Here is a 1,130,576-nt window from a genome sequence, read left to right as displayed (position 1 = left end):
GCTTATTGATGTACATAATTTATATAACCAAGCTCTGTATCTTACAGAAAAGTACTTTCAAATAGAAAGTGCTTTGATTTTGATGAGAGAACTGTGATTGTTATATCACTCTGGCTTCTACAATGCACAGTATACCTAATTGTCTTAACAACTTTGTGCAACATTTTTCCTGAAACCTAAAAAGTTTGCAGTGTGTGTATGTGTGGATTAGTTTCCAAGGGCTGCTGTAACAAATGGCCACAAATTTGGTGGCTTACCACAACAGAAGTTTATTCTCTCACAGCACTGGAGGCCAGAAGTCTGCAATCAAGATGTCATAGGGCTACACTCCCTCCAGCTCCACAGGAGAGGGTCCATTCTTTGCCTCTTCCAGGTTCTGGTGGCTGGTGGCATTCCTTGACTTGTGGCAGCATCTCTCTAGGCTCCATTTTCACACGGTCTTCCCTTCTCTGCGTGTCTTTTCTGTCTCAAATCTCCCTCTGCCTCTCTCTTATAAGGACACTTGTCATTGGATTTAGGGCCTGCAAGGATAATCCAGGATGATCTTGTTCAAGATTCTTAACTTAATGACATTTGCAAGGACCCTTTTACCAAATAAAGTCAGAGTCACAGGTTCTAGGGATTTGAGGTGGACAGCTTTTTAGGGTGCCATTTTCGGATCTGCCGCAGTGTTTATAAACATGGGTTTGCACAACCACAGGAAGATAAAGAGGGGTGTATATATTTGAAGAACCTGATCACAGCTTGTACATTTAGCTTGTACAGTCTAACTTGTACATTTAGACTCACATTGAACATCCACAGTCTTAACTCCATTTTTTTTTTTTTTGAGACGGAGTCTCACTCTGTTGCCCAGGCTTGAGTGCAGTGGAGCGATCTGGGCTCACTGCAACCTCTGCTTCCCGGGTTCAAGCAGTTCTCCTGCCTTGGCCTACCGAGTAGCTGGGATTACAGGCACCCGGCACCACGCCCAGCTAATTTTTTGTATTTTTAGTAGAGATGGGTTTTCACCATGTTGGCCAGGCTGGTTACAAACTCCTGACCTCAAGTGATCTGCCCACCTCGGCCTCCCTAAGTGCTGGGATTACAGGCATGAGCCACTGCGCCCCGGCCAGTCTTGACTCTTTAGAAGCAATGCAGAAGGCTGTTTTGCCATAATTTTACCAAGCGCTAATAGCATCCCATGTGTGTTAAGGTTAGTGCACTGCATGGAAACATGTAGCCTAGCCAACCACTCAACAGCCACACATCAGTGTGGCTTTGTTGTTCTTCAATCATGTAGACTATTCAAATTATACTTATTGAATTTTATGAGATGACATAATATTGTTTCATGAGATTTACAGTTTAAGGATTCAGAAATATCTGGGCCTCTTAAGAATGTCAAAGATCTATTATCTATGAGAAGTTTTCATATAGACAATGGCATAAGGCACATATGGGGGACTGTTGGTGATATTAAGAGCCAGACCGGTAATTCCACAGACAATGCTACCTCTCTTTAAATAATTGATGCCTGTTTCAAAGTTAAATATTTGCAAAATAAACTAATTGCAGCTGAGGCAGAAAAATACTAAAAAAGTATTTTGAAGCCATTTTATTCTTTATGCTGCCTTTATTTTTTATTTTTTTATTTTTTTGAGACAGAGTCTCGCCCCGTCACCCAGGCTGGAGTGCAACGGCGGGATCTCGGCTCACTGAAACCTCTGCCTCCTGGTTTCAAATGATTCTCCTGCCTCAGCCTCCCGAGTAGCTGGGATTACAGGCGCCCACCACCACACTCAGCTACTTTTTGTATTTTTAGTAGAGATGAGGTTTCACCATGTTGGCCAGGCTGGTCTCGAACTCCTGACCTCGTGATCCGCCTGCCTTGGCTTCCCAAAGAGCTGGGATTACAGGTGTGAGCCATTGCGCCCGGCCTATGCTGCTTTTTAAGATACAGATGTTCTGACATCTTTGAAATATTGCAGTTTTGGGAAGTCTCACGTATTGCTGAGCATATTTTTCCCAGCATATCTTTGAAGGCACTTAAGGAAAACAAATGAAAATGTTTTTTAAAAATTCATTACTAAGCATAAGATAGTATATGACTATGGTGAAAGAAATAGTGACTTATGAAATAAATTGCTTTACTAAACAACTTTCTTTTTATGTTTACTTAGATTGCAAATTAGGCCTTGTACTTTCTTTGAGGACCATGATGATAAGAAAATCTTTGTATCAATTATCTCCATGCTGTAGCCTAGATATAAAGAAACTTAGATTGAAGAATTCATTTTACTTGTAAGAATGGGTTACATTCTTACAATAGGCTGGACAATTACTTTTCCTGGGATATTAGAAAAAAACCTGGCCAAGTGTGGTGGCTCATGCCAGCACTTTGGGAGGCCGAGGCGGGCAGATCACCTGAAGTCAGGAATTATAGACCAGCCTGGCCAACATGTTGAAACCCCATCTCTACTAAAAATACAAAAATTAGACAGGTGTGTGGCGGGCGCCTGTAGTCCCAGCTACTCAGGAGGCTGAGGCAGGAGAATTGCTTGAACCCAGGAGGCGGAGGTTGTAGTGAGCCGAGATTGTGCCATTGCACTCCAGCCTGGGCGACAAGAGTGAGACTCTGTCTCAAAAAAAGAAGAAAAACCTATGGCACTTTTTGTCTCTCTTACAACACTATTCATATTCTACCTTGAAAAACTGGTTGTGTAAGTCAATTTCCTACAAAACTATAAACCAGTTGAGGGTAAAGATGTTAGTGTCCTTTAAAAATGTTTTCCCCTATGCTTCCTAGCACTGTGCACACACAATAGGCATATAATAGGCACTCAGTAGATGATAATGAATGGAATGCAGCCTGCATCTTGGGGAACTAGGAGGCTAACCCACAGTGGGTTGGCGAGTTATTCTCCTCAATGATATCTGGCACCTTGGGGAGCTATTTATCATTTTCTTAAAGAATGATCATTTTCTTCTTTTTTATTTTTTCTATGCTTTCTATTTTTGTCTTTCATCTTCCTTTCTTCCTGTTTCTTCCCTCCAAAGTATGCCTTTGGCTGCCTGCATGATATTCCAGCCACTGCACCCATAGGCATTTCCTAGACCTGCAGGGGGCATTCCCTGGAGTTCAGAGACATTCTGGGGTAGGCTTCCCATCCCATGATTCCATCAAGAACTTGGTCACTATAGCACCAAGGGAGGAAATGAATTCCTGCTATCTGTTCCCTATAGTTACTCTATTTTTGCTTTTTTTTTTTTAGACAGAGTTTTGCTCTGTAGCCCAGGCTGGAGTGCAGTGGCACAATCTCGGCTCACTGCAACCCCCGCCTCCCAGGTTCAAGCAATTCTCTTGCTTCAGCCTCCTGAGTAGCTGGGATTACAGGTGCATGCCACCATGCCCAGCTAATTTTTCTATTTTTAGTAGAGACGGGGTTTCACCATGTTTGTCAGGCTGGTCTCGAACTCCTGACCTCATGATCTGCCCGCCTCAGCCTCCCAAAGTGCTGGGATTACAGGCGTGAGCCACCGCACCCGGCCTCTATTTTTACTATTTGTTTATTTATTTATAGTAGAGATGAGGTCTCCCTATGTTGCCCAGGCTGGTCTCAAACTCCTGGCCTCAAACGATCCTCCCACCTCAGCCTCCCAAAGTACCAGGATTACAGGTGTGAGCCACCATGCCCTGCCGTTACTGCATTTTGAATGCACTTTTAATGTCACCATCAAGAAACAAGAAAGAGGGTCAGGCAGGTGGCTCATGCCTGTAATCTCAGCACTTTGGGAGGCCGAGGCGGGAGGATCACTTGAGGCGTAACAGCAGCCTGGGCAACACAGGGAGACCATGTCTCTTCAAAAAAATTACAGAAAAAGTCAGCCGGGTGTGGTGGTGCATGCCTGTAGTCGCAGCTACTTGGGAGGCTGAGGTGAGAGGATCACTTGAGCCCAGGAGGCCAAGGCTGCAGTGAGCCATGATTGTGGCACTACACTCCAGCCTGGGTGACAAAGTGAGACCCTGTCTCAAGGAAACAAGAAAGAGGAGACACAGAGATCAGTATGGATGGAAGGATGTGAGTTCTGGCAAATGAGGAAGGGCTACAGTGGACTAGAACAAGCAGAAGGAAAATTAGGAGGAAAATCAGAAGGAGATTGAGAGCCTATTAATTTGTCAAAAAGTCATTAACTTAGGTTATTTCAGCCCAAATTATAATTTTTGTACAAATTCTTCTAGAACAGATGATAAAAGTTTCCTCTAAATTTAACTTTTGGTTTTTCACATAGATTTTACTTCATGAACACTGAATTATAACCACTTTTATTCACACATGAATATGAAATAGTATATTTATGTTATTCCATGTGGTCCTGCAGACCCTTTTCACCCTGCACCCTAAACCCCAGGGATGCAGTCTCTTGGTTTGTGGTAAAACAGCCAGCACCCCCCTCGTGTTCTCTTCAAGACAGCATGCAAATTCTGATGCAGAGTCCTCCCTCACTAGACCTTTGTCTATCTGCCCATGGACTCTGGAACACTTGTTTCTAAAGAGCATCAACTGAGGCTGGGTGTGGTGGTTCCTGCCCATAATCCCAGCACTTTGGGAGGCCAAGGCAGGAGGCTCCCTTGAGTTCAGGAGTTCGAGACCATCCTGGGCAACATTGCAAGACCCGTCTCTACAAATTAAAAAAAAAAAAAAATAGCTGACCACCATAGCATGTGCCTGTAGTCCTAGCTACTTCAGCGGCTGACGTGGGAGGATCCCTTGAACCCAGGCTCTGGAGACTGCAGTGAGCTATAATCGGGCCACTCCAGCCTGCGGGACACAGCAAGACCTGTTCTCCCAGTCCTTGCTATTCAGGGGCTAATCCATGGATCAGGAGTGGCAGCAGCCCCTGGAAGCTTGTTAGAATATACTCTCATTTGGCAAATCCCCACATTCAAGTCTGAAAAGCACTGCTCTCTAATTCATGTGTGCAGTCGGCCCTCCCGTGTCTGAAGGTTTGCAACCTTGGATTCAACCGAAGACCAAAGATGTAGTTAGACCTATGACTGTTCTGTCTGTCCTGAACAGACTTTTTGTTCTCGCCATGATTCCCTAAACAATACAGTATCACAACTACACAGGATCACATTATATTTAGTAAGTAATTTAGAGGTGATTTCAGTATACAGGAGATGATGTGGGTAAGTTACAGGCAAATTCATTTTATTATCCAAATTTTTATATAACATCATGTTATTTAAGAGACTTGGGCATCTATGGATTTTGTTATCCACAGTTTTTGAAACCAATGCCCTACGGATACTGAGGCAACAACTGTTAATTATCTCACCACTCTGTATTAGTCCAGTCTCACATTGCTAATAAAGACATTTCTGAGACTGGGTAATTTATATAGGAAAGAGGTTTGACTCACAGTTCAGCATGGCTGAGGCGGCCTCAGGAAACTTACAACCATGATGGAAAGGGACACAAGCACAACCTTCTTCACATGGCAGCAGCAAAGAAAAGTGCAGAACAAATGGGCAGAGAAACACCGTTGTGAAACCACCAGATCTGGTGAGACCTATCAATCATGAGAACAGCATGAAGGCAGCTAACCCCATGACTCAATTACCTCCCACTGGATCTCTCCCACGACACATGGGGATCATCGGAACTGTAATTCAAAATGAGAGTTGGGTGGGGACACCACCAAACTGTCCGAAACTGATGGGTTCTTAGTGCCACTGACTTAAAGAAAAACCAGACCCTCCTGCTGACTGTTTTTAAAGGTGGTGTGTGTCTGGGTTTTCTTGCTTCTGATGGTCAGATGTGTTCAGTCTTTCTGGTGGGTTTGTGGTTTCACTCGCTTCAGGAGTGAAGCTGCAGACATTCGTGGAGAGTATGACAGCTCTTTAGAGGTGGCGCATCTGGGGTCATTCCTTCCTCCTCTCCAGAATCGTTTAATTTTTTGTAGTGAGTCAGTGACCACACCAGCCTCGAGAATGCAAACGCAGACCTTTACACTGATTGTTATAGCTCATAAACACGGTACAAGACCACACAACAACTACCAGCAACATTTATTACAAACAACAAAACAACAACCCCTTCGCAAACCTGAAAGAGACGCAAGCCTGTTGCTACAACTGCCTGGGGCAACCTGCTTTTGTTCCCTTATCTGGCCCCACCCACATCCTGCTGATTGGTCCATTTTACAGAGAGCTGATTGGTCTGCTTTACAGAGAGCTGATTGGTCCCTTTAACAGTGTGCTAATTGGTGCGTTTACAATCCCTGAGCTAGACACAAAAGTTCTCCAAATCCCCACTAGATTAGCTAGACACAGAGCACTGATTGGTGCATTTACAAACCTTGAGCTAGTCACAGGGTGCTGATTGGTGCGTTTACAAACCTTTGGCTAGACACCGAGTGCTGACTGGTGTATTTACAATACTTTAGCCAGACATAAAGGTTCTCCAAGTCCCCACTAGATTAGCTAGACACAGAGCAGTGATTGGTGCATTTACAAACCTTGAGCTAGACACAGAGTGCTGATTGGTGTGTATACAATCCTCCAGCTAGACATAAAAGTTCTCCAAGTCCCCACTAGATTCAGGAACCCAGCTGGCTTCACCTAGTGGATCCCGCACCGGTGCCACAGAGCTGCCTGCTAGTCCCGCATCGTGCATCCGCACTCCTCAGCCCTCGGGCACTCGACGGGACCGGGTGCCATGGAGCAGGGGGCGGCGCTTGTCGGGGAGGCTTGGGCAGTGCAGGAGCCCATGGGGGTGGGGAGGCTCGGGCATGGCGAGCTGTAGGTCAGGAGCCCTGCCTCGTGGGGAGGCAGCCGAGGCCCAGCGAGAATCCCAGCGCAGCGCTGGCAGGCTGGCACTGCTAGGGGACCTGGCGCACCCTCCGCAGCTGTTGGCCCGTGTGCTAAGCCCCTCGGTGCCTGGGGCCGGCAGCGACGGCCGGCCGCTCCGAGTGCGGGCCCTGGTGCGCCCACGCCCACCCGGAACTCGCGCTCGCCCGCGAGCGCCGCGCGCAGCCCTGGTTCCCACCAGCGCCTCTTCCTCCACGCCTCCCCAGAAACAGAGGGAGCAGGCTCCCACCTCGGCCAGTCCAGAGGGGGGCTCCCATAGTGCAGCGGTGGGCTGAAGGGCTCCTCAAGCGCGGCCAGGGTGGGCGCCGAGGCCGAGGAGGTGCCGAGAGCGAGCGAGGGCTCCCAACATGCTGTCACCTTTAAAACCATATCACTCTCCAACTATGTTCACTGAAGAAGTAGATTCCATACTGCTGTTTTTGTTTGTAATCCTTCTTGCCTCTTTTCCTCCTTCCCTGCCCAGAGAAGACAGGACCCAGGGTTCCAGCATAACAGGTGCTTAATAAATGCTGACTGAGAACTTTCCCAAACTTGGACCCTTTACTGCTATAGTTTCCTAACATTGTTCAGCCATTTGCCATCAATTTGAATTTGCCACACTCTACGTGCAGAAATATCCTGACTCCACTCATGTGGCATCAGGCCGCCTAGAACACTGGAGTGCAGCATGCATTGTGGGTAATAAAATGAATTTGTTGACTCCTAGGATTTCATTGCTAGTGACTTGGCCTTCGTTTTTAGTGTTGAAAATGGTTTATAAGGAATGTTGATGTAATAGTCTGGAACAGGGATCACAGGCAAGCCTGTAGGCCAAATCCAGGCTGCTCCCTATGTTTGTAAATAAAGTTTTGCTGGATCACAGCCATGCCCGTTTGTTTATGTATCATCTATGGTTACTTTCAGCTATAATGGCAAAATTGAGTAGTTGTGACAGGTAACTATGTTCCACAGAGCCTAAAATACTCACTATCTAACCTGTTACAGAAAAAGTTTGCCGATCCCTGGTCTAGAATCCATATTTGATGTGAATGTGGCAAGTGCAGTTCCCCAGGGTTACTGGAAGTTATAAGGACCCTGTATGAGTCAGTTTCCAAAGACGGCCTTCAATGATCCTCACCTTCTCGTGTTCATGGCCTTCTATAATCCCCTCCCCTTGAATATGGGATGAAACTAATGACTCACTTCTAACAAACATACAGCAAAAGTGATGGGATGTCACTTCCGTGGTTGGGTTACAAAACACTGTAACTTTTGTCTTGCCACGATTGCCTTCTTGGCTTGCGTGCTTTCATGAAGCAAGCTGCCATGTTGAAGGGGCCCATGTGGCAAGGCATCATGGGCCACTTCTGGCCAATAGCCAACAAGAAACTGAATCCCTTAGTCCAGCAGCCCTCAAGGAACTGCAATCAATGAGTGCGATAACCACATCAGTGAGTGCGAAAGTGGATTCTTCCCCAGTCAAGTCTGGAGATGACTGCAACCCCAACTGACACCTTGAATGCTCATGACAGACCCTGAAGCAGAGGATCCAGTGAAGTTGTGCCAGATTCCTGACCCACAGAAAATGTGTGATAATAAACATTATTTTAAGCCACTAAATTTGAGGATTATTTATTCTGCAGCCATAGATAACCAATCCTGACCCTAAAACCATACTGTAGATCTTGGCACACATTGCCATAACATTTTCCAGTACCCAGAAGGATACTGTCATGGGCATTGACTGAAACAGGCTGGTCAGCATCTTACCTCTTTCCTAGTATCTTTCCTAGTATGGAAAATCCTCTACTGTGGGCACCAGTGGCCCTTTTCCACTAGGGCAATGTGTCCTAAACATTTTCATGTTATGCCATGCACAGAAAATAAGATGCGTATGGTACTCTGTGAATGCACAAGACTGCTCGCTGTTGGAAGGGACCAGTTCTGGAGGTTGTAACCACTCAAGGCCCACCCTGAGCTGAAGTTATCAATAACGTAGCATCTCTGTAACCCAGTCACCGGATAAGCTGGGAATCTCTGCTTGCTGGTGTATTCTGGCATGGGCACACAATCTAGGCTTGGTGACTTTGAAACTTGAGTGAGTGGTGTAAAGGCTGGAGGTCAGAGAGATGAGAGTCCAGGTGGTGAAGGTGACATTTGGCAGTGATTTCTATGATCAGTGCTGGGGTCCAGGCCAGTCTATTTATGCAGCCTCTCCTCCTTTGGCCTTTGTCGGTTTTCAGGCCTGCTTGTCCAGCCTTCTGGTCAATTCTGAGAACCATCTAATATCTTTCCAGTAAGTTCCTTTTTTGCTTAAGAGAGCCAGAATTGGTTCCTATTGTTCGATACTGAGAAACCCAGCAGATACAGATACTGGGTAATATTAGAGTAATACATGGTAAAGATCGAAAACATAGGTTCAAGAAGGGTGTGGATATGTTCATGGCCAATGGATTTTTACTATTTACATATCTATGTACAATTCTATTATTTTCATAATAAAAGTACATTATTTTTAATAATGCGTTATAATTGTCCATTATGGAAACATTTTACAATTTTTCCTTCATGTCTTTTTGGTAATGATTTTGGCAGTGCTATAATTATCATATTGCCTCTTTTCATTTAGCATATCATAATCATTTTTCTATGTCTTCAATAACATATTTTTAAGAGGCCATAAAATATTTGTTTCAGGCTGTGCTTGTGCAAGAAGCCTGGAGAGAGTGGGTCTGAAGTTTGGCCCGAGATCCACTAAGTCAAGAGGAAGGGGTGCCTTTTTCTAATGGCTTGGCCTCTTTGGGCACTTCCACTGCCCAGAAGGGATACCTTAAAAAAAAAAATGGCACGAATGTGCTATATGTGCTCCTGTAGCATAACTCCACTGAGTGGGGTATGTGATTATTTCTTCCAGTCTCTTCAGGTTGGGCATTTGATTTGCTTCTATATTTAATCTACCATTAATACTTCTTGTTGAACATTTTTCAGGCTAAAGTATTTTCATATTTAGATTGTGTTGTTTGGCTTTTTGATAGATAAGTCAAAAGGTATGAACTCCTTTATGTCTCCTTATAAATATAACCAAGTATGTAGCTTTCCAAAAGGACGTTATCAATGTTCTCTATCTCCTTCTATGTGAGAAAGTACCCAATTCACAGCATCCTCCCCCACAACTGAAATCATTAATTTCTTGATGGAGAACCACAAGTCCCCCTTAAAAAATGCTTCCAACAAAATGTTAGACAATTCTATTCCTTCAGCTGTTCCTAAGATATGGAAGGTTCTAGATAGTTCCTAAGTGTGCTGACAGAAAAAAAGTACATCTTCGTAAGTTTTTCAAGAAAGTTTAATGAGGTCTGGAGCCCATTTATCCTACCATGGCTATCGTACATTTAAATAGAGCTTGGTTTACATTGAACTCATTGTTACTGAAACATAAACGAAAGTGTTAGAACACTGTAAATACAGTGACATCATGTGATTTAAAGTGCAGTGGTTTAAAAAAAGTCATCAAACAGCAGGTTAAAATTAATGGATATTTCTATCAAAGTACAACAGAGGCCAGGCATGATGGCTCACGCCTGTAATCCCAGCACTTTGGGAGGCTGAGGTGGGTAGATCACTTGAGGTCAGGAGTTCGAGACCAGCCTGGCCAACATGGTGAAACCCCATCTCCACTACAAGTACAAAAATTAGCTGGGTGTGAGCACATGCCTGTAGTCCTAGCTACTTGGGAGGCTGAGGCAGGAGAATCGCTTGAACCCGGGAGGCGGAGGTTGTAGTGAGCTGAGACCACACCACTGCACTCCAGCCTGGGCGACAAAACAATAACAACAACAACAACAATAATAATAATAATAATAATAATAAAGTACAACAGAACATCTAGTTGTCTGGGTAACTGAGGGAGAAATTAGGCCGAATGACTCTGTTATTTGTTCTGGCCAGATAATCTTGGCCTTAAATCGCCTTTGGCCTACCTTCTTCAAAACGAAATAATTTTCTCTTCGGCAAAACATTTCCTATTTGACCAAATGATTACCATCATATCTTTGGAAGCAAACAAAATATCAGAATTTACATCATATAATTTACACATGCAAAGCCCGATTTTGCCAGCTAGGGAGGGATAAGCTAAACAAAGGGAACTGGTGAAAACAAAGTAGTAATGTTATGATGGGTCAGAGAGCAACACTTGGCAAGTTGTGCCAAATTAGTCGACGAAGCACTCTATTGGGAATTGCAAAGTAGGAAGTCCTATTTTTGACTCTGCTGACCTCAGTAAATATTTCCTTGTTTTAAAAATGGGCATAATTTTGTTACCTAAGAACCCTGTTATGAAAATTAAGGAGTCTATAAAATGTTCTGACGTCTCTAGAAGCCCTTCCTAAACACACACTATAATCTTGTATTCATACAGTGCCTGCTCCTGCTTTTTGAAGATATGCCGGTCTTTATTAATGACACGTTTTACCACTGTTAAGTTCACTGTGAGTCCTCGTAAAATTAATTAATGAAATAGTCACTATTGTAAGTGGGAGACTGCCTTCAGAAATGGTTTCTACTGCCCATATGGTCAACGTTACGGAATTAAACACTGTGAAGTACCAAAGGCAATGCGTTCCTCTTTGGAGGGAGGCGGCAAACGGGAACGGGACTGAGGCGAGAGCTAGCAGCACTGCGCGGGTAGCCTGAGCCGCTCCGCACGCCCCGGGCCGACGGGTCCTAGAGCGCCCCGGGGCCTGGGCCCGCGGCGGCCCCAGCGGGGCTCGATTACTCTCGCCTGGGCAAGAAGCGGCGCCTCGGCTCGGAGGAGCCCTACGGTGGGGAGGTGGGGCGACGACAACAAAAAGAAGTCAAGTGGGAGGGGATTCGCCGGCGAGAAGGGCGACGGCGGCCGCCAGGAGGGAGGAGGCGGACACCTCCGAAGGGACCTGCGGCGCCGGGAGCCCAGCGATCCTGCCCACGAGCGACTGGCGGGCCCGGGAGGACGCCTCGCGGCGCGCAGCCGGGAGCCCCGCGGCCCGCCCCGCTCGCGAAGCTCGCGCCTCTCTCGCGCCTCCGTCCCGCCCCCTCGCCTAGCGCCGCCCGCGCGCAGCGTCTCGCGCCGGCCCGGCCCGCCCGCCGGGAAACAGCCGCGAGAGCAGCGGCCGCGGCGGCCGCCAGCGCGCCTTCCCCTCCCGCGCTCCCGCGTCGCCCCCGCCCTCGGCGCCTCGTCCCCGGGCCGCGCGCCCGCGCTCCGGCCAACGTTCTCTCCCGGCCTCCAGGGCCCGCCGCCCACTCCCACGTCTCCGAGCTCCTCAACCGCCGCGGTCTCCCTGGACGCGCGGCCCGCCGCCTGCTTCCGGGGCGGGCGGACTGGGCGCCTGGTGCCGGCGGCCGCAGCGACAGCGCCCCCGGGAAGCAGAGGAGGAAGGAGAGAAGAGGTGGAGGTGGCCGCAGGCTGAGTCGCGGCCGGGATGTCCGGGCAGCCGCCGCCGCCGCCGCAGCAGCAGCAGCAACAGCAGCAGCAGCTGTCGCCGCCACCGCCGGCGGCCTTGGCCCCAGTCTCCGGAGTCGTCCTGCCGGCGCCCCCGGCCGTCAGCACCGGTTCCTCTCCGGCCGGCTCGCCCGGCGGCGGCACGGGCGGCGGCACGGGCGGCGACGGCTTAGGGGCCGCGGCGGCCGCCCTGCTCCTCCACCCCCCGCCGCCGCCGCCCCCGGCCACCGCGGCCCCGCCGCCCCCGCCGCCGCCCCCGCCTCCGCCTGCCTCAGCGGCCGCCCCCGCCAGCGGGCCGCCAGCTCCCCCGGGCCTTGCAGCGGGCCCCGGCCCGGCCGGAGGAGCCCCGAGCCCAGCTCTGGTGGCGGGCAGCACCGCCGCGGCCCCCTTCCCGCACGGGGACTCGGCCCTGAACGAGCAGGAGAAGGAGTTGCAGCGGCGACTGAAGCGCCTCTACCCGGCCGTGGACGAACAGGAGACGCCGCTGCCTCGGTCCTGGAGCCCGAAGGACAAGTTCAGCTACATCGGCCTCTCTCAGAACAACCTGCGGGTACACTACAAAGGTACTGGGCGTGTGTCCTGCGGTGGGAGTGGGGCACTGACCCGACGTGGCCGGCCGCCGCTGCGCCGCTCTCGACCCGCCCCCGACCCCCGCCCTCGTGGGCTCTGCCCTCGGAGGCCACTCGCCGCCTGTTGTGCTGCTCCGGGTGGGCGCGGGGGTCGCGGTGAAGGGTCCGAGGGTGAGGGGCGAGATTCTTGGAAGAGGAAGGTGAGTAGAATACCCCAGGGTAGAAGGAGCTGGTAATCCTAGGCCAGGAGCAGGACACCTTGAGGGAATCCGGGATGACAGGACAGAACTGGCTTTCTGATTTCCCTGGGAGATAAATCTTGGGGCTTGGGTAGAGGAATCCATGGACTCGGAGTTGGGTTACATTGTTCTCCAGGTGGTGGGTCAGGCGTTCTCCTCTTACAAGGGGGGAAGAGAGGCACGATTCTGAGGTATGATTTCTAATTAAGAGAGAACAGGAATACACAGGGGAAGGAGTAATCAAAATTAGGCCAGAGATTGTCTAGGGGGACAAAAGAACAAGGGGCCCAAGTTTGCCATCAATATATCTTAGTAAAAGCAACCGAGACGGTAGGAGAAGGGAACCCCAGGAGCACCCTTTTTCTTAGGGGAGCAGAAACCTACCACTCCCGATTGGAAGTGCCCTGTACAGGTCCTTAGGTGTTGATATTACATGAAGTCTTGTTGAAAACGAAGATGGAACAAAATGCAGCTTAGTATTTTGAAGAAAATTGGCTTATGTTTTACACCTGCAGTTAAAAACAACAACCTTAGGCTTGTGCTTGCTCCTTTCCTCCCTCACCTACCTCTCCTAGCTTAAAAAAAGCTTGAAGCAAATCAGTTGTATATAAAATTATGAATTGCTATGGGAACTATTGAAATGTAGCCCAATTTAATAGCATGTATCAAGTTTACTTGTGTGGAAGAAAAAAAAATCAACCTAACGTATCAGTCTGTCTGGAAACAAATCCAGGGTTTTAGGCCCCAAACCTAAAGCAGGAGCTTTTGCATTCACGGCAGCCTCACTTTGATTGGCAGTAAAGGGGTCTACTCAGATCCCAGTGACATGTATATAGAGGGGATAAACAACCTTGTGGTTAAATTCTTAACTTATACGGGACTGAAATTTGAAAAGAAGCTTGATAAGTAAGTTACTATTTAATCAGAAAGGCGAATGGCAATAAAAATCTACCAAATGATTTGGCTGCAAAGAATCACGCACAAAAATAGGCCTTGTTGAACATTCTTTTTATTCTTGCCATACATCCAAAGAAGTACTTCTAAGTGTTATCCTCCATAATCTAAACGTCTGAACATTTCATTCACAATACCAAATCTTTGTTTTTTCTCAAGTTAGGACCTTTTGTTAATTTCCTTGTGAAGTATTTCAACTTTTATGTTTTAATTTGTGTGAACGGTGCTATGTTATGAGGTGTTTACTTCTGATCTGGCTGCCAGAAAGCTTTTGTTAGATGTGACAGAATTTTATAATTTTAAATTTATGGTTGACAGTAAATAATTTGCTCATAAAGTCAGAGTCAGTGTAGATGAACAAAGAATTCTAGATTTCCTGAGTTCTGCAGTCGTTTGTGGTTTGTAGATATTTTACAAGACTGGGCCTCAGTTTCTTCCTCTGAGTGGTGTGTAAGTTGAGCTGGACGATTGGTAAGGAAGTTTCCAGCTCTGAATTTCCGTGATGTCTAAGATTCGTGATTACTGTTTATTTAGTATTGTAAGGTGTCTTGATTAGTTTTAGTCTTTTACATAAAATTGATGATTAGGTCAGAGAAAAATACACGTTTATGTGAAATCAGTTGGAGTTTGGAATATTTCTGACACTGCTGTCTCAGTTTTTATTCTTGGCTTCTTTATTACTTTCTGTTGTGTAATACTAAGATTCACTTTCTGGGAACATAACTGTTTTGTAAACATAAATCATTATTTCTGGAAGAATAGATTTTGTTGTTATCCTTTTTATTTTCTTTCCCTCTCTTCTATCTTCCCTTTGTCTCTGTCTTACCCCTTGTCAGAAATAGTCTTTTTCCCTTTCTACTGCCTCTTCCTCTTGTTACTGTAGACTGTGTGTGTGTGTGTTTTCCGTTGTTACTGTTTTTTCTGTGTGTCTTCTGAGAGGACCACGCCGATTGTAGTGGGCAACTCTGTCCCAGTAGCAGTAGTATTAGCAAAGGAGAAGTATCATAGAGAGTGGATAATACTTTAAAGTCACAGAATAAGAAGAGCGAATTTTTATTTAACCTATCATTGTGCTGCATTGATTTTACCTATTATAAGACACTTTTAACATTAAAAACTACTATTCATATACTCGTGTATTGCAGAATTTCAAAAGAGTGATTATAATTATTTTCCAGAATGACGAGAATTTTCTTTATCTTTGAAATAGAAGTATTTTGCTTTCTTTTGCTCCAAAGGTATTCTGGTTTTTTGTTGTTGTTGTTCTGGTGTTTTTTTGTTTTTTTTTTGTTTTTTTTTGTTTTTGTGATAGGGTTTCAACTCTGTTGCCTTGATGAAGTGCAGTGGTGCGATCATGGCTCATTGCAGTCTAGACCACCTAGGCTGAAGGGATCCCCCTGCCTCGATCTCCCAAGTAGCTGGGACCACAGGCTCCTGTCACTATGCTGGGCTAAGTTGTAATTTTTTTTTTTTGTGGAGATGGGGTCTTACTGTGTTACCTGGGCTGGTGTTGAATGTCTGGGCTCAAGTGATCCTCCCACCTTGGCTTCCCAAAGTCCTGGAATTACAAGCTCGAGCCACTGTGTCCAGCCTGCATTCTGTTTTTAAGATGTTCTTCAAAATTGAAATTATTGCTCTTGGAAGCAGTATTGTTCCTTAAATGATTTGAAGAGATTAATGTTAAATAATACTGGACATGCAGATAAGGTTGATTGGATTGCAGAGGAATAACAGGGTATGTATAGTATATGTGAAATTTTTTGAAAGGCCTTTTGCTTAGCAGTCACAGAACAACTATTGAAAAACCCAGGGATAGCCCCTCTTATTTTTGAAATTGTTGTCGGTATTGAATAAGTACAAATGTGACAAGTTTAGACTTAGTTATAATAACGGGAAAATAATTTTAATGAATATGACAATGGATTTAGTCTAAATGTTTCAACAACAGATTGCATTTTTATACTTTTCTAGTTATTACCACTATTTGGATATTTTATAGAGTGTTTTATATATACACACACTAGTGGATCTGGACAAGATCCTGGAATTTTCATTTTAAATTTTAGAGAGTGGTAGAACCTGGAGGTTAGATCTTCCCAGTCATAAGTAAGTCAGGATTGAAAATTTTCACTAATTCCAGATTTAGTGTTCTTTTCACAACACCATAGTATTGCGTCTTTAAGTTCATATGAGACTTAATTATCTCAAGTAGATAAAATCCTGTGATCACATTTAGAACTTTTAAAGAATAGTTGAGATTGAAAATACTTACTCTGGGGCAAAAAGGTAACTGGAATACAGTGCTTCAGAAAAGTCCAGACACCTTGATTTTACTGATTTAGGACAATTTAGAAGAAATGCAAGATAAATGAAAGTTGGGAATTATAGGAAGCAATGAAATAGTGAATTTCAGTGAGTGTGGTGGCTTACGCCTGTAATCCCAGCACTTTGGGAGGCTAAAGTAGAAGGATCGCTTGAGCCCAAGAGTTCTAGACCAGCCTGGGCAACATAGTGGGACCCCAGCTCTACCCCTAAAAATTAACCGGGCTAAGTGGCACACACCTAAAATCCCAGCCACTTAGGAGGCTGAGGGAAGAGGATTGGTTGAGCCCAGGAGGTTGAGGATTCAGTGAGCCATGATGCCCTGGGTGGCAGAGTGAGACCCTATCTTAAAAAAAAAAAAAGAAATAGTGAATTGCAATTTTTTTTTTTTTTTTTTTTTTTTGAGACAGAGTCTTGCTCTGTCGTCCAGGCTGGAGTGCAGTGGTACAATCTCTACTCATTGCAGCCTCTCCTGGGTTCATGCAGTTCTTCTGCTTCAGCCTCCTGAGTAGCTGGGATTACAGGCACTTAGCATCACGTCCGGCTAATTCTTGTATTTCTAGTAGAGATGGGGTTTCACCATGTTGGCCAGGGTGGTCTTGAACTCCTGACCTCAGATGATCCGCCTGCCTCGGCCTCCCAGAGTGCCGGGATTACAGGCGTGAGCCACTGCGCCTGGCCTGAATTGTACTTTTTTTTTTTTTAAGATGGAGTCTCGCTCTGCTGTTGCCAGGCTGGAGTACAGTGGCGGCATCTTGGGTCACTGCAACCTCCGCCTCCCGGGTTCAAGCAATTCTTCTGCCTCAGCCTCCTGAGTAGCTGGGAATACAGGCGTGCACCACCACGCCTGGCTAATTTTTGTATTTTTAGTAGAGAGGAGGTTTCAACATGTTGGCCAGGATGGTCTCGACCTCTTGACCTCGTGATCCGCCCGCCTCACCCTCCCAAAGTGCTGGGATTACAGGCGTGAGCCACTGTGCCCGGCCAGAATTGCACTTTTTAATTGAAATGTCATGAACAATATCTTAACCAAATAGGTTGAACTTTTTTTTTTTTGAGACTGAGTCTCACTCTGTTGCCCAGGGTGGAGTGCAGTGGCGCGATCTCGGCTCACTGCAAGCTCCACCTCCCGGGTTCACGCCATTCTCCTGCCTCAGCCTTCCAAGTAGCTGGGACTACAGGTGCCTGCCGCGACGCCCGGCTAATTTTTTGTATTTTTAGTAGAGATGGGGTTTCACTGTGTTAGCCAGGATGGTCTCGATCTGCTGACCTAGTGATCCACCCGCCTCAGCCTCCCAAAGTGCTGGGATTACAGACGTGATAGGTTGAACTTTTGTTATACTTACTCTGAGTTTCCCACCTGTACCGCCAGTCATTAGCCCTTGAACACTTCCTAAATATAATTGCTTATCTAATTTCTTGCACTTTTTAAGGTTGAACAAATATTTCAACATGCTTGCTTACAAGTACAAATATCTGTTAAGCATTATGGGGGTGATATAAAAATGTTTTTTTTTTTTTTTTTTTTTTTTTTTTTTGAGACGGAGTCTTGCTCTGTCGCCCAGGCTGGAGGGCATGGCGCAATCTCCGCTCACTGCAAGCTCCGCCTCCTGGGTTCAGACCATTCTCCTGCCTCAGCCTCCCGAGTAGCTGGGACTACAGGCGCCTGCCACCACGCCCGGCTAATTTCTTTTGTATTTTTAGTGGAGATGGGGTTTCACCGAGTTAGTCAGGATGGTCTTGATCTCCTGACCTTGTGATCTGCCCGCCTTGGCCTCCCAAAATGCTGGGATTACAGGTGTAAGCCACCGCGCCCGGCCTAAAAATGTTCCTTAAAGTGAAGGAATTGAAGAATTATTTGACAAGATTTTGGGAAATTAGGTTTAAAAATGCCAGTTGATAACTGCAAGAATCAAGTAAATCTAATAATCATGCAGAACAGTAGACAATAATGATGTATATTCTTTTTTTTTTTTTTTTGAGACGGAATCTTGCTCTGTCGCCCAGGCCGAAGTGCAGTGGTGGCACTATGTCAGCTCACTGCAACCTCCATCTCCTGGATTCAAGTGACTTTCCAGCCTCAGCCTCCCAAGTAACCGGGATTACAAGCGCCTGCCACCACGCCTGGCTAACTTTTGTATATTTAGTAGAGATGGGATTTTGCCATGTTGGCCAGGCTGGTCTGGAACTCCTGACCTCAAGTGATCCGCCTGCCTTGGCTTCTCAAAGTGCTGGAATTATAGGCGTGAGCCACTGCACCCAGCCTAATGATATATATTCTGCTAGACTAGGCAATTTATATGTGTTTCTCACTGTTCATTTCTTCATTTATTTAATGAGCTTTTAGTGAATGTTTACTTTGTGCTAGGTTCTGGACACTCAAAGGTAGAGAAGATACTGTCATTGAATTCAGAGAGCTCAGAGGACATAAAATAGAGTAGTAAGGGAAATATTATAGAGAGTACTGTGGAAGATAGGAGGAGCGTCTAACTCAGGCTGACATTGGAAAGAATGAAGGAAGTGTAGGTATCAGGGATAGCTTCTTGGAGGAGTCGAGGCTAGTGGTCAGTCTTAAAAGATGAGTAGGATATAGGAGAAAGGGAGGGGCTAGATGTTGCAAATGAAGGAAAAGCAAAAACATGGAGAATTACTTTATGTGTCTGGTTTTACAAGCAATTTTGGGTTGGCATTTAGAGTATGTGACAAGGAGCATCTGGGAAAAGATCAATTAGGAGGCTTTTTTTTGTTTTTGTTTTTTTCTTTTTTGAGGCAGGGTCTGGCTCCGTTGTCCAGGCTAGAATGCAGTGGTGCGATCTAGGCTCACTGCAACCTCTGCCTCCCGGGCTCAAGTGATCCTCCCACCTCAGCATCCTAAATAGCTGCAACTACAGGCACACGCCACCACACCCAGCTAATTTTTTGTATTTTTTTGTAGAGAAGGGGGTTTTGCCATGTTGCCCAGGCTGGTCTCAAATACCTGAGCTCAAGGCATCTGCCTGCCTTAGCCTCCCAAAGTGCTAGGATTACAGGCAGGAGCCACTGTACTGGCCCAGTTAGGAGCCCTATGGAATATTTTGTTGAGTTTAGGTCTTATTCTGTAGGAGATGGAGAATCATCAAAGGATTTTAAATAGGAAGTGACTGGCTCATGTCTTCATTTTTGTCAGATTACGCAGCTGATTGGAAGATAGATTCGAGAGGTTACAGGAGTGGGAACAGCAAATTCATTTAGAAGACTGTTGCAGTAGACCATGTTACAATTGACCTCAGCTGGGTCAGTGGTAGGGACAGAGAAGGGCAGATATATTTGTGAGATATTTAAAAGTAATACTGAGAGGATATGAGGAATGATGGTGAGAGAAATCAAGGAAAGTGTTTGGGTTTCCAACTCTGTTAGGGTGATGTTTGGGTCTTTAGCTGTTAGGCTTTTGCAGTGAACCATGAATAAAATAATGATTGTGAAGAAGACTGTATTACAGTATAGTTGGAGATAAGTAAAAATGGGAATCTCAGCCCTGTGATCTGACTTCATGGAAACCAGAAGAAGCCAAAGAAACAAGCCTTACAGAAAGAACAGGAACAGGTCTTTTGGAGTTAAGGGGACTCTAAATGGTCTTAACAGTCATCACTTCATTCTATTCTATTAAAATGACTCAGCTCCAATCACTAGTTTCTGGTTGTTTTCTTATTTCTTTTCCCCTACTGACTGGCTTATCCTTTCCTTCCTATGTCAAATTCCTGAGAGACTTAACAGATTGGCCTGGCTAATTGCTATGATTCTTAGTTGGGCAGAGCTTTTCGTTACAGACTGTGTTGTGAATTGGTGGCCTTCAAGTCAGGTGCTAACCTGTGTTGAATCAGCTGCAGGAGTGGTGGTAATTATAAAATACAAAATACCCTGCTGGTACAAGGATAGTCTGGGTCTCACTTCTTTCAGTAGGGACAATGTGTGAGCCAGTTTCTCCTAGGAAGGGTTGGCAGTTAACCATAATTGGCCTGAAGCTTGGGAGAGAGGTCTAGGTCGTGACTGATTGAGGAGTCACATGTAGGTGGTAGTTGAAACTCAGAGTATTTGAGAGAGAGAGGGAGAATATGTAATAGAGTGAGAAAAAGCAGTGGGCCAAAGATGGGGACCCTGAAAAATGCCAACATTGGAAGACTGGAGGGAGCACAAAAGAAATGGTAGATCCCCAGACATCAAGGAGATTGGTGTCACAGAAGCTGAGCATGGGAGGGTGCAGTGGCTCACTCCTGTAATCCCAACACTTTGGGAAGTCGAGGTGGGAGGACTGCTTTGAACCCAGGAAGTTGAGGCTGTAGCCAGCGGTGATCATGCCACTGCATTTTAGCCTGGGCAACAGAATGAGACACTGTCTCAAACAGCCTCCCCACCCTCCCTAGAAATGAGGAAGTGATATTTAGTGTCTGTTGCAACAGATAGGTTTAGTAGGATAGGCACAGATAGTTTTCCACTACATTTGGAAATTAGATCATTGTGACTTTAGGGAGAGCAGTTTGAATTGAGTAATGGGACAAAAACCAGATTTCAGTGGGTTGAAAGAGTAAATGAAAGGACCCAGTAGAGAGGATAGTGAATAGAGATTATCCTTGAGAAATATAGATGAAGGAAGAGATTAGGCATTTCCTAGAGGAGGATGGAGGTTAAGGTAGGATTTTTTTTTTTCCTCTAATTTTTAATGGCTGATAGTGGAGTTACATTTTACCTAGGGTTTAGCTTCTAACGTCAGCATAGAAGATGAAAATCCTACATAACCAAAATTGTCCTTAAAAATTCCTTTGGAAAGTATTGTGTTAGAGACCACTGTGTCATTTCTTAGTCAATCTTGTTTTAATTTGGTTGTGTAGGTAAAACTGAAGCGACATAAATTAAATGAAAATACTATATTATATTAGTCCAAGGTATGGTGTTCCAGTAAATGTATACAAAATTTAATATTTTAACAAATAAAATTGATTAGCCTACCTGGTTATTATTACTATTTTTTCTTGAACAGAGTCTCACTTTGTCAGGCCGGATTCCAGGTTTAAGCAATTCTCCTCCCTCAGCCTCCCGAATAGCTGAGATTACACACACCTGCCACCATGCCTGGCTAAGTTTTATGTTTTTAGTAGAGGTGGGATTTCACCATGTTGGCCAGGCTGGTCTCGAACTCCTGACCTTAAGTGATCCACCCACCTTGGCCTCCCAAAGTGCTGGGATTACAGGCATGAGCCACTGTGCCCGGCCTTGTTACTACTTTTAAGGTAAAAAATTATATACCATCAACTCTGGTACATTACTGCCAATGATTTATATGTAGCACAGAGGCATAGAATTTGTGAAAAGTGTACATTTTGGGGACATTGTCCCTTTACAGATTGAGGGGAAGGAGAGATTAGAGAGGAAGATAATGAAATACAAGCTTGAGAGGCTGACAGAGAGGCTTCTAGAGAGGAAACTGGTTCCAGAGTCCAGAATGGTTGGTCTTGGAGAGGAGAGTACAGACTCTTCCTCTGATAATAGTGGAAGAGGTGAAGACTGCTATGGACATAGATCACTTTGTAATAAAAGAGTGGAGAATTGAATATGACCATAGCTAATGGCCTCCCATTTTTTTGAGATGGAGCCTTGCTCTTGTCACCCAGGCTGGAGTACAGTGGTACAATCTCGGGTCACTGCAACCTCTGCCTCCAGGGTTCAAGCCATTCTTCTGCCTCAGCCTCCTAAGTAGCTGGGAATACAGGTGCGCACCACCATGCCTGGCTACTTTTTGTATTTTTAGTGGAGATGGGGTTTTTACGTTGGCCAGGCTGGTCTCGAACCCCTGACCTTAGGCAATCCGCCTGCCTTGGCCTCCCAAAGTGCTGGGATTACAGGTGTGAGCCACCGCACCCAGCTGGCCTCCTGTTTTCTTGATAAGAGGCGAGGTACTTTGCTCATGAATTTGAGTAGAGGATGTAAAGCTTAAAGTAAATGATGAAAATGTGGACTAGCCATTGAGAGGAATAGGGAATAAGCTGACTGAACATTTCTAAAAATATTGTTGGTAGCATTGAGAGTGCTCAGTTGACATCATTAGTTCATAGCAGTGGCTGTTTGTAAGATTTTGGACTTTATTCAGTGGAAGTCAGCTGTCCAGTGTGGGAGTTTGGAAGGTAGATTATAATACTGAGAGTGTCATTTTGCTGGTTGGATATGATAGAAGGATGGGCGTATGAGGGAAATCAAGGATATTTGAGAGCTTTAAGTGATTACCATGTAGCCTGTCCTGGAAGAGGAAAAAGGGAGAAAAAAACACGAAGAGTTTGAGGAATTAGAGTTCCCATGATGTTGAAGAGGAAGTATAGATGAGAAGCTTTAGAAAGGGGATAGAACAGGATGGTGTGTTCTGGAGGAAGATACCGGTGTTTCTGCAGTCATGTCCTGAATGCGTGGCTGGAAAACCATGTTTTCCACAAAATCAGTGTGCTAAAAGTAACAGGACTTACGCGAACTATAAAGCTGGAGCAACCCCTTAAAACCTTGGGAACTTTGTAAGCATTAATCAGAACACTACAAAAATTACAGTCCTAGTAAAATAAAAGCCCAATTAAATTTTCACTGTGCCCGATATTAGAGGTGGCTTGGTCTGTTGCAGCTTTAGACTCTGGGTCTTGGGCTTTTGCTTCTTCAAAAAGGAATGATTGAAGTTAGAGTGGAAGTTAGTGGGAATAAAGAGGTTCAGGAATTAAAACGCGGGGAAAAAATAATTACACCTGAGTGTTAAGTGTGTGAATGTGCAGGAGAGATACATGTTGCTATGAGGGCTTGTAAAAAGGAGCTTCAACCAAGTTGGAGAGATTAGAGAAAGAATATTTGAGGAAGTAAAGCTTGAGCTAAGATTTAAAGTGTGAGTAGGACCTACTTAGGCTAAGAAGGAAAGGTGGAGGGAATAGCATGTGTACAGACTGGCCTGATCAATGTGAAGAATTGAAATAGTGCTGATGTGGCTGGAGCAGAAAGGAGGTGGAAAGTGCAGGTGGAGAGCAAGGCCAGACACGGTGTTCAGGAAGCGTCTCTTTTTACTAGGCCAAAGAGGAGGCTTTGGAAGGAGTCTTAGTTGTATTGAGGGCTGGTGACGCAAGGACGGCTGACTTATATTTCCGGGAAGGCACTGGCTGCATGTTGGCGAGTGGAAGGGAGTGGGAATGGGGTAGAATGGTTTATTCAAACTCTTTCCATCAGATTGTTTGAATAAAAAGAGCTAAACTTGCTAGCCTTATAATTAGGAAGTATTACATGTGTTTTCTTCTAAAGCCACATAGAAAACACTTATTACTGAGGACTTTGTAGTTTTAAAAGTTTACACTTTGGTAGTATGAGGTTGTTTTTTGATTACCACAGAATTTTAGGTAATAATAAACTTTCAGGTGATGAGCATTGTTAGAAATAGGCCCTTTGCTTCTGATATTACAAGTTTGAGCATCCCAAATCTGAAATTCAAAATGCTTTCAGAATTCAAAACTTGATTTTTTATTTTTTTATTTTTGGGACAGAGTCTCACTCTGTTGCCCAGGCTGGAGTGTAGTGGCGCTGTCAGGTCCCTGCAACTTCTGCCTCTCAAGTTCAAGCGATTCTTGTGCCTCAGCCTCCCAAGTAGCTGGGATTACAGGCACATACTACCATGCCAGGCTAATTTTTGTATTTTTAGTACAGACAGGGTTTCACCATGTTGGCCAAGCTGGTCTTGAACTCCTGACCTCAAGTGATCCGCCCGCCCCAGCCTCCCAAAGTGCTGGAATTACAGGCATGAGCCACCACGCCCGGCTCAAAGGAAATGCCCATTGAAACATTTTAGATTTTGGATTTTTGGATTTAGGATGCTCAGCTGGTAAGTATGTGCAAATATTGTAAAATCTGAAAAAAATCTGAAATGCTTCTGGTTACAAGCATCTCAGATAAGGGATACTCAACTTGGACTGGTCTCATTTAAGAAATAATATGAAACCTTATAATCTTGTGTTTAAACTTTTCCTTATACCTTTTACATCTAATTTAAATTTTAATTTAAACATGAAACAAATCTTTTTAGTTTTAACATTTACAGAATTTATCTGCAATTAGTGAATCATAACAAATATAATGGATACTTGAAGATTTATAACTGGTACTTTATAGTAATTTTTGCATAATGGAAAAGTGTATGGGATTTTAATTCATGCATGGATTTAATATATGTTTCTACTAATTTGGGGCAGGGTATATAATGTGTAAACATTTTATTTTTTTTTTCTGTAGGCCCACGACAGATTACAGATTTCTTTATTTCAAAAAGTGAGGTTAAATAATACCCATTTCATAAATGTTGAAAGAGAAAAATCCATACAAAAGCACCTAACTCTTTGAGAGACTGTTTACTTTCAAATATTAGTTTCTTTCTCTTTTCCCGTAGAAGTAGTCAGAATGGGACATGGGGATATGTGAAGTCATCCCCGAATGTTCATTGTAACTAAATCCTTCATGTGGGTTCAGAGCTCACTCTAGATCAGGTTTCTTGAATTTAAATCCCAGCACAAATCCTGGTTTGGAATTCTCTTTTAGAAGTATGACTTTGGGCGAGTTTCATTATCTTCCCTTAGATTCCTCAACTGTGAAATGATAATAGATAGTACCTACCTCATGGGGTTGTTTTGGACATTAAATGAGTTAATAAACTTAATGCTCTTAGAACAGTGCCTTTCACGCGGTATTAAATATATGTAACTATTATTTGTTATCAAGAATACTTTGGGATTACTTTATCCCTAAAAGTTTGGGTCACTCCCCTTAAAAAAAATCAGTGGATTTAGGACTGCAGTTAGATTTTGTTTAGATAGTTTTCTCTAGATTTATTTGTAACAATCTAATTTTTAAATATGTAGTTTCCATGGCCTTTTCTCAGGTAACTTAATTATTTGAACATATTTTGACTGAAAAATGTGGTTTACTGCCACCATAATTAAATATTATTAAAAAGTGACTAGTGCACAGATTTGTGCAATTCTTTTCTGCTGCTTAGCTCAGTGTAAATCTATTACCTGCATCATATGTTAAAGTAGTTTTGACGCATGTAAATATTGTTGGTTCCATTTTTGTCTTCCTAGCCAAGCTTGTTGACTCCTTATGGTCACTAGGCTAAAAGAACTTCTGCCCATAACCCAAGTTTTCATGGTAATGGAAGGAGTGGCAGAATTCATTCCATTTTTTTGTGGGGGGAGTAGGGGGTGTGAACATGTACTAATTTGCATTGCAAGTGTAAACTTCAGTGTTTAATAATAAGGCATGTGTTGGAAATTTTGTGAATTTGGTCAAGTGTGTGGTAAGGGAGGATATGATCTCATTCATGTGTGATGATTGTATATCTTAAGATACAATTTTTGACATACAAGAAGGTATTTAGTTTTAAAACAATCATGATAAATTTGAGGAGAATTCTGCTACCTATGAAGATAATTTTGTAGTATGACTGAAAGATTAATGCAAAGTTTGTATTGCATGGAGCATATTTAACTGGAACACCCAAATAATGATTTAGAGTATTGTTTCTCATGCAGTCCTTTTGGGGATTATGGAGACTTGTCTCACTCATACTCTATGAGTACTTTCTGACATGCTACTTCAACTTCTTTCTTTGTTCTTCATGGTTTTGTGGACGTATTTTCTCTTAATATTGTCCGCATGCTGGCTTTCAAGGGAATTTGTGTCTTGGGCGAGAGGCAGGGGAAGTGATTGTGAGTTTAGCAAACCCTATGGGATTAGAATTGAGGAATAGCTGGTTTAAAAAGTTTGAAAGCCATTATCTAACAGATTTTCTAAAATGTCAGCAGTGGCATGGTGTTATTTCTGTTGTTTAAAAAGAAAAAAATACATTTAGAAATTAGATGTATTTCTCAATAGGCTATTATTAGCCCAAGAGATTTTATGAATCAGCTTTAATTAATAAGACTATATCAAAGAACAAAATTGTAAATTCTTAAGAAAGCTGTTTTGCCAATTCAATCTAATTGTGTAAGATTTCACTTAGAAATATACAATACAGATGCTTCTGGTTTAAAGAGCCAGGGCTTTGGCAAGAGTGTACAGAAATTATATAAGTTATATGCAAATTTAGACCTGATAAAATTAAGATCTTTCTCTCATGTTCTTCATACATCCTTTTTCCTCTTAAAAATATAATGTACTCTATAATGTCTTTTATTTAATTTGCATAAAAGGCTGCTAGGTTCAATTTACATATTTGGATTCTGTAATCTTAATAAAACTAGTAATAGTGTGAAAAGTTCTGTGGTTAACTTGGGCTATTTTGCATATTGGGTTCATGGTGATGATAAATGTTTTATTGAGTATTTGAACTGATAGGAGCAGAAATTATACATCATTCCAAAAACCTATATGTTCCTGAATGGTTTAAGGTTTTCATTTTTCAGTGAATATCTCATGTGACTTCTTTTTTCCTTCCTGTTTCATACGCAGGTCATGGCAAAACCCCAAAAGATGCAGCGTCAGTTCGAGCCACGCATCCAATACCAGCAGCCTGTGGGATTTACTATTTTGAAGTAAAAATTGTCAGTAAGGGAAGAGATGGGTAAGTGTAAATTTTGGTGAGAAAAATCGTTTGCTGGTTTTTTTGTTTTGATTCATAATGTTTATGATGTAATTGGAAAGTTGGAATCCTGGAAATTTTGGTAATTGGAAAAGTGGAATCTGAATATTTCAATATAACAGATTGGATCTGGTTGTGCTTAAATACTAGCTGAAGTTAAAGCTTGAGTTGGTGATATTAACTAAGCTTTTCTGGTAGGTTTATTATTAAAATGGAGAATTGGAATTAAGGAATGAAGGGACGGTGACTCATTTTCCATGACTTACACTGCTTTTTCCTGAATTCTGCTAAGAAGTTAAATCCTCTCAAAGCTAGTAATCATAGTCAGTTGGTGATTCATAGGTATTTTACAGATGTTGGACTTAGAATTTTAGGTTTCAGCTGGGAAATGTGTATTTGTATGCTCTCAACTAGAGGAGATTTTCAAGGTTTCGGATGTGGTTTAGAAATTTCCAAATGAGAATTCCATGGTAGGGCCTGGAACCAAATTTTATATCATTGCTTTTCAGCTTGGGATTGGTGTGTGGTTTGTATGGATATCAGAATCACTTATGAGACTATTAAAAATATAGTAATTTTTGGGCCATACCCCAAAAGTTCCTAAATTAGGATTTTCAGAAGTAGAGCTTTGGGCAAGATAGGCATTTTGAGAAAGCTCCACACTGAATTTTGGTGCCTATCCCTGGTTAAGCACTAATTACCTAGAATCATTGGATCTATCCTATAGTATTTCCTAATAACTTTATTGCATATCAGAGGTCTCTTAAAGCAGTCATAGGGTCATTAGTTGAGTTACCAAGACAAAGCTGTTGGGCTGTGTGGATAAGTTGCCCTGTGAGGTCAGTCAGATGGACCTCAAATCAAACCCCTCTTAGTGGTCCTCCTGTGTTTAATTAACCAAATAAGTGTATTCAGTAGGTTACTCCTTTATCGGCTGAATATTCTCTATGTCAACAGTATGAGCAACAGAAAATAAAAACTTGGAATTCAGTGACAGCTTTTTATGTAACTGCCTCAGTTTTCTCAGGGTAATCAAGCCAAAGAGAAAATCAGAGATGCCAAGGATAGAGTGGTTGAGAGAGGCCCATATTGAAATAGGCACACGATTGTCACCATTTCTCACTTTACAAGCTGTATAATCAGTAAGCTGATTCTTTTTATACTTCAAATTATATGAACTTGACCTCATATTTGGCTGCAAATACCCTGATGATTCTCGAATCTAATGCTACATCTTAGCTTATTCCCTTGAGCTCCAGACAACGTGTCTAACCAAATGTTTGCATTTGAATGTCCCTCAGGCATTTAAATTTAGCTTGTTTAAAATCTTTTTCTGAAAAAAAAAAAAAAAAAATTTTGGTTGGTGGTTTCACTATTGCTAGAAACTTGAGAATTTCCTGCTTTTAACTTTTCTGTTCATCTCTACTGCCTCTCACTTTGTCAAATCTCAATTATTTATCTGGTGAATTACTCTGAGATGGTTGATGGGTCTCCAGTTGCTGCCTGTTTTCCTCTTATTCTAGTCTATAACTGTTGTCAGTGTTCTTAGTAATACAAAACTGAATTGCCTCTACCCGTTTTTTGAGATCATTTGGGACATCTGTTGCTTCAAGGATAAAATGTAGAGCTTCTTAACAGGACCCCTCAGATCTGACTAGCTCTTGCGTCATTTTTCAGTCTCTTTGTAGCCAGGATACCTTATCCTTTTTCTTTTGTTTTTAAAACTAGGTATATTTTACATATAGTAAACTTTATTCTTTTTAGTATACAGTTCTGTGAGTTTTGACAAACATGTATAGTCATATAACCACCATCGCAGTCGATATGGGAGACTCCCCTTATCTGTGGGGGATACATTCCAAGACCCTTTGTCGATGCTTGAAACTGCAGGTAGTACTGAACTCTATATATACTATGTTTTTTTTCAGTCTGATAGTTGAGAGGGCTACTCAGTGACTAAAGGGCATGTGGTATGTATATATACAATGTGGATATGCTAGACAAAGGAATGATTCCCAGGTGGGGACAGGGCGGGACTGAATCCAATGGCATGAGATTTTATCATGTTACTCAGAATGGCATGCAATTTAAAACTTACAAATTGCTTATTTCTGGAATTTTCCAATTAATATTTTCGGACCTCAGTTGACTGTGGGTAACTGAAACACTGAGGAAAGCAAAACCACAGATAAATGCGGACTGCTTTATATAGAACAGCTCTGTCATCCCCCAAAATTCTGTCATACCCTTTTGTAGACAACCCTTCCCCACCTCTAGCTCCTGGTAACTGTTGACTGGTTTTCTGTCTCTATAGTTTGTCCATTTCAAGAATGGCATGTAAATGGAATCATATAGCCTTTTGAAGTCTGGTATCTTTCACTTAGCATAACACATTTGAGATTCCTCCCTGTTGTATATATTCATAGAACAGTCCTTTTTAATCTAATTGTGTAGATGAGTGAACCAAAGTTTGCTTACCCACTCCCCAGTTGAAGAACTTCTCAGTTGTTTCCAGTTTTTTGGCTGGAACTGTAAACATGTATATACAGGTTTTTGTGTAAACATAAGTTTTCTTTTCACGAGGAAGTATCTAGGAGTGGGATTGCTGGATTGTAGTTAAGTGTATTTTTAACTTTATAAGAAACTGCCAAATTGTTTCACAAAGTGGCTATACTAGTTTGCATTTCGTTTTTTTTGTTTGTTTGTTTTTGTTTTTTTCTTGAGCCAGAGTCTTGCTCTGTCGCCCAGGCTGGAGTACAGTGGCACAGTCTTGGCTCACTGCAACCTCTGCCTCCCGGGTTCAAGCAATTCTCCTGCCTCAGCCTCCCAAGTAGCTGGGATTACAGGCGCCTACCACCACGCCTGGCTAATTTTTGTATTTTTAGTAGAGACAGGGTTTCACTATGTTGGCCAGGCTGGTCTCGAGCGCCTGACCTCAAATGATCCGCCTGCCTCGGCCTCCCAGAGTGCTGGGATTGCAGGCATGAGCCACAACACCTGGCCTCTAGCTTTTTCGTATATATGTTTTTCATATATACATTTTTTTCTCCTGAGCCAGATAGTAAGTTCCTTACAGACATATTCGTGTGTTTCATGTGCTTGTTGAGTGACAGAAACCAGCCATGCTGTGGAGGGATATGATATCCACCACCACCCACTAATCTTTTGTATTTTTAGTAGAGTCGGGGTTTCACCATGTTGCCCAGGCTGGTGTTGAACTCCTGAGCTCAGGTGATCTGCCCGCCTCGGCCTCCAAAAGTTCTGGGATTGCAGGTGTGAGCCACTGTGCCTGGCCCACTAGTTTGCATTTCTACCAGCAATGTATGAGAGTTCCTGTTGATCTTAGTACTAGGTATTGTCGTCTTTTTTTTTTAATTTTTAGCCATTATAATAGGTTTCTAGTGATTTCTTGCTGTGGTTTTAATTTATATTTCCCTAATGACTAATTATGTTGAAGAATCCCTAATTCTCACCTGCTCTTCACCTATAAGGTACCATTTGGAGTTCTCTGACTACGCATACTGGCTTATATTTCTAGTTCCTTATGCATGCCCTTCCTTCACCTTCTCTTATCCCTTTCTCTATTTGCCTAGCTAATTAATTAGTCTTCAAGTCCTAGTTTAGGAGTACCTTTCCTATGGCATTTTCTCCCTAAAGTAGGAATATGCCTTTTCTATGCCTCCTTTACATTTTGGCCAGACTGTAATTATGGTATTTATTGTTTCAATTGTCTGCTTACTGCCAACATGACCCTACAGATTTAAGAGTAAGGGACTATTTAATTTCTATAACTTCAGTACTTAATTTATAGGTAGCTTTTAAAGGTATGAATAAATGAATGGATTAGAAGAAGTACTATTTCTTGTATGTTCTTGGAGAAAACTATTGTTTTTTTTTTGGTTTGTTTTGTTTTGAGACAGAGTCTTGCTCTGTTGCCCAGGCTGGAGTGCAGTGGCGTGATCTTGGCTCACTGTAACCTCCACCTCCTGGGTTCAAGCAGTTCTGCCTGTCTCAGCCTTCCAAGTAGCTGGGATTACAGGTGTGTACCACCATGCCTGGCTAATTTTTGTATTTTTGATAGAGATGGGGTTTCACCCTGTTGCCCAGGCTGGTGTCAAACTCCTGACCTCAGGCGATCCGCCTGCCTCTGTCACCCAAAGTGCTGGGATTACAGGTGTGAGCCACAGTGCCCCACCTTTTTGTTGTTGTTGTTGTTTTTTTTTTTTTTTTTTTTGAGACGGAGTTTCGCTCTTGTTGCCCAGGCTGGAGTGCGATGGCGTGATTTCAGCTCACTGTAACCTCTGCCTCCCAGGTTCAAGTGATTCTCCTGCCTCAGCCTTCCGAGTAGCTGGATTACAGGCATGCGCCACCACGCCCAGTTTACTTTGTGCTTTTAGTAGAGACGGTGTTTTGCCATGTTGGCCAGGCTGGTTTCGAACCCCTGACCTCAGGTGATCCATCCATCTCGGTCTCCCAAAGTGCTGGGATTATAGGTGTGAGCCACCGCGCCCGGCCAAACTATTGTATTTCTTTAGTCACATTCATTTATCTCTCTGGTGAACGTGTCGAACAAAGTTCTAGGCCCAACCCATTGTTTTTGGAAGCAAAGAACAATTCATTTATGATAAAAAGCAACTCGTATTGCTAATTTTGGCTAACTAATGTTTTTCTGGAGAAAAGATTCTTTCCTAAAAATCTCAACATCTTTGTAAAGCGTGGACCAGAAAGAGTAGCTGTTAGGCACCTTTTGTTTGCAATGATGTATGCCCATCTGAGAGTTTATTCTGCTTAATTTAAAACTGAATTTTCGCCAGTCACGGTGGCTCTAGCCTTTAGCACTTTGGGAGGCTGATGCCAGTGGATCATGAGGTCCGGAGTTCGAGACCAGCCTGGCCAACATAGTGAAACCCCGTCTCTACTAAAAATACAAAAAATTAGCCGGGCGTGGTGGCAGGCACCTGTAATCCCAGCTACTTGAGGGGCTGGGGCAGGAGAATTGCTTGAACACAGGAGGCAGAGGTTGCAATGAGCCGACATCACGCCACTGTACTCCATCCCAGGTGACTGTGCGAGACTGTCTCAAAAACAAACAAACAAAAACACTGAGTTTTCTTTTAAACAAAGTGTTTATCCCAGATCTCAGTTTTTAAAATAAATTGTCCTTGGCAACAAATTTTCTCATGAAATGGCAAGAGTTGGGTGTGAATTGCCTCTTTCAATAGGGTAGAAAGAACTGGTGTTAATGTATTATGTGCTTATAAAGACTTTTAATTCCTATGGTGTGCGTTGTTTCTAGGTTTACCCTGGAAAATTAGGAATATGACTGTCATGATTGTTACTTGTATTTCTTTATTGCCTAGAAAATGAGACCTGAAGAAAGTTCCTTTTATTGAGTGAAAGAATAGATTTCATTTTCTGCCATGAGTTTTCATTTAAACTGAACCTAAGTTTTGTATATGTGCAGTTAAATAAATTTATTAGGACAAAATAGTCTGTTTAAATATTATTAATTTAAAAATAAATTCTAATGCATTTCACAAGAAAAATTAAATCACTTTATCTACATGACTTTTTTTTTTTTTTTTGAGACGGAGTCTCTGTCACCCAGGCTGGAGTTCAGTGGCGCAATCTTGGCTCACTGCAACCTCTGTCTCCTGGGTTTAAGGAATTCTTTTGTCTTAGTCTGTCCTAGTAGCTGGGATTACAGGTATGCCCCACCATACCCAGCTAATTTTTCTATTTTCAGTAGAGATGGGGTTTCACCATGTTGGCCAGGCCGGTCTTGAACTCCTGACCTCAAAATAATCCACCCACTTCGGCCTCCCAAAGTGCTGGGATTACAGATGTGAGCCACCATGCCTGGCCCTGCATAACTTCTTTAGGGCATATATTTAACGGGTGTGTGTTTACTTTCCCTTCTTTTTAGTGATCATTGACTGTTGAGATGAATTTCTTTAAGGAGTCTGTATCTTAGGTACTTTCAGTTCAGGGATTTCATTCAAATTTTAAATTATGCATATTAATAGAGGCAGTGGACATACAGTTAATTCTAAATGTGAGAGAGAATAAAATTTTTATTTGAAAGTTTTTAGAATTATAATTTATTATGAATGGTATTTTTAGCTCTTCAAACAAAATATTGATGCCACTCTTTGACAGTGTTTCAGTGAGAACTGGCAAGTAATTCAGTCTCTCTGTTCTGTTCCTAAATTCTTCTGCTGATAATAAAGTGCACTCTTTCAGAGTGTTCCTTTTATGCTTGCTGACTTTCTAGTTTATTTCTTAGGGGGAGGAGGAGAACAAAGGTCTTTCTTCCTGTCTAGCCTTAAAAGGCTTTGAAAACTAGAAGGATCTTTCCTTCTAGGTTTGATTGGTTGTAAGCAGCAAATGGAAGCACAGGGTAAATGTGAACAAAGAGTAAACAATGTATTTTTTATAAGTAAGCAATATATTTATTTAACAAATATATGTTGAACACCTATGATATATCACATTGTCAGCAGTTGAGTGGGGTTAAGAAATTATTTTATTGATTTGTCTTATTCATAGTTCTTACTAGAGGACCTGACATTTAGTAGAAACTCAGTTAATACAATGAGTGAACTGAATGTGGTCCCTGCCCTTGAGGAAGATCAAATTTAGTGTAGTCATATGTCGCTTAACTACAGAACATGTTCTGAGACATGAGTCATTGGGCGATGTTTTTTTATGAACATCGTAAAGGGTACTTACATAAACCTAGATGGTATAGCCTGCTACATACCTGGGCTGTACAACAAAGGACTACATATATAGTCCTCTGTTGACTAAACTGTTGGTATGTGGTGTTTGGAAGATATGGTGGGACAAGGCAGGAAGCAGAAATACGCAACTCTTAAGACATAATATACTAAGTACTTAAGAATGAGACCATGTATGGGAAAACTGAGGAGAGGGTAATTAATTTTGGCTCAAGGAAACATTTATACAGGAAGTAGTAGTTGGTAGACCTTACAAAATGAGTAAGAATTTGAGAGGCCTTTTTGGGGAAGAACATTCCGGACTATGGTAAATGGCCAGAATAGTCTCACAGGAAGAGTGCAACTTTGTGGTCTTTGGCAGAGATACATGGTTCAGTATTGTTGGGGACTTGGATTATAAGGAAGAGTTACAAAAGTAAGAACAGGCTGAGCGTGGTGGCTCATGCCTGTAATCCCAACACTTAGGGAGCCTGAAGCGAGTGGATCACCTGAGATAAAGAGTTCGAGACTAGCCTGACCAACATATAGTGAAACCCCATCTCTACTAAAAAGTACAAAAATTAGCTGGGTGGGGTGGCACACGCCTGTAGTCCCATCTGCTTGGGGAACCAAGGCAGAAGAATCGCTTGAACCCAGGATGCAAAGGTTGCAGTGAGCTGAGATCACACCACTGCACTCCAGCCTAGCAACAGAGTGAGACTTCATCTCTCAAAAAAAAAAGGAAAAAAAGTAAGAATGGAATCAGATGTTATAGAGCCTTGATGATAGTTCTAGGGTGAAATATACTCTATAGGTAGAAGGGAGCTTTCAGTTTTTTGTTTTGTTTTGTTTTGTTTTGTTTTTGTTTGTGGCAGAGTCTTGCTCTGTCACCCAGGCTGTAGTACAGTGGCACAATCATGGCTCTCTGTAGCCCTGACCTCCCTTACTTAAGTGATCCTCCTGCTTCAGCTTAGCCTCCCAGATAGCTGGGACTACGGGTGTGCATCACCATGCCCAGCTTTTTTTTTTTTTTTTGTAGAGATGGGTCTCGGTATGTTGCATAGGCTGGTCTTGAACTCCTGGCCTCAAGCTATCCTCCTGCCTCCCTAAGTGTTGGGATTACAGGCATGAGTCACTGCACCCAGACTGCCTTCAATCTTTTTGAGTAGGGAAGATATATGATACCTGCTTTAGAAAGATAATACAAAGTGGGGAGAGGATGAAGTGTGTGATGGCGGTCTGCAAGACTGCTACAGAGTATACGGGCTAGGGCTAGGAGTTAGGTTGTGAGGCAGTTGCCTGAGGATAGAGTGTGATAGAGATTTAAATAAAAAATAACAGGAGGAAAATAACAGAGGAGGAGATTTAATTTGTTGAGTACCTGTTATATGCCAGATACTGTGCTAAGAACCTAGGATTGACAAAGATGGAGACAGGGCTGTAAACATGGCTGAGAAAGGGTACCTACTTTCCAAAAGTTTGCAGGTAAGAAGGGAAATGAACATGTAAATAAATAATATCCAGTATGAGATACACAGTAGTAGACATATAAACAAATTAGAGAAGTATGTTGGAGGAAGTAACCAACTCTGTTGGAAGACAGGGTGGTGATCAGGGAAGTCTATCTAGGAAGCTTACATAAAATTACAGAAGAGGAATACAGTTAAACATAAGCTTCTCTGTCCTTCAGTTGCTCAGGTATCCTTTACAAGATAGGATATGAACAGAGATTTTAAAGATTAGTAGCTGTTTTAGAAGCTGACTAGTTAACTTTTGTTGAGAAATATAGTGGAGATGTAAATCTTAGCTCTGCTACTTAACTAGTTCTGTGGTTTTGTATTTTTTGACAGACTCTCTCAGTCTGTGAAAAGGAAATAATAGTGCCAACCTCATAAGACTAAATTACATAACTCACTTAAAGCACTTATTAGAGTACCTGGTGTGAAGCAAACTCAGGATAGCTTGATGCTGCTCTGAAAAAAGATGCCTGGTGCACAGCAAACTCATGTCTTCTTGCCACTGCTTGCTGCTGCTGCTGCTGCTGGAGGAAGCTCAGCATAAAGTTTTGTGGGAGGAATGTGTCTGGAGATGATCATGAAGGGACTTCTAATGCTAGTGGGTGTTAACCCTTTATCTTTCAGGTGCTAGTTTTAAGCAAGGGAATTATATGTTTGGATTTGCTTTTTAGGTAGGTTATCTGAGGGTATTATGGAAAATAGATCTGAGACTGACTTCCAGAGATCAGTTGGGTTATTGTAATAATAAATTGAGGGTTTAATCTGTGTGGTGAGGTTGGAGAGGAAAGTAGACAGATTTGTTAACTAATTAGGACTTAATTTTTTTTACATGAAATCTGTCTTTATTTCCTTGATTAGGAAGTAGGAGTAGTATGTAAAGATAGTTGTTGAGAGAGTGTTAAGAATGACTCCCTAGCTTTTGGCTTAGAAGATTAAATGGATAGTGATGTGACTAAACACATCAGAAAATACCAGAAGGGGATTTTTTTTTTTTTTTTTAAGAGATAGGGCCTCAGTTTGTTGCCCAGGCTGGAGTGCAGTTGTGTGATCGTAGCTCACTGCAGCCTCAAATTACTGGGCTCAAGGGATCCTCCTGCCTCAGCCTCCCAAAGTACTGGGATTACAGTTGTGAGCCATCACACCTGGCCAGGAAGTGGATCTTTAAAAAAGATGATGATGAGAACAGTGTTTGAGCTGCTAGGGGACTCCCAGAAAATTAATAGCAAAGGCTTTGACTAAAAATAAATGCGATTTAGGAGAGTAGGGCTGAAGGTAGGTTTTGGAGTTGTCAGAAGGTAAATTGTTAAAGCCATGGGAATTGATAGGATCACCCAAGTATGTAATGTAAAAAAAAAAAAAAGAGGGCCTAGGGTGGACACCTGAAACACCATATTTAAAGGACATATAGAAGGAGGAAATTCATCTGAGATTCTTTTCATGTACTTACAAATTTTTTTAAAAAATTTCTTCTTGTTACATAATCATCTAAGATTCTATAAAAGAATGGTCAGAGAATTAGAAGGCAGATCCTAGGTGTTTTCAGAAGCCAAGGAAGTCAGTTCAAAGGAGAACTGCTAAGTCTCCACTGGTTTGTCATTTGAGGGGTTAATTAGTCCTTGTGATAGCAGTTGCCTTAAAATTGGGGTGATAGCAGGTGCAGTGTGTCAAAGAGAGGTAAGGAATGGAGATAATGCGCCAGTGAACTTAGTAGCTGTGTTGCTGTTGTGAGAAACAATAATTCACAACCCATTTAGAAAAGTAATACACTGCCAATTTGATAATTCAAGGCCAGGCGTGGTGGCTCATGCCTGTAATCCCAGCACTTTTGGCGGCTGAGGTGGGAGGATTGCCTGAGCCCAGTAGTTCGAGACTAGCTTGGGCAACAAAGCAAGACCCTGTTTATTAGGCCGGGCATGGTGGCTCATGCCTGTAATCCCAGCACTTTGGGAGGCCGAGGTGGGTGGATCACCTGAGGTCAGGAGTTCGAGACCAGCCTGGCCAACATGGTGAAACTCTGTCTCTACCAAAAATACAAAAAAGTAGCTGGGCGTGGTAGCTCATTCCTGTACCCAGTTACTCGGGAGGCTGAGGCAGGAGAATCCCTTGAACCTGGGAGGCCAAGGCTGCAGTGAGCCAAGATTGCACCGCTGCACTCCAGCTTGGGCAACAGAGCCAGACTCCGTCTCAAAATAAATAAATAAATAAATAAAAATAATAAAATTAGCCGGGTGTAGTGGCATGCACCTGTGGTCCCAGCTATATGAGAGGCTGAGCCAGAAGATCGCTTGAGCCCAGGAGGTCAAGGCTGCAGTGAACTGTGTTTCTGTCGCTACACTCCAGCCTAGGCTGCAGAGTGGGACTCTATTTCAGGGGGAAAAAAAAAGAGAGAAATTTTGGAAATTCAGGAAAGAAAAAAAAGTACAGAAAAATGTAAGGGAGAAAACTAAACCATAATTTTGTATAATTAATTGCTATCAATACTTCTGCTCATTTCTTGCGGATGTTACATATACACTTACATTTTAAGCTTAGTTATACTCTTTTTATTTGAGACAGAGTCTGGCTCTGTTGCCAGGCTGGAGTGCAGTGGTGCAATTTCGGCTCACTGCATTCTCTGCTTCCCAGGTTCAAACAATTCTCCCACCTCAGCCCCCCTCCCAGTAGCTGGGACTACAGGCGCATGCCACCACGCCCAGCTACTTTTTGTATTTTCAGTAGAGACAGGGTTTCACTATGTTGGCCAGGATGGTCTCGATCTCTTGACCTCGTGATCCTCCCACCTAGGCCTCCCAAAGTGTTGGGATTACAGGTGTGAGCCACCACACCCGGCCTGGTATCCTCTTTATACAGGTTTTTACATCCTGTGTTTATCATTGATTTATTTAGTATTTTTGGGGAGACGGTATTTCTGTGTTGCCTAGGCTGTAGTGCAGTGGCACATTCATAGCTCACTGTAACCTCAAACTGTTGGGTTCAAGTGATCCTCCTGCCTCAGCCACCCAAGTAGCTAGGACTACAGAGATGTGTCACCATGCCTGGCTTATTTTTAAATTTTTTTGTAGAGGATTATTATTGATTTATTTCTATGTAACAGTTAATAGTGTATTTCTTACATAATTATAAGCATTCTTCTATGAGATTAAAAGCTCTGAATATCTTTTTATTTTTGGCTGTGGCATAGTCTGTTATAAGTTTATTAAGGCACATGCATAGCTGTTCTCCTGTTGCCAGTTATTTAGATTGTTTTAATTCTTTCACTATTCTAAATACTCTTTTTTGCATGAAATTTGTCTTTATTTCCTTAGGAAAGATTTCTTGAAGTGGAATTATGGCTCACAAGAAGGGGTATGCATATTTTTATGGCTTATGATACACATGGCCAAATTACTCTCCAGAAAAATTATTGCAATTTATGTTTGGGTGGGACAGACCTTGTTGTATGTATATGCTGAGGAGAAGGAATCACTAGTGAGTCCAGGAGAAGGCTGAGGAGGTGAATGAGGCAAGTTTCTTTGCCCAGCAAGTGGGATATGGGGATTTAAGTATAAATTAGGAAGGTGGGATGCTGTGTGGAATTTATTTATTGGCACTTATCACTACTTCTGGAAGCCTGTCTTGACAGCCTTTTCACCTCCAAACAAGATTAGGCTCTGTTAACTTTCACAGCATCTTGTACTTCCCCTTCATAGCATTTAATCACCTTCATAATTATTTATTTAAGATCTGTCCTGCCTATTAGAGTATTCCTTTAGGGAGGGCATAGACTTTTGTCTTTGCCACAGCTTTATCTGTGTCGTCCTACACATAGATATTTAGTAAATGTTCATTGATCAGAGAAGTGAAGGTATTGAGGAACTATGAGATTTAAAACCACGAATTTGTGACAGCGGTTTACATACTTATAATTTTTTACTCTATACCCAGCTGGTTAGAGAGGAAAGTTGAATTGTATGATTGATGCAAAATGGGAAACTATAGGTTAGGTAAGTTGGAAGAACAACTGTAGTAATTGAGGTTACTGGTGAGGGAATATCTAAATGGACCATTTTAGTTCAGGCTGGGTAGGGAAAAAATGAAATCAGTATGGAGCTGATATACTCAGACAAAATGAGAGATTTATATATTGCTGTTTTTAGTGAGTTTTAAGGAGATGCAGAGGGATTTCTGAGGTGGATTTGCTGCATTTGGCTAAGTTTAGGGCATAACCATGGAAGACAAGAGAAGGAAGTCTTTATCAGAGAGGCTTTTTTGGTCTGTTTTGTTTACTGCTATATCCATGGTGTGCAGAACAATGCCAGACACAAAATAGGTGCTGCATAAATATGTTAACTGAGTAGAGGTGGGTAGGGATAATAACATCTTTTCTTTTGTAATCCCCTAGCACTTGCTGTGCATAGTACAGAGTATAGATAGTCAGTATTTATGGAATGAACAGAATGTGAGTCTTGGATTTTGGATATGTTCTTTACCTACATTTTGAAACCATCAAGAATGGTAGGAGCCATATTTTTGGTGGAGAGAAAAAGTGGTTATTTAAGAAGGTATGAAATATGGGAAAAGTGACCTAGAGATATATAACCATCATGTTTCTCAGATTATTCTTGAGGTGGTTATCTTTAGTGCAGTTTAAATCCCAAATCACCCTTACCTCTTACTCTGTCAGTTATTTTATACTTAACAAGTATAGGTAGTTTTTTTGTTGTTTTTTTTCAAGAAATTTTTTTTCCAATTACAAGGTAATGCATTCTTAATGCAAAAGGGAAAATCAAATAACTCCTGTGAAATAGAAAAAAACATAACATATTTTTAAAAGCATATACAGTCCTACCACCCGGATTAATGGCAGTTGACATTTTGGAGTATATTCTCTCCAGCTTTTTTTCTCTATTAAAACTGCTTTCAACATTAGTCTGAGAAAGAAAAATTGGTTTAAGATGTATTTGAGTCACATGAGAGATTAAAAAGATATTATTCTCATGGGTACCAGTTCTTATACTTTAATATAAATTTAATTGAAAATTCAGGGAGAAAATTTCATTTTAATGTCTTAAAGGCACCCATGTCATATAACTTTAAGATTGTATAGTTTTGTCCTGATGAATATATTACTTGAAATCATATTTCAGTTTTTCAGAACCAGGAAAACAGTTTATAACCATTCTGTTTATGTTTATCTCAGATATATTGAGTTATTGATCTTTGCCTATTGCTAGAATCACTTAGGTTGATTAACATTCCAAGATAAGGAGAAATGATCTGTTGGTCCTAGACCTTTTGGCTTTGTGGATGATTTGGTAGTCTGGATAGTTTTTTGGAGGAGTGGTTGAAATGTTTTAAAATGGTTGCTGAGAAGTAATTGTTGTCAGATGGAAAAACAGATTGGTTAAGAGTTGAGATTCATCCCAGTGATTCTTTATGATTTGTATAGTACAGAATCTAGCAAGTTTTCCTCCCCAACATTTACAGACATACAGAAGACAGAGTTAATACAGTGAATACCCTTGTACACACCACCTAGATTTTAGAATTAAGATTTTGCTATATTTACTTTATTACAGGTCCGTTCGTCCACACCCCATCTATTTAAAATGCATTTCAAAGTGAGTTCGTGAGTTGCAGAGTTTCCAAATCAGTTTTAAAGTCTCTCATTTTATACTTCTTTTTTCTTATTCTGAGAATCTTTGATTCTAGTGATATTAACATATTTATTTGCTTTAGCCTAGAATATCTTGTTACATTTCCAAATTAAAATACCAGTAATTTGGGAGGCAGAGGTGGGTGGGTCACCTGAGGTCAGGAGTTTTGAGACCAGCCTGGCCAACATGGCGAAACCCTGTCTCTACTAGTAACAAAAATTAGCTGGGCCTGGTGGTGGGCACCTGAAATCCCAGTGACTCGGGAGGCTGAGGCTGGAGAATCGCTTGAACCCAGGAGGCGGAGGTTGCATTGAGCCAAGATCGTGCCATTGCACTGCAGACTGAGCAACAAGAGCGAAACTTCATCAATTAAAAAAAAAAAAAAAAATCCGTATTAAGAACATTGAATACTGTATGTTTTTTTGCAGTCTTTTTTTTTTTTTAAATTTTGCTTCAGTCTTTAGAATATATCCCATTAGGGATGGATATTCAAAATACTGTGTTTTAAAGTCACTTGAAGTAATTCTTTTTTCTGTATTTCTGCCACCAACTTGATATATACTAGTTTCACTTATTTAAAATTATCTTCCATTCTTAGGGACTGATTTTTAAATTTTTGTTTTAATTAAGTAAAACACTTACATTGTTTCAAAGTAAGACTGTTGAAGAAGGCACTTGGCCCAGGCGCGGTGGCTCACGCCTGTAATCCCAGCACTTTGGGAGGCTGAGGTGTGAGGATCACCTGAGGTCAGGAGTTCGAGACCAGCCTGCCCAATGTGGCGAAACCCCATCTCTACTAAAAATACAAAAATTAACCAGGTGTGGTGGCACATGCCTGTAATCCCAGCTACTACTCAGGAGGCTGAGGCAGGAGAATCGCTTGAGCCCGGGAGGTGGAGGTTGCAGTGAGCCAAGATTGCTCCAGTGCACTCTGGCCTGGGTGACAGCATGACTCTCTCTCAAAAAAAAAAGGAAAGAAGGCACTTCACAGAAGGTTCATGTCATCCTTTTTTTCTTCCCCCCTCAGGTAACCATTTTCATTAGTTCTTGGTTTATTCTTTTATTATTTCCTTTTGAAAATGGCCAGAATCTACAATGAACTCAAACAAATTTACAAGAAAAAAAACAAACAACCCCATCAAAAAGTGGGTGAAGGACATGAACAGACACTTCTCAAAAGAAGACATTTATGCAGCCAAAAAACACATGAAAAAATGCTCACCATCACTGGCCATCAGAGAAATGCAAGTCAAAACCACAATGAGATACCATCTCACACCAGTTAGAATGGCAATCATTAAAAAGTCAGGAAACAACAGGTGCTGGAGAGGATGTGGAGAAATAGGAACACTTTTACACTGTTGGTGGGACTGTAAACTAGTTCAACCATTGTGGAAGTCAGTGTGGCGATTCCTCAGGGATCTAGAACTAGAAATACTATTTGACCCAGCCATCCCATTACTGGGTATATACCCAAAGGACTATAAATCATGCTGCTATAAAGACACATGCACACATATGTTTATTGTGGCACTATTCACAATAGCAAAGACTTGGAACCAACCCAAATGTCCAACAATGATAGACTGGATTAAGAAAATGTGGCACATATACACCATGGAATACTGTGCAGCCATAAAAAAGGATGAGTTCATGTCCTTTGTAGGGACATGGATGAAATTGGAAATCATCATTCTCAGTAAACTATCGTAAGGACAAAAAACCAAACACTGCATGTTCTCACTCATAGGTGGGAATTGAACAATGAAAACACATGGACACAGGAAGGGGAACATCACACTCTGGGGACTGTTGTGGGGTGGGGGGAAGGGGGAGGGATAGCATTAGGAGATATACCTAATGCTAAATGACGAGTTAATGAGTGCAGCACACCAGCATTGCACATGTATACATATGTAACTAACCTGCACATTGTGCACATGTACCCTAAAACTTAAAGTATAATAATAATAAAATAAATAATAAAATAAAATATAATAAAAAATAAAAAAAAATGGGAGTAAATATGCCATCGAAAAGTTTGAAGAGGTATCACAAATAGCTGATGACACTAGTTGGCTGTAGGTAGAGGAAGTGGTTAAATGGGGATGGGAGTGAAAGGAAACTTGAAACATTTTTGTTGCTTTTGAATTTTTTTATTTTATCTATTTTGTTTGCTCTTTTTTTTTTTTTTTTTGAGAGGTTTGGTATGTTTTTACATTGAGAGAGGTACATTTATACTAATACTTATAGTCCCCTTCTTTTAAGGTACTCCTGTATTGTGAGCAATAATGAAATTAGCTAGTAACCTCTTCAGCACCTTTTCTTCCGTTTCCCTAGTGTCTGTGGGTTTTTTTGCACTTAAAATGTATTGTTGATTAATGTGCAGTGAAATACATTTTTTTCAGTGTATAGTTGTGAGTTTTGACAAATAGAATTACATAACAACCATCCCAAACTCTCTCTTGTTGCCCCTTTATCTCAAACCCTCCTCCCACCCCTAACTCCTCACAACCACTGATCTGTCTTCTGTCCCTATAGTTTTGCCTTTTGAAGCCAGAATGTTATATAAATGTAACCTTTTGAGAATGGCTATTTTGTTATCACTTAGCATGATGCATGTGATACTCATCCAGGTAGTTGAGTGTATCAGTAGGTCATTGCTTTTTCTGTAAACTCTCTTTTTTGTTAATTGTTTTATATCTGTATTTTATGAGCATATAACATTTGCATACACTACACTGTTATCTTTATTCTGATCACTTAGTGTTAATTTTAAATTATATTCAATACTCATCATCAGACCTTATCCCAAGGATACTTTGAGGATTTTTTGGTTATCTGAAACTCACATTCTACAAGTGAGCTCATGGGAACAATATTCTTTTAAGTCCTTTCGGTTCAAACTATTTGCTTGTGACCATTGTACTCATTATATTTGAAGCTTTGATTGGATGTAAAATCCCTGGCTCATGTTTTCTTTCTTTCTTTTCTGCTTTTTTTTCTGAGACAGACTCTCACTTAGTTGCCCAGGTTGGAGGGCTGTGGCACAATCGTGGCTCACTGCAGCCTCAACCTCCTGGGGCCAAGCGATCCTCCTGCCTCAGCCTCCTGAGTAGCTGGGACTACAGGTGCGCACCACTATGCTCGGCTAACTTTATTTATTTATTTTTTTTATTTTTGTTGGGACAGGGTCCCATTGTGTTGCTCAGGCTGGTCTTGAACTCCTGGGCTCAAGTGATGATCTTCCCACCTCAGCTTCCCAAAGTGCTGGGATTACACACATGAGCCACTGTACCCAGCCACGTTTTTTTATGAGCTCCATGGACATTTTCAAAGTCTTCAGATGTTTTTTTCTTACAAGAAATTTGGTCATTTGCCTGGTTACCTGAAAGATTTTTCTTTTTCTTTAAAGAACCATTACTTGACTATGTCTTGGTGTTGATCTTGGTATGGTCTTAAGAAGTAGGTTCAAGTGTTTTATTTCAGAAAAGTTTTTTCATATGATGGTTTTCACTATTTGTTATGTTCCATTACATGGGTTTGTTTTTTAGGGACTCTAATTATGAATGTATATGGGATCTTCTTTGACTAACTTCTTTTATTATTTTATTTTTTTGAAGGGTTTTTGGTAAAAACTGGAAAGCCTGCCAGAGAAATTCTAAAGGAGCTGTAACACTTGACTAACTTCGTTATTTTGAAAATTTCCTCCATTCTCTTTCCTCTTTTCTTGTGGGGTCTGTTATTTTGTGTTCCATTTAGCTTGTCTTTATTTCTGAAATAATTTTCCTTTTTTTCTTGTAATTCTTATGTAAATAAGAACACTATTTTTTGACCATTTATATTAAAAATTGGAGACTTCCTATGAAAAAGTCTTGAACCTCCAGTGTAAATTTTAAGTTACAGCACTTGTGAAGAGAAATATTGTTGAAAAACAAAACAGTAAAACACATCTCAGTCTCCATGGTTTTATAGGTACATCTCATTTGGTACAAGTAGAACCTGTAATGTTTATAGAATTGAAATGTAAATCAGTTTCTTCTGAACTTATTTGTGTGATTTAAAGTTGCTACTTTTTATTGTTTATTAATCTTATAGGGATATGTTGAAAAACAAGATTTTAAATATGGATTAAAATATAAATAATTTTATTAACCAAAAATGTTAGTTTATTAGAAACATAAACAATTTCGTGTCTATTGGGTGAAAAGTAGAATATGTTGTTTTATGCATATGATAGATTATTTTCCTTAACATTTAACACCATAACAGTTTAACAAGTCAGGAAACCAAGTTATTTTGTGTTTTGTTGTTGTTGTAGTAGTTAACTACAGATGGAATTATTTGACAAAGAATTGTCAGAGGAACTCTCAAACTAATAGGCTTTTCTTGTTTTTAGAGCCTTATTGTCTTAATTATTAAAAGGCAGGATAAATGAATAGGTACTTTGAAGGCCATCTTAGTAAATATAGCCAGGCCTTAATATAAAGTATTGTATATTTATATAGCTCTTCGAGAGGTAATGGGGGAAAGATGCAGCTGAAGAAAGATGCAGCTTGATGTATATTATTGTGAACTTTCCGAAGGCAAGAAATAATTTCTGTTTTCCATGATTCTTTATGCTTTGGGAAGAATGTGGTAGAGAAGGTGCAGTGTAGAGAGAGAGATAAGTAGCTGCTTTACTGTCAACATAGAATTAGAATTGAAACAAATTTTTTTTTTAATCACAGATGATAAAGCAGAATGTTCTAGGTTTGAATTGTAATATTGAAAAAGGATTTCTGTTTTCTGTTACTTTAGTTTTAAGTTTCTTACCTCAGTTCCATTGGTGCATGCAGATAATCATCTGGTGATTAATATTTCACTTTGCAATATTTTGAGCATGCATATACTTAAATTTATTTTGTATATTAATAGTGGCTATTCTAAGAATGTAGGTGTTGGATACAGTGTGGTAAAGTCTGGGCAGCTGCAGGGGGATATGAGAATAAGGCTTAGAAGGAAGCATTTTATTATACTCACGGGTCTCAGGGAGGGTCACTGCATGCCACCCAGGGGAAGCAACAGGTTTTAGTCAGGATGCAGAAGACAGGAACCACGGAAAAGTCCAGGCCAGAGTATTGGGATTTCTTGGGAAAGGCAAGGGAGGGCAGAGTAAACAGTTGAGGATTGATGAGTTTGGATGATTCCTGCAGGCTTTGAGCTGTAGAGGTGGTCTCTAGTTGCCTGGTACCTGACTCTGGAATGATTTAGGGCAGGAAATACTGGCTTCGTATGTGAGCGTTAGATAAGGAGGTGGATTTGGCTGTAGACTCAGGATTGGTTGGTTTGTATATGGAAGACATGCTCCGGTGAGCCCTCTTATCTCTAAGAAAGCACTAGCCCTGGCCTGCAAGCTTTTTAAGAAGCCAAAACATAATAAAATATAGTAAATAAGAAACATGTTTTAAATACAGTGGCCAGCTGAAGTTCTGTTTACCTTGTCAAATAATTTCTGTGTTAATAATCTTTGAGAACCATAGCTTTCTCAACAATTGCTTTCCTTTTGGTTCTTCATTATTTTTTATAAGTTCTCATTTCTTTTAGATAGTGATTGCCTTTTTTAAACCCTGAAATACGTCTCAAGTATGTAACCTGATAGAAATATTTTCACAGGAGCATCTGTAATTGTTGCTTGTTTTCTGAGATAAGGTCTCACTCTGTTGCCCAGGCTGGAGTACAGTGACGTGATCACTGTTCACTGCAGCCTTGAACTCCTGGACTTAGGTGATCTCCCACCTCAGCTTCTTGAGTAGCTGGCACTACGGGCACATACCACTATGCCTGGCTAATTTTTTATATTTTATGTAGAGACGGGGTTTTGCCTTGTTGCCCAGGCTAGTTTCGAACTACTGGGCTCAAGTGATCCACCCACCTCAGCCTCCTAAAGTGCTGGGATTATAGGCTTGAGCCACCACACCTGGCCTGCAGTTGTTGATGGAATGTTTTTGGTTTGATTTTATAGCACTACTATGTGAATCACCAGTTGGTATATATCACTTTTAATATTATTTCACTTATGATGGTTGAAAGATGTTAAAGTTTGTTCTTTCACATGAGAAAAAAATGGGAATATGTTCATAAGCTTAAATGTTTAAGATTGGTAACTTGTGAGTTATAGACAAGTGCCCTGAGTTTCTTAATATAAATAGATATACGTATACTAGTGTATCTTGCTGTAGTAACTAACTTTTGGTGCTCTTAAGTCTTATTATATTCATAATGCCATTTGGCAGAAATAAAACATTTTATTTCAAAGGTATTAAGTAATTTTTAGGTCTTGTAAGATTAAAAAAAAGATCCCTCTTACTGTGTCAGTAACTTATACATGAGTAAACTATTCAGAATTCGAAATTATAAAATTTGAGTCTTCCTGTCCATGAACATAGGCTATTTTTCTATTTATTTAGCTTTTCTTTGATTATTTCAGCAGTTTTATAGTTCTCATGATATCAATTTTGTTAATATTTTGTTAGGTTTATGCCTAAGTATTTCCTTTTTGTTGGTGCTAGTATAAGTGGTATTGTGTGTTTAAAATTCCAGTTCACTGCTGGTGCGTAGGAAATTGAGTTCTGCATATTAACCTTGTATCCTGCCACCTTGCTATGATTGCTTATTTTTTCCAAGAGGTTTTTTCTGTCAATTCTTTGATACTGTCTGCATAAACAATCTTTTCAGCTACAGAAGTAGGTTTATTTTTTCTTTCTCAATCTATATACCTTTTATTTCCTTTTCTTGTCTCATTGCATTAGCTAGGACTTCCCCTATGATGTTGAATAAGAGCCGTAAAAGGAAACATCTCTGCCTTTTTCCTGGTCTTAAAGAGAAAGTGTCTAGTTTCTAGCCATTAAGTATGATACTAATTGTAGGTTTTTTGTAGATGTTCTTTATTAAGTTGAGGAAGCTCCTCATCTATTCCTAGTTTACTGAGAGTTTTTATCAAGAATGGTGTTGGATTTTGTCAGATGCATTTTCTGCATCTATTGGTCTGATCATGTGATTTTTCTTCTTTAGCTTCTTGAGGTGATTGATTACATTGTTTTTTTTTAATGTTGAGCCAGCCTTGCATACCTGGGATAAATCCCACTTAGTCTTGGTGTATAGTTCTTTTTTTAAAATTTTAATTTAATTTATTTATTTTAATATCCAGACTTCAAGGAGGTATAGTTCTTTTATACCTTGTTGGATTTGATTTGCTAATACTTTATTGAGGATATTTGCATCTGTGTTCATAAGAGATATTTGTCTGTAGTTTTCCCTTCTTGTAATGTCTTTATTTGGTTTTGGCATTAGGGTAATGTTAGACTCAGAATGACTTAGAAAGTGTACCCTCTGAATGTATTTTCTGGAAAAGATTGGAGACAGTTGTGTTGTTTCTTCCTTACATGTTTGGTTGGAATTACCCTGAAGCCATCTGGGCCCAGTGTTTGTTTTTTTTTTTTTTTGGAAGGTTATTAATTGTTACTATTATTTTTTTCTGAGTATATGTTTTTATTTAGCTTTTACAAACAATAACCACAATAAAAAAAAAGAATGAATGCAGATAACTTTTGAACACAATATATCGTACACCCTTATTGGATATATTCTGAGGACAAACATTATGCAACAAATATTCTTGAATTTTATTTAATAGATTTATTATGGGTGTGCTTTCTACTATTGGGTATCATTGCTTCTAGGCTCTTTCAATGGATGGAGTTTGACACTACAATTCGATCTAGTTACCAGAGTTCTTCCTCTTCTTTCTCATTTCTGTAAAGGTTATTAATTATTGATTTAATTTTTTAATCTATAGAGGTGTATTCAGATTTTCATTTTCTCCTTGTGTGAGTTTTGATAAATTATATCTTTCAAGGAATTGCCTTGAAATCCATTTCATCTAAATAATCAAATTTGTGGGCATAAAGTTAGTTATAAATGTTTCTTTAATACTTTTTTAATGTCTGAGATCAGTATTGATATTATTATTGATAATAATAGTTTCTTATGTCTTTGATTTTGGTATTAATAATTTGTGGGTTTTTTTTGTTGGTTATCCTGGCTAGAGGTTTATCAATTTTACTGATCTTTTCAGAGAACTGGCCTTTAATTTTGTTGATTTTTATTTTATTTTTTTAACTTTTATTGCTATCTCTATTTCTCATTTCTTCTTCTTTCTCTAGGTTTGTATTTATTGCTCCAGTTTCCTAAGGCGGAAAGTTAAATTATTGATTTTAGATCACCATTACATTGAGTGTTATAAATTTCTCTGTAGGCACTGCTTTCACTGCATCCCACAAATTTTGATAAGTTGTTTTCATTTAGTTCAAAATATTTTTAAATTTCTCTTTAGACTTCTTTGACTGATGTGTTATTTTAGAATGTGTTGTTTAATCTCCAGATATTTGGGGATTTTCCAGCTATCTTTCTTTTATTGATTTCTAGTTTAATTCCATTAAAGTCTGAGAGCATAGTTTGTATGACTTTAGTTAAGGTGTGTCTTTCTTATGTCCCAGAATGTGTTCTGTTTTGGTGAATGTTTTTGTGAACTTAAGAAGAATATGTATTCTGTGGTTATTGGATAAAGTATATTATAAATGTCAATGAAATCCAGTTGATGGATGATACTTTTTAGTTTGACTATATGTTTACTGGTTTTCTGCCTGCTGTGTCTGCCAATTATTGATATAGGGGTGTTGATGTTTTCAGTTATAGCTGTGGAGTTAACTGCTGCTTCTCGTAGCTCTATCAGTTTTTGTCTCACATCTTTTGACACTTTGTTGTTAGGCTCAGACACATTAAGTGTGGCTGACTGCCACACTCAAGTTACTACTTGAGACTGTCACTGAGACAGTTACTAGTGTTACTACTTGAGACCATCATTATGAGACTGAATCAAGGGGGACAGACATAGAAATGAAAACTTAGGACAAAGGTAACTATTTTAAAGTAAGGGTAACATGGGGAAGGAGAAGAGAGAAGAGAAGAAGAAAAGGACTCCCTGCTTTTAGTGAGCAAAGGCAGCTGCCTGAGACTCTACAGCCCTTAGTATTTATTGGGTAGAAAGAGCAGGGAGGAGGAGGTAATGATTGGTCAGCTGCTTGATTGATCACAGGTTCACATTATTGCTAACAGGCTTCAGTTATGCCTAATCATAAGAAACACTTGTGCCTGGGTGGTGGCTGCCTTCAGCATTCCTTCTGGGCAGCAGACACAGTTTGTCAGTTTGCCAACATTCTGCTTTTATGAGAAACAGTTTGCTGTTTACACATATAGCCTCCAGTAGTATACTGAGTTGATCACGACCCTCAACAATTAAGGATTGTTATATCTTGTTTGATAATTGATCCTTGATCATTATGTACTATTCCTGTTTTTCTCTGATAATTTTCCTTGTTCTGAATTCTGCTTTGTTAGAAATTAATATAACTAGTCCAGCTGCCTTTTATCAGTGTTGGCATTGTATGTATTTCTCCATCCCTTTAACCTATCTGTGTCTTTATATTTAGAGTGAGTTTCTTGTAGACAACATATATTTGGGTCTTTTTGTTCACTCTTGTCAGTTCTGTCTTAATTGGTATATTTAGACGATTCACATTGAAAGTATTGTTAAAGTTGGATTTTAGTGTCTGCCATATTTGTTTCTTACTCATTATACTTGTTCCTTGTTGCTTATTTTAAAATGTACTTTGTTTTTTGGAGACAAGGTCTCCCTCTGTCACCCAGGCTGGAGTGCAGTGGCGTGATCTCGGCTCACTGCAGCCTTGACTTCCTGGACTCAAGTGATGCTCCCACTTCAGGTTCCCAAGTGGCTAGAACTACAAGGGCACACCACCACACCTGGCTAATTTTTTGTATTCTTTATAGAAATGGGATTTTGCCATGTAGGCCAGGCTGGTCTCGAACTCCTGGGCTCAAGTGATCCTCCTGCCTCGGCCTTCCGAAGGGATTACAGGCATGAGCTACTTGCCTAGCTCATTGTCTGATTTTAATTGAGCATTGTATATTATTCCATTTTTCTTTTCTATTTAAAATACCAATTGAACTTCTTTAAAAAGATTTTTTAATAGTTTCCCTTAGAGCTCATCTAAGTTCATTTTTAAATACCACTTAACACTGCTTCACACATAGTGCAGGTAACTTAGAATATAACCAACTCCTCCCTCCTGTCCGTTATAGCATTGCTGTTATTCATTTCACTTATCCATAAACAGCAGTTACCCAAGATATTGTTACTATTTTGAATACTTATCTATGTGATCAATTAAGATTAAGAAAAATAAAAGAGTGTATCTTCATTTATTCCTTCTTGGACTCTCCCTTTCTTCATAAGGATTCTATTTTCTCACCTATATCATTTTCCTTTTCCCTGAAGAGCTTGTAAAACATTTCTTGCAAGGCAAGTTTGTTGGCCACAAGTTCCCTCTATTTTTGTCTGAGAAAGTCTTTATTTTTCTTTCACTTCTGAGGGATAATTTCTCTGGATGCTGAATCCTAGCTTGGTGGGTTTTTTTCCCAACAGTTAAATATTTCACTCCACTCTCTTCTTGCTTACATGATTTCTGAAGAGAAATCTGATATAATTCTTATTCTTCTTTCATATAAGGTGAGTGTTTTGTTTTGTTTTTTCCCCCTGATTTCTTTCAAGACTTACTCTTTGTCTTTGACCTAGGTTTGAAGATGAGGTGTTGATGTTTTGATGTTTATCCTGTTTAGTGTTCTCTGAGCTTTCTGGATTTGGGGTTTGGGGGATCTGTCGTTAATTTTGGAAAATTATCAACCATCATTACTTCAAATACTTCATTTTCTTTGTTTCTTCTCCTTCTAGCATTACTATTATGAATATTTTTCACCTTTTATAGTTGTCCTACATTCTCAAATACCATGTTCCATTTTTTCAAGCTCACTGATTGTTGTTTTTTTTTTTGTCTGCTGATTGCTCGTCAAAGGCATTCTTTATTTGTGTTAATGTTTTTTATTTCTAGCATTTTGTTTTGATTCTTTCTTATAGACCTTAGCATTTTAATGAGTTATTTAAAATGTCCAGTTTGATCATTCAAAATCTACCTTATCTGAGTTTGGTTTCGATGCTTGCTTTGTCTCTTCAGATCTTTTCCTTGCCTGTTACATGCCTTGCAATTTTTTGTTGATATCTGGACATGGCTTATTGAGTAGTAGAAACTCAGGTAAACAGGTGTTTAATGTGAGATTTTAGGTTTATCTGGCTAGGAGTTAGGCTGTGTTTAATGTTCACTAGGTATTTATATTGTTTGTAGGTATAAGACATTTCATTTTCCTCTACTTTCCTGGTTTCTGTCTTGTTTTGAGTTTCCTTAGAAACTTTTATTAATTAAAGTATATTTCTTGTAATTTTCTCAGTTGTAATCTGTTATATTGGAGCCCTGTTTAGTAGAGAGGAGAAGTGTTCTATAATCATATGATGAAATCTGTTGGGTTTTTTAGTGGACCAGAGTTCCTGAACGGACCTTCAAAAGAATTTCTTAAGCCTTTTTTCCCCCTCCTCTCAGGCAGGTTAGAGGGGGCTGGAATTATTGCTCTTCCTCTAGGTCAGATTTCAAAATGGTTACTTTTCCCTTTTCCCTACTCAAAATGGAGGGGATTTTACTCTAATAAAAACCAGGTGGAGCTCCTTTTCTCACCTATATTCTCCCTTAAGACTGAGCCCTCACGAGTTAAAGCTCAGGTTAGTTCACTCTCAGTCTCCAGCAGTTTGCTAATTACTTTTAAAGTGTTCCTTCCAGTTATTGGCTCCAGAGTAAATATAGCTCCATATGTCTATATTCACATGTTTCTTCAGTTTTTCCGGACGTGTTGTGACCTGTGAACTCAGTTTTCCAGTGCATCTAAGAGTAGTTGATTTTCAGTTGTTCTGCTTTTTTCTTGTGAGGATGGGAGTGATGACTTCCAAGCTGTTTACGTAATAGAGCAGAACAAAGATGTTGTCTTTATTTTTTTAATGAGAGTTGTATTGAGATGTATAATTCATGTACATATTAACCCTTTAAAAATGCACAATTTGGTAATTTTTACTATATTCACGGAGTTATGCAACCCTTACTATTTAATTTTTAAACATTTTTGTCACCTGAAAAAGGAACCCCAAAACACTCACTCCTCCCAGTTCCAGGAAGCAACTAACTATTTTGTTTTTATGGATTTACTTATTCTGGATGTTTCATATAAATGGAATAATACAAAATGTGACCTCTTGTTTCTGACTTCTTTATCTTAACATAATGTTTTAAAGGTTGATCTATGCTGTATCATATATCAATACTCCATTCCTTTTTGTTGCAAAATTAATATTCCATTGTATTAATATATCACATTTTGTTTATCCATTAGTGGAAACACTTTTTGACTGTTATGAATATTGCTGTTATGAACAATTGTGTAACATTATAGTATGGCTATGTGTTTTCATTTTTATTGCAGAAAATGGGAGTGTAATTTCTGGGTCATAGATACCCTATGATTAACTTTTTGAGGAGCTGCCAGACTGTTTTCCAAAGTGGCTATACCATTTTACTTACTACCAGCTATGATAGTTGCAGTTTCTCCACATTCTTGTCAACACATATCTTCTTGATTCTAGCCATCCTAGTGTATGTAAAATGGAGCTCATTGTGTCTTTTGATTTGCATCTCTAATTACTAATGATTAACATAGTTTTACTTGCTTATTGGACATTTATACATCTTCGAAGAAATGTCTATTCAGATCCTTTGCCCATCGTTTTAGTAGGGTTTTCCTTTTATTGAGCTGTAAGAGTTCTTTATATATACTGGAAAAAGGTACCCTATCAGATATATGATTTGCATATATTTTCTGCCATTTTGTGCATTGTCTTTTAGTTTCCTTGACAGTATCCTTTAAATCACAAAAATTTTAAATTTTATGAAGTCTAGTTAGTCTATTTTTTCTTTCTTTTTTCTTTTTTTTTTGAGATGGAATCTTGCTCTGTCTCCCAGGCTGGAGTGCAGTGGTGTGATCTTGGCTAACTGCAAGCTCCGCCTGCTGGGTTCACACCATTCTCCTGCCTCAGCCTCCCAAGTAGCTGGGACTACAGGCGCCCGCCACCACGCCCGGCTAATTCTGTTTTTGTATTTTTAGTAGAGACGGGGTTTCACCGTGTTAGCCAGGATGGTCTCGATTTCCTGACCTCGTGATCTGCCTGCCTCAGCCTCCCAAAGTGCTGGGATTACAGGCGTGAGCCACCGCACCTGGCCTAGTTTGTCTATTTTTTCTTATGTTTCTTCTGCTTCTGATGTCATATCTAAGAGACCATTGTCTTAAGCCACTATCACAAAGACTTACATCAGTGTTTTCATCTAAGAGTTTCATAGTTTTAGCTCTTCAGTTAGCTCTCTAATCCATTTTGTGTTAATTTTTATATATGGTGTGAGATAGGGATCCAGCTGCATTCTTTTTGAAAATATTGTTTTATTTTTGAGACAGAATCTTGCTCTGTCACCCAGGCCAGAGTGCAGTGGCACAATCTCAGTTCACTGCAACCTCCGCCTGCCAGGCTCAAGCAATTCTAATGCCTCAGCCTCCCGAGAAGCTGGGACTACAGGCATGTGCCACTGCACCTGGCTAATTTTTGTATTTTTAGTAGAGATGGGCTTTTGCTATGTCAGCTAGGCTGGTCTTGAACTCCTGACTTCAAGTGATCCACCCACCACCTTGGCCGTTCAAAGTGCGGGGATTATAGACTTGAGCCACCATGCTGGACCTCAGCTACATTCATTTGCATGTGTATGTTTTCCCAGTACCATTTGTTGGGGAAAAAAAAAAAAAAACGTTTCTTTCCCCACTGGATTGTTTTTTCCTGCTTGTCAAAAATCAGTTCAACCAGATGCTGTGGCTCACGCTTGTAATCCCAACACTTTGGGAGGCCAAGGTGGGCAGTATTGCTTGAGCCCAGGAGTTTGAGACTAGCCTGGGCAACATGGAGAAACCCTGTCTGTACAAAAAATGCAGAAAAAAAGTTAGCCAGGCATGGTGGCATGCAACTGTAGTCTCAGCTACTCGGGGGCTGAGGTGTGAGGATCACCTAATCAGGGGAGAAAAAAGGCTGCAGTAAGCTGTGATCATGCCGCTGCACTCCAGCCTGGTTAAAGTGAGACCTTACTTGTCGCAAAACGACAACAACAAAATTAATTGATGATAAATATAAGAGTTAGTTTCTGAAATCTCAATTCTATGGCATTGATCTCTATGTCTGTTTTTAAGCCAGCAACACATTCTCTTGGTTACTGTAGCTTTTTATTGAGTTTTAAAATTGGAACGTGTGAGTCTTCTGACTTTGTTCTTCTTTTTCAAGATTATTTTGGCTCTACTGGGCCCTTGCATTTGTGTATGATTTCAGGATCAGTTTGTCAATTTCTGCAGCAAAGCAAGTTAGGATTTTGATAGGGTTTGTGTTGAATCTCTAGATTAATTTGGGGAGTATTGCTATTTTAACAGCATTTAGTCTTCAAATCCATTAATATGGCATGGGGAGTCTTTCCGTTTACTTAGGAGTTCTTTCATTTTTTCAACAATGTCGTTTTTAGCGTTCAGGTTTCGCACTTCTTTTGTTATATTTATTCCTAAGTATTCTTTTTTTTATGCTGTTCCAAATGAAAGTGTTTTCTTAAATTCATTTTCAAATTATTTCTAGTGTGTAGAAATACAACTGATTTTTGCATATTAATCTTGTATCTTGTAGTCTTGTTGAACTTGATTACTTTTAACAATTTTGGGGGAGGAGATTCTTTAGGATTTTCTATATACAAAATTGTGCCATCTGACAATAGAGGATGCTTATTTCTTGCTTTCTGATCTGATGGCTTTTATGTCTTTTTCTTGCCCTCTTGCCCAGGGTAGAAATATCAGTACTATGTTGAATAGAAGTGGTGAGAGAAGACATCCTTTTTTTTTGTCCCTAATCTTAAGGTCAAAGTATTCAGTCTTTTACCACTAAGTATGCTATTAGCTGGGGATTTTTCATAGATGTTCTTTATCAGTGTGAGGAGGTTTCCTTCTGTTTCAGGCTTGCTGAGTCATGATTTTTCATGATTTTTTTTAAATCATGAAAGGGTGATGAGTTTTGTGAAATTCTTTTTCTATGCCTATTGAGATGATTATATGGGTTTTGTTCTTTATTTTCATAATATATTACATTGATTGATTTTTGTTTGTTAAACGAACTTCATGTTTTTGGGATAAATCCCATTTGGTCATGATTTATAATCTTTTTTATGTGTTGCTGGATTTGATTTCCTAGTAATTTGTTGAGGATTTTTGCATTTGTATTAATGAAGGATTTTTTTCTGTAGTTTTTTTGTGATGCCTTTATCTAGTTTTGGTAACAAGGTAGTACTGGCTTTGTAGAATGAGTTAGGAAGTATTTCTAGCTTTTTTGGAAGAGTCTGGGAAAGATTAATGTTAATTTTTATGTTTGGTAGATTTCCCCAGTGAAGCCATCTGAGCACGGGCTTGTCTTTGTGTTTTAAAATTACTATGCAGTTTCAGTAGTTTGTGTCTTTCTAGGAATTTGTCCATTTAAAGGAGGTTATGTAATTCATTGTTCACAGTATTTAATAATTGTTTTCTTATGATCCTTTTTAGTTTAGTAGTAATACTCCTTTAATTCCTGATGTTTAGTAATTTGAGTCTTCTTTTATTTTTCTTGCTTAATGGAACCTACTTTTGAATTTGTTGATTCTGTTGTTTTTCTAGTCTCTCCCCTTATTTCTCCCCTAATCTTTATCATTCCTTTTCTGCTACCTGCTTTGGGTTTAGTTCATTCTTAATGGTAGAAATTGGATTACTAATTAGAGATCTTTCTCTTTTATTTAGTTTTAATTTTAATTTTTGATAACAGTAACAAAAAATGTGTTGTGTAAGAATGGGGATATGTTCTGAAGAATGTGTTGTTAGGTGATTTTGTCATTGTAGCGATATCGCAGAATGTACTTACACAAACCTAAATGGTATAGACCATACCACATGGCCTATTAAACACCTAGGCCATGTGGTGTGGTCTATTGCTCTGCTCCTAGGCTACAAAACTGAATAGCTTGTTATTGTACTGAATACTATAGGGAATTGTAACAATGGTTTTGTGTATCTAAATACATCACATAGAAAAGATACAGTAAAAATGTGTGGTATAAAAGATTTAAAATGGCACACTTGTATAGAACAGCTCCATTATAATCTTATAGGACCGTTGTTGTACATGTGGTCTGTTGTTGATGGAAACATTTGTTATGTGGAACATCACTGTAAATAGGTTTTTAAAAGTGTTTCTTGCATTGCCAACATGTGATACATATGCTAACTTAAGAATGTAATAGATCAAAGATGCATTAAAATCTTAATAAGGTAGTCATTAATATACTGCCAAAAGGCATAGCAGAAAACTAATAATGGCCATAAAACAAAAATAAGAATTAAAAAGAACACAGAAAAAGATGGAGAGAACAGATGGACAAATAGCAAGATAGTAGGCTTAAGCCTATCAATAATAGGAATTAAACTAGAATGCTGTTAGTCTCCATTGTATGTTAGGCACAAACATTACTTACATAACTGTTAATAAATGCATAATTTGTGATGATCTACGTTGACATATTGATCTGAAAAATCTTCATGTTCATTGCTCTTGGTAAACACATAGTATCACAGTAATAAATTTCTTGTTCACATAAATTTTGCCTGTCCCTCACTGTTGGGTTGAGTTTGTTTTTATATGTCAGATAGCCTTCATATATCTACCAGCTATTCAGCTTACTGTGAGTTATGAGCCACACCCAGCCACAACTGGTATTACAAATTTCCCTTTGTCAGATAACCCTCCTTTCATCACTTCACAGTAACTCACAAGCGGTAACTCTTATGACACCCATTTCCCAGGTATAAACTTACGTGTTTTTCAAGGTAAAATACTTTCTTGTAGTATTTATTCTGCAACAATTTTTTGTTGTTGTTGTTGTTTTGAGACAAGGTCTCTGTCACCCAGACTGGAGTGCAGTAGTGCCATCACGTCTTACTGCAGCCTCGACCTCTCAGGCTCAAGTGATCCTCCCGAGTAGCTGGGACTACAGGCAATGTGCCACCCTGCCAATTTTTTTTTTTTTTTTTTTTTTTTGGGAGAGATGGAGTCCCAGGCTGGTCTTGAACTCCTGGACTCAAGCGCTCCTCTCACCATGGCCTCCCAGCTTTGTTTTCCTTTGGGATTACAGGCATGAGCCACTGTGCCTGGCCTAGTCCTTAATAATTTAATAGGTGTAAAATTGTTTTTATTGGGTTCTTATCTTTTCAAAAATGTGTTACTGACGTTTTTGCATGCTGTGCCCCCAACCCCATTTCCTTCGTAAACCTTGTAGCTTTTATTGCATGATTTTGTATAATGTGATTTTTTTGAAACTCGTATATCATGATATAGCAGACCTGACTGTAATTGTTTTATAAGGTATCTCTTTATTCCTCTTTTCATCAGTTGATCCATCTTAATCTTTGATACATTTCAGTGTAGGTATACTTACCCCCTAATCACTACAGCATGTATATCATTAACTAGAGTTTGGTGTCAGCTTACTTCTCTTTTTGTGTGTGTGTATGTGGTACAGTTTACATTTGGTGAAATGCACACATCTTAAGTGTACTCTTTGGTAAGTTTTGCAGATGCGTATGCCCATGAAATGCAAACCTCTATCAAAGTATAGAACATCATCATTCTCAGAAATGTTCCCTCATGCTCCTTCCTAGTTAGGCCCTTGACCCACCCTTTCAGAGACAGCCACTGTTTTGACTTGTTTACTACCGTAGATTGGTTTTTCTTGTTGCAAAATTTCATATAAAAGGAATTATATGGCATATGCTCTTCCTGTATGTAAAGCTTCATTGAGTCAACATGACATTTTTGAGATTGATCCATTTGTGTTTATCAGTAATTGTATTTTTGTTTTTGTTGCTGAGTAGAATATACCACAGTTTGTATATCTGTTCGCTTGTTGATGGATATCCAGGCTGTTTCAAGTTTTTCACTATTGTGAAGAAATCTGCCATGAACCTGTTTGTACAAATTTTTTTGGTAGGCACATCTTCATTTTTCTTATGAGTGGTATTGCTGGGTCATAGGGTAGGCAGGTGTTCAGTCCTATGAGCAACTGCCAGCCTTTGTTTCAAAGAGGTTTTATTGTTTTAAATTCCCGCCAAAAACATATGAAAGTTCCTGTTGTGCCATATGCTTGGCAACACTGATGTTGTTGGTTTTATAAATTTTAATTATTCTGGCAGGTATGCAGTTGTATCTCAGTGTGGTTTTAATTTGCATTTTCCTGATGACTGACAGTTTGGAGCACTTTTTCATGTACTCCTTGGCTGTTTACAGTATCTTATTTTGTGAAATGTCTATTCAGATCTTTTGTTCATTTTTGAAAATTGGATCATCTATGTCTTTTGTTGAGTTTTAAATTTTGCTAAAGTTTTATTTATGAGTTTACTCTTTTATGGGTCTTCCTTTTTGTGTCCTAATAAATCTTTGCTTTATCCTCAAGTCATTAAGATAGTTTTACATGTTTTCTCGTAGAAGCTTTATAGTTTTTAACATTTATATTTAGGACTGTGATTCATCTTCATTTGATTTTTGTGTATTGTGTGAGATAGAGCTTAAGGCTTACTTTCTTCCACACAGATGTCAGTTATCTTATTACTATTTGTTCAAAAGACTTTCATCCTCTTTTGGACTGTCTAGGCACTTTTGTAAAATATTAAATGACTATAAATTTGGGTCTCTTTCTAGACTCCTTAATCTGTTGCATTGATCTATTTGTTGATCCTTAAGCCAGTACCATACTGTTTAGATTACTCAGCCCATGCTATGTTTTGAAGTCAGATTGTGTAAATTCTACAGCTTTCCATGCTTTTTTGGGATGTTTTAGATCCTTCACATTTCCATATACATTTTACTTATTTAATTTTAATTTTTTATAGCTGCATAATAGGTGTCCACGTTTTGGGGGTACAGTGATAATACATTCATATAATTGTAAAGATCAAATCAGTGTATTGGGGGTATCTGTTACCTTAAATATTTGTCTTTATGCTGGAAACATTTGAATTATTCTCTTCTAGCTATTTTGAAATGTGCAATAGAATATTGTGAACTATAGTCATCTTACTGATCTAACACTAGGTCTTATTTCTTCTATTAAGCTGTATATGTACATTCATTAATCAACTTCTATATACACTTTAGAATCAGCTTTTCAGATTAAAAAGAAAAAAAAGAAAAGCCTATTGTGGTTATGCTTTGGATTGTGTTGACTCTGTGATCAGTTTGAAGAGAATTGCAGTTGAGGTGCCCAATTCGTAGACATGATATGTTTTGCCATTTATTTACGTCTTTTAAAATTTTCCAAAGTGATGTTTGGTAATTTTGAGTAGAGAGGGCTGCATGTCTTTTGTTCGATGTTTTATGTTTTCTGATGCTGTTGTAGATAGAATTGGTTTTTTAAATTTTGTTTTTCTAGTATTTGCTGCCAAATACAGTGGACTTTGTATATTAACTTTGTATCCTGCAACCTTCCTAAATTCACTTATTCCAGTTATTTTGTAGATTCTTTAGGATTTTCTTTATAAACAGTCATATCATCTGTACATAGAGCCAGCTTTATTTCTTTTTAATTTTTATGCATTTTATTTCTCCTTTTGCCTTGTTGAAATGGCTAGGATTTGTAGTATGGTGTTGAATACGAGTGGTGAGCACTGTCCTTCTTGCTTTTTTTGTTGGTCTTCGGAGAATAGTGTTCAGTATTTCACTATTAAACATGTAAATTGTAGGGTTTTTGTAGGTACAGGTTGAGGAAATTCCCTTGTTAGTTTGCCAAGTGTATTTATTTTGAATGGTGTTAAATTGTATCAGGTGTTTTTACTGCAGCTATTTCATGATAGGAATTTTCCCCTAGTATAGTAAAATACATTGATTGGTTTTGAATGTTAAACCAATCTTTTGTTCTTGGGTTAAACACTATCTAGTAATCATATGTTATCATTTTGATACATTATTAGAATTTCTTTTTATTTACTGACCTTTATGTCTCTGCTATTTTTAGCGATTATTCTAGATTTTATATATCTTTTTTCATAACCTGTTGAATTAATATGAACCATTTTATGTAAAATATAGAAACTTGCATTTCTACATTTATCACTTCCTCCTGTCCTTGCTGTAATTGTCATATGTATTACATCTATAGTATGTTATAAGCTACACAGTACATGTTACCATTTTTGCTTTAAAGAGTCATGTTTTAGGAAGATTAAGAACATTTTTTTAAGTGTAGGTTTACTAGCAACACATTATGTTTTTCTTTTACCTGAAAATGTTTTTGTTTCACTTTTATTCTTAAGAATATTTCTCTTGAAAATAACATTTTGTGTTGGCAGGCTTCTGGGTTTTTTTTCTTTTTAGCACTTTTAAAGATTCCATTCCACGGTCTTTTCTGGCCTTCATGTTTTCTAATAAGTCAGTGGAAATTCAACTCAGTGTTCCTGTGAAAGTAATATGTCGTTTTTCTCTAGCTGTTTTCTGCATTTTTTTTTCTTTTTTGTTAGTTTTCAGCAGTTCAGCTGTGATTTGTGCCTAGGTGTGGTGTTTTTTTTTTTATTTAATTCATGTTTGCTGAGCTTCTTGAATCTATATGTTTTTGTCTTTTACCAAATTTGGGGAATTACTTTCAATTTTTTTTCTGTCCTATTCTCTTTTTCCTTGGGATTGGTTGTATGTATTTTGATACTGTTCCAAGGACTCTTTCCCCCCATACCCTTATCTTTTTTTCTTTGTCCTTCAGATAAGGTCTGTTTTCACGTTACTATTTATTTTGCCATCTTCAGTCTGCCATTAAGTACATCAGTAAAGATTTATTTCATACAGTTTTCAGCTCCAGAATTTCTATTTGGTTCTTGTTTTTGTTTGGGCTGCTGTAACAAAACACCTTAGGCCGGGTAATTTATTATATAAACAGCATACATTTATTGCTCACAGTTCTGGAGGCTTGAAAGCCGAAGATTAGAAGGTTCCAGCAGATTCAGTTTCTGGTGAGAACTCTCTGCTTCATAGAAAACACCTATGTGTCCTTACATGGCAGAAGGGGCAAACAAGCCTTCTCACGCCTCTTTTATAAGGGCAAAAATCCCATTTCCTGAGGGTGGAGCCTTCATGATCTCCCAGAGGCCCCGCCTTACAATACCACCACATTAGGGACTGGGTTTCAACATAAGAATTTTGGGGGACACACGCATTCAGACCATAGTAGTTCCTTTTTATTGATTCTTTTTCTTTTCTGGAATTTCTTGTCATTCAAAGCAAGAGTATTTCTCCCTACATCTTGTGCGTTGTAACAGTACCTGATTTAAATTTTTTGTCTGCTAATTCTCACATCTGGATTGTCTCAGGGCCATTCCCTGTTTGTGCTTTCTTTTGAACATGGATATTTTTTGTTCCTTTATGTGTCGGGTAATTGTGTCCTAGCATATTATGTATGGATGATAGATTTTAAAACTCTGAATAGTATTTTTTAAATCAATAATGACTTTTAGTGATATATTTTGTTATTTTCTGTGCTGATTGTTTCCTTGTCCATGCCTTTCTTCTGTTTTCACTTGTCTCCCTGCTGCTAAAGTATGTCCTCAGATAGTTCTTTTGTGACAGTCTGTGTATAGTAAACCATTAGCTTTTATGTGTCTTAAAATATCTTATTTTTTCCCTCATTCTTGCTGCATTACCTGGGACCTAAGTTCTAGGTAGACAGTTACTTTACTTTCAATACTTTGAACATATTGTGCCATTGTTTTTCGTCATCAGTTGTTGCTGGGGAGAAGTCTGAAGTCAGTCTAATTGCCATTTCTTGCTAGGTAATCTGCTTTTCTTTCTGGTAGCTTTTAAGATTATGCCCGTGATTGATATTCTACAGTGTGTCTTATGTGTGACTTAATTTTTATCTTCCTCAGTATGTAGTGTGTATTTTCAATTCAACAACATGTTTTTCAATTCTGGAAAATTACTATCTAAATTATCTCAGCAAATATTGGTACACCACTGTCCTTATATCTTAGTGATTATGTTTTTTTTCTTTTAGTATATTCCTAAATATACTTACTTTTATGTATTTTTAAAATCATACTATCCATTGGGTGATATCATCTAGAATGAATTCATGTTCCAGCCATTTATTTTATTGGTCTTTTTTTTTTTTTCCTCATTTTTTTTCCCACATGCCTGTTGTGTCACATTTGTTGATCTTATATTTTAGAATTTTGTCCTTGCAGCCTTATTTTGATTGGGAAGTTCAACATTTTTCTTCATTTTGCTCATCTGTCTTTTTCTATGCTCATTTTCTTTCTTACAGTTTATACTTGCTTTTCAATTCATTCCTCCCAATCCAAAACTAGGTTTGTATTAGAGTTTCCAGGTTCTTGCTTCAGCATGATAATTGAGAGTATTGCAGATTCTGTCATGGATCTATTCAATAACTAACTGGTTTAGATCCTGGTTAAGAGGTTTCTCCTCTTTCCGCTTAACTACACCACAATGTCAAATAAGCTCTAGCTTAGGCAACAGGTGATATCAGTATATTCCTAGCCTCACTTTCAAGAGGAGAGGGCTATTCCAGCCTTTGGCTTTAAGCAGTAAGCATAGCTAATACTCCTCTTATGGAACATTTTTAGTCCTTGTTTACCCAGAGGAGGGGGAATTTTGAGCAACCATTGAGTGCTCATAGACTCAGAGCTTTGCAGGTCCACAGCTTTTATCCCCATTCACAGCCTTGTGTTTCTTCTCATCTTCTTGTGACTTAGCCTTTTTAAATAAAATGTAATACTTAACATTTTATATTGTACTTCTAGCAAAGGGGCTGAATCAAAATACAGACAAATGAGCCTTCTTGACTAGACATCTATGTGTTGTTTCTTCATGTTTTGTCACTCTTGTCTCACTTGGCGTATGCTCATAGTAGTAATATTGCTCTTGTGAATCTGAGTTTTAATTTCTAGTAGGGAAAACTCTGAGTTTTCTTTTTTAAAATTTTGTCTTTTCATCAAAATTATATATTTTTACATATGAACTTTGAAATAATTTTGCTCAGTTTTAAAACTTCTGTTGGAATATGTCTTGAAATGTATAAATGTATGTCTACATCATTTTAGAAAGGTTGTCCTCCTTTTTTTGTTTTTGCCCTCCAGCCTGAGTGACAGAGTCCTGGTCTGTCACTCAGGTGGAGTGCAGTGGTGTGATCATTCATGGCTCACTGTGGCCTCAACCTCCTGGGGTCAAGCAATCCTCCCACCTCAGCCTCCCACATAGCTAGGACCACAGGTGTGCACCACCACACACAGCTGATGGTTTTGATTTTTTTGAGACAAGGCCTCCCAATGTTGCCCAGGCTGGTCTTGAATTCTTGGGCTCAAAAGATCCTCCTGCTTCAGTCTCTGAAAGTGCTGGGATTCCAGGTGTGAGCCTCTGTGCCTATCTGAAAGATTGCCATTTTTATGCTTTCAAGTTATCCAGATGTTTACTATATCCATTTATATACAGCTTTTAATATGTAATTTTGAGCCTTCCTTGAGAACCTTATTCCTGTTTTATGTTTTCTGTAGTTATTGTGGCTGTCCAGCTGGCTATACTAGAAGAAATATTAAAATGTTCCTCTTATATGTAGTCACTTTGCCAGAATGCCTAAATAATTGTAAAAGGTTTTGGTAGATTCTGTGGTTTTCTATGTATATAATCATACCAACTACAAATAAAGGTACTTTTATATCTTTTAACATTTATGCTAGTCATTTAGTTTTCTTATTTTATTAAGCTTTCTAAAGCCCCTAAAACAGTATTTAACAATTATAGGCATCTCTTTGTTCTTGATTTTAGTGGAAATGCCTTCAGTGTGTTTTACTGTTGAATATCTTGCTTTCTGTATTTGGGGGAAAAGTCTCATAGTTAAATAATTTCCTTTTATTCTTATTTTATTGGAGTTCTTATTAGAAATGGTGGCCGAATTTTATCAAATGCCATTTAAAACCTTGATAACAATAATAATGGGCAATTAGCCTTTTAACAAACTGGATTCAGTTTGCTTTTTATTTTGTTTTTCTTTTTGTGTTCATACTTACAAGTGTATTGTGTTATGTTTTCTTCCTTTGAACTATCTTTATCAGGTTTTGTTGTTAATGTTTTATAAGCACTTGAAAAATAACTGAATACCTTAATAGTCTTTCCTTGTGTATTGTGTGGAGATTGTTTTGTTCTAATTTTGTAAATTGATAATAAAGAACCCCTGTTTAGGTAGATTTTGTCAGTTTGCTCAGTTTTAGAAAGCTAGTATAGAAAATACGTACCTTGGGGTAATTTTATTAAGATATTTTTATGTGAGTTTGAAATTTTTTCCAAATATGAATCCATATTTCCGTGTGTGTGTGTGTGTCTGTGTGTGTGTGTGTGTGTGTGTTCTAAATTTGTACTGTGCCCCTTGGGAAACACATTTGTTTCCTTAACATTTTTTTTTCCTTCTACAATCCCTCTGTGCTTTTTTGTGAGAAATCTTAATCCCAAACATTTATCTGTAAATAAGTTGGAGAGATTTTTTATAGGTGTCAGTAGAGTGCATAGCTGCATATTAATGCTTTGTGTGTATTTATGAATTATTACCATATGAGTTTGCTGTGAAGTCTGAGTATTACTGGTACTTAATATTGCCCGTTGTTGTTACATAATAAATTGTAATAAAATTTTTGTTGCTACCTTAGGAGTTCCAACTTGGGCTTGGTTCTGATATTGTTTGAGACTGTTTGGTAATTTATACATATATGACTATAATAATGTCCTTTTCTTCTCTCCCCCCACCCCCGCCAACAGTTACATGGGAATTGGTCTTTCTGCTCAAGGTGTGAACATGAATAGACTACCAGGTACACCTGTAATTGAATTACAGTATTATGTCTTATGAGTAGCTCTTTCTGGTTAAAATTTTCAAGTAAGAAATTGTAATATTTAAAGATACTGATTTTCTGTGTTTTTAATCATCATTATGAATTTTAAGTGAAAGCTGAGTGGGGTTTGTTTTGTTTTGTTTTGTTTTTGAGACAGAGTCTCACTGTGTCACCCAGGTTGGAGTGCAGTGGCGCAGTTTTGGCTCACTGCAACCTCTGCCTCCTGGGATCAAGCAGTTTTTCCTGCCCTCAGCCTCCTGAGTAGCTGGGATCACAGGCATGCGCCACCAGGCCCGGCTAATTTTTGTATTTTTAGTAGAGATGGGGTTTTGCCATTTTGGCCAGGCTGGTCTCGAGCCGCTGACCTCAGGTTATCCAGCTGCCTCGGCCTCCCAAACTGTTAGGATTACAGGCGTGAGCCACCATGCCCAGCCTGCTGAGTGGTTTTTAATAAATTTAAATTTCACACTATTTAGTAAAACATATAGTATATATATCATGCTTTTTTGTATTTTGATATTTTTAAGTTTTAGTACATAGTTTAATATCAGCTACTTTAAATATTTTAATGTGGTTGGTTATATTGGCTACCCATCACATTTTTGACTTTTAACCCATCTTAATGTTCAGGGAATATCAACTAATACTTAAAGTAAACTAAGGAAGAGATGAATTGAGATGGCAGACCTGTTGCCCAATACCACTTATCAGAAGGAAGTGATTCTTGGATTATGTCTTCTAATACTCCCTTTGCTAAAGTTAAAAATTAATTTTGGCAAGACTTTTTGAAGTACAAGGCAAAACTGTCAATGTAAAACTACATGAAGTACCTTAAAGAAACAAACCAAGACAGTGTAGTTGCATCTGATTGTAATCACATATGTTACCTTGACATACTTTCTTTTGTACCCTTTTGCTTAAAATTATACGTGAAAGAGGGTTTAATTGAGGTTTTTATTATTTGAAAACTCCTTATAGAAGTAACTGATAAGGTAAAAATCTCTTAATGATGATATAAACATATCTGTAGTGTGGTAAGACTCACACTCTGTTTGGCTTTTATATTTGGATCACAGCCTTGAGAAACTTGCAGTGATTGAATAGGATGTAATCTCTTATGTTATATAAAACATGTATGTGTTTCTTTAAATCAAAGCAAAATTATTTTGGTGTATTAGCAAACGGAATATGCACAGAAAATGTGTCCTCCTGTGGTTGTTGCATTTATGTTTGTTTTTTCTGGTAGGGGGTTCTCTCTGTTTAATATTTGTTTTAGTGTTCTGTGTAGCTATTTTTCTTAAATTTGTAAACCGTATTTTAATATAGAATAAATTATGTAGTGTAATTGTTGAGAATTTAAATGTACATTGGGAATTTCATCTTTATATTATCTTGTACTGTTCTGATTTATCATAATCTTAGTGAATAAACCTAGTACAGAGGAACCTTACTTTTCATTGTAAATATGCCGGAACTTTCTCCTTAGGTTGGGATAAGCATTCATATGGTTACCATGGGGATGATGGACATTCGTTTTGTTCTTCCGGAACTGGACAACCTTATGGACCAACTTTCACTACTGGTGATGTCATTGGCTGTTGTGTTAATCTTATCAACAATACCTGCTTTTACACCAAGAATGGACATAGTTTAGGTACTGAGATAATATATTGCATGCAAAATAACCAAATATTGAGATTATTATACTTCCAGGATGGTAGTTGTATTTATTATGTGATTCTCCTTCATAGATAGATGCCTCTGGAAATGGTTCTTTCTTTTTCCCAGACAGAAGCTGAGGAAATGATGAATATTTATATTCACCATATTTATATTCTGTGAAGGCCATCTATATAATACATATATGTAGAGGAGTTACTGTAGAAATAATCCCCACACTGAGATACTTATTCTAGAAATAGAAAGGCCAAGAGATTTCTGCTTTAAATAAAACGCTACATAGTATAATCTCATTCTCTGGGTAACAGGTGCTAAGAAAAAGGGGCAGTCAGTTGTTAGGATAGTGTGGGGAATAGTAACAAAGGAAGGGAAAGCTTGATGCCACAAGCATATGAAGGGCATCAACGCACTCAAAGGTCAGATCTGCTAACAAAGATGGCTAAGTTGGTAACTACAAGTTTGTTCTATGGAAGGAAGCAGAATTAAACAAGCAAACAGTGACAAAACTGAGAATAAAAAAACTTCTGCAAATAAAATAGGTTATGGAAAACTTGAAACCCATACATTGTAAGACTAATAGTAAGTTAAGATTTTCAGTGGAATATTCATGTACTCATAGCACTTCAAATTTAAAGTTATATGTGGTCATTATGTTCCTTTTTTTTAGCAGTTTTTTTTTTTAACTATAGAAAATATAAAGGATAGTAACACTGCTTTTTGTTTTATAAAAAAAGATTTCACCTTTTACTGCTGGAAAAATCTTTGACTCAAAGCAAATTATTTTTAATGAGGTAAAATTAAAGGAAACATAAACTAAGTAACCCTAGAAGGCAGAAACTGCTTATAAATAGTATTTAGAAATCAGACTTAAAGTAGTATGCTTAGACATATAATAGATGTTCTTTAACACAAAAGCTGTTTTTTCTGTTATTTCATAGTATAAAAGAAAATTCTGAATTTCTGGCTGCATTGGCAATACGCTTTTAAAAGTGTTTCAATAAAGTTAACTTTTTTCATATTCAGCTTAGCATTTCTATTTCTGATTACTGATTTTTAATTCTGAAGTCCTTCTGTATTATCTGACTTAAAAGTTTTTCTCAAGTCCACAAGAGATCCTTTTCTCACTAGTACAATGATGTTAAGGACCCCATGCAAATTATGTATATTTGTGTGTGGTTTCATTGTTGTGGCCACCTGGTTTCTAAGAACAATACAGGCCTCTTGAATTTATTCGTTGTTACTATTCTGACTGATCATATAATCTTAGTTGGCTTGACTGCTTAAGATGTTGGAAGTTTTGAATCTGGAGAAATCTGCTTTTAGGTTTGATCTTTGGCTCAAAAACCAAAAAATACATTTTTAAAAAACCACAATCTCTTTAACATAAACTTTTTAAACTTTCCAGAGAAGAAATTTCATTTTGGGAGATAAGACAATCACAGGTGATAATGATTTTATTTTTTCCCTATTTTCACAAATATTTAAATTAAATTTTTCTCTTGGCTAAGAAAGCTATTTTTAAAATGTAAGATGTGTCTTTAAAAAGGTGCACCTAATAATGGAGTCACATTATAAATTTTTATTTTTTGTTTATTTATTTATTTAATTTTTGAGACGGAGTGTCCTCCTGTCGCCAAGGCAGGAGTACAGTGATGCGATCTCAGCTCAGAACCTCTGCCTCCTAGTTTCAAGCGATTCTCCTTCCCCAGCCTCTTGAATAGCTGGGATTATAGGCGTGCCATCGCCCCCAGCTAGTTTTTGTATTTTTAGTAGAGATAGGGTTTCACCATGTTGTCTAGGCTGATCTTGAACTTCTGACCTCAAGTGATACACCCGCCTCAGCCTTCCAAAGTGCTGGCATTACAGGCGTGAGCCACTGTGCCCAGCCCACATTTTAATTTTAAGTAAACCTGAATGTTTGGCATTATTCATTCTTAAATTTAATAAGTATTAAGCACGTAGAGAGATGGTATAACAGTGGTTAATAAGAGTTCTTTAGTCAGACTTACCTGGGATTGACTCCCGGCTTATGCCAGGTAACCATATGTAAATTACTTAACATTTCTGTGCCTCAGTTTTCTCAGTTTGTCAAGTAGGATCACTGTAATACCTATCTCACTAAGGTGGTTAGAGTAAACTGCAATAGTATGTGCACAGTTCTGGCATCTAGTGAATAACCATTAAATGTTATTTAGTATCATTGTTTGTCAGCCCCTGAGCTAGGTTCCTGGGATCCACTGGTAAACCATTGATGAGCAGAAATTACTTCTCTAGAACAGGAGTCTACAAGCTATGGCCAAGTTAGCCTCCTGTTTATTTTAAAATAAAATTTCATTAGCAACCAGCCACACCTACTTACATATTGTTATGGTTGCTTTCCTGTTACAGTGGCAGAGTTGGAAATTTGTGATAAAGACCATATGGCCTGGAAAGCAGAATATATTAGTAGTCTTTCATAGGAAAGCTTTGCCTACCTCTGGTCTAGATTCTGGCATCTTCTAAGATAAAATACTATTAAATATTTAGTTACTATTCCCTTATACTTCCTAAATGGATCATCTGTACCGAAAACCTGATACATCTTTAGTTTCTGTCTCATGGAAAATTTTCAGAATATATATTTGTTTACTATATAAAGAAAAATAGAAAGGTTTTATTTGAGAAAATAAGAGAAACATTGCAGTATATAGGTTAATGTAATTTGATAATTTTTTACTTTGTTTTATTGAATATCGTTCACCAATTGAAGATCACTTTTCAAAAAGCCAGACAAATCAGGAAATTATGAATATAGAAAATTGCTTTCTGTGTAAAATTCAAATAGTTATGCCATCTTGTTAAACTGGCATCTTTTCGTGGTCTGATTGAGCAAAAACATGTTGTGGTAACTATATTTGGCTGTGTTAAAAAATGTTAACCTTTGGAATTAATTTTGAATTTTTCGTTAGAGTTTTTGGTAAAGTGAAGGTTTCAGTAATTACAGACACAAAGGATTTTTGCTAAAGATAGAATATACAGTCTTCATTATAACTAGACAGCTTTGAGAAAATGATTATTTTATGAAAAATATTAGAAATATGTATAGTTTATAGTATATTAAAATATTCTCTTGCTTTCTGTATTCTTTTTACTTTTGTGAAATTTTTGGGGAAATTTTTTATTTGGGCTGATAGTACTTGCTTTTCTGTGTTATTAATGAAGTTAAATGTAATGATAGTGTTTTACATGGGGAAAACAGGAACCCTAACTTTGCTTTCCTTTTAAGAAGCCACCATGAATTTACTAGTTTTTAAAAATCATAAAAACAGGGCTTTACTAACTACAAAAGCATTATTTTTACACATTATTTTAAAAGTGTAAAATTTATTTTCAGTTTGTCTTTTAACTTTATTAATAAATAGAGTTAGATGTTTTCTGTTATTACAGCACAGTCATAGAGGAATAAAATGTCAAGTAGGAAGAGACCTTAAAAACAATTTAATGGAAATTCCCTCAGTTTTAAGATAGTGATCAAGACTGTAGAAGCAGTGATGCTGGCTTGGTTTTAATGTTTGTTTTAGACTGGAAGAATTGAGATCAGCTGACTGACTCACCAATACTGCTCTCCCATTATTCTAGAGCTAAATCTTTAAAAATATATCTACAGAAATACTTTATTATTTTCAGCTAAGTAGTATATTTGAATATTTGAAAGGAGGTCGTTAAATTGTCACGTTGGGTTGACAGTAGACTTATTCCAATGATATTGCCATTGCTCAAGTTGTATCTAGAACATGACTGTTGTAATTACTGTCAAAAGGTATTCAAGAGAAATTCTGAACTGTGCAAATTTGTTCATCCTTTGAAGGAGGAATTGATTTTTCCCCCGAGTAAATCATAAATAATTTACTTTCATAAGAAACATTTTTTAAAGAAGCAAAAATATACTGTATTTTCCCTTGTTTGCCTTTTATAACAGAAAAGCTCTTTTCTTTCCACCTAAAATTATTTAAAAGCTAAATCTAGATGATGATTATTAAACAGTGAGGCTACAAATTGCAACTTGGGGGTAAAAAATAAAGTGACTATTTTGCAACCAACTTTCTTAATGTGTTTTCTAATGTAGCTTTGAAGATATATCTAAAAGTATTTCAAAAATCCTGGAGACAATGGCAGCATCTCAGAAATAAAATTTGTGTATGACTAGCAAGGCTGATTATCTTGAAAAGGGACAGCGTTCGTTCACTCAGACATATGTTAGTATTATTGATACAAAATTAGTCTTATTATTTTTTATTTAGGCTTTAATGTTTTTTCTTTTGCCATTTGTTTCCTGCTTTTAGTTAGAAATTCAGCTTGTCAGTATAGTCTGCTTTGAAAAACAGCTTCTAATGCCACTTTTTTTTTCTTTTTAGGTATTGCTTTCACTGACCTACCGGTAAGACTTTTTAAAAGCAATTTTCCATTTTTAATTAAAGGAAGTATAAAGAAACTGATACTGGGCATATTTAGAAAGTTTAAAATACAATCTTATTGATATTTATTAGGTTTATATGACATGCAAAGAAGAGATCTTTTCTCTAACCACCTTGGGTGTAGACCCTCAGAAATTAAGCTCCAACTTGCACTGGATTCATTGTATAAAGGAAAATAAATCAGAATTGATTCTCAAGTGTCTTTTTAAATGTCACCATTCATTCATTTGAAATGTATTTCCTTGGGCTTTTCAGCAGAAGGCTGTATAGCAGTTCTAATCGTTTATTCATCCAAGCTATATAGAGGCCTACTATGTGGCAGGCAAAGTGCTTGGAATATATTATTCAACAGGTAGTAAAGGTCTCTGCCCTCTTGGACTTTATAGTATTCAAGCTGTGAAAGTTAGAGAATAAGCAGTACATGAAAAACAAGTAAAGTAGAACATATTTTAAGGTGTTAAGTATACTTTGGAAAGAAAGGGAAAAAACAGAGAATGGGAATACCAATGGTAGGACACAAGGTTGTACAAGTTGCTCTCCTTTGCTCAAGGTGAGACTTGAGCTGAGGCTTTTGGAGGAGTGAAGGAGTCTGCCAAGTGGATATGTAGAGCAAGAGTTTTCCAGGCAGAGGGAAGTTGGAAAAGGTGCTCAGGCAGGAGCACACATGGCTTGTTTGAAGAAGAGTGTGAAGTGTGGTAGAGAGGAGTGAGGAGGGCAGAGCATATGTAGTAGCAGATCATCAGAGATAATGATGGGGTTGGGGGTAAGCTGTTAATAGATCATCTAGACCTGGGCAAGCCATTGGGAGGGCTTGGAAATTTACTCTGAGTGAAATACAAAGACATTGCGGACTTTTATTTGTCATGATAGGACTTCAGTTTTTATGAGATCACTGTGATTGCTTAGTTGAAAAATAGACTAGGCCGTGCATGGTGGCTCACACCTGTAATCCCAGCACTTTGGGAGGCCGAGGTGGGCGGATCACGAGGTCAGGAGATCGAGACCATCTTGGCCAACACGGTGAACCCCCGTCTCTACTAAAAAAAACAATACAGAAAATTAGCTGGGCATGGTGGTGGGCGCCTGTAGTCCCAGCTACTCAGGAGGCTGAGGCAGGAGAATGGTGTGAACCCAGGAGGCAGAGCTTGCAGTGAGCCAAGATTGTGCCACTGCACTCCAGCCTGGGTGACAGAGCAAGCCTCTATCTCAAAAACAAAACAAAACAAAACAAAAAACAAAAAAAACTATATGGGAGTAAGGGTAGAAGCAAGGGGACCTGTGAGAAGACTATTGCAGAAATTCAAGCAAGGGGTTACGGTAGCTCTCTCCAGTAGAGGTTTGATTCCACGTATCTTATTTGCCAAACCCAAGGCACTCTCAATTGTAATCTGCATCATCTGTGACACCAAGGGGGAAGAAAACTAACAAGCTGTGACATAATGCCTCCCTTGTCACTTAGCATTTATATTTTATACTCACTGAATGATCTCTTAGGGTTATTTAAACTTAGATTTTTAATATGTCTCTTTTTAGGTGTTGCACACCTAAAAAGGATGAGATAAGCAATATAAATTGATTAAGGTATTCCTAAAATTTCATGTTCAGAGTCTAACCTTTTAAATCAGTTTTTTTAAGATTGGATACCATGATTTTCTTTGCTTTCACTCTGTCACCCAGGTTGGAGTGCAGTGGTGTGATCTTGGCTCACTGCAACCTCTGCTTCCCAGGCTCAAGGGATCCTCCTACCTCAGACTCCCAAGTAGCTGGGACCACAGGTGCACACCAGCATGCCCGACTGATTTTTTGTATTTTTGGTAGAGATGGGGTTTTGCCAGGTTGCCCAGGCTGATGCCCATGATTTTCTATGTGATACTACCTTCTCTGTCATCAAGAACATTTTTTAAGATTACTCTATTATGTCTCTGGGATTAATCTCCAAGCTGCTGATTACATCGTGCACATTTGATACTGTCACTTTCATGATGTTAACCGATATCACGAAAATAAAAATTTCATCAGGAAAAGCAACTCAGTCCCAAGAGTTTTTCAGTGAGCTCATTCTTTAACAAATCGATCCTGTGCAGGCATTGACAGCTGTGTCATGACAGCTGCCTGACCATAGTAAGGTGTCATCAATTATAAAATGCATTCCAATTTTCAGAGATGTTTTGAGAGAGATGATGGAAGATTCAGAGGTAGAGAATAGATACCAAATCTATAGACTATTTATATCCCTTAATAAAATCCTAGGAAAAAACAGAAATCAAAATTATAATAGAAAATAATTTTAAGCCAAGGAATATTTGAACCCTACCGATCAAAAGTACTCTTCAAGAAGCATTATTTGGCTCTGGGTGTCTGAGGTGGGAGGACTGCTTGAGGCCAGGAGTTCAACACCACTTTGGGCAATATAATGAGATCTCACCTCTACCAAAAAACAAAAAAACAAATAACCAAAAAAAAAAAAAAAACCCTGCCGCATTATTTAGTAAATAGTGATGGAATGAGTCTTTATTAGTATTATTTTTTAAAGAGTACATATTGTTAGGACAAAGTGTAAAGTAAGTTCTAGATGGATTAAAGAGTTAAACTTTTAAAAATCCGAAAGTAATAGGAACAAAAAATATTCTTTTCAAAATCCAACTGAAAACCAAGAGAATGGCTAATGGATTGGATCTGAAAATTACATAAGGTCTGAGAATTGACGATTGTACTTAGCAGAGTAGAGGTCATTGGTGACCTGGACAAGAAAGTTTCAGCCGTGGGATGGAGACATCCTGATTGGAATGGATTTTAGGAACAGGTGAGTTATAGGCAGTGGATAACTCTGGAGGACTTTGGCCATGGTGAGGAGTAAAGAAATGGAGTAGTAGCCAGTGGTGGAAGTGGGGGCAGTAGAAGAAAAAATTAAGTTAGGAGATTGAGCATGCTGATGAAAATGTCGGGGTAGCATAGAAAGAGGTAGACAGATGTGTAATTGAGGGGATGGGCTTTTGAGAAGAGCATTGTGGGGACAGGCAGAGTGTGTAGGTGCAGATTCTGGTTAGTGGGTTGATTTGGTCTTTAACAGTTAAGAGACTGGTGAGAATGCTGTAAGTTTCATCTGGAGTTGGTTAAAGGGTTCAGTGACTTTTTTTTTTTTTTTTTTCTGTTGTGGCACTAAGCATGTAAAACCAACTAGTCAGCATGAGCTTTTGTTGTTGTTAGCTTTCATTTTCTTGTTCATAGATAGAGGTGATCATTTGGAAAAAGCTTGGTTGGTTGTAGACATGTTGATTATTTTCTCTCCCACTTTTGAATCACCAGTTATGTTTTTTCCCTCAGGTAGCCAATGATCATGTGCAACTTCATTGTAACAATGGGTACAGTGGTGGTTTCTAGGTTTCCTTTTAGTATAGTATTTTTCATTTTTAATACTGTAAATCTTCTGGGACTTCCATAGGCTTCATATCAATTCTTTCTTTTAAAGGAAGCATCAAGGAAGTGTTTATATCTTCTATACCTGTGATCTCTCACAAGCTACGCATACCATTGAATCCTGAGAGAAAGTATATTTGCAGAAAAACCAGTTTACCTAGATTGTTCTGCACCTGTTATGGAACATAAGTGTTTATACAGCTTTGAAAACCTTAGATTTTTTTCAAAATAGTCTTTTTTCCTCAGCTTACCTCACCAGTTTGAGAAATGACATTAAGTATAACTAATTCAGTTTGGGATTTAATTATACAATTAAATTATGATAGTTGCACAGTTCTGTGAACATACTAAAAAACATTGAAGGCTGTTGCTTTTTAAAGGCTTTTGTTATAGTAGCTGTTCTCATTTTAAATGATGCTGTTTTCGAATTCTGGGCACTGACTTGAAATCTACTTTTTGTGGATACATTATTTGTATAGTCATTTTTATTAAAAGATCTAATGTAGACCAAAGCTGTGCTATTGAGAATATAAATTTATATTGTGTACATTTAGCTTTTAAGCAATTTCTAGATTGAAAGTATGTTTTGCAAGTTAATAGAAATGTTTTCCTATTCTTTTCATAAAGAACCTATTCTGTCTATGTACTATTCTACATGGGCGGGAGTATTTTTCTAGAAGACATTATTACATATAAATCTACAGTGACAATGCACCTGCTCCATGGATGAACCTTGAAAACATGCTAAATAAAAGAAGCCAGTCATCTGGGCGCGGTGGCTCATGCCTGTAACTCTAGCACTTTGGGAGGCCGAGGTGGGTGGATCACGAGATCAAGAGATCAAGACCATCCTGGCCAACATGGTGAAACCCCATCTCTACTAAAAATACAAAAATTAGCCAGGCGTGGTGGCATGTGGCTGTAATCCCATACTCGGGAGGCTGAGGCAGGAGAATCGCTTGAACTCAGGAGGCAGAGGTTGCAGTGAGCCGAGATCGTGCCACTGCACTTCAGCCTGGGCGACAGAGTGAGACTCTGTCTCAAAAAAAAAAAAAAACCAGTCGTAAAAGATCACATATTTTGTTGTTCCATTTATGCAAAATGTCCAGAATGGGCAAATCCATAGAGTTAGAAAGTAGATTAGTGGTTGCCAGGGGGAACGGGGAAATGGGAAGTGGCTGCTGATGGGTACTGGGTTTCTCTCTGGGGTGATGGAATTGTTATACAATTAAATCACAGTAGTTGCACAGTTCTGTGAACATACTAAAAAACACTGAAGGCCGTCGTTTTTTAAAATCTGTAATATAGCAAGTTAAGGACTATGTCCTTAATCCTCCCAATTCTCCAGTTTTAAGGTTGAGTAAGTGGTATAACAATTATACTTACTTTTCAGTGAGCCAAAACTGACTTAATATTACTAAAAGTTTTTTTAATCTATATCAGATTACAGAAGTATAGTATTAAATACTTAAATGAGAAATGTTTATATATACAGAAATGTACAAAAGAGAAGTTCTTCATAATCCCAGTCTCTTTGGCTATAATGTTGTTTGAACTTGAATATATATCCTTTTAGACTTCTTTCTAAACACATATAAGTCAGTATGTTCATTTTTTAAATGTTTATATGAAAGATAGGGTCATACCATATACAATACATCTTTCTGTGTCCATATATACATTTTTCGTTCTGTTCTTTTTGCCTGCTTTATGTCATCTTATTGTATTAACTTACTACCACAAATGATCAATTATAAAATGTACATTTTTTTCATATTTTAGTATTTCTGAAATGAGAATGCACTGTAGAATCAATGACTGGTCAGAGTTTAATTTGCATTATGTTTTCCTAGACACAAAATAGTGACGTTTGTTACTATTAGATTTTGAGATTTGATGAATGTGGTATAATATCACGTATCTGTGAATATTTTAAAATTTTGTTTGCGTTACAAATAATGCTACAAGACATATCTTTGCACATACTTATTTTTGTAGGAATACACTCTTCCAAGTGAAATTACTTGGTCAATTTTAATAGATTTTTCCAGATTTCTTTATTAAAAGATTATGTCAGTTTACATTTCTGTGTACAGTAGATGAGAGGATTATTTCCCCAGCCCTTATCAACATTGGGTATTCTCAGCCTTTCAGGTCTTAATCTGATGTGCAAAAGTTTTTAAATCTTGAACTTTTAATTGATTTTATTTTTAAGTGCGCATTAAAAATGTTCATCTAAAAAGTTGAGTGTGATTAAGTTTCTGTTTATGTGTTGTCATTTTTATTTTTTCTACAAATGGCCTACATATTCATTGCCATTTTTAAGAATTTGAATTGGTAGTCTTTGTCCTCCTAAATTTTTTCTATATTTGTAAAACACATTTTGCCATATGTGTGGCAGATTTTTTTTTCTAGAGAGTCATTTGTCTTTGCCATTTGTGGCATGTTTTGTCATAGGGAAGTATTAAATTTTTATGAAATAGTTTTATCAGAGAATTCATGAATGTTGATTGTCTTTGATGGTGTTGATAGAATTATTTTTTCTGAATTTGTAAGAAAATTTAGATGAGCAGATCATTTTAAAAGTGTCTTTATTTAGACAATACTGAATATCATCATTATAAACTGCTTAATGAACAGAATTATCTTTCACTCAATTGTTTTTGGCTTATATGCTTTCGTGGTAAAGTATCTCATAACTCTGTAGTGGTTTTTCTGTTTTTTTGTTTTGTTTTGTTTCTGTTTTTGTGTTTTTAAGACAGAGTTTCACTCTTGTTGCCCAGGCTGGAATGCAATGGCACAATCTCGGCTCACCAGAACCTCCCCATCCCGGGTTCAAGCAATTGTCCCTCCTCAGCCTCCCGAGTAGCTGGGATTACAGGCATGCGCCGCCACACCCAGCTAATTTTGTATTTTTAGTAGAGGCGGGGTTTCACCATGTTGGTCAGGCTGGTCTTGTACTCCTGACCTGAGGTGATCTACCCGCCTCAGCCTCCCAAAGTGCTGGGATTGCAGGCGTGAGCCACCGCGCCTGGCCTGTTTCTATAAAGTCTTTAGGTCTCAGTTTTCTCATTGGTGAAATGGGAAGGCTATACTATCTCACCTGTTTTTGGCTTAAAAGTTTATAAACTTGTTAGCTCTGTTGATTATTAAGAATCAGTACATTTGCATACTTTGCTTTAAAAACCATTTATTTCCATAATCCAGTAGTACTTTATATTTTTGATATTTTGACATAACATTTTGTTTCTGATTTGTTCTGCTTTGAACGGTTGTTTTTAAACACACCCTCTTTGCATTTTACTGTGAAATCTATTTAACATCTTATATTCACACAGAAATTATCTGCTCTTGATCTTTACCTTGTTTTGTACTGAAAAATACTTGTTATAACTATGAAAGATATAAGACATAAATACAGAAAATGAAAATATGGTAGGATTTGGAGTTGCAAGAGGAAAAATCAGTTTTGGATGTGGTATCAGACAAACTTGTGTTCCAATTCCATCTCTGATTCCATCTCTGCCATTTGTTAGCAGAACGACCATGAGCAAGTTATTTAACCTTGAATCCTCATTTTCTCTGTCTTTGTAGTAGAAATAATAATAGTGGCCTCACAGAATTATGATTAAACCCTGGCATTTAGTAGCCACTCAGAAACTCATTCTCCCTTTAGATGTAACAACCAATTAGTGACATAGCCAAAAGAATGACTCCTCTATTTTGTTTACTTGAAGTTATCACTTTTTCATCTTGATTAACCTTGAAACCATGGAGTGTACCTGAATGCATTTCTGAGTTTGGGTATATTCAGATTCATTCTTTTCCTCCCTTGAAATACGTATATTTGAGGTTTTTTTTTTTTTTTTAAGTATAGAGAATCTCCACTCTTCATGGCACTGTGTTTTGCTTATAGTTAAGGTCTTATCCCCTTCCCTTTGTAAAGTTAGGCATCCCAGATGTACAGAATGAAAATAGTAAATTTAAGCTATTAAATGCCAGACTAGCTGAGATTATACTTTTATGATAACTAGCTTTAACATGCAGTTTATAGAAATGTATCATATATAAACTCTGGGATAAACCTGAGTTATGTGTTTATATTTGAATTTCTGTAACTACTATATGACATAATCTTAGAACAAGAATTACATCCACATATATTAGTAGCATAATGCCACATGGTATAATACAACGTTGTCCCTGAATAAATAAAATAGAGATCTTGGGTCTCTTTGTTTTTTCTTGATGATTAAATTGCAGGAAGTGATATTTTTTCATCTAACATATAATATATTTTAGATCATTTGTTTTAGCCTTCTAATATTTTGATTGGGATTTTAAAATATGAAGTAAATTTATAGTTCTATTCTTTTAAATATAACATTAAAAGAATTATTAAATCTAACATAAAATGTATAGACGTTTAATGAAATATGTTATCTTACAGCCAAATTTGTATCCTACTGTGGGGCTTCAAACACCAGGAGAAGTGGTCGATGCCAATTTTGGGCAACATCCTTTTGTGTTTGATATAGAAGACTATATGCGGGAGTGGAGAACCAAAATCCAGGCACAGATAGATCGATTTCCTATCGGAGATCGAGAAGGAGAATGGCAGACCATGATACAAAAGTAAGAGCGAAGAAATTTGAATTGATGCTATTCAGAATATATTTTTTATAAGACATTTATTCTGTTGGTATCCATGGAAGGTTTTTAATCCACTAATTTGTATACTGACATATCTATTATATTATTGATTTTAATCTCTCAACAAAAAGTAATTTACTCCACTATTTAAACAAATTAAAAACAATTGTTTGACACACATACGGATTGTATTTCAGTCTGAATTAATTTGATGAAGGAAATAAAATGATGTTAGGTCACCTAGGCTAGGTTAATTCATTTGCTATTCTTAGTAATAGGATTTAATGATTTCTGTAGGTTATACAGTTTAACTTTTAATAATGTTAATGCAGAAGATAAAGTTGAGAGATAATCTAGATTTTATAATCAGGATCTGTGGTTTTTGGACATGAACTTGGCTGTGTCCAAGCTCTTAATATCTGAACTATCAGCAGTAGTTAAGTATAGACTTAAAATTTAAATAAATACCATTAAATTTAAAAAGTTCTCTTCACTATTATAATCCAGGTCAAGAAAATAGCAGACTTTCAGATACAGTTGGTCCAACACATTTCATCTTTAATGTCCTTATAATTGCTTTGAATATTCTTAACTTTAAAATTGTAATAAAATGTTGGGGGTATTTTTTAGAAAAGGAAGTGATTGGGAGACATGATGATGACTCTGAAAGCACACTTCGTCCCTGGAGCTATTATCATCTGTATTACAGAGACTGGACACTAGTTTTTGTCCAGCCCAGTTGAGAATAGACAACCCTGATGCAGAGTCCTATAGTCACCATGAACTGAAGCTAGAATGGGTTGTTCTGGGGCCACACTGTTTTAATGCTCTGAAAATGCCTACCACTGAGCATCATGGCAAGATAGTAGAAAACATTTATCTTAACCTTACAACCAGGATCCTTCCACCCACTTCTTCACTGACTTGATGTTCACCATGAACTCTTGAGAAGTCCATTCGAAAAGGTCCCCTCCCCCTTAAGTTAATTTGAACAATTGGGTAAAATAAGGTGCAGATCTGTTTCTTAGACATTTTTCCCCCTTTCCTCCCTCCGCTCTTCGCCTCAGTCTCCTCCTGGTGAACCACTGCTTCCCACCATTTTCTAACTGGCCCTTAGTAGTGTCAGGTGGAGGCAAGTTTAAAAATTGAATGTTTGGAGATAACAGATATTTGGGTGAATATTGTTGCATCACCAGTTTTTCTAACCACATCTTGTGGGTAGATGTAAGTATATGTTTTGACTACCTGGTACCTTTTTAAAAGATTATTGTCTTGGAAATGTGTCACTTACATGTAAATCATATTTGATAAATCTCTTGGGTAAAACCATAGTAATAGATTTAGATTTGAAGGCTGATTCCTCTTTTAATTAGTAGTACACTTACAGACATGTTCTGGAAGATTGTCTCTCTGGATTCACCTTAGTATTCTGTACATACTTTGTGATCCCATTTCATTTAACCGGTGTATAAAGAAGATGATTGAACTCTGGAACATTAAGATTTAATCTTTTATTTTAAAGTTGGTTATTTTACAGAATGCCAGCAATACTGGAATAAGTCATATGATAAAGTCAAAATAGAAATTATGGTTAGTAGGGCTGAATAATAAGATAGGAAGGGACCTGGGGGTAATGAGAGTCCAAGAATCAAAGAAAAGGTCACTTAATGTCCTTGATTCTCAAGTAATATTTATTTTAGGGAGAGTAGTCTCAACATAGCATTTGCAGTTATCTTTTCGAAAATAGTACATGAATAGAACAAAATGATGTTTTTCAAAAGCTTACTTTAAAGGTGAGGTTCTTAACGCCTTGTTTCAAGGAAATAGGTTCGTTTTTATAACACCAGAGTAGATTTTGTTTGTATAAATTGTAGTATGAAGCATGTATTCTCTTCACTAAAAGATGTATGTTTCTTCTTTTTATTTTAAGAATGGTTTCATCTTATTTAGTCCACCATGGGTACTGTGCCACAGCAGAGGCCTTTGCCAGATCTACAGACCAGACCGTTCTAGAAGAATTAGCTTCCATTAAGAATAGACAAAGTAAGGACACTGTGGTGCATGGCTAACATTTGTTTTCAGATTATAGATTTGGTTACTTTAATTTTTAGAAATTTTATTTTTTTAATTAAAAAATTTCAAATATATTAATTTAAAATGGATGCCTCTGAATTTTATTTTCACTGACATTTTTGAAGGTCAGTTTAAAAATTCACATAGGACTATGTCAGAATTCTAATTCTAGAGAGATTTTACAGAAATTTTTGGAAGGAATGTCTTTACCATTTTTTTCTTAAAAGAAATGTTTTCTTAAGCTTTCAGGAAATGAACATTTAATAAAAAGATTTAAAAATAATAATAAAGTAGTCCTGATTAGTTGGAGGAGATAATATGTGAAAGAAATGTAAATATCTTTGAATTTAAATGGCTATCTAATACAGTATTGATCATAAGTATTTATTATTTTGATCCTAGTGCTGGCCTGTGTGGCCAGAGATAAAACAGGTTCTGTATAACAATGGCAAGTCAGCATAACTGGTCTATAGTTAGCCATCCTAAAATTGGTGCTGTTTGTTCATCAGGGTGGGTATGACTTGACAAGAGTATAATGAAAACAAAATAGATGGGTGAAATTAATGGATGAAAACAACTATTTCATAGGTCAAATTGCTGTAATAGCACTGATTACATTGTGTTGTAGTTAATTGTGTGCTGTCCTTTTCTACTATTTTAATAAGCTCTGTTGAACAGAGATCACTTACTCATTTTGTATCCTCATCATCTAATTTAACAAATATCAGATCAAGTGAATTCTCAGTGAGTCTGTTAAATTGGAATCTTACTCAAAAGCTAGCATTTTTTAGTCCTTTGTTCAGAAGGTTATGTTTGATAAGGCATTTTAGTATCCCTTTAAACAGTCTTTTTAATCTCAGTGTTTGAAACTTCAATATTGCTTAATAGGTATTTTAACTATATTACTTGTATGTTTGTGATTTTTTAAAAAAAATTTGTGACAGTACTTGTTTTTCTAATTTTCTAGTATGTCTGAAATGTTTCCTGGATTGCCTAATGGAAACTGTGATGTTAGAGAAAGAAATTGAAATTAATCATAATTTATTTAAAGATTTCTTACTAACTCTTTTCTGAGGTCCACTAAGTTTATGTTTTATCTACTTTTGTAAAAATTAATTGTTTGCTTTCTTTTACTGAATAGGAATTCAGAAATTGGTATTAGCAGGAAGAATGGGAGAAGCCATTGAAACAACACAACAGTTATACCCAAGTTTACTTGAAAGAAATCCTAATCTCCTTTTCACATTAAAGTGAGTTTGCATCATAAAATGCTATATTTGTTATATATTATAAATATTTCTCATGTTATGTAATAAAAGACATTTTCATGCTTTTGTAATTTTAGTTTTTTTCCTTTTTCAAATATATACAATTTTGTAATGTCATTTAAGTAACATGTTATGAAAAATACTTTTGTGTTAAGGACCATAAGCAGAAGGTGTCTTTTGCTATGTATTTGCTTTTATGATTCTATTTATGTGCTTAAAAATGTGAAAATCTTATTTAGAAGATGGGTATCTATTTTTCCTTCTCAAAAGTACCTTACATTTCATCTCTCTGGCATTTTAAAAAATTGTGGTAAAATATACATAAAATTTACCATTTTTTACATTCACATCATTGTGCAACCATCACCACCATCCTACTCCAGAACTTCTCCATCTTCCCAAACTGAAACTCTCTATTAAACACTAACCATCCATTCATCCCCCTAGCCCCTGGAAACCACCATTCTGCATTTTGCCTCTATGAATTTGACTACTCATATAAGTAGAATCAGAGTATTTATTCTTCATTACTGGCTTATTTTAGTTAGTGTAATAGCATTAAGGTTCATCTTTATTGTAGCATGTATCAGAATTTTCTTCCTTTTAAAGGCTGAATTGTACTCCATTGTTTGGATAATACTGCATTTTGTTTATCCATTCATCCACTGATGGACACTTAGTTTGCTTCTGCCTCTTGGCTGTTATAATTCTGCTGCGAACATAGGTGTACAAATATCTGAGTCCCTGCATTAGATTTTTTTGGTTATATACCCAGAAGTGGACTTTCTGGATCATATGGTAATTCTGTGTTTAACTATTTTTTTTTAATAATAGCCATCCTGATTTGACATTTTAATTGGTTTTATGAATCTTTGTTACTTCAAAAATGAGATGTTACTGAGCTTCAGATTTCAACTTGTTAAGCAACAGGTATCCTTTGTAAGTCAAATGACAGAATTGTTTTGCTTTAGAGTAAGAATTTTAAATGAGGCCCATTTTGGTTAAGAGGTTGGGAATGGGACAGGTGGGGAGAAAGGCTACGCTTTATATGTATCATATATACATAAAATCATGTCCTTAGGCACAATTTGATTTGCTACCAAGTGCAAATGTTATTTTGATTAAATTACTTGTAGCCAAAAAAATGGGGTTCATATCTTCTTATAGGTAAATATCCATTTAGTAAATCCTGATTAAACAGGGTAATATTATTATAGTGTCTGTTACATTATACTCTCATTTTTGTGGAAATTCTAAAATTCTAAGCAATAAAGTATAGGACACCATATTTAGTATTTTTAGCTTACTATCTAAAGACCAATCCTACTGATAAATCAAAGTTTTAAAAATATTTTTAGAAATCTGTTGCTATTAAATAAACAAAAGGCCATTTGAAGATTATGTCTAAGTAAATTTTTCTTTTCTCCTTTAGAGTGCGTCAGTTTATAGAAATGGTGAATGGTACAGATAGTGAAGTACGATGTTTGGGAGGCCGAAGTCCAAAGTCTCAAGACAGTTATCCTGTTAGTCCTCGACCTTTTAGTAGTCCAAGTATGAGCCCCAGCCATGGAATGAATATCCACAATTTAGCATCAGGCAAAGGAAGCACTGCACATTTTTCAGGTGAGATTTAACTTATGACATTATTTTTAGATTTTTTCCTCTTTATAATCTTAAACCTTTTTCCTTTTGAAAATCTGTATATTTCCAGCTGGGCGTGGTGGCTCACACTTGTAATCCCAGCACTTCGAGAGGCCAAGGTGGGCGGATCACGAGGTCAGGAGTTTGAGACCAGCCTGGCCAACATAGTGATAACCCCATCTCTACTAAAAATACAAAAATCAGCTGGGCATGGTGGCAGGTGCCTGTAGTCCCAGCTACTCGGGAGGCTGAGTCAGGAGAATTGCTTGAACCCTGGAGGCAGAGGTTGCAGTGAGCTGAGATCACGTCACTGCACTCCAGCCTGGGTGACAGAGCGACACTCCATCTGTCTCAGAAAATCTGTATGTTTCCTTTGTAGCTGTTTTCAAATGTGTATACTTAAGATTTTTCTGGGTGAAAAATTGTAGGTTCAGATTGACATGTTCTCAGTACCAGGAAGTCACTTGAAGAACAGCTGTTTCTGAAAGTAGGTTATTAGCAGACCTTCCTAAATGAAAGTCAGCATTCAAAATGAGTAATCACTGGAATTAAATTATTGATTTTTAATAGTGAAAAGGTAATTGTGTGTTTTAATAAAATATAAATTTAAAGGTGATCTGGCTGTGATATCTTATGCCACTGGTTACCACATCTAGCTGGGCTGCCCCTGCCTCCCTCCCCTCCCCCTACCCCCAACCTTTCCCAACCAAGCCTCTTGCAAAAGTCAGCTCTGCCTAGTTCATTTTCTCCCATCCATTTTTTGGCTCACCAGTCTAACTCTCTGTGACTTTGGGCCTTCTCTTAATTAAAATTCTCTCCTTTGTTGGCTTTTGTGACATCACTTCTACAGGTTTTTTTGGTTTTGTTTTTGTTTTTGTTTCTTTTTAAAGAGTTGGAGTCTCGCAATGTTTCTGATGCTGGTCTCAAACTCCTGGCCTCAAGCGCTGCTCCTGCCTCAGCGTCCCAAAGTGCTGGGCTTACAGGTGTGAGCTACCGTGCCCAGCCACAGATTTATTTCTGATGCTTCTCAGTCTTCTGTTTGCCCATCTCTTTAATTCTGCATTTCTCAAGATGTTATCTTTGTACATTTAACATTCTTAAACAAGTCAGATAGTGTCTCCTTTCCTTTCATGAAGTAACACCATTGCTTTTTCTTATTTCAATTTATACTCTTTTCTGCATTACTTACTCTCAGTTTATTTACATCACCACTCTTTACAACAAGTGTGATTCCCATGTCTGTTCTTAGCCACTACTCCTCTTGAATATCATACAGTCACTTCAGGCTTGGATAAATTCTGAGCCTCAGTGTATTCATATATAAAATCAGGATGATCATAATATTGCCATTTTAGGGGGATTTTGAGGATTAAATGAGATGTGTAATTAAGCCTTCAATAAATGTTAGATGAGGTAATAATTAAGATCTCACAATTAAGTATTCTTAGTATCCTTTCAAAGAAGTTACCTGTTTACATCATCCATTGACTCTCCTACGTTCTAGAAGTCTTAATACAAAATCAACATGGAGACTTGTTTACAACCGTGTTAATAAATTAGTGTTTGTTTCTGTTTCTACGTGGTATCTTTTTCTTCAGGTTTTGAAAGTTGTAGTAATGGTGTAATATCAAATAAAGCACATCAATCATATTGCCATAGTAATAAACACCAGTCATCCAATTTGAATGTACCAGAACTGAACAGTATAAATATGTCAAGATCACAGCAAGTTAATAACTTCACCAGGTAAGTAATTTCACTGACTTCTGCATTAATATATGCAACCTAGTTATAGGTGTAATCATTGTAATAATTTTGAAAGAACTTGAATTATGTGACCCACAGAGGGGCTCTAGGAGTTCCTAAGCCCCCAGAGAATAAAAGGGTAGGGAGTCAGTTCCCCAAAGCTTTTTAGTCTCCTACTATGCACATGAGCTCTTTCCTTAGTTTCTTCCTCTTCTCTACTACCCTCTTCCCTCTAGTAAAGTTATAAGGACAAATTCAGGGCTTCATGCATTGTCTTCCTGCCAGCCACAGAGCTATACAAATGATCACATAAATGCCATTTGTTATGTTTTCACAGTAGTTAAGACACAGTAGCATATTGAACGGTGACATAAGATAAATTTACAACTAATTTTTTCTCTGTGTGTGAGTTTTTTTGGTGTAAATGTGTAGAATGTTTTCCAAGTTCAAAACTAACTTTACAAATAATCTTTTTTGAAAGCCTGCCTTTAAGTAGCTTGCATATAGCAGATGGTTAAGTCATTTAGTAAACATTGGTGTGAGGATGGTTTTGAGGATTTGTTGGGCACCAAACATTCTGCTAGGTAGGGTGTCTGACTTTGAAGAGGTTTGAAAGATGATATCTCAGTCAGTGTACTATGACCCTTGACATACTCAGGTTTAATATTTATGAAACCTAAAAGTTCATGAAGTGAAATTATTTGAATTAAATACTACTGTGCAATAGCAAATTATTGTGAATTCACCCTGCCCAAATCATCCAGGACTGGGTCAATTTAATATTGGTTTGTTCTATAACAAACCAGTTGGTTACATTGCATTTTCAGGAAATGGTCATCAGTGCAACATTTTCTTATTAAAGGAGAGAGAGCCTAACTTTTAGCATGGAATCTTAATGGAAATATGATTTTGCAGAAAGGAGTGTATGTAAAAAAAAAATCTGTATTTGAAAATTGGGAGATTAATCTCAATTTCCGGGTTGTCTGTCACACATGACAAAAATTTACTGAAGTAATAGTGTGTGTGATTGATACAAGTTATAATAGAGAACCACAAAAGTGTATGAGAACAGCAGAAAAATTGTCTTTCACAGCAGAGATGATATATTGGAAAATGTAAAATCAAAATATTATAGTTTAAAAATAGATGGAAATTTAAAAAGTTAAGTACTTCATCATGCTTTATAATAAATGCATTGGTACTTTATCATTGATCAAGGCTTCTGCCAATGTTTGAGGGTAAGATTGCAGTCAATTTGTGAGTTTTTCTCTTGAATACTATCCCCACAGCAGGAAGTTGCTAAACAGATCTATTATTACCTGAGTTCAGGGAAGCAGGCTTAACGGAAGGGTCTGATGACGCAACATCCTCCTTTGTCTGCAGTATAAAACGGAAAGAAAGTAAAATTTTTAACTGCCTTAAGCTATAAGTTATTTTGTAGTTGGTAATGGCTTTCCTTACTGTGAAGTAGGCAAAGATAGTATTAACTATTTAAACCATTTTACAGATGTAGAGCGGGATATCAGAAAAGTAAATGACTTTTTTTTTTTCTTAAGGTCAATTATTAGTAGCTAGTAAGTTGCAGAGCTGAGGCTGCTTTTCAGGATTTGACTTGCAAACTTGTGTTTTTTCCCTGATGCCGCCCACCATCTGAAATGCTCTTCTTCCTGCCATCCCTCACCTCCAGTATAACTTCTGTCCAGGCAGAGATAATTCAAGTTCAGATGTCAGTTCTTCCAGGATGTTTTCCTTGATTTACATCCCATCAAATGTGTCATGTTTTGTGATTAACTTTCATCATAGTACTGATCATAATTACTCTGTAGTATAATAACCTAATTAGCTTTTTATAGGTTGTTTGCTACAGGAAGGCAGAGGCTGTTTCATAATATCCTTAGCACCTAACAGGGATCATACCTCAGAGGCTCTTAAATGTGTGTTAAATAAATGAGTTCCTTTCAAATACTAAACTGAGTTATCAAAAAAAAAAAAAAAAAAAAAGTTTAGTATTTTTTAAAAGGCCACTGAAAGCTTTGATGGTAAGGATTTTCTTATTTTTAAAGTTTGGTTTTTCTTATCAATTTTCGAAGTTTGTTAAGATTATAAACAAGCTTTCCTGGTTGAGTAAGTCTGCTCTGGAGTCGTAGGGCCATATCCCCCTTTTCCCTAGATCTCTTGTGTGTTTTTTTTACCTTAACAATTTTACAACAGGAGTGTATGCATGCACACACACCACACCCCCAAGGTGTTAGAATTTGTTACCTCTGGTGGTATTATGCATAGTGGTTTTCGCTCATCTGTATTTTTTTTTCTACAAATGAATATATATTGCTTTTGTAATGAGAAATGTCGTTTTTATGTAAGCATTACCTAAAATTTCATCGAGTGTTTACTTCTAGATTGTATAATTATTACCTAGACCTTCATAGGCTAAATCCTAAAGATTAGATATTTAAGTTGTTGCTTATAAGAGTGCAGATGGTTCTGAAGGACATACATTGACAGCTTAAATACGTGCAAATATAGTTATTGGCAGATAGATATTCATTGAGTGGAATGAGTGAAAACTGGAAACTCTCCAGGACATCAGTTTAAAAATTAAGATTCAGCAATACTTTAGCCAATAAGAAAGCCTGTGAGAGAGAAACAGTGTCTGTGGTGAAAAGGGATGAGAGAATGAAGCTCAGTCATTTTTTAAGTTATCAGTTACCGTTGAAAGAATGTATATTTTTAAGTAGGGAGGACAAATGCCAGAATGCTATTTAAAAACAATCTAGGAGTGGATTGAGTATGAGGTCCGGAACGAGGTGAAGTGGGTTCCAGGAGTGAGATGTATTTGTTTTGAGAGTGAGGTTTTCCCCTTACATACTGGAAATCAGTGCTGGGGTTAGGGGGAGAGGGCTGGCTAGGGAGTTGGTGGGGCAGCAGTTGATTAACGAAGACGTACAGATCTGAGTTTGAAAAGTAATAGGATTGTGCGGAAGTATGATTTCTCCATATTGATGTAAAGTCATAAAACCACTACATTTTAGCATATGTACTTTTTTTCCTCCCTTATCTCCAGGGGTACAAATTTGTTAAAAGTCAGCGACATGTTTGGCTTTGAATACGTTGAAGATTTAACTAAATACCTTTTTTGCAGATTTCTATTGCCTTAAGAAGTTTATTTGTAGGCTATGTAGTTCAGTAGTGATTTAAACTAAGCTGCAAGTATGATATTTCTAAAATTAGGTTTGTTTTTTCGTTTTCAGTAATGATGTAGACATGGAAACAGATCACTACTCCAATGGAGTTGGAGAAACTTCATCCAATGGTTTCCTAAATGGTAGCTCTAAACATGACCACGAAATGGAAGATTGTGACACCGAAATGGGTCTGCAGTGATATTTCTTACATTTTTAATAAAAAATGATGGCTACAAGGTTATGTTTTTACTTGTACTGATTCACAGCTGATGAGCATAAACCAGATTTAAAGATGTATGTGCTGTAGGACTTGACAGTAATGCATAGCACTTAAACTCTTGTTTGAGTGGGCTGCTAGAGAAAGTAGAGTTACCTTTCAGCTACAGGCAGTGTTTCTTGCTGAATTGCTTAGGCTCAGGTTTAGTGCTGTCGCTAATGCAGCAGTACTGACTTACTGGTGTTGAGCCTCTAGGCTATTTTAGGTTGGAGATGATAAAACTTCTTATATTTATGTCAGTATAGTCAGTAAGGCCAAATGGGTAGATGATTTTACAAATTCTAATCAGTATTTCTTAAATGGGTTTAATGTAAACCTGTGTGACTATGCATAGTACTATCCCTGGTATATAGTAGGTGCTTAAGTATGACCTCCCTCACCAAAAAAAACCCCACCACCAACAACAAAATTATGTGGCTCCAAGACACATTAGCATGCATAATTTTATTTTGTAGACAACTTACGTAGTAAATTGCCTGTCCCATCAGCAAACTATCCCATCAAATGGAGAGTGAAAATTTATTTGTTGGAATACATTTTTTCATTTATTTGTTGGAATTCCATGGCAATGTTAGATTTCTTATTATTTTGAGATTGAGCGGTATTACTAAAATTGTTTTTTAAAAAGAAATGCAGCTTTATTTTACTCTTCAATATCAGCCACCTCAGTTTCTGAAGAGTAATTTAAGTACAGTGATAAAGAGAAGGAGTTCTATAGCCAGATTACATAGATTTGATTTCTGCAACTGCCATTTACTAGCTGTGTGACCTTGGAAAAATTACTTAACTGCTCTGTGTCTGTTTCTTCATCTGTAAAATGGGTATAATAACGACCTGATAAGTTATTGTGAAAGTAAATGAATAATCCAAAAAGCTAATAGCACAAAGTGCTTGGGAAATATTAACCATCATCATCATCATCATTACCTTATTAATGATTTATAAGTAATACAGTTAAGTTATTTTATCAATCAAGATATATAAAACTGTTTTCTTAGCTGGGCATGGTGGCTCATGCCTGTAATCCCAGCACTTTGGGAGGCCGAGGCGGGCAGATCACAAGGTCAGGAGTTTGAGACCAGCCTGACCAATATGGTGAAACCCCATGTCTACTAAAAAATAGAAAAATTAGCCAGGCATGATGGCGCGTGCCTGTAATCCCAGCTACTCAGGAGGCTGAGGCAGGAGAATTGCTTGAACCTGGGAGGCGGAGGTTCCAGTGAGCTGAGATCACACCACTGCACTCTAGCTTGGGTGACAGAGTGAGACTCCATCCAAAAAAAAAAAAAAAAAATTATTTTCTCAAAGTGGTATTTTTCTAAAAGTGCATTTAATCTTTTCAGTTAGTATAATATGCTGTCTTCTGTATTTTTATTGTAGTCATTTAGCTTTTCTTAGCTTTCAGGAACATGTTATTACATCTCTACTATGTCAGTTAAGGCAGCCTAAGTGGCATTATTAACAGTTTTCCTTTTTTTTTTTTTTTTTTTAAATGTTGCTTAATGTAGTTTTAGGGAATTACACTTTTTCTAAAATTTTTTTCTGACATAAGTACCCTGTAACACTGAAAGGTTGTCCCCTCTCAACTACATGCTGAATACTGGATCCTAGACTCTTGAGAGCTAAATAAAGTATATCTTTTAGCTGCAGTTTCATATTAAAAATGAATTTTTAACAATCTGCATATTTAGTTGAAATATTAGGGAATAGTTACTAAATGTACAAAATGTTATAAGAAATGTATGTTCATGTCCTCATTATACTCCATTCCATAAGGTAGTAAAATACTTGTCTGTTTTTCTTACAGAAGTTGATTCAAGTCAGTTGAGACGCCAGTTGTGTGGAGGAAGTCAGGCCGCCATAGAAAGAATGATCCACTTTGGACGAGAGCTGCAAGCGATGAGTGAACAGCTAAGGAGAGACTGTGGCAAGAACACTGCAAATAAAAAAATGTTGAAGGTGAATATATTTTTTCTTGAAAAATTATAAATATGTCAGAGGAACTAAAATGTAGTTTTGTGAAACACTGAGCAGTGTGCCAGAAATTCTTGTTAGGGAACTTGGACCTGACCTTCCCCCTGGCTCCTTGCCCATTTGAGAGTGGAAATGTTTGATGAAGTTAGGCAATTCTGATCTACTGGAAAGAGCATTGGACTAAAGCAGAAACAAACAAAAAAAGGATTAAATCCCAGTACTAGTGCTTATCAACATTGTGTGTCCTCGTTAACTTAGTTTCTTAGTTTTATTTTCTCAGCTGTAAAATCAGCAGTTACTAGGAGAAATGTGGGTGTGCAGATAAAACTATAAGGCTGAGATTTTATTTCAGTAAATATTGTTCAGGGTTATAGCATTTTGGATGTATAACACATGGTTGTCATTTTGATGGGAATTAGTGAAGAATTGGGTCACTTTTCATGGCCAGAGTAGTTAAAATACATTTTAAAGTCTCTTCTGGATTGTTGTCCATGAGCTGGTAGGATGGATACAATCTAATTCAGTAAAGTAGCCACAGTTTTGTGTACCAGTTGAAGGTGGAGGGGCTTTCTCCTAACTTAAGTCAGCATTGCAGTTGTAGAGATGTACAGCTCTAACAGTTGGTTCTTTGTAAACATTTTCTTCTGAATATTTTGGAAGAAGACTGAAATTAAAGGGGAGATGAATGCAGTGGCCTTGAGACTGATGTTTGGGTATGGTAGGAAAGGGCAAGCAAAAGATTCCTGCCGCTGCTTCTTCCTGACCTGGACTGAAAGTTACTACAGGTTGAGTATCACTAATCCGAAAATCTGAAATGCTCCAAAATCTGATACTTAACAGTGCCGACATGATGCACAAGGATATGCTTGTTGGAACATTTTGGACTTCTAGATGAGAGATGCTTAATTAGTAAATGTTTTAAAATTTGAAAAAATCTGAACTCTGAAACATAGCACAAGTGTAGGAGGACATAACATGCTTGCCTGGCCTAGGATGTGTTATAGAGCACCTCAAGTTAAAGGCATGCAATCTTGTATTTTCCCTAGCTGAGATGGGAAGACAGATGTATTTATCATACTTTGTACTTCATCTATTCGATAGTATAAAAACTGCTATTTCTGGTGGTTACCCTGAGCTATCAAAAAAGTTAAATTATTTTTACATTAGATAAAAAATAATTGGTAATTGAAACAAGTTTAATTTAAAAAGTCAAATCAGGCCTGGCACAGTGGCTCACACCTGTAATCCCAGCACTTTGGGAGGCTGAGGTGGGCAGATTATGAGTTCAAGAGATTGAGACCATCCTGCTAACACGGTGAAACCCCATCTCTACTAAAAATACAAAAAAGTAGCTGGGCCTGGTGGTGGGCGCCTGTAGTCCCAGCTACTCAGGAGGCTGAGGCAGGAGAATGGTGTGAACCTGAGAGGCGGAGCTTGGAGTGAGCCAAAATCGCGCCACTGCACTCCAGCCTGTGTGACAGAGCAAGACTCCGTCTCCCCCCCCCAAAAAAAAAGTCACATCAGACGTTAATATATCTGGAAAATGACTGTCCACATTTGCCTTAGAAGATTAAGATTTCCATGAAGTCAGACTGCCTTTTAACTCCTCTTTTTCATTTTCATTTATTTTTTATTTTTAAACTTTGTAGAGATGAGGTCTCACTGTGTTGTCGAGGCTGGTCTTGAACTCCGGGACCCAAGCAATCCTCCTGCCTTGACCTCTGAAAGTGCTGGGATTATAGGCAGCCACCGTCCCCAGTTTAACTCTTCCCCTTTTAAATATTTATCTTAATGATTATGCCTCCAATGTGTAGCACAACGTAGTCAATCTATGTCTATTAAATTGAAGTAGAATTCATTTGAAGAGTATAATAGATTTTTCCACATTGGGGATTTTCATTACTATGCAACTTTGTAGAACTTTTTCTGGTACTAGGAGTGCTAAGAAGAAACTTAACGTTTAGGCTCTTTATTAAGTTATTTTAGGTGTCTAAAATTATCCTTTTGGAAACTGAGTACTTCTTTGGTAGGTACTAAGGATGTTTTAGGGCAGTTGTTTTCAACATACTTGGTGTCTGAATCCTTTAAAAATTATTAAGGGGCCGGGCATGGTGGCTCATGCCTGTAATCCCAGCACTTTGGGAGGCTGAGGCCGGTGGATCACCTGAGGTCGGGAGTTTGAGACCAGCCTGACCAACATGGAGAAACCCCTTCTCTACTAAAAATATAAAAAAATTAGCCGGGCGTGGTGGCGCATGCCTGTAATCCCAGCTACTCAGGAGGCAGAGGCAGGAGTATCACTTGAACCCAGGAGTGCAGGTTTAGCCTGTGCAACATAGTGAGACCTTGTCTCTTAAAAAAAAAAAAAAAAAAAAAGAAAAATGAGAAGAGTGGCATTGCTTTATATTTTTTTTATAAGTCTCTTTAATGTTTGGTTTAATAGGTGAGCCATATTCGCATACAGACCAGACTGCCTTTAGTCTGTTGTGATATCACATGTCATGTGCCTCTGGAAAATTCCACTGTATAGTCAGAGGAAATGAAAGAGAAAAGGGCAAGGAACATCTTAGTACTATTATACAAATAATTTTGATTTCACAGATCCCCTGAAAGGTTCTTGGACCCAGGTGTCCCTGAATCATACTTTGAGTACTGTTGTTTTAGGGCATATTTGGAAATAAAGAAAATTTTTTTTTTTTTTTTAAGAATTCTTAAGACTTTTTTTTACACTAGGTCATCTGACTTGGTTTTCTTGTTAAAACTTTATGCTAATTGAGCAGGATGAAATACCTTTGAAAATTTAAGATTATACTCCATTAGCTTACTTTGTGTTTGATTCTTATTTACATGAAGCTCGAAAGATGGCATTATATGGCCAATTCTCAAAGATATTCCTTGGTTATATACTGAATTGTGTGAAGATGTATCATCTTCATCTAAAGAGTATAGATGTCTTTGATTTTGCACCTCTAACTTCTAAGCAAATGCCAGCTACTTTCAGAGACTTTCTTAATACTCTGAGCTGTTTCCATCTCATTTCCCAAACTTATCTTGATCTAGATAGGGATAAGGTGAGTAACTGACCCACCTTATATATAAGTAGCCAAAGAACAAGGCCGGATGATTTGAGGGCAACATGAAGAGAAAACAGGTTTAGAAATCATTCCACTTCTTTTTGTCACCTCAGTTTACTTGTAATTGTAGCATTTTTAAAAAATCTCGTTTTTAGGTTTGCGTAAACATTAAGTCATGTGACTCAGAAGTTCATGCAAATCCACACACACACACACACACACACACACACACACACACACAGAGACAGAGACATGAGAGAGAGAGATTGAGAGATTTGATTAATGTTGAAGGTCAGGTGGCACACTGTTTGTCTTGACCTTTTTCCTTTTAGTTTTTTCAAAGTCTTCTTTCCTCTTTTCCTGTTTTCTTTGTTCCTTATCTGCCTATGTCTTCCAGTGGCTCCCAAAAGAACTATTGAATTGTTTGTTGAGCAGCTGTTTATTGAATTTTTGCAGTGTGGAGAGGCATTGTTGTAGGGACTGTGGAAAGTCCAGTATGAATGAACAGCCCCAGCCTGCAAGGACCCTTTAGTCTAGTAACTGAAGTAGCAATAGAACCATTTAGAGTCACCCTATTTAGAAACTGCTCCAGATTCTAAACCAAATATGAGTACAATTTGAAAATCCTACCTAAATGTTGTCACATTTCCCTCAGAAGTTATTCCACTGAGGTAATGTTTTTTGCTTTAAAATAACCCATGATGCTACATATTTCAGGTATTTTCAGTTTTGTGCCTTAACTTCCATGTGCATGTATCTTAACTAGCTAATAACTGTAGTGACACTATTTTGTATTTTGTTTTAATTGTCATAAGAATTTATTTCCTCCCAGTTTCTATGCATTATTTCCAATTATTTTTAAATTGCTACACGAGGCTGGGTGTGGTGGCCCACATCTGTAATCCCAACACTTTGGGAGGCTGAGGCAGGAGGATTGCTTGAGCCCAGAAGTTCGAGGCTGCAGTGAGTTGAGATTGCACCACTGCACTGCAGCCTGGGTGACATAGCAAGACCCTGTCTCAAAAAAACAAAAAGGCTCAATGATATTTTATTGTTGCTGTATAGGTTTATTTCAGCATTGCTCTGTTGTTGGATTTTTCCATTTGCTTTTATGTCAGATGCTTTAGTGAAATCTTTATACATGTATCTTTGTTTCTTAAAATTATTCCACTGAGATAAAGTTCTAGAAGTAGAATTGAGTCAAAGAATATGAACATTATTGTGGGTCTCACTGCATGTTGCTATACTGGTTTTCAGAAACCCTTTACCAACTTTTACCAGCAGTAATGAAAGAATGTACCAATGGCACTACTACATTAATGCTACTTTAGTGGGTTTAACATATGTTAGTATCTTAAAATTGCTTATTTGCATTTCTTTGGTTATCATCACCAGTTAACTTTTACAGCAGGCTTTAAACCATTAGTATTGTTTTGCTAGTTTCATTCATTTTCCTTTGTGAAGAAAGAATAAAGTCCTAGATGTTTACGACTGGGAGTTTGATGGTATAAACCATTTCTTATTTTTAAGGCTCTGTTAGTTTTGTTGCTTACAGCTTCACTCTACTTCCAAACCATGTTTTATAGTGTTGTTCTGTGATCCTTCTAAAATTAAGTCTAATCCATATTGGTTTCCTTCATTTAAAACCTTATTTCCTTATTGGAAAAACTTCAAGCTTTTTAGTATGGTTTTTGGGGTATTTTAGCATCTAACCCCTACCCATGTTTCCAACCATGCTTTTTTCTCCTTTCTCTCAGCCTCAGTTTGCATGTATGAAGTCAATAGTAATGTACTGTATGTTATTTATTTACATGTAAGCTTTCCCTTGAAAGCAGTGACTGGGTCCTGGTCATCACTGTATCCTCAATATCTGGCAGCTGGATGTTGATTGTACTGAAAATGAATACCAGAGAAAAATTTTAGACGTTTTTTCTTCTTAACATTTAGATTGGTAACTAAAAGAATCTGCATCTTACTATTCACTGCCTCAGTTTGCTTCTCTAGATGATAGACATATCAACCTTAGATGATTATTGTAAGGATTAAATAGATGATCGATATTAGTGCTTAAAACACTTCTTCACACAATATTAGTGCACAATATATTGTTGTCATTTTAAAGAACTTTTTCTCTGAGTTTTTAAACACTACATTGTAGTATTATTTTTTTTCCTTTACGTTCCAGGGTACATGTGCAGGATGTGCAGGTTTGTTACATAGGTAAACGTGTGCCATGGTGGTTTGCTGCACTAGATAGTGTAGTCTTAAGATTTGGGAGTGCGACATTTCACATTTTCAGTGGTGTGTTAGGATGTAGCCTATGAATATAGTTTTGTACTTGAAGTTTTTGTTTACCAAGTATTCCTTGGAAATATTGTTCAGTATTTCTTTTTAAATTTATCTGTACTATGGGTATGGGACCCTCATCAGATGGTTGTGGGGTAAATTAAGTCTTGAGCAAAGCTCAGTCCTTAAAAATAACGTGATTTTTTTTTCTTTTTTTTTGTTTGGAGATGGAGTCTCTCTCTGTCGTCCATGCTGGAGTGCAGTGGCGTGATCTTGGCTCACTGCAACCTCCGCCTCCTGGGTTCAAGTGATTCTCCTGCCTCAGCCTCCCAAGTAGCTGGGATTAGAGGCATGCGCCACCATGCCCAACTAATTTTTGTATTTTTAGTAGAGATGGGGTTTCACCATGTTGGCCAGGTTGGGCTTGAACTCCTGGCCTCAAATGATCCGCCCACCTCTGCTTCCCAAAGTGCTGGGATTACAGGTGTGAGCCACCACACCCGGCCAAAAACAAAATAATGTGTTTGATTTGAGTTAGCTTTACAAGATAAAGGGTCATATATTCTTTCCATGGGTTGGGAAGTGTGGGTTGGGTTAGGCGTGGGAAGTAGAACCAAGTAGCTTTGTGGGATGCATAAAACATCTTCAGTGCTGGAAGAAGCAGGTCTTGCTCTCAACAGGCATATGAATTATCTTCCTGTACCAAGCACCTGCGTAGCTTCAGGGGATTCAAAATAGTATAGTAAATAATTTTTATCTTCAAAGAACTTTTATTGTAATTGGAGCAGAAAACTACCCAGAATGAAATATTCAGCAATATAAAACAATGGAGCCATGTGTGTTTGCATAGAGGCACGTGTATTCCATGCCTTGTGGTCTCAGACTGACTTCACAGCATTTCTTCATGGGTTATTCTGTAAATCCACAATATTAGAGGCTTATTTGGATGAGAAAGGGCAAGAGTACAGTTAATCAGAAGCCTCTCCCCCACCTCTGCTTTCATAACACTAGTAAGATAACTAGAGAAATGATGGAAAATAGGTGTGGAATCTGGTTTTTTGAGCAGCTGAACCTAGGAGATGGTGCTCTTTAGGAATTTCAGTAGTCAGTATTTTCAAAGTGTTATGTTCCTGAACTCACAAATTGACAGTTTCTGCAGCAACTCTCCATGTCTGCCTTCCAAATTGGGAAGAGTGTTCTGAATTTCTATTTTTATATTTGTATAATATTGCTCTGGATTAGGGTATTGACTTTTGGCATAATAATAAGACGTCATTTATTGAAAGATTAGAGTGAACTGATACTGCCAATTTCATTTAGTTCTCATACAAATCTAGGTAATAGGGCCTCTTATAATCCCCATTATGTAGATAATGAAACTGGCACTTAGATTGTCACTTGCCAAAGGCTACACAGCCAGTTAGTGGTGGAGCTTCGACTTGAAGCCAGTATCTGAAACCACCATTAGTATGTGCCTCCCATAGAAAGAAGACAAAAAATATAAAGTAGTTGTTTGAAAAGAAGACGACTGTCAGTCATTTTAAGTTTTGAAGAGGTGTGGCTTGAGAGTAGTTGGAAATACTGAATGCATAAAGAGGTCCTGAAGGGCAGCCTAATTTTTTCATAACTGAATTTGAGAAGATGACATCCAGTGAGATGTGTCCAGTTCCTAAATCTGTTGAAAAAAGGAAATGCAGGCAGGCCCTGTCATTTGGCTGTCACATTCATATCAGTAGTAATAAATTGTGAAGTAAAACATCTGAGTGTTTTGCCTTCCACTCTCCCTACACCAGTACTAGTTCATTCCTTTGAAAAATTTTTTTTTTCCTGTTTTGTGTTTAGGGATGGGAGAAAGTTGAATGAGAATGGCTGTCCACAGGAAAAATGAAAATAAATTAGGCTTTGCTGCATAATTTAATTGTTCAAAAATGTAGAGCGTCCCAGTGCTAGGAGCAAATGGGTTTAAAGTTTACATTAGTCTGTGCCTGGAAGCCATATTTTACCTCTCAACTTGGAAACATTTGTGAGCATAATAGTTGAACTATTTGAATTAAAACCAAATCGGTGTGTTTTCAACAGGATGCATTCAGTTTACTAGCATATTCAGATCCCTGGAACAGCCCAGTTGGAAATCAGCTTGACCCGATTCAGAGAGAACCTGTGTGCTCAGCTCTTAACAGTGCAATATTAGGTAAGTAAAGCCAAATAACGCACAATTTCAATAAGATTCTCTGAAAATTTAAGAGAGGGTGTTTGTACTGGCATTTACACTTCGGTAAAATCATCAGGAAAATGTTTTCTATATTTTTAAAATATAAAAATACCTAAAAGATAGAAACTCCCCTCCTTTAATTCCAGATTCAAATGGATTTAAATAGAATAAAAACAGTACGATGGGGTACAACTTGGGATGTTTGGGAAATAGAAGTTTTTGTGTGCATGTATGTAAGCATTTCTGGTAGCCACGAATGTCTACTTCTCTCATTAGGATGAGAGATTTGGCGGTCCTTGTGTATAATTCAAAATACTACCCTACCAGAGACATTCCTTACAGCCCTCTTTAGTGAAAGGCATTTTCTGCCACTGATTTCTAGGCTAGGAATTGGGTGGCATTCTCTAGTTTGGCTGCTGTAGAAGGAATCGGAGAATGTTAAGAACATACATTAATAATTGTCACAAGAGTTAGGCTACAAGGGAACAGGGTACATTTGAAGAAAAGAGGTGAAGAAAGGTTTTGATGGAGAGAATGAGAATGGAAATAAGGGAGTGAAGAGCTTGAATATCAGAGAAGCTCAAACTGATCCAGTAGAGGGCAGGATTCCTAGCTGGTGCTTCCGTTACCTTGTTCCCCACCATTTTGCTTGAGCTATTTGCAATGGGTAGCAGCAGCCTAAGCCACTGGTATCACAGCTCCCACCATGCTTATGAATATGGGCACAAGGGGCTTCCTGGTAACTTGTGAGTACCCTGCAGTACCAAGCCTTGATGTCAAATTCTATTTGCATTTATATTAGCCAGATTCAACTACATGCCCTTACCCAATAAAAAGGGTGGGTGAGGAAGAGAAAAGCAATTTAAAAGGTGAGGCTTAGCCAGGGGTGAGCATGAAGTGCGAAACTCTAATTCGACGTTCGTTTGGTTGCCATTCCTATGAGCAGCTCACTGTAGCGTGTATGATTATAGTATTTATATACCGAACAAGTACTTTTTATATGAATAGTGTAACTGCACATATTGTACATTTCTATATAAATGTGATAGGGTCGATTATTTACATAAAACAAGTTTGAGTTTTGGGCAGTTCTCATCAAAAGTAATTTATATAGAGTGAGTTTTCATTTGACTTTAGAGTCTAATTCCCAGGTAATTGGGAGTCCAGTCTAGTTTAGAAGTTTGTGCTGTGCTGTTTGGCCCTGCAAGGTTCAGGGACTTTTAGTCACATATTTCAAACTATTTTAGGAAGATGAGGGCAGTGCCACAAAAAGTAGATTAAAGAGTAGTTTAGATAGGGAGACTTGCAATGAGGCCAGGACTCTTAGGCAAGAATGTAAAGGAAGCAATGAAAAGCATTCATATTTGAGCCTCAGTCTGTTTCTTTGCCCTTAGAAAATTTATTAATTTGTTAAGGACCAATACTGAAGTTTGGGAATAGGAGTAGTGTCCTTAGTGTTGTAGTACTCCAGAATTTAGGATTTGTATATAAATGTGAATTTTCTTTGGTTAATGTGTTATATTTTCATTGGTTCTACAAAATTCATTTAGCTCCGTTGGTAAAAGTAACTTAGTAATAATGCCGGAATTGTAAGGAAAATTATGGTTTACTGTAAATGTCTTTTTGAAGTTATATTGTAGGTAATCATTAAGACCTAATTATTAGATGACACTAATCTTTAAAGTGACCAGTTTTCTTACAACAATTTAATTTCTTGAGTTCTTCAAGGGAATTTAATTGTTGAGCACCATTATCTATAGACACATGTACTCTTACATATTGTGCTATATTATGTAGATTCAGCCATAAATAGTGCTTAATCTTATTAATATAAATGTATGCGATTCCTATAAAATTAATGACACAATTATTAAATTGCTATAGATGGGCATGTATTTGTTTATAAATACCATGCTATATTATGTAGGTCCATCTATATAGTGTTACGAAAATTTCATACATCCAAAAAAGTTAAAGATGCATTGCCAGATGCTTCCTTTGGCCAAAATAAAATTAAAAAAACATTCCCTGTAGATGCTTGTCTTTGAGCACGGTCTTCCCTGTGAACCCTCAAGACACCATACTTTCTCATCAATCTACGTGCCTTTTTTGCACACTTTTATTCTTAATTCTGTTTTTGTTTTCTCTTCTACCTTTAAGTCCTGAATTTGCTTCTTTCCGATATTGTGCTTTTTCCCTTTTGGAAATGTCCTCTTCTTTCTCCCACCATCAAATTGCATCCTCTGAACCAAGAGTGGAGTTAAACCATATGAAGCGTTCCTAGCCATGTGTCACTGTTTTTGCCCTTTGTTGTCAACTGTGCCTATAAAGAACTGATTAGTAATTTTATTGATTAGTTTGGACATTGCCTTCTCATAAAGAGAAATTACCAGCTTCTGAATCTGGCCACTTTTACCATTCATTTTTTTCCATCTCTGGCAAGGAACAAATTTTGGTAATTATTGCATTTGTACTACAAATGTCTGACAAAGAAACTTATGATATGCAGAACCCTGAAAACTTATTGGCATTTTTTAAAATGTCTGAACTGTCCACTGTCAATTAGCACCTCCAAAACTGCGGGGTGGCTCTGCTGTATGTTCTCTCACTGTCACCACCAACACCTACTCCCCACCAGCCCAAATAACATTACCTATATATGCCTTGGAGGTGGCTAGGCAGCCTGTTTGGTCCTATCCACAGAGGTGGAAGAACCCATCAGTGGAAACTTGTAATGAAAACCTGGGCCTTTTTTAGTTTTATTTAGTATCAACTGACTTTGATCAACCAGAAGGGAAATAATTCCTTACTCTCCACTCCAAATATCAGATAAAAAGTCGTACCTTTCCCATCATAGTTAATATGGAAATAAGTATTTTAGTATCTGATACTTTAAAAGTCTGATTCTGTATGAGTTTATCTTATAGTTGAATACACAATACCCACACTACCTTGTCAGAATAGTATGTCCAAGGCATCTATCTTTTGCTTAGAAACCTTCATTTGCTGATATTTCAGAGTGGTATGGGAGTGGTAGTTTTTAAAGTCATGGCAGTATTCTCCTGATTGAAATGTTTTTTAAAATGTCTTGCTAATTGCTGTTCTCATTTTTAAATTATTTTTCCTCAGAAACCCACAATCTGCCAAAGCAACCTCCACTTGCCCTAGCAATGGGACAGGCCACACAATGTCTAGGACTGATGGCTCGATCAGGAATTGGATCCTGCGCATTTGCCACGGTGGAAGACTACCTACATTAGCTATGCATTTCAAGAGCTCACACTTATATTGTGGCATATAGTCAACATGGAAGTAGACCAGCTCTGCTGATTTGAAATTTAGATTTTTTAAATTATGTACTGGGGACAGGTTTTTGTCGCTTTACATTGCTTCCTAGTTTACAGCATGATGCAAATGATTTTCTAACTTAGTGTTAGGAGAAATTATTTTCCATCTTTAACCTCTTAGTTGTCTAAGAGTTAAATATTACTGAATTTCAGACGTTCAAATTGATCATCACAAATCCTTTAAAACAATTACCTAAAAGAAACCAAAAATCCTGCCTTCTTTGTGGGGGAGGGGGGAGAGAGGGGAAGGAAATGGAACAAGTTGTGTTTGTGTTAGCATGTGGGTGATGTAAACTTCAAATTGGGAGATGTTCCGACCCCCACTCCCATATAAGCATTCAATCAGTGTAACTTGCAAAATGCATAAACATCCGACAGTTTGAATTTATAGTGTTGATGGAAGAAATCATTTTTAATGTGTACTGTAAAACTTGAAATACTCAGGAGCTGAGTGAATATGTTTGTTGCTACTTACAATCCCGACCTGTTAGTCCCAGTAGTTTTGTTTTAACATGGTCTTTTTCAACTTTGTTTCCTGTTTAACTACAGATGACTTCTGTTGTAGACTCACAAGTTTAACTGTTGTATTATAACAGTATTACATGTCAACGGTGTGGTTATGACCTTTATTTATATAAAAACCAAATATTTAGTCAATTTACCGTGTCTTAATTTAATCTTTGTTACACCTTCCATTTTTAAGTGCTTAAATGAGTACTATATTGCAATAAAATGTAGTGATATAATTAACCAGCCATTAAAAATTTACTTCTACAGATACAGTGTCAATTGAGTTTATATATTAGGTACTTGCATACTTTTTATGATTAATATGAAAATTAATTAGAGCAATTAAAATTAATGGTTTCTACAATTAATCTGAGTTCTACAACCTAAAACAGCCTTCAGTTTACTGGCATCCCTGGATTAGGGTTAGACCTGATACTGTGGTTGACAAAGGCAACAGGAAATTAACTTCATTATTTTCATATTCATAATATGGCATATGAGACTCACCAGGCAGGCAAATCCCCAGACTGGTTAAAAGTAAACATTTAAAAGCTGTTAGTCAGCTATATTTTGTGCACTGAATCTTTAATAGCAAATTGTCTACAGGCTGCAGTTAGAGACTTTTCTGGAATGTCCATTTCTTCTTTTTGTGCCATTTTTGCCACCCCTCCAACCCATGGAGAGTAGAAGAGGTGCTGTTGCTGGTGTGTGGGTATGGCTTGAATTCAGTTAAATATATTAAAAAGAAAACAATTCCTTAAACCACTTTTTCCTCTAGGATTGCAAGGCACAATTCTACTGCAGAAGAATGAAATGTGGTTGAGTACTTCCTCAAATAGGTTTATGATTTTTATAATGATCCTTTAAAATGATCTATGAATGATTTATTAGATAAATTCTATACATACAAAGTACAGATTCTTCATTTAGCATTGATTTACTTCTTAGTTTTCATCTTTCTGACCATCCACCGTCTTTTAAACCTCTTGGCATTTTGTTTTTTCTGGATTCCTAGAATAGAAAGTTTTGTGCAGTAAGTATATTAGAGAAACATAATTCAAAATTTTTTTTATAATTCTCTATATGAATGTAATTACTAAAACTGGGTGGGTGTATTATACATTAGATGTATATACATACTACATTGACCTGTTTTTCACAAGTAACTTAATATATAAGCCATTATAAGGGGGAAAAGTATAATTATGAACTATCTCCTTCAAAAGAACATTATTCAACATATAAAGCTATTAGAGACAGGAGAATAAAGCTGGATCTTACCCCAAGCATTATTCAAAAACTGGACAGCAGCTCTTTTCACTGGTAACCTCTTGTTGGCAAGAGACAGGAACTTATTTACTAGAAAAGAAAGGTATTTATCATTTCATAGTTTTATTTGCAGTAAAAAGTGAGTGAGAAAAATTGTCCATAAAAAAATTACCAGTAGTCCTGTTGGTTCCTGGCCCATATAATGAATTATGTATGAAGGCTTGTGCTGCTTGTTGCCTTGAGTCTCTCAGATCTTGGTCTTTTAGCCTTACAGCCAAATAGCTTTTATTCTGGCTGTTGATCAATATAAAAGGTTAAATAAGAATTATACATGCTTCTTTTCTTTTTTTTTTTTTTTTTTTCTTCCTGAGACAGAGTCTCACTCTGTCACCCAGGCTGTGCGAGCTCAGCTCACTGCAACCTCTGCCTCCCAGGTTCAAGCAACTTGCCTGCCTCAGCCTCCCGAATAGTGGGATTACAGGCGCCTGCCACCATGCCCAGCTAATTTTTGTATTTTCAGTAGAGACGAGGTTTCACCATGTTGGCCAGGCTGGTCTCAAACTCCTGACCTCGTGATCCACCAGCCTCAGCCTCCCAAAGTGCTGGGATTACAGGCGTGAGCCACCGTACCCGGGCTACATGCTTGCTTTAAAATATTTTTATCATTTGTCTCATAGTGATAAATGAAACTAATTTTGTATATGCACAGATAGGATAAAACTAAATTACAGGACTATAAGAAACAGACTAACATTTATATTTTAGTAGAGCACATGGTGTTGTTTTTCATCAATTGAACAATCAGCATCTCAGATGTATTCAACTGAAGAACTTGTCCCTGGACTTTTGTACTAAAATATACTAAAACCAAAAGTCAAAACATAACGTTAACAGGAAATTGTTCTGATACATGTAGTAAAAGAGAACTGACAGCATGATTTCCAAATCGATTGTACCAAATAAATGTTGCCAAATGAAAAGTCCAACATACTGTGATGAATTCCTCTCATGGTCTTGCACTTTGCTTTACATTTGTTTCTATATTTGATCTTGTGATTTCCAAGTGATGATTTGGACCACCAAGCTACTGAATGCAACTCAAACAAATGCCTGTGGACTTCAAGACAGGTATTACCGAGATCGTCCACAGTATCGGCCAAATTCCAGTAACAGCAATAGCCACTTTCTCTGTGACTTCTGTAGACCATAAGAATAGAAGATAAGGCCATATTGTCAGGGAAATGTTGAATTTTGTGAAAAATGACTCCTTTTGAAGAATTGCCATGATTGGCAAGAGTGGTGAACACCTTTCCATTGGAATAGCTGTCTGCATCGGCACCATGCACCGTAAGGGTTGGTGACTGGAGGAACATTCAGCAGCCAGAAAAATTACACTGCCTCAATAAGTGTAGGCTGGCAAGTTTGAAGTGCTGACAGTAGGCTGCAGTGTATCTTCAAATAAACATCTATCTATTGGGAGAGGTGAAATGAAGTTTTCTCAATAATAAAACCACTAAAAAAAGTTTTTGAACTTAACCTGCAGGACCTGCAAAGACAAAGTGTTCAACTGATCTTTATTTTTTTATGAAAACCGATTTTTTTTTTTGAGACAGGGTCTCACTGTTGCTCAGGCTGTAGTGCAGTGGCACAATCTTGGCTCACTGCAGCCTCGACCTCCTGGGCTCAAGTGATCCTCCCAACCTTGGCCTCTGGAGTAGCTGGGAGTACAGGTGCACACCAGCATGCCCAGCTTACTTTTTTTATTTTGTGTAGAGACTGGGTTTTACCATACTGCCTAGGCTGGTCTTGAAATCCTGGACTCAAGCAATCCACCTGCTTCAGCCTCTCAAAATGCTGGGATTACAAGTGTAAGCCACCGTGCCCAGCCCAAAACTGGTTTTTCCACAGAGACTCCAATCTGAAATTACTACTAATTAAAATATTTTCCCATGTTAGCCAATACTTTTAACTCTCTTAAAGGTCCCCTTCACATCCCAAATGAAACAAAAGACTCATTACCTGACAGACTGTACTTTTTGTACTTTAACTTTCTTGGAGTCATTTCCTTTTTCACAGTCTTCATTTTTCTTTTGCAAATTAACTAAAAAATAGAGTTACATTTTCTAATTAGCATTCACATAAAAATAAATCGGGAAATTTACTGGAGTTCACTTTAAGCATCCATTACGCACCAATGTGGATGCAGTTTTTATTTGTTTGAATACAGGGAATAGGCCCCAGCTAACCTTGGCCAGGCCCATGCTGGCTTTCTAAGGGCCATTCATATTTGACTGGAAACATGTGCAAGTGCACTTGACACTTACATGAGAAGTTAGCTAAATTAGAATAGTCATACCTTCTTTCGCCTTTCCTGGCGATTTCTTGATGCTAAGAGAAAAAAAAAAAACCACTGAGTGGAATGGCAGATAGCAAAGGATACTCAAAACATGTTATATTATTTCATCTGGCTTTACAAGTAAGACACCGCCTTTCATTACCAACACCCTCGATTTCTACTCAGGAGCTCTCATCAGTTTGGAAAGCAACAGTCACTCCCCAGTACACTGCCACCAACTCTGTCATTGGAAGATCTTCACAGTTAAAATCTGAGAGCCTATTAGCAGGCTTCCAAAGCAGCAAAATGCCATGGGCAATGGGATTCAAGTGAAACACTTAAGAACACGTTATAAAGTATTTGAAATATGAAGTGAATGGGAGTAGGCCCGTCTCATTTCATTTGGAGAAATCACAAAGGATTAATTTAATAGTTTAGGCACAGGAGACGGAACAGCCTCAAGCGGGCTGTGGCCCAATGGAGAGAGAAATGTAAATGGACAGAATACAATACAGAAGCATTTGCACAGGAGAAAGGCCACACAAAAGCGGAAGTGATGGGAGGTGGGGGGGCCAAATGAGAAGGTAAAGGTGACACTTGAGCTTGGTTTTTAAAAGATGAAAGCGAATTTGCCACCAAATAGATTTGCTCTTATGTTTAATGTATTCAGGATCTGAGTAACTCTGGTAAAGTTTTTTTTACTGAAAATTTGAGAGCCACTGGCCTAAGCAAAAGGGGGCTAAATTTCTGAATTTTAAGCCTTAAGGGGAGAGAAAGAGGATAGAAAAAAAATATTTAGAAGGCTAAATTTAGTAGGGTTTGACCGATTCCCAAGGACGACCATAGCTTTTCGCTTTAAACCATAAAACACCAAAGATGCTAAATGAAGTGGGGAACAGGGAGGAAGGACAGGTTGGTGGCAGGTAAGGCAAGTATGGGACAAATCGAGTTTTCAGAGCCTGTGGATAAGTGCCTGCTACCCCACTAAATGATTCAAAACACTTTTTATTCACCACCACCTACTCTGCCCTAGTACAATGACAGGCAGTCAACAAAATGTACTGAATGAACACAATGGGATCAGGAATTCAAAAGCTAGCTATGGGAATGAACAAAAATGGTAAAATAAGAAGTGGAACGTCACCTCCGTCTTTCCCACCAAATGCATATACCAAGGTAGCTTTTAAATTTGGGTTCTACAATTCCTTCAGTTATATGGATTCAAATAAATGTACCTGTATATAATTCAAAGATGGGTGTATATAAGCAAGTAATATAAAAAGATCCATTACTTACTTAGTCTGTGAAGCTGTGGTTAACTTCTCTAAAATAGTGTCTGGAAGGAGTTTTCTTTTCTTTTGGAATGAAAACGTTTAAAATTAATAGAAAGTCACGTACATAGTATGTCCGGAGTTGCTTCTGAAGTTACCACTTTTAAGAATGCCATACATCTAGGCAAATAACTGAATTAGGCTGGAAACTGCCCCCACACCTCTAAGCTATGGGAAGATTGGGTCCACAAAACTCCACATTCTCTGAAAGACTTGATGAAAACTGGAAAGGGTGCCTACGGTATTCCAACCCTTAGGTCACTGTTATAAATTGAAAGCAGATAAGTAATGTCCACCTGGAGCCAGTTCTCTGTGTCGAGTACAGCAAAACATACATACACTAAGTCTGCACAGCCCTTACAGTTTACAAATCACCTCATTTAATTCTCACAGCAACCTCTTATTTTCAGTTGGTGGACATTAAAGGAGACGAACTTTTTTTTTTTTTTTGAGACAGGGTCTTGCTCTGTCGCCCAGGCTGGAGCGCAGTGGTGTGATATCGGCTCCCGGCAGCCTCGACATCTCGGGCTCCGCCCACCTCGTCCCCCTCAAGTACTGCCGCGCCCAGCCCGAGCATCTTTCCACCACTGTCAGAGGAAATCTTGGTGACTGTTTCCCCACTCCAATACCCTACCAACCCAAATTATATCCACCATGGGAATTCTCCCTCAGCCGGGTTGTTTTAATAAGACACCTCCTCCCTATCCTCTAACCTTCTGTTCGATGAACAGCTCCTCGCGTCGCTTCCTCTTCTCCTTCAGGAGCGTTTTATCCCTGGGAGGAAGGGTGACAAGTCAGCAAAGGGAAGGACAAGCTGGACGAGAAGGGGCGGTTCTCCCCGCCCGGCTGTGGGCTCCGAACCTGCGCACGGTCTCCCGCACTCGCCGCTCCTCTTCTCTCGCTTCCGCCTGGGCGCTGGCGAAAGTCAGCTCCTCCGGGGCCTCATCGTCAAACTCATCGTCCCCTTCCTCGTCTTCCTCCAGCGGCTCGGCGGCCGCGCCGCTGCTGGGCTGCCCGAGCAACAGCCCGTGCTCCGCCTCCTCCTCCTCCGAGGCCGGCTGGCCCTCGTCCACCATCGCCTCCGCCGACGCCGGGGCGCGAGACGCGCGCGGTCGGAGCTGCACCATGGCCCACGCAGCGCTAGACCGTCTGACCTCTGACCCGGAAGCAGCTACAAGCGAAGTGCAAGCGGACTTTCATCGCCCCCTGCAGGTTCGGAGGGCCTCGGACGGGCGGGGCGCCTGCGCGAAGCGAGGAAGGGCGTGGCCTGTGGGCAGTGGGCGTGTTTCTTCCCACGTGGCCGGCGGAGGCCGCCGTGGAGCCGGATGGACCCCACGGAAAATGCTCTGCCGGCGAAAGCGGCTGGCAATGGAGTTGGTTTCAAGGCAGGGAAGAGCCATCGCGCTGCCTTCCTCGGCTGGGATGGCGAGACAGGGCTGGCACGACTCACTCTGTCCGGTGCTCAGAAAACCGGTAACCGCGGGCCCGAGGCGCTGCTCGCTGCCGTTTTTTGGCCTTGGGTTCCGTCGAGTGGATCCAGCTTGTCAGTGTTTGTGTAGATTTGGCTGCGTTCGCTCCGCACTTCGGAGGAGGTGGCGTTTCATGGGAAGAAATGCGCTCTAGTAGATGGCCGCCGTGGCCAGTCAGCCCTGCTGTCACCGACGAAGACGCGGGCCACAGACCTGCACTCTAAAGAAACCTGCACAGACGTGACCCGCGCTCTCGGCCTTCCCAGCTCCGCGGCCGCAGCGACGCCGGTGAGGATGTCGGCCCTGTGGGAGCGGCACCCTTCCTGGTGCGGGGCCCCAACCCACGACCTGGAACAGCAGCTGGCCCGTGGCAAATGCTGAGCACATCTCCTGAAAGAATGGCTTCGCCGGTCCCTAGAGAATGCACCCGAGTTTTGTGGTATATACACATACGTACTCTTTTTTTTCCAAGTATATTTTTTGGCAAACATGGCCCTTTGTGATCGCCGTGTTTCTCTCCTCCCATCCATTATACAATACTAAATGATTCGTCATTCTTTGAACAAATCAAACTGTGTCACACCTGCCATGCATTTGTACCGACCGTGCCTTCCCTCTACTGCCGCAGCCCCCCAGGCAGAAGCCTTTTTATACTTCAAAAATTCCCACCCAGGCAAATTTCAAGCACCTTACCCCCTACCCCTTCCCACTCTGCCTATCTCTAATTGCGCTGGTGTGAACCCGCACAACTGTCTACGTCGTTTCTGCACTGCGTAACAGCTTATATGACAGTTGCTCCAGCCATTCTGTGAACTCCTGAGGGGAAGGGCCAGGTTTTGCTAGTCATTTTATTTCTAATGTCTATCATCTGGTAGATGTTTAATAAATGCTAAGTTGAATAATTCTATCTCACACATATGTTGTATTTTTAATTCTCCTTTCATGTCTTCTGTTTTAGAAGCAATTCCCAATTTAAAAACAACAAAACCAAATAGGAAGAAAAATGATAAAACTTAAGAACAAAAAAAAAAAAAAAAAAAAAAAAAAGCTGCCGAACCAGAGGTTCAGTATGAAAGGAATTGCAAAGAACAGTTTCGAAATCCCTAGGCCTTAGTCAGATAGAAATTACAAATCAAAAATATAATCAGACTCCCTGAGACACTGTGCTAACACTAGGAAAATGAATAAAGTTAACATGGAGCAGCCCAGGAACAAACTTCTTGTAAGTGCATGATGGTATTTTATGTGCAAAACTGCTTTATAAGTACTATAAGACTATTACAGGTATTACCAGTGCCCTCAGTGTAAACTCCTCGGCCCACCCATGTAAAGTGTAAATCGAGCCCTCAGGGTCCCTGACTGGTTCTCCAGCCGCCCCATAGGCTATGGGCATCCCCGTTCCCCACACAAAGGACCACTGGGATTTATTAAAGGTTACGTCTTGCAATGCAGTACAAAGTTTTATACGACAGTGTCTTGTTGCCTGTTTCTACAAAAGCCAAGGCTGTAAGATTAAATGCAATTTTGCAAGGGGCTGAGGTGATGCAGTCCAAGTATGTAATCACTTCAGGGGGCCATATGTGACTTTCATACTCTGTTGATAATGGCCATGCCTCCCAGTCAGGCCGGTGACACTTGCTGGACAGCAGGCATGCCAAGGCCCCTAAGCACTGAGTTATCTGGTAAAGGTTAAGGAAAAAGCCGTATTCTTACTACTTTACTCCAAGGTAGTAAAGTGTATGGAAGATGTACCTGACAGAAATAACTTAAGCATCCCGAGAATGACCCTGTATGGCAGATGCATCTGACAGCAATAACTTAAGAAATGAGGGTTGCCACGTGGAGGTTGCTGAGGGGAAGGTGCTGAGTGAAAGTGCTATGTAAACTGCATGCTTTTTATAAGTGGTTGCAGTTCTGTCCAGTCCGCGGCCACTGGACCACCCTGTAAGGTTCCCCAAATAAACCCTATGTTTCCTTCACTAGCTCCAGGTCTCTTCTTTGGCCTCTTGAACCTGGTGCCATCCCGACTGAAGTTAACAGAGGTCTGGCCCAACATAAGGGCATCATTTTTTAAAGTCCCATGGAAAAAACTCCCAGCAGAGTTCAGCATCTGGGAACAGTTGGCAGGCCCCACAGGAACCATATGCTTCTGCATTTATGATGTTGAGAAACACTTCACTGTTGACGCTCCCCCCGTCTAAGGGAGCCAGAGCTCAATTTTAGGCAGCTGTGTTTATCCTGGGGGTCCGCATATTTGCATCGTTCTTTATTCTCATCGTGATGTTCTACCTTGTTGGTACTGTTCTCTTGCTTCTTTGCATGAGTTCCTGTTGTGAGCTGCCCCTTGTTCACTGAGGTAATGTAGCCAAACAAGGTTAAAAAGCCCCCAGTAAGCCGGGCGCGGTGGCTCATGCCTGTAATCTCAGCACTTTGGGAGGCGGAGGCGGGCGGATCACCTGAGGTCGGGAATTTAAGACCAGCCTGACCAACATGGAGAAACCTCATCTCTACTAAAAATACAAAATTAGCTGGGTGTGGTGGCGCATGCCTATAATCCCAGCTACTCAGGAGGCTGAGGCAGGAGACTCTCTTGAACCGGGGGGCAGGGGTGGAGATTGCTGTGAGCCGAGATCACCCCATTGCACTCCAGCCTGGGCAACAAGAGTGAAACTTTGTCTCAAAAAAAAAAAAAAAAAAAAAGTCCCCAATAAAGCCATATCCCGTGTAACGTCTTTATACAATAAGTTACCTACTGTAGAGTGTGATTTTATTTTCCGTTAAACTTGTGCAAAAATCAGAATTAAATAGTAGGGTTTTTACCCTTTGACTTCTACTTTGCCCAAATAACAAAAATATAATCAGGATAACTATATTTTTTTAGACAATAATTTACAAAATTTTTCCCTCCCATTAACCAACCATACACATCAAAGGTATCTTACGTTTCAGTTCAAACCAAATAATATGAATTAACTTTCCAGTTCTGTGACTTCTGAATGTGGGTGCTCTTTGCTACTTCTAGACCCCCATCACTTATCAACAGGTTGGATTCCAGCGAGGGAATCAGAGGCTATTTTTAGATTGTTCAATATTCAGCTCACCACCCATAAGACCATTTCTCCTCTGCGTGTGGCCTAGTTCTTAGATATACTGTAATTTCTTTCTTCCCCAGGACACTTAAGAAACAGTTTCATTTTCATGACGGGCGAGGGCCTCAGGAAGAGTCGTTCCACAGGGTCCCTGGAAATGAAACCTGAAAGAGAAGAAGCAAATACAGCAGTTTTGAACTACAGGTTAGCAAAATGAATGCCCTACTTCAGCAAGCACTTATTTCTGAAGTAATACCCGAAGTAAAACCCAAATTCTCATAAAGATGGTATTATGAATTTTTATGCCCACTTCTTTCAACTAGTTTCTAACAACTCTACTTATAACACTTCACTATGGGCTGGCCTCTGTGACTGGGGGAACTTTGAGAAGCAAATGTCTAGAATTTATGTGCCATAAAGAAGAATTTTATTTCAAGGCGTAAGAGACATGATTACAAAGTGTATTCTGTTTGTTTTTTTCAAATCCTGAGAACCTGTGCAAGTAAAGTGTATTTTGGGACTGTACTGCCAAACTCATTGAAATTGTAAGTATAAAATATACATGTATGTGTGTTATATATGTATTTTATATGCATATATGTTTTATGTGTATCTATATATAAAACACATGTGTTTGGCATGTTATATATATACACAATACATACTTTTTCGTGTATATATGTGTGTGTGTGTATATATATACATAAAACATTACAGCAGCATTCACAGGTAGTACTGAGGACAAGAGAAAAAAATACTCATGCATTATCTGACCACTGGGATCTCAGCTAAGTCAACGAGCCTCTCAAACCACCTGTTGAACTTTCTGACGAGCCTCTGAGGTGTAGTTAGAAAAAAGAGAAAGAGGAAGGAGAAAAAAGAAGAAAAATCATGGACTTTTGTTTCAAAAAAACTATGAATAAGAAGCAAAAGCAGGACTTCCTCGTGCATTATTAAAAGAAAACCAGTTGAGCACAATTAAAAATGGAAAAGGCATTTCCTCAATGCAACTCATTTATATTATTTATTATTGATAAAATACAAATAGTGACTGCCTTAGCCCTCAAATGCTGTGTTCTATCAACAGAGTGCCACTTAATGGACAGCCCAGACTACACGGCATCTCCAGTCAGTCTGCCCCCTGCCACGTGCTGAGCACTGACTTCCAGAAATTTCCAGGCCAGTATGTGGTTATCCAGGAATTACTGCCAGGCATGGGGAGCGTTTAGGGAATTCCCAGATCCTCAATTTCCATCTCTTCTCTTTCTTAAGTGATTTCAAGTGCCCCTTTCCACATTCACCCTTCTTCCGCCTTACAAAAGCAAGCTGGACCCCTCACCCATCCCAAATTTTACAATGATACCTCATCCCCGAGTGTGAAATAGAGGGAGTGTGAAACATATGGAGTGCCAAATAGAGGGATGTCTGGAATACTGGTGTAGATCTGACATCTTCATATGTAAGTAGGATGGTTTCATTCTTGCTTTCAATAAAGTTGAAAGAGGGTCGGAAAGGATTTTCAGTGAATAGATTGCTAAGTATGATACAAAATTACTCTGTGTATTTTGGCATATAACTTGGAAAGTGGTCCAAAATTGGAGTGGCAAGGCTATACCAAAATTTCTTTCATGGCTGGGCATAGTGACTCATGCCTAGAATCCCAGCACTTTGGGAGGCTGAGGCAGGAGGGTCACTTGAGGCTAGGAGTTCGAGACCAGCCTAGGCAACATGGCAAGACCCCGTCTCTACAAAAAGGTAACAGTAAAAACAACCATGCGTGGTGACACGAGCTTGTAGTCCCAGCAACTCAGGAAGCTGAGGCGAGAGGATCACTTGAGCCAGGAGTTTGAAGCTGCAGTGAGCTATGATTATACCACTGTACAGACTCCAGCCTGGATGACAGAGGGAGCCCCCATCTCTTAAAAAAAATAATTCCCTCGTGCCCAGCGTTTAGGTGGTCCAGGTCTTTCAGTACTTACATCTATAAAAAACGAACACTGAGGATTACAATTGACACTGAAAAAGTAAAATTTAGCTTGGCTGGTCAAAATCTGCCCAGCGATTCTTTGGATCGGAATAAAAGACATGGGTAAAGCCAGCTGCCAAGTTAATAGGAAACAATATATTTTCCCCTAGGATAAGCTGCAAAGTGCCTTAATTCCATTGAGTGACTACTGCTTTTGGATTTTGTTCCTTAATATTATAAACTATTGGAAACTTTGCTATTTGAAATTATAGCAGTAAAGAATGAAATATTCCTCTAGCCTTGAGGATCTAAGTCACTTTGATACTGAGAAGCAGCCTGGATTTCCAACCCAGGTGCAGAGCTTCAGATAAGGGATTTCTGGACACAATATTCCACATTGATCTAAACTTTGTATTATAGTTTCTGGGGAAGTGGGACCCTGGCCTACTTTGCCAGCCAGACATGATGTTGACCCCTGTACACTGTACAGCCCTGCTAGTTGCTTGAATCTATCAAAAACTACTTCATTCAAATTTCACTTAAACTCCACCCTCCCCCCAAATTGCTTTAATAACTCTACCTTTCCCTTGTTGGGAAACACTTCTCAGTTCTACGGGGGTCCGGTCTCACTCATTGCATTAAATCAATAAATCTGATCTTGACAGAATACCGGTTTGTTTATGGTGACTACAGGAGGATTGCGCTAGAACAGGAGGAACTGTCTCCTTCCAACAATATGTAACACTCAGCCATAGAAACATGGACCAATTCAAAGTTTATGCCCCATTCATCTATTAAGGACGTATTTCCAGGCCGGGAGCAGTGGCTCACGCCTGTAATCCCAGCACTTCGGGAGAGCGAGGTGGGCGAATCACTTGAGGTCAGGAGTTTGAGACCAGCCTGGCCAACATGGTGAAACCCTGTCTCTACTAAAAATACAAAAATTAGCTGGGCGTGGTGGCAGGCACCTGTGATCCCAGCTACTCAGGAGGCTGAGGCAGAAGAATCGCTTGAATCCGGGAGGCGGAGGTTGCAGTGAGGTGAGACTGCAGCCCACACTCCAGCCTGGGTAACAAGAGCAAAACTCCATCTCAAAGAAAAAAAAAAAAATCCAGTAAAATTTTACTTGTTTGGAATTATTAATCTACACTTATATATATTTTTTGTTTTTACAATTATGCACTGCAGATTACTATAGTGATAATTCTATCTAGAAGATGTTTTAGTAAAGCATTTTTTAACATTTTAAGGAAATTGAAAAAATTAAATAATTCATATGATATTTTGCTGTAGAAGTATAATAGGTAGTCAGTAAAAGATTTTCTTTCTCTTTTTTTTTTTTTTTTTTAAGACAGAGTCTCACTGTGTCACCCAGGCCAGAGTGCAGTGGCACGATCTCGGCTCACTGCAACTTCTGCCTCCCAGGCTCAAGGGATTCTCCCACCTCAGCCTCCCAAGTAGCTGGGATTACAGATGTGGACCACCACGCCTGGCTAATTTTTGTATTTTTAGTAGAGATGGGGTTTTGCCATGTTGGCCAGGCTGGTCCTGAACTACTGGCCTCAAGTGATCCTCCAGCCTCAGCCTCCCAAAGTGCTGGGATTACAGGCATGAGCCATTGTACCTGGCCAGTAAAAGATTTTCATGCATAAAAATATATTACATTAGTATAAATTCTGTAGTAGTGATAGAATGGAAATACAAGTTCAAAGAGAAAAGAAAAAATGCGAAGTTTCCAATTGTTAAGGAAGGGCCTGTATATTTATTTTGTAAATGGATGGTGGTGTGTACCAGATAGTTATAACATTCAGATTGGACTGGATACATTTTAAACCATGATATGGTAGTTTTTATTTTAAAATGTCAGTGTTTCGGCCAGGCACAGTGGCTCACGCCTGTAATTCCAGCACTTGTGGGAGCTTGAGCTAGGCAGATTGCCTGATGTCAGTAGTTTGAGACCAGCCTGGGCAATGTGGTGAAAACCCATCTCTACTAAAAGAAAATACAAAAAATTAGCTGGGTGTGGTGGCACATGCCTGTAGTCCTAGCTACTTGGGAGGCTGAGGCAGGAGAATCGCTTGAACCAGGGAGGCGGAGGTTGCAGTGAGTCAAGATCGTGCCACTGCAGTCCAGCCTGGGCAACAGAGCCAGACTCTGTCTCAAAAATAAATAAATAAATAAATAAAATGGCAGTGTTTCCAATGCACTTGGAATCACATCTCCAACTACAATATATTTGATTTAAAAAACCTTAGATGTCAACTTTTAAAATGTGAAAGGCATACATGAACAATGTTTGAAAGCCTCTTTTCTAGCACATCTGTGCACTTTGCCTGCCCCCACCAGTTGTCGGACAACCAAGACTACAGTGTTAGTTCCACATCTGCTCACGCCACTTGTATTGGTTAATGTAATCATCTTGCTGAATTTAAAATTATGTAATAAACTGCAAAAATAGAGCTGTTAAGAGAGTTATTTCTAGGAAAACTAGTTGAATGCTTGGGAAAGACATACTGAGTCACTAAATATAATTTGGTTAAATTAGGTGTAGGTGTAAAAGATGAGGGAAGACTGCTTCACATGTTTCTTTTCCTAAGTTCTTGCTCTCCTTTAAAAGAAAAAAAAAAAAACAGACAAATATCAAAAACCAGAAGTTGTAATCCAGTGTTTGCCAAGGTTTCTTGATAAGAATTACCTGGGTCATTTGCTAACTACACAGATAAACAGGCATCTCCCCCAAGAAATTCTGATTCAGGAAGTCTAGGTTGGGGCCTTGGGATCTGATTTTCCTGGTTGTCTGTTTTGTTTTGTAAAATAAGGGCTGGAGTCATTCGTATCTTCAGGGATATTTGGGGAACACGAGGAAGATTATGGATACGATTTATGCAAGAAAGGTGAGCTCCAATCAGCAGATGCCTACAAAAGGGATTTAGCAAAAGGCCTTTAGCTCTAGTCCAAAAAAAAAAAAAAAAAAAAAAAGCAGGCCAAGTGTGATGGCTCACGCCTGTAATCCCAGCACTTTGGGAGGCCAAGGCAGGTGGATCTCTTGAGGCCAGGAGTTTGAGACCTGTCTGACCAACATGGGGAAATCCTGTCTCTACTAAAAATACAAAAATTAGCCAGGTGTGGTGGTGCACGCCTATAATTGCAGCTACTCAGGAGGCTTAGGTGGAAGGATTGCTTGAGCCCAGAAGACAAAGTTTCTAGTAAACCGAGATTTCGCCACTGCACTCCAGCCTGGGCAACAGAGCAAGACTCTGTCTTAAAACAAACAAACAAAGAAAACAAACAAAAAGCAAATGAAGGTAGATTTATGCTTTATATCAAAATGTTTAAAGTATGTATGTGTCCTTTTCTATTAGTCTTGTTTTCAGTGGCTTTTTGAATGAACAGACCAACTAAGCCCTGACTGCATGGACTAGGAGGGCTTCCCTACCCGCCCTTGACAGCGCAGCCAGGGAGAGCACTAGACTTCCCTAACACACACGGTCAACTATCCCTTCAAAGCAGTGACCTCTTCACACGCTAGATAGGTAACTATATAACCACAACGATCTATAAAACTCTTCTACCTAACAATTCCTTAGACTTCTAAACTCCACCAGCAGGTAGCTTGGGTGTCTTCCCTCCCCAGAGCCCCCAACTCCATTACTTTACTGCTCGCCTTTCCTGGGACTTCCTCACTCCACTCCAGCCACACTGAGGGGCCTCTGCTCCAGGTGGTCCCAGTGTCTGAAAAGCTCTTATCCCAGATCACGTCTTCGGCTGCCTCCTTCACCTCCTTCAAGTCTTTGCTCCAATCTCTTCTTAATGAGGTTTGTGCATCTTTGCTTTGTGCAGTCTCTTAGCACCTGCTCACGTGCTGTAGAATGTGTACCTTATGTTCACTGCTTACCTGTCTGCCTCCACCACTAGAATATAATCTTTCCTTGGTAGATATTTGTTTTGTGTTACTGATATATCCTATCCTAAGCACTTAGAACAGTGTCTGATACATAGTGGATACTTATAAATATTTGTGGACTTTAATTAAATTCCAACATTTAGAGAAATTTAAAGATCAACAGGGCACAACATAGTGCTACAGGGCACAGTGGGCCAAAGGTGCTTTGAAGGCCCCAGCCACCAGCTCCCTGCAGCGACAGTCCCATTTTCGCCTCAGCGAATGTACAAATCCTACAAGCCAAGGCCCCCTAGGGTTGAGTAACAGTCAAAACACTGAGGTTTAAATTCAAAAATGCCTAGGGTTTGTTGGAATAGTCAGGGTTTATCAGAAATCATCCAATATAAGCATCGGACATGGGGAAAACGACAAAACCAAAACTGGAACTAATTAACACCTTGAAAATATAAATACATTCCTGTGGGAGGAGAATTCTATGCCTTTGTCTCTAGATTAGAACTGGGGCAAAGAATCTGAACAACTTGTGTAAGGCCTAAGGTGTCCTGTGAGATCCAAATCCTTATTAAAATATAGGCAGCATTCTAGCTGCCTATTTAGGTAACAAAGAAAATCAGGTTAAAAGTAGCAGAGAACATTATTCCATTTTTTTTTTTCTCCTCAACCTAGAGCAGGGGTTAGAAAACTTTTTCTGTAAAGGGCCACACAGGACATATTTTAGGCTTTGCAGACCAGCCAGTCTCTGTTGCAACTATTCATCTCTGTCATCCTAGTGCAAAAGCAGCCACACACAATATACAAACACATGGCCACAGCTGTGTTCCAATGAAACCTTATTTACAGATACAGGTGGTGGGCAAATTTGGCCCACAGGCAGTAGTTTGCTGACCCCTGACCTAGGGTAAAGTTCAACCAAAATCTGTTAAGCATGAGATATACAATTCTGCCATTGTTAAGCTCTGTGTTTAAACAGTCCTCTCAATTGCTCCAGGGTTGGTTTCTGCCTTTGAAAAATTGAGTAGGATGAGATGACTATCACCAGCATTTCTTCTAAATGTCAGCTTTGATGATGCCAAGAAAAAAGCATTGCTGGCTTCATTGATAAGTTACTCCTTCATTGATGAGATGACAGTTCTTGTGATCAGTCTGGTTGATAAGTAGCTTGTCAAATTGATAAGAATTTCTAACTAGCAAGTAGCCTGTTTGTTAGAGACAATCATAGGTTTTCAAGACAATATGAAGCTGAAGAATTCTGGCTGAAGTAGCAGCCGAAACAGGTCTGTGGTTTTACGAGGCTTGACTTGTGCAATGATATGTATTACATGCCAAGAATCTCTCCTGAACTGGCAGGAAAAACCACCAAGTTCAGTTTCTTTCACGTGAAGACAGCCACTATATCCGAGGGATGCTGGGCCCCTGCTGCTCAGTCCATGGCATGGGAGGTGGGGGCCAACTCTAAACTTGGGTTGTGGAAATACTCCAGTTTAATTTTCTTCTTTTTCTCTATCTGCATTTTCTTGCTTTTCTACAATGACGATTTGTTTTAATTCTTTATAATAATTAGAGATGAGATGGAGATCAAATGACTGAAAAGAAACCATATTAGAAGAACCAAACTGGGGACATAGCTCATGTCCTGCTTCACAAAGTTTATCCTGTCCCACTCTTCGAGTTTTCTGATGGTCTTTCAAACAGACAGGAGGCTTGAGCTGCCTAGCTCTGGTATTACTACTCTTAGTCATGCTAAGTGGCCCAGCTGCTCCACATAGGTGCCACAACACAAATCAGACGGAGGCTCAATGTGCATTTTTCAGGAGATAAGTTAGAAGATCATTTAACTTTTTATCTAACAGCTTTATTGAGATTTGATTCACATATAATCCACCTATTTCAAATATATAATTCAGTGGCTTTTAGTGTATTCACAGAATTATACAACCATCACCACAATCAACTTTAGAGCATTTTTGACAACCTCAAAGAAACTTGTTCTCATTAGCACCCACTCCCAATTCCTCCCTACTCCCAGCCAAAACAACTACTCATCTACCTTCTCTCTACTGATCTGCCTATTCTAGATATTTCGTATAAATGAAGTCATACCATATGTGGTCTTTTTATGACTGGCTTCTTTCACTTAGCATAACATTTTCAAAGGTCATCCATGTAGTAGCATATATGGATACCTCATTCTTTTTATGGCTAAAATATAGTCCATTGTACAAACATACCAAATTTTATTTATTCATCCTTCAGTCAATGGATGTTTGGGTTGTTTCTACTTTTTCCGTGAACAAGTTGCTATGAACATTTGTGTACAAATTTTTGTGTAGATGTATGATTTCATTTCTAGGACTATATACCAAGGAGTAGAATTGTTAGATCATATAGTAACCCTATATTTAAATGCCACATTGTTTTCTAAAATGACTGCACCATTGTACATTCTCATCAGCCATGTATGAGGGTTCCAATTTCTTCACCAACACTTGTGATTTTCCTTTATCTTAAAAATTATAGCCACGCTTGTGGCTGTGAAGTGGTATCTCATTGTGGTTTTATGATATTGAACATCATTTCAATATGCTTATTGGCCATGTGTATATATTTGGAGAAATGTCTTTTCAAATATTTTGACCTGGTTTTTAATTGGATTGTCTTTTCATTATTTATAGTTGTAAGAGTTCTTTATATATCCTGGATACAAATCCCTTATCAAATATCAAATATTAGACTTACAAATATTTTCTCCGATTCTATGGGTTGTCTTTTTACTTAATCGATGGTACCCATTGGAATACAGAAGTTTTAAATTTTGATAAAGTCCAATTTATCCATTTTTCTTATGTTACTTGCTCTTTTGGTGTCATATCTAAGAAAGCTTTAACCCAAGGTTACAAAGATTTACTCCTACATTTTCTTTTGATATTTTATACTTTTAGCTCTTACATTTAGGTCTATGATCCATTTTGGGTTATTTTTTGTAATGGTGTGACAGAGGGGTCCAAGCTTATTCTTTTGCATGTGGGTATCCAGCACTATTTCTTGAAAAAGACTGTATTTCATCAAATTGTCTTGCCACTCTTTTCAAAAATCAATTGACCATGAATGTGAGGTTTGTTTTATTGTTCTGTTTTGTTTTGTTTTTTACTGGACTCTCAATTCTACTCCACTGATTCTATATATCTATCCTATGCCAGTGCCACACTGTCTTGATTACTGCAACTTTGTAGTAAGTTTTTTTTTTTTTTTTTTTTTTGAGACGGAGTTTTGCTCTTGTTGCCCAGGCTGGAGTGCAATGGCGCAATCTCAGCTCACTGCAACCTCCCCCTCCCAAGTTCAAGCGATTCTCCTGCCTCAGCCTCCCAAGTAGCTGGGATTACAGGCATGTGCCACCATGCCTAGCTAATATATAGTAAGTTTTGAAATTGGGAAGTATGAGTTCTCCAACTTAATTTTTCATTTTGTTTTGGCTATTTTGGGTCCCTTGCATTTTCATATGAATTTTAGATTAATCTTTTCAATTAATTGCTGTAAAAAGCCGGTTGTGATTTTGATAGGGACTGAGTTGATTGAGCCCATAGATCAATTTGGGGAGCATTGCCATCTTAATCATATTAAGTTGTCCAATCCAATCCATGAACATTGGATATGTTTCCATTCATTTAGGCCTTCCTTATTTCTTTCAATAATGTTCTGTAGTTTTCAAAGTATAAGTTTTGCATAGGAGGCAATTTTTTTTTAAGGCTATCTTCTTAGTTCCTACTACTCAACACACAAATGAAGAACTATGGATCAAGAACACAGGCTGTAGCTGATCAAAAAGACACATGGAAAAGAAGAGGCCCAGAGCCAGTTCACTCACCTGAGAAGGGGCCTACTGAAGTGTCTGTGGCCCCTTTTCTTTTTTCTTTTTTTTTTTAAATCCCAGCAAAGACTCTGAAGAGTGGTTCCTATCCTGGCTGCACACTGGAATCACCTAGGAAGCTTATCAAAATGATGATGTCTGGGCTGCAACTCAGAGCAATGACATCGAAATTTCATGAGGGGGCACCCAGGCATCAGTATTTTTAAAATATGCAGCCAAGGTTGGAAACTGTTGATTAAAGTAATGACAAAATGCTTCAATGAAGTTTTCTATTTTATTCATTTATATTAATTTACTACTTATTTATATTCTAACTTATTCAAAAGGAATTAACTAGATGGACAAGAATTAGAGGTAAAGGCAAAAAAAATTTGGGGTGAGAAAAAAGACAGAACAAGGGTGAAGAAATAAAACAGACCCAGGAATAAGACTAAAAATGCATACTATGACAATCTACACTTCCCACCCAAACTTGGGAAGCCGGATCAGTGTCATAATATGGCCACAGATACAAATAACCTTGGCAATTAGACCAAAGGGCAATCTGCCAGGTGGCCTCCCACTGAGAACGGCAGGTGATGAGGTTCTGCAAGGGCGTCTCCCAGGCTTACTTGCGGAGCATTTGGGTAACCTACAACTAAAGGCCATCACTAAGTCTAGCTTAAAAATGTAAGGGAAAGCAAAGCCTAAGGAATCAAAGAAGAGCTTTCAAAATGTGAACAAACAAAAGTCCCACGGCAAATTTCGCGTACAATGACAGAGCTCCCCTACCTTAGTCTACAGTGAATGATTTTGTTCTTCCATAAAAGCAACTGCAGATCAAACAAAAAAACACAAACCCTATGTCTTTTTTAAAAATTAGAGGAGTAAGTCAACTATGTTTAGATGACCATGTCTGTACCTGCCTCCCACATCTCCCTCTCCCATCACGGTATCCCAGTACCTGAATCTGTTCGTAGCTGGGGTGGTCTCCGTGTTAAATTCAGCCACTGGCACGCCCCTGGCAGCCACCTGGGGGGCAAACATGGCTGCTGGGTACACCACAGAGGAAGTGCCCACCTACAAGGCAAGCACATGGAGATGGACAAATGGCCAGACGATGAGGAGAAGGAACATTTTTTCAGAAAACCTTACACACAAACTCAGGCAAGTCTGTGGTTGCAGGTGTGAGAAAAGCCAAACAGGATGGGATAAAACAGGGTGTCCAAGGGACAAGGGAAAGTGAAGAGGTGTCCTTTGATCAATCACTAGAATCGAGAATATGTGACATGAAAAGGAGAGTTATGCAAAGAGTGACATAGAAGTGACTCAATCAACATGTTTTGGGGGTAATTCTGGTTTTGTTTCTGCTTTTTAAAGTTAAGCAAATGATTCATAACTTTTTAAAACATATTTTCTATCTTTTTGTTGAAGGTAGAAAATACGAAGAAAAAAACATACATATCATCCATAATCTTACCCCAAGATAACCACTGTTAACATTTTCATGTATGTCCTCTTAGGTTTTCCCTTATAACTGTTTGCTTATAAACATTCTTTACAGGGATGGGAAAAGCATGACCTGTTTTGTAAACTGGCTTTTTTCATTTAACAATCCATCATCAACAGTAATATTATACTCAACATTGGGAAGCATTCTTTAAATACTGACTGAATGAATATGCACCACAAGAAAGTGCCTCTGCTTTTAAAGACGTGTCAAGAAAAATTTGAAATATGCATACAATCTGTCCAATTAATCCCACTTTTAGGAAATGTGTCCTAAGGAAATCATTTGAAGAGCATGCTAAGATTTCTATCTAAGGATATTCACGATATCACTGATTAAAATATCAAAATTTGAAATAGCCCAAATGTCTTACAGTAGAGAATTAGCTAAATATATCATTCCTTATCCATATAAAACACCATACAGTCAACTGAAAGATGTTATTGATTTAGACGTACTGATATGGAATATGCTAAGTGAACTGCTGCGTGAATAAAGTAGTTTCAAAACAGAACATATGTCATGAACTCAGTTTTGAATTTTAATTAATACGTGTACATCTACATAAGGAAAGGTTTAGACCAGAGGCGGGCAAACTTATTCTGAAAAGGACCACACAGTAAATTTTTCAGGCTTTGCAGGCCATTCAATCTCTGTCACAAGTACTCAACTTTGCCACTTGTAGTTTGAAAGTAGTCACAGACAGTGTGTGGAAGAATGAGTGTGGCTGAGTTCCAATAAAACTTTATTTCCAAAAACAGGTAGCAGGCCCAATTTGGCCCAAAGGCTGCTGTTTGCTCACTCCTGGTCTAGAAGAAAACATACTAAACTGCTAACGGTAACTATTTCTGCATAGCAGAACTATGGGCGATTTCTAATTTCCTCTTTATAATGTGATAATTTTTGCATGTTCTCAGTTAAATTTAATCATAAGCACGTATTATTTTAAAAACCAATAGCATGTTCTTTTCTTTGTTTTTGGTGGGGCTGGGGGAGGAGGCTTTGAGATGCCCAAGACATGCATGATTTCCTATTTTAATATAAATTCTTATTCATTGTTTCTCAGTTTTTCTATAGGATACCACAAAGACCTCTCAACATACATTTTAAGGAAAGGAAGAAAGGGAGGGAGGAGAGAAGGCGGGAAGGAAAGAAGCAAGGGAGGGAGGAAGGAAAAGAGGAGAGGGGGAAGAAAAAAATAACAAACTCCAGTCCTGTCCTGGGGTTAGGGAAGGGCGTGACCCACCACTAGACATAAATCACAGTGGGCGAGCTCTCTGTCAACCTCCTCCAGAATGGCAGGATCCAAGTTTTCTCCAAACCACACGACGTGAGGTCGCAGCAAGCCCCCGCAGCCTGCCTCTTCACACCTGGAAGAATGGGATCCTTAAGCCAACCCTGAGCCAAGTCTGCCCAGCTGGATCGGAGGGAGGCCAGGGGCTGCCCCAAACCCAGTACATCCAGATGAGTCACCTCTGATGCCTCTTATTCCCTACACCCTCCCTCCCAGCCTATATAAACTTGCCTTGCTTATGAAGCATCAGGTTTAATGGTCTTTTTTTTTTGAGACGGAGTCTCACTCTGCTGCCCAGGCTGGAGTGCAATGGCATGGTCTCGGCTCACTGCAACCTCTGCCTCCCGGGTTCAAGCAATTCTTCTGCCTCAGCCTCCCGAGTAGCTGGGACTACAGTCGTGTGTGACCACACCCGGCTAATTTTCGTATTCTTAGTAGAGACATGTTTCACCATGTTGGCCAGGCTGGTCTCAAACTGCTGACCTCAGGTGATCTGCCCTCCTTGGCCTCCCAAAGTGCTGGGATTACAGGCATGAGCCACCGCGCCCTGCTGAACTGTCCTTATTTTTTATCTTGTCTGCATGTACTTGATGTGCTGACACGTTGTTTCAGCTAAGCTTTCCCAGTTCATTCATTATGCTCACACTTGTGCTCACAGCCACCCAGACCTGGGAGTCATACTGGACTCAGATTTACCCCCCACCCCAAGCATCCCCTAATTTCATCAACGACCTCCTTTCATGTTCTCTCAGGTTCACGTCTCTCTGGCCCAGTATGTAGCCAGCTTTCCTGTGTCCATTCCTAAAAATCTCTCTTCTTTCACTCCCTCCTACCTCAGGGTCACCTTCTATACACCTCCTAAAATCATCCCCCAAACACCATATTCATCATAGTAATCTCCTGCATCACAGGAAGCCACCAGGTCTACCTATTCCTTCAGAAGAAAACTTTTAATATTCAGCAATTAAAACCCTCATGAGGAAAATTTAAAAGGTTCTGTGGTTAAATAAGCCAGTAAAGCATTAACATACGTATTATAACCACTTTTTAGAAGGCAGCAATGTGGATTAAATGCTCTAAAAAGTCCTGCAGTAAAGCAAACATATTTTAACTTTGTTTAGTCTAACATTTCCGTATTTACTTGAGTGCCTAACATGTTTTTTTCAAGTACTGTCTCAACGTAACATTAAATTAATGTTCTATGGAACACTTTTAGAAGTGCTGTTTTATTTTACCTTAGCCGGGTGCAGTGGTTCACGCCTGTAATCCCAGCATGTTGGGAGGCTGAGGCGGGTGGATCATCTGAGGTCAAGAGCTCGAGACCAGCCTGGCCAACATGGCGAAACCTCATCTCTGCTAAAAACAGAAAATATAGCCGGGCGTGGTGGCGGTCGCCTATAATCCCAGCTACTCGGGAGGCTGAGGCAGGAGAATCACTTCAACCCAGGAGGCGGAGGTTGCAGTGAGCCAAGATCGCACCACTGCACTCCAGCCTGGGTGACAGAGTGAGATTCCATCTCAAAAAAAATAAAATAAAATAAACACAACAAAAAAACCTCTAATCCAATTACAGGTTATAGAAGTGCTGTTTTAATGTCTGGTTTTGAAAAATTGGCATAAAAACCTTCCTTTTTTTTTTTTTTTTTAATCTATGAACATTCTGTTTGGTCCTGTAACCTCTCCTATTCAGGTCCTTTCATTGCCTCCCTAACCCTGGATTAATAATGCCAGTGATGTTATTTGACCAGTTACAGGTCAGCCCCCCTATGCTTTCTGTACACTGGGTAACCACCTGTCGCACGACAGCTTCAGAAACTTTCCCGACCTCAAATGATCCTACCAGAACACAAAGCAAAAAGGGGTTGGAAAGAAATCATTCTTTTCATCCTAATTTGGTTCATCGTTTGTCCTTTCACTTTTGGATTCAGAGGTCAAGCCTGGTTTTTACATTTGTGCATTTGATTTAAGAGGCGTCTTGCCAAATACATGTTTAGGTTTTGATGTCTGGTTTTTTTTTTTTTGGTAACCTGGAACACCAGTACAAATCAGAGTTTTTTACCCACCGGGGAAGTTTCTCAATTGGGATGCTGGCATCCTGAGTTCCAGGTTCTGGAGCACTGAAGTAAATAATATTAGAAAAGAAAGATTGTTATTGGCATAATAAAAAATAAAGAAACAACATAACTCAGTTTGTATATTTGCCTGGCAGTATGTGGTATAAAACTCCTAATTAATACATGCTCACTTGGAAGGGCATTAGAAGGAAGGATCCCAAGCCATTAATTACCAGTGGTGCTGGGCATAGTGGCTCATGCCTGTAATCCCAGCATTTGGTGAGGCCAAAGTGGGAGGACTGCTTGAGGCCAGAAGTTCAAGACCAGCCTCGGCAATATGGTAAGACTACATTTCTACCAGAAATACAAAAATTAGCTGAGTGTGGTGATGCGTGCCTATAGTCCTAGCTACTTGGGAGGCTGAGGCAGGAGGATTGCTTGAGCCCAGGAGTTGGAGGCTGCAGTAAAGTGTGATTGTGCCACTGTACTCCAGCCTGGGAAACAGAGCAAGACCCTGTCTCAGAAAAAAAAAAAAATTACCAGTGGTTGTACTGCCGGTGAGGGAATTCGTGTGTGGGGAGGGCTGGAGTGGCTGGGTGTGCTAAGGGGGAACTTCATGTTTACCCTTATACATCATCATCATTTGTATCCTCTGCAGTGACATTATATAGTCCTTATACAATTTATACTGTTTTTAAAAGGCTGAGTGGAATTTTTCTCAATATTGTGTCTACCCTCAAATTTTTTCCTCATTGTAATAATAGTACATATTCATAATAGAAATGTAGGAAAATTCATAAAGATATAAAGAAGAAATTAAAAATTACCCATAATCCCTCCACTCCTGATATTCCTTATTAACATTTTGTTGTATTTTCTTCTGGTCTTTTAACTATATACAGATACATGAACTCATTGTGTGTACGAATTTAGGACCCTGTGGTTTTCACTTAACACTGTAAGTTGTGAGCAAAATATTTATCACATGGCTATATTTAGTTTTTTTGTTTGTTTGTTTCTTGAGACAGGGTCTCCCTCTGTCACCCAGGCTGTAGTGCAGTGGCATGATCTCAGCTCACTGCAGCCTCGACTTCCCAGGCTCAAACAACCCTCCCACCTCAGCCTCCCTAGTAGCTGGGACTACAGGCATGTGCCACCACACCCAGCTGATTTTTGTGGTTTTTTGTTTTGTTTTGTTTTTTTATAGGACAGGTTTCTTACTGTGTTGCCCAGGCTGGTCTTGAACTCCTGAACTCAAGCAATCTCCCCACCTCATAACCCCAAAGTGCTGGGATTACAGGCATGAGCCACTGTACCCAGCCTTGTATTTAGTCTTATTTCTCATAAATATCCATGGGAATCTTTGATGAATGTTCAATTTCCCCACATTTATGTTCAACCTGAAGGAGAAAACAACACATACTTATTCTGTAGTGTGCTATAATTACCCTTTTCCTGATAAAGCTGGACAAATTGGACTCTTGTAATTCTCAGCCACAACTCCACAAGAGGTACATCGAGTTTTAAATAAGCTACCTGAAAAATACATATGAAGCAAATCCAGAATTTAGTATAATCAAGAGCAACCTTCTCCATGTCTAAAAGGGTATAAGATACTTTATTTTTCACACTTCATTTCATTTTTTGGTCTCACCCAGTTACCCAGGCTGGAGTGTAGTAGTATGATCATAGCTCACTGCAGCTTCCAACTCCTGGGCTCAAGCGATCCTCCCACCTTTGCCTCCTGAGCAGCTGGGACTATAGGTGTGCACCGCCACACTGAGCCATACTTCATTTTAGCAAATGGGCCTACCCTAGCTTTAGCTTTCGTGGGAAACAGAGGCATGCAGTACTCTTAAGCCAGTCAAGAGCATATGCCCTCAAGGACTTTATAATCTGGAGGAAAAATAAATAACTCCATGACTAATGTGCCATCAGATGACCTCGGAGTGGTGTTCAAGTGGGCAGAAGTGGCCAAAAGGGTAGAGGGAACTCAACCTAAATCTAAGGGCATGATTTATTGATATGACTGATAAAGGTTCAATGGCGTGGGATATGTTTACAAAATTTTAACTTTGATTTCAGAAAGCTTGAATCTTTCATACAAAAGCACCTCAATAAATAAGTAATCAACTAATAAGTGAAAAAAGTAATTGTTAATACTAACCACCACTTATTGAGCTGAAGCAATCACGGCGGCCACAGTTTATGAAATGGGTACCAGGCACCTGGTGCCGTGCAGAGCACTTTCAACCCTAGTGGACATGCGCTGCTCCGTCCTGCCCACCAGTCCTTCCTTGGGGAGCACCATCCCTGCTCTCTCGCATGCTGAGCCAATAGGGCTGTGGGTCACATCCCAAATACAAGCTCGGCCACATGCCGCACACGGCCCCCATGTGGTGCCCATCCCTCTGCAGTCGTGTTTGGTCAGAAGGGTGGGTGTGTGGACCAAGCAAGCCCACCGAGAGGTTTATTTTCTGAGCAGGTGGCTGAGCTGGAGAGCCTGGAGCCGTCGGGGGCACTCTCCCTTGGCGCGTGGAGGCAGATCAATTGCAGAGGGAGAAGGGAGGCCACCTCAAAGAGTGCGCAAAGCTGAGAGAAGGCGGGGGACAGGAGCCGGGAGGAAAGATGACATAAGCTGCACCCCTAGGCTCCTCAGTTTTGTGACCCAATAAACCTACTTTGTCAGTTTTAGCATAGACATTTTTCCCCATTTTCACATTTCTGAAATTCAGATGTGTCCTACAATTGCTACTGGCCAGATGAGAGTGTGACATCACCATCATGCTTGCACAGACTTGTTGAAGGAGAACACTGAAAAGTGGGGTGACTTGGTTGTTATTCTCCGTGGCCTGACTGAGCAGATTCAGCCCCTGGATCCTTCTGCCAACAAACCCTTCAAGGGCCACTTCACGAAGGAAAGCAAGTTTTGGCTGTTGTCTACAGCCTTTCCACTGATGCCTTTTGGTAAGAACATGTCAGGCCCAATAGCGAACTTGAGGAAGGTGTGTCAGGAGCTTGGATGAGAATCCCAGCTATAACAGAGGGGCATTCTCTCAGGAAAGGCTGCATCATCCATCTCCCGAGACACAGAGCATGAAACTGCATGGAAAACACAGACATCCATGCTCTGAGTCACTCAGAATCATTTAGAAGAGCTAGATAATGAGAAATATTTGGACCAGTTTATCATACTCATACTTTACGTATGCCTGGAAAGATATAATTTCTAAAGAACGTGTCTAAGTTTTGACAAGCTCTTTCTCTAAGTATAAAATAATTCTAAGGGATAATAAAATAGTATATCATGGTTTAGGCAGATTATATTCTAAATGCCACATTAAAAACATGATGCATCTTTAAAAAAACCCTTCATCAGACTGAAGATGCCATTGATTTTTTTTTTAACCTAAGTTAGAAGAGAGTTCTCATCATATGAAATTTTAAAAAGTCCTGACTAACACACATATATGATCTTATTTAATCCTGACAACAATTCTGTAAGATAGGCATTGTCATCTCGGTTTCATGCCGATGACATAGCCCACATTCTGACACTGCAGGGAAATCAGCAGAGGCACGTGGAAAGTGGCTCAGACCCAGCAGATGTAGGTACCAAAAAGATGCTCGGTTAATAGGTGGCTGGCTGTTCCTGATGAACAAAAGACAGACACAGTCGAAAGGAGTAGTGCCTCGCTTTCCTTATCAGGGTGATCTAAGTAAAAGCAGGCAGCTTCACCACACACACTCAAAAACAAACACTCCCCCACTGGTGCACTGCCTCTGGAAATGCTACACTTAGAAATGCATTCTTGGCTGGCACAGTGGCTCACGCCTGTAATCCCAAAACTTTGGGAGGCTGAGGAGGGAGGATTGCTTGAGGCCAAGAGTTTGAGACCAGCCTGGACAACATGGTGAGACACTGTCTCCACAAAAATTTAAAAAATTAGCTGGGCATGGTGGCATGTGCCTGTAGTCCCAGCTACTCTGGAGGCTGAGGTGGGAGGATCCCTTGAGGCCAGGAGTTCAAGGCTGCAATGAGCTATGATCGGGCTACTGCACCCCAGCCTGGGCAAGAGTGAAACCCCCATTGCTAAAAAAAAAAAAAAATTAAATTAAATTAAATTAAGAGAAATAAATGCTTAAAAAATAAGAAATGCATTCGTTGGATTTGAATGCAGACTCTTTAAATGCAAATGGCCTTGGGGGAAACCCTAGTTTGCCCATTATGACCGTGGACAACTGGATGTATTAGATTCGTGGTGACAGCAAAGAAAGGAGGAGACAGAAGACAAGAGCGAAGGGGTGAGGGGTCACCCAGGACAGAGGAAGGAGCCCAGAGGGACCCAAGACAAACTCCACTGACATCATAGGCTTGGTGGGTTTGGTGCAGTGTCCAGCACTGAGCTGGCAGCTCCCTGAGGCTCCAGGGCAGGGCAGAAGCACAGCCTCAGTAGGGTCCACCGACATCACAGGCTTGGTGGGTTTGGTGCAGTGTCCAGCACTGAGCTGGCAGCTCTCTGAGGCTCCAGGGCAGGGCAGAAGCACAGCCTCAGTGGGGAGTGCCCACCAGGATGAAGGGGGAGTGACAGGAGACCCCAAGATGCTGCAGTCTGCCCCTGCTCAAGCCCCAGCTGTCCAATGGACCAGGCCTCTTATTCCTCAGCTCATTGAGGCCATTGTCTCACAGCACCATGCCCCTCCACAGAGGAGGGGGTCACGCAGCTGTGCACCCCAGCGTTCCTCCAGTATAAAAAGCACACCAGCCACCTGGGCTCATGGGAAAATGCAGATTCTGATTCGGTGGGTCCTATGGGGCCTGAGATTCTGAATTTTTAACAAGCTCTTGGGGGACGCCGAATGTTGCTGGCTCTTAGACCACCCTGAGCAGCGAGGATGTAGGAACTGCTAAGTGAATAATGTTAGTGGGTCAGGGGCTCCTCCCACAGCCAAAGGCAGCTGCCCAGGTGCCACAGGACACTAACATGTCTCCAAAGGAAATGCCACAGCATCCTATGGGACAGGACGGGTGTCCAGCAGGGAGGGAGGGAAGGCACCAGAGGTGATGCTGAAACGGCAGGACAGGTGTTTTAAAGCTGGTTCCCTGAATGTGAGGCTGGGGGTCTCTCACCATGGATCTCCAGAAGGTTCTTGGTGCCAGCCTTGCGGTGCAGCTCATCGATGTTCTGGGTGATGACCACGACTCGCCGGCCCTGCTTGCCCAGCCGGGTCTCACACTCAGCTATGGCGCGGTGCCCGGCGTTGGGCTCCTTGCTCCCCATGACCTCCCGCCGGTAGTGGTAGAACTCCCACACCCGGGACGGGTTGTGGGCAAAGGCCAGGGGAGTCGCCAGGTCCTGGGGGTGGAAGAGGAGGCAGGAGTGAGGGAAGCAGAGACAGCCAGGATGCTGAACCCTGGGGCACAGGCCCTTCCTCCCTAAGGCAGAGACAGGCAGCGTCAGGAAGGTGCAGGCTGGAGATGGCAGCACTAGGTTCAAACAACGTGGCAGATGCCAGGCACGGTCTGGGTACCAGCCTACGTCCCCATCCTGGGACTGCCCAGGGACCTTGGAGAAATCAGTCAATTTCCTTAGTGACAAAACAGGGATGATGCAACCTGTCCCATTTACCTCCCAAGTAAGTTGTGAAGATGAAGTAAAGGAACATGCAGGAAGGTATTTTTGGTCGAATCCCCTTTTTCATGCAGCCCTAAAACATATGAAGTGGATCTCATTTTGACCTACACCCAGGGAAAACATGAAATGCAAAATGCCCATTGAGGTCTAATGACCATGTTGAGAAACTCAGTTTTTATAACTATAGCTATGGCTATACACACACACACAAGTACACATCTACATACACGCACATCTACACACAACTAAACACACACAACCACACACACAACTCAACATACATACACACTACACACATCTATACACACACAACTGCACACACATACACACAACTAGACATACAACTACATACATATAACTACACATACTAAAGATACACACACAACTACACACATCTACATCCACACAACTATACACACAACTAAACATACACACAACTACACACACAAACTAAACACACACTACACACTTCTACATATAAACTGCACACACACAGCTAAACACACATACATTACTACACAAACTACACACATCTACATACACAACTGCACACACGCACTACACACAGCTAAACACACACACAACTACACACATACACACAACTACATACACACAACTAAACATATACACACATCTACATACACACAACTATACATACACACAACTACATACACAACTACACCCACAACTAAACATACACACATATCTACATACACAACTACACACATCTACATACACACAACTGCACACACACAACTAAACATACACAATTACACAACATACATACACACAACTAAACATACACATAACTACACTTATCTGTTAATACACACACAACTAAACATATACACACAATTACATCTACATACACACACCCACACACAAAACCACACACACCTACACACACAGAACTACACACATCTACATACATACACAGCTACACACACACATGCAACTACACACACAGCTAAACACACACACAGCTATACATAAAAAGTGTATATTTTATGTATAAACAGAATAGATAAAATACATACACTTTAAATATGGTTCTGGGAGAAACAAACCTCCTTTCTGGTAAAGGAGCTGAGTAGGGGTTGTCTGGGGCTGGGAGCTGGCAGGGAAAGGCACAGGGAACTTTCAGCGATGACTGAAACACTCTGTTTCTTGATAGTGGAGATAGGGGTGTTACACAGTTGCATGCACCTGTTAAAACTCATCAAACTGTACACACAATGCACATGGGTGCATTTTATTCTAAGGAAATTCTACCTCAATAACATTAATTTTAAAAAGAAATATGGCTTCTTTATCAAGGAGATGCTGCCTACATTGAACACATGTGCATTTCATTCTACCGTAAAGGCCCCTCTGCTTAGTGGCAATGCCAGCCTTTGCCACGTGAGAGGTTGACCCACACCGACCCTGCTCTCCACCTAGAACACATGGCCTGGAGCAGTTTATAGGTGGCACAGGAACATGTCCACAGGTGTCCCTGGAAGGGTGTTGGAGTCAAATACATTCTATTGACTTCTTTGCTTTGTCTGCAAAACTCTGATGAGCCTTTTCGGACGCAACTAAGCGCCCCTCCTCCAAGCTCCTCCCGCACCCTCCGACCTCCCACCCTCTGCTGCTGCTAATCCAGGGAATGCCCAGTGGCCCCTCTTTCTTGCTGGCCCCTAATGTTCTCTGCTCTCCTTTCTCCCTACTTCACCTTTAAGGTAATGACCCCCACCCTTCGCCCAGATGGCAGCAGGCAGGAGGCAAAACACCCAAACATCTGCCAGGCTCAGATGTTCAGAAGAAGGAAGGGGCAGCTTCATGAACTTTGCATTCAACGAGAAATGAGCTACTAACCACGGAAGACATGTATTGCAGTATTTATTTATGACTGCTTTCGTTCAGCCAACGAAATTCCATTAAGCACCTATAATGTGCCAGAGTTCTGGAAACTGGAGACAATGCAACGAATAAAACAAACAGAGGCCGGGTGTGGTGGCTTATGCCTGTAATCCCAGCACTTTGGGAGGCCAAGATGGGTGGATCACCTGAGGTCAGGAGTTTGAGACCAGCCTGGCCAACATGGTGAAACCCTATCTCTACTAAAAAATACAAAAATTAGCTGGGTGTGGCGGTGCACGCCTGTAATCCCAGCTACTCGGGAGGCTGAGGCAGGAGAATCGCTTGAACCCGGGAGGCGGAGGTTGCAGTGAGCCGAGATCACACCATTGTACTCCAGCCTGGGCAACAAGAGCAAAACTCCATCTCAAACAATCAAAGAATTCCTTGTCTTCCAAAGCTAGGGACTTCCTGAGCCAGTGGGATGGGAGAGCACGGACTGCAAAGGGCCATGAAGGAATGTTCTGGAGGGACAGAATTGTTCCATACTGTGATTATGGTGCTGGCTATACAACTAGGTCCATTTGTTAAAACTCATTAAACTGTACACTTAAAACTGGTGACTTTTATTTTATGTCTATTAGATCTCAATAAAAATTGAATTTAAAAAATCTGCACCTTCACAGAACTTACATTCTGAAGGGCTTCCTATAAATTTTTGAATATCAAATCCTAACCCTTCAATAATTGACATTAGTTTTAACATGAAAAGTTCACAGAAACTTTATGTGTCATACTTGAGTTCAATAACTTTAGAATAAAGTAATGAATGATGCTAACCAAGGTCTTCTGATTTCGCTTTAACACAATTATTAGGAGAAACTGTTATCTGAATAAATGCAATCCATACCTATCTAGAAAGGAAAGTGGCAGCCTTGCTTAAATTTTGATCTTAATCATAGGAACTTTGTGTTTATGCCAAAATCAATGAGACAATAGAGTCACAGTTCACTTAAAGACATTTCCCCGGGGTTTCAGGGATCGGTATAGGATTTGAGCCAAACTCTGTTATGGTTTCATTCGACAGAGGCTTTTAATGTTCTGGAAACATTACAAACCTGGGCTTGCCATTTTCTCCAATAACCTCCAGCTCCTCTGAAAGTCGGAACACCACTTTCTGCACTAACACCGGCACCTGACATGATGACTATGTGCTTTGCTTTCGCAAAAAGCTTCCGAAAATCTGCCATACCTAAACAGAGTAAAATCTTTATCAATCCAGTATGCCATTTGGACATTTGTATCCCGTATCAATTGTCTGTATCTTGAAACTTGCCTTGTGTGAAGTTATACTTTAAGATAAACAAACATCATTCCTGTACCATGAAAACACCATCCCCATGTGACCTGCTGGGTGAGTGTACAATATTTTAAAGCAGCAGGGGCTTTGGGCACACACAGCTGGCTCTGCACCACAGCTCTGCCTCCCAAACAAATGTGTGATCTTATGCAAATTACATACCTTTCTCCAACCTCACTTTCCTTGGCTCTTTGAGGTGCACAGCAGTGCCTTCCCTAGAGCAGGCATGTTACAAAGATTAAAAAAGCCTAGTGGGAAGGAATCCATCTTCCTTCATAAAAGTAAAAACAAGCCTGTATGTTTGTGTGAGTGCTGAGTTGAGGCCCACTGGAACCCAAAGCCTACCTTCCTCCCCAAGTTTACCTTCCCTTTGGGGATCTTGCTAATTTCAGCTTCCCTCAGCATAGTGACTGAAGGTGAGGGCAAGGGCCTTATTTGAGGACACATGGCCTTCTTCTTGACAACTCAAATAAGAGCCAAACTTTTCAACAGGACACTGCCAGAGACTTGGGGTAGCAAAGGGAACTGAAGACAGAGAATAACACGAGAGGAAGTAACTGTGGACACAGACCATGGCTCGTCCTCCTGTCCTCCAACTCCAGGCAGTTCTCCTGCCTGAACACAGACCCACAGGGACAGTAGCTATGGTGGTGAGGGCTCCCTGCACCCCAAGTGCTATGCCAAGCACTTTACGTGGATCACAAGGTGGAATTTTTTTCCCCTGAAACAAATGTCCTCATCCTAGGACAAGAAGCAGGAGCCAGACTTGGAACTCATGATGAGGGAGCTGCCACTGTTTCTCTTGGGCAGCAGAAACTGGGAAAGGGAGGTCGGCTGGGGACACAGCTTGTCTCTGCTTCTCTCGTAGGCTCTGCAGCTCTGCAGGCCCTTGTAAGGTAAGCGCTGTGGCCCTGGAAAGCCAGAATTAAGGGGTACAACACTGAACATACGCTGACAGGAGGAGAAGAGAGAGCCCCTTTTCTGCCCTTCCTCTGGAGAAGCGAGTGCTGTACCTCATTGCCTGCTGCAGGTCTAAGATACTGAAGCTGGGAATGCCCCACCCTGGATATGGAGATCTTCCAAGGATGGCCAACCTGTGTTAAAGCACTAAGAATTCCAGCAAATGTGGAACTGAATTCTTCAGCTGACTAAGCAGGCTTCCTGGCCTTCCTCTCTTGAGGAAATGGGAACCAAGGCTAACCCTTGGACTGAATGAATGAGGGGAGGCTAACCCTCGCCTGACAGATGGAACCAGGGACAGGCAGGAAGCAGGCAAGGAAGAAACATAGTGGGATTGGGGCTCAGAGATGGTGAGCTTAAATATTAAAGGGAATGTGGCCTCATTTTGTATCCCAGCCATAAGGGGCATCCTACTGGTTTCTCATGTACGGTTGACTCCCTCTAAGCAGGGATGGAACTTCCTCGTCCTCATAAGCCCAGAGCCACACACTATGCCCAGCCTAGGATAGAGACTGTCAATAAGGGCTCAATCCCTCCTCCGCTTCCCTTCCTCTCTTCCCTACCATGGACTCCTGGTAAAAATGAACTCAGAAGAAGAATAGGCTTTTTCCTCTCTGGCTCCATTCATGTTTTGGCAGCACAAGGCTGAGAGAAATTAAGATGGTCACAGTGGAACAGAACAGAGGCCTCAGAAATAACACCACACATCTACAACCATCTGATCTTTGACAAACCTGACAAAAACAAGGGGGAAAAGATTCCCTATTTAATAAATGGTGCTGGGAACACTGCCTAGCCATATGTAGAAAGCTGAAACTGGATCTCTTCCTTACACCTTATACAAAAATTAACTCAGATGGATAAAGACAAATATAAGACCTAAAACCATAAAAACCCTAGAAGAAAACCTAGGCAATACCGTTCAGGACATAGGTATGGGCAAAGACTTCATGACTAAAGCACCAAAAGCAACAGCAACGAAAGCCAAAACTGACAAATGGGATCTAATTAAATTAAAGAGCTTCTGCACAGCAAAAGAAACTATCATCAGAGTAAACAGGCAACCTACAGAATGGGAGAATATTTTTGCAATCTACCCATCTGATAAAGGGCTAATATCCAGAATCTACAAATAACTTAAACAAATTTACAAGAAAAAAACACACAACCCCATCAAAAAGTGGGCAAAGGACACGAACAGACACTTCTCAAAAGAAGACATTTATGCAGCCAACAGACACATGAAAAAATGCCCATCAGAGAAATGCAAATCAAAACCACAATGAGATACCACCTCACACCAGTTAGAATGGCAATCATTAAAAAGCCAGGAAACAACAGATGCTGGAGAGGATGTGGAGAAATAGGAACACTTATACACTGTTGGTGGGAGTGTAAATTAAATTAGTTCAACCATTGTGGAAGACAGTGTGGTGATTCCCCAAGGATCTAGAACTAGAAATACCATTTCACTCAGTCATCCCATTACTGGGTATATACCCAAAAGATTATAAATCATGGTACTATAAAGACACATGCATACGTATGTTTATTGTGGCACTATTCACAGTAGCAAAGACTTGGAACCAACCCAAATGTCCATCAATGATAGACTGGATTAAGAAAATGTGGCACATATACACCATGGAATACTATGCAGCCATAAAAAAGGATGAGTTCATGTCGTTTGCAGGGACATGGATGACGCTGGAAACCATCATTCTCAGCAAACTATCACAAGGACAGAAAACCAAACACTGCATGTTCTCACTCATAAGTGGGAGTTGAACAATGAGAACACATGGACACAGGGCAGATAACATCACACACCGGGGCCTGTCAGGGGGTGATGGGCTTGGAGAGGGATAGCATCAGGAGAAATACCTAATGTAAATGACGAGTTGATGGGTGCAGCAAACCAACATGGCACATGTATACCTATGTAACAAACCTGCACGTTATGCACATGTACCCTGTAACTTAAATTATAATAAAAAATAAATCAATAAATAATTTAAAAAATAAAAAAGTAAAAGAAATAACAAAAGACGGTCACAATACGCCATTCTCGTGAGGTTGCAACCAACCCAACTACCCCACCAATCACGCTAAAGCTCTACCTGAACTCACATCCCTTCCAGAGATAGGCTGCTTGTTTTTGTCAGGTTTGTCAAAGATCAGATGGTTGTAGATGTGTGGTGTTATTTCTGAGGCCTGTTCTGTTCCATTGTGACCATCTTAATTTCTCTCAGCCTTGTGCTGCCAAAACATGAATGGAGCCAGAGAGGAAAAAGCCTACTCTTCTTCTGAGTTCACTATAGACTAAGGGTCCAGATAGGTTAATTTGTAGGTTTTTGCCAGGTAGAGCTACAAAGTATTTCTGTCCAGGAGAAAATTTAACCTCATACTGCCCTATAGGTCAATCACCAGTTTTCCTCCTCTGCAGAGAGATAAGGATTTTTAAGTACAAAACATGTGTAAAAAGCTTAAATGCAAATATTCTGGCAGAAGCAACAAAATGTCCTACAAGGACTTGAGTATTAAGGAGATAGGCTCTGAAGGTGCCCTAGAAGGGGTTACCTAAAATAGAAGAGGACAGGCAGGCGCGGTGGCCCATGCCTATAATCCCAGCACTTTGGGAGGCTGAGGCAGGCAGATTACGAGGTCAAGAGATCGAGACCATCCTGGCCAACATGGCGAAACCCCATCTCTGTTAAAAATACAAAAATTAGCTGGGTGTGGTGGCATGCGCCTGTAGTCCCAGCTCTTCGGGAGGCAAGAGAGTCGCTTGAACCCAGGAGGCAGAGGTTGCAGTGAGCCAAGATCGCACCACTGCACTCCAGCCTGGCGACAGAGCAAAATTCTGTCTCGAAAAAAAAAAAAAAGAGAAGACGACAGAGTGGCTTTCTCCAAAACCTTGCCCAATACCTAATTTGACAGAGACATTCCTCTCGAAGTGTAGGACTTTCAGGTACTTCACATTTGGCTACAGGTGAGGCAATGGGTAAGAATGACTTACTTGAACTTGGCCGAGCCATTTTCAGGCAAATCTGGTTTCGTGTGGAGGCTGGAGGCTTCAGGCCACAATATAGCTGGGAAATCAATCGACTTGGGACAATCTGGAGAGGTCGCATCAGGGTTTGTTTGCAGTTCTAATGCTTGAGGTGGGCTTTAGAAAAATCACAAAAACAAATATTGTAGAAACAATCAACAAATATTTTTATATATGGAAATATATATAAATATTTATATTTTATATATTACAGAAACACATCGTGTATATTATATTTTACACACATGCACACATACACGAATGTCCTTTAAAAAATCTTTAGTAACAGATCATCCTCTAAACTGGCTGTTTTCCATTTGTGTTCTCAAGTGCTCCTAGAGGTGCAGAGGTGCCTTGGAGCAGTGCTTCTCAAAGCGTGTTCCCTAGACCAGCAGTGTCGCCATCACCTGAAATCTTGTTAGAAATGCAGCCTCTGGTTCCAGCTCAGACCTGCTGAATCAGAAACTTTGGGGGTGGACCCCATCATCTATTTCCAGATGATTCTAGTAACTACTCAAGTTTGAGGACCACTAAAATGCACGAGAAAGGGTTAAATGTGAGAATTCATTTGAAAACTTGCTGCTTTTCAAAAGGTATGAAGCCAGGTGCAGTGGCTCACGCCTATAATCCCACCACTTTGGGAGGCCAAGATGGGTGGATCACCTGAGGTTAGGAGTTTGAGACCAGCCTGACCAACATGGTGAAACCCTGTCTCTACTAAATACAAAAAATTAGCTGGGAGTGGTGGTGCATGCCTATAATCCCAGCTACTCAGGAAACTGAGGCAGGAGAACTACTTGAACCCCAAAGGCAGAGGTTGCAGAGAGCCGAGATTGTACCATTGCAGTCCAGCGTGGGCAACAGGAGCGAAAACTCCATCTCAAAAAAAAAAAGAAAAAAGAAGAAAAAAAAAAGGTATGAAAACCACCACTAGTCTCTCAACTTGTGGTCAAAGTACAGTTTCTTTCTTTTATTTCAGACAGGGTCTCACTCTGTCACCCAAGCTGGAGTGCAGTGGGGCGCAGTGGTGTGATCACGGCCCGCTTCTGCCTTGACTTCCTGGGCTCCAGCGATCCTCCCACCCCAGCCTCCCCAGTAGCTGGGACTACAGGCACGTGCCACCATGCCCAGCTAATTTTTGTATTTTTGGTAGAGACAGGGTTTCACCATGTTGGCCAGGCTGGTCTTGATCTCCTGAGCTCAAGCCATCCCCTCACCTAGGCCTCCCAAAGTGCTGGGATTACAAGCATGAGCCACCACGCCCAGCCCAAAGTAGTTTCTATGAGAATGTAATTTCTAACTGAGAACTAAATTCTGAAGGGAAGAAGTGTACTGTGACAATAGTATTAAGATGACATTGTGTCAAAGAAACTCATGGATCTTAAGGCACGTTCAGTAAATCTTTGTCTATACCTGAGGAATTTTATAAAAGGAAAACAAACACAGAGAAAGACAACATTTGGAACAATGACACTGATTGTCCAACAAAACTGTGGGAGCAGAAAATATAATGGTGGTTGGCAGAAAAGGGAGGAGTGATTAAAAAGGGGCATGCAGGAATTTTTTTTTTTTTTTTTTGGTGGGAGGCAGTGGTATTGTTATATATCTTGATTGTGGTGCTAGTTACATGATTGTATCGTCAAAACTCATAGAACTCAATACTAACAAAGGGTTAATTTTATTAGACACATATTTTACTTAAAAATAATGAGTATAGAGCTTCAGTTTTACAAGATGAAATGAGTTCAGGGGATTAGCTGCACAACAACATGAATATACTGAACTGTACCCTTAATAATGGTTAGAATGCTAAATTTTGTTACATGTGTTTTACCATAATTGTATTTTGTAAGAGAAAGGCAAGGGGATAAAAGATATACCTTAACTTTCTTGCATTTGCTGTAAAAACAAAAAAAGAATTCACAAGAAATTAGTAAAAAGAACTGAGTATAGGGTGGGAAACGCTATGTAAGGAGATTAGAGCTGAGCAAGGATTTTCAATATATGTGTTTCTATATTGTTTGGATTATCAATGCCTTCCAGTCCAAGGAACACACTTGTACTTGAGCAAGTTGCGAGAGATAGAACACGCCATGAAGAACTGCAGCATCTGTTAGGAACCTGGAATGGACTGATAGAGGATTTGGGCTTGTGTTAGATCATGTTGGGGAGAGGTTCATGGAAGTGGGGCTTCGTTCTGGATTGGATGCTGTAATGGATCTTATCTAAAAGGTGGAAGGAATGAAGGGAGGCGAGAGCTGTGAGTGGCCAAGAAGCAGGAGTCCCTCATGTTAGCGGCATGGGAGGATGTTTGGTCATTTTTGTGGCTTCAACAATGTTCCTGTTTCGGTCCCAGTTCAGACGTGATTACTGAGTGGCCTTGTTCTTGTCCTGACCCATCGTGGTCACAGAGTGGCCCTGTCTGATATTGGTGCTCTGTGACGTGGTTTATGTTCAATAGAACACCAAGGCCTATCAGATAGTGCCAGGCCCAAGACTAGAAGCAAACCAAATGTCCATCAGTTTATAAATGGGTAAACAAATTGTGGTTTATCCATACCATGAAGACTCTTCAGCAATAAGAACAAACTACTAATACCTTCAACAGCATGAATGAATCTTTAAAAGTGTTATGCAATAATAACTCTATAGTAGGAAACCTGGCAGCTACCACCTTAACCAAGTGATCAAAGTTAACATCACCAGTAATAAGACATGGCGACTCCACCTACCTCCTCATATGATGCAATGAGAAGGGCAAAGCATCACTTGTGTGGCATTCATGACTGCAATTTAGTTATGAGAAAATGCCAAACTCAAGCTGAGGGGCATTCTACACACTCTACAGCAAAACTGGCCAATACTCTTCAGAAAAGTATCAAAGTTTTGAAAGATAAGAACTGGGGAAACTGTCCCAGGTCCTAATGAGACATGACAAGTAAATGCTACGTGGGGTCCTGGGTTGGATTCAAGATCTGAAAAGGGACATTAGTAGGACAAATGGCAAAATTTGAATGAAGCCTGTAAATCAGTTACTAGTACTGTATATGTAAATGTCTAGGTGTAGTACTTGTCCTGGTTTAGATCATTGCACTCTAGTTAGGTAAGATGTGAACATTAGAGGAAATTGGGTAAATGGTATATGAGAACTCTGTGTACTATTTTTGCAACACTTCTGTAAGCCTAAAATTATTTCAAAATAAAATTGCTTCACAACAAGAAAAAAAGGGGCCAGCCATGGTGGCTCACACCTGTAATCCCAGGACTTTGGGAGGCTGAGGCAGGAGGCTCACTTGAGCCCAGGAGTTCGAGACCAGCCTGGGCAACAAAGTGAGACCCCATGTCTACAGAAAAGTAGCTGGGCATGGCAGTGCATGCGTATGGTCCCAGGTACTCAGGAGGCTGAGGTAGGAGGGTCACTTGAGCCCAGAAGGTTGAGGCTGTAGTGAGCCATGATCGCACCACTGGACTCCCTGCCTGGGTGAGTGAGACCCTGTCAAAGAAAGGAGAGAAGGCCAGAGCGAGAGCAAGAGTGAGGGAGAAAGAGAGAAAGAGAAAAAGAGAAGAAACAGAGGGAGGGAGAGGGAGAGAGAGAGAAGCGTTATGCTAAGTGAAAGAAGCCAGATACAAAAGGCTACATAGTTTTTGAGACCATTTGTAAAGACATTTTGGAAAGGCAAAACTGTTGGTACAGAAATCACATCAGTGGTTTCCAGGGACAGGGGTTGGGGGAGTGAAGGGGAGCAGAGAAATTTTTAGAGCAATGTAAAAGTCTATTATCTTTATTTTTGTGATTTTTTCAACACTCATAGAACTGTATAATAAAAAGAGTGAATTTTATAGTGTGTAAGGAGTAATATGATAAACCTCACCTACAAATAAGCAAGTCAACATGTTTTCAACGTACCCTGTCTCTTCTGCAATCAAAAAGACTGCAGAAGATTGACACTGAAAAAGAGAACAGGTTAGAGAAACATGGTGTAGTGTCTCCAGAACAACCTCAGGGGACAAGGCTGTCTGGCTGCCTAAAGTCATTTCTGCAGGGAAGGCAGGCAGACTGGCTGCTAGAGGGAAGTGAACAGACTCATGGGCCCCAGCAGCCACTCTGGTGAGCAGCTCCCAGACTCAGTGACAATGGTGACATCCAACCAACATGAATATCACCCCAGTGCTTGATTTAAAGAAAGCTTGAGGAAAATGGATTGCCATGATCTTCAACTAGCATGGGCATGATAAACTTTTGACAAACTTCAGTTTACCTGGAAAACTTGGTAAGGAACAAATGAGGTGTTAATATAGTTTGTGGGTTCTTTGTTAAAATCTGGAAAAACGTAAAACATATACAAAAATAAACAGTGTAGTATAGGGAACTCTTATATTCTCATCACTCAGCTTCAATAATTAGGGGCATGAAGTTTTAAAAATATCGTTACAGATGACAATTATTAAACTTGCATGTCTTGAAAATTGTGAAGATTAAAACTGAATACTGCCTAACCGTAACTAAAAGCTTCTTACATGCTGCGTGAAGTTACTTAGGCTATCATCTTGAGCTTAATACATACCTTTAGTTATTTCTCCCAAAGATGAAGATGGCTGTCTCCACTGCTGCTTTCTAATAGATTTGAATCTGGAGTCATCAATATAATACAGACTTCTAATTTGATCCAGAAAATTATTTTCTTCTTCTGTAGGTTTTCATATGTTAGAAAACATTTCCACTTACTGTAAAAGAATTCAAAAAAACTACTGAATAAACTGTCTTTTTTTTTTTACCAGGCATGAAGGTAGGATTGTAAAAGTCATTAAGAATTTAAAAGAAATTAAGAACAATGTCACCTGGAATTATTCCCAAGATCGTAAATGTTCATAACATAAAACTATTTTCTTAGTCTTTATTTGTGACTACGAAGTATTTTAAGACTAAAAGTCTAAATACAATTTAGTATTTGCTACTAAATAGTCTTTTCAAATACTACTACAAAGTCTTTATTGAAAACATCCTTTGTGCCAACATGTATCTGCTTTTCTAGGGGGTCAGGGCAGGCAGTGGTTCCAGTTTCCACAAGGTTACAACCCTGTTCAAATTTAGAAGCAATGTCAGAAGGGTGACAGGGCACCATTGTGAGAGTTAAGAGGAAAGAGGACTCAGGGTGAAAGCTACCCTGGGTGAAGACTCCTGCCTTGATTTTATCTTCCAGGTGGGAAAAGAGGCCTTGAGGGAGGAAATAAACTCATTGATCAGTCATTGGGAGCTTTCTGGGTGCTAGGCAGGTTCTTATAAATTGACATTCATCCAAGTAACGTCATTTAATGATGCCTTTTCAAGAAATCTGAAACTCACCTAACAGATTTTTTTTAAAAGCCTGTATGTTCTCTGTGAAAAAGGGGGGCACCCTACCAATTCTGAAAGATAGAGGTGAAAGATTATATCAGAAATTTGAGGGAAAAAAATTTACAGAAAACTCAGGACCTGATGGCTTCACTGATGACCTGAATTCTACCAAATATTTAAAGCAGAACTAATACCAGTTATTTTCTTTTTTTTTTCTTTTTTTTTGAGACGGAGTCTCGCTCTGTCCCCCAGGCTGGACCGCAGTGGTGCCATCTCCGCTCACTGCAAGCTCCGCCTCCCAGGTTCACGCCATTCTCCTGCCTCAGCCTCCCGAGCAGCTGGGACTACAAGAGCCCGACACCACGCCCGGCTAATTTTCTGTATTTTTAGTAGAGACGGGGTTTCACTGTGTTAGCCAGGATGATCTCGATCTCCTGACCTTGTGATCCGCCTGCCTTGGCCTCCCAATACCAATTATTTTCAAACTCTTCTAAAAAACTAAAGAGGAGGAAACACTTCTAAACTCATTTTAGGAGGCCAGTATTACCCTGATACCAAAGCCAGAGAAGGACGTTACAAGAAGAAAAACTACAGACCAATATCCCTGATGAACATAGATGCAAAAATCCTCAACAAAATACTAACAAACTTAATTCACTGACACGTTAAAAGGATCATTCATCATGATTGAGATTTATCCCTGGAATGCAAAGATGGCTCAACATACACAAATCAATAAATGAGATATACCATATTAACAAAATGGAGGACAAAAACTGTATGATCACCTCAAAATGATGCAGTAAAAGCACGTGACAAAATTCAACATCCTTTCATAATAAAAACTCTCAATAAGTATAGAAAGAAAGTACCGTGACACAGAAAGACCAAATATGACAAACTCACAGCTAAATCATACTCAACAATAAAAACTTGAATGCTTTTCCTCTAAGGTCAGGAACAAGACAATGATGCTCACTCTCACAATGTCTATTCAGTGTAATACTAGATGTCCTAGCCAGAGCAATTATGCAAGGAAAAGAAGTAAGTCATCCAAATAGGAAGGGAATAATTTTTCTATATATGTTTTCTATATATAAGATCTATTTATAATAGATCTTATATATAGAAATACTTATATATAGAATATATATACTTATATATAGAATACTTATATATTATGTAATAATATAAAATATAAAATATAGATACATAATATCTATGTATATAAGATATACAGAGAGATATATAGGGATATATAAAATATATGTAATATATAGTGACATATAAGATATATGAGATTTCTATATATAAGATCATGTTATCAGCATGATCCCTGTTTGATGACAATATGATTTTATATACAGAATACCCTAAAGACTCAACCAAAAAAACTGTTAGAACTAATAAATTCAGGGAAGTTTCAGTATACAAAATCACATATAAAAATCAGTGGTGTTTCTATACTCTAACAACAAACTATATGAAAAAGAAATTAAGAAAACAATTTCATTTATAATAGCATTAAAGAAAAAACCACTTCAGGTAAATTTAACCAAAGATATAAGACCTGTACACTGAAAACCATAAAACACTGATGTGAGAAAAGAGACACAAATAAACGTAAAGGTATCCCATGTTCATGGATTAGAAAAATTAATGGTTGTTAAAATGTCCATACTACCCAAAGCAATCTACAGATTCAATGTAATCTCTATCAAAATTCCAATATCATTTTTTCACAGAAATAGAAAAAAAAATCCTAAAGTTCATATGGAATTGCAAAAGACCCTAAATAGCCAAAGCAGTCTTGAGCAAAAGGAACAAAGCCAAAGGCATCACACTCCCTAATCTCAAAATATATTATAGGGCCATTGTAATCAAAACTGCATGGCACTGGCATAAAAATGGGCACATCAACCAATGGAACAGGATAGAAAGCCCAGAAATAAGCCCAAGTATTTACAGTCAATTCATTTTTGACAAAGGTGCTAAGAACACACAATGGGAAAAGGAAAGTCTCTTTAATAAATGGCATCAGGAAAACTGAATATCCACATGCTGGATAACAAAATTGAGTCCTTTTCTCACACCATATACAAAAATCAACTCAAAATAGATTAAAGTCTCAAACATAAGACCTGAAACTGTAAAACTAATAGAAGACAACATAGGTGAAAACTCCATATTAGTCTGGGCAATGATTTCTTGGATAGGACCCCAAAAGCAACAAAAGCAAAAAGACATATGGGATTGCATCAAACTAAAAAGCCTCTGCACAGCAAAGAAAATAATTAACAGAGTAAAGAGACAACCCGCAGACTGGGAGAAAATATTTGCAAACCATGCAGCTGATAAGGGGCTCTTATCTAAAATATATAAGAAACTCAAAAAACTTAATAGCAAAACAAAACAAAACGAATAACCCGGTTAAAAAATGGACAAAGAACCTGAACAGGTATTCCTCAAAAGAGGACATATGAATGGTCAACAAATATATGAAAAATGCTCAACTTCGCTAATCACCAGGGAAATGCAAATTAAATCACACTGAGCTACCACCTCACGCTTGTTAGAATGGCTGTTATAAAAAAGATGAAAGACAACAAGTTTTGTCCAGAATGTGGAGAAAGGGAACCCTGGTACACTGTTGGTGGAATGTGAATTAGTACAGCCATTTTGGAAAACAGTATGGAGGCTCCTCAAAAATCTAAAAATAGAATTACCATATGACCCAGAAATCCTACTTCTGAGTATACATACAAAGGAATTGAAATCAGTATGTTGAAGAGTTAGCTGCATTCCTGTGTTGTTTTCAGCATTATTCACAATAACCAAGATATAGAAGCAACTAAGTATCCATCAACTGAGGACCGGATAAAGAAAATGTGGCACATATATACAATGGAATACTATACAGTCTTAAAACAGAAGGCAGTTCTGTCATTTGCAACAACATGGATGAACCTGGAGGACATTAGGCCAAGTAAAATAAGCCAGGCACAGAAGGACAAATAGCATATGATCTCACTTATATACTTGGGGTCTAAAAAAGTTGAACTCATAGAAGCAGAGTAGAATGATGGTTCCCAGGGGCCTGGCAGAGGGCAGATGGGGAAGGGAGGGATGTTGGTCAAAGGATACAAAGTTTTAGTTAGGTAAGAGGAGTAAGTTGTAGTGATCTACTGCACAGCATGGTGACCGTGGTTGATGATGTATTGTATATTTCCAGGAGAGTAGATTTTCACCATAAAAAATAAGTAGGTGAGGTGATGGATATGTCAGTTAGCTTGAGTTCATCTTTCTACAATGTATACGTATATCAAAACATTACATTGTACCCTATAAATATATAAATTTGTCAATAAAAAATAATTATATATATTTATATATTTATTTATATAAAACAAAATACATGCTAAGTATAATGCAATTAACTGCAAAAAGTTGTACAGGCTCCCAATAAATACTTTTTGAACGCCTATGAGCCAAATAAATGCAATACATCAGTCCTAGGTGTCTCCACTAGGGGGCCCCATTCCCTCCCGTTCCATCACCTGCTTTCCTCAAGGTCGTCTCCACCCTCCTATTTGTTGATACCCGGCCTCTGACCCAGTTCATCACTTTCCCGGGCTTCCGGGCACCACCCTCTTCAGATTTTCCTCCTACCCCTCCAGCCCTGCCCCTCCGGATCTCCCATCCTCCCAGCGATCCAGACTGCATGCGCCCTCCCCGCCCCGTGTCCAAGAGGCAGCTTCCACTCCACGCGGGCAAGCCTGAGCTCCGGAGCCGTCCTCAAGCTGCTTCCTCCCGAAGCACTGGGACACCATCCTCCCGGCTGCTACTCGTGCCCAGGGACTAGACCCTGAGCCTTCCCTTCTCGCACGCCCCATAGCCAAGCTGCTCAGCAGAACCTGACGGCTCCACCTTCAACTACGTCCAGAATCCGACCCCTCTCCACGCCCACTGCCTCCACCCCGGCCACCTTCCTCGGTCACCCTGGCAGCTGCAGTCACCAGGGTGACCTTTCTGAAAAGGGAGGCTCTGTTCGGAGCCCTCACGGGGCTCCCCAGCACAGCGGCCCCCCATGCCCACCTGCTCGGGTGGGATTACTTTCCAACCCCGTTTCCATCCCCGTCCCTGGTCTCCAGCCGCAACGACCCCCACGCAGAGCCCGGAAGACCTTGGGCCCCGCACGTACTGCCGGCCCGCTAAGAGCTCTGGGTACGCCCCGGAGCGCCTTCCAGGCTTTCTCCTAGAGGCGCTGTGTCCCGACCGCGCTCCGGACCTGAGCCACGGCTCACCTGGGGCAGCTCGCGCCCCCGAAGACAGTCTCCCACGCCCCGCCCCCCGGGGTGCCTCCCTCCTAGCTCTGTGTACCCACCCACCATCCCCCACATCCCTTCCTCCAACCGCTAACCAGTCACCAGCCCGGGACCGCAGGGCAGAGGCCGGGCCGCGCATGCGCACCGGGGACCGGTGCCACCTCCGTTCGCGAGCCCGCGGCAGGTCCTGGGCGGTGCGCTCAGTCCCGCGAGAGCAGTGCTTGGTCGGGACCCCGAAGCCAGAGCCCGAGCGGGAGAGGCGGCGGAGACTCGGGCCCGGCGCGGGCAGAGACGCACCTGCGGGAGGCGGGCGCGACGGCTGGAGAGGAGGCCGTGGGGCGGAGCGGCTCAGCGTTCTGCTCGGCTGCAGCGGCCCCTGCCGGAGACCCGGGCGCCGTGGTCTTCTTTATAATTGAAGGATTGTCTCTGTTTTTATTTGGGATGGGAGTGGGGATGGGAGTGGGGATGGGAGGGGGGGTGGGAGTGGGGGCGGGGGGCGGCGGGCTGGGGGAGGCGGAGTGACTTGCTTCGACTTTGTCAGCTTCCAGGGTTCATTCCACTGCCCAAATATGTAGTGAGTTACTACCGGCTTTGCTTCCTCCTTCAGCAAACGGCTGGACCACACAACTTCAGGACAGAGGATTTTAAGTGTTGGGGTCATTTTCCCTGAAACGATTTCAAATGACGGCGAGTTGGTTCCCAGGCTAGGCCACCTAACCTCGAACGCAATGACGAGTGCACTCTGACTGCTGAGCTGAGAGCCTTCCGTGGCTCTGGGACCCGGTGACTCACGTGGCTCCGCATGTCCCGGTTCCCTTAAAATCGGAGTCTTTCCTTTTCTTGGATTCCGGCTTGCCACCAGCACCACTTGGCAGAACGGAATTGCTTGCGGGCGTGTCAGTGGACTAGAAACGGAAGCAAGTGGTCTGAGAACTCGGGGGCCAAAAATGTTACATTAACATTTTTTGCCTACCTAAAATCTCAGCCACTTCCCACAATTTGGCTGGAAATTCAGCCCATATTGAGGCCTTTCTCACTCCTGCAGGTGTTACCAGCAACTCAGGGGTTTATGGAGTAACGAAATTGGGGAGGGCCTCACATCCGGCTGCTGTTTTTTTCCCCCTAACGTGTATGGTGCTTATTCTGAGCCAGACACTTTTAAGAACTTCACATTATTAACCAATTTAAATCGTCCCCACCACCTGATGAAATAGGTACTGTTATCCCCACTTTATGGGTGGGGAAACTGAGGCCCAGGGAGGTCAAGTAACTGCTCAAAGCACAAAACTGTTGAGTAGTAGTGTTACTAGGGCAGTCCTGGAGAGATCACTCAGAAGGCAAAACTGAGAGCTCATTATTTTCTTAAACAGTAGACAGCTGAAAACGTTCATTGTTTCTTAAACCGTTTTATTTGTTTGTTTTTTCCTAGTCTCTTTATCTATAGGTAACCTAGCTTAAAACAACTGCGGTTGGCCCTGGAGCTTCACTGCCCTTTGCCAAGTACCAGAGAAAGATAAGACCTACTAGGAACCAGAGAAAACCAGAACCAGCCACCCCTTGTTACTTTTAGATCATTAATACATCATTATATACTCAACTCCCGACCCATAGAAGAGAATCGCCGCCATTTTCTGATAGTGCATTGTATGAAGAGGCATGTTTATGAAATGCACCTGTGCGTCTAGAGTTCCTCCCGGCATATGCTTGCATACCTCCCCACTCTCATCCTTTGGTGAGATTCAGACATGTCAAGCTTTAACTCTGTAAAGAGAATCTCTCTCCATCCTGAGTTTTACATCCTCTTGGGATCTCTCACTTTACTGGTCATCACTGCTGTCTCTCAGGGGTGAACTGTCCTCTTTAAGCTTCTGGTGCAAATATAAATACGGAAATAAATGCCTAGGGATTTATTTCCTAGAATGACCCTGCCCTGAGATGGAGCGTCACACGCAGCACCATGAGTTGTGACTCTAACCTCCATCAGCTGGTCAGTGCGTCTGCATGTAACATGTAGCCACAGCATTCTCCCAACCCTGCTACACACAGCAACAGTGCACACAGCACATCTTAAGAAATAAAATTGACATGAATAAATGAGAGGTGGCAGACAGGAAAATGGGGATTGCAGGTGTTTGCATGCTCTGCAGTGAGGAAAGCTAGGTTGTCAGGACAAGTCTGCAACAGAAGGCAGTCTGGGGCCATGAGAACAACACAGTTCTTTCGATGGCTGGATGGTTCGATGATGAACCCATATTCTTTTCTTTTCTTTTTTTTTTTTTGAGACAGAGTCTTGCTCTGTCGCCAGGCTGGAGTGCAGTGGCGTAATCTTGGTTCACTGCAACCTCTGCCTCCTGGGTTCAAGCAATTCTCCTGCCTCAGCCTCCCGAGTAGCTGGGACTACAGGCGCCTGCCACCATGCCCAACTGATGTTTTTGTATTTTTAGTAGAGACAGGGTTTCACCATGTTGGCCAGTCTGGTTTCGAACTTCTGACCTCAGGTGATCCGCTTGCCTCGGCCTCTCAAAGTGCTAGGATTACAGGCGTGAGCCACCACTGACCAGCCAATTAGCCCATATTTTTTTTTTTCTTTTTTAGACAGAGTCTTGCTCTGTCACCCGGCTGGAGTGCTGTGGTATAATCTCGGCTCACTGCAACCTCTGCCTCCCGGGTTCAAGCGATTCTTCTGCCTCAGCCTCCCGAGTAGCTGGGACTACAGGCGCCTGCCACCATGCCCAGCTAATGTTTTTGTATTTTTAGTGGAGACAGGGTTTCACCATGTCAGCCAGTCTGGTTTTGAACACCTGACCTCAAGTGATCAGCTCGCCTCGGCCTCTCAAAGTGATAGGATTACAGGCGTGAGCCACCACGCCCAGCCAATGAGCCCATATTCTTTTATTCTTTTCTTTTCTTTTTTTATTTTTTTTTTGAGACGGAGTTTCGCTCTTGTTGCCCAGGCTGGAGTGCAATGGCACGATCTTGGCTCACCGCAACCTCCACCTCCTGGGTTCAAGTGATTCTCCTGCTTCAGTCTCCCTAGTAGCTAGGAATACAAGCATGTGCCACCATGCCCAGCTAAATTGTTTTTGTATCTTTAGTAGAGATGGGGTTTCTCCATGTTGGTCAGGCTGGTCTCGAACTCCCAACCTCAGGTGATCCGCCCGCCTCCACCTTCCAAAGTGCTGAGATTACTGGCATGAGCCACCGCACCTGGCCCCATATTCTTAATATCTAGGAGCTCTGTTCTTCCTTTTTCACATTTATACCACCCAGTTTGTTGTTTATGTTTGTTTTGGTGGAGGCAACAACGTTGATCTTTTTGAAGATATTTAATGGAATAATGACAATGTGTCCCCCACTGCCCCAGTGGAACAGAATTTCTCAAGTGGTTGTTTTTGTTTCCACCTTTATCAGCAGATGTGGTTCTCCTTTCATATCTGCTGTGGTTTGAATGTGTCCCCTCCAAATTTATGTTGAAACTTAATCCCCATTGTGGTGGTATTGAGGTGGAGCCTTTTGGATAGCAATTAAGTCATCAGTGCCCTACCCTTATGAATGGATTAGTGCCCTTATAAAAGAGCCTTCAGAGAGAGTTCACTTCTCTTGCCCTTTTGCCTTCTGCCAGTGAGGATACAGTAAGGCACCATCCTGGAAGCAGAAAACGTCTCTCATCAGACACCATTGTCAGTGCCTCCTTGATCTTGGACTCCCCAGGCCCCGGAAATGTAAGAAATTTCTGTTTTGTTTGTTTGTTTTTTGAGACAGAGTCTCGCTCTGTCACCAGGCTGGAGTGCAGTGGCACAATCTCAGCTCACTGCAACCTCCACCTCCCGGGTTCAAGCGATTCTCCTGCCTCAGCCTCCCGAGTAGCTGGGACCACAGTGCCACCACGCCCAGCTAATTTTTGTATTTTTAGCAGAGACGGGGTTTCACCATGTTGGCCAGGGTGGTCTCAATCTCTTGACCTCGTGATCCACCCACCTCGGCCTCCCAAAGTGCTGGGATTACAGGCGTAAGCCACCATGCCCGGCTGAAATTTCTGTTCTTTATAAGTTACCCAGTCTATGGTATTCTGTACAGCAGCACAAATGGACTAAGACAATACCCCAATCCATCTCCAATGAGGTGTCCAAGTTCTCTACTCTCCCAGTGTTTACCATTGGATGGAAGGTTGTCCATAGTTATTGGGTGGAGGTAGGAGGGAGTTTAGTGGGGAAGGTCCATGCTTGAGGACCTCTTGTCTCTGATACCTTTCCACCCTGGTCCTTGGTCTCTACCATAGTTCAGGGATAAGGATCAAAGTCCTAGCAGTTTCCAAATGCTGATTCTTTCTCTGATGAGAGACCTGTATAGTTTGGGGGGGATTCTTTTAACCTTAGCTCCCTTGACGTCGTCTCCTCAGCTTCTGCATCTTGGTAGGTTTGGATCTTTTCCAGCAGAGGGCCCTTCTCTTGGCAGAAAGCTGGTAGAACAGGATTCTTTCCAAGAAAACTAAAAGCCAACTCCCTTTCCCATGGGGCCGCATCAAATCAGTGGAAAATGTGCCTGAATCTTTTCACTGCTGAATCCTGGAAACAGAGGCATTCCTAACACAGCCTAAACTCTCTTGGGTCTGTTCCCTCAGGCCCACCTAGCCACATCTTTCCTGTGGGTTTTCTCTGGTACATATTGGCTACCAGTCCCTGAGGTCCTCCAGCTCCAGGGACACAGGTCAAGCTCTCTGGGTGGCTTTCTGAAGCCCTCCTCATTTGTCTTGAGATGTAGGGAAAAGCTCTGTTCTCCTCCCCAGTGAGAGATAAGAAACATACCTGCATTTTAACAATGATAGCCAGAGAATTTTTTTCCTTTTACATGTCTCTGGGTGAGTGAGGGGCTAATAATGGCATAACAGTAACAATAGCTAATGTTCGCTGAGCTCTAAGCACCAGGCACTGTTCTGAACATTCCCCATGGGTTATTGTATTCTTCAATCCTCACAATGACCCACTGAGGTAGAGGCTTTGATTTTCTTCATTTTTCCACATGGACAGATGAACTAATCTGCCCCTGGTCACAGAGTTGCTAACTACAGAGTCAGAATTTGGACCCAGGCCTTCTGGCTCCTGAGCCCATGCTGTTGCCAACTATGAATAGTCTAGCACCTCTCTTTCAAAAGTGGGGGTGCTTGTCACCTCTTTTATTCTCAGCCTTCTGAACCTAAGCAACATTCTGAGGCAACCAGGGACATTGCACATAATATCTTGATACACGAAAACATATATATATATATATAATGTTGTACATTATATATAATATATAAAATGTGCATTTTTTTCTTTTGATCCCTACGTTGTCTCTATTTTCTCCTGCTTCCTTTTGTGTTTGTTTTGGTCTCTCATGTTGGAGGCTTTCCTCAAGTATCTGATGATCCTTGACTGTCTGTTCATAGCAAGACACCAAAAATGGATAGGATGATCCCGGGTGGGGGTGAGGGTTGAGGAATGGCTTCACTGTTGGGCAAGGATAGAGCTAGTTCATTGGAGGACACAAAAAATGTCAGTCTTTGAGGCTTTCAGGTATTTAAAGAAGCATCATACAGTATCCTGTTGGTGACAGGTATTTGCCTGTTTGCCAGAGTTTTCCTGACTGAGTTGTGGAAGAGGGTTTAGGATGGGGTGGGAGGTCCTTAATATAAAAATGTAGACTTTCTCTTAGTCCTCTTTTTTTTTTTTTCAGTGCAGCATCTCTCCTTCACTCTCCTCTGGTTGCTGTCCCCAAGTTGTCCCCAAGAGTGCTGCAGTTTTTCCAACGAAGAAACCTTTCGCTTTGTACAAGCATTTGGGGAGGCGAAGGAGAGGAGGAGATGGGAGGGAGGGGGAAGGAAGCAGAATTTTTTTAAAAGCTATGCAGCTCTAGAAACTGAATCCTATTGATATTTTTGAAGGGAGCGAGTTAAATGTATAAATTGCTTTAAGGAGAATTAACAGATTTATGATAGTGAACTTTCCTACTTAAAAACAATGTTTACCTTTCCATTTTTTCAAGTCATCTTGTAAATCTCTCAGGAATGTTTTCAACTTTCTTCATATGAATTTTCTACATTTTCCTATTTAATTTATTTCTAAATATTTTATAATTAAAATTAAGTTGTGGAAGTTAACCAAAGGATGTGTTCATTTCGAAAAGTCATCTTTACATGAAAAACTGAACAAAGCAAAAGATAAGACAGTAGGTCGAAAGCTAAGAAACATGAGAATAAAAATCCAATATTCTTCAAATTGACTGGGTAGATGCGGCCACCTCTAGTTTAATTTCATCCATCCATCCATCTATACATCCATCACAGCATCCATCCATTTATATACTCATTCATTTATCCTTTATGTGCCAAAAACTGGCTAGGCTTTCAATATGAGGCTCTGTATGAGTACTGATAATATTAGCAGTGCATGGATGAAATAATAAAACTCTACTATCAAACATACTCTTTTTATTTTTCTTCTTTAGCCCCTCCTCAAAACTTTAAATACTGAAATTTAGTCTTTGCTTTTTCTCCCTTCCTTTCTAATACAGAGCTCTCTACAGGGTACCTGTTGTAAATGTTAACGTTTTCCTTAGGCGCATAAAGCATTAAAAAAATTTTTTTTCATCGGAGTCTTTAAGAAGTTTAGTATAATCTGGTGAGAGGTCAAGGCGAAAGATTGCAGTTGAGGCAAAACTAGTGCATCGGCATTGTCTCTAATCACACTTTACTAGAGTGGTAGGAACAAAAAGCACCCTCAGGAAACACACAGAAGAGAGCTTGGGTTTTAGTCTACTTCAGTGGACATTTGTCCATTTTGTTACATATTCGATCTGTATTTATTTCATAAGCAGATTTGATCACTTACTGCACTGAGTGTGTGATAAACACTGGAGGGCATGTAGAAGTGTGTTGTAGGCAAAGTTCTGTGGGACTGAAAAGCACAGGATTTAAGAATCCAGTCTTCACCAATTCTGTCTTAGCATCTTGAACCTCAGATTTTTCACCTTTCAAATGGGGCTAATAATGCCCATTCTGAATGCATTGTTGTAAGGATTAAATGAAATGAGGTATGAAGAGTATTTAACATAGTGCCTAGCATACAGTACCACCCAATAGGCAGTTGCTGTTCATTTGCTACTTTCCAGGACTAGGTTATGAAATTACTTTATACATTTCACTTTGAAATAACATCTGAGTAGTTATTAGCAACTATCAACCCCCTCATCTTTGTACTGTTTCATCAATCTCCTTGAAAAAGAAACCATATATCAACCCTCTTGGAAAGGCATAAAATGAATATTAACCAGATTCTGAAATTTCCGTCATGTCAAACAGGTGTGATTCTGAAACCAGCAGCATCAGCAACACCTGGAAGTTTTTTAGAAATGCTGAATATAAATCCCTACTCTAAAATGCTCCATCAGGATCTGCATTTTCAGATCCTAAGGTGACTCTATGCACTTTACAGTTTGAGAGTTACTGCCCTTGTTTACCTACCAGTGGAAGTTCAAGAGGGCATTCACCTGATGATTTTTGGAAGCAGAGGAGGAGAATGAGACATAAGATGAGAAAAAAGCAGTGGAAACTCTTGGGACTTTCCATATGTCCTGGCCTCACCCAGGTCCACAGCCCTTTAACTTGCTTATCCTCCCCATGATTGATAAGCGTGGTACAAGATACCGCCAAGAAAGGCATATGTGGTGAAGTGGCAGGGAAATGGGGAAGGGGGCTCTCTAGAAGACACAGCGTGGACTACGGGGACCCTGGAAGTGAATTCATCCTCAGGGAAGAAACAGGAAGGCGTGTTGAGCTGGTCTCAACAATAGGTCTAAGGTCTGAAGCTGGCAGCAGGTCTAAGTAGACAAGAGCATAGTGGTCATGACCCAAGCCTACCCAAGCCAGTCCCCTTGACACCACCTGAGCTTTAGAGAGGAAAGAGCTTATGTAAAAATAAAGCATTTGGCTCATTAAATTCTGTGATGCCTGGGGTCTAAGGATCTCTCCTAGGGCCTCTAAGAATATAAACCAAGAAGAGCAGAATTCACAAGTCATTACCCATCACACAGCAAAAATGATCTGTAGGCAATGGCCCAAGGAGACTGTTGAGCAGTGGATGGGGATGAGTCATCCTGCTGACATGGGCACTGGCATGAAGGGGTTTGAAGATGCCCCTTCACAACAAAAATCAAAGCAAAACAATACCTGGGATACTGTAGTGATGTAGGTATGGGATATTTGACTAATAAAATAAGTAAGTGGTAATGAGCTTATTTATACGCTTAGCAAGTGAGATCTGCAGATGTTTCAGTTACAGAGGAATAGCCATTTGATTCTTAATTGCAAACAACAGAAACCAACTGTGGCTGACTGAACTATTAAAAAACGAATTCATTAAAAAAGATTAGGGCCAGGTGTGGTGGCTCACACCTGTAACCCAACATTTTGGGAGGCCAAGGTAGGAGAATTCCTTGAGGCCAGAAGTTCGAGAACAGCCTGGGCAATATAATGAGACTGTCTCTAGAAAACAGTTTTAAAATTAGCCAGTTGTGGTGGCCTGCAGTCCCAGCCACTCAGGAGGCTGAGGCTGGAGGATGGCTCGGGCCCAGGAGTTTGAGGCTGCAGTGAGCTATGATCACATCACTGCACTCAAGCCTGAGTGACAGAATGAGACCCAGTATCATTAAAAAAAAAAAAAAAAAAAAAGATTCTAGATAGCAACTATTCATAATCTCCCCAAAATGGAAACAACCAAATGTCCATCAATAGGGGAATGGATGAGCAAATGGTAGTACATCATACAACATAATACTATTCAATAAAAAGCAATGGACTACATGAAACAATTTGGATGAATCTCAAAGACACCATACAGACATAAAAGGCTACCTACTATATATTTCAATTTATATAACATTCTAGAAAAGGTAAACTATAGGGATGGAGAACAAATCAACAGTTGCCAGAAGTTAGGAGGGGGGAAGGGTGTGATTATAGACAGCAGAAGGGAGTTCTTTGGAGTGATTAAAATTGTCTGCTCCCTCTCCCTCTCCCTCTCCCTCTCCCTCTCCCTCTCCCTCTCCCTCTCCCTCTCCCTCTCCCTCTCCCTCTCCCTCTCCCTCTCCCTCTCCCTCTCCCTCTCCCTCTCCCTCTCCCTCTCCCTCTCCCTCTCCCTCTCCTCCCTCTCCCTCTCCCTCTCCCTCTCCCTCTCCCTCTCCCTCTCCCTCTCCCTCTCCCTCTCCCCCTCCCCCTTTCTTCGGTCTCCCTCTCCTTCTTTTTTCGGTCTCCCGCTGTTACCGAACCTGGACTGTACTGCCATGATCCGGCTCGCTGCAACCTCCCTGCCTCGGGCTCCTGTGACTCTCCTGCCTCGGCCTGCCGAGTGCCTGGGATTGCAGGCGCGTGCCGCCACGCCTGAATGGTTTTTGTATCTTTGGTGGAGACGGGGTTTCGCCGTGTTGACCGGGCTGGTCTCCAGCTCCTGGCCTCGAGTGATCTGCCTGCCTCGGCCTCCCGAAGTGCTGGGATTGCAGACGGAGTCTCGCTAACTCAATGCTCAATGGTGCTCAGGCTGGAGTGCAGTGGTGTGATCTCGGCTCGCTGCAACCTCCACCTACCAGCCTCCTGCCTTGGCCTCTTAAAGTGCTAAGATTACAGCCTCTGCCCCGCCGCCACCCCGTCTAGGAAGTGAGGAGCATCTCTGCCTGGCCGCCCATCGTCTGGGATGTGAGGAGCGCCTCTGCCCGGCTGCCACCCTGTCTGGGAGGAAGGGAGGAGCGCCTCTGCCCGGCTGCCCCGTCTGGGAGATGAGGAGCACCTCTGCCCGGCCGCCCCGTCTGGGAGGTGAGGAGCGCCTCTGCCTGGCCACCCCTTCTGGGAGGTGAGGAGCGCCTCTGCCCGGCCGCCACCCTGTCTGGGAGGAAGTGAGGAGCGCCTCTGCCCGGCTGCCCCGTCTGGGAGGTGAGGAGTGCCTCTGCCCGGCCGCCACCCCGTCTGGGGGGAAGTGAGGAGCACCTCTGCCCGGCTGCCCCGTCTGGGAGATGAGGAGCACTTCTGCCCGGCCGCCCCGTCTGGGAGGTGAGGAGCGCCTCTGCCTGGCCGCCACCCCGTCTGGGAGGAAGTGAGGAGCGCCTCTGCCCGGTTGCCCCATCTGGGAGGTGAGGAGCGCCTCTGCCTGGCCGCCACCCCGTCTGGGAAGTGAGGAGCGCCTCTGCCCGGCTGCCACCCCATATGGGAAGTGAGGAGCGCCTCTGCCCAGCCGCCCCTTCTGGGAGGTGAGGAGCGCCTCTGCCCAGCCGCCCCGTCTGGGAGGTGAGGAGCGCCTCTGCCCGGCCGCCCCGTCTGGGAGGTGAGGAGCGCCTCTGCCTTGGCCGCCACCCCGTCTGGGAGGAAGTGAGGAGCACCTCTGCCCAGCTGCCCCATCTGGGAAGTGAGGAGCGCCTCTGCCTGGCTGCCACCCCCTATGGGAAGTGAGGAGCGCCTCTGCCCGGCCGCCCACTCTGGGAAGTGAGGAGCGCCTCTGCCTGGCCGCCCACTCTGGGAGGTGAGGAGCGCCTCTGCCTGGCCACTCCGTCTGGGAAGGGAGGAGCGCCTCTGCCCGGCCACCCCGTCTGGGAGGTGAGGAGCGCCTCTGCCCGGCCGCCACCCCGTCTGGGAGGAAGTGAGGAGCACCTCTGCCCGGCCGCCCCGTCTGGGAAGTGAGGAGCGCCTCTGCCCGGCCGCCACCCCGTCTGGGAGGAAGTGAGGAGCACCTCTGCCCGGCTGCCCCGTCTGGGAGATGAGGAGCGCATCTGCCCGGCCACCCGTCTGGGAAGTGAGGAGCGCCTCTGCCTGGCCGCCCCGTCTGGGAGGTGAGGAGCGCCTCTGCCCGGCTGCCCCATCTGGGAAGTGAGGAGCGCCTCTGCCCGGCTGCCACCCCGTATGGGAAGTGAGGAGCGCCTCTGTCCGGCCGCCCCGTCTGGGAGGTGAGGAGTGCCTCTGCCCGGCCGTCACCCCGTCTGGGGGGAAGTGAGGAGCACCTCTGCCCGGCCGCCCCATCTGGGAGATGAGGAGCACCTCTGCCCGGCCGCCCCGTCTGGGAGGTGAGGAGTGCCTCTGCCCAGCCGCCACCCCGTCTGGGAGGAAGTGAGGAGCGCCTCTGCCTGGCTGCCCCATCTGGGAAGGGAGGAGCGCCTCTGCCCAGCCGCCACACCGTCTGGGAAGTGAGGAGCGCCTCTGCCTGGCCACCCCGTCTAGGAGGTGAGGAGCGCCTCTGCCCAGCCGCCCAGTCTGGGAAGTGAGGAGCGCCTCTGCCCGGCCGCCCTGTCTGGGAGGTGAGGAGCGCCTCTGCCCGGCCGCCACCCCGTCTGGGAGGAAGTGAGGAGCGCCTCTGCCCGGCCGCCCCCTCTGGGAAGTGAGGAGCACCTCTGCCCGGCTGCCACCCGGTCTGGGAGGAAGTGAGGAGCGCCTCTGCCCGGGCGGCCCCGTCTGGGAACCGAGGAGCACCTCTGCCCGGGCGGCCCCGTCTGGGAAGCGAGGAGCGCCTCTGCCCGGGCGGCCCCGTCTGGGAAGCGAGGAGCGCCTCTGCCCGGCCGCCCCGTCTGGGAGGAGAGGAGCGCCTCTGCCCGGGCGGCCCCGTCTGGGAAGTGAGGAGCGCCTCTGCCCGGGCGGCCCCGTCTGGGAAGTGAGGAGCACCTCTGCCCGGCCGCCCCGTCTGGGAGGTGAGGAATGCCTCTGCCCGGCTGCCACCCCGCCTGGGAGGAAGTGAGGAGCACCTCTGCCCGGCCGCCCCGTCTGGGAGGTGAGGAGCGCCTCTGCCCGGCTGCCACCCGGTCTGGGAGGAAGTGAGGAGCACCTCTGCCCGGGCGGCCCCGTCTGGGAAGCGAGGAGCGCCTCTGCCCGGGCGGCCCCGTCTGGGAAGCGAGGAGTGCCTCTGCCCGGGCGGCCCCGTCTGGGAAGCGAGGAGCGCCTCTGCCCGGCCGCCCTGTCTGGGAGGTGTACCCAACAGCTCCGAAGAGACAGCGACCATCGGGAGCGGGCCATGAGGACGATGGCGGTTTTGTTGAAAGGAAGGGGGGGGAAGTGTGGGGAAAGGAAGGAGAGATCAGATTGTTGCTGTGTCTGTGTAGAAAGGGGTGGGCATAGGAGACTCCATTTTGTTCTGACTAGGAGAAATTCTTCTGCCTTGGGATGCTGTTGATCTATGGCCTTTCCCCCAGCCCCATGCTCTCTGAAACATATGCTGTGTCAACTCAGGGTTAAATGGATTAAGGGCGGTGCAAGATGTACTTTGTTAAACAGATGCTTGAAGGCAGCATGCTCTTTAAGAGTCATCACCACTCCCTAATCTCCAGTACCCAGGGGCACAAACACTGCAGAAGGCCGAAGGGTCCTCTGCCTAGGAAAACCAGAGACCTTTGTTCATGTGTTTATCTCCTGACCTTCTCTCCACTATTATCCTATGACCCTCCCATATCCCCCTCTCCGAGAAACACCCAAGAATCATCAATAAATACTTCATAAATTAAAAAAAAAAAAAAAAAAAAAAAAAATTGTCTGTACCCTTGTTGTCATAATGGTACACAAATTTATGCATATGCCAAAATCCACTGAACTGTACACTAAAAACAAAAATGTGACTTAATTGTGATGGTTGGACAACTTTTTAAATTTACTGAAACTCACCGAATTGTTCAACTACAATGTGTGAATTTTATGGTTAATAAATTACACCAGGAGGAGTAGGGGATGAAGAAATAGAGAATGGCTAAAGTGGGTTCATTATACTATTCCTTCTACTTTTGTATATGTTTCAAAATGTTCATATTAAACAGTTAACAGCTGGGCGCAGTGATTCCTGCCTGTAACCCCAGCACTTTGGGAGGCTGAATGGGGAGGATCACTTGAGCCCAGGAGTCCAAGACCAGCCTGGACAACGTAGGGAGACATTGTCTCTACAGAAAATTTTTTAAATTAGCTGGGTGCGGTGGCATGTGCCTTAGTCCCAGCCACATGGGAGGCTGAGGTGGGAGGATTGCTTGAGCTGGAAGGTTGAGGCTGCAGTGAGTCTTGGTCTCACTACTGCACTCCAGCCTGGGTGACAGAGTGAGACCCTGTGTCTAAATAAATAAATAAATAACAACAACAACAAAAGGAGGCTAGGTATCTCAGAGTCACTGAGGCCAGGTCTAGGACCACCTGCCAGGAGCAATACTCAAAATTCCACTGCAGAACTGCTGCAGAAGGAATACCTCAGTAGCAACTACCAGGATCAGATCTGAGCTTGAACCATGGATGCTGCGCATTGTGAATATGGAGGTTACCCCAGGCACACTCTCTCTGCTGCCCGAGAAGTTGAATTTCTGAATCCTCTGCCATTGTCAGTGAGTTATTTTTGGTCCCTTCTTTTCGTCATTTTTCTAAGTCAGGGTGGGTGCCTCTGCAGAACATCAGTCCTGTGGCTGTTACCTGGGAAAGCAAGCATCTTGCATTTTCACCTTCTGGAGTGGAAGACTGACTCTGCTTCCCACCACAGCTCATAAGGTGGGAGAATTCCCCAAACATGGGAAAGAGGTACAGGTAGTGAGCAGCCAAAAAGAAGGACAATGCCCACTGCAATAGCAAGTACAACCTTCTTACAAGTGTTGCCTTATATTGGCCTCTTTGGGTCTGGAAATGCTTCATATTACAGCAGCAGACTTACGTGTTTTCCAAAACATGAGGATGAGTGACCAGGTATCCACTTGCCTGTGCGTCTCTTCTTTCACATACTCCACTACAGTTTCTAGACAGACCCTTACACACTCTAACCCTGTTAGCGTTTTCTGCTCCAGCATGCTTCATAACACAAGCTTTTCTTTCTGCCTCCTTGGCCAATAAAGGCCAAAGGCAATGAGGAGGGCTCAGGCTTTTTGACACTTTATAAAGACAGCTTTGAATCACACATCACGTCCTTACAGTACACCCAGAGGGAAGTGAGTAAAAGGCAAGTTTGCAAGTGTCCTTTACTTTGATATATTTGTCCCTTGGCAAAAGTTCCGTGGTGGAGGAAGAATATCCTTCATCGTCTTAAATTTCACTGAATGCCAAAATGGTACCTATGCAGCTCATTTCCACCATGGCAGCTGGCTACCATGCTTCACTTAGGCTATCCATATATTATCGAAGGAGAGATTTTTATAGCACACTATAGGTCCTAAGTGCTTTCACATCATTAGTAAGATATTCTTCCCTGAATCTTCAGGTCAATGTTAACATCTTTTGTTTTAAGTGCAACTACTTGGACATAGAGGTTATGTGATGGGCCTGAGGTTAGGGAGTGAGGTACTGTCAAATCTGGGATTGTGTGATCTCAACATCGTATCATTCATTGGTAGAAGGCTGCACTAAATCCAGGCCACTTTAAAAGTCAAAAGCAAGAGAAGAATTAACTAAGTGCTGAGCTGATTCTTTTGGAAGCTTGGCTTAGGGAAGTGCTGGCTTGAGAAGGGTCTTAAACCTTGCTGCTGTAAGACTTCTAAATCAATCCAGCTCGGCGCCTTAACCACAGACAGTAAAACTGTCACTAGAGATATCTCTCCCTGGGTTTTTGCATATTCATACTCACGTTCCAACATGACCTTCTTAGGGGTTAATGGAAGAGGTGGTTTAGACCCAAAGTCACTAAACTTGATATAAAGAAAATATTTACCTAAATAAAGCAGTCATTTCTTGGCTGTTAGCCAAGCTATCAGTTATTCACAGTTGCTAGCTAATATTGTATTATTCTTTTCTTCATAGTCAGTTTAAAATATATTTTATAAAAATACTACACTTTTTTTTTTCTTTTTCTTTTTCGTTTTGAGACAGAGTCTTGCTCTGTCGCCAGGCTGGAGCTGGAGTGCAGTGGTGTGACCTCAGCTCACTGCAACCTCCACCTCCTGGGTTCAAGCGATTCTCCTGCTTCAGCCTTTCAAGTAGTTGGGACTACAGGCGCGTGCCATCATGCCCAGCTAATTTTTGTATTTTTAGTAGAGACGGGGTTTCACCATGTTGGCCAGGATGGTCTTTATCTCTTGACCTCATGATCTGTCCGCCTCGGCCTCCCAAAGTGCTGAGATTACAGGCGTGAGCCACTGCACCCGGCCAATACTACACCTTTTTTAGGACTCTCAGTCAAGGAAGGTTAAAAGCACTGAAGTGAATCGTAGGGCATTGCCATGCAAAATCAATAGTTGCTACCTCTGGGCTTTAGCACCAGAAGAGTGCTTGTCTTTCAATTTTTAATTTTACCTTCCTCAAAAAGGCTGAAGGAAAGCTCTAGAAGGGAATTCAAATTCAGTTCTCCTTGCATTCTAGAAAACCCTACAATTAAGCAATAATAATCTAAAGAAAGAATCCAAGAGAGTCAATAATTCTTCAGCCTAGTAGAAAAAGCTTCTGCCTAAATGGACTTTTTTGTTCACTCTTGCATTCTATCATCTCAGCATCAACTAATTTTCTGAGCTCTTCACTGTCAGCTATTTATTTCTGAGGCAGCATAATGCAATACTGTAGAGGAGGCAAGTATTTAGTTATTTGACCCGGACCAGGTAGGAATGGAGCCTGTTGAGTGTGGAGTAACAAAACCCATCAGCTAAACTATTGAAATGTCATTTCCAAATCGACCATTGAGTAATCCTGCTGCTAGCTCAAAAAGAAAACGAGTGACTTTTGGGCCTGCCACATGTCAGTGTCAGGTCACAAAAGGTCAGAAGATGTTGGAAAGAACACTTAGCTGGAAGTTCAGGCCGAGCACAGCGAACCAAGCTCACTGGCACATTTCCTGTTTGGTTAAACTGGGGGAGATTGGGTATATCATTTTCAAGCTTTTTTTTTTTAAGATGCAGAATATTTTCTTCAAATGAACCCTTCACACACATCTGATGGGCAGGATGTTCCAGATTTAATGATGTATATAAACAGAAATGATTACAAAACAGAAGGCATGCAACATTAGCAATACAAGCTGAAGATTCTTTCTTTTAGGGGCTACGTTTAGCGTGCAATGAAGCTGACATAGCTTCATTTAATTAGGCCATATAAGCGCTTTCCCTTTGACAAAATATTAAACTGGGAGGTGGTTGGAAATTGTGTTTTTCTTCAGGCCAAATAAGCAAAACAAAAACAGACAGTTCCGATTTTTAAAAATTTTGTATACACTTTTGAGAACATTGTTTTTGTTTTTTTTTTTTTTTTGAGACCGAGTTTCCCTTTTGTTGCCCAGGCTGGAGTGCAGTGGCGCGATCTCAGTTCACTGCAACCTCTGCCTCCTGGGTTCAAGCGATTCACCTGCCTCAGCCTCCCGAGTATAGGATTACAGGCGCGTGCCACCACGCCTGGCTAATTTTTGTGTTTTTAGTAGAGACGGCGTTTAGCCATGTTGGCCAGGGTGGTTTCGAATTCCTAACCTCAGGTGATCCGCTCTCCTTGGCCTCCTAAAGTGCTGGGATTACAGGCGTGAGCCACCGCGCCCGGCTGAGAGCATATCGTAACAATAACAAACATTTATGGAAGACTTAATAGGTGTCAATCACTGTGCTAAGCATTTTACATATTGCTTAATCAGAGCTCATGTTGCAAGAGGCAGAAACCTACTCCACACTGGCTTACGGAAAAGAGAGAATGTATCACGTACAGTTGAAAAGCCCAGAAGTATAAGAAACTTTAGAAATGTTGAAATGCAGAAACTTAAGCTCTTTTACTCTTTTTATTCCCAGGCAGTCTGTCCCTAGGTGATGGTAAAAATGGTTACCAGCAGTTCTAGGTTTACATTCCCTTGTCAGGAAGAGAATGCCTCTTTCCCACTGGGGCTCTTAATAGAGGCTGAATCTCATTAACTTTGCTTAGGTCATGTGACCACCTAAAACTAACCACTAAGCCAGGAGGCTGGACTATCCTGATTGGCCAGATTTGGGTCACATGGTCTTCCATGCAGCATGGAGAAGTCAGTCAGCTTCATCTGTGCTGCGTGTACTAAATAAGAATTGAAGAGGGTGATCATCCCAGAGAAAATTAACGTGCTATTAGAAGTCAAGAAAGAAATAGATTCTGGGCAATCAAAAACAACAGATGTCACTGCAAAAGTCTATTTTATACATCAGATAAACGAAGGCTCAGAATTTTTAAGTAATGTGGTTAAGGCCATGTAGCTGGTGGTTCACTAGGCTTCACACAAACTTAAGTAAAGATTAATAGCCTAAGCTTTGGGATCAGACAAGTTTGAGTTTAAATCTTGCTCCTACTGCTTATTGGCTATGTGGTCTTTGTTAAGTTATTTATTAATAGTTTCTCTGAGCCTTAGTTTCTTTATCTGTAAAATGGAATAATAATAATACTGTTAGTAATCAATGGGCTGCTTTTCCAATGCATGTAGAGGCCAATACCATGGCACTGACTTTTGAGAAAAGAAATGTTTAATTGTGAGTTGACTGGCAAGCAGACAGGGAGAAACATTCAAATCTGCGTCCTCAAGCTGGGGCTGGGTCAGGTTTTATAAGCATGAAATAATAAGATGTAATCTGATTGGATCTTGCAATGAGGTGACATAATCTGATTGGATCCTGCCATGGGGTGACACCAGAGCTTGATCTGATTGGATCCTGGATCCTGCCATGCATTGTCTGCTTCTTAATTGAGACCCCGCTCCTCCATCCCATCTCTTAGATTCCCCTGGTGGTTGCACACTTGGTTCATCGAGGCATGCTCAGATATGTCACCTTCAACCTGGGAGTCTATGGCTATTGAAAAGCAATCTACAACATTGTTACATAAAAATTGAACTGGAGTGGTCTGATATGATTACAATATCTGTTTCACAGAATTAAATAAAATAACGTATAAAGCATTTGCTATGTTGTTCAGCACATAGTAAGCTTGTAGTTATAATAAAGTTATACTAACAGTAGTAATTTTAATATTATAACTCATTATTTTTGGCCTTGCTTCAAATCCCATAACTATCTAAAGATATCAGTCTATTTTGGCAAGAATTATTAGTAAATTTAGACATGTATAACTAACTGATGTTTTAGGGTTATAAGACGCTACATAAGTGAAAATAAAGTTTAGAAGTTTGATTAATTCTGATTATATCCTTCCTACTATCTTCTGGTGGCCATGTTTCTGGTGGAAATACTACCTATCTTTTGCCCTATTCCACTTTTAAACCTTTAAAAACAAACAAACTGGCATCTTCCTATTCTGTCGATGAGTGGCCCTGACCCCAGGGCAAAGCTCTGGTCTCTGTTTGGCTTGTTGTGTTGGTAACGATTTTCACCTGTGAGTGAGGTTTTTGGCACAGCCTCTGAGCCCTCATTTCACTCATTCTCAATTCAGTTTGAGTAACAACTAAGGTTGTCAGACACGGAAGGAGACACTTATGATGATTTAAAATTCAAACCACACACATTCAGTTTTGAAGCAAAACAATAGACATCAGTCAAGACTCTTCCCTTTTTCAAACTGTAGCTCTTTTATTCCAAAGTAATAATGATGACCTCTGTCATCAGATTACTCAGATATAAGGTGACCTAGAAGCCAGGCTTATAGCACTGTTATTTTTATTAGTCTGATTTTTCTTGGGAGTGTTTTAAGGACTGGGGAATGTATGCTGTTCTCAGAGAAAAAGGGAAATACCTTAATCATGTCGAGAGTTTACATATAGGACTGTCTGTTGGCTTTAATATATTGTCTTGTGATAATGATAGTTTCATTAATAACAACAATATGTTATTGTTGAAATTGGCTAATCTTCAATCCAGTGTCAGGTTGTGAGCCAAATTAATTCCTCCCCGTGCCTGGCACTCCTGTGCCTGACAGCCCAGCTCTGTCCCAGCCCTGTTTCCTGCGGCCTGCTGTCTGCATCTCAGCCTGCATCTCTGCCAGAGGAAAGCAATGCCTGACAGTCGTCCACACCACTTCTCCCACTGCTTTTGGGTGGGCCAAACTGTTGCCAAGGGTGCTACCAGCCCACCTCTGGGAGGGTTCTGGGGCAGGGGTGATAGGACCGACTCTTGTCTGTCTCAGCTTGGAGACTATACTTCAAGAGGACCTTGAGCACCCGGCAGCACCTGGAAGGAAATCAGAGAAATACAAGGATGATCCAAAGGGTTAAAAAAAGAAATGGTAGGGTCAGGCGTGGTGGATCACACCTGTAATCCCAGCACTTTGGGAGTCCGAGGCAGGCGGGTCACTTGAGGTTAGGAGTTAGAGACCAGCCTGGCCAACATGGTGAAATGCCGTCTCTACTAAAAATACAAAAATTAGTTGGGCGTGGTGGCAGCTATTCGGGAAGCTGAGGCAGGAGAATGGCTTGAACCCGGGAGGTAGAGGTTGCAGTGAGTGGAGATTGTGCCACTGTACTCCAGCCTGGGCAACAGAGCGAGACTCTGTCTCAAAAATAAATAAATAAATAAATGGTTGTTAGCTCACTTAACTCGGAGAAAGGTAGCCCGAGAGTAGTTCTAATTAGATATTTTAAGTATCAACTTTAATAAAGAAATATTTATTAAGAGTCCACCATGTCCTGGGCAGGTGTTATACATGAAGAATCATCACCTGGAAAACAATGGCTAGCCACTCTGTCTCTGCTGAGGATGGAACAAAAGCAAATGGATTTGCATAGCAGAATAAGAGTTTCAAATTAGCTGTAATGAAGAATTTTCTACATCACATAATGAGAGCTATTAAATGCTGAATGGCTTGCCAAGGGAATGGAGCAGCCAGGAGGGGGCCTGGGGCTGGTTTTGCTAATCAGTTCTGGGTGGGTTGAGACCCACACCTCACAGCAATCAATTGTCCAAGTAAAGCTGGGGTTGTGTTGTTTATCTCTCTGTGTTATTTTGAACCATAATTTTTACAAATACTACTGAGTAATCTCTCAGAAGTGTTAAAAACATGTTACACAGAGAAAAGAGAAATGAATATCTGAACTCTAGGTGAGAAATCTCACAATAAAAACAGCAAGTGGTTTCAGTAAATATTTTCAAAAATGTAAAAAAAAAAAAAGTTAAAGGGAAATTGTTGCGGGAAGTCAGGGACCCCAAACAGAAGGACCGGCTGAAGCCATGACAGAAGAACGTGGATTATGAAGATTTTATGGACGTTTATTAGTTCCCCAAATTAATGCTTTTGTAATTTCTTATGCTTGTCTTTACTGCAATCTCTAAACATAAATTTTAAAGATTTCATGAACACTTATCACTTCCCCAATCAATACCCTTGTGATTTCCTATGCCTGTCTTTACTTTAATCTCTTAATCCCGTCAGCCGAGAAGGATGTGCATCGTCTCAGGACCCTGTAATAATTGCGTTAACTACACAAATTGTACAGCATGTGTGTTTGAGCAATATGAAATGTGGGCACCCTGAAAAAAGAACAGGCTAACAGCAATTGTTCAGGGAATAAGAGAGATAACCTTAAAAAACTCTGACCACCGGTGAGCCGGGCAGAACAGAGCCATATTTCTCTTCTTTCAAAAGCAAATGTGAGAAATATCGCTGAATTCTTTTTCTCAGCATGGAATATCCCTGAGAAAGAGAATGCGCACCTAGGGGCAGGTCTCTGAACTGGCCCCCCTGGGGCGTACCTGTCTCTTACGGTCGAGATTGCAGAGGTGAAATAAACTCCAGTCTCCCATAGCGCTCCCAGGCTTATTAGGAAGAGGAAATTCCCACCTAATACATTTTGGTCAGACCGGTTGATCTCAAACCCTGTCTCCTGATAAGATGTTATCAATGACAATGGTGCCCGAAACTTCATTAGCAATTTTAATTTCGCCTTGGTCCTGTGGTCCTGTGATCTCGCCCTGCCTCCACTTGCCTTGTGATATTCTATTACCCTGTTAAGTACTTGATGTCTGTCACCCACACCTATTCGCACACTCCCTCCCCTTTTGAAAATCCCTAATAAAAACTTGCTGGTTTTTGTGGCTTGTGGGGCATCAGGGATCCTACCAATGTGTGATGTCTCCCCCGGATGCCCAGCTTTAAAATTTCTCTCTTTTGTACTCTGTCCCTTTATTTCTCAAGCCAGTCGACGCTTAGGAAAATAGAAAAGAACCTACGTGATTATCGGGGCAGGTCCCCCGATAGGAAATAGCAACCTGAGGACAATACTAAGTCTATAACAAATGACAAACATTTGCTATCTAATTATTCCTTCAAATTGATTAGAAAAACATTAACTCCCCAATAGATAACTGGATTAAAACAAAAACAATCCATAAAAGGAGACTTATGTCTGGCCAAGAAATGAATGAAAAAAAATCATTGGACCTGATTACTTATAAAATACAATTAAGTGCAAACAACTCACTAATTCTTTATTTTAAAAATCAACTATATTTTTAAGTAATAGTTTCTATTGCTGATGAAGATAGAGAGAAAGGGGTCTAGTTGGACATTAGTATGACTCTCTATATGTAAAGCTACTTGAAACATTTATAGCAATTCCATTTTCATTTTCGGAAATCCATCTATCCTAAAGAAAATCTAAATCTAAATATAGTTTTGCTCAAAGATATTCATTGCATTATCCACAATCACAGGAAACGTTCAACATTGTCTATAACCAGAAAAAATGGGAAGTAACCCAAATGTCCATTAATAGGTGAATGATCTCATAAATTGTGATAAAGCAACTCAAAACATTGGACAACAGCTACAGTTATGTTTAAGTAGAGTTATTATAACACGGCAAAGGTCATGTTCAATATTAAGTGAAAAATACATGATACGCCTGGTTGTGCTACTTTCTAGCTCTGTGGCTAGTAAGAGACTCCATTTCTCATCTGTAAAATGTGAAGTTACAAAACTGTCTTTCCATCAGTTTGTTTTGATCATTAGGTAAAATTAGCCCAGCACTTTGGGAGGCTGAGGCAGGAGGGTTGTTTGAAGCTGGAATTTAGAGATCAGCCTGGGAAACATAGCAAGACCCTCTAGGAAAAACAAACAAAAATACAAAAAAATTAGTAGAATTGATGGTGCACTCCTGTAGTCCCAGCTACACAGGAGGCTGAGTTGGGAGGATCACTTGGGCCCAGCAGTTTGAGGCTGCAGGGAGCTATGATTGTGCCACTGTACAACAGCCTGGGACAGAGCGAGCTACTGTCTCTAAAATATATATCTATATGGATATAAAATTATGTACACAAAGTGCTTAGCAAAGTGTCTGGAAAATATCAAATGCTCAATACATTATAGCTTTTTTTTTTTTTTTGAGATGGAGTCTTGCTCTGTTGCCAGGCTGGAGTGCAGTGGCACCATCTTGGCTCACTGCAACCTCCGCCTCCTGGGTTCAAGCGATTCTCCTGCCTCAGCCTCCTGAGTGAGTAGCTGGGACTGCAGGCATGTGCCACCATGCCCAGCTAATTTTTGTATTTTTAGTAGAGACGGGGCTTCACCATGTTGGCCAGGATGGTCTCGATTTCTTGACCTCGTGATCCACCTTCCTCGGCCTCCCAAAGTGCTGGGATTACAGGCGTGAGCCACCGTGCCCGGCCAGCTTTTTTTTTTTTTTAGAGTGAGATATAATCTTGCATTTAAATAGTCATCACAAGTATTTAAATTCAAAAGCTAAACCTACAGGAAACCCTAGAAAGAAACAGGTCAAAATCAGGGGTGGTGTCTGTAAGTGATTAACTATAGGTTCAAATATGTTTCAACTATTATATTCTCTACTTTTTACTTTTTTTGAACTTTCCAAGTTTTTCTCCCCCCTTCTATATCTCCACTACTTTTATAATGGATGAAAAAAGCTGGGTTCTTTTCTTTCTTTTTTTAAAAATTTAGTTAAGTTTATAACAATAGTTTCCAAAGATGAGTGGCAGAAATAGATTGCCACCAAAGTTCAGGTAGACATTACAAACATTATTTGGCAGTAAATTCAGTGACTTCACTGGTCATGGAAAAGGGAGGGGTTGCCACCCTCACGCCCCCAGCTCCTCTCCCCCCACTCTGCTATCTAGGCCATGCCAGGACACAGCTGAGCCTAAAAAGGGCTTTTCTAGTGTTTATAAAGCTGCCTCCATGGCCCGTCTTCTTGTGCTTCTTGCATTCTTTTCTCCCGCAAGCAGAGAACTGCAAAGACAGATTTTCCATAAAAAGCCGAGCTTTTATATAACCAAAAGCCTGATTCATCTTGCTTTACTTAATGAACGCCCAAATGGATTTTTATTTTTACATTCTCAAAAAAACTCCCTTCTTTATCCTTGAGTTAGAGGTAAGTGGTATTTTTGTTTTTGTTTTTAAGTTGTCATATTCTTCACCGAAAAATAAAATATAGGGAAAAACTCTGCTAGTCATTCTTTTCCCAGGGCCATCGTCTACAAATTTTGGGGATAAGGGTGCATGCTCCCTCTGTTTGCACATATCCTCACAGGTATGATATGGAATACAGGGATCTGTGGGGAGGGAAGAAAATGGGAGCAAGTCATTGTAGAAAAGTCACGATTATCCCTGAATTCTAATGTTCTGGTATTCATTTCAAGGACAACCGTGAATAAGGCTTGGGATAAATATCCTCAAATAACCTCCCATGAATTTATACACATCTCATAACCAGAAAACATTCAGAACTTTCTCCACCCATTGCTTCCTTCCTCTCCAGCCTTTTTAAAAGTTGTTTGATTCACAGCCATGTCATATTGTCCCCACCTAGTGCTGCCTGCTCCCCTCCACCCTGGCGCCTGCAAAGAAAGCGGCTCTTCATGGAAAGGCAGCTGCGTGTGGCTTCCCTCCCTCCCATGGGCTGGGAAGGTAGAACTCCCACCTGGAGGAGCTGGGCAAGCCTGGCGCCAACCCCACCCCCAGCCCAGCTCTTCCCAGCTGCTTGGTGAAGCAGGCTCTGAGCCTGGGATTTACCAGGAAAAGGCTCAAGGAGCATAGGCAGGCTGGCCTTCATGCCCCTGAACTTGAGATAAAAGCTGTCTCCTCTTGGCCAGCACTTCCTTGCAGTGCCTATTAGATAGAGAGGAAAACTAACAAGAAAGACTATTTCAGTTTTTGCTGTGACCATGTTTTTCCATGCTGAGCTCATGCTGAGATTTTAAAAGTAGATGAATGTCCCCCAACCCAGGCACAAGAGCTTTGCCTTAGAGTGAGGTTTCTCAACCTTGGCACAACTGGCATTTAAGGCCAGATAATTATTTGTTTTAAGAGGCTGTTCTGTGTGTTGTGAGATATTTAGCAGCATCCCTGGTCTCTACCCACCAGATGCCCGTAGCAACCCCCACCCCAAGCTGTAACAACCAAAAACATCCCCAGACACTGCCAAATGTCTTCCGGGAGGCAGATGAAATACAAGGTGCCCAATTAAATTTGTATTTCAGATAAATAATGTGATATTTGGAATGTACTTATGCAAACAAATTTTCTGTTGTTTTCTGAAATTTAAATTTAACTGGGCACCATGTATTTTTATGTGCTAAATCTGGCAACCTTACCTGGGGAACAAAATCATTCCCACTTGAAAACCACTGCCTTAAAGATACCAGGAACTGGGGGGACAGTCTTGGGGCTTGGGTTTCTCATCAGCGGGATTGATCGTCTGCCCAATCTAATGATTCTGAAAGCTGGAGATTGGAAGAGTCTGACCCCCGAGCCCCTCCATCTTGCATGCTCCCCAGCCACCCCTGCCCCAAGGCAGACCGGCAGGGAAGAATTTCTCTCTGGAGAAACTGACTGGGGACACAGAAACCACCTCTTCACGTTGATATTTGGGATTCTGCAAAAAAAGAGGGCAGACTCTCTGGTTGATCATCCTAGCAAGAGGCCTGCCCTGCAATAAGCCTCACCCAGTGGAAGATTGCTTCCCACTAGCAATTTTTGATGCCTCACTCTTGGATAAAAATGGACAACCAGTGATTTAGGAGGGAAATCTCCCAGTATGACAGAGATAGACTATAGCCTATCCTGCTGGTCTCGTTTCTTTCTTTTAACAAAGCCCTAAATGTATTCAAGGTAGTAATGTGCCCAGTTCCAGATGATGAATCATCATTGGGCCACGCCAGAAATGGCTGGCATTCCCTTTTCTATTATTTTTTCTTGCTGTGAATGCAGATGTGATGCTTGGAGCTATGGCAACAATCTTATGGTCATGAGGAAAAAGCCAAAAGAACTCTAGTGCTACCAGCCAATATCTGGTTGGCATTAACCAATGCCAACATCTACCTATTACTGTATTTCTTGTGATAAGAGAAAAATAAACTCCTTTTTGTTTAAGTTTTTTGTAACTTGTAGCTGAAAGCATTCTTAACTGATACAAAGACCAAAGTAAATAATTCAGGACACAGAAAAACAAAAAAACCCACAACTTACTCAAATCTATGTAACATCCTTAGAGAAATCAAATATTGATTAATCATTCCTCCAAAAGAGAGTGTTTTTATGAGTTTCTCATTTCTAGTATTTCTTTAAGTACAATATATGTTCTTTTTTTTTGAGACCAAGTCTTGCTCTGTCATCCAGGCTGGGGTACAGTGGCACAATCTCAGTTCACTGCAGTCTTCACCTCAGCAGTTCTCCTACCTCAGCCACCCAAGTATCTGGGACCACAGGCATGCACCACCATGCTTGGCTATTTTTTGTGTGTGTGTGTATTTTTAGTACAGATGGGGTTTGGACATGTTGGCCAGGCTGGTCTTGAATTCCTGACCACAAGTGATCCACCCACCTCAGCCTCACAAAGTACTGGGAATACAGACGTGAGCCACCACACCCAGCCCAAATACAATATATATTCTTATTCCCTCCTTTTTACACTAAAGGTAGCATACTATATACATTCAATCAAATAATATTCTGTACACTGTTCTGAATTTTGCTTTCATCACTTAACAATACAGTCTGTGATCTCTTTGCATCAGCATGAGATCTACCATATTTCTTTTTACAGCTCCATCAAATTGGTGTACCCTAGTTTGTTCAGCCAGTATTTGACAGCTCAATGCCTGGGTTGTTTATAATCTTTAAATTTTACATATTATGCCACAATGAATAGACACGTACATATGTTATTTCATACTTACGTACGAGATTGTGTAGGATATATTCTCAGAGCAGAAAATATGTCTGTATTTTTGGTAGCTATTGCCAGATTTCCCTCCATAAGGAGTTGTATGATTTTGCAATAAGAAAATACAAGACCAGCCTGGCCAACATGGTGAAATGCCATCTCTACTAAAAATACAAAAAGTAGCTGTCATGGTGGCAGGCACCTGTAATCCCAGCTACTCAGGAGGCTGAGGCAAGAGAATCGCTTGAACCCGGGAGGCAGAGGTTGCAGTGAGCCGCCAAGATCACGCCACTGAACTCCAGCCTGGGTGACAGAGCAAGACTCAGTCTCAAGAAAAGAAAAAAAAAAAAAGAAAGAAAGAAAGAAAAACAAAGAAAGAAGAAAGAAAGAAAGAAAGAGAATGGGAAAGAAAGAAAGAGAAAGGGAAAGAAAGAAAGGAAAAGAAAATACAAGAGTGCCTATTTCTCTTCAGCCTTCCCAACAAAATGTGATGTCAAATATTTAGGATTCTTTTCCCCCCTACCATATTAGGGAAAAAATGGCAGCTTGGTATAGTTTATATCTGTATTTTTCTTATTATAAGTGAAATTGTTCATATTTTTATATGTTTAAGGGTCATCTGTAGTCCTTTCTTCCATTAACTCTCCATTGTTTCTGCTTTTTATTTTTGTCTTGATTTCTAGGAACACTATAAAGGGAGATTAGCCCTTTGTGATACAATTTACAAATATTTTCCTACTCTGTCTTTTGATTGCACTTTTGATGTTTTTGCCATGTAAATGTCTTTGTTATTTTATGTGGTTAGCAATATTTTCTTTGATGACTTCTGAATTCCAAATCATAATTAAAAATGCCTTCTCTGTCCCTTAAAGAGGAGTTTACCCTATTCTCTTTTATTAGATATTCATATATTTTGCAGTTTAATTACTTACATTTAAATCTTTGATCCATTTTGAGTCTACCCGGCCATATGGTGTGAAGTGTGGATCTAGCTCTATCTTATTTCAAATGGCTGACCAGTTACCCCAATACCTTTTGCTGAAAAGTTGGTCTTTATTCCATGGATTGGAGATGACACCTTTGTCATATATTAAATTTCTCTGTAGGGTTGAATCTATCTCTGGGCCTTCTGTTCTACTCCATGGATCTGTCTGTCTTTCATGCATAATACCACACTGTTTTTATTACTAAGGCTTTGTGTGTTTTATTATCTGGTAGGACTTGTCCTCTCTCAATGTGTTTCCTCTTAGAATTTCTCTGGCTTTTCTTGCTTATTTATTTTCCCAGATAAATGTCAAAATCAACTTCAATATTTCCAGAAAAAATGGTTGTGTTTACTGAAATGGCATTAAAAACAGATTAAGAATGTTGGCTGAAATAAAAATTAATGATGAAGTTTGAAAATAATCAAATAAATCTTTCAGAAAAAAATGGACAAAAATAAAATTTGAGAGAGAAAAAAAATATCTGAAAGCTCAATTCAGGAGGTCAAATTATCAACTAGTAGGCATTCCAGAAAGTGAACATAGAGAAAATGAAGGAAAGGAAACTATTAAGGAAATAATTTTTTAAATGTTTAACATGAGCTTTCTGACTAAAACAGCCCAGTATATTCCCAACACAATATGTAAACACACATTCTCTCTCCCTACTTATTCCCACCCTCTCCCCAGGAATAATTTGAAAACACCAGAGATAAAGATTATAAAACTTTCCAGAAAAAATAATAGGTCACAATCAAATTAATGAAAATTACAGTGGCATTAGGCTTCTCAACAGCTCCACAGGGTTCTTGAAGAATTTCTAAGAACAACACAGGATTCTTGAGCAACGCCTTAAAATTCTGAAGAATAATTATTTTCCACATAAACTTCTGTGCACAGGCAAACTACTAGTCAAGAGTAAGAACCAAATAAAGACATTTTAGTTAGACATTTAAGGACTCAGAAAAATTTATATCTGATGCACACACCTTTCTGAGAGGGTTACTTGGAGGATGTTCTCTATCAGAATGAGGAAATAAATCAAGGAATAGCGAAAGATAAGGAAGTCAGTGGCTGCAGCAGGCCTCAGCAGGCCTTATGGTTTTTAGATGTGGCTGTATATTAAAATTGACTGGGGAAACTTATTAAGCATATGACTATATCCCTCCACTTCACCCTCCCCATCTCCAAATTCTGATTTAATTTCTCTGGAGTGGAGCCCACGTATTAGTGTTTCTTCAAAGTTTCCCAGGCAATTCTATTGGGCAGCAAAGGTGAGAAACACCAAATTATGAAGAAAAGTATCTTTCTATATACAGACTTTTAGTCATTATGGATGGAACAATCATTTGCTGCTTTTATTGTGTTTTTCAGCCAGATCTGCAGGTCAGAACTTTAAACCACAGGTGAATTCCATGTATGATACAGAGTATTTATGTATTAACTACTAGCTTTAAATGGTTAATATTCACAGGGGAAATACAACAGGTTTTTAGAGTTTTCAATATATCAGAGAAAAAAACAAAAAAATAAGAAGGCTGGGCGCAGTGGCTCATGTCTGTAATACCAGAACTTTGGGAGGCTGAGGTGGGTGGATCACGAGGTCAGGAGTTCGAGACCAGCCTGACCAACATAGTGAAACCCCATCTCTACTAAAAATACAAAAAAATTAGCTGGGTGTGGTGGTGGGCACCTGTAATCCCAGCTACTTGGGAGGCTGAGGCAAGGAGAATAGCTTGAACCTGGGAGGCAGAGGTTGCAGTGAGCCAAGATGGTGCCACCGCACTCCAGCCCAGGTGACACTGCGAGACTCCATCTGAAAAAAAAAAAAAAAAAGATAAGAATAAGATGCAATGATTGGGGGGCAGTTTGTAAATTTCTAACCTTTGTAAGAAAGTAGGGATGTCTTGAATGCTACTCTTTAATATTCTTTAAAAGAAACAATGGACATAAGTAACCCTCTCCATTGGTAAATAGAGTGTTCTCATTAATTTCTTGGTAGGAAGAGTCTCCCAATTAAGCTAAAGGGCACAAGTCATAGATCCTGTATAACTAGGATTAACTAGTTTTTGCCTGGTGTGGCCGACACCAAGACTTTCTCTGCCTTCTGCTCTACTCAGCTATCAGTGTCTTTGGCAACACCAAGGTATTGGTTTCTAGATCATAATTTTTGCCTGGATAACTAAGGGCCAGGGCCTAACTTGGTTTTTTGTTTTTGTTTTGCCAATTAATAGATACAGGACCAGTGCCACCATAGCCTTGCCTCTTGTGAACACTTCAGATGTTCTGAAAAGTGATCGGATGAATGATGTTTTTGGGCATCCTGAAAGAACATGATCGTCCCAGGCCGGGCTTCTAGAGGAGCACCTCCATCTGCCCAGTCACCAACAGCCCTCTGGTGGGAAATGAGTAGAAGAAATTGGGGAAGATTTTAATTTCTTTTCTTTCTGTGTTAGTTTGTTCTTGCACTGCTATAAAGAAATACCCGAGACTCGGTAATTTATAAAGAAAAGAGGTTTAATTGGCTCACAGTTCTGCAGGCTGTACAAGAAGCAGGCTGGGGAAGCCTCAGGAAACTTACAATTGTGGTGGAAGGCAAAGGGGAGGCAGGCACGTCTGACATGGCTGGAGCAGGAGGAAGAGAGTGAAGGAGGAGGTGCTGCTACACACTTTTAAACAACCAGATCAAGTGAGAACTCACTCATTATCACGAGAGCAGCAAGGGGTCAGTTCACCCCCATGATCCAATCACATCCCACCAGGTCCCTGCTCCAACACTGGGGATTGCAATTCGACATGAGATTTGGGCGGGAACACAAATCCAAACCATATCTCTTTCTTTCTTTCCTTTTTTTAGAGATAGACTCTTACTCTATTGCTCGGGCTGGTCTCAAATTCCTGGGCTCAAGTGATGCTCCCCTCTCAGCTTTCCAAATAGCTGGGAGAGCATGCGTGTGCCACCTTTAGTTTCTTTTTCAGTTAACCTAAGGGATTTGGACTTTACACTTTAATTCAAAGGGTAAACATATTGGATTAATTCCTTTGAACTGTAACATACAATTCCTGGACTTTAACTTCTTTGAGATTTTAATCTTTGAACTTTGAATCCATGGCGACTTCATGACAGGAGGCATGTGTTGTTGGCATTTTATTGTCATTATGATGTCATGTGAGCTCACTGCAGAACGTTTGGTAGGCTGTACTGAACAACATGATGAACTCAATTTGAGATGGAAAATAGAAGAGGAAGTAGATTTATAGCTTTTTAGTACCTCAGAGTTAATTTGATTAATGTGGGGGTGGGGGCATGGATCTAGGTTTTGTGAGGCCTGATGTGTATACAATATGAGGGAAATTTTAAGAACAAAATTATGAATATCAAATTAGATATGAAAGTGAATATTTGTTTAGATTGAAAAGAGAAGTCACAGCCGGGCACGGTGGTTCACGCCTATAATCCCAGCACTTTGGGAAGCCGAGGCTGGCGGATCATGAGGTCAGGAGATCGAGACCATCCTGGCTAACACGATGAAACCCTGTCTCTACTAAATATACAAAAAATTAGCCGGGTGAGGTTGCAGGCGCCTGTAGTCCCAGCTACTCGGGAGGCTGAAGCAGGAGAATGGTGTGAACCCGGGAGGCAGAGCTTGCAGTGAGCTGAGACAGTGCCACTGCACTCCAGCCTGGGCAACAGAACGAGACTCCATCTCAAAAAAAAAAAACAAAAAAAGAAAAGAGAAATCACAACAAGTTATGATTTTATAAAACTGACAAAGACCACAAATACTGCTCATCTAGAAATTAACATGTTAATATTATGTTTAACCAAAAAAATATATTTATTAAATACATATTAATAAATATTGTCACTCTTCTACATTATTTTGAAAGCTTGTTTGAAGGTTCTAGCAGGGGAGCACAGCTACTTGTATACCCTTGACTGAAGACCGGTCCTCCTCTATCGGAGATGGTTGTCCTCTTCGACCAGGTGCGCAGCTTCAGGAGGGACACACATAGAGTGGTGAGGGAGGAAGAGGACACCCACCTAGCCAGCCAGATCAGCCGAATCAACCTGGTGATTAGTGGGGTGACAGATGTCGCAGCCAGATTGCCCTCACATCCTCTTTACATTATTTTGGCTGCATACTCTTTGATTACCCCTTCACAAAACAATGGTTTTATAATATCATTTTATGTAGAAAGAATAGAAGGACAATTCAGTCTTCTAGCACGGTTAAATAAAATTTTCCTCAATTGCACAACATTTTTCATTAGCAACAAAACTTTACTTGGAGATCTTGAGCTTGATCTTAAACCAAATATAAAAGGGATGATGACTTCTGTGTAAATCATTTTCCCAAAGAAAAAGGCACAAAGGGATTACTTGTATCAAATTCACCACTTTGCTGAATGACTTCTCTTTCCTGAGAATCAATGAGGAAGGTGTGGCAAGACTGTTTAGGAAAAAAATCCCTCCTCACAGTACCAGAAAAATGGAGTTAAAGGATTGTCTCTCGTACTGTCGATGAAAAAAATTAAACTCTGTAAAATATTTGAAGAGATTTATTATGAGCCAAATATTAGTGATCAATGGCCTGTGACATAGCTGTCAGGAGATCCTGAGAACATGTGCCCAAGGGAGTCAGCCTACAACTTGGTTTTATACATTTTAGGGAGACATAAGACATCAATCAATACATTTAAGATGTACATTGGTTTGGTCCAGAAAGGCAGGACAACTGGAAGTGGGCGCTTCCAGTCATAGGCAGATTCAAAGATTTTCTCATTGGAAATTGGTTGAGTTATTATCTAAAGACCTGCAATCCGTAGAAAGGAATGTCTGGGTAAAGATAAGGGGTGGTGCAGACCAAGGTTTTATCACGCAGATGAAGCCTCCAGGTAGGAGGCTTCAGAGAGAATAGATTGTAACCATTTCTTATCAGACTTAGAGTCTCTTTTATCACCCTTAAGATGTGTTTTAATGTTACTGTTGATCAGATCTGTCTGAATTACAAAAGGGAGGAGGGAATAATGAGGCATGCCCAACTCCCGCTTCCTATCATGGCCTCAACTAGTTTTTCAGGTTAACTTTAGAATGCCCTTGGCTGAGAAGAAGGGTCCATTAAATGGTTGGAGGGCTTAGAATTTTATTTTTTGTTTACATTACCTTTCCCAGCATTTTGCTCCAATAACTTGTTGGGCATAACCATTAAATCTATGGTCAAAAGAATGCTGTTGGTCCTCTTGGAGGAGAAGACCACAGTGGATCAGGGAGGTCCTGCTCCTACCTTCCTTCAAAACCAGGCCCTGCTGTTTTGCAGCAGCTGTTGGCTATATTGGCAGGCAACATTGATTTTTGTCCTCAGAAAAGTTCTCAAAGTGGCTCAGAAGCCCAGAAGTACATTTACTTTAAAGCAAATGAAATTTAAGTTCTAGAGCTCCTCCATTGTGCAGGCCTCTTCAGAGGCTCGCTGTATTCCATAGAGAAAAAAGCTAGGTCTTTATTGCCTTCTGCAACATCACCAAAGATCTGGGCCTCAGGTGGCTCAAGCCATCTTTCTGCCTGGGGAGAAGTGAAATTTGTTAACACCAATAAGGCAAAGAGAAAGGTAATTCTTTGCTTCTGACATGGAAAACAGGATTATGCAGCAAGATTTCAGCCATGGGAGGCAGGCTATAGTGTTAAAAAGGGATTTTCTAAATGCCTTTATCCACCCTCCTTTTCTTTCACCCTGAGACCAAGCGTGCCTTTTTCCCTGCTAAATCCCTAGTGCCTCCAGAGCTCCTGGGACAAAGTTGGCACTCAATTAATACAAGTTGAATAAGGCAGTGAATATATCCAGAGTCTAATCCTGTTATGCCTCAAAGGATACTGTCAAGAGAGTGAAAAAGCAACCCACAGAATGAAAGAAAATATTTGCAAATCACATATCTGATAACGGATTTATACCCAGGATATATAAAGAACTCCTACAAAAAACAAAAAAACCTAAATTTATAAAATGGGCAATGGACTTGAATAGGCATGTCTCCAAAGAAGATACGTAAATGGTCAATAAGCTCATGAAAAGATGCTTAACATCACTAACCATCAGGGAAACACAAATCAAAACCACAGTGAAATGCCACATCATACCCATTAGGAAGGCTATTATGAAAAAAAAAAAAAAAAAAAAAACAGAAAATAACATGTTGGCATGGATGTGGAAAAGCAGAAACCTTCCCGGGTTGCTGGTGGGAATGGAAAATGGTGAAGTGCTATGGAAAATAACTTGGCAGTTCAAAAAATGTAACAGAATTAAACAGAATTAACATATGATCTAGTGGTTCTACTCCTAGATGTATACACAAAGCAATTGAAAGCAGGGGCTGGAACAGATACTTGTACATTCATGTTCATAGCAGCACTATTTACAATAGCCAAAAGGTGAAAGCAATGCATCTCCAACGATAGACGATTGAATAATCATCATGTGGTATATGTATATATGTATATAATATAACATCATGTGGTGTATGTGTATATATGTATATTGTAATTTGTATATATGTATATAATCATATATATACGTATGTGTATATATACAACAAAATATTTTTCAGCCATAAAAAGGAATGGAGTTGTAATGTTAGCAGTGGTGAATTCATACGGGTCTGCAGCAACCTCAATGCTTGCCTCCTCAGAAGAAAGAATTCGACCAAGGGGCATAAAGCAGAGGGAGAGACCGAGGCAAGTTTTAGCACAGGAGTGAAAATTTATTAAAAAGTCTTAGAGCCAGAACGAAAGGAAGTAAAGTATACTTGGAAGAGGGCCAAACAGGTAACTTGAGAGATACAAGTGCATGGTGTGAACTTTGACTTGGGGTTTTATACATTGGCATTCCACATGTGCAGTGGCCTGCCAGCACTTGGGAGGGGCCATATGCACAGTGTGTTTACTGGAGTTGTACGCATGCTCACTTGAGGCGTTTTTCCCTTACCAGTTGAATGTTCCTAGAGGAAAGTCGTATACCGGTTAAACTCTGCTATTTTGCCTCTTAGTGCAAATGCTTGAGTCCCATTTGCCTAACGCCTGAGATCTTATTGGGAAGCTGCTGATCACAGTTTCAGGTGTTTCTATCAATTGGGAGACTGCCTTTCCCTGGTACCAGCTGTGACCCATTATTATTTTAGAGAAACAGTATGACAACTGCCTGGCCATTGTCTGCTGGCTCCCTGACATTCCTGATGGTGGTGGGGGAGCCCTCTCCTGCCCTGCTCATGTCTACCTAACAACCTACTCTAACAGTGACACATGCCACATGGATGCACTTTGAAGACATTATGCTAAGAAGCCAGACACAGAAAGATTGTATGATTCCACTTACATGAGGAACCTAGACTAAGTATATTCATAAAGACAGAGAGTAGAATAGAGGTCACCAGGGGCTTGGGGAGGGAGGAGTAGGGGTTGTTGTTGAATATGGGTACAGAATTTCTGTTTGGACAGATGAAAAATTTCTGGATGAGTGGCACTGAGCACAACGGTGTCAATGTCCTTAATGCCACTCAACTGTACTCTTAAATATGGTTAAGATGGTAAATTTTGTGTTATGTGTATTTTACCACGACAACAACAACAAAAAGAAAATTTGGGAGGCTGCTAGGGGAAAAAGATCTAATCCTATTGACTCGACTTACGTATCTCTCAAAGAGCTGTGTGCTCTTTTCTGTTCTCACTGCTACTGGCCTAGTGAGTCCAGCTCCCATTGCTTGTACCTAGATTATTGCAGTGGCCTCCTCATCTGTCTTCTGTGCTCATTCTTGCCCTTTCTAATTGATTCTCCGCAGAGCAGCCCGAGGGGACCTTCAAAACGTAAATGGATTGTGTCAGCCCTCTGCCTAGTAAGTGCAGAATGCTGGAAGGTTCAAGCCAGGAGTACTATGACTAGATTGACCCTATTTAAAAAACTGTGGCTCCTGTAGGGACGTCAGATTTATAAGAAACCAAGAGAAGTGGGTCTCAGACTTTAGTGCCATCAGCTGGAGGGCTTGTTAAGACCCAGATTTCTAGGTCCCAACCCTAGAGTTTCTGACTCAGTAGGTCCGGGGTGAGGCCTGGAAATGTGCATTTCTAACACGCTCTCAGGTGATTCAGTTGCTTCTGATCCTGGAACCACAGGGGTTTTTTTTTTTTTTTTTTTTTTTTTTTTTTTTTTTTTTTTTGAGATGGAGTCTCTGTCGCCCAGGCTGGAGTGCAGTGGCGCGATCTCGGCTCACTGCAAGCTCTGCCTGCCGGGTTCACGCCATTCTCCTGCCTCAGCCTCTGGAGTAGCTGGGACCACAGGCGCCCGCCACCATGCCCGGCTAATTTTTTGTATTTTTAGTAGAGATGGGGTTTCACCATGTTAGCCAGGACAGTCTCCATCTCCTGACCTGGTGATCCGCCCGCCTCCGCCTCCCAAAGTGCTGGGATTACAGGCGTGAGCCACCGCCCCCGGCCTTAAATTTTTATTTCATTTTTTATTGTATATACTTAAAGCATATCACGTTTTGGTGTACACATACATGGCAAAATGATTAATACAGTCAAGCAAATTAACATATCCATTATCTCACGTTCTTTTTTGCATACATGTGGTTAGAACATCTAAAATCTACTGTTAGCAAATTTCCAGTATACAACACACTATTATTAACTATTGTCCCCTGTGTGTGATAGATTTCAAAACTTATTCCTTCTAACCGAAACTTTTTTCTTTTTTTGAGACAGGGTTTTGCTCTTGTCACCCAGGCTGGAGTGCAGTGGCACGATCTTGGCTTACTGCAAACTCTGCCTTCCGGGTTCACGTGATTCTCATGCCCCAACCTCCTGAGCAGCTCGAATTACAGGTGCCTGCCATTAGACCCAGCTAATTTTTGTTATTTTTAGTAGAAACAGGGTTTCACCATGTTGGTCAGGCTAGTCTCAAACTCCTGACCTCAAGTAATCTACCCCACCTCAGCCTCCCAAACTGCTAGCATTACAGGCACGAGTGGCCAGGCCTGGCTTGAAATTTTGTGCCCCTGGACAAACCATCTCATTACCGCCACCACACCTGCCCAACTTGCAGGCCCTGGAAACCCCCATTCTACTCGTGTTTTTATGTATTTGACTTTTTTAGATTCCCTACATAAAGTGAAATCATGCAGTATTTCTTTCTCTACTCGGCTTGTGTCAGTGTAGTATCTTTTAGGTCCATCCATGTTTTTGCAAATGGCAGGATTGCCTTCTTTTTAAAAGCCAAATAATTAGTGTCTAGAATTGCTGGGTTCTTAGTCTCACTGACTTCAAGAATGAAGCCACAGACCCTCATAATCAGCGTTATAATTCTTAAACACAGCGTGCCAGGAAGTTGCTCCTTCTGATATTCGAATGTGTTCAGTTTCTTCCTTCTGATGGATTCACGGTCTTTTTGACTGAACAGTGAAGCCACGGACCTGCGGGATAAGCGTTACAGCTCTTAAGTCGGCACGCCTGGAGTTGTTCTTCCCAGTAAGTTTGCGGTCTTATTGACATGAAAGGAGAAGCTGCAGACTTTCATGGCGAATGTTATAACTCATAAAAGCAACGTGGACGTAATGTGAGCCCAGTAAGAATTAGTGCACACAGACAAAGAACAAGTCTCCCACTACGCGGAAAGTAGACCCGACCAAATTGCCACTGCCGCCTCGGCAGCCTGCTTTTATTCTCTTATCTGGCCCCACCCACATCCTGCTGATTGGTCCATTTTACGGAGAGCCGAGTGGTCTGTTTTGACAGGGCGCTGATTGGTGCGTTTGCAATCCCTGAGCTAGACACAAAGGTTCTCCACGTTCCCACTAGATTAGCTAGATACAGAGTGTGGATTTGTGCATTCACAAACCCTGAGCTAGACACAGGGTGCTGACTGGTGTGTTTACAAACCTTGAGCTAGATACAGAGTGCCCATTGGTGTATTTACAATCCCTTAGCTAGACATAAAGGTTTGCCAAGTCCCCACCAGAGTAGCTAGATACAGTGTCCATTGGTGTATTTACAAACCCTGAGCTAGACACAGGGTGCTGATTGGTGTGTTTACAAATCTTCAGCTAGATACAGAGTGCCGATTGGTGTATTTACAATCCCTTAGCTAGACATAAAGGTTTTCCAAGCCCCTACCAGACTCAGGAGCCCAGCTGGCTTCACTCAGTGGATCTTGCACCGGGCCGCAGGTGGAGTTAGCTACGAGTCCCGCGCCGTGTGCCTGCACTCCGCAGCCCTTGGGTGGTCGATGGGACTGGGCGCACCCCAGCACACCCTCCGCAGCCGCTGGCCCGGGTGCTAAGCCCCTCATTGCCTGGGGCAGTCAGGGCCGGCCGGGGGCTCCGAGTGCCGGGCCCGCCAAGCACCTGCCCACCCGGAACTCCAGCTGGCCCGCAAGCGCCCGCGCAGCCCCGGTTCCCGCTGGCGCCTCTTTTTCCCCACCTCCCTCCAAGCTGAAGGAGCCGGCTCCCTCCTTGGCCAGCCCAGAAAGGGGCTCCCCCAGTGCAGCGGTGGGCTGAAGGGCTCCTCAGGTACGGCCGGAGTGGGTGCTAAGGCCGACGAGGCGCTGAGAGCGAGCGAGGGCTCTCTGTCACCTCTCAATATGACATTAATGTACATACTACAATTTCTTTATTCATTTACCCAACCACAGACACTTAGGTTGATTCCATCTCTTGGCTGTTGTGAATAGTGCTGCAGTGAAAATGGGAGTGTAGAGAGCTCTTCAATGCACTGATTTCAATTCCTCTGGATATAAATCCAGGAGTGGGATTACTGCATCATATGGTAGTTCTAGTTTTGATCTTTTGAGGAACCTCCAAACCATTTTCTTTAGTGGCCAATTCACATTCTGGGACCACACTTTGAGAACCATTGTCCTTACATGTAAGCAGGGAGAGCACAGCTCTTTGTGGCCTGGTCTTACTGTCTTAATTCTTGCCCGTCTGTCCTTCAAATAGAATATTTGCCAAAGTATCCATTTTTTTTTCATGTTCCCCAGGCCGTCATCTAGTAAGTTCTGTCTGCCGGGAACACTCTTCTTTCTCCATTCCTCCAATCTCCTCTGTACCCCCGTGTTCTGCCTGGTTAATTATCATTCATCCTGCAGGTATCTATCTTTGGGTGTATGTTTGCGCATCTATTTTTAAAAAGCAAATCTATTGAGATAGAGTTCACATACCATACAATTCACCCATTTAAAGTACACAGTTCAGTGGTTTTCGTAGAGTCACAGGTATGTGCAGCTATCACGATGGTCCATTTTAGATGATTTTCACTGCCCTGAAAATAAATCCCTTAGTCTTAAGCTATCACCTCTCTGCCTCTCCCTTTTCCACTCCCAACCCTAAGCAACCAGTAATCTACTTTCTGTCTCTATAACTTTCCCTGTTTAGGATATTCATACAGATTGAATCTTATAGTATGTGGTCTTTTGTGACAGGCTTCTTTCACTTGGCATAATATTTTTAAGGTTCATCCTTGTTGAAGCATGTATCGATATTTTATTCCTTTTTATAGTGGAATGATATTCCATGCCTCATTTTGGTTCTCCATTTGTCCATGTGTAACCCTGGACAATTGGGTTGTTTTCAGCTTTTGACTATTACAAATAGTGCTGCTGTAAACATTCTTTTTTTGAGATGGAATTTCACCTTGTAGCCCATGCTGGAGTGCAGTGGCATGATCTCGGCTCACTGCAACCTCCGCCTCCTAGGTTCAGGCAATTCTCCTGCCTCAGCCTCCTGAGTAGCTGGAATTACAGGCGCCTGGCACCATGCCCGGCTAATTTTTGTATTTTTAGTAGAGACGGGGTTTCAGCATGTTGGCCAGGCTAGTCTTGAACCCTTGACCTCAGGTGATCCATCTGCTTTGGCCTCCCAAAGTGCTGGGATTACAGGCATGAGCCACTGCACCCAGCCCTGTAAACATTCTTGTACAAGTTTCTGTGTGGACAGATGGTTTTATTTCTCTTAGATATATATCTAGAAGTGGAATTGCTGGGTCATATAGTAACTCTGTTTAATCGGTTGAGGAACTGCCATCTGTTTTCTAAAGCAGCTGCACCATTTTACATTCCTACCAGCAATGTGCGAATGTCTAATTTCTCTACATCTTGCTAACACTTGTTATTATCTGCCATTTTAAAAATCATAATCATCCTAGTGTGTGTGAAGTATTATCTTATCGTGGTCTTGATTTGAATTTCCTTGGTGTCTAGTGATGCTGAGCATTTTGTCATGTGCTTTTTGGCCACTTGTATATCTTCTTTGAGGAAGAGTGTATTCAGATATTTTACCCATTTCTAATTGGATTGTCTTCATAAGAGTTCTTTAAATACCCTAGATACAAGTCCCTTATCAGGTGTATGATTTGCAAACATTTTCTCCCATTCTGTGGGTTATCTTTTCACTTTACTGGTGGTGTCCTTTGAAACATAAAAGCTTTTAATTTTGATGAAATTTAATTTATCTATTTTTTTCTTTTGTTTTTCATGATTTTGTTGTCATATCTAAGAATCTTTTGCCAAACCTAAGGTCATGAAGATCTACCTCTATTTTCTTCCAAGGGTTTTATAGCTCTTGCTCTTACATTTAGGTCTTCGACCCATTTTGAGTTAATTTCTTGGATATGGTTTGGGTAGAGGATCCAACTCCATTCTTTTGCATACAGCTATCCTGTTATCTCCACACCATTTGTTGAAAAGACTGCCTTTTTCCCATTGAATGATCTCAGAACCCTTGTCAAAAATCAATTAACCATGGGTATATGGATTTACTTCTGGACTGTATTCTATTCCATTGATTTATGCATGTCTCCGTGTGCCAGCACCACATTGTCTTGATTATCCTTTCTGCTTAAATGTTGTTACAGTATTTCATCAAACACATTGTGATCTTGCAGATGTTACAGTGTAAAAAGCAAGGATCAGTGTTTATTGTATCCCAACGCCTGAGATGTTAAGGTCTTAGGATTGATTAAATGCATGTGTCTGGGAAAACTTTCTCTATCCCCATAGACTAGATTAATCCTCTGCTCTGTGTCCCTGTTTCACCCAGGACTCATCACAGCGTTTATCATACTATTGTGACTGTTCCTCTTAAAGCCAGCGGTTCTCAAAATGTGGCCCGCAGACCAGCAGTATCACCCTCACTTGGGAACTTGTTAGACATGCAAATTCTCAGACCCCATCCCAGCCCACTGAATCAGATACTCTGGAGGTGGGGCTCAGCCATGTGTATTTTATCAAGGCCTCTGAGTGAATCTGACACACACCGAGGTTTGAGAGCCCCTTGATTCATAAGGTCTGTGAGGGTAGGAAGCACACTTATCTGCCCACCATTGTGTCCCTAGCACCTGGCATGGTGCCTGATATGGATTAACAATCAATAAATGTTGAATAAATAAATAAATGAACGAAGGGCCGTGACTTGCCCAAGGTCACATGGACAGTAGGTGAAGGCTAAGAGCTACATCACCTCTTTCTGTCTTGGTTGCCGGGCTTATGGTGTGAGGTTGACAGGAATATCCTAATTCATTCAACAAGCATTTGTTAAAGAATTACTGTGTTCTCAACATTTTGCAAAATTTGGCCAAATGCTCTGGCTTTGGTAATAAAATGTGAGCCATCAGTAGATAACTTTGTAGGATCATTAGAAACACTTCAGGTTCAGAAAGAATTGGGGAAAGTTCGACTTTATTAAACAGCAGGGGGAGCTTTGTAAAGAAGAAAGCAGCCCATGTTGTAGGGCAAGCCAACCCAGCATAAGGACACTTATTTATTTATTTAAGAATAAATTGGTTCAAAGCTGCTTTTACACGGAATTCCTATAGACAAATCCTTCTTCCTGTTGGATTTCATTATCTGGACATTCACTTTACACAGGCTTAATAAAATCACTCTTAAGATAACAACAAACCTTTAAAGAACATATTTGTGAAAAAACAACAATATTCTAATATTCTGAAATAATAAAAAAATTCAGTTAATCACAAAATAAATGCATGTCACTAGGGTTATATATGTTTTGCCTAATAGTTTTAAGTTCTAATGGGCAAAAAAGGCGAAAGGTTAACTAAACAAAGGACATTGTTCTCCTTGACTTTTTAATGACTATATGGATTCTGAGGATGTGTTTTAATAATTATTAGAACATCGATGCTTTTCTTTTAAATCTTTGAGAGTATTTAAAGTGCATTCTAAACAATGTTTGGTACAGTAGTAGGAAACCACTCCTGTAAATTTTATTAGATTGCTTTGGGAAGGTACAGGTTATCAGAACAGAGGAAACTGAGTTACGCAGAAGACAAAACACACTGTTTATGGCCAACTTCTGCGTTCCCACAAAAAACACTGTTTGTGGCCAACTTCTGCATCGCCACAGAGTCTCATTACTAAGCAAAAGCCTTCCTCAATCATCCAACTTTAATTTTACAATACTGTTTTAATAGAAATCCACCTTGTATCCTGCTTTATTGGAAGTGGTTTTCATTTTGATGGAACCAGTGCTTTGCACAAGGTTTCCCCTGAAACCTCCTGAGACTTTTATCAGTGTGCAAAGGAGAGAACCTACAGCTGTTTTGTGTGAATCGGCTGCTGTTAAAACAAGACAGGCAATAAAAAGAGAAGGCAAATTTAAAGCTGTAAAGCAAAGACTTTCAAATCAGAGTGCAGTGCCAGCCACTCATTCTGGAAATATTTTAATCATTCCATAAGAAAAAAAGGTTTTCTCTAGAGTGGATGATTCTACAAAAATTTTCAACTATAAGCTTTCAATTTCAATGGAGATGGAACAAATGAGTGAATTTATTAGTCATATGACTTCGAACAAGTTATTTAGCCCATCCATGCCTCAGTTTCCTGATTTTTAGAATGGGGATAGTAATCAATAGCACTTACCTTACAAGCTGGTTGCGAGGGCCGCACATGTACAGAGCTTTGCAGAAAGCCTGGCAAACATTCACCGTCCAGTAGATGTTTGCCACTATGTTTTCTTTGATGCTCATGTTCACAATCCCTTATCTGCATTTCCCAAATCCAAAAAAAGCTCTGTAAACCCCAAACTTGCTGGTACAATCTGTTCTGAATTGACAGGAGGCTGATGGGAGGCTTTTTTTTAAAAAATCCCATTTGGGATAAATATTTATATGATCTGCTGTACAGATATTAATGTATTTACCCTTCTAAAATCCAAAATGTTCTAAATTCCAAGCCACGCTAGCCCCAGGGGTTTCAAATAACATGATTTAGGGCCTATTTCTACAAGATGCCAATGCGACTCAGAGAAAAATGAACAAACATTGGATTCATAGATACCTGGATTTGAATCCAGATGTGGTCCATCTACCTTGTGGCCTTGGGCAAGCTACTTAACTTCTCTAAAGGCTCAAGTGATTGATACACAATTCCTATTACTGCACAGGGTGCAAACTTCTTCATATTCTTGCACCTCCACTCACAAAGGTATCTTTTCCTTCATTCATCCTTACAACCAACCACTTTTGGGGATTGCCACATACCTGGTTTGTTCAAGGCCACTCTCCCACTGCACCCTTAGCTAATTGTACCACAGGTGAACTGCGTATGAGCCAATGAGAAAGTTCTGTGGATTCCAAGAAGGAAGGGAATGATTCAGAGGAAGGAATTGGGTTGATACATTTCCGATACCAGCTAACAATCAACTGGGATAAATTCCCAAAGGGCTGCTGCCCCACAGGTAATTTGCACCAAGGTAGAAATCGTTAACAGCTCAAGGTGGTGATGGGTTTAATTCACTTGCAAATTAGAAAGGGAAAAAGTAGAGTTTCACCTCTCCATATCATTGCTGGCTGCCAAAAGATTGGAGAATGTGGGAAAGGCAAGATCCAGAGATGGTTCATTGGCCTGGACTGATTTATTAGAGAGGTCGCTTTAGGCCAGAGAACCCCAACCCTGACTGCACAGTAGACTCCTCAGCCAGCACCTTAAACAATGCCCATCCAAGGCGAGCAGATCGCTTGAGCCCAGGAGATCAAGGCCAGCCTGGGCAACATGATGAAACTCCATCTCTACAAAAAATACAAAAATTAGCCGGATGTGGTGGTGCATGCCTGTGGTCCCAGCTCCTCAGGAGACTGAGGTGGGAGGATCGCCTGAACCCAGGGAAGTCAAGGCTGCAGTGAGCTGTGATTGTGCCACCGCACTCCAGCTGGAGTGACAGAGTGAGACCCTGTCTCAAAAAAAAAAAAAAAGAAAGAAAAAAGAAAAAAAAGAAAAGCCAGGTCCCTGTTCAGATCAACTGGATCAGAATCTCTGGTGTGGTGTGTACGGGGGCGGCGGGGGTAGGGGGTAGGCTGGGGGCGTGCAGGCAGATGTCAGTAGTGTAAAAAATCTCCAGGTGATTCTGTATTCAGCTTGGTTGCTACCTGCTCACTGAAGACACCTGGGAGTTTTAGGAAATAAATACTGATGCCTAGGTCCTCCCCCAGAGATGCTGAGCCAACTGGCTTGCGTATAAATGGCCTGGAGTGTGATGGATCATCAGGATTTTTTTTTTAAAGTCCAGAGTGATTCTCAGTGATCCAGGTTATCTCCCAATGTGCAGGATCCATTTCGCCTCACAACTAGGTTTCCTGGAATTTTTATCAAGAATTCCAGCTACCGTAACAATAATGTGGAGATAATACAATTTGAAAGTTTATTTGGTTCTTTACTAAAAATTCACCTTTTCAGGAAAAGATTTAATTTTTGAAGTGTCTTAAGTAGGTTGGACATATGCTAGTGAAAATTGAAAATACAACTGACACCAATTGAATTGATAACCTGCCTGGGTATTTTTCTCATTACCAAGAATCACTATTATTAGACGAAGGAATGGAAAGAACTGGGGAATATAGAACATGATTCATGATTGTTTTAAGTAAGTCTGCAAGGTTAGTATCACATACATGATGTACCTTTACATATCACTATATGTTTCATGTTTGAGAATGTCTTATTTTCCGCTGGCAGCTAAATAGTTTATTGACATCCCTGCCTTTATGGCACTTCACCAGGTACCTGAGACTCTAGAAGTGAGGTGACAAACCCTGGCTCTCAGAGCTGAGCAGTGACTGAGCAGTGGATACTGAGCTCACTTACTCTGCACTTTCTCATCATTCCACGACTTTGCTTTGCATCTACTGTTGGCAGCTGGAAGGGCCAAGGGTCCTTGCATTGCCCTGACCTTCAGGGGCTCCAGATTTCCTGTGAGAGATGTCCAAGCTCCTTATCTGGGCATGCATGGCCTCGTTGGATCATCAGCCTCTTCTCCTGCCCAGCCCCAACCATGCCAGCCACGTCGGGCTGCTCCCTGCTCCTCCAAGGCCTCTCCTGGCCCCTGCACCTTTGCCACTCTCCACCTGTGGTGCATATAAATACCTCTTTGGGGAAAATAAGAATTAAAGCCCTAGTCCCTCTATGATCCAACAGAAGCGTACTCGGTTTGCTTAAGAGAGCCCTGGTTTGTATCAATATATGTCGGCACTTTAACTTTCCTAGCACAGGAGTGTTTTATATTTATTTTGATAAAAACATAGTTCAGAATATTAGGTGAGCCTTTTAGGAAGCTTCGATTTATTCAATGCATTGGTGCATTGATTTATTCAATGCATTGGTGCATTGATTTATTCAATGCATTGGTGAACTCCAGAGTTGACATAAATATGCTCTTTTGGGTGAGAACTCATCCTGCCTCTTGTTTACAGGACCTAATGAGATAGAACTATAACGTAATTTTTTTTAAGACAGAGTCTTGCCCTTGTCGCCCAGGCTGGAGTACAATGGCATGATTTCGGCTCACTGTAATCTCCGCCTCCTGGGTTCAAGCAATTCTCCTGCCTCAGCCTCCCAAGTAGCTGGGATTACAGGCACCTGCCACCATTCCCAGCTAAATTTTTGTATTTTCAGTAGAGATGGGGTTGGCCAGGCTGGTCTCAACTCCTGACCTCAGGTGATCCGCCCACCTCGGCCTCCCAAAATGCTGGGATTACAGGCGTGAGCCACTGTTCCTGGCCAATGTTTTTTACATATAAGAATCCTTTCCAGCCGGTCAAAACTCTAACACTCACTGAATGGTCATTGTGGAGTTTGAGAAGGAAATCCACTTAGAGCATGAAGGACCGGCCTGATACCCTGGGCCTTCTGATTTCTGGTTTTGAGACATGTTCTTTGCAGTGAGTACTCACTCCTTCTTCCTCTGTCTTCTCCTTGACTTTATTTCTCTCTGTGGGCTTTATGTCCACTAGGTCAGGCTCCAAAATCCCCAGATATTGCTTTACTTTAAAAATAAAATGTAATTGGTGGTACACATGAACATAAAGATGGAGAAAATAGACTCTGGGGGCTCCAACGGGATGGGAGCCTGGGTTGAAAAATTACCTACTGGGTAAAATGTCCAATATGTGTGTGATGAAGACACTAGAAGCCCAAATCCCACCATTATGCATGTAATACCCATGTAATGAACAAGCACATGTACCTCCTGAATCTGAAATAAAAAAATAAAACACAACTGGTATTTGACAGGCAGTGTGGTCAGAATACAACTGGTATTTGACAGGCAGCGTGATAGGCAGTGACAGGCAATGGTAAGCACATAGAGCTGAACTCAGCCAGTTTGGGTTCACAGCCTGGTTCTGCCACTGACTATTTCTATGATTGTGGCAGTGAACTTAATTTCTTTTTGCTTCCATGTGTGTGCGTGCATGTGTGTGTAGGTAATGTAGGCTTCAAGCTCTAAGCTCTAATGAATTGAAAGTTCCCAAGGTGGGGAGTGGCTAACGGCTTGTCTTTCTGGGTTCTGAAATCATGCCTGGTCTATCACTCACCTGTCCCAAAAGACACACCACCACCAGGTACTCACTCTTTATTCTGAAACCTAGCTCCTGCCCTGAAACTTGCTTTCTTTCTCACCTGGTAATTGAGTTGAAAAACTAGAGCAGCCTGAGATATCCACTTACTGGTTCCTTATTGGGGGCCCCACCTGGATCCCTTTTGGTTCCTGAAAGTAAAAGTCATTCTATACCCTGAATTGTACCTCCACCCTAGAACAGTTTTCAAAAGACGATTGCCAAAAAATCCTTCCCTAATGTCTATTAGCTGTTATCATATGTCTCCCCTTTCAAATGTCTTACCCTCAGCTCAATCATTCATTCATTCAACCAACCAACCAACCCACCCACCAACCCAACAACTAACCAGTATTTCCTGAGTTCTAGGCACTCTGTGGGAAGCCCATTCCCATTTGAAGTTAGGTATGTGATATATAATATAAGTTATAAGTTAGGAAGCTCTGGTGACCTGGGAGCCTGGAGGAGAGACAGACAGTCCAGCTGAAGGGTAAAGGGATAACCATGGCAGGCTTTCTAAAAGAGTTCACTTTGAGCTGAGTCCTAAGGGCAAGTGGGAATTAGCCCTGGGAGGGGCTGGGATATGCAAGAAAGGCTTTCCAGGTGGAAGACAAAACAACCAGGTTGGGAGAGGGTGCAGCAAGCCAACTCCCATGGCTCCTTCTGGGAGCTGCAGAGCCTGCAGAAGCTGAGTTCAAAGCTTGGTTCCACTCCTTTCTTGCCATATGAGCTGAGGAGTGGAAGACAGAATAACGGCTCTCCAAAGATGCTGCCGTCCTAATCTCTGTATCTTGTGACTACGTTACCTTACCTAGCAAAGGGATTTTGCAGATGTGATTAAGTTAAGGATCTTGAGAAGGGGAGATTATCCTGGATTATCTGAGCGAGGCTAATGTAATCCCAATGGCCCTTAAAAAAAGGAGGCAGAAAGTCAAAGGAGAGGAGGAAATGATGATGGAATCATAGGTCGAGTGATTGTAGCCTTGTGTTGAGAATGTAGGCAGCCCTAGAAGGTGGGAGTGGTAAGAAAATGGATTTGCCTCTAGAGCCTCCAGAAAGAGTGCAGCCCTGCAGGCACCTTCATTTTAGCTCGGGGAAACTGACTGTGGACTTCTGACTCCAAAACAGTAAGATAACAATTTTGCGTTATTTTAAAGCACTAGGTTTGGGCCGGGTGCGGTGGCTCACACCTGTAATCCCAGCACTTTGGGAGGCCGAGGTGACAGTCACTTGAGGCCAGGAGTTCGAGACCAGCTTGGCCAACATGGCGAAACCCCGTCTCTATTAAAAATACAAAAATTAGCTGGGTGTGGTGGTGCACACTTGTAATATCAGCTACTCCAGAGGTTGAGGCAGGAGAATAGCTTGAACCTGGGAGGCAGAGGTTGCAGCAAGCCAGGATCGTGCCACTGCACTCCAGCCTGGGCTACAGAGTGAGACTCTGTCTCAAAAACAAACAAACAAACAAATAATAATAATAATACATAAATAAATCACTAGGTTTGTGGTAGTGTGTCACAGCAGCAATAGGAAACTCACATACGGACAAGATGAACATCCCAGTGCCCGATTGCCTCTCGTATAATGGGGCTAGAATAGCATTTCCATGGGAGTGCAGTTCTGAGAGGTAAGTTAAATAACACAGTAGACAGTGCTTAGAATAGTGCCCTGCATCTGGGAAGTACTAAATTATCATCTCTTGCTAAAAAGTTTGCCTTTTTATTCCACATGAAGTAACGCTACAGGAGCATTTTAAGCAAGAAAATAACGTGAGGAGATTTGCATTTTAGGCAGATCCAATGGGAGGGTGTGGAAAATAGGTACAGGGGGTGAGAGAGAGCAGGAGAGAGCAGGCTAGTAGCTGGAAGACCAGTCAGGGGGCTCCTGCCATAGCCCCAGGCAGTGGCAACGGGGACAAGATCTAGGGCAGCCTTTCCCGAGCCCTCTGTCTCGTTTCCCTATTGGGTTTTTAAATGCCCTCTTAGTGTTGTCAATACCGTTGGCTGCCAACCCAGAATTTGTTTCCCTCTTCTTCCTCCTTAAAGGAACCCTAATTCTGGTCAGATTTCATCTTCCTACATACCTCCTAGGGGCAGAGACTCCATCCTGTTTGATCAAAAGTTAATTCGATTCCCTCTGCCAGTATTTCGTTCTGGGATGCGCAAGTGACCCAATTCTAGTTAAGGAGACATGAAAAGAAGTCTGTGAGATCTTTTAGCGAACAGTCCCTCTCTCCTTGGGGAGCCGCAGGAAGAAAAGGCCTCTTTTCTCTCTGGCCGTGGTTATACCTGAATGGATGCCTGGAGCTGCTGCAGCCATCTTGCTTCTAATCTTAGGATACAGCAAAATAAGAGAGGTGGAAAGAACTCCAGTCCTTGATGACATTTTTGAACCACTAAGCATAACCCCTTGTAAGTCTTTTCCATAGCTAGAATTAAGCCAGTTTCTTTTACCTAACAGATAAGAGCAGGCTTATGTATAATCTGAGGGAATTTTATTTATTTATGTGCTTATTATTGTCTCCCCTGATAAGACTGGAAACTCTTTGACTGTGAGGCCCTTATGCCTGCAATCCCCCATTATCTTTTTCTTTTTTGAGAGGAAGTCTCGGTCTTGTCCCCTAGGCTGGAGAGCAATGGCGAGATCTCAGCTCACTGCAATCTCCACCTCCTGGGTTCAAGCGATTCTCTTGCCTCAGCCTTCTGAGTAGCTGGGATTACAGGTGCGTACCACCACGCCAGCTAATTTTTGTATTTTTAATAGAGACAGGGTTTCACCATGGTGGCCAGGCTGGTCTCGAACTCCTGACCTCAGGAGATCCATCCACCTCGGCCTCCCAAAGTGCTGGGATTATAGGCGTGAGCCACCGCACCCGGCTGCAATCCCCCAGTATCTTGACTGTGCTTGGCACATTGTTGCTGCACATTAAATTTTTTTTTTTTTTTAAGATGGAGTCTCACTCTGTCGCCCAGGCTGGAGTACAGTGGCAAGTTCTTGGCTCACTGCAACCTCCGATTCCTGGGTTCAAGCGATTCTCCTGCCTCAGCCTCCTGAGTAGCTGGGACTACAGGTGCCCGCCACCATGCCCAGTTAATTTTTGTATTTTTAGTAGAGACGGGATTTCACCATGTTGGTCAGGCTGGTCTCGTACTCCTGACCTCAGGTGATCCGCCCCCCTCGGCCTCCCAAAGTGCTGGGATTATAGGCGTGAGCCACCACGCCTGGCCATAAGTATTTTTTATTTGACTTTTAAGACAAATCTGATGACTTGGATGCGGAATGGTGAGGAAAGGGAAGAATCCAAGATGACTTCGTGGTTTGGGGCCTGAGTGAGCAACCAAGTTGAAGAGTGTGCCATTAGCAGAGTGAAACTAGAGGTGGGACGGCCCAGACCTATGACCCCACTGGGCATTTTTACGGTGATCCTTTTGACTTCTCTCTCTACTGAGTCCCTGGTTGTTACCATGGATGCTTTGTGAAAACGGTGAGTAAGGAAAAACATGTGGGACCCCAAAGACAAGGCTAAGAAACAAGGATTTGGCCATTTACAATTCCTCATCCCACCTTTTCCCATACTCCAGTGTTTTGGGGACACGCCAATCTTTAAATATGGGCCTCATCCTGATTTGGCATTTTGTGAAATCGTTCTTCACTTGAGAGCAGTTCTTGTCAAACAGTATCAGGATTTTGATGTTAAAAGTGCCTTGGGAGATGAAGCTGACTGACAGGTGATACAGGAAGCAGGAAAGCCCCCCACCCCAACCCCATTCAAGTTAAATAAAACCCATTTTTATTGCTAACTATATATATAAATTCCTTTTCCAGTCAGGCACTCTCCCTTGCCTGCCCAAACGTTACAAAGCAGTTGTCACTTGGGCTTTGAGATTCTGGGTCTCCTAAATGGCCCAGCAGGCTGACAGGGCCGCCCCAGGTTGCTGTGGGCCTCACAGTTTGGCCATAAGCAGGCCCTCCATTGCCTGTATTGTTTTGGGGCCCTGGAGGTTGCTTTTTGTTTTCAAGCTTGCTTACTTCTACCCTCTCTGTTTTCCTGATTATCAGGAGAAAGCCCTTCCTCTCCCGCTTCCACGGTGACAGCCTGAGCTGTGCGTGCATTTCTCGCCCTCTCCTTTCCTCCTTTCCCGCTCTAAATGCTTGGCAGGCAGACACAACTCCCTATCAGAGGTGTTGGTGCAGAAGTTGTCACCTCTGCCTACATTGACAACTAGACGCTGTCTGCTCCAGGACTGTGTAAGCACAGCCAGTCTGGAAATTGATTTGCTCTTTGTTACTGCCTTCCTCTTGAATTACACTTTTTTTTTTTAAAAAAAAAAGAAAAGTGAGAGAAGCTAAAAGTAAAAAGACAGATGCAGAAGAGAAATACAGCTCTCAGATCTTGCTTCGACTCATCTTTCTTTTGGGGGAGGGGATTTTTTTCCCTTGGCTTTATTGAAATATAATTGACAAATAAAAAATATAAATTAAAGGCATACAACATGATAATTTGATATAAATATATATTCTGAAATGACTACTAGCATCAAGTTAATCAACACAAATGTCACCTTATATGGTTACTGTTTGGTTTTTTGTGTGATGAAAACAATCCACTTGCTCTCTTAGCAAATTTCAAGTATATAATACAGGATTATTAAATATAACCACCAGGCTGTGCGTTAGAGCCTCAGAACTGATTCTTCTTACAACTGCACGTTTGTATCCTTTGACCATGTCCCCATTTCCCCTCACTTCCCAGTCCCCCAAACCCCATTCTACTATGAGTTTGACATTTTTAGATTCCACATATAAGTGAGGTCATGCAATATTTGTCTTTCTGTGTCTGGCTTATTTCATTTAGCATAATGTTCTCATCTATGTTACAAATAACAGGATTTCCTCCTTTTTATGAATGAATAATACATATATATAAATATATATATTTATATATAAAAATATATATTTATATAATATATAAATATATATATTTATATATATATATAAAAAATGTGTGTGTGTGTCCCATTTTGTTTAACCATCCCTCTGTTAATAGGCACTTAGATTGTTTCTACATCTTCGCTACTGTGTGACTAACGCTGCAATGAACACAAAGGTACAGATATCTCTTCCACACACCGATTTCACTTTTTGTGGATATATACCTAGAAGTAGGAATGCTGGATCATGTGGCAGTCCTATGATTAATTTTTGAGGAACCAACCCATTCTTGATCAAGGTGAGGAACCAAGAAGGAAGTCCTGTTTAATATATGAGGTCAGGCAGTAAGGCCCTGCCGTCACTGATTGAATGCCACAAGAAAGGGAAGATGGCACAGCCTCTGGGAAAAGATACTGGTGCTCCTTTTAATGTTTGGTGTGCTTAACGCAGTTTCTTTTTTTTTTTTTTTTGAGGTGGAGTTTTGCTCTTGTTGCCCAGGCTGAAGTGCAATGGCGTGATCTTGGCTCACCGCAACCTCTGCTTCCCAGGTTCAAGCGATTCAGCCTTCTGAGTAGCTGGAATTACAGGCGTGTGCTACCACGCTCAGCTAATTTTGTATTTTTAGTAGAGATGGGGTTTCTCCATGTTGGTCAGGCTGATCTCGTACTCCTGACCTCAGGTGATCTGCCCCACTCGGCCTCCCAAAGTGCTGGGATTAGAGGTGTGAGCCACCACACCCGGCCCACAGTTGCATTTTTAGAGAAAACATGAGCCAGAGCATGTTGGTGCTGAAGCAACTAGTGCTCAAACACTGTGCGGCTTTGGCTAAAGCCCTTGTGTGGGCAGAGTCAGGATGAGAGGGGACATCCCCATTCATTCTCCACCTCTCTCTACCCAGACTGTGGCCCAGGAGATGCATCTCTAGGGACAGCTTCACCAGAGCTCTTTGCCTGACAGCTTCTGGGCATTCCTGGCTAATGGGGGCACCTGGCGGGGTTGGAAGGGAGGAAGGCCGCCCTGGCAGTGGCTTTGTCCCACAGCTCCTGGGAAGCAGTCCCTCTCCCAGCTCTGGCGGTCACTGGGCTGCGGTACCATATTCTGTCCCTTTGCCCCTGCAGTGCTAGAGGGGGTAACCACTCCCAGCGTTTGTTTTCTCTGGTGCCACACCGCCCCTGGTGCCACACCGCCCCTGGTAGAGTCCTTTCATCCTGCCTGCACTTCCGTAAATAGTCCCCTCATTACATTTTTTTTTTTTCAGTTGAGCAATTTGGAGTGTGCCATCTGTTTCCTGCCCGGCTCTGGCTGCTACTGTGACTAACCTTTTCACTGAGGCTTAAAATAAGTTGGTGACGCCTGTTTACACGGATTTAGTAGCCAACACCTGCAGCTTGCTGTTTTAGGTCTGAGCTTACAAATGAGCCCCTCTTGCCAGGGTCTTAACTGTTGACTCTGTACTTTCCAAATTTTCTATAGGGGTGCTTATTATTTTGTTTCCTAGCCTGAGTTTGCGGTTTGCAGTGAAGTAGGAATAGCAAAAATTTAGGAAGCTATAGGATAGAGTGGTATAGCTGCGTGACCTCAGCAATTGCTTAACTTCCTTGTGCCTCAGTTTTCCTCATCCCTAAGATGGGCATCACAATAGCACAACCTTATAGGGTTTTCCTGAGGGTTAACTAAATTTAAGTGTGTAAAGTACATAGCATAGGGCATGGCACATAGTAAATGCTCAAAACAGGTAGTTCTTATTATTATTTTATTGGAGGAAGGATTTTACTCAGAATTATATGATAAGGTTAGAATCCCAGCTCTGCCATTGAGTAGATGGGTGACCTTGGAACTATTGCTTAAACTCTTAACTTAAACTCTTAAACTCTTCAAGTCTAAACATCTACATGGGATTAGTAATACTTGTCTCACTTAGTGGTTGTCAGACCAAAATGTGATCATGTGTGAGAAAGGTCTTTGTAAATATTTGTTTTGTTTGGAGACAGGGTCTCACTCCAACGCCCAGGCTGGAGTGCAGTAGCACGATCTCAGCTTACTGGGTTCAAGTGATTCTCCTGCCTCAGCCTCCCGAGTAGCTAGGATTACAGGCATCCGCCACCACGCCTGGCTAATTTTTGTACTTTTAGTAGAGACGGGGTTTCACCATGTTGGACAGGCTGGTGTTGAACCCTTGTCCTCAAGTGATCTGCTTGCCTCAGCCTCCCAAAGTGCTGGAATTACAGGTGTGAGCCACCATGCCCAACTGGTCTTTGTAAATTCTAAAGCACAAATACGAAGTACAAATTGAAGATCATCTGATCTGCACATTGTAGAAGATTCCTTTTTGTCCTGCATGAGTCTCTGCTCTGGTTCATAAGTTAGGAGGGTTTTCTAAAGGAAAAATGCGTGTTTGTTTCTCCTCTAATCATTATGGGTAATGTAGTTTTATCCGGGGAAGAGAAGAGAAAGGCAGTGTGGTGATTTTGGAGGGAATTTGTCATGGGGATGCAGGAGGAATGAGCATGTGTCAGGGAGGTATAATTTATTTTTCAGCTTTCTGGAAGTGTGATGCTCTTCAAAAGCCTGAGGCCAGCACTCCCTGGCTAGGAGGCAGGCATGCCTAGAAACCTGGGTGACAAGGAAGGATAAGGCAGGGGAAGACCTGTGTTAAAACTTGTGCCATGTTGGCCAGGCTGGTTTCGAACTCCTGACCTCCAATGATCCACCCACCTCAGCCTCCCAAAGTGTTGGGGTTAGAGATGTGAGCCACCATGTTAGCCGGGCATGGTGGCTGTCACCTGTAGTCCCAGCTACTCAGGAGGCTGAGGCAGGAGAATCGCTTGTGCCCGGGAGGCGGAGGTTGCAGTGAGCAGAGATTGTGCCACTGCACTCCAGCCTGGGCAACAGAGCAAGACTCCGTCTCAAAAAAAAAAGAAAAGAAAAACTTTAGACAAGGTAAATTTAATGGAGTTTAATTAAGCAAAGAGTGATTTGCAAATCTGGCAGCCTCCGAAATCAGAAAAGGTTTAGAGAGAAACTGGCAATTCCATGTGGTTGGAGAGGATTTAGGGACAGAAAAATGAGAGGGACAGTGAGTACTGAAACAGCGAGATTGGTTACCGCCTGGCTTCTGCCTTATTTGCACATGGTGTGAACAGCTGGCTGCTTGTTGTGATTGGCTGAGACTCCACTACTTGTTCTTAGAGTAATTTACTGTCTGTTTATATCTTTAGTTGGGTTACAGTTCACTGTGTATGGAGACACCTTTAAGCTGAACGTAAACTATGTAAGGAGGCAACTTCAGGCTAAACTGGAATATTCAGCCATGAGAAAAGAGACAGTGCAGCTGGGCTGGAATGGACGGAGAGTTGAGGTGCTACAGAGACCACCACTGCTTATCTGAAGGGCCCAGCCTGGGAGTGCAACACTAGACTGCATGGGCGCCTAAGGCTGTCCCAGGATGTTTGTGTTTACATTTCCTCTTAAGTGGGCCTCCCTCTACAGGAGCCAGTATATGGGATGCTGCTTAGATAGATCGTGCTCCCCACTCCCAAAAGTGGTCCTTGTCCACGTCTCTGGCTGTTTTTGGTACAGAGGTGCAGAAAAAAGGTTGCTGTTACAGTTTCTGGCTCTGGGCTCCAACCACCCACATATAATTTGCTCTGGTCTTCTTGACCTAGGTGATTTCTGGAAAATCCTGCCGGCTCAGCTCCTCTGTGATCTTGCTGACTTTTCACAGCATGGCCTGAGGCCCATAGCACGCTCAGAGCCCACAGCCCTCCCTAAGCCTGGCCAGCTAGCAGCAGCGCCTTGGTGGCCTGATGCAAATGCTACCACTACCCAAAGGCCATTTATGAGACTCTCCAAGCAGCTGCCTCTTAAAAGGCCATCCTACCAGCGTTTAAATGACCCTCATACAAGTTTTCTTCATCTCGAGGCTCTCCTACCCGCTCCTTCTGCCTTTTTTTTGTTTTGTTTTGCTGGCAAACTTATTCTTCTGTGACTTTCTCTTGATTGACATGGGGTGATGGGATGTTTCTATGCTCCTATTTGGGTATTTTTAGAAGCTGACTGACTGACCTGCTCCTCCTTCCTATAATGGTTTGGTTTTTTGTGTCACTTGGCAGAGACACTGCAGGGCACTGTGTGGCATCTGCCTGGTCTGTTTGTCAAACACCAGCTCGGGGTCGCAGCTGTCAAGTCTGGAGGGCCCAGAGCGCAGGCAGCCTTTTCCTGCAGCCCAGATGAGTTGACATGGGACCTGGGCTCTCGCCTGGCTCAGCCCACACCTCTCAGAACAGAAGGCAGTTGGAGGAGTGGAATAGCAGACTGAAATGTTAAATCAGGGAGCCCAGTGGTTGTCTACCAAAAAATTCACGCACCCTGATTCCCACTTCCACTTAGAAACAATTCTGCTTAGTCCCGTCTTTCAAGCCCACTGGGCACCACCTATGAATTATTAGGGGCACCAGGCAGGTGAGCGACTCTTTCTTTTTGTCCACTTCAACGTGTTCTCTGACCCAGCCCTGGCTGGGGTGAAATTTTTAAATGATTTTTTCATCTGCATATTTCAATATGGACTATGAGATTCCTGAAAATGCCTATGCTTAAAATAATGAAAATAAATAATTAAAAATAATTAAAATGCTCCAACCTTCAAGAATGCACTTATTATTAGATAAAAAGGCTCCCATTATTCTCAAGGAGAAAAAAAATCAAAGATCCAAAATAACAACTTTGGTTCTGGTCGTTTTATGTACAGATAGATGATAGATAGATAGATAGATAGATAGATAGATAGATAGATAGATAGATAGATTTTTGTTTGTTTGTTTCATTTTGTTTTTTTAGATGGAGATTCACTCTTGTTGCCCAGGCTGGAGTGCAATGGCACAATCTCGGCTCACTGCAACCTGTGCCTCCCAGGTTCAAGTGATTCTCCTGCCTCAGCCTCCCAAGTAGTTGGGATTACAGGCATGTGCCACCATGCCTGGCTAATTTTTTTTGTATTTTTTAGTAGAGAGGGGATTTCACCATGTTGGTCAGGCTGGTCTTGAACTCCTGACCTCCTACCTCAGGTGATCCACCCTCCTCGGCCTCCCAAAGTGTTGGGATTACAGGCATGAGCCACCGTGCCCGGCCCAATATATTTTTCTTTTTTGTTACAGGATGCATATGATAATGTGGTACACTATCAAGGTCTTTGGAAGGCAAATCTCAAAACAGGGTTTCAGTTGCAGAAAACTGTGAATGACACACTCTGCCGTAGGAAGGGAATATTTTTTTTTACAGTGTCTTCCCACTATGTGATTTGATGATCATTGCAATGAACCGTATGTCCTTGAGTCATATCCTAATGAGAAATTGCTTGCTGACTAGGAAAAAGGAAGCTACGAATCAGAGCTATAAAAAAGTACTTTAAAAATTTTATCATGAAAACATTAATCTTCCAAGGATACTTGGAAGAGGATGTATGAATTTTTCCTGTCATTGTTTGGTTGGAACACGATGGTCTCATGAATATTTATTTAAGTGGTTTATGATAGAAAATTTCAGATGATAATGTAATGAAACTCTACCAATCTGTTGACCAATTTTAACAATTATCAACATTCTGCCAATCATGTTTCATCTACCCTCCTTGTTTTGGTGTGGTTTTTTTTCCCCAGTATTTTAAAGCAAATCCCAGCATATATAAATGCTTTTAAATGCTTTGATACGTATCTCTAACAGACAGGGCCTCAAAAAAAAAAAAAAAAAAAGACCCACGCACAATTATACCTAACAAAATTAACAGTAACTTACAATATCATCTAACACAGATCATGGTCAATTTGTTACATTTGTTCAAAAAGTCTTTTTATCAGTTGGTGTGTTTTAATCGGGGTTTAACAAGAGCTACACATTGTGTATGGTCGAAATACTTCTTAAGTATTTCTCCCTTCCACTCCTTCTTGCATTAAAAAGATTTTTTATTATAATGAAAAATTTCAAATGTACACAAATGTAGAGAGAATAGTGAAGTAGAGCCCCAAGTGCCCATAACCCAGTTTCAATTGTTTTTCTTTTTTCTATTAATCATGCCACATTATTTTTAATTACGTACAAAGATCTAACATGTCACACAGGGACCATTTCACCCAGTGCTCTGTTTGGCCACCAGTCTTTTGTCTCTCTCTTCAGCAATGGTGAGGCGGATACCCTTTCCTCAGGGAAGAGAAATCCATGGTTTGTTGCCCTTGCCAATAACAAAAATGGAAAGTCGAGTGACAAAGCTGTGGTCATAGGCATCTTTCATGTGAAACACGTCAAAAGATCCAGGGTGCCTCTCTCTGTTGGTGATCACACCAATTCTTCACAGGTTAGCACCTTCAGTCACCATACACAGGTTACCAGTGTAACTTGATGAAATCAAGTAATCTTGCCAGTCTCCAAATCAATATGAATGGTATCATTCACCTTGATGAAGGGATCAGAGTAGCGGATGGTGTGAGCATCATGAGTCACCATATGAGGGATTCCTTTTGTGCCCACAAAGATTTTTCTCACTTTGCACAACTTGTACTTGGTTTCCTCAGGTGTAATACAATGTACAGCAAAGCGACCCTTGGTGTCATAGATCAGACAAAAATTCTCTCCCGTCTTGTCAATGCTGAGGACATCCATGAATCGAGCAGGGTAGGTTTTATCAGTTCAGACCTTGCCATCGATCTTAATGAACTGCTGCATGCAAATCTTCTTCATCTCCTGTCAGGGCATACTTAAGTCTGTTCCTTAAGAAAGTGATAAGGGGGAGACACTCTCTCAACTTGTGGGGACTGGTGGATGGACGAAGAGCAAACACACTGGTCAATTTATCCAGCATCCAATGCTTTGGAGCTGCTACCCGCTTTAGATGCTTCTTGGGACCACAAGCCATGGCTGTGTTAGGCAAGGAAAGATAGCCTCAGTCTTCTGGTGCACATAGAAATTCATTGTTTTTTTTGTTTTGTTTTTTTGAGACAGGTTCTCATTCTGTTGCCCAGGCTAGAGTGCAGTGGTGCAATCACAGCTCACTGCAGCCTTGACTTCCCAGGGCTCAAGCAATCCTCCCAGCTCAGCCTCCTAAGTAGCTGGGACTACAGGTGTGAGCCACCACGCCCAGCTAATTTTTATATGTCTTTTTTTAGAGATTGGGTATCACTTTGTTGACCAGGCTGGTCTTGAACTCCTGGGCTCAAGTGATCCTCCCACCTTGGCCTCCCAAAGTGCTAGGATTACAGACGTAAGCCACAGTGCCTGGCCTTCAATAGTTATTGATAGATGGATGATCTAGCTTCATCTATATCTCCTTTCCAACCTCTACTCCTACCCCTAATATGTCGTTTTAAAACAAATCCCAGGCTTTATATAATTTCAAATGTAAATACTTCTGTATGTATCTCTAAGAGATAAGGAATTTTAAGAAACCAACTGCAACATCTTCGTTATATCTACAAAAAATTAATGATTCCTTACTATCATCCAGTATCCAATAGGTGATGTTACCATTTCCCTGATGAGGCTAGGTGTAGTGGCTCACACCTGTAATACCAGCACTTTGGGAGGCCAAGGCAGGAGAATCACTTGAGCCCAAGAGTTTTAGACTAGCCTTGGCAACACAGGGAGAACCCCTCTCTACAGAGAAAAAAAAAAGAAAGAAATTAATCAGGCCTGATGGTGTGTACCTATAATTCCAGCAACTTGGGAGGCGGAGGTAGGAGGATCACTTGAGCCCAGGAGTTTGAGACTGCTGTGAGCCATGATTACACCACTGCCCTCCAGCCTGGGTAACAGATGAGAGCCTATCTCAAACAACAACAACAAACAACAATAACAAAGACAATTTCCCTGATTGTCCCATAAATGTCTTTTTACAGTTGATTTCTTACAAGCAGGATTCAAACAAGGTCCATACATGGCATATGGCTGATACATGCTATGGACTGAATTGTGTCCATGCTAAATTCATTATGTTGAAGTCCTAACCTCTAACGTGACTATATTTAGAGACAGGGCTTTTAGAAGGCAATTAAGGTTAAAATGAGGTCATAAGGGTCTTAATCCCATAGGATTGGTGGTCTTATAAGAGGAAGAGAAAGAGAGAGATCTTGCTCTGTCCACGAGCATGCGCTGAGGAAAAGCCATGTGAGCACACATGAGAAGGCAGCCGTCTATAAGCCAGAAAGAGAGCCTTCACCTGAACCCAACCCTGTCGTCACATTGAGCTCAGACTTCTAGTCTCCAGAACTGTGAGAAATAAATTTTTGTTGTTTAAGCCACCCAGTCTGTTGTATTTTATTATGGCCGCCAAACCAATACAATATGCTTCTTAAGTCTCTTACATTACCCCACTCTCACGCCCTTTTTATGCCATTCATTCATCAGAGAAACTGGGTCACTTGTCCTACAGAAATTCCCACATTCCAGATTTCACTGGTTTTATTCTCCCAGTGTCACTTAACTTGTTTCTCGACCCCTGTATTTCTTGTGAACAGATAGATAGACCTTGGTTTGATTTAGGTTCATTTTGGTAGGACTTAAAGGTGGTTTGGTATGCATTCTGATTGTATCATATCAGGAAAAATATGATGTCTGATTTTTCTACCTTTACAGGTTTAAGTTGATGGGTTAGTGCTAGGTGTTCTCAGCCTGATCCATCCATAATAAAGATCCTCATCAACCTATCATCTAATGGTTTTTGCAGCCATTGCAGTTCATTGCCAGAATCCATTAATTCAATAAGGACTTGAAAATGATAATTTTCTAGTTCTGTCATTTCTCTTTCTTAGCTGTGTTCCTTCTATAAAGAAGAAATTTCTCATATCAACTACTCAGTTATACTGAAATACAGTTTATACAGAAAAAGGCAGGATAAGATCCTTTCCTTTTATTTATCAGCCTGTCAGGAGTTGGTGCCCTTCCAATCTCCACAGGTGACCACGGATTTTTTTTAAATTATCATTATGTGAACTACTGGATTTTTACATATTTGATGTGTTTCACTCTATTATCTTTTTCCATGAAACTGACCCAACTATTGCCAGAGAGAACCCCTTTGAGTTAGCCTCTGCATTCTTTTGCCATCATCTCAGGATTCTTTCACACAGTGCCTTTGCTTTGGGGCATAATAAGATGTTCTAGCCTTATATCAAAAAACTCCTGTCCCAGACCACGACTCAGTTGTTTTTCCAAGCATCCCTGGTGTCTTTTTAGTAAGAAGTAGTATTTAGAAATCATATCTGGTGCTAGAGTTGCTCATTGCTGCTGAATTGTCATTGCTTCTAGGTCTGATGGACAGTGCTGAGGATTGCAAATGTCTTCCATCACCAATGAAACTGTAAATAGCTCTTTGAAACTTAGTAAATTGCTCAAAAAAAATTTTTTTTTTTTTGAGACGGAGTCTTACCCTGTTGCCCAGGCTGGAGTGCGGTGGCACACTCTCGGCTCACTGCAAGCTCCGCCTCCCGGATTCACGCCATTCTCCTGCCTCAGCTTCCCAAGTAGCTGGGACTACAGGCGCCCGCCACCACGCCCGGCTAATTTTTTGTATTTTTAGTGGAAATGGGGTTTCACCGTGTTACCCAGGATGGTCTCGATCTCCTGACCTCGTGATGCGCCCATCTCGGCCTTCCAAAGTGCTGGGATTACAGGTGTGAGCCACCGCGCTGGGCTGACTTTTCTGTTTTGATTCAGGGTCTTACTCTGTTGCTCAGGCTGAGTGCAGTGCTGCAATCATGGCACACTGCAGCCTTGAACTCCGGAGCTCAAGTGATCCTCCTGCTTCAGCCTCCAGAGGTAGCTAGGATACAGGAGTGTGCCACCATGCTTGGCTAATTCTTTATTTTTTGTAGAGATAGGTTCTCGATGTGTTGCCCAGGCTGGCCTCGAACTCCTGGACTCAAGTGATCCTCCTGCCTCTGCCTCCCAAGGTGCTAGGATTACAGGTGTGAGCCACAGTGCCCAATCAAAGACTTCTTAAGCGATTTTTCATTTTGCTAAGAGAAGAGGGCCAGGCATGGTGGCTCACACCCACAATCCCAGAACTTTGGGAGGCCAAGGTGGGCGGATCACCTGAGGTCAGGAGTTCGAGACCAGCCTGACCAACATGGAAAAACCCCATTTCTACTAAAAATACAAAATTAGCTGGGTGGAGGCACATGCCTGTAATCCCAGCTACTCAGGAGGCTGAGGCAAGAGAATTGCTTGAACCTGGGAGGCAGAGGTTGTGGTGAGCTGAGATTGTGTCATTGCACTCCAACCTGGGCAACAAGAGTGAAACTCCATCTAATAATAATAAAAAAAAAAAAAAAAAGAGAGAGAGAGAGAAGAAATAAAGAAATAATAATTGAGAAAACTGAGCACTGGTAGAAAATAAGTACTAAAAGAAAATCAAAGTATCAACTTGGACAGATAAATGTTGGATACAAATGATGGCACAAATATTAAATATATATTTTTCTGAATTTTTTTTTCATGTTATTTTACTCATTCTAATAATGGTGGTTTATTCAATACATAACAAAATATTAATTAAATATTTATACTTATTAGTAAAGGCCCAATAATGACAGTTAAATGCATGAATGACACTCATAAATCAGGCTAAATTTGTTTGTCAAGCCGTGTGTTCTGATTTGGGGTTCAGACATATGCTTAACCTCTAGTGGAGAATGGTGCATCAAAACGACCATAGCTGGATTATTTGACCAGTAGCTCTTGTTTCAATTCTTTACTCACACATTAACCTTTTGATCATCATTTGCATTCCCCTACAGATTTCTTCATAGGGAAAGGAATGCATTGACCAACAGACCTGAATATTTCAATCTGCTAGGCAGTCGTATTTCCTGCGACAAAACTATACTTAGGCATTTTGATTTATATATCTGTTTTCTGTGACTTTGGTCAGTGTGAGTCAATCCTCTGAATCTAACTGATCAGATGAACTGGAAAAACTGGATTTTTGGACATTCTCAAATCAAACTCTGGACTGACAACCCCACCAAGATTCCACCATCCTGGGGAAGTCCTGCCTATGAAGCCAGCTTGCCTCTCTTTTTAAGGTAGTACATTATTTTGGTCCTTTTAGGAGAGGGTGCTGTCACCATTTAGAACAATGGATGGAGCATTAGCTTTGTTTTCTTTGTTTCCAATATGTTGACTGTAACTGTGTGTGCTGTGGCCCTGCATTCTTCTGCCTCATTCCTCCATGTTTCTACCTCAGTCTTTGCATGCTTTGGCCTGGAGCCATCCACGGCCACCTACAACATACACTCTAACACAGCCACCTCCTGGTCACTCTCCAGGTCTTGACTCAATTATCCCTTCTTGGGAAAAACTTCCCCTACCCTCAGACTAGGCGATGTTCTACGTTCTCATGGCATGCTGCACCTTTCCTTCCCACCACCTGTCACAGTTCATAATTAAACATTTATTTGTGAGATAATTAGATTAGGGTTGAGAGATAGGGACCCCCTCTGTTATGTGCACCTTTTATCTTCTGTGCCTGTCATAGAACCTGGGATGACAGTAGGTGCCCATTACCCACGTCAGTACCTGAATGAATGACTGACGTCTGCCCAAGAGAGGCCAGTGAGTGTGGCACACTGGGAAACCAGCTCATGGGGGCCCATATGAGGGGCAAATTCAGCCTCACCCAGATTCTCTTTTCCTCTCTTGTAGCTCAGCACCCCTTAAGCCTGGGCCAGAAGTTCATTAGCATCCTCAGACCCACCAGCTGGCTTATCTATGGGGCGTAATCCTTCATCCTAGTTAGTCCTGTGCTGAGGCTGGGATCGAGTGTGTTCTTGGGGTACCATGCTCATTACTCTTACCTCTGCCATGTTGGCCCCTGGTTTCTGATAGAGTTCCCTCCTTAAATCCAGTGTTCTGTGACAGGCACCCTGCCCCAAATGTCAACCCACTCGATGCTCTGCTCAGCATCCTCTCTCCTGTCCCTCCAGGGGATTCCTCCACTATCATGTTACTTGGGTTTTAGTCTGTCCCTTATTTATTGTGTGATCTCAAACATACTGCATTGGCTCTTGAGCCTTCGTTTCCTTAATTAGAATACCATATAGGGCTTATGGCGTGCCACTCCACTACCATGCCCTGGCGCTTGAGGAACTAACTAGATAATACAGCAGCACTTCTTCACTGAAGGTAACAAAAGAGTGCCTGGCCAGTCTATATTTGGGGAAAGCATCTCTAAAGAGGGCATCTTGGAGGTGAGAGCTGAAGGACAAACAGGAGGTACTTTAAAAGGTGTGAGGTGGCTATGATGACAACTTAATCCATTTCAATAAGTATTTAATGGAGCAATGTCTGTTTCTGGAATTGGGCTATTAGTCAATTTGGAGAAAACAAAAAGGCACATTATATTCCTGGGCTTCCTGCTGCTGACAACTGAGCTCTAGAGACCACATATACACACAGCCCTGTGGTTCTCAGCCACGGGGGGTTCTGCCCCACATAGGAGGAAAATTTGGAGACATTTTTGGTGGCAGGGGTGGCATGCCACTGGCACCTGGGGGTGGAGGCCAAGGATGCTGTTAAACATCCTGCGATGTGCAGGACAGCCCCCCATGACAAATGTGAAGTGTTGAGGCTGAGAAACCCTGACACAGCCAAAGCAATGAGCCAAAACCACAGTACCGAACATCAAGGGCCAAAATCAGGGCTGCAGACATTTCCACTCTTAAAAATTTTTACTCATTTTCAAAATTTGTCTCAAATACTCTCTCACCCTTGAAGCCATCCGCAATGCCCCTAGTCAGCCTTCCTAGGGCCTGTTGTTTAAGAGCACAGGGCTCGAAGGCAGACACAGCTGGGCTCACATCCCAGCTGCACAACTGATTAGCTGGGTGGCTTTGGGTGAGTCTCCTCACCTCTAGAAGCCTCTGCTTTCTCATCCATAAAACAGAGGTAACAGCACTGGTAATACCACAGTGGTACTACCACACAGTGTTCGAGTGGTGATCACACACATGTAAATCACAGCATCTGACGTCCAGTGTGCATCCAAGGAAGGGAAGAATTCTTTCCTTTGTATTCCCACAGGCGCTTTGCCTGTAAGCTGCTGAGGTGACTTGGCTAATTTCACCTTGTACCAGGTATTGCTCCGGTGCTTCACATATTTTAATCCATTTAATTTTTATAACAGCTGTGTGTTCCCCTCCAAATTCATATGTTGAAGCCCTACTCCCAATATGATAGTATTTGGAAATGGGGTCTTCGGGAGGTCATTAGGTTTACATCAGGTCATGAGAGTGGAGCCCTCATCATAGGACTAAGAAGACAAAGAGACACTAGAACACTCTCTTTCCTCTGTGAGGATTTGGCAAAAAGGCGGCCATCCTCAGACCAGGAAGAGAGCCCTCACCAGATATCAAATCTGCCAGCACCTTGATCTTGGTCTTTCAGTCTCCAGAACCGTGAGAAATAAATGTTTTTTAGAGCACCTAGTCTATGGTATTTTTTTCATAGCAACATGGACTAAGACAACAGCCTCATGAAATGGGAAGCATTTTTATATGCTTTTCACAAATATAGAAACCAAGGGCAGGAGAGATCGCATGGTCCCTAACGTTCAGCTAAGAGAGAAGCAGGATTATAGGCATAGCTCTTCCTTTCGTTCTTTCAGGAGCCTTTTCTAACATGTGCTATTTATCAAGGACTTTACTAAGGATTGGGATATAAAATCAAAGGAGACACTTCCAGTTTTCACCATCTAGTCAGGGAGTCATGCAAATCAATGACTACAGGATCTTGTGACAATTCAAAGATACAGTAACACAGGGAGCTGCGGGGGTAAAAGAGGAGGGAGAGTTAGGTCATAGGGCCACAGGATGGGTACAAGACAAAACCCGACTTTCAATCTCACCTCTGCTGCTAATGTTTTATCCTTCTGTGAACCACTTAACCTCTCCAAATTTCGGTTTCCTCCTCTGAAGAAAGCACACAGCACTTACTGGCACCTGGTGAAGATTAAATTGAATTGTATATGTGGAAGGGACTCCCTAAAATGCCAGAGTGAGTGCCCTGGGGCCTTGTGCAGCTGGGAAGGCTTCCTGAAAGAGGTGGTGTGTGTTTGGTTTAAAGAGGTCGAGTTGCTCTAGGATGTGAGGACAGCACCTGGGTAGAGGGCTGTGGTTCACCAGAATCCAATTGCTAAAGTAGTTCTGAGTTGATGTTGCCTCTATGAATGGACACGGTCTAATGTAGCCTCTTCACTGGCCCATGGCCAGGCCCACTCTGCATAGCGAATCGCCCTCTGCCTACTTCCCTTTGCCCAGCATCTGTGGTGAGCTGAAAAGCCTCTTTAAATGGTTAATGAAGAAGGTAATAAACTGTTAGATGTGGGGAAGAAAAAGGGGGAGGGGCAGCTAGCCACAGTGGCTCATGTCTGCAATCATAACCCTTGGGAGGCTGAGTTTAGTGGATCACTTGAGGTCAGGAGCTCAAGACCAGCCTAGCCAACATGGTGAAACCCCATCTCTACCACAGACATAAAACTTAGCCAGTTGTGGTGGCAAGTGCCTCTAAACTCAGCTACTCGCTGAGGCATAGAGAATTGCTTGAACCCTGAAGAGAGGAAGAGCAGCAAGCCCAGATTGCATCTTGAATTGGCGGGTTCTTGGTCTCGTTGACTTCAAGAATGAAGCCAGACCCTCGCGATGTGTTACAGGTTACTCTAAAAGGTTTGTCTGGAGTTTCTCTTCTCTGGTGGGTTTATGGAGCTGCTGACTCCAACAGCGAAAGTGCAAATCACCGCGGTGTTACACCCCTTAAAGGTGGTGCATCTGGAGTTGTTCATTTTTCCCAGTGGGTTCGTGGTCTGCCCTAGCCTACAGAAGTGAAGCTACAGATCTTCAGAGATTGTTACAACCCGAAAACGTGGCACGTCCTAAATTGTTCCTCCCTGTGAGTTCATGGTCCCCCCTAGCTTCACAGCTCAAGCTGCAAACCCTCACGGTAACCGTTAGAGCTCAAAAAAACCAGCACATACCCCAAAACACAAAAACCAACACAAAAAACATCCCCCACACTCTTTAACAGTACCCAGGTAGGTTTATCCTGCTGGAGCGGGTGGCCTGCTTTTATTCCCTTATCTGGCCTCACGCATATCCTGCTCATTGGCCCATTTTACAGAGAGCTGATTGGTCCATTTTTGACAGCGTGCTGATTGGTATGTTTACAAACCTTTAGCTAGGCACAGAGTACTGACTAGTGCGTTTACAATCCTTTAGCTAGACACAAAAGTTCTCCAAGTCCCCACCTAATTAGCTAGACACAGAGCACTGATTGGTGAGTTTACAAACCTTTAGCTATACACAGAGTGCTGATTGGTGCATTTACAATCCTTTAGCTACACAAAAAAATTCAAGTCCCCACCCATCCCAACCCAGCTGGCTTCACTTCTCACTGGTACTCACCAGGGAGCTTTGCAGTACCTAGCCCGGGCACTCCGGCAGCCCAGAGAGAGCTCGTCCCAGACAACCAAGAGGGAAAGAGGGCAAACGAGAAAGAGACAGAGATTCCCCATTGTGGCCAACGACCCCGTGAAGAGAGAAAGGCGGTCCACGCAGGGGAGCCAGCCTCCGATAAAACCCAGCAGGGGCCAGCCAGCTCGGGGGTGCCGCGCGCAGCTGCGGTTCCCGCCCGCGCCTCTCTCTCCACACCTCCTCTCGAGCAAAGGGAGCCGGCTCTGGCATCGGCCAGCCCCAGAGAGGGCCCCCACAGCGTAGCGGCTGGCTGAAGGGCTCCTCGAGTGCTGCCAGAGTGGACGTCGTGGCCTAGAAGGCGCCGAGAGCGAGCGAGGGCTGCTAGCACGTTGTTACCTCTCAAGATCACGCCACTATACTCCAGCCTGGGAGACAAAGCGAGGCTCCACCTAAAAAAAAAAAAAAAAAAAAAAAAGAGGACCTAAGGTCTCTGCAGCACCAGTGAGGCAGCCTTTCCCCCACTGGTCATCACATGAGACATTGCCATCGCATGCTTGACCTTCTGAGTCCAGCCCCCTTCAAGATGGCCCTGGTTGTTGAGCTTGTGCAGGAAGTTCCTCACAGTGGGAAACAGAGCACTGGGCCCTCACAGTGGAATTTTGTCCCACTAGGACTTCAGGAAGGAGCCTGGGCTTTGGAGCAGATGCTGGCTAGCTGCCTAGCTCTGGGCAAATGTTAAACATCTCTCAACTTTATTTTTTTGAGAGCTAGGGACAGTGTTAGCTATTTTGAGTGTCTGTTTTAAGGACTGGAGTTAATCTATGTGTTGGACCTAACACAAAGCCCCAATATACAGTTATGCCATAAAACCGTAACCATTCTTGGTAAAGATTACAGGAGGCTTTGTGCTCCTGAGCAAGGAATAAGCTATTTAATATTCTAAGCTACTGGACTGTTGAAAAAAAAAAAAACAATCATGCTAATAGACCACACTTTCTCTAAACAGCAATCTTATTTTTTTAGAACACTTTAGTCTATCCGGGCACGGTAGCTCACACCTATAATCCCAGCACCTTGAGAGGCCAAGGCAGGCAAATCACCTGAGATCAGGAGTTGGAGACCAGCCTGGCTAACATGGCGAAACTCGGTTTCTACTAAAAATACAAAAATTAGTTACTCAAGAGGCTGAGGCAGGAAAATCGCTTGAATCTGGTGAGAGGTGATAGCGTGCTGGCAGTCTTCGCAGCCCTTGCTGGCTCTGGGCGCCTCCTCTGCCTGGGCTCCCACTTTGGCGGCACTTGAGGAGGCCTTCAGCCCGCCGCTGCACTGTGGGAGCCCCTTTCTGGGCTGGCCAAGGCTGGAACCGGCTCTCTCAGCTTGCGGGGAGGTGTGGACAGAGAGGCGCGGGCAGGAACCGGGACTGCGCGCGGTGCTTGCGGGCCAGCGCGAGTTTCGGGCGGGCGTGGGCTCGGCGGGCCCCGCACTCGGAGCGGCCGGCCCGCCCGCAAGCCCCGGGCAGTGAGGGGCTTAGCACCCGAGCCAGCGGCTGCGGAGGGTGTACTGGGTCCCCCAGCCGTGCCGGCCCACCGGCGCTGCGCTCAATTTCTCGCCGGGCCCTAGCTGCCTCCCTGCGGGGCAGCGCTGGGGACCTACAGCCCGCCATGCCTCAGCCTCCCCCAACTCCGTGGGCTCCTGTGTGGCCCGAGCCTCCCCGACGAGCGCCGCCCCCTGCTCCGCGGCGCCCAGTCCCATCGACCACCTAAGAGCTGAGGAGTGCGGGCGCAGGGCGCGGGACTGGCAGGCAGTTCCACCTGCGACCCCGGTGGGGGATCCACTGGGTGAAGCCAGCTGGGATCCTGAGTCTGGTGGAGACTTGGAAAACCTTTATGTCTAGCTAAGGGATCGTAAATACACCAGTGGGCACTCTGTATCTAGCTCAAAGTTTGTAAACACACCAATCAGCACCCTGTATCTAGCTCAGGGTTTGTGAATGCACCAATCCACACTCTGTATCTAGCTACTCTGGTAGGGCCTTGGAGAACCTTTGTGTGGACACTCTGTATCTAGCTAATCTAGTGGGGACATGGAGAACTTTTGTGCCTAGCTCAGGGATTGTAAATGCACCAGTCAGCGCCCTGTCAAAACAGACCACTCGGCTCTCTGTAAAATGGACCAATCAGCAGGATGTGGGTGGGGCCAGGTAAGAGAATAAAAGCAGGCTGCACGAGCCAGCAGTGGCAAACCGCTGGGGTCCCTCTCGTTTTTGTGGAAGCATTGTTCTTTGGCTTTTTGCAATAAATGTTGTTACTGCTCACTCTTTAAGTCTACACTGTCTTTATGAGCTGTAACTCACCGTAAAGGTTTGTAATTTCACTTTTGAAGCCAGCGAGACCACGAGCTCACCAGGAAGAAGGAACACCTCTAGATGCGCCCTCTTGAGAGCTATAATACCATAGAGGTCTGCAGTTTCACTCCTGAGCCAGTGAGATCATGAACCCGCCAGAAGGAAAAAACTCCGGACACACCGCTTTTAAAAACTGTAACACTCACCGCGAGGGTCTGCGGCTTCGTTCTTGAAGTCAGTGAGACCAAGAGCCCACCGATTCCAGACACACTGGGTGGTGGAGGTTGTAGAGAGCGGAGATCGCACTACTGTACTCCACCCTGGATTACAGGGAGATTGTTTAAAATACATACCTATGTATATAACAGAAGTGCGCTAATCATCACAGCTTGGCAAACTATTACAAAATAAATACACCCATGTGATCAATATCCAGATGAAAAAACACGACCAGTAACCCAGAAGAGGAGCTCGAAACCCCTCCCAAGCAGCCCTGCCTTTAGCACGTGATTCTGACCCGTGTCGCCGTAGATTATTTAACTTTGTACTTACACAAAAAAGTTAGTATCTTAACCATGAGACCTTGCTAAACTTGTCAAGAAATAGGTTAAGTAACCCAAGGGGCGCCGGTTGAGCCCATTCTCTCACGATCCTGTCAGAGAATAAATTCAAAGCTTTACAGAGGTGAGAAATACAGCCGTACACGGAAAAATCAAGTTTCGGGTGGGGCGGGGGGAACAGCCCCAGTGGGTATTTTAGTGTCCTTTGGAAACCTTGCCCACTGTATTTCCAACTACAATTGTTTGTTTCACATCAGGAAGAAGGAAGCTTCCAACCTTAGATACTGTGGAGGTTTATTTTTTATTTTATTTTTTTAATCTTCAAACCTGTCCTTCTTGGTGGAACTATGGGAACTATGGTTATATTAAAGATGTTTGCTTATTTACTTAAGCTCCAGTGAGTGACATTGCTTGATAGTGGTGAGTCTAGCTTCTCAGTATTTTGTTTTATTGAGATCCCCATGATACAAGAAAGTCAGAGGTTGTCCAGCCCAGCTGTGAATTAGTTGAGCTTAGCATCTGGAATTCCTTTTCAGCTATTTTGGCAACAAGGAAATCCCCAATGTATTTTGCCCCAAGCACTTTTGCACTTCTTTTTTTAAAAAGTCTGTAGTTTAGAAAGTAATTTAATCTCGAAACCCCTAATTATAGTATTTTAAACTTACTCATTCAAATGGTGTTTGTAAAAAGACACTTGTTCCAAGAAACCTGTAAGACATTAAAAATCCTACTCACTTGACTTTCCCTTGCCAGAAATAGAAAGAGTGGCTGCCAAGAATAAATGAAGCTGTACAACCACTTTGTAAAACTATTTGGCATTATTTCTCAAAATTGAACATTTGTATAACCTATGACCCAGCAATTTCATTCCTGGGTATCCACCCAGCAGAAATCCATGCAGAGATACGCACCAGAAGACGTGTGCCAGAATGTTCATACCAGCCCAATTTGTAAAAACCTCCAACTGTAACAAAAGCCGAATATCTCTGAATAGTAGAATCAATGAATAAATTGTGGTATAGTCATATGATGGAATATTACACAGCAATCAAATGAATGAAATGCAGCTGTGCATAGCACACTGACTGAATTTCCAAAACATCATGTTGAATAACGGAAGTCGTATGAAACAGAATACATATTATATCATTCCATTATATGATGTTAAAAAAACCTTTGTCATTAGAGGTGAGAATAGTGGTTGCCTTTGGGGAGAGGAGAACAGATAATGATAGAGGGGCTAGAAGGGGACTTCTTGGGTGCTGATGATGTTCCATTTCTTGACCCAGAAGGTGGTTACACAGACATGAGCACCCTGTGATAATTCACTAACATCACTTTTGGTTAGTGTACTTTCTAATAAACAAGTTTTTAAAAGTAAGACAGAGAATAAATGCAGGCTAAACCTCAGGAATTTTAATAGTTTTGAACAGTAATCTAACTCTGAGAAAATATATGTATTCCCCACCCCCCCACATCACATCTTCTTTACTTCATCTAATTAGAAGGTAGCCTCCGTTATAAAGTACATAGTTATGTACCTTAATCATTTGCAATACCCAAATGTACCATCAGTATAACAGTTTAGTCATAACAAAAATATCTCATCAATTGGTCTCCTGATTGGAGCAGATGAAAGATCCTTACAACTCTCTTTACAAATAAACTATGGTTTTCTTATAATTCATTAAAAATACTTCTCTATTAGTTAAAAAATAAAAACTAAAAAGAATTCCACTATAGACAGCTCCTCATTTCTAGAGCAATATGGTTTTTTGAATTGTGACACAATTTTGACATGAGATTATATGTATAGAAATATACGTGTAGAAACTTTCCACGTCTCCACATGATAAAATATATTCTGTGCATTTCATTTGCTTCCTAATGAGTTACATGCTCCTGCTAAGAGTAACTGTGAATTGAGTTCTTGAAGGATTAAAACCAACCACCCAGATTTTCCTTCAAACCTCCTGGGTCTTTAGTCAGGTTATGAATATTAATGAGGTTGGTATAGTGTCCAGCATGGGTATATTTAGGTAGTTAGGTCTCCATGTAGTGGATACAGTGATAAGTGCTTCCACTGTTCTCAGACAAAAAAAAATGTGGCTACTGCATTTTGGAGCCAGCTTTCAGGGAGTGTTCTGCTTAACTACAAAGCCTGTGCACACACAGGTTTTATAAAGAATATGCGATGGTTAGAGGGAGTGAGAGGGAAGAAAAGCAAAGGCAGCCTTCTGCCTTCCAGAGCAACATCTGGACTGATCTGAACTTCCACTACAGACACTTATTTCTGTGTGTGTGTGTGTGTGTATATATATATATATATATATATATATATATATTTATATAATTTTTTTTTTTTTTTGAGACGGAGTTTCGGTCTTGTTGCCCACAATGGAGTGTAGTGGCACAATCTCGGCTCACTGCAACCTCTGCCTCCTGGGTTCAAGTGATTCTTCTGCTTCAGCCTGCTGAGTAGCTGGGATTATAGGCGTCCGCCACCGCAGCCAGCTAATTTTTGTATTTTTAATGGAGACAGGGTTTCACCATGTTGGCCAGGCTGGTCTTGAACTCCTGACCTCAGATGATCCGCCTGCCTCGGCCTCCCAAAATGCTGGGATTACAAGCATGAGCCACCACGCCCAGCCTTATTTCTTTGTACATTTTTAAAAAATCGATTGAGTCAGTGACTTTTACAGTTTCTCTTTTCCCCTATGGCACAAGCTTGGATTTCCAAAATAGTCCAGCACGGTACCTGGCAGGTATTTACTGTTCATGGAATGAATGCATACAAGGCAGGGGATACAGGGACTGGACGGGACCTTGGGCACCCACTAGCACAATTCTCATTTTTCAGATAAGGAAACTGCGGCCAGAACAGCCTTGAGGGTAACTGGACGTACAGGTGCAGAGAGGCTGTGGGTTTCCCTGCTTCTTGTCTAGTTCTCTCGCTGACCCCCTGCCTGGAAGAGTTGGGCATATGTCTGTTACACTATTTAGCAGAACTTTGGGTCGGGAAGCCGATCAAAGAACCAGGACTTTTCTCTCCAGCACTGGGCACGGTGCCCAGCCCATACAAGGTTCTCAATAAACACTTGACTAATGAATATGTGTGGACTTAAGAAGTACATTCTTGGCCGGGCTTGAGGGCTCATGCCTGTAATCCCAGGGCTTTGGGAGGCAAAGGTGGAAAGATTACTTGAGGCCAGGAGTTTGAAACCAGCCTGGGCAACATAGCAAGACCCTGTCTCTACAAAAAATTCAGAGAAAGCAACCGAAAAAAAAAACCTCCAAAATACAACAACAAAAAAAACTTAGCCAGACGTGGTTGTGTGGGCCTGTAGTCCCTGCTACTTGGGAGGCTGAAGTGGGAGGGTCACTTGAGTTCAGGAGTTTGAGGCTGCAGTGAGCTATGATTGTGCCATGGCACTCACTCCAGCCTCAGCGACAGAGTAAGACCAGGTTATATATAGATATAATATATATGTTCTAACAGGTTAAGGTCACAGCACAGGGTTTCTTAGCCCTCGTCATCTGCCACCCACTCATACTTGGTGTCCCTGCCTTTAGAAATCTCTCCTTTTTTTTTTTTCTAACTTTTAAGTTCAGGGTACAAGTGCAGGTTTGTTACATAGGTAAACTTCTGTCATGGGGGTTTGTTGTACAGATTATTTCATCACCCAGGTATTAAGCCAAGTACCCACTAGTTGTTTCACTTGATCCTATCCCTCTTCCCACCCTTCGTCCTCCAAAGGGCCCCAGTGTGTGTTGTTCCCCTCTATGTGTCCATGTGTTCTCATCATTTAGCTCCCACTTATACGTGAGAACATGCAGTATTCAGTTTTCTGTTCCTGCACTAGTTTGCTAAGGATAATGGTCTCCAGCTCCATCCATGTCCCAGCAGAGGACACCATCTCGTTCTTTTTTATGAGAAGACTGTTCCTTTGGTCTCACTCTTCCATCCCAGGGCTCTACTCTGTGCTTCTATTTCCAAAGCTTGGCTTTCAAGTCACTGTCTCAGAAGTTGCCAGTAAAAGTCCTACACTCTTATTTCCACTGAGCATTCTCAATAGATGCTGTGATTACCATTCGACTTTGTACCCGGTTTCATTCTAGTGAGTGTTTTTTCCCTGCTACTCTGAACTATTCTACTGACCCTTATACAATAAAACCGTGGCCTCGTTGTGTTTCTGTAACCTGGGCAAGAAGAGACAGGTCACCTGCTTGACACTCAGTCTGAACAGAATCCTTCACAAGTTGAAAATTGAAAGCAAAACTTATCCAGAGAAGGAAGAGATTCTGAGCAGTTGAAGGGCCAACTAATTACAAATAAAACTGGTGCTTCTAAGTCCAGAGTCCCTTGAATAAATAGCATGGAACGCCATTCCTGGGGCAAGTTCCTGCCTTTAGTCTGGGGGCTCAGTGGTCACTGGTGCACAGCCCTGGCAGGAGCCAGGCCAGGTAACTTACACAGAGGATGATGTGAACACCTGTATGTCCCATGACCTCCACAAATGCAGGCCTCATTTCAAAAGGAGCCAGAATTTGGTTAGCAATTCTGGGTGCCTTCCAAGAGTGATTGAAATGAAAATATGTTCCTCCTAAACAAGAGGAAATTCCATTAGGCTAAGGAGAAATGGGACCTTAGGACCATTGAGAACACATATAATTAACTCAATACACATTTACTCAATACACATCCATCCATTCTTGAAACATATGTATATTAAAAATATAAATTAGTATTTTAAAGATTTTTCAGGTTGGTGTTGGTACAAACAAAAACTATGTTATTGGTTAAAGATTTGAGATTGTATTAAGAATTCCAGGAAGTTAGATGCTTCCTGGAGATAATACAAAAGCCACAGAGATGTCGGTCCAGATAGTGTTGAAGAGTCTAGCTTTTGGTGTTGGCGAGGGTTTGGGAAAGTATAAATTGGGACAACCTTTCTGGAAGGGAGGGTAGCTTGCCAGTGTGTTTCAAAAGTCATTAAAATATAGCTATTCTTTGATTAAGCAATTTCACTTTAGGAATCTATGCTTAAGGAAATAAAGGGATAAAAATGTGTATATTTGAGGATTTTCATTGCAATAATATTTGTTAAAGAAAAACCCAACAAACAAATCTAGAAACAACTAAAATAGCTATAAATAAGAGATTGGTTAAACAAATTGGACTTCAACCATTCTCTGAAAAACATTATTCAGTGTTTCAAAATATTGATGTGGAAAGATGTGTTAAGACTTTTTAAAAATTATTATTTTAAAATTATTATTATTTTTTAGAGACAGGGTTTCTCCATGTTGTCCAGGCTAGTCTTGAACTCCTGGGCTCAAGCAATCCTCCCATCTCGGCCTCCCAAAGTGTTGGGATTGCAGGCATGAGCCACCATGCCTGGCCTTGTTAAGACTCTTGATTGATAAAAGCAGGCTATAAAACAGCTATTTTTATAAGGAGGAGGGAGTATATATATATATATGCAGGTATGCCCTATGTATATGTAAAGAAAAGGTCTAGAAATATATATGCCAAAATGTCAACAATTGTGGAATCATGAGTAATTTTTACTTTCTGCATATACTTTACTTCCTGAATTTTGTATAGAGGGCAGTTTATTTCTTTTTAGAGAAATTTCAAAAACAGAGCAAAGTATGAAGAATAATATAACAACAGCTGTCAATCCACAACCCAGAAATGATTACCATTAGCACTTTGTTACGTTTGTTTCAGACTTTTTAAATAATAGAAATGAAATATTGAAGTTTAAGTAGTCGTTCCCATTCCCCTTTCCTTATCTGAGAACCAACTGCTGCTGGGTGTTTAGTGTATGTACAGAGGATATACACTGAGATTGGTCAGGGTTTCACAGAGGGAAAAAACAAATAGAACTAATATAACATATATACATTATATATACTAATGTATATTGTATATGTAATTGTCTATACTAATGTGCAACATGTATACATTATATATACTAATGTATACTACATGTATACCATATATACTACATATATAATACTACTAATATATACTACATATATACTACTAACATATACATCTATAACTGCAGTATATTCTTTTACTCTGGTTTTATATATACTAATGTATATATGTTGCACATTAGTATATATAATGTATATATACATTTTACATTTGTTAATTTTTGTCAGTCTGATGGATGGGAAATAGAATCTCACCCTGGTTTAATTGGCATTGCTCTTGTTACTAAAGATGGCTTAATGGTCATTTAGGTTTCCTCTTCCATGGATTATCTATTTATTTATTTTACTTGTTTTTCTATTGGGCTGCTTATCTTTTACTTCATAATGGATTTTTTTTATGTTCTGGATATTGTATGATGCAAATATACAATATACTAATGTATATATACTGTATATGTGTTGCATTATAATGTATATATATAATATATATACTAATTTACTAATGTTATATGTATATTTTATATATAATATATATAATATCACATGATTATGCAGGTGGGAAAGTCCCAGGAACTGCAGGGTGAGTTGGCAAGCTGGAGACCCAGAAGAGCTGACGGTATAGTTCCAATCTGAAGGTGGCAGGCTCTATACCCAGAAAGAGGTGATGTTTCAGTTTGAGTCCAAAGGCAGGAAAAAAGCCAATGTCCCAGTTTGAAGGCAGTCAGGGAGGAGAAATTCTCTTTTATTCAGGGGAGAGCTGGCTTTTTTGTTCTAGTCAGGCCTTCAAGAGACTGGATGAGGCCAACCTCCACCTCTACCAGGATGAAGGCAATCTGCTGAATTCAGTCTATGGATTCAAATGTTCATCTCATTAAATGTTATTCTGTTATTCAAACATCCACAATTATGTTTGACCAAATATCTGGACACTTTCTGGCCCAGTCATTTTTACATTTGACATATAAAATTAACCACCGCTATCTTCCCAGTCTATTTTTTAAGCCATGTATTGAAGTTTAATTTACATACAGTTTTAGCACACAGTCCTATGAGTTCTTCCAATTTGTTTTACACAGACAGACACACACATATGTATTCATTAAAATGCAGAATTGTTTGCATGTGGTTTTAACATCAATATAAAAGTAATCACATTTTTATTTTAATCAACGTTATGTTTCTGAGACCAATGCATATTGACACATACAACTGTGGTATATTCTTTTAGTCTGGTATAGTATTGGTTTAAACATACTATCTTTTTTTTTTTAAGTTGTTCTTTTTTTGAGGCAGAGTCTTGCTCTGTTGCCCAGGCTGGAGTACAGTGGCGCGGTCTCAGCTCACTGCAACCTCTGCCTCCTGGGTTCAAGCGATTCTCCTGCCACGGCCTTCCAAGTAGTTGGGATTACAGGAATGCACCACCATACCCAGGTATTTTTTTGTATTTTTAGTAGAGACAGGGTTTCATCATGTTGGCCAGGCTGGTCTTGAACTCCTGACTTCAAGTCATCCGCCCGTCTCGGCCTCCCAAAGTGCTGAGATGACAGGCATGAGCCATTCTGCTCAGCCTTAAATATACTGTATTTTATTTATTCATTTTATAAATGGACATTTAGGTTGTTTCCAATATTTCCCTACTGTAATCAATTCAGCAATAACTACCTTGTATGGGTCTTCTTGTGCTATTGTGCCAGAAATGCTCGATGGAATCTCTGGAAACTGCTAAAACTGGACTTGTCAGTTCACAGAGTATGTACATATTAGGTTTAACTACATACTGCCAAATTGCTTCCATAATGGCTATAACAATATGTATTCTCACCAGCAATGTCTGAGAATTCCCATTTTCCCACATCCTGATCAACCCTCGATATTTTTATATTTGTTAATTTTTGTCAGTCTGATGGATGGGAAATAGAATCTCACCCTGGTTTAATTGGCATTGCTCTTGTTACTACAGATGGCTTAATGGTCATTTAGATTTCCTCTTCCGTGGATTATCTATTTATTTTACTTGTTTTTCTATTGGGCTGCTTGTCTTTTACTTAATAATTGATTCTTTTTATGTTCTGGATACTGTAGGATGCAAATATCTTCGCCTTGTTTGTCATTCATCTTTTAACCTTGCTCATCGTGTCTTTTTCTTTATTGCATGGGTCTATGTGTATGTGGATATGTGTCTGATTTAAGAAACAGTTTCTACAACCACAGATATTCTCTTATTTTATTTTCTAAGAAGTTCTAAAGTTTTTTGTATAAGGTGTGATCCAATTTTACTTTGTTTTAGGGATAAGGCATTATATTAGTTATCTATTGCTGCATAACAAACAATCCTCAAGTTTAGCAACCTAGAAGCATAAACATTTATTATCTCATAGTGTCTGAGGGTCAGGAATCTGGGAACAACTTAGTGGGTGGTTCTGGCTCAGCAGTTAAGCTGTGGGGCAGGGTTGCAGTCATCTTGCTGTGGACTAAATGTTTGTGTCCCCCCAAGTTCATGTGTTGAAGCCTTAATCCCCAGTGTGATGGTATTTGGAGGTGGTGTCTTTGGGTGGTAATTAGGTTTAGATGAAGTCATGAGAATGGAGCCCTCATGATGAGATTAGTGCCCTTACAAAAAGAGGAAGAGACCAGAGCTCCTTCTTTCTCTGCCATGTGAGGACACAGCCAGTCAAGAGACAGGTCCTCACCAGTCACCAGATCTGCTGGCATCTTGATCTTAGACTTCCCAGTCTCCAGAACTGTGAGAAACAAACGTCTATTGCTTAAGGCATCCAGTTTGTTGTTGTTGTTGTTGTTTCGTTTTGTTTTTGAGATGGAGTTTCATTCCGTCTTTTTGCCCAGGCTGGAGTGCAATGACGTGATCTCGGCTCACTGCAACCTCTGCCTCCTGGGTTCAAGCGATTCTCCTGTCTCAGCCTCCTGAGTAGCTGGGATTAGAGTTGCCTGCCACCACACCCAGCTAATTTTTTGTATTTTTAGTAGAGACTGGGTTTCGCCATGTTGGCCAGGCTGATCTTGAACTCCTGACCTCAGGTGATCCGCCCGCCTCGGCCTCCCAAACTGCTGGGATTACAGGCATGAGCCACCACACCAGGCCTGTAGTTTTTTTTTTAATAGCAACCTGAGCAGACTAAGACACATCTGAAGGCCATGCTGGAAGATCTCCTTCCAAGATGGCACATTCAGATGTTTGTTGGTGGAAGACCTCGGTTCCTCCACAGGGTTGCCTGAAAGTCCTCATGACATGGCAGCTGGCTTCCCCCAGAGTGAGTGAGGCAAGACAGAGAGAAAGTGTGAGTAAGTAGGAAGCTGCAGTGCCTTTTATGACAGTTTCTAGAGTCACTCACTGTCCCTTCCATTTTACCCTGTTCATTAGAAGTGAGTCACCAAGTCTAGCCCACAGTCCATGGGAGGGGAATTACACTCCATATCTTAAAGGGAGGAGTATCAAAGAATTATAGCAGTTGAAATGCATCATGGGTACAAAGTACCATTTGTCCCACCCCTACTTTTAAAAGTCTATCCTTTCCTTACTGATGTATAATGACAATGTACAATGTATAATGTTTCGGGGGTCTCTGTGCTGATCCGTTGACTGATTTATCTAGTCTTGCACCAACACTACAATATAACTTTACTACAGTGTAACTTTACAAACACTGTACCGTAACTTTACAAATCTTGGTGGGTGTTAGGCCCCTGGTGGCAGATTCAATGATGAACACACCTCCTGTATACAAACCCTTGTGTAGTCCCCTCCCCTCAAATCTAGGTTGGCCTTGTGACTTGTTTTAATCTTAGGATGAACTAGAAGTAATAATATGTCAGTTCCTGATCTAAACCTTAGGCAAGGGGCCGGGCCTTGTGGCTCATGCCTGTAATCCCAGCACTTTGGGAGTCTGAGGGGGGCAGATCACCTGAAGTTAGGAGTTTGAGACCAGCCTGGCCAACATGGCGAAACCTTGTCTCTACTAAAAAAACAAAAAAAATTAGCCTGGTGTGGTGGCAGGCACCTGTAATCCCAACTACTAGGGAGGCTGAGGCATGAGAATTGCTTGAACCCAGGAAGCGGAAGTTGCAGTGAGCCGAGATTATGCCACTGTACTCCAGCCTGGGGGACAGAGCGAGACTTTGTCTCCAAAAAAAAAATAAATAAATAAATAAAAATAAATAAATAAAAAAAATAATAATAATAAATAAATAAAAATAAAAAATAAACCTTAGGCAGGGCCTTGCATTCTTGGAGTCCTGAGCTAGTGTGTGAGCAGTCTGGCTACCCTGCTGGAGAGACCCACAGGAAGAGACCATAGGCCCTGAGACATCCTAGGCAAAGTGAGGAGCACCCCCATCTTAGCAACCCAGCTGACTGGTCCCTAGCTAAATGTGGCCACCTGAGTGACCGCCTGCAAGCACAACAGCACTGCAAAGCTGAGCCTATTCCAGACTGCAGAATCATGATGGTTGCTTCAAGCCATTAAGTTGTGGGAGGTTTGTTAGACACCAATAGATAATTGAAACAGCTCTTTTCCCATCCTTGTACTTCTTTTTCCAAATTACCTTTATTGAACTATTGACTCATCTGGGGAAAGAGTATTAAGTCTTTCTTTTTATTCATGTATTCAGCTTTTCTTTTTCCTTTTTCAGCAACTTTTGATATTTTCCCTATAAAGCCCTGAACGTAATTTGCTTAACTTATTCTCAGGATCAATATCATTTCTGTTGCTATTGTGAATGAGAATATTTTTATTATGTTTTCTAAATGGTATCAAGGAATGCTATTGATTTTTATGTGTTGATCTTGTATCCAGAAACTTTGCTGAATCCTCTAAATTTTGCCTGAAGATTCTCTTGGGTTTCAAGTAGACAATCTGAAAATAATGGCCATATCGGCTGGGCGCGGTGGCTCACGCCTGTAATCCCAGCACTTTGGGAGGCCGAGGTGGGTGGATCACCTGAGGTCAGGAGTTGAGACCAGCCCGGCCAACATGGGGAAACCCCGTCTCTACTTAAAATACGAAATTATCCTGGTGTGGTGGCGCATGCTTGTAATCCCAGTTACTCGGGAGGCAAAGGTTGCAGTGAGCCGAGATCACGTCATTGCACTCCAGCCCGGGCAACAAGAGTGAAACTCCGTCTCCAAAAAAAAAAGAAAAAAAAATGGCCGTATTATCTTTTCCTCCGTGATTCTTTTGCCTTTTCTTTTCTTGTCCCTTTTCATTGGGAAGAACCTCCAGTGTGATATCAGGTAGTAGGAATGATAATGAGTAGTCTGGCTTAAGTAGAAATGTGTTTGAAGTTTCATCAGTTATTATGATTTTATTGCAGGTTCAAAAAAAATCTTTATCAAGTTAAAATCTCCATCTATTCCAAGTTTGCTAAAAATTTTACTATTTTTTAAATAAATTGGTGTTGAATTTTATTGCCAACAATTTATGGCTGTCCTCCCTTTAATATCTTCATATTTTAAAGTAACTTAATACAGGTTTCTAATGTTGAGTCATGGATTTTTTACAGGATAAACCCCACTGAGTTATGATTACTTTTATATACTGCTAGATTAGATTTGTAAGGGTTTTATTTAGAATTCTTTATATTCGTAAATGCTATTGACTTATAATTTTCTTTTCTTTTCTTTTTTTTTTGAGACAGTCTCGCTCTGTCGCCCAGGCTGGAGTGCAGTGGCGCGACCTCAGCTCACTGCAAGCTCCGCCTCCCGGGTTCACGCCATTCTCCTGCCTCAGCCTCCCGATTAGCTGGGACTACAGACGCCCGCCACCTCACCTGGCTAATTTTTTGCATTATTAGTAGAGATGGGGTTTCACCGTGTTAGCCAGGATGGTGTCCATCTGACTTCGTGATCCGCCCGCCTCGGCCTCCCAAAGTGCTGGGATTACAGGAGTGAGCCACGGCGCCCGGCAGTTTTGTTGTTTTTATTAAAAAATACATACTTTTATGTCTATAGTAACCTCAAAAAATGAGTTAGATATCTTTTCCCTTTCGTTCTATTACCTGGAACTGCTTGCCTAAAATAAAATTGTCTGTTCTTTGAAAGTTTGGTTAAACCTGCCTGTAAAGTTGTCAGAACATACTGCCTTTCTTGAGGAGAGGTATTTGACTAGCCATTCAATTATTTTAACAGTTATTGGCATATTAAGATTTTCTATTTCCTTTTGAGTCAATTTTATAATTTCTATAAAGTTGTCCATTTCAGGAAAGTTTTCAAAATTATAGGCAAATATTTATTTATAGTATTTTTATCCCAAATATTGTTTTTAGCCTTTTCTCTTTTTTCTAATTGGTCTTTCCAGAAATTTATCTATTTTATTTGTCCTTTTATTAACAACCTTCTGGTTTATTAATAATATTTATATTCTTGGTTTTAGATTCTTTTTATGCTTTTATATTTATTTCTCTTTTCTTCTAGTTTTTTCTTTCTAGATTCTTTATTATTGTTTCTTTCCAGATCATTAAGTTGAATGCTTAATTCCTTAAATTTCAAATCTCTTTTGTTATCTAAAAAAATGAATTTAAGCTCCAAATTTCCACTTGGGTACAATTTTAGCAGTACCTCATATGTTTTTATATGGGTGCTTTTATTGTGTTTCACTTCTAAATATTTTCCATTTTCATCATGGTTTATTTTCTAATCCAGAAATTGCTTAGAATAATATTTTTAATTGTCAAATTTATGGGGTGAAGGGATACGTTCCTACTGTTGGTTTTTATCTTCAGTGCCCTGTGGTGAAAGAACACGACCTAATGACCTCATTCCTTTGGAATTTGTTGTGATTTCCTTTGTTGCCCAATAAATTGTCAAGTGTATAAATGTTCTGGGTGGGTTTATAAAAAATGTGTATTCTTTGTTGGGTAAAGATTTTTTTCTAAATATCTATTATGGTTTTTAAATATAATGTAAGTTTATTGTTTGGAAAATAGGAAGAGAAAGAGTCTACATCTCAGCAATCTAGTCTTATCAGAAAGGGAAGAAGGATTGCAGAAGCAGAACTTGAATAATATCCTGGGAAACCAAGAAAGCTAATGGTTTGCAGTGTGTGTGTGTGTGTGTGTGTGAAAGAGAAACAGAGAGGAGGCTCCCATAGAACTGTAGCTTACCTCTGTGATTGCACTTCTCACACACTATATTGCAGTTATCTGTTTGCTTGTTTGATGCACAAAGCCATGAGTTCCTTAAGGGACAGCTTAAGGATGGAGCTTGTAGCTCTGTATTCTCAGTGAGCATCTCCAGGACTCAAACACAGCAGGCAGTAAATGAACAGAAGTGGAAAGAAGGTAGGGCTGCTGGTCAGCTGGTATACAAGTACCAGGTATGATTGTGCTGCTTGGTGAAATATTCAGCTGCTGCCCTGAGCTTTGAGTACCGCTTTGCCACCCACTGCCTTGACCTCTTCCCAAGATCCCCCAAGCCTTACTGTGATCTAGTGAATGAAAGTGTTGAGGCTTGGTCTAGCAAGGAACCTCCAGGACTCTGCTCCAGAAATATACATATTTGCTCTGATTGGTCGGTGCCCATGGCATACCAGTTGTTAAATATTTTTTCTATAATCTCTGGTTGAAGAAATGAATAGTCTTCGTTTCCTTCTACTCCTTTTTTGCTGAGTTGTGTGATGTGTTCTGTCTGCCATCCTTCTCCCAGGCTGCACTTTGGCCCTGGTTACTTCTATCTAAAAACAGACCCAGTGTCTCTCAGCCTTTTGAGTGGCTTTCTTTTGGACCTTATAATTACAAGGCCATAGCCTACATATGGTGTTACTGTCTGGATACTTCCAGGTCAAGTGATCTATCTTGGATTCTGCATGATGCATCTATTAATAAACAGGTGAGATGTTTGAAATGGAGCATGTATTGTTTTATATATCTATTCTTTAAACCAGAAACTAAGGGCCTAAAATAGTACTCTTAATTTGAATTGCAGATGCCATGTCATTCTCCTCTCTCAACTGGAAATTAAAAATTTAAATTGTATTTATTTACTTTCTGCCAGACTGTTATAAAGGTTATTTTTCTGGTGTGCTAAATCTGTGTGTATAAGCAGCGTGTTAATGACTTGGGACGCTAAATAGTTTTCCTATGTGCTTATTGATCTGCCTGGAAAGGGCACCATCCTTGCTGTCTGTTTATTTATAGCGCAATTATATCATCTGCCCTACACACCTTAATAGGCTGACAGAGGCAGCAGAAACGTACACTGAACAGCATTACTCCAGAGAAGCTGTGTGCATGAAGAGGCCAAGCACCCTGAGACCTTCACACACCAAAAAGAAAAGTTATGTATTTTGCACAGAAGCTTCTGTGATGCCTAAACTCCTATGCATTGATGTAAGGGCATTCCCACTCTCCAAGAGCCACGGATTGGCTGGTGGTAAGTCAAAGAGTGTCTAGGCTTCTCTTGGCCTGGTGGGTGACACAGATAAGGAACGTGTTGCAGTACAACCTACTTGAGTCAACTATTATTTCTGGCATTTCAGAGGACTAGTGACTAGCTAGACACTTTTAGGTCTTGACAAGTTCATGTACTCAGAATGGAAGAGGAAAGAGATACTTAAGCATCTGACCAGAACTGTTAGTTCACTTACACATTTAAATGGTTTCTTTTCCTTATTGTGACTGTAAGAAAAAAAAAAGGAAAAACCAGAAATGTAGACAAAGGTGTATTACTTTTCATTTTCTAGGCTATTTATTCTTAAAATTTTATAGTTGTATGCACAAAAATGTGAATTACTTAATGTCACTGTACAGTTAAAATAATTAAGATGGTAGCTTTTGTATATTTTATCATATACATATGTATATTTTATCATAACACAAAGACAAAAATATGTAGTTGTGATCATATTATATATACAATACTGACTGGCCTTGTAAACCCAATGTCATGCTATAAGCATTTTGTCATGCTATTACATGACATTAGAAAATGTTTTCATGGCCGGGTGCGGTGGCTTACGCCTGTAATCCCAGCACTTTGGGAGGCCGAGGCAGGCGGATTACCTGAGGTCAGGAGTTCGAGACCAGCCTGGCCAACATGGTGAAAACCTTGTCTCTATTAAAAATACAAAAATTAGTAATCCCAGCTACTTGGGAGGCTGAGGCAGGAGAATTGCTTGAGCCCAGGAGGCAGAGGTTGCAGTGAGCCAAGATCATGCCACTCACTGCACTCCAGCCTGGCCGACAGAGCCAGACTCAGTCTCAAAAAAAAAAAAAAAGTTTTCATGCCTTTGTGCCTAATTTGTTCATTCAACAAGTATTTATTATGTATTAGTGAGGTACCGAGTACTGTTTTAGGCCCTGGGATATAGCAATAAATAAACCAATAGTATCGCTTGCCCCAATAGGCTTACATTCTAGCCAGGGGCCAAGGAAGTGAACTCAAAGCAGACTGTGGTAAGTGCTGTGAATGGAATTAAACAGGGTAGTGTTGGAGAGCAACAGCAGGGGTTTGGGAAGGATGGCTACCTCAATAGGGTAGGAAGGATGCAACATGCGAATTGAGCCCAAATGGCCTCTCCAGCCAGGAGAATGAGGGGCTGAGGGAAGAGCACTTCCCAGAAGAGAAAACAGAAAGTCCAAGTGTCTTGAGACAGGAAAGATCCAGGCAAGACCAAGGAACCAAGGGGAGGTGCGTGTGACTGAGGCAGAAGGGGCATCAGGTCAAGAGTGGGCGGCACTAGAAGTGCAGAGGACAGAGCCACCTGGGTTATGCTGAGGGTTTAGATGGCATTGTCAGTGCAGCGCAGGGAGCAGGGGAGGGCTCTAAACAAGTCAGTTTCATGAGTGATGCTTTTGAAAGCTCTCTGATTACCTATGGATTGCAGAAGGCAAGAGAGTGACAGTGAGTCATGTTAGAAGGCTACTGTGGTAGTCCAAGGCAGAGTGATGGTGGCCGATACTGTTCCATGCCTCTGTCCCCGAGGAGCAGCACCACAAACACACTGTTGCTTTTCCTGACCTGGACGGCAGCTCTAGTAACCCCCTGCTTAGGGAGCCTGTTGACCTGTGTTAGAAGGGGAATTAAGTGTGCTTCCCTTCCCTATGGGGACCAAGTGTTTGCAGGGGAAAATAGGGGCTGTGGTACCCTATTGTACCACAATGTAAGTTCAAGGGCAGCGTGCTCAGTGGTCACATACTCTGATTTTGAAGTCAGATGATTTAGTCCAAATGCTTGCCTTTATGATCTCAGGAAAATTACTTAACTTTAAAAAATCTATCAGTTTCTTTTGTAATAATGGGGATAATTGTATCTTCCTGAAAGAGCTAAATGTAAATATATGCAAAGTGCTTAGCTTATAAACAAATTGGGCCTGGCGTGTTGGCTCATGCTTGTAATCCCAGCACTTTGCAAGGCTGCAGCAGGAGGATCACTTGAGCCCAGGAGTTCGAGACCAGCCTGGGCAACATAGTGAGATCCCATCTCTCAGAAAAAAGAAAAGTGCTCAGCTTAGTGCATCATGTATAATGAACACTTAGTAAGTGGCACCTATTATTAACAACAAAAAGAACAAAGAGTTGCATGTATAATGACGAATGGATGCTTTTAAAACTCTCCTAATGAAAACTAGTTCTGGAGCATATCTCAGTGCTATGAATATTAGACTGTTTATAGGCCTGCTTAAAGATCTTCAGCAGTCATAACTATTCAAGTTTTTCAGGATGGCAAAGCTATAATTCCACAAAAAGCAAAAGTATTTCATTCCACAGATATTATGATTTATGGGAACAATGGGCATTTATGGACAGTCAACTAAAAAGAATCAAAGCCTGTTTCTACTTTGTGTCATAAAGAACAATAAACAAATCTAACTAAAGAGCAAAACTTTTCTATTTCATTGAAATAGTAACATATTTCCAATATTGTGGAAGCAAGTAAACCAAACTATTTACAGCGGCTGTGTAAGGATAGAATGATTAAGGCTGACTTCATCTTATTTTCTAAAATGTCTGTAATATGTACAAATGACTCTCACAGTGAAAAATACCTTAAATTATCATTAAACTAAATTAATATGAGAAGAAATTCCATTTTATCATCATCTTAGAGATAGGAATACAATTATTTCATTTATTTTATTTCATTTTATTATTACTATTATTATCATTTGAGACAGGGTCTTGCTCTGTCTCCCAAGCTGGAGTGCAGTCAATCATAGCTCCTGCAACTTTCAACTCCTGGGATTATGCAATCCTTCTCCCTCAGCCTCTCAAGTAGGTGGGACTGCAGGCACGCACACCATTCCTGGCTAATTTGAAAAAAGTTTTTGTAAAGACAGGACCTTTTTATGTTGCCCAGGCTGGACATTTATTTTCAGTGACATTCAAGTGGGCCTAAAATCTTCACACAAATTCAAATAGTAGAGGCTGGCAGCTAAATCATGGATGGAGGGAAAGAAAATTTTAGGCTTATTTTCAGAACTGTTTTAAAATGTCAAAACCTCAGGTTGTGTTACAGGTTGGGATTCAGGATCCACGGTTTAAGAGGGTTTCACATGGGCCGGGCGCAATGGCTCACGCCTGCAATCCCAGCACTTTGGGAGGCTGAGGCGGGCGGATCATGAGGTCAGGAGATTGAGACCATTCTGGCTAGCACAGTGAAACCCCATCTCTACTAAAAATACAAAAAATTAGCCGGGTGTGGTGGCGGGCGCCTGTAGTCCCAGCTACCGGGGAGACTGAGGCAGGAGAATGGTGTGAACCTGGGAGGTGGAGCTTGCAGTGAGCTGAGATCGTGCCACTGCACTCCAGTCTGGGCAACAGAGGGAGACTCTGTCTCAAAATAAATAAATAAATAAATAAATAAATTAATTAATTAAAAAAAGAGGGTTTCACATGAAGAACTTGAAGAGTAAGACTCGTCTGTGGGGACCATGTGCACAGGCACTGTGTGTGCAAAGGTCTTTATCATCAGAACCTCAGAATAGATGCATGCTCAGAGTTATCCTCCCACGCCCAGGACGGATGAAGCAAGACCTGCCTAACTAGTGAGGACACAAGTGCACGCCCAGCTTCTCCACTAGCCTCAAGCTGAGAAATCACGCCAACATTTTTTTACTCTCCTCCCATGTCCAATTAGCTGCCAGGCCCAGGAGTCTTCATCTCCTTGTTATCTCATGATATCTCTGTGCTGGTATCTTCATTCCCATAGCTGCCACCTTTCTTAGTCCTCTTTCTCTCACTCTGGGGTCACTGCAGTGGGCTCCCTGAAGGGCTGGGTCTAGTGGCCCCTCACAAGACACCCTCCGTACTGGAAGTTGAGTAATGGCTCTAAAACACCAATCTAATTATTCATTCTCCCCACCATGTTCTGGCCTCCACATACACCTTTCCACCTTGAGTTAGCCTGTTCATAGCCTTCCTCTGTCTAGACTATTCTCCTCTCTTTCTTCTGGCTAACTCCAGCAAGTCTTTCAAAACCTGGGCCCAGCCCACTTCTCTCAGTGCATGTCTTCACAGTCTTCCCATTCAGATTTCAGAACCCTCCTCTGCTCTTGAATCAACCCATGCAGACCAGTCTTATGGGTGCGTCATGTTGTGTCATGTTGATGACAGTTCATGTCATGTTGATGACAGTTCATGTCATCAACCAATGGGCTACCAGGCGTAAGCAATCTGGGGGCAGGGGCTCTGTCCTACTCCACTGTGCATCTCCATTGCACATTCTTGCACATGACACTTGACATGGTTCTGATGACTTTATACATATTAACTCATAACAACACACAATTGTTAGAAGAATGTGCAAGCATTCATTCAACAAATGGATACTGAATATCTAGCAGGTGCCATGTACAATTTTAGGTTTTGGGGATTCAGAAGTGAATGAGACACCCAAACTTCTTATCTCTCAGTTTGTAACCTGTCAAGGCAAATGAATGATAAAGAGATAGGCAGGCATATAATATAATGTGAGGCAGTGACAGGAGGTATAAAGAAAAATAAAGCTGGACAAAGGGATGAAATATGACAGAGGTGTCATTTTAGATGAGATGATCAGGCCAGGCAGTCTGAGCAGAGGCTTGAGCAAAGTGAGCAGGGAGCCCCATGGATTTGTGTGTGTATGTGTGTGTGTTTGGGGTTGGGGGAATGGGGTGTCAGGCAAATGAAACAGCAAGTGCAAAGGCCCTGGGGCAAGAACAAACTCAGCCTGTAAAGAGCACAGCAAAGAGGCCAGAGTGCTGGAATGCAGGATATGGGGCTGTATGCAATAGGCCTGTGAGATGCAAAGCACTATGGGTTAGGCCAGGTAGAGTCTTTCAGGCATGCTGAGGCCTTTGGAGTTGATTTGAAGTGTGATGAGTATTCACTGGCAGGTGCCAAGCATGACGGGTGATGATTCAATTTATCTTTTATGGGATTCAACTTATCTTTTATGCTTCCAGGGGCATCACTGGAAGCAGGTAGACCAGTAAGGACAGTGGTCCTGATAGTGATGATGGTGACTTGGACTCCCCAACCATGGCAGGGAGAGGTGGGCAGACTCTGGATGCATTCTGCAAGTGGAGCAGACAGGATTTGCTCATGGTTGGCTATAAATGATATGAGGACCAGATGACTCCAAGGCTTTTGGCCAACTGGTGAACTGGTGATTTTATTTATTGATGAGGGAGGAATGGCTTGAGAGTAAGGTTGGAAATGAAGTGTTCTGTTTTAAACCTTTAAGTTGGACTTGCTAGCAGGACACAGTTTTGCCTTCTATGAAATGGAGATAATAATGTTTATTTATAAATTTTAATGAGAATAAAATGTGATCATTTTCTTTGATGTTATATAGATGGAAGGTCTCTTTTCTTTCTTTTTTAGAGAAAAGGTCTCCCTCTGTTGCCCAGGCTGGAGTGCAGTGGCATGATCAAGGCTAGGCCCACTGCAGCCTTGAACTCCTGAGCTCAATCCCACCTCAGTCTCCCAAATAGCTAGGACTACAGACACACAACATACCACCACATCCAGCTAATTTTTTAATTTTTTAGGAAATGAGGTCTTGCTATGATGCCCAAGCTGGTCTAGAACTTCTGGCTTAAGTGATACCCCTGGTTAGGCCTCCCCAGTCAGTGGGATTATAGGTGTGAGCCACTACAGCAGGCTTAGAAGGTCCATTTTTTTATTTACACTCAAGCTAGGGGTAGAGTTCTTTTTAAAAGAACACAAACAAAACTCCGTCTTATTAGCTAGATATTGCTGCACTGTACAATGGTCTCTCTCATCAAGAAATGACATCGGTAACAGACCCATTCTCTATATTTATTTATTTAACATTTATATAGAACTTACTATGCACCATGCCTTATTCTCAGGACTTTGTAAGTATTAATGAATACGATCCTCTAAAACCCCTTGTGGTATATACCATTATTTCCCACCCATTTTACAGATGAAACTATGCCGCAGAGAAGTCATTTGCTCAAGGTCCCACAGCTAGTAAATGGCAGAGCCAGAAGTCAACGCCAGTGGCTCTGGCTGTGCTCCGACCACTACTGCACATCCTCTGCTCCCTGAGAGCTTGGCCATCTCTGACATGTGACAAGCCTGTGGTGTATCCAGTCCCTTGGGTCTGACACCACTGCCTGCCCCTGTGCCCAGATAGGCGTCCTGCCTTGGTTCTTACAAAACCCCTGCTCAAAAGAAGCCTGTTAGTGTTGAGGGCAACACCCCTCTTTGTCTCTCAGTCCTCCCCAGGCTGCTGCCAGCCACCCAGCACTGTGTCCTTTGTGCCTTTCTTCTAATGCCCTAGGTCAGCCTCCACCCCGCATTGCCACACACAGCTTTTTTGGTATCCTGCTCTCTCCACGCACCCCGCCTCACTGCCAGTTGTTACAAGTTGTTTTAAACTCTTGCAAGTATCACGTTTTCCACTCGTGCTGCGGCAGACCATGTGCTACATTGAGCCCAGTGCTGAAGACAGGAGATGAACATGACCTGACCCATGACCTCTCCAGAGACCTTCAGCTAGAAGACGTGCCTTTCAATTTTTAGTCCCCTCTCCCTGCACCAAATGGGTGCGAAGCGGGCATTCGATGAATATGCATTCATTTATTTAGCAAATGTTTATTGAGCGCCTACTACATACAGGGCAGGCAGTGCGCCAGGTGCCAAGGATATGGCGCAAAACCAGACAGACGCAGAGTCCCCATGGCTCCAGAGGTGCGGGGCTAGCCTTGGCCAGTCCCCCTCAGTGCCCCCTCGAGGGCCTGGCAAGGGTGCAGGGGGGTGGAGGTGGGGGCAAGCTGGGAGAAGTAAAGGCTGCGGTAAGTGGCGACGGCAACAAGAGCCGAAGCAAGAGGCGGGCGTGGCATGTGGCCAGGGCGACATATCCGTCTCGAAAGCTAGACACGAGACGCACGTGCCGCAGCGGCCTCGGAGACCCCTGCCCCGCTGCGGCCGTCCACACCACAGCGTCTACGCGGGGGCGGGCACGGGCCTGGGGCGCGGGAGGAGGGAGGCAGATGGGAGCCCGCCAAGACTGGACTGTCTTGGAAGAAGGCGGCTGAACCTTGCGTGCGCGGCCGAAGCGGGGGCGCGCGATTGGAGCAGGCTAGCTTGGAAGGAGACCGTAGAAGTCTGCGGTTCCGTGCCCAGACTCTGGGGCCTGGATTCCAATCGCAGGCCTGTTGCTTACATATGTCACCTTGCGCAAGTCCCTTAGCCTTCATTGCGGCTCATTCACATCACTGGTAAAATGGGTTTCCAATAACCTTAGGTTGCTGCGAGGACTAAAAGGGACAATGCCTGGAAAGGCGTTAGTATGATGCTCAGCACGCAAAAAACGCTCCGGGAGCCGAGGTTATTATTACCGGCTGTTCGCACCTCGCCGGGTCCCCTCACCTACCTCAGGCCAAGGCGCCCACTGCTCTCTTCCAAGGGACAGGCGACTAACCTATTAGGGCGCACTCTGCCTAGATAGATGTATTTGCTTGCTTGGGGCGGGGTTTGGAGTGAAGCAGGGAGGAGGAGATGGTGAGGGCAAAGAAAGGGAAGAAGCGGAGGGGCAGGAGGCGAGCGAGGCGGGGCGGGGGAGGAGCCGGGCTGGGCTCCCGGGGCCCGGGCGCAGCGCGCACCCGGAGCTAGCGGCGGCGGGGGCGGGGGCGGCGCGCGGCGGCCAATGGCGCGCGGCGCTGCAGCGAGGGCGGTGCAGGAACACCGGCCGCTGACAGCCAAACTCGCCAACTCCGCCCTCGTCCCCGCGGGATCCCAGAGCCCGAGCCGGCCTGGGGCCGAGGCCGCCCGAGCCGCGAGGCGAGCGAACATGGCAGCAGAATGAGGAGGCTGGCGCCGGGTCGTGGCCGCCGCTGCCGCGCTGCAGCTCGGGATCCCAGTCCGGCGCGCTCCGGGCCGCATCCTTAGCCGGCCTCCTGGCGGCCGCGGGATTATTTCATTCCCAACGGAGAGCGAGGGAGAAGGGAGACTCCCCAGCGGAGCGGTTCCGTGCTCTGGCAGGGTGTAGACGTTTGTGTGTGCGATTCGCCGGCTGCGCAAACGACGCGGGAGAGAGCCGGTCCCGGGCTGCGGCGGCGCGGCCGCGGGGATGAGCCGGCCATGGAGCGGCCTTGGCGCGGCGCACGCAGCGGACTGGCGCTGCCGCGGGAGCGCAGCCTGAGCCGGGACTCCAGGGGGCTTCGAAGCCTCCGGCGCCCTGGGGGGGTCCCTGCCGCCTACTCCAGGAAGGACGCGAGCCCCGCGTGGCGGACACTGCCGCAGTCACCGTTCTGAGGCGCCCCGAGCTTGCTCCGCCTGCAGCTCGGTGCGCTCTGGGCACCCAGGCGCCTTGCCCGGTGCACGGCGGCTGGCGCACCGCGGCTAGATTGGCTACAGGAGCCGGGTGCAGGACTGGCTAGAGGCGGGTGTGTGCGCGCGTTGGACTGGAGATCCGAGTAGAAGCAGAACCAGGCGGCTCTCAGCAGCCATGCTTCCCGGGGTGGGCGTGTTCGGCACCAGCCTCACGGCCCGTGTCATCATCCCGCTGCTGAAAGACGAGGGCTTCGCGGTGAAGGCTCTGTGGGGCCGCACGCAGGAAGAAGCGGAGGAGCTGGCCAAGGAGATGAGTGTCCCCTTCTACACTAGCCGCATTGATGAGGTGCTGCTGCATCAGGACGTGGACTTGGTGTGCATTAACCTGCCGCCGCCCCTCACCAGACAGATCGCTGTCAAAACCCTAGGTGAGCGACCCCTACCCCGCATCCTCCGTCCCACCTCCGCCCTTTAACCTTCTCTGGGTTCCTTCCCCGCTGCCTTTCTCTCTCCGCATCCCAGAAGCTTACCCTGCATCTACGCTGCCCCGGGGATCTGAGATCCCAGATCCGACTCAGAGCTCCCTCCTTCCTCGTCCCCGGTCTTCCCCACCTTTGCGCTTCCCTCCTGCCTCCTGGCACCACTTGGACGCGCTTCCCCACGTGTGTAGCTTGCAGGCTGGAGGAGGCATATGTTCCGGGGATCCGAACTAGGAAGATCAGATGCCGATAACAGGGGATGGGGTGCTCCGCGAGAAGAGGAAAGTTAGTCCTCAGCTGTGTGTGTAGTGTCCAAGTGTGTGTGTGTGGGGGGGGGTGGGGGGTGGAGGAGGGTTGTGCGCGCGCGCGCCTGGGAGAGGCGAGTGCGCGCCCAGAAACGCCTGAATAAAGGGCCGCACACGTGTTTCGGGTTTTCTTGGGTGCGATAGAGGACCTGCCCTTCAGCAGCTGTGGCGCCCTGCTAGGGTCGTTTGTTTCTTTCTGCTGTGAGTTAGTTTAGCGTGAGATTGCAGTTGTGACCATCGGCTGGAATTACTTCGTCTGCGCTGGAGGCAAGGATGGTGGGAGTGGTTGGATGGGGGTGATGATGTATTAGAATGTTTTCAGAGGCGTCATAGGTTAGTAAAGACTGATTTGGTAAAACCAGGGGGTTTTAACTTTTGACTGCAGCCTCCCGGGAAATGTCTTCTGCCCTAATTTGGAGTAATAGATTTAAAATTTTTAGGAGGATGGGCGCAGTGGCTCCAGAGGCATGGATGCTTTGCATCAGAAAAGGCCCTCCCTAATCGCCTTCAGGAATAGTTTCAGAAGGCACAGTGTTGACCCGCGGGCTGGAGATGAGTTCAGGGTGCCTCACCATCTGGTCCCTGCTCCCCTCAACTCCCAGGCAGTCTGAACAATCTCTGAGGACAGAGTAGCAGCCTCTCAGCCTATGCTCAGGGGAAAGAGAAGGGCATGTTTTGTTCATCATCAGTTCTTACACATATCCTAAAACAATCCCAGGAAGCTTGCTTGATCTTACAATTCCAAGAAAATTAGCAGCTCACCTTTGAAAGCTGAAGTCTCTATTGGTGAGGAAAAACACAAAGCTTATAACCAGATGAAGCAAATAGTAGAACAGATTAGAAGGGAGGAGCTGCGAAGGAACAGAGACAACATCCAGAAACCAACCCATCCAGAAACCAACCGGAAGTTATGTAGTCTTGGGAAGACTGTTTTATTTTTTAAAAATGGGTATGGATTCAGGGTAGGTGAAATATACGTGTGTTTTAATTCTGTCTTCGAAGAGCTATGAGCAGAATGTAAAACTCTTTCTCCATAGAAAGGCATTTTTATCAGGCCACTTGGCTATTGACTCAGATGCAACATCTGATAGAATTCCTAAGGAGGCTGCCCACATTGTCAGTTTTAATTGTCAATTAATTTTATTAAGTGTCTGCCCTTTGTGGCCTGTTTCTTTGGCCTTGAACTGAATGCCATTGAGTCTGGCTAATATTTATTTTCTGTTTAATGGAACATGTATGTTGGGTGGATAACTCCCTTGTTTACATTGCCTCTTTGCATATCAGATATTTTATAACCATCTTATGGTATAATTCTGTTAGTGCAATTTGTACAAAACTGGTCCCTCATGAGCCCTGCGTATACTGGAGAGCTTAGGACTGGTCATATCTGAAAGACCATGTTGTAACATCGTTTCTCCACCATAAAGATGGCGGTTCCTGTCCTGGGTTCAGACCCACAGAGCAAACCTAGAGCAGGAGGGTGGCAATTTGGGGAACAAGGGTGACCTTGTTTTCTGGCTGTCTCTGGGACCTTGGCCATGAAAGTGTCTGGGGGCTCTGGTTTCAGGAGATGTGACACAAATTAGACATTTCTGGATACTTCTTCTGTTCTTATTTTTCAAATATCCTTGTGACTTTAATTAACAAGACATGTCTGTTACCTCTTCAAAACCAACGATAAGAGGCATAATAGACCTAGTTTAATAATGGTGATGACAGAATAGGGTTTTGTTCATGTTTTTAGGGTAGGTTTTGAGCTTCTTTCTTCTTTCTTTTTTTAACTCCTTCTTTTGCAGGGTGCCCCTGCGAGTGCACAGTGGGATGGTCGTCTTGGTTTGCTTTACAGTCACTGTCGAAGGTTCAACACATACAACATAGGAAGTGAAAAACCCCAAACAGTTATCAGGCTGATCTGGCTGTTGGGAGTGTATAGATACGAGTGTTTGCCTGGAATTGAAACTAGCTACTCTGACTCGTCCTGGTAAATTGTCCTTTTAGCAAAGCCCTGGACTTTGAATTGCTTGCCCAGTGAGGGTGACAGGTCTGTGGCCCTCGATCCACACTCATAAGTGGTCATAGGCCTGTCAAAGTAAGGGGCTGGTCTAGGGACCACAGGGAAATGAAACTTCAGATCAATTGATTCACACACATCCTCCTTTAATTTTTAAAAATTTCCTCAAAATCCCTACCTTAGTGAATAGGCATTCCTCTGTTGTAGAGACATTTCTACCAAGTGTACTTTCTACGCTGTCCAAGGCTGCCTCTTATTAAGTATATACTGTGTGCCAGGCAGCATGGTAAGTGCTGTGTATGAAGCATTTCATTTCATGACTAAAATAATCCTCTAAGATAGATATTAGCTCCATTTCACAAATGAAGCAACTGAGATTCAGAGACCTGAGTCACATTGCTCCTGGACCTATGGCTAGAGATTTGAACCCAGCACTCTACCTCCCCCAGAGTCATTTCTTCCTCTTCATCAGCTGCACCTGTTCCTCTGCCATAGATCATGGCAGCCCAGGTGAGACTGTTGGAGTTGTCCTTTATTCCTTTTTCATCGGAGCCCTGGAATCGGTTCCTAAACCTGGTTGATGCCATCTGAAACTCTCTGTGTCTGTTCCCCATAGAAGTCAGGTCCTTACGTAGTTTCTGAATTAGGTTCCAGTCCACCTCACCCAACCCTGCCTCTAGCCACTATCCACACTGCTGCCAGGTATGGAGTACCTGGCAGTGCTAGAGACCTGGTCATGTCATTGTTTCCCCTTTCAGGAAAAGCCCCAGCTGATTGGCATGACATGCCCAGCCTCACATCCTGAAGTGAGCCCAGCCTCACGTCCTGGTGGCCATTCCCGAACCCAAGGGCTTCAGTGAGCCCACACTGCTGGGGTTTCCTTGAATGGGCCCTGTTGGCGCACATGTCCAGGTCTGTGTCAGGAACTTCCTTGTCCCTTGACGTCTCCTTCCATGTTCGCCCTTCAATACTCAGCCCAAGAGTTACCGCTTCCTCTCCCTCAAACCCCCTATCCTACATACCCTTCTGTTGTCTCAGCACTGTGTACCCCCATCTTGCCTAGCACCTATTTTAAGGCATTCATTTAACATTTAAATTTTATTTAGTTAGTTTGAATTGGCTATATATTCATGTGGTACAAGTTTCAAATGCTATAAAAGTACACAGTGAAGACCGAATGTCCCCCAGTCCCTGTCTTTGGACAGGAGGCAATCATTATTACCGGTTGTTTATGTCTCCCATTCAAGGCCATATATAGATGTATATATAACATATAATATATACACATATTTTACATATACACAAATATATAGATGTATATATAACATATAATATATACACATGTTTTACATATACACAAATATATAGATGATATATAACATATATATACATATATTTTACATATACACAAATATATAGATGTATATATAACATATAATATGTACACATATTTTACATATACACAAATATATATGTATATATAACATACAATATATACATATATTTTACATATAAACAAATATGTGAAACTCTGAATGTGAAAGTATTAAAAATAATATATATTTTTCAAGGTATATCCTGGCAAGTATATGTATGGGAATTTAATTTAATTTAATCTAATTTTATTTTATTTTTTGAGACGGAGCCTCACTCTGTTGCCCAGGCTGGAGTGCAGTGGCACGATCTTGGCTCACTGCAACCTCCACCTCCTGGGTTCAAGTGATTCTCCTGCTTCAGCCTCCCGAGTAGCTGGGATTACAGGTGTGTGCTACCACACCCAGCTGATTTTTGTATTTTTTAGTAGAGACGGGGTTTCGCTATGTTGGCCAGGCTGGTCTCAAACTCTTGACCTCAGGTGATCCGCCCGCCTTGGCCTCCCAAAGTGCTGGGATTACAGGTGTGAGCCACTACACCTGGCCTGTGTGGGAATTTTAAAAACCTTTTACACAGTTGGTAGCATGCCATTCATTCTTATGGACCTTGCTTTTGTCATGCAACAATATTAGCTTGAAAATTTATATATGTTAAAATTTAAATATTATTTTAAAAATATATTAAATGTATTAAATTTATTACATAAATTAATATAGCAATATGATCAATGTTAAGCAATATAAATATTAATATAAATTAATTATATTTAATCAGTTAATATGGATTATTAAATTTATGTATATTATTTTATATCTTTACATATACAGCATATACATATACACATTTGTATATATACATATATTAACATATTTATAGATATACATATATGCACATTTTTATATATATTATGATATATAACATATAATATATACATATATTTTACATATACACAAATATATGAAACTCTGAATGTGAAAGTATTATTGTTCCTATTTTTGGCTACCTAGTATTTCATTGTATGGATACGTCAATATTTATTTAAGCAGTTCCCTGTTACTCAACATTTAGGTTGTTTCCAATTTTTGCTTATACAACCGTGTAATGAATAATCTTGAGCATATGTCATTTTGCACACATGCCAGCTTGTTTGTGGGATAGATGTGTAAATTGCTGGTCAGAGAGTACATGCTGATTACATTTAACAAAGATATTGCCTAATTAACTGGCACCTAAAATGACAGTGTATTTTTTGTCAATTTCCTTGTTGCCTCTCCCAGCAAGCGTCTTGACGGTCAGGACGCAGACAAGGCAAAGAAGCCTCACTCACCTTTGTGTCCCCAAGCCAGCCTGCCTGGGTCCAGTCTTGTTTCTCATGCAGTCTACTCTGTACAGTGGGGAAAGTGAGCACATGTGCACACGTGTGTGTGTGTGTGTATGTGTAAGGTATCACTCTCCACTTTCAGTGGCTCCCACAGCACCTAGAATAACATCCAAGCTCCTTGACATGACTTTCTTGGCCTGAAATGGCCCTGCCTTATCCATCTCTCCCACTTCTTGGAAGGCTTCACACACTCCTGGACTCCATTTTCCGGCCACCTGGCCTCTTTTCTGTTCCTCACATGCCAATCTCTTTCCTGACTCTTGGCCTTTGCACCAGCTCATCCCTTTGCCCAGAAGGTTCTTGCCTCACTTTTTGGAATGGCTAGCTCATTCTCACTTTCAAGTCTCAGCTTACAGGTTACTTTGGGCGAGAGGCCTTTCTGGATCCTCCCCTCCCAATTAAAAGTTTCTCCTCCAACCTCAGTCCTGCTTCTGTCATCCTCTTTCTCTTCCTGGTAACACTCTTCATGGTGTGTCATGATCTCTTTCATTTGCTTGGTTGTTTTCTTGCTTGCTATTTGTTTCCCCAGCTAGAATGTGAGTTATTTGGAGGTAGGACCCGTGTCTGCTTGGTTCACCAGGGTACCCTTATCTCCCTTAGACAGTGCCAGACACTTAGTCACCTAGTAGACACACTATAAATATTTATTGAATGACAAATGAATGCATTTTCATTGAATACAAGTATGCCTGGGGGAAGGCAAATGGTTCTAAACAGAATGTGTCAATTAACACAGTATTCTTATCCTCCTGTATGCAGTAGCCGAATGCCTCTCAAACTTTCATGTGTGGTTGTATCACCTGGGGATCTTATCAAAAAACAGATTCTAGGTCAGGCACAGTGGCTTACGCCTATAATCCCAGCACTTTGGGAGACGGAGGCAGGAGGATTGCTTCAGCCCAGGACTTCGAGAGCAGCCTGGGCAACATAGTGAGATCCTGTCTCTAGCTAGGCATGATGGTGCATGCCTGTAGTCCTAGCTACTTGGGAGACTGAGGTGGGAGGATCACCTGAGGCCTGGAGGTCAAGGCCGAGATCATACCACTACACTCCAGTCTGGGTGACAGAGTGAGACCCTGTCTCAAAATAAAATAAAAAACAGATTCCTGGGTGGGACCTGAGATTCAGAATTTCTATCCAGCCCTCAGGCAGTGTGGATGCTGGAACAGTCAGACAGTAGAGATGAGATAGCTCTCTGCCTTTGGGAACAGAAGACATACCCTCCTGTGAGTAATTAACTTGGCAGGGGAACCGTGCTAAAATACCTGTTGCCTTGTGTGGAATGTGATGACATCTGTTTTCATGATCTGTGTATTTGGAGACAGCAGTGCAGACTCTCTTGGTGAAGTTTCTCCATGGGAGTGCAAGGCTCTTTTGGGGTGGTGAGTAAGGCCACAGGGTTTCCTTGAGCTTTGATCTTGCTGCACATTGATCTTGTCCCAACTTGTTTGGCGTCATCAGCTGAGGACCTGGAGCAATTGGCCCTTTTCTGTCCTTCTTCATGGTGTCAGCAGTTGCTTCATGTTGAATAGGGCTGCTAGGAACAGAGGTGAGGGAGCGAGGAGGAAATGGGGTTGAGAGAGGACTTTGCTGGCCAGCATTGCCACACCAGCAGAAATAAGGCTGCAGATAATGCTCATGATGCACTTGGACTTGACAGCAGCCATTCTGACATCCTAGCAAACCCTGCATTTCCAGTTCTTGCTTGAGGTCTCTTCTGGATCTATGTGAAAAAGGTGATTGCATTTTTCTCTTTGGGTTCCTGCCCCTGAGCACTGAGTGAAATGATTTTTGGTCTATCAATTTGTCATAGAGCCGAGGAAGCCCTTGGGCATTAGGTAAATGAAAGAAATCACTCAATTTATTGTTAGGAAAAGTCAAGCATCACCAATCTCATTTCATCTAACTGAAATTAGGAGCAGTTGAACAATTATTTTGTTGATGATATCTGGCTTTGATAATGTGCAATTCTGCAGAAGTTTCCATTGGAGGGAGAAGAAGCTAAATGAAGAAGTTGGACATTTTGATACCTTAAACTGGGGAAGAAGAACAACAACAAAAAGTGGAAGTCAATAGCATGTTTTAAGGGTTTCACCAAGAATGAAATATACAGGCACTTAGTTATATATTTGATTCAGGGCAATCATAGCCCAGGAAAGAGCATCATTATATAAGATCTTGTGCTTCATAACACTCATCAATGAAAGGAAAGGTTGACAGGTTACTACTGTGTGACTTTGGGAGTCGTAACCATCCTTCCTGAGCCTCAGTTTTCTTACCAATAACACACAGCTAACACTATCATATAGGGTTGGTGTGATAACTAAAATGAGGGGGAAAATATAAAGACCTACCTGGTGGCTGCCCTCAGCTCTCTGCATCAAGCTCAATAAACAGTAGTTTTTACTTTGCCCTAATGCAGTTAGTTCTTTTTAAAAATTTTAAAAGTTTTTAAATGAGTAGTTCTTTAGACTCTTCCAAATGGTGCTTTTGAAGATTTTTAAAAAATATTTTTTGAAGAGATGATTCCCTCCTGCAAGACTCAGAGAATATATTTAAATTTTTTCTTTTTTTTGTAAAGGGGCGGTACCTAAGCCAAGCTTCAGGTGTCATATTTGCTGTGAATCCAGTACTTGCTTCACAGCTACGTGATCACTCAAAGGTACTGATGGGGTTACCAAGAGCTTGCCATGCTGCTGTGAAGATTTACTATCCCTTGCAGTGGGGGTGCTTGGGGGGGTTCCCACATGACGCAGGAACAGGGCTGCAGCAGGGCTTTAGTAGATACCTGGAAACCAGAAACCCTCTGAATTTTATTCTGCTTCTCTCTGTGTGTCTGCTTCCTCATTCACCCCTCTCTACACCAGCATCCTCTGCTTCACAGGTTCATGTGGTGGGTGAAAGATTGTCCACACACAGCTCCCAAATATGAACATGACAGGTTCAGCCACCTGAAAGGTGCAGCCCTGCCCCTGCACCCAGCTGTCTCTGTTTGTACCAGATGCTTTCTCCCTGCTCAGCCTTTCCTGTGGTTACCCACAGTGTGGGGGATACATCACCAAATGCTGCCGAGACCACCCTGCTGGAGGGGTGGAGGGATTGTTAAGAGCAGTTATTGTGATCTGGGCTGCACTCTCCAAAAAAAGTGCTGATTCTAAGAATCTAGATGGTGGAAGTTATTACAAATATAGACATTTCGGCTGGGCGTGATGGCCACGCCTGTAATCCCAGCACTTTGGGAGTCCGAGGTGGTGGATCACCTTAGGTCAGGAGTTCGAGACCAGCCTGGCCAACATGCTGAAATCCTGTCTCTACTAAAAATACAAGAATTAGCTGGGAGAGGTGTTGTGCACCTGTAATCCCAGCTACTCGGGAGGCTGAGACAGGAGAATCGCTTGAACCCAGGAGGTGGAGGTTGCAGTAAGCCGAGATTGCACCATTGCACTCCAGCCTGGGCAACAAAATGAAAAAAACTCTGTCTCAAAACAAAAACAACAAACAACAAACCAAATGTAGACATTTCTTGATTGTGTAGGTTTTTTTTGTTTCTTTGTTTTGTTTTGTTTTTGAGATAGATTCTCACTCTGTTGCCCAGGCTGGAGTGCAGTGGCGTGATCTCAGCTCACTATAACCTCCACCTCCCAGATTCCAGCAATTGTTGTGCCTCAGTCTCCCAAGTAGCTGGGATTACAGGCATGTGCCACCACGCCTGGCTAATTTTTGTATTTTTGATAGAGATGGGGTTGCCATGTTGGCCAGGCTGGTCTCGAATTCCTGGCCTCAAGTGATCCACCCGCCTCAGTCTTCCAAAGTGTTGGGGTTCCAGGCATGAGCCACCATGCCTGGCCTGATTGTGTAGGTTCTTTATCCACTTTGTGAAATACACATTTGGCATTTCACTGTTTTGATAATAACCATAGCAAAACAGTGAAAGAAATGATAGATGTGATCATCCATTAATACCAACCTTGTTATTATTATTAAATTATTATTAAATTTAAGACATATATATTTTGAAGAGTGTGATGGGAAAGTAGATAAACTATGACCAACCGCATGGAGTTCTGTGGTCCTGGTAGGTTTGCAGACCTTTACCAAGAGCCTCCTGGGCAGTGTGTGCAGCAGGTCACAGGAGTGCCACGAGACATAGCCGTTTCTGCTCAAGTATTGTCTTAGGGGCTTGAAGGAGCCAGGAGTCAGGAAAAGATTGAGGGAGAAGGATTTCTGCCTCCAGACTGCCTTTGTACTGGAAACTGCAACATCACCTCTTCCCTGGGTCTCCAGCCTGCCTGTCTGCCTGCCTGCCCTGCACATTTTAGACTTGCCAACCCCACAATTGTGCGAGCCAATTCCTTAAAACAAATCTCTCATCTATATACACACGCACACACACACACACCCTATTGGTTCTGTTTCTCTGGAGAACCCTGACTAATACAGATTTTGCCTGGATCAAGGCCACCTGGCTAGGCAAGCTGAGCGAGGAGACACCTGGAAGACGCGTCGGTGGAGAAACTGCTCTGGTTGGTTCTGCTGGTGGGTGTGGGCCCCCTAGGAGAGCAGCAGGCCTCTGAGCACTTGTCCTCAAAGCAGGAGACCTGGAAAGCCAGCGTTCTTTTGGGTTCAGACTTGAGCTAAGGAGAATGTTGGGAAAGAGGCTGTCATACTCACCACTGAGAGCCGTAGTGACACTTCACCGTGACCAATTCTATACCCGTCTACATGTCTTTGACTTCCAGGGTTTGGGCAAGTCTGGGATGCCTTGGGGTTTAGACTTTCCTTGAGAATTGTTGATATCCTACTGTGGAGAATTAAAAAGTGCAGGAAAAATAACTTTACATTAAAATGTTATGATTTAAAAAAATTTTCCAGTCTCTAATTTTAATAGCCCTTAGAGTATTAAGATGCTTCTTTGATTAATGTCCTTAAACTGAAAGTATGAATTTCTCCAAAATTTTAAAGCTCCAATTAAGTTGGTTTGTAGTTTTAACACTACTTTTAAAAAAAATAGCTTTATTGAACTATATATACCATAAAATTCTTCATTCTTTTTATTTCGCAATATTCACCCATTGTAAGTGATTCCATTATTTTTAGTAAATTTATATATTTAGAACATTTTCAACACACTAAAACATTTCCTCATGCCAATTTGCAGTCAATCCTCACTTCCACTTCTGGCTCCAGGTAACTACTAATCTACTTTCTGTCTCTATAGTTTGCCTTTCCTAGAACTTTCATATAAATGGAGTCATGAAGTACGCAGTCATTTGTACTTGAGTTCTTTCACTTAGCATAACGTTTTTGATGTTCAGCCGTGTTGTTGCATGGATCAGAAGTTCATTTATCTTTATTGCTGGGTGATACTCCATTGTGTGGATATACTGCATTTTGTTTATCCATTCACCATCTGATGGATGTTTGTATTGTTTCCAGTGTTTAGTGATTGTGAATAATGCTGCTGTGAACATTTGCACGTAAGTCTTTTGTGGAGCCATGTTTTCATTTCTCTTGGTTAAATACCTAGGACTGAAATTGCCCAGTTGTATAGTGTGTATATATTTAACTTTTTAAGAAACTACCAAACTGTTTTCCACAGCAGTGACATCATATTACATTCCCACTAGCAACATAGGAGAGTTCTAATTTTCTGATATCATCACCAACACTTGGTATTGTCAATCTTTTTTTTGAGACAGTGTCACTCCATTGTCCAGGCTGGAGTGCAGTGGCATGATCTCAGCTCCCTGCAACCTCTGTCTCCTGGGTTCAAGTGATTCTCCTGCCTCAGCCTCCCAAGTAGCTGGGATTATGGATGTGCGCCACCATGCCTTGCTAATTTTTGTATTATTATTTATTATTATTTTGAGACGGAGTCTCTCACTGTCACCCAGGCTGGAGTGCAATGGTGTGATCTCGGCTCACTGCAGCCTCCGCCTCCAGGGTTCAAGCATTTCTCCTGCCTCAGCCTCCTGAGTAGCTGAGATTACAGGCACCTGCCACCTCACCCGGCTGAATTTTTTTTTTTTGTATTTTTAGTAGAGACGGGATTTCACTATGTTGGTCAGGCTGGTCTCGAACTCCTGACCTTGTGATCTGCCTGCCTTGACCTCCCAAAGTGCTGGGATTACAGTTGTGAGCCACCGCGCCCAGCCTAATTTTTGTATTTTTAGTAGAGATGGGGTTTTGCCATGTTGGCCAGGCTGGTCTCAAACTCCTGATCTAAAGTGATCCACCCACCTTAGCCTCCCAAAGTGCTCGGATTACAAGCGTGAGCCACCGTGCCCAGCCTTGTCAGTCTTTTTGATCGTAGCCATTATAGTTGGTATGTAGAAGTATCTTGTTAGGACTTTGATTTGCATTTTGTTAATAATAATTAATGATGTTGAACAGCTTTTCATGTGTTTATTAGACAGTCACATTTTTCTTTGATAAAATGACTATTCAAATCTCATACCCATTTTTAAATTGGGTTGTTTGTCATTTATTGATTTGTAAGCATTGGTTTTGTGATTTTCTTATTTTGTTGAGGTAGCAGATTTCACTTGGGGGAAGGGGTAGAGTTTTTGTTTTTGTTTTTCATATACTTCCTCTTATTTTTGATTTTGGAAATAGTACAGCAGAACGAATTCTCCAACCCAAGTAAAATTAGTTTTGCCAAGTATTCATTGACATGGTTCATGGAGTAGAAGAGCAAGACTACCAGGTGAGGGGTGCTCATGCCTGGGGCTCTGGTGTTGCCCTGGGCTGTGAGAATGCACTGAATCCTCTGCCAGGGGTGTTTCCAACTTGAAGATTGTCTTCCAGTAGGGTTTTCTAACCACCTATTCTGCCCAGTGTCTGGAGAGTGTTTCTTTTTTTCCATTTATTTTTAGTTAGTAAATACCTTTTGAATCCCTGTAGCACTATGTTAGCTGTGGTGAGAAATGCCCTATAAAGTAAGACATGGTCTATGTCCTTGAAAGAAGAGCGCATAGGCAAACATGGAGCAACGCAATGAGATACATGACTAAGTTCAGAGGGAATGGTTGTACTGCAATGCCAGGAAGAGCTTGCTTGAGGCAGTTGAGTAATCCCTCAAAAATCATTATTGGATTAAGGGTCAATCACTGGGGTAAGCTTCCCAGAGCCAGTCTACAAAAGGCACTAAGGCAAAGGGAAAAAAATAGCATTCTTATTTTTATTTTATTTTATTTTATTTTATTTTATTTTATTTTATTTTTTCCCTAGACGGAGTTTTGCTCTTGTTGCCCAGGCTAGAGTGAAGTGGCATGATCTCAGCTCACCACAACCTCTGCCTCCAAGGTTCAAGCAATTCTCCTGCCTCAGCCTCCCCAGTAGCTGAAATTACAGGCATGCACCACCACACCCAGCTAATTTTGTATTTCTAGTAGAGACGGGATTTCTCCATGTTGGTCAGGCTGGTCTCGAACTCCTGACCTCAGGCGATCCACCCACCTTGGCCTCCCAAAATGCTGGGATTACAGGCATGAGCCACTGTGCCTGGCTGCAAAAATATTTTAATAGGATCCCCCTCATAAAATGTGTTGTGTGTTTGAATGAGACACTTGCAGCACAAGGGGCCTGGAAGGGGCTTCCTCTAACAGCTGGTGAATTATTGCTTCCAGTTTACTGCTGCACATTTGTTTTGTTGAGTGGGGAACATGAGCTTGACATCAGAGATAAAATGAGTGGGGCCAGTGAGTGGGGCGCCACTTGTCCCGGGCGCCCTTCCCCTCTTTGGTGGGTTGCTGAAAAGGTGGCACTGCAGAGAGTGGGTGCTGCCTGAAAGCTGAGGAAAGGGGCATTCCTGAGAGCTGGAAGCATCCCAGAAGACCTCTTGGAAAAGGTGGGTTGGTCTTCAACTGGGCTCAGAAGAGGGGGTAGGATTTAAATAATTGAAAAGGAAGACATGGGAGGCTCTGTGATGTAAAGTCCTCCTCAGGGAACCACTGGTTCTGCGAGATAAACTGTGTGGCTTGCAGTTGACCTCCTAGGGCAAAGTTAGAATGGTTTAAGAATGTCTGAAATTCTACAAATACTTTTCTTCATCAGCAGTAAGTGTCACTTGCATCTTTCTCTCCCTTCATATCTCAAATGGTGACAGCCACAAATGACAGAGCTCTGGGGTCAGTCAAGGCAAACAGCTTGCTGGAGTGTTGGAAAGGACCCTGTTGAGAGGAGCCCAAATGGCCGCCTTAGAGGGCGTGGGAAGAACTGCAAAAGTTGATTCAGCTAGTAATGCTGTCAAGACTGCTCTGTGTCTGATGGAGTCAGGGGCATGCTATGGTAAACAGAGTCAGCTGTTGAGAGGATGCCTTGAAGGGTGCCCAGCCCCTGGTTTGGTGCTTACATCTGATGGTGGTGGGCGTGCATGTTCTCTTGTTATACAGTTGAGACCTGATGGTGCAAGGGTCAGGGCTGGCTGCAGCTATAATTTACTAGATGAGCAAGGATGCAATAATCTTCTTGGAGAAGGACTTTTGCATATGACATGTGGACATGCCTCTCCCATCTTTCATGGTGGGTGGGGCTACAAACTCTGGATTTGGGTCACTGGTGTTTCAAATCCCTTTCTCACCTCCCTTTCTCCTCCCTTTCTCACCTCTCAGCATTCAGAAGTGAGAGCTCATGGAAATGTTGACTGCGAGGCTCTCTCAGAGTAGTCTGCCGTCTTGGGAGACGGTTTGAGGAAGAAGCCACAGTGGTGGAATGAATAGCTAACTCTTGACTTGGGATCCAGAAGTCAGAAAACAGAGCCTTGCAAAGTTACTATCTGGCTAGGCTTTTAAAAGATCCCTAGATGTGACAAAAATTGTCTATCTTCATTTTTTCTATTTCAAAAGGAAAAGTTCCTTGGCTAATTTGATGTCATTCTGGTGAAAGTAAAGTGATGCTCCTGAAGGCTTTTTTTGGTCAATGGAAAAGGCAGTTTGAAGAGGCTGTCCCATCAGACTTCAGAAAGCTGGAGACACTGCAGAAATGGATGTGTGGGCACTGTCCGGGGATGAATCCTTGGCTGGCCATGTGCTATGTGGGTGTGGGCTCCTCACTTAACACTTTGAAGCCCCAGTTTCTTTATCTGTATAATGGGGATAATAAAAGTACCCATCTCAGAAGGTTGTTGACCTAAACAGGGCTTTGTTAAAATGAGGACTCAATACATATGAGAATCCTGCTTAATCAGAACTTATTATGGTGAAATACTGTCCATTTATGATTTTCCTTGAACAAAGATTTATTGAGTGCCAGCTACATACCAGACGCTCTCTGGGTCTGTGCTACGCAGTACGGTAGCCATTAGCCACATGTGGCTGCTTAAATTTACATAAAACTAAATAAAATGAAAAATGCAGTTTTGATGTGGTTTGGCTGTGTCCCCACTAAAATCTCAACTTGAATTGTATCTCCCAGAATTCCCATGTGTTGTGGGAGGGACCCAGGGGGAGTTAACTGAATCATGGGGGCCGGTCTTTCCTGTGCTATTCTGGTGATGGTGAATAAGTCTCATGAGATCTGATGGGTTTATCAGGGGTTTCCACTTTTCTGTCTTCCTCATTTTCTCTTGCCGCCACCGTGTAAGAAGTGCTTTTCACCTCCCGCCATGATTCTGAGACCTCCCTAGCCACATGGAACTGTAAGTCCAATTAAACCTCTTTTTCTTCCCACTCTTGGGTATGTCTTTATCAGCAGCTTGAAAACAGACTAATACAATTTCCTCAGTTGTCCTAGCCGCATTTCAAGCACTCAAAGGCCGCATGTGGCTGGCTGGTAGCTACCATATTGGACCATGCAACATAGAACATTTCCATCATTGCAGAAAGTTCTACTGGACAGCATTAATGGATATAGCAATGGGCAAATCAGTCACTTATGTGAGATCCAAACATGGATTTTTGAGCAACCCCAACTTGTGGGTGTGTTTCATTTTCTCCTGGGAATGTGTTGATAGTCTCCACATTGGGCTGTGGGTGTCTCAAAACTAATTAGTAGAGGTTTAACAAGGTCTGGGTGCTGCTTTCTGGGTTTATTAGTAAGGACTCTATTATTAATGAGAAGAAGATGTGCTGTGGGAAGTTTCCTAAATTCTTTATTAGACATAGGGACTGAGAAACAAGATAAATGACAGTGCCCCTCCCTGCTCCACCCGCCTTCCCTCAGGTTTATTACAGGACTTTAGGTAGCAGATGGCACGGACCTGGGTGGGGTGATGCCAGGGCAGGAATTCTGCCTTTGCTTACAGGTAGCATCTTCCTTAACCCTCTCAGCCATCCTCTGGGGGGAGGTAAGAAAGACGTTTTCCCTCCTCAAAGCACCAAGAAGCAAAGGGTCTTAGTAGATGGCCCAGGAAGGTGGTGAGGGGAAGGAAGTATATGCCAGGCCTCTTTGTCCTGCAAGAACTTTCAAGAACACCTGGCAGCTAGCTCCTGAGGACCTGGGCCAGGAGGAGGAATTTTGACTTCAGAATAAGGTGCTTTCTGCTCTACTGCCAACATGCTGTGCAGTTCCATGGGCAATGGAGTTTCCGACTTTATTCCTCCTCTCTCCACTCCCTTGTCCTTTCCTCCAGCCGAGGGGAGAGGCTACATAAATACTAAAGCATGAAACCTCAACTAATACGTACTTACTGTTTTGCTAATTATTGTTGCTTTTTTTTTTTTTTCTTTTGAGTCCCATTAACGTTGTGAAAGCCACATCCATCTGTGTGAGCAATCTTTAGGGAACTGGGACTGCTAAGTTCCAGCTTGTGGGGGCTTGGAGGGAGAGATGAGTGTGCATATGTGAGAGTGTGAGTGCACACACACTATAGTGTGCTGCCCACAGAATGTCTCTTGACTGTTGTCAAGGGCAAAGTAATGATTTTAGAGTACTTGTTATTTAAATGTGTCCCTGGCGGGCTCTTCTTATCTCCCACATGAATATGAATAATCAAAAGTGGGTGGTGGAAAATGAGATGTGTTCCTCTTCTCTGTCTCTTCTCCCTTTCCAGCAGAACCGGGACATCAGAGGAAGAAAATCAGCAGGCAGAAAAATATTGGGGAAAAAAATGCCACGTGGTTCTGTTCAGCTGAGCTTCTGCTCCCTCCAGCACCCCCACGTGGGACATTTGTTTACCCCCCATGATGCTGCTCTTGGGAGAGTCCCAGGGGACAGGTTTCAAGCCCTTGGGGATGCAGCCTGTCTAACTTAATATGCACAGCCGTTCACATCCAGGGCACAGAGGCAGCCTGGCTTTCCCTGGAGGCCCACGGGAACCACAATGCTGCATTTGTCTGTGGAACTGAGATTTAGCTGCACATTCTTGCCTGAATGCAGCAGGCCTCCAGCCACAGCTTGCTGGCATGGGGGATTCCAGGAGGGATGTGCTTCATGAGCCGGCATTTGCTCTTCTTTCCAGTCCCCAGACCCAGCCAAGATTATAGATAGATGTGCTCATCACGCACAGGTGCTGGGGAAGCCAGTGGGACATCACTGGCTACATTCACCAACAGGATTTTCCAACTTCAGTATTCATCGGTTTTTCAAACAAATTCAACATCTGTATTCCTCACCCATTTACTGAGTGGCTACAATGTGTAAGGCAATATTCTCAGTCAGGGGGAGTTAGAAAAGGTCAAAGGCATATAAGATATGGCATGTACTCTGAGAGAACTCATAATCTATCCAGAACCTCCTCATCACATTTGGAAAGAGAAGAGAAACTAGCATTCAATGGAGTACTTACTATGTGCCAGATCTGGAGTGAGGCATAGTACAAGTGTTACTCACTTACATCTCATGGCCAACCTCCAATGGGGACATTTAGCATCTCCATCTTACAAATGAGAAATTTCACTGTAGAGAGGTTAAATATCATGTGTCATTGATTCCGTGACATGTATTATTTTCACATTTGAACATCTGAAATATAGATATGTCTAAAAGGGCTTTTCTTTCTTGGTAGTAAGATAACTGTAGGTCTTTGCAGTAGTGTCTTAGATTCTGTGAAATATGGCATTTTGGCAAGTGTACATGGCTAAGAACAAGTGGAATCAGAATTCAACTTAAGTTTGCCTGACTCCAAAGCTTATGTGTTTTCCAGTATAATGTGCTGCAGTATCAATGGTCTGTGTGAACAAAGGCCATATCATTTTTATTGAGAAAGTATAAAAATGGGGAAATGGTGACTGAACTGGAACTTGCATCATCTAATTCCATAACTGAGGAGACAATAGCCTGGGGACTGCATGTATCCCACAGGATGTTAAAAAATTGAGAAAATGTTATTTCATGGTCTTCACTTCTCTGTTGATTATAACTTATTTTTGAAGAGGGCAAAATAAATGGCAAACTCTTGTATGGATAACATATAAAAGGCAAGTGTGATGTCTTCCTCCATCTGTTCTGGTGTGCTCCAGGCTGAGTGTGGTGCTGTTACCAACAGGGATTCTTTAGGGGATGTGACCAGTGGCCTCTTTACGGTTCTGGAGGGCCATAATAGGAGACACAGGCTGACTCCCTCTCCTACATAACTGCATCCTGGGAAGTCCCCAAGAGCAGGCCCATGTGTGTTTATTATTGTCACAATGCCCTGTGGCCAGCACTTGCAGAGAAGAAGCAAGGTCTGTTGAATTCCATGAATGACCTGGATTCAGAAAGCAGTAGCAAGGGCTCCATGGGGGAGGAAACAGCCGATCCTGCTGCTGGCTTTTGCACACCATAGGCTTGATCTGCCTGGCTCCCATATGCTTAAACACATTTGGTTCCATAATGGTCTTTGATTAAGTCATTTTCCCGAGCAGCTGATGTGAAAAGCAGAGAACTGGAAGGGGGATTGGTCAGGGGCCTTGATATCTCAGATGGGAGGCTGTGGGGAATAGTGGAAAGAGAACACCATTGGTAATCAGAACACCCAGGACAAGCTGGAAGCTCCCTCTCTCCTAACACCCAGGAGAAACCGAGTCTCAGAGGAACTGAGTGGCTTATCTGGGTTGTCACAGCTGATCACTGACAGCTAAGTCAGGACCAAACTGAGGTCTCTGCAGAGTGTGCCTATTACCTTATGAGGTTGTTTAATCACTGGGGAACTGTGCTTTTCCAACAATGAAGAAAACGAGGCAGTTGACTTCTTGGAAGTCTCTGAAGGAAATAACCTAAAATAACAACAATGAAAACACCTACATGCACAATAGTGTTCGGTGAAGCCTTATTTATGATTACTGAAACACTAGAAACAACATAAATGTTCCACAGGAGAACAGTTAGGTAAATATGATAAATATAATTGATAAAATACTAAATAGCCATTAGAATTATGTGTAGGAAGACTGGCAATATAGGACATTTTCTTATGATAAATTTCCTATATTTTAGGTAAAGAAAAAGGACACAGAAGCATTTGTATATTATGATGATAGCCTTGTTTAAAATCACACACACACACACACACACACACACACACACACACACACACACACACACACACACACACACACACACACATCCCCCTAGAAAATTAAAGTCTGGTAAGGAGCCCAAATCCTAATGATGTTTGTTATTAAATAATGAGATTATAAATTTTTTTCTTCTCTAAATTTCTTGTTTTAAAAAATATCATAATGAAAAAATATATTTTTCAAAAGAAAGAGACAATAAGATGGGAAAAAATGGTTTGGTTGGGGTGACTCTCCAGTTCTTACATTCTGCGATCCTTTGGCTCTGGACTGGCTGTTCCCAGCTGCAGGTACGTGTTTTTCATAGGGCAAAAATGAGTTTAGCCTTGGCCAAAGGAAAAAGGCAGTCTTCTAGGAAGTGGAAGTGGTTGAATAAAGGTCTAGGGACTCTCCTGTTGTTTAGGAGAGTAATTGGGCATGATGCTGAATTTGGGGAGAAACCATAGACTCCTGGCTGCAGGGTAATTTATTTGTATTTCTAACCTTGTGTGCCCAAAACCCAAACATGGCAGAGACAGCTGGAACAATCCTATCATTTTTCTCTGCCTCCTGCATTTGCCCCAGGGTGGGAAGTGAAGCTCTTGTTGGCTTCATTCAGCCTTCCAAAGAAAATGTACAATTGCAACATTTCCATTTTTTATTTCCCCTTTTCTTTGCAGGCAGGTTTCTTTTCAGTCAAACCTGTGTTGGTATAAATGGTTAGCAGTTTTAGAACCCTGGGCCTGAGAAAATTCATCACCATCTGCTTGAATCTCTTTATGGGCTGTGTGTGTGGTGGTGTGCAGCCAAAAGGGTGTTGGCCAGAGAGCCTGGACAGGCGGTTCTTGTCCTGACACCATACTAATTAGCAGTGTGACCTTGGGCAAGTGACTTCACCCTGCTAGACTTTCATTTCGTTACCTATATAAGACAGGCACCAGAGTCAATTTTTAAGAGTTCCTTTTAGCACCCACCTTTTATGTTTATTCTAATAACTCACTTTAAAAGCTTGGTATTGACTTAGCCAAATTATTTAATTTGGTAAATATTTTTATGTGCTGTTTTATTATGACTGCTGTCATATGGTTGGTTCACTTGGCTTCTGCTATTGCTTCTTTTTTTTTTTTGAAATCAGTTACACAAATATACACAGCTCTCCTTTACACCAGGAAGCATTCTTCCTTTTATCCGTAAGGGAGGAGATATGTTCCAGGGCAAAGTAGCATGGCTCATTGTGGGTTAGTGGGATGGCTGCTTGCCAGTAGTTTGTGTATGTGTACGTGTGTGTATGTGTGCATATGTGTATGTGTGTGCCCATGGGTGTGTGTGCACACCTGCCCAATGTGTCGTGCCTTGTTTTTTTTCCCTCTTTAATGGCACTGCTGAGAACACATCTGCATGAATAACTGCTAATACCAACTGTCAAGCTGGCAAAGCAGTGGGGTTGGATATAATTTTCTAGCACAAATTTATCAGCACAGTGGGCGTTTAGGGTTAGCTCCTTCTGCAGATGCCTCGTGAAGCAGGTTGTGGTCCACTGCACCAAGGAAAGATGTAGTTTTGCCAAAGAAGAAGTACTGCGCCGTCAGCAGCAGATCAAGGGGATATTATCCATCCCAAGCAACTGCAGGTCAGAAATTGTATCGTGGACAGCTCACAGGAGGCCACAGGGAGGGAGGTGATTGAGAATGTCACCCTGTCACACTTGAGTCACTAGCCGGTACAGCCACTTTTTATGTGGGTGCCTGCCACTGACAGGCTCCCTCAGCATGTAGTCACCCTTATTCAAAGGTAGAGGATGTGACATTAATAATCTGTGTGGGTGGAAAGCCTGTTGTTACTGGTCATAACCCTGACGGAAGAATTAGTGGACCTCACCAGGCCAGTATAAATGTAAAACCCAGAGAGGGTCTTGAAAGGAAAAGAAATCTGTTTACTTTACTTCTCTCTTCTTTTCTGTCTGTTATCTTCTAACTCAGATCAAAACTCCATGCCATATGGCAATAAAGAGAAGGCACTATATCATCATCTTGTACCTTCCAAAGAAGTGACATAACCAAAGCATCCCAGGATCAGCAGAGAATGAAGGAGCCAGTGGAGACTTGCCTGTATCCACATGGGACATTTTTGGGTCCTCCGAGATCAGAGGTGGCACCCATCTGCCCTAGCAGTAACTTTACCCTTGGTGTAAATTTGTCAAATTTGGTGTTTGACAGTCATTTTAAATGAGAAGTGTTCCTAAGATCCAACCTAGGCTGAGTCATTTCTTTTATTTCTAGAGAATCCTGCTGGTTCCTCCCTACAGAGGAGATATTTGGTATGATGACAGTTTCCTGTGTCAGCTGGGTGTTGGATGACCCAGGTTTCATTATAAATGTGCTGATAGTGCACATGGATCTTTTTCCTCTTTCCTTAAAACATTTTTAGGGAGACAGGAAACCTTGGTAGGATTCTCATTCCTGATGATACTAACTCACTTTATGACCTTAACAGGGGTCCCTCAGCTTCACTGGGCTCAATTCTCCTTCTAAGACAAGCGGTTTGTTACGATGGTTCTCAGGCTTGGCTGTGAGTTAGGAATACCTGGGAAGGTGTCAAACATCCTGAAGCCCAGGCCGCAACTCAGACCAGTTACATCAGTGTCTCTGAGGGTAGGAACTAGGTATACGTATTTTTTAAAGCTCCTCCATGTTAAGAAGCACTTGTTTACAGCGGTGCTGCTTAAATTTTAATGTGCATGTGAATCACCTAGGCATCTGTTAAAATGCAGATTCTGGATTCTGTAGGTCTGGGGTGGAGCCTGAGATTCTGCATGTCTAGCAAGCATCCAGGGCATGCTGATGCTGCTGGTTCACGGACCAAGCTTTGAGCAACAAGATGTAGAATCTAAGCTTTAGATCAAGCTTGTCCAGCCCCTGCCTGTGGGATGCATGTGGCCCAGGACAGCTTTGAATGCAGCCCAACACACATTCATAAACTTTCTTAAAACATTATGAAAATTTTTTGCATTTTTTTTTTTAGCTCATCAGCTATCGTTAGTGTATTTTATGTGTGGCCCAAGACAATTCTTCCAGCGTGGCCCAGGGAAGCCAAAAGATTGGATACCTCTGCTTTAGATGATTAGTTAATGATAGTACAAGCATAGTAATTGTTTGCAAAAATGTGGCACAAGAAATATACCATGAGAATGAGCACAGAAGAAGAAGCAATTATATCTGGCAGAGGAAATCAGGTGTGGCTGCACAAAAGAGGTAGCATTTGAGAGAGCCTTGAATGATGAGGAAGGTAGTAGTCAAGGAAACTTCTGTTTCTTCAGAGAAACAGAACCAAAAGGACACACACACACACACACACACAAACACACACACACACACACACAGAGAAAGAGGAAGAGAGGGTGCAGGGAAGCCCTGCAGGGTAGACCTGGCCAGTGGGCTAGAGACCTAAAGAAGAGTTAATGTTGCAGTTCAAGTCCAAAGCAATCTGCTGGCGGAATTCCTCCTCTTCAGAAGAAATCGGTCTGTTTCTTGTAAAGCCTTTAACTGATTGGATAAGGCCCAGCACATTATACAGGGTGTCTGCTTTACTTAGTATCTACTGATATAAATGTTAATCTCATTTAAAAAATACTTTCACAGAAGCATCCGGAAAAGTATGTGACCCAATATCTGGCTGTTGCGGCTTAGCCAAGTTGACGTATTGAAATTAACCATCACAATGAGGGAAAGAGTACTTCCGTTTCTTCTGACCTCTAAGAACTATAGAACTATAGCTGGACAGGGAGGAGCTTGTGGTCCTAGGGAGCAAGAATGATTTCTGGACACTGTTGACATTCTAACAAGTCTTTGTTCTGTGGTAAGGATAGAAGAGCAGGACTTCACAAGCCCTAGCATGGACGCTGGCTCAGCTGTGGTCTCCCTGCCCACTGGCTTCTGCCCTTACTTGTGCTGGGGGCACTGGAACCCAGATGAGCATCTGGAGCCTTCTACTTGCCTGGCTGTGTGCTCAGAGGAAATGGATTTACAGGGAAGAGTGCATGGAAAGTCAGGTCTGCAGGAAAACGCATGTGTGGCACTGTGGAGCAGACACTTTGCCTCACTCTCTCGTGATCTGAGAAAGGGGAAAATGAGTGGGGGTAAATCACCCAAAGATCTGCAGGCCAGCAGAGTAACTTTTTCTGACCCTGACTTACAGGGAGAACAAATTTTATATTATGATCCGGTATATACGTATATATGGTTTGTTTTTTGTTATATGTTGTTTGTAAAGCCAGTGATTAAGTTTGAGGTTTGGCAGATAGGATTTGTTTAAATTCCAGCAGATGGAACTAGAAAAGACCCATGATTTCACTGACCTCAGGACCCTGCTGGATAGATATATATTTACCTTTATATTTATATATTGGATCATAATTAATGTATATAGTATACATATATAGCATATATATACTGTATCAGTGTTAAAAATATTTACAGATAACCTACATATGTATGTATGAATATAAATAAAAATGAACATAAGGTTTATGATATGATGCTCACCCTTGTTTCATTGGCACTTGAAATGCTATTGTATTTTCTTTCTTTCATTTCATTAACAAGAAGAGGAAAAGCTGGCTGTGACCCACTGAACTGATTTCACAGTGCTTAATGGACGGATAACTGTGGGTTAAAAAAAAGACCCACACCCTGGTGACATGGAAAGAGCTTGTCATCTGGAGCAGTCCTGTCCATAGAAGTTTCCAAGACAATGAAAATATTCTGTTTTGCGCTGTCCAACACGGTAGCCACTGGCCCCGTATGGCTACTGAGCATGTGAACTGAGGCCAGTGTGAATGAGGAGCTGGATTTTAAATTGTCTTTCATTTTAATTAATTTGTGGCTCCTGTGATGGACAGCACAGATCTGAGTTGCTGCCTTGTGCCTGTCCCTAACTCGCTAATTGGCAGTGAGACCCCTTTTTCCAAGTGCTGCATCTGTAAACTGGGAGGCCAGACTCAGTCATCTCCCCAGGGGCTGCCAGCCCCACCCTTCTGCATTCCGGTGGTCTGGAAAGCCAGGCTTTGGGCTTTCAGCTGGGCATGGAGTTAATTAAGTACCCTGGGCGGTGTCACAGATAATGTGCTTTGCATTTTTAAATGCTCTTTAAGAAGCCGGGTCCTTCTTCCCTTTCAGTTGCTTAATTGCTCACCTCTATGCCTTGACAGTTTGAAAAGAGAGCTGTTCTCTGCCTCGTGAAATCTTAGCAGCCCATCTTCGCTGACTTGCTGAGCTCTGGGATGGCATTTGCAACCTGAACAGGAGATGCTTCACTTTTATCTCTCTGTTGCTTTCTTCTCAAGGTTAAGAACTCTCTCAGCAGAGAGGCGGAATGTTCCAACCAGAGATGACAGTGGGAGTTTGGTGCATAGGTTAACTATCGGGTTGGGTTTAGTTTGTTTTTGTTGTATGTTGTTTGTAAAGCCAGTAATTCTGTTGGAGGTTTGGCGGATAGGATTTGTTTAAATTCCAGCCGCTGGACCTAGAAAGGACCTATGATTTCACTGACTTCAGGACCCTGCTGGGAAAATTAAGGGGCCCAGGAAAGGATCGGGGAGGGGTGATTTCTTCCTCACTGTCAGCAAGAAGAAAAGTAATGATAGTCAACCTTGACGGAGGAGGTGGGTTTGGCAGACTGTATCACTTGGCTTATTTGACTTCTCAGAAAGCAGTTCCTTCTCCCAGGTGCTCACAGTTGACCGGACTGAAGATGAATTGGGTGTGAGGCTCACAGCCCATTGATTTGTGCTGAGCCCAGAAGTGATCTGAGACGTTCTGACAATCCCTTGTGGCGTTGATGGGTGGGGTACAAATAGGGGCAGAAATCCTAGGAAGAACCCTAATTTATGACATTCACAGATTGGGAACAAAAATATCCATTCCCTGATTAGAATGAAGTGGTCCAAGGTTGCTAGGGCCTTGTTTGCTTCTTATTCTCTCTGTATAGAGATAATGAGGGGCATTTTAAAAAAATAGTGCAATAGTATTGAAGACACGCTATATCAGATCCTTCCTCACGCGCGACATAAATGCAAACCCCATGGTATTTGCCATGTGCCAAGCATTTCACTTAATTCTTACCACTACAGTCTGAGGAAGTGACTCTTCACTTGCACGTGGAGAAACTGAGAGGTTAAAGACCTTGTCCAGCATTACACAACTAGGAGCTGGTGGTGTCAGAGCTTGACTCCCAGCATTTGTGCTGTTGCGCTGCTGTGCTGCCTCTCAACTTGAGGCCTGACCAGCTGGAGGTGGCCTGCTCTGCCCCAGGGCATTGGTGACTCATTGCACCATGCTTGGTACACAGGGTGCAAGTGGCGTTCTTGGCGCCCATCACTCTGAGAGGTGGGAACCCTGGTCCTCCACAATCCAGCTCTCTTGGTGGAGGCTGAGCCTGGCTCGTGTGTTTTCTGGAAAGAGCTGAGCCTGGAGTGAGGTGGGATGATGGAGAAAGAGCCTCCTTTCTCTCTGAAGTCAGAGGCAAGGAGTTTGTGTGACGGAGAGAGTGAACCCTGGTACACACCAGCTTAAGGGAAAAACACCAGCACACCACTCACAGATGCAGCTGACAGCAGACAGCCACAGAGGTGACCGGGCAATGTGGGGGCAGAGTGGTGCCGCCCTGCTGCCGAGGGTGGAAGGTATGAGCTGACAGTGGATGTAAAAACAAGCGGGGGCCGGCGGCTTGGGCTCAGCCAACTGAGGCCATGGTGATGGTGACAAGTCTGCACTGGAGGAATCCCAGCTGTGGTAGTTGACTTGGGAGCCCCAGCATGTTTCAGATGGCATTGGAGCAAGGGTCTGTGTGGGGCTGGGCCTGTAAAGGCTGGATGCCTCCCTTCCCCTTCAAACTCAGTGTCCCTCCTTCTCCCTAGCAGCTCTGGCTCAATGACACTACTAAGAGGGCCGAGGGCTGCTCCTGATCAAGAGAGCAGCACACTTACTGAGGACCCACCATGTACAAGATACCCCACCAAGGGCTGTGAAGGAGACTGCAAACATGGTGAGGTGGACTCTGGGCTTCTAGGGAGTCAGTGTGGAAGGTTAAAGGTAGACAGTATATGCACTCATAACCCATGCCAATGGACAAAGATACGTCTTAGACAGTCTTGTGCTGCTGTAACAGAATAGCACAGGACAGATAATTGATAGCAAACAAATGTATTTTTCACAGTTCTGGAGGACTGGAGTCCAGGACCCCAAGGTGCCAGCATCTGGTGTCTGCTGAGGGCCTTCTTGAGGTGTCCTCACGTGGCAGAATAGGGCAAAAATTGGCAAATTCTGTGTCCTCACATGGTGGAAGGGCAGAAGAGAGTGGACTGACTCCTGCAAACCCTTTTTTAAAAAATGTTATTTTATTTTAAGTTCTAGGATATGTGTGCAGGACGTGCAGATTTGTTACATAGGTGAATGTGTGCCATGGTGGTTTCTGTACCTATCAACCTGTCACCTAGGTATTAATATGCATTAGATATTTATCTTGCATGCATTAGATATTTATCCTGATGCTCTTCCTCTCCCCGCACCCCCAACAGGCCCCAGTGTGTGTTGTTCCCCTCCCTGTGTCCATGTGTTCCCGTTATTCAGCTCCCACTTATAAGTGAGAACGTGTAGTGTTTGGTTTTGTGTTCACAGGAACAGAAGTTTGCTGAGAATGATGGCTTCCAGTTCCATCCATGTTTCTGCAAAGGACATGATCTTGATCCTTTTTATGGCTGCATAGTATTCCATGGTATATATGTGCCACATTTTCTTTATCCAGTCTATCATTGATGGGCATTTGGGTTGATTCCATGTCTTTGCTATTGTGAATAGTGTTGCAGTAAACATATGCATGCATGTATCTTTATAACAATGATTTATATTCCTTTGGGTATATACCTAGTAATGGGATTGCTGGGCCAAATGGTATTTCTGGCTCTAGATTCTTGAGGAATCGCCACAGTGTCTTCCACAATGGTTGAACTAATTTACATTCCCATCAACAGTGTAAAAGTGTTCCTGTTTCTCCACAGCCTTGCCAGCATCTGTTGTTTCTTGACTTTTTATTTTTATTTTTTGAGATGAAGTCTCACATTGTCTCCCAAGCTGGAGTGCAGTGGCACGATCTCGGCTCACTGTAACCTCCGCCTCCCGAGTTCAAGTGATTCTCCTGCCTTAGCCTCCCGAGTAGCTGGGATTACAGGCACACACCACCATGCCCAGTTAGTTTTTATATTTTTAGTAGAGATGGGGTTTCACCACGTTGGCCAGGCTGATCTTGAACTCCTGACTTCAGGTGATCCGCCCACCTTAGCCTCCCAAAGTGCTGGGATTACAGGCGTGAGCCACCATGCCTGTAATGAGCCTCTTGACTTTTTAATAATCACCATTCTGACTCGCATGAGATGGTATCTCACTGTGGTTTTGATTTGCATTTTTCTAATAATCAGTGATGTTGAGCTTTTTTTCATATGTTTGTTGGCTGCATAAATGTCCTCTTTTGAGAAGTGTCTGTTTATGTCCTTTGCCTACTTTTTGATGGGGTTGTTTTTTTCTTATAAATTTAAGTTCCTTATAGATTCTGGATATTAAACCTTTGTCAGATGGGTAGATTGCAAAAATTTTTTCCCATTCTGTAGGTTGTCTATTTGCTCTGATGATAGTTTCTTTTGCTGTGTAGAAGCTCGTTAGTTTAATTAGATCCCATTTGTCAATATTTGCTTTCATTGCAATTGCTTTTGGCAGTTTCATCATAAAATCTTTGCCCATGCCTATGTCCTGAATGGTATTGCTTAGATTTTCTTCTAGGGTTTTTATGGTTTTGGGTTTTATATTTAAGTCTTTAATCCATCTTGAGTTAATTTTTGTATAAGGTGTAAGGAAGGGGTCCAGTTTCAGTTTTCTGCATATGGCTAGCCAGTTTTCCCAGCACCATTTATAAAATAGGGAATCCTTTCCCCATTGCTTGTTTTTGTCAGGTTTGTCGAAGATTAGATGGTTGGAAATGTGAGGTCTTGTTTCTGAGATCTCTATTCTGTTCCATTGGTCTATGTGTCTATTTTGGTGCCAGCACCACTGCAAGCTCTTTTGATAGCGGCATTAACCCATTCATCAGAGCAGAGCCCTTGTGGCCCTGGCACCTACCATTAGACCTCACCTCCCAACACTTTTGCATTGGGGATTAAGTTTCCAATTCATGTATTTTGGAGAGCACAAACATTCAAACCGCAGCAAGATAGGACAAAATCTCTGGATCCTTTCTGCATGTGCCTTTCTTCTTGCTGTCCACCTGCCTTTGATAAACAAATACGGGCATTATCTATCAGTTACAATTCTGGCTGTTCTTTAGGCTTCTCTTCTCACTATTCTGTCATCACTTCTTACAAGAAATCATGCCCCAAATGCTCTTCATCCCCCTCTCACTTTTTTTTTTTTTGCCCAAGGGGAAATGGAGTCTTTTTGTTGGCTGCCTTAGTGACAATACCACCTGCACAAAGCACTTTCATATCAGCTTATTTTTGTCCCTCTAAGGTCCCAACAACCCTATAATGCAGGTATTAGTACCATTTTGTAGAAAAGGAAAATGGGGCTTAGAGAGTTTAGGTCACTTGTTGAAGGTCACACAGATAGTACAGGAAGGGATCTGGGACTGAAATCAAGGTCAGTGTGCCTCCTCCACCATGCGAGATCACCTGATGAGTTCAGCGGAGAGCATTATTGATTACATCTTCATTTCAAAGGGGTTTGGAAATAGTATATAAAACATTGTGTAATACAGGCCAGACATGAGGGCTTATGCTTGTAATCCCAGCACTTTGGGAGGCCAAGGGGGGCGGATCACGAGGTCAGGAGTTTAAGACAAGCCTGGCCAACATGGTGAAACCCTGTCTCTACTAAAAATACAAAAATTAGCTGGGCATGGTGGCAGGCGCCTGTAATCCCAGCTACTAGGGAGGCTGAGGGAGGAGAATCACTTGAACTCGGGAGGCAGAGGTTGCAGTTAGCTGAGATCGCACCACTGCACTCCAGCCTGGGCAACAGAGCTAGACTCCGTCTCAAACAGCAACAACAACAACAAAAATTGTATAATACAAAGAGGGTTTAAAATTATGGATGAGGAAAACAGGGCTAAGGGACTAGGAAACAGTACTTTTGCATTTTAATTGTCATTAGTTCAAACGAGCTTTTGGATGAGGTAAGACTTCTGGGTTGATGAGAAGGAATGAAATAATCCTTTTGAGCCACTGCCTCCAGGCAGAGCTCCAGACATCGCACTGGGACCTGTGCTGTTGGGGGGTTGGAAGATGCTTCTTGATTTCAGCTGCAGGCTGCCGCTGGAACAGGTCAAGCGAATGATGAAGAGCACACTGAGCCAAGCCAGTGGAAGCCCCCAAGTTCATTTTTCTTGCAAGAACAGGCCGGCAGCCACTTTCAAAGAGCATTTGTCATAGAGTCTAGTTTAGAACTGCGTTAAGGATGACTTGCTTACTCTGAATCACATCCAACTGCAGAACTTTGTTACAGATGGTTGTTGGCACTTAGAGAGAAATACCCGGTCTCTATCAATAATCAGTCATGCTCTGGCACAAGAGAAGCAGCACTGAGTGAGGCATTATCTGACCACGTTCTAGTCCCAGCTCCATCATCCCTGGGTGTGTGACATGTCGGGATCAGTGTCTCTCAAAGTGTATCTGAGGACCACTTCAGGAGGACCCTGGGTTGGGGGTAAGAGGGAGACTCTGGGTCCTGCCCCGGAATATTGGGTGCTCCTGGTGCTGTGTGAGCCAAGTTTCTTGGTTGGCTCTCTGCTTATGGCAGGCTGATTTCTTATCATCCCCAAATGTTTATTGAGTGCCTGTTATCTATAGGGCACAGTTTGGGATATTGTAGAACTTTCTAGAAACCGTTCCTCCATTTTTAGACTCTGGAAAATTTCGGAAAGTCCAGGTCACCTCTCAAATTCCTGGCAGGTGCCCATTTGCTTCTGCAAGGTCTGACTCAGGATCCACAGGAGGGATTGTTTTCTGGGAAGGTTAAGCTCCTTTTGCAGTGTGTTTTCACTTTCCATGTTGGGCAGATGTGGACCTGCTCTGCTAGCTGTGGGCTGTGGGCAGCATTGCCCATTTGCTTCCTGTTTATGAGAGAAAAGCCCCATCTTTGATTTTCCCAGGTGGGCCACTGAAATCACCTGAATGCTCTGAAACTGTCCCTGACTTCTTTGCTCAGGTGCCCCCGAGTTGCAGAGTGGCTTAGCTCAAAGCCTCCTGCAGGGCACCGCAGTTTCTATGAGGTCTCTTGTTCTTATTTGAAAAGTTCACGTGAACTTTCTGTTCTACTCAACAATGTCCCTGTGATTGCCTGGATAGGAAGGTTTTCATTCCCAGGAGGCTCAGACCTCCTGGCTCCCAAGACAGATCTGTGCGGGGCCAAGACAAGCAGCGTGCAGGCTGCCCACTCTATATGGTGCAGCTCTAGGAGGCTGTATGTCAGGACCTATCATCTGTCCAATCTGTCTATATGTTTATTTAGATTCTTGCTTTAGTCTAGAAAGGATTAGAGGTGACCGTGATGGGTAGTTCAAAAATTAACCTGAATTTAATGGTCAAAAGAAAGTGGAATAAGCTTGCATCTGTAGTCATGACAATATTCGTGAGAAATTTTAAAAAGCTAAGGGAGGCCAAGTGTGGTGGCTCACACCTGTAATCCCAGCACTTTGGGAGGTCGAGGCGGGTGGATCACCTGAGCTGAGGAGTTTGAGACCAGCGTGGGCAACATGGCAAAACCCCATCTCTGCAAAAAATACAAAAGTTAGCCGGGTGTGATGGTGGATGCCTGTAGTCCCAGCTACTCAGGAGGCTGAGGTGGGAAGATCGCTTGAGCCCGGGAGGTGGACACTGCAGTGAGCCAAGATCATGCCACTGCACTCCAGCCTGGCATGAGAGAGGGTGACAGAGCCAGACCCTGTCTCAAAAAATAAAAGATAAAAACATTAAAAAGCTAAAGGAGTCTCTTAGAAGCCTCATTTCCTTTCAGCCCTCTGAGATCTTGCTTCAAGGTAGGGCTGTTGCACTTTAAAACCCACCTCTGAGACCCACGTCCTTCTTGAGATGATGGAGCTTAGCCAAATGAGGAGAGAGCCCCCAGCCTGTCAGGCCTGCTATAGCAAAATCATGCCCCGCAATCTTGTCTGAATAAACAGCAGTCAAGATAGAGGTGTGCGTCTAGTAAACTCCCATCCTGTCTATTGGACAATGCTGTCCCAAGAGGGCTGACGAGGCCAGTGTTAAACTGTGACCGACTAGGAGTTGAGGATGCTCCGGATAATGAGTCCCCCTCCCTGTTAGCAGAGTTCCAGTAGGTGGGTGTTCCAGCGCCTAAGTGCAGGCAGGTCACGGGGCAAGGTGACCTTCTGTGCCTGTCATGATCTAATAGAGCTCTTTGTGTGGGTGTCTGTGCTTAATTTGGCTGAAACATTTATTTCTCTTCTGAATGGGCTTCCTTGTTTCACACAGAAAGTTGGCCCACGTGGGGTGCTGCTGACAGGCAGTAGCAGGGTGTCTGGTGGGCTACCGTTTTGGCTTAATGTTACTCCTTTGCCTGCAGTTTTAGGCATCCCTCTGTCAAACTGTCAACCCTTGGTGAATATCATAGGATTTTCTCTTTAGAATAACCTGTGTTCGCGTCTCAGGTGTTTCTATAACTCCATTCAAACCAATGACAAGGTGGCTTTCCCATTCATGGTAGCCACCCTGCTGGGGACCATTCCCCACGGTTTCTGTGAGTCCAGGGTTGGCTTCACTCTCAGGAAACAAAATCCCTGATGGGCATCTGGAATTACCAAGGTGATTTAGTGATAGGGACTTCTAAAAGAACTAACCCCAAGCGTAAAACTCTGTTCGGGTTGGGTCAGAAACCTGACCCACCCCGCACCTCTCCGGGTGTGTCGCTCACTGCCAGGCTTTGGGGCTCTTTCAGGAGGCTATGTTCTTGCAGGGACAGGAGCCAGTGTGTGTGTGTGTGTGTGTGTGTTTGTGTGTAGAGCCCTGGTGTGTCAGGCACACGTGCAGAGAGATTTAGATTAGGAGACCTCAGATGACGAAACCCTAAACTCTAGCGGAAGCAACTGCATCAGATGGTGGAAAATCTCATCCAAATGGCTTTACAGTCTATTTGAGGTTTTTGATATCAAGGCAACCAGAGATTTGCTGTGAGTGACAGCCAGGGGGTGACGCTAATATCCTGGGGTCTGAAGATTCCTCCCTTCCCTCTACGAAACTCTTGCTCTGGTGTCCATTTGTGGGGCCACCTCTCTCTCCCTCTTGCAGCCCACAGAAGGACTGGGAAGCATTGACAGCGGTCCCCAGCTGCCACCTGCCGTCTCTGACTCATGCACTGTCTGTGGGAGGGCAGAGAATATCATCAGTGGGTTGCGGGGCAGAGAGTGGGAGGTGTCTGCTTTGTGGCTGATGTGTGAGTGTGGGAACGTGTGTGCTCCTGGACGGGAGTGGTGGCATTGCTCATTCTGAGGAGCTGGTGGGTAGCATGGAAATGTGTCTTCACGTGGTTTTTTGGGTTTCTAGTTTCCTTTTTTCTTTTTTTAAAGACATAGCTACTGAAAGGCCAGGAAGTAGGACTTGGGGGCACGCCAGTGAGTTAGAAGCCCCATTAATGTCCTGGATCTTTAGCTCTTCAGTCCAACAAGGGTGCGATTATTATGGTATGCACAAGCCTTCTGCAGGATTATGTATTGGCATTGCTGATTCCAGCTAATGTCTTTCAGCAGTTTGATGGGCTCATATCAATTTCCAGGAGTTGCCATAACAAAGTACTATCAGCTTGGTGGCTTAAACAACAGAAATTAATTTTTTCAGTTCTGGAGGCTGGAAGCTGGAGGTATCAAGGTGTGGGCAGGGCTGGTTCCTTCTGAGGGCTGTGAGGGAGTCTGTTCCAGGCCTGTCCTGGCTTCTGCTGGTCTGCCGGCAGTCTTTGATGTTCCTTGGCCTGAGGATGCATCACCTCATCTCTGCTTTCATGTTCAGTGGGGTTCTGCCTGTGTGCGTGCCTGTGTCTGAATTTTTCCTTTATATAGGTGGGAACACCAGTCATATTGGATTAGGGCCAACCCTCATGACTTCATCCTGACTAATTACATCTGCAACAACTCTGTTTCCAAATAAGGTCACATTCACAAGTACTGGAGATGGGGACTGTGACATCTTTTGGGGAGACACAATTCAACCCATAATGAAAGCAAAAGGGGGTTTTTTGTTCCCCTTATGTGAGAGGTCATGTGATCATAGGTTATGGAGGCTGATGGCCTGGGATTGACAGCTGCCACTTACTAGTTGTGTGTCTTTAGGCAACTTGCCTGTCTTGTTTCCATATCAGTAAAATGAACAGTTTTTAAAATATGGTTGACAGGTTATAATTTAATACACATAAAGTTCTTTAAAGAATACTTGGCGTATTGTAGCTTTCACTAAATCTAAGTTGCTTCTGTCACTTCTGCTACTACCTCTATTTCACTTGCTTGTTTAAAGTTATGGGAATATAATTTTATTGAGGATGCTTGAAAAAGGGTGAATTGAAAGGAATAAGGACATTGCCACCTGAATTTTTAGATTTATGTGTCTTCAAATGACTCAATAATTGCTCACTCTAGGAAATCTGCAACTATTCATTGTGTTTTGAATACTGAAAAATTATCTTTGAAACCACATTTATTCATTTGATAAACATTTATTCAGGCCTCGCTGTACATGAAACACTTTGCTAGGTAGTGAGGTGCATACAAAAATGACTGTGATACTAGCTCTGGGTTTTAAAGAGCTTGCAGCCCAGTGAGAGACAGAGACATAAAATGATGCAATAATAGAAGGTAACAGGCATTCTTCAAAATGCTGCACCTGGATCGACCTGGAAGCAGGATGGAAATTTCAAAAGAACCCAAGGAGATAAACACAGTTCCTTATCTTCAATTCTGAATTTGAAAAACAAAATGAAATGAACCTTTGAAAATTGAATTTTTTCTTTGATAGGTTTGGTGCAAACTCAATTGCTTACAAAACCTGAGCTGAACTGATGCGAGGCAATAGTTTTATCTTCTTTCCTAGCATGTGAATGTTCACAAAGTTTGCTGAAAGACCCCAGGGATGATATGTAACATCCAGTAAATGTATCACCAGATTCCCTTTCACATCTGGCTCAGAAACCCTGGGAAAGGGATGGTGGGACTGTCTAACTAGATATTTTACAGCCAAGGAACACTGAGCTTCAGAGGAGTTAGACGGTGTGCTCCAGTCCCAAAGCTTGGGAGCAGTGCGATTGTGTCTTTAGTCTCCTTTCATCTGGAACACTTCCACAAGCTTTATTTGTCATAAAGAGTGAAGAAGCTAAGTCTGCCTGCTTGGCTCAGCCGATCCTAATGGTAAATGTTAGGCCTGCTTTGCTTACAAGGCACAGAAGTCTGCTTGAGGAGTAGACAAAAAGGGGGCAAGGTGGGTAAGGTATGATTAGGATATGGGGTGCTCTGGTTGGAAAGTTTGTATCCTTGCAAAATTTATATGTTGCCATGAGGACACAGTGAGAAGGCGCCCCCTATAAACAGGAAGGGAGCGAGCCCTCACCAGACGTCGAATCTGCAGGCGTCTTGATCTTAGACTTCCCAACTCCAGAACTGTGAGCTACAACTGCCTGTTGTTCATAAACCACCCGGTTTATGGCATTTTGTTATAACAGCCAGGATGGATGCCATTAGTCCATCCATTAGTCTGAAATACTTCAAGTGTATGATTCCTAAGAACTGGGATGTTTTCTTACATAACCACAGGAGAATGATCAACTTTAGTGATTTTTAATATCGATGCAATGCTTTTATCCAATTCACTGTCCATATGCCAGTGTCTCCAGTTGATCCACTACAGCATCCTCCCCCTCTCAATATGATCCAGTCTCAGGTCAGGCATTGCATTTGGTTGGATCTCATGGAGCCCCAGACAGAGCCGTGGCTTAGCCTCAGGAAGGATCAGAATCAGGGACACAGGGAACCCAGGAGTTTTCTTCCTTTGCCTCCCACCTGAGCATCTCTCTTTGACCATTCACTTTTTCTGCTTCCCAGTCCACGTGATAGAAAACAGCTACCACCCACCAAACCTGACTTTTTATCTCCTCAATTTAAGACAGTGCTGAGCTGAACTGGAGTCTTTTAAATCCAATCCAAATCCCCATGTGTCTGCTTCCGTTTTGCATGAGGATAGAAAATTGTGGTGGTGAGTGGGGCCCTAGTCAAAGAAAACATGATATGGACCACACACATGAATGCAGCAGAAACTCTTACTCCTGTGGTGCATTTGACCCAGGATCATTCATTTGCCGACCTTAACCTGGTGTCCAGCGTGTCTTTGGGGTGAGCATTCCCAACCCTGGTTCTTAAGTGCTCAGGCTGCCACCTGCAATTGCTGACTTGCCCGCCTGCTCCCCTGAGATGATGGTGCATCCCGTTTGCCTGGGGCCAAGGCAAGCTGCTTGGTCTTTGGCCGCCTCTCTCCCCCAAGCTACTGGTTTCAAATTGATGGACTCCTAGAGCACCCATGCCACCACCTGCTTGACAGCTACTTGGAGGGCTTTGCTGAAGAAGTCTCAAGACACCTCAAGGTGACCGTGTGTTGATCAGAGTGGACTGGCCCTGAGCCTGTGTTCTCTATGAGCTCTCGTGCATCGTGATTGAACTGCTGGCGAGACCTCTCTGACCTCACCAGGCCTGGTTGCACAGCCAGGCCACTCCCTAGGCTCGGGCCTCTGTGTTGCTCGTCTGTTTCCCTCTTCTCAGGCCTATGGGTCATGGATGAGGGCCGTGGATGAAGGCCTCATCAATGTCAAAGTCCTTCCCATGTTTGGGACCAGTAGAGGCTGGAGGAAGAGGAAGGTTTTCAAGGCCAGACTTAGTCTGCGCAAGTCACTAAACCTCACCACATCTGTATTCCAAGGGGGAATGACCCAAATGTTCTTTCAGGGCCCCGTGGCTCTAAGAAATTCTGTGATGTCACTAAAACTCCGGCAGGAGTTGCCCAAAGTGTACAAAGAATGAGCACCATTGCATCACATGGGGCCAGCCCAGAGGTGAGGGCTACTCTAAGGTCAGGGTGTGGTAGGAAACCTTAACAAGGACAACCAATCACAAAGCAGCCGAGGCCTGGGATTTACATATCCCACCGGAGTCTTGGTTTATTCATTGTGCAGGCCCTAGGCTGCTGTCCTTATAAGGGCCTGCCTGCAAAGTTGACCCTTGGCTGGTGTCTGGCAACTTAACTGATAAACAGTTTCCTTCGCCAATATACAATTTTCCCTAAATCATAAGATGGGCTTGCTGTGCCAAAGCTGTTTGTGCAAACAGTATGATTTATACTGAACACTTGCTTTCCATTTGGGAGTCTGGGATTTTGGGACATGGTAGGCAGAGGCTGCCTACATCAGCAGCCCCACCATAAGGTCCCTGGGTGATGAGTTTCTACCGAACTTCCCTGGCTGACAACACTTCACATCTGTAGCCACTGCTGTTTGCTGGGGGAGTTAAGCACACCCAGTGTGATCCACTGGAATAGGACTCTTGGGAGCGTGGGCCTGGTGTGCTCTGGTCTTCATCCTGTGTACCTTCTCTTTGCTGGTTGTGCTTCATCCTCTTTCACTGTCATAAATCTTAGCCATAGGAACAGCTGTATGCTGAATCCTGCTACCAGATCACCTCTTACCAAACCTGGGGGTGATCTTGGAGACCCCAAACACACTCATGGATTTTCAAAGTGACTAAGCACAAGTGAAGATAAGCCCAGTGTAATTCCCTGGTGCTAATTCATGCTACAGAGGATTGGGCCCCTCTTCCTGTGCTAAGAGGAGCTTTAGCTTAGTTAACATCTGCAACTGTGGCATCATGATTACTTATGTCCCCCTCAGCCCCACCTAGAATCCAAATGTTGTGCTGTCCATTGAGAGGCCAGATCATTCGTGGTCTAGGAGTAAAAAATCACAGAAATCTTGGCCTGGTTTGACATTCTGGAATATGGAGGAAATTCTCAGGAACAGAATTTGGCTGGTGTGCCTTCTTACCTGGGCAGCTCTGGCAGCGTGCTTCAGGAAGAGCAGCAGCATCATTCCTTAATTGAATGGTGGTGACAGTTCTCCAGAACCAAGTCAGGAAAGCCAGTTAGTCTTATAGAAGTTGGGAAAATTTACTGCTGGAGGAAATATTATTTGAGAGGAAGTACAAAGTCTTAACCTTAGTGTATTAGTATGTTTTCATGCTGTTGATAAAGACATATCCGAGACTAGGTAATTTATAAAGAAAAAGAGGTTTAATGGACTCCCAGTTCCATGTGGCTGGGGAGGCCTCACAGTCATGGTGGAAGGCAAAAGGCACATCTTACATGGTGGCAGGCAAAAGAGAATGAGAGCCAAGCAAAAGGAGAAACCTCTTGTAGAACTATCAGATCTCGTGAGGCTTATTCACTACCATGAGAACAATATGGGGGAAACTGCTCCGATGATTCAGTTGTCTCCCACTGGGTCCCTCCCACAACACATGGGAATTATGGGAACTGCAATTCAAGATGAGATTTGGGTGAGGACACAGCCAAACCATATCACTTAGCATACTTAGAGTTTCTATGAGCTTTGAATAGAAACCACATAACTTGTTCTGAATGCTTTAGGTACCCATAGAGTTCTGTTCTGTGAAGGCAGAGTTTTTGCACCCTTCATGGCAAGAACTGTGGGTCTGTAACTAAGAGGAGAGTATGCACTGTCATGCTTGGCTGTCGCATCATTTATGGACCATGAGAATGCAACAAAGGCTGTTGTTTGTTTTTCTTTGAGATAGGGTCTCCCTCTGTCACCTAGGCTGGACTACACTGGCAGTCATAGCTCACTGCAGCCCCAACCTCCTGGGCTCAAGCAATCCTCCTACCTCAGCCTCCCAAGTAGCTGGGAATGTAGGCATGTGCCACCATGCCTGGCTAATTTAAAATTTTTTTTTTTTGTAGAGACGGTGTCTCACTAGGTTTCCTAGGCTGGTCTCAAACCCCTGGTTTCAAGCGATCCTCCCAACTCAGCCTCCCAAAGTGCTGGGATTACAGGAACCAAATCAGTTTTTGTTTTTTTGAGTAGCCCTTTCTTCTTCTTGCAGTTGTGCTAGGTTGCCCAGGTGGCTCTCCAAGGGCAGAAGGAGTCACTCCACCTCTCTGTATTCCAGCATTAAAATTAGCCCCTGCTTTAGAGAGACTTTTGGCTCTGTCTCCAGGGCTAGGGCTAGAAGTCAGCAGCTTTAAGAACAGAGCATCTCAGGAGGTACAGCCAGATCTCTGTCCACCAGGTTTCTAGAAGCATGACCCTCAGAGGCTGTTTTGGAAAAGTTTATAAATTCCTTGGTGGTTTAATGGTGTGAGACACTGACTTTAGCTGTATGCCCAGGAACTGCTGCAAACAACATGCAGGCAGTAGGCAGATATTGTGCCGCTCTTGACACTTATGAGGAAGACTGAGTGTTGCAATGGCATTTGGAAACTTCCATTTTCTATTCAAAATTTTTCACCAGATCCTTATCAGGTGGAAGACTAATAAGAGCACAAATAGTGAAGGGGACCTGAGGCTTACCCTTTCCTTGAGGCTAAAGCAAGAAAAGGAAACCATTAGCCAGCCACTTTTGTCAAGCACTTCCTTTGTGCAGAGAACGTGCTGTGCTCTGTGCCTTATAGGGGTGGAGGATAAACAATTGGGAGGAGGGGCTCCCTTCCAGAGCATCCCATGGGCTGCATGAGAGGGCAACACTGAAGCCCTCACCATCACTTGCAAGAAATGACTGATGGGCACTTACAAAACAACAGGTAAACGAACGAGTACATTAGCGTTCCATGTATAAGATGATTGTCCCCAGAGTCAGGTGTGGCCAATTAGAGAAGTTGCTAAGAATGAGGTTTTTGGAGGAACTGCTGAAGCCAGACCTTTATAACAAGCATCGTCTTGTTCCCTGCTGCGTCAGCTTGCTCAGCTCCTTTCTTCCCTGCCTCTGTTCAGGGCACCACGAGTGCCCCCTCCATCCCTCCACCCAGGCACACACCAGAGACTTGGAAGCCATGCTAGATGTCCACCTCCCTCCTCCCTCCAAATCCACCCCAAATTCTACCCCCTCCATTCTCTCCATTGTGGCCAGTAATGCCCAGTGCTTCCGGTGGCTCCCTTTCACCCTCAGGGTAGAGTTCCAGCTCTCCTCAGCCCTCTGTGCCTCTTTCATCCTCACCTCCTACCTTCAAATGTTTGAGGCTTTATACCTTTGTTCTCATTACTTTTTTGATTGGTGCCTTTTCCCTAATGACTTTGACTGGAAAACTCCTATGCATTCTTTCTTTTTTTTTTTTTTTTTTTGAGACGGAGTCTCGCTCTGTCGCCCAGGCTGGAGTGCAGTTGCACAATCTCAGCTCTCTGCAACCTCCACCTCCCGGGTGCAAGTGATTCTCCTGCCTCAGCCTCCCAGGTAGCTGGGATTACAGGTACTCACCACCATGCCTGGCTAGCTTTTTTTGTATTTTTAGTAGAGATGGGGTTTCACCATGTTGAACAGGCTGGTCTCAAACTCCCTAACCTCAAGTGATCGGCCTGCCTCGGCCTCCCAAAGTGCTGGGATTACAGGCGTGAGCCACTGCACTCAGCCTCAGAATATCTTAAGTTAATATTTTAATATCTTAAAGGTAAAATGAGTTCACTAGGATGGGCCCTGATCCACCATGTTGGATGTTCTTATAAAAATGGGGAAATTTGGACACAGACACACAGAGAGAGCACCAACACCTGGCTTGTAGGCTGATGCATCTACCCGCCAAGGAATGCCAATGATTGCCAGCAAACTACCAGGAGATAGGAGAGAGGCCTGGAGCAGATTTTCCTTTCCAACCTTAAGAAGCATCCAGTCCTGCCCACACCTTGATCTCGGATTTCAGCCTCTAGAGCTAAGACAGTAACGGTTTTTTGAGCCACTTGCTTTGTGGTCCTTTGTTACAGCAGTCCTAGGACACTAATAAGCCTTCCAACACCAATCTTCTCTGATCTTTTGGGATGGTGGTGAAATCAGTGGATTGTTTATTTTAACATCCAGGAGGTCAGATAGGTTCCAAAAGCATCCCTTACAGATGAGCCCATTTTTGCCAATACTTATTGTTACTTAGAGCTGGATGGACTCAGAAATGGGGAAACCATCTCTGTTTTGGACACCTAGAAGATGGGCAGAGAAATGTCTGGTGGGGATGAAGGATGTGTTGCTGCCAGTTGGTAGAAGGAGAAAAGGCTCAAATATGTGCTTCTGATCTCTAAAATCCCCTTCCACCATCAGCAGGACAGATGAGTGGGATCACATTGGCCCTTACCCTTTTTCTTGGGACCTCTGCTTCCGTGCAAGGCTCCCCTTGCTGTAGCTGGTGGCCACTTGCATACATGTGCTTGGGGCAGTGGATGTGGCCTACACATGTGATTCACTGCCAGTGTCAGGGGTGTATTTGCTGGCACTGCTTGATAAGCCACTTTAGGATTAGCAGGAGGCCAGAGTGGGCCTGGTGTAACCCTTGGCTGTTGCTCAGACTCTCCCGGCTTCACCGTGTCCTGTGTCTGAATCCCAGGCTCTTTCCAGGCTTTTCAGGATGTGGATCCTCCCCATGCTGTAACAACCTCCAAACTAGAGATCACAGCCACCAGTCGATATAATTAATGACCCCAGTGGTCCCCCGGGTTCTAACACATACAGTTCTCTGTCTTGATGCTTTCCCCCTCATTCTCCTGGGGCAGCCTGGGCATGCTTGTTCTTGGGATTCAGTTTTGGGAGTTGCAAGTGAACAGGCCTGTGTTTGGAGGTTTTAAAGGTGATTTGAAACAAATTCCATTTAATGATGTGGCTATTTCAAAAGCCTGTCCCTGTCATGTTAGAATCCCCAGAGGTGCAGCTTTGTTAACTTTCAGTTTGTTATTGGGCTAGGAATGGGCTCTGATTATTAGCAAAGTGGACAGAACGATTGGTTCAGACTCCAGCATGGTGGTTTTGAGATCCCATCTCCCTCTGCTAGTCTATTTTTGACCCTGCCAGCATCATTTTTTTCCTTTTGAGGTTGAACAAACAGACATTCTCTAACCTTCCTCCTGCCACCCAGCACACTCCTTCTGATCAAGGTTGACACATTTAGCCCACTCTGTGGTGTGATGCTCTATGAAAAGATCAGACCTACATTGTGGCGTCCACCCGAGAGGTGTAGGACAGCTGAGGTTGGACGTCTGGACTGTGCAACCCAGCGGGACAAGCCTGTGTCACACGTGGCCAGAAGCTATTGATCGCTTAAAGATTAGTCCCGAGTTTTACTTGGTTTGTGTGTCTTCTAAGTGGCAGCATTAAGCTTTCTTGTTTTAGAGCAAACCTCTTGATTCTGCAGAAATAAGGGAAAAAATGTTGCCTTTCTTTTGAAAGCAAGCCTGTTAGGAAGAACAGAGATGCCAGACCCAGCTGTCTTTTCCCCCTGGTTCTTTGGCTGTAAGAATCTTCTTCCCACTTCAGAACCATACTCGGAGGGGAAAGAAGCCAGGTATTGCCAAATGACGAGATCTGTTTGTCCTTGGCTCTGGAAAATGTGAAACAAGAGCTTGTTTCCCTAAATAGTTTTAATTCTATGGCTATTCTGATAGGGAAACAGTGGGATTGGATCTTGGTCTCTTCAGATTCAGGGCCCAGTACAAGTACAGAACATTATTACTGTGATCAATAGGAGATTATAGCCATGGGCAGTCTCTGGAACTCATTTAGATGCATATTATTTCCTTAGTATTCAAATATGAATATGAGAAGCGGTGCTCAACGAGCATCAGGAAATCTGGCTCCTGATGAAGACAGGAGTTGGTGAACATCTGCAAGTTTGGAAGGCTGCCAGCCGGCACCTTCACCGGAATGCTAACTCCTCCCTCCTCCCTGTTCAGCCTCAGCGCCTGTAGCTGGCTGCTGAGCCCTCTTCCTTTGCCGTGTTTAGTCCCCGCCAGTGTATACAGAAGTTGGTGTGTTACTGATCATTAATGTGGTGTTACTGCCAGACTGGTATTTGTATTCTCAATCAATTTCCTTTAGAAGGGGATTCATTTAATACTTAGAGGGGGTTGATTTTTATGGTGGAGCTGGGGAGATGAGAAGATACATATTTAATTTTTCTGTTTTTAATTAACAAATAAAAATTGTATATATCGATCATGTACAATGTGTTGTTTTGCAATATGTATAGGCTTACTTTGGAGAATTGTGGGTGCGGTTCCAGGCCACTGCAATAAAGCAAATATTGCAATAAAGCAAGTCAGACACATTTTACACTACACTGTAATCTGTTAAGTGTGCAGTAGTATGATGTCTAAAAAACAATGTACATACTTCCATTAAATTTTTTTATTTTTAAGTTTCTAGTTACTTAGACATAAAATGTTCTAGATTAAATAATTGAAATTCTAGTCCAATAAAAATATTGAACGTAAGTATAAAGCACTATCTTAGATGTGAACATATATTTTCGTCAGGGTAAAGAATTTTCCAGATTTTTTTTTAAACTCTAGGGAAATGTTTTTTTTTTTTTAATTTTTTTAACAGGAGTATATTTATATTTGTTAGGTTAACTCATGTCACAAGGGTTTGTCATACAGATCATTTTGTCACCTAGATACTAAGCCTAGTACCCAATAGTTATTTTTTCTGCTTCTCTCCCTCCTCCCACCCTCCACCCTCAAGGAGGCCCCAGTGTCTGTTGTTACCATGTTTGTGTCCATGAATTCTCATCATTTAGCTTTCACTGGTAAGTAAGAACATGTGGTATTTGGTTTTCTGCTCCTGTGTTAGTTTGCTAAGGATAATAGCCTCCAACTCATCCATGTTCCCGCAAAATACATTATCTCATGCTTTTTTTATGGCTGCATACTATTCCATGGTGTTTATGTACCACATTTTCTTTAAACAGTCTGTCATTGATGGGCATTTGGGTTGATTCCATGTCTTTGCTGTTGTGAATAGTGCTGCAGTGAACATTTGTGTGCATGTGTCTTTATGGTAGAATGATTTATATTCCTCTGGGTATACCCATAATGAGATTGCTGGGTCCCAAATATTTTAATTTGCTCCAAAATGCTAATGATCATCTGAGCCTTGAGCAAGTTGTAATCCTTTTGCCGGTAGAGGGTCTTGCCTTGATGTTGATGGCTGCTGACTGGTTAGGGTGCTGAAGGTTGGGGTAGCTGTGACAATTTTTTTTTTTTTTAAGACAGAGTCTTGCTCTTGTCACTCAGGCTGGAGTGCAATGGCGCAATTTCAGCTCACTGCAACCTCCACCTCCTGGGTCCAAGCGATTCTCCTGCCTCAGCCTCCCAAGTAGCTGGGATTACAGGTGAGGGCCACCACGCCCAGCTAATTTTTGTATTTTTAGTCGAGATGGGGTTTCACCATGTTGGCCAGGCTGGTCTCAAACTCCTGACCTCAGGCGATCCACCCACCTCAGCCTCCCAAAGTGCTGGGATTACAGGCATGAGCCACCGTGCCTGGCCGGCAATTTCTTAAAATAAGACAATGATGAAGTTTGCTGCATTGATTGATTTCCTTTCAAGAAAGATTTCTCAATATCATGTGATACTGTTTGATAGCATTTTACCCACAGTAGAACTTCTTTCAAAATTGGAGTCACTCCTTTCAAATCCTGCTGTGCCTTTGTCAACTAAGTTTATGTAATATTCTAAATCCTTATCATTGCAACGATGTTCAGAGCATCTTCAACAGGAGTAGGTTCTATCTCAAGAAACCACTTTCTTTGCTCGTCCATAAGAAGCAACTTCTCATCCATTCAAGCTTTATCATGAGATTGCAGCAATTCAGTCACAACTTCAGGCTCCACTTCTAATTTGAGTTCTCTTGCTATTTCCATCACATCTGCAGTGACTTCCCCCACTGAAGTCTTGGATCCCTCAAAGTCATTCATGGGGATTTGAATCAATTTCTTCTGAACGCCTGTCAATGTTAATATTTTGACCTCTTTCCTTGAATCACTAATGTTCTTAATGGCTTCTAGAATAGGGAATTCTTTCCAGAAGGTTTTCAGTGTACTTTGCACAGATCCTTCAGAGGAATCACTATCTATGGCAGGTATCATTTTACAAAGTATATTTCTTAAATAATAAGATTTGAAAGTCAAAATTGCTCTTTGATCCATGGGCTACAGGCATGAAAACAACATTCATCTCCTGGGACATCTCCATGAAAGCTCTTGGGTGACCAGGTGGATTGTCAATAAGCAGTAATAGTTTGAGAGGAATCGTTTTTTCTGAGTAGTAGCTCTCAACAGTTGGCTTAAAATATTGTGCTGTCATCCAAGCTTCATTGTTCCATGTATAGAGCACAGGCAGAGTAGATTTAGCATAATTATTAAGGACTCTAAGACTTTTGGAATGGTAAATGAATTTTGGCTTCAACTTAAAGTCACCAGCTGCTTTGGCCCCTAACAAGAAAGTCAGCTTGTCCTTTGAAGCTTTGAAGCCAGGCATTGACTTCTCTCTAGCTATGAAAATCCTAGATGACATCTTTTTCCAAGAGAAGGCTGTTTCATCTACATTGAAAATCTGTTGCTTAGATCACTATGTTTCATAATACCAGTAATGAAAATGTCTGAAGTATTGTGAGAATTACCAAAATATGATAGAGAGACATAACGAGATCACATACTATTGGAAAGATTGTGCTGATAGACTTGCTTGACGCAGGGTCGCGTAAACCTTCAATTTGTTAAAAAAAAAAAAAATGCAATAGCTGAAAAGTGCAATAAAGCAAAGCACAATAAAGTGCGGTGTGCCTGTATATACTGTGGAATGGCTAAGTCAAGCTAATTAACATAAGCAGTACCTCACATACAATGTTCAGCATCCTTTCATTATAACGATTAGAAAAAAAATTGATTCCCAGCCTTGGCCACTCTCTGTATGGGGTTTGCATGCTCTCTCCGTGTCTGCCTGAGTTTTCCCCAGGTGCTCTAGTTTCCTCCTACATCCCAAAGCTGTGCTATTAGGAGAATTGGCGTGTCTACACGGTCCCCATCTGAGTGAGTGTGGGGGTGTGTGTGTGGGTGTGTCTGGCCATGGGATGATATCCTGTCCAGGGCTGGTTCTCTCCTTGTATCCTGAGCAGCCAGGACAGGCTGCAGCCACACATGCTCCTAAACTGGAATAATTGGGTAAATAATTATCTTACTTGTTTTTATTAATCTTTCTTAAATATGTATCTATCTATCTATCACATTTACTTCAGTATTTAATATTATAAGTGTTTTGGGTGTTTATTTAGAAGTTTGGTGATATTTTTGTGACCAGAAATATGCCATAGGAACTTAACTCTTGTTTATATCAATTAGTCTGTGTCAAACTGGTTTCACATTGGTATGTTGTTATACCAATACAATATACTTAATATACTTTAAGTGCAAAGTTGCAGTTTCCAAGAACATATTGATGAAGGGAGAACTTACTATACGTAACATTTATTTTTGTAGTGAGAGCAGTTAAAAATCTACTATCTTACCAGTTTTCAAGAAAAGATACATTTTTTAATACAACATATGAAATTGGAGAGAACTCTAGATTCAGTTATTTTCTCCTTTTTGTTGGATAAGTGTTTATCTGTGTGATGCGTAAGTTACGTGTGCCACATTTCATTTGAAAGAGATTTATCACTTGCAATGATCTCAGATTTGTCATTTTATAGGGAGCTTTTCACCCCAAACTCCACTCATTTAGAAAGAAGAAAAGTCAGAGCCCATAAATGTGTGGTGGCAGCGTGGATGTGGGAGGATGAAGAAGGGCAGACGTCCATGGTGGACCTAATGCACCTTCAGAGCTGGAGGGAGGTCTCAGAATCCAGAAATAAACTTGGGCCCAGTGTGGGCACCGCACTACCCTAGCTTCTGTGGGAAGGGCTGGGGAAGGAGATCTTACTGTTAAATGCTTATTGTACCAAATTATATCAACCTTAGTAGATGTAGACTGTGTGATGACTTCTTCACGATGATCTGATGGACTTTTAGGTTAGCAGATGAAGTAATCGGTGTAATAGGCCAAACCCTATTCTTTTTATTCCCATCCATCTGAATACACAGCTAATTGCAGCAGTTCCTTCTGTCTGTGGGGAGGAACAGTAGGAGGAGAAGAGCAGTGGAGAATGTATCCAGAGCAGGACAGACACACACCAGGGAAATTTTGGCAAAGCCGGGGCTTTAAAAATAACAAAATAAGCACTATTTTAAAGTACTTAAAGAGCTCTGCATTTCTTGAAGTGAACTAGGGATGTTAGGGTAATTACCCAAGTACTGTTTACACTGAAAGCTGTTCTCTGATTTAATAGGAAACATATCTGGTTTTGATTTCTGAAAACATTTGTTAGCAAAATTGCTGCCAGGAGACCCAGCCAGTCCTGAAATGGGAGGAAGTCCGAACTCTTGGTTTTCTAGAGATGAGGAGTGCTGCCCAAGGGTAGGGCTCTGAGAGCAGTCATCGTAGATGGACTGATTACAGTCCAGGAGGTGTACATGGTTCACAAATAAAGAATTCATGTTGGCCACACACGGTGGCTCGTGCCTGTAATCCCAGCACTTTGGGAGGCTGAGGCTGGTGGATCACCTGAGGTCAGGAGTTCGAGACCAGCCTGGCCAACATGGTGAAACCCCGTCTGTACTAAAAATATACAAAAATTAGCTGAGCGTGGTGGCGGGTGCCTATAATCTCAGCTATTTGGGAGGCTGAGAATTGCTTGAACCCGGGCGGCGGAGGTTGCAGCCAACTGAGATCGCGCCATTGCACTCCAGCCTGGGTAACAAAAGCAAAACTCCACCTAAAAAAAAACAAAAAAAAAGAACTAATATTAACCCTTAAATGGAAAGACCTGGCACTCCGTGGAAGAACTGAGCAGCCTGGAATGCTAGGATTGATCAAGCTTAGATTTCCTATAACAATTATCATTGATTGCCAACATCCAGTATTCTTAATTTCAGCTTTAGGGCAGTATAGGGCAAGCAGTCAAGGTCTCAGGTTCTGGGATTAGAGAGGCCTGGGTTCAAATCCTGTCTCCTCTACTGACTTGCTTTTGTGCAGTGGTTCTTAGTCTTTGCTGCACATTAGAACCGCCCATGAAATTCTTAAAACTCTGGATGCCCAGGCTGTATCCTAGAGCAAGGGCGTAACAATCTCTAGGGGTGAATCATAGACATTGGTGTCTTTGAAAGTATTCTCCCTTCTTTTCACTCTGAGTAAACATGTTGAGAGCCACTGTTTAAGTAAAACTTGAAAAGTTTCATAGCTCAATAGTGGAGTTTCATCATCTAGAAATTGGGGATAGTATTATCTAACACACGTTTCCCATGAAGATTAAAAGAGATAATACATGCATGGTGATTAGTTCACTGCCAGGACATAGTAAATGCTCAATAAATGACAACCAACATCCCTAGTTCAGCTTCTTGAACTCCTGGCCTCAAGCAATCCTCCTTACTAAGCCTTCTGAGTAGCTGGGTTACAAGATGAGCTACTGTGCCGGGTGAGCTCAGTTTCTCTACCTGCAAAGAAAACTTCTGAAATGCAAATGTGGTGGTTCCCACATATGCTAGAAGGGAGACAAGGGAATGCAATTCTTGCATTTGTTTGACAGAGACAGTCAGATACTCTAAGCCTATGGTGTTGTTGCAGAGAAGCACTGAGGAAAATGGCTGAGCATCAGAGCCTCTTCTGACAACTGTGCCACTTTTTTAGACCTACAGGTACACCCAAATCCACTTGAAATTACAGAAACACATGATCTTCTTTCAATTTTCAATTGTTTGTTCCCAGATTCTCCTTCTTCTTATTGTGATAAGTTTTTAAAATGTGACTTTATTGTAGTGTTAGACAAGGGGCAGTCTTGAGAAAATTAAATGTGAGGAAGGTTTGGGGAATGTATCTCTAACCTCCTATCTAGCACATCTAGACCAGTTAATTCCTGAGTACCCTGATGCAGAGATGTATGTTTCTAGAAGTCAGTAATGCAAATTGGCTTTCATTTCTATGATTCTGTTCTCATTCACTGGTATAAAATCATGTCTACTTATAGGATATCAATTTCTGTCAATGTTTCATAAGCATTAATTATAAAATCCATTGTGTCTGGATTAACAATTCTGCTCTCAGAACATTACCAGCTAACACCTTCACCTAAGTACCAGCTCCAGTACAGATTCACTTATTCAGGGGTTTTTACTGGCATTTATAAGTGCTAGGATGTTCACCACTGGGCTGGGGTATGGACTTCAGACCTCAGAAGGTTTGGGTTGAATCCTAGGTCAGTACTTCGTCACTGAACCTTGGTTTCTTTATCTATAAAATGTTAACAGTGGGTGTTCATTTTACAGGGTGATGGGTGATGACGATTAGAGATGATATAAATAATATATATGTCGAGTCCATTATAAGCGCTCAGCAGGGTAGATGAATATATATTAATATTAATATATTACTAATTGAGAGACTAGTCATTCATGTTTTCAAATTTAATTTTTTTCATTCATTTTTGAGAAGGTATAATTTTACATGCAGAGATGGTACTGAATTTTCTGTGAGGCTTGGGAACTACTCTTGAGCGGTTACAGGCTATAGTAAAAGTCTGTGTGTGATTACAATTGGCTTTGTTTGTAAAGAGGGTAATTGCATCCTCAGTTCCTCAACATTTTTGTTGCCTTCTTGCCTTCCATGTTGAAATGAACTTCCCTTTCTCTTCATTCTTACGTAAACACAATGCACACAGCTTTTGTATTCTAAGTTTTAACAGAACGATCACAACTGTGCACTGGGGGGTATTCAGGGCTGGGTTCGTCAATACTAAATCTTCAAAATCTCACTTTGGAATGGAAGAGGAGGCTCAAATTAGTGTATGCCCTTCGGTCCTCCCCGAATTCTTTGTGTGTAGCCTACTAAACCCTTCATCATATAACATGGCCATTTGGCATTTATATGTCTCATCCACTAAATTAAATAAATGAAATAACATGTTAAAAAGTGCGCACTAATCACATAGTTTGTATTTTTCTCTTTCTCTTTCTCTCCGTATTTTATTTTATTTTTCTTCCTTCTTCCTTTACCCATTTTCTCCCTCAGCATTTTATTTCTCTGTAACCCCAGGGCCCAGCACAGCATAGCTGAAATAGGTGTTTGCTGAACAAAGAATGAGTAAAGTATCTTTACTCTTGCAAACTCAAGTCCACCAGTAATGATTTCTGTCTGGTATAGGGCTGACCAGACATACCAGTGACTGCCAAAGGTCATGATCAGTATTTTGGCCCATGGTGTATGCATTGCTGTGTATCTATACACATCCATCTGTTACATGATTGCTAGAGGGTGGGTTTGTCTTTTTGAACGGGCTGATTATAAGAGGTTTGAACTAAAAAGGCACCTGTACTTTAAAAACAATGATAGCTGTTCTGCCCAACACAGTAGCCACTGGTCACAAGCAATTATTTACAGTTAAATTAATTAAAAGAAAATAAGATGAAAAATTTTCCTCAGTTGCACTAATCACATTTCAAGTCCTCGGTGGTCACATGTGGCTAGTGGCTTCCATATTGAACAGCACAGATAAAGAGCAATTCTAGCCTTGCAGAAAGTTCTATTGGTTGCATGTGAGGGAGTGTGAAGGGATTTCAGGTGACTTTTAGAGTTGAGAGGGTCCTACTCAAGCCTGTCTTCTGCATTTGCTGTGGTTAGAGAAAGGATGATTTCAAAGATAAAATCTTCAGCGAGGCTTGGTGTGTCATCAAGGGAACTCGATGATGGGGCAGGGAGAGGCAGAAACCCAATACCAATTCGGGGCTTTGAGGGTGGAACTTCTTGGCTTTTCATCATTGCCTTCACCAAGACCCACCTCATTTGGGTCAGCCTTTCCCTTTTTCTCATACCTTACTCACACTTTCCCTCTGAAAGTGGTTTTAGGAGGTAAACACAACTTGGCCATGGGATATCCAGGCCCTGCTTTCCCAGAGCCTCTGAGGCTTGGGCCAGCAGCTTGGACCAGCTTGGACCAGCTTGGACAGCAGCTTGGCCTGGGGCTGTCCATATGATCTGGCTCTGTACAAAGCTCTGAATTGGAGTTCTGAATGAACACAGTGCCTTTGACAGAATGTCACATAAAATGATCTCGCTTCCTATTTCTCAGGCTAGCCAAGCCTTTTATAGGAGTAATCCGATAGCTCATCAATAATTTTCTGATATACGAAATGGAGAAGATAAAGCCACAGAATGATGAAGTATGTGCCCAGCAATTCAGCAATAACGGTCAAGGTGAAAATCATCACCCTCCACCTTTGCAGATCTACTTGTGGGAATTCATTTAGCTATATTAGCACAACTATTTATTGCAGCATTGGTTATAATACTGAATAACTGGAAACACCATATGTGTCTATGTAAATGGGGAATGGGTTAAGTGAATTGTGTCATATTAATACAACACACTATTATGCAGCCTATAAAACCATAATTTAGATTTGCATATGCTGATATGGAAAGATCTCTAAGATACAGTAAGTGAAAACTTAATATGTGAAATTGAATGCAGAGCATGATCCATTTGTGTTAATTATGTTTAAAAGATAGATATTCCAGGAGAATATACAAGAAACTTTTACAACCGTTTTATTTGGGGAATGAACAGGAGTTGGCAAGGGAAAAACAATTTCATTTTATTTCCTACTGTAGTGTTAGACTTTTTTTAACAAGGAACATATTCGTGTTTTACTTTCATTTTAAAATTAAGTTTTATTTATGTGCTTTCAAAATTTAATTTTTAAAAACATGTTTGTATACTTTTAGCTCAGGTAATACACACATGTGATTCAAAATTCAAAGGCACAAAAGAGTAAAGTATGAAATGTTAATCTTCCTGTTTCTCCATCCTCTGGTCACCCAACTCCCCTTCTTGGAGAAACCACTGTTACTCCCCGATAACAGAGATGAATGTTTCTAGAAGTCAAGAACGCAAATTGGGTTTCATTTCTGTGATTCTTGTATCTTGTAAATCCTTCCAGACATTCTACTCATGTAAGAGAAAGTTCATTAAAGTTAGTTTCTAATTATATTTGTAAACATGAATGTGTGCTAACATCTCCTTTGACCATCACTCCTAACCCCTCTCTTCCATTCCTATATTTATAATATTAGGGTTTTAAAAACATAGCTAGCTGGAGAAGAAACTCAACTTTTCCAAGTTTATTAGTCAAGAACAGCAGGCAAAAGTTCAAAGTTCCCGGCTAGCCTGTTACTTAGGGCCCACACTTTGTGCACAGGAAATGCTATGAAACCATATTATAAAGAGTCATTGCATAGTTTGGATCGAGTCTAGCTTCCGGGGAAGGCATGCAGTGGGCTTGGAGCAGTAGCTGTTTACCAACCAGCACAGAAGTTTCTCAACAATGCAACAACCTGCTTGGATGTATTGGGGGTCTTACTGGGGCAAACCCACCTGGAGGGATGGTGCCCGTGACTGGTATAATTTCTTTGGAGCTAACAGTCTAGTACAGGAAAACACACCATTGATTATTTAATTATAATTATAATAAGAGAGATGAAAGAGAAATAAGAGCATATGCCAGGGGTCTGAAGTAGTTCGTGAGTAAAGGGAGTCTTATTTGAGAGGAGAGTATGAATAGGAAATTAGAGAGGGAGGAAAAGTGTAATCCCGGCAGAGGGAACAGCACGTACAAAGGTAACTTGTTCAGGATGCAAGTGGGGAATTAGCACCTCTACCACAACCAATATTTTACAAGTCAAAGACACATTCTTCAAGGGTTCTCTGCTGCTCTATGTTTGAGTTCCATTGCTTGTTGTTTCTTTATTAGCACTCTATTCCCAGGTAGGTAAATAGAGACGGCAGTTGTAGCTCAAGGCTGCAGTCCCCAAACCCCCTTCTGTAAGGACATGAAGGCTGGGATGTTCGTGAGTATAGCACAGAATGTGCTTGGAGGTGCTCAGAAAGAGAAAGCTCTAGAAAGAGGCAGGTCTACGGTTGCCCTGGAGGTGTTTGGTTTGAGACATGTGCCCCTCAGGATGTGTGAGTTTGTGCGGTGACCTTGCTGCTGCAAGTGGCCTGTTGAAGAGTCAGATGCTGGTTGAACATGTAGCAAATTCTCTAGGCCTCTGATTTTTCCAACCACGTTTTGCCTTGCTGTTTTTGGTTCTTCTGCTGTGTTCTGGCCTGTAGCCTGCTGTTCTGAGAACCTACTATGCTTCTATTTACTGTCTTCAAGGAGTACCTTCCCTGTTTCATTTGCCTGGCTGATTTTTACTGGTCTTTTATGTTTTGCTTTTCTGGATGTCTACTTCTCCTTCCAGTTCAAGAGTTAGGTGCTTGACTTCTGTGCTCCCATGTACCCTGCACTTAACTTTTGTGTTCTCATAATGCCCTGCACTTGACTTCTGTATTCCCATAAAGCCCTGCACTTGACTTCTGTATTCCCATAATGCCCTGCACTTGACTTCTGTGTTCCCATAATGCCCTGCACTTGACTTCTGTGTTCCCATAATGCCCTGCACTTGACTTCTGTGTTCCCATAAAGCCCTGCACTTGACTTCTGTGTTCCCATAATTCCCTGCACTTGACTTCTGTGCTTCCATAATGCTCTGCACTTGATTTGTGTTCTCATAATGCCATGCGCTTGATTCCTGTGTTCCCATAATGCCGTGCACTTGACCTCTGTATTCCCCTAATGCCTTGCACCTGACTTCTGTGTTCCCAGAATGCCCTGTACTTGACTTCCCTGTTCCCATTGTGCCCTCCACTTGCCCCACACTGGCTGTAACACTGGCTGTGACTCTGATGCTCTCATAAGTTGTGGTGCTTCTCAGGACTGTGTTTACTTCCTCTTAGTATTCAGGGGCCTGGTGCAGGCCTTACAATAAGACTATGAACATGTTTGTTGAGACAGTAGTCTGCAGATAAGCACCTTTGGGAACTGGAACAGGTGATCTGTACGGGCTGAGGGAGCCTCGATGGAAGAGTCGGCTCTGGCTGACTCTCATGGTTTGAGCAGAGGAGAGAGGAAGTTGTAAGCATTCTGGGTGAAGGTGTTGGCAGTGCACTGAAGAGAGAGGGAATGCAATGTGGTGTGGTGGAGGACAAAAGAAAACTCCCCCCACCCCAACCCCACATGAAGACTCCCCTCAAGGCTTTCTTCCATGAAAGTCCTCCTTTAGCTTAACCCAGTGATGTTCAACTGGGGGATATTTTGCCCTCCAGGGAATATTTGACAATGTCTGGAGACATTTTTGGTTGTCCCAATTGAGGAGCTATCGGCATCTAGGAGTAGAGGCGAGGGATGCTGTTAAATATCCTATGATGCACAGGACAGTCAGCTCCCTACAACAAAAAGTGACCCAAAGGCCAGGGGTGGTGGCTCATGCCTGTAATCCCAGCACTTTGGGAGGCCAAGGCAGGTAGATCACCTGAGGTCAAGAGTTTGAGACCAGCCTGACCAACATGGTGAAACACCATCTCTACTAAATACAAACAATTAGCCAGGTGTGGTGGCAGGTGCCTGTAATCCCAGCTACTTGAGAGGCTGAGGCAGGAGAAGTGCTTGAACTCTGGAGGTGGAGGTTGCAGTGAGCTGAGATTGTGCCATTGCACTCCAGCCTGGGCGACAAGAGCGAAACTCCATCTCAAAAAAAAAAAAAAAAAAAAGGGACCCAGCACAAAATGTCAGTCATGCTGCCGTTGAGAAACCCTAAATTAGGCAGACTGCGGCTTAGCCACATGTTGATCATGTAGACTGGGGCTGCATGAGTAAATGTTGGATGTTTCTAATTAACTTGCACATGTGACCAGTGATGTTCTATGGGCAGTGTTATATGACCAGAGATATAGGAGAGGAAGCTGGTTTGGGGCAAGTTGCTGCTTTGTTTATTGACACTCTGTCTTCTGTCACTGCATGGATGAAGGTTTGGTGGGATACTAAGTTACAGTGTAGGAAGGGGAGATAGATGCACAGGAGACAGAGCAAGGTGTGAGGAGAGGCTGCAATAGCCTCTGTGCTGCCCGCTCAGGGAACGACCATAGTGATATGGCAGGATGTACACAGGCCACAGGCTGGAACCTCAAGGGAAACCGTGTAGCTGGGTGTTGTGATAAGAGGAAGGTAAGGAACTGGATGGGGTTACTTTCTTTTTTGATGCCCTTTCCTGAAGTTTCCCTCTAGCAGAAGTGTCACCTTTGGCTGACATGGAAATAGGAAATTCACCCTGTCTCCCTCTTCTGTTTTCTTCCCAAGATTCTTGTCTGTTTAGAATACCATTAAGCTGGGCGTGGTAGCTCACACCGTAATCCTAGCACTTTGGGAGGCCAAGGTGGGAAGATCGCATGACCCAAGGATTTTGAGACCAACTTAGTGAGACGCCATCTCTACAAATAATAATAATGATAAAAACTAGCCAGGCATGGTGGTGCACGCCTGTGGTCCCAGCTACTTGGGAGTTTAAGGTGGGAGGATCACTTGAGCCCAAGAGGTCGAGGCTGCAGTGAGCCATGATTGCACGACTGCATTCCAGCCTGGGCCCCCATCTCAAAAAGAAAAGAAAAGAAAAGAATATTACTTGACCAGGAAGAAATCTGGTGATTAGTTGTGTGGAAAATGGCTGTCTTCTGTTTCTGAATGGACCTGTGCTGTTATACCTGTTGGATTTTTGTTTTGATGTTTGCCTGCTCAGAGTGGGTTCAGAAGCCATGTGGTGTGAGACTTGGGCCTTGCTGGGGCTGAGTCACTGGGGAATGACAACCCTCTCCTCCCTGAACTATGTTAACAGAGTAGAGGCAGAATGCTGCTGAGGAAATGGTCTCTTAGTGATTTTGAATACCGAGGGTGGAGAGAATTGCTTTTTTCATGAAATCTGCCGTTAGAGGCACAGGCTCTGAACAATCAGCTGTTTCTGCCAAGCTTTGGATTTTGAAGGCAGGTAAAAGGAAGGAGGGACTTTGGGAAAATGACTTTAATTAGAGATTTTTAGCTGGTGACATTTCATACTTGGTGCAACCTGGCAACTAAATGTCAGTGGTCATTTAAGTTTGTATTGAGGTGCTGGGTCCTTTATTGCTTTGGGTTTTTTCTCATCACAGATGAAAAGCTTCATTCTTAAAATAAAATTTGCATAATGCTAATTGGAGTAGGGCCGTTCAGAGAAAAGAACGGGTGCAGTTTTTTAGTTAGAAAAGTGCCATCAAGCTCTGTAGCTAAAAGGGCATTTGGCCCTATTGATGAGTGTGGAATTATCTGGAGGGAAGGCTCTTTCAGCGTATGACTTTAAAGAAAGATCATAGAGAAAGTAAAAGTCTAAATGAACCTGTGTGAAAGTGCGGCTAGTCAAGACAAGGTGGGACCATCATGCTCCTTTTGGGCGAGGAGAGAATATGAGTGGTAGAGTAGAAAGAATAGGAGGTCTAAGATGGAATCTTGACTCTGACTAAATGACCTTGAAACAATCGCTTAACATTTCTGAGCCTCAGTTTCTTCATCTGCAAAATGGGCAATAGTAATAATCTTACTTGCCGAGAGTGGTGAAGATTGGACACCATGACCGTGTGGTACACAGCACAGACCATGGCAGAGCAGGTGCTATCATCATAGTCCCCACCACCACTAACCTCAGGCCCATAGATTTCAGTTTCCCTTCTCCAACTCATTCTTCTTTGCAGAATATAGCATAGTGATTCAAAATAAGCAATGCAAAATTAAATGGCCCTGATTCAGTCCCAAACCCAAACTTATTAGCTGTTTGACCTGAGATGAATGCCTTCACTGCTTTCTTCATGCCTCGGTTTCCCGATGTATAAATATGGCTGTGAATATCAAATGAGATGAAGCACATATAAGGCATTCGTATGATGGCTGCACTGTAGAGAGAGCAAGAGAAGGTTACCTGAAAAGTTGGAGATGGAGTGTCCTCAGGTAGGTATCCTGATGGGAGGGAGTCCTGGAGACAAAGAGGGTGAGGAGTAGAGTTTGGTAGTGAGCCTGACAGGAGGAGGAGGGAGTGGCGCAGGCCACCCGAGACCCACAGATAGCCCTGGTTTCCACTGTCTGGAGGCTGTGCTGGAGGCCACAAGGATACTTTTCCCTACCCGCTGTCCCACTACTCCTGCCATAGGTGGACTCCAAGAGCTTCTTTCATTAAGTCTTCCCCATTGTACACAAGCTGCCTGTCTCTATGGGAACCCCATAATAGGAGTGTTGAGAATATGGGTAACACTGTGGCCAGTCCCTTCCCTCTGTCTATGCTTGATGCCATACCATATGTGGCTTGGGTTCCTTCACAATGCAATGTTTGGATTGTATTTTTTAATTTTTATTTATTTACTTATTTATTTATTTTGAGGTGGAGTCTCATTCTTTCACCCAGGCTGGAGTGCAGTGGTGTGATCTCGGATCACGGCAACCTCTGCCTCCCGGGTTCAAGTGATTCTCCTGCCTCAGCTTCCCGAGTAGCTGGGATTATAGATGTGTGCCACCATGCCCGGCTAATTTTTGTATTTTTAGTAGAGGGGGGTTTCACCACATTGGCCAGGCTGGTCTCGAACTCCTGACCTCAAGTCATCCACCCGCCTCTGCTTCCCAAAGTGCTGGGGTTACAGGCGTGAGCCACTGCTCCCAGCCTGGCTGGATTTTAAAAGCAAGCATTCCTACAGAGTGCAGCTACACGGAAGCTGTGATCACCTTTTATAGCTGACCCTTGGAAGTCACATGGTGCCATTTCCACTGCATATTTTTTCGTTAAGCTGGTCCCAAAGACCCATCCAAATTCAAGGGGAAGGACATATATTTCACTTCTTCATCAGGAAGTGGCAAGGTTCTGGAAGAACATGTGAGATGAGAAGTAGTGTGATCACTTTTGAAAAATACAACCTGCCATACCACTCTATACATGCATGTGTGTGTATATATATGTATAGTAGCATATTCGTATAATAATGTATATTTACATATCTACATAATATTCATACATATGAATATATAAAACTTAAATGTTTTACAAAATAATACTTCCCTTATTACCCAGGGTACACTCTATGTCCTCTTCTATTCTTTTAAGAAAGATGCTCTTTGCCAACCCACTCCACACATTGTGTTGTGCCCTGTTCTATTTCTTCCAGATAGCCTTGGGCAAAGGGCTGTTTCTTAGAGCGCCAGTGTCTGGGCTGTGCTCAGAGCACTACCTGACTACGTTTCTGGCCAAGCTTTATGACATCAGCAGTTCCTGATGCACTCCTGGTTTTTGGCTAGCAGTAAACCCAAACTTTTCTGTCTGAGAGGACCATGGAACTCACTCTCTCCCTGTGTCTGAAATTCCCTGAGGTCTTGCATTTGATAGGCATTCAGTTGCATTCAATAGTTTGTCATTCTTAAAGCAGCAAGCTGGCAGAGCATCCTGGTTGATGGTATATAAACAAACCAATTCATAAGTACAGCCATTATTTCATGTTGGGGCCACACAACCCTTTGACAGCCAGTGTCTGCTGCATAGGGGACCAGCTCCTCCAGGCAGCCTGTGTCACTGTTTCCCTTTACTGGCAGCTGTGCTATGGCCAGCCAGGGCTTCTCAGCCCAAAATGAGATAGCTCCAGTCTTTTCACTCTCGTGAAAAGAACAGCTCCCCACCCATCTTGATTTCTGCTAGGGTCTTTCCTCTTTGTGCCATTTGAGAGCCACCTGGGAGCACATCTTAGTAAATATATGACCTGGGCTCATGTTTGTAGAGTCCTGTCTGAGCATCTAGCAAGCTGGCTCACGTGCTCAGGGACTTGGTACCAATTAAGATATTTATTGCCACTTTTCATATGGTTGAGAAGATGTATGTCCAACACAGTGCTTTTAACTAGGTCAGAGAAAAAGCAGGCGGGAAGCTATACATTTTACAATACTTAGTGGACCTTCTTACTAGAATTAGTGAATGGTCAGAAAGTCCGCTTCTGATGGAGGGCCAAAGGGAGCTCTTTCAGCTCACAGCCGGGCTGTGGTGTTTGGGGAGGGAAGTTTGAGAATGGCCTCAGAAGTACAGATGATCAAAAGCAGTACTCCTGCCGCCTGCCCTGGGAGGGGGCCTGGACTCCCTCAGAGAAGGCTTTTTTGGTGCTTTGGGTAGAGAAGCTGGAGACAGCAACTGTTGAATTTCCCCAGGCTTCATGATTTAAAGCCCTCAGCCTTTTTCCATTGTTGTTCTTGCAGCGGCCTTTAATGTGCTGGGTGTGAAAGGGAGTGGAAATGAAAAGCCAGCGCATCGCACTGGGGGCCTGAGATCAGAAGGCGATGGAAAATGGAAATGTCAAGTTTGCGTTTCCACTGCTGGCCGCAAGGGCCTCGGGCGGCACCCCCTCCTCCCGCCTCAGCTTTCGCATCCTTCTCACTTCCTCCCCAGCCCCCCAGTTTTCACACGGCCCAGTGATAAGTGTCACTCTGAGCTGAGTGAGGCTCGTGGCTTGTCAAAAGAGGCACTAGGACGAGAACAGAGAAATTCAGCATGGGCTTGAGAGGCACAGAAAGGAACTGGCCTTCTAAAGACACTGCAGAGAGACTGCAAAGTGGGTTGGTTTTCCTTTTCTAACACTGAGAAGAAAAGGAGTTCAGAATTCACACATGGTTGATAGAAAAGGTGCTCTGTTTCCACATGGACTTTCGTATCTCTGTGGTACCCAGGATGCTTAGACCTGTGAGTCTTTGAACCCAGCTTGTGTTGATGTAGCTCGGGGCACTGTCAGGCCTTTGTGCCCGGCCAGGCTTGGAGGTGTTTGAAAAGAGAGCCATCAACACCTTTCCGTCGGGGACTTGCGATTTTTCTCTTTTGGTTGAGTCAACTTTGAAGTTTAGTAGTTCCTTCCCACGCTTGGTGGCCACAATGTCACGAGGCTCAGCCTGGTGTCGTGGGGCTGCTAAAGATTCCATAGAGGCTGGAAAGGTGCCTGTCAGGGGCACCAGGAATTATGTACAAGTCTAAGGAAGCTCCAGGCGTAGGAAATAGTGGGATAAACCTTCCTTTATTATCGCATGGGATAATCACATTTGTGAAATGTAGATGTCTCAAATTTATACAAAATGAATTCTGAAAAACATCAGAAAAGTTTATTACAAAGCCTTTTTTTTTTTTTGAGACAGGCTCTTACTCTGTCACCCAGGCTGGAATGCAGTGGTACAATCACAGCTCACTGTAGCGTTGAACTCCTGGGCTCACGCGATCCTCCTGCCTCAGTCTGCTGAGTAGGCGGGACTAGAGGTGCACACCACTATGCCATGCTAATTTTTTGTAGCGATGAGGTTTCACCATATTGCCCAGGGTGGTTTCAAACTTCAGGGCTCAAGGGATTCGCCTGCCTTAGCCTCTCAAAGTGCTGGGATTACAGGCATGAGCCAATGCGCCTGGCCGACAAAGTCCTTTTTTATCATCAAGTTTTTAACTCTTCACAGTTTTCTATGTCTGTTATCTCACTTGAGCCCAGTTGGATTTTTGACTATTTGGATAACAGTTATTGGATTTTTCTGGAAGTCTCTACATGCATGTTCTCTGTTCAAAGGCTTGAGGTGGACAAATTATGCATGGCCTTCAGTTTTGGGAAGACTCTGTATGATCCTGATAAATGTAATTTCAAGATGATTATATCAAACTGAAAAAGGTGCGTTGTGATCCTCTGTTACCTCAGTTTTGTCCTGTGAGGTCCAATCACACACAACATCGGAGCCACTGCCAGCTTCCTTGTAGTTTACAAAAAATGCTTTGCCACGCTCATCACAATAACTGTGAGATAGATATGATTATATTTCTGCTGTACAGAGGAGAAAACTGAGGCCCAGAGAAGTTAAGTAACCTCCCCCAAGACACAGATATGAGAAAGAGATGAGACTCAAACCCCAGCCTTCTGGCACCAGGGGCATGTTCTTCCACCAATAGACACTGACAGCCGTTGCCAAAACAAGAGAAAGCTGGGCAAAAGTTGAAACCTTTGGCAAAGAGCTCCCTGTCCTCTGGCCTTGCTGGTTCTTAGCCCCCCTTCTGCTCATAAGGTCCTGCATTATCCTTTGCTCAGGGGTTGCCTTGCGATGGGTCTGGTCACTCTGCTTCCGCATCCTCAGGGGGATTGTTCCCTCTGCTTGTCCCAGGCGCTCCCTGGGCCTCACCTACCTAGGGTGCCTTCAGAACACCAGCAGGGGATTCATTCACCTTCTTAGGGGGCAGAGGCCACTTCCTGGGCTTTTAAGGGACAGGCAATAGAAGTGGGATCCTTGAGAGACCTAAGGACAGTGAAGGAGAGGTCATAGTTACTTTCCTGGGAACAGGTAGGTTCGTGTCTGGCTCCTGGTCCAGCTCCACTTCACTGCTCCCGTTTCCCTTGTGACCCAGATGACACAGTAAGAGCTGGAGTCTGATGATTCTGGGGTTGTGTGTGGGACACCAAGCCCCATTGACGGCTGTTTCTGTGGCTTCCTGGCTCTCATATCTTCTGTATTGTAGGACCAGGCAGTCTGGGCCTGTGGCCTGCCTGGGGGCGTGTGTGGCCTTCTTGGCCCAGAACTCCCTCCTAGGAGGCACAGCCAAGCCAGGGGAGAGGGGAGAGAGCTGGAGACTGAATCGTAGCCTGACTAACCTGCTTTCCATGTCTGCTGGCCGCCTAGAAAGCTCTGTGATGTTTGCATCTCGCATCATGTGCCCTGGAGACTTGGAGGTAGAGCTACTTCAGAAACCCAACTGGCACTGCCTGGCCTGAGCCTGCTCCTGTGTGAGCAGCATGGCGGAAGACCAAGCTTGTCCAACCTGCAGCCCAGCACGGCTTTGAATGTGGCTCAACACAAATTCGTAAACTTTCTTAAAATGTGAATTTTTTTCTTTTTGCGAGTTTCTTTTTCTTTCTTTCTTCTTTTTTTTTTTCCCCCTAGCTCATCAGCTATCATTAGTATATTTTATGTGTGGCCCAAGACAATTTTTTCTTCTTCCAGTGTGGCCCAGGGAAGCCAAAAGATTGGACACCCCTTGCCTAGACCCTTTTCCTGAACCTGGCTGTCATCATCATTCCTGTCAGAGCCGGATGGAGACTATTTTTAGTTGGCTTTCTGGGTGAGATTTCACAGAGGCCAGGATGGGAGATGTCAGACTGTGTATACTGGTGAGGAAGCTGCATGGGATGAAGATCTTGAAGCTTTCAGATCTGAATGAGGACTGCCAGTTCTGGTTTATCTCTCTGAGCAACCCCATGAGGAACTTTAACAAGCTCACAATTTTCAGATAGGTTTTTGAGCCATTTCCCAATCTTCCTAATCCTGTCTATTTTAGCTCTAGCCTGGGGAACATCAGCCCCAGGGTAGTGGCCAAGAACACAGGACACCTGGGGCCAGACTGCCTGGATTTAAGCCTGGGCTCTTCCTCTTACTACTTCTGGGACCTGGAACAAGTGACTTAATCTTTCCGATCTCAGTTTTCTCATCTTGAAAATGGTGGCAACAATGGTAACTAACTCAACAGGGTGTGGTAAGAAATAAATGTGTTAGGCCAGGCTCAGTGGCTCATACTTGTAATCCTAGCACTTTGGAAAGCTGAGGTGGGAGGATTGCTTGAGCTCAGGAGTTTGAGACCAGCCTGGGCAACAGAGCGAGACCCCATCTCTACAAAAAATAAACAAAAAATTAGCCCAGTATTGTGGCGTGTGCCTGTAGTCTCAACTGCCTAGGAAGCTGAGGTGGGAGAATATCTTGAGCCCAGGAGGTCAAGGCTGCAATGAGCCTAGATTGCACCACTGCACTCCAGCCTGGGCTACAGAATGAGACCCTATCTCAAAAAAAAAAAAAAAAAAAAAAGAATTAAATGTGTTAATATATATAAAGCCCTCAGAATACTGCTTGGCATATGCTAGGTGCAATATAAATTTTGGAGCTGCTGCAGTTATTGTTGTTATTATTATAATGTTTATATGATTTGTCCTCTCATGAGAAGTTCTCTAGATTGGATGGATAATTCCAAATTTGTTTTTAAAACCTTTGTAAAATTTCAAAATGATGCAAAAATATAAAAGGAAGACTTTTTGAAAGAAAAAAAACCCTTATATCAATGAAGAATAACCACTATTAATATTTTTGCATTTCTTTCTATATTCTATACATTTTTATATGCACATAGTTCTTGCAACAAAATAATGATTATACTGTTTTTCCAATTTTCTCTTTGAGAGCGTGTGGGTATCTTTACATGGTATGGAGTCTTCTTTGAAACCTGATTTTAATAGTTTTATGATGTTCCATTATTTAGGATAAGTGTTAAAGTATTTTCTTGTTCACCTCCACATGTCCAGTATGTACTCAATGGGGTAAGTTTGAGAGGGAATCCCTTGAAATATGGCTTCTCTGTTTAAAGAGGATTTAAGATAAGCGTTGATGTGATCACCGTGGTCACCATCATCGTCATCATCATCATCTTCCTAATGTTTGGCAAATCTGTTAAAGAAATGAGCATACCCAGAACCAATGCATCAGGGTTATGTGAGGGCAGCCTCCAACCCAGTGTAGAGGTAAAATTTTTGGCCACTAGACCTGAGCTCAGCGATGGAGTGGTGACTCTCTGAGCCCATTATAATTATTTTAAAAAAGGGTGAATGACCGGGCCGGTCACGGTGGCTTATTCCTGTAATCCCAGCACTTTGGGAGGCCGAGGCGGGTGGAGTTCAAGACCAGCCTGGCCAACATGGAGAAACCCCGTCTCTGCTAAAAATACAAAATTAGCCAGGCATGATGGCACATGCCTGTAATCCCAGCTCCTCAGGAGGCTGAGGCAGGAGAATCACTTGAACCCAGGAGGCAGAGATTGTAGTGAGCCACGATCACGCCATCACACTCTAGCCTGGGCAACAAGAGTGAAGCTCTGTCTCAAAAAAACAAAAAAAAAAAAAAAAAGAAAGGGTGAATGACCATCTGCTGAGGATGCTCCTGCTTTGGGCGGGAGGTAGATCAAAAAGGATCTCTAAGGAGGGACTCATCTCTGAAATACTTCAAGTGAAGGAACTTCATGTAGGGCCGTGTAGTGGGAAGACGATGCCTTCCATACCTGGATGTTCCATACCTTCCATATCAAAGTGGGCCCAGCCCCCGTTCTGCTACTGACTCACTGAATGCCCTTGGCTCAGTAACCTGCATCCTAAACACCCTCCTCCTCTGTATGGTAAAGTGGACCTGACCACATTCTCAGGGCAACCTGTGGCACTCATGGAGAGCGGCTTGCCTCGAGCTTTGCGCATGGCAGGTCCTCAATGAACAGACCAACTATCATATATTTCAGGAGTGTCTGTGTGTGTGTCATGGTGCATGAGTTTCATCTGTCATTGGGAATCTGGCCTCAATGCTGGGGTGAGGAGTTTGGGTATTTATACATTGCTTCCTGTGTGTCAGGTACGGTATCAGGCACATTACACAGATAAATGCTCCTTGACCTAAGATGGGGTCAACATTCTAATAAACTCATTGTCAGTTAAAATATTGTTAAGTTGAAAATACATTTAATATCCCCAATAAACCCATCTTAACGTCAAAACTATGTAAATCAAACTGTTCTTAAGTAGGGGACTGTCTATATTTATCTTGAAATCTAACGCTGTCTGGGGTTTCATTCCCTTAATGTCTTTTGGAAATGAGACAGACTTTCAAAGGCATTCACTTGGTTGGTTTTCAAGAATGTGTTCAGTAACCCAGCTGCAAGGGGTGTCTTGGCCACCCTCGGACACGCAGCACTTTGTAAGTGCCCTGTTCATTCCTGGACTTGCTCTTCTACCTGGAGGATGTGTGTGTAAAATGAGGTACATGTAGGAGAAATAGCCAGTTAAAGCAAGCTGGGTTTAAAATAGCTCCTTGGGTGAACCTGTTAGTCACACACATTCACACAAAGCCTACCTCGCCACACTGAATTTCCAGAATTGTCAAACCAGGCCAAGACATTCCCACCAGGGCACTTCCTGTTTCACTAAGAGAAAATTCTTGCTAAGAATTCCTGCCCTCTGGTTTCCTGCAGCTTTCAGGAAAGTTTTTGTTTAAACAAAGGAACCAGCCTACTGGTATCTGGGTGAACACAGGCTTCCTACTTAGATGGAAATGATCTGAATGGAAGGGGACACGGGTTTCTTTTTTCTTTCCTTTTTTCCCGTCATCCACCTGAACGCTAGTGACTTACTTGCAAAGGATTGGAGTAGAGACACGTAAAAGACATCTTGACTTTTGGGGAGATGACTTTCTGCTTCTGTCTTGTCAAGGCATTATTTTAAATAAATTGAATAAGCAGGAAAGTGGAGGATGAAGGATTTGTTGAATGAAATTGAAGCTGGGGAGAAAATGGACACTCTCTGTGTAGCATCTTGGGGACACTAAGTGTCACTTGGTGGACCCTAGTTTCCTCCATGGGGTGGATGGGGTCTCAAGCCCCCTCCAGCTATGCCATTTTCTGCATTTGCAGAGTCAGATTTTCTCTCCTGAGAATCCGTTCAGGCAGCATGTGTTTTAGGGTTCTTTGACTCCACTTGGGGTTTTTGCAACACAGCAAAACATACAAATGAGCTTCTTGTTCATTTTGTTGTCACCAGAACCTAAGGATTGAATGGCAACCTTAATTGGAAAAGGGCACGATTAGAAGAAAGGGAGAGAGTGTGTGTTTTTGCATGTGTTCTTGTCCTCTGTGTGTGTGTGTTTGTGAGTGTGTGTGTGAATGAAGGTGAAAAAGGGGAGGGGACCCAACCAACCCCTAGTTTTCTGAAAGCCTGTTGATTTATTTTCTTCCTTCCCTGTGGATATGTTTCTCCCCCAAAGGAATTATATAGCTCATGATTTCAGATTTTGGCTCAGTGATGCTTTCCAGAGAAAAAACCCAGCCGTTGCTTTATTCATCACAGATTGTTGTGCCTGTTTGATTTCCAGCCCCCAGGAAAGGCCTTGCATGCCCGGCAAATCCTCTGTTCCCTCACTAGAGATCCTCCGTAGGCGGGATGAGCTTCCGGCCTGATCTTCTCAACAGTCCCTTCTGTGATGTTCATCCTAGTCAGGCCTTAGAACATAATAGATCCTAAAAATGCTGATTGAATTACAGAACTTTTTTTTTTCACTTGCCTCTGGGAGGGAAGCCTAATAAAGATTGCAGTGGTAGGGTGGAGAGAGTATCTGGTGGGTGGCATATGCCTTTTGTGCAGTTGTCAAATATAGAGGTTGGGATAGTGTAGAAATATTGATTTTTTTTAATATGGATGGATATCCTGCAGAAAGTATAATTTTTTAAGCTTTTCTTTCTTTTTTTTTTTGAGACAGGGTCTCAGGCTGGAGTGCAGTGGTGTGATCACAGCTCACTGCAGCTTTGATCTCTTGGGCTCAAGTGGTCTTCCAACCTCAGCCTCCAGAGTGGCTGGGACTACCAAGTGCATGCTACCATGCCTGGCTAATATTTGTTTTTAACTTTTTATAGAGATGGGATCTTGCTGTGTTGCCCAGGCTGGTCTCAAACTCCTGGGCTCAAGCGATCTTGCTGCCTCCATCTCCCAAAGTGCTGGGATTACAAGCATGAGCCAACATGCCTGGCCAGTTTATTTTTTACTCACATTTTTATATGCATGTGATAACACCAACAGAAAAACAAAAGCTTCAAAAATATTCATCATATAAATGTACCATACTCTCTTTAATTATTCAAAATAACAATGTTATATCTACCCCTTATTGAATACTGGGCTAAGAATTTTACATGCATTATTATTATTATTTTTAGACATTTAGGTGGTTTGTGGCTCCCCCTCAGCACTATAAATAGTGCTTAGATGAATATCTTTGCAGATAATATTTTGTCTGATGTATGACATCCTGTTTAGAGTGAATACTTCTATGTACAATTGCTAGGCATGGAATTATTTTAAATACACTTGAAACACATCACAACCTGCTTCAGTGCCATGTTATACTCCCACACAAAGGAAGAAGGTGCCTAGGCGTATGTCCTCTCAAAGACCCGGAAAAAATCAGTCCTTTGTTGAAGTAGAGCCATTGGCCTGCTGGATAACTAGAAGTCTTGCTAATTTAAGATAAATACATGGCAGTTTATTTTAGAGACTTAGGAAAAAAGACAGCAGCTCTTGACTGGGTTTTCACTGGATACATTTCGAGGTACTGCACACGAAAGAGAAAACACATGCCTTTTGTCTCAGGGAGGTCAGGAGTTTTCAGGAGGGCTCTGGGATCCATCTCGATTGGTGACAGCTTTTCTCTTTCCCCTGCTTTTCTCTTCCGCTCCTAATTCCCTTAGTGTTCCACTCTCAAGCTAGCTGTATCTAGGAAGTGGGTGGGATGAGCTCTTCCTTGGAAAGATGCCCAAGAATTGGACTACGCCTGGGATCTGAGAGTAGGATGCCCTCTTCCTGCCGGAATTCAACTGCTGTTCCCTCGCCCTTGGACCCCTGCCAGGCCTCCATGTGATGTGTCCTGAGGCTTGGTTGTCACTCTCTAAAACAGGGCTGCATGGATATGTGGGAGGATATCTATTTGGAAACAAATCTGTGTATACAAAGAAACTAGAGGGCCCACTGGCCTTGGATTTTCCACTAGAAACTGTGTTTTCTCCATCCAGACCTCATTCGAAGGCACAGATCCCATGCGAGCCAGAAGGTATGGACTGAGCCCCTTCTCTGTGCTGGCCATTGTCTCAGACACCGGAGGGAGACAGGGCAGTGAACAGGCAGACCACGTCCTGCCTGCATGGAGCTCACACACCTTCTCGGAGGGGAGAGAGATGACTGCATCCCCTCAGCAGGTGATAAGCACATTGCCCCAAAGCCTGGCCGGCGGGGCACAGGGGTGATAGGGGTGAGGGGTGAGCAAAGTGCCAGCCTCCATGGGGTGGGCAGAGAAGGGCTATCCGAAGATGGGATGTTTAAGTAGAGATTTGAAGGAAGCAAGGGAGGGAGACATGAACATTTACGGACAGCAGGTTTCAGGTGGAAGCAACAGGGAGTGCGAAAGGGGTGGGAGTGGGTTTCTGTGTCCCGCAACGGTGAGGAGGTGGTGAGCTGGAAAGAAACGAGCGAGGGGCAGAAGTCAGAAGTCTTGGGCGCTGCGGAGGAGAAAGCAGATCATGGAGGGCCCTGCAAACCACAGGACTGACTTGGGGTTCTACATCAAATGTATTCAAAGCCATCGGAAGGCGGGTAATAGGAGAGGCACAGGATCCAATGCCGTGTTTTAAGAGGTTGGCTGTGGCTCTGGTTTAGCCATCGGCAGGGATAGAAGCAAGGAGACTAGCAGCTACTGCCACAGTCCAGGAGAGAGAGGATGGCGGTCTCTGTGGAGAGTGAGAAGTGGCCCATTTAAGAGCACATATTGTAGGGCAATCAATGTTATTTGCTTTCACTCATCCCTTGGGAGGAAATCTGTGGCCTTTAGAGGCCTCTGGCATCCTTCCTTCCCCCAGGGAAGAGTAGAAACTTTAAAAATAGTCTGTTCCCTCTTTGGAATCTTGATCTCCAGATCTCGGTCATAGTTTTTAATAATCCTTGCCTCCATCTCGTTTTGGAAAGACGCTCACCTCTCAAATGGGCATGAATCTTCCAAATTCTTTCATCAACAGGAAATGCACTGGAAGTCCAATATGGCAACCTGGACTTCAGCAAGAACCATCTGCTTCTTCTCCTCCATGCCGAGCCTTCTGCTTAATGGGAACTTGAGAAAAACACAAAGCCAGGAACCACCTGCTGGGGCTCCCAAACTCCATGGTCTGACCAGGAAACACCGACCAGACAATTGGCAGGATGCATTTGAAATCTGTTAGCTCCAGCACCTGTTTGACTTCCTTCTAGGGCTTTGCATTATTGATTATATTCATGAAAAGGACTGAGAAACATTTCCCAGTGTGGCAGGAAGGCTCTCGCTGAACCAGCGCTCAGGAGACCTTTTTTATTCCAATTCTGCCGTTGGCCAGGTGTGTGGCAACAGGCATCCATCCTTGCTGGGACTCCTTCTTTATCTTCAACATGAGTCCCAGACAGCTTGATTTCTAAGACGTGTGCCAGCTTTAACATCTCACAGTTCTAAGCTAAGAGTATGAATAAGAAATGAGGAGCAGAGGTGACAGATGACACCAATACTCTGGGCTTCGGGTGATTCCTTAAAGTGGTGTCTCAGGTTCAAGTTCAGAGCAAGCTCCCATGTGTCACCTTTTAGGCCTCTGCATTCATTATTTTCACAGGCTGCATAACTTGATTCATTCCGTTAAAGGAAACATGAGCAAACTGAAGGCTGAGATACAAAAATAAAACTTCTTCATGCAAGGAGAATCATCCCTGATGGCTGCATATTCTGCAAACGGACCTAGTTTGATCAGTGATGTGTCAATCAGCCCATGTGCCCAGATTGGATTTTTGCAGCTCCGGAGGGTAATTAATGAGAATGGGGCAATTCCCCTTCCAAGAGGTGACTGTTTCTTCCAGTTCCAGCCTTCATTTTTCTTTTGTCCCTTCTCCGTCTTGTTATGATTTATAATCCTGCCTGTCCCCTGCAGTGGCTTCGGTGTAAGATTTTTACTAAGTAGGTGAATGGCTAGCTTCCAAAAATGACAACCTTTGCCCAGGTCTGGGGCTGAGGCCAGGTCAGATAAGCGTGATACCTTTCTCTCTTCTTACCTGCAAGTTAACACGTTCTTTCCAGGTACAGGAGGATAACAGACCCAAGGCATTCAGCTTTAGAAAGTGTTTTTCTCCTCTCACTTTGTTTTTGTTTTCTCACTTGGACTGTTGCATATGGTTTTGAAATTCACCCATGCGTTGATGAAAATGGCCAAGGTTTTCCAGAATGCCTGCAGGAGTGTACGTGCTCTCCATGGTGAGGGGTGGGTTAGACCCTTTCAGCTTAATCTTTTCCCAGCAGGTTCTGAACCCAGACATGCATTGTTGTTTCCACAAAAACGTGGCAACTGATATTGTTACTCATGCTATGGTTGAAAGAATCCATGTTCCGGGAATTATTCTCCTACTGCACTTACGAGAAGCCATTCCTGGGCTCAAGGCTCTGTGACTGTTTTGAGCCTGATGTTGTTCTGCGTCTGTGCCTGACAGGCTGTGTGACGCAGTAAGAAGCCCTTTGTGCTTGGTTACACCGACTGTACTAGCAGCACTGTTGTAGTTGCTAAATAGCACTAGGACTTTGGGTCTCTAGGTTAATTCTCTGGTTTTGTCCTTGGAGCTGATTTAAGTCCATTGACTCATTTAGCAATTGTCAGGTTCTTTTGGAAAATATTTCTAGACTCAGCCATTGGAAATAGGTTAATAAAAAGTCCCCAGCCTGTAATCCCAGCACTTTGGGAGGCAGAAACAGGCAGATCACGAGGTCAGGAGATCGAGACCATCCTGGCTAACACGGTGAAACCCCGTCTCTACTAAAAATACAAAAAATTAGCCGGGCGTGGTGGCAGGCGCCTGTAGTCCCAGCTACTCAGGAGGCTGAGGCAGGAGAATGGCGTGAACCCGGGAGGCGAAGCTTGCAGTGAGCCGAGATTGCGCCACTGCACTCCAGCCTGGGTGACAGAGCGAGACTCCGAAGTCCCCAAGCATGGAGTACTAGAGTTCTCTAGAGTACAGAATAACTTAGCATGTGCTTCTTACTTAGCACATTGTGCAGTGTTTATAGTGGTTTTAAAGAAGTTGACTAATTGATTTAATTTTGTCTTGTTCTTTGGTTAAATGATAGTTCTGATAGGGATATGATGAGAATGATAATGATGGGATAGCTTGAGAAGCCAGTGGCAGTGTCTGAGCCAGGCTCTACCCTGGGTCCTCTTCACTCTGTCAGCAAAGCCTGACCACTTTCTTTTCCTTTATTCACTTCTCAAATCTCTGCACTTTTCTCCATCCCCATCTCCATCACTCTAGTCCCCATTGCTACCATGCCCTGCCTGAATAATGCATGCACAATTTTTAGCCTAGAGCCTAGAACACAGTGAGTGCTCGATGGGAGTAAATAGGAATTTTTATTGTGAATAATTAAAGAAAGTCTGATACATCTATATGAGATACCCTCTCTTGGTTAAAACCTTTCAGAGACTTTGTATTACCCTTAGGATAAAATTTAAGCTTCTTACCAAGGACTACAGACCTAGCCCCTGCCCAGCTCTCCCCCTCACCAAATGACACTATCCCTTTTGTGATGGCACAGCAGCCATACTGACTTTTTCATTTCTTGGACCCATCAAGCCCCTCCTCTCCACATGGCTAGCTTCTTCTCATCGTTCCTTTTTTAGCTTAAATGTCACCTCAGAGAGGCCTTCTTCGACTGCTGTTTCTAAAGGAAGTTCCTTCTTGTTATCCTCTGTCACAAACTCCATTGGTTTCTTTCATAGCATTTTCACAACCTGAAATGATGTTTCTTCCTTTCTTTAATCGTTTTCTGGCTGTCTCCCTGTATTAGTCCATTTTCACACTGCTATAAAGCACTACTTGAGACTGGGCAATTTATAAAGGAAAAGTCCATTTGTAATTGACTCACAGTTCTGCATGGCCAGTGAGGCCTCAGGAAACTTACAATCATGGTGGAAGGCAAAGGGGAAGCAAGGACCTTCTTCACAAGGCAGCAGGAGAGAGAGAGCATGAAGGGGGAATGGCCAAACACTTTTAAACCATCAGATCTCATGAGAATTCACTCACTATCATGAGAATGGCATGGGGGAAACCACCCCCTTTATCTAGTCACTTCCCACCAGGGAAGTGACACATGGAGATTATAGTTTGAGATGAGATTTGGGTGGGGACACAGAGCCAAACCATATCACTCCCCAACTAGACCCTAAATTCCTCGAGGGATGGGACCACATTTGTCTGTTACCACAGTGTGCCAGAAACATGGTTGATGCTAGAAAAATATGTCAATGTTCGTTGAATGAATGGATAGAAAACTAGACACCAATCACCATAGCCATATAGATAATAATGGTGGCCAGTTAGGTGGATGGCCATCATGGCTCAAACTCTATGTGCTTCGCATTCATGATCTCATTTAACCATTTCTACATATCCATCTGATGAGTAAGTGGACCATTGAAGAGGTCAGCTTGCCCAGCTAGTGAATCCGGACACATAGAAGGTCTGCTGTCACTGGATGCCTTGTGGAACTTAACCCAAACATCCCTCTGACCCAGGACATGGGCAGATGCCTCCCCTTAAGGAAAAATGAGAGGTAGAAAGGCTTCTGAAATCTGCAGCCACCCCCAGGACTGGACTGTGCCCAGTAGCATCCACTTCTTGAGAGTTGTGTTGTGTTCTGAGCTGGAGAGGCCAAGGCAAGGTGGGTGGAGGAGGTGGGGGTGACTCAACGACCCCTTCTTCACTCCCATAATGGCAATGCCCTCCCTCAGAAGGGACATTGATGTTGAAAGGAAGGGGGCAGAAGGGCAGGCCAACTGGAAGGCAAAGAAAGACTGTGCTTTCCACAGTCAAGCACATTCTAGAACTGTCCCATGTGCTCAAGTTCTGGAAAGAGTGGAAGAGGGGAGGGGATTGGCTTTAGGAGGACCTGAGAAAAGTTGGGTGTTGGTGTCTGGGCTGTGAGGAATATTTTAAGTGTCCTCCCCAGACAGGGCACGAGTGCTGGGGAGGAACCTGGATATAGCAGTGAAGGATGAAGAGGGGGTCCTGCCAGCAGGGAGTTGGGCTTGTGCCCTGCTGCTAGCTGTTCTGGGATATCATGGCTGATGTGCTTTCTCATTGGTGCCTAATTCCCTTCCCTGCTCGGATACTACAATTGCTGTTCCCTGGCAGGAAAAGCAGGCCTCATTCTGTTTCTAGCCCTTGCATTTGTTGGGATTACAATGGCCTTTACCTTGAGTCACCGTCTCTTTTGACTTATGCCATGTTCATAGGATTTTAAGGCCTCCCCCACTATCACCCAAGAAAATCTAATTTAACATGAAAATTACTTTGAGCTACATAATCTGTCTTGGACTCAGAGTGGATATTCTGATTCCTGCCATAAACAAAAGGGAACCCCTTTAGAAGTTTAGGTCCAGGATAATAGCCAACATTTATCAAGCATTTCCTACATGCCAGCCACTGTGCTGACATTTTTCCCAACAAGCCTATGATATGCATGTTGTTTATTGGTCTCCATTTTACAGATGGGGCTATGGAGGCACAGAAAGATCACATGAGGGACCTAGGTGGCCATGCCAGGAATTGAACCCAAGCAGAGTAGCTCTTGGACTTGATCTCATCAACTCTGTGCTGTGCTACATGCCTGGCCAGAGATAGCTGTATGCACCCTGGGCTACCAAATGCATCACACTCCCGACCTAAGACAAACAGCTCAGCTTCTCAGCCTCTTAAGCCTCTGCTGCCTAGTTTTGTTCTGTTGGTTGGATTTGCAGGGGGCTGGCTGACTCTGCCCAGTGCTTCCAGCACTCACAGACCTGCGTCACAAGCCTGGCACACCAGCCAGTGTGACTGCACTGCCATCTCAAGTCATCTCCAAATATGCGCATCTTTTCTCGCCATCCACATTGCAAGATGCTAAGGAACAGGGCTCATGCTTTGTTTGTGTCCAGTTTCCCCAGGGTACCTAGCTTGTTAGTAGGTACTTATAAGTGGTTTAATGCCAGTTAGCCTGACTGGGGAACATGATAGTCTCTGCTGAAGAGACAGCCTACTAATAGTAGATAAAAACTTGCTTTTGATTGGTATAAGCAAGCCCTTATCTGTTTTTAGAATAAACGTGCTTTGCTTTGGCAACTGTAAAGCAGATGGAAAGCATCATCTGTAGAATCTAGAAACTGATTTCTGAGAGAGTCTTAGGGGCTTGGCCCTATTATGCATTCTATATTGGCCTCTTTATATCAGGCATCTCTGTGCTGCATAATTCCTAAGGTGACTCTTGGTCCCATTAACCTGTGCAAGGGACAGAACCAAACTAAGCTTTGAGATTGAACCTGGTTTGCTTGGTAGAGCCTTGGGGTCTTATCTGCCAAGCTGTTTGTTTGGCTTTGCTGTGGGTTGCTTTGCATACATGCTTGTTTGGACAAGGCAGCACAGGCTGTCCCATGGTCCAGGGGGTGGTAGCTGGGGCAGCCTTGGAGGGCAGGGTCAATTCTTGCTTCAGAGTGGTGCTTTTTTGTCCCATCTTGGCCAGGGAATGCTCATACATTCTTTTCAGCCTGCCTCACTCTTGGCTTACCTTGGGTAAGGAGAATACAGAGCTAAACTACAGCCAGCTGGAAGTTCCCTGCCCTTCTAGAGCTGAATGCCACTGTGGGGACCATTCATTAGAGAGGATCACGTTGGTTTTTCTTGGATCGGACCTCTTCTTTTGATTATCCTTTGGACGAGGCGTGTGTGCTCATTACTTGTCATTGTGCATGCTGACTCCAGCTGTGCTGATGTGCCTTGGTGGCAGGAGAGAAAACTGGAGGCCAATGACAGGCTGAACAACCCCTCGCAAGTGGGTGGCCTACTCCCCATAGTGCCAGTCCCCAGGTAGATTTTTAAGACTGGCAGGTCACTTCCGTTCCTTCTTCCTGCCTCCCAGGAGAGTGTGGAAGGGTCAAGGCCCTGTGGGCAGATGCAGTGACAAATTGTGTGGCTGGTAACTGAAAAAAGAGGGCAAAACATCAGGTACTAGTGGCCCCTCAGTCTAGGGTGCAGGCACTCCAGGGGAACATGTTGGCAAAGGCTGACTCAGTGGCAGAGCCAAGAGGGTAGGCCATCTGCCTGGGCAAAACTTCATTCCCAGTTCAGATTTCCTTGGGCCTCTTGTGTATACAGTACCTGCCACTGAGACCACTTGAAAGACTGAAGATGCTGGGCAAACAGGATCATGCTTATCGTCATAGCAACACACACACTCTGAGGCAGACAGGATCCCCAAGGCCTTCTCAGATGAGCATTTGATAATAGCTTTGCTCAGAGGAGCCCCCTCCACCCCATCACTACACTTGGTCATTACAACCTTTGTGCTCCAAAGGAGGGCGGGGGAAGCGCTCAGAGCACAGGGCATGCTGAGTTGTGTTAGCCCAGAAGGGAAGGCAAAAGAAGGGAGCAGAAGGCAGGCCTGTTGCCGCTGATTTCTGCAGCCCACGCTGGTTCTCCCACCCCAGGGTCGACACCCCTGGAGTAACACTAACAACGGGGGGAAGGGAGTGGACGTTAAAGACATTTGAAATATTTCATAACTGATACTGCCAACCAGAAGTGACATTGGCTCTGCTTCCACCCTGGTTGAATATCAGTTCTGCTATAAATACCAGTCAACCTTTGTATTCGTTTGCTAAGGCTGTTTAGGCTGGGTGGCTTAAACAAAGAAATTTATCTTCTCATAGTTTTGGAGGCTGGAACTTCAAGATCAAGGTGTCAGCAGGGTTGGTTTCTCCTAAGGCCTTTCTCGTTGCCTTGTAGGTGGTGTATTCTTTGTGTCCTCACAGGGTCTTTCCTCTGTTGTGTCTGCGTCATCTCCTCTTCTCCTAAGGACACCAGTCCTAGTGGATTAGGGCCCACTCCAATGACCTCCTCTTAACCTAATTACCTCCATAAAGAACGTGTCTCCAAATATAGTCACATTCTGAGGTACTGGGGTTTGAGCTTCAATATATGAATTTTGGAGGGACACACTTCAGCTCATAACACTTATAATGTGCTAAGTGGTAGTCTAACCCTCATAGCTAATATTGGAGCTCTTGCTAAGCCTGGAATTGCTCTTAGCACTTGCTGTGGATTATTTCTTTTAATCCCTGCAATATCTCTAAAGTAGCTCTTCTTATTTCCCTCATGTTTCAGTTAAGGAAACAGAGGCACAAAGACGTTGAGTAATTTGACCGCAACAGCTAGAAAGAGGCAGAGCAAGAAGTTGAACCAGGCCGTCCCATTCCAAAGCTCGTGCTCTGGGCTTCCTGCTCTGGTCTCTGAAGTAAAGGCTTTCCTTGGGCTTCTCACTGGAAATGCCGTCAATGAGTGGGTTGTAGAAATGGATCATCCTAATTCCTTGAAGAGAAGGAAAAGTTAAGGTGCTCCTTCCCGCTTCTGACTGGCTCCTATCACAGACTGGATGGCAGGCCTTCATCAGTGCAGCCACTGTACAGGAAGGAGGCCTTTCTGGTGACACAGTGTTACTGCGTCTGAGGAAACCAGGCTGCAGGGTACAGCTGGATGAAAATGGACAGCTGAGGGCCAGGCGCGGTGGCTCACGCCTGTAATTCCAGCATTTTGGGAGACTGAGGCAGGTGGATCACTTGAGGTCAGGAGATCGAGACCAGCCTGGCTAACATAGTGAAACCCCGACTCTACTAAAAATACAAAAATTAGCCAGGCATGGTGGCATGCACCTGTAATCCCAGCTACTCGGGAGGCTGAGGCAGGAGAATCACTTGAACACAGGAGGTAAAGGTTGCTGTGAGCCGGTATCGCGCCACTGCACTCCAGCCTGGGTGACAGAGTGAGACTCTGTCTCAAAAAAAAAAAAAGAAAAGAAAATGGACAGCCGATGTCTTTGTGGATCCTTACTTGGTAATGAAGGAGGCAGGCCCTGGAGCCACGGGTTGGATTCAGTCGGGGTTTGGAGCCCTCTGTCTTCACAGCTGGCTTCTCTGTTCTCCTCTGTGTTTCAAGGTGTCCCTTTGCCTGGAGGCTTCTTCTGTTTTTCACCCTTCCTGCTGACAGTCTCATTTGTCCTATAACGCAATGACAGCATACTCAAAGGTCTGCATACATGCTGGCTGTTTGCAGGAGCTGGGCTCCTCCTGGTGAAAGCTCAAGTTTACCATACAATTATGTGAGGCTTCCTTGTTACTTTGAAAGCTTTCCTTCTGCATCCGTGAAATTAAACTCTGTATTGCTGTGTGAGTAATTATGTGGCCCTTCCATGCTGAGGCATAGGGTGAGGGGTAAGGTGTAAGGGCAGGTAAGGTGTTGATTCTCAGCGTTAGTGTAGGGAGTCAGGTCTCTCTCTTCTACCCTCCTTCTTCCTCTTTCTCCTCACTTTTTCTCCTTCCATCCAAATTGGTCAGACCTATATTGGTCTGTCCTGGGATCCCATGACACTGACTCTGAGCTTACAAATTGTTCTCCACTTTTTTCTGCCAGCATATTGGGTAATTAATGCCCTTTCTTTCCACCTTTCTTCCTCTCTTCCTTTCTTCCTTTCTTCCTTCCTTCCTCTCTCTCTCTCTTTCTTTCTTTTTTTGACAGAGTTTTGCTCTTGTTGCCCAGGTTGGAGTGCAATGACGCTATCTAAGCTCACTGCAACCTCTGCCTCCTGGGTTCAAGCAATTTTCTTGCCTCAACCTCCCGAGTAGCTGGGATTACAGGCATGCACCACCACCCCCGGCTAATTTTGTATTTTTAGTAGAGATGGAGTTTCGTTATGTTGGTTAGTCTGGTCTCAAACACCTGACCTCAGGTGATCCACCCACCTTGGCCTCCCAAACCTTCTTCCCAACTTTCATTGTTGTCAGGATTTACCAAGCATTAGGTAGAGCCTCCTTCCTATAAAGATGAGATAACCCATCCAAACACAGGAGCAAGCCAGCTGCGTTGCCAGAGCCAGGCCTCCCAGAACACAAATTCCAGAGTAGCTTGCTATATTTATCTGAAGTTAAGGCATCTTCCCAGAGTGCCAAAGAAAACATTTTTGCATCATCTGGGGCTTTATTTCCCTATGTTACCTGCTTTTCTGATGTCGTTTACCTCAGTTGGCCTTAGAGGGTTACCCTGCCAATCTAAAAAAAAAAAAACTAAAAATCTGTATCATTTTAGAAATTCAGTAGCAGATCCTATTTCAATTCAGTTTCTTTCTTTTTTTTTTTTTTTTGAGACAGAGCCTCGCTCTGTCGCCCAGGCTAGAGTGCAGTGGTGTGATCTCGGCTCACTGCAACCTCTGCCTCCCGGGTTCACGCCATTCTCCTGCCTTAGCCTCCTGGAGTAGCTGGGACTACAGGTGTGTGCCACCACGCCTGACTAATTTCTTTGTATTTTTAGTAGAGACGGGGTTTCACCGTGTTAGCTAGGATGGTCTCGACCTCCCGACCTCGTGATCTGCCCGTCTCGGCCTTCCAAAGTGTCGGGATTACAGGCATAAGCCACCATGCCCGGCTGCAATTCAGTTTCTTTCTTATCTGTTAAGTTCAAATAGTGGAATCCTCTTTATTAAATAAACTATGTGTTATACTCCCTTTAAATTATTTCTGCTTGTAAATGTATCCACCTTCCTATTATCTCTGTGCATAAAGATGTAACTAAAATTGCAGTCCCCTAATCTCATGATGGTTACTTGACGGATGGTGGCTTTGGAGGCATTTCATTTTCTTAGGATTTATCTCTTATTTCATTGTTTTTTTCCCTCCTTCCTTCCTTCCTAACTTCCTTCCTTCCTTCCTCTGTCTCTTTCTCTCTTTCTCTCTCTCTCTCTTTCTCTTTCTCTCCTTCCTTCCTTCCTTTCTTTCCTTCCTTCCTTCCTTCCTTCCTTCCTTCTTTCTGATGGAGTCTCACTCTGTCACCCAGGCTGGAGGGCAATGGCACAATCTCAGCTCACTGCAACCTCCACCTCCCTGGTTCAAGCAATTTTCCTGCCTCAGCCTCCCAAGTACTTGGGATTACAGGCACACGCCACCATACCTGGCTAATTTTGTATTTTTAGTAGAGAAGAGGTTTCACCATGTTGGCCAGGCTGGTATCAAACTCCTGACCTCAAAGTGATCCACCCGCCTCCACCTCCCAAAGTGCTGGGATTACAGGCGTGAGCCACCGCACTGGCCTGTGTTAATTTTTAAAAACTGAACTATCATTTTTCTGAAAACAATGGAGTCCTTCCAAGATAAGGGACTATAGAAGTGAACGAATCTATCAGCCTGACTATTCCCTTAACAAAGCTGTGTTACCCAGATGAGCACAGAGTACCTTCGGACATGAAATCGCTGAAGGTAGAGGGGCCCGGGCATCAGGTGATCTCCTGTTCATTAACTCTTCTGTTTGCTTGTGGCTGGATTTTATTTCGACCCACTGGCCTATTTTCCTCAGGTCCTGAGTTGTTCACCTGAGCTCCTCATTATCTTTTCTCCCTGCCAGGTCACATGGGGAGGTCCTTGCAGGCAGACATTTTTACTAGAAAAGCAGCCATCAGTAGAAAAGCTATTCTTGCTTCACAATTAATGTTGTTTTTTAAGCAAAATGTGCTCCTCCTCAAAGTTCCACTGGAAACCACAAGGAGGAACAAGGGGAAGCTTTTACCTCGCTGCCCAAGATAAGGAGCTTGCTATATTGTGCGGAAAATTGAGTTAGGCAAAGCGAGGCAATTGGAACTAGGTCCTGCTCTAAGAAGGAAAGGAAATTAACCTTTGCCTGCCGTAGTCTGGCCCAAGGCCACATTCAGTTGTGTTCTGATCAGGCAGCGGCTATTGCCTGAGCTGGAGAGAGAAGGTGTCAGTTCGTAAAGACTCTATGTGGAGGACAGATGCTACCATGGCCGGGCTCTCAGGCACGTTCTTCTGCAGTGTGCCGTAGGGAAGGGCACATTTCTCACATGCCTTCACCAGATTATAGTTTTCTGGGAGCAAAGCCAAGTGCTCCCACCTTTGGGTGCTGACCCAAGAAGAGATATTCTGTGAACTTCTGCTCTTTGGTTGGGCAATCTCCGACAGTCAGTTGGGTGAGTACCGGGAGGAGGGTGGTTGAGATGGAGTCACCCTGTTTATTTCATCACCATCTACATTAACAAAGGGTTTGTGTTTGCAGTTCTCTTCTGTTGAAATCCAGTGGCTCAAGAAAAGCCATCTGACTGAGGCCTATTGTAATAGCTGATCCTCTGAGCCCCATTTGATCTTAACTTTACTCCAAGTTTGCTACATAGAAACTCAGAACTGGGCAGAAGATGACATTTGCACAAAACCCCATTCCCGCTTTTGATTCAAAGGTAAGCCCTTTGAACTTGGCCATCTTAGGCAATTTTCTCGGCCATTGTAACAGAGTGTTTTGAAGACACTCCCTAGAGACATAACAAAGGGCTCTATTTTAATGTCATCCTTTATTCCGACTGTCTGGGCCATTCTGGTCAAGGAGTGCTGCTTTGTGCCAGCCTGGGAGTAGGCAGCATACAGAAGAAAATGGGGACAAAGAAAGGCGAGGAGGAAGATGTAGTCTCCAAGGCCCGGGAGCTGGTAGGGATGTAAGATTCTTCATCAATAAGAAAAGTAGGAAGAGCTGAGGCTGGCTTTTCAATGTGAAAGCCAAATGGTGGGGTCATCTATTTTAAGGGTATCCTCCTTTCTCCTCTTCAGCAAATAGATCCCAAGCATACAATTTCAGCTGCAGTAACCCAGATCCAAAATAAAAAGTTCTTCCTCCCATAGCAGTCCCTCTGTAAGCAGTCTGGCAGCTCTACAGTGTTTGGGATCCAGGATCCTCTGTCTTGCGCCACCACCCCTAGAGTATTGTCTTTGCCTGCATGGCGCAATATAGCCTTATGCTTGTCACACAGGAAAAGGGAAATGGAGGATGCACCATGGAAAAGTTTACACAGCTCTTCCATTCACATCCCATTGGCCAGAACTTAGTCACATGGCCACACTTAATGGCAAGGGAGACTGGGAAATGGAGTTTTTTATTCTTGGCAATCATGGGTCCAGCTGAAATGAGTGGTTCTGCTGCTGGAGAAGGAGAGAACTGACAAGGGCAGAGGAAGGACAGCCAGAGGTCTTTATACTTGCTATCACACTGTGTACAAAATGCCAACCTGGGGATAAACATAGGCAGTCAGCCAGAACAGGACTGTCAAAGAAGGCTTCCCAATCACCTACTGTCAGACACTTTAAAGGCCCAATGGATGAGAGTCCACTTTCTTAAACCCCAGTTTCAGCTGGACCTGTATTTCCCCTTCTTTGTCAGGGAAATTGAATTTGGAAGTTGAGGTGTGATGAGCTACTCTAGATCTTTGCACTTAGCATCAGGTAAGGAGATGGAAAATATTCCTGGAAGCATGAATTTAAAGCAAATAGAATTCTTCTCTTCTCACTCTCGATTGTGCTCCCGCTCTCTTCTTTCTGCCCTCCCCTCCCGTCTGTTTAGGATTAAGGAGTTGTACAGTCCTAACATGAATACAGGCGCCCTTTCTGAAGCCGTGTTACCTTGTACTTGTAAAGCGCTTGCAGGCTTTGCACAAGCTGTCCTTCAGAGGGTTTCAGGGCAGGGACCAGGGGAGGAGGGGTGGTGCAGAGAGTTCTTATGTAATGTGGTAAACAAACAGCAAACGGCGTTTCATTTTCCATTAGCCAGAGAGGCATTTTATTTCCACTAGAAATGGGAGCAGACGTGAAAGCAATTAGTGTTAGTGGGTTTATAGTGACGTCGCTGGAGCCAGCAAAATCCTGGGGCCAGATGTCTGTACTTTACTGGTTCCTTGTTCCGAGAACATTCGTGGGTTCTTTCCACCCCTGCCCATCTCCACCTCCTGCCAAAAGGACCCAAAATATAACAGTTGGGAGAACATAATATTCCCTGAATAGCAGAGGCGGGAGGCCTGTTCTTTAGAGATAGAGGATGCTGCCTCAGAAGTTGGGGTGGGGAGGCCAAGAATGAAAGGAAAATCCTTGCCAGTGTCCCCAGGCTCCTCCTGGCCCTGGAACCCTTCAAGCCACTGATGAGTTGAGGCTGGGGCTTGCGAGTATCTCTCAGGAGTGGCAATGTCTCAATCCCGTCTTTTATGCTTCTTTGTTCACTTTATCTTCAACTCTGCCCTATCCCACCCACAATACACATACAGCGGGAAAGACAGAAGGAGAAACAGCAGCAAAAATAGAAGCCGTGAATGTCCTCCCCTCCTCCTGTATGCTGGAATAATATGATCTAAGTTTCATTCCATCTCAAGCTTTAGTATAGCCATGGTTACCAGCAAGACCACCAAAGCCCTGGAATCTGCCACTTACGTATTTTCTAATGTAGAGGTTCTTTTCCTATGTAACCTCACATCTTCTTTCAAGGCCTCATATTGGATGATTTATCACTGGTCGTCTCAATCTGTGCTGTCCCATTCAGAGTCACTAGCCACTTGCTAGTTATCAGCACTTGAGCCAGTCCAAATTAAGATGTGCTGTAAATATAAAACATATACTGGATTTCAAATACTTCGTTTGAAAGAGAAATGTTTATACTGTTTACATGTTAATAAAATTTTGGATATATTGGGTTAAGGAAAATATATTATTAAAATTAATTCACCTGTTTTTTCCCCTTAATTAACATAGCTATTAGAAAATGTGGAACTATGCAGGTGGCTTGCATTTGCAGCTTGTATTTTTCTCCTATTGGGAAAGTACTGGTCTATGTTATCTTTTAAAATACTGTAGCGCTTTTTTAAGTTATTGAAAATAACTGAACTTTTAAAAACCTTCTAAAGCTTGAAAAGACTTCAAAAGAAAAGAAGAGGCTCTGCAAACCTTTATAAGAGGAAAGTTGGATAGCCAACAAAGAGAGTTCCTAGCATTTGAGATAGAGTCTAGAAACTTAATCACCTTCAGGGACCAGGTACTGATGTAAGGTGAGATGGGGTTGAGGATAGACAACAGAGAATGGTGGGGCTTGTGGTGCACTGGGGAGAGAGGTGCCCTACATAGAGACATTTAAATTCAAAAATTTTTAAACACTGGGTGCCTCATAAAGCAATGGTGGAATTTGACCCAAAGGTGGAATTTGGCACAGAAGACTCTAAAATGTTATTCTTGGAACCTTTAAAAACAAACCATTTTACATGGCAGATCCCTTGAAAATTACTCATGCAGACAACTCAAACCAGGTTTTGTAAATGAGAATTTCCTCTTTACATCTCAAAATGACATTACTTTAAATTTTGCACCCAAGTCTGCATGCAGGCTCCACTGTGTAGTTCACATGTACTTTTGCTAAGAACATGGCTAGCAGTTAACTCACACAGAGTTCCTGTTCTGGGAGATGCTGGGATAGTGTTGCCCCATTTAGTTCTTGTAACACCCTTTTGAGGCTGGTGGTATCTTCATTTTTATTGAGGCTCAAGGAAATTAAGCCACCCCCTTGGCCGTAGCAAGAAAGCAGCAGAACTGAGGTTCAGGCTCACGTATTTCACATACTACAGTTGTAATCCAAAGGATTTATAAAACTTCATCATACACACTGTCTCATTTGATCCTTAAAAGAATTTCATGAAAGGCAGGAAGCTTAGGCAAGTTCCTCGGTCTTCCTGGCTGGCTGCAGTTTCCCTCACTTCTGAGAAGGGGCTGGACTAGATGACTACTTGATGAGTCCACAGCTTTGTGACTTCCGGGTGCAAGAAAAGGCTGAGCCTGGATCAGACTTGGACCCTTGGGATCCCTTAAATTGTTCCCCATCTCAGAATATCTTGCACAGTCTTTTCCAGTAATTTTCTATGTGCATTAAAATGATAGTCAATATTTTAGACATCACAGAAATGTATTCCAAGTTTCATTTAAAATTAGGCTGATTTCAAACTATTGTTGTTTACTTTTTAACTTTTAAAAATATATAAACATTCAAACATTTTGCTATTTATTCCTATTTCATCTATAACTTCCCACTTCTTTCTTGCCAAAAATGCTGTGTGTTCACAGAGTTGTACAACCATCTCCATAATCAATTTTAGAACATTTCATCACCCCAGAAATAAACCATATATCCACTAGTAATCACTCTTCCAACATCCTTCCACTGCAACCTTAGGCAACCACTATTTTTTTCTGTTTCTGTAGATTTGCCTGTTCTGGAGATTTTATATAAATGAAACCATACAATAAATGGTCTTTTGTGAGACTTCTTTCACATGTCGTAATATTTTCAAGGTTCATCCATGTTGCAGCATATATCAGCACTTCATTCCTTTTATGGCTGAATATATTTCATCGTATGGCTATACAGTCTTGCAACAAATAACAATGTTTCAGTTAATGATGAACCGCATGTATAATGGTGGTCTCATAGTATTATAATTTTTACTGTACATTTTTACAGATACACAAGTACTTACCCCTGTGTTACAATTGTCTACAGTATTTAGTGCAATAACATGCTATACAGCTTTGTAGCCTAGGAGCAATAGGCTGTACCATATAGCCTAGGTGTATGGTAAGCACATAAAAACCTACCATCAGGCTGGGCACGGTGGCTCACGCCTGTAATCCCAGCACTTTGGGAGGCCGAGGCAGGTGGATCATCTGAGGTCAGGAGTTTGAGACCAGCCTGGCCAACATGGCAAAACCCCGTCTCTACTAAAAGTACAAAAATTAGCCGGCCATGGTGGTGCATGCCTGTAATCTCAGCTACTCAGGAGGCTGAGGCGGGAGAATCGCTTGAACCCAGTAGGTAGAGGTTGCAGTGAGCTGAGTTCGCACCACTGTACTCCAGCCTGGGCGACAGAGCGAGACTCCATCTCAAAAAAACAAAAAATACCAAAAAAAAAACAAAAAAAAAACCACACATGCACAAAACAAAACAAAACAAAAAAACCCTACCATTTAGGTTTGTGTAAATACACTGTATAATGTTTGCACAGCAAAATCGCCTAATGATGCATTTCTCAGAACATATTCCCATGAGAAAATGATGCATGACTGTACCACCTTTTGTTTATTCATTCATCGGTTGATGGACATTTGGGTTGTTTCCACCTTTTGGCTATGGTGAACAGTGCTACTATGAATATTTATGTACAAGTATTTGTTTGAGTACCTTTCTTCATTTCTTTTGGCTATATACCTAGGATTGGAATTGCTGGGTCGTATGGTCACTCTATGATTAACTTTTTGAGGAGCTGCCAGGATGTTTTTCAAAGTGGCTACACCATTGTACATTCTTACGAGCAGTGTTTGAGGGTTCCAGTTACTCTACAACCATGCCAACACTTGTTATTTTCTGTCTTTTTTATTACAGTCATCCTAATGGGTATAAAGTAGCATCTTATTGTGGTTTAGATTTGCATTTCCCTAAAGACCAATGATGTTGAGCATCTTTTCATGTGCCTATTGGCCGTTTATATGCCCTCTTTGGAGAAATGTCCATTCAGATCCTTTCTCATTTTTCATTTGAGTTGTCTTCTTATTGAATTGTTAAGTTATTTACATGTTATAGATACCGTTTTTCTTCTCACATCTGTGACTGGCAAATATATTCTCTCATTCAGTCGGTGGTTTTACATCTTGATGATGTCCTTTAAAGTACAGTTTCTTGTTTTGGTGAAGTTCAAGTTATGTATGTTATATATAGTCACTTGTCTTTTGGTATTATATCTAGAGAAGGCTTTGCCTAAACCCGAGATGTCAAACTTTTACTCCTGTGTTTCCTTTGAAGAGTTTTATACTTTTAGCTTTTACATTTAGGCTTTGATCCATATTGAGTTAATTTTTGCATATGATATGAGATAGGCCTCCAACTTCATGTTCTCGCATGTGGATAGCCAGTTGTTCTAGCACCACTTGTTAAAAAGACTATTCTTTTCCCATTGAATTTTTTGGCACTTTTGTTGAAAATCTGTTGATCGTAAGATAAAATTTATTTCCGAACTCTTAATTAATTCTTCTCATTGATCTATTTGCTCATCCTTATGCCAGTAGTACACCATCATGATGACCGTAGCTTTGAGGTAAGTTTTGAAATCATGAAGTGTTAAAGTAGTCTTCCTACTACTTTTAAAGAGGATATTCTTTCAAGATTACGCTTGCTATTCTGGGATCCTAGCATTTTCATGTGAATTGTAGGACCAGCTTGTGAATTTCTACATAGAAAGCAGCTGGAATTTTGATAGCAATTGTTTTGACTCTGTAGGTCAATTTGGATAATATTACTGTCTTGTCAATATTAGGTTTTCTGATCCATGGACGCAGGATGTCATTCCAGTTATTAAGATCTTCTTTGATTTTTTTCAAATATATTTTTTAATTTTCATAGTACACATTTTATACTTCTTAAATGTATTTCTAAGTATTCTGTTTGATACTGTTGTAAATGGACTTGTTTTCTTAATCCATATTCAGATTGTTCATTTTTCTGCAAAATTTTAAAGTAAATAGTGCCCCATTATCCATAAATACTTATATGACATTCCATTTGTAAATACCATAGCTAGCATCTCTAACTAATAAGGACTGGTTCCTTCCCTTTCCGTTTTTCCCTTTTTCCCTTCCCTTCCCTTTCCATTACTGGACCCATGACAATTAACAAGGATTCCCTGCTCTCATCTACTACACGGCTCAGATTCAGATATCCTGGATTATCTATAAAATGTCTTCTCATGGTTGGCCTTTTGGAATAGGGATCCAAACAGGCCCACACCTTATGCCTGGCAATTAGACCTTTCAAGTCTCCTCTGTTTTCTAAGAGTCCCTCTTTTTTCCTTTTTGTGCTTTAAGGGTTTAAATTCATATTATTCAAGTGCAATGAGTCTGTCACCTCACATAGGCTAACATCTGTAGTCAGACATCCTCCTTAAATGGGTCTCGGCTTTCTTCCACCTCAGTTTATAGAAAGGAATTTGAAACATAGACTTATGGTCTTCACAAGTATGTGATGCTGTTGTTGGCTCTCCAGGCACCTGTTGAGGGGAAGTAATCCTTGCTGAGGATATTGACAGAACATCATTGTTTCCTGTCCCCACCCCCTGTACTTGAGAGTCAATGACTAATAGTTATAAAGAATAGTGGAGAGGACTCTTGTGCCTCTTTCTTTAATGGGGTGGAGAACCAGTCTCCCCTGTCCCACAGAACAGTTTGTCATTCAGGGCCTCCTGTGTTCCCTCACCATCTTTACTCTCTAGTCACCAGATACGGTGTTCTCTCTGGTCTACCAAGACTCTTCCCTCTTGGTTTGAAATGTTCATCTGCATGTGAGACATGAGTCTGTGAGTAGGGTCCAAGCAGAGCTTAAAAGTGGAAAAAGATTCTCCCACTTTTATGTATTTTTCCATCGGCAGCACTTCATTCTGACGAAATGTGTGCTCTTTTGATCACTATCTGCTTCGAATTACTCCTAAATTAAATTGTTCTCAGGAGGAGTGGGACGTCTGAAATATCTTTTTATTGAGTATGGCCAGGCACCAACCCATCAGCACAGAGGTGCCTCGGAGCTGGAGTGGGATCTTGGTGGCTCCCGCTGTGGTAGCCACCAACTCTTCAAGTTGCTGAGCTTTGGAGAGATGGGGAGGATTCCTGGATAATGGAGAGATATTCGGGCATCTCAGGGCAGTGGCTGTTTACCAGATAGTTGCCTTAGTTGACTTTTTGGTGCATTCTCTACCCTCCCAGCCTCAGCCCCCGTCCCAGCCCCAGTAACCACTGCTGTGCTTTCTGCCCTGATAGCTCACTTTGCCTATTTTACAATTGCAGATAAATAGAGTGTCTGCATCCTTTTGCCTCTGGCTTCTTTTCACTCCGCATACCATTTTTGAGATTTCTCCATATTATTGCATGTCTCAGTAGTTCATTTATCTTTACTGCTGAGTAGTATTCTATTTTATGAAGGTATCACAATTTATTTATCTATTCAGCTGCTGTTGGATGTTGAGTCATTGACAGTTTTTGGCAATTATAAATACAACTGCAATGAACATTCACATTTGGTTCTTTTGTGTAGATACATGTTTTCATTTCTCTTTGGTAAATTTCTAGGAGTGGAATTGCTGGGCTTTAGAGTAAGCCTTTGTTTTACTTTATTAAGAATCTATCTTGCTGGGTGCCATGGCTTGCACCTGTAATCTCAGCACTTTGGGAGGCCGACGCGGGCCAATCACTTGAGTCCAGGAGTTCGAGACTAGTCTGGGGAACATGGAAAAACTGTCTCTTCACGCCACCCGCCACTCCCCCGCCGCCAAAATTAATCCAGGCATGGTCGTGTGCTCCTGGAAGCTGAGGTGAGAGAATCACCTGAGTCCGGGAGGTTAAGGCTGAAGTGAGCTTTGATTGCACCACTGCACTCCAGCCTGGGTGACATAGTGAGACCCTGTCTCAGAACAAAACAAAACAAAAAAATCTGTTTTCCAAAGTAGTAAAGTGCTTGTCTAGCTCCTGCCTTGTAAATGCCCAGTGTTACTGTAACTGGCTCATGATTTGTGCTAGAAGAAATAACGAATCAAATCAACTGGTGTCTGTGGCGTCCTTGTCAATAGAGAGCTTTCAAAAGCAGCTGAGCCCCTGGATGTCCCTCCCTACCTCCTGTTTTGGGATGCTGCCCCGTGGTGGCCACTGACTGGTCTGAGCCCTGACCTGCAGCAAAGTGGAGTCACCATTTATTGAGAAGCCCAGGAGGCTGAGCAAGCGGCAGTGAGGTGCTGATGGCTCAACAGAGCCTCTTTCTGCCTGCAGGCAGCTGGGATCCTAAATTACCTCCTTTCTGAGTCCAGGAAAGCCCATTAATCAAAACTAGACACCCGATGTGAGCTCCTAGGATGCTGCATTTGTGCACTGGGGTGCACATTCTGGGTTAAATATACAAAATAGGTGTTTAAGGACAGAGGAGCAATTTTTTTTGAAACAATTTTTTATTCAGGTAAATTTACATACTGTGAAAGAAGTAGACAGTAAGTATATACTTTAATGAGCTTTGCTAAACAAGTACACTCAAATCACCACCAATCAAGATTTGGAACATTTCAAAAGGATAAACTTGAAACGGAGGTTCTACCTGGTCTTGTATCAGCATTTTCCTGATCCCTGCTAAGGAAGTGAGCCTCGTAACAGATCCAAGTTAGGTGTCTGTGAATGCTGTTAACAGTAATAACTGACTAATGTGCAAGGTATGTACATACCTGATCTCATTTAATCCTCAGAACAGCCCTATGAGGTAATAGTTCTCATTTCCATTTTGAAGATGAGGAAGCTGAGGCTCAGAGCAGTAATTGACATTGTACATAACATAATATATGGTATAGTACAGTAGCTGACATGAAACAGCTCGTGCTGGCAGCCTCTGGAGTCAAACCCAGCGGCAGAGGCTCCAGGTTTGCACTTTCCCCGATACACAGCTTCTCAGACTTCCTTCTGCAATAGCGGTTAAGGACAGGGAAAGAAGATGCATACTTCGGAAGATAGAGGGAGTATCTGGGGATGTGGCCTGTAGTCGGAAATGTCTTCTTTTAAAAATTAATGCAAAATTTGTTTTCAATTCCAAATGTGACAGTGTTTATTTTCATATAAAATATGTTTCATTTGCAAAGGTTTGCCCCTGCCCCCATTCAAATTGTTAGTAATAGAATGTGCCAGGATAATGCCACGTGGGCTGTGTGTTATTCCTAGTATGCCCACTGCAAGACACCACCATCTTCTGCTCATTTCTAAGACTGAATTGGTACTTGGCCAAATATTTGTCCCATTCCCCACCCTGCTCTCCTGTTTTGCATTGACTTCTAATGTGGAAGCAGGTGGAGGCAAATATCTACCATCCCAGGTGGTATCAGGGCCTTCTGTTCTCCCCAGTGGGCCGGCCCCTGGGTTTTATGATACAAGGTTGGGCCTCCACCCTTCCAGGTTATGGCAGAGGCTGCCCCAGAGATGATAGAGGGCCTGGAGGTGAAAGAGGAAGTGAAAAGTGAAAATGCAGATCACTTTCTCATGGCAGGCCCCAGTCCTCAGATGGAGAGACTAGGGGCCTGAGCTGGACACCGCTTTTCATTTTGAGGGTGGCTTCACATTTGGATCTTTTGTGTAGATATATGTTTTCATTTCTCTTTGGTAAATTTCTAGGAGTGGAATTGCTGGGCTTTAGAGTAAGCCTTTGTTTTACTTTATTAAAAATCTGTCTTGCTGGGCGTCATGGCTTGCACCTGTAATCCCAGCACTTTGGGAGGTCGAGGCGGGCCAATCACTTGAGTCCAGGAGTTCAAGAACACTGTGGGCACCCACAGTGGGTCTGCTCCTGCTCCCTAAGCAAAGGTTCTGGGTGCTTTTGTCCCTTCTCTGAGCACTGTCTCCAACATCTGGCCTCTCTGTGGCTCTGAAGGTGTCGGTCACTGCATACCTGTGATCACCGCCACTCAGGAAGCCCTACCTTCCTCCTGGGAGGTAAATATCCCTTCCTCTGACTTGAAACATCCCCAGGTATATGAGTTTCCCTTGCTGTTGTAATAAATTGTCACAGATTTAGTGGCTTAAAACAATACAGATTATTCTCTTCACAGTTGTCGAGGTAGAAAGTCTAAACTCAGTGTGCTGGCAGGGCTGTGTTCCTGCTGGAAGCTTCTGGAAAGAATCCATACCCTTGCCTTTTCCAGCTTCTAGAAGCTGCCTTGGCTCATGACCCCTTTCTCAAGTCCCTCCAACCTCTTGCTTCCAGGACACATCTCCTATGACCCATTCTGATCTCCTGCTTCCTTCTTGTAGGAGTGGTGCTTACATCCCACCCACCTTGCTAATCCAGGATAATCCTCCCAGTTCATGATCCTTAACTTCATCCCACCTACAAAGTCTCTTTTGCCATTCTGTAAGAAAACATTCACAGGCTCTGGGGATCGGGATGTTGCCATTCAGTCTGCCACACAGGGGAACTCAGAATCCTTGGCACCAACTCCTAGGAAAAGGCCACCTGCCCTGTAGGTGATGATGCTATGGGCACAGCTCTCTGTAACTCAGTGTGGCACTCACTTTGAGAGGTGCATTGGAAAGCACATGGCCCCTCAGACCCAAGTTCATATCCTGACCCAATTGTTAGCTCTGTTGACCTGGCACAGATTAAATATGCTATCTCAGAGCCTCTATTTTCTGATCCATAAGATGGAGGTAGAGATCTACAGGGAAGATTGAAGATAAAGCATCTAGTACTGTCGCTGGCAAACAGTAGGTGCTCAACAAATGATGGCTATAATTGTTTGGAGGATTTCTAGTGAGCTACATAGAAGCAGAAGTGACACTGTTCCTCAGCTTGGTTCGCATGGGTAATTACATGGTTACTAAAAACAAACAAATGAAACATGTAAATGCGTTCCCCAGGCCTCCAAATTCTAAAACCCAGAGCTACAAGTTTGGAAAGGGCAGATGATAGTGACATACAAGGATGACGTTCCTGTATCCCCTTCCGCCTGCCCTCTGCTCATCCCAGGCTCAGATCCCCCACGGAGTGAACAAAGCGCAGCTAGACTAGAATTGCCTCAGTGCCCTGAACCAGGGCTACCACGGCCTGAGTGGGACCCTCAGGGGCAGGTCCTCAGCTTCTGTGCTTATGGCTGGGAACTAACTGGTACACGGTGGAGTGGCCGTAGCATTGATGCCAAGGAAGTTTCTTCAGTGGGAACAAAGACCAGGGAACTCATAAAGCCTCTGGGCTCTTTATCTCAAGTGGAAAAGGGCTAACATTTCTGACTGAGTACTGGCAGCCAGTTGCTTTACATAAGTTATCTTTATTTGATCCATCAGGATATTGCTGTCTACATTTTACTGATGAGGAAGCTGGAGCCCCGAGAGCTTAACTCCCTTATCTGAGCTCATACAGCTAGGAAGGGGCTGGCATCTGTCCAGCCTCTAAGCCAACCAGCCCATGACACAGCAGTATCTGAATTTCTGGCTAATTCATGAATCTCTATTGTATTGCAAGAAAGGAAAAACAAGATCCCCTTATCAGAGGCAAGGGAATGATATATGAGTTTTATCGGGTGGTTTATAGGCTCTTTATCATGGATCCAGTGCCTCTTGGGAGACGGCCATGCCAAGGCCATGGCTGTCATGCTGATGGATGTGCCATTCCTTGTTTAATCCAGCCTGCCCCTCCTTCCTGAAACTTTAGCCCCCATTTCCCATCTAAGGGACATTGTGAGGGCAATTTTTTCATTTTTAAATACAAATTTTAATTTTATCTATGTATTTTTGAACTGGCAATGTAATCACCTTGTTCAAAATTAAAAGAAGCCTGGGCAACATAGCAAAGCCACTGTCTCTACGAGAGAAAAGAAAGAAACCCAGCCAGGCACAGTGGCTCACACCTGTAATCCCAACACTTTGAGAGGCTGAAGTGGGGGGATTCCTTGAGGCCAAGAGTTCAAGACCAGCCAGGGAAACACAGTGAGACCCTATCTCTACAAAATTTTTTTTAAATTAGCCAGGTTTGAAAGGCCAGGCATGGTGGCTCACGCCTGTAATCCCAGCACTTTGGGAGGCCCAGGCTGGTGGTTCAGTTGAGGTCAGGAGTTCAAGACCAGCCTGGCCAATATGGTAAAACCCCATCTCTACTAAAAATACAAAAATCAGCTGGGCATGGTGGCACGTGCCTGTAATCCCAGCTACTTGGGAAGTTGAGGCAGGAGAATCACTTGAACCCAGGAGGTGGAGGTTGCAGTGAGCTGAGATCATGCCACTGCACTCCACCCTGAGCAACAGAGCGAGACTGTCTCAAAAAAAAAAAAAATTAGCCAAGTATGGTAGCATGCACCTGTAGTCCCAGTCACCTGGGAGGCTGAGGCAGAAGGATTGCTTGGGCCCAGGAGTTTGAGGCTGCAGTGAGCTATGATCACCTCACTGCACTCCAGCCTGGGGAAAAGAGCAAGACCTCGTCTCAAAAAAAAAAAAAAAAAAAAAAAAAAATTCAAAGAGTACAAAAGCAGATTTGCTGAAAAGCTCCTTCCATCCTTCCCCCGGCCAGACACCCATTCTCCTGCCCAGAGATGACCAAAGTTATCAGTGTTCCTTCCAAGAGATATTTTACATAAATTCAAGCAAATATATATTTATTCTTTTTTCTGTACAGATGATAGTATACCATGCACATTCTTCTGCATCTTGCCTGTTTTTGTCTAACTTGTCATATAATACATGAAGAACTTTCTCATTTTTCATATGAAGTACAAATTTTATATAAAATTATGAAAAAGATAATGTGTGACTAACAACAAGCTACATCTTTTTAAATGAGTCTATCAGTTAGCTAGCTAGCACAATAACTATACATTATTTAAGAAATTGGCCAAGGAGCCAGGCGCAGTGGCTCACGCCTGTAATCCTAGCACTTTGGGAGGCCGAGGTGGGTGGATCACGAGGTCAGGTGATCAAGACCATCCTGGCTAACACGGTGAAACCCCATCTCTACTAAAAATACAAAAAAATAGCCAGGCGTGGTGGCGGGCGCCTGTAGTCCCACCTCCTCGGGAAGCTGAGGCAGGAGAGTGTCGTGAACCCGGGAGGCAGAGCTTGCAGTGAACCGAGATCACACCACTGCACTCCAGCCTGGGCGACAGAGCGAAACTCCGTCTCAAAAAAAAAAAAAAAAAAAGAAAAGTTGGCCAAGGAAAATAATGTACTATTTTGTAGAGTCCATATCAATTGAATAGGTAACAACTCCCTCTCCAAAAAACAGTTGTTTGTAATCAATGATTTTTTTAAAAATTAAAAACTCAAGCACTGGTTGGCACTATTGAAAAGAAATAGTTCAGCAAGTTTTGTTATCACCAGACTTGAGAAATGAGAGGAGGAGACTCTGTTTTCAGGAACCCCTGTTATGGTACCGTGATGGAGAGCTCTAGAGGAGCTGCCCTGTTGCTGTGACTGCAGGGTCTCTCTGGACTGGCCCGTGGTCCTTTCTACAAGGATGGCAAGCAGGGGAAGGGGCATGACTACAAAGGCTTCTGTCACATCTTCTCACTTCTTTCCTTTTTTTGTTGTTGTTGTTGTTTTTGAGATGGGGTCTCGCTCTGTTACTCAAGCTAGAGTGCAGTGGCATGATCTCCACCCACTGCAACCTCTGCCTCTCGGGTTCAAGTGATTCTCCTCCCTCAGCCTCCTGAGTAGCTGGGATTACAGGCATGCACTAGCACGCCCAGCTAATTTTTGTATTTTTAGTAGAAACGGAGTTTCAGCATGTTGCCCAGGCTGGTCTTGAAATCCTGACCTCAAGTGATCCACCCACCTCGGCCTCCCAAAGTCCTGGGATTACAGGCATGAGCCACCACACCCAGCCCTTTTTCTTTTTTAGATAAGGTCTCACTCTGTTGCCCAGGGTGGAATGCAATGACACAGTCATAGCTCACTGCAACCTTGAAGTCCTGGGCTCAAGCAATCCTCCTGCCTCAGCCTCCCAAGTGGCTGGGGTTACAGGCACATGCCACCATGCCTGGCTAATTTTTAATTTTTTTTTTTGTAGGGACAGCATCTTGCTATGTTGCCCAGGCTGGCTTCAAACTCCTGGCCTCAAGCGATCCTCTCGCCTTGTTCTCTCAAAATGCTGGGATTATAGGTGTGAGTCATTGCACCTAGCCTTTCTTATTTCTCTTCTTCTCTGGAAATCTTCCTGACTTCTTTGTTTCTGCCTGCCTGGCTTATCTGCTTACCCCCTCTCTCACAATATGAAATGACAAGAGTCAGTTATCTGAGAGGATCTGCAGCAGCAGCTACAGGCCAGCTCCTGCAGGCTCTCTCTCCATCAGGGTACAGCAACAGGGTCTGCTGAAGACAGGCTCCTCCTCTATCATTTCTCCAGTGTGATGATACAAAAACTTGCTGAAATATTTGAAATACCAAAACTCTTTTCAATACTGCCAACCAGTGCTTGAGTTTTTAAAGTAAAAAAAATTAATTAAAAACAACTTTTTATTTTTTGGTGGAGGAGTTGTTACCTATTCAAAACACACTGACCAGAGGAAACAGATTTTCTTTTTCTTTTTTTTTTTTTTTTTTTTTGAGATAGGGTCTGGCTTTGTCACCCAGGCTGGAGTGCAGTGCAACCTCTGCCTCCCATGCTCAAGTGATCCTCCCGTCTCAGCCTCCCAAGTAGCTGGGACCACAGGTGCACACCATCACACCTGGCTAATTTTTGTACTTTTTTAGTAGAGATGGCATCTTGCTATGTCGCCCAGGCTGGTCTCAAACTGCTGGGCCAAGGGATCTGTCCACCTCAGCCTCCTGAGCTGGGATTACAGGCATGAGCCAGTGCACCCAGCCTAGGAAGCAGCTCTTAGTGTGGCAACAGGAAGTGGGCTGTCTCCTCGTGTCTACCAGGGTAGTCCCTGGTCTACAAATTTCAGAGCCTTGAGTAGTTCTCTGCTATGCCATGGGCAGGCCTGTTCACCAACTGTCTACTACAAGTAACTGTTTATCAACTGTTTTAAAGAATAACCCACAACAGCCATTGGTAACAACAACAAAATGACCATCGGTAGAATTGATTGAACATGGACTATGTCCCAGACCCTGTGCTAAGCTCAGGATGGTTCTCACCACTCCAATGAAGTCGATACCCTTATATCCCCATTTAACAGATGAGGAGATTGAGGATTAGGGAAATTAAGTTACTTGTCCAAATACGTGGTAGAGCTTTGAGGTCAGACCCAGCCCTTGGTCTGGCTCCCCTGCTGGCATCCTTTCCCAATATTCTCTACTGAAGCTTTCTTTTTTCTTTTTGAAAAGAAAAAATGGAGTTGTTACCTATTCAATTGATATGGACTCTACAAAATAGTACATTATTTTCCTTGGCCAATTTCTTTTTTCTTTTTTCTTTTCTTTTTTTGTTTTTTTTGAGACGGAGTCTCGCTCTGTTGCCCAGGCTGGAGTGCAGTGGCACAATCTCGGCTCACTGCAACCTTCACCTCCCAGGTTCAAGCGATTCTCCTGCCTCAGCCTCCCGAGTAGCTGGGATTATGGGCTCCCACCACTGCGCCCAGCTAATTTTTATATTTTTAATAGAGACGGGGTTTTGCCATGTTGGCCAGGCTGGTTTCAAATGGCCAATTTCTTAAATAATGTATAGTTATTTTGCTAGCTAGCTAGCACCGTCAGATAGTTCCAGCCAGGATTACTGGAATTGAAGTCCATTTCTCACCTTCTGCCTTCACTCAAACAAAAAAATCGAATGTTCACCATCCACTGTGAAGTAGCCAATCATATCCTTGAAAATCTTAATTAAGTGTCCTGTGAAACTTTCCTTCTCTGGGCTTCTTTCTTCCTTTCCCTGTTATGCTAACTTCAAGCAACAGAGGTTTATTGAAAATGGTCGTTTTGCTGGGCCAGTAGGGGACACCAAGAAATGATTCCTGGTTGTGCTCAAGGGTTTCAGCAGCTGGTTAAAAACTGCTGAGCTAGTGTTTATTTGGCACTTCCTGTGCCAGGCACTCTGCTAAGTAGCTTGCATGCATTGCCTCGTGCAATCCTCATAACAACCTTTTGAGGTAGATAGTCTTATTATCCTTCTTTCCTTCCTTCCTTCCTTCCTTCTTTCCTTCCTTCCTTCTTTCCTTCCTTCCTTCTTTCCTTCCTTCCTTCCTTCCTTCCTTCCTTCCTTCCTTCCTTCCTTTCTCTCTCTCTTTCTCTCTCTCTTCCTGTCTTTCTTTTTTTTTTGACAGGGTCTCACTCTGTCACTAGGCTGGAGTATAGTGGTGCTAGCATGGCTCACTACAGCCTCAAACTCCTAGGATGAAGCAATCCTCCTGCCTCAGCCTCCCTAGCCACTGGGACTACAGGCATACACCACCACATCTGGCTAATTTTTTAATTTTTTGGTAGAGATGAGGTTTCGCTGTGTTTCCCAGGTTGGTCTCAAACTCCTGGGTTCAAGGAATCCTCCTACCTCCGCTTCCAGAGTTGCTAGGACTACAGGTGCATGCCACAGCACCTGGCTATTTTTTGTATTTTTTTAGAGACAGGGTCTCACTATGTTGCCCAGGCGGGTCTCAAACTCCTGGGTTCAAGTGATCCTCCTGCCTCGGCCTCCCAAAGGGCTGGGATTACAGGACTGAGCCACCATGCCTAGCCCCTATTTTATATAAACAACAACAACAACAACAAAATGGAAGCCCAGAGGTTTGGAGGAACTACCTCACTGTAATAGAGTTTACAAGTGGTTGGGGACCTCAATATTCCACAGGAAAATATGCCTAAGAATTCCAGATGTCATATGATTAAGGCTCGGGAAGTCATAACTGGCTTAGGCAGCAAGTATTAGAGAAGGAGAGATACCCAAGGCTTGGGGTCCTCAGGGGGGATGTCCCAGAGGTAGTGGGACTTAAGTTGGACCTTGGAGAAGAGTGGCACAATGGGGACTGGAGAGGCAGGGAGCAAAGGAGGGAAGGTGGGAACGTGCACGGGGGGCTGAACTTGTTTGAACTTGATGACTGAGCAGAGGAAATGCAGGGGATCCTTTTGGAGAGGTAAATCATGGTCAACATGGGAAAGTAAAAAACGCATATCATGGGCAATAGCAAAGATTAAGTTCTAAACAGAAGGGGTGTGTGTATGTGTGTGCATGTGTCAGTATTTGGAAAATATTAATAATATGGTAGTTTGGAAAGGGGCGTTAGATTTTTTATTATCATTGTACTTTAAGTTCTAGGGTACATGTACAGAACTTGCAGGTTTGTTACATAGGTATACATGTGCCATGTTGGTTTGCTGCACCCATCAACTTGTCATTTACATTAGGTATTTCTCCTAATGCTATCCCTTCCTCCACCCCGCACCCCCGAACAGGCCCCGGTGTGTGATGTTCCCTGCTCTGTGTACATGTGTTCTCATTGTTCAACTCCCACCTATGAGTGAGATCATGTGGTGTTTGGTTTTCTGTCCTTGTGATAGTTTGCTGAGAATGATGGTTTCCAGCTTCATCCATGTCCCTGCAAAGGACATGAACTCATCCTTTTTTATGGCTGCATAGTATTCCATGGTGTATATGTGCCACAATTTCTTAATCCAGTTTATCATTGATGGACATTTGGGTTGGTTCCAAGACTTTGCTATTGTGAATAGTAGTGAAATAAATATATGTGTGCATGTGTCTTTATAGTAGCATGATTTATAATCCTTTGGGTATATACCTAGTAATGGGTTCACTGGGTCAAATGGTATGTCTAGTTCTAGATCCTTGAGGAATCACCACACTGTCTTCCACAATGGTTAAACTAATTTACACTCCCACCAGCAGTGTAAAAGTGTTCCTATTTTTCCATATCCTCTCCAGCATTTGTTGTTTCCTGACTTTTTAATGATCGCCACTCTAGCTGGCATGAGACGGTATCTCATTGTGGTTTTGATTTACATTTCTCCGATGACCAGTGATGATGAGCATTTTTCCATGTGTCTGTTGGCTGCATAAATGTCTTCTTTTGAGAAGTGTCTGTTCATGTCCTTTGCCCACTTTTTAATGGGGTTGTTTTTTTTTTTCTTGTAAATTTGTTTAAGTTCTTTGTAGTTTCTGGCTATTAGCCGTTTGTCAGATGGGTAGATTGCAAAAATTTTTTCCCATTCTGTAGGCTGCCTGTTCATTCTGATGATAGTTTCTTTTGCTGTGCAGAAGCTCTTCAGTTTAATTAGATCCCATTTGTCTATTTTGGCTTTTGTTGCCATTGCTTTTGGTGTTTTAGTCATGAAGTCTTTGCCCATGTCTATGTCCTGAATGGTATTGCCTAGGTTTTCTTCTAGTGTTTTTATGGTTTTAGGTCTTACATTTAAGTCTTTAATCCATCTTGAGTTAATTTTTGCATAAGGTGTAAGGAAGGGAACCAGTTTCAGCTTTCTGCATATGGCTAGCCAGTTTCCCCAGCACCATTTATTAAATAGGGAATCCTTTCCCCATTGCTTGTTTTTGTCATATTTGTCAAAGATCAGATGGTTGTAGATGTGTGGTGTTATTTCTGAGGCCTCTGTTCTGTTCCATTGGTCTATATATCTGTTTTGGTACCAATACCATGCTGTTTTGGTTACCGTAGACTTGTAGTATATTTGAAGTCAGGTAGCGTGATGCCTCCAGCTTTGTTCTTTTTGCTTAGGATTGTCTTGGCTATGCAGGCTCTTTTTTGGTTCAATATGAACTTTAAAGTAGTTGTTTCCAATTCTGTGAAGAAAGTCATTGGTAACTTGATGGAGATAGCATTGAATCTATAAATTACCTTGGGCAGTATGGCCATTTTCACAACATTGATTCTTCCTATCCATGAGCATGGAGTGGTCTTCCCTTTGTTTGTGTCCTCTTTTATTTCGTTGAGCAGTGGTTTGTAGTTCTCCTTGAAGAGGTCCTTCACATCCCTTGTAAGTTGGATTCCTAGGTATTTTATTCTCTTTGTAGTGATTGTGAATGGGAGTTCACCCATGATTTAGCTCTCTGTCTGTTATTGTTGTATAAGAATGCTTGTGATTTTTGCACATTGATTTTGTATCCTGAGACTTTGCTGAAGTTGCCTATCAGCTTAAGGGGATTTGGGGCTGAGACGATGGGGTTTTCTAAATATACAATCATGTCATCTGCAAACAGAGACAATTTGACTTCCTCTTTTCCTAATAGAATATCTTTTATTTGTTTTTCTTGCCTGATGCCCTGGCCAGAACTTTCAACACTGTGTTGAATAGGAGTGGAGAGAGAGGGCATCCTTGTCTTGTGCCAGTTTTCAAAGGGAATGCTTCCAGTTTTTGCCCATTCAGTATGATATTGGCTGTAGGTTTGTCATAAATAGCTCTTATTATTTTGAGATATGTTCCATCAATACCTAGTTTATTGAGAGTTTTTAGCATGAAGGGCTGTTGGATTTTCTCGAAGGCCTTTTCTGCATCTATTGAGATAATCATGTGGTTTTTGTTGTTGGTTCTGTTTATGTGATGGATTACGTTTATTGATTTGCGTATGTTGAACCAGCCTTGCATCCGAGGGATGAAGCTGACTTGATCATGGTGGATAAGTTTTTTGATGTGCTGCTGGATTTGGTTTGCCAGTATTTTATTGAGGATTTTTGCATCGATGTTCATCAGGGATATTGGCCTAAAATTCTCTTTTTTTTGTTGTGTCTCTGCCAGGCTTTGGTATCAGGATCCGACATTCCCTTGACTATGAAAAGGAGTGGTCAGATCATCTGGGCATTGTTCTATGTTGCTGCTTGGATGCTCATGTAAACATTAATGGCTCTGAGAAGTATTAGTACTGTGCTGCATTAGAGAAACCTCTTCCATGTGGGAAAGCTGCTTGCAATTTCAATTTCTTGTGTGTATGCCTATGTAACTGAGTGTTTAAAATTGCTTCAAAAACTATCAAAACAGAAGCACACAGAAGTACACCTATTAGGCGAGGGTATCATTGGTCTAATCATCTATCCTGGGACTGTGAGAAATGAAATGGAGGCTGGTAATGGGGATGGAATGCAGAATTGATGCTTTTTAACATTTTTCACCAGCATTTCCCAAACTTCTTGACCCTAGCTTCTGTTTTTTTTGCATGGCACAATCTTGAACCCCCTGTAGGGCCAGTGTTCCTCAGAAACACTTCAGAACAGCTGTTGTAGTCCCATCTCCTTGCTTTGCCAATGAGGAAATGGTGCCCAAGACCACACAGATGGTGGCTGAGTCAGGACTGGGACATGGGACCACGGGTGCACATGAAGTCTACACCTGCCACATGCCCATATATGCTGATTATTCAGCCTCTGAAAGTAAGGGTGTGTGTTGAGGTGAGCACCACCCATTGAAAGCCCCCAGGAAGAATGGCAGAATGAGGATCGTTGGGGAGCAGAGCTTTGTGGGCAGCTGGTGCTCACTGGCGCAGGAGCCAGTGATGGCTGGGAAGAAGAGATTCTGCCCCAAACTCTAGCCCACCTGTCTGCCCAGGCAAGTGGCACTTCTGCTGACTCTGGCTGCTGGCAGGGACAGCCGCATGTCCTCCGAGGTATGCGAGATTCCTCCGCAGTCAGGCCAGGTGCTACCTGGAGTCAGCTTTCACCCATGCGGTGTGTATCTAATGCACAGGTGTATCAGTTTGCTTGGTTATATATGAGAAGGGGGATTTGGACCTGACAGATAGGAGGCTCCTTAGAACAACTCGACGTCATGATCCTTTAGGATCTGGAAATACAAGGGAACAGAGGATTCTGAACACTGAGGCTGTTGTTTAAAAAAATAAAGTAATTCGGGAAACTGAGGCAGGAGAATCGCTTGAACCTGGGAGGTAGAGTTTGTGGTGAGCCTAGATCACGCCATTGCACTCCAGCCTGGGCGACAAGAGCAACACTCTGTCTCAAAAAAAAAAAAAAAAAAGGAATTACCCAAACTCCCTGGCCTGGCCTGGGGCAACAGATAGGATAAGGGAATGGAGTCTTATAAGCTGGTGATTGAGGGAAAGATGGAGTGAAAGGAAATCTAAAGGAGAAGAGAGTTGCTTAGACCTGAGTACGTTTTCTGTGCTGAGTACTTTTTTGTAGAGCAGAGAGGGAACTGAAGGGGAATAATTCACTGGTTTTATCCTTAGAAGTTGGAATTTAATATACTCTATAAGTGCTTTGACTTCCATAGAGTACATGAGTACATTCTGTGGGCTTTAAGCCCTTGAAGAAGGCAGGTAGCTTGGTTTTTGTCACTGTGTTTTACCTATACCTCACCTATACTCTATTTAAATAAATACTTACATTTATTTTTATTCTTCAAATAGAAATTAACCTGCATACAAAAGTTGCTCAATGAGCTAACAGAATAATTTGGCAAGTTCTACTCATAAAACCCTTGATGATTGGCTCGTCTTGCTGCACTGAGAAAGCAGAAAAATGATTCTGTGATTTTCTTCCCTTGTCTAGCAAAAATACAGGACAAGAGTTCTCTTTGGACCCACATTCCTGTCTTCTGTCCACAGCCCCAGCAGAACAGCCACTATTCCTTGTTGCAGATTGGTTGGTCTTTAAGGGAGGCTCCCACCATAACTATTTGCCAGTGTTGAATGACAGTTCCATTAACTGTGTCACATGGTTCCCAATGGCACTTTTATGTTATGGATGTCATCTTGCAGTTTAGTAGGACCAGAGCTCCATGGGAGCAGGTACCTGCGTGGAATCTCTCCTGCCTGTCCTGTCTTGAGATACCTACACGGAAGGCTGGCACATGCCCGAGATTAGACTGTCAACCTCACATTGGACACACACCTCCTCTGCTGGCCCCAGTATTGGATATCAGTGGTTGCCAAGCAACCAGGTTATCTGCACTCTCCCAGTTAGTGAGCAGTTACAGAAGACAGGCCTGCAACTCTCATTGGTAGGGTCCAGCTGTGAGATACCCCAGGGGGCTGGAACTTGAACTTTGCTGCCACCAGCTAATCCTCCCCTGTGACCTAAGGGTCTCTGCCTTCTGGATCTGTGGGTCTGCCTTTTGAGAATGGAAATAACCATCTAAATAGATGAAATGATAATAGATTCAAGCTTCAATAAAACGGAGCCCCAACCTCTTGGGCAAGGAAGTCTCCTAAATCCAGAGGAGTTTAAACTGATTTATACCTGAATTTTCTATCTTCATTTGTATGCAAAAGCCCTTTAAGAGGCAATTGATTATTTTACAGTGCATCAGAGAGCTCAGAAAAATAGATTTATTCTCGAGGTCAGAAAGGCACTGTGCACATCTCTGCCTCCCAGCCTGTGGAACCGGTGAGTTAGCATGTCAGTGGTCTCCCTGTAATCACTCACACCTCACTGTGCTGCTGTGGATCATTGAGGGCCTCTCATGGCCACATTCTATTGTAAATCATCAACGAGTACTAAAAAGTCTCTACAGCAAGTGAAGTATGCAGAGGAGACACCAAAGTATTGACCAGTATGAGAAGGCTCCTGCCTTTCAGGAACTTATAATTATGGTTGGGAGTAGGAGGACGCAGACATTCTGGAATAGAGGTGCCCAAACATTCTCCATGCACACTGCCTTTAATGTCTCAGTAATTTTTTTCATGGTGCTCCTAGGCCAAAAGAAAGACTTCATGAGTTCATAGAGTAAGTGACTAAGTCCAAATAATAAGTCTTAATCCTGATAACTTAGCAGGTGCTTTAAAAAATAACTCATAAATTGAAAGAGTAAGAATATTTTTATTTTAGTTTAGTTTAGTTTAGCTTAGTTTTTGAGATGGAGTCTCACTCTGTCACCCAGGGTGGAGTGAAGTGGTGTGATCTCGGCTCACTGCAACCTCCACCCCCGGGTTCAAGTGATTCTCCTGCCTCAGCCTCCTGAGTAGCTGGGATTATAGGCACATGCCACCACACCCAGCTAATTTTTGTATTTTTAGTAGAGACAGGGTTTTGCCATGTTGGCCAGGCTGCTCTTGAACTCCTGATCTCAGGTGATCCACCTGCCTCGGCCTCCCAAAGTGCTAGTATTTACAGACATGAGCCACCGCACCCTACCAATATTTTTATTTTATTCTTAATCACAGTGTTAATGGTGTTAAAAAATAAACGTAGGCCCATTAACATTTTAAAGCACTTACTTAAACATTCAGCAATTCATGAATCCAAAAGTACCAGACCAAAAGTGGTTCAGTGCTCCACCCAGGGGTGTGAAGAAGCAAGTCAAAGAAAACATTTGATTGGTTAAAGTGGAAAGTCCCTATTAGATGTTAGTTGGCATTTCTAATTGGTTAAGCTTAAGTTTCATTTTACTGTTTACATAGGGTTGGGTTTTGATTTGCTTACATAGGAACCCAAGGTGTGAGAGCCATCTCAGCCTAATGGCCTTCCCATTAATTATTTTAACAATGAGATGTGTATGCGTGTGGGGCACTGCACAACTTCTCAAACTTGGAATCTGATAGAACTCTGCCACCCACAGTTCCATCCCACACCTTGATTTTTTCCTAGTGTGTGTTTGTTCTAATCACAGCAACTGCCAAAAACTCAGCTTCACAGAGATAGGCTGTCACTGAAAGGAATCTCGTATAACCCAGTGTTGAAACTGTGAACTTTCTCCAGTTAGCGGTTCCTGCAGTATCCAATAGATGTCAAGTAACAGAATGTTTCCCTCTAAATTTTAAAACACACTGCAGTTACCCTGAGTTCACCATGGGACCTCTGGATGCCTTAAGTTGGGAACCATGGTTCTAAAGCACAGAAAATAGTTGTGGAAAATACTAGATCTGATGGCAACCTGGGTGACCCCCCATCTCTTCTTCAGTAGGCTCTTAATAAATGTTTGTGGGATTACAAAGGAATATAAATCATTCTATTACAAAGATACATGCATGCATATGTTCACTGCAGCACTGTTCACAATAGCAAAGACATGGAATCAACCCAAATACCCATCAATGATAAACTAGATAAAGAAAATGTGGTACATGTACACCATGGAATACTATGCAGCCACAAAAAGGAATGAGATCATGTCCTTTGCAGGGACATGGATGGAGCTGGAAGCCATTATCCTCAGCAAACTAACACAGGAACAGAAAACCAAACACCGCATGTTTTCATTTATAAGTGGGAGCTGAACAGTGAGAACACATGGACACAGGAAGGGGAACAACACACACTGGGGCCTATTGGGGAGTAGGGTTGGGGAAGGGAGAGCATTAGGAAAAATAGCTAATGCATGCTGGGCTTAATACCTAGGTGATGGGTTGATAGGTTCAGCAAACCACCATGACACACATTTACCTACGTAACAAACCTGCACATCCTGCACATGTACCTTGGAACTTAAAATTTTTTTTAAAAAGTCTGGAGTTGAATGGTTACATGAAAATCGACAATTCCAGCTTGTATTAGTCTGTTCTCACACTGCTAATAAAGACATACCTGAGACTGGGTAATTTATAAAGGAAAGAGGTTTATTGACTCACAGTATCACATGGCTGGGGAAGCCTCACAATCATAGTGGAAGGTGAAGGAGAAGCAAAGTCACATCTTACATGGCGGCAGGCAAGAGAGTGACTGCAGGGTAACTCTTCTTTATAAAACCATCAGATCTCATGAGATTTATGCACTATTATGAGAACAGGATGGAAAAGAACCCGCCCCCCGCCCCCGCCGCCATGATTCAATTACCTCCCACCGGGTCCTTCCCATGATACCTGGGAATTGTGGGAGCTACAGTTCAAGATGAGATTTGGGTGGGGACACAGCCAGACCATATCACAACTTGATTTCTTCACCATCATATTTGACTGGCTGCCAGATTGCATTCAATATTGTAATATATTATAATCAAGATGAGCACAGATACACAGAGCCAGATTATGGGGGTTTGGATCCTGGCTCAACCACTTACTAGGATGTGAACTTGGGCCTTGACTCTTGAGGGTTTGGCTTTGTATGTGAAATGGGAAGGACAATAACCTCTTCAGGTTTTGGGAGGATTCAATGAGATGATTCCTACAAAGCACTTTGCAGGTATGTGGTGGTAGTTACTGCTTCAATCAGCAAGTTGTGTGTGTGTGTGTGTGTGTGTGTGTGTGTGTGTTTTATTTCTCTTACTCCAGGGGGCACTTTTAGACTTCAGTGTGATTGAGCATGGTGACCTGTCTCAGGAGGAGGTGTTCATGAGAGGAGGGTGGCTGAGGGCTGAAGGGGAGGAGGAGGGGAGGGGATAAACCACCTGTCCACTCCCCTTCCCACTGGAGCACAAAGCAAGCCACACTTGGGCCTCTGTCCTTGTTCTCTGCATCTGACACACCTTTAGGGCATTGCTGTGTCTGAGACATCTAGACATCTCCCACATGCTCCACCCAAGTCCTGTGCAAGTGTGATGAGTGGCTGATTGTCCAGGAGCCCCAGGCCAGACTTGTTCCAGCACTGTGTCCATGCAGAACCATTTCCTGGGAATCAGTGAGTCCTTTCCATATGGAAGCATCCCCAGGATGTAGAAGGGAAACTTTTCAGCTCTGCTGGGACCCTTTTTTCAGGGGCTGGAGCCTTTATTACCTGTATCCTGGCCTCTTCTAGGGCCTCACGGTATTATGTGGAAGAGAAAATATGAAAACTTAACTCCTAGCCCATTTCCTTGTCTGTAAAATGGGGCTGCTGCCACCTGACACCACCAAGGCAGGCTGTGGGCTTCCAGCTTTTCAGATTTTGAACGAGTGTTGCTGGGACCAACACAGATTCAGGTGCGCCCAGTTTTCTGGGAGTTCTTGCCAACTGGGTTTCTGTCTTCAAAAACAGTCTGCATTATTTTTGCATATTGTTGCAAAAGAAAACAAAGCACCAGGACTCAGCCCAGCCAGCACCAGGGGCAGCATGACTGCTCTCCACCCCCAGGAGTGAGCAGTATTTCAGCCTTTCAGCCTTGGATGGCTGGGCTTGCTGAAACCCCATCTCATTCAGCTCAGCGGTTGTCATTGGGTCCCTAGGTGAAACATTAAGCACTGTCCCTTGGAGATAAGAGGTTGTAGGAGGGAAGAAATCCACTGGCTTCTGGGCTGCAGGAGGAAACCTTGGCTCTCTGGGGTCAGATGCTTTGTAAACATTCCCTTACACTCCTCACTTCTGTGTCTCGCCTTGTCCTTTTCTGAGGTTTCTGAGCTCTCTTGATAAGACGAATTTTCCAGCAATCCTCAGCCTAGTGAGGATGGTAGCATAGACCTATGAAAATATCAGCTTGCAACCAAAAGTGAGGTTTTGTGATTTGGAAAGAGGAGTTTTAATCTACAGCCTTCCATAGCTAGCTAAGCCTTCCTTATTTCCTGGGAGCAGTTAATAATGTGTGCAGCTAAGTGCTCAGGGAACCTCTACCCTCCATTTTTCCAGCCTTGACTCCCTGTGGCCACCCCAGCCAGCCAGCAATGCCAACACAAGTCTTTGCCAGGGGTGTGTATATGGCATAAATTGAACTTGACATTTGCTAAGCTGCTCCCGCCAGCACCCCATCATGATATTCACGTAGGCAGATCTGGGGGCTGCAGTTTTGCATTTTGTTTTCATTCATAAAAGCATCTGCCCAGGGATCCCTGGCAGAGAACACTACAGTAAGTGTATTCTTTGGTTTTATTTGTAACTACATCTCAGTAATAACTTTCTTCTTACAGTAGGCCTATTCCTTCCACAAACTTTTCCATATACTATTCATTTCATACTGTCAGTAGTCTTAACAAAAAGGACCAGATATCAGCTCTGCTTCACGGATGGTTTTTGCACATGGAATGAGTGGCAAAGCCAGATCTAGAACCCACATAGCTTTTGAGTCTGTATCTTTCCCATCCCCTGTGCTGCCACGCACTTACCTCCCTGCCACCAACTTGTTTTGAATTCTTGCAGCTGTAAGAGCTGACCTGTGTAGTTTTTATTTGGGTCTGTTATTGACTTGAGCAGACATTTATGAGCACTTTTCATGGGTCAGGACAGTGCCCATCTGTCCTTTCATCCTCAAAGCAGCCTTTTGAAGAAGGCGTTATTATTCCAATTTTATAGGTAAGTGAACTAAGCTTCTTTGGGCCACATGGCTTGCAAATGCCAGGTGAGAATTTCAATCCACGTCCCCTGACCCTCATTTCACTTCCCTGTCTGACAAATCACACTAGATCTTGGGCTGCTTTACTAATAGGCACTCAGAGCTTCCTCCATGTCCAAATCAATCTTTTCAGAAAGGGGTCCAGAAAGCTTGGAAACCTGTTGTACTCAAGAGGCATTTAAGTTGCCAACAACAGAAACTACCTGGCTGATTTTAGCAGAAGGGAATTATTTGAAAGGACCTTAGTTCCTCACGGAATTGTATGAGAGGCTGGGGAAGTCGGCTTGAAAAACACAAGGAACAAAGAAAGGCTTGGCAGCTGGAACCACAGTCCAGATCACACCAGAGAACCCATCTGGTGTAGACAGACTCGGTTGCTTGCAGTGGTGCTGGCACTGGGTGATAGAAGCCGTCATTGCATCACGGGCATCACAGCCCTAGAAACTAGACGCTGCTACCCCCACTGCCAGCACAGATCTCCACCTTCCTCCATTCTCATGTACCAGGCCGGAGTGGTGTCCCTGGTTGGCCAAACCCAGGTGTGTGCCTATGGCTTTGCTGCAAAGGCTTCTGGGAAAGCAAACAGCTGGCGTGTCTTCTATGGGGGGAGGCTGTACCGCCCACCAAGACTCTCAGGTGGGAAATTTCCCAATCACAGCAAGGAGATTCAGGGGCTGGGCAGCTCCCCAAAATCACACATCTCTACTACCTTTCCTCCCCCAAACACACAAACACTCAATTATTGCACTGTAGGTTACTTGTCAGTTTTTACGATTACCGTCTTCCCACCACTCCCTGGGCCTTGGCACAGACTGCGTCTATCATGCAGAGCTGGTGCAGGTGAAAGTGCTCCGGGAAGTAGCAGTTAATCATGTTTACCAACTGCTGTGCGTGGAGCCCTGGAGCTGGTTTGCCTCCTGGCTGCAGGAGGGGTTTATTGCCTCTGTTAGGCCACGCCAGCAGCAGATGGGGTTCTCAAAAGCTGATTGTTTCCCTCTGCTTCTGGCTGAAGCAGGAGGATCTCTTGTTTCTTGGGGAGGAAGCATGGAGCACTGGGCTGCTTTCCTTTCTTGGGCAGGCTTTGGCCACTCTAGGTGTTTTTATCCCTCCAAGGATGTGCGTTCTTAGGCTGCAGGAGGTGGAGTTAGCGTGGTCCCGCAGTGGCTTTCCTGCTGGCACCTAGGTTTACAGAAGTGGAGTATGTGGCATGCCCATCACTGGCTGGTTCCTTTGGCTGAGATGAGAGGTGCCCACTTGCATAAGGCTGGGGCCCTGGGAGGGCTTCCTTTATTCAGCTGTGGGAATCCCGTAGGAACCCCAGCACTATAATGGCTGGTTTCCCCAGCCTCTCTCTTTCTTGATAATAATCTTTCAGTTGTCCTGGCAGGTTCACTGCCATGGATATGGAGCAACCAGCTATTCGCCTTCAAAGAGAAGAGCCACTGTGTTCTCCCATGTCAAGCCTCCAGCCCTTCTTGCTTTCCAGTTCTTTCATCTTCAAGCTCTAGACTCTGCCCTCCTTTCATTGATTTCCCAAATCTTCTCAATACAGTGCTGGGGCCTGCTGGGGGTGGAGCCTGAGGGGTTGGCGCTTCCTTTATTAACCCACCTGGTAGTTCTGAGGCTCAGTCGTTTCATCCTATCCCCCACTCCACTCATGTGAAAAATGGAAAACGCGGGGCTTTGGGACCACAGAACTGAATTTGCACCCTGGATCTGCACATATCTCTGACCTTGGGCGATCATAATCTCTAAGCCTTAGTTCACCATTTTCTACAAATGGGAGTGATGGCGCTGGAGTGGTGCTTAAGTGAGCCAAAGGGAAGCCCCTGATGCCAAGTGGATACATAAAATTTTAGCTCCTTTTCTCTTCCTTGTGCTCTTTTCTGCCCCAAGACTGAGGCTCTGGCCCTGCTCTGCACCTGTTTCTGTTGCTACTGCCTACAGGGAGCCCAGAGCTGGGGACACAATCTCATTGATAACAAGGGACTAAAAATTGATCTTAAAAACCCTAGAGCACCTCACTGAGTCTTTCTTTTTGATGGAGTAAAAACTACTGAAGGAACTCAGAAACAAAGAGAGGTTTGGAAGGAATGTAGACATATGTCTGAGAATACTTGAGACTCTTCCTCTGTGGGGGTTTCTAGAGCTTGCAGGCAGGTAACACAATGAGTGGACAGGGCTGGAGGAACTGTGGGAGGTAGAATTTTAAGAGGACCTTTGCCACTTGGTGTTACTTCTGTGATTAGTTCTATGGCAAAAAGGGGATCATCTGGATGGGCCTAATCTAATCACAGGAGCTCTGGAAAGGTGGCAAAGTCTCTCTCACTGGTGGCAAAAGAGGAAGTCCGAGGGCTTCCAAGCATGAGAAGGATCCAACTTCCTCATACTGTTGCTGGCTTGAAGATGGCAGGGCACACAGCACGAAAGTGGGCACTGTAGAAGCTGACAGCCAGCAAGGAGATGGGGACCTCAGTCCTACAGCCACAAGGAACCAAGTTCAACCAACAGCCTGAATGAGCTTGGAAGCAGATTCTTCTCCAGAATGATTGTGTGAAACCCTAATCAGGGATCCAGCTGAGCCCACCTGAACTTCTGTTCTAGAGAACGAAAAACAGTAAATGGGTGTTGTTTTAAGCTGCTCAGTTTGTGCTGGTTTGTTATAGCAGCAATACAAAACTAATACAGGACAGCAATGCACTAGGGACTGGTGAGGACTGTGGTATACTGGAGATGTACATGCCATCTAACTGTGGAAGCCACTAGACAGCTACAACTGAGTGTTGTCATGCAGGAGGCTCTGCAGAAGAAACCCAATGTTTCTGGATTTTTGCATTTTTTGAGACCAAAACTTAGGACTGTGTGAAATATCTTGGCTTTAAAAAAAAAAAAAAGTATCTGCTGGGTAAATACACTTGTGATCCCTTCACTAAAGCACAACCTGCCTTGAATAGAGAATTTCCTACATTTATTCTGAGATGTTGCCTAGTTTAAAGTATCTTGCCTTCCCACTGTGCACACAGTGAGGATAGTGTTTCTCTTGAAGTATTGACTTGCAATCAACAAGGAGATTCTGAAGTTTTGTTGGGGACTACGTGGGGGCTTTGGGAGATGACAGGAGGTTCCCAGCTTTTTGGATGTGTGATGAGGTTTCACACCATACTTGGGAAGAGAAAGCATAGATTCCTTTATTTCTTGACAGCCAGGCTGACCGCCATTCTAGGCCTCCATCCTGTTAGGTGGGTGGGTAGGAGGAAATGGAATTGTAGTTCAACCCAGCAATCTCACCCAACCCAATCATTTGTGTTTTCTTGTATCTCAGCCTCTTTTACATGACTCTGGTGACCCAATGTTTGGCATTCTGCTTTTTCCTCTTCCACTCCAGAAATTGGCTCTTTCTATGGGGATAGTGTGGCTTATGAGACTCTGGCTCTGTCCCTTGGATCCAGGGGGTACACTCTGAATCCTGGCTTGTCCAAGCGTGGAATGGTGGTGTAGGCTCAAGAATGGCTGTTCTAGGCCACTTTCTAGAGTAGTGACCACTGAGGTACAGTGGTTGTCATTTGGCTATTTTGGACCAATTATAGCAGGACTCAACTGCTGGAGTTCACAGTCCTGGCCATTCTCCTCTGTCCCCAAGTCCCTGACCACTGTCACCACTGTATCCAACTCCAAGCCTCTGTTCTCCCATGGGCCCTCTTGCCCTCGTCCGACTTCCCTGCCCCCTCACACTCTGGTCTGTATGTGCCACCAACACGAAGAGGAGGGCTGCCCCAGGCCTCCCTGCATGGGAAGCTGGCCACTAGCTTGGAAGGTCTCTTGGTTCTACATACCTACCTGTTGTTTCTAGACCTCTACCCTTGGTCTCCCTTGGGCTGGAAGTAGCAAGCTTTTCTTTTCTCTCTTGGGGAATGCCCCTGCTGGAAGGAGCTGGCTAGTGACTCCCCAATATCATATCTGCATTCTCAACTGTAGCCTCAAATATAAGCTGTAGAGATGGAGATGTATGGGATTTACCAATAACAGAACAATGGAAACAGAAATTGGTAACAGAAATTGGAAAGTGTTTCAGGAATAAATGCTCGTTACATATGTGATAGTTTCTGTCATTAGATGACCAAATGCACACGAAGCAATCTGAGAAAATCCCTGTGCTGATGGGGGTTCCTGGGCAATAAGAGGGCCCAGGCAACAGGCTTGAGTCATGGGGGAGGGTCCACAAAGGGGTTGGTGGGATAGGGGCTTGGCCTTATGTGGGGGTTGAATGTAGAAAGCACTTGAGCAATTAATTCAGTTCAACACTAAGTCCCATCACCATCAGGCATCCTGACTTCCTTTCACTGGCTGTGACCCTCTTTGAGAGCCCACTGATAGCCCCAGGAGTTTTGACACAGGAGCTGAATATGAGTCACTCTGACCCATTTCCATTTCAAGTGTGAAATTAGGATGGAAACTTAATCAAATTGCCCTGAGACTTCAGATGTCACCCAGCAGAACATCAGGCCTCCCATCCCCACCACCCTGGTTTCTGAAGCTCATTGCAGTCAGTCGCATGATTGTCTTCAGAGCCCTCCTTTTGTGCTATGTGCTGCAGACATTGCACATATGTGCACAGGCACGTACGTGTAGCCAGCAAGAATGGGAGCGTGTATCTCTGGGTGACATGAGTGCAAAGAATAACCTAGCCAGCCTTAAGAGAAGGGTGGTCAGAAGGGAGGAAGAGTGCAAAAGTTCAAATCAGACCCAAAGCACAGATTGATGGGAGGAATAAGTCCTAGCGTTCTATAGCACTGTAGGGTGACTGTAATTAGCAATAATTTATTGTACATTTTCAAATAGCTATAAGGAGAATACTGAATGTTCCCAACACAAAGAAATCATAAAGATTTGATTTCTTTGGCATGGGTGCGGTGGCTCACGCCTGTAATCCCAGCACTTTGGGAGGTCGAGGTGGGCAGATCACCTGAGGTCGGGAGTTCAAGACCAACCTGACCAACATGGAGAAACCCCGTCTCTACTAAAAAATACAAAATTAGCCGGGCTTGGTGGCACATGCCTGTAATCCCAGCTACTTGGGAGGCTGAGGCAGGAGAATTGCTTGAGCCCGGGAGGCAGAGGTTGCTGTGAGCTGAGATTGCACTATTGCACTCCAGCCTGGGCAACAAAAGACAAGAGTGAAACTCCATCTCAAAAAAAAAAAGATTTGAGATGATGAATATGCTAATTACCTTGATCTGATCACTATATATTATATGTATTGAAACATCACTATATACCCCAGAGATATGTATAATTATTATGTGTCAATTAAAAAAACTTATTTTTGGCTGGACGTGGTGGCTCCCACCTGTAATCCCAGCACTTTGGGAGGCCGAGACGGGTGGATCACTTGAGGTCAGGAGTTCAAGACCAGCCTGGCCAACATGGTGAAACTCTGTCTCTACTAAAATTACAAAAATTAGCCAGGTACATTACAGGTGCATGCCTGTAATCCCAGCTACTAAGGAGACTGAGCAGGAGAAGGGCTTGAACCTAGGAGGTGGAGGTTGCAGTGAGTTGATATTGCACCACTGCAGTCCAGCCTAGGCGATAGAGCGAGACTCTGTCTCAAAAAGAAAAAAAAACAAAAACAAAACCATATTTTTTAAAAAGACTAGGCTGGCTTTGTAGCTAGACAATCTGGGTTCAAATCCCAGATTTGACTCTACTACTATTGAGTTGTGGAATCAGAGGCAAGTTGCTTACCCCTCAGAGGCTCAGTTTCCACATCTGTAAGATGGGAACAGGACAAGTACCTGGTTGTGTAGACTAAAACATGAAAATGCATGCAAAATACTCAGCCTCCTCTGGCACAAAGTAAGTACTCAATAAATGACTGTTGTTGCTATTTGAAATTGTGCCATTTGTACTATGAGCTGATCAGACTAGTCTTTTGAGTTGGGAAGTTGTATTTATGTTAAGAACTTTCATGGAGATTGAAAATCGGGGATTTAATCTCTCCAAATGGCCTCTTTTAATGTATATGGAGGAAGGGACAGAGGGAAGAGTGGAATTTAGACCAGTCAACCCTGATAATACTTCTACTTCTCTTGCAGTTTCCAAGTTTAAAAAAAAAAAAAAAAGCGTAGTGTGTGTGTGTGTGTGTGTGTGTGTGTGTGTGTGTGTGTTGGGGGAGCAGGAAGGAGATTGCAGGAAGAAAAATAAAAGAGGAAAAAGAGCTGGCCTAAATGGAGTGTTGCAGTAAGTGAGTGAGAGAGTGAAAGTGACTAAATGTCCCATGTCTCAGGGTGCAGAGATGGAGGGATTATAAATAGCTCTGCCTGTTCATATGCTTAGTTCTGTTGAAACCAGAGATTTGTCTTTGACCTGACTTTTTTCTTTTTCTTTACTCTAAACTCCAATTCTGCTTACTCTTTCTTGAATCACAGATTATTTTAAGATTCTAATGAACCTCTCTCAGAAAATTGCTCATCAGGATATACACACATTTTTTTTTTTTTTTTTTTTGAGATGGAGTCTCGCTCCATCACCCAGGCTGGAGTGCAGTGGCGCGCTCTTGCCTCACTGCAAGCTGCACCTCCCAGGTTCATGCCATTCTCCTGCCTCAGCCTCCTGAGTAGCTGGGACTACAGGCACCCGCCACCACACCCGGCTAATTTTTTGTATAGTAGAGTCAGGGTTTCACCATGTTAGCCAGGATAGTCTCGATCTCCTGATCTCATGATCTGCCCGCCTCGGCCTCCCAAAGTGCTGGGGTTACAGGTGTGAGCCACCGCACCTGGCCATACACACAACAGTTTTTATAAACAGTCCAGTATTAGCAGTTTCCCAGATTCTACATTAAACACCATTAATCTTATTTTAGACCATTTTTTATACCTGACCCAAACTTCTGAATGATGAATAGGCAAGCTCCTATGCATGCTTCAGAACCCAGCTCAAAGGTTCCCTCTCCAGCAAAACTTTCTTCCGTGCCCAAATTGGTTGGGCAGCCCTTCCTTTATGGTTTAATTGTTTATCACTTTCTGAGATCTGCATTCCATAATCACGCCTTTCTTGATTGGTCTCCTCTACTAGACTGTGAGCTCTTATTCATCTTTCTTACTCATTTTTTGGTCCCAGTGCCTAGCACAGAAATGTTGAAGGAACAGAGTATAAATGAAGATAATGAGTTCCCTACTTGAAATGCAAAGCAAGCCATCTCTACCTTCTGCAAATGCGAGGAAAAAATAGGAAGCCGTATCTGATGGGACTTCTTTCAGGGGCTCTGCCAATCTGCTGGGACAGCTGCAAGCCAGCCTGCAGAACTAGCATCCGTTTTGGCTTCGAGAAGATAAGGGGCTGTCAACACAAGTGGAATGATGGGGAGGAACTCGTGGAAAGTAGCATTGCCTCCGAGATTTCCACCATGATTAGATCAGGGAGTATGTGATTGGAAATGTGCTCACGGGGAGGGATGCTTGAGGTTCCAGGCTGATTATGTTAGGGAACAGCCCTGGTCCCTGGGTGGCCAGGTGTCAGCCATCCTTCAGGTACCCAGGGATAACTTCCTTGATGAAGGGCAGCAATGGGTACCTGCTCTGTGGGACAACAGAGCTCCATCTTTCCCTAGAGGTGTGAATGGGAAGCCCCTTGCCCAGACTCCCAGGGGTACCATTTGGATCAAGTGTCAGTCCCACCAAAGCTCTGATCTGTCCTGAGATAGGAACAGAGACTCAGCCACAACTTGGAGACCCTGAGCTTGGAGGATATAAGGGGAGCAGCTGCCTGAAGGGCTTTAGGGTCTCTGGGCTGGAAACTCTTCCCTATAGCACAGATTTCTCAGGAGGGCCATGAATATTTTGGCTTGGTTACAGAGAACACATTCAGCAGGCTTCGGAGGGAGCTGATTTTCCATTTCCCCGTGAGGGATCTCAGGAGGGCAGTAAAGCTCCTTCTGAAATTATTTAACTTAAAAGCTTCTGACGAAGAGCAGGCACACTGCCTTGCACATAGCACTCTCACCCGTCGGAAGTTTCCCACGGATCTCATTTTGCTCCTAACTGCAGCACGGCGACATAGGTTGGAAGGTATCTCTCAGCTCCACCATTTTAAGGACAGATAGCTTTGCTTTATTTGCTGCTGAGAGGATCTTGTCTTAAAATTTTAGGTTGGTTCAAGCCCCAAAGCCTCCAAAAGACCCAGCTTTAGCTCTTTGTTCTCACACAAAGGGCTGCCTGGTCTTTGTGGAGTGAGTTGTGAAGGCCTCCCCAGAAGACCCAGGCCAGTCCCCGTGTGCTCTCTGCCACTCACCCGTGGTCACACTGCATCACATCGACAAATGCGGCAACCCTCCAAGACAGCCATTTCTGGATGCAGGGACAGAGCCCTCACGGGGGCGAGCTGAGCATGGAGCCGTGGCGTGATGGCTCACAGTCCTGGATGGATGCAGCGGAGTGACCCTCATCCATCATACCCGCATGTGCACAGAAAGCCCCTCCCGTTTCTCTACCACCATTGAGAGCACCAGGGGACTTTGCCAGACCTCTGCCACCACCTGGGGAATGTTTGGGGCTTGTCAAAACACAAAACATACTTTCTCAGGCACTTCTTGTTTTCATGGTTTTCATTTTTCACTGCCTGTTAATCTGGAGTGAAAGAGAGTCCATATGTTCCAAGTCCCTTTGCCTAATTCTCTGCAGCATGATTTTTATCTCTGAAATTGTTTGAAGTCCCAAAGTTTTTGATCTTTTTGCCTTAGAAAGAGGGCACCACATTTTGCCACAAGAGGATGTAAACCTGAGACCTAAAGAACATGTGTTGGCCTGGTGCTCCCAGAGGCGTGTGGACACAGCATGGGACAAGTGGCTCCCTCGTCCTTTCAGGGAAGTTGTTCACCTAGGAGTAAGAAAGTGCAGACAGCCTCCTTAGGCTGTGCAGAGTGACCTAGAGCAGTATTCTTTTCTCATGGCAAAAGGGGGAAAGCCTTTGTAGGTTTCTCCATTAGAAAATTAGCCATGGCTGTAAAGAGCTTATTAAAAAAAGGGCCTCTGCCTCTGCCTGAACCCCTCATTTTCTGTCTTCCCGGTAGAATCTACTTACCCTCAAGTCAAAGAAATGTCATAGCCACATGCTTAGGGAAGAGTGCAAGACTGCCTCTACTTATTTCCTACATTAAATGGAGAGAGAGTGCTTTTCTCTAAAGAGCCATTTTGGTGCTTTCTCCTATGCTAAGGCAGATGATTGTCATGAGAACATCAAAGACCTGTGGTATTTGCTGGAGAGCCGAGCCCAAAGCCCAGGTTGACAGACAGGCAGTTTGCAGAACAGGTATCTGTGTGCTTTCTTAGGGAGAAATCCCAGCATACAGTGAATGGCATCTGACACACCCAGGATTGTGGGGTATGTCAACCACACACTCAGACAATGCAAGTTCCCTTTACGTTGCATGTGGTTTTAGGGATGAGGGGAATGCTTTGTGCCACACTAATCCACCTACACACATACACACACACACACATACACACACACACACACAGTGTCTGACTAGACGTCTATACTTAGAATTGTGCCCCTTTAGCAAGAACATTTTGATAGCGAAGATTTGGGTGGGGAAAAGCTGGAAAAAGAAAAAAACCTGAGGATCTTGAGGATCTCAGAGTGGGCTTTTCAGAAGCCCCCTGAGAGAGGTAGGGTAAGGGAAGACTGCAGAGAAAACAAACTTTGCTTAGCAATTTGTGAAGGGTCTGCTGGCTCTGCATTTTGGGTTCCTTTTAGAACTGGAAGGATTATCTTATTTTTAACAATATGTCCCAAAGCCTTTAAGAAGTTATTGTACAATGTATGATGGTGCCTGGGCCTCAGAACTGGAGGGGATCCGTGCATGGGTTTCAGGTTGTGGCAGAGTTTTGTGCATCTGTCTGAGTTGCATGTTTTGGAGAGACAGTCCACAGCTTTCACTAAGAATCATAAAGAGGTCTTGAGCAAATGGAGCAAGAAGACCTGGCAACAGAGGCCGGGACTCTGAAGCTTTCAAGATTCAGGGTCAGCAGAGCCTTCTACCAGCTCTACGGGGCTCAGGAACTGGGATGGGCCCATGAGAGCTGGGACCTGCCAGCTCCCCTAGACTTTGGAGGACCCTTTTCCCATTATTGTGAGTGCTGTCCTTCAAAGGTCTTCCTGTCTCTTTGTGGATTTTTTTAATTAGCATTTTTTTTTCTGACCATAAAATTACAAATTTAGAAAATATGGAAAAATGTAGTGAAGAAAATAAAATCAATCATAATCCTACTAATGCAACCACTCCTACTAATCAGAGTAAACCTCCTAGGGTTTTTCTTTTTCTTTTGTCATTTTAGAGCGGGTTGAGACCATATATGTCTATGAATAGAGCCCTTTTCATTTAACATTACATCATAATCCTCTTACTTGCCATTGAAAAGTCTTCATAAGCATCATTTTCTATGATTGCACAATATTCGATTATATGGCTGCGTGACAGTTGACTTACCCCTTTTTCTGTTGGGTATTTGCGTTGTTCACAGTTGTTTTGTTTTTTTGTTTTGAGACAGGGTCTCACTGTCACCTAGGCTGGAGTGCAGTGACACAGTCATAGCTCACTGTAGCCTTAAACTCCTGGGCTTAAGTGATGCTTCCACCTCAGCCTCCTGAGTAGCTGGGACCACAGGCATGCACCACCACGCCTGGCTTTTTTTAAGAAATGGGATCTTGCTCTGTTGCCCAGACTGGTCTCAAACTCCTGGCCTCAAGTGATCTTCCCAAAACTCTGGAATTATGGGCGTGAAGCCACCGCATCCAGCCTCTGTTCCCAGTTTTTTGCTATAATAAATAATGCAGTCAAAACTATCTTTGGGCAAGAAGCCATGCTTGCATATTGGATTAGTTCTTTATGATAAATTCCTAGAAGTCTCGTTTGACTTTTGAAGACATTGTGTGTTAAGATGTTGCTGAGACCCATCTGTAAAGCGTGAATGTTGCAAAAGACTGTGGGCAAAAAGGTGGGGCAGGCAACAAGGTTTGCTGGGTTCCTGCTGCACATTGGATGCACCACAAGGTGCTGTGGGTATCAATGGAGACTTAAGCATTAAAAGACCCAGCCCTTATCCTCGAGGACCTTACTGTATAATGTGGAGCCATATCATATATATTAGGTTGGTGCAAAAGTAATTGCAGTTTCACTATTAAAAAGAGGGTACCACAATTACTTTTAGTGGCAAAACCGCAATTACATTTGCACCAACCTAATAAATAGCCTGAAGAGATGTCTGTATCTCAGATCCCTGGGGAATCCACACATGAGTCTCGGGATGGAGTTGCATTTTTGTGTATCATGTCATGTTCATTTTACATCTTCTGGAGCTTTCATCAAAATCTCTTTATCTATGGAGCTGCAAAGAATTCCATGCAATCATTATTTTGGGTGTGTAGAGAAGGGATATGGGTCATTTTTCTCTAATTATTCTTCTTTTATTATTTTACTTTATAGTTTTTATAATAGAAAAAAATAAAAAACTTTTCTTAAGTACCATTAATATGACCAATAGCATATACTAAGGAGATGGCAGTCAGGATCCTGCTTTTGGGGACCTTGAAATAGGGTGTGGTAGAGGCCAGAGCCTACACCCAATGGGTGTGAGGCAGATTTTGGCAGTATTTGTCACCTGTCCCTGCAGTTACCTACCACTGCATTTACATATAAATCTGTTCCTGGTAGCATGAGCTGGTGTTAGATGAGCCTTATGCCTACAGGATCATATTGTCAGAACATAATGTTACACAGGTGTGTGGCGCTTTTGGCGATACAAACCAATGTTATCTCATCTCTCTGCCAGAGCCTCAGTCCTCATCTGGTTGCTAAGCACTAAAAGAGCTTCTCACTGCTATTTCATGGCCATCAGGGGCACCAGCCCAGCTCTGCCAACATAGAAAAAAAAGCAAGGAGGTGTGGTCATTCTGTAGCCTCCAGGCTTTTCACTCAGGGCCAGAACTAGATGTGCACGTGGAAACTGACAGCCATCGTTTGTATTTCCTTTCTGCAATCTGCACTGACCAGTTCTAGGATTTGGCTAGCTCTTCCAGTGGGAAAATGAGAAAGCCATGTGCCAGGCTGTGGCCCTGGACAGACATCTGTAATCTCACAACTTCTACAAAACCCCATCTTAGCTCAGCACGTTGTAAGGGTTCGTGGATTTTGTCAATTGAGTGTCTGTAGTCAGGACAAGTGGGATAGGGTGGTGTGTGTCTCATCACCCCATTTCTCTTGGGGTCTCTCCCACATCTGTGGCTGGAGTGCCCAGGTCTCCATTAGAGGGTCTATGGGTGAGCATGCCTAGACCACAGAGACCTGCCCCAGGACAGGTGCTTTGACTCCCAAGTCTTTTTGCCTAGCATCTGTTTTATCTGACTTGCTAACAAATCTGTGTCATTCTTTTTTTTTTTTTTTCTTGCCCTCCAGTTGGCTGTTTCTCCAGGTCCAGCTGAGTTGTTTTTCTTCTTCCCTGACTCTTGGCTTCCATGGAATAAATCCCTTTCTCATTCCCTGCCACTCTCCTTTCCTTTGATCCTTTGTTTTCCCCAGACCCAGAACCACTTAGTCTCCTAAAAGGCTCAGAGAGGCGTTTTGGTCTCTGTGTAGTTTATACACACATTACAGTCATCACATAAGACTAAGTCTTATTTGGCCTGACCTCCACTGGCCAAAAGCAACATACCCCACCCTGAAGCAGATGGGGATCAGGGAGGAAGCAGGCACTGCCAACTCCTCAGATTTAGGTGATATCCGCTCTTTAAAGGAAAAGAAAAACTTTAAACGAACAATCTGTGACCACTGCCAGCCCTAATCTGGAATGCAAAATAAACAAGCATGATAATGCTCAAAATACAATCCTGGGGAATTGTGGGAGGTGGAGAGGGGAAGACGTCAGCCAAAAGCTTAGACCTTCAAAGGGTATCATTAAGAAATTCTTCACACTTAATTAGACTTACCTTGGCTAGGATTTAAGTTTATGTATTCTGATTCTGTCCAAATACAGACATTCTTCTCCTTTCACTATATGATTTTTAATAATAATACACTTTTACTAAAAATATTTTAAATATAAAATACAACATATAAAACATTTTATATATAAGATAACTATAACAATATATTTTATATGTAAAAAGATTATATTGTATACTTTAATAGTACTATCTTATATTTTGTATTTAAATAATATAAAAGCAAAATCTATTTCTGTTTAAAATGTTATAGATTTATATAAATAAAATATAAAATGAAGCATTTTTACTATCTTAGGAAATATTGTTAAACATTTCTAAAATATAGGTTACTTAAATATCTTAAAATAAACCTTACTATTTAAATCAATACCAGACATTTAACATTAAAACTAAGTAATTCATGGCCTTTTGGGACCAGGACACCTGTAATCCCAGCACTTTGGGGACTTAGAGGGTAGGGGACCACTTAAGACCAGGAATTTGAGACCAGCCTTAACAATATAAGGAGACCCCTGTCTCTTAAAAAAAAGATTGGAGACCCCATCTCTTTAAAAAAAAAAAAAATGGCTGGGCATGGTGGCTCACGCCTGTAATCCCAGAACTTTGGGAGGCTGAGGTGGGCAGATCATGAGGTCAGGAGTTCCAGACTAGCCTGGCAAACATGGTGAAACCCCATTTCTACTAAAAATACAAAAATTAGCTGGGCATGGTGGCAGGCGCCTGTAATCTCAACTACTCGGGAGGCTGAGGCAGGAGAATCATTTGAACCCAAGAGGTGGAGGTTGCAGTGAGCCGAGATGGTGCCATTGCACTCCAGCCTGGGTGATAGGGTGAGAATCTGTCTCAAAAAAAAAGTTTAGCTGGGTGTGGTGGCACCTACTGCCTGAGGCAGGAGGATTGCTTGAGCCCAGAGATTTGAGGCTGCAGTTAGCTATGATCGCACCACTGCAATGCAGCCTGGGGAACAGTGAGATTCTGTCTCAAAAACAAACAAACAAAAAACAACAAATTAAGTAATGCAACATAAATATTTAAAGTAATATTGAAATATATAGAATATCTTCTTTTTATTTTCATTATTTTTTATTTTTTGAGACAGAGTCTTGCTGTCCCCAGGCTGGAGTGCAGTGGTCAGAACATAGCTCACTGCAGCCTCGACCTCCTGGGCTCAGGTGATCCTCCCACTTTGGCCTCCTGAGTAGCTGGGACCACAGGCGTGCACCACCACGCCTGGCTCATTATTATTATTATTATTATTATTATTATTGAGACAGGATATCTCCATGTTACCCAGGCTGGCCTCCAACTCCTGGATTCAAGGCCTCCTCCGGCCTTGGCCTCCCAAAGTGCTGGGACAACAGGCATGAGCCACCACATCTGACCTTCTTTTTCTATTAATGTGAAATATTTTAAGATCTGACCCAGGGACGCGCGCTGGGACATGGTCCTGCCCCGCTGACCGCTGTCTTCCTCCCACCCGCAGGCATCGGCAAGAACGTCATCTGCGACCGCACGGCCACGCCGCTGGACGCCTTCCGCATGACCTCGGCCGCTCACTACTACCCCAAGCTCATGAGCATCATGGGCAACGTGCTGCGCTTCCTGCCGGCTTTCGTGCGCATGAAGCAGCTGATCGAGGAGGGCTACGTGGGCGAGCCGCTGGTGTGCGAGGTGCAGGTGCACGGCGGCAGCCTGCTGGGCAAGAAGTACAACTGGAGCTGCGACGACCTGATGGGCGGCGGCGGCCTGCACTCCGTGGGCACCTACATCATCGACCTGCTCACCTTCCTCACCGGCCAGAAGGCCGTCAAGGTCCACGGGCTGCTCAAGACCTTCGTGAAGCAGACTGACCACATCAAGGGCATCCGCCAGATCACCAGCGATGACTTCTGCACCTTCCAGATGGTGCTGGAGGGCGGGGTGTGCTGCACCGTCACCCTCAACTTCAACGTGCCCGGCGAGTTCAAGCAAGATGTCACTGTGGTGGGCTCAGCCGGGCGCCTGCTGGCCGTGGGCACCGACCTGTACGGGCAGCGCAACAGCGCCCCGGAGCAGGAGCTGTTGGTGCAGGACGCCACGCCGGTGAGCAACTCCCTGCTTCCGGAGAAGGCCTTCAGCGACATCCCCTCGCCCTACCTGCGCGGCACCATCAAGATGATGCAGGCGGTGCGCCAGGCCTTCCAGGACCAGGACGACCGGCGCACGTGGGACGGGCGGCCCCTCACCATGGCCGCCACCTTCGACGACTGCCTGTATGCCTTGTGCGTGGTGGACACCATCAAGAGATCCAGCCAGACGGGCGAGTGGCAGAACATTGCCATCATGACCGAGGAGCCGGAGCTGAGCCCCGCCTACCTGATCAGCGAGGCCATGCGCCGCAGCAGGATGTCCCTCTACTGTTAGCACAGACTGAGAACCTCGGGGACTTGAGCCTTCTGCAGGGGATGTCCACAGAGAGGGAAGGGCCGAGGGAAGAGGGTGGCCGTGGGGAATGTGGGGATCAGGGAGGTGGAGGGACAGTGTGAATAAATGGCATCTAGGAAGGTGAACTCCAGTCCCGGTGACCCACCCCAAACCAGACTGTTGGTGGGCTGAGCTCCTAGCCTGGAAGCATTCAAGAGAGCCCTGGGAGGATCCCTGCTGGGTATTTGCAGGAGAGTTGTTTGGTTTAGCTGCCTCTGCTGCCCTTTACTGTGACAAGCAAGGAGGGGTTGCGTCCCTCCCTACCTCATCCATCCCACACACCTTGGCCTTCTGCAAGCCAAGTGGTTCTGCAAGGTCAAGGCACTAGTATCAGATGGCAAGCTCAGTGCCTGGGACACCCACTGATGGCAGGAGAAGGCCCATTTTCACAGTCCACAGAAGCCTGTTAGGCTGGGGTTAGGGGTGGGATGGGCTGGTGAGAAAGTTCAAATTCCAGGAAGCTACTTTTTATTGGATGTAAGGTATCTAAAGGCAAAAGTGCTTAGTAGCAAAGTGGCCACCTTTTGATTGATTGGGCTTCCTCATAGGAAGCACTGAGGGTGTGTCTTTGTACTTGGTTCATTGCCCTTCACCTGGTGGAGAAAGAGAGGTCAGAAATAGCAAGGGAAAAGCAGGACTCCCAGAAGCCACAAGGAAAGAGCACAGGCTGCAGCAAAGCAGGGGCAGCAGAGAATAAAATATCTCTTTGAACTTGTCAACAATTAAAAAACTGCAAGGAGTCACCTTATAACACTATTTCCAGTAAAGGTGGAATTGAGTATCAGAGGGATTACTGAGGTGTTAAGGTAGCCATGCCACGTGGCTCTCCAGGCAGGGCCAAGGAGACAGCACAAAGTATGGGTTTGACCATAAGCTCATATCCTGCCCCCAAAGACTAGGGAGAGCTGTGTGCCTCAGTGTTGCAGTGTGAATTCCTAAATAGAGGGTAAAGTGAGCCTAGCCAGGGAGATGTTTGGGGCTCTATCACCCATCTCTCCTACCAAGCTGGGCAAGAGCTTTTAGGAGATTCATCCAGCTTTGTGGATTTAAAAAGGAAGCCTTCAGTTCCAATCAGAATCCTCTTTCCTTTAAAAAAAAAAAAAAAAAAAAGTATTTTCCTTAGCTCCAGCATTTGCTTTCAGGATTCTGACACCTGAGAATTTGGGGGTAGGTACTAAACAAAACAAAACAAAAGGACAACAAGGAACATTATTTCTAGTGTTTCTAAAATGGGGATTTAGAACCCCCTAAGGGGCCATACTTAGGCTTGAGAAGGCTAATGTTGGAAAAAACATGTTCTTCTAATTGGTCTCCTGTCTGTCTTGTCCTTGAACACTCTGCTTACAGAGTTTTGTTAGAGATGCTGAACTGCAGGCTGGGAGCAGGCAGTGCCAAAAGGGAACAGACACACACACACATGCACACACACACACATACACACACACAGATTTTTGAATGCTTGCTACCAACAAATGTTGCTGAAACCATTCTTAAAAAATTCAGATCTGGTCTTGAAAGAAAGATCCAATCAAGTGCTTTCAGAGAACAGGGAATTATCCTTTGTTATCTTTGTTTAATTCTTCACCCCACATAAGACATTTGTCAAGTGTGGACGTGGAAGCCATTCCTCATAAGTCTACGTAGCTTTTGTTCACAGGCTCACTGAAGTCCAACAGGTGTCTTTACATGCAACTGAGGTTTAGAGTTCTTTTCAGATAGCTGCCATTAGAACTAGAAGGGAATCTAAGAGGCCTGGAGTCCACCCCCAGCCTGTGTAGGCAAAATCTGAGAATGAACAGTCCAATCAGTTGCATCCTTCATTGTCCTCCCTAGGGTCAATATTCTTTGAAGCCCAGGCTACTCGTAGGTACAAGTGTGGTGTGTCCAAACACGAGGGGAATGCTGGGCATTTTCTAGAACAGAGAAGTAAGTACTGCCTTCCTGGAAGGAGTCAACCTGCTTCCTGAGGCTTTGCTACAGCACTGCAGGGTGGGTCAGCTGAAACTCCATGCGTGGTTCATTGTGGTCCCTGACCTGTTGCTGACAGACTTCATGGTCAGCATTCCAGCTCTTGCAGCTATCAGTTCCAAACCAGAGATTTGCTGGAATGGAAGTCTGCCAATAATAGTTTGAACAGAGGCCCATGTCATGGACTGCTTTGGTTCTCATTCTTTTTTTTTAAATGGAGTCTCGCTCTGTCACCCAGGCTGGAGTGCAGTGGTGTGATCTTGGCTCACTGCAACCTCTGCCTCCCAGGTTCAAGTGATTCTCCTGTCTCAGCCTCCCGAGTAGCTGGGACTACGGGTGGCTGCCACCACAACCCGCTAATTTTTTGTATTTTTAGTAGAGACGGGGTTTCACTGTATTAGCCAGCATGGTCTCGATCTCCTGACCTCATGATCCGCCTGCCTTGGCCTCCCAAAGTGCTGAGATTGCAGGCATGAGCCACTATACCCAGCTGGTTCTGGTTCTTCTAAATTGCTCCCTGGGAAAGTAGTTTTTGGGCAAACATTGGAATTATTATTATTATTATTTTCTAGCTAGCCTGAAGGGCTCCGATTAAGGATGAAGGGAAAGCAAACAAAATGATTCAATGGGTTTCATTTTTCTAAGTCATTCATAACCTAAATAGGGATATTCCTGGGGTTTCAATTGTATGTTTCTGTACTAAACCATAATACTTGGGAAATCTTTTCCCAATACTTGGGGTTTTGGAGAGAGGTCCCCACAAAGGCTTCTAAGCTCTGTAATAAATATTTAATGTCTAAAACAAAAAAATCTCATTTGAAGCTGGGATATTAGAAAGAACATATATTCTTTAAAAGAGGCATGAAAAAATATTTTAGTGAGTGTACTCAAATTTTATTTACTGAAATGCATGTAGTAGGTAGATGAAGGAACAAGAGAAAGAAAAGAACTGGATAGTTCATTTTCTTTAAATATAAAATGTGGCAAATGGGTTTGAGATACTCCTTTAGTGCTCCATTTGCCCTTATCCCACCACATGCAAAGACTTAATTTGGGGTAGCTATATGAAGCTGAAATCTCTAGCCTTCAACAGCGTTCTGCAGAAGGACTTTGTTTCAGCCCAGCACCGTTCATCATGCCCTTAGGGGTCTGGGTACCCACAGCTGACTTTGACCTAGGACTAAAACCCAGCAATCTTTTGGCTCCTTTCTGCTTTGTTTATTGTGTTTCAAGGGCCTTGATGTAAGGAGGCAGTGCTTTAAGAGTCTTCCCATTTAGTTCCTGCACGCCTGTTTCATTCCCATCAATGTGTGAATGGCCTAGATTCCAAGTTATGAGGGAGGGTGTGGGTCAGCGTTCTTACCTGGTATTTAAAAAATGTTTGGGAGTGCCCTGGGCCTATTTGAAAAGTTTGAATCTGTGATCACTGTCAGCTCCTCCAAGACTTCTCCTCTCAACAGACAATTGCATTGTAGGGCACCCCAGACCCCCCTTAGCCTACATGGCCACAAATACCACTGTGCCAGGTATATCTGGACTCTAGGGTGGTCTTGGCCAACTCCAAGACTTGTCCACTGTGTGCAGAGTATTTTAAGTATGTTATCTCATACAATCCATAAAAACAACCCTATAGTGTTGGGTATTGCTATTTCTTTTATACACATGAGAAAATGGAGGCAGTAAGAAGAAGAGGAACTTGTTCAAAGTCACACAACTGTTAGGCAGAAATGAGGTCATTCAAATCCATAATCTTCTCCTCCAGACCACACTGCCTCCCAGGAAGAGATGTGGGCACCTCCCGCTCTTGCCAGGCAGGAAACCACTCCTTATCAATGTCTACAGGGGTCTGCTCTCACACCCAGGAAGGACTGTGACAAGCATGGACTGGCCTGCGGCTCCACTCAGCCTGCTGTCAGCACCCTCCTGTTCAGCAGGATGCAACATCTGATGTTCTGCCAGGAGGCTGTAGAGCTGCACATAGAAGTAGCCAGTGTTTCTTCCCCTTCCAAAATGGAAATATCACTCAGCCTCTTTTAAAATTGACTTCCTATGTTGATTTTGATTGTAGGTGATGCAGCAAGCCTCAGGGCTGGGGATTTTCAAAATCTTGTTGGCTGACTATTATAGATGGCCTTGGAATTTGCTCTTGGGGGTCTGAATATAACGTAGGAAAATGTCCTTTCTCAGGGAGTGGGGCTTTAAAGTTTGTCACTCAAATTTTAGCTGTGCACTGCACCTTTACACCCTTACTCTCCTCATCTTGTCTCATGGCCACAGCTATTGAATTTGACCTGTGATCATAAGTTGGGTTTCTGATCTGATCTCTTGCGTTCTGGTGGGTACTGGGGGCAGAATCAGCTTTGTTCATTATTTTCTGGGCAGAAAGTAAATTCAGCTGCATCTGAAGGGGCTTCACAGTCTAATAGCCGTCCCTTTGTTTTACATAACAGAGAGTAATGATTAAGGCCACTCACATCTTTAGTGGTAGAGCCAGGACGAAAAGTCAGGTTTTCTGCCTCTTAAGTCTCATGCTGCCTCACACAGCACCTCCAGAGCTCTAGGGAAAGGAGGCTCAGAAAGATGAAGTGACTTGTCTGAAGTCCTGTGGCTAGTGGGTGGAGAAGTTGGAATTAGACCTGCATTGGACCTTGATTCGCTGAGCAGTTGCAGGGAAATCTGGAAATCCTTTTTTTTTTTTTGAGACAGAGTCTCACTCTGTCACCCAGGCTGGAGTGCAATGGTGTGATCTCAGCTCACTGCAACCTCCGCCTCCCGGGTTCAAGCGATTCTCCTGCCTCAGCCTCCTGAGTAGCTGGGATTACAGGCACGTGCCACCATGCCCGGCTAATTTTTGTATTTTTAGTAGAGACAAGGTTTCCCCATATTGGTCAGGCTGGTCTTGAACTCCTGACCTTGTGATCCGCCCGCCTCGACCTCCCAAAGTGCTGGGATGACAGGCGTGATCCACCGCGCCTAGCCAGGAAATCCATTTTTTAAAATAAACTCAGTTATGTCTTGAATGTACTCAGAAAACGAGCTGTTTAAAATGTCCCATTGTGACTGTAATGTGAACAATGATCTCTAACTTGTATTTTATTTGGCAAGGATGGGGGATGTGCATCACATCTTCACCTCTGGGATTTCCTGAGACTTGCTCTACTTGGCTCACCCTCCACCCGTATCCCCACCCCACTCCTAGATATTAATACAGATCTAGCCCTGATCACCGCCTACTGCTCCACCACTGCCCACTGCTCCACCACCGCCCACTGCTCCACCACCGCCTACTTTCTTTGGCCATCAGAGCCTTGGAGTTTACAGAGCAGAGGTCATGACATTGGGGAGCTTGTTTAAAAATCAATGATCAGAACCCCACATTTTAATTTCCTTTTGGGGAGAAAGAGGAGGGCCATGGAAGAAAACGGGTGCGCAGCTAGAGAGTTATTATCAGTCTTTGTCAGTGGCAGGCATGCCCGTCCCTCCACCTTCTCCCTGCCAGGCACAGGAGCCAGCAGCTGGAGTGTGCTCTGAGTTTCAGGGGACCCCCACCCAGACTGACTGGGGCTTCTGGGACTTCTCATAGGAGAATTCAAGACCTCCTGCGCTTCTTTAAAAGGTGATGGGCTCAGTGTTCCCATTGGCATCTGGAGGTGAAGCCGGTACTGTCTCAGGAGTGGAAGGCAATGGCCCACTGGCCTTTTTCTCCCCCACGTCACAGTCCCCATTTGCTGGAGCCCTTGAGGGGGCCACCGAAACTGAGGCTCTCATTCAGCCTCCTAAAGTGTTGCACTACTGAATCCTCCTTTCTGTTTACACCAGCAGTGAATAGAGTAATGAAAAGAACATATTATATGCAATGGCTTGATGCTTAGTGTGGCAATCAAAAGCTTGCCTGGGCAGATGTAGGCAGGGGCTAGAAAATAGTCATGGAGTTGTCACCAGGTCACTGTCTCTCTCCTTCCCCTTCCAGGTCTCTACTGTCCCCTGCAGCCACCACAAGGGCTAAGCTGTTGAATGAGCCCCTTGGTTTTTCCTTATAAATGCAATGACTTATTTGTAATTCTTAGTCTAATCCCAGGCTAAGAAACAAAACAAAAGCTTGTGATCTGACCCATTCCTTTGCCGCCTTCCTTCTCTTTCAGGCACCTGGACGTATTTAGTTTTCTGCCCTGTGCCTTGCCCAGGGGAGGGAGAAGTTTCTAGCAAATATGGCTTTCTGTCTGCTGCCTGGTGCTTTTATAGTACTTCATCTGCTTTTTATTGTTGTTGTTGTGTTTTTTAACCAAAACGGCATTTGTTTGGCTGTGATTGTCGAGTATATATTTATTGTGTTTTACAAACATGAGTATATGTATATGTGTATGTATAAAACCAAACTTATATCTATAAGAAGTCAAGGCATGTATACTAGATATTTTAAAGAGTTATTTATCAAGGGAAAAAGATGTGTGTTATAAAGTAAACAGAGTCTATATTTTCTATATAATGTAGATAGTCAAACATAGCTTATAAATTATAGGAGGTTTTGGTTTTCTTTTTTATTATTAAAGGAAAAAAAGAAGAAAAAAAAAAAGACAATGAATGCAACTGTTCTTAGTGTTTTTAAGGCCAAACTACTGTGGAAGCTGGGAGGCGGCCCTCCCTGCGGGCCTCCAGCAGCCCTGTGTCTGCCGCTAGGAGCTCCAGAGCTGATGCCCGTTGTGACCTCTGCAATGCTCGATGCTCGGAGCCAGCGGTCAGCATCACTCAGCCAGCTGGCCTGTGCCGCTCCGACGTGGCTTCCAGCTGTTCTCCGCAATTTGCATTGGTGGGATAAAGGAATGAAAAGGATAAATAAAGATTTAAAAGAAAATACAATTCCAGCTCTTTGCCTGTTTTTTACACCCAGCTGCTTTCAATATAGGCACCTGATCAGTTTGTGGGATCTGAAGCATGAATGGGTGCATCCAAGGTAGAGGGGTGTGGGTGCCTGTGGTGTTTGTGCGTGTGCTGGGGGAGGCTGTTCATGAGTCAGCATCCATGAAGCTGAACAATGGAAATCAACAGACCTACAATTTTGATTGAAAACCAACGCATGTGAGAACTGGAGGCATTTCAAAGCCATCTGGTTCAAACCCTCATTTTGGAAATGTGAAAATGAAAGGCAAGTAACCTACCTATGGCCTCTGGGTATATGTTTGTGTGTCCAAAGCTAGTGTAGACAACAAGAGGATGAGAACATAGCTCTTAGATTGGGGGAGCAAATTTTAGAATTCTCTAGAATTCTCTAGTATTTTAACACTGTAACCTAATACTTCACACCAAGCACTGAAAAACAATTTTTTTTTTTTTTCTGATACAGGATCTTACTCTGTCACCCAGGCTGGAGTGCAGTGGCATGATCACAGCTCACTGCACCCTCCACCTCCTGTGGCTCAAGCGATCCTACCACTTTAGGCTCTTCGGTTGCTGGGACTACAGGCACATGCCACCACGCCCAGCTAATTTTTTTTTTCTGTATTTTGTAGAGATGGGGTTTCATCATGTTGCCCAGGCTGGTCTCGAACTCCTGGACTCAAGCGATCTGCCTGCCTCAGCCTCCCAAAGTGCTGGGATTGCAGGCATGAGCCACTGCGCCCAGCACTGACCATATTTAAAAGAGCATCTTTGCTTACTTCCTTCTTAGCAGTGTTTAAGGGCAACATCTCAGATTGAGCTCAGCCTAATTTCAAATTTGCATGACACAGAGTGTTTTATGGAGGGGCTGGCCTTTCCTTTCTATCTTTTGCTGAGTCTTAGAGAATGCTCATGAATGTTCCTTCTGGTCTATGGTTTCCCCTTCACTTAAAAATAAGAATTAATACTACAAAATCTGAAATCTCATTCACTCCTTCATGAGCAGGTCCTGATATAAATACGTCCAGAATTCAGTCCATCTATTAGATAAAATTGTAGCAACCCCTGTATCCACATAGATTATTATCTTGAACATATGACATTCTCATACCACATGATTCTGCAGTAAATCTAACAGCAGTTCTAAATAAGGCCAAAAAGGAGAGTGCTTTGTCAAAACTAAAAGCACCATCCACCCAAATGTGAAGTGTCATCACGATGGCATCCATTCCCCTAAGTTTCTTTCAGCAATGTGACCTGAGAACCAACCCTCGATGAAAACTCGAATCTCCTAACCAGTTATATAAAATTTAAATCTAGGAGCTAGTTCTTCTTTCATGGGTTTTGGATTCTCTTTGTGATGTTGGTTTGTCTCAATTTAGTCCCATTTCTTGCTTTGTAAACCTGGGATTATATGCCTCCTAGTAAACCACATGATATGATCAGTGCTGCTTTCATAGTCTCTGAACTGTTGCTTAAAAAGAACAGATATAATTGCATGGTAAGTCATTCAGGTTGCTCTTTACTGGTGAAATGAACAGAAACCTGGGTGTCCTCTGATGTCTGTCTGCACACCCCACCTCCCAGATTCACAGAACCATTTTCCGGTTTCACTTCCTGCTTCTTTTATCTTGTGCATTTTTAGCACCTGTTGTGACAAGCCTGGGTGACTCGATCTAAAAAATGAAATGACTGTTACAATTACTGTAAGAATGAATTACAGATACATGATGTATGCAGAACTCTGTATAGAAATGAAAACAAAAATAACTTCACCTCACTCTAAGTCATAGGCTGCCATGTTATTGACCCTTATTTACCTAACTTTTGCTTAAGCAGGAAAGATCCCTCTACCTAGATATCCCCTAGGCTTGGCGCCCTCACTCCCCCACCCCAGCCCTTATGCATTTGGCAGTAGCAATGGCCCCTGCAGGGAATGTTGTCCAAGAAGTCTAGATGACAGAGATGAAGAAGGCACATCACTTCACAGAGTTTATGCCAAGTCACCGCAAGAAGCGCAGTGTTACAATTTACTTAAGCCAAGACTGCTACAAAAAGCTGATGCAAATGGAAACTATTCAAAATCCTTTGCCTTGTGCATTCAAGGTGAGGCTCCCTTTTGAATCCTATCTCTGAGTCTACATCTGCTGGGTAAACTCCTGAATGATGACTTGAGCTGTGACAGCTTTTGTAGCATTGCTGTGGTCCAACCACAACTCTGTAAGATAAACTACCTAAGCTGGTTGTTGGACTTCCTCTAAAATGTCATTCTAATTATAGAACCACCTTTCTCTCCTGATTTTATACAGATTCTAATCACCTTAACTGCTTCTCTTCAGCCATGACTGAAAGTGAAAGATTAAGTCACTTTTAGAAGCCTTCTTGGGCAATTATAGATTAATTCATTTCTCGCTCATTGAAGGGACTCAATCCTAGAACAACAGTCTGGAATACATGTGTATGTATGCCCCTTTGTCTCTGACCTACTCATCACTGGCCATCAATGCCCTGGGAAGGAGGGACCCTAGGAAGGCCTGAGGGGCTGCAGCTGATGTGCAGATCATGTGCACAGAACCCACAGGTTCAGGCTCAGTGTTGAACTTCCCCATGTCACTAACTCCCTTGTAGGAAGAACGAAAGGGTCTAAATCAGATTTAAGTCAGACATAGGCTGTTTGAGGCACCTGTGGGAAGGGCAAATCACTCCAGACTCCTCAGAAGCAAAGGCCAAGCAGGCCTGAGAGCTAGTGAAACTCCAGGGAGAGGAGCAAGACCAGGATCTGCGCTTTCTCAGCTTCCCAAAGCTGCCTGTCTCGGAGCTAACAGATGAGGCTGACTCTTCAGAGTTCTAGGCCAAGGGATCCGGACTTGACAGTCAAGTTTCCGCCACGAAGCAAAAGACAGAGCTAGCCTGGAAAGAGCAGCTCTGTATCACTCCGGCTGTGAAGTGCTAAAACTCGACATCTCCCTGAGGAAACAGGAGAGAGGAAAGGATGGGGAGAAAAAAAAAGAGAGGAAGGAGCTGGCATTAATGGACCAGCAAGGGAAGGAGAGGGGAGCAGGAAAAGCGGTAGTTCACGTAGGGTAAATTAGATGAAGGGGAACAAACAGACGAAAGGTCAGACGGCTCTGCACTTAAAATAAGAAAGGTTGTGAAGATAAGTAAATGTTGCCTGAGATAGCTGAAGTATGGTTCCTTTTTGGCTGACAAGCCTTAATCTGCACTCTGGAAACAGCTTGTATGAGGAGGAGGACGGCAGACAAGGAGGAATGAGGGAAGAATTCTTACAGGAACCATCTGGCTGAGTCACTTTTAGGGCTGTTCAAAGCTATCAAACTGTTGACATTTCCTGGAAATTCTTTAATGCCAACAACTGTGTTAAATGAGCAACATCCCAAAGACCCCGAGTACACCTTGGATCCCCTCCTCCTTTCTTGTTGCTTTTGCGATTTGCAAATCCCCCAAACCTGAAGTCTTCAAGGATTCAGCATCTGCCATTTCACCATGTGTTAGTCCCCTCCCTGGGCCCCTTCAAACACACTCTCCACTCAGAAATCTACCATTTAGCCTTTATTTATTTATTTATTTATTTTTTGATGCACACACAAAGCTTCTCACTCCTCCTCATCCTTCAAAGAATCCACCCACTAGGCTGTCACTTCAATCTACTGTCTCCTCCTGCAGCATAGAATTTCTGAAGAAAGTCTCTAGGTGAACCAGCCTGGCCAGCAGAAGTGGATGCTCACCCGCTCCATCTAGCCCCCGGCCTCTGCTCTCCTGGATTCCCTGGCTCAGTCCTCAGATCAGTTCTGGATCTTCTCTCCTTAGGTTTCCTGTACATCCGGATTTCTCCCTTACTTGCTTACAACAACCTCTTGCTTTCATTCATGCATTCATTCACTCTGAGGCCATCTGAGGAAAGCTTCTTTACCTGTTTTCCTAATGACCTAATATATGCTGTACCCACCTACTTCCTCTTCCTTGCATGGGGAAACCAAGTCAGAGGGAAAGATACATCTTTCCCTTCTAATGCTGGATCTCATTCTTTCCAAGCCTGCTCTCATTCTCCACCTCCAATCTCTCTGTGTCCGTTCTTCTCTTCCTTCCATCCGTCAGTTATGCCAGTGGCTCCCAGCCTGGAATATGAATCTGGGGGCAGGGGTGTCTCTGAACTTAGGTGGGGAAAAAAAACGCATCTTTATTTTCACTAACTGTAAGTGAAATTCAGTATTTTCTTTAATTATGACAACAAATCACAATTGTGTAAGCAATATCTGTGACTTTATCACCAATAGAAATCACATCTATTTTCATCTTTTTTTTTTTTAGAGATGAGGGTCTTGCTCTGTAGGAGTGCAGTGATGCAAACACAGCTCACTGCAGCCTCAAACTCCTGCTCTCAAGCAACTCTCTTGCTTCAGCCTCTTGAGTAGCTGGGACTACCAATGTGGACCCATGCCTAGCTAATGTTTTTAAAAATGTTTTGTAGAGATGAGGTCTTACCATCTTGCCCAGGCTTCACATCTATTTTCAGATCTCATTATTGGTTTTGCGATATCTTGAAGTGGCATTTATACTCATTACTTCTCTGAGATTATGGAAACCAGTAGACCACAACCAGCTTTTGTTATTTAATACTTCAGTGAAAGGCTTATACATTGTTTTATTGATAATCTTTTTAAATTTGGAGAACTATATATCAATATAATTTATTATTTTGTAATTATATGCATACTATTTTGCACACTTAAAAACTTTACTGGAGACCAAGACAGGAGGATCCCTTGAGGCCAAGAGATTGAGATCAGCCTGGACAACATAGCCAGATCCCATCTCTATAAAAAACATTTAAAAATTAGCCAAACATGGTAGTGTGTGCCTATAGTCCCAGCTACTCAGAAGGTGGAGGTGGGAGGATTGCTCGAGCCCAGGAGTTTGAGGTTACAGCAAACTATGATTGTGCCACTGCAGTCCAGCCTGGGTGAAAAAGCAAGACCCTGTCTCAAAAATAATAGTAATAAAAATAATTTCTTTAAAAAAAACCTTATTGGGCAGGGAGGGGGGCCATTATTCCCAAAATTGGTCATTAGCTTCACCAGACTGCCAAAGATACATTTCTTAGTCTGTTTTGTGTTACTGTGACTGAATACCTGAGGCTGGGTAATTTATAAAGAACAGAGATTCATTTCTTACAGTTCTGGAGGCTGGGAAGTCCAACAGCATGGCACTGGCATCTGGTAAGAGTCTTCTTGCTGTGGCATAACCTGGCAAAGGTCATTACACCATGAGAGGGTGTATTAGTCAGGGTTCTTTAGAGGGACAGAAGCAATGGAATATGTGTGTGTGTGTGTGTGTGTATATATATGTATGTGTGTATATATACACACACATATATATATCTAAAGGGGAGTTTATTAAGTATTAAGTTTTTATAAGTTTATATATGGCCGGGTGTGGTGGCTCACGCCTGTAATCCCAGCACTTTGGGAGGCCAAGGCGGGTGGATCACGAGGTCAGGAGATCAAGACCATCCTGGCTAACACGGTGAAACTCCATCTCTACTAAAAAAAAATACAAAAAATTAGCCAGGCATGGTGGTGGGCACCTGTAGTCCCAGCTACTTGGGAGGCTGAGGCAGGAGAATGGCGTGAACCCGGGAGGCGGAGCTTGCAGTGAGCCGAGATCACACTACTGCACTCCAGCCTGGGTGACAGAGCGAGACTCCGTCTCAAAAAAAAAAAGTTTATATATGTGTATATACATACACACACACACACACATATATAAAGGGGAGTTTATTAAGTATTAACTCACACAATCACAAGGTCCCACAATAGTCTGTCTGCAGGCTGAGGAGCAAGGAGAGCGAGTCTGAGTTCCAAAACTGAAGAACTTGGAGTCTAATGTTCGAAGGCAGGAGGCATCCAGCATAGGAGAAAGATGTAGGCTGGGAGGTTAAGCTAGTTTCTCTTTTCACATTTTTCAGCCTTCTGATTAGATTGTGCCTACCCAGATTAAGGGTGGGTCTGCTTTTCCCAGCCCACTGACTGAAATGTTAATCTCTTTGGGCAACACCCTCACAGACACACCGAGGATCAATACTTTGTATCCTTCAATCCAATCAAGTTGACAGAATTAACCATCACAAAGGGCAAGAGCATTTGTGTCAGTTCAGGGCTCTCTTCTTTGTCTTATAAAGCCACCAGTCCCGACATAAGGAGCCCACCCTGATGAACTTCTCTAATCCCAATTACTGTCCAAAGACCCCAACTCCAATCAAAATATGAATTTGGGGATTAAGTTTTTAACACATGAAATTTGGAGGACACATTCAAATCATAGCAGTAAACATGGCACACAAAAAGTTAAGAACCCCTGCGTACAGTAGAAATTGCCTTGTCTTGATCCTTACTCCCAACTATAAAATTTTTCCCATTCTTATTGAATACGATTTGAATAACGATGTAATTCGTTTAAAATAGATACTCTGATACCTCTGGGTATCCAAACCTTTGTCTGGAAGATCTTGTTCCAAAGCGGTGTTTCTAAACATAGCAGTGTGTCAGAATCAAAAAGGCATCCCAACATGAGCAGGTCCTGAGGCACTGCACCATACGATCTGCATCAATCTCAGGGAGAATAGATGGCTGGAAAACTTTTAAATGCAAACACCACAGGCACCTGTTAAAATGCCTAAACTGTACAAAAAAAAAAAGTATATAATGAAAGTTAAAATCCCTTCCATTCCAGAGCTTCATTCCCATTTCTAGAGGTTATCACCATCGACAATTTGTGTTCTCCTCCTAGTCATCTGAGTGCATACACACCCATTATATGTACTATACACACTGTTCTGTGGCTTGCTGTTTTTTTAAATAATAATGATTTTTTTAAAATCTTTTTTTTTAAAAAATAAGGATTTTTAACATCTCACCACATCAGCACAGAACAATCTCATTCTTTTTCAATGGCTTTACTGAATGAAATCTGCATTAAAAAATTATAATTTAAAATATGTATGGGGCTGGGCGTGGTGGCTCACACTTGTAATCCCAGCACTTTGGGAGGCCAAGGAGTGCAGTCACATGAGGCCAGGAGTTCAAGACCAGCCTGGTCAACATGGTGAAACCCCATCTCTACTAAAATTACAAAAATTAAAAATCAGCCGGGTATGGTGGCACACAGCTATAATCCTAGCTAGTCGGGTGGCTGAGGCATGAGAATCGCTTGAACCCAAGAGATGGAGGTTGTAGAGAGCCAGATCACACCACTGCACTCCAGCCTGGGTGGCAGAACAAGACCTATCTCAAAAAAAAAAAAAAAAAAAAAAAAAAATCTGAGGTTCTGGTGATGGACAGTAGTCATGGTTGCACAATCATGTGAATGTACCAAATGCTGCTGAAATGTACACTTAAAAATGGTTAAAATGGGCCACCTGCAGTGGCTCACATCTGTAATCCCTGCACTTTGGGAGGCTGAGGTGGGTGGATCACTTGGGCCCAGGAGTTCAAGACCAGCCCAGGAAACATGGTGAAACCCCATCTCTACTAAAAATATGAAAATTAGCCAGGCATGGTGGTGTGCACTTGTAGGCCCAGCTGCTTGGGAAGCTGAGGTGGGAAGATCGCTTGAGCCTGGGGAATGGAGGTTGAAGTGAGCAGAGATTGCACCACTGTACTCCAGCCTGGGCAACAGAGAGAGACCCTATCTCCAAAAATATATAAATAAAGAAAATGGTTAAATGGTAAATGTTATGTTACATACATTTTACCACAACTAAAAAAACAAAAACAAAAACAAAAAAAAACTTTTGAAGCCCCCCAGGTAATTGAGCTGCTTTGCTCCTCCTGCCCCTGGTTCCGTCACCAGCCTGACATTTTGGAGACGCCTACTCTCATTTTGCCTCTTTTGCCACCATTCTGAGTCCACTCATTCTAGAGAAATTAAAAGCAAAAAGACGAGTTGTATTTCTTCATGGAAACAACTCCCTCCTCTCCACGGGCGGCTGCTAACACAGAGCTGTAGTGGTATGAAAGGGCTCCTTCCTAAGCCTGTCAGGAGTCGGCAGACGGCTGTTATGCTGTTGGTGCCACCGACAGCCCCAGTACTCCGGGAGGACAGAATCCCTTTCAGCTATGGAATGCCTTTCATCCTCCGTGTTGAAAAGCTCTGTAGAAATCAGGCCAGGGCTTGTGAAGCGATTCAAGCCCAGGCCTAAACAGCCCAAAGAGTCTGCTGTGGCAGAAGTCTGCATGGAAACCTACCCTCCCCGTCCCTGCTAAAGCCTCCTTGTACTTTCTTTCATTTGCATTTTCACATCCTTGACCCAGCTACAGGGCTCAGAAAAAGCCTTTTCACACATGATATGTTCAGATAAGTTAAATCCCCTGAAATTCTGCGTGACGTGGTGTATCTGTGCCGTTTAGCGTCGTTCCATTGATCCACAGACTTGGGAGCAGTTCAGATCTGAGGGAACAAAAGCTGGTCCAAAGACATCGTTGTCAAATCTTCAACCCACAGACAGGCTCTCCCAGCACCTCGGGAACTCTGAGTCACAGAAGTCCATGGAAGTGTTGCCTTGGCTACAGGCAGACACTTCACAAAGAGGATTTTGTGACCTGGACAAGTTACTGTGGTATGCAAGATTCTTGCATCTGCCTGTTAAGGAATCACTGAATGTCTGGGCGGATCTGTCTTGATATTTTCCACATTCACGCAGCGTGGCTCTAAGGTCTGTCCGAGTCTCATCAGTTGGGTCCTGGCAGGGAGATGACTCCATTGGAGACCCAGGATTTTCCTCTCCCCGGCTGGTTTCTCCCAGGTCATTGCACATACCAACATTTCATCATTTCGTGGAAGTTTTCTTAGGTGTAGCTCTGACCTCATCTCATAGGTTCATTCAAGATTCTTCTTCATTTTCTCCTTCCTACACAACAGCCACTATACTAATAGTCGCTTCACTGGAGCCTCTCACCGTGCACCACTGCCACCCACTGCACTGCCAACGCTGTGTCCACGCACTCAGCAACTGTCCCTTCGGTTAGGTTTTTACCTGCTCAAACATCATTCCTTTCAGCTATGGTGGCCTTGCCTGGCAGGCCTGGTTCATCTTTAATAATTGGAATCCAGGGAGTGGTGAGATCTGGCTGTTCTATTTGGAGAACTAGGGGCCACCATTCTCGACGCGTTTTCATTTTCCTGCTGCCTTCCCTCTGAGATCACACGTTCTCAGACTCCATCCTATGGCTGAAATCCTGGCAATTGCTCTATACCAAGGTATGGGAGTTGGGAACAAGCCCTGTGTAGGTCAAAACAGGCCCCCAAGTTCCTGGCAACTGGGTTTCCTAAGATAAAGGTCTTGCTCCTGGTTGCTGGCTTGCCATGGTGCCAAATAGGCCCTTTACAGCCTTCTTATGGCATGGCTGTTTTCCAAAAATTAACCAGTTCTAGTGTGCGTTTCAAGAAACTTTACTTTCAGCACAGGAAACAAATATCAGCTTCTCATTCCGGTTTTCATGCTCTGGGTTGCTAGCTGGCAGCTTTTGTCTGCTCTGAGACTCCTGAAAGATGTCACACCCTCCACCATCAGAGTTGTGTGTTCTGTAATCGGTTTTGCTTGGATTCTCAATCAGAGCTACCATCTTCCCCACCTGTGCACCCCAAGTCCACCTGGTTGATACAGCAGTCTTTAAGGATGGGGACCGGACAGGTGTGGTGTGGAAAGTTACCTCTAGGTCAGCAGTTCTCAAAGTATGGCCCCCGCTCAGCAGCATCAGCATCACATAGGAAACTTGTTATAAATGCAAATCCTCAGTCCCACCCCAGACGTGTCGAATCTGAGGCTGGATCCAGCAAGCCCCCGAGCTGAGTCTAACGCATGCTCACTGGGGCCACGGCTCTAGGTGAGGCTTTGTTTGCCCTCCACCTGTCCCTTATCACAGGGGTCCACAACCTCCAGGCCACAGACGGGTACTGGCATTATACTCTCACAGGAGTGCAAACCCTATTGTGAACTGTGCATGTGAGGGATCTAGGTGCACGCTTTTTATGAGACTCTAATGACAGATGATCTGTCACTGTATCCCATCGCCCCCAGATGGGACCATCTAGTTGCAGGAAAAGAAGCTCAGGGCTCCTACTGATTCTACATTATGGTGAGTTGTATTATGATTTCATTATATATTACAATGTAATAATAATAGAAATAAAGTGCACAATAAGTGTAATGCACTTGAATCATCCTGAAACCATGCCTCCTGACCCCTGGTCCGTGGAAAAATTGTCTTCCACAAAACCTATTCCTGATGCCAAAAAGGTTGCAGACTGCTGCCTTATAAGAATCACAGTTTTAGGCTGAGCGAGGTGGCTCATGCCTGTAATCCTGGCACTTTGGGAGGCTGAGATGGGAGGATCACTTGAGGCCAGGAGTTTGAGACCAGCCTGGTAAACATATCGAGACCCCATCTCTAATTAAAAAAAAAAAAAAAGAGTCACAGTTTTAGAACAGTGGCTCTCAGCCCTGGCTGCATCTTAGGATCACCTGGGGAGCTTTTATAAAGTATAGATACCCTGATCTCACACCTAGAGGTTCGATTGAATTCATCTGCTGGGTCACAGCTCTTCAGGTGATTCTAATGTTCAGATAGGGTTCTAAGAACCATTTACAGCCAGGCGCGGTGGCCCACGCCTGTAATCCCAGCACTTTAGGAGGCTGAGGTGGGTGGATCACCTGAGGTCAGGAGTTGGAGACCAGACGGGCCAACATGGTGAAACACCGTCTCTACTAAAAATACAAAAATTAGATGGGTGTGGTGGTGTACGCCTGTAGTCCAAGCTATTCTGGAAGCTGAGGCAGGGGAATTTCTTGAACCCTGGAGGCAGAGGTTGCAGTGAGCTGAGATCACGCCATTGCACTCTAGACTGGGCTACAAGAGCGAAACTCCATCTCAAAACAAACAAACAAACAAACAAACAAACAAACAAACAAAAAACCACTCACAAGCTTCTCCATGCAGAGTTTGTTAGCCTTGCGAGTAACCACCCATTTGTTCCTCACCACCTCCTCCCAGCACAGAAGTAATTTATTTTTTGCAATTCATCATGATCACTCGTCAGCCAGAGAGGTAACAAAACGTAGGACACAGCATTGCCAGGTTCAGGGAGAGACTTGGATTTCTAACCCAACCCCTCACTGGCTGCAAGCCTTTGGGAAAATTAAATCATCTAATCTTTCTAGGCCTCAGTGGCTTCCTCTACAAAATAGGAATTATATTAACATTTATTGGATAGTCTCTTAAGGTCTTTTCCAGGAAAAAAATAAATCTTTGGTTCTAATAGCTTCTGAAGGGTCTGAACTTGTCTTCAGCATAGAATTGCTAATATTGAGTTTTCATCCTTCAGGATGAGCAGAAAATATTGTGAGCCAGTCCATTTTGTGTTTTTTCCAGTATTCACAAATATGGGCCAAGCCTAAAAGAGACTGGCACTCAGCACCCAGATGCCAAGAAGGAAGACAGTGGTATGTTTGTACTCCTGCTCCGTGCCCTAGAATGTTCCAATGGGCACTCCGCAGCTGCTCAGGAGAGAGACTTCCATGCTCAGTGTGCCCCCACTGCCACCCTCCATGTTCACAGACATCCTCATCCTTTCACTGCCACTTAGCTACCCACCCTTCCTCCTGACTCCTCCTCACTTTCCTTTTATTTTTTTTGAGGCGGAGTCTCACTCTGTCAACCAGGCAGGAGTGCAGTGGTGTGATCTTGGCTCACTGCAACCTCTGCCTCCCAGGTTCAAGTGATTCTCCTGTCTCAGCCTCCCGAGTAGCTGGGATTATAGGTGCCCGCCACCACGCCGGGCTTATTTTGTATTTTTAGTAGAGATGGTGTTTTGCCATGTTGGCCAGGCTGGTCTTGAACTCCTGACCTCAAGTGATCCGCCCACCTCGGCCTCCCAAAGTGCTGGGATTACAGGCGTGAGCCACTATGCCCGGCTCCTCTTTGCTTTTCTTTTTGGCCCTGCAAAGACTACAATAATCAGCCTGTGATTATCTTCACGGAGCTCATCCATCCAACCCTACTAACACGAAGACTCCTATGAAAAACAAGTCGAGTGTTCCAGGAAGGAGAAGGTGAATAGGTCAAGAGTTTCCTGAGTCAGTTGCTTAAATAAAAAAAAAAAAAATTTTTTTTTTGCATATTCACTTTCTTCCCTGAAAACAAAATAGTTTGGTATTCCCCTCCCTCCTATACCCCCACCTGAGGAAGTAATGGGATTAGAAGGCTGAGAGAAGATGATAAGTTGTTCCAAGCTGATAGTGTGTCCTCAATACTACGTTAAAAGTCAAGTAAACCTGTAATTTCTAGGAATCTCTTCACAGAGAGAGAGAAAAAAACTATATAAGGACCCCAGGAATTTGGCTAGAGGACATAGCCAAGCCTTCCCATGGTCTGGTTCACCACGGAGAGGCAGGAATGGGTTCCACATGCTGGTGTCCCAACTTCAATTCTTCTGCCCACTCTAGACTCCATTTCTGTAATCAGGGAACACTCATCCCTTCTCTGGAGGAGAGGTGCAGGAAAGGGCTTCAACAGGCACTGGGCTGTATAAGTTCTAGTCCTTTTCCAGCCTGAATTTGGGAGACTCAAGTGCAGTTGGCCAAGAATGACAGTCATGCTTTTTATCCACAGGGGATTAGGTGTGTTCTGATCAAGATGAGAGCCTTTTATTCTCTTTTCCGGATCCTTCCCTTGCTACTGGCAAGATGTATGCATATTCCGGATCCCAGGTCTGTTGTCCCCTCATGCCATGTGGAAGTTTCCCAGGACTATAGAGAAATGTCTAGATGTGCAGATGCCACACACTAATTCTTAGAGTTTCTACAGCCATTATGACTAAAGGGATTTTTGTATACTGTTTAATTTTTTGGTTGGGTCTTTGTTTCAATTTTTTTTCTAATTGAGGGGGAATTTTAAATTGTAACCGTTGTTACACCCTGAGCAGACACAGTACCTTCAAGACAACTTCTCCATCTTTTTGGTTTTATAATAATATGTGCATCCTAAGGCACCCTTTTCAAAGTTACTTAGGTGTCAACCTCAGTGTACAATTCTACAATGAGTAGAACCTGCATCACAGTGAAATAAACTGGTCCAGCTGGTATGATTCAGTGGTTCTGGTACTTCCCAAGCACAATATTCCTCTCTTCCATTCTGTCATTCATACCTGAAACTCCACCCTACTGATTAATGACATATCCATCCTAAAGTACAAATATCTCAGGAGAAAGCAGCTTATTGATGTTGCCTGAGTGATACTTTATTTATCAGATCCTTTTCAATATGGCATCCACTTGAGAGCCGGTTTACAAAGTGGGGAAATGTGGGCAAGAGCATGGTTTATGCAGAGACGGCCTGAGATAGGGCCCTATTCAGCCAGGGGAGTGTGGCCATGCCCTCATGTAATCCTCACCACCATAGCAGCTATTGTTTAACTCACCGCCCCCCACCAGCCCCCGCTTTTGTTTTTTTGTTTTTTTGTTTTTTCAAATTCAAAGCTCAGAAAGGTTAACTAACTTACTAAGAGTAGCACAGATGGCAAATGATACAGGTGGTGTCTAAACCCATATCTCAACACGAAGCCAGATACCACCGTGAAATGCCAGTTAATTCTGACACAATCCTACCTTTTTCTTATAACATCACTCATCTAATCAATTTCGAGAGTTTCCCACTGTCCTGGTGATGAGGCAAAGGGCCAAGAAACATGGAGCTTCATGCAGTACCTGAGAGACCACAGCCAAGGAAAAATTACTCCAGTGATCCAAAGAAAAGAAGCTTCTTTGGGATCTCCAACATGCAAACTGTAGTTTTGTGTTGTTTGTTTAAAATAATTAATCAGGTCAGTTTGGCTTCCTGTTGAACTTACTTGAAGTCTGTAACACTGCTAATGAAAGGAAATAAATGAATGTTTGAGGATGAAGAGTACATGCTAGGGTACTAGCATGTAGATTTCCAGAAATGTTCTAAGTCCTAAATTAGCTTTCCTTGATGGATACCTGCCAACTACCTGTTTGAAATTAGACTTTAATTCTTTATATTGTGTTGAAATTCTGATTCCATCCTATGAAGAAAGTTTTTCCCACGATCATTCATGCTTTGCACTTGCAGGGGTGGGTGTCTGCATAGGTTAGAACCTGGTATGATCCCTGGAAGAGAATAAATAAGAGCCTAATACATGTCTGTGGGGAGAGGAAGATAGGGTGAACGTGTATTAGGAAAAAAATGTCTGTTGGTTTAGGAAGTAATTTCGGGGCCCTTCTGGGAACTACGCACCAGAGGAATCCAAATCCAGAATAGTGAGAAGATGCAGAGGAGGAAATGAGTGCAAAGTTTTTCAGGAGACCAGAGTTAAGTTTTCTTTGATTTAAACTCAGGATAATTGAGTCAAGTATAAGAACCGAGGAATGGCTGGGCGCGGTGTCTCACGCCTGTAATCCCAGCACTTTGGGAGGCTAAGGTGGGCGGATCACAAGGTCAAGAGATAGAGACCATCCTGGCCAACATGGTGAAACCCTGTCTCTACTAAAAATACAAAAAATTAGCTGGGTGTGGTGACGCACACCTGTAGTCCCAGCTACTAGGGAGGCTGAGGCAGGAGAATCACTTGAACCTAAGAGGCGGAGGTTGCAGTGAGCTGAGATTATATCACTGCACTCCAGGCTGTCAACAGAGTGAGACTCCGTCTCAAACAAACAAACAAACAAAGAACCGAGGAATTAGATTGTGTTGCAGGCATTCTGAAGGTGGGATGGTGGCAAGATAGCTTAGGCTTGGGTAGAACAATGAAGAAAGTATACGTTTCTCAACGAAGAAGGGAGAGGAGGATGAGATCAAGAATGAATGTAACAGGACCAGAAGGCCAAAGGTGCCCAGGATTGGGGCAGCAGGGCCTCTCATGAAGTCTGTTTTTCTTAATTGGCAAAGAGCTGGGCTCTCTACCCTCTGCAGCTGCACTTTCCTATGAACGTAAGATTGGCACCTTTACATCTGCTCACATCTCTGTTCTAGGGGTTTCATGGCATTCAAATAAGTGGTCCTGCAGAGATATTTTTATGGAAATCAATTTTTTTTTGGATATAAGTTTGGTTGCATAAAACAGAGCCTCAAAGTAATAGAAGTTGAATCAAGATACAGGTCTCCTTCTCCCTCATGCAGCAGGGGAAGCTTGAATGGCGGCTGTTCTGACGAGCTGCTGGGGGTTGGATTTATCTGGTTGTCCCATTTTCCCTATGGAGTCATCTTTGTCTGGATGGTTCCGAATGGCTCACCCCTGTGATTGTATTCCAGACATCAGGAAAAAGGAGAAGAGAGTGTCCCTTCCCTTGAAGAGTATAACCCCAAAGTTTCATGTAAAACATCCCTTTCCCATCTTTCCCATCCTTTGACCAAGACTTAGTCTCGTGGTCACAGCAACCTGCAGGGGAGGCCGAGAAAAGAGGCTGACTTGGCTCACGGTTCTGCAGGCTCTATAGGAGGCATACAGGCATCTGCTTCTGGGGAGGCCTCAGGAAGCGTTTACCCATGGAGGAAGGCAAAGGGGGAGCGAGGCACTTCACAAGCCTGGGGTAGGAGGAAGAGAGGGAGGGGGGAGGTGCTACACACTTTTCAACAGCCAGATCTCATGATAACTCACTCACTCACTATCATGAGAACAGCATTGAGGGGATGGTGTAAGCCATTCATGAGAAACTGCCCCCATGATCCAGTCACCTTCCACCAGGCCCCACCTCCAACACTGCGGGTTACAATTTATATGAGATTTGGGTGGGGACAGAGATCCAAACCATGTCACCCTATTATACCCACAAGAGGTTTCCCCATTCTGGGCCACTTTGACCTAAACTTCCACGTTCTCAGTCGCTACCATACTTGACTTTCCATTTAGATCACTCCCTAAAGACCCAACTTCAGCGATCCTAGAATAGAAATGGATACATCCCCCCTAAAAAAATTTTTTTTTAAATTCAAATAAGACATTTTTGAAAAAGGAAACTAGGCCGGGTGCAGTGGCTCACGCCTATAATCCTGGCACTTTGGGAGGCCAAGGCGGGTGGATCACTTGAGGTCAGGAGTTCAAGACCAACCTGGCCAACATGATGAAACCCCATCTCTACTAAAAATACAAAAATTAGCCGAGTATTGTGGTGCACACCTGTAATCCCAGCTACTCAGGAGGCTGAGGCAGGAGAATTGCTTGAACCCGGGAAGCAGAGGTTGCAGTGAGCCAAGATCGCGCCACTGCACTCCAGCCTGAGCGACAAGAGCAAGACTCCATCTCAAAAAAAACAAAAAAAGACAAAAAAAAACAAACAAACAAACAAAAAACAAAGAAAAAGGAAACTAAAACTAAGGGAAAAGCAACATTAAAAATACTGGTATGATCTAGTGCTCATTATTTATATAGTGTCAGCTACTGTTCTACGTGTTTTAGATACTTAACTCATTTAATCCTCACAACAGCCTGTGGTGCATGTATAATAATTATCAAGATCATTCTTTATAAGTGAAATAGAAAGAAATTAAGTTTTTGTTTTGTTTTGTTTTTATCCTTTGTCATAGAGCATGTGAGAGCAGAGTTGTGATTCAATCCCAGTGATCTGCTCTGGAGTCTGTACTCATTCTCCAGGTCTCCATTCTCTAGGTCTCATTCTCTCCCTGTTCACCAAAGCATGAAGACAGGCACTCATGGGGCATGTTCTCCTTGGCTAAGCTGCCTGGTCAGTAGCTGTAGTTGGCTTGGAGGGCATGGCTTCCTGGCAATTCTGCTCCATTCTCAAGTCACACTTCCCTTTGTCTAGGCTGTCTCCACCTATGGATAAGCCCAACTTTTTGTTTGGTTGTTTCAATCTGGCCCTTGGGCAGACCTCGAAGGTCCTGTGTATCATCCCTTCACTTGCACTCCTGATTCTAGGCCAACCATCCTCTACTCAAAAATGAGGCTCCAGCATTTCTCCCCCTTCTTGCCAAACCAGCAATTATTCCTTTGCTACCAGACCGTTTTCATAAACTCAGAAACGTGCTGCTTCTTCCTCTTGGCACTACCTCCTTATGCCTCCCACACCCTGCTACCACCCATTTATTTGCTTTTCTTTGCAACAAAACTTCTCAAAAGAATTTCTGAAGGTCTCTGTCTCAATTCTTCCCCTCCCATTCTCTCTTAAAAACACCTCCATCAGTCTTCTTCCTCACTGATCTTGTCAAGGTCACAATGGCGTCCCATTGTCATCTCTCAGAACTTCTGATGTATCAGCAGACTTTGACATGGTGGATCACTCCCTCCCTGATACACTTTTTAAACTTGGTTGCCAGAAAAATCTTTTGATTTTATTCCTACCTTACGGTTGCCCCTTCCCTGTCATTTATGCAAATTCCTCATTTTCTCCCTGATCTTTTAATGTTGGGGTCTATTTTTTCTCCTCCTCCATCTGTCCACTCCATTAGTGATCTCATGGCTCCATGTGCCTTTATTTGCTGACAGCTCCCAAGGATATACATTCTGCCCGAAGCTCTCTGCTGAACCCCAGATATCAGCCAGGGTCCACTCAGGAGGCAAAAGCCACAGAGTAGTTTGCACAGGAACAGTTTAATATAATTATAATCGGGGACTGGACTAATGGAGGATGGGCTAGCAATTGGTAAAGAAAATGCCAAAGGATACATAAATAGCAGATAAAGGGAGCTTCTGCCATCCGTAAGGCTGAGATAGAGTGTTCAAGAAAAGAACAAATCTGGAAGAGGAGGACCTCCACTCATACTCTAGGGCTGAAATCCAGATCTTATTGGAAAGGGTGCAGCTGTGGCTCATGGGAAGGTGGAAAGGTTTGCTGAGCTGCTACACTGATGGTACTGAGAATCGGCCCTCTCTGGTGCTGGGGGAGCTGCCTGCTGGTTGGTGCTACACCTTGGAACTTGCTGCAAAGTCTGCTGATTGGTGCTGTGCTTCAGAACTTGCTGCAAAGGTATGGAGGGAAGCCATCCATAAGAGGTGTCTTATGCTGCCAGCTGCCAGGTACCAGCTGCAGCTCACTGTAGGACTTGGGTGCTGCACACACTATGCACACTGCAGGGGCCTGCCACGAAGCATTCACCAGGATTGGGAAGATAATCCTTTCCTCCTGCAGCATCCCTCCAGTGCATTCTGCCGAGAAACTTTCACATCATTCCAGAGGGCAAAGTCAAGATATTTACATGGCCCAGCTCCATTTCCACAGAGCAGATAATGAAAGTTGGATCTGGAGCTGAGAGGTAGTTAATTGATAACTGGTGTACTCCAGAGTTGGGGCCAGCCATCTGCTTGACATTTCTACTGGATGTCTTATAATCTCAGAAGCACCAAGTCCAAGCCTGCTCTACGTACACCTTTCCCTGTTCTTCCGGCTGCTTAGGTTCGATAAAAGAGGTCACAGTTGACTCCCATCTTCTCTCACACCCCACCTGTAAATTGTGGGGAACACCTATTGGCTCTACCTTAAACATATATCTATAATCCCACTACTTGTCACTCCACCCACTGCTGTCCCCCTGGTCCCGGTCATCGTCATGATCCCTTGCCTGAATTGCAGGAATAGCTCTCTGTCTCTGTTTCTTCCCATGTGCCCTGACATCTATTTTCAACATAGCAACAAATGCAGTTCTTTGAAAATATGAGTCATATCATATCAATTCTCTGCTTAAAACTCCACATTTCACTTAAAGAAAAGGCCAAAGTGCTCACAGTGACCAAAGTGATCTAACTTCTCTCTCCCACCCTGTAACCCTTCTGCCACCACACATCTACTCTGTCCTTCTATGGCTCCAGTTCAATACTGTTCCTCTTGTCATTTCTGAAATAAATAGACATGCAACCTCACCCCCAAATACCCAATCAGCATCTCCCTTGTCAACTCTTTTCTTTCTGAAAAATAAATGTCTTTATTTATTATATCCATTGTTCATTGCCTGTTTGCCCCACCAGACTATATATCCCTATCCTCCATAGGGCAGGGATGTTTTATGTATGTATTTGGACATACCCAAGCACTTAGAAAAGCCCCTGGAACATAGTGGGAGCTCAAGAAACATTAGGTGAATATTGAAGATCTAGCTGTGCATCCTCAACAGAGGATGGTGTCCTGTGGCCACACCTCCTGCCAGCTTCCTACATGCCTGAAGAAAGTTACTTTTTCTTCCTGTTAAAAGCTTGTGCTTCTACTGAAGCCTCTTCTCAAGTGCCTGCTTCTGATCTGGGAGCACCTTTGTTCCATCCCTCTGTCAGTGGCTCCAAGCTCTCTCTGCAGATCCATTCAGGTGTTCACATGCTACTTCTTCCCTTCAACCCTCTCATCCCAGCCCCTCTTATGCGCAGTGAGAGAAGAGGCCTTCCCACCCCAACAGCCCCTCAGGTCATCAAAACTTTAGGTGTGGATTAGCAATCAAAGTAATCAAAGTAAAGGTGCTTTACGGGTTTATTTATTTTAATCCTCATGATAACCTTGTGAGGCAAACAGTGCCAATATGCCCATTCTACAGAACAGACAAATGAGGCATTGAGAAGTTAGTATTTTGCTTAACTAGCACATTGAGGAGGTGGAATGTGTCTGTGCCCTGTTGCCAAAATGCAGTTTTATGTCATGAAAATGACAATGACTAATTTGGAGGGAGCTAAATCTGACTTGAACTTGAATTAAACATTGGTTTTGAGCTGAATTGTGAAGGGATAGAAGTCAAAGTGTGATTTTCCAAAGTAAACAGTCCTTAATCAGTCTTAATAGGCTCCAATGGGAGCCAAGTCAGAACAGCCTGACATCATCCCGGGCTTCGTGTTCACACCCCCAAGACTGGCTGGTGTGCAGGGTCTTATGTTCTTTTTATTCCAGTTGTACCACCTCCTGGCATTATCTGAGCAATGGCTTCCCATTGCTCTGAAATCCCCCATGTATGCATTAGCAAGTTAATTCTTTCTCATTTTCTACTACCTCTCACAGTCTGAATGCATTCTTCTCTAACCCTTATGTAATCACCTACTGTGCACATAAAAGCGCTGGATCTCTGCATGGTTTTCTGGATTCACTCACATCTCTTTCAGTAGATCACAAACTCCTTGAGGGTAGGGGCGTGAGTTCCCAGTGCTTGGCATGTAGGGACTCAAATGTTTGCTGAAGAAGGAATGTCCGGAGCCCCCTGCAGTCCCCTCTATCCCTCTTATCAAATAAAGCTCTCTAGAGAGGATCTGGTAAACTCATACCAAATGATCCATTTGGTTGAATGTATCACACCTTCCTTTGGTTTTTAATAGTGGAGAGAGCCTTAAGCCAAGGACATGGTATTAAATAAAGAGGAGGTGCAGGGAAGAAAGATTTGGGGGCAACTGGGGAAGACTGCCTGGCAAATCGTATTATATAGTTGGACATCTCCTTTATCTCTGTGCACTGCTAAGCAAGTACTCCAGAGTCAAAACCGAGCCAGTCATTTTTCAGTTTATAGCTTCAGAGAAAGAAAGCGCCTGCACGTGAACAACGCTGCTTCCCCTGACTCCTTCACTCTAACATACTCTCCCTCCCATTTTAAAATTTTTCATTTGCCATGACAAGTTCCTTTATTGTTTTGATTTTTGTTTTTCCCTAAGACATGCTACTTCTTCTAAAAGAACTTTTTTCTTTCTTATTCCTAAATGGTGACTTTTTTTTTCTTTGAGACAGGGTCTCACTCTGTTGCCCAAGTTGGAGTGCAATGGCACAGTCACAGCTCATTGCAGCCTTGGCCTCCTGGGCTCAAGCAATCCTCCCATCTCAGCCTCCTGAGTAGCTGGGACCACAGGAGTGCGCCACCACACCCAGCCAATTTTTTGTATTTTTTGTAGAGCCTGGGTTTCGCTGTGTTGCCCAGGCTGGTCTTGAACTCTTGAGCTCAAGTAATCTGCCTGCCTTGGCTTCCCAAAATGCTGGGATTACAGGTGTGAGCCGCCTCACCCCACCCTCAATGGCGACTTCTGACTTGCAGCTTGTTGAAAATCAAGTATTGATTTGTATAAGTGAATGGAATAAATGAATGCGGAAGCCTGGCCTAGTACATGGAATTCAGGATCATTTGCTGTATCGAATGTATATGCAAAAGGTGCAGCAGTCATATCTAAGAGCAGGGTTTTGTTTTGGTTTTCTTTTTAGAAAAAGTATTCCTTATTCCATTTGCTTCTTTTTAATTTTGTGCTTTTCCTGTACGCATCGCAGTGACGTAGCCCAAGTCCTCCTGCGAGAGTTGTCGAGACTGTCCCTCCTCGTGTTCCTCTTCTCCCATTCCTCCCTCTCTGCCACTTTCTCTCTCTTTATTGTATTTTAATCTTGACAATCAGTGAAGCTCTTGGAGGATTTAGAGGAGCAGCCCCTCCATGTCTTAATAATTGTGCTGGGTTTCGTTTCCCCTGTGAAAGGAACTATCTAAAATCCTCTAGACTTTTACATGTGTGCTATAAACTCAACTGCAGCGCTTCTCGAGCAATCCTGTGGGCAAGGAACTAGCTACAAATTACTAGAAAAACCGAATGAAAAAGACATATAAAATACAAGCCCATAATTTTTATTATGAGATTCAACAGACATAAAATGAATCTGTCAAATTGCTATCAAAGTATCTAAATGCTCTCGATTTCTGTACTTACCTCACAGGCCCCTGACCAACAGCTCATGGACAGCACCAGAGAGGGGGCCGCACTTGAAACAGCACTGCTCCAGCAAAGTATGTTGTTCACACCTTACAGTGTTTTGGTTTAAAAGAAGAGATGAAGACTGGGCGCAGTGGCTCATGACTGTAATCCCAGCACTTTGGGAGGCTAAGGCAGGTGGATCACCTGAGGTCAGGAGCTCAAGACCAGCCTGGCCAACATGGTGAAACTCCGTCTCTACTAAAAATACAAAAATTAGCTGGGCATGGTGGCGGGCACCTGTAATCCCAGCTACTCAGGAGGCTGAGGCAGGAGAATCACTTGAACCTGGGAGGCAGAGGTTGCAGTGAGCCAAGATTGCACCATTGCACTCCAGCCTGGGCGACACAGCGAGATTCTGTTTCAAAAAAAAAAGAAGAGATGAAAACATGCATAAATTCTTCACCTTTCCTCAAAATCTAAATAAGCTAACAAAAACTCTCTGTGCACCAGAGAGCATGTGTGCATGTACACACACTCAAATAACAACACTTTAGACAGGTAATACAGTGGAAGGGTTAAGTAAACCAATGGACTTAGGAGCCAGATATCAACCATTTATAAGTCGCTTCCACTTAAACTCATTTACAATAAAATGTGGATGGTAACAATAATGCCAGATTCTTAAGACAATTAAATGGCATAGTATGCATGCAGCTCTTAAAAGAATAGGCACTCAATGCCTTGAATTCTTCTTCTTTTTTTTTTTTTCTGGAGACAAGTCTCGCTCTGTCACCCAGGCTGGAGTGCAGTGGCACCATGTCAGCTCACTGCAACCTCCGCCTCCTGGGTTCAAGCAATTCTCCTGCCTCAGCCTCCCGAGCAGCTGGGACTACAGGCACACGCCGCAACGCCCGGCTAATTTTTTGCATTTTTATTACAGACGGGGTTTCACTGTGTTGCCCAGGTTGATCTCGAACTCCTGACCTCAGACAATCCGCCCGCCTTGGCCTCCCAAAGTGCTAGGATTACAGGCGTGAGCCACCGTGCCAGGCCTATTATTATTCATTTTGCTTCGTGGAATAAAGAGATCCCTGTTGCTTTGCTCAGTATTTCCATCTGGAAGGTGTAGATGAAACTGCGGTTTACTTGGCAAGCCAGGGCGAGTCGTCTCTTCCCCAGCATCTGGAAACATCTACCGTCAGTGGGTGGAGGCAAAATCCCAAACCTCATTAAGGAATGAAGTTTCCCTTAACTCGGTGTGAGGAATATCCCAACCGTCTACTGCTGCTGCCCTCTGCTGCTGCTATTGAGAATTACACCAAGCCGAGTTTCTGCCACAAGACCAGCAAAATCCAACCTCATCTGGGGGGAATTAGCAATACGGGTTGAGTATCCCGTATCTAAAATGCTTGCGACAAGGTGTGTCTTGGATTTCGGATTTTTTAAGATTTTGGATTATTTGCGTATACACAGTGAGGTATCTTGGGGATGGGACCCAAGTGTAAACATGAAATTCATTTATGTTTCATATACACCTTGTCCACATAGCCTGAAGGTAATTTTATATAATATTTTAAATAATTTTGTGCATGAAACAAAGTTTTGGCTATGTTTTGACTGCAACACATTGCATGAGGTCAGGTGTAATATTTTCCACTGGTGACATCATGTCAGTGCTCAAAAAGTTTTGGATTTTGTAGCATTTCCGATTTCCAATTTTCAGATTAGGGGTGCTCTCAACCTGTACGGACTTTGTTTAGGATTTCATTGAATATCCCAGAATTCATTTTTCACAGTGACTTTAACATCATAGCACTGCATTTTTATAATCTATAACTGTTTCTGGACATTTTCATTGAATATTTTTTATTTTCCATTTAAAAAAATATTCTATTATTATTTTAGAGACAGTCTTGTTTTGTCACCCAGGCTGAAGTGTAGTGGCACAATCATAGCTCACTGTAACCTGGAACTCCTGGGCTCAAGCAATCCTCCTGCCTCAGCCTCCCAAGTAGCTGGGACTACAGCCATGCAACCAACCACCATACCCAGCTAAATTTTTTATTTTTTGTAGAGACAGAGTCTCTGTTGTTCAGGCTGATCTCAAACTCCTGGCTTCAAGTGATCCTCCTGCCTTGGCCTCCCAAAGCATGCTGGGATGAGCCACTACGCCTGGACATCAAATGTTGCTCTATGTTACCTCAAGCAGGCTTCTGAACATGGCCAATTCTCTCCTTTTTTTTTTTTTTTTGAGACGGAGTCTCGCTCTGTCACCCAGGCTGGAATGCAGTGGCATGATCTCGGCTCACTGCAAGCTCCGCCTCCCAGGTTCACGCCATTCTCCTGCCTCAGACTCCCGAGTAGCTGGGACTACAGGCATCTGCCACCACACCCGGCTAATTTTTTGTATTTTTAGTACAGACGGGGTTTCACCGTGTTAGCCAGGATGGTCTTGATCGCCTGGCCTTGTGATCCGCCCACCTCAGCCTCCCAAAGTGCTGGGATTGCAGGCGTGAGCCACCGCGCCCGGCATGGCCAATTCTCAAAGCTACTCTTCTCTGACTTTCTCATTTTGGTTTTCTGTACCCCAGTTTCCCAGAGACTTAAGGCCCCCAGTAGCTGTGACCTCTCTTTTTTCAAGTCCTCTCAGTGGCTCAAACCAATCCCTCCCTCCCTCTGCAAAAGCTTTTAGCACCTCAAGAGAGGCACTCCTGCCTCCAAGCCTCTCCCTTTTACAGGTCATGGAAATCCATTGTTCAAAGGCTCTCTCTGCTCTGAGTCATCTCTCCACAGCCCATGCTTGGCCCATGCTCCTTGGGCCTCCTGCAACCGACCCTGCCAGCTCCAAGCCTTATCTCTCATGACCCCAACACAGCTGCCAGGCTGGCTCCCATCATCCACATACACATTGTCATTTCCTGCCTTTGTATTTTAGTGATTGCTCTTTCTTGTGTTGAAAAGGTACTCTTTTCTATAAAAATTATTCACTGCACAGCTCAAATGCTATTTCCTATATAGTTCCTTCTCTAAACACTCCAGGGAGTACCTTAACTTCTATGACATTTCTTGTGTCTTACCTGGGTTGCCCTTATCAAACGCATTGTTACTTGGGCATATTTCTTCTTAAAATTTTTTCTACTGTCATATGACCCAGCAATCCACTACTGGGTATATATCCACAGAAATGGAAACCAGTATGTTGAAGGAATGTCTGCATTTCTATCTCCATTGCAGCATTAATTACAATAGCCAATGCATGAAACAACTCAAGTGTACAGCAACAGATTAATGGATAAACATCTACTGTCAGTTGGTGGAGGTAGAATCCCAACCACTGTTTAGGAATGAAGTTTTCCTAAGCTCACAGTGTGAGAAATATCCCAATCACGGGTATATTCATGGGTAAAGAAAATGTGGTACATATATGTACAGCCTTTAAAAAGAAGGAAATCCTGCCATTTGCAGTAACATGGATAAGCCTGGAGGACTTACTATGTTGAGTGAAATAAGCCAGACCCAGAAAGAGAAATACTGCATGATCTCATTTATATGTGGAATCTTAAAACATTGATCTAATAGAAGCAGTGAGCAGAATGGAGGTTATCAGGGGCTGGGGTGGGTGGGTGTTAGAGAGATGTTGGTCAAAGGGTAAAACATTTTAGACAGCAGGAATAAGTTTAAGAGTTCTATTGTCCATAATGGTGACTAAAGTTAATAACAATGTATTGTGTTCCTGAATTTAATGCAATACTTTTAAAAACTTAAATGAAATAGAAAAATTTCTTCAGAGACCTAAACTACCAAATCTTTTTTTTTTTTTTTTTGAGACAGAGTTTTGCTCTCGTCGCCCAGGCTGCAGGGCAATGGTGCGATCTCGGCTCACTGCAACCTCCGTCTCCCAGGTTCAAGTGATTCTCCCACCTCAGCCTCCTGAGTAGCTGGGATTACAGGCAACTGCCACCACGCCTGGCTAATTTTTTTAATTTTTAGTATAGATGGGGTTTCACCATGTTGGCCAGGCTGGTCTCGAACTCCTGATCTCAAGTGATCCAACCGCCTCAGCCTCCCAAAGTGCTGGGATTACAGGCGTGAGCCACTGTGCCCAGCCCTAAACTACCTAATCTTAATAAAGAAGAAACAGATCTCCTGAATAGCCTCTATGTATTGAAAAAATTGCATGTATAGTTTAAAACCTTCTCACAAAGAAAACTCTAGACCCAGATAGTTTCATTGGTGTATTCTACCAAACATACAAGGAAGAGACAATACCAATCTATACATACCGTTCCACAACACAGAAGAGGAGGGAATACAGAACCTGTTCACTTTCTACCAGTTCCATCACCCTCCTTCTCCTCTTGCCTCCAGCTCCATGACTGGGAGTTCCTGTGCCTGTGTACAGACACCCCAGACCGCAGGCCCAAGCTTCAGGCACAGCCCCTGCAAACAACCACTACACCCTCAGGGCCAAGGGGTGAGCGCTCCAGTGGCTTTGAAAATGGGAAACTCACCTGATGCTGTTCCATTCTTCCAAAGCTCGACACCCACAAGAATCCACCTGCTCTCAGTTACACTAAAACACCTGCAAGTACTTGTTTTTTATATTTCGTCCATATTTTATCACTGTTATCTTAAGGAGAGTGGCCTGTGTTTTGCATCACAGAATGTAACTTGGTTGTGAGATGCCCTCGTCACCAGCCTGGTTGTTCTATTCCTAAGATGACATAAAACAGAAATACATATTGCTTCTCAAGGTAAACCCCTCACCTTTGAGAAGTGTGTGTTTTGCTGGCTATTTCTGAGATCCGCAGCTTTGGAACGCTCTCTCTCTCTGCTTTTTCCTACACATGCCCTGCTTGGTTTCCACTGCTTTCGGAAACTTCTCCACCTACTTGATATATTATTTTCTAGTTTCACTGAAAATAGAGTTTGCTTTTCTACCCCGCTGACTGTACCTACTGTTTTGGCACTAGAACTATCAATGATTCATGCAAAAGAGAAGACAGGGCCGAGGTCAGACAATTATCAGTGGTTAATGGAATCATTATTTGTTAAATGACCCCATACGCACTAGGAAACCTATGGCTGTAACCAGAGGTTTCTATATACCAGGACAGTATTGGAAGTCTATAATCACATGTACATAAGACATATGCCACCCGTTTGGACAGGTGAACCAATGTCTCCTCTTTGTAACAGGACATTTCTGGGGTACAGTTATGCATGCTCAGGAAGGGCCATGAAAACACACCACTGTGTTCAGTGATACAGGTATAAGTTTGGGTTTACTAGAGGAAAAACATACAAGCAGAAAGCAGTAGCGTGCATGCCGTCCCTGGAATCGAATTATCCCTCAGCTTAGACCAGGCATAGAATTTTACATGCGCTGTGACCAACATTCCAATAAAGACTGATCTCCATGCCCTTAATATTGTAAATATTTATAGCGATGAGGTGGTTCTGCCTGTCTGACTGAGTTAACACAGACCTGCTGAGCCAGTTTTCTGCCAAATTACCAAAATGAAGAAGAAATGAGTGTCCAGGACCATCCAGGTTTGTCTCTCTTCAGATGTTTTGGAGATGTGGTTTGACCCATGAACTATCTGAATGTATATGTTCGCCGATTATGCTGTGATGGGATTTTTACTACATTCACTTTAATGGTTCCTCAACGTGAAGACAGTTGTCCTACAGCCATAACCTCACTCCATCTCCATTTCCTTATCTCTAGAAAACGAGGCGCAAGGATTGAGGCCAGCGGTATGTGACAATTACTATTCTGTCAAAGTAAATTTAGAAGCTGAAAGATAGGATGCCACTTCTAAAGATATGCGGCTGTTTTTATGCCCTGAAGCTTAGCTCTCTGCACCGCACTTAAAGGGACTGGCTGACCTTTAAGTCCCTTTCAACCTTGAGATTTGATTCTGTAACTAGCAGTACGGTGCATTTAAAAAAAAAAAAAAAAAAATTTAGCAAAAAAGGCTAACCACTAGAGGGCAGAAATATTACAAGTAAGAAAGGAGCGATGCCTGCTACAGTGAAGTACACCTGTGACTTTTACAATTCTTATTTCAATTAAATTCCACAAAATTTTATTGCCTGACAACTCCATTCTATAATCTGTGTTATGCTAAGAGTCCAGTGACTAATAATGCTAACTAATAATGCTAATAATGACTAATAATGTGAACTAATATTGAGTTCACAACTCAAATATGCAACTGTAAGAACGAATGGCCACCTGTTCACATTGTGTGATTGCCCTTTTCATTTGTTTAGAAGTCTATATTAAGCACTTACTGTGTGCCAGGCGCTGTTCTATGGACTCAGGATACATCAGCTACTGAAGCAAAGATCCCTAACCTTGTGAAACTGACATTCTGGTGGAGGACAGATCCAATAAAAACTAAAATAAGTAAGTCAATGATGTAGTGTGTTAAAAAGTGATCGGTGCTGGCTGGGCGCCATGGCTCAGGCCTGTAATCCCAGCACTTTGGGAGGCCGAGGTGGGTGGATCACCTGAGGTCAGGAGTTTGAGACCAGCCTGGCCAACATGGTGAAACCACATCTCTATTAAAAATACAAAAAATTAACTGGGTGCAGTGGCGGGTGCCTATAATCCCAGCTACTACAGAGGCTGAGGCAGGACAATCGCTTGAACCTGGGAGGCGAAGGTTGCAGTGAGCCGAGATCGCACCATTGCACTCCAGCCTGGGCAACAAGAGCGAAACTGTCTCAAAAAAAAAAAAGGGATCATTGCTGTAGAAGAAGGAAAAAGTAGAACTGCATACAAGGATCGGGATTCAGGTAAAGTGTTGCAATTTTAGGTAGGCTGGGGAGAGTAGCCTCAGGGAGGGGATGGATCCAGACGGAGGTGAGTGAGTGGGCCATGCGGCTAGCAGAGGATGACGTGTTGCAGGCAGAGGGAACATGAGAAGGTCCTAAGGCAGGGGAGTCACTCATAGTAGTTGAGATTGAGGTAAGAGGAGATAGACCATTGAAGTGTTGTAAGCTGTTGTGAGCACTTCAGTTTTTCCTTTGAGAGAAATGGGGAGCCACTGAAGGATTTTGTGTAGAGGAGGGATATTTTTAGATTCATTCTGGCTGCAGAGTTGACAAAAGCCTCAGAGTGTTATTTCTTAGGGAAGCTTCCACATATTCTATTATCAGCTCATCAAAAAACAGAATGAACGGCAGTTGAAGGCACCCATATTGCTGTCACCATTCAGTGAACAGCAGCCTTGAAAACTGATTGTATGAATTGGAGTTATCTTGTCATACCCAGCTAAATTAAGAGTCCAGAGATGAGGGAGAAGAGAAAGCAGTTGGGGCACAAAGTGCCTGACCAGGAATTATATTGAAAGCCAGCTGCCAAGGTGACCTGCTATAACCTGAAGACCAGTTTCACCCAGTAGCTGCTGAAACCAATTGCTGTAACTCTTCAGACTAGTTTTACTTACCACCTTCTCTCACAAATTAGAGCTTGCCTGCTCCTAAAAACTTTGCTTAGGGTCAATGAGCTATCTTTCAAGGCAATACATAACATTTCTCTAATGAAACCTCCAACTATCTCTTTGTTCTTCTGAAGACCACCCCAGTCTGTGTGTATGCCCTGAACTGCAATTGTTTTCCCAAATAAAATGCCTTAGAGACTCATCTTTGCATTTTTAATTGATCTTGACACAGCCGATTCACATATATCCCTACTATGCCACATGCCAGGCACCGTGCCAAGCACTTTACATACTTTCTCATTTAACCCTTCCCACCTTCTATATAATCACCACTATTGGTGATGATTTTATTTTATTATTATTATTTTTTGAAATGGAATTTCGCTCTTGTTGCCCAGGCTGGAGTGCGGCAGCACCATCTCAGCTCACTGCAACCTCTGCCTCCCGGGTTGAAGCGATTCTCCTGCCTCAGCCTCCGGAGTAGCTGGGATTACAGGTGTGTACCATCATGCCCAGCTAATTTTGTATTTTTACTAGAGACAGGGTTTCACCATGTTGGCCAGGCTGGTCTCGAACTCCTGACCTCAGGTCAACCATCCGCCTGCCTCAGCCTCCCAAAGTGCTGGGGTTACAGGCGCGAGCCACTGCGCCCAGCCCTGGTGATGATTTTAAAGATAAGAAAAGGAAATTGTAAAAGTTAGTGACCGGCCCAAGGTTTAGATGAAGTAAATGGAACTTGTGTAAGGTAACTTGAAGAACTCTGCTTACTCATGTGAACACTACTCAAGTAAGGTTTAGTACCCCAGTACTGAGGAACTAAAGATGGTGGTGGTAGGGAGGTGGGGAGGGGCATCAGTGTTTGAGTTCAACCACCACACGTTTCTTCATTTTTAAGTTCTGTCTAGCCATTATACACACATTTGTCTGCACTATAACTGGACTTCTGCACTGTTGATAGTCCTAAGTTTCCTTTAAAGCTTGGCATCTGTGTGGCTTATTTGGTAAAGATTTGGACTTTCAAAGGGACGATACCCATCACTGGGAATTTCTCTCAAACTCTGGCGGTTTAAAAACCTACTTGGGCACTGCTGCTCAGCCGGCCCGAGCACCAGGGAGGCAAGCACAGACATAGAAAGCATTTGTAAGGTTTAGTAGCTACTTTAAAGAGTAACTGTTCTGTTAGACCTACTAATAACAAATCGGGAGCTTGTATTTAGCACATCTTTTTTTTTTAAAAAAAAAACCCTTCATTTTTCTTCTATTTTATAGTGTTTTACCTGAAAGGCTGAATATACTAAGACAATGGCCAAATCTAATATAAAAATAGACCTCTAATCCACAACCTGCAGCAACCTGCCCAGAAAACCAGTCAGTTACCTACAATAACCACCCCAGGGAGCCTGCCTGCCCTAAATCAGACTTGCACTCCTCTGCCTGCCTTTTTTCTTCTCGTTCGGATGGTCTTCATTTATTCCCACATACCTGGGGTGGGGGAGGAAATTAGCAAAAGCAAAACCCGGGTCCTGCACGCCGGCAGCTTAAGTACGGCCCTAGGGCTCGGATCTCCCCTAGGCAAGAACCTCCAGGGCCGGAGACGGGAGTGCAACCCAGGCACGCTCCTTCCGATGGCCGGAGTAAATGGTCGCGACATTTTGCGGGGTAGCAAGAGGCCGGGTACCCATGGCGGGAGAAACTACACTACTCCGGAGGCGAGCCTAGCCCTTCATCCCCTCTTCCCGGAGTGAGGGTGGAGCTTCCTGCCCACACCCTCTGCGCATGCGCCCGCCCGACGCCCGCCCGGCGCCCGCCCCACGACCTGGAGTTGATGTCACGTCCGGCGGCGGCGGCAGCGGCGCTGAGTTTTGTCTCCCGGGCTGTCGGGGCACGCGCAGGTGTCCCAGGTGTCCCAGGTGTCCCGCCGCCTCCTTGGTTCCCGCAGGACTCGCCCCTCCTGGCCCTGGGCCCCAACGGTGCCCGCCTGCCCGGCGGTCGGCCAGCGCACAGGGCACGGCTTCCTCTGCTTCTCCCGGACCACTTAGTCTCAACCCGGGTGTGTTTCCGCTACTAGAGGTGAAGCATCCATCATAGAGAGAATGGGACCTGGGGTCTTGGACCGGGGTGTTTTTACTTTTCCCATCAGATGGACGCGCATGGGCAGGAGATATTATTTGCAGCATTTCCTCCTAGAGGACGCCTTTGTCATTGTATTGCAATCTAAGAATGGGTGTCCTTAGACAACAGGGACCGACCAAATCGTCATGCAGCTGTTTGGATGCTTTAAAAAAATAAATCCCCACACTCATTACGCGTTTTATGCTGCTGACTTTTTAATTTTTAAGACATCTGCTCCCGAAAGCTCAGAGCCCTTTAGCATTTCATTTGCTAAACGAATCCTAATCTTTCCTGTGACTGAATCGGTTCAGAGGATATCTTTTCAATAAGGAAGGAAGCCCTCCCCTGCTCACTGGGGACGTCGCAGGATTTTTAAACCTAAAGATTTACTCTTTTGTGCACAGACACTGGAAGCATTTGGGTGAGGCAGTGCAGTGCTTTTTGGGAAATGCATCACATCTTTTCTGTTCTTGAAACGCCAAATCTAACTTGGTCTTTTTTTGGATGAATTACCGCCAGTATTATGAAGGTTACTGTGAAGGAACCTGAGACCACTGAACTTTTTGAGTTCTTGCGATAGATTTTAAATAGTTTTTCTGTCTTCAACTCTGACTTTGGGATCACTGTCAATTGGCTACATTGTTTACCCTCTTCTAGTTATAATTTAACGCGATTTATTTGTTGTGGGTTTTGAATTTTGATAGCTATACTTAATAGAATTGTGTTTAAAAGAAAGATAAGTGAGGAACTCGTGGCTTTTTACTTTTATATAACTTAATTTTTCATTTTACAAAATGCCCATTTAAAAAAACGTAGCTAAGCAAAAGAAAGGAAATTAAAATAATCTAGAATCCTACTATCTAAAGATAACCATTGCTAACATTTTGGAATAGAGTGTTGTTTTAAAATACATGAAATTTGTAAAAAACAGAAAATGAAATCATAGTGTATACTGTTCGAGTATAATTTGCTTGACGTATCTTGCCTGGCTTCCATTTCACTTATTTTTTTTCTTTGCACATTTATAATAGCTACAGAATGTTCTATTGTGCTAGGCACTCATAGGTATAGTGGGAAACCTAGTGCATAAACCTTGTGCCATCTATGTTAGCAGCTCAGAGAACTTTTAACTTATATCTTGGTTTTTAGCCAAGATGCATAGGTGAGATGGTTGTAGAACTGAGTTAAAGGAAAAATTTAATATTGGGTCCTATGCAAGGGTACATCAGATTTATTGAAAAGGTGGAGAACATCATTGAAAATTATTCTAATTCTTGACTCTTTGTTTCTAGACTCACTTTTCCCCTTCGTCTCTCTCTCTCTTTCTGTGTTTCCTCCAAGAATGAAATATGACTGAGGACTCTCAGAGAAACTTTCGTTCAGTATATTATGAGAAAGTGGGGTTTCGTGGAGTTGAAGAAAAGAAATCATTAGAAATTCTCCTAAAAGATGACCGTCTGGGTGAGTACTCTTTAAAATTAATCTCATTGGTTCTCAGTCACTCCACGTGTTCTGAAGTAAATATTTTCTTAAAAGACATCCAGAAGCATTGGTTACTTGCTGTATTTTTTAGTGATGTGGTGAAGCAGAATGGTGTATTTTGAGAAAAGTTAAGATTTTTCAAATTTATATTTCACTGAGCGTCAGAAGTTTTTGAAAGGTTTCTTAAGAAAGTCAGTAGTAATTTTTTCTTTATTGAACCCATATGTTTTCATGTATTATCTAGGTAAATTTGCTTCTGGGTAAATTTGCAATAACTCTGGTCATGATTTTCTTTTTTGTTTTTTGAGACCAAGTCTGACTCTGTTGCCCAGGCTGTAGTGCAGTGGTGTGATCTCGGCTCACTGCAACCTACACTTCCTGGGTTCAAGCGATTCTCCTGCCTCAGCCTCCCAAGTAGCTGGGATTACAGGCATGTGCCACCATGCCTGGCTATTTTTTGTATTTTTAATAGAGACAGGATTTCAGCATGTTGGCCAGGCTGGTCTCAAATTCCTGACCTCAAGTGAGCCACCCACCTCGGCCTCCCAAAGTGCTGGGATTACAGGCATGAGTCACTGTGCCCAGCCAATGATTTTCTTTTATGGAAATACTAAGAGTGCATTTTATATTGACATTTTAGTTTATTTTAAGCCAGTCTGAATAAGGTCTGTTGTTGACTAAAGTAAAATAAACTAAACCATAGTTAAAGATAATACTTTATTTGCATAGAGTACTTTTAAAGTTTCTGAAACATTTCTCACCTTATCTTTGATCTTCAACTGTGTGGTCTTTGCTTTAGTATGTCTGGTATTCTCCTTTGATAAGTAGAGGAACTGAGGGTCAGGGAAGTCACTGTAATTTATTGGAAAATGTAGGGATTTGAAGGCGGACTGTACCACTTAATAGCTATGTTAGTTTGATCAAGTCATTTAACTGCTTTGAACTTCAGTTTCTGCATTTTTAGAACAAGAACTACCTAACAGGCTTGCAGTGTGAATTAAATAAACCCTGTGATTAATAACTACCACTGTTATAGGGAATGTAGTAATATATGCAAAATGCATCTCCAATGCTGTAAAATGCAAATTGTTTTTATTTTTATTATTATTTTTAAGACAGAGTCTCACTCTGTTGCCCAGGCTGGAGTGCAGTGGCACGATCTTGGCTCACTGTAACCTCTGCCTCCTGGGTTCAGGCGATCCTTCTGTCTCAGCCTCTTGACCAGCTGGGATTACAGGTGTGTGCCACCATACCCAGCCCATTTTTGTATTTTTAGTAGAGATGGTGTTTCGCCATGTTGGCCAGGCTGGTCCCAAACTCCTGTCCTCTAGTGATTTGCCCGCCTCAGCCTCCCGAAGTGCCGGGATTACAGGCATGAGCCACCGTGCCTGGCCACAAATTGTTTTTAAATAACTTAGTTGGCAGAAGTCTTGGGCTAGAAATCAGACTGGTATTGCCTCTCCTAAACTTACTGACCATATGGTAGACTTCCCCTGAAGAAATGTCTTAACTATTCTTTGAGTTTTAAAAAATGAAATGTGCTTCGACATACTGTGATCAGCATGAAAAGCTTCTAACAATTGTTTTCTTCTTCCTCTAGATACTGAGAAACTTTGTACTTTTAGTCAGAGGTTCCCTCTCCCGTCCATGTACCGTGCATTGGTATGGAAGGTGCTTCTAGGTATGAGACCCAGGAGTTGGAAGATTTATCTTAAAAAATATTGAATAAAGGGATCATTTGCTATCTTACCAATCAGAAAAAGGAAAATTTGTTTAGGCTTTTTACTGAATATTGGATCTTCCCCAGGAGGTTCAATTACCACTCATTATTTTCTGTTCTATTGATACTATAGAAGAGAAAATAGTATATGTTCCTGCGACAAGATCTGGGAAGAGCATTGGACTAGGAGAAATGAGAATAGGTTTAGGCTTTGCTATCAGCTGGGTAACCTGGAGGAAGGCGACCCCTCTGGGACTCATTTTTTGCATCTATAAACTGAGGCTTTTGAGCTAAATTACTCCTAGTTTTTAGCTCTAAATTTGTAAGATTTTGTGATTCTCAGCTATAGAGGTATAACTTCCTAATCTGTCGAAGAGGAATTGGAGACTTACTACTCCCTAGAAGTGTGAATGACTAAATTCCAGTGGTGAGTGGCTGAATGAGAAGGAAAACTGATCTTACTTAGTTTCTATGGAAGAAAACGTGAATTAAGTGCCATGAGTAACTGGCAGCATCCCTTTTGAGCCCAAGATTTTCTTTCCCCTATCATAGCTGAGCCTGCTGGAGTATATAATTCCTATCCATTACCATCCTCCTTTTCTTTCTTAAGAAAAGTATTTTTGGCTGGGTGCGGTGGCTCACACCTGTAATCCCAGCACTTTGGGATGCCAAGGCGGGTGGATCACGAGGTCAGGAGAATTGAGACCATCCTGGCCAACACGGTGAAACCCCCTCTCTACTAAAAATACAAAAAATCAGCTGGGCATGGTGGCACGTGCTGTAGTCCCAGCTACTCGGGAGGCTGAGGCAGGAGAATCGCTTGAACCCGGGGGGCGGAGGCTGCAGTGAGCTGAGATTGTGCCACTGCACTCCAGCCTGGGTGACAGAGCGAGACTCCATCTCCAAAAAAAAAAAAAAAAATACAGTTTGTTAACTGTTAACTGTAAGATAGTGGCGAGGACTACATTCCCTGAAGAATATAAACTATGATTGCTCCTTATTGGGCATCCCTGTGTGCCTGTCAGTAGGCTGAGTAGTTTACATAGATTATACAGAGTAATCCTAGAATCCCTGTAAGGCAAGTATTGGTATCCTAATTTTGCAGGTGGGGAAAAAGACTCTGAGGCTAAATAACTTGCCTAAGCCATTATAGCTTGTAAGTTGCAGAGCTAGGATTTGAGCTTACGTTTGTGGAACTCATTTGAAGGTAAGATAGATTGTGGACCTCATTTTCTTCCCAAAATGTAGTATCTTTTCAGGGCTTGAGAAGCCTGCAGCCCTGTCTGGTTATGTAATATGGAGGCAGCGAGGGAATATAAGCGGTACTAGGAAGCCCTGCAGAATAACTTGTTTCTTGTTCATCCTGGCAGTCTCCGTGCACTTTTATGTCTGTTAGGTCAACGTGCAGTTAATCTGGAGAAGTGGTGACAACTATTTTAGTTTTTCCTAGAGCACTTTTCTTTAAATGTTACTGTTCTCAGTGCCTTCTGGGGTACATTTTAAGTGGTAATGTCAACAGTGTCGATATCTGAGAGGTGCTGTGTGTCTGTTAATAACTCCAGTGGATTAGTGGGAGTTGTACAGTTGTGCGTTCCCTCACTTCTTGAGTGCTACAGCCTATCTGGCTTATTCCTCACTTCTACTCTTCTTAACCTTTCTTTCTTTTTTTTTATTTTTTTATTTTTTTTTTGAGAGGGAGTTTTGCTCTGTCACCCAGGCTGGAGTGCAGTGGCGTGATCTTAGCACTGCAACCTCCGCCTCCCAGGTTCAGGTGATTCTCCTGCCTCGGTCTTCTGAGTAGCTGGGATTACAGGTGCGTACCACCACGCTCGGCTAATTTTTTGTATTTTAGTAGAGATGGGGTTTCACTGTGTTGCCCAGGCTGGTCGCAAACTCCTGAGCTCAGGCAATCCACCTGCCTCGGCCTCCCAAAGTGCTGGGATTACAGGTGTGAGACACTGCGCCTGGCCCACCTTTCTTTATCATGTCATAGTTATATTTTGAGGACAAGGCACTGGAAGTTTAGAGCTGTCGCGCTGTGTAGGACACAGCCTGACTCTTCCTAGCACAGAGTTTTGATTACTTAGGGATCTTTACTTCAAATGGCTACTTCCTGATACTATTTTAGTTAAATATCAAAAAGAGACTCTTTAGGACCAGCTCTTAGAAAACAGGTTTAAGGGTTAATGTGCTGCCTCTAGCAGTGTGATGAGGGTACGGTCACAGCTATTTAATCTGTATTAGCCGAGATGTAGGAGACACTTTAGTGTGTTCCCTTGGCTTTTCTGGAAGGCTGGCACACAGTCTCATAGCTAGCTACCATGAGTGAAGATTTATTTCAGGGAAAAGAACATTTAAGCAAGTTTTTTTTGTAACATTAACTGGTATCATGTTAGCTACTATTGTTTTTGTTTTCTGGGGTGTTCTTTAGAATACTAAACCTGTGGCATTTTGCACCAAAGAGGGATTCATAGTCAAATGTAGTAGCTAACACTTATACTAGCTTCGTGTTTGCTGAGTACTCTTCTGAATGCTTTGTGTGTGTTGATTTGTTTATTCATCTCAACAACTGTATGATATTAGGTATTACTATTCCCATTTTTCAGATGGGGAAGCTGAGACATAGGGAGATAAAGTAATTGCTAAAGGTCACCACCCAGCCAGTTAATTGTAGAGCTGGAATTTAAACCCAGGAACTTTGCTCCAGAGTCTGTGCTTCTGTAGAGCCTCATTAAGTTTAATGAGGCTTGAGTAAATAAAATGTTTTTTTTTTTTTTCTTTGAGACAGGGTCTTACTCTGTTTCCCAGGCTGGAGTGCAGTAGTACGATCACAGCTCACTATGGCCTTGACTTCCTAGGCTCTGGTGATCCTCCCACCTCAGCCTCCCACCTCAGCCTCCCGGGTAGCTGGGACTACAGGCATGTGCCACCAGACCTGGCTAATTTTTTGTAGAGACAGGGTTTCCCAAATACCTTCACCCAGTTGCCCAGGCTGGTCTTGAACTCCTGGGCTCAAGTGATCTGCCTGCCTTGGCCTCTCAAAGTGCTGGGATTATAGGCGTGAGCCACCATACCTGGCCTAAAATGTTTTTCTTTTTGGCAAAACTTAGTGCCATGAAAATTCATTGTCACCATTTCCCAAATCTGTTTGATGAGGGCATTTTTTTCTTCTCTTGGGGTTAGCATTCTGTGGAGAAGCATTTGGTGAAATGCTTATCCCATTTCCTGACTGACAGGTGGGGAAACAAGTGCCTAGAAAGACAAACACATTTGAGAGTCCTAGTATTATCCAATCCGAGGCTAGAATCCAGGATGGCTGGCCTGTCTAGTGGTCTTTCTACTATGTTTTCTCAGAGCCATTTGTTTGTGAAAAAGATATGATACCATGTTTAAATGGGTTAATGAGCTTAATATGTCATAGAAATGTCCTGTAAGGTGACCTCACCAATGAAGATTAAGGACTTTTGTGACCTGGAGGATAGGATACTTAGTGAGCAAGTTTTAACTGTTGGGGAAGAGAAGAATTCAATGGACTGTTGGTGGTTCTGAGATGTAGGGGCCAAGTACAAAGACTAGGGTGAGACCTCTAGGAGCTAAAAGCAGCCTGAGGCTGCCACAAATTAAGTTAAACCATTGTTAGGATTGATGTGGTTGTTAATCTTGAAAGTATGCGGCACACTTAATCAAGGGCTTTGCCAGTGTTGTTTCATTTCTCTCTCATATCAATGATGCATCAGCATTCAAACATTGATAATATTTCACGTTTGAGATTGTTTTATAGTGAGAATTTCTAAAAGAGATTCTATATGGTACTTGAATGTCTGTGTGAATTCTAGCCTAATTGTGTTGGTCGCTTCTCACAGCATCCTCTTTCATAGATGAGGGATTTGGAGTGATGGCTCAGTATTTTGTCCTTTTTTCATTTTTCCTATTCTCTCTAGGAATCCTGCCTCCACACCATGAGTCCCATGCCAAGGTGATGATGTATCGTAAGGAGCAGTACTTGGATGTCCTTCATGCCCTGAAAGTTGTTCGCTTTGTTAGTGATGCCACACCTCAGGCTGAAGTCTATCTCCGCATGTATCAGCTGGAGTCTGGGAAGTTACCTCGAAGTCCCTCTTTTCCACTGGTTAGTGGTCACTTTTGTCTGACACTAAGCTCAACTCTAGACTATCCCACCTTGCCAGCCTTTGATTGCATCATGTTTTGCCTTAAAAACTTTTGGTGGCTCCCTATTGTTATTAGAATAAAAGTGACACATCTTTACTTGGCATTCATGGCCATGCACATTCTGACCCAACCTTCTTATTTTTTGTTTTTCTAAAATATGTTTTATTTTGAAGTAATTTCAAACTTCTAGAAAAGTTGCAAGAATACTACCAAGAATTTGCATATACCCTTTACCCAGATTCTCCAGTTAACATTATGTGCATCTGTTTTGCTTTGTCGTTTTAAAACAAATTTTTTTAAACACATTTTTTTTTTCCTAAATCATTTGAGAGTAAGATGCAGACAGGATTCCCTGTTACCTCAGATTCCTTCAGTGTACACTTCCTAAAGACAGGACACCCCTGCAGATAGCCATAGTACAGTCCTCAAAACTAAGACATTAACCTTGATACAATATTAACATGTAATCTACCAACTCCATTTGAATTTGACCGATAATGCCTTCACAAATAATCAGACAGTCAAAGTTCTGGGTGAGGATTAGATCCTGGTGTAGGCATTGCACTGGGTTATCATATTGCTTTAGTCTCCTTTGACTTGGGATAGTTCTGTCTTTTTTTAATCTTTCATGCCTTTGACATTTTTGAAGGGCAGGATCAGATGCTTTGAAGAAAACCCCTCCATTTAGGTTTGTCTGGTGTTTCCTCCTGATTAGATTCAGGTTATTCATTTTTGGCAGGGATACCAGGTAGGTGATGCTGTGTCCTTCTCAGTGTCTCTTATCAGGAGGCACATAGTGTGGATTTGCCCCATAAGAGGTAGTATTAACTTTGATCACTTGGCGAGGGTGGTGCCTGCTGGAGTTTTCCACTGGAAAGTTTTTATTTTTCCCTTTGTAATTACTATTTCTCTTTGTGGGGAGACACTTTAAAACTGCTGTGTAAACATCCTATTCCTTATTAAACTTTTGCTCGTGAGTATTCTCATTTGACGATTTCTAAAAAATTTTGATTTTTTAACTTTTTAAATAATGTTGGATGTAGAAAAAAGTTGCAAAAATAGTACAGTGTTCTGAAATACCTTCACCCAGTGTCCTTAAATGTTACATCTCATACAACCATAATGTAATGATCAAAACCAGAGAATCACAATACTGAGAGCTACTCTGTAGGCCTCATTGGGATTTTGCTGATGTCCCACTGATGCTCTTCTTCTGATCCAAGATCCAGTTCCAGATCACACATTACATTTAGCTGCCACATCTTAGTCTTTAATCTGGAAGAGTTCTTTTTTTTTTTGAGACAGAGTTTTTCTCTTTTTGTCCAGGCTGGAGTGCAATGGTGCGATCTTGGCTCAATGCAACCTCTAACTCCTGGGTTCAAGCAATTCTTGTGCCTCAGCCTCCAGAGTAGCTGGGATTACAGGTGTGCACCACCACGCCCGGCTAATTTTTGTATTTTTAGTAGAGATGGGATTTCTCCATGTTGGTCAGGCTGGTTTTGAACTCCCGACCTCAAGTGATCCACCCGCCTTGGCCTCCCAAAGTGTTGTGATTACAGGCGTGAGCCACTGTGCCTGGCCTGGAACAGTTCTTCAGTCTTTGTGTTCATGACCTTGACACTTTTGAAGAGCCCTGGCCAGTAGAGCATTTCTCAATTTCGGTCTGTCTCATGTTTCTCCATGATTAAACTCTGGTCACGCATTATTGGCAGGAATATCACAGAAGTATGGGACTCATTACTGTTGCTGCTAACTTTGATCACTTGGGTAAGATGGTGTCTGTGGAGTTTCTCCACTATAAGGTTACTATTTTCCTCTTTGTAATTAATAAGTAACTGTGGAGAAGTACTTTGAGACTTGTAAATAGCCATCCACTAATGATTCTTGCCTGAACCAGTTTTTACTATGCTGGTTGCCAAATGGTGATCTAACTCCCTCATTCTTTCTGCATGTATTAGTTGGCGTTCTTCTCAAAGGAAGAGTTTTCCCTTCTTTATTTATATCAGTATGAAATTAAAGTGTTATTTGTTTGGCTAAAACAGTGAATTGTTCAAATGGATTTGCTGGAACACTCCTATTTTACAAAATTTATTTTTATTGCAGATCTTATTTTTTTTGAAGTTAATGATGGGGTATCCATGGACAAACCTTAGAGCTAATAAAAATCATTTATATTTATTACATTTATCAAGAGAGAAAAGGTCCCTAAAAAATAATTGGAATAATTTAAGCAATCATCTTTAAATTTCACTTATTGGCAAAGTGGAGTTGATAGTACTACACAAGTTCTTAAATTACATATCAAATTAAATTAGATAATCTGTTAGTTGAAGGAATTGTGATAATAGGGTATAGGTTCCCCCTCACCGCTACTCAGCTTGTCTGTGTTCCAAGCTGAGACACCTTTACTGCAGCCTCAGGCAGACGTGCTTCTGAGTGTGTGTTTTGGACTGTGCCACCCCACATCTTCCCAGTCATGATCCTCATTGTATTAGTCTGTTTTTGATTGCTTATAACAGAATACCTGAAATGGGATGATTTATTTTAAAAAGGAATTTATTTCTTACAATTCTAGAAGCTGGGAAGTCCAGGATTCAGGGGCTACATCTGGTGAGGGCCTTCTTGCTGATGACTGTCTGCAGGGTCCTGAGGTGGCACAGGGGGCTGAACATGCCAACGTGCTCACCCAGGACTCTCTTCCTCTTAGGAAGCCACCAGTCCCATTCCTGTGATAACCCATTAATCTATGAATTGACCTACTGATGAGGGCAGAGCCCTCATGATCCAGTCACCTCTTAAAGGCCCCACTTCTCAATACTGCCACATTAGGGATTAAATTTCAACGTAAGTTTCGGAGGGGACAGATATTTGAACCATAGCACCTACTTAGCGCCCACTCTGCCTCATTTTTTAATCCATTAATAAGAGGGTGCAGCAGTGCTCATCACAGGGCCAGGAAGGACGACATGGGTCCTCTTGCCTTGACCTGTCAGTGGTCAGGAGCAGTCAGTGGTATGCCACCTTTCGGGGTGTCGAGCACAGTGCACAGAACTGCATGGGAGTCCAAGAAAGGAGATTTTCCTTTCCCTTTTCTTCCTACTTATTTTCCATTCTCCTCTGACACATTAATAAAATGCTTAGAGAAAATTTATTCCCTATGATTTAAATTCTGTTTTTCTTGACATTTTATAGAATATTAACAAGTTGAAAGAAGGGCTTAGAATGAAATAATACATTAAAATAACAATTTTGATTTAAGTCGGTACTTTTTAGGGGAAACTGTGATACTTCTTAGTTTCTTTTTAACATTAAAATCCTTCAGCTATTAAATCATAGATGAAAATGTAAAGCTTTTTTATATGATATGGTGTTTGAAAACAGAAGAGGTTTTCAAATAAGGTCCCAGTTTTTCTAACATTTCTCTGTTGAAATTTACTTGAGAGTTTACTTTCGCATTCTGAGTATTGACACAAGGTTTGAGAAATGCCATTCTTTTGATTCCTAAAATTCTGATTCTAGGAACATTTTAACTTTTTTACTGCTTAAGATAGAACAAAATTCTGAAGGTATGCATGAATGCTTTGAAATAAAGCAAATGCTTTATTAGTCTTTTTGGAGCTCTTCAATATTTGCAAATTACTGTGCTGAAAAATGTCTCCAGTTACTGATGGTGCTGTTTATTACACCCTTTTCAAAGACATTCTCACCTAGTACTGAGAATATTTTTGGGTGGAGAGAGTCAGTGACTTGCTTATGATTTATGTTGACTCTGTGAGGGGCTTAATGTTAGAAGCTGGAGAGTCTCTGTACACTCAGCCTGAAACCTGGTCATTCATAAGCAGCACTGACCGTGTAGTTACTCATCTTTTTCTCCCCCTTGCGCCCCTCTTCAGGGATGGACTCTGTGCTTTTTGATCCTACTTTGATTTATTAATGTAGCCTTTTCAAAATTTAGGGAGCAAGGTTTCATTTTTTATTAAAGAGATATGTATTCCTCTCTTTCACTGCCTTCCTCTTGAGATTTATTATTAATCTTTCAGGAGCCAGAAGATGAAGTATTTCTTGCCATAGCTAAAGCCATGGAGGAAATGGTGGAAGATAGTGTCGACTGTTACTGGATCACCCGACGCTTCGTGAACCAATTAAATACCAAGTACCGGGATTCTTTGCCCCAGTTGGTGAGGGCTTTTTTTTTTTGGCTATTGGAGAGTGAACAATGGTAGTGGGGGTCTTCAGGGAGTGCTCTTACCTCCTAGGGCTGCTACAATTATGAATAACCCTTTATAGTAGGACTCAGCAAGTGTTTTCTGTAAAAGTCCGTATAATCTAAATATTTCCAGCTTGGTGGGCCAGATGGTCTCTATTGTAACCACTCAACTCTGCTGTCGTTGCACAAAAGCAACCTTAGACAACGCATAAAATAATGTTCCTGGCTGGATTTGCCCTGCTGCATAGGTGCCATAGGTGGCCAGTCCTGCTCTGTAGTATCCCATATTCTGGTCTAGAATCTGCTGGTTTAGAGTAATCCCTCTGTATAAGTTAAGGTTTTCATTTGGCTGCATATAGTGGGAAGCCCAAATACCAGAAGCTAAGAATCCAGGCAGTGCAGAGCTGGCGCTGCAGACCCACAGTATGGAGAGGGTTGCAGACTCTTGCCATTCTGCTCCAGTATTCGTAGGAATGATCTTTCCTCTCGTGCTCACAGGGTGGCTCTTGGACCAGCGGCCATGACATCTGTGTTCTAGGCAGAAGGAAAGGGAAGGCAAAGGTAAACACAAACGAATAAGAGGGACAAGCCAGCCACATCTGTGGCCCATTAGGCTTTCCCTCTGCATGTACAGCTGACCTTTGAGTAGTGTAGGGTTAGGAAAACTGACCCAACCCCAGCATAGTTGATACTCTGCATATAACTTTTGACTCCCCCAAAACCTAACTACTAATAACCTACTGTTGACTGGAAGCCTTACTGATAACATAGATGGTCGTTTAACACATATTTTGTACACATATTTTGTTTCCATTTTTGTCTTTTTGAGATGGAGTCTCATGCTGTCGCCCAGGCTGGAGTGCAATGGCGTGATCTCGGCTCACTGCAACCTCTGCCTCCTGGGTTCAAATGATTCTCCTGCTTTAGCCTCCCAAGTAACTGGGATTACAGGTGCCTGCCATCACACCTGGCTAATTTTTGTATCATTTTTAGTAGAGACGGGGTTTCATCGTGTTGGTCAGGCCGGTCTCGAACTCCTGACCTCAAGTTATCCACCCACCTTGGCCTCCCAAAGTGCTGGGATTTACGGACATGAGCCACCACACCCAGCCACATATTTTGTTATATGTGTATTCACTGTATTCCTGTAATGAGGTAAGCTAGAGAAAAGAAAATGTTAAGAAAATCATAAGGAAAATGAAATATATTTTCTATTTATGAAGTGGAAGTGGATCATCACAAAGTCTTTATCCTCATTGTCTTCATGTTGAGTAGGCTGAGCAGGAGGAGGGAGGGGAAGGATGGTCTTGCTGTCTCAGGGGTTGGCAGAGGTGGAAGAAAATCCACGTTTAAGGGGGCCTTTGCAATTCAAACCCATGTTCCTCAAGGGTCAACTATATGTTAGTGACAAGGACTGTGTCACTTGGCTGCCCTGTCTGCAGTAGAGGCTGGGAAAGGTATTCTTTTTTTAAAAAAAGCCTTGTGATCTCCTACTAAAACGGGATCTGTGAGTGACATAGGAGGGGCACATGGGAGTGTGGCAGGCAGCAAGCTGTTTCTGTCATAGCCTGGCTTGGGAAGGCAGAGAACTGAATGGTACTTGCTGCATTGCATAAGCTAGTCTTCCTTGCCATTTTCTTTTTTTCTAGTTTTTCCCCCTTATTTGTCTCATTTATAAAAATAAACCTTTTTTTCTTAAATCATTGGGTTATTTCCTTTTAAAATTCTACTGAAAGTGGTAACTGTGGAACAGGGTGCAAGATGAGATGCAGGGCAGTGATGATGGTTGGATGAGCATTGAGGATCACTGTAGTTAATTATTAATAAGACCATGTGCAAGACCCTTCAGCTTCTGAGAACACTTACAAGAGCAGTTTTTATATATTTCAACTAAGTAAAATTTGATTTTTAAGATTTTGAAATTTGATCCACTTCGTTGATTTCAATAAAAATAATTTAAGCCTGGAAATGGAGCTTAAGTAAATATGTCAGTTGTCTAATCAAATCAGGAGGTCTCAGTTATATCATACCATGATCTAATTAGCTTTTCTTATTTAATATTCGAGTAAGTCAGTAGCATTTTGATAGTTTATGCTATTCTTTAAAAATTCATCCTTTATTTTTCATAACATAAGCGGTGAATGCATTCTCAAAAGAAATTAAGCAATTCAAATGAATCCATGCTTCCCTAGACCTGGACTAACCACCCCCTATCCCTGCAATTCCCCACTTCCCCTTCTAAGAAGTAAACATTTGTCATTAGCTTGGTCTGTATTATTCAAGATTCTCTTATGTGCATGCATATATGATATGATTTTTCTTTTCTTTTTTTTTGAGACGGAGTCTCGCTCTGTTGTCAAGGCTGGAGTGCAGTGGCGCGATCTCAGCTCACTGCAAGCTCTGCCTCCCAGGTTCATGCCAGCCTCCTGAGTAGCTGGGACTACAGGCGCCCGCCACCACGCCCAGCTAATTTTTTGTATTTTTAGTAGAGATGGGGTTTCACCGTGTTAGCCAGGATGGTCTCGATCTGACCTTATGATCCGCCCCCTCGGCCTCCCAAAGTGCTGGGATTAATCACGTTAAGTAGTATTATACTGTACATGTGGCCCTATGGGTCTATTTTTGTTTTTTAACTTATTGCCTTGGAGAACTTTCCAAGGCAGTATAGACAAATCACTAGTTTTCAGTCCTGACTTCCTATTAGTACCACCTGGGAGCCTTTAAAAATTACCATCACCTTTCCTCCACCTAGACAAGTGAAATCTGAATCTCTGAAGGTAGGGCCCTGGAATTCTAATTTCTTAAAAGCTCCAGGCAATTCTGAAGTGTAGTTAAGGGTTGAAAGGCACTCATTTAGAACCACCTTTTAAAAAATATTTACTCCTAGCATTTCCTGTTACGAATTTGCTCTATTTAAACCTAGGAGATCCATACTGAGAGTAAGCATGCCCTTGTACAGGCTCCCTGTGTGTATGCGTATCTCTCTGGGCTTGGTACCTATGAGCAGATGCTCAAGCGGAGGGGAGACATATTTAAAATCTATTCATTTATTTTTGACATATTTAAAATTTAAACTGCCTGGCTGCTCATCCAAAGGCCATATCAATTTATGCTCCCACCAAACAGATGATGAGATTTCCCATTTTTCCACCCCACTGCCAATACTTGATAGTATCAATGTCTTACATTTTTATCCATCTGATAGTGAAATGGTATCTCATTTTAATTTACCTATCCTCAGTTTCTAGCGAAGTTGAGTATGTTTGCATATGGCTATTGTTTTGTTGACTTTTTTTCTTTGTAAGAGTTATTCGTATATAGTCACTCCTGGATCTGTAGGGGATTAGTTCTAGGGCTCATTGAGACAGTAAAATTCATGGGTGTTCAAGTCCCTTACATAAAATGGGACTTGCAAATAGTATTTGCATAGAACCTGCACATCTCTTCCTGTATACTTTAGATTACTTATAATACGTAATACAATGTAAATGCTATGTAAATAGTTGTTATACTGTATTATTTAGGGAATAATGACAAAAAAATCTGTGTCTGTTCAATACAGACACAACTATCCATTTTTTATTTCCCAAATATTTTTGGCCCATGGTTGGTTGAGTCCATGGATATGAGGGTTGACTGTACCCTGGATATTTATCCTTATCCCTTATGTTTGTTGAAAATAGTTTCTGTTTGTTGTACAAAATTTTAGGTTTTGATGCAATGAGATTTGCCAGCATTTTTTTTTTTGCTTTTTTGTGTCTTACTGGTTAATTAGCCCTTTCCAACCCCAAGATTAAAAAAATATATATTTTTTTGTTTTCTCCTAACTTTTTTTTTTTTTTTCTGAGATGGAATCTTGCTCTGTCACCCAGGCTGGAGTGCAGTGGTACGATCTCAGCTCACTGCAGCCTCCGCCTCTTGGGTTCAAGGGATTCTCCTGCCTCAGCCTCCTGAGTAGCTGGGACTACAGGCACGAGTGTGGCACCATGCCTGGCTAATTTTTGTATTTTTAGTAGAGACGAGATTTTGCCATTTTGGCCAGGCTGGTCTCGAACTCCTGACCTCAGGTGATCTGCCTCCCCTCGGCCTCCCAAAGTGCTGAGATTATAGATGTGAGCCACCACACCCAGCCTGTTTTCTCATAACTTTTAAAAATGCTTAAACATTTTACATTTAGCTCTTTGTCAGGGATTTATCTTTCTGATTGGCATCAGACACATACTGGATTTCACTCTTATGCTTACCTGCAACACCACTGCTTCTACCAACACATCACTCCTCCTCCTGTTCCTCTTCCCCCCGTCTGTTTTGTGTGTTACTGAGAATGTACTTCATGTCAGGCAGTGCTAAATTTACATTGTTAGTGAGCACTTCATTCAAGCATATTATCTTTGTTTTTATAGATGAGGATACTGAAGCACAGAGAAGTTAAGTAAGACCAAGGTCTCAGTTAGTAAGCAGTAGAACAGCACTTAACACTGTGTATTTGTCAGTTCATCCTTTTTCCACGGATTTGAAATGCCACCTTTATCATATACTGGATTTCCATATATGTGTGTATATGTATATATTTATATTTGTATCTCTTTCTGGACTCCTTTTTATTCCATTGAGGTATTTGTCTATTCCTGGGTCAATATCACATGATTTATTTAATACGACTTTCTAGCGTATTTTGATAGCTGATAAGGAAAGTCTCTTATTGTTGCTCCTTTTCAAAAATGTCTTGGCTATTCTTGAACTTGCCTTTTTCTTTTCAGAAATGAATTTTAGAATCAGCAAGACACTTCATGTCCCTTAAACCTTAGTTTCCTCATCTTTATAAATGGAGCTTCTTTTAGTGTATGCATTACAGTGCCTAGCAAGTGGTTTTAAGTAGTTATGAAGTTCTCAAAAAAGTTATCCAGAATGTATACAAAACTTAAATTTCCTTGTATTGCTTGCTGTTTGATTTAGACATCAAGTGATTTGCTTAAACTTTTCTCTCTAGTGAAACCGTCTTTAGTCTATCTTATAACACACAGTTTAGGTTGCTGCTTAGTTCTATGGAAATGTGTGTATGATGGACAATGATGGGCTCAGAAGAAGATAACGATGCCCCTGAGTGGTGATGTGTCTATTCTGCCATACTATCCTGATTCCTAGGATTGCATCATAGCCCTCTCTCCTTACAAGCTTTTCAAATTGAATTCTGCATTTTGACAAGGTCTCTCATTGTCAAATCCAAATCCAAATCCAAATCCAAATGAGAATAAAGGCCAACTTCAATTGTATGGCATGGAAGGTTTTTCTTAAACCATCTCAAACTTAATTGTGTTAATCATTAAAGTAAGTGATCTTTGTTTTATTGCTATTGACACAGTTTTTTAAAGCTCTGCTAAAGAGGTTTTTTAAATAAGCACTATTAGCAGCTTCTTGCTAAGTTTAATATAAATTCCTCTCAGAGTGATTAAGTACATATTTTTGTCACGTTTTGCCTTCTGTTGATGATGTATATTGTCTTCATGAAGTAAGAATATGGGGGTCATAGAAATATTGAAAATAACCATAATGTTTAGGAGTAAAACATAATTATGGTTATAATAAATCACATCTATCTATAATAGATCACATCTATGGTATCTATCATTTGCTAAGTATGAAAAAGGTCAGGCAATATAAATATTAGCTCCTTCCATTAAAAAATATATATACAGATATGTATTTGAATTTACCTTCTTTCTTAGATGAAGCAGTAGCATACAGTACACATTTTTCCCATCTTGCTCTTTTTACCTGCTATGTGCTGGAGATCATGCCATATTAGTATACAGAGATACTCCTTATTCCCTGTGATGGTTTCATACTACTGTCCTGTGTATATTCTTAAACAATATTCTTTTTTTTTTTTTTTTTTTGAGACGGAGTCTCGCTCTGTCACCCAGGCTGAAGTGCAGTGGTGCAATCTCAGCTCACTGCAACCTCTGCCTCCCAGGTTCAAGTGATTCTCCTGACTCAGCTAGCTGGGATCACTGGCACATGCCACCACGCCCAGCTAATTTTTGTATTTTTAGTAGAGATGGGGTTTCACCATGTTGGCCAGGCTGGTCTCGAACTCCTGACCTCAAGTGATCCACCCACCTCAGCCTCCCAAAGTGCTGGGATTACAGGCGTGAGCCACTACGCCCAGCCTACAAAATATTCTCAGGTTAGTATATTCATACTGTTCTATTGTGAATATAGTTTATTCAGCCTGTCTTTATTGTTGGCTATTTGGGATGTTTTCAGCCTTTTGCTGTTATACACAGTGTTACAGGTAAATAGACTTGTGCATGCAGCTTCTCATGTGTTTGCTAGTATATTTGAGTTGGATTCCCTAAAAATAGATTGGCTGGATCAAAGGGTAAATGCATAAATTACTTTGCTAAATATTGCCAAATTCCCCTTCATAGAGCTCATAGTCTTTTGCATCCTCACAGCCAGTAGATTGTTTCCCTACAGCCTTGCCAACATGGTATGTCATTAGTCTTGAATTTTTGCCATTCTGATAGGTAGGTAGTGATACTTCAGTGTAATTTTATATTGCATTTATTTTGTTGTAAGCAAGGTTGAGCATGTTTTTATATGGGTAAGAGGCAGGTGCATTTTTTTCCCCTATAGAGTTCTTGAGTTTTTTCCTTCTCCATTTTAAAAAGCTCTCTTTAGGTAGGGATATTAACCTTTTAAGATTATTCATTAACCTGGGAAAATGTCCACAATTTGTTGAGTGCAAACAGCAAAATACTAAATCGTGTATTCAGTATGAGTTCAACTAATAAAAGAAAGAGAAGTGTGTCTGTATGTATGCAAGATAGATGCTCTATAACCTAAGTATTACCAATAGTTATCATTGGGAGTGTGATTATACTTGCTGTCTATATCCTCTTTATTCTTTAATAGAGTTTCAAGATTTCTTATAATAGGCTATAATAAACCAGGAAAAAGGTTAAAAAATTAATTAGATATTGGCAAAAAGATGTATATTGAGCGATTATTAAGATGTTGATTGATGTATTCAAAACTTTATATTAATTCACAGTATTGATTTGCTCACTCAACAGTTATATATTGAGTGCTTACCATGCCAAGTGATGTGCTAGGTACTGAAGAACCAGCAGTGAACAAAACAGATACAGTACCTTCCCCCCGTGAGCTTATTGTCTGATAAAGGAAAAAGACAATACATAGTTTTAAAATGTTCACACATCTCCATCTTGTTTATTATTTGTACTGACTTTTGGATGAAATTTTCTTTGCTCTGAGACATAATATATAACTGTGTGTGTGTGTGTGTGTTTTCAACCAAGTCAATAGGAAAAAAGTGCATATATCCCCTTTGCAAAACCAACCAAAGTTCCTTGTTTGGGAAGTTGTCTGCAGTGTTACTGAGAAACTCTAGGAACCGTTGAGCAGTATAGGGAGGTTGGATAAACAGGAAAAAGAGATATCCTGAAACAGAAAGGGGAAAGCTGGACCAGATATTATGATGTGGGCCCCTCTTTGCCTGGCCAACTCCTGTCTGTTCTTCAGAGGTCAGCTCAAATGTCACCTCTCCTGAGAAACTGCTTCTGCCTCCTACAGCCCAGGTTAGGATTTTCTCCTGGATGTACCCAACATCTTGTGCTTGTTCCCATCATAGCATCACAGCGTTAGAGTGTATTGTAGTTACCTCTTTACTAGTATGTCTCAAGCTGTAAGCTCCTTGAAGGCAGGTATTTTCTCTTACCTTTCACTTCATTCATTGTATGTGGCACAGTCTCTGACTATAGTGGACATTGTAAAGGTGATGAATTTCCTCTTTGACAGAAGCAGAGAGTTATAGATTTTGAGTAAAATAAACATTTATATTTGCTTAAGTGATGCAGGCTCTGGTTGTACTCCTGCAGATAGTGAGTGTGGACTTTAGGATTTGACTCTTAGAGCCCATTCTCAGCCAGTGGACCCTAAATATAGCAGCCAACCTAAATATAGCAGCCAATGCAAGATGGATTTGGCCAGGTTTGGGGAGCTGGCTTTATTAGCTCTCAAGTCTTCTAGTGTTGGCTGCCACCCGACCTCATGAGAGAGAGGCTACCAAGTGGAATCCAGGTGCTTTGTTCCCTCTGAGTTATCTCTTGAATTCTAAGAAATTCTTGTGTACGTTTATGTTGAATAGAGAGTTCACCCTCTGTACATCCCTGTTGTGTGAGCCTGCTTGGCACTGGTGCACAGTGGTGCTCAATCCAGGGCAGTGTATGTATGGTCAATGACTGGTCAGCCCCTTCTCATCTCCATCACTTTTTGCCTTATTCTTCCTAATGCCCTCTCCCCACTCTAATCCCACTCTATTTCTTTGGTTTTACCTTTCCTCTTTCCCCGTTTTTTCCTTAGTATATAATCTACTACTCTAGACCAGCCAGTAATATAATGGGCCTTCCTTAGCTCCTCAGAACAATTGAATTTTGCTTTGGACTTTTGCCTTTGGCTGTCGAATCTGGCTAGTGAAGTTAGTATTAGGGTGACCAACCATTCCATTTTGCCTGGGACTGCCCCAGTTTCAGCACTGAAAGAGCCCTGTGTCCTGGGAAACTCCTCGGTCCTGGATGGTTTGTTACTTTAGTTAGGGCTGACCTGGGAAACTGCTGTGTCACAAGTGACTTGGATAATTCTGAAGTTTTGTTTTCTAATACTTCCTTGAATTCAGCATGTACTTTTTTTTCATCAGCGACTATAATATCAGATGATTTTATGACACAGGAAATGAATAATCTCTGTTCTTGCTTAATCTTTAGCCAAAAGTGTTTGAACAATACTTGAATCTGGAAGATGGCAGACTGCTGACTCATCTGAAGATGTGTTCCGCAGCGCCCAAACTTCCTTATGATCTCTGGTTCAAGAGGTGCTTTGCGGGATGTTTGCCGGAATCCAGTTTACAGAGGCAAGTATGTCTTTCGAAGACATATTGAAGGCTTGGCGTTAGAGCAGAGTTCTGGCCTTTCATGTGGTCATCCCTCAGAGTATAAATTTGCTTTAGGACAATACAGTAATTTGAAGCTCAATCCTCCAGCAGCTACCATAACAGCACATGATTCTGCTTATTCTTGAATATACAATTAGAAAAGTTAAGGGCCCTCAGTGCATTAGATGCTGTGAAGTAGTCACACCTCAAATGGTCTCCATAAGTTTATATAAGCATCAGCTCCTTTTTTCCAGAAATGTGACAGATCCTCCTCTAGTAGAAATCTTAGTATTAGTTTCATCATCATATCTTTAAAGAAGCTGAAGGCAGTCAAAGATTTGAGACTAAAACTAAGTTCTTCCAGTCAGTTTCAGACATGTCTGGGTATTTCGGAGTCCAGGTGCCACCCATTAAGACTTTGTGATGTAGTAGAATAGTAACTCTTAAAATAAGTTATGGCACTGAACAGTGCAGTACACAGAGAACATTATAAGATAATATGTAACTAAGTGTATGAAGTAGAATACCAACTTTTAAGAGTTATAGGAATGATCAGAATTATTATTTTAGAGTGGTTATAGATCAGTAACTGGCTCCTTAAGCCCTTAGAGAAGTTTAAGGAGTCTGTTCCCAGAATCACTGGCAATGAAATTGAATTTATCTCATTTCGTATACATCTTTTGTTATCCTTTAGTAGGCTATAATTATATTAGCATTACAGAATATTAGCAGAATATGAACCATTAGTTTAGGATTTTCTTTTTCTTCCTCAAAAATGTCAGGTTCACAACATGAGGGAATATGATTTTGGTAGATTCCTAGTGGAACAGTAATTTTTAGTGAACTTTCCTTTTTCCTTCTAGTGCTGATTGTATCTAGAATAGATTTCAAATGGCTTCTGTATTTTGTTGTTGTTTTGATGATTGTTTCATAAAAGTTGTTCTTTGAAGCCTTTACCTAAAATTGGAGAAATTTGATTTTATTTTGTAATTTGAGATGTCTAGGTTAAACATAATTCTGAAACTCATATAATTTGATTATATCTCCTTATTTTTGTAGGGTTTGGGATAAAGTTGTGAGTGGATCCTGTAAGATCCTAGTTTTTGTAGCTGTCGAAATTTTATTAACCTTTAAAATAAAAGTTATGGCACTGAACAGTGCAGAGAAGATAACAAAGTTTCTGGAAAATGTAAGTGTGCTTTGATTTGATTTTGAATCTGGAAATGAAGTTACCTTAGCAAGTCAGATTTTCCTGTTACATTAGATTATTTCAGAGAAATAATAATTACATTATTTCAGAGAAATAATACCTTAGAATGTTTCAGAGAATAATTATAATAATGATTATTTTAGGGAAATTATTTAAGAGAAATAATAATTTGATTTGATTTTGAATCTAGAAATGAAGTCACTTTAGCAAGTCAGATGTTCCTGTTACATTAGGTTATTTCAGAGAAATCATACAGTATATTTTTACATTATAAGAAACATTTTTCCCTGAAAAAGTTTGGCCTAAAGTTGGCCTGAGGGTTAGTTTGCATCCTGTCTTTGGGAAATGATGGTCTGAGACCACCTCATGAATGTGTCCACTTAGAACCAGAGTCTCATCCTCCATGTGACTATCAGCAGGCATGTCAGGAAAAGGAATAGGTGGGATCTGTCATTTTACAATGAGTAATTTTTGTCAGTTCAAAAGGGGTTCTGTATTTTGGAGGATTTTGTAAGCCATTTCATTTCTGTTACTGTCTCTGGTGTAATCCCAGTTGGGTTTATTAATATACAGTATTAACCTAGTATATTGCTGAAAAAGGCAATGGTAATGAAATTAACTTTTCCCTCGCTATGTATCTTGGAATACCCTTTACCAGGCAAGAAGTAGGATTAAAGAGACTTATGCCTGAATGATTTTCACAAAATCCAAAATCTATTCATTTTTAAAATAGTGTTAACATTTGAAAAATGGCCTGGTAAATTATAATAAAGTACTGAGTCAATATCTGTTGAATAAATGAATAATCATCATTATAACCAGAAGCGGCTAGCAGTGCCAGGCCTGTGCTAAGTGTTTTCCATGGGTTACGTCATGTCCTACTGTGAACAGCTCTGCGAAGTCAGGCTATCATTTCCCCAATTTTAGAGATGGGGATCTGAAACCCAGGTAGCTTAGGTAACCTGCCCGGGGGTGCACAGTTAGTGAGCAGTGCAGGATTTGAACCCAGGCAGGCTGACACTGGGGCCCTTTCATGTCCTTAGGTAGCATGTGATGCAAGCCTTTTATGCTGTCACTTTCTGAAAAACAGTGAAAACTCCCATGGAAGTGGATTTCATGCCACAGTGAATGAGGGAAGACACTGAAGTTGTCAACACTGAAATTTCACAAAGACTGATTTGCTTGTCCACAGATTCCCCAGGACAGCTCAGATGCGATCGTGAGCAAGGCCATTGACTTGTGGCACAAACACTGTGGGACCCCGGTCCATTCAAGCTGAACGCACCCGCTGGTTGTGGACCGTCTGCCAGGCCTACCGTGAGCATTGTGTTCTTGGCATATGATCTGGGAAACTGATTGAATAATACACTTTTCTTGCTTTGGTGCTCAAAGTGGTTTTTTTCCCCCAATAAAATTATTTAATTGAAATGCCTGCTGTTGCCGTGTTGGCGAGCAGCATCTTGCAGTTACATAGAAATGTAAAGTTCATCTCTGAATAGCATTTCAAAAGGGTTGTTAGAAAATAGCTCCCTGATTTTAAAGCGGTTTAGTCAGGGTGAGTGGGTGCGTTAACCAGCAGTGCGTAACTAAGCCTGCCCTGCCTGTGTCTAATTAGCACCAAGCTAGTTACTTTCAAGGTCTGTTTCTAGAATAAGAGTGACTTCCTTTTGTTGACACCTCAGATTTGGCTTTTGTTGATGCAGTACGTGTTTAAATCCAAGCCAACTGCCTTCTGAGGCTTCATCTTGCTAAACAGGCTTTAAACAATTCCTTACTCTTTTTTCTCTTTGGGCCAGTTGGAATGAAACCATTATTGAACAAAATGTGTTTGAATTGCTCCTAGGAGCAAGTACTTGTTGGATATTTTGCTGCACTCACATTTTTCTTGATGGGGCGTTAAATGTAGGATGTTAGGGCGCACTGTGCCACACACTAAAGCAGTGAGAGAAATGGCCGGTGAAGGTGAACAGCTCATCACCCCTGGACCACCTTGTGCCGTGTAAATAGCATGGCCACTCTTCACTGGAGAGTTCCCGGCTTTGGGAGTAGTGAGTGAAAGGAGTCCCTTTGTTTCACACCGGTTCAGCCTTCAGACCTGCAAGAGCCTGAGTGGTGAGTTGGATTTTCCATGCACCCGCTAAAAGACGAGGGCAGCTATGAACTTATAGAGGTACAATTCTGAGAATTCAGGCCCTCCCTAGTGTGTGAAATATCTGTTGAAAAAAAGTTCAGAGAAAGTGTGAGTTTTTGAAATCTGCTGCCTCTGAATGCTAACATATCCAAGAGTATTTAATTTTTTAAAATAAAAATGCACTCCAAAGAAAAACCTTTTAAAGCAAAATTGCTGCCTAAAGTTAAAATTTTAATAAAAAATGACTTATTGCCAACCATTTATGCCGAAGCCAGGCAGGAGCGCTGGTACTCTTAGGGAGCAGGAAGTCTTAGGGGCTGAAGTTCCTCTTACTTCGCTGCTTTGGCTGGAGGCCAGCTGATCTGAAATGAAAGACTCTTACTGTACTGCTAAGAGATCTAAAAATAAATATTCTGCAAGTATATTCTGTCAAACCCAGTTTGGTAAAACCTTTCTGGCTGTAGGGTGTGGGGTGGCAATTTTTTCTTGAAGTTAGTCAATCTGAGAGTTTTTCCTCATTAAAACACTGATTGGCGGAATGATTTTTTTTAAGGCCCACCCTGAGAAAGTGGTGGATGGAGAGGATGAGCATCAAGTTTCACTTCATAGCAGAATTTCACTTTGCTGAGAGCTAAGTGTTTTGAAAATGTTTGTGCCTGCTGTCTTGGGTGAGGAGCGCAGTTCCTGATAAAAATACATCCATATGCCTTTTCTTCAAAACATTTTGTCAGGATACTGCAGAATTTTTCCTTCATATATTACAACCCACGGTTCCTGTCACAAACTATTGCAGTTAAAATGTGGGATTCTTCCTCGCCCTTGGAAAGCTGGAATTTAACATGATCAAATTTAGTTTCTGCTCTTTCCCTTCTAGAGATTTGCCTTAAACACAGATGAGAGAAGATCTCAGTCCTCTTGGCCAGGAGAAAGGAAGGCTGAGGAAGGTTGGAGAGTGTGTGTGTGTTGGGGGTGTGGCTTTGGCCTGCTGACAAATCGAATGGTTGGATTGCGTCGAGGTACAATTGTGTAGAGGATTGTGTGTACACAGGCTTGTGTGTCAAGGCTGTTTCAGGAAATGAGGTCAGGGTTCATGAGAATGGAGCACTTTCTTTGTTAATGGAAAGTTCGCCTGAAAATTATGAGGCAACACTGAAATCATATGATGCGCTGAAGGAGCTCTGAGGACCTCCTTGCACTGTAGCTCTGGGTGTGACAGGCACTTGCCCTGTCTTGAATTGCGTAAGTTTCCTGTCATGTGGTCATCACCTCCCCATGGTGACTCAAGGTTTTGATGTTTTCTTTCTGAAAATGAAGAACCCAGAGGGAAGCCAGTGGGGATGAGGAGGGTAAGCAAAGAGCTTAGATGCCCAGGACCAAAATGAGTCACTGGCTCACATGGCCCAAGTGACAGCACCTGCTCGAGCTCTGTGACCATAAGCAGCAGAGTGACATCCCCAAGTTCTCCAGCCAAGGCAGCCTTTGGGGATCCTGGTGAGGGATGTGGGGTATGGACAGTGAATCTGCCCAGGTCACATAGGGTCAGCAGCTTTTGTCTTTAGCTGGGTGTTTTGGGTCTAGAAGGGCCAGAAGGTGCTTTCTTCTGCCCTTGACAGAGAGGGAAAGGAGTGTGGGAATTTGGGGAGCAGGAGTTGGTGGCATTCCCTCTGTTGGTGGAAACAAAGAGCTGTTTCTCCTTGAGACTGTGTGCCAAATGAAACTGTCCATGGCTCTTGGCACAAGCCATGGCTCCTGGATCAGCTGATGTTCCTCCAGAGCTGGCACCAGTTTGAGTAGGAGGGAGGGGTGAGGGATGGCGGCGTGGAGAACAGAGGGTGGTAGTGATTTCTGGGGGACCACAGTGGGGGTGCTGGCCTTTCACAGCTTTCCCAACCAGTCGCCCTTTCCACTTTGGTCCCTCTGTCAGCCTTGCCTTGGGGAGGTTAAAAAGTGAGTGGACAGTTTCTAGATGAGGTGATAACTCCCCATAAGGGGAGCCCCCTCCCAGGGGCTGATTTTGCTCCAGTACAATGACAAAGGGAGTTGGAGAATGTCATCAGAGAAGGACACACAAGAATCCTAGAAGCTCATCCTAAGCACAACTCCAAATTGAATGTTGTAGCAAGCGGTTAAGGTTCACACCTCCAACTCATACCTAATACTGAGGTTTTCCTTTGCAGTTTACCAGGAACTTACATGGCAGGCACTGGGGACTGCCAGAGCTCACGCTAAGCACTGGCTTTATCACAGAGTCACTTCCTGCTCTTCTCCATCATCCTTTCCTAGAGTCTTAGTAAGTAGCAAGCTGGTACTTGCTGGACATTTTAGCATCTCTCTTTTCCCTGCTTCTGCCTGCCCTCTGGACATAATACTAAGAAGATTTGAGAGGGGGGCAGCAAAGAAGAGAAGCTTTGGAAGATTCACTCCTAAACATCAGGTGGCTGCACGCTATACCGCAGTGGGCCTGCATTCCCACCTCCCGTTTCTCCCTCTTCTGACCGATATGTTTGGTTCATTTGTCCTTTTATTTGTTTTCATTCAATCACGAAATATATGTGAATACACTCTTAATTATGGGCCAGGTACTGAGCTTAATTGCTGAACAAGACATGGTATCTGCCCTCTCGGAGTGTGCGAGCATGCAGGGAAGACATATTTAACAGATAGATGTTTTGTTCCAGACGTCTTTAGGAGAAACTCTCAACTCCTGTGCTGCCACACCAGGGAGAAGGTGGGCTGAGTCTGTCCAGAAGCTCCAGAGGAAGGATAGAATTGCTCTGAGATGTGTGATTCTGTGTCCCCTTCCCTTATTAATGGAAGAGGTGACAGGAAGAGCCTTGGACCTGGGATGGGGCATGAGCATCTGCCCCACTCACTAGTTTTGCAAACCAAGCCAATCACTCAGTCTGTGTCTTGGTTTCCCCATCATCAAACAGTGATTCTGTTACATCCCTTCCTCCCCAGCATGCTTGTGAGCATCACATGAGTTGGCTGTGAAAGCACTTTTAGAAGCATGGAACTCTGTGGATATTTAGTATTTTCAAGAGCATCATTTGCAAGAGTGTGGCTAGGCACTGTCTCTATTTGAATCTACTGTATGCTTGGAGGCCTAACTCAGCTCTACCTTCTCTGAAAATTTGTTAACTGCCAAGCTCAAAGTGCATTTTCCTAACTCTGAGCTTCTGTAACATTTTAGGGACCACTCATTTAGCAATAATTGTTTGGAAGTCTCTTGTTCGGTTGTCTTGAACTTTTATTAAGTGTTCCATGTGGTTTCCCTCTAAGATGCAAGATTCTTGAAGCCAGGGGCTGCCTTTAGCACACCCGAGGCACTGGCACATTCAGTGTCTGGCGAGGGCCCTCCGTGTGGTTCATAAATGGTGCCTTCCTGCTGTGTCCTGGTGGAGGGAATGAATTCTGGTCTTTCAGCCCCTTGTAAGTGTCCTAATCCCATGCATGAGGAACCACCCCAAGACCTCACCACCTTTCAAAGGCCCCACCTCCAAATACCATCACCCTGGGGGCTAGGATTTCAGCACACACATTTTAGGGGAAGACAAACATTGAGACTAATACATTGGTTTAGAATGATCTGTTTACGTCCCAGATTTATGTGACCTCTTTGAGGTTAGTGATAATGACTTATTCTTTTTTTTGTTCCCCCAGTGTCAAGCACATCTCCTAGCCCACGTGGGCTCTTCATGAATATTTGTTGAATATGGGAAGGCCTGGTTCAGCATTAAGATGCCTCCATTGACAAGTAGTAGAGTTGCTCTGAAGCAAGCTTGCTTAAAGGAGATTTTATTATAGGATGCAGGGGGTGAGGCTGAGAACCTAAAGAGGGAGGGCTTGGAGTCTGGGATGGGACTAAAGAGACCCTGGACCCTCTCGTCCTCTTATCTATGATCCACACAGTGTGTGGGTTCTGTCTAGAGTCTGTGTCTCTGCAGTCTGGATCACTCTGGTAGAAGATGCCCCACCCTAAGACACTAAATGTATACATTACAGGTCCAGCCTGTGGAGATAGACTCTCGTGACGCAATTCCCAAATGCATGGGAAAGAGGCTGTGGTCTGGCCTGGGCTTGGGGCTGCCTATGAGCCAATCACATAGAGCCGAGTGGGTGGAGGCATCCCACAGCAGACGCAGGGCCACCAGGAGCCTCCCTTGTGTCTACTGCAGTGCAGGGAGTGGTGAGCAAGGGGCATGGTGGACAGGTCCACTGTGAACTGGGAAGAGACTGTCAAAGACTCTCTGCTCCACTTAGATCTGTTGACCAGATAAATGCCCTGCAGAAGGGCCAGGGGGCAACAAGAAGCCTTCTGCCTCGACTAAGTCTCAGTGACTTTTCCGGCACCACTTCTTTCTGGTTTCTGCCAGCCAGGCAGGTGGACAGCCAGCCCTTTCCGACGGGGGCGGGCAGAGGGGTATTATCACACCCGCAGCCTTGGTGAACTGACTCACGTGGCCAGGTGCTCCCTTTGCGAACTTTCATACCAAGTCTAATTCAGTCTGAAAGTCTAGAGGAAGTCGACTTTGCCCAGCTCCTTCCTCTCCACCTGGGTCAACTGGGGGGCTTCGCTGGCAGCAGCCGTGTTTATTTGTCTCTGATTTCTCGGGAGGGTGTATAGTTTACCCGCAGGGCGTCCAACATCTGGGTGTCCAGACCAAGTTGGGCTGTGGCCAGGCTGGGTGGCAGTTGAGTGAACCTAAATAAAGCCAGTTAGGGGAGGCAGCTGCTAAGGCTGACTGATTTTCCGATTATACGGAAGGCACGTCCGGACCCGAGGGACGTCAGAACTGGAGGGGAGCTTGCAGATCACTCCATACACAGATAAGAAAAGTGAGGTTCCAGGTGGTCTAGTGAGTTATTTATACAAGGTCACAGTAGCTGAGCAAGCTCTGGAACCCAGGCATCCCTGCTGCCTGTCCAGAGTGTATTTCACCAAGCTGCTCCCTCATTCGGAAACACTGACCCATCTTTCTCTGAGCCTTAAAATCTCTCCATCTGGGCAAAACATTCCAGAGAGGCAGCATCTGCTTAGACCTATTGCTGGCTGGCTGGCTGGGTAACTCAGCACCATGTCCTTATTTGTACCCCAGGGGAGGGGATGAGAGTAAGAGCTCCCACTTCACAGAGTGGTTAGAAGGATGAGCTACAGAAACAGACGTGAAATCCTTAGACCAGTGTCTGGCACAGAAGTTGGTAAATATTAGGTATTATAGTTCTACAAGTGTTTTAATGTGCATTCTCCTCAGAGAGTGGCGCTGTGATGCAGAGTCTCACCAAAGACTAAGAGTCCTAGAGCACACTGCTTCCTGAGAAGAGGTTTTTAGGAGAGTGGAGGCCCATTGTAGACTCTTTAGGGCGTTGAATTGGAACAGGGCTTCTCAAACTTGAATGTGCCTTGGGAGCCCCTGGGGTCTTGGTGAACTGCAGATTCTGTCTGTAGGTCTGGGGTGGGCCTGGCTTTCTGCATTTCTAACAAGTTCCGTGATGATGCTGATGCTGCTTGTCCAGGGGGACCACAGTTTGACTAGCAAGGGCCCAGGGAATGTAGATTTCACCTAATGATGACAGATTTAATGCTGATTGCAAAAGAAAGAAATATGCCACTTGCCTGTGCCTTTTTCTCATTTTTAAACTAGTCTGACCTCGTTTCTAAGCTATTGCTAAAGTTTATAAAAACACTGGAATAGTTTATCAAACCTGGAATAAAATCTCGATACTGAAATGTGAATGTTTTCCACAAATTTTTCCCTTTCCAGGCTAGGAAGTGGTGTCACTCTAACCTTATTACAAATCAGCTCATTACCAAGGACAGCTCTGTGGCAGCTCACCAACTACCAACTACCTTATAGTTGCCTACTCATTCTTCATCCTCTCTCTTCCTTACTAACGACACCCCAATTTTATTTGAGGCAGGAGTGTGTTAACATAACCTTATTCCCCAGGCCCTCTTGCTGAAAGGAATGGCCAATAAGATGGAAGGTAAAGTCATTAGGTAGGACTTCCAGAAAAGGTTTTTAAAGAGAATTTATTCAGCTGGCAGGTAAATTTCCTCTTCCTGGTATTTCCTCTTACTTTCTGCCTGGAACACATACATAATGGCGGGAGCTTCAGCAGCTATCTTGGAATGTGAGGCAACATCAAGAATGGAAGCCACATGATAAGGATGGTGGGGCCGAAAAATAGAGCTACACGTTGATGGTGTCACTACCACACAAGCTCTTTTCTGCTTCATTCCAGACTGCTTTTACATTTTAAAAAATCCCGATTTGTTTCAGCCACTATTATTTGAGTTTTTGGTTATGTGAAGACTGTTGGACCTAATGCTAACTGACAGTACCAGAGCAGATGCAGTTTAGCAAGGCAGATAAGGGTTTAAATCTATGTCTAAAACTATCATCTTTCTGACTGCCCTTTCTGGGATTCACTAGTGGTATAGGGTCAAGGGAACTGGACTGAGAGTTCTTTGCTCATCTCTGCTTTTTTCCTAACTGTGTGACTGTTTTTTCTTGGCCTCAGCCCCTTCATCTGTAAAACGGGGATGAGAGATGAAAGTGACCAGCACAGTGCTGGGGTGCAAAACTCATTGCGCTGGGGCTGGGGGCGGGGTGTCTCAGGATGATGGTGTGGGGATGTGATGCAGTGGCCAGTGCTAATGCGGCAAGGAGGGGCCTCGTGGGGTGAAGCTTGGGTGTCGGCAGCAGTGCAGCTTCTAGTCCTTGCTTGCTTTAAAAAAAATTTTTTTGAGATAGAGTCTCACTGTGCCACCCAGGCTGGAGTACAATGGTGTAATCACAGCTCACTGCAGCCTCGAGCTCCTGGGCTCAGGTGATCCTCCCACCTCAGCTTCCCCGGTAGCTGGTAGCTGGGACTACAGACACATGCCCAGCTAGTTTTTTGCATTTTTTGTAGAGATGGGGTTTCGTCATGTTGCCCAGGCTGGTCTCGAACTCCTGGGCTCAAGAGATTCACCCACCTCGGCCTCCCAAAATGCTGAGATTACAGGCGTGAGCCACTGCACCCCACCTTCTAGTGCTTTCTTTAGGGGTGTCCCCCCTTGGTGTGCTGAGGGCAGCAGAGCACCTTCCTCTGTTGTGACCAGAAGGGTTGGACTAAGTGACCCTTTTAGCATGAATGGCCTTTGGTTTTGTTGGGAGGGAGCTGGGGGCAGCACAAGCAGCTTTCCACTGGGCTCGAGAAACCTGCCTTGGCGTCTTCCTCCACCTAGGCGTGATGCTGAGCCCTGGGAGGCAGCCCAGGCAACATCTTGCCTCCCCGCACAGCTTTGCTGCTGAAATCTAAGTGACTCTACCCTGCTGCTTGCTCTGAGCCAGCCAAATGTCCGGTCAAAAAAAGAGCGTTTGTGCTGTCCTGTTGACTGGGGCCTATAGTAAGATTGAAACCACAGCAGAACTGTGCAAACCTCTGCTGTCCAAATCAGAGATGCTTTTTGCTTCTAATACCACTCAACTACTCTCCAAACCTGAAGCTGTCACTCTTTGTCCTTCCCCTCCTCCCCACTCCAATCAGTTACGTTCGGCACCTGCGGGGTTTCCGCTCATGCATAGCTAGCTGATTCCTGGAGGGCAAAAACCATGTTTGGCCTCTCTCTGTTTGGCCCAGTGGGTCTCCGTTTTTCTGCCCAGCTGCTGGACAGCCTGAAACATTCCTGCCTTTTCTTGCTGTGGCCGGTTCCTGGATTTTAAAATTGGGTATGATTGAAATAAGGTCTGTCTGGGTGTGCATGTTACACACAAGTTAAATTTCCCTGTTCATGTTTTGTCCTATAAAAGGCAGTCAGCCCTGTGTGTTCTTTCTGGTCTTCTTATTTTAAAAAAATAATTGTAACTAAATTTGTTGATGGAAAAGGTACATGTGCCAACAGAGGGGAAAGGCAGCCAGGACAAAAGGGTCTACAGTGACTGGTGGCTGTTCTCCATGTCCCAGCCCCAAGGACCTTTCCTCAGCACCAACTCCTGGGGTCTAACAATGAGCGTGTTGTTTCAGGTCCTTTTCTAGGAAGAAAGAAGGGGTTTGTCCTGCCTGCTTTGGGGCTGTCATCACCAAGTCAGTGAGATGGAATTGAGGAAAACCCAAGGTGGCTCAGCTGCCACAGGGGCTCCTGCCATGATTGCGTGGATGCTGATGAGTGGGCTGGGGGCATGGGGGAATGGGGTTGGCCCAGGTGACAGCTCATATTCTAATGGTGGCTTGGAAAATGTCCCCACCACCCCAGCAACAACGCAGCACACAGTCTGAACAAAGCCAGCCTCTTGCCAGATGGCATTTTTGCTATTTTAACCCCAGGGCCTTGCAGAGCCAGTACGCTGGGGCTTCAGTGAGGCGGCCAAGGCCTTCCAGGAGGCTCAGGTGTTGAACCATAAAGCCCCAGATGTGCTTCATGAATGACGGCCTCGGTCGCACAGTGGCAGGCCTGCTGCACTGCGGGGACTGGCCACAGGGTTGCTGCGTGAGACCAAAGCCTTTAACTTGATGCCGTCCCTGGTCAGGACTGTCTGAGAGAAGAAGTTCAATCCATGTGTGAAGTGTTTTTTTACCTGTGTAGCTGGAGACTGACTTATCCTCTTCTGGGTGGGGGCTCTGAATGGACCCCAGGACCATGGACCCCAGGGACCCCCCGCCACACTGGACAAGGTGTCAGTGACCCCTCCAGGTTGGTGATTGGTGATTAAGGAACAGACAGCATTTTCCTCCCTCCCTCTACCATTTCTGTTTCTCGTTTTTTTGTTTTGTTTTGTTTTGTTTTGTTTTATTAAAGGCAGAACAGCAATGGTATCTCCACATAGGAAACACCAAGCCTTAGTGACCACATGAGATGCAACGTCTTCATCATGGATGAGGAAGGGAACTGTTCTGGAATTCTGGCTCAGAGTAGATGCATCTTAATGGAAGAAGAATTAGTCAGTTCTGTTTCCGTGGTTTACTCTTCTTGTCTTCTGCAGATGAATTCATTAGTTTAATTAATGAGAGCCCTTTGCCTTCCTCTGCAGTGTTGCCCATGGAAATAGTGGATGATCATTGCTCCCTATTATGAAATGTGGAGAGCATTATCCGATTAGGAGCAGAACCCTTTTTTCCCCCAGAAAATAGCTTCTAGGTAAGGGACTGGATGCTCACACACGATGAAGAAGTGTCTGGTGTTCTTCCCTCTCGTTAGGTAGCATGCCCTTCTCTTCCTGCCTTTGCAACAGCTCTAGGTAGGACCCACACTGTACAAGTGCCTCATTCGTGACTTCTGCTTCCGTTGCAGGAAGTCATAAATGTTGGCTGACTGTCAAATGCTTGTGGGAGTTACCCACGGAGTGGGGAAGGGGGAGGCTCAGCTTAACCACAGACAAAGTTGTGCATGAGAGGCGAGAGGGAGGAGCTGGGAGCTGGGGCTTGGAGGCAGTCCATGATCTTTCCGTCTGTGATCCTCATTGTCAGAAAACTATGTAATCACTCAAGACAGGCAAATGGGATAACTGGATGGATGCTGAGGAAGTGTGAACTCAAGAAGGTAGAGGGAAAGCCACGACACGTCAGCGTAGCAGGGAGGTTAAGGGCATTGCCTTAGAGTCAGGCAGACCTGGGTTTGGAAGCCCCTCCGCCACTTACCATCTGTGTGACTTTGCCCACGTTGTTGTTTGGGGACCTGAGTTTCCTCATCGGTGACCAAGGTGTTGTAAGGGTTAAGGAAAATGTGCATGAAGATGGCCTAACAGAGTGCCTGGGGTACGATAAGTGTTTACTGTGTGGGAGCTGTTAGTGGTGCTGTTGGTAGGAATCAAGTGACCAGTCAGCCAGAGTTAGAAATCAGGGCCGCCACCTGCCAGGTGTCAGAGGAGACAGCTATTTGTTCATACTTTTTTTTTTGTATGCTTCTTATTGAGTTCCAAGGTTGCCTACGTGAGACCTCTCTTGGACTCCTTTCAGGGAAGCTTAGCTGCTCAGTGCCCGAGGGCCCTTGTTAAACCCTGGTTGTCCCTGAGGTGGTCCCAACATGGCCACATCAATAGCATCCCTCACAGGACTCCCAGATCACACACACCAGAAGGGTCTGCTCGGGAAGCCTGAGCAGAGTGATGTAGCAGGGGACAGGAGGTGAGGCTGGCGGAAGTGAGCAAAGGCCACACTGTCACTACGGATGCCACACTGCAGAGTGGGGCTTGATGGGTAAGACAGTGGAGGCCACTGCGGGTACCAAGAGGGAGGGGGGGGTGAGCCCATCTGAGTTTGGAGAGATGACTCTGGCTGCAGGACTGGATGCTGAGGCCACAGGCAGAAAGACCATGGCTGCCGTCATCCAGGTGGGAGAACCTTTTTCAAAAATTAGTATATCTGTATTTTATTTTATTATTTATTTATGTTTCAATAACTTTTGGGGTACAAGTGGCTTTTTATTATTTTTTGGAGACAGAGTTTTGCTCTTGTTGCCCAGGCTGGAGTGCAATGGCATGATCTCAGCTCACTGTAACCTCTCCCTCCTGGGTTCAAGTGATTCTCCTGCCTCAGCCTCCCAAGTAGCTGGGATTACAGGCGCCCACCACTACACACATCTAATTTTTTGTATTTTTAGTAGAGATGGGGTTTCACCATGTTGGCGAAGCTGGTCTCGAACTCCTGACCTCAGGTGAGCCACCTGCCTCGGCCTCCCAAAGTGTTGGGATTACAGGTGTGAGCCGCTGTGTCTGGCCCCACAAGTGACTTTTTGTTACATGGATAAAGTATATAGTAGTTGATCCTGAGATGTTAGTGCTCCCATCACCCGAGTAGTGTACATTGTACCTAATGTGTAATTTTTTATTCCTACCCTTCTCCCACCCTCCCCCTTCTGAGTCCCCAAAGTCCACTATATCAGTTTTAGGCCTCTGTGTCCTCATAGCTTAGCTCCCACTTATGAGTGAGAACATACGATACTTGGTTTTCCACTCCTGTGTTGCTTCACTTAGAATAATGGCCTCTAGCTCCATCCAAGTTGCAGGACACTCTACCATACCTTGCTGCTTTTTAGAAAACCTGGGCCAGGGGCTTGGGACAGATCTGAGCTGCAGCCATAGACAGGGAGTCATCTGAAGCCACACCCATGGAGGAGATCACTTAGGACCTGTGGAGAGTGAGCCAGGGAGCGTTTCCCGAGTCAAACGTGTCCTTTGGCTTAACAGGTTAAGTAGCTACATCCATAGAGCACCCTCAAACCTGCGCTGCTGTAGGGGACAATGCACTGTGTCGTAGACATCACCCATCAAGACCCAAGAGCACTCCAGGGTGTTTTGCCCAAGGGCAGGGAGAGGCAGAAGGATGTCAGATAACCTGATTGATGGCGGCTTCGGGATGAGGCCCCATGAAGGCACTTGGGAGGGTAGGTCCCAGGGCCACCCAGCTCTCCAGGAGGGCAGTGCATGGCAGGGAGGGACCGCAGGGACAGATGGCAGATTTGTGGTGACCTGAAGGAGAGGAATCTAAACTGTTAGAGAGACAGGCCTCAGCAGGACTTACTTTAAAGTTAACTCTTTCCTAACGACTAAGTTGAATGTTTTAAAAATTCCAATATTCCCAAATCATGGACAAGTTGATGCTCCAAAGAATATTAGGAACATCTAATTCACTGTCTCTGTTTTCCACATGAGGAAATTGAGGCCCAGATAAACAGATGCGATAGACACACCAGGCTGCCCCTTCCTGCAGAGAATGTGTAGCCACAACCTTTGTTTCCTTGGGAAAGGGCTCCCTCCAGTTTCCTTACCTCTTGCCAGGCAGTCTGCTAGGAGTTTTATCGAAGCTGTTTCTTTCTAGTCCTTTCACTGCCCTAAAACTTGCAATCAAGTTCTCAGATTAATTTATCAACAGTCAGAGAGTGGCTGGGCGCAGTGGCTCACGCCTGTAATCCCAGCACATTGGGAGACAAAGGCGGGCAGATCACGAGGTCAGGAGTTTGAGACCGGCCTGACCGACATGGTGAAACCCTCTCTCTACTAAAATACAAAAATTAGCCAGGCGTGGTGGTGGGCACCTGTAATCTCAGCTACTCAAGAGGCTGAGGCAGGAGAATCGCTTGAACCCAGGAGGCAGAGGTTGCAGTGAGCTGAGATCATTCCGCGGCACTCCAGCCTAGGAGACAGAGCAAGACTCTGTCTCAAAAAAAAAAAAAAAAAAAAAAAAAAAAAAAAATGCAAGGGAGGCAAAAGGACAGAAAGAAAAACTGATGGATTTTTGAAATATGAAAACCTTTTTGTAAACTACTTGCCCCTTCTGTCATAGCCACTGCTGCTCCAGGGGCCCCCTGGCTGCACAGGTGAGAGCGCTGGGCACAGATACTCTGATGCAAATACTGCAGGACCTGAACATCCAGGAGGGCTTCACTGCTGCTTCCCAGCAAAGATATGAGCAGTACATGGGGGCACTCGGAGATCTCAGGCAAAGGAGAGGTGGCTCCCTTTGGGGATTCTTCTCCCAGCCTTTGAGACTCAGAAGTGGGATTCCTGGACCAGCAGCATCAGCAGGCCCTGAGAGCTTATTAGAAATGCAGACTCCCAGGCCCCATTCAGAACTACTGACTCAGTACCTGCATGTTAACAAGACCCCCAGGTGATTCCTAGGCAAGGTGGTTTGAGCAGCACGGCGCGAGGTTGCCCTTTCCCAGAACAGCCTTTCTATACTGCTGGACCAAGGATATGCTACCCAGCAACGTCCCCTACCTAAAATGCAGCCCCTCTGCTTCCGCTGAAAGCCTTCAAAGCGACAAGTTAGTAACCAGAAGATTATGCAATGAAGTTCTTTGCTTTATAGATCAGATACTCAGGCTTCTCAAGAACGGAGATAGAGGCCAGGCACGGTGGCTCACACCTGTAATCTCAGCACTTTGGGAGGCCGAGGAGGGTGGATTGCCCGAGGCCAGGAGTTTGAGACCAGCCTGGCCAACATGGTAAAACCCTGTTTCTACTAAAAATAAAAATGCAAAAAAAAAAAAAAAATAGCCAGGTGTGGTGGTGCACGCCTCTAGTCCCAGCTACCTGGGAGGCAGAGGCAGGAGAATCACTTGAACCAGGGAGGCGGAGGTTGCAGTGAGCCAAGATCTCCAGCCTTCCCAGATCATTAAAAGAAGGACAGTTGACATTTTAGATATTCTTATGAAACTGTTGAGGAAGGCCGGACGCAGTGGCTCACGCCTATGATCCCAGCACTTTGGGAGGCTGAGGTGGGCAGATAACGAGGTCAAGATCAAGACCATCCTGGCAAGCACGGTGAAACCCCATCATCTCTACTAAAAATACAAAAATTAGCCAGGTATGGTGGCGCGTGCCTGTAATACCAGCTACTTGGGAGGCTGAGGCAGGAGAATCTCTTGAACCCGGGAGGCAGAGGTTGCAGTGAGCCAAGATCGCGCCACTGCACTCCAGCCTGGCAATGGAGCAAAACTCAGTCTCAAAAAAAAAAAAAGTTGAGGAAAAAAAATCCTAGTACACAAAAGTCTTCTAGAAAGTTAATGTATGTGCTACAATACTTCCTTCCCCCAATAATACCAGAGACATGCAGTTGTCCCGTATGTCCACTCACTCTCACTATGTATTTTGCAGATGAGCTGACCTCTCCCATTCCTGCAACCTCCCTTTCCCAGTCAAAGCATTTTTGGTGGTTTCTGCTGCTGGTTGATAACAAAACACACGAGTCAAGAATTTTTTTTTTACTTTTTTTTTGGTTTGTTTTTAAAGAAACTGCATACATCATCAGAGACAAACAATAATTTAAATACCATGCAGTTTCTGTATGTACAAAACCTAGGCCACAGAGATCCAGTTTAATTTGTATTCTCCATTTACATCGTTTTCCTCATACAGCCATCATCTGTTAAATTAGAACCTGGGAGATTAGGGGATTGGCGGTCACCACACTCACTCCTATACAAAGACAAACTATGTACAGACACCCAGGAAGCAACTGGAAAATGCAACCGGTCTGGGGATTAACAGACAGATAGGGAGAAAAAGTCATTTAAGGTGACCTTTGCCCACCGGCTGTGCACAGGGAGAGCCTGAAATTCCATTCATCGAAGCAACACACCACGATTTTCATTCGGCAAATAAAAATACATGTTCATAAGCGGGAGAAAAATAAACTCAGAGCTTTTCATCACATTTACTGTCACGTTGTTTGGTTTCTCTAATCTGACATAAAGGCTAAAGTTTTAAAAGTTTTACAGGGCTTTGAGGGCCTTTGGAGATGAGTATATCAGCCATTTAAAAAAAGCTAGTAGGCTGATGGCGGTCTCTTCTGTCATTGATTGGGGGCAGGGGGCAGGGTCGGGCAATGTCTGATCTTTAGAAGGAAGCATTTGATTTGAGACATTTCACATTTTTCCTCTTACGCTAATCCAAATGAAAAAAATGCTCAACTGGGAATTTACACACATAAAATAAACTTCGACTTGCCAGCTGCACTGGCAAAAAAGAGATGCATTTTAAGTCATCTAGCTCACCTTTTTATTTTTTCCCTTAATTAATGTCAAATTGTCATCTTGGAAAGTAACACAAATTGCTGCAGTTGTCATGACATTGTAGCGAAAAAAAAAAAAAAAGAAAATTGACTAGGTCTCTAGAAAGACCTTAAGGTTTTAAGAAAGGAAAGAGACAGCAGAAGGCCCATCCTGCAGGCCACAGAGGTTGCTGAGCCTGTGTAAGAGCCACTTAAAACGGGCTTGAAATAGCCCATCCTGAAGGCGCAGGACCTGTCAATGGCAGGGGAGGTGCACCCCTCAGTCTGAGCAAGTGACTGCTGGAAAAGAGGCCCTGCAGGAAGAGCAGTGGAAATTGTGTTCAATATCTTCCATGCACAAAGTGGACTGCAACATGAGGGCACTTTGGGCAGAAACCCTGGGCTGTTTTGCTGGCTGGCTGCAGGGAGATCCGCTTGGGCCTTATATCCCCAGGGAATCTGAAGGGCCAAGAACTAAGGCCAGCAGAGAAGCCATGGGCCTATCATGGGAGGAGTCCGGTCAATGGAATGAATTTCCTTAGGACTCGCTCCTGGCCAGGGAGGACCATCATCATGCCAGGGCACTGCGTGTGCCAGGAGCCCAGCTGCAGTTAGAGGAAGTTCAGACTCAAAGCCTGGCCGGCAGGCACCTCCACCTGGAACACGTGCCCACCCACCCGCCGTAGAGAAGTTCAACGAAAGAGCCCTACATCTTTCGTCATACCATTTGCACATTCAAACGTCAGTAAGCCTTTCGGGAAGACTGTGTTTACAGCCACACTAAAATCCCGATCACATTTTCCCTGAACAATACCTCTCCCCACGGCAGGAACTATTCAGATTCAAGAGTTAAAAAAAAAAAAAAATAGGATCTAGTGATGTCATCCTCCTTGGGTCGGGCAGAGGCGTGCTGGCTCCAGGTGGCAAGGCAAAGCTGCAGCTGGAGGCACCGCCCAAAGAGCTGCCCTGAACTCTCCCCAGCAGTTGTCCGGCTCCTGGGTTAGTGCCTACATGGGAGCCGTTCATGCCTGCAAAAAAATGCAATGGCCTCGTTGACGGGTGTGCATCCTAAGAGTAACCTGCTCCCACAGGGTTTGTGGTGGGGAGACTGGTTAACTTTTTGGAAAGGCCAAGCTGGCATCTTTCTAAATGGCATGTGTGGTGGAGAGTGTGCCACCACCTAGAAAGACTGGGGTAATGATGGAGTCACTCCAGAAGGTGAGAGAGCTCTGCGACTGAGGGCCTGTGAGCTCTGTTAGGAAGGAAAACAAAAGCTGCAATGGGCCTCTTTAGGATGCTTGTTAGGGTTTAGGAGGGTCCGGGCCTCATTGCACACCCTATCCTGGGTGTCCTAGTCAGAGACACACCCACAATCATGCTCCCTGGCATCATGAGGATAGAGGGAGGAGCTCTCTGGATCAACTGGAGCAGGAAGGGGCACTGTGGACAGGTGTGGCTGGTGTTGGCCTAATTCTGGCACATGCCCAACTCTGGGGCTCCTTCACAGAAACTCTTCAGTGCAAAAAAAAAAAAAAAAAAAAAAAAAGGACATGGAGTGGTTCCAAGTCCCTCAGTGGCTGGAAAACCAGTCCTACAGGAATGGTTTCTGGCCTGCATGCACTGGTCTTATACACAGAAGCTAAGAACTCCCAAGCCATATAATCACCAGCTTCGAGGCACACAGAGAAAATAAATGTCAGCCAAGCAGTTTCTGACCCCACAGGTTTCAATAGGGTCCTCCCACTCAGACTTATAAACAGCACAGGAGTACCTTAGCAATGGCTGTGTGTGTGCATGGGTCACTCATGACACTGGACTCTGAACACAGATGGGTTGATTATTTGAACTGAGCATATGACAACTTTCCCCTTCTAAACCAGAGCTTCCTGAAAGGCAGCTCAGCTCAGGCAGAGGGGGCAGGATGGGTGCTCAGTGCCAGCCTTCGTAGCCAAGAGGCAGCCAGACTCCCCCAGAAATGGGCCCTTCCCTTTTTGTCACTGTGTGGGTGGTAGCTGAAGGGAGGGAAAAGCCAGGGGCAACTGAGAAGTGTTCCCTCCTTCTTGGCATCAACTTCAAAGGGCCCCCAAACAAAATGTCATGTCTGGAGCCAGTACATTTGGCCAAGTGTAGAAGTCCAACCAGATCATTAGCTTTGCACAGTACCCCACAAAACAAACCCACCCCTTCAGCTTTCTTTGGACTCTGGTGACAGACACTTGTGAGGAAGAGGTTTGCTGGAGACTTCATGAAGGCAATGCCTGCTGGGCCTGGCTGGAGAGGACAAGGACCGTTCCACCTGCCAGACAGTCTTCAGTCAGGGCCCTGCCGGTGCCCTTGGCACTGCCGGGGGTTGGGATGCATTTTGGTGTCAGAAGTGGGACCAGCAGCTCGGACCGCCGAGCCATCACTTTTGCGTTTTCACACATAAAATCCCGATTGTGTTTCCTTGATTTTTCTTCTTCTTTTTAAAAAAAAGGCAGTTCAGAAGATTTACATCGTAATGGGGAAGTGAATAAATACCAGCACTTATGGTTCTTATAAATTTATGTTTTGAAGACAGCATAGCACTCAAGAGGAATTCGACTGTTAAGGTCGGTGAAACCTAAGGAAACAAATAATTACATCAAGACCAAGGGGCTGCCAAAGGTGCAGGATTCAATAGTCCAATCTCCCATCCTCAGGGAGGTTCTTGACCGTGAGACGGAGGTGCAAGCTTCCCACCGTCATCCCCACAGGAGTGCCACTGAACACACACCTGGTTTTGAAATAGTTTCATCTGGGGCAGCCCTGGTGGCCTCCACCTCCTGCCATCAACCTGGATCCAGCAGCAAGGTGCAGAACCCAATCTGTGTCTCTGAGTCTCTAGACTAAATACTTGTATGTCCTATTTCTCTAAATGTTCCCCCCAAAAGAAAGTCAAAATTAAATCAGTGGCTCTGTTGCTAACTAGCGATGCAACCTTATATAAGCCTCTTAATCACTCCGTGCCTCAGTTTCCCCAAATATCATCATCATGCTGGATTGTCAGGGAGAATGTCAGGGAATAAGAGAAGTGGTCCACTTTGGAAGTCCCGCATGGACTTGGTATTTTGTTCAGGTTTGGCCTCTGCTGACTGGTTGCAAATTGGCAACAATCTTTTCTCCTTGACTTAAGTTTTCACAAAAACCCACCTTGGGGTCGTTGGTAGTCTGGTGCTTATCAGACCTTTAGTTTAAATGAGTGAAACTCAGACTTTGCAGAAAGTTGATTTTAGCCCGTGCCATCTGTGTTCCACTTCCTCGTTTCAGTAACCTAAAGTGGAACCGCATGCCTACCTTCCTACCGTCTTCCTTCCCACGGCACCCACCAACCCACTCATGTCCCACAAGTGGGAGAGCCTCATTTGGAGATAAATATTGCAACTTGAGGGAAAAAAAGGGGGAAAAAAAAAAACCCTTAATACTAACCTTGTTAAGTGTCTACTCAATTCATGAACTTCCATCTCAGTGCTTTTGAATTCATTGAGCTCCTTTCGGATGGCAGCCTGGAATCAACAGAAGCCCATCAATGTGCAATGGGAGAGAGACAGAAAAAAACTCCCCTTTCAGTTCATCCCTAGCAACATATTTTTCTTCTTTAACAGACAAACAAGTTTAAGATGAATTCTTTCATTGGGGGGAAGAAAAATCACCTGAGATGTCCTTTAAAACAAAGATTCCCTTCCTTCCCTAAATCTAAGTTGCAAATGATGACAGGCTATTGCCCAAAGTGTGTTTTTCTTCCTCTTTTCGTAGAGCTGTGGCACTGAGGCATCAATGGTGGTGTACACCTACCCCACACTCCTGGGGGCCCAAGAACACATTCAATGTCAACCTCTCATCTTCCGTAAATAAACGAAGCTCAGCACAGGCACAGCGATGCCTCGAGGTGGAGACTTCCAGAAGGCGTGGATCAAATTCTCCAACCAAATTAGGGGGACAGGTGATGGCCAGCTCCCTACCAACCCTTTGCTTTTGCTCTTTTACAACTTCCCTGACTCTTCAGTGATGTATTTCACCACGTGAGATAACATTTTGAATAACCTCACATGTTCTGAGATGATCCCAAATCACCCCATCCTTATAATACTGCCACTGAGGAGGCAGGGCCTGGAATCAGACAGCCAAGAGAGGCCATTAGAGAGCAGGGGAGGAGGAGGGGCTGGTAGAGAAGGCTGCTGGGGCCGGAGACAACCTCACTCTTTCCTCAAGGGTGGAAATTGCAAACGTGTGCCTTCTTGCACAGCTCTATGGCCGATACTTGCTTTGATGGGAATATCAAGGCCCCAGGAGTTTGAGGATAGAAAAGTCTTCATGTAGGATCAGAATGGCCCTCCCTAGGAAAAGAAGGCTGGCTTAGGTTTAAGTGCCTGGGTAGCAGCTTTGGGGGCGGGGGCAGGGGTCACCCCGTGCTTCCTGTATTCTGTCCCCAACAGCCATTGAGAAACTGGATATGTTTTTGGCCTAAGAGCTACTCAGAACTCTATGAGGGTGCAAGTAGAGATGTCTGTGGTTTCCTTGCACACTTGTGAATATCCTTATCCTTGCAAGCATACCGTAGAGAGAGTGTGGACAGGAAAGGACAAGAGTGAAAGCCCCTTCCTCTTCGTATTTAGATGACACACTCCTGGGGAGCTGGGTTTGTCTGTCTGGGGCATGTCAGTGTCAGCTCCCGGGTTGCTCCCACAAATTCCCATGCAGGGAAGATGTGAATGCTGTGTTTACAGAGGAGGGCATAGTCTTCCACACATTGTGTCTGTGGGCTGACCTGCCACAGGCGAGGTCGTCTCTGGAAGTCTATCTGCCTCTTGCTGCTTCAGTCCCAATCAAGTGCGGCAATGTGCCTGCATACATGTTTTCTGCACCTCCTGGATCCAGGGTTGGTGATAATGTAGCCAGCCTGGGCCATAGATGACTTCCTGCTGTATCATATAAGAAAACCCTGGGCCCCTGAAACGGACAGAGTGAAGGCAGGACTGTTGAGCAGAAAGGCCCCTGACACACTCCATGGTTTCTATCATTACCTACACATTGGGCAGAATCATTATTCCAGAATATATATATATATATATATATATATATATATTTTTTTTTTTGAGACAGAGTTTCACTGTTGTCATCCAGGCTGGAATTCAATGGTGTGACCTTGGCTCACTGCAACCTCCGCCTCCTGGGTTCAAGCAATTCTCCTGCCTCAGCTTCCCGAGCAGCTGGGATTACAGGTGCGTGCCATCACGCCCGGCTAATTTTGTATTTTTAGTAGAGATGGGGTTTCATCGTGTTGGTCAGCCTGGTCTTGAACTCCTGACCTCAAGTGATCTACCCGCCTCAGCCTCCCAAAGTGCTGGGATTACAGGCATGAGCCACTGTGCCTGGCGCACAGACTACATTTTTAAAAAGACCCTTAACCCTCCAGCTCCTCATGGTGACCAGACTAGAATCAGAGAGGATTACCAAACAGAGGTTCATTCTGATACCTTGTCTGGTGGACAGAGAAAATGATTTCTCATTGGCATCACTGCTTTTCCTAAAAAACAAACTGAACTTCAGATTATTGTTTTTGTTTTCTAAATCGGCGAGGGGCTAGTGCAGTGAGATACGTTTTGCGACGTCTCTTTGATTTGTGCCCTATTTCCCTCCTGAGGTTATGCGTCCACTTTGTCTTCTCTTTTGGTTTGGTGAATCCCCCATTGGATGCCGGCAGCATCGTCCCCTATACGAAGCCTGGAGCTTCGTGCCTTCACCTGTCTACGCCTATCCAGTGCTATTCTCTTTCTCTGGGCACAGCCTCCCAGGCTGCCGCTCCTCCTCCTGTAAAACGGGCACAGTATTATGTGCCTTGTGTTTTCTCCGATTCCGCAGCCTTTCCGCAGATTATCTGTGGCCCCTGGGGAAAGGTGTTGGGGTCCCAACACTCCTTTATGGGGACTGCGGCTGAGGCCTGGCTGCAGGTCTCCCTACACGCTCCCCAGCGGTGAGCCCAGCGAGACACCCAGCAGATGGTCCTGCATGCCACTCTCCAGCACTCCCCTCTGCTTACTTTGTCTGCAGCGGTGAGGCGGGTCCACGGCTTATCTGCCCTGCGGTCATAGTCCTGAGCGTCAGCCACCTCCACGTAGTCACTGAAGCGGATGAGGATCTTCCTTTCCCGAAGCTCTTCCACCGTGGGCCTTTGACTGAGCTGCAGGCAGGGAGAGAGATGGACCCAGTCAGCCAGAAGGGTTGACCATGGCACTTGGTCCTGTCTGTGAACTTGCAGGCGTGGAAAATAAGGTTCAGTGAGGCGATGGATGCATCGCATAGTGAGTGAGGGGCAGGGGCAGGGGGAGGGCCGGGACGGGGGGACCCAAGTCTCCTGACTCTTGGGACTGGGACCTTTCTAGGTCCTAAGAGAGAGCTTTGTTATCCCTTACGTACCCTCTAGGCCAAGCTCTTTTTTTTTTTTAAACTTAAAAAAAATCTTTTATTATGTAAATTTTCAAAAGAAGGAAGGGGACTAATATAATGAATTTAGTGTATTATCACGAACTTCAACAATGATCAACTCCTGACTACATCCACATGTAGATTTCTTTGAAACAAATCGCAGGCATCATATCATTTTATCTGTATATATTTCAGTATAGAATACATAAAGATTAGGACTTCAAAGCATATTCACATTACTGTTTTTACACCTATACAAATCGATAGTAAGCAGTCCCTATCTTCATAACATTGCTGAGTCCCAGTCATTACTAGAAGCTTGTCTTTCTGTTTGGCTGTGGGTGCCTGTTGTGGATTTCTTCTTATCTGTCCTACTCCCACCAGGTGACAGGGACATTCTACAATGATTCTGTCTTATTTTGGATTTGTGAGTCCCCATCTGTGTCACATTGAGTGCTTTCTGCAAGGGGGGTTTGCAGTACATTTTGTGTGGGTTTTAGATGCAAAAAAGCGTATGTGCAAATGGTATGCAAACTCTGGGGTATGCAGGGATAGGAATCTGCTGGCTGAAGAGGTCATCCCAAACACTGCTGATGGCCCTCTGCAAGAAGTTCAAGGGGAAGGTCAGTCAACAAATGTGGAGTTGAGTAAGTACAGAAAAAGGCCACATTTATGCCAAGGGAGACTCGGGACCAGCCCTTTGGATGGTCCATGATGAAGGACTGCAGGAATAAGGGATGAAGCAAGTAAAAGGAAGATTCATATGTATTTTGCCATCTCCCGATATTAGCCATGAGGACCCTTCCTCTACTTTAGCAACATAAGGCTGACATTTCTATTATCTCTTCCTGTCACCAGGTTTATTTCTCCTGGAGCAACACAGTTGCTCTCTTTAAGATGCTGTCAAATGATGTTCAACCAATGCTATTTAAAAGCAATTTTCCCTTTGAGCCCTAGACTCTGTGTAATTCTGTTATTAGAAGACACTGTCTCATAGAATCTTGCAACTCAGGCCCATGAAACAAACACAATGGAGTCCAAACCACCCTGGCAGTTTCGACTCTGCAACAGGCAGCTTCCAGACACCCTTGGCTGGTGCGACAACGTTGCAACTTGCTCCCACGCTGGCAGAGCACAGTTAGAGGATGGCTGGCAGGTATCAAGTAGAGTGGTGGCACACCCTGGACAGGGCCAAGGCAGGCCTACAGCTCCCTCTCAGCCAAAGGCAGGAAGCTGTGGGGATCAGGGGCTCAGCCGCCTCTGGTGCCGGCCCCCTTGCCCAGACTGCATGTAGGCCTCCCTTGGCTTTCTTAGACAGGACAACATTCTGGCACCAGTGTGGGCCTGTCGCGGGAACCCACAGGCTTCCCAGGCTGTTATGGCTGTGGTCACCGTAAACAAAAACAGCGGTCATCCTGACTCCAAAACGTGTTCTCCACAATGTGAGTGCAGGGAGATTTTGTGCTATAATTAAAATACATAAAGACATGCAACATTTGCCACATTTACTCCAGATAAACAGACTCCTACTCAGAATCCTGTCTGTGTTCCCCAGGACTTGCTGGGTTTACCCCAAGGGGCTGGACAAAGTGTTATTTTCTTTTCTTCATTTTTCTTTTTTTAGACGGAGTCTCACTCTGTTGCCCAGGCTGGAGTTCAGTGGTGCAATGATCTCGGCTCACTGCAACCTCCGCCTCTTGGGTTCAAGTAATTCTCCTGCCTCAGCCTCCCAAGTAGCTGGGATTACAGGTAAGCGCCACCTTGTCCGGCTAATTTTTGTATTTTTAATAGAGATAGGGTTTCGCCATATTGCCCAGACTGGTCTCAAACTCCTGATCTCAAATGATCCGCCGTTCTCAGCCTCCCAAAGTGCTGGGATTACAGGTATGAGCCACCGAGCCCGGCCCAAAGTGTTATTTTCTAAGTGCACCCATGATGTGAGAAAAGTTGTTAAGCCCTGGCTTTCAAATTTATCTTCCTGGAAACTGACCTGGATTTTACTAATATCCTATCTATGGCAGAGTCTGGGGTGAACCAAAGACTAAGCATAAACGCTGCAGGTCAGGGGCTGTTTCTTATGCCTGAACATCGTGGAGCCTTGGACACCGTCTTTCCAAATCAAGACGGCACAGAGCACAAGTGCTCAGAGGGAATGAGCGAGGATGCAGCTGGCTGCTGCCTCTGAGAGTCACAGTTGCTGCACGGACCCCAGCACTAACAAACGGCCACCAGGATGCTCCTCCGTGTGCATGGGCTCACGCCCCTGACCACGAAAGGCTCAGAAGATGCACCTTTGGCCTGGTGCTGCCTGTAGCCCTCAGGGCATCTGGAACCTGAAGTCCTTCCTTGAATGCTGCAAAAATAATCTTTGCAGCCAAAGTCAGGCCCGCCTCGGCCTCCCAAAGTGCTGGGATTACAGGCATGAGCCACTGCGCCTGGCCGCAGGCATGTTTTTTTTTAAAAGACAAAGCATGTAATTTTTATATTAGTCTCAGTTTGGTCAAAGAAAATGACTGGTCTGTTGCTATCAGCCTCAGTTACTACGTTTTATTTTTTATTTTTCTTACTAGTACATTACAATTAAATAGAACTTTATTGAAGAAGTTACTGGGCTGAAGGCAAGTCACTGTAAAGCAGCCACCATCACTGGCATCTGGTCTCGGTGTGATAAATGCTCAAGAGGAGAAGGATCTACACAGGGCCAGGAAGTGATGATGTAGGTTTCCCACCTGCCGGAAGGCACCACATCTCTGCCCGCAAAAGCAGATGTGGAAGTTGCCCCTCTGTTCTTCCAGTCTCTCTCTCTTAGAAGCAGTTATCCCCTCTCAAGCTCCTTATTTCTAATCCCCCCAGCCAGTCCCAGGGGAGGGCAAATGCTAAAATTCCAAGGCCATTTCCCTGGGAGAAGAAAGGAGAGGTGAGCAGGAACAAAGAGGCAATTATTTGATTGTGGAGACCTGGAAAAACTATGAACTATTTGGGGTCCCCATCCCTAGTGTTACGAGCCCTAGGGAGATGGGTGTGGAAAGGAAGACTCTTTACTCGCTCATTACCAAATCATGCAATTAATCAAGTTCTCCACAAAATCATATCAACTTTGTTAAGAGAGAGGAATTAAATAAATGTCTAAGTATTTCTCTATGACCGTCTTTTAGCAAGCAACCTTAAAACTGGGGGAATTTTGGGGATCCAGCAACCAATTCCGAAAAATTTGATGAAAATCTGATTTAAACAACTTTTTTTTCTAAGTGTCTAGACCTTTCTGTATCAGAAATGAAGGTTTATCACAGTGTCTTTTTCAAGCCCCTGTCATTTCAAGGACATGATGAGAAAAAGCTAATGCATCTCTCCTGCTCTTCTCACTACTCAATCTCAGGAAAAACTGCGCCCTGCATCCAAAGAGTGAGTGGGCTTAAGGATGTAAAGGGTCCAACCTTGACGGGTGGGACAGCGACTGGCTGGTGAAGTCACTTAGCTCTTGCGCTAGTCTCCACCAGGGTGACGCCAGCCAGTTGTCTGGCCATTCAGGCACTTGTTTATCCTGCTCTTGCTAATTGGGTTGGCATTTGGCTTGTCACCAGGCATTTGGGATGCTCGCAGGGAAAGTGTTGAGAAATACAAACCATCACCTTAATAATTGGTATGATATTTCAGGATCTCTGAATTTCTTCCTTTGTGTGATATTTCGGGAGAGAAAAATCCACTAATAAACCTTTTTAAAATTAATATTAATGGGCCTCTTAACTGTCGCTAAGATATGAGTATCTTTCTCTCAAGATGGTCACTGTAGGAGGCTGATTAAAAACGCTTTGACTTCGTCAGACAGAAGGGAGTATTATATCTTGCACGTCATCAATTAATTAAACTTTTCAGCATTATCCAAGAATAGCCTTAACAATGCGTTTATTATTAAAGAGGACACTCGTGTGGAATGAGATGCATGCGAGGCTACAGTGCATTGCCAAATCATCTATTTTTGGGGTTAAGACTATATTAAAATTCCAGTTTTATGACTTTTATCTATGTGCTTCTCAAACATCTGCTTTAAATTTGTCAGTACTTTCGTAATTTAGCCTAATAAAGTTGCATAGTTCTTAATTCCTAGGGAAAGAATAGTGTCGGGGAAGCAAAAAAAAAAAAAAAAAAAAAGTCTATACTTTCCCAGGGTCATAGCAAATAATTGTGTAATATTCAAACTAGTAATTTTTTTTTTTTTTTTTTTTGAGACAGAGTCTTGCTCTGTTGCCCAGGCTGGAGTGCAGTGGTGCGATCTCGGCTCACTGCAACCTCTGCCTCCTGGGCTCAAGCAATTCTCCAACCTCAGACTCCCATGTATCTGGGACTACAGGTGCACATCACCATGCCCAGCTAGTTTTTGTATATTTCCTTTGACAAAGACAGCATTTTACCATGTTGCCCAGGCTGGTCTCGAACTCCTGGCTTCAAGCTATCCACTCACCTTGGCCTCCCAAAGTGCTGGGTTTATAGGCATGAACCACTGAACCTGGCCTTTGAACTACTGATTTTGATGATGAATTTCCCATTGCTTAATGGGATTTTAGTGAATTTTTTAAAACAAAATATTTAGTATAATCAAAAATATAACGCAATAGCCATCAAGCTGTTTGGGAGTAGGTGGGTGTCACAACATCAAACAACATTGAATGTCACCAGCTGAAAGGACTGAGGGTCATGAAGCTGAGGGGAGAGATGTTATCGAGTAAGAGAGTGGCGTTCTCTGACACAGGAGGAGAGGAACCAGGCCGCGGCAAGGCCACTGAGGCCAGCAGAGGGCAGAGGTGTGGCAGGCAGCCCACCCTCTCCTGTCCCAGCTCTTGGCATGGAGAACCACCTACCTTTCGGGTTAGCCTCCTCTTAATCTCTCTCTTCTCCTCCTGTTCCTCTTGTTCATTCCGAGCTAAAAAAAATATTGAAGGTGTTTTTTATTTCAGTAAACAGTGTTGTGTACAGGTGCATCCTTTGGAGCTTGGCAGGCTCTAGGCCAAGCATCTCATTTTAATAAAGGGAAGAGAGCGCTCCTGTCCCCTCCCCCAGCTGCCCTTCTCCTTATGGGGACTGTTTTCCAAACCACCTGCATTGTTTCAAATTGCTACTGAGCAGGTTGACCTTGTCATTTTGCCTTCTTTACATCACATGGGGTTTCAGGTCTCCAGGCAGAGATGCTGGGTTGAGAAATGTGGCTACAAGGCAGGAAGGTAGGTTTTTTTTTTTTTTTTTGACAGGGTCTCGTTCTGTCTCCCAGGCTAAAGTGCAGTGGCACAATCATAGCTTACTGTAGCCTGGAACTCCTGGGCTCAAGTGATTCTCCTACCTCAGCCTCCCGAGTAGCTAGGACTACACATGCACGCCACCACACCTGACTAATTTAAAAAATTTTTTGTTGAGATGGGGGTCTCATTATGGTGTTCAGGCCGGTCTTGAACTCCTGGCATCAAGCGATCCTCCTGCCTTGGCCTCTAAAAGTGCTGGGATTACAGGTGCGAGCCACCCGCACAGCCCAAGGAGGTGGGTGGGAATGTTGACACAGGGATACACAGGCATTTGGGGAGATGTGAGGCTCCTTTCTTTGGATAAGACTGGGGCTCACTCATTCTTTGTTGAGCCTCCCAGACACTGAAGGAGGCTCACTGTGGTGTAGTCCTTGTGTCTGGTGCCCTGTGGGGGTAGAGAGAGCAGAAGACTGGCCTCAACCTGCTGCAGGAACAAGACAAGGCAGGAGGAATTTCAAAATGCTCACCTTTCACAAGCCCTGATTCCATCGATTGTTTGAATCTTCCAAGAAGTCCACAGAGCATGGGTGAGGCCAGAGTGTGGGATACAATTGCCTGCGTGTAGACTTTTTAGGAGTGGCTCAGAAGAGTAGACTGCAGAGCCTGAAAGCTCTTGGCTTAATATATGGGTGATTTACTCATCAGATTTTTAAATAGCTGTACATAGGAGAGTCTGGGGAAGGGGGCAGATACTTGAAGAGCAGAGAATCTGGCCTTATTTCTCCTTTTAAGCTAACTGGATGACCTGGGGTAGACCATTTCCCTTCTGAACCTTGGAAGAATTCCTTGATATCTATGGAAGCACAGATATCAGCGTAGCATTGTTGGACTTGAAAAAACTATGGAAGTCAGCTTGTATCAAAGAAGGCCTGTGATTCTCAGCCGTTAAATTTCAAAGGGCGTTAGTAAAAGCAAACACGTTGATTTTGGCATAGGGTGCATCACGACTGCCTAGGACACTAGTTGGCTCATTTTGAAAATCATAGTTGTTGAATTATATTTTGGTAACTTCATTAGTTTGTTGTATTGGTGCACACATGCAATTCAGGTATGGTTGCTGATTGTCTCGGTATGGGACAGGTCTTTAAAGGAAGGAAACCCCCTGTGCCTAGAAAGGGCTGGGGACCATCTGATAACTGTGTCACCTTTACACTGAAGGTGACTATACCTCCCACTAGCACAAGTGGTGTGAGGTCAGAGCAGAACTCAGGCCCTTGAGGGCCACCCTCACGGGCCTGATTTGGCTCCCTGACTGCCTGTGGTATGCATAAGGCTTTGTAGAAAGGCAGCACAAGAAACAGCCACATCTTGCTGTGGGCTGAGGTCACCAGAGGTCCCTGCTCTAGCCTACTCTACAGTGCCTGAAACCGTCACCATGAGTGTGCTTTCCTTTGGATTTAGAGATCCTATCTCCCTCCCGGAGGTTTTTTTTTTTTTTTTTAATGCAAATTTCTCTTGAATAAAAGCCCATTAAACTAGTCAGCCATTAATAGCTCAGTATGAATTAATCTAGCAGAGATAAACTGGGGGGCAGACAGCAAAACCCGGAAGTAGGGAGCCCCTAGACAGTGACATTTGTACAAATGCAAATTTCAGTGGGATAAAACCTATTAAACTAGTCAGCCATTAATATCTTAGTATGAATTAATCTAGCACAGATAAATGGGGAGGCAGACAGCAAGAACCAGAAGGAGGGAACTCCCATTTGGAGATGTCTCAGGTGGGAAAACGGATGGAAGAAAAGGTGGTCTGGATGTTGGGTCACCAGGGACAGCTAGAGGACACATGGTGAAAATTTACAGAAGCACAGAATATTAGGGCCATGAGGGGACCTAGTGAGCACCTCGTCTACCATTCCTGGTTTATAACTGAGGATCTGAAGGCTCAGGGGTGTTAAGTGGCTAGTCACACCCTACCTGGCTCAGTGGTTACACAGATAGGTTTTTTCCAGTGGTCATGTTTTGCGTGGGGCCGGCTCTCCTCCTCATTACTAGCCTCAGACTTCTGATCCTACAGGTCCCTTCAGAGCCGTGACGGCGGGCATCCTGTAACACAGCTGACACAGCGTGGAGCCTTCATCTCCTATGTGCCTTTCTTAGGTCACTCTGAGGGGTGGGGCCACAAGCTACCACCTACAGAATTGATACCTTTAGTTCAACGCCATCGACCAACCCAGGTTCATGAATTTTCAGGCAGAAGGTACCAAGACAACCCCATTAGGCAACTGGGAAGACAGGCCAGGAAAGGCCTACGATGTCATCATCATTACAGCTGCCACCATCAGAGGGTTCATTATGTGCTCAGAGGTGCACAGGGCCTCACTGGCTGCTGGACAGAACAGGGGCTGCTCCCAGGACCAGGCAGGGTGGGGCTGGAAACCAACCCAAGGCTCTCAAAGCTCCGGGGGTGAGCCATGGCGTCTCTGTGCCCTGTTCCCCACCACCCCAACACCGAGCAGTTCCTCAAATGGCTGAAAGCTCAGAAAATCCATTTTAAAACAAACTATTGGAGGATGTTTTCTTATACCACTAGATATTTTTTTTGTTTACCAATCGCAATAGATTAAATTTAAAAAAATATTTAGGAGAACATAGTTCCAGAATACAGGGAAAAATAAGAACCTATGGGAAAACAAGTTGATTTCTGAAAAGTTTCAAAACTATGAAATGATCAACCTGTTAGAATTGGTCAAGTAGTTCTTTAATTTGCAACTATGTGGCCAGGACAAGAGGGATTAGGGAAGAGAATAAAAGAGAACCATGGGAACAATCTTTCACAACTTTTTGGTCCCCTGAATCTAAGTTCCCTGCTTGCTGGCGGTAAAAACCCAAGCTCAAAGGACCTGTAGTCTCCCAGGGATCTGGACAAGCCACAGCGGGGATCTGATATCTTTGAGAGAACCCAGAGCTGAGCTAGGGGATTTTAGATCTCTTTCCAGAAACCGTACTCCTGGTGTGATAAGCACTATTTTCTGAAACCTAAATAATCCCCCGGAGGCTTTTAGCTTCTTTGAGTTTAGGTCTCAGGTCAGAGGCCACAAGTACAGCAGGGGGCTGTGAGTAAGTTGTACAGGTTTACCTGGCTGTTTATCTTTCTCTCCAACAATGGGAAGTTTATAATGGCTCAGGTATCAGATTGGGCCGAAAGGAAGACATCCTACAAGCCAAATGCTTCCCTGACTTTGGAAATGCTTTGAAAAAGCTCTAAATTCATTATATAGAATATTCAGCTTGGAAACTTTTAAGGGTACCCCTTGGGCAGAAAAAAGTAAACACACATTCCTAGAGATCTAGGCAATGTGTAGGGCTCCCCCAGGACTGAGGAAGGCTAATCCTGAAAATAACTTCTACTGAGAGTTGAGGAAGTGGCGGCTGGCGTGGGGACGGGAGGCAAGACGTTGATAAAAGGCAGAGTTGACATAAACGGACATGCAGGGGCGTCGGGCGGGGGTGGGTGCTCTAGGCAACAGGCCTCCCCATCAAAGCGGAACCCAGCACCCACCTTCAGCAGACTACGAAATGCCGACCAAGTCACAAGGCCACAGCACGGTAGAAAGGTAAAGTCAAGAATATTTTAGTGTGGTTACAGTGGAAATTCCCGGCAAACTCACAATGCAGTTGCATGTGATTTACTGGGCACGGGGTGGGGCGGGGGAGCTGGGGGAGCTGAGGAGTCAGTCTGTACAACATAGCATTTCTAGAAAACTCTGCATAGTATATATCTTTCTTTTCTGGAGAGAAATTAGAAATGTGTTGTGGGGTAGGGGGAACAGGGTCATGAATTAAGCCAGAAATATTTGTTCACTATCTTGAGGCCAGTGTTCGTGAGAATGGTAGCAATGAATGAATAGAATGGTTTGATTTTTAAGTTATTTAATATCCACCACTAAACTGACGCATACTGGTGTCCATCAAATGCTTGATCTCTTTCGGTATTTTGTATCTTTTTTTCTCTTTTTTTTTTTTTTTTTTAAAGCACCAAGTGGATCCTCTGTACATATTCAAATGTCTCTGTGTCCTAAACCAAACAAGGGGCTCATTTATTTTTTTCTGTCTGCAGCAATGGTGAAAGGCAGTTTTCCTCGAATGAGAGCATCAGACAGGCATGCCCGGGACCAGCTGTGGGAATCCTGAGAGACAGACATGAAGCACTTCGCTTGGAAATGCTTTCTTAGTCTTTCAATTTAACGTTCAAAGGGATGAGGGATTTTTATTAACAGCAGCCAGCTGCAATGCAAAGTCATGCTTTCTAGTATCAGTTCAAATGGACATTTCCCTTATTTTAGCCGCGGATATCACAGTCTCCATTTTCAAGCCAATTTTGGTTTAAAGGTGACCCTACTCTCAAAAATCATTAAATAATAAGTGGTCTCACTCTAATTTTTCAGCTTCTCTCTGACTTTACAACTCACTAAAAGGAAGGTTCTGCCTGCTGCCCGTGAGCTTCTAAAGAATAAAGTGGAATAAAATTTGCCTTCTCTTTGGGGAGGTCGTCTTTGGTGTTCTAACATGCACGGATGAAGCTTCAACCGTTAGAAAGGTTTTCAATGCTTTCTGCAGAGGCGCAAGGTAGAAACCTTGTGGCCTACCATTAAATAATAACAAAAGCCGCCACGAAACATCAGGGATTGCCATGGGCTTAGTCACTTACGTTTCAAAATGTTCCTCTGTTCCAGTTCCTCTGCAGTTGGCCTCTGGCTCAGCCGCCTACGGAAAAAATCCAGGAAAAGTTTTTGGACCATATCATAGCCTCCTTGGGTCATTAATCTCCTCGGCCCTTGCAGATACATGAGACAGTCAGCTGGAGTTCTTGTTCCATCCTGTGCTCTGAAAGACTGACTCTCGCCACCACCGCCTCCTCAGTTCCTCAATTTCAAGCCCAGGAGAGGCACGTGCGTCATGTCACTGCCGCTGACCCCCGCCCTCCTCCCTGCAACGGCCCCTCCCCAGCCCCATCTCCTCCAGTGCCCCCAGGCAAGTGGACTGCAACTCAGACGGGACTCTTTTCTTCACAGAAGTCCTTTTCTTTCCTTGTGGCCTCCTAACTTGGGGACTGTGGCCTCTTGCCTCTCTCTCCCTCCCTTGAGGCTAAACCCTGTCTCCTGTCTCTTCTGGGCAGACCCAGTTAGAACATAAAGAGGCCTGTGGCCCCGGGGACATGTGAGAGAGTGTGTCTGTCTGCAGAGAACAATGGCTGCTCTTCTTCTGGTCCTGCTCCTCTTATTTCGGAGGCATAGAAGACATGAGTGGCAAAGGCACAGAAATGACACTCCTGTGGCCAGGCATGAAATTTAGCCACCGTACGTGAAACATCATAGCCAGGGCATGAGCCTGCAATGACGCAATGGGTGGAGGCGGGATAGGCAGTGGATGGCACGTAGTGACAGAAGTAGCCAGGGAACGGGCATGGCATCCGAGGGGAGAATGCCTGCATTAGGTCCCAGGAATGACTGACACGGACTCAGGAGCCTGAGCAGGAACAGAGACATCTGTACCTTTGAAGTTTTGGTAATTATTTAACAACCCTGCAATTATCCAGCATTCCACTTCACCCACTGGGATGAGGTGTGTGAGAGATTGAATCATTGTAGAGGAAATTTTAGGCTTCTTAGGCTCCTCTGTTGGGATCTAAGGGGTAGAAATGATGCTCTCCTAGTTGTGGAAGTTGCAGTCCTTCCTTGGGTATTAGAAACCGGTGTCTATAGTTGGCAAGATGTTCACATCTTGAAATCTAAAGAGAGATTCTAGAGTGAAAATATCAAGTCAACGGAGTCTCCAAACCTAACTACAGTTGGTCCTCTGTGTCCATGAGTTCCACGTTCTTCGGTTCTACCAACTGCTGATGGAAAATATTTAAAAAATACAAACAAAAAACAATAGTCTAATAATTATTGATATAGCATTTATCTTGTATTAGATATAAGTAATTTAGAGATGATTTAAAGGATATGGGAGGATATGCATAGTTTTTGCAAATACTACGCCATTTTATACAAGGGACTTGAGCATCCTTGGATTTTGGTATCCAAGGGAGTCCTGGAATCAATCTCCCAGAAAGGACTACATTTTTAATTCAAAGCTTGTTGTCATTTGTGTTTTTCTCTATTGCGCTGGGCCAGAATCAATTGCTTCTGTGACATTCCCGTGTCACCACCACACATCCTATATAGGGAATGGTCTTCAATGTCTCATATAGTTTGGATATTTGTCCCTGCCCAAATCTCATGTTGAATGGTAATCCCCATTGCTCGGGGTGAGGCCTGGTGCAAGGTGCTTGGATGGGGAGCCCTCATGGCTTGGGTCTATCTCCTTGACAGTGAGTTCTTGCAAGATCTGATCATTTAAAACTTTGTGGCAAAACCCCGTCTCTATTAAAAATACAAAAATTAGCCGGGCATGGTGGCACATGCCTGTAATCCTAGCTACTTGGGAGGCTGAGGCAGGAGAATAGCTTGAACCTGGGAGGTGGAGGTTGCAGTGAGCCGACATCGTGCCACTGCACTCCAGCCTGGGCGACAAAGTGAGACTGTCTCAAAAAAAAAAAAAAAAAGCATGTGGCAACTCCCTGCCCTCTCTCTCTCTCTCTTGCTCCTGCTTTTGCCATGTGATGTGCCTTCTTCTCCTTCACCTTCCTCCATGATTGGACGTTTCCTGAGGCCTCCCTAGAAGTCAAGCAAATGCCAGGACCATGCTGCCTGTATAGCCTGCAGAACCATGAGCCAGTTAAACCTCTTTTATTTATAAATTACACAGTCTCAGGTATTCCTTTAGAGTAACGCAAGAATGGCTTAATACAACGTCAGAGAAAGGATTTTTGGTCATATACCTGCTTATAAAGCCTATAGCACCCTGAAACTGTTGGAAATTGCATTCCAAAGTGTTTTTAAGAGTATAAGAACATTTTCATATTTATTATTCCTTTTCAAAATATCCCTGTGGTATAATATAAAACATATTTGTCTTTGACCCAGTTCCTATCACAGAGCACCTAAAACCCCTGGAATTTCTGGGGTGTCAGGAGTGTATTTTGTTACTTGGAATGAGTCCCTTTGGATTACACCAGAGTTTGTGCTAATTAGGTGACTTAGGATGGGGCTGGCCACCAGAAAGACATAGTTAGCGGCCTGGAGCTTTCAGCTGGGAAGCAGGAGGGTTGGGGGCTGGAGGTGAAGTTCTATGGAAACTCTTAAACCACAAGATTAGATGAGCTTCCAGGTTGCTGACCACAGGGCTGGGGGGCACAGCTGGGAGGGTGGCACCCAGAGAGTGCACAGAAGCTCTGCCTCTCTCCCCCAATACCTTGCCCTGTCCATCTCTTCATCTGGCTGTTCATCTGTAACCTCTGTAAGAAACTGGTAAAGTAAGTGTTTCCCTGAGTTCTGTGAGCTGTCTTAGCAAATTATTGGAACACAAAGAGGGAGTTGTGAGAAGCCCAATTTACAGCTAGTGGGTCATAATATAGGTGACAACCTACGACTTGGTATTGGCATCTGAAGTGGAGGCAGTTCTGTGGGACTGAGTCCTTAACCTGTGTGATCTGACACTGTCCCAGTAGAAAGGGTCAGAATCAAATTGAATTACAGGATGCCCAGTTCGTGTCTGCTGGAGAATTGCTTGGTGTGTGGGGAACTGCCTCACACAGAAGTGTGTTAAGTGTGAGAGTAGAGTGAAAAAAGTTTGTTTTTTTCTTTTTTTGAGATGGAGTTTAGCTTTTGTTGCCCAGGCTGGAGTGCAGTGGTACGATGTCAGCTCACTGCAACCTCTGCCTCTCGGGTTCAAGCGATTCTCCTGCCTCAGCCTCCTGAGTAGCTGGGATTACAGGTGTGTGCCACCATGCCCCATGCTAATTTTTTGTATTTTCAGTAGAGACAGGGTTTCACCATGTTGGCCAGGCTGGTCTTGAACTCCCGACCTTAGGTGATCCACCTGCTTCAGCCTCCCAAAGTGCTGGGATTACAGGCGTGAGCCACGGCTCCCAGTCAAAGTTTGTTTTTTTTCTTTGCAATCCCATTAAGATATTTTTCATCCCCATTGACAAGGGCCAGCTGTGTATTTGGAAATTCACAATATTAGGGGGTCTAAATTTGGATGCAGTAGTCTTTGAATTCTTTCCAAAATAGCATTCTCACGCTGCAGGAGGAAAGTGATGATTATACAACTGAGTGAGCCGGTGTCAGAGGTCTGGAATGCAGCTTACCAACTCCATGTTGAAAGATCTTAACAGCTCTTTCTCACCTGCCAGTTTATTTTCCCTAAAAATACTTGCTTCTTTTATAAGAGATGCGCAGCCACTTTTATGGAATGGTTTGGTAATACCCAGGCTTTAAGTCAAGCTAAGTTTTGGGGGCAGAATGTTTTGAGAAAGCCTTGTAAATGTGGGTGGCGCCTACATCTTGGAGGTCAGGCCAGTGTTTTGGAGTCTTATGCAAAGTGTCTGCAGACTACATTGTTCCCTCATCAGCTTTGACGGTGCCATCCCATTGATCTCATTAGCAAACATGACAACTGGCTCTGTGGTGGCCCCCTTTTTTTTTTAATGGGTGGTCATATTTGGAGGGGGCAAAACTGAGTGACTAGACTCTGATCAGAGAAAATTCTGTTATTAACTAGGCTGCTTTATAGTCAAACACTCATAATTTCAAATGAGTTCCTCTGTTTATGTTTCATTTCTCTGGAAAGCAACTGAGAACATCAAGACTAATCATAGCTATAAAATGCAGCTGAGCCCGCCAGAAGGGCCTGTGCTATAGTTAGTTGTTTTGACCTTGAAAATGAGATTTGGGAGGAAAATGATATGGTGGTATTATAAGGACAAAGCACTAAGTAGCTCAGGAGCTAAGAGGTTTGGGTTCTAGTCCTGGCTCTGCTCTGAACCTATTTACCTCGGACAAGGTATCAGATCCTGCTAGGCCTGTGCTCTTTTCTCTGCAAATCATAAATACTAATTTAATAAGCTAAGGCTGATTTAATGCCTATAATGTAAGGGTATGGTTCCAAGCACTGTACATATGTTAGTTCATTTAATCTTTATCTTAAGATTTTTAACTGAATTCCAGTTGCAAAGTCTCCTTTGCCCTAGGAGGTTACATATTCATAGATTTGGGGATGAGGATGTGGACATCTTGTGGAAAGGTGGCCAATATTTTGTCTGCCATAACCACGATACTTTACTAGTCAGAGGTTGCAAACTGACGCCTGGTGCGCTGGATTTGACTCTATCAGTTCTCTTTGGCATGCTCAGAGGTTACACTTTTTTCTCTTTTTTGAGACAGAGTCTTGCCCTGTCGCCCACGCTGCAGTGGAGTGGCACAATCTCAGCTCACTGCAACCTCCACCTCCACCTCCCAGGTTCAAGCGATTCTCCTGCCTCAGCTTCCTGAGTAGCTGGGATTACAGGTGCGTGCCACCACGCCCAGCTAATTTTTGTATTTTCAGTAGACATGCGGTTTCACCACGTTGGCCAGGCTAGTCTCAAACTCCTGACCTCAGGTGATCCACCCACCTCGGCCTCCCAGAGTGCTGAGATTACAGGTGTGAGCCACTGAGCCCAGCTGGTTACACTTTTTTTGAGCCTGAATGCCTTTAGACAGAGTGTGTGTGATCAAATTAGCCCACTCCCCAGGCCTCACTTATATAATACAGGTGAGCACGCTCACATCTGTCCTGCTTTTTTTTTTTTTTTCTTTTTTCAGATCATTCCTGGACCCCGAGGGTCTCTTGAGTTCGAGATGCTGGCTGAGATCATCAAATGATAAGAATTCCAATTTTTGTTTTCCTAAGTCTTTCATCTGCTAATCTACCCAACATGAACCACGGGCCACGTGGAGGGCCAGACACGTTCTTAAGAGGCTCACAGCCTAGAGGTGCACATCTGTGATTACAATGTGCAAGGTAAAACGGGATCAACAGTTTCCAAGGACTGGCATGTAATAAAATATCCTCAAAACAATAAGCAAGTTGGGCGTGACTTAGACATTCACTGCCCATGTAGAAGGCACTGTACATTCTTGCAGCATCTCAGTTGGCCAGCAAGAGGTGAGTCAGAAAAAAACCATTCAGCAGCCACATGGAAGTGGGGCTCGCTGGGCACAAGGCAAAACTGTGAAGGAGATAATGTGTCTGTGGTTCTGCATTGACTCTATTCCATGGAGTCCTCCCCTCTTGAGTTCCTAGAATTCTGTCATCACTCTTGCTCTGTCTCATTCCTGTCAAAACTTGCTTTAGAAATGGGTGCCAGAGACTCAGTTACATTCAAATGTAAACCCATTCATTCATTTAGCAAGTTACTTATTAGTGCCAGTGCTGTGTCAGGTTTTATATTAGGTACCAGAGTACAGTGATGAGCAAAACTAGTCCCTGCCCTTCTAGAACAGAGAAGATTGGAAGAGGATGGGGGGTAACCATTAATCAAACAGTCACAGAAATGAGTGCAAAATGTAGCTGGAGTAAGGGCTTCCATGGTGAGGCACTTGGTGCAGGGATCTCTGGATCTGACCAAATCGGGAGGTCAGGAAAGGCTTCCAGGAGGGAGTGACACTGTGCCCAGAGCTCAGGGATGGAAGAAGGATGCTCCTTCTGGGCAGAGAGTAAGGAGAGAAGGTTGGTGGGAAGGAGGGCAGGGGCCAGATGCTGTGGGTGTGATTTGGATCTGTGTCCCTGCCCAAATCACACGTTGAATTGTAGTCCCCAGTGTTGGAGGTGGAGCCTGGTGGGACGTGATTGGATCATGGGGGTAGTTTTTCATGAACAGTTTACCACCAACCCCTTGGTGCTGTTCTAGTGAGAGTGAGTGCATTCTCGCGAGATCTGGTTGTTTAAAAGTGTGTAGCACCCTTCCTTCTTGCTCCTGCTCCTCCAATGTGAGACACCTTGCTTTCCCTTTGTTTTCCACCATGATTGGAAGCTTCCTGAGGCCTCACCAGAAGCAGATGCCAGCGTCATGCTTCCTGTGCAGCCTGCAGAACTGTGAGCCAATTAAACCTCTTTTCTTTAAAACTACCCAGTCTCAGGTATTTCTTCATAGCAGTGTGGGAATGGCCTAATACAGCTGCTTCTAGGACTTCGATATTCTTTTTCTAGGAGCAATGTGAAGCCGCTGAAGAGTTTAAGTTTCAGGGTGTAAGAGGGGAAGAGCAAATGAAATGATCAGACTTACAGTGGAAAAAGATCATGCTGGTTGTTATACGGAGAAGGGATTGGGGGAGGCAAGAGGAAACCTGAGGAGAGGCTTTGGGAGGCTTGGCACACCTGGTAAGAAATGGTGGAGGCTTGGGCGAGCCTGTGGCGGTGATGTGCAAGCTCTTAGGAAGTCTTGTAGCCACAGCATACATGAATGTGCAGGAAGAAGCAGGTGTACAGGATATCTCCTTAGGTTTTCTAACTCATGCAACTAGATGGATGGGAATGCTGTTCACTGAGGCAGGGACACTGCAAGAGAACCAGGGTGTTTGTGAAGGAAGAGTGGAAGAAAACCATGAATTTGAATTTGGATCTGTTACATCAGAATGCTCCCGAGACATACGAATGAAGCTGCCATGTAGGCAGCAGGATACGTTTAGCTTAGTGGAGAGGAGAGGACTAGGCCAGTGATAGAAATCTGAGACCAGTCTGCAATATAGACAATATTTGAAGCCATGAGTATGGAAAGAGTAGAGAATGGGAAGAGGAGAGGGCTTAGGATGGAACTTTGCGGAATTCCAGTATTTAATGCATGGACTAAGAAGGATGACCCTGCCATGGATTCTGGGGAAGGGCAGTTCTTGGAGGTAGGATGAGGACTAAAATGTCATATCATGGAAGCAACGTAATGGGAAAGAAAATATAGTAACTAATGCTAAGGTTTTCTGAAGTGGAGTCGAAGGTTGCAAGAGGATCGCACTCACACCTGCTGAAGGTCAAACCAGGGGATGTTCCAATAGACTCGGTCAAACAACTGAAGTCAGCATCTGCTGGCCTTCAACACTTCAGCTGAGAGTACTCTCATTAACTAACCAATCACAACGGCTTTGTGATTTAGGATTTCTGCCTGGCCAATGAACTACTTCCGAAGATCACTTTTTATGACAATCCTCTATTTAAAAAATTCTCTCCTGCAGCCTGCCTTATGGGGTACTCTTCAGGGCTGCCCTGATCCGGTGTACCCCCGCTGCCATTCTTTGTTTCCCAAATAAGTGCTATTTGCTCTGACCTGCACTTCAATCTTTTCGTTAACAGTAAGATGATAGGTGTGGCCTACAAAGAGTGCTGAGAGCTGCTGTAAGGTTAGATGAGGCCTGAAAAAAATGCCCACTGGGTTTAGCACCATGGAGGCTGTTACTGACAACACCTAGAGCCCCTTCAGTGGCGTGGCAGGAAGAGAAGCCAGATTGGAGAGGGCTGAGGACAGGGGTGGAAAAATGGATGCACCGAAGGTGGAGGACTTAGGCACGAAGCCTGGCTTTGAAGGGGGTGAGAGAAGTAGAAGTGAAGGAGGCTGTGGTGGAATTTTATTTATTTTATTTTATTTTTTTCAGAGATGGGGCCTCACTTTGGTCACCCAAGCTGGAGTGCAGTGGCACCACCTTGGCTTACTGCAGCCTCAACCTCTCGGACTCAAGTAATCCTCTTACCTCAGCCTCCTGAGCAGCTGGGACTATAGGCATGCAACACCATACCTAGCTAATTTTTAATTTTTGGTAGAGACAAGATCTTTCTATGTTGCCCAGGCCAGTCTCAGACTCCTGGGTTCAAGCTGTCCTCCTGCCTTGGCCTCCCAAAGTGCTGGGATTACTATTATAAGCTACCACTCCTGGCCAAATTGTATTGTATTTTTTTCTCAGACGAGGGCTCACTTTGTGGCCCAGGCTGGAGTGTAGTGGCGCAAACTCGGCTCACTGCAACCTCTGCCTCCCAGGTTCAAGTGATTCTCCTGCCTCAGCCTCCCAAGTAGCTGGGATTACAGGCATGTGCCACCACACCAGCTAATTTTTGTATTTTTAGTAGAGATGGGGTTTCACCATGTTGGCCAGGCTGGTCTCGAACTCCTGACCTCAGGTGATCCACCCACCCTCAGCCTCCCAAAGTGCTGGGATTACAGGTGTGAGCCACCACACCCGGCCCAAATTTTATTTTTTTAATGGAAGAAAATGGGGCGTGTTTAATGGAAATAATCCAGATTAGATGGTGCGGGGTGGAGGGAGAAGCTGAACATATAAAAAGGGAGAGGCCCAATTGATAGTGCATGAGTCTTGAGAAGGTAGGAGGGCTTGGGATCCAAGGGATGGAGGTGGCGTTATTTTTGAGTGGAAGAGGAACAGCTCTTTAGTGGGACAGCGGGGAAGCAGGACAGAGTGGGTTGCATGTAGATTTGCAGTGTTCCGTATTGGAATTATAGAGGAGTTCCCAATTGATAGCTTTTGCTTATTCTTTCAAGTTGAGATACACTGAAGATGACTTATTTTAGTTTAAAATGTTACCTTTCATTGGGAGATTTGTCTTTGAACAGAGACAAATTCACAAACCCAGGGCATAAAGCTCCAGCTTTGGAATTCTAGTCATCAAAATTTTCAGGGGACCCCCAGGGCATCTTGCCATCTTCACCAAGCAAAGCAGCCATCTGCTCGGCTCATTTTATGATTGATGTACCTGGTGCATCTATTAAGTATTGGTTAACATACAAAGCTGAGCAGCAGAGCACGATGACGTGGTCACCTGTATGAATCATCCCAAGGAGCTGCTAACTCCAAGAATCAAAGTCAAGACGCCTTCTGAATATACTGTATCTCCTTTGCTAGTTGTATCTGATTAAAACTAACATTAAATTAAAAAAAATTCCTGACTATATATCTAAACGTGATCACTTTGCTAGGTGTCAAAGACAATGATTTTTGGAGATAAATTTTTACATTAAATGAATCATTCAAAATTAAATGTTTAATGTACTTTCAAGGGATCTTAAGTAGCTTTGCTACTATATATGTGACCCTGGTTTATAAAATATGTCTGAGCGGCAAAATGGTTTCCATGCCTCAAATGGTTCTTTACCACGGACTATGGCTAGAAGATTCTCCATTTACAGTGAACTGAACAAATCTCTGGGTTCCTGTTTAAATGCCACATGCCATCAATTGCCGTATGTGAGCCTTCTATTTTCTTTAACAATTTAAGAATGGATCTTGCCTTTTTTTTTCAGTCTAAACAATGCTGTCTCTACTGGTGACCATAAGAAATAATCAAATAAATTGAAGTTTTCTTTTTTGCATAGAAAGACTGAAAAAAACCAATAAAAGCCCAAAATAAAGGACACTTCAGTTTTGACCTTGGAAAAAGAAGACTGGTAGAGAATGTAGTGGCAAGATGCTTTAAATGTATGCAGAGCAGGCAGCATTGTCTTTGCACATTACAGCATCTCCCTAGAGAAGTGACAAAACCCTTGTAGGTTTTGTTGGTCTGACTTGTTGAGGCCGACAGAGATTAGTTCTGCTGCACAGAGCTAATGGGCTTTCTGCCGGTTCCAGAACACCAAGGTCACAGCTTTCATTAGCATTTACAACGGCTTATTGTTTTGAGGGCCTTGCTTTTAAAGTCTGGATCTCTGAAACTATCTGCGTTTCAGGACAAAGGAAAAACAGAATTAACTTGTTTTTTCTGCAACTCAGCACCAGGAAAGGTAACTGCATTTTCAGACAGATGGAAAGAGGAAATGCAAAAGTCCTCATAGAGAATGACAGAAAATAAGATCCTCTCTCAAAAGTAGGAGGAGATGGGGTTTTCTAACAGGTATCCTAGAAGGAAGACTGAACAAGTGTAGATGGGCTTGGTGGGATCAGGGGAAAGGGAGAAGCGCTGAATTCTATCCCCTCTACATCCTTTGGAAACTTCCTCCTGAGAACCTATGAGTTCCATGAGGATTGGGGCATTTCTGTCTGGCCTTGGTTATTACTACATCCCCAGTTCCTAAGAGAGCATAGAGAGCATAATAGATGCTCATTTAGTAACTATTTAACCCAGATCCCACCATTTCAGATGCCACACATGCTCCTTGGATGATCTCATCAACACTCATGACTTCCAATAGCATCAATATGCTGATGATTCCAAAATCTAAACCTCCAGTCATATTTTTGAGTTCCTGGCCACCTTTCTAACTGCGGTCTTGTAGTCCTATGGGCCATCAGACTTAAAGGGTCCCAAATGAATTAGTTCATCTTCTTCCCCCATACATCTTCCTCTCCAAGTGGTCTTGCATGGAGTCCCAGTGAGATGCCCAGGCCATGAAACTGGGAATCATCCTGTCTGAACTTCACTCTTGATGGCCAATCAACCACCAAGAGTCCTATATCCAAACCATCTCTGATTCCATCTACCACCACCTTGGGAAAGCAGTCCATCAGCATCTCTCCCAGTTGCTGCCAGCCTATCCCACTCTGGTCCTCTTCCAGCCCATACAGAACGATCTTTCTAAGGGACTGATCTGATCACACCACTCTGTGCTTGAAAAGTAAGTATGCCTTTATAGTGCTCACAGGACAGAGTCAAAACACTCAATGTTCTGAAAGATTCTTCATGATCTGGCTACTTGCCTGTCAAGAATCTGCCCATTCTCTCCTTCACCCAGAATGATCTCTTCTTGGTTCCTTCCAGATTTGCATGCCCTTCCTCATAGCCTTACCATTCTTTTTCTTCCTCTTTGTCTGGCTAACTGACAACAGTCCCTAACGTTACAGCTTAAAGCTTCAGTATCACTTCCTCTGTCTGCTAATCTCTTGGTTTAGGTGTCCTACAGTGTGCAACAATATTCCTGCATGTTCCATACCCCAGTGCTTGTTTTACTTTCTTTTATTGCCTATCCTATTCACCAGACAACAAGGCTTATGCTCTGTGAGGCCAGGGCCACCTCTGCCTCACTTAGACAACCAGGGATAGCTTCCTGTCCACAGAATCTGAGCAGGTGCACAGAACACCCTCCTACTCCACACCTGCACAGAAGGGCTTCGTGCTTGGGGTTTAATGCTCTGTTGCCATTTCAAACTTTTCATTATTTTTTGATCTTTTGAACAAGGAACCTCTCACTTGTTCACCATGACATCTGCAGAGCCTGGCACAGAGTCTGGTAACTGGAGGTGCTTAATGTTTGTGAAATAATTAAATGGATGCTACTCGGTGACTTTTCCTTACCTTTAACCTTTACCGCTTTCTTGGTTCCTTCCTTAGGGCAAACAACTGTATTCTCCATTAGAAATAAAACTCATTAAAACAACAACAAACGAACAAAGCTGTCCTACGCCAGCCTCTTCCTCCAGCTTACCCCTCTCACCTGTCTGCTCTTGGCTGCCAGACCTCTCGAAAGGGTGGTCCAGGCTTGAGGTCTCAATAACCCTCCAGTCTGGCTTCTGTTCACACAGCTCTACTGTGCTGGTTCTCCAACAGGGGTGGTTTTGCCTCCTAGGATGCATTTGGTAATGTCTGAAGTTATTTTGGTCGTTGCGATTGAGAGGGTGCTATTGGCATCCAGTAGACAGAGGCCAGGGTGCTAAACATCTTCCAATGCGTGAGACAGCTCCCACCACAAAGACCATTCAGTCCAAAGCATCAACAGTGCTTGGGTTGAGAAGCCCTGCTCTACTGAATCAATTCTTGATAAGGTCATCGATGATTTAATTGTCTAATCCAGTGGCCTTTTAGAGCCCTTATTTTACTAAACCTTTCTCTATTATATGATACCTTTGACCAATAGTCTCATATTTCTCTCTTAATATTTCCTAGTTCCTGCTACTTAGCAGATCGCAGGTGTGATAAAAGCCCAGGGGTGCCCTATCCTTCAGAGTGGCTTTGGGCAGTATGATGCATGCCAGTCACCAGCTTGGGTCAGCCTGCTGTTTAACAAGTGTGAGATCTTGAATGAGATGCCATTCCTCTCTAAGCCTCAGCTTTTTCATCTCTGTGCGATGGAACAAAGAGAATGCTTTAACTGCCAGTCCTGGTCAAACTTCCTAGTATTTTAGTGCTAAGAAGGGGCAGAGGAGAAGTTGGGAGGCGGGGAGGACATAGCTTGGTTGTTTTACTCCTCTGCTAACAGCCTTCCACCGCCTGACATTGCGCTAAGAATAATGCTTGAATTCACTCCACACCACATCCTGGCCACAATGCCTCATTTACCTTCACTCCCTTATTCACAGTAGGACAACCCAGTAGCACATTCATGGTTTAGGGAAGCTGAGATGCCTCCTCTGATTCTACCAGGCAGAGGTAGTGGTTCTGTCTATGGAGTTCCCCATCTTGACGATGGCCTTATCCATTACATTGATGATACCTGCGTACGTGAAGATCTTCTCAGTTGGACGATGAATGCTCCAAAACCACCAATTACATCTTATTTATCTCTGTGTTCTTAGTACTTAGTACAGCGGCTGGCACATACAGGGGCTCATTTGATTTTTTATGTTAAACAAATTAATAATCTCTCACCCCTGGAGTTGTGGCCGTGGGATGAATGAGAATGCTGGGCATATGGGAAGGCACTCCTGCCACAGAAGAGGGGCTGCTGGGAGGGCTGAACAGCAGTTTTGCTTTTATTCCTCAGTACTATGCCCTTTTCTCTCTGCAAACTGAGCAGAACAACTCTTAATACTATTGGTCCGCACACCCAGCTCTTCCCAGGCATTTCCATCAATGATTTTCAAATTTCTGTCATTCCCCTCAAGCTAAGAACAGTGAGCCTGGCTAGAGGACAGAGCACAGAGAGGGGAAGATGAACTGGGGCCCTGAGGCCCGCATCCTGGCCTGCCTGCGCCACTCATCAGAAGGTCCCTTGAGCACATGACATCCCCTTACCCCTCCATGCCCAATTTCACGATATGACAAATGGTCATAATGACATCTAGCCCGCCTGCTGTGTAGGACTGTCAGGAGGATCAAAGGAGAATTAGATGTGAAAGTCCCTTTTAAAAATAAGTACAGAGCATGAAATACTATTTTTGGTAACTTGAAAAAAAATCCCTCACCTGAAATAGATAAACAGGTTACGCTTAAAAGAATATTTTTGGCTTTATTCTCTGGAGGCTATGACCCCAGTGCAATGGCCTGTGGCTAAGATGAGACACTGTGAGATAATAACCCAAAAAAGTATTGTAATATTGCTGGTCATGTTGAGTGGAAATCACTTTTGGAGTAATGATGGGACTGTGTGTATTACTAGGCATCAAATCCATTAAAAAACAAAACAGTAAGATGGTTGAGAGCTTGCACGGTGAACATTTTCAGGATTATTAGGATTACTGGACATAAACCCCATGTCAGGATGATTCCACTTTGAAGGAGTATCTGAGTTGTTACAACAGAAATTAAGGTAGTTAATTATAACAAATTAAGACAGTCATTTCAACAAGGCTATTTTTACAAGAAGAATCCATCAAAACGAGTGCCAAAACATTGTGATGCCAAAGAGCTAGGAAATACAGAATAAAAGACAAATGTCCAGTGCTCCGCCACTTTAAAGTGACTCAGGAGATTTGGTCGCCTTTAGCTTAACTCCTCCAACCATCCCTGTGTGTATTATGTGCCAGAAATTGGGCTAGGCTTTCGGTTAGAGCTATATATAAAAACAACATAAGCAAGAATGACCACGCACAGATGATTTAAAAAGCTCTGCCATCAAATATAGACCATGTTTTATCTTTTGCTATTAGCTTCTCCTCACACCTTAAAAACTAAAATTTAGCCTTGGCTTTTCCCTGCTCCTTTCCAATAAAGAGCTCTACTAGGTACCTTTGGCAAAAAATTAACCTTCTTTCTAGGAGCACAAAGTATTTTGTAAATAACCCTCTGTCAGAGTCTTCAACAAGCTTGACATGATCTGATCAAGGGAAAAGACTGAGATTGAGGCAAAACTGGTGCAGGGCCACCACTGCTAATCATCACACTTCACTAGACTAGTGGGAACAAAAACCACACTGAACTTATAACTTCAAGCCCATTGCTGGTCCTCTTCCTCCAGCATTTTGTCTCTTTTCCTGATCTTTGCTGTTTCCCATGGTTTCTATGTCAGTGGTTGTCAATCCCATAGCACCTTAGAATAACCTGTGTTACCTTAAACCTGGGCCACATTCTTAACCAATTAAATCAGAATGTATGAAAGTAGAGCTTAAGCACTGTTTTTTTTTTTTTTTCTTTTTTTAAGACGGTGTCTCTCTCTGTTGCCCAGGCTGGAGTGCAGTGGTGCGATCTCAGCTCACTACAACCTCTGCCTCCCAGGTTCAAGCAATCCTCCTGCCTCCCCTAGAAGCTGGAATTACAGGCACGCACCACCATGCCCAGCTAATTTTTGTATTTTTAGTAGAGACGGGGTTTCACCATGTTGGCCAGGCTGGTCTCGAACTCCTGACCTCAGGTGATCCATCCACCTCGGGCTTCCAGAGTGCTAGGATTACAGGCATGAGCCACTGCTCCCGGCCTGTTGTATTTATTTATTTTTTTTTAAGCTTCGCAGGTAATTCAAACCTGCACTGAGGATTGTGAAGAATCCCGAGTCAGTGCTTCTCACAGTGTGGTCCCCAGCATCAGCATCAACTGGGTGCTCTCTAACTTGCAAACCACTGGGCTCCGGAGCTACTGAATCAGAAGGTCTGAGAGTGGGGCACAGCCATCTGTGCTGTTTTTACAAGCTCTCTCCAGGAGATGCACGTGCATGCTAAAGTTTGAGAACAACAGCTCTAGATGCTATCATAAAAGGTTGAAGGAGGCTGCTTCAAGTAGGTGGGTGGACATGCAAACAGGTAAGGTTAGAGAGATGTGAAGGTTTGGAGACAGCCTGCATATGACTCTACTGAAAAGACGGAGGTCACTGAGCAATAAGGAAAGAAATAGCATGCGCAAAGTGTCAGCCTCTATCTACAAGGGAAAAAGTGAGATTTGTGTTCTATCCTGTGGAAATAAGAAGATCCCAGAGGAGTCAAGAGCTATGATTTAGACCAATGGGTTTAACCTTTATTTAGTATTCATTTTATTTCCATTTTACTTAATTCAATATGATTTCAGATATATCTGTTGAACATTTTCCAGATAAGGTGCTGGATGGGAATTAGAAAGAAGGGAATTAGAAAGAAGATTATGATGTGTAATAAAGCTCTATGAAGTTAGGGATCGATATGGTTTGGATCTGTGTCCTCACCCAGATCTCATGTTCAATTGTAATACCCAGTGTTGGAGGTGCAGCCTGGTGGGAGATGACTGGATCATGGGGGTGGTTTCTCATGAATGGTTTAGGACCATTCCCTTGGTGCTGTTCTCCTGATAGTGAATGAGTTCTCATGAGATCCGGTTGTTGAAAAGTGTGTGGCACCTCCTCCTCTCTCTCTTGCTCCTGCTCCTGCCATGTAGGATGCCTCACTCCCCCTTTATTTTCTGCCATGATTGGCAGCTTCCTGAGGACTCCCCAGAAGCAGAAGCTGCTATGCTTCTTGTACAGCCTGCAGAACCAGGAGCCAATTCAATCTCTTTTCTTTGAAAATTACCCAGTCTCAGGTATTTCTTTGTAGCAGTTCGAGAAAAGACTAATACAGAAATTTGAAACTGAGGAGTAGGGTATTGCTATAAAGATACCTGGATATGTGGAAGTGACTTTGGAACTGGGTAATGGACAGAGATTGGAAGAGTGTGTAGGACACAGAAGAAGAGAGGAAGATGAGGGAACATTTGGAACTTCCTAGAGACTGGTTGAATGGCTGTGACCAAAATGCTCAAAGTGATATGGACAGTGAAGGCCAGGATGATGAACTCTCGAATGGAAATGAGGAACTTATTGGGAACTGGGGCAAAGGTCACTTTTGTTATGCTTTAGTAAAGAACTTGGCTGCACTGTGCCCCTGCCCTAGGGATCTGTGGAACTTTGAACTTGAGAGTGATGATTTAGAGTATCTGGCAGAAGAAATTTCTAAGCAGCCAAATTCAAAATGTAGCCTGGCTGCTTCTAACGATATATGCTCACATGCATGAGCAAAAAAATGACCTAAAACTGGAACTTATGTTTAAAGGGGAAACAGGGTTAAAGTGGAAACTTTGCAGCCTGGCCATGTGGTAGAAAAGAAAAGCCCATTTTCAGGGGAGGAATTCAAGTAGGCTGCAGAAATTTGCATAAGTAAAAAGGAGCTAAGTGCTAATAGCCAAGACAATGGGGAAAAGACCTGGAAGGCATTTCAGAGACCTTCACAGCAGCTCCTCCCATCACAGGCCCAGAGGCCTAGGAAGGAAGAATGGTTTCATGGGCCAGGCCTAGGGCCCCGCTGCCCTGTGCAGCCTTGGGACACTGCTCCCCACATCTCAGTCACTCTAGCTCTAGCCATGGCTCAAAGGGTCCCAGGTGCAGCTCAGGCTGCTGCTTCAGAGGGTGTGAACTGTACGCCTTGGTGGTAAGCCTGTGGGTGTTCAGAGTACAAGAGCTGAAGCCTAGACTTTAGAGTATGTATGGAAAAGCCTGGGTGTCCAGGCAGAAGCCTGCTGCAGGGGCAGAGCCCTCATGGAGAACCTCTGCTAAGGCAGTGCAGAGGAAAAAGGTGGGGTTGGAGCCCCCACACAGAGTCCCCACTGGGGCACTGCTTAGTGGAGCTGTGAGAAGAGGGCCACTGTCCTCTAGGCCCCAGAAGATCCACTGGCAGCTTGCACCCTGTACCTAGAAAAGCCACAGGCACTCAACATCAGTCCATGAGAGCAGCTGTGGAGGCTAAACCCTGAAAAGCCACAGAGGCAGCACTGGCCAACGCTTTGGGAGCCCACCATCCACACCAGTGTGGCTGGGATGTGGGACACGGAGTCAAAAGAGATTTAGGAGCATTAAGATTTAATGACTGCCCTGCTAGGTTTAGGACTTACATGAGGCCTGTAGCCCCTTTCTTTTGGCTGATATCTCCCTTTTTGAATGGAAGTATTTACCCAATGCCTATACCCCCATGTATCTTGGAAATAACTAACTTGTTTTTGATTTTACAGGTTCATAGGCAGAAGGGACTAGCCTTGTCTCAGATGAGACTTTTGAGTTAATGTTGGAATGAGTGAAGACTGGGGATTGGTGGGAAGGAATGATTTTATTTTGCAATATGAGAAGGACATGAGATTTGGGAGGTGCCAGGGGCAGAATGATATTGTTTGGATCTGTGTCCCTACCCAAATCTCATGTTCAATTGTAATACCCAGTGTTGGAGGTGGGACCTGGTGGGAGGTGACTGAATGATGGGAGCAGTTTCTCATGAGTGGGTTAGCACCATCCCCTTGGTGTTGTTCTCCTGATAGTGAATGAGTTCTCATGAGATCTGGTTGTTTAAAAGTGTGTGGCATCTTCCCCTCACTGCCTCTTGCTCCTGTTCCTAGCATATATGACACCTTGCACCCACTTTGTTTCCTGCCATGATTGGAAATTTCCTGAGGCCTCCCCAGAAGCAGAAGCCGCTATGCTTCCTGTGCAGCCTGCAGAATCAGAAGCCAATTAAACCTCTTTTCTTTGTAAATTACCCAGTCTCAGGCATTTCTTTATAGCAGTGCAAGAATGGACTAATACAGAGATGTGTTGCTTTCCTGCCTTGGGGAGCTAAGAGGTGGGTCTTTCTCAGTTCAGAATTTATGTCCTCTCTTAACTTGTTGCATATAAGAATTTCCTGCCTATCTATAATGTCTTTATATAAAAATAGATAAGTAGTCTATTGCTTTCTTGGCTCTTATGGAAGATGCAACTAACAGTAATCTACATAAGTCACACTGAAAAACAGGTACAGTTCATTTGTCAACTCTGGTTGGTTGGTAAAGGCAGCCTGGAGCTCTGCATTGAGAAGGATTCTGAAGCCTGCCCACACCTTTATAATTAGTTCTGTTGTAAATAAACCCTCCTCAGGTTATCGTAATTAGGAACCATCTGTTTCCTGCTGGAACCTTGACTGATGGGAATTCATGATAGAGAACGTCTTCCTTTTTGATGAAAGTATTCAGATTTGAGACACTAAGGATATCCAAAGAGGAAAGAGACACTTGCTTTGATAGTCATGTAACCACATCAGTCCTGGTGATCAACAGTGACAGATAATGGCAATCAGATTAGATGATCTTTGCACCATTTCTCTTTAAGGATAGAGAGTTACACTGGGCCCAATACTCCAACTAAGCGGACTAAGCCAAAAAATATTCAGATGACTTATAAATAACAATTTTCCATGTCACAAAAATACATAACTCTAATGTCTGTAAATTACCTCAGTTAATTCTGGGATACCCCGGTTGGTTTTTTTAAGGTTTATTTTATTTTATTTATTTTATTTTTGAAATGGAGTCTTGCTCTGTTGCCCAGGCTGGAGTGCAGTGTTGCAATCTTAGCTCACTGCAACCTCCGCCTCCCAGGTTCAAGTGATTCTCCCACCTCAGCCTCCCGAGTAGCTGGGACTACAGGCACGTGCCACCACGCCTGGCTAATTTTTGTATTTTTAGTAGAGACAGGGTTTCACCATGTTAGCCAGGCTGGTCTTGAACTTCTGACCTCAGGCCGTCTGCCTGCCTCGGCCTCACAAAATGCTGGGATTACAGGCGTGAGCCACTGCACTCAGCCATCCCAGTTGGTTTCCAATGTGTGCCCCAATTCAAGTCCTGCAATTATCAAATGGCACTGGGCATTTTCCTCCTTTACTGTCTTAGCCCTTCAGTGAGGTCTCCCAGCAATGACTAATCACTGCCACTGCCCAGTGTGGAGGCGCAGATGTCCACGTCCATGCAGCTGACCTCCCGCAGGAAAGGAGACTGCTGGTGGACCCAGGATACACCCACCAAACATGCCCACCACTGTGGGCATGCTTAGGCTCTGCTGAGTCTAAAGCAGGTCTTTTGCTGAGATTCAGATGGTGGTGGGCATCCAGATTTCCTTTTCTTAACTGAAGGCTTACCCTAGGTATCACTGTACTTATTGTCCTTACTTCTCTAAGCAGTGTTGCTTCTGATGATTATAGAACTCTGGGGCAAGGACAAAGAGTGATCAAATAAAGAGAGGAAGTTCTGGCGTTCACTATAGAGAGGGACTGTCATGGGCAATATTGTGGTTAGGTTGATATGCGCAGCCCAGACAACAGAAAAATGTCATCATTCATTCATTTATTCACAAAGTACCATGGTTCTAGATTTCTCCAATGCCTGTGCTTAGTTGGGCCTCAATAAACAACACATGCACCCACCAATCATTTTTCAAAGATAAGCAAGGGATGAAACGTTAAAAATAGGCAACAAGGTGCCTCCTTCCATGTCTTTCTCTGATTGCAACACATGGATTCCTCCTAGGAGCTACAGAACATGTGCAGCTCATGTTTTTTAAATGTCACCCACAAAGGGCCAATCTCTCATTTTGGGGCGATCACACTTCCCAAGGAGAGGGCTGGGGACAGAGGGTGGGCAAGAAGCCAGGAGACGGGTGGCAGGAATCCCGATCCTTTCCCTCCTCATTCAGTGGGGCCACAGCTATTTTCCTTCCAGCTGTCTCCCAAAGTCTCTTCTGAACTTCTGTTTCTGGGAACAATAACAACTCAAGTTCAGATGAGATCTCATGCTATTTAGAAACCTGGAAACTAAAACACAGAAACCCCAAGGAGTCTCAGATGCTCAAGTGGAGGGGGGTTTTGGCTGCATTATTTTGCTAAGTTTTCTATGATTCTCCTTTAATAAAAGTCTCATTTTCCCTACTCTTTCCTGACCCATGGTCCATAAATTTAAACATAAAGCTTCATTTTTAAGCCAATAGCCTTGTAGCCCAAAGGAATGGTATGAATATAGATACTCTCATTAATCTCTAAGTGTTTTCCTGTGGCCCGATACTCTTTCACGAAATACATTTTTCTGCAGATGTGACACGACAACAAAGAGACCCCTCTCCTCTCCCCAGAAACTTGTTTTTTAACAGCAGCATGGCAGATTTTAGGAATGTCTAACCAGTGTAGATTTGTATTTTTGCATTCTTTGAAAATTGGTTAATTATAATGAGATCAGGATAGATGGAATTTTAATAATGGAAATAATGGAATGAGTTATTTATCCAGGAAAGGATCTATTTATTTGGGAAAGGGAAAGAAGGAAAAGAATGGAAAATGGAGAATCAGATGGAAGTTTCAAATAGATTTTATCCTTTTTCTTTTTTAGACTTTTTTCTTTTCTTTCTTTCTTTTTTTTTTGAGACAGGATCTTTCTCTGTTGCTCAGGCTGGAGTGCAGTGGCACGATCTTGGTTCACTGCAACCTCTGTCTCCCAGGCGCCTGGCTAATTTTATTTTTCTGTTTTTTTTGTAAAGGCAGGGGTTTGCCATGCTGCTCAGTCTGTTCTAAAACTCCTGGGCTCAGGTGATCTGCCCACCTCAGCCTTCCAAAGTGCTGGGATTATGGGCATAAGTCACCTTGCCTGACCTTTTCTTCCTTTCTTTCTTTTTTTTAAGGCAGGGTCTTGTTCTGTTGTTCAGGCTGGAGTACAGTGGTGCAATCACAGCTCACTGCAGCCTCAAACTGCTGAGCTCAAGTGATCCTCCCACTTCAGCCTTCCCAGTAGCTGGGACTATAAGTGTGTGCCACTGTGCCCAGCTAATTTTTAAATTTTTGTAGAGATGAGGATCTTGCTATGTTGCTCAGGCTGGTCTTGAACTCCTGGCCTCAAGCAATCCTCCTGCCTCAGCCTCTCAATCCCCTTATTATATATACATTTAAATGATTTTTCACTAGTTCTTCAGCTAATCTACTCAATGGCTTGAGAGAGCCCTTGAGAGCGGAGATAACTGCTTTCAAATAGGAGACGCAAAGAGAGGCTGAATTTAGAGCTGGTATCTGCCGTAGGACTGTTAGATCTCAGCCTGGCACACATTAGTCCCTGTTCTCTTCCCTTCCTTGTGTTTTTTTTGTTTTATTTTCTCACATTCTGGTCACATCAAATACACTCAACACACACATGCATCATGCATACATCCCCACCCTCCCCTATACGAGGCCAGACAGACATCAGAGACCACAGCAACCCCAGCACATGGGCAGGCAGTTTCTTGATACTGAAATGCCCCAGCTGGAGGCCAGGGAGAACCTGGACAGATCCTATTTGCAACCCTGTACCCGTGACTGTAATGTCCCTCTCAGGGAGCACCAGCCAAACCAACTCCTGCAGTGAAAATAAACACCCGCCTCCATCCTGAGGGAACGACTGATTGTGTAACGTTCCCCTCAGTCACAGGAGCCATCTCCTCCTTCTAGGAGAGCGCCCGCCTATGGCCAGCATCCCACCCGATGTGTCTCTAACAAGAGGTCACTGGGAGGCTGGGCGTGCCTAGCAGGCAGAATCCTACACACAGCAGACAGGGACACACAGCCACTCGGGGCCCTGAAAGCTGCCCTCAGTTGGCTGCCACTCACGGGAGAGGCACGTGGACCACGCACAGGGACCACTGTCAGTAGCTCTTTTCACTGATCAGAAGATCAATTGTGTGTGTGTGTAAAATGGATATGTTTTCTTCATACAATAAGTGTCATGTAGAGGATTTGTCAGCCTCTCTTCACCGCAATGTTACACACATCCCAAGCATATTCCACGGTTTTGCAATTTGCCAGAGCTCGTGCCACATCTCTTCCTATCTGTGTGACACTCCATTTGTGCACCACCTGTCTTGAGGCTAGACCTGTATTGCGCCCAAGGAGTCATGTTTTAGTATCTGGCTCTTACTCGTTGGCAACCCTCCTTCCAGCCCCCACCTTTTCCTGCTGGACTTGGAATCTAACTTCAGCTGCAAAAACAGGAACATACTTCTCACGCCTGCTGATATTTATTTTCAAGCTAAGCCTGCCTGGCATGGCTGTGGCCTTCCTTTCTTAAGGACAACACACATTTTCTGCTTACACAGATTCCTTCTCTCAGTCTGTCTGCACAGCCAGCCCCTTCTTATCTGGCTGGCAGCTGAGCTGAGCTGCTTTCAATGATACCTGGTTGTCCTTGAAGTAGCTTTTCTAACTGCTCAGGTAATAAATCAAGTTTGAAAAACTGGACCATATTCCCAGCATAATCTGTATGCTACATGATGCTTCGCAGGCGGATCTGGACTAAGAAGTAAAGGTAAATGGGATCATTTTGATGATTAGAGTAATGAGCACAAAGGAAATCCCTATGTGTGTGAGGATGAATTTAGTTTCTTTCTCTAATGGAGATATTTCAGGCACATGCACTTTCTAAATAGATCTAGGATCAACACTGTGAGAGCAAGGCCACATTCTCTAATGTCCTCAGTCTAGGTCCTTAAATGTCTTATTTCTTTTTCCTTCAAAGGGCCAGATAGTAAATACTTTGGGCTTTGTGGGCCATACAGTTTCTGTTGCAGCTACTCAACTCTGCCATTATGGTGTGTAAGCAGCCACAGAGAGTAGGTAAACGAATGAGTGTAACTGTGTTCCAATAAAGCTTTATTGACAAAGACAGGCAGTGGGGTGGGTTCAGTCTGTGGGCCACAACTGGTGGGCCCCTACCATGGAGTGTCACCAATGTCTGAAAACTATTTCCTTGAAGCATCAGCCAGTGGAGCAGAACCACATAAATGGTCATAACTTACAAGATGGAAATTATTTTGGTTCCCCAGTGAAAAATGAAATGGGTGATTCTTTAGTCACCATACTTTTTTTTTTTTTTTTTGAGATGGAGTTTTGCTCTGTTGCCCAGGCTGGAGTGCAGTGGTGCAATCTTGGCTCACTGCAACCTCTGCCTCCCAGGTTCAAGCAATTCTCCTGCCTCAGCCTCCTGAGTAGCTGGGATTACAGGTGCACACCACCACATCCGGCTGATTTTTGTAATTTTAGTAGAGATGAGGTTTCACCATGTTAGCCAGGCTAGTCTTGAACTCCTGACCTTAGGTGATCCACCTGCCTTGGCCTCCCAAAGTGCTAGGATTACAGGCGTGGGCCACCACGCCCGGCCTAGTCACCATACATTTTAGTGTAGTTCATAACCCTGACCAGAAAGATGTAATCTGCTGGGGCCTTTAAACACACTAGACCAGGTGTCCCCAACCTTTTTGGCACCAGGGACTGGTTTCATGGAAGACAATTTTTCTATGGATGGGGGTTTGGGGACAAGGGGGTTTCAGGGGTTGGGGTGATTCCACCTCAGATCATCAGGCGTAAGTTAGAGTCTCATAAGGAACGTGCAACCTAGATCCCTTGCGTGCACAGATCACAATAGGGTTTGCGCTCCTATGAGAATCTAATGCCGCCACTGATCTGACAGGAGGCGGGGCTCAGGCAGTAATGCTCACTCCCGCCACTCATCTCCTGCTGTGGGGCCTGTTTCCTAACAGGCCACAGACTGATCCCTGTCCACAGCCTGAGGGTTGGGGACCCCTACACGAGCATGGCCAAAAGGCTGCAAAGAATAATGCTGATAGGCCACGAACAGTTAATCAAACCTTTAAAAATGGTACAGTTAGGAACTGTGGCTGGCAAGGGAGTTCGGAAGACCTAACTTCTCCTCTTGTTCTTCATCATCTTTATCATCCTCAATAAAATATCTAGAAGACATTATAGATTATGCATTGGCTTTGCTTAGTTGGCACACGATTTTGATGTTTGCAGAGTGCTTTTTATGCCAACTTTCTCTCTGCTGTGCCTTCCAGTCTTCTGTCCCTCGCTTGTGCTTTAGCCCACACATGCAGATTAGATTTTTGGTAGCTCTGCAGTCAGATCAGAGCTGCAGGGATGTGGCTGCAGCTGTGAGTTCCTCCACTTATGGCAGCTAAAGGCATGCTTCTCCCAGTATGAGTTATTGCCCCGTCTACTAATTGGCCTTACAATGATGATTTATCTCCTCTAACAGGGTCTCTCACTTTGGGGCTTTGCGATCACCTCAACATGAGGATAACCACGATCACACACAAGAGACCAGAATTTCCCCCTATATCAAGTTTATCTGCCAAACAGGCAGTTTGAAAGATTTTATAGAAATGACGAGTTTTCACGTTCAAAACATGTTCCATAGAATTTTACAAATACCTCGATGCTATATTATGAACAAATTAATGCATAGAGATCACTTAATATGTGATATACATTTATAATACATTTTAACTAATTAGGTAGCCTGCAGCTGACATGATACAGTATTTTTCATTGTTTTGTTTTAATGAATGAGCTCACTTCATTTTTGCCTAGACAAAGCTATATGCATTCACGGTTTCCTCCGTTGAACTGCCTGGCATATCCCAGTGGCTCTGTTTGCTGACTGTGTGAAGAGAATCAGATTTCACAGGCTGTGGCCCCAGATGGCTCTGTTCATTAAGAACTGTGAAGAGAGAGGGAAACTTGACAGAGAACCACCACAGAGCAAGGGCCAAGGCTGCTCAGCAGAGATGCTTCAAGGATGTGCTGTACTGATATGGCAGGCTTCAGGGAGAAGCTGCCCACTCACAGTTCCATGAATATAAAGGCAGCGCCGAGTAACTGAAGGAGGATGTGCTGAGGGCTTCACCTGAAATGGCACATTAACCAGGCTTCTTTGGGTAGAATGGGCAGGTGCTAGATTCATTGGTTGAACCAAATTTGTAGACAGTAGCTCCTTCATAATGTCATTTAAAATTTTTGTTATTTTTTTAAAGAGGCAGGGTCTCACTATGTCGCCCAGGCTGGAGTGCAGTGGCTATTCACAGGTGTGATCATCACAGACTACATCCTCGAAGTCCTGACCTCAAGTGATTCTCTAGCCTCAGCCTCCCAAGCAGCTGGGGCTATAGGTGCATGCCTAGCTTCCACAATGTCATGTTAATGTATAGGAAGATGCAATTATCTGTCTTGGCATCTTTTAAGAGGGAACTTGGGCTGGGCGCAGTGGCTCACGCCTGTAATCCCAGCACTTTGGGAGGCCAAGGTGGGCAGATCACCTGAGGTCAGGAGTTCGAGATCAGCCTGGCCAACGTGGTAAAACTCCGTGTCTACTAAAAATACAAAAATTAGCCAGGCATGGTGGCCAGTGCCTGTATTCTCAGCTACTTGGGAGGCTGAGGCAGGAGAATCGCTTTAACCCAGGAGGCGGAGGATGCAGTGAGCTGAGATGGCGCCACTGCACTCCAGCCTGGGCGACAAAAATGAAGCTCCGTCACACACACACACACACACACACACACACACGAGGGAACTTGATAAGTTACAATGTGAAGATGAGGAAAATCCTAACAGGCAAAAGGACAGTTGGATTTACAGGAGAGGCAAATCTCTTTTCAATACACTGATGACCTGTCTGCACCCACTGTTTATCTGTCTACCTATTTCTTTTCAAAGACACTAAAGAGGCTGCCCATTTTGAATAACTGTTGTTTTAATGAGTTGAAGGGCACAGAAGATCAAATTTTCATGAACACACTTCCTAAAATAGAAGTGTATTCACTTATATTTCAAAGGAATTGCTTTTAGAATTAGAGGAAAAGCGATTTTCCAGGGTTGTATCTTTGGATGCTTTTCCCTGTTTACATTCTGCCTCAAAATTACTATTTAGTTAGGCATGTATGCAATTTTTGAGGCCATTATAAAAGTCTTGGCATCCCAAGAGGAGTGAAATGAACATAATGAAGATAAATAAAATGAATTACTCCTATTAGCATTTTGCATGAGATTCGAGGTGTTTTGCCAGTAAACAAAGATACATGGGGACACGTGAAGAACAACTGTACTGCAAATTTCTCAGTTGTAATCTCGTTCTGCTCTTTAAATATTCAGGTCCATGTGCAAGCCCTGTATAGGGGCTACAGAAAAATCACATCCCATCAAGCCTGAAGCCAAATTTGGTGGGTGAGGGAGAAGGAGCACTATATGCAATGGAAATTATAGATTGGAAATGCCAACTTCACCACTGAAACAAAGAACAGATAATTCTTAATAAGTATAGATGATTAGAGCTTCACTTATCATTTGAAAGAATCACAAGAATAGGCCAACTCTAAATTAAGGTGCCAGGAAAAGAATTTTCCAGAGTACCTGCCTAGTTTTCAAAATGATTAATGAGACTTTGCTCAGCTGTAATGAACCATCAGCCATCCATGTAGGGAAACATCTTTCGCTCGCACATTTAATTTCAGTGTTCTTTTGGGTAAGTGGGATCAAGGAAGATCTTGGTGGCCGTGAAAGAATGTATCTATGGGAGAATTCAAGGATTCCTTTTACATGGGCCTTTTGATAACTGAATATGTTTTTTAAAGATTTCACTCAAAACCTCCACATTATTTATTTATTTTTCTCTTGAGAAAATCAGCGAAGATATATGAGTTGTTATGGTTGCTAACAAACAACTGGCCTGTTTCTTCCAGTAAAACGTGATCTGTTTCTCTCTCTTTTTTGAGAGATATTAATTTTAAGCACCGACTGGGTCAGAGGACTTTATTTTAAATCCTAGTTTGTCAGAAATTACTGTGTGAACTTGGCTAGTGGTGTAGCCTCTATCAGCTGTTTACCTGTAAAATTAAGGCTAGATGCAGTGATAGTAAATGTCCATTTAAGTTCTAAAATGTTCTATTACACTCTGAGATCCTAATGATACAGTTGTGAAGTGGGTGAAGAAACTCACCAAAGAACCGGGATAACTGGCTAGCTACATGCAGGAGATTGAAACTGGACCTCCTCCTTACACCATATACAAAAATCAACTCGAGATAGATTAAAAGACTTAAAACCTAAAACTATAAAAACCCTGGAAGATAATCTAGGAAATACCATTCTGAACACAAGACCTGGCAAAGATTTCATGAAGATGCCAAAAGCAATTGCAATGAAAACAAAAATTGACAAATGGCACCTAATTAAACCAAAGAGCTTCTGTACAGCAAAAGAAACTGTCAACAGAGTAAACAGACAAGCTACAGAATGGGAGAAAATATTTGCAAACTATATGTCCAACAAAGGTCTAATATCTAGCATCTATAAGAAACTTAAATTTACCAGCAAAAAACAAACAACCCCATTAAAAAGGACATGAACAGATACTTTTCAAAAACAGAAATCAATGTGGCCAACAAACATGAAAAAATGCTCAACATCATTAATTATTAGAGAAATGCAAATCAAAACCACGTATCATCTCACACCAGTCGGAATGTCTATTATTAAAAAGTCAAAAAATAACAGATGCTAGTGAGGTTGTGGGGAAAAGAGAACGCTTACATGCTGCTGGTGGGATTGTAAACAGCCATTGTGGAAAGCAATTGCTATTTCTCAAAGAACTTAAAACAGAATTACCCGTCGACCTTGCAGTCCTGTTACTGGGTATATACCCAAAGGAAGAGAAATCATTCTACCACAAAGACACATGCACATGTGTGTTCATCACAGCACTATTCACTGCCCACAGTGAAGACATGGAATCAACCTAAATAACCATCAATGGCAGACTGGATAAAGAAAATGTGGTACATAGACACCATGGAATACTATGCAGCCATAAAAAAGAATGAGATCATGTTCTTTGCAGTAACATGGATGGAGCTGGAGGCCATTATCCTAAGCAAACTAACACAGGAACAGAAAACCAAATACCACATGTTCTCACTTATAAGTAGGATCTAAACACTGAGTACACAAAGACACAAGGAAACAACAGGCACTGGGGCCTACATGACGGTGGAGGGTAGGAGCAGGTTGTAGATCAAAAAACTACCAAACTACCTATCAGGTACTATGCTTATTACCCGGGTGACAAAATAATTTGTAAACCAAACCCCCACTATATGCAATTTATCTCTATAATAAACCTGCACATGTACCCTTGAACCTAAGGTTTTTTTTCTTTTAAAAGAAAATCATTAAAGAGTTTCCAACAAGTCATAGGCCCAAGGTCCACACAGTGACAAAAATCTCTGAGCCAGTCTGAAAGGCCCAGATGAGATATTTGAATATTCCATGCAGTAAAATTGCCTTTTAACCAAGGTTTAGGCCATTATTTGAATGCTTCATAAAATGATTTAAATCAGAGTTTATTCATTGCCTCCTGGTAAGTTCACAAGTGACTGAGAAATCCTTTCATGGTAAAATTATGATAGAAATGACACATCTTTGTGGCTGTTTTAAGGTTATAAGTGGTTAAAAGTTTGTAGAAAAGAAAAAAAGAACATCTTGCAAAAAAAAAAAAAGTGGTCTGACAACTCAAATTGAAGTTGTTCACATTAATGCACAAGTTTAAGAGGAAAAAAACCTCAGAATCAGATGTTTAGATTATTCAGTGTTTATATGATCAGAGCCCTGACTCATTCCCATTCTTTTGGGGGATATTTTAAAGGAAAAAAAATGGCAAGAGAAATAATCTAAAATACATTCACACCCATAAAAGAATTTGCTGCAGAGAGATCTGCACCTTCTTCACGGAACTTGCTGTGTCTTTTCCAGATGAAACCAGAAAACAGTAAGCATACCGTGACTCACTCATCTAAACCTTCTGAGAAGCATAATTATCTAGCTACCTTTTAAATAACACCCATTACAGAGCTGTGCACACCATTGGTGCTTAATCAATAGTTTCCAATTGAATCAACTGGCTGAAGCTGAGGTTTCCATGTTCTCCCTTAGTAACTTGTTTCCCTGGAAATTTAACCTTAAACTCATATAAAACAAACTCACTCGAGCTCAAGGTCCACTGTTCCTTTTTGTGATTTCTCAGTTGTAGTTAAGCTAGTTTTTCCTTTAAGCAAAAGCAATGTTGATTTTTTTGAGTCTGTTTTCTCAAATTGAGATCATTTTGATTTCCATAAGTTGCTTTACTAAACTTAGCCTTAGGTGCAAATTCATTGATATAGACCATGGGCATTAGTGACCTCCATGTACTCGCCCCAAGACAGACCCCTCTGTCAATCCAGGTGATATGCTCCATTCAGATGTACCTGGTGCCCCTGAATTCCAACTGCTAATTGTGGAAAGTCTTTTAATCAAGTCTCTTATAGCTGTGACAGTCCCTTTACACAACTGCAAGAACCATGACCTAAAGACCTATGTGGCAACTGTAGGCTCAGTGGAACTGTGGAAAAGGTCCTTTACGCTCATCCAACACTGCGTGTGCTTCTCTATGTTTTCCACACCCCCTTGAAGTGAGATTGGATTCTGATGAATGGACTGTGAGCAGAAGTGATGTGTGTGCCTCCTCTACCTGCTCTTCCCTTGCTATTGAGATTGGAGGCATGTGTTCTAGAAGTCTGTAATGGCTATCTGACGGATCAAGGCTACCAGATCCATATTAGGCTTAACTCCAGTGAGAAATCTTTGCTGCTTTAGGTGACTGGGATTTAGGATTTTCCTGTTAGGGCAACTAGCATTACTTATTTTTTTTTTTATTTTTATTTTTTTTGAGACAGAATCTCACTCTGTTGCCCAGACTGGAGGAGTGCAGTGGTGCAAACTCAGCTCACTGCAACCTCCATCTCCTGGGTTCAAGCGATTCTCCTGCCTCAGCTTCTCAAGTAGCTGGGACTACAGGCCTGTGCCACCAAACCTGGCTAGTTTTTTTTTGCATTTTTAGTAGAGATGGGGTTTTACCTTGTTGGCCAGGCTGGTTTTGAACTCCTGATATCAAGTGATCCACCTGCCTCGGCCTCCCAAAATGCTGGGATTACAGGTGTGAGCCACTGCACCCACCCAGCATTACTTATTCTAATAAGAGTCTAGCATGATACAGTATTCACACTCACCAGGAGAGGGAAGGAACTAGCATTCATTATCTACTACAATTGAAAGTCTTACTCATTTGGTGCTCTGGATGACCTTGTGTGGGAGGTCCATCTTACAGACATGGAAACTAAGGCTTGACAGGGGCCCAGCTAGTAAGTGGTGAAGAGCTTTCAAGCTCAGGTCCAGCTCCAAAGTCTTTGATTTCTCTTCTTCCTAGCCCATTGCTTCTCAAACTTTAGTGTGCATCAGAATCATGCTGGTTAAAATGCAGATTCCTGCACACCACCTCCCACCTGGCCCAAGAATTTCAGATTCTGGGTCTGGGGCGGGGCCTGAGAATATGCATTTTCAACAAATTCCCAGGGGATGCTGATGCCGTTAGCCCAAGGGCCACACCAGGAGAACCACTGCATTGGACCTCTGTTACCCACATTGCAACAGGCACAGGTATTACTGAAATGCAATAAAAAAGCCCAGTTAAGCCCAAGATAGAAGAACATCTCTGTTCCTCTTCTTCATTCCATGCCTTATCTCTCCCTTGAGGATATTTGCACATACAAGCTTGACCCACTGCTCTAGAACTCTACAGTCCACCAAGATACCTACCAAACCACAGGTCCTTGGGAGGGAAGCTCTGTTCAACATAAAAACTCAACCAAACTAAACATTTTTTCCAGTGGGTTTGCCAGAAATAGGAAAACCCTGGATTTAGAAGATGTACTTCTCTTTGCCCTTTATCATCTCTAAGATCATTGGTTCAGTTTCCTCATCTACAGAATGGGATTCCCAGTAGCGGCTGCCTTGCAGGTTGCATGGAGATTATTAGATGAGGTGCTGATGGGGAGACACTTTATCTATAGCAACAGGCTTTAAAGTTATAAATGGCATGTATCAGCGACCTTCGCCCTGAGAGGTCTTTAAATATAGATGGGTTGATTCTTCTTTCACTTAGCCAAATATCCTGGCTGGGTACAGTGGCTCATGCCTGTAATCCCAGCTCTTTAGGAGGCTGAGGTGGGTGGATCACTTGAGTCCAGGAGTTTGAGACCAGCCCGACCAACATGTCGAAACCCCATTTCTACTAAAAACACAAAAATTAGCCAGGCGTGGTGGCACACGCCTGTAGTCCCAGCTACTTGGGAGGCTGAGGCACGACAATCACTTGAACGTGGGGTGGGGTGGAGGTTGCAGTGAGCCAAGATTGCACCACTGCACTCCAGCCTGGGCAACAAAGTCAGACTCTATCTCAAAACAAAACAAAACGAAACAAAAAAAAAACCCAAAAAACCCACAACGAATATCCTAAGAAACACAGCCTTTCTTTCTTCCATCTGCTTAGATTAACCACAAACAAGAACAATCATTACAGATTAGGGGAAAATCACCTGAGAACAAAAAGGGGTTGTGAGTAATAAACAGCTCAGTCTTTGAAGCTTCCTCTTCATCTACCCTAAGAAGAGCCTCTTAAAATGGGACCATGCAGCCCAGAAGATTCATCCATTCCCTGCTTAGTCTGCAGTTGAGTATAGCTGTGCTCTCCCCACCCCCTGCACCCAAAATTTGAAATGCTGCTGGAATAATCAGTCGTTTAAAAAAGCTATGAAATATAAAACAAAGTAAGACTCACAACCTCCAAGAATGGCCACTTTTTTTTTTTTTAAAGAACCTTTGCAAGTTTAAACACTAAGATCGATTGTGTTCCCACTGGGTAAAAGGCAGCTCTTTGTCCACCACACTTACTATATCACTGAAAAATGTACAGACTGCAGGCGCAGCCGCAAGTCACAGATGCAGAGAACTAACGATGCTCTCCAAGATGTGGCTCTGCTCCTTAACATGTAGTACTGGGCTTGCAGACTGGGCCTCCTCTCCTCCTGACACACAGGCATGCACAAACATACACAGAGTCAAGGCTCAGAAACTCTGTCCTAGCAACAGGGTGTCAAGAGTGCAGTCTTTGCTGCAGCTCTTAACAGCTGGAGGCTGGAGTGAGAGGGCGAGGCCGTGCACATCCCTGCAAGGGCTCTGAGACATGTTCAATGGCTGTAGGTGCCTGTGATGGCTATGACCCATGGCTCAATGCCAGAACCTCTACATGTGTGGTTTTGAAGTTTTATTCTACCTCCTTCCAATGCGTCTTGCTCAAATCTTCTTATCCAGACAGCTTTCTCACCTTCCATTGATTTTTTTTTTAAATAAGCCCCAGTGAACATGTGGTTTCTTTAACTTTCTATCAAACAGGTAGTGCTATAGCCTGAGCTCATCTGAGCACCTTTCAGAAGATGTCAGCATTCCCGAAGCGCTCGCAAAAAGGATTTTCTATTGCGTGCAGTGAGTTCATAAAAGATGTCAAATTATCTGAAAGCAGTTTAGCTACAGTAAGTCCATGCATTTGTGGTACAAATGTTGTAGGACTCAATAAATACATTCAAGTCATGCTCACCCTGACCTGACTTGTTCTCAACGCACAATTTCAGTTTGGTGACTGGCGTCTTCCTTCAGTTTTATGGGAGGTCTCAGAATCCTCCCAGTTTTATGGGAAGTCTCTCTGGCCTGAGCCACCCCCACCCAGGCTTTGTGGATCTGAAGATGAGCGAATACCAGGGCCGTCTTTCCATTTCTCTCCTGTGCCCTCTAAGCTGTGCCCCACTCCTTGCTCCTCCACAGCTGAGATGAAGATGATGATGATGATGATGATGATGATGATGATGATGTTGATGATGAAGATGATGGTGATGATAATGGCGCACAACCGCAAGGGCTAGGCCTACAAGCATGGCCTCCAAAACTTCACTCCAGTCTATTTTCCTTCCGTTTTTCTTTGGAGTGGTAATTCACAGTGACATGTATCCAGGGACACTAAGTAAGTCCAAGTTGAATTGACATCATAGAGCCTTTTATTGTTATTCCTATTTTTAGAAAGTGTTTCTGCAGCAGAAGAAATTACCTAGCCCGGGGAGATGCCAGCTCTCACTCAGCATTAGTCCTTAGATTCCTGGGGAGACACTATTTGGTACTTTGGAGCTAGGTGTCGGTGTGTCAGACTCACCGCACCAATTTTCCCCAACCATAAACACTACGCAAACTACATTTAGAAGTCAAGATTACTGTATTTTATTGCCTGTGCTACAAGCATAAAAAATGGATTTCAATTTTCTCTCTTGAACACCATATCATGATTTAAAGCAGCGCATAATCCTTGGTACATATTATCTCATATTCTGCTTATAGCAACAAGGGTGTAGACTACTTAGGAGTATAAAATACAGATTTAGGATACTTTTTCTATCTAGCATATTATGAAATTCTAAATAAGACAGAGTAACATACTAGGTTTCATGGAGATGATCAGACTATTATCTCACTATCTCATTCACTATCCCCGCCCCTTGCCAGCTTTTTAAGTCATGGTAATGATAAAGTAGTGAGGAGGAGAGAAAAGGGGAAGAATTTTGGTCCTTTACGAAGGAGAAAACTACATCTGATCTACCACCTGGGGCTTAGTGCCAGTTGCCATGCCTTAAGTGTAGATTCAAGCTATCAGCGTCACTAGGTGCTTTAACCTTACATCCTTCTGATTCCCAGGCTGTGGGTGTTAAGGAAAAGAAAGCAGTGAAGCTACTTCACCAGCTTCATCCAAATTAATGTGTTCTTCAGGAGTCAATTGTAGACATTCTGCAGCAACCTAACTAAATTCCTAAAACAAAGACCTGGAGCAAGTGCTCATTTTTAGGAATATGGCATACTGATTAACAATCAATCCACACAAATAAGTAAAGTCAAGCACCTCATAACAACCTTTGGGTAATGGACTGCATATGGGACTGTGGTCCCAAAATATTATAATACCGTATTTTTATTCTATCTTTTCTACGTTTAGATGCACAAATACCATTGTGTTACAATTGCTACAGTATTCAGCACTGTAACATACCATACAGGTTTGTAGTCGAGGAGCAGTAGGCTCTACCATCTAGCCTAGTGTGTAGTACACTCTACCATCTAGGTTTGTGTGAGTACACTTCATGATGGCCACACAATGACAAAATTGCCTGACACATTTCTCAGAATGTAATCCCATCATTAAGCAATGTATGACTGTACATTCAAACTGATTTGGATTCTACAGATGCTAATTTTAAATTGCTACTGATACACACATACATGTGCTCACATTTACGTTTACAACATACCTACTATTCCTGTGTCATTGTCTCCTCGGCATGTGCAGTGCACGCACACAGACTTCATGAATATACTCTAGAATAAACTATACCATCCAGGTCCAATATTTAAAACAAGTGGCCCAGGACTGAGATGGAATCATTGGGCTGAATTCAGTCCACAAATATGTATTTTTGCCTATCTCATTTTTTTTTTAAAGTGGGACCTCATTTTGTTGCTCAGGCTGGAGTGCAGTGGCACAATTATAGCTCACTGCAGCCTTGACCTCCTGGGCTCAAGGGATCCTCCTATCTTAGCCTCCCAAGTAGCTGGGACTACAGGTGGACGCCATCATGCCCAATTAATTTTTAAGAATTTGTTTTGTCAACATGGGGTCTGTGTTGCCCAGGCTGGTCTCAGACTCCAGGGCTCAAGTGATCCTTCTACTTTGGCCCCCCAAAGTGCTGGGATTATAGGCGTGATCCACTGTGCCAGTCCTATAAAGTCTAAAAAAATTGAAATTGTCATTTTAAAAATCCAAATTTTTTTCAGAAGAGCTAACAAACTAGTCCTTCATTTTTGCAAAACAACAGGGGGTTGAAGCTGAACAGTGATGGCCTCTTGATTCAAGGGTGGACTTTTCATCTCGCCCCTGTTCCCAACACTCCCTATTCATCTCCTCACTGTCTGCTTCACTTCTGTGCAACATCTGTCTGTTCCCACATGCATTTGGGGTCATGGTCCATTCTCTAGGTAAACCCACTTGACACTTCTCCAAGTGTTATGGATTGAATTCTGTCTTCCTAAAACTTCTAGGTTGAAATCCTAATCCCAGAACCTCAGAATGTCCCCTTATTGAGACAGGGTCTTTACAGGGATAATCATGTTAAAATGAGGTCTTTAGGGTGGGGTGGTGGGCCCTAATCCAGCATAACTGATGTCCTTATAGAAAGGAGAAATCTGAACACAGAGATGCACACAGAGGGAGAGCATCATGCAGAGACGAAGGCAGAGATTGAGGTGATGCATCCACAAGCCAAGGAAGGCCAAAGATTCCCAGCAAACACCAGAGGCTGGGAGAGACGCCCGGAACAGATGCTCCCTCGCAGCTCTCAGAAGGAACCAACTCTGCTGACACCTGAATCTCAGACTTCCAGTCTCTAAAACTCCTAGACAGTGCATTTCTGTTGTGTATGCCACTTGATTTGTGGGACTGTGTTATGGCAGCCCCAGCAAATGAATACACCAAGTAGCTTAAATGAAGTCAGTATCTTCCTTTGATCATTGGGAATAATCATAGGTGAGTGGTCTGCATTATTGGCTATGTCTAGCTTAGGAAAAGGACATCACAAGGAGAAATGTTCTTTCCCAAACCAAGTGGCCAGGCTCCCAAGAGCTTCTACATAGAGATGCATCCAACTAGAAGTGGGGAGTCTGCCTGCTCCAGCTCAGGTGATGAAAAAATTCTGGTCAACTCTGACTGCCAAAAAAAAAAAAATGCCCATAGTTCATTCCTGAGTAGGAGGGTGATATTTTAAGGGTGAAGGGATATTTTAGGGGAAGGAGTATGTCAGGGAGGTAGACGGCCCCAATCCTCATTTACTCCTGAGCTCACTTGAGATGATAAACTCCTGTGTATATGGTGAGGCACTTTCCATTTTATTTTTCTTTTGCAGGCTTTTTCTTTCATCTGGTCCAAACAACAAAGAGGGTATGGGTGGGGACAGAGGACCTCAGTTGGAGAGGACTGGGCCAGTCGATCCTCTGTTGGGTCTGAAGAGCTAGCTGTTCCCTAGGTGAGGTCCCAAGTAGACTGGCTGTTGTCTGACCACAAATAGGTCACGTTTTGGAGTCTTAGTCCCTTCCTTTAAAAATGAGTAGCCCTATCAACTTACTGAATGACTGACTTTTTATAGGATGTTTCAGAATCAAAAGCACAACTTGTTAGGCATTAGGTTACTCTTTAGTTCCAGAACACCCCATACCTAGTGATCTGAAGCTGCAACTTCTGGGGGTTTCACTTCACCAATCTGTCAGTGACACAGGCTGGGAAGTGAGGAAGTGCCAGAGCATGCTGTCTCTGGCAGATTACGAGGTTGCCCTGACAGGGCACCCTAACTATGAACTTTGAGAAGCATGGCTCTGTGTCTAATTTTTTAATACTGAATTTTTGGAGTAGTATGTTCAATTATATTGCAAATAAACAAAATGGAGTCATGAGGGAACATTACTCTTGTGGGAATAAAAAGCTTGGCAAATGAACAGAACTAGAAGTAGATCTCATGGCTAAGATCCCATAGTCAGGGCACCTCCTAGGGTTCAGGATGTGGAATCCCAAGAGGAGATCTAGAGAGAATGCAGAATGGCTTCCCATGGGGCGGGGTAGGTGGGGTAAGGGATTGCCCTGAGGTCTCTGTGTGTCCACTGGAGATAAAAAGTGCTACTCATGTAGCACTGAGAAGTGACCCTCAAACCAGTGGATTCTAAGAGAACTTCATCAATACGAATCTGAGCACATGTCCCCATAGCACATGTCCCCATATGTACCATTTCTTTATGTATAAGACACAGGTACTACTGCAGTGATACACTGTGCACATTACAATTCAGGCACAAATAACCATATTAAAAAGGATGATATGAAATGAATGTAAATAGAAGCTCTACGATTTTTGCCTGGCACCCCAGTGGATGGCATCATTCACCACCCCTTGGTCCTCTGTGCCATCCTGAAGTTCAAAGTCTGTCTACATATGGAGGAGGAGCCATGTGAACCCTGTTGACCAATGTTCATGTCCCTGAGGCAGTCCACATGTCTCCAATGGCAGTTGACTGAAATAGTTATTTATTACAAAATCCAGATGACTTGCTGATTGAGACTTAGTAGAGTCTGCCCAATAGCCTCAACAAGTAAACATTTTTGGAAGCACAGTAATTTTGGCATTTTTATGTAGAAACTCTGCCTTAATGCTGGGAGGTTCTGCAGAGGTTGACATCATTTTACTTGGTGTTTCTGTTTCCCATTCCCCACCCTCAATTTGGGATTATTCTTAGAATGCTCCACATCGTGGTCTTTTTTTTTTTTCTTATGTTATTGGAACTGTCAGGCTAAAATTATGTTTTCTATCTTGCTGACTCCATGAGGACCACAGACTTGGCCACATGCTTTTCAAAGAGCCTAAGATTTCCAGTGCGTTAATAGCCAGAGAACACTGCAGCCTTGTAGCTTCAGAAATGCCAACTCTACAGCACACGTCTACATTCTTTTAGTTACTTTTTGTGATCATAAAGCACATATTTTTCACACAGTAATGAGATGACCTAGTCTAATGCCCTCAGGGCAAATGACTAGGGAATGAAAGAATCAGAGTCAGAACACAAACTCCTGACTCCAGAGTAGCTCGCTCTCTACCACAGTCACTTTTTGGTTCTCAGATTTCCCCTTCATTCTGCCCTGGCTTCAGGATGAATGGGTGGCTAGAAGCACAGAGTTGAGCTCTCAATTCTAAAGGGAATAGTCCCTAAAACTCTTTGGGTCTGCATTAATGGCTGTGCTACCTCAAAAATGACCTTGAGGTATAGATATGGCCTATCTGCCTGATGTGCTGAACTCTGTACAACTCTGCCAATTTGCTAGGCATGCCTGACAGTCCGTCCTTTAGGTACAGTCCCTGCAATCTGGCTACAGCCTCCAAAGGTCTTACCACAAAGAAAGAAACTCCCTAGTTGAAAGAGTGAAGGACAAAGTGGATTCAGAGGAAGGATGCAGGCCATCTCAATGGCTTGAATATGCTGCCTTTTCTACTTTGTCTTTCTGTCTCTAGTTGATGTGTCTTCTCCTGCTGGTAAGGTTTGGTTCTGTGTCCCCACCCAAATCTCACCTTGAATTCTAATCCCCATAATCCCCATGTTTCAAGGGCAGGACCAGGTGGAGGTAACTGAATCATGGGGGCAGTTTCCCTCATGCTGTTCTCGTGATAATGAGTGGGTCTCACGAGATCTGATGGTTTTATAAGCGTCTGGCATTTCCCCTGCTTGCACTCATTCTCTCTCCAGCCACCCTGTGAAGAGGTGCCTTCTGCCATGATTGTAAGTTTCCTGAGACCTCCCCAGCCATGGGAAACTGTGAGTCAATTAAACCTCTTTTCTTTATAAATTACCCAGTCTCAGGTATTTCTTCATAGCAGCAAACTGAATAATACACCTGCCATCCGCCATAATGAAAGAGGGCTGGGAATGATGTATACTATGGTAAACCTTCAGTGGATGTTACAAATTCCAAGCAGTATTTAAGCATCCTTATAAGGGGAAGAGTTGGGAAAGGGCTGATTTACCAGGATAAGATTTCAGATGCAGATAACTTCTTTCAGGGCATGGATGGTTTATGTCTCTTCCCACCTCTGGGTTTTGTGGCTGCCTTTGCTAGCTAATCATGGTGGTGGCTTGTGGTATGTATTCAGGCAGGAGAGGCTGGGATTGCCTCTCTTTTTAGGGTATGCTCTGGGGCAATGGTGCCCTTTTTTACTGTGTTAGTCTAAACCAGGTGCAAGGACCCCACAGTGAACAAGCTGGTGGCCAGCCTCACAGGCCGACTTCCTATGCTTCCCATCTCTCTCTCACACTTGCCACAGAAGAAGTCACTGGGGCAGCCAGATGCTCTGGCATCTCACTCCCATCTGCAGATAAATCTTCAATTGCCCTTCACGTACCTGGGGCTCTCCTTGTACTGTAGCAGAGCTGGAGGAATGAGAAGTGAGGGGAAGGAGCTATGATAAAAGATCTGCTCCTTCTCTTTTTTCTAATTCCCTAGAGGATAATGTGTAAACTTGAACAAGCTGGGTCAGGAGTAGCCCAGAACCACACCCACCCACCCCAACAACCCTCAGAACTGAGATCTGGTTCTATGTAACCTGAGAGAGCTCAGGGAAGCCAGGATCATGGTCTTCAAGTATGCTAAAGCATGCCATGTTATGGAGGATGAGGGTGCAGAAAACACAGAATAAGACCAATGGGTGGGAGTGGCATGGACAGATTTCAGTTCAATATTGGAAGAATGTCTAAGAATAAGGCTGTCCAACAATGGGACAGGCTCTCTAGAGAGCTGTAACTATCACTGAGGTATTAAAAGAGAAGGCCATGTTACTTCAGTCAATGACAGAAAGTATGTATGTGTGTGTGGCAGGTGGTTAGATGTTTTCATTCTATGACTCTAAAGACTGCATAACACTAGGTCCAATCATCCATCAGTGTTGACCATTTTACAAAGCCCTGTACCATTACAACATCCTCCAAGAGGAAACCAAGTTAATTTTGAAAAAGAAGCTGCCCTTAGGTAGCAAAATAAATCAGGTGGGAGGGAAGAATACTGGCATACTGCTGGATGACGCCTATGTCTACATAACCTCTAGGCACCACCTTTCTCACTTGTACAATGCAAAGGTGATGGTGAAAACAGGTGACTGATTGCTTGCTATGGGCCAGATACTGTTTTAAATACTTGTATTAACTTGCTTAATTTTCACAACTCACTCTTTTACACATGCAGAAACACAGGTAAGGAGAATAAGTGACTTACTTAAGGCTATACAGCTAGTAAGAGGGAGAATCAGAATTAAGCCCTGGTAGATTTCCACACATTATGTCCAGGCACTCACAACAGTGTCTGGTACAAAGTAAGGGCTCGAGAGAGAGAATTCCAGGGCTGTGCTGTGTGACATTATGCAAAGTAACCAAAGTTCTTTATGCCTGGTGTTCTCATCTGTAAAATGGGTATACAAATGTGTATCTTATAGACAGGCTCAAAGACAAACGATTTAATACATATAAAATGTTTAAGAGAATGGTGGCAAATAATAAGTACTCAACAAAGGTTACCTAATGTCACATAAACATGCCCTTGATTACAAATACATACATGGGTGGTTAATATCTTAATATAACATAAAGCTATGCCTATGTCTGTAATATCCATACATAAAGGGCAGTCACTCAAAAAGAGTCCCAGTGGAGTAATGAAGCATCACTACCAACCACTTAACCATATAGCAGAGAGTGTGTTTATCTGATTGCTTTGTGCTTAATCAAACCACACCTTATCTCTCCATAGGTCCTCAATTCTATTACATGATGGAGGCTTTTCTTCCTTCCTTCCTTCCCTCCTTCCTTTCTTCCTTCCTTCCTTCCCTCCTTCCTTTCTTCCTTCCTTCTTTCCTTCCTCCCTCCCTCCTTCTCTTTCTCTCTTTCTCTCTTCTTTCTTTCTCTCTTTCCTTCTTTCTTTCTCTTTCTTTCTTTCTCTCTCTCTTTTCTTTCTTTCTTTCTCTCTCTCTTTCTCTCTCTCTTTCTTTTCCTTCCTTCCTTCCTTCCTTCCTTCCTTCCTTCCTTCTCTCTCTCTCTCTGTCACCTGGGCTGGAGTGCAGTGGCACAATAATGGCTCACTGCAGCCTTGACCTCCTGTGCTCAAGCCATCCTCTTGCCTCAACCTCCCATGAGCCGGGACCACAGGCATGTGCCACCACATCTGGCTAATTTTTGATTTTATGTAGAGATGGGGTTTTACTTTGTTGCTCAGGCTGGCCTCAAACTCCTGGGCTCAAACAATCTGCCCGCCTTGGCCACCCAATATATTAGGACTACAGGCGTGAGCCACCGTGCCTGGCCCGATGATGGAGGCTTTTCTATAGATGATTATTCTCCCTGGAAACCTGCCTCTCAATTTCTCCCTGAACCTTAAATTAAGTGAATTTTCCAAGATTTGGATAAATGAAAGAGAGGGCACTACAGAAACAACCTTGGAGACAAAATGGGATGTTTTCCATTGTCTCTTCCTTTTTTTTTTTTTTTTTTTGAGACAGAGTCTTGCTCTGTCACACAGGCTGGGGTGCAATGGCGCGATCTCGGCTCACTACAACCTACACCTCCTGGATTCAAGCAATCCTCCTGCTTCAGCATCCCGAGTAGCTGGGACTACAGGCCACCAGGCCTGACTAATTTTTGCATTTTTAGTAGAGACGGGGTTTCACCATGTTGGCCAGGCTGGTCTTGAACTCCTGACCTCATGTGATCAACCTGCCTTGGCCTCCCAAAGTGCTGGGATTACAGGCATAAGCTACTGCGCCCGGCCGAGACTGAATTCTTTTGCTAGAACCTGGAGAGCTAAAGGCCCACTGCCAGGGAGGCAGAGGGTGCCGCTGTCCTACCTGGTGAGCTTGGTGCCAATCTGTTGCCTCAGCTCCAGCCGCTCCTCATCCGTCTGCCTGGGAAGGATGTTCTTTTCTTCCAGCTCTCGCTTGGAGGGCCTGTTGCTGAGTTTGATGGCTAAGGAGTCCTTCCTGCAGACCTTCATGGCCAGGGAGCCTGTAGGAGACAGAAATGAGTCAATTAAGGCTTATATATCTGCCTGGGCTCCCACAGGGCCAACCCTGCGCCATAAGATACAAGGCAGGAAGGAAGTCATCAAGGTTTTAACACCTGAAAGTGGTTAATGCCTCAGTTCCTAGAGGTCCTGCCATTGCCACACACTCTACCCCTAACACTGTGTGGGGCACATGGACAGCACACGGGGAACCTGTGATTGGGTCTCTGCTTTCCAGGAACGTCTAGCATGCAGGCGACATCACAAAGGAGGGCAGGACTGGCTGTGGGGTGCAGTGGACTGCAAAGGGGGAGACAGGACAGAGGCCTTTAGCAACTAGGGGAAGTTTCACGAGGAGGAAGGGCTGACACCTGAAGCAGAGATGAGAGTCCAACAGGCAGCAGGTGGGCGGGGATCTGCGTCTGCAGAAGTTCAGTGGTGAAGGCTACACCAGGAAATCTCAAGAGACAGAAAAGATCAACTACACTGGAGCTGGGGGGACATGAAGGAGAAAAAAGGTAGGCGGACAAAGTGGGGCTGGTTGGGGGTGGGAGTGGAAGTGAGGGCTTTGAAACACGCAATATCCTGGGATGGGTTTTTTCTTTTCAACCCCAGGGTTTCTGAGCAGCTGAGGCAGGGCTTCCCTACATCTGATATAAATCAGTGGTTCTCAACCAGTGGAGATTTTGCTCCCCAGGGAACACCTGGCAAACTCCCAAGGCATTTTTGTTTGTCAAAACTAAGGTGGCAGGCAGAGGGTGCCACTGGCATCTAGCGGACAGAGGCCAGGGATGCCTGTAAGCATCCCACAGTGTACAGGACGGCCCCACACCAAAGAATTATCTGGTCCCAAATGCCGGGAGTGCTGAGGTTGAGAAACCCCTGTATAAAACATTTAATTCTCTGGATACTGAACAGCAAACAGGGGCTGAGCAGCTGCTCCTTCCATTCATGGATCATTGAGGTCTCTGGCTGCCCTGTGTAGTTCTTTCCTTGACATCACTTGGATCCCTTCATAGCTCGCCAGGTCTCACTTGGAGCCAGCTATTTGAAGCCTGGTAAGTAGAGAGCAAGAGAAAACACCAGCAGGCAACAAGTCTGAGGATGGCTTTGGGCTTTATTGAGTAGTGCTTTTCTTCTTTCTTCCTCTGCTAATTTTAGAACATGGGCTTCAGAATGTGACAGAGCCCGCATCAAACCCCAGCGTTGCCCCTTAGCAGACGTGAGGCCCTGGGCCAGCGCCTTGTTTCTCCATTTTCTGCCCTTATCTGTAAAACGAGGCACTAGCGTCCATGCCTCAGGGTTGTTGTGAGATGTAGGTGAGAGATTAAAACCGTAGCCCATTGTCAGGCACACAGTACATGTTCAATGCATGGTTGCTATTCTCATAAGTTCATTTATTAAAAAGTTGGCCAAATATCAGGCTGTACTCACGTAACTAAAATTTATTTACTGTTCATGGCCAGAGTGATAGGTTTTGAACTTTGCTTTCTTCATTTCTTCTCTTGTCTCTTAGCACATTTAAAGGTCATAAATAAGAAATTTAAATTGAGGCCTTCTAAAGATGCTGAGGTATGCTTAAAAAGTGAATTTGTTGCATACACAGTGGGTAGTATTTGAGTGTTTGCTAGACAGGGACAGAGTTTTAAACTTCTTAAAGTTTTTTTTGGGTGGGGGAGAAGTTGCATCCTAAGAGAAGCAACAAAGAAGCCATTTAAAGAGGTAGGAGGTGGCAACAATTTTTAGAGCTAGGAGGGAATTTAAGGAGGGCATTTAGAGGACATTTACCCTCTCCTCTTACTGATGTAGGAACTGAGGCCCCAGGAGGTAGACTAAGCTGCCCTACGACCCAGGACCAGTCAACACCAGAGCGGGATTAGAACCCAGACTGCTGGGCTGCTGGGCTGCTGGGTCTGCTCTCTGCTCTCTTTCCACAATAGCATGCTTCCCCACCCCTGGTGACGAGTTAAGACGAACGCACTGGTGTATAATGAGCTGTCATCGTCTTCGTCCTCCTCCTCTTCCTCCTCTTCTCTTGTATACAGACAAGAAGAGTCTTCATAGTCTGACTCATGAGGCACATTTTCTTTATTGTCATCACATTCAATCACAACAGTTGGCACTTGTCTTATTTCTGGAAGGCCCATAGGTCCTGCTTTGGTGACCCCGTCACCCGAGTGCAACCCAGAGCTGTGGTAAGAAGTGGAACAGGGGACCCGCTGCTCAGAGCTGTTTAAAGACAAGGAGGAAATAGGAAATTCACTTTGGCTAACGTGCTATACAAATGCATCAAAACCATTTTAAAACTCAGTTGTCCAATCCTAAGAGACAAAGGGTCTACTGGGCAAGTAAAGTTCCATTGCTCATCTTATAGGGAATCATTTTAAGATGGCACGGTTTCCTGATGGGAATAGTGGTGTGGGATAGGAAATAATAAATCCAGCTCCTCGTGGGTGGTGTGATGGTTGCACAATGATGTGAATGTACTTAATGCCATTGAACTGTATGCTTTAACATGGTTAAGATGGCAAATTTTATGTTATCTGTATTTACCATAATTTAAAAAAAATTAAAAGCAAGGGTAAAGGATTAATTTGATAGTGAAGCTACAGATTCAGGAGAGAAAGATAATAATTGAGGTTCTAGTTTTCTAAAGCTACACAGGGCGACTAATAGGGACTGAGTGTGTGAAAGACTGAAATGCTGTGGCTGGAGATGCTGAGAAAGGGAAGAGGGGGATGGACACAAGGCTGGACACCCATGCATGACATTGTTAGCGATGACCTAGAGAAAGTTCTCTCCCACAAGGAGCCACAGGTAATGCCAGTCTGGATATTTTGCAGGTCAGTTTTCTAAGAGGCATAGAGGATGATGTTTTTGGTTCTACCTCTTAAGTTGAACCAACTTGGATCGAATATCTTCGTTAACTAAAAAAGCTATACTGCTGGGCGTGGTGGCTCACGCCTGTAGTCTCAGCACTTTGGGAGGCCGAGGCAGGCAGATCACGGGGTCAAGAGATCAAGACCATCCTGGCCAACATGGTGAAACCCTCTCTCTACTAAAAATACAAAAATTAGCTGGGTGTGGTGGCACGCACCTGTAGTCTCAGCTACTTGGGAGGCTGAGGCAGGAGAATCGCTTGGGCCTGGGAGGCAGAGGTTGCAGTGAGCCAAGATCGTGTCACTGCACTCCAGCCTGGCAACAGAGCGAGACTCCATCTCAAAAAGAAAAAAAAAATCTATACAAGTTTGTTGTTCGAAAGTTACTAAATGCATGTCATCAAAAATAAAGAAAATAATTATTTTCTTAATTCTCTAGCTGAGGATTATGTAGTAACTTAAATCTAGTAAGAATCATAAGAATATGAAGCCAGAAACCACAGTTAAATTTTGTAATTCTTTTTCAGATTAACTGGAAGTGGAATTTATATCTTTCATTTAAGGAATTTTTAAACACAGGAAACTCAATGCATTTTACCATCCAAAAGTGTTTGACATGCATAAGGAAATGGAGCATGAGGTTATATTATATATCAGTAAGTTCTACATTTGAATATTTTATCCAAAAGAAATCTGACTTATGACATATGAATGCATGCCTCTCCTTTGAAACTTTCAATTACGCTTTAAATTATTGCTATGCCTAATGTAAATTCAATTAACTTCCTTCCTTCCATTGTTTCCAAAGAGCTGTTTTTCTCTTTGTATTTTTCACATAACTCTTCAGTGACACAAATGGAAAAATCTAGTTAACACATTATGAGCTATGATGTTCAAGGCAATGAACTAAATCAACTTAAAAAAAGCCAACTACTGAATAGGATTAAATCACATATTTACAAAATGCAGCACCTTATTAGTGATTTACCACATTAGTGGTTTACATTGGTCCATTTCCCACCTAATTTAATACAAATGACAATGGGAGCAGGAGGGTGAAGTACACGATAGATGGCCTCCAGGGTGGTGAAGGGTGATGAAAGTGGGGCTGGGGACTTGGTGCCCACCCTGCAAAGCAGCCCTTTTATCAGTGACAGCCACTCCATTCCAACTGCGCTTGGATTTCCACATTGGGTATTATAGGAAGTAAGGATGGAAGAGGCCAAAAAATGTAATTCCATGGCTCATGTTTTGCCTGAATCCTGTCTTTTCCTCTCTCCACTTTTTGGTTAATTAGCAATGGTTCCTATAAAGGCACAGAGCTGGGGATAACGGCAGCCGGGAGCTGGGAATGAAAGCAGTCAATAGATAGTCTTGTTTGGTGGGAAGAATCTTTTAAGGAAAAACGTTGGAAACTAGAGAGCATGAGTTCCTTAAGGTAGAAGTCTCCAAGTTGATTCAAGAAGATAAAGAAGAGAGAAAAATGCAAAGGAAGATAAGAAACTCCACCTCATAGGTAGTGTGTGATCAACAAGAGGCTGTGCTTTCTTGTCTTTCAAAGATACGTGGGCAGGGTGAGACCTTCTTGCATAGGATGGGATTAAATGGAGGACAGCTGGCTACTTTGAAAGGCACCAGGTACCATGCTACTGGGTTTGTCAAATAGGGATTGGTCAGGTGGCCAATGACTGCCTGTTGGGGCACTAGAGAAAGAGTTAAAGACCTCTGGGTCCAATCAGGTCATCTTCTTGACGTGTGAACCCCAGCATGTGCTTGAATGCCTAATTTTCCTCAAGAATGAAGGAGGTAGTTTTCCAGGAAGCTAGGTGAATCCACCAAAAGAATTGTAAAACATCCTATTAATAAATATCCACTGAATGCCAACTATGCATCAGGAAGAGTCCTGAGAAGACAAATGCCCTGATAAACCCACCCCTTTTGTAACTATGGAGAACCACAGGAGAGCAAGAAAAGAAAGGAGAGTATAGAAGTTAGCTGAAAAGGAGGCTGGGAAGGTTAATATGTGGCCTCAGTTTGGGGAGTCAAGACAGATTTGAGTCCATGTTTTGCCACTTACTCTCTTCTTGACATTGGCCAAATTGTTTAACCTCTGAATCTTGGTTTCCTTAAATGCAAAACTGGGTAAATCATGCCTTTTTTGTAGGGCTGGTGCATGTGAAGTCGCTTGTTGACACGGCCTCAAATGAGACCCTCACTGGTTATTGACAGACATGGCCTTCCAAGTGGTTTCATAGCAGGCTCGGTTTCAGTCCAGTCTCCAGAGTTGTTGGAGTGACTTTCTAAAACTTGGATCTAAGAGCCTCACCCCTGAGAACTTTGAATGCCTCTCAAGTCTACAAAACTACTGCTCTAGGAGTGATGCAAATGAAAATTCAGTTAACGCCTCATGAACTGTACTATTTGAGGCAAAGAACCCAATCAACTCAAATGCAGCATCTTATGACACGTGGCCTCTGCCCCGCTGGTGACAGACAGCCGGCAGAACATCAGTGTCTGTAGCACGAGTTTTATATAATATAGTTATCACCTAGATCTGCTCTAAATACAGACTCTCATTCTGAAAGGAAGGTGAAAACCATTAGCCTGCAAACAGTAGCTTAAACATAGTGTCACATGCCTGCCACACCCTACATAATTTGGCCCAAATTATTAACCCAGATTCATTCCCACTTCTTTACTTCTGTCTCCAAACAACTGACCCCTTGATCACCTGCAGCTATGCATTCAATGCTCTTGGCCTGGAATGTGTTCCCAAGCCATCTTCACCTTATTCATTCCTATTTCTCTCTCAATACTTGTCTCAGTCAATGCCTTGCCTGTGTTTACCGGAGAGTCCTCTAGTGTGAAAACCATGATCATCTGTTTGCTTACTATCTTCTCTTCGCCTCCCAAGGCTGTAGGCTCCTTGTGGGGCAGACGCCACGTCTTCTGTTTGTATCTGGTTCCTATTACCATGCTTAGTGCCTAGTATCGTGCCTGACACAAAGTAGATGCTCAGTAATTGTCTATTGCTTTAGCCGAATGAAAGAAATACGGGCTGGAATGACTGATGTTTAGATACATTTGTAAGCAGTCGGCAAAACATGTTCAAAAGGCATTAACTAAGGGATGGTTTTTTAATTTTCAGGAAGGCATCCAGTGGTGTGCTGCAGGGATGTGGTGCTCTAGACTTGGTTAGCATCTTTATCAATGGCAATGACAAAAAGGGCATCCTCAATGAATAAGTGGAAGAATTGAAGGAGAGAAGGAAAGAAGGGGGAGTGAATAGAGAGAACATTTACTAAATGTGTAATTTTCACACACAGTGTTGCATTTCACCTTTCCAACAACCGTACAGGACAGGTGCTGTTCTCCCCATTTTATGAAGCAGGAAGTTCAAGCTCTGAAAGGGTAATGAATAGGCCCACAAGGACACAGTTGGTAAAGGAAGGGCTTGACATTTGAACCTACTCTATTACAAATTCCGCATGCAAAAGTTGAACTGTGATACTTATGAGATGTGTCCTTTGATAAGACACACACCTGACTAAATGTACCCATGCGAGATGGAGGAAATATCATACCTTGTCAACGTGTGTAAAAAATGGGCATCATTACTTTATAACTATTTTAAGTCCTACTAACTAGGGTAGGTAATAGTATTCTACCCTGCGACGACCAGGCCACTCCTGGTTCACTGAGTTTAATACTCAGGGCGTTCAGGAGACCCATCCATTCACCAATCACCTTGGCTGCTTTTGCACCAAAATGGAAGAGTGGAGTAGTTGCAACAGAGCTGAAAATATTTACTATCTATCTGGTTCTTTACAGAAAAAATTTTCTGTGCCCTGATCTGAACCAGTGTTTTCTAAACCTTGATTATACTCCCACCTCCTTAATCTTTTTTGTGTATGGCATCTTTGAAGTCCATTTACACTATTATTTACTTTGTATTTTTTTAAGTCTGTACAGTACTTTTTTAAAAATTCAAACACTATTGTAACCTCATCCTAAGCAAATGACATCTTTGTAATAACAGGTTTTATATGTAAATCGTATAGGTTTATAACATGTTAAGATATATTTTCATATTTGTAATACATATATTTTCAATATGGATATATGCATAAGTACATACAATATTCCATAAAATATTAAAACTAATAAAAGGTTGCCCTAAACTCATTTTCTGTACCACCAATGATGCAGATATCACGTTTTGGTTAAATGTTGGTCTAGACCAGGCTTTTTCAACACAGGCATGACTGACATTTTCGGCCAGATAATTCATTGCTTTGAGGGTTGTCCTGTGCATTGTAGTGCACTTAGCAGTACCCCTGGCCTCTGCCCACCAGATGCCAGCGGCACTTCCTCCAACTGTGGCAGCCAAAACAATCTTCAGACATTGCCAAATGTCCTCTGGGGGACAGGGGGACAGAAATCATCCCAGATTAGGAGCCACTGGCCTACAGCATCCACAGTGGCTTTGCTGCTTGCTACATTCTCAGCACTGTACCATGTGAGTCTCTTCAAAAGCCATTTAGGTATTAATTATCAGGAGTCTTCAGCATTCGCTGAATGATGAAGAGCTGTCCAGATCCTCTTATGTGAGTTCCTGACTTATCAGGTCTGAGGCTGGCATTCTGGGGGCTGCACCAAGATGCTGATGCTCGTGGGGTTCTACTTAACTCAGTTACTTGCACTCCTGCCTTCAGTTCCTAAGCTGTTACCTCATGAATGCAAGAGCTCCAGGCTGATGCTTGAGTGAAATAGTTTTTCTCATTCTGTTGCCCAGATCAGTGATTTACTGAATGACACTCAGTGGCCTGAGAGAGTCACATCTTCCAGAGTACCTGTCAACCTCCCTGAGGAATTGCTGACTTGTGTAATAAAATCTATTCTAGACCACTCACATCAACATTCTTTGGCATTAAGCATTTAGTTGGCTTCAAATTCAAATGGACTTCATTGCACATGGGTTGTGTTCACCCTCCCTCTTCCTAAGGGCTAATTAGCTTCTAAAACTGCAGGTAAACATGAGGAATCTCAACCTAACCTCCGAGATGGAGCCTTTGTTCATTCTTTTTTTTTTTTTTTTTTTTTGAGACGCAGTCTCGTTCTGTCACCCAGGCTGGAGTGCAGTGGCGTGATCTCTGCTCCTCACTGCAACCTCCGCCTCCCGGGTTCAAGTAATTCTCTGCCTCAGCCTCCCAGGTGGCTGGGATTACAGATGCCCACCACCACGCCTGGCTAATTATTATATTTTTAGTAGAGGCAGGGTTTCACCATCTTGGCCAGGCTTGTCTTGAATTCCCAACCTTGCCATCCATCTGCCTTGGCCTCCCAAAGTGCTGGGATTACAGGCATGAGCCACCGTGCCCGGCCACCTTTGTTCATTCTAACTGGATTATTGCAGATGATGATGGAAGTTAACATTTCTAAATGTTTACACTGTCCCACGTGTTGATTCACTTAAGCCTCACAAGGATCCTAAGAGATAGGTACTATTGTGATCTTCCCGTTTTAGATGGGAAAATGCAAAGGCACGTGGCCAAGGTCACACAACCAGAGGTGTGCAGACATTGAATTCAGGCCATCAGACTACAGGACCTGATCTACTGATGTCACTATACGACTGCATATGTAGAAGTAGTGGTCCCCCAATGGTTGCAAACTTTAATCTTCTTCCAGACCCTCCCCCTCCCCACCCACACAGTCCACCCTCTATTCTGCTGTCAAACCGGTCTAATCATGTAATTCTCCTAATCAAAAGAGCCAGGAAAGGCCTCATTGTAAACTGGATCAACTCCACCCTCTACAGCATGGACTAAGAGGTGCCTCACGATCTGACCCCCCAACTCCTTTCAATCTCATTTGTTATTATTCCTTACCATCTTCCTAGTGTTCCAGCCATATCAGACCACTTACCATTGCCCAAGTACACTGTGGACTTCCCTGCCTCCTCCCTCTGCTCCTGCAGTTGCTCCGCCCCATAACTCACCCTTCAGATTTTGGCCTAGAGAGAGTATCCTGCCTATCTTTCAGGGATGACTCAAATCTCATTTCATTTGAGCATCCTTTTCTGATTTTTCCAATGGAAACCAGTCCCTTCTCTGCACATCCATAGCCTCTGTTCCCAGCTTTGTTCTAGCATCTGCCACATTATGTTATAATTACAGGCTAAGCATTTACCCCCACCCCAATTAACTGTGAGCCTCTCCAAGACAGAGGCTGATGATCTTCCTGCCTCTACCTCCTCATTGCACACATGTGTTTGGAACTGATGGATAAGTTGATCAAATATTTAAATTGAAGTCACACACAATCAGAATACACCACATTACATTTCCAATTACTTAATTTGCTAAAATTAGGATCCCTGACCCTTAGATAGAGTCTTGCTGTTGTAGGGAAATTATCTTTGTGAAAGGAGCATTAGGATTTTTGGAAATAGTGCTCTAGAATTCTTTTTCCTAAGAAGACAACTCGAGGAGCTAAGGCACAGAGATCTATGCAAGCAAGAGCACGTTGGTACCATGTGGCCTTCATTCCAGGACTGTGTGTGCACAGAAGAGGTAACAGAGAGAGCTTAATGATATTCCAATTTCCAATTCTATACTCACAGGCCGTCAGCCCACTTTAATTCAGACTGTCCAAAGTTAGGCTGCTTTGTAAGGTGACGTCATTGAGCTTGATGAGATCTATACGGTTTCCTCTTATACTAACATTCTATAATGAATTTAAACAAAGACCAAAGGCCTTAAATTATTTTCCAGGGGAAAAACAGATGAATTTCTGCTCCCTATCTTCTAGGTAGCACCAAATAATGTCATTTTCTTGACAAATGTAAGAGGGATGAACATGCAGAAACCGAACAGCATTCCATGATATTCACAAGATGTTGGACAGATGCACCATTTCGGAATATTTCCACACCATGTCTTAAAGATACCAGCGGGTTCCACAGCTCAGGATGAAGGAGCAGCAGCATCTTTCAAAACAACCACATGGCTACCACAGATGGTCCTTTAGTGCCCTATGAAAGTGTGTTGTAAATGTTCATCATCTCATTTAATCGCCACAAAAACTTGCAGAGTTAAGAAGGGTATTGTTATTATCTTGATTTTTTTATGAATGGGGACATGAAGTTTCTGAGAACACAGTGCTCACTCGGCGGTGATCACAGCAGGATGTGAACTTAGGTCTTCCCACCCAGGGCCTGTGTTCTTTCCATGAACCATGTTGCTTTCTCCTGGAGAATCAGCAAAGCCCATCATTTTTTCTGTAGATGTATATGCTGACTATGAAATGCAATTTATACCGCAAATTTTAAAAACCATGGACTATAATATTTTTGTAACAAAAAGCAAGGATAACAGATGTTCACACAATCCAGCTACTCTCTTGCTATGAATTTTGCTGTGAAGAGTCCCATGATGAGGGCTATTATGGAACACATAGGGAGGGGGTTTGAATTCTAGGCTTGGGGATACAAGTTTTGTGTGAGTAGCACATGGCTGGGGGTGAGTAGGTGTGCAGAGAGAATAGGCGACAAGAGGAAGGACAGAATAATTACCAGGCTGGATAATCCAGCCTTGCACAATGGAGCGCTGCTGATAAAAAGGGGGCATGCAGTGGGTTTCATATCTATTGTGGCCACTTTAATGACACATCTCCTTGAGGATAGAGAGGCATCACCACCACACTCCTCCCATGACCCTGCATGGTGGTTCTTCAGTGCCCCGTCCCTGCCCGACATCACATTACACATTCATAGGCTTATTACCTGTCGCTCCCACTAACGAGTAAGCTCACAAGGATGAGGACTTTGTTTCATCCTCATTTTCCCCTTGAGGATGGAACAGCTTAAATGAACAGAAAATAATGAACAAAAGTATCCCTAAAACAGAAAGCTTGCTATTTACACAAGAAACACTGAAAAGAGACGTATTTGGAAAGCTTGAGAGGAAAATGGCAGTCTCGAGTCAATAAAAGGCACACATTTAAAACTGCCTTCCTCTCATCACATCTACTGGATGCCTTAGGGAGGTGAAGAGCTGTACTCTATTCCCTTGGTCTTGTTCCCACCAAGAATAATCTTTACCAAGCCTTCTTTTTGGAAAACTCAACTCTCCTCTTTAACTCTGTTAAACTAAGTAGGAGATGCATAGGTTGAGAGCCCAGGTAAATAACCATTTCTGCCTCCCTTCCCTTTTTCTACCTTTTCTTTTCTCTTCTCTTCTCTTCTCTTCCTCCTCCTCCTCCTCCTCTTTTTCTTCTCCTTCTTCTCCTTCTCCTTCTCCTTCTCCTCCCTCTCCTTCTCCTGCTTCTCCTTCTTCTTCTTTTTAAATAGCTCATTGCAACCTTGGACCTTTGGGCTCAAGCAATCCTCCCGCCTCAGCCTCCTGAGTAGCTGGTACTAACAGGTGTCACCGCACCTGGCTAATTTTTTAATTTTTTTGTACAGATGGGGTCTCACTATGTTGCCCAGACTGGTCTCAAACTCCTGGGCTCCCGAAGTTGTTAGGATTACAGGAGTGAGCCACCGTGCCTGGCCTTTTCCTACCTTCAATGGCCGAATATTTTTAAGGGATCTCTAGACTTCAAAAATGAAGACACTGACTTACCTTTCATGTTCATTACTGGATAAGGGTAAGGCCCAGACCTTACTTTCAGTCTTTCATACAGGAATGAATGCCAAGACATCTACAGTGCATCCGGGTCATTATAAGAGTCACCCCCTTTTCAAGGGAGCTTTGTAATCATCACTTTATCTCCATTCCATGGTACAGGCTGATGAATAGGAAATCACTGTGACCCATCCATGGGAGGGGAATTACTGGCTGGCAAACACCTTTGAAACTCTTGTAGGGAATCAAGGGCAGGTCATAAAATTGAAAATCACTGTCTCTTTTAAATCCTTAATCTTTCTCTAAAATAGGTGGATCCATTTCACCATCATTTCTAAAGAAAAACATGTAATAAAGGGAATATTGCTTTCTGGTATCTGATTTTAAATGCATCCACTGTTAAAAAAAAAAAGAAAGACATTAATCTCCTCAAAGGAGAGAGAAAATTTATTATCTACAAATATGACACTGAAAACCAAATTAAACTTCAACAGGAACAGCTTTTGTAATTTAGTCTGCACGAGTTATGAAGAGAGTTTTCAGAGGGGAGAGAGAACAATCAGCCACTTTCCTCTTGGAGACCAAAAATGTGTGAGAAATTATGCTGCAAATTGCAGTGCCTGAGGCTGAAAAATAGCAGAAATAACCAATGTAGCCTAAGAAAATAGTTAATCAGCTTCTTTTTAAGAAAGCAGGCATACATTGTGTGGTTTATCATGGCCTAGGATTAGCCTTCTAAGATAAGACATGTAACATTAAAGCTTTTGTTTTTTGTTGAACTTTAGTCAGCAGGAAACTATGCTGTTCTATATATAGACAAGGGTACTGAGCCTTCCTGAATAGAAACTGTATTTTGAGTTTTTTTTTTTTTTTTTTCCAGCAGTGGTAATGGATTTAAATTAATTTGTTCACAGCCTCTGTCCTTTCAGGGACCAATGACCCACATTTCTGAAATATTATCTGGGATTGGGATGTGATGAACAAAACCATAAGACACACAGAGTCTGACCAAGAGCCCATCCCTCCCAGCACTCTCTATTTCTGATGGAGAAACCAGTGGTGGCTTTTCTACTTGACTTTGTCCCTAGACACTGGTGAGTGTTCTAGCATGCTTGGCTGAGCATGGGTACTAAAAAGGCAGGAAACGGAGTCAGCAGAATGGTGCGAGTCCCAGCTGGGCCATTGCTAACCTTGTCTCTTGGTGTTTCGCTCCTCATCAGTTAAATGGAGAAACCTAGGTGCCCACCTCCCAGGCAGCTGCGAAATTAGAAGGCAATGCTGGTGCAGTGTGCTTCCTGGACATCAACGCTGAGAGTTGCTGTTTTAACTAGGAGTGCATGTCAACACCAACAATTTATCATAAATTAGTCATTATAGATATTACCCACTAATTTATTAAAATATTTTCTTTAGTGTTTTAATATTTTTGATCCGCAAAACTTTCTGGATGATGGTTTCCAAGAAGATCAAAGCGTCAATATTTGTGCATTGGAAAAGGGCAGGATTTCTATTGAAGCAAAAAAAATCAAAAGCAGATTCCCTTTCTTTTGAAAATACACTTCCTTTTTTTAATTCTCTTAAGCCTTAAAAAGGTGTTGATGGTTTGTACGTCTCATTTTTAAAGTTAAACAACTTAGGAAATTGATTAGACAATTTCCTTGCCAACCTTATAGGGAAAGATGGGTCTTGCTCATAATGACATTACTTTGCACTAAAACCACATCATGTACCTTGGAGTAGCAGTTAAATCTGAAAAACAACATGTATGTGTAGCCAACTAAAGATGATAAATATAGGCTTTAAAATCAAAGAACTGACCTAAAGTAAGAGATTGACAGTGCTGGCTTCCAAGGGGCAAGGACAAATGTCTAACTGGAATTGTGTGAGATTTTGAAGAGATGATCATCACCATAAGAAGAGAATCTTTCCCTGGAAAAATATTTCATTTAACAATGTAGGCCCTTTGTTATGTCATGAAGAAACATGGAACTACAAAGCAACACCACTTCACAAGCAAACAACACCTAGGTGTTCAGAGTTTCATTCTTGCTGAGGCACTGATTCACATCTGTGTATTGTCAGGGAACACCCTAATTAGCAGGTGAAACATTACAGACATAAGCCAATACAATAATTATTTAGACTGTTAAGTCTAAAAGAAACCCTAGGGATCATCTAGTTTAGGAGGAAGAATTATTCTTTAGAATTTCCCATGACCCTTGAGGCAACATGAAGAAAAGTAATTGTAACCATGAAATGTATTTATCCAAGGATTATAAATTGTATTGTGCTCTTTGAAAGGCCTAAAAATAATCATGGGATAATAGAATTCTAGAGCTTGGAGGGATCTGAGGGTCCACTGATTTCAATTTCTTCTGTTCAATGTAAAAATGATTCCTTTTTCAATATTCTTGACAAATTCATCTCTAGCTAATATGTAAATGTAAAAAGGGGACATTATAAGAAATAATAAACTATTTGTATAAACTTGTCAATGTTATTATTTTAAAGGAAAGATTGCTTTGTTATTCTGTGCCTATCACAATGCTTGGCATGCAGTGATCAATGGGTGTTGCTAAGAGTTCAAGACGATTCCGGAACTTTCCTGCATCTAGTTGACCATCCAGATTGGACTGGCTTATCCACGTTAACACAGATGTACATCGACTATGCCAGCAGAGGTAAAGCCATTCTGCTTCTCCAAAATTTCACATTACAGTTAACCTACTTCAATATATCTAATCTACAGTTAGAATTGGATATGTCCTTAGCAGCTGATCCGACCTGTATGGTTTTTCTTTACATAAGTACATGAGTAAACCATTTGGGACTCCTGTTGGCCTGATTTTTCTTAAAAATCTTCAGTGTCCTCTCTGTTGGCTCTTGGGTTCTTTCTTATATCTGATTACAATGTTACGTCATCCATCTCATTCTCTATGCTATGTCTTCTAAAAACCTGGAGAATAAATGCCAACTCTCTTTTCTTATTAAAAACCTCATTCTCTATCTGGAGACAGTATATCACCCCTTCCTCTAATCTGCCTAAATGTTCTCTCATTCCCATTCTCCTCTCCATCTGGTTATTCCTCTCTTTTAGCTTTTAGTTTAAATGCAGTTCTTCAGAGAAGACAACTCTGAATTTCATAGACCAGTTGACATTCCTGTTGCACATTCTTCTCCCTCCCTGCACTCTCATGGGTACTGATCTGCCCACTCTATACTCCCAGCAGGTTCTAAGCTGTACTGAGGGTATCTTCTGTATTTTGTTCACTGTTACATCCCCAGTGCCAAGCACGGAGCCTGGTCCAGAAAATGTACTCAGCAAAGAATTGGTGGATCTTCCGTTTGCTAAGCAAACACAGGTACCATCCTTTCTTTTTGCAGGGCCTGTTTTCATTCAAGGTTTACAAGTCAGTAATTGCCTGAAATTTTTTCCTGGCAAATGTCAGAGCCTTCTTCATTTAGCTGCTCAGGGACTTTGGGACAGGAAGAGGTAGATAAAGAATGAATTCATTAGAAACGTATTTATTTTTTCATTTTTAAGGCCCATAGGTGGCAATTTCCATCAGAACTAAATGTATGGTACTTAAAATTTTCCTAAACTAAAACTCACTGAGTGTAAATAAGGCATCATTAAAAATATCTATTGATATTTTGCATCAGTTGATAGCTTGCATGAATGATACTAGTAACAAAAACTCATTCATATTTTGCCTTTTTAGATCAAACTCAGAGATTTCAATTATTCTTCCCATGTGAACTCAGCTGGTCTACCAACACACTCCTTCCTCTAATCCGTCTAGAATGTACCCGCATTGCCTTTCTCCTCCTTACATGATTGCTCCTATTTTTCAGGTCTCAGCGTAAAATTCTGGAAGTTAACTTTCAGGTTTAGTCTGAGGACACTGGATAGAGCTGAACTACCAAATACGATTCCCCACACCTTAGCAATCTTAGCATCCCTACCTTAGCTAAGGATGATGACCCCTCTCCCATTTCATCATTCATGAAGGATTTGCTCGAAGAGAATTAAGAAGGGATGATGTACTTCAATGATGGCTAAGGTTCATAATCAAAATTATAGTATCTGGAGCTCTAGTTTGATATTATCGGACATGACAAGCAAAGATCTAGATTTAATTTTAAGGGAGGAACTTTGTACGTTGCTTCTAACATCAAACACAACACAACAGGAATGGCCCAACAGGGGAAGCAGGAGAGGATCCACAGCAAAAGCCTGTTTCTTTTCTTCCTTTTTTTTTTTTTTCAGGGGAAAGCACAAGCACAGTCCCCCACTACCACAAATTATGCAGTCGAGCTTCCCACATTTGGGAAAAACGCAGGGGTCAGCACATCCGGAGTGCGATGGATAAGCCTCGCCCTGGGAAAACCACCTTCGTGATCATGGTATCTCCACTGCCAGGTAAGTATGCAAAAGCCTATTTCTATAATTGAGACAGCTTGTAACAAAACATTGATCATAAAAGTAAGATATTTTTCTATTTCAAAGATTAGAGTAACTTTTAATGAAACCCACTCCATAAATAGTTTCAGAATACTTCCTACATGACAGGTACTATGGCAGATTGTGGCCCATTTGTGCTGCTATAATAAAATACCCAAGACTGGGTAATTTAAAAAGAACAGAAATGTATTTCCTCACAGTTCTAGGGGCTGGAAAGTCCAAGATCAAGGCGCTGGCAGGTTTGGCTGTCTGGTGAGGGCTGCATCCTCCAGCTGGGAGAAACGCAGCACCCTCACATGGTGGAAGGCCAAGAGAGCTTTATGCTGCTGTGTGAAGTCCCGTTTGCAAGGGTCTTAATGTCATTCATGAGGGAGGAGCCCTCATGGCCTAATCACCTTTTAAAGGCCCCACTTGTTAATACTATCACATTGGCCATTAAGTTTCAACTCCTGAATTTTGGAGGAGAGACACTCAAACCATAGCAAATGGGGAGACAAGGATGGTTCCCATCCACATTAAAGGGAGAATATACAGAGAAACACATAACCTGATGCAAGTATGCAAAAGGGGTGTGTGCAGGAGGGCAGAGCTCTGTATGGGAATCTGAGAAGGGATCACAGAGGACCTGGTATTTTAATAACGTCTTGAAGAACAAGAATTTTTCTTTGTGAAAGAAGCTGCTGTGGGTGGTAGAGGACAGGATGGAAGAGACTGCATTCCAAACAGAGGGAACAGTTCAAATTGTTAGAATAAAAATATAAAAGGTTAAAGACCACTAATACTGCTTAATATTTATATAACATATGCCTTGTGAGAACTCAATCCATCAATAGGAAGCAGATTAATAAGCGAAAGAATATCACTGCAGCTATGAGAGGCTCTCCATTCATTCAGTTATTCTTTCACTCACTTACTCACTCACTCACTCACTCACTCACTCACTCACTCAAACCTATAAGCCAGGCCCTGTTGTAGGCACTCTGGATACAGCCATGAACAAAACAGTTCCTGCCCTTGTGGACTGTATGTTCTATTAGGTGAGAAGAGCAACAAACCGAATGAAAGGCAAATGACACAAAACGTTAGATGGTGAAAAATGCTTTGATAAGAATAAAAGGAGCTGGGGAACAGGCTGTGTTGCGAGGAGGGTTGCAATATTGAACGGGAAGGGCCTCATTGAGGATGTGACATTTGAGTAGAGACCCGAGGCAGGTGAGTGTAGGAGCCCTGAGGATATTTGAGGGAAGGGCAGTCCGTCCAGGGGAACAGCCAGTGCCAAGGCCCCGTCAGGAGGTGTGCAGCATGTCCGAGAATGTCCGAGAATGGTGGGAAGGCCGCTGTGTGAGGCAGGAGGGAGCAACACAGAGGGGAGCCGATGAAGCAAGGGAGACAACAGGGGCAGTCCATTAATACTCAGGTTTCAACCCCTGAATTTTGGAGAAGAGACGCTCAAACCATAGCAGATGAGGAGACAAGGATGGTTCCTGTCCACATTAAAGAGAGAATAGAGAGAGAAACACATAACCTGATGCAAGTATGCAAAAGGGGTGTGTGTAGGAGGACAGAGCTCTGTACCAGAATCTGAGAAGGGATCACAGAGGACCTGGTATTTTAATAATGTCTTGAAGAGTAAGTAGATTTTTCTTTGCAAAAGAACTTGGAGTGGGTGTAGGCTTCTGGGCCATGGGGAGGATTTTGCTTTTTACTCTTAGTGAGCTGGACAGTGACAGGAGCATTTTGGGCACAGCCATTGTTAAGAGCTGAGCTGTGTCCCCAGATAAATTCATATGTTGAAGTCCTAAGTCCCAGTGCCTCAGAATGTGACTGTATTTGGAAGTAGGGTCTTTAAAGAGGTGAGGGAGTTACAATGATGTCAGTGGTGTGGGCCCTAATCCACCATCACTGGTGTCCTTATAAGCAGAGATGAGGAACAGCCACACACAGAGGGAAGACCACGTGAGGACACAGAGAGAAGACACCACCTACAAGGCAAGAAGAGAGGCCCCAGGAGAAACCAACCCTGTTGGCACCTTGATCTCGGACTTCTAGCCTCCAGAACTGAAAGACAATAAATTTCTGTCATCTAAGTCACGCATTCTGTGTGTGTGTGTTTTTTTAAATGGCAGTCCTTGTAGACAAAGACAGTCATGATCTGACTTTCCTCAAACCCTGTCTCTTGGACTGTTTTGGTGGGGATGGGCTGCGGAGCAAGTGTGGACGCAGAAGAACAGGTGGGAGAAACTGCAGCAAGCCAGGCAAGGCTGACTGAGGCTCAGGCGGGGGAAGAAGGAGCACATGGAAGTGTTGATCTTATCCCTGTGTATGTACCGTGTGGACCAGATAGGATTTGCAGATGGTCAGATGTGGGGAACAAGAGAAAGGAAGGGGTCAAGGGTGACTCCAGGTTTTTGGCATGAGCGACTGAAAGTGTGAAGTTGCCTTTAATTGAGAAGGGAAAGACTTCTTTAAAGTGCATTCCATTAAGAATCTTCCTAAAATTCCTTCAGGGTCAACATGGGTCCACATTCCACCTTCATTTTACTAATAGGAGACTAGAATACAGAGATCAGCCGAATTAAGATCAGAAAGAAAAGGAGTCCTGATTAGGACTTTACATCTGACTTCTAGGATCAATGCCAACTAGATCACGGAGCTTACTGCAGATATTAACAATAAAAACACTGTATCATCTTTGAAATGATAACAAAGGCATAAAAGTGATATAATGGACTTTGGGGACTTGGGGGAGGGGTGGGAGGCTGGTGACGGATAAAAGACTACACATTGGGTACACTGTACACTGCTCGGGTGATGGGTGCACCCAAACCTCAGAAATCACCACTAAAGAACTTATCCATGTAACCAAAAACCACCTGTTCCCCAAAAACTATTGAAATAAAAATAAAAATAAACAAATAAAAAGTCATTCCACAACAGGGTCACTAAACAACCATGAGTTCAACTCTTTAATGACTTTAAGAAAAGCTTGTTTCTTAAGAACAAGAGTAAAGGCTAGCAAAGATTTAAGTACAAAAATGGGGAAAAAAATGCAGTGTTATTTATTAGAATGGAAAGTTGAGGGGAAATCTAAATGCAAAAAAAAAAAAAAAGTAATGATAAAACATCATCTTCCAAAAGATGTGGCTCACCAGGGTGAGGGGAATGAAGATAATCTAATTTGAGGAAACTTACTCAAACAAACAGAAATCTCCAACAAGGTTGGATCAAAACCATTCTAGGGTCACTGAAGACAAATTTTCCATGCTGGCTAATGTTCAACATCATTTGCTTACTGTGTGACATGCAATAGCCCCACTGATTTGGATTCATTAAATAATTTGATCCTCACAAATGACCCTAATGAGGCTGCTGGCATTATGATTATTTTTATTTTACAGATAAGGCATGAAAATCAAAAAGAGGTTGAGCCACACGCTTTGGGTCACACAGCTAATACGTGGTGTGTCTAAGACTCAAACTCTGGCAGTTAATTCTGGAACCCACACACTTTGTCCTGAAGTAGGGGTGTGTGATGCCACCAGCTCAGCCCCCACTGCCTAGGGCAACCCTGTGATTTTGAATAAATATGACCCTTTACATTTGCTTCAAGTGGACTCTAGCTCCTTCCCCCAAATCTTGTGAGCCAAAGCTGTAAATAACCACGCCATTGTTTAGTGCCATCAAGCAGGCTTAGGCAAGGTAATGTCTAAGAACTTCTCTGCAGGCGTGTGCCATGGCTTACACCTATAATGCCAGAACTTTGGGAGGCTGAGGCAGGAGGATCACTTTAGATCATGAATTCGATGCCAGCCTGGGCAACATGGCAAAACTGCATCTCTACAAAAACTATAATAAAAAAACATTAACTGGGCATGGTGGCATGCACCCGTGATCCCAGCTACTCAAGAGGCTGAGGTGGGAGAATTGCTTGAGCCTGGAAGGTCGAGACTGCAGAGAGACATGATCATGCCACTGCACTACAACCTGGGTGCCAGAGTGAGATGCTGTCTCAAAAATAAAAAATATAAATAAAAAATAACTTCTCCATATAAATCAGAGCAGATTTGGTATAATCTCAGGGGAACACGAACAAGATGGTATAAGATCTAGAGAAGTCCTTAGATGAAGGACTTCATCTATCTTCAAAGATTTAAAAGCCTTTTACAGAGAAGGAAGATTAGAAATTAGATCGGGAAGGGGCAGATACAAATTTCAGTAAGTAAAACTTTTAATAGAGAGGGAACTTTGTAACAGTCAGACCTTCTTGACAATGAAGCAGGCTATGTTGGGACCCGGAGAACGTCCTGTTGGAGCAGAGATCAGAGGATAAATGGTCAGGAACACTGCTGTGAGCAGCAGCTTGGTGGCCTGGATGGTCTTCCAAGCCCCTTTCAATGATAAGATGACTTGTGCAAATGTATGGTCCAGTGTCAGGCATTGATGCTGTTTAATTCACCATTCAACTTTGTACATTACCGATAACTTTTTCATCAGGATCAGACTGTCTGTCTGGACCGATGGCCTATGGTGTGACATTCTCTGAGATTTCAGGGGGCAGCAATGGCCCAAACAGGGGGTCGGTCCAAGGAACTTTAAAGGCAGGATGCCTGAGTGTTTGGTAATGACTCTCCCTTCTTGCAGAGTTTTTTGGGGTCACTGGAAAATGCCAGGAGGATAGAGACATGATTCTTTCTTTCTGTATAAAACTTGGTTAGAACAAGAATGAAATCATGTTGACAGGCAACAGGGAGAATTTTTAGGCAGTAAAAATCAGGGGGAAATTACCCAAGACAGCTGGTGATTCCCTCCCTACACTGAAAAGTGGGGCCTGTGACCTTGGCCTACTCTGAGATTCTTCCTGGAGATGACTGGGGACACTCAGAAAAATCTCTCCAATCTTTGTTTGGGAAGAGGGCCTCCGGGATGGTCTTTGTTTGGGAAGAGGGCTTCTCTTTCTCTGGGGTGGCAATCTTGTCAAACTGATGCATGCATTAATCTCTGCATCCTGGTTGGTCTGTTAGGACAACCCTATGCTTTGACCTCGAGTGGGAAGTGAGGGAGAAAGAAGGAGGAAAAGAATCTGAGTTGGGACAAAGCACAGAGACTGCCTTGGCTCTGCTGCCGAGATCATGCTGCATACTCTGCCCCCCCACAAAAATTCCCATATCCCACTAGATCTACCCATTGGTCTAAATTAAACTGAAATATCCCACAAATATACCCACAGATATTATAAAAGTTGTCAGTTAGCATCTTTAATTGAACCTTTTATTATGGTGTTTTCTTTTAAGTGGAAGCATATTTAGCAATATCCTATTTAATATGCTATCCAAGTATCTTTTCTGAAGATTGAAGCTCATGAGAGATATGAAAACTTAGTGGGTGCATGTGGACACGGGGTTGGGCAGGGAGCGGCAATGACTTTGGCTGCTACTTGTCCTTAGGAAGCAGCTGTGTGTTAGCACAAAGAGCTCTGGACTTGGAGAGGGAAGATCCAGGCTGGAGGCTTGGCCTCTCAACTTACTCCCTAGGGCAGTGTTTTCCAAACGTCTACAGGGAAGAAACAGTTCTTAGTGTTTAGTTCTTTCCATTTTCAATCCATCACAAACTGATGCTTTTGTAAAATATAATACAAATGTAAAAATAATGAAGCCCTTTTTAATGACAAGATTCAACAGACATGAAATTATTCTGTCACATTGCTGTAAGAGTATCTAAAAGCTTGTTCTCAATGTCTGCACTTACGTGGTTGCAGACATGAGATAAGCAATTTGTGGGCCACCCTTTGAGAAGGTGGCTTTGGGGAACTTAGTGAACCTCCCTTAGTTTCTCCATCTACTCAGTTTCTGTAGGTGATGTGAGGATTCAATAAGATGACAATGACAGCGACGACAATGTGTATGTGTAATAGATTAAAAGGTGCCACCCACATTTTAAATTATTATTGTTCTAATTAATAACAAGTATAGTTACCAATGATAGCAATGGGCCAAATTAAGTTTTGTTTTTTTCCTTTTGCAGCAAGGGCAGGTGTTAACACCAAGAAATCAAGTCAGAATTCCTAGACATAGCAACCTCCCAGTGAATCACTCCTTTCCCAAATGCAGAATACTCAGCTGACAGGCAGGAGCAGAGAAAGCCACCGAGAGTCAGGAAAACACAACCCGAAGCTCCCGCCTGTGCATCTCGCTTTTGGCTCTCTAGTGATTCACTGGGACCTCCAGACTGCCATTTTCCATCCATAGGACCCAATGACCAACAGCCACTACTATGGGACAAGCATTCAGCTCCCAGTCAGACACACCCTTTGCACCTCATAGACACACTTTCTCCTTGTCACACCAGGGCACTCAGTCAAGCAATGTGCCTCAGAGCCCCAGTGGGAAATCCCAGTGCCTTCTTGGATGTGAGGTAGGTGGCGGTGTTTGAATACACACACACACACACACGATCATGCGTGCACACACAAGAGTAATTGAGAACCAGTTTGAGAGATCCTCCTAGGTGGTGAGGAGTTAGGTTCGTGGCTGCAGGCCTGCCTGTGGGGTCATCTTTGCAGCTCTCCCTGAAGAGCAACTGGAGGCATATTCTGGTGAAAGAGGGAACTGCCTTGGTAGTGGCCAAATATTAGCGGCACATGCGCATATAATCAGAGCCTGGGACTCTGCTTCCTCCATCAGCAAGAACAGGGTATATCTTCCCACCTTCCCCCACCCTCTTGTTTCCCTCCAACACCTGCCAGCCCTCATCTTTTCTTATTTTACATTTTAATTCTTTTGAGTATCATAAAAGTAATATACACAGAATTAGAAAGTACTATAGAAAGATATGAAATATAAAAGTATTTTCTCCCCATTTCACCACCCCAGGAATAAATGCTATTAATGACTATGTATACATTTTTCCACAAAACATTAACGCTTATAGAGACACAATATGTGCATGCATGTGCATGTGTGTGTGTGTGCATGCGTGTGTGTGTACATGTGTATGTGTGTACACCCACACGTATGCAAAGATGGATATACAGCAGGTCCTTGAATAAGGTCATTTCATTCAATGTCATTTTGCCATAACATTGATGAGAAAAAAAAAAACTGATTCCCAGCTGGGGCCATCGTCTGTATGGAGTCTGCACGTTCTCCCCACGACTACATGGGTTTTCTCCATGTACTCAGGTTTCCTCTCACATCCCTAAGATGTACGTGTCAGGTGAAATGGCATGTCTACACTGTCCTAGGTCTGAGTGAGTGTGGGTGTGGGTGTGAGTGTGCCCTGTGAGGGGATGATGTCTGACCAGGGCCAGATCTTGCCTTGTGCCTTGGGCTGCTATGACATGCTCTGGCTAGCCACCACCCTGAACTGGAATAATTGGGTAATTATCTTCTTTGTTTTTATTAATCTTTCTTAAACGTATGTACAGCTCACAGTTATTTCAATGTTTAATATTAGAAGTGTTGTGGTCTTTATTTAGAAGTTTGGTGATATTTTTGTGACCAGAAATATGCTATAGGAACTTAAGTCTTGTTTATATCAATTAGTCTATGGTTAAGTTGGTTTTGTTAGATTTTATTTTACTGAAGTTGCAATTTTCACGAACCTACTGATGACACTGAGGACTGTGTGTATATAGAAGCATATACATATATATATGAACGTTAGTTTTTCTTTCCGATAAATGTGATTATTCCAGAGCTTTTCAATTGGCAACATTTTTTTTCTTCCATGCTTTGACCTTCAGTTTTTTGTCTCATTTTACTTTCCAACATTTTCCCCCCAAGTGGGGATGACCCCTTGTTCACATTCCTAAGTCATGGTCCAAATCCCTAAGCCCACCTCCCCAGCCAACCCCTCTCCTCCCGTCTTCCCTCCTGGTGCCCACCTTTACCTTTCCAGCCTCTGCATGGTCATGGCCAGCGTTTTGTTGAGCTCATCTATCATTCTGCAGCCCGAGGGGTGCATGGGGAGGGAGCCGGTGGTGGAGGGGAGGTGCTGGCCGTGGCTGCCGTACTGCAGCTGGTGCTGGATCTGGGAGGGCAGGACAGTGTGGTGGTGCTGGGCCACACCCTGCTGGCCACTCTTCTGGGCTGTGTAGGACACCAGTGAGAGGTCTGGTCCTCCCACGGGCATACAGATCATGACTTTCTTTGGAGGTAGCGGAGGCGACAGTTTCACTGGCAGACAAGGCAATTTCACAGGGGCGCCAGGATCTGTGGCAGAAAGAGGGCAAGAGGCAGATGTGAGTTTGGGGGCATCAGAAGAAACCCAGAACACCAGATGCGCTCACCTGGAGACTGTGGCCAATGAGTTGAGCCTCTTAGGTAAAATGTGTCAATTGGAGACACCAGCGCGATGAGTGCTACTCAGCAAGTATCCATTGACTCTTGTTTCCTATTCCAAGTGCACTTGCACTGGCCATAAGGGCCTTCAGGAACCCAGACATTAGTGGTGTCTAATGCACAGTATGTCAGACAGAGACTTGGGAGCAGCCCAGATAGTGAGGCAGGAGGAAGGAGGCATGTGGTGAGCTCTTCTGCTCATGGACACCTATGGACCGTCAAGGAAACCTTTGCTAGGATATGCCAAACTATGGTTTGGATGCAGTTTGTCCCTGCAAAAACTCATGGTGAAATTTAATTGTCAATGTAAGGATGTCAGGAGGTGGAACCTTTAACAGGTGGGGCCTAGTGGGAGGCACCTGGTGTGGATCACGGGTGTGGATCCCTCATGAATAGATTAGTGGTGGGTGTGAGCAAGTTCTAGCTCTCCCAGGAACAGATTAGTTCCCAAGGGAGAGTGGGTTGTTAAGAAGAGTCTGGGTTCCTCAGTTTCTCTCCTTTGCTTCCTCTCTTGCCATGTGCTCTCTGTACACACCGGCTCCCCTTCCGCTTTCCTCCATAGGTGGAAGCAGCCAGAGGCCCTCACCAGAAGCACCTTGTTTCTCATACTTCCCAGTCTGCAGAACTGTGAGCTAAAGAACCTCTTTTCTTCATAAATCACCTGGCCTCAGGTATTGTTACAGCAACACAAAACAGACCAAGATATGCCAGTCTACAATATGTGTCTACAATTTTGCCATTATGATGTGAACAGATCTTTCAAAGCTGGAACTTCCCAACAGGCATGAGATTTAAAGCCAGCCCTAGGGTCAAGTCCACCAACAGCATGTCACTCTGCAAGTGCCTTTACTGCTGCCAACCTTAATTCCCTCTTCCGTCACCTAGGGACGACCATCCTGCCTTGAGAGGATGCTTTGTGAAGATTAGTTTTTGCAGATCCTGGCATGGGTGCATGGGTGCATGAGTAGGGTAGGAGTGAGAGTGACTGCTGGACTGGTGGGCCCACTCAAGTGTGGGCTGCTGAAACAGTAAGGAGGCTCCCACAGGGGACTCCAGGCTGCTGGAACCTACCTAGGACCAACTGCTGGGTTCCATGACAATGCCATTGAGCTTCCTAGAGATGCTCCACATTTGAGGGGCTCAGGGTCAGACTAGACCCCAGGGCATTTCTGGGGAGATGTAGTCTGCTGCTGTACCCCACATTTCTGGAAATCACCTAGCACTGGAGGGGAACCTGGTTGAACCCTATGGGTTGCAGGCTTGCCTGGGAGAAGCATGGTCTGGAACAGCACAGCAGGGAGGAGTAGGGAGTCTCATTGCCCCACTGGCACTCCCTGTTGGGGAACACCACGCAGTTCTGACTGTCCATCTCGGAGGCCATAGATTCTTCTCTAATGATTTATCTGCCTTGAACGTGGCGTTCCTCCAGTCTAACTTACAGTCCTGCCAAAATGACATTCCTAGAGCACAAATCTGATTACATAGCTCCCCAGTTTAAAACCCATCCATGGACTAAACCTTCCTGATACATCATTCAAGGCCTTCCATGGGCTGGCTGCTGCTTGGTTCATCTCTTCATGTCCACATTGTACCTCTATGAAGTCTGCTCTGGTTCCCCTAGTTGGAAATAACCTTACCTATGGCACCTGAAAAGCTGGAGCAGAATCTCTCCTATGGCCCAGATCATTTTTCTCCTGTGGATTCTACCTATTTGGTGGCCCATGGATTCAGGGTCTCCATCCTCAACAAAGTTGACCAGGTGGCCTTGGCCATTCTCCCAAGAGCTGCTGCAATCCTCCCCAGCCTCCTCCAGGATCCTCACCTTCCACAGATGCCTCTCCCTATCCCAGTAAGGAACTGAAGAGGGGCACTCACGGCTTCCCCACCTCCTGTTTTGTTCCAGCCCACTTTTCTCACCATTACCCAGACCATCCACCCTCACTCCTGAACTGCTGAGTTTCCTAAACTGCCTGATGTTTCCATAACCCTAGGCTTTTGCATGTCACTTTCCCTCAGTTTGGAATATTTTCCTCTGTTTTGTCTTCTTGGTCAATTACTAGTCGCCCTTCAAGATCCAACTCACAAACAATCACCCCTGAAAAGCCTTCCTTGATCATTACATCCCTCTTCCTACTCTGTGGAAAGAGAGTGGGAACGTGGATGCATATTATGTCCGTGTTAATGATGATAGCAGGAATGACGACAGTTGTGATAATCAAGACTTCTATCATGCTTACTATGTGCCAGATACTGTTCTAAGGGCTCTTTGTATTCTAACCAGTTTAATCCTTACAACAAGTCTGAGGTAGATACCATTATTATCTCATGTTTACAGATGACGAAACAGGGTCTCTGAAGACACTATGCTGCGCTTCCTGTTTACATAACTGTCTCCTCTCCCGGAGAAGAGTGACAGTGTGTAATTTATTATCGTACCTCAAACCTCAGCATCTTGTTCAGTGCCCAGCTCACATCACAAGAGATGCAAATCGTGTTTACAGGATGAGCCAAAGTTATGATGATCTGCTGTGGGATGAATTCACACCTTCCCCAGAAATAGATACTCTAGGAGGGAGATGTGAGCCTGAAATGGATTACAATTTAGGATCATGCAGTTGTGGCATATGGACACTAAACTTCTGATCCTACTGCTAAGACACAGAAAATTCTAATCATTTCAGGGGGCCTGATAAGATTGCTCCCCAACACCAGAATGCAAACCAGTCCTAACCACAGGCTTCCGCATGTTCGTTCCCGAGGGCTTGTCCTGTTCATTGTGACCCCTCATGCACATGGTACAAGGTCACCACATTCAGGAACTTAACAGGCAGTGCTAGCTAGTCCCAAAGTGCTGAGATACAGAAAAACTCAACAGCATTATCCAGTTCCTCTTAGTGAAGGGTCCAGCTCTTAGAAGCTTCAGTGCAGGCGGGTGCGGTGGCCCACGCCCGTAATCCCAGCACTGTGGGAGGCCGAGGCAGGTGGATTACTTGAGGTCAGGAGTTCGAGACCAGCCTGACCAACATGGTGAAACCTGTCTCTACTAAAAATACAAAATTAGCCGGGTGTAGTGGCAGGAGCCTGTAATCCCAGCTACTTGGGAGGCTGAGGCAGGAGAATCACTTAAACTCGAGAGGTGGACTTTGCAGTGAGCTGAGATTGCACCATTGCACTCTAGCCTGAGCGACTGAAACTCTGTCTCAAAAACAAAAAACAAAAAATAAAAAACAAACAAACAAAAAGCTTCAGTGCAAACCTAGCAAATGCAATATGTCCTGAGGTGTCAAGCATTTTGCTCCAGGACCCTTAACCCGTATTTTCATTTGAAGACTCTGGTTCTCTAAGGCAAGTAGGTGCTCATTTGCTTGGTCAGGAGAAAGAACCAGGAGGGCAAAATGGAATTCTCTGCCTAGGAAGGGGCAGTGATTATATTGAGTTCTGCCCATCTTGTTAATCAATAGCTTCTTGTAACATTCCACCACTTCTTGTGACTACTTCCATAGCAAAACCTACTTGGTTTCATCACTAGAAAACTGGCCAAGTGAGCCCAGAAATTCTATGAAAACAGGCAAGGAAGAAGAGGCCAGCTGGACCAAGTTAGTGGAGACGGTTATTCTTATTGTTCCAGGAAAGGCATGCTGGGGCCGTGGGGAACCCCCCTCCTTCTTTCCTGCTGCATCTCCTTTCTGGTTGTTGTGATGCACATAGCTATGAATTAAAGAAGGGCAGTGAATAGAAGTGAATCATTTAAAATCATTTTTGGCTCAGTGGATTTCATAAAAATGAACAAAAGTAAGAAAAGGGCTAAAATCAGGTAGAATTACCTGCTTTCATTGAATTAGCCATGCAGTCTCTATCTTTCCCCAACATTGTGGATAACTGAGGAGAGGCTGGGCAGCTCATGTCTTTGTTAGAGTGGCAATGTCTATTTGTATATTTTTACAAATCTTAACACCAAGTCATTCCCCATAACATAACTAGAGGCACGATTTGGAACCAGCTGCATATTATCTGTCATTCTGAACTTCCATCTAAGCTTTTAATCTTCCTTTTCCCACTCAAACTTCTGTATTCTCCGGCTGCTTGACCACTACACCAGCCTGGGACACTCATCTCCTCTTATCGTGTGGATAATGGGGTCCCGGCCCTCTGATCTGTCCCCACTCTGTACCAGATATCTATCTCCCTACAGCACCTGCTGGGCATGCGTGAGGTCCATGATGGCTCCATGCTCAGTCCATGCTGCAAGTCCAAGTGTGACTCTGTCTGGACTCTACTACGAGTCTCCCACTTACATCTCTCGTCCACTCTGGCCTCTGGGTTTCCTGATAACCATGCTCCTTCTCTCCTCTTCAGGGCCTTTGTTGTACTCACCTCCTGAAATGCCTTCCTGTTCCTTGATAATAAAAATTGCATTCGCCCTTCAAGCAGCAAATGAAGACCCACTTTCCTCTGGCAGCCTTTCCTCCTTTAACTCCTACAACCCTGGTTGTAGGAGTTACAGCCAGGCAGCAGTGCCAGTGGATTTGGCTCTGTTTTGTGCTGGTTACTGCTGGCTCCATTTGGGTGAGCCCTGTCTTACCAACTAGTTACCGGATGGCTCCTCCTATACGTGCTGCAGCAGGACTCTGAGGCTGGGCAGTGATGGAATGTGCTCACTGCCCTGTGGTCCTCAGGCCCAGGACTGGGGGTGCATCAGAATCACATTGATGCTCATTCCTCTTCTCAGGGATTCTAGGCTGGGGTCCAGCATTATATTTCTTTCTTTTTTAAATTTTTTTCTTTTTTTTTTTTTGAGACAGAGTTTCACTCTTGTTGCCCAGGCAAGAGTGCAATGGTGCGACCTTGGCTCACTGCAACCTCCCCCTCCCGGGTTGTTCAAGTGATTTTCTGCCTCAGCCTCCGAGTAGCTGGGACTACAGGTGCCCACCATGATGCCTGGCTAATTTCTTTTTTTTTGTATTTTTAGTAGAGATGGGGTTTCACCATGTTGGCCAGGCTGGTCTCAAACTCCTGACCTCAGGTGATCCACCCACCTCGGCCTCCCAAAATGGGTGGCCACCCAGTGATGGCCACCTGGCCCAGCATTGCATTTCTAAAAAGCCACAGTCAAAAGTAATTCTTGGCCTCTTACTTTTGTCCTTTTCTCTGAACAAAAGGGCACTATTTCTTAGAGCAGAGTCCTTGGAACACCTGCAAGAGTTGCCTGATGCAATTTCATGTTTCTGGGCTTTACTTTGGACCTGCTGAAACAGAATCTTTGGGCCAGACATTTGGATTTAAGATGCTTCCTGGCCGGGTGCAGTGTCACATGCCTGTAATCCCAGCACTTTGACCCCGTCTCTACTAAAAATATAAAAATTAGCTGGGCGTGGTGGTGCGTGCCTGCAATCCCAGCTACTCAGGAGGCTGAGGCAGGAAAATCACTTGAACCCGGGAGGTGGAGGTTGCAGTGAGCCAAGATTGTGCCACTACACTCCATTCTGGGTGACAGAGTAAGACTCCATCTCAAAAAAAAAAAAAAAAAAAAAAAAAAAAAATTCTTCCCAAATGCTCAGCATATGCAGGGAGCTGAGAATCACTGGCTTGGGGTGCTAGATCGCTTGGTGTATGGTGCTGCCTGAGGCAGGGATACTGCAGCACTTGAGGCCAGGATGCATCATTTCCATCCAGCATCTGGACCAATGTCCATCCTGGGGGGGGGTCATTGGGATAATTTCCAGATTCTATTTCTATGCCCCCAACATGTAAAAAGTAAAAGACCAATTTTCCCTAAACCAATTTACCAAAAGCTAATTTGCCTAAAATCTATTCACCTAATGATTATCCTGTCCACATTTAGAATGTGCAATTAAGGGATACTTCTTAAACCAATTTGTCTAATGGCACTTCCAATTGAGTTTTATAAAAATCATTTGTCATTGAGCCTTTTGTAAATGATAAGATGTCTTATATCCTTGTAGGTGAATTTTTCTATTTTATTTCTATCTATAGAAATAAAATCTTTTATTCTATTTCTGTCTATATCTTGTCTAAACTTTTAAGGATGTTTTAGACAAGTTTGCGTAAAGAGCCTTTCTTCAAAACTTTGTGTCAAGCAATAAGTACTTCATCAAACGATTAGCTTTTCCTACATAGTTGATTCAAAGCATTTAGGTTCTTCTGCCTTCTTGCTGATTTTTTATTTACCCTATGTGCACTCTGTAAATTTACTAAACAAACCAAGAAATATATATCTAGCACCCATTTCTGTTTAGTGAGGCAATTACATTTGTATAGCCAGGATGACAAAGGGAATTGGGTAAATCAGGATTCTACTGCATGGCATCCACTTTTCAAGATGCCAGTTTTTTTTTTTTTGAGATGGAGTCTCACTTTGTCGCCCAGGCTGGAGTGCAGTGGTGTGATCTTGGCTCACTGCAACCTCCGCCTCCCGGGTTCAAGCAATTCTGCTTCAGCCTCCCGAGTAGCTGGGATTATAGGCGCACGCCACCATGCCCAGCTAATTTTTTGTATTTTTAGTAGAGATGGGGTTTCACCATGCTGGCCAGGCTGGTCTCGAACTCCTGACCTTGTGATCCACCTGCCTCGGCCTCCCAAAGTGCTGGGATTACAGGTGTGAGCCACTGCTCCCAGCAGCCAACTTCTTAAAGTAGTGTTTCCATCAGCCTCATTAGGGAAGCTTGGGAGAGGCAGATTCCCGGGCCTCACCTTCAGAGTTCAGATTCAATAAGTCCACAGTGGTGCCCAGGACTTTGTAAACAAACTCCCAGATCACTCCGATCTACCTGGATGGAAATGACACCTGCTGCTGCAAGTTCTTATTGGGCAAAGAGGCACAAAATCATTACCAACATTTGTTGGTCTAAAAAGTATAAGATAAACTATAAAATCATGCACTGATTCAGTTCTGTTGGCGTCAGCAAATTGCTTAATCTCTTTGATGTTCAGTTTTCCAGTCTGTGAAATCATGTGTTATGGCAAGCCTGTCCAACCGGCGGCCTGCATGCCATCCAGGACGGCTTTGAATGTGGCCCGACACAAAATCGCAAACTTTCTTAAAACATGACGAGATTTATGCACGGATCTTTTTTTTTTCTTTTCTTTCTTTTTTTTTTTTTTTTCTTTTTTGCTCATCAGGTATCGTTAGTGTTTGTGTATTTTATGTGTAGCCCAAGACAATTCTTCTTCTTCCAATGTGGGCCAGGGAAGCCAAAAAGTTGGACACCCCTGTGTTACAGGACAATTGTAAAATTAAATAAAGTACATAAACTGTGTGGCATAGCGTCTGACACTCCAGACACTCCAGACAGTTATTCCACAGAGAGTAACCATAATTCTTGATGCTATCACCATCCTCATTATTAATTGCCTCCTTCAGGAAGCCCATCCTCCCGAGGCTGGCTAAGGCGCCTGCCCATGGGACCCCCAAGGCTTCGTGCTTCCCTGTGTCACAGCATTGCCTATTGAGTCAATTCAATCCCTTTCATTTTTCTTAACTTGTTGCTGATTTTTCCTTGCAAGGGCTATGTGTGATGTAGTAATTATTAAATTTCAGTGAGCGTGGCTATTTCCTCCCATTTTACCTGCTAGAATGAACTGAGCCTAGAGCATAGTAGATGCCCAATAAACATTTGTTTACCTTTTCATCGTGTCTTCAGAGCAACGGGAAAAGGTGGAACTCAGTGACTGGTTTCTGCTATACTAAGGGTCTGCTAGTCAAAGTGTGGTCAATGGACTAGCAGGAGCCACATGGCCTGGGACTGTATCAGAAAGGCAGATGCTCAGGGCCCAGCCCAGGCCCTCTGGCAAGATCTCCAGGGGACGCTGATCTATCAAGTCTGAGAAGCACCCCTGAAAGAGGCATTCCTTTCCTAAGAGGCTACTCCCTCCATAGGCAAAATGACAAATGCCCAGAGCCTTCTGGAGGAGGAGATTATCCCAGCACTGCTCTGGGAGGGCTGGGAAGGAGGTGCAGAGGCTTCTGCTGTGGGCCGAGGGCAGAATGTCCTGGTGATACCACCACTGGCTTAGAACTCAGAAGAATGATTCTAGATCCTTGAGGGATAGCATTAGGAGACATACCTAATGTAAATGACGAGTTAATGGGTGCAGCACACCAACATGGCACATGTATACATATGTAACAAACCTGCACATTGTGCACATGTACCCTAGAACTTAAAGTATAATAAAAAAAAGAAAAAAAAAAAGGAACTCAGAAGAGATGGGGTTGAAGTACAGCTCCAAGACCAAGAAACTTTGCTACTCTTCCTAAGACATTTAGCTTTCCTGAGCCTCAGTTTTCTCATCTATAGAAAGGGAGTATTGCCCAGAGTATAGATCTGTAATGAGAAGTAAATAGATTAATAACTACACAGCTCCATGCAAGGTGCTGAGGGGAACTTAGGGTTGAAATCTAACCTGAGGCCTGCCCTGGTGTGGGGCTGATTCACTCTAGAGGAAGGGGCATCCTCTACAGGGCACTTTTTCTAATTTTACAAAGTCTCCATATAGGTTAGCAGAAGGCCTGAGTATAAAATACCCCTAGTACAGTCCTTGATACATCACAGGAGATCAACAAATGCAGTCTTGATTCTCAGACAAACATCATAATACATTCCCCGCCTCTGCCATAGGTTGTTTGGAGGGTCAGACAGGATCACGTGAACATGCTTTGTAAATTGCAAAGTACCTTATATAGCTGCAGTGTTGCTAATAGGGCTTTCACCACACTTCTGAAAATCCACCTATCCTGATGCTTTCCAGCCTTGGGTGGGAAGGTAGAAGCCAAAAAAACAACAGAGAGTGTTTAATATGTGGTGGTACTATCATAAGTAAGCAGTGGAAAAGAGCAGAGGTGATTGGAAAGTGAATCAAGTAATAGAGCAGAGAGGCTTGCAAAAGACTTCCATGGCAGTTCTCCATGCTTGCAACAAAACACCACCACAAAACGCTCCAGGAGAGGTTTATAGGTTTCAGTGTATTGTTCTGAGGCACACCGCACTACATCAGTATTGAAAACTAGTGGATGGGGTCGGGTGCAGTGGGTCAAGCCTGTAATCCCAGTACTTTGGGAGGCCAAGGCGGGCGGATCACGAGGTTAGGAGTTCAAGACCAGCCTGACCAACATGGTGAAACCTTGTCTCTAAAAAAGTACAAAAATTAGCTGGGCGCAGTGGTGCGTGCATGTAGTCCCAGCTACTCGGGAGGCTGAGGCAGGAGAATTGCCTGAACCTGGGAACTGGAGGTTGCAGTGGGCCAAGATTGTACCACTGCACTCCACCCTGGGCAACAGAGTAAGACTCTGTCTCAAAAAAAAAAAAAAAAAAAAGAAAGAAAAAGAAAGAAAACCAGTGGATGACCTAGGAGTCTGAAAACCTGCGTGCTTTGCTTTTAACTGCCTGAGGAAGACATCTAACCTTCCTGGGATTTCGTCTCTTTACCTCTAAATATCCTGGAATAAAAATGCCTCCTTTCCCTTGATTCCTGGAATAAAAATGCCTCCTTTCCCTTGATTCCTGGGATAAAAATGCCTCCTTTCCGTTGACAGCACCTCACTGAATAAATGGTTTTGCATCTATCTGATGCATGATATTTATTAATTGTTGGAGGATACACGCTACCTCTTGCCTTTCTAATGATGATGCTGGCTGCTCCTGCTGGGACACACACAGAGCTCTCTGCTTGCTGACTTATTTCTGCAGCCAGACTGATTGAGATGCAGTGTATTCATAAAACTGTCTCTGTTGATGGAGTAGAAGAAGCCAAAATGACCAGTTCCAGAGAACAAGGAAAATAAACCCAAACCGTGAATGTCACAGAGCCATAAAACCCAAGAGGGCTGTATTTCCAAACACGACACAGCCCTGGCTTATGACTTCAGACAAGGAAAGAAAAAGCAAAGATGACTTCTAAAGTTGGTCCTCGTGCCGTATGGCTGTAGCCTACACATGGAATAAGTGTGGGCTAAATAAATACACCTCTAGCCTCTCTTCTTACCGCCACAAATGAACTTTTTTTTTTTTTTTTTTTGAGACGGTGTCTCTCTTTGTCACCCAGGCTGGAGTACAGTGGCGCGATCTGGGCTCACTGCAATGTCCGCCTTCTGGGTTCAAGCAATTTTCATGCTTCAGCCTCCTGAGTAGCTGGGATTACAGGTGCTCGCCACCACGCCCAGCTGATTTTTGTAGTTTCAGTAGAGATGGGGGTTTCACCATGTTGGCCAGGCTGGTCTCAAACTCCCAATCTCAAGTGATCCATTCATCTCGGCCTCCCGAAGTGCTGGGATTACAGGCATGAGCCACCGCGCCAGGCCACAAATGAACTTTTTAATCAGCACCTGCTATAGAGGCCCATTTGTAACTGCTGCTGTATCGGCAGTTACTTGTCAATGAGCACAGCACTTAGTGCCCAATGAATAAAGGTGTTGCAAAATTTTCTCAGTCATTTGCCAACTGGTTGCAGTGAGTTGGAATTACTTATCTCCTTTAATTACTTAACCTTAGATATAGGCACTCCATCTGAAGATGGTGGACTATAATAAATGGCCTATTGGCAGTATATTTGGAACAGAAATGAGAGTCCAGCATCACTAATCTACTAAATCAGATTCCCCTTGGCCGCAAGAAAGAGGTCAACAGAAGCTCCATCAGTTCCTTCAGAACACCAGGCCCGCCTAGGGATGATCACTCGCCTGGAGTTTTGCCTTGGTCAAAGGCAAAATGTGCTGACTGACCCCTTGTGGTGAGAGGGATGATGTTGAGGGAAACAAGAGTAATGGAAAAAATGTTATTTTTGTGAAATGCCCCAAACCTGGCTTTCCCTTCCAAGCCAGGTCAGCATGTGAAAACCACAGCAGACATCTGGCCTCTGTGAGGACCGTCCTCAGATCAGGAATCGTAACCTCAAGGGCCATGATAACATACACAACCCTGGCACCCTCAGCTGACTTAGTTTCAGAGCCACTTTCCATAAAGAAACATTAAATTAAAAAAAAAATTACTAGACAAATAATAATTGTAGATATTCATGGGATGACATTTTGATACATATTTGTAATGTGGGATGATTAAATCAGGCTAATTAACAAATCCATCACCTTACATACTTATCATGTTTTGGCGGTGAAAACATTTAAAATCTTCTGTCTTGGCAATTTTGAAATATACAATGAATTATTAAATGTACCCTGGGAAGATGGCCATGAGTAGGGAAGGACTGGAGATGAGAGTCACTCTCCAGCTAACTGAGTCACTTAGGCACGTCCACCTTGCAGGGCATGTAATTCAGTTAGTGTTTTTTTTTCTTCGATAAAATTACACGTTATTCATTCATTGCTAGAGAACTGCTCTCTTTTCTCTTTCTTTCTTTTTTTTTTTTTTTTTTTTTTTTTGAGACGGAGTCTTGCTCTGTCACCGGGCTGGAGTGCAGTGGTGTGATCTCGGCTCACTGCAACCTCCACCTCCTGGGTTCAAGCAATTCTCCTGTCTCAGCCTCCTGAGCAGCTGGGACTACAGGCACGCGCCACCACGCCCAGCTTATTTTTGTATTTTTAGTAAAGACGGGGTTTCACTACGTTGGCCAGGATGGTCTCGATCTCTTGACCTCGTGATCTGCCCACCTGGGCCTCCCAAAGTGCTGGGATTACAGGCGTGAGACACCGCACCCAGCCCAGGGAACTGTTCTCAGATAGTTAAAATGGTAGATGTCCTTCCAATCATGGAACAAACACCTGTTGAGAGGATCGGTAAGTATTTTGTGAGAAATTATAAATCACCTACATAAAAACACATCATATTGTTTACGTCTGCAGCCACGAACTAGTGCTGCTGCTCCTAGGGAAAACGGAAGAGAAGAATGCCCTTCAATTGATCACTGTGCTGTTGAACCTGGGCCTTCTGCAGGACAAGCATAAAGGAGGGTGAGAAATGCAGAGATGGACAGATGAAAGGAGCATTCATTCATCCAAGCGAATAGGGAATCAAAGTCACCACGTCATCAGGGTGAGCATCAACACATTCATCTGCTCTCAAAACACGCAAAACAGGAGATATACGTATGAAGTTTGAAAGTAAATTGAGATCATATAAAAGAAAATACTGAGCTGGATATGGCAGATCTCGCCTGTAGTCCCAGTTACTTGGGATGCTGAGGCAGGAGGATTGCTTGAGCCCAGGAGTTGGAGATCAGCCTGGGCAACATGGAGAGACCTTGTCTCTAAAAAAAGTTTTTAAAAATTAGCTGGCAGTCGTGGTGCATGCCTATAGTCCCAGCTACTTGGGAGGCTGAGGTGGGATGATCATTTGAGCCCAGGAATTTGAGGATGCAGTGAGCTATGATCGTGCCACTGCACCCCAAGCTGGACAACATAGTGAGACCGCATCTCAACATACACTCCCCAAAACTATATATATATATATACACACAGAGCTATTAAGAGGTAGAATATTCATGGTGACAGTGTAAGTTAAAGCTAGATCCATAAATACTTCAAAGAAAAAACAAGGACAGCTGCAGCTCATCTCTTACCTTGGATGCACGATGATATTTATTCACTGTTGGAGGTCACACTCGTATTTTTTGCATTTACAATGATGTTAATGGCTGGTCTAACTGTCTGTAGTTGGTGTGTGTAAAAGTATGCCTGTTTCCTTCCAAAATTCTTAGTGCACGGCCTGAGACCTACGGCTGGACCATGAGTTTGATCAATATGGGTGACTGTCATGTTCTAACTGCTACTCTTTAAAGGGGTTGCTTTTACATCTAGGTTATCATGTTTCCTTCAAACACTACAGAATACAGGGGAATCAGGGTTCATTTATGGCAGAACTTAGAACTGGAGAACATTTTGCTAACTTCCCTAAAATGTAAGTATCCTGTTATGAAGATACAGGCAAAAGATCATCAAACTCCTCCTTCAGCAACAGGGCTTCTCTCCCTCACAAAGCCTCCTGTTCAGCATTAGCTAAGGACTCAGCAGGGAACACATCAGATTAAATCCCTGCCCTCATGAAACTTACCCCTGGGATGTTTAGAAAATATCCAAAAGGAAGGAAGCTTGGTGCCTTTTGCAATTTCATGTTGATGTTGGACATGCCCCAGTTTATTTATACATCCAGTTATAAATCCATCGAACAGCATTACTGTCCATCTTATTCACAAGAACAATTGAGGAGACATGCTTAGCTGAAATCAAGCAATTGCTGCTAAAAAGTGCACAAAAGATGCTAACTTCCTCCTACAAAGTTAAATCCTTCCTCGTGACATTCACAGCACTCCACAGTTTCACCACAATCCACTTTCAGCCCCAATTTTCCTTACCACACCACAAGAATCCTACATCCCTGCTGACTGGACTATTTGCTATTTCTTGAACATAATAAGCCTTGTACCCATGTGCCTGTGTGTCCTTTGCGTCTTGTTTAAGAACAACCTCCTCCTCGAATCCTACCTGTCAAAATCCTACTCATCTTTAAGGCTTGTCTTAAATAAATCCTCCTCAATAATGCTTTTTCTTGATTCCTCCAAAAGGATTTGACTTGTTATACTTGAATTTATTTAGAGGCATGTTTACATCTCCTCCTATTAAACATTTTCTGTAGCTTATCACAGCCTGCAGCTCCTCCCGCTGATGGCCTTAACCATTTTTGTACATTGTATGAGGGCTGGCAGAACACCTTGCACATAGCAGGCATTGAAAACATAAGTGCTGAGTGAATTAAATCTCCAACCTAACAGTGCTACAAAAAAGACAGGTATTTTGCTACGATCTTTGCCCTGGTTATATAAATCAGAGCAGAAAGCATCATTTAAAAACTGTTTTAATCAACAGATAGTCCTTGTATGCACTACAGAAAAAAACTTCTGCATTTTGAGAATAGAAACAAGAGTGGAAAAACATGGAGAAATGGGTAGAAAAGTGAGTATAAAAAGTAAATTCAGCTAACTCCCCCATTCGTTCTGTGTTGTTTCCATTTCTTATTTTTTGTTTGAGTTTTGACATCTTAAAAACCTTTCTGACTGGGGAGACTGTCCCTCCTGGGGCTGGCCAATTCTCAGAGTTAGCAAGGGCCAAGCCAGGAGCAGCCCTTTGATATGGAAACAAACCAGTCCAGAGCCAGACTTCCTCTATCAGGCCTGTCCACCCCAGGATGCATTATTCCTCTGCCTTAATCATCCCATGGCCAGGTACCAGGCAACTATAGAACATTTGTAGAGCTTAGAGCCTGCTGACACCATGCAAACTAGCCAGTCCTAAAGTGCTCTGTCTGCCCTGCTTTGCCTTTCTGCAGAAACCCCAATAAACTCTCTAGCCTCGGCTTTCCCCTCTCCTTGCTTTCTGCCTCCTGACCACCCTGAGGCTTCCCCACGTGCCCTGTGTGGTGAGCCGTGCCTCCCGTCTCTAGGGCCCGTGAGTATAATAAACCTTATGGCTGCACTTGACTGACCATTTCATAAAGAACACAGAACACCTTCAAAGTATCGGTTACCAAGGGAGTGTAAATCTTAAACCTCTGAGACTTCTATGCAAACATTCATTTTTTCCATTTAAAGGCATAGATAAAGTCCAAGTTCACAGTGGTCTAATCTTTGGTTTCATTGCACTGGGATTACTGGGAGGGAAGGCAGGGACAGAGGCAGAAGTAGCCAGGTGGTTCTGGAGGGTTGGAGAGGAGGACATGGAGGGTGGGGAATGTGGGGATCAATGGGAGAGAGAGAACATCGGAGAAAAACAGAGACACATAATGAAATCATGCAGCAGCATGTGACTGTAGAACCGTGAAAAAGTCTGCAAAACTAGAGAGACAGCTATAACCAGGAATATTGGTCAAGCGTGGAGAGAGGATTCTCATTACATAGGTACACATGCTAGGGCTGAGAATAACACAGGGCATGGACACCATTCATCAAGCAAAGTTGTAGTAGCAAATACTTTGGTAACATTGAAACGAGCAGTCAACTAAGCTCTGAGACTATATTAAGTTTCCTTGTATTTTGAATTCTAACCACTGTGCAAATAAGTCCTGGGTAGGTGTGTATTATCAGTGGGACTTGTCTTTAAGGATAAGCCTCAGTTTCCTTTCTTTGCTGAAGTGTCAGTAATCTGTAAGTGTGGTCAGATGCTTCCTATGTGGTTTGCCCCTCCTCCTGACTCTTACACAAGCTGTCTCCTTTGGGTCTGTTCTTTGAAACCCGACCCAACTGAACTCAGATCCTCCTCTTTATAACCAACTGCCTTGAGTATATGACTGATTTTTGAAGAACTAGATAATTTTTGTCCTTGAGTCACGCTGTGAACTGAATTGTGTCCCCCCCCCCCCAAATTCATCTGTTGAAACCCTCACCCCCAATGTGACTGTATTTGGAGTAAGGAAGTAATCAAGGTCAGATGAGGTCATGACGATGGAACCCTAATATAAGATTAATGTCCTTATAAGAAGAGACATCAGGCGGGGCTCAGTGGCTCACGCCTGTAATCCCAGCATTTTGGGAGGCCGAGGCGGGCAGATCACTTCAGGCCAGGAGTTCAAGACCAGCCTGGCCAACATGGTGAAACCCCACCTCTACTAAAAAAAAAAAATACAAAACTTAGCTGAGCATGGTGGCACAAGCCTGTAATTCTAGCTACTCAGGAGGCTGAGGCAGGAGAATCGCTTGAACCCAGGAGGTGGAGGTTGCAGGATCATGCCACTGCACTCCAGCCTGGGCAACAGAGCAGAAACTGTTTTTTTTTTTTTTTTAAAAAAAAAAAGCAGAAGAGATATCAGAGATCTCTTTCTCTCTCCCTGTTATGTGAGAACATAGAGAGAAGGCAGCAGTCTACAAGCCAGCAAAAGAGATGTCACTAGAAACCGAACCCTATGGACCTTGATCTTGGACTTTGCAGCCTCCAGAACTAAGAGAAATATATTTCTGTTGTGTAAACTACCCAATCTACATTCTTTTGTTGTGGCAGCCCAAGCAGAATAACACAACTTATAAAACAAAGGGGCCGATTTTCTACCTTCTTAAGCAGATTAAAACATACAATGCTAAAACACAAAGAAAGCTGATTTTTTTTAAGATTTGGGAATAGGCCGGGCAAGGTGGCTCATTCCTGTAATCCCAGCACTTTGGGAGGCAGAGGTGGGCAGATCACTTGAGCCCAGGAGTTTCAGACCAGCCTGGGCAACTTGGTGAAATTCCTTCTCTACAAAATATACAAAAATTAGCCAGGCGTGGTGGCATGTGCTTGTAGTTCCAGCTACTCAGGAGGCTGAGGTGGGAGGATCACTTGTGCCTGGGAGGTGGAGGCTGCAGTGAGCCGTGATTGTGCTACTGCACTCCAGCCTGGAAGACACAGTGAGACCCTGTTTCAAAAAAAGAAAAAAAAAAGTGGGGGGGGCGGGGAATCTTGGTGGAGATAGTATAAACAAATGGTTATAAATGAGAATTCTGGAGTCAAACAAAATAGGTTCATGCTTATCTGTCACTTACTAGCTAAGTAACTACGACCAAGTCCTTTAATTTCTCCAAATTTCATGTTCATCTGTGAAAAGAGGTAATAATGATAACAATATCAAAGAGTATGTGGTAAAGTTCTCAAAAAAGGCTAACGACATTATTATTACCCAAATGTGAACATCTGACTGTGAAGTCCAGCTAAATTGATTTATCCTTCATTCAACTGGCATGCCAGGGGCACCTGCCACAGGTACCTTACACAGAAGGCATAGGTTATTCATGCGGCGTAGAACATCTGACTTCTGGAGCCAGAATGCCACGGAGAAGTGACTGATGATGACTTAGAGAGGCAGGAGAGAGTGGCTTTTGCCTTCATCACCCTTTTGGGGTCACCCATCACTCCAAGGATTCCAAGAAGGATGCATTTCACTTCAGATCACATTCATTACACAACAAGCTCTGTCGGACACTGTACTTCTGGAAACAAAGGAAACTGATGCCAACAACCCCTGGCCCTGTATCACATGCTGTTGCATGGTTGATGCTGGAGGAGGTGAGATGGAAAGAGATTTTAACAAGAAACGAAGCAAGACAGACAGGGAGAATGAGAGAACTTCTCCCCACCTGGCTGATGAACAGAAGAAATTTGTAAGACAAATACTCTCCAAATTAATTACATTTTCCTGATAAAGTGGAAGCAAATGCCACAGTAGAGGTATTTCTGCATGACTTTCCTTGACTGTGAATTTGGAAGTAGTTCCAGTTCAGCCTCACATTTCCTCCAGCATTCTACCAGATCATTAGCCACTGTCACTCCCCATTAATCATGTTTGGTGTCTTTCAATTGTCCTGTGTTTCCTTTCAAACATGTCAACAGAGCAGCAGACACTGACAACAGACTAAAACTCATGAGTCTCAATTTAGAGTTCTGGAATTCTTAGTTTATTAATTCCTTCTGACATGGCCCAGATGTCTTCAGAGCAATTAGTAACAGAACAGGGTTAATGTAGCTACCTCATGGTGATGCAGATTCATTATAACTGATTGCTCACTTATAAAAATTAAGCAAGTCTAATTGAGTTTAAGCCCAAAAGGATAGCGCTAGATTTGCAGTCCACAGACTTCTCCACCTGTCTTGCTTTATCATGTTTAAGAGGTTACCAGGTACTACATAGTAAGGATATTAGCTTTTTGTGTATTTTTATTCATTTGATCCAAGCTGTATAGAGGTAAGGCATATAGATAATAGAGTCTACTCTCTCAGGAAAGGACCAGGGAAGCCAGAGAGATGGGGCCAATTGAGATATCTTCGGTCTCTCATATGTAAAGAACCCTGTGGATACAAGGCCACCTGAGCTCCTGGGCTCATAGATGAAACTCAAGTTTGCCTCCATTAATGAGATAACTAGATAAATCGGAGGTGTCGTTAGTTAAGAAATTCTGCTGACTCTTCTTTTTACAATGTCTTATCTACTGGTTTGCTCTCTCTCTTCTCACTGATATCGGTCAGATACTTGTTAGCCCATATCTCAATGACTGGAGAAGCCTCTTCAATGGTATCCGTGGCTCAGGGTATCCCTGGCTCAATGGTATCCCATGGCTCAGTCCATTTAACTGATCTGACTTTGGAGTGCATGGCCTAGAGCTAGCCTCGGTGGTGGCTTCTCTGATAGGCCTTCAACCTGCTCCTCTTTCTGCTCCTTCTACATGGTGATCCAAGACAATCTCTTAAAGGCTAGTTTTCATCATATCACTCCTCTGCTTAAAAACCTCCAAAGTCTTTTCACCACCTAGGGATTAAAATCTAAATCTTTTTATGCCTTTTTCTAGTGAGTCCTGTCTCTCAGTATACCTCAGAATGAAGCTTCCACCCCTACTCAGCCAACTCCTCAATGACAGAAAATGTTGCCACCTCTGAGGCTTTATCTAGGGTCTTCTTTCCTGGAATACTCTTCCCTCATTTTCTATAAATGTCCTTCATGCTTGAAAAGTCAGTTCAAGCTTCAGCCTTCTCTTTATCAGACTGCATTGAACTGTAAGTGTTACTGCTAACAGTAGTTATGTTAGTACTCTCTCTCTACGTATATATATGCATTCATTAAACCAGGGGTCCCCAACCACCAGGGCCATGAACCTGTACTGGTCCCCGGCCTATTAGGAACCAGGCTGCACAGCAGGAGGTGAGTGGCAGGTGAGTGAGCAAACCTTCATTTGTATTTACAGCCACTCCCCATTGCTCACCATTACCTCCTGAGCTCTGCCTCCTGTCAAATCAACAGCAGCATTAGATGAGCGCGAACCCTATTGTGAACTGCGCATGTGAGGAGTCCAGGTTGCGTGTTCCTTATGAAAATCCACTGCCTGACGATGGGTCACTGTCTCCTACCACCCTTAGATGGACTGTCTAGTTGCAGGAAAACAAGCTCAGGGCTCCCACAGATTCTACATTATGGTGAGCTGTATAATGATTTAATTATATTTTACAATGTAATAATAATAGAAATAAAGTGCACAACGAATGTAATGCACTTGAATCATCCCGAAATAATCTCTCCCACCCCACCTCCGGTCTGTGGAAAAATGGTCTTCCACAAAACTGGTCCTTGGCGCCAGAAAGGTTGAGGATAGCTGCATTAAACTGTTATATATTCCTATCTACTTTGATACTTAGTACAGTATTCTGCCTATTGTAGATGTGTTGAATAAATATGTACTACATGTAGGGGTTTATTTTGTACAATGTTTAATCTTTCTTAAGGGAAATTTGACATCAAAACCTTAAAGGGTGCATAATCTTTGACTCAACAGTTATAATTTTAGAAATAAATTACAGAAAACTCAGAAGTGCTTATGAAGACATATGCAGGCTGTTGCAGTTGTTTGCTGTTGTGATTTAACAATAAGGAAGATGGAAAAACTTTAAGGGGTCAGTCAATTAAACCCTGATCCATCCAAGCAGCTAATAAAATCATGTTGTGGAATTGTTACTAACATGAAAATCAGTTTACAACATATCACCAAGTGCAAAAAGCAGGTGACAAAACAATACGTACAGCAACATTCAATTTTTATTCAATAGACAGACAGATGGACAGTGGATATTGCCTAGAAGGAGGCTTATGGGACCTTTTCTCCTTTGTAGTTTTCTGTGAATTTCAATTTTTGGACATCGAACAAAAGTGTTATTGATATGTTAGATGGTTCCGTTGATGGAAATTTGCTCTTTCAAGCCATACACATCTGACTTGGATGGACACACACATTAATAGATTAGTTTGACATGAGCCCATGTCTAAGATGGACTCTTATGGAACTCAGTATCACGTGAAAGACAGCCTGCTCTGGAAACAACATTAGCTGAACTTGGAGTTGAGAAATATAGCATCGATTGTGCCTCTATTACAGAATTCCTGTCAGCCCTGGAAGTCACTTACTTTTCTTGAACCTCAGTGTTTCTCCTATAAGATAGGTGAATATTTTTCCCTAATTCCACCCCCATTACATGTTACAAAATGTTATAATGATTACCTAGGTAGTATTTGTCAAAATACTGAGTGCTTTTTAAAAAGGCAGTCGATCAGCATCAGGTGAAACTATTATCAAAGTTGGAGAAATGACCCTCTGAAATATTTTAATCTCTGATTATACCACAGCCTTAAATCACAAAGTGGTATCTAATTCATGTGCCAAAGTGCAGTGAAGTACAATTTCACCGAGTGCTCAATTTAATACCTGTGGATACATTCATTAAGTAACACTTCAGAAACACTGCAAAGTACGTGCGCAATCATTTTAGGACAACATTGCTAAGCTTACTCTTCTTTTAAAAGTATTTACCACATAATTTGCAGATTGTCTTTTTTTTTTTCCCCCTAAGAGAACAGACAGCACTGACATGAATTTTAATAGGTGAAATACACTGGGCTTCAGATCAATAACTTAAAGACAAAAAATTTAAAACCTTGACAGACTCATATGAAGAAGGCACTATTCCTTATCGTTGCAAAAATGTTGACATTGAATCGATTTCGCCTAGATGAGCAAATAATCTTGAATTAGTCACTTAAATACAATGTACACATTTACAGATACACATGACTGAAAGCTCTTGGCATATGGCTGGTAGGTGGATATCAAATGCTGCTTGACACAAAAACACAAACCCTGGTCATGACTGCAGATATCAAGACACACACAGAAACACCCAAACATCCCACAGGGCAACCTCCCCAGAGAGCTGCCTTTAGGCCTCAGTTAAAAAAACAAGAGAAAAAGAAAATCCCTTGAAGGGAAGGAGGGACTGCTTGCCCCAGAAGACGTCTGCACTCACCTGTTAAGTGGTTGGCAATCCTGGTAGAGGGTTTGGGAGGCAGGGCCGGGGGCTGCTTGAGAAGGGGCAGCTGCTTCACTGGGGTCTCTTCATGGTCTCCAGGGAAAGCAGCAGGTTTTTTGGGGGGCAGTAGCAGGACTGGTTTGGCTGAAGGATCTTGGGACAGGAGGACTCCAGACTCACTGGCAGAGGGACTCTCTTCAGACACTGAGGGGACAACCACATGATACACAGGAGACATTACACAAACGCAGTGCAGGCGGGGCCAGCGGGGAACACAGGACAGGGACTCGGGTTGGCAACACAGCGGAGCACTGATGCTTCAGGCTGCCACGCATGTGTAGAGAGCTATAGCGAGGACACCAGAAATCCAGTGAAGCAGGAGGGACAGAGAGAGGAGGCAGAGGAAGAGAGAGAGTGGAGGCGGGAAGAGCAACAGGGAGAAAGAGGAGGAGGACGTTTTCTCAAAACCGTCAAACACTTGACCATTTCAAACTCAGCTTTGGTCATACAAACCCTACGCATGCTCTAAGATGTGACTCATGGGGCACAGCAGGAATCACCAGGATGGCCAGTACAGAAGGCCCAGGGTGCAGAGCCCCTCTAAGCCAAACCAGAACTGCTGAATGCCAGCAGCCTCGCTGGGGCCTGCTTGCCCTTTGCTGAGGGGCAAGAGGGAGTGGATTCAAACAAGTGGAGGGGCTCAGTTTTGTCCACTGGGTCCGCTCTGTCTCTGCTGTCAGATCTGCGACACTGGGTACAGATGACAGCCTGGAACGCTGACACCACGTAGGCTGCCCCCCCAGGCACTGGACGGCTGCTCCTCCAGGTTCTGGAGTGCCCGGCGCTGAGCAGCAGCCTCTCAGCCCAAATTCTGTAGTTTTAGCAACAGCATCCTGCCCCCACCAGCTCCTGTAAACTTTGACGAGGCGAAGGATGCTTTAAATCAACCTTTTAATCTTCCCCTTTCCTCTCTCTTCTTGCTCACCACAATTATAGTTTTCTTTTGTCAGTTCCTCCATTGCTCTTTGCACTGCATTGGACCCGTCGGGACCCGTCTCTTCCTTTCCTTCATGGGGCAACCCCTGACTGGCTTTCATGAAGAGCTGTCATTGGGTGGTGGCACACACCTTCCTGCCATGCTGGTAGCTTGCTGATGACAGATTGAAACTCTGTTGATTCTGCTGGAATGACAGATTTTTACTATAACAATCAAATCTATCTGACTTCAATGTCACAAGGAAGTCTGGATTCTTTTTTTAAAAAAGCACTGCTTTCATTGGGAAACCCTCCCTGAGGTTGGAGGGTGTAACTCCACTGCATCTCCTCTCACCTTCCGCCACTGCCTCAGTGAGAAAGCCTGTAAGGGACTCCTCCCCTCCCCACCCTCCTTCCTCCTGCCTGATCAGGTGTTCTGTGCAGCACCAAAGCCCTGCAGAAAATCCTCATGAGCACTACATTCTCCTGCCTCAGGGACACTATTATTGTCAGTGTGGCACACAGTGATGGAGCAATGACGCACCAGGTCCCATAACGAAGCATGGGAATTAACCCTGTGAAACCCCATCCCTCCCACCCTCCCACGTGACTGCCTGTGGATGTGGATTTTGCACATGATGGGGACAAAGGCCTCTCTATCTATACTCTGGATATTGCAAGAGGTTCCTTCTCCCAGACTCATCTCCTGATGAGTACCACTGCTCACTAGCTGTCAGGAGGGACCTATTTTGGGGCAAATTAGGACCACTCTGCAAACCTTCTGAGAGGATGAGTGTTGGCCACTCAGCCACCTTTGGACCAAAGAAGGAGATGACAGTCAGAGGGCATCAAAAATCAGCTATCAGCAGGATACAATTCAATCAGTAAATTATATACAGTTTCATAGACAATTAAATTAATTGACTATATCCAGTAAATTGATACAAGTATTAACTGGCATACTGGAACTAAGACTAAAGGACCTTTCAGACAGACGAATTTGATAGGTATCATATAGAAATGTAGGATTCCTCAGCTTTATCTTCACAGAGATGAATGTTAAAAAAACAAAATAATAATATTTTAAATCATCAATGTTATACAAATAAGCCATATTGCCTTTAAAGAGATTAAGGTAGTAAAGAGTTTTTTAAACACTGTAGGATAATAAGTGTAAGTATATTCCATTTTTAAAAATACTCAGTATGTACTAAAAACTAATCTGTTTCACTAAATTTCCAGATCCTCATGCTCAGGATAGTCCAAAATAGAATTCCAAGTCCAGCCAGGCCAAAGATCTCTGGTGCCTGGCTGGACTTGGTGTCTGAGACCTGCTCTACAATCCTGCCAGGGCATTACCTGGCCCATCCATGATGTCTGACGGTTGGAGCACCTCATATGAGCAGGGATCCCTGGGCATTGGGACTGGCTCCATTTCGGACAGGGCAGGCAGAGACAGCTGGCTGGAGCTCAGGGACTGCCCATTTTCTAGGGAGTCCTCTTCATTGGATATAGAGAGTTCCCCATCTGTCAGAGAGAAAAGGAGATTGCAGAGTTAGACAATGTCTGCCTTTCAAGAAAGAGTGGCACTTACTGCCTGCTGAGTCTAGATGCTGCTGAACAATCTTTATCAAGGTCAGCCTCTAAAACTAACATCTGTTCTTTTGCTTTTAAGACATTTATTTCATTGTTAGAGATATGTTGTCTAATCATCAGGGCAACAATTTCCAATGATCTTCAGCATTTTGCCTGTTTTCTCTGTGCCTTTCTAATCCGAATCCATCACATTTTCTATGTATTATTATTATTACTTTTTTTGAGACAGAGTTTCACTCTTGTTGCCCAGGCTGGAGTGCAATGGCATGATCTTGGCTCACGGCAACCTCCGCCTCCCGGGTTCAAGTGATTCTCCTGCCTCAGCCTCCCAAGTAGCTGGGATTACAGGCACGTGCCACCATGCCTGGCTGATTTTGTATTTTTATTAGAGATGGAGTTTCTCCGTGTTGGTCAGGCTGGTCTCAAACTCCCAATCTCAGGTGATCTGCCCACCTGGGCCTCCCAAAGTGCTGGGATTACAGGCATAGGCCACCGCGCCCGGCCATTTTCTATGTATTTTTAAAAATAAAAAGTAAATTAAAATTATTTTTTTCTCATAATTTCTAAAAACTTGGGAAAAAACTCAGCAAGCCTCAGAGATTGGAAGACCAGGATTGGGAATTCCTACTTCAAGGAGCAAAGGGCTTCATGTCACTCAACAGGCACCAAGGTCCTGTCTTCTGTTTGCCTCCACCCTCGTCCAATTTCTCTACTTGGATAAAGGATTAGGACAGCTCTCATCTGCACCTAACAGGCTGCAGCCACTCAGCGATGCTGGGAAGTGCCAGAATTCTCCCGGTGCCGACCACCAACCACGCCGCATAGTGCAGACTTTGATGTTGCTTAAAGCTCAGCAAAACAAGGACCACGGTGCAGGATCAAAGGCTCCCATACAATGGCCATTTGTCAAATCAAAATTCCCCCTGTGTGATTTCATCCTAGCCCAGGGGAGTCTTAGCTAACTAGACATTAAAGTCAAATTAATTTTTAAAGAGGACTGAAAGCTGTTCCAGCGAGATGAATAAACACCAGATGAAAGACTAAGTTCTGCGGAGTCAGAAACAGAAACCAGCAGAGCAATTACCCGACTTAAAACCAGAAGCAAGATGACGACTCGTAGAAAAGAAACAGTGAAGTGACTCCAGGGTGATTTTTGGGTAAATAATCCTTTCCTTTTGCTATGTTCCACCTCTAGTTTAATTTTATAAATCAGTGATCTATGGTGGCACAGAACCCCTCCATGGCCCACCCTCAATTAGAGTCCGTCCAGTGAATATCTGTTTAACAGAATAATCAACAAACCAACAGGCCTGAAACAGCATATGATTCAAGGGCATATGGTGTTTGACCTGAATCTTCTATAAGCATAGAAAAAAATATAATGAATGCCAAAAAAAAATCATCTGAAGCAGACAGTGTAAAGCACCAGCATTTGAAGAGTGTGTTGTTTTTTTTTTCTTTTTTTAATTCTGCTTTTTTATATGCCCAAAATGGTAGTAAAAGTTATTATAATTGGGATCAATAATATGATGATTACTCATTAATAAGAAAGCAAAAGCAGTGCAGACTGTAAGCCCATGCAATGGAAATCACACAGTTGAACTGGGAGTCTTTGGGATGGGAAGGGCTGAGCGTCAGTATGTCGCTATCACATCATGGATGCTCCCCAGTCTTCTTAACGTGCCTTTATTTAGCACGTTCAAACAGATGCCGTGGGAAGTAGCTCTGCTTCAATTTCCCAGTTGGTGGAATAATGATGCAGCTGCCATTCAGCCTAACACATCTCTAGGAAACCACTTTGATTCTTGATGTTCCAAAGTATAATAAAAGTGCTGGACGAGACAACCAGAGGGGATGGAGGTCTCAGGGCTCTTGCCAAGTTCTGCTTCTTTGGGGGAAGGATGCAATCAAATGATTGCCATACATTTTAACAGTTAAAAAGTACCATAGAAGCAACATTAGAAAAAAGAGATGTAACTGTGGTTGGACGACTCTAGACTCTCTCCATGAATCCTGGGCTTGGCTGGTAACAGAAAAGCAATATTGCTTGCTCCTCTTGGGACACACTAACTCTTGAAAAATTGGGCTCTCTATAGATTAAAAGTAATGTGGCTAAATCACAAAGGCCCAAACCACTTTGGAGAGGAAATAATCTTGGGAACTCCATTGTTACAATTGCTAAATACACATTTCCTTTGAAAAAGTAAAAACAGGAGAAGAAGGTGTAAGACACTGATCATATCACCACCCTACCTAACAGAAACAGTTTCCTCTTTTTGAACACGTTTTTCAAGATTGTAATCTTACTGTGTGCCAAATTTTGTGTCTTGCTTCCCCCTTACTATTATAAGCATAACTATCATCTTAATGATTATACTGGATGACTATATATCAATATTTACTTGGCTAGCTCCCATTTGGTTGGTTACAAAGGGATAGACTTATGCTATTGTGAAAAAAATGCAGTGAGGACCATTGTCTTGCATACAATTTTTCTGCAATTAGAATTCTCCCCCTTTAGGATAAATTCCAGTAAATGAAATTTTCATGTATTAATATTCCAATGTCCACTGATACATACATGGATCCTGTGAAATTGTTTTATTAAAGGATTTTCCAATTTACACAATTAGAAGAAATGTACAGACCATACACATATTTTAGCTTTTGGCAATTTCTTCAACATTAATATGGATAACCTTGTTCTGTCTATCTATCTATCTATCTATCTATCTATCTATCTCTATCTACTTATCTATCTACCTACCTACCTATCTTCCTACCTATCTACCAACCACCCATCCGTCCATATATGTATATACATATATAGTAGAAAGAAATGAAAACCATTCAATAAGTACAAATTCATTATTAATATCATTTATGACCAAGATGGGTAGCAACAAAAGTAAAAACTATTTTACCTGGATTCATTTAAGGATGGAATAATACTGCCACTTTTAAGTAATATTTTAAATTTTTTATTATGACATTTTTACACCACACACACACACACACACACACACGAAACATTAATGTAATGGGCTGTATATACCCATCATTAAGCTAAGGAATTATCTGGGAATTCCTAATGCTTGGTAATTCCAAGTGTTATGAATTTGAAGACTAGTCTCTCCATGTCCTGCTAGTATTTATCAGTACTGGGTTTTTTGTTGTTGTTGTTGCTGTTTGTTTGAGACAGGGTCTCACTCTGTTGTCCAGGCTGGAGTGCAGTGGCATGAACATGGCTCACTGCAGCTTCCATCTCCCAGCCTCAAGTGATACTCTCACCTCAGCCCCCAGAGTAGCTGGGACCATAGGCCCACACCACCGTGCCCCACTAATTTTTATATTTTTTGTAGAGACAGGGTTTTGCCAAGTTGCCCAGCCTGGTCTGGAACTCCTTGACTCAAGTGATCCACCCACCTCAGCCTCCCAAAGTGCTGGGATTACAGGTAGGAGCCACCGCGCCCAGCCTATCGATAATGTTTATTAGCATCCTTACCAGCATTAAAAAATTCACATTATTAAAAAATTCTCCCCAGAAAGAATGTAACTTGCCTCACTAAGGTGAGGCTTAGGCATTACCTGTATCCCCATCTAGCTAGGTCATCGCCACCTTGTTAGTGTGGATGAGACAGTGTTCACTGAGTGTTGGAAATTATGCTGACGTTTTACATAAACTTCTAAAGTCATCTGTGATAATGGCTTTGAAAAATGGTACACAATAACCTCCAATCATGAGCTGCTTCCTATTAGAATTAATAAAATGCAAACAGCAGGAAGAAAGACGGCAGGATGAGACATGGGTTAAGACAGTGGTTCTCAAACTATAGCTGGCATAGCAACCCGCTGGAAGCTATTAAAACACAGATTGCTGGGCTCCACCCCCAGAGCTTCTGACCCAGTAGTTTCTGGGTGAGACCCAAGAATGTGCACATCTAACAAGTCCTTGGGTGATGTTAGTGCTCCTTTTGCTGGTCAGGGTACCACGCTTTGAGAAAACACTGAATTAAGGATAAAGAGTAAAGGAGCCAAGAGAAACTGCAGTGTAATTGTGCCTCATCCTGATGAGGTTTAGGGCAGGAAATGCTGGCTGTGTGGCTAACATGGGACAGACAGCATGCGGAAGCAGGAAGTTGCATTGTCTAACCATGGATCATGAATATGAATCTGACACAAAGGACAATGGGGCTGGAGAGAGCAGAAGGATGAAGTGGAAAAGAAAAATGTGTTTCAGAGGCAGACAGGTCTAACAAGGTAGAAGCAGGTTACAGAAGCAGCAGAGAATAGTATGCAGACGTCAGTGTAGGTCAATGTCGTAAGTCTTAAATCATGAGACATAGAAAGCAATGGATCTAAGATATAGAGCTGGCCACCAAGATTGTGCCAGCCTTACTTGCCTCTTCTGGCGATGCATAAGAAACAAAGATGTTAGGAGATTCAAAGTTAACACCAAATCAGAGAGAATGAATAAACTCATTCAATAGACAAACACCTGTTGATGACAACATGCATCATCTACCAGAAACCTCCAACCCCCCGACAACGACCTCATGGAGAAGCCAGAGGTTTGCTGTTAGCTCATTATGATACTCGTAGAAACAACTGCCCAGTAGGCTGCTGCCAGGCCCCTGGAGCTTACCCACACCCCAGCCTGCCTCTCCTCCCATAAGTGAGGCATGAGCCAAACACCTCAAATGGATCTTGTCCAAGTGGCTTAAAAAAATGGTTTGTTGCTACATTATTGTTCTTTGTTTGGCTTTAGGGACACCCCCTGGTTTTGGGGTGATCAATATCAACTTCTGCTCAATTACATTTTCTCAAAGCTCATGGTTAACCAAAGTTGTTTTTTGTAGATGACTGTCATTATGGAGAATGGGTGACAGGAATTCTTTCAGGCTCTCACGGGTACCTATGTAACAAGAGTTTCTATTTAGAAATAGATATAAAAATCTGATATGAATATATATATACACACACATATATATACATATATGTGTGTGCATGTCTGTGTGTGTGTATATATATATATATATAGAGAGAGAGAGAGAGAGAGAGAGCAAGAGAGAGAGACAGACAGACAGACAGAGAGTGTCTTGCTCTCAGAGTCTTGCTCCATCACCCAGGCTGGAGTGCAGACTTTACCTCCTAGGTTCAAGTGATCCTCTCACTTCAGCCTACCAAGTAGCTGGGACTACAGGTACACACTAACATGCCTGGCTTTTTTTTTTTTTTTTTTAGAGATGGGGTCTCGCTATTTTGCCAAGGCTGGTCTTGAACTCCTGGGCTCAAGTGATCCTCCTGCCTCGGCCTCCCAAAGTGCTGAAATTACAGGAATGAGCCACCATATCTGGTAAAATATTGTATGAAGGAAGGACATTTTATTCTGAAAAGGCTCAGGGTTCAGGACTCTCTGGAGTTTAGGATTTTTAAAAGTGTCAACTCTAATTCTGAAACACAAAAGTACATTAATAAATGTAAGCTCACCACTAAATCTGATTTTCTATGATATGAATTATGGTTCATATTTTTGAAAACCCATGTTTAAAATGTATCTCTAGTGAGCTAAGAAATCCTTATTTAATAAATAACCATTGAATATGACTATGAAGAATTGCTTTATATCTATATATTGAACCAATATGGCAATACATTTCACACAGATCCAAAAACTAAAAATAAAACTTTAAAACCAGAATAAAAATGTATGAAAAATAAAATAGTAGAAACAAATATATATTTATTTATTTATTCAGGTTGTTCAAGAGGGAAGCCAGATGGATAGTTCTGACTTCCTTATAAAACTTTCTGATTTTTAATTTGCAAAAGGAAATGTTGTACACCAAACAGAAGAACAAAAGCAGCATAATGGAAACATATGTGCTACACAGATCTAATAAAAGAACAAACTCTTCCAAGTAGGAAGAGTGTTTGTTTTGGTAAATAAAAAATCAAGTCCCAGGTGCCACATGTGAAATGCATAACCTTGCTAGGAATTAGAGACATGCAAGTGAAATGACCATGTGAGTGATGTGGATGCATGAAATGTGTTTGAAATAATATCAAGTACAAAAGCAGGAATGGAGGACAGTATGCACATGTGGATTACAATGACATGAAAATGAAATAGGTGTGCAGGTTGGCAAAGCTCTGAAGTGAATCTGGCATGATATACAACTTAATGATCATTCACTTTTTTTCCCCTGCAAGATGCTTACATTTATCTTTAAAAATACCAAAAAATTGCATGCTGCCATGTTACATTAAAACAATCATAGTTTGGTTAGAGGGGAAACCCATTCCTCATTCCTCTGGTTTCTACATGGAGACATTTTCTCCAGGGCTCCTGCTTGCCTACCCTCTTGCTCCTCTCCACTGCTGCCTCATTGCTGGGGTATAAGCACTGGCCCCTCTGTCTCCACTGGGGGAGCCAATCCATCCTTTCCATTCTGCTCTGGACCCGTGTTGATTCCAGACTCAGACTTTCCCAGTTGGTGGGCTGATTTGAGGTCAAGGCTAGGGGAGGAGCATGATCAGACCCATCAATGACTTCCTCCAGCCCAGCTTTTGCCAGTGATAAAGGAGATCCCCTCCTTTGATCTCCCATTTGTCTTATTTCTCACATGGTTCAGAAACTCAGAGATAGAAGATGGTTCAGAAACTCAGAGACAGAAGAAGAGTGCTAATAGAGGGCCTCTCAAATCCTTAACAGTCCGGAGACTCAAGGGAAGAGAATGCTTTCTCCGCCTCAGGTAAAAAGAAATCGAAAGAGGCATTGACAGGTGATAGAAAGGATGGTGTTAGGAACCATGCTCTCCTGGGGGACCTGCTAACCTCAGTTAACAGAGGTGTGCTGGTGAGCACCTCTAATTTATTCTCAGGAGAGACAGGTGGGGTGAAGCGCAGCTGCAGTGGAAAGAAGCCCTGACTCAGAGCACAGGGAGAGCCCTGTTATCCTGGCCATCACTAGCTAGCAACAAGCCACTTAGCTTCTGGGGACCTTAGTGTCTGCCCCTTGAAAAGAAAAGGACTGTGTTGGATGATGCCTGACTTCCTTGCAGATCAAAGTATTCTCTGCCTGAGGGCTGGAAGAGATGAGAAAAAGCGCCCCCACCCAAACTTGCAAATCATCTTGAAATATCAGATGAGCTAACACAGCACAGCATTTTATATTCAGGTTTTCTTTTTCTTGTCTGACATACTGTTTAGACCTATTACAGCAAGAACTAGAAAGTAAATGAATGAATTTCTGCTTTATTGTTGGCTAAATAAAGTTTTATATTTTTATTTTTTAAAAACTTGTAAGTAAAGTTTTCACATAGATCTAGAAATCTGTGCTCTGCACAAAAAGTCTCTGTACACAGCAGAGAGACAGGGAGGAAGAAATGAAAGGAGAAAGAAACATTTCTGGAGTGTCTTCGGTGTCCAGCATTATGTTGGACTTTTTATATATGATAGTAATAATAACAACCTCTGAAACAATATTTCAGAGAACTTACTGTGTGCCAGGCTGTGTTTATTTTTTCCTTCCTTTCTTCCTTCCTTCCTTCCTTCCATCCATCCATCCTATGAAGTTAGTACCAAAATCACTCTCATTGTTTAGAGAAAAGTGAGCATTAGAAAGTTAAATAACTCGTGTGAAGTCCCTAGCTCAGTAGATGCTGAGCTAGTACTATATGTTAAGCGGGGCGGGCGGGGGGGTGGGGGTGGGGGTGGGGGTGGGGCGCGGTGGAGAGAGAGAGAATATGTGATTTAATTTAAAATAGCTTATTTGGAAATTTTAATTCCTTAAGGATGGCAAGAACAATATAGAATCTTTTATAAATAAGACATGTAGTTGTCATTAACAAAACTCAAACTCTCTTAACTGTTAGTCCTTGTAGAAGAGAATAATGAACATCATGAAACCATGGCTGCATTTATGCTTCCATTGTAAAGAAACATTATGTAAGTGAAGTGCCATGAGACAATTTTAGACCAAAAATCATAAGAAGAATTAACTACACTGCATCTTTGTTGGTAATGCAAATGTGTTGAATTTACACATGCATGCTTGCAAAAATTCAAACACATTTTAATTTACTGATGATCACCTGTGGCTATAGTTAGCAAAATAAAGAAGTCGAGCCACCCTGTGTTAAAGCAAATAATCATCCTTGTGAAGACACAGAAGAGGAGCCTAACACAAGCATTTGCTAATTGCCTTTTCTCTCTGAGACAAGAGCTGCTGTTCAGCATGTTTTGTGTTCCCATTTTAGCTTCCCAGACATGCCCTTTGTGCATCTCAAATGGAGAGTCTAAGGTGCTTCCCACACAAGTGTCATTCTGGTGTTAGTGGTCCTAACATTAGTGAGGCTGAAATAGAGACTTCGTCTTATGTACTTTTTTGACATTGATATATGTTTTCTATGTGAATAGAAAAAAAAATCCACTCATTAAGGGGGCATAGCCATTGTTTTGTATCTCAGAGAGGTGTCGTTTTAGCAACAAGATGCAGAGCTTTGAAAAAGCTTCTGTTAATCCCAACAACCTTTTAAATTACTGCAATCGAAGCTGCCAGTTGCCCTGATAGTCAGTAAAATGATGTAAAATGATGTGTTGAGTAACAGTTAACTAAGTAATAATTTATCTAAGGATTTCCTCGATGGATTAAAAACTCTAAGCCTAAGAAGCTGGAAATGTTTCTGTGGCATTTGTCAATCTCTGTTGGAGATATTTTCTCCAGTTTGCCTGAGTTTAGGGAGTTGGTGTGATTACATGGTGCCATAGTTGTCATTTTAAAGAATTTTAAACGTAGAGCATAGAAAGCAATATATTCTTATTAAATGTTGCCTATTTACTAATGAGTGTTACTATCATTTGATGCTTGGGCGTTTAAAAAGACTCGATAGTCTTACTTGGAAGAAGAAAAAAACAAAAAACTATTTAAGTTGGTGCAAAAGTAATTGCAATTTTTGTCATGACTTTTCATTAAAGCTGCAATTACATTTGTACCAACTGAATACATTGGTTCTTTGGCACTTTTGGACTTTTCCAAGTGAGGAAAAGTCATTTTGTTTGTGTGTGTGTATTTAAAAGTCCCTGTGCACTGTCAGGATTTGAGGCAGACACTACAGGGGTCTGTAGGACCAGGGAACCTATATTTTCAGAATCCACAAGTCAGAGAATCTTCCAGTTTTTTTACCCCTACCTGCAGCGAAGTCTTTGGATTATTCTGACCAGTATATATATATATATATATATATATATATATATGCAAGAACAATCTGGCAAGAGCCGTGATGTTCTTTTCTGTCTCACGCAGGCATCTCACAAAATCCTTCTGAATCCAACTACCTTGAAAATCTGTGCAAAATGTATTTTCATTCTCAGAATTTAATTGATTCTGTGTTACTTGGAGTGGATATTTTCACACAAGGAATGAAATGGTACCTGTTTTTGTACTCAAAGAATCATCTTGCTTTTTGTTCTTGTGGTTACTGTTCTGAGTGTATTATCCTATTTTGATTTTAATAGCCTTTTCCTTCTTGCCGAGAAGCCTTTGCCTAAAACATGAAATAGGTGAGATGCAATGACTTTCCATCACAAGAGTGGCAAAGACATTGACCCTGGGTAGCTTGTTTCAGCTGCACTTCCCTGGAGCTGTTTCCTGCTGGATTTATTAGTATTTGCTGCCTCTGACTGCACCTCATGGTCAATAAACCATGGCTCACGTGGAGTCTGGGCTGCTTCCCCTGCCTTCAGCCTCCTGGTAACCTGAGCGCCTCATTACATGGAATTGTGTGGTGCCTGTCTCCTGGGTATGGTTATACCTCCTCAGCAGTCTGCACGCCAAGTGCATTGGTTCTCAGATGATGTATCCTCATGAACTATTAGGGCTCTGACCACTATTTCCAAATAATGACTCTGGCTCCAAGGTTTGTAGCTGAAAGAGGAGTTACCATCTTGCTATTTCTGGGCATTTTGATATAAAAAAGCAACTGGGACAGAGATTGAATATAAATGAACAGAATGTCACAGTTTCTCTCCTATGGAATCTGATAGTCTGAATCTCACAGAATCAATCATTGTGCAAGGGGCCTCTTTCATCATTAATAGGGTAGCCCAACTGAGCCTAGCATCCAAGATTGTAGAAGAGGCTAGAGTTGGCCGGGCGTTGTGGCTCACACCTGTAACCCTAGCATTTTGGGAGGCCGAGGTGAGTGGATCACCTGAGGTCAGGAGTTCAAGACCAGCCTGGCCAACATGGTGAAAAACCGTCTCTACAAAAAATACAAAAAATTAGCCGGGCGTGGTGGCGCATGCCTGTAATCCCAGCTACTTGGGAGCTGAGGCAGGAGAATCACTTGAATCCTGGAGGCAGAGGTTGCAGTGAGCTGAGATTGTGCCATTGCATTCCAGCCTGGGCAACAAGAGTGAAACTCCATCTAAAAAAAAAAAAAATGGCTAGAGTTGGGGGAGGGAAGTTATAGGGGATGGCCATTTCAAAATTTGCACAGCTCTGTTTCTCTAGCTGGCCTCTCAAATAGGGCATTCACTAGACACATGTAGTGGTGTTCAAGTTCGTTAAAACTGAATAAAATTCACAAAGCAGTTCCTCAATCAGAGTAACCACGTTTTAAGTGCTTCACCGCCACACGTAGCTAGAGGCTACTGCATTGGCCGACACAGATGACAGAACATTTCTGTTACTGTTGAAAGTTCTACGGGAGAGCACTGCTCAAGGTAGACTTGAAAATCACAACCGCGGGCCTTACATGTATGCAAAAGTCAATCCATTTCTGGAACAGAGAGGGTAAAATGATGCTGCTACACTGATCTCCACCATAATGAGTGTCTGGCTCAGTGTACTGTAGTCCTATTGGAGAAATTGCAGTTGTGGGAAACCTGGAGTGCTGGGATGGGGGATGAGCTCCAGGGCACACATGGACAGTGGGAGCCCTGAGAGCAGTGAGGCGGAATTACAGAGGCAGACATGGCCCTTGGAGGAGTCCTGAGCCTTCAGTGGATCTCGGCTCTACCTGGGTGGAAGTGGGGGGGGGTGGGGACTGTGAAGAGGACTTGAGAAAAGCATGAAAGGAGAGCAGAAGAGCAGGGAGAGCAGGTGGCTGGTGGAGACCATAGCTAACCTTAATTGAGTACCTGCTCTAAGCAGGTGATGACCTAACTTCCCACACTGGATTATGTCCTTTAAGCCCAAACGGGATTATGTCCTTTATGAGATAACAGGCAAGGGCCAGAATGGAGTTGAAGAGTTCATCATTCCATGGGAGGATGGAATGATTCCCAGAGACTCTAGGAGGATCACCCGGTTGGTAACAGACTGCCTTCAATCAAGCAGGCTGGGGCCTGGGAATAGCGAGAGGAGATCAAAGGAAAGCATGGCCTTGCTGGCAGCAGCAGTCTAGGGTCCTGGGGTTATATCCAATCAGAAACCAGAGTCTAGAGGGATGAAAAGATGCTCTGTATCTTCCATAGACAGAACACGAGGGAGCCAGAACCGAAACGCCTGGCTCAGGACTCCTTCAAGAGTACTGTTCTTTTAGATATTATTAATGGGGTGGCATGCCCCATTGACTTGTCTAACTTTACACAAGTCTTGGGCAAAAGTATGAAATCTGGAACATTTTTTAAGCTATTTCCAGCTTTTCCTTCATCAGCTACTAGACTCCCAAAGTTTGACTGGCTTTCCAGTTATAAAGGTCAATGCATGTCAGTGGCTGGGGAGTAATAGAGCATTGGAAGGCCGGGGACACGTGGATGAGGCATTGATGCCTACCATGCCGCACGTACCCTGCCCTGCCATGAGTTCACAGGAGGAGTCCAGGTAAGCAGTTAGAAAGGGTGGTTTCATGGTGGATATTCCAATATGAATTTACATTATGCAGCAGCACTGAGGGAGTTGACTGTACTTGCGATACTTAAGTTTATGGAAACATTTGTCAAAATTAGGGGAAAATATCTGATGGTTATCTGCCCAAATTTTCATCTATGAGACATGAGGGTAATCCTGAAAAACCTTTGGTGCAAAATTTTCTTGCTGTCATCAAGATACCAAGAAGATATAGCCTTCGTTTTTTCCCTGTACACTGTGGTATACGCATGTGATGCAGGAATTACTGCAGCCATCTTGTCACCATGAGGAGTTACAGCCAGAGGATGGCATCCATTAGCCATGGTATACAGCTGATGAATGAACCAGCCCTGGAGCTGCCCTACCATTGGACTTTATTATGTGAGTTTCATTCTTTCACGCAATAAATATGAAATGAGCACCAACAAACGCTAAGATTGTTTGAGGCATTTGGGACACCTTAGAGGACAAACATACAAAAATTATTAGCCTGAGGACTTTCTAAATTTGCTTATTGTTTCAGTCTCTTTACCCTTTTTATTACCTGCATCCAGAGCATCTTAACTTACACCCTGCTGCCTGCATATTGGCTTCACAGGTAACTGAAGAATCTATATAATAGCATAAATGTAATCAAAAGGTCACTTTTATTCCCGATCTTTTTCTCATTCCTTGTCTTATTTGATGTGTCTGCATTTGACAGTGTGGGCCATTTTGTCCCCAGCTGAGCAACAGTCTCTTGCCTTGGCTTCCATAATGCTACACATTTTTGGTTGACCTCCTATTTTTTGACCACTTGTTAGTTTCTGAGGGTCCTTCTTACTCCTAGATCATTTTTTTACTCCCCAAACATTAAATGTTGGGGTTCCATGGAGTTTTCTATCAGGGCCACCTCATTTTCCTACTCTACGTTCTCTCTGAGAAAGACCATCAATTTACATGACTACAGGATGTATACACTGACCAGTCCAAACCATCTCCAGCCCAGCCCAGCCCAGATCTCCCTTGAGTTTCATGTCTGTATATTTAGTGGTCTACTTACATATTTGGATATCTGAGACTCAATGGGGACAAATCACCACCTAAACTCACTTCTCTTGGGATCCCAGCTCAGGGAATGGTCTACCCAGTTGCCCACGCCCAAATCCTGAGTCTCAGCACTGCCTACTCCCTTTCCTCACCTCCCCAAATCTAAGTGGTCACAGGGCCCTTTAGACCTCACCTCCTAGAACTCTCCAGTCTGTCCTCTCTTTTTCCCCATGCTTACTACCCTTTTCCCCACCACCCACCGTCACATCATCTGAATCCCAGCAACAGTCAGCTAGCTGGTATCCCTGATTCATGTCTTGCTCTCCTTGCAAGTCAGTCTCCCTGCAGGCAGTGTGATGAGGCTGCAAATCTGATTATGCGGAAAACCTTCCCAAAGCACCTCACTGTTCTCAAGATGAAGAATAAACAATGAACATAATTTTCCAGCCTGCATGAGCTGTCCTGACTCCCCCTTTCCTTACAGACATGCTGGGCAATCTTACCCCTTCTCTTCATTTATTCCTGACTCCGTGCCTCCAACTGTACTGGTCCTTCGGCTTGTAACATTCCCTTACCCCTCCTATCTTCTCTAGCATGATTCTTACTCACCCCGCAGGGTTCCTCTAAGATACCGCTCCTTCCAAGATGCCTTCCCTAAGTCCCCAGACCTGGGTGGGTGATGCTTCCACATGCACCTGAAAATCCTATCCTTTCTCTATTGTAACTGCCAAGCAGCCTAAACCCGTCACCAGGACTGTAAGTTCTATTAGCCAGAGATGCCTGGCTTGGCCTTCCTAGTATTCCTGGTGCCCGGGATGGTGCCTGAAACCCAACAGGTACTCACAGATATATAATGAATGAATACATTTATGTGGAATGCTTACTCATTACAATAATAATTATTATTTCATTAATTCTTTAGGTTTGGGACAGTGGTTTTCTGAGAGAACAGTGTTCTTTAAGAGAATTGTTATCACAATTGTTCTTTATTCTTATTGTTTAAACCACTTTCCATCTGTCTTAATTTAACACCTTTACATTTTAAAAGGTGGATTTTGTTTAAAAAGCAAGTCCAAGTAAACCTATTGTATTAAGTGCTTAGGTGCTACACAAATGATTGTAGGTTGTTGATGCTGAAAGTAAACACTCTTTTCATTTTCACATGGTTACTCCAAATCACAGCTTTCAGAAAATGCCATTTCTAGGTGAGACATCAAAAACAGCTAAAAACGTGACAAACAACAGTGCCTGGTAAAGGCTGTGAAAAGCATTTCTTATAAACGTCAAGACTTAAAAGTCTATGCACCTGGAATACCAGATAAACTATGGGATTTAAGAAGGCTCGAGTCTACATTTGTCTCCTCTAATACAGAGGAGAAGTTTTATTTTTATTTTTAAAATATGATGACCTTTTAATTTAAATATTGGGCTTTTTCATCTTGAATGTCAGAAGAGGAAAAATGCGATCCCTGTGTAAAAGAGTTGTCCATTTCAGGAAGCTTCTGTTTGTGTTTGTAATTAAAAATAACACCTTCCAACCTGATTAAGGTTGCTCCAACCTGATTAAGGAAAAAAACATACCTCAATGCACTTTATTACTTGCTGTGGCATGTTATCTCTAATTTCCAGAACACAATGGAAAGCAAAGTTGCTCACTGGCATACTGTCACTTTTATTCTTTCCTTGCAGGATACATGCCCTCCTTATCTCTTTTCCCCTCCCTGTGGGATTACCTCTTCCCCCAGGTCTAGGTAGGACTGCAGTGGAAACTACTAGGTGAGCTGCGGCAGCTTCAATGATCTCACGGCAGGCTGCCACATTTAGGGTGTGGAATTGTCTAACATGCAGGGAAAATGTCATTTCATCGGACGATAGAGAAGTGGTCTTCTTTTCCCTCCCCATCCTCCCAATAAAAGATACATCCATGTGAATTAAACATACCCATACCATACAAAGCGAGTGACATTGTGACAGAATGGAGGCTTCATAGAGAAATTCAGTGATGGAAATAGCACAATCACCACTGTTATCCGTAACATTCTACAAATACAGCATCATGTTTATTTGTAGAGATTACTTGCAACAGCCAGTAATAGCAATATTTATTAAGATTCTCAGACAACCAATGTGCATAGCTTTCCTGTGTCCCTATAAATCCCACATGAAGAACATATGATCTCAGCAGGGGTTTTAAGAGTTCACACTCACTGGCTGTGACTTAGGTTACATCAATAACCATTCTGGGCTTCAGCTGCTTCCTGCCTACATTGGAATAATCAGTAGCTAGCCAGGTGACTTCTTGAGATCCTCGCCAAGTGTGAGAAATATTATCACTATTTTACTAATGGCCAAACAATATACAGTTGCTCCTTGAATGACACGGGTTTGAGCTGCATAGGTCCATTCACATGTGAATTTTTTTCAACCAAACACAGAATGAAAAACCTGTTTGGAGGGCTGATGTTCTGTATACATGTGTTTCACAGGGCTGACTATGGGACTGGAGGATGTGCGAAATTTGGTACTGGAGGTGGTTCTGGAACCAATCCCTTGCGTATACCTCGGGATGACTATACTATTGACTGACATTGCTATATTTTTCCCATACCACTTAAAGACACTATCTGAAAGTAGGGCATTTGGCATCCATGTATACAAATATATACATAATATAATATTACCTATTTAAATAACTGGCAATAAAGTTTTGTGGACCATAAAACTGAATAAATAAGGGGGATCAGTATTCTTAGTAATCTGGATTTCGCCGGTGTAGTGAATAAACCAAGTCATGTGAACATGCAGAAATTACCTCATGCCTGCATTCGTTGCTTTCTATTAGCATTTGCTGAACATCAAATTTGTCCCAGGCACTGCTATAGACACTTGGGCTACAACAGGGAACAAATTAGATGAAGACCCCTGCCCTGCTTGGTGGAGCTTATGAAGTGAAGAGAGATAGGCAAGAAAAAATTAACATGATAAATACATAATTTACAGGCGTCTGAAGGTGGAAGGTGATAAGAGGTAGAAGAAAAAAGGAAGAAGGAGGGTAAGGGGTCTAAGAACTTAGAGAAGGCAGCAGCAATTTTAAACTTGGTGGTCGCAGAGTAAGCTTCACTGGGAAGGTGACACCTCAGCCAAGGCTGGAAAGAGGAGCCAGCCATCTGGATATCTGGGAGAAGAGGCTTCTGGAAGAGGGTGCAGCCAACGCAAACCTCAAGGGCCAGGAAGCAGGGCTGAAGTGGCACCAGGGAAAGGGAGTTTGTAGGAGGGATGAAGAGAGTGAAAACAAAAGTTAGGGGTTGGAGGGCAGATCATGCAGGGCTTTACGCTGTTGTAGAAACCTGGAATTTCTGAGTGAAATATGGAGCCACTGCAGGCTTTGAGCAGGCAGTGACATGCTCTGATTTACCGGGTAATGAGAGAGCAGCAAATGCCACAGAGAGGCCTTCATTGAAAAGAAATATCCCAGGGCAATCTGAAGAACTTAAGGGCTCATGAATGAAGTTACAAGTTGCCTTAAAGTCATAGTAGGACCAAGTTTCAGAATCTGGGTGCCCATGCCCCTGTTCGAGCCACTCGGTCACTTCATTTAGGTCTCTGTGAAAATATCACCTCCCGCAAGAAGTCCTCCATGATTGCATTGACCTAAAATCACAACCCCCTCCCCTTCGTTTGACTTTATTTCCTTATCCTGCTGCTTCGTTTTTCTTCAGAGCGCTCATCACTCCTTGGCAACAGATACTATATGTATTATTTCCTATTTCTGAGTTGAAGGTAAACTCTGAAATGGTAAGATTTTGCAATTTTGGTTATCACTGTAGCTCCATACCAAGGCAACTCCTTGGCACGGAGGGAGCACCTGGTGCCAATTTGTTGAATGAATAAATACATGCATAGCCCGGGAGCCAAGGAGAACTTTGTTTAATTAAACTTTGTTTAGTTCATTTAAATTAAGTTCAAATTTAAGCAAATAGGTCGTAAGATTGAGGAATAAATAAAAATAAACTATAGATTATTTTACACCATTAATTGGTTTAACATTTTTACTATTTATAGTGTTGGCAGTTCATCTTAACGTTTAAGTTGTGTTCTTTATAAAACAATCATATTGTAGAAAATCAGGAAAATGAGAGAAAAGAACCTACAATTTTCTGTCCGTGCTACCATCACAACTAACATAATTTAAAATTTCTTTGTATGTGGTTTTCAAAGTGTGCTGCATTCTTACCTGGCCTCAATATTTCTAGAGATCAAACTATTTCCTCTGATTTTAAAACTTTTATCTAAATCTCTGGATTGTAAAATTATGTGATTCAATATGGAAGCCAATAATAAACAAAAAAAGCTGTTGAATAACTATGCTCTTCTTGTCTAACCAACTCTGTTAAATGAGGAATCTCTGTGCTGGTTCAGTTGACATTTGAGATTATTTTTCTTAGACCCAAGCTCGCATTTTGCCTGAATTAAATTCATTGACCAGTTTGGGATTTTAACCCACGAAGAAAAATGGAAAGAATTTTGAGAACTGTCAGAGTAATAAAACCTCATTAATTTTGTGTGTACTCTGTCCAAATAATTATGACTCTCAAATCACTAGTTTATTTTCATGGTTTCTATGAACAAGTGGGGCATTATCAGTCAAAATCAATAATGAAAAAAGCACTGGAAGGGAAAATTCTACCTACTAAAGACAAATGATCTTCCACCACATTAGTAGTATCGTGCACACAAACAGCATAACTGCAGCACAAACAGAGGTGGGGCCTGCAGGCTGCATGCTGGTGGACGGGCTGACATAGTCATTACAAATCAGTGCGGCAGCTGTCAGGGTCCATGCATCGCTGGTGGAAACCATTTTGCTGCCGGTAGCTAGATAGAGTCATGTGCGCTAACACAAGGAGATGGTGCAAAATGAGGAATTACCAGCCAGGCAATGTGGAATGATTGCTCCAAATCTGTGAGATTTATCCTTGAAATGAACAACTTAAAAAAACAAAGTCTCTTTGCCATTTGCTGTTCATCAGGTTGTGGCAATACAATTTTATTTGCTTTACCCCCCCAGAATCTCAGATACAGGAAAAAGAATGATATTATAGAAAGGAAAGAACAAATGACAGGAAAATGACTTGCTTAGAGGCTAAGAGGAAAGCCAGGTGGAACCGAATTCAGATACAGAAGACTGGGTTCTCGGTGGACACTGACACGAAGGCCATTCTGAGGAGGTCATACATCTTTGTACCTTTTTAATCCTCAGACAACAGGGGACAGTGATGTATACCCTTCTGAATTCTTGGGCCTGTTGATAGGGTCACCTAGGGTGAGGCACATAAAGGGTTTGAAGAAAATATAAAGGACAATGATGATGATGATGAGAGTAATAACAATCACAGCATGTTGACCCTTATTGAGAATTTATAGATTGCTATAAAGTCACTGTTACAAAAAAGTCACTGTTCTATTTCATATGTGCTATCTCCTGTAATCCTCATCACATCACCCATACTTTCAGATAAAGAAAGAGAAGCACAGAGAAGTTAAGCAATTTGACTAAAGTTACACAGCTAGTCAACAGTGGAACTAGAATTGAAACTGATTCCAGGGCTCATGCTCCTAACTGTAGATATACTATAATATGAGGCAATGAGATTAATATCCACAGAGATACAAAATGAATGCTTTTATCAGAAAATCCCATAGAAAACACAAACCTATACACTACTATGTGCAATGAAGTTTTCATTTTAGCCTGTCTCTTCTTCTCCTTTTCCCATCATCCAAACAGTAAACATTTTTGAGCATCTAAACTATATCAGACATGATTTGGGGCTTGGGGAATCGCAGCCTCTGAGGTCCCTGCTCTCCTACACTTTATGTGCTAGTGAGCAAAATCAGTCAACAAACAACAGAAAGAACAGACAGTGATAAGTGCAAGGATCAAAGTAAAACAGGAAGTTGTGGTGACAAGTGACAGGTGGGGACTAGACTGGTCCTTCTCTCTGCAATCACTTATTTATGTATGTATGTACAGATTTACTTATTTATTTCCTTTTTTGAGACAGAGTCTTGCTCTGTTGTCCAGGCCAGAGTACAGTGCGCAATCTTGGCTCACTGCAACCTCCACCTCCTGGGTTAAAGTGATTCTCCTGCCTCAGCCTCCCAAGTAGCTGGGGCTACAGGCGCATGCCACCACACCCGACAAATTTTTGTACTTTTAGTAGAGACGGGGTTTCACCATGTTGGCCAGGCTGGTCTCAAACTCCTGACCTCAAGTGATCCACCACCTTGGCCTCCCAAAGTGCTGGGATTACAGGCGTGAGACACCGCGCCTGGCCTGCAGCCACTTACTGAGTGCAGGTCCTGTGTCAGCTCCATGTGTGCTGATGGAGAAAGAAGCAAGTGTGACAGAGGCACAGCACCTGCTCTCAGGGAACTCCTAACTGTTGGTGAGGACTTGGGGCGCCAACAGTCAGGAGTTGCTTGAGAGCAGCCTCAGGGACCCTCCAGTCTCAGGGATCCTCTGTTTCTTTCCCTATCAAATGAGGCTTTTGCTCCAACAGTTTGTGACTTCTTTTTATAAGTCAGGAAGCCACTTAGGCAATTCTTATCTTAACCCAGTTATTAGATGTAACAGAAATAATAAATGCTACAGTACATGTATTCTCTACTTCAGAATATTCCTGAGGGAGAAAAGGGATTGTTTAACTGGATCTGAACAAGTTTTGGCTGTAACAATAATATTTATTTAAGCACTCGGGTGCTTATTATATAATATTATACCTTTAGTTAAACATTTTCCATCACTCCTGGGGGGTGAATATGGGGAAAGGAGCTTACGATGAAGCATGGAGATTTAAAGTCAGAACAAGGGAGGGGCCTGGTGCAGTAGCTCGCACCTGTAATCCCAGCACTTTGGGAGGCCGAGGCAGGTGGATCACCTGAGGTCAGTAGTTTGAGACCAGCCTGGCCAACATGGAGAAACCCCATCTCTACTAAAAAAACAAACAAACAAACAAACAAAAGTAGCCGTGCGTAGTGGTGCGCACCTGTGGTCCCAGCGACTCAGGAGGCTGAGGCAGGAGAACCACTGGAACCCAGGAGGTGGAGGTTGCAGTGAGCCGAGATTGTGCCATTGCACTCCAGCCTGGGCAACAGAGGGAGGCTCTGTCTCAAAACAACAACAACAACAAAACAAGGGAGGGCTGGAGGATCAGACAGGCAGCAAGACATTGAAGAAATGCAACAAAAGTATGGATTCTTTTCCTGGAGAGCTTAATCCATCAAAAAAGTGGTATGCTGGTATGGTCGTACACAGAAGTCAATGGATAAAGCTGGCTTACCATAGGGCTTGCTTGACCCCAGGAGGTTCTGATAAATGACAGAACGTAGTTTGGAATCATGCACCTTCACATTCTGCCTCCATTATGCCTTGCCACCAAGGCAAGGCAAGAGCTAGGCCACTTTTCTCTTGTATTTCAGGCTAGTAATTTGTGCTAAGAGAAAATATTTCAAAAGTACCACGGGGAAGGCCCATGACAAGAATGAAGGAGGTCAGATTCACCAGAGGAATAAGAACCAACCCACAAAACAGTAGAGTCTGAAAGATGCGCCAGAACCCAGAAATACCACCAGCCCTTGTTGTAGTAGAACACACATGCGGCATGTAGAAGACCTACAAAAACACAGCAAATGGACTGCATCGGCAGATTACAGGAGCATTTTGACTATCAGGATGGATCATGAAAGTAGAATATTATGTTATTTAATAATCTGGCCCACCAGGTAACACCTGCCTGAAACAATCAGAAAACCTGACATAGACAATCACTGTTGATGACTGTAACAAGATTGGAAGTGACAGTCTGTTATTTCACTTAAAGTGCTAACAGAGGGAACGTGGTCCTCAGAGTGAGAGAGAGAGATAAGATAGAGAGAAGGGAGGAGGAAGAAGACGAGGGAGGAGCAAGAAGAGAAGGTGCATGCATGCAAGTTCAATTGAAAATTGCAAAGGCCAGGAGCGGTGGCTCACGCCTGTAATCCCAGCACTTTGGGAGGCTGAGGTGGGAAGATTGTTGAGCTCAGGAGTTTGAGACCAGCCTGGGCAACACAGTGGGACCCTGTCTGCACAAAAATACAAAAATTGGCCAGGTGTGGTGATGCACACCTGTGGTCTCAGCTACTCAGGAGGCTGAGGCGAGAGGATCCCTTAAGCCTGGGAGGTCAAGGCTGCTGTGAGCTGTGATCGCATCACTGCACTCCAGCCTGGGCAACAGAGCAAGAACCTGTCTCCAAAATATATATATAATAAAATAAAATACCACAAAGCTCTTAGAAAAGAGGAGTGAAGGATACTTGATATGCCATGTAGATCACTGCATACATTCATATTCAAAGGCAATAATTCAATAAGCAAAGGACACGTGGTATTCACCAGCAAATATCTGTGGACACATTCACAGAGCATTTGAAGCACCATAATATTATCATTTACAATATCTTAAATGTACAGTCACATATCACAAATTTATCTCCTTCAATTTATTCTATTGAGGCGAGATGGACCACCAAAAAAAAAAAAAAACATGTTAAGAAAATCCTAGATGAGTATGGATTTCTCACATTTGTCTTGGGAATCCCTAGTTGCTGAAAGGGCCTAAACAGTTGACTGTACCCTGGTTGTGTGTATTTGCACACCGACAGACTCACAACCAGCGCCTGCATCATTCCTGGGGCCACATCATTTTGCTTAGCCTCCTGTGGTTTGATTCCAATGCTCAGAAAAGGGAGTTTTATTTCCTTCGTCTCATATGATGCTGACAGCTTCAGCACTGTCTGCTATGTTCTCTTTTCTCTCCAGAACTGTCTGGAGTTTTAATGGTTCAAATCCTGATATCTGGTGATGCAGAAAACGAAATGGAACTCCAAGCAATATGCATGCAGATTCCACGCACGAATCTTTGGCCCGGAGACGGCAGACCAATCCTCCTTACCTTTATCATAGATTTCCTTCAGGACTCCTCGCTTTATCAGCTCTTCTCTGCTTTGCCTCATAGATATTTTCCTTTCCAGGGCTACAGACAAAAGACAAACAGGGAGGCAGATGTGAGTAGGTAACAAAGCTGTCTTCTAAAGGATCCTATGTTAACACATATGGCAATGTAATGTACGAGAAAGCTTCTGTAAATTGTGCTTTGCTAATGTGAGCTAATGAGACATACGAGTTAATATGTTTTGATACTATCATAATAAGCCTTTTAATCAGATTATGTCATTTAAGCTTCCAAATAATCTTCAAATTACCACCTATGACAGAGTAGGCATTTTTTTTTTTTTTTTTTTTTTTGAGACAGAGTCTCACTCTGTTGCCCAGGCTGGAGTACGGTGGCGCGATCTCAGCTCACTGCAACCCCTGCCTCCCAGGTTCAAGCGATTCTCCTGCCTTAGCTTCTTGAGTAGCTGGGACTACAGGCGCATGCCACCACGCCCAGCTAATTTTTGTATTTTTAGTAAAGACGGGGTTTCATGGTTTTAGCCAGCATGGTCTCGATCTCCTGACCTCGTGATCCACTTGCCGTGGCCTCCCAAAGTGTTGGGATTACAGGCGTAAGCCACTGTGCCCAGCCAAAGTAGGCGTTCTTATTTAATTGAACCCCAATTTATGGTTGAACCTGTAGCACAGAAAAGCTCAACAACTTGTCAGAGTCACATCGCTATTGAGTAAAGGAACTGGGATTCAATGCTAGAAATGCCACCTTGGATGTCAGCCGAACCTCATGTCTTACTGAACTTTCCTGAACATGGTACTTCCTCCCAGGAGGGACTCCTGTTTCAATGATCTAGTTTATAGAGATCATGCCTCACTGAGGATTCCGTTGCTTTCCAAGTATTTTAAAAAATGGAGTGAAAATATCTTCTGAGAAGCTCTCTGGTGTGGCCTCCCAAGGTCCGGAGGTGACACTGTCTAAAGGTAGGGGTGGCTTCCATGGCACGGCCCCTCCACTGCCTTCTTCTCTTAGGTTCCAAGCTGCAACAGCCAAGTGGAGAAGGAACTATTCAGTTACCCAGTGCACCTCCACCATGGCGCCACCATGCACCTAGGTCAAGTGCTTGGGAAGGTGGCAGCGGGGCTGGAGGAAGGAAGAGGTAACAGTGGGTGTGCTGGGGGGCAAATCAAGTAGAAACAGCCCAGGAGTGAGGAAGTGAGGGGCTGCCCAAGAGGCAGGCCTGTGGCTCAAAGGAGGGACACGGGCGAACATGGGGAGGAAAGAAGGCTATTCCAGCAGCTGGCACAGTCTCTGGTACACACTGACTCAACCTCCACAGCCTTTGAAAACATGTTCAGGGGAAAATCATCAGCTATAAAATAAGGAAACTACTTTATGCAGACAAATTCAGATACAGATTAATTAAACACACACTGCCCTCAGCGGAATTTAGTCCAAAGAATATGAAGAAGAACTAGAAAGAAAGCAACCAAACAAGGATTGTGGTTCTAACTCTGCCACCCTCTAAGCTATGGGACATGAGTCGAGTGACCTTAGTCAAGTCACTTTGCCACACTGGGAAAACACTGATGCCTCAGCCCAGCCATTCCAATTTCATAGGTCCAGGGTGGGACCAGGACATCTCCATTGTGATAAAAAAGCTCTCTGGGTTATTTTCAGGCATGACTCGGCTGAGAATCACTAATTATATATTTTGGAACTTACTATTTTAAAAATGTTACGTTCTAGCTCCCTCTCTTAAATTATAATGAACTAAGTGGTATGAGGGAGAAAAATAAATGTTAGGTTAGGATGCACTCACATAGAGCTGACGGAGAACATATTAATCCTAAAATAGAGACATAAATCTGTACCCACAGAAGAGACGGCAGGAGGGCTGTATGGGAGGACAAGGGGGAAAGCTGGGTGCAGGAAACACGGAAACAGTGTTTGTGTGGGGTTCAAGAGTTTTATTTGTCAAACCAGATGACATTATATGGTGGCAGGAAGGCAGAAAGATGTTCTATTCAGAGCTTGGGGAAGGGCTGGAGAAGGGACAGGGAATTGCATGCAGTTAGGTTAGGTTAGAAAGTTCTGCCTGATTTGAAAAGATCTGCTAAGCAGCCAGGCGTGGTGGTTCACACCTAAAATCCCAGCAGTTTGGGAGGCTGAGGTAGGTGGATCATTTGAGGTCAGGAGTTTGAGACCAGCCTGGTCAACATGGTGAAACCCCATCTCTACTACAAATACAAAAATTAGTTGGGCGTGGTGGCACATGCTTGTAGTCCCAGCTACTTGGGAGGCTGAGACAGGAGGATTGCTTGAACCCGGGAGGCAGAGGTTGCAGTGAGCGAGACTGCACCACTGCACTCCAGCCTGGGCAACCCACGGAGACTCTGTCTCAAAAAAAAAAAGAAAAGAAAAGCAGCACAGTAGCACAATGGAAGAAGACTGGACAGGTAAGGTGAAGCGGGGGGCTTTAAGTATGGGGTTTGTTACAGATGTTTGGGTGACAAAAAGCCATCCGAATATAAAGAGATGCTTTCCCCTTCTGTACTTAACCACATAAATAAAACAGATTTCTCTTAAACAAAATGAGGTTTCCTAGGTGTTGTAAACCACAGACTAAAGTGGAGAGACCTGGTCTACAGCACTAAAGGAAGATCTGCAATGAGGTGAGCAGAACCCTGGACTTGGAGGTCCAAGATCCTGAGCTATTAAGAGAAACGTGGATGTTCTCAGGCTAAGCACTCAGCCGTCTGGACATCAGCTGTCACTCAACAACTGTGGATCCGCTGTCCGCAGTCATAGGCACCGGCTGGAGCTGGAAATAATGGTGACCAAAGAGACAGCCGTTGCCGTGATAGAGTTTACAGACTCATGTGACATTCAGACCATCATCAAATGATGATATTACTTACTGTGTGATCACAAGTTGAGATCAGTCCTCCTTAAGGAAAGGGACAAGTTCCTATCAGAGCATATGGTACATATTGTCCCTGATTGGGGTGTTGGAAAAGGCTTTTCTGAAGAAGAGATGTTTGAGCTGAGAGGGGCTGGGCAGGGGCCGAGGGAAATGCTCCAGATAGAGCAGCCTGCTCCAGATGGAGAAATCATGGTACCAGGAAGGAACAGAAAGCAAGCTGGTGTGGCTGCAGCTGCCAGCATCAGATGAAGAATGTTTGAGATGGGGTAGGAGGCTGGGCCACGAAAAGCCTCATGGACCATGTTATTCTAAGAGCAATGGGAAGAAATGATCAGCTTTGAGGACATGAAAGATGAACATTCACTTTAATATAGAGAAGGGATTGGAAAGAGGCCAATGACTAGGTGATTACAGGCATCTAGGCAGGGGATGATGGTAGCTGAGACGAAGATGCTGTTGACAGTGACAAAAGCTGCACCCAAGACATGTGAAGGTGGCAATGTAGACACTACTAGATGTTAAGGCTTGGACAGGGATATGCAGGAAAGAGAAAGGCCAAGGAGGATGCCTTGGTTCTTGATCTGCATAACTCAATGGACAGTGCTGTCCATGACTAAGGCAGGGAATATGGGGTGAGAATCGGGGTTGGAGGATGCATGACAAGTTCAATGCTAGCCACATCCAAGAGACGTTATCAAGCATGTGCTAGGGAAATACAGTTGGATACTTTATAAAACAGACATGGGAAGTTAAATGAGAATGTACTACGTGGCACAGACTACGCCAGATGCTTTCATGCACCAATGCTTCTCAAACTTTTCCATGGAAACATTCCTTATAACAAAGGGAGAATACTAGGGGCTCCAAGGGTATGACTCAAAGTTGCCCATGCCAAGCATTAAAGAAAGTACATTTCTTTAATGTACTAAGTTTCCTTTAAAAGTAAATGTAGAAATCACATAATATATCTGTTTTAATTTAAATAAGAAAATACTCCCGCTCCATCACCACCAATTTCCAAGTTAAAGTGACATGCTGGAAAGAGATGCCTTATTTCTTCTATGGCTTTGTCCATTTGTGGTATAGAACCCTGAGCCCACAGCGAATGCACAGATCATTTTGAGAAGCGTGAAAAATTGTTACTTAACTTAATCTTCACCACAATCCTGTAAAGTATAATCATTCCCATTTTACAATGAGGTACCTGAGGCCTAGCAAAATGAACTTGCTCAGCGTCCACAGCAGTAAGCGGAAGGGCAGACAGAGATTTTAATGCTCTTCCCTTTTTCTCCATGATGCAACATCGTTGTAAGAATGATTATAATGTATAGGAAAACAGCAAGGCTCTAAAAACCGAAGGCAATCTGATTTTAGTTTACTTGGGTTGAAAGTCATAGTAACGTGACATAATTCCACTTTACTCTCAGGAGTTTCTTCCTTGTAAGGAAATCTTCAGTTTTTTGGGTTTTTTTGGTTTTTTTTTTGAGAGGGAGTCCTGCTCTGTCACCCAGGCTGGAGTGCAATGGCATGGTCTCGCTCACTCCAACCTCTGCCTCCTGGGTTCAAGCGATTCTCCTGCCTCAGCCTCTCCAGTAGCTGGGATTACAGGCACCTGCCACCACGCCTGGCTAATTTTTGTATTTTTAGTAGAGATGGGGTTTCACCATGTTGGCCAGGCTGGTCTCGAACTCCTGACCTCATGATCCGCCCGCCTTGGCCTCCCAAAGTGCTGGGATTACAGGCGTGAGCCACTGTGCCCAGCCAGGAACTCTTCTCTTCTTACCATCTCTCTTAACAAGGTATTCACAATGCCTCTCTTCTGGTCTTACCTTCAGCAGCTCTTCCAAAGTCAGAGCTAAGTTTAAGTGGGGTCAAAGTGTTCTGCAGCAGGCAGGTGTATGCACACCTACCCCCCATGTCTGAGGAAGCTGAGAGGACAAAGAAACGCTGACAAATTCATCTTCTGAATTTGTAGTAGGGACTCACAAACAGAAGCCATGGCTGGGTCTTGGGCAGCAGTGAGATGAGATAGTAGATCCCCAGGCCATTATTCTCCCAGACCCAGGGCTTATATACCATACAGAAAGGGTCTGCATGATTGAAAAGAAAGTGTAGGACAATCAAAGCATGGTAACATCAAGGTTGTTTTGACCTAAGGGCAGCACTTACGGTAAGTACATGCTCTTGCACAAAGAACAGTAGATAAATTGGAAATCTCAGAGGCCTTCTAAGACCTGGGGTTAATCAGAAGCCAACATGGTGGATTAACATCCAAGATGAAGCTGCTTTAACTTTTAAACTACGACAAGCTCACCACTGCTCCAGGAAGTAAAATACTGTGGGCTGTCTGTTGCAAAGGGACAACCATTGGACCTGGTTTATGACTAACCCACAAAACACAGGGGAAAATGGGGTTAATATGTGGAAAAAAGAAAATACAATGGTTTCTGTCTTCACAAACCAGGTATGGTCTGAACCTCCTTCTTCAATAATTTTGGCTTTGGGTAGAACAAACACGAAAAAGGAAGAAAAAAGAAGGAATTATGACAAGTTAAAGAATTTAGAAGACGACTGAGCCACTGAGAAAGAGAGAAGGTGTGGTGTGTCGTGCACCAGCCCGATGGATGGCAGGGATAAGATAAATCAGCTAAATGAGAACCGAGGTGTGAGGGTGAGCTGACTGCCTGGGAGTGTTTGGTCTTTGGGAGGTAGAAAATGAAAGTGAACAGAACAAAGCAATCCATCCCTTTATGCAAAAATCTGTATTGCTAGAGGTGCTGGAAAAGCATGAGAGCAGATATTATTTTTATATAAAAAAATAAAGTCAGAAGGACTTATTTTAAAACAAGAAAACCTATTCTGAAATCCAAAAATCACTCTGATATTATACAGCTATTAAAACACACGGCAGGCTGGGCACGATGGCTCAAGCTTGTAATCTCGGCACTTTGGGAGGTTGAGGTGGGCCTCACTTGAGGTCAGGAGCTCAAGACCAGCCTGGCCAACATGGTGAAACCCCATTTCTACTAAAAATACAAAAATTAGCCAGGCATGGTGGCCTGTAATCACAGCTTACTCAGGAGGGTGAGGCAGGAAAATTGCTTGAACCCAGGAGGTGGAGGTTGCTGTGAGCTGAGATTGCACCACTACACTCCAGCCTGGGCAACAGAGTGAGACTCCATCTCAAAAAACAAAATAAAATAAAATAAAATAAAAAATAAAATACAGGGCAGTATAAAATCCAAGTGTCCACATAGGGGAAGTTTCAGTGTAAACCATTTGGTTATAAAACTGGATTGCGGTGATAGCTGCACAACCCTTTAAATTTACTGAAATCATTGAGTTGTATACTTACAATGGGTTCATTTTATGGTATGTAAATTACACCTCAATAAAGTTGTTAAAGAAAAATGCATGTAATAGCAAAAGCATTAGTTAAAAAAATGAAAATAGTAAATCTAAGCAGACAATTAAGAAATTAATAAACTTTAGGCCACAGAAAGCTACGAGGCCAACATTAAAATTTAAAAACTAGAAATATAGCATATAAAGGTAAATTTCTTTTCAGCAATGTTTTAAACCTTTAACACCTAATTGATCAGTAGAACCAAAATAGAAAAATCAGGAGTCTGGTTCTCCCCAAAATGAATACATGGCTTAGAAGGTGGCCAATGCAACTCCCTGATCTTTAGAAAATAACCAAATTTCCAGCCTGCAGTCAATGCAGAAAACCATCAGAGGCTTTACAATGTGATGCTGGCAACTGGAACACCAAAACAAAACTACATAAACCAGCAAAGGTGCAAAGACTACTTCTAGAAACATCTAGTTTACAATTCAAAACCAACATATGAAATAGCCTGAAGAGAGAAAGGAAAAAAGCAAATTGTGCTTTGCTTTTATAGACCAACAACGTTAGCTGAGAACATCCAGACATGTAAAAAAAGAGATTTCGCATATCTCCCTTGCCTGAAATATGACTGGGAGAATGATTTCTCAATTAGAGTGCCAAACATAGCCAAAAATGGCCCCAAGAAACTGTATTTAAAGGTTGGCATGTCCAAGGAAGGCTCTCTAAACTTGCCTTCAAACTCTGCCTTAATATAAAAACTAGGCATGAAACCTCAAAATGCATGACTATTCTTGCATCTTTACCACTGTGTATTCACCATGCACTTTTATTCTGTATTACCGATGCTCTGACATCTCGGAGCCTTGCCGACCCTGGATGGACTGCCTCTCCTGTGGCTGGCTGATTCCCAGAGAGAGTGAATGGAATTCTTTGAATGTGCCTTTCACATCCAAATGAATCTATTCAGAGCCCACAGTCCTGACCACGTCCTTTAATGAGCTAGTACATTCCCAGCCACTGTGCACCTGTCCTCAGCACTCCAGGGCCGGTACTAGATGACTAGAGACCACCCCTATGTGACAGAGCCCACTGACAGTATTCCCACTGGCCAATCCTAAGCCTGCTTATTCTGTCTTGCCTGTTCCTTCCCATGGAACCCACAAAAAAGGCTCATGCCCACATTTTCCTCCCATACCTCCCCCTGTGTGGCCCTGCTTGGGTGGCATGCCCCTTGCTCTTGGGATTTCGGAGTAAAACAATCTTTTCAATGGCAGTTGTCTTCTTATCTGTTGGCCTCATCATACCTGAAGAATAATCAAATATCCAGTTTAAAACACACCCATCTTTGCACTGGTTTGTAAAGGAAGGAAAAAAACAGGAAAACTAGGGAAATTCTCATAGCTTTCTGTTCCGCTTTGTTGTTGTGAAATCTGTCTGCATGTGAGCCAGTACTTTAGAAATGAGCAGTCTGGAGATAAAAGACCAAAGACCACCTCTACTAATAGTGACAGTAGTTCTAGTTTAGTCATTTTTTAAACTCCTCTTCTGAGCCACCATGTCAGTCTATGCTGTGTTTACTGAAAGCCAGTTCCCCATGATACCTCCTTAATGTATTTTCCCAGTCTCCCTCTCCACATGAATTTGTGATGAGCCAGGGAATCCTATGCCTCTTTGACATTGATGAATTTTTTTTTTTTTTTTGAGATGGAGTCTTGCTCTGTTGCCCAGGCTGGAGTGCAATGGCTCAATCTTGACACATTGCCACCTCCGCCTCCCAGGTTTAAGCCTTTCTCCTGCCTCAGCCTCCCAAGTAGCTGGGACTACAGGCGCCTGCCACCATGCCTGGCTAATTTTTTGTATTTTTAGTAGAGACATGGTTTCACCATGTTGGCTAGGCTGGTCTCCAACTCCTGACTTCAGGTGATCCGCCCACCTCTACCTCCCAGAGTGCTGGGATTACAGGTGTGAGCCACTGCGCCCAGCCTGACATTGATGAATTTAAAATAAGCTTCTTGGATGGACTCATTCTCCTTGGTGGAATACCTAGGTTAGATGAATTTGTTAAAAATAGGGCATTTTAAAAAATTTCCTGCACATACACACATACGCACACACTTAATTTATAAAAATAATACATGAAAATATTTTACTGTAAAAAATTCAAGAAATAAAGAGAAAACAGTCCTTTTCACTCTCTCTCCCTCCATAGCCTAACTCATCAAATCCACTACTGCCTCCATCTTTTTCCCCGCCTCTCCCCTGCAACAGTCATACCTTCCCACACCATACACAAATACCATTTTAAAAACATAAATGAAATCATTCTATGCATGTTGTTCTACAAGTCTTTTTCTTCCTCTAACTTATCAAACGGTTCCATAGCTCTTCCCACCTCATTCTTTTTGAGTACTGCATGCCATTTCATGGGATGTAGGTACTATGATTTATTTAACCAGCCTGCAGCTGAAGGCAAGTTAAGTTGTTCCTACATTGTGGCATACAAACATCGCTACTGTGTTCATACTTGTTCAGGCTCTCATGTAAACATGTATAAAGATTTTTCTAGAATATATAGCTAGATGTAGAATTTCTGGGCCGGGTATTTTCTATGTGCTCCCAGTACTGATGGAAGAAAGAAACTCTTATGTTCTATAACTTTTAAGTATTGCTTTTTTCATTAAAAAAAAAAAAGATGAAGACGTGGAGAAAAAGCAATATTGATGTCAGAACAAGTCATTTGGTCCTGCTCAGATTACCAGAGCAGAAACTTATTTAGATTTCTCTCCAGAATAATCTATCTCTGTTGAATTCTCTGCTCAATTGCCTTTAAATTACATTCTGAAGGGAATAGAAAGTTGAAGGGGGAAAAGCAATTGAGAAATGATGAAATTTGTGGTAGCTTACTGCTGAGTAGTTTACTTGCAAGTAAAATCTATAGCTTTTATCCTTTGTAAATCTTACAACTCCAGTGAAAGGAACTTTTTAGGCTAGAAATCTACAAGTGAGAAATGCAATGAGACTTCAGAACCTAGAACATGCCTCCACTTCCCAGCTGGCTTCATGAGTAATGAGAATTATTTATATGATACAATAACTGCAGCCTAGAAAGACTCAAAACATAATAATCAACCCACGTATTAGTATGATGCAACACCTATAGCCTAGAAGGATTCCAAATGAAACAATCAATCCACATTTACGCTATCTCTAGAGAAAAATGCTTTCTTAAGATAAAGAGATGTTTCAAAATTAAGTTTATATAAACAATATATAAAAGAGGAGAAAGGGGAGCAATGAGAAAAACCTAGTAGTCTTCCATTTCAAAAGACCAGGTGGCAAATATCAGTTGATCTTTTATTTCATAATGAAGTTAATGAGAAAAGAAATAAGGTTGTCAATCTAATGATATGTTGAAAATGGAAAGGAATGTAAAAAAGAAAAAAGAATGCAACTCTGAATGTCTAATTTTAGACAACATGATATGCTAAACATATTCAATAAAAAGTCAGTTTAATCTAGAGGCAATTTGTATGAGTACCACATATTGGATCTTTCATTACCTCAGGTACCATGAATATCTAAACATTTTGCCAGTAACTCAGTTATTACTAGGTAAGAAGGTTTTCCATTACTTGATAATCCAAGGAAACTTACCGAATCACTAATTCAAAATGAAAGAAAATGTATTATTATTATTATTATCACTATTATTATTATTTTCTGAGGCAGAGTCTCACGCTGTTGCCAAGGCTGGAATGCAGTGGTGCAATCTTGGCTCACTGGAAACTCCACCTGCCAGGCTTAAGTGATCCTCCCACCTCAGCCTCTCAAGTTGCTGGGATAGGCGTGCAGTACCACACCGCGCTAACTTTTGTATTTTCTGTAGAGGTGGGGTTTCACCATGATGCCCAGGCTGGTCTCGAACTCCCAGGCTCAAATGATCTGCCCGCCTCGGCCTTCCAAACCGTTGGGATTACAGGTGTGAGTCACTATGCCCAGCCAGAAAATTCTTTTTGTATTTGGCAACTAAGGCCAAGTGATCCTCGAAAGCAGAGAGGCAGGTCAGTTTAGAACGTTTTTGCCCTCTAAAAATCCAAACCACATGGAACTTCTATCTAAATCAGGGATGTCCAATCTTTTGGCCTCCCTGGACCACATTACAAGAATTGTCTTGAGCCACACAGAAAGTACACTAACACTAACAATAGTTGATGAGCTAAAAAAAAAAAAAAAATCGCGAAAAAAAAATCTCGTAACTTTTAAAGAAAGTTTACGGATTTGTGTTGGGCTGCATTCAAAGCTGTCCTGGGCGGCCTGTGGCCCAGGGGCTGCCGGTTGGACAAGCTTGAAATCTGAGGGCTCACTGTCCTTGTTGCAAGACAATAAGCATAGATCCTGATCGCTGCTCTATGTTAGCCCCTCCCCCATGATCACAGCAGGAACTTTAGCAGAGTCTACCTGAACGAAATTCCTCATTTCCAACACAGATGCCCAACCACTCTACTTGTGGAAAGCTACATAGTGAGCCTGGATAAATTCTTCATGGCCCATGAGGTAGGAGATGAGACTTTATTTACTATGGTTTGCAATTATATCCAAGTCATCTACATCAGCACTTTCTAAAGTCTGTTCTTGCAGAATAGTAACCCACAGAGATGCTCTGAGAAAAGGCTTCTGCACACAAATAATTTTGGGAAATGCCATGTACTGCTGGAGAATCACCGTGTTCATTAGCACACGGAAGGCCCCGAGAAGACTTGGAATAAAGGAAGCAGTGTAACTCAGTTTCACCGTTTCTCCCCAGTTCGTTGGACAATATGACCCTTTCATGGAGCACCATGGGGCTGGTACTCTGAGAAAAAGCCTCTGGGAGATGCTGATCTAAATACCAGATTGCAGAAAGCAAATGAGGTGTTCTGTTGTAAAAAGGCACCAGGGAGGTCAGCTCGCTCAGCAGGGGCCGTGCTCTTTCATCAAGAGCTTTCTGGTAAACATTTGAAACAAACACAACCGAAAACCCTAAGTCCAGCAATATCAAGTTAGGAAGACAAGATGACCTGGAAGATCCTAATAGATCAGAATGACCAACCATCTATCTACCTGCACTCCTGTGGTCTCAGTAGAAACTTCAGTCAGTAGAGACCTGCATTCCAATGAGCTCCCTTGGCTGGGCCGGCCCTCATGTGCATTCCCCTAATAAAGAAAGCTATAGACTTCCTGAAGAAGCTCAAGTAGCCCAGTACTACGGAGTATCTCCTCAAGATAACAATTTTGGTTTTGATTTCATTTCTATTAGGCTTGTCTTCTGACAGTAATTCAGATAGCATACTTTCCTCTGGAGTGATAGAGTATGAGGTAGACCACGTCATTAACATAGAAGAGGCTACTTGTTTTCCTCTTGACTACGGGATAAGTACCTGAAGCCAGGTCCTATGGGAGCTCTGTTAACTGAGTAGGTATATGTGAAAAAAAAGCAAGGGAAACAGCCTCATTTTCAGCATGCTGTCAAAAGTGCATTCTTCATGAATTTTGATTGGATCTTAGGTTTGAACAAACCAGCTGTTGAAGTATTTTGGGGTCAGCTAGGTAAATATGAATATGAACTGGGTATTAGATCATATTAGGGAATTATAATTAGTTTTGTTACATATGATAACGGTCTTGGATTATACAGAACACTTTCCTTATTTTTTTTGGAGACGTATGATTACAGATGTCTGTAATTTACATTAAAACACTTCAGAAGGAAAAAGCAATAGATATAGGCAAATCTTAGTTATGTGATGGCAATGCAATTATAGAATATATAGTTATATCATTATACAATTCTCTCAACTTCTCTTATGTTTGCAAATTAAAAAAAAAAAAACCAGTAAACACACAAATGAATCTTACAAGCCATGTTGAGTGAAAAAAAGGCAAAAGAACACATATAGTATGGTTCCATTTATATAAAGTTCAAAAACCAGAAAAACTCAATATATGGTTTAGAGAAATGTATCTCTAAGCTTTAGAACTACAAAGAAAAGGAAGGCTATGATTACAATAAAATATCAGGACAGTGGCTACCTCTGGTGGGGAGGGGAATTACAATTAGAAAGGTACATTAAGGGGCTTCCAGGTGCTGGCAATATTTAATTTTTTTGACTTGGGCAGTGGTTATACGGTGTTCACTTTACGACCAACTGTTAAACTGTATATTGATGCCTAACCCATTTTCTCAATTTATATTTTATTTCCCACATAAAAAAAAATAAACGACATTGTTACTAATTCTGCTTCTTTGTACTATTGCAATAGTTTCTGAGGGGGAATAAAACACTCAGTCATCATATAATAAAATCATGCAGCTGGCCAGTAAACTAACTCCTGTTAATGAAAGAAAGGGTGGTTATAAGGCAATAAATGCCACAATAAGTCTTTTCCTGGTCATTTCTTCAAATAGGTCAGACAAGAGGGTAGAAGGGCTGCTCTTAACAAACACTTGCTTAGTCTCTTTCCAAGTCTCCAGAGAGCAAGACAGAAACTTGAAGTATTGGGGGAAGAAAGCCAGCAGAAAGTTTTAGAGGTGAGTAATTTTACAGAAGTAAGGATTCTGAATTTGGAAAATAGGATTGACTATCCTTGAAGACCATGCTTAAAGTGACAAGTCAGAAGCCACTGAGAGAAGATAGCTTTGCAAGGATCAGGCTGCACATTCTTGGGAGTGCACTGAGGAAAATTTATGTTACAACTTACAGATTCCATTTTCTATCTCTCTGCACCAACCTATACAGAGAACTTCAAATCAAATTCGAACAGAATAAATATCAGTTGTCTTTTCTGAGAACGATGAGACACAAGAGAAATAATTCCTTTTCCATTTATTGGTCCCTTGTTACGGGAACGTGGTAAAACATGACTTGATAAAACTAAGATCTGAAAAATAAACTATGTTAAGCCCCACGTACAACCTTCGCTTTGTCCTTTCACCTATTTATCACGTATTAGGACAGACTTTTTCATTAAATGTGAAACAGGTGACCCTGTAGTGAAAGAGAATGCCATGTGATTAAGGTGTTGATGTTAGACACAAACACTCGATGCTCTGGGGCTTGCTTCTATTACTTGTAAAAGGGTGTATCATAACATCTAATTTTTTTGTGATTGCGCTCAGATCCACAATTCACATTTCCACCCTGTTCTCTGCTGCCTTTAACACTCCCCACAGGAATAAAAAGAAAATTCATTGATTCAGAGCTAGTGAAGTGGGTTTCTCCTTCCAGATGTAGGAAGTATAATGGTGTACTGTATTTCATTCCAGACACCTAATTATTATTGATCGCTTTATGATAGAAGTGTATTGCCCAAAGCACTGAAGAATGGAAATCTGAAATCCTGCCCAGAACGGCTTAATACCCCAGCTACCACCTGTTACCTAAAAGATAATAGCGCCCTTGTTCAAAGTGTTTTGTGGTGCCAAGTTAATGGAAATAAGCTTGCCTGCTTGGCGGCTTGCTTTTCGACTCATGGTTGGATCAACCCTGCTGCAATGAAGTCTTCAGAAGACAGTGTTAAGATAGTCAGGTTTTACATTCTTACTGCTTTGACTTTTTATCAGACAGAGAAAGCAGTGTTAGATTGAGGGTTTTTGGTTGTTCTTATCATCTATGGTTAGAAGACAGTTAGCTAATAATTTTGAACCAAAATTTAAAAAATCCTAACTATGCATAGCTATGTCAGATGTCTATCCAGACAAATATTTTGCCTGAAGGGGACATTTTGTGTGAAGACTTGATTTCTCCCCCATCATCACCATGGTAACACTTATTATGTATTAGGAACCATGCACTCTGTGCTTTCCACATAGTACTTTATGTAAGTCTTACAACAACTCTGAGAGGTTGGCAGTATTATCTACACATGACAGATAAAGAAGATGTTACATGACCTGCCCAAGGTGCAGGGCTGCACTTGAACCCAAGCCATGAGATTCCAGTGTGAGAACACTTAAGGATGACATTATCACTGCCTTTTTAAGCCTTACAAGCTAGGGATATGGCCCACAGTTTGTCAAGCTGATCTGCAAACAAACAAACTTGTACAGACAGGCTTTCATGTATATACAGAAGAACTAAAGATACAATATTTTTCTCTCTCCTAGGCAGAATTTTGGCTTGATATATTAGTCTGCTAGGGCTGCCATGACAAAATACTATAGACTGGCTTAAGCAACAGGAATTTATTTTCTCACAGTTTTAAAGACCAGAGGTCCAAGATAAAGATCTTGACCCTTTTGGCTTCTGATGAGGTCTCACTTCCTGGCTTGCAGATGGCTGCCTTCTTGCTGTGTGCTCACGAGGCCTTTCCTTGGTTCGTGTGCTCAGAGAAAGAGAGCGCTCTGGTGTCTCTTCTTGCAAAGGCATTAATTCTATCAGATCAGAGATCCACATTTATAACTTCATTTAACTTTAGTTACTTCCTTACACCAAATACAGCCACGTGTGGGTTAGGGCTCCAACATATGAATTTGGTGGTGGGGCGGGCACAAACATTCAGTCTATAACATTTATAAACTGTGATCACTTCTTAAATCATTTTTATTAAGTTTAGCAGTTAATTGTCATTGAACGAGATTTCACATATGAAGACCAAGCACAGTGCCTTAAACATAAAACTTAATCAGCTGTGACTGTTATTATTAACACTCTCCTACTTTAGGAAAAAATTAAACTATTCAGAGGAAATAAGTGACAAACGTATAATTTAACTTTCTTCTTGTATATGTACATGATAAGGTAATATCCATATTTAGGAAGGCAAATATTTGCTCAGCTACTTCTCAAGAGTCATTTCAGGTGGTGAGAACTACACAGGAAAGAAATATGCAGATTTTCTGTTGATTCTGATGCCTATCCTTGAAATACTGAGCTATAACAAGACTTTTATACCAAAGCAGAATAGACATGCTCATGGAGGATATGCATAATAACTGCTTCTTAAAAATAGATAACCAATTGATTAAGCATCATTTATTTTACAGAGCCTATTTCATTGCAACAGTAATTTTCCCTTGAATTAGACGGTTATATATGTTTGAATCGAAATCTAGGCACTTTCTTATTTTCTACTGGTATCTTTGTCTATCCTGCACCTGTACTACATTGTTCTAATCACTGTAGCCTCATCATTAGACTGAACATCTAGTAGTATACATCCTTTAACTTGGTTCTTCAATTGCTCTTACTATTCTTGGTCCTTTGAATTTCCACACACACTTTTTTTTTTTTTTGGAGACAGGGTCTCACTCTGTTGCCCAGGCTGGAGTACAGTGGCATGATCACGGCTCACTGCAGCCTCCACTTCCCGGGCTCAGGCAATCTTCCCACCTCAGCCTCCAGAGCAGCTGGGACTACAGGCATGTGCCACCACATTTGGCTAATTCACACATATTTTAGAATCAGTTTGTCAATTTCCATAAAAAAACCTATTGGGGTTTTTATTAGAATTACACTGAATCTTGAGATCAATTTAGGGAGGACTGGCGTCTTTACAATATTGAGTCTTCTAGTCTATGAACATGCTCCATCTCTTCATTTTATTTTTATGTGGCTAAAAATAAGATTTAAAAGTTATTTTCAATATGTGTTGCTGGTATATAGCAATACAATTTATTTTTATATATTGACCTTGTATCCAGAGATCTTGCTAAATTCATTTAGTTCTAATAGTTTATGAGTAGATTTTATTGTATCTTGTGGGTACATAATTATGTCATTCACAGATAATGGTTTTATTTATTGCTTTCAATCTTTAAACCTTTATTACCTGCTCGTCCTTTATTGCTCTGGCTAGGTCCTCTAGTGTCATGCTGAACAGAAGAGGTGAAAACAGTCCATCTTTTCTTATTCTAATTTCAGGAGAATATCCTTCACTATTTCACAATTAAGTTTGTTATCTACTGTGAGTTTTCTTCTTAGTTTTTGCAAATAACTTATAACAGAATTTAGAAGTTCCCTTCTATTTCTACCTTGCTTAAAGTTTTAAGAATGAATGTAAAATTTTATTAAATTTTATCTGCACCTATGAGTTGATCATAGATATTCTCCTTTATTCTGCTAACAGTACAAATAATATTGGTTGAGTTTGAATATTAAAAAAACTATGCATTCACAGGACCAATCCAACTTTAACTGTGACATATTATCCTTTTAAATATATCATCAGATTCAATTTCCTAATTTATATAATATTTATATAAATTTTTTATGTTTATATAATGAGAGATATTGGCGTACAATTTTTCTGTCTTATGGTATCATTGCCATGTTATGGAATCCAATTTATGCTAGTCTTTTAAAACAAGTTGAGAAGTCCTTCCTCATTTTATTTTTTAATTTATATTTATTTTTATCACTCAAGTGTTTGAGCACCAAGGGTATCAGTATCACTTGACGGTTTATTTTAAAATGCAAATTTCCACAATTGAAAATGTAAAAACATTTTTTAAAATGCAGAATCTCAGGCCCCAGCCCAGAACTACTGAATCAGTATCTATGTTTCAACAAGATCCCCAGGAGATATCTGCACACATAGTTTGAGAAGAAAAGGATTTATACATCTTTTTAAATTTTAAGTTTTTGTGGATAAGTAGTAGGTGTATATATTTATGGGGTATGTGGGATGTTTTGATATAGGCATGCAATATGTAATGATCACATCAGAGTAAATGGGTATCTGTCACCTCAAGCATTTATCCTCTGAGTTACAAACCATCCAATTATACTTTTAGTTATTTTAAAATGTACGATTAAATTATTATTGACTATAGTCACCCTGTTGTGCTACCAAATGCTAGTTCTTATTTATTTTCAGCTATTTTTTTGTACCCATTAACCATCTCCACTTCCCTTCCTTTCTACCCTCAACTACCCTTCCCAGCCTCTGGTAACCATCATTCTATTATCTAACTCCATGAGTTCAATTGTTGAAATTTGTAGCTCTCCAAAATAAGTGAGAACATGTGTAGTGTGTCTTTCTGTGCCAGGCACTTTCCTCTTTTTATATTATCTAGAGTCAGTTTGTGTAAAACTAATATTATTTCGTTATTAAATATCCGGGAGACTTCATTAATGAAGCAAGCTGGGCCTAAAGTTTTCTTTTGGCAAGGTTTTTAATTACCAATACAATTTGTTCAATAGGTATAGTAGTTGTGTTTTCTTTTTTTTTTTTCTCACACTTCTCAATTTTAATATTTACTAGAAAGCCACAGTAATCAACACGGTATGGTACTGGCATAAAAACAGGCATAGAGATGAATGGAATAGAATTGAGAATCCAGAAATAAACTCTCATATTACAGTCAATTGATTTTTGACAAGGGTACTGAGAAAATTCAAAGAGGAAAAATAGAACTTTTTAAACAAATGGTACCAGGACAACTGAATATCCTCATGCAAAATAATGAAATTGGACCCCTACCTTACATTATATTAAAAAATCAAGTGAAAATGAATCACAGACCTAAACAGTAGAGCAAAAACCATAAACTTCTCACAAGAAACAGGTGTAAATCTTCATGACCCTGGATTAGGCAATGGCTTTTTAGATACGACACCTAAAGGACAAGTACATACACATACCCAAAGTAAAACTATTGGATTCTCGGCCAGATGCAGTGGCTCACACCTGTAATCTTAGTACTTTGGGAGGCCGAGGCGGGTGGATCACTTGAGGTCAGGAGTTCAAGACCAGCCTGGCCAACTTGGTGAAACCCTGTCTGTACCAAAAAATACAAAAATTAGCCAGGTGTGGGTGGCGCATGCCTGTAGTCTCAGCTACTGGGGAGGCTGAGTCAGGAGAATCGCTTGAACCCAGGAGGCAGAGAGTGGTCATGTTTTCTATTTCTTCTTAAATTTCCTTAAACTGCTTTTATTTTAATTGAATAATGAAACCTTCAACCTTAATGTCCAAGTAATTTAGAAATGTGCTTTCCCATTCTGCACACTAAGCATATCGTGTTTTGTTCCGCCTCAGCCCTCTCCCCTTGCATGGCAAGACGTTTCAACAAGAAGCAGGGTCTAGGTTTAGCTGGATTGCACCCAAGCATTTGTCACCTAATGATAAAAATAGTGTGGAAAATATCCATTATCTTCAAACAGGGACAATGAATTATTCTTCCGTATTTGGGAAAAATCAACCTTTAGTAACTGCATACTATTATGGAAAAAAACAATCCCAGAATATTTAAGTGGCAGGTTTGAGAATCAAATGTTTACCCTAACTGCAATTGAAAAAAACTGAAAAACAAGCACAACAAAAAAAAAGAAAGAAGAAATCTAAAAATGTGTGGAATAAAGAAAATAGAGAAGAAAGGTCTAAAAGCACAGTGCTACTCAAAGCTCTGGTTGAGGCGTTCTTGATCTTACAGAACGCCATCATCCTCACGGTAATGACAAGGCAGCAAGACAGGGCAGGAAGCACACCGCTCCCTTAAATGAGCATCCAGACTTCTCCGCTCATTTTTTGTGACTGCAACTTCTGATTTTGTTTTTGACAAGTATTTTTACACTTATTTTGAAATAAATGTCACATGCATAGTGGAAGCTGACGAACAGACAATCCTTAATTCACAAATAAAAATAGCAGACATCATTTTCTTTCATTTGCTTGAGTCAGGTTCTTTAGGACATCATGAATGGAGCTTTGTTCCATAATATTGTCCAGCAGTTTCTTAGTTCTAGAGACTGACCCCCAGTTGATTTGAGTTGGGTTGATCTGAGTAAAGGTCTGAGCCAAGGCAGCAATTTAGAATTCAAATTCTGCTTCTTAGGACAATCTTGGCTGGAGTTAGGGAGGGGATAATGGATTTCGCCATGGGGCTGACGGGAACCCAGCTGATCTCAATGGTGTTCAAAGGCAAATGCAAACTGTCAAACCCATTTTCTTTTTCTTCCTGGCATACTCATAAAAGGGACTCTGCTGGTCCTCACCATTGGGTTACTAGCAACTCTTGCCCAAGGTTATATTCTACACAATATTACAGGAACAAGTGATGAAAACAGATCAATCAACTTGATTTGATTTCTCCCCTCATTAAAACATCCTGTCACCTGACAGAGCTAAACAGATAAATTAATTTCTGTGAAATCATGAAGATAGAGGCTAAATAGAAAGTTTGTCTGGACTCTGTCATGCATTATATCAAAACTATTAGTTCCGTGGTACTGACAGCTTCATTTTTTACAAACATTTTGGTAGACTATAAATAACAAAATTTATCATCTTAATCATTTATAAGTGCACAGTTCAGTAGTGTTAAATAGATTCACATCATTGTGCAACTATCTCCAGAACTTTTTCAACTTGTAAAACGAAAACTTTGTATTCACCAAACAGTAACTCCTCATTCCCCTACAACCCAGTCCCTGGCAACCACCATTCTACTTCCTGTCTCCATGAGCTTAGCTATGCTAGGTATCTCATTAAGTGGAATCATACAGTGTTTGTCTTTTTTTGTGACTGGCTTATTTCATTTAATACAATGTCCTCGAGGTTCATCCATGCTATACAATGTGTCAGAATTTCCTTTCTTTTTTAATGATGAGTAATACTCCACTGTATGTATAGACCAATTTTTAAAATCCATTCATCTGTCAATAGACACTTGGGTTGCTTCCACCTCTTGGCTTTTGTGAACAACGCTGCTATGTACATGGATACGCAACTCTCTCTCCGAGATACTGTTTTCAATTATTTTGGATATATACCCAGAAGTGGAATTGCTGGGTTACATGGTAATTCCATTTTTAATTTTTTGAGGAAATGCCACACTGCTTTCCAGAGCAGCTGTACCATTTTATTTTGATTAGCAACAGTATACAAGGGTTCAAATTTCTCCACATCCTCATCAATATTTGTTTTATCTGTGTTTTTAACCATCCTGGGGATATGAAGTGATCACTTAGTTTTAATATGTCAAAATTCAGAGAGAGAAAGATCATGAGAATCTAACATTACATATATTTGGCTGTGAGCTTAAATACTTTTAAAAGTTGCCCTTTCTTCATCTCAGAGCACAGAAACAATAATATTACATACTAAAGTCCTCCTTTGACCCTTTTGGATTATAAGACTTTTGAATTCTCTGCAGAGGGAAAGTGGAGATGAATCTTGTCAAAAGCATGAGTAAGTTAGGAGGAAGAGTTACATTTTTTTTTCCAGAAAAGGAAATGAAGGTTTTTATTATCGTGGTTTTATTTTTAATTTCAAAATAGAGACTCAGCCACAAATTTCTTTATAATTAATGAAGAACAGTAGCTTTGCTGAAATTATTTATATCTTCCTCTGTTGTGTGTGATGAAAATCTTTAATTATGTGAGCCAATCAAAGTTTCTAGTTTATGAGGAAACCTGCTTAGCTCAGCTTGGTATGTAACTTGACTTGACCTCTGTCTTTGAAGCTTCACTGGGGCTTGAAACAATGCTGTTCTTCAAGTTCAGTTCCTCAAATGAAAGTTTTTTGGGAATACAAAGGTAGCAATACGGGTTCTGTAAGCCTTCTAGTTCAAGCAGATTCAAATAGAAAATATAAATATAATGGAAAAAACAATTTGTCTGTGAATAAATACAGCAGGTGTAGGTAAACTTTTTGTGAAGAGGACCAAATAGCTGATACTTAAGGCTTTGCGGGTCACACTGTCTCTGTGGAAATGATTCACTTCATCTGTAGCAGCTACAGACAGTATGCAAATGGATGTATGTGGCTGTGTTTCAATAAAACTTTATTTACAAAAATAGGTGGTGGGATGGATTTGGCCTATGGGTCATAGTTTGTTAACCCCTGTTGTAGAAGACCCAAACGAAAGAACTTTGAAAATTGGGGTCTTTTTTCAAAAGTAGAAGGAAGAGGAACAAGCTTTCAAACTCTGTGGCAAAAAAAAAAAAAAAAGGCAAATGGCAAAATTAACCCTCTTGATATGATTTCTTTAACTAAGTATAAAACTGTGGCTTTCACGTAAAAAAAAAAATTTCATGGCTCCATGTCATGTTCAAGCTTCTGATCCTTGATCTAAAGAAGCTCAAGATGGATCAAAATCAACATAAGCTTATATGTGAAACCCTAAGTCCTAACTCTTCCTTGCAAGATCATATTTAACTTGACAAACAAGAAAATGTCAGGGGACAGCCAGGAAGTGCATCCTTGAACAGAAGTCACTCAATGAATGCTTTTTGGTATATAAGGAAACAATATTTTCCTCATAAACATACAATCGAAGGCTCCAAGGTCACCACTGGAAGGAAACGAACCTAGTTAGTGGGTGGCTGGGCCAAGGTGCCCCTGACAACCATCTCATTTTCCCCTTTGAGTTTCTCCCAAGGTGATGACAAAGACTCTCTCCTTGAACAAACTTGAGTCAGTTCCTCTGAGGTCTCTTTCCAACTAGGCTTCAACCTTGGCCTGTAAGAACTACAACATTCAGTACAAATGATTTCACCCACTTTTCAACACTAAGGGACTTGAACAAACACTACCACAGTTTCTAGCAGCTCAAAGCCATGTCCCTAGGAAGATAATCCCAGTAACCTTAAAATGCCTGCCTGAGAAGGTTCAATACCACCAAAAATATTTGCTGTTTGTTCTAATCAACACTTGAAAATAGACCCCTAAATTCCCTTTTCTTGGAGCATTTACTTTAGAAAGCTTACAATTGTAAATCGTTTCTCTGTGCCTTTGAGATGTACATGTATCTTCCACAACCCACGAATGTCGTTCCAGAGACCTGGAAGCTATCTCTTTGACATGTAATCATCGAGAAGTATTAAGCCCCCATCTTCCAGTCTTTGGGGGAGGCTAGGAACCTAATTTCAATAAGCACCAGTTAGCACACACAGATGGCCTCATCACATCCCTTAAGGCCATTCAGTATGTTTCCTTTAGTAGCTCCCAGTGCTTATGAGGACTCCTACATTTTAGTTTCCATGGAGTTGAGCTCAGTATACACTGGGGTCTCTCTCCTACTGCAGTAGTACTGGAGAAAATCCATCTCACTGCCTTTAATTATCATCTGGCTTTCTTTCCCTTTGACAGTGGTTGCTGCTCCATTCTGCCTTCAGGGGAAACTGCTCTATCTTTAATGCTCAGGACACAAGAGGGTGAGAATTCCCTCCCCTATTTTCCTTAGCATGTCTTGAGTTATAGCACCATTCCTATTCCAGAAGGCCCAAGCTGACTTTCTGAATGAGGTTTTACAGGTGAGCCCAACAGACATATTTTTCTCTTCTACCAAGAGCTGGTCCTCTCAGTTTTGTATTTCTGGAGAAACAAGACTCTCTCCCTAGTGAATGATGCCAGCAATGGCCTCAATCATTTCCACCTTCCAGCGCACAAATGCACAGGTCACCTGTGAAGCATAAACACATCTTAGCGTGAAAACAGTTGCATGGGATTCAAACAACAGGAACTGCTAAACATAGAAACTGGAATGTCATTTAATCTTTATTTTAGATAACAGAGGACAGAAAACGGTACATAGATGAATTAATTCAAATAGTTTAACTTTCAAAAATTCCATTTTGAATGTAGAATTTCTGAATTAAGTTGACATTTCCAAAACCAGTTCAGTTATTCATTTATTCCATCACCACATACCGAGTTTCTTCATAGTTAAGACATTGGAATAGGTTTAGGTAATAGGCACTTTCCATTAACTCAATGCCTAGGTACATCTTGAAAAATTACTTTTTATGTTCTATAAAAAGAAAAACAGAGCAGAAACAACCAAACCAAAATCAAATGCCTCCTGTTTCTAGGCTTTGAAAAGATCCTTGCATATTCTGGGAAGAAAAGACTGTTCATTGATTAACTCAAGCTGCCTTAGTGACTAATTTGCCCCAATGCTCTCCAAACATAGCTTTCGCCTGTAACAAAATACAAGCATACCTTGTCTTAGTGCTTAGAAGACAGCATTTTATACAAATTGAAAGCTGAAAGCTGGTGACAACTCTGGATTGAGCAAGTCTATCAGCGCTATTTGTTCAACAGCATGTGCTTACTTTGGGTCTCTGTGTCACATTTTGGTAATTCTTGCAATTTTTCACACTTTTCATCATCATTAGGTCTGTTATGGTGATCTGTGATTATGACGATCTGATCTTTTGACGTTACTATTGTAATTATTTTGAGGTGCCACAAATCACAGCCATATAAGACAGTGAACTTAATTGATAAATGAAGTGTGTGTTCTGACTGTTCCATTGAGCAGCCATTTCCCGTCTTTCTCCCTCTCCTCAGGCCTCCCTATTCCCTGAGACACAACAATATTGAAACTGGGCCAATTAACAACCCTACAAAGATCTCTAAATGTTCAACTGAAAGGAGAAGTCGCATATCTTTCATATTAAATCAAAAGCTAGAAATGATTAAGCTTAGTGAGGAAGGCATGTCGAAAGTTGAGACAGGCCAAAAGCCAGGGCTTCTTTCGCCAGTTGGCTAACTGGCCAAAGTGCTACTTCGGTGAATACATGAATGATAAACAAGTGAAACAGCCTTGTTGCTGATATGGAGAAAGTCTAAATAGTTTGGATAGAAGATCAAACCCAGCCACAATATTCCCTTAAGCCAAAGACTAATCCGGAGCAAAGCCTAACTCTCTTCAATTCTATGAAGGCTGAGAGAGGTCAGGAAGCTGTGGAAGAAAAGTCTAAAACCAGCAGAGTTTGGTCCATGAGGTTTAAGGAAAGAAGCTGTCTCCATAACATAAAAGTGGAAGGTGAAGCAGCAAGTGCTGATGGAGAAGCTGCAGCAAGTTATTCAGAAGACCTAGCTAAGAGCATTGAGGTGGCTACACCAATAGATTTTCAATGGAGACGAAATAACCTTCTATTGGAAGATGCCATCTAGGATTTCTTACGGGGGAGCAAAGAAAGTAGTTTCTTGAGATGGGAGTCTACTTCTGATAAAGATGCTGTGAACATTCTTAAAATCACCAAAAAGGATTGAGAATATTATATTAACTTAGTTGAGAAAGCAGCAGCAGGGTTTGAGAGGACTGACTCCAATTTTGAAAGTTCTATTGTGGGTAAAATGCTATCAAACAGCATCACATAATGCCAAAAAATCTTTCATGAAAGGAAGAGTCAATCAATGCTACAAGCTCCATTGTTGTCTTATTTCAAGAAATTGCCACAGCCACCCCAACCTTTAGCAACCCTGATCAGTCAGCAGCCATCAACATAGAAGCAAGGCCCTCCATCAGCAAGAAGATTATGACTTGCTGAAGGCTCAGATGATCATTAGCATTTTTTTTTAGCAATATGGTATTTTTAAATTAAGGTATGTACATTGTTTTTTGGACATAATGCTTAATGGCTACAGTATAGCATAAACATAACTGTTATATTCACTGAGAAACACCAAAGTTCGTGTGACTTGCTTTACTGAAATACTCACTTTATTTCAGTGGTCTGGAACCAAGCCTGCAACATCTCAGTGGTCTCTCTAAAAATAGTAATCACCATCACTATGTCACAAACCATGACATCGTGAATAGACACTTGCTAAGCATCTGCTATGGGCAAGACATTGGAGGACAGTGGGAGAGCACGGGTGTCTGCGGAACACGCAATCTAACTAGGGCACAGTCTCTAGAGAAAGCTGATAAGCTGAGGGCCATGTGATGAGGAGAGAGACTAGGGGCTGCTATGGGCTTAGAGGAGAGAGCAGTCCCCACAGGCAGGTGCCAGTAGGTGAGACTTGCGCTGGAACTGGAAGGGAAAGAGTTTGGCTCCATGATGACCTGAGCCAGGAAGTTCCACTAGTTCATCAGAACTAGAACAAAGACCTCAACCAGTTCTCCCACTGACTTACTGTAACTCCTCTGAGTTACTAAATCTGAAAGATTCTTTTGAATGGGTTAGTACTTAAACCTCTACTGTAATAGATGAATTTGATGCCTGAGATGAGAGTCAATTGTTTACAGTCATGGAGTGGGTGACTATTTGAATTTCTTCAAATTTAAAGGGGTCTAGTGCACTGTTTTACTTACAGTGGTTCTTGGAAAGGATGCTGGAAAAAAGGAGATTAGGAAATATGAAGGTCAGATTTTGAATGACAGCTGAGTTCAGCTTCTTTTTCTAAACTTCCAGCTTTGTGAATTCCCTTTCTACATTAATAAAATAACAGGAAAGGATTAAGGGAGGTTATGTTTGTGTTTGAGGTACGGTCAAATGATTGAAATGCATCCTCTAAAATATTTAACAGGTCTACCCAACCATTCTGAGCAAGCTTTAAAAATATTTTAACCATTTTCAAAGCAGAATGCCACGTTATCAAATTAAAGGAAGATAAAATCTCTCAAAAATTTAAACAGGATTTTGAACTGAAGGAATTTAAAAATAAACATTGCTCTTAACTTATTGAGAGTTACAGAAATTTTTTTATTTCAATTGTTTTTGGGGAACAGGTGGCTTTTGGTTACATGGATAAGTTCTTTAGTGATAATTATTGAGATTTTGGTGCCCCCATTCATCCGAGCAGTGTATGCTGTACTCAATGTGTAGTTTTTTACCCCTCATCCCCCTCCAACCCTTCCCCGCAAGTCCCCAAAGTCCATTATATCATTCTTATGCTTTTGCATCCTCATAGCTTAGCTCCCACTTATAAATAAGAACATACAGTATTTCGTTTTCCATTCCTGAGTTAAATCACTTAGAATAATGGTCTCCAACTCCATCCAGGTAATTGTGAATGCCATTATTTCATTCCTTTTTATGGCTGAGTAGTATTCCATGGTGTGTGTGTGTGTGTATATATATGTGTATATATATGTGTGTGTGCATATATATACACGTATATATACATATATACGTGTATATATATACATATATACGTATATATATACACGTATATACGTGTATATATATGGTAGTTTTAATCATAAAGGGATGCTGGAATTTGTCAAATGCTTTTTTCTGAACCTATTGAGATGACTGTATGATTTTTGTTTTTAATTCTGTTGATGTGCTGTATCACATTTATTCACTTGTATATGTTAAACCAACCTCACATCCCTGGTATGAAACCCACTTGATCATGGTGTATTATCTTTTTGATATGCAATTGGATTCAGTTAGCTAGTATTTTCTTAAGGATTTTTGCATCTATATTCATCAGGGATATTGGTCTGTAGTTTTCTTTTTTTGTTATGTCCTTTCCTGGTTTTGGAATTAGAGTGATACTGGCTTCACAGAATGATTTAGGGAGGATTCCCTCTTTCTCTATCTTTTGGAATAGTTTCAGTAAGATTGGTACCAATTCTCCTTTGAATGTCTGATAGAATTCAGCTGTGAATCCATCTGGTCCTGGACCTTTTTTATTGGCAATTTTTAAATTACTTTTTCAATCTCACTGCTTGTTATTGGTCTGTTCAGAGTTTCTATTTCTTTCTAATTTAATCTGGGAGGGTTGTATATTTCCAGGAATTTGCCCATCTCCTCTAAATTTTCTAGTTTGTGTGTGTAAAGGTGTTCATAGCAGCCTTGAATAATCTTTTGTATTTCTGTGGTATTGGTTGTAATATCTCCTGTTTAATTTCTAATTGAGCTTATTTGGATCTTGGATCTTTTCTTTTCTTGGTTAATCTCACTAGAGGTCTATCAAATTTGTTTATCTTTTCAAAGAACCAGTTTTTTTTGGTTTCATTTATCCTTTGTAATTTTTTTGTTTCAATTTCATTTAGTTCCGCTCTGACCTTTATTTGTTTTTTTGTTTTTGTTTTTGTTTTTCTGCTGGGTTTGGGTTTGGTTTGTTCTTGTTTTTCTAGTTCCTTGTGTGACATTAGATTGTCTATTTGCACTCTTTCAGACTTTTTGACGTAGGCTATGAACTGTCCTCTTTGTACCACCTTTGCTGAAGCCTAGAGGTTTTGGTAAATTGTGTCACTATTATCGTTCAGCTCAAAGAATTTTTAAATTTCCATCTTGATTTCATTGTTGACCCAAAGAGCATTTAAGAGCAGATTATTTAATTTCCATGTATTTGTATAGTTTTAGGGGTTCCATTTGGAGTTAATTTCCAGCTTTATTCCATTGTGGTTTGAGAGGATACTTGGGGTACTTTCAATTTTCTTAAATTTATTGAGACTTGTGTTGTGACCTATCATATGGTCTATCTTGGAGAATGCTACATGTATTAAAAAAATGTATATTCTACAGTTGTTGGGTAGAATGTTCTGTAAATATCTGTTAAGTCCACTTGTTTTAGTGTATAATTTAAGTCCATTGCTTCTTTGTTGACTTTCTGTTGTGACGACCTGTCTAGTGTTGTCAGTGGAGTACTGAAGCCCCTCCACTATTATTGTGTTGCTGTCTAACTCATTTCTTAGGTCTAGTAGTAATTATTTTATAAATTTGGGAGCTCCAGTGTTAGGTGCATATATATTTAGGATTGTGATACTTTCCTGCTGGACTATTCCTTTTATCATATGTAAGTCCTTATTTTTTTTAACTGTTGTTGCTTTAAAGTCTGTTTTGTCTGATACAAGAATAGCTACTCCTGATCACTTTTGATTTCCATTTGCATGGAATATCTTTTTCTACTCCTTTACCTTAAGTTTACATAAGTCTTTATGTGTTAGATAAGTCTCTTGAAGACAGCAGATATTTGGTTGGTGGATTTTTATTCATTCTGCCATTATATTTTAAGTGGAGCATTTAGGCCATTTACATTCAATGTTAGTATTAAGATGTGAGGTACTGTTCTATTCATCATGTTAGTTGGTGCCTTAACACCTTGTGTTTTTTTTCCACTGTGTTATTGTTTTATAGGCCCTATGAGATTTGTGCTTTAAGGAGGTTCTTTTTTGCTGTATTTTGAGGTTTTGTTTCAAGATTTAGAACTATTTTTAGCATGTCTCGTAGTGCTGGCTTAGTAGTGGCAAATTCTCTCAGCATTTGTTTGTCTGAAAAAGGCTTTATCTCTCCTTCATTTATGAAGCTTAGTTTCACTGAATACAAAATCCTGGGCTGACAATTATTTTGTTTCAGGAGGGTGAAGATGGGACCCCGATCTCTAATGACTTGTAAGGTTTCTGTTGAGAAATCTGCTGTTAATCTGATGGGTTTTTCCTTTATAGGCTACCTGATACTTTTGTCTCACAGCTCTTAAGATTCTTCCCTTCATCTTGACTTTAGATAACTTGATGAATATGTGCCTAGGTGATAATCTTTTTGCAATGAATTTTCCAGGTGTTCTTTGAGCTTTTTGTATTTGGATGTCTAGAGCTCTAGCAAGGCCAGGAAGTTTTCCTCAATTATTCCCTCAAATAAGTTTTGCAGACTTTTAGATTTCTCTTCTTCCTCATGAACGCCAATTATTCTTAGGTTTGGTGATTTAACATAATCTCAATTTTCTTGGAGGCTTTGTTCTTTTAAAATTTCTTTTCATTGTCTTTGTCTGATTGGGTTAATTCAAAAGCCTTGTCTTCAAGCTCAGAAGTTCTTTCTTCTACTTCTTCTAGACTATTTTTGACACTTTCCACTGCATTTTGTATCTATCTAAGTGTATCTTTCACTTCCAGAAGTTGTGATTGTTTTTTCTTTGTGATATCTGTTTCTCTGGGGCATTTTTCATCCATATGCTACATTAAAAAATATTTATTTAAGTTGGTTTTCACCATTCTCTGTTATCTCCTTGAGTAGCTTCATATTAATAATTAAATTTCTAAATTATTTATCTGACAATTCAGATATTTTTTTGGTTTGGATCCATTGCTGGGAAGCTGGTATGATCAGGGGGTATTACAGAACCCTGTTTTATCATACTACCGGAACTACTTTTCTGGCTTCTTCTCATTTGGGTAGACTAATTCCATGGAGAAGTCTGAAACTCAAGGGCTGCTGTTCAGATTTTCTTGTCCCAAGGGGTGATCCCTTGATGTTGTGCTCTCCCCCTTCCCCTAGGGATGGGGCTTCCAGAGACCTGGACTGCAGTGACTGTTATTGCTCTTCTGGGTCTAGCCACTCAGCAGGGCAACAGGCTGATGCTGGGGGATGTCTGCAAAGAGTCTTGTGATGTGATTTTTCTTCAGGTCTCCCAGCACCTGCTCTGGTAGAGGTGGCAGGGAAGTAAATTAGACTCTATGAGAGTCTTTGGTTATAAACATGTCTGGTGTGCTGGCTTTCTTGAATGCTGGTTATGCTAGTGGTGAAGTTGTCAAGTGTACACCCGCAGGACCTCTAGTTAGCCAGGATATTGCAGGCAGTGGAATTAGATGTTGTCTTCTCCTTCCTGGAATCAGAGTAATTTTGTTCTGAGTTGCTGTAATGGCCTAAGTTGGTTGGCCTCTAGTCAGGAGGTGGCACTTTCAAAAGACTATCACCTGCAGTAGTAGTAGGGGGCTCTAAGCTTGCCCTAAGATGGCCAGGGTAAGTATTTTGGTTTCTCAGATGATGGGTGGGGCCATAAAGCTCCCAAGAGTTTTCTTGCTTTGTGTTCAGCTACCAGGGCCAGTAGGGAAATACCATCAGGTAGGGGCAGGGTTAGGCGAGTCTTGGCTCAAACTCTTCTTGGGTGGGGCTTGCCAAGGCCACTGTGGGGGATAGCGGAGTGGTTCTCAGGCCAATGGGGTTACGTTCCAGAGGGGATCTTGGCCACCTCTGCTGTGTCATATAGTTTGCCAGGGGCACGGGGGATAGCCGGTAGCAAGAGGCGTCAAGAAGCCTCATTCAGCTCCCATGCAGTTGGTGAGGCTGGTCTCGCTCCCACAGTATTCCCTTGGCACTGTGCTGTGCCATTTCTTTCAAAGAATCTGTGAATTATTTTGGTTTTCCTAGTACATTCCTGCAGTGGTTCTTGGAGCAACAGATGACGTGTGAGTCTCCACACGCTGTTCTGTCTATTCATGTGGGAGCTACACGTTAGCCCTGTTTCCTATCTGCCATCTTCCCCCTCCTAAGAGTCACAGAAATTAAATGCAGTACCTACATCTCTTCTCTTGTGACTTAAGTTAATTTTACAGGAATATCGGGGGTTGGTCTCACTAGTTTTGCTTTACTTCCATAAGATTCAGCCCAAACAGGAGGCTGATCCTGCCCTGGTTCCAGGACTTCACATCACCCAGGAAGGGCAACCAGACCTCAACTCTCCATTCTGTTTGAAGTCAGTGAGCACATTTTGAATGAGTTGCCATTTCATTCATTCTTTCAACAATTTTTGTCTTGTTTTTAGCACATCCCATGTCCTAGCACAGACCTAGTCCTGGAGATTGAGTGGTGAATAAGACACCTATTCTGGCATTTAAAATGCAGAGCAAATCAGGACTAATATTTCAAGTATTCTGATTCTGGTACCTCAGTTTCAGTAACTCAGTGTTTTCCTTAGTTTCATTCTTGAACTCCCTATTCTTAGGGACTAAGATCCTCCTATTTCTTCTATGTTTGCCAGAGAGTATTTTTTCCTGAGGATTTTGCTTGAGAATGCAATCATGTACTTGAAGCTAAAGGCCTGTGGCTGAGTCTCTACTGGGTATCTCCCCAACCCTGACTACCCACCCACCTATATTATACTCTAATTGTTTGCATTCAGGCAACTGTCTATAATTTTTCCATTCCCCTAATCACGTAAGCACATAATTTTCTATATTTCAATCCCTTACTGCACTGACATTGAGTGATGCCCCAACCATGATGGGGAGGTTGAAAAGAGGTCTGCTTTGGGCTGGAGGTGGGATGAAGGAGGTCATATTATCTTTTGGATGAATTGGGATTTTCAAATGAAAATTTTTTATGGTCAACTGAATATATTTGAAGAAACAGCAAGAAATCAGAAGAAAAGAGACAACCAAACAGAGTTCAGTATCAAATCAGGAGAAGGAAATTAGAGAAAGAAATTAGATGAGAAACAACCAATGGGCAATGACTGAGTCTTAGAGGCAACCATAGTGATGAGGCTGGTTGAAAAACATTCGGCAGAAAGTACAGGGGAAAAAGTTGTTGCTTTAACATATTTTAGGTTAGAATGTTATATGTAAGGAATACTACTAATAAGGGTTGTGTAACTATTTTGAACACCTTTAGTGGGATTTACTATATCACCAGTAAAAGTATAATTTTTAGATTTTTAAATGTTCATTTTAAAGTTACTGTTATTTCCTAATTTGTGTAGTTAAGAAAAGGCATTTTAATTTTCCAAGTAAGGAATTTTCACATTCAAAAACATGTATGGAGACTCCATTTATGAAAACTGCCTGCAACAAACTTATTCTGATACAGGGAAAACACAATTTTCTTCTACCACCAAGACTCCAAAGATAAGAAACAGATTTGTAGAAGAAAAAGGGGTTAAAGAACTTTAAGTCTCAGGTTATAAACTTGAGGTGGGGATTTGACAGAACTGGCTTTATTTTAAGGCATATCAGTCTTTGTTAATTTAGAATGCACCTAAAAACTTATTTTAAAATGCACCTGTGCAAAACTACAGGTTTGATGAGTTTTTAAATGAGGTCATGAAACTATTTTCAAGCCTCATATTGTTAGTTTATGAGAAAGTTCAGTTAAAATTTTAATTTGCCTCAATGGAGTTACAAAATGTATACTGAGCTCATAATTGCTTAACAAAAATATGCAAGAAAAAAAAATCCTCCAGAATGTGAGCTGAAGCGAATGGAAGAAAAACTCTTCCCCACTGAGTCCATTTTTTCCCAATTCAAAGAAACCACTGGAATAGGTGATCCAATTAATTTTGAGAATGATTTTGAAACTCAGTTAATATTTTTTCTTTTTTATTGTTGTATTTTAAATTAGAGGAATTTCATTGTTATTAATAATTTGAAATGGATTTAACAAATTTTCTTCCTCTATGTGAACCCAGGAATTACTTCAAAATGCTTTCAGGAGTTTTAAGTCACCGTAGCATTCACTTATCTAATCACATAGTCAAGTTTCTAGCTAGCAGAAAGCCAAGAAGCAAAGGAGCTGGCAGCACAAATTATGCATTAAAATTCACCTAGTTAAAGCATTCTGAGCATTCCCCCAGCTCCCACTCTTAGCTAGTTTATTTTAATTTTAGGTGCAATTTAAATAGGCTTTGTAGTCTGGTTTCCCAGCCCATATCTACTTAGAAACATAAATTAGAAAGCAAGAGGCTGGCTGAAAGGAGAAGCAGCAGCTTGCAGATATGAAAACGGGTGAGGGGCTTTTAAAGCAAAAAAGACAAAATCCTCCTACACCATTTATTAGCCCCTGTGAGCATCATTATTCTGGGCATGGCATGGTAAGAAACATTTTAATAAGGACCCTGAAGCATTAGGAAAATATAAAACTAGGTTTACTTTACACTAAGGAGAAATGGGAAATTCCATATTTTAAAGAGATGTCTATTGAAGATTGGAAATTTAAAAATTCTTTAACGCATTTAAAAAAGATAGTCCTTTGGTAAAAACAGAACATCTAATTTCCTAATGCTTAATGAAGCATTATATTTCCATAATGACGTAAACTGACATAAATCATAGGGAGACATGATTATCCATAAAGCTATAAAACTGTGCTTAAGACATCAAAGAAATTAAACATTTAATAAAGGCAGATTTATGCTACTATTTTCAAAGCACTTCAACAATTTTAACACATATTCTCAGAAATTCAGAATGATGACTTTTTCAAAGTGATGAGGCCAGAACACAGTTCTCTTAATTTTATAACATTATGTCCTTCAAACCTACTTCATTTAAATCTAGATTTCTAAAGGCCCGCGTCTAAAATTTCTGGCTGCTGTCATTAGGGCATTCTACTATTTAGAGAAGAAGAGGATACTCTGGCGGGTCCCACATGGTCTCTTAATTCTTAGTCATATCTTCTTTGGTCTAACACGAGAGGATATAAATATGGCTCCAATTAAGCCAAGATTTGTATAAACCATCCAACCCAAAGACAGGGCAAAATCTAGTACAGAAAAAAATGTCATGGCTTTCAAGCATAATATATCATCTACCCACAATACAGCATTAGAGAAACATATATGTTTATATTCTTGTATAAAAAAGTCACTTTAAATTCTTTCTGTACATTATATAGTGCACATCTTCACACTATATGAATATATGGTAAATATTAATGAGATATGAAATCAAATGTTTTTTGAATAAGTGAGAAATCAAGGATTTTCTATTCCAATCTTCTGAGCCACAGAGGCTGTGAGAGGTTTCATTCAGTAAAGCACACGCTTAAGGTTAACACTTAGCAAAGTGTGCAACTAAGACCAAAAGCTAAACTCTAGTAACCACACTGTGAATCAATCCTGTCAATGTCAGATGCACACTAACATGCTGGACACAAAATTCTCTCACTTTGCATTTTATTCTTTGAATCTTATTCCCTCAAAATAACCTCATAGATATTTCATATGGACCTTACATCACGGAGTCAGGTGGGAGAAATGGAAAAGGGAAAAGGAACTTTCCGATAGTCAATGGTTAAAAATTTCTCCAGGTAGTCAGTATTGCCAAAACCTAAAAAACCTCTAGTTAGATGCTTTACTTCTACAGCCAACTTCCATACGATTCATTAGAAATAGTGTCAGTTGTTTTCATGATATGGTTTGGTTGTGTCCCCACCCAAATCTCATCTTGAATTGTAATTCCCATAATTACCCCCATGCTGCTGTTCTCATGATAGTGAGTGACTTTTCACAAGATCTGATGGTTTTATAAGGGGCTTTTCCTCCTTTTGCTCATACTTCTCCTTCCGGCTGCCATGTGAAGAAGGATGTGTTTGCTTCCCCTTCCGCCATGATTGTAAGTTTGCTGAGGCCTCCCTAGCCATGTGGAACTGAGTTAATTAAACTTCTTTCCTTTATAAATTACCCAGTCTCAGGCAGTCCTTTATAGCTGCGTGAGAATGGACTAATACAATGCATATGTTTGAAACACTGAAAAAATACATTATGCTATGCTGCCAACTATAGCTTCCACTACAGATAGAAAGGGCAAACAATACTGAAGCACTGTGAATCAAATGGGCATCTAGAAAAACGTGTGGGTGCTGAAGGGGTTGAGAATATATCACCCCCAAAATATGCCACTCTGACATATTGACTATTTTGAGTTAAAGGCACTTAAAAACCAGTAGGTACACAAAGACCATTGGTGACCTTCCTTCTATTTTCCTGTCTTTCTTTTTTACAGGGTCTCTGTCTTTTTACAGAGTGCAGTGGCATGACCATAGCTCACTGCAACCTCAACCTCCTGGGCTCAAGTGATCCTCCTGCCTCGGCCTCCTGAGTAGCTGAGACTACAGGCATGTGCCATCATACCCAGCTAATTTTTTTTTTTTTTTTTTTTTGGTAGAGATGGGGTCTCACTCTGTTGCCCAGGCTGGTCTCAAGCCCCTGGCCTCAAGCAATTCTCCCACCTCTGCCTCCCAAAGTGTTGGGATTACAGGCGTGAGCTACCACTCCAGGCTTCTTCCTTCTGTTTCTTAAAAGCGGGTGATAATTTCCACGTGAAAGATGTCCTTCTTACACCAGAAGGAAAGTATTCTTATCGTCAAGCAAAGGAGATCGAGGCCCAGAGAAATCTATTTAAACCAGCCTTGTTAAATGAACCCTTATCTTCCTAGCCACTTGTCTACCCAATTAACTACCTTAGCCCAAACCGCTTTACCTTGTTATATTTTCATAATTTACTGCTCTGTCCAATTCAGCATATAAGCGTTCATTTCTGTGTCTTAATTTTCATTTCTTCACAAAGGTTCCCACTGTAAAACTTGCATTAAATACATTTGTATGCTTTCCTCCTGTTGATTCTGTCTTATATCAATGTAACTCACAGGCCCAGCCAAAAAACTTGAAAAGAATAGAGGTAAAAATTTGCCTCTCCTACGATGTATATAGTAAAGTTTTGACAATTGGTTAGAAGTACAGATTTCTGTAGTCCAATAGACCTGAGCACAAATTCCATATCTACCATTTACTAACTGTGTGATCCTGGGAAAGTTACTGAACCTCTTTGCATTTTGGTTTCCTTGTTTGTAGAGTAGAAAAAATATTTATCACATAAGGTGGTGTGATGTTTAAATGAGCCCAGATATGCATTTAACACATGGTGGATGTTTAGCTTGGATACCATGGTGGGTCACCTTTTTAAATGCGCCAAGAAATGCACTTAATATGTGGTAGATTATTTAGCCTGGATACCATTGTGGGCCACCTTTTTGGTTCTAGGGCTAAGAGGCTTGTTCAAGGCCATTCTTTAGTGGGAAGAGTTTGGTCTCTTGATGCAAACCATCTCTCCATTCTGCTAACTTGCAGAGGTTCAGCTAGCATTTAGTACACTTTCAATAGCAAGTAATATTTTATGGGCATCTGGGTTTGTCCTTCTTGCAAACTGTAAGAAGTAAATAGTGAAATTCTTTCTTCCTTCCTTTCCTCCCCTTCTCTTTCTCCCTGCCCCTCCAGACATTTATTTGGCACTTACTAGGTTCCAGATACACTGATGCTTATTGTTACTTAAATGTAAATGCAGTACTTTTGCCAATTAGTGAACTGACTAAATTCTAATTTACACACACTCACACACAGCCAATTCAGTTGTATGATTTGAACCATTTTTCTTTCTTCTTGCACCATTATTTGGTCTGAGTCCCGAGAAGGAAATCTTACTTGAATAACATAAATGTTTTTAAATATTATTAAATTCTTAATATCAAATATTAACCAAGCACAGATGCACAATCTGGACATCTTCCATGTGGAAATATCTTCATACAAAAGGCATTTATTTAATTTGGACTATGTTTAACATTATTTTTTTTTTGAGACAGGGTCTCACTCCTGCTGCCCAGGATGGAGCGTAGTGGCATGATCATGGCTCACTGCAGCCTCAACTTCCCAGGCTCAGGCAATCCTCCCACCTCAGCCTCCCAAGTAGCTGGGACTATAGGTGTGCACCACCAAGTCTGGCTAATTTTTTGTATTTTTAGTAAAGATGGGGTCTTGCCATGTTGCCCAGGCTGGTCTCAAACTCCTGGGCTCAAGTGATTTGCCTGCATTGGCCTCCCAAAGTGCTAGGATTACAGGCATGAGCTGCCATGCCCAGAAACATAATATTTTTTAAAGCACAAGAAATATACCACTAGATATTGGGGATTTTTAATTTAAATTCTTTAATTTTTTATGAATTTTTAAGAGTGACATATTTTTTCCTTTGCTGGAGGGAGAGAGAAGATAAAGTCATAGGAGTAGAAACTATAAATTACTTTTCAATAGGTTTCTTCCATTGAAGCTAGCATAAAAAATGACTAAAAGGTAAATGAGAACAACTTCAAAAAGCTGCTGGTCTTAAAAACAGATAAAATCTAGCTACATACAAAAAAAATCCAGCGCAACAGAAAGACTACCATTGTATTTACAAATCAGAATGCAAATACAAATTAGAGCAGAGCAAGACATTTGAGAATTTTCAGGAAAAATCCCTTCTAAAACCATCTAAGACTGCCACTATAGCAGGAAATTATTACAGTTGATTCTTGTTACTCTTCATCTGTCCCTGGCTTCTCCACTCCTCAGCAGTTGGTTTTCAACTTTCTCTGGTTTGCTCAGTCAATTCACCTGCTTCCCAGCCATGAAAGTTTGAAGACTTTTCTCTTTCCTTTTGCCTCTTCCACTGTTCTCATTGTCCTGTGGATTCATGCCTCTATCCCCCTTTATCATTTTACTGATGCTTCAGGAGTAGATGGAGACAAAGTTCTGTGTTCAACACCCTACCTGGACATCTTTAGCTTGAATCTCAAGATTTGGGTCATATTAAGGACTGGCCATTTGTGTCCTCTCAAATTCCTATATTTAAGATCTAATCTCCAATGGGAGATGGGATTATAGGAAAAGACACCATAAGAGACATAGAGATACTTATAAGAAGAGACACCAGAGAGCGTGCTGGCTTTCTCCACCACGTGAGCACACAGTGAGAAGGCGGCCGTTTGCAAGCCAAAGAGACAGCCCTCACCAGAAGCCCACCATGCGAGCACCCTTATTTCAGACTTCCAGCCTCTAAAGCTGTGAAAAATAAATTTCTGTTGTTTAAGCCTCCTAGACTGTGGTATTTTGTTATGGCAGCGCAAGCTAACCAACATGGGTTTGTGTCTTTAATCAAAAGACCTTTAGAGATATGAATGAAACAATATTTGACTAAGGATAAAGGCAATTTTGAACTGTCTTAGTGGCCAAAATGTCCACAGGTGAGGGGGTTACAAAGGAACAATAAAATGACCAAATGACTGAGTCATGTGAGCCTGTTCATTGGACACCAACTACTGCATGTGCACACCTAAATGCTCTCAGATGATTTTGTATTATAGGGAACATACATAGTTATTTTATTGACTCATTTCAGAAAATAAATGGAAACGGATGTTATTATAGCCTTCAGTGACATGAGCCCCAGGAACACAATTTATTGGGAACTCCATGGTATGGGAAGCTGTGCTCTGTGGCATGCCAATTTGGGTGGGATGCATCGCTCTCCTAGCACCAAGAGGTCCCAATGGTAGCTTCTGGTTAAAACGCTGTGGGGAGGGATACCTGCTTAGATTTTGGAGCAGTGCTCATAACCCAGCTCTCTGCAGTTCATACTCCCATGTCCCTTGGATTCTTTTGATGAGGATCTTGGCTCCGCCTTTTGGATAGTGGGGGCATTCTATTTCCTTGGATCATCTGCACATGGGAGGAACTGCATCCCTCGCCCAGCTAAGATGGCAAGCTCCCTGACTCCTTTGAGACTTGGGCTGTCTGACTTCAGGTGCAGGGTTCTTCATCTTCAGACCTGCCATTTGAAACACTGCACCTTGGGACTGCCTGTGTCCCCAGCCTCTGCCTCAGACCACACACCACTGTGAAGCCTGAAAGCATGTAACTCCTACCTGGCCCGGGCCACAGGTAACACAAGGGATGTGATGGGAGCCTCTAGTGTGTGTGAGTCACAACATATACAAACACAATTCATCATGGTTTTGATTTCAACCTGCTGTTCTTTTTTCTGTTTCAGAAGAATGGTTATGCACATTGGCACTCTTGTCAAAATTTCAGTGATTCACAACAACAACAAAACACCCGAACTATACCCCTCCACCCTCAAATCAGCAAGAATGAAAGATAGCTTCTAATTTCATGGAGGATATTAATGACTTTCATTTTCCCTCATCAAAGCTGGCTGTAGGACCTAAATTTAGGTGGCCTTCCTGTTCCCATTTTAATATACACACCCATTATAAGCCTTTAAATGTTTAATGCTTTGCACCTGGGTGAGAGAAAGGGCCAAGCTGTTAAGCTTCTTGCTCTCCTTCTTGTCCTTCATTTATACTCCTATGACAGCCCCAATTCAATGCTAACTCTGCTCCTCACTATAAGAATATACAGATTTGGAGATTCCCTCAAAACCTTTAAAATGTTCCCACTACTAAATCTGATCCCTGGGGAGCTCAGCTGCGATTTCCCCACACAGAGGGGAGAAAGGCAATGGGATTCTCTCCTAAGTCATTACCTACACCCAGGAGCTGGATACAGGCTGAGCTGGCTTTAGGTGAAATCATATAAGAAATGTTTATCTTCATATCCAAGCTATTTATTCTTTCACTCTTTTTCGGGGGGCCCTTTTCTCCTCCCAAGTTCTGAGAGCCACACTCTGGGAAGTTTGCTACGTTCTTGACTTTTGTTTATGTTACTTCCAAATTCATCTTGTGAGCACTTCCTGAGACACTTCCTCCCTGGTTTCTAAGAAGCCAGGTAATTAAACAAAATGAAAGAAACAAAAAACACTGAATATGTGCTGCCTCGAATGAATTTGTATGGCACTGTGCAAGCTCATAGGTAGTAACCCTTGTTTGTCTTTAAAATAACTCAAGACAGTGACTTTAACTAACAGAGTTGATCTCATGCTGAGAGCATCAGGCTAGACTGGATAAGTGGTCCTTCCGATGGCCCTAAAATCATGCCATGTACTCTCTAAGGGAATTATACCTAACAGTATCTTCCAATTTCCAAAAGTTGAATTCTCTTTAAAAAAAGTACACATACAAAAGATTTAAGTATTTAAAAGTAGAGAGATCAGTACAATGAACCCCCATCTACTCATCCCCCATTTCAACAACTGTCACTAAAATTCTTACAAGTTTGACAAACAAATTGCCCTCGTTCTAGCGGGAAAGTCCTGTATTGGGTAAGACAATATATCAATAGCTTGATATTGTCAGGACACGTTAACCTACAAGCACCATGCTGATGTGCACACATATTTTTAAAGCTTTACTTCTTCTGGCAGTTACGAAGCTCTTCTGAGATCAGGTGTGGAGGAAGCTCACCACATCCCTTCCCTTGGGAGGGTTCAACTTCACCTAATTACAGACATAAGCTGAATATGAATTTGGGGAATTAATCAGTAGCAGGTTATGCAATACCAATTAAAAATAACCTTTGAAAATACCTAGATGTAAAAAACAAAGTCCTTACATACTGAAACTCTTAAAAATGTTTTTTTACAACACTTATTTCAATCCTCATTGGATTGGCTACCATTTGGAAAGTGAGGGCAAGTATTCTATTACAGAGGATGAGTCTTTATTGAAGAGTGGTGGCTGTTGGGCTCAGGAACAGACTGCCTCAGTATCACACAGAAGCAAAGGCAGTCACACTATAAATGTGTGGCATGTCATAATACTGCCTATAATATTTATTACAAGACTTTATGTATATATTTACACATACTTATATATGCATATATACATATATATTTAAAACTCATGCAGTCCTGAACTTCACATTGCATGACGCACTTTCTGAACTCAGTAAGTCCCTCTTCCCAAGATTCCCAAACTGATTCACTGTGAAGCCTTGCTCATATGATCACCATCATTTCATGCATAGCCTGCTTTCCATGAAGATTGCTGCAGCCCTGGGCGAGGCCCTGTCTAGATTGAAAGAGACATCTGATGTGTCTTCCTGCAGCCAGCCTTACCTGTTCCCACCTAGCCTTCATACAGCTGCCAGATCTATTTGCTGGAAACCATGTCAGATCATATAAAATGTATCTTGAGTCCCTTTCATGTCTCTCCGTTGCTTATAGAATAAATTCACATTCATCAAATTGGCACATGAGACCCCATGCAAACAATGTATCAAATAATAATAGCTACGATAATATCCTGCATAGTATAGTGTAATCATTAACTCCTGTTTAATAGTTAACTATATAGACTTATATGTTATAATTATATAACTAGTATATATGGTCAATAATATGAGAAGACATGACCTATCTGAAGGAAGTACTATATTACCATTTTACAGAGGGGAAAACTGAGGCAGAAAGTGATTGGGTAGCTTTCCCAAGGTCACCTAGCTATTAAGTGACAGGATTGGGAGTTGGAACCAGGCAGCCTGGCTCTGGAGTCTGTGCCTCTCACCATTCCATCCCCTGCCAGACCTCCCTTCTAAGTGCCTCCATCCCCAGCCCATCCACATTCTAGTGATTCTCTCCAGGCACACTGTACTTCTTTGCTGGCATCGCTTCCCTTACCTGGAAAACGCATCCATCTCCAGCTAGTGAAAGTTCCTTCTGCAGACCACCCAAGACCTAAGTTAACATCACTCCCTCCACATCGTGGGTGCCCACGCCTCCTTTACACCCTTATCTGGTTCTGTCTTGTGTAGCTGGCTGTCAGCTGCACCTATCTGAATGCCCGGCAGACCTCATGTTCTTTAGACTAGGGTGCCAGGCTTGTTCTTTGTCATCTGGGGGTTGGCACAGAGCTCCCAATCACCCTGTCACTGAGTTTAATGATACAAATGTGAAGAAACACAGAGGCATCACACACTGCAATGCTGGGTAAAAGTTTTCTCTACAAGAGGCAAACATATGCTTTAAAATGACAACAATAATGAGGACTGCATGGAGTCCTTGCAGATGATGTCTTGCCTTTCCCCATGCCCCCTGTTTTTCCTACAAGTGGGGGCAGGGAAGAGAAGAGAGGAAGGGCAGCGTGCCCTCTGCAGCCACAGCCATCCCGGCTTGCAGGATTACATAAAAGAAATGAGCCTAACAATCTGTCAAGGAAGCAAGGAGGTCCCACACTCAAGGGCTAGCGAGAAGAAAAGAGAAAACCAGCCATCCCCACCTTCGGCCTCCTCTAAATTGCTACCATCCCAAACCACTCCCACACTTTCTCCTCCCCAACCTGTGAAGACAGAAGTGGCCAGCAGCCTGCTTCGAAAGTCAGCCTTCCTGGACTCTATCCTTAACTCATTTAAGATCATCATTTTCCTATTAACTCTCCAGGCCAAGATGTCCTATCTTAGCAGTGTGGGTTTAGGATGCCACAGTGGGGCCCCTTGTTGTTCAATTTCACTGGGTCTTCTGTTTTCCTACTTTGTTTAAATGGAATGTTTTTCTCCAGGAAAAAAAAGGAGAGGAGGAAGAGAAGGAGAGAGGGAGGAGCAGGGTGGGAGAACAAAGGAAGAAGGAGGAAAGGAAAAGTTAGTTTGCAAAGCTGGATTGCAGACCAGGAGGGAAGTCCTTCATATGTGGCAAGAATGAATAAAATATTTGTAAACTCTTGAGACACCGGCAAGGGAAAGTGTTTTCTCCACAGAGAAGAGGAGGCACCAGGAGAGGCATTTCCAGAACTAACGGACCATGTGTCCGTGGGCCCCTTCACCACGTATTTCACCCAGCAGGTCGATTTGATGTGACAGGCAGGGTGCATCTCCAGGAAGCAACTCCCTAATAAATAAAGATGGGTTTGAGTTGGATGTTTCCATACAAGGAAAAAACTGTGGCACATGCTTTTACCACTCAGACTTTGTCTCTACAAGTTTGGATTCCTGGGAAATGACACAGGGAAGGGTGAGTGGGAAAAAGAACACCCGTCGGCTTCTCATGGAAACATCTGTTCTGCTGGAAGTGTTCCCGGAGCTGAAGGTGAGCTGTTGAGACCCCAGGCACTAAAGCTTTAGCGGAAGCATTTATCCGCTCAGCCTCTCTCAGGCCCTGCCCTTCAGGGATGACCTGCTGGAGCACAGGCAGAGGTCTGAATCTCCTCCTCAGTAGGAAGGAGAAATGCAAAAGCAACAAACCTGGGATGTGAGTTGTAGCTGCAGGGGCTGGGAGCTCTGGGGGCCTCTTCCCCCAGCGTCTGTTCTGGGCTAGTGGGTCCCTGAGAGGGCTTCTTAGGGAACACCCTCAGCACTCCCCATACATCACAGAGCCTCACCTTCCTCTAATGTGGAGAAAATTCATTTTCCCACTAGTGAGGTCAGTATGTGTAGGACTATATGGTAGCTTTCTGATATTATGAGAAAAGTGACCAAATTATCATGAAATTGGTAAACTTTATACATGAAAAATCTCAAGTCAATTCTGAAACCAAATGCTGTTTTCCAACTAGTGTTAGAAGTTTAAATTAATCCCAGTGGGTTTTCCAAAGTGTATTACATGACGCTAGTCTCTTTTGGATATTGCTCTGGAAGAGAAGCTTTTCTTACCATGCACAAGGCCTAATTTGCTATCTTCCACCATGTGAGAAATATGCTTGGGGAGAAACAGAAATGAAGTTTAAAAAAACTATTTTTTTATGAGGTAGAGAAAAAGAGAGGTTGAAAAGAGAAGACAAGGAAAGGAGGTTTTTCGTAAGCCCTCTAATAAGGCGAGATGAAACCTTTGTTCAGGGTCTATTATGTGCTAGGTGCTTTTTGACTCATAGAAACTCTCAATAGTACCTAGCATTAGAAGTAGTATCATTCCCATTTTACAGATGAGGCAACTGAGGCTCAGAGCACCGCAAGAATCATCCAAAAGTGAGTCTAGTATGTAGCTAAGTAGAGTTGCAAACCCAGGTAGTTCTAGCTGCAGTGCCTGGGCTCTTTCCACTGTGCCATACTGCCCTTCTTAGAAAGGGCCCTGGGCCAGGCACAGTGGCTCATACCTGTAATCCCAGCACTTTGGGAAGCCGAGGAGGGCGGATCACCAGATCAGGAGTTCGAGACCAACCTGGCCAACATGGTGAAATCCCGTCTCTACTAAAAATACAAAAATTAGCTGGGCATGGTGGTGCATGCCTGTAGTCTCAGCTACTTGGGAAGCTGAGGCAGAAGAATAGCTTGAACCTGGGAGGTGGAGGTTGCAGTGAGCCAAGATCATGCCACTACACTCCAGCCTGGGCGACAGAGCGAGACTCCATCTCAAAAAAAAAAAAAAAAAAAAAAAAAAAAAAAAGGGGGCCCTGGTTGGGCAAGCTTCAGAGTAATGAACTCATAGAGAAGCTTCACGAGGATGTTATCTGATAAGCCAGCGGGACTTGGGTAAAACTCCCAGGCAAGTGGCTTCTTGATTCCTTGCTTCCCTGAGGCCAGTACAGTTCTGGCCTTTCTGAGGACGTGAACGGGTCCCAAGCATAACTGGGGAACAAGTGCCATCTTCACATACATCCATGAAACCTAGGTGCTTCTGGATGTATGTGAACAATAGCGCATGTTCAAGCCTAGGTGCTTCTGGCAGGAACGATGGAGGAAGCAGAAGACCCATCAACACATCCAGCTTACAATCCATTTCCATTTTAGAAAAGCTTAAAATATTTCTCGGAAGCTTTAATTCATCGGTAGAAACAGACCAAATGTTGAATTTCTTATTTGATTCCATCTAGCTTCTAGGACCAGCATTGAGCACTAAATATTGGTTTAAGGAGGAAAGTAATATGAGATTCTGTGTGCAACATGAATATTTAAAATTATGCTCCGGCTTGTAAAAATCAAAAGTTGAGTGGAGAGGGTATGGTTGCACTAATTTATTTGAGACATCTGTTGCATGCTTAGCACATGCAGAGCTCTGTGTTAGGCGGGATAAAAGCATAGGAAAGGAGATGGCTAAGGAAGGAGATTACAATCGCTGGGGGACGATGGATAGATATGGCGCTACTATCGCTGATGAACATAATGGAGAGAGAAAGTGATGTGATCTGTGCAGGCTAAAATTATAAGGTGAATTACTGCAAATTATGTTACATGCCATTTTAAAAGCCTGTCTCAGTGGGATTTAAAATATGTACACATTCACATATAGTCCAGCTCCTTAACTAGAGACCACATTTTTTGTGAAACTTACAGTGTGTACTAACTGGTTACACAACAGGTGCAAAATAAAAACTTGTTTGGTTGAATTAAGCAGGTCAGATGGTGATGGGAATTCAAATTTTAGCCCTTTACTAGCCAAGGGTGTATTTTAATTTGACATTTCATGCCTTTTATTAATAGCCCGCTGAGATTATTCATAGATACCCATTTCCCAAACAAATCCATACGACATCAATACTGAAAAAGAGACTAAGTTTCAAAAAACGACCAGATATGACATACAATGAAAAGGATATCAACTGAAACCAAACCCTAAACTCACTAAACATGGCATCTTGCCTAGGTCAAGCCTGCAGAAACGAAACCAAGTGGTCTCTTGTCTTTACTGCTACAAATAACCAGTGACTTTTAATTTAAAGGAGAATCCAAGAGACTGGGGAAAAGAGGCAGGTTTCCAAAGAAAAGTGTCAGCAGCTCTGAAACAACATGGTGGCTGACTTCTTCCCATGGGACACCTTGTCCTTGGCATTTCTGGGCTTCAATGTTCTGCAGATCTAAGGCTCGGTCTCAGTGACTAAGTCAGCTCAGACCTCACTCAGGTTTTGAATAAACCAAGATGCTATTGAGCACCTCACTTCAATAGGCAAGCTCTGACACTTTAAAAAGTGAAAATAACATGTCTACATATCAAGCCTTACCACCTACTAGCAGTGTCACCTGGGACAAGTAATTTAATCTATATGCCTCAATTTCCTCATCTGACGAGGATAATAATACTGTCATGTACTTCACAGGGTATTGTGAAGATGAAATGTGATCACTCAAATAAAAGGCTCAAAAACTTCTCACCATTATTATTCTCTCTCCAGCAGTTATTTTTCCATTTAGTCATTAAACTTAATAATTTAACCTTTTTTAAATTGCAAAATATTACACACTTACAAAAAAGTATATAGCAAGCAGATGTACGTTTATTTAAAAGGGCATACCTCCGTATCCATCACCTGGAAATAAGAAATAGAACCCTGCCAGTTCCCCAGAAGAGCCTCACACAGCCCCTCCCCACCAATTTCCTCCATCCTCCCGAAAAGTAAACACTGTTATGTCTTCTAAAATACTTCAATAGTTTTTCAAGGCAGCCTTAAATGACTTAATGCATGGGAATGGTAAGTGCTCAATAAATGTCGGCTACTTTTTTAAAAAGACAATATAAGGTACACTCAAGAAGTTTACCACTTCCTCATTTGACATTGCTCTCACTTCATAATCGCACTTACATGCAACGCTTCTCACTTTTAGCCTGTCTCAGGGCATAAGCAGTTTGCATTTATCACTCCACACACACGGCTGTGGGACTTCACACCATGCTGGATTTGTAATGCTGGCTTTTGTTAATTTAATGCATGTTCCTCCAATTTCGGTTCAGTTAACTGCCTATTGGTAGCCTCCTCAATAGTGTCCATGAGGACTGGAGCCATAACGATTGCATCTTGTTGATTGAATTCATCTAGAACTTTTACAGAAAAACCAGATAGTTCCAGTATAATTTTGGAAGAAAAAAGTAGAGAACCAGTGTGTCAAGAGTCAGTCTGCAGCACACTAAGCATCCCAGGGCCACTTGTTCACATACATGGCAGATCCCTGTCACACCAGCACATCTTTCTCTAGTCATCTGAAGCAGAAGATTGACAGCTTAGTTGAGAAATCCCCTATGCACCTGCTGTTCTGTCACTGGGCTTGGGGAACCTTTTTAGAAGAAATAGGTTCTCATCCCTTAGGCTTAACTCTGAATTCAGCTGGAGCTGTGGTGGACAGTTCTGCATGAGCACAGACACAATCTCACTGAAAGCACCCCTTCTCAAGCATGCAGTACTCACATGCATCTTTCCATTATCGACCCCAAGCCCTTTACACAGCCTAAGTGGAACCTGGAAATGCCTGGGTTTAAAGCCATGAGGATGGGAGCTTCGACCATGGCAACCTTAGTAACTAAACGCATCTTGATACTGGCTTTTCTCCCTCTCTGACTTTGCCTCATTCCTGTTTCCTGAGACCACCTCCCAAATAAACTATCTGCATACAAACCCTCATCTCAGGCTCTGTTTTCAGGCCAATGCTAAGTAAGACATGGGTAGAAGGGAGAAGAAGGTGTAGCTTAAAAAGAACCCCTTTAGGAGGCAGAATCAAGTGCAATGAAGACCGATAACTGGTAAGAGAGAGAGAGAGAAAGGGAGAGAGAGAGTGTTTGTGTTGAAGGTTTGAGAAAGGGGGTTTTTCTCAGTTCTTCCTGAATGTACTGTGTAGCCGTAGGTTGGTCATTTTATGTTGAGTTGGATTGCAGTAAAATAAGAGATATGCAAGTCTTCAACCAAACAGTTCTCTGGCAGTGTAAAAATAATTCTGGGCTGAGCCTGTCCCAAGTCATTATAGCATTTAACTATAAGGACGGAAAGAGAAACAAACCTATGTTAAGATCTCATACAGTTCTCTTATCTATAAAATGACGGCATTGATCCCAACTTGGGAGGCAGTTTAGCCTAGTTAAAATTTCAGGTCCTGGAGTCAGACCAGTTTGAATTCCAGCTTTATGCATCAGTCACTAAGCGACCTTACATAACTTTTTTAACCTCCCTAAGGCTGTTTTCTTATACGTAAAATTGGTATAAGACTAGCTCTGTGAGAATATGCATGCAGTTTACTTAACACCAAGTCTGGGATATAGTAAGTGCTCAAAAAATGTGCACTGTTATTGTGATGATGTATTAGATTTATAACTTTTAAACCAGGGCTTTTCAGTCTCAGCACTATTGACGTTTTGGGCCAGATATTTCTTTGTTGTTGGGGGGCAGGTCTCTCCCATGTAGTGTACGCTGTTGAGCTGTATCCCTGGCTTCTATCTACTATTTGCCAGTAGCACATCCCCTACAAGTAGTGACAACAAGTAGTACCTCCAGATATTGGCAAATGTCTGGCGGGGCGGGGGAGTAGGTGGCAAAAATGCCCTGGATTGAGAACTGCTGAGCTAGAGAAATTACGTTTTAACTCTAAATCTGTTGATTACTGATTGTTTTGAAATTTAACTTATCACATGGTATATATGTATATTTGTTACTTTACATTTATGCTATGTTGAAGCTCTCATCCTCTAATAGAACATTTCCCTGGGGGAAAGCAGGGTTGACTCGATGCTGCAGATCAAGTCAGACAGGATCACCTGAGCCTGGAGAGACTATCCGTTATTCCTGAGTATGTACCAAGAATATGAGCACTAGGGATGAACTCAGACCAGATGACTTCTCTCTCCACTCCAGAGACTTAAACTCTGAGAGGTCTCCAGGAAACATGGAGTTTTTAGAAAGGAAAAAAAAAATAACTGTATTCTTTTCTGATCTTGAGCCAACTAGTGAGAGCAGCTAGAGCAGGTCTTGGCAGAGGACAGGGAGGGAAAGTAAAGCCATCAGAGCGAGTCCGCTTCTGGGAGGCTGGGAACTGGGGGGCAGGGAAGCCACGGATGAAGGAGCACCAGGAACCTGTGTGCATTCAGCTACTTTTAGGACCAGAAATCTGCCCTGTGCATGGCTGTTAGTGAAATATTTTTGCAGACCTTTATATTTTCTTTTTGGATTTTCTTAGCATTTTATGTTTCTAAAATTAACACAGTTTTATTGCTTTTTCTCCAGTTGGAACCTGGTTTTTGATACTTGCAGGTTACCTTGCTCAATACTTTCAATATTTCTAACAACCAGCCTTACAACTTTAGTCTTAGAAATATCATAGAGTCTGCGAATAATAGTAGTTGGTTCCTTCCTTTCCAGTCCTCATAACTGTAAAATAGTTTTCTTGACTTACTACACCGGACAGGGCCATGGGTACATCGGTGAGATAGAAGCCTGATTAGTTGGGAGCCTTGTCTTGTTTTAAATGCTGAAAAGCATTAAAAATGATGCTTCCTCCCATTTTGTGTGGTATCTGGTTTTGTTTCTATTGTTATCAGGACCCTTTATTAAGATAAGGAATCTCCCTTTCTACTTCTGCTGCATTGGTTGTTAATCATGAGCAGGTGTTAAATGCTGTAATATAATTTTTCTGTGTCTACTGAAATTATCATATCTATGTTCTCTTTTGTTAATGTGAATTATTAATAGAGTCTAATGGAATGAGGCAGGGTGCATCCCTTGCTTTTCCTTTCTCTGGAAGAGATTGGTTGAAATTGTAATGATCTGTTTCTTGGAAGTCTGGTAAAACTTGTTTTAAAATCTTTGATGTATTCTCCCTTGAAAGAATTTTATCCAATGATTCAATTTATTTAATGGTTACAGACTTACTTAGATTCCTATTTCTTCTTGGATCAGTTTTGACCAGTTATCTTTTACTAAAAATTTATTTCATCTAAGTTTTTTTGTTTTGTTTTGAGACAGGATCTTGCTCTGCCACTCAGGCTGGAGTGCAGTGACACGATCATAGCTTGCCGCACCCTCAAACTCTTGGGCTCAAGTGATCCTCACACTTCAAGACACTTCATATGCAGAAGATTGAAATTGGACCCCTTTCTTACACCATATACAAAAATTAACTCAAGATGGATTAAAGACTTAAATGTAAAATCCAAGACTATAAAAACCCAGGAAGGCAACCTAGGCAATACCATTCTCGATACAAGAATGGGCAAAGATTTCATGAAGAAGATGCCATAAACAATTGCAACACATGTAAAAATTGACAAATGGGATCTAATTATACTTAAGAGCTTCTGCACAGCAAAAGAAACTATCAACAGAATGAACAGAAAACCTACAGAATGGGAGAAAAATTTTGCAACTATGCATCCGACAAAGGTCTAATATACAGCAACTATAAGAAACTTAAATTTACAAGGAAAAAACAAAACAACCCCATTAAAAAGTGGACAAAGGACATGAAAAGACACTTCAAAAAATGACAAGTGGCCAACATATTTTTTATATGAAAAAAGCTCAACATCACTGATTAGAGAAATGCAAATCAAAACCACAATGAGATACCATCTCACACCAGTCAGACTGACTATCATTAAAAAGTCAAAAAATATCAGATGCTGGTGAGGTTGTGGAGAAAATGAAACATTTATACACTACTGGTGGGAATGTAAATTGTTTAATAGTTCAACCATTGTGGGAGACAGTGTGGCAATTCCTCAAAGACCTAAAAGCAGAACTACCATTTGACTCAATCCGATTTGTGGGTGTATACCCAAAGGAATTTAAATCATTTTATTATAAAGACATATGTACACATATGTTCACTGCGGCACTATTCACAATAGCAAAGACATGGAATCAACCTAAATGCTCATCAATGATAGACTGGATAAAAACATGATACATATATACCGTGGAATACTATGCAGCCACAAAACAGAATGAGATCATGTCTTTTGCAGGAACATGGATGGAAGTGGAGGCCATTATCCTTAGCAAACTAATGCAGGAACTGAAAACCAAATATGGCATGTTCTCACTTATAAGTGGGAGCTAAATGATGAGAATACATGGACACACAGAGGGGAGCAACACACACTGGGGCCTATTGGAGGGTGAAGGATGGGAAGGGGGAGAGGATCAGGAAAAGTAACTAACACGTACTAGGCTTAATACCTGGGTGATGAAATAATCTGTACAAAGAACCCCCATGACACAAGTTTACCTATATAACAAATCTGTACATATGCCCTGAACTTAACAGTTAAAAAAAATGAAGGCACTTAGTAAATATCCTAGAGCTAAAAAAGAAAATCAAAGGGAAATATTGCAGGAAGAAAAGAAAAACTATTAAACGCTTCTGGAAAGAAAAAACCATGCAAGAATAGAACTGTAATGAGATGATTATTAGCTCTGTAGAGAATATCACAGGCACAGTGATGTGAACACGCATTATTGATTTAACTATATACCTATATTGAGAGGATGGGAGAAGGAACACAGAGAGTTGGAGTAAGAGTCTAACCTAAGAGTAGGAAGTAAACATTTCAAATTAATAACTGAGGTTGTGACATTATAAGATCTAATTTAGAAATCTAAAGAGTTAAAATTGGTTTCCTTTGAGCAATAGGACTAAAATAATGAGGTGTGCGATAGGGAATGGCTGTTTTCATTGTAAGATTTTCTCTACTATTTGATATTATAAAACACATACATATTTTAACTTGACAGAATTTAAATTAACAAATGCATATGTAACTTACCTGCACATTGGGCACATGTACCATAAAACCTAAAGTATAATAATAATAATAATAATAATAAAAGAAAAAAAAAAAAAGAAACATAAAAAAAAAGAAAAAAACAAATGCAAATAACCAGAAGACACATGCAAATTCAAGCATAGCAATAATAAAATAAATGGAGTTCCAAATAAAGTTCCAACAATAAGACACAAATTTTTACTTAAATTGTGAATTAAAAAAAAAATTGAGTATCCACTACTAAAGAGATCACTGTGGTATGCACACTGTCATATAGTGACCCTCTGAGTTTAAAATAATCTATCTAGATGGCAATATGGTAATTTGTACAAAGAGCTAGTCAAATATCTCCTTCCTTTGACACAGTAATTTCATTTTATCCTATGGATATAACAAAAATGTACATTAATACTAATGCAGTGTAACTGAGGGTCTATGTTCTTATTTGAATTGTGGGGATTCTTATGTAAATTGTGGTATATCCATTCAAAGGACTATTCTCCAGTCATTAACATGAGAATTCCTGAATATTATAGAAAAGACTTAAAATATAAAAGAGAGAGGGAAAAGGAAAAAAAACAAAAAACAAAAAACAAAAAACAAAAACCCAGGGCACAAAACTCTGCAGGAAGAACAGAATTTCAGCTTCCAGCCATGATACAGTAGCCAGAGCTGACCTTCGACTGTAAAAAAAGTAGGAACCTGGACAAAACTTAAAAACCAACTATTTTCAGATAGTTCAGACACACAGAGCAGTTCTGTGAGACATAAGAAAAGAAAACAAATGAAGTGAGCCCTATGATCTCCCCAGTTTCCTGTCTGGAGACACTTTCCGGTCTGTGGTACAGGAACGGGAATACCAAAGAGCTTAGCAGTCCTACTGAGTTGAAGAGATGGAGGTTGTAGTTCACAAGGAGACCAAGGTAACTGGAATATGAGAAACAGAGTACTAGAGAGGAGACAGCTGCACGGAGCAGAACTACAGAAATCCTCCTGAGTTTTTAGCTGAGATTCAAAACTGTTGAGCACATCACAACCTTTGGGGAAAGAAAAACTACCAGAAAGCTGAAGTCATTCAAATTCTGACCATTAAAAGTGAGGAAAACTCAGTGAACACCTGCAGCATTGTGCACAGACCCCAGAATGCCTTAATAGAAGGGTTAAACTACACATAGAGGAAAAGCTACCTTACATCCATCCAAAACAAACTTAAAAGCAAGCTTTGGAGGGATCATGCAAATTACTGCTAGCCAGAACAAAACTTAATACTCTATGCAGAACTAAAATAAATGCTTGGTATTTAATAAAAAATTACAAGATATGCAGAAAAACAAGAAAATGTGAACCATAACCAGGAAAAAATTCAGTCAATAGAAACAGATGCAGAAATAACAGAGATAATGAAATCTGCAGATGAGGACTTAAAAACAGCTGTTTTATTTATGCCCAAGGATTTAAAATATGAACATAAGAGAAACTGAGAGAAGCTTAAGAGATTAAAAAAATCAACAAAGAAATATAGAACTGAAAAATACTGTATCTAAATTAAAAGTTTCTCTGGATGAGAATAACAGATTAGACAATATGAAAGAAAAGATCAGCGAACTTGAAGACACAAGAATAGAAACTATCCAAACCGAAACACACAGACACACACACACACACACACACACGCTGAAAAAATTGAACAGAGGCTAAGTGATCTCTGAAACAATATGAATGGTCATCACATACATACGATTTTCATTCCAAAAGAAAAGGAGAGACAGGGAGGAACAGAAAACTAGTAAAAATAATGGTTAAAATTTATAAAATTTGATAAAAACTATGTAAGTATAAATCTACATATCCAAAAAGCATAACAAACCTAAAGCAGGATAAATGTAAAGAAAATGACTCCAATGCATACCTTAATCAAACTATTCCAAATTAGTGATAAGAAGAAAATTTTAAGAGTAGCCAGAGAGAAAAAATATTAGATACAGGTGAAAAAAGATAAGAATCATCTTTGACTTCTTATTAGAAATAATGTAATCCAGAAGGCAATAAGTGAATAAGTTTATATTATAGAAAAAAAACATCACCTATAATTCTATACTCAGAGAAAATATCCCACAAAATTAAAGTAAAATCAAGAACTTTTCAGATAAACAAAAGTTACAAAAATTTATCATTAGTAGGTCTGCACTATAAGACATATTAGAGGAAGTTTTTTAGGGCTGAAGAAAATAATATCAGATGAAACTCATTTACATAAAAATAAAAAGCAGGATGGAAAAAATACCTTTTACTCAGTTTTACATTTATTTAAAAGATAATTACCTGTATAAAAAAAGTAATAACGCATTGTGAGGTTTACATGTTGAAATAAAGTGCATTTCCACAATAGCACAAGGAGTGAGGAGGAAAATGGAGGTTTACTGTTTTAAGGCACTGATATTACACATACAGTAGTATATTATCTGAAGGTAGGCTGCAATAAAATTAAGATGAATGTAGTAAATCCCAGAGCAATCAATAATATAACAAAGGAATAGAGCTACTAAGCAAATAGAGTACATAAAATGTTCTTTAAAAGAACTAAAAATAAAACTCAAATCAAAAGATGGCAAAATGGGGGAAAAGGAACAAAGAACAGATGAGACAAATGGAAAATAAGTAGCAAGAATGGTAGATGAGATCCAACCATATTGATAATTGCAAAAAAAAAAAATCCTGATCACTATATGCTATCTACTGGAAACCAAACATAATTTAAATGTAAAGATACAGATTGGTTAAAAGTAAAAGAATGGAATAAAGATATACTATTTAGACACTAATAGGAGAAAGCTGGAATGCTATATTAATGTCAGATAAAATAACCTTCATGACAAGAAATAGTGCCAGATATAAATAATATCATTACATAATAATGTGAGTCAATTTTTAAAGACAACATATATAATAATCCTAAACAACAGAATTTGAAAATACATTAATCAAAAACTGACAGCATGAAAGGAGGAAAAAACACAGTCCATAATTATACTGAGAAATTTTCAGTATTTTCTAGGAACGTAGACAAAAACACAGTAATGACATGGAAAACTTGAAGAATACTTTAAACCAGCTTGATCTAATTGTCATTTATCAGATACTTTACTCCAAATTGCAAACATGCACATTCTTTTTAAGGACACATAAAACATTCACCAAGTTATTTTATACACTGGGCCATAAAAACAGTCTCGTTAAATTTAAAATGTTTGCAATCATATGGAATACGTTCTATGACTACAATGAAATTACCTTAGAAATCAAAACCAAAAATATTTGAAAAATAGTTATGTATTACAAAATTAAACAACACTAACATACATAATCAATGAGTCCAAGAAGAAATCATAAAAGAAACTGGAAAATATTCAGAAGTGGATAATAATGAAAATGTAAACTACCAAATTTATGAGATGCAGCTGAAGCAGTGCTTTAAAGTGAAAATCTGAAAACCTTAAATCCTTTTATAATAAAGAAAATCAATGATACAAACATCCCACTTTAAAGAAATGGAAGAGGTGAAATCAAATTGAATTCCAATAGAGGAAAAGGAAATAATAAAGACTGTAAATCAATGAGAAAGGAAATGAACAACCACTAGAAAGAAAAATGAATGAAACTAAAGGCTGTGTCTTTGAAAAGATGAGAAAAAGTGATAACCTCTAGGAAAACTGATTATGAATAAAAGATAATTTTAAAAATTATGAATATCAGGAATGGAAGAAGACCTAAGGGACATCACTACAGATACTATAGACATTAAAAGGATAATAATGGAATATTATGAACAACTTTTGGTTAATGAACCCAACAACTAACATGAGATGAAGAGACTGTTTGAAAGACATAAATTATCAAAAGCAACGTAAGAAGAAAGAGAGCAAATAGTTCTATAGCTACTGAAGACAGTGACATTGAAATTGAAACCCTTCCCACAAAGAATATTCCAGGTCCAGATGGCTTCTTTGCTGAATTCTACATTAAAGAATAAATAACAACAAATTTACACAAACTTATTTAGATACAAAAAGAAAGAGACCAAGCATGGTGGCTCACACCTATAATCCCAGCACTTTGGAAGGCCAAGGTGGGAGGATTCCTTGAGCCCAAGAGTTCGACCCCAGTCCTGACAACATAACGAGACCCTGTCTCTACCAAAATCTTTAAAAATTAGCCAGGCATGGTTGCATGTGCCTATAATCCCAGCTACTCAGGAGACTAAGGCTTGCTTGAACCTCAGAGGTCAGGGCTGTAGTGAGCTGTGAGTGTACTACTGCACTCCAGCCTGGGCAACAGAGCAAGAGTCTGTCTGGAAAGAGCGAGAGAGGGGCGAGAGAGTAAAAGAGAGAGAGAGAGAAGGAAACATCTCCTAACTCATTTTATAATGTCAACTTTCCTCTGATAACAAAACCTAACAAAGACATTACAAGAAAACTACAGGCCTTATCTCTCATGAACATAAACATGAAAATCCTTAACAAAATATTATCAAATTTAATCCAGTAATATATAAAGAAAGTATAATACAGTATAAACCAAAATATTTAAACTGACTGATGTTTATCTCGGTCATGCAGGGTTGGTGAAACATTCAAAAGGCATTGAATTGCAATTCGTCTTTTTGATAGAAAAAAGGAGAAAAATCATCTGATCATCCCAAAAGATGAAAAAATTGGACAATATTCAACATCCATTCATGATTTTTAAAGAAAACTAGAGATGAAAAAAATTCCTTAACTTAACAAAGGCAGCCTGAGCAACAAAGTGAGACCCCATCTCTACAGAAATAAAATAATTAGCCAGGCATGGTGGTACATGCCTGTAGTCCCAGCTCCTCAGGAGGCTGAGGTGGGAGGATTGCTTGAGCCTGGAGGTCAAGGCTGCAGTGAGCTATGATTGCACCATTGCACTCCAGCCCAGGTGACAGAGCAAGACCTTGTTTTTTAAGAAATAAAAGAATAAAAAATAAACAAAGGGCACCTGCGAATAACCTGTAGCTAACATCATACTTAATGATGAAAGACTGAACAACCCTCCTCTAAGAACAGCAACAGGGCAAGGATGTCCCCACTCACTACTTCTATTTAACACTGTGCTGTATTATAAAATGCTCTTAAAAATATCCTCAGTAGCCAGCACAATCAAGCAAGATAAAAATAAATAAATAAAAGGAATCCAGATTGGAAAGGAAGAAAAAAATCATACAAGGCAATATGATTGTTTATATAGAATATCCTAAAAACAATGTCAATGAGAAAAGAAAAGAACTTTTATCTGAGGAATGTGAGACCTTCTAAATTATCAGGCCCATAGAAATGTTAAAATGAGACAGCAATCATATCCTACTTCCTCCTTTAACTATATATTCATCCTTAAAACTGTTTGCTGTTGCCACAAGTAGTCATAAATCAACCTACTAATGCTGCACCAGACACTACAACTCACACCCTATAGCTTAACAACAGATAGCCAATCACTAATCAATGTTATTTCTGTAAACCATTGAGAATTTCTGATAAACAACTTTATATCAGCCCACTTCCTGTTACCCTTTTATTCTTTAAAAATCCACTTGTAACTGCTGCTAATGGAGTCTATGTTCAGAGCAACTTGAATCTATGCTCCTTGTTGCAATCCTCAAGCTTGGCCCAAATAAACTCTCTACTTACATTAATTTTGTCTCAGCTTTTTCCTTTAATTAGGTGTAAGTGCTTCCCTGAGTTCTGTGAGTCCTTCTGGAGAATTACTGAGCCAAAGGTAGAAACCCTTAGATTTGTAGGCCGTCAGTCAGAAGCATGGGTGGCTGGGGGACCACTTGTGGCCAGCATGTTCAGTAAGGGCAGTCTTATTAGGGACCACAACCATACCTTACAACTTGTGGGGTTTGCACTAACTGGATGGTTAGTGTCAGACTTGAACTGCTGTATACTCAGTGCCAGAACTGTTGAAACAGAATTAAAGGGGGGAAAAAACCTTTTTGGAACTGGGGCATGTGTATCTCCATTTAATAGGCATACTTCCCTCCACACCGCCCCCCCCCCACCTGCCCCCAACACACACGCCAGAGACAGTGTCTCACTCTGTCACCCAGGGTGGAATGCAGTGGCATAATCATGGCTCACTGTGCCTCAACCCTCTGGGCACAAGTGATCCCCCCAAGTCAGCCACCACAGTAGTTGGGACTACAGGTGTGCACCACCATGCTCGGCTAATTTTTAAAATTTTTTTTGTAGAGTCAAGGTCTCCCTATGTTGCCCAGGCTGGTCTCAAACTCCTGGGCTCAAGCAATCTTCCCTCCTTGGCCTCTCAAAGTGGTTGAATTACAGGTGTGAGCCACCATGCTGCACCAACAGTCATTCTTAAAGACAGGTGAAGTGTTGAGAATTACTGCCACATTTACCTACCAGACCATGCTCACGATCCTCTTGCATACACATGACTGTGGTGGAAAAAGGACAGAGGATAATGTACTAAGAGTAGATTAGTTTATAAATAGTTCAAATGCTCTCCAAAATCATATTCTAGTAACAAAACTTTAAGATTCTGATACAATAAAAACCTGTTAATTTGAATGATATTAATTTGAAATTTATAGAATATAGGTAAGATTCAGGCTTTGGTTTATCTTTGCATAGCCAATACCTTTTTATAGTGGAATAAAAAAGATAAGATCCTTCTTAGGGAGAATATTTAAGGAAGAAAATTACTTTTTGAAGTGGACATAATCTACCACATACAACTAATACTTATGCTAATTCTAAATTGGCCTTATATATTCAATGGGATCTCCTAGACAACAATGAGAATGAAAGGCTATATCAATTAAGAGTTTTATAAGTTAATGGAATAAAACTTGATCTATTTGCAAAATATAATTTAAAGTAAAATTCAGACTCTTTTAAAAAAACTAAATTTAGTGGCTTTTTTCCAGTAACCTGAATTAGTAAAGTTTGATGAATTAGGCTAAGTTGTCATATATCATTAACATATTGGCAAGGTCCCTGTCTTATTTCTCTTAAAGCAAACAAGGAGTTCAGATGTTTCCTGTTCAGTCACCATGTGTACCCCTCAACACACACACAGGTATGATCTTGCATATATATTTCACCAGATTACATAAAACATTTGCTTTAATAAATTTTTTTTTCTTTTTTACCTTTTCTATGGTGCTGAAGGAAATATTTTAATGAAACAGACTGGTAAGTTGTTACAGACTACAGGAGACTAAAGAGAAAGAGAAATAGTAACTAAATTCAATTTGAAGTCCTAGATAGGATCCAAGAAAGAGAATAAAATTTAATGGAAAAAATAGGTGAAATTCTTTTCGAAAGAAATTTTCTTTATTTTTTATTTTTTTGAGACAGAGTCTCACTCTGTCTCCCAGGCTGGAGTGCAGTAGTGTGATCTCAGCTCACTGCAACCTTCACCTCCCGGGTTCAGGCGATTTTCCTGCCTCAACCTCCCAAGCAGCTGAGACTACAGGTGCCTGCCACCAGGCCCAACTAATTTTTGTATTTTTAGTAGAGATGTGGCTTTGCCATGTTGGCCAGGCTGGTTTTGGCCTCCTGACCTCAAGTGATCTGCCCATCTTGGCCTCCCAAAGTGCTGGGATTACAGGCATGCGCCACTGTGCCCTGCCAATATAGGTGACATTTTAATGAATGCTGTAGTTGATAATACGGCACCATTGTTAAGATCCTGCTCCTGATCACTTTACTATGGTTTTGTCAAATGTCAACAATGGGTATCACAAGGTATGGGGTATAAGGATGCTATGTGCTATTTTCACAACTTTTCTGTAAGTTTAAAATTAGTTCAAAATTAAAAGTTCAGAACAAAGAAACACTTCTACCCCATATTAACAATTATATATACTTTTTGTTTTGGAAAGAGAAAAGCTCATCTCAAGAAGCTACTACAGGTACTGGGAGATGAACTGAAATAATAGTAGTCCTGAAGATTTCAACACCTGTTATTTCAAGAATAATTTCTTTTCATAAAAGTAACATAATCACCATGCAAACACTAAGAAAGTATTTGCAAATTCTCGCAACAATAACAAACCACAGTCAGCATTTTTTAGCAACTTTCCTGTTTCTCCTTGGAAAAGAATTCAGATACCACCCAGTATCCAAAGCTATTAGAGATCTCATGCTTAGTAGTGGTCATCTCATCTCTAATTTATAATGTGCCTCCAATTATATCTACTGCTGAACACTAATATGCTTGCCAGAAAAGCAATGCAATTAACAGTATGGCATTTTTTTCCAACAGGACGAAGTAATTTATTTTGCATGTTTCCAAGCCACATTTGCGACAAACCTTAATAGGTGGAAATAAGTAGAAAAATTTCTCCCTTTTGTTTTGATGGTATCATAAAATGAGGCTTTCTAGCCTCACACTACAAAGAATGAAGCAAAGGTTGTGAGCTCCTTTTACAAGCTGGCTTCTTGGACCAAGGTTGGCTGGCCATAAAGGAAGCAATGGGGGTCTGTCTGTCACGTTAGAGATTATTTTTAAAGGTGTGATTTGCATATGAATAACATAATGCAACATCAACTACATTTTCAAAATAGTACACACTGCTATCACACCAGGATGTTTTGTGAGCTTTTCAAAATAAGAACAGTTTTCACTACTAATGTAGACATTTAGAAACTGGAAACAATGGCAACATTTTTTTTCTTCTGGGGTGATTTTGTACATTCTTGAGGTCCCACACAGTCCCCCTAGGTACCTAAAAGAGATGTGGCAACAGGCTTGGTTGCTCTGTAATGTTACCAAGCCAAAAGAAACCATACCAAAATTGACACCAAAATATGCACAATTCATAGTGGAATTGCTGTGAATGGACTGGCTATGACGTTAAATGCTAAAGTTCTCCGTGTCTTTCATTTATAATTATAAAACCTACTGTGGGGATTTACAATTTTTATTCATTGTGTTTTTGGTTCCTTGAGAGTAAGAAAATATTCCAAATTTCAGAACCATGGTTTTTCATAAGGCCAATGACCTTCTCCAAAAACCCAGAAACTCCCTTACTCCGAGCCAAAGAGAGGGGTTTTAATGAGTCTCCAGGACAACTTGGTCAATGTTGAATTCTGATGATTAGTCTGAAACTTGATTGTACTTGTTTTTCCTCTAGCCCAATCAATAGTTCCTTCCATGGGGCTTGTTAGATGCTGATTGCTAAATACTTGGCAACTCCTTTGCCCTCTGGGAAAACAAAGAAAAGTGCTATTCTAATTACAGAGGTGAAGCTCTGGGTCAGTAAGCAATGCAAGTGTTTTTTAAGTTAGCCAAATTTTGACAAGCATCCTCTGGCTAGGGAGGAAAGCCTTTTCAGATAATTTTTGGGGTATCTAGAGAATGGATGTTCAGCAAGACCTCTTTGAAACCTAGTGGTATTAACCCTTGAGCAGTAAGCATGCTGTAGGGAAACCCAGTATTCTATGCATCTGGCTTTATCCACGAGGCTCCCTCTATGAATAGGTGGGTCTCCCCTGAGTTAAGAGCTCTTCACTGATTATAAGCAGCACCACTGAGACGTACCATTGAGTTTGTGATTGGCATTCTTATTGCAAAAGTTAAGCTCCTTTTTATCTTTTCAGTAATGTCTTGTCCTTTCCTACTTATTCAGATTCTGGCAACATACTTTTTGCATCTGGTCAGCCCACGTGCTGCTTGTACCAATGGTGAAATACTGTCCACCACTCAATATAATGTTTTGAGTACTATAACCACCAGGTTCTGACCACATCACTCTGTGAGTTACATAACTAGAGGTTCTTCTATATTTTTTCAGCTATTCTTTCATTTCTTACAACACAGGTTTATTGCAAAAGTGGTAGACGGAAATCATATGAGTCAGCTGCTCCTGTTGTTGGCTAGATTAAACCAGGTCTACTTGGTGTGGTCAGACCAGCAACATCCATATCTCTTGGAAGCATACTGCTATGGTCTAAATGTGTCCCCCAAAGTTCATGTGTTGGGAACTTAATCCCTAGTGCAATGGTCTTGGGAAGTGGGGTTAATAAGAAGTGATCAGGTCATGAGGACTCTGCTCTCACGAATGGACTGATGTGGTTATTGTGAGAGTGGACTGTTATAGAAGTGAGTTCTGCCCTCTCTTGCTCTTGCCCTTACTCGCCCTTTGGCCTTTCATCATGGGCTGACACAGCATGAAGGCCCTCAAAAGATGCCAGCACCTTGCTCTTGAAATTCCCAGCCTCTAGAACCATAAGACAAATACATTTTTGTTCATTATAAATCACTTACAGTCTGTGGTATTCTGGTATTCTGTTATAACAACATAAAATGGACTAAGACACTTATAAAAATGAAAGTTTATGGGACTATTCAAGATTTACTAAATCAGGATCTCTGGAGGGTTGGGGGAGTTAAGCCCAGGAACATCAGTTTTAACAAAATCTTTAAGAAATTCTAATGTACCGTATACTACTATCTGAGAACTAGCTTAAACAAGCTAGTCATTGAAATTGCAATCTGGAACACCTGGTCACCTCTTCTCTTTACCCTTTCCTTATTATCAGCATTATCTTAGCCTCCTTAAGTAACTGAGGAGGTATAAACAGGGCACAAGCATCAATCGTCTTACATTCCACAGAATCCTTCCTCTAATTCATAGTTAAATAAATGCTTGTTGATTGATTAATTCAACTCCACAGAGGATTTCCTAAAGTTAATAATCACACAATTTGGTGAGGGTAATCATGCTAAAACACAACCATCCAGCTAGCTTACAATTTGGGAATTTAAGAAGCCAAGAGATGGAAATACCAAGACTTCCACTGCAAGGTAAGAGAGGAATAACTGAATAAATATAACGTACAACAGTGTGGTACTCAGGTATGGAGACAGAGAATTTTGGAGGTGAGTGAGTGGAGAGCTGAAAAAAGAAAATTTTTCCTCCACTCCTTTACTGAATGGTGTGTCTTCGTAGTTTTGTGACATACCTACTACAGGCAGACAATTTATCAAGTTTAAGGGTTGGGGTTTATACACATGTATAAATAGTTCTTTCTTGCAAATACTAGAAAAAATCACTACAGATCCTTTTGCCTCCAATCATATTTTCCTATAGCTATCCACTTCTTCATCAAACCTAAGCATAAAAATAACAAGTTTACCTGTTTTTTGGGGTCTTTATCCCCCAAAGCTTATACTAAACTTAACATTAAATAAATTTGTATGTTCTTTTGCTTGTGAATCTATCTTTTGATTCATATAGGGGCATCAGCCATAAACCTAGTGATGGTTGAGGACTAGATATTTTCCTCTCCTACAGTACTTGGCTTCCTTTTCTAGTTTTATTGTTATTCTTTCCCTCACCACCAGGGTTTCATAACACACTCAATATTTGCTTGTTTGAATATTGTTGATTATTATGCAGTCAAGCAGACTAAAACTAGCCCTTGTTGTGACATTAAATCAACAATCCTTCCTGATTTACTATCATCCATAAGGCTTACAAATTACAGAAGACTTTGACTGAGGCAAGTGCTAATTTTTAAATGTGTGTCTTGTTTGTTTCTCAATTTAAAAAACAAGCAAACAAACTATAAACAATCTTGGTAAAGAGAAAGCTGAAAAGTGTGTTTATGCATTAATATCTCTTGTTGAAACATTCCAAGTTAATGTCATTTTATTGGGTCAATGTAGTTATGTTTGGATTTTACCTAAGTTATCTTTCATGTTCATGTAGAATTCTTCAAGATTAAACACTCTTTAGAGGTAAAAGGGTATACACCCACATCCACACCCACACCCACAGAGTAACTCCACAAGAGTGATTTTTGATGGAAAACAGGAACACTCTTCCTCATGAGCAAGCTGCACCCCATGGGAATGGGAGCCTGTCCCATCACCAGTGGCTCTAAAAGATCCAGTCTGAGTGAACAGAGAATTCAGTCCATTCCAGAGGATGTTCCTATTCATCACTCGCTCACTGATTACTTGACCACTATCAGTGGGCATCCACCACATGCCAGGAATGTGTAAGACTGAACAGACAGACAGCCTACAACTTGCAGTCTGCTGGAGGTGACAAATGTTAGATCATCAGAAGAGGAGACATATGATGGTGAATGGAGAAAAGTTCGAGGGAAACTAAAAGGCATGATGAACAACTGTGATGATTGTGCCTGATTTAATTCATAGGATGTCTGAGCAAGTTACATTTAGACAGAGATGGAAGGGATAACTAAGACTTTACCCAGGTGAAGATGAAGACTGGGAGCTCATGTGCAGAGGCCACAGAGCCGGAAACACAGAGCATTGAGGTGGCTGTGTGGCTGGAGTGACCAAGCCAGGGAAGCAGGCAGGGCCTCATAGGCCACATCAAGGACTTCATGTGTTGTAAGTTACTAAAGTGTATTAAAGAGGAAATGATATGACTATGTTTTTGCTTTCATCCACTACCATGGCTACAGGGCAGAGACTTGATTGCAGGTTGCCCACGTGGATGTAGGAAGATGATAGGAGGCTGTTGTGATGGCTCAGGCAAGAGACCTTAGTGGATAGCCTAGGAAGGAGTCACTGGAATTAGAAAAAAGTGAACACATCCCAGAAATAATTAAGAGCTATGATCAGCAGGATTTAGAGACTGACTGGATGTGAGAGATGGTAGACAGGGAGGTGTACAGAATTACTGTTTTCATCCTGAGTAAAGAGTGGACGTCAGGCCATTTATGGAGGAAGGAGACACAGAAGGTGGATCAGGTCTGGGAAGTGAATGATGAGTTTACTTTTGGCCATCTTGAATCTGAGGTCCTCACAACACAGACTAGGGATATCAAGTAGGGGTCTGGTGCTTAGAAGGAAATCCTGTTGGAAATATAAACTTGGGTTGTATCAGCAGGTAGATGATAGTTGAAGCCAAATGTGTGATGAAAATCCTCAAAAGAGGGAGTCCCAAAGCGAAGGCCTAGAAAGCAACCCACAGGGATGTAACAGGTAGAGGTTTGGGAGAGGTGGAGGAGTAGCAAGGGAGAGAGAAGGAAAAACAGGAAGGCACAGTGAAACAGAAGCCAAGAGAAGAGGGCCTTAAATAAGAAGGACTGTTCAATTGGGTAAATATTCCTGTGATGCTAAGTAAGAGGAAGTCTTTCAAGTAGCAACATGGAGAGTGTGGGCCTTACAAGAGCAGTTTCAGTAAAGCAGTGAGCAACCTGAGAAGTTCCATGATGAGAGGTGAAACTACTAGTAGCCAGAGGAAAACATAAAGTCAAAGGAGTGTTTTCTAACATGGGAGGTGCTTCAGTATGCTTGACTGAGTAGAGGAAGGATCCAGTAATGAAAACTGAGATCCATAAGAGAGAGGAGAGGAGAGGATGTGGGATTCTGAGTAGGTGGGAGAACAGGACGCACGCTAATCTTTAAAAAGCAGAGGGACATTTCTTCTATTGCAACAGGAGGAGCGACCCAGAGAAAAGGTAGATTAGATGGTGGGAAGTTGGGGGCATTCCTGTCTGAGGGCTGCTGTTTTCTATATTAGGCTCCTAAGGCCAAATCATATAGTGGGGATGGGAGTAGGAAATTGAAAATGGAAAGGAGGAGACCTGAGGATACTAGAGGAGGAATAAGTCTCTGGGTACAAAAGGAAAGTGAATATTCTAGACAAACATAGTAGGATGGCTAAAGTGTTATGGAGGCCCCACTGAGGCTGCCAAGTTTGCAGTAGGGCAATGTACCATGGTTGAATGGGAATCTGGTTATTAACTACTCTATGACAGGCTAGATGGTTAGCCAGGGCAAGAGGGGCATTCTTCAGCTTTAAATTAGTTTCCTTGCATGAAGTTAAATGGCTTTGTAAGGCTCAAAAGTAAAATAACTTTTCCTGTGCTCTTACAATCAAGAAAATGTCAGAATACTACTACAAATCACTCACGATCAGTGTAACAACAAAAATAAATTACCACAATGAATTATTTTAAAATACAAGAATTGCTTTATACTATTTCTGGTGGAACTAGGGGCAGGAGGTGAAGAGGGGTGGGGGCAGGAGGCCAAGACATGAATTGATTTGCATTGACAAGAATAATGTTTTTTTAAGAAATATATCCACCTTAAATAAGCACAATGCTTTCCATTTTCCATAGAAAACATAAAACCAGTAGACCATTTGAAGATCTAGAAATAGTATTCCTTAGCTAGAATGCCAGAGCCTCAAGGGAATTCAAACTGACCCTGTCTATAACTGTGTGGGTTACAAGGAGTTAACTTTGTTCTGGAACAAGAGTGTAAACCTGACTTGTCAAAATCTGCATTTATGTTTCCAATTATTTATTCTCTACCTTATTTTTATAGTAACAGAGAACTTGAGTCCTCTTCTTTTTTAATATCAGATTAATTATTCACTACACATTTAAAAACTTATACTATGCTGCCTTTCTATGTCACCTTTGTTTTTTCTTATTGTACACAGATGCAATTAAAGGCCCTTTCTGTATTCCAGAAGTCACGCATGATAGGAGGGAGAAGCTACATGCCTCTTGAAACTATTCATAGAATAGATCCAATCTCTCCTTGTTATTTTTCCTGGCATCTCTAGACACACAGACCTTCCTTAAAAATAACACTTGCAAAAGCTATGCTTAATAAATAAATTTGTCACTATGCTGACATATCCAAATCAGAATGCTTTAAAGACAAACAGAAAACTAAGACTATTGGCGTTTCTTCACGAGTTTCAATTCCCTGAGTCTCATCACATCCTCAGTCTTTGCACTTGTTCTTTTCCCTATAGGACAAAATGACATATTTTTCAAGTGTCCACAGCCTCCCGAGTGTAATTACTAATATTATATTAATCTGTACTCACAGTGTCACCAACATTTGATTTGCTTTCCTAAGAAGCTTCCCAAGTATGATTTCCCCAAGGTTAAAGAGTGGAAAAGAAGACACAAATGTAAGAAGCTTTGCCCGCTATGGCTGCCCAACGATTTCTAATTAGCATGTGTATTTGAAAGATCTGAAGCATTGGTTTAATCTCTAATCAGAGAAGGAATTTCTCTTGTACCTTTAGAGAGGCTTGTGAATGAGCCAATCGCTTGTTTGGCTCCTAGGATACCAGAACTAACACCAGGGGTTGGAAAAGAAATGATCAAATTTATTTCCTTTAGCTATCAATTTGATTTCTATCCAGAAAAGTCTGTTGCTTAAAAAAGGAGGGGTGAGGGGAACTGTGGTTTGGAAAGATTCTCATTTTAACCTCTGTAGGCTGTCTATGTAGACTGACATAAAACTCAAAAGTTAACATTTGTGGGGATGTGGTTAAAAAAACAGGGGAGCTCAAAGGAGAAGAAGGTCATTCCCAGTTGTAATAATTTCAGACTCTAACTACTGGAAAGCACACAGTTAAAAGAAACGGCACACAGATCAAAAGGGACCACCCTGCTACCTTTTGGGTTTCAAAACCTGCAATTGTTCCAATCCACTTATTTTCTTGTACTTCATGACTTAACACATAAAACGTGAAATGTGATAAGCCAATGGGTCAAAGCCCAGTTCTTCCTCCTGATAGGTTACCCAGTAAGCTTTACAAGCCTGGTCTAACAAAAAAAACCCTTCACAATAATTCACTTTAAAGTTTAGTATCAATTTACATTTCTAAAGTTCAAGGTGATGTCCCTTCCTCCACCCTTTGCCTGCATCCTCCATTCGCTTCAATCTTTGTATGACCTTCCAGCTGTGAGCAGATTTATGTTTTGAGTCTGCCTATTCCTATTTAGGCATGCCAGAATAAAGTTAGGATAGTGGGAGGATCCTACAATACACATTTTTTTTTTCTGGTTAAAACAGAAACTATCAAACCTAAAATGAATCAACAGAATACTCTGCAAGGCAGAGACCATGTCTATTTTACTTGCATCCTGCAGACCTAGCAGAAGATCACCCAAAAGTGAACAAAAGTGAGTGCTGAGGATGGTGACGCAGGCTGCCATTTACTCAAAATTTAAATCACTCACCCTGAAAAGTAATCTGCTCTGTTCTCTCTTTGCTTATTTTATAAATTAATAGCCCATTAACAGTGCCACATCTTCTACAGGGCTTCCTCTCTTAGCAGTGACATTGGAAATAGTGTATCAGTCTGCTCAAGCTGCTGTAACAAAACACCACAGATTAGGCTGCTTCAAAAACAGAAATTTATTTCTCACAGTTCTGGAGACTGGGAATTCCAAGATCAAGTTGCTGGCAAGGTAAGTTTCATTCTGAGGCATCTTCTCTTGGCTTGCAGGTAGCAGCCACCGTGCTGTGTGTTCACATGACCTCTTTTTTAAGAGAGAGAGACACTAGGCTAGCAAGCTCTCTGGTGACTCTTCTTATCTAATCCTTTCCACATTGGGGCCCTGCTTTGACCTCATTTAGCCTTAATAACCTCTTTAGAGGTACCATGTCCAAACACAGCTACGCTGGTAGTAAGGGCTTCCACGTATGAATTTGTGGGAAGACACAAACGCTCAGTCCATAAAAGGGAGAAAGAAGGGGTGAGTGATGAAATAATGCTGCATATTTTTTTCTCCAAACTTTGTATTATGTTAGTGTAATATATATAGCTAATAATCAAATGTACTTAATCTTATGCTCTCTTCTGCATCAAAAGATTGTAGTATAATTGTGCTGTCAAACACACCTATCAACTTTATGCTCCCATCTCTGTCGCCTTCAGCCTCGTTCCTGGGCTCCTTAGCTGTCTCCTGCTTCCTTCTCTAAACCAGAAAGATACTTTATCACTGGGTGTGGTGGCTCATGCCTGTAATCTCAGCACATTGGGAGGCCGAGGTGGGCAGATCACCTGAGGTCAGGAGTTCAAGACCAGCATGGCTAATATGGTGAAACCCCCTCTCTACTAAAAATACAAAAATTAGCCAGGTGTGGTGGCAGGCACCTGTAATCCCAGCTACTCGGGAGGCTGAAGCAGGAGAATTGCCTGAACCGGGGAGGCAGAGGTTGCAGTGAGCCGAGATCGTGCCACTGTACTCCAGCCTGGGCAACAGAGTGAGATTACATCTCAAAAAAAAAGAGATACTTTATCATTTTTAAAAAATAATAGAACCACGGAAAAAGTATAATACAGGTAATATATTTTGATTTTAAAATAGAAATCTGTTTAGCTAATTTTAACCTAAAATAAAAAACAGCTGGCCATGTGTGGTGGCTCACACCTGTAATCCCAGCACTTTGGGAGGGGAGGTGGGAGGACTGCTTGAGCCCTTGAGCCCAGGAGTTTGAGACCAGCCTGGGCAACATACTGAGACCCTGTCTTTATAAAAACAAAAATAAATTAACCAGGTGTGGTGGCACGCATCTGAGGCCCCAGCTACTCGGAAGGCTGAGGAGGGAGAATCACTTGAACCTGGGAGTTTAAGGCTTCCGTGAGTTGTGATTGCACCACTGCACCCCAGCCCGGGTGACAGAGCAAAACCCTGTCTCAAAATAAAAAGAAAATCATAATATCTGACCTTGGTGAAAGAATGGCTCTTCAAAATCAGATTCTGTCCAGCATTCAAGGCTATCTACTTACTGGACTACTGTAACTTTCACTCCTAGTGTTTAGCCCATTCTTGATACCTTTTGTCTTTGCTGAACAGAAGTGAATAAATATAATCTTAATAAAGAACTGCACTAAAACCCAATATGGAGGATAAGGACTGGAACACATTTTATTCAAAACCTACAAGGAATTCACTTGAGGCAAGGAGGCCCAGTTATCAGTCTCCCGAATACCTTATTTGTACTGAGTTGTCTATGTTAGTGCGGAGGGTATAACCACTAACTAAATTGGCCTGAAATGTGTAATACAACTGCGATTTTGCTGACCCAGTGTTAGAGTAGCATGCTGGATGGAACCGTAACAACTGTGATAAGGAGAATGATGATGGCTGTGGGAGGCTGATCGTTTCGAATAATCGGAATGATCTTTCTTACAGAACATTTGGCTCAACTCTCAATTTATGGACTTGGATACATTTGGTATTCTTCTGGCTAAATACAGCTGAATGCTAACATATTTTTAAGTTGTTGCAATATATGCAAAACTGCATGGCTGGCTCAGAAGATGCCTCTTTGTAATTCATATTAATGCATTAAAAACTAAATTCAATAAAATTTGACTTACTTGTATCTTGCCTATAGTTCATAAAACCTAGTATCAGTTTCAAATATTGTAATACCTGTTTCTAAATAACAAAGTAGATACATATTGCCCAAGATCACTAAGAATTCTGTCAACCATATGAATGCAAATCACGCTTGGACTGACCCTGAAGAGTTTCCCAATTTGTCACTCACAGACACAAACAAGATCATCGCTAGACCACCCTAGGCCTGCGGGTCTATTGTAAAGATCCTCAGACAATATTCCATAATCTCCTCTAGATGCCTATTTTCTATTATAAAAACTTTCAAAAACATAGAAATGTTGCTTTCCTGCCTGAATCCCTCAGGCTGGAGTTACTTTGTTCTCAGTGAAGGCAAAAAGCATCAGTCTTCATCCATGTTCTATAGCAAAGCATGTATTCTGGCATCTCTGCCACACTGTGCTAATGGGTAGAGTTCCCTTCTGCTTTTTTACTCCATCAGGGGCTTCCTACATTCTTGGTTTAGCTCTTTTCCATGTTCCCATTCCCTCACTGTCTCCCATCACCGCCAGATGGGACTGAGTAGTTGTAGGTAAACAAGCTCAGGACTCCCACTGATTCCATATTATGGTGAGTTGTATAATTATTTCATTATATATAGAAATGTAATAATAATAGCAATAAAGTGTACAATAAACTTAATGTGCTTAAATCATCCTAAAGCCACCTGCTGTCCCCAGTCCACAGAAGAATTGTCTGGCTTCTGACATTGAGATCTTGACGCTCTCAATTGATTCTTTACCATTAGACTGGAAGCTACTTAACAGCAGGAATGACATCTGCCTGGTTCACCTCTATATTTTTAGTACCCAGCACAGGACTTAGTAAATGACAACTGTTCAAGAAATACTTGTTAAAAGAACAAATCGTATACAAAAGAATGAAAATTGGGAGGCCCTAAGCCAGGGGTCCCTAACCCCCAGGCCCCAGGACTGGTCCGTGGCCTGTTAGGAACTGTGCCACAGAGCTGGAGATGAGCGGCAGTTGAGTGAAGCGTCATCTATATTTACAGCCACTGCCCATCACTTGCATTACCACCTGAGCTCCGTCTCCTGTCAGACCAGTGGCATTAGATTCTCACAGAAGTGCGAAACGGCTGGGCACGGTAGCTCATGCCTGTAATCTCAACAATTTGGGAGGCTGAGACGGGCGGATCATGAGGTCAGGAGATCGAGACTATCCTGGGTAACACAGTGAAACCTGGTTTCTACTAAAGATGAAAAAAAATTAGCCAGGCGTGGTCATATGCACCTGTAGTCCCAGCTACTCGGGAGGCTGAGGCAGGAGAACAGCTTGAACTCAGGAGGCAGAGGTTGCAGTGAGCCGAGATTGCGCCATTGCACCCCAGCCTGGGTGACAGAGGGAGACTCCATCTCGAAAAAAAGAAGTGTGAACCCTATTGTGAACTGCACATGCAACGGATCTAGGTTGCCCACTTCTTATGAGAATCTAATTCTTGATGGTCTGTCACAGTCTCCCATTACCGCCAGATGGGAGTGACTAGTTGTAGAAAAACAAGCTCAGGGCTCCCACTGATTCTACATTATGGTGAATTGTATAATTATTTCATTATATATTACAACGTAATAATAATAGAAATAAAGTGTACAATAGATGTAATGTGCTTAAATCATTCTAAAACCATCTGCTACCCCCAGTTGGCAGAAAAATTGTCTTCCACACAACTGGTTCCTGATGCCAAAAAAGCTGGGGACCGCTGCCCTAAGCTATGTTCTCATTCTTGTCTCATGTCACTAAAGAACAAACTCAGTGAATGACAGCTGTAGTATTCAAGACCAAATGCTGGCTGACCTAAGAGGCCAAGTTTGGTCCAATATAGTCATCTTGGGGACGTTACTCAACAACTTTAGTAGAAGTCGACAACGCAGTGCTGGCCAGGCACAGTGGCTCATGCCTGTAATCCCAACACTTTGGGAGGCTGAGGTGGGTGGATCACCCGAGGTCAGGAGTTCAAGACCAGCCTGGACAATGTGGTGAAAACCCGTCTCTACTAAAAATACAAAAATTAGCTGGATGCCTGTAATCCCAGCTACTTGGGAGGCTGAGGCAGGAAAACTGCTTGAACCCAGGAGGCAGAGGTTGCAGTGAGCCAAGATGCGCCATTGCACTCCAGCCTGGGCAACAGAGCGAAATTCTGCACCCCACCCCCCCTGCCCCGCAAAAAAAAAAAGAAAATAAAAACAAGCTCAGGGCTCCCACTGATTCTACATTATGGTGAGTTGTATAATTATTTCATTATATATTACAATGTAATAATAATAGAAATAAAGTGTACAATAAATGTAATGTGCTTAAATCATCCTAAAATCATCTGCTGCCCCCAGACTGCAGAAATGTTGTCTTCCAAACAACAAAAGGCTGGGGACCGCTGCCCTAGGCTGTGTTCTTATTTTCATCTCACTTTACTAAAAAACAAACTCAGTGAATTACAGCTGCAGTATTCAAGGCCAATTGCTGGCTGACCTAAGAGGCCAGGTTTGGTCCTGTATAGTCGTCTTGGGGAAGTTACTCTGAAGGGAAACTTGCAGGGATAAAAATGAACAACTTTAGGCCGGGCATGATGGCTCACGCGTATAATCCCAGCACTTTGGGAGGCCGAGGTAGGTGGATCAAGAGGTCAGGAGTTCGAGACCAGCCTGACCAACATAGTGAAACCCCCTGTCTACTAAACATACAAAAATTAGCCAGTCATGGTGGTGGGCACCTATAGTCCCAGCTACTCGGGAGGCTGAGGCAGGAGAATGGCATGAACCCGGGAGGCAGAGGTTGCAGTTGAGTCAACTACTAAAGAACAACTTCAGTAGAAGTCAACAATGCAGTGCTGGCTGTGTGGGGTGGGGTGGCTCACACCTGTAATCCTAACACTTTGGGAGGCCGAGGCAGGCGGATCATCTGAGGTCAGGAGTTCGAGACAACATGGTGAAACCCCATCTCTACTAAAAATACAAAACACTAGCCAGGCATGGTGGCATGCACCTGTAATCCCAGTTACTCAGGAGGCTGAGGCAGGAGAATTGCTTGAACACAGGAGGCGGAGGTTGCAGTGAGCCAAGATCGCGCCATTACACTCCAGCCTAGGCAACAAGAGCGAAACTCCGTCTCAAAAAACAAAACAAAAAAACCACAAAACAATGCAGTGCTGTTGTTCCCTTCTATTATATTACCTAGCTTCTGGCATTTCGGCTTACCTGATAGCCCGCTGTTGTCCACTTCTGATTCTAAATGACATTTCCTATTCATTTCAGGAAAATTATTATGTCACAAGGAGGACAAATCCAAGTGATGCAGATGCTACGGGGCATGTGGCTGCATTTTCCTCTGGCCTCCTCTCACCAGTTTGTTCCACTGTGGTTACCGTTTGTCAGTTTTATTCACTAGCAACAAAATTTGCAACATAAATTTGTCAACCCATTCAGGAACTCCAGTGATAGGTGCTGTGAATATACAGCTAGTAGGACACGAACCAGAAGCATTATCCGGACTCCAGAAATCTGGTTTTCTATTAATTGTCTAATGCTGACCCTGTCACATGACCATTAGTAAATGAGTTCGTTATTTTTTGGCCTTGGTTTCCCCACTTAATGAACACTTTGGATGAGGCAATTTCTAAAGTCTCTTCAAGTTCTCAAATGCTACAATTCTACCTAAAAAATGATGATAGCATATTGAGTCAGAATTCTTCAGGAAACAAGCTGACGTGTTCCTGTCTGCACACGTTCCTGTCTTGAGACCCAAGAAAGCCTGCCCTGAGCCAGGCACCTAAGAAGACCTCTCCCCAGATCTGCCCTTCTATACAAAATGAGATGTCTGGGCCAATGGAGTGCACCCCCCGGGAGCCTGCACCCTCTCAGAAATCCCACTCTGTGTACTCGGGACCCCTGGGTTCTCTGCCCAGATGGCCAAGAGCTTCCAGGGGATGGAGCTTGAGCAGATGTACTGGTAAGTGTCCCCACCTGTGCCCCAGGGGCTTCTTGCAGTGGAGGGATGGGCCCAGGGCAGGAAGAGACGGGGGCAAATCAAGAGCTAAAGGGGAGGGGACTGTGTTTGTAGTCTTGTCCAGTTTGTCCTCTTGTTAGTGGAGGACCTGTAGAAGGTCCCTGTATGATTGCACAGTGACAGAGAAGGTAAAGGAGACAGAGGAGATGAAGTAGCCCCTTCCTATCACCTCTTGGCAAATCTAAAATAAATTGCTCTGTTTTCTGGATGTTTGAAGTTTTGTATAATCCGTTTCTAAATATAACTGGCACCCTCTTTTTGCAAGACTGTCTATTAGGCTCAGAGGATACAAAACTGAACAGCAGATTGTCCGTACTCTTGAGAGCCCAGGAGGAAATATTTCCATGTGCATTGCACTGTATCCCTGTTTTCCTGCAGACAAGGGTCATTTAAATGTCAAAGCTGACCTTAGAAGGGCTCTTCAAGGTGACTATGGGGACAAGTTTGTGACATCCAAAAGGCTGAGAATCAAAGGTGAGCAAAAATAAGGAGAAAGGAACATCTTATACAGAAACTAGGGTCAAAACAAAGCCTATCTGAGCCGTGTTTAGGGGGCTCTGGAGAGCAGCTATTGGGAGCAAATTTCCCAGATCTAAAAAAGAAAACCTACTAAATAGATGCTGGCCAAGAGAAAATGCCTGAAATATAGTCGTTACTCAAAAAAAGTTTGGGAATATAATTAAATGGATCAATAAACACTCGGAGTACAGAACCACCTAGGTAGATATTTGAAGTTAGAAAGTATAGGGAGAATCAAATTTCTCCCAGGTGGCAAGATAAAGAGCCAGGTCCAGGGTGAAATGGAGAATCAGCTACAGAAACCAGAAGCACAGCTCTGAGTACTGAGGGTTTTTTTTTTTTTTTTTTTTTTTTTTTTTTTGTGGTGGGGTGGGACGTGGTGGGGTGGGGCATGTTGGGGGGAAATAGAACTGTCAAGAATAGAATCTTTTAAAAAATATTATGTTTCATTATTACTTGTAGCTGTTATATATGAATTCAATTGTTTTTAAAATCTATTATATTTTATTCACAGCAAACTTGCCAAGTCCTACATATTAGTTCTAAGTTTGTTTAGATTCTCTTGCACTCTCTGTGCAGGAATTGTGTCTCATTTTTCTGGGTCGGACCTCAAGAACTATGTTAAATAGAGGTGGTAAGGATGGACACTCTTCTCTTTTACCTGTCATCAAAGAGAAGGTTTCTAGTGTTTCGCCCTTCAATATGGTGCTTTTTGTAGGGACACACTACCAGGTTAAAGATGTCTGCTTTTGGCTGGGTGCAGTGGCTCATGCCTGTAATCCTAGCACCTTGGGAGGCCAAGGTGGGAGGACTGCTTGAGCCCAGGACTTCAAGATTAGCCTGGGCAGCATGGTGAAATCCCATCTCTACAAAAAATACAAAATATTAGCCAGGCGTGGTGGCATGCACCTATAGTCCCAGCTACTAGGGAGGCTCAGGTGGGAGGATCGCCTGAGCCCAGGAGGTCAAAGCTGCAGTGAGCTGTGATCACACTACTGCACACCACCTGTGCAACAGGGTGAACCCCTGTTTCAAAAAAAAAAAAAAAGTCTGCTTTTATTTGTAATTTGCTAATATTGTTTCTTTCTTTAAATCATGAATATTAGATATCCTCAGTGCTTTTTCTTCTTTTGAGATAATTATATGATTTTCTTCTTAATATGGTCAGGCAGTAAGTTACATTAATAAATTGTCTAATGTTAACCTATCATTGGATGCAAAAAACTCACTTGAACATGAATGTAGTTTGATAATATTTCATCTATGTTGCAAGTAAAATTGCTCTACAAATTTTCCTTTCTCATACTATGTGCTTTGGTACCATGGTTATACAATAAAATGATTGAGGAGCTTTATTTCATTTTCTAGAATAATTTGTAGTTTTTCCATGATGATTTGGTAGAATGGTTAAATCATCACCACCTAAGGCTTCATTTTTTAAAAAGAAGGATGATTTTAAGCTACTGTATGTAATTTTTACCCAGAATATGAATATATTTTAGATATCTAAAATATATATATATTCATATATTTTATACATATGTTATATATAAAACATATGTTGTATATAACATATATATTATATATATAACATATATACATATATATATAAAAAAGTGTGAAAACTCAATAAGAAAATGAACAACCCAGTTTAAAAAATGGTCAAAATACTTAAACAAAGATACAAAAATGGCAAATAAGAACATGAAAAGATGCTCATTAGTCATTATGAAAATGCAAATTTGAATTACAGTGAGACTCATACCTATTAGAATGGCTAAAATAAATGAATGGATAATACCAAGTGTTGACAAGAATACAGAGCCACTGAAACTCTATCACCTTGTTAATGGGAATGCAAAGTGGTACAAACACAGTGTGACAATTTCTTATAAAGTTAAACATACCCTTACCACATAACCCTGAAATCTTACTCTTAGTTATTTACCTAGGTGAAATAAAAACATGTATGTACATAATAGCCTAAACCTAGAAACAACCCAAAAGTCTTTCAACTGGTCAAATGGGTAAACTATGGGATATCCATGTAATGAAATACTACTCAGCAAGAAAAAGGAATAAACGACAGATACACACCATAACACAAACGAATCTGTAATGCATTCTCAAAATGCTACATACTATATAATTCCATTCTTACCACATTCTGGAAAGCACAAAATCATAGTGGCAGAAAAGAGAGCACTGGTTACTGGGGCCTAAGGGTGAAGAAAAGTTGTCTACAAAGCGAAATGAAGGAATTTTTTAGGGCAATAAAACTGTTCTGTATCTTGATTGTGGAGGGGGTTACATGTCTGTATATATCTGCCAAACTCCTAAAACTGTACATGAAAATGGGTTAATTTTGCTGAATGTAAATTACATCTCAATAAAAAATGTTTTAAAACAAGATAAAGATTTTTAAACTACTAATTTAATTGCACACTGGCTAGAGTTTAGTTGCCTTTTCTATTTCTACTAGTATGCATTTAGGCAATTTATATTATGTTATAGAAACTCTTTTTAAACTAGGTTTTCAATTTTGGCATAAATTGTTCTCAGTTTTTCCTTTTGATTAAAAACTCTGAGTTCTATCTGTAGCTATGTTCTTTTCCTTCTAGTTTTCTGTTTTTTTTTTTTTTTAGAAATTTGTATCTTCTTTATTTTTAGGCAATTACTTTGCCTAGATTTTTATCCAATTTAGAAATATTTTCAAATAACTGTTTTTAGGCTTTATGGATCTTATTTTTTTAATTGTTTTTGATTCATTAATTTTTGGCTCTTTTCAATCTTTCTTCTTTTCTAAGGTATACATTTAAGGTGATAAATTTACCTCTACATACTGCTTTATGCTATATCTCACATATGTTTGACACATAATATATTTATTTTCAGTCAGTTCTAAATATTTGTTTAATGCTGAATGTATAATTTATTCTTTAATCCATGAAACATTTTAATGTTCATTTTTAAATTTCCAAACCTACGATAGGTTTTGGCTGTCTTACAGCTTGTTAATCACGCATTTTAGCTTTCTATATCCTCACTTCTTTTTGTCTGCCTGATCTGCTAATTCTTGAGAGGTATAAGTTAATAGATTTGTTCATTTATCTTTGTATCCTGCCAATTTATGCTGTATATATTTTAAGACTATAAAGTTAGATACATACATATTTTGAATTGCTGCATCTTCCTAATAAACTGTTGCTTCTATCAACTTTATAGCTGCTTTTGGCCTGAAAATATATTTGATTAATATTTACATAGATAAGTTAGCATTCTTCTAAAAAATATTAGTCTATCCTTTTATGACCTTCTAAACTTTTCTATGTCCTTATGTTTAAAGTATGTTTTATAAACAGGATATATTTGAATTTTGTTGTATACTTTTTAACATCCATCTTTTAATTGGTATATATTGAACACTTACATGTATTGTAATTGCTGACATATTTGGATTTATTAATATTTCTACCCTTTTATTCTATGCTAATTGCCATAATTTTCTTAGTGTTTTCATTACTTTCTATTAGAATGATAAAGTTTTCTTTATCCTGTTCCCTCTTCACTGGTTTAAGTTACATGCTCTACTTCTATTCTTTTACTAGTTAGCCTTAAATGTTTAATATGCTTACTTGACTCAGAAAGTTCAAAATGAATCCCTATCACCACCTTCCTCCAGAATAATACAATGAGCTTAGAATGTCATTATTCTCGCCACCCCCTCTTCTTATACGTTGTTATATAGGATACTGGTTCTTCCTTTTAAAATTGCTCATAATAATTATTTTTACTATTTTTAAATAAGGGGCACTTATTTATATTGATAAAAGAATGTTGCCAATTTATTTGCTCATTATTGCTTCCTCCATTCAAGTCCTTTATTATGGGTTCATTTTTCTTTTTTTCTTAATTTATGTTAATTCTTTTTTTTATATATTTTAACTTTTAGGGTACATGTGCACAATGTGCAGGTTTGTTACATATGTATACATGTGCCATGTTGGTGTGCTGCACCCATTAACTGGTCATTTAGCATTAGGTATATCTCCTAATGCTATCCCTCCTCCCTCCCCCCACCCCACAACAGTCCCCGGTGTGTGATGTTCCCCTTCCTGTGTCCATGTGTTCTCATTGTTCAATCAATTCCCACCTATGAGTGAGAACATGCGGTGTTTGGTTTTTTGTCCTTGCAATAGTTTGCTGAGAATGATGGTTTCCAGCTTCATCCATGTCCCTACAAAGGACATGAACTCATCATTTTTTATGGCTGCATAGTATTCCATGGTGTATATGTGCCACATTTTCTTAATCCAGTCTATCATTGTTGGACATTTGGGTTGGTTCCAACTCTTTGCTATTGTGAATAGTGCTGCAATAAACATACGTGTGCATGTGTCTTTATAGCAGCATGATTTATAATCCTTTGGGTATATACCCAGTAACGGAATGGCTGGGTCTAATGGGATGGCTGGGTCAAATGGTATTTCTAGTTCTGGCCAGGGCAATCAGGCAGGAGAAGGGAATAAAGGGCATTCAATTAGGAAAAGAGGAAGTCAAATTGTCCCTGTTTGCAGATGACATGATTGTATATTTAGAAAACCCCATCGTCTCAGCCCAAAATCTCCTTAAGCTGATAAGCAACTTCAGCAAAGTCTCAGGATACAAAATCAATGTGCAAAAATCACAAGCATTCTTAAACACCAATAACAGACAAACAGAGAGCCAAATCATGAATGAACTCCCATTCACAATTGCTTCAAAGAGAATAAAATACCTAGGAATCCAACTTACAAGGGATGTGAAGGACCTCTTCAAGGAGAACTACAAACCACTGCTCAAGGAAATAAAAGAGGATACAAACAAATGGAAGAACATTCCATGCTTATGGGTAGGAAGAATCAATATCATGAAAATGGCCATACTGCCCAAGGTAATTTATAGATTCAATGCCATCCCCATCAAGCTACCAATGACTTTCTTCACAGAATTGGAAAAAACTACTTTAAAGTTCATATGGAACCAAAAAAGAGCCCACATTGCCAAGTCAATCCTAAGCCAAAAGAACAAAGCTGGAAGCATCACACTACCTGACTTCAAGCTATACTACAAGTCTACAGTAACCAAAACAGCATGGTACTGGTACCAAAACAGAGATATAGACCAATGCAACAGAACAGAGCCCTCAGAAATAATGCCGCATATCTACAACTATCTGATCTTTGACAAACCTGACAAAAAGAAGAAATGGGGAAAGGATTCCCTATTTAATAAATGGTGCTGGGAAAACTGGCTAGCCATATGTAGAAAGCTGAAACTGGATCCCTTCCTTACACCTTACACAAAAATTAATTCAAGATGGATTAAAGACTTACATGTTAGACCTAAAACCATAAAAACCCTAGAAGAAAACCTAGGCAATACCATTCAGGACACAGGCATGGGCAAGGACTTCATGTCTAAAACACCAAAAGCAATGGCAACAAAAGCCAAAATTGACAAATGAGATCTAATTAAACTAAAGGGCTTCTGCACAGCAAAAGAAACCACCATCAGAGTGAACAGGCAACCTACAGAATGGGAGAAAATTTTTGCAACCTACTCATCTGACAAAGGGCTACTATCCAGAATCTACAATGAACTCAAAGAAATTTACAAGAAAAAAACAAACAACCCCATCAAAAAGTGGGCGAAGGATATGAACAGACACTTCTCAAAAGAAGACATTTACGCAGCCAAAAAACATGAAAAAATGCTCACCATCACTGGCCATCAGAGAAATGCAAATCAAAACCACAATGAGATACCATCTCACACCAGTTAGAATGGCCATCATTAAAAAGTCAGGAAACAACAGGTGCTGGAGAGGATGTGGAGAAAAAGAAACACTTTTACACTGTTGGTGGGACTGTAAACTAGTTCAACCATTGTGGAAGTCGGTGTGGTGATTCCTCAGGGATCTAGAACCAGAAATACCATTTTTCTTCTTCCTGAACTGTTTCTTCCACATTTCTTTTGGGGACTATCTCTTCATGGTCAGCTCTTTCAGATTCCTATGGCTAACACATCTTTATTTTACCTGAATGCTTGTTTACCTAGGCACAAAACTGTTGGCTAATGGTATTTGCCTTCTGCACACTGAAGATATAATAATATTTATGGCCAGCCATCTCCAGTGTGTTGACTTTGAGCAAAGTGATACCCTTTGGAGCCATTGGTGACTCAGTGGAGGAGAAGGAAACATACAGAGACCAGCATACATTCCTAACGGTGGAAGGAAAAAGGATGAAGGCATCGCGATGAGTGGAAGTAGGAGGCAGAATGACATGGAGTGAATGAGAGAGGGGGGGCCATCAGCGAAATCCTCAAAGTCTGCACCTAGACCAAATGATCCCACCTAGGCCCTTAATTGTTCTTTCCTTTAAGTATTAACATCTGTTCTTGCTGAAAAGAAAGTGTGGCCAGATTGATCTTACCTGCAATTCTTTGTGAATTGTTAACCTAGGAAAGAAACAGCAATGATGAAAGAGACACCACTTGTTCTAGTATTCCTAAATTCCCGTAAATGAAGTCTATTGCTGTAGCATTTAAACAGGACAAACCACGCTTCCCTTTGACTTCTTATTTTTGTTGTTTTAGAGACAGGGTCTTACTCCATCACCTAGGCTGAAGTGCAGTGGTACAATCATAGCCTACTACAGTCTCAAACTCCCAGGCTGAAGTGATCCTCCTGTGTCAGCTTCCCAAGTGGCTGAGATTACAGGTGCACATCTGCACAACTGGCTAATTAATTAATTTTTTTTTTTTTTTAGAGATGGGGTCTCACTATGTTGCCCAGGCTAGTCTCAAACTTCTGGCCTAAAGTGATCCTCCTGCTCTGGCCTCCCAAAGAGCTGGGATTACAGGCATGACCCCAGCCTGGCTGCTTCTTTCAGTAAACTTTTAGATAACATCACACAGTGCTTTCAAATAGTTGTAACCAGGAGCACTGATTCGGAAGGGCATTGTGCAAAGAGATATTTTGCTAACAGAACAGATACATGTTGCGTCTATCATTTCTGCTGCTACTATATTTAAATGCAACTGAAAACATAAAATTTGACCTGTTTTTCTTAAATTCATTGTTTTAAAATCCAAGAATATTAGGATTGTCAGGAGCCTCAGAAACCATCTATTCTAAACCCATCACTTCATGCATGAGGAAACTGCTCTAGGGGAGTTCATCTTCTAGTAGAACCCAGTTCAGAAAGTACAATGGAGTTACGCCAAGAACTTCAAATACTGGCAGAGCCCTGCTCAAAGTAATTACTACTATAACCCACTGTTTTATTTTTCAACTTTTGGGGTACATGAAAAGACTGACACTTTTAGGGTTTTTATGCTTGGTGTTTTAAATACTGCGCTCTGGACTACTCTCTATTCTTATGAAGAAAACAATCCATTGGTTATTCAACATGTTCTGATTTAATGTTGATGTAGCAAATTGTCTGTACTCCAAGTGCTTGCTGTATTTTTCCAAAAATATTCTCCTTTTTAGCTTAGCCTGAAAATTCCTCTGGTTTTCTATTAGTCATGGAAGCAAGCCATTAAAAACTTTTTTTTTCTTTTACAAAAAGTTCTTTCATAGGATGACATAAAATTTAGGTGGAGAAAGCTCTATCATTACTGTAGTACTTAATTCCTAACACATATTTATTGTCCTTTCTACCAGGTTTTCTTTTTATATTTTCCTTCTTGTGACATCATTTATTATCCTCAAGGACAATGTAAGGGAATTTATTTGTCACAGACAGCATTCCTGGCTGCTGATCAAATGAGTTCATTCCCAAGATAATTACTTGTAGACAGCAAATACAGGCCACAGAAGGTGACAAAACCCGGCTTTTATCCTATTTTGCTCACTGGTTATTTGAATTATTAGTTCTTGGAAGACCATCTATACATTCAGAAGGTTATTTCATTTTAGAAGACTTTGCCGAAGCAAATCACATGCACCATGGGTTTAGTTGGTTAATGAACAAATCAATGAAAAGTCTTATCCATTTTGACCCTTACACACCCCAGTTCCAATTAAACCAGCTGGGTAAAAACTTCGATAGGGTTAATTTTGCCAGCTGAATAAGTTCATGCTCACCAAGACTCTAGGCTTATTACAGAGCTCTCTAGATAGACTCGTCCTACAAAATTCTAAACTCCAGCACTTGAAATGACTTTTTTAAAGGCTCCTAAAGAAATGCATTCAAATCTTCTAAATCAGGATAGTTGTGCTGGGTGAGGGTCGGGGGTCAGGTGGAAAGGAGGGGCAGTGAAGTTCAGAGACAGCATCCGATGTCACAACATTGGATGACAGGGTTGCCCTAAGTGGAAGACACATGTCCTGTGTGGCATGTTTCTTATACAAAACTGGGTGTGGGTGAATTTTTGAGCCTTCCAACACACAAATCCTGTTCATGGCTAGAGAAACAGACATCAAGGGAGACTGCTTACATGCCGTTTCTCTGTATTTGTAGAAAAGAATGCTCAGTGGCTGTCAAAACGAGAGGAAGGTTAGATGTGATAAAATCTTGGAGGTGGTCTAGCCTAGGATACATATTTTGAAGATGAAGTGAGAAGTTTCAAAGAGGTGAACTCACTTGTTCAAGGTCATATGGCTAGTTATAGCCAGAGTGGTGATCTTGCTAGTATATCATACTGCTACTTTTAATTTAACATCCAATTAAAAAAGAATGAACAAATCACTGCACACCCTGAGACTGGTACATAATGCAACCTTCTCAGGGTCTCATGGGAACCCCATAATTAGAATGCAAGCAGGTACTGGGCATTTTACTCGTCAAAATCCCTTGAGGTATGTTTCTGAAACTTATTGCTGGATGCAGCTGTGGCTTGCCAAGCATTCTTTGGCCTGCAATCCCAGTGCCGTATATCTGCGTGTCTCCTGCAGCGAGAGGAGTGAAAAATTAATGAGAAGCTCAGAAAAGCTCATTTTCAAGGCTATAGAGATTGGGAGGGCAATGAAAACTGGAAGGGAAGGGAAAGGTTTTAAGCTATCAGCCTCAAGCTCTGACAAATCACATAAATGGAGTGTAAACGTAAATATGCCCACATGGAAATGGAATGTCACCTAAGAGCTATTTAGGGAAGGGCCGGATCTGAATTATAAACACCCAGGGCAGAGCTCCTTGTGATTCACTCATGGGTATCTGTCCATCTCTGTGATGCCCAAACCTCCAGCCATCGCATGTAAGCAGTAAGGTCCGTGTTTCCATGAGTTGGCATTGCCTCTTCATGAGAACGGGCCGTGATCATGATTCAAATGTGATTTTCTCTGATCCTGCTTGGGCACAACAGCCTATACGCCTTGTGAGGATGAAGGTGGATCTGGAAAAATCAAATATCCTAAAAAAATTTGCTCTTGGAAAACTTTTTTTCTTTTCAACAAGGCGATAAAATTCATTTTCCAAGAAGAAAAAAATTGAGTTTGGGTTAAAGACTGTAAACTATTTTATTGACAAAGCTAGACACCCCCCAAACAGCAAAATGGGCACAGATCTATTCCTAATAGGAACTGAATGTGGTGGGACTTTATTTGCACCTGAATGGCCCAGTTACCCACAGCTCAGGTGTTCGCCTTTACTTGTTCTTTCTCTTAAGCAGTTCTCTGGCCACTGGGCATGTGCTCCCGGCTATACAACTATTCTGGAATATGATCTCTGGGGGAAGGATTACTATTACTCAGAAGAACTCTTGAGCTGGGAAACCAGGAGGATGCTAATCACAGGAACAATTCTTTTGCTGATTAAACGTATCTGCCAGTCTGGTAATGAGTTGCTAATAGACCACAGCTCTTGATAATATTTTTAAGATAATAATGAATTGCTCGCAAACCTCCAGAAAATGCCTAAGGAAACTAGAAACCTGGCTATCTTTTGAGAGCAATAGTCCGTCATCTCATTCACTGCTGTTATGGTTAGAACTACATTCCTCAAAAATTCACATGTTGATGCCTTAATCCCTAGTGTTTAGAATGCAACCTTATTTGGAATAGGGTTGTTGAAGATGTCACCAGTTGGATTAAGATAAGGTCATGTTGGAATAGTATAAGTCCCTAATCCAATATGACTGGTGTCTTTACAAAAAAGGGAAATTTGGAGACAGACAGGCACATAGGGAGAATGCCATGTGGAGCCGAAGGTAGAGGTCAGGGTGATGCTTCTACAAGCCAAGGAATGACCAAGATGGTGAGCAAACCACCAGAAGCTAGGGGAGATACATGGAACAGATTCTTCCTCACAGCCCTAAAAAACAAAACAAAACAAAACAAAAAAAAAACAGCTCTAGGAAACTGATACAACTGCCCCATAGGGTTAAGAGTGTTCCCGTCCTTTCTGAGACATGGTAGAATCCAGCCTTGGCATCCTATACTCCCAGTAGATGACCTCTCCTTCATTGTGTGATGGGGGACCCCTGGATCCTCTTTGGCCTTGAGTGTTCCTTGTCATAAGCAGATTCCCCTTCTTTTCTCATCTTAATTCAACTCTTATCCATGGCTGTTAAAAAAGCACCCAGTCACCCAGGGTCACAACCTCTGGGCTATCTTTGATTTCTCCTTCTCTCTCACCCTGACATTTTGTCTCGCAAGTCTTGTTATTTCTCCTCCTCTGTGCCTCTATTTCTTGGCTTCCTTTCATTCCAGATGCCACCACCTCATGCTGGCTCCAATGTCTCTTGCCTAGACTATTACGATAGCCCCCTAACTAGCCTCCCTGGCTAGGCTCCTGCTGTTTCTGTTGGTTGTATCTCTAACTGCCAGTGAGTCACCCAAAGGCCAGCTGTGATCATGTGACCTCCTTGCTTAAAAGCCTCCAGTGGAATGAAAGCCCAACTCTGTAGCTGTTACTGCTTTCCATGATCTAAACCCAACTTATATCTCCCAGCAGTTTCCTGTTATAACCCCTGACCCAACTGAGTCAAACTTCCAAAACACACTTCTGATCTGTGCCTTTGTTTATGCCACTCGTTGTGTTTGAATATCCTCTCCCCTAATTCTGCTGTTCAAAATCCTGGCCATTCTGCAAGGACTGTAGCTGTGGTGGTGCCACGGTTAGGTGTGCAGGCCCTGGAGTGCAATGAACCAGATCAACTCACTGAGATACGAGCTTGGCAAGTTATCAAACTTTCCTGTGTTTGTTTCCACAAATGCAAGATGGGAGTACATAATACCTCATCGGGCTAGGGTGAGAATTAAACAAGTGAATGCATAAACCACACTTAGACACATAAGCATGAAATCACTTTCAACTATTATTATTGAAAGCAATGACCCTCTGCCCTGACCTCTCAGAGCGTTCCAACTAATCTGCTCTTTTGGCACTCAAGTTCCTTCTATCATTCCTTTTGGACATGCTTCTCCTTAACTCTATGACTTTGCAGCATTTCTTCCTGCATCTGGAATGTCCCTTCTCTCTTTCCAACCTTGAACACCAGCTTCAAAAGCCCCAGGGAACCTCACTCCGTCTTCTTTGCTTCTCAGTGCTCTGTTGCCATCTCCATTCCAGCTCCAACTGGGCCACGCTCAAGTCTCTCAGAGGAAGGAATTGCATTTTGTCATCTTTGTAACCAAGGGCCTAATTCAGGGTTTAGCACTTAGTATGTACAAAATGAATGCTTGCAAAACATGCAGAAGACTAAATGTTGGTGTGAATACCCCAATGAACGTAACTCTATCACATTTTTCTCTATGCAGCCACCAGGGCCAGTGTTGCTAGGTGTTCTGTGTTTGTTGCATGCATGCATGAACAGGTGAAGGGCTGAAATAACCCAAGGCATTCGTATTTCCCAGTGGAGACTGAGGCCATTTCCCTGGGAAATAATTATCAATTGGGACTAAATTAAGACAATTAAAGGATTACTTACTTTGTGCTTCCAGAGCACTTTTTATATGCTTCATAATCACTTATCTTGCAGCCTTGTAATTACTGGCTGCCAGTTCTATTTCTTCCATTAGTGTGTGCTCAGTGTGGGTGACTGTGTCTTATTTAGCTCTCTATTTTTTGTACCTGGCATTAAGGAGATCTTAGGTAAGTGTTTGTTGAACAAAGGAATTTGCTCAGAAAACTGAGCCAAACAATGGGGCACTATGAGCCATTAAGTAACATCAGCCAATCAGGAAAAAAAAAAAAAAAAAAAAAAAAAAAAAGATGCTCCCTTGCATTGTTTTTTTCAAATAATTCATTGCTGAGAAGGTATTTCTGATCAAATCCTATTGTCATTTCCATGACATAACTCTGAAAAGAGAAAAATTCTTAGCTGTATTAATCTAGTTATCCTGGCTTTGGATCTAGCTTGACTTACAGTATTTTGTTTTCCAAGCTTGCTGCAGGGAGTCGGAGGGCAGAAAGATCCTTTGGCATATGACCTTGAGCTATAAAGCATTCTGCTAAGGGGGTATTCAGGGAACCCAGGCTGGGAGTCTAGAAAACTTGAACATAGCCTGGCCAACTGCTGGCTCTCAGCATGCCTGGAAGGGATAAATCCTCTGTGTATTTCCCTTTCAGAAAGGAAAACTAGGACTGAGAAAGAAGGAGGGCTGCAAGGGGCACCTGTGGCCTTTATGTATTGGACTCATTGTCTTCAGATGAAAGCTGAGCAAATTCTGCATGGAGAAAAGAGGCACTTGTTGGAGCAGGTGCCAGAAGCAACTTTAACCCCTTACTAAATACAACTACACACTGACTGAACTAAAAGAACCTCAAGTCAGTAACAAGTAACAGTACCAGGGTCATTACGAAGACCTTACTCAAGGGATCAGCTTCCTGTTTCAACGGCGGTAAATCAAAATCATTGAGGGAAGCTATAGTGGGCTGGGGTGCCTGGCTACTAGAGTTCAAATCCTGGATTTGTTCTTTAAGAGCCACGTGACCTTGGGGCAAGTTGCTTAACCTCTCTGTGTCTCAGTTCCTTCTTCCGCAAAATGAGACTATATGAATAGTTCTTATCTCATATGGGTTTGTGATAATAGGAGTTAATATATGTGACGAACTTGGAAGAGTGAATGACACATAAGTAATATATATGTTGATAAACCAAGATTAAATTAGACAAAGGTGATGTGTGGCTAATAGTCAGTGAAAACGTCTTTCGTAATTACTTTTTATAAAAGCAACGCATACATATGACAATGATTCAAATAATTCTAATCTCAATACCCAATTCTATTTCCCAATGATCACCACACTCTTAAATGTTTCTTTCATGTTTTTGCAGAAAAAATTATTCAGAAATCAACAGGTGGATATATACAATCTGTCCCTTCAAATGAATAGGATCACAATATTCATACTGTTCTCCACCTCATCTTGCTTTTTTCCATTAACTGTGTATCTTAAAGTCCTCTCCGTATCTGAAGATATACGTCTTCTTCGTACTTTTCTATGACTCATTGGTACTCCACTGTGTAGAAAGATCATGATTTGTATAACCAGCCCCCATTGATGGCATTTACCTTGTTTCCAGCTTTTTTGTGTGTGATTATAAACATTCTGTAACAAACAACCTTGTACATCCTTCCTATTATATTTCTGCAAGTATATACATGTAGGTTAAATTCCTGGCAATTTACCATTTCTTCTGGCATGGCCTTCCTCAAATCTGAAACTTTGCAGCATCTCTTTTTCCTGCATGTGGAATGCTCTTCCTGTCTTACTATCCTTTGCCGGGTTGATGAATTACAAGGTCAAGGGTAAATGCATCTAAAATTTTGATTATTTTTGCCACATTGTATTCCAAAAATCTTGCACTGACTCCTCTTTCCACCAGTGCTGTATGGGTAGCTGTTTCCCACTCTACTTTAACACCAGCTGACAGAGTGTTGTTATCAATTTCTTATCTTTGCCAAAGTCATAAGTGACAAATGGTATCTCAGCAGTTTCAATTTGTATTTCCTTAATTATAGTATGAGTGAGGGTAAGATCTTTTCTATGTTTATGGGACATTTGCATTTTTCTTTGACTTGCTGGTTCATATCCTTTGCCCAGACAATTTGTCTTGAATTGAAAATATGGGCCAGGTGCAGTGGCTCACGCCTGTAATCCCAGCACTTTGGGAAGCCAAGGCGGGTGGATCATGAGGTCAGGAGTTTGAGACCAGCCTGACCAACATGGTGAAACCTTGTCTCTACCAAAAATACAAAAATTAGCCGGGCATGGTGGTGTATGCCTGTAATCCCAGCTACTCGGGAGGCTGAGGCAGGAGAGTCACTTGAACCTGGGAGGCTGAGGTTGCAGTAAGCCGAGATCATACCACTTCACTCCAGCCTGGGTGACACAGCAAGACTCCATCTCAGAAAAAAAAAAGAAAAAAAGAAAAAGAAAATATGAACTCTACTACTTCCCTGCTTAAAGCCTTTCACAGTGACCTACTGCCTATGGGATAGTCTGGAATCCCTAATATGAGAAAAAGGGGCTTGTGTGTGATCTGGTCCCCTCTATACCACTTCTCTCAATGGTTTATTCCTCTTGTCTCAAGCTTGCTGGCACAGAAACACCTGGCCACTTGTGGTCCCAGATCTCTTTGTCAATAAAAATTCATAGAATGGGTCAGGCGTGGTGGCTTATGCCAGTAATCCCAGCACTCTGGGAGGCTGAGGCGGGCAGATCACAAGGTCAGGAGTTCGAGACTAGCCTGGACAACATGGTGAAACCCCTTCTCTGCCAAAAATACAAAAATTGGCCAGGTGTGGTGGCCTGCACCTGTAGTCTCAGTTACTTGGGAGGCTAAGGCAGAAGAATCACTTGGACCCAAGAGGTGGAGATTGCAGTGAGCCAAGATTGTACCACTGCACTCCAGCCTGGGTGACAGAGTGAGACTCTGTCTCAAAAAAAAAAAAAAAAAAAAAAAAAAAAATTCATGGAATGATTGGTTGAAGGAATTCCAATTTTCATATAATTCATCTTAAGGAACTACCTAAGAAACATTCAACTATTTTCCTCAAGTATTTTCTTTTTTTTGTTAATCCTGTTTTCAGATACCATTTGTAAATATTATGTCTTTTCTGGTTTCTGCTTGTTTATGATCCAGAGATCTTCCAGCTGGCTCTTACTAAAGTTCTCACACACTAAACTTCAGTTATTCTGACAGGGAAAATGTGGGACTACAGTGGATTGGTCCTTTGCAACATTCACAGCAGGAGTATAATAAACTACAAAAGACGAAATCAGTCTAAATAAAGGCCAATGATCACGGCTTCCCTGAGGCCACTCCAGACAGACTGTCTAATGCTGGAACATCCTACTTCCCTACTTGATTTCTCACTAACCACCTTAACTTCACACCATTATACATCTCTATCTTCCAGCCCTGCTGAGTGTGAAGTCATTACTCTCCATATCGCAGGAGGTGTAAATTGTTACAACCTTTTTGGAAAGCAAGGGCCCATAAAACCATAAAACTATTCACACCCAATGCACTCCAGAACCAGATCTCTACCCCAAAGGAAAAAGTACAAATAAAGGAGAAATGCATAAAGAAAAAATAAAGAAAAGAAACACATACATGTTTGTGGCAAGGTTATTTATAATGGCACACAACCAAGGGAATGTTTTAGAGTTAGGAGGGTGACTACTCGACAGTGAGCTAGAGTTTCTTTTTTGTTAAAAAACAAAAAAGAGAGAGGTAAAATTAGATCTATAGTTTGATTTCAACTATGTGGAATTATTATGAAAAAATGAAAGCAAGTATGTATAAATGATCATAATGTATAAGACTGTCAGAATTAAGGGTGCATTTTTGTCTCTGCTTTCAAACTTCAGTATCGATTATTTATATTTTTAAAAAATTCTCAAGTTTTCTTCTAGTCAGAATCTACATACCAAATTATGACAGTAAAGACCTTCCATAGGCATGCTGTTGGTGACAAACAAGTTAAATGACTGATTTAAAGGCATTTAATTAATGTATCCACGATTAGGATTCAACATTACAAGAGCCCAGTCTTTTCAGAACTACTGGAAACAGATGTGATAATGGGCACTGGGGAATGGCACGTTATTATGGGTATCCTTGTAAATATCTGACCTACTTCTGTCAAGTGATGTTTCAGCCATTCATCAGGAAAACAAAGATCATCCTTGTTGTAACAACAGATTTGCTAATGAATCTTTTCAGTTGTCCATGGATGAAATAGAGTTTTGTGCTACAACGGAAAAATTGTATAACATTTTTTAATATAAACATATTATTATAAAATGATGCTGCTGAATTACAGTTCATAGTTGCTTCGTATAATCTTCTTAGAAACATCTGGAAATATAATTAACATGAGGCTCAAACTACAGCATTAAACAACTCCTTCCTGTATGCTGGGAAGCATTTAGAAGCCCCTTTTCCCCACAATCGCATGCAGTGGTAGCAGGAAGCTTCCTACATTTTAACAGAGGTTTTCAGAGAAGGTAAACCCCAGCAATATGGAACAAAACCACTATTTAGAGGACCTAAAAATGCTGCTATGCCATAGAAGAGATTTTTTATTTTAGAAACTCCCATTTGGTTAATTTGAGGACCAAAATAGACCGAACATTACAATAGTCTTCTACGGCCAAATTACATCTGCATCTGAACATCATTAGCGCTCTGACTTCTACTCCACACAGACCTCTCCCAGCTTTGTGCTAATTTGATTTGACAGGAAAAGTCCTCAGAGGCATTTGAGGTTATCACCCCATCCTCCTAACTCAGGTCAGAATACCACGCAATGTGGGTTCTTGGTATACAACTTTCTTTTCTTTTTGAGATGGAGTCTCACTCTGTCGCCCAGGCGGGAGTGCAGTAGCGTGATCTTGGCTCACTGCAACCTCCGCCTCCCAGGTTCAAGCAATTCTCCTGCCTCAGCCTCCTGTGTAGCTGGGATTACAGGCGCACACTGCCATGCCTGGCTAATTTCTTGCATTTTTAGTAGAGACGGGGTTTTGCCATATTGGTCAGGCTGGTCTTGAACTCCTGACCTCAGGTGATCTGCTTGCCTCGACCTCCCAAAGTGCTGGGATTACAGGCACGAGCCACTGCGCCTGGCACAACTTTCTTTCATTCATATGATGTCATTAATATTCTACACGTTTTAGATTCACAAATTGCCCTCACCCAACTCTCCTTCAGGGTAACAAAAAGAAGAAAGACCTTTAAACCTGACCTTCCAGAACTATTTGATTCAGTCTTTTTTTTAATTATTAAGGTTACTTTATATTTGTTTTAGTCAAACAAGTTCCAAATCCTCATTAATTCATTGCCTAATGTTATTTCTCTATCTCCTTCAACTTAACAAAGAAACCACCATCAACAAAACCAACCAACCAACCAAAACCTTGTTTTTTTTGGTTGCTGCTGTTTTTTTTGTTTTTTGTTTTTTTTAAGCAGGCAAATTCATATTCATCATATAGGTATCTTTCTCTGCCTTGGGAATCCGGAATTAGTCACCAAAATCGCCAAGTCCTACTTCCAATAGTTTCTGTTTTCTTAATGAGATTAGATTTCTGAATTCAAATATGTTTAAAACTTACCTACCCAGATATGCATACATCTTAACCTTTTCACTCTGTATGTTTTCAAGTCATGGATAACTGTGATATTTCCAAGTAAAGCCCAGAAGACTTTGGGGTGAGACAGCCTTGCAATTCCAATCCTCTAGGGCTATATCATTAACCAGCCCTGTGATCCTGGGCAAGTTACTGGTCCCTCCTAAGCCTCATTACCCTCACCTATCAAACAGGTATTAGGCATAACTAAGTAACTGCCTCAGAGGACTGCTGGGGCATTGAGAGCCAGACTGCAGCTAGTTCACACTTGTCAGGTGGGCACTCAAGCACTAGCTATTACCATTGTTACCATAGTGCTAATGTATATTAATAACATAATTATTAAGTTTTAGTGAATAAAAGTCAAAGGGAAAAGGTCAAATAATTCCGGGGAAACCCAAAAGACACCAATGAATATCTAGATTAAAGTGACAGTGAAGAAATGAAAGGGCACATCTGTAATTCGACTAGATAAGGAAATGAAATTGAGGCTTAATTCAGAAGTGTCCTCAAAGGCAATGATAATCATTTTATAGAGTCAGGGTGCTATTGGAGGGGAAGCCTGCTAGGGTGAAAATGAGGCATTTGGTGTACACGTACTTATTTGAGGTTCTGCAGAGGGCTGGTCTCAGGGCAGAAGTTGGACCTGCCAACAGAGATCTGAGTCCAGTGCGACCATGGAGTCGGAAGCCAGCGCTGTAGCCTTAGACTACGGGCTAAGTTCAAATTCCAGCTTGGTCATTTCTAACTGGCAATTATTTAGTCTCCCTAAGCTTCAGTTTCCTCACTTGTCAAATGAAGTTAATAATACTACATAGGTCTGTTGTAACATTCAAGTCCATAAGGCATGGAAAGGGTCACGTGTATTTCATATTATTAATACATGGTAATACGAGCAGAGCACAATAGAAGATTGCTTCTGCTACAGTCAATCGATATGACATTGTTGAAGCACATTCTACCTGGGAAGAAGGAAACCAAATGAACTTAGGAGACATCTAAGCTTTAGGTGGAATAAATGAGTGTTCCAAGAAGAAAAGGAGAGGGAAAGAATGGAAAGAAAATCAGAGCCGAGGAAGAGGAAGAAAGAAAGAACAATGTGTTGAACATGAAGAGAAGTACTCCAGGAGAGTCAGGCATGACTCCCAGGCCTGGTCCAAGGAGAGGCAGTGGTAAGACGTGTGTGTCATGCAGGTCTAGAGGGCCTGGAAGTGGAGCAGAAGCACTAGACCTGGTGGCATGGGAGCTGATGACAGGAGCCGTCAGAACTTTAGAGAGAAAAAGAAGTGTTAAAGGAATAGAAAATAAATTATTGGTAAAGAAATCGCACTGGGACAGAATTTCCAGACAAGACATTCAGCAGAAGAGGTGCAAGAGAGGTGGCAGAAACAGTGTGAGGACTGGGAACAAAGAAATTCAATTCTGTACAGAAGCAAAGATACTCGACCTCCATTAATTAATTTAACTGAGATGGTAGACGGTGGAGGGCCATGTTAATGTTCCTCTGTGTCTGGGATCCAGTGATCCCTTGTTTTCTTTTGAAAGTTAACTGGCACTTCTTTTCTGTTTGTAAAACAGCACTGGCCTCGGGGCCTGCACATCTGTCTCTGTGGTTTTGTACAGGGTGACCATATTCTCCCTGCTTTGCTTAGCTCAGGCCTGGTTTAGACTATCGTTCAGCCTAAGTAGTTATAGTACCCCATTTCACTCTCGGAAATGCCCAGGTTTGGAACGTAAAGTAGAAGGTTGCTTCATTTAAGTACCTTCTATTTTCGAGCCTTCTGACTTGCCACCAATTTCTGCTTTCCGAAAGGATACTGTGCTCACCTTCCCTCCCAAGAACATCTCTTCCTCTATCGTGCATATTTCTGCCCATGACATAGCAAAGGAGAAACAGGATAAAGCACTTCCTCAGTGGCCATTGTGTTTGCTCACTTAATTGTAAATTCACAGAGAAAAGGAAATACTTTAGTGAAGAAACTTGCTGGTACCCAGAAAAATACGGAACAAAACTCCAGCTTTGTGGAATTGTACAATGTGTCTAAAGGCAGGCTCCTAAACTCAGCACTGAAATGAACACTGCCTAGATCTAAGAGAAGCTTATCAGAATCATGAAGTTATCCATACACCATCCACAGACTGAAAATAGGAAATAAACCTTTCCTTACTCTTAGATGTCTGTTGTGTTTTTCAAATGCATTTATAGAAGAAAAAATAATCATAGATAAAACTTAGCGCAAGGTACTATTCTAAGAGCTTCCCATCAATTAACTTCTTTCTGAATCCTTAAAAAAAATTTATAGAATGCCAGTTTTTTGTTGTTTTTTGTTTGTTTTTGAGGCGGAGTCTCTGTCACCCAGGCTGGAGTGCAGTGGTGCCGTCTCAGCTCACTGCAACCTCCGTCCCCCAGGTTCAAGCAATTCTCACACCTCAGCCTCTGGAGTAGGTGGGACTACAGGTGCACGCCACTATGCTCAGCTAATTTTTGTATTTTTAATAGAGGTGGGGTTTCGCCGTGTTGGTCAGGCTGGTCTCAAACTCCTGACCTCAAGTAATCTGCCTGCCTCGGCCTCCCAAAGTGATGGGATTACAGGCGTGAGCCACCGTGCATGGCCTAAGGTGCCAGTTTTATCCCTATGTTAAAGATGAAGGAACTGAGGCAGAGAGAATACAAAAAACTTGGCCAAGGTAACTCAGCAGTCAGGTTCCAGAGTTTGACCCCTAACCACTAGTCTATACCACCTCTCCCATAAAACTTCTTATCTTAGAAGTAAGTAGCTACACATACATCATACAATAAAAAGTTTGTATCTTTTTATAGAAATATTTCTGTGCCTATCTAGCCCCAAATCTAGCAACTACTGAGGCCTGTGTGATTACTGTCTGATTACCTAATCAATGCATATTTTGTTCCTATATATCATACAGCAGAAAGAGATAGTTATATTGAAAACATAAATGGAATGATTTTAAAGGTTTGTTTCATGCCAGTATCAATTTACTCTTTCTTAGCCATTCAACAAATAGAGTGCATCCTCCAAGTACATGGCATTGAACTAGATACTGTGGGGTTCATACAAAGATGAGTGTGCTACACCTCGACTTTCCTCTTTAAAGGCTTTCAGTAAAGACTCGTATCATGGCTTCCAGTGTCAGTTTTTATTGATGAGCTTCTCTTCCTTCACATTTCTTTATAGAGATATGTCAAAAAAGGAAAGGATCTTGTCATATCACTGTTATGTGTAGAAGAATAATGTTTTAAAGCATCTGAATTATCGATTTCCACCCTCATGGATCTGAAATGCAATATAGTTGAGAAGACTGCAGGCTAAGTTCAAATTCCAGCTCTGTTATTTCTAACTGGCAATTATTGAGTCTCCCTAAGCTTCAGTTTCCTTGCCTGTCAAGTGAAGTTAATAATACTATATGGGTGTGATGCAAGATTCAAGTCCATAAGGAAAGGAAAGGGTCAAGTATATTTCATATTACATAGTAATACGAGCAGAGCACAACAGAAGATTGCTCCTGCTGTTGTCATCGGTATAACATTGTTGAAGCACATTCTACCTGGGAAGAAGGAAACAAGGAGCAGCTGTTGTCTTGCCACACTTTGAACAATGGTAGTAGCTGGCTTCCAAAGATGAGCCCCACTGAACCTTGTTCTGGCATCCACACCCTTGTTTAGTCCACCCAACAATGAATCTGGGCTGGTCCCATGGCTTGCTTTAACCATTAGAATAATGTGACTGTAATACTAAGCCCATGTTGTACGTAAGCCTTTAAAAGGCGTGGAAGCATCTTCTTTTGTGCTTTTAGGGGCCCTCAGCTCCCTGCTGGAGAGACCACAGGAAGAAACCACATGGAAAAGCCCTGAGACAACATAAACAGGGAAAGGGGCCCAGCTTTCCTCGTACTTTAGTGAGCCTCCAGATGACTTCAGTGCAATCTACCTGAAAATGCAAGACAGACCCCAAGAAAGACCAGTAGAAGAACAATCTCACTGAGTCCAGTCAATCCCCAAGCCATAAGAGATAATACAGAGGTTGCTGTTTTTAAGCCATTATGTTTTAGGGGGTTTTGTAAGACAGCAATAGATAACCCAAACAATAATGCTGTCCAAACAACCTGAGCTTTTAACACACGCTGTCATTTAGCCTAACTGTGCACAACTATGAAAAACTGAAAAACAATCATGAATGATGGCAAATTCTTCAAAGTCTGGGACCTTCCATCTTATGCATCCATAAGTACCCTACCTCCTCTCCTCTTTCAGATCTTAGTAAGCAGAGAAACTTAAAAATATATTAATATATGGCTGGCTGTCTTATTGACTTTCAGTTCAATATGTACTTATCCGGTACCTATTCTGTACCAGGTGCTCTGCTCAACACTAGAAGACAAAAGGATATCAGCAGAGTCAATGCTATTAAGGATTTCATAGCCTGGACTTACACGCAGAGAGTGCTGGATAAAGTTCACTTTGAGAAGAAACAATTACATCTTTTATCCAGCCCTAGAAGGTAACAGATTTCCATAGTCTTTAGTCTGTACCTGTTAGAGATTTTTTAAAAACATAAAACAGGACCGTTAAGTCTGCTTTGCTTTCTAACCACTAGATGTTCCCTTTGTGGGTCATGATGAATACACAACTAAGAATATTCCCTGCTTATCTATGCTGGATCTTTTTTTTTTTTTTAAAGAAGAAATGAAATGCTCTAATCATTCCTCCAAAGCGAATATGTGATCTGGCCAGATGCTGAAGGCTATTCAACTTGGTGTGATAGTTTCTTATTAAAATCAGATGCTAACTAGTGCTCTGATTATTTGCATGTTTGTTTTTCCTAGTCACGAGAATTGTCATTGCTGAAAAATGTGTGCAAATATATTTATTTGGCTTAACAGTCACTTTGCTGATGTTTCAATTTCCCTGAGAATGCCACAGCCATGTTAAGGCAACTTTTGCTGCTTGACACAATGTAATCAATCTTAAAAAAACATCCCCCTCAAGCTCACATCCCCTTTTGGTGTTTACTATATAGTTCTCATTTTCCCTCTCAACCAAACATCTTAAAAGAAGACGACTACTTCCTCTCCTCTCATTTACTCCTCAACCATATGCTATCTAAATCCCAGCCACGTGGCTTCCCTAAAGTCATAATCCCAAAGGACACCAATGATGAATTTTCTATGCCCACTGGACACCATCTTGTCAAGATCTGCCAGGGTGGACTCTTCTTTCTGGAACTCTCTCCTCCTCTGGTTCACCGAGACCACCAGTCCCTCCTGGTTTTCCTCCAAACTCTAGTGGGCCATCTGTCTTCTCTGTAGGCTCTGCTGCCCCTGTTCAGAACTCACAGGCTGGTGGCCCTCAGGGTGTTACTGTACCCTCGACTTTGCTTCACACTTTACTTTCTCTCTTTGGAGTTTTCATCCCAGGGCTTCCACGATCATCCAGGTGCTGATGACTTCCAATCTGCGTTTCTTAGACCTCTCCTGACTCCAGTTATCTATACCCAAGGAGCCCTCCATCTGAATGTCTCAGAAGCACATGAAAGCTGGCATGCCCCCAAATAAATTCATCTTTTCCCCTCACAAATCTGCTCCTCTTCAGTGTCCCTGACTTAGTCAATGATACAATGTGGAGGAAAAGTTAAATATTAAATTTGAACTCAATTGAACATGGACACAAACAATGGTCACCAAGTCCCGGAACAGATGAGTTGATGCGTTCATCCAGCACTGTTTTGAAGAAATCTGTATTTCAATCTATTCCTATATATTAGTTATTGAAAAACAATAGACAATCGCAAAAATCAAGTTGACTTTTTGTGTTCCTTGAGCCCAGTCGCGAAGGGCCTTCGTGACTGGGCCTCATGCCAAACAACTTGTTACAAAAAGACCTAGGGTCCTGGACCATGCTGAAGCTTCATGAGACCTCTCCTCGTCTGTGCAGAGACAAGTGGCTGACTCTGGAGCCCAGGCTGTTGCTTCCCGGTCTGGTGGTGAATCCTCCATAGTCTGGCAAGTGTGGATATATATATATATATCTTTTCCCTTCTCCCCTTCCGGTTGCAATTTATTATATTAATTTGCTTATTATACCATTTGCTTATTATATCATTTGCTTATTATATCTGCATTGCCATTTATGTGGGATAAAGCTTGTTTACCCTTAAAGGTATTGTGTGTGTGTCTTTTCTTCTCCCCTCATGCATCTCCTGCACAGAACCTACCTCCATCCATTTAATTGCTCAGTGAGAAATCCAAGAGTGGTTTTTATTCTTCTCCCCACTTCCACATCCAATCTGTAATCAAGTCTTGCTCATTCTGTCTCCTAAATATCTCTTGGATCTGTTCACAGTCTTCAGTTCCTAATGTCACTATTTTAGTCTAGGCTATCTCCCTCTCCCCCCAACATTATAATCAACCACCTGCTAACCAGTCTCCTTGTTACCAGAATTGATAAGGACACAATATTCCATTTGATGTGATAGGAATGAGGTATCATCTTAATTCTATCACAAGTAAATTTTCTCTCATTACCAACACCACATTTATAGAAGTTGTTATATTATAAACTTGTAAACACCACTTGGTGCCACTCCAAGCTTTTCCCATAATATAGAGAATAATCTTTCTAAAATGCAAGTCCTCTCATAATTTCCTATTGCGTTAGGATAACACCCAGACTCCTTAACATACCTCATAAGACCCTTCATGAGCAGATTCTTGTCCATCTCTTCAGCCTCATCTCTCACTACTCTCTGTCCCTTCCCACAATAATCCTTTTCAAGTCGTAATTTTTTTTTTTTTTTGAGACAGGGTCTCACTACATTGCCCAGGCTGGAGTACAGTAGTGCAAACATGACTCACTGCAGCCTTGATCTCCTGGGCTCATGTGATCCTCCCACCTTAGCCTCCCCAGTAGCTGGGACTACAGGCATGCGCCATCACACTCAGCTAATTTTTATTATTATTTTTTTGTGTGTGTGGTAATGGGGTCTTGCCGTGTTGCCAAGGCTGGTCTCAAACTCCTGGGCTCAAGTAATTCTCCTGCTTTGGCCTCCCAAAGTGCTGGGATTACAGGCATGAGTCACCGTGACCGGCCATAATTTCTTTTTAAGCTGTAGACTGTTAACTTCTCCTCTCTTCCCTGGCTCTCCTACATTCTGTTCTGCCCACCAGGAGAGATTTCCTTACATGCATTGCTAACCCGTTGGTTAAACATCCCCTTCTCTAGCAAACCTTTCCCGGTAACTTGCCACTCAGTTGGGTTTGTCTCCTTCAAGCTCTCAAAGCCCCTTTGCATCTCTTATCACTTCACTTCTACTTTATTGTAATTACTGGCTTTATTGTCTGTTTTCCCTTGAAGACATAACCTTTGGGAGGTAGGGGCCATGTCCGTCCTCACTGTTGCAATGGTATGGATTTCCTATGAACAATGGCAGCATCTGGCACATAAATACATTCAATATGGTAAGCTGGTATCCTTTATGAATTTCCTATAGTTTATAGAAGTCCAACAGCCTAGACTCTGAACAAGTAGACTATATTACTCTGTTAGAATGAGAAATAGGAACACCAAGGGAGCACTTACGTTAGAGTGCAAGGCCTGTAACCCTCCATCTTTCAAGCACATAAGGGCCTATTCAAAATCATCCATTTTTTCAACCTATCAATTTTGTCTCTTTGCTTTAAGCTTCCAGCTCAAGAGCTATGCCAGCGATGGGCCATAGAGTCTTCATGGTGGACACAGCTAGTCTTATGCTGGATAAGAGGCCATGTTTCCCTTTACTAACAATGATCTTCCATCCCACACTACAAAGATGTCAAGACAAAATGTGATGTAACTAAGGGTTTATTCCTCTACTCCAAGAATTGCAAATGTACTCTGTCAATGACATGGCATGCTAGGGTTTCCTGATAGAGGAATGAGAAATCTGGGGCTAGCATGGAAGGCAACCATCTTGGACACCAGGGACAGACTCTTCCAGAACAGCCCAGAAGCCTATCACCATCAGGTCCAAAGGCAGAATCCAATGTAGACTGCCTTGACTATCCAAGGAGTTTTATTTAAAGAAGAATAATTCTAGGAACACGGGCTTCCATGGAAGTGATTCCTGGGACATAGTGGTTGTTAAAGTCATAAGCAACTCTGGGTGAATTGATGGAACAAATAAAGGAAGCAGAGTCTAGCCCTGTGGGAAAGGGGAAGCCAGGAAACTAGGCGAAGTGGTTGGCTAACAGCCCAGGGTTAAGGGCTGGTTCTTGTTTGATTGGGGGATTTCAGGATAAGTGGAACCTATAGCAGAATGACAATTAGGCAGAAGCGGCTTAGGGAGAGGGCTGGAGATCTATGCTCACCTGAGTACCTAAGACTGTCCTGTGCATACATACTATTACATCAGTCTTGTGTTGCAAATAAAATACAGGGCCAAAGCAAGGAGACTGTTTCTGGATGCTGTCACGAGTATCGGGAGAGTTCCCAACGTATTTCCTGCCCAGCGCTTCATCATTATCATCATTTAGGTGAGGCTGACACAAGCAGACTAAGGCTATGTTTCACAGGTTCCCGGCTGCATGGAAGATGAACAAGCAATCAATTATTTGTATCTGAAGCTGCTGCCTGATTATCGTACTACTTTACCTATATTAGGTGGGTCTGCTAATAGCTGGAGCAAAACATTCAAAAGCAAATTTTGGTTTTGATTTTCTATGAATCAATTGAACTGCAGTACTTTATTGCTTAAAAATATGATGGACCAAAACATCTCAATTTGGAAAAGGAAAAACAAAATTTTTCCAAGAAAATATCAATTCAAAATTAGTTTAATGCAAAAACCAAAGAGGAAATTTCCTTTTTTTCCTCGATTGAAAATGGCAAATTAAGTCAGCACAAAACTCAGCAAATAAGATATATAGTTGTTAGTCTACTAGTAAGTAGGATCATTTACCATGTTTTGAATAAGGCAATTTCTAGTTTCCTAACTTATTCCTCCACCTCAGCTGTCCACTCCCATGGTTTGAGTTTGTATCTTGTCTCCATAACTGTACCGCCTTAAAAACCACTAATTCAAGAATGCAGCTGCTTACCCACAAGCTCGTGGTCTTCTGTATTGCTTCTGTAATCGTTCCCACTGACCAGTTTAAACTTCTTTGACCTCTTTGGAACTTAATACTTATTGATTTTTCTAATTCCTCTGAACCCCCTGGACCTTTCCTTTCCTATCTAAAATTCAGTACTGCAGTGGGTCCCCTGCCAAACTGTGTCCCCCAAAAGATACATCCAAGTCCCAATCCTTGGTTCCCATGAATGTGATCTTATTTGGAAATAAGGTCTTTGCAGATACAACAAATTGAAGGATATCTGAAATAGATTATCCTGGATATATAGCTGGTCCCTAAATCCAATGTCTGGTACCCTTATAAGAGAAAAGGAGAAAGAGAGAGACTTGAGACACACAGAGATGCCATGTGAAGGTGCTGGCAGAGATTCAAATTATACAGCTGCCAGCCAAGGAACACCAAGGATTGCCAGTGGCCACTGGTAGGGAGGAGAGAGTCATGAACAGATTCTCCCTCAGTCTCCAGAAGGAACCCACCCTGCCAATACCTTGACTTCAGATTTCCGGAACTGCAGGAGAAGCTCTGTTGTTTTAAGCCACCAAGTTTACAGCAATTTGTTATAGCAGCTTAGGAAACGAACCCAATCTCCCTTGCCCTCCGTTTCTTTCTACTCATCTGGAAAAACTCCAGTTCTGGATGGACCCGACTATTAGCTGTACCAGGACAGCCGAAAGCCAATGAAAAAACGTCACTAGTACCATGCAGAGTCATAATCATCAATCTAGAATGCTTCACCCTGTACGTTCTTCTCCTCCTCTCCCTATTAGGAGATAACCTCGCTTATTACCTAGACAAACTCAGTCACCATTGGATGAGGTCACCAAATGTATTATTCTATCTACTGCTGCAGCTTCCCTCTGATTGCAGTGGAGTTCATTCCTTTTCTGATACTAGCCCTTCTTTCTGTGCCTTGTAACCCACCTACTCCTCACTTCTCAGCACCCTTACCCTATCTCTTCCATCTCATATTTTCTAACTCCTTCTACTGCCTCTTTCACATTTGCTTTTCCTATTGATCTCTCGTGCATCAAAAAACAATGGTGACAAATCAGAAGGCACACATACGACCCCCTATAGACACACATAGATTTCCTCCATCACCCATCTTGTCCTATCTCTTACCCACTTAGCTGCCAAACTTCTCAAAAATTTAACCCCAGTTCCCACTAACTTCTCACTCTACACTAATCTGACATCTGCCCCAAACAATCCACCCAGGCAGCTCTTGCTAAGTCACCAATGATCTCTGGTTGAGTGGAGCTACTAGTGTCAATGGACATTTTTCTGTACTTCTTCCACTTGACTTCATGGTATTAAACACGGGTAACGGTGGCCTCCCGGATGCCTTCTGTTCTTGGTGTCCACCACGTCTTAGGCTTCTGGTTCTCCTGCTACCTTTCTGGCCACTGCCTCTCCATCTCCTTTACAGGCTCCTCCTCCTCTATTGAGTCTTAGGGACAATAATATTCTCTTGTCTATAAGACCGTCCTTGGCCCTCTTTTCTTTCCATTCTGTTCTTGTTTCCTAGCCAATCCTATATGTAGTCATCACTCTAATTATTATATATATGCAAACGACCTGAAATTTACATAGCCAGCCCAGACCTCTCTTTTTTGTTCCACATATTCAACTGCCAACTCTGGATATCACAAAGTTGACTCAAATACATATCTACACATCTAAAATTGGAATCTTACCCCCAAACCTGTCACTCTTCCAAAGCACTCATCTCAGGTAAAGCTACCACAATAAACCAACATTAGGGTGTCAAACTTTACACTTTAAAACCAATTTTTTTTATTTTAAAAATTGTCAACTTTATTGAGGTATAATTATGTACAAACTGCATATGTAAATATACAAGTAGATGAGTTTGGACATATGCATACAACCATGATATCATCACCACAATCAAGGTAATAAACACATCCACCACCTTCAAAAGTTTCCTTGTGTTCCTCTGTGGGTTTTGTGTGTGTGTGTGTGTGTGTGTGTGTGTGTGTGATAAGAACATTTAACATAAAATCTACCGTCTTAAATTTTTAAGTGCACAATACTGGATTGTTAATTAGAGGCACTGTATTATGCAGTAGATCTCTAGAACTTATTCATCTTGCATAACTGAGCTTTTATGGCCATTAAGAAACAACTCCCCATTTCCCCCTCCCCTGGCCACCACCCTTCTACTTGACTCTTCAGATACCTCATGGAAGTGGGCTCATGCCACATTTGTCCATCTGTACCTGGTATGTTTCACTTGGCATGGTGCCCTCCAGGTTCACCCGTTTTGTCACAAATGGTAGGATTTCCTTCTTTTTTAAGACTTAATATTGCCCCCAAATGTCAAAATGGAACATTCCATGCCAAAGGCGACACTGCTTCTATCTCCCCTTCTCATGTTTGGCCCATTTCTAAGTCATTTGTTCCTTATAAATTCTCCCAAATCCATCCTTTTCTACCACCAGACATTAGTTCAGGCTACTATCATCTGCATAATGCCTCCCACTGGTCTGTCTGCAGCCACTCACACTCCTGAATTTGCTCTAAACGAGGCAGAATCAGTGGGGAGCTGGTCTTTGGTTACCTCTCCAGCCTCAACCCACACCACACTCAGCTCTCCGTTCTCCAGCCACTAGTCTTTCTCGCTCTCCTAGACTGCTCACCTCTCCTCCTTCTACCACAGGACCTTTGCACAAGCTCTTTCTGCTGCTCATTTTCTACATTTCTACACTTTCCTCAGACTCTAGCCCAAGCCTCTCTTCCTTAGGAAAGTTTCCCTGACCCCTCAAGACTAAGTGAAGTCCCCCCTCTCCTTCTTGCAAGTACCTTTCCTTCATTGCCCTTATCACAGATGAGACTTTACCTTTATTTTTGTAATTTCAACATTTGACCAGCTGTCTCTCCATTATATCATGTATGCCAGGAGGTCAGCGACTAGGTCTGGTTTGGCTCACGGCTATATACCCAGAGCCAGGTGACATTCCGGCATGTGGTAGACACTCACTAAAAGTTTTTCATGTTTTTCTCTCCCCAACGACAACCAAGACCCTAGGTGTGCGGAAAATCTTAGAAGCACAAAGGGAATTCTGACACATTGTAGATTTCCACGGCCAATCCCTGCAGCTTATGATTTTCTGTCAAGAGGAAATAAAAGCATAACTCAGTGGTGTCTTCACAGTTTCTGCCTGCCAGTTCTACTTTTCTATAAATACAGTCCTCATTTTCAAGGAATTTGGATAAGATCGCTGCAGTTGACTATTTTGGGGAGGCACTGCCTATTCTATTTCAGAGGGGATGTTATCATCTGTCTTCATTCCTGGGGCAGGTGTGGAGATGCATTGTGGACCCCATTGCAGATTCACATAAGAAGCTGAATGTATCAGGCTCGTAGGTTCACAAGCCCTGGGCAGGGCCTCGGAGGGCAGACTGAAAGGCATGTGAGGATCGTCTTCCCTGAGGACCCATTATTTTATGTTCCATCCATTCCTGTTTTCCTCCTGCCATCCTGTGATGCAGGACTTCTGCTGAGAGCTACTCCGTGTCTTAATAGTGCTTTTACCACCATTTGGAGCTCAGCCCCTGGGTCTTAATGCTCAGAGCCTTTTAAGGATGGCAGCCTTCAGCTTAGAACAGGAAGGATGTAAGAGTAGCATTCGAAGTGGAGGTCTACGTTCAAAACATCCATGTAATCATTGATGTCAAAATTGAGGGAAACGTTGAAATCATAATTTTCCAATGTAGTTTTCTTATTGCTATACAACTGGTAAATAAAATTTCTGAGTGTCCCCTTGTATAAGGTACACTATCTACTATCAAATACTGTAATTTATTCCTTGTATAAAGGTACACCCAGAAATTTAATTACAAAGAGACACATAAGCCCCTGTAACAAGTTACAGTTAAACCACAGTATACCTAATCGTGGCAAATTATAAATGTAACCCAGTCTGTAAACAATAACAAGCAAAGTAAACATTGTATTGATGTCTTTTTGTGTGTTCAAAGAAGGATATAATTTTAAATACAAATAAATAATATGAATATATGGACTTATTCTTTTTAAAATGGTGGATAATATTGTACATATGAAAGGATATGATATAGACTGAGCAAGATTTTCTCACTAACCAAGCTCTACTCAGGCTCCCCTGAACTCCTTTTTCCTTTTTTTAAAAATTAATACACAATAGTTGTATATATTTTGGGGGTACATGTGATATTTTGATGCAGGTATACAATGTGTAGTGATCAAATCAGGGTAATTGGGAATATCCGTCATCTCAGTTATCTTTTCTTTGTTGGAACATTCCAATTCTTCTCTTCTAGCTATTGGAAATGTATAAAAAATTCTTAACTATAGTCTACTCTATTATCAAATATTATACTTTATTCCTTCTATCTAACTGTAGTTTTGTACTCATTAACCAACTTCTCTTCGTTCTCCCTTCTCCCACCCTGAACTCCTTTTCAACTGAGCTTGACTTTGGCCTTCCATGTTCTTCTTTCCCTTGTCCAATTTTAGCAAGGATCCTGGTAAGTCAGTTTAACCAGAATCTACCCATCCTCAATATCAGATAATTCTCATTATCTAATCATTAGGTTCCTCAGGCCCCACCATCTCCCAGGTGATATCTGATCACCCTGGCCTGTCTTCAGCAAGAATCCTGTTAGCTTGGCTTAGCCAGAATCCCCCTTACTCCTGATGTTTCCTTTTAGTAATTTTCTACCTAGGGACCCTCACTCTGCTCCTTGGTTGTAAATTCCCACTTGCCCATGCTGTATCAGAGTTGAGTCCTGACCATTTCTCCCACTGCAAGACCCTATTGCAGTGGTCCCTATACTTCTCTCAGTGGTGTTGAATAAAGATTGCCTTATCTTCAACAAGTGTCAATGAATAACTTTTCCTTTAATAACACATACATACAAGACAAAGATAGGTATACTAGCTAAAATTGGCTAACCAATGAACATTCCCTCAATCAACCAATTCTCATGTATATTTACTTAGATATGACTCTTACACACACATGGAAAAGTTTGCTTTGCATTTGTGTGAGATTGGGTCTCAGCTGGTCACCCAAGCTGGAGTACAGTGGCACGATCACAGCTCACTGAAGTCTTAAACTCCTGGGTTCAAGCAATCCTCTCACCTCAGCTTCCTAAGTACCTGGGACTATAGACATGTGTCCCCATGTTAATTTTATGTTTTGTAGAGATGAGGTCTCACTATGTTGCCCAGGCTTGTTGTTAACTCCTGGGCTCAAGGGATCCTCTTACCTGGGCTGCCCAAAATGTTGAGATTGCAAGAGTGAGCTACTGTGCCTGGCCAACTTTTTAAAACTAGCATACCTTTAGTTATATCATGCACCCATCCATCTATCATGATATAAAGATATTCTGTAGTGTATTCTCTACTTTCTCTAATTCAGGAGTGGAATGTCTCTAAGAAAACAAAACAAAACTGCATACAAATATCACATTCAACTGCCACGTTAATCAATCTGGCCATAGAGGTCAGAAGAACTTGCTACGATCGTTAATGATAAGAATGATTTAAGGTTAGCAACTCTGCTTGTCATATGTTTCCATTCTTTCTCCCAAATGAGCTTAAAATGAAATTTTTGAAGATGTTTAATAATTCATGAGTAATCTGATGCCATTGTATTTGCACCTATCAGGGGATATGTTTTCCAATGTCTTGAAGAAGTTGGCATAATGGGTCATGTGAGAAGCCTCAGGGCTTTGCCTTGTGGCCTTGTCAAATGAACTAAACAAAGCCCTTGACTTGCCAGGAGGAAATGCATCCAGCACTCCATCATTCAGGGATTCGTGGTGACAAATGACAATTACCAAAATGTGTGTACAAACCATTTTGCTTAGCAAAGTCAGGAAGAGACCTTATGGCATCTTTGTTTTATATATATATATATTTTTTTTTTCAATGCTTACAAAACACTCCCATTTTCTTTCTTGTTTCAGTGTCTTACATCTTACTTTGCCTAAAGAATATATTTCATTTAGATTTCTTCTCTCTGAGACAATGACCTAAGTACCCTTTTCTGTCTCAGTGGAGGATACACATTTGGAGTTTTGCTAACTTGTAAATCACTCAGTTGTTTTTAAGGATGCACAAATGACCTACAGGTTTTGCGACACCTTAAGGAACCAGCACAATGACTGAGAGAGTGGAGAAGGCAGAGTCAGAGTGGTGGGACTTATATGGGTAATGATTTAGAAATTTATGAAATTCAGAGATTCATTCTTATCTCAGGAATTAACAAATATAACATCAGGATGGTGGGGCTTCCATCTAAGAAACAGAGTCAGAAAACATGAGCTAGTCAGAAAACACGGCTATCATGAGAGTTAAGATTTCAAGACTCTGCAGCTTTTCTATGTTATTCTCTTTCTTTCCCAAAAGTGATTAGCATTAAGATTCTCAGATCTGTGGACTGATATTCAGGTACAAGAAGCACGTCTCCTATTTCAAGGTTAATTTGGGGGTGAGGCAAAGGGGAGGAAACCCAAGAAATGGAAGAGGTGATGATTCTGAGCAGGAGAGAAGGCAGGTTGAGTTTTTGAGGATGTAGAGGGAAGAAGGAAATGAAAACCTTGGGGTAGCCCTGGCAATGACTGGACACGTGATTAGAAAAATCAAAACAAAGTGCCATGGACTTAGTTGTGTCTCTCCCAAATTCACATGTTGAAACCCTCACTCCCCATGTGCTGGTATTTGGAGAAAGGGGACTTTGGGAGGTGATTAGGATTAGATGAGGTCATGCAGGTAGGGCATTCATGATGGAATTAGTGTCTTTATAAGGAGAGACTCTCGACAGCCTGCTCACACTTGCTTACATACATGCTCTCTCTGCGCACACAAAAATGAAGACGTGATGTGAGTGTACAGCAAGATGGCTGCTGCCTACAAGCCAAGAGAAGAGTCCTCAGAAGAAAACCTATCTTGCCAGCAACTTGATCTTGGACTTCCAGCCTCCAGAACTGTGAGAAACACATTTCTGTTGTTTAAGCCACCCAGTCTGTGGTATTTTGTTATGGCAGCCCAAACAGACCAAAATCAAAGAGAATCTGTATAGCTCTTCCACTATCTGATCACGACCCAACGGGGCAAAGTCAAAACTCTGTGTCTTTCCCTGTAGCACATTTCCCTCTGCACACCCTTACTTATTTAAAAAATATCCACCTAAGATGCCATACAAACTCTCCACAAATATTAACTTATGTAAGGTATTATTCTTACTTCTATTTTACAGATGAGGAAGCTGAGGCACAGCATTAATAAACTGAGCAAGATCATATAACCAGCAAGTGTCAGATTTGGGATTCAAACCCAGGAAGTCTGGCTCCAGGATCTGTGCTCTTAACCCCTCAGCTGTGCTCATTTCCCCCACATTTCTTTGCTGTCCATTGAGCCACAAACCATACAGTTATCTTTGCCACTACAATGATTCATTTGTATTCTTTGTTTTCCTCTATGTCCAAGAATCACTTATTCAAGGTTTTTCCTTCATGAAATAACCTATTCTTATCTGCCAGTAACCATATAACTTGTTTTCTGCTATGTGTTCACTTTTACTGGAATAGTGAAGACAGGCCTTTCTCTGGCATAATTGAAATAAACTTTAATGAACAATTAAAAAAAAAAAAAAAAAAGACAACAATGAATATAATAAATGCATCATCAATGCCAGAATGAAAGCATTCAATTATAGAAAAGGCGGAGGTCTAAATTCAGATTATTCATAGATCAAATTAAAAGGGTGGTTCTTTAATTTAAAAACAAACAAAAAACCATGAGATAGGAGAAAACACATAGGATATAAAAGTCATTCTTGATCACACTGAAAAAATTTTAAAGACAAGAACAATTCCAAGGCTTGATATTTTTTCTCCTTTGGTTCAAACAGCCTATTGCAATCAAATTCTGTTAAGATAATAGAGTTGAAGGCAACAAACACCAAATGGGAAATGAAAGAACAAAGCATCTTACCTGCTGACGTGTGTTTGAACTTTTCGCTTTTCTTCTTCCTCCATTTCCAAGGCTTGAAAATCCTTCCCAGGTTGGCAAACTTACTTCTCCTGCGGATGGGTGGGGTGTGGGTGCCTGGGACGAGGGAGTCAGAACGCATCGCCGCCAGCCTCTCCACTTCCTCAGCTTGTTATTTCCAAGAAAGAGATGAAAATAAAGAGAGAAAAAAAGTGTTAAAATGGGAGCCTCACAGATGGCCAATGTTTTCCATGGTTACAGATAACAGAAACCACGTGACTAGAGTTTCTCTTTGCCTTTTGGAATGGAAGTCATACCAGTGTGTTCTGAAGGCTGAGGACAGTTGGCCAACCCCTAGAGATTCAAAACACCCCAACCAAATTTGCTCAACTTCTACATAGGCTGGAGGAGGAAGAGAAAGAGGAGGAGAGCTCTCTGGACAAGCCAGGGACTACCACCCAAAACAGGGAGAGGCCACCAGAAGATTCAAATGAGAGTCAGTGTAACTACTGGTCCAGCAATTTCTCAAATAAGACTTGGCAGACGTAATCACTACAGCACTGTCTACTGAGAAAAAAGAAGGGAGAAAACATTTATCAACTGTCTATTCCAAAGCCAATGTCTCCAATACCCACTGCTCTCTACTTCCTACTACCTGGCTTTACCTAGACCTTCAGCAGCACTGAAATATGTTAAGCAAGTGACTGTACTTTAGGATTACTGATCGATGTTGGAGTCACTCACACTTCCATTAGATTTTACAATTGTCTTAATTCCACTAGTTTTTCTTTTCCTGGAGTCTTGCTTAAAAAAAAACTTCTCAGAAATTGAGAGCTGGGGGTATCTTTAGGGAAAATCTATCCTAATCCCAATAATGGAACACTTGAACATATTCAGACTTTCAATATCATAATGCCTAGTGGACCCTTCCTTAAAGGCCACAATCATCCCAACCTCTTTTTACCACATGAAATAAAACAAACTCTTTTCCAAATTTACAGATTCCAATACCCCAACTTGAATTTTTAAGAAAGGAATAATCAGAGAAAATAAGCTCTTTGGCAAAATTGAGGGCGTGGAAGGAATTCAACTTCCCAGAAAGCAAAACGATATCTGAAGCTGTGGCAAATCCCAAACCACTTTCTTCCCTCAAAAAAATCATCCAGACTTCTGCAACCTATGCATTCCTTGCAAGTTCAACCTGCCAATGACCATATAAAAATGATAGTCAGCTTGTTGTTGTCTCAACATAGTTTTAACGGAGGAGATCCATTCATTCAATACATATGGAATATTGAGTGTGTGCTGTGGCAGTTGTATTGGTGACAGATGTGATAAGCTAGTAAGAGCTCCCCACAGCAGGACTGAAAGAAAGTACATGGAATTGAGAGACATGTCAGAAGTAAAGTCAAAAGAACTTAGTGACTGATTGAGTGACCAGAAGGAGTGGTGGCAGATCATTGGCAATTCCCAGATTCAGGTCAGCAGAGTGGTACCCTTCATTCATAGAGATAAGGAAGACAGGGGAGGGCACAGGTTTAGGGGTGAGGGCAGTGATGATTTGGACATGCTGCAATGAAGACGGCACTTAAACCTTTACTACCTGGTTCAATGCACTGGGAGCTCCTCTTTTCAATCATTTAATTAAGTGGCCATTTAAATCTCTGCCAGATACGATGATCACTTCTGGGGAAGACACACAGGAAAACTGGTCTTGAGCACAGAGTCCCAAGGAGGAGATAGAGAGATCAGTGTGTAAGAACATACCACAACAGAGCTACAATGTAAAACTCAATGTAAGTGAAGAGGAGAGAGCAACTAATTCTGCTTCACAGCATTGGAGAAGACCTCGAGGGAGGTCACTTTGGGCTTAAGTTTTGAAAGAGGAGGGGCTGTTCTCCTGGCAAGGAGAAGAGGGAGAAGTGGATCCCTGGGAGGAGAAACAGACCCAACAGGAACAGAGAGGGCTGAAGGCACGGAACGTCTAGGGACTTCAAGGAACTCAGTCAACTGTCAGCCTCAGTGACGTTAGGTGAGATGAAGCACTAGTGGAGAATACAGGGGTTGGAGGGTCTAGAACAAGATCACGTAAGCTCTTGAAATGAATTGGCATTTGGGGTTCATCCTCTGAGCAGAGGGACAAGGAAAATTTGAAAATGGGAAACTGGTATTATCACATTCAACCAAAATGTATTGCATGCCCACTCTGTACAGATGCTTAGGTTATGACGGTAAACAAAACAGATAAAAATACGAACTCATACAGCTCACATGCAGAGGTAGGGTGAAGGGCAGACAGCAAACACTGAAACCAAATAAATTATAGAGTATGCCAGAAGATACTTGCTTTGGGGAAAAAAATAATGAGTGGAACCTGGTAAAATAGATCAAGAGTACTTTGGGTAGAATGGGGGGGTCGGCCTGATCGAGAAGGTACGTGATCAGGATGCAATTAGATCTGTTTCTTAGGAATATCGTTGCAGCAGCAAAGGTAACCTGACTCAGAATATGGGGAAATCCTTGACAGCGAGAACAATCAGGAGGACACTGCAAGCAGAGGCATGACAGAAGGACAGGAAGAAAAGATGGGATTCAGCCAGGTGGGAGAATCAGCAGATTTGGTAACTCTCTGGATAAACATGAAAAAGTACCAGGAAGCAAGAATGGCTAACATTTTTAGTTTTCGTGACTAGGCCAATGTGATGATTTTACATGTTTTAAAGAATTTGATGATAAAGGAAGAAGCAGAATAGGATGGCAGCTCAATGGGGACAAGAACTTTGCAGCCAGATAATTCAGTAATTTTGCAAAGGCTTTTTAGGGGTTAGAACTTTATTTCCTGAGGTAATGAAGAACTATTGAGAGGAAATTTGCCAAGGTAGGAAGGAGAGACTTGATTTGGGGGTCAGTAGGCTGAGCTGCCAGAGCCAGGGAAAAGTGAGACATCGAAGATGTAGAAAAAATGCTGAGAAATGTATGAAACATGGTTCTTAGGAAGGAGAAGAAGTGGGATCAAAAGTGCACAAAAGTATTACTGATCAGGAGATTTTATGCTGAGTGATTGAAAGTTTGAACTGAGGTCTCTGATCACAAATGGCATAGATCAGATGTGGGCCTCAGGGAGATTAATTTAGCAGCAGTGGTAAAATAACAGATTATTGGAGGCTAAAGGAGGAAGATAAAAGATTCAGAAGGTTTTAAGTACGGGTTGTGGAATGGCTGAGGAGAGTGGTAACAATAACACAACACAGCTACGACAAGGAATAAAAAAAGAAATGAAATCAGGCAAGTAAAGAGCCTCAGAAGTAACACTGAATATGAGCATTCTGCTTTTTAAATGGCATCAGCTTCTTGAATTGGTACTTCTTCAACAATGTCAGCAGAGCCACACAAGTAGTGATAACTGCGGGAAACCACAGCAAAGAGGTGTTGAGTCCAGGAGAGAAGCAAAGTCACCATAGTCCAGAGGTCTGATTCTCACAGGTCACTTCCTCTTTCATACTCAGTACTTTCCCCTCATCCCTTATCTTGATGTATAGTCTTGTTGCTTTTGTCCAGATTTTACAAATCTCCAAACCTATATTCCCAGACTTACTCTCTTGCCTTCAAACCTGTATTGGATACTTTTACTAGAAGCCTGTTCCTTGTAGGAACTGCAGGTGCCTCCCCACAGCATACAGTAGGAAGTTCTAATTTCCTGTATTGGCCTTCAGACAAGGCCAAGAATCACTTATTCAAGATTTTTCCTCCATGAAATAACCTGTTTTTTATATTAAAACAACCTGACTTATTACTCTCAACCTGAGTAAGCTGCTCAGAATGATCTTCTAGTACTTCTCTAAACACGTGTTATAGCCAAAATGAAATACTCCCTGTAGAAGCACTCATCCCAGGATCTCTGGATCCCAGTGGGCTTCAAGGGGATGGGTATCCACATTTGGTTGCAAGATTTTCTATCATTCTTTGATTCTCAAAACAGCCTAAGACACAAAAGTGAAGTTTTTAAAATATTCAGCTTGAGAATTCTCTGAGTTCAGCCAACATAAAACATCTGCTAAAGGTTAAAGAGAAATTATATACAGAATCCTTTAAAAAATCAAGATAGTAATTATTCAGGGTTGATACTGAGTTTGCTTCTCATAGTTGACACTCAATAATGACTTATTAAATAGATAACTGGATAACTGCATTTGATTCAGTTCATTCACTCACATCTTCAGAGGTATGAAAATATGTATCGTTATTTGTCTTAAAAAAAAAAGTGCCATGAGAACCAAAAGCCTTTTCCATAATCACATCTTTAAGAAATGGATACAAATTATTCTGAAATTGCCCCATTAAAATAATGATATGGAATTAGAAGTGCCTTTGAAAAACCGAGAGTGGCAACGAACAGAGGGTATTATAAAGGTATAATTATAACTCAATAGTTAAATGAATCCTTAATAAGTATTATTATGAAATTCATGATGTTTAGCTCTTAAATTCAGTAGATTATTGAGCAGACTGGATCATATTAGGTTTAGTTGATTTATATTTTAATCACCCCATTACATTTTTCTCCAACTCATTTGATGATGGGGGCTAGCTTTGCCATCAGATAATGATATTGGAAGGCTTCAGTGTGAGGATGGCTCAAGAGTGAGCCAACTTATGAACACAGTTTGAAAAGGAAGGGAAGGCTTGGTGCGGTCGCTCACGCCTATAATCCCAGCACTTTGGGAGGCCAAGGCAGGTGGATCACCTGAGGTCAGGAGTTCAAGACCAGCCTGGCCAACATGCTGAAACCCTGTCTCTACTTAAAATACAAAAATAAGCTGGGTGTGGTGGTATGTGCCTGTAATCCCAGCTACTGAGGCTGAGGCAGGAGAATCGCTTGAACCCAGGAGGCAGAGATTGCAGTGAGCCAAGATTGCACCATTACACTCCAGCCTAGGTGACAAAAGTGAATGAAACTCCATCACACACACACACACACACACACACACACACAAAAAGGAAACAAAAAAACAGGGCTCAGAATAAAGTGGTTTCCCACTGCAGGAACCAGAGAAAGAAAGGGATGAAGGCAAGTGGGAGAGCAGGGCGTGGCCTGCCATGTTTTGGAATCATAAACAGCCTTTTTTGGAAATGGAGCGTGTAAAGACAGCTTCACTTTGGCCTGCTCAAAGGTGGCTACCTCATGTTGTCTGGAGAAAATGCTGAGCCACACATGAATCAGCTTGAATGTCAACTGCCAGGACTGAGCATGTTGAATCAAAATGTTGGAAGTTGGGCAGCTGAGCTCCTTCAGAAGGCTGAAGTGAGTAGCGAGCCATGGGCAAGCAAACTCCTGGGGTCGTTCCTGCTCTACCATCCAAGAGAACACTCTTTAAAGGACCACACAGTTTCAGCTCCCGCTTATGACAAAACTGGGTTTTGTTTTATCCATAGGGTCGAAATGATTGGGAGATGATTTTTCCTTCTCCTTAGAAAGGCCAGAAAGAAAATATTTGATGTATGCATGATTTTAATGAACAAGAACCAAAGTACCTAGGCCGGATGGTGTTCTGAACCTCAGCCCTTGTGGCAACCTGGGATTACTCTTGGTGGGCTCCTAGGGCATGCAGTGGGAGGAGCTGGGCTGGGGCTTGGGGCGCTCCTCAAGTACACCATATTTCTCATGGTGGTTTGGCTTTCAAAAGGCACGTGCACGGATGGCACCACCTTGGCTTCCTGCTGGCCTAGAAAGTGCTCATCACACAGTATCCCAGGGAGCAACCTGGAATGAAGGAAGCATGGTGTCTGTGCCATCTGATGTCTAGTCAGAGTCAGCACCAGAGGCAGGAGGGCAGCCCATTTGGGACCCCAGTGGAGATCTCTCCATGTGCTAAATGCTCCTAGGGTTTTTGGAGGACCTAAGATTCTCATAGATTGGATTCTTGTTTCTTAACCCTAAGTGAACTCAATAACAGAACGTTTATGTTGCAGGATCTGATAACCTTCACTTTTGCTTGTAATTAGAAGGGGTTATATACCCCACTTATTTCACCTCTCTAGGAATGGGAACCAGAGTGGAGGTAAGGTAGGCTGTCAGCTTACTATGCTGAAGCAGCACTGCCTTTTTTTTTTTTTTTTTTTTGAGACAGGGTTTTGCTCTGTCACCCAGGCTGGATTGCAGTGACGTGATCTCAGTTCACTGCAACCTCCACCTCCCAGGTTCAAGCCATTCTCATGCCTCAGCCTCCCGAGTAGCCGGGACTACAGGCGTGCACTACCACACTCGGCTAATTTTTGTATTTTTAGCAGAGACAAGGTTTCATCATGTTGTCCAGGCTGGTCTTGAACTCCTGGCCTCATGTGATCTGCCCACCTTGGCCTCCCAAAGTGCTGGGACTACAGGTGTGAGCCACCACGGCCAGCCTGCGCTGCCTTTTCCTGCCCTGCAAAATGATGCCACACAGGTGCCCAACCATTCAGAAAGGTCCCTTTTATAAATGTACTGTCACTTTCAGAGCTACCTTATCATAAATAAATGAAGGGTTGATATGAATTATCAGGCATATGAGGACACGATTTTTCCTTTTTCATTCTAGAATAAGTCATGCCATACACTTATAGAGGCTGGATCTCTTGGAAGAGTTTCTGACAACCTAGAATTGATTAACTAGAAGATTTTTTGTTGTTGTTTTTTGATTTTTTTTTTGAAGAGTAAAACATGTTTATTCTAAAAATCCAGAGTGCCTACCTGGTTTCATTAGGAATGGGATGGGGACGTAAAGTGGGGAGTGGATGGGACAAAGATTGGGCATTAAAGAGGGAAAATGATGGGGACAACAGAGACTCTTTTAGCACAGAGAGGTTGCCTGGTTAAAGGAAAAATATACACCATGAAGGAGTTGGGAGATAAATCAACAAGGCCGTGTTGTCCAAGAGCTATTAAACACAGACACGATGCCTGAGAGAGTACTCATGTTAACATCAGTGAGTACGAGGATCACTGACCTTCACTGCCCTCACTTCCTCCTTTCAGGCTCTTCTGCGCCTCTGTGCACCACCCTCCTCCACCCCATCCCTTAGCATCCAGTCAAAGAGGGATCCAATTTATGTATTAGCACCAGGCTGTGGACACTGATACTGGCTGAGCATATGGTAATGAGACAGCAACATTTAACTAAGGGTTTATTTGTCTGAATCCAAAGACTGGATGACTTGAGTAATGCAAGTCCCGGTGGGGATGGGTAGGAGGAGGGAGCTCTGGTGCTCCTCAGCTGCTTGGACACACAGGTGGCTATCTTTTCTACCTAGGAACCATCAGAGGAAATGCTACTTACATTCCACACAAAACAACACTCACACCCCAGATGCAACCATTACGCCACATCATGACATCTGGCAGTCTTCCCCACTACATCTCTGGAGGGAGAGGTCAACGTTTACATTGAGAGAGTTGCTTATCAATCTTATTGCTTATAAGAATGGTAGTCCTCATGGGGGAAGAACCAATAGTGTGTGCATGCCTATATGACAGAGTCCTGTGGGCTGGGAGCGGTGGGAGAAAGGAGGGAGGCTGCATATACCTGGACCCAAACTTCTCAGCAGATTTGCTCAGGCTCTTGGCCAACTTCCTCCTTTGTCTCTGGCTTCTACAGAGTTCTGCCTGGTAAAGGCAGCTCTCCTCACCGCCGGGGGGCAAGTCCCTAGGGATGCTTTCATCATAGGTGTACTGCTGCCTCCTGCACTGTGAACAGGCAGAGCTGCCCTTTGGTGGCCCCCTGGGAAAACACTGTGCTGACACACAATGCGGGGAGATGGGAAGGAAGGGAAATTCAGGGATCAATAGGTCCAAAGATGGCCCAAGTCATGTTTCTGTTAATTTGCTCCTGAAGCATGAATTGACAGCCAAGAAGAATACAAGAACATCCATAAATCCTGGTGCCCTAAGATGTACTAATTTTAAAGAAAGCAAGAGGGTAGCTCTACTGGTTTTGGAATCGTAGGCCACTGTATCAGAAAGAGGCCATATGACTAATGTGGTTTATGGGACTCTGCGTTTCCTCCTAACAGGAGCGGGGATTGTAAACGGTACAATGCTTCCTTAGGTATCGGTGCTGATGACTATTAGGACGGTAAAGATGATCATTGATGATAACAGCATTCATAACAGCTAACATTTTTCAGTCACTAAGTCTATTCCAGACACTGACCTAAGCACTTAAAATGTGTTACCTTATATAATCCTCAAATTAAACTTGTGAGCTAGGGCTATATATTATCCCCATTTTGGAGTTGGAGAAATTGAGAAGGGACTAATGAATACGAAAAAGTGATTCTCGAAAGAAGAGAAACACATGCTTTTAATTAAGATTTGCCTATTTGCAAGAATGTCTCCTCAATGTGTGAGAGTCTGGCTTTTTGAATCTTTGTATTACTCACTAAAGTCATAGGAGGGCTTCAGGGATGAGGGAGGAGATGAGCCGCTTTTTTGAAAAGGCTGCAAAACAGATGCCAATTATAAATTGATCCTACTGTATCAAGAGAAAAGAGGAGCTGTCTTACCATAAAATGTCATAATATAGATGTACACCTGCCTGTAGGTGACCTGGAGAATACCCGCCCTAGATCACTCGGACAAGAAGAACCGGTAGGACATTATCTACTAAGGACCTGCGCTCAAGCTACAGTTATGAACTCAGCGGGTGCCAGTCAGGCCTGGAATAGGCTCAGATCTGCTTCACTTAGAAAATGCTAACCATGGTGTATAGGGGAAAAATATTATGAAACCAGGAGGATGTGGGTCCAGATCCGGAATCTACCACCTAATAGCTGCTGGTGGAGGTGAGTTCTTTCTGGCCCCCACCAGGTGACAAGGGCTTCCCAATTCTCCTCTGGAGAGTCACTCCTCCTCTCCTCGCACTCTGGGTGGTTCAGGAAGTTCATCTCCGTCCTGACGCTAGAGGTGGGCATGTGACCCAGTGCTGGCCAATCAGAGCATTGCATCTCCACCCTCCACCCACAGTAATTAATTCAGGGATGAGTCATTGAGCTTGGCCAGGCAATGAGACTCAATGCTGGAATTTGTTGGAACTACTGATAAACATGCTCTTTCAACTGGGATTGCAGATTACATAGGCTCTAAGCCTAGTCAAAGTAGGAGTCACAAACTAAAACATCTTCATTTAGCCTTGGTTAATATTAAAAGAATCTCCACGTCACAATGATGATTCATAAGCATTGAGAAGAAACAGTGCTATTATGTCAAATACTTCATATTTCCTAAGAACTATGTTGGAAGGATGAAGATACTTCTATTCCATGAACACAAGGCAACGAAGAGAGCAGATTGTGAACGGACCAGACAGGTAGGGGGGAAAGTTCCTATTTAAATTTAAAATTATAAAATTTAAAATATTTAAATTTAAAATTATAAAATTTAAAATATTCAAATTTAAAATTATACAGGTTCTATATTGTTAGACTTATTGAGCTAATAGATGTTATTATCAAAATTCTTCCTTAGATATTCAGTACAAAATTCTTGTTTTATCTCCCAGGAATGTATCCTTCAACCACTAACATATATAATGACTACAAAAACTTATCAAACATTCTGTTGTTCATTTAATCTATAGAATACATTTGTGTTGGCAACAGAACTTATTTAAATTGTAAATAAACTCCCAAATCTTGTGTTAATCCAAAGCAACAATCTTTAAATAACGTAGACCCTTTTTTCATCTTAAATCCTTAGACCCTAGGGTCTGATATTCTTCTTGCAGTTAAATAAATAGTGCCTTTTACAGACTCAAATCCCACCTCAACAAAGCCTGGTTTCCCCTGCAGGGGTAAGCAAACTCTTTCTGTTAAGCCAAATAGTAAGTACTTTAGGCTTTATGGACCATATAGAGTCTGTTGAAGTACTCTACTCTGCTGATGCACTGTAAAAGCAGCAGTAGACTAATATGTCCAAATGGGCATGTCTGTATTCCAATAAAACTTTATTTATAAAAACAAGCATCTGGCCTGCATGGCCATAGCTTGTCAACCTTGTCCTATAGAGCTGTGGATAATCTTTCAGCCTCCCCAACACCCCCTGCCCCTTTTTTTTTTTTTTTTTTGAGACATAATCTCACTTTGTCACCCAGGCTGGAGTGCAGTGGCTCTATCTCCGTTCACTGCAACCTCCACCTCCCAGGTTCAAGCGGTTCTTGTGCCTCCACCTCCCAAGTAGCTGGGATTACAGGCGCACACCACCACACCCAGCTAATTTCTGTATTTTTAGTAGAGACAGTGTTTTGCCATGTTGGCCACGCTGGTCTCGAACCCCTGACCTCAAGTGATCCACCCACCTCGGCCTCTCAAAGTGCTGGGATTACAGGCGTGAGCCACCATGCCCAGCCCTTTCAGCCACTTTAATGGCAGAGGCTGCCTGAGAATTGAGCCACAACAGGGACAAAGAGAACACAGATGACTCAATGAAACTGAAACCTCATTACATCACTTGGTCTTCTGGATCCAGCCCTGCCTGAAACCATTATAACCCTGAATATTTTCCTTACACGAAGTAATAAATTCTCTTTTTTACTTACACTAGGTTGAGTGGGGTTCTCTTTTACTTGCAACTAAAAGCGTTCTAACAAATTCACTGTGTGACCTTAGGAAAGTCCCATCAGCTTCCTCTCTGTGAAATGGGGATAATACAGACTTATAAAGATTAATAGGCATATACTAAAAGCATTCTTTTGGGGCACAGAACATGGGCTCAACTAAAGTTATCCAAAAGTGAAAAGTCTCCTCTGGTATCAGCTTATTACCACCTGGCTAATAAGCGTTCCACTAGGGGTGAAATTCGTTACCACTTCACCACTAGAATATCCCTTAAGGACTTACATGAATTTAAACAGTTTTGGAGGCTTTCAACTGTGCTGTCTCTTCAGACTAGTGGATCTCAAAATTTAGTGCATATAAGAATCAACTGAAGTACCTGTTAAGAATTTTAATCCATCTCAGACCTACTGAACCAGGAATATGAATGCATAAATAAGCAGCCCAGGTAATTTTGATGGCAGTGTTCTGAGAATCACTCTTTGAGAACTGCAACATTCCTAATGAACCCTAGGATCCTACTCCCTACTTCCCAACTATATCCATTGCCTTCAGGTGGCTGGCTAAGAAGAAAGATCCTTAGTGTAGAAAATTCCATCATACTTCAGTGCTGCCTGCCAGTCCCTAAAACGTGAAATCACTGGGAATAATTTTAAAATGCCTAATGTTCATGTAGTGCTTTATTCTAAGTGCTTTTAGATCTATTATCTCATTAGATCTTCACAACACCCCCATTATGTAGGTGGGGTATAACATTTCATTTGTTTCTCTATATATGACTATGGTACTATTTTCTCAAAGAATCGAATTACAATTTAGCCTTTTAATGGCTCTGAGAAGGTCTACAATAAACCTTTTAAACTCTGTTGAACCCTTTATTTTCCAAACTTAATTTAATCACAAATACGGTTGGATGGTGTTTTTTTGTGGGACACCATTAAGGTCTCATAGACTTGTGTTCCATGAAACACAATTTATCAAATGTTGAGTATCTTTTTGTACCCTTCTATAGTTAAAGGAACCGAGACACAGAGGAGTCAAGGGATTTGCCTAGAATGTGGCAAGTCACACAAAGTTGCCGTGGTCCAGGACTGAGTCTAGAGACGTGTCATTCACGCATCTTTTCCTGTGGATGGTTTGAGGATGCTCAAGACCAGGCAGTGCAGGCTTTTTGATTCAACCTTTGCAAAATCTTTCCTTCCATTAATACTGTCAAGGTTAATACACTCCTGGACATTTTTTCTCTCTTGAACTCATTCCAAAATCTCATGATAACAGCCACTCTGTTACCTATTAAGTGTAGGATGATAGAGAACCTGATGAAACTTTACATTCCATTTGACAATCATTTCTTGAGTCTACTTCCTTTTAAGCTCAGATTTCTCATTTTCTCTCTCTGATGACATTACCCTGTTTCCTTATGTAGCTCCCATTACCTCCCAGATGAGTTTTTCAGTGCCATTTATCATTTGTGTAGTGACGAGGTGAAATCCAAATAGTACTTCTGAAGTGAATATTTTTGCAAGGGTGTTGATCCTTGCTAAAACATTCTTTTCTTCTTCTCTTCTGTGCGCGCGTGTGTGTGTGTGTATTTTAATTACCACCAGTGGCTCTAACTTGGACCTGTTTTGATTATTACTCAGAAAGTAAGGAACCCTGCTCATATCTTTGTCAAGACTTTCACAAGGAATTCTTAATTTTCCTTGTCTCAGAACACAGAAATTGACTTCCATTAGTCTTTTTTCAGAGGTAAATGTCATATTATTTTTGTCCTCTTAATTCCTTTGGGGACTTTTTATTATTCTTCTGCATGAAAGATGTTAAATTTTTAAAGAGGTCTCAACAGAGAAAGTCACCTATTAATTTTGCCACATAGGAAGCTCTGAATTCACATTTGATTTAGTGTTTATTTTTCAATTATTATTTTCCTTATTTTTAAGTTCTTTCTTGCAAATGTCTGGATATAATGACCTCAGAGCCTAGAATTGGGACTCTGAACATCAAGTTTAAGTGCATTTAATCATGACTTGCTATGTAACCACAGGCAAGTTAATCGGCCTCTCAAAACTATATTTCCTTAACTATAAAAAATGGGAATAGCAATATCTAGCTCTCTGATTGCATATATAACCATTATATTAATACATGGAAACTCTAGTATAATAAGTGGCATTTTGTGGGTGCTCATTAAAGATTTCCTGACTCCAAATTTGGAGTGTTGATTGCTTATAACCGCTTCAGTCTGTATACACTCTTGATTTTCCTTGAATCTCACAGGAAGGTGGTGGCTAGTGGGCAGGGTCCTGTGTCTCAGCTGGAGGGTATGAGAAAGAGCAGCTAATGACTATCCAATCAGACTCATCAATGAAACTAACCAAGCCACACCAGATCTCAGTGGGAATTTTCCCCAAGTTGAATTGTTGGCTACAATTTGGGCTTATCATCTGTCAAATATGTTTTCCTGCATTACTTGCAATATGGTTTTTTAAAGTATATAGCATCTTTTCAGTTTTCCTTTAGGCCACATAATGAAACTCATCTTAACTAAATTAGCTCTATTTGTGCTTGTTCCTTTTTCCCTTTCCAAAATTGAAGCATTAAATTATAAGGCAACAGGTCAAGGAAAGAAAAAAGGGCAGTCACAAGAAATACAGAAATAGAGAAATAGGCTGATGTCAAGGTCCTGCTCTCAGCCCTGTCCCTTCAGGACCTTTTGGGAAATACTAAGGCCCATGAGTGCAGGAGGTTATGATGTATTGATGTGGCAAAAATTAGTTAAGCATTTATTGTACATACAACTCAAATTATGAGGGTAGGGATTTTGAAGAAAGAGAAGAGGAAATTTCTACTCTTTAAAATCTTAAAATGCAAAGTACCATACAAAGGAAAATGTTATTTTATTTTTAGAGGAATTAACATATAAAGCATGTATATAATGAAAGATAATAGAAACTGCCCTGTGTGGTGAAATAATCTTAAAGGTCATTATTTAATGCAAAAGCATCATCTGTTTCTGGGGTCAAGCTCAAAAGTTAAAAAGATTATCAGTATTCACAGATAATTCCCGACTACCCCAAATTTATTTTAATAGGAAAAGAAACTTCATTTACTTTTATCCATGCTTGGGAATCTCTAAGCACAATAAGTAGCTACAGTTTCCAGAGTGTCCTGCTATCTTTGCATTCTGTTTCTTAATGATCATTTCAACTGGTTTCTGAATTAAAGAGCCATTCCCTTAAAAACAGTCACCACAGGGGACCTTGGTCTGGAATCCTTGTTATGTTGCCAGTAAGTCAGAATTGTGAGGACCAGGTGGGTTAATGACATGAGCTGCAATCCCCACAAATAATAATTCTACTTTATCTACCAGAAAAACTCAGGAGAGTGCCTGTGTTCAGCAGAGAGTAGGCAATATTGATGGGAACTTTACTGCAGAGCTAATCAAATATCAATCTTGGCTGTCCTGAAATTGATTCTGAAGGCAAAGAAAGGCTTTGTCACTGAAATGCAAGATTTGCAGAAAACAATTCTCTCTTATCAATCCACATTTCCTGCTTTAGACCCTACAAATAAAAAATATTTTTAAGGTTTTTCTCACTGAAAACATATTTAAGTGCTTACTGTGTGCAAGAGGAGTAAATGGTCATCCTCACAGCAACTATTTGAATAGTGTTCTATCATTTATCAAGCATTTGCCTAGTTATTATATCATTTGATCCCTACAACAAACCAATAAGAAAGGTGAAGTGAATATTTTAAATCCTATTTTACAAAAGAGCAAATTGACAATGGCAGAGAAAACTGGCCACTTGCCAAATCCATTCTTCTATTTAGTGAATACATCTTGATTTTTTGCCCTACTAAAAGAATGTTTCCCAGCCTCCTCTGAGGGTAAGTGTGGCCTATTATAAAGCTTTTACCAATGAGATATGAACTAAAGTGTTCCAAGTGACTTCTGGGAAATCTCCTTAAAGATAAGAGATGTGCCATTTCTTTGGTTTGCTTTTCCCGTCATCCAGTTTTCTAGATCAGAGAAGTGATGGCTGGAACATGGCAGGCACTGTGAGAACAAGGGCCACTTCATAGTAATAATGGAGTTGTAAGCTAGGAGGCATCTTGGTCTTTAAGAACTTTGTGGAGCCATCAGACATAGCAGCCTTAAACTGACCGCCTCTGTGCTTCTTTTATATGAGAGAAAAATTCATCCCTATCTTGCGTTAGTTACTACTATTTTGAGTTGGTTTTATGCAGCTGAACCTAATCCTAATGCAAAGAAGTAACTTGCCTGAGTTTATACAAACTCTATAGTTTGTAAGTGGCAGAACATCAAGTGCTAACATACATGTCCATATTTCACACTCTCTCTCTGGCAGAATTTCAGAACCTTTTATAAGCTGCTTTTTAGTTTGTAAAGGAGCCAAGTCCTTCCATTTTTTTTTTTTAACACTTGAACACTCATGCAAAAGAAGCTGATCCCCAGGGAGGCTTCCTCCCTTTCCTTTTCCTCTAGAGTACTTTTGTACCTCTCAGGCTTTGAGTTAAATTATGGAATTTCCCATGGTTCAGTTCTCCCTAGACCATTTCATTTGCACCCATGGCTCTCATTACCATTGTTAATCTTAATATTTTTAAATTTATATTTCCAGCCCAGAAGGCTCTTCTCATGGACACAGTTCTTATTAGCTGGGTAACACCAGCCAAGTTTTTAACTTCTCTAGCTCTCAGTTACATCTGGAATATGGGGATAATAACAGCATCTGCTTCATGGGTTATTGTGAGAATTATATTATTTCATACAAAATAATATTTGGAAAAATATCTCAATTACTGCTAGCCTCATCATGACTCTGCATCTCCAAATAACATTTCATAGGCACCTCATCTTCACTTTATCTAAAGTGAATTATTCTTACCCTTAACTGGATCATTCTTCGGTAATGGCAATGCCAGTGATGTAATTGCTCAGAGAGAAATAAACGAGTTGTCCTTGATACCACCTTTTCCCTTATGGCCACCAGCTCTAACTCATCATCAAAACTGGTCAAAGGTAACTCTTAACTATTTGCCAACTCTTCCCACTTCTCTCTTCATGTAGACCGGTTATCCATATCATAAGTTTCTGTGTTCTGACTTTTGTTACTTGCCCTCAAGTCTTCCACACAGCAGCCAGGAACATCTCTTCTAAAGATGAATCAAAGCATGCCATGGTTCCTCTATGATTCCCCCAATAGCTCCTCCTTGCTCTTAAGGCCCTGGAGTCTCCTCATCGCTTAGAAGGACATGTTCTGTCCCATCTCCAATCACTCACTGGCTCCAATTCTACTCCTCACTCTAGTCTTCAGACACAAGAAACCCATCATTTCTGCCTCAAGGCCATTCGGTCTGCCTGGCTAATTAATTAGCCAGTCACTGATGCATGCTAGTTTCCTCTGTAAAAGACAATGCTGCACCCTTATCTGTCCATCTTCCTTTTTAATATAACCCAGACTGTGCTCCAACATTTAGCTTCTTCACCAAACCATGAGCTTCCTAGAGGTTGATCCCACCCAAGCTCTAGTGGGTGGATCTCTGGTTAGGAATTGGTTAACGGGTAGGTTAACAGGGGATTGGGGGGGTGCCTGTAGGTAGTGAGGCTTCCAAGAATGGCTTCCTCACACTTAGAGAGATATCTATTCTGTATCTCTAAGTCCTACTTCTGCCTCTGATCACTATGGTGTCAGGATGTGAGGCCTGAACTATTGTAGCCACCTTGCAACTGGCCTGAGGATAGAGTCCTGAAGCTGAAGCAAAGGTGGGCAGAGCAGAAAATCATGGGGTAATCAGGCCTGGAGCCTGCCTCATTGACACATTTGCTGTATAAGATAATAAGTGACCTTACTTTTTGGACCAAGATGCAGGAGAACTTCTGTGACTGCAGCCAAAGGCATCCTAATTGACATGACCCTACCCTCCACATTTGCTGTGGAGGGCAAGGACCGTTTATGACACATCGGAAGTAATCAGTGATTATTTTTTGAATTGATAAATGAATGAATGTCTCTCAGAGAAAGGATAGGCTCTGGTTTCAGTATGTATAATATTTCCCATCTCCTGGAATATTCATGGTTAGGACAAACCACTGTAGTTAAGATTTATCCTTTATTTACTTCCAGGCAGAGCCATGGCTGGAGGTGGGGCTATGGAATAAGAGACAGCATCTACCTCCAAACCACAGGCAAGAAATGACATGTGGAGAATTTTCTCGCATGACAGGGTAAGATTAGAGGCTACCATGTTTCCTTAGAAATTTGTCTTGGTTGTAAGTTTATCTCGAGTTTGAACTGAGGCTGTTGTTTCAAGGTGACCATTGGCTTTTCACATGAGTTTGTCCCATATGCCACAAGAGGATTTGCTAATTTTCGTCAAGTTTGACATATTATTGAAGAGTGACATCACAACTTAAGCTCTATTTGTATTTAATACTGTAAAAAGATAATGACCCCTATGTTCAACCATGACAGATTGATTAAATTAATGAACAACCATTTAATGCGTGTCTATGCAGCCATTAAAAATTATAAACAGCTCTCATTATTGGCATGAAAAATTGCCATAGTTTGTTGCTTAGTTTTGCCAAATATTATGTATAATTCTATTTTTCTACAAGAATGGCTTACTTGCCTATCTTCATATCTATTTATGCATAGGGATAGGATTTGGAAGAAGAAACTCAGCTGACAGTGGTTCTATTTGGGTGATAAAGTTATAGACAATTTTAAGCTTCTCTATAATTTTCTTTTCTTCAGTCTTTTTTTTTGGAATGAGGGGGTGGATTTAATCCCATCACTGTCAGCTACTAGCCATATGCTAAGCCTCAGTAGCCACGTTTGTATAATAGAGAAAATATGAGAACCTATCTCTTAAATTGCTATGAGAAATGAATATATGTAAACATTTAGCAATGGATTTAGCATGTGGTAGGCACTAATAAATATTAACTATATGAAAAGTATATATCATCATTGTAATATAAATATTACGTTTGTGTTTAAGCCTAACAAATCTACAGATGGTACTTAGTGGAAGTTGTGGTTGAATGTGCAGGGCATAAAGGAATGACCGATGACCTTGAATATGACCTTTCCTCCCCGAGGCTATCACTGAAGTAGGTGCAATGCAGCATGTGAAAGCATGGCTTCAGCATGGAGAGTCATGAGTCCCATGACCTAAGGCAAATTTCGTCACTTTACAATGAGAATAATAATAGTCTCTTCATAGGGCTCTTGTATTCCAAAAGATAATGTACTTAAATACTGAACACAGTTCCTGGACATAGTTAAGTGCCCAGCAAATATTAGTATTATAATTCATCATAAAATAATCCTTTAAGTATAATAAATTTTGCCTTGACATTCCACTAGTTTTATTTTTACCTAGAGAATTGCTTGCATTTTAAAATAAGGTTGTAGGAATTATTTAAACAGAAACTAGAACAATGCAGTAAAATGGGTTGTTAGGTTAAAAAAAATCATATAGAACTTTTCTGGAATATTTATATTTTGAAAAGATAAACCCCTACCTAAAAAACGGGAGGGGGGAATAAGGAGATTCTGAGAGGAGGGTATAATAAAACAAGTTCAGGCTTAATTGGATGCCAAATTCATTTTTATCTGTTAGGATTTAATTTATGTGAAAATGGCACTCTAATGAAAAATGGAAGTATTTGTAGATTAATAACAACAACAGAGCCCATTAGCTGGTGTAATAAGACATATCTATGATTAATTTTTGTCTTGGGAATATAAAATAATTTGGGTTTTAATCTTATAGCTAAATTGACTAACAAAGCCAAGAGTAACTCAAATACATTCACAATATTATCATGCCAGGCACAAAGCAAACACCCCATGAATACTTTGAAGGTTTTAAGGCATTTATTTAAATAGAAATTGCCTGAGATCTGGTGTAGATCCACTAAGCAGAAAGAAATTAGACAACATGAAGTCAATATTTTCATAGGTCTTCTAACAGCATTTGATATTTGTTGAACTATCCTACAAGAAACATTGAAAGTAATTTATCTATTTCCTGGCTTTTCACTACCAGAAAAGGACTTTTTCTGTGTGCCATTTATACTGCCTCAAATGCAAATACAATTGTTCACTTTGATACTTATAAAAATTAGTTGCACCTACAGGATTGAGCTGATTCAAGAAAGATTCAATTCAGGAAGACGAGCCAGGCTAAGGAAATCTTTATTTGCAAATACAGAAGCCATAGTCAGAAAATTTAAGTCTGGCAAACAAGTCCTCTCTATAACACTCAGATAACAACCCAGCCCCAACCCTAATACCAATAACAGGAATTTTTCTTTTAATTATCTGCAGAACTCAGCCACATGTCCACTGGGGGAGAAACAGTAGCTTTTCATCTTGAGCTCTTTCTCAGCTCACCAAGAGAGTAATAACTGAACCTCCAAGATAAAATATGAGAGGAAGTGGTTTGGAGGGGAAAAATCTATATTAAGTACTTTAACAAAAGTGGGTTTCTCCAACAAACTGCCTTTTATGAATTTAATTCAACAACCATTTATTGAGCATCTGCTCTGTGTACAGCTTTGTGGATTAGAAAAAGAAAAGTCCTGGCCGGGCACGGTGGCTCACGCCTGCAATCCCAGCACTTTGGGAGGCCGAGGCGGGCGGATCACGAGGTCAGGGGATCGAGACCATCCTGGCTAACACGGTGAAACTCCGTCTTTACTAAAAATACAAAAAATTAGCCGCTCGAGGTGGTGGGCGCCTGTAGTCCCAGCTACTCGGGAGGCTGAGGCAGGAGAATGGCGTGAACCCCGGGGGGCGGAGCCTGCAGTGAGCCGAGATCGCACCACTGCAGTCCAGCCTGAGCGACAGCGAGACTCCGTCTCAAAAAAAAAAAAAAAAAGAAAAAGAAAAGTCCTGTCCTTCACAAGTACTCAAAATACTGTGGGACACACACTCATCTATTGGCTTAGCAAGACAACAATTTCAGATTTTCTTGAAGATAAGTTCATATGGAGGTTTTTAAAAGAATTATTTCTTAGGACCATTTTGCTTTATTATATTTGGTGTAAAGTATGAACAATTTTATTAAAAGTCATAAACTAGCTCTTTGTTTAGGGCATTCTATGGGACAGGAAGAAAGTAAGTCAGTTCTATCTTTATAGCACTGAGAAAGTTCTTTTCTAGAATAGTTCATACTATAAAAGTTGAAACAACTTTTATGCCAGTAGCCATGTTTGCATGAATTAAGCTTCAAAATTCTGACAGATTGAATCAATCCTGTATATAGCATTTTCCTTTCTGGTTCTCAGGCTGACCAGCTAGGACAAACGGCTAGAAATAAACAGCATTATACAGTTGCCTAAATTCTTTTTTCTTTATCTAATTGCCAATAACTGCTAAGTATGGCTGTTCATCGAAGGAATCAAGATGTAATGGTGCATTTTAACAGAGCATGGCCATATAAGACAGCTTGTCCATAAAACAGGCAGTAATACTCTCATGTATAATAGTATGATGATAACCTGGTAGCTAGAATATGTCAAGTGTATGCAGTCATTGCACAGTGAAAATGAAAAGTCACTTCAAACAGTTGCATGTCTACAGTTTGGTTAGGGCTGGAAACAGGTACAGAGGGGAAAATAGTCTCATTTCATTCTTCCAAATCATAGCCCTGCCAAAAAGCAATGAGGAGAATTTTGTTGACATTAAAAATCTAAAGTTTAAATAAGAGAGTTTAAAGGCAATTTTGTATAATTCCTGATTTTGGGGGGTCTGGCTGGGGTATTCTTCATAGAGTTTCCTCCTTATATATGTAGTTCCAAGTTAGGATGAATGCCTTAGCACTCTGGAAAAACAATGAAACCACCAGAGTGGGAAAAGAGAAGTCAGGTTCATTTTTATGACTTTCAGAAATAGAGGCAGAACTTTTTTTAATTTCACAAAATTGAGACTTCCTCTAACGGGAAATTTTGACCAAAACTAAAAATAACAACATAAAAGAATAACAAAACATCTCTCATATCACTGGGCACAGTAGCTCATACCGGTAATCCCAGCACTTTGGGAGGCCATGGCGAGTGGATTGCGTGAGCCCAAGAGTTCAAGACCAACCTGGGTAATATGGTGAGACCTTGTCTCTACAAAAAAATAAAAATTAGGCAGGGCATGGTGGTGCATGCCTACCGTCCTCATGAGGCTGAGGCGGGAGGATCACCTAAGCCCAGAGTTCAAGGCTGCAGTGAGCCATGTTGGTGCCACTGCATTCCAGCCTGGCAACAGAGCTAGACCCCATGTCAAAAAAAAAAAAAAAAAAATCTTTCATAACATCTTCCATATTCTCAAACAATAAAAATTTTATGACAAAGTAAATATCACATAAATATATAAGGCACAGGGATATCCTGTATGCACAAATAAAAAGAATCTAGAAAACACTGCTGTAAACATAGCAACAATAGGATTTATTCTACTGCATAATCATGACCTCACAAGGACTAAGGGCTCAAAGCTAACAGAGATACTTTGTCATTTGTTTATATAGGTCTTCTGTTACAGTAAAATGCTATAAAATAAAATGGAGAGGAGAATGAAAGCACATTATTACATATAAACAGACTCCGAATAAAATAAATAAGCTGAACTTAATGTTTTAGGATAGCCAACATTTAAAATACTATGGGCCACAATTATTTTTCAAGGTACTGATGTTCAGTATATAATGTGTCTCTTTAACAAATGGTAAATATAGACTAGACTAAGGAATAAGTTGGCAAAGTTATTCACAGGCTATATAATGTCTGAAATATATCTCTATGGCTAATTATTCTGCAGCATTAGGTAAAATATTATATTCTAGAATTGCTTTTCCTGATGCTGAAATTTGGGTGTTTCATTACACTAGTAAATTCCATAAGGGTCAGAATAGTGATATAGAAAACTACATATGTTCTTACTGTAAATATTTTCAAGATAATTTAAATACTGACATCTTTCTCCATATCCTCTGTAAGTGACCATCTTAATACAGGTTAAACAAACATTTCCATTTAGCACTTGGTGTCAATCTAGTAAGAAATGCAAACTTTGATTTCATTTTTCTTACTACTATTGTATTCCTTGGGCAAAGGTGAGTCAAAAAGAAAAGTGGCATTTTTTAATACTTGTTTTAAAGACATGAGTAATGTCAATCTTATTTTACAAATGAAATGCATCCTAAAAATAAATGAACTTGTTTCAGGGAATATAACCAACGTGCCAGAATTTACCTGGAAAGGTGTCCCGGTAGACAGGTAGAACAGTACCTCCCTCATGCACCTAAAAAGTCATCCCTTCCCAGCCACATGTAATGTGGCATATTACTAAAAACAATCAATGACCATGTTTTCATATGAGAAGAATCAGACCAAAAAATTGTATCACCCCGCATCTCAAAGTTTTAATAGAATTCGTTTCAATTAAACTAGTGGTAGACTTACATCACTCTTGGGATATAACCACATTCAGTGTTGCTAACCAGTATGAAGTACATCAACTATCTGTCTAAGAAAAATTCACAAAGTCTAAAAGTGAATGGTGGCACAATAAACATATTCCAACTAAGTATTCCAACTAAGTCCTAAAATAGACAAACACTGCATAGGGATGGTCACTCTATTTTCAAGTTGAAAAAATATCAGAATACATGGGGTTCCAATGACATTAGATCAGTGGGGCAGAATACCCAAAATTAAGACTATACTGAGAAATCAGGCATATATTCCAATATGAATAAATTGTTATTGCTTGGATATGTTGGGACATAATGTCTCCAGGCACTGTTAAACATCAATCTACATCAGTGGTTCTAGACCAGGGGTAATCTTGCCTCCCATGAGACATTTGGCCAAATATCTGGGAATATTTTTGATTGCCACCACTGGGGTGGGGTGGGGGACATCTGCTACTGGCATCTAGTGGGTGGAGGCCAGGATGCTGCTGAACATCCTGCAATGCACCAGACAGTCTTCCATAATAAAGAATGATCTGGCCCAAAATGTCAATAGTGCTCAGGCTAATAAATCCTGCTTTCTGTATCCTCCGAACACATGATCCTAAGGAAACTAGACCTAGTTGAGTGAGTTCTGCTTTCACCTCTTCTATACATTACTGAATGATCATTGTCTCAGCACATGAATGAGTGTTTGTAATGAGTATTCTCAAGGTGTAGAACAGAAACTATTCTTCACTACCAAGAGACAGCTGTTTCACATGTGTGATTTATCTTGTTTCGGCTATAATACAAACAGATCATTTTGAAAAGCAAATGCCTTGACTGGCTTTAACATTCCTAGTTTATGAGCAATGGATTCTACTTCAGGGAATCCCTAATTAACAAAGCCAAGCAATTAATTGATTCCAAACATGAAAAACTAAACGGTTTATGTACACTGAATGCTAAAATCTCCCCCATCAGATTTCCTATTTAATTGAAATTCCACAAGATTTCTAAGTAATTAATTTTTTTATGTTCTGCATTTTAATACTTTATTTTTCAACGTCTTCTCTTCCTCCCCATTAGCTATAATATATTGAGTGCTAAGTGACAGGAAACTCTGTGTAAGTTTCTTCACATGAATTATATAACAATCCTATTGGTAGGAACTACAGATATTTTCCATATTATTCTTCAAACTCAAGAAATCTAGAGATAACAAGTGCAAACAAAATGTCTGTTGCACTCACAAGCATGAATTCAGTGTGAATTCATTTAATACAATGAAAATGAAGAAGGAAAAAAGGCCAGGAGTATAAAAATAATACTTGTAACCACAATAACAATAAAAGCCAGCATTTATTCAGCACTTACTATATGCTAGGGTCAGTGCCAAGCACTTCACATTATCTCACTTAATCCTACCACCAACTCTAAATGTGGACGCTATCAGATTCACCATTTTACAGACGCAGAAACTGAGGCTTAGTCTGAGAAGGTCACACAACTAGCAAGTGGCACATCTGGGGTCTGTGCCTGTTCTGTCTGTCACACTTGATAGTGACCTTCAGTTCAAATCTGGCCTGCTGCCTCTCCTTATAAATAAAGTTTTATTGGAACACAGCCATTCTTATTTACATATGCACTGCTTCTCACTGCATTTGCACTAGAACAGCAGAGTAGAGTCATTGCAACAGAGATCATATGGTGAAAGCCTAAAATATTTACTATCTGACCTTTACAGAAAAAGTTTGCCAACACCTGTTGAAACTCTTCAATAATACGTAATGTCAATTCAACACTGTACTCCTAGCTATGTAGCTTCATTTCATTTCAGTATGCTCCTCCATCTGTTTTTGTAGCCATCTTGAGAGCTAGTAATTACCTTTTCTTTGTATTTTGCCTGCTGAATGATGGCAATACTATATGAGTGAAGCCCATTAAATTCTGCCGTCACTAGCCATGCCAAGCCCCACTCCTCCACACCTGTACTATAGCTTGCTCAGCCCCACATCATCTCAGCCCACTTCCAATCAATTCCCCATCCCTTCTGCACTGTTGATGCTGTGAGATGAATCCAATATGCCCTTTTCACCAAACCATTCCTCTGCTGAAGACTCTGCCATTACTTTATGCAGCGCATCCCCTGAAGTCCAGACATGTCTGTAATTTAACATTCTTTAATTTTACCTGATGTTCTTTCAAATTCATATCATTTTAATACAATCTTGTAATTAAAAGAAACCTGGTTTCAAACTCTAATCCCAACACTTACTACCAGTGAGACTCAGGCATACTCTCTAGTTCCACTGAGCCTCATTTTCCTTTTCTACCAAATTGAGATAAATAGTATCTATCCCGGGAAGATTAGATTAATTCTCATAATTGGCATATAATAAGTGAATAAGCAATGTTATTACTGCTAATATCCAAAAAGCCAGTACACTTACTCTTCCTTCCTTCCCTCTGCCAGTGTTCATGTTATTCCCCCCACTTAGCATTTCTCCCTTCCTCATCCTGCTAATCCAAACCAGCCTCTTCACACAAAGCCTCCTCCTAGGCACTAGTCCACACTGATCTCTTGCTTTGGTGAACTCACTCGTGGTCAGCAGTACCCACCTTGCTCCTTATTCAGTGGCTCTCAACTCAGGAGCAATCTTGTCTCCAAGGTGACATTTGGCAAGGTCTAGAGATACTTATGGTTGCCACAAATGGGAGGTGGGTGCTACTGGCATCTAGTGGGTAGAGTCCGGGGATGCTGCTAAACATCCTACGATGCATAGGACGCACCTGACACTCCCCAATAGTAAAGAATTATCCAGCATAAAATGTCAACAGTCCTCAGCCTGAAAAACCCTGACCCGAAATATTTCACGCATTGCAATCACAAGGTCTCCAGAAGCATCAACCCTGCCCTATCATTCTGTCATACTGCCTGCTATGGAAAAGAGGAAGCTCCTGATTCCTGGATTGATTGAAGCAAAAGTATGATTGATATAATAATTTAATTTGCATGTATATCTCTGTTAACTAAAAATCACTGAATAAGTATGTCCAGCATCAGTGGAAACATTTCTTCTCAATTACTATGCTATAGTTTCAAGCTAATAGCTTCTGGTAGAAAAGAACAAATCACAAAGGAATCTCAGCGTTGTGTGTGTTTCTTTATCTCTCACAAGTGGGAATGTAGTCAATCAATACAGTACTTTCTATTGGAAGATTCTAACGCAGCACATTAATTTTCCTCTAGGACATTAGTCACCTGTGGCACTCTGCAAAACAAACAAACAAAAAACAAGACATATGTGTGATAAAATGCATTTGGGTAAAGAAGCATCTATACCCTGTTCTTAGAGATGTACAATGCACATTTTCACACCAGGGGCTCTGAGATAAAAACATCTGCTTAACTTTGTTCCACTCAGTTTTCCACCCTAGTGTGATCTTGAAATTTTCCATATATCAGGCCGGGTGTGGTGGCTCACACCTGTAATCCCAGCACTTTGGGACGCCGAGACGGGTGGATCACCTGAGGTCAGGAGTTCGAGACCAGCCTGGCCAACATGGCGAAACCCCGTCTCTATTAAAAATACAAAAAATTAGCTGGGTGTGGTGGCAGGCACCTGTAATCCCAGGTGCTTGGGAGACTGAGGAAGGAGAATCGTTTGAACCCAGGAGGCGGAGGTTGCAGGGAGCCTAGATTGCACCACTGCACTCCAGCCTGGGTGGCAGAGTGAGACTCGGTCTCAAAAAAAAAAAAAAAAAAAAAAAAATTTCCACATATTATTGTTACCATCCCGTGCAGCAAGTGTTAGGTGGAACACATTTTGAAAAACATCTCATTGAAGTTGGCAAAAACCTCAACATTGAACCATAGAACTTGAATTATAGATTCTCACAGTGTAATCAGAGCTGCTCTGGGACACTAAATAGCAAAGAAGCATAACATAGCCCCCTTAACTTCAGAAGTGTTGGTAGGAAGAGCACTGCTTCTGCTGGTTTCTGTTGCAGTAACATGGACCCGAGGACTAGCCAGACCACACTTCCCGTTGGCATAAAAGACAAATGAAGGAACTTGTCTTTTCTGCCTTATCACCTTGGACTGGATACAACAGTACTGACCTCAATATATTTAAACACTAGACAGAAAATTATTATTTTCTCCCAAGCAATAAGGCTAATTTAAACTTTTGCAGGACGAAGAAAGAAAAAACCCCGACAAATAGTGACTCTGAATATCCTTAAGCAAGCAAAGTAAGAGAGCATTTGCAAGAGACCAAAGGAGCAGGTACTCGGTACCCTGTTTCTCCCCACCCACTTCCCAACCAGTCCCTAATCCTCTCTAATCCCTTATATCCCTAAGTCATAGACCCAGTTGTTCATTTTTAAAATTCTGTGATATCTATGGATTTAGCTGTACTGCAGAGGACTGAATTCTGAAGAGGATCTGTACTTCCTAGAAGACCTCAGCCCAACCACCTTTGCTTAAGACCGTGCAGACTTGTTATTTTGGGTTTTTTTTGTTTGTTTGTTTGTTTGACAGGGGACTGGCCATCAGCAAGGTACTCTGGTGTCTAGAGCAGCCTTCAGGACATTGATCTTTAGAGTTGGCCATTACTCTGTGACCTGCACAATCTGAAGAGGCTTGGCTGGGCACGGGGTGAGGACATGCACAGCCAGAAGCAATGTAGCAGCAACAACGCTGCCATCTGTTCCTCTAGCTCTGAGGCTCCCTCTGCGCTTTCACCTTGAGATGAAAGGACTATCATCCTCCCGCCCTGTGATCACACACACACGCCTGTTTGGCCCTCCATTCTCCCACCCACCACCACCATGAACAGAGAGAAGATGCGAAGAAAAGAGACATCCATCTCCTTCCTCCCTCTCTACAAGCCAGCACTATGGATATAAAAGCACAAGACTCCCTGTGTTTTTTGTTTGTGAAAAGTCTCCAGATACCTCCTACATATTTTCAAGACCCTCTGGAAAAAAAGCTTGACCCTCCTGTACCTGGGCCCCGTTTGCAAGAAGGAAAACAGAGAATTTTAAAATATCACAGAATTTTAAAATTCAGGGAGACTGAATGACCTGTCTGAGCCCAGTTGGTTTGGAGGCTACTGGAACTGAAACTTAAGAGCCTGATTCCCAGGGGCGCTCTGTTTTCCTAACCCTCCCCAGAGGCTGCTAATTCCTTCTCTCTGGTAAACACTGCCAGGAATTGCACTCTTAGATTTCTGCAATAAAAATAAGCCATACTTGCCTTCTAAAATCATGGTGGAAATTCTCCCAGTTAAATCTGACTGCGATTTAGGCTCTGATATTTTCAAAGTAAATTTGTACCATTTTATTATGGCTAATTATGTATTTGGAGTTAGCAATGCACACTGACCCATCTGTCATAATTATGGCTTAAAAGCGAAATGTCATTCCTGTCTGGTCCTCAACTCTTGTTTATAAAACCAGTGGTGCATTTTGGAACCATCAACAATGTTAAGAGGAGAGCACAGGGACTATACAACTGCTCCAACTTCATTCTGAGCAGTTGCTTTTTTTAAAGAGGTGATTATTCATGTTGGCATGAGATTAAACATTCTTCTGGAAATAATTTGAATCTAAAAATGTTATATTCCTACCAATTTCTATATGACGTAATGTAATTCTTTAGCCAATACATACATGTTTCCAAAACTAACTCTGCCCTAGGACATTCCATACACACCCATACACACAGACACACACACACACACACACACGCACACACATGAATAACATATGACTTATCTGGTTATACCTGACTTACATCACAGGTTATTCTATTAGATGTCGTCTTCCTAGAATTAAATTTGGGATATAATGTCCACTGTTATGAGGTGATACTTATATTCTAGAGATGCAAGTGTCACCCTACAATACAGTGTATCTCATCTAAATGGAGGACAGCAGGGAACAACTTTTAAACTATAGTTCTGAAAAATTCCAGGACTCTGTGGCACTATGTTAGGGCAGGCCCACCAATCTGGCCTAAACCAGAGCAATCTCCCTTTTATCTGGTTTGTATATGGGCGTCTTCCAAGATGCTTGTGAAGTTTTCTTTTTCCAAAGAATAACTCTTCTATTATACGTTTCTTTACTTTTTATTTCTTGACTATAGATACTCTTTTTTGCTTTTTGTTTTGTTTTGTTTTTGAGATGCAGTGTTGCTCTGTCACCCAGGCTAGAGTGTAGTGGCACAATCTTGGCTCACTGCAGCCTCAACCTCCCCAGCTCAAGCAATCCTCCTACCTCAGCCTCCCAAGCAGCTGGGACTATAGGCACGCACCACCATGCCCGGCTAATTTTTGTATTTTTTGTAGTGATGGGGTTTCGCTATGTTGCCCAGGCTCGTCTTGAACTCCTGGGCTCAAGCAGTCTACCAGCTTGGGCCTGGCCTGATACTCCTTTTTGTATAAGTTCTCCTTCTTTTGCCCTCTAGAAAAACTAAAATAATTAACCTAGGCATGCAGCCCAATGACTACTACACTTTTCAGGTATTCCAAGCCATTTCTAGTGTCTTACCACAGGAATCTGCATTGATATTCACAGATTCAACCTCAAAGACCTGGGACAAGGATGGGAGGGGTCCAGTAGCCCATCATTTCTACTCCCACGGCAAAGGGCATTTTCAGCTGCAGATATTAAAGCCTCTTCTTTCGTATTCAGTTTTACTTTGGGTAGTGGTGTTCCGACCACAGGCTGCTTAATAGTGCATGAATAATTCATATCATGACTAGTAGAAAACAGCCACATACTATTTGTTCTGGATATGAGCACATTAAGGCTTTGGGCAGGCAAAAAAGGTTCACTGTATGTTCATTTTGAGGATGATGAGCTCCTGTCTGGTGGCCTGTTTGACTTTTCAGGGGGATGGTAAAGGGATGCATAAATCAGTGAGTTACTGAAATTTGCAGATGTGATTCTTGAAAATGTAGCAGATCAGCAATGTCCCTGCGGCCAAGATCTGCTTCTCTACACATCCTCTCATCATGTGGATTGGGTCAGCTCATCAGACCGGTGACAGTTTCCAAACATAAATAAACACAATCTATAGTTTCCACTGGATATGTCAGACAAACAGTTGCCCATAAGCAGACTTCAAGTCTTTCAAGAAAGAACCTAATTCTGGTAGATGCCTAGCCTGTCAGAGAGGGATGGTCCCTAATTGTGCGGCAGATTTCAGCCTTCAAGTTGTGCGAGGACATACTGGTGCCAAATCTTACTGAGAACCCTTCAGAATCAGCAACATCTCCCTGTAATGCATCTCTCAATAATTCAAACTAATATGCAATTGAGTCTGGTAGGCTGTTATTCCCATTTTTTTTCTTTGAGACAGAGTCTCGCTCTGTCACCCAGGCTGGAGTGCAGTGGCTTGATCTCAGCTCACTCCAACCTCTGCCTCCGGGGTTCAAGTGATTCTCCAGCCTCAGCCTCCCAAGTAGCTGGAATCATAGGCAAGTGCCACCACACCCAGCTAATTTTTGTATTTTTAGTAGAGACAGGGTTTTGCCATCTTGGCCAGGCTGGTCTCGACTCCTGGCCTCAAGTAATCTGCCCGCCTCAGCCTCTCAAAGTGCTGGGATTACAGGCATGAGCCATCATGCCCGGCCCCATGTTTTTCTTTTACTTTCTGTGGCCAGAAGAATTCCATTCACTTTTGCTTTCCCCTTCTGTTACTTGTTCCTCACTCCTTCCACTCATAGACATGGAGCAGTGCTACTGTTTCGAGGAGACTGCATCAAAAGAAGATGGTGCTTCACTACAGATTGCTATTGTACTTGAAGTAACCTCAGAACTGAGGTAAGGGGACAAGGGAAGCAGAATGTTACAGCCCTAAAAATGAGAACGAAAGAACGGGAACTTTTTCCCCCCAAGAGCCTCTGCTGAGGTTACAGCTTGTTTAGAAGATAATTATTTGATTTTATAATTACTTTTGTGGGTTGCAGAATAATTACTGTGGAGGCAAATCTCCATGTGCCAAAATAGCAGAGGCAATTGTTCTAAAGTTCACACTGAAACAATAACAGAGTCAAGATGGTTAACTCTTAGGTGGGGATTAGAAAACCCATCCCTCTTTGTAACATGTGCCAGCCTGAAGCACACATAAAGGTCAGGCTGGGAGTGGGAACACTAAAGATACTCCACAAACTGAATTCAGATCAGTTATTTCTTTGTAGGCTGATTATAATTTTAAACCTGTGCCTCTGAGTACACCACAATATCAAATAGCTTTTGAAAAGACCAACGCTGCAATTCAGGTGAACGACACAGATATGTAATTGGACACTGGATAATCTACAGGGTCCTTTTCAATTCTAAAATCAGACTATGATGCTAAAATGGTCAGGAGTGGTACTTTGTTTATATTATTATTATTATTATTATTATTATTATTGAGACAGAATCTCCCTCTATGGCCCAGCCTGGAGTGCAGTGGTGTGATCTCAGCTCACTGCAACTCTTGCCTCCTGGGCTCAGGTGATCCTCCCACCTCAGTCACCCAAGTAGCTGGGATTACAGGCATGCACCACCACGCCTGGCTAATTTTAGTATTTTTTGTAGAGACAGGGTTTTGCCACGTTGCCCAGGCTGGTCTCGAACTCCTGGGCTCAAGCGATCCACCTAACTCAGCCTCCCAAGGTGCTAGATTACAGGTGTGAGCCACCGCACCCAGCCAGGAGAGAAACTTTCTATTTACAGCAACTTTGATGTCACCAGGAGTTGGCAAAGTTCTTTTGTTTTGTTTTGTTTTAAGGCCAGAGAATAAATATCTTAAGCTTTGAGAGTCTCTGTGACAACTTAAGTCTGCAGTTGTAACTTGAAAGTTGCCATAGACAGTGTGCAAACAATTGTGCATGGTTGTTTCCCAATAAGGCTGTATTTACGGACACTAAAAGCTGAATTTCATATAAATATCTTGTGTCATGAATTATTATTCTTCTTTTGATTTTTCTCCAGCCATTTAAAATCACAAACAACATTCTCAACCTACAAACATAGGCAGAGGGCCCATGGGCCATAGTTTACTAACCCCTGATCTAGATAGGTTTTATCACCTCCAGCGGAATGGAAGTAAATTCATTTAACAGGTGGAAGAAACTCAAAAGCAGGTAGAGGCATTGGAGGTCTCCTTGGCCTCCTCATTCTAACCAAACACCCTCTTCATCAGATAATTTCCACTTCAACTTTTCAATGAATTGACGGTTTGCTTTGGGTGTTCATCTTTGCCCAAATTTCCCTGAATGATCATATTCACATTTAATTAATTGCTTTAAGAAGTTAAACTTCATTGGCCAAAATAAACAGTTCCTCCTTAGAGGTTCAGTAAAGTGTGAATCTCCAGGCAGGTGAAAGTGGCTTGATGGCCCGAAGGTGGGAGCCAGAGCCGGAGAGACAGCTCAGCTGCAGCAGCATGGGCAGGTGACATTTAGGAAGCCATGAGCTACTCTGACTCTCTGACCCTCTTCTCTTAAATGGTCACAAGAGTAATTCCAACTGTAAAAGGTGGTTCTGATGACCGCAAGGAAATAAGATACACAAGCTATAAAGTGTAATATAAATACATTTATGTAAGGTGTCTAAACTCACTAGTTTTCTTAAGTGGACTGAATTAACTCTTTTTCTTGACAACCAACTCAGTTAGAACCTTCTGACTTTCTTTCTTAAAAGTCCTGCAGGGTGGCTATCATCCATAAGAGATAGTAACAAGTGTCGGGAAAATTGTAGAGAAACTGAACTTTTATATACTATTCATTGCTGGGGGGATATAAAATGGGGCAGCCAGTTTGGAAAAGAGTCTGGCAGACCCTCAAATGGTTAAACATGGGGTTACAATGTGATCTAGCAATTCCACTCCCAGGTACATACATAAGAGAGATGAAAACCTGTGTCCATGCTAAAGCTCGCGCATGAATGTTTATAGTGGCATATTCAGCAAAGCCAAAGAGTGGAAACAACCCAAATGTCTATCAACAGAATGGGTGAATAAATGTGATATATCCATACAATGAAATATTATTCAGCCATAAAAAGCAATGAAATTCTGATACATGCTACAGCATGAATACATTTTGAAAACACTGTGCTAAGTGAAAGAAGCCATATATTGCATGGCTACCATATATAAGGTACCATATATTACATGGTTCCATTTATGTGAAATGTCCAGAATAGGGAAACCTATAGATTAGTGGCTGCCTGGGATTTGGGGATGGGGTGTAGGGAATGGAATAATGAATGGATAGGTTAAGGGGAACAGTTGCTTTTTAGGTGTAATGAAAATGTTCTAAAATTGATTGTGGTGATGGATGACAATTCTATGACTTAAACGCTATTAAATTACATACCTTTAATTAGTGAACTCTATGGTGCATGAATTATATCTCAATAAAAATGCTTTTTAAAAAATCCTCCAGGGAATACTACAACCCGTCATGGAGCAAGTCCCAGCTCCTTAGTGTGGTATCCCAGGCCCTTGGTATGTGGCCTCTGTCCATTTCCCCAGGCGCCCTTCTCACCATCCCCCAGCCACATCACACCACTGTCCTTACAGCCACTGTAATAAAGGGACACACATTCATCGACTAGATCCATAATAAACGAACATGTACATTCATGTATTGAACATATCTTTAGTGGATAATACCTGTGCACTGTTCTCAGCACTAGAAACATAGCAGTCATGAGGAGATAGGACAGACCCTCACTGGAAAAGCAGCATTCAATGCCCTCCTCTGGCCTCTTGACCTTTCTCTACCCTTGCTCTTTGTCCTGCTTCCAGTGACTCTTTCCTTCAGGTATCTGCCAGCCCAACCCTATTCATCCCACTCAATTCAGCCCAAGTACCATCTTCTCCTACATGACCTGCTGGCCTTCTCCCCCAGGGAGGAGATGGGTTCCCTACCTACACGTCCATGACATCCTGAGTCTACCTGTCACAGCAACGTCCCTCGCTGGACTGTTTCTCTCAGGGCAGAAACTCATTCTTTACCTCTCTACTCACACGTAAGTTCACTGTAGGCATCAATGCTTGATACATGAATAAACAAATGACCATGTTCTATCCTTCCTCTGGCATTGGGTATAAAAACAATACAACACTAAAAACAATCATCATATGACTTCTCTTGAATGGTGTACTGCTAACCTTCTGGCTGATTTTTTTCCCTGGGCTGAAAATCTCTATAATTCATTTCTTCTTTTCCAAACCAACAACTGGATTCTTGTTTAGTTCCTGGTTCTATTGCAACTTTTGCCTCCTTGGACTTACCTTTTCTCCCTTACAACCTGTGGGGTGAAGTAAGGTCACCTCTGTCCCTCTCTCTGGCTACCTGGCCTTCAACAAACTCACCTTTATCTCTTGGCTTTCAGCTCAGCTGTCCCCCGGCACAGGTAGCCTGTCCACCGGCAGTACCACATTGAACATCATCAATGGTGGCTCCTAACTGGCTCAATGGACCACCACCCTTCAGGCTTTTAGACACTTCTAGAAGGCCCCAAAGCCTAGTCAAGTCCAAAAAGTTCTCACCATTCATATATAAGTTAGTGAACCAAAGAAACTGAAGTTTAGGGCTAGGAAACAAGTACTGATCCTTTCCACCCACCCCCATTAAAGTTTTATGGATATATTTTATCTATTACCATTTTCAATGTGAGTGTTTTTATCTCCTTTAGACAAATTAGGATATTTCAAGCTATAGATTTCACAAATTGTTTAAATATGTCTTCTCCTAAACTAAGTGACTATTTACAGATGTCTGTAAAGTGTCAGAGCAATATTAGAACAGAGGGGAAATTATTAGTACAATTATATATGAGCTCAAAGTTATGTTAAAAATAAGACAAGCTGACTTTGAATTGCTGGTGATTGAAAGTGTATTATTGGACACACTCTGAGCCTGAAACAAATATTGCAGAATCTTGGTCTTTGGCTGCTCAAGGTCTTGAAACATCCTTTGTTGAGCTATGAGCAGCATGGACCTGGGTCCTTGTCTTGTCTGGTCCTTGCCTAGGCACTAACAGCAACAGCATTGTAAAAACTCACTCAATTTTGCTGTAACATAATACAAGAGTAGGGAAATCTGAGTGATATGTCTATGGGGATTAATTATCCTATTATGTCTACTTTTGCATATGTGTACAATTTTTCATAATAAACTTTTTTTAAAGGGCATCTTGGGCCAGGCACTGCGGCTCACGCTTGTAATCCCAGCACTTTGGGAGGCTGAGGTGGGTGGACTGCTTGAGCCCAGGAGTTCAAGATCAGCCTGGGCAATGTGGGGGAAATCCTGTCTCTACAAAAAGAAAAAATATATATATATATATACACACACACACACACAAATTAGCTAGATGTGATGGTACATGCCTGTAGTCCCAGCTACCAGGTGGGAAGATAGCCTGAACCATGATTTTGCCTCTGCACGCCAACCTGGGCAACAGAGTGAGGCCCTATCTCAAATAAATAAATAAACAAACAAACAGATAGATGAGTTGGTCACATCGCCTCTGCTTAAAAACCCTGTGCCATCTTTGGTACTTGCAATCTGAATTCCTGTGGAAGTGGATGCAATCTGAACTGCTTCTGAAACTGAAAGGCTTTTCCTGACCTTCCTTCTCTTGCCCGAGGTGGAACCTACCACTCTGTCCTCAGTCTGACCCTTACCTTATTTGTCTTGTTAGAAATATATGTTTAAATATAGAGAAGGAGTGGGTGCTCTCATCTTGGACTCAATCCAAGGAAGTTTAATTACAGAAGAGGCAGAGCAGCACAGTATAGCAGGGGGAAATGCCCAAGGCAAAATTGGACTTGGGGGGTAACAATACAAACGCTAGCAATCGCAGCTAATATTTCTCAAGCACTTTCTCTTGCAAGGCACCATGCTAAATGCTTTGTACCAAATATCTCGTTTAATCCTCACAACTAATATAGTAATCCCAAATCACCCAGTCAGCAAGCAGAGGAGACACTGAAAACAGGCAGTACGTTTCCAGAATCCAGCTCTGAACCCCAAGTGAAAACTGCTTCCCTCTTCAAGGACAGGTTCTGTTAGCAGCCCTGACACCAAATGGTGGTTTGACCTCAGTAGACTGCTCGCTTAATCCTTATGCATCTTCATTTTCTCACCTGCAAAATGAGGGATGTGATCCACAGAAACTCACAGGGCATTCTCTCCTAAAAGGCTGTCTCGATGGATGAACTCTATCGTCAGTACAGCAGAGAATTAGTATGACAAATCGTTATTCCTAAAGTTCACATTGGAATCCATTAGAAAATATGCTAAATATTTCTAATCCCTAAAACAAAACTTGGGAAAACATCTAGCAAGTCCATGGATTAGTAAATTTCTATATAAATGTTTAAAAAATAGGAATCATATACAGTAAAATGAAGACAACTGTGATCTACTGATTAATTACATGTAAAAGGCACTGAGTAGCAGTTGCAATCAATACATCTTGTTTCTAAATCCATCATTTTATTACTTTTTAAGTGTCACTATAAAATAAGACTGAGAGGCTTCAAGATATTTTTAAAAACTGTTAAAATATTTTATTTATATTGAAATTACATCTTAATACATAATTATTAAATATATTATAATTCCTAAAATTATTCTTCACTATTAATGGACTCAAAAGGAGTTCAAATGAAAATAGAAATGTTTGAAATTAAATATAGAAAATACTTCACTTTCTAGAATAGATTTTCTCTAAATTTGATTTTTAACTGTTTGTAAATTAAATCATATTCTCCTATTAACTTCTAATATAAGTTCAGCGATGACTTAGCTGTGTTTCTTATGGCTTTACGATGTCCATAACTTCTAATCTACCTGGTTGTAAATTACTCTCCCTCTATCCCCACTAAAGTCAGCCTCTCTATCAAGTAGGTAAGGAGGGAAAAAAAAATTAAATGCAGCAGAAAATTCTGCAATTCCTTCTCATTCTTTACCATAATAAACCTAGCTTATTGAGACTGCACATGTATACATCACACACGCACACAGATATAAACAGACACCACAATACCTAATGTTCCACATTCAGTGTAGGTGGCAGAGATAAATGGCCATTAAAAAAAATCAACTTGATGGTATAGTGGAAAGCGTCTTGGTGGTGGTTGTTGCTTTTTTTTTTTTTTTTTTTTTTTTTGAGACAGAGTCTCACTTCTTCACCCAGGCTGGAGTACAATGGCGTGATCTTGGCTCACTACAACCTCCGCCTCCTGGGGTTCAAGCAATTCTCCTGCCTCAGCCTCCCCAGTAGCTGGGATTACAGGTATGTGCCACCATGCTGGCTAATTTTTGTATTTGTAGTAGAGACAGGGTTTCACCCTGTTGGCCATGCTGGTCTCAAACTCTTGACCTCAAGTGATCCACAGGCTTTGGCCTCCCAAAGTGCTGGGATTACAGGCGTGAGCCACTGCGCCCAGCCGCATCTTGGTTTTAAAGTGAAATAGATGAGGGTGTGAGTCTTTGTTTTCCCCTGTATTTACTCTGTGGCTTTCCTATGTAAGCTTGTTTCCTCACCTGAAAATAGCTTTAGTATTGAACCAAAACAGCAAAGATGGAAGGAAACAAAAACTGTCTTTGGCCATTAATGGTGAATTGTGTTCTATGGTTTCTTAACAATAGAGAATTACTTAAAATAAGTTTAGCAAAACATCTTTAATACTAGTTAGTAGATACCAGGAAAAAAAAAACTCTTGAGTAAAAAGATAATTGCTAAAATGTAATTTCACCTTTTACGTACCTCTCAATAACCAGAAATATTTTATCCTTTAAAGTTTATTCTTTAGTTATAGATTGTCTTGAAACTGCAAGTTATTAAAATATGCTTTAAATAACTATTTCATATGCAAAGAAATTAAGTGTGAAAGAAACTCAGTGAACAATACCTTTGTAAAATTTAATCTGTGTAAAATTTCTAGAAGGTCTTTCAAGCTGTATCAGAATTTTCTGTGGGTGCCACCAAGTGGCCTCTTCAGTGATGAATGAGGAACCAGGCACACTTATGGTACTGAACATAATACAGGTGTGCCCCACCTTAAGAAGCACCTTCCTCTATAGAGCCTGACCAAACAGGACATTGGGGAAATCTGTTTGGCTCATTATGATCTTGAGCATACAAATGTTTTAAAATAGCTGGTGCTCCTGGTATGTAGAAAATATGACTCAAATTGCAAATCGCTTCCAGAGAATTTATCTAAAAGAACATCCACTCCCTACAGACTATCATGGGAGGGCAATCTTGCCCAAAGTGAAATTTTATTGGAACTTCCACAGTGGGCAGTGCTGCTTTGGTTTCTGGCAGTAAAAGAAGAAGGGTTAAACTCCTGACCTCGTTCCATTTTGGTGATTAAATGAGTGCACCACACAATAGATTGGCAGGATTAGCAGCACAAAATTAGGCAAAAATTAGGCACTATAACATTCGGTCTCCCCTATTTAAGAATCCTTTGAGGGTAAATAATCCTATCAGGTGATATGTGAGCATCCATACATAGCTCCTTGGAAGTATGTGAGGCTGTGGAGATGACGCACGTTTCAAGAAGAACTACGTGCTGTAGGTTAAAATATGTACCTGTCTCCATTGACAGGGTATACCGCATTTACCAGTGACAGCACTCATAATGACATTTGTAAACACACATCCTTGAGTATGGACATATACCTTTCCTTACTGTAGCAGCATTTACAGACACTAATTTAAATAAACTCCCAGTGTTGTGGAAGCAGCCCATCTGGGCAGCAATTCAGTCAAGAGAGCAACTGACATTTAATAACCATTTTAGCCTGCGTCTCAAGCTCTGTTGCGTTACATGGGAAAGCTCTGGCTTTGGGTCATCTGATTAATCCATTTGTATTCCACAGGTCTCGATGTTATCAGCTGATGTAGTAACCAACACATGTCAGTCAGTGTGTGCTTCTCAGAAACGTATATCCCCCCTACACCTAACAGCAGGGGCGTTCATGTGTTTTGTGTGTGCGCCTTCCTCCAGTGCCGTCCCAGTTTTCCTCTTGGATGCCTGGTGTTGTCCTGCACAGCCTCTCTTGCAGTTTAATCAAAGAAAACGATAATGACGCTAGCAGGACTCTAATTTTGAAAAGACATTAGCCAAGCCAGAGTCATTTCATTACTCTGCACTTCAGAGGCCGACTAAGAACGGGAGGGATCCTAAGTAATGTTTGTTCTTCCAAAAGGAACAGCAAAACCTGACTAGCTGATAGGAAAATCTGCCTGCCCAAGCAGGTGTGCGTGTCAGGCATGGAGATGAGCTTCAGGCCGGCCAGTAGCTAAGGCTTTCAATGTAAAATCTGCTGCCTAAAACTTTTCCATGACCTCCAGCGGCCCTGCAGAGCCTGTTCGGTGAGCTGCTCGGGAACCGCCTGGAGGCTCGCGCGAATGCACAGCCACACAGGGGCGTCCACAGCTGCAGAGGCTTCTGCCTGATCCGCGCCGGCGGTCCCTCGCTCTGGGCTCCTCCTGTCCAGAGTCGCTGGCAGCCCGGCACCCCTTCACTGCTCTGCTTCAGATTGGATTGCGGGAACTCTGGCTCGCACACGCCCAGGCTCACCTGGAAGATGCCGCTGCGCGCCCCCTCCCCCACCTCTCCACATTTTGGCCTTTGGGCATCATTCCAGCAGGGACCAGCAGCCGCACTCCAAAAATCACAGCCATGTTTTACTCTAAACAGGCGTCATTCAACAACTCCACAAGTCTCTAGGGCTCTGGGCGCCGCCGCCAAACCGCCTCTCCAAACTGATGCCACCCGAAGGAAGCCCATATCCATAACGCAGTCCAGCAAACCCTGTATCCCATCATAATACCAGGACGGGGCAACAGTTAAGAAGCCCATGGAAGGAAAAAGCAGGAGTCAGCGCTTTTGCCACCGACAAATCCCCTAAGCCTCGGCTTCCCAAATGAAAATCCCAGACTTGCTCTTTTAACTGTTTCAAAACCCTCATTTTGGGGACCATATACGTCAATGGGATGTGCAGGGTTGCGAGCCCGGGTTGGGCTGTGGGTGGCACTCTGCAAAGTGCCCGGCGGGCGGCTGTCATGTCTGGGTGGAGTGCGGATGTCCCCGCAGTTCTCCAGGCGACAGACGCCGGCGGTGCCCCCAAACTGAGACAGCCCGAGCCACCACCCCGCCTCCCGCGCTCGCCGCCGCCGCCCCGACGGGCCCCGGCACTCACCGTCCCGGGCGTCCTCCCCCCGGCTGCAGTTGCTGCAAATGTGTTTGATCTCCTTGCCTAGTTGACAGTGGATCACAAAGGACACGTTGTTGTTGTTGTTGGGGGCGGGCTCCTTCAGGGGCTTCAACCTCAGCAAATAAAAAGCTTTCTTTTTGGGTTTCTCGGCGCTCGCGCCTGGCACCGCGCCCTCCCTGCAGCGCGGCGAACGGAGCGCAAACCTCCCCGGCTTCGCTGAGCGCGTGGGCTCCGCCATCCGGCCCCCGGGCGCCCGGGGCCGGGCGCTGCTCCGGCCCCCGCGCGCTGCCACTCGCGCCCCTCGGCCTCGCCAGCATGCCCCCGCCCCGCCCGCGCCGGCCGCTCTACATAAGCACCGCCGCGGCGGGGCGGGTCGGGGAGGGCGCCGAAAGGGTCTTGACCTCGCCGACCTCGCTGCCCGAGCCAATCCGGATCCCGAAGCCGGAGGAGGGGGTAGGCAGGGCGCTGCTCGGTCCTACCTGAGAAGCTCCACTCCCACCTCTCTCGGGGTCTCACGTGCACATCCTCCTCCGGCAGCCCCACCCCTCCGGAAATCTCAGCAGCAGCTGCTGAGAGCCTGCTGGGTTTGCAGCTACCTTCACTCTCAAGAGCTCCAGGGCGGAACGCCAACCCCCTCCCCCTTTTCTTCACGCCTAAAGCTGCCGAATGAAAGCAAAATGTTTCACACGGAAAGCGCTGCGCTGGGAACCCTCGGGTGCAAGCGCCCCTCCAGGGCCACAGCAAATTACCCTCTCCGGCGGGTCCAACCCGTAGCCCTTGACTTTCACTGGAGCAGACAACCTGTTACAACATAATTGATGTTTTCACCTCCCATAGAAATTCTCCGACCCGAAGGAGATTGTTTAACGCCAGGGTCATTAAAAAGGAAAAGAAAACGCTGATTTTATCAAAACTCAGAAACAATTTGCGACTTTGGGATTGTCAGCTAATTTGGCCAAATAACTCTCCAGCTGTTTTAGCACAGTGACTAAGGCTTAGCAAAGCGAGTGACATCTACCAGGATTTCCAAAGGGAGAACAGGGTCTTTTCTTTAAAAAACAAAACAAAACAAAAAATTGTTTTTAGAGATGGGCTGTCACTCTATCGCTAGAGTGTCGTGGCACAATCACAATTCACTGCAGCCTCGAACTCCCGGGCCCAAGCGATCCTCCTGCCTCAGTTTCCTGAGTAGCTGGCATTGCAGGGAGAATGGTGCCTTTAACAAACCATGCAGAACAAATCAAAGCTCAATAACTTGTAATTATTATTCTTCAGCCATGGATTTGCCTTATTAAAATCATGCTATTTCTAATAAACCACCAATTCACACAACAATCCCAAGACTCAGATATCGCTAGTCCTATATCACCTTTTAGAGAACTAAGGCTTAGAGAAGCCCTATATCACAATCACCTTGTGTGCTTATTTTAAAAATAGGGATTACAGAGCCCCAAATCCAGATATTCTGGTTTAGTAGGTCAGTGCAGGGTCCAGGAATCTGTACCTTTAACAAGCTCCCCAGGTGACTTTGATGCAAAGCATAAATGGAGAAACAGGTGTTTATAGCCAGGTGTGTCTGCCCCCAAGCCTGTGTTCTTTCCACCCTACTGCATTTACTCTGAGTCACACCCTTGTCCTCTTTTCCAACCTACTGGAATAGTGTCAGTTAAAGAATGCACTGTCACTACCAGTTGTTTCTAGGAACTTCCTCAAAGCTTATTTCACAATTCCCTGTCACTGCCTCTTCCACAAAAGGCAGGTCTTTGCTAGTCTCTCCTCCAACTGGGTGAATTCTACACATACAGTTGCCTCACAGGTAACAGGGTCAACGATCCACTGAGGATATTAAATTACTGTATTACAATAGGCTTCTGATCACTCCAATTCTACCGCTCTATCATTTCTACTACTTCTCATCTGCAAATAGTCTGCACAAATCAGCACAATAAGAGCTTCATCTTCATTCTGGAGTTAGGAAAGTCAGGTGTCCAGCTGCCATTGCCTCCCCTAGAGGGGGATGGATGTAGAATGCAGGTCTCTGTAATTAGATCTCGATCCCTCTTGGTACCAATTGAGGGCTTCAGCAACCACCCCCCTTTTGCTGAATTACCAGCCAGGCCAACCACAGGTGAATCCACTATGTCTCCTCATGTCAGATTCGTGTCACTCGGTCCCTGGCTAATTATAAGCCTTATCTTAGAGATTACAAAGGACCTGTTTGTTATATTGATTGAGTGCACCAGGGAATTTACTGCATTGTGTTCTGAGCAAACATTTGTTATTCTCTTTTGTAATTCCTTGGGTCCCTTCTCCAAACTATCACCCCTTAACTCCCTTCTGAAAAGAGGAGGTTGTGTATTTACCAGCAAATTACATGTTTCCTTAAATGTGTATTTTAAATTGCATGCCTTTTCCGCCTTACTCTCTGCCCCACAGGTTAGAACAGTGGACCTGCAGAAACCCCATCTGACCTCATTAAAGCAACTAAGACTGAAGCAATCTTTTATTCCCTTGCAGAATACTAAAGGGCTCTGTATGTTTCTATCTTAATTGGCCAATGGGCATTGTGATTGTATCATACCAAACACTGACACAGCCACCAGCTTAGCCTCAAATATTAAAGGATGTGCCCTGGGCTGTAGGGGACCTTTGTTCAAGTTAAGTGTATAAAAGGCATAAAGTTTACCTGGGAGAGTCATTTCTCTTGTTTGAGGATCCATCTTTCTGAACTGTCCTCCCTGAGTTTGCAGCCTCTGATGGTGCTGTGCAATATAGTATCTACTAGCAACATGTGGCTGTTTACATTTAAATGAATTAAAATTCAATAAAATTCAAATTCAGTTCCTCAGTTGCACTAACCACAATTCACATGCTCAATGGCCGCATGTGGCTAGTGGCTACTGCATTGGGTAAGGCAGATTATAGAATATTTCCATCACCATTGAAAGCTGTATGAGACCATGCTGTTCTTAGCAGATGTGTGCATTTTAGTGTCTCAGACTGAATTTAAGAATTATTAGTTTAAGTTTCAGAAGCTAAGAAGTGCCATCTCTTATTGTTACAACAGAAGGTGTGTGAGGGGCCCAGGAAGGAATATAGCTTAGTATGGGCAGCAGTTTGGAAGATGGCTGAATCTGGCAGCTTCCAGCACCACCTCCTTGCCTCAGCAGGCAGCAGGGCTGATGTGCACACTGTCCCGCTTTTCCTCTTGACCCTGCTCCATACCCTGAATGTTGCCTCAGTGAAGAATTACTACTGGTGTCCATTATTATTATTTCCTTGTAGCTTTTTTTTTTTTAACCAAGTTGATCTAAATGACGACGAGCTCCTGTGATTATGCTTAGTGTCACTTAGCTGTATGACAGTCTTCTTCCCATCCCTTATTTAGGATACATTTAACTTGCAGATCCCCTTCTGAAACTTGTTTGGTGCCCTAAGACCCCACTACCCAAAATATGACCCCAAGGACCAGCAGATCCCAGGTACCTGAGAGCTTGTTAGAAATGCAGCACTTCAAGCTCTTGCCCAGAATCTGCATTTTAACAAGACCTCCGGTGATTTGGATGCATATTGAGGTTTCAGATGCACACTCTAGAAATCAGCCTACCAGAGGAACACATATTTTCATTCCAAAGTAAGTCATGGATAGGACTCTTGATCTCGTGGAACTTGAAACTTAATGGGAAGGGCCGGGTGTGATGGCTCATGCCTGTAATCCCAGCACTTTGGGGCACTGAGGCTGGTGGATCACCTGAGCTCAGGAGTTTGAGACCAGCCTGGCCAACATGGTGAAACCCTGTGTCTACTAAAAATACAAAAATTAGCCGGGTGTGGTGGCGCGCACCTGTAATCCCAGCTACTCGGGAGGTTGAGGCAGGAGAATCGCTTGAACCCGGGAGGCAGATGTTGCAGTGAGCCGAGATCACGCCATTGCATTCCTGCCTGGGCAACAAGAGCAAAACACCGTCTCAAAAAGAAAAAATTAATGGGAAAGAGGGTGCACTCAATACAAGGACATATAAGAATAACAGAAGACAGCCAGCTGAAAACATGTGTGGAAGTTTGTAACCAAGAGTAGCCACAGAGATCTATGCATTTAACGTTGGGGGTGTGGGGTGGGGTGGGCCATGTTTAAAGGGAGTTCTGCAGTGATTATTGTGGAAGAGATTGTGTATATGCAGGAGGAGTCCCCTGGGAAAGTTGATCTGAAGCAGTAGGGGGCAGAGGGTGGTGGTGATGGTGGTGGTGGCAGTGTAGGGAGACTGCAAGCTCACAGACTAGGAGTTCATGGGGTGGGGAGGTCAAGGATGGGCAGCCATTGGCCTGGCAGGACCTGTTATAGCCAGCAAATGGAGTTTTCCAGAAGATCCCACCATTAGGGTGATGTGAGGGCAACTGCAGACCTTGAAATCCCCCAAGTCTGAATGTGAGAGGTAGTGTGTGATCTCCTGTGAACTGAGGCTTTGTTCTGCTTTCTGCTTGCCTATGCTCCTCCCCATTTTTAAAGCCCAGCTGTTATAAGACTTTAAAGAAACCTACAATCAAAATTAAGGGTAGAAATTTAAAAATGCTCACAAAAGTGCTTTAACTCTTATGGAAAAAGACACAGTAGAAATACAAAATATTAAGGTCAACACAGGGCAAAGCAATGGAAGTGTACTCAAATAGAAATTACTACTCATATTTAATGTAAGAAAAGATTTTTATAAAAATCTTCTTTTCCTCCCCCAGTATTTTTTCTTTGATTTGAACTCAAGCTATTCATTCAATTTCTGCCCTGCTTCTATGTCTCCTTTCGTGTTCCTATCCACCCTGCAGTGGGTTGAATGGTGTCCACTTCTCCCATTGATATGTCCCTGTCAAATCCCTGGAACACGTGAGTGTGACCTTATTTGGAAAAAGTGTCTTTGCAGGTTTAATTAAGTTAAGGATCTTGAGATGAGGAGATCATCCTAGATTCTCTGCATGGGTTCTAAATCCAGTGAGAAGTGCTTTTTATAAAAGGCATGCAGAGGAGAGACACACAGACAGAGGAGGAGAAGACAATGTGAAGGTGGACTTGGAGATGGGAGTGACACCACTGCCACAGGAATGCCAACGGTCACCAGAAGCTGGAGAAAGGGGAGAACGGACTCTCCCCTAGAGCCTCTGAAGGGATCTTGGCCCACCTTGAACTTGAACTTCTGGTCTCCAGAACTGAGTGAGAGAATAAATATCTGTTGTTTTAAGCTGCTAACTTTGTGATAATTTGTTACACCATCCCTAGGAAACAATACACTCCCTAAACATCAACAATATGTGATATTCTTATTACAAGAATAGCATCTATTTTTTTCCAGGTTTGCTGTAAATGTGCAGTACGTTAAAACCAGAACTGCAAGCTCATCTACAAAGTGTAGATTAAGAACAAGGTTAAAAAGTACTTCTAAATGGTTCATGGACAGAATGGTGCAGCACTGCTGCTATGTGTGTGTGTGTGTGTGTGTGTGTGTGTGTGTGTGTGTTGTTGTTGTTTTGGGGGTATTTTTCGGTTTGAGTTTTTTGTTTGTTTTTTGCAGACGCTAGACTGGAAGTATGGAATGGAACGGAAGAGAAGACTGATTAAGAGGAGATATAGCTTCCAGGCTGTCTCATATTTGATATAATACATTTATGTCTCGAGCAAGGAGATGTGATCAGAGCTTGCTGTGAATGGCTACTGAAAATTCTTTAGGAAATTTAGGGGTATGTTAGTGGAGGTCATATTCAGGGCCTGAGCAATGGTCCAGCTGGATGAATTGTTTATGGCTGGCATCTGTTCTAATAGATTGAATATTCTTTCTGACTCTTGCACGTCTAGTTATACCTTGAATGTCACTCCTGCATATGATTGACAAGCAAGTGAGGCTTTTCTACCACAGTGTTTTTCTGCCAACTGTGTTTTGAAGCCTAAAGCAAAAGTTCCTTTGGCTTTAGCTTTTCCCTTATTATCTCTTGATCAAATCTGGCAGACTTTTGATATAAGCTCCAGGGAGAGGTTAGTGGACAAGGAGTTTACAGAAACAATTCCGTAAAACAATCTAGTTGAAACATCTAAATGTGTGAGCAGTCTTTTTTTGTGTTTTGTGGGGTTTTGTTTTTTATTTTTTATTTGTTTATTTTAGCTGAGGGTTGTTTCCCTAAAACTTTGAATGGAAAGTAGTTTTACTTCTAGGCTTGTGATAATTATGCTTACTAAGGGGATTGCTCTGTGAAAATTATTCTGTGAACACTTAGCAGATAGCAACATGATGAGAAGGAAGATTGGAATCATTTTAGATAAAACAGGTGGAGAAAGAGGTGATTGAAGGAGAACTATCCAGAATATGATTCCTGTAGTTTTTTGATTACAGCATTATTTTGCAAGACTGCTTTCTCTTTCTGCATTACCATTGATGAGAAGAGGGCTGGGGTAGTTTACCTCTTAAGTTAAAAAAAAAAAAAAAAAAAAAAAAAGATCTCCAAAATAGGCTGTGTTTTCAAAGTGAATATCATTGTTGTGGACATGACAGAAAGAAGATCAGGTCTGGTGGAAATTTTTCTGCAAAGTCTTGTAACATTAAGCATTTCTAAAGCCTGTATTGCTAATATCCAAGGAAGACTCTTATTCTAAGTTAAAAAAATTTAGGATCAGGTATTGCTGCTCATGTCTGGGGATAAATAGGGGATAGATTAGGTAGAGGCTGAAAATTATCAGAGATTAGTGAGACTTCTAGTTGTTCCAAAGTATTCAGTTTCTTTACATTTTGCTCCAAACTATAAATCCCATTCTAAATGAGATTTATAGACTGATAAACATAGCCTTATGTTTTCTTTTTAAAATCATTCTTCTTTTTGGCAGATTTAGACATTTCTAGATATTTGTCTTATAGACATAAAAGTACCAGAACATAAAGGTGCTATTAAGTGTGTTTACATTACAATAAAATAAAATAAAGCAGCGGGGAAGTCCAGCAATAAAGGAATGACTGCATAAATTGTGGTATATTTATAGCATGATGCCACTAAAAAGAATGAGTCAGACCTGAATAAGTGGACCTGGAAGGATTTCCACAATATATTGTTAAATGAGAAAATTAAAGTTCACAAAACTGACTATAATATGATCTCATTTTTGTGAAACAAATATTGTAGACATTACTAGTGCTCTCCAAATATTTCTAACTTGCTGTCTTCAGGCACATGGTAGGATTGCAGTTGGCACAGCCAGAACCCTTTGTGAGTGGGGCCATTCTGACCTATAAAAGATAACTGAAGTTCAAGATAGCAGCTACGGCTTCCCTTTGGGTTGTGAAGTGACGCAGTGATGAGCTCAGCCTATCTAACGACCCACAGCAGTCCTGCACTATGAGACACGAACTTGTGTTGTGTCATGCTGTTGAAATTTGGGAGTTGTTTTCACTGCCACACAATCTAGCCTATCGAGACTAATAAAACAATGAGAAGTGTGTGTGTGTGTATCATATATCACCTTATTTAGTATAAGTTGTGTATGTATCACCTTATTTAATATAAGTTGTGTATATATCACCTTATTTAATATAAGGTGTGCATGTGTCACCTTATTTAAACATCATACTAACATCATAAGATAGAAGTAGTATTTCCATTTTTTATACTTCACAAAACAGAAGTTCGGTGAGATTAAATGAATTTCCCAGGTCACACAATTAGCATTTGGCCAAGTAGAACTCTGAGTCAAAATGAGTTTATGGCAAAGCTCACCTTTCTGTCTCTAAACATTCCACTGACATTCAGAAAGCGGCTAGGTAGTTTTTCTTCAGAGGACCCTCAGCACTATTTTAGGATAGAGCATATGGCATCATAAAACACAACCAAGAAAGGTTATCGGACTACAGGCACAGGACACAGAAACCTTGGCTGCCATGCCGAGCATCGCTGCTGGTAGTAAATAGAACAGGGATAAAAATAGGATGCATAGGTTCTTATCTATCATCTATATTGGCAGATCCTGCTCTTTTAATCTTTAAAACACACTGCAGTTGTGTACTGGCCGATGTGATCCTTTTAGGGCTGGGGTTGTATCTACATTGTGGTGAGTCCCTCAGGGCTGTTTAACAAAAGCTCACCATCAGCTAATGATAATTGGCCTTTAGGACAGAATCCTAATTGTACTGAGCAGGTGCTGGAACAAGGTAATAGGATAATGTAACATTGGTGAGAAATGGAGAGTGGAGTGGCCCTTTTTCCAAGTGTGAGAACTTTAGTTACACATGCAACATAATTGTGGGGGGTGGGGTGGGGCAGGGAGTTGTAGGTAGTCAGCTCTGGGAAGATTTTAAGTGGATGTCACTGGTGTATTAAAGTGAGACATACAATTGATTTCTTCCATGGAAAATACGACGTCTAATTCACCAAGGAAAGCAATGGAATATGCTCTAAGACTTGTGAAGTGAATGATCAAAGGAACACCTCCACTTCTAACAAGGCAGGTTGTATTTTGATTCCAGCACTCCAGGGTCCTGTGATCCCTGAGCTTTCAAACCAATTTTTTACAGTACAGAAGCCATGCTGAAGAGAAAGGATATTTATATTTATACATTATATTTCAATAGAGCTCTTCCTCCGTGATACATATTATACCCACACAAGTTAATGTAACAGTTTGTAGCCATTTTACTTGTAAAAGCAATGTTGTCTGCAAGAATCAAAGGGTAAATCAAAAACTAAGAGGAGTCTAAAGAGAGCTCATATAAAGGGAGCTTAAGGGTAGGATAGCAATACATGCATGTTGTATGTATGTTGTATAGATGCACGTGGATATATATAGAGAGATATATACTGTATGTATAGAGACAGTATATGTCTATACTCTATATAGTCTATATACTCCATACTCCAGTGATCAATACATTCTTCGGTTGGTAAAATGAGGGCATTGGACTAGTAGAAGATTGCTAAGGGCTTTCCAAAAATGTAATTCTTTTACTGTAATAGATGCTAAATTGCAACTGGAAGATTATGTTGGGGAAGAAAGAAACATAAATAACCTTGTTGGAAAAGGAAAAATGACACTTTAGATTGAAGTGAGAGCTTGCTGTGAGCATTTACCTTTCTAAGATATCAAATGGTGACCTGCAGCCAAGACAGGCTTAATCTTCCTCTATAGCTGCATCTTCCACCACCTTTGTTTTTCTCTCCTTCCTTCCTTCCTCCCTCCTCCTGTTCCTTCCTTCCTTTCCTCTTTCCTTCCTTCCTTTCTTCCCTCTCTTCTCTTTCTCCCCTTCCCCCCCTCTCTTTGTCTATCTCTCCCCTACTTTTTATTTTTTGGAGACTCAGTCGCTGAGGCTGGAGTGCAGTGGTGCAATCTTGGCTCACTGCATCCTGGACCTCCTGAGCTCGAGAGATCCTCTCACCTCAGCCTCCTGTGTAGCCGGGACCACAGATGTGCACCACCACACCTAGCTAAGTTTTAAATTTTTTATAGAGACGGGTCTCACGATGTTTCCCAGGCTAGTCTTGAACTCCTGGGCTCAAGGGATCCTCTGGCCTTGGCCTCCCAAAGTGCTGGGATTCCAGGTGTGAGCCACAGCACAGGACCATCCGGCGCCTTTGGTACCTGCCACCGCTTCAAGCTTAGCTGCTCCAGATGACTTACAGTTCCTCAACAACATCATGCCTTGTGGATTCCCACATGCCCTTTCTTCATATCTTTCTGGAGCCTCTTTCTTGTTCTTCTGATCATAGCAGTGAGAGTGCCATTTTGGAAGACACCTGCAGCACACCCTGACCGACAGAGTTCCCTGCTCAGTACTTGTGCCACCTTGGAACGTACTGCTAACTGAACATTTATTGTAACATCCTGTAAGTATTTGAGTTTTTCTTCATGAAATATTTCAAATACAAGACAAAAAATGATGAATATAATACTCTCCATCTGGGCATTATTTAGGTTTAGAAATGTTAACACTGTGTCCTAGCTGCTTTAGTGTTTCAAAAATAATGTAAAGGAATACAAATTACAGATATAGCCAAACATCATGGATGCTCCCTTTTCCCACACCTTTTCCTGGAGGCGACTACTACCCTGAAGTTAATGTTTGTGTGTCCTGTTGTACTTTCACTTTATATTAATTCAAGCATTAATATAAAATATTGCTTCACAAGCTTCCAATGTCCATACATGGTATCACACTTTAAGGATCATTTGTAACATTCTATATTTAATTCAACACTATGTTTTTGTTTTTTGTTTTCTGAGACAGAGTGTCGCCCTGTCACCTAGGCTGGAGTGCAGTGGCACGATCTCAGCTCTCTGCAACCTCTGCCTCCCTGGTTCAAGCAATTCTCTGTCTCAGCCTCCTGAGTAGCTGGGATTACAGGGGCCCGCCACCACGCAGGGCTAATTTTTGTATTTTGTTAATAGAGACAGGGTTTCACCATCTTGGCCAGGCTGGTCTTGAACTCCTGATCTTGTGATCCACCCACCTTGGCCTCCCAAAGTGCTGGGATTACAGGCGTGAGCCACCACGCCCGGCCTCAACGTATTTTAAGATTATTGCATGTTGGTTCATGTAAATCTAGTTCATTCATATTTCCTGTTGCATTAGTATTCCAACAGATGATTATATCACAAGATTCTTCAACCCTTACAGAGGGTTATTTAGTTGGCATGTAAATTTTTAGCAATGACAATCCTCCAGTGAGCATCCTAATCAATTCTCTTTTGTACCCTTGTGCAAAGGTTTCTCTAAAGAATATAAGTAGAACTGCTGTGTCATGGGGTATGCGCAACTTTAGCTTAACTAGATGTTGACAGATAGCTCTTAAAGTGATGGTAACAATTACCCTCTCATCAGCAGTGTATCAAAGTTTCTCTTTCCACTTCATCATTACTTGGTATTACCATTATTTCATTTGGGTTTTCAGAATGCTGGGTGATTTAATTGCTATATCTTGATTACCTTTTAGGTATTCAGGTTTCTGTGTCTACAAATTACTTGCTCATATTTTGTCCACTTGTTTATTGAGTTTTTTTTTTCTCTTTGATTTATATAGACTCTTTTTTCTTCTAGTATAACCATTGTTTTTGGCTTTATGTGTAGTACCAGTCTTTCAGTCATAATTTTGTTTGTGAATCCTTCGTCATATAAAGATTTTTTTTAAAGTTAAACTTATCAGTTGTTGACTCGATGTTTTGTGCTGTCTTGGGACTTTTACTTTTTCTTTTCTTTTTTTTTTGACCAGGTCTTGCTCTGTCGCCCAGGCCAGAGTGCGGTGGCAATATCATAGCTCATGGCAGCCCTGAACTCCAGGGTTCAGACAATCCTCTTGCCTCAGCCTCTTGAGTAAGTGGGGACCAGAGGTGTGCACCACCACGTCTGGCTAATTTTTCTTTAAGTAGAGATGAGATCTCACTATGTTGTCCAGGCTGGTCTCTAACTCCTGAGCTCAAGGGATTCTTCTGCCTCAGCCTCCCAAAGTGCTGAGATTACAGGCATGAGCCACTGTGCCTAGCCTATTTTTGGACTTTTAAATAAATTCTTTTCTATGATGAGGTTATGCAATCTTCACCTATATTCTCTTTTTAAAGTTTCAGTGCTTTGCTTTACATATTTAGGTTGTTAATCCATCTGGAATTTGTTTTTATATATGATGTGAGCCAGGAAGCCAATTTATTTTTTAAAATATGGAGAATAATTTTTTTTCCTGAGTACTGCATATTGCATAGTTGATTTTTCCTATACTGATTTATAAAGCTACTTTTGTGATGTACCAATGGACTGAGTTATACTGAATATTTTAAATATATTTTTATGTATAAGTCCTGGTGTTCTTTGCACACTAAGGTAACTGTAGTTAATAATCATGTGTTGTATATTTCTTTTTTTCTTTTTTTTTTTGAGATGGAGTCTGGCTCTGTCGCCCAGGCTGGAGTGCAGTGGCGCGATCTCGGCTCACTGCAAGCTCTGCCTCCCAGGTTCACACCATTCTCCTGCCTCAGCCTCCTGAGTAGCTGGGGGACTACAGGCGCCCGCCACCATGCCTGGCTAATTTTTCTATTTTTAGTAGAGACAGGGTTTCACCTTGTTAGCCAGGATGGTCTCCATCTCCTGACCTTGTGATCCGCCCACCTCGGCCTCTCGAAGTGCTGAGATTGCAGGCGTGAGCCACCGTTCCCGGCCAATGTGTTGTATATTTCAAAATAGCTAGAAGAGAGGATTTTGAATATTCTCGACACAAAAAGTGATAAATGTTTGAGGTGATGGATATGCTAACTATCCTGATTTAATCATCACGCAATGTATAAATGTATTGAAACATCTCATTTGTACCCCATAAATATATGCTATGATTATGTGTCAATTAAAAATAGAATAAAACTTGAATAAATAGCAGGCAGAAGAATAAAAAGACTCTTTTTTCCCCATCCCCCATATATTTATTTATATATAAATATATACTATATATTTACTTTAAATATATATTTACTTATATATAATATAGATTTACTTATACATAAAATATATTTACTTATATATAAATATATAATATACATTTACTTATATATAGATTTACTTATATACTAATACATATTTACTTCTATGTAAATATGTAATATATATTTATTATATAATAAATCATATATACATGTATTATAAGTTTATAATACTTTTATAATTTTTTTTTTGAGATGGAATTTCGCTCTTGTTGCCCAGGCTGGAGTGCAATGGCGGGCGATCTCAGCCCACTGCAACTTCCACCTCCCAGGTTCAAGCGATTCTCCTCCCGAGTAGCTGGGATTACAGGCATGCGCCACCACGCGTGGCTAATTTTGTGCTTTTGGTAGAGATGAGGTTTCTCCATGTTGGTCAGGCTGGTCTCAAACTCCTGACCTCAGGTGATTTGCCTGCCTTGGCCTCCCAAAGTGCTGGGATTACAGGGGTGAGCCATCGCACCTGGCCACACATTTATAAATTTTAAAAATTTATCAAATAGTTTGCTGGCTTGGGTTAAAATATTATATTTAGGATTTCTGCATTTAATTTACGTTCATAAATTAGATTGATCTGTACGTTTTCTCTCTTATATGGTCCTTCTCCAGTTTTTAGATCAAGGGTTGTATCACTCTAATAAAAAGATTTGTTAAACATTCCTCCTCTTTCTATTGTCTTCAAAAGTTTATATAAAGTAGAGGTCACATATTTAGTCTCTGGAATAGCTTATATAAGTTAAGGGTAACCCTTCTTAAATGTTTATTAAAACTCATCAGCCTAATTGATTTTTACTGTAGATCTGATTTCTTCAGTGATTGTAGTGATTTATTTTCTATTGCTTCTTCAGTCAATATTGGTAGTTTATAGTTTATCTAGAAAATTTTCCATTTTATTTAAGTGTTCCAATTTACTTGCATGAAGTTGATCATATTTCCTTCAGTTATTTTAAAATTATCTGTTAACTGTGTCCTTCTAATAGTCTATGTTTGTGCCTTCTTTTGTTTTGTTTTTGATGGCTCTTGCCAGAGATTTGCCTATTTTATTAACATTTTTAAAACAAGAAACTTTTTGTTTTCTTTGATTTTTGAGTGTCCATTGTATCTTGGATTTTCTTTCCATGAATTTCACCTCTTATTTCTATCTTTTTTCAGTCTTTGGGATAGTGCTGCTGTATCTTTTCTTATTTATTGAGTTGACTGCGTGGCTAATTCACTTTAAATATTATCTATTTCCTAATGCAAGGCTACAGATTTCCCTCAAAGTACTATTTGCAAATCTCATGTATTTTGTAAGTAGTTTTAAATTATTGTTCAGTTCAAAATATTTCATATTTAGAAATGATTTACTTTTGATGTATGAATTTCTTAGGTATTTATTTAATTCCAAACATATGTTCTAAGCAATATCTTTGACATATATATAGCTTTATTGCATTTTAGAGAAAATACTTTGTATATTAATAGTTTGAGTTGTTCAAATCGCCACTAAAGTTACGAAGCTAACTAATATATAAGTTACTGTGAAAAATGTGTTTTAAAAAATATTCATTTATAATTTTGGATTAGTTTTCCCTTGTAATTTTAATCTTTTATGCATTTTATATTTGGAGGCTATTTTGTTAAATTTTTACATCTTCCTATGAAATATTACCTTTATCATTAAGTATTAAGGAAATCATTAAGTATTAATCATTTACCATTAAGTATTAATACATAATTATTTATCTATAATCATTTACCATTAAGTATTAATATGTAATTAAGTATTAACGAGTATCATTAAGTAACAATTTTCCTTATCTTTAATAATGTTATTAGCTTTAAAATCTATTTTATTTAATAGTGATATTGGTATGCTAGTTTGGTTTACTTTCAGTTAATATTTGCCTATTGTTTCATTGGTGCATCATGTTTTTTTTTCTACTTTTAGCAGAGAAGTTTAATCTATTTATAGTTGTTGTGACTGATTTGTTTCATATTATTTTGGTTTTCCATTTGTCTTTGCACCTCTTGATCTCTGACTGATGGGGTTTTCTTTATTCTTGCTTTTCCTTTCCTCTAATTTGGAAGTTATATATTTTGTTTCTGTTTTTTTTTTTTTTTAAATAGTTGTCATTACAACTTTAACATATTCTTATGTTTCTGGCCAGTATATCCTGAACAAGCCCAGAATGCTGAAATCTGATCACCCCTCTCTGTTACTTAGGTTTGCTTTCAGTTCTACCTTGTCTGTAATCCCACTCCTTTAGAAAACATTCCATCATTGTTTTGTGTTGTTTTACTTTTACAAACATATTTACCAACTTCACATCTGCTTCTTCAATCTCACTCCTTCCTTCTTGGTTCAATTTTCTTCTTTCTGAATAGCAGGTGATTCCTTTGTTTAGTGAAGGTCTATGATTAACAAACTCAGACCCTGAGTTTACTAGCATGAATCTTTATATATTTTAATTATTATTATCTAATAAATGTATGTAAGTAGTTAAAAATTTAAATAGTACTAAAAGTAGTAGTCTCCTGTTCCTCACTTCCCCAGACATAACAATTTCCAACTGTTTTTTCTTTCTGAGCTATTCCATATGGTATTTAGCTCTAAGTTTCTAAATAGTATGCTTATAATACTCTCTTAATTCATTAATTTACAATACTATTTATTAACTGTATATTATAGTAGCAGACTGAGCTCTCTTAAGCCTTCCCATTCCCCTTTTCCTCCTCCATTTTTATATCATGTTGTGTAAAATATTCAATTTTTACATACCTCAATTTTGTTAAAAATGGTTCTTTGGAATTCTATGATTACACTTCCTATTTTAAACAACTTTTCAGTTTTCCTGGAGTTAGTAATCACTTAATTTTTTTCCTGAGTCTTCTTTGAACTGATCTCTAATTTTTTCCACACCCTTCAATAGCTTCTCAGTGTAACACCCCAGTCAGCCAAATATTTCAGACAGGGTGCCTCATTTTGGAGCTATGATTATGTGCCTAAATCCAGATGCTTTTGGATTTAACTTCTCCAAGGGGGGGAAAAATACCATCTCTTGAGGGAGTGACAGAGAAGTTGCTTTACACCATCCTCTTTTACTATCTTTTGTGTCACCTAATATATCATATTTTTCATCTCATTTCTCAGGGCTTCATTCTGACTGATTTTCTTTGATCTTCCAGTTTATTAATTCTTTCTTTGGCTGTGTCCACTGTGCTATTCAATTAGTGTTTAATTTCAAAGCCTATATTTTTCATTTCTAGTCTGTCTTTTTTTACTGTTGTTTTTCATAGTGGTTTCTTTTTCGCTATGGTTCCTGTTTATTCTCTATTTCTTTTCTTATTGTAAGCATATGTATTTGATAGAAACCTTTATATTTATATCTTATTTCTAGTTCTTCATTTGTTGAATCTGCTGACTTTATTCTAGTCTATTTCTTCATGTGATTTGGAGTTTTTTCATTGTGAGTTTATACTTAACAGGATGCTTTTCCACTCCTTATAGAGTGATTTTTTATTTGCTTCTATCAATATTCCAATGACTCTAATGGCCTGGAGAGGGAAAAATATGTTCACTTTTAGCTCCAGGATTCCCAAATCCTCTGGGTACTAAAAATTTGGATCACATAGGCTTTCAGTTTCAATTTCTCATAGGCACTTTCCTGCCTTTACAGAGATCCCCTGGGCTTACAGCTCCTTCCTATTTTCCTGACTTTACAGGCAAAGTGATTGTTTTGTCTTTTTTCCCAATTTCCAGGTTTATCTATGGGCAGGGCTTCGAGGAGGCTTCCCTTAATCAGAGTCTTAGATCTGGCCTTAAGCAAATGCAAGCCTGTTACATCTCTGCCCTTAAATTGAGAATTGAAACTCCAGCCCTCCATGTCTTAGGTATGTATCCAGGTCAGACACCCCACAGTAAAGTCAGTTCAGTCTATTATGCTGCTGAAAGTTCTTCTGATTATTTCTTTACGTGTTTGTCTCTCTTAACTAATGAATGAGCATTTCAAAGGCAAGAACCAACTTATTAACCATTATTTCTCTCTGCTCTACTATCCCAACTCCTAGCAAAAAACCTGGCAGACAGTAAACAAGAGCATGGCTAATATTGATGGAAGAGCTAGAAATAAATTATTTAGGCAGATAGTGAGGGTAAGAGAGTCTTCAGTAAGATTCCCTTTTAATAAAAAGCAGCCCCAAAATCATTTCTTTTCTAAGAAAAAACAGCCTGAAAAATCAAGCTGCAAGCATAGATAAGCAAGCCTGAAGCTTACACAGGTGAATGCTGGCAGCTGTACCAATAAGAAAAGGCCACCTGGAGGCTAGGCATGTTCAACATGGAGGCTTTATCCTCCTTTTTCTTTGTCAACCATGTGTGCAGTAAAGAAGCAGGCAACATGGCGCCAGCCAGGTAAAGAACCCATTTGCAGAATAAAAGATTAAGGAGGCCAGCTTCTTCACGCACTATGTAAATGGCATACCTGGTCTGACCAATATTTTGTGCCCTATGTAAATCAGAAGCTGCCTTCTCCCCCCTCACCCATGCATTTCACCACAGAACAGGAAGACCCACTCGGGAGCTCCCCTCTCTCTGTAGGAGAGAAAGCTTTTTTCTTTTCTCTTTGTTTTGCCTATCAAACCTCTGCTCTTAAATGCATTCCTTGTGTGCATCTGTGTCCTCAATTTCCTTGGCATAAGGCAATGAAAAACAGCACTGCTTCAATATTTGGTAAATGAATGAATTTAATTTAGGTGAGTTTGACATCTACTAAAAAGTTCTGTACAACTTGTCACTTGCAACATGGTGTCCAAGACACAGATAAGAGATACGTCAGAGAATAAAGAGAATTGGATAGCAATAATTGGGAGATGTCTATGGAACCTGATTGCTCTGACCTCTTCTTCAACTGGTTTTCTTCCTCACTGTTTGAAATATTGTTTAAATTAAATAATTAACACTATATTAAGAGCCAAGAATAGCATTCAGTGGCTATATTTAGCTTCTGGCTACCTGGTTATGCCTTGCAGTGAAATGAGGCAAGAAGCTTTTTGACAATTTAATTAACATCTTTCTAGATTTTCAGTTTTTAAAATATGAAGCCCCATGAAGGGGCTTCATTTTCAATTTATTTACAGGGTAAGAGGAGGAAACTCTGATTTCTCCTTCAACATTTATCACTGGGGATTTGGCCAGGGGATTGGAGAAGGGAGAAAGAAGGAAGAAAGGCCTTGTCTTCTATTAACCTAGAGCTCATCCTTCTCTGCAGCTTCCTTTAAGTCAGTGGTTTAACTTCGGGACATGGTAAAATAACAATGTGTGTGTTGTCAGTGGATTTGGGGTGTGAGAAAACAGCAGATACTAATTAGGATTTTGAAAGACCTTTCATAATGTTAAAAAAAAAAAGACACAGAAACATACTTATGTCAGTGCCACAATTGAGTAAGGCTGTGTATTCTGATTGGAAATTTGCAAGGCTTATCACATTGAATAGTTGACATTTTCATTATCTGAGGTCTTGAGCAAGCTTTAAATAAAGTGTGTTTAGAAAGTACTGTGCACGTGATCTCCTCCTCCACAAATACAAAACCATTATAGTTTTATCTAATTAAACTACTTCCGTTTCTTCCTCAGCGCCTACCATAAGAGCGCTGGCCTCTGTCAACAGTGGTCCTCATCATCCAGCTTATTTCTCCATATGGCAACAAAATGCTGATGAGGAAGTTTCAGTTCAGTTATAGTCATTTTTTTCTTAAGAAGAAAATGATGTAGGACAGGACTTTGTAAGAGAAGAACAAACCAAAAAGTAGAAGGGAATATTTTTAATGACATCAGAGAAACTGCATAAGATCACTTTTCTGTATTGCTGGCCTCTTTAGAAAGTATTCAGTTGGCAGGTAACGGAATGACCTGTTGTAATCACTGAGCACTGACATATTGATCAGCTCTGTAAGGGGAAAATTTTCCAGTATGGGGCAGTCCTGTGGAGATACAAGCTAAACATGCCCATCTACTGCCCTGAAAACTAGGGCCACCCCTTGGGTGCCAGGGTCCTTGTCTATAGAAGCAATTTGTGTCACCCTGGGTCAGTGTGTTAGCACTGATCTCACCTGATTTATAAAAGAAATGGCATCCTGGTCAGCAGGGATAAACTGCTTGGCAGGCTACCCTCCTGGAACAAGGGACTGGTAATAGCGATATGGACAGGAGGCAGGGAAATACTGGGAAGAAGAGGATTGTTCCCTGGCAAAGGCCCCACCCTCAAGCCTGGAAACTATGGCCCTAAATGAGAAGAGTTATCCCTGTTTTCCAGCCCAAATGTTGCCTTTTTGGCCTGCCTCACCCTGCTATCCTGTGCCCATATAAACCCCAGACCCCAGCTGGCAAAGAGAAAAGTGGCTGAACATCAAGAGAGGAAGCAACAGAGCATTGGAGACTAAGATAGTTGTAGCTTAACTTTAGATGGCATGACTTCAGAGAGGAGCCCGGTCGTCTCTGGGAAAGATCACCTTCATCCTACACCATCCCCTTTCCAGCTCCTGATTCTCTGAGAGCCACTTCCACTGCTTAATAAAATCCTCTGCATTCATCACCTTTCAAATAGTTCATGTGATCTGATTCTTCTGGATGGCAAACAAGAACTTGGGTATCAAAGGGGCAGGTGCAGAAGGCTGTCACCCTGACCTACCACTGAGCTGTCAACACTTAGCCATCCATAGATAGCAAAGCTAAAATTGTAGCTAAAACTGTAACACACCCATAGAATGCTGCCATGGGGCTGGAGCCCAAAAGTGCTTGGCCCGGCCCTGGCACCCACTCTCCTGTGTGCTCCCTCTTGTGAGGGTTTCAGCCTAGCGAGTTCAAGTGAGTGAAATTCATTCCTGTTGGTGTTGAAGTGGTCGGCTGGTCCCAGAGCTAGTGCACTCCAGTTCCCACCCACGAAAAGGTCAAGGGTACTCTTCAGTCTCAACAGGGCCCAAGGCCAACCACAGGTGGGAGTGCTGAGCTCCTTGGGACATCTGATCAACTCTCAAGCCTGGGGGTGGGTGGAATGGAATTGGAAGGTTGAAGAGTATCCCAAAAAGAAGAAACAGGGGTGTAAGGGTGGCCCAGGGCTCCTAGCTAAGACAACTACTGCTTTGCCATCCAGGCATCTCATAAGACCTTAGAAAACTGTTGGGAAAAGGGCTTGTGGGGTGCCTGTATAAACTGGCCATAAAAATATGGGACAATAAGTTGTGGAAAGTCACAAGAGTCCTCTGTGGAGGAAAGCCTCCTAATTGCCATCATGTTCCCATGCTCAGAGCGAGACCCGCTCTCTTACCTGCAAACACTGTGTTCAAGGAGAAAGACACTCCTTTAAAACACTGAAATGTGGACAGACGTACAGGCTCCCAGTTAAGCCTGCTCCCACCAGCTACTAGCTACTCTCCGATAAGTTAAAGACATGCTGTTTGAGCACAAAGGAGATTCATTGAAACCACTATTGCTATAGATTACGCCTATGACACATTGCCTCTCTTTCACTGTTTCATCCTGAACATCTGCTTCTTAGATCTAAGTGACTGTACTCAATAAATACTGTGGAGACCAAAACTCTGGGCCTTTTGCAGCCTCCATTTTGCAACTGGCCCCCTGGCTCCCGCCTTTATAAACTCTTAACTTGTCTCTTCTCAATCCTTTGTTGCCACCGGACTTTGGATACCCTACGGGCGGTGTTTAGACTGGTCCCCAGTAGAAAACATCAAGAGAAACTCTCCAAAATGGGAGTTGCAGGGTTGAGGTGCTTCTGGCCTGGGTCAGAAACTCTGAAGTTGCATTGGAATGAGCAACAAACCCAACATCTATCTTGCTGGCCTCCCAGACTACATGTTGGTATAACCTGCAACTCAGACAGCACCTCCTGATGATGACTTTCTTGACTACCCAGACAAAGTTATTCATTCTACCCTCAGTGACCCTGAAGCATTTTCTTCATGCCTCACCTCTCACTTGGCTTTGTGAATATACGTTTATATCTCTGTCTCCCCCTGTAGACTTTCAGACTCTGTGGAAAGCAATTATATCTTCTTTATATTTGTGCCTTTAGCTCCTGGACACATGAATAGCAGTGATGTTTGGAAAATTAGTGAATAGATGGTTCGCCTACCTGAAAGTCACCTTTTGTATTAGTATTTCATAGGCAGATTACTAATTACCATGTATGGGATTCAAAGTTATAAGATAGGCATTATGATGCCAGGGTAAATATTTACCTTGAGTGGTTAATACAGTAATTTCCTTCTTGAATCTTTGTTGCAGCAACAGGCAGAGTGAGACACACATTGTTCTAGGAGATCTGTATTCCTTGGAGGACTCTGCCAAGTTCAAAAATGTATAGGCGCTTTACCTTCTAGTCACACTGACGGTACCTTGCACCTAAATCCTGCTTTCACGTCTATTATCTCTTTGATCCTCTCAAAACCCCTGTGAGATGAGTAAGCTCTTACTGTGATCACCATTTTACAGCAGGAGACAGCAAGGTGGACTGGTGAAGTGATGCATCTCTGGTTCCACATATAAGGGCGGTGCTGAAATTCGAACATGACTGTCTTGGCCAACCAGTGTTTTTCCCACTATCTATTCACCACCATGATGCTGGCCAAATTGCTTAACCTCTCAGCCTCAGGTTTCTTATCTGAAAGAGGAATAATATGCTCTACACACTGGGGAGGTAAGATCAAGGAATTTAAAAGATGCTTAGGTACTTTGCGAACATTATACTTTTGCATCTTGGTGGTTTTCCATGATTGCCTGATGGACATATCTTCATTCATAATGCATCACCTCTATTAGCATCGCTGATAACTTTGTAGCCAAGGATCAAAGGGGAGCCTCCGCTTCAATATTTCATTATGAATATTTAGCATGGCATCCAGACAGTTTTCACACACTTCTGCTACCTACCCATGGTAATTGGTGATCAGTGTGATGTGGCTTCATGCCACATAATACTTTGAGATGATTTCTAGGTCAGCTCCAGCAATCAGTCTGGATGAAGACTATTTAATTTGTAATTGCTTATGACAATTCTTCCATCTTTTAAAAAGCTCTGACGGAAATGGTACTCTTATTCCTCTATGTCTTTTACCTGCCAATATGTACTGCAAATGGACCCTAAGGCATTCAATTTCCAATATTAATTCACATTGATGACCTTAGTTGGCTGCCACATGATATGTTTAAGATTAGAGTTGAAGGCCCACCCCGGTGATCAGCTAAGTTGACTGTTCCCATGGCCACAGGCTAGCCAACCCTCTTAGAAATGTGCACCAGTGGCTGCCAAGGGGCCCCAGCAGGAGAGTGTAAGTGGTTAGTCCCATCTAGCACAAGTGCTGGAAAATTCACAACATCCATGCAGTCATAGTGGGGACTGGTGTTGCCATTTTCATGTGAGTGAGATTCTCTGGCAATTTATAGTTATCATCAGGACTGTAGAATTCTGCTCTACAGTAGAAACACCATTAACCCTTCCCTCTTATTCTAGCAAATCTTCACCCTTCTACTGATTTTTAAATTTTAAAATGGGTTACTCTGCTGTTCTATTTCTACTGCTTCCACTGTCAGCACCCCACATACAGACAAGTGCCTCTCCTGCTGCATCTCCCTAAACACTGCTGCTGAATGAGCTTTATTTGCTCAAGAACTATCTTTATCCCATCATTCTGCTTGAAGATCTCCACTGGCTTACACAATCAAGTCCAAAGCCATCCTTTTGGAACTAGAAGCTTCCTTAATCTCCCATGGTTTCACCCGTGCATCCCCAGATCTCATTATTTCTAAACAGAAACATTTGTCTTCAGCACTTTGCTTTTGCTCATGCTTTGCTTCAGCTAAAATGCCTTCTCCTTCTATCTAACTATTACAAATTGTTACAAGTTGAGCTCTGATCTCATGTCTTTCTACAAAGCCTTTCATTAACGTTCTGGTCCGCAATGCTATTTTCTTCTCTAACTTGTTGCGTATGTTGATGTAACATATTTTGGAGCTGAATCAAATACTCTTTTGAGCTGTTCTCTAAGTGTTTTTCAATGGATAATGTCATTCTGCTGTAAAAAGGCCTTTCTTGTCTCCCACTCACCTGCAGAATAAAATAAAAATGCTTAATATTCTGTATCTTTCTAAACCTAGTCATAATAGATTATTGGCTATAATCATAATTGTCCATATTACATTTCTTTTAAAATTATATGCACTTATATGTGTATACATATATAGATGTGTGGATATATATATTCCAATTGTGAATACAGTACATTTCTATTGTAAAAAATGCACAAATGACAGTCTTATATAAAGTAGGAAAAATCATTTACAAATCAACCACTCTGAGGCAGCCCCTATTAGCATCTTGATAGGTGTCTTTAAGATGCGTTTCTTAGCAAACCATAGGCTTTCACTTCTCTAAACCTTTGCTTACCTTGTTCTCTCTGAACTATATTGCCCTTCTGAGTCCTCTCTGATAAGCATACTGATGGATCAAGGACTGCTCAAATACTGCCTCCCCTTCGAAGCTCTCCATACACCTGTCCTCACAAGTAAGACGGATCCTCCTCCCCACCAATCTTCCGTAGGTGTCTTCTATGCTGGCATCGTGGGGTCTGGCATGCATATGCACTTCTATCTGGCATGCACACATATCTGTTGCCCAAACAGGACTGGAAGCTCTCTGATGGCAAAGCGTGTTTTATCCATCCCTTTCTTTAGCATGCTACCTAGCATAGAACTGGCATCAAACAAACACTGGGGGAATAATGAACACAAGAGCACTACGTATGGCTACTTATCCAGTAAGCTGAAGACTGAAACCATACAGTAGTAGGCCCATAGCACTCCGTGAATACTTGTCAGCTGTGTTTCTAGCACATCAGATCTTTTATGTTAGAACTATTGTCTATTTAGGAATGAACGGTCTGAAAAGACTCTAGGCAATACTTTTTCAGCTCCACAATACACAACTATGTGCGTCACCAGTGCAAGGTCCTGGGATGCCCATGCAGACATCACCCAGATCAAGAAAACAAACTTTGCCAGCGTCACTGAAGCCCCCACTGATGCCTCATCCCAATCTCTACCCACCCCTGCTCCTGAAAGCTCAGGGCAAGTTGTTTCTAACATTACAGTTTAATTTAGCATGTTTTTAGGCCAGGCGCGGTGGCTCATGACTGCAATCCCAGCACTTTGAGAGGCCGAGGCAGGTGGATCACCTGAGATCAGGAGTTTGAGACCAGCCTGGCTAACATGGTGAAATCCCCTCTCTACTAGAAATACAAAAATTAGCCGGGCCTGGTGGCAGGTGCCTGTAATCCCAGCTACTCAGGAGGCCGAGACAGGAGAATCACTTGAACCTGGGAGGCGGAGGTTGCAGTGGGCCGAGATAGTGCCATTGCACTCCAGCCTGGGCAACAAGAGTGAAACTCCATCTCAAAAAAAAAAAAATAGCATGTTTTTGAACTCAATATAAATTGAATTATACAATACGTATTCTAGCTTCTTTCTCTTAATATTATGTTTATGGATTCATCTATATAATTGTGATTTTGTTACTTCTACTTCTTTGAACTATACCATTGCATGATTACACCATAATTAATTTATCCATTCTACTCTTAATGGACCTTGAGTTGTTTCCAGGTTTTAGCCTTTATAAAAAATACCATAACTTTCATATTTGTGTTTGTGTAAGTGTGTGTGTAACTCTCTCTCACTCTGTATATATATATATATCTTAATTTGTAGTACTTTACAAACCTCTGATGATGTAGTATGGTCAATATAAACAGTAGCCACATTTAAATACATTAAAGTACAAAAGAATTTGTTTTTCACTGGGAAGAAAATTACAGGAGGTACTTACTGGAATACAGGAGATCCAACTGCATCTATCTTCAATCAATTTTAAACGTATGCCTGCTATTTGAGCCCATGCAAAATCTAGTCTCTACAGGTTAATTTCTCAATTGGAGTAAGACCTTAGGCTTATCTTTTTCCTATGGTTCAAGAAAATTGAACCATAGAAAATTTGGATTATTGAGATAATTTATGGAGATGAGGTGTGAAATAGAGAAATTATAAACAGTACTTTTCAAAGTGCCTCCTAAAGTATCAACTTAGAATGATGATGATGCCTATGAACCTCATATTCTATTAATAAAAATAAATTTTAGTTGGTTTCAGTTGGATGAAATTGTATCCATATATACTAGTGGAATATTGTGGTTTAGATGATTTTAACTTAAGGGACAACCCGGCTTTTGCCAAGTATAGAAGCAGTTCCAAAACTTGTAAGTGAGAAGTTTCAAACTCAAAATAACTATTTTAGTCATTTGGTCTTGCTCAAATTTTGTTCTTACATTTCCATGAATGTGCTATAAAAATCTCCTGGGCTTCCTGTTTATTAAGAGCATGTTCTGAAACTGTGATTGATGAATACTCCAGTATTATAGATTCATCATTAGACGGTTTGCTTTTTCCTTATGAAACCAACTGCTCAGTTGGGGAAGGTGTAGACAACATGACCCATCCTCTCCCCAGTAATGATCCCAAAATTATTTTAAAGCTAGTTTTAGCTAATACCCTATAAATGAAAGGTGTAACCAGGTTAGTACCCATGGAATGACAAAATCGAAAGTGGTGACCATATTAAAAGGGATTCTTTCTTGGAACACCAGAAGGGATAACTTAGAAATGAACAATGATATAAGTTCCTAAGGTTAGAATTGTTGATTTAAATCCAGCCCTGACATGGCATGTTTCTAGAACCAGCCCTTCTTTCTGTTCCCACTATCCATTCCCTCTGGCTCTTCAATTTATCCAAACGTCAGTTCTGGAAGGAGCTACTTTGTTGAAAGATTAAATTATCTCACGTCGCCTGCCTCCTTAACTACCTCCAATGGCTATCAATTTAAAAAAAAAAAAAAAAAAAAAAAAGGCCATACTCTTGACTATATGGCCCCAGACTAGTTATGTTTTAATCTAAATTCTAAATACATCTCCTTGCCATCTCACACCAGTTAGAATGGTGATCATTAAAAAGTCAGGAAACAACAGGTGCTGGAGAGGATGTGGAGAAATAGGAACACTTTTATACTGTTGGTGGGACTGTAAACTAGTCCAATCATTGTGGAAGACAGTGTGGCAATTCCTCAAGGATCTAGAACTAGAAATACCATTTGACCCAGCCATCCCATTACTGGGTATATACCCAAAGGATTATAAATCATGCTGCTATAAAGACACATGCACACGTATGTTTATTGCGGCACTATTCACAATAGCAAACGCTTGGAACCAACTCAAATGTCCATCAGTGATAGACTGGATTAAGAAAAATGTGGCATGTATACACCATGGAATACTATGCAGCCATAAAAAAGGATGATTTTATGTCCTTTGTAGGGGCATGGATGAAGCTGGAAACCATCATTCTCAGCAAACTATCACAAGGACAGAAAACCAAACACTGCATGTTCTCACTCATAGGTGGGAATTGAACAATGAGAACACTTGGACACAGGAAGGGGAACGTCACACATCGGGGCCTGTCGTGGAGTGGCGGGAGTGGGGAGGGGTAGCATTAGGAGATATACCTAATGTAAATGACGAGTTAATGGGTGCAGCACACCAACATGGCACATGGATACATATGTAACAAACCTGCACATTGTGCACATGTACCCTAGAACTTAAAGTATAACAACAAAAATAAATAAATAAATAAATAATAAATACATCTCCTTAGAATTCCTACCCTTCACTTAACATTATCCTCTTCTATATTCCAAGTCCTCACCATGTACCTTCAAGACTCTTTGGTTTTACTTTTGTAATTATTTTTGTCTGGAGTGCTCTTCCCGCCCTCTACTTCTCCATGTCTTTAAATCTTTCATAATTGTCAAAACCCAGGTTAAATGCCACCTCCTCTTTTGAATGAGCTAAATTACAATCAGATTTTGCTTTATTTAGCATTTACTTCACTCTGCCCTGTATTAATTAGTTAGTGACCTATCTTTATTCTCTACTTGTTCATAATCTTTTTGAGAATAGAAACTAGGCTTTCTTTTTGTATTTTCAGTGCTATCCAGAGTTCCTTGCAGCAAGCACTAAATTAATTTGTATTTACTTGAATTTGCAAATTCAACATGTTATACAGGAAAAACAAATCAAGGGAATGGAAATCTCAAGCATTGGTTTTGTTCTCAGCTTTTCTACTAACTAAATGGCTGTGGTATGGAGGAGCACTTTCTTCATATGTAAAATCAAGAAATTGTTCTTCATATCTTTAGGGGTCTTAGCCTTAATGATCAAAGAAGAAATTCAAAAATTCTCTCATTTACACCAGATGTAACATCTCTAATTGCATAGTTATTGTGAATATACATCTCATTAATTATAGCTAGAAAAGTAGAGCATTTTTTGAGAGTCAGGAACCGATCCACTGGATGGATGAGAAAACAGAGGCTCTAAAAGTGTTTTCTGGGAGTTTGGACCCCAGTTGTTCAATTTCGAGTCTAGCGATTTTTGGGAAAGTAAACTGACTCTTGAGAGCAAGCCTGGAAAGGGAACTTTAGATAGGTTTGTTTGTTTATTTATGTATTTATTTTGAGACATAGTCTTGCTCTGTTACCCAGGCTGGAGTGCAGTGGTGCAATCTAGGCTCACTGCAACCTCCACCTCCCGGCTTCAAGCAATTCTCTGCCTCAGCCTCCCGAGTAGCTGGGATTACAGGGGCTCACCACCACGCCTGGCTAATTTTTGTATTTTTAATAGAGATGGGGTTTGACCATGTTGGCCAGGCTGGTTTTGAACTCCTGACCTCGTGATCCACCCGCCTCGGCCTCCCAAAGTATTGGGATTACAGGCGTGAGCCACCGTGCCCGGCTGATAGGTTAATTTTAACAGTGAGTAAACAACTGACAAGTAGTAGAAAAGTCATTCATGTCTCAGAGGAAAGGACTAAACAGGGTTTTAAGCAGTAGCTGGAAAAAGTTGCTTTGGGGACTAGAACCTAGGCAGTTCTAGCTAGAGGACTATTAGGGTTGTCGGGAGCTGCAGAGAGCTGCCAGGAGGGGCCAGTTAACTTGGGGGAAGTCACATGAGGAAAGCCTAAGAACGAGGATGTTAAGACCTGTTGATTAGGTGAAAAGCAACCTTACAAGTTACCTGTTTCAGTTCTGGAATTTAAAGTCAATATGCAAACATCTAATCTCCTCTCAAAGATCATTAGTAAAAGAGGCTCACTGGGATTTGGGAAGGGAGAGAGTAAGCAAAAAAGATGTAGAAAAGTCTAATAAGAAATAAAACTGGTGACAGAGAGGGGCTTAGAGAAAGAAAGCAAGCCCAGGTGGATTCGGGAGATACAAATAATTTGATGGAGTTCAAGTAACTGCCAACTCGTTTGGACCTGATCTAGAACCTGGGAATAAAGCAGAAAATATTGAAAATACATTATAAAAATATATATGCCAAGATGCGCTGAGGCATACATTTAAGCTACCTACTACAAACTGCCCACTTATACATGGTTTGTACCCTGAAGTTTTCTTCCTTGTAGTTCAGATACTTCCTGGTTCAACCAGTTTGCTGGTCATGTCATGCCCAATCAAGGATGGGAAATGAATATGAGTCAAGACAGTGATCCCATGATAAAATTCTGAATGGGAGAACGCCTAACCTCTTAACCTGGAAAAAAGATTTGGCAATTCAAATAACAGGTAAAGAAAAGTGCCTACATCTGGGGATGCTTTGTGGAATTTTTCCTACATAAGCATGATAAAAATCTTTCCAATGTGAGATTTTCTCAGATTGTTCACATTCTAATAGGAGAAAGAAGGGAAATACTATTTCATTTAATTTAAAGGTTTTCTTCCTATTCATGGGAGTAATCAGAAAATGCCAAGGCACGCAATCATATCAGTAACAAGACATTTGGCTGGACAGTTCCGATTAGCTTGCTTTGCAAGGGAGGCAGGGATGGTGAACAGTTTTTATGCTATTGTCTTTAGCATCCTTTTTTGGATTACTTTTTTCACCAGTATTTTATACTATTATATTTATGAAATCAGCTCTGAAAAAATTATGAAGTTCTTGGCGATTCTAGTCACACTTATCTATTGAAAAGGCCAGTTTCCTAAATGCAGCACTCATGGAAGAAGATAGATTAAATGCAATGTTGCAGGAATAAGCCGACTGTTGCAGGCTGCATAGCTGAGGACTTCCGATTTGTAATCCTGTTTGGCGAGCATTCCCACCAGTTATCCTGAGGGAAGCTGACCAGGTTTATGTCAAGGAGAATGGAAGCACATTCCCAGGCATCTGTATAACCCGCACACACCTCAAAAATGGGAGGAAGAGTAGGCGGAGCTATGAATACTGATGCACAAGTTTAATTTTAAAGACATCGTGTAGGCAGATTCAGTCCTACTTGGGGATTTCTGAAAAATGAAAATATGACTAATTAAAGACTTCATAAAAATATATAAATAACAGCAAGGATATATCTCTTCCGGGCTGTCTTTGTCTTTGGTCGGCACCAGTGTCTCTAGAATGGAGTAAAAAGAATTTTTCTAAGTCTTAGGACATGGGAGTCTCAAATAGTTTTCATAGACTTTTTTAAAAACTGCCCACTTCATCCTATCCTCCTTGCCACAATCACACATAGAAGTCATTCTGTTTGTGACTCAAAAATAGTGAATCTAAACTCACCACAATCTTAAACCCTAACTCTCCTATGGATTCATTCCAATGTCTATTGGGCACTATTGGGTAAGTGCAAGTCACCGTGCTATTTGACAAAACATACTTGGCTCTCTGGGAGCATATAATGTCACTTGTATGGGACATGCTTGACACGCCAGATCCTGGTGCCCTGAGTCTAGGTCTGGAAGGGTGACGAGGGGAGATAATGAATCCTTCTCTCATCCTGATCACTTTAAGGGTAGTGGGCAGCTGGATTTGCAAGAGCAAATAGAAATGAACAGGCCAAATAATAAACCTTTTAGCATCTGTCATTTGTCACACACGTGCACACATGCACACGTACACACACATACATACACACATACTCCATGCTTCTTTTTCTGTATGCACTTAGAATAACAAGTTTTCACTATTAGATAAAAACTGTTATCTTGAGGACTTACACCACCCTCCTTTTGCTATGACACAAAACAAAATAATTTGACCAGGATCTCATAATTATGTCATCAGCTTTTCCATCAGTAGATTGAACATTTCTATATACCATGAAGGGAACTATCTCCACTTGTGGCTAACAAAGCATGCTAATTGTGAAAGTGATTTCATCCTTATGCAAACAAAAAAGAACATTTTGGAGAGCCATTTTCTGGATGAAAAGCAGGTCTTCTTAAATCAGTCATTACAAATAAACTGTTATTTACCAGGTATTCAACAACGAAAGGATGAAACAACCTTTTAGTGTTTGATTTTGTTCTAGAAAGAATCACAGTGGCTTACAGAATTCCCCAAATACACTGTAACACTTGTTGTGTGGGGTTTTTTTTTTTTTTTTTTTTTTGGAGGGTGGGTCATTTTCTTTAAAGGAAAACTCACTGCATTGGAGGTCCTCCGCATACAAACATAGAAAGGGAATGTTTCTCTAAACAATAATGCCTGTGTGTGAGGCCCACAATGCTACAAAGTTACACCAAAACAACACAATGCAAGCAATGAAAATGTGCAGGTGCATTCTAATTGGGTATGCCACCATTCTGTGGATGACAGTAGGGTCTCTTCAGAATGTCAGACCACCAGAGACCCACTGCAACTGCAAAACAGAGCTCAGGAGGGGTCTCTGGACCTCGCCAACTATTCTCTCATAGCTACAAGTGCACTGCGAACTCCTGAAGGTAGAATCTTCTGGCTGACTTGCATCCTTTGTTCAATGCCTGGTGCAGCACCGCCATGTTTAGAGATGCACCTAATGGATTCAGAGACATGCTTAATGATTATGATAACCATTAGAGGGAATCTGCCCAAAGTGAAGAATAAGGGGCCAGGTGAACTTTTCAAGCAGCAAAAAGAAGGCAGAATTCACTCTTCCGCCTCCTCCACCTGAAGAAAGGTTAAATATGACAGTCTCTGGCCAACACAGACCCTGGTCCACCAGGGACAATGTGCTCAGTGGCTGGCTTGGAGGTGGGAGGGGAGTGGTCTCCTGGCCACTCTCTTCTTCAGCTTCTTCTAAAGAAAAGGCCTTAAAATCGACAATGATTTTGAGCATATTAAGGACAAAACAGTGCTAGGAGCATCTCCTTCCTCTTTTCACCACCTGCCCTTTCTTATTCCTGCTGCAAAGGTCTACAAAAGCAGAAGACCAAGCCCAGTAATCACTAGGAATATTCTAGTTAAAATCTATAATGATCCTGGTGGTCAAACAAGTCAGATGGAGGCATTTTGAGTTTCATAACTTGTTAGTACTTAATTTCAGTCTGAAAAGCTGGAAAACACTTCTTTCCCTTGAGACTTGATACTGCTGTGGTAAGTAAGGAGTTAATATGAAGTCGACCCCATGCAACAAACACGTGTCATCAACCATGAGCCAGCACCATCCTAGCAGGCACTGCAAATACAAAGAAGACATATGTGACTATTGTCAAGCTTTGTAGGCGGGAGAAGCTCATCAGAGCAACAACGTATCCCAGATGTTAAGACATAGGGTGCAGGGAGGGAAAGAATGCTTATTTTTATTGGGGAGCCCAGAGAGACATCACTATTGGGTGTCTTGGGAGCAAAGTCTTAAAAGAGAGATATGGCAGCCAGAGTGCTGAGGAGGCAGAGCAGAACAGCAGGCATGGAGGTAGGCGAGCCCTGACTGCGTGGAACAGCAGACAGCATGAGTGGCTGGGGTGTGGATGTGGTCCTGAGAGCCTGGCAAGAACAAGTATTGGAAGGGTAAGGACTGGACCCTTCTGGAAGGCCTTGGATGCCTTTCTAAGGAATTAGTGATTATTCTTAAGATGATGGAAAATCAGGGACAGAGGATTTGCCCAAGGTCGGGGGGGTGACATGATGAGATTCAGATTTTGAACACTGACTCTGGCGGCCAGTGGGAGATGGAGCAGTGGAGTGGATGGGACTCAGGGGCCTAGCCAAGGGCGCTGCTGCAAACCAGGCCAGGCAGGATGCGGTTGGATTTCTAGAGATGGAAGGAAATATCATGCAGGATGCTGAAACATACAGGCAGATTTGCCTTGAAGATATGGGAGCTGAAATTAGGCCTGGGCCCCTTTCCAAAGGCCTTGGGAGAGGACCTAGCCATGTGTTCACATGCACATATGTTTTTCCTAAATTTTCAAAATCAGATATTTCTATATTTTTCCTTAGGAAGACCTCCTCCAAAACAAGATCTACCCCAGCCAAGAAATGTTATTTCAACAGGGGGAGGCTGAGGTTCAGAGATGTTAAATGACAAAGACATTGGAACAGATCAGGCGAAGAGAAGCTGAGAGAAACAGGACAGAGCCACACTTTTAAAAGCCTCACTTTTAAAAGCTAAATGGCCCACTGTGTTTCTCAAGATGGAGATCTAGAAAAAGGTCTAGAGAAAGACTTTCCATGAAAACATCACCTTTCCCCATTAGTGGCATGCTCATTTAACTTCGATCCTTACATTACACTAATTATTGAGCTCTCAATGCTAAACAAATGATTCACACAAATCCTTGCAGGCCTTGTTTGAATGGAGGATTCCAGTGTTTTACTCCCATCCTTTTAAAGCCAAGGATAACTTTATAAGTTTTAGGGGGAGAGAGTGTGTGAAGCTATTACATATAGGGATAAGCTAAAAGAAATGGGTCCCAGATAGTTGTCCTTTCAAGTTGAATGTCTTGTTTAAATGTGTTGTGTGTGTGTGTGTGAAAGAGAGAGAGAGAGAGAAGTAGAAGGAAAAGGAGGAAGAGGAACAGCAGCAATATATGGCAGTCCCCCCTTATCTGCAGGGAGGTACATTCCAACACCCTCAATGGATGCCTAAAACTGCAGATCATTTTTGGCCGGGTGCGGTAGCTCAAGCCTGTAATCCTAGAACTTTGGGAGGCCGAGACAGGTGGATCACCTGAGGTCAAGGGTTCAAGACCAGCCTGGCCAACTTGGTGAAACCCCACCTCTACTAAAATACAAAATTAGATGGGAGCCTCTAATCCCAGCTACTCAGGAGGCTGAAGCAGGAGAATAGCTTGAACCCAGGAGGCAGAGGTTGCAGTGAGCCGAGATTGCACCATTGCACTCCAGCCTGGGCAACAGAGCGAGACTCTGTCTCAAAACAAACAAACAAACAAACAAACAAACAAACAAACAAACACTGCAGATCACAGCGAACCCTATACATACTACGTTTTTTCCTATACATACATATCTATAATAAAATTTAACTTATAAATTATACACAGTAAGAGATTAGCAATAATTACTTATAATAAAATACAGCAATTAAGTAAAATCAGTTAGGTGAACACAAGCACTGTGACACCAGGACAGTTGATCTGATGACTGAGATGGCTACTAAATGGCTCACAGGTGGGAAGCATCTTCAGGCGAGACACCAGATAAAGGAATGATCCACAACCCAGGCAGGACAGAGTAGACGGAGCAATATTTCATCACAATATCAGAATGGTGTGAAATTTAAAACTTATGAATTGTTCATTTCTGGAATTTCCCATTTAATATTTTCAGATCATGGTTGACTATGAGTAACTAAAACCACAGAAAGTAAAATTGCTGATAAGCAGGAAAGACTATAGCAATGGGGTAGGGCAGAAGGAGCCCTGGACATGTATGAGAACACTTTAGTCCACAAGTTCTGGAGTCCTGGTGGCCAAATCTCTGAAACTTTCAAGGTCCTGGTTTCTTCTTGAGTCAAATGGAAGGGTTGAATCAGATGCTCTACAAAGTCCCTTTTTATTCTAAGATCCCAGGTTACACATGAGTCAAACCTTATTTAAAATTCACCCAAAGACTCAGGTTTTACCTGTTTGATTGTTTCCTAAAGGAGTTAAACCTATACTTGACTTTATTAGAATATTTCATATGCCGCTCACGCACCACCTCTCAAAAGAAATCTAAAAGTCAGCAATCCTGCTCTCTTGTTCTGAACTACAAAATGATTGAAGCTTAGAATTCCTTGGCCAGCTGTCTCCTTCCCCTTCCATCATCCCCTCCCCCAGTGATTGATTGCTAAGCCTCTTCTATTTTTCATAGATGTTGGCAAGTTGAGTTCTCAGAAATAAAGTTCAGAAGGGGGAAAAGGAATTGAATTATCCCATTCCTCCCACCCCATATATTTCTAAAAGCATATCTAAATGCCAAATCTTTTCAATGGATGATCATAAGACCAATCGGCCCATTTTACCTATAGCACTGGCTGTGCATTTAAAGAAAGATTCAGCCTACCAAGGTAGCTCATGCCTGTAATCCCAGCACTTTGGGAGGCTGAGGCAGGAGGATTACTTGAGCCCAGAAATTAGACCAACCTGGGCAACAGCGTTTAGTGAGATTCTGTCTTTACAAAAAAATTTACAAATAGCCAGGCATTTTGGTGTGTTCTTATAGTCCCAGCTACTCAGGAGGCTGGGGTGGGAGGGTTGCTTGAGCCTGGCAGGTCAAGGTTGCAGTGAGCAGTTGAGCACACCACTGCACTCCAGCCTGGGTGACAGAGTGAGACCCTGTCTCATAAAAGAAAAGAAAGACCCAAAATACATAAAGAAAGGCTTTTGGCCAAACTGAACCTTCTGTACCAAGCAATTGAAAATGAGCTCCTTAACAGTTAAAATGTCTTAGCGCTATAACATTTTAATGTCATTTCTGAAGAATGGATATAGAGAAAGAAATTCATTGCAGATTTTTACAAAGTTTTAAGAGTATTTTCATATAAATAATACAGAGCAGCCATAATTTATTAACATATCACCCTTTTCACTCTGGTCAGGATCTTAGTGAGCTCTTCTTTAACGTGTAGCTGCAAATTAATTTTCTGGTCCATGTCCCTGATGGAGGTAGCATGTTTATGCTGCTAAACATTGCAGAACAATGCCTTGTAATCTCTAGAAATGTCATAGCAAGTTTAAAAGAATGCAAAACACAGGCCATGGGCTTTCCTATTTCCTAATTTATTATTCATTTCCCATACTTCCCCCACACCTCTCACACTCATTGTAACAGATAGAGTCAGCACTCCCTCGGTCCATAACCCAGTAGCACTTACTTTTCTAATTAGAAGCTTACTGGGAACGTCTACAACCGTACAGAGGGCTTTTTTCCCTGACCGTAGGAGTATGGGAGACAATGCTCAATGAAGCAGTGATCATCCAGTGATGGAGAGGAAGTAAGTAAATACACACCCCAATTTCTACACACTTAAATCGGAATAACTTGGAGGCATGTTTCACACAGTGGTCAGTGGCTTGAAAACACCTTTTGCTGACTTTCTTCTCTTTTCTGTCGTACTTCCCCAAATCCCTGCTGGGATTTTCTGTGTGCACCTCTGAAAATATTGCTTGTACTCAAAATCTTACCTCTGGGTCAGCCTTTTGGAAACCCCAAACCCCAAGACCCAGCACATACTTCCTGTATCCACCAAATGTTCTGAGTTTATGAGATTGGAATTGAAAGGCACCGCAATTGAGTTGTCACCCAGTTAGATAATGTTGGTGAATTGATTTTTATTTGGAAAAACTGAGATCTTGACAAACTGATCTCAAGGTCACATGAGTAGTTAATGTCAGAGAGCAGATATCCTGAGTCCACCAGTTTTTTACTGTGAGTGAGACAAATCTGGTTAACGGCCCGGGACATTTGTGAGCTAAAATACTACTTCTAGCAGAAGCCTGTCATGAGATTTGAATTGAAGGATAGAAAAAGTCCATGGTGATATGCTGAGTGTAAGAAGAGAACAAAAGATTAAGAGGATGATACAGTATGTGAAGGTGACAGGAGTTACAGAGAATGGCATTGCTTCCATTGGTCAAGGAGAAATGAGAATATATAGGGAAACTCTGAAAAGGAGCTTAAAAAATCTCACACTCCTGGCCGGGCACGGTGGCTCACACCTGTAATCCCAGCACTTTGCGAGGCTGAGGTGGGTGGATCACAATGTCAGGAGTTTGAGACCAGCCTGGCCAATATGGTGAAACCCCGTCTCTACTAAAAATACAAAAATTAGCCGGGCATGGTGGCGCATGCCTGTTGTTCCAGTTACTCGGGAGGCTGAGGCAGGAGAATCGCTTGAACCCTGGAGGTGGAGGTTGCAGTGAGCTGAGATCGTGCCACTGCACTCCAGCCTGGGTGAGAGAGCGAGACTCCAACTCAAAAAAAAAAAAAAATCCCAGCCTCTTCAACCCCTAATATATATGTTTGTTTGTTTGTTTGTTTAAAGATGGTTAGTTCTCCCACCTTGAAAAAACAACCCCTTAGAACCCAGGACCCTTAAATAACAATAAGCTCCTTTCTTTGCAGCGTGCCTTTGGTCAGAACAGTCAAGGCTGTCTCATGGCCTCTGGTTTTGTTCCTCTTCTGTTAGTGCCTTGACATTGACAATTTACAGCTCTGGCAGTAAGCAAGCAACCCTAGAGCAAAATAGATAACACAGATCCTTTAAAAAACAACACACTGACCTGTTGAAAAAGAGCTTTATGAAGCTTATATTTGTCTCGAATGAAATGGCAGAAGAGAAAGTATGCCTCAAAACAGTTTATGATGCAATGTAAACATTATTCTACATGCCTGTTTGTTCTCATTTGTCCACATTTCCACATTCCTTTGTCATGAGACCTCTCTGAGGGCTGAACATATGAAAGTTATCCTGTAATTTATTAACTAATAATAATAATACTTTCCAAGGAAAATGATATTCTTCATGGCACATGATCAAGTCTTTATTTTATTCCTCTAAAATTTTGAGTGGAGGAGATTTAAAATTGGAGGCAAATAAATAATAGTATTATTTAATCTAGTCTTGCTTTTGTTGTTATAAATAAAGAAAAAGTTTTGAGCTTATGTTCAAGGTCAAAATGTGGAAGACTACATTTATTCTCAGACTCCTTTTAAACAAAGGGTTTCTAGAGCAGGGTGGTGGCCTAATCCCGACCTTGTGAATATGGTACCTTACATGGCAGAGGGACTTTGCAGCTGTAATTAAATTAAAGGTCCTGAGAAAAGGTTATCCTGGATCATCGAAATGGGCCCAATGTAATCACAATGGTCCCTATAAGAGGAATGCAAGAGGCCCAAAGTCAGAGAAAAAGGAGTTGTGATGGCAGAAGCAGAAGTTAGAGTGATATAGGCCAGCCGCGGTGGCTCACGTCTGTAATCCCAACATTTTGGGAGGCCGAGGCAGGTGGATCACCTGAGGTCAGGAGTTCGAGACCAGCCTGATCAATATGGTGAAACCCTGTCTCTACTGAAAATACAAAAATTAGCTGGGTGTGGTGGCGTGTGCCTGTAGTCTCAGCAACTTGGGAGGCTGAGACAGGAGAATCGCTTGAACCCGGGAGGTAGAGGTTGTGGTGAGCCAAGATTGCACCACTGCACTCCAGCCTGGGCGACAGAGAGAGACTCTGTCTCAAAAAAAAAAAAAGAGAAAGGATTAGAGTGATACCAGTGCAAGGAAAGGGCCATGAGTCACGGAACGCAGGCAGGCCAGAGAAGCTGAAAAAGACACAGAAATGGATTCTCTTCTAGAGCCTCCAAGATGATCCAGCTATGCCTATACCTTGACTTAATTCCAGTGAGATTGATTTTGGTCTTCTGACCTCCAGAACTGTGAATAAATCTAGTGTTGCTTTAGGCCACCAAGCTTGTGGTAATTTATTATAACAGCAACAGAAAACTAACACAAGGGGTATGTGTAGGAATTAATGCCGGACAATCTATCAAACAGTTCAACATCATGCTATGCACGTGAATTCACCCAATTTCAAGGCAGCAGAGTGGAGTAGAAAGAGCAAAGCATTAGATGAGACATCCCCTGAGTTCCAGTCCTGGTTCTGCCACTTCCCGTCTGGTCTGCGTGCCTCTGGGCTACTTACCTCTCTGAGTCCTAATTACCTCACAGGTAAAGCAGTAGTTGTTTATACTATATCACATCCAATAGAATCACAACCCTACTGCAATGGCAACAAACCATCCAGATACAGTAAAAGGTATCAGTAGGTTGTTGTGAAGTTTAAATGAGATAATTTGTGTAAGGAGTCTCTACACAGTGTTTCTTATACAGTAGGTGCTCAAGAGAAGTCAGTTCTCCTCCTCTCACCTCAACCTTACATAGCAGGGGCTGTGTGTAATACCCCAGGGAGCTTTCTAAAATGTAAAGGCTTGTATCTGCATCATTAATACCTTCCTGCCTCAACTGGGATAACAACAAAACTCCTTAGCAGGGTTTGTGAAATGCTTTTTGTATTTTAACAGCTTATTAAGACATAATTTACATATCATAAAATTCACATGTATGTGATTCACAATAATTTCATGGGTTTTTTTAGCATATTTGCAAAATTGTATTATGTATAGTGCAGAATTGCCATCACTACAGTCTAATTTTAGAACAGTTCCATCATCCTAAAAAGGAATCGGGTGGTGATTTACCACCATTCTTTATTCCCATCCTACCCCTCAGTAACTACTCATCCATGTTCTGTCCCTGTGGATTTGTCTTTTTGGACATTTCATATACATGGAATCATACAATATGCGGACTTTTGTCCTGGGTCATATTTACCTTTCCAGGCTTACCTTACCAATTTCCCATCCCTCAATGATAGGGCAGCAAAACTGTAATTACTTTTAGTCGTTTGAGTTTTCACAGTTCCCACCCTTCTGCCTTCAGCCCTATCTACGTGCATGTGCCTTTGCCTGGAACAACCTTTGCATCCTTCAGGTATCAAACAAGACAGCTAAGTATGATGTGCAAAGAGCCCAAGAAAGATGGTGCAAAGAGGACAACAAAGAAAGACTAACCCTAGGGCTAGTGTTGGGTGAAGACGGAATCGGAGAAGAAACTAACAAGAGGGACCCTGATTTGTTTCTTCCAGCCCTAGCTGGTTTGTGCTGCTCAGCCCTGGGACATGAGTGGGTTACATTAATTCAAAGGGCCAGGTCAGAGCACACAGGGTCTCAAAACAGGGTACTGCAATGAATAACAGGAAACACTTCTTCATGACTATCCTGGCCATGTCTATTCTATTAATGATCATTCTACTGCTTATCACTACTACACAGTTTCAGCTTATGGAGAAAATGGTTAAGAAGACATTGGCAATGATGATTGTTTTTGGCCAGCCTTCGGTTCATGCACATGAGCTACCCATGGCATAAAATGGGAAATGTTCATGTGGCATCAACCTCTTTCATTCTTATTTTTAATTAATTGTAATGTTTAATTAAAGCCTGTCATCATAATACTACTGGCAAAAAGATGGGGTAAATAAGAATGGCTTTTTGTTTGTTTGTTTGTTTGAGACAGAGTCTTGCTCAGTCGCCCAGGCTGGAGTGCAGTGGCGAGATCTCGGCTCACTGCCACCTCCACTTCCCGGGTTCAAACGATGCTCGTGCCTCAGCCTCCCGAGTAGCTGGGACTATAGGCACACACCACCATGCCTGGCTAATTTTTGTATTTTTAGTAGAGACAGGGTTTCACCATGTTGGCCAGGATGGTCTCGATCTCCTGACCTTCCGCCTCGGCCTCACAAAGTGCTGGGATTACAGGTGTGAGCCACCATGCCCAGTCAAGAATGGCTTTTTGGTGGATTAAATTTAAATTCTAAAATACTGCTGTGCACTGAAGTCTTCTCCCTTTGGGTTTAATATTTAAATAAGTTGATGTGTTTATTAGCTAAATTGGGTCTGCATCCATCTGCCAGAATAAACAGGGACACATTCTTTTCTATGTTGCCATAGTTTTATTATCAGAAATTAGGAATGGCCTTAAAATAACTGCTCCTGTTAGCTAATTATTGTTAGGAAAAGAAGTTTAGTCTCAATTAAGCTAAACTGACATAATTGTCTTTGGCAGGCATTCTCTAATGTTTAAGTCCACAGTATTTAATTACCCCAACCACAGACAGCACATTCAGCTTCTTAGAGGTGCACTTTGCAGGTGACTCATCCAAGAAGATCCATCAGGATGCAGTTAAAAGCAGAATCAGATGTTCCGCAGAAGCAATATTACATTTATTTTATGCTAGAGGCAAGTGGATTGTAACATTTGTTCTTAACATTTGTGCGTGTGTGTGTGTGTGTGTGTGTGTGTGTGTGTGTGTGTGTGTGTGTGTTTTGAGATGGAGTCTCACTCTATCACCCAGGCTGGAGTGCAGTGGCATGATCTCGGCTCACTGCAACCTCCACCTCCCGAGTTCAAGTAATTCTCCTGCCTCAGCCTCCTGAGTAGCTGGGATTACAGGTGCATGCCACCATGCCCAGCTAATTTTTTGTATTTTTAGTAGAGACGGGGTTTCACCATGTTGGTCAGGCTGGTTTCCAATTCCTGACCTCAAGTGATCCGCCTGTCTTGGCCTCCCCAAGTGCTGGGATTACAGGCATGAGCCACTGCACCTGTCCTGTTCTTAACATTTTTAAGATAACTTTTTCTCTTGATTTTTTTTTTTTTTTGGTGCAAGATTCTGAGTTCTCAATTATGTGTCTAAGTATTTGAGCATATATTTTTATATATGCTCAATACATATGGAGATGGGGTTTCACCATATTGCCTAGGCTGGTCTCAAACTCCTGGGCTCAAGTGATCCTCCCACCTCGGCCTCCCGAAGTGCTAGGATTACAGGCATGAGTCACCATATCCGGCCTAGGAATACCCTCTGCAGGGGTGAAAATACAAGGCAGGTTGCTAGATTTTCATAGCTGAATGTCCACTCTGTAGTTAGTGTATTTGGAATCTAAGGCATTTGGCTCTTTCTTTTATCAGGAAGACAGAAATAGCCACTTAAGGCTCTTACTAGAGAAGTCAAGTATGAATTCCCTGCAATCTAATACTCAGTGACTCAGATGAGAGATCTGATTTTAAGAGAGGCAGACTAAAAATATTAGCTCAATTTCTCCAGGTCAGAGGTTCTCAGTGCCAGCTATATTTTAGGATTGCTTGAGGTACTTTAAAAATACCTGTGCCCAAGTCCCACCCAGAATATCTGAGTTAGAATTTTTAAAAGGCTGTCGAGGGTCATGAATCACTCTTCTAGAACCTTGTTTCTCCAAGTGTGGTGCATGGACTAGCAGCATTACCATCACCTGGGAGGTTGTTAGAAATGTAATATCTTGAGCCCCACTTCAGACCTGCTGAATCAGAATCTGTGGATTAACAGGATCCCTGGGAGATTCTAATGCATTTGAAAGTTTGACAACCACTTTCTTTTTTTTTTTTAAAGAAGAGTCTATACATTTTTACTATCAGATCATCAAAAAGAAGCACAGCGGCAGAACTCCCTGGCGAAATGCCTTCATTGAACTCTAGTTTCATGATTTGCCTGGGGATCAGTGGAGACCATTTGTGCCAATTATACAATTCTCATCAAATCATCAAAGACATTTTCCTACTATATATCCAATATCCCTTGTACAAGAATCCACGCAACAAAAGTCCTTTCGCATTTTAGTGACAAAAAAAGCTCACGTCACCAGATGAATTTAGTTACTCCTTAATTCAGACAGAAAGTAGAATGATGTTTTCAAGGGGCTTAGGGGAGGGGGAATGAAAAGTTATTGTTTAACAGGCAAATGTTTCACTCTTGCAAATGAAGAGTTCTGGAGAGGGATGGATGGTGGTGATGGTTGTACAATACTGTGAATGTACTTTATGTCACGAGCCTGAAGACTTAAATATAGTCACGATGCTAAATTTCCATGTTATGTGTATTTTGCCATGAAAAAAAAATTAAAGAAACTCAGGAAGAAAGAGAATTTTGCTTTTCCTTTTCCTGGAGTCAATAGCTCCTTTGAAGCTGCCGTTTTCCAAGCTCCTTTGTGAAATTTTACCTTAGGCTTTTAACGGCTACAATGCCAACATGATTTCAGTGGAGAAGTTATCTCTGAACCATCATTTAGCAAATGGAATGTGGGGAAGGGGGCATGTGATTCCATGAAGGGCGATGAGTTTGAGTGGAAATCATGGAAGCCGGTGATCACCCTTCCCTTGGGTTCTTTTCCCTGAAAGAGTTCTATAATTCTGGTGAGTGCGGAGGGCACACAACACAGACTCCCTGAAGGAATTATAAAGCCAGCTCTGCCATATTGGAAACCTCGGTATCCAGGGCTTCTGCCCCGACAACCAAATCCAGAGCCTCTGCTCAGGCGTCTGTTAGCTCTTGGCAAAACGGAACTTCCTGTTTTCAAGATAGTGTTTTAAAATGGCTCATAAAAGCTTTCTTGGACAAAACTAGTCCTTGCAAAACAATATTTTGATGATTAAACTATAAATGAATCAGAAACATATGGAGTGAATTTCCCTTGGGTTTGGCAAAGCACACTTTGGACTTGATTTCGTCCAGGATACTTGAAAGATGGTTGCAAGTGTTTGTGGAATCAAATGCGGCTTCACTTTTCCCAGTTCCATTTCTAGGGAATGGAAGTTTAAGAAGAGATCAAAGATTTCTTAGGTTTCTTTGTCATAGCCTTTGTTTTTACACTACCTGATCTCTACACACATGCAGAATTTACTCACCTAAGAGTTACGAGTTACAGTTGACTGAGTAGATAGCACAGTTGCCAGCAACATTGCTTTTCTCTCTCTCCCTTGTTTCAGTATAGTTCAGCAGGTTTCTTCTTTAATTTATAAATGAAGCGTTTCAGACTTGGGTTATTTCAAAGAATAGAGACTCCCTTGTAGGAGAACTCTTTTCCACTTACCTACAAAGATTCAAGCTTACTTTTCTTCTTGCAGCCCTCAGCATTTGAACTCTGTGGGCAGAGTTGTTTTAATGGAGTGCCACAGCGCTGGAGAGAGCACCTTCCATGTGGTCAGAAAGAATCCTCACCTCCTTGGACATCTTGGAGGGCCATTTGAGAACAAGGAAGGAGCCCAATATTCTGATAAGAGTTTTTCCCTATTATGTATTGTCCACATTTTTTAATATACGAAGATGAAACATTTGCTGTATTTGGAAACACTTTTATCCATAAGAACAGTACTAAGAGGGCTGTGGGAACAGCCCTTAATACCTAAGTATTGAGGATTATTTAATTTTGTAATATCTCAGGAACATAGGCAAATAATTCTCAGCAATACGAATCTGGGAAACGTAAAGAAAGACTTCAGGTCTTTAAAAAGGTTCAGAGATAATTCATATCAGAGATGAAATGTAAAATGAGGACTGTATCTTTTTATTCCAGATTATCCAAATCTAGTAGAAAAATAGCATAACCATGCTTCTCCTCTGTTCATGAGCACATCTGTAAGTCACCTGTAGCTCCATTAATGTGAAATGCAAGAGTAACTTCTCAGTAATATATATTATATTCTAGGAAACACTGAAATATTCACATATTTTTACTAAACAGCACAATATAACATAACACAAATAAAATGTCCAATTTTTTTAGCTACCAAATAATTTTAACCACCCTTTTGCAATATCAACAAAACAAAACAGGAAAACCTAAAGGCCAGGAGAGAACAACAACCTTCCTGTGGGAGAAAAGAATTTGAACAAAAACATGAAGGTAGAAAAATATGTGGTGTAAGGAGAATGTTGGAAAAAGTAAAAATAAAAACAAGAAACTAGAGAACAAGGTCAGGTATCATTAACATTAGTGCTTCTCTTCCTCCAAGATCTGAAACTCCAAAATGTCTCACTGTGATCACAACCAGCCAGGGTCCCCTTGCCTGGGTTTGCATTCCCTGTTCTGCGCTTTATCAGCAGGATGTCCAGGGACAAGTTACTTTACTTCTTTGAGCCTCACTGTCCTCATCTGTAACATGGGTATAATAGTCCCTCTGTCTCTCTTATAGGGTTGTGATGATTCGATGACATCATTTAGCAAGAGTCTCTCAGCAGCATCTAGAACATAGTGAATGCTCAGGAAGTAACAGCTGGCCCGTCTGCCCCCAGCCTGAGTCCTTACTTGCTGCTGGAGCTGCTTCCTACCCTCCCGGCCACCTTGACTCTCAGGACCTCCAGACTCGACCTTCCATCACCTTCACCTGACTTCAGGGTCCTCCTGCACCCCTTCCTCCTCGTAGGCCTCCACTTGTGCAGTCAGTGGCCAAAGCCTATTGATTCTACTCCCTCAGTCATTTATACTTTGCCTCCTCTCTTCCATTCCTTGCCATCGCCATGTCCGGGCCCTTTAATGTCTTTAGAAATGTGTGCCATTTATGACATTCCAGTCTGAGTTCACGCTAGCTGTGCAGCTTCCGACAAGTTTCTTATTTCTCCAAGCCTCAGTTTACTTTTCTGTGGGAAGCAAATAACTAACGGATTCTCACTATTTATGGCAGTTTTGTCTCATAGAGTCTCTGTGAACACTGAATTAGTGAATACTGAACCATTGCTACTGGAGGAAATGCAAGGTGACGTCTCCGTGAGCACGTTTTCTTCAGCCCACCTGTACATACCTTTGGTTTTCTGTTTGTTTCTGTTGAACCATGACGGATTTAACACATACTGTTTATTCATCAACATTGAAGCCACACGGCCAACAGCACTATCACTCATGCCTGAGCCATGCTCACTGTATGTTCTCCATAAAGCTCGTCACAGCTTCCCTGAAGCTAGAAGCACTGCATCTCATTTCAGCATGATGCTTGGGGCCATTCTAAACAGCAAAACCACCAACAAAAAGCACCAAAATGCAAAAAAAAAAATATGGCACAAAATAGACTGCAAAAAAGACACATCAACAGGATGAGAGCTCAAACAGGGAGGCAGAGCCTCACTTTGTTCCATCTCAGCTCAAATTTTCGCTGCTCTGCACATGTCTGTGAATGGCTGTGAAAATGCCACAAGGACTGATTTTTGGGGTTACAAATACATTCTAGTGAGTAGGCAAATTTTGCAAAAGCAGACTCCAAGAAAAATGAGGATTGACTGTACAGTCAGCCCTCTGTTCAATCCATGGGGGGGTTAAAAATGTGAGGAAAAAATAAAAAATAACAATACAGCAGTAAAAATAACACAAATGTAATAAACAATACAGTATAACAACTATTTACATAGCATTTACATTCTATTAGTTATTATACGTAAGCTAGAGATGATTTAAACTATGTGTGAGGATGTGCATAGATTATATGCAAATACTATGCTATTTTATATCAGGAACTTGGGCATGGCGGGGGTAGGGGAGCTGCGGGACAGATTGGAGGTGTCCGGGAACCTGCACTGTGGTTCCCTGTGGATATCAAGGGACGACTGTGTTTGTACCTAAACAGATCTTGGAAAAATGAGGAACAGCTGTATTTGTACCTACCATGCAGGCTTGCTGTGCAGATTAAAGGACATAATCTAAGAAATAACTACTAGGCAATTAACAAGTGAGAGCTATTATTATTATTTATTATCATTATTATTTATTACCAATATATTCCCCACTGCTGCAGTTGCATTTGTAACTGATGGTGCCCCCATCAACTTCCATTCACTCCACCTAACACATAGACTTAACTCTGACCATGTCACTTCTGGGCTTGGTATTCAAATTCTTTTCAATGCATCTACCATCGGTCCCTTTCTCTCTACCCTCTCGTTCAACAAAACTGGCCTGGCCACCATGCATCATGTACACTCCAGGCGTGCCTTCCCTTATGAATTGGCATTCCACTTACTCTCCCTCCTTTGTTGAAAATGTCTCCTGCTCCCTCCTTCCCTCCCCCATTCACCTATATTAAAATATATCTATTCAGCTCTCAAGACTCTTAGGTTAAAAACACCTCTAAAGCCTTTTCTAGCCAGAATTAATATCTCCCTCTTATCATCCTCAATAATCTTTTTTTTCTGTTCTTATGGAAGCTTTCATTTTCTATATTTTGTTAAAACTTTTATGTACATGTTTTATTTCCCTGAATAGCTTTGGGTAGATTTGATTCCTTTTCTCATATACTGCGGAACTCTTTGCACAATACCTTGTCTTTAGAACAGTAGATAATAAATGCTTACTGATTAAATACAATAACAAAAATACTCACAAGGTAGTTGGTTTTGCTTTACTGAGAAAGACATGATATTTATAAAAACACATTTTTTTTTTACTTGAGAAATGCTACATATGAACAAACCAACTTTAAATTAAAAAGAGAGTTCGTGATTTGTATGAAAGCCAAAGGGAGCCAATACTAACTAGTTTTCTTAAAGTCTGGTGACTTGTTTCTGAACGTTTGTCCTAAACATTTTCAGCCTCCAGGCCCTTTTTTGGGCAAGTCATGAACCGTGAAATCAGAGCTAAATAATACAGGTGCCAACATACTCCGAATTACATCACAGGGTCTTTCAACAGCCTCATTCTAATAACAACAAGAGCACTTCACACTTGGCGAGTTCACTGCATCTAAATAGCTTGAAGCTTGGGCAAACTAATTTTGTACACTAACCTGTTGCTTCTCTGCCTCTGAAATGGAGCCTGGTAGAGGGTAAGTCTGTCTACTCATGACTGAGTGTGTTCCTGTTTGTGAGAATCAGGAAGTGGGAATCAAAACGCCCGGATCATAACGCCCAGGGAACAAATCCTTCTCGGGCACTGGAGGCATATCGTATTTTTAATGAAGAAAGACATGGCAGGGCATTTTACAAGTTACTAAATGTGTGCTCCTTTGTTCCTCCTAATATATTTTTTCACCCTCATCAGTTTTTTTTTTTTTTTAAAGAAAATCAAAGTACATGTCTTGCCTGAATGATTTCCCCCTTTATGTTGTATTTTCCTATTTGAATGGAGGATCCAGGCTGCTACCAGGGAACTGGTCTATGCCTTACCAAAGTGTGCAAATGGTCCCGGTAACGGTGCAGCTGTGGAGGGGAAGAGGAAGCAGTGAGCAGGCTCACCCTCATCTGTGGGCGCCTGCAAATCACCTGCTCTACTCTTGTTATTACTTTCTCGTCCATGCCTTTTCATGTCTGTTAATTTGGAAGAGGTGTCAGTTCCCCTGCACTTCCCATATTTGTGAGAATACCTCAGTTATGAGCTGGACTTCCTGTCTCTTTCTCTGAATTCTGAGACCCAACATTTAGAAAGGAAGTGACTTGTAAATACCACTTGCAAATCATCTTCCTCTGTACTGACCAATTCTGTTTCAAAAATATATAAATCAGTGTGTATGTGTGTGTGTGCATGCATGTGCTGAGGTGTGTGTATTTCAAGTAACCATATCCTTGAATATCACTGTTCATGCTGAATGGAGACAGGGAGAGCTGGGGACTGACTGAAGAAATGGAGAAGGCCATGCATGATTCTGCAGAACATGGCAGGAACCTGGATGACAGGATTAATCTTCCTTTAAGTGATGAAACAGTGAAAGGAAGTGGGAAATTATCCAGAGACATGCCGTAATCCTTTTGACCTCAAAGGAACATCTAATTCAAAACTATGTTCAATCCATTCTCCAAGAACAGCTGTCACCACAGAGCTGCAAAACTTGTTAGGTACAATCTACCAGTGCTTTGACAGAATGCCCAGGTGGAAGTCAATAAAACAAGGTCCTCCCTTTCCCTTGAGATTAATATATTCTAGAGAGTTAAGCTTCTCTGGAAGCTTGGCCCAGGTCTACCAGGCTGCCTTTCCTGGAGTCTCCTCACAGCAGTTTGGCGATACCATTTTCTTTTAAGGCGGTACCATGTTCCCTAATGGATCTGATCAATTCCTAAAACAAGAAGAATGCATTTTTAATGAGTTTTCTTCATTAACTTGATAGCTGTTGGGGGCCAAATTGTGCTCCCTCCTAAATTCATATGTTGAGGCACTGACCCCTAGTATGTGACCTCAGAATGTGACTGTATTTGGAGAAAGGGCCTTGAAAGAGATGATTAAGGTTAAATGGGGTCATAAGGATGGGGACTAATCCAATATGACTGGTATCTTTATAGAAGAGATTAGGGCCAGGCACAGTGGCTCATCCCAGCATTTTGGGAGGCCAAGGAGGAAGATCACTTGAGCCCAGGAGTTTGAGACCAGCCTGGATAACATAGCAAGACTCTGTCACTACAAAAAATTAAAAAATAAAGAAATTAGCTAAGGTGGTGTCACACCCCTGTGGTCCCAGCTACACAGAAGGCTGAGGTGGGAGGTTCACTCAAGGCTGCAGAGAGCTGAGATCACACCACTGCACCCAAGCCCGGGTGACAGAGACAGATCCTGACTCAAAACCAAAAACAAAAACAACAAAAAAAGAGAAGGAGATTATGGCACAGACACCCACAGACCAAGGGGCAACTATGTGGGAGGATGAGGTGAGAACGTGGCCATCTACAAGCCAAGGAGCAAGACTTCAGGAAAAAGCAACCTTACCAGTACCTCAATCTTGGACCTCCAGCCTCCAAAACTGTGAGAAAATAAATTTCTATTGTTTAAGCTACCCAGTAGTATTTTGTTATGGCAGCCTTAGCCAACTAATACATTAGCTATGGACTATCCAAGGTGATTTTCTTCATTACTATATATAAGAAAATCCTGGTTTTCAGTAACACACATATTCCTTTTTTGGGAGGTCAATTTCTTTAATCCCAAATAGTTATTAACACAAGTTTGTACTTTAGGTTCTTGTCTTCCTTTCAGTTTGGACACAGGATATCATATGTTCCTCTTTGATACTCTGACAGTAGGGTAGGAATTATTTTTACTATTTTATAAGTGAAGAAACTGACTCAATGGCATGATTTACCCAGGGCACATGAATTTATAACCAAGTCTTTCAATACCATGTTCTCTGCTGCTTCTCCAACATTCCACTCCTTCTTCTTTTTCCCTAGCATTAGAATATACCCAAGTTTGGGTGTTTTTCCATCTCAATTGTTTTTGAAACTTGTGTCTCATCTTTCTGTATTCTGTTGGATTATTTTTTTCTGTTTCTCTTAATTTTAGACATTTGTGTTATCTTTGTCATGGATTTCTTAGAAGAAGAAGACACCCTACACTATTTTTCACTCTGCCTTCTTTAGGACAAGTTCCAGGAGAGATTTTTTTAATCCAGTTAGTTTCCTAGAGAAGCTCAAGCTATACCTAGAGAACCTTTTATGAAACCCTTTCCCTGCAACCGTGGATCCTGAACTTTGTAGGAAGGTGAATACTCATAGAATGCCAAACTTAAGGGCCTTTGGCATCTTTACCCTTTAGAGTAATTATGCTACTGTCTTTGGACTTTACAGTATACGATCAGGAGTTTGCTTTATGGGAGGCATTAAATCCCCATGTTAGGAGACTGCAAAAAGAAAATAAAAACACAGTCATTAAGGGGCCATATAAGGGTAGCAGATTCTGTGTTGTCCCTAGTGGAGGCTTGGAATTGTATAGTCATGGATCACTATAGCCCATCTGCGGGAATTTTCCAAGTGGGGTAAAAGCCTACAGAAGCCCTGAGCCCATCAGATTCAGGATGAGAAAAGAGAAGAATCACAACTTATAGCATGGCTGAGGCAGGAAAAAATCAAACCCACTACATCCATTAGAAGGTGTTTGGGGCTGTCCGGAGACAAGGGCTACTTTGTCCTTGTTGGACCCTCCCTGGTGTGGGGTCGCTGTGACCCAGTGGTAGAGTGCAGGGAGTCTGGGGACAAATGTTGTTTATCTGGTGCTGCCACTGATGCCCTCCATGGCTTAAACCAGTTCAATTGACCCTTCTGTCCAAAACACGCAGACACTCGTGCCTTCTCATCTAGAGAAATACAAGTGTTATTGAATTAATTCCAAAATATTTGTAGGAGAACAAATGTGAGCTAAAATTTCACACATATTCTTTACTCACTGGCACATTCAAGGGAAAAAGTGACCTGGTTTATCAAGTAGTTTGTGGTCACTAGACACCATAAATGATAACAAATATAATAGCAGGTACTTTTTCAGGCACTAAGTGTGCCAGGCACAGCACTACGCGATGTTCTATATAATTTACTTCCCATACAGCCTGTGAGGTAAAGCAATGTTACTCTCCAATTTTTTGGATGAGGAAACTGAGCCTTAGAAAGGTCAACAAACTTGCTCAATGTCACTCACTGAAAAGGTAGCAGAATTGGAATGGAAACCTCAGTCAACCTAACTAAAAAAAACTTAAGTTTTTAATCAAAGCAACTTGATTTCCATAAAGACTGAATTTTCAAAATCTGTCCTATTTCACCAGTTGTCCCATAAACTGTTGGACTATCCCAGAAATGAACAAAACCTGGCACCCAAACTGCATTTCTCAGACTGTTTCTCATGCTGAAAGCAACATAAAAGTCCTCTGTAAGATCACAAGTCCTGGTCCTTGATATAGAAAATGTGGGCACCATGATCTATGCAGAGGAGCAAATTTTAGAGAATTAGAGTGGAAGGCAATGCACTCAAAACCAAAACTATTTTGAGCATCTTGTTATCTTCTGTGATTTGGGAGGCACCAAAGAGCCTTGTAGTACCTGGAGGTCATCCTCATGAATCTCAGTCCTCATGATATTATTGAAGTGTAGAAAGGTAGGTTTCCAGCAAGTTTCAACAGATGGAAATCCAGATAAAAGGAACTCACTCTGCTGATATTAATTATTTCAGCAATGTTTTCTCCAGGGACTGCCATGGCCTTAAAAAGGGGCTCTATGAGCTGTTCTTTTACATTATGAATATTTGTAATACTATAGCATCTACATTTCAAGTATGGGCTTTAGTGAAAAACTTTGTTATGCTTTTTTAGCTTTGTTGTTTAGTTTTGTTTGTTGAACATCAGAAGAGACGGGAGTCATAGGGCCACAGTAGAGAAAAAACTAGAAATTCATGATCCACAGTCTTTTTGCTTCCCAAATGTGGACCATGGTTTTGAAGATTTAAGAACCACAGCTTTAAGATCATTTTTTAATTCCGATATTCAAATATCCTCTTAAAAGATAATTGTACCACTTTAAAGAGTTGTTTCTGTTTTCTTTTCTTTCTTTCTCTTTTTCTTTTTTTTAAGATAAAGTCTCACTCCATCACCCAGGCAAGAGTGCAGTGGTGAGATCTGGGCTCACTGCAGCCTCCGCCTCCTGGGTTCAAGCTATTCTCATGCCACAGCCTCCCCAGTAGCTGAGACTACAGGTGTGCCACCACACCCAGCTAATTTTTGTATTGTTAGTAGAGACAGGGTTTCACCATGTTGGCCAGGCTGGTCTTGAACTCTTGACCTCAAGTGATCCACCCGCCTTGGCCTCCCACAGTGCTGGGATTATAGGCGTGAGCCACCGCGCCCGACCCCTCTTTAAAGAGTCGTTTCTATCAGATACATTCAACTCATATAATTTGCCCAAACTGAGAGAAAGGCAGAAAAAGAAGGAAAGGCAGTGAAAACTTGAATGCCTCTTTGTAGATATTATTCTAAGGACACTTTCCTTTTGGTTCTAACATCGCCATATTTTGTTTAGAGCAGCTCATGGGGCCAAACAATAAAAAACAAATAACAATTAGAAATGAACTCTTTCAAACCAACATCTTGTCTATTTCTCAGGCTCTTTAGAAGTCAGTGTTAAAAGAATCCATGTAGCATTTCTTATTCATGCTGAGTGAGTTATCAGTTCCCGTATTGATTTTTATCTCCACGCAGCAAACCTCAAAATGCCACTGCCCCAAGCTGGAATCCCACCAAGCCTATCCCTTATGTTTCCGTTTATTTTCCAAGTCTTCTTTCCTTTTTCTTCAGCCACAAATTCTCCCTGAACCCACTTTCCCCAAAATAACAGCTGCGGATTCAATTTTTCCTTTCCTGTCTCTTTAAGTCAGAAACTTCCTGAGGTTCCTAAGAGCTGCCTGCCTCAGCAGGCACCAGGACTCCCAGCAAGTCTCCATTGCAGTGAGATTTGCAAGTGAATCTCCTTTGAAAATCATCACCAGTTTTGTATCCATTTCCTCTGACTTTGAGGCATCTACACTAAAACCGTTGGCTCCAAGATATCCTATGAACCCGGTCTGAGGATTTCAAAAACCAAATCTATTGATATTGGCAGATCCATCAAAGGAAAATTCTCTAAACCGAACAAAGCATAAAATCAATACAAAATCCATCTAACAAATAAACAAAAGGCAATAACATGATTTCAGATGCCAATGCCTACCTTAAAGGCTGCCCAAAGCTCTTTACTCCCACATGCATCCACCTCTCTGAGTCTGTTTCCTGGCTTTCCAATAGCTGTGCTTTCTTAAATTGAGCAACAGTCTCCTCAAGTGTCGGGCTCTGAAAATACACATGCTACACACGCCCATGCAGCCTCTCGGTGCCAGGCAGCCCCTTCGCCTTCCTTCCCAGCCGTGCCAATTCCCTGGCCGCTGACCAGCTCCCACGTGGGATGGAATGGAGAAGGGGAGGGTGTCAACCAAAGTCGGGGGATGGATTCAACTCACCGTGGACTAGGTGGCCACCCATCTGGCATGAAGGGTCCATTTTATCCCTTTTCTAACCTGAAACCGCCTCCACGATGGTCTCTCCAGCCTCATTCAGAGCCCAGAACAGTTGGCGGGCACACCAACTCCTCCTGGGTGTGACCTGCGGATACTCAGACCTCTCTAAAGTGGCAGCCGGTGGGGCACAGACTGCCTCTTACCTTCACAGAGCCCCAGTCCTTAGAAGCCCAGCTGGCGTCTCCAAGGAGTCCTGCGTTTTACTTGACATCGGAGGCAACCGGTTTCAGAAACAGGGAACATTTCAAAATGAAACAGAAAGTAACCCGGGGATCCAAACCAGACCCCCGACCTGCCTCGGCCGTCCCCAATCTCTGGGAGTCTTCTGACTCAGCAAGCCCGTACAGCTGTTTCAGCCTGGAGAGGATTCAGAGGAAATGCAGCTTGGAAGTCTGGAACTCACAGCCTGGGCTTTTTTTTTTTTTTTTTTTTTTTTTTTTTGAGTATTTGTTGAGCTTTTTAACATGCAGTTTGTCTCCTTCTGCAGGGAATTACTCAGTGATCCCGTCACCTGACTCAGGGCAGTTCCATTATATAATTCTAACTGCTATTAGATCTCTGATCGGAAAACCACACTTGCCTCCCCTTTCCCCCACTCCCCAGCATCATCCACCCCACCCCGCCCCCTAGGAAGGGAAGAGGGAGGCAGACCTCAAAACATGACACAATGACAATTAACTTTCCTTGAACCTTCCCCGGAAGGACTGCATTTTTGCAATGCACTTTAGTTCCCTTCGGTTCAATTCTTGAGTAGAGGACCTCCCAAATGCCCATGAGGAGTGAGTGGGAATTTCTCAGGATGGGACGGTAGCAGCTTTCTTGATTTTCTTTTAGGATGGTTCTCTGTAGGTGGGATAAGTCGCTGAATGGATTTTCAAATGATCAAGTGCATCATCAGTTGAAAAGCTTCCGGTAGATTTTTAAAACATGTGCAAATAAAACCTAAAACCGAGAATCTTTTATTATTTTTTGCCACATTTCCGTGAAATGCCAAAGGGGTGGCTTGGATTGAGGGGTCTTGAGCCAAAACCCCTGCCCTGACCTCGATCCTCATAAACCCTCTCCAGCCACCTCAAATAAGCATAATGCCCAAGGGACAACATCTTGCTTTGCTAGGCAAACACTTCTGAAAGGGCAAGCCCCCAGTCTCCACTTTCAACTGTATTGCAACCCATAAGGCCACTCTATATAGACATTTTGAAGCCACGCCTGTCCTAGGTGAAGGTAATAGTAATAATTCCTCAATGCCCCCAGTCCCTGTCTTAGCATCTGTTATCTCTGTCCAGATGATACCCACTAAGGAGCAAGCATGTTCAAACAGAATCGACCCATGAGTGGAACTTCAGTGGCAGTCAATGAGGGTAACACCTAAAGCATCACACAATATGATTATCAAGTTAAAAAACACTCCAATCCATTTGCTTTTTCCATGTCAAAGCCAAGATGAACTATCTGCATAGCTCTGGGATCCCAATCTTCTCCCAGCCAGTGGAGCCTTGTTGCTGAATACAGGAAAAGAACTATTTATGTTGATGAGAACAAATGCTAATGTTGGTCAGCCTTCTATGGTGTTTTCTAATCTCACTCCTTTTCTCTCTCGTGGATCTTCCCAACCCGTAATCACCAGAAGAGACTACTTTCTCCCTCCTGCTTCCTCCATTATTGTAAGTAATGTTAGATACTATTTTCATGTTAAAATATGTGACATTAGACAGATACTGTACCCTAAGAATCACTTTCAAAATACTTTGTAACTATCTATCCACATACCCCCCTGAGGTCAGCATGGGATAATGACTTTTCTTATGGAGACCCAGAGAAGCCAGTGTCACAGGCAGGAGTTAGAAGACGGGTCTCCTACTCTTGGTGTTCCGCTTTGCAGAGGAAAACCCAGATAGACATGAGAAAAATATAAATGTGTAAACCTGAAAACCTGAATGACAGATTGATGTTTGTTTATGTCTCTCCCTCCAGGTGTAGTAAATACAAGGTATTGTGGCAGTTGCTATAGTAACTTCTTTCTTAATAAGAATAAAGACACACACGAAGGTGTTAGAAAACATCAGATGATGAGACATTCCTCAGTAATGGGAGGAGGATGCAGCAATAAAAAACATACCCTTGGCCTGTACATAGTCATTAAATACTGGCACTGCAAAACTCAAATTTCTTAGACCAGCACTGTTCAATAGAAATATAATGTGGGGCCAGGCATGGTGGCTCAATCCTGTAATCCCCGCGCTTTGGGAGGCCAGGCGAGAATAGGAGTTTGAGACCAGTCTGGGCAACATAGCAAGACCCCATTGCTACAAAAAAATTTTTTTTAAATTAAAAAATTAGCTGGTTGTGTGCACCTGTAATTCCAGCTACTGGGGAGGTTGAGGTGGGAGGATCCCTTGAGCCCAGGAGGTCAAAGCTACGGTGAGCCACGACTGTACTACTGCACTCCAGTCTGGGCAACAAAGCAAGACGCTATCTCTGTCTCAAAAAAAAAAAAAAAAAAAGGAAGTACAACGTGAGCCATAGATCCATAGATGTAATTTTCAATTTTCTAGTAGTCATATTAAAATTTTTTAAGGGAAATTATTTTTGTAATATAGCTTATTTAATCCCATATACCCCAAACATTATTTCAATATGTAATCAATATAAAAATTAATGAAATATTACATATGCTATTCATACTGAATATCTGAATATTGGTAAGTGTTTTATACCCTCATCACATCTCAAATAAGACTAGCCACATTTCAAGTGCCCAGTAGCCACATGAGGTTAGTGGTTATCACATTAGATGGCCAAGCCCTGGATTATATACGGCCATTTTGAGGTTAGAATTTATTTTAGGGGAATCAATTTGTCTATCCCTACTTGCACATTTTAGAAAAATAAATTGCATTAATTTGATTCTAGCCCTATGGCATAATTCAAGTGGTAATCTCTTGGGTGGAACAAGAGAACATCAAATAAGTCTGGAATTGAAATAGTATTAAAGATTCAACTTCTTTCTTGCCACTAGAGGATCATGAAGATTAAAACATCAATCTCAGGTTTGTAAAAAGTTCTTTCCTTGTGTTGCCCCAGTTGCCCAAGCTCAGGCCCCCAAAGTCTTGATTTGACTCTACTTTCTACACATCCTATCTCTCTGCCCATTTCCCCTAGCCCTCCTAATAGACCCCTCAATCTTACGAAGTCTACCTGTCACCTTTTCTCAAGTGGCAGGGCCTCAGCCCGTACCCAAACTATCACGAGCACCCCTGCCTGGCCCTCCTGACTCCACTTTCTGACCACTTGAGTTCATTTTCTACCCTGCCTTCAGTGTAAGCATGTGTCAAAGCAGACATTTAATCATATAGCTTCTCAGCTTAAAACTTTTAATAGCAACCTACCGCCTTTCAAATGAAATCCACACTCCTTGCAGTGATATGCTAGGCAATCATAAACCGGCCCTGGGAGCATTTCCAGCTCAGCTCTTTGCTGCACATTCTTTGAATTTACCCTAGTCTACATGCTTAACTGGCATGGCTTTTTGGTCTCCCTGCCTTTGTTTAAAGTCTGTTTCGTCTGCCTGGAATGTTCTTCCTTGAAATGCCTACCCCTTACCAAATAGCAAAATCTTTCAAGGCTACCTCAACTGTTTCCTGCAGTTTTTCCTAATCTTATAGTCAAAATTAACAGCTTCCTCATCTATGTCATCATGCCACTTTTATTAGTCAATGTATTATAACTTTTATCACATTCAACTATAATCTTATAATATGCTATACAAGGACCTTTCCAAGAATAGGAATTGTGTGTGTCATTTACCTGTGAATTCACCTTGGGACATAAGAGTATTTCAATAAATGTCTGAGGAATTCCAATACTCTTCCTTTCTACTCCTCCTTCTGATTCTTTAATCCCTTGGTGTATCATCATTATCACCATCATCATTCTCGTCATTACACAGCAGCCAATATGATCAGCACTTACTAGGTATCAAACACTGTGCTAAGCATTGTACACAGATTTCATTTAATTCTAACAAAAAATCTGTAAGGCAGGGTCCTATAATATCCCCAATTTCTAATAGCTGTGGCATCTTGAATACAGTTTCATTCTTTCAGCCAGTGTTTTTAGGTCATTCTTATAAACACCTGTTTAGACAAGTTGATGTGTAGTTATGTCTCCAAAGTGCACAGGGTTACATATTTGTTAACTTATTTGTAAACAGCCTAAGGCATGTGTTTTTGTTTTATATTTTTAGTGTCTCTGACTCTTTAAAGCTTCCAAATTTTAGTGGGCTGGGAAAATAGAAAACTAGCTTACTAGCATTTTGTGTAGAATGAGAATATTGTAGCTTTGATTTTATTTTTATGTATTTATTTATTTTTGAGATGGAGTCTTGCTCTGTTGCCCAGGCTGGAGTGCAGTGCCACGGTCTCGGCTCACTGCAATCTTCACCTCCCAGGTTCAAGAGATTCTCCTCCCACAGCCTCTCAAGTAGCTGGGATTACAGGTGCAATCCACCAAGCCCGGCTAATTTTTATGTTTTTTGTAGAGACGGGGTTTCACCACATTGGCCAGGCTAATCTCTGCCTCCTGACCTCAGGTGATCCACGTGCCTCAGCCTCCCAAAGTGCTGGGATTACAGGCATGAGCCACCACACCCAGCAAGAATATTGTAGCTTTGAGTAAGGGCACAAGGGGCACTGCCATGTGGATGTCACAGGACCTGACATTCAGCCTTTTTCTCAGAGTCATTTTTGGCACTATTTTTGGCTCTCTAGTAGTTTCTACCATAATTCAGTTTATTGGTGCTTTAAAAAATGGACAGACCAACCATCCAATGCTGGCAAGGACAGGAAGGAACCCTCATTTATTGCTGGTGGGGACTCAAAATGGTACAGACACTTTGGAAGACAATTTGGAAATTTCTTACAAAACTAAACATATTCTTATCATATGATCCAGACATCCTGCTCCTTGGTATCTACACAAAGGAGTTGAAAACTTCATGTCCACACAAAAATCTGCACAAGGATAGCAGCTTTATGCATAATTGCCAAAAGTTGGAAGCAATCAAGATGTCCTTCAGGAGGCGTATGGATAAATAAACTGGTACATCTGGACAATAGAGTATTATTTAGCATTAAAAGCAAATGAGCTCTCAAGCTGTGAAAAGGCATGGAGGAAATCGAAATGCCTCCATGGAAAAAAGCCAGCCTGGAAAGGCCACACACTGTTTGAGTCTGACTACATGATATTCTGGAAAAGGTAAACACTAGGGAGACAATGAAAAGATCGGGGTTGGGGGAGGGAGTGATGAATGAGTGGAGCACAGAGGATTTTCAGGGCAGGGAAACTACTCTGCTCAGATGATACTATAGTGGTGAGAACATGTCATTAAACATTTATCCAAACCCACAGAATGTTCAGCACCAAGAGTGAACCCTAATGCAGGCTGTGGACTCTGGGTGATGATGATGTAGGTTCATTGATTGTAACCAAGGGACCACTCTGCTGGGGGCTATCGACAGGGAGGCTGTGCACTCCTAGGGTAGGAGGTATATGAGAAATCTCTGTTCCTTCTTCTCAGCTTTGCTGTGAACCTAAAACTGCTCTAAAGCATATGCCTGTTTTTTTAAAATATGAAGGGACCAGAGAACGTCTTGCTCACGGGTGCCCAGGGCTGTGCTCACTGGCTCGAGTGCAATGCACCAATTGTTTTTCACTGGATCGTCAGTTACTCAAGAGTATTCATTGCTTTCTGCATTTTGTTTCCACAATGCCACTACATAAACGGCAGTGCATGTACTAAAGGTTTAACAAACTCTTGTTGAAATGAAATGAAGAGAAAATACACTTGGTGCTTCACATAATAAATACGTATTTTCACCTACTTAAACAGTATCATAGCCTTGATGTCAACAGAAAACTATTACCAAAGGGGTTTCTGGAGGCTCTGGAGCCTGGGATAGCCTCAGACATGCACAGGGCATGGTGCTCAGAGGCCACGCTCAGGGCTAAAGGAGAAGCTGAGTTCTGAAAAAGCCTAACTCCCTCAGGGACTTGATCCAGGAAGAGGCTTTTTGCTCTGTGTGCTCCAAGGGTCAGCCCTTGGCCATCACTGCCTGGCTTTACAACACATTGCACAGAGCAGAGCTGTCTCTGTTGGGCAAAGTACTTTACCCTCTGAGAGCCTCAGTTTCCTCATGTGTAAAAAGGGAATGAGGATATTGCAGATTACTCTGGGCATTACATGAGATCATGTCTATAAAGTGCTTGGCTATTGTGAGTGTCAATGAACGGAAATTGTTTATTCTCAATATTAAATATTAGGAGACATTTCATGATCATAATAAAGTGTTGGAGATGGAATTAGGGTGTGAACTCCTCCTATCTCACCCCACCTTCTCTCTATCCCACCTGCTGTTGGCACATATTAAGACGGTGAATTTATTGACTTCTACAACTTGTCTTCCTTCTTTCCCTCTTTCTTCATTCTACCTCTTTCTCCCCTCTTCTTTATTTTCCTTTACCTCTCTCTTTTTCTTTAACTCCCCCCTTTTCTTTTATTATCTTAAAAATGAGTTTATTTTGTCTCCTTGCTATCCCTGGCCGACTAACTAAGGGTCTTTGTATGGAGATCTTTTTGCCAAGGCCATATTAAACTCACCAGGTTGCTAAACTTAGACTAGCCCGTTTCTGCTCTCCCTTGGAAGGTCTGCGATACCATAAACAAGAAAGGTCTGAGGTCAAAGGATTCTTGTTCTGAGCAAAGGGGACAGTTTCACATAGAGCTTCCCAGAATGAAGGCAGGGCCTGACCGGAATGAGACTGGAGGCCTCCGGCATAATCTATAACAGAGCAGTTATTACCTTCCACCCTGCCAAGTCAATGCCACTGCCAATCTCGGAAGCCATTTTTCAAATTGCTTTTTGGCCAGCTCAGCACAAAATCTACACGACAGCTTTACTTAGGGAGAGCAACAGAAAAAGGCAGTTTCCTGCAGGATCAGGCCCTTTTGTTGGTCCCTCTAATTCTCTCCAAGGCACCATGTGGAATTTTTGTCATGACTTGTGCCCAAATAGGACCAAGGCCAGGGAAGATACAAGAACTCAGAGGCCTAGGTAACGACGCAAATGAATGAGGTGTTACAAGGTAGTAACTGCAGTAGGAAGAGGCCTGGGATGGAATTCCAGTTCTGCCACTTGCTCACTGGGGGCAGGTGAGTTAGCCTCTGTTTCATAAACTAGGGGGAAGTTCTAAGGTGATGTTTGTAAAGCACCTGTCAGGGGCCTAGGGCAGAGCAGGAGCTGAATGATCCTAGCCAGGTTGGTTTCTTAGCCTCCTTTTTCTCATGTATAAAACGGAGAAGGACAACAACGCCCCTTTTGTGGAGTTATTTGGGGGAAATTAAATGAGCTCTCCAGCAAATGGTGAGTACCACATGTGTGTGCCTCTCCTCCTCCCTTCTCCCGGAAAACCTCCAAGTTGCAGATTGTATTTTCCAAAGATGAACACAATCATATCTCCAATCCTACGTGGTCTTCTAGAATCCTATCACTCCCCCATCAAGTGGTGGAATCTAATTCCTCTCTCTCTGAATCTGAGTAGGCTGGGAACTTGCTTACACACAGTATGGTAGAAGTAATTCTGTGGGACTGCAGAGATGCCATCATAAAAGGCAATGTAGCTTCTCTCCAATTAGTTGGGATTCTTGCTTTTGAAGCCTTCAGATGACAGGTAAGCAGTTAACTGCTTTGAGGCCGCCATGCTATAAGGAAGCCCAACTTAGCCGCATGGAGGGACCAGAGAGTTCCCAGATGCTCCAGCCCCACCCTTCAACAGTTGCTGCCTGAACTGCAACCTCATGAGAGACTGAAACAAGAACCACTCAGGTGAGTCCTTCCAAATCCTGGCTCACAGAAACATGAGAAATTATCAAAATGATTATTGTTTTAAACAGCTAAATGCTGGGGTGATTTGCTATGGAGTGAAAGAGACTTGGGACACTCCAGTAGCTATTTAATAAAAATCCTAAGCAGCCCAGGATTGGAGCATTAGGTGTGAGACAGCAGGCCTCTTATATAAAGCTTGGCCTCTTAGTCATTCTATCAGCTGTGGGGATGGGAAACTCCATTTTCAAGTAGTAATCTAATCCTTCTCTTCCTCAGAGCACTGTGTACTTGTGTGTGTGTAGTGGTATGAGAAAATCCAACCATTGATCCAGATTGATTCGTGATTTTTTTTCAAACCACAGAAGCTGTTTACTTTTATACTAAATCTTAACATTACCAAACCATTTTTGATTTAAAAGGACGTTAATACTAAACAGTTTTCAAAGTGTTTTATATTAGGGTTTATATATTCTTTAAATTTATTTTAAATAAACCACCACAGCACTATATTCAGACCCCCTTCCTGGTTGGAATATCCTTTCCAACTCCCATGCCTTTTTGGCCAATGTATGTCTATACCACATTTGCCTCCAAAGACTCACCTCCTCCAGGAAGCTCCCCAAACAACCACAGTGGATTTGGGTTATTTACTTAGTCTTTCCTCCCAATGAGCACTTATGCTAAGAGATTGGTGTCTGTGCTGGAAGATGTTGCCCTTGAGTTACTGTTTACTGGGCTTTCCTAGGTGTTTCATTGACATAGGTTGTATCTCCACTGTGGTGAAAATTCCTGGAGAATGTGGACCATTTTTCTTTTCTTTTCTTTTGAGATGAAGTTTTTCTCTTGTTGCCCAGGCTGGAGTGCAATGGCACGATCTGGGTCACCGCAATCTCCGCCTCTTGGGTTCAAGCGATTCTCCTGCCTCAGTCTCCCAAGTAGCTGGGATTACAGGCATGCACCGCTATGCCAGACTAATTTTGTATTTTTTAGTAGATATGGGGTCTCCATGTTGGTCAGACTGGCCTCGCACTCCCGACTTCGGGTGATCTGCCCTCCTCGGCCTTCCAAAGTGCTGGGATTACAGGCGTGAAACATTGCACCCAGCCCAATTTTTCTATTTCTTTGTACCCCATTGTCACAAGGATTCCTTGATCTGACCTTCAAGCATGTTTGTTATAAAAATTTATTTTGAAATGCTTTTATGACTTGCCATGCAAACAAAGAAAAACAGATATAAATTGCTTGGAAGTAAAATTTAATGTATTACTAAATTGTCGAATATTCAAATATTTCAGAATGTGAGAGCAACTTTGAGTAAGGGCACGTGAATGAAATGTAGATGATGAACACATAAAAAAACCTAATTGAAAGATAAATATGGCCTCAATTACCTCCTCCTAGAGGAAAATAACATGGTATTCAAAGCTTAGGTACCGGAATCAGGCAGGGTCAGGGTTTAAATCTTGACCATTATTACTTTAACTGTGTGACCTTTGACAAGTTCACAAGTCTTGAAGGGGGATAAAAATAAAGCCTAGATCATAGGATTATTGTCAAGATAAATGTGGTTTGTGTTAAATACTTAGCATCATAATTGGCACAGAGAAGGTATACATCTTATAGTTTACTGTCACCATCAGCATCACCACCATGAATGACCACCACCAACAACCCTATCCTAGTCACCATGATGGGTTTTGCTCTTAAGGCCTTAGAGCTGGCTGGGATATACCTCTTTCTTTATTTAATCACCTTTCCTTCCACTGAGACATTTTCCCTTGAACTCAACTATATTTCTCAGCTTTTCTGTTAATGTCATGATCATGATTGTTTCAAACAATCCAAATAATCTCAGGGGCTCTGTACAGCTTACCAACACCCAGCCATGACTTGACACTAGGTGTTTTCAACTGTCTCAGTCAGCATCACCTACTGGCCAGATTACCCTAGAACAGGAAGTCTGTTTTGACTAATGACGCAGAACCATCCAGCTCCTAAGTCTGTTGCCAATCAGCTTGGCCTTTCCTTTAGGGATATGGAAAGGTTCATGGTGCACCTACAATGAGCCAACAGAGGAGAACATTAGGGTTGAAAAAGATAAAGTCTATTGCAAATAACATTATAGATTAGTTGTTCATTCACTTATTCATTTATATATTAATTCATCCATTCAACAAATAGTTATTAGCAGCCTGCTATGGATCTGTAGGATATACAAATGTGAAGAAAACAGAAGTGATTTCTGCCTCATAAAGTTTTCAGACTGGTGGAAAATAACCGCTTTGTCATCAAATGACCCTGGGTTTGAATCTGACTCTGTCACTTACTACATATTTAAATTGCTTAGACCTTTCTGATCCTCACTTTTCCTTAGGGTGATTGTGAGGATTAAATAATTCACAGAAGTCTACTGCTTACCACAGCCCCTGGCAAGATCTACCATTTCTTTCCCCAAAGGTCATATAATTTGTAGCCACTAGAGTCAGGATGCAAACCCAGGAGCGTCTGGCTCCCACATTTATGCTTTCAAAGAAATGTTCTAAATATTTCCTTTAAGTCTCACTACTTTTGATTTAGTTTTTTCCTCCCAAGTCACTAATTCAATTCATCATCCATTCAAAAATAAGAACGTTGTTTTTTCAGATGTTTTTCCCATGTCTTCTTTATTTCTCACTGAACCCTCTGCAGTAAACCACTTCCCTCTACATTAACTGATGTGAAAATCATGAGGCAACTGTTGTCATCGCAGAAAAAAGAAAAAAAAAGCAGAATAGTTATGTTTCTTCAGGTTATACTTGGGAAGCCAGATAAAGTGCTGGGTTATGCAGACCATCCTATCTCAACAGTGCAGTAGAAAGAGGCATAGCAAGCATCTAGCAGAAAGAACTTGGCTTGCCACGCAGTAATTTATGGGTATTCCTTTTTTTAATCTAGAAATTGCAATGTTACAAAATTATATGAATGATCTAGGGGACTTCCACTAAAAATCCAGCACCATCGGCCGGGTGTGGTACCTCATGCCTGTAATCCCGGCACTCTCGGAGGCCGAGGTGGGCGGATCACAACATCAGGAGTTTGAGACCAGCCTGACCAACATGTTGAAACCCCATCTCTACTAAAAATACAAAAATTAGTCAGGCATGGTGGCAGGTGCCTTTAATCCCATCTACTCAGGAGGCTGAGGCAGGAGAATTGCTTGGACCGGGGAGGTGGAGGTTGCAGTGAGCCGAGATCGTGCCACTGCACTCCAGCCTGAGTGACAGAGAAACACTCCGTCTCAAAAAAAAAAAAAAAAAAATCCAGCACCATCATTGCATTGTATGGGTAATGCTTTTCTCGACTCTGAGCCCTCTACCATATTGGATACCACACTGCAATTCTTTTCTCGCTTTCTGCAATACCACTTACTACTCTAAGCTACTTTTTCATTTGTTTGCTTAAACTGTACTTCTTTGTTTTTTCTCCATGTATCTACTTCTTTTTTTTTTTCTTTTTTTTTTTTTTCTTTTATTGTAATTATTATTATTATTATTATTATTATACTTTAGGTTTTATGGTACATGTGCCCAATGTGCAGTAAGTTACATATGTATACATGTGCCATGCTGGTGCACTGCACCCACCAACTCGTCATCTAGCATTAGGTATATCTCCCAATGTTATCCCTCCCCCCTCCCCCCAACCCACAACAGTCCCTGAAGTGTGATGTATCTACTTCTTAAACGTTGGGTTCTCTCTCAAGCCATTTTTAGGCCTTACTTTTCCCTGGATGATCTCACTTCTGATCTTTTAATCTATTTTTCTAGAGCCTTCTCTTCTACACCACTTGCCATTTTCCTAATTCACATCCTTACCCTCTCTTACCAGGTCTGCTGCAATAATCTAACTGGTTTCCCGTTTGCAAATTGCTCATATATCGGAGCTTTGTTTTTCACACTGCCACCAGAATTGGCTTCCTAAAACCAGGTTAGTACATGACACCCTTTCTCAAAGGTTAATATCACTCCCTTGACAGCGTAATGTTCAAGTTGTTTAGCGTGGCACCCAACTTCCTTCACTACATTCCTGTTCATTTTTCACTCCATCCCTCCCTGATGCGACATTTTCTGCTATGATAGTCTACTTAGTATTCTACACACTTTTCATCTTTCCCTACCCACCTTCTCACTGGACAATGCATTTCTTCATTCTTTATCTTTTGTGGCATTTCCCAATATATGCTCCTCAGAATACTGGTCTTGTGAGATGTCTACTGAAGAAAAGGAATCTGGTAATCTGCTGTAATACTGTATACTAGATCCACTTCCACCCCCGCCTTGGAGGTTTCATGAACTTTAGCATTTATTTATTTATTTATTTTTGAGACAGAGTCATGCTCTGTTACCCAGGCTGGAGTGCGATGGCACAATCTTGGCCACTGCAACCTCCACCTCCTGGGTTCAAGCAATTCTCCTGCCTCAACCTCCTGAGTAGCTGGGACTCCAGGCACCCACCACTACGCCTGGCTAATTTTTGTATTTTTAGTAGAGTTGGGGTTTTGCCATGTTGGCCCGGCTGGTCTCGAACTCCTGACTTCAGGTGAACTGTCCGCCTCTGCCTCCCAAAATGCTGGGATTCCAGTCATTAGCCACTGTACCCAGCTGAACTTCAGCATTTAAAATGCTCTGAGAAGTCCTGCAGCAAGTAAATCAGGTTGGCTTTGCTACCCAGTGTTTCCTAAACACCAGATTCCTCTTTTTCTAGAAACCCATAAGAACTAGCATTTAATGACCGTACTCTGGGAATCCCTGATATATTCAAATCTTCTTCATTCATTCACATTTTATTTCAACTGTCCTTATTCATTGACTTGGAAAATATTTATTGAGCACCATGCCAGGCACTGGACAATGTACTGAGAAAATATTCTCTTGACAGCAAGATGAACATAATTCCTGCTTTCATGAAACTTACAGTTTTGACTGAACAGTGGATAAGTAAACATGCAATGACCACAAAATGCGGTAAGAGCTATCATAGGGGAAACAGAGACAGCTGTGGCAGCGCATAGCAGAAAGACAATGAATCTGGGGGAGTGATTAGGGAGGGCTTCCTGGAGGAAGTGGTTTTATATGGGGACCTAAAAGAGAAGTAGGAGTTAGTCAGATGGGAATAAGGGGGGCAAAAGGGGAAGAGTGTAATCAGGGGCAACTGCTCGTATGAAGCTGCTAAAACCAGAGAGCATGGCATGTCTGAGGGACTGAAAGAAATCTTAACTCTCACACCTGTAATCCCAGCACTTCGAGAGGCCGAGGCGGGTGGATCACGAGGTCAGGAGATCGAGACCATCCTGGCTAACACGGTGAAACCCCGTCTCTACTAAAAATACAAAAAATTAGCCGGGCATGGTGGCGGGTGTCTGTAGTCCCAGCTACTCAGGAGGCTGAGGCAGGAGAATGGCGTGAACCCGGGAGGTGGAGCTTACAGTGAGCCGAGATCGTGCCACTGCACTCCAGACTGGGCTCGTCTCAAAAAAAAAAAAAAAAAAAAAAATCTTAATTCAAAAGGTGACGACGTCTTCACTGCTCCTTTCATCCCCATTCACGGGAACTTCCTCTGTCTTCTCTATGTTATCAAGCTTGCAAAGTGGGTGTTCAGAACACGCTTGGGCATTACAGTAATCTGATCAAACAATTATTTTAGGGGGACAGATATGATCTTTTGGAGCACAGAGCTACACACATACCCACTTCCCAACTCTTTCAGTAAAGTCAGAATAAGGGTTTATTTTGTAAAATGTTTACTGTTAAAAGGCACTTATAGATGTTGTATTAATTTTGTTTCTAATTTATTTTTTAAATGAAAGGATTAGCAGAGGTATGTAATTGTGGATGGTGAGGGATTTTCTTAATCAACCCCATTGTTATTTTATCCTCCTTAGTATGTTTTGCATTTTTAGGCAGCTTGCTTTTGTCAACTAGCAAACAGACAGGCCAAATTGTAATTGGGCAGATTGAACTAGAAGCTTAGAATTAAGCATACTTAACAGCCCAGGAGTTGGACTCAGCGTCTCTCTCGGTAGCCACCATACTGAGATGCATGCCCTCGATCATTGCCTTAATTCTCAGACACACTGTGCCTCCTGCCTTTCCTTCCATGTCTGCTGTCGGGTAATAAAAGAGTCATCCCTTTTGTTATCAGTAGAACAGAGGGTAATGTCTCTTAATTAACAAAAGGAAGTGGTGCAATGTAGTAAGAACATTGCAATTGTTTCCAATTAATCCCACACACAGTTTGGCAAAGTTAATAATCCATAAAATGACCTGAGACCTAAATATGCAGAAGAGTCATCTTTTGTCCATTATTTTTCTATTGTTCCAGCAAAAGCAAGAAAATTCCAAGACTAGATGCAAGGCCTACAGATTTAGAACATCATAAATTCTTAAGTATTATCTCAAATATAAAATAAATTTACGTGTGCCATTCCGATCTTATGAATTTCTAAATGTTTTACAAGCTTTATAAATCATTACATGTTGACAGGTGTCAATTCAACCACAGTGAAGCAATTATTTACTTGGATATACCATTTGTCACCAAAGCAACGCTACCTTCCCATTCATATAAAAGCGAGAAGGACATTTGCATTTTAATTTCATCATCAGTGTATTTCTAAATTATTTGAGGATAGAGAATGTGTCTTTCACATCTATGAACTCCTAAAAATGCCACATGGAACATACTATTCCAGGTCCATAACAACCTTTTCTTTCCATTGTGGCAGAATACACATATGTAAAATTCACCATTGTAACCATTTTAAGGTGTATAATTCAGTGCCATTTAGTACATTCACAGTGTTGTACAGCCATCAACAGTACATGGTGCTATAATATTTTCATCAACCCAAAAGGAAACCCTGTAGGCAAGAAACAATCATACCTCATTCTCCCATTTTCCTTAGCCCCTGGTAAAACCAACCTGCCTTCTGTCTCTGTGAATTTGCCTATTCTGGACATTTCATGTAAATGGAATCAGACATACGTGGCTTCTTTCTCTTGGCATAGTATTTTCAAGGTTCATCCATAAAGTACACATGTCAGTACTTTCTTTCTTTCTATGGCTGAATAATATTTCATTATATGGATATGCCACATATTGTTTGTCCACACTTTGTTTATCGATGAACATTTGTGGGTGTTTCTACCTTTTGGCTATTGTGAGTAATGCTGCTATGAACATTCCTGTACAAGTTTTTGTTTGAACATCTGTTTCTAATTCTTTAGGTTATCTGTCTAGGAGTGGAATTGCTGGGTCATATGGTAATTCTATGTTTAACCTACTGAGGAATGAATAATACTTTTTTATTGAATATTACCAGGATTCTCTAAAGATTCAATGTGGTTGGTAGGGCAGATCTATACCTGCTGAAATGCCTGGGTGAAAGAGCTATGGAGCTTCGGAATATACGTGCTTGTATCAGCATGGGTCAGGAAGATTGACTTGGATGATTCATTTCTCCACTAGCTCATAAGCTACTTTCTTCAGTGGACTGCGTTGTCAAACACTAGGGCATTGGAGTTGAACTGTATGAATTCCAATCCCAGGCTTTTCATGTATCAGTGTGACCTTATTTACATTTATTTATTTATTTGAGACAGAGTCTCGTTCTGTCGCCCAGGCTGGAGTGCAGTGGTATGATCTTGGCTCACTGCACCTGCCGCCTCCTGGGTTCAAGCGATTCTCCTGTCTCGGCCTCCCAAGTGACTGGGATTACAGGTGTAAACCACCGAGCCTGGCCACTGTGTGACCTTAAACTAGTTGTTTGACTTCTAAGACTTAGTTTCATCACTTGTAAAACAAAGAACTAGCTCTAACTATAACATGAAGTTGTGGTTACTTTAAACAGGGCAGGGTATTTCAAAAGTGTAGTATATCACTTGGCAATAAATACTCAAAAAGTATTAGCTTGTATTGTGTTTCTACTACTTGATATCCTTGTGGTGTTTAAGTAGCACAGTGCTAGGCACACTAAAAGGCATGTAATCATATGGAAATAACGGCATATTTAATGGGAAATGACTTAGATCATTTTGAGGATTATCAATTTTTTCTCTTTTTTCCTTCTTTTTTTGTTGTTGCATGTCTATTGGAATATTCTATTCCTGAAGGGTGGGCAAAAGATGGGATGTGGCATTGGAAAGTCAACATCAATGAATGTAGGCAGAGATTTTCTTATGGGTACCTTTCCTTTAATCCCACTCTGGATGAGGTCAGTTGTTGGCAGAATGGGGGAATTGATAAGCCATTTATTTCCTGCTCAAAGTTTTTCATACCTTGGGGAGGAGCTTCTCCAAAAGGAAATATCAAAGAACTCTCTGTCTGTATTAGAAAATGCATTTTAGTTAATTCAGGTCCACTCATGATGTTTTGATTGCAAGCCCCATATAATGACCTTTGAGTTCACTTTACATATTTTTCTATGCCAATGCAAGCCTTCAGCGTTACAAACATCAGGTTGCATATACTTTTGCTTGTATGCTTGCTTCTGGCTGAGAATCTGCCCTGGGCTCTGACTGTGCTGTATCCCTGACTCATGCTGCTTCGAGGCTCGCCTGTCCTGACGTACGCCCATAATTCACAACTCTGCAGCTTCCCAGAACCCCAATGCTACACTTCAAGGACGTTTGGCTCCTACTCACTGAAGGTAGGAGCAGATTCAAGTGGAGAGGCAGGAAGTGGCGAGTGAGAGGTAGTGACATCTGGTCATGAACTCTCCCCGCTGAGGAAAGGTCTTAGAGCAATGTGCTGAGTGATGAGACCCCTCCACCTCTTCTTTACTTACAATCAGCCTGGTACTACTGTGGCTTTCTGCTTGCTTCTCTTCACAGTTGTGACTTGTAAGAAAGATCCTTCATCATTTTACAGAGGTGATTTATGCCATAACAAATGGCCATAAAGAGTGCCACAACCGCAGTGGGCCAAGCACCAGATGTGACACAGAATATGTGATGTAGGTTAAATATCAAGTACCTGTCAGTAATTTGCTACGACTCTGAGGATACTTCTTAAAGAGGACTTTACTGCTGGTCTGGTTTAGCCTTTCACCAGATGAAGAAAGTTTACCCAACTGTATTGGGACTCAAGGGTTTTCTGTAGGTGAACTACAAGGGTGAGTGCCCTTGACCCTGAGCCTCACTGGTAGGTAGAAAAGGATTGCTCATATGAGATTGATGCCATAAAAAGCCCAGGAAACATAACATCCAAGTGAAAATCACATGCTTACTCTGCAAGCACCTCTTCAAGGCCAAGCCCCCAGGCTCTCCTTCCAATAATATTGGTAATTACTAAGGACAATCTATACAGACACCTTGAAGCCATTGCTACATGGGGTGACAGTAGTAAGAATCATTTCTGTCTGTCCCGATTTTTCTGTCTTAGCATCTGTCATGAGCAGACAGTAAGTGTCTCTGTCCAAATGATACATATTAAGGGACAAGTGTGTTCAAACATTAGAATAGTCCCACTAATGGGAGTCTGAGAAACATAGATGGCACAGATGAGCACCACAGCACTCAGAGAGTCATTAAACATGAAGATCAACATAAAAATCTCCAACCTGCTTGCTTTATCCATGTCAAAGCCAGGATGAGATGTATGTAGGACATGACACACAGAGGCGAGAATGTATATTTCCATCACGTCTGAGCAACTTCCTAGCAAAAAGTTCTGTGAGGAATTCCACCTTCTTAAAGTCAAGGCTTTTCATCTATTACGAATTCTCAACTGACTTCTCGGGCAAATATCATAAAGCAATTTTATGTCCACTGAATATTTCACCATTCTAAATAGAAACTCTTCCACCTCTTATCCTGTTGCTGAAGTTGCCCTAAAGAAAAGTAACTCTAAACCAACATATGCAGGCTCTCATGAGTTAAAACATAAACCCCTTACAACCGTGTTATATATACGAAATTCATCTTTTAACACAAAAAGCTGAAAAGCAGTTTTAAGAACTCTTCACAATGCCATCCCACACTGTGAGTTATTTAATTGCAATAGGAATACATGTACCAAAAATCATTCCCTAATTAGCTTAAATCTAAAACAGCAGTTGTTAAATGTGTGATTGGTGCTGTTGCAAGAGGGTGTGCTTTTGCCATTGTGTGGCAGAGGCTGTGATGGTGTTCAGGTTTTATTTTTAAAGTTTGGGTAATTATAACTTAAACTAACAGCAGGAGGGAAATGAATCATGTATTTGTCTCTCTTATTACAGCTTCTCTCCCCAAAAGTGTTTCCTTTCTTGCTGCATTTACCTAGCTGGCCAGGTGTTACTCTGGGTCCTGAGGACAGAAGCATCTGGGATTTGATCACAAATTGTATAGTAAACATTCTGAGACAGGTGACTGCCACCCAAATTCATTATAAAGTGGAAAAAATGCACTCAATTAATTCAGTACATTTGCTCGATATAAAACTTGAACAATCAACAAGAAACAGTTTGGCATTAGAGGTAGAGTTCTGGACTGGATGTCAGAAAACCTGGATTTGAGCCCCTTTGCCAGTGACTAGTGGGGCACCTCTGGCACCCCCTAGCTCCCGGGGTCTCGGTTCTCTTTTATGCTCGCTTAGGTTGCTTACAGCTCTGAGATGTAGAATTCTACATCAATAAAGAAGAGTGGAATGGTGTGAATATCATGAATATACAGCTACTTGTATAATCTACTGCTTTTCTCCAATTAGTACGAGCCATGCGTCAGCCTTAGACTTGGCTGGGATTTTGACTGATGAGGAAAGAGTTCTAGATACGAGAAGTGACTGGTTAACAGTCACACTGTTGGTAAATGTGGGAGACAGAGTACAAACCAGGGATTTCTATGTTAGGTGGGCTCAAATCCAGGTTTTCTGACATCCAGTCCAGAACTCTTCCTCCTATGCCAAACTGCTTCTTGTTGATTGTTCAAGTTTTATAACAAGCAAATGTACTGAATTAATTGATGCTAAGGCATCACTTACCTAAGGCATCAGTTACCTAAGGCAATCTTTCCTTCGATTATAGAGAGACCAAGTGACATCTAAATTAAAGGCTTTAGCATTGTATTTTCCAATGGCTACTCATTATTCTTAGACTAGGGGACAGCATCTGGAATCCAGCAGTCTCAGTTCTGGTTCAGCATGATTTTGCCACACAATACAGCATCTATATGTCCTAGGTTTATCTTTGTTCAGAAAAGCTGTATTATGTAATAATTAAGAGTATGGGCTTAATACCAAGATTTGTATATGACTGTTCATAGCAGCTTAATCTGTAATAGTCAAAAACTGGAAACTTCCCCACTGTTCATTAACAAGTAAATGGACAAATTGTGATATATCCATACAATGAAACACTACTCAGTGATTAAAAACACATGAACTGTTGAGATCTGCAACAACGTGAATAAATCAGAAAATAATTATGCCAAGTGAAAGAAGCCAAACAACAAAAAAAGTTCATCCTTTAGTGTTCCATTTACATAAAATTGTAGAAAATGTAGGCTAGTCGATAGCAACAGAATGCAGATCCTTGTTGCTTGGAGATGGGAGTCTGGGGAGGGATGAAAAAGAAGCAGGAGGAAGTTTTGGGAGTGAGGGATATGTTCATTATCTTGATTGTGATGGTTTCATGGGTGTATATATATGTTAAAAGCTTTCAAATTATATGCCTGAAATATGTGCAGTTTATTATATACCAAATTATACCTTATTTTAGCTGTTCCAAAAAATAAAAACTAGAAACACTAGATAGGGCTTGGTGTTGAAAAACCAGATGGGGCCATGCCGTGTTATTGTCGTTGTTATTATTGTCATCGTGTGGTGCTATTGCTGATGGTGTGCACGGGTTCATGCTCCCCTATGATTCCATGCAGCTAGCCTAATATAGAGAGGTGGCTGGGCAGAAAGAAGACCTGGAATCAGTTAGCTTAGTGAAGGCAAATCTCATTTTTTCCTGGTTCTGTAGGTTTCACCATGCACTATCTGTGTAACCTTTGGTGAGTTATAAACATCATCTGAAAAACAGTAGGACGGGAAATAACAATTCTTACCTCATGAAGTTGCCTTGAGGATGAAATAAGTTAATGTTTGTTAGGTGCTTAATAAAAGTTAACTTATATTATTATTTTCCCAGAACACCGAGAAAGGATTCTGTTTTGTTTGTTTGTTTGTTTGTTTTTTAGACTGAGTCTCACTCTGTTTCCCAGGCTGGAGTGCAGTGGCGTGACCTCAGCCCACTGCAACCTCCACCTCCTAGGTTCAAGCAATTCTCACGCATCAGCCTCCCGAGTAGCTGGGATTACAGGCATGTGCTACCACGCCTGGCTACTTTTTGTATTTTTAGTAGGGATGGGATTTCACGTGTTGGCCATGCTGGTCTTGAACTCCTGACCTCAAGTGATCAGCATGCCTCTGCCTCCCAAAGTGCTGGGATTATAGGCATGAGCCACGGAGCCCAGCCAGGATTCTGTTTTATCTTTTGCATTGCATTATGTTTTCATAAAATTTAAGTTTATCAGTCTATTTAAAGAATATTAACATAAAGCAATTCATACAGGTTTCCAGATTGCTACTCAGCACCCTCTCTGGGAGCTTTTGTTCTGCCCACACTCTCTAAACTAGTAGCCCTTTCCCAGTCACTCTTTAGACCTTGCCCCTGTTTTATCTTTCTTCATAACACTTACCACCACCTGACATATTATATATTTGCTTATTTGTTTACTCTCTATACCCCTCCACTGGAACATAAGCCCTCTGAGGCTAGGGACTTTGTCTGTTTGGCTCACTGAAATATAAAATTCACTCAATTAGAGGCAGGAGAATCGCTTGAACCCAGGAGGTGGAGGCTGCAGTGAGCTGAGATTGCACCATTGCACTCCAGCCTGGGCAACAAAAGTGAAACTTCGTCAAAAAAAAAAAAAAAAAAAATCCACTCAATTAGTATGTGTTGGGTGTTGAATAAATGAATGACTAAATTATCTTCAAGGGCCTTCCTTTGAGATGGTGGCAGTGTGGTTGTGGCCATTTTTATTATTGTCTTTGTGTGGTGCTGTTGCTGAAGGTATCCATGTGTTTATGCACCCCTCTGATTCCATGCAGCTAGCCTAACACAGAAGGGTGGCTGGGCAGAAAAAAAGACCTGAAATCAGTTAAATCAGTGAAGTCCTAATCTCATTTTATTCCTGGCTCTGTGGGAGTAAGAGACTGCATAGGTTGAATAAGATATTTGAGAAAATAAGATCGGGGCCTGAAACTGTTCCTTAAATGATAAACAAAGAACAGAAATCTTACGCTGGAAACTTGGAAACATGTTGGCTCTGATGTGACTCATCCTCGGACCCTTTAAAAAAATAGTCAATGAGAAAAAAGACTGAAAGGAAGTTAAGTTCAGGGCAAAAATTCATCCCAGGCCTCCAGTGGCCCTCGAAACTGCAGCCAATTTGTTCTGTTTTGGGTTACTCAAGACTTACCACAACTGTCTTTTTTCCTTCTTTTTAATTTTGTGAATGCAAATTACATGCCTAAATCTCAAAGGAGCTAATTATTGACCTGCTTCCAGTCGCCTGCCTTGTCCTCCTGCTGCCGCGTTTCCTATAGATGCTATTTCTTCAAGTTTGTTGCTTTAGGAAAAATGTGAAAAGTGCATTAATGCATCAAAACAATATTCTATGGCACATGTGCTTGGATCTAAAATTGTACTGCCATCAATCCTCATGTGAGTGTAACACACTCAGATGTAAACAGTCACTTAAATTATTCTATCTTGAACCTTCTCCTTAGCAATCTGCAAACAACGCCATATAAATGAGTGGCAAATGTTTCAGTGCGTACAAAAGACTTCCTGAGTTAGCATTTGTCATCTTTTATGTTTTAATTATCTCATTTCATTTCTTTATTGTTGCAGTTACTTTCTAATTTTGTGTGCAGACACTTCAGTGCCTCAGGCTAGATTGATCAATTAATATTAAAATTATTATTATACTGGTATAGATAAGTGGATAGGTGGCTAGCACAACTCCAGATCCATGTTTGATTCTGAATAAAGAAATTCTAGCTGTGGAAAATTACTTTAGACTACTTTGAAGTGAAAAATGAGACTCTTCCTAAAATCCTAAAGTAACATAAGGGATTTGGATGGATTTTGTTTGTTTTGGTGCTATATCAACACTCATTGTTTGTTGCAAATATGTATATATCTTCGAGAGGGCAACAAGATTATCTGTTTTTTTTTTAATGACACTCAAGCTGAAATCATTAGGCAGTAGCCTTGATCAAAAGCTCTAGGTGAGCAGGGAATTTTAGTAGGTTGTGAGAACATTAGGTTTCAGACAAAATGAGAAAACATACCTCCCAGCCATGAGATGACTTCCCGGTTCAATGCACAGGACTAACAGATTTTTCAGGAGTCTATGCATGCAATGCACACAGGCTCACAGCTCCCATGAGTGAAGGACCAAACACAGAACCGAGCTAGTCCTTGGGGCTTTGCAAAAACCATGTGGTTAGATGGAAATACAATAAGAAAGAAAGGGCCCTAGGTTCTTCATCAGTCTCAGGAAAGTATCCCTTCCTCCAGGTTACTGCTCCCCTACCTCACTACCCCAAAAACCCAAAACATACATTTACACACACACATACACACACACACGTGGGCATACCATAAATAACATACTATGTCACTGTCTGAGATGCTATTTTCTTTGTCTGAACTTCTTTGTTATAACATCACTGTAGGCCAGGTGCAATAGCTCATGCCTATAATCCCAGCACTTTGGGAGGCCGAGGCAGGCAGATCACTTGAGGTCAAAAGTTTGAGACCAGCCTGGTCAACATGGTGAAACCCCATTTCTACTAAAAATACAAAAATTAGCTGGGTGTGGTGTTGGGCGCCTATAATCCCAGCTACTCGGGAGGCTGAGGCAGGAGAATCACTTGAACCAGGGAGGGAGATGTTGCAGTGAGCCAAGATTGTACTACTGCACTCCAGCCTGGGCGACAGAGTGAGACTCAGTCTTAAAAAAAAAAAATAATAATAAAATAACATCAGTGTATAAGTTACACCATACTTTTGGTCCTTGTTTGTTCTTCAAACCGTGGAGGTGTTTGGTTCACACATTAAATTATAGGCTCTTAGAATATAGTAATAGCAACTGGTAATATTTATTGAGCTTTGCTATGGCCCCCCACAGTGTCTATTATCTCATTTAATCCTCACAGCAACCACATGAAGAAAGTGCCACAGCTATCCCCATTTTAAAGATAGAGAAAGTGAGGCACAGAGAGTTGATGGTACGTGACCTGGTGAGGGATAGAGCTGGGATTGAATATAGAGACAGGATCTTGTACATCTTGAGCAATCTCTTATAGTGCAGTACAAACATGTACCCAGTTATCAGCTGGTAAGTACTCATTAAAGTTTTTTTTTTTTTTTTTTTTTTTGAGAGAGGGTCTCATTCTGTCACCTAGACTAGAATGTAGTGGCATGATCTTGGCTCACCACAACCTCTGCTTCCCAGGCTCAAGCGATTCTCCTGCCTCAGTCTCCTGAATAGCTAGGATTACAGGCGCGTGCTACCACACCTGACTAATTTTTGTATTTTTAGTAGAGACGGGGTTTCACCATGTTGGTCAGGCTATTCTCGAACTCCTGACCTCAAATGATCCACCTGCCTCGGCCTCCCAAAGTGCTGGGATTACAGGTGTGAGCCACCATACCCAGCTCTACTAATTGGAGTTTTAACAGATCTGGTGAGTAAATGCATGCTCTGTTACGGTCCTGAGAGAGTTGATGCAGATCTGATAGCTCCTCAAAACCATTACTCCAGAGCCATGGAGTAAATTTTATACACTGACATGGGTTGAATTGTGTTCTCCTAAAAGATATGTTGACATTCTAACATCCGGTACTTGTGAATGTGACTTTATTTGGAAATAGCGTCTTTATAGATATAGTCAAGTTAAAACAAGGTCATTAGGTTAGGTCCTAATATAATTTGACTGGTGATTTTATAAGAAGAGAAGAGCCCCAGAGACTGACCTGGACAAAGGAAAGACAATGTGAACACATAGAGAGAGACAGCCATGGGATGATGGGGTCAGAGATTGGAGTGATGCATTTTTGAGCCCAGTTAACACCAAGGATTGCCAACTGCTGCCAGAAGCTGGAAGACACAAGGAAGGTTCTTCTCTAGAGCTTGCAAAAGGAGCATGGCCCCACCAACACCTTGATTTGGGACTTCAAGACTCCAGAACCATCAGAGAACAAATTGATATTGTTTTATGTCATGTAGTTTGTGGTACTTTGTTACAGCAACTCTAGGAAATGAATAAACACACCAACCCACATTTTCCCTTCCCATATGGACCAAAGAGTAAATGTCCTCTCAGCCAAACTCTTCCCCCTCTAAAGGCAGCCAAACCACCCTCCTTCTCTTAGCTCCTTGAACAGGGCTCATACCCTGAGTAGAGAATTGTCCACCTGTACTGGGGCCTGAGCAGACGTGGGCTGATGTAGTGTATGTAGGGGCTGTCTTCAGGAGGCTGTGGTTTTCCAGGGAACACAGCTCGAGCCCAAGAGGATGCCTAAGAATTGGCACTGCTGGTCCCATTCTTGCTTCATCCATATCCCTAAAAAGGGAAACGCCTAGACATTGTGGGAACACGAAGACATTAAGGTGTGAGCCCAGGTCAGATAGCAAAGAGATAAGAAGAATCATCCTGGTGAGATCCATTATATTAAATAGCCATCAGTTCTAACCGATCTGTTTGCTGCCTTTGTGTCCATCTTCTAGTTTCTCCTCGTTTTGGTGTCATTTGGATCCTCATGTTATGATTATATGGAGATTGTTTTTAAAATTATTCCTTTAAACATCTAGTTTATTAAATATGTCATTTTCCATGAACATTTTAATTTATATAATTATTCTTCTGTATGCAGTTATTTGTAGGATATTTAAAGCATATAACTTACCATTGAATTTCCTACACTAAGAAAAATATGAAACCATTACTTCACCAAGATTTGGAATAAGGCTGGGTACAGTGGCTCATGCCTGTAATCCCAGCACTTTGGGAGGGCAAGGCAGGGGAATAACCTGAGGTCTGGGGTTCAAGACCAGCCCGGCCAACATGGCTAAACCCCATATCTACTAAAAATACAAAAATTAGCCGGGCTTGGTGGCGCATGCTGTAATCCTAGCTACTTGGGAGGCTGAGGCAGTAGAATCACTTGAACTCGGGAGGCGGCCATTGCAGTAAGCCAAGATGGTGCCACTGCACTCCAGCTTACATGACGCAGTGAGACTCAATCTCAAAAAAAAAAAAAAAAAAAGATTTGGAATAAATTAAATGCTGGCTGTATAGTTAGATACATAATAGCAAAGGTAGAGACTCTCTGCTTGTGAATTTTGGCCCAGTCATTTGTAAGCTCCATAACCAAGGTCAGTTGTTTAACTTACTGAACCTCAGTTTCTTCATGTATAAAATGGGGTAAAGTAGCAGCTTCTACTTCTTACGGTTACTCTATGGATTAATGAGATAATGCAGACAAAAGCTTAGGAAACCACTGGGATCATTCGGAATTAAAAGAAAGATATTGTTTAAGGGGTCAGAATTGTTTAGCTTAAGAGAGAAGAATAGACAATGATTTAATGTGTCTTTGTGTATATGACAATGATTTAATGTGTCTTTGTGTATACGACAATGATTTAATGCGTCTTTGTGTATAGAAACAATAACCAGAATGATCTAAGATTGAGGATTTCTTGACAAGATTATTCAAGAATAAGTAGACTTATATTATAAGTAGAAGGAGTTTGGTTATTTTTTAAAAAGGCCTATATATTGACTAGACATTGGAAGTAGATAACAAGGAACACTTAATGATTTTTATCCTTGGAGATATTTGGGAATAGCATTGGCCATACTTGCTATCTTGGAGGGCTTACATATTTACTGGCCTAGAGACAGGCTGATGAATGAGAAATTTTTTTTTTCCAAATTCCTTCCTAGACTAGGATTCTAGGACTGGATCTGTCAGTCTCTTCTTGTGAGATCCAGGAGAAACCAAGCTACATTCATGGGCTTCACTGTTTCTCTCCGAAGATATAAAGTGGTAATGGCCTCAGTAGCAGGCAGGAGAAACAGGTTATTGAAGCAAAGTCACTGTCCAGAGTTGTGGTCCTCAGAACTGAATGTGCATCAGAATAATCTGGAAGACTTATTTAACACAGATTTCGGGTCCTACCTCCAGCGTTTCTGATTCAGTAGGTCTTGGGAGGGCCTGAGAATCTGCTTTTCTAATACATTACTAGATGATGCTGATACAGCTGGTCTGGGACCATAGTCTTGGAACCACCGGTCTATAGAGGAAGAGATACTGAGAGTGGAAGACTCTTACTATCTGAGTGAAATCTGAGTACCAAGGTATTGGCCTGGGTCTCAGCTGGCTGAACCTCTCAGCTGTGAGGTGTTGAGACCACAATTGAAATGCATGTTAAGCCCTTTCCTCAGCACACATTTGCCATTCTCTACTTGCCTGCACTAACAGAAAGAATACGAGGGCAATTCAGGGCATACACTCCCCTCCTTTTTTACTTATGTGAATGTTTGTGTGATTCTGCTTTGTGACTATCACCGCTGTTTAATTAAAGTCCCCAGATGCTGACATGAGCAGTCATCCCATTTATCATCTACTCATTCACCCATCAATCCAGGCTTAAAAAATGTATTTGCTACTTACATATGCAATGCCCCACAGTATGAGCTTACTTACACTGCACCTCCAGTTTTCTCCTGGATTTATTTTGGGTCTCTGGACATTTATATTAACTTGCCATGGTAGCGACCGCTGACCTCTTTCTTTGCATAACACAGTCCCCTGAATTTAGCTGGACACATAGCTATTGTGCTTATAACTACAGTTGCCAACTTTCCCTGCAGGTAGGTATGACCCTGAGACTAAACTTAGGCTAAAAGGAGATGAACCAAAATAATGTATGTAACTTTTGGGTTATCTTCTTGAAGGAGAAAGATACTTCCCCAAACTTCCTTTACCTCCTTCTCACTCTCTGAAAAGTCACAATAGTTAGAGAAATACCAGAAGCCACTTGTTAAGGATGGCACCGGACCACTCTCTTCTAGGCTATTATGTGACAGAAAAGCAAATTTCGATCTTAAGTCACTATATTTTAAAGCGTCTTTGTTATAGAAGCTTAGCCTTTACCTTGACCACTAAAATTGCCTACATGGCTGTCCTGTGCATTTGAACCTTCTTTTTTTTTTTGAGACAGAGTTTTGCTCTTGTTGCCCCAGGTTCAAGTGATTCTCCTGCCTCAGCTTCCCTGAGTAGCTGGGATTACAGGCATGTGCCACCATGCCCAGCTAATTTTTGTATTTTTAGTAGAGATGGGGTTTCACCATGTTGGTCAGGCTGGTCTTGAACTCCTAACCTCAGGTGATCTGCCCACCTGGGCCTCCCAAGTGTTGGGATTACAGGCATGAGCCACTGCACCCGGCTCATTTTTCACCTTTCTGGACTCAAGATTCAGCTGAAACGTCTAGATTCATGGTATTCATACACCCTTTTAGATTGATGGTACCCATACACCCTTTCTCCTACTGAATTACTTGCCAACTGGCCTTGAATTGATGTTTATTTCCACCCCTTCCAACCAGTTAGAGTCTTGGATTCAGGCTCCTGTGCTCTCTTCTGCAGTGACTCACCACCTAGGATAAGATGCAATAACTTTCTGGGGAACAAGTTAACACTGGGGGGCAGATGTGGCTGGCAACACTGTACACAATTCTGTTATAATAGCACAAAGACAATGATTATCCAAGTACTGGTGTAATTGTTTGAGGACCTGGCCTCAGCTCTTAGGAACTTCTCTTTCTTTCCATGTATCCCCAAAGAGGTTCTCTACACACCCCAAAAAATTCTCTTGGCCAGTGCAGTGGCTCACACCTCTAATTGCAGCATTTCAGGAGGCCAAGGTGGGAGGACTGCTTGAGCCCAGGAGTTGGAGACCAGCCTGGGTAACAGAGCAAGACCCCATCTCCACAATAATCCTCCCAAATCAGCCAGGTGTTGGGGCACACACCTATAGTCTCAGCTACTCAGAAGGCCTGGGTGGGAGGATCGCTTGAGCCAAGGAGGTCAAGGCTGCAGTGCACCATGATTGCACCAGGTTCACTCCAGCCTGGGTGACAGAGCAAGATCCCCATATAAAAAAAAAAAAAAAAAAAAAAAGTTCTTTCTGTTTACAGGCAGTGTTTGGAGATTAATTAAGATATTGTGGTATTTAGGGGATAAAATATTTTATTTTTTTAAAAAGTGGTGCAAAAAAATTGTGTAGACAATAGCCATGCTGGTGTCTCAAAAGACTGTCATTTGCAATAACATCTTAAAACAATGGTTACACAAGCAGGAAGTGCCATGAGGCATTCACAGAAAATTAAAATGATTATTTCTGACAAGCTTGAATGAAGGAGCAATCTCAGTAGAGGCTGATTAGTTAGAAACTATTCCAAAATATTATCTGGGGATGCTGGGTGTATTTTTCTAAACCAAGATAACACAGTGAAGAAGTTCCAGGCTTTGGCTGTGAATAAATAGTCCTCAAAAGAGGTGAGATTGGCAGCTATTGAAGTGGTGTGACTGAGGAACAATGAGTCATTTGTTCTTTGCATTTGTCTGTTTCAAGCCTGAGAGTCACCTTGTTGTTGTGTCTTCCTTGGATTAAACCATGGTCCTTCAAGTTCTTCCAATAAAGGGCCAATGCATCATCTGAGGATAACATTTGAGAGCTTATAGTTCCTCTCTCTGGGAAATTTAACCATCACTGCCAATAAATCCACATCAGATTTCTGTAATGAACAGTTTGAAGGACTGCGGTCTCTGGAGTCAGGTGCTCCAAAGCAGAGGACAGAACAGAGATTCGGGTGAATGTGACTTACTAGATAAACGCTCTGAAAGCAAGGGAGTAGGTAGGAGGAGTAGGTTAGGGCAGGAGAAGGGGCTACACCAAGGATGAGATCTTAGCTGGATTCTAGCTGCAGCCTAACCACGTGGGGAAGCTCTGAAGCACCAATTGCCTCTCAGAGTTGGTCCCAGCTTTAGGCAAGGGGTCCCTCCTTTTGCTCCTCTGTGCCAGTTGATCATGCATTGGCTGTGAGCCATCCCGGGTGAGGGGGATTGGAGGTAAAGGGTGGAACATGAACTCCCAAATGGAGCTGATCCTGCTTTGCTTAGCATAGTTCTCTAAAGCAGTATTTCTCAAACTTTGCTGCACTTTGGAATTGCCTGGAGATCTTTGAAAAAACACCAATGCCTTGCTCTGACACTCAGACATTCTGATTTAAGGAGCTTTTGCCTGAACCACCTCACTTCCCTCTCTTCTCCTTTGAGACTCATGTATCCTTCCTCAGTGTAACCTTTCTTTAGTCCTGCCTTGGGTGATGAACATAGCACCTTTGCCTGTCTTTGTTATAGAATCAAACACCCTCTGTTGAATATTCCTGTCTACCCATCTGCCTTGCCTAGGGGCTGGGCTCTCCCTTTGAGAATATGAGTAGAGCTTTAATTTTCTCTCTGTCCTGCCCCCTACCACGATGCCTGCCACATAGGACAACTTCAGGGCTCATCACATGAATGGATGGATGGATGGATGGATGGATGGATGGATGGTGGGTGCATGGATGGACAGATGGAATGAATTGCAATTTTCAAGTAAGTTGCACAGATGCAAATACTCTGTGAACTCGGAAGTGGAAGCAATCCTTCAGGGCTGGAGCAGGCTTTGAGGAAAAGGTAGAAATTAAACCAGGATTCTGAAGATAAAAGAAAGACAAATCCCATCATGCCCTAGTTTCTAGGACTACCTAGAACCCTAGAGGTTAATTTCAAGCCAGTTCCGTTCGTAGGTAGTGGGATGAATGTTGAACGTGCCGGGCATCTTGAGGGGGCAGCCTGCCGTAAGGACCAACCGTGGCTTCTAACACACGTAGCGAAACAGCTTTGGAAAGAGATCTTGCCCTTCTCCTATGGTTGTTTGAAGATGATTGCTCATCCTTCAGCAGGCCTTTCTCTCAGGAGGTGTCTGCCGCATCTCCTGTTCTATGTGTTAATGAGCCCTGGGTGAAATCGGGGGGCATGCTGGGACTGGCATGATCACCCTGGGATGATGGATAGCTGTGCTGCCCCTCCTATTCTGAGTCTGACAGAGGGGCTCCATGGCTTATTCACAGTGGCTATGCCAGAAATTGAATGTGAGCCGACAACCTGGCTGCCGTTCAAAACAGGTGAGAGAGAAACGATGCTGGTGGCAGAGCAAGAGACACCCACGGTCGGCAGTCGGAGGTGCAGCCCTCTTAACTCTGTGCAGTGCTAACCTGCCGGGAGGATAATTCCTCTTAGACTCTCATGAGACAGCAGGGGCTGAGCTCGCCCTGTTCCTGTGCAGAACGGTTATGTCTGTCTTTTTATAGGTGGACATCAGGATGCCTCTTGGTTTGCTCTTCGGCAGACTGGATTCTATAAAAACACTTTAGATTCTCAAATCGTCCTGAGCCCCAGGCATTGTCATCACAGGCATGTGAATTCTTTTTTGGTGTATGCATGTATGGTACCTACGCTGTTTGCTATAGTGTTTAAAGGCCCAGATTCCGGAATTAGACAGGCTTGGATTCAAATCCTGGCTGTGTGACTTTAAGCAAATAACTGAGTTTCCTCAAGCCAGTTTTATAATCCACAAAATGGGAATACTAATAGTACCTTCTTGATAGGCTTAATGTGGCAACTGAGATGATCCATGCAAAACACTTAGAGTTGTTCCTACAATATAAGAGATTTTTTCATGCTTATACAGTATTATTATTGTTGTTGTTGTTGATCTTCCAAAATTGATCATCTTTGCAAGCCTATGCAAGAAAGTGTGCTAGACATTGAAGATATAAAGACAAAGAAGACCTAGCCCCAAAGAGTTTATGGTCTAGAGAGACAGATGTCCTCAAGGAGCACTAAACTGAAGTCCCTTTTGGCACTGGGTCACCATACTCTATATTGCACTTTTATGTGAATTAGAAAAATAGATACTCCCTTCTGCCACTGGCCTGGATTTTAGACCCTTGCCCTCTAGGCTAGGTGTCCTTGTTCAGCAAACAATCCGAATAACTGCATGATGACCCAATGTGATATGTGCTATACCAGCAGCATTAGCAAAGTTGTGATTACTGTATTGCTTGTGGAAAAGTGAAATAAATCTTTACAGAGAAGGTGACATCCGAGCTGGAGCTTAAGCAATTGACTAGATTTAACAAGGCTTGCAGGAGCTGGCCGAAATGAGAGCTAAACAAAGGCACAGAGGCATGAAAAGACTTGGTGACTTCAAAGATGAGAAGGCCAGGCAGGACCAGCGCATGTAGGGACTTAAATGCTGCACAAAAGAGATTGGTCTTTTGTCTGTAAGTACTGTGAGCTCATGATCAGCTCTGCTGGAGCACAGCATCTGCTAGATATTTGTAAGACGGATTTGTAAACAGAGAATCAGAAGAGAAAGTCACTCTATAAATCCTGTTGGGAGGAATGAGGGTCCACACCAGATTGTGATGGAGAAGCTGCCAAAGCCAGAAATGCTACAAAGGCAGAATCTTCAGGACTTGGTGGGCAGCTTTCTATGCGGACAAGGATATGAGTCAGGAGGCTTGGTGAATGTTGATATTGTGAGACAGGGTGGAGCAGGTGGAGCCTGGACTGTGGACAAGTAACACAAGTTGGGAGAATAAGGAATTCGAAGTACCTGTAGGGTATCCAAACATAGATATGGATCTAGAATTCATGTGAGGAATCAAGTTATAGATTTGGAAGTCATTGGTTAACAAGGTAGAACTGAAGCCATGGGAATTGACTACATTCCCCAGAGAGGGTATGTAACCAAAAGAGAAGAGGATCTAAGACAAAATCTCAGGAAACATAAACAAAGGGCTGAGAGAAAAGACAAGAGTCAAAGGGAAAAAAATGTAAAACCCAAATGGTGGAGAAGATCCAAGAGAGAGACTGGAAAGAATGAAGGCATCAATGGTAGCCATAATTCTAGAAGAGGAAGAAGTCAGGGCATTGGGCCATTAGCTGCACAGAGTTCTATCTAGTAGTAAGAGGTCTGAGAGGCAGCATTTAGGAGTTCAGAGGGGACATAACCAAAGAAGCTTCAGTAGCAAGGTAAAGGCAAAAGCCACACTGCAGAGAGTATGGCACGTGAATTTAAAGGAAGAACGTGGAAGAAGGAATATAGCCTATTTTCAAAGATATTAGTGAAGAAAGGAAAAGAGATAGGTGATAATGGCTTGAGGGCCAGGCAGGGTTGATGTTAGGATGGACAGTGGAGTGGCGGAGTTTGAAGATACATAAGAGAGGCCCCTGAAATTTTTTTTTTCCTATTTCTGCTTTGAGTTGCAAGAAAATGGGAGACTGTTTTTGGGGGAGCAGAGAAACGGGAGATCCCAGGCCATTTAATTCTCTGATACTTGATGTTATTCACCTTTGGAGTTGAATTCTGGGCTGTCTGTAATATCAGTGTAAATCGCAAGACGGGAAACTATTTTTAAGTTTTACTAGTGGAATTGCATTTAGTTACCAGTCAAATCCAGGACCTTTGAAATAAAATATGAATTCTGAATAACAAGAGGAATGGGGAAAATGTACCAATATTTATTGCAAACCTGCTAAATCCCACTCTATGGGCTAGAATTTCTATGTACATCATCTAACATAATCTTCACAATTGCTATATGATATAGAAAGTATTCTTAGAACAGTTTCTTACCTTAGAAAGACATTAAGTTATTAAAATTTTATCCAACTTTTTGTGTGTATGTCATATGAAAGAGTGTTCATAGGTTTAATGAGATGATGAATAGGGTCCAAAATATTAAGACTTGTTGACCTAGATGACCAATATATTTATAACCTAGAGGAAAAAGATGGCAGAAAAAAATTTACTTTGAACCTATAGCTAATATCACAACATAACCATGTTGAATCAACAAGTCAGTTGAGCCCTCAACAGAAAGGTGATAAAGTTGTTGGAGTTGTTGGGAGACATTTGTTCTTGAAGTTTGCATTGCACATTTCCTATGAGATATTTGATTGTATATAAAATACAAATGACATCTGCTGCGTGTGCATTTTAGCAGCTACTGCCAGGAAAGCATATGCCAAGATAAATAAGAAACTTAGGTGATGGATCTGAATGTGAATCAAAACCAGAAAAACAATCCATGCTGGCATAATGAGCTTCTCACAGATGATTTCTGTCATAAATGGTATGTATTGAGGGGTAATGCTAATGAAATGAGTTGAAAATATGTCTATTTTCATTGTGATCATCAATTTGCAATACAAATACATAAGAAAAACCACTTCTTCATTTTAAAGATGGGTCCAAATGAGTGTAAGCAACTGCCAAAAATGATTACTTACTATAGTTTAAATTTTTATTTTTATTTTTTTTGGGGACAGAGTCTCGCTCTGTCACCCAGGCTGGAGTGCAGTGGTGCGATCTCGGCTGACTGTAAGCTCTGCCTCCCGGGTTCACGCCATTCTCTTACCTCAGCCTCCTGAGTAGCTGGGACTACAGGTGCCCGCCACCCATGCCCGGCTAATTTTTTGTATTTTTAGTAGAGACGGGGTTTCACCATGTTAGCCAGGATGGTCTCAATCTCCTGACCTTGTGATCTGCCCACCTCGGCCTCCCAAAGTGCTGGGATTACAGGCGTGAGCCACTGCGCCCGGCCTATAGTTTAAAATTTTAAATCTCATTGTATATCTCATTAAGAGTTCATGGAAATTAGTGTATTGCCAAAAGATTGGCAAATCAGTGTCAATAGAAAATTTAACCAGTTTGGGATGGTTGCTTGGAGAAACACACATAAGACCAATATTAAAGCTTGAATTGTTGTTTGCATTTACTTTAAATAACCTAAATATAATTACAAATTAACACATGTTGGCCTATATGTGGACACACATGTTTATCTGTACCTATATGTAAATATATTTATGTATATATCTATTTACATACATACACATGTATTATCTAGAAACACATAGTCTCAGCAGTTTGTAAAGTAGGTCAATTTAGCCTTAAGGGCAAATATTTTATATCATCTAAACTACTGCCTCCAAAACTTACCCCAATACAACAGCAACAAAAAGCACAGTTTGTATTTGGAGATCATGTCTTTCAAGATTGAATTAGTAAATTAAAGTGTTTGATGCTCAGTTTACTTTAGAATGTTACCTTATTACCACGAACAGAAGCTCTTCATTATCCAAACCTCCACCTTTATGGTGGTGTTTAGAGAGGCAAACAATCATTGTAATATCAACATGTGACACATGAACCTACTGCTTATAAAATTAGTCATCATCTCTCTCATTTCCTTACACTACTGCCTCTTCAGGCCTATCCTGTCTTTGAAGATCATTTTCTCATTCATGTCTAATGTTACCTGACAACACAATTAAAATCAATTGCAAAGGGAAAGAGCGAATCTGGTGAAGAATGCACGGTTTCTTGAAGTTAGTGAAAATGATGGGGGAGAACTGCAAAACTAGTTAATCACGAGCTTCTGAAAGAGATTCCTTTGTAACTGAGAAGGAAAAAAAGAATTGGCAAGGATAATGATAAGATTGATGCTTCCATGGAAATAATTTCAATATCAAAGTATTGGTATTAAGAAAATGGAGGGGGTTCTCAAAAAATTTAGCAAATGTGATTCTCATTTGGATCATGCTGCAGAAGTCATATATGTTTCAAGGATATTGCATTGTGCTATCATAATATTTGCTGCAAAATTATTTTTAGTGAATATTATTTTGTATTCTATGAATTATAGCATAGTAATATTTTATCCTAAATTTCATTAAATAGAGGATGAGATTAACTTACATAGATTCATTTTTCAAAGCAAATTCTCAATCATACATCTTTTTTACTATTTATTATTAAAGCATAGGTCCTTTGGAGTAGATTCATTTCCATGACCTTTGATAAGGACTTGTCTGTCATATCTAGACCCCTGTCCCCTCTCCTCTCTTCTAGTTTGGGCACATCCTTAGTCTCCTTTGCATTAACTTTTGAGTTACTGGAAGTCTCTGTAACTATTCCTAGCTGCACAGGCAATAGATTTATGGAGGAAGGCTCTGTTTCTGATTCTATTTTTGTAATCAAAATTGCATGCGGGATTTTTGCAATCAGAATTATGGCAGATTACATATCTCTTGACATAGTGTCTTGTAGAAAACATTCAGTAAGTATTTACTAAAGGAATATAGTTCTTTCAATTTACTCCAGGGTCTGATGCAGAGTTCTAGGAATAGGGTGGGTTGTGGGAGGAGGTGCTATTCCTTTTAATTCCTGTACCCTGACTGCAAAGGCAATGCCAATCTTAATAGACAATGGTCTCAGTGGATAATGTATACCTCGTCAGAGCTGCAGATAATTTCTTCATAGAATTAGTGAATTAGTAAGCAACTAGTAGGTCCATCAGATCTACTTAGAAGGTATTTACTTCCATACTCCTTTATACCACCCACTGACTAGGAATGCACATTATTGAAAATGAATGGGTAAAGGATAGTAGGAGGAGTGAAACGGAAAGTTGAAATCAATGCATGGAGAATCAGCTAGGAGATATATGTTCTTGTTTCCATCTCCATGTTTATGGATGTGACTTCTAAACACGATCTAGCTGTTCCATGCATATTCAAACTCTTATTTTAGGTTAGGATGAGAACTTTGCTTTATTCCTTTATGGATGCTGATGGCTTTGCACAAGCTAACTCACATGCCCTTGCTTTATTTTCCCTGGGCTCCAGCACCATACACTGCATGCAGTTCTCTAAAGCCAATATTATTAATGTGTACTGATCTACGTAAAATAAGACAGAGCTATGAACAATTTTACATGCTTTTACTAAACATTACCCTCAATACTTCAGTCACAATTCTGAAGTGTTAGAGTCATTTTTTATTCCAATTTTCCCATTTAATGAATGAGGAAGCAAGATCTTGCAAGGAGAAGAGTCCTTTGTGAGGTCATACTGCCAATAAAAGGCAACCCAGAAATTAGAACCCAGGGATCTCAACTCCCCATTCAATGTTCTGCAAATGACATGGGGTATTCCTTATAAAAGTAGCTCACAGATGTTCTCTGCTTTATAGTGCCACAAAGCAAAGTGATCATCTCCTTTTGATACTTGTTTTTACTGTGACTTTGTGATGTGGATAGCACAGGCACCATCATTCTTATTTGCAGATGTGGAGAATGAATCTGAGAGAGAGTAAGGGCCCTTTTCACAAGGCCTGCTGGCACTAGAGCCAGACAACACTGAGATGCAATACACAGCAATGCATGGACCAGCCTGCTTGCCTGCCTGCCTGCCTCCCTCCCTCCCTCCCTCCCTCCCTCCCTCCCTTTGTCCCTCCCTCCCTCTCTCCCTCCCTTCCTTCCTTCCCCCTTGTTCTCTCCCTCCCTTCCTTCTTTCCTTCCTTCCTTCCTTCTTTCTCCCTTGCTCCCTCCCTCCCTTCCTTCTTCCCTCCCTCCCTCTTTCTCTCCCTTCCTTCTTCCTTCCTTCCTTCCTTTCCTCCTCCCTCCCTCTCCTTCCTTCCTTCCCTCCTTCATTCCTTCTCCTTCCTTCTTTCCTTCCTTCCTCCTTCCTTCTTTCCTTCCTTCCTCCTTCCTCCTTTCCCTCCTCCCTCCCTCCCTTCTTCCCTCTCTCCCTCCCTCTCCTTCCTTCCTTCCTCCCTTCCTCCCTTCCTTCCTCCCTTCCTCCCTCCCTTCCTTCTTCTCCTTCCTTCCCTCCTTCCTTCCTTCCTTCCTCCTTCCTCCTTTCCCTCCTCCCTCCCTCCCTCCCTCCCCTTCCTTCCTTCCTTCCTTCCTTCTTCCTTCCTTCCTTCCTTCCTCCTTTCCTTCCTTCCCTCCTTCCCTCCAGCATGGGTAGGATGTCAGTGATTCACAGTGCACTAGCATTTTAGTCTTGAAGACAAGGACTGTCTTTTTCTTTTCTGTGTGCCCTGCACACCCAGCCCTGTGCCCAGCATTGGTAGATACTCATTAGTTATCGAATTTATTATCCAGAAAGCTGGGTGTGAATGCCTGTGCTGGTTCCTAACAAAGTGGTCAAGAACATGCACTTTGGATCTGATCTAAAAAATTACTTGGTCATTTTCTTTCTAGTTGTGTGATCGTGGCAGGGCAGGGATAGAGTGAAGCAAGTGACAAGCTTAGGGTGCTTGGTTTAAGGAGGTGCCCATTCCCAGGTGCACTGCACCAACCTGAGAACGGGCACATCCTGAAAGTCTGCACCCCAAGTGCCTCATTTGTCTCACCCAGAACTGGGGACAAGTGCCTTAATTTGTCTAAACTTCATGTATCAAGCAAGGATAGTAGTACCAAACTCAAATGCCAAACCCAGTGTCCAACTCAAAAGGCTGACTTATAGCTAAATGAGATGTTTTGTACAGTGTTTGAAACATGATTAATCACTCAAAAGTGGTAGCAGTTATTATTAGGGGTTCTATTTTCCAGTCCCTTGAATTTTACAGCATAATCCCCACCCATCCCCAAAAGCTGCTTGACATAGAAATACACACCTTCTTACAGCTACTTTCTTTCTTTTGTTTATTTTGCTCCTGCTTCACCTTGGCCTGGCCTTGGGCTTGTTCAAAGGGGCACTTTGATAATGACAGTACTTTTACATTCACCATAATTCTACAATTTATTGATTATAATGTAGATACAAATTTATTTCAATATTGCATTCTGCCTCACTCCTTATAGTGCCTGGCAGGGAAAATAGGAACAGGAAGAGAAGCAAAAACTTAATAATGAATGGATTACCATTAATGAAGAGATAATGAAAAACATTCATTAACATCACTGCAAAGTCAGACGCTTTGACAGTTTGTTTCAGATGACAGATTTTTAAAAGTTCTTAATCTGCTCTGTTAAACTGATGAGTGATTCACACTGGGGAAGAAAGAAGCAGCTTAAGTTTCACAATGCTAATGGTATGAAATGTTCCATCCATGTGGATTTTGAGCCTTCTACAATTTATTGGAAATTTTCACAGGTTTATGAGACTAAAACACTTTATGCTTCACTGTACTCATTGTCAGGTAAATTGGAGGCAGGACAAAAACAAGTTTAGTTTTTCTCTTAATCTCTCCTCTCTTTGTTCACCATCCATTAAGTTTATTTGGAAACTTTCAGCAAATTTGAGCAGATATTTATCTGTTAATAGTAACAACAGCAATAATAATACCAATATTTCTTGAGCAAATAATGTATTTCAGGCAAAATATTTACATATTAGTTTCTCTGTCTCTTTTTGATAATTATCCTTCAAGGTAGATATTACAATGTTTTGAAGACGGAAAAAACAATATAGACTGAGGTCAAAAAGTGATTTTGTCAATGTTACACAGGCAGTGATGGGTGTGAATTGAATTTAGGCCCCTATGACAATAAAACCATTGCTCTTTCCATTGTACTCCAGGGCTCCTAGAGTCCCAGGCACAGTGCTGGATTCCAGGAATAAAAACAAAAGATGCAAAAGATGTAGGGCTCTCTCCTTAAGATCAGGGACCAGCAGGGACAAAAACACTGACTATAGGCATAATACATATTTAACTCTCTACACATAAAATGATGGCTTAACTTGACTTTGGAATTAGATTGCAGCGAGGAATGCCAAGTGCACCAGAGCCCAAAGTCATGGGAAGCATCACAGTGGAAAAACTCTCCAGAACCTTCTGCATGAGAAAATTAATTCTAAGTTTTGGAAGGCACTTGGGTAAAATATTGATCATGTTTCCTTGATTCTGAAACACGACTTCTAGATTGTAGGGATCCTGTAGGATCTTAGTACCAGTGTGCACATCCAATGTGATTGTGTTTCTTTTTTTCCATAAAAGTCTTTACAGGCCGGGCACAGTGGCTCATGCCTGTAATCCCAGCACTTTGGGAGACCGAGGCAAGCAGATCACGAGATCAGGAGTTTGAGACTAGCCTGGCCAACATGGTGAAACCCTGTCTCTACTAAAACTACAAAAATTAGCTGGATATGGTGTTGCGTACCTGTAGTCCCAGCTACTCGGGAGGCTGAGGCAGGAGAATCACTTGAACCTGGGAGGCAGAGGTTGCAGTGAGCCAAGATTGTACCATTGCACTCCAGCCTGGGCAATAGAGTGAGACTCCATCTCAAAAAATAAAAATAAAAAAAAGTCTTTACAGGCTGGGTGCGTGCAGTAGCTCACGCCTGTAATCCCAACACTTTGGGAGGCTGAGGCAAGTGGATCACTTGAGCTCAGGAGTTCGAGACCAGCCTGGGCAACATGGCAAAACTCTGTCTCTGTCTCTATTTCAAAAAAATTAAAAATAAAAAGGCTTTACAAAGCCAGTGGTGAGCCCTATAAAACAATGGCATTTTAAAAATCAAAGAAATTTTGCAACTTTTTCTTGTTCCTGGACTACCACTAAAAGGTCAAAGTTAAAGCTCAGGTGATCTGAACGAATGGTTGTTTCCATCCTGAGTGCAAATTATATTCAAATGGTCTCTTTCACCAATAGACACCGGGTCCACTTCTAGGGGTCTGACTGGGATTGTGCTTTTTGCTTCTATCTTTAGATTTATAATGTGTTGCAATGGTTTTAGGCATTGGCTAGTGATTTTATATGATGAGGCAGATTTAGGGAGCTTAATCACCTATGACATATAACACATTGTTTTATGCTCAGAATGACATCACTTCAAATTAATGAATGTTTAAAAATACAACCAGACAACCTCTATATGCTAATGAAACAATGATAACGATGGCATCTCTCACAACACATGGCTAATTTTACGTATGACAACAGGAGTAATGTCAACAAATACGATTATAAATGCACTGCCAAAATTTGTGCTCAAGTCCTTTCACTAGGTAGAGATGCAATTAAGTATAAAACAAAATTGTGTTTGCAATTTGAAGTACAGATATGTGTGCGTGATTACAATGGCTACAGCATCAAAATTAACTCTAGACTGTTCAAAAAGAGTAATGGAAATTTTAAAATGTCAGCCTAGTGTTTCCCCAGAACTCTCTGATGATTCCTAGATGAGGAGGAAAGTGTCAAGGAGATTTGCAAATGGGCCAAATAGCCAGCCCTCAACCTAACTAAGCAAGTCCTGTCTGGTGGAAATATATTTGTGGCTCTTTATAGGGATGGTTACCTGGAATGACTTATAAAGGTGATCCATGATGCAATGCTTTTGTTTGCCTGGGAATAACACAGCGTGGGAGAGCACAGGATGAAAGCTAAGAGTGACACGCCATTCCTGTTGTCATTGCATCTGTTTTGTATCACTATGAATGGTGCCAAAGCTCCACATCACAGAAGGCAGGACAGCGTTTTTGTGGTTCTTTTTAGTTACCGTTGAACACAAATTGCATTCTATGTTTAGTGCACCATCAGAATAGTGGTGCCTGAATTACCAGTCACCCTAAATTCCTGAGTTCTGAGTTCCTGAGTACAACTCAGTGAGGGTCACTATTGACATGAGGGGAAATATCCACCTCCCGGTTTGAGCTGCTTTTCCTTTGTTTTTTCATTTGTTCATTTTTATTTAGTTATGGATGGGGTCTTGCTGTTGCCCAGGCTGGAGTGTAGTGGCACAGTTGTAATTCACTGTAATCTCAAACTCCTGGGCTCAAGCAAACCTCCTACCTCTGTCTCCTGAATAGCTGGGACAATAGGCTCATGATGTCACCTGGCTAATTTTTATTTTTAATTTGTTTACAGACAGGGCCTCACTTTGTTGCCTAGGGTTGTCTCAAACTCCTGGCTTCAAGTAATCCTCCCACCTCAGACTCCCAAAGCACTGGGATTATAGGTGTGAGCCACTGCGCCTGGCCTGCTTGTCATTTATGACTCTACTTGGGGTTGACCAAAGGGAGCAAGCACAACATGAACATGAATGCTGCCGGGATGGCATGATCCCTCTTGAGGGTCAACCTGAACTGAAGGTCTGGAGCTAGGCTCCAACCCATCCCAAGCAAGGCCATCATGAGATGTTGACTGGCTAGAGAAAAATCCAGGCTATGCTACAGGTCTTGCGACAACTTCACTCAACAACACTTATTAGCACCCTCACTAATAGACATGCTGATCTGAAAAACATAAACTGGTGTACAACTTAAAAAACTGTCCCCAGCCATGGAAAACAGAATTGATTAAGCCAACATGAAGATTAAGTGAAGAATCCAAGTGCAGCATTGAACTTGGAGCCTGGCACACTTGCTTTGGAAGCCACAATTATAATCACAGCTCACCTCTGCTACAACCAACCTTAGAAAGGTAATAGTATCCTTCAACTAGAAGTCGTTTGGATTTCTGAGTGAGCATGAGTGAAGCACTACAGTATCCTTGAATGCTGATATGTTGAAAATAAAAAAACATTAGTCATTCATCACTTCGACAATTTATTCTACTCAAGAGCCCAGGCCCAGGAATATCCAATTCTCCTGAGATTTATTAATCATTTTGAGTTAGCAAATGAAAATTTAGTGAGTGTCAACATTATGCTTTATATTAAGGGTGCATACATTGGAAGATCTAGCACTTTAATTTTGATCTATTTTTGTCTCCTACAAGATAGGTATCCTGACCAGATCTAAATGATATTGCTCTCCCAGCTGCAGAGACATGGCAATAAATTTGTCATAAGAGCTGCTGGTGCTCTTTTCATCATTCATCCATTCATCATTCAACAAACATATACAGAGTGCCTACTCAGTACCAGGTGCTGGGGATAAATTGTCAAAAAAGAAATAGTCTGTGCCCTCTAGTGTATAAACACATGACAAAGCCTGACATATAAACAAGTCATTTAAAATATTGCATGTTAAGACATAAAATGGGAGCAGAGAGAGAAAAATAACTAGCTGGCTGGAAAGACTTTAATAAGAATTGACATCTGAGCTGGAACTTGAAGGATAAATAGAAGTTTTCCACCGGAGAAAAGCAAGGAAGGGTATTCCACATAAGGGGGGTGACTTGGTTTGAAGTAGAGCTGTGGAAATTCAGGGTTTTGTATGAGAAATTCAGTGTGATGGGAACTGAAAGATGAGGCTGCACAGACATGAAGATTGTGAGTAACCTGCTGCGAAGATGAGGAGTTTGGAAAAGGGAAGTCATAGAGGGAGGGTGGTTTTGTTTTGTTTTAAGTTAGTAAACTAGTTTTTGGAGCAGTTTTAGGCTTATGGAAAACTAAGCAGGCAGAGATACTGATGTATTACCCTTTTCCCCATGCATTACAGAGATACCCATGTATTACCCTTTTCTCCATGCACAGTTTTTCCTGGTATTAACATCTCGCACTAGCCGATCAGGTACCAGAGGTTTTCAATCAAGGGCATAATAAAGATAATTTTCCTATTTTAGGAAGCTACCTGGTAGTCATGCAGGTATGGGGCTGGAATAAGAATGTACTGGTGGCAGGACAACCAGTCATGAGGCTGTGGTCAAAGTCCACATGACAGCAAAGAAGAGGATGAACTAACTCAGAGGTGGTAGGGGTGACGAAGCAGATGGGTTCAATTCTAGAGACAGTTATCTGCTAAGTTGTTAGCAAGATTTGGCAACTAACTGTGAGAAGTGAGTAGGAAGGAATTTAGTTTGCGCAACTGTGCTGGTCAGATTTATTATAGCTCAGCTCCAGATTCACCTTTTAGTACCTGCTCTGTGATAATAAACTGGACTCTAAGCATTTCTCTTCTACTGTGTCCATGGAGGGTACTGGAGGGACATTGCAGGAAGAAGGGCACTTCTCCTCCTGTTTTTTTCGTTTGTTTGTTTGTTTTTTTGAGAGAGAGTTTCACTCTATCGCCCAGGCTGGAGTGCAGCAGAGTGATCTTAGCCCAATGCAACCTCTGCCTCCTGGGTTCAAGCGATTCTCCTGCCTCAGCCTCCCAAGTATCTGAGATGACAGGTGCGCATCACCTCGCCCTACTAATTTTTGTATTTTTAGTAGAGACAGGGTTTTGCCATGTTGCCCAGGCTAATCTTGAACTCCTGAGCTCAAAGTGATCCACCTGCCTTGGCCTCCCAAAGTGCTGGGATTACAGGCGTAAGCCACTGCCCCTGGCTCCTCCTGGTTTTGATGCTGAGTTCTGCATTTTCTTGCTCTTGCTCTGGTGGTGCAGATGTGTGTGTGTGGACGTCCAAAGGCTCCCTACCCCAGCTGCACACCCAGAATATGCAGTCCCTTGGTCACCTCGCTGCTCTGGCTTGGCTTGGCATCACATCACATTGCTGAAGCTGTCTTTATGCAGACAAGACATACTCCAGGACTTGAGCTCCAACTCCCTTGTGAACTGCCCATCAACCTAGGCTCACCTTCATCACAGAGGGCCAGTTCCTGCTGCCTAGTGACTGTTGATCAGCTCTGGTGTGGACAACCCAGCCAAATTCTCCATCATCCAGTGGACTTCAAGAACACTTTCTCCAGTGGACCTGAACCTCAGTCCTTAGGAGGGGCCCAGTTCCAAATTTGTCCTGACTTGCGTACTTTTCCTTAGCTCTAGACTGCCCTTGAAAGTCCTCTTCATAGTTACTCCACTGTCATAGTTTAATGATTTTTTAATATTGTTTCTTTTTTTCAATTGACCGTGTGATTTCTGTCTCCTAATTGCTCCCCCTGAGAGAGCAACTGAGTGGATGGTGGTCCTTACTGAGACTGAGAAGGAGGAAAACTTTTGGTGGTAAAGAGAATGAATTCGGAGGGAGGAGCCAAGATGGCCGAATAGGAACAGCTCCGGTCTACAGCTCCCAGCGCGAGCGACGCAGAAGACGGGTGATTTCTGCATTTCCATCTGAGGTACCGTGTTCATCTCACTAGGGAGTGCCAGACAGTGGGCGCAGGTCAGTGGGTGAGCGCACTGTGCGCCAGCCGAAGCAGGGGCGAGGCATTGCCTCACTCGGGAAGCGCAAGGGGTCAGGGAGTTCCCCTTCCAGGGGTGACAGACGGCACCTGGAAAATCGGGCCACTCCCACCCGAATACTGTGCTTTTCCGACGGGCTTAGGAAACGGTGCCCCAGGAGAGTATAGCCCGCACCTGGCTCAGAGGGTCCTACGCCCACGGAGTCTCGCTGATTGCTAGCACAGCAGTCTGAGATCAAACAGCAAGTCGGCAGCGAGGCTGGGGGAGGGGCGCCCGCCATTGCCCGGGCTCGCTTAGATAAACAAAGCAGCCTGGAAGCTTGAACTGGGTGGAGCCCACCACAGCTCAAGGAGGCCTGCCTGCCTCTGTAGGCTCCACCTCTGGGGGCAGGACACAGACAAACAAAAAGACAGCAGTAACCTCTGCAGACTTAAATGTCCCTGTCTGACAGCTGTGAGGAGAGCAGTGGTTCTCCCAGCACGCAGCTGGAGATCTGAGAATGGGCTGACTGCCTCCTCAAGTGGGTCCCTGACCCCTGACCCCCGAGCAGCCTAACTGGGAGGCACCCCCCAGCAGGGGCAGACTGACACCTCACACGGCCGGCCAGGTACTCCAACAGACCTGCAGCTGAGGGTTCTGTCTGTTAGAAGGAAAACAAACAGAAAGGACATCCACACCAAAAACCCATCTGTACATCACCATCATCAAAGACCAAAAGTAGATAAAACCACAAAGATGGGGAAAAAACAGAGCAGAAAAACTGGAAACTCTAAAAACCAGAGTACCTCTCCTCCTCCAAAGGAACGCAGTTCCTCACCAGCAATGGAACAAAGCTGGACGGAGAATGACTGATGAGCTGAGAGAAGAAGGCTTCAGACGATCAAATTACTCCGAGCTACGGGAGGATATTCAAACCAAAGGCAAAGAAGTTGAAAACTTTGAAAAAAATTTAGAAGAATGTATAACTAGAATAACCAATACAGAGAAGTGCTTAAAGGAGCTGATGGAGCTGAAAACCAAGGCTCGAGAACTACGTGAAGAATGCAGAAGCCTCAGGAGCCGATGCGATCAAATGGAAGAAAGGGTATCAGCCCTGGCAGATGAAATGAATGAAATGAAGCGAGAAGGGAAGTTTAGAGAAAAAAGAATAAAAAGAAATGAGCAAAGCCTCCAAGAAATGTGGGACTATGTGAAAAGACCAAATCTACGTCTGATTGGTGTACCTGAAAGTGACGGGGAGAATGGAAACAAGTTGGAAAACACTCTGCAGGATATTATCCAGGAGAACTTCCCCAATCTAGCAAGGCAGGCCAACATTCAGATTCAGGAAATACAGAGAACGCCACAAAGATACTCCTCGAGAAGAGCAACTCCAAGACATATAATTGTCAGATTCACCAAAGTTGAAATGAAGGAAAAAATGTTAAGGGCAGCCAGAGAGAAAGGTCGGGTTACCATCAAAGGGAAGCCCATCAGACTAACAGCGGATCTCTCGGCAGAAACCCTACAAGCCAGAAGAGAGTGGGGGCCAATATTCAACATTCTTAAAGAAAAGAATTTTCAACCCAGAATTTCATATCCTGCCAAACTAAGCTTCATAAGTGAAGGAGAAATAAAATACTTTACAGACAAGCAAATGCTGAGAGATTTTGTCACCACCAGGCCTGCCCTAAAAGAGCTCCTGAAGGAAGCGCTAAACATGGAAAGGCACAACCGGTACCAGCCACTGAAAAATCATACCGAAATGTAAAGAACATCGAGACTAGGAAGAGACTGCATCAACTAACGAGCAAAATATCCAGCTAACATCATAATGACAGGATCAAATTCACACATAACAATATTAACTTTAAATGTAAATGGACTAAATGCTCCAATTAAAAGACACAGACTGGCAAACTGGATAAAGACTCAAGACCCATCAGTGTGCTGTATTCAGGAAACCCATCTCACGTGCAGAGACACACATAGGCTCAAAATAAAAGGATGGAGGAAGATCTACCAAGCAAATGGAAAACAAAAAAAGGCAGGGGTTGCAATCCTAGTCTCTGATAAAACAGACTTTAAACCAACAAAGATCAAAAGAGACAAAGAAGGCCATTACATAATGGTAAAGGGATTAATTCAACAAGAAGAGCTAACTATCCTAAATATATATGCACCCAATACAGGAGCACCCAGATTCATAAAGCAAGTCCTGAGTGACCTACAAAGAGACTTAGACTCCCACACATTAATAATGGGAGACTTTAACACCCCACTATCAACATTAGACAGATCAACGAGACAGAAAGTCAACAAGGATACCCAGGAATTGAACTCAGCTCTGCACCAAGCGGACCTAATAGACATCTACAGAACTCTCTACCCCAAATCAACAGAATATACATTTTTTTCAGCACCACACCACACCTATTCCAAAATTGACCATATACTTGGAAGTAAAGCTCTCCTCAATAAATGTAAAAGAACAGAAATTGTAACAAACTGTCTCTCAGATCACAGTGCAATCAAGCTAGAACTCAGGATTAAGAATCTCACTCAAAACCGCTCAACTACGTGGAAACTGAACAACCTGCTCCTGAATGACTACTGGGTACATAACGAAATGAAGGCAGAAATAAAGATGTTCTTTGAAACCAACGAGAACCAAGACACAACATACCAGAATCTCTGGGATGCATTCAAAGCAGTGTGTAGAGGGAAATTTATAGCACTAAATGCCCACAAGAGAAAGCAGGAAAGATCCAAAATTGACACCCTAACATCACAATTAAAAGAACTAGAAAAGCAAGAGCAAACACATTCAAAAGCTAGCAGAAGGCAAGAAATAACTAAAATCAGAGCAGAACTGAAGGAAATAGAGACACAAAAAACCCTTCAAAAAATTAATGAATCCAGGAGCTGGTTTTTTGAAAGGATCAACAAAATTGATAGACTGCTAGCAAGATTAATAAAGAAAAAAAGAGAGAAGAATCAAATAGATGCAATAAAAAATGATAAAGGGGATATCACCACCGATCCCACAGAAATACAAACTACCATCAGAGAATACTACAAACACCTCTATGCAAATAAACTAGAAAATCTAGAAGAAATGGATAAATTCCTCAACACATACACCCTCCCAAGACTAAACCAGGAAGAAGTTGAATCTCTGAATAGACCAATAACAGGAGCTGAAATTGTGGCAATAATCAATAGCTTACCAACCAAAAAAAGTCCAGGACCAGATGGGTTCACAGCCGAATTCTACCAGAGGTACAAGGAGGAGCTGGTACCATTCCTTCTGAAACTATTCCAATCAATAGAAAAAGAGGGAATCCTCCCTAACTCATTTTATGAGGCCAGCATCATCCTGATACCAAAGCCTGGCAGAGACACAACAAAAAAAGAGAATTTTAGACCAATATCCTTGATGAACATTGATGCAAAAATCCTCAATAAAATACTGGCAAACAGAATCCAGCAGCAGATCAAAAAGCTTATCCACCATGATCAAGTGGGCTTCATCCCTGGGATGCAAGGCTGGTTCAATATACGCAAATCAATAGATGTAATCCAGCATATAAACAGAACGAAAGACAAAAACCACATGATTATCTCAATAGATGCAGAAAAGGCCTTTGACAAAATTCAACAACCCTTCATGCTAAAAACTCTCAATAAATTAGGAATTGATGGGACGTATCTCAAAATAATAAGAGCTATTTATGACAAACCCACAGCCAATATCATACTGAATGGGCAAAAACTGGAAGCATTCCCTTTGAAAACTGGCACAAGACAGGGATGCCCTCTCTCACCACTTCTATTCAACATAGTGTTGGAAGTTCTGGCCAGGGCAATTAGGCAGGAGAAGGAAATCAAGGGTATTCAATTAGGAAAAGAGGAAGTCAAATTGTCCCTGTTTGCAGATGACATGATAGTATATCTAGAAAACCCCATTGTCTCAGCCCAAAATCTCCTTAAGCTGATAAGCAACTTCAGCAAAGTCTCAGGATACAAAATCAATGTGCAAAAATCACAAGCATTCTTATACATCAATAACAGACAAACAGAGAGCCAAATCATGAGTGAACTCCCATTCACAATTGCTTCAAAGAGAATAAAATACCTAGGAATCCAACTTACAAGGGATGTGAAAGACCTCTTCAAGGAGAACTACAAACCACTGCTCAAGGAAATAAAAGAGGATACAAACAAATGGAAGAACATTCCATGCTCATGGGTAGGAAGAATCAATATCATGAAAATGGCCATCCTTCCCAAGGTAATTTACAGATTCAATGCCATCCCCATCAAGCTACCAATGACTTTCTTCACAGAATTGGAAAAAACTACTTTAAAGTTCATATGGAACCAAAAAAGAGCCCGCATCGCCAAGTCAATCCTAAGCCAAAAGAACAAAGCTGGAGGCATCACGCTACCTGACTTCAAACTATACTACAAGGCTACAGTAACCAAAACAGCATGGTACTGGTACCAAAACAGAGATATAGATCAATGGAACAGAACAGAGCCGTCAGAAATAATGCCACATATCTACAAGTATCTGATCTTTGACAAACCTGACAAAAACAAGAAATGGGGAAAGGATTCCCTATTTAATAAATGGTGCTGGGAAAACTGGCTAGCCATATGTAGAAAGCTGAAACTGGATCCCTTCCTTACACCTTATACAAAAATCAATTCAAGATGGATTAAAGACTTAAATGTTAGACCTAAAACCATAAAAACCCTAGAAGAAAACCTAGGCATTACCATTCAGGACATAGGCATGGGCAAGGACTTCATGTCTAAAACACCAAAAGCAATGGCAACAAAAGCCAAAATTGACAAATGGGATCTAATTAAACTCAAGAGCTTCTGCACAGCAAAAGAAACTACCATCAGAGTGAACAGGCAACCTACAAAATGGGAGAAAATTTTCGCAACCTACTCATCTGACAAAGGGCTAATATCCAGAATCTACAATGAACTCCAACAAATTTACAAGAAAAAAACAAACAACCCCATCAAAAAGTGGGCGAAGGACATGAACAGACACTTCTCAAAAGAAGACATTTATGCAGCCAAAAAACACATGAAAAAATGCTCACCATCACTGGCCATCAGAGAAATGCAAATCAAAACCACAATGAGATACCATCTCACACCAGTTAGAATGGCAGTCATTAAAAAGTCAGGAAACAACAGGTGCTGGAGAGGATGTGGAGAAATAGGAACACTTTTACACTGTTGGTGGGACTGTAAACTAGTTCAACCCTTGTGGAAGTCAGTGTGGCGATTCCTCAGGGATCTAGAACTAGAAATTCCATTCGACCCAGCCATCCCATTACTGGGTATATACCCAAAGGACTATAAATCATGCTGCTATAAAGACACATGCACACGTATGTTTATTGCGGCATTATTCACAATAGCAAAGACTTGGAACCAACCCAAATGTCCAACAATGATAGACTGGATTAAGAAAATGTGGCACATATACACCATGGAATACTATGCAGCCATAAAAAATGATGAGTTCACGTCCTTTGTAGGGACATGGATGAAATTGGAAATCATCATTCTCAGTAAACTATCGCAAGAACAAAAAACCAAACACCGCATATTCTCACTCATAGGTGGGAATTGAACAATGAGAACACATGGACACAGGAAGGGGAACATCACACTCTGGGGACTGTTGTGGGGTGGGGGGAGGGGGGAGGGATAGCATTGGGAGATATACCTAATGCTAGATGACGAGTTGGTGGGTGCAGCGCACCAGCATGGCACATGTATACATATGTAACTTACCTGCACATTGCGCACATGTACCATAAAACCTAAAGTATAATAATAATAATAATAATAATAATAAAAGAAAAAAAAAAACCAACAAAAAAAAAAAAAAAAAAGAGAATGAATTCATATTTGCAATTGCTACATTTAAGGTGTGTGGGGGACCTCCAGGCAGAGAAATCAAATAAGTGATTAGGGCAAGAATGTAGAACTCAGGTTAGTGATACAGATATCTTGAACACATGTGTAGTAGTTGAAGTTAAGTGCGGACATATAGAGATTCAGAGCTAAGTAAGGTCAAGAATGGAATCCTTAGGATTCCCCAAGTTTAAGGACTAGGCAGAGTGAAGGAGCGAGCAAAAGAGGTGAGAAGGAGCAGTTTCAGAGGTAGGAGGAGACCTAGCAGAAGCTGGAAGAAGAAGTTGTCTCCATCGGGCGCAGTGGCTCATACCTGTAATCCCAGCACTTTGGGAGGCTGAGGCAGGCAGATCACAAGATCAAGAGATTGAGACCATCCTGGCCAACATGGTGAAACCCCGTCTCTACTACAAATAGAAAAATTAGCCGGGCGTGGTGGCATGTGCTTGTAATCCCAGCTACCTGGGAGGCTTGTGCCTGTAATCCCAGCTACCTGGAAGGCTGAGGCAGGAGAATTGCTTGAATCTAGGAGACGGAAGTAGCAGTAAGCTGAAATTGCACCACTGCACTCCAGCCTGGCAATACAGCAAGACTCCTTATCAAAAACCAAAAACCAAAAAACAAAAACAAAACAAAAAAAAAAAAAAAGAAAAAGAAAAGAAAAGAAGTTGTCTCAGACCGCTCAGTGGAATCGAGTGTCTTCAGAGTCTGCTTCAGGTTGTTCCCAGAAACAACATCTTCAAAAGTGTCAAAAATGAGTAGGGTGTAAACAGGTCACCTCTGTGACCACCTCCTGTGTGTGAACAGTGACGTGTTATTCACGAACACCTGAGATATCGCTTCCTCTTCTTCATCATGAAACATGCCCAAAGGTTTGCAGCAAAGCTACTGATGATTCTGGGCCACAAAAATCATCAGCCCCCTCAGGCTTTAAGGCCCTGAGATCCTCTCTGATTCTGAGACGGGCTGAGATAAACGTGCGATGCATTATGCTACTCCAGAGCTGGAGTTTGATAAGGATACCAGAAAAATCATCCCACCTCTAAGGAGTTCTCTCGTACTAGAGGGCATGCAGGGTGGGCCTCTGGAGTCAGCTGGGAGCCCCGATATGATTTGAGAACAGTTTTATCCATTCAGGCATTTCCTGGGGAGACATGGTCTCAAATGGAAGCTGTTAGCATTTAATCAGTCCTACCAAGTTCAAGGTTGCTCAGTGCCTAACTGCCGTAAGCCTCTTTGGATTTGCAGCAACGGGGTCGTGGGACTTTGTGCTAAAATTTGAGTGAAGGTTTTGACATTTTAAGTGCTCCTGGGACACAGTGAGAGCTCACGGCCAATTTGCCTGACAGCCTAGCCTCACAGGCTAGTCACCTGATGACCTCTGGAGCCAGTGCTGTTACATATTCTGCAAGATCTCTTTCCAAGGAGACATCATCCTTTGTGCTTTTATCAGATGGGAACAATTTAGAATGTTTTGGTTGTATGTCTGCCTTGGGTTTTTCTGTAGGAAATTTGGTTTCTGATCTGATGTTGCTAAAGTATGCATGCTGGGAGACAGGGGAACAGGTATGAAGCTTTTTCAGGCATGACAAATCCCTCCTACAAAATATGTTTATGATGGCTTTAAAAGCCAGGTTTTTGTTTGTTTGTTTTGAGACAGGGTCTTATTCCAGTTGCCCAGGCTGGAGTGCAGTGGCATAATCTCAGCTTACTGCAGCCTTTGCCTCTGGGGCTCAGGTGATCCTCCCACCTCAGCCTCTTGAGTAACTGGGGCTACAGGCATGCACCACCACGCCTGGCTAATTTCTTGTATTTTTAGTAGAGATAGGGTTTTGCCATGTTGCCCGGGCTAGTTTCGAACTCCTGGGCTCAAGCAGTCTGCCCACCTCAGCCTCCCAAAGTGATGGGGTTACAGGCGTGAGCCATTGTGCCCTGCCTAAAAGCCAATTTTTTAGAACCTTCATTTCTTAGATAAATGAGGATGAAACAAACCTATTCTTTAGCGAAGGTATGCTATCAGGGTGGGGGAGTAGAAGGCGTAGGGGAGACAGGCCCAACGTGAGTAACATCTACATCCCTTGCATGTTTACTTTTATACCAGGCATAGCCTCGCTTTAGAGGTATACACTAAAATTACCAGCCAGAAAAACCTTTCAAAACTGGACAACGGAGTCTCTCTTTGGATAACACAATGTGGGCACCACAGATAATGGAAAAAATTACCAACATAGGCCCTCTGATTAGTGTTACAAATGGGGTCCCCTGGAAGCCTACCCTTGTCTGCTCTTGAGATTAAATGCTGTTTTGGGCCAAGCACGGTGGCTCATGCCTGTAATCCCAGCACTTTGGGAGGCCAAGGTGGGTGGATCACCTGAGGTCAGGAGTTCAAGACCAGCCTGGCCAACATGGCAAAATCCCGTCTCTATTAAAAATACAAAAAATTTAGCCAGGCGTGATGGTGCATGCCTGTAATTCCAGCTACTCGAGAGGCTGAGGCTGGAGAATCGCTTGAACCCGGGAGGCGGAGGTTGCGGTGAGACTAGATCTCGCCACTGCACTCCAGCCTGGGCGACAGAGCGAGATTCTGTCTCAAATAAATAAATAAATAAATAAATAAAATGCTGTTTTGAGGTACAACAACTCATCACATGTCTCTCTGTCCTAGATGATGTATTTTCCTTTCACCTTCCTCTTTGATTGGTTTGTTTTCAGGTAATAAAGTTAATAGAGCTTTCTGGAGAGGATTTCACAGTTGGTGGTGGAGAAGACTTAGCTACTTTTAATGAAAAGGAGATTATTTTGTAAAGCTGTTTGGAAAGGGTACAAAGGCACTTATAAAGATATCCATTATAAACCCCTTGAAAGGTAGCAAAACTGCAAAGGCTGCTGGTTTTCAGCTGAGACGCCAGTGGTCACCCTGGATTTTTTTTTTTTTTAAACAAAAAATCATTTGAGTATCATAGGCTCTGGACTTTGCTTTTGAACTAGATAAACTTTGTGCCATCCTGCAGAAAAACAGCCACATTATTATTTAACATATGTTGCCCTCTAGCAGACACCTCAGTATTGCAAGCATTTTATTCAGAAATTGTTTTTACTTACCAGCTCTCTGGCAAGTTCACGGAAAGGCTAGACTTTCTCACCAACTAAGAGTAAGGATATGCAATATTTTTAAAAGTGTGTTTTCCTCTGGGGATTCTTTTCCAAAGTAAGATATGGTGTGATATATATTCTAATTCTCTTTCTTTCTTTCTTTCTTTTTGGAAGACACAAAGCCCCAATGTTGATTTCTGAGACACAAAGTCCCCAGTGTCGATTTCTGCAGAAACTAGAAGAAACACAGAAAATTGAAACGAACCTACAAAGAGTCTGGAAATCACATATGGCCATGAGATCTATGGCTAGGCAGAATCCACAACATGGGAAGTTAGGAAATGAAAGGTAGTGAGCCTTCTAAGTCAACAGGGATTTCCTGAGCACCAGTTTTGCACAGCTTTGTTAAGTGTTGTAGGGGATTGGCTTGCAAACCGTTTGTGAGATTGTGATTGGACACCTTGGGGACTGTTCCTCACCATCTCCATGCAGCCCCTTTGCCAGCCAAACTGAGCTTTCATGCCAGTCAGAAATGGTGTTTCCCTCTGAGCTCCTATGCCACTTTGCCACCCTTGGGATGCCTGCCACATGACACCATGCGCCACAGTTTTATGTGTACATGTCCCATCTTCCCATCTCTAAGGTTCCCAGAGACTCACTTGCTGAACTGCCATAGTGCAGCAGAGCCAGCCAGATCTGATTCAGATCCAGGCTTTGCCACTTAACCTGTCTTTGCATCTTAGTTTTCTCATCTGCAAAATGGGAAAATGCCCATCTTCATGACTATGTGGAAGATTAGAGAATGGCCTGCTCATAGTGGGCATCCAGTAGACGACGGGTATTACTGACAAAAGGGGATTTCTGTCAATAATAATATGTACGTGCTCATGGTGCTGATGAACAAAGCTGAAACTGGATTCTTGGTTACTGTTTCCTAATTTACTTAAAGAGGAAAAAGTTGAAGGTATTTATTTTCACATGGTAAAGCCTGTTTGTTTTTCTTAGCAATACATTTTCCCAGAGAAAAAAAGAATTTGATCAAGCAGATTTTCTTTTCCTATTTTTCAAAACAAGTACTATACCCATTTTGTTAGTGCATGAGTCTGCCAATTCTCATTGGCCTGGTATCCTCCTATGATTATACTTAGGCACCTATCACTAGACACCTAAGGTTTTATAAGACATGAACTGGTAAGTGGGAGACAAATTCATCCTGGGGGGCCATTAATAGAGTTTCAGTGGTTATGGCACATTGCTGCTGATGGATACACTAAAGGGCCTGATATAATCCTTGGTCTATCAGCTTATACAGTAGAGCTCGTCTAGGAAGATGTGCAGCAGAAAACCTGCCTACTCTTCCCTCTTGGCTGGTCTGGGGCCCCAAGTGTTTTACACAAAGCCTGGAATTGGCTCTGATCTACACAGAACTGAAGAGCAGATGGGCTCATATAAAGGAGCTGAGCCAAGGGAGATTAAGCAGCTCTGTTCTCTAAAACTCACTGCCACCACCAGGCGAAGACTGCGGAGTTTGCCAGGGCAGGGCTGGACAGATACTGAAGGCAACTGGGATCTTAGGTGTGGGGCTTGGAGAGATCACCAATGGTTGTTTGTTAGAAGTTGAAGAATAGTGGGAATCATAAGCCCTGGGTATGCAAGAGTGGTGAGCTTAGATGCTACTGGGCATGTCTTCTAGGGAAATTTCAAATATTCATAGGGCAGGTCCAAGGGAATGCTGTCGATCTTAAGTCACAGCAGCAGCCAGGATGCTCTCCCCTTGATTTGGGCATTGGTCCAGTTTCAAATGAACTCTCATGAAGACTCCACATGGCAACCGTACTACACTGGCATTCAACCTGGAGGGGATACATGGGTCATTGTATTTACACCGCACTTTTACAAATGAGCAAGGTTCGTTTTCACCTACTCATAACAATCATTTCTTTCATCTACCTCTTATGAAGACATTGCATCAGGCTCGATGCCATGCCCTTCATATTTTTAAATTCACATCCATGTTCCATTAGTATAATTACAAAAATAAATTTAAAACTAATTACTCCCGCATATCATTATATATCTCACAACTCAGCATTTGCAGATAAAGGAAACCATAGCTGTTATGACAATACTTCCTAATAGCCTGGAACTGTGAATTAATTGCAGTTTAAGATGGCACCACAATGTAAATAGTGACATCGTTATTATTGCAAGATCACTGTACCACGAGGAAGAATAGGCTGCAGTGAAATTGTGGGGGAAGGGTCACTAGTTTCCATCAATATGTAACCAAATGGTGAGGAGATGGGCAAGAGTATGACATGAAATGACTGAAAAAGTTGGAGTCTTGAAGAAAAAAAATTTTTTTTTTTTAATCTTCCTGACCATTTGTTTCACTCACATCCACTCAAGTACAGAGGAGTCCTGGAGACTTCACCTCTGACAATGTGGGTCCTCACCTTGCCTCTCCACCTCCATTGCCTAAGTACCGCTATGCACTGATCATTTCTGTTTTTCTCCGTCTCCTCATTCCATCTTCTTCTCTCTATGCAGCCACCTGATGCATTTTACTAAATTGAAATTTGACGGTGTCATTTCCAGGCTTAAAATCATCCAGTGGCTCTTTATGGCTAGCAGGATAGCGGTTTTCATGTTGTCAAGCAAACCTGCAAGGACCTACAAAGAGATGTGCGGCTTCCTGCCTGCCATAGGTCATCTCCTTCCTCCTGTTCCTCCTACCACTTGGGCATCCAGCACCTGGCTGACCTGCAGTTCCGTGAGCACACTGTTCTTAACCTTTGCATGTGCCTGTGCTCCCTCTTTGTGGAGGACCACACAGAGACTGGCCCCACTTCCCCACCCAGCTCCATGCCATAGTCACCTGCCCCATTCTTATCTGCCTTTCAAGATTCAGCTCACACTTCACCTCCTTTGCCAGACATTCCTTGACTGCTGAAGGCAGAATTGTCTCCTCCATCATATTTGCACAGCATCCTTTTTTTTTTTAAATCTCTGCAACTGAACTTAGCACATTTTATTATTCTTTCCACTTATGCACTGGCTTCTTCACTAGACTGTGAATGCGTTAAAGACAGCCACCAAACTTTCTGTCCTATTTATCCCCGGAACTGAGCTCACTGCTTCATCTATAATAGGCAGTCTCCATATTATTGTCCAATTCTATTTTTAATTTTGGTTTATTTTCTTTACATAAACTCATAAAGTAAAACAGGAAAAGTTTGGTCTGGAGAAGCAAAGATGAAGGGGAACTAGATAACGATCTTGAAGAATTTGAAGGGTTGTCCTATGAGAAAGGATTTGGGCTTGTTCTACCAGGCCCAGGTGCGATTCTTGGTGGATGGATGGAAGGCATAGTGAGATAGATATTAAATCAATATAAAGAAGAACATCCTAAATGTCAACTGTTCAAAAAAAGAATCAGCTGTCTCTTGAGTTAGTTGGTGAATATCTCATAGCTACATAGGCTAAGCTGGAGATTTTGTGGGAATTATTCAAGAATCACATAGATGGACACACAGGTTGTCTTTTTATATTGTGAAATAATAATTAAAACACGACATTGATGTTCCATTATACTACTTCTCTGCATCATAAGAAAAGTCCTCAAGGAGCTTCTAACAAGGTAGAAGAGAAAACTCATAGAAGGAACCTGGATGTCTTTCTTGAAAGCTCACAAACTTTAATAGTGACCAAGCCCTCCCAATTCTATCTTCTTAACACCTTCCATTTTCATCCTCTCTTATTTAACCCCTTTACCTCTGGTGTATAGAGGCCCTCGCAATCTCCAACCTAGACTGTGGTTCTACTCTTCTAATATTCTAAATGAGTACCCACTCCTTCTTCTTCAAGAAAGATGTCCAGTTTCCTTCTGTGAGTTTGCACCAGGCCGATTTGGAGATAGTGATCATGTTTGAATGTACTGGGGAAAAATCAATGAAATTTCTAGATCTTCAAAACTGAGGACCAACCTTGGATCAAAATGACCTCCACAAGTAGTTCTACCTTGTTAGAGGCTCCTTGACTGGAAATGAATGCTTTCAAATTGCAATAACTACATAGAAATAAAAGACACTAGCAACTATTCATAGAAGTCTTATATAGTGGAGAGCACGTAAGTGAAATTGCTCATGATTTTCAAATTTCTCTTCTTCTTCCCCTATCTGGTTCTCTGGAGAAATAAAAAACTCAAGCTGATTAGGTTTGGTTAACTTATTTCTACTTCAAACTATAATTATTTTTCTGATGCACTAGTAATATGAGCTTCTAAGAGTTGCCCAGACAGTTGACTAACCAAAGAGAATTTTGTAATGTAATAGGAAAAGCCAATTGTTCATTGAAGGGAAATATGTCAGTAGCTGAAAGGACTTTAAAAGGAGGAAATGCCAACTATAGAATCTAGTTAATATTTTAAATTAGATCTTCATTTTCATCTAGTGGAAATATTAAAAATTTGAAGGAGGAAATAGAGAAACCTTATAATAACATGATTACCAGTATTGACCAACTCTTAGTTTATCTGCCTCAATTCTTTTCTCAGGGAACTACTCTGTGCCTCTTCATGTGGTTCTGATGGGTCCATCCTTCAAGTGTGCTGTCCAACCATGGTGGTCGAGCCAAGTGTCAATCAGAAAGCTTAATTTATCTAAATGTAATCATTGATCCAGAGTGGGCACGTGACCCAACCAGAGCCAACTGGAGTTCTTTTGGGGGACTGGAAAGCTTCACTGAGAGTGGGTTTCCCATTCAAAGGTCATGAAATGTATTCATTTTCTTCTGTGTAGAAAGATCCTGCTAGAAAACGAAGACAACAGAACCAAGAGATAGAGACACACAGAAACAGTCATGATGACATTTGAGGGTCTGTGTTCATTCTTGCCTGAGCTAGTACTATCCCTAGAGCCAAAAAATTCTCCTTTTATGTATTTATTTATTTTTAGTTAATTTTGGATTTTAAAGGAGAGAATACTGACTGATTTCAAACCCTGCATTGAATAGTGCTTTTTAGTTCTCAAAGCTAAAAACATACAGATGATCTGAGAGAAGGAAATATTTTAGTTTATTATCAAGAGCACTTTTCACTGAAAGCTCTGAAAGCATCTTTAAACGTGAGGTTTTTGGAGGGAGAAAAGGCTGACCCCTTGAGCACTCTAGCTCTATGATCATAGGAAATGAGAAAATAGAAACACATAATTTATGTGTATTGTAAGCCAAGTATCAATTCTGAAATGTTTTGCTATCCCTCCCAAATCCCTAGATTGCAATAATTCTATAGTCGAATGCCACTGAGCATAAGAAGTAATATATTTTTAAGTCATTCTGTCTAACTGGTTAAAACCAGAGCTGTCAATAGGCCAGAGATTTAATTTTACACTCAGACCACAAGTGACATTTCCATGAATCTATCTCATATATAGACAATGACAGACAGACAAAATGTGCCTTAATTAGTCTATTATATAAATAGAAAAGCAGAAATAAAGTGAGAGAAAGGCAACTTGCAAAACCATGCCACTTCTGTTCTAGAACTTTAAAATAGCTAGAAGCAATACTAAAAGTTATTCATTCAACCCCTTTAATATGCTATGTTGGGACATTGTCACACATGCATCCCAGGAAATTTAATTAATGAGATGTTGCCATGTAGGAATATTCTAAGCTCCTATTATGCTAATATCATCTTAAATGTACAAAAGGTGCCCACTGACTTAAACTAATAAGTTAAATATAAAGCAATATGAATTTATGGTTGTTATATGAAACTGGCAAACACTCCTCCTCACTCAAGCCACCAAAATCCTGTCTTTGGACCTCTCTTCTCTGCCTGCTTAATTCCTTGTCATCACCTTCTCTGGATGTGCTGTCATGCCCTTTCCCTCTTGAGCCTGTTTTAGTTATCCCTCTCCTGCTGTCTGTCACATAGAACTGTCACTCTCCTCTATCTCCTTCACTAGACCGGAAATGATGGCAAAGACTGTGTTACCCTCAGTTCTGGACCCCAGAAGAATAGCACAGTTTCTAGCATATAGGATGTGTTCGACAAATTTTGTACTTAAATGAATATATGGCTGCTGATTAGACACATAGTATGGGAACAGGTGGCTCTAGAACCAGCGCTGAAGGTCTTATTAAAAGATACCCATCACTTTAAACTAGATTGAGTTTAAGGACAGGAATATACATTCCAATGGATCTCACCTTGAAAATGTGCTTCAGTGGTTGTTTACCACCAAAGCTTTGACTTCCTATGAGGACACTGGTCCTGCACCCCATTAGCTCCATGCTTTTCTACCCTGGGTGGTCATTAGAATCCCCTGGAGAAACTTTAAAAATCTATAGCTATCTTTTCCCCATTTAAACCAGGCTCCATGGGGTTGGGACCAGGCATTATAATTTTTCAAAAGTTCCCCAGGTGATTTTGACATTCAGTGCAGGGTTGAGAAACGTGGAATTAGTTGGTGGGTAGAAGCCTCCCCTACCATCAAGTCTGCTTTCCATTTGACTTTCCTGCTATTTTTATGAAAGTAGTTGGAATCCTGGCCCAATAAACAGCACTTGTTGCTGAGTGCTCACTGCATGCCAGGAACTTTGCATACCTCATCTCAACAAAATCACTATTGTTCCCCTTTTATACAAAAAGAAATTGAGGCTCAAAGGGGTTAAGAAGCAGCAGCGATGAGATTGAGATCCATCGCTCTCAGAAGCCAGACCGTACCCTTTACACGATGTATTAGGCTGGTTGGATGGGGTTCTGATTATGCTAGACTGAGTCCTGGTCAGTGCCTCGGGGTATGTAGCTGGTTCACCCTGCAGATGAAGAGTCATTTATCCTTCCCCAAGTCAAAGAGGTGTTAGGAAAATGAAGGTGGAAAGGTTTAATGTTCGATGTGATTCTTATGGCAGGTAAACTACTATAATGAGTAGTTTCTTTTCTTTCTTCACTTTTTTTTTTTTTTGAGATGGAGTTTCGCTCTTGCTGCCCAGGCTGGAGTGCAGTGGCAAGATCTCAGCTCACTGCAACCTCCGCCTCCCTGGTTCAAGCAATTCTCCTGCCTCAGGCTCCCAAGTAGCTGGGATTACAGGCACCTGCCACCATGCCTGGCTATTTTTTTTTGTATTTTTAGTAGAGATGGGGTTTCACCACGTTGGGCAGGCTGGTCTTGAACTCCTGACCTCAGGGCCTCCCAAATTGCTGGGATTACAGGCGTGAGCCACTGCACCCAGCCGTAATGAGTAGTTTCTACAAAAGAGACTAGTTTAAAGACAAAAGGAAATGCTAAAAAGAAAGCCCTAAATATTGCCTTTATATATAGTTTATTTGTTAATTCATATGTATGTTTTGGTTATTTAATAAACATAAATGAAAATGTCCTCTCTGTTCCAGATGCTGCATGATATGCTGCAGATATGTAAAAGAATAGCTCAATAATCCCCTAAATCTTAAAATGAATGTAGGCATTCTGTCAAAATAATAATAAGCAAACTCTCCACTAAAAACTATTTTTCACAGTTAAAAACAGGAAATGACTTTAAAAGTTTTAAGGCTCTTACCTCCTTAATAATATGCTAAATTATAAAACATATGGCATTATCAGGAAATAAGAAGAAACAAAAAAACCATAGATATTCCAGTTGAATTCCTGACCCATTTAGAATGGTTTAGGAATTGTTAGTAGGCTGAAATCTCTCTTAATTTACCACAGACTTTACACATATTTTAAAACTCAGCTTGTGGAAAAATGTAACTATGGCCAATGATTTTTAAACTATTTTGTTTCATATGACCTCAAAGGCATAGACATATTTATTACCTTTAATAAAGTAATGAAAATCCCATTTTACTCATGCCTCTTAATGATTATGCACTGAATCATTAGCGAGAAGGCTATAAACCTTTCTAAGGGCAAAGACCAGGAGGGCAGAATAAACCAGTGGGGAGCCTTGGAGAACTGCACCCAATGTGCTCATTCTTAAATAGGAAAGAGGAAACAACACATGTCAAGAAGGATGGAGTCCGGTCCTGTTGCCCTTGTAAGGAAGTGAAATTTGTTTAGCTTCTTCTTTAACCTTGCTGTGAGGCAACCTTTGGCTATGCTGACCACGTGCATGATACATTTGGACTAATGCTATTTTAGGTTGGTATTAGTGATGGGAACATTCACTTCTTGGCTCCTACTTGAAGACGTGTCTCCCTTTAATAATATCCACCCTTTACCACACAGTTGCTTTGTGCCTTATACTGTTCTAAGTGCTTTCCTTATCCTTATTCATTTGATCCTCTCAGGAACCCTTGACGGCATTCCCACCTTATAAATAAGGAAATTGAGGAACATACTAGTTAAGGAAGGTGGCCAAGTCTCCCAGGTAATGCACGGCAGAGCTGGGAGCTGAATGCAGGTGTCTGGCTGCAGGACCCTCGCTCTTCACCACCACACTTTGTCACCTCCCATGAAGAGGTTTGCTTCTCTTCTTCCTTCACCTCAAATTCATAAGTTGAAAGAGCCACCAGGGATGTTTGGAACTCATGGAGGAAGGCAGTCACAAGGGGCCTGTTGGATCTGGACAAATGGTGTCATTGCCCTAAGGAAGCTGAGTGTCTTCTGGGGACCTGGCTGCTGGGGGCCTAAGTGGCCTGTTGAGATGGACAGTGTGGGTTTGTTCAGCTTTATCAAAATATGGATAGTTCATCCTGCTTTGAGAGAGTAGTGAGCGAATCTGCACATTCTCCAGGCCAGTTATATGTTCTTCATGACAGTTGATTGATGGAGCGATCGAACTTTCAAGAGGAAGAAAATGAATGCTGGGAAAAGAAAAACTAGGTCTATGCCCCTCAGCCTAGGAAAGATGTGGAGAAAAGTGATACCACAGAGATGAACTGTGACACTGTTGGTTGATGGAGTTGACACTATGTTTACCTGAGGAGATGTTGTATGTTCATCCAATGGAAGAGCCTAGAAGTATTGGAAGGTAAGGGGAAGATTGTTGGGAAAACTCATTATAGTAGGTTCTTTATTTTTGGAGACAGGATCTTGCTCTGTTGCCCAGGCTGGAGTGCAGTGGTGTGCTCTCAGGTCACTGCAACTTCTGCCTCCCGAGTTCAAGTGACTCTCCTGCCTCAGCCTCTTGAGTAGCTGGGATTACAGGTACGTGCCACCATATCCAGCTAATTTTTGTATTTTTAATAGAGACAGGGTTTCATCATTTTGGCCAGGCTGGTCTCGAACTCCTGACCTCAGGTGATCCACCCCCACCTCCGTCCCCCAAAGTGCTGGGATTATAGGCATGAGCCTCTGTGCCTGGCCTACAGCAGGTTCTTAATCTCAGTTCTACTGACCTTGAGGGCTGGATCATTTGCATCGTCTGCAAGGGGCTGTCCTGTGCATGTAGGGGGCTTAGCAACTCCCTGGCTACACCATTAGATGCCAGTAGCATTCTCCAGCCCCTCCCAAGTTATGACAACCAAAAACGTCCCAGACATTGCCAAATGTCCCTTGGAGAGCAAAATTCCCCCCACTTCCTTTGTTGAGAAACCACTGTCAAGCATAGACACTGGAGTTTATTTTTCAGGGATTCCAGGCTGTCTAAGGTGGTTGATTCTTTTTTCTGTCTTAGTCTGTACAATAAGAAAGCTTATATAAAAACGCTTGGGCCAGGTGCGGTGGCTCACCCCTGTAATCTCAGCACTTTGAGAGGCTAAGGCGGGTAGATCACCTGATGTCAGGAGTTCGAGACCAGCCTGACCAACATGGTGAAACCCCGTTTCTACTAAAAAATACAAAAATTAGCCAGGCATGGTGGCGGGTGCTGGTAATCCCAGCTACTCGGGAGGCTGAGGCAGGAGAATCGCTTGAACCCAGAGGTGGAGGTTGTAGTGAGCCAAGATCATGCCATTGCACTCCAGCCTGGGCGACAGAGCAGGACTCTGTCTCAAAACAAACAAACCAAAAAATGCGTGAAATCCATTTTATTTTCTCTGCCCTCTCTCCCTCCCTCTTTCCTCCTTTCCTCCAACCTTTCCTTCCTTCCTTTCTCTCTGCTTTCTTCCTTTGCATTAGCTTTTTGGATCACATTACCATCTTCGGGGAGGATTACAAGACGAGCCTCTTGTTCTTAGGTCTCCTCTACTTTCTTCACTTACAATGAAGGCCAAGAAGCAGCTGTCTATGCAGAAATAGGCTGTAGTAATGTTTTTGGTACTGGTGTGTAGATACTGTTGCAAAATCACTGTTATAAGCAGAAAATAGAATCCTTATTCTCCAGTAGCCCAACAGGGCCTCCATCAGCCCATGGTTTGCCTCACTTCCTGACTCAGTGCTTCTTATTTCTTTACGTACAAAGGAACAAAGTGAAGGAACGTGCCTGGAATGGGCTCCTGATCCCCTTACCCTCTCCCCTAGGAGGTACCCTTAGCAAGAAAACACACATTCCTCCCAAGAGCAGGGCCGCCTTCAGATTGTCCCTTTATCAACATGCTTCCTCAACTGCCCTTCGTAAAAAAAGAAAAAGATAACATTTAAACACAAAAATGGAAGGTAACACTTACCTGAGCAATGAAAGAAAAAACAAGCCAAAGAGGTTTAAACATCAAGCGAAACATCGAGTTAAAACGAAAACACACACACAAGAGTTAGGAATGATTAGTGAAAAGTAGATAAAGTAAAAATGAGGCAAAGAATAATTCATATACAAGTCAGACACTGAACATGAACTTTAATATAAAAATTGATATATATATATTTTGAGATAGGGTCTCACTGTGTTGCCCAGGCTGGAGTACAATGGCACAATCTCTGCTCACTGCAGCCTCTACCTCCTCGGCTCAGATAATCCTCCCCCGTCAGCCGCCCGAGTAGCTGGGACTACAGGTGCGCACCACTATGCCTGGCTAATTTTTGTATTTTTTGTAGAGACAGGGTTTCACCATGTTACCCAGGCTGGTCTCAAACTCCTGGATTTAAGCAATCCACTCACCTCAGCTTCCCATGATAAAATATTAAAATAAGCCAAGACAATGCAAAAGCACAAACAATTTTAGAGACCAGAAAATGTAAAGCTTGAAAGCCTCTCAGCACAAGATGAGTGGGAGTTAAAGATGAAAGTAACAATAAATCACAAGATAAAGGTATCCGCTTAGAAAAAAAAATGATGAGCTAAATGGAAGTTGTTTAAAAACAACAGAAAGAGGAGGAAGGAGGGATTCAGACAAGTTAAAAATAATAAAGTAAAAAATCTTAAGTTCAAGCAATTTAGGAGGACAATCTTTAAGAGGAAGAACAAGTGGTTTGAAGAAGTGAAGCAAGGAGACCAGAAGGCGATACAGTGGGGTGAGGTATGTCAGAGACAGGGTTGCCAGATAAAATATTTGTTAAATATTTGCTAAATCTGGCCAATGTGCTTCAGGGAGGGTCCATTAGACAGAGGAGGTCCCCTAGCTTGGTTTTCTGGCTGCCAGGGCAGGGGCCACTGGTGGTATAAGGGGGCAAGCTGTGTCCCCAGTGATGACGGCCCTCTTCTGACCACCACGGAACCCATCCCTCTCAGTGGGATGGACACAGGGAGGCACCACACAGCACAGACCGGGGCGTGCAGTCTCCTGTGCAGTGAGTTCATGCCGTACTTGAAAAAAGTAGTTTCCTGATCAATTGTAATGTCATACACTTTCCTCAACGATTCCTTCTCATTTAGAAAGACAGAGTTGATCTGAATGTGAAACCACACTGGAGGGTTTATCCTAAGCATAAAGCTGTCCTTTGGGAGTCTTTTCAATGCTTAAGCTATTCTCAGTCAACCCAGAAGAGGGTGCAGGCAAACACACAGTGACCCCAGTACCTGGAAATTGCAGCTTGCCTCTCTTGTTGCTGGCTGCTTTATTACTTTAGTGTCTGATTTTTATGAATACTTGCAAGTAACTACAAGGCACACCTTTTTAATTATAGTTTTATTCATTCACTCAGACAAATTAAAGGAACCATATTAGCTCGGCTATTTTAACAGTTTATGGCATACAGATATGTCTAAAAATTATATTAACAGGTAAAAGGCTGATCTATCATCTTTCTCTGGGGGTGCTTTTATTACTTTAATGCCTTTAAAGTGATTATTTCCATCACTATTCCCCATAACAACCCTGCATTAGGAAAGTAAAACCTTGCTGCAATGAATATTTCTTGATCCCTTACTGCATGTCAGGCATGCGATAGGTGTGGGCAAATCATGAATAAGATTTGGCCCCTACTGTAAGGAAGGTACAGCCCTATTAAAGTGGGGAGACCACAGACAAGCAGCAATTTCAGTCCAATGTAAGAAGTGATGTGAGGGAAGCACGCACAGGTGCTCTGGGAGAATGCAGGGAGGCCACTGTCACAGATATTGGGGACCAAAGGAGGCTTTACCAGGGAAGCTGCATATGAGGAGGCATAGGCCAGAAGTGGAGTGGGGTAGCTTTGCTCGTGGAAGCACATTTCAGACAGGCCTGGGGGAACAGCATGTGCAAAGGGCAAGGGGTGAGATACAGCGAGGCAAGTTGAAGGAACCGCAAGTACTGGGAACAGGGCTACAGTGCGGTGCAGGGGAGCTGATCAACATATAGAAGGGTGGAAGGCAAGCAGTAGATTACAGAGAACCTCACAGAGCATAAGCTAAGGAATTTGCATTCTGACATTGATGGGGAAGTCCTGACAACAAGGACAGATTGCGGCCGAGAGAGAGAGAGAGAAAGAGTGCTCTGGCTGCAGCACGAGACTGGATCTGAAAGAATGGAAGCAATGAGTCCTGCCAGGAGCTGGCCAAGGTGGTCCCAGCACGAGTCAATTTCAGTAGCCTGGATTAAAAGTAGCAGCAGCCAAGATAAAAGGAGGCAGATATGTCTGAGACATTTAGGAAGTCGACTTGACAGGAGTTGGCCATTTGGTTGTGAAGGAGGATTGCCAGGTTTCTGGTTTGGTAAATAGGCTCTTGGCATTGCTGCTGATGGAGACAGGAATTATAGAAGTGGGCTGAGGGCGAGTGGAGGCTGAGTTTGGGACATGCTGGGGTTGTGGGGTCTGTTGGACACATGGTTTTAGGATTGAGGAGGGCGATCTCGAATGAAGTGGAGCTTTTAGAGTCATCAGCTCCCAGTCAGTATCTGGAGATGAAGGAGTGGACGGATCCCTCTCGGGCAGGGAAGCTTTCCGGAGAAGAGAAAATGGTAGAGGGCAGGACAGTGTGTAAACATAAGGTTTAGGAGAACAAAAGGAAGGAGAAGTGGCAAAAATGGACAGAGAGATAGGAAAAAGAGAAATCCTAAGAGAATGAGGTGGCCTGAGGTCAAATAAAATGAGTGATTCAAGGAGACAGTGGTCCACAGTGCTAAATGCTGCTCTGGATGTTCAGTAGAATAAAGATTTCAGTTCATGTCCTTTGCAGGCACACGGATGAAGCTGGAAACCATTATTCTCAGCAAACTAACACAAGAACAGAAAACCAAACACCACATGTTCTCACTTATAAATGGGAGTTGAACAATGAGAACACATGGACACAAGGAGGGGAACATCACGCACCAGGGCCTGTCAGAGGGTGGGGAGCTAGGGGAGGGACCACATTAGGAGAAATATCTAATGTAGGTGATGGGTTGATGAGTGCAGCAAACCACCATGGCACGTGTATACCTATGTAACAAAACTGCATGTTCTGCACATGTACCCCAGAACTTAAAGTATAATAATAATAATAATAATAATAATAAAAGATTACAAAGTGCCTGTTGCATGTTAGAACAAAGACACAATAAGTCATTTTGGCTGGAGAGGGCTTAGTGGAATGGGAGAGGCTACAGCCAAATTCAGGATATAAATAAAAGAGAGGAAGTGGACGCTATAAATTAGGCGAAGTCGGTGTGTGCCAGAGTAGGGGGAGTTAGGGTGATAGCCTATGGCATTAATGAGAGGATGCAGGATTGGTGGAGGCTTTATTTTGTAGCATGGGAGAGACTGGGCATGTTTAATGTCAATGGAAAACACTAGTAGAAGCAGAGGGATGATAGAGGAGGTCCCCAAAAAAGGCCGGATGGGTGGAGTCTGTGGCCAGAGGGGTGGGATTGGCTTAAAGCAGGAGGATGAACCTCTTGCACTGCAGGAATGAGTATTTTCCATGGGCTTATTTGACTTATAGACACCGCTAAATCTCCTCCTCACATGGAGATGAAGTGAAAATAAGAGACAAGGTTATGACATATTTTCCACGTCCACTATGCAACAGAGGGACACAGAAGCCAAGGGTGGTGAGGAGTCTCATTATTATCCAGTTTAATTACATGTTGTTTTCAGAAATGGCCCCTTTAAAAAGGACGTGTGTGATCATCCCTGTTAGGGAACTTTTATTTTGGTCCAACATTTCCGCGTCTGCCCTTGATCCAAGTGATGGATTTAGGTGGAACTCTTTGTGACAGTGAACTGCTCAAGGAGGCATACTGGGAGCTTAAACTTCACTATCAAGAAGGGATCAATAGAATTTCCAGCTACCTTACTTTGAATTCTACCCCTAGTACATTGGAGATAACTGACCTTTCCAGTTCTCTAGAGAGACCCACTGACCCTCCAAAAAAATACAAGAAGGACACTTAGAAGGCAAGAAAGAACCACACGGATCAAAACCAGTTGTGTGGGAAGAAAAACATATAACGAACTGTCAATTCACGGTAGTTTTCTAAAGGAGACACTTTATTCCCTAAAGAAATATGTTTAGAACGGCTTTCAGCACTGGAGAATGTTTCTCTGCTGTTTACTTTTATTATTAACTAGAATCTCCCAGGGAACAGGGATCCCATCCAATGCCCTATGGTGTTTTCTGTCCCATGGGACTGTCTGGCATTTCAATCCCCTGTGAAGCACTTGATTGTACCTTAGGGTTGGGTTGGGGTTTCGTGATCCGGACATGCTCAGTTCAGAGGGGATAGCTCAGAAATCTGATAAACATAAAATGAGAGCTGAGAGTAAGCAGGTGACGGGAATTGTCAAGGGAATATGTGGTCTATATTTCTGAAGAATCTGTGAGAAGAAACACCCTAACAAATCTATCAAATGGTGCTAAATCGATTACAGCATGCATTTGCAGTTCCCAAGTTAATTTCTCCTACCCTACAATTGAAGCCTATTCTGATACTCATGTTGAGTTACAAGGGTAATGCCTGCTAATGGGTTTACTGTATTACAATAGCAATGTGTAGTTTATGTCTTTACGTACACAAGGGCTATGCCTGATGTACATAAAGTCATTGTGGTATTGGCATGTTATCTATTAGGTGTTTGCTCCATTTGCAGTAATTCTGTTGTTAATTCCCTAAAGTAGATTTCAAGGGTTCCAGTCAGTATTAGCATGCAGAACTTGCAGCACTGGATCTGAGAAGCTACAATACACATGGCATCGTGTGTTTATCTTGAGCTGCACACACTCAGAAGGCTTCTTCACTAGGAAACAAGTACTTTAATGAGGTCTCCCTGATATGATCCCTGTGGATCATTCTATTTAAAGCAGAGTTTCTCAGTCCTGGCTGCACATTAGAGTTACCCAGGAGTTCTGGAAAATCCTTGTGGGTGAGACCTACCCAGACCAATGAAGGCAGAATCTCTGGGGCATCCCTAGTTCTGAAATTCCCGCAGGCAATGCTAATTTGCAGCTAGGCTCAAGAATCAATATGTAGAGTTCTGATGAAGATGGTGTCACTTTGGTTTGATTTTGTTGGATAAAAGGTGTGGAGTATGCAATCCTCTGTAGCAGAGCTTGTATTTTGTTTAGAAAGCAGCTACCACCATTGCTGCACCTGGTCTCATAATCACAGGGTTGACTGAGGGACCCCTTTACCATGCTACTATCTAGTAAAATTCATCAAACTCCACTACCTTTGCTTATTATAGTTTTGTTCACAGTAAAAATAGAAAGAATCAGCTGGGCACGGTGGCTCATGCCTGTAATCCCAGCACTTTGGGAGGCTGAGGCAGGTGGATCACCTGAGGTCAGGAGTTCGAGACCAGCCTGGCCAACATGGCAAAACCCCATCTCTACTACAAATACAAAAAATTAGCCAGGTGTGGTTGCGGGCACCTGTAATCCCAGCTCCTTGGGAAGCTGAGGGAGAAGAATCGCTGGAACCTGGGAGGTGGAGATTGCAGTAAGCCGAGATCATGCCATTGCACTCCAGCCTGGGCAACAAGAGGGAAACTTCGTCTCAAAAAAAAAAGAAAGAAAGAGTCATAATATCAGACAAGAGTAAATTAGTTAAATATATATAGAATATCCTGAGAGTAGAATATTATACAGATATTAAAGCAGTTCTGCAGGTTGGTTTATTTACATTCATTCATTCATTTAACAAGTATTTACGGAGAAACCCTGGTGTGCCAAACAGTGTTCTAGACTCTAGGGATATAGTAGTGAACAAGAAAGAGACACTCACATTTTTTAAAGAGAGGTTTAAAAACAGCATGCATATTATTTTATAACATATAAGCATAAAAATATGGAAGGATCTACATTAAAATATTAATCAAGATCTCTGTGATGAAATTAAAATGATTTTAATTTTTTCCTTTTTGGATTTTTTTTCTATGCTGGGCATTTATTCCTCATGTAATTCTAGGTATATAAAATAGACATTCGATTCCATTTCTCAGATATCTTATAGCTCTAATGGAAACATGTTAAGTGACTTATCATGTAGCAGGACCTGTCTAACTCTAGTATGTGGTTAGGGGTGACAGCATGGCTGGGCAGAAAAGTCAATGAAAAGTTTTTTTGTTTCTTTTTTCAGAAGTAGTCTCGCTCTGTCACCCAGGCTGGAGTGCAGTGGTGTGACCTCGGCTCACTGCAACATCCGCCTCGCGAGTTCAAACGATTCTCATGCCTCAGCCTCCCAAGTAGGTGGGATTATAGGCGTGTGCCACCACACCCGGCTAATTTTTGTGTTTTTAGTAGAGATGGGGTATCACCATGTTGGCCAGGCTGGTCTCGAACTCCTGACCTCAAGTCATCTGCCTGCCTTGGCCTCCCAAACTGCTGGGATTATAGGCATCAGTCACTGTGCCCCGTCCAAATGAAAAGTTTTGATGGCCTCTGGCAGCGACAAGCCTGGCTACTGAGGTTTAAAGTGTAGTGAAAAATAATTTCATTAATTCTCCTAGGCTTTTTTTTTATTATTATTTGCTTTTATCCGCTTGCTTTTCTGTGTAAGTACTTGAGATATTAGAGTCTCAAAAAGTACTTGAATAGATGAGTTAATGATTTGCAAGGTGGTTGAACCTGTGCCCAATCATTCAACTGCAATATTGAAAGTAGCCACAAGATGGCGAGAACGCTTAAAAAGTAAAGAGACAAAAATCCCACAGACAGCCAGTGGGTGACGTGTTCCCTTGCAAATTGCCATTAACGTGAGCTCACTGACAGACATGTAATCATCAGCCTAAGGTGTCTTGTCTCCTTTGCCCCTGCTCAGCAGAGAGTGCACCTGACATCAGTTAAATAGAGGGGTTCCAGAATCTTCTCTCCCTGCAGCAACAGGGCTGCTTTGCTAAATATGGAAGCCCATGTGACACTTGACTTAGCAAAAGGCTTTAGCCTTGCATGAACTGCCTGTATGGAGAGCTGCTTGTCCCTGAGGGAGAAGTAGCATCTGCAGTCATGCTGGAAGAAGAGAAAAGGAAACCAAACTGTATATATATATATATATATATATATATATATATATATATATATATATATATAGTTTTTCTTGCCTTTGGTCAGTCTGAGGGCTGGAAAAGAGGGTTTGACAGACTAGTTGAAAGATAATAATAGTGTGATCAGCCTGCAGGCTTCAGAGGCTGGGGGTACAGCAGGTCCAAGGGAGGAGGAAGAAGGCCCCCCAAAAATACAAGTTGTAAAAAAATCATAAAGTATGTAATAATGAAGGATTCACAGGGTCATCTTGCATATATCTAAAACCTGTCCAGGGATTCGCTTTCCAGTTTATGAATGAAAGCAAGTGAACCTTAAAGCAGCATTTTAAAACATTGTTGATGGATGAAGGCTTACTAGAAGATATAAATATAAAAATCTTGCTCTTGTTAACTTTCCTTTTTGGATTTCTGTGCCCCAGTCTACCTAGCGTTTGTGTGCCTGATGTGAAGTGCATAGGCCCTGGAGCCGCACAGCTGTGTTTGGCTTCAGCTTTGTATGCGTCTGTCTATGTGACCCTTTTGACCTCCAGAGCCCTGGTGTTCATGCCTGTAAGATATGGCTTACAGGAAGAATCACAGAATCATGTTTGTAAAGTGTCTGACATGGCCCAGCACATAGTAGGGGTTCAAATAAAATGATTTTTCTTTCTTTCCAATCTCACCTTCAGCCACTTTACTTTTGAGTGTTGCCTGGACACTATATTGCCAAGACTGTGTGCTTTCTCTCTCTCTTCCTTCTCTGGAGGTCTCTATTTTCCTCTTTGTCCTGGAAATCCCACCATTACTTCAAGGTCTGATTCAAGTAAAGGTGTTCCTCAGAGCCCCACTGCCCCAGTGCCAAAGAGCATTCTGATGAAGTCTATTCTCCCTATCAATGATGATATCTCTTGTGGAACTTATGCTGCTTAATCAGAGATAATAGTTTCCATGTCTGCCATCCTCCTTTACTCCACATTGTGTGTTCCCGTAGCATGAGCTATGACAATGTCTTACATCTCTTCATATCTCTGAATAAATGGAAGAATGAACTTCAGTTGCACTGTTCTGTTCCCTTTCTTCCATGAGGGGAAAAAAGATGTCTATAAATGTGTCTGAAACAGTAACTGCCAATGTTTTTGCTCTGCTTGACCATTAACTCAAGTTACGGTCAAAGAAAACAAAACATTTAGATAAGACCATATTATTATGTCAACAACCAAACACGGTCCTTCACTTGAAGATTTTGCAGTTGAGTCTGCAAAAACTCTAACTAGGTATAAATCCATATGGAAGTGTATGTTTCATCACTTCCCTCTGACAGACCCAGATGCAGCTCTGTATTAATTAAATCCAGGTCTGAAGAGCCACTATCCAAGCAAAAGAAGTTATGCATGTGTAGCTTATTACTTACATAAAGTGAAACTCTTCTTCACTAAATGCATTGTATGATAAATGAGCTGGACACTGCCCCAGGCCTTTCAGTTTTTACAAAGAGGATAATTTTCTTTAATGTCCTCCTTTGGCAAAGACTACTAATTTTGACAAGAAAATTCAAACTGAGTGAAACTGCTTGCTGTCTCATATCATTGGGTCTCCCAAGACAAGAGGATCTCAAAGCTTTAGTAACATATTTGGAAAGGCTGAGAGTTCATGAGGAGCACAATATCACTAATGTATGAAATATGGATTTTTAGCATAAGCTAGTAGCTTCCTAGGGAATGCATGTCTCTTTAATATAGAACCTTTACATTTTACTTGGGAATGATTGATGGAATTGCTACTAGCAGCCTTACAAGTATTATCTCATTCAATCATCCTGAGCACCCTCTATGGTGGCCCTGTTATTATCCCTGTTTTACAGATAAGGAAACTGGAGCTTGGGAGTTTAAAAGACTTGCTGAGAGTTACACAGAATGTAGGTGAAATGAATTCAAGGCTGGTTTGATCTCAGAGTAAACTGTTACTATGTAAAAACCTTGTCAGGCTGTTAGTAAAGCTGAGTTATTCTGGTTTGCTGTTCATAATGTAAACAAGGATAGGTTACATGTTCATAAAACACAGACTCTGAAAAATGCTGCCACAGGGCACAAATACTCTAATGGAAGCACCAAGCATTGTGGAACTTGGTCAGAGGAGGAGGAGGATCATAAAGGCTTTTTGACAGGAGCATAAGTGAGGTCATGAAAACCAGGAGTAACCTGGAGTAGCCATTGGTAAGGTTTATCCAACTTGAGGCTTTGATTCACATAGCATCTTCAAACTTCATTTCTTTGTTTCCTCATGATAAAAATGCAAACATGTCTCAATCTAAGTAATGACAGCACTATATTTATAAGGAAGTCAGAACATTTAGGGAGGTCTCCTTTGTACGTTTGACTTCCAACTCACATTTGAATAACTCATGGAAAGGGGGCTGCCAGGGACAAGATATGGATTAAACTACAACATCATGTTACCCACTTTAGCATGTTAACATAATTTGTAAAAAAAAATGGTAGGAGTACTGACTAGCTTTTCACACTGATCACCCAAATGTTACATGATCATATTAAAAATGGTGATATTATCCCCCCAAGAAAAATTGATACTACTTTGCAAATTACTACCTCCTCAAACATGATGAATGAGAAAAAAAAATTAACGTTCATTTGAAATGCAAGTAAAATGATAAAGGAAGCAGCCTAGCGACCTAAAAAATCTTTTTTTACAAGTTTGTGTTTCAAGGAATGAAGATCAGGGCCCAACTGGTCATTTAAGGAATGATTATTGAGCATTACTTTGTCCCAAGCATTATTATCAGCAATTGGGATACATCAGTGAACAAAATAGGCAAAGGTATCTGGTCTCATCAAACTTACATCAGTGAGGGGAAAATAGATATTACACAGTAAATATAATAGGCAAATAATTAGGAAGGTTAAAAGGTAATATAGAGATACTGAAAAAAGAACAAGTAAAACAGAGTTGGAAGGACCAGAAGTGTGGTGGGGCAGTGTTCGTTTTTAAAAATGGTGATCCACATGTATATCCCTGAGAAGGGGAGATCTGAGTAAACACTTAAATGAAGTGAGGGATTTAACCAAGCAGATATCTGAAGGAAGATCACTCCAGGCAAAGGGAAACCGAACGCCTAGAGCAAAGGCCCTAAGAAGGAAATGTGTTTGATGTGTTTGTGTTCAGGAACCAGGTGGCCCATGAGCCCGGGTCAAGCGAGTCAGGGGTGGACGAAGGACAGAAATATGGGGAATCAGGACCCAGAACAGGTATTACCTGCACATAATGGGGGCGGGTTGGCTTTTCTCTGAGTGAAATGGAAGCCATTTCAGGGTTTTGAGGAGAGGAGGCTCATAGTCCACCTTGCAACTGAAAAGACTCCCTCTGGCTGTAGTACTGGGGACTGCAGGGAAGGAAAGCATAGTAGGAGGCCTGTTAGCACAGCGAGCCCCAACCTTTTTGGCACCAGGGACCGGTTTCCTGGAAGACAATTTTTCCATGGACTTAGGGGCGGGGATGTTTTCGGCATGAAACTGCTCCACCTCAGATAATCAGGCATTAGTCAAATTCTCATAAGGAGAGCGCAACCTAGATCCCTCACATGCACAGTTCACAATAGGGTTCACGTTCGTATGAGAATCTAATGCTGCTGCTGATGTGACAGGAGGTGGAGCTCAGGCGGGAACGCTCACTTGACCTTGCTCACCTCCTGCTGCCCCACCCACTTCCTAACAGGCCGTGGCCCAGTACCGGTCCACGACCTGGGGGTTGGGGACCCATGTGTTAGGGGATTAGGGAAGAACACAGGTGATTTGAGGGTGCCCTGGACCAGGTAGTAGCAGTGAAGGTAAACTGGCAGGATGTGGTTTCCCAGGTGGGACTACATGTTTACAAGCCCCCAGATAGCTTGACTCCAATCTATCTCTGCCAGTTTGGGAGTAGTTAAAAAAAAAAAAAAAAGGAAGAAGAAGAAGGAGGAGGAGGAGGAGAAGGAGGAGGAGGAGAAGCAGAAGCAGAAGCAGAAGCAGAAGCAGAAGAAGAAGAAGAAGAAGAAAGAAGAAGAAGAAGAAGAAAAAGAAAGAAGAAAGAAGAAAAGAAGAAAGAAGAAAATTGAACCTTGGAAGATTTTTGCTCTAATCAAATTTCAAGTCCATCTTTCAGTTACATCATTTGTTAAATGAGTGAATCTATGAACATAAAAACTTGAAATGCATCAAAATGGCAAAAAAAAAAAAAACACACTGAAACACTAGCTAAAGAAAGATTGGTTAGCTCATTGGTAGATCTTTCTTGCTGCCAAACTACTCCCAAATGTCACTGAAATTTGAGAGAAGGCCGACAAAATCATTTTAATTCCTTTCCAAGCCTATACATTCCCAAATAACATGTTTTCTTTACATTTGTAATTCTCCCAGCACACATTGATTAGGACATGTTGAATCATTCTATGTCTTTGAGACAGGCAGAGATAGAGGCTCATTCATCTTAGTGAAGTAAACATTCGCTTTCCTCTCTCACCCTTGTCTGTGGGAAGAGTGTACTCCATCCCACTGATTTTATTTGTGTGTTTTTGAGATTGGGTCTTGCTCTGTAGCCCTGGCTGGAGTGCAGTGGCATAAACACAGCTAATTGCAGCTTTGATCTCCTGGCTGAAACCATCCTCCTGCCTCAGCCTCCCACCTCAGCCTCCCAATGCTCAAGCCACCATGCCTGGCTAATTATTTTGATTTTTTATAGAGACAGGGTCTCATTATGTTGCCCAGACTGGTCTTGAACTTCTGAGTTCAAGTTATCCTTCCACCTTGGCCTCCCAAAGTGCTTGGATTACAGGTGTGAGCCACCATGCCTGGCCTTACCCCATTAACTTTGACCTTGATCTTGTAACCTGCTTTGGGCAATGAAACATAATTGGGTATGACATACATTTCATCAAGAAGAAACTTCAAGAAGCATTGTACATTTCCATCAGTTTTCTTATTCTTTCCCTCTCAGATACCTTTGGCAGCCGTTCTGAAATCAGAAGACCCATGGGACTGAGCCATAGGTGACCAGCAAGCCCACATATAACATGAGAGAGAAATACATATTGCAAGTTACTGAGATTTTGGAGTTGTTCTTACTGCAGCAAAACTGACTAATATGAAGTCATTTTTGATGGGTGCATTCTCTAGGTAGCTAAATGGCTTCTTTCTTAGAGTACAAAACATTTAAAAAAACACATTTTATTTAGAAAATCCAAAAGTTGCTCCATTAATGGGCATTTAAAAGAGTTAAATAAAACTAATTTTCATGACTTGAGGTTTTAAAAAATTATGATTAATTATAAATGCTAACATAGGCATAGTTTATTAAAATTTGGATTTCCATTCAAAACTTTCCTGTTAAATGATACATTTCTTAGTCTATTTGTGCTGCTGTAACAAAATACCTGAAACTAGGTAATTTATAAAGAATATAAATATATTTCTCAGTGTTCTGGAGGCTGGGAAGTCCAAAATCAAGGCACCCACAGGTTTGGTGTCTGGTGAGGGCCCATTCCTAATAGATGGCACCAGCAAGGCATGCTCTTGTCGTAGAAGGAACAAAAGGGCAAAAGACGATGAATGAATGCTGTATCCCCATATGGCAGAAGAGCAAAAACGGCCTCAGTTGCTTCCCTCCAGCCCCATTCTAAGGCACTAATCCATTTATGGAAGCAGAGCCCTCATGACTTAATCACTTCCCCAAAGACCCCACCCAGCCATTTTTTTTTTTTTTTTTTTTTTTTTTGAGATGGAGTCTCACTTTGTTGCCCAGCCTGGAGTGCAGTAGCTCAATCTTGGCTCACTGCAACTTCTGCTTCCTGGGTTCAAGCAATTCTCCTGCTTCAACCTCCCGAGTAGCTAGGACTACAGGTGCCCATCACCATGCCTGGCTAATTTTTTTTTGTATTTTAGTAGAGACAGGGTTTCATCATGTTGCCCAGGCTGGTCTCAAACTCCTAAGCTCAGGCAATCCACCCGCCTTGGCCTCCCAAAGTGCTGGGATTACAGGTGTGAGCCACTGTGCCTGGCCAAGACACCACCTCTTAATACTACTATGATAGAGATTAAGTTTCAACCCATAACTGTGGGGGGACATTCAGACCATAACAATATGCTTCTTGAGATTAGAGACAGTGTTGTACCCATCTGTGTATCCTGAGCACCTAGAGTAATGCCTGGCACATAGTGGACTCTATAAATGTTTGTTGAAAGCATTTGGCAAATGAGGGCATGAGTGAGAAAACAACAAAGAGTGAATATCATGCTCTGTGTTTGGGGTTTCCAACTTTTCTGACTGAGAAGGTGATGTTCCGTGGATAGACGCTGCTAGATAACAAGGGTCAGTGATAGGATGGAGGAAGGAGGCTATGAGTGCTTAGCTTAGCCGGCAGGTTTTCTGTTCACCAGGAAGATTTGGAGAAATGAAGAACAGGTGCATGTGAGCTGTATTCCATGCCTATAAGGACTCAGCAGAAAGCTGCAATGCATTAAGCCTGTTATAAAGTTAAGCCTCCCTTTACTGTCTTCGGGTGCCTGGCATTTTAGCATGAAAGTCCCTCCATTCTTCCTTTTGGTGCATGTTCAAAGGAGCAGAGGATTGCCCAAGGAGAAGAACAATTGGAGTGGAACCTGAGGAGCACAGGAAGGGGCCTTGATTCTCCCAAACCTGGGAGGGTCTGGCTGAAGTAAAGTAAAAGGAGGCCCTTTGGTGCTGGCCAACTGAGTGGAACAGCACATGGCTGGCTGGGAAAGTCTCCAGCTCATTAAAAAGAAAAGGAGGAGGAGGGGGCGGAGGACAAGGGGAAGAGGAGGAAGAGGGGGAGGAGGAGCCATTTTATCACATTGGAGCTGCACGCTGCTGCTCTGAAACCGACCACCACCTTCTGTTGGGATCCCATGCTTGGAATCAAACTTTTTTGCTTCATGATTCACACCTCCCATCCCTCTTGCTACTGTTTTTTGAAGTGACAGCTAAGGCATTTTTTTTTTTTTTGGATCTGCATTCCTTAAGATTCCACCTGCCGCCTAATCATGAAAGTCCCTCCAGAAAGGAAGTACCAGACACAAAAAATGAAAGAGCACTTCTCCGCAGTCTTCTCTCCTTTCAGCGTCAGGTGTCTCCATGAGCTGTGAATGGGTTTCCTTCGGAAGGTTCTCTGTTGGGTCCTGTGTTGTTGGATTGTGGTGTTTCCTTTTCTTCCCCAACCATGCACCGATGTGGGAATAGCAGATGTGACATTTGCGAGTTCAAGTTCAGCTAATCCTTTGGGTGCATGTCCTTGGGGAACTTATCTAATCTCTCTACTTGTCTCAAGTAACTCTTCTGTAAAATGGGCATAAAATATGACTCCAAAGAGTTGTTTCGAACATTTAATATGAAAAAAATATTAAAAGCGGTTAGTAGAAACAAGTAAGAATGTGTATAATAACAAAAAGTATGATGGAAATGCTTTTCTCTGATATGGGAATTGCTCTCATTGAGAGTGACCTTTTAACTTTTAAAAGTTTTCCTTCATTTTCAGGAAAGTGTAAGTCTGTGACCTTTGAATGTTTTTTCTTAAGTTGCTCTTTTTTTTTAACAATCAGACAACAACTTTAACATGAGGATTATATGCACTTGTGGTTTGCTTCATAACAAGGCAACAATGAGCCAATATATTGAGGTAAAGGTAGAGTCAGTTATGAAGCTTCCTTGGACAGGGTTTTTTGTTTTGTTTTGTTTTTTTGTTTGTTTGTTTTCTTGAGATGGAGTCTCGCCCTTTCGCCCATGCTGGAGTGCAATGGTGTGATCTCAGCTCACTGAAACCTCCGCCTCCCGGGTTCAAGCCATTCTCCTGCCTCAGCCTCCTGAGTAGCTGGGATTACAAGCGCCATCCACCAGGCCTGGCTAATTTTTGTATTTTTAGTAGAGACAGGGTTTCACCATGTTGGCCAGGCTGGTCTTGAACTCCTGACCTCAGGTGATACGCCCGCCTCGGCCTCCCAAAGTGCCAGGATTACAGGCGTGGGCCACTGTGTCTGGCCTCTTGGACAGGATTTTAAATGGCCAGTTGTGTTCCCAGATCTTATTCCCTGTGCCTGCCATCGCCAGCATCAGATGAGAACTGCCCCCTTGATTTCCACGTTTGTAAGGGTGTAAATAAAGAACAGTATTTTTTCTAGGAATAAAGCTACACGCAGTGGCTGTGTCATTGTGAGGATACTTTCAAACTATAATCCTTCTGGTGAAATGGTTCATTAAACAAACCCTGTAAGGGGACAGCCAGAAAGACAGAGAGAAAATGCATCTTTGCTATTTCTAAAGCCAGACTGCAATTTCCAACTTCAAAGGGGGAAAAAATAGCCAAAGCCTCAAACATCCTCTATCCCTGCTTACTAGAAAACCAATTTTCCAGATAATAGGAATTCTTTGATCAAAGGCATGCAGGCATTTCCCTTTAAGTGGGTCAAATGATAATTGCCTACAGGAACACCCACGTTAATAAATTCATCAGTATTCTGACAGCCTGCAAGGGATGTGGACAGATGCTTGAGGACAGCCTTCCCCCAGAAGTTTTCTCCAACAGTACCAGATGCACATGGAAAGGCCACTCTGGAGCTGGATGAAAGCATTTCTTTATCATGGGGCTGTCTGGGTCCGACGCAAGGCAGTTCCACGGGACCTTCCCTGCATTTCGCAGGGATGTGTGGCAACCTCACTCTAGGCTGTAGGCAGAAGCAAGCATCAGTGGTGCCCTCAGCTCTGCACTGTCTCTGAGTGGGTTGAAGAGGGATGGTGTTAGCATTACTAGGCACAAAGAAGGCTTTCCACAAGGTAGATGGTCCTGTTCATCCTCTAGAACTCTACTCCAATAATTTAGCAGATTGCTAAATTATCGAGACAACGCCAGTGGTTCCTTTATCCAGCTCTCCTATTAAAGTAAGCCATCTTGTAAGTGTTTATTTATGATTAGTCTTTTTCAAAATTGAGTTACTAGAGAGCAAGGATTTGTGTGTGTGTATGTGTTTGTGTGTGTTTGTGAGTGTGTGTGTATAGTGTACACAATACCAGGTATTCAGTGGTGTTTAATGAGTGAATGAATGAATGATGCATTGATGCCTGTGATGATTTTGACGTATACAACATTCCAAAGGCTGGGCGTGGTGGCTTACGCTTGTAACCCCAGCACTTTGGGAGGCTGAGGCAGGCGGATCACAAGGTCAGGAGATTGAGACCATCCTGGCTAACACGGTGAAACCCTGTCTCTACTAAAAATACAAAAAAATTAGCCGGGTGTGGTGGTGGGCGCCTGCAGTCCCAGCTACTTAGGAGGCTGAGGCAAGGGAGTGGCATGAACCCGGGAGGCAGAGCTTGCAGTGAGCCGAGATTGCACCACTGTACTCCAGCCTCCAGCCTGGGCGACAGAGCGAGACTCCGTCTAAAAAAAAAAAAAAAAAATAGAATTCAAAAAATTCAGTAAACCAATTCTGTACTTGTCTGGACTGAACCATGATGCCCATCTCTGTGTGTATATGATCCCTTTAACCAAATATTGTGCTAAGTTACAAATGTACAGAGAGACATGAAAAATGAAATAAAAACCATAAATATTGACTGAGCATAGTAGTGGGACAGGTATTGGGAAATAAAAACGTATGGGTCAGGTCCCTGCCCTTAAGTGCTTATGATACGCTGGAGAACATGTATGCATGTATGTATATGTGCTTGCATAGATATATATGCATGTGTGTATGTGGGTACATGTGTGTGGTTACGTGTGTATATTTGTTTATGTATGTGTATGTGGGTAGTTGTGTGTGTACATGTATGTGTATGTGCATGTGTACATGTATGTGTATGTATGTGCACGTGTGTGCATGTATGTGTATGTATATATGTGTGCATGTATGTGTATGTATGTGTGTGCATGTATGTGTATGTATGTGCGTGTGTGTACATGTATGTGTATGTATGTGCATGTGCGTGTGTGTCCATGTGAGTGGGCAGATGAAGAAATACATATACTGGAATCTTATAAGACAATACCTAATAAGGCCAAAGGACTGGTACTAGTGAAAAGAGAATGATGATATGTATGCAGGAGGAAAGGAAAAAGAGTAGGAGAAGATAAAGAATGGAATGTGAGCACTATCAAGATGCCAGTATCCTTCAGTCCCAGAGCCAGATCTTATCAACTTGTTCCAGCTCTCAGACCCGCAGGGAGAAGGAGAAAACAGGACCTGAGCCATCCCCAGACAGCACAGGACTCAGGACTCAGGACTCAGGTCTCCTGGGGCCTGGAGTTGGGGTATTTCTTTTTCTCTTCTGTGTGGTTTTATTTTTTCAGACTTTCTACCTTTAAAAAAATAAAAAAAAAAAAAAAAGGGTTGGCCGGGTGCGGTAGCTCACACCTGTAATCCTAGCGCTTTGGGAGCCCGAGGAGGACAGATCACCTGAGGTCAGGAGTTCGAGACCTGCCTGGCATATATGGCAAAACCCTCTCTCTGCTGCAAATACAAAAATTAGCTGGGTGTGGTGGTGGGCGCCTATAATCCTAGGTACTTGGGAGGCTGAGGCAGGGAGAATTGCTTGAATCCAGGAGGTGGAGGTTGCAGTGAGCCGAGATGGCACCACTGCACTCCAGCCTGGGTGACAGAACGAGACTCTGTCTCAAAAAAAAAAAAAAAAGCCTGACATTCTTGTTTTGATATACCTGAGAATGCTACAATCCAGCTGGCTCTCCCTCAGGCAGGGGCTGGGGTGGGGTGGGGGGTCCTCTTGTCAAGCTCCCAACTCCATAACTCTGACTTATCTCAGCCTACCTGTGGGGACCATGCTGCTGGCAGCCTCTGATTACTTCCCCCAGGGCAGCAGCATCACTAGCATCATTAAACTTCCTGCTGGCCTAACACCTCCTTCAAACAGGTGCTTTTAAAGACCTTTGGAGGAGGGTGCTGGGGCCCCATTAATCACTTCTCCATGGGTGCACATAAAGCTGTCGTGTTATATCTGGGATAATAAAATCACTTTCAAGCATTACTACACGAGCTCACACTCATTTATAACATACTTCTAAGTGCTTTACAGAATATTATTTTTTCTATTGAACCCACACAACTACCTCACAAGGAGGGTAAGAAGCCAGGAAACCATCCAATTTTCCAGAGTAGACAGCCACCCTTCCAGAAGGGAGATAGGGTTTGCTCCAACCTGGGGGCTAGTCTCCATGGTGATGCCAGTACTCATACATTGCTATTCTTTTTTTGTTTTTATTTTATTTTTTAAAATTTTAACCATTTTCATCTCTCTGATTATTTTCACATTCTGCCTCAGATGCTCTTATTTTGCCCCTAAATTGATTTTAAACAGATGAAAACATTTCTTTCCACACTGCCAAGGTATTAGTTAGCATTCTTCTTTTTTTTTTGTATTTTTATATTTCATTTCATAGGTTTGAAGTTGTGACTGTATGGTAATGAGATAAATTGCCACAAGTCATAAAAAGTCACTATGTGGATCTGGGAGTCAATTTCATGGATCTGCTCAATCCGCCTTCCCTCTTCTTGGGGGCAAAGTCGTCTTCTTATTATCATTGTCCCTATTTCTTAATCATCTCCAATTTCTCCCTTCTCAGGCCAAGTTCTCTCCAATCGAGGAGCCACTTTCACCTTCATTCTTCCTTTCTTAAGCTACTATCTTATTTTTCACCGTTTCCCATGTGAAGACTCCTAACAATGGGCGATAGGTGGGTAGTAGCACCTGCTTCCCTCCATCCCCCTGTCCCTCTCAGCCTCGGGTTCATCCTCACAGTCAACGAAGCCCCGGCCCCTAGTCAAATGCCCTGTTCTTATCGTTCATTCTCTTTAATTCTCCTGCAGCATTTGACCATATTGAATTTGTCTTTAACATACCTTCTGCCCTTGGTCTTCAGGACACTTCTGTACCCTAGTTCATTTCCCACCTCTCTGACTTCATTTTTACTCTTCCTTTATCCCACTCCTGCCTCCTGCATTGTGGAGATTTCCAAGGGGTTGGATCCTGACCTTTTGCCCTTCTTTCTCACTCTCTGCCTACATGTGACATCATAGCTTTATTTATTCACGCATTCAAGAGTATGTCTATTTACTGAGTTTAATAGTGTTTAGTACCATTTACTTAGGATATCACAAGTCCTACTGTGTTCCAGACACTTTTCTGGGCCCTAGAGATTCAGTGGGGAACAGGACCAAGCTCCTGCCTGCTTGCAGCTCACACTGTCCTGGGGGAAGAAGAGTGATGATGTTATGAAGTAAACAAATTGGGGTGATGAAATGGAGAGGGAAGAGGGTCGTTCCCTCTTAAGAGGTGACATTAGAGCTAATCCCTGAATGATAAGAAGAGCCAATCATGGGCATGTCTGCGGGGGAAGAGTATTCCAGGGAGTGGAGCAAGGAGATACGTGACATCTATATAGATGACTCCAAACTCAGGACCACGCGTAGTGACATTTTAAAGAGCTCTTCTTATCTCCACTCGCCTCCTAGCTATCACCATTGTCCCTGCAGGTTCAGCGCCAAATGCAACCCTTCCACAAAAATCGGCTCACTCTATCCTAAATTCTCCACCTCTTCCATGAGTGCCAGTTAGGCTGGAAACTTAAGAGTCACTCAGCATATAGCATCGCCCTCTTCCTTAATATTCACCACGGCAACAAGAGCCCCCACTGTCCTTCCTTTTTTACATCTGCCACCTTTCACGCAGCTCCCTGTTGTCAAGTTCTTCCCTACACAATTCAGCTCTTAGTCCACAGTCAGATAACTACCATTTATTGCAGACTTACACTATTCCTGGCACTGTGCTTGGTACTTTACACAACTTTGCCCAGACTACCTGTCAGGTACTCTTAATAGCTCCATTTTACAGAGAAGAAACTGAGGCTCAATATCCCCCTTAGATAATGACCTTCACTAGGCCATTTCATTTCTTTTTTAAAAATCTACATGATAAAAGATCACATTTCGTAGCCTGATAATCAAAAGCTCCAAATTTCCTTTTGAGCCACAGCTTACCTGTTCCACCAACAGGAAACCTCTGACCCTGCCAATAAATGAATCAATTTGCTTTTACCCATTGTCTTTTCTCATGCTGACCTCCATACCTGGAGTGCTTTTCTTTTTTTTCTTTTCCTTTGTTCAAATCTTGCCTAATCTTTGCACTTCATTCCACATTTGCTTAGGTCATAAAAACCCGTATTATATATTTTGGGATCCATTCTGGGGCTCTTATTTATGCATACATTTCCTTTATATGACTATGAACTCTTTGTGGGCACACCTGTATTACAGCAGAGAATGGTGGTTAAAAGTAAGAATTCTAGGCCTGGTGCAGTGGCTCACACCTGTAATCCCAGCATTTTGGGATGCCAATGTGGACAGATCACTTGAGCTGAGAAGTTCCAGATGAGCCTGAGTAACATGGCGAAACCCCTTCTCTACAAAAAATACAAGAATTAGCCAGGTAGTGTGTGCCCGTATCAAGTCTCTGACAGGGACACAATGGTCCTGTAGTTCTAGCTACTCAGGAGGCTGAAGTGGGAGGATCGTTTGAGCCAGGAAGGTCAAGGCTGCAGTAAGCTGAGATCACATCTCTGCACTCTAGCCTAAGTGACAGAGTGAGATCCTGTCAAAAAAAAAAAAAAAAGAAAAAAAAGTATGAGTTCTAGAGACAATCTGAGAGTATGAATCCCCAAATCTGTCCCTGAATTGGCATGTGATCTCTGGAGTTCCATTTCCTCATTTATGAAATAGAGTTGGTGATCATAGTACCTACCTCAAAGGGTTGCTGTGAAGTTTAGGTGAATGCATGCACATAAGCATGTGGTGATCCTGGAGCATAATAAACACTCAATAGATGTTAGCTCTTTGCACCTCATATTCTGGGAATAACGTGGCCTTAATGAGTATCCTTTTACTAGTGATCTATTCAAATTATTAGATATGTGTATAACAGTGTCCTAGCTACTACAAGGATAGAGGAAAGTGCCCATATGAGAGTAGGATAATGGCCATTGTGGATCTGATTCATCCCTTGTTGTTTGTGGAAGAGGTGAGGTAGAGAAGTAAAGGTTATGAAGTCAAACTGTCTAGGTTCAAATCTTGACACTTCATTTCTGTGTTGCTGATTTTACCATCTGAAAAAATGGGATGTTTTTTATCTGTTTCAGAGAGTTCTTGTTAAGGACCAAATAGGAAAATAAATGGAAAATACTTAATACTCAATATATGTTGGCTATTGATATCATCACGAGTTAGTGTTGACCTAGCCCTGCATCAAGTCTCTAACAGGGACACAAAGCTCCTGAGAAAAAGGTCACAAGTCAGGTCTAAGAAAGCCAGAGAGAAAAAGAATAAGAAGACAAGACCTGCTACTTCTGATGGCTCCTAGAAAATACTGGGTACCTGGGGAAGGTGAGTGTAAATGCAGAAAAAAAGCCAAGGGGTCTCCGAGGGTCCCCCAGTTGCCTGACCTACAAGGCTTCCCTACTTAGGGTGACATTTAAATGGGTTGAGTGGTCTTGGGCAATGGTATTATTTTTTATTCCACCCTCGTTCTCAGTTTCCACACTCAACTGGGCAAGACAGACCCATGTTCTTTCTTCAGAGAGATTAATCTTCTCTCAGGTCTATCCTTTCCCCGTGTGCACCACTGCACGTCTCTCCCTTGGGTCACACTCAAGGTTCACATTTCTTGCTCAGGTGATTGTCATAGCCTCCTAAAATTTTCATCGCCTCCAGCAATAGCCTCTGTAACACACTCCACAGGAGCAAAACCAACCTGCTTGAGAAACATGACTGTGAGCAAGAACTGTATTAAAATATTGAAACGGTGAGCCATCACACTACATCTCCAGACTATTAACAACCCCCAGTGCTCCACGTGCCATTTCAATGCTGTTGATACAAGCAGAGGCAGAGGTGAAATTTTAAACGGGTGATGATTGCATGGAGTCATAAATTCCAAATGAGTCCACTGAAAAGAGTGCAACTAAATCTGTCTCACGCCTCTTTATCTACCTCCTCCTGTTTTAGACAACAGTTTCAAAGTATAATATAAATACTTTCAGGACCCAAGGAAGTTTAAAGGGAGACAAGGCAACTTAGTGACACTGAGCTGCTCACTGGTGCTCTAAATATTTCAAAAGTGAAATATTCACTTTTCAATATTTGTCAGAAGCCCACTAAAAAATCCCCAGAGCAACCACTATATTACCAGCCTGAGCTCCAACTTCATTTGTCGATTTTTGGCTCACCACTCAGCTCTTGGTAATAGACAGCTTTATGTTTCTTCCAAGGTATCTGATATATGAGCTAGCTGGGGTTCCCCTGTAAGATAATAAGCTCCTTGGGAGCAAAGGCGAGGGCTTCAAGAGACTTACTTTCTTGTTCTGACTCTACAGTCACTTCGTTCTGTGACCTAAGAAATACTCAATTGCAATGTTTACATTTTTCTATCTTTAAAGTACAGGAGTTGAATTAGATGTGTGGCCCCAAGCTGGGGATTGTAAGCCCCTGGTGGGTAGCAGAGATTTTTTTCAAAAGCTCATCAAATCCATAGCAGCTTATTATATTCTCAATCCGCACACATTAAAAATAGCTATGATTTTGTGGGGACCATCAAATTATATTTTTGAAATGCATCCTTGTACTCATGGCAAAACATCAGCTAAGAGCCCCTGTAAGGTTCTTGGCTGCTCTAATGTTTATTCATTCCTTTGTTTAATACATATTCACTGAAGGCTTCTCCTAATCAGGTACTTTGCTAAGTGCGCTGGAATCTGAGGTGGAAAAAGTATGATTTTGGCCTCAAAGAGCAACTAACACTTAGCTGACAACTGCAACTCAGCATGATATGAGTGGGAAACGCATATTGGAGCCTTTCTGAGCTTTTAAGTGAGTGTATCATTTGATCTTCCCCACTGTGAGAGGGGGACTCTGATCATCTTCATCTGAGGAAGAGTCAGCTGATGCCAGAGAGTCAAGAAGCCCAGGAGGGAGAAAATTCCATTAAACTCCAAAGCCTGAATTGTGGACACTGAGCCTAAATTGCTGTTATGAAGGTGAGCACACAGTGCAGTTGAGAACTTATGTTGGAAGGAAGATCTTGGGGGAATTACAGAAAGTGTCACAGCATGGGGACATGAGTCCTCTGATAAAGGAGGAGTAGCTTGCCAGATAGACAATCAAGAAGATCATTCCAAGAAGAGGTGGGAGCAAACGCAGAGCCATGCAAATGGGGAAGCCCGGGGCACACCTGGGGACCCTTCAGAGTTCTGCAGGCAAGGGCAGGATGATGGGGGTGGAACAGGCTCAGGAGTAAACAGACGGCTGTGATTGGGCACATTCCAGTTCTGTATGCTGGATGCTCCGGTACACAGTAGGCAGTCTCTATTCTTAGTTGATTAGGGCTGGATGATGTGCATCCAGTTCACTGACATAGTGTTTACCAGTATTTTCTTCAAGGAGATGCATTATCTCAAAAACTACTGTACTGTCACCCTAAATGGCCATCAAAGCCTTTGTTGATCATATACTGACCTTCAGAAGGCGATGGCTTCATATACCCTGAAGCATCCACGTTACAGGTGTGACAATCACACAAAAAGCATACATACAAGTCATTCTACCGCAATTCTTTCAGTGGTCACCCCAATGGCTTTGCTTTCTTGTGAACCTTATCATGATGGTTGATTCTGTGTGTCAACTTGACTGGGCCACAGGGCGCCCAGATTAAACACTGTTTCTACATGTGTCTGTGAGGGTGCATTGGAACAAGATTAGCATTTGAGTGGATTCTGTAAAGTAGATTTCTTTCCTCAATGTGGAAGAGTATCATCCAATCTGTTTGGGGCCTGAGAAGAAGAAAAGGTGAAGGAAGGAGGAACTTGCATCCCCTCTTTATTTCCTGCACAACTGCTAGAAACATCTCATCTCATCTTCTCTTGATTTTGTACTGGGATTTATACCACCAGCACCTTTGGTTCTCAGGCCTTTAGGCTCAGACTGAATTACGCCACCAGCTTTCCTGTGTCTCCAGCTTACAGATGCAAATTACGGGACTTCTCAGCTTCCATATCCTATGAGCCAATTCCTCATAATAAACCTACCTATATCTAATCTATATCTATATATATCCTACTGGTTCTGTTTCTCTGGAGAACTTTGACTAATATACTTACCTAAGGATGATGCAAGTTTAGGACTTCTTTTGTTGTTGATGTGTATTTTGGAATCAGTGCTTCTTAGTCTGTGTAGAGTCTTTTAAGTCAGATAATACAGATTAAATATCTGCATGCTTGACCTTGCAGGAGAAGTCCTCCCTGAGAAGACAGTGATATGTTTTTAATGCTCCAAAGGCAGAAGTAAGCTGAAGTTTAGAAGATCAATTTCTCATTAGAGCAGATTTCTAACTCTGCAGTTTACTAGCTGCGTGACCTTGGTAAGTCTCTTAACTGCTTCTAGTCTCAGCTTCTTTATCAGTAAACTGGGAATGATAATGATATTAACTTGAGTATTGTTACTATTGTACTTAATAATCAGGTCATTGGATCATTATGAAGATTACATAATTAATATATATGCTTACATTTAGAACAGTCTCAGGCACATCGTAAGCAGGGTATAAATATTTGTTCCTTGTATCAGGAGGCTCTGCAGAAGGCATGACTGAAATCCGCCTATGCTTTGCTCACTAAGCCCTGTGTCCTGCAGTGAGGCACCTTTTCCTAAGTGGTACAAAGGTGTTCGATAGGCTACAGTAGCCCTTCTTCTAGAGGAGATGAATCTGCCCTTACCTGCTCACAGCCTTTTGTTTTCTTTGAGTTAATTGAGAAATATTTGTAAAAGCTTCAATAGATTGATTATAGTGTCCCCATCTTCCCGTTCATGTTCCTAACCTCCCTAGCTTTATTATAACATCGGGCCAAGAATGCTGGAGCAGACCTTTCAGTCATGCCTTCTGCAGACTTGGTTTTTCCACACAGCGCCCCTGGTCCTCCTCTTTACACACTTGTAAACAGCATGGTGGAGATTCATAAGCAACACAGAAGGCATGTGTTGTCACATGGTCACATTTAGTTTCTGCAGTCCCTCTCAGAAAAGCTCGAAAAAGATTGACAACACAAGCCAGGTTTATCTAGCAGATTCTCCATTAACTCGAAGGAACTACAAATCTTCAGCGCTGCCTGGGAGCTCACACAAATCTCCACAACAGTGATTTCCAAATGTTACGGCAGAAAACAGCATAGCAACTGAACAATGTTTGGGGTTATAGGTTTAGGTCAAATTGGACTGGGTACCTTTTTTTACTGGTCTTTCAAGAACAAGATAATAAAGACATGGTTTTTACTTAGAGGGGCAGCTCAAAAAATTGCAAAAAGCCTTTCACTTGGGATCAAAAGGCCAAGGCTGACTCTTGGTTCTGTTCGGCTCTGGGTGATCTTGGGCAAATTCACCTAATTCTGCTTTTCAGAGCTAGCAAGAGCCTTACTGGGCACAACGCAAATATTGAGGTGACGAGTTTAAGTGACTTGAGAAATGTCGCTGAGTTAGCAGAGCAGGGACTTTCAGTCTTGACTCCTGGCCCAGGGCTCATGGAGCACGAAGAACCCTGTGGAGTCACGATGAGTAATAAATGATTTTTCCAGATAAATTGTAACATGTACGCCATTGAATACATTAAGTACAATGTCCATGTGTAAAGTTCCTGTGGGAATTCAATCCTTATGTTTCTGAGTCATTTGGCGTTAATTCATGTAAATGTTACTCTTTTGAGAGCTATTTGATGTCCAATGTGCCCTGTAAACTTGGTTCTTTTTACATAAGCCTCATTTATTTATTCGTTCATTTATTTATTTGGTGCAAAATCAGGAAATTCTTCTTTGCCAAGGATAAACACATTTGAATACCAGATGATTCAAAATTTTCTCTGAAACTCAAAGTCTGCCAGATGAATTAGTTCTAATCCTCTAAATAATAAATAAAAGGAGGGGTGGGGGTATTCCCAACTCCAACCTTCAAAATGACAAGCTGACATAAGCAAAGCATACCTTAAGTCATTCAAGTGAGTTTTCTTATTTTCCAGCAATGTTATAAGGATTTGGGGAGGGGGAAGAGGAAACTGACATTATTCTTATAATTGTTGGTTCAAGGCAGAGACCCACTGAATTTGCTCTTCTTGTGTTTTGCGAGAGGTTCTTTCAGTTTGATACCACATTTGGAAATGTGTTTGATCACATTTAATTGCAGATAGGAGGAGGACGTAGATGGTGGTGGCTCCATGGGGATTAGGAACTTGTGGGAGCCTTATGTAGCCTACCAATTAGATCTTTAGCTAAAAGGAATAGAAATGGAGACGCAAAGAATAGAGGCAAGTCCTAGGGTGTCTACGGTATAACCCTTGTTTTGAGGAAGAAGAAAGATATGATAAATAGCCATTTGGTATTTACACAGCTGTTCTAAAAAACTAAACTGTAATTACTGAAATGAGGCTTTTCATCTCTGAACTTTAGTAAGCCAAGTTGTGTCTAGCCATGAGTTCAGCTCTCCCCTTATTCTCAATTCCCAGATGCCCTTACTGGATTGCCATTCTGGAGGAACAAGCCCTGAGGATCCAGAGTTTCTCTAGATCCTTGCTACTGAAAGTGTGTCAAGCCATCTAGCAACACTGACATCACCTGGTTCATCACAAAAGGTGACAGAAGGAGGAATCTTAGAACTTCAGAACTCTTAGAACTTCAGAACTTTAGGCCCACCCAGTCCTACTGAATCACAATCTGCATTTAGACAAGATTCCTAAGTGATTTATATGCACATTAAAGTTTGAGAACTATTGCTGTAGAGAGAGAGAGAGTTGGCAAACATTTCCTGTAAAGTGCTAGACAGTACATATACCAGGCTCGTAAGACCAAAAGGTCTCTGTTGCAACCACGCAACTCTGCCTTTTAGTGCAAAAGTAGCCATGAACGATCTGCACACCCACAGGCATGGCAGTGTTCCAGTAAGTGTTATTTACAAAAACCAAGTAGAGGCTGCATTTGGCCTGCAGGGCCCAGAGTTACACACATATGTTGTTACTGTACAAAGCAGAAAACCAAGTCCTCTCCCTTACGTCCTTCTCTGCCCATTCACACTGTTTGGCCTTTGTACATCTACTTTTTCCTGTCCCTAAATATCTCCTCCCTCTTCCCTTGACTCCAGGCCCCTTCATTTTCTGGGGAATTCACTTGCTACCTCTTCTCTCTAGGCTTTCTCTTCTGGGTTTCCCCAGAATTGATTGCTCCTTTTTTGTGGCTTGAAATCCCTGTACATGAACTTCTGATGTAAAACGTATACTTACCTGCATTGAAACTTTTTTTCTCTTCCACTAACTTCTGAGGGACTTAAAGGCTCAGTAATGCACTTTTGTGTTTATATCGTTCTCTCCCACTATAATGTCCTTGAGAGCAGGCATTGAGTTTTATTTATGTTTGCATATCTAGTGGCCAGCACAGTGACACAGCATATATTGATAAATGTTTATTGCATTTTTCATCTCTGATCCAGACTGGTCTTATCTTAAGAAAGATATTAGGCCAGGCAAGTTGGCTTATGACTGTATTCCCAGCATTTTGGGAGGTTAATGTGGGAAGATCACTTGAGCCCAGGAGTTCGAGACCAGCCTGGGCAACATGGCAAGATCCTATGTCTACAAAAGAATTTTCAAAAAAGTTAGCTGGGTGTGGTGGTGTGCACCTATAGTCCCAGCTACTCAGGATGCTGAGGTAAGAGGATCACTTGAGCCCAGGAGTTGAGGCTGCAGTGAGACATGACTGTACCACACTGCACTCCAGCCTAGGTGACAAAACAAGACCCCATTGAAATAAAGAAAGAAAGAAAAAGGAAGGAAGGAAGGAAGCAAGGAAAGAAGGAAGGAGAAAGAGAAAGAAAGAAAAGAAAGAAAGAAGGGAGGAAGGAAAGAAAGAATTGATGTAAGGCAGGAACTAAAAATATATATTTAGAAATAAAGAGAAAAATGGACCTGGAAGAGCTGTACAACCACAGGAGTGCCAGGGGTTGATGGCACAAGGATTTGGGTCCTGCCCCCTTGAGGAGGATGTACCTGGATGCAGCATGTCTAAAGGACTGTGGTGATGAACACGAATGATGAGAAACTTCGGGGGGCATTTGATGTTATCGGGGAAAGAAGTTGAACTACAAACTACAGGACTGAAAGGAACCAGGCTCACAATTGATTACCGTATAATAGGGATTTCTCCTTTTTGAAATTTAAATAGTCACATCCTATATCCTCTATATTCTTTCTTGTATCAACATACATGGAGAGTTCAGTAATTAAGTGGTTATGTACATACGTACATAAAATCAAAGAGCAAAGAAGTGAAAAGGCAGGTGTATATTTGCATATATGTGTGTGTGTGTGTCTGTGTGTTTGTGAGATATTATCCCTTTCTTAAGCTTTTTATCATGGAGATTTTCAAACATCCAGTAAGAGTAGAGTTAATAGTATAATAAACTTCCATGCATCCATCATCCATCTCTAACATTTTCCAAGTTTATTTTTTTTCATTCTTCTACTTCTAGTTTTTAGTTAGGGTATTTAAAAACAAATCCATGCTCTTGTTCCGTGTATCACTAATAGTTATTGCAGTATGTACTGCTAACAGATAAGTCTTCTTTTAATGTAGCCACAATACACTTATGTATTTCTAGCTTAGACCTAGCTGATAAAGCTTAGAGGCAATGGAAATCCAGTAGCAATCAGAACCCTTAGCATCTAGAATATGGGCAACAGAGTGAGATTCTGTCTCAAAATAAATAACTAAACAAATAAATAAAACTCATGTTCATAATGGTAAAAAACTCATTGGTCACTAACTCATTCTGAAAATTGGTAGATAAAAGGAAAAAAAAAATCCATCACATGTCCTCTCTTTCACATACAAACTATTTCAGGGTAACCAAATGTTTGATGAGGGAATATTTTCTTTGTAGAACAATACCAGCTAATCAATGCAGAGGAAATGGGAGAATTATTAAATGACCATTTCTAACTGCTAATAAAATAGTGAATCTAGGTGCCAATCATCAACAGCTGTGAAAATGCTTAGGTGAAAGAACGGTGAGGAACTTCAGAATGGATGGATCGGGCTGACACTACCTAACTAAGCCCATTAATCAACCTTCACATCACCAAACGGGGCAATCAGACCTTAGATGACTACCCATGAAGTATTCTTGGCAAATAACTGAACCTGAATCTTATTAGGCCAGTTTTCAGAAAATATCGGGTACAGAGAAGCATGGTAAATGACACTATGGGGATGAAACAAGCTAAATCTAGAATGCAGGAAATGCTGCAGATTAAAGGATCCAATTTTTCCATAATAAACCACATAATCAAAGGCGGAACTCTCATACATTGAGACTTAAAAAGCTTGTAAGTCAAACACAATGTGAGCATCTCTTTTAGGATCATGATTATGAGAAACCAATTGTAAAAAGCCATTTGTAAGATTATTAGAACATTTGGACACAGGAAAGGGTTTTGAGGCATTTTTAGGGTGGGGATGGGACATGTAAATGTCTAGTGAATCAGGTGTGTGATCCATACTTATGTCCCAAAGTCCAATAGCACATAGTGGTGAGCAAATACCAACACATTCTTTTCATCTGGCCCCCTTTCCTTGAATCTGTGAAGTCCATTTTCTGTTAGGAAGTCTTTCTTCTTCATCAGTTTTCAACTTTCTTAGTTGCTATCATATACCTTTCATCCCTTCCTAGATAGATTAGATTTGGGTCTTTCCATAAAGTTGCAGCCACACATTTGCTAAAAGTCTCTTAGATTACTTCTACACAAGCCTAAACTCATTGATTACAGATGATTACTCGAGTCTTAGTCCCAAGACAGTCATTTTATTTCCTGAGTATGAGGATTAACTACTTTCCCCATGTACTGATATTAGCTCTTGTTTTTGTAGAGCTAATTTATAAAAAACAAAAACAAAGCTGCTTTGGTGAAACCTTTTAGAAGCTGATAAAAGTCAGCTTCCCAACTCACCAGTCCAAGGCAATCCTGTCACTGAGAGTATGTGGCTGTTGACTCCTAGCTGGAAATGGAAGTATGAGGATGGGCTTAGGAGGTTTTGATGTACCCAGAAGGAGAGGCTTAATGTACTTCAGCATGCAAAGGTGGAGGAAGAGAAAAATGCATGTGGTTGTGTGTACCTGTGTATCTGTATATGTGCAATTACAGATGTGCAATTATATGTATATGTGCAATTATAGATGTGCCTGATGTAGAGACACAGACCCTTCAAATAAAATTCCCAAGGAATCAGGCTCCAGTGTGTTTTCTAGATGACTGTAATTTTAAACGTTTCACAGGCTGACATTTTCTAGTAAAAATCATTCTACCAAATCCCTCTCCAAATGGGGAGTTGATAAAATCTCCTTGATGAAACATGTAATCATACATTAATGAATCTTCCATTTAAAAGAATTGAATTAGATTACATAGCAATAGTCTAAAAAAAAAAAAAGAAGAAAAAGAAAAGCATTCTAAGCAAGATACACATTTCTTTGCCTGAAATGAGGGTGTCAAAGAATGTCTTTGAATGACAGAGCACTGTGTTATTACACCTACATGTACTGCTGCATTCTCTAACATCTTATTGAAGAAAATGTGCATGTTTGCCTTGAGCCAATTAGAGATGTTGTTGATACAGGGGAAGCATTGGAGTTTTTTTTTTTTTTTCCCATGCCCTTATTCAGCCACAGTGATCATTCAGCCAGCTAATTTGCTTCTCCTCTTTCATTGAATCCAACAAAATGTATGAGGGCTTGTTACAGGCACTTAACGAGGTGCTGCAGGGGGATATAAATAATCAGACTATCACATAAGGTCATCTAAGGTCACGGTTTAGTCACCTTATAACCCTAGCACCAGGGACGATGCCTGACACAGAGGAAGAGCTCAGGAACTATTGCTAAAAAGATCTGTGGCACTGTACTCAAGTTCATTGACTTTACACTCTCGTATATGTGAAAGATACACTCAAATGTATAGAACTACAAAATAGAACGTGCTAAGTACTCAAAGAGAGGTGGCTAAAAACAGCCACAGACAGAGAAGATAGAGAAATTCTGATCCAAAAGAATCTCATGTAGGTGGGGAGATTTCAAGAATAGAGACTGTGAAGGACATTCAGGCAGAGTGAACGTGATTAACAAAAGCACTACGGTCAGCAGGAAGGAGGAGGACCGGTTTGCAATGTGGTAAAGAGCCCAGTTTAGTTGGAGTGTCAAGCATAGGGCTGGATCATCAGGGGGAGGTGCAGGGGGTGGTAGATAGGGCTGGTCCATCAGGGAAAGCTGCAGGAGGACCAGTATTGTGGTACAAAGTGGGGCCTAGGGCTAGACAGGAAGGTGGAGGTGCAGAACATGGACTATTAGGAAGAGGCACAGGTGGTTGAGGCTAGGACTCGATCATCAGGAGGAGGTGCAAGGGATTGGGATAGGGCTGGACTCTTAGGTAGAGGTGCATGGAGTGTGAGACAGGACTGGATTAGTAGGCAGGTGGTGCTAGGGGTGGGAAATAGGGTTGGACTATGAAGTGGAGGTGGGTGACAGAGGAATCTACATGTTCTAAATTTGTCCCTCATTCTGTATATCTTGGGGAACCACCGTCAGCCACAGGCTGGGAATATATCAATGCCCTGTGAGTCTCTTGTGGCCCAGGGTTGTTCTACCTGAAGCACAGTCAGCTCTGAGGGGCATGCAGATTAGGAAGAGGATGTGGGTGGCAGTAGAAAGGGGCTTGGATGAAGAGAAGAGTATGTTGAACTTTGCTACTGATTGTAAAGCAGAATTCACAAGGACCTGCTACCCAAGACCTGGAACTGACTACTGGGCAAGTTTTAGGATATTCTTACCTAAAAGGGGTTCTCTAAAATGGAGACTCCAAGCAGAATTGAGGTTCTTATATTTTCCTGGCTTTTGCTGAAAAGACAATATGAAGCAATTAATTTCTTTTTGTTCTAAATGAACAGAATGCCTGCCTGGGGTCAGGTCCTGGCCATGTTTTAAACTGTCCTTAAGTTTTCATAAACTGTTGCTACACTCTCTCTATGATCCTCTGGGAAAAGGCCAGGACATATGCCTTTTGCTATTTTCAGAGTAGTGAGAAAGAATTTGACAACTTTCTTCTCTTTCCCCTCTCCTCACCCTTTCCCATTGCTCCTTTCTTTCTCTGTCTGCTATTATGTGTTTCTCTGCAATATCTCCATCTTCTTCCCCAAGTGGTATTTTGGTGAAATCGATGAAAGAGTCTTGATTCACTCATCTTGATAAGACTGTGGACTGTCTCCCACCCAATCCTGGCTTCACGTTTCCTCTGCCCTTTCTCTACTGGGGTTGACATCTCCAGAATATGTATTTTCATGCCAAATGCATCTTTAGAAATGCATATCATCTCATCATGAACAACAAGAAAAAAAAGATGGTTATCATTCTTTAAGGAACTTCAGAAATATGGAAGGGTTAGAAGGGTTGACATGTGCACTGGTCAGCACCTGAACTTTTTTTTTTTCTTTTTGAGATGGAGTCTCACCCTGTTGCCAGGCTGGAGTGTAGTGGCGCGATCTTGGTTCACTGCAACCTCCGACTCCCTGGTTCAAGCGATTCTCCTGCTTCAGCCTCCTGAGTAGCTAGGATTATAGGTATGTGCCACCACGCCTAGCTAATTTTTGTATTTTTAGTAGAGACGGGGTTTCGCCATTTGGCCAGGATGGTCTCCATCTCCTGACCTTGTGATCTGCCCGCCTTGGCCTCCCAAAGTGCTGAGATTACAGGCGTGAGCCACCACACCTGGCCTTAGCACCTGAACTTCTTATTCCCAGCAAATGTATCTATGGATTGATGTGGAACTGTGGCAATGTTAGTCTAAAAATAGAGGGGTCTAGGCAGACTGTCTTATATGTCTACCCACACACAGACAATAGGCCAGTTCCTCCCTTCCCCTTACTTCATTCCTCTGGTAATCTAGTTAAATTATGCAAGAAACAAAAGGAGGAAAAAAACCCAACAAATAACTCTTGATATTTCACCATCTTGCAATGTAGTCACCCGACTTTAAAATTCTTAATACTGATAATGACAGTGAATTTGTATTTTGTGAAGTGCTGCTATGTATTAGGCATTGGGAGAGGGCTCTGATAATGAACTGGGTTTCTCCAGCAAGAGGGCTAGTGTTAAAATTCTAATTCCTCCATTCATTAGTGCCTTGTCAAACATCGAATTAATTAACCTCTGGGGCAAGTCAGTTGCCGTCTCTGTACCTCATTCTCCCTTTCAATGAAGTGGGGATAATAACTGAGCTGGAATTCATTATGGTTACTAATAAAGGAATTGGTGCATGTTAAGAATTTAGAAAAGAGCATAACAAATAGGAATAACTTGTACATTATGTAATTCAATTGTTGGAAGAACTTGATCATTTACGTATTGTTATTTCCAGTTTGCAATGAGCCTAGTAAGGATCAACTCTCCCTTGCCTCCTAGAAGCAGCCACCACAGAAAATGCAGAAGACAGTCAAGTGCCTACTGTGAAGGCTAGAGTGCCAGGATGGGGATCAAGTGACCTGGGTTTTGGTCTTGACCTCTGAACTGAAGAGACCAGTACAAATACCCAGGCTGGAGGTCCAAAACTGAGCCTTTGCCTAAGTATGTTGCAAATCCCCCTTTGCTGGAGGCCTGATTTTTTTTCCTTTCACCAGTGCCTGATGCAGCTTGTAGCCTGGTGAACTCCTCTCTCAATTAGCTGTGTGACCCCAGACAAACCATGAAATCTCTCCAAGATATCTTCTCATTTCAGATTTAAAAGCCATTGTTAAACTGGATTACTGACCTGTAAATTCTGTGGTTCTTTTTTTTTTTTTTTTTTTTTTTTTTGAGACGGAGTCTCACTTTGTTGCCCGGGCTGGAGTGCAGTGGCATAATCTTGGATTATTGCAACCTCTGCCTCCCGGGTTCAAGCGATTCTCCCGCCTCAGCCTCCTGAGTAGCTGCGACTACAGGTGCGTGCCACCACGCCTGGCTAATTTTTTGTATTTTTAGTAGAGATGGGGTTTTACCGTGGTAGCCAGGATGGTCTCGATCTCCTGACCTTGTGATCCACCCACCTTGGCCTCCCAAAGTGCTGGGATTACAGGCATGAGCCACCGCGCCCCGCCAGTTCTGTGGTTCTTTAGTCTAGTATTTACATAAGTCAGATTCAGTGCTGCCTGGTTGACTTCCCGCCTACTCTCCCTAGAAGACTGTTCCCATAGACGTCAGCCCTCATCCCCAGGACAGAAGAAACTCATGTCCAGTTCTCCTCCACCTCCCTATCTCCACCTCTACTTCTGCCTCTATGTCTCTGTCTCTGTATCTTATCTCTATCTCTCTCTCATCGCTACTTCTATCTTTCTATATCTTTATCTCCTATCTCTCTCACTTTCCCTCTGTCTATTCTTTCTGTTTCCCTAGTTCTCTTTCTCTCTTCTCTCACCCTGTATCTATCTCTATGTCTACCTCTCTTCTTTATATCTATATCTCTGTCTGTCTCTCCACAACTCTCTGTATCTCTATTTCTTCTCTCTCTCTCTCTCTCTTCACTACAGGTTCCAAACTATTAGCTAAGCTTAAAACTTAGCAAACACAACAGGCAGCTGGGGGGAAGGAGAGAGGAGGATAAAAAAGCATTTTGCAAAATGGCATTATAGCCCTGAAATCCATAAGGTACCACATATTTCCTTTGAAAGCTTTGTTTCAGTTCAACAGCAGTGACAAACAGAATGCTAGTTTAGCACCTACGGGCCACTTGGTTTCCTAGCATACAAGCCTGCTGAAAACACCTCCCATCTATTGTTGGTATTTCTTTTCTGTCACCAAAGCACGCACAAAGTCTCTTCTCAGCAAGGCAACTTGCATAACATTTTATTTGCAGAGGGAAGTTGGGCACCCTGCAGAGCCTCCTTAACCATTGTGAATATAAATGGTACGTTGTGAATATGACTTCTCAATTACCCCAAATCAGCCTACAAAGACATGGCATGTGTGTGGGAGGAAAGAAGATTGAGTGGGCAGAGCCTTGTAGGTACCAATTCTTTCTGACATAAAAAAAATAGCAGTCCTGGGGTGCAGGGGGAAAATTCTTGAAACTTTTCCATTCTTTTTCAGGGAGAGAGAAATCGATGAGAGAATTTCAGAGTTGCCTGGAATCAGTCCTCTACCAGGGATGTGGGTGGAAGGGTGGGGAGAGAGGAAGAGGTTAAAATAGCCCATAGGTTAAGTTTAAAATGCAACCCAAATATTTTTCTCTCTTTTTCTTTACCAGGAAAAGCTCAGGTCCTATAATATGTGCAATCTGCTGGCTTGATATACCATTTGTTCTGGATGAGAGTAAGCGAAAAGCTTTCAGTCTGTAATCACAAACACCACCATCAGCTTGAATTACTTAGGCACAGGGAAAGAATAAATTCTGGCATTATTATCATTATGGTTCTTCCCCAAAACTGTTGCTTGGGCTGAAATTTGCTGAGTACCATGCCTATCCCCATACAACATAAAACATAATTGAAAGAGTTGTAAATCTCCCTCCGGAATCACTCTCTCAGACAGAAAGGGGATGACTCTGAGGCTCCCTCAGCTGTTCCTGTTGGGGGTGGTGCCTTTCTTAGGGTGGGGAGGGAGGAGGGAAAAGATAAAAAGCAAAGGATGGAACCTAGGGCCAAGCAGTGCTCTCCCACTGAACTTCATCACTGAGCCATCTGCATTCACTACGGGAAGAGAATCATTAGGTTTTATAGCTGGAAGAAAACATACCAAACTCCTCATGCAAGAAATGAATCCCCCACATCCAACAAGATCAAGGACATTTGTGGGAACAACATAGCAGGCTGTCTAGAAGTGGGACTGTCCTGGAACATCCAGAAGTTCAAACCTGTCATTTTACAGCTTTGCAAACTATTATATTTGAATGGTTCTAATAAGCAGAGGATGACAGAGCTTTCACAATGGTGAAGCTTTGTTACAGCTTCAGACTACTGAGCACGCCACTGCCTATAGGAATAGTGTACAAAGGTGCCCATTAAAGAGAGTGAAAAGACCAGAGAATCGAAGATTAAAAGAGCCTGGGGATGAAAGATTGTCTACACACACACACGCACACACACACACACCCATTAAACAATTACATGGTATCTCAGCAATAGCCTCATATTGGAATCTAGACAGAAGGCAGCAGGTATGACCTTGCTGGTATTTGTCAAATTAGTGCATCAGTATTGAAGGATATTTTTCTGCTCCCATGATACCATCATTGTTAAGGCATTTTGCTACTCTGAAGCAGTGATGTCAAGATGTCAGTATAAATAACATTATCAGTGGCCTTTATCCTTCCTCCCTCTGCCTAGTCCTCCCAGTGCCCACAGTGTCCTCCCAGTGCCACAGAAGCTGTGCCTCTGCTACGGTGGCTATCCATCATATTTGTCCGTGACTAGGGGTTTTCCTGGGATGAGGAACTTCCCATGTTAAAAGTTGGGATAGTCCCAGGAAAACCAGGAAGGATTGGTCACCCTGTCTCTTGCCTTTTCTTCCCTACCCTCCACTTCTTACTCTTGGCTAGCGCTAACCAGCACCAACACAGTGGCACTAACACTCCACACTTAGTTGTGTAGATAGAGATGAAGAACAGTCGATTAGGGCCACAAACAAGAAAATCAAGAAGAGAATGAAGTAGATTATAAATGCTGGGCTGTATAAGTCAACCATGAAATCCTTTAAGCTACTGAAGAAATCCACACTGGAAACTAAGTCCTATGCTCCAGTCCATGGAGGTCTCCATGTTTGTCTCATGGATTTTCACCGAATCTCTTCAAAAGGACAAATTAACTGAAGGAACTATTTCTTAGAATTTAAGACTGTGGGGGTGTGATTTCCTTTTTTTTTTTTTTTTTTTTATGAGACAGAGTCTCGCTCTGTTGCCCAGGCTGGAGTGCAGTGGCGCAATCTCGGCTCACTGCAAGCTTCGCCTCCTGGGTTCACACCATTCTCTTGCCTCAGCCTCCCGAGTAGCTGGGATTACAGGTGCCCGCCACCATGCCCAGCTAATTTTTTGTATTTTTAGTAGAGAAGGGGTTTCACCGTGTTAGACAGGATGGTCTTGATCTCCTGACCTCGTGATCCTCCCGCCTCGGCCTCCCAAAGTGCTGGGATTACAGGCATGAGCCACCGTGCCTGGCCTGATTCCCCTCCTAATTACATGGAGTTCGCAAACAGCAACACCCTTTTGAATCATCAGCATCAATATCACCTGGGAGCACGTTAAAAATGGAAATTCCCAGGCCCCACATCAATCAACTGAACCCGACACTGTGGGGATGGGGCCCAGCAATCTGTTTGTACAACCCCTTCAGGCAATTCACATACATGCAGTAAAAGTTTGAGAACCACTGAATTTGTGTATCCACATCCTCACTTCCTTATTTGTGATTGACACTCAGTGGATTAGTAAGACAGTCCAATAAATCGGGTGTTGAGTCTAGCTTTTCTATTACCACTCTATGCCAGATCAGGAAATTAACCAGCAATCGTAACTATTTCACATGGTACCAGATTCACAACACCTTAGCGTCGGTGCATGAAACTCGAACAACAGTATCCTCTCTACTACCCATTTACCTTTCCTACGTCTGCTGTAAGTTAATCTCATGAATCATGAATTGCTACAGAATTTACCTTCACTGAACTGACCCTCAGGAATTGTTGCTCCTGTGGCTCTACAAAAAAAAAAATCACCTGGGCCTTTTTATTTTATTTTCAAAGATGTTTTATTACTTGAAATGCTGGTCAAACATAACAAATACATTTTATGAAGAAGGTAAGCATCAAATCAATTATCATCCTATTTTGTAGCATGAAATTTTGATTACCCAAACCTGATTTTCTTAACTTTTGAAAAACACATTTATTTCCTGAGAATGTTCTCCCAGGACTGCACTTCTGTGATCAGATCCTGGCCTTTGAATGGGAAAAGCTCATTCAGGGCATTTCATAATCTCACCTCTTTATCTGTTTTCTGCTGGTTTAATAAAAACAATGGTCATCTCGATATTACAGTATTATGGACTGAACGTTTGTGTCTCCCTCAAAAGTCCTAACCCCAATATGACAGTATTTAGAGGTGGGGCCTTTGGGAAGCAATCAGGTTTATAGGAGGTCATGAAAGTGGAATCCCCCTGATGGTATTGGTGCCTTATAGAAAGAGAAAGAGAGAACAGAGCTTACTCAGTCTCCATCACATGAGGATACAATGAGAAGGCAGCTGTCTGCAAGCCAGGAAGAGGGCCCTCAAGGGGGCTGGCACCTTGATCTTAGACATCCAGCCTTTAGAACTGTGAGAAATAAATATCTGTTCTTTGAGTTACCCAGTCTGTGGTACTTCGTTGCAGCAGCCTGAGCAGACTAATCCATACAGTAAAGACTCCAACTTCATAACTTCTCTACATACTGTATATGTTAGCAAATGCTGCTGACAATCATACAGCTGTAGAGTTCATAAAGCCCTTTAATGGATTATTGTGATGTATTTATCAGAGTCCCCATTTAAAGGTGAAAAACCATGGTTCTGAGAGTTTCAATGACTTGCTCAAGGACACAGGTGGTAAGGGGTAGCTCTGGGGTGGAACCCATGTCTTCCAAAGCAGAGGTCACTGTTCTGTCCATGCAACACAGTTGCTTCAATTGCACAGGGGTCTTCCTGGCCACTTCTAGACTCTTACATATAGAATCTGGTACAAGGTTATTTATATATTGTAGGTTGCTCTAATTAATTAGTAGTAGAAGGTGCATGGAGATATATTTTTGGTTCCAAAAGTTTCTCAGTTGTGCACACACAGCAGAGAAGATGTGTGTTTTTTTTTTTCAGTTTCCTTTATTCCTTGTCCTAGACCCTGCTGACCACGAAAAGCATGGTGCATCACGATCCCTGTGGTGTATGAAAAAGCAGAAGTATTCGCTGAAACTCTGTTGGACTTTTTAATGGCTGCATGAGTAGTAAGTTACCACTGATCATTCTCCTCTTGTCTCGGGCTTGTAAGAGAGAGGGATGTGACCCTAAACAGTAAGGATCTCTGTGATAAGAGCCATCCCTCAGTGTATGCCGGTGACCCTGAGATGGACAGTAAAGATGTGTTTCCTCCTTCCTCATAGTCCCCCAGATCTAGTGCTTTCTAGTTGACCTAGACTGTGACTCCAGGGGCATTATTTCTTCCTGATGTCTCAGTAGGATCCCCTGTGCTCAAGGTCAGACCATTCTGGCTCCAGATCTCCACAGGACTCACCAACATTGGCCAACCATGCAACTCGTGCTGAATTTACAAGTGTTCTCGCTGCCTATACCCCAATACTGGTATTTTCATCTGGAATATTGAGGTTGGCTGCTTTATAGTCAGTCCACACACAAGTCTTTCTCCTTCCATCTGCTCTCTCCTTTCACATTTCCATATTATATTAGAATTCATGTTGAGTCTCTCTTCCTAGAATATAAGCTTCTTTGAAAGCACATATAAGATTTATCTGTAGATCACTCACCTTTACTTCCACTAACATAAATTATTGGCATAGCACCTTACACATAGTAATCATTGTTTTATGAAACACACACACACACACACATACACATTTTGTAATACATACACGGTACTTTACATATACTAATATATATGCCCACATCCATTCATATATATTTACATATAGGTGTGTTTTTGTGTACATATATGTATTTATTTCCAATGTTAATTTTTTTAAAAAAACGAACTGATTAAAATGAGCTATTCTGGTATAGAGCCAAGTTTTTGGCTCTGGTCAGAATGTGTACTTCTTGCCAGAAATGATACGGTTACATGTCCTACATATTATTTATACATTGGAGAGTATGGTTAATTGCAGTCTAAAGACAAGAGCTGAAAAGAGAAACTTTTGTAAATTACATGTTCATAACTGACTTACTTAAAACAAAGAGGACAACTGCTCCTCCTTTACTTACAGCACAGAGCCCCTATCCTGTTTCAATGAGCTATTATTCTTCTAACAGCAGAAGAGCAATACAGTGATGGGAAATCATTGGTAAAGGAGTTTAGTTTCTCTGTTTCCTCTTTTCAATTCAGTATATATTTCATTACAACACATGGCCAAAATGCCTGTTTTAACTTGAGGTTTATGCATGGGATGTCCTAGTCTAAGGAAGACTATGGAGTTAGCATTATTTTTTTGTTGTTGTTTGGTTAACAGGACCTGTGTGTAGTCTAAAGAATATCCAGATTGGCAAACCACAGAGAAAACTCCCTTTTGTCTTCTGAATAGTAGTGTTGAGTGACTTGCTAAGCCTTTTTATGGAATCTTCCTTTTAAGAAATTAGAACCATCACAATTGCCTAACAGGCAAGTCCCTGCAGCTCAAGTGAAGTCCCTGAACAAACAAAGTGTGTTCTCTATTAAATGTCAACACAACCAAAAATGTTTACATTTTGGTAGTTCATTACTAATCTATTTAGGAAATACTGATCAGTCAATAACACATCAAAAATTGTATGTGAGTATTTTGGGAAGAAAGGCGTGGCCACTATGATGGCACTGTCTATGGACCACATGTCCAGGGCAATGACATTTTGAGGATGATCTGAAATTATAAAACCAATTTATAGTGTTGCCTTACTTGCCCATAAAAATTAGTAGAGTTTGTATAATACATCATCAATGAATTTTGTAATTGTCAAGCAATCCTTATATCATAACCTTGGAAGAACAGTACACTAAAGATATCCTTGTTATATGAACAGACACCTTTCAAAAGAAGACATTTATGTGGCCAACGAACATATGAAAAAAAAGCTCATCATCACTGGTCATTAGAGAAATTCAGATCAAAACCATAATGAGATACCATCTCATACCAGTTAGAATGGTGATCATTAAAAAGTCAGGAAACAACAGATGCTGGAAAGGATGTAGAGAAAGAGGAATGCTTTTACACTGTTGGTGGGAGTGTAAATTAGTTCAGCCACTGTGGAAGACAGTGTGGCAATTCCTCAAGGATCTAGCACCAGAAATACCATTTGACCCAGCAATTCCATTACTGGGTATATACCCAAAGGATTATAAATCATTCTACTATAAAGACACATGCACATGTATGTTTACTGCAGCACCATTCACAATAGCAAAGACTTAGAACCATCCCAAATGCCCATCAATGATAGAATGGATAAAGAAAATGTGGCAAATACACCATGGAATACTATGCAACCATAAAAAAGAATGAGTTCATGTCCTTTGCAGGGTCATGGATGAAGCTGGAAACCATAATTCTCAGCAAACTAACATAGGAAGAGAAAACGAAACACCACATAAATGTTCATAAATGGCAGTTGATCAATGGGAACATACGGGCACAGAGGGGAATATCACACATCAGGGCCTATCAGGGAGTGGGGGATAAGGGGAGGGATAGCAATAGGAGAATAACCTAATGTAGATGACGGGTTGATGGGTGTAGCAAACCACCATGGCACATGTATACCTATGTAACAAACCTGCACGTTCTGCACATGTGTCCCAGAACTTAATAATATAATAATAATAATAATAATAATGAAGATGTCCTTCTTAAGCCATTAGTTAAGAATTTTTACAGGAAGCGCAATGGTACCTTAGTGGGGTTGGTGCTGCCTAGCTCTAAAAACCCTCTGCAGAATATCAGCACCATTTTACAGGTTTTCTCTGGAGAATTTCTTGTGTATTTGGAATTAACATCTGTTGTCCTCATGTATTAGAGCCCATGTTAGTTAATGATGTTGAAAACACTGGTTTTTGGCAAGGGTACAAAGATGAGGTATCATCCCTAACCAAGAAGAGAGCTCAGTGAGCATTTGAGGGACAGGCAGGCTACTTGGTAATGGCCTAGTTCATAGCCCTGCTCTCAAAGACTCAACCTTGCACACTTGGTTCTTGAGATGTGTTTGCTGCTGCTACTTAAAAAACCCTTCAAATCCTCAACTGCTATCTTTTCTCATTGCCTCTGGACTTTTACCTCATAAAACCCATCATAAGTGTCAAATTTAGATATCACTTAGCATAGCATCATTGGTACAATATTCAGTTCATGAAATATGCTTGAAACATTCAAGCCATGGTGAAAATTACCAATATGTATAGGAAAGAAAAACTATAAATTGCTACATATACATGATGTACATATACTATATTTATAATACACACATTAGCTGTAAGTATCATTCGCTGATGTGGAGCATGTTGGCCAGCTCTTTTATGGTTATATCCCAAGTGCTGTACATTTCATTAGGAAAAAAAGTATGTGTAAGGTATTAAAAAAGAACAGCTAGTAACTTGTGATAGTAGGGTTTAAAACCAGCCGTTATTTTCATTGGCTTACCCTTGTTTCTTGACATATCCTATTAAGTCATGTTTGTAAAGATCTTTGCAGCTCCTAAAGTTCTTTCAGATTTATTTTTATGATTTCATGAGAAATTGTATATTTAGGGTCCAACAACACAGGTTTCGGAATAATGCAGCCAGGTTCAAATCTTGGATGTGAATCTTAATTGTCTGGTCTTGATTAAGTTATTTAAATTATCCAAGCTTTAGTTTTCTCTCTTATGAAACTGACATCGTAATATCTACATCTTAATATTGAAGAAGAACACTGAACATCTTAACAATAGAAAAAATGCAAATTAAACACTCAATGAATAGTTGATGTTTTGATAGCTGCACTTCGTGTGTGTGTGTGTGTGGTGTGTGTGTGTGGTGTGTGTGTGTGTGTGTGTGTGTGTGTATGTATGTGTTGGCTCTTTTTTTAAAGAAAAATAAAAACAGTCGAGTACAGTGGCATGATCATAACTCACTGCATACTGAAACTCTTGGGCAAAAGGGATCATCCCACCTCAGCCTACCAAGCAGCTGGGACGATAGGCACACACCACCATGTCCTGCAATTTTTAAAATTTTTTTGTAGAGATGGGGGTCTCACTATGTTACCTAGGCTGGTCTTGAACTCCTGGCTTCAAGCAATCCTCCCACCTAGGCCTTCCAAAGTGTGGGGATTACAGGTGTGAGCCACTGCACCCCAGCCTATAGCTAGACTTTATCTCCAAACTTAGCCACATTCTTATGAAGTATACAGCAAATGTGCCATTATTATCATTATTGCTATGTTGACAGATGAGAAATTAAAGCTGGAAGTATAAATAACTAGGGCACTGGACAGTTATATATTTACCTCTAAATTAACAAATTGGTTTTATGATTTGTATATTTCAGCCTTTTGAGAGTATAATCAGCAAGCGTCAGCCTCCGCAAGCCTGACGTGCACTGGGACCCTGACCAGAAAGAATTTCTGTGCCTCTAACAATAAGGGTCAGATGCAGACTGCCGGAGACTTTGTCAATATAAATGTCACCTCGTGAGGTCCCTTAACGGCCTTCCCAGCCTTCTGCCAAACTCATTGTGTGCCTTGCACTCCAACTTCTGCAATTTACATTATTTTAACTTTCATATTGCAGGGAGATTGCATATCTGTTTCTCCGCTCTACTGTAAACTTACTGAGAACAGGCTATATCTGTTAATCTTTACCTCTCAAATGCCTGGAACAGTATCTGGCATGGATGAAGCATTCAATACATGTTTGCTGAATGACTGAAATGACCTCACTAAGGTGACTGTGAATAAGTGGTAAATTCCCGACTCTAAACCCAGATCTTGTGACTACAAATCCCTTGTTTCGTTTCTGTAGACTTTGGTTGAAGCAAGGCGATTGAGTCTCGTTTCTTTACCTAAGGGTGGGAGAATCATTACTAGTCCTGGGAGACATTAATCCTGATGAAGTGCTGAAAAGTACAGTCCAAGACTTTGGTGACAGAAAACAACAACAACAGCAGCAACAACAAAATAACCCAAATTCATACTATTAGTTCATTCAGCAAGATCGTCTTCATCACCAATGAGTTCTATTTCTGCCTGGGAGAATGATTTTTTTTTTTTTGAGATGGAGTCTCACTCTGTTGCCAGGCTGGAGTGCATTGGCATGATCTCAGCTCACTGCAACATCCGCCTCCGGGGTTCAGGCAATTCTCTTGCCTCAGTCTCCCGAGTAGATAGGACTACGGGCACACGCCACCACACACAGCTAATTTTTGTATTTTTAGTAGAGACGGCCATGTTGGCCAGGATGGTCTCCATCTCTTGACCTCGTGATCCTCTGGCCTCGGCCTCCCAAAGTGTCGGAACTACAGGCATGAACCACGGCGCCCGGCGAGAATGTTGATCTTTTTCTAATGAGCATGCATGTATATTAATCTCACTTTAAGTGTAAATTTTAGATCCTTCTTGTAGAATAACATTTGACCTAATTTTTATCTAAGGAATGAATTCCCATCGCACTGTGGCCTGCAGGCGGAAAATAGCTCATAGGAAAAATAAAGACAAATAAACCTGTGAAGAAAACGAGCATTTGATCTACTACATACACAGAGGTCCTTATTAAGAAGAGGAAATTGTTTTTTCCAGGTTCTGTGTTCAGGAGTCATACTTTTTTTAGTTGGTTGTTTGAATCTATCTGAAACACAGTATTCCTCAAACAGAACAACACTCCTTTTCAAAAGAGAATGGAAATGACCGAGGCCTCAATTTTCTTTTTCCTTTTTTTTTTTTTTGAGACGGAGTCTCGCTCTGTCGCCCAGGCTGGGGCTGGAGTGCAGTGGCGCAATCTCGGCTCACTGCAAGCTCCACCTCCCGGGTTCACGCCATTCTCCTGCCTCAGCCTCCCGAGTAGCTGGGACTACAGGCGCCCGCCACCACGCCCGGCTAATTTTTTGTATTTTTAGTAGAGACGGGGTTTCACCGTGTTAGCCAGGATGGTCTCGATCTCCTGACCTCGTGATCCGCCTGCCTCGGCCTCCCAAAGTGCTGGGATTACAGGCGTGAGCCACCGCACCCGGCCCGGAGGCCTCAATTTTCAAAGGCTGGAATTCTGAGATTTTCCTTGCCGCTGCAGGGTCCTTTTCTGCAGGCAAATTGTTCAGGAAAGCAAGGTCTCTGTCTCTGGTCATTAGTGAAGATGACAATCCTCTGGGTACTTCTGGCTTATTTCTCAAATAAAAACCAGCATTTTGTTTAGATTGGCCAAGGGCATATCACTGTTCTTTCACCACAGCTGCTGAGAGTTGGTTGAAGTGAACAGCCGATCGGGGAACGTAGGATCTTGACAGCCTTAGTGCTGGTGATGGTTATAGTAAAAACCAGCAGGAAGTGGGATTCGCTGTAATCACAGGACTCCTGTATATTTGGTTGATCATAGATTTGCATTTGGTCCTGCAATTATTTTTCAGATAATTTAAGAAAGGATGAATTTGGGCAGGGCACAGTGGCTCACGCCTGTAATCCCAGAACTTTGGGAGGCCGAGGCGGGCGGATCACCAGGTCAGGAGATCGAGAAGACCATTCTGACTAACATGGTGAAACATCGCGTCTACTAAAAACACAAAAAATTAGCCGGGCGTGGTGGCGGGCGCCTGTAGTCCCAGCTACTCGGCAGGCCGAGGCAAGAGAATCGCTTGAACCCGGGAGGCGGAGCTTGCAGTGAGCCGAGATCGCGCCACTGCACTCCAGCCTGGGCGACAGAGAGAGACTCCTGTCTCAGAAAAAAAAAAAAAAAAAAAAAAAAAAGAAAGAAAAAGAAAAGAAAAGGAAAAAAAAAAGAAAGGGTGAATTTTAGATTTAAGCTTAAGCAGACAGTGACTTAATGAGTTGAATGGACCAAACAATTCTATTCCCCTAGGGTCCCAAGAAGATAGGGCTGTAGTTGAATTTAAATTCACTGAGCTTTTCCACTGCTTGCCTCTCTTAAAACCATCATTATTAAGGATATATGTTACCTTTAGTCACAATCTTCTTCTAATTTAGCAGCTTTTGTTTGTGACTATTAATTTTAAAGTTTACATACCCCGGGCTGTAAGGCTCTGGAATTAAAAGAACCAGGATTCACTCTAAGCCATTTTGCCAGGAAGTAACTAAATAATAAATCTTTAATTAATGTTTTTATTCTCATGTAATACTGTTCTTACGACATTTTCAGATTCAGAGCCAATTTTTTTATTTTAATTTATTTTTAATTTCTATTTTATTTTAGATTCAGGAGGTACATGTCCAGGCTTGTTACAAGGGTACATTGCATTATGCTGAGGTTTGGGCTTCTATTAATCCCACCATCCAGATAGTGAACATAGTACCCAATAGGAAGCTTTTCAGCTGCTACCTCTCTTCCTCCCTCCCTTCTTCTGGAGTTCCCAGTGTCTATTGTTCCCATCTTTATGACCCTGTGAACTCAAAATTTAGCTCCTACTTATAAATGAGAACATGCAATATTTTATTTTCTGTTTCTGTGTTAATTTGCTTAGGATAATGGCCTCTAATTGCATCAATATTGCTGCAAAAGACACACTTTTAGGGTTTGTTTTTTGTCTCATAGAGACAGGGTCTTTTCCTGTCTCCCAGGCTAGGGTGCATTGGTATAATCATAACTCACTGCAGCCTCAAACTTCTGGGCTGAAGAGATCCTCTGGCCTCAGCCTCCTGCAAAGCTGGAGCTACAGACATGCACCACCACACCCAGCAAGTCTCAAACTCCTGGAGTCAAGCCATCCTCCTGCCTAGACCTCCCAGCATGCTGGGATTACAGGCGTGGGCTATGGCACCCGGCCAATTTTGTTTTTTATGGCTGTGTAGTATTCCATGGTGTATGTATACCACATTTTCTTTATCGAGTCCACCATTGATAGGCACCTAGGTTGACTACATGTCTTTACTACTGTGAGTAATGTTGCGATAAGCATGAGTACATGTGTCTTTTTGGTAGAATGATTAATTTCCTTTGAGTGTATACCCAGTAACGGGATTGCTGGGTCGAATGGTAGTTCTACGTATTTTTAGTTCTTTGAGAAATCTGCAAACTGCTTTCCACAGGGGCTGTACTAATTTGCATTCCCACCAACAATGTATATTCCCTTTTCTCTACAACCTTGCCAACGGCTGGTATTTTTTGACTTTTTAATAATAGCCATTCTGACTGGTGTGAGATACTATCCCATTGTAGTTTTGGCTTGCATCTCTCTGATGCAAGTCAAAATGTTGAGCACTGTTTCATATGTTTCTTGGTCTCTTGTATGTCTTTTGAGAAGTGTTTGTTCCCATCCTTTGCCCACTTTTTAATGGGCTTGTTTGTTTTTCTCTTGTTGATTAGTTTAAGTTCCTTACAGGTTCTGGATATTAGACCCTTGTTGGATGCATAATTTGCAAATATTTTCTCCCATTCTGTAGGTTGTCTGTTTACTCTGTTGAGTTTCTTTTGCTGTGTAGAAACTGAGCAAAATTTTTAAAAATTAGGTATTCAGGAAGTCCCTGGACAAAAATTCATCCATCTAACAGTGATATTTCCTTAGGTACACAACAAAGCATTCTATCCTGATTTGATAGAAATAAGGGAAAATGCTAACAAGGTACAAACATCCTCTGAGACAAATTGTTCAACCAAAAATACATCCTATTAGCCTGGCCTACTACCCTACATCTGAGGGAATGAAATAAAAAAGAAACATACACATTTCCATGACAAAGCTTTAAGCAGATTTTGGAGAAACCTTGTGCTTGGCAACTCTTTGGAGAAATGGGTACTTTGGGCATTTATTTTTCCATTTTAAGTGAATTGATCAAAGTAGTACATTGCTACTTTCTCTCAAAAGGATTTCCACCATCTCAGAATAAAAAGTTAAATTTCCTAAGACATTGAAGGTTTTTCATGGCATAACTCTAGGTTACGTTTTGTTTCCCACTATAGCCTTATATACACCCATAACCCAGTCACCTGGGGTTGTCAATACATGTAGTTCCACCTATACATATTGACAACTCCTATATGTCTTTGTTCCTGCTGTTGTCCCAGTCAGGAATACTCAGGCCCTAAACATCTACCTATTGACATCATACTAATTTTGTAAAGTCTCTTGTAAGTACCTTCTCATCCATGAAGCCCTCTGATATGGTTTGGCTGTGTCACCACCCAAATCTCATCTTGAATCGTATACAGCTCCCATAATCCCCACATGTCGTGGGAGGGACCAGGTAGAGATAACTGAATCAGGGGGGCAGTTTCCCCCATCCTGTTCTCATGATAGTGAGTTAGTTCTCACAAGATCTGATGGTTTTATAAGGAGCTTCCGCCTTTACTGGGACTTATTCTCCCTCCTGCCACCCTGTGAAGAGGTGCCTTTCAACATGATTGTAAGTTTCCTGAGGCTTCCCCAGCAAAGAGGAACCATGAGTAAATCAAACCTCTTTCCTTTATAAATTACCCAGTCTTGGGTATGTCTTTATTAGCAGTGTGAGAACGGACTAATACAAGTTCTCTGTTCCTTTCATTCAGAATAAATTGTCCTTCATTTTCACTCTCTCAGCACATTATTTGAATCCCTACTTAGCATTTAAAAAATTATCTTGACTCACGACATGACACGCCAACCAGAGTTAACAAATAAATCTTATCTCCTGTGCCAAATCTGATCAGCTTCTTTTGCCTGTCTAGGTGTTTCGTTGGAGATTCTGAAGCTGCGTCCATCAATAGGAAAGAAAAAAAAGTCTGCAAGGGACACTGGAGCAGGGCAGTGGCAGCACATGTGACGCAGGTTTACCATTTCTGCAAGAGACTACACTTTTTGAGCCCAGGATTGTTTTTAATTCAATTTTATACATTTTACAATGTTTCTTGACAGTAGGTACTTAATATGTGCCTTTTGAATAAATTGAATTGAAATAGGCAGTGCTGGAGACTTAGGTTAGAAGTAAGGCTGGATTATTGATGTTTCAGGTTGCAATAAGATAGCAAAGATTCTCACAGGAGCGAAGGCACCTAGATATTTTACGACCTAGGTTACAATTTCTTCACATAGGATGCATTATACCCAGTGCTGAGAAAGGAAGGTGATGAATTTGGGTACTCACCAGATCCGAGAGTCAATGACTTCCAGAGATTGCCATGATTTCAGCATGCTTGGATAAGGAGTTTGTATCCTAAAAGCAAGTTCTATAAGCTTTGCTGTCATAAACTATCAGAGTGAGGAATGGTTTTTTTGTAACATCAGTGCCCTCTTTGAATACTTTCTGAGCAACATTTACTTTTTTCATTTCCTACCAGCAATGATTGTGTGCTTTTGTGATCCATTGAGAAGCATATATCACAGAAAGCTTTGCAGGATATTGGAAGGCTTTAGGCCACAGACCTAGGGGGCTTTTCAGGCTTTTTGTATGCTGCCTAGAAATATATCAGAAAATATAAATATAAAGAGATTTCAGAAATTGTCTGGTCTGACTCTGTTGTTTGACAGGTGAAGGAAACAGCGTCCCAGGAAAGCGAGCTGTCTTGCTCAATTCTGCCACTTTGAGTAATGGCAGATTCAGAATCTGGTTCCTGACTTCTGCTGTACCATCCCATTCTGCCTTCCTCCATATTTCTATGTCTGGTATTATTATTTCTTAAGTTGGATTCTTCTGATTGAGACTATGACTTTCTTTGGTAAGATTTTTGTTGTTTTCTGTTGTTAGATGTGTTTGTTTTTACAGGATAGGGAGGAAGAAAAGGAGAAAGGCATGGGTCACCCCAGCTCTGGGCCGTTGCTTGGCCCTCGTCAATTTACTGGTACTTTAAATTGGCTTCACAATTATTTCTCTTAGGGCCTCAATATCTCTTACCACATATTAGAACATAATAAAAATGTTTTTCGGCCTAGCACGGTGGCTCACGCCTGTAATCCTAGCACTTTGGGAGGCTGAGGAGGGGGAATCGCCTGAGGTCAGGAGTTTGAGACCAGCCTGGCCAACATGGCAAAACGCTGTCTCTACTAAAAATACAAAAGTTAGCTGGGCGTGTTAGCGCATACCTGTAATCTCAGCTACTCACGAGGCTGAGGTAGGAGAATCGCTTGAACCCAGGAGGCGGAGGCTGCAGTGAGTCGAAGTCACACCACTGAGCTCCAGTCTGAGTAACAGAGTGAGACTCTGTCTAAAATAATAATAATAAATAAAATCAAACAATAAAATAATAAAATAAAAATGCTGTTTTTCAGTGGTAATACCAAAGATCATAGAATACATGACAAAAGAAAACATTCATCAGAGCAATGCCTGATTGTTTAAGATTTTTATTTTTTAAAGGAAAATTCAGAGTTTAAAATTCCACCCGCTTTAGAATATGTAGAATCTATTAGATTATTGAGGATTTGGGAAATCAAAGTAGAAGCATGTGAAGTCTGTGTAATTACATATATGCCGGACTCTATTCCAACCCAGCTTTCCTGTTGCTGTGCATGATGAGTTACTGGGTGCTTGTGTAATTAAGGATAAAATGGAACCTTTTATTGCATTAGATTGTTATTACTCATGTCTGTTTCTCTCAGGAAATTTTGTAGGCTGTTGGCTGATTGAAAGGCAAAATCTGAGTATTGTTGGATTCCCTTGTGGTAACATTTTCTAATGTCATCAAAACCCACTGCTATTCTCAATAGCACTGCATTTCCTTGCATTCCCTTATTAATGTCCTAGATTGTTATTTAAATGTTCACCTGTGTATTGTTTCCCAAGCCTCTCTTGAACTAGGTTATTTAAAGTTCAAAGCCTCACTTTATACTTGTTGAATCCTTTATACTTTATACTTGTTCCTCACTTTATACTTGTTGCTCAGCACCCACTTCCCTGGTACAATTCTTTTTGATCAGTCTGGCCAAGGACATGTCCGATTTTCTAAATCTATTGCCTTTGTATGAGTTTGCAATAATTATGTCCAGTTTGTGGAATCAGGGTGAGGCAGAATTTTTCAGATGTGTGAACACATGAACTCTCTTAAAATTGGGAAGATTTAGATATACTACATAGGTGTATGAAAACATTGGAATATAGTTACGGGTTTAATTATGTCCCCCACCCCAAGAAGACATATTGAAGTCCTGAATTCCAGTACCTTGGAATGTGATCTTATTTGGAAACAGGGTCTTGGCAGACTTAAGGGAGTTAAGTTGAGGTCATGAAGGTGGGACCTGATCCAATACAATTGGTGTTCTTATAAGGAGAGAAGAAGAGGCACAGAGGCACGAGCAGGAAGAGGGCGTGAAGACACACAGGGAAAAGAAAGCCATGTAACTGGGATGATGCATTTACAAGCCAAGAAATGCCAAGGACTGCCAAACATCAGAAGCTGGAAGAGGCAAGGGAGGCTCCTCCTCTAGAGCCATTAGATAGAGCATGGCCGTGCTGACACCTTGGTTTCAGACTGAGACAATACATTTCTATGATTTTAAGCCACTCAGATTTTGGTACTTTGCTACAGCAGTCCTGGGAAACAAATACCAAGACTGAATGAGGCCAAAGGCTACTGGAGACCCAACTGGGAAAGAGTGATTTTCTGCTAAAGTGAGAACAAATGATGAAGAAGTAAAGTTTCCCTTCCCCAGGCAATGCCATACAGAAGGGATGGCAAAAAATTTCACCTTGTTTGCAAAGTTGATTAACTAGCAGTGGCTCCCTGGAGCAAGAGTGAAGGAGGACTTTGCACCTGCACACGGGCCTGGTGGGCAAGAGTGCAGGCATCGATCAGCAGTATCTGTGGTGAATGTAGATGAGGTAGGAGTTAGACTGTAGGCTAGGGCAGCAGTAACCATTGCTATTCTGGTGGCTTCTTGGAAGTTGTGACGGAAGAAGGAGATCCAATATCTGGCATAGGCTTTGGGATAAGAATAGGGAGTAGAGATGAAGAGGTAAAATTTGCCTGGGGCAAGAGGGAAAAAAGAATTCATGACGATTCCAAGTTTCAGTCCATGCAGTGAAATACCATGACATGACAGGACAAAGGACGTAGAAGACAAGAAATCCTATAAGATCTCAAAGCCAGAGCAGGGAAAAGAAGCAGGCATTAATTTTTGTAGCGTGGAGTCACCCAGGAAATCTCAGTAACGAAGCAATGTATGACTCACCTAATTTTGAATAAATATGGCTTTATTTATTTTCTGGAAATTAAAACCTCCTACTGTAAGGTTTAATAAATAATTAATTAATGGTTTAATTAATATAATTCTTGGGGGTATGAATTGTGTACTTTTGTTTTATATTTCAAATATTCCTAGGAATTCCAGGGGGAAAAGAAGACAGACATTTCCCTCATTATTATTTCATTATCTGGAGGGTGGGAAAACTACTAAATGTTGCACAGACGATGGTTTATGACATCATAGTTCATGGGACCTGAACTATGCCAGGCCTCATCGGTTCTGCAAAGCAATGAAATCATAACATCAGCAAAATCTCAAAATTCCCTAGCTCTTGCACTTCCTGCCCAAATGGACTCTGTGCCAGCCCCAGGCTGTCTGACCTACATGCTCACAGTCTGTCCACTACCATTACTGTATGCTATCTAGACTATTTTTTCTTTTCCAGTCAGACCCATCATACATGTCTCCAAAGAGTTCAGCCTGAAGCTCCTTTCCACAGGGGGTTGCAGACCTCTCAGCATCCCCTCATTCCCCGACATAGGGTACCTTCTCTTCCTGGCAACTATACGTTTTCATACAAGGAAATGAAGGTCTGGCTGACCGAATCACTGACATGGGACCTCACCACACTGAAGCCTAAGTGCTTTATTGTTCATTGTGAGGGCTCTGTTGTTAAGTCTTCCAGAACTACTGGAGATGTGGCAAGGCCTTCCTAATTGGCTCATTCTTTCACACGCTCCTAGGGAGCTTCTGTCATTACTCTTACGTTGGGAAAACTGCAGTGTCTAACTCAGAGCAGTCTCCTTATGCCACACTGGAGACTTCCTGCTGCGGAGAGGGGGCATCCATGTCACCTTTAGAGAACTTGCACTGTGAGATGAATCAGGTGCCATCTGCAAAGTCATTTGACTTCTGTTTAAGAAGAATAGTGCCTGTCTTTGAAATTCAAGAAAGAACAATCATTGATACTGGGAGGCAATAAGATTAAATGTGCTTTGAGAAATGAAAAAAAAAAAGTCTGATTTCCTTGGCATTTTAGTAGTTCTAATGAATGTCCTTTGATTGTCAGCCATTAATCTAAGAATTTACAACCCTTTCTTAAAAAAAGAAAAAAAAATTTTGCTTCCTTTAAATTGAGGTAGATTTCTTTCTCAGGGGAGTTCATTTAGTGTTCTCTTGACAGCAGAAAGCCATTTGAAAAAACATTCAGAACCAGAAACCTAGCTATTTTCCTCATTTTTGCTCAAGTTCCCAAGTCTTATTTTCAAAGTGATCAGTAACACTGAAATGTTTATCAGGATGTGGAAGAAAAACCTATTAAATGTCATTTAAAGTGACATAATCTTCAGGCATGTTGCAAACCAATTGTCTTGAGAAACCTTTTATCAAATGCCCCTCCCGCCCTTTCTAAATGAAATGCTATTAAATTTCCAAATAAAAGTCTCTACGAGTTACATTAGATTTTTAATAGGAATGAGATTGGCGCCTTGATTCAGTCTAATGGAGCCTAAAGAAGCTTGGGAAAAAATGATAGTAGGAGAAAAGAAAAATGAGCAAGTACCCTTATGTGTATTTGTGTTTATAGAAAATCTTATAGTTTAACATAGGTATATGCACATATATGTATATTGGTAAGAGTATGTCAGAGAGTAGGCATGGGCAAGGACTTCATGTCTAAAACACCAAAAGCAATGGCAACAAAAGCCAAAATTGACAAATGGGATCTAATTAAACTCAAGAGCTTCTGCACAGCAAAAGAAACTACCATCAGAGTGAACAGGCAACCTACAAAATGGGAGAAAATTTTCGCAACCTACTCATCTGACAAAGGGCTAATATCCAGAATCTACAATGAACTCCAACAAATTTACAAGAAAAAAACAAACAACCCCATCAAAAAGTGGGCAAAGGACATGAACAGACACTTCTCAAAAGAAGACATTGATGCAGCCAAAAAACACATGAAAAAATGCTCACCATCACTGGCTATCAGAGAAATGCAAATCAAAACCACAATGAGATACCATCTCACACCAGTTAGAATGGCAATCATTAAAAAGTCAGGAAACAACAGGTGCTGGAGAGGATGTGGAGAAATAGGAACACTTTTACACTGTTGGTGGGACTGTAAACTAGTTCAACCCTTGTGGAAGTCAGTGTGGCGATTCCTCAGGGATCTAGAACTAGAAATTCCATTCGACCCAGCCATCCCATTACTGGGTATATACCCAAAGGACTATAAATCATGCTGCTATAAAGACACATGCACACGTATGTTTATTGCGGCATTATTCACAATAGCAAAGACTTGGAACCAACCCAAATGTCCAACAATGATAGACTGGATTAAGAAAATGTGGCACATATACACCATGGAATACTATGCAGCCATAAAAAATGATGAGTTCACGTCCTTTGTAGGGACATGGATGAAATTGGAAATCATCATTCTCAGTAAACTATCGCAAGAACAAAAAACCAAACACCGCATATTCTCACTCATAGGTGGGAATTGAACAATGAGAACACATGGACACAGGAAGGGGAACAACACACTCTGGGGACTGTTGTGGGGTGGGGGGAGGGGGGAGGGATAGCATTGGGAGATATACCTAATGCTAGATGACGAGTTGGTGGGTGCAGCGCACCAGCATGGCACATGTATACATATGTAACTTACCTGCACATTGTGCACATGTACCATAAAACCTAAAGTATAATAATAATAATAATAATAATAAAAGAAAAAAAAATTTAAAAAAAAAAAAAAAAAAAAAAAGAGTATGTCAGAGAAAATGGACAAATCTTGATCTTCCATTAGCGAGTGATCATTTCTGATGGTTAAGATAAAAATGTTAGCACACAGGTTTGATTTCTTGTGTGGGTTGGTTAGTTACTCTGTTTATAACCAATATGTGCTATTGATCTAGCCTAGTTATGGATGGATTAATGAAAATCTTGGTGCATTGCATCGAGGATAATATTTGGTTATCATGGATCACTTATTATCCTTTTCTTCTTTATGATGTTCAATTCTAGCACTGCCTAATGATCAGCTGTTGTCTCAGGAAAGGCTGTTCTTCTAACCACATCGAGATGGTGAAATATATCAAAGTTCAAATAAAAGATAATATACAGGAAATAGTGAATATTTTCAAAACCTCAGTTAACTGGTATCAGTGAGATAGAAATTGTTTCAAAGGGGCAAATTTTGAGGAGTTTTGTTCCTTTAAGTCTTAGCTTTAATTTTTTAAAATTAATTTTGGATGGAAACATCTCAAGATATATTAGCTGTTTTCCTGCCTTTGGAAACACAGCATCTTGAATGTAAAGTAGCACTTTTTAAATAGTTTATTACCATGAATCTTAATTAGGATACTGTGCCACTGAAATATCTTGGGATGTATTCAGCAATTTTTTTCTTATACTAGATGGCTGCAAGCTGCTGTTCTCATTGAGGTAGTATAATTGTTTTCATAGTTTTTCTGTTTTCTTTGGGCTAACAGTTTCTAACCACTGCAAATATTAATACTAATACTAAAATCAATACTAATAACCAAATGTGTTGGATTTATATGTAAATTAACATTCATAGATTCTCAGTAAGTATTGAGAAGTACTATGCTTAAGATTAATGAGCTTTGTGTCATATAAGTTGACTACTCAAAGACCTTTAGAGTTTGTTTCTTGGTTTTTTGACTCATCTCTTTTGTCATAGATGAGATTGCTGAATCTTTAGTTTACAAATAGTGAGTGGCTATTATTTATCTGTATCTATCTACCTACCTACCTATCTATATCTGTATATTTATACATATATGTATATAATGCTGGTGTTAAAAATGACATCTATGAATGTGATTATGCCAGGTGTGGTCGAATTACCTACAACTATGAAGACCATGCAGCAACATAAAATGCTTATAAGAGAACATTATCTTTAACAAAAGAAAAAAAAGCAAGTTGCAAGGGCAAAAAACCAAACACCGCATGTTCTCACTCATAGATGAGAATTGAACAATGCGAACACATGGACACAGGAAGGGGAACATCACACTCTGGGGACTGTTGTGGGGTGGGGGGAGGGGGGAGGGATAGCATTAGGAGATATACCTAATGCTAAATGACGAGTTAATGGGTGCAGCGCACCAGCATGGCACATGTATACATATGTAACTAACCTGCACATTGTGCACATGTACCCTAAAACTTAAAGTATAATAATAATAATAATAATAATAATAATAAAGCAAGTTGCTGCTGGGTGCGGTGGCTCACGCCTATAATCCCAGCAGTTTGGGAGGCCAATGCAGGCAGATCCCTTGAGCTCAGGAGTTTCAGACCAGCCTGGGTTACACGGTGAAACCCCATCTCTCCAAAAATAAAAAATAAAAAAAACAAAGAAAAAAATTAGCAGGGTGTGGTGGAGTGTGTCCTAGCTGTGGTCCTAGCTACTTAGGAGGCTGAGGTGGGAGGACTGCTTGAGCTTGGGAGGCAGAAGCTGCAGTGAGCTGAGATTGGGCCACTGCACTCCAGCCTGGGTGGCAGAGTGAGACCCTGTCTCAATAAAAATAAAAATAAAAATAAAAAGGTAAGTTGCTAAGTGGTATATAAACTGTAGTTGCAATTACCACATATCTCCTAAGGCTACAAAAAAAAAAAAGGATGAAAGAAGCATTAATTATTAAGGTGATGATGTTATACATTCCTATATTTCCAAAATTCCTGTAAGATTAATATTACTTCAAAAATTAACAAGCAAATATATGACTAAAAAGCTCAACAACAGCCAAATGTTCCTACCACACCTTACATGTAAGAAATCTGGTTTGGTTTGTAAGTAACATCAGCGCATGCCTTGCGGCTCTGAATCTTAGACTCAAGGTCTACTCAGTTTTGTTAGGAAACATCTGCCCATAAAGTTTATTACCTAACAGTAAGGATCCTTAAGATGCTGAAAGGAAATTCGGCTTATTAGTACACAGAGACCTTAAAACTGTCACTATTTTGAAGGAAATTTGCAGTATTGTCTCAAGAAAAGTATCTGACATGTGTTGGTACCAACTTAAAATTTTCCATTTACAGAATAGTTAAGATTATATTCTCTATATCAGCCATCAACATTTATCAATCCATTCATTGATAACTATTGATAAATGCACATGCTTACTAAGCTCTCATTATGTGCCAAGCAGTCCACTGGGCACACTGACCAACAATTAAATATCAACATGTGGCTAAAGTCATCCTTCCAAGTGGAGAGTGAAAGTCTTCATGTTATGTTTTTGGAACTCAGTTTGTTTGTTTGTTTTTAAAGAAATGGCTTCAGTATCATTATCAGTTCCCTCCTCTCCACAGTTTTGCTAACTGCAAACAAATTACATTTAAACTATTTACCTTGCCGGCTTGCTTTAGGAATTGGCAGGGAAGAGATGCATACTTTCAGCAGGTGCATGAAATCTGCACCCAATTAAATTGCTTACTTTGTCAGATGAAATGTTAAGGACAATAAGGGAGCTATTTTAAACAAAGAAGTCAAAGTTACTCTTGCCGAGCCTAAGAAAATACTGCCTTCTGGTGAGACAAATCACCTTTTAAAAGGAATAAGATAACGTACATTGCAGGGACGCATGTGCACAATTCCGTATCAGAGCCCACAAAAGGAACTTAGTAAAGCACAGAATTCTGGCACTCAGATGTACAGGGAGCACACTAAAGAGATGCATTAACCTCAGTCTATCTTCCTTTTGGAGGTATTTTTTTGGTAAACAGTACACAAATGCCTTCTATATGATAATAATCTCAGCACATTAGACTGTCTCGATGCTGAACAGAAATAGTAATCCCTGAGGGGAAATACCTGCCGTGCTATGGATGATAATGCTGCCATCTGATGCTGCAAAGCAGCAGAAAGACTGCCCAGCATGGAGGGGGGGTTTTCACAATGACATCTTGACACTCTTCTCCTTTCTCTCTGCAAAAGAATGAGCAAGCACCTGGCAGTGGAGACTGAAATGCAAAGGAGAGAGTGGGGAAGGATTTACAAAAGATTGCTGGCCTATTTGATGGGTAACACTTATGCATCAAGAGATCTGGTGAAGAAGAAAAGAGACCGAAATAACTGAGGGCACTTCTCCACTTTCCCTCTTATAAATCATGCATTGATGTATAAGCAGCCCAAACACATAATCACGCTGTAAATTTATTAAAAACCCACAATTTTGAAAAATGTCTATCCAACACTCAGATGCAGATGTGCATAAATAATCACAAAAACACACACATGTTACATGTATACCATTATGGTTTTATTTAATTTTTTTCCTTCAAAATCTTATACCAGGGGAGAATGGAAACATAATAGGTGGCCTTTCTGTAACCAGTTAATTTGTGGTTGTCTGTTGCTGCTCAAGTATTTATGTTGTTATTTGTTCCCACCACTAGAGGGCTAAGCAGAGGGGACAGGTTTTTCTTCTAGGCCCACGGATTGCTTTTAACAGTAGCCCAATTTCCTCCCCAAGCCACTTTCCCATCGTTTCTTTAGTGGTACCTTCTGCTGCTGGCTTGCTTGCTTTTCTTTTTTTCTTTCACCTTTAATTCTTTCCTTCCTACCTCAAATACTTCTTGAAACATTGCAGGCTCCAGAAAGCGGATGTTCCATCTAGTATTTCTCCGTGCTTTATAATGCAGTGTTTGCAGATAGCAATAAACTCTAACAGTTATTGAACACTTGCCTACCAAAATATAAACTCCCTAGAGCAAGGAACTGGTTTGTGTGCTTTACCTCAGTGTCCCGTACGCATAGAACCTTGCCCAGTACATCATAAAAGGCATCAGGACCTGGGCGCCTTAACCTACATTTTCTCTGAGCCTCACAGTGCAATAGTTGCTTCTTGTTAATGTTTTATTTGTTTATTTTTTTGGGGGTGATAGGGTCTTGCTCTGTCACTCAGGCTGGAGTGCAGTGGTGTGATCACAGCTCATTGCAGTCTCAACTTCCTGGACTCAAGGGGTTCTCCTGCTTCAGCCTCCCAAGTAGCTGGGAGGACAGGTGTGTACTGCTACACCCAGCTAACGTTTTAAAATTTTTTGTAGAGATGGAATCTTGCTATGTTGCCCAGGCTGATCTCAAACTCCTGGCCTCAGTGATTATCCTGCCTCAGCCTCTCAGTGTGCTGGGATTACAGGTACGAGCCACTGTGCTTGGCCTGATTCTTGTTAAATTTTCAATCTCATTTCATGTAAGAGGAACCTGGGGATCAGAGACACCAACTGAGAAATAACTTTTGTTTTCATGTCTTCAAAGATTGACTCAAAGTGATTATTTCTCAAGGTCACGTAGCAAGTGAGGATAGAGCTGAAATTCACACCTATGTCTGTTTGACTTTAAAACTTACTTTGTTTCTACTGCACTCCATCAATGCAAAGAAACAAATGACTTTTATGACCAGCTAAAACATTGTATACAAATATTAATGCAGACTTGGCCTGTTTTCAGTGAAGAGTAAAGGGAACTTTATTGATTGATAGTCTACCACATGTCATACCTACTATGAAGTCTGTTACTCATACCATCTCCTGCATTTAATGTCAGTTTACCATCTTTGAATATCTGCAAAGCTCAAGTTGCCCATGTGGGTCTGAAATCCTTCATCTTATTCTCAATGGCATTGAGAAGAAGTTGTCAATTTATGATGCATGGTTTAACACATTATTTATGAAGAATCAATGGTTTCCAAGCAACTGTTTTGCTCATCAGCTTCAAAAGAAATAGGTATTTCTAGGTAAAGCCATCTTTCTATCTGTTTATCTATTTATCTGTCTATATACACACACACGTGCATAACTGCTATTTTCCACTCTCTGGGATCTGCTCTCCTGACCTGCCACCCCCAACCTTCAGGCTTCTACACCAGATTCTAGACCTCCTCATTTGTGTCTCCTTTTTTCCTTCTAGGCTGTCATAAAATTGTCACTGAAATGGGAAACAATGAAAAGAAAGTGAACCAAAAGACTAGACAGTTCAGGCACCGCTGTCCAAACCTCCAGAGCTAAAGTCCTTATTGGAGCTACAGAAATAACTTTTATTTTCATGTCTTCAAAGATCATCTCAAAGTGATTATTGCTCTTAAGTAATAATAGAAAAGTTTTGAATATTCTCCTTGCTATAGGGAATTTTAACAAGAGAAAAGAGTCCTAGTTCCCACATTAAGATACTTGGACCTTCAAAATATCAACTCAAAGTCTTCCTACATTCCAATGACAAAAAGAAACTGCTAAGAAAATGTTTAATTTAGCTAGCATATAAAGGGGACATAAGTCAAATTGCGACCTCCAAAACAATTATAATTATGTGCTAGATGCCACCTAATGGTTACACTGACATTCTTTAAATAATCAATAGGTACATTACATTAATGTTGATTTTGCAAGATTTAGAAAAAAACACCTTCAGGCCAGGTGTGGTAGCTCACACCTGTAATCTCAGCACTTTGGAAGGCCAAGGCCTGGGATTGCTTGAGGCCAAGAGTTTGAGACCAGCCTTGACAACAGAGTGAGACCCTGTCTCTAACAACAGCAACAAAAAATCAGCTGGGTATGATAGTATTTGCCTACAGTCCCAGTTACTCAGGGGGCTGAGGTGGGAGGATCACCTGGGCCCAGGAGGTGGAGGCTGCAGTGAGCCTTGATCATACCACTGCACTCCAGCCTGAGTAAGAGTGAGACCGTGTCTCAAAATAAAAAAAAAACAAAAAACCTTTACTGTTTAAATGCATCGATTAAACTGTGTTTTACTATCTGAAATAATTTCAAAATTATAAATTACATCATTTCAACAGTTCATCAGTAATTTATGACATTGACCCATTGGGCAAAATTACACAGCCTCCTACTTACAACATTGTCCTTACAGGAAAATATGACACCGTTACTATCGTATGTTTTCCCCAGTACCATTGGCAAAGTTGAAGACTGTCTATGTAGTGTGTCACACTGAGAGAAGTGGTACTCATGAGTCATGAAATTATGCTTTAAATAATCAAGTTAACTGTATCTGAATAACGCAAATTACTCATCGGGATGTTTTCAGAGATTTTTCAATAGAATTTTTAAGGGTAGAACATAAAACAGGCATCATTTGTTCTCATTAAATATAGATTTTTTTCCAATGTTATTTTACAGATTTATTTTTATTTATTTTATTTATATATGCCTTATATTAAAAGGTAGAAAAACAGTTGTCTTAGAATGAATCTACTTATTACTAGTGGCATAAAAATAACATGATTGTTTTGAGTGATGCCACAATCTTGTATAGATTCAAGATGAGATCAAAAGATTCTAAAGGGCATTCTTTACTTTTTTTTAAATAAAGGTGTAAGAAGCCCTTGGACAACTGAAATAAGCTGCTTAATTAAATGATAATATCATAGAAAAGAACATTGCCAGGGGTTAAGATTCCCACAACAGATACTGCAGATAAAGTAGGATAATTATCAGAATGATTTTTGGTATAAACTTGAAATGTTTACTGTACTTGTTCTTGGCCAACTCTTTCAATTCTTTAAATAGAACACTGATTTTTAAAACTATCATTTCTAGTCTCCCTTTTTGATAGCTAGATAGCTACAGTAAACATTGAAATGCTGAATTATTCCGTTTGACTAATATTTCTCCCTGAGCATGCTGGAAATTTGATTTTCCATTTAGTCATCAGCATTTAAAAAATAATTCTTATCTTCCTAGTGATGTAACAAAAAAGAAAATCTTGATATCTGATGCTCAATTCATTTGTATAATGCTCTTATCCTGTGCATTAGAAGTACATGGAGCTGAGATATTGTGAAGCCCCACTCATTTTAATCTTAATGAGAGTTTCCTAGAATTTAACAGGTTCAAGCTGGTGGCCTCTCAAATCATCCTAGTGCAACTATGGTAGGGGCACACTCTTTAAGTAGAATGATGTGATTCTGCACAGCAAACAACAAAAAGGAGGAAGCAACACATTGGTCTAATGGAAGAAACAGGGTCTTGGTCAGGGCTTCATCTGACAACTTATTAAATGTGTGACCTTGGATGTGTCATTTAACTTCTCCAAACCTCAGTTTTCTTATCTCATACCATAAGGAATTGCTGTGAGGATTAAGTAAAGTAACTCCATCCAAAGAGCTTAATGCAGTGCCTACTATGCAACAGACAGTAAAAAAACGAAGTTAGTTCTTATATTTCTCACTGCTTTAATGCAGCCAGGAGACCCTGTTTTAACGCAGCCAGGAGACCCTGTCCTGAGGAGTGTCACTTTTGTGAGTTCCATGTTCCCACTTAGACTCCTATTTAAGGTTGTGCCTCAGCATGGCTGAGAGAGTGACCGTGCCATCCACAAAATCAACTCAACTGCTGAGTCTGTAGCAGTATGTCCTTATCAGCTCAATGCAACAAGCATTGCTTAAATACTTCCTTCATGCATAGTACTCTCCTTTAAAGCAGTGATAATATCCCTGGAAATTTGAAGATAAAGAGCAAGAGAAAATGGTCACTACCTTTGAATAGACATAAATTTGGGGGTGGAGGTGTAGACCTATGTACCTTCTTTTTGGTAGAGATAGTGAGAATTGTGCTGATGTATGGGTATAGGAAACCTATGTCTAAATTACCCTTTTTCTATCTAGGATTTTACTGACAGCTACATCATAGGGTCCCAGAAAGTTCCACTGCTGTGATACATTGCTGTTGCTCTTCCTGGATGAGAGAGTGGGTCCAGGCAGCAATACAGAAAAGAGCTTCTGGCAGGCTCTCCTGTCTGGACTCTTTTTCTACAAGTCGATCCCTGGACACAGGCTCCACTAGCCCCTTTCTCATGGACACAATCTTCTTTTCTGATATGTTTAGGTTGTTAGCATGATGGAGCAAGTTAACAGAACAAATGGGCAGTATTTAAAGATAATAAGATAGATATGCCAAGATAATGGCTTGACTAAAGCCAGTTGCTTTGCATTTTTAGATGAATTTCTATAAAGATCCATACCACGCATTCTTGAATGAATTAGGATCAAAAAAAGTATAAAATAAAAATGGTTTATATTTTTGAAAATAATTTTTAAAGTCAGTGATCTGTAATCAGATCCCCTTGATCAGTCAGTCCCTACAAAGGACTTGCTGTGGGGTGGAGGGGGATGAAAAATATCCTGATTACTCCCTGCTGACTGACTTGAAGGGAAGGAATGAAAGCTTGCTTGATGCCTGGGCAGCAGCAAGGATGGGGCAAGTACAGGAGCAAGGGCTGACACCATTCCTTGGTCACAGATACAATGTATGCATCTTCAACATGCAGTCCTGTGACATTTTGAAAAGAGTATTTAGACCCACTGTTAGCCTTCTTATTTGCATCTTCAAGTTCCCTGTTCCTCAAAGCAAATTCTGAGGTTCTGAGGTTGAACTTTTCTATGGTTAGAATCCAGGCCCTGTTACTTGCTAGCCATGTGACCTAATTCTCTCTAAGGCTGTTTCTACATTCGTGAAATAGAAATAATAACAGTTCCTTTCTTCCAGGGTTGTATTAAATTGCATATATGAACCATTTAGAGTAAATGACATGCAGTAAGTACACAGTAAATATTAGCTAGTACCATCATCGTTGGCAGCAGCATCAGCAGCAGCAACAGCCTTAATAATTTAAAGACCCCAACATTTTCTGAAGACCCCAGAGACCAGAGACCTGAGATGCAGATAAGGCTTATCAAACATGGCCAAACTGCCCAGGCTGACTCACACCTGCATTAATGTCATTCTGCTTCATGTGGGGGTTGGCGTTATTTTCAACCATACTCAGGGGAACACAAATTCACAACCATTTTGAGGCTATGGAATGAAATTATTTTGTATTGCCCATATTTCATGAGTGCTTTTGTACTCACTGATTTAGAGTTGCAATCATTTTCCAAACGCATCCAACAAAATGGCATTAAAAGCACAAACAAGAGAACATGAGAGCCTCCCATTTTATGAAATTTTACTTGTTTATTTTACCAAAGACAACTTAACTTGCTATAAACTACTACTTTTAATATTTTCCAGCATGAATTTTCTTCTCCTATTTTATTTCTATGAAATTCTAAAGTACTGCCTTTAACTGAATAGACAAGATTTTGCTGGACAGCAGGGGTTATGTATGGCCTTTCAATCTAGGAATCGAAACAAGGAAGGGTGGTGAGATAGGAAAGGAGGAAACAGGCATCAGATACAGTGGCATTAAACACAGACACAGTGCCTGGAGGAACCAGGCATCAGACACAACCAGGCTCCAGGGTGGCTTCTGTGATCCCTGCCTTCCGATTTTCACACCCTCATGTGACCCTTAACTCTTGTGTGTGAGCAGAAACTGTGACTTGTTTTTACTCAGTATGTTTTAGCCAGGGGGATGGGCTGTCACTTCTGCAATTATACAATATAGGAAGACACTTTCACTTGCTGGTTAATGCAGCTAGTAGCCATGTTGGGGTGGCCTACTTGGTGAAGAATTGAGGGTGGCCTCTTGCCACTGAGGATCTTCAGCTGACAGCAGGTGAGAAACCAAGTCCCTCAGTCTTACAACTGCAAGGAACTGAATTCTGCTGACAATGACATGAGCTTGGAAATGGCTCCTTCCCCAGTTGGGCCTTCAGATGAGAATGTAGCCCTGGCCAACACCTTTGCAGCTTTGTGAGACACTGAAGCAGAGGATCCAGCTAAGCCTGTGAAGTGATAAATACGTTGTTTTAAGCCACTAAGTTTGAGGCCACATTGCTGTGCAGCACTGGAAGACTAAAACACACACCTATTACTGTCATCACTGGCTTGTTACTTTAACATATATATCTCTGTAGTACTCCCAATAATTTTGTGAAGGTTTTATCCACATTTTATATAGAATGTTGCTGCTTAGGTTGTTAAAACTTGCCCAGAGCCACATAGCTACTTTGGGGTAGGGCTGCAATTCATAGAGAAAAAGAGATTTTTGTGGTTTGTTTGTCTCATTTAGGTAAACTGTGTTAAGTTGGACAAATGATATCTCTTCCTTATCTTTATTTTTCAGAAGTAGAATGGAAAAGATGCTAAATATCTGCTTCATTTTTTCATTACATTGGAACTAATAGGACTGATGAGACAATGCCTTTAAGAAACTCCTGGCTCCCTGGAGAAAGGCTTGTTAATGCAGTTAATATTTGAAATAATTTTGAAGATTTAAATTATAAAGTGAATTACTGAGGAGGTGCTTGCTTTCTTAGAACAATTCTTTCCTCTTTGTAACTAAAAGACAGTAATTTTAAAAGTATATAATTTATATCTCTAGCAATATTACACAGATAGTATTTCAACTATCATTTCTAGAAATGGACCTTTAAGCTAAATGAGTCCAACTCTGGTATTTGTAATTTTTTATTATCATTCTTTACTGCATTGGTTCTGGAAAATCTGCAGACACTATTACAGGACCAACAGGTTTGTGTGCCTGCTGCACTGTAACAGACCAATTACACTGAGACAGCAGGGTTTGTAGCAGAGAAAGACTTTAATGATTGCAGGACACTGAGCAAAGAGATGGGAGGAAGCTCTCAAATCCATCTCCTCAAGGAGTTCTGGGCTGGTGTTTTAAAGAGGAACATAGAGGGGGAGGGGCTGGAAAATTGAGGTCATTGATTGGTTGGGGTAAGAGGGATGGAATCACCAGAATGTGGAAACTGCATTCTTTGATGAGCCAGCTTCTGGTGGGGTCCTTTAAACCAGCTGATGTCAGTAGTTTTACTGGCATATAGGACCTGAAAGAACATCTCAAAGGGAAAACTTAACATTTCGTGATGTTCAGGTTGTTATCTATGGAGCAGTTAAAGGAAACTATAATTTTGTAGCTGGGTCTACATGATGCTAGGACAACAGGCACCAAACAACTGTGAGGAAGCAGGTCAGGGAGCAGCTGACCTAGTAATTAATGCTGAATGTGCTGCAGGCTTGGATTATTTTTATTTTTTCTTTCTCTCTTCTTCCCTGATTAATTTAATGAAGTTTACAGGGTCAGTTTCAATGATCGTCTGATTAATACTTGAAGATGCCTCTTCACTTTCCAGTTCTCTAAATATTGCTGGAGGTGTTCCATTCGTCTATTTAGCCTAGTATCGTTTGTGCTATTGACATCAATAAAAGGATACAACAAGGGAATAATCCTGATAACAAATACTCAAAAGAATCCAAGTTTTTGACTTTGATTTCTTTAGGTTTACCAAACGGTGCCACCAAAAGAATTCAGGTAAATTGCTTGTCCAATGGAAAAAGAAAATCTTATTCCATCATTTGTCCTGAAATTGAAACTGAAAAAAGAAACAGAGTTGGCAGGAGAGAGAAGAGGGAGACAGCAGTTGAAACTCAGTACCAGGCTGATACTTCATATTTTAAGGCTCTGTGGGTGCACTTTCTGATGCCTTTAGAAGTCAGGTGAGGCTGATGGCTTCCTTACAGGTTTCAGAAAGTAATTCCAGCTGAAACAAAGTCCTCGGTACTTAATTCAAAAGCATTGCAACCATTATTATTGTTGCTTTTGTGGTTTTAAATAAAAGGCCATTATGTTTTACAGGATTTTATAAGGAAACAATGTGGGCACACTGAGGATTTAAATTTTTTTATTTTTGTTTCAAAAAGAATTTAAAACTTTGTGCTTTGTAGCTATTCAAAAACTGAGGATGAAATTAGTATATGTGAAATTTCATTTGCAGTTATCTTTAAGTATTTTCTTTTGTGTGTGTCCCAAAAACCTGAATCTTAATTTAGATATTTCCACTAAAAAGCTACTAACTTTTTATGTTACTTAACTTTTCTGATCTTCTTTCCTTGTCAGCAAAATAGAAATAAAACATCTGTCCTATCTACCTTAAAGGGTGTTGATAACATAAAACTATGGTGAAGAATAAACTATTATATAAAACATAGCAAATTATTAATATTTAGTCCATCCCTATTCATACTTTCTTCTCTAAAATATGTCTTAAAATGGGTATCCAAAAAAATGTGTGATATTAGTTGGTGGGAGGCTTATTTCTCCTGAATACCCTTTTAAAACTATTGAATTTCGAATGATAATGTACAGTCTATTAAAAATAAGGAAAGAAAATTAAAGCCAATAAATAAGTGCTTAAAAGTATTTCCTCAACTGGCCTTTCTTCTCAAGGTCAAATCCTTCAGGCCTGTCGCACTGCAACAGTCGTCTCCTTGATTAAGGGTTAGGCCAGGGAGCAGTCCAACCCTCCTCTGTCCTATCCACAACTGCTCCCCAAGCCTCACACTCTGACACAGGTGTCCCCAGAAATACCTCATTTTCCTCTGCCCACATTTTTCTCACTGCTGGAAAGGAAGAAATGTCTTTATAATGTGACCTCACCCAAGGTTCCCCACCTGACTTCTCACCTCTTACTCCAGGCTTGTCCACATTCAGTTCTACGTTCCACAAGAGGTCTGCACTCTCCTCAGGTTCTCTCCATTTGGGATGCCTGCCTTTGCTCTGCCAGCTCTTCACATCCCATCCAGGTCAACTATTATCTCTTCTCTAGCTTTTCATCCTAAGCTCATTGGTCCCTTTTTCTGAATTATCTTCATTACTAATTGGTTGTGAGGCACAAATAAATCATTTTGCCTTTCAAGCATACATTTTTACGAAGTGGGTATTTGAAGAGGTACAGATGCTTCCACCACTGATAGTAATCATTCTGTTCTAGGAGGTTCTAGAATGTTCTACATTGTTCTAGCAACCTATCAAAAACAAGTCACTTGAATCAATCCATGTGCGTATTTAAGCAGAATATATTGTATGGTGTTCTGAAGATAATATTGAGAGAAATATTTATTTGGATGTACACACTCTGAGTTTTGTTTTTATCTCATTACCTTATGACTCTGACTACTACATCTCTAAAATAGGGTAAACTATTTTTGGTATTAGGTTTTGCTTGTATTACTCAAGTTTTTGTTTCCACCCACTGCTACAGTTATCTGGACTTGTGTGTGCACCTGGCCATAGCTACATCTATATAAATTTTATTCATGGGTGCACATTTTGCATATACCTTTGTGTAATTTAAAAATGTAAGTTATGTGCTGATACCCTTCATTCTCTATTTTAACTTCTTGGATAACACTGCCATTTCACTTTATCAATTTAAACCTACTTAACTCTACCCAATCTGCAGAAATGTCAACCTAGAGAATCAGACTTCACAAGCTCAAACTCCCCAGGGAAGAAGGTTGAGACATTTCTACTCATATCTATAGATGTATTATGCCAATCAGGTCCCAAGGTTGACAAAATCCAATTACTTCAGCCAAAGGGAACGTATTTTTATTATCTTCCAGAATCTTTTGAAAAATAGTTATTGAGTACCTATGTGCTAGACATTGTTCTAGTGATACACATCAATGGAAAGAATAAGCAAAGTCTTGTCAAATATTTTAGGGGAATGGGTGAGAATAAAAGCAGTGGACAAGTATAAAATTATGATTTCAGAGAACAATAAGTGCTATTGCAGAATTATAGCTGGTTGATCAGAGCCAAGAGTGACCACAGCCTACTGTCAGGATGGGGTTCAGGAAGGTCTCTCTAAGGGGGGCAGCTCCAAACTGAGACCTTGAGTGACAAAAATGACCCAGCTACAGGATAATCAGGGAAGACCATTCCAGCTGGAGGGAGTTATTGGTGCAAACATCAGAGTGCCCAAGCATGGTAAGTACGGGCAGAAGTAGAAGGAGAGGGAGGCTGGGCCAGCCCAGGCACTGTCCACGGCAGGCTAGGGGATGGGATTTTATTCCAATGTAGTAGGAGGCCATTAGAGGATTTATACTTAAAAGTGTTCGCCCCAGCTGCCCTATGAAGAATAAACTGTGTCCATATGCATGTGCATGTCCATGTGTGTATATGCAAGAGCGGAAGCAGGAGACCAGTAAATAACTGGGATGAGAAAGGTGATGTTTTCAAATACAATGAACGTGGTGATGAACATGGACAGAAGCAGATATTCAGATGTCATTCAAGAATTGCAGGTTTGGCTGGGCGTGGTGGCTCACGCCTGTAATCCCAGCACTTTGGGAGGCTGAGGCGGGCGGATCACCTGAAGTCAGGAGTTTGAGACCAGCCTGGCCAACATGGCGAAACCCCGTCTCAACTAAAAATACAAAAATTAGCCGGGTGTGGTGGCGGGCACCTGTAATCCCAGCTACTCAGGAGGATGAGGCAGGAGAATGGCGTGAACCTGGGAGGCGGAGGTTGCAGTGAGCTGAGATCACACCACTGCACTCTAGCCTGCGTGACAGAGCAGGACTCCATCTCAAAAGCAAAAACAAAAAAAGAACTACAGGTTTTTGGAGCACAGATTATCTAGTATATCAAAGATTCCTTAGATGTGCCCAGGTTTAACACGAAAAGGAAGCCAAAACCCAAGTAGCACATGGATAGTTCCTCTACATAATAGCATTCCAGAGGTAGGAGGCACCTCACAGTGGGAAGACAGTGAACCTGATAGGTGAAGTGACTTCTTCATGGACACACAATCAATTGGCTCCACAATTGAGACTGTCTCCTTATATTCTATCTACCTCACCATATTTGGAACCATTGCTAATTTGGAATTTGCTCTTTTGATCACATTACTGTTGATAGTCTAAAGCTGCAGGTTGCTTATCTCATGTGTCCTAAGACTGATTGTGATGGAAAAGAAGTCAAATGTCTTGGCTCAGAGAAGGCATTTTAGCATTTAGCATATTATTCTACACCCCTGTGTCTATTACTGATATATCTGTGTGCCTGACAACATAAGAGGAACAAAAGATGGGGGGTGGGGGCTGTTCTCTTCCAAATACCAGCTTAAAGGTCTGAAACTAAATTATTTATTGAGGCAAAGGGCTTTGAAACAAGCAATGGGGTAAGTGAAATCTTGAGCATTACACCATATTTAATAAAAACATTCCAGTTTTGCTTGCTGTGAGACTTCATTGGCTTTCATATGAGAAGTTCTTGACTCCCTAAAGAGCTTAGTATTTGTGTCCCAGTTACCAAGGCCAGGTTGAAAAAAAAACCCCAAAGTGCTTCCTGTTGACAAGAGATGAATTGTCTGATTATATGAGACATGTTAGGCCATAAATTATTTTGTAATGCCTACAGTTCTAGAGTGGCTTATTTTTTGTTTTTTATTTTCATGTTACAGTGTGACAAATATGCTGACCTAGCAAGGACAGCAGCATTCTAAAGCTAAATGTATCAGAACGTTCAGCTCAGTTTTACGGTATATGAAATGAATTCCATTTCAGCCTCTTAGCTAACATAAGATGTTCTTTCCAAGTGTTCTGCTTATAATAAGTGCTGTACCCTGGAATTTCAGACTGCTATCTTGAGAATGTGGGAGAGAACCCCTAGATTTCACCATAGTTCTGATAGAGATGAGCATCACCTTAGTTGGCACACTCATTAAACCTTTTCAATGTCTACTTTTCATAATTTTTATGAGCCCGGGTCTTGTTCTGTCACCCAGGCTGGAGTGTATTGGCACAATCATGGCTCCCTGCAGCCTTAAACTCTTGGGCTCAAGTGATCCTTCCACCTCGGCCTCCTGAGTCACTGTGACTACAGATGGATGTACCATCAAGCCTGGCTAAAATTTTGTTTTTTTATTTCCTCCTCCATAAAATGAGGAGGGTGTTCAGATCACACAATCTAAGATCCCTTTCTTCCTTCTCCCAAGTCAAAATACACAGTAACTATTTAAGAACTTATTAAAAATTGTGTGTGTGTCTGCAAAGACTGAGACCATATTAATGAGAAGCGTATTTTCCAACTCTTAGATTTAATCTTCTCTTCCCTTATATCTCCAAATAGCTAAGAAGAAGAAAAGTCATTACTGTATGAGCATTAACATAGGTGGTTCCAAATCACATCACAGCTGTCATTCTTGTTGTGTCTGTCAAGGAATCTGATGAAACACAGAACAATTTCAGACTGGCCAAGGCCTCCTATGAGGTAAGAAACACTTCGAGAGAAGGCACACTTGGAGTGTGCAATAGTGCAATGTGAATTTAAACAAGGGGGCAGACTTCTGACCCAGGCTGTAGGTCTTTCTATCCAAGTAGGGCCTACATTTCAGCTACTGAGTTATGAAATAATAGATGACATTTTCTTCTATTTTAAGCCCATCCCTTGCTCTTAGGTCACTGAAGTGCAAACTGTAATCAATGTGTACCTGAGGTCCTGAGTGACGGGTTCTTGTCTGGATGATTTTTCTCATTTGGGTACCATGATCCTTTCTATTTTCTGACAAACCTAATGTCTATAAAGTGCAAAGACTATAGACTCCAGTGTTCACATAGATTTCAGAAATGCATCGTAATTTCAATGTTCATTCATGTATTTGTTCATGTAGCCAGTTATCAATGGATATTTCTTGAGCAACTACTATGCACAGAGCAATGATTTTTAATAAGAAAACATAGAGAAATATTTCATCTTTATTTTCTTTTTCTAGAAGAAGCTCAAATACAGTAGTTCTTTGATAACTTTGTATGTTTTAGGTTTCCGGAATTCAACTTTTTAAAGTTATGTACACAGTTCAGTTGATAGTAACACTAAAACCCGAGACTTCACCACTATGCAATATATCCATGTAACAAAAGTATACTTGTACCCCCTAAATCCATAAACATTTTTTTCAAAATAAAAAAATTTTTTGAGGCCAGGTATGGTGGTTCATGCCTGTAATCCCAGCACTTTGGGAGGCCGAGACGGGTGGATCACCTGGGGTTGGGAGTTTGAGACCAGCCTGGCCAACGTGATGAAACCCCATCTGTACTAAAAAAAAAAAATACAAAAAAATGAGCTGGGCATGGTGGCTGGCACCTGTAATCCCAGCTACTCGGGAGGCTGAGGAAGGAGAATCGCTTGAACCCAGGAGGTGGAGGTTGCAGTGAGCCGAGATTGTGCCACTGCACTCCAGCCTGGGCAACAAGAGTGAAACTCTGTCTCAAAAAAAAAATTTTTTTTTTTAATTAAAAATATGTATTACTCAGAAGAAATGAGTCTTCAGTTAGCATATTCTGCCCCTAGGTGATAATAGACTGGTGGGAAGGCTCTTTGGTTTCCCTCCCCCTCTCTCCCTCTAGTCATTATTTCTATTAACATGTTCAATATAGAATTCATCAAGGTGAGCTTAAATATGTGGATTCCATAAAGCAGAAATTGAAAGAAACAAGTACCTTGCCATCAATGCCTTTTTCACAGATTTTTTTTTTTTTTTTTTCTAAAGCCCTTGAATCTTATCTTAAGGGCAATCCACTAAGGGAGTAGAGTAAGAGTCTGGGAACTCAGATCCACTGCGTAGCAAACTTGACTGGAGTTTTTAGTTCATTTTCAATTTTCAGCCTTCACTTAGTTGTGAATTAAATACATGGAGTGTCTTAAGTAAGTGAAGATGTCTTTCTTTCTTTCTTTCTTTTTTTTTAGACGGAGTCTTGCTCTGTTTCCCAGACTGGAGTGCAGTGGCACGATCTTGGCTCACTGCAACCTCCGCCTCCTGGGTTCAAGCGATTCTCCTGTCTCTGCTTCCCCAGTAGCTGGGATTACAGGTGCCAGTCACCACACCTGGCTTTTTTTTTTTTTTTTTTTGTATTTTTAGTAGAGACAGGGTTTCACCAGGTTGGCCAGCCTGATCTTGAACTCCAGGCCTCAAGTGATCCTCCCATCTCGGCCTCCCAAAGTGCTGGGATTACAGGCATGAGCCACCACGCCTGGCCTCATTTTCTTTTATTATCTTTTCTTCATCTTACCCACTCCACTCATAAAATTGGAGCCTAATTTAAGATCTCTTCTGGGCTATTTTAAAGAGTTTCAACTACTAAACCCTTTCTACTCTTATTCCATACTCCAAGCCACTAATCCAGGTTGCCAGTCAACGTTTCTAAAGCATAGTAGTAATCTGATCACTCACTTCCTCAAATACTGTCAAAGGAGTTTTCATCACCTCCTAAGTCAAGCACAAAACTCCTTTGTCTTGTACTCGAGGCAACAATTTGGTCCCAAACTGCTCCTCTATGAAACCTAAGAGTTCCTCAAGGCTATGCTAGGCTGAGGTACAACTTCATGTAAACAGTTGTTTCTGCTACTAGAAAGAGCTTTTTCCCTAGCCTCTATACTGTTGTTTTTCTCTTTTTCCTTTACAGAAATCCCACTTGTGCGCACTGTGATCAGGCATTGCCTTGCTATGATAATAACTCCCCTGGGCCAAGAGCTACAACGTATGTCTTGCTTCTATTCCAAATTGCTTTCTTGTTGTTGTTTTGTTTTGTTTCGGTTTCATTATTTTCCTTTTATTTTTAGTTGGCACATAATAATGGCACACATTTATGGGGTACGGAGTGATATTTCAATACATGTGTATAATGTGTAAATGAACAAACAGGGCAACTAGGATATCCATCACCTCAAACATTCACGATTTCTTTCAAAATCCTCTCTTCTAGATTTTTGAACATATACAATAAATTATTGTTTGCTATATTCACTCTACAGTACTATACAACCCTAAAACTTATTCCTCCTATCCAGCTGTAATTTTGTATTCATTAACCAATCTCTCCGTATCCACCCCACCCCACTTCCTAGCCTCTAAAAACCATACAAATTGCTTTCTAAAAGAGCTTGTGTTTTTTTTTTTTTACAAAGAAGCATTATTTTTCCCCCAAAATAATTTTTTGGTCGGTTTTTGTTTATTACAAAAGCAATACATTTTCATTCCAGAAAAAGAAAACAAAGATAAAGAAACAGAGAGAAACAGAAATCATCCATAATCCTACTCCTTCAAAGACAGCTACAGTCAAATTCTCATGTAACTCCTTCTCTTTTGGCAAGCATATTATACCCTACAAAGGTCTCTAGTGTGGATTTAAAATACTACAAGTCACTCAATATTACAAATAAAAGAAACAAAAAGAATAGAAATTCCACCATAGAGTATACTTGATATCTACTTCTGATGATTTTCTTATAAAAAGAACACATCCACATAATTTTACATCCTTCTATACAAAATCAAAATTTACTTTAATCTCTGCATTTTCATGTGTAGTTTTTTTATGTTGAATACATATAAACATGCTATAGGAAATGTACTGTATAAGAATCAATGCTATTTAAGTAGGTAACTGCAAAAGTCAGTGACAATTCATAATTAGTGGGAAGAATAGAGAAGCAAAATGTCCCACTTTAAGCTGAGAATTTTATGATCTATAAATAAATCCTTTTGACGCATTGGCATCATACGCAGCAAAATCACAGAGTGACAACTCTATTGCCTACCCACTCAGCCAACTGGGATTGGTTAAGGTTAGGTAGGTAATCAAAGCCCACAGCTACTTCTTTGTATAGATAATTCTAGCTCTGATTAACCTGACAATCACATTCCAAAATTAAGTTTTTTACTGAAAAAGAAGGATGTTAAACAATTGCTGAAAACCAAAGTGACTAATGAGTATCAAAAAAGCCCAACTAACAAGCCATAATTTATCCAAATATTCTATTTATTGCAAGCCCCACCCCCCTCACCCTCACATAAGACAGAAAAGAAAACTCTTCTTGTTATTTTCATATTATCATGTAATGTGGTTGAAGGAAATTACATTAAAATTTACTTCTGCTTTCTTTATATCATCAGTATGCTTGCCAAGGGCCAGTCTTTTCAAGAAAAGTGGACAAGTTGAAGCTGGTATGTGCTTCCACAAAAATACTAGATTTTGTCAGCTCCAAGAATATCTGTCATAAACATCAGGTTCTGCCAATCCTAGTAAATTGGATTTGCATCTGTGTGAGGATTTATGTTGCCTTTTTCATGAATGAAATACCTCTCTTGACTCTGTCTATGGGCACTGATGTGGTGGTCATTTCAAATTATCTTCCAGAGGTAGATTCTCCATACACAGGCTTTCATTCACATGGATATATCTTAAAATAAGCAGAGCTGTATTATTTAAGTTAGAATGAATGGCATCTTTGGATTAGAAGGCCTTTGTGTAAGCTCTAAGAGGTCTACAAAATCTTTGAAATGGTACATAAAATGTAATGTTATGAATCAGTGCATTTTTCTAGGGATGGAGTCTATAGCTTTCATCATTTTCGCAATGGATTTGTGACCCCAAAATGTCTAAGAATACTTGCCCTACATTAAATACAATTGAGCGAATTTGCCTTCTTATCTATGTGGTGAAGTTATAGCAGCTATTTGGGAAGTTCTTATCTCTAAAGTAATTAAGTAAAAGATAGAAAAATTCCTTTCAAGAAAACTCCGGGAATGTTAGCCAACAACATTATTTCAAGATGGGTTGTTTTCTTAAATAATCAATAGCATAATGACTATCAGCTTTATGCACAGAAACAACCAAGAAGGACAATAACGAGTGAGGGAAAGTGGGTATCCCACAGAATAAATAAAATTTAGGTGGTCATTAGGATGTTCTTAGCATTCAATTCTTAAGACTGTTAAAATTAGTCCAATGGAACTCATTGGTCCTTTTACAGGCAGTCAGGGTGTCATGGAGAAAGTGATTCATTGAACAAAGAGTGCCCATAATGAGTCCCAGGAGAAATCCCTGCTTGATCTTCATTTCAAGATTAATTGTCCTTAACCTGAGTTATTATTTCCTTTATATTGATTTATGGACATTGTGAATTGTGTAAACCTAGAAGTTCTCTAGCACAGTATATTTCAGATGCACTGTAAGGGATTTTTATTATTACTATTAAAGTAATGAAGTTTGTAAATTACCTACTTAAGACATAAATTAGAAAAGATTCAAGGACACCATATAACAATGTCACAGTAATTTGAACTCCTGTATGTCTTCTTCCTGAGAGGCAGAAAAAATAGAATAACAAGAGGCAAACTGGCTACAGCTATTTCCCCATGGAGATGATAATCTCACAGGCAAAAATCATCTGTTCTACAAGTTGAAGTAGGGAAAACATTGGGAATTGTTGCTAAATTTGATCGAGTTTTAAATTTTCCTAGCCAATTATGTAACTGCATCTAAAAAAGACATGTGGGTCATCATGATATAAATGTTTAGTCTCCCTGGCTCTACTTTGCCCAATACTTTATTTTTACTTTTTTGTGTAGGGGGAGACACACTTTAAATTCACATTATCTTATTAGGGAGTATATATCCTTGTAAGCTCTCAATTCCTTTCCAGAAAAAAAGTGGTAAGTACATGAATGGAAATACTGCATTAAATATACCCTCTATTGGCTTTCTTGGTTCTAAGTCACTCAGCAAAATGTCTGCATTTTTGGAGTCAGCCACGGGGAAAAATTACTTTCAGTCTCTACAATACAGAACCTTGTCATCTATCTGCATACACAAAATCATACTGAGAAACACTCCCAATCTACTAAAATGATTAATTAAAATACAAACAAAACCGTAATCTAGGAAAAACACATGGAGTTGTTAAAAGTGTCCTCCTAAATGTTTCTTTTCTTTTCTTTTCTGTGTTATTTGTAATGTTTATCTCCTTGTGAGTGGAGAGTTTACCAAGAGTAAAGGTGAGTTTGGGAAACCTGAATTTCATGAGATGAAGAATGAGACAACCAGACCTGCAGAGGAACTGATGGTGAAGGAAAAAGCAAAAATGGAGACAGAAGGACACTCTAGAAAGAAATTGCATAGGAGAATGTGGTAGAGGCAAATGACTGGGAAAGGAAAAAGGCAGGAAACAGGCCTTTGAGATTCACTGCTTCTTTGGGTACAACTTCCACAATCCGAACATAAAAACAAGAATGATGAGATTGATCATCACAACCAGCACTTGACCTTCAAAATACAAATTGGCTGTATTAACACAAACTTAGGTTTTTAAATTAACTTATTCTGTTCATTTGTAATATGCTGATATGTCTCCAAATAACATGGAGAAACCACACTAAACAAGAAGCTGTCCTTTCATTCAGAAATGAGCAGAAAAATAAAAGAAATAGTAAGAGCTAAGATTTATTAAGTGTCACCATGTGCCCCTTACTCTTCTAAACCCTTTTTTTTTTTTTTGAGACAGGGTTTTGTTCTGTTGCCCAGGCTGGAGTGCAGAGGCACACTCATAGCCCTCTGCAGCCCTGAACTCTGGAGCTCAAGCAATCCTCCTGATTCAGCCTCTTGAGTAGCTAGGAGTACAGGTGCACACCACCACACTCAGCTAACATTTAAATTAAATTAAATTAAATGTGTGTGTGTGTGTGTGCGCATGCATGTGTGTGGAGATGGGAGTCTTGCTATGTTGCCCAGGCTGGTCTTGAACTTCTGACCTCAAGTTATCCTCCTGCCTTGGCACCTCAAAGTGCTGGGATTACAGGTGTGAGCTACTGCTCCTTGCCCTTTTCTAAGCACTTTAAATATAGGAACTTAATACCTTTTCCATTGATTTTACAGATGTGGAAACCCCAGCACAGAGAGCACAAGTCAACTGCCCAAGGTCACCAAGGTGGTGAGCCAGGATAGAGCCCCTTTCAGACCCAAGTACTTTGGTTGCAGGATCCTTGCTGTTCACCACTACACTCTGTGTTAGACTGAAACATACATGGACAGAACTACAGATACTAAAGTTAATTTCCTGAAATGTTAGGACCCAACTAATATATTAATAGATCCCATTGTGACATGGTTGAGAAGAAATGAAGTGTGCAATAAAAATAGTCCTAGGAAAAGAACAACATTATCTACTTTATTTCTAGCTTCCATGCCTTTCTTCACTATCCCGCTCTAAACTTTCTGAATTCCATTCTTAAGTCATCTTCTTTCAGAAAGGTAAACTAAAAAGTCTTTATATGGCTTTTCTTTTCTTTAATAGTATGCAGATTTATAATGTCATTAGGGACATTAGGCAGGCCAGCAGTCCCCAACCTTTTTGGCACCAGGGACAAGTTTCGTGGAAGACAATTTTTCCATGGACCAGGGTGGGGGGATGACTTTGGGATGATTCAAGTGCATTACATCTATTGTGCATTTTATTTCTATTATTATTATGTTGTAATATATAATGAAATAATTATACAGCTCATCATAATGCAGAATCAGTGAGGGTGCTCAGCTTGCTTTCTTGAAACGAGATGGTCCCATCTAGGGGTGATGGGAGACAGTGACAGCTCATCACGCATTAGATTCTCATTAGAAGCATGCAACCTAGATCCCTTGCACGTGCCATTCATGATAGGATTCTCACTTCTATGAAAATCAAATGCTTCCACTGATCTGACAGGAGGTGGAGCTCAGGCAGTAATGCCAGTGATGGGGAGCGGCTGTGAACACAGATGAAGTTCCGCCTGCTTGCCCACTGCTTACCTCCTGCTGTGCAGCTCACTTCCTAACACATCACAGACCAGTACCAGTCCCTGGCCCGGGGGCTGGGGACCTCTGAGGCAGGCAATAGAATTTTCCTTCTAAAGGAAGGAAAAATGTAATTCAGGAATGTATGAAATCAATATGTGGTCACACCCCAATGAAGCAGTGAATGACCCCAGTAGCTAATGAACTTGAGTTTATATTTGTTTGCAGAATAAAGGAAATGAATATGATGAATTAACACTAAGTAGAAGCTTCTAAAATGGCAGCAAATGACTTCTGCCCCATTATAAAAACAGACCAACCGACAGAATCAAAATGTAGAGTGAACCTGAAGCTCCAACTGATAAAGGGATTTTATAAAAATCAGTTAGCATAATTCAATACAAAACTGTGTTCTGAAACTGTAACAGGGTCATTTGGTTCCAGGACTTTCATGTTCCATATGGATCTCCAATTGCTATGAAAATCTACAAGACAGATCTGTCCAAGTCCAGAGATGGGCTTGCTATGTTTGTAATAACCAAGAAAATACAGTTAACCTTTAATTTTTTTCACTTCACTGAAAAAATTCCACGAGTCTTATTAGTTTTTGAACTATTGGAACATTTCTTGTATTTTATTGTTTTAAAACTCACTATTCACTTAATGAATGGGTGCTTTCAAATTAACTGCTTGAATTCACTGTGTGTTGATTTTAATAAAGCTCATTTAAAATATCAAATTAAGCACTCACCATGTGTCATTTCTTCTTCTAAACACTTTAAATATATTGACTTATTTACTTCCTTCCCAAAATCTTAGGACAAAGTGACTTATTCTTCCCATTTTGCAGATGTAGAAATCTAAGCACGTAGAATGTAAGTAACTTGCCCCTGTTTACATGGGTGGTAGGTGACAGAGGCCCCATAATTAGGTGATGTCTGCAGAAAATTAGGTTTTACAATTTTGCTTCGATATATAATCCTTTTCTAATCAGAAGCCCCATTACCACAATATTGTTCAGTAAATCTATTAATGAGGCACCATGGGGTTTATCTGTTGTTACTGCTAAGCCCACTCATATCCCTGACCCAGATGTTATTGTTAAAGGAGGACTTGAAGAGTAAAATCAAAAGGCATTGTCTGCTGCCCTAACCTCTCTTGCAAACTTTCTCTGTGGCCTTACGGCTCATCTACCTTCTCAGAGGTAACGAAACAAAGCAAAAATCCTTCTCTCACTTTTGCCTCAGAATCCATGCATGTTAAATGATGTTAAAGCTGTGGTTTTGGGCTGCTGCTGGCTAGAAGCCTATTCTGGGAAAGAAAGCAGGTCTGGTTCTGTTCTTTCCTGATGGGCTTCTGTCCCTCTGTCCTGCCCTTGCCCTCAACCTCCAGCCATACCCTCGCTAGATGCCCCGGCTCCTCTAACACTTGGAAGAGCAGGGAAGGGAGAGGAGACCTGGGGTGAGGAACGTATTAGTTGCTTAGAACTTTTAGGAGCCGGCTGTGGTTTCTTCTGACCGTGGCGAATACTTATAGTCAACTCTGTCTCATGGAGGGCTTGGTGGATTGTCAGGCGTCCCCTAGCACCTGGCTGGCTCCCAACCCTCATTCATGTGGTATCGCTCCCTTGTACCTCCCTGACTAGAATGTCTGGATGGCTCCTCGTGGCCTCCCCTTAGGTCTCTGGTTCTTAGAAGTCCATTGTCACACAGGTTCTCCCTGTTGGGGACTCTGTCCTTCCAGGTGGCTCTCTGTAGCAAAGACCACGTAGAACAGCTCCAGGCCAGTTTCTATTTCTGCCAACATCTCCTCCTCTCAAAACACATGCCTTTGACCTTTAGTCAACAGGAGTCCAGTGACTCCAAAACCTCTGTCATGCTGCCACAGCCAGGTTCTTGTCCCTTATATTTCCAGACCTGTGTCCTCCAGCAACCCAGAGTGTTCTACCAACACTACAGGTCACATGATAAACTCCCCTGGGGGTTTCTTAAATCTCCTCTTACTTGGCCCCAGGCTGAGGGGATGTGTTTGAACTATGGTCTCCTCATAGGGCTTACAATTAAAATGATTTTCCCCAAAGTTTCCTTTCAAGGAGTTTTCAGAATACCGAACAATATTTACAAAGACGCAGTCAAGCCTGTGACCCAAAGTCATTTGCTCACATATCTGGGCTGGAATCTGGACCAGTTTGTGTGACCTTTGACAACTTATTTAGCCTCCCTTCTTATTTCTAAATCCAATGTGCCAATAATATCTAGAGATGTTTTAGAAGTTGACAAAAACATTTATAAAGCCCTTAACCCAATACCCTGGCCCAGAATAGGCAGTCAACAGATAACATATATTATCGTTTTAAAAAACCTTGATTTTTTTCCCCAGAAAATATCCTGTGAGTCCCTTCCGTTCATACAGAGACATTGAAAGACTAAATGACTGACTACACATTGGATTGTAGGATGATAGAGGTATGAAACTTCCTGGGGTTTCAGCCTGTGGTTTAGGAGCTGAGCCACATTCACTGATGCTTAACTTCTCTCTCTCTCTCTCTCTTTTTTTTTTTTTTTGATATGAAATCTCACTCTGTCACCCAGGCTGGATTGCAGTGGTGCAATCTCAGCTCACTGCAACCTCCGCCTCCCAGGTTCAAGCAATTCTCCTGCCTCAGCCTCCTGAAAAGTTAGAATTACAGACATGTGCTACTAAGCCTGGCTAATCTTTGTATTTTTTAGTAGAGACGGGGTTTCACCATGTTGGCCAGGATGGTCTCAAACTCCTGACCTCAGGTCATCCAACTGCCTTGGCCTCACAAAGTGCTAGGATTACAGGTGTCAGCCAGCGTGCCTGACCAGTGGTCAGCTTCTCATGCACTTCTCCTTTATATTTGAGTATTGAAGACACAAATACATTGAATAACCACATTGGTAGGCCTCAGAAAGATTTTGTGTCTAGCCTACACAAATACAAGTAAACTAAAGGTCCTTCCTGAAAATCTTAGATCTCCATACCAGGTTTTTCAGTAAGAAAATATTTGGAAGTAGTTTGAAAAGGTGAAAGTGACAAACAAAAGTAAAGGCATTGTTCTCATTTCTCAACAGCACATAGGGCAGGTTTCTTTTTGTCTATTTTTTCCTTTCCTGGGGGGCTCAGTTTTGGTGATGGTAATGATGATTTTTTGTTAATAAAGAGTTTATATAAAGAGTTCTCATATCTTAGCAACTCAGCTTCTTTTCTCAATCACAAGAGGTACACTTGAATATGTTAAGTTTGAAACAATAACAAATTCAAGTTTTCAATTAAATGTCTCATGCTTTGATTTCCAATTAATTTCTGTTTTCTCTTCCAAAAGTAGAACCTGTGCATTTGTAAATCTCCTGGTTGAGTAACCCTTATGTAAAGACACTCAAAGTATACAAGGCACTCCAAGATAAGAGAGGATGAGAGGAGAAAGCGAGAAGAGAGGAGAGCAGGAGGAGAGGGATGTTATATAAAGCATCTCTTTGCTCTGAAACAAGTTTTCATTGTACTTAGACCATTAGAAACACTAGTTGGCTAGGTGCGGTGGCTCACACCTGTAATCCTAGAATTTTGGGAGGCCGAGGCGGGCGAATCATGAAGTCAGGAGATTGCGACCATCCTGGTTAACACGGTGAAACCCTGTCTCTACTAAAAATACAAAAAATTAGCCAGACGTGGTGGCGTGCGCCTGTAGTCCCAGCTCCTTGGGAGGCTGAGGCAGAAGAATCACTTGAACCTGGAGGCAGGGGGTGCAGTGAACCGAGATCCCACCACCGCACTCCAGCCTGGGCAACAGAGCGAGACTCTATCTCAAAAAACAAAACGAAACAACAACAACAAAAAAACTTGTTTACTGATGAGTGAATACTCAATATTTATGCAGAAGAGGTTAGGGAAGTAATAAATGACTTACACTTGTATGCAATAATCACCCCCATCCCATTCCTCCAAATCGTTAAGTTCTCAGTTTTTACTTTCTCTCCCATGCTTGAATCAAGTGCTGCTAGGGTGTAGAGTTGTTTCCTAGGAAATGAGTTGCTACGTATTTAGGCAGCAGCAGAAAGGAAGTAATCCATGCTTGGGGTGATTAGTCTCTAAATAACTGTAAATTCTGGTACCTTGATAATCCCAAGAATAAGCTAGAATGAGGATGGTTACTGAACTGGAATCGAGGATACCTGACCTATAGAAGTGGCTTTCTGCTCGCATTTGATGTTAGAGTAATTACTCATCCTAAACTCAAATCAGTGAAACAGAGCTGCATCCCTCACTGCTTTGAATGATTATGGACATGGCGTTTTTGAGGCTAAAAATAATAATAATATCATCTCTATACAGATTTTTTAAATTACAAATCACTTTCCCAAACATGATTTTATTTGGTCATCAAAACAACACTTCTTGGGATAGACAATGATTTTATTTGGTCATCAAAACAACACTTCTTGGGATAGACAAGAATTCATATTTCCATTTTATGGAAGAAAAAATTGAGACACAGTGAAGTTGTTTTTATTGCCCAAATTCACAACAAATAAGAGGTGCATTGAGAAGAAGAACCCACGGCTTTTCTTAACTCCTATCTTACCGCGTTAAGTGTGATGTTATCACCTATATCAAATAAACATCCTGTGTGGTTGAAATATATGAGAGACTCAGACCAGCTGTTTGAGCTGCTCTAGTGTTCACCACAAGAGCTACTGTAGAACAAAAGAGCAAACCGAGTAACTCCATGAAATATTTTGCTTGCAGAAAATAAAGCAATACATTGTAATTGCAGAGAATTTCCCTTTCAAAATTACATAATGCCCATTATCTCATTGTCACTCTAGGATATTAAATGAGAAGCCCCAAAAGACCTATAAAAATCCACAAAATTCAACAAAAGAAAAGGATTATGGTATGGAAATAGAGTGGCAGATGAGACACACTAATCAGTTGGAAGATGCCAAGGTTTTGGCGGTGACATGCCCCGTGTTCATGGTCTTCAAGTCACCATAAGTCAATGCTTTGACTGAGAAGTTGCAAAAGGTGCAGTTGTAGTGTTGTTTTGTTTGCTTCAAATGTTTTCCAAACTCTGTGCTTTATTTCCAGCTCATATCTCCTGCAAAGACATTTCTGGCATTTCCTATGCCTGCATTTTCTTGAATAAACATGGAAATACAGAACTGCTGTACTTTCCAACAGATTTCCAAACAGTAAAAAGGAAGCTGACTTGTATGGAGAGTTCCGGACCAATCTGTTTTGGCTACAATCACCTTGGAAATTTTATACCTATGTTGGTAAGGGTGAGAGGCCAAGAATCAGATGCAGATGATGACTCTGTATTCTAAGAAGTGATGTACTTTTTCCTAAAGGTTTTGATTTTTTTATTGGAACAAAGCTGTCAACTCATTAGAAAATATACTAAAGAATTCTTTTCATAGCTGTGTATGAACATGAGGAAGACTGGCCAATGTAAACTCCTCATATTGTAGAATCTGAGTGACCACAAATTCTTTGCAGCAACTCCTATCACGTGAAATCTACTTCCCACTCCTTGTATCTGGGTTGGTCATGTGACTGACTTTGGCTGATTAGCAAACCAAGACTTGAAATATACTTACCTGCTGGAGTTTGCCCTCTGTAGCTGCTAGAACTCTTTTGCCATCATATGAACAAGCCTGGGTTGGCCTCCTGGAAGATGAAATACTACCTGGATACAGGCCCAAGCTAGCCCAGACATCTCAGCTGACCCAGCAGAGTCCCCAGACACATGAGTGAGGCCATCCTTGACCATCAAGCCCAAAAAGGACTGTCCTAGACTGGAAGAACCACCCAGCCAAGTCACAGATTCCTGAGAAATAATAAATATTGTTTTAGGCTAACTTCTGGTTAGGTTTGTTACATAGCAAACACTAACTGATACACACCTGGCTCCCCTAAAAATTACAATTTAGGCTGGGTGCAGTGGCATACATCTGTAATCCCAGCACTTTGAGAGGCCGAGGCAGGTGGATCATGAGGTCAGGAGATCGAGATCATCCTGGCTAACACGGTGAAACCCCATCTCTACTAAAAATACAAAAAATTAGCCCGGCATGGTGGCGGGCGCCTGTAGTCCCAGCTACTCAGGAGGCTGAGGCAGGAGAATGGCGTGAACCCGGGAGGCAGAGCATGCAGTGAGCTGAGATGGTGCCACTGCACTCCAGGCTGGGTGATAGTGCAAGACTCCGTCTCAAAAAAAAAAAAAAAAAAAAAAAAAAAAAAAATTAAAGTAAACAAGTGCTTACCTTTAATTGGTGGGGATCTTCCACAATATATAGTTTACCTTACTAATAGAGGGTAGAATGATTTCAGTACCCATCTTTCCTGAAAAATATAACCCACATCTTCCACCTTACTGTTAGAAAAAGTCCAAAGATTTTGAGCTCTTTTCTCTCACTTCAGGAGGATATATCAGTAATAAACACTATCATTTATATAAGCAGTTACTCCATCCCAGCTACTGTGCTCAGTGTTTTAGATGCATTAACTCACTCAACTGTAGCAATAGCACTAAGATGATTTCATTATTTCCATTTTCCAGTTTAAAAAACTGAGGATCAGAAAGATAAACTTGTCCAAGGTCCCACAGTATATGGCAGAGCCCGGTTTCAATCTCAGATCTGACTCTCAACCAGTTTAACTTATGGTTTCCCAAGCCATTTATTATTGCTATGAATATGTTTATAACTTTCCTTGGTTTTGATGGGTAGAAAGGTCTGGAAAAGGTACAGAGAGGAGTAAAAGTTACCAGAAGAGGGATACATAGGATGTGATGATAAATTTCACCTGCTTCGTAATTTTACCTTCTATCACTTTCCTTGGTTAAAGTCCCCTTTGAAAAAAAGTCCACTCTCCCAAAATTCACTAAAAATAAGAAAAGGCAGCCAAGGTTTATAAATGATCATCATCTTTAGGCAACTTCACAAGTATGATCCTAATCCTATCTTCCCAACAATCAAAGAAGCCATATTACCACCATAAAAATCCTGTCGTTACATGCATGCACATATATTTAATAGATTCACACAGAGGCAGGCACACACACGCACTCCCCCACACACAACCCTGTGTCTTCTTCCTCTCCCTTCTGTAGTAAAAATTATAAGTGTCCTTCCGGGTTGGCAAAGTGTTTTTTTCCTTTCTTTGTGGTTAGACCCAGTGTGGATGCTCACAGCAAAGACAAGCCATAATTCTACTGCACATCCTTCTTTAATCTAAATATTGTCCTGATAATTTGGTCATCTTCCTCAAAATGGGACTCCTAAATTCTTTTGACACTTGTCAACACATCTTTCTGACCCCTTCTAGCTTGTTACTGGGATAGGGAAGATTTTTAAAACAAAGGAAACAAAAATCAAAGCCTGTCTTCCAGGCTGTGTCTATTGCCATTTTTATAGACAAAAACAAGATTTATTGCTTCTGAAAAACTGTATGATACCCTAAAGTTGTGAGAATAGAAGAAAGGTATAAGCTGCGATTTCACTGGACAATGACACACTGACAAATGTCTCCCATCCATGATGCAGTGTAATGCAGGGCCCTCAAGAACAAAGAGTAACATGTCTCAGAGTAATGATTCTTCCCCCTAGGGAGCAAACCTAATCAGACTTTATCTCTCCCTGACATGAAACCCTAGATACACACCCACAGAGTTTAATTACATAAGACTAAAAGACTAAGGGGAATAACTGAATTTACCTTAGAGAGAACTTCAGATTAAGAGACGGATAAAATGTTTAAGAGATGACATCATTCTTTGAAACTCAAAAAGCATGGGGCTTCCCACAAGAGGGTAAGGGGTTCACATCTCTTTTGCATATATCAGGTATCATCAAGTACATTAAGGAGATACATTAACAGCTTCTTTACATTAATGCCAATGTTCATGAATCTCTAAATTAAGAGCCTTTTATGCAGTTCCAATTCAGAGCCATTTAAGGTAGCATTGGTGGACAGTTCCAGAATCTGGTAATATTGTGCAACTGTTGTTTGCTTCTCCAATATGATCCACCTGCAGGGGTGAAGAGGTGTGGTGAGTTAACTTTCTCTTGCCTTGCCCATATTGGAGGGATCCTTCTCTTTGGAAGCTGAGTATATGCCCAGGAAATATTGGTTCTTTCACTTGGAAACGAAGCATAAGCCCACAGCAACCTGCCTTGCTCCCTAGAAGATGGACATACACCAGAAGAAGAAAAAGGACTTTTTTTCATGAAAACCTCTAGTTTCTTGTGGAAAGGCACTACCTACTATTTGGTGTTCAGTTAAGTAATAAAAGCAAGCTAGACTGGGGAAAAGGACAAAGGGTTTATACAGAGAGAAGAAGAAAATAACTGAAGACAAGGAAACAGATCCATCCTTTACTGCTTTTCCCAGAGAACTGCATTTTCCCCGTTTTGGATGTGAGCTGTAGTTTCACAAATGTGACTTAATTTGGGAGAAGGTGAAAGAGTTAAGTAGCATCACGCCCTGCCAACTCACACTCAGTAAAAAGGGGAGGATGATTATTTTCTTCCTTTCCCATTTCTAAAGGACAAAGTAAGAGTAAGCTTCATTAGCAACCACTGAGTGCACGGAAACAGATTAATTTGTCACCTTTTCTGTTTAGTCGCAGTGATCTGGCTTCAGAGGGAATGATCAAAACAGGTAAGTTTGGTGCAGGGGGATGCAAATAGAGAAAATTCCAGAGTATGAGGTTCTCAACAGAGATACGAATCTTGGGTAGCATATTTGGTAGTGGGGAGGGGCAGTTCCAGGGTCTAGAAATACAGGGAAAAGAAATACAGGCACTATCAAAACAAAACAACCATTTGCATTGCTTCAGTTTTAAGAGGCCTCTTGAGATGTTTTAGCGTGAAAAAGCAGTATCTACAGGTTGTTAAAATTTTTTCCGAAACTGCAAACAGTGTGGTGGCCCTCCTTATGGCATGGGGGTGTTTCTACATTGAACTGTAACTCAAAGCAAAGCAATTAGAACAGATTCTTTGAGCATGATTTTTAATTGTCTGCATGGGAGACTGTATCATTACAATGACAGTTGGCACAATGATGGATAAACACAAAGTACTGAAGCTCAAAATTAATCTTCATTTTGTCACAGAGGAATTTGCAACTGCGCTCAATTCACTTGAAGCATGTTGTGTTTTGAGACAGACTTAATGGAGGATCTCTCACAAAGGACCAAGGATTTGGGCTCTTGGTTGCATAAAGCAGCCTCCCCCAGCAACGCAGAATCACTAATGGTGGGGGATTAATGTCCATGGAAGTGGAACAATTAAAACACATTGTCTCAAGGGATACCTTCAAGTGTTAGACTAACTGTATTGAGTATAGCTTTTTTTTTTTTTCTTCCATCTGTAGAACATCTGGTGGGTGATGGCTTTCTCTAGAAGGCAATATATATATATATATATAAAATATGGTAGAGGTATAATACAGAATCTTAGCAAGTCCTGTGGTCAAAGCCTTACTTTACAGGTTGGGAAACTGAGGGGCAAGGGACTTACTCAAGTTCACACAAAACTAGGCAAAGTCTGATCAGGTGCAAGAGCAGATTGGCTAGCTCCTAATTCAGAGCGCTTTCCAGAAAGTATCTGTGGCCTTTGCCAAATGACTAAAACAGCAAAGAGACATTTTTGGAGCCTCTATTCCGTGCCAGGCACACAGCACTTTTCATAAATGTCTTTGTTTAATTCTTGCCACAAGCTAATGAAGAGCGGGACATTGAGGCACAGGAGGCGGTAACTTGCTCATGACTGTATGGCTCACGAGGAAGGTGACTGGAGAACCCTGATCTTTGGATTCCTTCCTCTTTCATCACAACACCATCAACATAGTGCAGCAAGAGGAGTTCGTACTCCAGAAATGGGCTGGAGGTCAGATCATGGGGCCAAACAGGAAACATGCACTAGAAATTGCCGCTTCCTTAGGGAACACGAGAGAACAGAAATTCCACCTGACACCCAGGAGCTAAAACCAGGGTAAAGTTAAAGGAGGGATGTGTCTTCACAGGGGAGATGGAACAGAAGGAGCTGAACTGAGAATGAATAGCGGTGCTCAGAACTACTGAACCGATGCTTCTTTAACTAAGGTGTTTATGAATCCCCTGGGCAGCTTGTCAAAATGCAGATTCTGATTCAGTAGGTCTGGGGTGAGGGCCTGAGATCCTGTGTTCCTAGCAAGCTCTGCAAGGATGCTGATGCTGCTGACCTGTGGGCCACACTCGGAGTGGCAACGCTCTCATAATTTTCTTCTTCTGAACCTCTAGAGCACTAGTTCCAGTGGTGACTTGAGCCTAGTGTTGGCCTTCATCTAGCTGCTCTTAGTTTTTGATGCAGTCTCTGGCCTGATTGTACAGTTTAGTTTACTAGTAAGAGAGGGACAGGCAGAAACTACAGAGTGACTTTTCCAAGGCTATTATCACAGGAAGGGCTCTGAGTCTCTGCTAAGGGGCTGGTTGGTCATTAGCGGTTTGGGATGGCAGGAGCACACTCACACACTCTGGATGCAACCTTCTCTAATGGCAGAGGGACTTGGTGTCTCTAAACTGTTAGACTGTGGTCTGCTGATGACTCAGATAATTGGAAAGAATGCAGTAGAGTAGTGGTTCCTAAACCATGAGAATCTGGCAAAAGCTCTGCCCTCTCAGCCTAGAAAACTGCACACATGTGTAAAGTTTTCCAGGTAATTTCAAGGCGTTCATAGACCCCCCTGAAGCTGGTTCATGAAGCTGAGGTTAAGTACAAGGCCCTTCAACTCTAAAAGGGCTCTCAGAACTTGTGTGTGAAACCGATATCCTAGCACACATTTAGACAACACACATTTATAAACATAAAAATGAGTTTCAGTGAAGGGAAATTTGTAAATATTTAAACACTTATTGAAGAGATGATTGGGGCTTCTTGTCTTTTTCTCTCTCTGTGCATCCTTAATACCTAAGATCCACCAGGTTGTAAAAAATAATTTGAATTTTTAATTGTTTTTACTATCTCCTAGTTGACAAAGCTTCACAACCAATTAGAGAAATAAATTGGCCTAATGAATTAATTATTAAAATCCACCTCTGCTGTTGCTGCCTCGGTCATGCTCATGCATATTCAAGGTACTCCCTCTCCTCAATGGTTTCAACACAGCTGAAGAGGCCTTCTTCTCTGAGGATTGTCAGGCCATGAAAGAAAATTGCTTATGGGCTTCAATTTGATGAAAGTCCAATTACACACCGCTGAAGTGCAAAGCTTATTTCTGTAATAAGTCTCTCTTTTGAGTCCTAACAAACATGCGACTGCAAACACAGGAAACCACAAGCAAGGGTCTGTTTGGACTACTCTGAAATGTTGTGCTCGAATCACTAACATATCAGCAAAGAATGGAGAAAGGCATGAGGATGGGAAATAAGGAGCCTATAGACAGCAGGACTGAATAAGCTACAGGCGTTCACGAGCTTTCTGAGAGACAACTCAGTGTAGTGCAGAAACACTGGGCTTGGGGTCAGGAATTTGGATCCTAGACCTTGTTGGGTGGTTTATTTGCTTTATAAACTTAGGCTAGACACTTCGCTTCTTTTAACCTTAGTTTTCAGATCAGTAACATAGGGTTAATAATTCCTTTATCTTAGTGCTGTTACAAGGATTCCATGTGATGACACACTTAAAATATCAAACCTGGTGCTTTGTTGGTGTTTAAAAAATGTTAGCACTTTAGCCACAAAAAGAAATGAAGCACTGAGAACATGCTACGATGTGGATGAACCTAGGAAACATTATGCTAAGTGAGAGAAGTCAGACACAAAAGTCACATACTGTATGATTCCATTTATATAAAATATCCAGAATAGGTAATCTGCAGAGACAGAAAGGGGAGTGGTCGTTGCTAGGACTGGGGTGAGGGACAACAGGCAGTGACTGCTAAGTGGACACACGGTTTTCTTTTGGGGTAATGGAAACATTTTGGGACTAGACAGAGATGGTGTCTGCACAACACTGTGAATGGACAAAATGCTATTGAATTGCACAGTTTAAAATGGTTAATTTTATGTTATGTGCATTTGCCTCACTAAAAAAAAAAAAGTAGCTCTTGCTTGTCTCTTCCCCAGGCACCCTGTAGATCAACTTCCCCTTTCAGAAAAAAACAAAGGACCATGAATCTCTTTGACATCCTTAATGAAATCTTACCACGAGCTAAGCCCTGTGTCGGCTGCCACGGAGACATAAAGGAAACGGAGTATGGTGCCTGCCTTCAGAAAGTCTACTACTAAGTAGGCAGTCAGAGGCAGAACACCGAGTTATTTAAACAACGGTACCTGATGAAGACAGGCCCAGACCAGAGCTGCTTCAGAAAGGGTGATCCGTGTGGGGTAGAATAAAAAGGCAAAAAACAACACAGCGTGGGATGTATTTGGGCTAACAGCCTCAAACTGGAGAAGGTTTGGTCAAGATAAGAATAGAAACTAAGAAATAAATCAAACCATATCTTTCTAAATTGAAAGATAGCAAACATAAAATAAAATACATCAAGTACACTAATCTTAAGTGCACAGTTCAATGGTTTTACATTTTTATATACCCTAGTAACCACCACCGTGTCAAGATATACAGCATTTCCAGTAAGAAAACGTGTATACTTTCAACAAGTCAAATTACTAAAACCCACAAGTTATTTTCAGCAATGAAACTATATTCTCCAGTGTAGCCTTATATAATCAAGGATTCATTTTACGTAATGGTTTTAAATAAACCCAGTGCTACATCTTGCCCAATTTCAATTGCATTTATTTAGGAGGTTTACGTGACCAGGAAAATTGTAATCTACTACATTTTTCAATGTTGTCTTCAAACTATCACACTTCCTTCCTCCTGTGATTTCTGAAACTCCCTCATGTAATCTATGACTGATAATAAAACAAGCTAACGGAACATCTTCCTCTATCATGCTAAATCCCATGTCACTTTAAAGCCCACGAAATAACCTAAGAAATCAATCTTGTATTGGACAGGCTATGGAAGAAGTCCTCAGAGCACCCACTGAATCTACACATGAGGCAAAGAAACATCTAAGAGGAGTGAAGACAGGCAACTGACACAAAGCCCGCCTATGAAGAAATGGACTGCTCCCCAAGTGTGCCCTGCCTGATACTCACGGGCAACTGGGTGACCAAGCAGGCTCTTTGTTGAGGAGTTAGAATTTGAGAAACATAGGGAGAAGACATACAATAGTATAGTGCAGGGGCAAAGAAGCACAGAGAAAAGGAAGTGAGCAGAAAGGAGCAAGAGAAAGGAGTTAGATACATGGAGGTAGTTGGTGGGAGAGGAGGAAGAAGATGCATGAGTGATGAGAAGAGCAGAGTCAACCACCCCAGCTATGAGCAAGGCACACCACGGCAGTCACTACCTGGTCACTATGGGGAGGATGCCGGAACACAAGCCTTTGTTGTCACTTTCTGGCAGGTGGAACGGCCTCCCTGTCCTGCAGCTGCTGAGACCTCCCAGGTATGGAGTCTCAGGATGGGGTCTCATGTTAGAGTCCAAGGATAGGGTACCAGAAACCCCATCCACTGAGAGAACACAGTGCATCTCTGCATCTGGAAAACTGAAGAGCTTCACACAATTCTGCCTTATCTACAATTCAAAGAGAGCATTTTTCTAGATGCCAGGGGATGTGGAGGGATGGAAGAGCAGCATAATTCATCTTAGGCAAAAACAAACAAACAAACAAACAAACAACAAACCAACCAACCACAATGCAGAAACAAGAATACTTTGGCATGAAGCCAGAAGCAATTTTGGCCCCTTTGTCTCTTATTGTCAGTGAGAAAAAAATGAGTTTAAAAATACCTAACTTTGAAATGTGTATATTATACGAAAAGAAAAACAATCCGAGGGTGACATTTCATTTTCAACCTATATAGATTTCATTTGATTAATTTCATTCTGTAATCACCAAAACTGAATGTGAATAAGACCTAAAAGACTTGTTGGGAAGCAAATGTAACTGTCCAGGCAATGGATCTATCTACACACAGATTTTAAGAAAATTTGGTTCATTTATTCCGTAGTTTCATCTCCTAGTATTAGAGTCCTGGACACCTTCCTTTTGAGTATGAGGCCTTAGACTTTAATATCAAGATGATAAGAATTATTTTAAAATGCATTTATTGTTTTAGCCATTAGTTAGAATAACAGAATCATACATTTTGCTGTCCAAAAAAGATAATTTTTGATACAATTTATTTTTTATTGTTTTGGATGGAGGGAAAGTTCCAATCCATAGGCCTTCCGTATGTATCTGATCTCGTAAGGACAATTGAACTATAGAGCTTACTTAAAGCATCATTTTTTTTCTCTAAGTAAGACACCTGTGCTCACATCTACCATTTTATTAGTGGGCATAATATTCCCTAGAAGTAAATAGAAGTTTTTATAAATGGAGAAACTGAAATGCTTGTTAGAGGAAAAGCTGAATGAAAGAAGATCCTTAAATCTAAATTCCTGGGAACAGAGTTGTGTTTTGTTTTGTTTTATCTGATAGAGTAGGGTTGATAAATAGGTTTCATCTCTCACGCCAGTTTGGATAAACAGATAGTGGCTGCCAAGAGCAATGCTGTGAATAACTGAGGTTTCACCGGGGCCTCTCAGGGCAGAGTACTAGGATTGATGAGTGATATCTGTTGTGGGCACAGGAGTGGGGCTGGGTGTGGAATATCTATATTCTTGCACTAGGGTGATTGATTTTTTCAACGTCATAATAAAAGCACCTATGTAAATATCAACAATAGCTTTATTTTCCATATTATCAAAGCAATAACTTTCACTGTAGAAAGTTAGAAAACACAGATAGCTTAAAAATAAGACAGTAGATGGCTGGGCATGGTGGCTCACTCCTGTAACATCAGCACTTTGGGATGCTGAGGCAAGAGGATGGCTTCACCCCGGGAGTTTGAGACCAGCCTGGGCAACACAGTGTAACTCCATGTCTACAAAAAAATACACACGAAAAAAAACTTAGCTGGGAGTGGTGGCACATGCCTATAGTCCCAGCTACTCAGGAGGCTGAAGTGGGAGGATCACTTGAGCCCGGGAAGTGAAGGTTGCAGTGAGCCAAGATTGCATCACTGCACTCCAGCCTGGGCAACAGAGTGAGAGAGAGACCCTGTCACCCCCCTGCCCCCAAAGAAAAAAGAAAAGAAGAAGAAGAAGGAGGAGGAGGACGAGGACGAGGGGGAGGGAGAAAGGGGAGGAGAAAGAGGAGAAGAAGGAGAAGAAGGAGGAGGAGGAGAAGAAGAAGGAGAAGAAGAAGAGGAAGAGGAAGAGGAGGAGGAGGAAGAAACTAAAAATCACTACTATTTTATCACCTAGAGATGTGGAAACAACACTGATGGGTATTCTCTTTTCTCACTGAATTATTATTTTCTAGAAGTGGGATACTCATGTAGTTTTATAACCTGATTTTTTAAATCTTCACCTTATCTCATGAAAACCTTTCTATGTCACTTACAATATCTTCCTTGTATTCCTTTGTATAAGTTTTATGTAGTTTTACCACTATTCTTGTACATTATGATGGGTTCTAATTTTTACTCTTTTAATTACCCCAATTCCATAAAACATCTGTAGCCAAATCTTCCGGCAACATTTTTAAATTGGGATAAATTTTTATGGGTGGATTTGTTGGAACAAAGTGAATGCAAATTACTTTCAATATGTACTGATGAATAGCTCTTCTGAAATGTTTCAAAAATTTATTCTCTACTAACTTTTTAAAAGCTAAAATATATACTTTTAAATCTATCAAAGACTGAAAAATAGTGCCCAAAGACTGAATAAGATTTAAGAGACTGATAAAGAATCCCGTTGTATAGATTAGTAATCAGTGCTCCAAAAACTGGTTTCTGTTCATGTGCTTACAATGAATCATATTAATGTTATATTAAGAACTATATAGGTGACAAAATACTTTTTTAAACATGAAGATATAATGGAAAAGTTACCTGCTTGTCATGAGTATCCTGACTCATTAGGTGGACTCATTAGGTCCAGTAGACTAAGTGGAAAATTCAATCTCTAGATTACACTTGTTGACTGTAAATCTGCCTAAAATAACCAAAGCTGAGGTGTGAGTATCTAAATCTTTACTCTCCTCAAAGCAAATTCAAAACACTTTATTGGGCAACATTTTACAAGACACAGTGATGCAAAGAATATTGAAATGTGCTTTCAGCCTTTAAAGCTATCACAATGCTATTGGGTGTTCAGGGTAACAAATACTAGAATGGATGTAAGGAAGCTCAAGATCTAGGGAGAAGAGAAAGCAACAAGCTATGCCTGTGATGCTCAGTGAAGGTTTACAAAGGAAGGACAATTTAAGATGGGTTCATTGGGCAGACTGGGTGGTACGAGAGTTTTGATTAGAGTTCTTATCCGCTCTTTGTAAGAATTTCACATGCTTCCGTTCTGAACAAAACAGTCTGCTGACAAACTAAAATATCTGAAATAAGCACTGATCAGCAGGATCCTTCTATCTACTCTCTGCCCTATCTTTCTCAGGTCCTTATATTTCCTGGGGTTGGCACAATAATTAACACGGAGAATCAACTTCTCAATGTACACTAGCATCCCTCTTGGTGAAAAATTCTCCAAAGTAGCACTATCTACCTCTTCAATGCCATCAGCCTGTTGGGGAATAAAAGAAAATGGAATAATTAAATATTTTATTTTTTCTCTTCCAGTTGATACCAACATAAACAAAAAATCCATTTTAGAAAGATATGATTAAATAATCCAAATAATATTCATTCCCACATCCATTTATGAACTACTCATCGGGTACCCACTCTGTACTAAGTACTGTGTGAGATTTTTTTTAAAAGCCCATCTCTATGAGATAATTAAGCACTGAAAAAATCTATGAAAGTACACATGTGTTACAACATCATCTTTCAGAATCAGGCTCTTTATGTTTTGGGAAACAGAGATTTGTTTGCCAAAATACTGTAGCATGGAAGGAAAAAATAAGAATCTTTGTGTTTTTAACCACAACAGCTGCTTTGAAAAAAATGTCATCATAAAAATAGTTATGCATGAAATGGTAATTGCTCAACTTGTCATCTGATTGCTAGATTAAAAACTCCAGATTTGTAATTGCAGCTATCATGCAAACAAATTCACAATTCTGAAAATATATGTCCTGCTGGCTGTGTTTTTTAAGGACAGCCATTTTGCCCAGGGATTTTGATGTAAAGTATTTTAATCATCCTAAAGATTGAAATTTATAGCTATTACTGGTGAAAATGTATAATGCAGATCTGTTTTATAAAAAAATTATTGCTTCACTAAATAATACTGTATAAAAGATAATTTTCTAGTATTAAAGCATGCTAGGAATGGCAGAAGTTATACTCTCTAAAAAAAGGCTTTAAAACATTTGATTATAGCTGGGCGAGGTGGCTGAGCCTGTAATCCCAGCTAGGAGGGAGGCTGAGGCAGGAGATCATTTGATCTCAGGATTTTGAGGCCAGCCTGGGCAACATAACAAGACCCCCTCTCTAACAGATTATAAAAGAGAAAATTAGGGAGGTGCTTAGTCCATAAAAGAGGGAATAAGGGCCTGAATTAGGATTCTGTGACCTAAAAGGAAGGGAAGTGAAATTAGAGTCTTTACAAAAGTGCCTCATACATGATTGGCAACTGATACAATGTACAGTAGGAGAGAAAAAGAGAAATGAACGTTTTCTTCCAGATTGAAAGTCCGTGTGATGACAAAGACGGTGCTGATGTCATGGGACCAGAATAGAGGGAAAATACACATATTTAAATGAGAGGATGGTAGACTGGCAGACACTGCGGTTGAAAATGGAGTCCCATCTAGGATATGAAATGCAGATGAGGATCGCAGAAGGTATAGATTTTGGAGGCAGGTATTAAATCCTTGAGACTGGAGAGGATTTCTACAAAAGACAGTGTAGAGAGAGAACTGAATCAAATACAGAATACTGAGCTATATTTGGGAAAAAGGGGTAGGAGAGTGTAAAATTGGGATTTGGGAAGCGGGGGAATAACAAGAATGCAGCATTATGACACCAAGGAATGAAAGCTTCATGATAGAAGTTGTAGTCAACATTGGCAAATGCTGCTAGAAATTTGAAGATAAGAAAATAGGCCGGGCGAGGTGGCTCACGCCTGTAGTCCCAGCACTTTGGGAACCTGAGGCAGGCAGATTACCTGAAGTCAGGAGTTCGAGACCATCTTGGCCAACATAGTGAAACCCCGTCCCTACTAAAAATACAAAAATTAGCTAGGAGTGGTGGTGGGTGCCTGTAATCCCAGCTACTCAGGAAACTGAGGCAGGAGAATTGCTTGAGGCTAGAAGGTGGAGGTTGCAGTGAGCCGAGATCCTGCCATTGCACTACAGCCTGGGCAACAAGAGTGAAACTCCATCCAAAAAAAAAAGAAAGACAGAAAGAGAGAGAGAAAGAAAGAAAGAGAGAGAGAGGGAAAGAAAGAAGGAAGGAAGGAAGGAAGGAAGGAAAGAAAGAAAGAAAGAAAGAAAGAAAGAAGGAAAGAAAGAAAGAAAGAAGGAAGGAAGGAAGGAAAGAAAGAAAGAAAGAAAGAAAGAAAGAGGCGATTCAAGTTGACAATTAGTAGGTCATCCGTATCTTTCAGAGAATACCCATTCCAGGAATATTGTGGGGCAGACGTCAGAAATGGAAGTACAACGAAAGGGAGGTGACTAAGTGGAGGCTGCTGAGTGGTGACGAGGATTGTTTGAGACGGGAGAAGTGAGACAGAATTTAAAGCTACACAAATGTGTCGCACTTCTAGAAAAGTGAGATAGGGAACTGACAATTATTTGAAGAATTATGACCTCAAGTAAACCAGATTATTTTAGAAGACAATTATTTTAAGGAGAAGTTAAAGAGTTTGGCACCTAAAAATGTATTGTTAAATAAATTCCATACAATGTGTTAATTGATGAATTTCAAGTGTGATATTTTCAACGCACAGATGAGTCATTTCCTTCGTGGTAAGAATTTCTAACTCAGCTAACAAGATAACTTGATAGGTTTTAGCCCCAAACTTCACCAAAAAATGTTAAAAAGCCAAATCCCAGCAACCCACGTATAACCCAAAAGGCAAATTCCTTTGTAACGCATACATTGAGGATAAAAGAGGGGTAAAATTCTGAACAGCATATGAAGCAGTGATTGCCGTTTTGTACAATTTTGTAGTGGTAATCACTAGTATACAATTTTTTGAATATATGTCTATAGATTAATTATTGTCCATTTTTGGAGTATTTATTTTCATATACGTAAGTTACTAGTATGCTCAGTTGAGGTCTATTCAAAGTTTCACAAAATGATTTAATAAAATATTGATTTATTTATTTTGAAACAGGGTGCCACACTGTCACCCAGGCTGGATTGCAGTGGTATGATTTCAGCTCACTGCAACCTCACCCTCCCAGGCTCCAGCAGTAGCTGGGACTACAGGCACATGCCACCATGTGGCTAATTTTTGTACTTTTTGTAGAGACGGGGTTTCACCATGTTGCCCAGGCTCATCTCGAACTCCTTGGCTCAAGGGATCCACCCACCTCCCAACGTGCTGGGGTTACAGGCGTGAGCCACTGGGCCCAGCCTGATAAAATAATATTTAATAAAATTCCTATAAGAAAATGTTTTATATTTCAAATAATCATTCTGTAATGGGACCAGCCATCTTCTTTCAGTGAATTGTTCCCTTTCAAGTAGTTAAGCCCAAACACTCTGTTTTACCACATCTCTGAGGTTATCACCTGCTGGGCCATTCCAAGTAAGAAAGAACATATGAGAAGAAATCAGAAAAATTTATGGGACAAAAGCCATCTAACATAAGTCAACAATGAAAAGAGCCTCCCACAAGTCACTGAACAAGAGGCAGAATTGTTGTCTTCGATCCAAATATAATTATGATTAGATGATTCAATGAGCAGATAATTCCACGGGCATTTGGTTTTAAACTAAAAAGGCAAAAGAAGTCTAATAGCCACAAGATGGTACCAGATAATGTTTTGTAGGTGGTGTTGATCTTCTCTGAAATAGAGTGAATTTAGTCATGCTAAGGTCAGATGAATGGTATAAAACACCTCTAAGCCGAATTTTTCTCTCTATGCATGGCCTTGGAGAATTCTAGAAAAATGAATCCTATTTAGCCCTTTGCCGAGGACCAATTGATAATTTGTTACTATTTTGAATTTTGTTCTTTTCCCTGGAGATTTTCTTTCTGAAGAGATTAAAGCACGGGTTCTCAAATGGGGTGGGGTTGAGGAGCAGCTTTGTCTCCCAGGGACACTTGTCAATGTCTGAAGAAATTTTTTTGTTTGTCACAACTGGGAAAGCCCTGCTACTGGCATCTGGTCTGTAAAGGCCAGAGATGCTGCTAAATAACCTGCAAGGCACGAGGCAGCTCCACTCCTTCACCAAATAATTATCCCACCCAAAATGTCAACAGTGCCAAAGTTGAGAAACTCTAGATTGCAGCACAGTTCAGAGGAATTTAGAAAAAAGAAATAGTTGCATTCCTGATATGTGTGGCTTTGTTTGGTACGAATAAACAGGAATATTTCTTTGTCCTATTTATTCAAGCACATTTTACACTCTAAGAGTGCAAGAAGTATAGTGTAAGGTGAGGCTGCTTGAGAGTAGCATGATTTTGACCCATTTTTGTGACCCTTAATTTCCTCTTCTTCGTCTGGGGAGGCCCAACCTGCTGTAGAGTGTTCTTTAGTCTTCCTCACCTTCCCTAATGTGTCTCCTCCTCCTTTTCTGTGAGGGGCTGTGGACTCAGTCAGAGGAATGGAGCAGGTGCAAGGATGAGAGGGGAAGAAGTGAAAAAGAGACACCACCAATCTCAGTCCTGCCACAGCCTCCTCTCAGCTTTTGGCTCAAGGGTGCCAGAGATCTGTAAATTATTGAATGCAGTGGGGTTGACACATAGAACTTTCAAACAAGAGAACCTGTCGAGAAGCGACACAATAATAGGACCAAGTAGAAGCAGTGTGCAGTGCTTAAGCAGTGCACAGATAAGACAGTGTGGCTTGTCATCAGATCACAGTTTAACACACAAACTTTGAAAGGGGAAAAGTTATGGAAGCCTGGAATTTTAACACACGTGTTCCCCTTCTTCATATCATGGAAGGTGGCTCCTCTACAAAGTCACATACATTAGCTATCTTCACATAGGGTTTTTATCTTGCCACTTCTGTCATTCAAGAGTAAGGAATACACTGAATTGATTTTCTTTTAAAATGGGAAACCAAACTCAAAACTTGCAGTCATTTTTAAAACGTCTTCTCTAGGAATAAAATGATAGAGATGAGAATCTCGGGTGTCAAGGGGCTTTCCATCAAGATCGTAAACACTGAGCTTAGAGAGGTAATCCATTCCAATGGAGTTAAGCTTAAAATTTTATATTTTATAGATTCCAAATTCACAGTTGTAAAAACATTTTAGCATTTAAGAAATCAGAATGTATCTTGTATTTGATGGGATGAAAAAGCATTGCGGCATAGTTTAATTGGTTTTCTATTTTTTGGTGGCAGAGAAAATAATGGTACATCCTACAGTTGATGGCATTTTAGATTCAGTGTGATAAAGAAAATGCATTCCACATTTCTTAGAATCACTCTGATCTGGCAGGTCATCTCTAATTGCTCCTCTTCTGATACTTGTATATACATCATTTTTCTTGTTTTAATTTGTTCCTGTTCTGCTTTTAGCCTAATTATATATTCCATTTGCCTGCACACAAAAATGACTAATTTTGTGTGTAGCTTTTTGTTCCTAAGACTGTTCCTTTTTCTTTTATGTTATGGTAAATTGCTAATGAGGAGTATGAACTTATAAGAACTAAGAAATAATTGTTTTATTCGATAAGTTATTGTGTTGGAAAAAGAAAAGCATAGGTGGAAGTCAGATCTACTCATCACCTTTGGCATTAACTGGCTATTAATGCCAGTTATATTTATATGCCCTTTAAGTCATAGGAAAATTGAGCTACATATTATTTTATATAATAAAGTACATTTATTATATAAAATAAAATTATTTTATATAATATGTAGCTCAGTTTTCCTATGACTTAAAGGGCATATAAATTCAAAGGGTTCTGTAAGGTTTAATTATCACACCAAACCTATGCAATTTTCTAAATTTGAATCAGATGAGGCCACCAATATAAGTAATGGTAAACAAGGTCATCAAAAGACAATGTGTGACAATTTATTTAGTCACTCCTCGGAAACCTAATTCCTGATTCCTATGAGTAAAGGCATTAGCTGAAATGTTGCAAGAGGACCTCAAATTCTAGGAATCTAACATATTGGAGAAGAACTGAGGCAGAGATTCTTCTTTGCTCAGTAAAGCTATATTAAATAATTCTCGTTTGCAGACAGTTTTTCTTGCTTTTTATGTCAAGCTTTCTCAGCTTAATTTAGCCTCATTAATTCCAACCAAATCTCCAGATGATCTCTAAGATGCCTTACAGCTTTAAAATCCCAAGATTCTACTAAATGCTTCCTTCCTAAACTTCTACAGACTTCTTAGCTCCTTCTCTGCAATTAATTCCTCCCCCTTCTGCCATCCATACCCCGTCATAGTCTATCAGCCAAGCAGTGAGAATATTCTGTTCTTTTTTATTTTTATTCTTATGCGTGAACCCTTATAATCACTTTCATGGTCCCTTCTGAACTTGCTCTAGTTTGCCTACATTCTTTTGATAATGAGATGGCCAAGCCATACATAGTTGGGTAGTGAAGTACTGACAACATTTTGCTCAAGAGAGTATGTGGCAACAACACTGCTGGGCAGACTAGGAGGACGTGGCCACTGTTGACCATCTCACTAACTTAACATGCACAATGAGGCTTTATCAGCAAGTTAGATTGTGTTCTTCTACGATTCATTTGCAATGACCTCTTCAGCCTTTTTATAATACATTCCCCCTTCTACATTATTATCAAAATATATTAACATGCTCTAAATCTTTGTCCAAGTTACTTCACCAATACAAATGATTAATTTAAGGCACATATCATTACATCTATTTTCAGCGTTAGTATCTTGAGAACAAAAATCAAAGGCCCTAAAGAATCCCAGTAAATAATTACCATATATTGTACTGTTTTCCCAATAACTTCATGTTATTTAAAAAATTATTAAACTCAAAAATGTATTGGCATAATTCACCATTTAGAAAATGAACTAATCAAATTGGCTTTTTACCTTCCTTCCTTTTTTTTTTTTTTTTTTCTTTTGAGACAGGGTCTCACTCTGACACCCAGGCTGGAGTACGGTGGCATGATCAGGGCTCACTGCAGCCTTGGATCTCTAGGGCTCAGGTGATCCTCTGACCTCAGCCTCCCAAAGAGCTGGGACTACAGGCACATGCTACCAGGCTGTGCTAAACGTTATTTTACTTTTGTAGAGCTGGGGTTTCACTATGTTGCCCAGGATGGTCTTGAACTCTTGGCCTCAGGCAATCTGTCCTCCTTGGCCTCCCAAAGTACTGGGATTACAGGTATGAGGCACGGCACCTGGCTTCAACTTCCAACCTCTCTTAACTCAATATTTTCTAGATTGAATAGCTCACTCTCTTCATTATGACTTCCCTAATGAACTCTACACATATTAACATTAGGAGTCACTCTGCTAACTTTAAGAGAAAAAACAATGGCATACAATGAGACATAAAATCAATTCGTTTAACTGAAGTCTAGGAAAAAGTTTGTAATAGGGAGAAAATACTGAAAAAATAAAGTTAGTCTCCCTGCATGTGTTGCCCACTCACTCTTCATCTTCTTGCGTTGTAGCCTTTTGGTGAAGTGCCCAGACTTGGAGATTTTTCTCTTGCACATATGGAATGATAATCTTTATATTTTAAAAATGAACTCCAGAGATTTACATCCTTTGAAACTCATTCTAACCAAAGAAAAGACTAAACATCTAGCCTAGAAAATGGTTGGATTTGAGATTTTTCTTTGCCATTGCTTCTTGCTTATATGACTGTTCTATTTCATTTTTCTATGGGGTAATGAAATACACATGGAGTTTGAGATAAGAAGACCTGGGTTTGCTGTGCCTGTCATTTATTTATTTGTGTTTCAACGTTTTTAGCAATATAATGGAAATAATAAGAATAATGAAAAGCTATCACACAGTGTTGATGGAAAAATTAAAGTAAATAATGTCTGTCAAAATTTTTTGTAATTGCAGAAGAGTGTAACATGCTATAGCGTTAGTGCAAAATTAGTTCTGAGTTCTGGGTTATACCAGCGTCATCTTTTACCACATTTTTTCTATGTCTATTCATAGTTGTGAATATATCTGCAACAGTTTGCCTAGCAAAAATTCTATAAGAATCCACCTTTATTTCATTATATTCAAGGTCATACTAAATTCAGGTTAAAACATCACTGACACTGGATTATCATAAAGTCTAACCACATGGCTGTACAGCTTGGCCAGACTACCAAAGTTATTGACACATCAGAAATTTGTAATATGTCAGTTTCTAGCAATGGTGTCTGGGTTAGGTGAGGCAGGTGCCCTTCTCACTGATCTCTTGTCCAACCCAAAAGAAATGTAATTAGTTTTTTCATTTCCTGTGAAATTACTTTGAATGTTGGTAAGTATCAGAGCACCTGGTATCGTGAATGCCTTTTTTTTTTTTTTCATTTTAGCAGGAAGACAATGTAGTCCTTTTTCATGAAGAAAAGTAATTTGAAAAAAATCTAATATTTTAAAAACCTAGTAACTGGCTCTAGCTTTGAAAGCTAACAATGTCTCATTGACATATTCATCTTGATTCTGGTCGCATTACACACCAGAGCCCAGCTGGTTCCTGACCACCTATTGTGACCCAGCTTGATGTATGACCTCGCCTTGCATCCATCCTATCCGTAGATCATGATGACATATCCGATGGGTAAAGATCCTTTTATGAATCTTATGACTTGAGCAAAACTGATTTGAATCACATGTACCAAACACGCTCCACAGAAAGGTCAAATTAAAAAATAGATATTCCTTTTCCCAAAAGTGACTAAGGTAGAATATGACATTTAGAAGTTGTCACTTAGCCTTTTCACTATTTGACATAGTCTTAAGTCAGTGAAATGCTTTCATTTGCTACCTAGAGATCTTCACAAAGGAAAGAAAAGAGAACAACTTCAGAGAAGAAAGAATCTGAATATACTTTTGGGTGCAACTGGTGGAATTTGGTTCTTGGAGAAACACAATCAACTATAATGAAAGAATAGAGAGAATGTTCCCTTCTACTATATAGATTCAGGCAAGGGCCATAAGCTGTTTGCATTTTGAAACCATATGAATTTATTCTAAATACCACATCATGGTATGCATCTTGATTATGCATCAAAAATTAAAAGCCAATTGAAAGCTATACTTTGAAAGATAATCCAGCATGACAAACAGCTTCCTTTGTGATTCCCTGACCTCTTCAGTGACCATCCAAAGCATACAGGACAAGTCACCACACCCCCACTTAGAAAGCAGGATGTGCACTCTTTCTGACAAACCTTCAGAAGTAAAAAGCTGGTGGCATCACCCTGGCACTGACTTTAAATTGGTCATTCGTTACTCAGTCCGTTCATTGTTCTATCATGCTTTATTTACTTAAGACTTAAGTAGTGCTGTCTAGGCTGTTCCTTGAGTCTGGAATGCCTTACCAATATCCACACCTTTTTGAGTCATTAATCCCTTGAAATCTTAAATCACTTCCTACCTCTTTCCCTAGGTTTCTCCTACCATCTCATGCAGTTGTAATCTCCACCCCTCAAGTTCAATTTCACCTACACTATTCTATCACTGCCATCCATCATATTGGACAGCTCTCCCCCTGTGCTCATGTAATTAAACAAATATCCACTCAAACCTCCAGATTTCTGGAGTGAAAGCTTCCTTTCTTTTTCTTTCTTCCTTCCCTCCCTTCCTTTCTCCTTTCCTTTCTCCTTCCCTCATTCATTTAGTGAATAGTTATTGATGGGTGACTCTGTGCTAACCACAGTATGGTACCAGACACTGAAGATACAGTAATTAACCAAAGTCCCTACCCTTATAGAGCTTATGTAGGGGTGTGTGTGTGTGTGTGTGTGTGTGTGTGTGTGTGTGTGTGTGTGTGTGTGTGTGTGTGTGTGTGTCTAGGAAATGGTGAGACATTGACAGTCCAAGAAAATAACCATGGACATATAAAGAAATGATACTATGTTAAATAGCGGTAGGTATCATAAATATGTAATGCAAACTGAGAAGAGAGAGAGGCTACTTTCAATATGGTGGTTTGAAATGGCCTCTTTGATGAAGTGACATTTGAGATGAGACCTAAATCACAGAAAGAAGCCACTCCAACTCCTGTGATCATCCAAGGAAGAAGTGTTCTATGTAGAGGGAACAGGTGGCACAAAATCCCCAAGGAAGAATGAGCTTGATGCGTTGACAGGCAAAAAAGACAGTGTGGCTGGAGTGTGACGAGTGAGGAAGAGAGGGGTCCAGGAATAGGTTGGTGTGGCAGGTGGGTGAGGCAGTCCAGAGTCTCCACCGGCCATGGGAGGGTGCAGCTTACACGTGCTTTCCCCTATGCTCCCACTGTACTGGCTACCTCCTCCAGCAAAGCAGCTATCCTCCTGCATTATTGTTTATTTCCTTTTCCTCCTAGTCTGTAGGCTCCAAAATACTATGGAGAAGGTGCACAGGAATGACCGCTAGAAAGAAGTAATGGATGAGTTACCTTCCACTTGCATGTCCCATAGGTAGAGCCACTGCAATTATCAAACTCTGCAGGGTCAGTCAGTGACAAATGTACCGATGACCAGATTGAAAACTCAGTGGAAGTACTTGCCTTTGAATCACTGCACAATATGCAGCCCATGAATGTATGCCTTTTGGTTGTTGATCTTTGTTATAGAGACTTTTCCCTGGAGCCACTGGAAGCACTTGGTTGCCCTTTAGCTGCTTGCAAGTGGACTGCTACAGAATTTGCAGTGGGGTTTTCACGTTATCAATCTGTCCTGCTTCATCTATTGTGGACACCTAGACTAGGCATCTCCATTGCTCCTGGAAGGCCTCAGGTTTTGCAGGATCAGTTCTCTTCTCTCCAACTGGAGTCCTACATTATTCACATCTCTCTCTCTCTCTCTCTCTCTCTCATACATACACACACACACACACACACACACACACACACACACACACTCCTAGGCTTTGGAGTTGGACACCCTGGGCCTAATGTCTGGCTCTTCCACTGACAAACTTTGTGTCCTTAAGCAAGTTTGTTAGCACATTTCTGAGTCTCAATTTTCTCTTCTGTAAAATGGAGCAATAATAACTGCTCTTCAGTGTCAGCACACAGAGTAAGTGAGAATTTTACAAAAGTGTCCAGCATGGCATCTGGAAATTAATGGGAAAAGATGGATGTTAGTTGCCACTTTGTGTATCTGCTTATCCGTTGCTATGGACTCTAGCTTTGGGGTTCTCCATTGTTCATCTGCCGTGTGGTCCAACAAAAGCTCTTTTCTGTGTGATGCTACCTTCATTTACTGCAAACCACACCTCCCACCTTACTTCTCTCCTTAAGTGTCTGCAGAGACTCTGCACACCAATGCCTAGCAGATATGTGGGGAATCCGACCTTAAAATCAAAGATTAGAAATCAAATTGGTTATCAATTAAAGACCGCAAGTCAAAAAATCAAGACATCCAAACTCAAGTGTTCATTTTGCAGAGGCATCTTAAAGATCCATCTTGCTGTGCATAGCATTACTATGCTGATACTCAGTTAACAGTCAGGATAAATACTGCTGCTGGTTCAGAGTCTGTACTGGGAACAAGGTCTCATGAAATACATAGCAACATAGCAGACAGTCTGAGGCATCAAGCAGTCTTCCAAGTAGCATGCCCTGGGAGAAATATTATGTTTTATTTCTCAAATCGTTTTCATTCAAATTGGGCATTATACATAATTGCTATAAAACAAACAGCATGCCCATGCTTACATAAGTCAAAGGGCACTCAAATATTGTAAAGGCAAATGCATATTTAGAGATGACAGCAATTAAATCTCCCTACCCTATATACCCCCAAATGTTATTTTTTTTCCTTCTTTCCCAAGTCCTTTCAACTTAACCTAGAAAAAAATAAATCAACTTCGTTGGTTTTGGCAAAGTTTCAGCATGCTACAGAGTTAAAATCTTTGGATTCTAAAGAAACACAGATGTATATGTTGAAAATTTTCTAACTTAGAATATTAATTCTTTATTTACTTAAATTTATTGAATGGCCAAGAGTCTTCAATAAATTTTAAGAAAAGGAATTGATTCTTTTCTTAAAATGTAAGGTCTGGCTAAGAGGAGACAGTATTCTATCAAGACTTCCCCTGAAGAAAATTTTCACTCTGTTCCAAAAAAAGGTTAATACATTTGGCTAAGTTACCTAAGTATTTAAAAAGAGGAAGAATTAAAAAAAACACCCCAATACAACCATGATGTTGTTCCTTATATAGATCAACTGACTTCTCTCAAATTGTTTAATATGTATGGGTACAATGAAAAGTTCACTGATTCTATTTCCATACCCTTCTCGCCCTCTCCTCTTCCCACATTGTTTGGTTGGATGTTACCTGACTCAAACAGTACCACCTATTAATCATACATCCAACCTTCAGATGGCCAATTTTGTTACAGTCCTATGGTTCCCAACTCATTTGTGAATCAAAAAATTCTTCCCCAGGAGCATTAAATCACAGGCACTTTGTGCTCAAAATGTCTTTATCCTTTCAACATAAATTAATGAGTTTCCTGGAAAGGTTAAAAAAATTACAATGCAAGATAATGGTTGTCATTCACATCCTTAATTGACACAGCTAGTTACCTGAGAAGGGCAACTTCAATGCGGGGCTCATTGCCAAGAGTAGTTTACCTCTAGACTGCAAAGTACATATGTCATTTGTTTTCAGTGGGATTATCAACTAGAATTTCTCTCTTCTCTCTCTAGGAAATATCATCTTGTAAATTATTTCTTGGTTTTTATTTTAGATCCTTGCTACTCTAAGTGTGTGGTCCATGGGCCAGTGGCATGAGCATCACCCAGGAGCTTGTTAGGTATATAGAACCCCTGGCTCCACCCCAGGCCTAGAAAATCAGAATCTGCATTTTAACAAGATCCTCAGATGAGTGATGAACACAGTATAGTTTAAGAAGAAGCAAGAGTCTGTCTAGGTCATTTGTGACAACCTCCTGAGTGATGGCCCCCTTCTCTCTTCACAGCCCCTTAGAGTGATCTCTGTCAAAAACAGATCTGGTCATCCATAACTCTTCCTACAATGCCCTCTGTCATCTGGCCCCCTTCTCCCCTCTACATTCCCCACTCTCTCTAATCCCTATACTGCTCACACTCTCACCACTTACTCTGCCTGTGCTGAGCAATACGGCAGCTACCAGACAAACAGTAGACACCACATGTGTCTGCTGAGCACTTGAAAGGGGGCTAGCATGAATTGAGACATGCTGGAGGTGGAAGACACACATCGGATTTCAAAGACTTAGTATGGGGAAAAGAATGTAAAATACCTCTTGAAGTTTTTATGCCGATGACATGTTGAAATGATACTATTTTACATATATATCAGGCTAAGTAAAATGTAGTATCAAAATTAATTCCAACTGTTCTCTTTTACTTTTTCTAATGTAGCTAGTCAAAAAGATAAAGTTTCATGAATTTCTATTGCATAGGGCTGCTCTATGCCCAGCATATTCCGGCTCGGCTCGTGATCTGCTTGGGCAGTTCCCTTGGTTTGGAATTATCCTCCTTACCCTGTCTGCCTGGCAAATTTCTTCCCCATCCAAGTACTTCCTCTGCTTTCCCTGGCACCTCCTTTCAGGAGAAAGCAAGGATACCCTTAACACTTCAGCAGTAACTCCACTATATTTTTATAAAATGGTATCATAGTCACCTGTTCATAGTTTGATCTCTCTTACTAGATTAATTATCTATGACTTAAAGGAAGAAGAAGGGGTCTCATATTTGAGCATCTACTATGTGTGCAAAGTGCTAAGAATTTTACAATGGATTATGTTCCGATTTGTTCTCATAAGTAGGCCAAATGGGTTGAGGCTCAGAAAGATTAACTTATTTTTCTAAGGTCACCCAGCTGCTAAGTGATTGAACCAGGATTTCAACTGAAAGCTCTCTGACTTTAAACTCTGCACCCATTGCATTTTATTTCTCTTTATAGCTCCAGAACTTAGCAGAGTGCCTGGCATTTTGTTGGTGCATAATAAATGCTTTTTGGATTAAATTTCTTTCTAGTTCACATGAATTCACACTATACTCTCACTCAGATTACTAGCTGCCATTGGGTAGTTTGAGAGGATGCTTTTGGAAAGTGACATTGATTACATTGGAAATCTGATGACTCATTAAAGAAAACAGAAACATGAGTCTATTTCAAAAGGCTGATTCAGATCATATATTTATCTATAGCCTTTGGAAAATAGAGTGTTATGATTTGAGAATCATAAATCCTGGATTCTGATGTGCATCCCCCCACTAAATTCCACCAGTAACTTAAAAGTCATTCTTCTTTTCTGAGTTTGGTTTCTTAACATAATCAGAGCTTACAGCACTAGGTATCTTCCAATTCAGAATTTCACAAAAATTTTATTTTCTCTGTGATTTTGCATTTCCTTTCAAATCTTGAAGCATAAAGAACAACATCATTTATTAAATTTTCCTTTCGTTCACTTGATATACAAAAAGATGGAGAAAAAAGCACTAGGACAGAAATCTTGCAATATCCCATTCAGTTAAGACTTGTTCCTTGCCAAATAGCGTTCTTCAAAAAATGCCAATTGGGAAAAAAATAACAAATCTGAATAAAGAAAAAATATGCAAAGCTTTGCAGTTACAAGATTTTATAACCCAATAAAATTCAAGAATTGCTACTAGCGGGAGTGGTTGCCAACTCTCACATAAGGGAAACACTCGACATTTGCTCAACTTTAATTCTGAAACACTCATAAAATACTGACTTAATAACTTCCCATTCAGAGCACTTGAGAAATACCACAGCAAAGAATAAAAACATTAATGTGAACACTACTAATAATTGTTCTTTTATTTAATTCTAACAGGTGGTGAGGGTTGATCATGTCTTTAGGGGAAAATATAGCTTTGAAGATAAAATTAAAATGGCAAATCTCACGAACTTGACTGGGAGCAAGCAAAATGTAAAATCTAAGCAATGTCTCTGACTAGGAGAGAGCTTGCTGAAAATAGCAAGCCTGTAGGTGTAGTCAAGACAGAAATGCTTCAGAATTCCTTTGATGATTATTCCAAAAAAAAAAAAAACTTCTCTTTAAAGCACAAACATAGTGGGAAACATCAAGCTTGAAGAATCTACAGCTCTATTTAATAACACTTAATCTTGAATTCCATTTTAATGAAATGTAAAAAGCCTCAGAGTCCAAAAGACATACTAGGGCAAGTTAAATTTCCAGGATTTTGGACAAAAATTGGAAGATCATGATCACAGTGGAGTAGTTTCTAAGACACCAATAGCACTGAAATTTTCGCAACTCTGGACAGCTTGAAATGCATGGGCATGATTGTGAGGTCTATAGCATTGCATTTGAGTTTTTAGTAATAAAACCACTCTATATATTTTTATTTTTTCAGGATGATGTCAGAAATCTTCTTCTTCTTCTTCTTGTTTTTTTTTTTTTTTTTTTTTGACATGGAGTTTTGCTCTTGTTGCCCAGGCTGGAGTGCAATGGCGTGATCTCCACTCACTGCAACCTCCACCTCCCAGGTTCAAGTGATTCTCCTGTCTCAGCCTCCCAAGTAGCTGGGATTACAGGCATGCACCACCACGCCCGGCTAATTTTGTATTTTTAGTAGAGACGGGGTTTCTCCACGTTGGTCAGGCTGGTCTCAAACTCCCAACCTCAGGTGATCTGCCCTCCTCGGCCTCCCAAAGTGGTGGGATTACAGGCGTGAGCCACCGCGCCCAGCCCATTTTCTTATTTCTAACCACAAATTATGGTGCAATTGCATTGATATATAATCATATACATATGAAAACACACACACATATGCTTATGTCTACTTTCATATCCATACATATATACCTGCATGTATACTAACATCTTCTTTGGGACCCTGTTCAAATGTCACATTGTCAGGGCTGCCTTCCTTGACACCCTTTATTAGATATCACCCATTTACTTTATATCCCTCTTGCTTTGCTTTATTTTCCTCCATGACTCTTAACACCAACTGCATATTATGAAACACATTATGTATTTACTGTCTGCTTTCCCCACTATGGTGCAACCCTCAGGCAAGCAGGGATTTTTTTCTGTCTTATTCATTGCTACACCTAGAACAAGATCTGGACGCAGAGGTGATCAGCAAGAATTCACTGAAAGAACAAACACTTAACGGCTGTTTATTTTGTGGTGGAACTGTGCTATTTATTCTACACACAGTAATTCATGGTCTCATATAATCTTCTGAATAAAAGTTGGTGCATTACTGTATCCTTTTTAGAGGTGAGTTGCAGAGCAGTGAAGAAACTCTCTCAAGCATAAGGCTTCAAAGCCAGCCTGCCAGTGCATTTCACCACGCATAATTTCTGCCTCATTTCTCTGTCCTTTGCTAGGGTTACTGAGTGTGCATCTCCTTTTGCTGAAGGACTGGCTTCTTCACTCTGAGGATACCATGGTCATACTTCACTGTAAGGCTTTGTTCCGGTCGCTTCATTGTGGAGTGGGATCAGTGATGAGTTCCTGGGGTATTATTCATCTCTGAACAATTGGGCTGATCTATTTCCTCTAGTATATTCCTCCAACCCAGGGCAGGAAATAGTAGCAAGGACCTCAGATGGGCTCCTCAGCAACTATAGATGAGAAGGCTAAAGGTTGAGATTGCTAAGATCCTCATTCAAAAAACATCTCCATGTCCTCTAAAAACTTCTACCTGCTTCCTTCTCCTTCTGCAGATGGAAGAGCAGTCACGCACTTTTCTGTGTTCCCATAGCATTTTGTATACACCTCTGGGACATTTGTCTTTTCTATTATACAAAATTGCTTACATGACTGTCCTTATCCTGCCACCTCCTCTGTGTATCCCAATGTATGACATATAATTAGTGTTCAATGAATGTGGGTTGCATGATGACTGAATAGGCTGTCTATTGTGTTTGCCTTCTCATTATTCATTCTGCCTTCTTTTAATAACAGCACACTGATTTTAAAGGGGGGAATTAGTCTTTCCTCATTTGATCCAACCTTGACAGAACTGTCAATCAAGTTGTTCCACCCACCCACGGCCAAGGATCAGGCAGGTGACCAAGCTAGACCAGCAAGGCTCTCTTCCTGGAATTTCAACATTGAGCTGGATAAACCTCCTGATTTAGCCTGATGGCAGGGACCTACAGAGATGGATTCTAATCCTTTCCCAAACCTAGTTCTTCATTTTCCTTAAGATTCTCTGATCCATCCTATGTACTTCCAATAATATCCTCTTTTCCATAAATTGGCCATGATCAGTCTCTCTCCATTCACCAGCAAATATTTACTGAGCACACACTATGTCACCTTGGTTACCGAACAAAACAGACAAGGATCACTGGTCTAAAGGAGCTTACATTTTATTAGGGAGATAGACAATGAACAATGCAAAAGCAAGAGGGCTGGGAATGGGTCAGTCTGCAATTTTAAATACGGTGGTCAGAGGAGGTCTTACTTCAGCAAGAACTTGAGGGAGGAGAAGGAGTGAGATACATGATACCTGGAAAAGGGCATTCCAGGCAGAAGGAACAAAAGTGAAAAGCCTCTAAGGCACCAGTGTCCCTGATGTGCTGGAGAAAAGGAAACAGGTCATTGTGGCCCAACAGGGTGAGCGAGCAGGGCAATTCCAGGGAATGCCATCAGAGAGGTTAATAAGCTCCTAGATTATGAAGGGCCTTGAGGTCATGTCAGGATTTTGGCTTTTACTCTAAGTGAAAGTAGGAATTGACCAAGGGGTTTTGCACAGAGGAGTGATATGACCCGCCTTTCATTTAAAAAGGACAGCTCTGGTTTCTGTTTTGAGAATAGATGTTGAGAAAAAAAATGGAATGGAAAAAAGTAGAAACAGGGACTTATTCAGAGGTTATCAGAGTAAACCAGGTTAGTGGCAATGGAGGTGGTAAGATGTGGTCAGATACTGGAAATATTCTTAAGGAATAGCCAACAGAATTTCCACATGTAGGCAGTGAAAGAAGAAGAATAGTAGGGAAAGATTCCAAGTTTGTAGTCAAAGTACACAGAAAGATGGAGTAGCCATTGACTGGGATGGGAAACCTAAGGGTGGGGCAAATTTTGGTGGGAATGAAGAGTCCAGGTTAGGATGAATGTTGGCCATTTGAGTGAGGATGTCAAAAAGGAGTCAGATGTGTGAGTATAGAGTCTGGAAGAGTGTTATGGGCTCAGAATATAAATTTTGGAGTTGTCTCTTCATATATAGTATTTAAAAATCATAATAGCAATTGAGATCATCAAGGGAGTTGGTGTGGATGGAGGAGATGAGAGAACCACGGACCTGGCCTTGAGATAATCCAATGTTAAAAAAAAATCAGGGATAGGAATGAGGACTGTGAGAGGGGACTTGGAATATGTAATCGATAGCTTGAGAGAATCTGACAGAGGGGGCTGTCCTGGAAACCAGGCACATGAGGAAGGTTTACCAATGGGGTAGAGGGAGGGTCTGTAGTACAAAATGTTGCTGACCAGTCAAGTAAGATGAGGTGTGAAAATTTCACTTTAGATTTAATAGCATGGAAGTAAGTCATTAGTGATCTCGGCAAAATCAGTGTCAGGGAAGCAGGAAGACAAAAACCTAAACCTGGGTAATTCAAGAGGAAACGAGAGCAGAGGCATTGTGCGCAAAACTGACATACAAAAGAAGAACAAAGAAATGGTGGTTATATCTTCCAAATGACCTCAGCTGACGCAAATGCCATACATTCATTTCTCCTTGAATGATTTCTTCCTTTCTTCTCCAAATACTCTCTCTACTTCAGCTCCTACCTTCCTTTCAAAGTCTAACTCACATTATTCCTCTCATCTTGCAATGTTTGCATTGGCATTTATTTCCTATGCCTTCAAGTCTTCAATGCAGAATTTAATCAAATCTGCCTCCTCTTGTTACTCTACTGTTCTCTTACGTGTCTTATCTCCCTCCAGAATTATTAGCTCCTAGAAGGCAGAGGCAATGATTTAGATTTCTTTTGTGTTCTTAGAAATGATCACTAGAATATTATGGGCACAATGGGCACCCAGACAAGGCCTTGCCACTTTTCTCTGTCAGATTTATTGATATCCTTAAATAAATTAACTAATTTCTCACTTTATTAATATTTTGATAGGTAAGGATAATAACAACCATTGCAAAATTAATGTTGGAATCTTTTTCCATCTAAAAATCAGAACAGTGAATCAAGGTGAAATAACATTTTACAGCCCAATATATTCTCAGTGTCCTGATGAATTTATTCTCATTTATTATATTTCTTTCCCCTCCATCACCTATGAGGTCCTCATTAAAAATAGATGATTTTGTATATCATCACTAAGTCATTCAAAATCCTCAGAAATAACTCTGATAAGATAATATTTCTCTCCTGAGCATGGCCTCTAGATTTTCATTTCTGCAAAGCAAAGCCTTCATCTTGCTAAGTGGTACAAACTGGAAATATCACCACTAGTTACATCAGCTGATGAGGTAGGGAACTTGGGGAGGGGAGCGTGGGTCTGTGGTGCTCAGTTTCCTTTGTTTAGGGTTTTTTGGGGTTTTTTTTGTTCATTTTTTTGTTTTTTTAATTTGAGATGGAGTCTCATTCTGTCACCCAGGCTGGAGTGCAGTGGCATGATCTTGGCTCACTGCAACCTCCGCTGCCCAGGCTCACGTTATCCTCCTGCCTCAGCCTACCGAGTAGCTGAGACTACAGGTGAGTGCTTCAACGCCTGGCTGATTTTTCTATTTTTTACTAGAGACAGGGTTTCACCATGTTGGCCAGGCTGGTCTTGAACTCCTGACCTCAGGTGATCTGCCTGCCTCATCCTCCCAAAGTGCTGGGATTATAGGCATGAGCCACCGTGCCTGGCCTTCTTTGTTGAGTTTGCCTAAGGCTGTTGGGCATGGCCCCAAGTGCCCTCTTGAATGCCAGAGCTTGGGTTGAGGCAGAAGTTGCTGCCATGGTCTCTACAATTTGCCACCATACTCATCCTGAAAGGCTGGTTCAGAATCTAGGAGGGTCACTCTGGACAGGTAGCACAATTAAGAAAGGTCCCGGGAACCCGTTGGGTCAGCACACCAGCTTTGGCCTTCCAGAATCCCTCCAAGAGCAGGAGCCGAACTGCAAATTAGAGCCACGCTGAGCTTTCCCTCATAGTCTCCCTAACTTTTGTTAAAAGGCAAGTTGGAATAAACTCCCAGAATCTATCTCTGACTGTTCTTTTGATCAGCATCCTGGGAAACCATTTGCTCAGGACACATCAGAACTTTTCCAACGCTGGCCTCCAAGATATAAGATTTGCCGCACAAAAGAGCCTTCTGCCTTTCACACTCAAGTCATGGGAAGATATTGTTGTCTTTTTCTAAGGAAGTATTTTTCTATGGGTAAAGTTTAACTGTGTAGCACTGAAGTAAATATTCAAAATGCCTATGCTTTACACTTGCTTTTAATCTCATACCTACTTGGCTCTAACCTGAAATAACAGTAATAAGTTCTAACTTTAAAATGACAACTTTATTAGTAGAAAGAAACTGGCATTAAAGGTTAGCAGCAAACCCTGATTCAGCCTCACACACTGTCCTAATTTCACCAGCTGTTTAAGGATGGGATGCTCTCTAAACTCCCTTCGATTCTAATATTTTATAAGAACTTTCCATTCAAATCATCTCTTTTTCAGTCGGTTGGAAAATGGTCCTGACATTCCATTGCTTCAGTGATTAAAATATTTTCCTTGGCAGTATTTTGCTCCTGCTTTAACAGTGTCTTTCCTAGCCGCTCTGAATTTATACAAAACTTATAATTTTCCCTCAGTAATAGAAGGTAGGGCATAGTGTCCTTGCTGCTCTCTGTTTCCCAAAATTCACTACTATCAGTGATTTAACCAGGAGTTATAAAATATGTAATTTTACAGATGGAATATTTTTATACGTGACTATGGTTTCGAGCATGCCTTGTTCTGCCATAAGAGTTCAGTTAAGTGGTTTTGAAGTAGAAGAAACAAACAAAATGACTGCTTTTACCAAGGCTGATGATGATGGACCTTGAAGAGCTTTGCTCTTGTACGCCTGAACCAGCTGTCATTTTGAACTCAACTTTAGAACAACAATTTCCAGGTCTCTAGCTTCTGTGATACTTAAATTCTTCAAAGAGTGTGGGAAGAACCTGTCAGTTAATTCTGATTACAAGAAAACCTGAAGCACACACGCACAACCATTAACAATTCGCACTTTCCAGAAACTCAGAGAGTTCAATTTTTCCCCTTCTGCTTCCTCTTACTTGAGTACTGATTTCTGAATCTCAGGCAGACATTCCACTCTGGACTGTATTAATCTGCATATTTGATGCTTTGAAATTGATTGTTAACAAAAGATCAGAATTTGTATTAATTATTTTCCTATTCAAGAGTCATCTTAGAAAGCTATGAATTTGTAATGCTGGATGTATACACACACATGCATGAATGTGCAAGAAACACAAGATGAAAGAGAAGCTCCTGGTGTGGGGTTGCCATCAGTTCATGAATAGCACAAGAAACCCAGTTACATTCTTTTAAAATTGAACATTGTATTATGTTTAAATACACAAAAAGCTATCTAGCCAGGCCATTACTACAAAGGTCCCATTCACTGGGGAAGAACATGCAGTCTTTCTAATTACTATGTTGATATTTTTGAGTATCCAAGGGCAGAGGGAGAAAACGCATTGGGAAGAAGTTTTTATTTTCCCTTTGACTAATGGGTTTAACAACTCAAAATGAAGTTATTAGCACAATATAACCCTTGAAATTTGACAGGTCGGCTTTTCAAGAAAGAATTCCCTTGAGGAATGTCAGAATAAATCTCAGCAAGAGGGTGAGTACATTCAGTGGACACACCTCACTAAATAAATAAATAAAGCTATGATGAGTGAATAATATAATGAATATAATGTGAGTAATGTAATACATATTGTATATGGTACACATAACATAAACAAATGAAGAAACCATATTAGCAAAGCAAAAACAGTTTATTCTAACAGAATGTGTTAGAGGGCACCTTTTACCTGGGAGATCAGGCCTGCTTTAAGGATCTATTTTCTACGATGTCCAGTTTCTAAAAAACCTCTAACTAGTTTTGGAATGCCAGAGAGCCTTGACCCAACACATTGCAAAACTACTTTTGCTTCAACACAAGAGAAGAAATCTGAATTTTCCTTCTGGTTTTCTGCTCCCTTCAGCAACTGGCCTGGCAGGTTTGTAGTGATTAGTCAACCTTTGCACTACTTCAGTATGTTGCTTCAAGACATCCAGGCATAAGACATAACTATGTCTAAGGTTTCCTTCCTGAGCAAAACGGGAAAAAGCTCTGCCTATCCATATGTGTCAACCTAATACATGTACCTCCATTTATTATCTTCCATCACAGCTCTACCATGGAGTGGAAATCAGACTGGTGGTGGATACAGCCACCTTTTCTATAACAATACAAAATAAAAACTACAATGACAGTTATTGTTGGTGAGGTTCAGTATTTGTCTATATGGCAGCTCTGATGAATTGCATTTTTCACATAGGTATGTTCTACATTTCTTCTTAGACTATACACTCCTATGGGGAGTTCAATCTTCCTTTTCTCTTTCTTTTGCTGTAGTATATGTGTGTATGTATGTGTATAAATATATAAGCATAATATATATGTGTACATGTGTATAGATATATATGTATAAATATATATGTATAATATAAAATATGGCCTGGCGCGGTGGCTGACGCCTATAATCCCAGCACTTTGGGAGGCTGAGGTGGGCGGATCATCTGAGGTTGGGAGTTTGAGACCAGCCTGACCAACATGGAGAAACTCCGTCTCTACTAAAAAAAATTAGCTGGGCATGGTGGTGCATGCCTGTAATCCCAGCTACTCAGGAGGCTGGGGCAGGAGAATCGCTTGAATCCAGGAGGTGGAGGTTGCAGTGAGCCTAGATCGTGCCATTGCACTCCCGCCTGGGCAACAAGAGTGAAACTCTGTCTCAAAAAATAAAATAAAATAAAAATAAAATATGTATAAATATACATATATACACGTGTGGATGTGTATGTATATATCATTACATATATGTATATATCATTATGTATATATGCATGTTTATCATCATATATTTGCATATACATGTAAGTGTGTGTATGTATATATCATCATGTATATGTGTATAGATATACATGTGTATATGTACATATCATGTATATGTGTGTCTAGATACATATGTATATATGTATATGTATATGTGTATGTGTGTAGATATGTGTGTATATGTATATATCATCATGTATCTGTGAGTGTGTATAGATATATATGTATGCATATATGTATATATCATCGTGTATATGTGTGTATAGATATATATGTATATCTGTGTGTGCATGTATATATTATGTATCTGTGAGTGTGTAAAGATATATATGTATGTGTATATGTATATATCATCATGTATAGGTATGTATATATATGTATATCTGTGTGTATATGTATATTCATCAAGTATATATGTATAGATACATATGTATGTGTGTATATGTACATATCATCATGTATGTGTAGAGATATATGTGTATGTGTATGCATATATCATGTATATGCGCATATGTGTATAGATACGTGTGTGCATATGTACATATCATCATGTATATGTATGTGTATAGATATATGTGTGTGTATATGTATATATCATCATGTATGCATGTGAGTGCATGTGTCTACCAAACAAGCATAAAACTAATTGGTCTCTTGTGTTGATCTTCCCTTTCTCTGAATTTCTACAGCAATTACCTACAGTGCTGATATTTATTATTTCACTATTTTATTTATTTAACATGATATAATAGAAAAATGTGGATTTGAAGTCAATTACCTAAATTTGAGTGCTATGTCTAGTTACTTGCACTTAAGCCTGCTAACCTTTAATTTCTTCCTTTGTGAAAAGGAGGTAATAATTTCCAAGATTTTTGTATAATGTTTGAAATATATGTAAAATATCTACCATGCAATAAATGTTAACTGTTACAGAAACTGCTGTGGTTTTATTATTGTCTTTCTTCACAATGTGATCAAAAGCTCCCTGAGGCTGAAAACTGCTAATTTGGAGTCCACCATGAATTTGCTCATCAGAGCAGCAAGCACCTGATGGCCCTCTAGAAATATATGTTTACTTGCCTTGAAAAATCCATATTGTTTGGACTGGAACTAAGTAAGTTTAAAGTTGAGGTAAACAGTTATCTCATAAGGACATAAGTGAAACCCATTCATGTTCCTTGTGCCCTTGTCACCTAAACATTGCACCTCAGCTGTCATTGAGCCCCATGTATTGCTATGCACAAAAGAGCAAAGAAATGTGTCTTTAAAAGAGCAAATTAATAAATGAGTGTTATTAAATGTTGTTATTATACTTCGAACCAACATTAATCCAATTTTTTTCAATGAAAGGCATTTGACCCTCATATAGATTCTGATCAGTGTATTCCTGTATATCTGCTAGGATGCACAGCAAACACAGTATGTACCTTTGCACAACAAAAAGAGTATGTGCCTGTCGGGCAATCTACCTGGGCAATGGATGCAGGGAGATGACAATACAACATGATGACTTGTGACTTGAAAACAGGGTTCTGACATTAAGCAAGTCATATACAAGCAAAGCAACAGGCTGTTGACAGCCTTTCATTTTCTGTTAACAGCTCAGACGTTCTCCTAACTCATGTAAACTGAAAGTGTTCCATTTGTCTTGCTTAAATCACGATTAAACTAAACATACAGGGCCATAGTTCACAAGGAAGATTCATAACCGAACATGGTAAATGTTTGAGTCCAGGAATAATATAGGTTGAACACAAATATTTATCCTTTTTTCTCCCCTCTAAATTTCCCAACTGAGTTTCCAGTGGCTATATATTTCATAACAGGATAGGCAATAAGGTAATTACTGTGTCTACTTGAATAATTCTTTTTGATAGCTACATGGCCCCTCATTTCCCATAATCAGGGTGCCATCCAGAACCTATATTTTCTGTTTCTCTGTTACTTTGCCTGTCTAATTAATAGTAGTCCTCTTTTTTAATTCTATGGCTGGCCATTATCCAGCCTTATCTAACATTCCCTAAAGCCTAAACACATCTCGTTTTATTTCTTGTAAGTTGTTATTAGTTCTTTTCCTATAATTATCCCATGTACCACCACAATCCAAGCTCATAAAATGTAAAATAATAGATTTAAAGACTTAGGTGGGAAAATTTACATTTTCCAGCCAATATTTCTATGGAAAACATTAATCATATCCCCAGTATTGCAGATCTATATGCAAACATGAGAAACGCAAGCTGATTACAGCTTGTCCCTGTGAATACTGCCTCCTTATGGCCTGACATTATACTGGAAGGGTCAGTTAAGGTAACTGACATGCTGAATGTGTCCTCTCTAGACACCGGCCCAACCTGCTTGTCCTGCTGAAGAAAGTAGCCAGAGCTAGTATGCTATGTAAGGCGTCATGTTCCGTGTCATGTTTTAAACCCACAGATCTAATGAATTTGATCAAGAAGTGGCACCTGACTGCCAACCCTTGGGTTGACCAGAAACCTATGAGATGCCTTGATACAAAAGCTCAGCCTCAATTTTTTAAAAGTTTATCCCTGATGGACTAGGAAATGTTCTTTGTTGAAAACATTGAGCCAGACCAAGAAGCATCTAGGCCCCTCAGAAACATGGCAGACAGAGCAAGAGGGAGCACAGAGCAGAGGCCAGAGCCCAGGCAGGAGACAGCACAATTCCATTGCCATGGGCATTTGGGAATGAGTGTCAAATGGGTGACTTGGCCAGATAGGCCGTCGTTTGAGTGACAGAGATCCTTGCCACATCACGTTTCCAGCTTCTTCTCCGTCACTGTGTCATGGTGTGGCTAAAGGCATTCTTTCACTTGGGATTTTGAAAGGAAAATTTTAAAATAAGCAGTCGGCTGGTAGTGAGAGAAGAGTACACATTTGCCACCCTCCCTCCCTCCAGGAGGAGGTCAAGACAGTCAGAAGCAGAACACCAAAGAAAAGATTCGGGAACACTCTTGCCTCTAACGTGGTGATGTGATGGGTCCTGGAGCCCACGTTAAAGGTGTGTAGACAGTGGCTGATCTCTGCCATGTGACATCTCCCTCCCTGTGGCTAGACTTTTCAAGCCCCCGTGGATTAGGATGACAACATTGAGCCTCTGTTCCTTCCCAGTGGAAAGCCTATCTAACAGTGGACATGCTTAATGAAAATATTCTTTCAAAGTGGAAAACCCTAGAGCCCGTGTAGGCCCATTTGGAAAATAGTTCGCTAAGCATTTGAGGGCAGCAAACACTTCCTTATGACCACAGGCATTGATTTGAAAATGGCTCCAGTGCTAGAGATTCACATCCTGGGTGGAACGAGTATTTAGTAGTGAAGGAGCAATCACAGACCTTATCACTGACAGCAGGTGCACAAGTGGTCTGGATTCTGTACTGCAAAGTTATCGCAGAACAGGGGACTCACAGTGAAGCCAGAATCATCCCAGATCCAGTATGTGGGCGAAAGGAGAAGCTCAGCAGGGGATGCCTCTAGGTCTGTGCACAGAACACAGTAGGGACTCAAAACCACTTAAAGAATTTATTGATTTTTCATTCTTCAAGTTCCACAGGACCAGAGTGAGGAGTGACAAGGAATGGGCAGGCTCTGCATCCTGAGTTGAGAAGAAGAATTTCAGTTTTTCACAAATGACTACTAGTAATTTGCCTGAGAATAGTATGACTGCCAAATTGTGCAAAAGGTCCTTCAGCAGCCTCTTCTGGTAGCTGAAGGGGAAAGAGAGAGGAAAGGAGAGCTGAGGGGGAAGCACTAACATGTCTCTCCCCATTCCTTCCCCCACTTCATCTGTCCTCCAAAGCCATCTAGCACAGAGGGGCTGACAGAGATGAAGCATGAGTGAGGTCAGTTTGCACTCTAGTATTTCAGAAATTGTCCATTTAAGCTTTGTGTATGTTTTTAGAGTTTTGGGATCACATTCCAAAACAGTACCTGGATGCCTTTTTCAGGTGACCGTCAGGCAGCTTGAATGCATGCCCTTAAATACAGGGCAGGCAGCTTACAAAAGCACCTGGTTTGAGCATGTCGCTGTTTATGCTCAGAGTTGGTCATTATGCATGCAAATTGAGAGAGGTATTAGGGATGTGTACTAGGCTTTGATTCTTTAGGTAGATGGCAGCCCCTAGTGCTCTATTCCTTTCACAAGGATCTGGCAAAGATTTATTCTGTGATAAATGGCTTTAATCCACCAAGTAAAATTGCCTCTGCATAATTTTGCTGGGTATGAAGTTTAGAGGAGAGTGGATTTACAATTTAAGCTCATAATTGCTTAACAGTAATTAGTTGTTTCTGTATGTCAGGCCCTGATTCTTTTATATGAAGCTGTGTCTGCAGAATACTTAGGTATGTACATGCACACACACACACAATGGAATGGCTTCTCTCTCTCTCTCTCTGTCACACACACACACACACACACACACACACACACACACAGAGAGAGAGAGAGAAAAGAGAGAGAGAGAGGGAGAGATATGTTTCCACTACGCTATCTTCTAGATATTGGGCTTTTATTAAGCACATACCTGCCAAAGATTTGAAATTTTAAACAACAATAACAATAATCCTAAAATATAATCAGGTTCTTGAGTCCCTAAATTCTCCTAAACTTCCTGGTTTCCACCTCCAGCATCATCCAGTTTCCTGCCACAGGTTCTTAATACATTTCTCTTCTCTTTCCTTTTGTCTAGGCTAGAGCAGGGTGGGCATACACATGGACCTCATCAAGGACTTGCATATTCAGAAATAACCTCTAAATAGCATTTAAAGCTCAGTGAGTAATATTCATGAAAACAGCATTACATAATTCACCATCACGTATTCCTACTTGAGATGGTCTATCTATATGGAAAGGGCTTTGCTTAAATTAAGCTACATATATATATATATAGTAAGCAAATGAGAATGTGAGTATATATAGCTGCATTGCTGCTGGGCAACTCTGCCATAGAAGATGCCAAAAATATTTCTTTCTAGACCCTATGGCATAACAAGAAAATAGCCTTTTCAATAAACAGAAACTGATCAAGAAGGGGTCAGGAAACTTGAAATTAGGATTTGATTACTTGATCAATTACACCAAATGGGTTAAAATTGGAAGATTGCCATGAAATTAGGGGAATAAGTGGAAATGGAACGAATAGGTTAGAAGGTGTTTTTTATTTATTTATCTAAGAAGAGGTCACCAGGAATATTTTCCCAAGGGAAATACCTCCCAAAGCTTTTGCTTTAATTAACAGAAGTAAATACGACATTACAAAAAAGTTTAACTTAGCTAATGAGTCAATTTGAGAGTCTGGATTTCTTTTTTTGAAAAATCAAATGAAAAAAGAGGAAACTTGCTTCTCTGACTTTTTTATTTTTGAGACGGAGTTTTGCTCTTGATGCCCAGGCTAGAGTGCAATGGCGCGATCTCAGCTCAGGGCAACCTCTGTCTCCCAGGTTCAAGCGATTCTCCTGCCTCAGCCTCACAAGTAGCTGGGATTACAGGCATGCGCTACCACACCCGGCTAATTTTGTATTTTTAGTAGAGATGAGGTTTCTCCATGTTGGTCAGGCTGGTCTCGAACTCCTGACCTCAGGTGACCCGCCAGCCTCGGCCTCTCAAAGTGCTGGGATTACAGGCATAAGCCACCATGCCCGACCACTTCTCTGACTTTTTAATATAAAGTGTCTTCCATGGACAGTTATGCAGGATGTCATACCACGAGGGCACTGAGCCAAGGGCAAGTAGGGCTGAAATCCTACCTGGCCCCTGTGGCTTAAGCCATGAGCCCTGGCGTGGGGCTGTGTCTGCAGGGGAGGGGGGACCCTTTTCTAATTTGCACAAAGGCACAATGTAGGTTAGTAGTGACCCTGTAATATACTATATAGAAAAATCAAACTGCGGTTAAGTGTTTTACGGCATTGAATTTCAAAAATTTGTGCCATTATGTAGAGACTATTCTTTCATATAGTACAGGTTCATAATAAGTTTTACTATCTTCCAAGGTACTCTTTTCAAACTGGTGTCCACGGTCATCAGAAATGGGAAAGAGGAAGTGCTTGGACATGTTTTTAAGATTCTTCACATTATCTAAGGGATTTGATTTATAATACCTTTATGATTTTATTTTGATGATAAACTAAAAAACCCTTTTGTGTGTAACAGCAACAAGTAGTACAGGCAAGAATTAAAAAGTGGACGTAATAAATAAATGATTGATTTGCACCAAGTAAATCTAAAGAATAAATGAAGACTTTACTGTGTTCTTCCAGAAAACTATCACCCCAAACTTGAAATATATAGGCACGCTGAGCTCAAAAGCACTGTTCCCACAGCAGTCTAGTACCATATTCACATTTTAAGCATTAATTTAATTCAGCCAAACAACATCTTCCGCCACATTAAATTACTTTTGTTCACTTGATTTTAAGTGATTTTGTAGCCTATATTTGATTTTAATTTGTTTGAATTTTATGGTTTCACAAGGGCTCTCAGAATCAGTTTATAACCAGGTTTGTATATGTACATGCTTAACATGTTTGTTATGTCACATATGTGTGTAACAAAAATAATTAAGTCAACGCCAGAGATACAATAATTCTTTTTTTTTTCTTTTAAAAGGATCCACACCTGACTCAACCTTGAGACTTCCCCTTGCACCTCCCGCACCACACCTGCAGCTTGTGAGCTGCTGTGGGGCCAACACAGTCACTGAGAGAAGTCATCCCGCTCATATGCCCATACCAGTTAACAACTGTAGTCTAGATAAAGAAAAGGTGGGGCTGGGTGGGGTGGCTCACGCCTGTGATCCCAGCACTTTGGGAGGCTAAGGCAGGTGGATCACCTGAGGTCAGGAGTTTGAGACCAGCCTGACCAACATGGCGAAACCCCGTCTCTACTAAAACTAGAAAAATTAGCTGGGCATGGTGGCAGGCACCTGTAATCCCAGCTACCTGGGAGGCTGAGGCAGGAGAATCGCTTGAACCTGGGAGGCAGAGGTTGCAGTGAGCTGAGATCATACCACTGTACTCCAGCCTGGGTGACAGAGCAAGACTCTGTCTCAAAAAAAAAAAAAAAAAAAGAAAAGAAAAAGAAGAAAAGGTGGTATATATACACCATGGAATATTATGCACCCATAAAAAAAATGAAGTTATGTCCTTTGCAGCAACATGGATAAAGATGAAGGCCATCATCCTCAGCAAACTAACTCAGGAACAGAAAACCAAATACACATGTTCTCACTTGTAAGTAAGAGCTAAACACTGAGTACACATGGACACAAAGAAAGACACCTGGGTCTACTTGAGAGCTGAGGTTGAGAGGAGGCTGAGGATTGAAAAACTACCTATTGGGTACTATACTTATTACCTGGGTGATGAAATAATCTGTACACCCCTGTGACACACAATGTACCTATATAACAAACCTGCACATGTACCCCTGAACCTAAAATAAAAATTAAAAAATATATATATAACTGTAGTCTGAATAAACCTCAAATGTGTCTACACTATAATTCTTCAGAAGTATGCAAGTGCTGACGTATTGAATAAAGTACAAAATGTTTGCATATTACCCAATTCTTCATCATTTCCAGCAATCAATGGATATTAAACATAGATGCTATGAGCACACCACAGACATTTTTGTGGGACAATTGAAAATTTCTAACCTTGAACACGAGTGTATTTTAAAATGAATGAAAATTACTGCTGTTGTAGGCTTCTATACACCACTATTATTTTGACTCAACGGAAAAAGGATTGTATTAAAGGTGGTATTTTGTAACGAGCTATATCATGTAAAGAGTCCTAACTAGTTTTCTACGTTTGCTAAAGAATTTAAGACTCTTCCATGTTATTCTATCATTGAACGTCTTATTTCCTCAATCTATAAGTGAGCAGTAAGAAGAACGTAAGGATCCATTTGGTTACATAACTAGTACTTGAGGTTTCTTATATTCTTAAGTTAGGGAAGAGACGTATAAATGATTAATGAAGATAAAAACAAACTTTAAAATAATACATCCATTCTGCTTAATCGTTAAGTGGGATTTTACTTAGGATATGTGAAATTCCAAATATTAAAATGGAGTACTAGAACTGATGCTAAGCAACACAAGCCATTTCTGAGTTCCCCTTAGAAGCTGAGCTCACATCTGCTCAATGACAATGGCTGTGGAACGCTCTGCAAAGCCAAGTGGAAGTCTTTGCAGGATGGTGGCATTCAGATCACCAGGGACAGGAGTGTCAGCTGCTGCGAGTGATTAAGTTTCTGGTTTATCAGAGGCTGCTGAAACTACTGATTCCAACTCTCCAGAGTAAGCTTTTTCAGCAGAAGTAGAAAGATTATTTTCTTATTTTGGACCAAATTAAATTGTAAACGGTAATGAGGAGTGTGTTAAGACAACAGAAAAAAATTCTCATGTTTTTCTTCTATCAACAAGGAAAAGGAAAATAAAGACAGTGTTGGCTACATAATCAGCACTTTCTAGGCTGATGTGGATTTGTATATTTTTAAAAATATCCCATTTAAAGCCAAAAGATACAGAAATGAATTCAGGTTTGCTTAAATATTATATGCATTTTAAAGAGAAAACATCTTTAGACAGTAGTTTGTTTATTTCTTTAAATTTTCAAACATCACTTAAGCGTTCAGACTGAGGGGACTCTTAAGACTGGAAGATCTCTTAGAACAAAGAACATGACTACATCGTTCACCATTATCTTTACATTTCCTGGCAGAATGCCTGGTATAAAGTAAGCATTTAATAAATCATTATTAAATAAAGTAATTATTTTTATTAATTTATGTATATAATTAATGAATGGTTTCTCATCCATAGAATCAATGAAAATGGTTGATAATTTGTCTTCTGTCTGGAGGTAGGTAAGCCTGGTTGTACAGTATGTTCCAGGCAAAGCTATTGGCAGGAGAGAATCTTGGAATGTGAAATCCTCAAATACCAAGCTTCTAAAAAATATACTAGAGTTAGAGCAAAAGAAGACCACCTGCTCTGAGATTCCCATATGTACCAATTGCATTTCATCCCATTTTGTATCTCATATAAATTTGCATATTTTCTCCACCACAATGGGTTTTCTATAAAGCACAATATTAAATTTTATTTTCATTTATTGCTTGGCAATCACAAATAAATGAAATATCCCAGGATTAGCCTTTGCCACCATGGTACAAATTTAAAATGTGAGTGGCACTGTGCAGTCACATTAGGCCACATGATTAATGAGTTCAGTGAGTGGAAACAGATGTATGTTCTCATACTGTATTTACTACATTACTAGTTAACTATGTGGCAACAGATGGCCAGATCCAACTTTGTCTAAATAAATATTTTTTAAAAACAATTAAGATATTTATTTTAACTTTTAAAAATAAGAAGTGTTATTTCATTAGGGGTATTTTTTGAGAGTAGAACATTGATTTATCATAGGGTTACAAGTATTAAGGACCTCTTTACTTGAAAAAGTGAATAAAATATGGTACAGCATGTGTGTCTCTGAGTGATAAATTAATGTGTCAAAAAGATGAAGGAAGACTAGGTTCATCCTGGAAGGATGACACAGTGAGGGCACTGAAACTTTCCCTGCTCACCCTCTTCACAGGCCACTCCAGCTAGTGAGGCCCTGAGAGGCTCCTGCCCAACACCCTCATCCCCTGGACACTTCACAAGTTGGACACCTCCTTGGAAAGAAAATAAAATGTTTCTGGTCCCTCAGTTCTAGCCATGTTCTAGAAGTGACTCAGGAACTTCATAGGAACACCTTACTTCACTTTATTTGGAAATGGCTTTGCCTTTTAAAAACTTAACTGGATCTGACACCAAGGCCTGCACTTCTTGCTTCTATACCCTTTCCTGAAAACTGACTATCAGAAGTAATGTGTCTGTGTCTGTGGATGTGATACTTCATTTAAACATCCTACAGATACTTAAAGCCTTGACGAAGTATTGCTTTGAATATATTCAAATACGTTGAATATATTCAAATATTGGTCAGGCACGGTGGCTCACATCTGTAACCCCAGCACTTTGGGTGGACGAGACAGATGGATCAGGAGGTCAGGAGGTCAGGAGTTCGAGACCAGCCTGGCCAACATGGTGAAACCCCGTCTCTGCTAAAAATACAAAAGAATTAGCCAGGTGTGGTGGTGGGCACCTGTAATGTCAGCTACTCGGGAGGCTGAAGCATGAGAATTGCTTGAACCCTGGAGGCAGGGGGTGCAGTGAGCCAAGATTGCAGCGTTGCACTCCAGCCTGGGCAACAAGGGCAAAATGCCATCTCAAAAAAAAAACAACAACAAAAAAACCAAATATGTTCAAATTATAGATTTGGTTTGGTTAATCGATTTGGTAATTAAAATTATTGCCCAGAAAGTATTTTCTAAACTCCAACAACAGTTTCCTCTTAGGATTTGAGCTTAAGGGTTTCACTAATATATAAGGGTTCAAATTATAGATTTGAACATATTTCCTTTGAAGTATTGGGGAAATGAAATACACGCCTCTAGGTTTCAAGGAGTTTACTCTGCTGTTCAGAAGACAAGATCTGAGAGCACTTTACAAACTGTAGAGGGTTAAGCAAACATTAATCATGAATATTATACACAAAGATAGCTACTAATACCAAAAATATATGAAAGGCTAAAATAAAGAATATTTCCAATACAAACTATGTATCTGTCTCATCTGGACAAAACACTACTACCAATATTTTAAATTTTATTAACTCTTTGACCTTCCAGTTGAACACCTTTATTTTTACCCATCTTACTCTCTCTTGTTCTTTTTCCTTCCAGATGTACTCTTTATATTCCCAGAGTGAAACCCTTACGCACAAATCCTAAGAGGAAACTGTTGTTGGAGTTTAGAATATACTTTCTGGGCAATAATTTTAATTACCAAATCGATTAACCAATCAATCCAAAGTGAGTGACAACTATGTTCTACCCTAGAAATGAAAAAAAAGAAAAGATGAGCTCACCAAACAAGAAGTGATTTCTGACTTGTAGAATGGGAAAAAAAAATTAGGTATTTCTGTCAAAGTTTGGTATTTTTAAGCATAATATGGGAAGTAGATATTCTGGCAAAGTGAAACATCCATGTGGTTTCAAATATTTTTTTTAAATGCCAAGTTGTTGCCTGAAGCAAATATTCATAGCTCAGATATTATGAGATCTTTGAAATCTTAGGTTTTATATTAGAATTGGGCCGTGAGATTAACTGACAGCCTTCTGGTTCTATTACATATGATTACTGGGGATAGTTTAAAGTGTGTTTTTCAAGTATGACTTAAAACTAAGTAACAGAATAAGTAAAATTGCATTTCTTATACCTTCAGGAAAGCGATAAATTGTTTAAACTCTGAAAAATACACTAGTGAATCAGGTGAGGCTAGATGGTATAAGTTATAGTAACTGGAAGTTAATTGGGGAAAATATACCATTTGTCACATTATTGTTAAAATATTGAGTTGACGCAGGGTGTGAACATCCCTTGGTTCACACAAGGGGCAACTCCCAAATGTGAAACTTCAGTTCTTGCGTGTCCATTAAGAAATCCTGGCATCAAATAAAATTAAGCTGAAATTACCAGTTTTTTTTTTATCTGGAGATACAAACTTTTTTAAAAAAAACTCTGTGCAAAATTTTATTTCAGAAAAATGCGAACAGAAATCATTGAACACCAATGACTGGCTGCCACTTCTACAAAAGAGATACCTCTGCTGTGTGCTCAATCAATTCACCAGAATTATTTTATTCCTTTCATTATTTTAAAGGGCATATTTTCTTATTTAAAGGTCTTGTTATTATCACATCCATATTGTATCTTCATATAAATGTCTGGAAATCCTTCTGGATTTGCTAGAAGTTTAAATTAAAAATGGGAGTTGAAAATAGAGTCCATTTGTTATGATCTGTAATCACTTCTAACACTTTTCTGCGATTCAACGACACATCCTAGTGCAAACAGAAACTTTAAACATGGACTATCATGTTTTATTTGGCATGCTTTACGCAATATAAATTAACATAGACCTTTCCATTTAAATGCAATGGTAAGGGTGGTATTTTTGATCAATAAGTTGTCGGAAGAGCTGATCTTACACTTAAGCTCAATTAGTATATTTGCTCAGTATTTGAGAATGATGAGACCCACCCCCAAGTACCATTTATCTCACAAAAAAAGTCAAAAACACTACAGAAGGGGACCATATGGTCTGAGTACTATGGGAGAGAAAATGTTACTTAACAGATGAATGCAGGAGAAAGGCCATTGTGCAGAGTAAAGTAGGCACAAAATATCTTTAAAATAAATCTAGGCAAAAGAAAATCTCCACAGAAAGAGGATAATTGTCCATTGAATCTCAGTATTTTTAATAGATTCCTTATTGCTATCTAAAATAATCAAATCTGTTCTCTCCCCTTATGAAATGTGTATATGTAACATATGTACAAACATATCAAGAAATTACATTTGGAATGGTGCACACATAATTAATGCTGTTTGAATAATTCTGTGACAAAAATCAGTATGTGAACCTGCATATCCTGAATTAGCATCTGAATATGCCCAGAACCTTAGAAAACAGGATCTCATTTGGAAAGCATGTAACCTAAGTGGGGAAATCAGATTAGCCACACCTCTGTGAAAACAGAAAAACGAAATCAAACCTCTCTTGACATCTGTCTCCCTCTAACTAGGGCACTTGTTCTCACCTTTCACTCACAGCCGATGTCCTGGAATGGGAAATCAACTTTTAGTGCCTCTACTTTCTCGCCTCTCTTGATTCTTCTACCCACTGAAACTAGGCGTCTACGGCTTGGCTGAAAGAACATCTGATGGAGTCACTAGCCATTTTCTCTCTGCCAAGGGACAAGAACATGGTCTCCCTGGTCTCTCTGCTGCATTTGAACCTGCTGTTTCTTCCATTTCCCCAGAACACCCCTTCCCCTAGCCTTGCCCTTGTCCAACTTCTATCCCTCCCCAGCAGTTGTAGTGGCTCCTATTTTTCTGCAGTCCTCTAAAATTGATGTTCCGTGGGAGTCTGATCCCAATTCCCTTCCATCTCTCCCCATGGTTTCCCTAGCATAGAGCTTCCTTAACTTTTTGCCATGTCATGGCAAATATAGGAAAGGGTGGTATTTTTAAGGTACAGTAGGGTAAAGCATTGCCTGATTGTATATGGCAGACCCTGATATGGGAACTTGAGCTGGTCCTACTGGAGCATCCCAGATCCAGACTTTGAAGGGATGCACACTTTTCCACTTTGAAAGGATGACACAAAGGGATCCAGACTTTGAAGGGATGATACAATTCAATCCACTGACCAAGAATCTTTGACCGAGATCTTATCTGCTTATGATTTTAGTGAGGATGAATATTTCTCCTGAGTTCCCAATCCATGTATTCACTGCCTGCTTGAATCCTTCACAACGATGTCACCCCAAGACTCCCCTGTGTAAGTGTGAGCTCATTAACCAATCCTGTGAGCATCTGCCCCCTTCTCTGATTTCTGAACTGGTAAGTAGAACCACTAGTCTACCTAAGGTGGAAACTGAGAGGTCATCTACCCCTCTCCTTAATCCTTCATGGTCATTGTTTACTAGGTCCTGGGTATCTCACCTCTTAAAAATGTCTTAATCCTAAATTAATTTTCCGTTCCTATTACTACTCTAACTCAAGCCTTTATCATGTCTTGCCAAATGTTTAAGATCAACCCAGTACCTCCCTGCCTCTAGTTTTGGGCTGCTCTGATCCATCTTCCTCATGTTGCTATCATGAGCTTTTTGGAGCAAAAGCCTCTGGGGCCCTGCCTTGTCCAGCTCCCTCTCCAGTCTCATCCTCTGCATGTCCTTGGTCCCACGACAGGTTCCAGTCCTACCAGCTTTCTTGTTCTTTGCAATGTGTGCATGTGATTTGCACTCATGCCTTTACACACACTCTCTCCTCTGCCTTTCTGGGGGAAACTGCTCTTTCCTGAAGCCCTGCTCAAGCACAGCCTTCACCGAGAAGCCACACTGGGTCCCCAGGCTCTGCTGGACAGGCTCCCCGTTTTCTATCGCTCCCTCTAACCCCCCAGTACAGAGGCTGCTCAAGCTCTTATGCTACATCACAATCACCTTCCACACCTGTCTTTCCTCTCATGTGTGCTCCTCAACGGCAGAGATGTCTTTGTCTTGCCACGGCCAGTTCGGTGCACTGCACATCATCTATGAATATTTTTGAAGGAATACATATACAATCTTGTGAACCAGGGGGACTTAAATGCCAAATGAGTTTTGTGCAGACTGTCTTCTCTGATTAGAATGCCCCTCAACTCTTGAAGCTCCTCCTCCATGTCCCTCCACACATGGCTTCATCCCTGGGAAATATCCTACTCATCCTTTGAGGACCAACTTCAGTGCCTTCCTCTCTAAAGATCCCTCACTCTCCCAGACAGGGCCAGCCTTTTCATTTCCTGTGTCCAGTGATGCTTTGTCTATGTCTCAACTATGTCACCATCTGTTTACAATCCCTCTACCCAGCCAGACTCATGTTCCCAAAAACGAGGGGCATGCTTACCTATCTTTGTGCCCATAGTGTCTACACAGGGTCTGGGCATAGGAGATGCTAAATAGATGACTGTTGTGAAAACAGATGTATTAATACCTGGAATGCTAGTCCTGCTATCCCCACTCAGGAATAATTGTAAAATCAGTTTAAGAGTCCCCATAATGGGAGGGCACAGCAAGGAGGCTTTCCAAAGGAAAGGGCAAGAGGACCCGAAGTCTTCACTGACTCATACCCTGCTTCTCACATCCTGTGACATTTCAAATCGCATCAGCATCCCAAACAGAATTATAAGTGACTAAACACTGGTATATCACATCTTTTATGTGCCTCCTGAGTTAAATGATTTACCCACTAAGTTGAGTTACCTAAAAGAGATTTGAGTCTTCCCAAACATAGCCTGAACTATGGCATGGGACAAATTGCTTCAGCCAAGGCTCGACTTGGGGGGTTAAAGATATTTTCCTCTGAGCCTGTACACAGATCTGTACAGAAGGAGAAGCAACGCAAAAACATCGCCTCACAGAGGGATCTCACAGCTGAGCCAGCTGGCTCTGCACAGCCCGAGTCTGTCTGTGACTCTTCTCCCAGCAGGTGCTGAGTCTCTAAAGCTTATTAGCATCCTGGGCTGACTGGGCCAGTGAACATTTCCTCAGTGCTCACTATGTACCCACGACCGTTCTAAGACCTTTATTCATATTGCCTTATAATCCTCACAACTGTGAAATAGATGCTATTCCAATATTATCCCCAGTTTATCCCAGAAGAAGTAAGACACAGAGGGTTCATCAATTAACTCAAGGTCCCATACATAGTGAGGCTGTAGGTGGGATTCAAACCCAGTGGGCTAGACTCTGTAAAACCCACAGACCCCAACTCAAATCAAGACTGGAATTCATTCCTTCCTCAAAAAGAGAAAGAAGGTGAAAATGTTTTAATTTAACATTTAAATTTATACTTGACACATAATAATTGTGCATATTTATGAGATGTTATGTTTCAATGCATGTATACATAGCATGAATGATCAAATAGGGCAACTACCATATACACCACTTTAAACACTTATTTTTTTGTGGTGACAACATTCAAAATCTTCTCTTTCAGCTGTCTTAAAATACACAATACACTGTTATTTGCTATCGTCACCCTACTGTGTATATCCTCCTGTTTAACTGTAACTGTACCAATTGACCAACCTCTCCCAGTCCTTCCCAATGACAATCCTCATCTCATCTATGCTCCTCAGCCTCTAGTAACCACCATTCCACTCTCTGCTAATACGAAGTCAACTTTTTAAGACTCTGTATATGAGTGAGATGATGTTGATACTTGTCTTCTGTGCCTGGTTTATTTCACTTAATATAATGTCCTCCGAGTTTGCCCATCTTGCTGCAAATGGCAGGATTTCATTCCCTTTTATGACTCAACAGTATTCCATTGTGTGTGTGTGCGTGTGTAGATAGCACATTTTCTTTATCCATTCATCTGTAGGTGGGCCATTATGGAAAACAATATGGAGGTTCCTTTAAAAATTAAAAATATAACTACCATAGGATTCAGCATTCCCCTTCTGGGTATATACTAAAGAAATAAAATCAATATGTGAAATAAATATCTGTACCCCATGTTTCCTGCAGTGGTAACCACAATAGCTGAGATATGGAGTCAACCTAAATGCCCAGCTACAGATGAAAAAAAATGTTGCCCCTTCATACTAATCCACCCACCCAAATCCCTAAGGAAAGTAAAATCCAATCTCCATTCTAAAGGTCTCTCTTCGCAGGATCTGTTACACCATAGGGGTTTGATGGTGATAACTGTTTCTTCCAGGATCTGTTTCTTAAAAAGGATTTCGGCTGGGCGCGGTGGCTCACGCCTGTAATCCCAGTACTTTGGAAGGCTGAGGAGGGTGGATCACGAGGTCAGGAGATCGAGAGCATCCTGGCTAACACAGTGAAACCCCGTCTCTACTAAAAATACAAAAAATTAGCCGGGCGTGGTGGCGGGCGCCTGAAGTCCCAGCTACTCGGGAGGCTGAGGCAGGAGAATGGTGTGAACCTGGGAGGCAGAGCTTGCAGTGAGCCAAGATTGCACCACTGCACTCCAGCCTGGGCAATGGAGCAAGACTCCATCTCAAAAAAAAAAAAAAAAAAAAGGATTTGATAGTGTTCTAAGAGATTGTCCCCATAGAGATGCTATTGTACCTAGTCATATCAAACTTGTCAAAATCAGGTAATTGTAGTTCCCAGTTGACAAACCTAATTATCCTAATGCGCCAGGTCTCACTTTCTACATCAAAGAAAAATGCCAAGCCCATTATGCAATCATATTTAAGCCAAGTACCACTAAAAATTTCTGCTTGATTCATTTGTTCAGGTAGAATATGCTACAGTAATTTAAACACGATTTATCCATGTCTTTTAAGTTTGGCTTGTCATTTTTCCTGGAATTCTCCATCCTGTGAATATTTTCTTCATCAACGATCTTCCACTCTGAACCATTTTCCTCTGTATGTCAGAATGCCCGAAAATGTCCTGGAGAGCTTTAAAACACACCAAGAGGGCAAATAGTCTCATGTATTACCTACACCATCTTTGTGCATAAATGTAAAATTCTAATCTGGTTTCTTAGTGTATGCACAGGCAGTCCTTTATGGTCATCATCAAGTCACATTTTTTTAAAAAAGAAAGTGTAAAGGAGATTTCTCACGTCTCCTTCCTTGCAGCAAGTCAGGTGCTCACCTGGAACCCCCATTTCATCTACACCTGCATTTACTCTAAGTTAGCAACTATTTGGAAAGCAAATGAATGAAGGAAACCTTTCTCTCCATTGCTTAAAAAACACATGTGTCTTGCAGAAACTGAAATACGATTTATAGAGGCTTCCTTTGGAAGGCCTACATATAATGACTTTCTTAAAGTTCTGATCTAGTCAAGTAATGGTGCTGAGGAAAGCGAGGCTGGGGGAATTCTGAACAGTTGTTGACTTCTTGCTTCCAGATGCACCTTGCCAGCTGGCAAGCCTTGTGTGGGGGCGCTGCAAATGACTCACCATTTATTTGATTGAAACTGGATTGCAAACAGAGTTAATGTATTACAGTCACATTAGCTGGGAAATGTGGAAATGCTGCGTAATACGTTGGGACGCTGACCCATCTGACGTATCATTGAATGGACTGCAAAAGGCCATCCATTTTCATCTTCATACATGACCAAAATACAACGTGAGGGGATAAAATATCTCCTATGAAAAATTGTTTGAATATGCCTATATCATACAGATTTATATGTATTCTAAAGATGGAAGCCTATTTTCAATAGACATGCTTACAGTCTTTCCCCTTAGCCATACTGATTTTTCCATATTAAAATAGCAGTAAAGCAATAATAAAGTTACCCATCAACACGCTTCTAGATCCTTTGAAATAAACATTTGAACATTAAGTTGCCACATTAAATTGGTTGAGCAAAACCATTCTGATACTTTTCTTTCAATATTTTTAGCAGCAAATAAAACATGCCTAAACTATTTGTACGTGTACTTAGACAGTGCTGACAGTATGTCTATTAAATATCATACTCAACTCTGTGAACTGAGCACTGGTATGCTGGTAAATGTTTAACAACCAACTCTCTAATTTATAACTGTTTTTGCTGACTTCCACAGTGTACGTGTTGCCTCCATGACTGATTTCAAGCTACCAATATGACATCACTAATCTTGAAATTGGGAAGAGATATGCACAGTCAGCTCTCATGAACCTAGAGAGTCAGCCCAACATATCCCTGGAACTAAGTTACTATGAAATTTCTAGATTCCAGGGGTTTTTCCTTTTCACTTTGTTTTTCTCTTCTTATGGACCTCAGAGTTCTGTAGGCCACAACTTCCTCACCTGCAAGGTGTGTTCACTGGAATAGGTAATCTCTCAGCTTTCTTTCTGCTCAATTCTTTAAATATCTTAATAATAATTTTCCTTCTATTCATTGTAAGGCAGCCTGAGCATGACGACAGAATGAAAGAAAAATTCCATTTCATCCAAGTTTATATTCTCAGGACATGGAGTTAAAGGACAGCCTCTGAGGTGGAGCACATCATTTCCATTTCAGTAAGGTTTATTTTTAAAAGTTCAGGTATCGTTTTCAGAAATATATAAAATGGGAGGCACCCATGATTTTTGTCACAGTGATGATAGTTCCTAGGGTCCAGGTCAAAAAGAAAAAAATTTCTGAGTCAATGAGGAGAAACACACTATGGTCAGGCTGTACCTGCTTCATTTCAACTTCTGCATTTTCAAAACTGGCAAACTCAAAGGCATCCTTATTTTTGAAGTGTAGGGGAAGTAACATCTAGTATTCTTTGCAAGAATTGCATGTTAAATTTTTCTTCATGTCTAGGAAGTCACTTGGGAGGAGGCCATGAGTTGAATATTGATGAGGAAAAGCTAATGGTACGTATCATTGCGAGTGATATTGCAACCATAATATAACATGAGTAAAAATCAAAATAACCCTTTCTTTCCATATGACCTAAACACAAACTCCATAGAGAACATCAGGTGTCTACATTATTCCAGGGGCTGAAGGAGTGGAAACAGAAATGCTAAGAGGCCTGACGGGCTTGTAGGCAGCTCTGAGGGGAAAAGTTTGTCTCTTTGCTCTAGAGCTTCTGCATACAGAAATTGCCAGAATAAATCAAGGACCAGATATATGAAGATGTTTGTAGATATTACTAGATAATGAAAAAGAAATCCAATAAGTCTGGTCGAAAGATGGACTCAAGGGGAAGTGGTCAATACCCTTATGCATTCCTTCATTCAATGAATCTTTGAGCATCTATTACAGGCCATGCCCTCTGCTAGCCACTGAGGATTTACAGGTGAATTAGGCAGACGTTGTCCCTTGCCTCGGAAAGGAAATCTCTCTCACGGATGTTGATATTTCTACTGATAGACTTAGTTGTTGATGAAATTGTTAACTTGTATCGCGTACATAGCAAGCTTCTGATGAATGTTTGTTCGATTAATATTTCATGCCATAAGTCAAAATAAAAGATAGCAAGTCATCTTTCCTTATCACGGTGATACAATATCAAGGTTTTATATTGATAAACAAAACTGAGCCTCCTTCTTGCCTGAGTTGTTTGAAAGCTGCTTATAAAGCACTGACTATGCCAGGTACTTCACTTCCTATCCCCCTTTAACTAAATTCTCATAACTCTGAAATATGAGTATTTCCATCATACAAGTAAGCAAGCTAACATTCAGAAAGATAATAAACTTGCTCTAAAATTGCCTAACAGTGTCAGAATTCAAACCCACATCTGTGCCTCAAATCCACACTTATCTTCTTCTGCTACTGCAATGCTTCCCAGCACCACCAAGAGCACTCAGACCATCATTTCATCTTTACCTGACCAGAGCACCTCCCATATGTATCCATGAACTCTAGACATTTTCTCCTTCTATGCATGATGATAGATTGCAAATTGGTGCGAGCCCCACTTCCCAAGGAAGGTTAGAGCTCTACCTTTTACTTTCAACACCACTATTTTCATCTGCTTCTGACAGTACAGCCTCTAACCCTTCACCACCATAAGGAATTTTATCCATATCCTAGGCAGGGCCATGAAATTAATGAAAGAAGTTACGAGAACCCAAGCCTTGAAACCATGTTCTCCCACTCAGGGGAGAAAAATAATTGAACCTCAGCAAGAGGTTTACAGAAATGAAGGACTTCAGGGAAAAAATAATAATGTTTTTATGAACCCACATAAATAACATCATTATTTTCTCTCAAGTCACCAAGAAAAACCACAAGATAAATGAAACTAGCTATAATTTAGAAAAGACACAAGACTGTGCTCAAGATTCATTGTGACTATTGGGTTCTATTTGAGCTTTTCAGAAGCTGACAGAGAATAAAGACCTGTGGCAACCAGCAACTAGAAAGAAAATTGCACTAGCCTTAATACACAGTAATACTAGCTTTAATACACATTTGCTCCACAATACTTTGTGTGCAGCAAATGCATTAAAAACTTGAATCAATGCACTAGCATTCATAGCAAGATTCTCATTTCCTTCTAGTTCTGAATGATGAGTCTTGGCAGCAGAAAAGTTTTCATTTGTACATTAACATCTACTTCTCTACTTGGGCCCCTTCTGTGCCTTTTTATTATAACATGTGATTTCTTCTCCAAATTAGTGTTACCATTTCAACTCTGTGTGGAACAACAAATTTGGTATGAATACCTTCTGCTTTGAGCTTTGGTATAAGGTTAAAAGAAATCACACATTTCTCAGTTGGGCTTTTTTTCCAAACAATATATTTTTATTAATTATTAATTAATAATATGTTTTATTAATCACTATTCTTATTTTCCTTCTGCCCCTTGCCACCAAAGGTCTTAGTTAACAAAGTACTGTGATGGTTAAATTTAAACTAAATAATCAGTTGATTTGTTAATGAATCATGCATAATTTTGTGCAAATAAATTGGTGAGATATTGACATTACATTCATATTTGTGTATAAAGGGGCTGCTTATAGCTTTTACTTAGGATGAAACATCTATAATAAATGAATCTGGCAACACAGCAATAGGAGAGAACTAAAGTTATGCCTGATTGAGTAATTGTGCCAGCCTTTTCTGTGTTGGCTAAATTCAGTCATTGTTTCTTTCCCACCTCAATATTTTCACTTCACTGTCCTTAATAAGCAGAACCATGGAGGAGACAGAACACAGATCCCAGTAGCTATAACTCTGCTGAATTGTTCCTATAATTGGGTTTATGAAAGGACTCCATAGATGATATATTTCTTTATGAGGTAGCTTTACAACAGAAATTGTTCATACAGATCATATTATATGAGCTGTAACCCAGAGGCCAATGAAGTGAGTTTAAGGCTGATTTGAGCTTACTTTATGTTGACCTGGTATTATTTTTGTGGATGGTTTCACTTGGTCTTAGACTTAATACATGTTGCCATTTATTTGGCTGCTGTTTTTTGTTGTTGTTGTTGTTTTTGAGATGAAGTTTCATCTTGTTGCCCAGGCTGGAGTGCAATGGCACGATCTTAGCTCACTGCAACCTCTGCCTCCCAGGTTCAAGCGATTCTCCTGCCTCAGTCTCCCAAGTAGCTGGGATTACAGGCATGCGCCACCACGTCCAGCTAATTTTGTATTTTTAGTAGAGACGGGGTTTCTCCATGTTGGTCAGGCTGGTCTCGAACTCCTGACCTCAGGTGATCCTCCCACCTCAGTCTCCCAAAGTGCTGGGATTACAGGCGTGAGTCATCGCGCCCGGCCTGACTGCTGTTCTATGAAACAAGTGGTGACATGGTTTGACTCAGATTTTGGCAGTCAAGAAAAACAAGGGCAAATCTTTTATTTCTAGAAATTTAAATGTTCTTAAGATACCTGAAAGGACCTGACCTATAGATGCAAACATATATATCAACTTTTAAAAACAAAGAAGAATTTTCTAATCCACTAGACAGCAAACCAAGTGTCATTTACAGTAATTGTTGTCAAGGCTGCCTGGTTGCTTCACGGCACAGGGAGGAGTTCTGAGGTGAGGATAGAGTGGTATCTGGAGTGTAGGGACCATCTTTGGCTAAGATTTCAGAAACCACACTAATGATTTATTCCTGCATATTTAAAATGAACTTCTTACATGACAGGTTAAAAGAAAACCACCTCAGGCATTTTACAGCTTGAAAAAAGATTTAGCCTTGTGAAATTTTGCACAATTGTAATAATGTATCAAGCATCTAATTTGCTCAAAGCCTATTAACCAAGTGTTATTTATGTCAAATGCAGTAAAACACAGCCATGAAAATCATGTGGAATCACAAATCATGGATAACAGAGAAGCAGTGACTAACCAAAATTTGGTATGGTCTGCATTATCCATCACAGCTCCAGCCCCAGACAATTGGCTGAAACATTTTGCTTTTTTTAATGAATAAAATTCATAGTTTAGGAGGGTCTTCTAAACTGTAAAACTCAAAGACCAAATAAATAAATAAATACATAAATAAATATGTAAAAACCCAGTCAGTCATAAATTTGCTTCTGCCTGTTCTATTCCAATTGAATAACTTTAACCTGGAGAAACTGTTTCTAGAACTAAGTCTCCTTACACCCAGAAGGCATTTATAGGTCCCGCACCAAAACTGTTGGGAGAAATCACTTTTGTTATTGAAAGAGTTGCTTCTTCACTGATTACAGCCAGGGTCATGAGCTGCTAGAGCAAGGATGTTGCTGGAAGGCAGCGTGGCGCGAGGTTTGGTGGAAGAAATGCAGGGCAGCTGGCTTCACAGCTGTGCGAACTGTGTCATTCTATGGTTTGAGTGGGAGGTAGTGAACAGCCCTAGACTTCCGCAGATCCACAGGGAATCTTTAAGTCTCCCCACTTCAGAAAGGAAGGTTTGCCTTGAACCTTGGGTTGTGTTTTTGCAATGTCAAAACAAATAATTAGGGCATTCAGTTGGGGAAACAGGGAGAGGGTGAAGAAAAAGGGAGAGGTGATTGAAAAAGAAGGATGCTCCCTGGTTACTTGGCTGAGTGTCTGCCTTGGGCTAAGCTGGACTAGCAGCCTACGTGGCAAATCACATGGTCCTAGTAGGAAGTACAGTTGCTTCTACGGTTGCTTCATGCCAAGTGCCTTTTTGATAACTGTTATCAAGTAAAAAGATGAAGTGAGGTCAGGACCACACTAAGAAGTTAAAAATGTCTGTGACTCAAAAACACTTGTAAAATTCAAGCACTTTGTCTCTTACTAATGGAACATAATATCCTGAGACCACATTTCATATAATGATGAGAGTTGACAGTGGAAGCATGGAAATGGCTTAAATGTACAAATTGTTAAATGCTGGAGTCAGTGTTTCTGGTCTACTAGGCTGTATTGAGTTTTTGGCCATGGCAAAGGCAACACTTTAGGGGAAATCAGTCTATGTTTCGCATTTTTATTTTAGTGCCTTAGTTTTGCCAGAGCTAGACATCTAAAGCTGTCCCATTCACCCAGACCACATCTGTTTCTTGCCTTTGTATGGCACTTGGCTGTTGGCAAAGCATTTTCACATTTGGTTTTCAAAGTAGCAATGAAAATTAGGCAGAAAGTGTTATCCACACGTTACAAGTTTCAGAGGTTCAGAGAGATGATTCAGCTCACAAGCAGCAGACTTGGGTTTTGGAACCAGCAGGTCTCCAAACCCATTCACAGAATGCTTGTGTCCATTATTCAGACAAGAGAAGATGCTCCACTGGACTTCAGAAAGCTACGATTCTGTTGTTTTGTTTGTTTGTTTTGAGATGGAATTTCACTCTTATTGCCCAGGCTGGAGTGCAATAGCACGATCTCAGCTCACTGCAACTTCCGCCTCCCGGAATCAAGTGATTCTCCTGCCTCAGCCTCCCAAGTAGTTGGGATTACAGGTGTGCACCCTCACGTCCAGCTAATTTTTGTATTTTTAGTAGAGATGGGGTTTCACCATGTTGGGCAGGCTGGTCTCGAACTGCTGACCTCAGGTGATCCACCCGCCTCGACCTCCCAAAGTGCTGGGATTATAGACGTGAGCCACCGCACCTGGCCTCTGTGGTTTTTGATGTGATCTTCTGACCAATATGTATGGCCTCCCAAACTGGAAGGTTGTGTTCTATTTCTCCTCCCCTTTTTCTTCGCCTCCCTCTTTTCTTCTCCCTGTATCTCTTTCTCTGCTCTTCTTTTGTTTCCCTCCCCACACAACACTTCCTCTAAGTTCAGAGGATTATTGGAATTTCCAGTAGGTCTTTCTCATTTCCACGTGGCCATTTGTAAGAGGTATTTCAAGGTTGATTCATTCAACTTTACTCAGAGGATGACCTATTCTTAATGTAAATTTTCCTAACTTTCTAAGTCTGGGGGTGACTTCCTTTCTCATTTGGGGCTACTCATATTCATTCTGTTGTCTAAGTAAGAAGGATTGAATAGGGGTAAAATATAACGGCAGGAAAATTTTCTCCTTCTGTGAGTGTTTCTGAATTTGTAACTCATTTGGTCTGCTCCGAAGAGTAAGATGTGGTCATCAGAAAAGAATCACTTTTTAAAATTTTGGTAGACTCCTGGAGGAACAGAACAAGCATGAAGCAGAAGGAGAAACATAATGGACCTCATTCTCCACTTTGTGCTAACACTCACTCACTATGTGTCAGGCATTATTCTAAGTGCTTTACACTTATTTAATTATTTGCTCTTTAGAACAACTCTCTAAGATGATTACTATCACTAGTCCTATTTTACAAGTGAGAGAACTGAGGAAGGGAGAGGTTAAATGCCTTGCTCAAGGTCATACAGCCAGTAAGTGGCAGAGTGAGGATCAGAACCCAGGAAGTCTGACTCTAGGGTATATCCTCATAATCACTGTGCTACCTCGGAAAAGAATGGTCTTTGTCACTGCTCCTCTTTCCCTCTTTGCAGGGCCCATGATGACTTCCATGGTCCTAGGTCCTTTTGCCTTTGTGGGCCCCTTTCACTACACAAAGTATCAAAAACTATATTTTATGACTGTGTGGGTAAAAAGACAAATATAATCCATGGGTTGGATTATATTCATTTTTTCCCTTCTGACTGTAAAAGAAATTAAAACGTTTTTCTTGGCCCCTAAACTTATCATCAGTGTGGCCCCATGCCCACTGTGCCCAAGAGCTAGGTCGGTACTTACTCTTTGGGATTTTTCTTTTTCACCTTGACTCATGTCTAGGTAAGAGAATAAATTTACCACACTCCCAGCCATTCAGTACCAAAGTAGGATTTTTTTTTTTTTTTTTGCAAATGCCTTTTCTGAGTTTAGAATTAGCCCCGAGAAATCCACCAATTAAGTAAATGTTTTTCAAATTGTAGGTTGTAAAGTCATTTAGGTAGATCATAATTAACATTTTTGTAATAAAAATATATTAGAGTGGAGTGGAGTGGCAAGGGATGAGATAGGATAACATAGAAAACATCAGAGTAATTTGCACCTTATGGTATTTTGGAGAAAATTTTATTTCAATTATAATAAATATGTATGTGTGTTATGTGGGGTGCCATAAAGTGCATTTCTCACAGTGAGTTCCAGCCATTCTTTTTTTTTTTTTTTTTTTTTTGAGATGGAGTCTCACTTCTTCACCAGCCTGGAGTGCAATGGCGTGATCTTGGCTCACTGCAACCTCTGCCTCCCAGGTTCAAGCGATTCTCCTGCCTCAGCCTCCCCAGTAGCTGGGATTACAGGCACGTGCCACCATGCCTGGCTAATTTTTTGTATTTTTAGTAGAGACAGGGTTTCACCATGTTGGCTAGGCTGGTCTCGAACTCCTGACCTCAAGTGATCCACCCACCTCAGCCTCCCAAAATGCAGGGATCACAGGCGTGAGCCACTGCGCCCGGCCCCAATTTTCTTTTTTTAATACTAGGGTGGGATACATTCCTAGGTCCATCTCTTCTTTCCTTTAGCAATGCCCAGCTTTAAATGTGACCCCACAGAAAAGCTAGTAATGTAAGCTTGCTGTCTTGTGGTAAATCATGTCTATTAAGTATACAGGTTTTGAAGTCATATGAAACAGAATCCAAATTCCAGTTCTTTCTCTTATGAGCTGTAGTACCTTCACTACGTCATGTAACTTCTCTGTGATTTATTTACACGTAGATAAAATTAGGATAATAATAATAATGTCAATCTCATGGGGTCATTGTGAGAAATAAATGAGAAAATGCTTATAATGTCAACTTAAATATTTATTTCTGGGCCTTTTTTTTTTGAGAGAGAGAGTCTCGCTTTTTCACCCAGGCTGGAGTGCAATGGCATGGTCTATGCTCACCGCAACCTCCGCCTCCCAGGTTCAAGCAATTCTCCTGCCTCAGCCTCCCAGGTAGCTGTGACTACAGGTGTGTGCCACCACACTGGCTAACTTTTGGATTTTTAGTAGAAACTGAGTTTCACCATGTTGGTCAGGCTGGTCTCGAATTCCTGGCCTTGTAATCTGCCTGCCTCAGCCTCCCAAAGTGCTTGGATTACAGGCGTGAGCCACTGCCCCTAGCCCAGACCTCATTTTTAACCTGTGACTTGCATAACTGCTTTTTAATTTTTTTTTGAGACAGAGTTTCGCTTTGCCTCCCAGGCTAGAGTGCAGTGGCTTGAACTTGGCTCACTGTAACCTCCGCCTCTCGGGTTCAAGCAGTTATCCTGCCTCAGCCTCCAGAGGAGCTGGGGCTGCAGGTACACACCACCACATCAGACTGATTTTTTGTATTTTAGTAGAGACGGGGTTTCACCATGTTGGCCAGGCTGGTCTCGAACTCCTGACCTCAGGTGATCCGCCCACCTCGGCCTCCCGAAGTGCTAGAATTAGAGGTGTAAACCACCACACCTGGCCATAACTGCTTTTTAAATGTAGCCACTTGGATGTCTGATAGAGGTCTTACACTTGACATGTCTGTCTCTGAGCTCCTGACCAATCCTCCGTGCCCCCAAATGATCGTTCTATCCCTCCTATTGCTCAGGTGAAACCTATGAATTACTGCTTGCTCTTCTCCTCTCACAACCTACATTCAATCCATCATGAACGCATACTGGCTGTATCTTCAAATACACAAGGACCTTTACCATTTTTCACTGTTTCTGCTGTACCACACTGATGAGCCACAACCGTTCATAGCCTCCAAACTGGCTTCTCTACTTCTTCAGTGCCCCTCTCTAGTCTGTTCTGAACTCAACAGCCCCAATGATCCTTTAAAAAGTCTGTCAGATGGTGTTACTCCTATGCGCAAATCCCTGCAGTGCTCCACACTTCAATGAGAGTAAAGTCAAAGTCTTTGCAAGGTCCACCAAATTTTGTCTGGTCCCCATTCCTTCTTAATCCCCCTCTTCGTCTCCCTTCCTTACTCCTCTCCAGCCACACTGGTCTCCTTGCCATGCCAGGAACACTCTGGTTTAGGTCCTTCTCACTTGCTTGTCCTCAGCTCTCTCTCACTCTGCTCCCCACCCCATATCGACATTGTTCATTCTTTTACCTGCACTGAAGAACTGTGTTCAAAGCCCTTCTCCTCCACGTTGCCTATCTCGAAATCCTCTCCTCTTCCTGCTCCCATATGCCGTACCCTCTTAGCCTGCCTTATTCATTTTTGTCTTAACACATTGACTTATAACATACAATACAATTTACTGATATATTCTAATGTTTCTTGCTCATAATCCACTTTTGGTAGTAAAAATTCATGAAAGTAAGATGCTATTTGTTTTGATCACTGATGTATCTCAAGTGTCTAAAAAATGGTCTAAAAAAGGGCCCAGGTGGAATAAGAGAGAAACTCATGAATAATACAGGTTTTTCTGTACCTTTGATTAAACCATGATTTAATATTCGACCACCTAGTGTTTGGTTGATAGAGATCTGGCACTAATGGCCTTTCCATGTCTACAAATGGCAAATGAACATATTGATAAAGTTCAGAATTATCTCAAAACCAAGATGTATATTAAAGTCTCATCTACAGTTACAGCCCAAGTATTTGCTATCAAAGATTCTGCTGCTCAATTGCTAGTTTAATGTATACAAATGTGGCAAAAAGGATCAATAGAAAGCCTACAGGCTTTTACACCGCACTTACATTCACAAATGTTAAACAACTACTAGTGTGATATTATTCCTATTGTCCTTCAGTAACTGTGTAGAAAGTCATGCTAATCTGTCATCATTCAACAAGGCCATAAAATTGATTGTCTTTTATTTAACTACCCTTCATTATATAGAAGACTTGTAAATTAAAGCAATTAAAATGTCAACACTGCCCACTCCCCCACCCCGAAATCACATCCACTTTAGCACCTACCAAAGTGGGTAAGGAAAGTGAGGAACAAAATATGAAATACTAGAGTTTCTCTTGTACCATACAATGAAGAAAATGTTAATCAACTGTTCTTTCAGGCCCTTACAAGACATTGGCTGTAATGTATGTCCCCTTTTTCACCCCATGAACTCAAGGAGAAACAAAGCTCTACAAATAGTCTTCTGTTCCCACCTGAATTTTAATTCTTGTACACTAAATAATGATCATGAATTCAAGTTGCATATGTCAAAAAGCAACTCCATAAATAACTTTACATTTTTTTTGCTTTAGTGTTAGAATCTATGTATGAAAATGTATTAATGTGCCTCTGCTGCATTTATTATGACCAGTAGGTGATGAACCTGTCAGTTTATATGCCCGTGAAGAAAAAGGGAAAGAAGTTTCTTTGTAGTTCATGGCTAGGTCGGTGCTTAGAGGTTAGGATCCTTCTTTCAGTGAATTCCAAAGAGATACTTTGTTGCTTTGTAGGATTCTGCCATTTAGCTGGTCTGCCCACATGTTTACCTTCCCTGGTAATCTAAAAGGGTAAAGGGGAAATATAGATCTTACATACCCGTTTAATTTTAATTATAAAGGAGAACAGGTTAAAAGACTTGAAATGCCAATTAGGAGCCGAATTAGTATTTAGTTTCCTCACTCTCCATTTATTGCTAAAATTTCTTTAATATCTTATTCTATTATACAACAAATATCTAGAGATCATCAACTGTATTAAGACTCTAATCCCTGAATATTCAAATTAAAAATATGTTAACTAATATTTTGTATATAAATGTGCCTATATAATAGAGATTCATTCTTCTTTTAACTCAAAAATTTCCATAACTTTGCTGTGATCAAATATTTTCATTCTTATTGTAATGAGGCTATTTTATATGTTTTATACAACAAATAAGACTGTCTATAAAATCAGGTATAGTATGTATCCAGTAATACAGCTAGAGTTAGAAGTATCAGTTATTTTTTGATTGAATGGGACTTCAGAGACTTTAAATCTAAAACCCTCATCTTAGAGCTGAGTGAATCAAACCCCAAAAGGTTAAATGGTTTGCCCATGGTATTAGGAAAGTGATGCATTAGAATCAAATTCTTCTGACTCTTGCCTCACATATTTCCTATAAAACACGCCTCTGTGGGATTTTACAGAATTAAATTATATAGACATATATAGACAAACCAAAAAAGTAATTTACCATGTAGCCACAAGATAATTGCAAATACCATACTTACATGTTTAAAAATAATAATGATGCTCAGACCAAAGATTCTAAGAAAATTTAATTACCCAACATAGATTCTGTATTCAAGTTGTTTCACAAATTAAATATTTATGGGAAAGGGCTTCCCATTTACTCATAGTGTTAACTGCAGCCATCCCTTGGTAATCATGAGATTGGTTCCAAGATCCCCTGCGAATAACAAAATGCGTGGATACTCAAATCCCTTATATAAAATGGTGTAGTATTTGCATATAACCTACGCACATCCTCCTGTATACTTTAAATTATCTCTAGATTACTTATAATACCTAATACAGTGTAAATGTTATGTAAATAGTTGTTATATTGTATCATTTAGGAAATAATGAGATAACTCTTTACATGTTCAGTACAGACGCAGCCATTCATTTTCTAAAAATATGTCCCATCCCTGGTTGGTTGAATCCACAGATGTGGAACCCATGAATGCCGAAGGCCAACTGTACTTACTTTCTTGTACCTTTTACATATTCATTACACTATCTGGGGTGATCTTCACTGGTACCATCTTAATGTATGACATAATGAGATTATCAGGTTAGCTAGTTCTAACTATATATAGCACAGAAGGAGGGAAGGCTTCCACACTAGAGGCTCCTGGTGAGCTGTGAGATCCACCATTTGAATTCTGCCTACCAAATACAGGAAGCAATACTTAAGAGTTTGGGCCACCAAATAAAAGCCAGACCCACATGGTCTGCCTTCAATTTACAATCAGTAACAAAAAATATAGTGAGGAACACACTGGCATTCTTCAGCAAAAGAGTGAAGGAGGATGCCTATCAAAACCTTTAGGTTGGTGAAGCAATCTCAGATCAGGATGGCAATAATATTTACAATTTGCCAGGCCGGGTGCAGTAGCTCATGCCTGTAATCCCAGCACTTTGGGAGGCCAAGGTGGGTGGGTCAGGAGGTCAGGAGATCGAGACCATCTTGGCTAATACAGCGAAACCCCGTCTCCACTAAAAATACAAGAAAAAAAATAGCCAGGAGTGGTGGCGAGTGCCTGTAGTCCCAGCTACTCAGGAGGCTGAGACAGGAGAATGGCGCGAACCTGGGAGGCGGAACTTGCAGTGAGCCAAGATGGCACCACTGCACTCCAGCCTGGGTGACAGAGTGAGACTCTGTCTCAAAAAAAAAAAAAAATATATATATATATATATTTACAATTTGCCTAGGGACAGTTCTCATTGCTAAGTGACGATGGCACATTCTGAGCTGCCACTTCTCTATATCATGGGCCTCCATTATTTAGCTAAGCGATAAGGGTGGAAGAGAGGTACCCTGGGACCTAGTTTATAACTTCTTTTTGTAGACCCATCCATCCTTATAGGAAACCATACCAAGCCAGTTCTGACTGCCATTGTCCTCTGGGCCTGAAAGGGTGAAAGAGACCAGTGAAGGCCAGAAACAGCTATCCTTGGTGGACATCCAGAACCAAAACAGATCTCAGCTTTCCAAAGATAATAATTATGCTGGTGTTGACCATACTGTTAATTTAAATTCTCCCCCATACAAAGCAATTCTGATATATCAACAGTAGTTAAACCTCCTCATGATTAGAAAAGGACACATTTTTCTCAATAGTGCCTAATATTGGTTTTGTGTTTTAAACTATCCTAAATCATCAGGATGACTTTCTTTCCTTCTTTTGACACCCCTTTAAGAAATATAAGATGTGCTTAATTTTTCTACTTACTTTCATTCACTTTAGTGTGTAATTATAGATTTTTTCAGTTTCAGCAACTTCTATGTATCAGGTAATCCTCCATATACTGTCAATATAAAGATAAATAGAATACACTAGCCCATGTGAAAGTACCTGCCAGATGAGCTGCAACTCTTCATTGCACTGACTGCAATGCAGTGAATGAATGACCTCATAAGGCAGGCTACACTCTTACAAGATAAATGTCAGTGATGGGTTCACGCTAAGTGAGAATACAATTAGAAACACTTGCTACTAATAGTGTGAACAGACTCTTCTGTTCCAGGATGTCCTTTTAACACATTTGAATTCCTTAGGGGAAAAATCCCTTTTTGAATGTTTTAATCTTTGATGTGTCTGGGTAACCTTCAACAGATATATTGACTTAATTTTCTTTTGCACTCATACCATCTTCAATCATCTATCAATGTTTGTGTCTACTAAACGCTGAACAGAAGTTAAAAACCTAGAAAAAGGACTCTTAGAAAAATAAAAGTCATGGTTCAGAAAATTTCTGTTATCTATGCTCTCCATTTTAGCTGAAACTTGAAATTAGCATCTTCATACATTGATGAAAGACCCACATTTTGGTGCTATTCTTTGACTGATTTGCCACTGTAGGTGAAGAAGTATATCCTTCACTCAAGCTGTGGAGTTATTTCTGAAATGATATTATTAAGTACTGTTGGAGATAGGGTGCAGTTGAAAAATCCTTAAGTGTTTAATTAGTATTCAAAATGCCCAGTCCACTTTATTTGGCAACTGGACGATTAGTTTAAAGATTTAGTGATAGCCAAGTAAAAGGAATATATGTATATTCCTTGAAGCATTGCTAAACCTCTAAAATATCAGACATGGGTTTATGTATAATTAGTGGTGTGGGAAAGCAAATATTAAACATAAATAGTTTAAGCCAATAAAAATTTTCTCTGGAAAGAATAAACAATAAGTAATTGTTTGGGGGCAGGAGTGGAAAGAAAGGGCACAGGACTGCTTCCTTGCTTAAGTGTTCATAAATTGTGGTTAAGATATAACAAAATTATCTCTATGCCCAGATTATGTAATTTATTGGGAGTGTGCATGCTTCTCTGTTCAGCAATGCTGATAACAACACTAATAGTTTAATTACAACTTGCTGCTTAAGGAGATAAACAAGGCTGTTTGCTTTTAAAACCAGGAGTTACAATTACTCTTAAATGCGGGAGAAAGGCACATCTGTGAGTGGATCTTACTTTGTTAGGGAAGCAACCAGAAACCAGCTGGAAATAAACAAGCCCCAGGAGTGAGCAGTTGGCGCAAAATTAGAGCATAAACACCCGATTTGAGCAGCGGAGCAGTAGGCGTGATGCGTAGTAAATAGGCAGCAAATGTAGGTGGAGAGGGATGAAAAAGTTTTTGGTAGCCTGATCTTATGCATTTTCTTTGGGATTCCATCACAGGAGGGAAAGGGTACCCATCCCTCCACTGTCCACCTTACAGTCACTTCTCTGTGTCGCTTCAGCACTACCAAGGGAGGACAGCTCCCCTGAGTGCAGTACAGAGCAGGCTGCTAACGCCCTTCCTCCTTTAACAATATCCTCTCTGCATTTCTCTTACTGGTGTCTTTCTTGACACTTTACATTAGGAGTATTTTAAGGGACATATAGAAGGGACTGAGTGCTTGTCTGGCTTATTTATTTCCAGATGAAACAGAGAAAAGTCCTGTCTGAGCCAATCTTTAAATTGGACTCCAGAGCAATTTAACCAGAATAAAAGATTGCAAGTCACTAGGTTTAATCTGGTGACAAAGTGGCTCAATGTAATTAAGTAGCAGCTGAAACTTGAAACTCTTGTTTAGCACTTTATTTTACTGTTTTGTGAGAAAAGTACTAGTAGAAGGTAAACAACACTTACTAACTGCTGCTTTGGCTCTGTTCCTCCTGGGCTAAGCAAAGGGGTCGACAGACTAATAATTTCTAATATCACTTGGTTGGGAAAACAATATTGCTCCTAAAAGAAACTGTTATCGGTCCTTTGTGAGACCCCTCACAACCATATGCTGAATCTGGAACACAGAAGTAGGGGATTAACAATTGCAAAGTGGGAGCCATGGACTACTACAGCATGCCATAGAAAATGCCAAAGCTTTCTAAATAAACTTGTCTTGTCTTCAGCTCCAAAGTTAGAGGCAAACATTTAAGAAGTGACAAGATATACATGATTAAAACAACAAATCATCAAGACAGGAAAATTATATTCCAAGGCAGTTGGCCACTCTGGCACATTCAGTTACCATTCTTCCAGCCATAAGGGTATGGTTGCTTAGTCAGTGCATCTTGTTTTTCTACGCAGTTTTCTCTTTTGTCGAAACTTCTCAACAGGGCATAAATACCCATCATCTGAAGGTTCTCTTTGCTCCAACACATGCACCATGCACGCACACGCACACGCACACACACATTTTGTTTGATTTAGTCCCATTTCCAAGAGTTTAGTTTCCTAAAGTAAAAGGTATCATCTGCTTTTTAAACTTATTTTGAAAGGCAGTCTTCAGGAAAATGCCCTCACTTTTATTGTAGTTGCTAGAATAATAAGTGACCTTGGACAGGAAGAGAAAACAAACTAGGATGGAAGCTTAGGAGTCATTCAGAAAAGGCAGAGCTATGAAGTTAGTAGTGAACAACTTCTTCCCAGTGATAGTGACCACACACGAGTAAGGCACTCTAGAGGCGAGTTGGGAGCAGCGGCAACAGAGGGAACAGTAGACGCTGGACTTTTCTCATTGAGTAACCGTCAGTGGACTCAACTGAGGCATTTTTTGACTCTGAATCCCTCAGTCCTCCTTCTGTTGCTTTCCTTCCCCCCTTCTTTCCTTCCTTCCTTCCCTCCCTTCTTTTCTTCCCTGGCACCCCACTGCCTTCCCTCCTTGTTTCCTTCCTTTCCTCCCTATCTTCCTTTCTCATTTCTTCTCTCCTTCATGTACCTCAGTTACCCTTTTCACTTAATTCGATCTGGGCCACTTTGGGCACTAGTTCCAGGGACAGCATCAAGTCACCTAATGTGCATTCTCCAGACCATGCTATTATGACCAGCACGGTAGCTTCCCAGCTGCTTGGTGCAAGGAAAAGGTTCCGTTCCTGGCGGCCAGCCCCGCCCCCTCTCCCCACTCCAACACCGCAGCGGCGGCGTCAACCCGTCAAAGCCAACAGAGTCTGAATGTCACCAACAAGTTCCACCCCGTAGTAGCCGCGCCAGCCAACCTCGCCCGGTGAGCCTCGCCAGACCCCGCGCCCGCAGCCTGCGCATGGGCGCGCGGCCCGGGCTCCGGGTTATTCCGGGGATCACTGTGGTCACTGACAGCACTTCCTCCTCCCCGTGCCGGGGAAGCCCGCGTGGGACTCAGGCGGATGCGGGGCTGCACGCGCCGCCCTCCCCCACCCCGTAGCTCGCACACACGCCCTCTGCGCACCGGAGACACAAAGAGCGCGAGTGTTGAGCGCCCGACTGCGGGGGGCGGCGGGGAGGGCGCCCGGGAGGGGCGGGGGCGCAGCAGCCAGGGAGGGAGGGAGCAGGGCGGGGGCGGGGGCGCGGCGCCGAGAGCGTTCTTACCTGCCCCCAGGTTAAAGGAGATCCTGGCCTCCGCGAGGTACGGCGTGTCGCTCTTGGAGCGCACTCTCCGGATGGGCCGCCGGTCTATATCATCCTCCGAGGATGCCGCCATTAATGTGGGAGGCAGGAGCAGGGTCGCCCGGCGAGCTGAGAGGGAGAAGGAGACGGAGGGAGAGGGAGAGAGGCGGAAGGGGGAGGAGGGGAGAGGAAGAGGCTCGCACACGGGGGAGGGGGAGGGGAAGGGGGAGGGGAGAGGAAGGGAAGGGGTGGGGAGGGAGTGGGAAAGAGAGGGAAAAAGGAAAAAAAAGAGGGAGAGAGAAAGAAAGAGAGCAAAGGAGAGAAAGGGGTGAAGGGAGAGAAAGAAAATCCGTTAAGGATCTGTGGACTGGAGCAGAGATCAGGCTATCCCTGGCTGGCGCCCGGGGCTCCCCTAGACTCCTCTCCTAGCCACAGGGCCGAGGGGCCAGTGCTCTCGGCTGACACCCCGCCTCCCGTCTGCGGCCCCAGTTTCCAGCCCTTGGCACAGATAGGCTCATGCGAAAGGGACGACTCCAACGCAGAGATGCCCAGTCAGCACTGTGCCCTCTCCCGCCAAACGCGCTTACTCTGCCCAAGTGCACACTACGGTCTCCTTCACCCACAGGCTGCTCTATGTGAGCGTGCCGCGCCAGCAGTCCCAGCTCCCTGCGTGGAGTTACCACTCCTGGGGTGCAAGCCCGGGTCCCGCTGGTCATGGAGGAGGGCATTGTGCCCAGCCCAGCCCTCTCTACTCCCTTACTGTCAGCCAAGAGCTCAAACAGAAAGAGAACTAGATCTGAAATCCTCAGAAGTTTTCTTATCTGCCCCCTTACAACTTAGAGGTGGGGAGTGGAGGAAAAATGTCTACAAGTTTGGGAGCAGTTTGGCAGTAAGGTTTCTAGAGTTGGTATTTTGAATGTAAAGTAAGGCATATGCATGCAGAATTGAGTGGCCTTTTCTAACCACTAACTTCTGGGATGTGTTATCTCTACATAAGTACTCATTCATTTTAACCGAATTCCTCTTTATTTGGTCACTTAGAGCACAAAAAATAGTGTTTGGGTTGGACTTGTAGCCTCTACAACCTGGCACCATTGTTTCTGCAGGAGAGATGATCAAGGGGACTTTACATTTCTTTGAACGCCTGCACTGCCCCCTGCAACCCTCCCTGTAACACAGCAGAAGAACCTAGAAAGGTTTCTAGGGTGTGAATAAGAATGGTTTGATGCTCCTGCTGAACCTATTGATGGGCTAAACCCTTTAATGTTTGTCTTTCTGCAGCTGTAGGTACTTAGTCTTTTTGTGGCCTGAGTTTACCACTCTTCTATCTAATAAGTGCCCACCTGGAGTACACAGATTAAATCGTACCTTGGCTCCCTCCCTGCTACAAAGGGCATCTCAGTGTGGACTCAGGGGAAGTGCTGATCTGACTGTGCAAGCCCTCCCTCTCCACTTCAGCGGTCACTTCTAACTCTCCACTTGCCTTTTCTCATTCTAGAATCTTCTCTCTTCATTGGTCTTTTACTTTCACACATGCATAGTAACTACTCATTTTAGGAAAAATATACCTGCCTTTGGCCTTGCTGCTTCCTCTATCTGTACCATAATGTTTCCTTCCCATTCTGTTTAACCTTCCCATGGAACTCCTGGCCATCAGTCTCTGTTTTTACACTCCAATCTCGTCCTTTCATCCCCGTCATTGGTTTCTGTTGTTTTAAAAGCCTTCTATCCATGTCCTTCTAATAGTCAAAATTAATTCTTTCTTGGCTTGTCTGAAATACTTAGTAATCCATCATTCTTGAAATAATCCCATCCTTTGCTAGGCTATCTCCCTAATCTGATTTCTAATTGTTGGCCAGTTCTCTATGTTAATCTGAAACTGGTTATTCTGGCATTCAGAGCCCTCTACAACCTGTCTTTCCCATCCTCATCTCCCATTATTTACCTCCAGTCTGCTTGGAGCCACCCCAACAAATCTGGCTCATTTTTGTATCTGCACCTTTGCTTAAGTGACACACCACAAATTTCTTAACTATAAACATTTCCTGTTCTCTCTCAGAAATGTGAAGGACTAGCTCATTAGTTTATGGCATGAACCCAGCATATAGTAATTAAATTTTCAGCAAGTCTTTTTTGTTTGTTTTGAGACAAGGTCTCTCTCTGTCTCCCAGGCTGGAGTGCAATGGCATGACCTTAACTCACTACAGCCCTGACCTCCTTGGGCTCAAGCAATCCTTCCACCCAAGCCTCCTGAGTACCTAGGACTACAGGCATGCACCACCAAGCCCAACTAATTTTTTTTTCTTTTTTGTAGAGATGCAGTCTCAATATGTTGTCCAAGCTGATCTCACATCCTTGGCCTCAAAGGATCCTCCTGCCTGGGTCTCTCAAAGTGCTGGGAATACAAGCATGAGCCACCACAGCTGACCAACATTTATTTTTGAATAAAGTAAAGGAAGAGAGGGAGGGAGAGAAGAAGGAAGAAGAAAAAAAAGAAAAGAAGTGAAGGAGGGTTGTGAGTACTCATAACTAATGAGTGGCTGAACTGGGGACCAAATCCATGTATGCCTGATTTCAAATCCTATGCCCTTAACTAGTATTTGGATTTGCTAAGTATGTATATTTGACTGATTAGCCACCTTTCAGATTCACTTTTCTATGACATATGCCTCATTATTATGTCCCATTTATCACTGTTAAACATAGTTTTAAAGTGAAGGCCTCCTCTTCCAAGGGTGCAACGGAGTCCTATGGCTCATCAAATGAATTATGAAAGTTAATACTTTTAAAGGACTAACAGGCTGTAAACCAATCTATTGGTTACAACTTTCGGGTTCAGGTTCTTAAGGAAGTGCAAAATGTAAGGAAATAAACAATTCTAAATACTGTATAAATGGTGCCTCCTGTGAATTAATGCAATCTATTTGATTGTTCAGAATTTGGAATTCCCCATTCCTTTGTATTCTCATTCATCAGCCATGTCTCTGGAAAAATGATAAAGTCATCTGGAGGAATATCTACACTTAGCTCTGCCATTTCAGAGAAGTACCTCTTTGAATTTCTGTTTCTTATTCATTTAACATTTTAGAGGATTAGGAACTCAATATTGCTACCACTTTAGCTTTATCCTTCTTCAAAGGAGTTTAAATGCACTTTTGTATTATTTCATTATAGGCTATTTTATTATTGAAATAATTCCAGATAGCTAAACTCTTGACAAAAATGGGCATAGAAATACTACATTTATCTCTGTGTTGTTGTATTCTTTTTGAGACAGGCTCTCACTCTGTCACCCAGGTTGGAGTGCAGTGATGCAGTCTCAACTCACTGCAGACTCCACCTCCCCAGGCTCAAGCAATCCTTCCACCTCAACCTTCTAAGTAGCTGGGACCACAGCTACATGCCTCCACCAAGCCTGGCTAATTTTTATATTTTTTGTAGAGATAGAGTTTCACTATGTTGACGTAGCTGGTCTCAAACTCCTGGTTTCAAGCATTCCGCCCAACTCAGCCTCCCAAAGTGTTGGCATTACAGGCCTGAGCCATTGTGTCCAGCCTTGAATTCTTTTATCACATTTTTATTTCTAGTTGTTATCTTCCATTTCTTGACTTCTGTGATTTACTTTCTTTTTCTTTGTCTTTCATCTAATTTTTTCTATTCTCTTTTTACTTTGCCTTTCTTTTCTCACACCCTTCCTTAGTCTTCATAACAGTTCCACACAGTCAGTCCCTTTTCATGTATCCCCTGCTACCCTATACAAAGGACTCATTTTTATGGGCTTGTCCCAAAATTTCCACATTCTTTAATCTCTGGGACTCCTTTCATATTCATGACCTCTTTTCATAAAACATCCGGCTGCGTGACATCAGTGGAAGAACGCTAGGGGTAGGCATCAAGATGGTGGATGCCACTGCCAGTAGTGCTACTACCCCACACAAGTGACACTGGGCAAGTCACTCTACCAGCATGGGTCCCAGTCACCTCCGCTATAAAAATGCAAGGGTCAGATATCATGATCTTAAAGGCGCTGCCTAACTCCAATACTCAAGCGTTATTTGTAGCTATTCTTGTATCTCTGCTTTCCATAAATATCTGTGGTGTATTTTGTCTCTTAATCTAAGAAAATACATCGGTCCTTTGTAATGAATTATATTTAGAAAACCACATGACATCCATACTTCTACCCAGGTGATTTCCTATTTTTTAAGTCTATTTTATATAACTCTGCATCCTTTAGAATCTATTTTTCCCCCCATGCTGTTTCCATCATGTGACAACACCCACATGATTGTTTATATGTGTGCATATGTGGATATAGGCATCTGTACAGAAGCATTGAATTCAACTGTGACCTCAATGACTTCTAAATGTAGTTTTTATGCACCCTCCCCACCCCACTGCCACCCATGATTGCTTCTTTCTAAATATGACTCCTGACTTAGGAAGAAGGCATTTTCTCTTTTTCTTTTCCGAAAACCAGTCAACATTTTAACACTGTAGACTCTTAAATGTGTGTTATATCCAGAACTACAGCCAAAGAAAAAGAAGCAGCCCAACAGAGTGCTCAGGAAAATTACACTTCATACATCCATCTGCTATGGAAGAGGATGGAGGTGAGAAGGGGAGGGAGAAAGAAGGATGTGATATCCCATCCCCATTAAGAAAATTTTTCAAGTAAGTAAACCTTACCCTTTAAAAATATTACTCAAAATGTGTTTCTAGGACACCCCTACATCAGAATAACTTGTCATACTTGTTAAAATGTCTGTTTTTCAGGCCCCCAATCTGAACCTACTGAATCAGAATTTGAGGAGATGAGACCTGTATACCTAGATTTTCAAAAGACTCTCAACTCTATCCACTCTCATCACTTCTATTTAACATTATACTGGAGGTCCTGGCCAGGGAAGTAAGGCAAGTAAAAAAAATTTCCAGAGATATAATGATTGGAAGGCAAGAATAAAATTGTTGTTAGTCATATATGTTATGATTTTATACCTATGGAATTCACAAGAATCCACAGACTGTTAGAAATAAGTAATTTTCACAATGTCACTGGATATAATGTCAGTATAAATCATCATTTTTTTGCTGCTCTGCCTATGGAGTAGCCATTCTTTTATTCCTTTGGATTCTTAATAAACTTGCTTTAACTTTACTCTATGGATTTGCCTCAAATTCTTTCTTGGGTGAAATCCAAGAACCCTCTCTTGGGGTCTGGATCGGAACCGACCCCTTTCTGGTAACGTCTTCCTTATGAACTGTGAAAGGATGATATTGAGGAGACTCCAGACCCAAAGGAAATAGATTGCAGCACTGATTGGCCGATTTTGGAGTCAAGGAAACTTTTGTTTTTATTGACAACTTTTAACAATTGAGTAAAGTGTACTCCTGTGAACAAAATTTGGAGCACATTTCTTTCTCTCTTCCTGATTTCTCCAAAATTTGGAAACTATTTGTGAATATTCTTAACTTATGGCAATATAGTTGTTTGCATAAGTGCAATAAGAATCTGCATTCTTTTGCAACAGGACACAATTGGAGAAATTGGTTATTTTACCAAGGCTTTGATGGGATTGGCGTGGTTCCCTTTAAGGAAGCAAATTTGACTTATAGAGCCAATAAAAGCCCCTTGGGAAAACTGGCCTCATACCTTGTCTACACAGTACCTGTACAGGGCTCCTGACCTATGGTAAGTAAAGAATAACATTTTCTTTCAAAGAACATCTTTATTTCTGCCTTCATTTCATTGTGTACCCAGTAGTCATTCAGGAGCAGGTTGTTCAGTTTCCATGTAGTTGAGCGGTTTTGAGTGAGTTTCTTAATCCTGAGTTCTAGTTTGATTGCACTGTGGTCTGAGAGACAGTTTGTTATAATTTCTGTTCTTTTACATTTGCTGAGGAGTGCTTTACTTCCAACTATGTGGTCAATTTTGGAATAAGTGCGATGTGCTGAGAAGAATGTATATTCTGTTGATTTGGGGTGGAGAGTTCTGTAGATGTCTATTAGGTCCACTTGGTGCAGAGCTGAGTTCAATTCCTGGGTATCCTTGTTAACTTTCTGTCTCGTTGATCTGTCTAATGTTGACAGTGGGGTGTTAAGGTCTCCCATTATTATTGTGTGGTAGTCTAAATCTCTGTAGGTCTCTAAGGACTTGCTTTATGAATCTGGGTGCTCCCGTATTGGGTGCATATATATTTAAGATAGTTAGCTCTTCTTGTTGCATTGATCCCTAAGAATAACACTTTCTGACAGGCCCAGCAACCCCAGGTTATCTAGGGACCTCAAGAGGAGAGGAATCATATAGATATTTAATGGTACAAAGCCATGGCTGGGCTTGGCTTTAGAAAACTCTTATCTGAGTTTCTTTATGGAATAAAGTTCCATCAAAGCCAATTTAAAAGCCTATGTGAAAAGTAATTATTCTTGCTGCACTTTATACAAATAATCAGGGCAAGTATAAGACTAAGGTTTACTTTTGCAAACAAATTGGTTCTATTATGATTTGTCTTTAGCAAAAGTGGGAGACTGGAGAGAGAAAAATTATGTTTCAAGAACTGTGGTTCACCTGTTATTAGATTCTAGTCTCATCAGTTGTTTTTACGTTTGTTTTTTTTTTTTTCCTGCAATTTAGACTAACCCTGCTTATGCTTGTGAACTAACAAGTAATCTCTGGGTGCTGCTCAGAAGAAACAAAAGGGAATGGGTAATGCAACAATCTGGATTAATACTTTTAATTCTGGGCACATATTGGAATCAGCTAGTGACTCCATATCAGGTTGGTTCCAACAATTGCCCAGTTCATGGAAAGCCTTCTTATTTAGTTTACTTGGAATAATTTTCCTTTACTGTTGTGGAATATATTTGCTGTTGTACTCTTTGTGTAGGAATGCCGGATAAGCTTACTGAATATTTTCTTAAATTGAACACTTATTATTCTTCCAGATATCATCTTTTGCCAGATCTGAGAGTTATGAATGACCCTTGCCATATGTATGCTTTCTAACTGAGCTCCTCTCTACCCTGAGTACCAGAGACCCTAATAATTAGGAATATCATCACCCCTATTCAACCTGAAGCAGTTATGGAAGCTGGATCTTTGTCCTTCTACAACCCTTAGGATTAAGGGTTCCCTTGTAAAAAGGGAGGGGGAAATGTCAGAGGCATTTGAACCAGAGCAAATCCATCTGGAATAAGGGCTGGGTAAAATAAGGCTGAGACCTACCAGGCTGCATTCCCAGAAAGTTAGGCATTCTAAGTCACAGGAAGAGATATGAGGCTGGCACAAGATACAGGTCACAAAGACCTTGCTGCTAAAACAGGTTGTGGTAAAGAAGTCAGCCAGAACCCACCGAAACCAAGATGGCAACCAGATTGACCTCTGGTCGTCCTCACTGCTCATTATACGCTAATTATAATGAATTAGCATGCTAAAAGACACTCCCATCAGAGCCATGACAGTTTACAGATGCCATACCAACATCCAGAAGTCATCCTATATGGTCTAAAAAGGGGAGGAACCCTAAGCTCTGGGAACCGCCCACCCCTTTCCTGGAAAACTCATGAATAATCCACCCTTTGTTTAGCATATAATTAAGAACTAACAGTAAGTATAAGCAGCTGAGTGGCCCATGCCTCTGCCAATACAGTAGCCATTCTTTTATTCCTTTGCTTTCTTAACAAACTTGCTTTCCCTTTATAAAAACAGACAAAAAATCCCCCCAAAATCATTTTCTCTATATATTAGCAAAATTAGAAAATGAAAAATTTAAAGTACCATTTACAATAGCATCAAAACCATCAAATATCTATCAATAAATTTTTAAAAAGATAAGCAAGTCCTCTGCATGAAAAACTATAAAACATTACTGAAAAAAACTAAGAAGACCTAAGTAAGTGAAAAGTGAGATAATATGCAATAATCGTGCTCATGGATTGAAAGACACAATATTATCAAGGCATCAATCTTGTCAAATTGACCTATGGGTTCAATGTAATTCCAATCGAAATCTCAGTGGGTTTTTTTTTTTGGAATTTGACAAGCAGATTCTAACATGTATATGAAAATGCAGAGGGAGAAGACCAGCACAATCTTGACAAATAAGAGTAAAGTTGGAGGATTACAGTAGAAGATATCAAGACTTATTATAAAGACATAGAACACAAAAAGAAAGTAAGATAAACAGATCAACAGAAAAGCATACAGAACCTACAAACAGACCTAGATATGAACAGTCACTTGGCTATGACAAGGGTCCCACTACAAGATAGTGGGGAAAGGATGGACTTTTCAAGAAATAGTTTGTGGTTACGCAAGTATATATATGGTGGAAGAAAATAAACCTTGATCCCTGCCTCACACAAAATTAAATTCCAAATGGATCATGGACTTAAATATGAAAGGTTAATAGTAAAATTAAAGGTTAATAATAAAATATAATTAAAGGTTAATAATAAAATATAATTAAAGGTTAATAATAATAACATTTCTAAAAGAAAAATTTTCATAAAAGAGTATTTTTATGACCTTCAAAAAATTTTTAAGCAGGGCATAAAAATCACTAATCACAAAAGAATAGATAGACATGCTGATGCCATTAAAATTAAGAACCTCTGTTCATCATAAGACACCACTAAAAATGTAACATATTAAAGTATGTGAGATAAACAGTGCTGGTTGGGACATTTATTGCACTAAATGTTTATTTAGATAAGATAAAATATTTCAAATCAATAATGTAAGTTTCTATCTTAGAAACTTAAAAGAAGAAGAAAAAATAAATCTAAAGCAAACAGGAGGTAAGAGTTAATAAAGATAAAAGCAGGTAAAGGAAATTAAAAATTTTAGGAGTTGAAAAATAAATGAAACAAAAATATCATTTTTCCAAAGAAAAAAATCAATGATTAATTAAACTCCAGCAAGACTTGTAAAATTAAAAAAAGATATGAATCATCAATATCAGGAATTAAATAGGAGTTATTACTATGGATCCTAAAACTATTAAAAGGATATAAGAGAATAAGAGAATATTACAAGCATCTTTCTGTTTATATATTCAAGAACTCGGTAAAAATAAACTACATGCCTACTTAAAAAAAAGAAAAAAAATGAGAAAGACACCATTAGGAGATTGGAAAAGCAAGCCACAGACTGGGAGAAGATATTTTCAATACATATTTAACAAAGGACTTATAACCAGAATATGTAAAAGATCTCCTTAAACAGCAACAAAAAGATAGCTCAACTCAATTTTTTTTAAATGGACCAAAAACTTGAACAGACACTTCATACAAAAAATGATTTTCAAATGTTCAAATAAGCATATGAAAAGATACTCAGCGACATTACTTAGAGGTAGATTCAAATTATAGCCTCAATGAGGCTATAATCTGGCTAAAATTTTAAAATCACTTAATGCCAGTATTGGTGAGAATAAGGAGGAACTGGAGCACCCATGCAATGCTGACGGGAACATCACTTGTAAAGATCACCTTGGAAGACTTTGTTTACATAAACATGGGTAAACATACTAGACCCATGACATGGACCAGCGTGTCCACAGCAGATTTATTCATAATGACCCCAAACTGGGAACAATCCATCAACAAGAAAATGTATAAACATAATTGTAATGTCTTCATACAGTGTCAGACATAAAAAAAAAAACTACTGCTACATGCAGCAACAAGGACGAATCTCTTAGATATGATGTCGAACAAAAGATGCAAGCCCTGAAAGACTACATACCACATGATTCCATTTACATGAAGTTCAAGAATAAGCAAATCTCATATACCATAATAGAAGGTTGATGAGAGAGATGTCTTGGAAGGAGCACAAAGAAATCTTTGGAAATGTAGAGAATTGTATGTTGATTTGGGTCGTGGTTGTACTTTTTAGAAAAGGTGATAACTTTTGTAAAAGTTCAAGTCACATATTTTATATTTGTGCATGTTGCTCTACACATGTTATATATCACTAAAAAATAAGGCACGGTAAAGTGGCCCATGCCTGTAATCCCTTTGGATTTACTTTGGGAGGCTATGGCAGGATGATTGCTTGAGCCCAGGAGTTTGAGACCTGCTTGGGCAACATTGCAACACTCCATCTCTACAAAATTTAAACATTAGCTGGGCATGGTGGTACGTGCCTGTGGTCAAGTTACTGGTGAGGCTGAGACAGGAGGATCACTTGTACCAAGAGGCTGAGTCTGCAGTGAGCCATTTTCGTGCCACTGCACTCTAGCCTGGGCAACAGAGTGAGACCCTGTCTCAAAAATAAATAAATTAATTAATTTATTTATAAAAAGCTTCTAGCTTATTAAGATGCAGAAATCAGTTTGAGAATTACTGCATTTAAGGTAAGTACTAATACTTAGAAAACCACAGTATTAATAAATATGTAATTTAATTAATCAATTAAAATAATCTATTGATGACTTGGGCTATCTTTATACATATCAGCATTTCACTATTTCAAAATTCTGTCTTTTTTTGGTGTGTCTCACCCTCATTTTTAGGCTATCATCATATCTATTTCTGATAATGATGATCTTTTAAAGATTCAGGTCCCAGCATTTTGTGCTGCATTAAAAATAACAGAACATTAGATAACTGAATTGGAAGTATATGTAAGGCATAAGAAAAGAATGATGACGGTGGGCTTCTTGCTGTGGACAGTTAAGCCTTACTATGTCTTGTTAAAACAGCATTCCCCAAAATGCAGAGGACATGTCACAAGAACGCAGCACTCAGCTTGAAGGGGCTTATATGGGCCAAATCTGTGACAATTTGAACACAAAAACAATGAAGTCCACTAGTGAATAATAAACCATTATATATGGGTACTCATTAGTTTTGATAATAAATGGATAGATTGAAACTGGTTTAAAAAAACATAAATAATATAATAAATTCAGGATAGGGGAAGGCTCTTGGTTTTGTTTGTTTCTTTTTGTTTTTGAGATGGAGTTTCACTCTTGTCGCCCAGGCTGGAGTGTAGTGGCGTGATCTTGGCTCACTGCAACTTCCGCCTCCCAGGTTCAAGGGGATTCTCCTGCCTCAGCCCACTTGAGTAGCTGGGACTACAAGCACACACCATGACATCTGGCAAATTTTTGTATTTTTGGTAGAGACAGGGTTTCGCCATGTTGGCCAGGCTGGTCTCCAACTCCTGACCTCAAGTGATCAGCCTGCCTCGGCCTCCCAAAGTACTAGGATTACAGGAGTGAGCCACTGCACCCAGCCTGGCTCCCGCTTATACTAGAACGCTGAGAGCTGGCTCGTCAACGTGGAGGAAGTGCCAGAAGTTGAAAAATCATCATTTTGCAGCCATCATAGTAAAGATCAAGCACGAACAGATAAGGGATGCTAACTCTAGGTGAAAATTTTTAATGATGGGCGGGATATTTTCATGGCCTTAAAGTTTCCCCCCATACACTTATTAGTTTCAAAGTAGACACGGGACAGCACCTTCACTGAGCAATTAAAATTATCATCACCATTGAGGGATGAATGGACATTGGATGCCTCCAGAAGTGATGTCTAGGGAAATATATAACCACCTTTGGAGCACCCCAGATTAGAATGCATAAACATAAGTCTAATCATGAGAAAATGTTAGACAAAATTAAAGGGAAAGGAAACTATATTTTTTTTCACAAATGCCAATGTTTTTGAAGACAAATTAAGGGTGTGAAAGTATTCCAGATTAAAGAAGGCAAAAGAAGACTGCCCCTAGACCAGTACTGGATTCTAACCTTAGACTGAATTGACCCTAGACTAGTTCCTGTCCTGGAGGAGGAAAGTGCTTTAAAGGACATTTTTGGGTCAACTGACAAAATTGAAATACAAGGAGCAGATTAAATTAAAGTATCAATGTGAAATTTATTTCAGGTGATAGATGCACCGTGGTTATAGAAGACACTATTCCCATTCTTAAGAAATGGGCCAGGCATGGTGATTCATGCCTATAATCTCAGCATTTTGAGGGAGGATCACTTAAGGCCAGGAGTTTGAGACCAGCCTGTATAACATAATGAAACTTTGTTTCTATAAAAAAAATTTAAAAAATTAGCTGGGCTTGGTGGCACACGCCTGTAGTCCCAGCTACTTAGGAAACTGAGGCAAGAGGATCGCTTGAGCCCAGAACTTTGAGGCTGCAGTGAGCCATCATCATACCACTGCACTCCAGCCTGAGTGACAGAGAGAGACCCTGTCTCTTAAAAAAAAAAAAGGAAAGAAAGAAATACACAGTAAAGTATTAGGAATAAAGGATTATGATGGTTCAGAAAAAATCAGATGTATATATATATATATATATATATATATATAGTCATATATAAAATCACATATAAAAATACACACAATCATACATATATGTTTCCCCCTCATCTCTCTCAACACATATGTGTGCGTGTGTGTGTGTGTATAAAACAATATCTCCTCTCTATATATACAATCATGTGCCGCATAATGGCATTTTGGTCAATGGTGGATCACATATACAATGGTGGTCCTATAACTATACCATAGTTTTACAGTACCTTTTCTATATTTAGATACACAAATACCATTGTGCTGCAGTTGTCTAAACTATTCAATACAAAAACGTGCTGTGCAAGTTAGTAACCTAGAGCAATAGGCTGTACCATATAGCCTAGGTGTGTAGTAGTCTATATCATCTAGGTTTGTTTAAGTACACTGTGATGTTCATACAATGACAAAATTGTCTAATGACACATTTTGCAGAATATATCCCCATTGTTAAGAAACATGTGAATGTGTGTGTATATATGTGTAAAGTATATATGTGTATATGTATATACATATACATATATACACAGTGTAAAAATGAGTGTGTATGTGTGTATATATTTTATGTGTGTATGTACACACAGATACGCACACAGACACATTTTACACTCCTCTCTAGATGAATAGATCAATAGAGACAAGAGAGAGCAAATGGAGTAAAACGTTATTAATAGGTGAATCTACACTTGATCTTAGCCAAAAGGCCGAGAAGCAATTTTTTAATAGGTGAATCTGAGAAAAGAGTACATATCTATTCTTTGTACTATATCGTTTTTTCAAATTTTTGTATTTTTAAATTATTATTTTTTAAGTTAAAAAGTGATTGTAAAAAAATGTTTATTCTTTTCTATTTAGGAGAGTTTCCAAAGGTTAGAGATGATGCCCCATCCTTACTTTTAAGTTTTTCTGAAATATTATAATTGTCAGATAGTCCCACAGGCTGTGGACAAATATTGATATTAATATTTGCCCACAGATATTGCCCGCAGATTGATAATACTGTGGACAATATTGATATTAAGGGTAATATGTCCTAGACTTACTGGCAGTCTTTGAATTTTTGTATTGATTCTGGTATATTATAGTCAGGCAGATTTAGAATCTGGGCTGTATAGATAAATTATATCTCACCATTTTGCACATCTAACATGAGTTAGAAATATAAGAACTTTCACACCTCATAATTAAACCTAGTACAATATCACTAATTATAGTGGCAATATTGAAAATCATTCATGAAAAGCTACAAAATGCAAATGATGGGGATGAATATCATTAACTATAATAACCCAACTTTCAGTAATAACTTGCTAATCTTAAATAGGTTTCACAAAAATATACCAAAAAGTTTTTTGGACTTTTTATTACAACTAAATTTAGTACATAGATCCTGGAACATTTTTCTTTTTCTATGCATATGAATACTTTGCTAGAAAACAAAACATCTGAGGAAATGTTATTGGTACATCTCAGTTCTCTCTGCTTAAACTTGTCATTAAAGGAGCTGTGCACTACACAAAGTTCTGATATTTGTTCCCTTTTATATATGGCTGATTCTGTGGGCTACACAGGGAGAGGAGGTGGCTGCCTTGTTTCTACTATTGCAGCTCAGGGTTCCAGCTCTACTGTGTTCCTCTGGGCCCCAACTTAGGTCTTTAATGTTGCACAGCTTCAGGGATACATCATTCACTTCATAGGAAGAATCAGGTCTACAACTTGTGCAGCCATATGTTGAACGACATAGCTCCCAAAGAGATGGAAGCCAGCCCTGTTTCCTATAACAATATGGGTCTAATATTGACTTTGCTCTAACTCTTCTTTAAAGTGTGAATACCTAGCTTTTGTTGCCTGTATATAGATGAATGCAAGACAATTCAATCGCTACCTAACATTGGTATGGTGACTTCTCTCCCAGAGAGCCTACATAATTATGCAATATTGTGCCTAATTTTGAAACCACTTGATGATGTGAGACATATTAACAAAAACTGTTTAAGGGTATGAGCTATGTTCCCTCTTTCTTTTGAAATTGTCCTGCCCCTGTAAAAACATGTGTATTGCGGTAGCCAGCTTCCAAAATGGCCCTTGATGAACCCCGACTCTTGGCACTCATGCCCTTGTGTAGTCTCTTCCTACACTGAATTAGTCTTGGTCTCTGTGACCACAAGAATATGCTATAAGTGATAGTATATCACTTCTGAGGTTAGGTCATAAAATGTCTTGTGGCTTCTGCCTTGCTTCCTTTTTGGGATCTTGCTTTGGGGAAGGTCAGTTGCAACGTGATGAGACACACCAGCAGCCTATGGAGAGGCTCATGCAGCAAGGCCTCAAAGCCTCCTGCTAGATGTCATGGGCATGAGCCACCTTGAAAGCCTCAGTTAAATTTTCAGCTAACTACAGCCCCAGCCAACCTCGTGACTGTCACCTCAGACCCTAAACCCAAACAGCCCGGCTAAGACTCTCCTTAATTCTTGACCCACAGAAACTGTCAGATAGTGTGTTTGTTGTTTTAAGTCACTAAATTTTGGGATAATTTGATACACAGCAATAGAAAAGTACTAACTGTGGGTTCACAATGGACTCAGAGCATCAATTGTTAATGCCTAATACTATCTATGTCTATCAGAAAACTGAAATCTTAACCAGTTTGATTGAACTATTAGCAAATTTTAAGACAGAAAACAAAAATTAAATGACAGCACAAATCCTTCCAGTGAAAAACCTTTCTTTTCCTTCTCCCCATCTTAACATATCTAAACTCCGCCCATCCTCTATGGCTGAAATGTTTTTATTCCTGTCTCTAGTACCATCATAAGACTACAGTAACTTTCTCTTCCTTTGTCTCTGCTGACCTTGTGGCACTTTATAATTTTCACTTGTATGAATATGTTAACAAAATAATGTGGATATTATTTTTCTTCCAAACAATAGGAAGTAATGGTTCACAGTACAATCTTTGAGGTTAGCCTTCCTGAGTTTGTGTCCAAATGTCATACTTAATAGTTAGATGATTCCATGCAGGTCACTTACCTCTTATGCATCTATAAGATGGGACTAACATAGTACCCACAACTTGGGGCCATTACAAGAATTCAGACATATAATTCAAGCAGTCTTTGGCAAAGGAAATTCCTGATAAACATTTATTATGTTAAGACTATTATTACTAGCCAGCTCCAAGCAAGGCTGTGGCTGAGAAATTAAACCTTGGCATAATTCCCAAGCTTATTAGACCTTGTAAAAAAGTTAGTGAGCTCTCCAAGCTTTGGTTTCCTTATATGTAAACTAGAAATAAAATAAACTCTCTCACTGGGCCTTGGGAGGATAAAACATTATGTAATAAATGCAAAACACCTAACATAGAGCCTGACAAATGGTAGGCGGGAAACAAATGTTCATTGCTTCCTTTCCTCCCAGTTTCTTAAAGTAGACACTGTGCAGAGGGGCTGGGGGCTGGCTGCTAAATCATGCTAGATGCAGAAAAAGAAAATGTGCTTCAGGCTTTGTATGTTGAACTGAGTTGGGCAGAGACCCAAGAAGATTTCTATTATTTAAATGTTGAGCATTCCTTGTTTAGATATAGAAGGCACTTTTCCAATCTTATTTGATAGTACAGGTAGCATTAAGTTTCATATATTTTGATTTTATGTCTTCCACGTGGCTAATTTTCAATATAGTTGCTATAATTAATGACATCATTTGAAATCTAAAGGTTCTAGTATTTCTAATTCATATTCAGTGTACACACAAGTGATATATACTTGGACATATCTTTGCGTGGCAAACTCCTGGGCTTGGTTACTTGCAAAATAACTTCAGAGGCAAAGGCTGCAGGGGCTTTAATCCTATTTGAGCCCCATATACAAGAAGACAACAGGATGCAGAAATATGGGCACAGATGAGACATTGAGAAACTGGGTTCTGGCTCCTGCTCTGCTACCATCTACCTCCATCTGGTTTAGCCAAGCTATTTCTCTCCAGAAAGGCAGGATATTGCAGGGGAAAGCTGTGAAGCCAGAAAGACTCATGTTTGAATCCTGGCTTTACCTCTTCATAGTTTTGTGGTATTCGGTCAGTTTTTGATCATTCTGAGGTTTAATTTCTTATAAATTGGGGGCAATAATATCTAACTCATAGGTTTGTAGTTTCAAATGAAAGAAGTATGCATAGTTTCTGTTATATGTTAGGTATTTAATAAACAGCATTTGCTTTTCCTGTCTTCCCTAAGCCTCAGTTTTACCACCTGTAAAATGAGCTAATTAAATTAAGTCCCTTCCAGCTCTGATGTCCTATTATTGTAGTAATTATACTGTTAAAGGAAACATTACAAATATCCTATTAAATGAAACATAACAAATATCTGGCATTTGCTCGTGATACATAATAAAATGCATCTGTCTATAATAAGGAGAAGACATATTGTGCTTGTGGAGGGGAAAGAACATAAAAATTTCTAAATGTATGAGTCTAAGAAGGAAGAACCATCCAATATAGATTACATAGATATTTTATTTGCATTCTGTTGTGTCTACAGATGGGCTGATGACAGTGATTAGATCATGAGGTATTAGTCAGAGACTCTGTCTAGTAAATAATGGCAGAACAGATCCAGGGACATCAACCCAGCTGGCAAAGCACCCGTTGGGAAAAAGCAAAGCATGGTTGACCTTTCCATCATAGCCCAAACTGTGTCTGATTATTTCATAATTCAGTTAGAATGAACTACTTCAAGGTAAAAAGAATTATTTTATTGTTTAAATTAAGATATAGAAAAATTAAAAGCAATAAATCTGAGGAGCTTGATTTAAGTTTGAAAAATCTGTGTGTGCCATGGAATACTACACAGCCGTGAAAAGGAATGATATCATGTCCTTTGCAGGGACATGGATGAAGCTGGAAGCCATCATCCTCAGCAAACTAACACAGGAACAGAAAACCAAACACTGTGTGTTCTCACTCATAAGTGAGAGTTGAACAATGAGAACGCATGGACACAGGGAGGGGAACAACACACACCAGGGCCTGTTTTGGGGTGAGGGGTGAGGGAAGGGAACTTACAGGATGGGTCAATAGGTACAGCAAACCACCATGACACATGTATACCTGTGGAACAAACCTGCATGTTCTGCACATGTACCCCATTTTTTTTAGAACTAAAGAAAAATAAATAAATAATGAAAATGTCTTAAAATAAACAACACACACACACACAAATCTGTGCATGCCCATGTGTGTAAAAAGAATATAAGACTATTCACCAGGTTGTAAAGAATACCTCCTTTTAGATGATGGGGCTAGTTGAGTTTTGTTTTGTTGTTTGCCTATATATTTTAAAATTTTCTATAATTACTATATGTTGCATTGCTAGTGAGAGGGAAAAACAAGTTATGTGTATCGTAAGAAACTCCCATGGAGACTCGGGCAGGTTTCCCTCCTCCCCCATCTCCCAGGAACTGCAAGCAAATCACATATTCTGCAACTCAGTATAAGGGTTAGAGGCCCCATCATTCCATTTTGATAGTTTCCCAAATAAAAAAAAAAAAGGTAAAACTTTCCTTTAAAAAGTTGAACCTGAGTATAATAACATAAAATGTCTCCATTGCCACATTTGTATCACACAACATTGAGACATTCTTCCTTTGAATGTGTGGCGACATGTGAGCATCTGTCCGTCCCCACATGCCTGTATGTGGATGTCTTTGCTAGTATTTCCATGGTGTCCAAAATAACATAGGACCACCAGTTGCAGTAGGAAGAATCCAAAAGCTCAAGATTATAATTCTGGCTCCATTACTAATAGCTGTGACCTTGGGAAGTCACTTGATTGTTAGAAATATAGATGGCTTCATCTGTAAAATGGGGTCAATATCATGTGCCAAATAAATTTCCTTTTTATAGATAAAATGAGACAATAAATACAAAGCCCTTGGCACATGGTCTGAGTCTGCTTACTCTCATTTTCTTTTGCAATTTCAGTGTACATATCCAGATTATTAAGCTAGCATCAGATATAAGGCTAATGCAAAAATATCTCTTGCAGTGTGATGTTTGGAATGTGGTTTTGCTTTTCAGAGACAAGAATTCAATTGGGCTAAGCCAAGTAGTTTCTTCTCTGCCTGTCACCTATCAAATTTAGTCACAAAACAGTGCATAATCAACTAAATGAAACAGAATATATTACTGCTTGGGTTTTAAAATGGTAATATGGCCGGGCATGGTGGCTCACACCTGTAATCCCAGCACTTTGGGAGGCCAAGGCGGGCAGATCACAAGGTCAGGAGTTCAAGACCAGCCTGGCCAACATGGTGAATCCCCATCTCTACTGAAAATACAAAAATTAGCCAGCCATGGTGGCGGGCACCTGTAATCCCAGCTACTTGGGAGGCTGAGGCAGGAGAATTGCTTGAACCCGAGAGGCAGAGATTGCAGTGAGACAATATTGTGCCACTGCACTCCAGCCTGGGCAACAGAGCAAGACTCTATCTCAAATTAATTAATTAATTAATTAAATAATTTTAAAAAGGTAATATTCTGCATAGTATTCCATGGTGTATACGTACCACAGCCATAAGAAAGAACAAGATCATGTCCTTTGCAAGGACATAGATGGAGCTAGAGGCCATTATCCTTACCAAACTAATGCAGCAACAAATACCGCATTTTATCACTTTTAAGTGGGAGCTAAATGATGAGAACACATGGACACATAAAGGGGAACAACACACACTGGGGCCTATTGGAGGCTGGAGGGTGGGAGGACGGAGAGCGTCAGGAAAAATAACAAGTGGATACTTGGCTTAATACCTGGGTAATGAAATAATCTGTACAACAAACCCTCATGACACAAGTTTACCTATGTAACAAACCTGCACATGTATCCCTGAACTTAAAATAAATGTTTTTAAAAAGGAAGGTCCATTTTTAACCAGCTCTAGCTGAATTCCCTTTTTCCTCTTCCTTTACAGCATTTTGGAACAAGCTATAGTTATATACAATGATTGAGCTGCATTGAGTTTTTTGTTTTTTTTTTTAATCGTGTGTTTTTTTTAATGACCTTATAAGTGTTAACTGAGAATTTTGCTTATTATAAAAATACAAGCCAGAATTTGCAATAATCTTAGTGAATTCAAACATTTGGCTCATATAAATATTTCAAATAGAGTATTAATTGTAAGTACTGGTGCTAGGAAGAAAATTTTGTATTTATAGAAGAAACTTTTCATTTAGAAAATATGTTTTTATAAACAATCTCCCAATCTTCTAAATAATGTGAAAGGAAAATAAAAGGCCCAGTAAAACCACATATTCAGAGGCCAATGTAAAACATGTTAGTGAAATTATTTTAGGAGTTGCCGAGGAATATAGAATATTTTGGATGGTTTTCCAAGATCTCCATACCAAGCTTTAGATCCACGGAACTTATTCCATACTGGTAATCTAGGCTTGGCTATTCCATAGGATCTCCAAACTCAATATGCTTTAAATGGAATTTCTTTTTCCTACCTTCTTCTTGGTCATCCTCCTGCATTCTTCTCAGGGAAGGGCTGCATCATTCACCCAGCAGGCCCAAAGGTAATATCGGGGTGTGGGGGGGCATTCAAAGAACCTCTCTCTCACTTTCTGTCTACCTACTTTGTCACCACATAATCAGGAAAAAAATCTTCTTAATATCTCTAGAATCCTCTCCCCTTTTGAATTCTGTCAGTCAGTTCCCTCTTTAGGCTTTCTTCTTGTTTGAGTCACTGCAACAGCCTCCTTATGCCTCTCCTAGCCTCTGGTCTTCCTCCCCAGTGTGTCCTCTATATTAATGATCTCTATAAAAGCAGACCTGATAATATCTCCTCTGTATTCGCTGCTTTAGTGGATTCAGTATCAGCTTTGGGATTCCTTGGTCTGGCATGGAACAGCCTCACGTGCCATGACCCCTGCCTGCTGTTCTAGTCTTCTCTTATGCCATTCTCCACTTCTACAATATAACCTGTCAGCCTAGGCAGAGTCTAACACGTGCAGTTCCCCAGATGGATCACCCTCTTCCCATGCCTGTTCATGCCTTATCACAGGCCACTTCACACAGCCCAGAGTATTCTTTTTTATCCTCCCTCAAATGCAAGCGAATTGTCATCTCACCTTGAAGCCAACTTAGAAACAAAGCTGCATCGGTGATAAACTATAGAGTTTGCTCTGATTTCAGAGAAAATCAATCAGTTTAGCTAATGTTACCCAGAGGCAGAATGATACAGAGGATACTTTTGAAATTTGTTAGTAATTTTATTTTAAAATCAAAGTTGTGCTGCTTGTTCTTGTTCTTGTGTTTTAAGGCTGTTTCATGTCTCCAAAGGGCTTAGAAATTTGAATCGGAAAGAAATGGCATCAGAGAAAAGAAGTGATGGGGCGGGTGGGGGTCTCTCTTGGGAAGCAGAAGCCCTGCCTATTTCCTCTGAGGCTTGACAAAACTAAAGCATAATTAACATAAGAGCAGACATTTATTAAACATGTATCAGGTGCTTGGCGTCTTGCTTCGTGCTTTATATTTGTCTGTTTCTAAACTTTAGTCATTCCTATATGACTTTTTATGTATTTTGCTGTAGCTGAGTGCCATCTAGCCTATTATTTACTTAATATTACTACTTAAATGGACTTAATCAGCCTATTTTTCTTGTACTGCTTGCTCTAAGCAGTGGTCTGTAAGTGTGCAGTGCTGGCTATATATTCTTATATTTTAATTAGTTTTTCTATTTATGTTTTTCTAAAACACCATAAAATAAATACATGATTATTATGAAAGAGTTACGTATTACCTGAAAATTATATATCGTACCACAGTTTGTGAAACTATGGTTCATTTAATCCTCAAAATAACCTGTCGGGTTAAGAATTCTTATTACTGTCATTTGCATTCAAAAGCGAAAGGTGAGGCAGAGAGAGATTAAATAACTTGCCTAAGGTCACAAGCTAGGAAGTGAAAATCATCCTTTGAACTCAGAGCTGTGCAATTCTAAAGCTCAAGTCCTAAACACTATGATATTTTTAAGCTAATATGGGAAACTATCTTATTCATACCCCCAGTTTTATAAATATAAATATAAATATAACCTTGTAAAATTCCAAAGGTATGTGAAAGAAATTAAAAGTAAATACAAAAAAATTAAATAGTTGTGTAGGGTTGATTTTATTCTTCTTGATTTTTTTAAAGACAGAATCTCGCTCCATTGCCCAGGCTGGTGCAGTGGCGTGATCACAGCTCACTACAACCCGGAAGTCCAGGGTTCAAGCAATCCGCCCGCCTCAGCCTCCTGAGTAGCTGAGACTACAGGTGTCCACTACCATGCCTAGCTAATTAAAAATATATATATTTTTTGTAGAGATGGCATCTTGTTATTTTGCCCAGGCTAGTCTCTAACTCCTGTCCTCAAACCATCCACCAGCCTCGGCCTCCCAAAGTGCTGGAATTACAGGTGTGAGCCACTGTGCCTGGCCCCCTCCTTTTTTTCCCCCTTTTGGCCAAAGGCATTAACACTCCCCTTGCTTTGCTTTTATGATTGAAAAAGGATATATAGATCTTGAAGATAACTTTGTTGAGTCCTAGTATTTCAGAAGTCCAATTTAAGACAAATATTCATTCCGTGGTTTTGCATAAGTGTGTATGTCCAACTGCTTACTGAGAAATTCTTAAAAATATTAAAAATGATGTTGGCATGGGCTGATTTTGAAGTGTTAGGCTCCCTATCTTTTCTTCTGCTAGCACAGGCATAAAGGATGGTACCAACATTTTTGAGAAAACAGATTTGTTTGGGCAAATGAGGAGTGAGAATGATTTCCCCAGCACCTGGTGAATTGTTTATGCTAACTGGGTCATGGCTGGCACTGGGTGAGTGTGGGCTGCCTCTCATGTGTGGTATGTGACAGCAGGAATGATTAATTGATTGAAATTAGTTCATTGTATTTTCACATCATTTTCTTCTTCTCTGGCTCTCATTCTCTCATTTTCTCTCCCTCTTCCTCTCATCCCCGTGCCCTACTTTATGTATGAGTCCTGGATCACAATACATGGCAAAGCAGATCCTTGCTGGGGGCAAAGGCACTAAGAGCATCGAAAGGCTGTGTACAGTTAAACTGTGAGCACCAAGAATGAGACTTTGCGTACAGAGAATTGTCCTGTTCCCAGGGCACACTGCAGAACAGGAGGGTTGGATTCAATGGTCATCTATGTATCTGTTGGAGTTGACAGGTTGGCTAGCTCCGCGATATTTTTTCTCTTGATCTGCCTTCACTGTCTTTTTCACACATCATGTTCCCTGTATTAAACACAGGTTTGGAAAGCCTGGGTGTGAGCAATTAGAGGTCTGAAATGGAATGAGTGGGCAGTTAGGAGGGTAGGCTTGGTAGTTAGTTTGTCAGTTGTGTGTGAAGTGCCATATACTGCTTCCTGACTAGAGTGATGGAGAAAAACAACAACAACAAATAACAAAAACAAAATAAAACAACAAGTATTTGTTGAGGGTGATGGCTCAAGCACCAAGACTGGAAACAATAAAAAATAAATTCTCATCTGAAGCACTTCTCAGAGACAAAGGTCCGGAAAACAGTATGATTACATATCAACTATTTGGATAGCAAACCAACAAAAATACAGGATATTACCTAGCAGGACTCTGAGGGGCAGGTGGGAGGACATTAGAAGGGAGAATGGAAAAAGTTATAACCTAGTTGTTTAATCGTGTCCAGATGAGGATTGGGTTGACTTGCAAGCACTGTTCCTGCCCCAGACCTTCTGAAGCAAATCAGACCTGTAGGTCCAGATATGAGCCATATGTAAGGTCATGACATGAAGGGCTCAGGAGACAGGCATGGAGGAAGAAGACAACCTGACTTCCACTATGCAAGACTCCTAAAACACCATGGCCAGGCTTCCAGTGAGTGGTTCTCAACGTGTGTTTCCAGTGTGTGGTTTAGGTGGGTGTCTACACCCGCCTTCCATCGAGTCTGGTTAGAAGCATGAGTGGGATGGTAACTAGTTTGAGGATTAATCAGCCAAAAAGTATAAAAACAGGACAGTAAACATCTAAGAAGGAAGGGAAAAGGGGATCTCAAGGTGCAGCTCAGAGCTGGCTTTCTGGACATGTTCAGAGCAGCTTTTAAACTCAACTCAATTAAGCTCACCGCAGTAAGAGTTGGGTGTTTGCCTATTCCATAATTCTGCTTTTAGGCAGAATGAAAACTCCATCATCCCAGACTATTCTATATCAAAAAGCCCTTTTCAGAAGAATACTACTCAGGGATCCCTGGAAGTCTGTTTTAAAAGATTGATTTTTTTCAATAATAGACCTAAATTTCCCTGCTGTATATTCTTACTTTTGTTTAATTTCTTCTGTCTTATACGAGATGCAGCAGAGTTGATGACTTGCTTCCATTGCCTATATCTCTATGTATTTGAGTATTATTTTTGCATGTCCTTCCCTTCAGTCTTATGCAGGCTCCATTTTCAACTAAAGATTTTAATTCTTTAAAAGTGTTCGGAGGTTCTATTTTCTAAATCTTGAATAATCACACCCTTTCCTGGAGTCTAAAATGTATCTTTATACTATGTACCCATAAAAATGTTAAAAAATAACAATTTTTTAAAAAATTCTTTTTATAGTGTAGATTTAAGCGTTCTCACCCCATCACTTCAATAGAGACATTTAATAAATGTTAATGCTTCTACTGTATAAGAAGGATGATATTAAGCACCAAGAAGATGCTATTTAAGGAGATCACTGTGATTGAGGTAAGTCACAGACACTTAAGTAATCATAAAACAAGAATATCAATAACTAATCAATAACAATAGGCAAGGTACTAGACACTTTATAGGCATACCTCACTTAATTCCCAAAGTCTCCTACAGATTCAGAGCTAGCATTATATCTATTTTGATGAGGAATCTGAGGTTTAAAGAAGTAAAGCCATTTATATGAGCTCATGTATCTAGCAGGTGGTGGAGGCAGAATCATAGATGATGGCAATGGCTGTAGTGTAGGCGTGAACAGCTGTAGTATAGACAATGGGAGGAAGGCCTGGGAAAGTTAAGCAAAGCTTCACAGGGGAGGTGACAATGGGGCTGGGTCTCTCTGTAAGCACAGCAAACGAAATAGTATGAGCACGTTCTGTGTTTGTTACTACTGTTCCTGATTTTGAACTAATGGAGTGCTACCAAATGTCTTTGTCTCTTGGGGCCATGTTTGAAGTCCTAGAGGTTTAGAGTAAGGTTTAGAGTATATTTAACTCAAAGCTAAAGACTCAAAAGTCAGCTGTTCTGACCGATTTCACAGAGTGGGCAAAGAGTGGAAGTGGGTGGAGGTGAGAGGGGAGAAGGGGGTTTGGATGAATTCCTCTCTATTTCCAAAAACAACTTAAAGGGACTCTTAGCTGCTCACTGTGGCATTCATCAGTTGTCAAAACTGGCATTTCCCTTTGTTGAACAAGACAATGTAGATGACAGAAAAGGTGCATTATGACAAGTAACAGTGACGACTGCGCCTGGTTCTAATGCCGAGTGTTATTTTAAATGACAAAAGAGGGGAAATCATTAGCAGGAGTCACTAGGATTGCCGAGTGACTTTTGTCATTTGTATGCCTTTTAATGTATTTTCCCTTTAGAAGGTAATTTAAATGTCCAAGGATATTGATGGTTTTTGAGAAAAGAAACCTCACACAGTGGACAGGGCGTGGATGTGGTAAAATGAGATCTGATTCTGTCTCTGCTGTCTTCTTTTAAGCTGTGTGATTTGAGTTCCCAGCAGAATGACTCTGAGCCACAGCTTGACCATCCCTGGAAGTGTGGTTTGGTCAGGGAAGTTACCTTCGCTGATCTGCGGGGTTGATTTGATCAGTCTAACTAGATGAGAGGTTGCCTCTGCCTGGCAAGCAGCATGAGATAGCTTAAACAAAATAGCTTGGGCTTTGGAGACGGATATATTTGAATGAAAACTCTGACTCTGCTGTTGTCTAAATGTACAGCCCTTTCAAGATACTTCACCTCATCAGTCTTCAGTTTTCTAGTCTGCAACATGAGCATAGGATTCCTGCTTCCCAAAGTTCCTTTGAGGATTAACAGATACAATGAATATACAAGGGGAAGCCCTTGATACATAGTCCTTTTTATTTTTAATTTTATTTATTTATTTATTTATTTTTTGAGATGGAGTCTCGCTCTGTCACCCAGGCTGGAGTGCAATGGTGCGATCTTGGTTCACTGCAACCTCCACCTCCTGGGTCCAAGTGATTCTCCTGCCTCAGTCTCCTGAGTAGCTGGGATTACAGGTACCCACCACCATGCCCAGCTAACTTTCGTATTTTTAGTAGGAACAGGTTTCACCATGTTGGCTAGACTGGTCTCAAACTCCTGATCTCAGGCGATCCGCCTGCCTTGGCCTCCCAAAGTGCTGGGATTACAGGCGTGAGCCACTGCGCCAGCCCATAGTCCTTTTTAAAAGTCCATTTGCATCTTCCCCATGGTTCAAATTCATTTAAAGGGGAAGACCTAGATAGAGAAAGTTATTCGGGGAAGAATAGCTGCATGATGCTAAAACCTTTTACTATGAAACAAAGGTCAGTAGTTCTGAGCCCTGGCTCCATATTTGAATCTTGTGGGGGCAATTTAAAATATTACCATGTGTGGGGCTTATCCCCAGAGATTCTGATTTAATTGGTCCATAGTGGACTCTAGCATTTAGATGGTGAAAGCTCCCAGGTGTGGCCTATAATCCTGGCATTTTGGGAGGCTGAGGTAGGAGGACTGCTTGAGGCCAGGAGTTTAAGACCAGCCTGGGAAACATAGCAAGATTCTGTCTGTAAAACTTAAGAAATCAGCCAGACATGGTGGCATGTGCCTACAGGTACTTGGGAGAATAAGGCTGGGGGATTGCTTGAGCCCAGGATTTGAGGCTGCAGTGAGCTATGATCCTGTCACTGTACTTTAGCTGAGATGACAGAGCCAGATCCCCTCTCTCTCAAAAAAAAAAAAAAAAAGACCAAAACAAGTATTCCAGGTGGTGTTTGTAACGTGCACTAAATTCAATTGTTGCTTCTCAAACTTTAATATAAATTACCTGGAGATTTTGTTAAAATGCAAATTCTGATTCTCTAGGTCAAGTGCGGGGCCTGAGATTCTACATTCCTAACAAGCCCCAGATGAATGAAGCTGGTGCTGTCAGTCTGGGATCACACTCTGGGTAGCAAGTGACTGATGATCCATAACGGTGGTTCTCAAGCTCCAGTATTCATCATAAAAACCCATGGGCTAGTTGAAAAAATAGCACTGGAGCCTGGGGCTGGCCCTCCCAGGGTCTGTTTCTCTTGGTTTAGGAAGAGACCTAAGACAGTCCCTGGTCTATAATGTCCATTTTAACCTAAACATCTCATGATGTTAATTTTGTGATTTTATAATATGTCTTCTCTTCAAATTCAATTGTTCACTACAAAATTACAGAGTCTGAAGTGGAGTGTGTGGGGTAGCATTGTCAGAAACCTGAAACACAGATGAGCTCAAATTATGTGATGCCAAGACATGTTGATATTTGAAGCCATGTGTATCTCTAACCTCTGGAGTTCTCTTTTTCAGTTAAAGGGGACTTTTGCAGAACTCCCTTCATGCTAGGATTTACCATTGGCAAACGACTCACTAGTTAATCAAGAGAGCCTCCTTCACTGACAGGAGGCAAACAGGAGGACCCTGTATGTTTTCTGCTCTCTGCAACATATCATACCTTCTAAAGCAGAATCATGAGAGAGGCAGCTGATCTCCCCCACCTTGAGGTCCAACCAGGGGAAAATGGAGGTGGGAGAAGATAACAGGTTCTTTATTCAGAAGTATAGATCAGGCACCTTTGAAAATCTCAGGGACTTCCAAAAGAATTAGTCTCATGATAAATTGCCTTTTTCCTTCTTTTTCTTCTCACTTTCCTGGATTCCTCTTGCTTTAACTAGCTAAAACATTCTCTATTCAAGGGAAGGCTATTGCCACTTTCCAAGAAAAATCTAAAAAAACAACTTTGTGGGAATCAAAAACATAATTCTGGCATTGTTGCTTCAGATAAATATTTTGCACATGACTAATACAGAAGGTGTTATCTTCCTGGAACTTTATGAGTTTGTAAATAAATTGATTTGAGGCTGTCATGTGGGAAATGAGAGAGGGGAACTCAGATTTTCTTGCTTTCCCCTTTAGAAACATTTACATCTGTAAGAACACTTGACCAATCTATAGAAATATCTGCATGACAGTGAGAATAGACTACTCAAAAATGCAATAATCACACAACAGTTTAGCCAACCAAGCCTTAAGTCACCCAAGTTTTAGATACTTAACCCCATACTGTACTTTCAAGTTGGCCTTCTTTTTAGAAGTTATCAAATTGGGGCTACTCGGCCTTACTAATATCCTCTGCACTGGCTGGACTGGCTGAATAGAGAACTGCCATGTGGTGGAGTGATTCAGCAATAGCATGAGACCCTAATTGTGTCAAATGTGTTTCTCAAGAGCTGGCCACCAACTTGCCCTCCTTCACTGGTCCTCGGAGCCTTGCCGTTGGTTAGATAGAAGCTTGAGTCAGGCCAATGTGTGCATCTGGTTTGGATGGGAAGGGTGCCGGCCATGGTACTCAGGCCTTCACCCATTCTCTGTTCCTTTATTAGGCCTAAGGGGTGCTGGTTGTCCAGGGCAGACTGTGGGGTCTGTGCAAAGGGGAGGGAGGCTACAGTGGAGGAACCCATGCAATGCAGTGCCAAGCCCCAAGTAATGGTAAAAGCAGAACTTGAGAAAGGAGCCTTCCAAGGTGATAGGTCCTGTGTGCTGGGGATCTAGGGAAGGTGTTGGAGGGAGAGGGACTGTCATCTTTAAAGTGAAATGAAGGACAAGACAGATGGGGAGCAGCAAGATGAGCTATTTTTCAGTTTTGCCCTGAGTTGGGTTTTGACAGGACAAGAAATGAATCACTGCATTTTAAAATGAATTTAAAATTTCTATTTTTTTTTGTTGTTGCTAGAAATAGGTTTAACTTTTTATCAGGCCACATTTCTTGTTTGCAAGGCAGTGGCTTCATTGTGAAGTTTTTTTTTTTTTTTTTACCGAATCTTACTCTGTCACCCAGGCTGGAGTGCAGTGGTGCCACCCACACTCACTGCAACCTCCGCCTCCCTGGTTCAAGCGATTCTCCTACCTTAGCTTCCCGAGTAGCTGGGATTACAGGCATGCCACTGCGCCTGGCTAATTTTTGTATTTTTAGTAGAGACAGGGTTTCAACATGTTGGTCAGGCTGGTCTCGAACTCCTGACCTCCAGTGATCCACCCGCCTTGGCTTCCCAAAGTGTTGAGATTACAGGTGTGAGCCACTGTGCCCGGCCCATTATGAAGTTTTAAACAAAAGAGGATGGCCTTTTGCCTGGGATTTTTACTTTATTGATTTGCTCGTGTGTAGCATTTCTTATGTGGCAGACACTGTTTTGATCACTTTAAAATCTTACCTCATTAATGCTCTTAACAACCTATGAATTAGGAACTATTACTGTTTTCATTTTGCAGAGGAGCCTGCAACCACTATGTCATCCTGCCTCTAGTGTTGAGGACAATGTTCCTGTTCTGAGGTGGAAGAGGAGAAAACGGGATTAGGTGGACTGGTTCGTAAATGCTGTCCCTAGACTGATGAACTGGCTAGGTAGCCACCCCTGGAGCTCTTGCTTAAAATGCAAATTCGCAGGCCTTACACCCAGATATCTGATTCAGGAAGACTGGGGGTCTTGAAACACTGACATAGACAATGTGTGCGGGAACCCCCGCCCCTCCTGCAAATCCAGGAATCCTTGATTGAAACATCATCTGATTACTCTAATATGAACATGACTCCAGGGAGCAACAGTAGCTTATGCTGCCACCTCCCATGCATCTTCTAGTCCTTCCAGCTCCGGTGTCTAAACCACAGTCACTGATGGTGACAATTCTGACCACTCCACCCCCAGCTCCATCTGCTGAAAACCAGAAGGCTGCCTTGAGTCCTCCGAGCCTCCCACACCCTGCCTGCTTTCCTTCCGTAAGAGCTTGGAGCCCACGGTCTTCTTAAAGGCTTAAACCATCCCCACAGCAAGACAAAGTGGGCATCTTTATTCTCTATAATTAACTGCTGCCCCCCTTTCTGTTTTGCCAACAGCTATGCGGTTCAGCGGGATGACCCCGCTACAGAGCATTATTGTCTCATTCCAGTCGAATGGACCAATGATGTAGCAATGTGTGACCTTGAGACTGGAGAAGGGATTGAGCCTAACTTCATCCCCCACCCCCTTCCAGCCTCCATTCTACCTGTACTTCCAGCATTTTCTTACTTGCAGACCCGGAAGAGGTTGGAGGTCCTGGCCAGTCTCTCACTCTTTTCCTTCTTCACTCACATTTTTATGTCTCTTTAAGTGGCTGAGAACAGCCATGTTGACTCCATACACCCAGAAGGTTGAGGAGAGTTTGCTATTACATCACTTTTGCTAATTTCAGCTCTGCTGATGAGCACCCAGACCTCAGCAAATCAACCAGACCATTTCCAACCCCTCTTGACTTTAAGAAGACTGGGTCATGCTCTAGGAAATGAAAGCAGAGAAGGAGACGGCTTGCAAGCCCCGTGAGGTTACCACGATAAGTTGGCTTGAGAGGGAGGTAAAAGCAATTCAGAGGACCACTTGGGAAAGCCCAGACGGGATATTATCAGTGGCCTGTGTGAAGTTCCCGTCACCATCTAAAGTGAAAGATGCCAGAATTATAAAAACTGACTGCATTCTCTTCTCAGCTCTGCTTTGTGACTTCTAAGAATTCAACTGCTTTTCTATTTTAAAATAGGGACATTGTCCTCCTCCTCAATGCATCACCTGTATCATTTGGGACATGCCCATCATCAAGTTGCTTTGACAGAACACCTTAAACATTTCATGGAAAACAGAAAATATGTGGAAAAAAAAATCTCCTCCTTGTCACAAGATCCCATATAACACTCCAGCTTCTTCTTTAATGTGGTGGAAAAACATTCTAAATACTCCAACAGAAGGGCAAGAAAACTGGAATCTAACTGACCATCTTGAAACATGTAATAAAAACAGACACATCAGCCACACTTCCCAACAGGCTTGCTCCCTGAATGTACACTAGTAATTATCTGAGGCAGTAACTGAATTCAGCTAAAATAGAGAAGGCAGCTACAGAGAAGCTCAGTGCTTCTCTCAGGAGCCCCTAAGCCTGCTGAATTCCAGTCCACTGGGTCATGATGCCCTAAGATTTCAAGTGCAGTGGCTGCAAACTGGAAATTCTCCAAGGGGAAGAGCATTCTTGATTCTTTTTGGACGTAAGTGTTGGATACAAGGCGGTAAGAAATCATTTCTAACATAGCTTTCTGAGGGGCACTTGCACCAAAAGTTGGGCATTTTTTTAACCACATCCAAGAAGTGTGGATTTATTTATTCTGTTATATACCTGCCTCAGTTCCAGCAGCAGTTTGGTAGAGGTTATCAACTTAGAAATACCGGTTATTAAACTTTCAGAGCAAAGCTTTAACAGCTACAGCCTGCATGGCTGTTCATATAAAACCGACGTGCAAATAAGAGGAATTTCTTTTTCTTATTTTATTACCTTGAGCTCCTTGACTGTAGAAGAATCTTTGAGCTGACTCAACATCCAGGAGTCTATGAGCAGACTCTACATCCAGAAAATAATCCATTTTGGGATAATCCATCCTTGATGTTCCAAACACAGAGTTTTGAGAGAAAATGTTCACTGGAACACCTATAAAGAGGAAAAAAAATCCACAATATTTTAGATGTCAAGTATAAAGTGTATATATAGATGTACTTTAAAATGTTTGAATAAGAATATCCCATTATAATATTCTACTACTGGATTGACATTTCCAATTCTAAAGCCACCCCTCAGCATAGCTCTCCCACCATATGAGAAAATGCAGCATTTAGCCAACGTTCATTAAAAGTAATATATTCTACCCAGGAAAAACAGATGATCTGATCTAAAGAGAGATAACATACCAGCCTTTCCTTGCTTTATATTCTCTGGAACATATACTGTTAAATTCACATGCTATCAGTTTTCAGAAGGTCTATTTGATAAATAGCATCATTAAGTGTCAGCCGTTGTGTGTATTGATCCTCCGCTGATCCTGGGACTTTCGGATTTCCCTGGAGCAGGGAAGATTGCCTGGGAATCGGAGCCTCCACTCATAGATGCCTTGCTTTTATGACACACACTGACATATTTGCTGTACAAATGCTTTGAATTCCTTCATTCCCGGCGATTCCCTTCAGCACATTTTATAAAGTGCTAGAGGATCGTCACCTGCCTGTGCCTGGCAGGGGCTGATTTTTGAGAAACAATTGTGGTTGGTAGAGCAGCAACAATGATTGCAGCATTGCAATGATCCCTATGATATTATCATACACTAGCCTGTCACAAAGCTAATATACTTCCCCAGAAAACATTCAGCCTGTTGGGTTCTTTTTTCAAGCCTATGTAGCCTTTCCCTGATACTTGCACAAATGAATTATCTCTATTTCTGCAGAATATTTTTTTGGAAAGAATTAACAAGACAAAGTCATTAAAACCAAGCTGGGAAGGCTAATCCAATTGGTTTCTCTTTCTAACAGTATGTATTTTAATTTAAGAAACCAAGTCCGGTAAGACAAAACTTTTAAAAATACCCAAAGGTACCCCAATAGCAAATATACTTACTGCAAAAAATAAAAATCAAAGGCTATCTGTCAGCGGTAAAACAAGAGCTGTTCCAGCCAGAGTGTCTTTGATCTTGCTAAATATTCCCGGTGAAAGTGAACGATTTTGATTGTTTGATTAGAACAGTGATGAATAATGCATACAGTCCACTGGACTTCCTTTATCAGATAAAATGGCCAGAGCACGTTACCTTAGCAACGGAAGGTGACGCCAGCCTCAGCCTCTGCACCCTCCCCTGCGAAGGAAGAAAATTACCAGTTTCCCGTGTAAAACTTTGGCAGAAAATCATCAAATCCACATGCATACATCATGCAGGGCTATTCCCCAGCCCCCTATCTCTTAGGCAGAGAAGTGTCATAGTCATTAAAAAAAAAACAAAACAGATTTATGTCTTCATTGTTTATTTTCATAATCCCAAATATTAGTTTGATTTGCAGCTACAAAAGAATAGAATATGAAATGATTAAAAATTTAATATATAGAAAAGTTGTCTAGAAATTTTTGTGGGGGCACCAGTTATTACCCTAATGCTGGCCTAAGAGTGGCAGGGAATGGGGGAGTTTAGGGAAAGGCCATTTTAGCTTAGCATATGTTAGACATTCCCCTGTCTAACATATTTTATACACATAATATTATACACATAATATTCTGTGTATAATTAATACACAGAAGAGCCACCGGCATCTAGGCTGAAAATAACTCTTCCCTTCTGCAAATCAGTCACTGGAAGAAGCTTAAAAAGCTGTCTGAAATTTCCCAGATTCTGAAAGATGCATTATAGCATAGATTTTGTGGGAGATCCGCCCCCCCCCCCCAACAACCCCCATCCCCGGCGGCAAAGGAAAATTAGCCAAAAAGATATTTGAAAGGAAGAGTCTGGAAGTTAGCGGATACTCACCGGCACTTGTTGACCCCTTTCAACAGGACACGGTAGAGTACAAAACAAAGCAGTGCGACGCTTCTGAGCCCACAAGCCCAAATGAACAGCTTCTAATTTTCCCTTCAATCTTGCATCAAGAACACTGAGCAGAGGGAAGTGATGGATTTGCCCATTTATACTGTGATGAAATGCAACCCTTAAGAAGAGATCTGAGTGGAGCTGCTCTTTAGAACACATTAGACTGCTAATTTAAGAAAATTGAAAGGTTTTGTTTTACTGTCTTTTATGTGTTCTTCTCTGCCACCCCCTCAATTTAATTTGCATTTAAAATTATTCTCTTGTCTCCTCGGCTCTCCAAGGTGTGGAATACTTTCTAATCACGAAGGCTGCTCCAGTAGGGTTTGGTGCAACACCACTTTTATTCTGAGCTGCAAAACAAGGCAGGTAGTCATAATTGTGAGCTGTTTTCTGGAGTGAAATACAGAGGGCACGTTTGATGTCACCCCTTCCCTCTTGCCTGGCTTTCTTCCTTTCCTTGCTTCTGATTGCCTGGTCAAATATCCAGCGCAGATCATGCCAGTCTGCCTAAATGCATTTCTCTCTGTCTGAATGTAACAAAATAATCCCAACAACAAAAATAAACTTTGGCTAGTATCTCAAGTTATTCTGGTTTAATATCCTTCCTACCAAACCTCAGTAATGACTTTTAGGCACAATACTTTGAGATCTTCATGCAGGGCATAGTGATAGCCAAATGCAAACCCTACTGTGGGTTTTCCACAACCTCTTGCACCCTTTGTTGACCAAGCAGAATTGCTCATTAGTATGGTGTGGTGTGCAGTGGGTCAGCTTGTTAAGAAAAGAGCATTTACATTTGAGAAGCCTCGGAAGGAAGACCATCAACACCACCCCTGACCCCCGACTCCCTATACACAGCTCGGCTGGCTGCCCTTGAAACAAACCTGAAAATCCTCTGCTGTTTGTTTTGTGGGGTCTCCCTCTCCCATCCGATCAGAACAAATCAGACACCAAGCTGGTGCTGCAGACAATTAAGCCTCATGAAAAAGGACGCTGAAACTACCAATCACATGCCCTTGTAGGAAAGTCAACTATGGACTCTGAATTCTCAAAGCTTTGCTCCAACCCAAGGACTGACTTCTTTAAGGTTACTTTTCTATTCAGCACCCACTGGAGACATGCTGAACACTTGACATTTATAAGAGGAGAAAACTGTCTTCTGGTTCCTTTTACTTACTGTGAGTTGTGGGCGACAGGTTCTGAACTCGTTATTGTAATTCTACTGAAATTGTAATGACTCATAGGTGAGAGAGAGAGAGACAGAGAGAGAGAGAGTATAAGTCTATGCTGCTGACCAAACCTTTAGGTGAGTGCAAATGAATGTGTGATTGAAGAAAGAGATGCTAAACTGCAAATGTGAAAAATAGAGTTGATTCCCAGGGGGCAGGTGGTGGATTTGGAAGTCAGTCATTTCTGGAGAGTTGACCAAGAAAGGGAAATTTAAAATACTTTACAAAGTGAACAAATAATATGAAAGGGTCATAATTTAAGAAAATTCAGGAGGGAAAATTTCAACTTAAAGAAATGTATTTGGGGCTGGGTGCAGAGGCTCATGTCTGTAATCCCAGCACTATGGGAGGTCAAGGTGGGTGGATCACCTGAGGTTAGGAGTTCAAGACCAGCCTGGCCAACATGGTGAAACCCCATCTCTACTAAAAATACAAAAAATTAGCCAGGCGTGGTGGTGGGCACCTGTAATTCCAGCTACTTGGGAGGCTGAGCAGGAGAATTGCTTGAACCTGGGAGGTGGAGGTTGTGGTGAGCTGAGATCATGCCTGGGTGACAGAGCAAGACTCTATCTCAAAAAAAAAAAAAAAAAAAAGAAAGAAAGAAAAAGAAACATATTTGGGAAGGTGATGATTATTCATTTGCCAACAGGGACTTACTTTTACTAAATAATTATCACTGTGTTCTGTAGCATCATATGACCAACTTCTGAAATAGATTTTCAAAAAATGATCTCACTCTCTGGGGAATATAGCTATAGATTACATATAAGTGTGTGTGTGTGTTCGAAAATTATTTTTAAAGATGGTAAAGCATAGTAATGTTCAAAAGCCAATGTCAAAATCTGATTAGCTCAATTCTGTTTTGTAACTTTAAACTGCTCCAAAACAACACTTATAGTGGTCTATTGTTCTGAGAAATAATCAGAGAGGAAGGCAAGGTTACATCAAGTATTCAAACTAACACGTATTCGGCACTGAACAATTCAACCCAAAACATCCTCAAGATTTCAGCTCTGCAAAACTTAATTCAGTGTTAACATATCTTTATGACCTAGAAATAAAATATTATTTTGAAAAATTCCAAAATCGAGTCATATGTTTTACATTGATAGCATTAAAATATGAAAGTGTAGAACTGTAAGGTTGAAACAAATAATCTAGAATTATTAAAAATACGTGAGATGGTAGAGAGATACATACTTTTCTGTTTTTAGTTTGGTTGGAACAGGATACGTATGTGAATATTCTATACACAAGCAGACATATTCAATTAATTCAAAATAGAGGTATGCTTCATGATGGAATCTAGAGGCAAATAAAGATATAAGCTTGTGTTTATTTTGGCGGTGTGCTTATTTATTGTGTTAGATGGCAAAAGACCCAAACATTCTGGGAGAAATCACATGATTTGTAAGTAGGTAACTTGCTCTTTTTATATTATGCTGTTGACTTCCATTGGAACCAGCCTGGGTTTATCCTCTTTGCTAAGAGATAAAGCAGTTCTTCTTATTTATAATTTTACAATGAATTTTCCTTGTTTAATTGCCTTATATTCCAGAGCTCCCTAGAAGACCATGTTTTGTATTTGTGTTGGACTATTGAGGTCTGGCCTTCTACCTAAATGACATCCTGGAGAAGATTCTTTTCCTGCTAATAAACCCAACTAACTTTAACTTTAAAATATTAGAGACTTTCTTAAAGTGTGATGATATTTTGGACCTGTTGGTTTGGTACCTAGATTAATAATCTTTGTTGAAGTGCCAGCATGCTAGACAACCACAGAAAACAATATTCATTCATTTTTGCCAAGACCTGACCCCAGAATGTTTCAATAGCAGTGGCTCCCTCTGCTTGATAAGTCACTTTACCTCCCAACCCCTCCCTCGAAAGAAATTTCTTTCCTTTTTTTTTCTTTCATTAAAAAAATTAATAGTGATGGGGTCTTGCTATATTGCCCAGGCTTGTCTAGAACCCCTGACCTCAATTGATTCTCCTATCTCAGCCTCCCAAAGTGCTGGGATTACAGGTGTGGCCTCCTTTCCTTTTAAAGCTTGTCATTAATTGATAGGGGTACTGCAAGTATTTTATCTAAGGCTTTATTCATATTGAAATCTTGATGGCAGAGAAAACATGTTAAGCCATCATCAGTTCTTTTTGCTTTAGAGTAATTGAACTTCTAGTTCTTTCTTGTGAATGTTTTGATGATGCTTAGAAAGCTAAAGAAGGCTGGGAAGATTGGGAAAGTGTGTGGAGAAAGAAGTCTCAGGGAAGAGACCTTAATTCTATTCCGTGTAAGCCTACAGTCATGTTTTGAGGGCTTCCTTAAGTTTAAGATACCTGGTACTCTGCTGTTAGAAAAGGGCATTAAATTTGTTAGCATATTCATTTGAACCAGGGCCAAAGCTGCCTTATAGATTCAGAGGTGGATTCATTAATTCTATTCAAGAACGTTGTGCTGAATGAGTTTCCCCTTGGGCCATCCTCAGTTAGCAGGAAAAGTCTGCACACCAAAACCACAAAGCCCTCTGCTCTTGAAACTGCCCTGGAGACAGCCACGCTGGATGAGGTGCACACTGGACAATATGGTGGGGCCAGGGCCAGGCAGAGGACATCCATTGGCTTCACTCGCTGCCCACTTCTGAAAATATCCTTTCCCTTCTGTTAATACTTTTTAGAAAGGTCAGTTGAGAGAGGAAAGAACAAGAGTTCACATGTCATCTTACCCTTCTGCCAACTGGATTCTAGTAAGTTGATCTTACTTATAATATGAAAATCTTTTTGTTTCAAAGAAAAAATAGTCAGATTCAGTCCCCATCTCAGTGCCCAGGTCATTCATCTGGAAACAGGGGAAAGGGGAAATGTTGAGTAAGGAAACAAGAAGTTCCCTAGCAACTCTCTACTTACTATAACTGTCAAATATCTAAATATGAAGACGTTAAAATGACCACCTAATGATGGAGAAGTACATTGACAATAGTAATTTTTTTACATGAATTTTAGGATACATAATAATGATATTTGACTTATTCCCTCTGGCAAGAAAATCACATTGCCCTCAATTCTTTCATTCTCTCTCTCTCTCTCTCTTTCTCTTACTCTCCCCCTCTCTGTGTGTGTGTGATTTATTTTCAACTCTCCTGGAGAAGGCTGACAAATTAGTCACAAGTTCCCTAGTGGGAGGACTAGCCCTTTCCTAGTCCCCCTAAAAATCCAGATAGCAACCCTGAAAATATCCAAATACATATTCAAGAAAGAAAGAACAACAATCTCTAAGAGCCACAAGTCTAATAGACCCTACGTTAATGATATGGCCCTTGAGCCTCCAAAGCACATTGAACAAATAGGACTGAACATAGCAGTGAGAGCTCACAGGGAGGGAAGCAGTGTGGGTCGTATCTAAATAGTAATGGACATAGGTGACTCATTCTTTTAGCTTTAAAATGCACTGACACATTCTACAGCAAAGTCTGTATGCTTAAATATTAACACAATGTTTTTCTTATGTATATGTGCAAGGACATTTGATGCATGTCTTTGTATAACAAACAATTATTATATTCATGACATAGTCCCTAGTTTAATTTGTTGTTCAAAGGTAAATGCTTTTAGGATCTGTCACCTGAAGGCATTGAAGGGTATCATATCACAGGCATTACGTTTCCAAATAATAATACTCTGCTCCTCGTGGATTAAAGATAACAGAAGACTCAACTCCTCTCTCGTAAGAGGAATGCCTTTATTTGTCTTTTCTGAAACAGAGAGAACCTTGTTGGTATTCACTGCATTTTAATATATCGTAAACATTGTCAGTAAATGAAAGAAAAATAATCTGTCATATTTAGCCTCAAAACACTCATTGCTGTGTAATGAGCACCAAAGAAATGTTAGCTAATCATTCAGGAGACAATGCAGTGAAGTAGTTAAAAATATCATCTAGAGGATCCTAGTTCTGTAGCAGAACCTTGCACGCTAATCTCCTTGGGTCTCAGTTTCCATCTCTAGCAGAGGAATAAAAACAGGGCCAAATGGGACAACGCAGAGCCTGAACACAGGAAATATATAGGTTAGGTAGTATTTAACAATATTTTTTGAACAGCCTACATGTATGCAAGGAGTTGAGGGAACAGAGCACCCCTTCCTATCCACCCCAACTGTATCCATCTAATATGTTGAGACATTGCCTCCATCACTCCAATTGCAAATAAGCTCTTAGTCCTCTGAAATTTGGTAGTATTTTGTCTATATCTGTAACGTATGTTGTAGTTAACTATGTATATGTACATGAAGATTAAATGAGTTAATATGTGTGAAGCAGCTGGAGTGGTGCCTGGCTCCTCGTATACACCCAAGGAGTGTTAGATATTATCATTATTTTTCTTCACAGAGAGTGCTTCAAGGCACATTTTTTTTTTCCTGGTGGGCCATATAAAGTAGGAAAGCATTGAGGACCCATGCCAAGACATCTTCACCAAAAGGACATCTGTTATTCTTTTTACTACCCTGCTTTCCTGAGAGAAGTTTGCAACAGTGAATGACAAACTAGAGCAGAATTTTCATGAGTTCATCTTCTCTTTCCTCAGCCAAATTAAATGACACGATATATGTAGATGCTTGGCACAGAGTGGGCACTTTATACACTGGGTAATTGCTCAACAACTGATGTTCCAGCAGGGTGCAGTGGCTCATGGCTGTAATTCCAGCACTTTGGGAGACTGAGGTGAGAGGTGAGAGGATCGATTAAGCCCAGGAGGTTGGGGCTGCAGTGAGCTGTGATCGCGCCACTGCACTTTAGCCTGGGCAACAGAGCAAGACCGTGTCTCAAAATGAACAAACAAAACAACTGAAGTTTCTATTCTTCCAGGGATTGGTCCACAGATCTTGCCCACTGTAAATGTTCAGGTATTATTCATTTATTCATCATTGTTTCGTTAGCAGATGATAGTTTATCACTCAATATATGCCAGACACTGTAAATTGTTGCTGGGAATACAATAAGCTAGTTTGATTCCTTCCTCAGGAGATTACAGTTTAGCCTGAACTTTGATTCTCTTGAGTTTTTTTCATGTGAAAGCATACACTGAAAACAATCCTATCTGTAAATGAGCAGAGATGTCTAGAAGCAGTCAGCTCCAGGGTCTCAGCCACCAACGACCAAGAGAGTGGCATTTTGGTATGCTGGTTGGGAACCTTTGTGTAGTGTTCAACCTTTAATGTGTTTAATTTCTCCTTAGCTTTTCAAATTAAATGGGAATACAGTACTTAGTTGATGGTAGGGGAGGAAGGAGTAGACACTCAAACCTGGTACTATGTTTAATGCTGAAATTGTAGGGTGGCACTCTCATGTCTGAACTTTGAATAGCAACAAAAAGGATTAGCGGGCTGACTGATGGAAGAAAACAAAACAAAACAAAACAAAAACATGTACCACCATGTTTTAAACGAATAATCTTTAAAAATGGTTTCAAGAGCTGTTGGTTTTAAACCAATTGATTTTTAAATGTGCTTTCACAGTACTACGATGATAATTGCCTTGAGTGAGTTACCATCCGTCACAGGCTCTTTTGTATATTTCACAGATCTCTCCTGGGAGGAAAAATAATAGAACTGCATTGTATTTCACTAGCCTGGGAATTGTGGGACCCAAGGTACTTGGGAGAAGTTCATGTTCTTTAGCCCTTAGAGCGTTGGGAGTAACATTTTTCAGGTTAGTATAAACTCCTCTGGCAGGGTAAACATTTGGGCTGCATTTTTTTAAAGAGCCCTTGATTTAAAAAGCTGGTAGTGGGAAACGGCAAGAATCTACCACCACATTTTTAACATAGCTCTGGAGGAACTGTGATTTAAAATCAAAAGTCTTCTCATTCCTATAGCAACCAAAGAAGTATTCAACTAATGTAACATGCTGTGTCCATTAAGTGCTGTGTTCCTCCCCCACCTTCTGCTGCCTCCCTCTCTCTGGATCAACTTGAACCTCACTAAACTGTATACCTGGAAAAAGGCTCTTTTCCAGATGCAGAATTGGCTTGCAACATGCAAGCCATCAAACCCATGAATGTAAAAGGGAAGAGTCCTCCCAGAGGAAACCTTTACAAACCCAAAGGGAAAAAGCACCCCAAAATAGAGACACCGTCTGCTTCCCTCATTTGACATGTTTGAGAGCTCCTTGTTTTAAAGCCAGACACAAATCTGTGAAGAGATTCCCTTGAGTTACAACCCTTTTTGGGAGCAGCTACCATGAAGATAACATATGTGGTGAGACAGAGCCAACAGCACCCACTGTGCTGCAGCACAGCCATGGGAACATTTATCACACATTCCCAGGAAGCTGGAGTGGTTACTCATGCTTATAGAGAAATACCCACCCATGTCTCATGGGTGGTGGGGGTTGGCTGCCACCATTACTACCTACATTTCGAGGAGGACTCCAGTGGCTTTATGCTCTCCTAGAGGGCTCCTTTTTTTAGTCAGAAGCTGAAGCCTGAGATTCAAAGACCCCAAAATCAAGGACAAGCAGAGTCTAAATTCTGGCTGTTTTTGAAATTTACAAGAAAGAAAATAATTTTCAGGGTGGAGATGGCCAGGGATGCTTTACATAAAGTCTTGCATAGATTCCAATGTGGATGGACTAGTCGTTTGCTTCTGGTTCTTTGGAGAGGTTCAGAGGAACATTCTGAATCACAGAGAAGCATCATACCCCCATTGGCTTCTCTTTGGACTCCAATCCCTGTCCTTCTGTCCCTGGGCTTCCTCAATGAGGGTGTATGTTTGAGAGGAAATTGGGTGAAGACTGTCCTCAATCATTGTATTTGTGGCAAGTGTAAGGACTGAGAGGTCTGTTGCTCTGTGACTTTAGGCACAGTGCTTCCCAGCTCTGGGCTTTTCTCCTGTCATTTGTAGGACAGTGATGTTAAACTCTTATAAGTTTAAAGTAAGTCCAAGTCTAAGGTATCTGTTGCTCAAAAAGTTTAGAACTGAAGTTAATAGAATTGAGACCTGATTAAAACTTTCTATTTCTTTCTTTTTATAAAACGAGACTAAGATATGTACAAGCAGACTGTACCGTGAGACACACGGTGCGGGGTCTTGCTGCTCAAAATGTGTCCCTACGTGGGCAGCATCACTGGGACCCGGGAGCTTGGGAACTGCAGAAGCTTGAGCCCTAGTCCAGACCTCCTGTTTCAGAATCTGCATTTTAATAAGATCTTCAGGAAATTCATGGGCACATTAAAATGTGAAAACTACTGACAGAGAGTTCTTACAGAGGCTGTGTTTCTCTAAATTTGTTGGCACCAAGGTCAACTGTTTCAAGCACCCTAACTTACTTTCCCCATATCCCTGGTGATGTTATTACTGATCATTTTTTCCCATCTAACAGGTGAGAAAACCTAAACTCATAGAGATTAGGTAACTTGCCTATAGTCACACAATAGATTATTAGATGTTGGGCTGAGGTGGATTTAAGATAGACTTCCTTGTGTGGCCAATTAGCTATGAGGGAGAAGAAACCAGGTCTTCTTCAGAATGTCCACCATAAACCTCCCTTGTTTATTGACAATAGCATCTCCTGGTATAAAACCCTTTATCTAGCCTTCCCCACCTGCCCCCCAACTTGACATTGTACTTTTCAATCTAAAAATGATCATTGGATTCTCAAGACAGCCTCACATGAAAATCGAGGGAGGGATTCTCCATTTTACTCAATTCTGCTTCATTCTACAGAAGAGGACAGAAAGTCTAGAGAACCTAATGGACTAGTTGGAGCTGGTAAGTGTCAGAACAAAAGCTGAAGCCCAGATGTTTTGGAGTCAAGCCCATTGTGACAGCACCATCTCCACATTGTATCTCATTCAGAGTGTTTATCCTGCTGGCTGCTCTGTGCCCACGCTTACCTTAAAGACCAGGACAACTGGTGATGCCTTCTTGGTGATTCTTCTTGGTGATTCTTTTTTATTTTTTTATTACAAAAATTTTATTGTGGTAAAACACACACAATACAAAACTTACCATCTTAACCATTTTTTAGTGTATGGATCAATGGTATTAAGTACTACACATGAGTGTACAAATATCTCTTTGAGACTCTGCTCTCCATTCTTTTGAGTAGTCCAGAAGTGGAATTGCTGAACCATATGGCAATTGTGCTTTTAATTTTTTGAGAAACTGTCATACTGTTTTCCACAGAGGCTGCACCATTTTACATCTCTACCAAGAGTGCAGAAGTGTTCCAGTTTTTCTACATCTTTGCCAACACTTGCTATTTTCTCTTTTTTTAAAAAAATCCAAATGGGTATGAAGTTCTTTGTGATTCTTGAAGGAGCATTGCTCTTTGAATGGCCCCACTTGCACACTGGGTAGGCCAATGGGTGTCTGACACAAAGGCCAAAGCACTTTGATTTGAGCTTGTTATAGAGTCAAGATCACAAGCATGCTGTTAAGAGAGTGAAAAGACAAGCCACATACTAGGAGAAAATGTTTGCAAATCATATATTTGAGAAAGGGATTGTATCTGGTAAGAAAAACTCTCAAGCCTTAAAAATAAGAATACAAAAATGCAATAAAACTATGGGCAAGACATTTGAATAGACACATTGCCAAAGGAGACACATGATGACAAATAAGCACATAAAAAGATGTCCAACATCATCACTCATTAGGGAAGTACAAATTAAAATGTATTAGAATATCTAAGGCAAAAAAGGGTGACCATACTGGGTGCTGGCAAGGATGTAGAGCAACTGGGATTCTTACATTGCTTGTGGAAAAGTAAAATTATTACAAGTATGTTGGAAACATTTTGACAGCCTCTTGAATAAATGTTCACCTACCATATGATCCAGCCACTCAACTCCTAGAGGTTACCTAAGAGAAATGAAGGCACATGTCTTGTAAAAAGATTGTTCATAGCAGCTTTATTTTTAACAGTCCCTAACTGGAAATAAGGCAAATGTCCCTCAACAGGTGAATGGATAAAATAATTGTGGTATATTCATACAATGAGATACTACTCAGCAATAATAGGGAATGGACCACTGATACCTGCAACAACACAGATGAATCTCAGAAACATTTTGCTGATTGAAAGAAGCCAGACAAAAAAAAAGGAGTACATACTGTGTGATTCAGTGTATATAAAACTGTAGAAAATGCAAACTAATACGTACTGACAGATTAGTGGCTGCCTGAGAATGAAGTTGGGTAGAACAGGGGAGATGAGATTATAAAGGGCATAAGGAAATTTTGGGGGATAATGGATGTGTTCATGATCTTGATTGTGGTGATGGTCTCAACAGTGTATGTAGTTCAAGAGTGAATTAACCATATTACACACTTTAAATATATAGCATTTGTTGTAAGTCAGTTATGCTTCCAGAAAAGCTATTTTTAAGAATTGAAGGAAACTGTAATACCATAGTGGATGTTTTCTCTTTTATTATTTCAACTTTTATTTTAGATTCAGGAGGTACATGTGCAGGTTTGTTACAAGGATATATTGCATGATGTTGAGGTTTGGGGTATGATTGACCCTGTCACCCAGGTACTAAGCATAGTACCCAATAGTTAGTTTTTCAGCCTCTTCCACCCATTTGTCCCGTGTCTGTTGTTGCCATCTTGTTGTCTATATGTTCTCAATATTTAGCTCTCACTCATAAGTAAGAACATGTCATATTTGGTTTTGTTGCTGTGTTAACTGGCTTAGGATAATGGCCTCCAGCAGCATCCATGTTGGATGCAGCCACAGTTTATGGCTGTGTAGTATTCCATGTAGTATTCCATACACCACATTTTCTTTATCCAGTCCACCATTGATGGTCACCTATGTTGATTCCATGTCTTTGCTATTGTGAATAGTGCTCCAATGAATATACGAGTGCATGTATCTTTTTGGTGGAACAATTTCTTTTGGATAAATACTCAGTAATGGGATTGCTGGATCAAATAATAGTTCTAAGTTCTTTGAGAAATCTCCAAACTGCATTCCACAGTGGCTAAATTAATTTACATTCCCACCAATGGTGTATAAGCGTTCCCTATTCTCTGCAGCCTTAATAGTATCTGTTGTTTTTTGACTTTTAATAGTAGCTATTCTGACTGGTGTGAGATGGTATCTCATTGTGATTTTGATTTGCATTTCTCTGATGATTAGTGATGTTGAACATTTTTTCCTGTTTGTTGACTGCTTGTATGTCTTCATTTGAGAAGTGTCTATTAATGTCTTTTGCCCATTTTTTAATGGGGTTATTTGTTTTTTGTTTCTTCAGTTTTTAAGTTTCTTATAGATTCTGGGTATTAGACCTTAGTTGGAGGCATAGTTGGCAAATATTTTCTCTCATTCTATAGGTCGTCTGTTTATTCTGTTTCTCTGTTGGTTGTTTATTTACTCCTTCCTTCCCTCCCTCCCTCCTTCCCTCCCTCCCTCCCTCCTTCCTTCCTTCCTTTTCTTCCCTTCCTCCTGCCCTCCCTCTCTTTTCTCCTCCTTTCCTTTCCTTTCCTTTCCTCCCTCCCTCCCTCTTCCTTCCTTCCTTCCTTCCTTTCTCTTTCTTTTTCCTCCTTTCTTTCTTTCAGCAGGATCTCACTCTGTGTCACCCAGGCTGGAATGCAGTGGTGCAAACATGGCTCACTGCAGCCTGGACCCTCCTGGGATCAAGCAATCCTCCTGCCTCAGCTTCCCAAGTAGCTGGGACTACAGATGCACCACTATACCCGGCTAATTTTTTTTTATCTTTTGTAGAGATGGGAGATAGTTTCTTTTGCTGTGCAGAAGCTCTTTAGTTTAATTATTTCCAATCTGTCAATTTTTATTTCTGTTGCAATTGCTTTTGAGGACTTAGTCATAAATTATTTCCCAAGGCTGGTATTCAGAATGGTGTTTCCTAGGCTTTCCTCAAAGGTTCTTATAGTTTGAAGTCTTACATTTAAATCTTTAACCCATCTTGAGTTAATTTTTGTATATGGTGAACGGTAGGGGTCCAGTTTCCTTCTTCTGCATATGACTAGCCGTCTATTACAGCACCATTTATTGAATATGGAGTACTTTCCCCATTGCTTATTTTTGTCAACTTTGTCTGAGATAAGATGGTTGTAGATGTGTGGGTTTATTTCTGGGTTCTCTATTCTGTTTCATTGGTCTATGTGTCTGTTTTTGTACGGGTACCATGCTCTTTTGGTTATTACAGCCTTTTAGTATGGTTTTAAGTCTGGTAATTTGATGTCTCCAGCTTTGTGCTTTTTGCTTATGATTGCTTTGGCTATTTGGGCTCCTTTTTGATTCCTTATGAATTTTAGAATAGCTTTTTTAGTTCTGTGAAAAATGACATTGCTAGTTTGATAGGAATAGCATTGAAACTGTAAATTGCTTTGGGCAGTATGGCCATTTTAATGATATTGATTCTTTTAATCTATGTGTATGAAATATTTTTCCATTTGTTTGTGTCATCTATGATTTCTCTCAGCAGTGTTTTGTTGTTCTCCTTATGGAGATCTTTTACTGCCTTGGTTAAATGTATTCCCAAGTATTTATTTTATTTTATTTTTTGCAGTTATTGTAAATGGGATTGCATTATTGACTTGACTCTCAGCTTGAATATTATTAGTGTATAGAAATAGATACTTTGATATTGTATCCTGAAACTTCACTGAAGTCATTTATCAATTCCAAGAGCCTTTTGGCAGAGTCCTTAGAGTTCTCTATATATAGAATCATATTGTCTACAAAGAAAAATAGACTTCTTCTTTTCCTATTTGGATGCCTTTGATTTCTTTCTTTTGCCTGATTGCTTGACTGGGACTGCCCCATAATTTATCTTAATGTCCATTTTTCTATTTTATTTCTTTGAGTTAATGTTATAAGAAATTGGAAAGGTGATTTTTGAAGATTTAATTCAGCCTACAAGTATTTTCTCCATTCAGAAAGTAGTTATACCATATATTTCTTATTTTTAAACATGTACAAATGATTGTGAAGCTTCTGCATTAGACATGAAACAATTCTTGCTGTAATTATTATTTTTCATAGCATCAAGCCATCTTGACCACTGATGCTAGAAGTAAACTGGCCTTAGTGTAGTAGTGGAAGTCAAATAGTACACCCACGAGTGGCTTAGCACTAAGCAAACTCAAATAAGGTATTTCTCAGAGAGAGGGAAATATAACAAGGAAAGTACATTTTTGAGATTTTAGATTAAAATATAGTGGTTTCAAAGCCAAATTTTATTGAAATGAGATAGACGCATACATCAAAAAGGGAAAATGTGTCTTTGGAATGGTTATACGGTTATTTTGTGTCACCGAATGAGCTATTGTTGAAACAAGTTGTTGAATGGTAGTAAGAATTTCTCATATGATCACTTGAGCAACACAATTAAAAAATATATCTCTATCCAGTTTGATTTTGACTCCAGTATCCTTTAGCTTACTGGCTGGTCTGAACTTCTCTGAAGTTGTCTTCAGAAGGAGGCATCTTCTCCAAAGCTCACTTAAACATAGAAGAAAATCTCATATCTTTTAGAGATCGGCAGAATTACATGTTTATCCATTTTAGTTTCTTGTTTATCTTTAAGAAATATTGAGAAAAGCCAAAAGCTATGTATATATATAACATACAAACATGAACACACAGTGAAAAACTGTTCTTAGAACAAACATTTTCATATTCAAAAGAGATATAAAAATTTAATTTATCAGAAAAAACAAAGCACAGAGTTCTTATTTGATATCTATGAGAACTGAATTGTTTATGCCATAAAAACTGGGCCAATTGCTATAGTATCAAGCTGGCTAGATTTGATTAATTGACTAATTGACGTTTGTTATCGAGTCATAAACATCATAAAACACAAAAGTCATGGAATAAATGACTTTTTTCTTGAAAAGTTCAATTCTGATAAATGGAATGAAGTAATTGAGCATTGTTTATTAAATATTGAACAGTTATTAGATTAAACAATATGAAATCACTGGTATTAAACCACTCTTGGCCTACAAAAGCATCAGGCACTGGTGAGGTGCTAAACGTTAAAATATGATTAAAAATAAAATTATTGCATTCAAAGAACTCAGTCTACTGAAGAAAACAGACTCAAAATCTGGTAAGTGTGAGTGTTCTATAAGACAGGTGTGTGCGTAGAGGCAGGGAAGGTGGAAAAACTAACTTTGCTTCAGCAGACATTTTACTAACTGCTATTCACCAGTAATGGTACAATATTTTAATAGAATAATCTACATGTTCTTTTCTGGACTCATAAATTCATTCTGAAGGTAATGACACCAACAACTGTATGTAGAATGATAGAGAATAATTGCCTGGGAATGTTTTCAGCTTTTGTGCTCAAAAACTTTAAATTGATCTGTTCTTCTGTCCTCTTAACAAATCCATTTGGAAAATTTTTGGACATCAGCAAGGAGACTGTCATCAAATGATTTATGCAGAACTGAGCAGTGATGCAGTTCCCTGGCAGTCCGTTTTGTTGATAGTCATGAAGAGATCAACACTCCAGGGGCCTCCTCTGTACACTTGGGATTATTATCATAATCCCCAACTTATAAGATCTTTTGGGAGATAGCTACCATCTTTCTTGATATCCCTGTTTTTAGCCATAAACACATTTTAAATTCATTGGCACTCACATGGCTTTTAATCCTTGTAGAGAACTTCTTTCATGTTAAAAACATTATATTAAAAAAAAAACCAAGCTGAACCACTTTCTAAACATTTAAAAGTTTTAAAACACCCACTCACCTTAAAAAAAAAAAAAAAGTAATAGCACACCAAAACTTCTGATGTCACTTTCCATGGATGTTGACGCATTTAGGTTGTCAGTTCTATTTCTGTTCACTTAACTGTAGCCTCCAATTTCCACTTATAGCATTTAGCTTGGAAATTTGGCATTGTTCAAACTTCAATGGCTGCAAAGCCATGTAAAACACGGTACAATAAAAATACGCCTGAAACTGCCACACCTTTTTTAGACAAATCTCCAGTTGGTTTTATAATGGTGAACACGATGCTTTTTTTTCCCCCCTAGGACTAAACTGTGGAATGAAGGATACAGAAACAGCTACCACATTGCTTAATAAAAACTATCATTTATACATTTGAATTCATCCTAATACATGACTGTTTGTTTTTTCTGTTTGCTAAATCGACATCTCTTAATTCTGTTGCTCTCTAGGGCAGCTAAGCAATCAATTTGAGCTTAAACAAATAAATGTTTATTGAGCAAGCTGAATTCTTACAGAGAGTCAAAGATGGCAACATTAGGGATCATTCAGTGCAAGCCATTCATTCTGCAATTCCTTTAGTGATGCTAACAATCAAAACAAAAAAGAAATAATAGAGTTCCTCTTCTAGGGGAGGGCAAGGGGGGGTTTTAGTTTTGTGGAAGGAGAGACTTGTAAGGCAAATAATTGCAACTCAGTTTAAAGTGCTGTTTTTAACAGAGGCGTGGAGGAGGGAATTTAACCCACTCATCTTGGACTTTAGAGAGTGTTTGACTTAAATTTTGAGGAACTGAGTTTAACAGGAAGATAAAGTGGGGAAGAGAATCTTTGACAGATAGAGCATCCTAAGTAAAGTTGTGGAAGCTAGGGAGAGTCCAGCTTATCTCAGGAGGAATAAGAAGTTGGACTGATTCTTGTACAGGAGAGGTTCAGATATTGGCAGAGGAGGATAAAAAGGTAAGCAGGAATCACGCCGTGAAGGATATAGTCTGGCTTCCTTCTCTAGAGTCAAGACTGAGGCAGGTAATCTTGTTAAGAGGCAACTGACAGAGTCCAGGCATAATATGAGGAGGATTTGACTAAGACGGTGAAATCCAATTTGAATCACTTTTAATTTCAAGTCCCTCAGAAACATTCTAGAGTAGATGTTTTAAAGACAGTAGGAAATTTGGGTGTAAAGGGAGAGGTCACACCTAAAGATATGGATTCTCAATCAGCATATTTGGAAGTCAAAGCACTGAGAATGAATGTGATCTCTTGATCTCTTCTTTAATCGTTTACAGATGGACCCTTGAAGGAAGAAAACAACGAAGGAGGAAAGAGAAGGGTTTGACATAAATTGAGAGGAACAAGGAGAAAGAGGTTGGTTGCTCTGGAAACCAAGGAAGAATCAAAGAGGAGAATGGAAGATGTCACATATCTAAGAATTCTTTATTGGATTGGGCAATTGAGGATTCACAGATGATCAGAGGAGCCAGAGACAAATCAGCGTGGTCAGTCTCTGCCTACCAAATTCAGAATCTCTTGACAGGGTTCTGGTTTGGGTATGACTACATTAGTAGCTAGGGTTATCCTACCGTGTAAAAATACTTTGATGATGATTATTTTTTTAATGCCAGTAGTCAGTGAAGCATTCTTCAATGTCTTCTTCCTGAATTTCTCCCACCTTTTGATCTGAAATGAAACCTTAGGGGAACTCACCCAATTAGCCTGTATGCCACAGTCTAAGCCTCCAAATTCTAGCAATTGAGTATTTTATAGCAGCAAATGCAATTCGTTTACCCAAGATAGGGTTACATAAGGTAGGCTAGAACATTCTGGTTTCAGTCACTTGTTGTCCTTTGGACTTAGCTGAGGAGCTTCTTGAGCCTATGCCCTGCCCCAGAGATTCTGATTCTGACTAATCAGTCCAGTTAAATTTGCACAGGGGTTAGGCTCAGTCATCGTTATTTTTTAGGATCTCAGAATACAGAAGGAGTTAAGAACCAGTAAGTGGAATATTCGAATGCATTATATCCTTGGTAGTCAAAGTGATCCACACAGCATAATTTGTATCATTTACCTGCAGCTTGTTAGACATGCAGAATCCCAGGCACCACCCGGACCTACTGAATCTAAATCTGCATTTTAATGCAATTTTAAAAAATTTTGTAATTGTTTTCTACTAAAAAAAATTTTTAGGGAGGGGGTCTTGCTCTGTTGCCCAGGCTGGAGTGCAATGGTGCAATCATGGCTCACTGGAGCCTCAAACTCATGGGCTCAAGCAGTCTTCCTGCCTCACCCTCCTGAGGAGCTGAGACTACAGTCGTGTACTACTATTCTCAGCTAATTTTTTAGAAACAGTTTTTGTAAAGATGAGATCTGGCTATGTTGCCTGGCTGGTCTAAGATTTAAACAAAGTTTAAAATCCTGCATTGTATGTTAGACTTGACCAAAGTCTTGCCTTTGTATTGCCCTGAAAATAATTGGGCAGACCTGGCTAGACTCAACTTAAGTATCCTCTAAATTGCTAAAACACTAGTTTAAACCCTTGCTGCACCTTCCAAGCACCTTCAGACCTTTAACGATATATTGAAGCTCAGACTTTTCCCCTAGAGATTCTGATTTATTTGTTCAGGGGTGAGGAACAAGCATTGGTATTTTAAAAGCTCCCCCAGATGGATTCTATTGTATAGCTAGGGAAAAAAATTCATTGTACTAAGAAGTCCTAAAGGGAAGCAGAAATCTAAATTCAATTTAAATAGAATAGAATTTTTTAATATAATGAGAGCATAATGCTAGGAGTGTATTCATAATTGGATCCTCAGCTGCTGTGCAGCAGGATGGTATGAGGGCAATTTCTGAAGGTCTCACTGATGAATGAATGATGGCATATTCTTTAAGAAACATTCGAGGCCGGGCGCAGAGGCTCACTCCTGTAATCCCAGCACTTTGGGAGGCCGAGGCAGGCAGATCACGAGGTCGGGAGATTGAGACCATCCTGGCTAACACAGTGAAACCCCGTCTGTACTAAAAATACAAAAAATTAGCCACACGTGGTGGTACACACCTGTAATCCCAGCTACTCTGGAGGCTGAGGCAGGAGAATCGCTTGAACCTGGCAGGTGGAGGTTGCAGTGAGCCGAGATCGCGCCACTACACTCCAGCCTGGGCGACAGAGCAAGACTCCATCTCAAAAAAAAAAAAAAAAAAAAAAGAAACATTCAAGTTTTTAGTAAGCTCTTGCGAGAGTTTCAATCAATTAACTTAAAACACTTATAACAACAATTTTTAAAAGTTAGTAGAGATAGCACTAGGATAAAAACTTATCTTATGTTAAAGTAGTTTGAAGGAGCAGGAAAGAGCAAGAAGTCGGAAGAGGTACTTTTCTCCTAGTGGGAAAGATCTGTAGGCCTACATTTGCTAAACCCTGAAACAGTGGCATTTTGCAAGACTGAAAGACTTTGTGTAGGTGTATGCAGAATGTCAAGGATGAGTCAAAGATTAATACCTAAATTATAGAGTATGAAATGGGAATTTTATGCCTCTGACTTGGAAAGTTGGAAAGAAGGAAATATTGATGGATTCTAAAGTACAGTTGACCATTGAGCAACTTAGGGGCACCAACCCCCTGTGAAGTTGAAAATCTGTGTATAACTTTTGAATCCCCCAGAACGTAATTACTAATAGCCTACTGTTGACCAGAAGCCTTATCAATAACATAAACAGTCAGTTAATACATATTTCCTGTTATGTGTATTATGTACTCTATTCTTACAATAAAGTAAGCTAGAGAAAGAAAATTTTATTTTAAAAATCTTAAGGGAGATAAAATATATTTACTATTCATTAAGTAGAAAAGTATCACCATGAAGTTCTTCATCTTTATCATCTTCACATTGAGTGGCTGAGGAGGAAGGAGAAAAAGGAGGGATTGGTCTTGCTGTCTCAAGGGTGACAGAGGCAGAGGAAACTCCATACATAAAGGGACCCTGGGAGTTTAAACTGTTGTTCAAGAATCAACATACTACATATTATAGTTTAATTGAAGTGGATTATAACCAACTTCAAGAATGGAGAAAGACTGAAGCCATGCATTTAAAAATAGTTTAAAATTTTAAACTATTTAAAAATAGTTCTGCCAAATTTCTCAAAGCTTGTTCACTGGAAAGTTTTCCCAAATGCCCAAATCATGCTACAATTTAAGTACAGCAGAGATCCCAAAAGTGACCTTCTAGCAGAATGATTCTTTATGAAATGTGTATAGAATGTATTTTTGTATTCAATAACTACTTGTTAAGTTTTCCAAACTGTCCTGGGTACCTAAGGATGGTATTAAATAATTGCAGGACATTCTCTCTGTACTTGAGAGACTTAAGCCTTTGTTCAATAAAAACAATTAGAGAGTTGTGTATTTAGGGAAAATATTCTATTTTCAAGATACAATAAAGCTGCACTTAAATTGAGAAAAACTGTAAAGTCAGAAAGCTCAAGGTTTTACAGATTAAATGACAGCAATAATACTCTTGATGATATGAGAACACAAAACAGCTGTAGATGTTTTAATATACACCATTTTAAAGAAATTACACTTAGCTCTCCATATCCAGGGGTTCTGAATCAGTAGATTCAACCGACTGCAGATCAAAAATATTTGAAAAGAAAACCAAAAAGTAATAATACAACAATAAAAATAATGCAAATAAAATATCAATACAGTATAACAGCTACTTCCACAGCATTTGTATTGTATTAGGTATTATAAGTAATCTAAAGATGATTCAAAATATAAGGGAGTATGTATGTAGGTTATATACAAATACCATACTATTTTATATTAAGGGGTTGAGCATCCTGGATTTTGGTAACTGCAGGGGTCCTGGAACCAATCCTGGTGGATACTGAGGGATGACTATATTATGTAGCTATAGTACACAGAGTCAGTACTGGCCTGAGAAGTTGTAACACTTCGTAATTCTCCTTTCTCTAAGATAGAGACATAATCACCTACTCATTCCAATTCTTGAAATACGGTGGATAAAAATATTCTTGCCTTACTTTCTTACCTGAACGTGTTAATTTTGAAAATGAAAAAAAAAAAAGATGTAAAAGGAGAGCAGTTTGCAATCCCATCTTTCCCCCACTTTCTGTTCTCTGTATTCTGAGACGGTGGTTACTTTCAGAAGTGAATAGGCTATTGGAGACTGAGGAGAGTTGAATTTATGATAGACTTTTAGAGAGTGCTCACTATGTGCTGCACTTTCAAATAAATTCATTTTATTTCATTCTTGAAAAGTTCTTTTGGGTGATATTATGCAACTTTGACAGAGGAAGAGGAAAAATGGAAGCTCACAAAGATAAATTTACTTGTCTAAAATCACACAAAGGAAAATTTCAAACCCAGTTTTTAAAACTAAATTCCCTACAGGACATGACATTTGCTCCCTGGGTTGTAGAATATCAGTACACAATTGAAAATGCCACAGAGTGAACCTACTGTTAAAGGAGCACCGGTGTGGTCCAGGGTTCTTACTTTGGCTACTTTCTTTGAGTCTTCAACCTCAAGGTTGAGGAATTAAGAATATGATCCCTGATTCAGATCCCGGCTCAGCTGTATACTAGCCCTGTGACCTTGGCAAGCCAGTTAACATTCATTATTGAACCTCTTTTTCCTATTTCATGAAAAAGAATTCATGATTCATAATGAATTCATTCCTACCTCCTATGGGTCTTGTGAGAATTAAACGGGTAAATTACATAAGTTCTTAGAACAGTGCCAGGCATGTGGTAAGCATTCAATACATGTTAGCTATTCTTATCGTCAGGACTCTAAAAGTTTGATTCCAAACCAACCAGCTCTTCTAAGCTGCAAGCTCATATATCCTATGTGCCGATGGTGAGGATATTGACCTGGATAGTTGTGGGCCTCTCAAACTCATCATGCCCCAAATCAAAGTCGATTTGGATATAAGATAATACAAAGCATTTAGCACAGTGAATGATCAAGAAGCATGCAATAAATTTAGCTGTTATCACTATAGATTTCGAAACTGTTCTTTCTCCTGTATTCTTTTTTTGTAGAATCCGCTTTATTACCCAGAGGATACAATGAAGGAAGCTTGGGGTCATCCTAAATTCCTGAATTTTCTCTATTTTGCAAGATCCAGCCAATAATCAAGTCTAGTCACTTTTTCCTCCTCGTAAGTATCTTCTGTACCTTCGATTCCCACTGCCTCATCGTTTTTTGTTCTGGGTGTTTGAATAGGCTTCTCATGGTCTCCAGAATCCAAGGAATGCTCTCTTCAATCCATTCTCTTCAATAATACAGGAATGAATCCTTAAAATTCAAATTGAGCACGTCATTGACTTACCCTGAAGTCCTTCATTCACACCCATCTGCTTCCAGGAAGTGCCCCTCAGTCCTGTCTTTCTGTGGTGTATGAGACCACCTCCTGCTGGAGGCTTACCTCTCAGATGTACCAGTCGTTGTGGCCACAGTGGCCTTCTGGAATTTTCTGTACACTCTCATTCCTGAGAGTCATTGCTTACACTCTTTTTCAGATCTGGAATGGTTTTTCCCATCTCTGTAAAGAAACATTTTCATCTGAAAAATTGGGAAACACCATGATTATTTGACACATTTAAAAAATGCCAAGTATATGAAATTAAATTAGGAGAATGATTTTTGGGGGGAGCTAAAGAATTGCCAATTAGTGAATACACAGAATGCCCAGAAGAGAAGTTTTACAAAAATTGTTAGGGTAGAAACTGTTATTACTAACAGTTTTCTGTGTAGAAACTAGTATAATCTTTTGGATGCTAAGGAAGCTGTAATCTGGACTTACAAACCAAAGACAAAACCAAACTTCAGACATTGCTGGTGCTACCACCATGGAGAAGGAGAGAGATTCATACGTAATTGAAATGAATCAGTCTCTTTCTATGGCTTAGGTGTCTTAACGGGGCGAGGTGTCAGTTTTCACACTGCTTACTGGCATTGTTTCAAACTACAAAGGCCTCTGTGCACCACCTGACCTGGGAACTTATCTCCTGGTACCCGGAGAGGGATGGATGACTTGGATTTGATCCTAAATGGGACTATTAGAGAAAAATGGCAGTTAATACATCAACAGAAAAAAGATTAATTGTTTAGTAATCTGGAAAGGGATAACTATGCCAACAATTTCAAGGAAGAGAAGAAGCTTTTCAGTAAGTGGTTAAGATAAATATTTTGCACACTAAAATTCTGCAAGTCATTTTCCTTGGGTCAAGCTGACTGTCTTTTACACACAGCTTGTCAATGTAAAAACTTAGGTCATTTAAAATGTATTTCCTTTTAGAATCTTCTATCCTAAATTTAAAAATCAGCCTAAAACCTTCAAAACAGGCAGATGTTTGCTCTGCCTAGCAACAGTGGTCTTTGGTGATTTCTTATTTCTCTGTGATGCAGTTCAGATTCCCTAGCATGACATTCAGAGGCCCCAGATTTTTCCCATTCAGCAATTGCCCTCCATCATCCCGTTTCCACAAACATCACCCCTTCTAGTCAGACCACACTTGCTGGCCTCTAATGACATTTTGCTTTCTGTCACCTCCTCATCCTTGTGCATACTCTTCTTTCTGCCTAGTAAGTTCTTTTTTCCCTGTATGTCTCTTTTATCCTTCAATATTCTCACACGAACTCCTAAAGACTGACTTCATAGCCTTGTTATATTTCTTTCCCTGACACTCCCATAATGCCAAGTCCACGCTTCCATTGTAATCACGATGATGATAACAAGTATTTCCTTCTAGGCTATGAGCTTCTTTTCCTTATCCCCAGTTTCTAACACAGGGCCTCAAACATAATACTGTTTATAGATAAAATGAATAAAGTGTCATAGTATTTGCTGGTTGACTTTTAGGCTGTTCGTAGTAAGTGCTATCTATAGAATGAATGAGTAAAGCATCACAGTACTTGCTAGGTATTTGACATTTAGTTGAATGGCTCCTACTAAGAACTGTCTAAATGTATGGCTGGCTTTTAAGATGGTCCAGTTATAATTGTCATAAATCTACAATATGTCTGACACATTGTTTTGTATCTGTCGTATGCAATTTGTGCTCGATATCAGGTTTTGAGTAAACCTCCTCTCCTCCACCTTTCATCTAGCCCATGCCCTGTGGATAAAATGAACTGTATGTGAACTCCAAATGTCACTTTTGCTTTGACATCTAAATTGGTATAATATCCATTTATTCATCATCCATCATTCACTCATACATATTTATCGGGCACTTTCTTTTAGAATTGGGCACCAATTCTAAAATCAATTGTGTTCTGATTACGTGTTGTATTACATTTTCTTATGTGATATTATATTATACTTATTTGTGAATGTTTTTGCTTTTGTCCTCCGGTACAGTTCCTGATATACAGGCATTCAATAAATGTTAGGTGAATAATTAAATTGAACAATTCATAATCCAATGGCTAAATTTGGTTATCTATTCACTAGTTTAAATTCCATATTTAATTATCAAACTCAATAAGTAGCTTAGATTTATTTTCCAATTCAAATTCTCTGTTTACACATTATCTGAGATGATAAGGGGCCATATAATTAGGTTGATGGCTTTCAAATATGTTTTTAAAGCACCAGAACTTTATTTTCAGATGTAGTTAAAATACAGAAGATTGTATAGAAAAAGTTAAAAAAAAAAAAAAGACACAGTTCTATCACCCAAAAGCAATGTTTGAATTTCAGTGATGTGTATATTACCTGCAGATCTACAGTTTTGTAAAACACCAGGATGCACCATTTACATAGAATTCAATGTGAATTCACTGTTTACATAGAATTCAACATCTGGAGTTGTCCAACCCGGTATCCCTCATTACCTTACTACCTTTTATATATGTACAACTATGTATATAGCTCAGTGAACATAGCATTCTGCTTTTCTAGTTTTTATTAGTATGTTCCATATTATTAAAGTCATTATACTAGTTAACCTTTTATTTAATTTACCATAGTTCTGATCAAAAAATTTATACATGTAGCATTTATAGAGCTCCCAGAGAGACGAGTTCATGCTTTCTGTTAGTTTTGGGTGGCTCCCATTAGGAACCTGGCATATAGAAGTATTTCATGTGACATCATGACCCTATCAAAACAGTCTTGGTTCCCATGAATAAAATCATATCCATCTCTCATAGTGGATCTCAGAATAGGGAGTGAAAAGGTATACAAAACAAAGCGTTACAGAACTACCTGCCAACAACATTCATTACAAGTTACATTTCAGTTAATATAATTCTTCTAGAAAATAGAGTTAAGAGCCAAAGACATCTTTGACTAGTGTAACTAAGAATTCATCAGAAGGAACCTTTTCAGCAGTAGCAAAAATATGCTAATGGTCTTTATTACTTTATTATTTATAATAAGAGGCTGATGTACCCTTTCTCTACGTCTATCTATCTATCTATCTATCTACCTATAAAATAAAAAACTCTGCATGGACTTAACAAACTTGCACATTCTGCATAAGTATCCCAGAACTTAAAGCATAATAAAAAAATAAAATTAAAAATTAAAAAAAGAAAAATGAATGTAAAAAAATGAAACCACCAAAAACAACAGAAAATTTTATGAGACAATTTAATAAATCTGTAGGTGGTGAAAACTTTTGATACGTCAAAACAACCGAAATAACAACTAATGACAATGCTAGAATATTTGGGGCTATATAAAAAACAAAAACTTCTATAAACAGGAAACATTTTAGAGTGGGACAGTAAGGATTAACATCCCTTCTGTATAAGAACAATTGTAACTCAATAGAAGAATTGGCAAAGGGCATGAAACAAGCAGAAATACAAATGACTAGTAGCCAATTAGTAAGTGGCTACTAAGTGACTAACAGAACTGGTACTCAAGGACTGCCACCTAAGCCAGGATTCCTAGATTCCTCTGTCCTAATGTGACTTATCTAAGCAGAAAAAAATGGAATATTTTTTCATCATTGCATATAATGTTATTATAACTACATGAAGTTATAATATATGAAATTTTTTATATCAGTGCATATAATGTTATAACTGTATGAAAAATGTAAGTGGCTAATAGAAGTGATTTTAACAAATGGAAATCTCTACTCTATGCCTCTCTTCCTCTTTTTCCAGTGACTGTCTTAATAGTTTTTACAGTCATGCATAAACCCATTTGCCTTTAGCCCATGTCAAATATAAATTCGTTTATCCCAGATCTTGGTGCAGATTTTCCTGTGCTTTGTGAGTCCTTCCCCATCTCTCCACCAGCATTTTATACAAGAATGCATACATAACTTTCCCTCCTCAGCCTGCTGCCTGCGCCATCTTTGGGAAGCCCAAGGTCCAGCTATTTGGGGCCAGCAGTCCTTCTAGTAGTCAATGTCACTTGTCCAACTTTCTGAGTAATCTCATCAGAGGACTGAAAGTAAGAAGGACTCATGGACTGCCTCCCAAGCCAGGATTCCTAGACTCCTCTATCCTAATATGACTGATACAAGCAGGAAAAAAAATATTGAAAAATATGATGCTTGTGATGTTATTATAACTATATGAAAAATATATTTTCATGAAGAAGAATATATACATAAAGGAAAACAGCCATGCCACAATGACAGAGTTATAAGTTATTTATATATAGCTTACTGTAAAACAATATTTTTTAAGTTGGTTGTTTTTAACTTTTAATAGAAAGTTAAGAAACATATTCACAGGTGTAGCATCACATAATAAACTTGAACTTCCAAGCGGTGGATGTAGCCTGCCCCTTTCTGAGGCTCACTAAGCCCCCTCTCCTGTTCGTCTCTTCATCCCGAGCTTAAAAAAAACTCTCCTTGAAGGGCAAGGTAATGAGAGAGTTAGCCATTCTGGTCCAGTACATCTTAAGATATTTTAAGCCATAAAATCAAGTTATTCAAAATCTTTAAAGAGTGCTAAGAGACATCAGGAGGAAACTAATGAACGATTGGTGAGAAATTTATTTTATTCTGTATTTTACTTTAGATGTCAGGTAAACAGTAAAAACAAGTATTTTGGGTAACTTGTGAATAAATGATTTTTTTTGGTTTGAAAAATTAACATAAGCTGCTGAGAGGTTTTTACTTGTTAATTCCATGAGTAACCCTACAAAACTGTGCTTTAAAGTTGATGGCTTCTCTATATTTTCTGATGGTTGAGTTCATGACTGAGAGAGGACATATATGCGATTCTTCTCCACACATTTATTTCTCCCAAAAGCGTTATTTCAAATATATATGTCATCATAATTCTTTGAACAATATGATGATTATTTTGTTTCCCCTCAGAAAGACCCACCAAATATGCAATTTTGAAAATGTTAGTCTAGACCCTAGCCTGGGAAGAACTTGTACAAACCTCTTTCTCTTATGGAGTCCGGGGTGAATCTACCCATCTGTTTCAGTAAAATTTTTTGAGAGGAACAGGATCTAGAAATATCCAGTTAATAAATTTTCTAACTTCTAAAATTAAAGGAACAGGTTTTTACTTCATTTAAATGGGTAGACACTCTCATTTATTTAAAAAAAAAAACCTGATAGCATTATCTTTTCCCATGTGTAGAGAACAGTATATTTAAACTTTGTATTTGAAAGGTCTTACCACTGTAAGGATAAAGATGTCTCTGGTGGTCATATTTTTAAGCCTTTATAGTGCATCTTGCCATTGATCGAATCATTGCTATAACAAGCTGTAAAGAGGTAACAGTGAAAATTTTGAGCGATCAGAAGGAAGAAAAGCCCACTTTTCAATGAAAGAGCATTGCATCTATCTTGGTTATTGGTCTCTTTGGGGCATTGTGATAGAAAACCATGAAAGCAATGCTGTTCTGTACTTACAGAGGCCAGGTTTATAACCTGAATATTTCACCATTTGTTGTAAGATTTCATCTTTCCACAAACAGGTTTTAAATTTGAGCAATGACTAAGCAGTTTTACAAACAATTTGCAGGTGAAACACGTTTTATGCCTTAGTTTCAAAAGAGCCCAAAAGTTCATTCTATGCAAACTGACAAGGGAAACTCAGAAGCAGTACCAAAACTGGGCATGCTCACTTAGGCATTAATGGACATTAAGTGCCTTACTATGTTCTGAACCACTCTCTCCCCAATAACAGTGAGTGGGGGGACTCTCCTGCATGATTGATGCTCTCCTTCTCCTCCCAGTCTCTCTCCCCACATACAAAGGAGGAGGCTTATGGGCTCACACAGTCCACTTAAACCTCTCCTTTGCATATCCTAAGACTCAGTGTTCCATATGCTCCAAGCTTGTGCTTACTCCTTTTTTCATTGATTTTCAGAAGTGGAAGTGACCAATATAGAGATTAATTTCCTTGCTGATAAAATGATAAAACCAAGCCTTTCTTCCCCCAACTCAACCAATACAGAAAATGGACATCAAAACCCATCTACCTCCCTTTCCTCCTTTTACAATGGTCAAAGGAATTCTCCTCCAATCTCAGGTTTTTCCTTCTGCATGAACTCTAAATCCTATTATCTTTCATCTCCTCACTGACCGCAGTCCATCAGTCATCCCTCTTCTCTCCCTTAACTTTCTATTTTGATGTTATTTCAAACCTATAAAACTGGTGCAGCCATAGTACAAGAAAATCCCATTTACCCAAATTCACCAATTATTTTCATTTTGCCTCATCTACTTTAGCACCCCCCTCTCTCCATGAGGAATTATTTCAGATCCATTGGCGAGAGACAGCTTAGCTCTTAACTCCTAAATACTTCAGGTTTCTTTTCTAAGAACAATGAAATTCTTCTCCATAACCATAGGGCAATGATCAAAATCACAAAGTTTAACATTGACATAATGCTATTACTTAATCCAGGGTTCATGTTCAAATTCCATCAGTTTTCCTGTTACTGTCCTTTATAGTTATTTTCTTTATTAAAGAAAACATTTATTTTAGGTTTAGGGATACATGTGAAGGTTTGTTATATAGGTAAAGTCATGCCATGGGGATTTGTTGTACAGATTATTTTATCACTCAGGCGCTAAGCTGAATACCCAACAGTTATTTTTTTCTGCTCCTCTCTCTCCTCCTACCCTCCAGCCTCAAGTAGGCCAGAGTGCCTGTTTATGTCTCACTTTGCGTCTCACTTTGTGTCTATGAGTTATCATCATTTAGTTCACATTTATAAGTGAGAACATTAGGTATTTGGTTTTATCTTTCTATGTTAGTTTGCTAAGGATGATGGCCTCCAGCTCCACTCATGTCCCTGCAAAGGACATGATCTCATTCTTTCTTATGGCTGCATAGTATTCCATGGTGTATATGTACCACATTTTCTTTATCAAATCTGCCATTGATGAGCATTTAAGTTGATTCCATGTCTTTGCTATTGTGAATAGTGCTGCAATGCATATACATATGCATGTGTCTTTATGATAAAATGATTTATATTCCTTTGGGTATATACCCAGTAACGGGATTGCTGGGTTGAATGGTAGTTCTGCTTTTAGCTCTTTGAGGAATTACCACACCTTTATAGTTATTTCCTTTTCTTGCTGTAGGATCCAGTCTGGGAGGACTCTTGCATTTAATTGTCTAATATAGCTTTAGTTTCCTTAATCTGAAATAGTTCCTCAATAGTTCTTCATCTTTTCCTCTGTCTTTCTTGACTTTAACAATTTTATAGAGTAAATACCAATTAATTTTTAGAATGTCCTTTAATTTGGGTTTGTCTGTGGCTTCTTCATGATGTGAATTTAAGTTTTTCATTTTTGGCAGGGATATCACCAGTATGATTTTGTGTCTCTTTCACTATATTTTACAGAAGATACTTGATACTGGATTGCTCCAGTCCAATATTGGTAATATTCACTTGGTTAAAGTGATGTCTGCCATATTACTACACTGTAAAGTTATTATTTTTCCCATTGTAATTAATAAGGTATTTGCTGGGGGATAATTTGAGACTATATTAATATTCTGTTCTGCATTAATCTTTCACTCACTACCTTCCAACTCTACCATTCCTTCCACATTTATTAGTTGACATTTTACTAGAAGGAAGAGCTTTCCCTTCTCCTCCTCTATTGAGTGAATGAATGAATGACATTACCATAGACTCATGGGTTTTACTTTTTTTAAAAATGGATTATCTAGTTCTATGATAATTAATTTTAGTTGTCAAATTTCTTAAGTTTTGGCCGTTGAGTCTCTCCCCTATATCCTTTTACCTCTCTCTGCTGGCTGCTTCCCGCAGCATTTAAACACTTCTCTCTCCTTTCTAGAAGTAACTCTCTATGTATTGCCATATCTCTCAGTTTCCTTCACAGCTCTATTTCTTTTTTTTTTTTTTTTTTTTTGAGACGGAGTCTCACTCTGTTGTCCAGGCTGGAGTGCAGTGGTGTAATCTCGGCTCACTGCAAGCTCCGCCTCCTGGGTTCACGCCATTCTCCTGCCTCAGCCTCCCAAGTAGCTGGGACTACAGGCGCCCTCCACTATGCCAGGCTAATTTCTTGTATTTTTAGTAGAGACGGGGTTTCACCGTGTTAGCCAGGATGGTCTCGATCTCCTGACCTCGTGATCCACCTGCCTCGGCCTCCCAAAGTGCTGGGATTACAGGCGTGAGCCACCGCGCCCGGCCTCTATTTCTTGAAAGAGTTATCTATACTTGTGCTTTCCTCTTTCTCCTTTCCCATTCACACTTCACCCTACTTATGTCTGTTTTACAGCTATATTGCTCCACCAAAACTGATCAAAATCACCAAAACCAAAACTGATCAAAACCATGAAAAAAAATGACCACTCAGTCACTAGTTGAGTAGATATAGAAACATTCTTTTTGATAACAACTTCTCCCACCTCTCTCTGTTTTAATATTTACATTATCAAATAAAAACAGGCTGGACATAGTGACACAAACCTGTAGTCCCAGCTACTGGGGAGGCTGAGGCTGGAGGATCACTTGAGCCCAGGAGTTAGAGGGTGCAGTGACCTATGGTCATGCCACTGCCTTCTGGCCTGGGTGACAGAGCAAGACCTTGTCTCTACAAAAATAAAATAAAATAAAAACAGATACAGAAAATTGCACAGAATAAGTGTATAACAGTGATTATTACAAATTAGACATCCTGGTAAACATCACTCAGGCCAAGAAATAGAACTATGCCTGCCACCCCAGAAGACTTTTCTTCCACAAGTAGCCACTAACCTGACATTCTTTGTTTTTGTCCCACATATTTCTAAGCATCCAACCTGACGTTTCTGTAAGGTTTTGTTACACATGTATGTATCCCTAGATACTACAGCTTAGTCTTGTCCACTAAAAAAAAAAATCAATATATCATTTAGGTCTCTTTTCATCTTCAGACTTTTCATCGCTTTCATCTCTTCCACGCCTTTCTGTCCTTAACAATTTCACTGTGGAAGAACTGGGGCCCCTTTATTGTAGAGTTTTCTCACAATCTGAATTTTGCTAATTGCATATTCCTGGTGCAGTTTAGCATGTTACTCTTTCCTCCTTATTTCCTGCAAATTGCCAGCTGGGCCTAAAACACTTGGTCAGACTTGGGTGTGATTTCTTTGGCAAGACCATAGGTGGTGGTGTGTTCTTTCATCAGGAGGCATATTATGTCTGGTTGTTTATCTTTTTGTACTATTAACAGCCATTGATTCTCAACACCTATATCCATTAGATCACTGGGGTCTGCAAAATAGTTATATTTTAATCTGTCATTTCTTTTTTATTTATTAGTTTGAAAGGTTTTTAAAAGAGACACTTTCACCCATCTACTATTTGGTTAGTAGAGGAAAAGCTGGATAAATTCTTGATTCATTTCTTTATAAGTTTTCAAGGTAATGACTTAGTTCCCTATTGTCTTCTGAAGATCATCAACTGTTTGAAAAAATATTATTATGAACTCATGAATTTAAACATATTTAGTTAGTTTCAATATGTTATAAATCTTATATTTATTGAATATCAAGTTGCTCCACCTCTGACTAGTTTGAGCCTTCTTAGGTTAGATCCTGAGTCTTTTTAACATGGTTAGTGGTCTTTAATTTCTTTCTTGCTATCTGGTAGACCAAGATATTCCAAGAACATCTTGTATATTTCCTGCTCCATACCTGAAGACCAGCATTTTCCCAACAAGCTCTGGATTTTTATTTCTTACTTTTTTTAGAGAAAGGGTCTCCCTCTGTTACCCAGGCTGGAGTGCAATTATGTGAGCATAGCTCACTGCAGCCTCAACTTCTTGGGTTCAATTAATCCTCCCACCTCAGCCTCCCAAGTAGCTGGTACTACAAGTGTGTGCTATCATGCCTGGCTAATTTTTTTTTTTTAATTTTAGTAGAGATGGGGGTCTCGCTATGCTGCCCAAAATGGTCTTGAACTCCTGAGCTCAAGTCATCTTCCCATCTCAGCCTTCCAAAGTGCTGGGATTACAAGCATGAGCCACCGTGCCTGGGCTGGTTTGTTTGTTTGTTTGTTTGTTTGTTTGTTTGTTTCTTTCTTTCTTTCTTTTTGACAGAATCTAGCTCTGTCGCCCAGGCTGGAGTACAGTGGCCCGATCTCGGCTCACTGCAACCTCCACCTCCCAGGTTCAAGCAATTCTCCTGTCTCAGCCTCCTGAGTAGCTGCAACTACAGGCACATGCCACAATGCCAGGCTAATTTTCTTGTATTTTTAGTAGAGATGGGATTTCACCATATTGGTCAGGCTGGTCTCAAACTCCTGACCTCAGGTGATCTGCCTGCCTCGGCCTCCCAACGTGCTGGGATTACAGGTGTGAGCCACTGTGCTGAGCCAGTCTGGTTTCTCTTTAATGGGAACTAATATTTTGAGTACTAATATAACCTAGTACTATAGATGCTCTGTGTTACTGGGTTGGTCACTGTTTTCAGGCCTTTTTTTTGAGATGGAGTCTTGCTCTGTCACCCAGGCTGGAGTGCAGTGGCGCAATCTCGGCTCACTGCAAACTCTGCCTTCTGGTTTCAAGTGATTCTCCTGCCTCAGCCTCCCATGTAGCTGAGATTACAGACATGCACCAACACGCCCCGCTAATTTTTGTATTTTTAGTAGAGATGGGGTTTCACCATGTTGGCCAGGCTGGTCTCAAACTCCTGACCTAATGTGACCCGCCTGCCTCAGCTTCCCAAAGTGCTGGGATTACAGGCATCAGGCCTATATTGATGAAAGGAATCGTATATATATATAGTATTAAGTATATACATAGATGTGTATATATAGGTGAGTGTAAATGTGTATATATATGGGTGTGTGTGTATATATATATGAGTATATATAGGTGTATATATACTCACCTATATATGTATGTACACCTGTATATACTCAATACAATATATAGGTATGTATATTACATTTATCTTCTAGTGTATATACTAGATATTGAGATGGCATTGAGATATATGTAGGTATATATGTATGTATGTGTGTGTGTGTGTATATGTATATACACACACCTCAATGCTTTATCCAAGTGATTCTCAGTTAGGACTGAGTTTCCTCCTAAGGGGATGTTTAGCAATTTTTAGATACTGTATTAGTCCCTTTATATAAATATATCCCTTTAGTCCCATATATATACATATATATGCCTTTATATATAAAGATATATATATGCCTTTATATATATAAAGATATATAGATATATAGATATAAAGCTGATTTTATTAAGTATTAACTTACACGATCACAAGGTTCCAGAATAGGCTGTCTGCAAGCTGAGGAGCAATGAAAGCCAGTCCGAGTCCCAAAACTTGGAGTCTGATGTTCGAGGGCAGGAAGCATCCAGCACGGGAGAAAGATGTAGGCAGAGAGGCTGGGCCTGTCTCATCATTTCACATTTTTCTGCCTGCTTTATATTCACTGGTGGCTGATTAGATGGTGCCCACCCGATTAAGGGTGGGACTGCCTTCCCCAGCCCACTGACTCAAACGTTGATCTCCTTTGGCAACACCCTCACAGACACACCCAGGATCAATACTGCATTCTTCAATCCAATCAAGTTGCACTCAGTGTTAACCATCACAGACACATTTGAGGTTGTCACAACTGTGTGGAGGCGATGTTACTGGTGTCTAGGAGGTAGGGGCCAGGGTTGCCGCTAGACATCCTAAATGCACAGGACAACCTCCCACCACAAAATGTTAATCATGGTTGGTCGGATATGTGCCTGTAGTCCTAGCTACTTGGGAGACTGAAGTGGGAGGATTGCTTGAGCTCAGGAGGTCTAGGCTTCAGTGAACTATGTCCATCACACTCCTGCATTCCAGCCTGAGTGACAGAGGGGGACCCTGTCTCTGAAAAAAAAAAGTCATGCCAAGATAGAGAACCCCTACTATCCCATAGTATACACATATAATAGTCTCAGAGTAATAATATTGATGCTACAACCATTAGTGAGTGATATTTACCAGGATGTCTAATTTATAATTATAATTACCAGAATGTCTAATTTATAATTATCACCAAAGCAGTTTAAAGATGTGTTTTCATATGCCAATCTGCCCATCCCCATCCCATAATGACTGTATCATGTCTACATTGTCAAATCATACTGCTATTACATACTATACACCCTCTCTCTTTTAACTTCATTTTTGTTCTGCAAGTTGCTATATTTTTCATGCCATATATTTCACTTGTCCTTATGTCAGTGTCTCTGTAGTCATCTTCGTTCTTCAAAGCTTGCTTTCTATTATTTTGGAAGAAATCATAAGAGCACTGTTTCTTTAGTCCTTTGCTAGTGATCACAGTTTTTCAGTGCCCTTTGTCCTTGATGGTCTGTTTTGCTAGATATAAAATCTCTCGTTCACAGTCATTTTATCTGAAAATCTAAAGTATTTTATTCCTTGTTTCTCTGGTAAAATGCATTGCTGCCAACAAACCTTATGAGAACCTTATTTCATTTCTTTTATAAATTCCTTTAAATTTCAACAATTTTACTAGATTACATCTTAATATTGGTTGTTTTGGGTTAATATCCTCAGGTGGATTTGTACTCTTTTAATATGTAACCTCAAACCTTTCTAAAAAAAATTTTAGAACCATCCTCTGAAATTGTAGTTTTGAGTATTTGGCTTTTTTGCTGTTGGTTTTATTTCTTTTCTTTGGAACTGTCTGTTTGTTGGATCATCTTTGCATATCTCCAATATTTGTCACTTTCTCCTGAGTCCCTTTTGAATGTCTTTGTTTCCTTTTGAATTTAAAAAATATTTTAATTTTTTATTCTATTAAGGCATGATTTGGTGTGTTATTCCTGTTGTGGTCCTCATTTCTAAAACGACTTTCTTCTTTTGTTTCTAACTCTTCTTGCGTTCTATCATCCCATGTAAGTTTTTCTAATCCTGATATATATTGATCTTTTATGTCTTGTGTCATTTTCTTAATGTCTTTTAACTCATTTCACGTATGTAACCATCTTTATTTATTTATTTTTTAATCACTTTGAGATGAAGGCTCACTCTGTTGCCCAGGCTGGAGTGCAGTGGCATGATCTCGTCTCACTGTAGCCTCTACCTCCCAGGTTCAAGTGATCCTCCCACTTCAGCCTCCTAAGTAGGTGGGATTACAAGCATGTGTCACCGTGCCTGGCTAATTTTTGTATTTTTAGTAGAGATGGGGTTTCACTATGTTGGCCAGGCTGGTCTTGAACTCCTGAGCTCAAGTGATCCACCCTCCCTCGGCTCCCAAAGTGGTGGGACTGCAGACGTGAGCTACCGCGCCTGGCCCCATTTTGATTTATTTTTGGAACATATCTTTTGCCATGTATTTACTCTCTACAGGATAGTATTCTGCTTATTATTTTCTTTAGTCTTATAGGAACATTGTAAGAAATTTGAACTTGATCATTCTCTGTTGCTTGTTTTTGTGAAAAATTTACTTTTTCTGAACTTTTAGAAAGAGTCATTGTTCTGGTAACTTTTCTAATGTTATAAAGCACCTTTGGTTATTCTCATACAATGTTAAATGTTTTTGGTGGCACAATTTAAAATATTTCTTGTCTCTATTCCTTTCTCCTAATTTGAGCTAGACCTTTCTTTCCTATGCTCAATTTTGATTTGATTTGTCCAGTGCAGAGGCCTTTCCTATGAGGAGCTCTGAAGCTTCAGCTTCAGAAGTTCAGATGGGTTAAGCCACTCCAGCCTCTTGAGATCTTCCTACTGTGGGCTTCGCTCTTTTAGAAATGAAGAGCATTAGAGTGAGGAAACCGCTGTCAATTTCAGCTGCTGTTCTCCAATTGCCCCACAGTACCTTCCAGTGAATTCCTTGGGCTAAATTGGGGTTCTGTTCTCAGGTATGTCAGGGACCTTGTTGCTCCCATCTGCCTTCTCCCCAACAGAAGCTGAAACCATGTGGCGTTTGTGACTGTTGATGGCTTGTTATCACCCACCTTGGGTTTTGGGGGTCTTCAGGATATCTTGTGATTGAATCTCATTCTCCATATGTTTTGTTTTGCGATTTCATTTCTCTCTCTCCCTTTATGTGGGAAATCTCCCTTTATGTGGGAAGATCCAAATACTGTTCCACTGTGTGCCCTGCCAATGTCTGCTAGGCGCTCTTGAAACATTCTATTATCTTAATTTTTATTTCAGCAATTTCTTCTAGTCTTTCTTCTTCTTCTCTTACCACCCCCTTTCAGTTTTCATTCCAGGCTCTTCCTTCTACCAGCCTCCTAAATGTTGGGGTTCCCTGTAGCCCTTTTGTTTTTCTAACTCTGCATTTTCTCTGTGGTCTCTCTGGGAGTTTGGATATAATCCACAGATTTCATTGCCACCTAAATTCTGATAACTCCAAAAACCTGTATTTACAGGGATGACCTGTAAATACAGATCATTCTGCCTTCTGAGCCTCAGATACATATACATATATGTGTGTGTGTATATATACGTGTGTGTATATATATGTATACACACATATATACACATATACACGCAGATATATATACAGATATATAATCTGTGTATATATATCTGTATACGTGTATATATATACATATTTATGTATTGTATATATGTATCTGTATATATGTGTGTGTGTATGTGTGTATATATATATATCACAATTGCCTATGGGATTGTCTTATTTGGACTTCTTTTAGGCCCCTCAAACTTGACATATTCAGAACTGAATTAATCATCTCACCCCAAAATCTCCTTCTCTTTTTTCCCCTATGGCAGTAACAAGCACCGTATGCATCCATTTACTCAAGCCATACATCACTCGCTTTTTCTTTCTCATCTTAACCCAATTAATTCTTATCCTTATCTTCTAAGTAGTTTCCAAATTTGTCACTTTGTCTCTGTTCCATCCTGGAATACCACAATGTTTTCCCAGTTGATATCCTGGGTTCCAAAACTGCCTCTAGCAACATGCATTGGAGTTGTGATGGGTAATATGGAAGCATTTCCTCCTGTTTCCCTGCTTTCCCCCTCTTACTCTTGCCCTCTGGAACCCAGGACAAGACAGGGTTGAAAGAAGTGCAATAAGCAGGTGGAACTGGGGTCCTGTGGAATGGTGTCACCCGCACACCACATCTAGGCTGAGTTAGGCAAATCACCCTAACTCAAAAAATCTCAGTCTGGATGCGGTGCCTCACACCTGTCATCCCAGCACTTTGGGAGGATGAGGTGGGAGGATCACTTGAAGCCAGAAGTTGAGACCAGCCTGGACAACAGAGCAAGACACCATCTCTACAAAAATAAATAAATAGATAAATAAATAAATAAATAAATAAATAAATATATATATATATATGAATGAATAAATAAATAAATTAGCTGGACATGACCGTGCACTCCTGTAGTCCTAGCAACTTGGGAGGCCGAAGCAGGAAGATTGCCAGAGCCTGGTAAGTTGAGGCTGCAGTGAGCTGTGATGTGTCACTGCACTCTAGCTTGGATAACAGAGGAGACCCTCTCTCAAAAAAAGAAAAAAAAGGAAAAGAAAAGAAAAACATTCTGTGCTCAGAAGCTGTGGAGGAGAGAATAACATAAATTGCCTGTGTTATATAATGGCCTAGTTGCTTCTTATGACGTAGAATTAAATCTGTTCAAGTCTTAAACTGATGACTAATCGAAATAAAGCAGTGGCAGTTTACTTGAGGAGCTGGTTGACATTTGGGGAACAAGAGTTTGGAGCAAGATAAGATAGTAGTATATTTACCATTACTGACTTTTATCTGATCACTTTCAGTGATTGGAATTTACCTTTTTTTCTGCCAGTAATCTCTGCCTTTAAATTTTTTTTTAAGATAGTATTACAATGAGTTAACGATTATCCATCACTAATTTATTAACCAGGTTTATGTGATTTGACTATCATGTGTCTCATGTGTTTCTTTCTAACTCCTTTTTATGGAGACTGGGTCTCGCAATGTTGCCCAAGCTATTCTTAAACTCCTGGGCTCAAGCGATCCAATCACCTGCCTCAGCCTCCCAAATAGCTGGGATTACAGGCAAGCAGAACCGAAACTGACTGTTTCCTTCCAACTCTTGCACTTTCTCCATGCCTGCCCTCCCACGCACAACTTTCTTGTCTTTTGCTCTGTCTTCCTGTCCTTGTTTTCATCCCACCTGGCTGTCCCTTTCTTCTTGTCATCTCCAATCCCTTCCCAATCCCAGTTTTTATTCTCTCCTTCGCTGGTGTTCCATTAAAGCCATCCTTATTGGCTTCTCTGTGGAAGTTGTATTTGTCACTTGACTACTGTCTGGTCAGTTTTCACTCTGATGTTTTCACTCCATTTCTGGGTGCATTTTCTTTAATTAATTAATTAATTAATTTATTTATTTATTTTTGAGATGGAGTCTCGCTCTTTTGCCCAGGCTGGAGTGCAGTGGCCCGATCTTGGCTCACTGCAACCTCCACCTCCCGGGTTCAAGCAATTCTCCTGCCTCAGCCTCCTGAGTAGCTGGGATTACAGGCACACACCACCAGGGCTGGCTAATTTTTACATTTTTGGTAATGACAGGGTCTCACCATGTTGGCCAGACTGGTCTCGAACTCCTGGCCTCAGGTGATCTGCCCGCCTCGGCCTCCCAAAATGCTGGGATTACAGGCGTGAGCCACTGCGCACATGCTCTGGGTGCATTTTCTATGGCGGCTGCATTGTTCTGACTGTGGTGCTGCATTGCTTTCTCAATGGATACTCACATGGAGGCCTCATTATGCCAGACCCTCACTCTGTAGCATATTCCTCCTGCCCGCTCACGCTTGTGTGCCAGGTAAGGAAAATGGTCTTCAAAGTAGGGCTGCATTTCCAATTTTGCAAAGGAATAAAAGATGATACTCATCCTCTTAAATGTGTGTAGAATTATATTTCATTAGAATTTCCTTATTGGACTTTCTTTTCAACAGTGTGTTTCTAGCCTTTCTTAAGCCAGTTCTGGTCCCTCGGAGCTATACCAGAATTCACTGTTGAGCAGGAGAACTGTCCCCCTTTCCTGAACTGGACTCTGGGGGCCAGGAATCTGTGACTGCTGGTATCGTGGGTTGAAACTAACTCTGTACACATAGCAATCCAACCTGGGCTGCCGGTTGTTGGAAGACAGCTGGGGTTTGGTGTGTAATGGGTGTTTGTGTGTTGGAGGAAAACAATCACAGTTTAGTCTCTGCATTCAACACATCTGTCGGTGGCAGGATTGGCTCTGTTGATCGCCTGGTGAGGAGTCTCTCCACAGCATGAGCTTGTTGTGCCAGGAGCTCCTGCTGGGCACCTTGCTGCTCTTTGCTGCTCTAGCAAAGAAAACCAGAGGGATTGACATTTCTTCTTAAACACACAAGGACCTGAGCCAAGTGAAGGAAAAAAAGACATCAACAAATTTCAAAGCGTCCTCTCTTGGTGTACAAGGTCTATTAGTTTTATAGGCAACATTTTCAGTATTTCTTAATCAGGTAACACATCATGGCCATCCACAGTTACCACTTGCCCAGTCTGAGATCTCTTCAGTGATGGGATGTAGGCTACTGAGAAGTCAATGAATCCCTGTCAATTCCTGACAGGTGAGAAGGGTGAGCCTACAAACCAAATGGAGATGTGGAGACTACATTCCTGAAATAGGAGGGTGTGCTGAGCATGGAGAAGGTAACTTTAGAGATGGAAGTAAAGGACTTTGAGAAACTGTCCAGGCTTCCAGTAGAGAACAGCCTTCCCCCTCCCATTGTGCCTCATACTGGTTCATTCCCAGCCTCCAGGGAGCAAACAAGCAGGGTCTATGATAGACAGTACAATGGAGTCCCCAGAATTCACATCCAGGCGGCCCAGCATTCAGAGTAGTGAGAGAGAAGAAATTGTTCTGCTTAAGTCAGAGTGGACTTTTAATCCCACCTAGATCTTCATGTAGGCTCTCAACCTAGGCTGAGTACAGAGGCTCATACCTGTAATCCCAGCAAAAGTGAGGTTGAGGCAGGAGGATCACTTGAGGCTAGGAGTTCAAGACCAGGACCAGCCTGGGCAACATAGTGAGACCTCATCTCTACAAAAAATAAAAAATAAAATATAGCCATGGGTGGTGGTACACACCTATAGTCCTAGCTACTCAGGAGGTTGAGGAGGGAGAACCACTTGAGTCCAGGATATTAAGGCTGCAGTGAGCCATGATTATGTCACTGCACTCCAGCCTGGGTGACAGAGTGAGACCCTGTATCAAAGAAGGAAGGAAAGAAGGAAGGAAGGAAGGAAGGAAGGAAGGGAGGAAGGGACGGAGGGAGGGAGGGACAGAGGGAGGAAGGAAGGAAGGAAAAGGAGGAAAGAAATAAAGAATCTCAGCCTTCTTTTCAGGGCTTTAAAGTCCTGCATTTCAAAGTGTATTAGTCTGTTTTCATACTGCTGATGAAGACATACCTGAGACTGGGCAATTTACAAAAGGAAGAGGTTTAATTGGACTTACACTTCCACATGGCTGGGGAAGCCTCATGATCGTGGTGGAAGGTGAGGAGGAGCAAGTCACATCTTATACAGATGGCAGCAGGCAAAAAAAGAGAGCTTGTGCAGGGAAACTCCCGTTTTTAAAACCATCAGATCACGTGAGACTTATTCACTATCATGAGAACAGCACGGGAATGACCCACCCCCATGATTCAATCACCTCCCACCAGGTTTCTCCCATGGCACGTGGGAATTGTGGGAGTTAAAATTCAAGGTGAGATTTGGCTGGGGACACAGCCAAACCATATCACAAGGTCAATGAAATATAGTCCTAGTGACCCAAAAGTATTTCAAATCTGGCAATGAAAAACAAAAAACTATCAGTCCCCTAGGACTGGTTTCTTCAGGCTAACATCTAAAATTCAATCTGTCTTTTTCAATATTGAAAGAGATCTCAATGTTCATTATAAACGCTTATCAGAGAAAGCTGGAAGAAAACAGAGAAAATGACTTTTACCATTGGACATCAGTTGGTGTGACAGCACCTGTAAATATGTCTCAAGGACCATAGAGACAATGACGGCAATGTGAGGCCAGGACGGGGCAAAGTTAGTCTGAGGACATGAGAAGGCAGCAGAAATGGCACAGGCTAGGATATGAATCAAAAAGCCTTTTTATATGGCTGGTCTTTTCTTTAATTGCCTCTTTGCCTGGTTTTCATGGCAAAGTGTGTCTGTGGGAAATGCCTGAGCAGAGAACCAAGGCCTAATGATTCAGCTTGACAGCAATGCTGACTGGAGAAAACTGCAAATGCACACATGGCTTGTCTATCTGTTTTAATCATCTTTGCTAGACAGTTGCCTAACCATCCACATCTATTCGCCAGTTTGATCCATCTTAAGAGCACCTGCTACAGGCCGTGTCCCATTATCTGAGTGATGGCCAGAGGTCTAGGGTTAATGGATGGCTCTGAGCATTGTGGTCAGGTGCTGCTACGGGTGATTTGCACATATGGAAGTTTAAACTTTGCAGAGCTGATTCGTATGAATTCCCGATCATCTTCCACCATCCATTTGCCCTCCATCGCTCACCAACTAAGCTTCTCAAAAGAATTGACTTCACATGGCTTCTTACTTCCTCACTTCACATAGACTACTCTGCACCCTAGGGTTTGGCTTTAGCCCCCACCACATGGACTTGTTGCCATATTTAGCAGATGCTCCTCATTTCTTATCAGATCTGACATGACAGTTCACTTCCTCACTTGACATCTCAGCTTTTTTGGTTCTCCTCATACATCTCTGAGCATTTTAGCACCATGTCCTGTGTGGCCCCTTTATTTGCCCCATTGCCATTGGTATCCCCATGTTAGCTTCAGCCCAGTGGTTTTTCTCTCGTCGGATAATCTCTGTACCCATATGCCCATTCTCATGTGCTAAACCACATTCTAGATACTGATGAGTCCCACATCTGCCTAGCACAGAATTCTCTCCTGAAATTCAGATTGTTTACCTAATTCCTGATAAAGCTAACGACTCAATCTCCATCTAGGCACTAGCTCCACTTTAGCTAAACTCAGCTGATCCATGCTGATGGCATCATCTTTGGCTCTGTATTTACTCTAGCTTGATTCTATATCCAGTCAACAAACTGTGAAAGCATCTGTGAATGCTTACTGCCATCCTTCTTACTCTCTCACAAAAATATATCCCCCAAAGCCATCAATTTTTACTTTATAATTATCTCTATAATTATTTCTTCAAGCCATCACTGCCTCTTTTACCTTACGCTATCCTAGAGCAGATACTCTCTAGTGGGGAATATTGTACCAGCCCCTGCTTATTTTACCATCCTTTGATCTTTTTCCCATCACATTCATTTTTCACAAAGCAAATTGTGAAAAATGCCTTAAAATCCTTCATTGGCTTTCCAGGACCGGCAGAATAAACCCCAAGCTCTTTGACATGGTGTATATATATCTGACTCTGACCTGGCCTCTGCCTTCCCTCAAATTTCATCTTTTGTATTTTATACTCTAACGACACTAAACACTGAACATAGACCATTGTTTACTTCCCTGCCTTTGCTCATGCCGTGCCTCTACTGGGAAGGTCTCTTCCACCATTTTTATTTTTTATTTATTTTTTATTTTTTTTATTTTTATTTTTTATTTATTTTATTTTTTTCTATGCATTTTGATTTTTTTCTATGTATTTTTTTTTTTTTGAGATGAAGTCTTGCTCTGCCACCCAGGCTGGAGTGCAGTGACACAATCTCAGTTCAGTGCAACCTCCATCTCCCCAGTGCAAGTGATTCTTCTGCCTCAACCTCCCAAGTAGCTGGGACTACAGGTGCATGCCACCACGCCTGGCTAATTTTTCTATTTTTAGTAGAGACGGGGTTTCGCCATGTTGGCCAGGCTGGTCTCGAACTCCTGACCTTGTGATCTGCTCCCCTCAGCCTCTCAAAGTGCTGGGATTACAGGCTTGAGCCACCATGCCCAAACTTTTCTATGCATCTTTTAAAAATGACTTCAAGTTCTACCACCTTAGGAAGTCTTTGCAGTTCCATCCTCCCCACTCCCCAAACCCACTCTGGTGGATTATGGGATCTCCTGTAATCCCATAATTTGCACATTTCTCCTTGCTTGAACTTACAATAATGCGTTGCAATGTTAATGCCTCTCTCTCCCACTAGGCTTTGAATTCCTTGAAGTCAAAGTCTGATCCCTTCATCATTGTGTGTTCAAATCCAAGCACAATTCTTGACCAAGTGAGCACTCAACTAGTGATCGTTGAACGACTGACTGAGTCTGTGAACAGGTCTGGTTCTTAGTTTCCTTTGGTAAATTAAAGTATAGGAACGGGTAAAGAATGGGATCACTATAAAAGGAGTACACATCATTTGTAATTGTTACACCTAATTTTAAATGCAATTACTTTAAGAGAAACACTAATGGATGTGGAATTAAAAAGAAAAGAAGAGATTGCATGCAGTAGGGGATGAGAAATGAGCAGGAGAGGGGTCAGAAAATACACTGAGGAGGGCCTGGAATTTAAATGGGAGGTTGAGGAGCACAGCAAGAGGTCTGGCTAGTAAAAATGGGCTCTGGAGCCCCATCTAATTAGGGCCCTTTTTGATGTGTAGCAAAAGAAACAGCAGTAACAAATATACTGGGGGAAAAAGCTAACTCCTTTTCCCATTCCAGCAGGGCTGGTGCATCAGCCCATGAAGTACAAGGTTCTTATTTAGGGTGGCACTTGAGAGAGAGAATCGCCATGAGGGGAAAGAGAAAAGTGGTAGGGAAGTACCTAGGAGGAGATTCACACTCTTGGATGGCAAGATGCCCTCTCCCTTTGATTGCTAGGAAGGGAGGAAGTTCACTCAATTTAAGCCATGAGCCAGCCCGCCTTGCTCTCTGGGGAGATGGTCAGTGCTCTGCTACCTAGGAATCAGCAGGGAGCTGCCACTCATCAAAAACACAAATTAGTTTCTCTCCCGACCCACCTGTGCAGTCCGTTTAGGGTCCAAGGACTCAGACGCAACCAGCACCTTTGGCTTATTTGTCAAAGAAGGGTAAATTTTCGAAAAGCAGAAGTCACTGGAGAGAAAAGGAGATTTTATCCCAGGCAAGAGGAGCAGGAATATCAGGAACCTGAAAGTAGAAAAGTGTAGGGTACAAGTTATCTAACCTGTAGAGTATAGTAAAATTGGGAGCTACACAGAAAAGCTATATTAAGTGAAATGGTATATTTGAGTTCTAGAATTTTCCTTTTGTGCTATGTGAATACATATAAATACATCTATTCTGCAGACTTGTCTGTGAATTTCCAGAGACCACAGTGGTAGATAAATGGGTGGCTGGACAGGGAGCCAGCATGAGAATCACTGCTACAATCACACTGCGGTTGTCAGGAGAAGACACTGCAAATGTCACCACTAAAGAATCAATGCCACAAGTTGGGCCACCACTGCTCAGCCCTGGCTTTCATGCGCATCCGTGTGAAGAGACCACCAAACAGGCTTTGTGTGAGCAACATGGCTGTTTATTTCACCTGGGTGCAGGCGGGCTGAGTCCGAAAAGAGAGTCAGCGAAGAGAGATAAGGGTGGGGCCGTTTTATAGGATTTGGGTAGATAAAGGAATATTATAGTCAAAGGGGGGTTGTTCTCTGGCGGGCAGAGTGGGGGTCACAAGGTACTCAGTAGGGGAGATTTTGAGGCAGGATGAGCCAGGAGAAGGAATTTCACAAGACAATGTCATCAGTTAAGGCAGGAACAGGCCATTTTCACTTCTTTTGTGGTGGAATGTCATCAGTTAAGGCAGGAACCGGCCATCTGGATGTGTACGCGCAGGTCACAGGGGATATGATGGCTCAGCTTGGGCTCAGAGGCCTGACATTCCTGTCTTCTTATATTAAGAAGAAAAATAAAATGAAATAGTGGTAAAGTGTTGGGACGGTGAAAATTTTTTGGCGTGGTATGGAGAGGTAATGGGCGATGTTTCTCAGGGCTGCTTCGAAAGGGATTAGGGGCAGCATGGGAACCTAGAGTGGGAGAGATTAAGCTGGAGGAAGATTTTGTGGTAAGGGGTGATATTGTGGGGTTGTTAGAAGAAACATTTGTCATGTAGAATTATTGGTGATGGCCTGGATACGGTTTTATATGAATTGAAAAACTAAATGGAATCAGAGAAGGAGAAAAACAGGTATAAAAGGTCTAAGAATTGGGACGACCTAGGACATCTGATTAGAGAGTGCCTAAGGAGATTCAGCATAGTCCTGCCAGCAAAGATTATTTATTTACTTCAAGAGTTAAGAGTGGCAGTTTGGGGATAGCACCAGGAGATATCAGCTGTGGTGGCTTGGAGAAACAGTGTAAACCAGCAGTGTAAACAAGAGCAGGGCATGTATAAGTAGTTGAGAACGGTGAATAGTAGTATGACTAGACAGAAGATAGTAGGGATGACAAGTTTTTTGGGGCATAGTCTAAGTTGGTCTGGTGTCTGGAATGAGACTGGGGCCTAATAAAAAGGAGCATCTATACAGGAGCTCAAATGGGCTGTACCTTGTAACATTCCGAGGACAGGCCTGAATTCTAAGAAGGGAAAGTGGTAAAAGTATTGTCCAGTCCTTTTTAAGTTGGTGGCTGAGCTTGGTGAGGTGTGTTTTTAAAAGACTTTTAGTCCGTTCTACTTTTCCTGAAGACAGAGGACCGTAAGGGATATAAAGGTTTCACTGAATACTAAGAGCCTGAAAAACTGCTTGGCTGATTTGACTAATAAAGGCTGGTCTGTTATCAGACTGTATAGAGGTGGGAAGGCTAAATTGAGGAATTATGTCTGACAGAAGGGAAGAAATGACTGTGGTGGCCTTCTCAGACCCTGTAGGAAAGGCCTCTACCTATCCAGTGAAAGTGTCTACCTAGACTAAGAGGTATTTTAGTTATCTGACTCGGGGCATGTTGAGTAAAGCTAATTTGCCAGTCCTGGGTGGGGGCAAATCCTCGAGCTTGATGTGTAGGGAAGGGAGGGGGCCTGAATAATCCCTGAGGAGTAGTAGAATAGCAGATGGAACACTGAGAAGTTATTTCCTTGATGATAGATTTCCACGATGGAAAGGAAATGAGAGGTTCTAAGAGGTGGGCTAGTGGCTTGTACTATAGCATAGCCTGCCTTTGCTGGTGTGTGGCGATTAGGCCTGGTGGAACTGCCATCAATAAATCAAGCCTGATCAGGGTGAGGAACAGGAAAGAAGGAAATATGGGGAAATGGGGTGAATGTCAGGTGGATCAGAGAGATACAGTCATGGAGGTCAGGTGTGGTATCAGGAATAATGTGGGAGGCCGGATTGAAGTCCGGGTCAGGAACAATGGTAATTGTGGGACTTAACAAAGAGTGAGTACAGCTGAAGGAGCCGGGGAGCAGAAAGTATATGCGTCAGATATGAGGAAGAAAATAGATTTTGGAAGTAGAGAGTGAGTTAAGCATAGTTTGTGATTTTGAGGGCCTCTAAAAGTATTAGGGTGGCAGCAGCTGCTGCATGGAGACATGATGGCTAGGCTAAAACAGTAAGGTCAAGTTGTTTGGACAGAAAGCCTACAGGGTGCGGTCCTGGCTCTCGTGTAAGAATTCTGACCGCACTAACCATGCCTAGGAAGGAAAGGAGTTGTTGTTTTGTAAGGGATTGAGGTTTGGGAGATTAATCGGACACGATCAGCAGGGAGAGCATGTGTGTTTTTATGAGAATTATGCCAAGATAGGTAACAGATGAGGATGAAATTTGGGCTTGACTGAAGTAATGGGGGATGTCTGTGAAGCTTTGTGGCAGTACAGCCCAGGTAATTTGCTGAGCCTAATGGGTGTCAGGGTCAGTCTAAGTGAAAGCAAAGAGAGGCTGGGATGAAGGGTGCAAAAGAATAGTAAAGAAAGCATGTTTGAGATCCAGAACAGAATAATGGGTTGTAGAGGGAGGTATTGAGGATAGGAGAGTATATGGGTTTGGCACCACGGGGTGGATAGGCAAAACAATTTGGTTGATAAAGGTGCAGATTCTGAACTAACCTGTAAGCCTTGTCTGGTTTTAGGACAGGTAAAATTGGGGAATGGTAAGAAGAGTTTATAGGCCATGCTGTAACAGGCGAGTGATAACAGGCTTTAATCCTTTCAAAGCGTGCTGTGGGATGGGATATTGGCATAGAGCGGGGTAAGGGTGATTAGGTTTTAATGGGATGGTAAGGGGTGCATGATCGGTCACTAAGGACGGAGTAGAGGTGTCTTATACTTGTGGGTTAAGGTGGGGGGATACAAGGGGAGGATGTGAAGGAGGCTTTGAACTGGGGGAAAAGGCGGCAATGAGGTGTGGCTGTAGCCCAGGAATAGTCAGGGAAGCAGATAATTTAGTTAAAGTGTCTCGGCCTAATAAGGGAACTGGGCAGGTGGGGATAACTAAAAAGGAGTGCTTAAAAGAGTATTGTTTAAGTTGGCACCAGAGTTGGGGAGTTTTAAGAGGTTTAGAAGCCTGGCCGTCGATATGCACAACAGTTATGGAAGCAAGGGAAACAGGCTCTTGAAAATAAGGTAATGTGGAGTGAGTAGCCTCCATATTAATTAAGAAGGGGACGGACTTACCCTCCACTGTGAGAGTTACCTGGAGGGTCTGTGATGGTCCTGTAGGCTTCTGAGGCAATCGGGCAGTGTCAGTCTTCAGCTGCTAAGCAGAGAAGATCTAGGAAGGAGTCAGTCAGAGAGCCTTGGGCCAGAGTTCCAGGGGATCTGGAAGTGGCTGTCAGGTGAGTTGAACAGTCCAATTTTCAGTGGGGTCCCGCAAGATGGGACATGGCTTAGGAGGAATCCTGGGCTGTGGGCATTCCTTGGCCCAGTGGCCAGATTTCTGGCACTTGTAGCAAGCTCCTGGGAGAGGAGGTTCTGGAGGAACCCCTGGCAGCTGCGGTTCAGGCATTTGGAGTTCTTGTGTGCTGGAGATGTGGCTGGGGTTTGTCTCACAGTGGAGGCAAAGAATTGCAACTTTTTTCTATGTGCACCTTGAAGGCGAGGTGAATTAAATCCAGTTGTGGGGTTTGAGGGCCAGAATTTAATTTTTGGAGTTTTATTTAATGTCGGGAGCAGATTGGGTAATAAAATGTATATTGAGAATAAGACGGCCTTTTGACATTTTAAGGTCTAGGGCTGTAAAGCATCTCAGAGTTGCTGCCGAACGAGCCATGAACTGGGCTGGGTTTTTCCATATTTGATGAAAGAGCCTAAATGCTTACTGATTTGGGAGAGGTCTGATAAAGAAAAAGGAGCATGAACCTTGACTATGCCTTTAGCTTCAGCCACCTTTTTAAGAGGAAATTGCTGGGCAGGTGGGGGAGGGCTACTCACGGAATGAAACCGTAAACCAGACCAGGTGTGAGGGGGGAGGTGATAAAAAAGATTATAAAGTGGAGGAGTGGAGGCTGAGGAAGAGTTGGGACCTAGCTCGGCCTGGTGAGGAGCAGCCTGGGGAGGAGGGGAGAGGTCAGATGGGTCTGTAGAAAAGGACGATTAGAAAGACTCAGCGATGCTTGGGGTTGGGACTGAGGGGACAGGTGGGAGGGAAAGAAGGAAGATTTGGGATGAGTTGCACTGGGCACAGAGACTAGGGAGGGACTGATGTGTAAAAGAGTGCCTGGATGTCAGAAACCTCAGACCATTTTCCTATTTTTTGACAAAAATTATTTAGGTCTTGTAGGATGGAGAAATCGAAGGTGCCGTTTTCTGGCCATTTAGAACCACTGTCAAGTTTGTATTGGGGTCAAGCAGCATTGTAGAAGAAAATAAGGCATTTAGGTTTTAGGTCAGGTGAGAGTTGAAGAGGTTTTATGTTCTTAAGAACACAGGCTAAGGGAGAAGAAGGAGGAATGGAGGGTGGAAGGTTGCCTATAGTGAAGGAGGCAAATTTAAAGAAAAGGGAGAGTAGAGACACAGGGAAGCAGTTCGGGGGTTCTTACCCTCCAGAAAAGCGGGAAAGGGGTCAGGGCGCAGAGATACGAGGTTGGGGCATGGAAATGAGGGTTCAGGGTGCAGAGATATAAGAGGTTGGGGTACTTGCCTCACCCCTAGAAAAGCAGGACTTGCTGCTAAGGGTGAAGGAGAAGGGGTTGGGGGTTTCTTGACCCCCAGAAAGGTGGAGAAGGGGTAGAGACATGGAGAGAAGGGGTTGGGGTACTTGCCCCTCCCCCAGAAAAGCGGGACTTGCCGCTAAGGGTGAGGGACCAAGGCAGGCATCCCTGCATGGTCTGACACCTCTGAAACGTGAGTGAATAATCAGAGAGGCGTCCCTGCAATGATTAAACACCAAGGGAAGGCTGCCTTCCCAGTCCATGACCGGTGCCAGAGTTTTGGGTCCACGGATAAAATGTGTCTCCTTTGTCTCTACCAGAAAATGAAAGGAATTGAAATTAAGAGAAGGGAGAGATTGAAGTGTGGTGCCAAGATTGAAAGGAGAAAGAGGTTGAGGGATAGTGAGGGAGGTTGGAGAAGAGAGTAAAAAGAGGCCGCTTACCGGATTTGAAATTGGTGAGATGTTTCTTGGGCTGGTTGGTCTGAGGACCTGAGGTTGTAGGTGGATCTTTCTCAAGGAGCAAAGAGCAGGAGGACAGGGGATTGATCTCCCAAGGGAGATCCCCCAATCCAAGTCATGGCATCAAATTTCATGTGTGTCCGTGTGAAGAGACCACCAAACAGGCTTTGTGTGAGCAACATGGCTGTTTATTTCACCTGGGTGCAGGTGGGCTGAGTCCAAAAAGAGAGTCAGCGAAGGGAGATAAGGGTGGGGCCATTTTATAGGATTTGGGTAGATAAAGGAAAATTACAGTCAAAGGGGGGTTGTTCTCTGGCAGGCAGAGTGGGGGTCACAAGGTGCTCAGTAGGGGAGCTTTTGAAGCAGGATGAGCCAGGAGAAGGAATTTCACAAGACAATGTCATCATTTAAGGCAGGAACAGGCCATTTTCACTTCTTTTGTGGTGGAATGTCATCAGTTAAGGCAGGAACCGGCCATCTGGATGTGTACGTGCAGGTCACAGGGGATATGATGGCTTAGCTCGGGCTCAGAGGCCTGACACTGGCTGTGAGACCTCCTCTGTACTTTTGCCACTGTGGTCCCTGGAAACTCAATGTAACTGCTGCTATTGAGGTTGCCCACAACCACCAAAGCTTCCCTGTAGATTTCCTCTTTTCATCATGAACTCCTAAGTCATTCTTGACTTGGTACAGTTGATGGGCCAAACCTCAGTTAGGTGCCCAAGCTGTCTTCAAGGGAGCCTGGCAAACAAGCATTTGGGAAGTGATGGTCTCTCAGCAAAACTCATCAGGTGGAGATTTTTCCAAACATAGAAGGCACAAGACAGTTACAATAAAAATAAAAAATTTTAAAAACGGAAAATTCCTACATATGGTCGTTTAAGTCAGACTGTTAAAGTTGTAATCACTCATTCCTTCACTAAGAGTAATGTTAGAAATTGAAGTAATGCACTGTATCAATCACATGATAACTCAGTAATATTATAAGCTCTTTGTGTTTTTTACAGTAAAGGTAGTTTTCAACCTTTGAATAAATTTGTTTCACAAATTCTACCTAAACATTGTTTGAAACTCATTTTGTTGTCCAAAGGAATGAAATATTTCACATGTAGTTTGTTTTCTTGGCCATGACACTTCATTTAACTCCAAATGTTATCTGAAGTATAGGAGAAAAAGGAAGGGATATTTACATATGTGTTAATTGCTTTTCAAACACAGTTTTCTCTCTCCCCTCTTTTGCAATTGCTTCTTAATTCTTTTTTATGCAGTATAGCTGGGACGTATAGTCACTGGGTCTTTTGCATCTTCCAAACTATTTGTCTGCTGTCATTATACGTGACAGACAGCTTGAATGCATGGGCCATTTGTAGGTCATGCTCTCTTTCTTTGAGGACTTGGGGGCAGAACTCCAACTGGTTCTCACATTATGCAGAGTCTGGGACCAGTCTGGATCTTTTTCCCTTGATATTTTTACTTGCAGGTTCAATGATTCTTTATCTTTGAAGTCCAGTTATATTAACTGATACATTATCTAATGTCTGCTGCTTCAACTTTACTTCTCCATCCTCAAATTAACTTCCCTGTTTTCTTCTCCTCTCCAAGAAGAAGAGTGAAGCCCAGCCTGGGATGAGTGCTCCCGCCCCATCACTTGCGCTTGCTCTTGGGCTGCACTTTTCCATCCTCCTCTCTCTCACCTGACTTGTCTTACCTTCTTGTGGGTATCTTTTCTCTGAATAATCCCGCCTGCATCCTCTCCCTCATTAAAAACAATAGATTTTTGTCTGCTCCTGCTAAACCTGAAAGCTACTACCTTTCCCCACTTGGCATTGCCAACTTTGCACACCTCCAATCCTGCTTTTACCCTTTCTCCCCTATAGAATTGAAAATTTATGCACTAAACTGGAGGATCCTTCAAGCTCAGGTTCCCCATGTATCCCAGCTTCTAACACAATGCCTGGAATACTTGTGTGTGTGTGTGTGTGTGTGTGTGTGTTTGTGTATCTTCAAGAGATTTATTCAAATTCAGACCTACCCCAGAATTCTCTGTGGCCATCCACTTCAATGAACTTGAAATGAGCTAAACTAATAGGCAAAGAATAAAAAACAAATATGTGGGGAGGGAGAGGAAGGGCCTGTTTTGCTACAAAAGCATTCTTCAGAGACTAAATTTATGAAGTCTGTTGAAGGATATGGAAGAGAGCTCCAAGAGGAACTAGTTATTAATAAATGAAGACTCCCAGTACCATCGCACCTTATCTTTGTTTTCTTTTCTTTTTTTCCTTAGAGGCAAATAAATCCCCAGAGCTTCCATTGTTACCTCTGTCTGGCCCCATGACTCTTGACCCTGGAGTTGCAGCTGCACTACACACCTTCTCCTCTACTTGTCCAACATCCTCACCTGGTGTTCTTAAATCTCAGTATATTGAAATCCCAACCTCAGTCTCCCACTAAACAGTTTCTATTTTCCTCTTGAGGCCTCTATTTTCCTGGCTGATTTCACTGGCCTCTTGATTGCCCAAGCTCAAGACCTAACTGCCCTCTGACTTCTTCCAACTTGTCCCTCCATGCAATCCTGTGCCAGGTTATTTTAGTCTACTTTTGTAATATCCATGGATTCCTCCTTTCTATTCCCACATGCATTGTGTTGCTTTAGCTCCTTTTTTTTCTTGGCTCACATATTAAAACAGGCTTCTACTGCACCTCTTGTCTATTCATCTTCCCAGCCATTGTATGCACACTGCTGCCAGAATTAATATTCTGCTCAAATGCATTCAGTCCTCTCAATTGCCACCAAGTATAGAAGAAGGAAAAACAAAACAAAAACATCAACAAAATAAACACTTCCTTCTGTGTCCAAAGGGATTCTGCAATATGATCTCATCTTATTTTTCTGTCCACTACTCTACTAAAGCAAACTGTATTCAGTATTCCTGCCCTTCCCTTGGGCACAGTGTCCATGTTGGGAATGCACTTTATAGAACATTCATGTCTGATAAAACATAGCTCAGTGCTCAATACAGACATCACCCCCTTAGCAAAACCTTTCATGCTCTCCACACCTGGTTGTGACACCTTTTGCTATAAGCTGCTTTAGACCATTGTCAGAACTCTTCTTGGGACATTTCTCTTCAGAGCATATTGTGGTAACTAATGAACCTGTGATATCTACCACAGGCTGCTAGCATGTTAACACCACATCTGATGTACACCTGTGTCTGTCATGGTACTAATCCTGGAGATTCACACCAGGGGTCTACTTTTTTTAGATTGTATACTTCCATTATATTTGAAAAACATGTTCTAGCAAATATCACTGTCGTGGGTTGAATATGGTGAAGTCCTGATCCCCATTACTTGTGACTGTGACCTTTGTTGGAAACAGGGTTTTTGCAAATACTTTCAAGTTAAGAAGTCATGCTGGATTAGGGTGGGTTATAAATCCAATGACTATTGTCCTTATCATGAGGAGGAGATTTGGAGGCCCAGAGACACACAGGGGAAGAGGTCTTGTGAAGATGGAGGCAGGGATTGGAGTGATGCAGCTGCAATGCAAGCCAAGGACCACCATGAATTGCTGGCAAACACTAGAAGCTAGGAAGAGGAGAGGAAGTGTTCTTCCCTAGGGCCTTCTGAGGGTGTGTAGCCCAGCTGACACCTTTGGGTTTGAACTTCTAGCCCCTTGAATTGTGAGAATAAATTTCTGCTGTTTTAAGCCATCTAGTTTATGGTAATTTGTTATGGCAGCCCTAGGAAACTAATATAACCACCTCTATGGAAATTAATATAACCACATATATAGGTGGTTATATTAATCATATATGTGTGTGTGTGTGTGTATATGTACAATTTTATGTATACATTATATACTTGAGATACCATACTAATATATACATTATAAAGCACATAAAAACACAGAAGTTTTTAAAGTGCAAGATAAAAATAAATAAATTATGATTTTTTTGTGTTCCAATGGGCATCATTGAGTACTCTGAGTGTATTCAAGCACAGCAGCTTAGTAGATGCCCAATAAATGTCTGTTGCATTTAATGAGCCTGTGAAAACTAGATATAACTATTTTGACCTTTCAGATCAAACTTCCTTTAGATTTTGCTTTCTAATTTTATGGCATTATAATCAGAAAACATAATCTGTATGATATTGGTTTTGTAGAATTTTTTAAACTTTTGTTTTTGCCTAACTCATGTCAATACTATGACTACTGATATGTGTTTGAAAGGAATGTGTATTTTCTGATATGTAAGTACCTATGTCTACATCTATATCTATATCTATACCTCTATCTGCCTATCTATATAAGTTGTGTTGTTAAGTCTTTCTTGTGTGTGTGTGCATCATCTGTCTAATCTATTTTGGAGCAGGGCCATTAAAATCTTCAACTCCAAGCAGATGAATCTACATTAAGTTTTCCTTTATGTATTTAAGGCTATATTGTTGTATGCAATTACATTCCAGATCAGTTTGGAGCCTCACTGAATTATTATTATTATTATTTTTGAGATGGAGTCTTGCTCTGTCACCCAGGCTGGAGTGCAGTGGCATCATCTTGGCTCACTGCAACCTCCGCCTCCTGGGTTCAAGCGATACTCCTACCTCAGCCGCCTGAGTAGCTGGGACTACAGGCGCTCACCACCACACCCGGTTAATTTTTGTATTTTTAGTAGAGACGGGGTTTCACCATGTTGGTCAGGCTGGCCTCGAACTCCTGACCTCGTGATTCTCCTGTCTCGACCTCCCAAAGTGCTGGGATTACAGGCGTGAGCCACCGCGCCTGGCCGAATTATCCTTCTTACAGTAAATGATGCATCTCTTTGATCCTTAATTTTTTGTCTTAAATTTTGTTTTAACTAATGATAAAATAGTTACGATATGTTATTTTAACTTGTATTTATCTGATATTCCCATATTTTAAATCTTAGATATCCTTTTATTATAAATATGTCTCATAGACTATAGTGTTGGCTTATATTATTTTGTTTGTATTGTTTTTAATCCAGTCTGAGATGCTTTATTCTTTGATCTTCATTTATACCACTTATTGTGAATACTACTTCCTGTCATTTTTTTATTTACTGTATTTTCTTTTTAAAAATATTCTCATTTCTACTTTCCCTGCATTAAATTATATATATTTTTTCTTCTCCCTCTAGGACTTCTGTATTATACAGATGTTTATATTTTTCTACTTCTTCTTGCATACATTAAATTTTTCCTCCCTCTCTAGGACTCATATTAAATAGGCTTTTTTCACTTTGTCCTGTTCTCTGTGTCTCTTAACTTTTCTACTTTTTATCTCTTATTCATGTCTTCTTGAAGAGTTTCTGGACCTACTATTACAATTTAGTAATTGTTTTTCACTCTACCCGTTCTGCAAATTCACCACCTTTTAAAGTCTGTACATAGCTATAAAGCTTTTCATGTCCGTTTTCACCAAATGCTGCTTAATTATAATTGCTGACCTCAGCTCTATGTTTGCGGTATTCTCCCTTATGGAAAATACAATGGAAAATTGTCATTACGCTTATTTTACATTCTTGTTCTCTGTGCTTGTTAATTCTGCTGACTTTAGCATAGGTTTTCCATATGTGATCTAAATTCTGTGCCGCTTGTGCTTGCCAGATACCTCCTTATTTTCCCTGGGAGCTCATATCCTTTTGGATCTATTAACCCATATTGGCTGGTGCTGTGTACACAGTGGGAGGGACAAATGCCTCAGCCCTAGCTTCTACCCCCTGGTTGGTTAGGAAAAGGAGCATATGCTCAGATTGGAGAGCCTCTGATGGCACAATCCGAGTTACTCCACGCCTATCCCCTACCGTGAAGCGACTTTGCCTCTTAGGAATTCGCCTCCCTGAGCACCTCTGTTCCAGAAACCACTTATTTTGAAAAGCCCTCAAATTCTCAGTTAGTTATAACTATCTAGCCAAGCGGGGATGTGGGGTGAGAGGGGAGCAGAGGGAATGTTTAGAGGGCTGGCCAGTTTATTGCACCTGTTTTTATACTCTTTCCTCCCAAAGCCTGTTTCGGAGATTCTCTGATGTTACCATTCCTCTCCCTGACAATGGGCTGGAACTGTAGTTTTTCCACCCGTAGTAACAGCAGATAAAATAATGGAGAAGAGGCCGGGCGCGGTGGCTCAAGCCTGTAATCCAAAACTTTGGGAGGCCGAGGCAGGTGGATCACCTAAGGCCAGGAGTTCAAGACCAGCCTGGCCAACATGGTGAAACCCTGTGTCCACTAAAAATACAAGAAGTAGCCAGGCGTGGTGGCGGGTGCCTGTAATCCCAGCTGCTCGGCAGGCTGTGGCAGGAGAATCGCTTGAACCCGGGAGGCGGAGGTTGCAGTGAGCGAGATCGTGCCGCTGCCCTCCAGCCTGGGCGACAGAGCGAGACTCTGGAAAAAAAAAAAAAGAGGAGAGAAACGGATACCGCTAACGCATGCTCCCCACCTGGCTCCCGTTCTCCCTCCAGTCCTGATTCCTCACTGCCACTTCCGCCACACGCAGCGCAGCACAGACTCGGCAACTTCTTTCTCCGCGGGGATTTCCTCTGGTTCTTTGTTAGGTTCTAGGATCTATCAGCCTCCCCTCTCCTGTGGCATCTACCTCTTTGGGCACGTGGGAAGGAGCCAGCAGCCTTTATTAGCTCTTGCCTTTAATATTTGTGTGATTGAAAGATGCCAATATCCTGGACATCCCCCCAGTGAAAATCAACTCTGTCACAATACATGCATCTTCCACAGTTGCTATTCAATAGCTGAGTAAAGGATCTCACAAATAAAATTGGGTTGCTTAAAACTTCAACAAAACCATCTGAAGAGAATCGATATATAAAGGGGTCATTAAAACAGGGGTTAGATCCCACCACGAGGTGACATCAAGGCAGATAGCCTGGTGAAGCATTTGAAAAATCAGAAAAATCCTCAAGTGGAAACTAAACATTAACGAAGTATTGCTAGTGAGCTTTAATATCTCCAATAAACAGGCAAGCCCACCTCACATCATCTGTAGCAGGAAAAACACAGCAAAGGCGAATGTTCCGGCAGCCCAGAGTTTCAAGGAAGAATGAAGTACAGTGACGACATGCCTTAGTGAAGCTTGTACATGTGTTTGGGTGCCAGAGCCAAAGAGAGAAAACATATATCTTTCCTCAATCCCCTTTTCAAAAAATGAAACAGCTGCATTAGCAAGGTCACTTGAAAAAGATTATTACCTATTCTATTTTTTTTTGGGACCAAATCTCGCTATATTGCCCAGGCTGGAGTGCAGTGGCGTGTAAGCTCACTGCAACCTCCGCCTCCTGGGTTCAAGGGATTCTCCTGCCTCAGCTTCCCGAGTAGTTGGGATTGCAGGAGCACGCTACCACGCCCGGCTAATTTTTGTATTTTTAGTAGAGACGGGGTTACACTGTGTTGGCCAGGCTGGTCTCAAACTCCTGACCTCAAGCGATCTGCCTGTCTTGGCCTCCCAAAGTGCCGGCATTACAGGCAAGAGCCACCACGCCTGGCCTGTTACCTATTCTTTTAAGAAGGTTGTCCCAAATAGTTTTCTTTGAGAGTTACTCTGCTTATTTAAGGCTGGTTTGTTTGTTTTTGCCTTCTTCTCCTTGAACTGTGAAATCAAAAGACGAGTGGAATGGAGAAAACCCACGCAAGGTAACTCAGCCAACAATGACAGCTGTCAGTCACTGGAGTTCTTGAAAGAGGAAGCACTTGTTTTCCATTGCAGCCAAGAAAAAGTAATATAAGCAAGCTTGATGGCAAGGTTCTGCTATGTTACTAAAAATGGAAATGTTGCCTGGGTGTGGTGGCTCAGGCCTGTAATCACAGCACTTTGGGAGGCTGAGTTGGTCAGATTGCCTGAGGTCAGGAGTTCCAGACCAGCCTGGGCAACATGGCGAAACCCTGTCTCTAATAAAAATACAAAAAATTAGCCTGGCGTGGTGGCGGGTGCCTGTAATCATGGCTACTCGGGAGGCTGAGGCAAGAGAATTGCTTGAGCCCAGGAAGCAGAGTTTGCAGTGAGCCGAGATGCACCACTGCACTCCAGCCTGGGTGACGGAGTAAGACTCTGTCTCAAAAAAAAAAAAAAAAGGGAAATGTTTTTTCTTTGCTTTATTTCAAGATTGTCTTAAGAATAGTGAGATCATTTGAAAAGAAAATGAACAAAAAAGTCTATAATTGTTTGAAAAAATAATTTAGAAATGTTTGTTTAGTTACTGATATTAAGGATAGTAAGGGAATTCATTAACAATCAGTTGCCCTGAAAATAAATATGCTTTTCAAATATCCAGAAAAGAGTAAATACTCTCAGTTTTCATTTTAGTAAAATTAGAGTACCATTTGGATAAATAAAAAATTGTTCTAAGAAAAATACAGTGAGGGGCTAAGTGCTTCCCCTGAGTATAATTTTTATGCACATTCATTCACATTGTGTTTATTAAGCAGACACAGGTGATTTATATGCATACTTAAGGGTTTTCTAATATATATTGGGTAAAAACTCCATTTAAAAGAATGTATCTTTTTTTACAATATTTTATTATTTAGTATAGTATATTTGATATAACATACAAAAAATTTTACACATACAGAAAAATTGAAAGAATTTTAGAGCAAAACACACCAAGATTCTACTATTAACATTTTGCTATACTCACTTTATCACATAGGCATCCACCCCACTAACCATGTAGAAATTACCATCCTTGCAGAAGCCCTCTCATTCCTTTCTCTGCCAATCCCCAGCCCTTTCTCCCAAAGGCAAAGACTCCAGATTGTCACCCACCTTAGATTTAAAACTCAAATTTAAATGCCACTAATGCTTCCTGAATGCTTATATCATTTTGAAATAGTTGGAAATTTACATAATCCTTTTAATTTGTGAAGTAATCTATCCAATGGGTATTGCCCTTTCTGGTCAAGCAAATCAGAGCCCACAGTTCAGGAAGAATCATCAGTCCTCAAATACAGCATCACTTTGGGTGACAGTTGATTTGTGGGACTCAGTTCTTCATTTGTAAAATGGAGATATCTATACCAGCCTCAGACTCACCTCTGGCATGTTGTAGGTAAGAAAAAGAATAAGGAGTTGAAGCTTCTACCAAAATGTAAAGTATTTTCTTCCTTAGATGTAGTGATTAGGCAAATCGAATTATTAATGGCACATTGCGGATGCAGCCTTGGCAATCACATGTTTTTCTAAATAAACATTGTGACCTTAATTTCCTGGAAAATTTGGTAGAATTACGTAATTGGCTCAGTGTGCTATAGTTCCACTTTTCTCATTAAGGACATTTAAATTCTTGCTCTAACAAAGCGTGTAAAAACACTCTTTACAATAGTGGTATGTAATCATAACAGGCTTATTTTCTGTCCACTCTAGTAATTCAAATACATTTTATTTATTTCATCTTTGTTATTTATTAAATAAGCATTTAAGAATAAAATAAAAGAACATTGAGGCCTTTTCTCTACATACTAATGGTAGATCATTTTTAAATTGTTGCCTATACCACTGCAAAAAAAAAAAAAAAAAATTGACAGCTGATCATTGTGAACCAAAGAAATTTCTAGTTAAATTACTCCAGGTCTCAAGCACATGAAACATTTCAGATATAAGTCAATTTGAAAATGAGGTTGGAAATCAGTACCCTAAAGAGGCAACGCAGAACATTTAAATCACATGGCCTTTGCTTTCCAAATTTGGTGTGTAAATGTTACTGCCTTTAGATGTGACTTTAGAGAAGTCAGTTTCCATCTCTGAATTGTGGCTTTGTAGGTTCCAGAGCATTTATTTGTCCAGGGTATGGTTTGTGGTGAGGAGTGTGGGTGAGTTCTTCCTGTAAGTCTATTTACTTCTCAGCCCAGGGCACTCCTTTCTGGCATGTGGGGTCTTTTCCATTGAACGTATGTGATTCTCTAACTTTGATACAGTTCCCATTTAACCCCAGCAGAGCACAGAGAGATAGGATCCTGATGTTCTCAAGTCAGTGATTCTCATGCTTTAATGCACCGAAGGATCCCCTAGGATGTTGATAAAAGTAAGGCTGATGTGGGATTCAAGCTTCTGCATTTCTAATAAGCTTCCTGGTGAGACCTATGCTGCTGTTCCCCAAACCCACTTAGAGTAGCAAGGTCTTTAGAGAAGGATCAAGAATGACGTGTTCCTTAAGCAGACTAGTCCATGAAAACAATCTTGCCACAGCTGGTCAAATTCATCTAATTGAGCAGCAACAGGTCAAAATATAATCAATTCCTTTCTTGTCGTTCAACTTGCCCTAGAGCATTATTTTTCCCTCTCAGGCAAAATGACTCAATACTGAAAGGCTTCTGCTCTCTTAAATCTCAAAGTGAGTAATCAAAGCCAGGTTTTAGGCAATCATCAGCAAAGAAAAAAAATATAGTGGAAAAAACCCAAACACTCACACATCTGCCTAACACCATGAGCGGAGTAATCTGGGTGCCTCTCTGAGGGACAAGTAAAAATGCATCTTTCACCTTTACTATTCCCCAACTGAATATACAAATTCTAATTAAGTTAATAAAGTGCTTATGGTTAATGATTGAATCAGCACTAAAAGCAATAAAGAATAGAATAAAAATTATCTAAAGTCCCAGCATTCAGATATAACCACTACCAATAGTTATAGAAAGCACGCTTCTATGTCTGTCTCTAAATATACACACACATAAAACATATTTAATTTTACATAATTAAAATGCATGTTTTATATTGTTTCACAAAGTGGTTGTTTTTACAAAAATAAGGTTACCCATCAGTAAATCTTACCAACAATGTTACTTTAAATAGCTGCTTAAAATTTCGTGGCATAGGTGCAAGAGCACCCCTTTTTTTTCCTAAAAATTTGAAAACATGCATTTAATATTTTATTAATTTTATATATTATACAATTATAAAAGTTAAAACAGCATAGATAATTACAGAGCAGAGAGCAAAACGTCACCCCCAATTTTAACTCTCAGAAGTACATTGTAATGTTAGCTGAGCCGCATTCCTGACATTTTCCTATGCATATATATAGTTGGAAATATAACTAGATAAAAGAAATCATTTTTATAAAATGAATTTTTGCCATATATATTATTTTAAGTAAAATGTTTCAAATTTAATTATAATTGAACATAATAGAGAGGAAAATAAAGTCAAATTTTGTAGAATTGTTTCTGTACATGAAAAAGTACCACCTCCAGGATCTATCACTTAAACTTTCTATGAGAACTTGAGCAAATTACTTAACATTTCTGTGCTTTGGAATTCTGATCTGTAAAATGGGATTTAAAGTATCTAAATCATAGGGTGTTGTGAGGAGTAAAAAGATATAAGGTAGAACATTGAGAATAGCACCTGGAATACAATGATTCATGCATGCTATTTCTTTTTATATTAGCTCAATTATATAGATTCATTTTAAAGAAAATGAATTATGAAAAACAAGAGGCGGGAATCATGTTTTTGGGTTGAGTCTATTTTTGAAAAAAATTTAGACAGTTTTATTTGGTTTTCTGCTATGAAAGGTGGAGAAATTTATCATGCTTTCTCTCCCTCCCTCCTACTTCCTTCCCAACCACATCCTGACTTCTATTTTATTATTTTTATTTAACTAAGAATATTAACATCTGCATTCTGCTCTCTACCTATAATTCTGATAGTTGTTTCATCATGATTTCAGATTGAAATTAATGCAGTACTCAGTACTCATTGTTTGAGGTCAGTGTCCACTTTTCTGAGACCTTTTTTTTGATTCATCTTTTGATTGACTTCACATGGATTTCACTTTGGAGTCACTGCTTTCATCAAAGGCTCATGGGTACACTCTCCTCTGATTGTTTCCTGACCAAGAATGTTGTTAGTTTAGTACCTGAGCAATAATTTAAGCTGAATATTACACTCTTCAGTAATACTTTTCTGCAGATTTTTATATATGTTTTTGTATTACTTCCTGGAATTTAATGGCAGTTATTTTTCCTTTCCGTAAGTGAATTGCATTTCCCTTGGATAAGTAAAGATTTCTTTTCTCTCATTACACTTAATGTTCAGTAACCTCTTTATGACATGTCTTCATGCAGATCTTCTATTAATAGAAATTTTCCACAGAACACAAAATGTCCCTGTGTTCTGTAGATTTAGTGCTACCTATATTTAGGTAAATTTTCTTCTGTTAGATCTTTTCAAAAATTAATTGTGAAAGATATATACAGCTGCATTTTAGGGGTCTCTAAGGCCAACTTCAGGTTCAGTGATTCACTGGAAGGACTCACAGAACTCAATAAAGTTGTTATACTCACAATTACAGTTTATTATGGCAAAAGGATACAGACTAAATTCAGCAAAGGGAAGGGGCATATGAGGCAGCATTCCAGACACCAGGGGTGGGCTTCTAGTTGTCTTCCTCTATGGGAGCTGTGCAGACACGGCTCACCTGTCCCAACAATGACATGTGTCAACATGCATGGGTACTGCTAAACAGGCAGTTCAGCCAGGCTCTGCTGCCCAGGATTTATGCGCTTGTGTCCAGAGACATATACAGGCATGGTCGACCACCCACATGGCTGACCTTCAGCTCCAACTCCTCCAGAGGTCAAGCTGCTATCTCTAGCCCTGGGCTACCATCATAAATCACATTGTTAGCATGGACTGTCTGGTCTGGGCCTAGGCCTGGGTAAAGAAACATACTCTTACCAGGCAGGACATTTTAAGGGATTAGAGCTTACCTACCTCTCAGGAGTTGCTCAAGGGCCAGGCCTTTTTAGGCGCAAGGTTAGTAAAGCACAACAGGAAACTGCATAAAAAACACACGTAGATTAGATAGATCGGTAGATAGGTAGATAGATAGATAGATAGATAGATAGATAGATGATAGGTAGATAGGTAGATAGATCAATAGATAGATCATAGGTAGATAGATATATGATAGATATGTAGGTAGATAGGTAGATAGGTAAATGATTGAGAGGTAGGTAGATAGATGATAGGTGAGTGGTTAGATAGGTAGGTAGGTACATAGATAGGTAGGTAGATGACAGATAGATTTCAGAACATTAGTAGAAAAAACAACCCTCCATTCATTCCCTACTACCCAGGTTAGGAAATAGACTATATTACCAGAACTTTTCCTAGTTGCATCATTTCCCCTTTCCACCAGAGGCAACCACTGCTCTGACTTTTGTGTCAGCCTTTCTTTGCTTTTAAAAACAGTTTTTTTAATCCATGTATGAATTTCCAGTCCCTCTTTCTCCCTTTTTCTTCTCTGTCTCCTATCTGCCCTTAGTTTAAAAAATCTAAGTAGCAAGTACAAGCCTAGTTATGTTAGGAAAGGCCCACACTGCATGAAGGAAACATAGCTGAATATTCTCTGGGTCATATTCTGGCTTCAGCTTCCCTTGGAATTAACAGCAGCCTCCTCTGAGGAAGTAAGTGGGCGAGATCATGACTGAGTCCTGGGAAACTCAGGGCTTGCCAAGGTAGGGCGTCTGGCAGAGATGAACTGTGGGCCACATTCTGGGTATCTGACAAAAATATGAGGAATTGGGCTGCTCGGTATTTTCTGCTTCTCAGCTTGTGCAGCAGAGATATAGATTGCTCACCATCTGTTCATGTGGTCTGCCACATTTCCTAGAGCCCTTGTAGTTAGTTGGGGCCATGTTTCTCGTTCTTGCTGATGTGCTGGGAGTGCAGGAGATGTATTGTCACTTCTGAGTAAAAGATCACAAGCTGATGCTAGGCTAACTCTCTCTCTCTCTCTTTTTTTTTTTTGTTGGGGAACAAGATCTTGCTCTGTCTCCCAGGCCAGAGTGCAGTGGCGTGATCATGGCTCACTGCAGCCTCAACCTCCTGGGCTCAAGCATTCCTCCCATCTCAACCCCCCAAGTAGCTGGGACTACAGGTATACCATCACGCCCAGCTATTGTTTGTATTTTTTTTTAAAATAGAGATGGTGTTTCACTATGTTGCTTTGCCATGTTGCCCAGGCTGGGCTCGAACTCCTGAGTTCAAGCGATCCACCTGCCTCAGCCTCCCAAAGTGCTGGGATTACAGGCCTGAGCCACCGTGCCCAGTCCACTGGCTAACTCTCTTTTAAACTGCTGCAGCAATTGTGGAAACAGCACATTAAGAATAAGCATGCTTGGCCTGGTGCGGTGGCTCGCTCCTGTATTCCCAGCACTTTGAGAGGCTGACGCTGGCAGATCGCTTGAGCTCGGGAGTTTGAGACCAGCCTGAGCAACATGGCGAGACCCCGTCTCTACAAAAAGATACGAACAATTAGCCAGCCATGCACCCCAGCCTGGGCAACAGAGCAATAACCTGTTTCAAAAAAACAAACAAGTAGAAGAAGAATTAGCATGCTCATTAGCCTTGGTGCCTCAGAGACTTTGAATGTGCAGTGTGAGAGTGAAATGTCACTGAGGTTTCGAGTTAATTTGTTACACAGCATAACCATGGATACTCTGATGAAAACACCTCATAATGGCGTACTTTTAGCTCCCAGGTAAAGGTGAATGAAGCTCCCTTTTGTGGTTTGAAATGAGAGTCTTTAGATGTGTCAAAACATGACCCAGCATAGAGCTTAGAGGAGACAGCAGGAATTTACGCAGCACGTGGGGAAACAACCCAAGGCACAGAATCTGGAGCGGGCTCACCCAGGTGTTCTCGGTTGAAGGCCATAGGGATCTTGGTGAAGAAAGATTTCTGTATATTTGTTTGGGACATACTACTGCAGACTGGACTGTTGCTTTCTAATCTAGAGCATAACTATCATTCTGAGATTTTCCATCTTCCTTGGAATTCCCTGGGGATTCTCTTTTTCTCTCTCCTTCATTGGATGATCTATTTTCCATGTCCCTATGTCTTCCTCTTTCTTGGTTTATGCACTCATTTCAAGGAGCACATCCTCCTGGCAGCTTCTTGTCAAAGGGTGCACAAAGTTAATTTTTTAAGACTTTACATGCCTGAAATGTCTTCATCTTACTCTCTCATACTGGATTTACAGTTTGGCTCATAATTGAATTCTAGATTAGGGATATTTTTATTCAGGTTATTGATGGGATTGCTGTATTTTCTTCATGCTTATAATTGCTGTTGGAAAGTCTGATGCCATTCAGATTTCCGATTCAAAACAGATGTTGAACCTGTTTTTCTCCCTTTGGAAGTCTACAAAATCTAGTCTTTGTCTTTGGTATTTTGAAATGGGGACAACAATGAAGGTTGGTTGCATCTGTTTTCATCCATTATTCTGGAAAATCAACGAATCATTTTTTTTCTTCTAATAGTTTTTAAAATTTTTTTAAAATTATGCTTTAAGTTCTGGGATACATGCGCAGAACCTACTGGTTTGTTACATAGGTATACATGTGCCATGGTGGTTTGCTGTACCTATCAAAGAAATCATTTTTTAAAAAAGAACAAAAATGAAATATAATTCACATGCTATACAATTCACTTGAAGTACAATGAGATTATTTTTAATACATTCAAACGGTTGTGGAACTGTCACCACTATTAAATTTGGAATATTTTCATGGCCACAAAAAGAAAGCCCATACCTATGAGCACTAAGTTCTTATTTTCCCAACCCCTACCCCCACCACAACCTCGAGCCCTTAGAGCCCACTAATCTACCTTCTGTTTCTATGGATTTGTCTATCTGGCCGTTTCATATAAATGGGATCATACAATCTCTAACCTTTTGTGACTGGCTTCTTTTACAAGCATGACACTTTCTAGATTTATCCATGTTGTAGCATGTACCAGTACTTTATTCCTTTTTATTGCCTTACCACATTTTGCTTATCCATTCATCAGTTGATGGACATTGGGTTTCCATATTTTCAGTATTGTGAATAATGTATTATTTGTGTACAAGTTTTGTGTGGACATATACTTTCAATTTTCTTGGATATATACCTAGGAGTGGAATTGCTGGGTCATAAAATAACTATGTTTAACTTTTGATGAACTGCCAGACTGTTTTCCAAAGCAGCTGTACTATTTTACACTCCCATCAACAATGTATAAGGGTTCCAATTTCTTCATATCCTCTTGGACGCCTGGTATTGTCTGTCTTTTCGACTATATACATCTAAGTGGTGTGAAGTGGTATCTAATTGTGGTTTTTGATTTGCATTTCCCTGACGGCTGCTAATGTTGAGTCTCTTTTCTTGTGATTGTTGACCATTTGTATATCTTCTTTGCAAACAACTGTCAGTCATCCTCTTGATTTTGGCATCTCTTCCATTTTGCCTCCAGTTCTAGGGGATGTGAGGCTTCCACTTCACGCACCTTGTGGGAATTCTGTGAAGTAAACTGTGTTGAACCTCAACTCTCCCAGTTGCAGCCTTGAGGTCTGTGTTTCTGGTACTTGCCAAATTAGTTACCATTGATCCATTTGCTTTTCAGCTTCTGAAATTTTGTTTCATTTTTCTCATCTTTGTTCCCTCTGGCATAGCATTATTATTACTGAATAATAATAATAATAGTTGTTATTATTCTGTGATTATAGCGGGGCATTAGGATGAAAAAAATTATTTGCGTGTATTCAAAAAAATTACTTGCATGTATTTAAATATACCTTTAAACATATTTTTGTTGTATTTTGTTTGTTGTTTTCTACCTATGGATAGGAACTATCTTGATGATGGATTGTGTTTGTCTCTCTTTTATATCTCTTATCATTTTTCTAGTTGCCTTATCTCTTTGCCTGTTTCCTTAGCATTCATTATGTTCAAAGGCTTTCCCCTTCACCAGGAATTTAATTTGCAGTCATACTTAATCTATTCCTTAACATTTTTAATTAATTAATTTATTTGCTAGGTAAGGGTAAACCTTTTGCCTCTCAATTTGTTTTATTGGCTGGAAAGAGCATTCACATTTCCTCTTACTATATGGTGTTATTACTTAACATATTAAATGCATATTCTTCTAGAACTTTTCTGTGACATGAGGCACCCATTAGGAATTTTTGTCTGTTCTTTGGTTTGTGCTTTCTTTTATTGTTGTTCTTTTCTTTTGTTCATGTTAAGGTGGGACACTCTGTCTGTGCTTGAATTTTTCTAATACAGTATGAATTAACACTCACTAATGATACTTCTAATTTATCTGATAGCAGTGTAAGAATGTGTCTTCCCCTTGACTCACACTTTGAAGCAGGGGTATTTTGGTTTGATTTGCTTTTCTGAGTTTGTGGACACTAGATGGGGGACAAACATGGAAGTGATGGAGAGACTTCTACTGCAGACTTTATTAAATGGCAAAGACTCTCTTCTCACTTCTAAGATTGTCTCAAGTGTCCTGTTTCAGAGTTTACTCCTTCTATGTGGGGGATGTTCTCAGTTATCTTCATAGGTTCTCAGGGATACTTCATTAAGCATGTAGCGCCCACAAATAAGTGATGAAGATTTTTCTTGTCTTTGTAGAGATCCTGTTATCTTAGATGGTTTAATTTATAATTGTTTTTCCTTGAATTTTTTTGAGTTGGGGATTAGTCAGAAGAAAATATCCAGACCAAAGCACAAAAAACTAAAAGGATAGAAAACACAGAAAAGAGTAAGACACATGGAACATGGTGAAAAAGTCTAAAATATGTGTAATCACTGTGACAGAGCAGAAAGAAAGAGACAGGGATGATAGTTGAAGAGGTAATGGTTGAGAATTTTCCAAAATTGTTGAAAGACATCAAGCTACAGATTCAAGAAGTGCTAAGATCTCTAAGCAGATGAAATACAAAACACGTTATACCTAGGCCTGTCATACTAAAACTATGGAAAACAAAGAGGAGATGTAAAATCAGGCCGGAAGAACAAAAAAGTAATTCTTGCTTGTTTAAAAAAGATGACAATATTGAAATGCAAAATCTCTTTTCCAAGTATGTTCCTCAGCTTTACTTTTCCTTGATTTTTAAAAGAAAAGTAAGATGATACTACATATACCATTAAGAAATTTGCATTTTCTTTTTGAAACAATATATCTTTCAATGTCAGCAAATGTAAACCTAGATTGTTCTTTTTGATTGCTGAAGGGTGTTCTGATATATCAATGTCCACAATTGATTGAACAAATCTTCTATTGAGGGAGATAAAAAAAAAGAACAAAATAAATTTCACCAATAACAAAACAACACTACATATTAATTTAACACTTACTATAGTTGGCACTGTTCAGTTCAGCAAGTATCAATTGTTATTTAAGTTAAAGGTTATTTGTAAATTTTTATTAATAATGCTTGTATGAATATATGTATTTCCAGAGAAGTGTGCAAAGATATACAAATGCACATACATATGCACACATAGAAATACTTCCATAAGTACTTACACAGACAGGAATATCTTTGCATAGTATTTCTAGAAGTATTTTATGGCCTAAATTCCTAGAGGAAATATTACACTGTGTTAGACTTTTGCATTTAAGTTTTGGCAGATACTCATCATCACTGGTGAGGTGAATCTGCTTCTCATATACTTAAGCTATTTTTGTTTGAGACTTAATGATTGATATCTGTTATTTATTTTCTACCTGCTTGCCTTTAGGGTCTAGCAAACACTTGAGCTTTCAGGAATACCCAATCTCTGTTTCTTTTCTCTTTATGTGTTTCTGAACTGCGCTAAGCATATGGTCATTTCACTGTTCATTAACACCTCTACCAGACAGTAGGTTGAAGAAGGAAGAGAAGATGAACTCCTAGCCATCCATCTGTGGTTTTGACGCACGAATCTTACCTCCCTCGCATATATTGCTAGAGCATTGTTGAATTCATGGTGTAAAGTCGAATTGCTTTTCACTGAGAAGTCATTCTTACACAACTCAAGAATAAAACTCATGGGAAGAGAATAGAGACCAGAAGTAAAATAACGTTCCTCTGCAAAGTAAGCAAAAAGAGTGTTCACAGTGTGTTTGTCATAGCTACAGGCATGTTTAAAACCAATTGAGTGTTTTATTGTGGTGTTTTCTAGTATCACTAGCTATTTGAAATAATTATATAAGATTTGTACAATCACAGAGACAAATTACTTTGCAATCAGTATAAATTGTAATGTTGATAACTGTTATATATTTACAGCTCTTTTTGTTTCCTATCAATTAGTTGATGATATGCATGATATATTATGCATAGTACTAAGTTACAATTTAAAACCCAACTTTTTACTTAGTAGTGCTTGTTCTGTGCCCTGCCTAAATTCTACTAGTCTTCTTAGCACCAACCAACAGAAGACCAGCCCTCAGTCTGGGCACAGTGGCTCATGTCTATAATCCCAGCATTTTGGGAGGTTAAAGCAGGGGGATTGCTTGAGCTCAGTAATTTGAGACCAGCCTGGGAAACAGTGAGATCTTATCTCTACTGAAAAGACAAAAAACAACAACAACAAAAAACTATCCAGGTATGGTGGTGTGCACCTGTAGTCTCAGCTACTTGGGAGGCTAAGGTGGGAGGATCACTTGAGCCTGGGAGGTTGAGGGTGGAGTGAACCAGCATGGGAGACAGAGTAAGGTCCTGTCTAAAATAAACAAACATACAAATAAAAAAAAACTAGCCTTCAAGCAAGTCTTAATTTATTCCAAGGTTTTCTCCACACCTATTTTCAATATTCTCTCAACAGTGTTTCCTTATTATAAAAATTAATTTTAGTTGTTAAAAAAATCTATATTCATATCTATATTCATCTGTCCATCTGACAGTCATTTATTATTTGTTCTGATGAACAGACTATTTTTCCTATTACATGTATAAGAATATGGTTGTTTGAAGTTGTATAAATATCTATAAGCTGGTATATATAAATATATAAAATAAATATATGTTTTTATTATATGTATTACATATATAATTTTATATATATTATATATCTCCAAATATTAAATAGCGATTCTCCCAAATTATCACCCAATAAAAAGGGCATTGCCTTATATTCAAGTCGTTACAAATTTATCTACTAAATATCATTTCTTCATATTTTGAATACCAAAGTGTTGGTTGAGTAAAGGTGTATTTTTTCCAGATGATTTCAATCAATTCCTGATTATATATATTGAAATGTTGTGCTGGTGTCTGATGTCAACTGATTTTCATCTATGCTTTGATCAGCTACCTTATATAACTTTTTACAACTTTGAATAATTTCATTGATATTCTTGAATATGTTACATTGAAAATTGTATTACTTTCAAATAGTGATAAACATATTTTTTCTGATATCTTTCTTCTTTGTTTTATCATATGATTTCTCACTTCCAGACTATTGATAAATAATGGTGCTATCATTATACATTTTGCTTGTCTATTTCTGATCTAAGTGTGACAGAACAAGTATTTCCTCATGAAGTATGATGTGGCTTCTGGTTTCAGACTAAAAGCTCTTCGTTTATGAAATATAGTGTTAAGCCTAGCTCACTAAGAGTTTTTGAGAATTATTTTCTGTTTGACATAAAGATATTTTAAAAGGGAGTTTTAAAGTAATTTGATGCTTTTGGTTTAAACTTTTTATACATTTCTGGTGTTAATGTATAAGGTAGGAGAAAACAGCGTGTATAATTTAATTTCTTAAAATTTATTGATTCATTTTATTTGCAGACTAGTGTATTATCCTTTTAAAAGTATTTCAAAGGCATATACACACACATATATACACATACCTACACACATATTAATGAATCCAAGTTTATTGGATGAATGGATTTCACTTAGAAATTGATTTTGGAGACTCTAAAAATAAGCCTGACAGCATTTGAAGGTAGCCATGTCTGCTTTGTGTTTTATAGACTCACACCTGACAGATTGTGCAGTCTATTTGTAACAATAGTTGTGATCACACTTACAGAAGAAGTCTGTTTGCAAGCTAGGGTGCCCAAGGTTCTAATGACATGCAAGGAAACAAAAGCAGTTCAGGGAGTATTTTCAATGTGTTTAAAAGTGTGATAGGTATCTTACATCATCTGCAGGAAAGCTCACAAGAAAATTGTACCAGTTACTTATTATCAAACAGCCACATCACAACAAACCATCTAGCTCTGTTATTTCATAGAGATGTGTTTACCCTATGGAGTCAGCCTTAGGTTAACCAGGAGTCTTGCTCATCTTGTCTGAGCTCACTCATGTATTGGGAGTTGGCTGGTCTAGGCTTGCTGTGACTGAGATAACGGGCAACTCAGGTGTGGTGGATAGGTCTCTTATCTTCCAGAGGACTAGCATGGGTGTATTAGTCCATTATTGTATTGCTATAAAGAACTGCCTGAGGCTGGCTAATTTATAAAGATAAGAGGTTTAACTGACTGGCAGTTCCATATGCTGTATTGGTAGCATGTCTGGGGAGGCCTCAGGAAACTTACAATCATGGTGGAAGGCAAAAGAGAAACAAGGACATTTTACGTGGCAGGAGCTGGAGAAAGAGAGAAAGCTAAGAGGGAGGTGCTACACACTTTCAAAAAACCAGATCTCCTGAGAACTCTATTAGGAGACAGCACTGGGGGATGCTGCTAAACCATCAGAAACTACCCCCATGATCCGATCACCTCCGACCAGGCCCCAACTCCAACACTAGGGATCACAATTCAACATGAAATTTGAGTGTGGACACAGAGCCAAACCGTATCAGTGGGCATGTTCTTATGTTGATGGCAGGGATACAAGAGACAGCAAGCAAACATTTGCAAAGCCCCTGCAGTACCAGGCATAGAACTAGCCCACTGCCATGTCCACTTATTCCAGAGGTCAAAGCAAGGCACATGGAATGGGGAAATACTCTGTCTTTATAGGAGGAGGTCCAAAGTCACTTGACAAAATGTGTGGGTTCAAGGAGAGGTAAAGAATTGGGGTCATAGTGCAACTAATTGTATTGTTCTTAGTTATGAACTAAGATATGAGCTAGGAGGAATTCTATCAATTTAACCTCTCAAGCCAATCAGAAGCTCTGACCATCACTTATAAAGGTCCTTGATGCATACAAAATGGTATAATAAATTATTATTTAATATTTTGTGTTGTATTGATATATTATTTCAAAATACAGTGAGAAGACATGATAAAAGAGGAGTTTCACTGTGAAGAGCTTGTGTGCAATGGATGCATTTGGTGCTAATTAACATGCATCATGCTACAAAGTAATAAATACAGTGATGCTATAGTTTTTCTGTATTTTAAAGTTTCTATTTGTAGTCTGATTTCCTATATCATGGCCTAATTTCCCTCCAGCCTTGGACCTGTGGGACCTAGTTAATTCTGTTTGCAGGGGAAAAAATGTACCTCTTTTCTTCAAGCTATTTTATCTCTTTATTTGTATTATTCTGGAGCGAGACACTTAGTGCCTCTGGAGTTGGAAAATTATTTTTTTCACTTGCAGAGATGACAAAAAAAAGTAAACTTTCATTTTCCTTTTATTTTGGTATTTAAATTCATGATCTATTCATAGGCTATTTTGGCTTGAGAAGCTGTGAATTTTTTTGTGATGTAAGTTTTCAAGTGTTCTACTGAGTTCTTGCAAGCTTTCCACAGAATCACGAACTTGCAGAGCTAGAAGGGATTTTGCAGCCCCTCTAGAAAAACTAGCCATTGAAGGAATCTTTTATTATTATTATTATTATTGTTATACTTTAAGTTCTGGGATACACGTGCAGAACATGCAGGTTTGTTACATAGGTATGCATGTGCCGTGGTGGTTTGCTGTGCCCATCAACTTGTCATCTACATTAGATATTTCTCCTAATGTCCCTCCCGTAGCCCCCTACTGCCCGACAGGCCCCGATGTGTGATGTTTCCCTCCCTGTGTCCATGTGTTCTCTCTGTTCAACTCCCACTTTTGAGTGAGAACATGCAGTATTTGGTTTTCTGTTCCTATGCTAGTTTGCTGAGAATAATGGTTTCCAGCTTCATCCATGTCCCTGCAAAGGACATGAACTCATCCTTTTTTATGGCTGCATAGTATTCCATGGTGTTTATGTGCCACATTTTCTTTATCCATTCTGTCATTGATGGGCATTTGGGTTGGTTCCAAGTCTTTGCTATTGTGAACAGCACTGCAGTAAACATACCTGTGCATGTGTCTTTATAGTAGAATGATTTATAATCCTTTGGGTATATACCCAGTAATGGGATTGCCAGGTCAAATGGTATTTCTGGTGCTAGATCCTTGAGGAATTGCCACACTGTCTTCCACAATTGTTGAACTAACTTACATTCCCTCCAACAGTGTAAAAGTGTTCCTATTTCTCTACATCCTCTCCAGCATCTGTTGTTTCCTGACTTTTTAATGATCACCATTCTAACTGGCATGAGATGGTATCTCATTGTGGCTTTGATTTGCATTTTTCTAATGACCAGCGATGATGAGCATGTTTTCATGTTTGTTGGCCACATAAATGTCTTCTTTTGAGAAGTGTCTGTTCATATCCTTTGCCCACTTTTTGATGGGGTTGTTTTTTACTTGCAGATTTGTTTAAGTTCCTTGTTGATTCTGGATATTAGCCCTTTGTCAGATGGATAGATTGCAAAAATTTTCTCCCATTCTGTAGGTTGCCTGTTCACTCTGATGACAATTTCTTTTGCTGCGCAGAAGCTCTTTAGTTTAATTTGATCCCATTTGTCAATTTTGGCTTTTGTTGCCATTGCTTTTGGTGTTTTAGTCATGAAGTCTTTGCCAATGCCTATGTCCTGAATGGTATTGCCTAGGTTTTCTGCTAGGGTTTTTATGGTTTGGGGTTTTTTGTATAAGGTGTAAGGAAGGCATCCAGTTTCAGTTTTCTGCATATGGATAGCTAGTGTTCCCAACACAATTTATTAAATAGGGAATCCTTTCCCCATTGCTTGTTTTTGTCAGGTTTCCCAAAGATCAGATGGTTGTAGATGTGTGGCATTATTTCTGAGGTCTCTGTTCTGTTCCATTGGTCTATATATCTGTTATGATACCAGTACCATGCTGTTTTGGTCACTGTAGCCTTGTAGTATAGTTTGAAGTCAGGTAGTATGATGCCTCCAGCTTTGTTCTTTTTGCTTAGGATTGTCTTGGCTATATGGGCTCTTTTTTGGTTCCATATTAAATTTAAAGTAGATTTTTGTAATTCTGTGAAGAGAGTCAATGGTAGCTTGATGGGCATAGCATTGAATCTATAAATTACTTTGGGCAGTATGGTCATTTTCATGATATTGATTCTTCCTATCCATGAGCATGGAATGTTCTTCCATTTGTTTGTGTCCTCTTTTATTTCATTGAGCAGTGGTTTGTAGTTCTTGAGCAGTGGTTTGTAGTTCTCCGTGAAGAGGTCCTTCACATCCCTTGTAAGTTATATTCCCAAGTTTATTTTATTCTCTCTGTAGCAATTGTGAATGGGAGTTCACTCATGATTTGGCTCTGTGTTTGTCTATTACTGGTGTATAGGAATGCTTGTGATTTTTGCACACTGATTTTGTATCCTGAGACTTTGCTGAAGTTGCTTATCAGCTTACGGAGATTTTGGGCTGAGATGATGGGGTTTTCTAAATATACAATCATGTCATCTGCAAACAGAGACATGTCATCTGCAAACAGAGACAAGGACTCTTTTACAGAACATTATTGCTAAATGATGATCTGACATTGGCTTGAACACACTTCCAGTGATGGAAGCTCACTGCTGTAAAGAGAGGACTATTCCATAAATACAGTCAATAGATGAACGTGCATTACAACAATCTGTCCCTTTCTCCCAGTAATATTCTCTGCTTAATTCTAATAGTGTCATCTGGAGCAAGTAATCTGTTCACTTTTCTAATGTGACAGACAGCCAAAATTTGAAGTTCATTAGAGTTGATGATTCCTGCTGTAAGGATAGATATATAGGTCAATACAACAAAATAGCCACTCAAGAAGTGGACTGTTCAGGAAACAACAGATGTTGGAGAGTATGTGGAGAAATAGGAATGCTTTTACACTGTTGATGGGAGTGTAAATTAGTTCAACAACTGTGGAATACAGTGTGGTGATTCCTCAAGGATCTAGAACTAAAAATACCATTTCACCCAGCAATCCCATTACTGGGTATATACCCAAAGGATTATAAATCATTCTACTATAAAGACACATGCATACATATGTTTATTGCAGTGCTGTTCACAATAGCAAAGACTTGGAACCAACCCAAATGCCCATCAATGATAGATTGGATAAAGAAAATGTGGCACGTAAACACCACGCACTACTATGCAGCCATGAAAAAGGATGAGTTCATGTCCTTTGCAGGGACATGGATGAAGCTGGAAACCATCATCAGCAAACTAACACAAGAACAGAAAACCGAAAATGGCATGTTCTCACTCAAAAGTGGGAGTTGAACAGAGAGAACACATGGACACAGGTAGGGGAACATCATACACCAGGGCTTGTCGCGGGGTGGGGGGTGGGGGATGGGATAGCAATAGGAGAAATACCTAATGTAAATGACAGGTTGATGGGTGCAGCAAACCACCATGGCATATGTATACCTATGTAACAAACTGGCACATTCTGCACATGTGCCCCAGAACTTGAAGTATAATTTTAAAAAATGAAAAGCTCTTGTTCAATAAAATGTAAAAATGCAAAAAAAGAAAGAAAGAAAAAAAGAAGTGGACTGTTACATTTACAGGTGGTTGATTTTTTTTTTTTTTTTTTAAATGGAGTCTCGCTCTGTCGCCAGGCTGGAGGGCAGTGGCACAGTCTTGGCTCACTGCAACCTCCGACTCCCGGGTTCATGCCATTCTCCTGCCTCAGCCTCCCAAGTAGTTGGGATTACAGGCATGTGCCACCACGCCCAGCTAATTTTTGTATTTTTTTAGTAGAGACGGAGTTTCACCACTTTGGCCAGAATGGTCTCGATCTTCTGACCTCATGATCCACCCACCTTGGCCTCCCAAAATGCTGGGATTACAGGCATGAGCCACTGCGCCCAGCCAGGTGGTTGACTTTTAACAAACATTTCAGGATAATTAACTGGTGAAAAATTCGTCTTTTCAACAAATGGTGCCAGAACAGTTAGATATCCACATAAAAAATTGAATCTTCAAATCACCTCACAATATATATATAAAAATGAACAGAAATAGACATTCACATAAACATAAAAACTGAAAGTATGGTACTTTAAAAAGAAAGCATAGAAGTATATCTTCTTCCCTTGTAGGAAGAAGATATTTCTTAAATATGATACCAAAAACATAAACTATAAAAGAAAAAATTAATAAATTACATGACATTAAAATTCAAAAATGCTCTTCAAAAGAAACTGTTAAGAAAATGAGAAGTCAAGTCATATACTAGGAAAAAATTCACAATACATATATCTGACAAAGGACTTTAGAACTTACGATGTACTCTTACAACTCAATAAAAAGTTTTTGAACATACCAGGTACAAATAGGGAAAAGATTTAAGCAGGCTCTTCACCAAAAAAAGTGTATACAGATGGTCAATAAGCACATGAAAATAGCTCAACATCATTAGTCATCAGGGAAATAAAAATTAAGAGATCCCATTCCTCACCACCAGGATAGCTAAAATTAAAAAGACTGACAATACCAGGTGTTGGTGAGAATGTGGAACATCTGAAACTCTCATGCATTGCTGTTGGGAAGGTAAATTGGTATAATTACATTGGAACACAATTTGATGTTTTGTTATAAATTTAAATATTGTCTTACCGTGCTAGCCAGAAATTTTACTCCACTGTATGTACCTAAGACAAACTAAAGCATAAGTTTACAGGAAGAATTTTACATGAATGTAATTAGAAGCTTTATTTATAATTACTCCAAACAGGAAACAACCCAAATGTCCATCATCAGTTGATTAGATAAACAAATTGTTACTTATGTTAAAATCAACATTTCTTAACAATAAAAAGGAATAAACTATTAACCTATGTATCATCCTGTTTAAATCTCAAAAACATTATGCTGAGGGAAAGAAGATAAGCAAAAAAGATTATATATTGTATAATTTCATTTACATTAAATTTTAGGAAAATCTAAACTGGTCTATAGTGACAGAATATTGCCCATGTGTTGATGGGGTTTGAAGTGGTGAAATTTGACTGCAAATATTCTATATCTCGATTGTGATGGGTGTCACATGATTGTTACATCAGGATATCGTTTGTCAAAAGTCACTAAATTCTACACTTAGATTGTATACATTTTGTTGTAAGATAATTATGACTCAAGTTGATTTTTGAAATTTTTTTTCTGATTGTAAAAGTAATACAATCTTTTTTACAAAGTATGAGAAACCAAATGTAAAATTAAAAACAAAAACTGTGACCCAATACCCAGAGAAAACAAATACAGAAGATATGACATATTTTCATTTCCTTTTCCTTCTGATATATATGTACATTAAAGATTATGTGGCATTATTGGATATTTGGGGGCATATAATTTATTGTTAGAATAAAGAATGCCAGAATAAACTTTTCATATATATTCTTTGACTAAGGTTCCAATACTTTCCAGAGCCATATTACTAGTCAAAGGGTATTAAATTTTTTATTATACTTTAAGTTCTGGGGTACATGTGCAGTACATGCAGGTTTGTTACATAGGTATACACGTGCCATGGTGGTTTGCTGCACCCATCAACCCATCATTTACATTAGGTATTTCTCCTAATGCTATCCCTCCCCTAGCCCCCCACCCCCTAACAGGCCCTGGTGTGTGATGTTCCCCTCCCTGTCTCCTTGCTATGCTTTGTAAAATTTTTTCCTAGAATGATGATCTATTTCTACTAACTATATGTAAAGCGTGACTTTGATCTTTGCCATATCCTAAGCATAATTGCTAATTACTGAATTAGTCTTTGCTAATTTGAACAAAGGTCACTTTCATTTGCCTTTTTTTCTATAAGTAATCAGATTACATTTTTTTCTTAAAATATGTTTATAGTTATTTATGTTTCTGTAAATTCTGTTCAGGCATCATGTCCATTTTTTTTCTGTTATAATTTTATTGTATTTATTTTGAGACAAAGTCTGGGTCTGTCACCCAAGGTGGAGTGCAGTGGCACAATCACGATTCACTATAGCCTTGACCTTCTGGGTTCAAGAGATCCTCCCATTTGTGCCTCCCAAAGTGCTGGGATTACAGGCATGAACCACCATGCCTGACTCAGTATTTTATTTTTAGTAGATATATGCGCTCCCTTACCTCTTAAGGGCATCACTTTTTATGGGTCATATTGGTTTTAAATATTTTTCTCAGATTTTTTTTCCTGGTATTTTGGTTGTTCAGACCAAATTTAACAATTAAAATACCAAAAATTTCTATTTTTATGTAGTCAATTTTTAATTTGAATTCTACTTTTCAAGATGTTAGTAACCAAACTATACAGGAATTTGAAAATTTTCGTGTTAAGCACAAGGCAGTATGATTATTCCATATATGAAACCATGAAAGAAAAATAGACTGGGATCTACTAGAAAGGAAAACATGGAGAAACTTTTACCTGCCTCAGCCTGGCAACAAATAACATATATCATCTACCTTAAAATAAGAAATACGTAATAGTTGAAGGAAAGTAAAATACAGAAAAGAGAGAGCATGAGGTCGTGTTTTGGCGTATGCCACTTGTTATTGGCAAGGAGTATAGATATGGAGTTGGTGGTTAAGGTTGTGATACATGTTTAAGATTGGATACTTAAAAACTTACCTGCCTGGGTCCTAGGGAGCTATTGGTAGTGTGTATACATGGACCTCACTCATAGTCAAGAATATTTGGACATTGTTCACATGACTCTTCCTAAGATATTGGTATAAGAATAAGAACCTGAATCTCAGAGAGTATTGACTAAACCATAATATAAGGTTCGAGCAATCAGGTGGTTTTCACAGGCCACGTAGTGTTGTCCAAGGGTTTGAGGTGATGTGAATTAAGGTTTTTTGCGTTAGAGAATCAGTGACCACAGAGGTCTTTCTAATCTGTGTGTGAGCACCGCCTGCTGGCCACCATAGGGAAAATTGACCCTGGGAAGCTGTTTTACAGAGAAGCATTGGTGCCTAGACAGGATATCATAGTCTTTAAAGAAGTTTGGCTATATGGAAATTACAGTGATGACTCACTATGGAAAGAGATTTTTTGCTTTCAAAGTGTCTTGGAATGTGAGACTTTAAGAATTATCTTTCTAAAGGGAGCGAGTGTGGAAAAGTTATTCTAATGTACTGTTTGTAGGAGAGTAGGTTGGTTTAATCTTCAGAAAGTGCATTTTGGCAATGTGTGTCAAAAAATTAAATTGAACTCCCAAATCCTACTTTTAGGAATTTATCCTAAACAAGTAGTAAAAAAATTAGCGAAGATAATTGCAAGGGTTCTTTTTTTTTTTCCAAAGTAATATTATAGTGGCGAAAAAAAATGTATTCCATTATGAAGAGACTGTTTATGTAAACTATGGTTTGGTCACCTAATGGAATACTATGTTGCCATAAAAAGGATGTATGTATTTGGATATATATCAATATGGAAAGGTATCTATAGTATATCGTTAGGTGATAAAATGCATGTCCATTAAACTGCGTGTAGTGTATCATGAGCTCTGGAGTCAAACGGCCTTGTTTCAAATTCTGGCTTCTCCACTTGCTATCATATGAGTTTGGGCAATCTGACCTTTTCTGGACTCAATTTTTTTATCTCTAAATAGGAAATTTATTGATAGTACATACTTTATAAGGTGGTTTTAAATATGAAAAAGGAATTCAAATAAAGGGCTAAAGCTCACTACACCTAAAAAAAAGTCAATTCTTTTGATTGTATCTTTGTGCTCATAAAATATATTCCCACTTATGTTTCTATCCAGGGACAGAAGTAAAGAATATATCAACATAATGGGGCTGTTTATCTCATAGTGTTGTAATTAAAGGTAATTTTTAAAATATTTTCTTTATACCATTTTATATATTTTAGTTTATATATTTTAGTTTAATATGTATCACATATAAAACTTAAAATAATCAAAGCTATTTTCTATACAAAAAAAGAAAAGCAGCCTTCTTACTGCAGGAACAGTACGGCATCATTAACAACATACTTTTTGAACTGAAAATGAATTGAATTTGAAATTTCAGATCATATTTAGAGCTTCATAATCGGTTCGGCCAGGTGGTGTTAGTCGTCACTGAAATTTACAGATGAAAGCACGAATCCTGAATACCCAGATAGAGTTCAAATTTTTCTCAAATGAAATATCTATAAAAGCTGGGAAACAAACTAAATTCCCCAAAGGAATGCTTTTCTCATAATCTCCATGATTTAAGCAAAAGTAGGGCATGTACTATTGATGTGCATATAATCATAATAATGACTATGAAATCTGATTTAATGCTACAGAATGTTCCTCTTTTGTCACATATCATCCATGGAGAGGAAAAGATAAAGGAAGAGAAGGAAGGAGGCCATATATGATCGTTTGCGAAGTACTACCTAAATTATCTGATTTTTATTCTTAATGGATTCTCATTTGAAGTTTGATGTCAGTGAATGTTGAAATAAGAAATTATCTTAATGTGACATTTCCAAAGTTCCATTTGTGTTTCTCCACAGGATCCTATTTCATGACACTTGTTTGCAAATCTCAGTGTCTGCACAGTGCCCCATACTCAAAATAGATAGCAGGGGGCAATTTCTTTCAGGATTGCCCTTTCTAAAATGTTTGTGTTGTTACAACCAGAAGAACAATCCAGCCATAAAAATATTGGCCAACCTATGTATAAGTTTCACAGTTGGGCTTATATGAGTATTAAAGTTCATGGTGGAACATGGACATTTAACCACGTGCAAGGATTTATTTTGTTTCAGATCAAGAAAATTATCTTGACTTTTCAGATTAGATGGCAAGATGACTACAACACAGTCATCTAATACTCCTTTTCCCCAAATTCCTTCAAAATAAGCAAGAGAAAACCCGTATGGCCATTGGAAAATAGGAAGGGCACTATCGAATTTGCAGTAGCTTTGGAGAATTTATTGGAGAGGTGGTGAGATGAACCCAGATTGATGAAAGTTCTAGAGTGACTCACAGCACTCCTCCTGTACAAGAGCCGTGCTCCTGGAAAGGAGGGGAGGAGATTCTGCCAGACCCAGGCTAACATCCAAAACTAATCAAGCAAGAGCTGGAGATAAGCAAGGCCTGTTTTGTAAGATTTGGACCCCACCAGTTAAGCTCCACTGTGGAATGTGAAATGTCAAAGAGACATCAACTCATGTGTCAACAGCAGTTGATTTATACTGACTGCATGCTTGTGTTGAGAAGAATTTAATGCTGTGACTGGGCTGAGCAGTAGGGTTGCCAGATAAAATACAAAATGCCCAGACAAATTTGAATTTCAAATAAACAACACGTACTTGTTTAAGTATATGTTATGTCCCAAGTATTACACAGGACATGATAAAATTAAAAACCTATTTGTTGTTTCTTCAAATTTAACTAGGTACCTTGTATTTTTATTTATCAAATTTGGCAATCACGTGTAGCAGTGAAGAACATGCTGACCATTGGTTTTGTCTGCCATGATTACTGAAAAGAGAAATGGCTCCGCAGTCCCAAGGAGACATGGAGTCAAATTCTACTGTCCAGCATCCACAATCTCATGTGAAAATGACAGGTGCAATATTCACCACAGAGAATATTTATAGCTCTTCCTTCTTCCGCACTGCCCAGTATTCAGAGATGCTCAAATAACAATGTAAATTTATCTCAAGAAAAACACTCTCTCACCCCTCCCTAACTCATTTTATGAAACCAGCATCATCCTGATACCCAAACTGGGAAGAGACACAACAAAAGAAGAAAACTTCAGGCCAATATCCCTGATGAACATTGACGTGAAAATCCTCAATAAAATACTGGCAAACCGAATCTAGCAGCATGTCAATAAAGTTATCCACCACGATCAAGTTGGCTTTATCCCTGGGATGCAAGGCTGGTTCAACATACACAGATCAATAAATGTAGTCCATCGCAGAAACAGAACGAAAGGCAAAAACCACATGATTATCTCAATAGATACATAAAAAGCCTCATAAAATTCAACATCCCTTCATGTTAAAAACTCTCAATAAACTAGGTATTGATGGATCGTATCACAAAATAATAAGAGCTGTTTATGACAAACCCACAGCCAATATCATATTGAAGGCAAAAGCTGGAAGCATTTCCTTTGAAAACCCATACAAGACAAGGGTGCCATCTCTCACCACTCCTATTCAACATAGTATTGGAAGTTCTGCCCAGGGCAATCAGGCAAGAGAAAGAAATAAAGGGTATTCAAACAGGAAGAGAGGAAGTCAAGTTGTCTGTAGATGACAGGATTTTATATTTAGAAAACCCCATCTAAGCCCCCAAACTCCATAAGCTGATAAGCAACTTCAGCAAAGTCTCAGGATACAAAATCAATGTGCAAAAATCACAAGCATTCCTTTACACCAACAATAGACAAGCAGACAGCCATATCATGAATGAACTCCCATTCACAATCGTTACAAAGAGAATAAAATACCTAGGAATACAGCTAACAAGGAGTGTGAAGGACCTCATCAAGGAGAACTACAAACCACTGCTTGAGGAAATGAGAGATGATGCAAACAAAAGGAAAAACATTCCATGCTCATGGATAGGAAGAATCAATATTGTGAAAATGGCCGCACTGCCCAAAGCAATTTATAGATTCAGTGCTATTCCCATCAAACTACCATTGACATTCTTCACAGAATTAGAAAAATCTATTTTAAATTTCACATGGAATCAACAAAGACCCCACATAGCCAAGACAATCCTAAGCAAAAAGATCAAAGCCAGAGGCATCATGCTACTTGACTTCAAACTATACTACAAGGCTGCAGTAATCAAAATAGCATGGCACTGGTACTAAAACAGATATATACGCACCAATGGAGCAGAACAGAGACCTCAGAAATAACACTACACATCTACAACCATCTGATCTTCAACAATCCTGACAAAAACAAGCAATGGGGAAAGGGTCTCCTATTCAGGAAATGATGCTGGGAAAACTGGCTAGCCATATGCAGAAAACTAAAACTGGACCCCTTCCTTATACCTTATACAAAAATTAACTCGAAATGGATTGAAGACTTAGATGTCAAGCCCAAAATAAAAATGCTAGAAGAAAACCTAGGCAATACCATTCAGGACATAGACATGGGCAAAGAGTTCATGACAAAAATGCCAAAAGAAAGTGCAACAAAAGCCAAAATTGAGAAGTGGGATCTAATTAAACCAAACAGCTTCTGCACAGCAAAAAGAAACTATCATCAGAGTGAACAGGCAACCTAGAGAATGGGAGAAAAATTTTGCAATCTACCCATTTGACAAAGGTCTAATGTCCAGAATTTACAAGGAACTGAAATAAGTTTACAAGAAAAAACAAACAACCCCATCAAAAAGTGGGCAAAGCATATGAACAGACACTTCTCAAAAGAAAACATTTATGTGGCAAACAAACATATGAAAAAAAGCTCATCATCACTGGTCATTAGAGAAATGCAAATCAAAACCACAATGAGATACCATCTCATGCCAGTCAGAATGACAATTATTAAAAAGTCAGGAAACAATAGATGCCGGCAAGGCTGTGGAGAAATAGGAACGCCTTTACACTGTTGGTGGGAATGTAAATTAGTTCAACCACTGTGGAAGACAGTATGGTGATTCCTCAAGGATCTAGAACCAGAAATACCATTTAACCCAGCAATCCCATTATTTGGGTATATACCCAAAGCAATATAAATCATTCTACTGTAAAGACACATGCACATGTATGTTGATTGCAGCACTATTTACAGTAGCAAAGACTTGAAACCTACACAAATTACCATCAATGGTAGACAGGATAAAGAAAAGGTGGTACAAATACACTGTGGAATACTATGCAGCCATAAAAAGTAATGAGATTATGTCCTTTGCAGAGATATGGATGAAGCTGGAAGTAATCATCCTCAGCAAACTAACACAGGAACAGAAAACCAAATACTGTATGTTCTCACTCACAAGCAGGAGTTGAACAATGAGAACACATGGACACAGACAGGGGAACAACACACACCAGGGCCTGTTGGGGCGTGGTGGGTGAGGGGAGGGAACTTAGAGGATGGGTCAATAGGTGCAGCAAACCACCATGGCATGCGTATACCTATGTAACAAACCTGCACGATCTGCACATGGATCTTGTTTTTTTTTGTTTTTTTTTTTTTTTTTAGAAGGAATTAAAACAAAAAGAAAGAAAAAGGAAAACACTCGCTCTCCCTAAGCACCTAGACTTGAAGAATTAGCAAGAAAACCACAAACAAATCCCACAAACTCATCTTAACTTCAACTTGCCTATAAGCCAATCTGGGCCGCAGAGACTTGCTTCTGAAAGGATGAGTAAGTCACACACCTTAGAAAAGATAAAGCATTTCTTTTAGATTAAATCTTGTAAGATTGCCACATTTGTAAGTAAAAACTTGTTGAAATACTGGCAACTTTGTATGCTTCAACCTAACATAAGAACTGCTCTGAAGAATGAAAGCAAGAGCTTCCCTCTGAAACAGATTTACCTCAAGAAGCAGTAGGGAAAAAGTTTAATGGCTTTGACTATGTTATCAATATGCCTTAAAAGAATTTGCGTACATGAATCCAAAATAAGGAGCCATGAAGTTCTAAAATCAGAGTTGTATATAAAGAGATTAAAGACACAAGTATTCAGATAAAAAAACCATGATGTATGCAATGCATACTAGATATGATACTGAAAATATGAAATTTTTTAAGTAGAAAAAAAACCTCAGAACTGTTCCTGAGATTAAGACAGAAAATATAGAGATAAAAATGAAAGAAGGAAGAAAAGAAATGCTGAGCCACACAGAACATAATGAGGAGCTCACATTTATGACTTCCAGAAGAAGAGTGTTTCTGATGGACCCAAGGCAATAATGAAAGGAAGAAGAAAGTTTTCCTAAACACCAGATTCTAGATGAAAAGGGCTCATCAGGTGCTGAGGAAAAGAGAGTGATGCCACATACCTGTATGCCATGCACAGGGGTGACGGGACATAAACTTGGGTCTCCACCAGTTGGTCCATGTAACTGAGCGAGAAATCAAAAGAGACAACTGGAAAATGCATGGGTTATGGCAACAGAAGAAACAGCAATGAGCAGGAGCATTGAAACTAATTTAATATGAGACAGACACCCAATTTACATAAATATGCACCTACAACATGATAAAAATATCAGTAGGCCTTGACAGAGAAGTTTTCTATAATAGTAAAACACAAATAATTAATTAATTAAATAATAATGACATAATCATAATTGAGTTCTAAAATTGCAGGTTAGATCAAGCTGAGGAAAGGATAGGAGGTAATGCTACCTTTTTTCATCTTACACAAGAGGAATTGAAAGATAATTCTTTTCAGTTTTCACATTAAAAAGCAGAGAAAAAAGATGAAGTATAAAGGAAAATTTGGCCGGGTGTGGTGGCTCACGCCTGTAATCCCAGCAAGTTGTAATCTTTACAGCTTGGTTGTAAGACATGATTTCTTTTTGTTTGTTTGTTTGTTTCGGCCAAGGTAGGAGGATTACCTGAGTCCAGGAGTTTGATACCAGTCTGAGCAACATAGTGAGACCCCTGTCTCTACAAAAAATAAAAATAGAAAATTAGCCAGGTATAGTGGCACAGGCCTGTAATCTCAGCTACTTGGGAGGCTGAGGTGGGAGGATGGCTTGAGTCCAAGAGGTTGAGGCTGCGGTGACCTGTGATTGCACCGCCACACTCCAGCTTGGGAGACAGAGTGAGATTTTGTCTCACCAAAAAAAAAAAAAAAAAAAAAAAGAGAGAAGAAAATGTGATTAATAATAAAACAAAAAAGGCTGTATATCAAAATACAATACAGAGAGAGAGGGAAAGATGAGAGGGAGAAACAAAGTCGTTTTGTCAAAAGACTGAAAGAAAGAAATAGAAAGGGGCAAAACCTGTTAGAAGAGTACATGGATTTAACTGCCTGTCAAGTCTCTCAAATAGGAGAAAAAAAAAAAAACCCAGAATTGAATTATGTGGGGATTTTAATTCATAGACTTGAAGTAAAAGGGCGTAGCTCACTGCAAAATAAAAAAGAGTGAGCAACAATTCTCAAGTAACCATAGGCAAGAGGAATATGTGCACATGTAGGTGAAAGCATCAGGAAAGATGTATTTTCTAATCCTTAGTTGCTAGGTATTAATAGTGGTTATCTCTAGGTGCAGGTTAATGTGAACTTTTGTTTTTCAACAAGCTCTGTCTGCTTACTGATATTTGCTATTTCTTTTTTTGGCAGTGATACCTTTTGCTTTTGCCATTCAAAAAAATTATAGTTACTTTTACTTTTTAAAAACCTAATAAATTATAAGACCAAGAACAAACCAGACACAGAGTCACTACATCTATGATGAGATGTTACTATCCTTAATAGACAATTAGGATTTGCAATTCAATCAGAAAAAGATGAATTCCTGCTTAAAAATTTGGGCAAAGGATTGTTGCTAACATAAAAGCTAAATAAGTAAATAACGAAGCACCAATCCATTTGATATTCATGTGGACATACAGCAATTGGATTTAGATTATTAACCTATTTAGTTATTCACATAGATTCCATTTGTGAATGTGACTGACCTTCTCTTAGATTGTATTTTCAAAGTAAATATTGTTTTAAAAGTTAATGGGTCTAAATAACAATCAGAAACTTTTCTAACAGTTCAGAAAACGGGAATATCACCATAAAATTTTTTGGAAAACTTGGTTGTAAGACATGATTTCTTTTTGTTTGTTTGTTTGTTTTGTTTTGTTTTGAGATGGAGTCTTGCTGTGTCTCCCAGGCTAGAGTGCGGTGGTGCAATCTTGGCTCACTGCAACCGCCGCCTCCTGGGTTCAAGCGATTCTCCTGCCTCAGCCTCCCGAGTAGCTGGGACTACAGGGGCGTGCCACTACGCTTGGTTAATTTTTGTATTTTTAGTAGAGACGAGGTTTCACCATATTGGGCAGGCTGGTCTCGAACTCCTGACCTCGTGATCTGCCTGCTTCGGCCTCCCAAAGTGCTAGGATTACAGGTGTAAGCCACCAAGTCTGGCCTTCTTGGTGTTTTAATTAATAAAATTTAGGGGCAGAGAATTGGTTGGTACTTATTTCAAACCTTGCTAGAAGCAGAACATTGCCATCAATATATTTGTCAAAATAGGAAATTAGAATAGTTTGTATAGGTGATTTTTAAGATAAAAAATAATGAATATAAAAATATCAAATCCAGTTTAAAAGGCATTTAAAATTATTTTGAAGTACTAATAAGTCTTCTCTTGGCTTTCCCTTAAGTCATCTCAAGGCTCTCCTTTGGCTTTCTTGAAACATATTGATATATGTCCATCCACCACAGGCTATAGCAGACATTCTTACAATATCAACCTAAAATTAAAAGACTCCAGAAAATGTACTGAATTTATCATCAGTCAGTGTTATATCTCTATTGGTTTATAACTGATACATAAAATTTGCATTGCAAGTTCTTTTGAATCAATTAGAACATATTTAGCCAATAGTTTTTAAAATCAAGTACATTATACCATCACTATAAGTAAATCAATTATTCAATAATTACTTCATCAGAAAGAAGAATTAAGTTTTACAGTTAGGGCAAAAGTTTCTGACAAGAAGGATGTCTTATCTCTGTAATTAGAAGTATAGTAATTTATGAATTCTGCAAAATTTGATGTTATTAATCAGTATTTTGTGTACCCTTTTAATAAAGATTTAAAATGTTCCCCCTGTCAAAAAATAAAATTGGTCAAAGGACATAAACAGTTTAGAGAAGACATGCTAATGTTCAATGACTCTGTGTTAGGATTTTAATTTTTATTTTTAAATTTTATATTTATTTATTTATTTTGAGATGGAGTCTTGCTCTGTCACCCAGGCTGGAGTACAAGTGGCATGATCTCAGCTCACTGCAACCTCTGCCTCCCAGGTTCAAGTGATTCTCCTGCCTCAGCCTCCTGAGTAGCTGGGATTATGGGCACCCGCCACCACTCTCAGCTCATTTTTGTATTTTTAGTAGAGACGGGGTTTCGCCATGTAGGCCAGGCTGGTCTCGAACTCCTGGCCTTAGGTGATCCACCCACCTCGGTCTCCCCAAGTGCTAGGATTACAGGCATGAACCACCATGACTGGCTAGAATTCTGATTTTTAAATACACACATATGCATAGCTAAAAGTCATGAAAGGTGACTTTTAAAATATTGACAAAGGTTATTTTTATTATCCTCTTTGTATCTACCTTTGTTCTCTGGAAATGAGCCTGTACTACCTGTGTAATTGTGAGATAATATGAAAATAATAATCTCTCTTAACAGAAAAGAAAGTGACGTGTCGTGGCACACGCCTGTAGTCTCTGCTACTTGGAGGCTAAGGCAGGAGGATCTCTTGCAACCAGCATGTGCTATGATCATGCCCATGAATAGCCACTGCACCCCAGCCTTACCAACATAGTGAGATCCCATGGAAGGGAGGAAGGGAGGAAGGGAGGAAGGGAGGAAGGGAGGAAGGGAGGAAGGAAGGAAGGAAGGGAAGAAGGGAGGGAAGAAGGGAGGAAGGGAGGAAGGAAGGAAGGAAGGGAGGAAGGAAGAGAGGAAGGAAGGGAGGAAGGAAGAGAGGAAGGAAGGGAGGAAGGAAGGGGAATGTGTCCTAAATTCTGAAAGTGGGTTTGTGAAAGTGAACAAACTTGCTCAAAGCTAAAGGAAAGATTAGAGCTGAGATTGTTCTCATCTCCTTAGAATATTTATCCATCTTTTCCATCATTACCTAAGTTTCCTTGAATACCAGCAGGGCAGGAGGCTGGTCTACCACCTGTACAGTCAGTGGTAGGCCTGGGATCAGAGGCCACATGTGTGAACTCTCAAACTGGAGCAGAATATATTAGAACACATTATCCAGAATAATCTCTAGGAAAACACACTTTTAATGCCTGTTTGCCAACATACCCTTTCCTAAGAGGTACTATTCTTGGAGCCTTAAAGTGGTCATGCATTCTGTATCTCCAACTTGACAATTCCTATGCCCAAGGTTGACTCAAGTTCCCCAGTTGTCCACACAACAAGGAGAATGCAGTAGCAATTTAAAGGAAAACTGTCTGTATCAAGCAGTTGCAAGAAAAAAAAACTAAAAAAGACAATTTTGGGTACTTTTTAGGGGTGAAGTACTGCATGATTTATCTATATGCAGTGCATGGCTTACCTTTCTACAATGGAAGTGGCATTTCTATATCCAAACCTACTACAAGAGTTTCAAGTTCAGATGAAGGCATTATTTTCTATTTTTATAAATAGCCTATTGAGGACCGAAAATCTAGAGCTGAATATTTGTCTCTCCCCAAAAGATTTACCAGCACAGATGGCAAACAAACCAAAGACAGAGGTAATCTTGGTCCCAAATGAAAGGAATGTAATTACTTGAGCTACTTCCAGCTCTCAAGTAGTCATCACTAGAGCTAACCCTGCATTTCTTGCAAGCTCCTGCAGATCCTCCAGGTGGAAGAGGAAAGTGAACCAGAACAGAGCACACAGATTCTCTAAAATGTACACGTTTTTGTATTTCTGCGTAAGATCTTACTATGCAAAATGAATAATTATTTTTGATCAAATTTTGACACTCCTCCATAGACAATTTGCAACTTGAGTTTAAAAGTCCAGAAGTATGCCCACAAGAAAATAGGAGACCAGCAGTCAAGTCAGTAGGCAGGATGGGGCTCCACTGTACCATGAGATTCCAGGGTTCAGAGAAGGCCTTCAGAGATTTCCACAAAACTAGTGATTGAGCAACAACAGAAACAAACCAGAGTATGTTACTTTTATATAGCATTTTATAGTGTATAAAGTGTATTCACAATTGTTTTCCTTCAGCTTCAACAGTGTTTGTGAAGCCTTCATTCCCAATTCACAGATTTGCAAATTTACTCGGAGAGGTTAAGTGATTTGCCCAAGATCACACAGCCAGTCAATATTGGAACTTCAACTTCTTTTTGCTAAATAAAAGTCATCATTCTCTTGCCAATTTATGGTACCTTACCAGCTGGATGATACAGCAATTACACATTAGGGCTTCATCCCTTTAACTTGAGATAGTGCTCCTAAAATGTTTCTGCAGGTGCCTGTCTGGTAGCAGAGGGTTATGACATCAATGGTAGAGGAATGGGTGGCTTTGAGGGCTTTGGCTCAAATAGCCTGTCACAAATATAAGCTTTCTTTTTACAGTTTTGTGTTTTATCTTTAAAATTGTGGGGTACTTTGCCATCCCCACTTATAATGTAGCCATGCTTATTTTAGCATACAAATGTTTAAAATGAGGTACCATTAATCTTTACATTCAAGAAGATGTACCGTGTTTATCCTGTGACTTTGCATACTCTGGCAGCCAAATGTACCACAGGATTAAAGATACCCTGATGTGAGAAGCTCAAGCATTGCTTCTTATTAAAATTCAGTATGGGGAAAATCACCAAAATAAAAAGACATGATGGTATGTTAATTTCAGCTGCTTCTTCTAAGAAGTTTTGATGGGTTAAATCAAGGAGGTGATGTAGACACAGTTTGCTCTGGAGGACAGGGAAGAAAGTGGAAGGTGGGGTTGAGGAAGGTTAAGAAAACAGATTGGGTAAACTGGGGGCGTAAAACCAAATGCTGTCTTTTTAGTTTTATCTAAAGCCAACCCTGAGTCTGTGTCCTTGGTAAGCATGACTCAAGAAAAAGCTATTTAAACACCTTGATTAAGGTAAAAATAGTTTGATTAACAAGTTTTTAGAAATGAAAAAATAAAATCATATCCTCAAGCATTAAAAAAATTCTAATTCAAGATATATAGAAAATGTACTAGCTGTAGTAACAAATATGAGAGGCAAGACTTGTAAGGATTTCATTATTTATACTGTAAATATTCCCCTGACTTGAACTGGTTACTGGTTACCTGTTTGAAATAGTCATCATAGCAAAAACAAACAAATAAAAGATCAGGCTATTTATAAGTCTACCGTATAAAGGCTACTTTATTTTTTATTGTTGAAATTTCAACTTTTAGATTCGGGGGTACATGTGCAGGTTGGTTCCATAAATTTTTGTGTGATGTTGAGGTTTGGGGCCTGCATGATCCTGTCACCCAGGTAACAAGCAGAATACCCAACCTGATGTTTTTCAGCCCTGTCCCCCTTCCTCCCTCCCTCACTCTTCCAGCGGTCCGCAGCATCTGTTATTCCCGTCTCTATGTCCGTGTGTGCTCAATGTTTAGCTCGTACTTATCAGTGAGAACATGTGGTATTTGGTTTTCTGTTCCTGCATTAGTTTGCTTAGAATAATAGCCTCCAGCTGCATCCATGTCACTGCAAAGGACATGATTTCATTCTTTTTTATGTCTATGTATATGGTTTCCGTAGTGTATATGTACCACATTTTCTTTATTCCGTCCACGGTTGATGGGCATCTAAGTTGATTCTATGTCTTTTCTACTGTGAATATTGCTACAAGGAACATAAGAGTACATGTGTCTTTTTGGCAGAACAATTTATTTTCCCTTGGGTATACCCAGTAACGGGATGGCTGGGTTGAATGGTGGTTAAGTTCTTTGAGAACTCTCTGGACTGCTTTCCACAGTAGCTGGACTAATTTACATTCCCACCAACAACGTATAAGCGTCCCCTTTTCTCCATAACCTCACCAATATCTCTTATTTTTGACTTTTTAATAACATAAGGCTGTTTTAAAAATTACAATTTCAGTATCACTTAGAAGCCTACAGAAAACTTTGTTACAATGAATTTGGAGGTTTTATTTCACTTGTTGGTACTCCAGGATTAGAATAACAAAACATTATTTTTTCTTCTTTTTTAAGCTTTATTGAGGTATAATTGACAAGTAAGAATTGTATATATGGCTGGGCGCGGTGACTCACACCTGTAATCCCAGTACTTTGGGAGGCTGAGGCGGGTGGATCGTGAGGTCAGGAGATCAAGACTATCCTGGCCAACATGGTGAAACCCCTTCTCTACTAAAAATACAAAAATTAGCTGGGTATGCTGACGCACGCTTGTTATCCCAGCTATTTAGGAGGCTGAAGCAGGAGAATCACTTGAACCCGGGAGGTGGACATTGCAGTGAGCTGAGATCACACCACTGCACTCCAGGCTGGTGACAGAGCGAGACTTCGTCTCAAACAAACAAACGAACAAAAAAGAATGGTATATATTCAAGGTGTACAGCATGATTTTTAACTGACACATTATAATTGAACATATTTATGGGGTGTGCTTTGATGTTTTTATTCCTATCTATGTTTTATAATGATCAAATCAGGGTAGAGTATCTATCACTTTATCCATTTATCATTTCTCTGTGGTGAGAATATTCAAGTCTCTCTTTTAGCTATTTTGTAATATACAATACTTTACCATTAACTGTAGTCATCCTACTGTGCATTAGAACACCAGAACTTATTCTTCTGGGCTAATCTTAATTTTGTATCCTTTGACCAAACTCTGTCTTCTCTTCCTGCCCCCACACACCCCAGCCTTTGGTAACCACTGTTCTACTCTCTGCTTCTATGTGACATGATGTTTTGACATACATATTCATTGCAAAATGATTTCCATATGTTAATCAGTCAAGCTAATAAACATATCCATCGCCTCACATTGTTACTGATTTTGTGTGCGAATACTTAAAATCTACTCTCTTAGCAAATTTCAAGTATGCAATACGTTATTGTTACTGTAGTCACCATGCTGTACAGTAAGTCTCCAGAACTTATTCGTCTTGTAGCTGAGAGCTTGTGCCTTTGACCAACATCTCCCCTTTTCCCCCAACCCTCAGTTCCTGGTCATCACTTTTCTACTCTCTGATTTTGTGAGTTCAGCGTTTTTCGATTTCACATATAAGTGAGATCATCAGTATTTTTTTTCTGTGTCTGGCTTGTTTCACTTAGCATAATGTCCTCCAGCCTCATCCAATTTGTCACTGACAGAATTTCCTTCTTTTTTAAAGGTTGAATAATATCCCATTGTATGTGTGTGTGTGTGTGTGTGTATATATATATACACACACACACACACACACACACACACACACACACCACATTTTCATTGCCATTCCTCTGATGATGAACACCTGGCAACAACCACAACAACAATAACAGAGACAACCAGCACTTATAAAGCACATGCTATACTGGGCACTGGAATATGTGCTTTTGGTTATTAACTCATTTAATTCTTATATAACCCAATGAGGTAAATGATATTATTAACCTCATTTTGCAGATGAGGAAACTGAGGCATACAGAGAGTCAATAACTTGGCCAAGTTCACATACTTAGAGGGTGGGTTATTTACTAATTTTTTACCATTCCAATGAATAACTTAGTAAAAACGTTCCGTCACAGAGATCAATTGATAAAGAATTGTTTTAATTCAAACTCTAATAGATCGTTTGTACTTTTCATTCATTATATATATTTATTTCAGCATATATACACATGTACTATGTATATTTAAGTGCTAGTTTACACACACACATGTGCACACACTTGCACACATGTGTATGTTAAAATACATATATAGATGTATATAATCGCTGTATATACATACCTCTCAAGTCCTGCTATGGGAGGATGCAATCTAAATTCATAGCAAGTGACTTCATGGTGTCTACATCTCCTTATTAAGATCACAGTGGCAATTACTGTAGACACTGTCTTATGTATCTTCTTGCTTATAGCAGTTATTCTATTTTTATGCCAAGAATCACTATCACATTTTCCAATATCAATTTAACACTCCTTTATCAAGAGCCCACTAGGTTTAAGGCACTGTCAGGCAATTTCCTTTGAGCAAAGGGCTATTTGCAATGCCTCAATCTGGGTGGATTGGATGGCTACCATTTAAGCAAAATACACCCTAGCACTGTGGGCTGTGTTAGCCATTGTCCACATGCAGGAGGCAAATTCATCCTCAAATTATTTCTTGGACGGTTTGCCTTTAGTAATTAAGAGGTTAAAATTTTCTCACATTTCTGTTGGAAAGTTTCTTTTTATTTGATTCTCCCAGGTGTGAAATAATTTAATACTAGTCTCTATCTCCAAGCCTCTCTGCTGGGGTTCTGAGCTCAGTCGGATAATATTTTGAAAGCACTTTGTTCTCAGAAGAAAGGTCGCACTTAGAAGGGTTGGTATCATCCACCTGACTGCACCAGGGGCAAATGTTGTCCCTAGCTAAGCTTCTGCCTTCAGATACTGTATACCAAAAGCATACGTAATAAAGAGAAACTCACTTTTCAAGCTTGAGTACAAAAGAATAAAGCAACTCCTGTGCCTGAGGGAGTCTTGGAAGCCATGTGAAATAAAGCAGAAAGCAGTGGTTAGTCTTGCAAATCAGTGGAAAAATCATCAGACCACAATATCCATGATAGCCCAGAACCTTGCATTGGCCTTACTCAGGCTTACAAATGACACTCAGTACTCTCTATATGCTGCCTTTGCAAATCACTTTCTTTTTCTGCTTTCTTGAGCTGGAGATTAAAAGAATCAATAAGACAACTATTTGGTGGCACTTTGGATTTTAATGAACTACACAGTAACAAGGCAATCATATTGCTAAATCATTAATTGCCTTGAGAGTTCAACAAATGTTTATCACGTCTTCTATATTTTGATCATTGTTGGTGGAGGACGTTCTTGAATTACAGTAATGAAAAAGAAGTGAATGAATTTATATATGAAATACATGAAAGTTAACTGAACCATTTAATGATTTCAATTTTATTGTAGCCAACTAATATTAACTGCAGTGTGATAAAAGGTTTTTCAATTGACTATTGTTACAACTTAAAACCTATGCACAATACCTGGCACAGTGTCTGGGACATAGAATGTGTTCAACAAATGTTATCTCCTTCATTTTTGATATTGTTTGGCTCAGCATCCCCAGCCAAATCTCATCTCTTATAATCCCCATGTGTCAAAGGAGGGACCTGCAGTCCCTATGTGTCGAGGGAGGGAGGTGATTGGGTCATGGGGGGTTTTCCCCCATGCTTTTCTCATGATAGTGAGTGAGTTCTCATGAGATCTGATGGTTTTATAAGTGTTTGGAAGTTCCTCCTTTTCTCTTCTCTCTCCTGCTGCCTTGTGAAGAATTTGATTGCTTCCCTTTTGACTTCTTTTTTTTTTATTATTATACTTTAAGTTTTAGGGTACATGTGCACAATGTGCAGGTTTGTTACATATGTATACATGTGCCATGTTGGTGTGCTGCACCCAGTAACTCGTCATTTAACATTAGGTGTATCTCCAAATGCTATCCCTCCCTACTCCCCCAACCCCACAACAGTCCCTGGTGTGTGATGTTCCCCTTCCTGTGTCCATCATTCTCAGCAAACTATCGCAAGGACAAAAAACCAAACACCGCATATTCTCACTCATAGGTGGGAATTGAACAATGAGAACACATAGACCCCCTTTGACTTCTGCCGTGATTGTAAGTTTCCTGAGGCTTCCCAAGCCACCTGGAACTGTGAGTCAATTAAACTTCTTTCCTTTATAAATTACCCAGTGTCAGGTATTTCTTCATAACAGTTTGAAAATGGACTAATACAATTGTCTTCTAAAAAACTGGAAATTTTTGCAATTAACTCCCTGGGTGAATTTTACATTTTGGTTTCTCATTCTATCTCTAGTGGCCAGTGCAATTTTCATCATCAAGTAGGTGGTCCATAATGTTTGCAGATGGAGTGAGCCTATCACAGTGTTAAACTGACATTCAAATTATTTCCTAGCGGAGTCTACAACAATGATTTAGTAAATAAGGTAAAGAGCAGGAAATAAAGAAAAATAGATTCAGTTTATTCTACTTCTGAGCCACCTTGCTATTTTTTTGGCCATATATCTAGACTACTGATAGTTATTTCATCTCATCATAGTAATTGATGATGTAACTCTAAATTTTCTTTACAATGAGCACCAACAAAGGCATATTTTAACAGTTTTATTGAGATATAGGTAGTATGCCATAAAGTTCACACACAGTGTACAATTCAATGGCTTTTGGTATATTTACAGCATGTGAATCTATTGCCACGATCAGTTATAAAACATTTTCCTCGGCCCAAAACGAAATCACACGCATTTTAGTTATCGTTTCCCCAGTACCTCCTCCCTCCACCCTGCCCATTTCCCCCAGCCAAAGGCATCTATGAATCTACTTTCTGCCTCTTAGAGTTACCTCTTCTGGACATCCCATATAAATGAAATCATACAATCTATGGACTTGCGTGCCTGGCTTCTTTCACTTAGCACAATGTTTTCAACATTCATCCATGTGGTAGCGTGTAGTAGTACTTCGTTCCTTTTTCCTGCTGAATAATATTCCATTGTATATACATAGCACATGCTGTTTATCCATCCATCAGTGGATGAACATTTGGGCTGTTTCCACTTTTTGGCTTTTATGAATAGTGCTGCTATAAACATTTGTTTAGAAGTTTGTTGTGGATTTATGTTTAATTTCTCACCTAGGACTAGAGGAGCCTATTTTTAAATATAAAAAATATATATACACCTCATATACATTTACTTACCAGAAGAAATGGTGGGAGAATCTTCAACGTAGTGGAAAGAGCATTGAATAGGAGTCTGTAGGAAGACCAGGGCACAGGGTATCCTCTCAGTTCTGGCACTAACCGAACATGTGACCTTGAGCAAGGGGCTTTACTTCTGCCTTCTTGTACATAAGTGAGTTGGGGCCCTCAATTGAAGGTCAGCCTGCAACATGTGCATTCTGAGAATTTGATGTAATATAGTGACTCAGAGCTAGTTCTAGTTAAAATTTAAGCCTAAATCCAAAAGCAATATGTCAATTGGTCAAGGAAACGGACATACATCCAGTTTAAAAAAAAAACCTGAAGATCCAATAACAAATAAAAATAACCCTCAGTTGACTTTAGGAATAATTAAAGGTTGCACCAGAAAGAAAGAAAAAGTGTATTCTCGTCATCCTTACATCAATGTCTATTCATAAAAAGAAAACATAGGCTTATTAGGTAGACTCTTTTATACTTTCTAAGAAATGCAAAGAGAAATTGGAGTTGCAAACCTACCTTTTTATAATCTAAGGAAAAGCTTTTACTAATTACCAACTGTTTTATGAAAACAGTTAAAGATGTAGTACTATTTCTAAAAGGGAACTCTATTCAAGAAAGTTCTTATGCTTTCATGAGAAAATGTTAAAAATTTTTAAATGTCCTTTGCAATTTATCTTTTGTATTTGTGAATACACACACACACACACACACACACACACACACACAGAACTTAAGTAAAGTCTGTTGTACCTACTGAAGAAAAAAACTAGAAATAACAGTGAATATCTGGCAATTTTTGTTACATGTTAGGAGGTAAAAATCAATGCAAATGACATAAAAAATCATAAAATGAATAGAGTAATAAAAGGCTTTAAAAAATTCTGAAATCCAATTAATGTGATCAACATTAAAAGTTTTCCTTTAGCAATCAAAATCCAGTCCATTTAGATTTATTTGAGAAATGTCAACTCTCTCCCTAGTTAATGTTATTTAGGAAAAAAAAAACCATCCTGCCCTGGATTCTTGGTTTGGTATTAATTTATATTTCCTCATGATTTTATTAGCCAGTGGCCAAAGGAAAGTCGCATATATATATATATTTGAGACAGTCTCACTATGCCACCCTGGCTGGAGCGCAGTGGTGTGATCTCGGCTCACCGCAACCTCCGCCTCCCAGGTTCAAGTGATTCTCCTCCCTCAGTTTCCAGAGTAGCTGAGATTACAGACACCTGCCACCATGCCCGGCTAGGAAAGTTGCGTATTTTATTACTGTTTTCTTAATCTAACCACTAGAAAGAATGATAATTTCATCTTTACTAGTTTCTTTTATTTATTATTATTATATTATATAATATAAAGTAAAAAGTGCAAAGTAACAAAAAAACCAGTCATCTACCCTATCCTCTCCCCAGAGGTAATCATTGTCCATTTTTTTGAGATTTCCTTTGGCATTTACCTTCGTATTCCTAAACGCCGTTTTTATGCCATCATTTGTTCAAGCTCGGTTAGACATTGTCTGTGGATTTCCTACATGGTAGATGAAAACTTTTTTTTTTTTTTTTTGTGAGACGGAGTTTTGCTCTGTTGCCCAGGCTGGACTGCAGTGGCGCGATCTCGGCTCCCTGAAAGCTCCGCCTCCTGGGTTCACGCCATTCTCCTGCCTCAGCCTCCCGAGTAGCTGGGACTACAGGCGCCCGCCACCACGCCCGGCTAATTTTTTGTATTTTTAGTAGAGACAGGGTTTCACCGTGTTAGCCAGGATGGTCTCGATTTCCTGACCTCGTGATCCACCCGCCTCGGCCTCCCAAAGTGCTGGGATTACAGGCGTGAGCCACCGGGCCCAGCCGAAAACTTTTAACTTTCTTGTTTCCTTTCCTCTCCCTCCATCCTCTCAATGGAATCTTATCTAATTTTTAGTTTAATCTGAAACATTGAATTCAACCCATAAAAACTGAAAAACTATTTTAACTGTGTATGTTAGGCAGCTTCTAAGATGGCCCCACTTATGTTCACCTCCTGGTTTTCATGGCGTTGTGTAATCTCATCTCCTGGAGTCACTTGCTTCTAATCAATAAAAGAGGGCAACATCTCAAAGAATGCCGCATCTGTGATTATGTGACATAAGACTGTATACCTTCTGGCTTTCTAGCAGACTGGCTATATTGCTTTCTTGGCTTTGCTGACTCACACTGCCATATTGGAGAGGCCCACATGGCTAGGATTTGAAAGTGGCCTCTGGCCAACATCCAGTGAAGGACTGGAGCTCTTTGTAACAGCCTGTGAGAAACCAAATGCTGCCAACAACCATTGAGTGAGCATGGAAGCGTTTCCTTCCCCAGTCAATTCTTTAGTTGAGACGATAGTATTTGAGCTGACACCTTGACTGCAGCCCGTGAGAAACTTACGAAGCTTAAGATCCAGTTAAATCATGCTCCAATTCCATTAAGAACCAAATTAGGATAACTAAAAGTCTATGTAAATATTGTTTACTCTATCTTGTTGTATACTGTGATTATATTTCTTCTTATACGTATAACTTTTCTTTCTGTAGTTAATAATTTTGTTTTTCCACTTGCTTAGTTTTCTTTTTTAATTTCAAAAATTTTTGGAGAACAGGTGGTTTTTAGTTACGTGGATGAGTTCTTTAGTAGTGAATTCTGAGGTTTTAGTGCACCCATCACCTAAGCAGTGTACTCTTTAGCCAATATGTAGTCTTTTTTTTTTTTTTTTGAGATGGAGTCTCACTCTGTTTCCCAGGCTGGAGTGCAGTAGCATGATCTCGGCTCACTGCAACCTCCGCCTCCCGGGTTCAAGTGATTCTCCTGCCTCAGCCTCCCAAGTAGCTGGGACTACAGGCATGTGCCACCATGCCCAGCTAATTTTTGTATTTTTAGTAGAGATGGGGTTTCACTGTGTTAGGCTAGTCTCAAACTCCTGACCTCGTGATCCGCCTGCTTCAGCCTCCCAAAGGGCTGGGATTACAGGCAATATGTAGTCTGTTATCCTTCACCTCTCTGCTCAGTTTTCTCTGACCTTGTAGTTTTGCCATATTACCCACTAATTATGTTAAACACTTCTCAATAAAAATTTTTCATATGGTAAAGTCTATTTTGATAATGAGCTCCACTTTCCTTTTCTCTGAAGACAACCACTCTTGTTGACTTCTGTTCAATTTTCAATATGTATTTGTTTGTCTGTGGGCCTGCTACATAACTCTTATACAGAGACATCTCTTTGCCATCTTTCTAAGACTTTTCTGCACCTCTTTCTTCCTGTTTTGGGTGCCCTATTTCTTGAATCCTGTGTTTACCTCCTTGTCTTGTTTTGCTTGTTTTTGTTTCTTCTCTTTGTTATTGGCTTCCTAAGTAAGGACTGATGGAAGATCAATGTTTTGAAGCTTTGCATGTCTGACGTTTTCTTTATTTTGTCCTCATACTTGGTTAATCATTTGGCTGGGTGGATACTTTTACTCAAAGTTTTGAGGATACTGATCTCTTGCTTCTAACTCCCAGTGCTGATGTTAAAATGGTATTTACATCCCTTCATATAAATTTTTTCTTTCCTTTCTTTTTATTCTTCTCATCTCTGTTTATTCCCACTTCTGGAAGATTTCTTTAGTTTAATTTTTCAACATTTTAATTGAATGTTTTATTTTGGCTTTAATACTTTTAATTTCCAAAAATCCTTTCTAGTTATTCTATTTGTACTGTGTCCTACTCTTGTTTCATGGATGCTTGTTTATATTTGACCAGGTGTGAGCACTAAAAGCCTCTCTGCAGAGACAGGGCTTACTGAGTGGAGGGCTGTATCAAGTCATTAGTCACAGAACTAGCTGTTTGGTTGAGTGTGGCAAAAACTTCCAGCTGCTCACCAAAATCCATTCCCAGCCTCCTTGTAGTTAAGAATGCCTTTATGGGCCTGGCACGGTAGCTCACGCCTGTAATCCCAGCACTCTGGGAGGCCGAGGTGGGTGGATCACTTGAGATTAGGAGTTCGAGACCAGCCTGGCCAACATGGCGAAACCCTGTCTCTACTAAAAATACAAAAAAATTAGCCGAGCATGGTGGCACATGCCTGTAATTCCAGCTACTCGGGAGGCTGAGGCAGGAGAATCACTTGAATCCGGGAGGCAGAGGTTGCAGTGAGCCGAGATCACACCACTGCACTCCAGCCTGGGCAACAGAGTGAGACCTTGTCTCAAAAAAAAAAAAAAAAGAGTGCCTTTGTGACTGAGTTCTGTGCAATGGAATATTAGCAGAAGTGATTTTTGCCACTTTCAGACCTGGCCCATTAAAATACCCTAATCTACTCCTTTATGGCTGGAATAAAAAAGAGCTTCAGAAAGTGACCTTAGAAATCATATGTCGAAGATGGTAGAGATTCTATCAGCTCAGGTACCTGCATGATGGCATGGCTCTTACACAGCAAGAATTAAACATAAATGTGTTTGCACCATCAGGCTTTTTTTGAGTCTATTTGTGATGGCAGTTAACCATCTATGATATGTTGAGTGAGGCCCCAAAATGTCAGTATCTGGGTTTCTTTTCTGGCTTGATTTACTTTCTCCAGAGATGGATCCTCTCATCTCTCATCTGGAAGGATGTATAAGCCTGACTACTGGCATTCTGTCAGTTGGGAATTGACAGAGGTAGGTATGTAGTATACAGACTTTTCTTCTGATTGCAGTGTAGTGATTTACTACTGCCTTCCTCTGTGCTTGGTGTTTCTGAATATTGAGCCTCTTTAATTTTCTTTCCCTAAATAAATTACCTCTTATATTCAGTAGCAGAAGTGGAAGGAAAGTGGCCTGCTTGTTTGGAAAGGATGAAACACTACTATCTAACTTCTTTTGAAACAGATTTCCAGTAAAACTGCTGTGTTTAGCCCTTCTCCCTGACCTTCACCTTTCAAAGTATCCAGTGTCTCCAATTCCTAAGCCTTTCCCTGGGTCTGTAAAGCAAATTGGCTTGTTGCTTGCTGGCATCACCTTCTGCAAAATTTAGATTTGACCTTTCACTCTCCTGTTAAGTTATACCATCCCAGCAACTGTTTTCTCTCTTCCTACTTTGTGGATGGGGGTTGAAAATTTCATCAAAACAGGAGTTTGTGTTTCTTATTCTGGTTAATATGAAGTGGTTGTCAAGAGGAAAGACATAAAGAAATGTCTCTGCTTGACCATCCTAAAGCCAGAAGTCTCTTATAATTTTAATGAATCTAAATTAACTACCCAAAGAATTATTTTAAAAAGACAAAGAGATCCAAGGTGAGTTATTTCCAAATAAATTAACAAAATATTTTAAGTTATGTTTTATTTTATTTATTTATTTATTTGAGACAGGGTCTCGCTCTGTTGCCCAGGCTGGAGAATGGTGTGATCTCGGCTCACTGCAGCCTCCACCTCCTGGGTTCAAGTGATTCTCCTGCCTCAGCCTCCCAAGTAGCTGGGATTACAGGTGCCCACCACCACACCAGGCTAATTTTTGTATTTTTAGTAGAGATGAGGTTTCACCATGTTGCCCAGGCTGGTCTCGAACTCCTGAACTCAAGTGATCCACCTACCTTGGCCTCCCAAAATGCTGGAATTACAGGCGTGAGCCACCATACCTAGCCTTTAAGTTCTTTCTGCTCATTGAACTGCATAGTAGAACAATAAGTCAGATGTCGCAGAAAAGGAATGGAAACTGCATTCCATCACAAACTCAGAGTTCTCACAATCTAACATGGACATTTTGCAATCTTAAGACTTGCTGTCTTGCAGTCTTGTGGTCTCAACATCTCATCATTGCCTTGTCCCACTTTGTCATGGTCTTCAGTCTCACAGGCTCACGGTCTGTGGATGTGCCTAGTACTGTAGTCTCATGGTCTCACAGTGTTGTGGTATTGCAGAGTTGAGGGCTTATTGTTTAAACAAATTTTGATGATGTTTTAGATTTACTCTGGAAATAATTTTTTGAATATAAAGCACCCTGCATTAATGGATGAGCCTTTTGGAGTTACTTGTATGTTTTGATTAGCAATTGAACATATATCTCTTTTTATCAGTAGCTAGGTCTTTGTTTTTATTTTTTCCAGTATTGCCTGACATAATCTATCTCTTTGCCGTCAAAAAGAAATAGTCAAAGATTAGCGTAATATTTCTAATAATAATACTTGTTATATTTCTGTATTTATGATTAATGGAAAGCAGCCCTCTTCTGGGCACATTGACAACAGTAATAATATCAAACGCCCAAGAAAGAAACTACAAAACACAATTTAATTGCCTCTAACACCACAGCTGAATTTGGGTGCCAATAATCTCTTTTGGAACTGTAGCTCTTTTTATAATAAAAAAGTACTTCAGCAATAACAAGTTTCAACAGAAGCAGTAGATACGTGGGAGGACGTTGAAAACAGGGACAGGCATAACATTTTATTGTAGGTGGTTTTTTTTTTTCCTTTTCCCCCTACATGATGTCAGTTCTGTACAAACTGAATCCTAGCACAAGACTTTTTCTTTGGGGATTTTTGTATCTTTTAAAACCCACTTGATTGTTAACGTCAATTCCCTTTTTTGAAGAGAGAACAATTGTTAATATAGTTTAGGATGCTTATCTGAAAATGTTCAAGTCTGCTGGGTTCAAATGGGGTCAGCTGAAACTGTATTCTTGACTTTGGCCAGAGATTGTCTCGAGCTGACTTGGTTCACCCTGCATCACAGGTGATTTCCCGGAATTACAGAATTATTATTATCCTTTTCTGAAGAGCCCAGTGATGACCACAAATATTAGACATGAAAGGGGCTTGAGGGAGCAATTCTTTTTTTGCCTTTATGTACTGTAGAGAAGAGATGGGGTTCCCAGTCAATCTAGGAGTTTACTTATAGTCACATAAGTAGTTAATGACAAAGGTAGAGCACTAAGCTTCTGAACTGTATTCTTGGCCATCATATGCCTACATACATTATTTTTTTGCCTTTATGTATTGTAGAGAAGAAATGGGGTTCCCAGTCAATCTAGGAGTTTATTTATAGTCATATAAGTAGTTAATGACAAAGGTAGGGCACTAACCTTCTCAACTGTATTCTTTGTCATCATATACCTACATACAGGGTTGAAAGGGTGGGCTTTCCAATTGATTGTTTTTATGCACCCACAGGTCACCAACAGCCCAGTGGGAGGCAGCTGTGCATGGCATTGTGTTGTCACTCATCTTTCTTTCCTTGGTCTTTCAAAACCTCTTGGTTAGATGTGTATAGTTATCCATGAGACAAATTCAAGAGCTTTTACTGAATGACGTGAGAATTGATGAGTGAGCAGAGGATTTGGGAGCAAAGCCATCTCAGACAATGCCAGTCACCCACCCCCTCTCCCATGGGCCACAATTTACCTACGTTAAGCAGGAATCAAAAAGGTGAGAAATATTGTACCTTCCAGTTAATGCCTGAAGCTTGAATATCCACTGAATACATTCTATAATTAGATTAGTTACTTAAAGAAATTGAGATATAATTAACATAAAAATATGCACATCTTGTGTTTGTTTTGATGAGTTTTTATATTATTTGTAAACATTTGTATTACGAAAAATTTTAAACAGAGAAAAATGGAAAGATTTGTACGGTGAACATTCACATCTGATCACCTAGATTCAGGGTTGGCTGAGATTCTTGAGTCTACAGATTTTGTGTTTCACCAAATATGGAGACATTTCAGCCATTATTTCTTCAAATATTTTTCTGGTTGTGGGGACGCTCATTCTCTCTCTCCTCTCGTTCTCGAACTCTAAAGATCCTGTGTAAGTGACATCTTTTAATATTGCCCTGTAGGTCTCTAAGATTTTATTCATTATTTGCAATATTTTTTCCACTCTTTTTTTCTTCAGAATAAATCATTACTGTTTTTCTGTTTTAAAAGTCAGTAACTCTTTTCTTTTAAAATTTCCAATCTGCTATTAAGCCCATCCATTGAATTTGTATTTCAGGTATTTGATTTTTCAGATATAGAATTTCCACTTCGTTCTTTTTATCTAGTGTTGAATTCTTGGCTGCATTTATTATCTTTTTCTTCATTCTGACCACTGTCCTTTACATCCTATAGCATAGTTGTAATAGGTGCTTTAAATTCCTTGCCTGCTGGTTCCAATATTTGGAACACCTCAGGGTCAGTCTCCATTGATTGCCTTTTCTCTTGAGTATGGGTAATGCTTTCCTCTTTCTTTATTGAATAATTTTGGATTATATTCTGAGCAAATGATATGTTGTAGAGACATGCTAGCAGGCAGATGTCTACGATGTCTAGACTCAAACTGCAAACCGTGTGCCCTGCAGCTGAAGGTAGCTAAAAGTTCAGCTGTTTCTTTGGCCTCAGCCAGATGGCTGGAAGTCTGCAGGTGGGGTCTGGGGGCTAAGAGACAGTTTGAGCAGAGTGTACACATAGTATTTGAGGCTTCCTGTGTCTGTCTGTCTTTTCTGGGTGATGATTTCCTCATTTCTAGCTATAGAAGTCAACCCAACTTCTGATATCGTGTTCTCCAAGCCAGTAAGGCAGCACATGTCCAAGCTGTAGCCGCTCTGCATGGTATAGACAGTGGTATGCCCTCAGGCTAAAGCCATGCAAATACCAAATTCTCTCACTTGTATTCTGTCTATCCAAACAATACTCGCCTTCCAGTATTTGTCTGATTTCCTCACTCTCTAGGAGTTTCAGATAGTTTTTTTTTAACATTTTCCCCAGAGTTTATAGTTATTATTAGAGGGTAGAATAACCTGGTAGGAGCTACTTGGCTATTAGCAGAAGTGGATCCCTTTCAGTCATTGAGACTTAACATTCGTATACACCCTTGTAGCCTCCATCCAAAGCAAGATGACAGCATCTCCATCCCCACTAAAAATGTCTCTGTACTTCTTTCCAGCCACGTTCTCCTCTCAACACTAGCTGATTTTTAGAACCATACATTTGTTTTGTCTGAATTTGGATTTCACAGAAGTGGAGTCATACCCTCTAGCCTTTTGTACCCAGTTTCTCCCATTCAGCATGATGCTTTTGAGATGCATCCGGGTGGTCATGTGTGTCAGCAGTGCTTTTCTTTTTGTCACTAAAGTGTGTTCTATTATGGGAAAATACCACAATGTGTGTACTATTTTCCTGTTAAGGGACACTGGAGCTATTTTTAGTTTGGGACTATTATAAATAAAACTGCTATGAATATACTTGTACAAGTCAATTTCTTTTTGTGGACATGGATTATCATTCCTCTTTTGTAAATAGGTAGGAGAGGAATTGCTGGAAGTCAAATAGTTCTCCAAAGTGGTTTACTGTATGACATCACCACCAGCAAGGTCCGAGAGCTCCAGATGCTGCGTATCTTTGCTGACACTTGGTGTTGTCATTGCTTTCAATTTTTGCCATTCTAGTGAGTATAAATGGTATTTTATTTATTTTAAATTGCATTTTACTGGCCAGGCACGCTGGCTCACTCCTGTAATCCCAACACTTTGGAAGGCTGAGGTGGGTGGATTGCTTGAGCCCAGGAGTTCGAGACCAGCCTGGGTAACATAGCAAAACCCAGTCTCTGCAAAAAATACAAAAATTAACTGGGCATGGTGGTGTGCACCTGCAGTCCCAGCTACTCGAGAGGCTGAGGTGGGAGAATTGCTTGAGCCAAGGAGGTTAAGGCTTCAGTGAGCTGAGATTGCACCACTGTACTCCAGCCTAGGAGAGAGAGCAAGGCCCTGTCTCAATAAATAAATAAATTGCATTTTGTGGATGACTAATGATGTTGAAAACTCTTTCATGTGGTTATTGGCTACTTGTATATCTTCTTGTGGAATGTGTCTATTCAAAACTTTTGCTAATATTTATTGCACTTTTAAAATTGGAGACGTAGCAATTTTTAAATATGCTCTGGATATGTGTCCATCTTCAAATATGTATTACGAACATTTTCTCTGATTCTGTGGTATGTCTATTTATTTTCTTAATGGAGTCTTTTGATAATCAGACATTTTTAGTTTTGATAAAGTCTAATTTATCAACTTTTTTCTTTTTGGGGTGCTTTTACTGTGCAGTTGAAGAAATCTTTGCCTATCTAAGATTTACTTCTAATCAAACCATAGTAAATACTGGTAGGTTTCTGAAATATTTTTTCTTTCTTTGAAGCTTTGAAACTTTGTACGTATTCTCTTTATCCAGCATAAAATGCTTTTTGAGGTAAAATAAAATATTTTCTGCAGCTTTTTTGGGCTCTGGGAAAGATAGCTGAAAAGTTAAATAATGTTTATACAGTGACTTACATGAAAAGATGCTTAATAGATGTTTGCAAAAGTAAATCAACTTACCAATCCGGTAGCAAACTTTGTTCAGTAGATTTGAAATTTCTGATTTATTGTTGCAAATCTATGTGGTGATGTGCTTGGAACAAGCCCCGGAGCACTGATCTGTGCAGCTGCTATGCCAAGGCATGGAGGGCTTAGCGCTAAATCTTACAGATGCACCAATTCTGCCAAAACATATGGGAGGAACTCACTTCAGCTCTTGCTTAAAAGATAACAACACTTTTGGATCAATGGCAATGATGCCAAATTAACACAAAAGTCCTTAATTGTATATTTCTGATGAATGATTAGCCTCCTAATTCAAAAAGGCAGTGAAACAACCTCCAATTAAAAGTAATATACTTTACTTAGGTTGAATAATAGACAGCATTCTCAATATTCCAACTTGGCATGTAGCAAAGGGGTGATGGAAATTCGTATTTGCCAAGACTGCATGGCAGTTCAGAAAGTTGATTTTAAGCAGGATGATTTCAGAATAATACTTTCTCCATGAGCACTACTTTTTACAGAACCTCTTATGAAAGGGCCTTTCAAAAACGTATCTGAGATGAGACAGACTATGGTAGAGTGACTTCAATTTAGGACAGCTCTACCTTCACAAAGACTTAACAAAGCTCAACTCCCATAATGCCCTTTATAATGTTTAAAGATGTGCTCTAGGTACTTTTTTGCATATTATCTCTAGTTCCTCACACAATACAATTAGGTAGAGATTTTATACTCATTTTACAATGAAGAAGTTCAGACTCATTAAAAAATTGTAGAAACCATCCACCTGATAAGTAGACTTTGGAGGATTCAAACCTAGGTTTGTTTATCAGCAAAGCCTGTGTTCCCCCAACCACCTCCGCCCCCCCGCACAGCACACGCTTCCTTGGTTCAAGGGCACCATAAAACTTACTACAGTGGAAGGAAATTCCAGAGTTTAAGCTATTGTCAAGGTAAGTCATATATGTGGTCTTCCATTGGTCATCTTGACAAGCTGTGAACAGCTTCATAGATATTTCCTGTTGTTTCTCTATGGTAAACCTTGACTGGCAGGTTTATAATTAGACTTTCTGGCCAACCCCATTTCTCTTCTCCAGTGAAAGGTTTAGCTATGACACTAAGTCCCTTTTCAGTGAAACAAGGAATAAGGTCACTTCTAGTTTGATTTACGCAGGTCAATCGGAAAGACTGGGCAAAAGCTGGCTTTGGCTTTCTTTGTTTAGGCTATCTTTGGTTGAGAAAATGGAAGGGAAGGTTCAAAGATCCAGAAATGGTAAGAAGAAACAAGAAAGCCATCAAGTTTGGTTTATTTTCTCAAGTTGATTATTTATGGCTAGTAGTCCACAGATGAAGAATTTTAATTATCAAAACCTAGAAATATGGGTTGTGCTATTTTGAGCCTGTTTCATTAAAATGTAAGACTGCTAGAGGTATGAAGAGAAACTTTTGTTGTTTAAAAATAGCATTCGATATTGACAATCTTTTCAAAGTTGTTCATAATCACCATTTAACTGAGTGGATTTTATTTCTGGATACCAAAAGATATGATGATGCTTTTGTTTCTTTTTTTGTTCCTCTTTTTACAGATAAAGCACACCCTGTCTACATGCACTTTCATTATGCTCTGTTGCAGGAAATTAGCTAACATTTGTGGAATGTGTCATCTTTTACTGCTCAAGGGTTTTGTTTTTCATCCTTTTACAGAGAGGATTGTTCTTAGCACCTTACCAAGAGCACATCAATATAGTCACTGCCACAACTGATGGGTATTGTCTGTTATATTCATAAAACAGTGTGCAAAAGGATTCTCAGCCTTCTTTACATAATACAGGGAGTGTCAATAAACAGAGTTTTGTTTTTTTTTCCAACAAGCACAGACATTTTATTGGCCAGGTGCGGTGATTCGCGACTGTAATCCAAGTGTTTTTTGACAGGAGGATGGTTTGAGGCCAGGAGTTTGAGACCAGCCTGGGCAACATAATGAGACTCATCTCTATGGAAAAAAAAAAAAAGTAAAAAGTAAAAAATTAGCTGGGTGTGTCTCACATGCCTGTGATCCAAGCTACTCAGGAGGCTGAGGCAGAAGGCTTGAGCCCAGGAGTTTGAGGTTACAGTGAGCTATGATTGTGCCACTGTACTCCAGTCTGGGTGACAGAGTGAGACTCTGTCTCTAAAAAAGAAAAAATAGACATTTTATTATCATCAGGCTTACTGTGAAGACTAGCAATTGGTAACTCAAGTTCTGCACTGAAAATTTATATTTTAAGATGGTTTTTTTCACAAAAGGAGCTTTTCTTTGTCTAATATTTAAGTCAAGATTCTTGTTCCTGGCTTCGGTATCTCTGCAGTATGTTCATATATTTTTTCCTCTGTGTGTGTGTGTGTGTGTGTGTGTGTGTGTGTATACATATGCATATACACATATATACTCATACCTGTATGCAGGTTGCATTGCTGTTTATCATGTAGGAATTTTTTTCTCATCAGTGACATAGGTTTAGTGACCCATCTTCATTAACTATATCATGAACATTCAGGGACACAACAAAACTAACACGATCAGAATAAGTTATTCATCCAAAATCCAGTTTTCCTTCTGGTAACCAAGTACTTAATAATCAGAACAGAGAAACAGTCTTGCCTTTGCTAGAGGCTAAACTTAATGAATGAGACTGTTTAAATGAAAATATTCAGGATTGTAAAGGTAAAGATAAATGTTATGTTTGCTGTATTTACAGCTCCTGTGTATGATGTTGTAGCATTTAAAGCCCAATATCCATGTAGGAAATGATGAGGAAGATTGGCAAACAATTGGGAAATTGAATGGGGACGGATAAACTTCACAGCTGTGAGTTTTAACCGAACTCAGTGGTTGTCTTACTACCAGAAGAGTGATTCTGTGGCATATATTTCTTGCAGAAAAGAAAGAGGAGGGATAAATATGTGAGTGCATGTGTCTGCGTATGACAGGGACAGAGAATAGGGAAACATAAGAATTTTGAGATAATCAGTAGGGAGGGAAAGGGAGAGATGAGCAGGGAGGGAGATGTTAGATTGGCTGTCACAGTGAAGCTGATATTTTTAATTTCTCTTTTTTATTCCCTGTGCTCTTTCTGGCTCCAAGTCGCTGAGGCCATTTCTTCATGAGTTCTAGTATTCTACTCTAGTGAGACACACAGGGAGATGAGCAAACAAGGCTTCAGTGTGATCCCGTCGATTGCTGAAGGGACCCTCGTCTGGCAACATCATCCCTGCATTTTGAGGTCAGCAGTTCTCAGGAAGCTAGGCTGGCTCAGTGCTTGGGATCCGCAGTGGAGGCTGACGGTCCCCACCAATCATCCAGTTAGCACAGGCATTTCTATCTTCCCACTGTTCTAATGATAATGCATTCCTTCCCTTTGAAACACTTAATTTTCAGATTTTGATAACTTCTGCCCACCTTAACTCCTATCAATCAGACTTTATGTAACAGCACTGTGTTTGGTTCCTGAAATGAAATACATTCTTCAGAACAGCTATAAGTGGAACAGGCTCAGAAAGAAGAGTGGATGTCAAATACTGTTTGTCATATCCTAGTAACAAGTAGACTTTCATACGTAACACGTGATCCCACTGTAGCTTGATATAAATGGAAGATTTAAGTGAAAGAGGTCTATAATTTTATTGGCAGAATAAAGAGAAATTTCCCTTATGCTAAGACCAAGTAGCCAAAAGTATCTCTGAAAATGGTAGACCTAATTCAATGAAAATCCCTCTGAAATTCTACCAGAGCTTTCATGATTGTGTTAGTGAAACTCATCAGGTAAGGCTGGAGCTATGAGGATTCTCATCATTAACTTAATGGGGTTTGAGACTCAGATGCTTGAAAATGTGTAAGGTGGTTTGCTGATTTAATGTGAAACCAGAACTGTTGCCACCAGCCGCTCCTACCCACCCCATGTCCTGCCATTCCCATTGTAAGACATGTATTAATGAGAACTGAATATCATGTGATGGCATCATTGGATCAGTTTGGGAGCCATTATCATACCACCCATGTGTGCTTCCTTTTGTAGTTACGTATTTTCTGGTGAGCAGTTGGAGTTCTTCAGTTACCAAATGTGAGTTAATAGATGACACTCTATCCTAGACACTAGGTGGCAGCAGACTGCTGAGATAAACCATTACCCAAGGGACCGAGAGGCTCAAACCTGTTCCCCAATACTCAAAAGGCAGATGAAAATGGCAGGTGGATAAAACTGAATGGTATGAAACAACACATGCAAGACTGCAAATTTTCAAAGGCATGAATCACTATTGCATCCCCCAAAATCGTGTGAAGCTGCTTAAAGCTAACTTTACTTTCTTTAAAACGTCCTGGAGCAGTTATCACCCAATGGGCCTAACGCCGTATCCAGTTTTGTTACTTCTCTGGAGTCAAAGGTAGATACCCAGATATCATAGATTCTCTCATTTATCATGAAGGGTTAACTCTAAATCTGTATTGTCAACCAATCTCTTTTTATGTTTTAAACATGTTTATAGTTGTTTTAAGTGGTAATATTTAAGTTCAAATAATTAATAGCAATATTTATTAATACTATCAGCCCAATGCTTGAGTAAAAATGCTGAAAAAGTATAAGATGTTCAACTGTGTACAAAGCACCACTCAATGTTTGCTAAGAATATCAATTTCTTATGAAAGACTAATTGATTGTCAATATAGTTTTAAATATTAAATATAGAACCAAATAAGATTTGACAATGAGAATTTAAAGACCATCATACTGTATTGATGCACATGACATTCTAATTTTCATTTTTTTTCCTATAAATGTTTCCTGTAATATGTCTTTGTGAATTGTTTTTTCCACTCAGTTTTAACTCATAATCAGACCCAGCCCCACCTTGGAGAAGTCAACATCTTTAAGATGTGGAACATTTTAAGGTTTATTTAAACTGATGACCAGCTAAAGAGAAATAAGATAAATCATAAATATAATAAAAATAAAGAATAAGAAAGCAAATAAAGAAATAAATAATTTTAAAAGAATAAAAACAAATATAAAAATAAGTTTTAAAAACAGGACATTTCACATACTCTCAACTGGCTATTTCTGTACTCCCAGGGCATAAGCTGAACATAAATGACACTAAATAGAAACCCTAAAAAGAAATGGAACAGAATTCCCAATGATGAAACCTGGTGCTTCAGGAAAATTCCAGTGTTAGAAGACATTGTGTTTGGAATGAATCCCCCTACACACTATTACCAAATAAAGTTGTGCCAGGGCAGAATTTGAAGTTTGGTGAATTTGTTTTCAGGTTTTTAAATTGATTTAGGCTTCAGGAATTTCTAAATTTCTGCCAAGTCTAAATAGCTCTTTGTGGTAAGGCTATTAGCCTGTCAACTAGATATCACCAAAGGTCTTCATGAAGTACAAGTGGAAAAATAAGAGACAATTGCACTTTGCATGGATAGCTAAAAATATGTTCCAGTCTCAAATACTCATCAAGTAAAAAAAAAAAAATCAGAGTATGGGCCTTATATCAGGACACTAGTATTTTCTTTGGGACTCTTATTTTTTATTCATAGGCCATATGTCCTTTACTAATATTCTACAATGTATAATAGAATTTGGCAATATAAATAACTTGTGGACTTATTTATATAAAAATTATATAAAGGTATAAAAAGTTTTCATTTTCACTTGCATATTTAATGCATTGCTTTTGTAAAAAGGAGTACATTTATTTGAGGATAGAATTACCTAGAACATAAATGATGTATGGTTGCAGAATAAACACATTTAAAATGATTTCTTTAATTAATTTTTGAATTTTGGATTTTGCTTTATTTAATGTTGATTTTTTTTAAACCATAGCAGGGTACATTTTTCTTTTGCTACCTGGCTCTACTCTAGGCCAAATCTCCCAGCCCATGGATGAGAATTCTCCTGTGTATCAATGGATATGCATGCTTCATTTTGCTTTATTCTGAGGGGATCTGTTTCTTCCCATAGCAGAAAAAGCAAAGTTGCCTACAAAGCCATAAGGCATAAGATGGTGGTAATTATTTGTGTCAACATCTTTTTTAAAAGTAGGTACTTTTTTAGTATTTTCAAAGGGGTCTGTCCATATTTCATCTTGATACGTTCTTTTTTGCCTAGCACAGTGTCTTGCCTATGGGAAGCATCATATACGTTTTAAATACATCTATACATTTTAATTGAATGCTAATAAATTACTCCCCCAACTCAGTAATAATGGACAGAAGGCCAAATGGAAGTGAGGGTGTGGTCATACTTGGAAGGGATTCTTGAAACTATCCAGTAGAAATAAGGCTTCTATTAATAAATTGAATCAGTCAATTCAATTAAACACTAGACTAGTTTCCATTTAATCAGCTTCTGAATTTTGGGTGTACAAGCAAAATAGTGTACAGTTTGAGTGAGTCTGGTTTGTTTTGTGTTTTCCACTATGAAAAAAATCAGAACCACTAGAGGTCACTCCAGTTATTAGCAAGAACTGGTTAGGCTAGTCTTTGTCTTACAGGACAAGGCAGCTCTTGCAAGCCTGCCTAAATTTTGCCATCAGCAGAAGCAGAATAAAAGTTAACTTAAATGCTCATAAATGGTCAGTTCAAGTCTATGGTTTGCTCTGTCCCATTACGCCATCCTGATTTACCTTCCTCCGTACCATTTCTTTCCGCTGTACCATTTCAATAATAACCTCAGCAGCTGTGTCTACTGTGTGTTTATTATGCATCAGGCAACATTCCAAGGATTTTGCATCATTATCATCTTTACTTTGTACAGCAACCCTATGAGGGCTGTACCATTACTGCTACCATTTTACAGAAGGTAAAATCAAGGCTCAGAGAATTCACAGAGCTGAGTGACAAGGCTGAGATTCAAACCCAGATCCCACACTGGTAAACACAAATCGGATCCCATTAACAACAATGGGGTATGTTTGACTCTTATTTTCTATTTAAACAACAGGTTTAATGTTGTAACAGGAGAAAAGTTAAGGAGTGCATATATGTGGCAACAGGAAGCACTTTGGCATCCCTCAAATTTTACTCTACAGGTCAAGCAAATGCAGAGGGGTGTGTGTGTGTGTGTGTGTGTGTGTGTGTGTGTGTGTATTTGGGAGAGGAGAGAGAATAGAAGGGAGTATGGAAAATGGATCTAACAAGTTAAAGGTGGGATTGCTGTTCGACATAGTCAAATGGCCAGGCCAGCAGACCATAAGTCCATCACTTCCAAGTGACTTATCCAAAAGAAAAATAAAACACACCTTCCCAATCCTGCCATTAAAAAGATACTACTCAATCTGAGCAGCGGTTGTGTACTGTGTCTAAAGCCATGAAAGCACCTTTTCTACAGCATCTCAGAACATCTTCAACAATTTGGTGAAAGACCCAGGAGCTCTTATTCACACCCTGCTTTAAGCAGTAGAGAGCTCTGCTGGCTCAACAAAGCATTTTTTTCCCCCAAGGAATGATAGTATCTATGTATTTACATAATACCTGTGCCTGTGGCAAGCCTGACTTAGATGAAGAAGTGGAGGCTGAGGGAATTTAAAGACACTTGCCTCAGGTTACAAAGCAAGTCAACACAGATGGAGTTTAGCATCCCCAGCCCTGGAGTTTCCACTTAGTTCTTGGGCTTCTAGGACCCTGCATTGTGCTTGTCGGTATTAAACCTGAAGATCTCCCCTGTAGAATGTTCTCACAGGATCCTGCTCACCAAAAAGTGATGGAGGATTACAGTTTACCCTAACGAGGCCAACATCTTAATCTCATAATGAAACCTTCTGAGTATCCCCTCTGCTTTCACTCTGAGCCCCCATAAAAACCAATCATCATGTATACCCCTCCACCAAATGGTCCCTGCGATTGGCACCTGTCCTGGCCTGTGCCTTTGGAATGGAAAGTCAGGATAGTTTCAAAGTTTCATATACAATAACAGGAAAAAAAAATGAAACAAAGGAACATTTTAAGCAGCAGTCCCCACCTCTGAGCTGTTTCTTTCCAATCTCAGCCAAAGCTTTGCATACCTCAAATCCCTTGAGAGCAGAGAAGAC

The 1,130,576-nt window shown here is 41.4% G+C and overlaps 6 protein-coding genes, 1 long non-coding RNA gene, 2 other non-coding genes and 2 pseudogenes across 64 annotated transcripts; 4 read left to right on the top strand and 7 right to left on the bottom strand.

Moving 5' to 3' along the window:
* The first annotated feature begins 11,964 nt into the window (after positions 1 to 11,964).
* Positions 11,965 to 103,974, top strand: RANBP9 (RAN binding protein 9). Its single transcript, XM_054490103.2, has 14 exons — positions 11,965 to 12,877; positions 26,890 to 27,001; positions 65,838 to 65,890; positions 67,398 to 67,565; positions 71,986 to 72,008; positions 79,913 to 80,097; positions 82,046 to 82,158; positions 83,330 to 83,438; positions 84,889 to 85,079; positions 86,696 to 86,843; positions 90,095 to 90,216; positions 92,113 to 92,264; positions 99,719 to 99,830; positions 102,981 to 103,974. Exons 1-14 carry the CDS (start codon positions 12,295 to 12,297, stop codon positions 103,109 to 103,111), a joined length of 2,202 nt encoding a protein of 733 aa, XP_054346078.2. The 5' UTR covers positions 11,965 to 12,294; the 3' UTR covers positions 103,112 to 103,974.
* Positions 44,512 to 44,572, bottom strand: LOC129039749 (U7 small nuclear RNA). Its single transcript, XR_008503452.1, has one exon. It is a non-coding gene; the product is annotated as a U7 small nuclear RNA (small nuclear RNA).
* Positions 103,975 to 104,577: 603 nt separating the features above from the next.
* On the bottom strand, positions 104,578 to 110,615 carry NOL7 (nucleolar protein 7). Its single transcript, XM_054490127.2, has 8 exons — positions 109,505 to 110,615; positions 109,357 to 109,417; positions 108,609 to 108,667; positions 107,334 to 107,365; positions 106,997 to 107,078; positions 105,150 to 105,271; positions 104,990 to 105,067; positions 104,578 to 104,719 (listed from the first exon to the last, which is right to left on the bottom strand). Exons 1-8 carry the CDS (start codon positions 109,768 to 109,770, stop codon positions 104,646 to 104,648), a joined length of 774 nt encoding a protein of 257 aa, XP_054346102.1. The 5' UTR covers positions 109,771 to 110,615; the 3' UTR covers positions 104,578 to 104,645.
* Positions 110,616 to 112,857: 2,242 nt separating this feature from the next.
* On the bottom strand, positions 112,858 to 150,698 carry SIRT5 (sirtuin 5). Of its 19 annotated transcripts, none has more exons than XM_054490116.2 (11): positions 150,426 to 150,560; positions 145,186 to 145,345; positions 140,588 to 140,737; positions 136,367 to 136,500; positions 132,905 to 133,130; positions 129,222 to 129,309; positions 127,783 to 127,836; positions 125,672 to 125,795; positions 123,880 to 123,995; positions 123,708 to 123,748; positions 113,234 to 113,365 (listed from the first exon to the last, which is right to left on the bottom strand). In XM_054490116.2, exons 3-10 carry the CDS (start codon positions 140,700 to 140,702, stop codon positions 123,709 to 123,711), a joined length of 897 nt encoding a protein of 298 aa, XP_054346091.1. In that variant the 5' UTR covers positions 140,703 to 140,737; positions 145,186 to 145,345; positions 150,426 to 150,560; the 3' UTR covers positions 113,234 to 113,365; position 123,708. The 19 variants fall into 19 exon arrangements, with proteins under 19 accessions (XP_054346081.1, XP_054346085.1, XP_054346086.1 ...); XM_054490115.1 differs by lacking the exons at positions 113,234 to 113,365; positions 150,426 to 150,560 and adding exons at positions 122,937 to 123,164; positions 150,051 to 150,396; XM_054490114.1 differs by lacking the exons at positions 113,234 to 113,365; positions 150,426 to 150,560 and adding exons at positions 122,937 to 123,164; positions 150,260 to 150,348.
* Positions 150,699 to 150,788: 90 nt separating this feature from the next.
* LOC129038633 (uncharacterized) lies at positions 150,789 to 156,414 on the top strand. The gene is made up of 3 exons (XR_008503193.2): positions 150,789 to 152,012; positions 153,903 to 154,002; positions 155,993 to 156,414. It is a non-coding gene; the product is annotated as an uncharacterized LOC129038633 (long non-coding RNA).
* A 50,800-nt stretch (positions 156,415 to 207,214) lies between these two features.
* Positions 207,215 to 207,997, bottom strand: LOC129038506 (small ribosomal subunit protein eS4, X isoform-like; annotated as a pseudogene).
* A 33,568-nt stretch (positions 207,998 to 241,565) lies between these two features.
* On the top strand, positions 241,566 to 370,605 carry GFOD1 (Gfo/Idh/MocA-like oxidoreductase domain containing 1). Its single transcript, XM_054491815.2, has 2 exons — positions 241,566 to 242,560; positions 362,801 to 370,605. Exons 1-2 carry the CDS (start codon positions 242,308 to 242,310, stop codon positions 363,718 to 363,720), a joined length of 1,173 nt encoding a protein of 390 aa, XP_054347790.1. The 5' UTR covers positions 241,566 to 242,307; the 3' UTR covers positions 363,721 to 370,605.
* Positions 370,606 to 401,540: 30,935 nt separating this feature from the next.
* On the top strand, positions 401,541 to 462,950 carry TBC1D7 (TBC1 domain family member 7). Of its 33 annotated transcripts, none has more exons than XR_010126574.1 (10): positions 401,571 to 401,802; positions 403,206 to 403,325; positions 404,947 to 405,027; positions 409,008 to 409,195; positions 413,277 to 413,414; positions 422,233 to 422,378; positions 423,459 to 423,588; positions 424,802 to 424,926; positions 448,287 to 448,411; positions 461,645 to 462,950. XR_010126574.1 is itself a non-coding variant. In XM_063665808.1 (10 exons), exons 2-9 carry the CDS (start codon positions 403,214 to 403,216, stop codon positions 424,886 to 424,888), a joined length of 945 nt encoding a protein of 314 aa, XP_063521878.1. In that variant the 5' UTR covers positions 401,579 to 401,822; positions 403,157 to 403,213; the 3' UTR covers positions 424,889 to 424,926; positions 461,645 to 462,950. The 33 variants fall into 33 exon arrangements, 30 of the variants coding, with proteins under 30 accessions (XP_054346788.2, XP_054346791.2, XP_063521882.1 ...); XR_010126573.1 differs by lacking the exon at positions 461,645 to 462,950 and adding an exon at positions 443,993 to 444,179 and having other exon boundaries at positions 448,287 to 451,160; XR_010126572.1 differs by lacking the exon at positions 461,645 to 462,950 and adding an exon at positions 443,993 to 444,179 and having other exon boundaries at positions 403,157 to 403,325; positions 448,287 to 451,159.
* Positions 442,745 to 1,016,766, bottom strand: PHACTR1 (phosphatase and actin regulator 1). 6 transcript variants are annotated; one of them, XM_054490800.2, is made up of 16 exons: positions 1,016,610 to 1,016,766; positions 1,015,712 to 1,015,946; positions 1,014,602 to 1,014,754; positions 983,629 to 983,775; positions 675,667 to 675,831; positions 567,647 to 567,727; positions 545,531 to 545,698; positions 543,194 to 543,400; positions 521,967 to 522,288; positions 500,086 to 500,333; positions 497,950 to 498,106; positions 456,604 to 456,659; positions 451,519 to 451,580; positions 446,277 to 446,417; positions 443,666 to 443,742; positions 442,745 to 442,820 (listed from the first exon to the last, which is right to left on the bottom strand). In XM_054490800.2, the coding sequence occupies exons 3-16, from the start codon at positions 1,014,702 to 1,014,704 to the stop codon at positions 442,805 to 442,807; spliced, it is 1,950 nt and encodes a 649-aa protein (XP_054346775.1). In that variant the 5' UTR covers positions 1,014,705 to 1,014,754; positions 1,015,712 to 1,015,946; positions 1,016,610 to 1,016,766; the 3' UTR covers positions 442,745 to 442,804. The 6 variants fall into 6 exon arrangements, with proteins under 6 accessions (XP_054346775.1, XP_054346776.1, XP_054346777.1 ...); XM_054490801.2 differs by having other exon boundaries at positions 1,015,902 to 1,015,946; XM_054490802.2 differs by lacking the exon at positions 1,015,712 to 1,015,946.
* Positions 513,881 to 514,044, bottom strand: LOC129039821 (U1 spliceosomal RNA). Its single transcript, XR_008503508.1, has one exon. It is a non-coding gene; the product is annotated as a U1 spliceosomal RNA (small nuclear RNA).
* On the bottom strand, positions 996,519 to 996,677 carry LOC129039838 (U2 spliceosomal RNA; annotated as a pseudogene).
* Positions 1,016,767 to 1,130,576: the final 113,810 nt, after the last annotated feature.

This window comes from Pongo pygmaeus, chromosome 5 (assembly GCF_028885625.2).
Source record: "Pongo pygmaeus isolate AG05252 chromosome 5, NHGRI_mPonPyg2-v2.0_pri, whole genome shotgun sequence".
Taxonomy (NCBI): domain Eukaryota; kingdom Metazoa; phylum Chordata; class Mammalia; order Primates; family Hominidae; genus Pongo; species Pongo pygmaeus.
This window is presented reverse-complemented; position numbering and strand designations above follow the sequence as displayed.

Bases quoted from the DNA above. Each gene is read 5' to 3' on its own strand.
- RANBP9 (XM_054490103.2), top strand. From the start codon at position 12,295: ATGTCCGGGCAGCCGCCGCCGCCGCCGCAGCAGCAGCAGCAACAGCAG. The intron at 65,891-67,397 runs GTACACCTGTAA...CTTTCTCCTTAG, and splicing joins GAACATGAATAGACTACCAG to GTTGGGATAAGCATTCATAT. The intron at 92,265-99,718 runs GTGAATATATTT...TGTTTTCAACAG, and splicing joins CAAATAAAAAAATGTTGAAG to GATGCATTCAGTTTACTAGC.
- NOL7 (XM_054490127.2), bottom strand. From the start codon at position 109,770: ATGGTGCAGCTCCGACCGCGCGCGTCTCGCGCCCCGGCGTCGGCGGAG. The intron at 107,079-107,333 runs GTATGACTATTC...TCTATTTTTTAG, and splicing joins GCCAGGAAAGGCGAAAGAAG to TTAATTTGCAAAAGAAAAAT. The intron at 105,272-106,996 runs GTAATGAGTCTT...ATTGATCAACAG, and splicing joins CAAAAAGTACAGTCTGTCAG to CCAGAATAAAAGCTATTTGG.
- SIRT5 (XM_063665825.1), bottom strand. From the start codon at position 140,702: ATGCGACCTCTCCAGATTGTCCCAAGTCGATTGATTTCCCAGCTATAT. The intron at 129,310-132,904 runs GTGAGAGACCCC...TGTATTTTTCAG, and splicing joins GAACCTTCTGGAGATCCATG to GTAGCTTATTTAAAACTCGA. The intron at 125,796-127,782 runs GTGGGTAAAAAA...CCATTCTTCCAG, and splicing joins CCAATTGAGAAACTTCCCCG to GTGTGAAGAGGCAGGCTGCG.
- GFOD1 (XM_054491815.2), top strand. From the start codon at position 242,308: ATGCTTCCCGGGGTGGGCGTGTTCGGCACCAGCCTCACGGCCCGTGTC. The intron at 242,561-362,800 runs GTGAGCGACCCC...TCCCACCCGCAG, and splicing joins GATCGCTGTCAAAACCCTAG to GCATCGGCAAGAACGTCATC.
- TBC1D7 (XM_063665808.1), top strand. From the start codon at position 403,214: ATGACTGAGGACTCTCAGAGAAACTTTCGTTCAGTATATTATGAGAAA. The intron at 405,028-409,007 runs GTATGAGACCCA...TATTCTCTCTAG, and splicing joins GGTATGGAAGGTGCTTCTAG to GAATCCTGCCTCCACACCAT. The intron at 413,415-413,941 runs GTGAGGGCTTTT...TCGTGCTCACAG, and splicing joins GGGATTCTTTGCCCCAGTTG to GGTGGCTCTTGGACCAGCGG.
- PHACTR1 (XM_054490799.2), bottom strand. From the start codon at position 715,224: ATGGCGGAGCCCACGCGCTCAGCGAAGCCGGGGAGGTTTGCGCTCCGT. The intron at 522,289-543,193 runs GTGAGTGCAGAC...TTTCTGCCACAG, and splicing joins GATTGCCAACCACTTAACAG to ATCCTGGCGCCCCTGTGAAA. The intron at 500,334-521,966 runs GTAAAGGTGGGC...GTCTTTAAACAG, and splicing joins ACCATGCAGAGGCTGGAAAG to CTCTGAGCAGCGGGTCCCCT.